Source organism: Bubalus bubalis, chromosome 9 (assembly GCF_019923935.1).
Source record: "Bubalus bubalis isolate 160015118507 breed Murrah chromosome 9, NDDB_SH_1, whole genome shotgun sequence".
Taxonomy (NCBI): Eukaryota; Metazoa; Chordata; class Mammalia; order Artiodactyla; family Bovidae; genus Bubalus; species Bubalus bubalis.
The window spans coordinates 40,062,611-41,198,488 of record NC_059165.1 but is presented as its reverse complement, the minus strand read 5'-3'; the positions used below and the strand labels follow the sequence as shown (position 1 = coordinate 41,198,488).

The following is a 1,135,878-nucleotide window of genomic DNA, read 5'->3' as shown; positions in this document are numbered from 1 at the left end:
TGTGTGAGGAATTTTACAGCTGTCATGTAAAACTGCAGGCCAAAGTAAGAGGCCTCGCCAGAAACCAATCTGTCATGTAAAGTTGCAAGCCAAAGTAAGAGGCCTCACCAGAAACCAACTCTGCTGGCACCTTGAATCTTGAAGTTGGAGCCTCCAGAACTGTAAGAAAATAAATTTCTGTTGTTTAAGCCAGCAAAGCTGTTTTATTCTGTAATGGCAGCCTGGTCAAACTAATGCAGTAAATAATAATGCTGCTGCTGCTGCTTGTGATAAGAGTCATAATGATGCCATCTTTAGCAGAAGAAGCATAGTATAAGGATTGAGTGAAGTTTCTCAAGGCAGGCTTAAATGAACTCATCATATCTCTAACTCTTACTGCCTCTATAATTAGATTTTCAACCTGTCTGAACCTCAGTTTCCTTGTCCATAAAATAAATGTCATAATAACATTGATCTCAGGTATCATGAGACATCATTAAGTGAATTATTGTATATAAAAGGTTTAGCACATTGTGTATGCCAAGCAGCAGGATATATGCTTCATATATACTAGTATTTAAAAATAACACATGTACTACCCACACTATAGAGTTTTTGAGAGGATGAAGTCAGACACTGCAAGTGAAGGTGCCATGTAAAATCAAGCAGTCTCATTGTTATACTTGAGACATGACAATTTTGGATATATTGTTGTAAAAATAATTATTCATTTAACAAATAATTGTGTTTGTATTATATGCAAATTTTAATTAACTAACTTTCAATGTATGGCATTTATCTTCAAGTTTGTCAGATGAGTATAAGTGTATTCCAGAGTTAGGTGACCATGCAGTTGGTCAAACTACAACAACCTCAAAGCCATATCCTTTGACTGACCTTCAGCATTCTATTGTTTTCCATGACCCAAGGCTGGAAAGAACTGGTTGCTAATGAAGTAAAATCATTATTTTTGAATATAGAATTCATGAAGAATAAAAATTAATGACAGAAGGGAGTTCAAATCCATAACCCCTGCAGAGTATTATGCATTTAAGCTTCAGGTTATTTTATGCTTTTCAATCATGCCTGGGTTTATTGAAAATAGTTTTAAAAATATAGATCTTGATCTTTTTTTGTTGAGTTATTGTTAGGAATTTTATATTTTTATTTCTATGTAAATGGGATCCTTCTTCAATACGAAAATTTCTGATGGCTGGTAGCAGGTGTATATAAAAGCTACTAATTTCTATCTGTCTTGCATCTTATGTCAACTTGAAGTCCTTTACTAGTTTAGTTTTTCAGTTAATTCCCTTGGATTTTCTAGGAAGATAATCATTATTACAAATAATAATTTTGTCTTTTCCTTTACAGTGTTTATTCAACATTTATTTTTCTTGTCCTACTGCATTTGCTAAGACCTCCAGAACAAATCTCATTAACAGTGATAGTAACATTTTCGCTTGTTTCTGATTTTAATAGAGGCATCCTTAGTATGTCACCGTTATGCATTATGCATGTTTGTTGTAGTGTCTGATATATACTTTATTTTATTTTTAAATTAATTTCTAATTGAGGGAAAGTTGCTTTACAGTGTTGTGCTTGTTGGTTTTTGCGGCACAACAGTGCAAGTCAGCTATAACTGGAGATTATATTTATATTCTATTTTAAAATAGAAATATTTAAATATTATATATATATATATATATAAAATGGACAGGGAGGCCTGGTGTGCTGCGATTCATGGGGTCACAAAGAGTCGGACATGACTGAGAGACTGAACTGAACTGATATATATTTTTTTATTTTATTTTTGGCTGTGCTGGGTCTTCATTGCTGCATGTGAGCTTTCTCTAGTTGTGGCAAGTGGGGGCTACTCTCTAGTTGTGGTGTTCTGGCTTCTCATTGCAGTGGCTTCTAACTTGCTGTGGAGCACAGACTCTAGGGTGGATGGTTTCAGTAGCTGTGGTACACAAGCTTAGCTGCCCTATGGCATGTGGGATCTTCCTGGTCCAGGGATTGAACTCGTGTCTCCTGCATTGAAGGGTGGATACTTAACCACTGGACCACCAGATAAGCCCTGATATATACTTTAAATACATATTAAGAAAGTTAAAAGTTTATGGTGTGATTTGTTTGTTCCCTTTATTAGAAGTTGGACTTCCCTGATAGCTCAGTTGGTAAAGAATCTTTCTGCAATTCAGGAGACCCTGGTTCAATTCCTGGGTCAGGAAGATCCATCCACTGGAGAAGGGATAAGCTACCCACTTCAGCCTTCCTGGGCTTCCCTTGTGGCTCAGTTGGTAAAGAATCTGCCTGCAATGCAGGAGACCTGGGTTCAGTTCCTGGGTTGGGAAGACACCCTGGAGAAGGAAAAGGCTACCCACTCCAGTATTCTGGCCTAGAGAATTCCATGGACTGTATAGTCCATGGGATCTCAAAGAGTCAGACACAACTGAGCGACTTTCATTTTCACTTTATTAGAAGTCACTGTTTCATTTACTCAGATTGGGGCCATCTTTGCCTTCCCCCTGGCCCTATAAACCCAGGCCTAGAAGGAATAATTGAGAAGTTTGGGTGAATCCTAAGCAACCACAGTACCTCATTGTATAGATTCTTCCGGGTTAGGGCAGTTACAGGAACTTGAACTAATTAACTGAATCACTAAAAAAATGAATACTAATTTTTTGAACTCTCAAACCAAACCCAAATGTTATTTTTTAATTGAGTGATGAGTCAAAGAAAAAGTCTTTTTTCTCTTTTTTAAAACTCCCTAGGAAATTAGTTCAAAGCAGCACCAAAGCTATATATTTTTGAATACTATTGAAATGGAACAAAGGGAGAACTTCAAATGTCTCTAAATTCAATCTGCTGTGGACAAAGCCTTTATCCACGCAAAGTTTCTGGTAACATGAGGCATAATGCTTGGGGGCCTGGGGTTGGGGTGGGGGTGGCCAGCTCCAGAAATGGCAGCAGAACTTTAGCTCTTGCTTCTAATGTTGTAGTAAGTAACCTGGTGAATCCCTCACCCCAGCATCACCCCAGGACTTAAGCAAAGTATGAATATGAACCTCGGTCAACTTGATACTAGGAATCCAGCTTAAGCCACTTCCCAGGATATATTCATTTCCCAGGACATATTCTCTCAGGAGGAATAAACACATATGTGTAATCCACCCATAATCCCATGTGTCATTATGACAAAGCAAATGGCATTAGCGGCTTTTCCTTTTCCATGTAGGAGCTTCCCTATGGAAAAGTTGTGAAACAGGCAAAATTTATCTTCAGTTCTAAGTTTTGCATTTCTCTTCCCTTCTTTGTTTTTAATTGAGGCCAGGTCTCATTTACTTACCCCAGAAGGACCCAGCTAAGTAATGAGTACTAAAATGATCCCACAGTTTAAAATTTTAATTTTTCTGGGAAAACTTTGACTGCTGACCTGCCCCAATGTAGGTCAATTTAAATCTTCTAATCTGTTCACATTACATACTGTATTCACATTACTATCACAACTGAAATGAAATCATGTCTATATTTTCGTTCATTTCTTGGCTTAATATCTGTCTTCACGACTGGGGAGTAAATGCCACAAGGGCACTTACTTGGAACATTATTTGCGAAGAGTGTGTGCCCGATATATATTGAATTGATGAATGGCTGGATGGGCGGCCAGGAGGACCTGAGAGTGAGAACTCCAATATTGCCTTTGCTATAGCAATGGTTGCCAGCCTTCTGGAATATGACTGTAACCAGCTCTCTTTTTTTAATATTCCTCAATTTATGATGTCCTCCCATGACTATAATTATAACCATACTGGATGTACTTTTGGGTTACGTCCCCCTTGTGATTAATCTGCAGTGCCAAGTGTTGAGATCAATTGGTCTAACAGATGAAATGAAACTCTTTTCAAAAAAAAATTTCAATTCAAACTCCATCCAGTCTAGTTTCACTTTTACATCTCACTATTTCCCTGAGGTAAGAAAACACTTTGTACTTCCTGCCCAAGTTGCTTTTCTCTAAAAATCTCTGTTTCCTCAGCTATGTAATGCTAACAATTATTCCAGATCCAGTTTAAATGTCACCTCCTCCAGAAATCCTTCTCTTACTACTTAATCCTTCTCTTTTTCCAAATAGTCCCTTTAGCACTTACTCTCTGGTGTTCTTACTTGGTCGACCGCATGCATAGTGTTGAATTTAGCTCTGTCACAGTTGCATTCTCTGGGAAGCAGACTCTGAGGTGGAGTTGAGTTGGATAGAATCTTTATTAGGGAGTGCCCTTTTGGAGCAACATCAGTGGAAGGGAGAAAAACAAAGGCGGAGTGGGCAGAGGGAGAAATTGACTTGAGATGTAGACCTTACTAAAACTTCCACTGATGAGGAAGCTGTTAACCAGTCAAAGTTGTCTGGCATTGACTGAAGTGATCAGGCTGTTACACCCACACAGTGATCAGTCATCAGATGTCGCCTCCCTGGGCAGGAAGTGAGCCTGGGTGAAGCAGCTTTCTGCAGTTGATGTAATCCCTGGAGTGGCAGATAGCTGAAGGCTCTCTGCAAACAGCACTCAGCTGGCAGCTAAATTATTTCTCGAAAGGCAATCTGTGTCTACCATAAGCTTCTTGAGATACAGACCATATCTTACTTATCTGTGAAAGCTCCAAAGTGCTCGATCCATAGTCAATAATCAGTACGTCAACAGATGCTAAATGAATTGCTAGTTGTTTTAGTCTAAATGCTTATTTCTGACCATTTGAGTTCTCTGAGGTCAAGAACATTTTGCTCCTCCAGAACGTACTACTAGACTTTTCACAAAAAAAGGGGTGTTTGATATGGCTGCCCCTTAGAGCTGGCAACCCACTCCAATATTCTTGCCTGGAGAATTTCATGGACGGAGGAGCCTGGCGGGCTACAGTCCATGGGATCACAAAGAGTCAGACATGACTGAGCATCTAACACACACACACATAGAACTAATGCACAGGTGCGTGTTTCATAGTTGGATATGTATTGATTTGGGGTTGGTTTTGTGTATCTAGGCACCCATGTCAGGGTAGGTGTATGTGTTGTGGTTAGTGTGGGTTGTGGATGAGGGAATGAGGGTATGCATGTGATAATTATTTCTGTTGCTGTAGCAGATTGTATATGTTGAGTTTTTGTGGTGCTTGTCTTAGTTGGTACATGTCTTGTCATGACTTGGTATACATATACTGTGGTTTATTATATGTGGATCATGGATTGTATGGATGTGTGTGGTGGTTGAACTTGAGTAAGATGATTGAGGGACATGAATTGCTCTGTGTGTGTGTGTATGCATGCACAAGAGAGTGCTTGTCTATGCGTGAGCATGTGGTGGCCAGAGTACATCTGTTGGGATCGCAGACTTAAAGCTATAGGCCCCTCTCTTCTGGCCTTGCAAAGGCTCAGCACACCCCATCTCCAGTCCTAGCAGCATGAAGTCCCTCCACTTTGAATAGACAGCAGTATCAGCCATAATTAAAGCTAATTATTCCATGGTGCTCTGCATGTGTGTTGGCCTTCAAAGTACCCTACAATGAGCAAGGAGGCAGCAGGGCTGTTTTTCTTCATAAAAACTTATGAGGAGCTCTGGGCAGATTAACAGCTTTAATGACAAAAATTACCGCTTACAACACTGACTTCAAATCAAAGAACAATATCCGCAGACAGATATTTTCATGGTTTTCATAACAATTCATTATAGGTGGCACCAAGGGATTACATTTTTATTTCCCCTGTGTCATCTTTCTCAGACTCAGGTTCATTTCTCTTAATGAGGCAGCAGAAGATAAAGGGCAGAGACAGTGCGTCCACGGTGGCTGCCACGAGAGAGGCATTTAGGGTCACAGAGCCGTCAGAACTTGGAGGGGAGGGGCTGAGGAGGGAGAGTGATGGGAGTAAGAGGCTTTCTGCCATAATGAACTAAAATTAAGACATAAATTCTCCCACCTTTGTTCCGACAGCCCCAACTCGGGGATTCAGCTTTTTAATGAGGAATGGACCAGAAGCAAAAATTATTAGCTAATTAATTGTACAGAGGAAATAAAAACTTGCTAGAAGGATTGGGAATGGGGTGCTGTCCCATTGTCACAGCCCTTCAGAAGCAGACCAAAGGGAAAGTTCTCCTGTTGGAGTAGTGGTGTTGGGACATGGGGGCGGGTGTGTGGGGGGCTGGCTCCTGTTGGTCAGGTCTGGCTTGGTTAGGATGGAACACGGTGAAGAGCCCAAGGGCTTACCGGGAGGAGCCTTTCATAATCCTACTGACTGCCTTCCTCCAGACTCTTCACTAAATGGCATTCTGATTCAGCCAAACAGGGCAGAATAAGAGTCACCTGGAAGCTTGGGCAAGTGCAGCTTCCTAAGGATTTGCCACGTCCACGTACACACAGACCTAGGAATCTGTGTTTAAAACAAGAGTGCCAGGTGGCTCTCCTGTCCACCAAAGGTTAAGAGCCCCTGGTCTGTGTTCAGAATCAGGAATTCTATTCCCTTTCCTATTCTTCTCAGATTCTGCATGTGACTTTGGACTGTTTACTTCCCCATTCTGTGTCTTGATTTCCTTCTCAGTGCAGCAAGGATGATAATATCAGTTGAGAAATTACTTTGAGATGAATGCCTCATTTGCGTTCACTGCTTGTAAAACCCAAATTAAATCTCGAAATCCTGGCATAGTCTTTACAATCCATTTGGATCTCTAACAGGTTTAATAAATAAAACAATTAAAATAGAAAAATAAATTGCTTGTCATCAGCTTTTCATTTTGGATTTGGTCTCTACTTTCTTGGTTGTTATTTTTCTGGGTATTGGAAGGGTAAAGATTAAAAAAAAAATTTTTTTTTTAATTGTGGGACTCCAGAAACAGGGATAACAAAATCATTGTGGCAGGAATATGAAAAAAGGCAGATAGGTCTATGGTGCATTTAGAGTGCAGCAGACAACATCTGAGTGTCTTGATTAAAATTCATCAAACTGTGTATCTCCTACAATTTCAATAGGTCAAGGGACATTAACATTGCAACTATCTGTGAGGGACTTATTCAGTTGCATGTGATTATCTTCATGTATTAGGCAACAAAGGGATCCTGCATCAAAGAATTCTGATTTCAGCTTGTGTGCTGGACATTGTGCTATGTATCGATAGTATGGAGAAAAATAAGCCACATTCCTTGCCAGTAAGAAGCTCATAGTCTAGAAGAAAATAGGTAGAAGAGCAGATAATTATAACATTGCATGTTCATGCATGTTGTGTACCTTGGCAGTTCAGAGGAAGGACACATCACTCTTGGTGGGAGGTAGAGAGAGGTGCTGTGGAGGCTTGGGAGAATGTCACAGCATTGGAAGTCAATGAAAGGAAATTCTTACTGGCAGGAACAACACTTGGCGCAATAGTCAAATGGATAAAGACTATCTCTGGCACATCCTCCATCTCTGATTTTAATGATTTTCTTTCCACTTCCTGTGTCTCTAGACCCCAGGGGGACCCAGTGACTCAGATACCCAGGGATTCTTCTGTGGCCCAATATGACTAGAACATGCCCTTCTCAACACTCTTGTTTGCAATGAACATTTCCTAACCACCAATGCTTCACTGTGCTGTGTTCTAATCTCGTCTTTCCCTCATGATGCTTTGTAACAACTTTAGCTTTTCTCTTTTTTTTTTTTTTGCTTACGATATTAAACAGTCACTAAGGCCCATTGCTTCTATATCTGAAATGTCTCTTGATGCCTTCCTCTTGAATTTTTCATCACCTAACCTTAAATTCTCATCATCTCTCAACCTGGATTACTAACAACAAGCTAAGGTAGCCTTTTTGCCCATGATTTTCCTGCCATTTGGTATATTCTCTGCATAGCCACATATAATGCTATTTAAAAATAGAAATATGGAAAGATACTCTTTTTCTTATATTCATTGGATAAATGTAGTCACTTCTATGTGGCCTTAAAGGCCCTGCCTATTTTGACTTAATTCCAAACTTTCTAGGGTCATCTTCTGCTAGATTCTGGCTTCAGTCATGTGAAAGGCTGCAGTATCATCTCCAGTGAGCCGTTTGTCATCCTTTGAGCACACACTATATTTCCATGCTTGGCTAACACATTTCCTTCTGCCTGGAGTGCCTTTCAGAGAAATTTATACCCTAACCCCTTCCTAGAAGATTTAAGATTGGATAATTGAAATAATAACTAGTATCTCCTCTATCATGAGTTTGTGTGATAGAATAAGGGAAATCTATATGGCTAGGAATAGTCCTTGGTCTTAATATTTCAACACATCAAACAGAGTTTCACTGCTTTATTCTAACCATGTTCGCCAGATCCTCCTATGTTCAAATAATATATTGAGAAATGTTGAATATTTATAGTTGATTCTGTGAAGTATTTGATTCCTTGGGTGTCTTTGCTGTCATGTTGTTTGGAATTTAATAAGTTTTTAAGACTTTAGTTCTCAGCTTCATTTTTTACCTCTTACAAATTATAATGCTAAACATTTATTGAGTACTGCTAACATGCCGTCTGTGGGGTCGCACAGAGTTGGACACAACTGAAGCGACTTAGCAGCAGCAGCAGCAGCAACATGCCAGTGAAATGTGAAAGTGAAAGTCACTCAGTTGTGTACTACTCTTTGCAACCCCACGGACTATACAGTCCATGGAATTCTCCAGGCCAGAATACTGGAGTGGGTAGCCTTTCCCTTCTCTAGGGGGTCTTCCCTATTCAGGGATTGAACCCAGGTCTCCCTCATTGCAGGCAGATTCTTTACCAGCTGAGCCACAGGGAAGCCCAAGAATACTGAAGTGGGTAGCCTATCCCTTCTCCAGCAGATCTTCCCAACCCAGGAATCAAACTGGTGTCTCCTGCATTGTAGGTGGATTCTTTACCAACTGAGCTATCAGGGAAGCCCTAATGTGCCAGGCATAGTTCTAAATTATTACACAAAATTAACTCAAGAAATTCTCACATTAGTCCTATGTGGTATGTTTTATTAAATAACCATTTTAATGATGGAGAAATTGGACCCATAGAGCGGTTACATAATTTGTCTAGGAAGTAGTGACCCTCTGGCTCCAGAACCTACCTTCATATATGCTGAACTGGTAATTGTGTTCAAGTGGATAGAGAACTATTGAGTGGAGGTGTTCTTAGGTAGGCATCCACATGCTGTCTCTTCTCAGCTACTCCCTCCTAATCTCAGCAAGTTTCCCAAAAGATACGTGCCCCTAACAAGGCCAGATAAAGGGACACCTAATTACCAGCTGGTGTTTTAAGCTTCTACCTTAATGTAGAACCTCCTGGGTCATATGGAAAACACATTTTTCCTGAAACAGAAGGAGATCCAGTCCTAGATCTAAGACGGCCTAATGGCCTCCTTTGCTCCCTTCTCTGATCTCATGATTCTCTTTATCTTATTGCTATTGATGAGGACAGTTAGTTATGGGAGGAACAAGTCAGACAGCAAAAACAGCAAGAACAAGTATTAGTCTTGCTCTGGAGAAAGAAATGGCAACCCACTCCAGTGTTCTTGCCTGGAGAATCCCAGGGACGGGGGAGCCTGGTGGGCTGCCGTCTGTGGGGTCATGCAGAGTTGGATATGACCGAAGCAACTTAGTAGCAGTGGCCCAGTTAGTAAAGAATCTGCCCACAATGTAGGAGACCTGGGATCAATTCCTGGGTCGGGAAAATCCCCTGGAGAAGGAAATGGTAACCCACTCTAGTACTCTTGCCTGGAGAATTCCATGGACGGAAGAGCTGGACAGGCTATAGTCCATGGGGTTGGATACTGTGCGACCAGCTTTCACTTTGGCTTACTCTATGGGTTTGGGAAGGAGGAGGAAATGGCAACCCACTTCAGTACTCTTGCCTGGAAAATCCCATGGACCGAGGATCCTGGTAGGCTACAGTCCATGGGGTCCTGAAGAATCGGACACGGCTGAGCGATTTCACTTCACTAGAGCAGAACTGATTGATACCTCTTGGAGATGTGAACATCCAGAGGGCATTTGTGTGTAGTACAAATGCATATTCTTCTTATTCTTAAAGATATTAATATGTATATCATATCTATCTTTGGTATTAGACTAGAGAGCAATGCTGCATTCATGAAGAATCTCAATAAATTTTTGTAGAAATGAATTCATGATTCTGTAAGTAGAGAATGCTTTGCACCCATTAAAATGTTTTTTTTTTTTTTAAATTGCAAGTCCTTTTAGAGGCAGTAAGAATTTTGAATGATGTAATATAAGTGAAAAAGCAGGATGCAAGATTATTATACAAAATGGTCTCAGCTATATAAAAATAGTTATTAATAGTCATTAAAAAAAGAAGATTATCTATACTTGCTTCTTCAGGATATATTGTTAAATGCTAAAGCAAGAACAGAATAGAGTCTATAGAGTGATACCATTTTATGTTAAAAAATGCATATATAAACCTTGAAGTCCACACAAAAAATTGTTACTTTGGGGAATAAATCTGGGGGTGGTAGCAGCTAGAGTGGAAAAGTAACTTAATTTTTATTATACTGATTTTTATGCCTTGCATTTTTACTGTGTCCATTCCACACATTTTTAATAATAAAAGTTTCCTTTTTATAATACATATATATGGTGCATGGTACTCAGTCACTCAATTGTGTCTGGCTCTTTGTGACCCCAGGGACTGTAGCCCACCAGGCTCCTCTGTCCATGAGATTTCCCAGGCAAGAATACTGGAATGGGTTGTCATGTTCTTCTCCAGGGGATTTTCCTGACCCAAGGATTGAACCCACATCTCCTGGGTCTCATACCTTGGCAGGCAGATTCTTTATCACTGAGCCATCTGGGAAGCCATATATTATGTATATATAATAGCTATCTATATCTATATGTTCTAGTTAGCAATGATGGGAGTATGTATGGGCAATATACTTTTTCTTTTATTGAGTTTCTAAATATTCTACAATGAGTATATCTAATTTTTATAATTAGAAAGTATTAAACCTGATTTGCTTTCCTGGTGACTCAGTGGTAAAGAATTCATCTGCAATGCAGGAGTTGAAGGAGACGTGGGTTCGATTCCTGGGTCGAGAAGATTCCCTGGAGGAGGGCATGGCAACCCATTCCAGTATTCTTGCCTGGAGAATTCCATGGACAGAGGAGCCTGGTGGGCTGCAGTCCATGGGGTCGCAAAGAGTCCAACATGACTCAAGCAACTTAGCAGCAGTAGCAGCAGCAAATCTGATTTGGGACAAGCTGAAAACCTGGAATGGAGATCAGGGACAGAATTATGAGAAGAATCTGTGTTTTCTTATGGGAAACTCAAGAATTTTTTAGGCATCTGCTTAGAGATTGTCTCCTCAGAGATACGTTCTCCTGAGTGCTTGATACTAGGTGTTGTTCAGTTGTTCAGTCACTAACTCATGTCTGACTCTTTGTGACCCCGTGAACTGCAGCATGCCTGGCTCCCCTGTCCTTCACTATTTCCTTGAGTTTGCTCAAACTCATGTCCATTGAATCAGCAATGCCATCCAACCATATTAAGTGAGTCTTCCCTATAATTCTCTCTATAGCACCCCTTTTGGTTTCCTTCATTTTCACTATTCCTTGCATTTTCACCATCATTTATTTGTTGGTGTGCTTGTCAGTTTAATATTTGTGTATCCTTCTGGGCTGTAGACTCACATGTGGTGGTTCACTACACTCCAGAACACAACCCAGTGCCTATTGCATAGTAGTTACTCAATAAATATGTGTTGAGTTACTAAATTTGTTGAGTTACACTGGGTGCATGAGACCTGGTCACACAGCCTTTGGCATAAGCCCTCTTGGAGGAGGTTGCCATTAACCCCACCATAAAGCTGCCGAGCAGATGACCCACAAAATGCAGAACAGTTACACCAGGAAATTCTCACACTGTTAAGAAAGTTCTAGGATCCACAATAGATTTCTCAACCTGGAGATCTGACACAGGGACTGAGAATCCCCAGGGAATTTGACTTTGGAGGCCAGTGGATTTGATTACAGAACTTACACAGGACTGGGAAACAGACTCTTGGAGGGCACAAACAAAACTTTGTGCACACCAGGACCCAGGAGAAAGGAGCAGTGACACCCCAAGAGACTGACCCAGACTTACGTGGGATTGTCCAGGAGTCTCTGGTGGAGGTGTGGGATTGCAATTGCCTGCTGCAGGGTCAGAGGCATTGAGTGTGGTAGTACATACATGGGACCTTTTGAAGCAGGTTGTCATTATCTTCATTATCTCCACCATAGTTTGGTCTCAGATCAAACAACAAGGACAGAACACAGCCCTGCCCATCAACAGAAACTTGGATTAAAGATTTACTGAGCATGGCCCTGCCCATCTGAACAAGACCCAGTTTCCCCCACAGTCAGTCTCTCCTAACAGGAAGCTTCCATAAACCTCTTATCCTTATCCACCAGAGGTCAGACAGAATGAAAACCACAATCACAGAAAACTAAGCAAACTGATCACAGTGACCACAGCCTCGTGTAACTCAGTGAAACTATGAGCCATGCCATGCTGGGCCACCCAAGATGGACGGGTCGTGGTGGAGAGGTCTGACAGAATGTGGTCCACTGGAGAAGGGAATGGCAAACCACTTCGGTATTCTTGCCTTGAGAACCCCATGAACAGTATGAAAGGCAAAAAGATAGGACACTGAAAGATGAACTCACTAGGTCGGTAGGTGCCCAATATGCTACTGGAGAAGAGTGGAGAAATGACTCAAGAAAGAATGAAGAGTCTGAGCCAAAGCGAAAACAATGGCTAGTTGTGGATGTGACTGGTAATGGAAGTAAAATCCAATGCTGTAAAGAGCAATATTGCATAGGAACCTGGAGTGTTAGGTCTGTGAATCAAGGCAAATTAGATGTGGTCACAGGAGATGGCAAGAGTGAACAGCGACATTTTGAGAATCAGTGAACTAAAATGGACTGGAATGGGTGAATTTAGTTCAGATGACCATTATATCTACTAGTGTGGGCAAGAATCCCTTAGAAGAAATGGAGTAGCCATCATAGTCAAAAAAAGAGTCCAAAATGCAGTAACTGGGTGCAATCTCAAAAATGATAAAATGATCTCTGTTCATTTCCAAGGCAAGCCATTCAATACCACAGTTATCCAAGTCTATGACCTGACCAGTAATGCTGAAGAAACTGAAGTTGAATGATTTATATGAAGACCTACAAAATGTTCTAGAACTAACACCCAAAAAAAGATGTCCTTTTAATCATAGGAGACTGGAATGCAAAAGTAGGAAGTCAAGAAATACCTGTAGTAACAGGCAAATTTGGCCTTGGAGTACTAAATGAAGCAGGGCAAAGGCTAACAGACTTTTGCCAAGAGAACGCACTAGTCATAGCAAAAACACTCTTCCAACAACACAAGAGAAGACTCTACACACGGACATCACCATATGGTCAATACCAAAATCAGACTAATAATATTCTTTGCAGCCAAAGATGGAGAAGCTATATACAGTCAGCAAAAACAAGACTGGGAGCTGACTGTGGCTCAGATCATGAACTCCTTATTGCCAAATTCAGACTTAAATTGAGAAGAGTTGACTCATTGGAAAAGACTCTGATGCTGGGAGGGATTGGGGGCAGGAGGAAAAGGGGACGACAGAGGATGAGATGGCTGGATGGCATCACCAACTCGATGGATGTGAGTTTGAGTGAACTCCAGGAGATGGTGATGGACAGGGAGGCCTGGCGTGCTGCGATTCATGGGGTTGCAAAGAGTCAGACACGACTGAGTGACTGATCTGATCTGATCTGATCTGAAGGAAAACCACTAGGCCATTCAGGTATGACCTAAATCAAATCCCTTACAATTATACAGTGGAAGTGACAAATAGATTCAAGGGATTAGATATGATAGACAGAGTGCCTGAAGAATGATGGACAGAAGTGTGTGACATAGTATAGGAGGCGGTGATCAAGACCATCCCCCAAGAAAAGAAATGCAAAAAGGCAAAATGGTTGTCTGAGGAAGCCTTACAAATAGCTGAGAAAAGAAGAGAAGCAAAAGGAAAAGAAAAAAAGGAAAGATATACCAATTTGAATGCAGAGTTCCAAAGAATAGCAAGGAGAGATAAGAAAGCCTTTCTCAGTGATCAGTGCAAAGAAATAGAGGAAAACAATAGAATGGGAAAGACTAGAGATCTCTTTAAGAAAATTAGAGATACCAAGGAAACATTTCATGTAAAGATGGGGACAATAAAGGACAGAAATGATATGGACCTAACAGAAGCAGAAGATATTAAGAAGAGGTGGCAAGAGTACACAGAACTATACTAAAAAGATCTTCATGACCCAGATAACCATGAAGGTGTGATCACTGGACTAGAGTCAGACATCCTGGAATTTGAAGTCAAGTGGGTCTTAGGAAGCATCACTATGAACAAAGCTAGTAGAGGTGATGGAATTCCAGTTGAGCTATTTCAAATACTAAAAGAGGTTGCTGTGAAAGTGCTGCACTCAATGTGTCAGCAAATTTGGAAAACTCAGCAGTGGCCACAGGACTGGGAAAGGTCAGTTTCCATTCCAATCCCAAAGAAAGGCAATGCCAAGGAATGTTCAAACTACCACACAGTGGCATCATCTCTCATGCTCAAAAATCTCCAAGCCAGGCTTCAACAGTACATGAACCATGAACTTCCAGATGTTCAAGCTGAATTTAGAAAAGGCAGAGGAACCAGAGATCAAATTGCCAATATCTGCTGGATCATAGTGGAGAAGGCAATGGCAACCCACTCCAGTACTCTTGCCTGGAAAATCCCATGGACGGAGGAGCCTGGTAGGCTGCAGTCCATGGGGTCGCGAAGAGTCGGACACGACTGAGCGACTTTACTTTCACTTTTCACTTTCATTCATTGGAGAAGGAAATGGCAACCACTCCAGTATTTTTGCCTGGAGAATCCCAGGGACAGCGGAGCCTGGTGGGCTGCCATCTATGGGGTCGCACAGAGTCGGACACAACTGAAGCGACTTAGCAGCAGCAGCAGCAGCTGGATCATAGAAAAAGCAAAAGAATACCAGAAAAACATCTACTTCTGCTTTATTGATTTCACCAAAGCTTTTGACTGTGTGGATCACAACAAACTGTGGAAAATGCTTCAAGAGATGGGAATACCAGACCACCTTACCTGCCTCCCAAGAAATCTGTATGCAGATCAAGAAGCAACAGTGAGAACTGGACATGGAACAAGAGACTGGTTCCAAATCATGAAAGCAGTACGTCAAAGCTGTATATTGTCACCCTGCTTATTTAACTTATATGCAGAATACATCATGCAAAATGCCAGGCTGGATGAAGCACAAGCTGGAATCAAGATTGCAGGGAGAAATATTAATAACCTCAGATACGCAGATGACACCACCCTTATGGCAGAAAGTGAAGAAGAACTACAGAGCCTCTTGATGAAAGTGAAAGAGGAGAGTGAAAAACTTGGCTTAAAGCTCAACATTCAGAAAATGACGATCATGGCATCTGGTCCCAGCACTTCATGGCAAGTAGATGGGGAAACAGTGACAGACTTTATTTTCTTGGGCTCCAAAATCACTGCAGATGGTGACTGCAGCCATGAAATTAAAAAAACTCTTGCTCCTTTGAAGAAAAGCTAGGACCAACCTAGGCAGTATATTAAGAAGCAGAGACATTACTTTGCCAACAAAGGTCCATATAGTCAAAGCTATGGTTTTTGCAGTAGTCATGTATGGATGTGAGAGTTGGGCCATAAAGAAAGCTAAGCACTGAGCATTGATGCTTTTGAACTGCAGTATTGAAGAAAACTCTTGAGAGTCCCTTGCACTGCAAAGAGATCAAACCGGTCAATCCTAAAGGAAATCAGTCCTGAATATTCATTGGAAGGACTGATGCTGAAGCTGAAACTCCAATACTTTGGCCATCTGATGCGATGAACTGACTCCTTGGAAAAGATCCTGATTCTGGGAAATATTGAATGCAGAAGGGGATGACAGAGGATGGGATGGTTGGATGGCATCATCAACTCGATGGACATGAGTTTGAGCAAGCTCTGGGAGTTGGTGATGGACAGGGAAGATTTCTGTGTTGCAGTCCATGGGGTTGCAAAGAGTTGCACACGACTGAGGTACTGAACTGAACTGAGTTACTGAATGAATAAATGAACACTCATCCTCTTCATGGCCCTTATATCACAGAACCTGGTGATATCTATCTTATCTATAGATAAGAGGATAAACATCCACAATGGACTTGTACTTTAGTATAATGATTAAGCATGGTCCCAACAGGGTAACAAGAGGGCAAAGATAAGCTGCAAAAACAGGGTGGGAGTAACAGAGAGATGCCCTCTGCTTAGGAAAATATGTGATGCTTGAAAATGGGTCTTCTCATGGGTGGCAGTTGTCAGCTTGTTATATTTGTGGTGAAGGCTCCCCTGTGGTCACATGGGCACATACACTGGGGACAAGGGATGGGAGGTAAAATGGTACCATTAACCCTGGTGAAAGCCCACACTTTATTTGAAAGGAAGACTATAACACTAGAAGTGACAGCACAAAATGGTAGCAAAGAATTTGGATAGCTGTGTTTTTCTAGGCTTGGCTGGGCTGGGACCTGGTTGTGTGTCTTTGCTGTAGTCACTTCACCTCTGAGTCTTGTTTTCTCATTCATAAAAGGAGGCCACTGAGTGATGATCACTGAGGGTCCTTGGGGGTGTACCATTGAATGATTATGTAAAATGAGGGGTTTTCAGGGATTGGGTGGAGAAATTCTTCCGTATGGTTTACAGTCACTTTAGTAGGTCCCAACTGAGGGCATGGTGCAAATAGGATACGTGAGCCTGGTCATGGGTTAAGGGCTAATGTAATGTGATAAAAGGTCATTCACCATCATATCTCTTCATAGAAAAGAACTGAAGTCTTTAGTAACTCAAACCAGTAAGGTGCATGAAATGGATCATGCATGTGCACAGATAAGTTTTGGTTCTGCCATCTACTATCTAAGTTACCTTGGGCAAATTTCTAAGACCCAATTTCCTATAAAAGGAAAATTATAATAACAATACTTATTTTTATAAGGATGTATCTAGGATTTTTCTAATAAGAGGATGCTTGAAAAACATCTAGAGTGGTTCCTGGCCCATGGTATGTCTCAATAACCAAAAGCCTTTATAATTTAATGTATTATTATCTACAGTTGCAAAGTACAGAGCATGTGCAATGGTTACATTGTTTCTCCAAGGCTCTGTTTAAACCATGAATAAAGAAAACACCGTTTTATTTTGGGGACTGTTTCCTGCTCTAGAGGGAGTCCCCTACTCAAGGATGAACATACTATTAATAAAAGCCACCACTTTCACCCTCCAGGTGCTTGATCGACGTTCGCTTCTTTTAGTCTTGTGAGATCAGTCTTCTTCTCTCTTGTGAGAGTCAGTGCTGAGATGAGAACCAAAGTCTATCTGACTCCAAAGCCCAGGCAGTGAACTCCTGGGCTACATAGCCTTTGGCCACTCTTTGTGCTTTCTCTGGGCTCTACTTTCCTGCAGTCCAAGGTCCCTCTCACCCCTCTTTTCCTGTAACAGGCTCATGGCTCACATCCTGCGGGAGTCAGTCTTGTGCATTTCCTATGAGTTCCCTGGGCTCATCTTCCATCTGTTCCAGTATTCTCTGTAAACCGTATGCAGGGTCTTCAACCCTAGGTTCGCCTGATGCTTCTAGATGAGAGAAGGTAACCCCGAGCTCAGGCCAGCCAGGGCTGTCTACAAAGCGTGGGAAAATTATCAGCAGGGACAAAAAAAAAAATGTTCTCCCTCAAGAGTTGTTTTTGTAGGGCTGCATTTTCTGATGTGAAGAGCACATTTTTTGTTAATCTGCTCTCAGTTGCAGAAACAGGGAGAGTGGGAACAGGGCTATTTTATCTACCCAAAACAATTCATCAAACAAACTCAGGGGATCTGAGATAGTCTCTGACAAATAAAAGTTAACAGTGTTCCCTTTGTCTCCAGCCACACATACAAACTGCTTCTTTTAAAGGTAGAGGAGGTCATCTTGATGTTCTGTGGATGTCTGCAAGCAACACATGCTTTTCTTTACTCCTTCCTGGTCCCCAGGGTGACTGCAGATCTTAAAGCCTGTTTGGGGAGGAGAGTGGGAAATATGTGAATGGCAAGGAAAGGCAGAACTTGGTTGTGGTAGAGAGTTTTGGCTTCTGTGGGGAAGAACTGGCTAAGCCTCTGAGGAGGCACTGAAATGTGGAGACACATTTGCCTTTGTGGAAGACCCCTCTCCGGAACATGGTAGCTTTCCCTCTGCTTGAGATACTGCTGCTAAGTCACTTCAGTCGTGTCCAACTCTGTGCGACCCCATAGATGGCAGCCCACCAGGCTCCCTGGTCCCTGGGATTCTCCAGGCAAGAGTATTGGAGTAGGGTGCCATTGCCTTCTCCGTTGCTTGAGATAGGAAAGGTGAATATTCCAGCTAATATTGCCTGAGCACTTTCAGAGTGCTGGGTATGAGACTAAAGACCTTTGCAGACTATCTCATTTCATCTTCACAGCAGTCCAGACAGGGAAAATTATTATTCTGTTTCTGAATTGACTGAAGTTCAGAGAGGTTAAGTCATTTGCCTGAGATCACACAACTTTATGTCAGGGGGCAGAATTTGGACATGGGCATTTTGATTCTAGTCCCATACTCTCAGGTCCACAGAAGCTGTGACTTGCTTAAAATCTCAAGCTAGCTAGAGGGTAGAACTAGGATTAGAATTTAGGCCTTCTGATGTTCGGTTTTTCTAATTGTATCACTCTTTTTTGATTTGAATTGTTGTAAGAATAATATTTCAAAGGAGCAAATTTAAGATGTTATTCAATTTATTCAAATTAGTCTCGCAAATGAGGGGACAAGCTTGGTGGTCTTCCTTGAAGAGTGTTAAAGAGCAATGAAGGTGAATTAAAAAAAATTTAACTCTCTTAAAATTATTTCTTTACTGAGTATAAAAGTAATCAAGCCTGTTGCAGAAAATTGGAAAATATAATAAAGTAAAATTTAAAAAATGGCTTATGATCCAACCACTCAGAGATAACCTTAGAATTTTTGAAAAGCATGATTTATTTCATGATATATGTGTGTATGTATATATAATATATCCAACTTAAGATTGTATTGGTGATGACAATAGGTTTTAAATCTTATGCCCATTAGATTGATTGGTATTTAGAAGGCTTCTGAGTCCTTGATATTGTGATGAACTCATGATGATTGCTATTGGTTCATGTTTGAGGATTGCATCAGGAAAATAATTTCTTTGTTCATACTTTCATCATGGTTGCATCATGACTGCATTGCATTTGAAAACATTTTGATGCCAGTTTTACTTCCAGGAACAATGAGGTTGGGACAACCTAAGGGCTTACTCTTAGATATTAATAAAGTTTGTCTGATGGCCTTGATTAAAGCCAGGATTTCCCTTGCTGTTGAACTTCATGTGATGAAAGAATCTGGGCCATCTCTCTTTTTAAAAAAATTAATTTATTTTTTATTGAAGGATAATTGCTTTACATAATTTTGCTATTTTCTGTTAAACCTCAACATGAATCCAGAGAAGGCAATGGCAACCCACTCCAGTATTCTTGCCTGGAGAATCCTGGGGACTGCAGAGCCTGGTGGGCTGCCTTCTATGGGGTCGCACAGAGTTGGACACGACTGAAGCGACTTAGCAGCAGCAGCAGCAGCAGCAGCAGCAACATGAATCAGCCATAGGTATACATATATTCCCTCCCTTTTGAAGCTCTCTCCCATCTCCCTCCCCATCCCACCCGTCTAGGTTGATACAGAGGCCCCTGTTTGAGTTTCCTGAGCCATACAGCAAATTCCCATTGGCTATCTATTTTACATATGGTAATGTAAGTTTCCATGTTATTCTTTCCATACATCGCACCCTCTCCTCCCCTCTCCCCATATCCATAAGTCTATTCTCTATATCTGTCTCTTCACTATTGCCCTGTAAGTAAATTCTTTAGTACCACTTTTCTAGATTCCGTATATATGTGTTAGAATACGATATTTATATTTCTCTTTCTGACTCACTTCATTCTGTATAATAGTTTTTATATTTATTCACCTCATTAGAACTGACTCAAATGCATTCCTTTTTATGGCTGAGGAATATTTCATTATGTATATATATATACCACAACATTATCCATTCATCTGTTGTTGGACATCTAGGTTGCTTCCATGTTCTAGCTATTGTAAATAGTGCTGCAATGAACAATTAGATAAATGTTTCTCTTTCAATTTTGGTTTTCTCAGGGTATATGCCTAGGAGTGGGATTGCTGGGTCATATGGTGGTTTTATTCCTAGCTTTTTAAGGAATCTCCTTAACCATCTTCCATATTGGCTGTATCAATTTACATTCCCACCAACAGTGCAAGAGCATTCCCTTTTCTCCACACTCTTTTCAGCATTTATTGTTTGTAGACTTTTTGATGAGGGCCATTCTGACTGGTGACTCTTTGTAGTTTTGATTTTCATTTCTCTAATAATGAGCAATGTTGAGCTTCTTTTCATGTGTTCGTTAGCCATCTGTAGGTCTTCTTTGAAGAAATGTCTGTTTAGGTCTTTTTCCCCACTTTTGATTGGGTTGTTTGTTTTTCTGGTATTGAGTTGTATGAGCTGCTTGTATATTTTGAAAATTAATCCTTTGTCAGTTGTTTCATTTGCTATTATTTTCTCCCATTCTGAGGGTTGTCTTTTTACCTTGCTTATAGTTTTCTTTGCTGTGCAAAAGCTTTTAAGTTTAATCAGGTCCCACTTGTTTAATTTTGTTTTTATTTCCACTACTGTAGGAGGTGGGTCATAGAGGATCTTTTGATTTATGTCATCGAGTGTCCTGCCTATGTTTTCCTCTAAGAGTTTTATAGTTTCTGGTCTTACATTTAGGTCTTTAATCCATTTTGAGTTTATCTTTGTGTATGGTGTTGGGAAGTGTTCTAATTTCATTCTTTTACATGCAGCTGTCCAGTTTTCCCAGCACCATTTTTGAAGAGGCGTCTTTGCCCCATTGTATATTCTTGCCTCCTTTGTCAAAAATAAGGTACCCGTAGGTGCATGGCTTTATTTCTGGGCTATCTATCTTGTTCCATTGGTTTATATTTCTGTTTTTGTGCCAGTACCATACTGTCTTGATGACTGTAACTTTGTAGTATAACCTGAAGTCAGGAAGCTTGATTCCACTAGCTCCATTCTTCTTTCTCAAGACTGTTTTGGCTATTCGGGGTCTTTTGTGTTTCCATATGAATTGTAAAATTTTTTGTTCTAGTTCTGTGAAAAAAGTTCTGTGAAAAATGCCATTGGTAATTTGATAGGGATTGCATTAAATCTGTAGATTACATTTGGTAGTGTATTCATTTTCATAATATTGATTCTTCCTACCCAGGAACATGGAATATCTCTCCATCCGTTTATGTCATCTTTCATTTCTTTCATTAGTGTCTTATAATTTTCTGTGTACAGTTTTTTTGTCTCCATAAGGTAAGTTTATTCCTAGATATTTAATTCATTTTGTTGCAATGGTGAATGGAATTGATTCCTTAATTTCTCTTTCTGATTTTTCATTGTTAGTATATAGAAATGCAAGTGATTTCTGTGTATTGATTTTGTATCCTGCAACTTTGCTAAATTCACTGGTTAGCTTTGTAATTTTCTGATACTATATTTAGGGTTTTCTTTGTACAGTATCATGTCATCTGCAAACAGTGAGAGCTTTACTTCTTCTTTTCTGACCTGGATTCATTTTATTTCTTTTTCTTCTCTGATTGCTGCAGCTAGGACTTTCAGGACTATGTGAACAATAGTGGCAACAGTGGACACTCTTGTCTTGTTCCTGATCTTAGGGGGAATGCTTTCAGTTTTTCACCATTGAGAATAATGTTTGCCATAGGCTTATCATATATGGGCTTTACTATGTTGAGGTAGGTTCCTTTGATGCCCATTTTTTTAAAGAGTTTTAATCATAAATAGTTGCTGAATTTTGTCAAAGGCTTTTTCTGCATCTATTGAGATGATCATATGGTTTTTATCTTTTATTGTTAATATGGTGTATCACATTGATTGATTTCCATATATTGAATAATCTTTGCATCCCTGGAATAAACCCAACTTGATTATGGTGTATGAGTTTTTTGATGTGTTGCAGAATTCTGTTTGCTAAAATTTTTTTGAGGATTTTTGCATCAATGTTCATCAGTAATATTGGCGTGTAGCTTTCTTTTTTGTGTTGACTTTGTCTGGTTTTGGTATCAGGGTGATGGTGGCCTCATAGAATGAGTTTGGAAGTGTTCCTTCCTTGGCAATTTTCTGAAAGAGTTTTAGAAGGATAGGCATTAGTTTTTCTCTAAACGTTTGATAGAATTCTCCTGTGAAGCCATCTGGTCCTGGGCTTTTGTATTTTAGGAGATTTTTCATCACAGCTTCAATTTCAGTGCTTGTAATTGGGTTGTTCATAATTTCTATTTCTTTCTTGTTTAGTCTTGGAAGATTGAACTTTTCTAAGAATCTGTCCATTTCTTCCAGGTTATCCATTTTATCGCCATATAGTTGTTCATAATAGTCTCTTAGAATCCTTTGTATTTCTGCATTGTCTGTTGTAACCTCTCCTTTTTCATTTCTAATTTCGTTGATTTGATTCTTTTCTCTCTCTCTCTCTCTCTCTCTCTCTCTCTTTTTTTTAATGAGTCTGGCTAAGGGGTTTGTCAGTTTTGTTTATCATCTCAAATAAAACTTTTAGTTTTATTAATCTTTACTATTGTATCTTTTATTTTTCATTTATTTCTCCTCAGATCTTAATGATTTCTGGACCATCTCTTGATTGGCAGGTGAAGGTCCTTATCTCTGGGATAGAGGGACTGGCTATAGGATTATCTACTGCCTTAATAAACTTAACCCATGACTCTGCCTTCTTGAGGATGAAATAACATGACTTCCAGAATTTGTCAGCTTCACCCTATTCCACTCCTTGTTTGTCTGGATGCTTGTTTGTCATCTTGCACATGCCTTTCTGCAAAGCAAAGAGTGGAAGTGAACAATTGTCTGATGTCAGTCCTTCTCTGTTACTAGTCATGTCTTGTTGAATCACTGAAATAGCTGTCACTAGAAAGGTAGGGGTGGAAGGGTGCCGGGAGCCAGCGAGGGGGGATCAAGCCTCAGAAGGGACCTTCAGTTGCATTCCAAAGCCCTTGTCTTACAGAGGAGGCCGACAGATTTCACACAGTGTGACATGGGCCAGCTTGAAGTCAAGTTCTCCTGATGTGTGTTCAGTTCTCTTTCCTTGTAGATTTGCTTTTAAACTTTATGACATTATATTTTTATAAGGAGAAAAAAACATTGATGAATGGATTTGGAGTCTTACAGAAATGATATGCATATAGAGAAGAGCATTATTGAGTCATTTACATTTTACATCTTCCAGTTATCTGCATGTGTGGTGACTGATTTCCAAACCAAAATTTAGATCATGTGGTCAAAGAATTATGAATTATTTTACTTGTGTATTTATTAATTAAAAACAAGTTTTTTTTTGGCTGCATGTAAAACTTCCCCAACCAGGGGGACTAAGGATCAAATCTGTGCCTCCTGCAGTGGAAGCACAGTCTTAACCACTGAACCACCAGGGAAGTCCTTGAATTTATTTTTAACAAAGGTTTAAAAAGAAAATCATGTTTAGATATTTAGTGATTTATTTATTGAAGAAATACTGTTTTAAGGTTTCTACATGACTTTTCTCCTTTAGTTTTCCCCCACAATCTTGTTATGTAAGTATTAAGAATATGTTTGTTCTACAGATGAGGAAAACAAGGCTTAGAGAAGTTACTAGACTTAACCATGGTCAAAGCTTATAAATGACATGTCTTTCTGACTCACAAATCTGTTAGTATAGTCACTTATATCATTCTATTTCCCATTCTATTTCATGTTTGTATATACATTAGATATAATTTGGGACTTAGTTGATTTACTGAAAATAACAGGACTACATGAAATCAGTTAAGTCTGGGGTATGAGGTCACCATCCCTATGACTGAAAGTATTTGATCATTTGTCCTGATAACTGGCACCTGGTGGCAGGTCCCCCAAAGTCAAGTTTAGCTACCTTTTAGTGGGAAATCTTGATGCCATTTAGTTCTGTCATAAATTAACTGACTCAGATTGACATTTGAGCTTTCCATTGTTCAGACTCTCATATCCAAGCCAGAGTCTCCTTTGATGAGTAATGAATTCATGGGAGAGAAAGGGCTTCCCTGGTAGTTCAGCTGGTTAAGAATCTGTCTTCAACGCAGGAGACCCTGGTTTGATTCCTGGGTCAGGAGGATCCCCTGGAGAAAGGATAGGCGACCCACTCCAGTATTCTTGGGCTTCCCTGGTGGCTTAGACAGTAAAGAATCCACCTGCAATGCCAGAGACCTGAATTTGATCCCTGGGTTGGGAAGATCCCCTGGAGGAGGGCATGGCAACCTACTCCAGTATTCTTGGCTGAAGAATTCCCATGGACAGACGAGTCTGGCAGGCTACAGTCCATGGGGTCACAAAGAGTCAGACACAATTGAGAGACTAAGCACAGCACACACTGGGGAGAAAAGGTAAAGGAGATGGGTTATAGGGTTAACTTATTTCACAGTTCTGCTTATGAGTTTGGGACTATGTCCCTCTTAAGGTCCTAACTTTCTCTCATCAAAGCCCTGGTAACTTAATTATTAAAATGCACTCACTCACCCTTCAAAAGACAGAAGTTTCATCACATTACTTGTAGGCTGTCTCTACTTGGTGACTGAATGTCTGGGCTGTGTCATAACAAGGCCAATTAAAAAGAAAAAAAGTGCACAAAGTCAAGGCACACCCCCCCTCTGAATCAGGTTCATATCCCTCTCAGGATTTGTAAATCCTCTGCTCTTCTGGAGCTCACAGCCGCTCCTCTGGAGCCAGTTGTGCAGTTTTATTGCCAGCACTGACCTCATGATGTCACTGGGTCATCAGAGAAGGTGGTATGGGGTTAAGAAAGGCTAGCTCCTAAGAAGCTGGCCCAAGGCTCAGAAGGGCGGGGGCATCCTAGAAACAGCCCTAAGGAGCCAGGGAAAGGAGCCATGGAGGTATTCTAAGGCAGGATTTCTACCACCTGCAGCGAGAAGACCCATCTTGCTTTACTTGGGCAGGTGGACATGGTGGTTATCACTCAGCCAGCTCTTTGCACCTGAGCATGAGATCTGGGTCCAAAGCTATTGGAAAAAAGAGACCCAAACAAACATAGGAGCAGTTCTGCTGGACAGTAGACTGTTAAAACAATACTTAACCAATGTCGATTCCCATTTTGCTGAATGAAGCCTGTAGATCTCCTTGGTATACATATCATGGAGCCTGGACAGATAGTCTGGTTCTAACAATGCTGGGAAATTTATTTGTCTTAGGGCCTTGTTTATCATTATCAAGTCAGCTTTTTTTTTTTTTTAAGATTTCTTTTAAAATAATAAATACTAATACTAGGGAGTTTGAAATTCTGGAGGGCTAGGGAAGAAATGGTTGTCTTGACTAGGAGCATTATTAGTAAAATGATTGTCTATGGAAAAGGCCCTGGATCGAGAGTCTGAACACTGAATTCTCAAGTCTGGCTCAGCATTTATTTGTAGGGGGCCACTGGACAGATCTTTTAGCCACTGTGGCTCAATTTCCTTTCCAAAAAGTGAGGTTTAGGCTAGCTAATTCTTTGAATTACATGTTGCTTGAAGATACCAAGCATCGATTTCTTTAGCCTCTTTATGATGTAATTAAATAACCCTTTCCAGCTCTTGAGACCAGTGGGAAACACTCTCTGAAAATATGTATTTATCCAGCCCCTAACTCACTGAATCATTACAAGCTAGACTCCAGGGGTCACTGGGAGCCACGTTTTCAGATTAGCATTGATATAGAGATCCAGAGGCTGACAGGAATTAGGGTGAGAGTAACAACATATAGTAAATCAGGCTGGAAGCCAGTTTGAATCATTTTTGATAATATCAATAGAAGGACCTTTCCCAAACACCTTAGTTAATCCTCATGATATTTTCATCTATGGATAGTTTTTTATTTATTTAATAAGTGAAACCTGGCTAAAGTTTGTTGAAAACAGAATTTGTTTGAAATATTTTCTATTCTTAATATCATCCCCTAAACAACAACTGAAAATCTACATGTGATATAGACTGAGAAGGGGAGAGCTTTTGGTGACTACTACCTTTATTTGCAAACATATTGGAATGTCTTCAAGTTAGAAAACAAAATCAAAGCAAGATAAGACCAAAGAAAACCAAGTAAAAATAACAACAAAGTACTTTAACTTTGCCTGTTCTCAATACCACTGGTCCCTGGTAGGCTTCTCTGATGGTTCAGATGGTAAACAGTATGCCTGAAGTGCGGAGACCTGGGTTCAATCGCTGGGTCAGGAAGATCCGCTGGAGAAGGGATAGACTACCACTTCAGTGTTCTCGAGCTTCACTGGTGGCTCAGATGGTAAAGAGTCTGCTTGCAGTGCAGGAGACCTGGGTTTGATCCTTGGGTTGGGAAGATCCCTTGGAGAAGGGAATGGCAACCGACTCTAGTATTCTTGCCTGGAGAATCCCATGGACAGAAGAGCCTGATGGGCTACAGTCTATGGGATTGGAAAAAGTTGTACACGACTGAGCGACTCATGCATACTGCTGCTCAGTTTCTCGCCTTTGCTTCCACTTGCTCTTTCAAAAGAATAGATGTTAAATGTTACGTTTCTTTCAGTCTTGTTGTGCTTCCAGGGAGATTTCAGGTCTGCCCCCAGGACTGACTGCTGCCACTACTGGGCTATTTCATTTCTGCAGCTCCCTATCTCTTGTTCACAGTTAGTCCTTGTCCTACTTGCTCTCTCTAAAGCCTCCTACATTATTGAGAAAATTGCCTCTTTAAACCTCTTCCTTCATACAACTTTCAAGGCTTTAAAACCAGTTATTATTACTAAAAACATAATCTTGTTTCATTTTAGAAAATTTAGTAACTGAAAAACAAGCAAAAAGATATATAGAAATTACCCATAAACCGTGGACCCAAAGAGAGCTGTTATTAAAATGTTAGTGCATTTTCTGGCATTCATGGAGAGAAGGGAGTGAGGAGAAAACAGTGCACGATGAGGCCAGACAGAGGGTTACCAGACACACTAAGACTTGTAGCCAATGCTAGAGAGTTGAAATTTTATTCTAAGTACAATGAGAAAATGGGGACGAATTTCAATAGGATGTGTGTTTTAGGAAGAATACTATGACTAGCATGTGGAGACCAGACTAAGGGCAAGAGACAAGTTAAACAACCATGTAGGAAATAGTTTGTGCTGTTCTCAAGTACCTCATCTCCATCTTCTGGAGTACTCTCCTTTCTCCCTACATCCATTCAAACTCTACTTCTCCTTCAAACAACTTGAAGTATCTAGCTATTCAAACCTTTCTTGAGTTCCCTCTCCTTCAAAGTTCTACACAGTTATGCGGCCACATTTTACCAGCTGTGAATACAATCCACAGTTGCTCTGAACCAGGGCAGTCTTTTGGAGCTGGACACAAAGCTTTTCATTCTTCAGTTTCTCATTGTTCTTATTTGTATTATCTCTTAAAGGATTTTTATCAGACCTGATAAACTGATTTAAAATGTACATGAAACAGACCCTAATACCTCTTGCAAGACAATAACTTTTTAAAAACTTCAAACCTATACAAAAGTGGCAGGAATAGTATACTGAGCTCCTGAATGCCACCAGCCAAACTTCGCAGTAATCAACTTAAGGAAAGTCTTGGTTCTTTTATACTTTCAACTACTGCATCCTACCTCAGCCTCAGACATCTTATGTGGCTCACTGCATTGTAATCAGTTCAGTTCAATTGCTCAGTCATGTACAACTGTTTGTGACCCCAGGGACTGCAGCACTCCAGGCTTTCCTGTCCAACACCAACTCCCAGAACTCACTCAAACTCATGTCTATCGAGATGGTGATGCCATCCAACCATCTTGTCCTCTGTCATCCCCATCTCCTCCTGCCTTCAATCTTTCCCAGCATCAGGGTCTTTTCCAGTGAGTCAGTTCTTCACATCAGGTGGCCAAAGTATTGGAGCTTCAGCTTCAGCATCAGTTCTTCCAATGAATATTCAGGACTGGTTTCCTTTAGGATGGACTAGTTTGATCTCCTTGCAGTCCAAGGGACTCTCAAGAGTCTTCTTCAACACCACAGTTCAAAAGCATTGATTCTTTGGTGTTCAGTGGTCCTTATGGTCCAACTCTCACATCCATACATGACTACTGGAAAAACCATAACTTTGACTATACAGATCTTTGTTGGCAAAGTAATGTCTCTGCATTGTAAGAGACAAAATAAATTAACCCTAAAGGATGCATTTTAAGGAGGAATTACTGGTAATTTATCATATAGTTGGGGAAGAACAATTTCCACAGGTGCCTTTTGAGCAATCATGTAGCATTAAAGAATTTAGTTCTTGCATTGAGTGTCTAGGACACTCAATGTTTCTACAAACACACACATACACACATAAAGGAAGATGAAACACATAATAGCTTTGGGAAGGAAAATGTTGCCATATAATCTAGCACAATTTTCTGGGGGATTTAAAATAGCATGTTAAATAGAGATCAAACTACTCTTTTAGGAGAGAAGCCTGGTAAAGGAAAGTGTGCCAAGCAGAATGACCTTCCATCATCCACCTTCAAAGACATTTGAAGTCAGGAAATGTGCTGGAAGAATTAGCTTCCTAAAGAACCCCTGAATCCATAAAACTTAGAGTGATGCTGCACAATTGTACTAGAGAAAATGATCTTTTTTATTTTTTTAGGCAACATAATTAGATGATGACAGTAACTTGGAAAACCCCATGGACAGAAGAGCCTGGTGGGCTGCAGTCCATGGGGTCACTAAGAGTCCGGCACAACTGAGCGACTTCACTCTCACTTTTCACTTTCATGCATTGGAGAAAGAAATGGAAACCCACTCCAGTGTTCTTGCCTGGAGAATCCCAGGGACGGGGGAGCCTGGTGGGCTGTTGTCTATGGGGTCGCACAGAGTCAGACACGACTGAAGTGACTTAGCAGCAGCAGCAACATGTAGCAGTTTTATGAAACAATAATCCAGTTCCCAAATGGGTAAACTATACATCTGATGTCCAAGTCATCTATCCCAATGAAGGATCCTGATTATTGATGGGGGATGCCCAGGATTGCCCTTTATAATGATTTTGCTACAAAGGCCCATCTAGTCAAAGCTATGGTTTTTCCAGTAGCCATGTATGGATGTGAGAGTTGGACTATAAAGAAAGCTGAGCACTGAAGAATTGATGCTTTTGAACTGTGGTGTTGGAGAAGACTATTGAGGGTCCCTTGGACTGCAAGGAGATCCAACCAGTCCATCCTAAAGGAGATCGGTCCTGGGTGTTCATTGGTAGGACTGATGTTGAAGCTGAAACTCCAATACCTTGGCCACCTGATGTGAAGAGCTGACTCATTTGAAAAGACCCTGCTGCTGGGAAAGATTGAGGGCAGGAGGAGAAGGGGACGACAGAGAATGAGATGGTTGGATGGCATCACTGACTCAATAGACATGGGTTTGGGTGGACTTCGGGAGTTGGTGATGGACAAGAAGGCCTGGCGTGCTGTGGTTCATGGGGTTGCAAAGAGTCGGACATGACTGAGCGACTGAACTGAACTGAAAGGTGAAAGTGAAGTTGCTCAATCGTGTCCGACTCTTTGAGACCCCATGGACTATAGCCTACCAGGCTCCTCCCTCCATGGGATTCTCCAGGCAAGAGTACTGGAGTTGGTTGCCATTTCCTTCAGTTTAAATAAGTCTAAGACATTCAGTGTAGATTCTTGTCCTGAATAGGGAAGCTGAAGCTTTAAATCTGGGAGGAAGATGAAGGTGAGTGGAGGTTGGCTGGGGAATGTGTCTGGAGTGAGCATGGTGGGTGGTGAGACTTTGCAGGGGAAGAAGGTGGATGGAGTGGGTGAATTCAGTAAAGTTAGAGCTTCAGAAAAAAAACCAGACCACAGTTCCTTACAATAAACAGTTCTTTGTTCAGAAAACAAGAAACTATTTTCCAAAAAAACAAAGAAGACAAGAAAGAAGTATTAGTTTTGGGTCTCCAACAACCATATACCAGTGTTTTTACAGGTCTTATCTCATTTAATCCTCACTGCAACCCTAAGAAGTATGGATTACCCTTCCTATTCTATAATCAAGGAAAATGAGGCTCAGAGAAGATAAGTCATTTGCCTGGTAACACAGAACTCATGGGTTAAAGCCAGGATTCAAGGTTTCTCCTTCCACCACTATAGTTTGTCTCACCAGGAGAATTAGAAGAAAGAGCCACCACTGAAACCTGACCTGGTACTGGATGAACTGGAAAACTCAGCAGTGGCCACAGGACTGGAAAAGATCAGTTTTCATTCCAATATCAAAGAAAGGCAATGACAAAAATGCTTAAACTAGTGCACAATTGTACTCATCTCACATGCTAGCAAAGTAATACTCAATATTCTCCAAGCGAGGCTTCAACAGTACGTGAACCAAGAACTTCCAGATGTTCAAGCTGGTTTTAGAAAAGGCAGAGGAACCAGAGATCAAATTTCCAGCATCCATTGGATCGTTGGAAAAGCAAGAGAGTTCCAGAAGAACACCTACTTCTGCTTCAATGACTACCCTAAAGCTTTTGACTATATGGATCACAATAAACTGTTGAAAATTCTTAAAGAGATAGGAATACCGGATCATCTTACCTGCCTCCTAAGAAATCTGTATACAGGTCAAGAAGCAATAGGTAGAACTGCACATGGAACAACAGACTTGTTCCAAATTGGGAAAGGAGTGTGTCAAGGCTGTATATTGTCACCCTGCTTATTTAACTTATATGCAGAGTACGTCATGCGAAATGCTGGACTGGATGAAGCATAAGGCGGAATCAAGATTGCCAGGAGAAGTATAAATAATATCAGATATGCAGATGACAACACTCTTAAGGCATAAAGTGAAGAGGAACTAAAGAGCCTCTCAATGAAAGTGAAAGAGGAGAGTGAAAAGGCTGGGTTAAAACTCAACATTCAAAAAATGAAGATCATGGCACTCCGTCCCATTACTTCATGGCAAATAGATGGGGAAACAATGGAGGCAGTGACAGACTTTATTTTCTTGGACTCCAAAATGACTGCAGATGGTGACTGCAGCCATGAAATTAAAAAATGCTTGCTCCTTGGAAGAAAAGCTATGACCAACCTAGACAGCATGTTCAAAAGCAGAGACATTACTTTGCTGACAAATGTCCGTCTAGTTAAAGCTATGGTTTTTCCAGTAGTCATGTATGGATTGAGAGTTGGACCATAAAGAAAGTTGAGCACCAAAGAATTGATGCTTTTTAACTGTGGTGTTGGAGAAGACTTGAGAGTCCCCTGTAATGCAAGAAGATCCAGCCAGTCAATTCTAAAGTAAATCAATCCTGAATATTCATTGGAAGGACTGATGCTGAAGCTGAAGCTCCAATACTTTGGCCACCTGATGCAAAGAACTGACTCATTGGAAAAGACCCTGATGCTGGGTAAGATTGAAGGCAGGAAGAGAAGGGGATGACAGAGGACAAGATGGTTGGATGGCATAACCGACTCTATAAACATGAGTTTGAGTGAGCTCTGGGATTTGATGATGGACAGGGAAGCCTGGCATCCTGCAGTCCATGGGGTTGCAAAGTGTCGGACACAACTGAGCGACTGAACTGAACTGACTGGATGGATGCTCTCCAGGGTCCACTTAGTGGTTCCTGAGCACAAAATGTTCTTATACTCTGGGCCATAAAGAAAGAATGCTGAACACATTTTCTCCTAATGGGATCTTTGGAGCCAGGAAGGCAGCCTCCTGTTCTTCACATAGCTCACATCTGTCCTTTTCCATGGCCATTTGATTTTACAAAGTGCTTATTTTAGGCTGTCAAACACACAGCAAATTGCCAGACATATGATAAGACATCAATAAATACTGTGCAGTAAATATACAAATGAACAGGAACATCACCTATACATGTATCCCTGCACAACCAGGAATATTTTACTGTATTGCCATATCCCTTTTAGGATTAAGTTCAGATAGTCACTCGTCTTTACTTCTCAATTCTTAAGACAACAGCTTTTTTTTTTTTTTTTCAATTTCCATCTTCCTAGAGCAACTATTGTTCATATCATTCGTGTTACTGAGAACTCACGTGTTGTAGTTTTTGCTCTTGGTTTGGTATAATATGTAAGAATCTTGCCTCTCCTTGTAGGGTAAAGCAACTTAAGGCTATGGACTGCATCTTTGTATTCTTATGTCCCCCATGGCACCTACCATGGCATTCCATTAGAAGGTGTCTAGTGAGTCTTAGTTGACTTGACGAGTCTAGACAAAGTTGAGGAATCAGAAGACATAGTAGTTAAGATCATGGGCTTCGGAGGGAAACAAAACTGTACAAGAAATATAAGTCTGCTAGTTGCTAGCCTTGAAAAAAAGTTTTTCTTCTGAATGTCGCCTTCCTCCTCTGTGGATATGCATGCTTATATGCATGCTTATATGTTGGATGTTAAGGTTAAATGAAATAGCATGGCAACTTGGCCTATACTTGATGCACTAATTAGTGGTAGGAAATAGGAAAAGGAGAATGTAGGTGGCAGAGAGCTGGCCCCAGCTTTCTTACAACAGAAAGGGGTATGGCTATGGAGGAGAGGGTATGGGGAGATACTAACTCAGTCCAGTAGTGCTAATGCCCAGATGTGTGGATCACTTGCAGAGGCAACTGGTCCTAGAGAGTATAGACAGCCATTGCAATTGACTCTACTCCTGTGACTTTGAGATGCTGTTAGGTACCTCTGTCTTCTCTCCCTCATTTGGGGATAACAGGTCAGACATACACCTGGTACATCTGTGCTGCTTTCAAGTCTCTGAGAAACTACAACTAATTCTTCCTCAAGATTAAGAAATCTCTTCTGAAAATATCCATTCACCCCCAAAGAAAGAAGGACACTGGGCAACAGGGAAAAAAAGGAAATCAGTACTTATTGAGTGCCTCCCATATACCAAAAACTTATTGAAAATGTACTGTACTTCATTTTGTGAACAGAAGTGGGATGTTCTAGTCTGAAAAAGTAGGTAATAGAGGTATAAATATTATGTTTAATGCCAGGTAGATAATTACTATAAAGTGGAAAATAAAGTCAGGTTGGGAAATAGTGGGGTCTCTTTCCAGATGGCTCAATGGGCAAAAAATCCACCTGCAATTCAGGAAACCCAGGTTTGATCCCTGTTTTGGGAAGATACCCTGGAGAAGGAAATGGCAACTCTTTCCAGTATTCTTGTCTGGAGAGCCCCATGGACTGAGGAGCCTGGTGGGCTATACCTAAGGGATTGCAAAGAGTTGGACAGGACTGAAGTGACTGAGCACACATGCATGAAAGGGTAAGTGATAAAAGTACTGCTATAGATAACATGGTCTGAGAAGGCCTCTTTGATAAGGTGGCATTTGCTCAGAGACATGAGGTCCTGAGGGAGTGAGTTGCACCAGTATCCAGAGAAAGGACATTCCAGTTGGAGACAGAAAATCCTCTGAAGCCTTAAATGTGGATGTTGTAGTCAAGGAACTACAAGAAAGCAAATCTCATTGAATCTGCATGATCGAGGAAGAGAATGACAGGAGATGGGGTGGAAAGGTACCCAGGGACCAGATTATATAGGACTTTGTATTACCCTCACTCCCAGGTGAAAGCATTAGAGGGTCCTGAACACCACAGTTACAAGTAAGCAAATCATGTTAACAAACACATAGGCCTCTATTCCTTGTGATTCAGTGCTCAGTGTTGACACAGAGCAACTCAGACACTAAACATCCACCCTTGTGACTAACACAATTGAGGCTTGAGAGGAACACTTGCCCTATGTCCTCAAAGCAAAAGGTCACTGCATCCAGAAGCTGTAGAGCTTTGATTGAAGGTTGTACTGTTGCTGACCTTGGAAATAGACACTGATTTGGAGTTTGGAAAAGATTTGAGTAAATGAAGTATTTGAATAAAAGACAAATTGATTTGATCAATTCTTCCTCCAAGATATCTCAGATATCAAAATTTTTTGCATAATGAAGTGCAAAATTATTTCCTAGCAGTGTCAAGCATCTATTTTCTTGCTTCATATTCCAAAATGTGCTTCTGAAAGTACTCATGAATACAATTGCATATGATTGCTGAAGAATGTTTTGCAATGTAAAAAATTTCTATAATTCTTACATTGTATATATATATATATTTACAAATATTAGTGGTACAAAGTATGAAATGTGATGTGATACTGAATCTTTACATTGGCAACTAGATGAACCTTCAGTCTAGAATTACAAATAGTTTTGCTTTTATAAAATATTTAATAAGATTTCATTAAATTTTCAAACGTAAATAAATTTCAGCCTTATTTAAATAATTTAATTTAAAATATTGACATTCATTAATATAAATAACCTTTGCCTTTTAATGCTAGTAGATAATTTGGAATATTTTAGAATAAAAATAGCATTTTTGTAAACAGAATAATTTTAAGCATTTTGATTTTAAGTTTATATTAACTAAAATTTTTCATGAAAGTTTAATAAAATATATACTTTGAATAAAATTATGTTTTAGTACTTAAGATCATTTCTGTTAATAGAATACACATTTTTGTTAATAGAATGCAAACTATATGAAAATCTTGATTGTAATAATACAATTATTAATTTTGCTGAAATTAAGATGAGAAAATATTTATAGATTACAGTTTTTCAATTATTTACATATTTATTTACTATTTGTTCTATATAACAAGTCCATCAAGAAAACACCCAAAATGCATAATAATAGAGTGAACAGTTTCTGATATTTTGCCAATTTTCAGATATTTAAAAACCATAGATTTATATTTTTAGTCATTTAAAAATAGATTTATACTTTTTTTAGGTTTCATTATTCATATATTTATGAAGTAGATAAGCAGAAAATTTCAGTTTGTTATCTTAATTTAAAATTTAAAAAATTTAGAACATGGTATGTGAACATTCCTTTGAACTCTTGCCCTGGACCCTGCAAAAGTTAGAAGAGGCAGACCTACAAGCTGTGGTTCAAAATGCATTTTACTGTGTGTGGTGGACAGTCGTTGGAGAGTTTCTAGCAGGGAGGAGATATGACTTGACTTATGTTCTTAAAATGGTTGCTCAGTCTGCTGGTGGAGAACACATGAAACTGAGGGCCATGGTTACTACAGGGAACTGCCGAGGTTCAGGCAGGTTGGTGAGATCAGGGCGATGGAGATAGAATTGGTGAGAAATGGTCTGAATCTCTTTTTTAAGGTAAAGCCAAGAAGATTTGCTTATGGATTGGTATAGAATGTGAGGGTAAAGATTCAGGAATGACTTTCAGGTTTTTGACCTGAACAACTGGCAAGTGACAGCCAGTTTGTGGTAAAGAGTGGTAAAGAGTAAAGAACTCTTTACTTCTTGCCTCTGAGGGTTGTTGTGAGGATTATTTAACTGAAATGCCATATGTAAAATGTCTAGCATGGTGTCTGGTGCATGGTGATTGCTCAATACATGGTAGTTGTGAGTATTTTATTATTGTATTCTCATTTGTTTATCCCCAGAGTCAAGTCAGATGCTGATTTTATAATTTTTTGGAGGGGGCAGGAAAAGAAATTGATCAAGAAGTTGAATGACTTGGTCAAGGTCATACAGATAATGAATTAATAAAAGATAGAAGGAAATGGCAACCCACTCCAGTGTTGCCTGGAGAATCCCAGGGATGGGGGAGACTGGTGGGCTGCTGTCTATGGGGTCGCACAGAGTCGGACACGACTGAAGCGACTTAGCAGCAGCTTAGAACTAGAGATTTCTCTCTGAGAGGAGAATGCAGAAAACCTTTGATGGCAGCTAGACCAGGATGAGAATTGGTGAACTGCGAGTTTGGAACCAAAACTTTGTTTATGGAAAAGGAGCATGTAAAAATGCCTTTTCATGGAGGCATGCCCCTTGAACTCTAGTCCAAGCCTCTTCCCCTGTCCCAGGCTAAAAGGAGTTGTTGCTTGTCTATTGGAGGCTTTGGCTTATGTGAGGAAAAGACCCCAGATCTGGGCATGGTGCCTGATCTTAGCTTGGTGGTTTTGAAATTATGGCTTCTTATATCTTTTCAATCTTATTTTATGAATCCTGTTGAGGGAACTTGTTCACAGTTTTCTGCTTGGTTTCCCTGTGTAATCAACAGCAGACTCATGCAAACAAGTCAGTACCAAAAGTTTTTCTTTAAACACTAGAATGCAGGGATTTTGATGGAGTTAGGATGCACCTCCCCGTTTTCTTCTTCTCACTATAAAACTATAAAAGACAGAGATGACCAGCATTAAGGAGATGGAGTAAGTCCTTTTCAAAATTGTCCCTCAAACTGAACTCCAGAAATGAAAGTCTCACGTCTCAGTCTTGACCTCATGGGCTTGAGAAGACTATTCCAATGCTTAAAGTACAGGAGAACAAGGCAGGAAGATGGCTTGGGAAGAGTAGGAATGGATTGGGACAAAATAGTGAGGAAAACCTCTGATAGATGGTCTCTCACCTTCAGTGAATTTACAAATTTCCTGCCTCAGTTTCTTCACACGGGAAGTTCTTGCAAGAATCAATGAGTTATTTCCTAAATATTATTCTTAAATAATTTATACATTGTTTAGAAGGGAAACAAACCATCCTTGCTTTATCCAACACCACCCCACTCCAAACTACTCTAGTTTCTCTTTTGCCATTCTTTGCTTTAATAGTGGTGAGATTCAAGAAACTAATATTTGATGTAGACTCTGTAAAATATTTTCCATTTGTTTTTGGATTTTTAGAACACCAAATAGAATTAAACACAAAAGAGTCAGTATTTCTGAGAAGGGAATAATTTGCCCTACCAGAGTTTCCAGGAGGTAAGGGGAAAAATGCTTTTTAGCCACTTGCAATGTCTAGCAAAAGGTCTACTCTTAGAGTCTTGCTCTCAATGAGCCAGGTCAAGATGGTGTTGTGTCTTGTCTAGGTAAACGGCAGTCCCTGTCCGGTTAGATTTGTTGTTCAGTGGCTCAGTCATGTCTGACTCTTTGTGAACCAGTGGACTGCAGCAGGCTAGGCTTCCCTGTTCTTCATTGTCTCCTGGAGTTTGTTAAAACTCATGTTCATTGAGTCGATGATGCCGTCCAACTATCTCATCCTCTGTTGCTGTCTTCTCCTCCTGCCCTTAATCTTTCTCAACATCAGGGTCTTTTCCAATGAGTCAGCTCTTCCCATCAAGTGGCCAAAGTATTGGAGCTTCAGCTTCAAAATCAGTACTTCAAATATTCAGGGTTGATTTCCTTTAGGATTGTCTGGTTTGATCCCCTTGCAGTCCGTGGGACTCTTGAGCATTTTCTCCAGCACCACAGTTAGAAAGCATCAATTCTTTGGCTCTCAGCCTTCTTTATGGCCCAACTGTCACATCGTACATGACTACTGCAAAAACCATAGCTTTGACCATACGGACTTTTTTTGGCAAAGTGATGTCTCTACCTTTTAGTACAATTAGATATTTCACTTTAAATAAAAATGCTGGAGCTTCACATTTGCTTTCTAAAGCCCCAGTGAGTGTGATTGCTTTCTGGGGACATAAGATGGGGCTAAAAACTCTCCAAAGCTGCTATTCTAGGTGTCTAAACTCACTAGCTAAGATCACAGCAGGGACCGCAGACATCACACCTGGAATCTGGAATGAGCGTTATAAAATTGGCAAGGCTGAAAAGGCATTAGTAAACATTATTAAGAATTCCTTGCAGGCAATTAGACTCCAACAATATCTTGGAGAGGGTGTTTTTTCTTTTCTTTCTTCCTTTTTTTTTTCATCTTTATTTCTATCTTGCTAATGAGAGAGTAATGAGCCACATACTTGTTACCTAGAAGGAATATACCAGCAAAGCTTCAGCGAACTTAAAAACAGTATTTACAAACTGATTATTGTTCGCATTCATTATAATTTTCAAATTAGAAGGAATTGTAATAGAGAGAGCCAGGAAATGAGTTGTCCCTCATTCAGAGGTTTCATGGGCCCTTAAACAGTGAAAATGCTAAGATTTCTGCCACTGAAGAACTGGCCATGGGAGATACTCTTGGACTCTGTAAAAGAATGTGTTCCACAGCTCTGGGTTTGTTTATTCTCCTTGTTTGTTTTCTACGATGTGGTTGTCTTAAGTCACATTCAAGGAAGTGATATCTAGTATGTAGGCTCAAAGATTTGTTTTCTATTGAAAGCACACTCAGATATTTCACATACTCTTCACAAACTTACACCACATCATCCTTACTTCTGTTTACTTATTCATTTCTTTCTTTAACTCCTTCTACCAAAGAGGAAGAAATTTCCATTAGGGGACCAAGCTCTTGACCTTAGCTGAAACACTCCCCCACTTGCCTGCAGGTCTTATGCTTCCCATTGACTTGCAGGGACGGGGAGACAAACATGCCAACCTAGAGATCTGGCCTCTCTGCAGAGGCTCTGTCTCAAGTCCAAGGATCATTTAGAAGGGCTAGGAAAAGATGAGCTTCATGTCCTTTTATTCTTCCATGCTCTTTAATTTCACATGTGTAGTTTTTCCTTTGGCTGCTATAGCTAAGTTAGAGAACTACAGCTTTGCCATCCATGATCACTCTCCCCTGCACTTTGGTTTGATTTATGTATTCTTACTCTTTTTGTTTTGATTTAGCATCTGTGTGTACTTCTTAACTACCTGTAATGGTCAGTCTGGGCTAAGTAATTTACTTTCATTATTTTATTTGATATTCATGACAACTTAAGAAATAGATGCTTAGAGAGGTCAAAAAAATTGATGAAGCAAGGATTTTTAACCTAGGAGATCAGACTTCAGAACACTTGCTTATGTCAATTGAATTGAAGTAAACACTCTTAAATGCAAATACTGTATGTCATTCCTCTAACATGAGTGACTTTGTTATCTTCCAACACTTAAGGAATGTACTGATGGGCAGAAGGAGTACTGAAATGGGCACTAGGGTCTAAAATGGAAGACACTGGTTTCTAAGTATCTGGAAAGAAGATCAGCCCTGTTGAGCAAAAATAAATGACAATGGGTTTCTCTTTTATGTGGAAGACCAAGTTGCATTCAGTTGCCTTCTTTCAGTTGTACTAAGGTGCCTTCTTGTTCCATGGTCTTTGATAGTAGCTGTGCTTCCTGCATTGGAGATCAGGAAACTGATATTTCATAGGACCTTCAACCAAGTCACCAGCTGACACAGAGAGTATGCATAGGTTGTTCTATATGTGGTTCCCCACTGAAAATATGCTTGACCTGGGAGTCAGGACAGGACACTGTTGGAGATTACAGGAAACTCCTGGTGAATCCAGAAGAATTGGAAAGCCTTCTTTCATTTCAGAGCATAAAAATTCTCTCATATTGGGGAATAGCATACTGCGGCTGCTGCTAAGTCGCTCCGGTTGTGTCCGACTCTTAGTGACCCCATGGACTGCAGCCTACCAGGTTCCTCCATCCATGGGATTTGCCAGGCAAGAGTACTGGATTGGGTTGCCATTGCCTTCTCCAGCATACTAACTAAGAACATAACGTTTTGGAAACATATATAAGATCTGATTTAAACCTTTACTTTGCCCCTTAATGTATGATTTTAGGCACATTCTTGACCTTGGTTCATCCACCCATTAAATGGAAACAAAAATTACAGAAATCTCACAGAAATATTGTGAGTATTAAATGAGATACTACATGTAAGATGATTAACTCAGTGCAATAAATATGGTAAATGTTCAAGTAGTATAGCTATGACTATGTGACTGTTTCCCATGGACATAATAGAAATTTTTTGTTGCTGATACAGGAATATGATAAGAAAGGCAATTTCAGGCTTCAAAAGAGTGCATATGAGGCCAATTTGAAAGGCAGTGGGACTCAATGGGAGGGACATAGGGACAAGTGAGAGACTTAGAGGATGCTGGGAGAGAGGATGCTTCATAAAGAATTTCTGTCAGCAAGATAGTACCTCACCTCTGGCTCTAGCACAGAAATGGCCTCAAGTCATTTCCCAATTTGAAAGGAGATGGGAGTGGGGGCACCAGGCATATCTGCAGTATTTTATAAACCATAACAAACTATACAAATGTGAAGTCTTACTTTACTGTGCATGTGTGTGTAATGCCCACCTCTATTTAGGAAGTCTGAAATTCAGGTGACTATAAGTAACAAGTCAGAAATCAGACAGAAGCAGAGATTAATACATCACACACACACACACACACACACACACACACATACGCACACACAGAGTAAAATAATACTTCATATTTGTGTGGTTTGTAGGTGATATTCATTACCAGTCTGCAGAGCGTGACAGTTCATGAGTCATTATTTGGGTAAGTAGACACCTGGCAGGCTGGAGAGAAATCCAGGCCTTTTTGGTACTAGTTGTTCAGTTGCTCAGTTGTGTCTGACTCTTTGCGTCCCCATGGACTGCAGCATGCCAGGCTTCCCTGTCTTCCACCATCTCTTGGAGCTTGCTCAAACTCATATCCATTGAGCCAATGATGCCATATAACCATCTTGTCCTCTGTCATCCCCTTCTCCTCCTGCCCTCAATCTTTCCCAACAACAGGGTCTTTTCTAATGAGTCACATCAGGTAGCAAAGTACTGGGGCTTCAGCTTCAGCATCAGTCCTTCCAATGAATATTCAGGATTGATTTCCTTTAGGATTGATTGGTTTGATCTCCATGCAGTCCAAGGGATTCTCAAGAGTCTTCTCCAACACCACAGTTTAAAAGCATCAATTCTTTGGTGCTCAGCCTTCTTTATAGTCCAACTCTTACATCCATACATGACCATTGGAAAAACCATAGTTTTGACTAGACAGATTTTGTTGGCAAAGTAGTGTCTCTGCTTTTGAATGTGCTGTCTAGGTTGGTCAGAGCTTTTCTTCCAAGGAGCAAGTGTCTTTTGATTTCATGGCTGCAGGCACCATCTGCAGTGATTTTCAGTTCAGTTCAGTTCAGTTGCTCAGTCGTGTCTGACTCTGCTACCCCATGGGCTACAGCAGCCAGGCTTCCCTGTCCATCACCAACTCCCAGAGCTTACTCAAACTCATGTCCATTGAGTTGGTGATGCCATCCAACCATCTCATCCTCTGTTGTCCCCTTCTCCTCCCACCTTCAATCTTTCCCAGCATCAGGGTCTTTTCAAATGAGTCAGTTCTTCACATCAGATGGCCAAAGTATTGAAGTTTCATCTTCAGCATCAGTTCTTCCAATGAATATTCAGAACTGATTTCCTGTAGGATGGACTGGTTGGATCTCCTTGCTGTCCAAGGGACTCTCAAGAGTCTTCTCCAACACCATAGTTTAAAAGCATCAATTCTTCAGTGCTCAGCTTTCTTTATAGTCACCCTACTAAATTAAATTATATGCAGAGTACATCATGCGAAATGCCAGACTGGATGATGCACAGGCTGGAATCAAGACTGCTGGGAAAAATATCAGTAACCTCAGATATGCAGATGACACCACCCTTAATGGCAGAAAGCAAAGAGGAACTAAAGAGCCTCTCTATGAAAGTGAAAGAGGAGAGTGAAAAAGCTGGCTCAAATCTCAACATTCAAAAACGAAGATCATGGCATCCGGTCCCATCACTTCATGGCAAATACGTGGGGAAACAATGGCAACAGTAACAAACTACTTTCTTGCAGTGATTTTAGAGCCCAAGAAAGTAGTCTGTCACTGTTTCCATTGTTTCCCCATCTATTTGCCATGAAGTGATGGGCCCAGATTCCATGATCTTCATTTTTCGAATGCTGAGTTTTAAGCCAGCTTTTTCACTCTCCTCTTTCCCTTTCATTGAGAGGCTCTTTAGTTCCTCTTTGCTTTCTGTCATAAGGGTGGTGTCATCTGCATGTCTGAGGTTATTGATATTTCTCCTGACAATCTTGATTCTGGCTTGTGCTTCATCCAGTCTGGCATTTCACTTGAGGTACTCTGCATATAATTTAATTTAGCAGGGTGACAATATACAGCCTTGACGTGCTCCTTTCTCGATTTTGAACCAGTTCATTATTCCATGTCCAGTTCTAACTGTTTTTTCTTGATCTGCATACAGGTTTCTAGGGGGCAAGTAAGGTGGTCTGGTGTTTCCATCTCTTTAAGAATTTTCCACAGTTTGTTGTGATCCACACAATCAAATGCTTTAGCATAGTCAATGAAGCTGAAGTAGATGTTTTTACGGAATTCTCTCACTTTTCCTATGATCCAACAGATGTTGGCAATTTGATCCCTGGTTCCTCTGCCTTTTTTAAATCCAGTTTAAACATCTGGAAGTTCTTGGTTCATGTACTGTTGAAGCCTTGCTTGGAGAATTTTGAGCATTGCTTTGTTACAGTGTGATCCATAAAACAAGAGACAAGCAAGGAAGGTGGTGGACCAAATGTGAAACCTCAAGCATCAACAAGGTTATCTCTAATCAAATGATATAATTTTGCTGAGCCTCATTTTCTTTATCTGCTAAATGGGAATAATTATGGTGTTGGCCTTATTAGGTTGCCATTAATGTTGGATGAAGCAATAAATGCAAAATGCTTAATGCTCTTAAGTACTTACATGGTCCTGAACTGGTCAAAGGTGAGGAATAGTCTGGGATGTTTAGTGACGAAATGTGCCTGGAAACAGATTCTGAACACAGTGAAGAGAAGAGAAAGTGGGGAAAGGAAGTGACATAAAGAATTGTCCTACTTGGTATTTTGGGTCTGATATTGGAGTTAGCAAAGCTAGAAGCAAGAATCCCCACCCAGTGTTCTTTCTCCTGTATTAGACCCAATTTCTAATTACTGGGCCTAAATAAGAGACTTCTGCCCTCCCATAGACTGTACCCGGCACACTAGTCATCCATCTGGCCTCATTTTGTCTCAGTGTATTCCTAATCAAGACACTATGTTCTTGGTGTGAGATCTCAGGCCTCCAGAGAGGATTAAGCTGAAACATCCTGTCCCTCCAGTTCAGAAAGCAGGACATCTTTCGACACATTTCTAAAGAAGTTGGCAATGCTTCTTGGAAATACTGATGAGTGGTCAAAGCTTTGGCTAGGCCTAGGAGTACTCTCTGTAAATTCACTTGGGGAATAAGAGCTTGTCCATGCTTCTAGGCCTTACCAGGTCTAGTAAAGTATCCGGAGAAGGCAATGGCACCCCACTCCAGTACTTTTGCCTAGAAAATCCCATGGACGGAGGAGCCTGGTAGGCTGCAGTCCATGGAGTCGCTGGGAGTTGGACACGACTGAGAGACTTCACTTTCACTTTTCACTTTCATGCATTGGAGAAGGAAATGGCAACCCACTCCAGTGTTCTTGCCTGGAGAATCCCAGGGACTGGGAAGCCTGGTGGACTGCCGTCTACGGGGTCACACAGAGTCAGACACGACTGAAGCAACTTAGCAGCAGCAGCAGTAAAGTATCTCTGTGCCTTAGTTCAGATCAGATCAGTGGCTCAGTCATGTCCTACTCTTTGCGACCCCATGAATCGCAGCACACCAGGCCTCCCTGTCCATCACCAACTCCTGGAGTTCACACAAACTCAAGTCCATTGAGTCAGTGATGCCATCCAGCCATCTCATCCTCTGTCATCCCCTTCTCCTCCTGCCCCCAATCCCTCCCAGCATCAGAGTCTTTTCCAATGAGTAAACTCTTCGCACGAGGTGGCCAAAGTACTGGAGTTTCAGCTTTAGTATCATTCCTTCCAAAGAAATCCCAGGGCTGATCTCCTTCAGAATGGACTGGTTGGAGCTTCTTGCAGTCCAAGGGACTCTCAAGAGTCTTCTCCAACACCACAGTTCAAAAGCATCAATTCTTCGGCGCTCAGCCTTCTTCACAGTCCAACTCTCACATCCATACATGACCACAGGAAAAACCATAGCCTTGACTAGACGAACCTTTGTTGGCAAAGTAATGTCTCTGCCTTAGTTAGGAAATAGCATTTGTTAGCAGTGCTTGTGATCATCATCAGGGTGCCCAGGCTACCACTGTACCACTCCCATCTCTAGGACTCTCCTCCTTGAGATCAGATCTCATCAACTGTCTTCTTCTTGTCTTTCCATCTATCTCTCCATCCATCCATCCATTTAACCTCAGTGCTTACTTCATACTAGACTTTGTGCCTGGCTCTAAAAAACTCTCACCTGTGGCTTCCATTGCTAACTTACAGACTTACTATCTTCTCTGATCTTTTGATATCTTCCAACCTTTGTCAATTTAGCAGATTTCTGGATCTCATCTGGAGAAGGCAATGACAGCCCACTCCAGTACTCTTGCCTAGAAAATCCCATGGGCAGAGGAGCCTGGTAGGCTGCAGTCCATGGAGTCGCTAAGAGTCGGACATGACTGAGCGACTTCACTTTCACTTTTCACTTTTCACTTTCATGCATTGGAGAAGGAAATGGCAACCCACTCCAGTGTTCTTGCCTGGAGAATCCCAGGGACGGGGGAGCCTGGTGGGCTGCCATCTATGGGGTCGCACAGAGTCGGACATGACTGAAGCGACTTAGCAGTGGCAGCAGCAGCAGCAGCTGGATCTCATCAATGTGGTCTTCTCATGTCTCATGATTATGTAAGCTGATAGTCTAACCCCAGCAGCCTTAATTTTCAGAGGTGAGGTTTCTTGAGGCTTAAATGAAATACTGAGTTTTGGAGATATATTGAATTTTTTCTTAATTTTAAGTGAAGGAATTGAGGGGTTAGTTGTCGAGTCTTGAGAATGGGATCCAGCAATTGGGGCTTGGATGGCTTAATATTTGTTATTAATTGGCAGGTAAGGAAAAAAAAATATACCAAAAACTTCTTCCTAATGGCACATTTCTGAGCCCTTTCCTATAATCACCAAATTATAATACCCGCTTTAAGGAGGTAGTTTCTTTTGTTTCAAAAACAAAGTAATCAAAATGCTGAAAAATTCAGTCATTTTAGTTAATTCATTAAAAAATTTTAAATGTCTGTAGAGTTGGTGCTAAAGAGTTTTCATATCCATGACTCTTCAAATCAGTGATGCTGTCATGAGGGACCAGGGAAAAATTTTGATCTCTTGATGTACAAATCACTTTTTGCATAGGTGAACTGTAAGAGTCAACCTTTATTTGTATGCAGGTACCTGTTAATATGTAGGTAGAAATAAGATTGTTAGCCATCTCTCCTTGTCTCATCCCTAGTGCCCTATACTAAAAAATCCCTACTATATGGTCACATTAAGGAGATGTCTAATTTGGGAAAACTTCATTTTGATGTATATTTGGCACCACCACTGAGTCTTAGCAACATCTAGACTTTTGTAGAACATAAAGTCTCTTATGATACAAAGTGATCCAGTTCTGGTCTGATCACCACCTCTTGATAGGGCTTGCACCCAAACCCCTGTGTAGCCTTCCCACCTGTTCCCTGGTTTTCCTGCTCCGTTTGTGGTTCTCATAAAGACGGTAAGCAATTAGGCTGTTCTGTTGTGGCACATGGTAGTGTAAAATTATGGAATTTAGGATTTTAATGAGTTCAGGTGCCATACAAAAGAACCCCCCCTACTTTACCCGCACCCCTTGTCCATAAAATTATATGACCTTAGAATTGGGGCTTTATGTGGCCTGGACTAAGCCATTTTATTTAAAGAAAAAAATTGACCATGAAAAAAAAGAACCAACACAATTATATGCAGATTTGTTCATAAATCAGGCACTGCAGCAGCTGTGCAGCACATGTTGGCAATCCTGAGTTTGTTGCTGGAACTTGAAAGATAAACATGAACCTGTTTCAACAGAAGAAAATCTGTTCACAGCAAGGAGCTGACCCTGTTCTTTAAACAAGGAGGATAGTGTGGCAGCCTGCTGTGCCCTGCTCTGTGTGGCTGTTTGGTTGTGAGGGCCACATAAAGAAGAGACCAAAGAATGAGAAGAGATTTACCTAGGGCAAAAGGGATCAGCAACAGACCCCAAACAGTAGGCAGAACTTAGCTCTTCCACCCAACATTCTTGGGCCCAATTAGCTAGGTCACTGGAGCAGGTCAGATTTCTTGTATGAATTTTCAGAGGTGAAAGCTCTTTTGCCCTAGAACTAAATAATGTAGGGGAAAAAGTATGCAATTTATTATAAAAGAGTAGTTCTGAGACTTATGTCCTTTTAAATATATGTACGTGTCCCTAGAGCTCCTGCCAAGCCCTGTGTTTGCCCTAGGTGTATGGAGAAGGGGAGAACAAACAGAGGCGATCCATCTGTTTTGGGAGTCACTACAAGGCTGATTGCTTTTGCTCTGGCCTAGTGCCAATAGGAACTCATTGCAAGGTCCAGCTGTTTCCAGCCATTTCCTTGGTCCAGGTATTCCTTGGGGGCTGGACTGTAGCATAAAATATCTTTTAGCTAGCTTTTTGTGGGAATGGGTATCCTGGGTTGACCTGCCTGAGTCTGCTTCAAATGGAAGCAGGCAATGGTGACAGCCACTTTGTGACAGTATGGCAGAGACTGATACTAAACATCTGTGGGGTCAGTTAATTACTGAGACTAATGATGATGTAAACTGCCCAGAGTAGACATGACTAGCCTCCTTCCTCCTTCTACTAAATAAGAGAATTTTGGAGTGAATCTAATTGTCTTCTTTCCCCTCTGTTTCTTCCCTAGAACTCCCTGTCTTGGTGCTTCACTGACAAGAGTTAATAGTAAGGAAGACTCCCTTAATTAAATCTTATAAAGGCATTGAGTGGTTCTATGCCTTTCAAGAACTTCATCTCAAGACAGTTCCCTGTATCAGGCACTGGCCAAGTGAAAAGATATATCAGCAGTAGACAATTTTCTTAACTTGGAAAAATGTTAATTATCTCAGAGGCATGATTTTCTTTTGTCTTTTCAGATGACTACTGTTCAATCTGTCACCCCAAGAGTCTAAAAAAAACTCATATCCTGAACACACACACACACACACACACACATGATGATGCATCATTATTAATAAATGAATGGAGCCATTTGTTATTTATTATTTAAACCTTCAATACTGGCTGGCCTGAGTGATACATGAAATATAGGCAAGTAATTTATTTATTAGAGAAAATAATGATTTTTTCCCCCACAGCATAACCCCCTGTGACCCCAAACAGCAAGAGCTTTATCAAATACAAATACGATGGCTTGTAATTTTAGAGTCTTCCAGAACATTGTAACTGACAACCTTTTTAACATAAGTACATTGAACAAATAATTTATAGACATATTCTGGGAATATTTTAGGGTATTTTATTGCTACTTCTGAAAGCTATGGCATGTTATCGATTTTGGTATATTAATATAACCTAAAAGGGAGGGCACACTCTCAGCTTCTAATCCACATCAGCTTTGATGGCAAGCGATATATTTTACTGAAGGGAGCCCTGAGCCAAAGCAGCAGAGGTTAACAATTACACCTCATAGCCAAAAGTTTAAGATAATGAATTTCACTCATTACAGAACTTCCACTTTGGGGACTGAATCACATTTTTTCTACTTAGTATTTCATCCCAATTTCTCACCTACTGTTTGTCAGCATGATTTCCCTTTCCTTCAGCCCCTTCCTCTCTTGCCGCTTCCTTGGGGTTCAGCCTTCTGCTGAAAGGATCACCTTTTCCCAAAACTTATTTTCAGATTTATTTTTGAGGGTTTGTTTAAAAGAGGTGATTATGATCCTCCTTGCATTACTTGGTTCTCTTAGGTGGTTTCTAGATAATTAATGCTTGTGACATCAATATCTTGTTAATAGTTGATATTTTAAAATAACTCATCTCTTTGTTATATTTAGACCCAGAGCTTTAATTACACAGACATTATTGCCCAAATTTCTGACCCCAGCATTTAGGCTTCTCCTTAAATTACTCTGTCTTCAGCCCTCAGTAAGAAGTCAGTGCTTAAGCCAAGCTGGTCTCTTACTGCTTCTGAAACTCACATCATCATTCCTGCCTTTATGCCTTTGATGGTGCTGCTCCTTTCTCTCTCTCTCTCTCTCCTTTTTTTTTTTTTAACCATCCCGTCTTTTTTTGTGTGGAAGATTTTCCTGACACCTCCAATTTGTAATTATCTTCTTTAAACCTCAGTACAATCCAGCATCTCTGCCTTGTAATTTAGTACTTCATCATGTGTGGCCTTGAATTTGTCCTAATTTCTCTTTCACATATATCATTTATCCTGGATTCAGTCAGTTCAGTTGCTCAGTCATGTCCGACTCCAACCCCATGGACTGCAGCACCCCAGGCTTCCCTGTCCATCACCAACTCTTGGAGTTTGCTCAAACTCATGTCCATTGAGTCGGTGATGCCATCCAACTATCTCATTCTCTGTTGTCCCCTTCTCCTCCTGCCTTCAATCTTTCCCAGCATCAGGGTCTTTTCTAATGAGTCAGTTCTTTGCATCAGGTGGCCAAAGTACTGGAGCTTCAGCTTCAGCCTCAGTCCTTCCAATAATTATTCAGGATTGATTTCCTTTAGGATTGACTGGTTTATCCTGGATTGACTGTGAGTAATTTGATGAAAGGAATCTCATCTCACTTAGGATATAGCTGAACAGATAATGGCAATTTAGTAAATTCAGTATACACCCAGTATTAGTTATAATGAAATCTAAGGAGAATCAGCAACAGTTTTCAAAGTATGGGTTAGCCTGGATCCCTCTAATGATTTAAAAATTGCAGTATGATCAGAAATTCTATGAAATTCTGTTTTGGCTGTAACTGTTGGGGATGAGGTTTATTTCCCTTTATTATTATTTTTACATGTAAAAATTAACATTATAAATGTGAGATAGGCTCCTTTTAGAAAGACCTGAAAATCTGCAAAAGCAAAAATAAGAAAATAAAATAGTCCCCCATAATCCCTCCCCAATAGTGAGCACCCATAATACCTTAGTATATACCCTTCCAGACTATTTTGTGTGCATTTGTGTAAGTTTATATATGCATACACTTTCACATACATCACCATTTCTGCCTTCATTAATTTCTTAGGATAAATTGTCAGAAAGGATTTGCTGGGACAGAAGGGTATATATAACATAAAAAGATGAGAATGTGTGTACATGTATGTGTGTGTATTTTAAAAATATTTTACAGTATGCCCTCTTTTGTAACCTGTTTTTCACATGCTAATAATGTACCTTTAATGCTTGCATATTAAGTCATCGTACCTTAATTTACGTAACCAGCTAATTATTTTTTAACATTTGAGGTTTTCAACTTTTCACTCCTACAAACAGTGCCAAAAAGTGAGCTTTCCTGTAGGTAAATATTTGTGCACATTTTTCAAGACTTCCTCAGGATAGAGTCCTAGAAGTGGAATTTCCAGGGCAAAAGGGCATGCATATTTTAAGGTACTTAAGGCATATTGCCAAACTACTTTAGAAAGGTGGCATGCATTTATAGTACTACAAGCGGTGAATGAGATTGCTGTTTCCCCACCCTACCCCTGTCACTCCAGAATTATTCCACTGGAACTTGAAGAACCAGGGTTGGGAGAGCATAATTGAGTTTACAATGAGGGAAAGGAACAATCACTAATGTGCTGCCATAGCAACTTCCTAAAAGACAGACCTGATATGTCACTCAATACTTACAGTCCCTGTTTGCCTCTGATGCCCAGGGAACTGATTTTCCTACTCCTTGGCTGGGCCTTTTGTAATCTGTCCTCTATGTATGGCTGAATTCCACTGACCTTAATTCCCCTCCAACCATGCACTTTAAGCTCCTCCTAGGCCAAGAATCTCACCTTGTCCAGAACATGCCCTGTACTCTTATCCTTTTCAGTTTTGCACCCAGGGACAATGCTCATCTATATAAAAGCATTTGTTAGAACCATGGATTAATCAAATAATTATAGCCATTGAATTGTCACAAAAAAGAACTTAATCAGTGAAAAACACTATGTTCTCAACTCCTTATTGTGACATAAACTAGCAGCTAATACCCACCTTGTGCCAAGTAATGTGTCATGTACTTTCCTTGGATTGTCATTTGCAGCTATGTTATTGTCCCCATATTATAGGTGAGGAACCTGAGATTCAGAAAGTTTAAGTGACTTGTCCAAGAACATGACTAGAAAGTGGTAGACTTGGGATTTAAAATATAGGAAATATAGACAATAATACTCTAACCACAGCACACCATGTTGTCTACCAGAGGTCCGTCACTGGGGATCTTGGAAGCCTTCTGGGTTCATTCCAGGCACTCTCCACAGGATGAAGGAGTTTCTGCTGATTTAAAGAAGGCAAGGGGCCCAATGTATTTTTGAAATCCAAGATTAACATGCATAGTTCAGGCATAAAGTGAAAAGTTAAAATGTCTAGTTGTGACATGAAGTTCGCCTTATCCATGCGGCTCAGGGTTTCTTAATCATGGCACTGTGCGTGGACTAGAGCGTTCCTGGTTGCAGTGCACTGTGCTGTGTGTCCCCTGCCCCTAGTTGTAACAACCAGAAATGCCTCTGGACATGGTAAATATTTCTGTTTGTGGGCAGGCAAAATCATTCCCAGAGAACCAGTAGTCTAACTGAAAAGATGCAGTGGACTTCTGTCATTGTTTTTGGCTGGTAGCAGCTGAACACTTTTCCTGTTATTTTGGAATCCTCACTGAAAGACATTTCTGATTGTCACAACTGGGGCAGTGAGTTCTACTGGCATCCAGCGGGTTGAAGCCAGGAATGATGCTACACATCCTATAATGCTCATGACAGTCCCCCATGACAAAGAATGCTCCAGTCCCACATGTCAGCAGTTCTTGTAGCTTTCTGAGCTATTCCAGTGCCTTAATGACAAATTCCGTTATTCTTGACTTGGGCTAGTTCAGTAACTGGAAACCGACAAAGAATCTCATGGCATGGACTTTTCAGAGTCTGATAATATCCAGAAGCCCTCTAAGAATGGCTTTGCACCTGGCAATGTTTCTTTAATCATGCAATAAATAGTTATTAAGCCTCTGCTGTGTGCCAGGCACTGTGCTAAGTGCTGGGGATCCCTGCTCCTCTGGTAATTTCAGCCTGACAGGACAGACAGCTGAGTGTGAGAGGGAAAGCATGGTGTAAGGGGTCAGAATCCCCAGAGGAAAAGATATTTAAGCCAAAGCCTGAAAAAGGAGTAGGAGTCACATAGGAAAGAGAATGAGAAAGGATGTTGTTGTGTGCAGAGAGAACAAAGCTGCGGGGAGAGAGGAGTAGAAAGGAGGGAAGATCAGGAGAGCTTTGAGGGTTAGACAGAAAAAGAGAGAGAGAGAGAGAGCCAAGAGGAAAGAAGGGGTGAGAGGAGGAGAAGGGAGGGAGAAACAGAGATAGATAGAGGAAGAGGGAGAGAGGCAGAAACAGACTTCCAAGGAAAGAACTGAAATCAGGGGTGTCTGGAGCTGAATTTCAGTGCATTTTCTCTCCAGCTCCTGAACCAGCCAGGGGAGGTCTCTGAGTTACAATTCCCACAGACTCTTCTTAGGCCCCTCCAGCAACCTGCCTTTGGAGCCACCAGTCCCCTGCTGTGACACTGGAATTTGGGAATAAGGTCCGGAGCTCAGGATTGAGAAGGGAGGGGGAGGTTAAAATAGACATTTATTTATTTTTTTCATTTTGTATTTAGCTTGGTGTGGTCTGACTGCTTTTCAGGATCTGATTATTCCCTCCCTGAGGGTCCTGTGGTCAGACACCAGCTGTGAGGATCTGTTACCATGGATGACATTTTCATCCAATGAGGGCCCGCACTGCTTGTTTGCAGAGTGGCAGATGGAGCAGCTAATCGATACAGTCTGGGAGGTGGGCGTCCCCACCCTCAGTGGCCCCACCACACAATGACTGCTGAGCCCCAGGGACTTGTGGAACACAGGCCAGTGACTGGGTCTTTGATTGAAAAAGACCTCACTCACTAGGGGTTCTGGCCCTAAACAATGCCCTGTTCTTTACTAAGGTGGCCTTGGCACTTCCAGGATTTTTATAGCTCCTGCCTCAGGCAACACTCCTGGGAAAATCTGCTGCCAAACCCTTTTCAGCTCTATGTGGATGATACTGAGTATTCTCTTCTAGTAGACTCAGCAGGCATTTTTTTTTTTTTTTTTTAAGCATCATCTGTGTGCAAGCAATACACTGAGCGGGGGGGAGAGAACAAGGTAATATCCTGCCTTCCAGTACCTTATGATGTAATTATGAGCTTTCAGTCTGGTCACGGACCAGCCAGAGCCACTCAGTCATACTTCCTAAAGCTCCACTGTATTCTGAGTTGGGGATACAGAGATGGCTAAGGTGTGGTTGTTGTTGTTCAGTCTTTAAGTTGTGCCTGACTCTTCTGTGAGTCCATGGACTGTAGCCCATCAGGCTCTGATGCTGAAGCTGAAGCTCCAATACTCTGGCCACCTGATGGGAAGAGCCGACTCATTGGAAAAGACCCTGATGCTGGGAAAGATTGAGGGCAGAAGGAGAAGGGGGCGGCAGAGAATGAGATGGTTGGATGGCATCACTGACTCAATGGACATGAATTTGAGCAAACTCTGGGAGATAGTGAAGGACAGGGAAGCCTGGCGTGCTGCAATCCATGGGGTTGCAAAGAGTCAGACATGACTAAGTGACTAAACAACAACAAAAGATGTGGTTGGCGCTCCCAGTATCATATCTAACTTTATATGCCACTGAACATAGGAATAGCTAGGACTTCCTGGCTTCTCTTTGCACTATCTCATTCAATGTTTGCAACTTTAAAAGATGGTTACCAATATTGTCTCCATTTTTGAATGAAGAAACAAGTCTAGGTTAGAGCAGTGACTTGCACTGATCTACAGTTCAGTACTATTTCCACCCACTGATATCTCAAGCATTTTAGTCTTTCACACATACCACAGCATATGTGTGTATGTATTCAAATACACTGAATGCCAAATAACACATTTATTGTTGTAAAACAAAATTGAGCTCAGTAAAATTTGAAGATCTTATTGGCTTACTTCAACAATTCTCTAGCAGATAGAAAGGGACTCTGAGGAACTATGCAAAATGAAAGACTTTTATAAGCAGAAGGGAGCAGGAACAAGGAAGTTATATTAGGCAAAAAATCAGATCGGTTATTGCCATTACTTTCTTTTAGGGGATGACAGAGGTCTGGCAGGCAGATTAACTGACTAATGCTGATCATGGGATTCCTGTTGACAGGTTAAAGATTCCATTTCTGAGCAAGCCAAAACCATCATTAAGTTAAATCTCGGTTTGGTGACTTGGGGTTTAATATAAACAACTCTATTTGGGACTGTTATCTTGCTTTTAGGGCTTCCCTCATAGCTCAGTTGGTAAATCATCTGCCTGCAATGCGGGAGACCTGGGTTTGATTCCTAGGTCGGGAAGATCCCCTGGAGAAGGAAATGGCAACCCACTCCAGTATTCTTGCCTGGAGAATCCCTGCCAGAGGAGCCTGGCAGGCTACAGTCCACGGGCTCACAAGAGTCAGACACGACTGAGTGACTAAACCATCACCAGGTGGCACTAGTGGTAGAGAACCTGCCTGCCAATGCGGGAGATGTAAGAGGTGTGGGTATGAGCCCTGGGTTAGGGAGATCCCCTGGCATAGGAAACGACAACCCACTCCAGTCAGTATTCTTGCCTGGAGAGTCCCATGGACAGAGGAGCCTGGTGGGCTAAGATCCATAGAGTCGCAAAGAATTGGACACAACACAAGCAACTTAGCATACACATATGCATCTTGTTTTTAACAGTTATTTTGGATTGCTTAAGATCAGAGGGTGAGAAAAAATTTATTCCTTGATGTCTTAATCCCAGTGGATTAAGAGTCAGGAAACCTGGAACCTCATCCTTTCCAGTGATGTGGACTAGGCTGTTCATCAAACTAAACCTCAACTTTCTCTTCCTTAAGGTGGAATATTAAGGTTGGCCTGTGTCCACATTATGGGAGTTTTATGATAACCAAATGGAAATCATGTAAACATGTAGTTCATGAATTCAATATGATAGTACATATAAAAATCAGTTATCTTCTGGGCTTTATGGAATTGTGGTGCATTTCCCTGGCCATCATTGCTGTTGTTATTTCTGCTGTTTCAGTTGGGGAGGCTAGTAGATAAGTTTTCCTAGAATTGGGAGGATAGTTCACTAAATAAACAAGGAGATGGCTCTTCCCTTTTCTTGCTTTTGCCATAAAAACATGCTAAAACACAGCCAAGTTTTCATCATCTCCCTTCTTCCTCTGTTCTTTCTCTCCCTTCTTCCTCAAATTGGTAATTTATTTCTTAAGCTACTACTCATATAAGCATCACTATTTTAATTAGAGAGAAGCAAACAGAAGAAAGAAGCTAGAAGGTACAGCAAGAGTGCCCGCCACGTCCATGCTTTAATTATTCATTGAGGTAAATAAAATTAAATATTTTCCCAGCAATCCAGAGCAGGATCTGAAGTAATTACACTGTCAAATTCATCAAAAATTCTCTCATCAAAATAAAAACCTTGATGTCATTTAATAATTTATAATACAAACACACAGAAATTGCACAATATTATAAATAGAAAACTGCAGGGTAAGTGAGCATGAATTAGTTAGGGGCTATGTTCTAGAAAGAGGCTGTCATGCGCTGTATAAATTTTTAATCAGAAATATTTTTGAGGTCTAATTTAGAGTATGGAATATACCAAGAACTTTAGAATACAAAGAACACAACAAAACAGCAACACAAATTCCTACTGCCTGGAGATTTATAAACGCTCCTTTTTGAGAAAAACAGGACTCAGAATGATTTCAGGCAGAAAGAAAGAATGTTGTCTTTGATGTTATATATGTTCCAGATCATCTGTGACACCTTACATGTTGTCCATGCAGGTTACAAATGAATTAATTAGCCTCCATGTAAAGACCCCAAGTAACAAATGGGAAAAGTCTGGTTCATTTCTACCAACAGAAGAAGGTGGTTTTAGTCACTGAACCTTGTAAAACAATGTGTGATTCTGGAAACCATATGGTTTCATCCCAGTTTGAAATGGTTTTGATGCTGAGTTTCAATATGGAAAAAGCCTAAAGCAAAGAGAGAAAACCTGATTTTTCTTTTCTTCACTCTCTGAGAAGTGTTTTCATACATACATGTCATGCTTTGCCTTAGGAAGCATCTCCGGGTCTCTCTCTCCCAAGTGATGGACAGGTAAAGAGTGAGCAAAGTTTTGTTTTGCAAGGATGAGTCAGGGGGCAGAAGCTCCATTGGCCAGGAAGGGAATTCAGAAATGAAACGTGGGCTTTCAAGATGACTAATTAGAAAAGAAGCAGGGATGACTTTTTTTTTTTTTTTTTTTTTTATTGTGTCATTTCAAGGATCTAAGAGGTTAGCAGGGATGGTGATATGGTAATTTTTTACAAAAAGAAAGGTAAGGCAGATCGTTTTTACACTTAAAACCTTTCAAAAGCTTCCTCTTCTGCTTAGGATGAAGTCAAAGATCCTTCATACATAAGTTTTTCAAGGCCTTGAGGATTCAGGCTGTTTTCCAGGCTAACAACTCACCCCTCTCCCCCTTGCCCTCTGTGCTATGAGGGTGAAGCCCTTCTCTCAGTTCCTCCAACCTTCTTGGACACATACTTTCCTCTCTGCTTGGTACTTTCTTCTCTCCTTTGCTGGGCAAACTCTTCGTATCCTACAGGGCTCAGCTTAGATGGTCTCTCTTCTAGGAAACATTCCCAGATTATCAGATGCCATCGAGTTTTCCTCTTGTATTTCCCATGGCATCTTGTTCCCCACCTCCTTATATATATACCACATTTGTTACATTCAGAGTAAATTACTTGTAACAATTTACAAGCAAATTATTTGTGACCCAGATCACCACGATGGTGTAATCACTCACCTAGAGCCAGACATCTCAGAGTGCAAAGTCAAGAGGGCCTTAGGAAGCATCACTACAAACAAAGCTAATGGAGGTGATAGAATTCCAGTTGAGCTATTTCAAGTCCTAAAAGATGATTTTGTGAAAGTGCTGCATTCAATATGTCAGTATGGAAAACTCAGCAGTGGCCACAGGACTGGAAAGGGTCAGTTTTCATTAATCAGAAGGGCAGTGCCAAAGAATGTTCAAACCACTGCATAATTGCACTCATCTCACATGCTAGCAAAGTAATGCTCAAAATTCTCCAAGCTAGGCTTCAATAGCACATGAACCAAGAACTCTCAGATGTTCAAGCTGGTTTTAGAAAAAGCAGAGGAACCAGAGATCAAATTACCAACATTAATTGGATCATAGAAAAAGAAAGAGAATTCCAGAAAATCATCTACTTCTGCTTCACTGACTATGCTAAAGCATTTGATTGTGTGGATCACAACAAACTTGAAAATTCTTAAAGAGATGGAAACACCAGACCACCTAACCTGCCTCCTGAGATATCTGTATGCAGGTCAAGAAGCAACAGTTAGAACCGGACATGGTACAACAAACTGGTTTCAAATTGGGAAAGGAGTATGTCAAGGCTGTATATTGTCACCCTGCTTATTTAACTTGTATGCAGAGTACATCATGTGAAATGCCAGACTGGATGAAGCACAAGCTGGAATCAAGATTGTCAAGAGAAATATCAGTAACCTCAGATATGCAGATGACACCACCCTTATGGCAAAAGCGAAGAAGAACTAAAGAGCCTCTAGATGAAAGCGAAAGAGGAGAGTGAAAAAGCTGGCTTAAAACTAAGCATTCAAAAAATGAAGATCATATCATCTGGTCCCATCAATTCATGGCAAATAGATGGGGAAACAATGGAAGCAGTGACAGACTTTATATTCTTGGGTTCCAAAATCACTGCAGATGGTGACTGCAGCCATGAAATTAAAAGATGTTTGCTTCTTGGAAGAAAAGCTATGACCAACCTAGACAGCATATTCAAAAGCAGAGACATTACTTTGCTGACAAAGGTCTGTATAGTCAATGTAATTGTTTTCCAGTAGTCTTGTATGGATGTGAGAATTAGACCATAAGAAGACTGAGAGCTGAAGAACTGATGCTTTTGAACTGTGGTGTTGGAGAAAACTCTTGGGAGTCCCTTGGACTGCAAGGAGATCAAACCAGTCAATCCTAAAGGAAATCAGTCCTGAATATTCATTGGAAGGACTGATACTGAAGCTGAAGCCTCAGTACTTTGGCCACCTGATGTGAAGAGCCGACTCATTAGAAGAGACCCTGATGTTGGGAAAGATTGAAGGCAGGAGGAGAAGGGGATGAGATGGTTGGATGTCATCCCCGACTCAATGAACATGAATTTGAGCAAGCTCCAGGAGATGGTGATGGAGAGGGAAGCCTGGCGTGCGGCAGTCCATGGTCACAAAGAGTCGGACATGACTGAGCGACTGAACAACAATGAGACCCTTTACTATCTGTAACCCCCAGCCCATCCCCACGTCAATCCTCTTCCTCTACTGTTGACATCTGCTTCTGTATTTTCCAGTGTGTCCACTTAGATCTACCTCTTCACAGCTCTTGACCTGCTCCTGCCCCAGGACCTCTCTCAGGAAGGTGCTTCGTCATGACATGCTTCTTTACCTCCTTCAGGTCTTTGTCACATGTCAACTCCCAAGTAGAGTTTTCCCTTTTAAAAATTTCTATCCACCCCACATCTGCCGATACTCTCCGTTCCCCTTTCCTGCTTTTTGGGATCTTCTTAGCATTTAGCAGTTGGCCCTCTATGCACTTACCTATTTGTCTTGCTTCTTGTCTGTGTCATGCCCTCAAAATCAGGCAGAGATGTTGCCTATATTCTTCAGTGTTGTATTCTGAGTCATTAAAACATGACATGACACATAGTGGACACTCACTAAATATTTGTTGAAGTAATGAATGAAGTCACTACCTCTAGGTGGGAAGAGAACAGATTGAGAGCTAATATTTTCATGGGAAACCCTTTTATAAGAAAGTGGGGGCTTGGAGGAGTGGGTGCTGTTGTGGGGTAGGGGTAAGGGCATAAGAAGAGGTGAATTAGCCTTCCCCCCACTTCCCAGTGTGGACTATTTAGGTCTGTATGAGGTCCCGATGTCCATAGCTTCTTCTGAGAAAAGCTATAGTTACTGAAGTAATTGGTGGGAGGGAATGTCTGATGAGGGAATGGCTAATTTGTTGTTGTGAATCAGAAATGACCGATGGGCTTCAATGCCAGTGCCAGTTCCATTTGATTGGTAGTGAGTGCTTGGAAGGCTGTGTTGAAAAGCATTCTGAGGCTGTTTCTAGGTCTGACAGAAAAGGATGTTGTGAACAGATGTGACTTGGCCTTGGGAAGGGGGATGTGCAGCATTTTTATCCTTTATTTGTATCCTGACCCCTAAGCTTGGAGTTAGTTATGTTTTTTTCCATGGAAATCCAGGCTTATAGAGGAATGGATGATATCCAAATTAGTTTATTTGATTTAAGAGTCTATGCAAGCTAAAGTTAAGGTACTTCAGTTCAGTTCAGTTCAGTTGCTCAGTCATGTCCGACTCTTTGCGACCCCATGAATTGCAGCACGCCAGGCCTCCCTGTCCATCACCAACTCCTGGAGTTCACTCAGTCTCACGTCCATCGAGTTGGTGATGCCATCCAGCCATCTCATCCTCTGTCTTCCCCTTCTCCTCCTGCCCCCAATCCCTCCCAGCATCAGAGTCTTTTCCAATGAGTCAACTCTTCGCATGAGGTGGCCAAAGTACTGGAGTTTCAGCTCTAGCATCATTCTTTCCAAAGAACACCCAGGACTGATGTCCTTTAGGAGGGACTGGTTGGATCTCCTTGCAGTCCAAGGGACTCTCAAGAGTCTTCTCCAACACCACAGTTCAAAAGCATCAATTCGTCGGTGCTCAGCTTTCTTCACAGTCCAACTCTCACATCCATACATGACCACTGGAAAAACCATAGCCTTGACTAGACAGACCTTTGTTGGCAAAGTAATGTCTCTGCTTTTCAATATGCTATCTAGGTTGTCATAACTTTCCTTCCAAGGAGTAAGTGTCTTTTAATTTCATGGCTGCAGTCACCATCTGCAGTGATTTTGGAGCCCAGAAAAATAAAGTCTGACACTATTTCCACTGTTTCCCCATCTATTTCCCATGAACTGATAGGACCAGATGTCATGATCTTCGTTTTCTGAATGTTGAGCTTTAAGACAACTTTTTCACTCTCCTCTTTCACTTTCATCAAGAGGCTTTTTAGTTCCTCTTCACTTTCTGCCATAAGGGTGGTGTCATCTGCATATCTGAGGTTATTGATATTTCTCCCGGCAATCTTGATTCCAGCTTGTACTTCTTCCAGCCCAGCGTTTCTCATGGTGTACTCTGCATATAAGTTAAATAAGCAGGGTGACAATATACAGCCTTGACGTACTCCTTTTCCTATTTGGAACCAGTCTGTTGTTCCATGTCCAGGTCTAACTGTTGCTTCCTGACCTGCATATAGGTTTCTCAAGAGGCAGGTCAGGTGGTCTGGTATTCCCATCTCTTTCAGAATTTTGCACAGTTTGTGGTGATCCACACAGTCAAAGGCTTTGGCATAGTCAATAAAGCAGAAACAGATGTTTTTCTGGAACTCTCTTGCTTTACTTAGGAGGGACATAAAAATGCAGACCCTTTAGGGAATTGGGTATATCCTTTGGGTTGATTTTTTTCCTCCCGAGGATGAAATGGTTGAGCTATATTGATAGTTAGGGACTCTAATATGCAGGGCAGAACTCTTCTAGTCTCACTTAGATAGATTGGCCATTCATTCAGAAAGTGAAAGTGAAAGTGCTAATTGCTCTGTCATGTCCAATTCTTTGCAACCTTATGGACTTTAGCCTGCCAGGCTCCTCTGTCCACAGAATCCCCAGTTGCTAAGACAGTCTGCAGAAAATGACCCAGGGCAGACTGTTCTGTAAAATCTTGGCCTGAAGAAGAGACTGACCCTAATGCGACTGGCTCAGCACACCGACTCTGTGAGCTCACTGGCTCATAAATGCCATCACTTGCGCTTCTAGTGCTGCCATCAGCCTGATCTCAGATCCCTCCTCTACCAATTGTAATGAATGATTTTGCTCCTTTTCAGCAAGGCTTCCCAGTCCCTACACTGATATCCTTCCTTTCTCTGAGCATTCCCTTTGCAGAGCTTCTTCCTGCAGCTATCTCAGCATGCGCCTGATCCAGTTTCTTATGCTAAGCGTTTATGTATTTTTAGTATTTTGATGTCTCTTCTCTCTCCCTCACTAGTTTTAAGCTTGTTAAGAGGGCCCATTATGAATATGTTCAGTATTTTTTTTACTGACTACATATCAGGATCTCGGCACATATTTTTGTCTAAAAGGATCACTGTCCAATATACTGTTGACTAGATTCAGTGGGTCACCAGTGAATAGTATAATTGGTATAATCTTTTTTTAGGGCTGCTGCTGCTGCTAAGTTGCTTAAGTCGTGTCCAACTCTGTGCGGCCTCATAGACAGCAGCCCATCAGGCTCCCCAACCCTGGGATTCTCCAGGCAAGAATACTGGAGTGGGTTGTCATTTCCTGCTCCAGTGTGTAAAAGTGAAAGTGAAGTCGCTCAGTCATGTCCAACTCCTAGTGACCCCATGGACTGCAGCCCACCAGGCTTCTCCATCCATGGGATTTTCCAGGCAAGAATACTGGAGTGGATTGCCATTGCCTTCTCTGTTTTTAGGGCTATATGGCATTATCTATGAAATATTTGAATATGTATGCCTTTTCCCCTAGCAATTCTACTTCTTTGAATTTATCCTACAGAAATACTATAGGAGTTTGCAGCTATATATATCTATATGTAAAAGAATGATCAGTACAGAATCATTTGTGATGGTGAAAATGAGAATAACTTAAATGTCCATCCTGGGAGAAATTGTGATATAAATTATTTAATATACACATAATGGGATACTGTGTAATTATCAACAAGAAAAGTACTATATATTTGCAGGCAAAAAAATGTCCAAAATACTATGTATAATTGTGTAAAATGGTGTTTTTCCAATAAACCATAACTACATATACAAATGCACATGTGTGTATAGACATGTGAATATATATAGTACATAGGAAAGGACTGGAGGACATACACCAAATTATTAGTGATTTATATATGGTGGGTAAGATTGGGAAAGCTAGGCTTTTTTAACTTTTACTAATTTGGAAATAAAAAATGCTTTTTATTCCACCCACTTTATTGAGGTATTGTTGTTGTTGTTGTATAGTCGCTAAGTCGTGTCTGACACTTTGTGACCCCATGAACTGCAGCACATCAGATTTCTTTGTCCTTCACTATGTCCAGAGTTTGCTCAAACTCATATTCATTGACTCAGTGATGCCATCCAACCATCTAATCCTCTGTCGCACCCTTCTCTTCTTGCCCTTAATCTTTCCCAGCATCAGAGTCTTTTCCAATGAATCAGCTCTTCGCATCAGGTGGCCAAAGTATTAGAGTGTCAGCTTCAGCATCAGTTCTTCCAATGACTATTTAGGGTTAGATTTCCTTTAAGGTTGACCTGGTTTCATCTCCTTTCAGTCCAAGGGACTCTTAAAGAGTTTTCTCCAGCACCACAATTCAAAAGCATCAATTCTTTGGGTCTCATTCTTCTTTATGTCTAACTATCACATCCATACATGACTACTGGAAAAACCATAGCTTTGACTATATGTACCTTTATTGGCAAAGTGAAAGTGAAAGTGAAGTCGCTCAGTCGTGTCCAACTCTTTGTGACCCCATGGACAGTAACCTACCAGGCTCTGCGATCCATGGGATTTTCCAGGCAAGAATACTGGAGTGGGCTGCCATTTCCATCTCCAGGGGATCTTCCCAACCCAGGGATCGAACCCAGGTCTCCTGCATTGCAGACAGACACTTTACCATCTGAGCCACTAGGGAAGCCCACAAAGTGGGCAAAGTGAGGTCTCTGCTTTTTCATATGCTGTCTAGGTTTGTCATAGCTTTTCTTCCAAGAAGCAAATGTCTTATTGAGGTATAATTGACATATAATAATAACATTTTATAAATGTAAGGTGCATGATGATAGATACATTTATATATTGCAAAAAGATTACCACTATAACATTAGCTAATACCTCCATCCCATCACAAAATTACCATTTGATTTTTATGGTGAGAATATTTAAGGTCTACTCTTGTAGAAACATTCAAATATGTAACACAGTTCGGAAAAAAAATTTAATGGACATGTGACATGTGATCATTCTAAGGTGAAAATATATTTTAAAAAAGAGTTTATTATAAACAAGAAATGGTCAATGTGTTTTCTAAAATATCCTAAAATTTAGAGATGTTTTCACATCAATTTAGTAGGGTATTCCCTGGTGGTCCAGTGGTTTGGACTCAGTGGTCTCACTGCCTTGGCCAGGTTCGATCCCTGGTTGGGGATGTGAGACCCTGCAAGCTACCTCGTGGCCTCAGGTTAAAACAAACAAACAAACAAACAAACAATTCAGCAGCCACCTTACTAATCCAGGATGGTTAAATATTTCTTAGAAGCATTAAATACAGATTAAATGTTGTGTTTTGTAAATAAATTTTCCTTTTTCCCTTCTCACTGATACCAAGCTAGACTATATAACTTGCTCTGGTTAATGAAATGTGAGTGAAAGTGATATGTGTAATTTCTGAACAGAAGTTTTAAGAGCCAGTTCAGGGTTTGCCATGCTCTCTTTTGTTCTTTGTCACAAGACCAGCAATATTCCAGAAAAGAATTTCTCCATTAGCCTTGGAGCAGAACTTCAGCCAATCTTGATGGACATGTTACAAAACAAGAAAGAGAAATTTGCTGTTGTACACCACTAAGATTTGGGGGTTGTTTCTTACTGCGACATAACCTAGATTGATACAGCTATTCACACACTTCATCAGTTTCTTAAGGAGAGAACCTCCACTGGCCTGGAAATCATGACAACTGGTTCTAATCCTAGTTCTGCCATAAACTTTCTGTGATTGTATTAGCTAGGATGCTTCAGACTGCAAGAAATTGAGAGTACAGTAAGAAAAAAATAAAGTAGCTTTAACAGGGATTCTTACTATCGTGCGTAACAGGAAGTCCAGAGTGGCAGTTCATGACATCATTGAGGATGTAGAGTCGGCCATCTTTGTGCTTGCCCTTCCTGTCATGGTGTACAGTGGCTGTAGAAGTTTCAGGTGTCATATGCAGACATTATAGTATCCCATGAAGAAGAAAAGGAGTTTTTTTTCTTACTTGTTTTTACTTGAGGAATGTATTTCTTAGGAATTCCTCAGTAGACTGTCTCAAGATTCTATTGGTCAGGATTGGTCTTACAACTGTGCCATATCTGTCACTGCTAAGGGCAATGAGAGGCTATGATGGGCTTTGACCAGGCATAGCTCATGACCCCTCAGGAGTCAGCAGTGGGCCCCTTTTCTGAGCACATGGAAGTATGGCAAATAATTACCCAAACAAAATTGGGAAGAAGGGGAGGATATAATTAATGTTTACTTCAGTGACCTTAAGCAAGTATCCCTCCTTAGACTTTAGTTCCTTCATCAATAAACTGAGGATATTGGACAAACTGGCTTCTAATACAAGGATTATTATCACAGAGTCCATAGAGTGTCCACTGAAGAAATGGAGTCCAAACTTCCTTACAGGGGCTTTGGTGTGGCAGACCTATTGTCCCTGGTTCCAGGGTTCCACTGACTGAGGTCATCAAAAGTCTTGTTTCATCAGCTTCTTAATAGGCAGACGCAGCATGACTTTCAGCTCCCATAAAACGTTGCATTTTGGATTTTACATGCTCTGTGTGAATGCAGTCTAGGTATGGGATATACATGTGCAGTTTTGTTAGTTTTCAGTTACATATCAGATTGACTTTAAAAGCACTTTGAAAGCTTATAAAGTGCTTTGTGCTTAGAGATTTCGTTCCAATAGCTCCCTCTTCTCCCATGTCCCATACTCTCAAATCTCTGCATTCCCTTACTATTTGCCTTAACTCAAGACACTTTATTGGTCAATTTAATATAAGCCAGTCTCGAGTATTCTTCAGCCATGAACTTCAAAAATAATTTATCATCATCATTATTAAAAATAATGGTCAGAAATGATTTGGGAGCAGGGAGCTACAAAACCAAGTGGGTAGACCTTATGATATTGAAGCTTAGGTCTTTACTTCCGCTTTCAAGGCACTGGTTTTCTTGTATCTAGGCATTGGCTGCAAACTGCCTAAGAATGGGCTCGTCTAAAGAAAGTGCCAGAGCTCTTTTTGGTCAAGTAGACACATATGCAGCCAAGGCCTGCTTGGGCAGTGGAAGGGGGTTAGGATCTGTAAAAACTGATACAACTGAAATCATCCTATCTTCTCTGTTCTTTAGGATACTTTTAGCAACTACCTCCCCAACCCTACTGCATGCCCTGGAAAGCTTTTATGAACTGTTTGTAGCTTTGCTGCTTTTTACTGAAAGAAGGAATCCTAAATGGTGTATAATTTCTTGACTAGCTTTGAGGAGATCATTTTTTTTCATCTTGGCAATGTACTAGGATGCTGATGTCACTGTCCTTTTCCCAACAGACACACTACCACCACACTCTGGTCCACAGGAAGGAAGACTGTTAAAGACAGTAACTTCAGCCATCTCAAACTCCTATTTGTCACCACTAAGATACAAAGCCTAGTAGGTCTCCTGGGGTGGCTTTGTATTGCTGGAGGACCTCTAAGAAATGTTGCTTTGGGGCCATAAAAGAGTAACCATAAGAGCTGTCAGTCAAGGATATACCAAAATCAGCAAATTAGAATGGACATAGCCCATCATGTAGTAGTTCCAAACTATTTGACACTGGGCAGTGATTGATGGCTGAGTTTCTTATGGGGGGTTAGATGCTTTCCTGAGGCTCAAGTACCCATAAAACAAAACCAAAGAGAAAGAGGAAGAGTAAATTACTCATTCTGCAAGTCTTTTATTGTTAAAGCAAACAGATAAAAAGAAACACAAAATAGGTATATAGTTTAATGAGTTAGAAGGAGCACCCTTCTAACCACCACTGAGATCAAGAGATAAAAGTGTGTTATTTATCGCAGAAAGCGCTCTGTGTGCCCCATCTGATCTTACCTCTTTCCCCAAAATAACTACTATCCTGAACTTTTATAGTAATCTCTTCCTTGTGTCCGTTATAGTTTTACCATGAAAGTGAGCATCCTTAGACACTCTAGTTTTTCTGATTAAAAAAGAATCGATGTCTTTCAAGCCTCTTCTAATCTACAGATTTCTCATACATTCCTTTCTTTTTATTCCAATTTACCTTTTCATCTGTAGAGTTTTCCTAAAATACTAATGTTGTTGATTATACATTCATTGTACAATTCCTAGGTTTTCTATATTTTCTAAAGTTGGGAACTATATTCAGAGACCCTCACTAGATTCAGGTTCGATCCATTTGGTAGGTGTCACTGAGTTCTTTCACCAGGAGGCACATGAAGTCTGATACGGGCATGTTTTTAGATGCTAACATTAGCCAATGCTCAATGCCTGGGAATTGCTAAATGGGGATGTCTAATTCTATCATTTCCCTTTCATTTATTAGCTAGAAAATTTATAAACAGATGCTTCCCCTCATCTATTCTTTGACTACCAAATGGCATGGTTCGTATAGGAGATGCTTCTTTCTCTTTATTTACCATAAAGATAATGAATTGGTTCATAACATCCTCTGAATGTAACTAACTTGCTTTTTAAAAAATATCATTATTAATTCAAGAACTTGAGCACTAGATTGCACTTTTAATCTATATCACTTGTGTCTGCTGGAGAAAGGATAGGCAACCCACTCCAGTATTCTTGGGCTTCCTTTGTGGCTCAACTGGTAAAGAATCCATGTGCAATGCAGGACATCTGGGTTTGATCCCTGGGTTGGAACCATCTCCTGGAGAAGAGAAAGGCTACCCAATCCAGTATTCCGGCCTGGAGAATTCCATGGACTGTATAGTCCATGGGGTCACAAAGAGTCGGACACGACTGAATGACTTCCACTTTCACTACTCTCTTGTGTCTTTAATATTCTGAATACATGGATTTGTGCTTATGCTTGTGAGACTTGGTTATTTTCTGCCTCTAAATCAGCCAGAAATCAAGCCGCTAAACTCTCCATGGACCACTCAAAGACCAGTGGGAGATGCTTGATTTTAGTTTTGTGTTTCTTTATTCTTTGTTCTAGTGGCTCGAGCTCATGTGAAGATGAACGTAAGGAGTTTGAGCTGAAGGACTTTGACAAGGTATGATCCATTTGGCAAGATCTTTGTCACTGTCAGATGGAGGTCATTAAAGATCCCATTTATGCAGCCTTATGATTTCATGAGCTTCAAGTCCCCTTCTGATCCTCAAGTTTGACTTTGCATGTGGCTTGACAGCAGAAAGAGAGTACCCAATCATACTGGCACAAAGATTTTCTTTTTGCTTACTAGTCAAGTTTTTCACAAGAAATGGATAAATTGGCATTTTGTTGTCAAAGTTATGTTTATATTTTTCTCCAAGGAAATGTGAGCCCTGAAAATACTTTCCTTATAATCTTGCTTCTTTCCAATTGACTTTATCTAGTTTTCGAGGGTAATCCTGTACTAGATTGTTCTTTATTTTCAGGTTTTGTTCAAGGCAAAGACATATTTATTCTAGGTAACTTAAAGAAAAGCACATCCTTTTCAAGCTGAGTCCACTCACCCACATGGCCCTGAGGCAGGCCATTGATTTCTCTCTTTCTCTCTTTCTTACCAGCAATGAGGTACTACTGTTAGAAACCAGGTACCTTTCCTTGGCAATAGCAGCTGCTAACTAACAAGTAGGTCATTAACTAAGGGTAATGATGGATACAACCAGATTGCCTTGCTGGTCTTTAAAACCATTTTCCCTTCAGAATGAAAGAGAATGTCGTTTTGATACTTGAGTCTGTAAATCAGCATTTAGAATCAACAGATGAACTAAAACACATTCTTATTCTATCTCTCCATGCATGGAAAAAGACAAAATTTGTCTTTCACCTTCTTGCTCTTCTTTGTTTGCTTGTGGCATACCTAGGCCCAGTTGATGACATTGCTCACTCCTAAAAATGAATCGAATGCTTTCTGTTATCAATGGAGAATTGGTTTGTAAAATTTCAAAGCCCTATTCTCCTTGATTATCTGAGTCATATGGAAAATAAAAATTAACAAAAAATAGTAATTAATACCGATTTTCTATAGCCTACTAGGCAAAGTCTAAATTAGATGACTTCACTTAAAGCTTTGGTGGCAGAGACCTAATTAATGAAAAACACCAGACTTAAACAATTGGCTATCCATCTTTAAGCATAAGCGAAGGACAGAATCCATATGACACTTCACTGCGGATAAAAAATGAACAATTGCATGGGTCCTGGATAATCCTGATTTGACAGGGCACCCTGGAGACTTTAAAATACCCCCCTTTTCCTGTGACATATGGACTCTCCACCATTGTCATATTTAATCTGAGAAACTGGGTTCCCATGCATTCTGTTTGTTTGTTTCCTTGCTTGAGGCCTGTGGCTGGGGCCGCATGAATTTGTTGCAACTGGAATGAGCTTTTTTGTTCAGCCTGTAAGATGAAAACCATAAACATGCTACAAAACACCAGAATATAAAGGGGATTATTGGTGCCATAATTAGAGAACTAGGAGGTTGTTATTCTAGTTGTCCCTCCACCCTCCCAACCATACACATGTCTGCTAGACCAGGAACAAAAGGGATTTAAAAATCAAACAGCCTTGAGTTTATTTTAATGGGAGCCCTCTTAAGTCTGGGCATAGTTGGAGGCCATTTAGTTGACAAATAAAGAATGCTTGCTCTGTCTTGGTGCCTCAGAAATTAGAGAATCATCAAAATAAATCAATGCCAGATAACCAAAGAATCTGAGCCTCTTGTTGTGCAAACTTATAGGTTATGTGAGAAAATATAACCACCTATGTGCATATTTCCCCAGTTATTTGAATGTTCAGGTCCCCCTTCAACTCTCATTTCAAAAGAATGACAGTTGGAGGGAACTGCTTTCTCCAGATCAAGTGAGTTGTCCTTCACAGGAGGTGTTTAACCAGAGATCCAAGGTCCATCTCTCAGGCCCAGTATACTGAGGATTCACTCATAAAAGAGGGTAGATGTTTGAACAAGATAGTTGAAGACATTTTCCAATTCTGAGAAGGTATGTGTTAGAATGCAAATTTAAAGGGAAATTAACATTTGAAAACCATAGCAAAGAAATATTTTCCCAAAGGGGTGAGTGCTTTTGGAGATTAGGACAAAACAGCAAGTATGGTCTTAATGGGAATCAGTTGCCCATTGAATTAAATTTTAATGTTTCTGCGTACCTCTTGTTCCTACAAGTTTCTCTTCCTGTACATTGTGGCCATTTGATGGAGCAACCTCATATGACCTTCAGTGCAAATGAAATATGTGTATCAAATATGTATATATATATATATATACACACACACACATATAGAGATATACACAAACCTATATTATCTAATCTTGACTCCCAGGGAAGAGGGAGACAGGAAATGCAAGTGTGCACTATATAGACAAATGTTTTTCTACCCTTTCTAAGCCCCTTTACTTAGTCAATTAATTATTCAGAGAGATGTGATATCTTTTTGAGACATCTCAAATTCTTTCAGGACACTGCAGTATCTCATAAATTGCTTTATATGGTACACTGGAAACTGGTTTAAAACTATCCAACTAAGGTATATAATTTAGTTAAACACCCTTTTATACCCAAGAACATCTGGATATTGAGAAACCAAAAGTTTATTGGAATAATATAAAATTAACTGTTAGTGAGTGCCTCAAATGGATGATAGCACAAAAAGGTATATAGAAAATATGGAATGAGTCACTATATATCCTGGAACAGAATAGTAAATATGTGGCATAAATACCACAGTTTTCCTATCCTGTAGTCATGGCAGACACTGCTAATTGAATACAGCAGTCCTTGAAGTTGGGCTTAACTTCAGAGTCTTAGACCAGAACTCCAGATAATTCTATTATTCAGAATTACCCAGAACTCCAGATAATTCTGTTATTCAACTGGAGTTCCCTTCTGCCATTCTTTTGTGAACTCTTCCAAAGGCTTTTGTCCTCAGCACTGACAACCAGTTCTTATCAAAGTTTCCAGTAATTAAAGTCCATGTTGCCAAGTCCAAATGTCAATTCTTAGGATGCATCTTGCTGAATCTATTAGCAGTTGATTGCTCCCTTTTTCATAATATACTTCCTTTACCTGGCTTCCAGGACACCATACTTGATTTTTTCCTACCTCTTTGTTGTTCCTTCTCAGTATCGTTTCCTGGTTCCTTCTTACCACCTAGATTTGTAAATACTGGAGTATTCTTCGGCCCTGAATTCTCTTGATGACCTCATCAGGTTCACAGCTTTAAATACCATGTATGCCAATAACAACCAAATTCATATCTATAGCTTGGATCTTTCTTTTTAACTTGAGTCCCAATTCCTTATTCAAAGCTTCATTTAAGTATCTAAAGGTGACTCAAACTTAACAGGCTTAAAATTTAACAATTTCGTTTTATCTTTTATCTTAGTTGCTCAGACTAAATCTCAAAAGTTAGTGTTTACTCTCTCCCTCCCTCCCTCTTTCTCACCCCCTTTCCTGTTCCCCTTTCTCCTTCTTTCTTTCCTTTTTTCTGTCCATCTTTTTTTCCTTTCCAAAACCATATCTAATCCATCAGAAAATCTACCTTAAATATTTTGTATATCTGGAGTCAGATTACTTCTTAGCACCTTTGTAACTATTATGTCCTCAGGTCTCCTGTTAAATACCTGCTGTGATGGATAACTCATTTCTGGAGAAAGTAGTTTCCTCTGACAGTCTTCCAAAATGAGGGTTGTAGGGTGTAATATTATTATTTATAATAAAAAATATAGATTTGGTCTTTGTCCCCATTTCTGTCACAGAGCTTCTAAACCCTTGGAATTTCCTATGTGAAAAGAACATAAAGTTGTCTTTTGTTAGGCTAACGAGGTGACTTTTGGAATCCAGTTAAGAATGCGGGCTGGTTGCTAATGAAGTCAAATATATGATTAGAGAATTGAAACTTTCATTCCCCCTTCTTCCTTCCCCATCCCTGTCCCCTGACCTCTGGGGATAGAAGAGGGGCTTGAAAGGGAGTTCAACACCAATCACCATTGACTTAATTAATCATGCCTAATGATCAAGCCCTATAAAACCCCAAAGGACAGGGTTCAGAGAGCTTATGGGTTGGTGAACACATGTATATTTGGGGAGAGTGGCATGGATGTTCCATGACCTTTCCACATACCTTGTCTTATACATCTCTTCCATCTGGGCATTCATTTGTATTCTGAATTATATTCTTTTTAAAGTAAACTGGTAATCTAGTAAGCAAAATGTTTCTCTGAGTTCTCTGAGCCATTCTAGTGAATTAATTGAACCCAAAGAAGGGCATCACTGGAACCTCAGATTTATAACCAGTTTGTCAAAAGCACAGATCAGTCAGAAGCATCTGGGATTGTGAATAGTCTCTAAAGAGGTAGGCAGCCCTGTGGGCCTGAGCTGGTAACCTAGGGAATCTGATGCTAAATTCAGATAGATAGCATCAGGATTGAATTGAATTGTAGAATACCTAACTGGTGCTAGAGAATTGCTTGGATGTATGAAGGACTACCTGACGGCTTTACTGCGGCCCTACGTGCATCCCTGTGTGAGGCTGACAGGGGAGTCGGGGTCTCAAATTGGCTATCGACTCCTTTTCAGGGAGCACTGGCCACGCCCCCAGGCCACCTGGAACTGCAGCGTTGCCATTTTCCACGGTATTTTCGTATTTTTGCAGAGTAAAGCCAGCGGGGTCTGGCCTGCCCCTCTGCCCCGTCTCCCCAAGCCCCGACCCCGTGGTCTCGTCCCCCGCCAGGCACGGGATCACTTCCTTGACCCCACATCCAAGGAGTGGTGGCTGCGCGGGCACAGGAGGACCGAGAGGAGCTACTCCACATTCAAGGTCAGGAGGGGCGGCTGTGAGGAGATACCCCTCATTCAAGGTAAGGAGCAGTGGCTGCGCTTTGCTGGAGCAGCTGTGAAGAGATAGCCCATGTCCAAGGTAAGAGAAACCCAAGTAAGACAGTAGGTGTTGCGAGAGGCGTCAGAGGGCAGACACACAAACCATAATCACAGAAAACTAGTCAATCTAATCACACAGACCACAGCCTTGTCTAACTCAATGAAACTAAGCCATGCCGTGTGGGGCCACCCAAGATGGGCGGGTCATGGTGGAGAGGTCTGACAGAATGTGGTCCACTGGAGAAGGGAATGGCAAACCACTTCAGTATTCTTGCCTTGAGAACCCCATGAACAGTATGAAAAGGCAAAATGATAGGATACTGAAAGAGGAACTCCCCAGGTTGGTAGGTGCCCATATGCTACTGGAGATCAGTGGAAATAACTCCAGAAAGAATGAAGGGATGGAGCCAAAGCAAAAAGAATCCCCATCTGTGGATGTGACTGGTGATAGAAGCAAAGTCCGATGCTGTAAAGAGCAATATTGCATAGGAACCTGGAATGTCAGGTTCATGAATCAAGGCAAATTGGAAGTGGTCAAACAGTGAAGTGTCAAAGAGTGAACGTCGACACTCTAGAAATCAGCGAACTGAAATGGACTGGAATAGGTGAATTTAACTCAGATGACCATTATATTTACTACTGTGGGCAGGAATCCCTTAGAAGAAATGGAGTAGCCATCATGGTCAACAAAAGAGTCCGAAATGCAGTACTTGGATGCAATCTCAAAAACAACAAAATGATCTCCGTTTGTTTCCAAAGCAAACCATTCAATATCACAGTAATCCAAGTCTATGCCCCAACTAGTAATGCTGAGAAGTTGAAGTTGAATGGTTCTCTGAAGATCTATGAGACCTTTTAGAACTAACACCCCAAAAAGATGTCCTTTTCATTATGGGGGACTGGAATGCAAAAGTAGGAAGTCAAGAAACACCTGGAATAACAGGCAAATGTGGCCTTGGAATACGGAATGAAGCAGGGCAAAGGCTAATAGAGTTTTGTCAAGAGAATGCACTGGTCATAGCAAACACCCTCTTCCAACAACACTAAAGAAGACTCTACACATGGACATCACCAGATGGTCAACACTGAAATCAGGTTGATTATATTCTTTGCAGCCAAAGATGGAGAAGCTCTATACAGTCAGCAAAAACAAGACCAGGAGCTGACTGTGTCTCAGACCATGAACTCCTTATTGCCAAATTCAGACTTAAATTAAAGAAAGTAGGGAAAATCACTAGGCCATTCAGGTATAACCTAAATCAAATCCCTTATGATTATACAGTGGAAGTGAGAAATAGATTTAAGGGCCTAGATCTGATAGATAGAGTGCCTGATGAACTGTGGACGGAGGTTCGTGACATTGTACAGGAGAAAGGAATCAAGACCATCCCTGTGGAAAGGAAATGCAAAAAAGCAAAATGGCTGTCTGGGGAGGCCTTACAAATAGCTGTGAAAAGAAGAGAAGCGAAAAGCAAAGGAGAAAAGGAAAGATATAAGCATCTGAATGCAGAGTTCCAAAGAACAGTAAGGAGAGATAAGACAGCCTTCCTCAGCGATCAATGAAAAGAAATAGAGGAAAACAACAGAATGGGAAAGAATAGAGATCTCTTCAAGAAAATTAGAGATACCAAAGGAACATTTCATGCAAAGATGAGCTCGATAAAGGACAGAAATGGTATGGACCTAACAGAAGCAGAAGATATTAAGAAGAGATGGCAAGAATACACAGAAGAACTGTACAAAAAAGATCTTCACGACCCAGATAATCACAATGGTGTGATCACTCACCTAGAGCCAGATATCCTGGAATGTGAAGTCAAGTGGGCCTTAGAAAGCATCACTACAAACAAAGCTAGTGGAGGTGATGGAATTCCAGTTGAGCTCTTTCAAATCCTGAAAGATGATGCTGTGAAAGTGCTACACTCAATATGCTGGCAAATTTGGAAAACTCAGCAGTGGCCACAGGACTGGAAAAGGTCAGTTTTCATTCCAATCCCAAAGAAAGACAATGCCAAAGAATGCTCAAACTACCACACATTTGCACTCATCTCACATGCTAGTAAAGTAATGCTCAAAATTCTCCAAGCCAGCCTTCAGCAATATGTGAACCGTGAACATCCAGATGTTCAAGCTGGTTTTAGAAAAGGCAGAGGAACCAGAGATTAAATTTCCAACATCCGCTGGATCATGTAAAAAGCAAGAGAGTTCCAGAAAAACATTTATCCCTGCTTTATTGACTATGCCAAAGCCTTTGACTACGTGAATCACAATAAACTGTGGAAAATTCTGGAAGAGATGGGAATACCAGATCACCTGACCTGCCTCTTGAGAAACCTATATGCATGTCAGGAAACAACAGTTAGAACTGGACATGGAACAACAGACTGGTTCCAAATAGGAAAAGGAGTACGTCAAGGCTGTATATTGTCACCCTGCTTATTTAACTTCTATGCAGAGTACATCATGAGAAACGCGGGCTGGAGGAAGCACAAGCTCGAATCAAGATTGCTGGGAGAAATATCAATAACCTCAGATATGCAGATGACACCACCCTTATGGCAGAAAGTGAAGAGGAACTAAAAAGCCTCTTGATGAAAGTGAAAGAGGAGAGTGAAAAGTTGTCTTAAAGTTCAACATTCAGAAAATGAAGATCATGGCATCTGGTCCCATCACTTCATGGGAAATAGATGGGGAAACAGTGGAAACAGTGTCAGACTATTTTTTTGGGCTCCAAAATCACTGCAGATGGTGAATGCAGCCATGAAATTAAAAGATGCTTACTCCTTGGAAGGAAAGTTATGACCAACCTAGATAGCATATTCAAAAGCAGAGTCATTTCTTTGCCAACAAAGGTCCATCAAGTCAAGGCTATGGATTTTCCAGTGGTCATGTATGGATGTGCGAGTTGGACTGTGAAGAAGGCTGAGGGCCAAAGAATTGATGCTTTTGAACTGTGGTGTTGGAGAAGACTCTTGAGAGTCCCTTGGACTGCAAGGAGATCCAACCAGTCCATTCTGAAGGAGATCAGCCCTGGATGTTCTTTGGAAGGAATGATGCTAAAGCTGAAACTCCAGTACTTTGGCCACCTCATGCGAAGAGTTGACTCATTGAAAAAGACTGATGCTGGGAGGGATTGGGAGCAGGAGGAGAAGGGGATGACAGAGGATGAGATGGCTGGATTTCATCACCAACTAGATGGACTTGAGTTTGGGTGAACTGCGGGAGTTGGTGATGGACAGGGAGGCCTGGTGTGCTGCCATTCATGGGGTTGCAAAGAGTTGGACACAACTGAGTGACTGAACTGAACTGAACTGAACTGATGGAGGACTCTCCCTCCCCGTTCCAATCTAATACACACACAAAAAAACACACATTAGAATTGGTGACTAGAACCTTTAAAAGGGACCTTGAACTTTTAACTAATTTGGGGGGCGTATACACAGGTGGTTGTATTTTCTAACATAAGTCACAGATTTGCATGTAAGAAGATGCTCATATTCTTTGATTATTTGGGGCTGGCTATCTCTTGTTTGAGTATTATATTATCCTCCAAACGGGTCTTTCTGATGTCACCCTTGCCCCCTGTCCCAAACTCATTTTCACATAGCAGCCAGAAGAATTACTTAAGAACATAAAATACCACTTGTTCTCCCCTTCTTTTATTCTGTCCAGCCACTCAGGTTTTCTCACTATTCTGCAAATAAACTAAACACATCTCCCCAGGCCCTTTGCACTTGCCCTTGCCTTGCCTGAAATATTCTTTCAGATTCTGACATGCTTCACTCATTTCATTCAAGCCTATGCTCAAATGCCCCTTATCAGGGAGGAGTACTCTAATGAGAATATTGAAAACAACATCCACTTCATTTTTCATTCTCCTTACTTTGTTTCATTTGTTTTCATAATATTTATCCCTGTTTGATATATTATATTTTTATTTATTTCCTTTTCTCATTTCTTCCCCCTTCCTTCCCCTCCAGTATTAAGTCTATGAGAATTCTGGGCTATACTTTGCTGTATCTCTGACACTTAAAACAATTCTATTTTAAGTCAGACTTCCTGGAACTGAACTCTGTGACTAGTGCGTAGATTTCCTAGGGCTTGTTCACAGGAGTAGCAAGTGAAATGAAGTGTGATGGGATAGAGGTAGATGTAGAACTGATTGGTAATTGCAGCAATGTCGTAGCCTCGGATCTGGGATGGCCCTTGGGTTGCCCTGAATTAAGGCAAGGAGGTTAAACCTCAGAAATGAGCAGTCATTGGAGGTGGGTTGCTACTGGAGAAGGAACAGAACGCTGGGCAAGGCCTCTTCCTTCTGCGAAATTCTCTGAGCAATTCTCATAAAGGGACTCTGCTTAAAGCTCTAAGTAGCCAGTATTCTCAAGCAGCTCGTGGTCCTGAAGAAGGAGGAGAGCTGGTATCCCACAGCACCCTCTCCTCGTGCTGAATACCTGGGTATTGAAAGCCTGAATATCATGCTGGCTGTGACTACTCTCCATCTGAGGTGTCTTCTCTTCTGTTCCAGAGCTGTCAACCCTGAGAACTCGGTGCATGCTGTGACCCCCTGCTTACTACCAAGCAGCCACTTGCAGCAGCTTCCCAAGGTCGGGAGATGGAGAGGGTCCACTGAGGCCTTGTCTCAGAAGTCAGAGCTGGCCTTCAGCTTTGGGAAGCTGATATCAGGCCTGAAAGTGAGAGGTATTTCTGCTCTGTGTCCTGGGGGACAAAAGCAAGAAAAGAATATTTACTAAGAAAGACAATCCATGTCTTTGGGGCAAATCTTTCCCAAATATTTGTAAGAATGAATAAGGAATCATTACATTTGATATAAAACAACTGAAAAGTCTATGATTTTAAGTCATATCACACCATAAACTGATCTTCAGTGTCTCAAGTCTCAAAAATTTATGCCTCCTGGAATACTCAAAGCAACAAAGTTGTTATTCATTCATTCATTCACTAAATCATCCATCTGTTCAATCACTCATTCACTCAACAATCTTTTTTTAAATGTCAAGATGCATTCTAGGTGGATGGTGAATATACAAAACTAAAATATTAACTTCTTTAAAAATTCTTACATTTTGTGCTAAGATAAATTTGTTTATCACATGGATTATCTCAGTTTATTGTACAATAATTCATAAAGTAGATATTATGGCACATATTATTTTTCTCACTTTTTTGAATTAGAGTGATTAATCACTTTCTCAAGATCATACAACTAGTAAGTGGCAGTGGCATCCAATCAAGATGTTTGAGTTTGTAAAAGTCTCAATTAGTAGTATACTCTCTCTCCAAACAGGGGATTAGACTCTTAAGAAGCTTACAGTTCAATAGAGGGACAGATAAAACAATAAATGAAGTTTGTGCCACTGAGGGAGTTAAGATGTGCCTCCAGGATCCAAGTATCAGGTCCATGTCCATTCTTCTCTACTTGTTTATATACTTCGAGAATGGGAGCTTGTAGTATTCCTAGCAATTTAATCACGATGCTTAGGCTGCATGTAACAGAATATCCAATGAAAATGGGTTTAAATGATAGAGTAATTGCACACAGGAAGAATTCTGGAAGTAGGTAATGCCCAGGTTGATTGATTTGATAGCTCAGTGAGGTCAGGCTCTGGGTCAACTTTGCCATGATGACACTTGCCCCAGCTCTATACTAAGCCATTATGAAGAACAGAGCTCTGGGCTCCGTAGACTTTGGTGAGGTGCACGAAGGGCAGCAGAAAGGACCCCACACCAAAGATCTTATATATGCACAGGAATTGAGTGGGGTCAGTTGCCTCAGTAAATTTTACATTTTACCTGAAATCTCCTCTCTTCAAAAATATTACCTGAACTTTAGACAGTTGGAGCCTAGACTCAGATTCCCTGGGATGGGTTGGGAGTGACCCAAGGGCTGCAGAGCAATCCTAAGTTGAGTATCTGAGGTAAAGCCAGACTGAGAGTCAAGCAGAGAATCTGACCAGAGCCACAACCTAGGGAGCCAAGGAATAATGATAAGGAGAGAAATTAGAGAGACTGAAGCTGAGCAAGCAAGTGTAGAGTGGAGTCAGAAAGCAGTGCCTGAGGTCATTCCTGAAAGTGGGATCTCTTTGAGGCAGCTCCCTTCAATATCTCGGGAAAAGAGCTGCACTAGTTCAGACACAAATAAGTAATAAGTAAATAGAACAAATGACAAAGATGTCTTCACTTCCCATTTCTAAACAGCTCGTGTTGAGGACCAAAGCAGGAGAGATGAGGCTACCTGGGTTTGGCTTTTTAAAATGTTCAGAAATGTAACAGATTGTGCACTGCTGAGACATACTATTTTTGTTTATTTATTTATTTGCCCACCACACAGACTGTGGGATCCTAGTTCCCAACCAGAGATCGAACCTGCACACACAGGCAATAAAACCACAGAGTCTTAACCGCTGGACCGCCAGGGAATTCTGACACACTACTTTAAGAAAATATTTTTGGTTGAAATCTAGGGTGATGTGTAGTATTAAAACAGTCTCTTTTGTTTATGAGGGTCTTGATGGAGTATGCAAAGCATTCACCCATTAGTCCTGTAGTTGCTGACATGCTGTTTCTAGTACATACTGAAGGAATTTGCCCCTGTTTCTTTTTCCTGGAATAAAATGTTACTTACCACTGTGAACATTTTTCACTATGTTCATGAACAATGTAGCAGAAATGAGTAATAAACAGAATGCTGTCAAATATATATCTTCCCATAATAGATCCTATACCTTAAAATGCCTACAGGGAATCACTTTTTAAAGTCTGTAACATGCAGGAGTTTTGATACGACTGGTTGAGCCATGCAGAAATGATTAAAAAAAAGAGTAATAAATTCAGATTTTACACCAGGCACTGAGCATTAAGCCAAAATGAAACTACCATACTCAAATCTTCTGCAGCTTAGAGCTAATTAGACCTACATTTCTGGATGGCATGAGCATCATGCAATGCAGCAATTGTTATAATAACTGTATTCTCCTTGAGTGCTGTGTGGTGATTTACACCAGTGATGCCTGTCAGGGCTAATGGACTTTCTAGGAGGAAGTCTCTGGGTGCTCTGGAGCAGAAATGGGAGCTTTGCCCCGGGGCATCTCTCCCTATTGGATTTCTGATGATTGTGCCGAGTGTTTGGCAGGGCAGAGGTATAGCCCAGGGGGCAGTAATGTCCCTGTACATTTTAGTTACCAGTGAAACACACTATTTCAGATAATGACAGGGTTTTATATAGATTTGAAGAGAAGCGATAGTTTGTACTACCACTGAGGGTTGTTGGGAGGATAAAGTATTAGTGTGTCTATTAAGTTCTTAGCATACTGCCTAGCACATAGTAAGCACTCAATAAATAGATGTTCTTTTAAAAAGTAAATGTTCCATCTATGGCTTGGAATATATGGTTTATCGCAGATTGACTTTTAGTGCTAAAATGAGGTACTGTGTCAACTGATGCTGCGTGGTTAGTGATTTTAATGCCCTGGATTTCCCCAGAAAATTACATAAGCAAGGGTAATCCAGGGTCTCTGTTGATCCTGGCTGATGTTTCACACATATAAGTGTGCTAAATTCCAAGCTTAGAAATACAGGCTCGATTCAATGGAAAGCATGTCTGAATTCTCCAGCCCCCGCACCTATTTTGTGAAGAGAGCCTATTGTGTTGGTAGGGAGATTTCCAAATTACCAGCCAAGAGGGTGGTGAAAGGGCAGAGCATTTTCTGGGAGGTCATGCTAGGGGCCAAGTGGGAAGGGAAGAGGGGATTCCTTGCAAAAGCTACACAGGCATGATCCAAGGAGGATTGGCATGGGCTGTCTTCCAGGGAAACCAGATTGCCACACGGTGATGACAAGGAGTTCTCAAGGCAAGAATACTGAAGTGGTTTGCCATTCCCTTAAAGGCAAAATGATAGGATACTGAAAGAGAAACTCCCCAGGTCAGTAGGTGCCCAATATGCTACTGGAGATCAGTGGAGAAATAACTCCAGAAAGAATGAAGGGATGGAGCCAAAGCAAAAAGAATCCCCAGCTGTGGATGTGACTGGTGATAGAAGCAAGGTCCGATGCTGTAAAGAGCAATATTGCATAGGAACCTGGAATGTCAGGTCCATGAATCAAGGCAAATTGGAAGTGGTCAAACAGGAGATGGCAAGAGTGAATGTCGACATTCTAGGAATCAGCGAACTAAAATGGACTGGAATGGGTGAATTTAACTCAGATGACCATTATATCTACTATTTCGGGCAGGAATCCCTCAGAAGAAATGGAGTAGCCATCATGGTCAACAAAAGAGTCTGAATGCAGTACTTAGATGCAATCTCAAAAACGACAGAATGATCTCTGTTCGTTTCCAAAGTAAAACATTCAATATCACAGTAATCCAAGCCTATGCCCCAACCAGTAACACTGAAGAAGCTGAAGTTGAATGGTTCTATGAAGACCTACAAGACCTTTTAGAACTAACACCCAAAAAAGATGTCCTTTTCATTATACGGGACTGGAATGCAAAAGTAGGAAGTCAAGAAACACCTGGAGTAACAGGCAAATTTGGCCTTGGAATGCGGAATGTAGCAGGGCAAAGACTAATAGAGTTTTGCCAAGAAAATGCACTGGTCATAACAAACACCCTCTTCCAACAACATAAGAGAAGACTCTACACATGGACATCACCAGATGGTCAACACCGAAATCAAATTGATTATATTCTTTGCAGCCAAAGATGGAGAAATTCTCTACAGTCAGCAAAAACAAGACCAGGAGCTGACTCTGGCTCAGACCATGAACTCCTTATTGCCAAATTCAGACTTAAATTGAAGAAAGTAGGAAAAAACACTAGACCATTCAGGTATGACCTAAATCAAATCCCTTATGATTATACAGCGGAAGTGAGAAATAGATTTAAGGGCCTAGATCTGACAGATAGAGTGCCTGATGAACTATGGAATGAGGTTCGTGACATTGTACAGGAGAAAGGGATCAAGACCATCCCCATGGAAAAGAAATGCAAAAAATTAAAATGGCTGTCTGGATAGGCCTTACAAATAGCTGTGAAAAGAAGAGAAGCGAAAAGCAAAGGAGAAAAGGAAAGATATAAACATCTAAATGCAGAGTTCCAAAGAATAGCAAGAAGAGATAAGAAAGCCTTCTTCAGTGATCAATGCAAAGAAATAGAGGAAAACAACAGAATGGGAAAGAATAGAGATCTCTTCAAGAAAATTAGAGATACCAAAGGAACATTTCATGCGAAGATGAGCTCGATAAAGGACAGAAATGGTATGGACCTAACAGAAGCAGAAGATATTAAGAAGAAGTGGCAAGAATACACAGAAGAACTGTACAAAAAAGATCTTCATGACCCAGATAATCACGATGGTGTGATCACTGACCTAGAGCCAGACATCCTGGAATGTGAAGTCAAGTGGGCCTTAGAAAGCATCACTATGAACAAAGCTAGTGGAGGTGATGGAATTCCAGTTGAGCTATTCCAAATCCTGAAAGATGATGCTGTGAAAGTGCTACACGCAATATGCCAACAAATTTGGAAAACTCAGCAGCGGCCACAGGACTGGAAAAGGTCAGTTTTTAATCCCAAAGAAAGGCAATGCCAAAGAATGCTCAAACTACCGCACAATTGCACTCATCTCACATGCTAGTAAAGTAATGCTCAAAATTCTCCAAGCCAGGCTTCAGCAATATGTGAACTGTGAACTGCCTGATGTTCAAGCTGGTTTTAGAAAAGGCAGAGGAACCAGAGATCAAGTTGCCAACATCCGCTGGATCATGGAAAAAGCAAGAGAGTTCCAGAAAAACATCTATTTCTGCTTTATTGACTATGCCAAAGCCTTTGACTGTGTGGATCACAACAAACTGTGGAAAATTCTGAAAGAGATGGAAATACCAGACCACCTGATCTCCTTCTTGAGAAATTTGTATGCAGGTCAGGAAGCAACAGTTAGAACTGGACATGGAACAACAGACTGGTTCCAAATAGGAAAAGGAGTATGTCAAGGCTGTATATTGTCACCCTGTTTATTTAACTTATATGCAGAGTACATCATGAGAAACGCTGGACTGGAAGAAGCACAAGCTGGAATCAAGATTGCCGGGAGAAATATCAATAACCTCAGATATGCAGATGACACCACCCTTATGGCAGAAAGTGAAGAGGAACTCAAAAGCTTCTTGATGAAACTGAAAGAGGAGAGTGAAAAAGTTGGCTTAAAGCTCAACATTCAGAAAACGAAGATCATGGCATCAGGTCCCATCACTTCATGGGAAATAGATGGGGAAACAGTGGAAATAGTGTCAGACTTCATTTTTCTGGGCTCCAAATCACTGCAGATGGTGACTGCAGCCATGAAATTAAAAGACGCTTACTCCTTGGAAGGAAAGTTATGACCCACCTAGATAGCATATTCAAAAGCAGAGACATTTCTTTGCCAACAAAGGTCTGTCTAGTCAAGGCTATGGTTTTTCCTATGGTCATGTATGGATGTGAGAGTTGGACTGTGAAGAAGGCTGAGTGCTGAAGAATTGATGCTTTTGAACTGTGGTATCGGAGAAGACTCTTGAGAGTCCCTTGGACTGCAAGGAGATCCTCTCAGTCCATTCTGAAGGAGATTCAGCCCTGGGATGTCTTTGGAAGGAATGATACTAAAGCTGAAACTCCAGTACTTTGGCCGCCTCATGCGAAGAGTTGACTCATTAGAAAAGACTCTGATGCCGGGAGGGATTGGGGGCAAGAGGAGAAGGGGACAACAGAGGATGAAATGGCTGGATGGCATCACTAACTCGATGGACGTGAGTCTCAGTGAACTGCGGGAGTTGGTGATGGACAGGGAGGCCTGGCGTGCTGCGATTCATGGGGTCGCAAAGAGTCGGACACAACTGAGCGACTGATCTGATCTGATCTGATCTAATGACAAGGAAATGATAATGTTGTTAGTACTTCCTGAACTCTTTTCAAATCCTTCATTCATATCTTTTTTTTTTTTAAAGTTTACATAACTGTATTAGTTTTGCCAAATATCAAAATGAATCCGCCACAGGTATACATGTGTTCCCCATCCTGAACCCTCCTCCCTCTTAAAATGAAACTCAGATATACTGAATGCTTCATCTCTTTCCAGATTTGGACCAAATCTTTTATATGTTTGTTTTTTTCTAATCCTCTCAATGACATGTAACGTGCATATTGTTAGTGCCATTCCTTTTGGACAGGGAAACTAAATTTGGTGTGGTTATATGACTTGGCCATAACGTGACCCAATTAATAGGTATATTGGAGTTTAACCCAGTTTAGTCTAACTCAGAAAGTCATGATCCTGCCCCTGTCCCCATGTTCCCTGCTGAGAAGGTTGTGGGATTGCATTTGTTCATTGTCCCCAGATGCTCTCAGTTTGTAGTTCATGACCTCATGCTTTTTGGCTACCAGTCAAGGAATGAATTCAGCCTCCTACCAGCCTTGATTGATCCCCTGCCTCATGCTCAGCACCACACTAGAGTGGGATAGAAATAAAAAGTATGAGGTGGGGTTCTTGGTTTCAAGGGAAGAGCACACATGGGGCATTTAGTGAGCAGTCCAACACATTGTACAACCAAAGACTAGCATGGCAGGCATCACAACCACCTGCCAAGTACGTCACAGCACTTACTTCGTGCTCCCCATGCCATAAACTCTAATTCTTGTGGCACTCTTTCCTGCTGATTCTGGAGCTGGTCTTGGTTTCAGAACCCCTTTCAGTGCAGGGCCGGTGGATATAACCGTTGGATCTAGCCCGCTCTCCCTGTGAGTGTTGTTGTCACTCAGAGGAGCAGGAGATTGGCGATCTGCAGGTCTCGACAAAGGCTTACTGGGGGTCGTGGGTTGACACGCAGTCCTGAAGGGGTTAGAATTGGGGACTGGGATTACAAGAAAAGAGAGTATTCCAGGTGGAAAGAAGCACATTAGCAAAGCCTCTGAATTGAGAGTGAGGGAGTAGCCTCCTGGGGATGGGGACAGAGTGACTTTCCCAATGTGGATGCTCTTGGGGCAGAAAGAATGAGATTGAATAGAACTTTTTTTGACTTGATTTTGACCTATTTACCAACATCCTAGCCTATCTCAGAGATAATAAGATAGTAAGAATATTAACTCCTATTTATTGAGGTTATTGTGCCAGTTTTACTGCTATTGCATACATGCATTGTCTTTTTTTTTTTTCATCCTTAGAACAAAGTAAATATTGGCATTCCCATTTTATAAACAAGAGTAACTAAAAAATAGATATAATAGGTTATATAGCTAGTTACATAGCTGGTAGGGTAGGTTACTGAAATTCAAGAACATCTTAAAGACTTTACCAAAAAGTACCTTATCCTGTGAACTGTATCTTCCCAGCATGTTCTGCTGCTGCACACGTGCACCTGTACATATAAAAAGACAATGCACACCCATATCCACAATCCCACACATACACTCATACACAAATACCAGATACAGATGTAGCTACACACATGCACACACACGCACAGATATGCATGTGCTGTGTACTCATGTGTGTACTTATATACTACATACATACATATACACACATATGCATAGACTGTATGCACGCCATTCTTCTGGAAAGAGTCACTGCTCTTTGATCCCAGGGGTAAGTATAATGACCCAGAACAGGCCAATCAGCTTTTTTTTCCCCCAGCATTTGAATCTCAGGCAGAGACACATAGAGACAGAAGAAAGCTGAGCCATCTGATAACAATGCTCTGGAGAATGCATCCTGAGTGACTGATATCCCTGAGCTGCTGGGTTCTTGTCCTTCTTGTGCTTGGTTAACCAACTCTTCGTTTTATTCTGCAAAGCTGCACAGTAGACTTGCAATTACTTTTTTCTCCCCTTAAGTCAATTTCTATTGCTTTCTACCAAAGAGCTCTAATTGATACAAATTATCTCTTCAGTGTAGCTAGTGCCAGTGATGGGGGTCCATTCTAATGACAATGGTGGTCAGCACAATGCTGAAAGTAAGGAAGGGGCTTTTCATCCTTGTGTTACAAAACTGTCCATGGGGTAGGGCCATGATATAAAGGAGACTGTTATAAGAGGGCCTTCTAGAATTTACAGTAATAAACCAGTTACAAATGGGAGCCAAGACAGAGAGCCCTTATTCTGAATCCATGAATTCTAACATCATGGCCTGATGTTAATTTTTTGGTTGTAGCTTGCCTATGTTTTCCCCATCACTTTTTTTCTGGTATGGATATGATGGCTAGATAATATTTTGCCTCTTCACCCTTCAATCCTTCAGTGGATATTTACTGAAACACTCCATATGATGGTAGATAATTGAGAATACAGGAGTAGTTAAAACTACAGAAACAGAAATTTAGAGCCAGAAGACACATTTGAAATGGTATAGTCCAACCCTTCTTCTCATAGAAAATAGAGGTTTAGAACAGTTTAGTGACTTAAGTAGGATCACAGAGCTTAGTGTTAAGTGTACATTTTGGGACTTGTGATGCAGGTCTTGTCTCCTAGGTCTGTGATATTAATGGTTCCTGATCAGGCTCCTAGAATTTAGATGGAGTGTTGGGACATGCAGACAGGAAGCGATTGGTAAACTCAGCCCTGCATCAGGTAACCTTACTCTTTCTTGACTGAATAGCTCTGCAGTAAACAAATATCCCAAAACACAAAATTAACAGTGGTTTCCAGTCTAAGCTGAAAACTTAGTTTGGAGACTTAGTATGGAAGTATTCATACTTGATACTTGAAGGAAGTGATCCTTCAATAGGATCACTAGTTATCTGTACCTTTCATTCCCAAATTGGGTTTTTGAAGGTGAGATCACCCAAAGGGAGAATAGTATCTGTTGTGCCAATGTTATCCCAATGAGCCACATGAAGTATAGAGCTCTGCTTTTACTCTGTAGGCACAGAGAACCCCAATAGCTGAGAAAAAGAGATAGGTGTCTTATAAAGCAATATGAAATCTCCTTATTCAGTGACTTTAGATACATTAAATCTAAATAGAGAAATGTGGACCAGTGGATATCAGAATCTTGCCATCTTATCAATCAAGAAAAGACCCTAGCTTTTTTTTTTTTTTTTTACCTTAAGAAAATCAATAGCTTTATTTTTCTTCAATATACATATAGAAAACCGGTCTGAGAAGAAGTTTCATGAGATAGACCAGAGGACTATATACAAACTCAGGAATTCCAGATCAGCAAGACAAAGTGCACAGAGGACACACTCTTCCACAGGGCCCTGGAGCTTAGGACTGTCCCAACAGAGGTGAGGCAAGCTCCTGGATGGCTTTTGAGTTCAGCTGAGGAATTGTGCTGATCTTCAGAAGTTTGCCACTTGTGTACTTATTCTTGATGGTGGTGAACTTGGTCATGTTCTTGTTGACGTGCCCGATGTTTCTGGCCATGTGCCGCATGACCTTCAGCACCTCGCTCTCTATGTAGCCAGTGTAATACTGCTGCTTTAAGTTCCATTTTTCTTGGTTAGAACCTTCTGGGACAGGCAGGAAGTGCCTGCCACCACTTTAGAATGGTGATAGTGCACCGTGTCATAATCAACGAGAGTCAGCTCCATCAAGTATTTGGCTGAAGTGTGCTATTCAACATCGATATTCCTGGCTTTTGATGCCTGCCTTAGAAATGTAGCGGCAACGGTTGACTCAGCTCAAATTTCAGTTCTTTCAAAATCAGAGTGTACATTTCTCAAATTTGAGAACTGGTGTAAGCATTGTTGGTGATGTAAACAAAGCCTTCAATGTTTGGAGAAAACATTTCCTCATACTTGGAAGCCAAGAGCAGTGCCATAATGCCAACCAGCGGAAGCTTCTTAGGAGATACTGGCTGAGCCTGTAAATATCGGCCCATGATGGCAACACACATGTACAGCGTTTCCTGCAGCAGCCTGAACTTGGAGTGCACTGACACCAGCCAGTCCACCAGGATGGCACACATGTGGCCATTTATATCTCTCCCATCTAAGAAATGTGGGTTTATGGACTGTAGCACCGCAAGCTGCCTTAGATACTGGTAGATATCCTTCACGTAGTCACTGCAGAGCTGAGGGTTCTCCCAGTCCTCAATATCAATATCCTCAATTTTGTAGAGCAAGGCATCAGAGGAAGCTTGGCAGAGGTTCTCTTCCTTCATGGAGACGTCCTGAGGTGTGGGAGAAGGACCCTTTGGAGCCAACACTTCCATCTGCACTGGTTTCACAGAAGCAGTAGGTTTCAGGTGCTTGTTGACATTTGTTGTTTTGGTGGGTGGATCAGGTGCTTTAGTGTTCTGGATTTTCTGAGCTGCTTGTGTGGCTCAGGTTGTAACCCAATTTCCAATTTCTTCTAAAACTTCCCACCTGATAGTCACATGACTTTTAGGTTTAGAATTAACTCCTGTGTCATTATTCTCTAAATCGGTGGATGCTGTCGGGCGTTGGAACAGCACCATGAGGAAATGGACAGGCAAGAGTGGCAGCCCCGCCCAGGGGAAGACGCAGACTGGACACGAACACTAGTCTCCACTGCACCATTAGGACTGCCAAGACCCTAGCTTTTAATGACTATCTTAGGCTACCTTGATCTCTGCAGAATAAGGTAGAATGGACCATTTATTCCTCCTCGAAATTCAATTTTTCCTTGACTTCTGTAACACCATAGACTTGATTTTATTATTTCTGGTTGCCTCTTCTCACTACGTTCTTTGTGGCTTCCTCTTCTTCCACCTCTCCTTTTAATGTTGGGTATTACAAGATTTTGTCTTTGATATATCCCTTTGCTTGTTTTATAAACTCTTCCTGGTCAACTTTACTATGGCAGTCATCAGCTGTTCCCCCTGTATCCATCCACCCTTCCTTTAGTAAAAGCAAATTGATTTCTTTTGATAGGATGAATAAAACCTCTACGTCTCTCAGCATATGTGATTCTGATGTACCGGTAAATAACAACCAGAATTCAGGGTGGGAGGAAGCCATAATTTGTAATATTTCTTTGGTGTAAATACTCTCACCACCATCAGAGCCTACTAATTCAGGACATATTAAATGAGCACCTAATATGTGCCAGAAGGTGCTGTTTAGAGACTGGCAATCCACAATGTGAAAAGGACCAAATTATCTCTGAGCTCATGGAGTTTATATTCTAGTTATACAGACAGGTAATAAATAATTAAATACATAAATTAAATAACAAGATAATATCACGTAGTGATAAAGTAGAATAAAGGTGAGATGAGTGACTCAGGTAGGGAGCTATCTTAGACAGTGTGGTCAGAAAATCTTCTCTGGAAACTGGTGGTTGAGTTGAGACCCGAATGAGGAGACATAAACCATGAAAGACCTGGGGAACAGCCCAAACTTTCAGCCATGGAACTTTTGCTTGAACTGTTTGGAAAGAGATGGTCTTTTTTTTGTGGTTAGTAAACTTGTAGGATGTCAGCCAGGAGGCGCTGGTATCCATTTCCTCACCTAGACAGGAGAGAAGCAGAGATAAAAGATGGAGATGGAGAGAGACAGATTCCTGGTGGTAACATTTGGATGTTTGAACATTTGGACATCTTTACCCAGCTGTATCTAAAGCCAGCATATCTTGGTACTTTTAAAGCATATGAGCCAATAAATACCCTCCAGACAATTTGTGTCTTTACTAATATACATATCTCTCCCATCTCTTCAAATACTATTTATAGATATACAACATGAATAAATACTATTTATTCATATACAATATATGAATGACTCCAAAATCTCTATCTAGATTGGATCTGATTCTAAAATCCAGACACACGTGCATACATACAGCTGAATAGATGCCTACTAGGTATCTTCACATGCAGAGTTTTGCAAGATCACAGATGTAATATGTATAAATTTCAATTCATCATCTTTCCTCCACAAACTGCTCACTCTGTTTAGTATTTCTACTCAACAAGTCAAAACTATAGGTGTAGTTTTATACTCCTTCTTGTCCTTCAACCTCTGTAACAAATAGACAGTTAATTCCCATGGAATATAGCTCATAAATGCCTTGGGAACACACCCTCTTATCTCTCCATTCCCACTCCCCAAGCTCAGGGGCTTGTTTCTCAGCTAGATTACAGATCTATTACTGGGTCTCTGAATCCATTCTTCCTTCCCTTTAGTTTCAATTTCTAATTGTCACCAGAGTATAAATACTTTCTTTTTCACATTAAGTTTAATAGTAAATGTGACTTTAGATTTTATATCAGTCAGGATTCTCCAGAGAAACCAAACCTCTAGGAGGAACCAATAAGAGTTTTACATATATATGCTTATATATATATATATATATACACACATGCATATATGAACATATAAATACATATATTAATATATATGTAGAATATATATACATATACATTCACACACATACAATATATAAAAAGATTTATTTTAAGGAACTGGCTCATGAGATTATGAGGGCTGGTAAGTCTGTAATATGTAGGGCAGGCTGGCAGCTCAGGCAGGATTTCTGTTAGTCTTGAGTCAGAATTTCTTTTTCCAAAAATCTCAGACTTCTCAATCTTTGCTCTTAAGACCCTCAACTGATTGGATGAGTTCCACTCATGAGTTCCGGCTTTACTTAAAGCCAACTGATTGTAATAGTTAATCACATTTACAAAATGCCTACACAGCAGCATCTAGATTAGTGCTTGACCAAACAACTGGGTACCATAACCTAGCCAAGTTGTCACATAAAATTAATCATCATGGACCAAGACTAGGCATTATGAAACTAGCCACCTCCAGACTTTGAGAATTCCTGGATGATTTCAATGTTGTTTTTTTCTCTTTAATTGAATTGTCTTTATTTTCTTAGTTAATTTTTTATTAGAGTATAGATGATTTACAATGCTGTGTGAATTTCTGCTGTGTAGCAAAGTGAGTCAGTTATACATATACATATATCCACTCTTCCTTAGATTCTACTTCCATATAGATCGCTACAGAGTATTGAAAAGAGTTCCCTGTGCTATACAGTAGGTTCTTATTAGTCATCTATTTTATATATAGTTGTTTCTTGAGAAGGCAAGTTGAGGCAGCTGAGTGTCGAAGGCATGATCTCGTGTGCAAGAGAACCACTGGAGTGCTTGTCAAAACTGTTGGTTCCCTGACTTCATTCTGAGAGGATTCTTACTTCCAAGGTCTAAGGTGGGTATGAAGTTAATTGTGTGGGTCTTCACTAAGATTTTTTTAAAAAGAGATAATTATAAGATAGAAAATATCAGAGGACATCCTGTGTGGTAAAAGTGAGTATTGATTCAAGTGAAAAGTTTGCATTTTTTTTGCACACATACTTATGAGTGTGTGCATGGAGGTCTGAGGCATATTGCAAAATGTATTTCTAACTCTGAGGCACAGTCAAGGTCAAAAAAAGCTCGAACACCCCCAGTGAGGGATATGGTCAATATTCACCCTTGTGACATGATGTGGCAAATAAGTCCTTCTTTTTCCTTATTCCATGAACTTTTATGGCTCCATCCATCCTTCCTTGGGCAATTTCTTCATCTTCAGGTCTTGTTGAGTCCAGTGGTTATGGAGTAATGAAAGGTAAAGGCAGAGAGGGTACAAAACAAGGGCACAAAATCACCATTTCCACCAGCCCCGCATCTTCTTCTTTCTCGCCACTTCCTCACAGTTCATACCTAGCGTCCCTCTTTGCAATTTGTAAGACTTTCTGTTGCCTGTGCTGCAGGGACAGCAGAAGCCTGAAGTCAAATGTAGGGTCAAGCACCCCACAGAGCTGATAGCAATAGCAAAGTGTACTTTAATAACTCTCAGTTCCCAAGCAGCTCTGGGAACCAAGCACGGGATTTCCTCTGCCTTTGCTCCTCGGCTTCCTGGCCTGAGGGAAGACCTGACTGATGGCTTTGAATATCCATCAACAAATAATAAATAATAATAATAACCTGCCTGCCGCAGGCTTGTCGGAGTCAGGGAGGCTGGGTTTGCTTATGCTTTCTGGCTACTTAATACAACTTCAGAGTCAATTTTAAGCAGCAACCATAGCAGCTTTTCACCAGGGACTTGTCCTTGCTGCTGTCCTTAGGTCTGATTCCCAGGGTTGGGACCCATCTGGGGGAAATTGTGAAATGGGTGGTATGCCCATGGTGACGTTGGAATTCAAGATCTGCAAGTTTATTCTTTCCTCAGATTTGCCTCTCAGGCACCACGGTGTTCTCAAATGTCCCCACTTCCCTCTTTTCTTCCAGTTTATGGGCTGGAAAAGACCCAGATTTAAGAAATAAGTCCTGGGTTATAAGGAGGCATCCTTTCAGAAACACTTGTTCTCTGTAATGATAAAGCTCTTGGGCTTTGGGGTCAGAATTCCTGGGTTTAAATTTGAGTTTCTGTTCTTCCATCTAAGTGTGTGTGTGTGTGTGTGTGTGGTAGGGGGGAGAGAGAGAGAGAGAGAGAGAGAGAGAGACAGAGAGACCCTGAACATATTACTCAACTTCTCTGAGCTTCAATTCCTCATCTGCAAAACACACATCATATTCATAGTAATAATTATAATTGGTAACATTTCTTTAGTGCTTGTTATGTTCCCAGCAGTGTTCTAAGTGTTTTACCTGAATTATTGCCTTGAAGCCTCCTAAGAATCCCATGAGAAAGGTTATGTAATTGTCTTTGGCTTACAGATGGGGACACTGAGGCAGAGAGTGGATAAGGAACGTGCCCCAGGCCACACAGCTGCTAAATGGTGGGCCAAGATTGCTCACACAGCTGGGCCTCTGCTCCGCGTCTCCCAGATGCTAAGTGGCAGCAAGCATGGCCAGGCTTAGTTAAAATCCAGGCTCTGGGACAGGGGAAGTTTCCCTTTAGGATTTTGACTAGCCCAAAGTAAACATTTTTAATTCCAAATTTTCAGGTCCAGGGAAATCGTTGGTGTAGATAATTACCCTAACACCATACAAAGTTGCTATAGCAACTCTCAACTCCACTCACCCTCCAGACCAGCCCTGAGAGCCAGGAGTGGGCTTTGCCTCTCCAAAATATCAGCTCATTGACAAGAGACACCTTGTGCTCTGAGGTTCTTTATAGCACCCAGCACCCAGCACGTTGAAAAGCTTATCCTGGTTGTCCAGAGAGTTTTAAAGTCCATTCAGCATGATAAATGGGCTCTTATGTGAGGGCCCTGGCTCCCCAAGCCTTCCTTCTCTCATCTCTCTAAAGAATGGCCTACCCATGGCCATTCTTTTTGAAACTGCAAATACTCTTGGTTGGAGGAAATTTTCAGACATCAATTTCTTAGAGTGGCTTTCTTGATCAGATGACTTTCCTTCCAGTGAGGAGCCAGGAACTCCTGCACCCAGGAGGAGGGGAAGTTGGAGTCAGATATTGATGGTTTGAGTTTGCCCTGGGTGGTTACCCTGGGCTAGACTAGATCATGGACTCCATGTGGAATACTGCTCTGGGTTGTAGCAGAAGATGATATTTCTTTGTTGCTCATGGTCAAAGACTGAGGGGGCCGTTCTGTATTTTCTATAAGCTGGGATCCAGCCTGGGAATCTTGCATTTGCAATTTTCCACAAATGTCTGCTACCCTATTGCTTGCTTCTGAACCTCCCAGAGATGAATAATTCAGTTGACACAGAAATAAAAGTCCCAACACTCTCATCTCATTTCATTTTGGATTCATGGTTAGCAGCTAGAGGTAGAAGGGGACAGTAGAGTGACTAAAAGAGACTATAAACTCACGATATATCACAGCCATATGGCCTCCTTCATGAAGAAAGCTTGTAGTGCCAGGCATGCAATGGTCAAAGCCCTACATGGTGAGAGGCATGTTTCATTGGACTCTTGGAAAATGATTCAGCCACACTCACTTCTAATCCAATTTAATGATCCTATTTTGATAGCTTTACGTATTTGCTGGTTAGGAGAAAAACCACCACCTCACAAGGTCTCCCTGCAGGTGCTCTAAAAACAGGGCTACTGAAGGAGCCGCTGTCCTTGCTCCATTCTGGGGGCCTTGGTGTGAGAATGTGGCCTTCAGACAGGCTGGGATGTTTGAAAGGGCAGGGACCAGGGACAGAGGGTGAGGGCGGTGCTAAAGGTTCTGAACAAGCCAGCTGGGGTGGGAGTGTGGTCGTGAGGGAACATAATCTGGTGTGATTCTTTGTTTTCATGGCATCACCTCCTATTCCTCAGACCAACAGAATCACCAAGCTGTAAACGGCACACCTTACAAATCAGGGTTCCCTGGCATGGCTGGAGCATTCATTACCAGCTGTAAAGGCACACCAGCAAGTGAGGTTGCTGTTCTGTAGCCCAATTTTCCATCGCAATAACCCAATTAACTGGTGTGTGTGTTTGTTTTACAAAGCTCCAAGCTACAATAAACCATACAGATACGCAGGCTGCAGAAAGCTCTGTAATTAGGACAAGGTGTACAAATTAAACTACTCTTTTTAAACTTCAAACCAGCTAACTTCTGACATACTGTACTGCTGGGGCTTCTGGGACTGAACCCAATTAACATCTTAGTATTTTATAAGCATCGTTTTAATTGCATTTGTATGCAATCTTCTCTCCAAGTGCCTTTCAAGGTGCTAGTCCTTGTTCGGCTTTTATTACTTTGGTGATTTAAATGTTCTCTCTCAGAGGTTCCCGTTAATAATGACTACTGCTACTTCAAATGCTGGTCCAACATAAAACTCGTCTCTCAGAAGAATTATGTTTTAAAACAGTTACATTTAACTTTATTATTACATTTTTAATTTTTTTCACTGTTTGAACATTACGCCTTTAAATGTTTTATCAATCTGCCAGCTCTTGTAATGGCTAGGAAAGAGATTCTTTTTAGAATCTTTTTAGAAGATGAGATGGTGGTTCCCCCACCTACCTCCCCTGCTCATCCATCGTGTGGAGTAAAAGTGTTTGGTGCCATGGGATGCCATGAGAGGAGGAGGTAACTGAATAAGTAAATTTGGAGTTTTTAAATTTCCTTATGGGTTTCAGCATCGTTGTCTACATATTGAGGCTGGACCAGACAATGAAGTCATTTTCTTCCTGTCGATATTTAAAAAGGCACCAAAATATGCAGGGATCAAGATAAATAATATCTTAAAGTGATATTAAAAATAAAAACAACAAAATATGACTTGCAAACCAGGCATCATTTTTTGTAAATAAATCTTTTAGTGGCCAGGGCTGGGGTTAGGGTGAGGTATGTGAGGCAATGTTGCACAAGTGCACACTTGGTGTCTTGTTTTATTTGAAATTCTGATCTTTTATTTTCCATGGATTTTTTTTGGCTTTCATTTGTATCATCAAAAGTGTTGCATTAAAATATTACTTATTTTGATCCCTGGGTTTTTGGTGCCTCCTTAAATTTTACACCTGGGTGAGTGAGTGTCTCACTCACCTCCCCGTTCCAGACCCTGCTATAAATCTAAGTGCAAGGAGTACTTTAAAAGGGATTGAAACATGTGGAGAAATCCCAAAGGAAAGTTTTCACCCAGTGAGTAAAAAATATAGGGGAAAATTCAGCCCAGGGTTTGGTTCTTTCTGAGTATGATGGCCACAGAAGTCCTCACTTTCTGCTTAGAAGCACCCAAATGAAGGGTGATGCCTGAGTTTATGGGAATCATGGCATGGCAAACTCTTCCTCTTCAAAATCCTAGCCCGTGAAAGCAAAACGTTTTTGTAATTTTCTTTTGGCATGTGCTATTGCAAGAAGGAGTTAGGAAAAATGAGTACTAATGTTGTGCTCAATTAGGATTTCTGTTATCTGGATAAAAATATAGTCTTGAGCAGGCAATGGGATCCTCCTGGAATATTTTAAATCTTTTTGCTTGATTGAGTGTCTTGTCAAACAAAACTGGCAGGCTCTCTCCCAGAGCTGCCTGAATCTATGCAGATATGATTTCTATCATGCCTTTATTATGTGTAGTCTGTAATAAGGATGAGCACATATAAATCATTTCTAGATGGCAGTTAGGATGCAATACTCAAAGGAGAAAGACATTTCTGCTTTCAAATGTCTAGTGATTTCAGATATTATATAGCAAGTCTCTGCCAAACTGCACAATCTTCAATTCTACTCAAGCCCTTCTGTGGAAGAATGAGACTTTCATATCTTTTCTTTGCAAGGATCGCTAGTGTGGTAAGAATCATGTCACTAAGACCAGAGCACTGTATCTTTTTGGCTAGTCTGATGTCAAAGTTGCATTTGAAAAGAGGATACTTCTGTGATTTGATTTAAGAAGTTGGTCTTGAGAGATGATGGGGGAGACCTCAGATTTGGGGTCTGCTTTTCTCTAAACAGGGCATGAGTCTTAGAGTGGGGAAGTATCAAAATTGTGTTCATCTGAGTCTGCAGCAAGAACAAAGTGCATTTCTGGTGACATTTCAAAGGATCTTTCTTTCCTCTGGATCAGGAAGTGAGTCATAAATATCTCAACCTCTTCCCAATGACACAAAGGGTAATTTGGTAAGGAAAAGCAAACCAAAACAAAAGACAAGAGCTCCAGACTTGGCTACTAATATTGTTGAGCAATTACTATGTATCAGCTACTGAGCATCTCCGTGTATTATCTGATTTACTCTTTGGTAGACTGAAACAATACAGGGACTATTCAGATATACATTGTACAGACAAGGAAAGGTAGGCAATGGTCTACCTATGGTTACAGGTTTGGTCGGTTTGGTAGGTGATGGGCCAGGATTCAAATCCAGACACCTTGGTTCCTGATGTGATTTCTCATCCACTCTGTTTTCATATACTGTGTGGTCTTGGGCCACCTCACCTCCCACATCTCAAGAGGACCAGGACAAAAGTGAAATAGCTGGCTAGGAAATTGAAGTAGGTAGGTGGTCATAAGGTCTCTGAATCCTACTTCAGTTGCCATTACAAGGCAGTTTATAGAAATTCTTTGGTTGGGTTGAGGTGAGCATGTCTATGTACTAAGGTGGCAGTCGTGACAGTGAATGGGGTAAACTCCAGACGTATTGTGAAGTAACTTTGGTCTCCAAGGCTTCCATTTCTCTAATCTGAGGTCTTCTTCCCCTTTCAATGCCTTTCTTTCCTCCCTCAGGAGTCTTGGATTTGACTGCTGTAGGTCCACCAGACCAATGCTCACACACTGCAGCACACATAGAAAATGACAAGCGAGAATGTCATTGGCAGGTCAGGCTGCAGAGTTGGAAACCCTGTACCAGATCACCAATACCATGAAGCCTGGGGCTACATATCTCTATGACTAGACACATCACTCCTGGTGCAAAGGGAGATTTTGTGGTAAAATAATTCCCACCAAGTCACTAGAGATTTGACCAGCCAATATACAGATAAGACTACTCTTCCTTTTGGGAACATTAGCTCTTGAAAGTGGGAGACTGGGGGGACAAGGGCTTTCCCCACTGCCTGTCATCGTGCCAAGTGGTTTTTTTGCCCTGCAGTGAAAGGTGAGAGGTGAGGACTGTCAAGTCTCAGGCAGAGGGAGCAATCAGATCAGGAAGGAGGCTTAGGGAGAGAGCAAAGAACAGAAAGAAGACAACAGAAAGGAAGAGAGGAGCATTTCATGACTGGAGTCTTTTTTAATGGGACTGAGGGGGAACAGTTGTCTGAACACAAACCCAGGAAGTTGCTGTGACGTGCACTATTTTCTACCTTATCTACAGGCAGCTCCGGCCAGATAAGGGGTGTCACTGTGATTTCTCATTCTTGGCTGCTCTGGCTGTGCAGTTGTCCAACTCCAATCCCAGAGTGTCTGTGTAAGGGCTTCCCTGGGCTTTCTCAATGATTGGCACAAAGATTCAGACCTTGTCAATTGAGCTGCTTAGAGCTGAGATTCCAGCTGGTTAAGATGCATGGTTCTCCATAGCTTGCCCTGTAAGGTTCTCATTCTTCATCTATAAACTGGAGATGGTAATTGCCTCCCAGACTACCTTCCAGAATTGTCAAATATAAGACATTACTATGATTTAAGGTAGCAACATAATTTCAAATAGGGAAGGGAGATCTATGTAGTGGTCAACTGGGCTACACCTTTAACTCAGTGCGAGGTGATTTGCCCTTAACGGATTTGACACTAGGGATTGCAAATGCCGCTCTGAAACTCTCAGGGTGGAGAGTGGGGTGAGGGAGGGTGGGTATTCTGTACTCTCATTCACTCCTGCAGTTGTGACGTCCTTATTCACACTTAACCTAAAATTTGCCTGATACAAGGGAGCTCTTACCTTTCTTTTACCTATGATACAGATGGGAAAATATGAGTGTAAATCATCCATAGTAGCACATCTCTTTATGTGCTTAAAGATTACTCAGAATGCCTTCCACAGACTTCATTTCCTTTAAGCAGGGGCCCCAGCTCTGAGAAGGCAATGGCACCCCACTCCAGCACTCTTGCCTGGAGAATCCCAGGGACGGGGAAGCCTGGTGGGCTGCCGTCTATGGGGTCGCACAGAGTTGGACACGACTGAAGCGACTTAGCAGCAGCAGCAGCAGCAGTAGCAACAGCCAACTCTGAGAGGTCCTTTTAATTCATTTCCCAATCTCATTTTCTTTCTGTCAATAATCTAAACTGTTCTTTGTGGAATTTGACATTCCAAGCCTTCCACTCCTGTCCTGCCTTGTGGCCCAGGAGTGAAGACTCAGCTCACCCACTTTTGGGAAAGAGGTGTGGCCAAGATGTACCAGTGGCCAGCATTTGGGGGAGGGGTGGCCATTTTGGACCACTGTGTTTGCTGACTGTTGCCTAGGAGAGATCTAGTGGCAGTCCCTGGCTACATTTAGCCTGATCTCTGGGAGCTGGAAGCCTGTGGCAGGTAGTACCTGCTGAGCAGATGAGCTTTTATAGCTTGGTGCAGACAGACTCTGGGGCATGGCCCAGATAGGTTAAACTTCAGAGTGTGCTGACATCTGCATATGGAAGACATTTAATGTAGGATTCAGTCATTGTTTATATGGCAGTGTGAGGTTAGCAAAAGAATGCTGGAGAAACAGAATTCCAGGGTGCTAATCTGACCTTTGACAAACAGTGTGACTTGGGCAAGTAACCTGGCCTTTCTGAGCCTCAGCTTCCTGATCTAGAAAATGAAGGGAGTGTATATTTTCACTGGATAATGTATGAAGACTAGGGGAGCTTATACATATCAAAATGTGGAGGACAATTTAATTTGAACATTATAATAAGGGATTATTACTCATATTATCAACATTATTCACCTCACTAAATGGACTATCTCCTTGGGCAGAAAAGAAGGGAAACATAAAGTCTTAGGACTCAAAATAGCCAGAAAAGTCATTGTGTAAGATTTCCCCTTCAGTGCTAAAAACTCCATCGAGCAGGGACATTGTCTTTTCATGGTGGGACCTCTGGAGCTTGGTGAAGTTTCCTTCTCTGGCTGAGCCTGGAAGGACCAGGCTCTTTGAGGGGCCACTGTCTTGGAAGCTCTCTGAGACTGCAGAAATGTTCTGACACTTTCCCTTCACTCAACAACCTTCCAGGGTTCAATCATTTCTTCCTTCAATATGCATTTATTATGCTACTCTGTGTCAGGCACTATGCTAATTTAGGGGATGCCCTGATAAACAAGACAGATATTATCTTTGGTCCCCTGGTAGCTCCCTTCTAAATGGCTGTGGATGATTTTTGTGGTATCCACGAATTTTGGGAAATTGGAGAAAAAATTACATGTGTTTGTGCAGTTGTTTTTCCCAAAAGTGTTTATATCTTTGATAGGATTTTAGAAGTGGCTCAGAACTTCTCCAAAAAGGTTAAGAATCATAGCCTGGTGGGAAAGATCAGCTATTCACATGAAACAGTAACTACAAGGCAGGAAGTGTCTTGTAGAGAATCTTACAGAGAGTACACTATGGGTACAGAACAGAGAGTGCTTCTTGTCAGCTGAGTTGTTTGGGGAAGACTGGGTGGAAACGGTTGTATTTGACCTGACTTTAAAAAATGGAAGAGTGCAATTCAGTGTCTTTTTATTGCATAACACCTAGAGAAACCATTCATATCATAGCCTGTGTGAATAGTACCTCTTGGAGTTGAGCAGTGCACAACCTGTACATCTATACGTGGCGACCCTGACTTGGTTGGGGGAAAGAAACCATTCTTGTTGGTGAGTTATGGATTTCCTGAGAAAGTTGTGATAACCACGCTTTTGTCACATCATGCCACACCAACAGGTTAGAAAGAGCAACAGGAGAAACACTAAAGAAAAGTCAGCAATACCACTGCCTGTGGAACAACCTCAGTGTGCAAGTAGGGTTGGTTTTCTTATTTTTCCATTTAATTTTTTGAAATCCTCACATGCCTTATTCAAGGAAGCTCAGTGTTTCCTACCACTCCTTGAATTATCCAAACCCCCAGAGCTTGCTTAAGTAGCCCACAGGGTGGTCAGTCTTTATTGGACACTCACGGAGGAGGGAAGTGGAATATGAGCAATCTTCTAGTGATGTGGTTTCTCACTGGCCCATGTATGACTCGGAAAACATCATTCTGCACCTCTCTCGGGCAAGGCTTCAGTTCAGGTCCCATCATGGTTGCCCTAGGACCTCATGGGCTCTTGGCATATCCTTACTTGTTCGAATGTCTTCCAAGGATAAATAGAGTCATTGCTAAGGGCTGGCTTCAAGTCCACACCTTCACTAGCCTAGAACATTGATCCAGCTTCTTCCCCCCGATCCCCTCCTCATCCCTCAAAAGGTAGAAGGTTTTATTATATCACTGTTTGAGAACAGTCTAGTACTCTCACAATATCTCATTTTTTTCCCTTTACTTTTTATTGGAGTATAGTTGTTTACAATGTTGTGCTAGGTTCTACTTTGCAGTAAAGTGATTCAGCTATGCGTATACATATATCCCCTCTTTTTTGGATTTCCTTCCCATTTAGGTCACCACAGAGCACTGAGTAGTGCTATTCAGTAAGTTCTCATTAGTTGCCTATTTTATACATAGTGTTCTTGCCTGGAGAATCCCAGGGACGGGGAGCCTGGTGGGCTGCTGTCTATGGGGTCGCACAGAGTCGGACACGACTGAAGCAACTTCGCAGCAGCAGCAGCAGTGTATATTTGTTAATCCCAACCTCCCGATCCATCCCACCTCCCTTTCCCCTCCTGATATACATATGTCTGTTCTCTACGTCTGTGACTCTATTTCTGCTTTGCAAATAAGATCATCTATATAATTTTTCTAGATTCCACATATATATTAATAAACAATATTTATTTTTCTCTTTCTGACTTCACTCTCTATGACAGTCTCTAGGTCTATCCACATTTCTATAAATGAATCAATTTTATTTCATTTTATGGCTGAGTAATATTCCACCATATATATGTACCACATCTTCTTTATCCATTCCTCTGTTGATGGAATTTAGGTCACTTCCATGTTCTGGCTATTGTAAATAATGCTTCAGTCAACATAGGGTATATGTATCTTTTTGAATTATGATTTTCTCTGCATATTTGCTTAGTATGGGAATTGCTAGCTACGTCTCCCTTTTGAAGAAAGTTCTTTTTAGGAATTTATACGGTGACACGGCTAGTAATTTCTGCTGAGAAAAAAGAAACTTATTTAGCTCAAGCTGAGTCTCTAGTAAGCAGTGTTCTGATGGGCTCCCTCTCCACGAACAGGTTTTGTGGGTGAGGTAGTTCAACGGGCAGATCACAAGATCACAAAAGTAAGAATTTGGATTTGGATGCTGCATCAGATCTGTGACTTTGGGCAGTTTATTTAATCCTCTCTGAACTTCAGTTTCTTCCTCTCTGAAATCTTTACATATCGCTTACCTCAGAGGGTTGTTATCCAGATTAAACAAGATGATGCATGTGAAGCACTTAGCACTGGGCCTGGTATAGGGGTTAGGACTCAGAAAACTTCATCTAGAGCTAGTAGTGAGAAATAAGAAAGAAGATGAGACAGAGAAGGAGGAAAAAAAATTGGACATGGGGCTAGAAGGGAGAAGCAAGAGCAGAAAGGCAGCCAGCACCCACGATCACCCTACTGTACTCATGTTTTATGCACCAGAAGCCACCCCCAGCGATGGTCTTCTCTTCCTCAGATGCAAAAGACATTGCACCCAGGGCTTTCCCCCAGTCAGCCCATAGGCTGTCCCAGCCAGCCTCCATTCAGCTTCTCACAGCTGGTCCTGCCTGCCTGCCTGTGCCTTGGAGACATTGCTGACCTTGGGGCCACTTTTCCTTAACCCTCCAGTGGGGTGTCCTGTGAGACTGGAATGGCCAAGGAATGGCCTCAGAAACTTAGCAACAAGAGTCAGGCATGTGTTCTGTGCTGTGGCTGCCCTCTAATCTAGAAAGGTTCTGGGGATGTGTGTCAATGACACTTGTCATTTGCATATTGAGCTCTTCTTGGCCTGCACTGGACAAGGAAAGAGTGATGTGCTATGGCTATGATCTCTCAGCAAAAGACCAAGAGACCCAGAATGCTTTGTGCCTCTATAGGGGTTGGCAAGCTGAATTTAAGTAGGGTGCTAGGCTGCAACCTTAGTCTAGTTCTGGGCATGGCATTTCTTGTGCTTCCATTTCTCATGAGTCTATCCAGACCCCCAGATTATTAGAAACAGTTCTAGCACGTTTAGTGGTAGGGATGAGAACTGTCCTTTTCCCTCATTTACATATCAACATTAATTGTGTTACCTTGAGCAAGTTACCTCTTTTCCCAATAGGTTTCCTCATATGCAAAGTGGCAATAGTAATGGGTAGTATGATGGGGGGCTTCCCAAGTGGTGCTAGAGATGAAGAACCTATCTGCCAGTGCAGCAGACATAAGATACACAGGTTTGATCCCTGAGTCAGGCAGATCCCCTGGAGTAGGAAGTGGCAACCCACTCCAGTATTTTTGCCAGGAGAATCCCTTTGCAAATGTTTTCAACTCCCCTTGCAACTGCTTCCTCTCCCTGAGCAACCGCATGGATCAGCCTCATATAAAACTGTGGCATGTTGGAAAGCCTTTGAAAAATGGTACCTAGTCTCTTGCAGTTGACCTCTTCCAGGGCCCACGAGGCAGAGACCTATGCATGTTCCCTGGCCTTCAATAGCAGAGTGATAACTCTCTATGTAACTCTTCTTGCCTATTGCTGCATCATGTAAATGGAAGTTACCAGTGTTCATCCAGAACTCAGAGCTGAGTCTCACCAAATGATTCTGGGGGGAGATTTTGACGTGGAGAAACACCAGTGATAACTTCAGTGGGACTGAATGATGGATGGGTATATAATGGATAGTTGGAGCTTCTGGGTCAGGAAGCTATAAAGAAGAGTCCTGTGCTAAAAGCCCTTGGAGCAGGTCACATAACTGTGTTTGGACATTGGGTTCATCGTGGTCTGTCTCTTAACACAGTTTTCTAGTTAAGTTCAAGGAAGGAGCCAATGACTTCTGCCCAAGGCTCTCATCAGAGTCTCAGGATTGGAAGGCACTTTCAGTTCAGTTTAGTTCAGTCACTCAGTCATGTCCGACTCTTTGTGACCCCATGAATTGCAGCACACCAGGCCTCCCTGTCCATCACCAACTCCCAGAGTTCACTCAAACTCACGTCCATCGAGTCAGTGATACCATCCAGCCATCTCATCCTCTGTCGTCCCCTTTTCCTCCTGCCCCCAATCCCTCCCAGCATCAGAGTCTTTTCCAATGAGTCAGCTCTTCGCATGAGGTGGCCAAAGCACTGGAGTTTCAGCTTTAGCATCATTCCTTTCAAAGAACACCCAGGACTGATCTCCTTCAGAATGGACTGATTGGATCTCTTTGCAGTCCTTTAGAGATTATCTAACACAGCAAATATATAATATTCATCTCCCCACTCCTCAACCCTGTGTCCATAACAATGGCAGCATCACTAATTGATGGTGGTATTCTCTCTGGAAAAGCCTAAATGCAACTTCAGAATCCTTTAACACTTAGTCATCCAGGCAATATGGCATTGACCATAGACTCCAACCAGAACCTCTAATTCTTAGTTTAGTTCTCTTCACATGGTTCCTTCCCAGGTCTGAGGGAACGGGGGATTTGAAGAATCCTGCTTGGAAAATACAGGCGTTTCTGTCTTTATTGGATGTTAATAGGGGCAACCAAGGTCTTGGAAAGGACATCAGATTAAAGATATAAAGTTAAGTTCTGGTCTTGATGTTGTCCCAGAGGAGCTGAGTGATCTTAGGCAAGGTGTTACCTCCTTGGATCTCAGTTTGTCTCATCTGTAAAATAAAGGGCTTGAGAGGACCACATGATTGCCATGGACCTTCTTTCAGAAGTATGCTTTGATAGCTTTGAAATGTTTGGGTACATCAAGATGCCTCATGGAGATACATGTTTCTTGCTCCTAGGAGTCTGTCTGTATGCCCTATATCACCAATGACAGACGTGTGACAACCATGCAGCCACTTCCCACTTTCCTGCCTGTAGCTTATATGGGCAATGGGGACTCCATGTGGACTCAGTCTAGAATCTTTTTATCCTTTTTAGCAGGAGGGGAGGGTGTCTAGGCAGCCATTACCAGTTGATTAAAAGTTGCAAGGCAAATAAAAACTATTTGCCATCTGTTACGAGCTGAATCTTGTCCCTTCAAATATTCATGTTGAAGTCCCAACCCCTAGAATGTATTTGGAGAAAGGGTCTTTACAGAAGTAGTTAAGTTAAAATGAGGTCATTGGGAAAAGTCCTAATCCAATATGACTGGTATCCTTATAAGAAGTGGTAACTTGGACAGAAGGAAGATGGAGAAGATGCAGAGAAAAGATGGTCATCTACAAGCCAAGGAGAGACCTGGGACAGATCCTTCCCTTATGGGCTTCAGAAGAAAGTTACCTCCTTGATCTTGGACTTCTAGCCTCCAGAAGAGCAAGAAGGTAAATCTCTGTTGCTCAAATCACCCACCCTGGAGTATTCTTTTATGGCATCCCTAATAGACTCATATACCGTCCCTTGCTTACCTCCACCCCCTGGACTCTTAGAACAGCTAGGATTATAAAGACACCCTCCCAGATCAGACATTCTGCAAACCCAAGAGCCTGACAACTGCATTCATTGATTGTGGGTTCCTGGAGAGAGGAACTATTTCTTAATTAGCATACATCCAGGCATACAGGAGGCACTCAATACATGTGAAAAGAAGTGAGAAGATGAAATGTTAGAAAAACAAAAAAGAAGAAAATATTGCTACAGAGTTCCAGAGAGGGCCTGTGACATTTGGATATCTTTGCTGCTGCTGAGTCACTTCAGTCATGTCCGACTCTGTGCAACCCCATAGACGGCAGCCCACCAGGCTCCCTCGTCCCTGGGATTCTCCAGGCAAGAACACTGGAGTGGGTTGCCATTTCCTTCTCCAATGCATGAAAGCGAAAAGTGAAAGTGAAGTCGCTCAGTCGTGTCCGACCCTTAGCAACCCCATGGACTGCAGCCTACCAGGTTCCTCCATCCATGGGATTTTCCAGGCAAGAGTACTGGAATGGGGTGCCATTGCCTTCTCTGTTGGATATCTTTAGGATGTTCTTTTTTGTTTTGCTTTGAAAAAGTCACCTGGGGCTCCCTGGCATCAGGCAGAGCCTGTTGGCTCACCTATAACTTTTTTGCCTTTTCTAGAAACTAAGATTACAAACTGAAACTCAAACAGGCACTAGAGAAGTAGAGGTGACTGAAAATGAACTGAAATCTCCAACAAGGCCAACAGGTTAAATCACTGTTTCAGACCAGTTGGAATTTGGCTGAGGGTTAAAAAAGGGAAGTTGGGAACCGGTTGGGAGCTGGGGAAGCCGCTTTTCTTCTGGGCTCCTCACTCTGGGTTTGGCATTTCACCTGCTAGATGGCGCTGTCCTCTAAGGAAAGACACCGACTCGGCTTTAAGGGTCAAGGAAACAGGAACAACTGAAGTTGGAAAGAATTGATGGGCAAGAGGCAGAGGGGATGGAGGCCAGTCCTCTCCCCAGCAGCAGCATCTCCTTTTGTGGTGGTTCTGGTTCCCTTTAGAGATCTCATTTTACAGTGTGGGTGTTTCATAACATCACATCTGAAAAGTCACAGGGCCTTTTTCTCTGAACTGAGTGAATAAGAAGTGTGTGTTTGTGTGTGTGTGTGTGTGTGTGTGTTGTGAGGAAGGGGCAGGGAAGATCATTGAGGTCCCACCACAAGGCTGTAACTTACAAATGACATGTCCCAGTACTGGCCTTTGGCCTTGACTTAAATGAGATCAGTGGGAAAAAGAAACAGGCCTTTCTCCGTGCTGCCTGCCAAGGTGGACGCCTCACACTCCTCGAGCTTTACTCCAAAGCCTCTAGCTCAGCTTCAAACTGTGGAGGCAAACTGCTTGTGGGGGCCGAGACTCCCTTTCCTTGGGCAATGTTAGTGTGAGACCGACGTGCTGAATCTGGGTCTGCATGTGAAATCAGGGATGCAGTCTGTAACTACTCCCCCTCTATCAGCAGCCAGAAGGAAGGAAAACAAAGATAAGGGTGGGGGTGGGGGGGCTGGAAACCAGGAGGGGACAGAAGAGGAGAGATGGGAGGGTTGAGGAAAGACAGGAGACAAGGGAACAAAGAACAGCGGTGAGGGGTGAAGGGGATGAGGAGGGGCGAGAGGGACACACAGGACTAGGGGGCCAGAAAGAAAGGAAAGGGCCATGCAAGGGAGCCACAGTGGAAGAGAAAGGATGGACCAGTAGGGGAAGTGAGAAGACCAGGAAGCCAGAGTGGAGCTTTCAAGTCGGTGCTAAAGTCAGGAAACTTAAAAGGCAGGGGAAGGAGGCTCTGCCAGGCAAACAGGAAAACAGAGGAAGAGGAAGTCTAGTAATTAGAGAAAACCTGACCAAGGGCCCAAAAGGAGGGGAAAACCACTGTGATGGGGAGGTTGCAGAAAGGCAAGGCAGCAAAGAGTGGCAAGCAAGCTCTGGAGCAGGAGGGCGGAAGCAAGGAAGACAGCAGAGCTGGGAAGAAGGGGAAAAACATGGAGATGGAATGAGCAAAACGCAACCCAGTAGAGACTGAAGGAACAGGGAAAGAACCATTAAAAGAATGCTTACCTTATAGTCATAAAAACTGGAATGTGTGTATTTTGGCCTCTGGCCATGGTCCAGGAAACACAGTGTGGCTTTTAAGCAAATTGTGGAGTGGTGGTGTCCACACGTTAGTAGCTTGCCCTGGTCTGCTGCTTTGAAATGTAGCTGCTCTGGGCTGCCCCTCTTGTTGGCTGGCAGCCGGCTACTGGGGACATTAGATAGAACCCACTCTCCACACCTAAGGTCATCCCTGTTCAATTTATGGTGCTGTAAGTTCACAGGCACAGCCTTCTCTTCCAAGGCGGTCACTGCCCTTTGCAGGCCAAGAGTTGAGATGTGAATCCTGTGGGGTGACCGGCTCACTGTGTCTTGAATCAGTGGTCCCTTGGAGGATGTTTCTCGGTGGGACAGGGTGCAGAGGCTCTGGAAGGGCAGAGCAGGAGGTATGTTAAAAGTAATGCATGGAGATTAAGGGAAGGGAGTCTGAAGTCTTATAGCCACAATTTGGTGCCGAGTTTTACTATTTTATTCTGTAAAAACTAGCATGTGTTTCTTAACCTTTCTGAGCCTCAGCTACTCATCTGTAAAATTGGACTCATAATCCTGCCTATCTCATAGTGTTCTGATGAAGCTTGAATGAGATGATCCATGGGGCTGAGTGGCTAGATTGTACTGATGCTCATTGAATGTTAGTTGTTCTTTGTTTTATCATCTAAAGACCAAATAACTCTGTGTGTGTGTTTGTGGGATCAGTCCTCGAATGCAGAGTAAGGGGCTTAGTTTTGAAGGTATTTTAACAAGAGAATAATCTTTGCAAATGATTGTGGAAATAGATCCAGTGGTGACACGTGGCTGTTTTGGAGAATGGGAGAGCATGCATGAGGTAGTGTGGTCCTGGACTAGGGTTGGGGGGATGAAAAAATGTAAAAAGAAAGTAAAGAAAGAAAGTGAAGTCGCTCAGTCGTGTTCGACTCTTTGTGACCCCATGGACTGTAGCCCACTAGGCTCCTCCATCCATTGGATTCTCCAGGCAAGAATACTGGAGTGGGTTGCCATTTCCTTCTCCAGGGGATCTTCCCGACCCAGGTCTCCCACATTGCAGGCAGACGCTTCAACCTCTGAGCCACCAACTGCTGCTGAAACAATGTAGAGAGTATTTTGAGAGGCACTCCAAACCCCAAAATCTTTATGATTGAATAGATAGATGGTGACAGAGGGACAGTTTTAAAAATTTATTTATTTTTAATTGGAGGATAATTGCTTTACAATGTTGTGCTGTTTCTGCCATACGTCAACATCAATCAGTCATAGGTATACATATGTTCCCTCCCTCCTGAACCTCCCTCCTATCTCCCACCTCATCCCACCCCTCTAGGTTTTTACAGAGCACTAGGCTGAGCTCCCTGTGTCATATAGCAACTTCCCGTTAGCTATCTACTTTTACATATAGTAATGCATATATTTCAATACTACTGACAGAGGGACATTTTAAGCACCACTCCAAGGTTTGGGGGCCTAGAACAGAGCAGAGGGAGCCCTCAAGCTAAGAATGATTTTTCACATTTTTAAAAGACTGTTAAAAAAAAAGAAAAACATGTGATGGAGAAAATAGGTTGTCTGCAAACCCTCCTATTTAGCCCTTTACAAAAAGAATTACCCTACCTCTGGCCCAGACTATTGTATCAGAAGATGACTCTGCCCCAGAAATCAGGAAACCTAGAGAGGTGCAATGTCCCCCAGAAAACTAGAGCATTAGACTAAAGCAGGAGCAAGGTCTGTGTGAAAAATACACAGATTTAAGTCATATATTCATTCCACAAATATTTTTTGAATGTGGCTCAGGAGATAGACAGGCCTGGTTGATTCCTGGCTCCATCTTCCTACTTGTCACCTTCAACAAATTATCAAGCTCTGTGTATCTCACTGTTTTTCCACTTGTAAAATGTAGATGATAATTATACTTACCTCCTGGAAACGTTTTGGAGGATTAAATACGATAAGACATGTAAAGCATTTAGGCCATGTCTGGCACACACCACATAATAAATAATTAGCTTTTATTGTTGTTGGAAAACTAGAAACCCAGAGATAGAAATGAACATGGCATGTGCTACATGACAGTAAGAGGGTGAATAGACTTGATAAATAACATTAAGCCAATATCACTTGCCATTATTAATATCATCAATATCATCATCTTTTACTGCTATTATAACTTGAAGTCTGATCCTGGGACCCCAGTGTTCTCATTCGTAAAGCATGAGGTTTGCTAGGATTCCTTCCAACTCCATCTTTTTAACTTTTTGTCAATTTCTTCCTCCTTCCCCATTTCCCTCCCTTCCCTCTATGCAGTTACAAACACGCTTAATACTCCTTGACATTTCTGACAGGCAGGTCATCTCTTCCCCATCCTCTTTAAAAATCCCGATCATGTAAGAACTGATTCTATTTTCCCTCCATTTCCAGTGATCTCTCTTCCTTTTGCAGCCCCTCCCCCTCCAGGCGTTTGCAACAAAAGAGTCAGGTCATTTTTCATGCAGTATCAGCCAAATGTCAGCCTCTGAAGCATTTGTCCTTGTTTCTCTGAGTGTCGGAAGTTCTCCGTCTTCCCACTAGGACTTTCTGAGATCGTGGAGTGGATCCCAGAATCTTTAATTCTCCTTGCTGCAACTGAGCCTCTTCCCACACTCTGAGTAAAGGACTGGGGGGAAAAGGGCCGGCAGAGGAGCCAGGCTTCCAGGCCGGTAGCTTGCTGCTGTGGGGGTTTGTGCTGCACCCTGCCTGGTTACTTACTGCTGCTAGAGGCTAGTCAGGGGAGAGAGATTAGGGCCATCAAGATAAGGCAGAGAATATTCAAACTGGAAGCAAAAAGGGGCTGTTTTTCCAATAGTAAGTAATCAGGGAACAGGAGGATGTAATTTGCAGATTAGGAAAGGGAACAAAGAACATAAAATTAACTTTATAGCAAAGAGGAGCACAGTCTGTTTGAAGAAATAAACCTCCATAAAGCATTATTGTTGATAAAATCAGACTGTTGATTTAAACTAAATAGGAAATATGACCAAATCAGGGTGAGGAGGTGGTGCTCAGTGAAGCTGGGGCTAAAACTTCAGGAGGGTATGGAAGGTTGGTTTGGGCCTAAGAGACCTGATGTGGTGTGGTGTGTGTGTGTGTGCGTGTGTGTTGAGAGACAGATGTAGCATCAAAGCAAGGATGCCTGTGCTAAAGGCATAGATAATAGGAGTGTGCCTTTCTGAGATGCTTAACCTGCCTTCATTTAGTGATTGCTTTTATTTAAATTGATAAGATACTTGATCTTAGCCAAAAGGCCGAGAAGTGATAAGACTATCTTTATTTTAAAAGTGGCATTGACTTCCAAGCACTGGTAATTAGCACTTATGTTCCTGCCTCCTATTTTGAATACTCCAATGCCCACATAAGCTCACCTGAAACACCAATTACTTTCCCAGTGAATACCAGGACTGACCTGGGTACCAAAGCCTGGGTACTAAGTCCCAAGGTCATGCCTTTGGTCCCAAGAAGGTTAGAGCAGGGCTTCTGTCCCCTGCATCACAGGCAAGTTGGCCAGATTAGGATAACACTCCTGTAGTGGGCAGTGACAGATCCAACTCTGTGCTGTTAGCTGCCCTATATTTCCCCATGTCAAGCCTTCCTGGTCCTACATTGACTAGGAGGGGACACTTACATGGTTTTGTTGACTTTGAGCTGCTGAGACAGAACTCTTTCCAAGGACCAAAATTCAGAGAAGCATCCTCTAATGCTGACCCTGGTTCAATTCCTGGGTTGGGAAGATCCCCTGGAAAAGGGAAAAGCTAACCACTCCAGTATTCTGGCCTGGAGAATTCCATGGATTGTATAGTCCATGGGGTTGCAGAGTCGGACATGACAGAGTGACTTTCACTTTCACTTTCATCCTTATGTAGCAGTGTGTTCAGAAGTCTTCATTCCCTGTCTAGGTCCATTATCCTCCCTTCTCTGTCTTGCTCTGACCCTTGGAAGCCACATCCTGGGAATTTCTTATTTTCTGGCTTTCTGTATGGTTCAGTTTATGAAAGGCACCAGCAGGCTGGAGAAGAGACAGGGCATGCTACAGGCGGGCAGGGGCTTTCTCTACTGAAGTTCAGAGCCCTCTAGAGCTATAGCTCCAGCCTCAGCTACAAGTTTCTCTGGGTTCGGGGCCTTAACCTAATCCTTTCAGCACAGGGGTTGGTCCTGGTCCCCATGCAGCTGCTACACCTGGAATGTCTCACCAGCCTTTGTTAGCTTCCTTTAAATGTGCCCTTGCATTTAACTATCCCTTCATTATGCTACTTGAGTCTGCCATTCTTGTAGGACCCTGGTGGGTACAAGTGATTGCGAGTTCCTATGGAAACGCGGAGAAGGCAATGGCAACCCACTCCAGTACTCTTGCCTGGAAAATCCCATGGAAGGAGGAGCCTGGTAGGCTGCAGTCCATGGGGTCGCTAAGTCGGACACGACTGAGCAACTTCACTTTCACTTTTTGCTTTCATGCATTGGAGAAGGAAATGGCAACCCACTCCAGTGTTCTTGCCTGGAGGATCTCAGGGACAGGGGAGCCTGGTGGGCTGCCGTCTATGGGGTCACACAGAGTCGGACACGACTGAAGTGACTTAGCAATCTGGAAACAAGAAAGCCTGGGTTATTGAAGGTCATCAGGCAAGTTGCTTCTACTTAATAGCTTCACGTTCTTCATCTGCATGACAGTGAGGTCATCCCTCAGCTAAAACATGCTAAGATTCTGTTTCTGCTAGAGATGTAATGGGCAGGGCATTGGAGGAAAAAGAAACAAGAGTTTGAATCCTGGTTTTGACACTTACTAGGTATGTGGCCTTGGTCAAGTCTTAATCTCTTTGAATCTTTATTTTCATTATCAGTAAAATAGGGAAGATAATCCTTTCCTTGCAAGTTGAGGAGTATGGTTAGATATTAAAATTATGCATATGGAAGCAGTTAAAAGTAGTTCTCATGACACAGGAGGTATCCAATCCATGGACACCCTTTCTCTTGTTTCCAGGCTACCTTGGAAGGAAAATGCCTGAGCATGAGGGGAAAGGAGATTGTAGATTCTGGAGGTTCCCATTCTTTTCACCTCGAATTCTGTTTATTTATATCTGCTGACAGTTCAGCTCACAGATTCCCATTCATTTATTCTTTCCAATCGATCTAGTCCTTGATTTCTCCCTGGAACCATTCCTTTAAAAGGAAGGCAGGCCTGTGGTTAGTTGGAAGGAGGGAACCAGAAGAAGCAGGTCCTGGGCACCAGGCTACTTACTAGCCTGGTGTTTTGACCAGAACAGGGATTTCTTTCAGCTCAGAGTTCTCTGGTATAGCTGACACATTTCAGGGACTTTCTCTTTCCTTCTTTATGCACATGTCACCTTTGTAACTGAAGAGCTGGGACTCTAATTTTTCACAGTAATTGCTCATAGCTAGATTTTAAGACAAAAAGAGCTCTCAGCCAACACAATTCATAGTCCTGCCCAGTCCCAAGCTTGCCATAAGTGATTTTTGCACAGAGATTTAAAAAAAAAAAGTATAGAATGGGATTTTTGAAATTTTTGCTTGAAATTTCAGTATTTAAATGTGTGATTCATCACTAATAGATCCAGATGTGGAAAAGCTGTGAGTGAAAGGGAGTTTATCTGTAATTTCCTTCAGTCCTCCTCAGTGTTCTCTTTTTTCATTTCAGCATCTCATTCTCCAGATGCTCCACATCTTTAACTGCCCATAGTTGACCAGAGATCCTCTGACCAGAATCTTTTTCAGGATCAAACAGACCCTTGTTTTTTGCCCTTATTGAATATAAACTTGCATATCTTTTGTCTGTCAGTAGCCATCAAATGCTCTCAAATTTATGATAATTTGACTCATTCTTCTATCCATCCATACATTTCATCCACCTACCCTCCTAACCGCCAAATGACAAATACTGGTTGGGAACATTTTATGTGTAAAATGTGATGGTAGGGTTTCTACAACAATTTTTAAAAGCATCAGCCACTGTTCCAGACTTAAGAAATAAAGAGGACATTTGCAGACCCCAAACAAATAAAGAAAAAATGTTTTCTCATAATAGTGCAAGCAAGGACTAGGTGTCTAGTAGTGATAATATAATAGGTATAGTTAAAGAGCAAAAGAAAGAGAAAGCAAAATGGGGAAGAGTAATAAGAACTGACTTTAGACAAGAAATGGGAATAGAGCCACCCCGTAAGTGGCTCTAAGATGAGTAGAATTTATGCAAGTACAGAGAAAGGTGAAAGCCATCAGAGAAGGCATGAGGGTGGGGAAATGGAAAAAATAGGAGCTAGAATCCAGAAAGTAGACCTGTTTGGCTGGACTGCAGCATTTGAGTTAGTAACAGTGGTAAGATTGGAAAGATTGATTGGAACTGGTTTCTGGAAAAGAGGCTGGAATGTGAAGCTGAAAAGTATAAGCATTTCCTACTTGTAATAGAGAGCTCCTGAAGATTTTTCTAGCCTGGAGAGCCATCTAGTAGAAAGGTACAGAACATTGTAAAGTATGGAGTGTTTGTATTGTCTATAGACTGACTAATTCATAGATTCATGCAGCAGGAATTTAATAAGCTCTGTGTGTGTGTGCTCAGTTATGTCCAACTCTCTGTGACCCCATGGACTGTAGCCCACCAGACTCCTTGGTCCATGGAATTCTCCAGGCAAGAAAGAATAGTATAGCAAGTTGCCATTTTTTTACTGCAAAGGATCTTCCTGACCCAGACATTGAGCCCATGTGTCTTGAGTCTCCTGAATAGGCAGGCAGATTCTTTATCACTGTGCCATGTGCCAGATTCAGTGTTCATGGCTGGACACTAGTTATTACGTCTTGGTCCTGGAGATACCCAAGAAGCCCTTGCTTTGGGGAGAGTTTCTTATTTATTAAGACCAAATAATTAACACAGAGAACAAAACCATTGCAATTAGCTCTTTTAAAAAATATTTTTAGTGTAAAATTAAGCACAGATATAGGTGGCTGCCGAGAGGAGCTACCCCAACCCAAGGCCGGGGCGGCGGCCGGGAGGAGCAATCCCACGTCCAAGGAGCGGTGGCTGTGCGGGCACAGGAGGGCCAAGAGGAGCTACTCCACGTTCAAGGCCAGGAGGGGCAGCAGTGAGGAGATACCCCTCGTCGAAGGTAAGGAGCAGCGGCTGCGCTTTGCTGGAACAGCGTGAAGAGATATCTCACGTCCAGGGTAAGAGAAACCAAAGTAAGACGGTAGGTGTTGCAAGAGGGCATCAGAGGACAGAAACACTGAAACCATAATCACAGAAAACTAGTCAATCTAATCACACGGACCACAGCCTTGTCTAACTCAATGAAACTAAGCCTTGCCATGTGTGGCCACCCAAGATGGGCGGGTCATGGTGGAGAGGTCTGACAGAATGTGGTCCACTGGAGAAGGGAATGGCAAACCACTTCAGTATTCTTGCCTTGAGAACCCCATGAACAGTATGAAAAGGCAAAATGATAGGATACTGACAGAGGAACTCCCCAGGTCGGTAAGTGCCCAATATGCTACTGGAGATCAGTGGAGAAATAACTCCAGAAAGAATGAAGGGATGGAGCCAAAGCAAAAAGAATCCCCAGCTGTGGATGCGACTGGTGATAGAAGCAAGGTCGAATGCTGTAAAGAGCAATATTGCATAGGAACCTGGAATGTCAGGTCCATGAATCAAGGCAAAGTGGAAGTGGTCAAACAGGAGATGGCAAGAGTGAATGTCGACATTCTAAGACTCAGCGAACTAAATTGGACTGGAATGGATGAATTTAACTCAGATGACCATTATATCTACTACTGTGGGCAGGAATCCCTTAGAAGAAATGGAGTAGCCATCATGGTCAACAAAAGAGTCCAAAATGCAGTACTTGGATGCAATCTTAAAAACGACAGAATGATCTCTGTTCGTTTCCAAGGCAAACCACTCAATATCACAGTAATCCAAGTCTATGCCCCAACCAGTAACGCTGAAGAAGCTGAAGTTGAACGGTTCTATGAAGACCTACAAGATCTTTTAGAACTAACACCCAAAAAAGATGTCTTCAAGAAACACCTGGAGTAACAGGCAAATGTGGCCTTGGAATACAGAATGAAGCAGGGCAAAGGCTAATAGAGTTTTGCCAAGAGAACGCACGGGTAATAGCAAACACCCTCTTCCAACAACACAAAAGAAGACTCTACACATGGATATCACCAGATGGTCAACACCAAAATCAAGATTGATTATATTCTTTGCAGCCAAAGATAGAGAAGCTCTATACAGTCAGCAAAAATAAGACCAGGAGCTGACTGTGGCTCAGATCATGGACTCTTTATTGTCAAATTTAGACTTAAATTGAAGAAAGTAGGGAAAACCACTAGACCATTCAGGTATGACCTAAATCAAATCCCTTATGATTATACAGTGGAACTGAGAAATAGATTTAAGGGACTAGATCTGATAGATAGAGTGCCTGATGAACTATGGACGGAGGTTTGTGACATTGTACAGGAGACAGGGATCAAGACCATCCCCATGGAAAAGAAATGCAAAAAAAACAAAATGGCTGTCTGGGGAGGCCTTACAAATAGCTGTGAAAAGAAGAGAAGCAAAAAGCAAAGGAGAAAAGGAAAGATACAAGCATCTGAATGCAGAGTTTCAAAGAATAGCAAGAAGAGATAAGAAAGCCTTCCTCAGCGGCCAATGCAAAGAAATAGAGGAAAACAACAGAATGGGAAAGACTAGAGATATCTTCAAGAAAACTAGAGATACCAAGGGAACAGTTCATGCAAAGATGGGCTTGATAAAGGACAGAAATGGTATGGACCTAACAGAAGCAGAAGATATTAAGAAGAGATGGCAAGAATACACAGAAGAACTGTACAAAAAAGATCTTCACGACCCAGATAATCACGATGGTGTGATCACTGACCTAGAGCCAGACATCCTGGAATGTGAAGTCAAGTGGGCCTTAGAAAGCATCAGTAGGAACAAAGCTAGTGGAGGTGATGGAATTCCAGTTGAGCTATTTCAAATCCTGGAAGATGATGCTGTGAAAGTGCTGCACTCAATATGCCAGCAAATTTGGAAAGCTCAGCAGTGGCCACAGGACTGGAAAAGGTCAGTTTTCAATCCCAAAGAAAGTTAATGCCAAAGAATGCTCAAACTACCACACAATTGCACTCATCTCACACGCTAGTAAAGTAATGCTCAAAATTCTTCAAGCCAGGCTTCAGCAATACGTGAACCATGAACTTCCAGATGTTCAAGCTGGTTTTAGAAAAGGCAGAGGAACCAGAGATCAAATTTCCAACATCCGCTGGATCATCAAAAAAGCAAAAGAGTTCCAGAAAAACATCTATTTCTGCTTTATTGACTATGCCAAAGCCTTTGACTGTGTGGATCACAATAAACTGTGGAAAATTCTGAAAGAGATGGGCATACCAGACCACCTGACCTGCCTCTTGAGAAACCTATATGCAGGTCAGGAAGCAACAGTTAGAACTGGACATGGAACAACAGACTGGTTCCAAATAGGTAAAGAAGTACGTCAAGGCTGTATATTGTCACCCTGCTTATTTAACTTCTATGCAGAGTACATCATGAGAAACACTGGGCTGGAAGAAGCACAAGCTGGAATCAAGATTGCCAGGAGAAATATCAATAACCTCAAATATGCAAAAGACACCACCCTTATGGCAGAAAGTGAAGGGGAACTAAAAAGCCTCTTGATGAAAGTGAACGTGGAGAGCGAAAAAGTTGTTTTAAAGCTCAACATTCAGAAAATGAAGATAGATCATGGCATCTGGTCCCATCACTTCATGGGAAATAGATTGGGAAATAGTGGAAGCTGTGTCAGTTTTTTTGGGGGGGGGCTCCAAAATCACTGCAGATGTGATTGCAGCCATGAAATTAAAAGACGCTTACTCCTTGGAAGGAAAGTTATGACCAACCTAGATAGCATATTCAAAAGCAGAGACATTACTTTGTCAACAAAGGTCCATCTAGTCAAGGCTTTGGTTTTTCCAGTGGTCATGTATGGATGTGAGAGTTGGACTGTGAAGAATGCTGAGCGCTGAAGAATTGATGCTTTTGAACTGTGGTGTTGGAGAAGACTCTTGAGAGTCCCTTGGTCTGCAAGGAGATCCAACCAGTCCATTCTGAAGGAGATCAGTCCTGGGTGTTCTTTGGAAGGAATGATGCTAAAGCTGAAACTCCAGTACTTTGTCCACCTCACGCGAAGAGTTGACTCATTGGAAAAGACTCTGATGCAGGGAGGGATTGGGGGTAGGAGGAGAAGGGGACGACAGAGGATGAGATGGCTGGATGGCATCACCGACTCGATAGACATGAGTCTGAGTGAACTCTGGGAGTTCGTGATGGACAGGAAGGCCTGGCGTGCTGCAATTCATGGGGTGGCAAAGAAGTCAGACACGACTGAGCAACTGAACTGAACTGATAGAAAAAAAAAAAGCCCCAAATATAAGACTTAGTGAATTATTATCCAGTGAGCACCCTTATAAGTATCACTCAAATCAAGAAATAAAATCTCCAGCCACCCATGTAAGTTCTCCATGTACCTCATCCCAACACAATTTCTCCTTACCTCCAGAAGTAACCACTATCCTAACTTTTTTAGTAATGATGTCCTTGCATTTATTTGTGGTTTTATCATTCAAGTGTGCATCCCTGAACTGTAGTTTATTCTTTCCCTTATGTTTTTAAGCTTGATATACCTTTTTGGTCTGTTTAATCTATGATTTTCCCCTCTATCTCTTTCCCTTTCTTACAATTTATTCGTGGACAAGTCTGGGCCATTTGGCTTGTTAAGTTTCCTACAGTCAGATTTGCTGACTGCTCCCTTATGATTCTTCCCTGGTGGCTCAGATAGTAAAGCATCTGCCTGCAATGCGGGAGACCCAGGTTCCATCCCTGGGTCAGGAAGAGCGCCTGGAAAAAGAAATGGCAACCCACTCCAGTACTTTTGCCTAGAAAATCCCATGGATGGAGGAGCCAGGTAGGCTACCGTCCATTGAGTTGCAAAGAGTCCGACATGACTCCACTTTCACTCATTATGCATTTCACTGTGTTTCCTTTGCCTTTTGTATTTCCTGCAGATTGGAAGCTAAATCGAGAGGCTTGATCTGACACAGATTTGATCTCTTTAATAAAGTTATAGGTGATGTTATGTCTTGTGTCTGGTTTATGCTGTTATTTGATATTAATTAAAGCAGATGCTCCATGTTGACATTCATTAATTCATTGGGAGTTGAAAAATAGTAATAATTTAATTTATAGTATATTTTTATTTGTTACTTGGGGTACATTTTAAAAATATAAAGGGATAATATCTCTCATCTGCTGCTTTGTCACACCATACTACAATTCATATAGAATAGGTAGGACAAGGTTTGATTACCCTTTTGTTTGCCTAGTTTTCAAGATCACAACTGGATCATTGTTTTGTCTGAAGTTAACCAATTATTATTTTTAAAATGCATGTCATTAATTCACTCATGGGTTTATATGTATTTGATGAGCTTCAGTCTTCTACATAGCTCAAATCTTTGGCAGTGGAAAATTCTTCAAGGTGCTTCCTGAATTCTTTTGACATGTTCTTAGTGGTTTTTTACAACTTCCTTCTAACTTCATGTTAAGATGTTCCAAACTCATGAATATTTCCTGCTGCAGACCTGAAATTAGCCATTTGTCCAAGAAATCCTGGTTTCGCTCAACGGGATATGTCACTTGAAAGTCAAATCTGAGTGCTGGAGATGCTTACAGCTATCAGGTTAATTTTTGTTTCTAAATCCTTTTAATGGAAAAAATTGGAATAAACAAATACCTTGAGTTCATACTGATATTTCTAATTCAGATTTAAATCTATAGGGTGTTTACTTAACATTGCCTTAGTAACTCCTTTCTTTCACCAGAAAATTCTTGAAGGTGCAAGGGATAGTAGAATTAGAAATATTCCATTATTAGCATTTGCTTTTTTATACTTCACATATACAACATTCTCAGAATAATAATAGCTGTACTATCACTGACATTATTATTACTGAAAGCAGATAAAACATTTCTTTGCATATGCTAATCATTTCCCCATTTTTTTATAGTCGTATATTTGCATTTTAAATCATATAGCCATTACATACTGGAATCTCTACCTTTTAACCCTCATTTAGTCTTTTAGCTACAAGAAACTATATATCTAATATTCACCAGCAATACCTGTCTGAAACTTGTTCTTTAGTAGACTCCTTAAGAAGGACTCATGGGAATAATATTCTCTGAATCTTTGCATGTCATTAGCAGTTTGTGATTTCCTGGATAAAATATCCTTAGTTCACATTTTCTCTCCTTGAATATCTTAAATACATTACTGTAATTTCTTCTGGCAAAAAGCTTTGCTGTCAAGAAAAAAAATCAGAAGATAATTTAATTTGATTTCTCTTATATGTTCTTTTTGCCTAGATACCCAGATTTTTTTTTCTTTTAAATGCAATAATTTTTCTAGACTATGTCTTGATTTTGGTCATTATGGGTCAGTGTTCTCAAATATAGGCTATGTTCTTTCACTATATAGTTCAAATAATTTTTTATATTGGGAAAACTTTGCTGAATTATAGTTCTTGGGTTTTTTTTGGTTATTATTCTCTTGTGATTCCTATTTTTATTTGCTTTCTTCTTTGAAGTCTCCTATTAGTTGAGCACTGAATCCTCTTTGCCTATCTTCCAGTTAACTCTTTTAAATGTAAGTTTCAATTGTTTGGTTTGTGTGATAATTCATAAGACGTCTGGGCAAATATGTGTCTATTTAAAAGCTGACTTCTGATTTGGGGTAATGACTGACTATTTAAAAATTTTGTTTTCATTTTATTGCAGGAATTGGAGAAACTGAATCATAGTCTCCAATGAACAGTATACATTTACAGTACAACAGCAGGCTGGTAGAAATGACAGTTTGGTACCCTGAGACTTCTTGTATTATACAGTCTAAAAATCTGAGCCTGGCACTGGAGCTAAGACCTTACTACCTTTGTAGGATTAGAAATCTTTCTTTGCCTTTTCCAATTATTAAAGCCTATTTGGAAGCCTGGTGTGTTTGTAGCCATGGGGTCGCAAAGAGTCGGACATGACTGAGTGACTGAACTGAACTGATTTGGAACCAAAGGTGGAATCCTTGGTAGCTGAGTGGTAAAGAACCTGCCTGCCAATGCAAGAGATATGGGTTCAATCCCTGGGTTGGGAAGATCCCTTTGAGAAGGAACTGACAACCCACTCCAGTATTCTTGCCTGGGAAATCCTATGGACAGGGGAGCCTGGTGGGCTGTAGTCCATGGGGTCGCAAAAGAGTCAAGACAAGACTTAGTGACTAAATAACAACTTGGAACCAAAAACCTCACTTCCATCAAAAACATAAGTTTAAGGAGATTTCATTTAATTATTTCACAATAGAATCTAAAGTAGGATAGATGAGGGTGGCTCTCAAGGCAGGAAGAAATGCATGCAAGCCAGGCTGAACTGAACATATTTTGTGGCTTAATATAATAGCTTCTAATGGAGAAGGGATACAATAAATATCCCTCAACATCCTATGTTCTCTGGTTTGAAGTAACATAATTCACTATAATAGTGTGAAGTTGCTGATCCACCTGACTTGGACTTTTATATTAGTTTCCTGTTGCTGCTGGAATGAACTACTTACAAATCTAGTGGCTTAAAACAATACAAATTTGTTATCTTACAGTTCTAGAGATCTGAAGTCCAAAATGGGTTAAAACCACATGTTGACAGGATTTCTTCTGAAACTCTGGGGGCAGATAACTTGTTTCCTTGCCCTTTTTAGCATCTCAGTTCAGTTCAGTCGCTCAGTCGTGTCTGACTCTTTGGGACCCCATGAATCACAGCACGCCAGGCCTCCCTGTCCATCACCAACTCCCGGAGTTCACTCAGACTCATGTCCATCCAGTCAGTGATGCCATCCAGCCATCTCATCTTCTGTCGTCCCCTTCTCCTCCTGCCCCCAATCCCTCCCAGCATCAGAGTCTTTTCCAATGAGTCAACTCTTCGCATGAGGTGGCCAAAGTACTGGAGTTTCAGCTTTAGCATCAGTCCTTCCAAAAAACACCCAGGGTTGATCTCCTTTAGAATGGACTGGTTGGATCTTCTTGCAGTCCAAGGGACTCTCAAGAGTTTTCTCCAACACCATAGTTCAAAAGCATCAATTCTTCGGTGCTCAACCTTCTTCACAGTCCAACTCTCACATCCATACATGACCACTGGAAAAACAGTAGCCTTGACTAGATGGACCTTTGTTGGCAAAGTAATGTCTCTGCTTTTGAATATGCTATCTAGGTTGGTCATAACTTTCCTTCCAAGGTGTAAGCGTCTTTTAATTTCATGGCTGCAGTCACCATCTGCAGTGATTTTGGAGGCCAAAAAAATAAAATCTGACACTGTTTCCACTGTTTCCCCATCTATTTCCCATGAAGTGACGGGACCGGATGCCATGATCTTTGTTTTCCGAATGTTGAGCTTTAAGCCAACTTTTTCACTCTCCACTTTCACTTTCATCAAGAGGCTTTTTAGTTCCCCTTCACTTTCTGCCATAAGGGTGGTGTCATTTGCATATTTGAGGTTATTGATATTTCTCCCAGCAATCTTGATTTTTAGCATCTAGTCATCAGTATTTCTTTGCTTATAGTCCTTTCTTCCATCTTCAACTCCTATCACTCCAGTCTCTGTCTCCATCATCATGTAGCCAAGTCTCTCTCTGCATTCCTCTTATAAATACACATTTGATTACATGAAGGCCCACCTAGATAACACAGGATAATCTCTCCATCTCAAGATCTTTCACTTAATCACACTGGCAAAATCCCTTTTGCCATTAAGGTAAAATTCATAGAAAGGAACTGGGGATTAGAACATGGATATTTTAGAGGGAGCCACAATCTAACATACCATATTGGTAAGGTTTTTGCACAAAAGAATTCTTAATAACAGAGAAAGTAAACTCACTTACAGGTTGGTGATGAGACTGTAGCTCAGAATAGTCTCCTGGAAGCCTGCAGTTTCATTGAGGACTAATGTTTTTTTGCTGTTCAGTTGCTAAGTCAAGTCCGACTCTTTTCAACCCCATGGACTGCAGCATGCCATGATTCCCTGTCCTTCACTATCTCCCAGAGTTTGTTCAAACTGATGTCCATTGAGTTGGTGATGCAATCCAACCATCTTATTCTCTATCATCTCCTTCTCCTCCTGTGCTCAATCTTTCCCAGCATCAGGGTCTTTTCCAGTGAGTCAGCTCTTTGCAGCAGGTAGCCAAAGTATAGGAGCTTCAGCATCAATGTTTGAATTTTGTAGTTTACATTTATGCTTACTAACTAATAATAAGAAGAATCTTCCTAGCCTACTTTCCTGTACCAAAAGGAAAACTGAACTGAGAAGATATGTCCTGATTCTTCCATGGCTGTAAGGAATATGGAATACTGCATACACCCTAGTAGTAACTGTCTAATTTGGATGGCATGACATCACATCATAGGAAAGTGTGCACATTGAGGTGTCATTAGTCCCAATTATAGCTGAGTCAGGCCTTGCCCAGTAATCTCAGTTCAGTTCAGTCTCTCAGTCATGTCCGACTCTTTGCTACCCCATGAATTGCAGCACGCCAGGCCTCCCTGTCCATCACCAACTCCTGGAGTTCACTCAGACTCACATCCATCGAGTCGGTGATGCCATCCAGCCATCTCATCCTCTGTCGTCCCCTTCTCCTCCTACCCCCAATCCCTCCCAGCATCAGAGTCTTTTCCATTGAGTCAACTCTCTGCATGAGGTGGCCAAAGTACTGGAGTTTCAGCTTTAGCATCATTCCTTCCAAAGAACACCCAGGACTGATTTCCTTTAGAATGGACTGGTTGGATCTCCCTTGCAGTCCAAGGGACTCTCAAGAGTCTTCTCCAACACCACAGTTCAAAAGCATCAATTCTTCAGCACTCAGCTTTCTTCAGAGTCCAACTCTCACATCCATACATGACCACTGGAAAAACCAAAGCCTTGACTAGATGGACCTTTGTTGGCAAAGTAATGTCTCTGCTTTTGAATATGCTATCTAGGTTGGTCATAGTTTTTCTTCCAAGGAGTAAGCGTCTTTTAATTTCATGGATGCAGTCACTCACCATCTGCAGTGATTTTGGAGCCCAGAAAAATAAAATCTGACGCTGTTTCCACAATTTCTCCATCTATTTCCCATGAAGTTATGGGACAAATCCCATGATCTTTGTTTTCTGAATGTTGAGCTGTAAGCCAACTTTTTCACTCTCCTCTTTCATTTTCATCAAGAGGCTTTTAAGTTCCTCTTCACTTTCTGGGGAGACCTTACAAATAGCTGTGAAAAGAAGAGAAGCGAAAAGCAAAGGAGAAAAGGAAAGATATAAACATCTGAATGCAGAGTTCCAAAGAATAGCAAGAAGAGATAAGAAAGCCTTCCTCAGCGATCAATGCAAAGAAATAGAGGACAACAACAGAATGGGAAAGACTAGAGATCTCTTCAAGAAAATTAGAGATACCAAGGGAACATTTCATGCAAAGATGGGCTTGATAAAGGACAGAAATGGTATGGACCTAACAGAAGCAGAAGATATTAAGAAGAGATGGCAAGAATACACAGAAGAACTGTACAAAAAAGATCTTCATGACCAAGATAATCACGATGGTGTGATCACTGACCTAGAGCCAGACATCCTGGAATGTGAAGTCAAGTGGGCCTTAGAAAGCATCAGTAGGAACAAAGCTAGTGGAGGTGATGGAATTCCAGTTGAGCTATTTCAAATCCTGGAAGATGATGCTGTGAAAGTGCTGCACTCAATATGCCAGCAAATTTGGAAAACTCAGCAGTGGCCACAGAACTGGAAAAGGTCAATTTTCATTCCAATCCCAAAGAAAGTCAATGCCAAAGAATGCTCAAACTACTGCACAATTGCACTCATCTCAAACACTAGTAAAGTAATGCTCAAAATTCTCCAAGCCAGGCTTCAGCCCAGTAATCTTGGGGGAAACTATCGCTCATACATTCTGACTGTCTCTTGCCCAGAATTACCATTCATGCCTGAGTCCCTTGAATAAGGCAGGAAGTCTCCATTGTGCATGAGGTAAAGACAACCAGTAGGACTTGCTCTTCAATTAGAAAGTGAGTCCCTGGACCTCATGGATATCCTCTCCTCCAGTGTTGAATCAATAGCTGATCCTCATGGAATGCTCATTTGCAAGTTGATTCTCAGAATGAATTTTTCTTGCTTTTCTGACCTAGGATTCATTCATGGGCTCTCTTTCGCATTGGAGAGCTTGTTGTGCACAGAATCAGCACCCTGGTCATGGTTTCTACTGAAGAAAGAGTGAGGCACCTTCTTTTGACAGATCTTTGCATGATAGACCATGCATAGTTATTATTCAGACTTTCTTTCCTCCTCCTCCACCTCCTGCCCCTTTGGCTATGTAACTGCTCAGGGTCCCAGGACAGTTGAAATCTGTCCAGCTGTGTGCTATTTTTAACTTCTCCACACATCACAGCTGAGGCCTTGGCCCCCATACACATGTATCCACACCCACTGTTTCTTTTTGTAGGAGGATGCCAATATAAAACCTATGCCCATGCTTGGAGTGGAGGAGGCAAGGGAGGCAGGAGGTCCAGTCGTCTTCTCCCAACCTCCGGGACCACCCAGCTCTGCTCATTGCAATAGCATGCAGTACAGTGCTTCGAAAATGTGGCGTTCACGGGTGCCGCATGATAAAGACCATGTTAGGTCCTAGCTGCTCAAGTTTGGGCAAACATGAGAATTATATTGTCCAGAATTTCTCTCCCCTCCCATTTGACTAAAGGCAGCTCCTGCTTCCTGCCAGAGCCAGCTGAGGGTCTTCCCTCAGGGGAGGTAGCAAGTAGACAGAAACACATGGTGGATAGCCCAGTATTAGAAAAAGAATGGATCAGTTTCTAGTTATTTCTCTCTTTAAGGGACCTGTGCTAGAATGTTAGAGAATTTAGTTAGAATTAAAAAAACTAATATATCATATATATATATATATACACACACATATATATGCACATTATATATATGCTACAATATATATTATATATTACAATATGACTTATACATATGTGTAATACATACATATATGTATTAAAATATTTTTTTAAACTGACTTTAGTTTGAAACTTTTCACCAGACATTTTTGTTTCAGTTAATCACGTTTCTATTGCAGCCTGGGGACTTTCAAAAACATTTCTAGAACCCCCTATCTTGCTCCCAAAGGCTTAAGCATTATTTGATAATTAGCCTTCACAATTATGTTATACGTTTCACAGAGAAGAAGTGTGGGCTGGAGGAGGGTGGGAGGAAGAAAGTTGTGTGTGTTAGTTAATGTGGGAGGAATGAGGGGTATTATCTGGGGATTGGAGGAATGCTTCTACGAGAAAGGAGTTCACTTTGTCAAAATTGTGTTGGTTGCCAGTTCTCTGTGAAACCCTCACTTAGACACTGGGAAGGGCAGTGGGGGAGCATTGATAATATTCTCGCCTTTCCTAATTAAAATGATGCCAGAAAACAGGATCCACATAGAGGCCAGCTACGTGCCACTTAAAAAGAAATATGCTTCATTACATTTTCTCTCCATTTCCCGGAGCTCACAATGGAAACAAGAGAAAGAAAGAAGACCTGTTAAAATCTGGCATAGTATTTTGTTATTTACCCAACTGTTAGCACGGTATCACAATAAAATAACTCTTGCTAAAATGACGGCTTTTCTCCCTTTCTTTCTGTCCATATACAGAAACTGTATGTGTTCATATACCTTCTGCCTCTCAAAGTCGTCACCCTCACATAAAAGCAAGACAGTATCCTTTACTTCCAGAGTCTGTTCCTTTGGTTCATGCTCTCTCTGATTCTCTAGAGGAAACCGTCACATTTGCATCTTCGAAGAGGTCGATTTGCTCTATTTTTATTTTATGAAAATTGTTTTCTTTTTTAAAGGGAAATTTTTGTGTTTTTGATTGAATCCGATTTCAACAAGGTTGGGTATGTGACTGATTTTGAGAGAGAGAGAAAACTAGCAAGGACACTGTGTTATGCTGTGTATTGTGTGTATGTGTGTGTGTGTGCTGTGTGTTTGTGTGTGTGCATGTGTGTATGCACACAATACAGTGGGACTGAGAGTTCTTATAGTTGAGAATGGCCCTCAGCCAAAATATTAAAACAGATGAGATGTGTGCTCGGGGCCACTCGTTTCTTCATCATTTCTCTTTCAAATCCAAAATGTAGAGGATCACACTACTTAATCCAGTCTACAGTGGAATTCCTGGCAGTACCAGACAAAGGGAAAGGTTTGTTTGCCTGCAATTTATTAGTTTTTGGTGAGGAGAGGAATTACTGAATTTCTTGGTTCTTCTAGAATCACATCATATATAGAACTTCTTGAAGCTAGTTATACTAAAAGTTTTTTCTTGGCTAGAGCAGGAAGCTTGCCTTAGAGCAGGGCTTACCAGTTTAAAATCCTGTAGTGGCCATGACCATGATGGTGATGCAGGGACCCAGCTGAGTGTGACAACTGGGAAAGAAGGGGACTGTGTAAATAGGGAGCCGTGGCCACCCAGCTCCAGCCACTGCTGCTGGTCAGGAATGTGAGCCCAGTGTTGGCAGACTGTTGACTGTTTTTCTGGATGATTATGTGAAATTTCATGGTTTTAAAACGTTCATCATTCATTCAACTTAAGAGGCGGAAAAAAAAAAAAAAACCCGCCTCTCCACAGACCAGATAAAGCATATCAGAGCTCTGGCTTTCTCTGCCACAGAAAAAAGAGGGTTGAGTACATTATGGCCCATTAAGATGGTGCACAACCTTTGATAGGTCTGTTTACTCCTTTATGAACCAGAGAAACTGGGTAGACGAGCTCTACAACTTCTTTTTCCTTGGACCTTTTAGGAATGTATGATTCCTGAGTCCTATGTTCAGCCCTTCAAAATCCCCTTCATCTGCTTGTTTTTCATGAAGAGTTGTCCCAAAACAAGACAAGAGAATAAGCATATATACACAGGGTTCAGAAATGACTAGGTAACAGGAGAGTTGGGCAGCTCATGTACCAACACATGCTTAGGCAGAAAAGCCTTTCGTCTTTGAATTCTTTATGAGAGCCATCTTTTCCTGCCCTGAACACCCACAGACCTTTTCCAACCCTCTCCTTCAAATATGTTCACCCATTATATTTATTAATTGCCTGCCTGGGGCCAGGCATACTCTTTCGACTTCCCTCACTTTCCTACTTTGTTGTTCAGTCACTAAGTTGTGTCCGACTCTTTGCGACCCCATGGACTGCAGCACACCAGGCTTCCCTGTCCTTCACTATCTCCTGGAGTTTGCTCAAATGTGTGTCCATTGAGTTGGTGATGCCATCCAACCATCTCATCCTATTTCGTCCCCTTATCCTGCCCTCAACCTTTCCCAGCATCAGGGTCTTTTTCCAATGAGTTGACTCTTCGCTTCAAGTGGCCAAAGTATTGGAGCTTCAGCTTCAGCATCAGTCCTTCCAATGAATATTCAGGGTTGATTTCTTTTAGGATTGACTGGTTTGATCTCTTTGCTAGCCAAAGATTACTACTTTAAATATTTGAATAAAAGGAGAGGGAAAACTTTATTCTGCATATTTTGAGAATATCAAGGAGGGAAGACTGGTCTGTGGGATGTGCACACTGAGAAAAGCAGGATGAGCTCACCCTTCACTGAGGAATTCACACAGTGAGACAGGTCACCCTTTGAGAGCCCTGAATTTGGGAGCCTATGGAGAATGAGGCAGAAGGGCCCCCGAGGTGGCAGAAGACCACGTGGTGCATGATGGCACTGCCTTCCACTCCTCTCAGTTCTTCCACTGAGTCACCAAAGTCAGGAGGTGCTCGTGCCCAGTCATGGCAGCAGGCTCAGGTGCACAGAAGAGAAGGAAGGCCAGGAATTTGCAGAAGTCTTGGGACCAAGTGTGGGTTGCAACAAGCCATAATGATGTCCAAGCCAATTTCTGAGATGCAGTGAGGTCCCCAAGTAAGATCTCAGATCAGCTGGGAGCAGTTTGAGAACAAGAATCATGTCAAAGTTATCTCTGTAGGTGACATGCTGTCATCGTAGGGCTTTTGCACAGAGCCAATGCTCAGCAAACGCTTGCTTGCTTCCTGACTGAATGAACAAATGAATGAGAAAGCTGTCAACTGCCAGTCCTAGAACATGGAATGCAGGCATTGTATGGATACACAGACTAGAAATAAACCAGTCTGGAGAGAGTTAATTTCTGCCTTCAGCATTCACAGGAAGGATAATGTATGCTGGGGAGGGAAAGCATTAGTCTTTCCCTTTTGAAAACCCCGAAAAGATTTGTCTGAAGCATGTGTTTAAATGGGCAGCATACAGGTGTTTTCAGAGTTGCTCCAGCCCCAGAGAAGGCCTCAGGGCAAACCAGAGAAGACGGTACTTGGTAACGAGAAACACTCCTCAGCTACTCTGCATGCTTCAGTGGGAAAATGCAAATCAACTCATTTCCGCTTTTGAGGACAACTTCAGATAAAGGGGTCCCCGGGCAAAGTAACCCCTTCAATGTGCCTAGCTGTCTTTCCCCATTGCTATCTTTTCCTGTGCTACCTGCCTTGCGAGCTGTGGGAGGTGGGGAGAGGGCTGTGGATTGGCTGCACAGGAGATGAGAGAAGAGATGCATAGTAATGAGGATCTGGGGAGCTGTGGGAAGAGAGAGCAGGAAGGGGGCATCTGTGTGGGGAGACAACTTTGTGGAAAAGGCCTTGAACTAGGAGAAGGAATCACCTCCAGTTCTGACTCTGTGGCCCCCAGCTGTGGGTGACCTTGGATAAAAGGTGGGGTTCACACACAGTCAAAGCTAAATCGAATGTAGGAAATCATGCTAATCCCACCATTTAGGGTTTTTTTTGTTTTGTTTTGTTTTGTTTACATTGGGATACTGAGACCTGAACAAAGTATCAATGGTAAGTAGAAGGTAAAGGTGGAAAACAGGTCTCTGACTGCTGGAACAGAGCCTTCCCATCATCCAGAGTCATGCTTAAGGGTACGTGTAAAAACAGGCCTGAGTATCCACGTTTTACAGTTTGTATGTGAATATTTGAATGTGCCTCGGGGCTCAGTAAAGATTTTCAAGGGTCTTCCTTGGTGGTCCACTGGTTAGGACTCCGCAGTATCATTGCAGGGGACATGGATTCAATCCCAAATCAGGGAGTAAGATCCCACATGCCACACTGCCAAAAAAAGAAAAGAAAAAAAAGATTTTCAAGACTTGAAAAATTAATAATATTTGACCTCTGCTGACCCAACATAGGTAACAGTAAATAAAAACAATGAAAAATTATAATGGAAGTGTAAAGAATAAGAAAGAATTTTTCCTTTTAATTTCACTCTGATGATTTTTAAGTAGCAAATTCCTTATAAAATTTTTTTTGAGGACTCCTATTTTACCAGTGTATCTTGGCACAGGAATTTTCTGCTTATTGGGAAATCCAGTCTATGACTTTGAATGTCATCAGGTACTTATATTTGAATCAGTGTGTGAGAGGGTTGCATGAACACATGTTTGGGCAATTGTCTGTTGTTATTTTTGTGTTTATGTGGTTTTCTATGGTATTAAGTGCATGTGTCTGGGGGGGTTGTGAATACGTATGTATAACAAATGCAGGTTTTTATTTCCTTTTTCTACAGAGTGAGGCAATCAAGTGATGGCTAAAATTGGCAGGCTGGAGCTTGCTAAATGAGATAACACGTAAACAGAGCCTTTCATATGGTGGCCTAAACTCAGTGTAGAAAGTTACTTTTTCTCACTGCATAAAAGATAGAACCACTCCACACCTGAAGTAGCCTGGATTAGAAAAGCATCTAGGACTTGAATTTTTAGAGAAAGTCATATGTCACAGGAATCAAAGATAGGCAAGTTGGTTTTAGGCTTTATTGATTCACATACTTTGCTTTTTATAGATAAGGGTTAAGTAACTTTCAATTTTCCCTCAATCAACAGACTTTACTGTAGTTCTGTGCTTCTGTATCAGAGACTTATGTGTGTGATATAGCTATATATCTATAACTACAGCTATATGCATATGTGTGTTTATACTTGATATTGGTGTCCTTTGGTTTTAGATTGGCTTGGCTTTCTGGGAGCTGGGCCTGAGATGGTTCCCACACATCCTGGTATGTAATACATAACCTGGAGTCAGTTTATGGCATATTCTCCCTTCCTCTCGGGAAATTTTGTCCTCCTCTGGAAAGAAGTTTCTTCATGTCAATGGGAGACACTCACTCAAACTGAAGTCTGAGATTATTCCCAGTAATCATGACGGGAGTTGAAGGAATTCACTGTAGAACACTCTACGTGTTTTTCCTCAAGTGGTTTTCTCATCTATTCTGCTAGTTGATTCTCAGAAAAGATCATCCCAATATTAAGCTAGTGCTCACTGAGTCTTTAGTGTTGGCCAGTAGTTCTCAGGGGTGGCGATTTTGCCTAATGTCTTTATCCTTTCCTTCCAAAGGGTATTTGAGAACGTTGTTATTGTTCAGTCACTCAGTAATGTCTGACTCTTCGCAATCCCACGGACTGAAGCACGCTAGGCTTCCTTGCCTTTCACTATCTCCCAGAGTTTGCTCAAATTCATGTCCATTGGGTCGGTGAGGCTCTCTAACTGTATCATCCTCTGTTGCTTCCTTCTCCTTTTGCCCTCAGTCTTTCCCAGCATCAGGGTCTTTTCCAATGAGTCGGCTCTTTGGCCATCATGTGGCCAAAGTATTGGAGCTTCAGCTTCAGCATCAGTCCTTCCAATGAATATTTAGGGTTGATTTCCTTTAGGATTGATTTGTTTGATCTCCTGTATTTGAGAATATTTGGATACAATTTTGATTGCCACAACTGAGGAAAGAGGAGTGCTTTTGACTGTGCAAAATACAATGCAACTCCCACCCCGCCCCCAGCCCTGCCATCAACAGAGAATTATTGGACCCCTATGTCAGTCTTATTGAGGTTGAGAAATCCTAGTGAATACCAAGCTCTGTTTGCCTTCATTACAGACATGTCTCCATCAGTCTTATGGATCTGATGGGAGTAGTACAGTGGTCCACTCCCCATCTTGAAGATGAAAGATAATATGGTGAAGAGAGAAGAAATGACATGACTGAGGCTACCAAGTCCCAGGTGCAGAACTCACGTGAGCCAGATCTGTCTCCTTCCAGACACGCAGTGTGAAGCACCACTCTCTTGCACACATCCTTTGTCCTGTCTGACCAGCATCCCAGAGAATGAGCTCCTCTGTACATGGCCCATCTCACAGGTCTAGGTGAATTGCTCCTGGCAAGGGGGGATCAGTCTAGATTTTTGTCATCCTCTCTCACCGTGTGATGTGTTCTATGTTGAAAGTCTCCTGTAGTCAAAAGATTGTCCTTGTTTAGCCCCTTTTCTTTTCTTTCTCCTCTTCATCTCACCCTTTTGGTTTTGTTTTTCTTGCATCACAATAATCTTACTCTCCTCCTGAATGATAGTCTTATTCTTACAGAGCCATCTGATAGCTGGAGGGCCAACTCTATTCATGGTTAACATGGTGGTCACTGAGGGAGAGGGTGTTGATTATACAACCAGGCTAGAGAAGGGGAGAGTTTTCTCTGAAACTGGATGGTCTTTGACTTTCACTTTTAAATCCTTTTGATGGGATTCTTTAGCTTTCACAGGCTAGGAAAAGAAATGAGTACATCTGAATTTAGGTTTCAGATTGTGCCAAGATTTCACAGGAAAGCTTTTTCTTTCACAAAAGCCTTTGGAGGAATTCCTTTTTCAGGAGAGAAAAGCATTCCTGGAGATCTCATTAGGTAAATTACTCTCAGATTAACATATTTTATTAATTACCTATTATGAGACTTTGGAAGCTAAATAATCATAAAAACAACAAAAAGAAGTAAATATAGTTCCCAGTGACTAATAGATGCCATGAAAGACATAATCAGTAAAATCAATTATATGCATTATTATAATGAAAGGTACAGTTAGTGCTTTAAAAAAATAATTAGGTTATTGGCTAAGAGGAAACTAGCCCCTCTCCATTACCCCTGGAGCAAGCCCTGGAGGCTTCACTCAAAGGCTTTTAGTACAGAAATCATTGGTTTTATTGGCCAGGCAAATTAGTGACTCCATTAGCTTCACCAGTGGGGGACCCTGGTTTTCCTAAGTCACCAGGTGCTTTTGATCTGGTTGTGCATTTTTTCGAGTGGAAAAAAAAATATAGGGCTGAAACAATGCATCAAGATGTGTACAAAAATATCTGCCAGTCTAAATGTGTGCTGTGTCCAGGAACCAAGGTACAAGAGGTAAAAGACAGGTGATGGTTTGTGTTGTGTGTGGTTTATGCACTCTGTGTATGCACACATATGTGCCTCTTGAGAGCTGATTAACATTTCCTAAACCTCTGTCCAGAGCTCCACTTGTCCATCTTGTTTTGTATGTAAAAATATTACACTTAAACCACTAGCCTAGCTACTTTCAAAGTACCAACAAATAATATATGCAACCCTTTATTTTTTCTTATCAATATAAAGAAATGTAGAGTGCAAGGCTGGTGAAAGCTCGCATTAGACAATGTAATGAAGCAGGAATTAGAACAGCGTAGTTCCTCTGGCCATTATAAATGAGGACGGCAGCTACCTGGAGAACAGGAAAACTGATGAGTACAGTCTGTTGGGGAGAGCAGGAGGAAAATTTCCCTCAGGAACACATTTCAAATTACTTATTTATGAACTGATGAACTGGGAGACCACCTATTGAGACAACGGCGTAAGCAGTCCGCTGCAGACAGCTACAGAACTCCAGCTAATTGTGCGGCTGTTTTCTGTTAGAACTCCTGCTATCCAGCTGGGCTTTGGAGGCAGGAAATTTAGGCTCTAACTAGAAGTTACGCTTTCTGTCTTTCTTGTCTGCATAAATATATACATACATATTTTAATCCACTTGAATTGTTTGGTGAGAGCTTGCAAAAAAGCTGTTACATTTGGCCCAGGAGGGCCTGGGGAGGAGAAGAGGTTTTGGTGTTGAAAGGTTTGCAGGTTATGCCCCAGGGTCTGGGAGGGAGACTGAGTTTGGGGTTTCTACAGTTCACAAAAGGCTACTGGATCAGACCATGGAGAGCCACATCTTCCTCCTCCTCTTCTTGGTCAGCATCCTCTTCCCCTTCTCAACACCTTCATTGCCATGGTGACAGGGTATCCTGTACTTCCTCTGTGCTGGGCTTTCTGTTGTGCTTCACATGAGAGATCTCACTTTATCCTAAGAGCCCAACGAAGTAGGCACCATTGTTATCCCCATCGCAGAGGTGGATAAACTGATGGATAAGAGAAGTGCAGTGACTTTTGGAAGGCCATGAGTTCAAGTCTGAGCCCAGGGTTCAGACCCCAGTCACCTCCTGGAGGATTATAGATGTTCACAGGAACGAAATAGCATCTTCCATTAGGGAATGCTATGAACTTATTCTTTCTGCTGCAGACAGTATGGTGAGGGGAAAAAATCAGACAGGAAACTGGGGGGCATGGGTGTTGTTGAGAGACAGTGTAGCTTAATGGTTAGGAGCTTACTCTCTTAGAGGTTTTTAATTACTATCTCCATTTTAGAGATGAGATAATAAAGACTCTTGCAAATGTGGCCAAGTTGCCTTAAGTCACTCTTGGAAGTGGGAGAGCTAGAATTTGAACCAGATCTGGATTGTGAGCTTCCCGCTTGGTAGGGAGCTCCTTGAGAGTGGGGTTTAAATCTTATTCAATCTGTAATTCCCAGTAGTTGGCAAAATACCTGTTGAGATGGACATTCAATACCTATTTGCTGAATTGAATTTTCAACTCAAAATTTGGTAAGCTAATGGGGCTCTTACAAATATCTCTATTCCTTGGTTGATACTGTAATAATAACAGCATGTAATATTTATTGATCATCTAACTGTGTGCCAGGCCCTATGCCATACCAGTATACGAGCATCTCATCAACCCTCAGAGCCTGATGAAGTAGACATCTTTATCATTATCGTCTTAAGATTATAGTTGAGGGCATTGAAGCTCAGAAAGGCTAAGTCAGTGATTCTCATCTGAGAGTGATTTTGTCCCCCAGCTCCCAAAGAGGGCAATTGGTAGTCTGAAGACAGTTTTGGTTGCCACAGCTGGGAGTAGGGCTTGGGTGTGCTACTGGCATCTAGTGGGTAGAGGCTAGTTTTGCTGCAAAATATCCTATAATACACAGGTCATCTCCTCATAGCAAAGAAATTTCTATCCCAAAGTGTCAGTATTACCCTACTTGTCAATATTGAAACTATCCAGGTTAAGAGGTTGCCCACACTGTTACATGGTAGAGCCAGGATTCAAATTTCCATGTCTCACTCCAGGGTGTATGTGCGAATCATCCACTGGACGAGTCTCCCTGTCCCTTCTTTCTTGGGAAGCCTATAGTTTGCTCACAACACATGGTTACATTCTAGTACGAGTCACGGGGTGTTAGGTGACTCTACAGAATGAATTGGGGGCCTCTGGTGTGTATCTCTATGCAAAGAAAGTCCTTAATCGAAGCCTGAGATAAGTAAATGCTGTCCACATGGCAATTTTGTCAGGGCCAGGTGTAGTTTGGAGCCAGGAGGACTTGGAGGAAAGATGACAGGGCTGGGAGGGATCCCTGATTCTGGACTGACTTTAACACTTCCTAGTGTGTAGCCTCTGGAAATTCCCACTCTCTGAGCTTCTGTTTCTTTAGCTGTGAAACAGGGAAGATTCCCCTCTGTCTGCTTCTCAGAACTTTACAAAAATCATGTGAGCAAATGGTCTTCCAAGAATTTTGAAAAGGTCAAAGGGGTACACATTTGTGGGATTCCCTTCATTACTTCGGTGAACATGTAATATTAACTATCACAGTTTACACCATTACTGTTGAGTATTCACTCTTTGCCAGACATCACGAGGACTGGAAATGCTCTGCTCATTTATTCCTCAAAATAATCCCATGAAGAAGGCGCTAACTTAGAAGGACCTCACGCTTAGTTAAATAAGCAGAGTGGTTTGACACCTTCCTTCAGTTGTGAATCTGTCAGAGATGGCCAATACCTGCTCTGGGTTCAGATGGATAAAGGTTATTAAAGTTGATCGTTTCCCTATGAAAAGAAGGAGTGACATTTACCAGGCTTATCAGTCAGTCCTATCTATATACTGTTTGGGCAGAAAGGATAGGAAACTAGACCAGAGGCAATCAAATGATAGAGAACTGCTTAAAGAGGCTCTGGGTTCTGACACTATCATAGCAACAGCAGCCAGGATAATAATGACAACAGAAATAGTGTTATCCATGACAAGACCTTCTTGAGTTTCCTATGTACAGAGCCCTCTGCTAAGCTCTTTGACATGCACGATCTCACATAATCCTCACAGTAATTCTTGTGGTATGCGTTCTCATTACTCTCACCTTTCAGATAATTATTCACCTTATCCACCACATCATAGAGCTTAAAATGGAATCCTGGCTCTATTTGCTGGTTGTAATTTCTTGGGTGGGTTTCCCTGGTGGCTCAGTAGTAAAGAACCCACCTGCCAATGCAGGAGATGTGGTTTCAATCCCTGGGTCGGAAAGATCCCCTGGAGAAGGAAATGGTAACCCACTCTAGTCATCTTGCCTGGAAAAACCCATGGACAGAGGAGCCTGGAACGCTACAGTCCATGGAATCAGAAAAGAGTTGGACATGATTTAGTGACTAAACAACAATACCTTGGGCAAGTAATGTAGTCATTTTATGCCTTGCTCTCCTCATGTGTAAATGGGACTATAGCTTACTTTATAAAGTTATTATACATTTTGAATTAGGCAACATAGTCTAGAATGCAAGGAGGGCCTTACCCATTTTATCTTATATACCATGTTTTAGATTAGTGCTCAGTGCATAGTTGGTGTATCAGCTATCTATTGCCATGATGCAATATAACAGCTATTTACAAAACTTCTATGGTATACAATAGCAAGCAGTAATGTGTGAGCTGATTGTTCACATGTCAAGCGTTAGTTGGATGTTGGCTAGGTAGGTCTGCTGGTCTTGTCTTGGGCTTGCTCATGGTCTGAGAGTCAGCTCACTGTTGTCTATGGTGCCTGGGTCGAGTTGGTTCTATTCCACAGAGCCCTCCTCCTGTAGAATGCTAGTCCAAGCTCATTTTCACAGTAATGGCAGAGGTACCAGAATGCAGGTGGAAATGCTTATTGAAGTCTCTACTTGTTTCATATCTGCTAATATCCCACTGGCCAAAGTGAGTTGCCTGCCAAAGCCTAGGGTCATGATCAGGTCACTTTGCTCAAGGTGGGAGGATAAAGAATTAGGGCCAATTTTGCAATCAAACTACCAGAATGGACTCTCAATAAATATTTGAAAAAAGAATTTAAAAGTACTTAGCACACAATAAAGGACCAGAAAATGATAGTTCACAACTATCACAATAGTTATCTCATAAACTATGGATTTCATTAAAGGGTTAACCCAGAAGAGGTGCTTGACCAATCATGCTTTTCTATTGTTGTTGTTTTCCTGTCCTTTAGGTTTCCAAAATATTTTGGGTTATCAGATGAATCTAATTTCACTTTTTGTTTTGAAAGGGTCTAGAATTTCATAGGTCACAAAAGTAACTGATAAAACAGTTTCTCCAGAACCAAGGTAACCACAGGGCTCTTTGAATTTGTCAAAATAAATCCCATTCTCAGCAAATTTCCCCTGACACCTTTTTATTTCAAGGTTCCATTCCTTTGTTTTAATCCAATGGGGCATGGACCTGAGTTTTGAGAGTACTGATTGTTTAAACATTCCTTTTGAAGACTCCTGACAGCTCCTAGGATGGAAGCAGCCTTCCTCAAGCCTGAATTTGGCCCAGTGCCTCTTGGCATGCCCTGTCTGTCTGTTCCTGAGTGCTTATTGTGGATCAACAGGCCCCCCAGATTCTAGTTTTTTCTTAACGGTTTGTACAGTCTGCTTTGAGTAAGTGTGCGTCTTTCTCTGAGCTGCCACTCTGTATGGCGATGACGATGACAGGTTGGTTTAATGCAGCTCTTGCCAAGATTAAGGGGTTGTCAGACAAGTATCATGGGAGACTGAGGGATTGCTCTGAAAAGTCATTCTAAATTGCTAACTAACAGAACTAGCACTCAGGTTAGGGTGGGCTTCCTGGTGTTTGAGGAACTGCAGGGAGGCCCTTGGCAGAACTGACCTCTCTCTTCACTCTGGGGACTGTTTAGGTGGGCCGCTGAGATACCTCCAGCCTGGGGTTATGGGCCCCAGGAGGGCTCAGGATTAGACATCAGAGAATTCATCAACCTTATAAAATTGCATGCAAAATATATCCTCGTAAATGAACATATGACTGGTTGTTTTTTTTTTTTTTTCCCCTAGGAGAAGGGGGCCATAGCTCCCATCAGAATCTCAAGGTTTGTGACTCACAGATACTGGCCTGTCCTGGTTAGGGCTCCAAGCAGGCTCTGGAGGGGAAGTAATTTTAAGGAGTTTTGTCTGGACACTAAAAGCAAAATAAGCAGCCAGAAAAGAGTTTAAAGAAGGTGATACAAGTAGGGCTGACTTATGAAAAGCTTACTCTAAGTGTAAAATCTAGCTATAGAAATTGTTAAAAAAAATTGCTATAGCTATTTTTCTCTCACTTATGTTTCCACACATATACATGCTGAGTATCTTCACCATGCCAGAATCTGCGCTGTAGGGACTATACTCATGGAGATTCTGGCAGTTGGAATACCTGCCCTCATAAAGATTAGAATCTAGGGAGAGAGCTGAATAATTCTAGTTCAGATAGAAATTCTAGAACCATAGAAGAAATGTTATTTGATCATCCATTCATTCGTTAATTCAATAAATATTTATTGAATGCCTACTGTGTGCCAGGTCCTATGCTAGGTCTTGGCTGGCATCAGTGAGTTTTAGGCAGGCATCATTTCTGCCATCACAGTTGGGGGATGCAGACAGCTGAATGAGCCATCACAGCACTCTGTGACAAATACTAACAGAGGGATTTACATGGGCAGGAAGGACACAGGGGTAATATACACAACTCAGCTCCCAGGACTCAGGGACAGTGAAAGCTCACATACTATTTCAAATAAGGAAAGAAGGAACACAGTCACAGACTCTGTGACATGCACCTTAGTTTTAAATTCTGTAATCAACTCCTGATCTTGTACCCCAGATAGACTCCTGGGACTCTTTAGTCCAGTTTGGGTGCAGACCCCTGGGCTCCTGCTTGTCTGGTAAGGGGAGCTGATGGAACAAATAAAAGGAGATGTGGAAATTCCAACACATTCCTGGCTAAGTAGAAACTTGAATATCTTGGATTAGTTGCCTCCTTTTCTTGCTTATGAACAGGCACATGGATTTGCTGAGGGCAGAGAGAGTGGAAAGGGCTGGATGGGTTTAATAGTCCAACTCCTGCATCATGAATTGAATGTTAGAGACTTGGTTTCAATCTTATTTTTACATTTTACCAGCTGCATGACCTTGGGCAAATCCCTCACCTCTCTGAGCCTTACCATCAAACAGGATTAGGAATATCCACCCTGCCTATGTCAAGAATATACTATGAATATCCACGCTCTTCTGCTTGGTGGAAGCTTCTTGCCCTTTAGAAGAAGAGACCATGTCTGTTTTCATAGCTGATGAATTCCTACAGACTATACCTCCAAGCCTCCACTTTGTTTTTTCTGATCAGGATCTGCTTTCTCTGGATCCATCCTATGAACTTGTACTTGATTTCTTTTACCTCCCTCTGACTTCTTTAGATTGGCAGGTTACTTTTAGTTTCACTCTGGGATGTTGCCACTCACTAACCTTAGTTTTAAATTCTGTAATCAACTCCATCTTGTACCTCAGATAGACTCCTGGGACCCATTAATCCAATTTGGGTCCAGACCCCTGGGTTCTTGTCTGGTAAGGGAGAGCTAATGGAACAAATAAAAGGAGATGTGGCAAACATAATGTCACATTCACCATGCTATTTCTTCTTTGTGAGCCTATAGGAAGATTACACTTCCCAACCTCTCTTGCAGTTACGTTGGAGCCATGTGACTGAGTCTGGCCAATAGAATGTGAGCAGGAGTGATGTACGCTATTTGCATGACTGGGTTTATATAACCTCATGTGTGATCCTCCAGTGGTCTCCTTCCCTGCCATGAGGACCATGTGTTCCAGAATGTGTGACAACAAGGTGGAAAAGGGCTATCTATTATGCCTAGGTCTTGTGGACTATGATGAGAATGAGAAATAAACCTTTTTGTGCTAAGCTTTTAAAGTTTATCTATTGTATCAGCTTATGTTAATAATCAAATATATGTGGTAACATATGAATGTCCTCTGTAAATTTTAAAACAATTGTAAATTTTATACTTTAGTTATTATTCATATGTTCTCACTTATAAAAGATGCCTGTTATTAGATTCTCCTAATAGCTCTCTCTTTCTCTTTTTTTTAACCTTTTTTATGTTGAAAATGAAAAAATCCCATACAAATAAGCGCTAGAGAAGAGTGGAAATTTTTTAGGGGAGAGGGAAATTCTTCAGGCCCAGAGTTCTAAATATTACCTTGAGGTCTTGTTCTCTCTTCATCTCTTAGAATTTCTTTCCTTTCTGTTGACTTTTATCTGTATGTTCACCCTCATCACGGGTTGATCCTTGACTGCTCTAAGCTTATTTCTACCAGCTAGGAAGATAACAGAAATCCTAGGCCACTTTTCTTTCATTGGTTTCAGCAGATCTCCAGAGGGTGCTTTTGTGGCTTGGCATGGATCACCTACCAATCCCTGAACTGGTCAGTCACTCACTATTTGATCAAGTTTAGCATGGCTTCACCCTTGGAGACTGGAGATCATGATAGTTCTCTACTGCCAACTACATAGGTTGATATTAGTGTAGAAATGTTTCTCAAAAGAAAACTGAAGTGTTAGTATCCAAAAGGGTTATATATGTCCACTATATAGCCTAATTATAATAATTAAAGCTGATATTAATAAGTGCTTATTATGTATTAGAGACTGTGCTAAGTGCTTTTTATATATTGTTTATATCTCACAACAATTCTAGCAAATAGATTCTGTTCTCTACAGAGTAATAGCAATGGAATCATTGACCACTTTTCATAATGTAAATTTATACACAGTTTTTAGTGTTAACATGATTACAGAGGTGCGTGTATGTATTGATAATCTAATTCCTTTTGCAGTAAAGGAACAGTGAAATTACTAGGGAAGAACTGTCGGGCATAGGAATATTCCTGCTTTAGTGATTCAGGCCATTCTAATGAGCAACAAGAAATACGCGGCTTACATTGTATTTATTCATGGAAAGATACTCATATAACACTGTTCCAGTGTCATCAATACAACTGTAATTCATGATCCTGACAACAGAGCAATGCATTCTATGTGGTCTCACCATCGAGGAAACCTCTGAAGCTGAAGCTGCCAAAACAAAAATAAAAGCCATAAATCACAAATATTCAAACTTTCCCTCCTGTTCTGACATGTACAGCTTTAGTGTTTCAGGGCTAAGAAGGTGAAACATTTGTTTCACACTTCCTAAATTCTCTCCTCCAATTGGACTCCAGCTATCCAAAGGTCTGGCACTTTTGAAGCTGATCATGGAGGGTGGAGAGGGGATGGGGAAAGATCACAACTGGGCCCATCAGCACACTTTCTGGTAAATGAGGATAGTTGAAAGTCTTGTATGAGAAGAACCAGTGAAAATAGGGAAGCTTTCTCTCATTCACAAGAAAGGAGACATTCTCTGCTTGGCTATGAAGGGCATTTTGTCCATAGATGTTTGCCACAAATTTACTCTCTGAATTCCCGTTTGGAAAATTGAGTTTGGTGACACTTTTATTAATGCCATTCCTGTTTTCACTGACAGAGCAGTAGCTTTTTCCCGGGGCCATGTGTTAGGTGCTTTCCCCAGCTCAACTCCGGAATCCCAGCAGAGGGCTAGTGCTGGTTGTTATGAGGATGGATGGCTGTCCACCAGAAATTTGCTATCCTCTGTCTACAGATTGCAGCTATCATTGGGAGGCAGTTGCCTACATACATCCCAGCTTCCTTTGAGTCCAAATGTGGCCACATGACTACTTCTTCAATGGAATGGGAAAGAAACCCTTAATATCTGGGTTTTTCAAGAAGTCAGTGTCCTTTTCTGCTTACTCTCTTCCCATCTACAGCTTACATACAGAGGCCTCTGAGGCCCTTGGGGATGATATGGAGCTATAAGATGAAAGGTGCCTGGGTCATGAACCACAGCATGGAGAAAAAATGTCCTCCAAGTAGAAAAGTCCAAGCAAACTTCTAGGAAAATGGCAACATTTTTGGCAAGTCAGCCATGGGAATTAGCAAAACTATATGCTCATGGGAACTAGATCCTCAGAATCTGGATTCTAAGAGCTCATATCATTTCTCATCCTGGCAACATGCATAATTCTAGACTTGAACTGTCCCAATATGGTAGCCACTAGCTCCATATGGTTACTTAGACTTAAATTTAAGTTAATTAAAATAAAATAGAACATTCAGTTCCTTGGTTGCACTTGTCACAGTTCAACTCAAAATGTGGCAATTGGCTACTACTATATTTGACAGCATACATTTAGAATGTTTCCATCACTGCAGAAAATTCTACTGGACAGCACTTCTGGACCAGTGGAAATCTAGATGGAGAATTTATTTAGAAGGAATAGCAGGGAAATATGAGTAATAATAGGGCTTCAGCATCTGGGCTATAATTCATTTTTCACTTGTCTCTCTTCTTGCTAGAGGCTATAAAGTCTTTAGGGATTATCTCATGCATCTTTGTATCTCTCACCTTTAATCCATAACAGACACTCAAGAATATTTTTTGAGCAATTGAGGGAAGCTCAGGATAATTTGAGGAGTTCCCAAGAGTTGGATACTGGCATTGCTTAAAACCTTTCCATCCATGAATGGTGAGAACTGACTGGTCCTACAGATGAAGTGGTACCAAATGAGTTCAGGGACAGGGAGGGGAGATGCAGAGAGACCAGAAACTGTACAGGGCTTGATACTATCTGAACTTCTTTGAGGTTGTTAGTGACTGGCTGACTAATCTGACAAATTAAATTATTTTAATAATTTTCTTTTTTGGGCTCCAAAACCACTGCAGATGGTGATTGCAGCCATGAAATGAAAAGACGCTTACTCCTTGGAAGGAAAGTTATGACCCACCTAGATAGCATATTCAAAAGCAGAGACATTACTTTGCCAACAAAGGTCTGTCTAGTCAAGGCTATGGTTTTTCCAGTGGTCATGTATGGATGTGAGAGTTGGACTGGGAAGAAAGCTGAGCGCCGAAGAATTGATGCTTTTGAACTGTGGTATTGGAGAAGACTCTTGAGAGTCCCTTGGACTGCAAGGAGATCCAATCAGTCCATTCTAAAGGAGATCAGTCCTGGGTGTTCATTGGAAGGACTGATGCTGAGGCTGAAACTCCAGTACTTTGGCCACCTCATGCGAAGAGTTGACTCATTGGAAAAGACTCTGATGCTGGGAGGGATTGGAGGCAGGAGGAGAAGGGGACGACAGAGGATTAGATGGCTGGATGGCATCACCGACTCGATGGACGTGAGTTTGAGTGAACTCTGGGAATTGGTGATGGACAAGGAGTCCTGGCGTCCTGCAATTCATGGGGTCACAAAGAGTTGGACATGACTGAGCGACTGAACTGAACTGAATAACTTTCTGTGTAAACTCTCTCACGACCTATGATAACTTTGCACATAGTTGAAGTGAAGTTGAAGTGAAGTTGCTCAGTCGTGTCCAACTCTTTGCAACCCCATGGCCTGTAGCCTACCAGGCTCCTCAGTCCACGGAATTTTCCAGGGAAGAGTACTGGAGTGGGTTGCCATTTCCTTCTCCAGGGGATCTTCCCAACCCAGGGATTGAACCCGGGTCTCCTGCACTGCAGGCAGATGCTTTACTGTCTGAGCTACCAGGGAATAGCAGGCACTGTAATTGATATTTGTTTAATGGAAACATTTTAACAATATTCTATTTATTTACTTATTTCCTGTCTCCCAACCCTGCCTTTTATCTACCCTTCCATCCCTCAATGGCATAAATGGTCCATGAGGGTAAGATCTTTGTCTTGCTTACAGCTGTGTCTTCAACACCTAGAACAGTATCTGAGATGTCATTGTGCAACAGATATTTTTGGAATAATGAAGGAAGGACCTTTAATAACTTAGTCCAAAGAATTGCATAAAGGTAGAAATTTTAGAGACTGTCAAGATAGTGAGAGAAAATATTTTGGGGACAGGAGAGACATTTTTAAGGGTTCTCAAATAACACTTTAAAGGGACCCACTGACTTTGCCTATGTGCTGGGCTAGGCCAGCTCTCATAAATGATGTGCCTCAATTTGAAATTTAAATCCCCCCCAGGACTCCAGGTGCATATAAGGCATAATACTAAATGGCTGATAACTTATGACATTTATTTCCCCACATGAGGAACCACAGGGCAGCATCTCTTGTCAGGAAGGAAACAGATTTGTCAGAAAGGAAACCAGTCATCATATGCTTTTTGTATTTTTATGATTTATGTGTTTATTGGATGCACCCACCACTTAACAACCTCTGGGTGCTTTTATATGTTTCATAGACAAAAGGCAGACACTACCATGGTAGATTATGAGGTGGAGAGGTACCAACAAAATAACATCCATAAATCGCAAAGCACATCATAAAATCATCAAATGCTACAAAAGCTGTACTTAGGCTCCCTCAAGTAATCAGACACCTAAATGGAAAATTTTGAAGACCTGAGCTTTAGTCTGGTCTCTGGCACTTATTAGATTTCAAACCCTTGAATAAATTTCTTAATCTCTCTTAGCCTCATTTGTTTATCTCTAAAATGGGCACAGTAATGACAGTAATTGCCTAGTTTATCTTGCAGGGATGGGGAATCAAATACTTATAGCTGTGCTTTGTGAATCATGGAAAAATCCCCAGATGTGATAGACTAGCATTTTCCAAAAAATTAAACTTCTTATCTACGTGAACTTGAATTTCCTTTTTTCTAGCTATGATTTAAGCCCATAAATAAAGTTTTGTCATTGTTTTCTGTTTTACTCTTCCTCAAATATACCCACACCACCACCTTGATGACTTTGGTCATAATCTTTTCTCTCCTTGGGCTATCGCTTCCTAATCATTCTCAATTATTAAGATTCTTCACAAGGATTTGAGTTTGGCTTCTGGATTTATATCTGAATTACTAGAGATAATAAGACAGAGAGTCATACCAATACCTATCTTCATGAAATCCTTGCTGCATGTCTGGCATTATGACTTTATGAACATCAGTTCGGTTCATCCTCATAAAAACCCTATGAAGCAGGTATGATTATTATCCTACTTTATAAATGCAAAACCTGAGGTTTGGAGGAGGCAAGTAAATTGGCCAAGGTGAGGTAGATAATAATTGGCCAAGTGTGAACTGGAGCTTAAAGCTCATATTCTTAACCTTTACTTTAAAATGTCTGCCTCCATGGAGCAAAAATTTCTCCCTCTTGACTTTGGTTGAATGGAGTTTTGATGTGCTGTAGTTTCCTACACGAGGGAGCTTGTGCTGTGAGGAGAAAGTACTAAACAGGGCATTCCAGTTTCTAATTTTGTTTCTACACAGATAAATCCTAACCTTAGACACATAATTTCATCTCTGTAGCCTTAGTTTCTTCACATGGAAAATGGCAGTTGACTGACAATTATGGTTGATTAGATAATGTGAGGTTCTCCTTATTTCCAGTACTTTTAATTCTGTCTTTCAAAAAAGCAAAAGTTATGCCCTCAACTCCTCCATTTTGCCAAATGTTGGCAGCAAAGATGCTTTACTTTTTTAGGTTTTAGTGGAATTGGATAACCATCTTATACCTGAGAGGTCATCATGTCTTATCACTTAGACCATTTTAATAACCTCCAATTGGTCTTCCTGGTTTGACTTTTGCCCTTTTGTGGACAATTACTGCAGATGGTGATTGCAGCCATGAAATTAAAAGACGCTTACTCCTTGGAAGGAAAGTTATGACCAACCTAGATAGCATATTCAAAAGCAGGGATATTACTTTGCCAATAAAGGTCTGTCTAGTCAAGGCTATGGATTTTCCAGTGGTCATGTATGGATGTGAGAGTTGGACTGTGAAGAAAGCTGAGTGCTGAAGAATTGATGCTTTTGAACTGTGGTGATGGAAAAGACTCTTGCTAGTCCCTTGGACTGCAAGGATAGCCAACCAGTCCCTCCTAAAGGATACCAGTCCTGGGTGTTCATTGGAAGGACTGATGTTGAGGCTGAAACTCCAATACTTTGGCCACCTCATGCAAAGAGCTGACTCATTGGAAAAGACTGATGCTGGGAGGGATTGGGGGCAGGAGGAGAAGGGGACGACAGAGGATGAGATGGCTGGATGGCATCACTGATTCGATGCACATGAGTTTGGGTGAACTCTGGGAGCTGGTGATGGACAGGGAGGCCTGGCATGCTGCAATTCATGAGGTCAGCCCTCTTTTTTTTTTCCTCTCTCCATCTTTACTCCTTAGGTAACCTGATCCAGTACCATAGCTCTGAATATCATCTCTAGAGTAATAACTCACAAATTTATATTTCAAACTTTGATATTTCTCCTCACTTGCCTTCACATTGGTCCATTTGGATGTCTGATAGGCACCTCTAATTTAATGTGGCCAGAACTCTTGATTTCCTTATCACTCCCAAGAAATTTCCCGTATCTCCCTCAGTGTCTCTTGTATCAGAAAAAGCCCACTGTTCACTCAGTGGTTTAATCTCCAGACCTAGGAATCATCCTCAGTTGCTCCTTTCTTCAAACCCTGAAATGAATTCAGCAACTAGTCCTACTGATTCTGTTTCATTGCTTTATTCTCCAGCAGAGATTTTAAAAATTCTTATTTTAATAACCTACAATTTTGCCATATCTGGATCAGTAGCTACAGTGATTGCAAAGCAGACATTTGCTATTAGTATAAAGACTTTATTACAGGGAATTTTGAGGTGAAATGCCTCTGAACTTTTGAGCAATGAGAAGCATCCATGTCATATCATACAGTTCCAGATACTGATTGTGATGGGAGGAGGAAAAGTAGACATCATTCTTTCTCGTTGCCACTTTCAGGTTGCTGTGCTAGTGAATAACAATATTATTTTCATTGCGACCATCTGGACAGTTTTGGAATATCTACCAATTCACAGGTTAGATTACAGATGAATAGGAGTTCATTCTATACTTGGGATGGTCAGAGAAGGCTTTGTTGGAAAAGTAAAACTTGAATTAAGCCTTCATATATGGATTTAATCAATTAAATGCAGAGGAAAAAGAAGAATATACCAGTGAGAAAGGAGTTCTCGGGACACAAGTAGAAAATGTAAGGATATGCAAGTTATATTTAGATAGCCCATCGTGGGAAAAAGAAAACTAAAGTGAAGGATTTAAACAAGTTATAGGTGAAAGTTTTTATTTGTAGATTTTGTTTTTAAGCTTATACTTATGGAATATATGTTATATAAACAAGTACTGTATTGTGTTTTACATGCATTACTTTAATTACTACAACTACTACAATCTATTGTCATATAGATACTAATCTCATTTTGCATAAGAGGAGTCAGTGGCTCAGGGAGGTAAAGAGACCTGCCTAAAATCGCTTAGCAAAGGCTAGAATGGGGATTCAAATTAGCCATTTAGAGTCCAGAGGCCCTGCTTATCCCTTGTCTGCTATGCTTTCTCAACAACAGTATCATCCCATGTTGGTAAGCTTTGAGCTATGCAGAAGGCATATATTTTTGTCTTTAGTATTACTAAAAAGAGATAAACTTGGATTATCTTCAGAAATAGGAATTTATTGAGAAGTTTAGTGACCCTCAGTGAGCAAGGATTCTGATACTTTTAATACTTGGATGTACAACAGGCCTCATGGATAATGAGAGCTAGCTCAGGCTACATCATAGATGAGTCACACTTTTCAAGAGAGAATATCTAAATGAGCCAATTTGTCACCACCCAGCACGAGGCTTCTTTTGGATGAGGGCTCATGTCAAGTCAATTGGAGATGAATTTTTATTTATATTCAGTCCATAACATACATCCTTATCCAGGTCCAGAGGATCAGAACTGGTTTCTGTATTGACGTCTATACAGGCATCAGAGCAACTTCATGATGACAGTTGCCAAGTCAGTGTCTTGAAAGGCATCTAACACACGTGTGTCAAGGAGGTCAGGTGGAGACCCTGGCAACTGTAGGAAGAGGTAACTGCTGCTCAGCTGCAGCAGACTCTCTCCTTGTAGAAACAGGATCAGATGATCTTCAAGAGATGCAAAATTCCGAAATATCCTGATTTTTAAATACTGACAACTATTTAAAAACAAAACACTATTTGGGTCAAAGAAAGCAAGCCAGTTTGCTAATGCTGACTTTAGTATGCCTCTTTAGTATTGAAAGATACCTGTTTTTTCCAGAAGTGGCTTCTCCAAGAGTCTTCTAAGTGAAAATTTGAAGAATGACTTAGAGATCAAGTTCGCTTGCCCTTGGTGATTAGATCTGATTCTTCCAAAGCTTTCTCATTTTTATAGGCCACAGTTCTCCTGTATTCTTCATCCCAGCTGAATTCCTGAATATCCTCCTGTGTCTGTGGAATTTTGGGGAGTCAGGAACCCATGACCCAACAGTGTGCTTTAGGAGCACCACGTCTGGAATGAATAGCCCTTCATTTCCTTTAACAGATCAATCATCAGGGGAAGCTGATTGCTCCACTATCCATAGCATACTTTGATTCATTTACACTTAAGTGATGAAAGTGGTCTTTTTTTCTCTTTCTTTAAATGGATACTAACCCAGGAGGGGCTTAGGGAGTTGTAAAGGGGAGTGCTGACTCCTTGGACACGCTCTCGGTTGCATTCTCAAATGGCTCACTCAATTAAGGGTAATATTTCATTGACTTGTGTGTATGATGGCTCCCTAGCCAGCAGTGTTTTCTAAATGGTCCTGAGGCAAGACTTTGGGCTTTGAAAACAGCTCTTCATCACCTTTATGTCTGGGGCTGCATTGGCACAGCCTGGATTGAAGCAGTTTTTTCCATCAGAGGGAGCAGCCACAGTTTCTGGCTGGAATGTCTTGACTTGGCTGATTTCACTTGTCAAAAGAATGGGTGGTCTGACACTTTCTGGGGCTGGGTCATGCAGCTTTGTTATCTACATGTTGAATCTGACTGTTCAGATACCTGTCTGGATTTTCTTAATAGCAAAAAAAAAAAAAAAAAAAGGTTGGATTATAAAAGAATTAGCCTTTTTATATTTCTTCTTGGCCCTGCATAGATAGTATAGATGTGTTTAGATAATCACTGTTATTCCTACAGAAGGCTCCATGCTCCAAATTGGCCCAACAACATGTGCAAAGCATGTTGTTGCTTTGTTTGATATTTACATGAATAGCACAACTTTCAATAAGGAAGTTTCACACAATAGGAGGTGTGTGTGTGTGCCTGTGTGTGTGTCCGTGTGTGTATGTTTTCATGCTTTAGTGTTTAAGTATAGCAGATGATGGTGGAAATTTTCCTAGTGACTGGGATAATACACAGTGCAGGTGACCTACTCTAATTATAAAACTGGCTTCATCTGAATCTATATGAAGTAATTGGTTGAGCTCAGTGGCAAAATGTTCTCAGTAGATAAAGCTCAAACATTCTTATATGGCTACACCTTTGTTCCTTGAGTATAATTTGCGGCGAATGCAAAGTTTGGAAAGCAGCTGCCCATTTTAAGGAATGTGGAAGACTATATGATAGCCTTGTGAGGTCAAACAACTACAACAATAAAAGCTAAAGCAAACCGACTGTATTGTGTGCAGGTACATTTCTGATCATGTTGATATACTTTACACACCTAGACTCATTTAATCCTCACAACATCCTACAAAGGTGGTTATTATAATTATTCCTACTTTATCGACGAGAAAAACTGAAGCGTGGAAAGGTAAGTGACTTGCCTAAGGCCACACAACTAGAGGTAGCAAAGCTTGAACTTGATAATAGGCAACTTGATTCTAGAGTCTGTGTCTCTACCATGCCTACCCTGAAGTCATAAGTTTCTCATTCTAGGGTTGAATCCCTGAGTTTTACACAGTACTTGGCACCTAGGAGATGAGTTAGGGCTTCCCTGGTGGCTTAGACGGTCAAGTGTCTGCCTGCAATGTGGGGGACCCGGGTTCGATTCCTGGGTCGGGAATGCTAATGGTTGGATAAAAGCCCTTTAAAAGATATGAATTTCCATACAAATGTCAATTTTAATTGTTACTGTTGATGCTACTATTATTATTAAAATTAACAGCTACTATACATTGGGTTCTTTCTGTGTGCCAGGCACCAAGCTGGTGCTTTGCAAGTAATATTATTTTTTAAATATTTATTTATCTGGCTGCATTGAGTTTTAGTTGCAGCATGTGGGCTCTCTAGTTGTGGCACTCAGGCTTAGTTAGTTGTCCTGTGGCATGTGGGATCTTAGGTTCTCCTATCAGGGATAGAACCCATATCCCCTGCATAGGAAGGTAGATTCTTAACCACTGAACCACCAGGGAAGTCCCTCAAGCATTACTTAATTTCTTCTCATAACACTTTAACTGAGGCACTGAGTACATATTTATATACATTTAGAAGTTCAGCTAGAAAACAATAGCCAGAACTTGAAGAGGTCTGCTCTAACTCCAGAGTTCATTGCCTTGACTATCAAAGCAATAAAATGTCATTGCTCTGAAAGCTTCTATTTCTTTATTCTTGAGATATTTTTTTCAGGATAAAAAATACTATGATAATAATACACAAAAAATAGTATTTGGGATACACTCAACTGACAAATTGGAGAAGGAAATGGCACCCCACTCCAGTACTCCTGCCTGGAAAATCCCATGGATGGAGGAGCCTGGTAGGCTGCAGTCCATAGGGTCGCTGAGGGTCGGACACGACTGAGCGACTTCACTTCCACTTTTCACTTTCATGCATTGGAGAAGGAAATGGCAACCCGCTCCAGTGTACTTGCCTGGAGAATTCCAGGGACGGGGGAGCCTGGTGCGCTGCCGTCTATGGGGTCGCACAGAGTCGGACACGACTGAAGTGACTTAGCAGCAGCAGCAGCAACTGACAAATAATTTTTAGACAATTAAAAAATAGTAAATGGCATAGGTCAGTGTTTTCTAACACTTTAGCTTTGGTACATCAATCATCTTCATGATTTTTTTCCATATCTAAATTTTCATGTGAACTTTTGTTAATACAAAACTAATATATATTTATTATATTTCATAGTCATGATATTTTGAGAGTTTCTTAATATGCATATTTTTAGGATACCAAGCAGTTTCATTGATACTAAATAGAAAATGCTTTCTATGTAGGCTATAGTAATGCTTACTATTTGTAATGTTTTCTCTTTAGAGAATATCTGTGTGCTACCACCTGAAGTCATCTTTCACATTTCCTTTAGCAGTTACCACTCTGTGGAAACACAGAGGATATAAATATGCCTAAATATTTGCTCCACCTACATATCAAGCCAACCTCAGGCTAATCTAGGAAGCAGGTAATAGTTTGGGTGCAGGGAAAGGGATCACGCATGCTCCTAATGGTTGCCACCCCATTGCCCCTTAAGGAACTCTCGATATCTTTTTCATCCTTTCTTTGATTTTACCTTATTTACTTATTTAAATTAATTTTTATTGGAGTATAGCTGTTTTGCAATGTTGTGTTAGTTTCTACTGTACAAAAAAGTCAATCAACTATATGTATACATATACCCCCTCTCTTTTGTATTTCCTTCCCATTTAGGTCACCACAGAGCACTGAGTAAGCAGAATCCATGATACAGGGTGTGGTCCTGTTAACAACCAAGTTCAGAGGAGGCAAAATTCACTGGACTGGGGAGTAGAGCTTCTTGCAGGGGCTTTCTCGGGAAGGAGGGTAGAGTTGGGAGGAGAGGTGAAGTGGGCACATCCAAGTGCCTGTGGGAGCCCAGCCCCCTGCTCCTTTGATTTCCAATTCACACCTCGCTCCTTCAGGGACTGCAGCTCCAACCAAGGTCACAAACCAGATCTGAATTCAGGTTTTAAGGTCAGAGGGGTCATATTTCAGGTCATCTTCCTTCCCTGTTTCCCTGCAGCTGAACTTTTCCACTTTCTCTCTTTTTTTAAGTCTACAGTCACACCATCTGTTTTCAATTTTGTGAAGAGTAGTGAAAAAAATCTAATCCAGTTTTTCCAAACACTTAATTTTTTAAGGAAAAACAGTCTCTTTTTTCATTTTAATACTTTAGTGCTTAACAAATGGTATTTACTTACCAACAAAATCTATGCAATTTCCCACCAAGATAATGCATGTTTTTCTCTCTTCCATTCTCACACTTACTGTCTTTCTTCTGCTAGCTGTTAAAGACTGAGAGGCATTAAAGATGTAAGCCAAAGCAGGTAATTTCCTGAAGAGAAGAAATGTACCTTAAATGATTTCTCTTTGTTAGATCTTTTTATTCTCCTTTCGTTTGGCTCTTTACAGAAAACAAAAAAAAGGGGGGGAAATGGGTGACAAATGTCTTTTGGCTCCAAAGAGGTGACAAGAAACCTCTGAAAGCAGAAATTTTTTAAAAAATTAATTTCTTTGAACCAGAGTTGGAGCTGGCCTTTTAGCACTGCTGCACATTAATGCTGCTTCCCCTCCCACTGGGAAGTTAAGGCCTGAGTGGCAGTCATTATTGCCAATAGCACAGCTACCCAATGGATTCCTGGAAGGGCTCACTTAAAAGATTCAGCCAGATCCTCTCCAGGGGCTTCCAGTTCCCATCATCCCAGGGATGAAATATTTAGTATCATCTTTCTGCACCTGAGGCTGCCATGGATTAAATTCTTGCTGCCTCCATTACTGGGGCAGCCAAGAACTCAGGCTGTAGTGATTGGCTGTGAAGTGCTTAATGGCTGCACTTGGCTGAGAAAGGGAGGGGGAAAGAACAGGCCAGAACCACAATCACCAGTGGTGATCATAGCCTAGAGAACAGCCTTTCCAGAGATGCTGTTGCTCAAGAAGAATCTACTTGGATTCCTCCCTAATACCACCAATAGACAGTATATTTTGAAATTACATTCCACATATATGTGTGTGTGCTAAGTCGCTTCACTTGTGTCCGACTGCGATCCTATGGACCACAGCCTATCAGGCTCCTCTGTCCATGTGATTCTTCAGGCAAAAATACTGGAGTGGGTTGCCAGGCCCTCCTCTAGGGGATCTTCCTGCCACAGGGATTGAAGCCATGTCTTCTGTGTCTCCTGCATTGTAGGCAGATAGATTCTTTACCACTGAGCCACTGGGAAAGCCTATATATATATATGATCACCTATAGTCACTCATATAATACAAATAAATCCCTATAAATGGTGCTGCATGTCTTCACCTGGACAAATTCACATTGGTTCTCCCTTTCCTGTCTGTTCCATAAATGTGTAGATTTCCCCAAAATGTTTTCTTCAGTTCTTTGATTTTCACTCTCTATATACCCATCACCTATGAGCTATGAGGATGAGTTCTGAATCAAGTTGTTGGGTGTGATTATCTTCTGGACACAGTATAAGCTGTTTAATAAATGATTATTGAATGAATTAATGTCTATTATTTCAACATCTCTTCCTGAATAATCGCAGTAGCAGGCGGAATAATGGCTTCCTGAAATATGTCCATGTCCCAGTCGCTGGAACCTATCAATGTTACCTTGTTGCTGTTGTTGCTCAGTCACTAAGTTATGTCCGACTCTTTGTGACCCCATGAACTATCTTCTGGAGTTTGCTCAAACTCATGTCCATTGAGTCGATGATGCCATCCAACCATCTCATCTTTTGTCACCCTCTTCTCCTCTTGCTCTCAATCTTTCACTCATCAGGGTCTCTTCCAGTGAGTCGGCTCTTTGCATCACGTGGCCAAAGTATTTGAGTTTCAGCTTCAGCACCAGTGCTTCCAATGAATATTCAGGGTTGATTTCCTTTAGGTTTGACTGGTTTGATCTCCTGGCTCTCCAAAGGACTCTCAAGAGTCTTCTCCAGCACTACAGATTGAAAGCATCAGTTCTTTGGTGCTCAGTCTTCTTTACAGTCCAACTCTCACATTTGTTCATGACTACTGGAAAAACCATAGCTTTGAGTATACAGACCTTTGTCTAAAAAGTGATGTCTCTGTTTTTTAATACACTGTCTAGGTTTGTCATAGCTATTCTTCTAAGAAGAAAGCGTCTTTTAATTTCATGGCTGCAGTGATTTATGAGCCCAAGAAAATGAAATCTGATACTCTTTTCGCATTTCCCCCATCTATTTGTCATGAAGTTGGGACCAGATGCCATGACCTTCATTTTCGAATGTTGAGTTTTAAGCCAGCTTTTTCACTCCTCTTTCACCTTCATCAAGAGGCTCTTTAGTTCCTCTTCACTTTCTGCCATTAAAGTGATATCATTTGCATATCTGAAGTTGTTGATGTTTTTCCCAGCAATCTTGATTCCAGCTTGTGCTTCATCCTGCCTGGTAATTCACATAATATACTCCACATATAAATTAAATAAGCAAGATGACAATATATAGTCTTGACATATCCCTTTCCTAATTTTGAACCAGTCTGTGGTTCCATGTCCAGTTCTAATTGTTATTTCTTGTCCTGCATACAGGTTTCCCAAGAGGCAGGTAATTGGTCTGGTATTCCCATCTCATTAAGAATATTTCATGTGCTTTGCTCATGTGATTTAGTTAAGGCTCTTGAGGTGGAAAAATTCTCCTGGATTATTCCATTTGGAATGATGTGATTACAGCGGTGGTTAGAATAGGGACACAGGAGAACAGAGAAGAACTATGTGTTGATGGAAGCAGAGATGTGGCCAGGAGCCAGGAAATGCCAGCAGATTCTGAAATCTAGAAGAGGCAAGGAGTGGATTCTCCCCTGAACCCTCCAAAAGGAACCAGCCCTATAAACACCTTGATTTTTATTCTCCTGAGGCTCATCTTAGAGTTCTGATCTAAAAAGTTAAACTTGTGTTGTTTAAAGCCACTAAATTCATGGCAGTTTGTTACAGCAGCAATAGGAGACTAATACAATGTCTCATGCAAATCTATCTTAACATACCTGGAAATAAAGTCACTTCTTCCCCAAATCCCACCTTTGAACCTCAGCTACTCTCTTTTGAATTTATTTTTTTATTGAAGTATAATTGCTTTACAGAATTTGTTGTCTCTCTTGCACTAGGTAAGCAGAGTCCTCTTTGCTTTCTCTCCATTTCTTAGAGTAGCAGTCAAGACTGGCAAGTTGTTCTATACCTGCAAAGTTTCTCAAATCCTTTACTTGTGGCCATGGCAATATCCCCCCATAGATAGAACACTGTGTGGAGTATAGTTGAGGGTTAGTTGTTCAGCTGTGTCTGACTCTTTGCAACCCCATGGTCTATAGCCTACCAGGCTCCTCCAGTCCATGGGATTCTCCAGGCAAGAACACTAGAGTAAGTAGCCATTCCCCTATCCAGGGGGTCTTCCTGACCCGGGTCTTCTGTATTGCAGGCAGATTCTTTACCCTCTGAGTCACCAGGAAAAAGTACCTGGAGTACAGTAGCTTCTCACTAAATGTTTGTTGAATGAGAGCTGACTCTTCTTTCCTGAGTCCTTTAAAATGTTCTTTCCATTGTGTATAATTTCCATTATGAAATCTCTGCGAGTAGGGGCACTGTCTTTTACCAGCACTTCACATATGTTTGGAATATGTCACCTAGTCTTGGTAAACTAATAAATGGACTCGCTCCCTGTGACCACCCCATTATTGAAAGAAATGTTAAGTGGTGGTGAAGACCAGCAGTTTGGGAGTTAGATGGAATAAAGTTTATGTCCATGCTCTGTAATTATTTAGTTGCACAATTCTTTCAAGCAAGATACTAACCTTTCCAAACTACATTTTCCTTAACTGTGTGATGGGGCTAACGAGAGTGCTTTACCTTTTGAGTTGTTCTCAGGAATGCACTGGGGTCTGGCTCATGGTAATAAATGGTCAGTAAGCATGCACTCCTATCATCATTTCACTGTAGACAAGGGAGCACCCTCATTACATCTTTTTGTTAACCAGCGGCTGAAGTGCAAACTGCATATGCATGTGTGGGGATACAGGGGCACGGGCAGAAAAGGAGGGCAAAGCCTGGGGATGGGGAAGGCAGCGAGGCAGGCTTTTTGCATTCAACAATGGAGTGCAATTTGGAAACACTTGCCTTGTGTAGCCCTCAGCTGCCTGTGAAATTCATCTGAATCTTGTTCCGTTGGCCTATGGGGTATTTTCAAATACAAATTAGGTTGGCCAGAATTCCTTTTCTGCACCAACTCTCCTGGGTGCAACTTAGAGGTTATTAAGATGCCTAATAAAAGGAGAGAGCACATTTAATAACATTACCATCAGCTCGACGGAGCTGAGCTATGTGGGCCCACGGTGCCCCAGAGCCCACAGCCTCCTGCCACTGGTGCACTTGCTTAGAAGAGGGCCCATAATTATCCACATTTAAAAAGCACCATTAAATCCATTGAGGCAGTCATGTCCCATTTGCAGGGCCTTTCTGCCCACATTACTCTGGAGACCCATGGCCTAGCTTCTTAGGGTGAGGGGAGAGGAGGAGAGGGAATAGATGGAAATTCCTGGGCTAAAGTGATGGCTGGTTAAATTCACAAAATGGCAGATCTTCTCAGTGCCATTTTCATCCCTATAGGAGCTTTTCATCCCTTTGTTTTAGGTGTTTATTTAGCAAACGTTTATCAAGCACTGTGCCTCCACTTTTCACGCAGGATTCTATTTAATCCTCACAATGACTCATTCAGTGGATCAGTGGTTCAAAGTGGGCAGTGATTTTGCACCCCGGGAGACATTTGGTGATGTCTGGAGACATTCGTGGTTGTCACAGCCCGGGTGAGGGGTGCTCCTGGCATCTGATCAGTAAAGACTTGAGATGCTGCTCCTGCAGAGCACAAAGCAGACCCTCCCAACAGAGAATTGTCTGGCATGCATCTCTGCAGTGTTGCAGCTGGGACATTCTATCATAGGTGCTGCTCCTTCCCTCATTTACCAAAGAGGAAACTGAGACTCAGTGGTTATGTGATTGTCCGGTGTCACACAGCTGGTAAGTAGTGGAGCTGCCAGGGCCTAAGTGCTCACCACTGTGCTAGATGGCCTCCTAACATCCCCCTTTGTGCCCATCCTTTGCCTCTGAGCTCCTCTCCTGCCCCTGCACCAGACCACCTACCTGTCCTCACCACAGCCAATTGTCCTTACACTTATTGGGAGTCATAGGATTGCTTTGCTGTAAGCTGTCTCCTTAAAGAATATTCATTTGCACACATAAAAAATTGCTGCACATTTTGAATGAATCAGGAGCCTATGCGAGAGTAGAATCTATATTTAGCTTTAAGATACAGGAAATATGAACATAGTACTCTTTCCCAAGTCCTTAATATCTGTGGGTGGTTTCAGAGATGTTTCATACCAAATAAAGAATGTCTAGTGGTTTTAGAAGCAGTGATCTATAGAATATTTGGTGGCCTGGAGAAGAGAAAGTGTGGTGCACTGGAAATGATATTAATCTGGATCCAGGCGGTCTCTGGGCCTTTGAACAGCCATTCCCTCTGTTAGCAACATTCTTCTTTCCTCTCTTTTCTTATCACATTTCTCCTCTTCCTTTAGGTTTCACGTTAGAAATTGTCACTTAGGAAGCTTTCCCCAGATCTTGGTTAGGTATCCCTGCTTCCTGTGCACTCTAAATCTTTTATTTTTTTAAACATTTTAATTTATCTAAAATTTTTTATTAATTTACTTTTGACTGTACTAGGTCTTTCTTGCTGTGTGCAAGCTTTCTTTAGTTGTGGCAAGTTGGGGCTACTCTCTAGCTGCGGTGGGCAGGCTTCTCAATGTGGTGGCTTCTCTTGTGGAGCATGGGCTCTAGGGCATGTAGGTTTCAGTAGCTGCCACACGTGGACTCAGTAGTTGTGGCTCATGGGCTTAGTTGCCTTGTGGCATATGGAATTTCCCCAGACCAGGGATGGGACCTGGGACCCCTGCATTGTCCGGCAGATTCTTAACCATTAGACCACCAGGAAAGTCCTAAATCTTTTAGATCAGCTTTGTGCAAAAGGAATATAATGAACCATGTATGTATTTTCAAATTTTCTACTAGCCATGTTAAAAAATTAGAGGCAGATGATATTAATTTTAACATTTTTTTCTTATTTAGCCACAAATATTAATATTGATATTTCAGCACATAGTCAATACAAAATTATTAATAAGATAGTCTACAGTTTTGGGAGCTGTCATTGAAATCTTGTGTGCATTTTATACTCACAGAAGCTCAACTCAGTTTAGATGCTGAATTTTCACCAGTTAAGGTGAAATATAGCCCTGCCAGGTCCTCCGTGGTAGCTCAGATGGTAAAGAATAGGCCTGCAATGCAGGAGACCTGGATTCGATCCCTGAGTTGGAAAAATCCCCTGGAGGAGGGCATGGCAACCCACTCCAGTATTCTTGTTTGGAGAATCCCCATGGACAGAGGAGCCTGGTGGGCTACAGTCTATGGGATCCCAAAGAGTCAGACATGACTGAGCAACTAAGCACAGCACAGCATAGTCCCGCCAAAACAACAGAGGTACAATTAATAGAAAAATATTTTACACTGCTTTAATTTTTTAATTTAGATTTATTAAAATTAAATTAAAAATTCAGTTCTTCAGTTTCAGAAGCTACACATTCCATAGCACAGGGTACGTGTTCAATATCCACATGTTCTAGATTATTACAAGTTGAAACTGCCTGTTGATTTCTTTTTTCCTCCCACTAGAGCATAATGACTTTGAGATCAAGGATTAGGCCTTGGTCACCATATGCCAGTGCCTGGCATGCATTTTGGCCCACAGCAGGTTCTCAATAAACACCTGCTGAATGGCTTGAGATAATAGTTCTAATCCTGTATCACCTTTGTAATCTAGGTTCTTCTCTAAGAAAATGAGAGTTTCAGGCATTTTTGAAAGTCTGTACCCTGGATGGTTAATAAATGTTATATGATCGAAGAGATTTGTGGCCAAACAAGTGTGAGAGACATAGGGTTCAGTGAAAGAAGCAGGTTTCTTTCCCACAAGACTTTTCAGAGCCTTGAAGGTTTCAGTGCACAATGGCTTGCCAGGAGAATTGAAAGTTTTACTTTTAATAAATTAAAAACTTTAAGATGTCCTATTTCCCCAACATATCTGACTATAAACCTTTTTCTTCTCAAACCGTTTGCAGGATTTGTGCTCCCTGGAACACAATCCAGGAATGGCTGGGTTACTGTAAGGCTCTTTAGAGTTAGTCTCTGTTTAGAGACGTGGTCTCAAGAATGTATGACAATGCACACCAATTTCTTTTCAGTTTTACTGAAATTATCCTTCGACAAAAATGGGGTGGTAGAGGAACAATCCACTCTGCTCAAAATCAATGCCTTACCTTACTTAAGAACAGACTGTTTTCAGATTGGAAAATAGTTCTTCAAATAATTGCTCATTTTCAGAGGAGCCGTGGAAACAGTCTCCATTTATTCCATCCTCACGTCCTACCTAAAAAGATGCACAAAGCAAATCTGTGAATTGCCCCTTTCTGAATGGTCAACACGGTGCTTAAAATGGAAAAGCAAAACCTGGTTCATGTTAGGGATGAATGATTAGATTGAACTATATGAATTTACCACTTTTCAAACACTTTTGATTTACAAATATGACAATTTTGTATGGTTCAACCAACTAGTTACAATAAATCACTCTATTTTTATACTTGTCCATAGGAATCTAAGGTTCCTAAGGAGCTATCTTTCTGGAGAAAAACAGTTTGAAAATATATAACACAGCTTTTATTTTTAAAATTAAAAGAAAATTTAGATGTGAATGTATTTTATTTAAACCCTCTCAAGGGTAAATGTTGAGAGTTGTGTGTAAGGTAACATATCAAGCCATGTACATATCATAGATTCAGAGGCAGTCTGCAAAAATAAATCTTCACATATTCATTATTGAGTTACTGTGGAGTCCTGTTTGCTCCATGCTATGAAAAGTCTAAGTTGTTCATCTCTTCACCATAGGTCTGATATCCATACTCCAGAGCTTTTTCAAGTTCTCAGCATCACACTGCCATGTTCCTCTGTTCAAACTTATACCTAGTTTCTTACAGGTTCTTGTTTGGTATATTTAGTCTGCTGGCTTCATCACTGCTAACAATGTTGCTGTAATCATGTCAGTTAAGAATTGTTCAGTCTTTGACTTGTTCAACTGGCCACAGTCTTCTCATTGTGCAGTTTCGTTCTCAACATGCCAAGTGCCAGAACCTGAATCTTAGACCAACAAGTCATGAGCAAGCCCAGCAAGAGCAAAAAGAACATGAGTTTTTGTGTCCAATAGACTTGTTTTTGGGAGAAGGCAATGGCACCCCACTCCAGTACTCTTGCCTGGAGAATCCTATGGACAGAGGAGCCTGGTAGGCTGCAGTCCATGGGGTTGCTAAGAGTCAGACCTGACTGGGCAACTTCACTTTCACTTTTCACTTTTCACTTTTATGCACTGAAGAAGGAAATGGCAACCCACTCCAGTGTTCTTGCCTGGAGAATCCCAGGGATGGCGGAGCCTGCTGGGCTGCCGTCAATGGGGTCGCACAGAGTCGGACATGACTGAAGCGATTTAGCAGCAGCAGCAGCAGCACTTGATCAGTGGCAGATCTTACATTCTGTTTCTTAGCCCCTTGTTTACCAGGTTATTACAAAGGATATTATAAAGGATACAGATCAATAGCCAGATGAAGAGTTACATGGGGCAGAGTCCAGAGAGGTCCTTAGAGGAAGAGCTTCTGTCCCAGTGGAACTGGGGTGCATCCCTCTCAGTGTCTGGATACATTTCCCAACCTGAAAACTCCAATAGCAAAGTCTTAAATGTGTGTATCTTTGACCTTGCAAATCCATATCTAGGAATTTATCCTAAGACATTAAAAGATAAGCACACAGAATTATATCACAGAGTTATTTGTCTCAGTGTTGTTGATAATAGCAAAAATTGGAAGCCATTTAAATTTCCAATTGTTTGATTGTAGTCTATCTATATAAGTAAAGTATTTAGAAGGCATTAAATGATGATGGGTATCTGTATTCATTGGTATAGAATGATACCTATGACATATTTTTAAGAAAAAAAGTTATTTCTATGTTAGCATGTATAATATAATCTCCTTAAAGTAAATATTTATTTGTGAGTGTACATGTGTATATAGAAATACATCTAAAACTATATCCATCAGCATTTTTAATAGAAATTCTTTCTGATGATAAGTATAAAGACATTAGCTTCCTCATGGGTTAATACTCAAATTGCCTTCATATGTAATGCCTTGACATATAATAGAGATTTCCTGTTGTAGGAATTTCAAGACTTTTGACCCATGGGTGGAAGATGGTTATGAATTTGTTGCTTATTTGTTTTAGCTTCTGTAGAGTTTCGACTCATGCTTTCTGTGAGTTCAACTTATGGAAGAAAACTCTGAGTTGACTTTATAATCTGGGAAGGAACTCTATGTTATTCTAATATATAATGATACTTTATATGAATGATAATATTTTACCTTTGTTGCCTTTGAGCATGTTGCCACACATTATATCACTTGCATGTACTGAGTGCTTGCTGTGTGGTGATGCATATATTGATATTTTTACATGCTGTGTCCAAGGTAGGGTTGCTTTCCTCCATTTTACTGATGGGAAGTATTTTCCCACTACTAGTGAGGACACACCTAGGTTGGGGTTCTTTCCATTGCACCATGTTATTATCTTGCATTTTTATCCTAAATCACCCTCCACATCTGATTCCTCCAATATACTCTAGGAGCCCTCTCTCTACCTGACACATCAAACTTTTCAACCAGGTGTGGAGAACACTGTGAACATAGCAGTGCAATGAAACAGTTCAGTATCAGTTCAGTGGCTCAGTCGTGTCTGACTCTTCGCAGTCCCATGGACTGCAGCACGCCAGGCCTCCCTGTCCATCACCAACTCCCGGACTTTACTCAAACTCATGTCCATTGAATCGATGATGCCATCCAACCACCTCATCCTCTGTCGTCCCCTTCTCCTCCCACCTTGAAATAGTTATGGGCCAAGAAATGGAGGCAGAGGTGACATGCCTTGTCTAAGGCCGCATAGCTGATAAAAGATAGAATAGTTATTTTTCTATCTTCCCATTCAGCAGAGGGCATATAAGGGTTGTTCTCGGTAAAGAACAAAAGATGTGGCAGGGGGCTCAGGGAAGAGTGGTGTTTCCCCTGGTGTTACATGCAGTAGGTAAGTGGAATGAAACAGCAACTAATCCAATCCAGCCCCAAACCACAAATGTCAACAGATATTTTATGGCAGGGAAGGTGCCAACGAACATGTCACATGCTCTTTTGAAAATAAATGAAGCCACATAGGGACTCTAAAGTAAAAAAATAAGAACTGGGCTGTTTATGGATCTCCTCTGGCTTTAGTTTATGGTGTTCAAATATCACGGCAGGAAGAGGCACCATAGGAAGAGCCTTCCAATATGATGGAGGTCACTGGGCTCCGCTGTTATCTAATTGCATCGCACTGGGCCAGCCATTCAGGGCCTCACCTGCTGCATCATAACCAGTGGGGTAATCAACTCCTGTTCATGGGTTTGTTAGGAAGATGATTTCAGGGTTGAAGTCTTGCTTTTGTTTCTCTAAGCTCAAGTTCAAGTGAAAATAAATGCAGTGGTCAGTTCCCCAAAGAGTTAGACATCCGCTTCCCTTCTGAATCCATGCAGGAGTTGCCTCATGGGATCAGAATAGTCAGGTTTCTTGGAAATCATCTAGTGATCTTAGTTCAGTGATATCAATTATTTTTGTGTCAGCGGTAGATCCCTTTTCACAGAGGAAATTTAATGAAGAATCTGAATATATAAAACATAATAGAAGAGCTGCCTTAGTTGAAACAAGACAGCTAGCTACCTTCGTCATCTTTTCTTTCACTCAAAAGCTGTCACTGTGGGTCCTTCCCAGAACTGAGGATACTGGCGAGTATAATTTGAAAATGAGCTCTTAAATCTTGATAGGCACCATGGCTGGTTGCCAAGTACATGTCTGCCCCACCCCAAAATGATGAAATCAGAATCTAAATTTTCAAAAAGATCCCCAGATGATTCGTACAGTTCCTAATTTTTAAGAACCATTGGCTTTTTTGAGTGCTTTCATTTTGCAGGTGAGGAAACTGACACCTGCGAGTAGGGAAATCACTTGTCCATGGTCACAAAGCTGATGATGAGACCAAGCCCTGGGCTCCTGGCCCCAGGGGTACATTTAGATGGGCTTCTTAGTTGCGAGCAACAAACACACTGGCTAATGTAAGCCAAAGTCATTGGAAGGCTATATCATGGTTCATAAAATGGAAGAGAAAGCACAAGACCCAGGCGTGTGGGCAGCTCCATTGGAGTAGACGGTAGGAGCCAACAATCTCTTCAGGGCACCACTACCAGGAAGAGCTGGCTTCACCATTTCTCCCCCTTGTGGTACTTTATCAATAGTTGAAATCTGAGGAAGATAGTCTGATTGGCTCGGCTTAGACAAGGAGGCCTCTGGCTGGGGACCACAGAGAACCTTGACCAAAAGTCTCAGGAAGACCTCACTCCGTGGGTGTAGCAGAGATGATGCTTCCAGTAGAAAGTGGAAATGTCATTAGGAGGCAAACATGAACATATGCTCATACCCTCAGCCACCTTTCCCACCACATTGTGCTGTCTGCCTGTTAGGGTCAATGCTTCACAGAAAACAATCCAGTTTAAATGAAGGGGTTAAGATAAATTCTGTGGCTTAACTATCAGCCAAATGACATTTTAACAACCTTTTTAGCATATCCTGGCTGGGCTGAGACCTTCCCTGCAAAATGCCTTAATCCTTGGTCTCTAAATAGAGAGTTATTTTCAATTTCTCCAGTTCCTAATGTTTTAAATGGAACTACTGTTCCCCTTAGAGCACCCAGTGGCTGGCTGGAGACCTTTATTGATATATATATAAATTACCTCAATCCCCTCTGCTGCCTACAGATCCAATCATATTGAACTAATGCGCATATAAATAAAAACCTGGAAGTGTGGTTTATGGCAATAAGTAGTGCAGCCGAAGTTTATACCATTCTGCAAAGACACCTTGATACATTGCTGATAATCTTCATAATATGTTTAAGGAAGCAGTGTGTCAGCTCAGGCCAGAGCACCCTGGGAACCAAATGGGAAATCTGATTCCCCAGCTTCTGATTGACCAAGAGAAGAATCTGTCCTGCCAGGAGGAGACCCAGCCCAGGCTGTCAAGGGCCCAGTGGCCGGAAATCTTTTCCTGAAGTCACCAGGCAGTAGAGATGGGTTGGTGTACAAAATGTGCAGGGCTTGGAGTAGGAGATCTCCTGCCTTTTTTATTTTTATTTTTGGCATTCTGGGCTCTGTGGTTAATTCTGATGGAAGATGGGTTCCTGAGTAGGTGAGGAATAGGCTAGGCTAAGAACACTCTTAAGAGCAGTCTTTTACCCTGCCAGAATGTTCCAAGGGAGACCTGGGGTGATGTACTCATTTCCAGAGGAAAGTGTTAGGGTGATGTGCCCTCCTTTACCTGCCTTCTGTCTACTCTGTACACTGCAGTGGGAGCAGCATTTCTTGAGGTAAATCTGATTTTGGCTGCTCTGCATACTTTGCCTTCAATGAATTAACTCAGCCTGTGAGCCTTTTGGGGTTTGAGCCATGGCCATCAATCAGCTCCATCAAGTTCTGCACTCTCTAGATTGGTTGCTCTAGCCCCTCTGTTCTTTTCTTTTTGTTTGAACATTGTTGTCGCTCCATATATCATGGAATCAACTCTTGCCCACATCTTTTGTTTTACTTAGAAAGTTACCCCACCTCTTTTCCATTCCTCCCCATTGGCTCCTGATCCTGAAGGGAACTTCCTACCATTTCCAAATCCCACTGACTCATGTTCACAGTCTCCTTATTCACACACGTTCCATGGATCCTTTCACGAGAAGTCATTTTTCCCCTGTCTCTCTTAGTGAACTTACCACTTTCAACTTAGTATCATATCAAGTTATTTGTGTGCACTAATTCCTATTCTGGTCCAGGTATGCCTGGAACTGGTTCAGCTTTGGATTTCCCAGGTTCTTACAGTGCTTGCCTATAACAGGTGTTCAGTAAGTGTCTTAACGCATGAATGTATAAATGTGTGGGTTCACTCTTGATGAAAGTGAAAGAGGAGAGTGAAAAAGTTGGCTTAAAGCTCAACATTCAGAAAACTAAGATCATGGCATCTGGTCCCATCACTTCATGGAAAATAGATGGGGAAACAGTGGAAACAGTGTCAGACTTTATTTTGGGGGGCTCCAAAATCACTGCAGATGGTGATTGCAGCTATGAAATTAAAAGACACTTACTTCTTGGAAGGAAAGTTATTACCAACCTATATAGCATATTAAAAAGCAGAGACATTAATTTGCCAACAAAGGTCTGTCTAGTCAAGGCTATGGTTTTTCCAGTGGTCATGTACGGATGTGAGAGTTGGACTGTGAAGAAAGCTGAGCGCTGAAGAATTGATGCTTTTGAACTGTGGTGTTGGAAAAGACTCTTGAGAGTCCCTTGGACTGCAAGAAGATCCAACCAGTCCATCCTAAAAGAGATCAGTCCTGGGTGTTCTTTAGAAGGACTGATGCTAAAGCTGAAACTCCAATATTTTGGCCACCTCATGTGAAGAGTTGACTCATTGGAAAAGACCCTGATGCTGGGAAAGATTGAGGGCAGGAGGAGAAGGGGACGACAGAGGATGAGATGGCTGGATGCCATCACCGACTCGATGGACATGAGTTTGGGTAAACTCCGGGAGTTGGTGATGGACAGGGAGGCCTGGCGTGCTGCGATTCATGGGGTTGCAAAGAGTCGGACACCACTGAGTGACTGAACTGAGCTGGCTGTAGCAGGAGGTCCCAGCCCTGGACAAGGACTCAAAGGGGAGACTTTGAGCAGTGGATATGAAAAGCTTGAAGATGCTTGGGTGCCTGGGAACCTGGGAAAGAGTATGGGGATGAAGTGTGGGGATGGGGAGCAAAGGTAGTTAAGGGAGGGTAGGGAGAGGAAGTGATCCTTTTCTTGGATATTTTGCCCAGGTCTAGCCCTGAACTTGAGCCCAAAGAGGAAACAAACAGAGGTATAATAAAGAAAACACCTCATTCTTGCTTTGTGTAACAGAAGTGGCTGTGTGTACCCTGGAGACTGGGCACACTAATCCCTTTGGGGTTTAGGTAGAAAATGTTAAAATTTGTATTTGTGTAGGTTTCTCAGTTTAAAATGTTCTATTTTTGATGTGTTTTAATATGTATTAATACATTAGCATTGTGATATATCCTTGCAATTTGAAAATAAATACCTTCATATATAAGTAGATATCTATATGCTGAATTGGATGACACAATTTTTAACTAATGGAGTGTGCAATAAAAGAAGTTTACAGACTTCTGCTTCACTCCCTGTACTAATCCAGATTCTGCCAATAATCTCCCAACCTTGAGCTGATACTAGCAACTTCATCCATTATTCAGGAAAAGCATAAGGAAGCCTCTTTGGTTTAGCTCCTTGTATGCTGTCTTAGGAGAAGGCAATGGCACCCCACTCCAGTACTCTTGCCTGGAAAATCCCATGGACAGAGGAGCCTGGTAGGCCGCAGTCCATGGGGTTGCTAAGAGTCGGACACGACTGAGCGACTTCACTTCCACTTTTCCCTTTCAGAAGGAAATGGCAACCCACTCCAGTGTTCTTGCCTGGAGAATCCCAAGGACAGGGGAGCCTCATGGGCTGCCATCTCTGGGGTCGCACAGAGTCGGACACGACTGAAGTGACTTAGCATCAGCAGCAGCAGCATGCTGTCTTAAGATCCTAGCTAAAGTTCAGTGTGATGTTATAATAAAGTACATTGGCCTGGGATTGCTCAGCCTTAGTTTCTAATTTTGGCTCATACCAGCAGTGTGGTCTTAGTCAGCTTTTTGGGTCTCAGTTTCCTCATTTGTAAAATGATTAACATTAATACCTACTCCAAAAATGAAATCATTTTTGTAAAACCCTTAGTAAAATCCCAGGCACATAATTGATGCTTGTACATTCCAGCTACAAGGACCTAATCTAAGAATATCAATCAGCTGGAGACCACTTCTCCATCCCATGCCCATAGCAGACATCACTAATTGAGCACAGCCTTGTTCCTTCAGGACTTAGACTAGACCTCAGGATTAGGTCACCTGATAATTTCTCCCCTCCTCCTGTGGGCAGTTAGTCTCTGAAAAGCATTTGCTGTGAGAAGCTGCTAATGTACAGAAACAACCTTGTGGACTTCCCAGCAGCAGGAGCGATCTTGAGGAAGAGCTTTTCTTATTTAGGATCCCAGTGGGATGTTATCAAGCAGGTCTTTGAAAAGTTTTCTCTAGGGATTTTTGGGGCTATGGCAACAACAATGAGGATAATGCCTCACATTTTGATTTGTGCTTTATAGTTTTCAAAGCACTTTCATGCACATTTTCTAACTTCATCTTCATAGAAACCCTGCCTGGCAAAGCAGAGAAGGCATTAGAATCAGAAAAATAGCAATCTTTTTTTAAAATGAAAAGGACCCTAGAGACTTTGTCCAACCTTCTCATTTTATAGACTAAGACTAAGGAAGGAAATACCACCGTTTTAAGAAAAAGTGTAGGTAGAGAGTCCTAAAACTCCATAATGTTTGAGTCCAGGATGGAAAAGGAGCATTTGTTGGTAATGATTTTGAAATGTTAGGTTCCTTAAGATTTAATAATCCCACGATACGTATTGTTTGCTTTACAGAACTTTGTAGCAATACTGGGCCTTCCTGTATGAGGCTCAAGTCTTCTTCTACCTCTAGATCCAAGGAGACCCCACCCCATCATCTTGGGTGTTTTTGTTAGTCTTCCTTTGTGAGGAAGGGGACCAATATATGGCTGATCTTGCAGGAAAGTCTAATTTGGGTCAACTCTATGATATGAGAGGGTCACATGGAAATAATGAGAATGTGGTTTCTTGGTGTTTGGGGAGACTAGACTAGCAGCATGAATTTTTTTTCCTAGGGGCTAATGTGAATTAATTACTTCTTTTATTCTTTTTTGAATTGAATGCTTACTCTTTCCTAGGTACTCTAAGGAAGTACAGAATTTAAAGACTGTCAGAAAACAACAATTGGGAGAAAAGATGAAATGTCTGCAGATGAGGTAATTCAGGGATAATTTGCAGCTCTGACCAGGGTTAAAACGGGTCACAATTACAACATTAGCAGTTTAGTGAAGGGGAGTTCATTATGGGCTATAGTATGGAAGTATAGAAAGGCAATGCAAAGAATGCTCAAACTACCGCACAACCGCACTCATCTCACACGCTAGTAAGTAATGCTCAAAATTCTCCAAGCCAGGCTTCAGCAATATGTGAACCATGAACTTCCAGATGTTCATGGTTTTAGAAAAGGCAGAGGAACCAGAGATCAAATTGCCAACATCCGCTGGATCGTGGAAAAAGCAAGAGAGTTCCAGAAAAGCATCTATTTCTGCTTTACTGACTATGCCAAAGCCTTTGACTGTGTGGATCACAAGAAACTGTGGAAAATTCTGAAAGAGATGGGAATACCAGAACACCTGACCTGCCTCTTGAGAAATCTGTATGCAGGTCAGGAAGCAACAGTTAAAACTGGACATGGAACAACAGACTGGTTCCAAATAGGACAAGGAGTAGGTCAAGGCTGTATATTGTCACTCTGTTTATTTAACTTATATGCAGAGTACATCATGAGAAACGCTGGACTGGAAGAAACACAAGCTGGAATCAAGATTGCCGGGAGAAATATCAATAACCTCAGATATGTAGATGACACCACCCTTATGGCAGAAAGTGAAGAGGAACTAAAAAGCCTCCTGATGAAAGTGAAAGAGGAGAGTGAAAAAGTTGGCTTAAAGCTCAACATTCAGAAAACGAAGATCATGGCATCCAGTCCTGTCACTTCATGGGAAATAGATGGGGAAACAGTGGAAACAGTGTCAGACTTCATTTTTCTGGGCTCCAAAATCACTGCAGATGGTGACTGCAGCCATGAAATTAAAAGACGCTTACACCTTGGAAGGAAAGTTATGACCAACCTAGATAGCATATTCAAAAGCAGAGACATTACTTTGCCAACAAAGGTTTGTCTAGTCAAGGCTATGGTTTTTCCTGTGGTCATGTATGGATGTGAGAGTTGGACTGTGAAGAAGGCTGAGCACCGAAGAATTGATGCTTTTGAACTGTGGTGTTGGAGAAGACTCTTGAGAGTCCCTTGGACTGCAAGGAGATCCAACCAGTCCATTCTAAAGGAGATCAGCCCTGGGTGTTCTTTGGAAGGACTGATGCTAAAGCTGAAACTCCAGTACTTTGGCCACCTCATGTGAAGAGTTGACTCGTTGGAAAAGACTCTGATGCTGAGAGGGATTGGGGGCAGAAGGAGAAGGGGACGACAGAGGATGAGATGGCTGGATGGCATCACTGACTCGATGGATGTGAGTCTGAGTGAACTCTGGGAGTTGGTGATGGACAGGGAGGCCTGGCATGCTGCGATTCATGGGGTCGCAAAGAGTCAGACATGACTGAGTGACTGATCAGATCTGATCTGATGGAAGTATAGAACTTGAACTTGAAGAAAAACAATATCTATATTATTTAACAGATCCTATAATAGAACTTATTACATGACAAGCACTCTTCTTAGTAATTTATAAATATTGATTCATTTCATTATCATGACAGCTTATATAGAGTAGATTATTTTATAGCTGAGGAAATCAAGGTAGGCAGAGCTAAAGTAACTTGCCAAAAGTAGAGGTGGAATTTGAATCCAGGCAGCCTAATATCCAGGATCTTAGTCACTGTGCTTACCACCAATGCCATGTGAGTGAGCCTTCTTGGAAGTATATCCTCCGGCCTTGATCTGGCCTGCAGGTGACTGTTGTGGTTGTTCAGCTGCTAAGTCACGTCTGATTCTTTGAGGCTCCATGAACTAGTATGCTAGACTGCCCTGTCCTTCACCATCTCCCGGAGCTTGCTCAAACTCATGTCCATTGAGTCGGTAATGCCATCTAACCATCTGGTCCTTTGTCGCTTCCTTATCTTCCTGTCCTCAAGTTTTCCCAGCATCAGGGTCTTTTCCAATGAGTCAGTTCTTTGAATCAGTTGTCCAAAGTATTGAAGCTTCAACTTCAGCACCAGTCCTTCTAATGAACATTCAGGGTTGATTTCCTTCAGGATTGACTGGTTTGATATCCTTGCTATCCAGAGAACTTTCATGAGTCTTTTCCAGCAACAGAATTTGAAAACAAGACTGTAGCCCTGGCTGACAACTTGACTGTAATCTCAGTTTAATTGCTAAGCTTCTCCTGGCTACCTGACCCACACAAACTGGAAGATAATACTCATTTGTTGTTTTAAGCATCCATGTTTCAGAGTAACTTGCTATATAGCAATAAATAACCAATATACCCCTCAGTGTGTGTTGGGGAGTACAGACTCTATCTTAGCCTTATGCCTAATACAGAGTACCTGATTGATAACTTTGAAGTCGCTCAGTCACGTCTGACTCTTTGCGACCCCATGGACTATACAGTCCATGGAATTCTCCAGACCAGAAACTGGAGTGGGTAGCCTTTCCCTTCTCCAGGGGATCTTCCCAACTCAGGGATTGAACTCAGGTCTCCTGCATTGCAGGCATATTCTTTACCGGCTGAGCCACAAGGGAAGCCCAAGGGAACCATGAGGGAAGATTGATAACTGGGTCTTACAGTGAATTATGGACTCTCCAGGTGGCTCAGTGGTAACAAATCTGCCTGCCAATGCAGGAAATGAAACAGATACAAGTTCAATCTCTGGGTGGGGAAGATCCCCTGGAATAGGAAATGGCAACCCACTTCAGTATTCTTGCCTGGAAAATTTCATGAACTAGAGGAGCCTGGAGTGCTGCAGTCCATGGGGTTGCAAAGAGTTGGACACAATTGAGCGACTGAGCATGCAGAGTGAATCATAGATGATAGGGAACCACTGGAAATTTTGGAGTAGGTAAACAACATGATGACAATCTTTTAGAAAAATTAGATGGGAAAGATGAATTAGGGGTGGAGGACATTTGTGTTAGGGAAGCAATTCAGGCTGTTGAAATAGTTAACGCATGTCATGGTTTGGCCCAGGCTTAGGTTTAGGGCAAAGAGGAGGAACAAAGCAAATATAAGTTTCCTGAGAACTGGTCCCTTACTTGTCTTTATCACTAGTGTCTGAGAGCCTTACACAGTGCCTGACACATAATAGGCACTCAGTAACATTTATTGAAGGAGTATTGAATACATGAGTTTGTAGGCAAGTGAATACGAAAGATAGAAATGGGGTGCCCCAGAAACTTTGTTTCCACTTTTCTTTAAAAAGGAAAACTCTCCAAAGATTCTATAGGTAATGTCTGGAGTAGATCTCAGTGACCTCAAACTCCATTTTCTATTTCTGTGATCCTGATTGGGGCCAACCTGTTTTCAAAGCCCATTCCCACTCTGAAGTTGATTTTAAAACATTCCTTTTCTTTTCATATCATTCATGCCACAAACATTTATTGGGCATCTATAATATGCTTGGCATCATGATGGGCCCTGGGGGGAGAGGATGAGTGAAGGCTGGTCCTGTGGTGCTTCAGTATTTCTTTCTCTGCTTTCATCTCTAGTCATCTCAGAAGTTTATTTTTGAAATAAAGATTCATTTTCTTAGTGGAATTCTTAAGTGGGGAGTGATGAGATGAATTCGGGCTTTTAGGAACTGCTTTTAGAACTTGTGGATGACTTCTACTATTTTCTGCTCACCCTTGCTGATATGCCCTATTAATATTCAAAAGCTGTCACTTTATTTTATCTTTGTTCTTTCGTAGACTAGACTGCTGGCTGGGAGAACCTGGTTTGTCTGGTTTAGTCTTGTCACACTGTGGAGCAGGACAAAAAAGAGACATGGCCCAAGGTTGTTAGTTTAAAAAAGGAAGTTTCTGCATATTTCTCTTGGTATCACACTCTGTTTAATTGACTTCTGTCCCTTTGCCTTGTAAATAAATTTCAACAATGTTAGGAGCAATCCCAGGCTATTGACATTTGCTAGAGGACACACAGTCTGGGATATAAGGCTAAGAAAAAGGCCTAGAGATGGCACTTGTATGTTAAGGGCATTGTCCTTTTAAACAGCAGTGGCTGTCAGCAAGCTGTGTTGAAAGGATTTTGATGCGCACTTGGACATATTATGGGAGTGATGACTGCCCAGGGGCTTGGAATGGGCAGCTATGTGTGGAGCAATTGCTAGAAGGCTTAGATGTTCGGGGTAAGAAACCAGATGAGCAGAAGTGAAGAAAATATATATTTCCTTGACTAATCTTTTCTCCACCTCTTCCTCATCTTCTCTTTCATCATTGCCTTCTTGCTTCCCTCTCTACTTGCCTGCTGCTTCTCCCCATGCTCTATTGTTTTTCATTTCCTTTCTCCTCTGCCTCCATATACCTCTCTTTCAGGTGATTTAAAGGGTGCCTCTGCACACGCACCCTGGCTGCACACATGTGACATAACCAAGGCTCTTTTCAGCTTGTCTGGATACAGTTCAGAACCCCCTAGAGGTTAGGGTGATGGAGGTCAATGGCTTTACAAACCCCCAGACTCTACTGTACCTCTGATCCTTCTGGCCCTCTTGATATGCTGGCAGAGGCACTAAAGAGGCCGTAAGATCTGCAAGGTCACAGCTCAATGCATGGCCAAGAAGGAGCTCTCAACCTGAGGTGGATGCACATACATGTGACCCCCTGCTTCCCCTCTCCACGCTGCACAGACAGACGTGACTCCCAGAGCACTCTCTCTGATTCTTCTCATCAGAATTAAGTTCACTTAACATTTTAAAAGAAAAAAAAAATCTGACAATATTCACACAGTTGAGTCTAAAGGACTCAAAGAACTGGGGTTCATTTACATTTGCTCTCCATTTAAGTCAGTGAGGGCACTCTCAAAGCTGCTTCCTCTAGCAGACTCAATTATTATCATAATGCTTCCCTTTTCTCCCTGATCCCCATTTCACAATCACATTTTATTCTTAAATATTTAGTTTTCTTTTATTCAATCTTTTAGGTTACTATATGATACAGAAGTGGGGTGGGGGGAGATGGTCTTTTTCTCATCCCAGTTAATATTCATCTGTCTGCCTAAAATTTTTTTTCCTGTTTTTTTCTTTTCTTTTCTTTCTTTTTTCTTTTTGTCATTTACTACCATTTTGGCTGGCGGGTATAGTTTGTTTTTTTTTTTTTTTTCTTAACCTCTAAGCACACCAAATGTCTTTAGACTTGCATGTTAGACAGGAGACTGATAGCATAATGATGATGGAATGTTAAATACTATCTATGTAAATCAGCTCCATCAATGGGTACAAGATTCAGCTACTTTAGGCCTCTTTTTTTTTAACATACATTTTCATTTTTTTAAAGGAGAATAATATTGGATTGTTATTAACCTACTTTAGAAGAATCTTTGCATTACTAGACACATTACTATTTTGCATAAAGCTACATTAGATTTTGGTATGATGTACAACATTATTTCTCCTAAATGCTGCTTTTAACGTCCAAGTAGTTTCTTTTGTATTTTTGGCAGAAGATTGGTTTCTGATAGCCAGATACCAAAGAAATAAAGATCTTTACATGCTCTCTTCAGGCAGAGGAAAGGAAATTATATTTTCTCCACTTATTTGAAGTGTGGATAGATTCTAAGAGTGATTATGCTTTGTGGTGATTGGTGAAACCTCCAGTTCATCTTGGAGTTCTAGAACAAAGCTGTGAGAGCAAGGCTTGTAAATAGGTTTGGATTTAATAAAGGGCATCAGAGTGGTTACCACTCTTGGTTGCAAGTGTTAGGATCAATTCAAACCTGGTTGTAAACTCATGTACACAAGGGTGCCAGGGGCCTTAAGGGTAGCCTGGAAGGAGGACTCCAAGCAAAGCCACTGGGTTTCTGTCTTCTCTCCTTTGTCTCTTATTTCTCCTTCACCTCTTCCCATCTCTCTTCCAATCTGCCGTTCCCTATATCTTTCTCTCTCATCCCAATTTTTACTTCCCTCTCTCCTTCATTTCTCTCCCTCCTCCACCCCTCTTCCCAACTTTCTCTTTCCCCCACCACTCTATTATCTCATCTCTCTCTCCTCCCATCTCTCTCCATTTTCTCTCTCTTCATCTTTCTCTCACCCCATTTCTACCCACGTTTGCACCATGTTCTGTCTCCAATTTTTGTCTTTCTTCTTTCTCTCCCCCCATCTTTCTCTGTTCTTCTGTCTCTCTTCCCTCATCATCCTCCCCAACCTCTCTCCCATCTTTCTTTATCTCTTGTCAACTCATTTCCCTCTGTGCCATCTCTCTCTCTCCCCCATATCCATCCCATTTATGGCCTCTTCATACAGACTATGTCATGGCTTCCTCCACATAGTGGGGGATGTAGCATAGGCAGCTCCAGCTTTACATAGTCCCAGCTTGGTGACGCCAGAGGAAAAAGAATGCTTTAGACTCTAGTTTTATGTAAATATCAGAGAAGGTTTTCATTGACCTGGTTTGGGTTACATGCCCACTTCTCGGGATTAATTCACTTATGCCAACAAAATGAAAAAGCTGCCTCACCTACTTGGATTGAATGCTTATCCCTGTGGCCAGCGGTGATGGGATGGGGGCGAGGTATTAAGCTTGGCACCTTCATTACAATTGGTTAGAGTAAGAAAGAAGTCTTCCCTTAAGAGAACAGGAGGGTTATTAACAGAAGAGACAGGAAATAGACTGTGGGTGAGCAGAAAGAGCAGATGTCTACCACAGCCACCAAGATGGGCATGGAAAGCAAAGAACAGTCCTCCCATTCACTGTCTTATTCTGACCAGACAGTATACATCGGAAGCGGGTAGGAGGAGTATATTCCTTACTAGTGGATGTAGCTGGTCTTTTCTCTTTTGATCTTAGGGATCCTTCTGCTGCTGCTGCTGCTAAGTCGCTTCAGTTGTGTCCAACTCTGTGCAACCCCATAGACGGCAGCCCACCAGGCTCCCCCATCCCTGGGATTCTCCAGGCAAGAGTACTGGAGTGGATTGCCATTTCCTTCCCCAATGCATGAAAGTGAAAAGTGAAAGTGAAGTTGCTCAGTCGTGTCTGACTCTTAGCGACCCCATGGACTGCAGCCTACCAGGCTCCTCCATCCAAGGGATTTTCCAGGCAAGAGTGCTAGAGTGGGGTGCCATTGCCTTCTCCTAGGGATCCTTCTAGTTGGTTGAAAAAGACCTATTTTTAAATCCCTTCAGTGACCTGTCCTCCTTGCCACTAATATCTTGCACATCCCAGCTTGTTGTGAAGGGATGGCCCAGGTGAGCCAAAACAGCTATGCATCTGCCACTCAGGCTCTTTACCTAGGCTGCTTCTCATTCTAACTGTACCAACTCCACCCAGTTCCTTAGGGCTTCTTAATTCCCTTCAGCAGACGTCGGCGAAATACTCTTGACTCATGATTCAGCTTGAACTGGGTAGGTACATTTTTTTTTTTTTTTAAAGCAAAAAAGAGGGATACCAATCACAAGAAAAAAGAAATAATAGAGTTTGGGGACATTCAGTATTGCAATGGGAAACTGGGGAACTGGGCTGTGGAGGGGCATATTCTCCCTCAGTGCATTTTGAATTGATTTTCAGAGATAGAGATGGGCTCTACAATAAGGGCTGAGTATTACCAAACAAGGACTCGCTGCCCTACGAACAGAGAAGCCGGTACTATGGCAGTGGCTTTCAAGAAAAGAAAGAGCTTTACTGTGAGGTTGACAGGCAAAGAAGGCATGAGGCAACGCTCTCCAATTTGTCTCCCTGACCCAGGGTTAAGGTGAAATTTAAAGGGCTAGAGGAATTTCAAATGTGGAAGCTGATTGGCTAGTCTTAGAATTAGTCCATATAGGCTACTAGTCCTTCTGGAAGCCAAGTTTTCCTAATTGAAAATTTTCTTGCTTGGTAAAGAGCTCCAGTGGCAATACTTTTACTCTTTTGAGTTTTGTAGACTGAAGATTCTTGATTCCAGGGTCATCTTGGGGATGTGGGTTCCTGTTTTTCCCATGTCTAGTGCTGTGTCTCTGTAAAGTAACTTAAGAGCGGATTAATCAACAACCTGTGCAGCAAAACCCTTTTCAGCTGGTGCTGTTTCACTTAATTGACAACCTATTTAAGGAGGCAAAACCGGTTCAAACTGGTGCACTTTCAAGAAAGAACAGAAAAGGATGCGGAGCTGCTGCTGACTCTCCACTTCGCTTTTTTTGTCCTACGTTGGAGGTGAATGTCCTTTACTAGGTACAGATAAGCCAGGATTTGGGAACTGGGGGTGGGGGGTGGGAAAATGATAAACACAACTTTAATTGGGTTGGGAAGCATTTGTGTGGATTAATTTGCTTCAAAATGCCTTAAGAGAGCCAACCCTGAAGATGAGTTGAAACTATTTTAATTTCTCCCTAATAAATAGAGCCAGGGGTGTAGACAGATACATGTCAACAGAGAAACCAACCTTCATGGGTCCTTCTCAAGAGACTTATGAGAAAGTTGTGGGGCAGAAGGAGAAACGGGGCTCAGAGGTGGTGCTGAGAGCTCCATTTCCTCCTCCAGGCTGTTATAGTAGTTTCTGGCCGAGCCTGTGGCTCTTGCTGCCTATTTTGGATTTGGCCGAGACTCCTCCGGGCGGGCTTTGTGCCGCCTCTGCCTGTTTGTGTAAGAATGTAACACATGGACCCAGCAGTCAGCCAGGTGCCAACCATGTAATCCGACACCATATGCTCCCAAGTCAGGAGAGCATAGAGCAGGTTTTTTTTTTTTTTTTTTTATACTTTTGCAAGTAGGTTAATTACATTCGTCTATATTTTAAGCTTTAAGGGTCACAGATTCGAAATTATTCCTGACATACTTAGGTGGCCATTTATGACCAAAATTACTAAATGTGAACTGTTGCATCTTGAAGATGGTGCAAAGAGCATATTCTCAGAATGAGACCACAGCTCAAAAAAAAAAATGCTCTCTTAGTAAGACTGTTCTTCATTGGCAGTACTTATAAAAACTGATTTAAAGTGTTGTTTTGAGGCAAAATCAGTGTTGCTCATCTTTTAGGCATCCTTCTTTGCCCAGATGTTTGTGATATTTAACCGGTTTTCCAGGGGATATTGGTGGATGGAACCAGCTGTGTCTTTTTCTCAGCTGCTCTTTGTTCTTAAAGTTTAAGTATAAAAGCTAAACTTTGAAAATGAAGTTTATATAATTCAGGTTATTTTACCAATACCAGTTCATCCAACCAGTCCATCCTGGAGGAAATCAGTCCTGAATATTCATTGGAAGGACTGATGCTGAAGCTGAAACTCCAATACTTCGGCTACCTGATGCGAAGAACTGACTCATTTGAAAAGACCCTGATGCTGGGAAAGATTGAAGGCGGGAGGTGAAGGGGACCACAGAGGATGAGACAGTTGGATGGCATCACTGACTCAATGGAGTTTCAGTAAACTCTGGGAGTTGGCAACGGACAGGGAGGCCTGGTGTGCTGCAGTCCATGGGGTCGCAAAGAGTCGAACACGACTGAGCAACTGGACTGAACTGAACCAATACATGCTAATGACATAGCTAATATTTGTTGAGAGTTCTATCAGTGCCAAAAAGTTGCTGAGATATTTGCATGTAGCGTCTTAATCTTTGAACAACTTATGTAACAGGGACTCTTTTATTCTTGATGTTAACAAGTGGGATATGGCTGTTATCTTGCATTGGCCCCTCCGGGTGTGTACCTTACTCTTTCACTCTGTTCTGAGCCTAGGAGGCTGACAGATACCAATCACATCCACCACTCCTTCACCTGCCCTCTGGCTTACTTTTGGATTTGGCCAGTCAAGATCCCCGATGAGACAATTAAAGGGATGACTAAAACAGTTTTAGAAACCCAGTCTCTGAGTACACTACTAAGCATCTCTGCTCCTCGAATTTTTGTCTATGAAATAGAGATGAATCTACCTTTTTCTTGGGTGGTGGTGAGTAGGATTAAATTAGATGACTCACATAAAAAATACCTAGCTAGATTTCTCCATTCTAAAGGTCTGTTTTCTGTTGCATTTTGTAACGTAGTAGTCTATGAAAGTGATACTTCACAATCACAGTTTGTTCTCTAACATGGCAGGGGCAGGAGGCAGAGTGCCATATCCTGCCCAGACACCCCGGACCCACCTGGGAGTGGCCTACATGCAGTGCATTGACTGCCACAGCGACTTGTGTCTGCCTGAGTCAGTGTTCTTTGTCCTCAAGCAATCAGAAATGCCAGTGTTTCCTCTGGCTCCTGGACTGATTTTTTTAATATTCACATTCTTACAAATTTCACAAAAATTTGAATTTTGTCAAATGCTTTCCCAGTGTACATGGTTTGTATGATCTCCTTTGATTTATTAGCACAGTGAATTATATTAATAAATCTCCTTAGATTGAGCACTCCCTGCATGGCTGGAACATTATTCTAATTGGCTAATTGATTGTTTGCTAATATTATGTTTATTTTTGCTTCCATGTTTATAAGTGAAATTGGTCTGTGGTTTTTTTGGCTTCCCTTGTAGCTCAGTTGGTGAAGAATCTGCCTGCAGTGCAGGAGACCCGGGTTCAATCCCTGGGTTGGGAAGATCCCCTGGAGTAGGAAATGGCAACCCACTCCAGTATCCTTGCCTGGAAAATCTCATGGACCGAGGAGCCTGGTGGGCTGCAGTCCATGGGGTTGCAAAGGGTCGGGCATGACTGAGCAACTAACACTTACCAGATTCAGGTATCAGTGTTACACTTACCTTACAAAGGGAATTGGGAAGGTTTCCTTCTTTTTCTACTCTCTGGAACGGGTTGGGTAGCCCTGGGATTGTATCTTCTTTGAAGGTCTGGTTTCTGCATGAAATCCTTTAGGCCTGACGCTTTGTTTGTTGTTTTGTAGTAGGTCTTTGATAACTTACTTTTTGTCTCGTAGGAAACTGGTGTGTTCAAACTTTGGTCTACTGGAATCAGTTTGGTGAGTGGTATTAAAATTATTCATTATTTAGGTTTTCAAATTTATTACACAGAATTATACCAAGTATTTTCTAATGGAGTATTTCAGTTTTCTCTTTACCTTTTCTTATTTTGGATGTTTGTGCTTTCTCATCCTTTTTTTTTTTTTTTTTTTTAAATTAAGTAAGCTAGTGGTTTGTCTGTTGATTTCTTCAAAGACCAGATTTTATTTGTTTATTGGTTTTACTTTTTCCTCTTTTCTAAAGCATTAGATTTTACTATTTACTTCCTTCCTTCTGTGAGTATATTTTTTATTTTAGAAAGAACAATTTCAAGTTACAATAGCTTTATGATACATAAGACAAATCATTCCTCGTTAATATTTTTCCCCAGATTTTTCTGGGATGTTTTCATTTGTTTGTGAATAGTCTCCCAGAGGTGACTTTTATAATTATTGGTCAAATTTCACTGGAATTACATTGATTATTTTTAGATTTTTGGAGGAGAATGGGTATTTCTATAATACTGAATCTTCTTATCCAGGAACAAGTTATGTCTCTTCATTATTTATTTGTACCTCTCAGTAATTTTATTTTTTATATATATTACACTCAATTTTTGTTAAATTGATTTAAAGTTTTAGCCTTAATTGTTTTTTACTTGTGTGAATGGAATTTTTTCCTTCTATAATCTGTAAGTTGTAAGAATAGTATTGATTTTTGTGTGTTTGTAACTGCCCATTTCATGAATGTTTGTTTCTACTTTTTTGTTCTTCCGTGTTTCCCAAGTGTATAATCATATCATATGCAAATAATAACTGCAAGTTCATTTTCCAATAGTTGTATCACTTACTGTTGATTTTTATATGCACTAATTGGTACTTTCAGAACAGTGTTAAATAACAAATGTAAAAGAAAAACCTCAAGTCATATTGTTGACTTTAGTGAGGATGCTTCTAGTGTTTCAATAGTTAGCGTAATTCTTAATTTTGAGGGAGGATACATGTGTCCTTTTTCAAGAAGTAAATTTTTTTTAAAGCAAGAGATATATTTGAATATTATTAAAAACTTTTGACAGTTTTCTTGGTAATCATATTTTTCTCCTTTGACCTATTTATTTGATGAATTTCATTAATGGATTTTCTAAGATTAAAATACTTTTGAATTCCTGGAATGAATCAATTTGCATAATGTACTGCTGGATTCTCATTGTTAAGATTTTTAGGGTTTTTAATGCTACTATTTTTAAAGTTAGGTTGGTTTGCATGTTTTATCTTTTATCAAAAATTTACTTCTTAATGGTTTCCAAGTAGTCTGTCATGTGGCTATACCACAAATTAATGCCATTTTCACTTTCATTCATTGGAGAAGGAAATGGCAACCCACTCCAGTGTTCTTGCCTGGAGGAGAATCCCGGGGACAGGGGAGCCTGGTGGGCTGCCGTCTCTGGGGTCGCACAGAGTCGGACACGACTGAAGCGACTTAGCAGCAGCATTGTTCCCTTATAGAGCCATTGATTTGTCATTTCCATTTTTCAACATTGTAGGTAACAATGAATATGCTTGTCCACCCCTTTTCCTTGTTTCTTAGCTTATTTACCACTTCTTAAGAAAGCCCCTTCCTGACCCTCTGACTACACTAAATCCTCTAATTACATGGAACTGTCTTATCTTCCCAGTGCTTTGTTAGGTCTGTAATTTACATTGACTATGTGTAGTTAATGTCATCCTCTTCTCTACTATTTAGTAAGTGGCATGAAGTCATGGACCATGTCTGATATTACACATCACTGCATCCTTCCAGGAGCTCAGTGCCTGACCTATAGTATGAGTTCAGTAAGTACTTTCTGAATAATGATTATCATCTATGTACATATATTTTCTTCTAAGGAGGGCAGGCCTGTTATATAAAAAGAAATTTTAAATTTTATTTTCTGTGTACATTGAGATAGTAAATTAATTGATTGGAACTGGAGGTGAACTAAATTATTTTCATAAGAGAGGAGAGAGGAATTTGGGATGGTGGAGAAGGAGCAGGTGAACAGAAAGGTTGGAGTCTGAGACACAGACCCTAAAGCTAGTGGTAAAGGGACTAAGGAGCTTCAGAGAAAGGATTTTTAGTTACAGTAGAATCCTATTCAACTCAAGTGCTAAGTCTTGATAGATTCTTAGGAAAATCATTTTTGTGAAGCTAAGACAGTTATTCAACAAAGATGTCAATGTCATCTGAGTTTCACCAAGAAGGTAAATTAAGTTTAAAAAGGGCAACGGTAAAGTCCTGCATGTAGATTAAAAAATACATCTGTTGCCTGAAGTAGTAAAGGTTTGGAGGGGACCTGACTTTGATAGCTTTCTCTTTAAAAATGTGGGCAATTACCTGAGTACAACATGTGACAATTTGTGTGATCAGTATTAAAACAGTGAATGCAGGAATTAATAGGAGGACAACATCCTGTCCAAGGTAGACCATAGTTCTACGTCACCCTATTGGTCAGGTTACATTTAAAGTATTCATTTCAGTTTTTTTTTTAACCTGAATCATTGGCAAACTTGATAGCACCCAGCGTGCTACCTAGTAGGGAAGAGTTTGGAAGGCCATGGCCTAAGAATCATGTTTGAGGGGAAGAGAAACCGTTTAGTCTCAAAAAGAGGAAGTGTTCAGGCCACTTGATAACTGTCCTCAAATCTGTTGAAGGACTGATGTGTTGAAAAGGGTTAGATCCTGTTCTATGGGCTGCAGAAGACAGTATTTGGAACAACAGCATATATTATGGGGCCTAAGATAGACTCAGTACAAAAACTTTAGGATTAAATTAGAATGTGCTGCTGTTGGAAGTGGGAGCTTTCTGGCCTTGAGTATTCTAGCAGAGGCTGTGTGACCATCTATAGAGGAGACTTCTGCTTTGAATGGGTCAGACTACATGACTTCTTCAGTCTTCTCCTATGGAGAATCTATGAAAAAGACTGGCTGCCTCATTGCTTTCACTCTTCATTGTTACTGGTTTAGCTATCTGCTTTACTCTTCAGGCTGAAAGCTCTGTGAGGATGAGGACCATGTCTATTTTGTTCACATTGAAGTAGGAGGGGCTGGCATAGAACTTTGTGGTCAGTAATTACTTGGTGAAGTGAAATGAATGGTTGTCACCCACGATAAACAATGCCGATGGAGCAGTTAAGCCATAAGAGTAGAGGAAATTAATTAAGGGGACTGGGTTCAGTTGATTTTTGTCTCTACTTTGGCCCCATCCTTAATATGTCAAGTCTTGAGCCAATAGGAGACCTGGTCTTATTGCCAGCTTTATCTTTTAGAGGTAGACTTCCATTTCTCCACTCATGAGATAATAGGGAAAAACCATATGGCAGAGTGTGTAAGAGCACAGTTCCTGGAGTCAGACTCCCTTGTATTATTTTCACAGGGTTACTGTGAGAATTGAATTTGTGTGTTTGTATGTATGTGTATTGGAGAAGGCAATGGCACCCCACTCCAGTACTCTTGCCTGGAAAATCCCATGGATGGAGGAGCCTGGTAGGCTGCAGTCTATGGGGTTGCTAAGAGTTGGACACGACTGAGCGACTTCACTTTCACTTGTCACTTTCATGCATTGGAGAAGGAAATGGCAACCCACTCCAGTGTTCTTGCCTGGAGAATCCCAGGGACGGCGGAGCCTGGTGGGCTGCCGTCTATGGGGTCACACAGAGTCGGACATGACTGAGGCGACTTAGCAGCAGCATGTATGTGTATGTGAGCTATTATTATAAATTGGTATAAATTCTTTTTTAAAACTTAAGCATTTGGAAAAGACAGGACACATGGTAGGGCTTTGAATAATGTGCATAATGATGAATTCTCTCTATATATACAGAAGCTTATGAAGAAGCCTTCTAAAAGTTGTACATACACTAGAGAGATAGAAGGCTGAATTTGAATCCCAGTTTTGCCATAAGCCATTCTCCTCTCTGGAATATCAGTAACATGGAGCTGAAAATACCAGTATTGACTACCTTGAGAGTGAAGTGAGCTGAACTGTGTGGTAGAATTTTGATAACTGTAGATTAAAATGCGTAACTTGAGTTCTATTACTGCTTATGTCTTTATCACCACCACTGCTCTCCCCACCACACACACTGTAGTGGGGCCCTGGCTCAGCTGCTACTTTGCAGGATTCTTCTCTTCTACCAGCTTTAGCTCCTTTCCTTCTCATCATCCCTTCCTGGGAGGAGGAAGGGAGGGAGTACTTCCTCTTTGCTTTTAGAGCTATCAGGATGCTCAGGTTTAAGGGCTTAGATTAGAAAGAAAAATGGCTGTTTTGATTTCCACCCTGTTCTTCTATGCCATTTCTTTCTTGGTCCCTCTCAAAATTTTCCCAGCTCTCCTGTGGCATAAAGTGAGTCAGAATAGCAAATGAAACATGCAGAAGACATAAATTCCAGGCATAAAATATATATCAAATATACATCTATCAATTGGCTTTATGCTATCTGAGCTGCCCCCAGGGTGTCAGTGGATCAGGTGAATGGATTTCTGCCACTGTGGGTAATTCCATAAGGTAATAGGGCCGGCCTTAATGCAGTGGAGAGGCAATATTCTCCAAGTTATAGATCAAGGTTTAAAAGGGGAATTTGTATATTTTGATTTTGTGAGTCAATGAAGTTGAGTCCCTAAGGCACTCTCGGAACTCAGGCTTTCTGAGGCTGTGGAGAGGAACTGACTAAAAGCCAGGAATGCAGCTTGAAGGAGATGAAGCCACCCTTGGCTCCAAAGGACTGGTCCAGAAAGGTTCAGTCTTAGGATGTCTGAGGAAGCTCAAGAGTAAAGATAATTGTTGTATAAATATTGCTTTATTTTTTTCATTTACTTGATCAAGTTAACTATTATACTAAATAGTGAATTTGTCTAATCAAATGGAGAAAAAATTCAAGCTATTTGATTGACTGACAACACTCAACCAGAAAGGTTCATCAGTTAGCTTTAATTGTGATGTTACACCTCTATGATGATGCACTAAGAGGGAAGACTTGGAGATGGAGAAACACAAGGAACACTTATTAAGATGACATTTTATTTTACAGGTACTGTGCTTAGCATTTCCATGCACTGACTAATGCTTTCTGCACCCCTATGATTTAGGAACTATGGTTATCATTTACATTTTATGGTTGAGGAAATCAAGACATTGAGAAGTTAAGTAACTTGCTCGAGGTCCACCTAGTTGGTGGTGGATCAGGGATCTGAATCCATTCTTAACCACTACAAATACTGCCCCAAAGAGAGAAGCTCTTTCCAATTTGGGGGATGGTTTTCTAGGCTCCCGGAAGTCTGAGAACTTAGATTCAGAAAAATTCGATCAGAAATGAGAATATTAGAAATGTGCCTGGGAGTAAGTTAATATTCCTGAATATATATATATACACCAGTGTGCTTAAGAATGGTTTCTACAGCTCCACACAACTAGTGGGAGGTAGGGAGAAACCACCTCCAACCTTTCTTGAGATGAAATCTGTTAGCAAATTCCACATTTGGACCTGAACTCCAGCAGAGTTGTTAGAGATCTGATGACTTGGCTGAGATTTAAAAGATTTTCCAAACATAGGGGTCTCAAGAAGGATGCAGACTTTGATTACTGAAGTACAGCTGTGCTAAACATTTCAGATTACTGGGGAGTCCCAAGTCTAGTACATGCATATGGTAGTAAGCAGGATACTAAAGATCAATATCTATTAGCCGACCTCTTCTTCCCAACAGAACTCAGTTCCATTCCTGCAGTCACCCTGCCCCATGTGGCCAATTAAACACAGCTGATCCCAATTCCAGATCCCAAGGCTGGGCCTGATTAGGTTTAGCAATCCAATTTTTCTATCCTGGGATTGGTTCAACAGTGGGCATATGATCTGATACTGGCCAATTAGAATTGAGAGGATGTCGGGGGAGGAAGAGAAGTTAGGTATCTGTCAGTTTTCTTCTATTTTAAGGGAAATTCTCAGAGATTATCTTTTTCTTTCCTTTGGAAGTAGCTATGTTTGTGTTGTGATAATTATGCATGTCTCACAGTGTTTTATAACTTTCTCAAAGACCCAACTAAAATCAGCTTAAAGAATACATGTTGATTTTATAACCAATCACATAAGAGTTTCAGAGGTAGGATGGTTACAGGGTTGGTTAATCCCAGGGGTGCAAGGTTCCCTGCATCGTTCTCTACTGTGTGTTGGTGGCTTTCTTTGTGCTGACAAGATGATAGTAGCAGCTCCAGGAATCCTCACTCAGGAGAGGCAGGAGTGTCCAGAGGCAGGAAAGGTGGCAAGTTCCTGACTTGTGTGGGAAACGTTCCTAGAAGGGCCAAAGCTGACTTCCTCTTATGTTGCCAAGAATTGTTGCATGTACATTCTTCAAACAGTTGTGGGTAGATGAAAGAAATGACCATAATTGGCTTAGATAATTAACATCTACACTTCAGTTCAGTTCAGTCTCTCAGTCGTGTCCAACTCTTTGCGACCCCATGAATTGCAGCATGCCAGGCCTCCCTGTCCATCACCAACTCCCGGAGTTCACCCAGACTCACGTCCATCGAGTCAGTGATGCCATCCAGCCATCTCCTCCTCTGTCGTCCCCTTCTCCTCCTGCCCCCAATCCCTCCCAGCATCAGGGTCTTTTCCAATGAGTCAACTCTTCGCATGAGGTGGCCAAAGTACTGGAGTTTCAGCTTTAGCATCATTCCTTCCAAAGAAATCCCAGGGCTGATCTCCTTCAGAATGGACTGGTTGGATCTCCTTGCAGTCCAAGGGACTCTCAAGAGTCTTCTCCAACACCACAGTTCAAAAGCATCAATTCTTCGGCACTCAGCCTTCTTCACAGTCCAACTCTCACATCCATACATGACCACAGGAAAAACGATAGCCTTGACTAGACGAACCTTTTTTGGCAAAGTAATGTCTCTGCTTTTCAATGTGCCATCTAGGTTGGTCATAAGGAAGATGAAATATACTATTTGATACTTGAATAAAACTGGGCTTCTCTTGGAGAGAGAAGTGGGAGAGAGTGTGACTGCTGGATAGATAACCAATAGGGTTGCCCATACCCTACAATGACTGTAGTTGTCAGACTACCAGTGTGAGTGAAGCCAGCATCGAGGATGCCAAGGTAGACAGATGCAAGTATCTGGGTCCTTAATGACATAATGAGCCACTGAATCAAACCAAAAAAAGAAACCTATACAGCTTCCTGTGGACTTCTATTATGTGCCATAAGTTCCCTTCTTATTAAAGCTGTTTGAGTTTTCTATAATTTGCAACTGAGATTACTAAAGACAGATACAAGGTGCTTAATGTACACTTGGTGAATAAATGAATGAACAGATGAATGGATTTGAGGTTTATGTACTAAGGATGAAAGTCTCTTATTGTATCATATGAGGATGAGCAATTTTTGAAAAGCAGGCAGGGGTAAGTCAGATTTTGATATACTGAAAATACATAGTAAGTTCTTCTGAAAAGACATATTTATCTTATAGTTCCTTTTTAAAAACATTAGAGCATATCCGTGGTTATTACTGTTAACAGAAAATTACTGAAAGCAACTGGCTCTCTTCTGGATGAGTACAAAGTGGGGAGATGAAGTAGGTATACTATGGAAGTATTTAATAAACCATTTATCAAATATTTCTGGGGTGCTTATGATATTCCAGGCATTGTGGTTGGTCTCAGGGATACAAAAGTGAGCAAGAACAATGTGATCTTACTTTCAGAAATTTGGAGTATTTCTTCTATATTTCAGGGATCTAGACTAAAATATCCCCAATAGATCCTAAACTAGTAGAGAAGTATTACTGTTAATTTGGTTTACTAAAAATTAGGCTAATTGAATATGTAATATTTGGTGGTTGTACAGCACTCCTGTAAAGTATATACATGTATATAATAAAATAAATATTAATAAATACCTGCCATTGATAACTTACTCTGTGCTATGCATGGTTGGTTCTAAATGTCATGTACTTCTCATAATGATCATGTGAGGTAGATACTATCAGCAATCTCATTTTCTTGATGAGAAACCTGAAGCAGAGAACAGTTAAATTTTTTATTAAGGTTACACACCTAGCAAGTTGCTCAGTTTGGTTTTCTACCCTGCGAAACTTTTTCCAGAACTTATTCTCATAACCACTCCTATATGGGCATTGTATTTTATTCCCAATTGTATAGATTAGAATCTGAGTTTCAGACAGTGAAAATGACTCACCCTGTCTATAGTAGAAGGGAATCTGTGCTGGTCTCAAAGAGGTTTTTTGAGTATTAAATGAAACAATATGTAAAAAGTACATAAACCAAGTGCCTGGTGTATAGGAGGCCTTCAAAAACTGGAGGGCTTTAAACAAATTTAGGGTTTAGTTTTCTGGTCTTATTCTAGGAATTGTCAGAAATCTCTGAATTTCCAAAACCCACAGCATTTCTTTACCATATCCATTTCTTCTAACCCCCCTTGACCTACAGGAGGCCCCTACTTGCTTTTCAAGTATTGCAGGAGGAAATTATAAGAGGTGATGCAGACTCCTGAATGTAAGTCAGAAAAAGTTCTCCTCTAACTGTCTCATTTCCCTCTTCTGAGAATGTCCAAGGTTAGCACAAGAAATCCATGGGCATTGAATTCTCCATCAATTTTCAAAAGGTTACTTATTGTAGAACTTTAGGATTGGAAGGGACCCTGAAGAACTTGTAGTTTTAATCCTGTATTTGAAACAATATCTCCTTCTTTGGAATCCCTCCAAGAGATAGTTTCTGAACTTTGGATCTGGGCCTGGGGTATTCATGAAGATGTTTATCACTCTTCTATCACACAGAGAAAGAAGTAACTTGTTTTTTAAAAATTAATTTTGGTTGAACTATCATCTGTTATAGGAAAGGACAGTAAATCATATAGCTCTATTTATTATCCCCAAGTAAGGCAACAGAAAAGGTTATGAATTTTCTCAAAGTGAACTTACTGTGTAACCAACACTCAGAGGCTTCCTTCATGCCGTTTCCCACATACTAAGCCTTCAAAGGCAATCATTGTCCTAACTTCTGATGCCACAAATCAGTTTTGCCTGGTTTTGAACTTAGTATAAATAGAATCATGCAGCATGTAGTTCCTTGTGTCTGGTTTCATTCTATCAGCATAGAGGTGTGAAATTTATCCATGTTGTTGAATGAGGCTGTAGTTTGTTCATCCTTACTGTTGTGTAGTTTTTCACTGTATGACCAGACCGTGACTTATTTATTCATATTCTGTTGATGAATAATCGACTGTTTCTAGTTTAGGCTATTAATTACAGTGCTTCTGTGAACATTCCTGTACATGTCTTTTGAACATTTGTTCACATTTCTGTTGTACATACCCAGGATTAGAATTGCTGGGTCATAGGAATGCATGTTTTGTCTTTAGTCAATGCTGTCAAACAATTTTCCAGAGTGTTCTCCAGTCTAAAAAGATTGAGTTTAACTTTTTAAAGGATAGGACCCAAGGGGAACATAAGAAGCTCCATTATAAGTGATGCTACATCTGTACTCAAAGAATCAGAAGCATCTACTTAAAACTTCATTTGTTCAACATATATTGATTGAGAACCTACTATGTGCTACAGGCTCTTAAGTTTTGGGGATCTAAGAGATTAAAAGAGAATTTAAGCATATAATCCTATTGATAACTATTTACCAACTGTGGTAAAAGCAATGAAGGAAAAGTACAGAATGCCATAAACCCAAAAGACTAATGCTTCCCTTTTTTATTCCTTAAGGGAAGGGGAAAAAAATAAATAAATAAACAACCAACCTCTAACTCTAACAGTGTTAATTGTGAACCAGCTTCCAGGCTGTCAGGTTGCAACCTAATTAATCACTGAGGGTGGTATGGAATTGACGAATTGCTTTGGTGCTCTTTTACTAGTATAAATCTTTGATTTAATGATTGCTGCTCTCTGATTCATACCGTACTACCTTGGTGATCAATATGCATGATAAATGGCTGATTTTCAAGAACCACCCACTTGGTAATGCTCCTTTACATATACAGCATGTGTATATATAAATTAGCACGCAAGACAGATTTCTAACAAAGCAGCAGACGGTGAGGTAATATTATGGGTTGAGAAGGAGGGGCAGAAATGGAGGAGATGAATGGAATTTGCTGATAGAAGCTGGGAGGAAATTTTCAGGAAGGGCAAAATAAAACACTCATTGAGAGAATTCTCTTTTCTGTTTACTGTTTGATCAGTTTCCCTTTGCTTAAGTCCTTCAGTTCAAGGATCTGACACTGCTTTGAAGGAGACTTACTATTCACAGCTCCTTCAGAACAAGAAATTCGTTGTAAGATAAAAGCTATAAGTAATTATCAGCTATGGATTCCTTTGCTTTATTTCACAGTTTCTATCACCAGGTGGGCATGAGGGTAGGAAGTTGACTATGGTTTGCAGTGGTCCTGGAAGACCTGTTTTGTGGTTTGTTCATTAAATCCAGAACTGTTTATTGAGTACCTACCATATCTCAAGCTGCAAGCTAGGTTCTGGAAGTACACTGGTGAGTAAGACAGGATAATGTCCACCCTCAGGGATCCTTTATCTAGAAGGGTCTGTGAGGCTACTAGAGCCTTCTTTGGTATATTGGACACACATGTGCTGTACTTCACTCTGGTGTTGAGATACTTGGTTTCTAGTTTCAGAGAATTATCTTTAGGTGTCTCTCACCCTCCTGTTCGCACACACATATATTTTGTGATTCAGTTTCCTCATCTGTCAAAACCTTGCTCTCTCAGATTTATTAGGGAAAGCCAGAAGTATGTGATGTAACTGTGAAATAGTGAGACCAATTCTGATGTGAGTTTTACAGAAACCAGTCTCTTTATTGCCATGTTGTAAATATGACAGCAACTTGAGTAGTGAAGAATTATATGAATGTAAGCTGTTTTGAATTTTCAGTGAATTTTATTTTATCTGGAAGACATAATCAAAGAAACACTGAAAGAATTCTTGTTGCATTATTTTTGATAGCAAGAAGTTGGAAAACCTTAAAGACCCATCCCTGGAATTTTGGTGAAACATGATGAAATGATTCAAAATGATTACACAGATCTCTATTGACATAAAAAATAAGTTCTCATCATATTATTGAATAATAAAAAAGGTTTAAAAAAGCACATGTAGTTATGATCCTGGGCACAGAGTGGGTATTTGGTAAATATCTTTTTAATAAACAAATAACTGGTTATTTGTAGCTCTTCCCTACCTCCCTATCAACAAAAAGAAATGTATGGAATGATGCTCCCTAAATTGTTAAACGTTGCTGTCTTGGTAGTGGAGTTTCATGTAAATAGAAAAAAATTTTTGAAAACTATGTTCTAAATAGTTTATTTTTTATAATGAATGTTATTTATTTATATACCTAGAAAATACGAGCTATTTTCATTTTTTTAAAGAACAGTACTCTGAATAAGAATACATTCCATCTGTTAAAAGGAGGTTTGAAGCCTCTCTTCTCTGGGATTTGATCTTCCTCAGTATGCAAGAGAATTAAGAAAAGCGACTCCTGGGCAAGTGGTAGAGTCTCTTTTTACAAGACCTGGAGGGCTGATTTCATCAAGTCCCCCCTGGAGAAATCTGAATGGTTCTGCATCTCTCCTCCTGGGAGCTGGTTTGCTCTCCCTCCCCTGAAGCCAGGGGATTCTCACTTTTATTACTATTGTGGCTTCTCTTCCCCTCTACCCATCTCGCCCGGGCGGATTTCTTGTTTCATCTAGCACCCAGTAGAGCTCTGCTGAGCTGGGGCCTGTCTTTCCCACCAATCCTCATCCAATTAATTGATAAAAAATTAATAATTTAATTTTAGTGATGGGAATTATACACCATTCTCTGAGCTCCCTCTTCGTGAAGCATCCCAGAGTTGCCTCATACAGACAAGCACCTGAAGCAAGAGGAAGGAACATTTTCTATATTTTAAGTGGATCTGGCCACTTGAGCATCTTTGATTGGAGGGCAGGCAAAAGAACAGGAGTCTGAGAGCAAAAACGGTCCCATTAGAAATCAGAAGGTTGAAAGGAAATTGGTAGGGAAAAAATCACACTTGTTCCCTCTGTGCTGGTGGATATTTTTGGGACTTGTGCCAACCTACTTACTTATTTTAACCCTGAATGGCATAGGTGTGACACAACTTCATTGATTTTTGGATTCATTTAAAATTCCCTGATTGCTTAGTTGGTAAAGAATCTGCCCACAATTCAGGAGACCCCAGTTCGATTCCTGGGTTGGGAAGATCCGCTGGAGAAGGGATAGGCTACCCACTCCAGTATTCTTAGGTTTCCCTGGTGGCTCAGCTGGTAAAGAATCTGCCTGCAATGCGGGAGACCTGGGTTCAATCCCTGGGTTGGGAAGATCCCCTGGAGAAGGGAAAGGCTACCCACTCCAGTATTCTGGCATGGAGAATTCCATGGACTGTATAGAACATGGGGTCACAAAGAGTCAGATACGACTGAACGACTTTCACTTTCAAAAGTATGAACTCTGAGTTCAGTCTTCACAAGCTGTGGGACCTTTGGCTTCAATGTTTTCATCTGTAAATAGAACTAATAAGACAACTTATCTAACAGGGTTGTTGTGACGGTCAGTGATACGATGTCCTTATAGCACTTATATCCAATATAGCACTTATAGCCCAATATCTGAGACTTTCTGCAAGGGCTCAAAAGTTTTAGGTATAATAGTGAATATTATTTCTGCAAGTCAGTATTAGGGATTATTTAGCTAGAGGCCAAGCTAAAGTTTATTAAAGTATTGAAGGGGTTATTTCTTTGTAAATTTAATCTAGGAAGGAAGAGTTTCTTGAAAAAATGTGCTGTTTAAGGCAGTGATGTAACATGATTGCAATGGTTAATCAACTCAGAACAGTTTTCAAGTCCCCTCAGGTGTCTTAGAAACCTTGAAATCACATTATTTCTAGTTAGTTATCCAAGTGTACCTTCTGCTAAACATTCTGCTAACAGTATTTTGAATTACTGCAAGTTTTAAAATACCAGTTTATTAAGTATTGTCTAAAGCAGATGTGTGCGTAAATGGACCTTTACATATTTTAAACAAATTGTGGTTTCAGTGTACAGTAGAATTGGTAGCTTAGACTGTATTAAAATGATGAAGATTTGAATTAAACTCTCCTGGGTTTTATTCATGTAAATGCCGTAGTATGAACAGCCATGGAATTATTTGTAAGTATCTTATATCTCCTTTATTCTACAGTAAACCCATAGAGATAAGTAATTGCTCACTTATCTTTTTGTCACACACATACTATTTATAGCTTGGTGTATAGTATAGAGTAAATGTTCAATAAATGTTGAATGGATTATGGCCCAGAGTTTGTGTGAACAAGTATTTGTTAGGCTGGTCAAGGGGAAGATGGTGAAACAGAGCATTTAACCTCAGCCTACTTTTATCTCCTGCAAAGATGAAAAGATCCTTGGGTTCACTGTGTGTTATGTATTTCTTTTGTGTTTTTCTGACAACACATAGGATGGTAAGTATTCAGTATACACTTAATTGGATCAAAGTAAATAGAAGGAGGGAAAAGTAAATAGAGGGAAAAGTAAAATGGGCTACTATTGTTCTTAAATGAGGAAAACAATTTCCCTGGTTTTAGCCTCTCAATAAAATTTTTTGAGCCTTCCCAACTTTGTAGCTCAGCTGCTAAAGAATCCGCCTGCCATGCAGGAGACCTGGGTTCGATCCCTGCATTGGGAAGATCCCTTGGAGCAGGGAATGGATGCCCACTCAAATATTTTGGCCTGCAGAATTCCATGGTCTGCATAGTCTATGGGGTTGCAAAGAGTTGGACATGACTGAGTGACTTTCTATATATACTATAGATTTTGGTGCATGGCAACACAAGTTGATTGCCCATGGAAATCTGGTCATGAAGAGTTTCATCTCTCTTTTTCCACAAAGAATATTTAATAAGGTCACCTTTTGACACACAGTTTGAATTTTATAGCCAACCAGACCATTTTCTCAGTCCTTGCACTCAGCTAAGGAAGGACCCTAGAGCAGTTACCTGGGTAATCGTACCAAGCTTCTCCTCAAATGCAGATAGGGAAGAGCTTTGAGGGAAACATTTGCTACCCTTCTAAACACAGGTTCCTCTGCCTGTAAAGCATAATGAAGCTATAAGCTCAGCATCAGAGGCCAGGCTGGCACTAACTCTGGAACACCTAACTTCATTGTCCATCTCTAGGTAATGTGTTGGTTTGCCCAGGCATCGCAAAGCTTCGTAGCTAGGGATCTGAGGAACTGCTAGAAGAAGGACTTAAAGAAGAATTAATGAGAGAGAAGGATGATTAATGGAGTGGAGTTGTTTTTGCTGATTAGAACGGTTGATTTTCAGTGGTTGTAAGAAGGGATACCAGACTCTTTCCACAAGAAAAGCCATATTATGTGTAAAAGAGAGGCCATTTCATTCATTAAAAAAAAAAAACCAAAAACAGTAGAAGCAGAGAACCTTAGAAGTCAGGCTTTTAGGATGTTAGTGTCTCCCACCAACAATTAGATGAGCATAAAGATGCTCCCAAATTGGGTACCAGCAGCTGAGAGTATCCAGCCTCCTGAGCAGGACAAAGCTCACCGGCCAGTGTCGGCTTCATGACAGCTGCAAAAGCAATGGCTACATAAACTTTCTCAAGGGTGGGGGCGCGGAGAAAGCGGAATGTGCGAGACGTTTTTGCAGTAAGAAAAACATAATAAATCCAAGAGCTACACATTGCCTGGGGATTTTTATGACCATAGCCAGGCATGAAGGAATGACTGAACTTAACTAAAGCTGTTAATTACCTGGGTGAGATCAAAAGCCCAAGTAAGGGAATATATTTATGATGCACCTTACAGGATATGCTTCAACTTTTTACTTTTTTTTATTAATTGGTTTGATTAAATAGATTTAAAGAGCCTGGGCAGAGCCCTTTAAATCATATTCCATATTGATCTAATGAAATAGTCAATAAATTTACTAACATAGCTCCTTTCCTTTACAGTCTGAAGGGAAATGCTTCACTGAATGGTTATAACTCAACTCCAAACCTCACTGCCATTCCCACAGTGACTCATCGAGAGCAGGAGGATGCTGGGAAAATCTTTTAGGCCATTTGGAGGAGTGCTTGAATAAGTGGTTTAACACCTGTTCACAGACTACTCACCACCCTCTGACCCTCATCCACCAAGCCCTTTGGTATTTCATGGAGGACTTTATTGGAGCTGGCCAGTGTTGGGTGCCTTGCGAATTCTATGCATAATTTAGCAAATTTACCAATGTTTGCCACCATGTGTTCTAGCCCTGACTCTGGGACTTCAAGACTCCAGCCATATTTTAGAGCCTTTGACTTTCATTTGTCCATCCAGTTCTGTAAATATTGACAAAATGAGGCTCTTAAATACAGTAAAATGTGCTCAGATGAATAACAAATCTATAGTGAAGATGCCTAAATCTCTCAGTAAACCTCAAATCCTGGGAAGGTTTCCTAAAGTAGTTTCTTTGTGTCCCTTTCCCACCTCCTAGGGCAGGGCAGAGAACCTGGATGAGAGACATGGATAAAGGGATATTTTATGGAATCTTTTAAACACTGACATTTCATGAATTTTCTTTTGAGTGAGGAATGGAGCAAGGTTTTGCACTTGCCTTATTAATCCCAAAGATAGGCCTACAAAGCAGCGTCCTTGGGGACACAGTTTCCCTGGGCTTGGGGTGTCAAGTCAGCACAGAGGTGACAAAATTAACTTTGGAAGTCCCTTAATGCACCCATACAGGACAGTGTTACTAGTTTTTGTGCCTAAAATCCTGCAAGTAATTTTTGTGTACCTTCAAGTATGAGAACCACTGTGAGGAGGAACAGAGTAGGTGTGCAGCTCTGAGGAATTCAAACCAACCTGTCTTTAAAATCACCATCAAAACCTTAGTATGAGTGGGGGATGAGCTGGCATTCCCAGAATGACCCTGACAGCCTACAGGCTTTAGTCGACCCTGTTTTTATATTGAGCCTTTCTAACCGTAATGCAGTGTTACAGATTGATTATGATTGCTAAGCTTAAACTAGGAAGCGGAATCACATCTCGGAGGACAGGGGCAGGGGAGAGTGGGTGGGTTTAGTCTCCCAAACTTGCAAGCCTGCGCTAAATTAGACCTTGATGCAGCTTCACTGTACTCAAGAAAGCAATGGAATTCTTGGGCAAACCAGGGCAGTTTGTGGATGTAAAATGACTTTAAAAATTAAACGCTGTAGTGAATTCAAATGTTCAAACTCAGAGTTCCTCAGAGTGGAGGAGAAATCCCTATAATAGAGGCCTTTCTCTCTCCTTTCACTTCTCCCCTCTCATCTTATTGTATCTTCAATTATCTGGGTAATTTGGTCCTGAGGGCATAAATTCCTTTATAACTCAAATCCATTATGCAGAGAAGAGTCATCAAGAAATTACTCAGATTGCATCCCTGATGGTGTGAAGGTTTTGGAGCAGATCCGGCATCCCATTAGCAAAGCACTGCTCTCGAATTTAGATTTGAGCCTGGAGGCTGGACATCCATGCTCTTCCCTTCACCCCTCTTTGTTTCAGCAAGAGCCGCCTGTAGGGAAGTCCTGTGCTGGTGCTGGCTGGCGGCAGCTTCTCTCCATCCGAGGCCACGGCTGCTGCCAGCTTCCCTTGGCTGGCGTAGACACCTTCTCTCCAGGCCAGGGAGAGCCGCTGCCAGGCGGGCAGACGTATGCTTCCATCATGTCTCACCATCTCCTGGAGCCAGGCACCCAGGCCTTTTGATTCCTGTAAAATTCAGGTCCTTCTGGTAGAGAGCTGGTTTTCATGTCTGTGGCCTGATGGGGATTGTCCTTGTGCAGCTGCTGGTGGTCTGTGAGCAGCCTGCCTTTGAGCTGACAGGCCCTCAACCAAAATGCAAACACATTCAAGTTCAGTTTTAGAAGAGGACATTCTAAGTCTGGCAACCTCTCTCATCTGGCTTCATTCTTTCTAGATTTCTGGTTTACTAGGGATATTCAGTTTGGTTTTATTATTTGTGTATACAGGTTTTCCCTCTCCCCCCACCACCCCCGCTCACCCCCGCAAAGTGACGACTTTGAGGAAGGCAGCATGTAGAAGGATCTTAGATTATGGTTCAGGCAGACCTGTGTCTATTGCTCTTTGTCTTCCCTCACAATTAAGTAAATACTGTGAGAAGAGAGAATTTTGTGTATTTCATTCTCTGCTGTGTCCCCAGTGTCTGGCATTGTGCCAGGCACATAGTAGGTGATCCATGAGGAATTAAAGTGCATGAGGAAAAGAATGGGCTAGCATGCTGTGCTCTAATTAGCAGCTTTGTGATTTTAGGAGGAATTCTTTTAAATGTCATTTTTCATTTTGTCACCTGCAAAATGGTCATGAAATGTGTAAGACCATAGAGAAAGTACCTGGCTAGTGCTGTGTTCAACAAATGGTAGGGTCTCCCTCTCCCGTTTGTCAACCGTAGAGTGAACTCTTCAAGGACAAACACCTAGTTTGATTCTCCATTTCCCAGGCCTAGCACTGCTCCTGCACAGAGTGGGTGTTCCATAGCGACTTGTTGAATGAATATGTCCTCCATGGGAAGCGGGTGCTTGGGGATCAGTGAAGTTGACTACTGAGGACAGGCCTAGAAAAGTTACCTTTCTATTGTGTCTCATTCTGGTATCTGTTTCTATGTGAGGGAAATGAATAGAGAATTCTCTCCAGATCATCTGGATCTATGGATTATGTGATGATTTGAAAAGGAATTTTTTTACTGAAATTTCTTCTTTTCAGTCAAAAAAGACCACTCATAGGATAAAACGCCAGGCCTTGCAGTGATTTGCTGACCACACTCTACATATTTTGAAGGTTTGATACTTTATGTGTAATTTCTTGCACATTTGTAATGTTAGGTCACTTGACCCATTCTGTGAGTTAACACACCTGCTACTGTTACACGCATTTGACAAGTAAGAAAAGTAGAGGCAGGACATGGAGATTTGCCAAAGTCAGACACTTATTTAGTGGTGTTAAGTTAGAAACTGCATTTCCTCACCCCAAACTCGCCTCACCAGAGCATGTAGCTTCTGTGAGTATTGAGCTGAAAGGAGGATACAGGCGTTTTGCACTCCTGTTCCCTTTGTCAATGTTACTTATTTGCAAAATCTTGCCTTTTTTTCTGTTACTTGACCCAAGGTCTGTATCTACCACACCACTTACAAATTGTTCCAATCTCTATTTTTATTGTTATGCCTGACATATAGTCACTTTCTTAGCTTGCAGTTCAATTAATCATGCTCGTGTAATTCTGAAGGGAACTTTTGTGTTCGTTTAAATTTGGAAGGTGTTGAAGAATCACTTACAGCTTTCAGCACTACTTTCTCCAGATATGACCCAGCTGAGAATGTCTATTTGATTTACTGTGTTAAGTTGTGTCTATCTTGTTTTTCAAGAGGGGCTAGCATTATTAATTTTATTCTATTTGGGGGAATAATTAATTTTATTCTATTTTATGGAATCTATATTATTTATATTTATAATTCATTTATTTATAATTTTATTCTATTTGGGGAAATAATTAATTTTACTCTATTTTGGGCTTCCCTTGTGGCTCAGCTGGTAAAGAATCCACTTGCAATGCAGGAGACCTGGGTTCGATCCCTGGGTTGGGAAGATCCCCTGGAGAAGAGAAAGGGTACTCACTCCCGTATTCTTGCCTGGAGAATTCCATGGACTGTATAGTCCATGGGTCGCAAAGAGTTGGAAACAACTGAATGACTTTCATTTTCATTTTTGGGAAAAAAGAGAAGAATGTATTTATTCCTATATCAGAAGATATTCCTATGCTGGTAATTAGAGGCAAAATTTTTTTTGTTAACCTCTGATAAAATAACATGTAAACTGAATGCAAATCAAGTGTGACCTAAGACTTCTTATATTATTGACAATTCTGGTCCCATCCAAAGCCACAGAAGATGATAAATTAAGTACTTCTTCACGGTAGTATTGGTGATGTTCAATGCAAACTCTTTTGAAGATGAAATGGAACATTTTTATGAAGAGGGATGAATGAAATACAATAAGCTACTGTGGAGATAATTACTAGAATGGAGGTAAAATAGGTACCTCGGTGATTCTTCTCTAGTGTTGCTATAGGTATGGTCATTTAGATGCAGCATGAAGCCTCAAGCTACAGAATGCTAGCTCAAGGGTACCAAAGTGTAGACAATTCTATACTCAGTTCATATGTTTATTCTTCATTCCATTGGACTAACAACTTCCACATCAAGAATGTGTTTTCATGACTTAGTATAGACCCTACAGTGGTGTTTGAGGTCCTTGCTTTACCTAGTGCCCTCCCAACCTCATCTTGCTTTGCTCACTGCACTCTCTCTACAGTGGCTTTCTTTCTTCTTATTTCAGCACATCAAGCTCGTTTTCATCATAGGGTTTGTCTGTGCCAGTCCTTCTCTATGAAATAGTTTTGATCCAGATCTTCACAAAGTTCAGTGGTTCTTGAATAGAGGTAGGGCTTATTTTGTTTCCTAGGGGAAATTTGGCAGTGTCTGGAGAGGTATTTTATAGTTCTGACTTGGATGTAGGGTTGCTACTGGTATCTAGTGGACAGACACCAGGGATACTGATAAACGTCTTACAATGCACAGGATAATCCCTCAAAACAAAGAATTATCTAGTCCAAAATGTCACCAATGCTGAGGCTGAGAAACCCTGAGTTGTAGCTAATCTTTCTCAACATTCAAATGTCACTTCTGTCTCAGACAGGGGTCTTCCCCATCACCTTCTCTAAAGCAACCACACTCTCTCCCGTTACTTTTTTTCCCCCTCAATTCCAGGCTTTATCTGAAATTTTCTTTGTGTATTTTTTTACTTGATTCTTATCTGCTTTTTCTCTTTAAACTATTAATATACACTACTCTGGAGTGAGGCCCTTGTGCTTCTTGTATACCACTGTCTCCTCAAAGCTCAGAATAGTGTCTGTCATTTAGCTGATGCTCTGTACACGTTCCGTGGAAAGAGGGAGGGAAGAAGGGAGGTAAGGATGAAGGAGGAAAGAGGAAGGAAGGAAGGCTGGTTGGATGGATGGATTATGATCATGAATAAGTACTGAAAAAACTCAAGGACATAAAAATCACTCCTCATTGTAATGATATATACCAAAAATTCCTAATTGACAAACTGACTGTCACATGTCATAAGAGCACTGGTGATAATAGTTCCTGGTGAATTGTGTAAGTATGTACTATAAATGGTCATTAGTGTAATACTTAATTTTCGGAAGAAGCTCACCAGGTCCATAACCCTAGTTTCCAGTCTGAAGGAATCATGGGCTTCATTAGTTTGTTAGCAGCACAGCTGGAATCTTGGGGACTGATTCTGGGATCCAACGTTAATATGAGTATTAATGTTTGTCACTGGGACAATCTGAGATTCTTTTCTGTGTATTTGTTCTGAGGATTTCAGGGCTTTTCTCCATTTATTTTTCTCAGTACGTTCTTAATTTTCACTGCTTTGTTTTCACTCTTGCTGGACTTTTCTTCCTGATGCCTTTTCATGATTACATGCTGACACTACACTTCTGACTCTGGCTATGTCATCTATAGGAACCTCCATGTTCTTTGGCATCATTTATGGGTAATTCAAGCATATTATATCATCATATGTGTAATTATTTTTAAGAGAAGTATCATAAAAAGTCACTTGGATTATCAGTTGTGAAATAAAGTTAGTGCAATGAAATGCATTTAGTGCTGATATTCGAATGAAGGTAACTGGTTGTAATTGAGTAAGAAGGCAGCTCAGGATAACAACGGAGTCACAATCATCACGATGGATTTGCCATTTCCTACTGCAGAGGATCTTCCCAACCCAGGGATCAAGCCCATGTCTCCTGCATTGCAGGCAGGCTCTTTACCCCTGTGCCACCTGGGAAGGCCCCCATCATGATGAATTTGAATTGTTCTTGTCCCGGAGGTAGGTGTGAGTGCCAAGTTGCAGAGAGATTCCCTGAGTGAAATGGAAAATACGTTTACTCTACCATGGAAAACACATGTTTCATAAAGACATGACTTTATCAGACTTTTCCTCTGGCTTCCTACTGAGACTTTAAACTCTGGAACTTTCATCATGCTTCCATCACCCCTCACAGCCTCCATCTTTATCCCCTAATTACATGAGCTTAACTTCCCCTGACCCACAGAGAGTCAAGAAAAACTGGCATATAAAGCCCTGTTGTGTTTTGGTCTGACCTTTGGGTCCTTTAAATGAAGCCAGGATACAGTGTAGGGGTTTGAACTGCTAATGTCTGGACGCCCTTAAGAAGCATAAATCTCTCCAAATCCAAGAGGGACTTGAATGTGGTGATTTCCAACCTTCTTGGATTTGTGACACCTAATGGTTTGATTTACTAACACCTCTCCCCCCACCCTTTTAAAAGTAACAGGTGTGTCATATGTTTATTTTAAAAATTGAATTATTTATATACGATTATTATTTAGCTTATTTTTGAGGTGGGGAGACAGGGAAATCCTTTGGAGAATTTTTAATGGCCATTATGGCTGGCTCCTAAAGGCTAGCTCAGATTTAATCCCCTCTTTATCAGTGACCTCATTATCATGATTCTAGTTCATTTAACCTTGCCTGACTTGGTCTGTTATCTGTACTCTCCTATGTGATACCTGACCACACACTGTCCTCTGTTCTTTAATTGCTCTGGTGTGTTCTGTGTCTTCATCAATATCATTCTCAGATCTGCCCCAATTCTAAGCACAGAGTCAGATCAGATCAGATCAGGCGCTCAGTCGTGTCCGACTCTTTGCGACCCCATGAATCACAGCACACCAGGCCTCCCTGTCCATCACAAACTCCCGGAGTTCACTCAGACTCACGTCCATCGAGTCAGTGATGCCATCCAGCCATCTCATCCTCTGTCATTCCCTTCTCCTCTTGCCCCCAATCCCTCCCAGCATCAGGGTCTTTTCCAATGAGTCAGTTCTTCACATCAGGTGGCCAAAGTACTGGAGTTCCAGCTTTAGCATCAGTCCTTCCAAAGAAATCCCAGGGCTGATCTCCTTCAGAATAGACTGGTTGGATCTCCTTGCAGCCCAAGGGACTTTCAAGAGTCTTCTCCAACACCACAGTTCAAAAGCATCAATTCTTCGGTGCTCAGCCTTCTTCACAGTCCAACTCTCACATCCATACATGACCATAGGAAAAACCATAGCCTTGACTAGATGGACCTTTGTTGGCAAAGTAATGTCTCTGCTTTTGAATATGCTCTCGAGGTTGGTCATAACTTTCCTTCCAAGGAGTAAGCGTCTTTTAATTTCATGGCTGCAGTCACCATCTGCAGTGATTTGGGAGCCCAGAAAAATAAAGTCTGACACTGTTTTCACTGTTTCCCCATCTATTTCCCATGAAGTGGTGGGACCGGATGCCATGATCTTCGTTTTCTGAATGTTGAGCTTTAAGCCAATTTTTTCACTCTCCACTTTCACTTTCATCAAGAGGCTTTTGAGTTCCTCTTCACTTTCTGCCATAAGGGTGGTGTCATCTGCATATCTGAGGTTATTGAGATTTCTCCCGGCAATCTTGATTCCAGCTTGTGCTTCTTCCAGTCCAGCGTTTCTCATGATGTACTCTGCATATAGATTAAATAAACAGGGTGACAATGTACAAACTTGATGTACTCCTTTTCCTTTTTGGAACCAGTCTGTTGTTCCATGTCCAGTTCTAACTGTTGCTTCCTGACCTGCATACAGATTTCTCAAGAGGCAGATCAGGTGGTCTGGTATTCCCATCTGTTTCAGAATTTTCCACAGTTGATTGTGATCCACACAGTCAAAGGCTTTGGCATAGTCAATAAAGCAGAAATAGATGCTTTTCTGGAACTCTCTTGCTTTGTCCATGATCCAGCAGATGTTGGCAATTTGATCTCTGGTTCCTCTGCCTTTTCTAAAACCAGCTTGAACATCAGGAAGTTCACGGTTCACATATTGCTGAAGCCTGGCTTGGAGAATTTTGAGCATTACTTTACTAGCATGTGAGATGAGTGCAATTGTGCGGTAGTTTGAGCATTCTTTGGCATTGCCTTTCTTTGGGATTGGAATGAAACTGACGTTTTCCAGTCCTGTGGCCACTGCTGAGTTTTCCAAATTTGCTGGCATATTGAGTGCAGCACTTTCACAGCATCATCCTTCAGGATTTGAAAGAGCTCAACTGGAATTCCATCGTCTCCACTAGCTTTGTTTGTAGTGATGCTTTCTAAGGCCCACTTGACTTCACATTCCAGGATGTCTGGCTCTAGGTCAGTGATCACACCATCGTGATTATCTGGGTCATGAAGATCTTTTTTGTACAGTTCTTCTGTGTATTCTTGCCATCTCTTCTTAATATCTTCTGCTTCTATTAGGTCCATACCATTTCTGTCCTTTATCGAGCCCATCTTTGCATGACATGTTCCTTTGGTATCTCTGATTTTCTTTTTTTTTTTTTTGTCTTTTTATTTTTTTTTAATTTTATTTTATTTTTAACCTTTACATAATTGTATTAGTTTTGCCAAATATCAAAATGAATCCACCACAGGTATACATGTGTTCCCCATCCTGAACCCTCCTCCCTCCCCATACCATCCCTCTGGGTCGTCCCAGTGCACTAGCCCCAAGCATCCAGTATTGTGCATCAAACCTGGACTGGCAACTCGTTTCATACATGATATTTTACATGTTTCAATGCCATTCTCCCAAATCTTCCCACCCTCTCCCTCTCCCACAGAGTCCATAAGACTGTTCTATACATCAGTGTCTCTTTTGCTGTCTCGTACACAGGGTTATTGTTACCATCTTTCTAAATTCCATATATATGCGTTAGTATACTGTACTGGTGTTTTTCTTTCTGGCTTACTTCACTCTTTATAATAGGCTCCAGTTTCATCCACCTCATTAGAACTGATTCAAATGTATTCTTTTTAATGGCTGAGTAATACTCCATTGTGTATATGTACCACAGCTTTCTTTTCCATTCATCTGCTGATGGACATCTAGGTTGCTTCCATGTCCTGGCTATTATAAACAGTGCTGCGATGAACATTGGGGTACTCGTGTCTCTTTCCCTTCTGGTTTCCTCAGTGTGTATGCCCAGCAGTGGGATTGCTGGATCATAAGGCAGGTCTATTTCCAGTTTTTTAAGGAATCTCCACACTGTTCTCCATAGTGGCTGTACTAGTTTGCATTCCCACCAACAGTGTAAGAGGGTTCCCTTTTCTCCACACCCTCTCCAGCATTTATTGCTTGTAGACTTTTGGATCACAGCCATTCTGACTGGTGTGAAATGGTACCTCATAGTGGTTTTGATTTGCATTTCTCTGATAATGAGTGATGTTGAGCATCTTTTCATGTGTTTGTTAGCCATCTGTATGTCTTCTTTGGAGAAATGTCTTTTTAGTTCTTTGGCCCATTTTTTGATTGGGTCATTTATTTTTCTGGAGTTGAGCTGCAGGAGTTGCTTGTATATTTTTGAGATTAGTTGTTTGTCAGGTGCTTCATTTGCTATTATTCTCTCCCATTCTGAAGGCTGTCTTTTCACCTTGCTAATAGTTTCCTTTGATGTGCAGAAGCTTTTAAGTTTAATTAGGTCCCATTTGTTTATTTTTGCTTTTATTTCCAGTATTCTGGGAGGTGGGTCATAGAGGATCCTGCTGTGATGTATGTCGGAGAGTGTTTTGCCTGTGTTCTCCTCTAGGAGTTTTATAGTTTCTGGTCTTACATTGAGATCTTTAATCCATTTTGAGTTTATTTTTGTGTATGATGTTAGAAAGTGTTCTAGTTTCATTCTTTTACAAGTGGTTGACCACATTTCCCAGCACCACTTGTTAAAGAGATTGTCTTTAATCCATTGTATATTCTTGCCTCCTTTGTCAAAGATAAGGTGTCCATATGTGCGTGGATTTATCTCTGGGCTTTCTATTTTGTTCCATTGATCTAGCAGGCTTCTTTGCTAACTAAAACTTCTTGGGGGTCTGGACGGTCAACATCTCTGATTTTTTTGAAGAGATCTCTAGTCTTTCCCATTCTGTTGTTTTCCTCTATTTCTTTGCATTGATCGCTGAAGAAGGCTTTCTTATCTCTTCTTGCTATTCTTTGAAACTCTGCATTCAGATGTTTATATCTTTCCTTTTCTCCTTTGCTTTTCGCTTCTCTTCTTTTCACAGCTATTTGTAAGGCCTCCCCAGACAGCCATTTTGTTTTTTTGCATTTCTTTTCCATGGGGATGGTCTTGATCCCTGTCTCCTGTACAATGTCACGAATCTCTGTCCATAGTTCATCAGGCAGTCTATCTATCAGATCTAGGCCCTTAAATCTATTTCTCACTTCCACTGTATAATCATAAGGGATTTGATTTAGGTCATACCTGAATGGTCTAGTGGTTTTCCCCACTTTCTTCAATTTAAGTCTGAATTTGGCAATAAGGAGTTCATGGTCTGAGCCAGAGTCAGCTCCTGGTCTTGTTTTTGCTGACTGTATAGAGCTTCTCCATCTTTGGCTGCAAAGAATATAATCAATCTGATTTCGGTGTTGACCATCTGGTGATGCCCATGTATAGAGTCTTCTCTTGTGTTGTTGGAAGAGGGTGTTTGTTATGACCAGTGCATTTTCTTGGCAAAACTCTATTAGTCTTTGCCCTGCTTCATTCCGTATTCCAAGGCCAAATTTGCCTGTTACTCCAGGTGTTTCTTGACTTCCTACTTTTGCATTCCAGTCCCCTATAATGAAAAGGACATCTTTTTTGGGTGTTAGTTCTAAAAGGTCTTGTAGGTCTTCATAGAACCGTTCAACTTCAGCTTCTTCAGCGTTACTGGTTGGGGCGTAGACTTGGATTACTGTGATATTGAATGGTTGCCTTGGAAACGAACAGAGATCATTCTGTCATTTTTGAGATTGCATCTAAGTACTGCATTTCGGACTCTTTTGTTGACCATGATGGCTACTCCATTTCTTCTGAGGGATTCCTGCCCGCAGTAGTAGATATAATGGTCATCTGAGTTAAATTCACCCATTCCAGTCCATTTCAGTTCGCTGATTCCTAGAATGTTGACATTCACTCTTGCCATCTCCTGTTTGACCACTTCCACTTGCCTTGATTCATGGACCTGACATTCCAGGTTCCTATGCAGTATTGCTCTTTACAGTATCGGACCTTGCTTCTATCACCAGTCACATCCACAGCTGAGTATTCTTTTTGCTTTGGCTCCATCCCTTCATTCTTTCTGGAGTTATTTCTCCACTGATCTCCAGTAGCATATTGGGCACCTACTGACCTGGGGAGTTCCTCTGTCAGTATCCTATCATTTTGCCTTTTCATACTGTTCATGGGGTTCTCAAGGCAAGAATACTGAAGTGGTTTGCCATTCCCTTCTCCAGTGGACCACATTCTGTCAGATCTCTCCACCATGACCCACCCCACGTCCAAGGAGCCGTGGCTGCGTGGGCGCAGGAGGGCCTAGAGGAGCTATCCCACGTTGAAGGTCAGGAAGAGCAGTGGTGAGGAGATACCCCTCATCCAAGGTAAGGAGTAATGGCTGCGCTTTGCTGGAGCGGCCGTGAAGAGATACCCCATGCCCAAGGTAAGAGAAACCCAAGTAAGACGGTAGGTGTTGCAAGAGGGCATCAGAGGGCAAACACACTGAAACCATACTCACAGAAAACTAGTCAATCTAATCACACTAGGACCACAGCCTTGTCTAACTCAAGGAAACTAAGCCATGCCCGTGGGGCAACCCAAGCACAGAGAAGATGCACAATAAAATAAATCAATTGAGTGCTTGGAGACATCCTTGGTTGATAGTTGGGCACAGTCCATGTTTGGAAGACAAACTCTCAGTGCTCATTGGACAATTTCTCAGAAGAGAGAAGCAAATCTGCTCCAAGATTTACTAAAGATGAATGTTTTCTTTCCATGGAAAGAACAATGATAGCTATACCATTAGGCACTATTCTATTTGTGTGCCTGGGTGGAAATAAAATCTTACAGAAATCAAAGGGCATCAGTTGATGCCTTTTAAGGAATGCCATGATATAACCAGGACCTCTTGGCTTATTATCCTGGGTGTTTGCTTCTACTCTTTGTTAGCATAGGAAGGACAATCATGGCCATCCTAGCTGTCTTGATCTTTCACCAGCCATCGTACATGGCCAGGCCATCTGTCCCTCCTCTTTCTCTGCCAACATCTCATTCTTTGGATGAGGATTCCAAACAGCATGGCTTAGTTTTTCTAACTTCTCTTCTGATATTCAACTTATTTTTTTAGCTCTTATTTCCAGGGTCTTGGAACAAGTTCCTATAAAGGAAGTTGGATTGAGAGCTGTATGAGAGACATTCCACTATGTAATTTACATCTAGGTCAGTAACCTAGGGTTTAGTCATAGTATCTCCAACCCTTCTTCCTTCTGGAAGAACTTTCTGCCTGGGTACTTTCCAAATAGAGGGTGTGCATGTATGCTAAGTCACTTCAGTCATGTCTGACTCTGTGTGACCCTGTGGCCTGTAGCCCACCATGCTCCTCTGTCCATGGGATTCTGCAATCAAGTGTACTGGTGTGGGTTGCTGTGTCCTCCTCCAGGGGATCTTCCTGACTCAGGGATCGAACCTGTCTCTTGTGTGTCCTGCATTGGCCAGTGGGTTCTTTACCACTAGCACCACTGGGGAAGCCCAAAATAGAGGGTAGGCATTCTATGTACCTATTTCATTCCTAACTCCAATGGTCTGGGAAACGCCTTGTACTAAAAAATTCAGCATGTGCTTTCCTACCCACAGTACTTGCTAAGGGAAACTCCCTTACTCTTTGTACCTCCCTGCAGCTGGTCACAAATAGTTAGATTAGGGATGACTCTCTGACTCAAGGGTGATCAATTAATAAGCTTTCAGTTTACACAGCCATAAAGTTAAAAGACACTTGTTCCTTGGAAGAAAAGCTATGACCAACCTAGACAGCATACTAAAAATCAGAGACATTACTTTGCCAACAAAGGTCCATCTAGTCAAGGCTATGGTTTTTCCAGTGGTCATGTATGGATGTGAGAGTTGGACCATAAAGAAAACAGAGCACTGAAGAATTGATGCTTTTGAACTGTGGTGTTGGAACAGACTCTTGAGAGTCCCTTGGACTGCAAGGAGATCAAACCAGTCAATTCTAAAGGAGATCAGTCCTGAATATTCATTGGAGGGACTAATGCTGAAGCTGAAGCTCCAATACTTAGGCCTCCTGATGTGAAGAACTGACTCATTGGAAAAAACCCTGATGCTGGGAAAGGTTGAGGGCAGGAGGAGAAGGAGTCGACAGAGGATGAAATGGTTGGATGGCATCACCGACTTGATGGACATGAGTTTGAGCAAGCTCCGGGAGTTGGTGATGGACAGGGAAGCCTGGTGTGCTGCAGTCCATGGAGTCCCAAAGAGTCAGACATGACTGAGCTACTGAACTGAACTTAACACAGCTTAGGGTGAGAAGTGAGCTGAACAAATTTGAATCTCACCCTTAGGAGTTTGAACTGGGAAACTTGGAGAGCCCATGGCAGCTAGCAAAAGGGGCAGAAAAATGCCCTAAATTAAAGTCATGGCCAGTAGTTTTTATGATGGAGCAGAAACTAAGACAAGGCATGAAGGAAGTGGATAAGCCAACTGTGTCAAGAGGTAAGTGAGATAGGGAGAGGGAAAGAGTGGCCAGGGCAGAAGGAAATGCATGGGGCAGGGTCTGAAAGCAAGTGCTTGATGGACGTAGAGAACCAGTCCAGATCAGATCAGATCAGATCAGTCGCTCAGTCGTGTCCGACTCTTTGCGACCTCATGAATCGCAGCACGCCAGACCTCCCTGTCCATCACCAACTCCCGGAGTTCACTCAGACTCACGTCCATCGAGTCAGTGATGCCATCCAGCAATCTCATCCTCCGTCGTCCCCTTCTCTTCTTGCCTCCAATCCCTCCCAGCATCAGAGTCTTTTCCAATGAGTCAACTCTTCGCATGAGGTGGCCAAAGTACTGGAGTTTCAGCTTTAGCATCATTCCTTCCAAAGAACACCCAGGGCTGATCTCCTTCAGAATAGCATAAAGAGCAGTGGTGCTGACTGCAACTGAGCCCACACTGGGTCTTATGAGCTGTATGAAGAAGCTGGGACTCTATTAAAGCAGCAACTGACAGGGAACATTAAAATGTTGATTGAGCAAAATAAGCTCTATAATGACGCAGAAAAATATTTATTTTGGGGATTCTTAGAACAGACTTGATTATATCTTTAGGTTTGTAGTTTTTTTTTTTTTAAGGTTCACAGTAAAATACTCTAAAATGAATTTTTATTGACTCTCAGAGCACAAAGGTGAAAGAAACCTCCAGAGGTCATTGAGATTTTAGCCCTGTCTTTAGGCAGAAACATACATAAATCTTTCCAGACAGATGGGTGTTTGTTGGCAAAGGTATTCAGCCGCAAAAGAAGTAATTGCTGCTTTTGTTGACAGATTTAGAGATGTTTCACCAAACACTATCTTAAAATACTATGATTAGATGTAATTTTGCAAAAATGAGTCTATAATGGAGGTGATTCACTTGCCGTATCAACTAAGGAGTATCTTCTATTTACAGTTTATTTAATTTACGTTTGATTAATTTACACTGAGTGCAAGCAGTTATTCTATAATTATCTCTTTGCCTGCATCAGATACATACAACATTATGTTTGGAAAATTGTGAAGTCAGATGTTAACATAGAAAACATGCATTAAGTAATCTCTTTCACCTATTTACCGTCAAAGCAAACCTTTTATGACTTTATATTCATGAGTTTTTAAAATCTGTATTTCCCACATATCGTAACACCAAATACTATTTACCTTCCATTTTTCACAATTTAATATCTAAGCTGTCACAAAACACAATTCTTTTGTTTGTTTAGTCCTAGTATCTCCACCATTAGTAGGAAAAGCAGTAATTTTAAACACATCTTTCAGGAAAACCATATACATGTATATTCTCTGAACTTCACTCAGGCAAGAATTGTGTTCTCTGTGATTATTTATTTTTAAAATACTGATGATGCACTTTGGAAATTGTGGTAAATAGGACTTAAATGAACAATTGACTCCAAGTAATGTAAGCCAAGGGTTCATAAACTATAGCCCTTGGGCCAAACCTAACGTGCTACCTGTTTTCCTGTGGCCTTGGAACAAAGAATCGTTTCTACATTTTTTAAAGGATTGGACAACATTCAGAAGAAGAATATTTCATGATATGCAAATATTATATGGAATTTGAATTTTAGTGTCTGTAAATAGTTTTATTGGAAAATAACTGTTCTCATTCATGTATGCATTGTTTATGGGTGGCTTTGTGTTACAGAAGCACCTTGAGGAGTTGCAATGGACACGTATGATTTGCCAAATTTAAGATATTTACAATCTGGTTTTTTACAGAAAAAGTTTGCTGATTTCCTGTCCAGCGGTAATCATGGTAATCTCATTTCCCCTGTGGATGAATGGTTTGGGAATGAACATAAAACCTAATCCTGGGAAATGGAATATCAGAACTATGCCAAGGGCTTCTGGGAAAGGTTTCTAGCTCTTCTAAAAAAGGCACAGGACAGTATAATTCCTTTCTTCTTTTGTCATTGTTGCACCTGGATGAGGAGCGATGGCATCTATCTTATGCCCATGAGGACTCCCACTTGAAGGTAACACCTGCCTCACTGAGATGGCAGCAGGGAGATGGGAAGGGAAAGGGTGTGATTTTTTTTTTAGCTTATAAACAACAAAAATTTACTTCTCAAGTGCTTCTGGAGGCTAGAAGTCTGAGATTAGGGCAACAGTATGAGTGGATGAGGGGTGTGGATATTGAATCATTGAATGAGCCCTCAACATCACCCTGTCTTTGTACTTCATGTTGTGTTGGATAACACACTTGCTTAATGCTCAGCTTGAGATGAGGTTTTCTGGTCCTTGGAGCCAAAGCTTCCTACATAGGCCTCTACAATTTACTACCCTCTATGCCAGTTTAGTAAACTCCAGGAGTTGGTGATGGACAGGGAGGCCTGGTGTGCTGTGATTCATGGGGTCGCAAAGAGTTGGACACGACTGAACTGAACTGAACTGATACAAGTTGTTGGGAATATAACACCAAAATAAAACATAGTCTTTTTCTCTACCAGCTCAATCTAATAGGGAGATACTTCTATTAAAAATTGGATCAGATCAGATCAGTCGCTCAGTAGTGTCTGACTCTTTGCGACCCCACGAAGGGATGTATAAGGCTATTTTGGAGAGTAAGAGTGAACTTCACAGAAGTGCTAGTATTTGATCTGAGAGCTGTATTTTATCAGGCCAATTTATAGGGTCTTTTCTAGGGAAAGAGAAGAATATATAGAAAGGTGTTTGGGGGTAAGCATAAGAAATTTGATATGGCTGAAGATACTGCTGAAGAGGGAAGGAAGAGTCAGAATTTTTGTAGCACAGAACTTGGATATGTTCTTGAGCAATCACTACAACCACTACTGCTAGTATTAAAACAACTATGGAAGAATTGGTATTAACAACAGCTATCATTTACTGAGTACATATGAGATTGGGCACTTGAAGTGTATTATCTCATTTGATTCTCATCAGAATTCTATGTGGAAGGTCCTATAAGTCTATTTATGTTTTAAAGGTAATTTACCAAGGCTCAGCGAAGTTCAAGACTTGTCCAAAGTCACTTAGCTAATAAGCAGAGAAGTGGGAATAAAACCTTGATCTCTCTGATTCAAAGCTGGTGTCCTGACCAGGATGCCTAAAGCCTTTCAGGTCCTGTGGATCAGAGTTGGTTCGAATCTTGTTGCATTCTGCGTACCAATGGATTTAATGACTCTTGCACATCTTGTAGAGCCATTGTTATAGCTTCAGGAACTGCAGCACAGTTGAATTTCAGAGGTTTTAAAAAAATCTTTTTACAAGTACACCTTTGGAAGTGAATATGGACATTTCAGATATGAATTTGGACTCACAGCTTCAGGTGTTTTTCACAGCTGTGCCAGTGGGTACTCAGGAAAGCATAGTTTGTACAGTAGAGAATTCCTGTTTTTGAAAGCAATGCCCATGTCTGTGTATTCTAATTCAGTTGCAGTATAAATACACACCATGTAGTTGCATTTGGTGTATACATGTCCTTCCTAAAATGCAAGTTTCTAATACCCTGCTTGAAGAAGCAACACTTGAAGGTGTGAGCAGTAGAGGACCATTTCAGAATCCAGATGCAGTGATAACTAGCTGGAGCAAATGAAAAGCAGAGCAAAAGCTGAGTTGCCAAATGCCCGGGTGCCAGAGCCAATTAAGAGAAGTAGTTTCAAATGAGTAGAGCTGATGGGAAAGTGAAAAGGAAACAGGAGGGCTCTGGGGTCACATGGGAGAAAGTGACAAAGAAAAGGTCAGGAAAAGAGGTGGTAGAAAATGCAGGAGGTCACTTGTGGCTGGATCTAAAAAGAATGGGAAGTTTCCAGATGGAATACGGTCCAAGTAGGAGTGAAGGCAAGTTTCTGCAGCTATGTGGAGCCATTATGAGACAGCTGGGCCATGGGGTCAGGTGGCTGCATTCCAATCCCAGTACTGCCACTGTACCACCTAGAGAGGTTAACTAAATCACTTAAGCCTTTGTTTCCTCATCTGTAAAATGGGGATAATCATAGTACTTGTAAGGTTGTTAGGATTAAATGAAATCATCTATGTTAAGTACTTAGTACAGTGCCAGACTCATAGTAAAATATTCAATAGATGTCAGCCACATTGATACTATCATAATATCTGGCACAGTAAATCGCATTGTTCTTCCAAACTCCATGCAGAATCTTTCTCAGAAGGTGGAATGGCTGTCCAGGACAGGCATTTAAAGCCATCTGTTAAATGAATGAATGGCTCTTACCCCTTGAATTGTTATCATTATTATTTTTTGGTTGGACCACTTCTGCAGTTGATTTACCCGTCCTCACACAAGGGTATACAGTGGTGAGAATTTTAATGCATGAGTGGTTTGGGCAACAGCCTCAAAATGTCTTATTTTTACTACATATTATTATAGCATTACATTCATAGTTAGGGGTCAGCTGCCATTTCCTGAGGTTTATAACATGCCTGTTTTAATTAACATCAAGCTAAATTTTGGCATACAGGTGGTCAGCCCAGATGTGAATGTTATTTTTAAAAGTGCCTTATGGCTGTTAAATCTCTTTCTTTAAAATAGCAAAACATATATGAGTGTGTGTGCATGGTTGGGGGGGTGCGTGGTGGAGAGCAGTAAAAATCTGAAATACTGATTATTTCAGGCCTTCTTTAGGCAAACTTCAATGATGAAAAGATTCCTTCAAAATTATTAAAATATGCTCACATAAGCCACAAACTAATATATTGAATAGAATCCAGAATAACAATAAAAATGAGGTGACCACACAGTGGAGAGATGAAAAAGTATATACAGCGTTGCATATACACTCCAGTTTAGAAAAATAAGCACAGAGAATGAATACTATGTCAAAGGGATGCACTTAATAGAGGTGTGAGATGGGCACAAGGGTTCTAACTTTTATTTAGGAATATAAAACTATTGTATGTGAACACACAGTATATAGAAAAACATCCTTTCTCTCTCATACACATCATATGCATGCATGCACACTATATATACATACACATGTCATGAGCTCAGTCATTAATAGATGTGGGTTGATTTCTATAAAATTAATTTACTTTTCTGAGCCTAATTTCTAAACAAGGATACTGGACCTGATGATTCATGCAACTCATTGATACCTCCTTCTTCTTTATCCCCATATCCATATCGAATCTATTACCAAGTCTGATGAATTTCGCCTCCTAGATATTTACCAGCCTTTCCATACTTTTTTATCTACCTCTGCCTCATCTAAGCCACTGCCATCTTGCTCTGGGCCACTGCAGTAGCTTTCAGCCTGGTCAGGCTGTAGCTACTCTTGCCCACTTCCAAATCTTATTTCCATACTACTTTCAGAGTTATCTCTTTGAAATAAAATCTAAATGTATTATGGTCCTGGTTGGGACACTTGGCCTTCCCTCATTGCTCTTCAGATAAAGACAAAACTCTTCACCATGGCCTTCTGAGGTCTGCAAAATCTTGACTCTGCCTATTATCTTATCATAATCTTCTGAATTTCTATGCTCTAGACAAGCTGGATTTCTTTCAGACCTTGTACTTTCCATACTCCTCACTAACACAGAGCCTTTGCAAAGCTTTGCACATTTTTCCTAAAATGGCCTTCTTTCTTTTATCTCATTACATTCTCAGTTGGACCTAAATTGGGGACAAAGTCTTTCCTCAGTGAAAAGGCATGGACTAATACAAAGATGATGCTGTGAAAGTGCTGCACTCAGTATGCCAGCAAATTTGGAAAACTCAGTAGTGGACAAGGACTGGAAAAGGTCAGTTTTCATTCCAATCCCAAAGAAAGGCAATGCCAAAGAATGTTCAAACTACTACATAATTGCACTCATCTCACACGCAAGCGAAATAATGCTCAAAATTCTCCAAGCCAGGCTTCAACAGTATGTGAACTGTGAACTTCCAGATGTTCAAGCTGGATTTAGAAAAGGCAGAGGAACCAGAGATCAAATTGCCAACATCCGTTGGATCATCAAAAAAGCAAGAAAGTTCCAGAAAAACATCTACTTCTGCTTTATTGACTATGCCAACGCCTTTATTTGTGTGGATCACAAGAAACTGTGGAAAATTCTGAAAGACATGGGCATACCAGACCACCTGACCTGCCTCTTGAGAAACCTATATGCAGGTCAAGAAGCAACAGTTAGAACTGGACATGGAACAACAGACTGTTCCAAATATGGAAAGCATTAATCAAGGCTGTATATTGTCACCCTGCTTATTTAACTTATATGCAGACTACATCATGAGAAATGCTGGGCTGGATGAAGCACAAGCTGGAATCAAGGTTGCCGGGAGAAATATCAATAACCTCAGATATGCAGCTGACACCACACTTATGACAGAAAGCAAAGAAGAATTAAAGAGCCTCTTGATGAAAGTGAAAGAGAAGAGTGAAAAAGTTGGCTTAAAACTCAACATTCAGAAAACTAAGATCATGGCATCCGATCCCATCATTTCACGGCAAATAGATGGGAAAAAAATGGAAACAGTGAGAGATTTTATTTTTGGGGGCTGCAAAATCACTGCAGATGGTGACAGCAGCCATGACATTTAGATATTTGCTCCTTGGAAGAAAAGCTAGGACCAACCTAGACAGAATATTAAAAAGCAGAGACATTACTTTACCAACAAAGTTCCATCTAAGCAAAGCTGTGGTTTTTCCAGTAGTCCTGTGTGGATGTGAGAGTTGGACTATAAAGAAAGCAGACCACTGAAGAATTGATGCTTTTGAACTGTGGTGTTGGAGAAGACTCTTGAGAGTCCCTTGGACTGCAAGGAGATCCAACCAGTCCATCCTAAAGGAAATCAGTCCTGAATACTCATTGGAAGAACTGATGCTGAAGCTGAAACTCCAATACTTTGGCCATCTAATGCAAAGAACTGACTCATTTGAAAAGACCCTGATGCTGGGAAAGATTGAAGGCAGGAGGAGAAAGGGACAACAGAAGATGAGATGGTTGGATGGCAACTTGATGAACATGGGTTTGAGTAAGCTCTGGAAATTGGTGATGGAAAGGGAAGCCTGGCATGCTGCGGTCCATGGGGTCGCAAAGAGTCAGACGTGACTGAGCAACTGAACTGACTGTGAATGCAAATAGCTTTGGGAGAAGGAGTCTACTGAAGGGATGAAGGTGTAAATGACATATCCTGCTTTTCTTACAGATTGTATGTCTTGATGGAGGGGAAAAGCATCAGAATTAATGACTGAATTGCTAACCATTTTTCAAGGAAATTGACTTTATAAAAATTCTAAGTTATACGTATCACTCCCTTTACAGAATCCCATCTATAGTATGAGGTAAATACTAATAATATTCCCACTCTATGAATGAGGAAATTGAGGATAGGAGAAGTTGAATAACTAACCTAAAAGCACCTACTTAGTAATTAACTGGTCTGGGATTCCAACATAAGCTCTATTTAATTCTAGAATTATAGCTCTTTCTTTTATTCCTTAGCTATCTCCATATGGAAGAATAAAAAGGCACAAGTGTAGGTTTTAGATGCTAATGGTAACAGCTATCAAAATTCAATACAACTTCTAGTGTTTAGCTGTGTAAGTTAATTGTTTATCCAGTGATAAAGAAAAGTGATCCAATAAAAAGAAAAATCTGCCCCAGTGTCAGTGTATCACCATTAGTCTCAAGTCTTTTGTATAACTGGGGATTGCTCATTTCCCAGTGTAACTTCCCACTGAGAGTTTCCCAATCCTTGGGCGATACCTTGGAAATAGCAGAATGAACAAATCCCACCCACAGAGAGGGCAGCGATGGCTTTCTTGCCATGTTTATGGCAAACATTCAATGAGCCTGCTAGAATTAAATGGCAAAATTCATCACAACTAATTTCTATTTGTCATCTATTAAGCTACATTGTTTTGTCTTCAACATCAAGTTAAATAATGAACCTCTCACAGTGGAGTGAATTAACCTCCACTTTATGTTCATGTCATTGTCAAATGGAAACATCACTTGCACAAATGAAAAAGATTCGTTAGTAACACGAATGCACAAGCTTCACTCTAGTAAAAGATAAGAGGGACTTAGACCTTGTCATAGTGTGTCGGTGCAGAACTCCCAGTTATTTATGATGCCGGCCGTAATCTTCAGAGATTATTTTCAGCAATGGCAATTAGCCACACTGTCTTGGGGCAATTATGGGCCAGAGTGTCTGCCTTTGACAGGTATGCCTCCATGGCTCTAAGAGCCATGATCCTTGAGAAATGTAATCCTATGGCATACTGCCAGGCGTTCAGCTGGCTTTCCCATGGGTGAGGCCTGGGAAAGTAAGCTATGCCCGGCCAGCTCCTTCTAAGTGCTCAGTTGGCTGGCATGAAGAAAGTTTCTTGTTTACATTGCTGCCTGATTCTGGAAGGTCACAGCCCTTGCTCAGAGACAAGATCCAGCCTTCTTTTTCATTTTGCTTGATTTCATTCATACCTTGTCAGTATAAACAGCTCTTAGTTGTTCAGATTCTAATTGTCTAAGCAGTAATATATTTGGGTCCTTTTCTTTTCTGTTTCACCAGTTTCTTTGGACCATTTTACTGCATGTTCACCATTTCCTTAAAAAGTTGATAAGAGAATAGTGATAATGCATTTACATATTATATGGGCATATAAATTTGTACCCCCTTTTTGAAAAGCAGGTCAACAAAAAGGATTAATATCTTCAAAAAATGAGTACCATTTGACTTGGGTGTGCCACTTGTAAGAATTTACCCTAAGGACTCAAATGTGTACATACACAAAAACTTAGCTGAATGTCGTCTTCGTATTTGGGCATCCCTACTGTCTCAGACAGTAAAGCACCCACCTGCCAATGCAGGAGACATAAGACACCCGGGTAGAGTGCTTGAGGCAGGGAGAGGATAAGACGTGTGTATTTTGCTGAGGTAGATTTCTTGAAGAACAATTTAAAGTGGTTGCAATTCTCCTGCTGGTTATGTCTTGGTTAATTCTCCTTTTTGTGTAGTATTCCCTGTTCCCATTGGCCACAGGTGACCCATGTGATTTGCAGTATCCATCTCTGTGGTCCTCAGCAGTTGGTCCAGGTGTGGGTATGCAGATCCAAACCACTCAGTCAAAACTCTTCCTTGAGACTTTTAGAAAAATGAAGCTCTGATGAATGTACTTTCATTCTGCTTTTGTTTGTAGAGTTTCAAGGATTGGAGCTATCAGTTGCTTGTGTCTCTCTTACCTTGTGGTGAAGCATACTGGCCAGTGAAACTTACACCTTAAATAGAATATGTGCAACAGAAATACGCCTGATATGATGTCTCAGGCTGAGGCATTTACCAAGCCTTGGTCTGAATGAGCCACACTACTCCTTAATTCTTCTTAAGGTGGAAAATTGGAAGCAGTGACATTCTCATCTTTCTTGAGAAAGGCCTCGGTTTCTCCATATGGTAAGATGAGCTCAACAATACTGATCTATTCCCACTAAGGGGTGAGGCGAGGTTGTGTGAAACGAGCGTTCATCAAGTACTTTGAGATGCTGGACTGAAAAGCCCCTGAAGCTCTAAAGTGCAATTAGCACTTTCCTTTTTCTTTTTGGCATAGAGTTTTGAAAAAGTTACTTTAAAATGTTCTATTAAATCAGTTTTCAGGATCATGAATGCTGGAAGATTGACAGCTCTGGGAAGAGCGCCATCTCTCAAGTGCACATTTTAGGAGATGCAGTAGTTGAAATTGCACCTCTCCAGTACCTTATGAGGCCTCTGCTGACATGACGTGACGTGCCCAGCACTCAGCACAGGTGGGAGAGATTTCCATGATTCTTTCGGTTCTCCCTAGTTTTGCCATTTCCTCCAAGTTACTATGACTTTGTGGCATGTCTTTGTGGGTGTGACTCAAAGCACCTCTAAATTGTGCCATCTGGGTCATGCAGTATAGTAACTGGGGAGAACTGGGAAGCAGGTTCAGATCGTCTTCAACCCCCACTGTCTGACTTAGGGATGGATTGGCTCCAGAAACAAAGCCCAGTTTGCAAAAGTAAAGGTGCGAGTGGAGTTTTTATAATTGCATTTGGCCATCACATGTTACACAGGAAGAAAAGCACAATTAGGCCCCTTAGAGAAAGGGAGGAACTGAGGGGCCTTTCTGTTTCTCAGGAGTCACAGAATCTCTCTCGTCCTTGCTTGTTGCTCTTCTCCAGCTCTCCCTGCTTGCAGACCCATTCACCTGTCCTCAGCCTCCACCTTCCTCTACCTCTGCAAGTCTACTACACCCTACTCTACCTCTCAGATATCTACAGTCTGTGTGTGTGTGTCCTGGTTCAAATGAGAGAGGGGGAGAGGGAGAAAGAGGTCAGATTTTAGTCCTATCATGTGTACCTAGAGATGACCATGGCCTTGTGGGGTTGAAGAGGGGAGCAGAGTAGAAGGGGTGCTGGTAAGTAGGCAAAAGCTGGCCTTACAAGTCTACCCTCTGGTTGATAGATGTGATGTGATATAATATCTAGGCTGAAGCCCACTTTCTGGTGTATTTCCAGTGAGAGTGGGCTGCAGAGAGAGTCCATGTGTGAAATTTGGAGGCTGGAAGGGAAGTAGGAGTCATTTTGTAGTTCATACACAGTGTGCCTTATCTGAAGGCTCACCTCCTTGGCATGTGGCTGCAGCCAGGCAGATCTGCAACTATTTTTCCTTCCTCAGGACCCTCCTTCAGCTTCTCTCTGACTCTTCGGCAATGTGCATGCTAAGCTCCATGGGGAAAGGCTCTGACTTCCGCAGGAAATCCACCCCATAGGGTCAGAGGTAATGAGAACTGACAGAGGCTCCAGTTGATGGGAACTCCAGCTCATACAGTGGCTTCCAGCTTGTCTTTGCTGTTCCTCACTTTTCATCCATCTTTCCTTTTTTTGCTGCCTGCCCTGCAGGCTCTAAGAACCAGCATAGGATGCAAAGACAACAGCCTTAAAGATACAGCTTTACTAGTTCCCACAGTTGTGCAAAGTCAGATCCCTGTAACAAATCCTGTAATATGCACATGTACACATACAGCTGCCTCCTTCTGGTCCTGCTTCTGACTGAATCCAGACTCGTGTAGTTTGTCAGTACCCTCGCAGCATTGAGCTGACAGTGATTTCTTACTTTCTACCAAGATACCCAGTGTTTCTGTTTATTTTTTCGTATTTAGGTCCTCTACACAAAACTATTCCTTGGGGGTCATCTTTGTCTTTTCCCCCTTGTACCAATGTTTCTTTATTTAAGTTTGTTAGAGCGTAGTTGATTTACAATGTTGTCTTTCGGGTGTATGGCACAGTGATTCAGTTATACATATACATATATTCATTCTTTTTTAGACTTCTTTTCTTATATAGGTTATCACAGAATATTGACTAGAATTCCCTGTACTATATTGTAGGTCCTTGTTGGTTATCTATATTTAATCTTATATATAGTAGTATGTATATGTTCATTCCAAGCTCCTGATTTATCCATTCCCCATGTTTCCTCTTTGGTAACCATAAGTTTGTTTTCCATATCTGTAAGTCTGTTTCAATCTTGTAAATAAGTTCATTTGTTTCATTTTTTAAAAAATTAGGTTTCACATATGAGTGATGTTTGTCTTACTCTGGCTTACTTCACGTAGTGTGATAATCTCTAGGTCCATTCATGTTACTTCAAATGACTTTCTATTCTTTTTTATGGCTGAGTAATATTTCATTGTATCTATCACATTTTCTTCATCCATTCCCCTGTTGATGGACATTTAGGTCACTCCTGTGTCCTAGCTATTGTAAATAGTGCTGCAATGAACATTGGGATGCATGTATCCTTTCTGATTATGCTTTTCTCTGGATGTATGCCCAGGAGTGAAATGGCTGCATCATATGGTATGTCTAGCTTTAGTTTTTAAAGGAACTTCCATATTGTTCTCCATAGATGGCTATACCAATTTACCTGCCCACCATAGTGTAGGAGGGTTTCCTTTTCTCCATACCCTCTGCAGCACTTCTTGTTTGTAGATATTTTGATGATAGCCATTCTGGCTGGCATTTCTCTGATAATTAGTGATGTTGAGCATCTTTTCATATGCTTTTTGACCATCTGTGTGTATTCTTTGGAGAAATGTTTATTTAAATCTTCTGCCCATTTTTTGATTGTTTTTTTTTTTTTTGGACATAGAACTGCATGAATTGTTTGTGTATTTTGGAGAATGAATCCCTTATTGGTTGCTTCATTTGCAAATGTTTTCTCCCATTATGTGGGTGTCTTTTCATTTTGTTTACGGTTTCCTTTGCTGTGCAGAAACTTTGTCTTCTTGGTATTAATCTTACCTATCAAATTAAATCACACTAAATTAACACTCAGGTGTTAGGAGGCCATTGTGCTTTGGGGACAATCCCCTGAACTCCCACCTAATCCATCTTATCTCCTTCTACTCCTCTTTGCTCACTGCAATGCAACCACAATTATCTCTTCCAGTTCCTTGGATATGTCAATATCATTTCCTATCTGGCACTTTTCATATGTTGTTCCTTCCGCCTAGAATGCTCTTCCCCTGAATCTTTACATGTCTGTCTTCGTCTCATCCTTAAATCCCCTCTGAACTGGATCCTGCTTGAAGAGGCCTTTCTGAATCAGTACATGTTGAACTTGACGAGTAATAGATGTTTGGATTATCATCTTAAGAATTCTGAGACTGAATCCAAGTTTCCAATAAAAAGAGTGCTGTTCTTGATTAGTGTTGCCTGGCACTGGCATCACAAAAATAAAGAGCTGAAAGATAATTTCTGTGTATTTTCCTTCTTTGGTTTAAATGATTTTGCCATTAACTAGAACCCTAAATTCTGGCCTTGCTGCTGACTTAATGTATGAGTTTCATTTAGTCATGTGACTACTTTACTTGAGCTTTCTCACCAACAAGGACCCTTAGTGAATTCACAGATCACTGACACATGTGAATGGTGGTGGGGAGGCAATGGGGGGTGGGTGTTCAGTAGATAAATGTGAATATTCAGTGACATTTGGAGTTCTGGAGGATGCAAGAAAATTTTAATATCTTATTTTTTTAGAAATAATGGCTTCTCACCTAAATTTCTAAGCAGATATATGAAGAAACAATTAAATTTGTCTTTTAGAAAGCTAAAGAAAAAGAAAGCCTATGTGGGAACACCTTCTGGGTGCCTCATTCTCTGAGGATGCTAGAAAGAAGCAAAAACCTGGATCTCTGTCTTTGTTGTGCTGCATTAACCAGTATTATGACCTTTGAATATGTCTGTTAACCTCTCAGGACACTGGCTTTCTAATCGGTAGCAGACATATTGCACTTCTGCTAAGATTCAGTGTCAAACTTCCTATAATAAAAATGTTGGCAAGATGGAAGGACTCTAGAAAGTGGTGAAATTAAAGGGTAGGAGAGAGATTCTCTGGGGAAAACAATGGGTTTGCTGGCTGCTGATGCAAGGTTGTAGTGTTGCTTTAGGGAAGGCAGGGAATCTTCAAATCTCTTTTCCCTGGTGTGTCTATCCAGTTTTGATCTGTGACTTCAAATTAGTGTGTGAATGACAAGACACTGCAAAGAAGCATTAGGTGTTTTGTGGGCAGCCTTCATGTGTCCGGGGTGGGAGAGAGGGCAGAGCTGAGGGTCACTCTCGGTCCAGAGAGATGCCGCTGCTGCCAGCTGCCCCTTGAGGAGCCCAGTGGCAGCCTAGGGAGTTACATGACTCCAGGCTGGTCTGATCAATAAAGGGCATCCTTACTATAGCAACGCAGCATGATGGCAGGGCTGTCCGTGGATCACGTGCCCCCCCTCCCCAGACACTGTGGAGTTTGCAGCAGGCAATTAGAACTTGAGGGCAGCTTCTCTCAGAGGTCAATGAGCTGACAGATGAGCAAAGAGCTTTCCTGCTCTTCCGTCCCTGTATGGGCATGGAAGAGTTTTAGCCCACTTACTTTTGGTATTAGCCCTTCTTGGGTTGTAATGGGAAAATCACAGCAAGGCTTAGAAGTAGAAGCATGGGGAAATCCAGAGAAATCTCTTATTAATAACAACAATAACAAAAGCTAATTTTTATTGTTCATGTGACTCTGATTAATATCTCCTCTCTAGATTGTAGCTCTCTGAGCACAGAAACAGTAAGTGTTTTCACAAACCTCTATGTCCATAGCATCTTGGGCTCGATAAATGTTTACTGAAGGAATTAATCAATTGCTGATTGCAAAACAGGCACCATATTGAAGGTTTAACATAGATGGTCTTGTTGTATCCAGTTAAAGTTCTATTATTACCCTCATTTTATTGACAAATCCAAAAGAGGCTGCTAGAGTCAAAGAAGCTTGCCTCGGGTCAGCCATGAAATGTCTGTGCTATTATAGGGGGCACCTTAGTTTTCTAGTTACTAGAGCAGGGTTTCTTAACTATGACAATATTGGCATTTTGGGTCAGATAATTCTTTGTTGTAGGAGGCTGTCTTGTACATATTAGCAGCACCCTTAGCCTCTACCCACTAAAAGCCAGTAGCACACCCTCTCCTTGCCATTTGTAACAATCAAGAATGTCTCAAGATACTGCCAATGTCTCCTTGGAGGAAAATCACCCTAGTTGAGAGCTGTTGTACTAAAGGAAAGCCCAGGCTGAGCTGAACTCGGAAAGAGGGTTTATTTTGCCTTCCTTTCACAATGTGTATAAATGATGTGTATGTGTTACACTTATTGAAGGTGAAAAGGTTGCAAAGCAAAGCTTTAAAGGGCTTTTGAAAACCATGTGGGTTTATGTATGTGTGAGCAAGGGGACCTCAACCAGGAGTTACATCTTTGGGCTTCAGGCTTGTGACCCCTTTGGTTATAAACTGAGCAGTTCAGCTTAGGCTCTAGAAGAAGGGAGAGGACCCCAAAGTGTCTGGGAAGTTCCTTCTAAGAACCACATTAGCTCTGAGAGAAAATTACATTGTCCTGGAATGATGGTTGAGGGCAGCCTAATATATGGAAAGAGCAAAGGCCTGTATTATTTCCTCTAAGCTTGTTTCTTCATCTGTAAAACTAGAGATTCTAGGAAGATGGACTTAGATGATCATCAGTTCTGAGGCACCCGGGCTGACAACGACAGCGTCTCCTACCTGGAGCTACTGGTGTGTGCATGTGCAAAGACAAAAGGGATGGACACTTTTCTGAAAGTTTGATATGTATTAACCCACGTAATCTTCACAATTCCTGATAAACACAGCCATGTAAGAATGCCTGGTCAGCTGATCACAGAACTGGATTCCAATATATTTCCATTGTCGACATTAAACCCAGTTAAAGTTCTTATTGATGAATTCCAAAAATACTTTTTTATTCATATTGGTTATATGTGGAATTTTGAGACTCAAGCTTTTTTTTCATTCCACAAAGCATATATGATAGGATTGTTTCACAATTATTCTTATAGCAAATTGGGACCTACATGCTGATGAGAGAATTAAAGTAATTTTATGTGATACTTCCAGAATATAATACATATTGCATAATTTTCCTATTGAGAAGAATGATGTTTTCCAGATGCAATCATATATAAACCTAATAATGAAATGTCCACTAGGGTATAATTTAAATTAATCTATTCTGCTTTTTAAAAAATGCATTCCTTCCGTACTGAGATATTTTATTTCTTGTTTAGAAAACTATATAATTTGAACTTTTAACTATCATGCTTAATTTCTCAAAGGAAGGCAGTTAGTCTTTGGAACTTCTATTATTTGTTGTAGTAAATCTCCTGTTCATTTAAAACTTTTCCTCAATTCTTCCTTTTCTTTGGGTTTGGATGTCCTATAGTCCAGGTAGGGATATATATTCATAGATCTGTATTCTAATCTTGTACCTTCTACTATATTGCTTAGAGCAATTGCTTATAAACTTAATGTCATTAAACTTTTTAATGTCACATCACTATCAATAAAATATTTTTGAGTGTGCATCTCTGTGCACAGTTGTTATAAATTATATATATTACTTTCTTGCTGTATATTGGTAAGGTTCCACTTATTTGCTTTTTTAGGCAAAAGCATAAATACAACGTGTATTAATGTATTTAAAGATAAATAATATGTAATGTATTTAAAGATAAATAATATGTAATGTTTTCACATCCATATTAATCATTTCACATGTCACGTTTGAGAGTTCATTGTGATAGAGAAGTAATATGGCCTATTTTCTTCCCTGATAAATGAGGGATATTATCCATCCTGCTTATCTCAAGGTTGGCAAGAGACTCAAATGAAATAATAGTGATTATAATTGTATTAGTAAATTTAGCTATCACTATCTAACAATATTATTTTAATGATTATTTTATTATTTTAATGATTCCTCCAAATAAACTTAAATTATATTGGTATATTAAGATGTTCTCTGGATTGAAAGACTTCATTTGGAGGAATTACCATGAGTTTTCAGCTATGTTTTGCTGGAAGTTCCATTTTTCTTTATGCCACACTATTAAAAATTTTAAAACTGTAAATATCATTTGACCAATGATGAGACTGAAGCCTCAGGACATTTGTTATTATGATTATACCTCACATACTACCTCAAGGATCTGAGTATTATAATAGAAAATACATATTAAAATAGAAATGAGTACATGGATATTAGCTTTTTGTTTTTTTAAAGGAAGGATGGAAATGATTTTTTAAGGATTTTTTAAGGAATGATTGAATCCAAAAAGTTAGGCTGAGGAAATCTGTTGCAGTTGGGCATAAATATAAGTTCCAAGTTTTTGAGCTATTAGGGCAAAAGGAAAATATCTGCATACTCTTGTTATCCAATAAAAGATAGCATTATACGAGACAACCTCTTTTATTCTCTAAATTTAAACTAAGGGAGAAATTTGCATTGAAGTTATTTATGTTAGTAACATCATCAAGTCTTGATTGCTATTGTTATGAGATTTTTTCCTTTTGGGTGCTCTTTATACTGACCTTCCATGAGAGAATTATGCTGAGAGTAATAAATAAGAATCAGTAAAACTCTTGGGCAGATTTTAAAAATACAGCATATAAAATTTAAAAAAATAGTGTTATTGAGATAAATAGATGGATCATATTGCATATTCAGTTCGTTCAGTTGCTCAGTCGTGTCCAACTCTTTGAGACCCCAAGGACTGCAGCACACTAGGCTTGCCTGTCCATCACCAACTCCCAGAGCTTACTCAAACTCATGTCCATTGAGTCAGTGGACATATTGCAGATTATATACAATTAAAAAGGAAATTTTTAGATTGGAAGATAAATCAGAGGAAATTACAGATTGCAACACAGAGAAACAAAGAAATAGAAAATGTTAGGAGCTAAGGAGGACAGAGTGAAGTGAATTGAAAGTTGCTCAGTTGTGTCCGACTCTTTGCAACACCATGGAATACAGTCCATGGAATTCTCCTGGGCAGAATACTGGAATGGGTAGCCTTTCCCTTCTCCAGGGGATCTTCCCAATCCAGGGATCAAACCCAGGTCTCTCTCATTGCAGGTGGATTCTTTACCATCTGAGCCACAGGAGAAATCCAAGAATACTGGAATGGGTAGCCTATCCCTTCTCCAGCAGATTTTCCCAACCCAGGAGTCAAACTGGGGTCTCCTGCATTGCAGGTGGATTCTTTACCAAATGAGCTATCAGGGAAGCCTGGAAGATAGAGTAAAAGACTCTAAACTGTCTAAACAGTTGTGGAAGAAGAGAATAGAAGAGGAGGCAATATTTGAGGAGATAATGACTGATAAATTTCTAGAGTTAATGAAAGACATGAATTCTCAGATTAAAATCATATCAAACAGGACAAAACAAATTTATGAACAAAGCCTCATAAATAGCAAACTGAAGAAATTTTCAAAACAAACAGAAAAATATCCTTCCCCCAGGTTACCTATACATTTAATTGCAAGCAGAAGATAATTAAACAATGAGAACTGAATTTCAGTAGCAGCAATGGAATCCAGAATGATTGCGTCAAAAATCAAAGGAAGAAATCGGTCAACCTAGAATAATATATCCAATTAATGCATCTTTCAAAAATAGTTGAAAAAGGAAACTTGCAGACAAATAAAAACAGTGTTCATAAGCTACCAACAATTCTTAACAAAATCACTTCTAAAGGATAGACTTCAGAAGGGAGTGAAATAATCTCAGAAAAAAAATAGAATGAAATAAACGCACACTTCAAAAGAAAGCAAGAAAGGAAACCCACACAAATGCAAATAGGACAAATAGACAGTACAAAGTAAGATGGTAGAAATAATATAAATGTAACTGTAGTTTAATTATAAATAGGAAAAATTATATATTTAAAAGACAAATGTTTTAGGATTTGATTAAAGAAAAATAGCACTAAAAAGAAAGCAAAGCCCAGTTTTATATTAAGAGACTTGTCTAAAATTATGAGGACACACAAACCTAAAGAACAGATCTGTGGTGGTCAATGTGGTGTGGGGGAGTGAGGGGGCAGGGATGGATTGGGAGTTTGGGATTAGCAAATGCAAACTAGTATATGTAGAATAAATGAAAAACAAGATCCTGTTGTTTAGCACAAGGAAGTATATTCAGTATCCTGTAGTAAACCATAATGGAAAATAATAGGAAAAAATGTATATGAAATATATATATATATATTTCTAAGAATATATATATATATAAAATCTGAATTATTTTGCTGTATGCCAGAAACTAGCACAACATTGTAAATCATTTATACTTTAATTAAAAAACTTAAACTCTTCTGAGGGAAGCAAAATTAAAAATAAGTAGGACATAGAAAGGTTAAAAATAAAAGAATAGAAAAAGATATACCAGGCAACCAAAAGAAAGATTGTGTAGCTGTGCTAATTAATAACAAGCAAAGTAGATTTTTAAGGCAAAAGCATGACTGAAGATAAAGAGGGTTCCCATTTGGATGAAAATATTTCAACTCCTCAGAGATAGGTAATATTTTAAAATTTGTGTACACCTTCAAATTATATAAAATAAAAACTGCAAGAATTGCAAAGAGAAACTGACAAATGAACATTGTAAACTTTAACATAACCTCTCTTTCTCAAAAACTGACTGCTCAAACAGATAAAATGTTAGTAAGAATAAGGAATATTTAAGTGAAACAACATTGATCTAAGTATCATATATAATAACAATCGCCTAACAGTGAGAAGACCCTCAGTTTTAAGGATTATATAACAGTTAACAAAAATTGACTCTTTACTTGGCTATAAAGCAACTCTGAACAAATTTTAAAAATCAGCATTAAAAACAGTCAGCATCATATGAATACTGAACACACAATTCTCTTCCCATAGTAAGAGATTACAAACTGAATCCCCTACAAAGTACCTTATTTTTAGATAAACTAAAAGAAATGATAATAATTCTAAATAACTCATGCATCCAATGCAAATTATAGTGGAAATTAGGAAAGTCTTGAATCTGAAGAATAAATAAAACATGACATATTAAAATTTGTGGGATATAAGAAAGGAAGTGCTAGAGGAAAATTCAAAGCTGTATAATAGAAAAGAAGAAAGGCTAAATTAATAAGCAAACATCCTAAGTTGGAAAAGCAATACCAATAAAAATAAAAAGCAAGAAACTAGTAAAGATAAAAAAATTCATGGAGGAGGAAACTTTGAACTTTTTCAAATGCTAACTGGGGTTGTCCTTAATCTGTTCATGAAATATTTCTACTTACAAGCAAATGGAAGGGCATTTCTCTGATCCTTACGGTTGTGTATGGTCATTGTGATTTGCTTTGGCTGGTGAACTGTGAGTGAAAGGAAGTATGCATCATCTTTGGATGGACGTTATGTTTGTCAGTACCTGGCTTACAAAAGTCTGTGTTTTTGTGTCATGCTTAACAGCAGTGCTTCAGATAGTGGCTCCTCAATTAGTCTGATCCTGGAGCTGAGTCGTCAGCCTAACTAAGCTGTTCCACAACAGCTTATAGTGGGAACAAGAAATAAAGATCACTGGTTGTGATTTGGTGGTTTTCTTAACAGTATAATCTAGTGCAGTGATTCTCAACCTGTTGGTGATTTTGCCCTTGAAACATTCGGCAATGTCTGGAGACATCTTGGTTGTCACAACTGGGCCAGGGTGTAGGGGTTCCACTGGCATGTCAGCAGAGATCAGGGATGTTGCTAAACACCCTCAATGGACAGGACAGCCCCACACAACAAAGAACCCAGCACAAAATATCTAGTACAAAACATCAATAGTGCCAACATTGAGAAACTCTGATTTTGTGTATGTGGCTTGAAAGAGTTAAGAAGCAAATGTGAAGTGGAATCACACCAATTTTTTTTCTTTTGCTTCTATTCCAGTGAATTCTTGATTCAGTCTCCCTGACATTGAATATGTTCAGTCCCATTTTTTTTTAATCTTCCCTCTGATAAGGCTTGGTAAAGCTCAAGCACTCAAGCACAATGATTGGACCGAATATGTGAGTGTGGAGTCGAGTCATTATGGATGTGCTGATGTAGGCAAGGTCACGCACTAGTGGAGGAATTCTCTGTCTCTAGATTTCTGGATAATTCTCTTCCTGGGATCATAAGTACATCGTCAAATGGTTGGTGTCTGTATTTGCTTCTCTCTGTCTCTCCCATTTACCTTTCCTCTTTTCTGTTTCTTCCTTCCATGCAGCCTAAGTAGTGGCATGGCCAGGATCCTTACCTCAGGAGCAAGCTGAGCTATCTCTTTGCTCTTTCTTTTCTCATGTGGCAGTTAGGTCTACAGCTACTGCATGGACCACAGCCGGGGCAGTTTGATGCCAAGTGCTGCAGCATGCTCATTTGTAGTCTGTGGATGTTTGGGTTTATTCATTTTGGAGCTGGCAGGTGTGATCGATTGATTGTCTACCTAGGCAAAAACAGTATTCCATATGGTTCTGTCCAGTCCACTAAAACTCTTTGCACTGAGGTTTAGAGCCAACACCTGTGCTAAAAATGTTACTTTGATTTCCACCTAACATTGTTACTTGCTCACATATAACCCCTGAGCTCTTACCTGAAAGAATGGCTGTAGTCTGTGTTTTCATACTCCTGGCCATTGTTGTCTAGTTGCTAAGTTGTGTCTGACTCTTTTGCAATCCCAGGGACTGTAGCCTGCCAGGCTCTTCTGTCCATGGGATTTCCCAGGCAGAAGACTGAAGTAGGTTGCCATTTGCTTCTCGAGGAGATCTTCTGACCAAGGATTGAATCCATGTCTCCTGCATTGGCACACTAATTCTTTACCAGTAAGCCACTAGGGAAGCCCACCACCTGGCCTAATATTATATAATTGCAGGGCAAATAAACCTCACTGCTACTTCTTCTGCAATTTAATTCTCTCCATTTAGCTAGACTAAGCTCATGATTCATCTCAATAGAGAACTTTTAACCTCTTGCTGAATGATGAGTTACTTATCAGCTAACATATTTTAAACACTCAGTATTTACTAGGCAATCATATAAACATTTTAATGAATTACATCATTCAAGTCTCAGTAACCCAATTTTAAGCAGACATTATTATATCCTTACTTAGCATATGAGGACGGTGGACAGTAGAGAGTTTAAGGAACTTGTTAGTAGTGTAACACGCCACTCTTGGACTTCAGAGACTATGCTGTGAACCCCTATGCCATCTTGCTTGCCCTGTGACTTAGATTGTAATCATCCCATTTTTCTTTCAGTTCAGAAGGTGGTGGTCTTGGTCGAGTAGGACAGTTGGCAAAGTAGAGACCCATCATAGGTAGAACTTGGTGTTCTCCCTTCACTCTAGCTTGTGCCGCCTGGGTCTTGAGGAACATTAATTTGAAGCATTTGGTCTCAATATGTACTGTCCACCCTTGGAAATCAAATGAAAAGCTGCCCTGGTGCCATTGCAGGGCTTGCTTCTCTTACATTGACTAGAAAGCCTTTGGTAGAACCTCAGGGGACATCAGCTAGAAAAGCGAGTATGTCAAGTTGATTTGGGAAATTGGTACTGTAAGCTCCTCAGAATCACAAACCTAGTGTTCCCTTAATTAGAGAGGTGGCCCTCCAATCAATATTCTTGCTATTCCTTGCTGAGCCATTTTCCTTGCTTCCCAGCCAGCCACTCTGGGGATTTTCAGCTGACGATGGTACAATCCTCCTGGGACTGTACAAAGCACAGAAGGGGAGAAGGAGCATAATTTGTTGGCCTGTTACATGGGGTAGGTAAAGCACAGGACTGCATTCATCGAAGCCAGCATAATTCTTCCGGGTTTTATATTTGGAATTCATGTCCCATGGTTCACAAGTGATGGCAGGATGCAGCAGTTATACTAAAGCATAGTCTGGAAGTGTTTAAGCATTTTAATATTTTTGTTGAAAAAGGAAAATACCCAAAGCTCCATATAAGAAATCACACTGTCCCAAGAACTGAACTCTGCCCAGATGTCTATTATAGCTAGTTTGAACTTTGCATGAGTATCTTCTTACGTAATAAAAGAAACTGAGGTGATAAGAGAGAAAATAAAAACACAGTCATCAATTCTCATTGTTATTGATTCAGTATCATATCAGGCACTAAATGACTGATTCATTATCTCATTCAATTTTCACAACCATCCTACAAGGTAGAGCTCTAACGTCCATATCATACATATGAAGAACTGGGGATTAGAGTGCCAGAGTAAATTGTCTACAATCCCACAGGATTTGAATTCTGGTCTCACTCACTCTGAAGCCCCTTATCTGAACCACTGGTTTGAATTTGATTTATTTGTTCAAATGAAATTAGAAATTCCCACTCCAGATTTGATTAATCAGGATTCTCTCATAATCCTTGGTGACGGTATGAAATAAACTGATTAGTCTTAAAGCATGGCTGAAACAGGTCACCTCGGCTATGTTTATAGGGATAATATAATTACAGCAGTTTTCAGGAGTTTTCAGACTCCCCCAAAATAAACATTAGTGAAGAAAGATAAGTTAGAGACCCCAATTAGCCAGTTTGGATCAATTTCACTAGCTGGATGTATAACTTCCCAGTTCACTTTCCTTGTATAAACACAGCTGTGATGTACCAACACATGCCTTGGCATGCTGGGATCCAGAGGTAAGATGGAAGTTCTTAAAGAGAATTCTGAAAACTGTGTTTATCATCTTGTCCTGTGCTGTCTTGCCTTAGGGCCAGATATTTATTTGGCATAAAATTGAGAAAGAAAACACAAGCTCATCTAAATGGTTCCTTTATAACCTGAGGAAAAGACCTTGAGTTATGACCTCAAAGAGTTATATCAATAAAAGAGTCCCTTAAAACACTTATTCTTCTGTAATTTGAGCTAGTTTGCTATTGTTATTGTTAAAGAACAATTGGCATATTATTTCACTTACTCCTCATGTTGGGACAGTGAATAGTCTAATAAAGTGTCAGCTTGTTCTCAAACGGGCTTTGTCCAACATTAGAAGACATACACAATTCCTGAAACTTAGACTTCATTTGGAAAGTTAGCTAATGACAATCAAAGAGAATGTCTAGAGAAACAGTGAAGAGAAAGGAAAACAAAGGGAATTACGTGTTAACAGGGATAAATTTATGCATTTCAGTTTTAGGGTTTGAAACAGTATGAAATCCAACATTTATTCATTGAGGATTCTCTTCAGTGTAGGGGATTAAAGCTCTTCATTGAGGACAAAAACATGAGTTTGTTAGCTCTGCGTTGGTACTCAGTGACTTTATACCCTAAGATTAAATAGAGGCTTATAACTGAGTAGTTTAGCCTGATGCCTTACTTTAAAGAAATTTTTATGCAACTGTTTAATTCAAGAGTGTTCTTTTTTGGACTGATGTTAGCACAAGCAAAGGAGGGAGCCAACTAAGTATGGAGTGGCAAGTAGATTTTCTTTCCTGTGACAATACTGATCGATAGAGTCAGCTTTGAGATGACTGAGGTCAAATCTGGGTTTGATTAGTGATGTCTGTCATAGACATCGCAGGGGTGGGGGAGGGGAAGAATGTTGGTAGGATGTGTATAGTTAATATTGGTGATAGAAATTCTGCAGTTTGAACTGTAGCAAATGCTGTGTCCGTTCCCTAAGAAGCTTCTCCACTACTTTAATACTGAAAACATGGTCTCTAATTTGCTGCTTTGGCTTACATTATTATTAAAAAATAAAAGCTAACATGTATTGGGTTCTTATTACACGTCAGGCAGTACTTGCACTTTGCACATATTATCTTATTTACTCCTATTTCACAGATGAGGACCGTGAGATTCACTCTCTAGAAATTGAATCAACGTCTTTTGGGCATCAGATTTTTTGCCTCTAACCATTGCAATTTTGGAAAAACTTTTTATTTTATATTGGAGTGTAGCTAATTAACAATGTTGTAATAGTTTCAGGTGGACAGCAAAGGAATTCAGCCATACATATATGTATATCCGTTCTCCCCCAAACTCCTATCCCATCTAGTCTGCCACATAACATTGAGCAGAGTTCCCTGTGCTATACAGTAGGTCCTTGTCTGTTATCCATTTTAAATATAGCATTGAACACTGCACTTTTAAGGCACATTCTTTTGAAGCTTCTGGTGAGGCTTTTTATCCCCCTCTCTATTTTGGGAGAACATCTCTCCTGAGGAACCAGAGGAATATTGAACAAGAGCATAAAGAACAGAAAACAGAAAGCACAGATCTGGAACAACCTTGTGAAACACGACTAGCCCTGATTTCCCAGGTCACGTAAGCCATTGGTTCTTTAACAGGCATTGGCCTACTTCGTGAAGGGCCTTCTTTGGGATCCAGTGTGTTTCCTAAGATGAGCAAGTTGTAAGTTTTGCTTCTATTGGGCAATAACTTAAAATTGCAGGGGGTACAGAATGGGGATATATTGATAAGAAGGAATGCTTTGGTGGGTCCAGGGCATGAGATACTGCAGTGGAGACAAGTTGGAGAGGTCCTTGCATAGGAAAACAGCATTCATTCACTTATTTATTCAATTGTTCATTTATCCAACAGACTTACTGAGTACCTGCTTTCTCTGGGCATTGTGCCAAGTGCTAGAGATAAGGGTTCCTGTTAACAAGGAGTTTCAGAAGACAGGAGGCTAGCTCTGGATATAAATGATACACTTACAGAGTTTGTCTAAGTTTGCATTGGCTTCCCATCTTTTCCACTTGGAGAGCCTGTTTACTCCAGGTTGGATATCACTATTATTACAACACTCAACAATCTAATTCTAAACAACATAGATGAGATGTGAAAATTCACATGCATCATGTTACGTAAAGAAAGGTCAAATATAATATTTTATCCACAATATGATCATAGCCATGTCAAAATTATATGAGTGCAACAAGATGACCTAACTGAAAATGTGTCTGAAGATTTTGAAACATTTACGAGAAGCTGAAAAAAATCCTGTCTTTTAAGAGCTGCAAAGATTTTCTGTCTCATAAGAAAATCGGCCTTCTTTACTTCTCTGGGTCAGACTAGTTCTTTGTTCTAGAAAAATGACTGAATTGTCTTTATGTTACTGAAATGTAAAGCTAGAAGCTGGCTATTATTTGGGAGGCTTGTGAACTCATCGAGACACCTTTGACTGAGAAACCAAATGCTCTGTGTGGTCGTGTTCTTTTGTTGCCTGCGTATGAGCAGGGCATCCTGTTTTTCTTTTATCTGTGTGGGCTGAGACTGCACTGTGCCCTAACTATGGTCACCTGTGTCTGGGGTGGTCTGTAGATTATTATTTGAGCTTTTGTCTTCCAGGGAAGTGATTTCCAGAAGGATAAGTAGACACAGTTTTTATCTCATGTGGGGAGTATTAGGCTGACCTAGGGTTTGGGGTTGGACTGGGCTTTCAATGACCTATTTGATCTGGTCATCCAGATTTTGAGAAGTGCCCTGATTCTGGATTATTATTTTCTTTTTTTTCTTTTTTTTTAATTTTATTTTATTTTTAAATTTTACATAATTGTATTAGTTTTGCCAAATATCAAAATGAGTCTGCCACAGGTATTATTTTCTTAAGTATAAACTTATATTATTAAGTTTATACTGGGACCAAAGAGTGGGGCTGCATTCTTGTGAGTGAGGGTAGGGCTTGCTCTGGGAAGGAATGGTATTGCCTTTCCTTAAGATTGGTATTGCCTTAAGATTCCGTAACATCTTATGGAAAAACCCAAAGAAATTTTTTGGCTGACTCAAAAGTTTCCTTCTGTTCTTCTTGAATTATAAGTAAAGTCTTATTAGAAGTTGGAGCCTCGTCTCACTACTGCTGTGGAGAATCAATAGAAAATCTTCTTTCACTTTGGGGGTTCCAAACAAGAGGAGGTTCAATTTGCTTTCCCTCTGAGGCCTGGGTGATGGACCCCAGACTTTGGTCCTCAGAACTGCAGCAGAGGCAGGCTGCAGCAAAAGTAATGTAACTGCCACCTTCCCTTTCCAGCCTCTGTCCATCCCCTATTCTCCTAGATGACAAATGGGATGGGATTTTGCAAGGACAGTATCCCCTAAGATCTAGCAGTCAAGTTGGTAAGGCTTGGAGACCTGGGCAGGTAAACACATTTAGTAAACAACAGAAAAGAAAGGATGGTAAATGGGAGGGGAAAAAAGAGAAAAGAGGAAATTCTAGAGAATTATTTCCATTATTTAATTTCTATAGTTATATTTTTTGTAATAAATCAAGACTCATAGTGATATGATTATTGTGACCACCATCGACAAACCAAGTCCCTGTTCAACAAAGGATTAATACCTGACATTAACTCCATCAACTAACGTCCAATGTAAAAATTGGAGGTATGTCATCTGCAATGATATCTTTCACATAAACCTACTAATTGATTTTTGTTTTCATGTCCCAGGTGGAGTTTCTTGTGTTTTAATTTACACTAAGTCCATTTGTGCACTTCTGTTGGTTTCAGCAGGAGAGCATGTTGGTTGGTGAAGGCAGCCAGTCCTGAGAGCTAAAATCACCTAATTATTTTTGTAAAATGATATAAGTCCTACTTATTTTTTTAGTGTATGAAAGACATGTTCATGTATCTAAATTAAAGACAGCAGCCCACCAGGCTCCGCCATCCCTGGGATTCTCCAGGCAAGAACAATGGAGTGGGTTGCCATTTCCTTCTCCAATGCATGAAAGTGAAAAGTGAAAGTCAAGTCACTCAGTCGTGTCCAACTCTTAGTGACCCCATGGACTGCAGCCTACCAGGCTCCTCCATCCATGGGATTTTCCAGGCAAGAGTACTGGAGTGGGGTGCCATTGCCTTCTCTGAAATTAAAAGATACCAAAGTTTAAAAAAAAAAAAGTATCAAAGTAAACATCGAAATGTTCCTTCCTGTTGCTCTTCAGAGATGATTATTTACCAATTCCTTGAGTAATTTTTCCAGAGATCATTTATGCATATATGAGCAAATACTTGTGTCTGTGATGTTTTTAAATGCACATTTAAATGCTCATCTTGAGCCTGACACTCTGTTCAGCGTTTTACATGCATTGATCCTTCAACTGTCACAATATACCTATGAATAGGGACTTGGGTTTTTTGGGAGGGGCAGGGGGACTCAAGTATTGTTAACATCCCCATTATGTAGAGGAGGAAACTGAGGCTCAGAGACCAGGGTGTGCTGAGCTGTCTTATTATACCAGTGTGTGAGAACCCTTTGTTAAATAGTTAGGGATTTTGTGATCTGGTTGACCACAGACTGAGCTTGAAATTGAAACCACTGGAAGTGTTTGCATTTGTAGAAATTGGCAGATGCTGAAAATCACATTCCTTCTAGCCAGAGCTGGCTGGGCAATGTTTACCAGCACACCATTTCTCAGAGATGTCAAATGACTTGTTCAAGATCACAAGCTAATGGTGGCTGAGTCAAAATTTGACCTCAGGCCTCTCTGACTCTGGACCCTGTGTTCTGAGCCAGGACCACACTGAGAAGCAGGAGAAAATGAACTTGAGCTTCCCAGTGCCTGTTCTGGTGACCTCCCAGCCCTTGGACTCTCCAGATTTAGGCTGAGTTATGCTCTCTCTCTTTCTCTTTTGATTTTCATTAGTATCTTAATAGTTTGTTTCCTTCTCATCATAAAACTGACCTATGCTTCTTGCAGACAAGTTGTAAAATGAAGAAATATATTAAGAAGTAAATAGCCATCCCTGAAATAACTGGTGCTAGCATTTTGTCACCTTTTACTGACTTTGACCTTTGTGTTTTTGGTTGCTTGAACTAAGCTTGATTCTTATTTGGTATCTCTGTTTTTTGCCTTTGGACATTCTTCTCTTTGATTTGTTATTTGATGTTTCTTTGTACTTTTCACTCTGCTTGTTCACACAGGATTCCTAGCTGTGACATGGGCTGCAATTAACCCCGTTCTATGTAGCATCAGCATGTATGGTGAAAAAAAAAAAACAAAACCATGTAGTCAGCTTTATCCTTGAATCAGGCCCTGTGCCTCAAGAGGCTCATGTGAGAAGCAAGAGGGAAACAAAACCACCAATTCAGGTTGCCTGATTCACACTCCCTGTGATATGTGTGTCTTGAGTGAATGAAGGCAAAATCACACACACAGTTTACACTACTCTTTCTCTTCCTCTCACTATTTTTTCCACTGAGCCAAGGCACAGTAGTTGAATTTATGTAATTTGAATGTGCAAATTACATACTTTCTTGGTAAAACAGAGCAACAAGAGGAGCTAAGTAAAACACTTAGCCTTCTAAAGCATAGAAAATCAGTTGCTCAGTGTTAGAGCATTGTTAACTTTAGCTGTAACAGCTAACAATATTATATTTCACCTCTAGAATATACCTTTAAGACAATATTTATGTGTTTGTACGTGACCTAGCATGTGAGTTTCACTATATATATGTGTGTATGTATATATATATATACACATATATGTATATATAAAGCATAATAACTAATTCTGAATCAGGTAAATGATTGGGAGTGTTAAAGAGGAGCCGTTTTCTTCACAACATTTCAATAGTGAGTAAGTGGCATAGAGAAATAGAGGCTGTCCCAAGAGACAAACCCTGTCCTTGGCTTTGGGCTATGCAAACCCTGTAGGTTCTGAGCATCAGTGATACAAATTGTGCCAATCTGTTAGAACAGACCCAGCTTCCCAGTGGTTTTGTGACTGTCGCTTGCCTCTGCATCTCTTATAATGAAATGGTTCTTGGACAGCTGGGTTATCAGCAAAGAGCTATGTAGGAAGTGCCCTGCCCAATTAATCAGATGTCATTCTGACCAGATTTCTTCAGCACACTGCTTCATGGTAAACAGCAGAGTATTAATAAATGAAAATCAAAAGGAGACAAAGGAGAAAGACATCATTTTTATGTATACTTGTCTTAAGGCATATTTTTCCATTTCTGAAACTTGAAAAATAACCATCTGGAAAGAATCATATTATAGACAAGGCATGTCATGACATTTACAGCAAATATTTTTTCCTGTGAGGATCAGTATTCTCTCATTGCCCCATCAACTGCCATATAATCAGACACCCATAAAGTATTCAATAAATAGAGGGTTCCTGCAATAAATCAATAGTGCAGGAATAATATGTTTTAAGTGTTCACATTTTCCTTTGTTTATCCTTCTTTTTAAACACAGTTTTGCGTCACAAACCTCCTTAAACGTTTGTCTTTGTTTCTTTGCCTCTCAGCCACCCAGTCTCGGGCAAATGACATTAAACTGCACCACTGCAGAGAGATCTCTGGCATAAATAAATGTATCAGTAGGTCAAGAGGTCAAGAGCATAAATGAGGCAAAGATTTCAAAGAAATCACCGACCAAATGATTTATAAATCATGGAAAATACTGCTCCAGCCATAAAAGAGAAATTAAATTTATACATCATGAGCTTCAAGATGCTTTGGGTTCTGGTGGGTAACTGGGTTAGAAATGGAAGAGCTTATGTCATCCTGTTGTTGGTTTGGAGCCTTGTTACAGCGGCATTTACCCCAGGACTCTAAATCAGGAGGACTGAGATTAAACTCCCCTGCCCTTCTCCTGTGTCTCCAGAAACATTTGCTTTTACCTCTGACCTAGAATTTCCACCCCACCAGCCTCAACTCTGGAGTGGGGTAAAAATCAGTTCATTGTTGGGCAGGATGATTATACCTGAGAGTGAATATGAGCCTCCCATCTGTTGGTGAAAGGCTGAGAGTCTACCTTTGTCTACAGAAAAGCAACAGAGAATTATAGCATCTGCCCTGGCTGGCCAAGGAAGCTGTGGAACTGAGGCCTTCTGGAGCATAACAGCCAAAACATCTATAGGAGAGAGTAAAATGAGCTAGTCTCTGTAAAAAGAACAATAATACCTTATGCTATAATCATCTGTAAAGAGAATCTGTCCAGAACTTTTACAGCGTAAAAATAATCCTTTCTACTTTTTGACGCATTTTCTTCAAAAACATGATGTTTAATCATTTCTTTCTTCTTCTACCCTCCCCAATCTCTTTCTTTTTTCCTGCATTTGGGAAAATATCAGATTGGAAACTGCTTGAAAGTATCTATTTCATCTCTATATGAAATGTACACAGTGATCTGTACATAAAACTGAAGTAATTTCATGGGGAACTTGCCGAAAATATAGTCAGTTGGGAATGTCACTTCCGAGTTAAACAGATGTGAAGCGGCAAATGACACCATGAACAGCCATCAAGCTTTGGAATTGATTGCTGCTCTTTATGACCTATCCGATGGGGACTTAAACTTGGGGCTGGTTTTAAAGTTTTCCTGGAAACAAATTTTGGTAATCCTATTCAATGGAAACAATATGTTGGTTCCTAGCTTGAAATACAGATCTGTGGTGATAACAGAGAAAAACAATATGCTGTGTCAAGATTCCTTTGCTCTCACAATCCCAGGTAGGATTCAGTGGAGCTCTGAGTTTTATTCCTTCTCTTTTCTTTCCTCTCTCCCTCTCCACTTTCCCTCTCTTCTTTCCTTCCCTCTTTTCCATTTCTATTTTTTCTTCTCAGGCTTCTCTTCTTAGCTTCAGGTATTTGCAGGAAGAAAATCTGTTAGAAAATTTTCGGCTATGTGTTTTGCTTTTTAAATATCTAAGACACATTTTATTCAAACATTTGGGATTAAAGAAATGTTAAGATACATTCTCCCCACCCCCCCATATACTTTTGCTAGTTTTCCTAAGCCTAGGTTATATGTTAAAGGGCATTTAATCCACAGCTTGATACTGCCTTTATTCTTACATTATCGAAATTGGGTTTTGAGTCACCTTGCTTAATGATGTCTTTCCAATTCTCTTTTCCTTGATAATTGGAAAGTTGAGTCTTAAGGGTTGGGCCACAAATCTATGCTGTGTTTGGAATTCTGGCTCCTAAGAACAGGTTAGTACTGTTTTCTTTCTTTATTCATTTTAGAAGGATGCTTTATCTTCCTTATCTTAGAATCTCTACAAATACCCCAGTGGGGCATCTACCTAAGAATCATCACTTTCCCCAAATAGATTTAATGTAGAAAGCTGAATAGGTTAAAAAACAAACAAGCTCACATAAGCTGCCTTACTTTTCTCTGCCTTTAGCTTTTTTCACATTGAAGAAAAGCACATCTGAAAAAGAAACTGAGATTTTTGCAAAGATCTGAACATAACACTGTAAACGTTTTCAGTGGTTTTCCCCAATATTCTCATAGCAGTTTTGCTTGGATTATGTCTCATTACTCAATAAAGGACAAAAAAGGATATTAATTCACATCTTAGAAAAAGCATGTAAACAATATATCTGGAGAGAACCTGTTAATAATGATTAGTTTGTTTGCATTTTTCTGTGACTTGTTAGAAATTTTGAATAGTGTTTTGTTGAGGCAATTTGGTTGCTCACTTAGCCTCTTCCTTACACTGTGGCTCTGGTGTTCTCAGTTATAGCTGCCTGTCTCAGTCGAGCTTTCATGTAGTTGGGTCTGTTGGGCCAAGAAAGAGAAGAGAGAATCTCTGCTGCCACTAAATCTCTAACTCTGTTAAAGATTTTATTCATTTTTAAGGAAGTGAGCAATGAATATTACCATATTTGCCTTTTCTGGTCCCTTGCCTTTTCTTTTTCCCCAAAAGAATTCCTACTTTCATTGCAATAACTTTTTGTAAGGGTTCCATATTTTCAGTACAGTGTTTGTCTGGATATTACAACATAGGGTGGGTTGCCCTGTATGGGGTCATGTGTTTCCACAAGAATAATATTATAATGAGGAGGAGGATATTCCATCTAACAAATCATTGTAATAACATTTATAATAATAAAAAATGAAAAATACTATTAAGTTTTCAAAGGAAATGCAATGTAAAAATTCATACCTTTGGAACAGATATTGCTTGAGATGATTTATAAGTTATCCAAATTATATCTCTGGTCCATTGGCTGTTGATCACATCTAATGGCTTTGGTTTTTTTTAGCACGTGATATTTTGTTTGTGCTGAGAAATAAAGTCATAATCTTGAACATGCAGATGAAGAGAGGGCTGAGGTATTCTGTAAAAAGGCTGTGTGATGAGGTCTATTACATGGCTGCTATACAGTATATAATAGTGGATGACAAGCAGTGTGACAGTCTGAGTAGAGAGTAAGTGAGACAGTAATTCAGAAATACTAGTCTCATAAGGCAAAAAAATAAAAATCCAAAAACAAATATTTCTTACTGGTTTCAGCATGGAATTTCTTTAATAATACTCTCTGATTTAAGTGAAATCAGATATAATTCCCCAGGGTCTATTTTAAAGAATAAAGAAGAATCTTGTATTTAGTTCATGGACAGAAGACTACAATATAAGAATTCTTGACATTTTTTTCTTTTGTCGTCTGAATATCTGCTTCCTCAATTTCCCTTTGTAGTAAAAGCAATTAGGAGCATGGTCTCTGCAGTTAACAGTTCAAATCTTGCTTCAAAGACAGACTGATCTTATGCAGGCTACCTGACTTCTCCTTGCCTCAGTTCTGTTCTCTGTAAAATAGTGAAGACAGTACTACCCACCATGTAGAGTCACTGTGCGATTTAAGTACATGAAAAGCAGAAGAGTTCTTGGCACATGGTGAGTTAACAATTACTAAATATTCGCTGCTGCTATTATTACTATTGCTATTGAGCACCTACATTTTGCATAGACAGGTTAAGGCAAACTGGGCTAGCCTATGCTCACATGATTCTAACCTGGCTAGATGTTAATTGCTAAGAGTACTAAAATAAGCCTCTGAGACCTCCAAAGGCAAACTGAAAATTAAGCCCTTGGCTGTTAAGGGATAGTACCTGTGTATGCACAATAATTTTATAGTTAAGAAAAATGGAAATATACAGTGAAAATCTGATAATGAGGAAAGAACATTGGATTATGATTTGGAAAATGTGCCATTAAAAACAGACAGACAAACAAAAATGCATGACCTTGGGCAGGTCACATGTCCTTCTTGAATCTCATCAGCCAAATGAGAATGGGAGTGATGATACCCAATCTGTGTGTTTCCCAGGATTACTATGAGATCCGATTAGAAGAAACTTGGGCACAGGAAAGCTCTCTGGAAAGATGAATGTGCTGTTCAGGCAGGAGGTGATGCAAGTTGAATGACAGAGCAGGCTTTTGCCCATCAATCCTGCACTTCCACTGTTGCTGTTACTGCTCCAGTATGGGATGCTGGAGGATGGCCCGATTGCAAATTCCAGGGCACGCACATGGCCTGCTGATTGCACTGGCACCTGCTGTGCAAAAGGAACCAGGGTGCATTTTTATGTGTCAATTCCGGACAGACAGATAATTTTGCTTTGGAATAAAGAGGCTTTCCTGGGTAAAATGGGACAAATGCTTAGACCCCCATATCCTCTGAAACAGCATCTGAATGGCTGAAGCTTTGTGCCCTTTGAGGTCTGAATGATACCTAGTAATTTTGTGACAGTCTATTCCTTAGGCAGAGTCGCAGAGTTCAGCAGCCACCCCCTACAGCCCTGGCAAAAGCAGTTTCCGAAAATGCCAGAATAGAGAGGAGTTAATATACAGTGCGGAAGAGGAAAGGCCCAGGGAGTCCAGATCCAAGCCAGGAGACGGTTTTCAACAATGAGGGACAAAGAGTGCGTGGACGCACACACACGCATGTAAGGCACAGAATTAAGAGGACCAGAAATCTCCCCTACACCACCAATCCAGATGCAGAAATAAGAGGAGGGGGCCCGGTTGGGGCCCTAATCTATCACTCAGCCTGGCACGAGCAGGGAAGTCACGAGCCTGGCACCAGCCGCTGTGCTCTGGGGCCGCCTCCCCGCCTTGGGCGGCAGAAGGGCTGCAGGCTGAGCCGTGACATCCTGGGCCTGTGCTCCTCAACAGATGGCACTGTAAATCTGAAATATTCCACAGGAGAAAGACAAATGGGAATCAGCCGAGGAGGCTTGGAGCCTGGCATACGGAGCGAAATAAATAGAGGCCCAGCATCCTTATGGGGCCGTTCCTTCCTCCTGCTCTTAAATATCACACTTCTGAAGTCATCTCCCATTGGAACTCCCGGCAACTGAATAGGTTCATAAACACAGTTCTCTCTGGGCAGAGGGAAACTGAGAACATCAGGAAACTTTGCACTGATGCTTCCAGCCCCAAGTTAGGTGTGGAGATTGAACTTGTGAATGATTTCACACGAGACTCCTCTCTGGCTGATGACTCTGCCCTTATTCCCCACCTTCGGCCCCATTATTGAGCAGGAAACAATCCCTTCCCTAATCTTCTTAAATATTTGCTGACCCTGTACTATGTACAATCTCTGTCATCCATTTATTCGCTTGTCATTTATTCTCCTTTATTGAGCATCTCCTTTTTCTCCTACGCTATGCTTGTGACTGAGGCCACAAAGATAATTGATGGTAACTTGCCCTCAAGAAGTTCTAGTTCAATGTCATGGATAGATATTAATCAGGCTTACAAAACCAAATACAATGGTTAAAAGGCTCGCTCTGCCCTTTAATAGAGAGAGAAGCTCTCGATGTACTGATAAAATTTAGATTCCACTTATTATCTTACCTGTGTTTCAGTGAGTCCATTTATGACAAATTTCAGCTGAGGTGTTTCAGAATCTCTTGTTTGAGGCTGATGTATATAGTTGTAAAATATTTAAAATATCTTTATAGTACACATACAGAGCATAAAATCCATCTCTCACTATGCTGGAGTGGGCATGGCAACCCACTCCATACTGTTATTCTGCAGCTCTGCCTGCCTTCTTGAATGTCAACTGCTTTGTTGTCTCTGATCTTCAGTCACACTGTTCCAGTTTCAGTGAGTGCTCTGCCCAGGTCCCTTGTATGAGTGCCTCGTTGCAAGCTCTCAGGCATCAGCATAAATAGCATTTCTCCAGAGAGGCAGGATGTTGTGGTGGCTGAGTGGACTCTGCAGCAGTCCTGCCAGGATCAAAATCTGAACCAGCTAATTGCTAGCTATTTGATGGTGAAGGAGATGGTGGAAGACAAGAGAAGCCTGGCGTGCTGCAGTCCATGGGGTCACGAAGAGTCAGACACAACTGAATAACTGAACAACAATGTGATCTTAGGCAGATTCCTTACTCTGTTAATGTTTCCCCATTTAAACAATGTGGGTTGTTATGACACCATTCTCATTAGATTGCTAGGAGGTTTAAGTTAGAAAATATATGGGAAGTATTTATAGTAGCACTCAATAAATATTAGCTTTTTTGTTCCCTATGATATCTAATGGCTTCCCAGGTGGTGCCAGTGGTAAAGAACCCACCTGCCAATGCAGGAGACATAAGAGACACGGGTTTGATCCCTGGGTCGGGAAGGTCCCCTGGAGGAGGGCATGGCAACCCACTCCAGTTTCTTGCCTGGAAAATCCCATGGACGGAGGCGGCTGGGGAGCTACAGTCCATAGGATCACAAAGTCGGACATGACTGAAGCGACTTAGCACACATGCAGTTCATATCTAAGTCGACTCACTCCTATTACTGTGTTACTCTCTGCCCTCTTTTCATATGACACAAGTAGGTATGACAATCATGTAAGGTAATTCTGTGCTTATTGATCTATTATCGATCTTTTCCAGTACAGTGTAAGCTCCACAAGGCTCTTTTACTTAACAAAGTATCCCCAGCACTTAGTATAGTGCGTGCTTATGGGTTGATCTTGGAAGTATGCTGCTTGGAAATCATTCTGTCTTGCTTTCCTAACAATGGAGAGTTCTGGATGCCAAACAGAAATGCACAAAATTTTCCATATTGTAATGGGCGTCTGGAGATATTCTTCTGAGACAATTATGAAATATAATATGCCTCCATAATATGATATATGATATCTGGATCTTTTTCAGATACAGGTAGGGAGGTTTCATTGAATCTTCTTAATGAAAATCAATCATCTAAAAATTAAATAAAGTTGATGCAACTAACTATTCAGTCCCACTTGCTTCTTAGCAAAAGCACCCAACCCACCACTGGGATCCCTGTTGCTAAGTTTTCTCAAGAATCAAATTGATTAATAGATTTTTTTTTTTTCCTAAAGGCCTTTCAAGTAAGCAGGTCAAGTAGCTACGATTTCATTAGGGCCTCTCTAGTCAGTGATAGCTATGCAATTTGGTTCCAAACATCCAACTTATAGATTGGCCTAAGCCCCACAGAATTGATTGTGTTGCAGGGATTTTAGAAGTCTGTGGATTGTCATTAACTATGATTAAGGAATTTTGGAAGGGGAGTAGGAAGCTTTGCTGAGAAGCAAATATTTGCACATTTCATGCAATGAAATGATGCACTAGGGCCAATGCACTCCCCCTTTCATCCTATGCTCCCAAAATCACAAAATATATTAAAGTTGTTTATTAATGACACTTTTTTATATGGGACTTCCCTGGTGGCTCAGATGGTAAAGCGTCTGTCTACAATGTGAGAGACCTGGGTTCGATCCCTGGGTTGGGAAGATTCCCTGGAGAAGGAAATGGCAACCCACTCCAGTACTCTTGCCTTGAAAATGAACTTCTAAAATGAAGAATTAGGAACCAGCAAGATATGGTCATACATTAATGAGAGATTTGGAAATAACAAAGATGATAATGGCAAAGCCCAAAGGAGAAGTTTGATATGTTTAATAGGTTTGATAAGTTTGTTATTTTTGATAACTGGTCAAGTCTTCAACTCACTTCTTCATTTTGGTACCAGTAAAACTTTAAGGGGATACAACATTAGGACAGTAAAAGTAAACATTTATCCATGTACATATATCTATCTCTATGTCTATTATCTATGTTGAAATCCATGACTGTGTATATCTAAATCACCTATCTATATATAATTGTGGCTTATATTGTGAACCACTATAGTAGGTATATATAAATTGCACTTATTTTGTACATAGTAGCAGAGGAATTATAATTGGGAAGATAGCTTAAAGACCAGTGGTGGAAAATGAGGATCATGGAAGTAATGGTGAGTGAAGAAATCCCAGTTTCCACAATGAAAGATGCCCAGTGTTGGTAATACCTGGAGGATTCAGAGGAACTTAATTAGATAACCCAATATCTGAAACAGTTTCAGAAATTATCATTTTTCTCTGAACTTCCAGGTATATTTGAAAGTCAATAAATGATAATTAATAAGGTAGCTTTTTTAAAAGGATAATGTCAAGCACGTTTTTTTTAAAGTTGAGATAGACTTTAGAAATTCCACTTTTACAACTTGAAAAATTTAGAATTTTTAATAGCTTTAGATTTATAGAGAAGTTGCCAGAATTATACAGAGTTCCTGTGTAGTCTGGGCTTCTCTTGTGGCTCAGCTGGTAAAGAATCTGCCCGCAATGCAGGAGACCTGGGTTCAATCCCTGGGTTGGGAAGATCCCCTGGAGAAGGGAAAGGCTACCCACTCCAGTATTCTGGCCTGGAGAATTCCATGGACTCTATAGTCCATGGGGTCGCAAAGAGTTGGACACGACTGAGCAACTTTCACTTTTAATACAAAATCACCTCATTTTGCAGACAAGAGAATTGTCCTAGAAAACTAAATGATTTGCTCCTGTCAATGTCAAGGGGAGAACCAGGATGCAGTTTCCTCAGCTGGCAGCTGAGGGCTCTTCCTAGTAAACTGTGCCTTTTTCCATCTTGTGATTTTGTACTTCCTCTATGTTTTTGCTAATTAGAAACAAATTTGGTTCAGAAATTCATGGTGTGAAATAGATATAGGCAGAGCTGGCCTGGATGACGTCTACTTCATCCCTGAGGATACCTGAAACATCTTTGAGTAACTCTCAGGGCTCCAAGGAGGATAGTTTGGCAGCAGCTCTGGGGTTCAATGACAGAACTTGTTAAAAGTTAACCATTTGGCACCATCTGCCCTGTGAGGCTTGAGGTGGGGCTGTCTGAATCAAGAGCCACTATGAGCAGGGAGGTGACTCAAGTACACAGGCCACAGATGGGATGTGCTATTCTGTAAGAGCATTCTCTTAACCCTTAGAGATTAAACTTAAGAAAGAAAGAGTCAAATAACTACATTTGAGTTCATACAAATCCCCTAACCGTACCTTTCCTGTTACGTGTTCTCAGAATAAAGGCAAGATTGGCTCAAAATGTACATTTGGGTCCTCTGTTTTCCTCATTCCTAGAAAAACAAATTCTTCACCTTCCTTAATTTTTCCTTTTTACCACTGTGGGGTAGGGAAAAAAGGGAGCAAATAAGCAGTAAAAAAAAAAAAAAAAAGAGAGAGAAAAGAAAAAGACATTATGACATAAGGACCTAAAGTTACAGCCCAGAATCAGAAAAATTTGGATTTAATGCCCAGTGTTGCAATATATTAACTGTGTGATTTTTGAGGGAGTTACTCAGTCTCTCTGCGGCTCAGTTTCCTTATTGGTAAACAAGAATGGTATTTATGGCAGGTATTCAAATTTGTCACTGAGGGAACAGAATGAGATAATGCATCTAAATAGTTTTGCCTCAGGCATGGGAAACTGTCAGGACTTAATTAACAGTGGTTGTTATGTTTTTCACTAGTACTACAATAATAATCAGAGGGCAATGGCACCCCACTCCAGTCCTCTTGCCTGGAAAATCCCATGGATGGAGGAGCCTGGTGGACTGCAGTCCATGGGGTCGCTAAGTGTCAGACATGACTGAGCGACTTCACTTTCACTTTCACAATAACAAAACTGTCAAGAGGGGAATAAACGCAAAAGAATGAATAAGCAACTTTTCTGAGGGCAAACCTATAAGTCTTTTACTTTTAGTAGCACTCTAGAAAAAGTTACCTTTCCCAAAGTACTTGTTTTTTTCTTTGAATTTTTGATGATTATTTATTTAATGATAATACATTCTCTCATTCATATAGCATGGTGGAATTGTCGAATTGACTTATTTTATAGAGTTTTTTTTTTTTTTTTAAATAGTCTCATGCTCTAAAACTGAAGAATCTGAGCTATAGGATTTTTTTAAAGATGGAAGTATTGAGCTGGTGAAAAAGTTTGGGCAAATGAACTTTATGGCCAATCCAATACTTGAATTTTCATGATTTTCTTCAATCAGTTGTTTATTCAACAAGTATTTGTTAAGTGCCTGCTATGCACGAGCAGTATTCTAGTCACCTGAGATACACAAAACAAAGATCCATGATATGAGAGCTAGCTAAACCCAACATAAGATGACAATAAATTATATTGTATGTTAGATGGTTGTAAGTGCTATAGAAAAAGAGAAAATCAGGACAAGGCAAGGAGTGTTGGAAGCCCAGAGGCTTGGTTTTGTTTTATTTTTAATGAAATGTGACCCTTGTGGGGACAGACCCTAGTGTCTGGGTAAAGAGAATAGATGCTAAAAGAACTGATCTTTCAACCACTCTTGATTTTCTGTTCTACTGCTTTCCAGTGAGTCAGCTTTCCCTGCTCCAACAGCCTGATTTCTAGCTGCTACCAATCCTAGCAGATCCACTTTTTTGACGGGCCAGAAACAGGCCCATTCAATTACTCTAACCCATAGCCCAGCCAGAGGTAGATGAAAAGTGATGTTCCAGAGCATGAACAATTTTCTCCTTGTAGTTTTCTAGGATTACGGGCAAACGAGGGAACTCCATCTAGATGTTAGGTGGAGGCTCTTGGGTTTTCTAGCCCCTCTTGTAGGGATTCCAGCTTTCGTTCACAGGTGAGAGCTGCCAGGACACTCAAGTGCAAGGTAGCATTATCATTAATCTCCCAACCAGGGCTCCTATTAATGTGTCACTGAAACAGCCTATTTTCTATACCAGTTCTCACCCCTTTGATATACTGGACATGTGTCAAAGAAATCAGAGGCCATCCATATCTTATCTTACATTAGGAAGAGGCATGTAGAAATGTCCCTTCATTACCAGGACAGTCATGTCAAAAAGAATCGACTTATTGTCAGCGTTTCTAACCTAACAATGTTAATGGAGCCTTTAGACATCCTTTCTCCTCATTTGTTTCTTAGATGCCTATCAAGGAGACAGTTGCATGACTTTCCAAGCTCTGGGGAGCCCTGTGTATGTGTATTAAATGACAGCACTCTAGGCTGCTTATTATAAAGGACACGGGGGTAGGTGGGAGGATTGAGATCCTGGAAGGAAAGCATGCTGTTGGCGGAGTGCCAAGATGGTGAGAGACTCCAAGAAAGACTCCAGGCTCCAAAGTTAGATATTGTTTCTCCCCTCTCCTGTCCTCCCCTCCAAAATTTTCCAACATTGCATGATAAATATATACATTGAGTGAAGACAGTTTCCAGTAATGTTTTAGATACCTTTCTCCCTTAATTCATACACGTAGTTCAATTATTTTTTTCCTGAGACAGAGGAGGAATTAAGGAAAGAAACCATTGGCTAGAGAATTTTCTAGGCCCTTCAGAAAGTACCTGGTGCTGGGGAGGGATATGCAGGTTGAAGCTGATCTTGGAGGAAACAGCTCCCCGATAACGTGCTGTTTGCCATCCAGTGCCGATCAATGGTAACAAGATGATGGGTTGATATTAATGAATAAATCAATAAGCCATTTCCCCCTGTGGAAGTTACACAAATGCCTTGTCCTAATAGTATGAAACCATTGGAATTTTTCTTGGAAATGCCCATAGACTCTTACAGTAAATCTCTTTCACAAATGGATAATTCACCCTTCTTTCTTTTAAGACACAATGAATATGCTCCTTAGATCTGCAGTCTTAATCAAACCCACTCAGAGACAGTTGAACTTTGTCCAGTCAGCATGGTTCAGCAAGATACAGCCGTCAACTGTGTGCACCGTACTTTCATAGATTTCAGGGGGCTATTTGCCATTTGGGGAAATGCTCAGCACCAGACACCCCTTTTCTGTGGGAATCCGTTATGTATAACTCACAGAGGAAGGTTGTACTCGGCCTTCCATTTCCACGTTGGAAGCTGATTGAATCTAAATTTTCCTCTCACCAACCCCTGGCTCAGCCAACTAGATGTTCTTGCCCGGCTGTTTGGGCTGTGAGCTGTGATGTATGCTTGGAGGGGATTAATCATGGAGGTGGCGCCTTGCGGCAGTGGCTGCAGCTCTCGGTGGTGCAGGCACAGGTGGCTAGCAGTGAGTTGTTCTCCCCGGTCTTTCTGAGCCCAGTCTTTCTTTTGTTCTCCCCGGTCTTTCTTTTGTGAGCAGCTGTGTATCTCTTGGATATGGCTTGTGTTTCTGGTTTTTGAGTTTGGGGGCTAATACTCTGAGTCACCTGACAACATTTTAAAAGTACCTTTCCACTTAGGTTAGCTAGAGTTGGTTTCTGACCATTAAGGAAGCTTTATCGTATTTTAGCACTGGGATGCAATGCCAGATGTCACTCGCTGCATTGTGTGGAGGAGAAGGCTGAGCCTTGGCAAGGTGAGTAACTTGCCAATGTTTTCACTGGTGAGTGGCAGAGTTGAGACCTGAAGTGAGCCTGTGAGACCCGTGGAAGCAAGCTTTATATCTTATTTAATGTGTTATGTTTAGGACCTGGCAAAGGACCAGACTCTCAAGATGTGGACTCCACATTCAGCCTACAGGTTACATTATTATCTCTATTTGAGAGAGAAACTACAGTTATCTACAGTATATTAGGACCTTTCCAGTACAAAAATGTTTGTTGTTTTTCAGGAGAATAGGCTCAGGAAAGCTGGAGCACAACCACATTTATCTTCCTGTTCAAATGAATCCCACTATTTACCATTCTTGAAGGTGAACATAGTATGGAAGGGCTTTGTGGAAAATAGAGACTACAAAGTGGTGAGGCTGGAATGTCATTTATTCAACTAACTATGTTTTGGGGAACATGCATAGACTGTCACTCTGTGCTGGGTAGGCATCTGAGGTATAGCTTTCTCATTTCATCCTAATAATTGTTAACAATATGATGTTGGTGCTATTATTGTTCTTCTTTTATAGATAAGGAACCTGAGACTTAGAAAGTCTAAGTTCTTGCCCCAAACTTACAGCCAGTAAGCTATAACACCAAATATGACTGACGTCATGACCCAAGCTCCTGACCAATATACTATACCAGTGGGGCCTGTTGACATTTGGATCTGGGGTTTGTTGATGATGGTTGACTGCTTTTGAGCACGTTTCATTAAAAAAATGTATAGAATGGCTTATGTTATTCCAAGGTCATGGTCTTTGAGAGAGATACCCTTCCTCCACTATTTTTATTTTTCTGTGGGAGAAAGCTGAAATTTGGAAGACTTGGCAAAGAGAGTGTTAATGTGCTAACATCAAATGAATTCCATGGATTTTCTATTCATTAAGGCCCATTTCCCTGCACATAACTCACCTCTGCTTGGTTATACTACTCCAGGGTATGCTAGTAAAAAGGGGAAAAAATGGGGAAGCCAGCCAAAAAGAGGTGTTTTTGGCTGCAAAAATCAACTTACACCTACCAACAAAGAAAAACAGAAAGCCTTTGCCAAACAGTAAATATCAAGTTCATTGCCTAAACCCCAGAAGAAAACGTATTAAGCAATTTATGGTACCTTTTTGAGTCTGTGGTCACCTGATACTACTTGGCTGTGAATCTGGGGAATTGCAATTCAGCAGTTGGGAGGCGAATCAGAGCAAAGATTCTGCTCGTTTCATAGGTTGGCTGAAGTACTGGGGAGATGGCAAAATGAGAGTCCCCTTTGTCTTAGATGATGAATGAACATTTATTTATTCATTTACTGAAGCAATTTACTAAGCACCTAACCAGGTACCAGGCAATCTTTTACCCCTGGGGATAAAGCAGTTGACTAGACTCTCACAATATCCTTCTCACAGAACTTACAGTCTAGCCAGGGGAGATGGATAAATTAAGACAACAAATAAATGAATAATTTCAGAGAGTGATAAGTGACTTGAAGAACACAAATCAAGTGCTGCAATAGAAGGTGACCCTTGGAGAGAGAGTAATTGAGGTTGAGTGGCCTGGAAGGTCTCCCTGAGGCCCAGATGTTAAGAAAAAGCCCAGCCAAAGATTTTTGAGCAAACATTCTGGACAGTAGGTGCAAAGGACACAATGGTAACTGAACAGATCAGCAGAGCAGATCATGAAGGATCTTCATTCATACTCAACAGCAACGAGAAGCACTTGAGAGCATTTGAGCAAAAGCGTTGATGTGTCTGATTGACATTGATTGAAGGCTCATTGGGCAGTCTCAGTAGAAGGTGGTTTCAAGAGGCCTAGGAATAAACGTGGCTTCCCCAGTGGCTCAGCAATAAAGAATGGGCCTGCAGTGCAGGAGACACAGAAGAAGTGGGTTCGATCCCTCAGTTGGGAACATCCCCTGGAGGAGGGCATGACAACCCACTCCAGTATTCTCTCTGGGAAAATCCCATGGACAGAGGAGCCTGATGGGTTATAGTACATGGGGTTGCAAAGAGTTGGACATAAATGAAGCAACTGAGCTCATACACACACACGCACACACACAGAAATACATGCAGGAAGAAGAGGTAGAGGATGTAGCCAGACTGCAGAAGTATCACTGTTGCTGAACAGGTGTGTATATCTAAAGTATACTCAGAGTGATTTTCAACTCTGACTGCACATTTGAGTCACATTTGAAACTTCTTAGGAATATAGCTACCTGGGATTCATCCTTGAATATAGTGATTCAGCAAGTTAGGAAACACATCTGTCTTTTAAGAAAGAAACAACAGGAGATTTTAAAGTCTAAACAGGGTTGAGAACCACCGGTTTAAAAGTATTTTCACATTCATTACTACTTTTGGTTGTCCCATAATCTGTGAGTTAGCTGCTGTTGCTTTTCCCATTTCATGGATAGGAATACTGAGGCTTGCAGAAAGAAAGTGATTTATTTAAGATTACATAGTGAGCCAAAGCCAGAATCTAGTTCTCTATATGCAAATCCAATGTTCTTCCTCTTACCCCACCACATATCCCTGAAGTAACCAGTAGGTGGATTACTGTCTTTAAAAATCCAAGATAGAGCAGGGTGCTTACCATCAATAAGTGGCAACATAATGGGGATTTGGAGAGAAAGTGGGAGCCCATGGGCTGGAGGTGAAGTATGGAGGTATTCCTACATGGTGCCAGTAGGAAGATGGATCAGATAGCATGGAATCTAAAGAGGTGATAAAAACAGCTTTGAGGGGATAAATGGTGGAAAGTTTGGAGGAAAGAAGGCATAATTAGCTGTGGGAAGATGAAGATACTTTCATAAAGATGCTTCCATGAACCAGAACACCACTATAGTGTCTTTTATTTTTTTTTATTTTGACGTTTAACATTGATTCCAGTTTCTTTTTGGAGAGGGAGAGGTGAAGATTTCTTTTCCATTGGCTCTTCTACCAAGATGCTTTGTGTTGCCTGGACCATGTTAATTTTAAGGATTTTCAACTTTCCCTTTGATCCTGAGATACTTCTTTATCTTCTAACAAGATCCCCTTTAGCTGTGGGTGTGCAAAACCAGTTTCCATTGCTGTCAACAAAGCAATGTATGCTGTTTGATACAGTGACCACTTAGAGAAGGAAGACTGAGTGTGCAATTCTCTAAATTAGCAAGCAGACTAATTTGGCATCCTCCTGCCCCATTCTCTATACCCAACCTCTCTACACCTCTCTCCGGTTTCAGCTTATGTGAAAATCACTGACTTCTTTTCTGGGATGCATGCCTTGCATTTATTTACAATGAAGTGACTGTCATCAAGGAGAAATATTGGATACTCAGGAAGGATCATTCCTTCAATCCATTCTTCATTTAATAGCCAGAGTGATTTTTTTCAAAGTGGAAATCTGATTGTGGCACTTCCCTACTTTAAACTCTTTGGTGACTTCTTATGCAACTAGGATAATGCTGAGCCCATAAAGTGCTTGCAAGACCCCAGGCATGTGTAGTTTACCAAGATTCAACCTCATTTTCCCTTGCCTTTGATATCTATACCCCAAGCACACACACATTTTTGTAGTTCCATGTAGGTAAAGTGCTCCAGCTACCACAGGACATTTGTACATTCTTTTCTTCACTCTAAAGACTCTTCCTTTCCCATTTTACTAGTTAATTTTTTATTTGCACTTCAGAACTCTGTCATTTCATCAGATAGGCCTTGTCTGGTCATCCTAAATTAATCCCAGTTCTGGCTCCCTCTTCTTCCTCAATGTCCATCCTCCCCACCCCCAACCTTTCCCCATCAAGGCATCACACACATCTCATCTGAAGCACCAATCATAGTGGCAATCTCACATTTGTTTTTGTGATTCCTCAAATTTGATTAAAGTTTAAGCCCCCTCTAATCTGTAAATTTTGTGAAACTAGGCCCCTGATTGTTTTTATCAACGTTGGGGATTGCGTGAATTCTGTTCCTGTCCACACACAATGCTTGGTACATAATGATAAGAGTGAAAATAAGAGAATAACAATAGTAGCTACCACTTCTATACTATGGACTGTTCTAGCTCCTCTTGTATATTAAATCCTTTTGTCCTTTAACAACCATATGAGGTAGGTTCTACCATTATTCCCATTTAAATACAGGGAAGCAGAGTTACAGGGAGGCTATACGACTATAAAAGTCACACAGCTAAAAAGTAGTAAAGCTAAGATGAAAACCACTCAATGTGGTTACAAACTTAGCATTTTAAATTATAATGCTATCTTTCTTTTGTATAAAATAGATGTTCCATAACTCTTTGTTGAATGAAGATATGAATAAAAAAGCACATGACTCCAAAAATCTGGAATAAAATTCCAGAGACCTGAGCTCAGTCTTAACTCTGTGCCTGACACCTATGTGTAATTTCAGCTTTGAAGACCTCCATTCCCTCCCTTTGTGTGAACAGGGGAAGTGAGACAGACAAGCATTAAGCATAAACAATCTGACTCCAAGCTGGCATGACTTAAAAGGCTACATCTGGATTCAGCTCTTGGGCTTTGAAACCTTAAAACAAAAATGACCAAGGTAGAGAGCTTGTTTCCTAGATCATAAGGGAAGTTAGAGCCCCTGAGAGATGGAACAATAAACGGAAAGACCATCTGAATGGAGCATGCATCGTGCTTCCAGACCAAGCAAACAGGAAGTTGTAGGCCTTTCTCTGCCTATCATTTTAGGTATTGCACGAGGGGGGATTTAGGGGATAATTATCAACAATCACTTCCTTCTTGAGATATTTGTTATTAGCAGTTGTGAATGCCTGCTGGAGAAACCACTGAGTTAATTTTCCTCTTTCCTAATGTAGTTATACAAAAGTCTCATTGCGTTAATACTTTTGCAATTTTGCTGTAACTGAAGCCTCAGAAAACAGCTCACCAGAGATCCCAAGCCTTGCAAACAGGTCTCAGGAAGCCTGCATGGAAAATGCAGACGTGCTCCTCTGTTGCTAGTTAAGCTGGCTGGGACATTAATGCATGCCTCCTCCAGCATTTTAGACCCAGGCCCCAGGCTCAGGCCCCCATCCCCACCCCCAAAGCTGCCATCAGGGTCCTATGTGCCTCCTAAACACTTGGCTGCGGCACTTGGGACATTTTATTGAGGCAGCTTTACTGGAAGGATCCAATTACAGGGAATGGCATGTTAGATTCAGTGCCCCGGTTAACAATGCTATGGAGAACACTGAGGTTCCTTTAGTCCTTCCTGGGATGAAAAAAAGACGAATAGAGGTAATGGCAAACAGCCCCTTGAGATGGCTGCTACTTCTGGACATGAACACTCCACTGGTTTTTTTTTTTTAACTTTATATTTTTATTCATGTATAAAAAGCAATACATCATAGTTGCAGAACAAAAATGTCCAACAATAGGAAATAGAAAGAGTAAAAAGTAAAGTTCTCCCTTCCTGCCCTTAAAATCCCACATACTTCCCCTGAGGTAAGCACTGTTTTCAGATTGTTGCATATCCTTCCAGATCTTCCTTTATTGCATTTAAAACAAAATTATATTATGCTTTAAAAATTTCTGTCTACATTTTTCTGCAACTTTGTTTTTTGCCTTAACAATACATCATGGATATTTTCCACATCAATGCATACAAGTCGACTTTATTCTTTCTAACTGATGCTTTGCAATTCCTAGTATGTCTATATTACAATTTTCTTAAGCAGTTCCTCTTGTTGATCCATTTTTAGATGCTTCCCAAATTTTGGCCACTACAAATAATTCTGTGATGAATATCTATAGTTTCTTTAAAAACAGTGTGCACACATGAGAGAGTTTTTGTAAATTCCAGAGTGATTATTCAGAGGATTAGATGAAAATATTACTTCTAGGATGGTCAAGTTCAGGTTTCCTCTTGAGCTTAAATAAACCTTTGGAGGTTTTCTTTTTTTTAAATATAAATTTAAAAAATAAAATAGTTCTGCAGTCACGTGACTGATCCACATATTTACTTTCCTGTTGTAATCCCTCATCCAGCCAATTCAACTCCAAGCCCTACAGGTAACCACTGCTATTACTTTCTTAGGTTTTCTTCCAAATCTTTTAATGCATAAACAAGCAAATGTGAGTATATTTTCTTATTTCTTCCCCCATTTTTACATAAAAGCAATATATTTTATGTACTCTTTGCTCTTGCTGTTTTCTCTTACCCATACATCTGATAGGCTTTTCCATATAAATACTCAGAAAGCTTTCTCATTACTTAAAAAAAAATTACTTTATGTTTTTAGAACAATTTTAGGTTTACAGAAAACTTGAGTAGAAAATGCTGAGGTACAGAGAGTTTCTATATACCACTCTGTGCCTTCCCACCAGTTTTCCATGTTATCCAAGCTTGCAACAGTATGGTAACTTTGTTACAACTGATGAACCAATACTGATACATTATTATTAACAAAAGTCCATAGTACATTAGGGTTCACTTTTTGTGTCTTACATATCTGAGTTTTGAAAAATGTCATATATTCATCCTTCAGTATCATGCAGAACAGTTTGTGTCCTAAAAATCCCCTGTGTTCACCTAGTTGGCTCTCCCTCCCTGGCAATTACTGATCATTTTACTGTCTCTACGGTTTTGCCTTTTTCAGAATGTCATATAGTTGGACTCATACAGTGTATAGCCTTTGCAGACTGGCTTCTTTATGTAATGCGTATTGCATTCTTCCAAATTTTTTTCATGACTTGATAGCTTTTTTTTTTTTTTAATTGCTGAATAATTCCAATGGGTGAACCACCATTTATTCACTTGTTGAAGGACATCATGGTTGCTTCCAAGTTTTGGCAACTATGAATAAAACTTCTATTAGCTTTTTTGTGCAAGTGTTTGTGTGGACTGAATTTCATACCAAGGAGTACAATTGCTGAATCATATGGTGAGACTGGTTTAGATTTATAAGAAATTGCAAAACTGTTTTACGAAGTGTCTATAACATTTTGCATCCCCATTAGCAGTGAATGGGAATTCCTTGTCAGCAGTTGGTGTTTAGTTTTGAATATTAGCCATTCTAATAGATGTGTAGTGGTCTCTCATTGTTGTTTTAACTTGCAGTTCCCTAATGATATATAATGTTGAACATCTTTTCATATGCTTATTTGCCATCTCTATAACTGCTTTGGTTAGGTGTCTCTTCAGATCTTTCACCTGTTTTTAAATTTGGATGTTTTCTTATTATTGAGGTGTAGGAGTTCTGTATATTTCGGATATAATTCCATTATCAGGTATGCTTTGCAAGTACTTTTTCTCGGTCTGTGACTTGCCTTTTCATTTTAATAAATGTCTTTTGCAGAGCAGAAGTTTTAAACTTAAAGTATAGCATCATTTATTTTCTTTTATAAATTGTGCTTTTGATGTTGTATCTAAAAAATCCTCACCAAACCCAATGTCACCTAGATTTTTCTCCTATATTTTCATCTAGAAGTTTACATTTAGATTTATGATCCATTTTGTGTTAATTCTTGTGAAAGCTGTAAGGTATGAGTTTAGGTTCATTTCTTTGTATTTGGATGTCTAGTTTATTTCAACATCATTTGTAGAAAAAAATATCATTTAATTATTAAAGTACCTTTACTTCTTTGTCAAAGATCAATTGACTATACTTGTGTGAGGTTATTTTTTGGCTCTTTATTCTGTTCCATGATCTATAATTCTATTCTTTTGTCAATCCTACTCTGTAGCTTTGTATTTAAGCCTTAAATTTGCGTAATATCAATCCTCTCAGTTTCCTTTTCTTTACTGTGGGTTGGCTATTCTGGGTCTCTTTGCCTTTTTACATAAACTTTAGAAATCACTTTGTTGATATCCTGAAAGTAATGTGCTTGAATTTTACTACAATTTCATTAAATCTTTAGATAAAAATAAGAAGAATTGATATCTTAACAACTTTTAGTCTTTCTATACATGAACATGCACTATTTCACTGTTTATTTAGATATTTTATGTCTTTCATTAGAGTTTTGGAATTTTTCTTAGATAGTTCTTGTACATATTTTGTTATATTTATACCTAAATATTTAATTTTAATGGAGGGCTAATGTAAATGGTGCTATGTTTTACATTTTAAATTCCTATTGTTCATTGCTGGTATTTGAGAAACTAATTGACTTTTGTATATTAACTTTGTGTCCTGAAACCTTGTTGTAATCACTTACTGGTTCCTGGAGTTTTTCTGTTGATTCTTTGGAATTTTCTATATAAACAATCATGTCATCTGTGAACAAAGACAATTTTATTTCTTCCTTCCCAATCTGTGAACCATTTGTTTCCTTTTCTTGTCATATTGCATTGGCTAGGACTTCTAGTCATATGTTGAAAGGCAGTAGTGAGAGGGGACGTTATTGCCTTGTTCCCATTTAAGAGAAAGGTATCTAGAAACTCACATTATGTATTATGTTAACTGTAGATTTTTTTGTAGATGTCTTCTAGTTAAGTTGAAGAACTTTCACTGTATTCCTGGTTTGCAGAGCATTTTTACTGCGAATTGCCTAATGCTTTCTGTTTTGGAAGGTTCTTATTGTTGATTCAATTTATTTATATACATAGACACTTCAGATTACTTACCCATTTCATCTTTCATGAGTTTTTATAGAATCTGACTTTCAAGTAATTGGTCCATTTCATCTAAAGTTATCAAATTTGTCAGCACAGAATTACAAAATTCCTCATTATTGTCGATTTAATTTCCATCAATAGTGATGGTCCGGCTTTCATTTCTAGTATTAGTAATTTTTGTTTTCCTTTTTTTTCTTGGTTTGCCTGGCTAGCATTTTTTTAATCTTATTGATTTAAATTGTTCTTATTTTATTGTTTTCTATTTTATCAATTTCTGCTCTTATTTTCTGTTTTCTTTGAATTTAATTTGCTTCTCTTTTTGTAGTTTCCTACCATGGGGTCGCTAAGAGGCGGACACGACTGAGTGACTTCACTTTCACTTTTCACTTTCATGCATTGGAGAAGGAAATGGCAACCCACTCCAGTGTTCTTGACTGGAGAATCCCAGGGACAGGGGAGCCAAGGGGCTGCCGTCTATGGGGTCGCACAGAGTCGGACACAACTGAAGCGACTTAGCAGCAGCAGCAAGATGGAAGCTTAGATTGTTTATTGTAGATCTTTTCCTTTCTAACATATGCATTCATGTAATACATTTCCCTGTAAACGTTGCTTTCACTACATCCACAAATTTTGATAAGTTGTATTTTCATTTAATTCCAAATATTTTAAAATTTCTTTGATACTTCCTCTTTGAGCCACGTGTTACTTAGAAGTGTGCTGTTTAATCTTCAAATATCTTTTCCAGTATCTTTCTGTTATTGATTTCTAATTTAATTCCATTGTGGTCTGAGAGTGTACTTTGTTTGATTTATATTCTTTTAAATTTGTTAAGGTGTGTTTTATGACCCATAATGTGGTCTGTCTTAGTGAATGCTGCGTGTGAGCTTGAGTAGAATGTGTATGCTGCTGTTGTTGGGTGAAGTATTCTATAAATGTCAATTAGATCCACTTGATTGATGGTCCTGTTCAGTTCAACTGTATACTCATAGATATTCTGCCTGCTGGATCTGTCAATTACTGAGAGGAGTGTTGAAGTTTCTAAATACAATAGTGGAAATGTCTGTTTCTCTTTGCAATTCTATCAGTTTTCACTTTACACATTTGACACTCTGTTGTTAGGCACATACACATTAAGGATTTTTATATCCTTTTGGGGTATTGACCCCTTTATCATTATTTGATATCCCTTTTGTCTCTGATAATAATCCTTGCTCTGAAGTCCACTTAGTCTGAAATTAGTATAGCTACTCCAGCTTTCCTTTGATTTTGTCTTTCTCTAGCTCTTTACTCTTGTTAGTCTATGTCTTTATGTTTTAAGTAGATATCTTTTAGATATCCAAACAATAAGATAATTAGGTCTTGCTTTGTTTTAATCTACTCCAACAGTCTCTGTCTTTTATTTTGTGTATTTAGACCATTCACACTTAAAATGAGTATTGATGTAGTAAGTTTAATATCATCATATGTGTAACTGGTTTGTACGCATTGCCCTTGGTCTTTGTATCTTTTTTGACTTTCACTTTTCTGCCTCCACTGGTTTTCAGTGAGCATTTTCTCTGTTCCCATTTTCTTCTTGTAGTATATACATTATATTTGCTTTTTAAGTTCTTTTAGTGGTTTCTCTTGGAGAAGGAAATGGCAACCCACTCCAGTGTTCTTGCCTGGAGAATCCCATGGATGGAGGAGCCTGGTAGGCTGCAGTCAGTGGGGTCATGGAGAGTCGGACACGACAGAGTGACTTCACTTTCACTTGTCACTTTCGTGCATTGGAGAAGGAAATGGCAACCCACTCCAGTGTTCTTGCCTGGAGAATCCCAGGGACGGGGGAGCCTGGTGGGCTGCCGTCTATGGGGTCGCTCAGAGTCGGACACGACTGAAGCGACTTAGCAGCAGCAGCAGCAGTGGTTTCTCTGGAGTTTGAAATATATAATTTACCCAAGTTCACTCAATATGGACACTATACCATGGAAATGTATACCATTTATATATATATATACATTACATGTATAAGAATTAACTATATTGCTTCATGGGTAGTGTGGTTTATCTGGTAACACAGTACTTCTACTTCCTCCTTTTTATATTTTATAACATATTGTCACTTATTTATCCATAAACTGCAATCATCTAACATATTATTACTGTTATTATTTTGAACAAACTATTACCTGTTAGATGAATAAGAAAAGTAAGATTTTACTTCACCTTCATTTCTTCTATAATCCTCCTTTCTTTATGTAAGTCAGTGTTTCATATTCTTTTCTTTTTGAAGAACTTCTTTTAACATTTCTTGCAAAGCATGTGTAATGGTGACAAATTCTCTCAATTTTGTTTGATAAAGTTTTTATTTCTTCACTATTGAAGGATGATTTTGCTGGATACAGAATTCTAAGTTGGCGGTTTTCTCCTTCCAACACTTAAATAACATTATACTGTCATAAATATTGAGTGCATATATTTTAATATTTGACAAGTATAGCTTTCTCTCAGTGCTCTTAAAAGATTCCTCCCTATGTCCACCTTTAAAGTTTTCCTGGCTGTCATTTACTTTGTATATATAGGAAGATCAAATAATAATGTCTAATTTCAGACTATCCCCACAAAATCTTGTATTTTTATTGAGGTTACCCTATTCTTCAAATTAATAAGGAAGAATTGTTATGCCAATAGAACCCTTGTTGAGCAAAAAGAGTTGTAGTGTTTTCCAGTAACCATTGGTTTAATATAAAATATAGTTTATTCCTATCTTATTAAGAGTTTTTCTTAACAATAATGAAATTTTTAATGCATTTTTAGCAACTATGGAGATTAGCATCACATTTTTGTGCTTAGATCTGCATTAATGTGATAGATCATATTAACAGATTTCTTAATACTGTAAATCCTTTTATTCTTAGAATAAACCCCACTTTGTCAGATGTATAATTTTTTAATGTGCTGTTGGATTATGTTTGACATTTATTTTAAAATCTTGCTTCAATATTCATAAGCAAGATTGGTCTATACTTTTCTTGTTTGTGTAGGTGTGTGCGTGTCTGTAAGTGCACACACTCAATCTTTGCCAGGTTATTGTTTCATTTTAGGTACTATTGGAATTAATTTGCTTTATGAGGTTGGAAGATTTTCCGTATGAAATCATTTGGATATGTAGATGTGGAGGAGAGGGGGAAATGGGTATAATCAAACTATGTTTGCTATATCTTCTTTGGAAATCAGACTATTATATTTTCTGTTCCTTCTGGAGGCTGTTTGGTAAAATACAAACAACCAGTAGTTTTGGTAAAATATTTGGTAAAATACAGACATTGGTGAGGTCTTTACCTCTAGTGCCACCTGGAAAGCCCTATGCCTTTTATAGTTTTATTTGTAAAAAAATACTTATTTTTATTTTTTCTTGATTAGATTAGGTCATTTATCTTTTACTTTAAAAAATAACCAGCTTTTCAAAGGTCAAACACATATTTATACTCTTCAAGTAAGAAAAAAAGGGTATGAAAAATGTACATACATATATATTCATTTGAGTAAAAGAAAGGCAGGAAGCATAAGATAGAAACTAATGAGACTGGTTAGTTGCAGGGTGGTAATGGAATGGAAATAATGAAGTTATGAGAACAGAGTGGGAGGAATGAATGGGAGGCACACTACTCCATATCTATGTGTTTGTATAGAGCTCACACTTAGAACCATGACAAAGTTCACATACTGGAAAACAATTAATATCCACCAGGATATGAGTGCAATCCAAAATAGAATATAAAAATCATGAATGAACCCAACTACAGGTGAATAAAGTAACTACACTGAAGGGGATAGAGAAGAAAAAACTAACCTAAGCAAACCTTGAAACAGTATTTTGACTGTACCCTTAGTAAAGACAAAAACATTTATACACAAAAATTGCCCTAGCTACTGAATTTGAGTTTATGGGGCTATGGTGAACAGTGCTGAAACCATGTATATACTAGAATTAAACAATCAATACATCTATTATAGATAATAAAAGCAAGGTTCTTAACTTTCAGAGAAACAAGTTACAGATAAAGGAAAGGAGAAGACTAGAATGGGCTCTGTGGTGTTAGATTAGAATAAGAGATAGCAAAATGAACTCTTAGTTTTTAATGAATACAAATAGATATAGAAATAAATATAGATGTGTGTGTATGCAGGAGTTGGTATACATGTGTATGCTTCCTAGCTGTGTCCACAGAGAGGGGCTAGACACTCCAGTAGCAATGAACACCCTGGCACTCAGGTTATGGTTTCTATAGGTCATTTTCCAATAGCAGAAATCAGGGTTCCTTTAAAAAAAACCGTGGATTCCAGGGAAGTAGCAGAGAAACTACTAAGACGAACCTGGGAAATATTCCAGCTGCAGAAGTAAAGAAATATTTTTTAAATGACAGGAATGTGTTTAAAAGAACACTGAAGACAACTTGAAGAAGCTCCAGAATCTCCAAAATTAAAGACAATTTGGGCAAGAAAATTATTAGTAGATTGCATTATAACATGTAGAATAAAGCAAATAATATTTTGCTGTATTTGCTTTATCACATACCTATCCATCCATCCATCACTCAATCCATTCTTCAATCCATCTCATTTTTTGATCCATTAAAAATTAGTAGACATCAGAGAGCTTGTCCCTCAAATACTTCAGCATGCATATTATTAACTAGAGCTTAATATTTTTTTACAATTCCTTTTGAGGTAAGGTTTACATTTTATACATATAAACATACAATTATATTTTGCTGGTATTGCTCAATGTCTCCTGCTGCTGAATATTGAAGTGGAAAAATCTGGGATCATTTTCCTTCATCTTATGAGTGACTTAATCTTTTTTATTGACTCCAGAGGATTCTTTGTCTTCAAAATTCAAGAGTTTCCCAGATACAATTACTATTTACCTTCCTATATCAATTTTTTTTCTTGGAACATGGTGTCATCTTTCAGTGGGCAAATTCAAATCTTCTTTTTAAAAATAAATTATTTCTTAAATTGTATTTTCCATTATGTGTTTTGATCCATTATTTTTTGTTTTATTTAGCACAGACTCCAATTACATGATTGCTGCATCTTCTATATATATCTTTTAGTCATTGATCCTTTTAAACTCTTTATTCCGTATCTTTTGCCTTTTTAAATTGCAGTCTACTATTTGTCTTACTGAATTTTCAACAGTGTCTATTATCTCATATGTTCATTCAATATTGGATGATTTGGATTTAAATTGTTTTTGTATTTCTTAGTGAGTTCTGCCATTCTTTATTGCCTGTGTTTTTCATCTCACCATCCATTATTTGAGGCTCCATATCTCTGCTTTATAATACTCCTTCATAGGCATGGTTGCTTCACTATTGTTTTTAACTTTATGATAGGATATCTGACAGTTTTCTAGAAAGTGTTCTTTATCTCTTGGTGAATGTTGCTGGTCTTCTCTACATTTTTCCCTTTTTTATTATTCCATTGCTCCTTCCATTTTTATTATTCAACATTACATCATTTGCATTGCCCTTGGCTAGATATTTGAAGAGGTTCAGAGTGGGGGTATTAGACAGTCCTCAAAGTCTGGGACTATGCTTTATATCTCTCTCAATCTGTAAGTCTCCACGAATAGGAGCAAACCCTTAAACAGTAGTGTTAAAGATGATTAGGCATGATGGAAAAAAGAAAAAGATGTTTTTCCTGACTATATTTACACAGGGTGGATTTGATAACTGTGTTGCTTTTGCTACTGATAATATGTCTTCAGTTAACATAAGGATGGAGGACAGTTTTATTACTTTAAGGTGCCTGGGGTCTTTTTGTGTATATCTAACACTGTCATTTGCCCTTAGTAGGTACATAATAATTGTTTGCATATTTGAATTCTTGGGTAGTATGGATTATAATAGGAGGAAAAAGTCAAACCAAAGCTCTTTGCTTAAACCATATAGATCATCCTCATGAGCATGTGAGCAAAGAGCTCTTGCATATTAAGATCCTATGGTAGGCACTTGTATAATCTAATGAAAAAGACAGAGATCCTGTCCTCTAGCTAGTGCCAGAGAACTCGAAATAATGTTAGAGAGTTTCTCAGCTTCAGACTTTAGGTTATTTTTTTCTATATCTTAGAATCTCCTCTTATGACCTAGAATCTACTTATTTGAGTGGGTGAAGTGTATACTCTTCGGTCCCTGAACTGTTACTATTGTTTATTATACTTTTAATTAATTAACTGTGTGTTTATACTAAAGGACTCATTCTGCAAGCACGTTTAGTTTTTAATGATCAAAATTCAATTGAGGTGGGTAAATTTCTGGATCTTTTTGTTCTGCCTCCTCACTCAATTATCATTTACTCCTGTAATAATCATCATGTGTCTCAGTGTTTGATGTGGCATCTTACTTTGTGATTTTTTTTCAATACAGAAGTAAATTCTCTTATTTAAATAAGTCATATCTTTGCAGTGTATCTTCCTTTTCTTTATTCAAAGGTAAAGAACACAAGTGAATAACCAGACACCAGCTGTTTTTAGCTTTCCCCCAAGATTCAAAATCTTACCTGGGGTGTGAAGAAACAGAAGTATCTTGGTCTGTAGCTGATATTATTACTGAAGCTATCATGTGCTGACACGGTAAACATCCCCAGTTACAGTATTTGTTGATGCAAAGAATAAAGAAACATATTGGGAGTGCTAGGATAATCAAAAATCTCTCTGATTCATGCACTAGGGGTGTCAGATATCTTTCTTAAGGGAACAGATGTTTATGGACTGAGGGAGTGTGCCTTTTTATTTATATGATGGATTTGGGGTTCTGAGATGTGTATATACTTAATTTTATGATAAGCAGGGTTCTGATAAGTCAAAGACGACTTCTTATATTAAAGGCAACACCGGTTTTGCTGGAGAAGGGCAGGGTGACTAATTTGGTTAAGTGTCTGTGTCAATACTCAGTGGCATATTTGCAGGCAGCTGGTTTAAAAGTAAAAACTGACTTGTCCATTTAAAATGGGTGGTGGTGGTGAGAAAATAGACCTTTAGAAATTAAACCTGCTTAATGTGGCTTTAACAGAATTAAAAATAATAGCAGTGCAGTTTCACAGACTGACTTTCTTGCTAAACAAACACCAAAGCGTCTTTCAATTTTCCGCATGCAGGGACTAGTTTCAAAAGATGGATTCATGTTACCCTGGAAAGCTCCCAACCAAATAATGTCTCTTTATTGGAAGCAAATGAAGAAAAAAGAGGATCTGTGGGGGAGTGGGAGCTACATAATTATATTAAAGCATAAACTCAGGAGTTCAGATAGGGATACGTGGGAGGAATAGTTGCCCTGGCTTTGGGTGGAGAGAAACTGTGATCAGAAATATTTATTTGATAGGGTATTATTAGTGAGTTAGACGATGATAGAGAAAAGCTTGAGAATTCAGCCAGAATCGAATTTAAACAAGTTTTTCTGCACTCTAGGGAGCTGGGATGGAGAAGGCGATGGCACCCCACTCCAGTACTCTTGCCTGGAAAATCCCATGGACGGAGGAGCCTAGTAGGCTGCAGTCCATGGGGTCGCTAAGAATCAGACACGACTGATCAACTTCACTTTCACTTTTCACTTTCATGCGTTGGAGAAGGAAATGGCAACCCACTCCAGTGTTCTTGCCTGGAGAATCCCAGGGACAGGGGAGCCTGGTGGGCTGCTGTCTATGGGGTCGCACAGAGTCAGACACGACTGAAGCGACTTAGTAGCAGCATTAGCAGCCCGGAGCTGGAAGTTTAGTTGTCCAGCAGGGGAGGCAGGAGTGGGATTTGGTGAAGAAGCAGAATGCAGTTTCTAACAATTTAGGTTCCAGAAGCCTGAAGCCTTAGGTATTAGTTGTGACTCTGCTCTTTAGTACAGGTGTGACTTTGGACAAGCAACCCAGTCTCTGATTTATTTTCTTATCTCTAAACAGGGATAAAATCAGTATTTATTTTATAAAGTTTGGGGGGAGATAAGCAGTGCTAGTACATACAAAGCATTTAGCAAATTGCTGAACATTCAGGTAGGATACATAAATGTAAGCTGCTTTGATATTATATTGCAATAATAATGACAAAAACAATAATAAACAGCAGCAGTTGCCATCCAGGATTTAAGTCTGAGTCTTCCTTGTTTAAAATAACTAATGCAACTAACAGTTTTCTCTTGCATATTCACTAATTGTTCCACCAGTCTATTCTTTGAAATACTTTCCCCACTTCTCAGTCCCCCAAATGGGGCTCATAGCAAGACACTTGTATTGAAAGCATCCATCCATTCATCTGTCAGTTACTTATTCATTCAACAAGCATTTATTGAGAAGCCACTGTTTGGCAGACCCTGTTGGGAGCCAGGGATATACATGATGGTTAAAAAGGCAGATTCTTCCATTTTGGAAATTTAAGACCTAGTACCAGTCCATCCTAAAGGAGATCAGTCCTGGGTATTCATTGGAAGGACTGATGCTAAAGCTGAAAATCCAATACTTTGGCCACCTCATGCGAAGAGTTGACTCGTTGGAAAAGACCATGATGCTGGGAGGGATTGGGAGCAGGAGGAGAAGGGGACGACAGAGGATGAGATGGCTGGATGGCATCACCAACTTGATGGACATGAGTCTGAGTGAACTCTGGGAGTTGGTGATGGACAGGGAGGCCTGGTGTGCTGCGATTCATGGGGTAGCAAATAGTCAGACATGACTGAGCGACTGAACTGAACTGAATTGAGGGGGCTATACATATTAAACAGATTAATTGGGCTAAGGTTTGGGTGTTTGAGAGGAGACTAGGGTTTGGGCAATGGCTTTCCGGAAGAAGTATTTAATTTGAAACTTGGAACATAAGCAGGAATCACTCAGTTGAAGGGGATCAGGAATGGATAAGAACAGGGAAAACTATTCCAAAATGGAAGAGCCTGTGCAGAGGCAAGAATTTGTGAAAGAGAATAAAATGCTATCCAGCGTGCCTGGATAAGGGATGTGAAGAGAAGGTGTCCAGAGATAAGACATGGGTTGACATTGGTTATGAAGGGCTTTGTTAAAACACCTTCAGAGAATATTTATTTTATCCTGAGGGCGATGAGATTGGAAAATAGAAAAATCTTAACATGTCCACGAAAACACTGGTATGCAACTTTTTTCCTGCCATTTTCATTTCAGTTATTCCATTTCATCCTCACAACAAGTCTAAGAGGTAGAGGAGGGCAGGCATCTCTCCCCTTCTGTAGCCAAGGAAACAGTGTCAGACTTGTGTCCTTCCAGGTCACTGCCAAGTTCCATTTTGTAAGACCGCCTGACGATAAAAAGCACCTTTCGCTTTACCTCCTGATACACTCTCTCTCTAAATTTAATTGATGGGATGTTGATGCTGAGATATTGTTCAAGGAGAACACTTTATAGAGTAAGGCAAGCCCTTTAGGAAGGAAGGTGACCTGATACAGGCCCCTACAGCTCCCAAATCACTTGATTCCATGGAGCTCCACATGCCTTGGCCTGCCTTCTCCATTTGGAAGCTCTGGCTGGGGCTGTTCTTGAAACCCATTGAGGAAACTGTGTGAGGTTATCTCCATTATTCCCTCACATCTTCCTCCCTTGGCACAAGGAAGCTGTTAAAATGAATTGGAATTTGAAAAAGGTCCAAGTGTAGCCGTGCATCAATCACAGATATCTGAGCAGGTCCAAAAGCACAGAAAACAAGCAATATTTAATCAGAGATTCATGGGGCCCACAGGCCCAGGTTACCATACATTCATACATATATACACAAATAAACAAAAACCAACAAATATTAAAAATAGGGCTCTGCCCAGCTTGGAATTTTTCCAGCCAAGAAAATACTCTCTTTTTCTCACCATCTTAGTGATTTCTTTCTCCCTTGATTTTTTTTATCCTTATGAGAAGCCAGTGGATTCATGAACAAGGGTAAAATCCTGACAAGCAAGAGAGAGAGAGAATGAATAGGACGTAATTGTTATATGAGGCAACTGTTTATTTTTCTTCTTTAAATGACAAGCTTTTAGGAAGGAGGATACTACACTAGTTACTGAGAAGAGAACAAGGACTTAGCTTTCAGATGTAATAAATCAGTGGGGTAACTATATAAGCTATTGTTTACTTTTGTAAAATTATTTGTATTTTGAAATGATTTTAGACTTGCAGAAGAGCTGCAAAAAAAAAAAAAAAGTACCTATAGGCTTCACACAGTATACACTTATGCTAACAGCTTATGTAACGAACAAATTAATTTTAGTACAATGTTATTAAGCTAAAGAACTTACTTGGATTTCACTAATTTTTCCACTAATGTCCCATTTCTGTCCCAGGATTATATTTAGTTTTATGTTTGCATTTTATGCTTCCTTAGTCATTTCTAATCTGTGACAGTTCCTCTGTCTTTCCTAGTCTTTCATGACCTTGACACATTAAGAGTACTTGCTAATTATTTTGTAGAATGTTGTGCAATTTAAATTTGTCTGTTGTTTTCTCTTGGTTATGCTACAGTTATATATTGAGAAGAACGCAACAGAGGTGCTGTGCCCTTCTCCAGGCACATGTTAAGGGGTACATGGTGTTGATAAATGTTACTTCACCTTGACCACTTGTCTAACATCCAGCACCTGGCTGGCCTCCTAGACTTTCCATGAAAAGTTCTATTTTCCTGTTTGAAATGACTAATTACTTTTGAGAAGATAATTTGGGATTGTGTATGTCCTCTGTTTCTGCCTAAACTTTCTCTCACCAACTTAAGCATCCTTTAGTGGACTTCACGGCAGCAATTCTTACTATAATATGATAGTCTAATAATGATACTGTTTCTTTGATTCTTTTTATGTGCATTCTTGGAATTCTTCTGTAAGGAGGAATTGTCACTTCACTTATTCAGTATTAACTTGTGGACTTTTTTGCTCTTTGGATTATAATTCAATATTATGGCTCTTTATTTTGTTGCTTGATTGCTCAAATTTGGGCCATTGGCAGCATTTCCATATTGGCTGCCTGTCATTTCTGTATGCTGTCTTTTTTCTGTCCTTTTTTTCCCCAAGATTTTCTTACTTCCTGGCACCAGAAGATACTCCAGACTCATGGTACATATGCTCAGTGCTCCAGCCCGGAAAACTACCATTTGTCCAGAAACTAGTTTCTTTTATTGGAGAAAGTAATTATAGAGATGAAGTTCTGATTGTTAATTGTGGTTATTGTTACTAAAGTCTCTGCTACTACTGTTTCTAGGCCCTTTCAGTGGCTAGATATAGGAAATATATGTATGTGTACTGACTAATTCATGCATGCACATCTCTCTCTAGTGATCTATATCTATTTCATGTTGATACCCCTCACTTCAGCACCATAGTCTTCCTCCTTCCTTGTTTTTAGCTACTTCCTCTGATAGTAAAAAAAACCTGACCCTTATTAGGAACACAATACACTTATTCGTTCAACATTTTACTCAAATATATTAATAGTTTTTCAGAATTCCTATCCCATATTCCTGTAAAAAACAAATTTATCAGCTAGAATGTACTATTTGTATAGAGTTCTTTCTGTTCTTAGCCCAATAGTATCCTCTGAAAACATTTTTTTCAGGAATATGTAGGCTAGGTACGTTCTTATCCAACATCTTCACTGTGGTTATGTGATTCATTTGTAGTTCAGTTAAATTTGTTTGCCACAGGTTGTGTTCCTTATTTTCCACCACATTCTGGTTTGTTTATTATTTTTACATTTGCGTAAAGTATGGTAGTTTTGTTTAACTTTATAAGAAACCTCCGAACTGTTTCCAGAATAACTCCTGTCTTACATTCCCATCACAATGTATGAGTTTTAGTTGCTGAATATCATTGCCTGAACTTGGTGTTTCTATTGCAGTTGTTATTTTTTTTTAGTTTTACCCATTCTAATAGAGACATAGTGATATCTCATTGTGGGCTTTAAGTTGTACTTCCTTTATGATTAGTAACGTGGGGCATCTTTGAACATGTGTATCATCTATATATCTCCTTTGTTGAAGTGTCTGCTCAGATCTATTGCTCATATTTTAAGTTAGCTTGTTTGCTTTTTATTGAGTTTTCAAAGTTCTTTACATATTCTGGGTGCATGTCCTTTGTCTGTAACCTGATTTTCAGACAAACCTAGTCTGTAGCTTGTCTTTTCATTCTTTTGATAGTTTCTGTCACAAAGCAAACATTTTTAATTTTAATTCAGTCCAACTTATTTTTCTCTTTTATGGATCATGCTTTTCTTGCCATATCTGAAAACTTTTGCCTAACCAAAGGTCACCTGTATTTTTTCCTATGTTTTCTAAAAGAGTTTTATAGCTTTATTGTTTTTGTGGGCATGACCCATTTTATTTAATTTTTGTGTAAGGTGTGAGGAATAGGTCAAAGCACTTTTGGCATATGGATATCCACTTATTTAAGCCCTATTGTTGAAACGACTATCCTTACTCTGTTTTAGTGCCTTTGTGACTTTGTCGGTAATCACTTGATTCTACATGTATGTGTTTATTCCTGGACTCTCTTGTTTGTTCTTTGATCTACCTATTGATCTATCATTTCATTAATATTACATGGTCTTGATTTATAGTACCTTTATGTCTTCAAAATTGGTAATATGAGTCCTCCAACATCATTCATCTTTTTCAAAAATATTTTGTGTTCTAGTTTTTTTACTTCTTAAATTTTAGAATTGTAGAATCACCTACCATTTTTAGCTGATTAGATCATTTAGGAATTATCTAAATTTAGGAATTATCTAAAATTATCTAAAAATTTAGGATTAGATAATTTAGGAATTATCTAAAACTGTTGAACAACAACATAGCATTTTTAGATAATTCCTAAAAGTCTGCTTGCATTTGGATAGGGATTGCAGTGAATCTGTAGATCAAATGGGAGAGAATTGACATCAGTTAACAATATTTTCTTTTTCTAAATAGTTCACAATTTATATTATTTTTACTTAAATGTTTGGTAAGTTGCCAGTGCAATAATTTGAGCCAAGAGTTGTTTTTTGAAAGGTTTTAGACTATAAATTCATTTTCTTTAATAGGTATAGGATTTTCAGGGTATGTGTTTCTTTCTGAGTTAATTTTGATAATTTATGACTTTAAGGAATTGATCCATTTTAAATTTATGGGTATGGAAGTTTTTTTTTGGTTTCTTTTGCAGTATTCTCTTGTTAATATTATAATGTTGGTAGGTTACATTGTGATAATCCCTCTTTTGTTCCTGATGTTGATATTTTGGGGTTTTCTTTTGGTTAGTAAGGCTAGAGATTTATGATTTTTTAAAATCTTTTCAAAGAATCAACTTTTTATTTCACTGATATTCTCTATCATTTTTCTGTTTGCAATTTCAATAAGTTTTGTTCTCATTTTTATTTCCTTCTTTGGCTCACTTTGAGTACAGTTTACTCGTTTTCTAACTTATTGAAGTGGAGACTTAGATTAATAATTTGAGGTCTTCTTTTCTTATATAAGCATTAAATGCCATTAATTGCCATTTAAATACTGCTTTAGCTACCCATGTTTTGTAGTTTGATATAGTTCAAAATATTTTAAAAGTTTGAGACTTCCACTTTGATCTGTGGGTTATTTTAAAGTGTATTTTCTCGATGCACGATACTGGATGCTTGGGGCTGGTGCACTGGGACGACCCAGAGGGATGGAATGGGGAGGGAGGAGGGAGGAGGGTTCAGGATGGGGAACACATGTATACCTGTGGTGGATTCATTTTGATATTTGGCAAAACTAATACAATTATGTAAAGTTTAAAAATAAAATTAAATTAAATTAAAAAAAATAAATAAATAAAAGTGTATTTTCTAATTTCCAAAAATTGGAGCATTTTCCAGATATTCTTTCTTTTTTTTTTAAAAAATGATTTTTTAGTTTAGTTTTGTTATCTGAGAACATAAGTAGTAGTATTTCTATTCTTTAATTTGTTAAGATTTATTTTATGGTTCCAAATTGGTCTATGTTAGTGAGTGTTCCAGTTGCAACTGAAAAAAAATTGTATTTTGTTTCTTTTGAATATTCTATATAAATGTTAGTTAAATCTTCTGTTCTTGTTTATAATTCCACTTTATTCCTTAGATTAATTTATTAAAGTAGCTACTTCAGATTCTTTTCTGTAGTATTTGTGTGGTACTGTATTTCTCCATCTTTTATTTTTAATCCATTTAGGCCTTTATGTTCAAAGTAGGTTTTTTTGTAGAAATAATGATTTGGGTCTTATTTTTTTTAATCCAATATGGCAATCTCTATCTTTTAATTGCTGTGTTTAGACTATGGACATTTAATGCTATCATTTATATGACTGGGTTAAAATCTATCATTGCTAGCTGTTTTCTATTCTTTCCTTCAGTTCTTTTTTTCCCCCTCCCTTTTTAACACCTTTTCTGTTGTTAATTTAGCATCTTTTAATGATTTCATTTTACCTCCTATGTTGATTGATTTGTTATACTACCTTTTAAAAATAATTTTAGTGGCTACCTGATAGTTTAAACTATATATCTTTCCTTAGAGTCTAGCTTCAAATAATTTCATGAATGACATGAATAACATCATTTCATGCCTTCTACAAGGAACTTATAAACAATATATTCCTTCAATCATTTGTGATTTACATATACTATAAATCCACAATGTAGTCCTACTATTTTTACTTGAAAAATTATCTTTTAGAGCAATTGTTAGTAAAAATGATAAAAATGAATTCAATTTTACCTTTGTTCCATTTCTAGCAGTCATCATTTCTTTGTTTAGATCCAAGTTTCAGTCTAATATCATACTTTTTCTGTCTAAGTGAAAGTGTTAGTCACTCAGTAGTGTCTGACTCCTGATGACTGCATGTACTGTAACCCACCAGGCCCCTCTGTCTATGGAATTCTTCAGGCAAGAATACTGGAATGGATAGCTATTCCCTTCTCCAGGTGATCTTTCTGACCCAGGGGTCGAACCTGGGTCTCTTGCATTGCAGGCAGATTCTTTACCATCTGAGCCACCTTTTCTGCTAAACAATGCAATTATTCTTATTTATTGTGGTATAATTGATGATCAGAATATTACATATTTGAAATTTCACAAGGTGAAACATCAGCAAGATGACAGATTAAGAAGTTCAAACACTTGTCTCTTCCATGGAAATAGTTAAAACAACAGATAACTGCAGATTGATTAAAAAAAATAGCTTTGGAAGATCTGAGAACTACAATAAAGAAGAGCAGAAACCTTGGGGATTATGATAACAGAGAATTGCAGCATAGGAATAGGAAACATTTTACCTGCTTCACCCCAACCCACAGTCTAGAGCAGTTCAGTGACAAGAGAGATCCCCTCAGAGGGATTTCATCCTATGGGGAAATGAGAACAGAAGGACCTGCAGAAATCCTTGTCACCTTCATGAACATTTACAGCCTTTGCTACTGAGGATTCCTGCAGTCTTCACTGATGCTGAACTCAACTGATGGAGCTACCTAGAGTCTCTGCCACTGCATCTCCTCCCTGGGGCTAGAGCTGTTGCTATGGTGAAACCTTAGAAGCCTGAGTTGCTGCTTTTCCTTGCTCTCCTTGACTGGCACTACAGTGCCTTGCTACCTAGTGAACTGGAGCTGCCACTAGGCTGTGCCCTACTTCCTGGATCCCAAGTCATGCTTTGACCTTCCATCACTAGGGCTATGCAGTTGGAACTCTTTATCTGCACTGAAGGTCTTGAGTTTAAGATCTGGAACATGCCTTCATCAGGGCTTTAGTGTTGCTGCTCAACACCCTGCTCCTGGGGTCTGAGTCTGGACTTTGACCTGCCGTTCTCTGGGCATGTACCATTGCTGTATCCTGCAGTACTCTCTAAGTCACCTTCATGAGCACCAGAAACCCAGGTCCCAGTTCCATGGGTGATATGCATATGCTTACACCTCAAACACTGGTACCACTAATGTCTTCTGCATCTGTGCTGCAGGCTCCCGATGCCATGGTAAATCCATGTGCCCCTGAGCCCAGGATCCTGGGTCCACTGCCTTTCACCTCATTTGTGAAATTCATCTACATCTCCCATCCCTCCCCACCCCACACATATACACATACCTCATGCTTGGTTAAGATACTTTCCTCTGATAGATCCTTAGTCCTACCCCTTTCTATCAGTGCTAAAGCTCACATACTGTCTTGCTTTCTCTGGATTTCTCGCCTTGAGTCTCACACAGGTGGCCTGACTTCTTCTAAATGTGAAATAACTCTATTGTTTTATCCCTTGCCATACTCTAAAAGGGATCCAAAGGTGTAATTGTACTATTCTGGTGCCCTAAGGCACAGACACTTAGTCTTAGCACTGCTGCTGCTGCTGCTGCTGCTAAGTCGCTTCAGTCGTGTCTGACTCTGCGCGACCCCATAGATGGCAGCCCACCAGGCTCCCTCGTCCCTGGGATTCTCCAGGCAAGAACACTGGAGTGGGTTGCCATTTCCTTCTCCAATGCATGAAGTGAAAAGTGAAAGTGAAGTCACTCAGTCGTGTCCAACTCTTCGCGACCCCATGGACTGCAGCTTACCAAGCTCCTCCGTCCATGGGATTTTCCAAGCAAGAGTACTGGAGTGGGGTGCCATCGCCTTCTCTGGCCTTAGCACTGGAACCAGTTAATTGGGCCCTCAAACAACTCAGTTGAGATCTGAGGCTGGAACACTTCTGCTCTGTGCTCTTGTTTCTCTATCCTTTAGAATTGTCATGTTTCAGGCTTGGAGGAAATCATAAAGACCAAGCATTCAATAGTTATCAACTTTCATTCTTTTGCAACAAAAGGAAGAATAATGTAGACAAGGATAAGAATCTCCCATTGACGCAGGTCAGTTGAGTTTACTCACTACAAAGATAATTTGCTTTGTGGGTATGTGCAATTATCTTCTTTCAGTTCTCTTATTCTTTAGGTAAGAATACTGACATGAGTTACCATTTCCTTCTCCAGGCGATCTTCCTCACCCAGGGATTGAACCCGGCTCTCTTGCTTTGCAGGTGGATTCTTTACTGTCTGAGCCACCAGGGAAGCCTTAGCTATTCTATACCTGTCCAGTAGGTTTTTATTGTAATCAATGAACTGATATAATTTATATATTAAAAAAAATTAGTTGCAGATATTGTTCTACATTTGTAGTAACAAATTACCTGTGGTGACTACAGCTGTGAATCGGAAAGTAAAGTTGAAAACTTCTGTACCTGGCCTAACCCTTCAACTGACTTTTGAGATCCTATGTTTCTGTCAAATTTATTCATCTTGCACTTGCACACCTCTAGTGGCAGAGGATCTGATTTGCTTCTTCCTGAGGGAACTCCAATAATTAGTAAGCTCAGTCTGGATGGAGCTGAATTATCTCTCTGAAATGTTTCCCCGCCAGTTTTATTGTATATTCTTAGGCCATGTAGGAGGTGTCTGTGAAGAGGTCACGACAGATGGCAGACCTTTGGCTTCTTCCTTGTGGTGTTGGCCAAACCTATGATGGTACCACTAGACTTGATGTAGTCATTCTGGATAACAGGGAATTCTGCTTGATGATTAGGGCTGGTTAGCATTCTTGAAGCAGAGATGAAAGCATTTTGAAGAATGTCCAACCAGGAGAAGCATGTGGAGAAATTGGAGGTGAGGAAAACTCAGAGAAGATGCTCTTTGCCCTCTCTAAATGTCAGTGAATACCAGTCTTACCCAAAGGAGCAGTAGAGTCTAAGAAAGGGAATTTATCTCTGTAGAAATGAATCCTGATCCACAGTATGAGGGCCAATAGAATTATTTTCTGGACACAGCAAGAGTTTATAAATGCAATAAGTGTTCAAGAATCTGTATTTCAGAAAGAGAATGACTGGGTTTGAATCAAAGCTCTGCCATGCCATTTTGGACAGACTGTTCAAGCTTTAAACATTAGCTTCTTTATCTGCATATTTTGGATAATAATAACACTAAGTCATTATGAGATTAAATGTGATAAGTTATGTTATGGGTCACTAAAGGGCATTATTATTTATACTTAAAAATTTACATTCAAGTTAAAAGAGGTAATATTGGTAAAAATTTCAGAGTTAAGATAGCACACTTATTTTTTGGATTAATTTAAAATTTATACAAATTGAAAATCAAACTCATTAAATGGCCTCCCCTACTCTTTTTGTTCCCCTCCTAACTGATGTTTAGAAGCAGAGGATAGCTTTGCTAATCTCATCTTGGCAACTCTTTTCAAAGACTGTAGATTACTATGGAAATATTGCATTTAAAACTATGAGCTTAATGATAAGTGCCATCATGACTCTGCTGGTTGTACTTTTCTATTCATGGGCATTCAGATGTATAAGACATTTCTTCTCTGATGGTACATACACAATCTCTGAAATATCTTGATTCAACTACTTGGATTAGGGATTCTGTGCAGACATAGCCAACATTGTTGCTGGAGGGAAAATAAGAAGAAGCCAATGTGAGAATAACCACAGGTGGCTCAGATGGTAAAGAATCTGCGTGCAATGTGGGAGACTCAGGTTCAATATCTAGGTCAGGAAGATCCCCTGGAGAAGGGCATGGCTACCCACTCCAGTATGGCAACTTGCCCAGAGAATTCCATAGACAGAGAAGCCTGGTGGGCTACAGTCCATGGAGTCACAAAGAGTCAGACACGACTGAGTGACTAACACACACAATAAACATATGTTCCAATAAAATACCTGTTCTGTGATATTGTCTTTCAAACTTTAACTGGATGGGCCAAAATGGTGTCTTATTGCTTGATTTAACTGAAGTTGAACATTTTATCATATATTAATAAGCAAAAGTATTTTTTTATTGTGAAATTTCTGTTCATGTCTTCTGCCCATTTTCTATTGGATTGTATATGTCCTACTTAAATTAGGTTACCTTATTGTTATTGTGTTATTTTTTAACATTATTTGTATTGATTTGTAGAAAATATCTGTACATGTCAAGGAAATGATCACTTTTACATGAAGAATTTTTTATATTTTATATAATTTAAGTAGTGATGGTATCTAAAATATAAATCAGGGAATTATCAATATATCTTTAAGTTCTGGAAAATGATTTCTGTGTGTGTATGTTCATTATATGTGCTTTATTTGCAGTACTCCCAGATCAGTACTAATTTCTAATTAAAATAAAAAAGAAAAAAACATAAGTTCAGTTTTTATTATTGCTTCTTTCTTTTTTCTTTTTTTTAATTTTATTTTATTTTTAAACTTTACATAATTGTATTAGTTTTGCCAAATATCAAAATGAATCCACCACAGGTATACCTGTGTTCCCCATCCTGAACCCTCCTCCCTCCTCCCTCCCCATACCCTCCCTCTGGGTTGTCCCTGTGCACCAGCCCCAAGCATCCAGTATCGCGCATCGAACCTGGACTGGCGACTCGTTTCATACACGATATTATACATGTTTCAATGCCATTCTCCCAAATCTCCCCACCCTCTCCCTCTCCCACAGAGTCCATAAGACTGATCTATGTCAGTGTCTCTTTTGCTGTCTCGTACACAGGGTTATCATTACCATCTTTCTAAATTCCATATATATGCGTTAGTATACTGTATTGGTGTTTTTCTTTCTGGCTTACTTCACTCTGTATAATAGGCTCCAGTTTCATCCACCTCATTAGAACTGATTCAAATGTATTCTTTTTAATGGCTGAATAATACTCCATTGTGTATATGTACCACAGCTTTCTTTTCCGTTCATCTGCTGACGGACATCTAGGTTGCTTCCATGTCCTGACTATTATAAACAGTGCTGCGATGAACATTGGGGTACACGTGTCTCTTTCCCTTCTGGTTTCCTCAGTGTGTATGCCCAGCAGTGGGATTGCTGGATCATAAGGCAGTTCTATTTCCAGTTTTTTAAGGAATCTCCACACTGTTCTCCATAGTGGCAGTACTAGTTTGCATTCCCACCAACAGTGTAAGAGGGTTCCCTTTTCTCCATACCCTCTCCAGCATTTATTGCTTGTAGACTTTTGGATCACAGCCATTCTGACTGGTGTGAAATGGTACCTCATAGTGGTTTTGATTTGCATTTCTCTGATAATGAGTGATGTTGAGCATCTTTTCATGTGTTTGTTAGCCATCTGTATGTCTTCTTTGGAGAAATGTCTATTTAGTTCTTTGGCCCATTTTTTGATTGGGTCATTTATTTTTCTGGAGTTGAGCTGTAGGAGTTGCTTGTATATCCTCGAGATTAGTTGTTTGCCAGTTGCTTCATTTGCTATTATTTTCTCCCATTCTGAAGGCTGCCTTTTCACCTTGCTAATAGTTTCCTTTGTTGTGCAGAAGCTTTTAAGTTTAATTAGGTCCCATTTGTTTATTTTTGCTTTTATTTCCAGTATTCTGGGAGGTGGGTCATAGAGGATTCTGCTGTGATGTATGTCGGAGAGTGTTTTGCCTATGTTCTCCTCTAGGAGTTTTATAGTTTCTGGTCGTACGTTGAGATCTTTAATCCATTTTGAGTTTATTTTTGTGTATGGTGTTAGAAAGTGTTCTAGTTTCATTCTTTTACAAGTGGTTGACCAGTTTTCCCAGCACCACTTGTTAAAGAGATTGTCTTTAATCCATTGTATATTCTTGCCTCTTTTGTCAAAGATAAGGTGTCCATATGTGCGTGGATTTATCTCTGGGCTTTCTATTTTGTTCCACTGATCAATATTTCTGTCTTTGTGCCAGTACCATACTGTCTTGATAACTGTGGCTTTGTAATAGAGCCTGAAGTCAGGTAGGTTGATTCCTCCAGTTCCATTCTTCTTTCTCAAGATAGCTTTGGCTATTCAAGGTTTTTTGTATTTCCATACAAATTGTGAAATTATTTGTTCTAGCTCTGTGAAGAATACCGTTGGTAGCTTGATAGGGATTGCATTGAATCTTTAAATTGCTTTGGGTAGTATACTCATTTGCACTATATTGATTCTTCCAATCCATGAACATGGTATATTTCTCCATCTATTAGTGTCCTCTTTGATTTCTTTCACCAGTGTTTTATAGTTTTCTATATATAGGTCTTTAGTTTCTTTAGGTAGATATATTCCTAAGTATTTTATTCTTTCCGTTGCAATGGTGAATGGAATTGTTTCCTTCTTTTCTCGTTCTGTTTTCTCATTATTAGTGTATAGGAATGCAAGGGATTTCTGTGTGTTGATTTTATATCATGCAACTTTACTATAATCATTGATTAGTTCTAGTAATTTTCTGGTGGAGTCTTTAGGGTTTTCTATGTAGAGGATCATGTCATCTGCAAATAGTGAGAGTTTTACTTCTTTTCCAATTTGGATTCCTTTTATTTCTTTTTCTGCTCTGATTGCTGTGGCCAAAACTTCCAAAACTATGTTGAATAGTAATGGTGAAAGTGGGCACCCTTGTCTTTTAAAAAAAAGCATCTCTTTCTTAAACTTCATTAACAAAGATGCTTGATACAAGTGCACCACTTTTGTTCTGAGATTCCGTAAGCTTTATTTATTCATTTTAGTCTTAAATATATGTCAAAATGGGTAAGAATTTAGTTAAGAATACCACAGTTTTTATTCTCTGTTCTTTCTTCTAGATAGAGCATTGAGCAGCAATCATATTTTGCTTAAGGAAGTTCACTGCATACACTTGTTCCCAAGGTACTGTGCTATGCCCTTATACTGTTTGGATATATCTGAATGTAATTTCTTGTTTCTCTTAGTTTTACCAATAATATCTAGCAATATTTTAAGCTTGGGGTGTTCAATAATGCTTATAGTTAGTTAAGTAGGAATTGGTGCATTATTAACATTCATCATAGCAGCAATAGTAGTAGAAGTAGTATTTAGAGTTGTTGTTTTTAACATTTCTTCTGTTGGATATAAGAAAAGAGGAAAATATGGTCAGTTTCTTCATCTGGAAAATAGGAACACTAATGGCCTTTCCCCATGAGTTTTTTTTAAGTTTTAAAGAATTAATACATGAAAAAGTTGGCTTAAAGCTCAACATTCAGTAAACTAAGATCATGGCATCCAGTCCCATCACTTCATGGGAAATAGATGGGGAAACAGTGGAAACAGTGTCAGACTTTATTTTTTGGGGCTCCAGAATCACTGCAGATGGTGATTGTAGCCATGATATTAAAAGACGCTTACTCCTTGGAAGGAAAGTTATGACCAACCTAGATAGCATATTCAAAAGCAGAGACATTACTTTGCCAACAAAGGTCCATCTAGTCAAGGCTATGGTTTTTCCTGTGGTCATGTATGGATGTGAGAGCTGGACTGTGAAGAATGCTGAGTGCCGAAGAATTGATGCTTTTGAACTGTGGTGTTGGAGAAGACTCTTGAGAGTCCCTTGGACTGCAAGAAGATCCAACCAGTCCATTCTAAAGGAGATCAGCCCTAGGTGTTCTTTGGAAGGACTGATGCTAAAACTGAAACTCCAGTACTTTGGCCACCTCATGCGAAGAGTTGACTCATTGGAAAAGACTCTGATGCTGGGAGGGATTGGGGGCAGGAGGAGAAGGGGACGACAGAGGATGAGATGGCTGGATGACATCACTGACTCGATGGACTGAGTCTCAGTGAACTCCAGAAGTTGGTGATGGACAGGGAGGCCTGGCATGCTGTGGTTCATGGGGTCGCAAAGAGTTGGACACGACTGAGCGACTGAACTGAACCGAACTGAACTAAAAGCACATGGACTCACGTCTAACATATAACAGCTTCTCAACAAAAAATATCTTTTATTATCATGTATCAATATTAAATCCTAATTCAAGAGAAAGCATTTCCACTCAAATTTTCCTGAGCCACTGAGGCACACTAATAGTTCTTCTTTTCTGGAGGCAGTTCTGCTCCCAGAGGTAAGTGTTAGGACTTGAGAAAAGCCCATAGATGTCAGATGTTTGCTCCAGGGTCAAATTTGTCCATGAAAAGGGTATTCTTTCTTCATTCTCAGTAAAACATAGAGTGCTCAGCAATGCTCAAGTCACTCCCTAAATCTACTAAATTAAGTCCTTTTCTAGGAAAATTACCAAGTAGAGGGAGGAAAACAACTGCATGTCATTCAATATTGTGTGTACACTTAGGTCTTTTAGTACATAGAGTTTGATTCTGTGCTTAACCAAGGAAGAAATGTGGTTCTTGCTAATGAGTTGAGCACATAGGAATTTGGAGATGTTCATTGTCAACAGTGCTTCCAGGAAGAGTTTCCCCTCCATTGTCGTGGTTCATTATTGGATTATATGATTTTCATTTTTTCCGTCCCCAGCCTTACCACTTTAAATGTTCCATCCTTTGCAATCAAATGCAATTCTTAAGCTTCATTTAGAAGTAACAATAGTGGTGTTCTATGGAATGGAAAAAGAAAAGGAAGACAAAAAATAGAGATGAGATCTAATTTACCAGAACACATCTTAAGAAATGAGAAGAAGATAAACCTGTCCCTTGGAACCCACAACACTCCAGTATAGGGCCTAGTGTGGGGAATTCACAGTGGATTGGGGTTTTACAGGCAGATTTCTGGGAAACAGGGTTTTGTTGGAATGGGGAGTCATAGAGCCATGGGCCTGTTGCAAAAATATTTGGGAACCCTGTCTGTTTAACAGCCTCCAAAATACTTCCAAAGGTCACAAATGCTAAAAATAATAGAAACAACTTCCCTGGATTGGGAGCAAGCTCTGCAAAGTGAAGATGGTATAGGACTAAGCCTCTGGATATAGGGGGAAAAAATCAACTTCTCTATAAATCTTGGTTTACTACTATGTTCACTTCTTGCTTTCTGTCTCTGGTCATGCAGACAGGAGGGCACCTGGTTAGGAGTCCAAAGAACTAAGGACTTATTACTACACCATGACCTCATCTATCATCTCTATGAATCTACACTCTTGAAAGTGAAAGTGTTAGTTGCTCCGTCGTGTTTGACCCTCTGTAACCCCAGTGGACTGTAGCCTGCCAGGCTCCTCAGTCCATGGAATTTTCCAGGCAAGAATACTGGAGTAGTTTGCCAATTGACATCCTTAAATGTCCTCTTTTGATGCTATGAGCCTATGATCCTACTTTTCAAGTGCAAGGGCTGAAATCATAGGGTTAAATGTAAGCAAGATCCTTTCTAAGCAAGCCAGGCTGTTTTGATGAATACATTTTTGTGTAAAGTTGTGGACTTTTTGAACACAAAATCATTAATCTTATCATTCTTCCAGCTGCCTCTACCTCCCACACCCACCCGTTTCCCATGCATTTTTAGATTGTTTTAAAATCAGCCTCAGACAAACCAACACAGATTTATAAAATATGATTATTAGACTATATCTTGCATTTTAGGAATTTAGAGCTGCTTAGGCACTCGGGAAATTTCAGGTCCAATTTCTGTATTTTCAGGCAGAGCAGCAAAATGATTTCTACTTGAAGATGAGATATTGCAGCTGTCCTGCTCATAACCCTCGGGCTCTGCCTTCCAGTACACTTTTCCTGACTGCTAGACCCACATCTGCATATCTTTGCCTAAGGACTTTCCCTGGCCTTTTGGAGGTGACTCTGCCCACACACATGGCAGGCCAGAGATGCCTGAGGAATTACTGCCTTATACTCCAGCATCCTTTGGTCAGTGATAGAAAGTATGTATGATATACTGGGAGAAGATAATAGCAAATGAAGCAATTGACAAACAACTAATCTCGAGAATATACAAGCAACTCCTGCAGCTCAACTCCAGAAAAATAAATGACCCAATCAAAAAATGGGCCAAAGAACTAAATAGACATTTCTCCAAAGAAGACATACAGATGGCTAACAAACACATGAAAAGATGCTCAACATCACTCATTATCAGAGAAATGCAAATCAAAACCACTATGAGGTACCATTTCACACCAGTCAGAATGGCTGCGATCCAAAAGTCTACAAGCAATAAATGCTGGAGAGGGTGTGGAGAAAAGGGAACCCTCTTACACTGTTGGTGGGAATGCAAACTAGTACAGCCACTATGGAGAACAGTGTGGAGATTCCTTAAAAAACTGGAAATAGAACTGCCTTATGATCCAGCAATCCCACTGCTGGGCATAACACTGAGGAAACCAGAAGGGAAAGAGACACGTGTACCCCAGTGTTCACCGCAGCACTGTTTATAATAGCCAGGACATGGAAGCAACCTAGATGTCCATCAGCAGATGAATGGAAAAGAAAGCTGTGGTACATATACACAATGGAGTATTACTCAGCCATTAAAAAGAATACATTTGAATCAGTTCTAATGAGGTGGATGAAACTGGAGCCTATTATACAGAGTGAAGTAAGCCAGAAAGAAAAACACCAATACGGTATACTAACGCATATATGTGGAATTTAGAAAGATGGTAACAATAACCCTGTGTACGAGACAGCAAAAGAGACACTGATGTATAGAACAGTCTTATGGACTCTGTGGGAGAGGGAGAGGGTGGGAAGATTTGGGAGAATGGCATTGAAACATGTAAAATATCATGTGTGAAATGAGTTGCCAGTCCAGGTTCGATGCGCGATACTGGATGCTTGGGGCTGGTGCACTGGGACGACCCAGAGGGATGGAATGGGGAGGGAGGAGGGTGGAGGGTTCAGAATGGGGAACACAGATATACCTGTGGTGGATTCATTTTGATATATGGCAAAACTAATACAATTATGTAAAGTTTAAAAATAAAATTAAAAAAAAAAGAAAAAAAAAGATATCATATATAAGTATCGCAGTTTCATCCCCATCAATTCTCACCTTTGCCTGTTTAAAGTAACTTTGAGGCGCATGTTCTGCACTGGCTCCCAGAGTTACCAACACTGGTAACCTGAATAGTTATCACTTATAATGTATGTAGTGTAATAGTTTCCCCTATACTGGCATCCTTTCATTCCCTGACTTATCTTCCCTATTACCTGGGTTCCCTAGATTACCTTCCAAATATCTGCCATTTGTGCACAAATCCTAACCTCAGGTTCTACTCCTGGGGGAATTCAAAGATGCGTCTGCACCTTGTACATATGTCTACCACGTTTTCCTAGCAGAAGGATTCCTAATGGGTTGCTTTTATTGCTGTGACCCCTGCCAGCTGATAGATTTGTTGATGATTGTCAGTAAGTTTGCATCGTTGCTTGCTCAGGCTTTTGTACAGTCCTAGCATGTTGTAAGATGTGGTACATCTTTGTGGCAATGAATTAAATTGAATTTCCAAGACTTTTTCATTGGTTACGCCAAAGCTGGAAAGAAGTGCCCAGGGCTCTTGAATCCTATGTTTCTTTTCATGCAACAGCATCACCCACACCTTCTGTGATGGACCTCTACCGCTTGTGACCACCCAGCATGCATTCCACCCTAGACAGTTTCAGTCCCCATAGCTAGGGTGTGCCTTCCAGTTCATGTAGTCCTTCCCTCTGACCATAGTGATCTGCTCAGAGATCCAAACTTTTGGAACTGCTGAACTGAGAAGCCTATTCTTTCTCTCTTCTTACTTTCCTTTCTCCCTTACTCCCTCCCTTTCTCTCTCTCTCTATTTCCTTCTTTTATTCATTCTTTCATTATTACTAGAGCTACTGAACTTATAGGAATGTGAGCCTAGAGCTTGCTGGTGGACTACTTTCTATCCAAAGGAGAGAGCCTGCTCAAAGTAAAATCAATAGAATAAAAGATGGAATGAATAGAGCAAGGGGAGAGAGAGTAGAGAGAGATTGAATCCTAAAGACACTGTCTTAGGTCTTGCATACAGACGTGCTTAAAAGATCTTGAACTTTTCAACTATGTAAGTCAACATATTACCATTTTTGCTTAAGTCAAAATGAGTTTCTTAGAGTTCTTGAGTTTCTTAGAGTTAAACACAAACTTTAGTTAAATTATTGTACCCACTTAGCACCAGACCCTGTTCAGGTACTAGAGATTCAGAGATACAGGTACTTTCACTGCCCACAGAGAATTTGCATATGAATGAATAATTTAAGGAGTAATATTACAACACTTCCCTGGTGGCTCATCTGGTAAAGAGTCTGCCTGCAATGCAGGAGACCTGAGTTTGATCCCTGGGTTGGGAAGATCCCCTGGAGAAGACTATCTGCTCCAGTATTCTGGTCTGGAAAATTCCATGGACTGTATAGTCCATGGGGTCCCAAAGAGTTGGGCACAACTGAGTGACTTTCACACACATTATAACACTAGGTTTTTCATTTTCTTGCTTTCCTTTTTTTGGAGCCACTGTGTTTCTTCTTCTTGTGGCTTTCTCAAGAGACAAAGAAGCTAGGTTATTTTCCTTTCAGTTTCCCCAGTCACAGAGAATTCCTTTCTAGTACTTTTTTTTTTTTTAAGAGGCCAGCATATCCTGGTTGTTTGTGCCATGTGATAAATGTCCCCATTGCTTATTAACCTTCAAAATAGGCAGCCCCCACTATTAGGGCTTATGGTCTGTATGAGACAACATAAAAACAAGACACATTCTCCCCCATGCACATTTCAAATGAAATGTAACAGAAGAGAAATAAATAAAAATGGAAAAAAATGCCTTAAATGGTTTATGTTGGAAAATGTTATATGGGCAATAATGGTACTTATATGGGCTTTGGGCAGAGACTTTGATAATGAAGGTTAAATGAGGGAATGTTACAAAAAATGTTCACTGTTCATAAAAATAAATCTCTGGTATGAACCAGAATGAAATCAGCAGAGTTGCAGGCACTGAGAGCAGCTGGGGTGACCTCAGCCTCAGGTTGGTAATAGCCAGACTCGCTGGAACCACACACTCTCACCTCAGCAGGATTCACTTAACTCTCCATCACAAGTACATTGAGTTCCATGGGCCTCAGAGGTGGCTCTTCAGCTGTCACTGAAAAACAAGGACATTGTCCTTTCTAGCATTCTTCCTTTTTAGGTCCTGGCAGGGTTTCCAGGGACCCTGTCTTTCTAGGTTAAGTATCTGTCCAGAGGTTTCAAATGCAAATGTCCAGCAGCAGGTAGTGAATGAGTAAAATGGACTTGAAAGCTGCTGCTGCTGCTAAGTCGCTTCAGTCGTGTCCAACCCTGTGCGACCCCATAGGTGGCAGCCCACCAGGCTCCCCTGTCCCTGGGATTCTCCAGGCAAGAACACTGGAGTGGGTTGCCATTTCCTTCTCCCATGCATGAAACTGAAAAGTGAAAGTGAAGTCGCCCAGTCGTATCTGACTCTTAGCGACCCCATAGACTGCAGCCTACCAGGCTCCTCCGTCCATGGGATTTTCCAGGCAAGAGTACTTGAGTGGGTTGCCATTGCCTTTTCCGGACTTGAAAGGGATAGTAGCAAATTGGAGAAACATGTGCCATATGAAAGGGTCACTATTTAGTTCAGACAGTGGGAATGCCAATTTAGTGGGGTTAAGTCTTTCCTTTTTTCAAGGGGAAAGCTGGAGTTCTCAATTTTATGAATTAAAAAAAATAATTTTCAATATTTGTAACTGATTTTGGTTATATAATAATATATGAATATATTTATATGCATATATATTAATATATGTATATAGATATTTATGGGTGTAGGGGAAGAATATGTGTCTAAGGGGCAAAACTGGCCTACAGCAGCCAGTTTGGAATCTATTATAAGTGAATGCTGAGATTGTAATTATCATTGTTTACTTTCATTGATTTAATAATTCATTGATTATTGCTGTCGAGCTCTCAGATAAAAGTCCTCCAAAATGTCTAGTCCTGGAGGCAAGAGCTTGTATTTGAAACAGTCAGTCATTAGCATGTACTGTGTGCTGGGCATTTGTCTATGAGCTTCACATGGATTATTTCATTATATTCGCCTTACCGTCCAAAAAGAAAGCACCAATGTTGGCCCATTTATAATGAAGGAAACTGAGGTTTCCAGAAATGAAGTATTTGATTGACCACAGTTATTGTATAGGACACCTTTTGTATAGCACCTCTCGTCATCTTGGCCTTGCCACTGTTTCCAGCCAAGGCTACCACTCCACCTCGTGTGCTCTGGCTTCCTTTGACTGCACAAAGATACTAATACATCATGGGGAAGCCCTCTGCCTATGGGGGCAGGAGCTGATGGATAAAGGCTTTTGACCGTGGCTGATGGTTCTGACACACATTCCATAAGACTCCTCAGAAGGCCTTGTGTGAAGTAAGCAGTCACCTGTAGCAGTTAACACTTTCTTGTACTGGTGTTTCCTCCTTTCCTGTTCACCTCCCTGCCCCTTATTTAGGGAATCACATTCTCCCAGTAAACCACCTATACATGCCACATCTTCATCGCAGCTCTGCTGTTGGGGAAGTCAAGCTAAGATAGTAAGTGGTAAAACTGGAATTAAAATCTAATTTTGACTTGTCTCCAAGTGAATACTGTATCAAATCAGTCTTTATGTGATTCCTTTACCAGGTCCTTTCCAGTCTGGTTGTGAAATAAAGCTTTTGAGTTAAAAAAGGCTCCGAGGGAGGAGGGTTCAGGATGGGGAACACATGTATACCTGTGGCGGATTCATTTTGATATTTGGCAAAACTAATACAATTTTGTAAAGTTTAAAAATAAAATTAAAAAAAAAAAAGGCTCCGAAAGGACTCTTGACCAGCAGAAAGGGAGGATGGTAGTGTGAGGTAGTTGGTACACAGAAAATAAATAGGAGAAACAAAGCAAAATGTAATTTTAGTTTATAATACAGTTAATTTTTTGGCACTGCTTATGTGTTTGTCACTGTGCCAAGTACTAAGAAAGGAACGCAGAACTCTGGAAATGAAAACTATGGTGGAAAAGACTTATTTCCAAAGATCTTCAATGACTTTAGGCAAGAATGTCAATTTCAAATGCCTGCAGGGGCCAAGTGAGACCCTGGAGTTAAACCAGCCTGGTTTTTGTTTGCATATCAAACACAACTGCGTAGTTTTCACTGCTACACAGAATTAGGCTTTAGGTTTTCTCCCATTTTTCTTCCAATACATGGCTGTCCCAGTCTGCTCATTTTCCCATTTTGGATAGACATGAAGGTACAAAAATAGTTTGCTTTCATTAATTAATAAAAATTCAGATACAATTGGTATATAACATTAAGTGTATATAAGGTGAACAGCATTTTGGTTTGATACATTTGTGTATTGCAACATGATTATAATAATGTTAGCTTTAGCTGACACTTCTGTCTCATTACATAACTGTCCCTTTTTTTATTATAACAACAATTAAGACTTAGTCTCTTAGCAATTCTGAAGTTTATAATACAGTATTGTTGACTATACTCACTATTCTGTGCATTAGATCTCCCAAAATTAGGTATCTGCTAGTTTCAAGTTTGTACCCTTAGTTTGTATCCTTTAACACCACCTCCCATTCCCCTACCACCTAGCTCCTGGTAACCACTATGAAAAGTGAAAGTATAGTCGCTCAGTTGTTTCTGACACTGTGACCCCACGGACTATAGCCTACCAGGCTCCTCTGTCCACAGAATTCTTCAGGCAAGAATACTGGAATGGGTGTCCATTCCCTTCCCCAGGAGATCTTCCCGACCCAGGGATCAAACTCAGGTCTTTGCATTGCAGGCAGATTCTTTACTATCTGAGCCACCAAGTAAGTCCCAGTAACCACTATACAATTCTCCATTTTAACTAGTTCAGCTTTTTTTTTTTTAAGTTGCAAATATAAAAGATATCATGCAATATTTGTCTTTCTATCTGACATCTCACTTAGCATTATACTCTCATGATCAATCCATATTGTTGGCAATGGCAAGGTTTTCTTCTTCCTCATGGCTTTATAATATTCTATATCTCTACCACATCATTTTATCCTTTTCTCTCTTGACACTTAGGTTGTTTCCAAAGCTTGCCTATTATATTATAAATAATGCTGTAATGAACATAGATGTGTATGTATCTCTTTGAGATACTGATTTCAGTTCCTTCAGATGTACACCCAGAAATGGAATTGCTGGATCATATGGTAGTTAATTTTTTTTTTTTTTTTTTTAGCAACTTCCATCCTCTTTTCTACAATGGCTATACCATTTTACTACCCCACTGAAAGATTCCCTTTTCTCCATATTCTTGTCAACATTTGTTATGTCTTATCTTTTTGATGATAGGCATTCTGACAGGTGTGAGATGATAATCTCATTTTGGTTTTGATTTGCATTTTCCTGATGGTTAGTGATGTCAGGCACCTTACATCGATATATACCTATTGGCCATTTGTATGTCTTCTTTGGTATAATGTCTTTTCATGTTTTTTGCCCATTTAAAAATTGGATTATTTCCTTTTTTTGCCCTTGAGTTGTATGAGTTCTTTATATGTTTCGGGTATTAATACCTTTATCACATACATGGATATTTTCTCCCATTTCATAGGCTACCTTTTCACTTTATTACCAGTTTCCTTTGGGCTTCCCAGGTGGGACAGTGGTAAAGAATCTGCCTGCCAAAGCATTCTGCTGTGCAGAATCCCGTTAGTTTAATGTGGTCTTATTTGTTTCTTTTCCTTTTTTGTTGCCTTTGATATTGTGTCTTAGGCAAGAAATCATTGACAAGACCAATGTTAAGGATCTTTTTCTCTATGTTTTCTCAGACTTTTATGGTTTGGGATCTGACCTTTAAGTCTTTGATCCATTTGGAGTTAATTTTGTCAGTAGTGTAAGACAGCAGTCTAGTTTCATGATGCATGTGGATATCCAGTTTTCCAATGCTATTTACTGAAAAGACTGTCCTTTCTCCATTGCATGTTCTTGGCACACTTTTCATTCGGTTGACATATATGTACAGGTTTATGTCCAGACTCTCTATTGTGTTCCACTAGTCTTTGTGCCTGTGCTTTCCTTACAACTGTAAAGAAAGCAGCCCCTTAAGGTTAATGACAAACAGCAACCAATTCTGCCATCTTGTAAAGGGAATATGATAGAGTCTAGGAATTGGGGAGGCTGGCCCGTCTATCAGCTAGCTATAAGTCGACTCCAGCTGGCTGTCACTGTGTGGGAATGTTAGTTTCCTCATGCCAGATCTCCTAATTGTTCAAGAGTAGTTGGAAACCCAGAAATATTTGTGAAAATCTCTAGATTTTTAAATGTTAACAGCGATTTCAAATTTCTTAAACAACAGGCAAGTCAACCCTGATGGAGCAAACAGAACACATCTGCAAGTTGTATTTTACACACAGGCCACTGGTTTGCACTCTGTGATATAGGCTCAGCCCTCTTTTCCTCTAAAGCCCTTGAGCTGTGCCCTGTTTTCCTGGGAGAGAAGCAAGACTGGGAAAAGTAGCATAGGATGTGGGCTGCCATTGAATTTGTCTCTTAGGATTCTCTTCACTTTCTATTTTTAGAGAAAGTAGGTTAAGACTTCTTTGTGTGTGTGTGTGTGTGTGTGTGTGTGTGTGTACATGTGTCTTCTAAGGGTTCAGAAATAGACCTAATTTAAGAAAAACACTTATCCTTATCCAATCAAATATGTACGTTGATGTTCTTTAGAAACTATGAAGAGGGCAAGGAAAAACCAATTAACCAAATAAGTGGCTTTTGCTGGTGGATGGTGGTATTTGAACATGTAGGTAGAGGTTTTTTTTTTTTTTTTTTTTTTTTTTTTTTTTTTTTTAAGGGATTCTTAAATCAGGAAGAAAGGAGTGTAGAACTTTCCTTTTTTTTTTTTTTCTTTGTGTAAAATTACCATGTCCCCTGGCCAGTTTTCTATTGGCCTTGATGATTACTTGGCTATTTAAGTAGTTCATTGTCTCATCCTTTAGAAAAAGCTCCTCCTAAATGCGACTCACTATGTCATAACTATATAAAATATTCATTGAGATGGTGCTTTTAATGGATTTGTTTGGAATGAACTCGAGCAGAGGGAGCCATCGCTGATTTGTGGAGCAGCAGGACAGTTTCAGGGCTGTGTCTGCCCCAAGCATTGCTTTGTTCAACAAGGCCCTCCACCTGCCTTCTTTGCCTGCAGGCTGTAATCTGAGAGAAGGCACTAAAACCATACTTTTGGGGCTTTTCAAGACTAGAATTTGTATCCATTTTTCATAAAGGTGTTCCAATGTGGTTTTTTTCATATTGTGTTCAATAGAGATCTACTACAGCTTATCTGAATTATACTGGAGTGTTCTTGCCACGTAGGATTTATTGCCTAGAGTGAGTTCTTGAACTCCAGAATTAGACAAATTTAGCTTTGAATCCTGACTCTGTTACCTACTAGTTATGTGACCCTCAGGCAAATATTTTCACATTTCTGAGCTTTAGCTTCCTTATCTTTTTAATCTAGAAAATGCTAGTCCATACTTCACACAGAATTTGAAGCTTGAATGGGGATAGTTTGCAAAGTACATAGTCGAGTGCCTAGGACATATTAGAAACTTACTAACATTGGCCATTATTCTCTAAGTAGTACCATAAATCCAACCGCTGCAGCATATCTGGGACCACTAGAGGTTTGTATGGAGTTTTCTGCTAAACATGCCATATGGTTCTTTTCTTTTACCAAACTTGACAGTAGAGCAGGGATAACTGAGCACCTTGAAACAAACGGAAGAATTGTGGACCAGAGAGGGTAAGGGTAATGATCAAGACTGTCCTGCAAATTAGTGATAAGTCAGATCAGGGAATATAATTGAGTATTTTGACCCCTTTCTCAGCATTAATTACAAACCTTTTAAAAAATCAGATTAGGGGCTTTTCTTTTTTCTTTATTTTTTGCAACCAGAGTACATCTGAATCTGAAATCATGCCATCATGACCTCTACTATTTAATTTATGTGTGTGTACCTCTTTACTTTTTGGTTCTAAGTAGTCACCTTCTTGCCAACCTTTTGTAATATGAAATAAAAAGTCACAAAAATCTTCCCTATCTTAACACAACCAGCCTCAAAACCTGGAGTCTCTAGGTCCAGCCCCAGCACCCAGCAAGCATGCTCTCATTTTATCCCACCCCTTTCCATTCCCTCCTGATACTGAGCACTGTGTATCTGTTAGAAGGAGCTGTAATCCATTTGGGGAATGACCTTGGGCAAATTACTTCACTTTTTGGGTCACAGTTTCTCCATCCTTAAAGTGGAAAAGATGATTAATTTCTTAATAAGGGAATAATAGTTCCCCATAAAGGTATGGAAGGCATCTGACAATGATCTACTTTGCTTGTTGCCTTCTGGGACTGGGTGGGGCTGGGGTTTTATTTTTATAATCTTCAAATTGAAGACACAAATAATTTTCATAAGCTTGCTGAAATAATGAAACGGCTATTTCTCAGGGCAAGGTCCAGTGAAGTGGTAAGGATGGAGCAAACATGGGGGAAATGGGCCAGAGGCAGCCTCAGATATGCTCTTCCTTGGTGTCTCAGTCCTGGGAGGGAAAAGAGGCTCATCAAAATCCTGATTAAGCAGGGATTGCCAACAGCACTCTATCTAGGCAAACAAGAGCTACCCCTCCCCCTTCCCTTTTACTCTTAAAACAAAAATCTATGAAGATTTAATCACATTGCTTTATCTCCAGGACCTAACCTCTGAGTGTTCCTGAGAACATTTCAGTTTGTCTCCAGGCTCTCAAGCTTGTGCCTCAATGGGAATGTGATCCCTTTAGGCTTTTTACTTGAGTGGAAGAAGCAAAGATTGCTTTTTGTTCCCCTTTGACTCTTCTGAATTAACATGAAATTGAAGATGACTGTAGTTAGGGGAAGAGAGAGAGAGAACAATGAGAAGGGAAGTGAGGAAGGAGGCTCAGAAAGCCAGTGCAAAGAGTATGTCTTGGAACCCGAGGGAAGCTCTGTGTTCATCAAGGTGATAGTTTCCTTCCAGGCCATCAGCAGAATGAAAACGGCTCACCCAGCCTCATTTAAATCCTTTCATCTAGGTCTCTGAGGCCCTTCTCTGGGGAATGCTCTTTGGAGTGTGAATTCCTCCAAGCTCATTATCTCAGTGTAAGTGCAGATGCTACCCCCACCTGCCTTTGGTCCTTCTTCCACTGCAACCGCCCTTTCTGGGCTCTAGGACCAAACTGATGCTGGCAATAAGGGTGACTGCATCTTAACTGTGTAATTGACAAACAACGTGGATACTGATGTCTCAGTATTAATTAATGGAATCTGATGTTTGTGGCTGTCATATCAACCAGTGACTTTTTTTTTTTCAGAAAAATAATTAAACCATGGGTATGAGTTTGGATCACAGGTAGTGGTTTGGAGGACTTCCCTGGAGGCTCAGTGATAAAGAATCTGCTTGCTGATGCAGGAGATGTGGGTTTGATCCTGGGGTCGGGAAGATTCCTGGAGTAGGAAATGGCAGTCCACTCCAGGGTTCTTGCCTGGGAAATCCCATGAACAGAGGAGTCTGAAGGGCTACAGTTCACGGGGTCACAAACGAGTTGGACATGACTTAGCAGCTAAACAACAAGGGGTTTGGAAGTTCTCTATACAAGTCTAAGGGTTTATTGGGATTGGTGAAAGGACCTGCCTCTTTGGTTTAAGTCATGTGTGAGCTTTGTCTAAAACCACAGACTTAGATTCCAGTGCTGAGAGAGTGGGGAGGCCCGAGGGGAAGGGGTTTCTGCTGCCTTTCACCCTCATTCCCTCCGCACCTTTGCCACTGGCTTGTTCCTTCCCACTTCCTCCCATGGCTGTCCCTGCTCTGCGCAGGGAAAGTCCACCCATTTGCCTGCTAAAAAGAGGTGTGACATAAATGGTGGCAATAGAACTCCATGAGAAAAATTTTGGTAGAGCATATTGGGATATAGTCACCAGATATTTTATGGTCTGACAGAAAGGCTTGAATTTCAATATTCGGTCCTTCTGAAGTGTCCTTTATTTGCATTTTTGGATCCTTCCTTCTTTTCCTCTTTCTTTCTCCATCTCTTTTCTTGACTCTTCTTTCTTTCCTTGAACAGAAGTCATATTCATTTCAAATTTTTTGAGTAACATTATTTTTGGATTGTGAATGGAAACAATATATACTCATTATAAGAAAATCAGCTAAAGAAGTATGAAAGAATGCCAACTGAGAAGTAATAACATTGAAGTGCTAGTGGTGATAAGCTCTATGCTAAGTGCTTCACATATATGATCTCATTTAATCCTTTCGACAACCATGTGAGAAAGTTACTATTATCACTTGTGTTTTGCAGATGAGAAAACTGAAACAGAGAGGTTACGTAACTTGCCTCAAGTCACATAGCTGGTGAGCAGTAGTGTAGACTTTGAACTTAGGTGGTCTAACTCCAGAGTCTCTTTCCTATCCAACGTGCTCTGTGTTGCTCTGTGATGTTCCAACTACACATCAAGAAAGACAGTGCCAACTGGGGAGACCTCCAGTCACTCAGATTAGTCCTCCTTGGGAGCATCTGGTCTGAGGAACTCATCACCCTCCACACTAAGGCTCTCTACTTCTCAGGCTCAGAAGCCTTTCTTTTACAGTGATGAATCAACATTACTAAATTCACAGAAACAGCTGTGGTACTGAGACTATTAATCTCATTAATTTACAAAGAACAAGTCTAGGGAGACTTACATTTACCTATCAGTACATCCTCATTCTACAGTAGAACTGCATGGGAAGCTAACCAACTACTGTTTCCTTGGACTGGGGAGCCTCAAGTCAGTGCATGGGAGTCATTCAGCTAACTCTCAGCTGAGTTATCTTTTCAAAACCACTGTTTTCCTCTTCCCCTACCTCCCTCATTACAGGAGTAATGGAAACCCTAATACACCAGTGCATTAAGCCAAGTCATTGCTCTCCTTTATCCTACAACCCCTCTCCATTCTGATAACACGTCGGTTCTGTAGACTTCTTTCTACCATCAGTTAGGCTACAGTCAAGTCTTTTTGGTCTGGGAGTCATTCTGTCTTGTAAAGTTTGCATATCTCTGCTTATGTCTGCCAACTGTTAATTTAAGCTCAAGTCTTAAAGGGCACATTTAAAAAATTTTATGGAAGTATATTTTACAGATCATGAAATTTTAAAGATAAAATTACACTCTTTTAAAATATACAATTCAGTGGTTTTTATGAAGTTTACCAGGTTGTGCAGCCACTCTCCTAAAGCTTTCATCACCCCAGTAAGATCCATCATGCCCATTAACAGTTAATCTCTGTTCCCATCCTGGATTTCATAGAAATGAAATCCTACAGTATGAGGTCTTTGTGTCTGGCTTCTTTCAATTAGCATAATGTTTTGGAAATTGATCCATATGGTAGTGTGTATCATTATGCATTCCTTTTTATTAGTGAATAATGTTTCATTGTATGGGTATGTTATGTTTTATTTATCTATTCATCTGATGAACATTTGAATTGTTTCCATTTTTTAGCTATTATGAATAATGCTGCTGTGAACATGCATGTGCAACTTTTTGTGTGGTCATATGTTTTCATTTCTCTTGGGCAGATATCAATGAGTGGAATTGCTCAGTCATATGGTAGATTTATGCTTAACTTTTTGAGAAACGTCCAAAATATTTCCCAAAGTGGCTACATCAAAGGGCTCTTTTACTGGCCTAATTTCCAAGTTGTTGGCCTATCTGTCATGCTAGCTCCCCAGGGCTGAAAATAAAAGGAATGAAAATGACCCATAATCTCATCCTTATTAACATTTTATTGATACATACAAAATTGTTATTTTATGTATCATACTATATAAATACAAATGTATAAAATTTTATGCACAATAGAGTAAAATCTATTTCTATGTCTGTATTTCATGTCAAGAAAACTATGTATGTATATACAGATACGTATATAAATATTATACAAGATGAAAATGTACATATACATACACTTAGGACACATTATATTAATAATTGAACTTTTTAGGCTTAGTTATAACTGAATAATTGTCACTTATCTGTATTATTAAATATGAAGTAAATGTGATTTTCAATCTTATTAATAGACTCCACATAATACACCATAGTTTTTAAAACCATTGTCCTTTTTTGGACTTCTGCATGGTGTTGTATTTACGTCTAAGTCATAATTTTTAATATATATATACCTTCAGTATTTACTTAAATTTATCTGGGCTCTATCTCATGCATTTCTTGAATACTTGGATATTTCACGGCTGTATTCACACTTCATCAGGTTTTCCCTCTCAGTTGTCTCTTGGTACAATGTGAAGTCTGGTCCTTTGACCCACAGAATCACTTAGAAGGCAAACTTCTTTTTAAAGTGTGTCTGTTTCTAATAATATAAAAGCTGAAAAAAAAAAAGTAAAAGTTGCTCAGTCGTGTCTGACTCTTTGCGATCCCATGGACTGTAGCCTGCCAGGCTCCTCTGTCCATGGAATTCTCCTGGCAAGAATACTGGAGTGGGTTGCCATTTCCTCCTCCAGGGCATCTTGCTGACCCAGGGCTTGAACCTGGGACTCCTGCATTGCAGGCAAGTTCTTTACTGTTTGAGCCATCAGGGAAGCCAAAGGATGATGTAATTTAAAAAACAACCTCAAGAAGGATGGTGGTTTTGTGAGTATAGATAGTTTGGCTGAAGTATTTCACTCTGTAATAGGGTTTTCTATAAGTCTTGTCTGAGGATGGGAAAGTGAGGTGACTTCCTAAGATTCTCCCAGAGACATAGTAAGAATGATAGACCTTAGTATAAAATACTACGATGAGATAATGCCTTTAGTGACCTTCTAACACATTGCCATATTGTAAACCAATTCTTCAAACTTATAAAATAAATTCTCAGTGGAGATCTGTTCATGTGGCTGTTCATTTCTCTTTACATGGTCATTCAAGATGTGTCATGGCTCCCCAACCTATGTCACATCTTACCCAAGCTGGGAGATTATCTCTTCCATGAGAAGAGACTTTTAACCTCCCTATCTCCCTCCCCCCTGACCTTTTTAAAAATAAAGTCTCATTGAGATACACACATACTAAAATATCTTATTGAGATACATACATACCAAACTATTATCCTTTTAAAATAGGTTTTATTCAGATACACACATACCAAAATATCACCCTATTAAAATATGTACTGCAGTGGTTTTTAGTACATTCACAGAGTTTTACAACCATCATCACTATCTAATTTTAGAACATTTTGTCACCTCAAAAAGAAACCTAGTAACTCCCTATTTCCTCTTCCCTTTGGCTCCTGGCAACCACTAATCTCCTCTCTATTTGATAGATTTCCTTATTCCTTATTTGATAGATTACTTATTTATATAAACAGAATCATATAATATGACTATTATTTCTGCCTCTATCACTTAGCATGTTTTGAAGATTCATATTGTTGTAGCATGTATCAGTACTTCATTTCTTTTCTAGGCAAAATAATATTTCGTTGTATGGATATACCACCTTATGTTTATTTGTTCATCATTCAGTGATTCTACTTTTCTGGCTATTTGTATAATGCTGTTATGAATATTCATATGTTATACGTTTTTGGTTGACATTTATTTTTAATTGTTTTGGGAATATAGCTAGGACTGAAATGCTGAGTTATGTAATAATTCTATATTTAACACTGTGAGGGTCTGCCCAACTGTTTTATTTCTTTCCTCATTAAATTGTTTGGACACTCTTGTCAAAAAATCAGTTGACCATAAATGTGAAGGTTTATTTTTTAGACTGTCAATTCTATTATATTAACCTGTATATCTATCCTTTTACCAGTAACATACTGTGTTTATTACTGTTATTCTGCAGTAAGTTTTCAAATTTAAAAGTATGAGTCCTCCAGCATTGTTCTTTTTGAAGATATTTCTTTGGCTATCCTGGAACTCTTACATTTACACAAGAATTTTAGGATCAATTAGTTTTTTCAATTTCTGAAAAAAGTCAGCTGGGATGTTGATACTGCATGTATTGAATCTATAGGTCAATTTGAGGAATATTGTCTTCCAATTTATAAGCATGATTATGTCTCCATTTATATACGTCTTCTTTAATTTCTTTCAACAATAGTTTGCATTTTTCAGTGTCTGAGTCTTACAACTTCATTGGCTGAATTTATTTATAAATACTTCATTCTTTATGTTACTGTGTAAGTGGAATTATCTTATTAATTTTGTTTATGGCTTGTTCATTGCTAGTATATAAAAATACAACTGAGTTTTATATACTGATCTAGTATCCTGCAACCTTGCTGAACTCATTTATTAGTTCTAATAGTATTTTTAGTGGACTCCTTAGGGTTTTCTATACTCAAGACTATATCTTATGTAAACAGAGATAGTTTTACTTGTTGCTTTTGATTATGTGTGACTTTTATTTCTTTTTCTTGCCCAGTTCCTATGGTCTGAACCCCCAGTATAATGTTGTATAAAGAGCAGACATCCTTATCTTTTTTCTGTCCTTACAGGGAAAATATTGTCTTTCATTATTAAATATGATTTAGTTGTGGGTTGCTTGCTTTTTTGTATGGTTCACTTTTATCTGGAATGCCTTTTTCTAATCTCCGTATCTCTATTTTTCAAAACAATATCCATCAATCAAGGCCAAATGCCTAGGCAGATATCATTTCCCCCATCCTGGAATTTATGTTTGCTCATATATCTAACAAAACACTTATCAAATTCCATCTTTTACTGTAACTATTTATGTGTTTATTATGGGAAGCCATCTCCTGTTGTAAGCAGCAACTTTTTGCATATAGCCCAGGTTGTATAGATTCTTATTCTGGAAAATAGTAAAATTATATTAAAGATTAAGTAAAACTGGAATTAGGTTAAATGTTTCAAAAAGTTGCCTCTGACTCCTTTCTTCTAAAAAAAATTTATCACCATTAAACCTTTCTACAGCAATGTGTATGAATTGAGAATTCTTAACTCCTTGAAGAGCTTCCTAGGGCTCAGAAATCTTTTGGTGTAGAAACAGTATCAACAACAAAACTATAGACAGAAGAGTTCTTGGAATCCGGAGAGAGGGTGGCACGATTGTTAACCTGTTAAAAATCATTTAGAAATAGTGCCATGTTTTTGTTCACTAAGGAAAACTTAAAGAATTCTTAAAATTCAAGAGATGGGAATATCAGACCACCTTACCTGCCTCCTGAGGAACCTGTGTCAAAAAGCAAAAATCAGGTCAAAAAGCAACAGTTAGAACCTGACATAGAACAACAGACTGGTTCAAACTGGGAAAGGATCACGTCAAGGGTGTATATTGTCACCCTGCTGATTTAATTTATATGCAGAGTACATCATGAGAAACGCTTGGCTGGAATGAAGCGCAAACTAGAATTAAGATTGCCGGGAGAAATATCAATAACCTCAGATATACACCCTTATGGCAGAAAGTGAAGAGCAACTAAAGAGCCTCTTGATGAAAGTGAAAGAGGAGAGTGAAAAAGCTAGCTTAAAACTCAAGATTCAGAAAATGAAGACAATGGCATCCAGTCCCATCACTTCCATGGCAAATAGATGGAGAAACAATGGAAACAGTGACAGACTTTATTTTCTTGGACTCCAAAATCACTGCAGATGGTGACTGCAGTCATGAAATTAAAAGATGCTTGCTCCTTGGAAGAAAAGCTATGACCAACCTAGACAGCATATTAAAAAGCAGAGACATTACTTTGCCAACAAAGGTCCTTCTAGTCAAAGCTGTGGTTTTTCCAGGAGTCATATGGTTGTGAAAGTTGGACCATAAAGAAGGCTGAGTGCCAACGAATTGATGCTTTTGAACTGTGGTGTTGGAGAAGTCCCTTGAAAGTCCCTTGGACTGTAAGGAGATCAAATCAATCAATCCTAAAGGAAATCAGTCCTGAATATTCATTGGAAGGACTGATGCTGAAGCTGAAACTCCAATGCTTTGGCCACCTGATGCGACGAGCTGACTCATTAGAAAAGACCCTGATGCTGGGAAAGATTTAAAGCAATAGGAAAAGGGGATGACAGAGGATGAGATGGTTGGATGGCATCACAGACTCAATGGACATGAGTTTGAGCAAGCTCTGAGAGATGGTGAAGGATGGGGAAGCCTGGTGTGCTGCAGTCCATGGGGTCGCAAAGAGTCAGACATGACTGAGCAACTGAACGACAAAGGACACACAATTCTTTTCCTTGCTGAAGCTGATCAGTGCTGGAAAGGAAAGAGGGTCAGTGAGGCTCACATTTCTGAGACTGTCCAGATGACTGGGCTCAGAATTAACATATTGTACCAAGTAGTCTATGGGGTCACAAAGAGTCAGACACAACTGAGCAACTGAACAACAGCAGAGTAGAGATTAACATAGTAATTCTAGAATAGAGTTTTTTGTAGTATGTTCCCTGCACCAACTGCATTCTCTTTTTCCTCAATGTTGTTTTCATTTAGCTGTAAGGATAGTAATCTTATTAAACAAATCTCTTTATAAACTGTTTGCTTATTTTCGTATTCACAGTCCTTAGTACAGAGAGCTTTAAATAGGTGCTTAGTAGGTGCTTATATCTTTTGAGTGAATGGGCAAAGCAAATTTATAATGAGATATCAGTGATCTATGGAAGCTTAATGCATTGATTTTCTGGTGGTGTCCTAAAGTAAATAGACCCAGGGATAGAACTCAGGTCTCCTCCATTGCAAGATGGTAAAGACAGCAGATTCTTTGCCATCTGGGAAGATGGGAAGCCAGTAAGCCCCCAAATAAATAGATTGCCAATTATTTCTTCAGCAAAAGTGGATGTGTTTTAGATCAACAAAGAGTGGCCATTTGGGATCTGCAACCATGGTGAGCCATATGCAAGTGCCTGCACGGTAAGAAGAGGAGAACTTTTTCAAAGAGGAGAAAAGCAAGCTGAGAGGGCTGTAGTAAACAAAGTATAGTGGCTTTTCACAAGCTGAATTGTGACAGTTTCTCATTGGCTGAACTCTTGCCAGGCAAGAAGAAGTTTTTCTTCTTTGCATTTGGCTTTACTGTCATGTAGGGCATGAGACCTCCCCATTCTGGTCTCCCAACTCTATATTAACTGAAGTTTCTTACATTTCCACCTTTTGATAAGCTCTTTCTCTGATAGCATCACCGATCAAGAGTCAGGTTTTCTTGTTTCAGTGGCCCTTTGTCCCTCAGTGCCAGGAAGGACCTTTCATAAGTGTAGTATTTCATATCAGAGGCAAAGTACACAGGTTGGAAAACTGTTGATGTCGCATTTGAGTAACAAGGTAGGAGGGAGAACTCTCAGGCACTTCTTATTTAATGTCCATATGTTATCAAGATGATAGACATTGCAGATCATCTGAAGCATTATGTCATCATCAAAAGTTTACCAACAGACATCAAACAGGTCTGGATATCTTGGAAAAGCTGTCTCACTAGCTGTTGTCTACCTCAATTTTGTAAAATATATTTGCTTTCAGATCAATAGATGTGTACAGGGCCAATCAAGGTTTGGTGCTCTCGTTAGATGTGTTGAGTGCATCCAAGAGTCTATTCCTTAGAGTTTGATGGAACAGTGAGTCAAGTTTAGAACACCCCAGAATCTTAATAATAGCGAGAGTGGCAGGTAAAAGTATTCCATCCAATAATTCCTGAACATAGGAGCCATTGTAAGTTTTATTTTTGTTGAAAGTGAGGAAGCCATGTTGCCTCCACAACATTCCAAAATCATGAGATACTCAGCATACCTACTTTCAGTACAAATATTGGCAGTTTTGCCCTTGACTCAAGTGCGAGCCTGTGTAAGAGAAGAGAATTCAACTTTTTGGGTCAAAGTAGCCATAGGTAAAGGTGCTTCCTCAACAGTATCAAAAGGAGTTGCAATAGCATACCCAGCACAATATTTGTCATTGTCCTCCTTTAAATAAGAACCATCAGGGAACCATGAGAATTCAGCATTACTCAGAGGAATTTCCTGAAGATCATTGTTAGGAGTTAGGAAGTGGTCCATCAGCATTATGGGCTTCTATAGTCTATAGGGTTGAAAAGAGTCAGGCATGACTGAGCATGTATGCACATGTAGAAGGAATTTGTCAGTGACTGAGGGGAGAAGGCAATGGCACCCCACTCCAGTACTCTTGCCTGGAAAATCCCATGGACGGAGGAACCTGGTAGGCTGCAGTCTATGGGGTTGCTAAGAGTTGGACACGACTGAGCGACTTCACTTTCACTTTTCACTTTTGCGCATTGGAGAAGGAAAGGGCAACCCACTCCAGTATTTTTGCCTGGAGAATCCCAGGGACAGAGGAGCCTAGTGGGCTGCTGTCTATGGGGTCGCACAGAGTCGGACATGACTGAAGCGACTTAGCAGTAGCAGCAGCAGAGAGGAGAACAGTAGCAAGGTTAAGGTTGTTACAATGTATATGAGTCATGTGAGGAGCAGTTAATGAAAGGACTTCTTAGGAGGTGAGGCTGCTGACTGAGAAATGTTGAGCGTGATGAAAATTTCGGAGGGCTTCTTCTGCGTGAAGTACACAAATGGTTGAAGGGTATCCCACAGCAAATTTCCTGTGATGGTCTTAGCCAAAAGGGCAGGGCCACCAATGGCTCTAAAGCAAGGGGAGGTATCCCTATGCCACAGGATGTAGTGACTGGCTATAATACTGGTCAATGGTGATACCCATGTTTTTGGGTGAGTATCCCAAGAGCATTTTCTTCCTTTTCATATACAAAATGGGAGGAGGAAAAAAAAAAAAAGAATCTGGTAATTGGGATACCCAAGGTCAGGTTCATCACACTCTTTCTTAAGGCCTTAAAGGCTATGTAGTGATGGCTATGATCCTTACAATAAAATTGGGTCAAGATTGTTATTCTTTATGAAAACATATGGAATTCTGGCTATAAGAAGTTTGGAATTCACTTTTGACAATAACCAATGAACCAAAGAAAGCCTCACAGTGGCACTTAATTTTGGGTTTGGAGAAACATAGGATAGCATGAAGCCTATATGAATCCAGGTGTGGTCCTTGTTGTTATATCAGATGTCCTAAATAGTGAATGTGGATTTGGGCAAACCACAATTTTTCTTGGTGACCTTATGTCGCTTTAAGGCTAAAAGCTTTAGCAAGTAGATGCCGTCTTCCTGAGGGCTTGAGAAGGAAAGCAAAGAAGCAAATCATCCATATACTGCAACAAAGTAGAACCTCTAGGGAACCTTATATCATCCAGATCAGCCTTCAGGATTTCTGAGAAATAAGAAGGACTCTCAGTAAAATCCCAGGGTATTATTGTCCAGCTGAATTGTTGTTGTTTTTTTTTTTTTTCCAAGTAAAGGCGAAAAGTTATTGTCTTGCTTCATCATCTAGAATACTAAAGAATGTACTGCATAAATCAATTGCAGTAAAGAATTTGCTTCTAATGGGAATGAATATTTGTAAAGTATGAGAGTTGAAAACAACAACAGAGTGTCAGGGGATAACAATGTTGTTTATTGTGTCAAGGTCGGGCAAATATCTACTCTTGGCCTGTAGGTTTTTGCACAGGTAAAATGAAAGTGTTGTAGGGGCTAGTACAAGGGATAGTGAGGCCTTGTGCCTTGTAACATTTTGTTGTGAGTTTGGTGTCCTGAAGGTCTTCTTTATTCATAGAGCATTGATTAATTCTGGGGAGATATTTTGAGGGATCTATTTGAATCTTGATAGGAGGTGTGCTATAAATTTTGCCAATATCAGTTGAAGATTTTGCATATAAGGAGGGTTGTAGCTGATTGAATAGGGATAAATGATCAATGCTTCCAGAATCATCTCTAGTATCATCAGAAATGAAGCAAATAAGATTGCAAAAGCTCATCTAATTCACCTGCTTGGCTGCTTTGATGACTACTCTCAAATTCTAGAATAATTCTCCCTTTGGGGAGAAAAATGTTCCAGCATGGTACTTCTCTAAGAAGTCTCAGCCTAATAAATGGATGAGGGCTAAGGAACTAAAAAGAAAAGGGTGTGGATCTTTCAGAGGGTTTAAACAAAAGTGAATAGGTAAGAGACAGGAATCTTTTAAGGTCATTGGAGAGCCCCGCTAGCTGAATGTGGTACTCCAAGGCAGGGGCTGCCTTATAGTAGTGGGGTTGAGCGCTAAGAGTGTGGCTCCAGTGTCAGACCTGGAAAAGATTCATCCCCAAACTGGAGAAATGTTTCTCAAGCTGGTGAAGAGAAAGCACTGGGAAGAGCCCCTGCAGTTCCTTGGAGCCCTGTCACTTAAGGATTGGGAGGACATGGCAAAGGCTGGTTAGAAGGGCTGTAGGTGTCTGAAATGCTTAAATTTGTAACACTTTTCAGGTGTCCTGGCTCTTTTCATTAAAAACAGAAACTAGGAAGCTTTTGGTTTCATTTACAAGCCTTTACTGGCTGGAGTTAAAGATTAAGAATTTTAGTAGTCTTTTAAGTGACTAGTGCAAGAGAGCTGGTTTTCCAGATTAACTGTATCTGGGGTCAAGATAGTTTCCAATTCCACTCTGGTCCTTTTTACTTGAAGGGAGAGGTTCCAGTTCAGCTCATTATAAACACAGAGTTAAAAACTACTTGGGTGGGATAAACATATGAAAGAAGACCAGAATTTCTTCTTTTTTTTTTTCGTAATATGAAGTAAGGTGTAATAACTATGAACAAGTTTATCAGATTTTTGTGTGTAAGCCTGAATTTTGTTCCAATCGATAGGTTTTGGGAAAGTCATAGGAATTGCCTAATGAAGTTGCCTGGTGATGCCCTAGGCTATGTGCTCAGTTAGTGGGCTCGTCTCCTGGCTGTAATCCTAGAGACCTTTTAAGATTTTCCCAATTAGTAGTGTTCCTCCATGCTGGGCCTGGCCTTAACCAACTAGCTGATGTAAGTCGAGAGAAACAGTTTGGAGACCTGTAAGGATCCTTGATTACTTTCAGAAAATCTTTGAGTATGGCTGCCAGTTCAGCTTTTGGCATTGTTGTTCAGTCACTCAGTCATGTCCAACTCTCTGCAACCCCATGGACTGCAGCATTCCAGGCTTCACTGTTCTTCACTGTCTCCTAGAGTTTGCTCAAACTCATGTCCATTGAGTCAGTGATGCCATCCAACCATCTTATCGTCTGTTGTCCCCTTCTCCTCCTGCCCTCAATCAGCATTAAGGTCTTTTCCAGTGAGTCAGTTCTTTGCATCATGTAGCCAAATTATTGGAGCTTCATCTTCAGCATCAGTCCTTTCAATGAATATTCAGGATTGATTTCCTTTAGAATTGATTGCTTTGACCTCCTTGCAGTCCAAGTGATTCTCAAGAGTCTTCTCCAGCACCACAGTTTGAGAGCATCAATTCTTTGCTGCTCAGCCTTCTATGCGATCCAACACTCACATCTGTACATGACTACTGGGAAATACATAGCTTTGATTATAATGGACCTTTGTTGACAATGTAATGTCTCTGCTTTTTAATACACTGTCTAGGTTTGTCATAGCTTTTCTTCCAAGGAGCAAGTGTCATTTAATTTCATGGCTGCAGTCACTGTCCCCAGTGATTTTGGAGCCCAAGAAAATAAAATTTGTCACTGTTTCCATTGTTTCCCCATGATCTTAGTTTTTTGAATGTTGAGGTTTAAGCCAGCTTTTTCACTCTCCTCTTTCACTTTCATCAAGAGATTCTTCGTTGCTTTTTGCCATAAGGGTGGTGTCATCTGCATATCTGAGGTGATTGATATTTCTCCCGGCAATCTTGATTCCAGCTTGTGCTTCATCCAGCCCAGCATTTGTCATGATGTACTCTGCATATAAGTTAAATAAGCAGGGTGACAATATACAGCCTTGATGTACTCCTTTTCCTATTTGGAACCAGTCTGTTGTTCCATGTCCAGTTCTAACTGTTGCTTCCTGACCTGCATACAGATTTCTCAGGAGGCAGGTCAGGTAGTCTGGTATTCCCATGTCTTTCAGCATTTTCCACAGCTTCTTGTGATCCACACAGTCAAAGGCTTTGGCATAGTCAATAAAGCATAAATAGATGTTTTTTGGAACTCCCTTGCTTTTTTGATGATCCAGTGGATGTTGGCAATTTGATCTCTGGTTCCTCTGCCTTTTCGAAATCCAGCTTGAACATTTGGAAGTTCACGGTTCACGTAACCTGCAGATCTAACACCAGTCATTTCTAAGGGAACTGTCTGGTTGGAAAGGAGCCAGATCAAAGGCTGCTCAGTACAGCTTCAAGGGTACAGTAATTCTGAAGGAATCAAGCCAAAGGTTTAAAGCACAGTTCCACTAGAAAGATCCAATCCTGAAGGAGTCAGGCTAAAAGTTTAATACTCTAGTGTCAATAGACCAACCCCTTTTCCAAAAAGAATGGAGTGAAGTCTAGCCAGTTCTAGAAAGAATGGCCTTATTTTTAAAATGTGTCAAATGAATACTCACATATGTAACAAAGTCTTAAACAGAAAGGATAAAGCCTTAAAACAGATCCTAAGAAAACCCCAAGAGGTTTAAAATGCAAAGAGAGAAGCTAGAATCTAGGAGAAAGACTTACCCTCAAATTCTGATCAGTGGGAAGCAGTGAGCAGCAGTGGACTCAGTATGGCTACTGCACCTGTTTGCTCACCATCTTCAGAGTCAGTAGGAGTCCTTTTCTGGATCCCGGTATGAGCCACCAAAATGTTGACTTGAAACAAATAGACTTTCAGTTCTCTCTTCAGCAAAAGTGAGTTTATTTACAAGTAACAAAGAACTGCATTTTTGGGGTCTGCAACCATGGCAAGCCACATCTAAGACCCCATACAGCAAAGGGAGGAAAATTCTTTCAAAGAGGGGAAAGAGAACTTGGGAAGGCCATCAAAAACAAATAGTTAATTGAAGAATTGAGAGTTTGAAATATGATGACTTTTTCTTTGGCTGAGTTGTGACAGTCTTTCAATTGGGTGAGCTCTTGACAGGCAATAAAAAGAAGTCTTTGTTCTTGTTGGGCTCTGCTATCATTGTAGGGCATGAGAGCATCCCCCTTATGGCCTCTGAACTCTGTTTTAGTAGAGGTTTTTTTTATTATTATTACTTTTTAAACCAGGTATTTACATTTTAAAGGATAATTGACTTAAATGAATTAATCTCTAAATTATAAATGTACAATCCAATTTTTTAAATGTACAAAAGATTTGAGAAACACTTCACCAAAGATATACTGTGATAAATAAGCATGTGAGAAGATCTCAACATTAGTCATTAGAGAATTGCATAAAACCATAAGCCTAGATAGCGTATTAAAAAGCAGAGATATTACTTTGCCAACAAAGGTCCATCTAGTCAAGGCTATGGTTTTTCCAGTGGTCATGTTTGGATGTGAGAGTTGGACTGTGAAGAAAGCTGAGCGCCGAAGAATTGATGCTTTTGAACTGTGGTGTTGGAGAAGACTCTTGAGAGTCCCTTGGACTGCAAGGAGATCCAACCAGTCCATTCTAAAGGAGATCAGTCCTGGGTGTTCATTGGAAGGACCGATGCTGAAACGCCAATACTTTGGCCACGTCATGTGAGGAGTTGACTCATAGGAAAAGACCCTGATGCTGGGAGGAAATGGGAGCTGGAGGAGAAGGGAATGACAGAGGATGAGATGGCTGAATGGCATCACCAACTTGAAGCACATGAGTTTGAGTGAACTCTGGGAGTTGGTGATGAACAGGGAGGCCTGGCGTGCTGAGATTCATGGGGTTGCAAAGAGTCAGACACGACTGAGTGATTGAACTGAACTGATGATGAGATATTAATTGCTAAAGCAAAGCACCCTGACGAAATTAAGTGCTGACAAGGATAGAATAACGGGAACTCTCCCATGCTATCGGCAGAAGTGCAGGATGTTACAGTCACTTTGGAAAATAGGCAGTTTCACATAAAGTCAAAGGTAAACTTAGAATATGAACAAGCTACTCTTTTCCTCAGGACTTACATGAAATAAAAATCTATGTTCACCAAAACTGTATATACAAATGTTTATAGCAGCTATTTGTAGTTATCAAAAACTGGAAACAATTCAAATATCCCTCAATTGGTAAATGGATTAACAATCCATGGAACATTCATGCAATGGAATATTACTCATCAATAAAAAAGAATGGACTACTGATATTCAAAAAACATGGGTAAATTTATTTTTTATTACATTAGTTTCAGATGTACAACATTATAATTGACATTCATACACTACTAAGTGATCACCACCACAAGTCTAGTTACCATCCATAGCTGTACAGTTGGCTCCCTTCACCCATTTTGCCCATCTCCTCCAAAAATATGAATGGATTATGCTGAATGAAACAAGCCTGACTGAGAGATATATGTTATATGATTATATTTTATATGACATTATGGAGAAAACCAAAGTAGCAGGGACAGAGAATGGTCAGCGGTTGGCAAGTTAGGAGCAGGTGACAACAAAGGAATAGCATGAGGGGATTTATTTGAATGGGATGGAAATGCTCTGTATCTTGATTGTAGTAGTACTTATACGACTGCAAGCATTTGTTAAACTCATAAAACAGTACACCGCAGAGGGTGTATTTTACTGTATGCAAATTGAAAAGTATTTTAGAAATAATGTTTCTAGAGGAAGATGAGGTATGAGGCCTGAAGCTTCATGGATTATAGAACAGATGAGTTGGTTTGGGTCCGGCTCTATGACCAAGTAGTTGCTATGAATTATATGTTACCAGCAGTGAGAACTAGTGAATAGTGACTTAACTTTTCCGGACATCAAAGAGAGCTTAGGAATGTCAGGAAGAAAAGTGGCCAGTGAAATAAATAATCTTTCAGAATAGAATTGAGATCATGAATAGCGATTTCAATTGTGAATTGTTTAAGGAGAAAGGGGCCAACACTAGATTGCTTCTTGTGAAGAAGATACGGAAGAAAAAAAAAAGAGACAAAGAATAGGATGAAAATGTTCCTCCCTGAATGATTATCAGCAGCAGCATTATGGATTCCAAAGGGAATACACTCAGTGGTTCTCATTGGAAATCCAACATGAACCTCTTTTAGAATGCTTGGTCTGTGAAGGAAGCTTTCCAGGAATTTCTTTAAGTTTCGAAGAATCAGAGAAACCTAGATGAATGTCAGCTCTGTCATTTAAAAGGCTAGATCCCTCGTAAAAACCACGATTCTTCTCTAGTCTTCGATTTTTCCATCTATAAAGCAGGGTTAAGAATAGCATGTATCTTTCAGGATTGAGAAAATTAATAGAGATAATGCGTGTATAGCACTGGGCACAATACCTCACATAAGAAGCACTCAGAAACTTGCAACGAGAATTATACTGCTGCCTGGTTTCCAGAGCTTGCATATGTTTGTTTTTGCCAAGCTCATACTTGTATTTAATTTTTCTCTTGTCACCATCTCATCAGCAGGAGATTATCAAGTTTTAGCAGCAGCATCTTGCTGCCTAGAGTAGATAGAGTCAATTTGAAGAGAGACATATTATTCCCAGAAACACAGACTCTTTTATACTCAGTACAAAGAACCTTCAAAAGTAAGAGCTGTGACTTCCTCCCTCCAGAACTGGTTAACCTGTTGGGATATTTGGTAGATGAATTCTGTGCCACGCACTCTTGTATACTGTGCACCAGGCCGGGAGACAGCAGCTGCTCTCCATGCTCTCCTTCCAACACAGAAAACCAATCTCACAGCACCAGGGGAGGCTGTAAAAAAGGAAAAAAAATGCAAATGTCCAGCATTGATTAGTTTTGCCAGCTGCTTTTCTTTAGAATCAACGGATGGGCCACTTTAGCTTTAAGTCCATTGGACACACTTAGGGGTTCTTTTTGTTATTGTTTGTTTCCTTTGTTTTTATTTTTGTTTTTTTAAGAAATTGTATTAAAGAATAAATAATCCTTTGCAGGACAAACCTGTCAAAGAAGTTGACAAATGGAAGGAGGGCTTAAATAAACAGAAGAAAGAGATAATAGGCCTCTATTGAACTGTTTCTGAAAATATCTTTGACCCGGGGGAGGATCTGGTTCTTTCAAACGTGGGATTTGAAGAGTCAAAGGCTTTCAGAGGCTAGGCTACTTATGTAAATAAATGAGGAAGCAGGAAGAGTCTGGGTGTAAGGCAATAGGGAGTGGTGGTGGGTTTGGGTGTATTTTTTTGTTTTCCTACTCTTTTGAGATCCTTGAATACAAAATTATTTCACTATTTTTTTTCTCAACTCTACTATAAGATGAGGTGATATTAGGGAATGTGTGATGATAAATGACAGTCTTGAAGTGGTTTGTCATTCAGAGGAGAGTGAAAGAGTTGGCTTAAAGCTCAACATTCAGAAAACGAAGATCATGGCATCTGGTCCCATCACTTCATGGCAAATAGATGGGAAAACAGTGGAAACAGTGGCTGACTTTATTTTTGGGGGGCTCTAAATCACTGCAGATGGTGATTGCAGCCATGAAATTAAAAGACGCTTACTCCTTGGAAGGAAAGTTATGACCAACCTAGATAGCATATTCAAAAGCAGAGACATTACTTTGCCAACAAAGGTCCATCTAGTCAAGGCTATGGTTTTTCCAGTAGTCATGTATGGATATGAGAGTTAGACTATAAAGAAAGCTGAGCGCCGAAGAATTGATGCTTTTGAACTGTGGATTGGAGAAGACTCTTGAGAGTCCCTTGGACTGCAAGGAGGTCCAACCAGTCCATCCTAAAGGAGATCAGTCCTGGGTGTTCTTTGGAAGGACTGATGTTGAAGCTGAAACTCCGATACTTTGACCACCTGATGCGAAGGGCTGACTCATTTGAAAAGACCCTGATGCTGGGAAAGATTGAGTGCAGGAGGAGGAGGGGATGACAGAGGATGAGATGGTTGGATGGCATCACTGACTCAATGGACATGAGTTTGTGTAAACTCTGGGATTTGGTGATGGACAGGGAGGCCTGTCATGTTGCAGTTCATGGGGTTGCAATGAGTCAGATATGACTGAACAACTGAACTGAACTGATGTCAGGGTCATGGCTAGTATGTGCTTCATTCTTCATACCACTTGCTGCTGAGAGACAATAATATCAGCTTCAGTGCATATTTGCAAACTCTATTATGAAACAGAATGTAGTCAGAAATTATAATTTTTTAAAAAAAAATCAAACTGAACAGAGTCCTACTCAGAAAGGCCCAGACAGATACTGTGGCTGTTCATGTGCATGGGACTTGGGGACTTGCAATTCTTTCTTAACTATATTATCTTCTTTGGGATGCACTCTATCTTCAGAAATGATCCTGCTTTACCTGTTGCTGCCCCTTCCTTGTCTTGGTCCTGAGTTTGGCTCATTTTGGAGCAAGACTAGTCAGCTTAACTGACTAATGTAGTGTTTCCTAGCACACACTTGCATTGACTTGAGGTTGTCTGGTCTCTGCTGTGAATATGCACCTCTTCTGTGGAAAAGAGTGAGATAATGATTAGACTTTCTTCTTTTTATTTTCTTCAACCTTTATATTTAGCTGGATAGATATAGGTATATAACAATAAAAACACAGACATACATATGTCTGAAAGAATAAAACAAAAACTGACAATGGTGATTGGCTCTGGGGAAGAAGCTTGAAAAGTATTCTTTTTATGCCCAATAAGTGGATTGTGGAATTGATAAACTACATTTCCAATACCATGGATGCTGTATTTGCAATGAAGAAAGAAGGAGAAATAACTAGTTTGAGTTACTTAAACTATACTGTCTGAGGAAAATTTTAAAAATAGAATCTCTAATAAGTTAGAGGAAAGTTAGATAATTTTGTAAGTGACATTGAGACTTCTGGCTGACCCTCTAAAGAGAGTTATATCCCTACCTCTTTTTACCAAAACAGATTTGTAGCATACAGACTTTAGAGTGTTTTCAGGATCTCTAGCTCCTGGTATTCATACCTTTGTGTAATCCCTTTGAGTATGGGAAGGATCAGTGACTTTCTTCTAAATATTGGAATGTGACAAAGGTGAGAGGTTTATGTGATCACATCTGTGATTGCATAATAATGGAATGCCCATCATGCCAGACTGTCTCTCTGACTTTGATGAAGCAGGATGCCATGAATCACATAGTATCAGGAAATGAATTTGAGCAGCAATCTGAAAGAGTTTGGCAGCAGATCCTTCCCCAGTTGAGCTTCTGATGAGAACATAGTTCTGGCCAAGACCTTGAGCCTAGGCTGTGAAACTCTAAGCCAAGGATCCAGTTAAACAATGCCAAACTCCTGATCCATAGAAACTGCAACATTGTGTGTATTGTCTTAAGCTGATAAGGCTGTGGTAATTTGTGATGCAGCAATGAAAAGCTAACATAGTTCTATATGCATTCATGAATTAATAAAAAAAAAACTATACAAATCACTAAAAGGAAATACAGCAGCATGCTTTTATAATCTTGACATACAAAGGATATTTCTAAAGAAGAAATGAACACCAAAAACCACACCAAAAAGACTGGCAAATTTGACTACATTGAAAATGTAAAATTGCACATGAAAAACCACTATAATATAACTAATTTCCTTAATTTTTCTATGTCTGTAAATAAAGAAACAAAACCAACAACCAAAAGAAAAATGAACTGAGAATGTTAACAATAAGTTCAAGGGAAAAAAAATGTCTTTACCATTCAACAAAATGCTCAACCTTATTCACAATTAAAGAAACAGAAATTTTCAAAAATGAAATTTCACTTTTTACTTAATAGATTTACTAATATATGAAGCTTAATAGTACTGGGGAAACAAGTACTCATATATTATTATTTGGAAAGTAAATTGGTGCAGCCTTTTTGGCAATAGAAATAAAAATTTATAGCATACCTACCCTTGACAGCCTTCTTGCATGAAGTTATTCAATAGTCATGCCCACACATTTTACAGTGACTCCTGAATAACAAAAATTAGAAATAAGCAAAATATTCATCGGTGGAAGACCTGTTAAGAACATTCAGGGATAGCTTACTGTGGAAAAAATTTTGTTTTTCCATCTAGAAGTCATGATAAGGAATGATTTATAAGCTGTCCTTGAGGGCAGGGACCATATTTCATTCATCTCTGCTTCCTTTGAGCCTAGGGCAGTGCTTGATGGTTGGTACATAACAGAGAGGAACAAATGGTATTTGATGAGCGAATGTTATGAACGAATACTGGTGCATGTATACAGCTGGGTAGTGTCTGGGGTTAAACATTAAATGTGAGTGCATTTTAAAAAGTGTTTAAATGTGTAAAAGATGAAAGCCAGAGTTAACCATAGACTCTGAGGCATTATGTGATGCTTTTGAATCCTGATCTTTTGTACGCTGAGACCATGTCTGGAACCACCAGGGAAGCTAAATGATCTCTATGAAGGCTTTCCTAGAGTGGGTTTGGGAACTACAGGGAGGAGGAATTTAGTTATAAAAGTGAGAGGAGAAAGAACAGGTAGGGTGTAGCCTGACCCTCCTTTCTGTGCTTCCTTAGTAACACCCTGCCCCAAAGGTCACTCTCCAGCCATCCCTAGTCTCCCTGTCCCTTTAATTCTGCTTATAGTCCAGCACATGATTAATAGTCCTCCCACCACCCTCTCCCCACTGCCTTTAAATGCGGCCACACTACCACTCACCTAAACCCGACAGAAAAAAATACAGTCCTGTCACAATCTTGTGGCAAGCTAGATCTCCCAGCATTAAATCACCATTAAGGGCCTCTGTGAATTTGATAGCAGCTTTAGGGGTCTTTTCCCCCTTTTTCTCTCATTTAGAACTCAGCTAAAGCTTTCCTGTTATGGGAGGTGATGCTATAAAGACAAACAGTTCACTATCCTGGCCTCCACAGGTGCACTCGATCCATAATTGTTCCTTGAGAGGAGAAGTGCAGAGGACCTCCTAGCAAAGCCCTTTAGCCTCTGTCTGTTGAGTTGTTGGCAGGGTGGAGATGTGATGTCTGCATCTGCTATCTGCACAGGCATTTGTGAAATGCTTTTCATAGGTATCCCATTGGATCCTACCAGGAATCCTGCTAACGGAAGTATTTATTATGTTCATTTTAAAGATAAGGAAACCAAGATCCAAAGGCCTGAAGTAGTTAATAAAACCCCAGGACTGAACACAGGACCTCTGACATAAGAGACCGGAGATTCTGAGAAACTTCAGATATTTCCCCCAAAATTTGTTCTTTCCAAAGCCTTCCCTGGGCACGTCAGACTCTGAAAGTAGACATCCTAAGTTCACATCTTGGCTCTGCTGCTGCTGCTAAGTTGCTTCAGTCATGTCCAACTCTGTGTGACCCCATAGACAGCAGCCCATCAGGCTCCACCGTCCCTGGGATTCTCCAGGCAAGAACACTGAAGCGGGTTGCCATTTCCTTCTCCAATGCATGAAAGTGAAAAGTAAAAGTGAAGTCACTCAGTCGTGTCTGACTCTTAGCGACCCCATGGACTGCAGCCCACCAGGCTCCTCTGTCCATGGGATTTTCCAGGCAAGAGTACTGGAGTGGGGTGCCATTGCTTTCTCCGCATCTTGGCTCTACCAGTTACTATTTGGGTGACTTTGGAAAATTACTAACTGACCCATCTCACAGTTATGTAATGCCACAATAATGTTGCTAAATGGACAGCTATGGGTCTTCAGTGGCATGCAATATTAAGCATAGTGAACATTTATTTTTGCTCAAGAATCCAGAGATTAGCTGATCAGAGCTGGGCTCACATAGGTAATCTCTGCTTAGCTAGTGGATCTGCTGGGTGTTGGCTAGTTGGCTTGCGTGAGTCAAATTTGCTCCATGTGCCTCCCATGTTCTAGCCAGCTTGTCTAGGCTACTGCACATGAGAAAGGTTTTGAGAGAGAGACAATTGAAGCAGGCAAGCTCTCTTTAAGCATAAGTTCAGAACTGGCACACCATCACTTCTACACAGCTATTTGGACCAAAACAAGTCACAAGACACAAGTCACAAGCCTAGATCCAAGGGATGGAAAAGTAGACTCTACCCTTTGAGAAGACCCACAAAATCACTGGACACAGGCTATGCATAGAGGCAGACCATTAAATGGCACCATTAGTATAACTAAATCCAGCTTAAACATCTGGAAGTTCATGGTTCATGTACTGTTGAAGCCTGCCTTGGAGAGTTTTGAACATTACATGGCTAGCGTGTGAGATGAGTGCAATTGTGCAGTAGTTTGAACATTCTTTGGCATTGCCTGTCTTTGGGATTGGAATGAAAACTGACCTTTTCCAGTCCTGTGGCCACTGCTGAGTTTTCCAGATTTGCTGGCATATTGAGCAAATATGCCAGTATCATCTTTTACGATTTGAAATAGCTCAACTGGAATTCCATCACCTCCACTAGCTTTGTTCATAGTGATGCTTCCTAAGGCCCACTTAACTTCACATTCCAGGATGTCTGGCTCTAGGTGAGTGATCACACCATCATGATTATCTGGGTCATGAGGATATTTTTTGTATAGTTCTTCTGCGTATTCTTTCTTTATTGACTATGCCAAAGCCTTTGTGTGGATCATAACAAACTGTGGAAAATTCTTAAAGAGATGGGAATATCAGACCACCTGACTTGCCTCCTGAGAAACCTGTGTGCAGGTCAAGAAGCAACAATTAGAACTGGACATGGAACAACAGACTGGTTCAATATTGGGAAAGGAGTACGTCAAGGCTGTATATTGTCACCCTGCTTATTTAACTTCTATGCAGAGTACATCATGTGAAATGCCAGGCTGGATGAAGCACAAGATGGAATCAAGATTGCCAGGAGAAATATAAATAACCTCAGATATGCAGATGACACCACCCTCATGGCAGAAAGCAAAGAAGAACTAAAGAGCCTTTTGATGAAAGTGAAAAAGAATGAAAAAGCTGGCTTAAAACTTAACATTCAGAAAACTAAAATCATAGCATCCAGTCCCATCACTTCATGGCAAATAGATGGGGAAACAATGGAAACAGTAAGATATTTTATGTTTTTGGGCTCCAAAATCACTGCAAATGGAGACTGCTGCCATGAAATTAAATGATGCTTGCTCCTTGGAAGAAAAGCTATGACCAACCTAGACAGCATATTAAAAAGCAGAGACATTACTTTGCCCACAAAAGTCCGTCTAGTCAAAGCTATGGTTTTTCCAATAGTCATGTATGGATGTGAGAATTGGACTATAAAGAAAGCTGAGTGCTGAAGAATTTATACTTTTGAACTGTGGTGTTGGAGAAGACTCTTGGGAGTCCCTTGGACTGCAAGGAGATCCAACCAGTCAAAACTAAAGGAAGTCAGTCCTGAAGATTCATTGGAAGGACAGATGCTGAACTGAAACTCCAATGCTTTGGCCACCTGATGCAAAGAGCTGACTCATTTGAAAAGACCCTGATTCTGGGAAATATTGAGGGCGGAAGGAGAAGGGGACGACAGAGGATGAGATGGTTGGATGGCATCACCGATGCAAAGGACATGAATTTGAGTATGCTCTGGGAATTGGTGATGGATAGGGAAGCCTGGCATGCTGCAGTCCATGGGATTGCAAAGAGTTGGACATGACTGAGCAACTGAACTATCTATCTGAGTATAACTATCTCCTAAAATCCCTGAGCACTTTCATTTTTGCATTTTAGGAATAGGGGTCAAAATAGCATCCATTGCATGTGGACATTGTAAAGATAATATGAAGCAATGTGTGAGGAGTACTCTACTGCATGTTAGGCTGAGGGGCAAGGAATTAGGATGCTCCTGATTCTAATGACTTTGTGAAGAGTTGCCATACCAAGGCATAGACTGGCCACCTCCAGATGTCTTCCACTTGAGAGATAAACCCTCAAGTATTTAAATCATTATCATTTTGAATTCTTTTTTTTTTCCCCACAGAGAGCCAAATCCAATCCTGATTTGTTTCTCCCCCACCATACAGGCATAACAGCACATGTTATTTGAAGAACGCACTGGAGAGGAGACATGAATCTTTGAGTACGGGGTTGGAGAGGAGCAACCCTAGCAGTTCCCGACCTGTACATTTCCAAGTTGGTTTCATGTGATCACGTGAGTAACCGAATCTGGGCCAGATGCCTCTGTCTATTGGTTGAGCAGACCCCTGGCCATGAAATGGCCTGGCCTGAGAGCTCTGTCCAGTGTGGGGGCTTGGTATTGGGTGATGACTAAATACTTGATCAGTCCCTCTCGTACATGTTTTGGATTTGAGACACACAGACGACAGCTGAATGAGGCTAGGAGAGCAGCAGAGGCTGAGAGAAGCTGCATTATGTGAATGTAATATGATGCACTGGAATATCTGACCCCCTCACCTAGAGTGGTATTACATTTTTAAGCAGAGAGTTCAGTTCTCTGTGCGTCCTTGTTGCGCTGGTCCTGAGACTTTTCCTTTCTTCTTTGTGGGACCTTCTGTCATGATGCAAACTAACACCTAAGTGACCCAGAATGTGCTTCTCCTTTCTGTGTTCTATATGGTATCTACAGATGTTGTTTTAAATGATGCTTACTTTTCTCTGTCAATTAACAGTGTATCATGACCACCTTCATGGGCTGGTAAATATTCTTTTCCAACAGCATACAATCTAGAGTAGAGTACAAGTGTCCCTCGCTCTCTAAAAGTAGAGCCTTCCTGTGACCATTCCATAAGACAAAACAGTGTAAAGTGAAAAAGAAAGTACTTTAGGACACATCTTGCTAATGGATGCACAAAATAAATTGAGATAAAGCACAGATGGTCACAGAGTTTAAAGCCATGGCGGCTTGAGGCTGAGGTGCTGAGTGTGGTTCCCAGGGAAGGGTTTTGTGGGCACTGTTCTCGTTTCTTCGGGCATGCGCTACCTCTGTAATGGTTCACTGCAAAGCAGTGCTGAATGCTATTTTCACGCTGTGTCTTTTTTCATAAAAGTGGACATAATCTTTGGGTTTCTTTCAGTGAGCAAAAACAGGTAATGTTGTTTTTTCTAAAAAGAGAAGTGATGTTAAAGCAAACTTTTGAAAAGCAGGGGATACCTGGATTCTATTGTATGGCTGTATTTATTTAATTGCTCCCCTAGTGCTGGATACTTATTAGGTCATGAACTATCTTTTTGTTTGTGTGATTGTTTTGCTTTCATATACAGCATCAAAGTCAACATCTTTGAAATGAAATGTTTGTATACAACTATGATATTTTTATAGATAGAAGTTTGATAGGGTGATACTTTTTTATTTATTTTTAACTGAAGGATAATTGCTTTACCGTACTGTGTTGGTTTCTACTAAAGATCGACATCAATCAGCGATAGGTTTACCCATGTTCCCTCCCACTCGAACATCCCTCCCACCTTCCTCTCCATCCCTCCCCTCTAGGTTGTTACCAAGCCCTGGTTGGAGTTCCCTGAGTCATACAGCAAATTCCCATTGGCTATCTGTTTTACATAGGGTAATGTATATTTTCATGTCAATAGGAGGATATTTGATAAGCAGAGAAATGTTCTAGTCCAAGGATTTGGCATGAAATAAGCACAGATTTGCAAACTAGAAAAACACAAGACATCTTATCAAATAATCAAATTTTGCCACTGTTGGCTACGTGGAAGGAGATAGTGGCTGAATTATTGATAGATTTGAAAGCTAAGTTAAGACATGGCCATTATTGAGGGCTTTTTTTTTTTTTTTAATATATGGGAAACCTGGAGTATCTTAAGGTGAATCTCTTTTTCCCTTACAAAATTAGTGTTGTGTTACAGAAAGGGTCAGCAGAAGTTAATCTAGGCCATTTCACATGAGTTTAATCTATAGTAAAAGGAAAAAATATATATCCTTTTATATTGTAGTGTGCTTTGTTAAAATGAACAAACAAAAAATGTTATGCGTTTAAGGGTATTTTATCAGTGTAGATATATTCTTACAACAAATAATGTGCTAAGTACAGATAGGTCTCTATTGGATTAATACCACCACTTTCTGTTTGTGTCTGCCTTTTGAACAACTGAAAAAAAATGGTGTTTCACTGGATTCTGAAACTAACATAGCTCAAATGGAAGATAACCTCCCCATTTTACAGAAGAAGGAACTGGGGTTAGAAATAGAATGTCATTCATGAAAGAGAATGTCAGAGCTATAATGGCAGAATCTGATTTTTCAAGGTCACCTGACTTCACCCTGCATTTTCTTGTGGTGATAGTGAGACTTGGTTATAAGGCATCATCACACAGCGCTTATATGAAGAAAGTAGGCCTACACCCTCTTCTGATTTCACATCCCCCCACCCCCATAGCCCCCTCACTCTGAGTCAGCCAGTTAGCCAGAAGCAAAGTCTGGATGACAAGCCAGGTAGACTGATTCCAGGCTCAGTTTTTCCCAATAAACAAATGGAAATCCTCTTGTTCTACCTTCCTTCCTCTAATTATTAAACCTTAATATGCACAAGAATCATATGGGTTTTCTTAAATGTGACTGTTTCCTAGGCCACATCCCAGGCACTCCTCCATTTCAGCAGGCCTGGGGTTAGACTCAGGTATGCAGATTTTTAACACACTCTTTAGATGTTGATTAGGAAAAGGGGTACACAGAGCAGACTTCAAGAAATGCCATCTGTCCAATTTCAAGGTTGAAATCTGCTTTGTCTCCCCTTCAAGCATGCCTGCTCTTAGCAAAGTGACTCCAGCCCCGCCTTGTTGTAGCCCCTTATCAGTTCTATGTGTTTTGCAAATTGCATTTGCTCTTCATTTATGGACAAACCAGGTCAGCACTGCCAGGCCAATAAGAGCTCGATTTTCCCTGGCCTCATGCATCAGTGACATATTTGCCAGCATCGGCCCAGTTCCGACATCCCTGCAGTCGGCTGTGGTTGATGATGATGCAGGATACACATGACTCGATTTGTGGAGAGCCAGCTAAGCTTTCAGGGAAGTCAATAAGAAAAATCTCATTTTGATCTGCAGATTGGGCTCATTTGATTTGAAAGTCACTGGTGGCAAAAGAAATATGGGGCCCAGGGATGTCTCTTCAAGCCCCTCTCTGGCTGTAATCACCCCTGAGAAGCACTTTTCTCCATCTGCCTCCTCCTCCCCTCCTTTCTCCATAGATTCAATGTGTCAGCGGTGGAGGGGGGCGGGGGGGGAAGCAACAAACACTCTCAGACTTTCTGGATGATTCTTCTTTCTCACTCTGTACAGAGGAGAAAGGGTCAAAATAGCACCATCAACCATTTGCCCAAACCATTTGCTGTGTGGCTCCTAGGATATATGGCCTTGTGACTTCCTATATAGGTCTGTGACTTTCAGCTTAAAGAGGTCAGAGAGGGAAAAATTAAACGTGTCATTATGCTTTATGAAGTAGCTCTTGGGTCTTGGTGTTCCGTGGGCTTATATGCATGTCAAAATGGTAAAGTTTACCTCCAGAGTATCTCTTGATGCTAATGAGATCTGTTTATCCTCACCCCCCACTTTACTCTTTGCTATAGATTCTACAAAAATCTTTCTAGTTTCCCTGCTTCCTACCATTTCCCATCAAATTCATTATCCATGAAGCACCTTTGGTGGCTTTGCATTTTCCTAAAGATGCAATCTAAATTTGTGCTGTCCAGTGTGGTAGCCACTAGCCACATGTGATTGTTCAGTAGTTAAAATATGATGAGTTTGAATTGAGAAAGTGATAACTGTGAACATCAGATTACAAAGATTTAGGGGGAAAAAGGATATAAAGTATCTTATTAATAATTTTCTATGGATTACATGTTGAAATAATATTTTAATTATACTGGATTGCTTCCATGTCCTGGCTATTATAAACAGTGCTGCGATGAACATTGGGGTACACGTGTCTGTTACTCAGCCATTAAAAAGAATACATTTGAATCAGTTCTAATGAGGTGGATGAAACTGGAGCCTATTATACAGAGTGAAGTAAGCCAGAAAGAAAAACACCGATACAGTATACTAACGCATATATATGGAATTTAGAAAGATGGTAACAATAACCCTGTGTAGGAGACAGCAAAAGAGACACTGATGTATAGAACAGTCTTATGGACTCTGTGGGAGAGGGAGAGGGTGGGAAGATTTGGGAGAATGGCATTGAAACATGTAAAATATCATGTATGAAACGAGTTGCCAGTCCAGGTTCCATGCACGATACTGGATGCTTGGGGCTGGTGCACTGGGACGACCCAGAGGGATGGTATGGGGAGGGAGGACGGAGGAGGGTTCAGGATGGGGAACACATGTATACCTGTGGCGGATTCATTTTGATATTTGGCAAAACTAATACAATTATGTAAAGTTTAAAAATAAAATAAAATTAAAAAAAATAATTATACTGGATTAACTAAAATAGGTTATTACATTTAACTTCAGATATTTCTTTTTTACTTTTTAAAATATGGCTACTAGAAGATTGAAAATTACATACATAGCTCACATTGTGTATCTTGGGTAGTACTGGTGTAAACTCTGGAATGTGGCTTGTTCTCATTTTGTTCCATTCCCTTATCACACATTCTCTTTTGGTTATATGAATTTCTTTTAATCTCTTGAATTCATTACTTATCCTTTTGTTTCTGGGGTTTTAGTAAGCTGTTGCTTTCTTCCATTACTGCTCTTTCACTAACTCTTACTTATATTTCAGTATGTCTTCTGCAAATTGTTTCTTGTATGTCACTAGCTCATTCATGACTTCCTGAGTCTGGCTTAGATGGGCTATCTATGGATCCAGTAAAATCTTCATACACTGTCTTCTTCAATGTCATCTTTGCTTTAAAAAGTATATATACATAAAATCTGCCCATTCCACTAAATTGTAAGCTCTATTAAGACAAGAGCTGTATCTGTCTTATGCACCTTTGACCCCAGAGCAGGAACTCAGTAAATGTTTGTTGAGTAAATCCAGACATCTTATTAAATGCGCAAGGAAATTAAGGTCCTGAAAGGGGGACACTTCTTAACCAAGGTGAATTCATGGCAGAGTACCTCAGGCCAGAACCATACAGAAGAGACATAGATTTAAATAAGTATAATATTGGAGGAATTTTTTAAAATGTAGTGGACAGAGACTTGTGCATGTTTTCATAATTCTATTGAAAAAGGTAAAGAAAGAGCTAACTCACAGAACCAGCTGTGATGCCAAGCCTGATCCTGTCTGGAAGAGTCTCTAGCCTAAGGAAATCCCTCTTCAGCAGCCCTGACTCCAACACTTTTGGCATGTCAGGTTGGGAGAATAGGGCCAGGAGAAGGGAATGACAAGACAGTGGAGATCTGGGCGATAAATAGGTGGAGTAGATACGTATCATAGGACAATCTGAGTCAGACCGTAATGTATTCAGGGAAATTATACACCTGAATTACAAGCCAGAGGTCATTTCTTGGGATGTTGGCACCACCATTCCTCAGGTTGACATATTTCTGAAGAGAACAAAATGAAAGAGTGAATTTTAGTCATGAAGCCTCTAGGGTTCTGGTATCATCTTTTGCTATACATGCATCTGGGAGAAAATTCTTTCTGGTCCTAGCAATAGATAGCTTAGTGCATTTTCAAAATACATCATGTTATAGGTTCTTTAGGAAAAAGTGATATGAAAGGGAAATTTATTTTCTGTAGGATTTTCTACTGTAATTGTAATTTTTCCTAATTATAAGCTCAATGTAGGAAAGTTGGCAAATGTGTTAGCAATAGAAGAGAAACTTTGTGCATAATTCCAACAGCCCAAATAATCCCACTCTATATTTTCTGTAAGTCTTTTTAGTATTCTTCATGTTTATTCACTTATAGTTTTATAAAAGTAAGATACTGTGAGTATATTTTAGTAGTGTTTCCTTTTAATTATGTATCATGCACAATTTCCTGTGTCAATAAGTACTCTTTAGTAATATGATTTCTATTGTCTACTTAATATTCTAATATATTTAAACCTTTCCAACAGTCTTCATTATTGAACATTCAAATTGTTTCCAATTTTTTTGTATTATAAATCACTCTACAGGTATTCCCTTATGAACATCTCTGATGTTTCCAAAAGACAAATTTATAAAAGAAGAATAGGTTACTAAAAGATATTGCACATTTTAAAGGATCTTAGTATTTATTTTTAATTAGTCTCCTAAAAGTTTTATTACAAACTGACTTCAGAGTTCTCAAGTATTCTCTGCACACTACTTTTGTGTTTATAAGTTGTACCACCTACTATCATGAAATTTGTTTCCCATTATGTTGATGATACTTCCAAAAGGGAATGAATTCCCCCCAAAAATGCGAAAATAAATTCTAGACTCAAAATCATATTGATGCCCAGCTGATTATGTCCACTTTCCTCTAGATCCTTAAGAGTGGCATTTCCCAAAATACTCCATGAGAGAAGAGTTCTATGGTGAGGTAAGTTTAGGCAAAGTTGCATCTTCCATTGTTCATCAAGACCTGAAGATCTTGAAAAATCTTGCAGTAAATTTGAGGAGGTACAAATCTGTTTATGGAGAAGGCAATGACACCCCACTCCAGTACTCTTGCCTGGAAAATCCCATGGATGGAGGAGCCTGGTAGGCTGCAGTCCATGGGGTCGCTGAGGGTCGGACACGACTCAGCAACTTCACTTTGACTTTTCACTTTCATGCATTGGAGAAGGAACTGGCAACCCACTCCAGAGTTCTTGCCTAGAGAATCCCAGGGACAGGGGAGCCTGGTGGGCTGCCGTCTATGGGGTCACACAGAGTCGGACACGACTCTATTGACTTAGCAGCAAATCTGTTTAAATCAGTTTTCTTCCCTAAGGTTATTTGGTCATCAAAGTACTGAGGGAAAAAAATTTCAAGTCTGCATACCTCCATGGTATGCACTTAGAGAGCTGCCCATCTAGAGTAGGCTCGAGACAGTACATTATGGGGACTGTACAGTACATAATTTTCTTTTAATTCTATGTACTTGACCACAGGAGGTAGGGCCAAATCAGTTTGAGTTCCTGTTCACATTGTCACATGATCAAGCTGAAGGATTCTCTATTATCAGGCCTTATGGAAATTTCCAGTAAGCCAAGACCAATTTTCTGATGAGCTAAGACTAGAATTTTATCTCAAAAGCTCCTTCTACTCCCCACACCCCCCCAAAAAATCAGTTTGCTTATGACTTTGTGATTGCAAATATATTTTCATCTATGTCAATCTTCATGTATATAAGTGAAAAATCATTATTGTTACCTGTTTAATTTTTGGCCCAAACTATTTTAAGACTCAAATAGAGAATAAGAGGATACTTGTTAAAAAATCTCTCTTAGGCCAGGATTTCTCATAAACAGAGAAATGTAAAAATCAAAATTTTGGTTCCCAGTGAGACTGTATTTCTCAAATATCAGAATTTCACATGCCACCATTTTCTTTTTGTATTTTAGTATTTTTTAAAATTAACTCAAAGTCTTATATACTTTAATTTATCCTCAACAAAAAAAATTCAAAAACATAGATTTGACAGTTTTATCTTTTTCTAATAGATACTAAAACAAAAACATAAAACTGCCTGTAAAACACCTAAGATTATATCGGGTCTTGACAAACATTTTTGTAAAAGGTTAGAGAATAAATATTTCAGGGGTTGGGAGCCATGGCATCTGTGTCACAGTTACTTACCTTTGTTGTTGTAGTGCAAAAGCAGTCCTAGACAACAAGTAAACAAATAAACATGCTCTGTTCCAGTAAAAGTTTTATTTACAAAGACGGATAGGAGCTGGATTTGGCTCATGGGTTGTAGTTAGCCAACCTCTGCTCTACATGAAACAAAGAGCGTATTGACATTTGCACCTTCTAAATAATTGCACTGATTCATTTTAGACACAATCTGAATGCTCTAACCTGGGCAATAATTGAACAGCAAAATCTCTCTCTCTCTCTTTTTTTTTTTTAGCATTCTACCTCTGTTTTCTGAGATAGTCCCAATTTCAAGCCACATGTCTCAAATATTGGGATAAGATTCATCACTCTAAATCTCATAAGACTAGTATTAAAACAAAAATCAGGAACTAATCTTTGCTGGTACAACAAAAGAATAGACATCTTGAGACAGACTAACCTTTCCTCACCTTCCTAATGAATTCTGCAGAAATGTCCCACTCCTTGATTTTACCCTTGCAAAATTATTCTTCATAAAAGGAAGAAAAAAGCCCCACAACCCAAGCAAAGTGGGCTCCTAAATTATTGACACATTAAAATTTAAAATGTTAATTAACAGAGGCTCTTATCTGAGAGCAGCAAAGTTGCCATTAGTTCCCAACTTTGCTGAATCGAAACTCCTATGTATCTTTTGTTTGACTGAGTTAGTCCACAGTTTACCCTAGTGGCCTCAAGATTTACCAGAGGGGAAACTTAACAAGGCCAGTCTCTGACACACCTGTCCATTGAGCCAACATCACTGAGCTTTGTAGATAGGAAGAATATGTTTTCCTATACAAATATGATAAACCCATCCATTCACTGCTCACTATTTTCCACCCTCAGTTCAGTTCAGTTCAGTCACTCAGTCATGTGCAACTCTTTGCGACCCCATGAATCGCAGCACGCCAGGCCTCCCTGTCCCTCATCAACTCCCCGAGTTCACTCAAACTCACGTCCATCGAGTCGGTGATGCCATCCAGCCATCTCATCCTCTGTCGTCCCCTTCTCCTCTTGCCCCCAATCCCTCTCAGCATCAGAGTCTTTTTCAATGAGTCAAGTCTTTGCGTGAGGTGGCCAAAGTACTGGAGTTTCAGCTTTAGCATCATTCCTTCCAAAGAACACCCAGGACTGATCTCCTTTAGAATGGACTGGTTGGATCTCCTTGCAGTCCAAGGGACTCTCAAGAGTCTTCTCCAACACCACAGTTCAAAGGTATCAATTCTTCGGCACTCAGGTTTCTTCACAGACCAACTCTCACATCCATACAGGAATACTGGAAAAACCATACCCTTGACTAGATGGACCTTTGTTGGCAAAGTAATGTCTCTGCTTTTGAATATGCTGTCTGGGTTGGTCATAACTTTCCTTCCAAGGAGTAAGCGTCTTTTAATTTCATGGCAGCAATCACCATCTGCAGTGATTTTGGAGCCCAAAAAAATAAAGTCTGACACTGTTTCCACTGTTTCCCCATCTATTTCCCATGAAGTGATGGGACCAGATGCCATGATCTTCATTTTCTGAATGTTGAGCTTTAAGCCAACTTTTTCACTCTCCACTTTCACTTTCATCAAGAGGCTCTTTAGTTCCTCTTCACTCTCTGCCATAAGGGTGGTGTCATCTGCATATCTGAGGCTATTGATATTTCTCCCGGCAGTCTTGATCCAGCTTGTGCTTCTTCCAGCCCAGCATTTCTCATGATGTACTCTGCATAGAAGTTAAATAAGCAGGGTGACAATATACAGCCTTGATGTACTCCTTTTCCTATTTGGAACCAGTCTGTTGTTCCATGTCCAGTTCTAACTGTTGCTTCCTGACCTGCATATAGGTTTCGCAAGAGGCAGGTCAGGTGGTCTGGTATTCCCATCTCTTTCACAATTTTCCATGGTTTATTGTGCTCCACACAGTCAAAGGCTTTGGCATAGTCAATAAAGCAGAAATAGATGTTTTTCTGGAACTCTCTTGCTTTTTCCATGATCCAGCAAATGTTGGCAATTTATCTCTGGTTCCTCTGCCTTTTCTAAAACCAGCTGAACATCTGGAAGTTCACGGTTCACATATTGCTGAAGCCTGGCTTGGAGAATTTTGAACCCTAGATGTTCACAAAAAAATAATACATCTGAATATCATTTTTTTTTCATGTTTACAAAGCTTTTCCATAAATGTATAGTCCCATTAAAATTGTTTAGTAGTCCAAGAGCTGGGAATTTCTATCCTCATTTTACAAGTGAGGAATCCCAAGTTAATCCTGCAGTTGAACTGCCAGCTATACTGTAGGGAGAACCCTGGGGCCATGCTAACCAATTTCCACCTGCTGGATGGTGATTCCGAGTGCTCCTCAAGGTGATTCTTTTTTCCATTCTGCTCTGCCACACCCTGATCATCTCTACCATCCCAGGCCATACTCCTAACCCAACCTTCCATTCGCCATGGTGGTCCTGAAAGCAGCCATTCAAGGGTGCCTGGATGGGTCAAGGTAAACAAGTATTTTAGTACTGAAACACAACTCTGTCCTAACTTAATCATTAATAATATAAATTCCCATCCTTAATTTAACTCATATCTCCTAATTCTATGTTCAGTGTTTTCCTATACATTGTAGCTGATTCTTAGATGTAGAGGAATTTAATTAATATTGACTGAATTGCTAATTCAGCTTTCAGTTACAAAGAGTAATTAGATAATTAGAATGATAATTTGTAAATTAGCATACATTGATGCATCCACTTTTTTTTATCATTTGCAAACAATCTGAATAAGTCTGTCCAGAGTCCAAGAATATATAACTTAAAGGCATCTTATGTATCATCTAGTTCAACATGTTTAAGGAAACATGGGAGAAATTTGCCCAAGATCATAAATAATAGTGATAAATAATGATTATCGTTCCTTACCATGTGCTTGACATCACTCTAAATGTTATAAATGTTTTAAGTCAGGTTGATTGTTACTCCAGTTTACAAATGAAGCATCTAGGACTTAGAGAAATAGACTTGCCATAGATCATATGGGTGTAGGTGATGGGTCTATGTGAGGACAGAACGTCTGACTCTTGAGGAAAGAGTTCTTTTTCAAAAGCAAAGCCCAAACTTGTGATAAGAATGGCTCTATTCTTTGATAAAAAGGGCACTTTGCCTATATGGTCTTCCTCCTCAAACCCAACGGCAGTCCAACCATGAGGAAAACATCAGACACATCTGAGGGCAATTCTGCAAAGTGTGGCTTTGCATTGTGGCTGACTGCCACACTGCCTGAAGTATACAGTGCCCAGGACCCATCATCTCCAGGGACACTAATTTAACTAGTCTTGAGTGGGGCTAAGGTATTGGCATTTTTCAAAGTTCCTAGATAATTCAAATGGGCAGCCAGGGTTGAAATAGCACCAGGCACACATGTTTCCCAGAAAGAGGGAGTTACTGAATCCCCAAGGCAGGATAAGGAGCAATAGGACTAGGGCTGAATGAGATGTATCTGGAGGAAGGGCTTTCATTGCCCTGGTAAGCAGATTCTTTTCACTCCAGGAAACCACCAGGGAAGAGAACACAGGGGCTGGAGATGGAAAGCTTGAAGGCTGCCGTTTTCACCTTTCCTAATCAGGAGGCTTTTTCAGAATAGTGTTTGGGGATCACTGGGCCTCTAATGGTCACCACATCCTTTGCTCAGCAGATTGTTGGCTTCCCCTGCCTTTTCTCTCTTGAATATATCTTTCTTGAATGTTTAGAGTCAACCCCACACCTAAATGGGCATTTGTCAGTTATGTAGCTGAAGATGTGTGATCAACCAGCCTTGTCAGCTAAAAAGGAGGCTGGCTTCTTGGCATTTAAAATGAATATTGACTGGAAAAGGAGGAGGTAGGGAGTGAAGGAAAAAAATCACAAGTGAAAAAAATGGCTGACTCAGGCCAACCTCAATGCATATGTTGTGAAATAACATTGTTAAGGGAGTTTGGCTGGGGTTGGAATTATGCAAGAGCCTCTTTCAGCACAACTTAAGATGTCTGGGAAAATTGCTCTGGAAATTTCTATGTTAAAAGATTTGTGTTCTTGGGAAAGTTATTTAACTTCCCTCAACCTTGTGAATGAAATGGGATTGGTATATGATAATACCTAATTTATGGGGTCGATTAAACAAGACTAAGTCATCTGCTTATCACAATGTCTGGCATGTAGGACACACTCTACAAGTGCTGGCGCTATTGTTATTGCTCATTTCTTCTTAGTTTTACTATTGCCTGTTTAAACAAACCTGTCATTAAATACCTCCTCCTTCAAGAAGGCCTCTCGATAACACCTATGCTCCAAGACAAGTAATCTTTCTATGTTAAATGCCCTCCTAATACTTTGTAGCTCTCTCTTGAGATCACTGCTTACCATGCTTTTTTGTGTCTTTGTCCTTTTTTCTTTAAGAATATAAACTAATTGATTGCCAAGTGGTATCTCACTAATCCTTGTATTCACAAAAGCTCTCATTACAGACTAATGACCCAATATTTGTGAAATTTAAATAACTTGGCCAAATAATAGATAACAATGAATGTGATCATCCTAGAGGCTCTTAGCACAAGACTTGATGCATAGAAAATGTTTATAAAGTTAGCTGCCATTACCATTTATTGTTTACTGTGATATTGCATGCATTATCTACTTGATTCCTCACAAGAGCAGATCCTCTTAATAGGCACATTTCACAGTTGAGGGTTAAGGCACAAAGAAGGTAAAGTAATTTGCCTAAGATCATGTAGCTAGTGAGGGGCAAGGCCAGGATAAGGACCCCTGGGTCCAACTATTAATATATTCAAAGTCTTGATATTAAGCCAGGAGTAGGGAACATCAGATTTCATGCCTGAGTAGCACATGAGAAAACTGACAAAGGAGAATCAATAGTGGCTAGACTAGTCCTGTGGATTTTGGCTAGTAAGGAGAGGAAGCCCATAAGTGAAAGAAATTTTAAGCTTTAACCTGTGTCAAAGTCAAGTAAAAATCAGTTAGATTTCATCAAACTACTGATCAAAGTGCCAAAAATGGTTTAATTTTTTAAAAGCACATGTAACATCTTTTCATCTGCTTGACTGGTCAAGCCAGTAAAAACAGTAAAAGCAGTTTATTCAATAAAAACACCCACACCGTCACTGTGGTTGTTGGGCCAAGTTGGCCAGCCAAGCAGACAGTTAAAGTGGTCAACCAGGTGTGGATAGAACCTTGAAGAGAAATGTTGAAAGAAGACACTAGCAAAATACTTTAATGTCTGTAGCAATTATTCAGAGGGTGCATCAGGGTATCTGGCTAAGGAAACTCCAGCTGCACAGGGCAAAAGAGGAGGAGGTAGATTTGCATAGGATCCCAGGAACCAACTGAGAGAGTCAGGACCGAGTGTCTCCTTTTTTCCTAAAATTCTAAGCTGTCTGGATCTGTTGGAGTAGCCTGAGTGGCTTTGACCAGCTCATTTGGAGGAGAGGGCTCAAAACTTCTGAAATAAATAACTCTGAGGGTTGAAATACATGGATCTAAGATGTTAGCTCCTTGTTACAACCATGAAAGGGGTGGCTCATCTGGGCCCAAGAGACAGAGGACCCTGGAACATACCCTGATTCAGATCTTCTGGGTGCAGTGTTGAGCCTTGGGAAGTAGCTTTTTCAGTGAATTAAAACACACACACAAACACACATGTACACACACACAGATATAAATTCCAGAGCCCAGAGCAGTTTTGCCTTGGACCAAACCAAGCATAGCATTGAAAACCTATAGGATATTCAGTAGGGATTTGCATTGGCAGGGATGGAGTACCTGGAGCCCCATGGAGTATAGTTCATTCTGGAACAACCAGCACTCTGCAGCAGTGGAGGAGTTCTCTAGGTTCAAGAAGACACATAAGAATTTTGGCTCTACTGAGCAAGAGTCATTCTACGTGACTTCATTGTAGAATGGTCAGGAAATGGTGGGGTTGCGGTTCCTGCTAACCCAGGCAAGTCATTCAATGCATAGTGTTCTCGGGAACAGGGAGATGCTACTGAGAGGAATGTTATTCACACCTAAGGTTGTAAATCTAGACATTGAGATACTGGTGATTTTTCAAAATCCATTAGACCTAAATAGATTGATAGATTAGATAGATTGATCCACATAGACAAACAGACACTGAGGGTAGAAAAAAAATGCCTATTTAAGAATGAGGGCAGGCCTGGAGGAAGAATACTGTTTAGAAAAGCTACACAACTGAGATTACTTCTAAACCTATATTTAATGAGAAAAATGAAGACAATTAATTTGGTCAATTAGAAAGTAATGAAGACGTTGCAAAAATAACTATTGACAGAAGGCCAATTAGGGATTTCTGCAGTAATTTGAGTATAACACACACTGTAGAATCAGCAGATCGTGAGGGGTTGCCTCCTAGAAGGTTAGAGTTGGTATCATGTCTACTTAATTTCGGCAGTGATTTCTTCATTTAGCAAGTGGAATTGTGATCTGAAATGAACCCAAAAACCAGACAGTAGGGTTCTATATTTCAAAATCAGAGAGAGTTCACGTAATGGTGACAATTCAGCTTAATCATTAAGTTGGTATTAATAGATGTTAAGGGGATGGGACCTAAAGAAAGGATGTCCTAACAAAAACACAAAAAGGAGTTCGAGGGGCAGGCCATGGTCTATTAGGCAAGTTTATGCTGTATTAACCAGCTTTATAATCAGATTATTGGAAAATAGCAGAAGCCATTCCAGATAAATCATTGCTTCTTCAGGTTATCAGAGGGGAAGGCAGTGTGCAATCTTACCAGAGTGAAGATGAGGATATCATTTCTTTTTGTGTGTGTATTCATCAGGAAAAAAAAGATTAAGAGCTGGCTGAACTCCTGTAGAATAGGATTACATAAAGGTTCACTCGCAAATTAAAATGTGTGTGTGCGTGTGCATCTGGTGTGTGTGTGGAGGTGGATTTTGAAAGAGCCTGGATGGCATCTTCCTGACAGGTAGAGACTATTTTTAATGAATGCAAGGTTGGTGAGCTGTTATAGGTATGGTCCCAGGACTTAGTATGATTTTAAGCCTATGATAACTCTGAAAAATATTAACCAAACTATTGAGAAATGATACTGTAGGATGTTAGAACTGAAGGAATTTTAGCATCCACCTTCTTCTGCTCATCTTCTTAGCCATTTACAGGGCCAGGGATGTTAACTCCTTTCCCAGAACCACATGTTCTGTCTATGTCACAACCTGAGCTAAAACTATATTGAGGGAGAAGGGTCTTTCTATCATATCATCCCACTTGCTGATGATGCCAATTTGTGGCATCTGTTGCTAACCACCAGGCTTAATAAATAGCTTCAGAATTTGAAAATAATAAGAGGAAATTCCATTGGAAACGAAAGTGAAAGATTAGTTCTGTGTGTGAAAATAAACCCCAATGGTCAGTCTTGACAGCTGGGCAAATGCCCTATGAGTAAGCATGCTGGATAAATGTAGTTGAGTTGTTTGTTGAATCATCTGGTAAGGGGGAAGGCATCACTCAGAGCTGCTTGTAAGGCAACATCACAAAAGAGGAAGGGCAGGGCAGTCAGGCTATACTAGTGTCCGTTATTTAAATTTTGGAAACACTTCTAAGTGAAAAAAAAAAAAAATCCTAGACATTGGAGCCATTCCAGAGAAAAACAGCACATAATTAAGGGAATGGAATAGAGAAACTGATTTATTGGAGAAATTAAAGCAACACACTTTTATAGCTCTGTCACAAATAAGGGCATGTCTCTGACATATATCAAAGGCTTTAATAGGAATAATGAGTTAATCCAGGGAGAGATGATTTAGGCACAACATCAGAGGGCAAGGTAACTTGATGGGATTGGGGAATTACCTGTTGAAATGATGAAATTGTCATTTTCAAATGAAAGTGAGACAAAAACACAGCAATTAAGAAGATGGTGCTTAATAGCAATTTTATACAAAGCGATTTGATTTTTAGCTTTTGATGAAACTGAGCCAGTAGAATCATGCTTTCCATATTCCCTCAATTTTTGGAGAAATTTGAACTTATGACACATCATCAGTTTAATAGCAGCTATTACATGCAGGGAGGAAAACACTGTATTAAATACATATAGGTTGCTTGCAGTCTACACCTCACTTTGAAAAGTATTAAAATGTAAACAATATATTCATTTTAGAATTGGAGAAGTGGAGAAATCATTGAGAAGATACATATATTATCCTGACATAGCATATATTTTCTGTGAGTTAAATTCCTGACTACTCAAGGGCTAAGCATACAGTTGTATGATTGTCAATGTCTAGTTATTTTGTTCGACGTGTCCACATTCCCTTCTCAGAGAGTTTGTTCTCACCCTGGTGATTGGGAAATTTACTGATTCTTCCGGTCACTACTGACTGGACCAGGAGTAAATCTGACCTGAATAAGCCAATAAGTTCCCTTAATTTAAAAATAAAACATGTACCAGAAAAGAAAGGTACAGTCAGTTAGATGGGAGGTCTTGCAAAGTTGGGGTCAGCATTGGGTCATGGCATCGAACACCACAAACAAATCTAAATTAGTAAGGGACAGCAAAGTTGTCAGTAAAAAAGAGCTGGCGTGGATTAAGAAAAACAGATCCAATATCCAGCTAGCACCAGAAAAATTAGAAATGTACTCTATTTCCATATAGCCCCTTCTCCCAAAAGATTCAGTGTGACTCCATGAGGCAGACAAAGGAGCTTCCATACCTCACTTTCAATGCAGGTTCCTAAGTGGTCTAACTCAGTATCCAACCTTTGGATGCCTTTGACTTTCTCTTTGTTAAGGATGCATTTTTATCTCAGCCAGCTTCACTGGGTATCTGTCCCTGGCAACTTTAATCCCTTTCTCTCTGCTCCTGCCCATTTCATTAATGCTTCCCGGTTATAACACATTAAGAAAAAGCTTTTCAGAGAAAACTCATCCTGCTGACACAGACTGGATTGTGACATGTGCTCAGTTGCTTCAGTCGTGTCCCACTCTTTGCGACCCCATGGACTGTAGCCTGCCAGGCTCCTTTGTCCATGGGATTATCCAGGCAAGAATACTGGAGTGGATTGCCAATTCCTTCTCCAGGGGATCTTCCCAAACCAGGGATTGAACCCATGTCTCGTGCATCTCCTGCATTGGCAGGCAGATTCTTTACCTCCTAGCCTACCTGGGAAGGAAGGCTTGTGGATTGTGACATGGGTTGTAGTAATCCTCCAAACAGACTGACATAATTTCTGTTGCTGAAATAACTGACCTCAAAACCATTGTCTCAGCTACTGGTATGCTTGCTGTGCACATTGGGCCAACCCTTGTCTGGAAGCCAGGTGTTAACTCTGTGTTTTTTGGACCTTCCTTTCACAGATCCCATTCTCATGAACTGTTCAATTGTAGGACTCCTTAGACCACGGCCAGCCTCCCTCACCCCAAATATTGTTTATCCAGGACACTAAGACCAACATTTATGTTCTTAGAATTTATAAGTCTTTCCTTCCCTATAGCCCTTGTGGTTGTCATTTTGATAACAGGCCATTCTGATTTCAAGAAAACCTCATTTTCTGTTCTGAATTGTGGTGCCTTCTTCTGCAGTAGTTTGCTAAGCAAGCCTATGGGCTGTTTGCTATGCTTTCAACCCTCATGCATTTTTAATGATTTACAAGCAAAAGATTTTTCCCCTCCTCCTCTTTTTTTTATAATAAATTTAATGACTTAATACACATCAAGTGGAATTGTTGGTTTGTGGTGACGGTTTTATAATTCCAAGTTCAAGGGTTTTTTCTATTTAATTATGCACAATAACTCTCATGGAATATAATGCAATAACAAAAACATGCACTGATGTTGGCATAAGAGCCTGTTGTTTATTAGTATTGGTTCTGTACTTTATGTTTGAAATAAAATATTTGGAACTAATGTTGGCCATGTTTTCTCCAAACCAGATAAAAAAAAAAAAAAACTTTCTCCCTGAAAATACCATGCTCCAATCTTCAGCGATAAAAGCCAGCAGCTCTTGAGATAGCAAATTAAATTTTATTTGTAGAAAGCGCTGTGCTGTGTTTTGTTGCTTGCTCAGAGTTATTTTTTAATACTAATAATTTAATAAAGTAGAAGACCGATACATTGACCTGTGTTCTCCAAGGCACCAGAGTATTTCCCGGGGTTAAAAGGCATAGCTTGCTGAAAGGTTGTTTGTTTTACATTCTAACCTATTACTTATTTCTCTTGCTTTCTTGCCAGATCTAGCCTTAGCTTTTGAAATCAGTTTTGAATTTTAGAAAACATAAAGCGGTCGAATTTTCAGAGTCTGCGAGTCAGACATCTAAAACACTGATAAAGACTGCTTTTTCTAAGAGCCAGCATATTTGAATTTTGTGCTGGTGAATAGTAAAGTTATCTTCATCCCATTGCTTAAAAAATAACTAAAGAGCTTCTTGGGAGAAAGGAAGTAGACATCTAGTCTCCTAAGACAAATTCAGCAAGGAGACTTGTTCAGTATTTCCACCCTGCGTTATGCTTAATTTACAGAGTGAGAGAAATTACCAGAGTCCACTGCTGGAAAATCTGGGTGCAGGGTTCTAGACTTAGGTAAGTGTCCTGAGAGCCAGGGTGTTTTGCCTTGGTGGAGAAGGATGAGCCTGAGGGCTGCAGAATGTTTAGCTAAGCTGGAGCTAGAAGATAATAGCTAAACATAAAGCCAAAGGCAAAAGCCAAGCAGTCATTCTATCTGAGGCATCTATCTGAAGGAGGTAGATAGAAAGGGTGGGGTGTGTGTGTGTGTGTGTGTGTGCACGTGTGCGTGCGTGTGTGCACATGCGCACTCTCAGTCGCTCAGTTGTATCTGACTCTTTTGTGACCCTATGGACTATAGGCCACCAGGCTCCTCTGTCCATGGGATTTTCCCAGGCAAGAATATTGGAGTGGTTTGTGGTTTGCCATTTCCTCCTCCAGGGGATCTTTCCAACCCAGGGACTGAACCCTCCTCTCCGGCACTGGCAGGCAGATTCTTTACCATTGAGCCAGCTGGGAAGGTAAGAAGGTTAGAACCAGATACAAGGTGATAGGATAGCTTCTGGAAACCCTAGAAAAAAGTGGGGTTGGAGGACATGGATAGTGCCTGGAGAGATTGTCTGAGGTCCTAGACAGACCCAAGGATGCCTAGAGAATACCTGTAACCTTTCTGTGAAGAGAAGTGTAATATAGTAGTTAAAGGTTCAAATTCTGAGGTAGTATGCACATGGATTCAAGTTCAGCTTTACTTCTCAACAGTGATATGTTCCTGGGCAAGTCATGCTACTTTTAAGTATGCAGTGGCTTTATGCATTAAACTGGGCAAGTACAATAATGTTCTTTATAAAGCCTGTCATAAAATTTAAATAATGTAATGCTACTGTTGTTATTAGTGTTGAATCAGGAACAGCTACTAATTCAGATTCTTTTAATGTCAAAATACTGCTTTAAATGATATACATAGACATATTTGTATCAATAGAAATATGTATGTGGTTTTTATGCATAAGTGACATTGGGCATCTATATTTTTATTTTAAAAATATTTATTTTGTGTATGTTTTTCCTTTCATATAAACACGTTTATTGAGGTATAGCAGTCATACAGTGAAATGAAGTATACACTGAGGTGTATAATTTGATTAGTTTTAACACATGAATTCATCACTGTAAACCATACCCCTGTCAAGACATAGAATATTCCAATCATTCCAGAAAGCCGCATTGTGCTTTATCCAAGTTAAACCCTCCTACCATCCCATCACCCAGAAGTGCATCCTTTACTGAGTTATAATCATAGATTAGCTTTGCCTGCCCTAGGACTTCATTTAAATGGAATCAATCAATATACATTCTTTTGTATCTGAATTCTTTCGCTCAGAAAAAATATTTTGGAGATTTATCCATGTAGCTATGTGTAACAGTAGTTCATTCTTTTAAACTGCCAAGAGCACTCCTTTTATATTATATCACACTTTTCCCATTCTCCTACAGATGGAAATCTGGTGTTTTCTTTCTAGTACTAAAATAAAGCAGCTATGTTGTTGTTGCACTCATCTCACACGCTAGTAAAGTAATGCTCAAAATTCTCCAAGCCAGGCTTTAGAAATATGTGAACAGTGAACTTCCTGATGTTCAAGCTGGTTTTAGCAAAGGCAGAGGAACCAGAGATCAAATTGCCAACATCCGCTGGATCATGGAAAAAGCAAGAGAGTTCCAGAAAAGCATCTATTTCTGCTTTATTGACTATGCCAAAGCCTTTGACTGTGTGGATCACAATAAACTGTGGAAAATTCTGAAAGAGATGGGAATACCAGACCACCTGATCTGCCTCTTGAGAAATTTGTATGCAGGTCAGGAAGCAACAGTTAGAACTGGACATGGAACAACAGACTGGTTCCAAATAGGAAAGGAGTATGTCAAGGCTGTATATTGTCACCCTGTTTATTTAACTTATATGCAGAGTACATCATGAGAAATGCTGGACTGGAAGAAACACAAGCTGGAATCAAGATTGCTGGGACAAATATCAATAACCTTAGATATGCAGATGACACCACCCTTATAGCAGAAAGTGAAGAGGAACTCAAAAGCCTCTTGATGAAAGTGAAAGAGGAGAGTGAAAAAGTTGGCTTAAAGCTCAACATTCAGAAAACAAAGATCATGGCATCTGGTCCCATCACTTCATGGGAAATTAGATGGGGAAACAGTGGAAACAGTGTCAGACTTTATTTTTCTGGGCTCCCAAATCACTGCAGATGGTGACTGCAGCCATGAAATTAAAAGACGCTTACTCCTTGGAAGGAAAGTTATGACCAACCTAGATAGCATATTCAAAAGCAGAGACATTACTTTGCCAACAAAGGTCCATCTAGTCAAGGCTATGGTTTTTCCTGTGGTTATGTATGGATGCGAGAGTTGAACTGTGAAGAAAGCTGAGCACCAAAGAATTGATGCTTTTGAACTGTGGTGTTGGAGAAGACTCTTGAGAGTCCCTTGGACTGCAAGGAGATCCAACCAGTCCATTCTGAAGGAGATCAGTCCTGGGTGTTCTTTGGAAGGAATGATGTTAAAGCTGAAACTCCAATACTTTGGCCACCTCATGTGAAGAGCTGACTCATTGGAAAAGACTCTGATGCTGGGAGGGATTGGGGGCAAGAGGAGAAGGGGATGACAGAGGATGAGATGGCTGGATGGCATCACTGACTCGATGGATGTGAGTCTCAGTGAACTCCGGGAGTTGGTGATGGAGGCCTGGCATGCTGCGATTCATGGGGTCACAAAGAGTCGGACACGACTGAGCGACTGATCTGATCTGATCTGATGTTGTTGTTGCTGTTCAATTGCTCAGTTATGTCTGACTCTTTGTGACCCCATGGACCACAACACACCAGGCTTCCCTGTATATCACCAGTTCCCGGAGCTTGCTCAAACTCATGTCCATTGAGTCGGTGATGCCATCCAACCATCTCATCCTCTGTCATCCCCTTCTCCTCCTGCCTTCTGTCTTTCCCAGCATCAGAGTCTTTTCAAATGCATCAGTTCTTTGCATCAGCATCAGTCCTTCCACTGAATATTCAGGGTTGATTTCCTTGCAGTCCAAAGAACTGTCAAGAGTCTTTTCCAACACCGCAGTTCAAAATCAGTAATTCTTCAGTACTCAGCGTTCTTTATGGTCCAACTCTCACATCCATATATGACTGCTGGAAAAGCCATAGCTTTGACTAGATGGACCTTTGTCAACAAAGTAATGTCTCTGCTTTTGAATACACTGTGTAGGTTTGTCATAGCTTTTCTTCCAAGGAACAAGTATCTTTTAATTTCTGTTCTTAAATATATTTCTTTGTCTGAAGGCTTTTGGAAAACTGTGATCTGAATTTCAGTTCAGTTCACTCACTCAGTCATGTCTGACTCTTTGCGACTCCATGGACTGCAGCACGCCAGGCTTCCCTGTCTATCACCAGCTCCTGGAGCTTACTTAAACTCATGTCCATCAAGTCAGTGATGCCATCCAACCATCTTATCCTCTGTCAGCCCCTTCTTCCACCTTCAATATTTTCCAGCATCAAGGTCTTTTCTAGGGAGTCACTTCTTCCCATCAGGTGGCCAAAGTATTGGAGTTTCAGCATCAGCATCAATCCTTCCAATGAATATTCAAGACTGATATGACTTAAGTGATATAACTTAAGTGATCTGACTTAAGCATCTTTTATTTTCAACACATAGGGTAGGTTTCTCCTGAGAGATGGGTGTGTAGACAGTAGGTCCTGATATTAATAGAAGAAAAAGGTAAATATTTTCCAACTTGTTTCTTTGCTTTTTCTTATATGTGTGTATGTATATGTGCATTTCAATGAACAAATATCACCTCCTCATCCATAGGTTTTTAGAGGATAGCAATCTGACTTAAATACCTTATTTTCAGCATATGGTATAGACTTTCCCTAGACTATTTTTGCATATGTAATTTTTTAAAAATACAGAAGACCCAGAGTGATTCTGAAAGAATCCACAGTCATATGAATGACAGATTTGGGGTATGACTGGGGACTGGAATGGACACAGAGCTCTTTTAATTCTGCCTAACAAAGCCACAGGCTAATGTTAAAGAATGTTTGTGTGATCTCTCCAGTGGGGAATCAGTTACTCTAACACAGGAGTCTTTACAGAGATCCAAAGTAATCATAAAACTATTATAACCACAAGACCTCTTCATGGTTATCCGCTCAATAGTGAATGCTCCCTTTTTAACCCAGCTCTTATATTCAGAGAAGGATTGTAGTATCTCTAGCCTGGAAGAAATCCCTATTCCTGTGGCTAATTTACTTCACCTCTGTGGTTCTTGGATGAAGGATGGAGTGGAAACCACCCCAGGTGATTGACTCTGAATTCTAGTCCTAAGCAATATATGAAGAGCTTCAGTGATCTTTCGGAGAAGGCAATGGCACCCCACTGCAGTACTCTTGCCTGGAAAATCCCATGGATGGAGGAGCCTGGTAGGCTGCAGTCCTTGGGGTCGCTAAGAGTCTGACACGACTGAGCGACTTCACTTTCTCTTTTCACTTTCATGCATTGGAGAAGGAACTGGCAACCCACTCCAGTATTCTTGCCTGGAGAATCCCAGGGACGGGGAAGCCTGGTGGGCTGCTGTCTATGGGGTCACACAGAGTCGGACACGACAGAAGTGACTTAGCATAGCATAGCATAGTGATCTTTAGCCATTTAGCCTGCCTTCCTTCCCTGGGAAATACTGTCCAGCTATTCTCTGATGGCTCAACTGGTAAAAAATCTGACTGCGATGCAGGAGACCTGGGTTCAATCCCTGTGTTGGGAAAATCCCCTGGAGAAGGGAATGGCTACCCATTCCAGTATTCTGGCCTGGAAAAGTCCATGGACAGAGGAACCTGGCAGGCTACAGTCCATGGGGTTGCAAAGAGTCAGACATGACTGAGCAACTTTCACTTTCATCCCCATATCTCAGTAAATTGTTTACCATAGGCAGCCTTCTGATTTATGGGCCTGGGCATTCTTAGGACTGTAAAGAGAGAAGGAAAGTGCATGATCACCATGTTGGAGCTGTGAGGGGAAAGCCTGTCTTTGGACGATCAGATGCTATGAGGAGGGCACCCGTGAACGTAGTTCCTCTCTCACGATGTAAGTATCTTATTTACATTGACATTTCTTGCTCTAACCCAGTGCTGCACACATGGGATAAATATATATATAGATAAATCTTCATAGAAGGGAGAATGAAATAAGATAGAATGCGATGAATGGAGGAATTGAAAAGCAAGGGGCTCATTTATATTGGAGGTCAGCTATCTGGTGGAGAGGGAGAAATAACAATTTAGCTAATTGTAAGTTATAAAGCAAGGTTAGAACTTTCAGTTTACCATGAATTCACACACTTGTCATTTTTTGCTTAACATTTATGTTCTCTACTAGACTGTAAACTCCATAAGGGTAGAAACTGTAGATTTTAATGACAATACTGTTAATTTGACCTAAAGAGTCTAGTTTCTGAACCCTGGGCAAGAAACTAAGTGGGACCCTGATGTAGGGTGGTGTAGGATACTTCATGTTTGTGTTTCCCACAAGGTTTATTTTTTATCATTTTATTTTTCACATACTTATTTATTTATTTAGCTGAGACAGTTAGTTGCAACAGGTGAGATCTTTTTAGTTGCAGTATGCGGAATCTAGCACGAGGGATCTAGTTGCCTGACCAGGGCCCTCGCATTGGAAACACAGAATCCGAGTGACTGGACCGCCAGGGAGGTCCCCCCACAGGGTTTAGGTCAACTCTTAGCACAGCATTGATGTTTAGTATTTCATAAATGAACACTTGATTGAAACAAAAATTGGGAAAGCCTGATAGCAGTGAATCTTTGTGTTCTTAGAATTCATTAGAAAAAAACTACTTTGGTGAAGATGATATGGAAGCACCAGGTCTTTTTCCCTGTTCACTTAACTTTGTCTTACAAATACACTGAGTGATGCCAAAAAGTGTATCAGACAAGGTAGTGGGATTTCAACCTGTTACACCATTAAGGAGAATTTTTCAGAATTATCAAACCTCCTTTGAAAACATTTCTACACAGGTCACATCATGATCTGTTTGCCATTTGTAAAGTAAAACACCATCATGAAAAAGAATATTTAATGCCATAGAGAAAAACCCTACCTTTCCCAGTTAATAAATGTCAGATTGCTCATTTTAGCTGCATGGGAAAGAAGGAATCATAAAATAAGATCATAACCTCCTATGAATTTTGAATCAAAATGGAGATTAAGAAATGAAGGTTTGATAATCCTTAATGTTTGCTCTTTGAAAAGTCTGCTATTTGTTTAGAGTATGGCTGGCATACAATGTGGGATGGACAGTTATGATCAGGCTCCTTTTCATCATCCTGTCCTTGTAGTGTTCATTTATGCAAACTTTCTTGCTCCTGTTCTGAGCCCTGTTTTAAGATGAGAGTGAGAGTATCAATATAGCCAAGTGCACTTGGTATATTCCATCTGACTCTAGTGTCTTTGGCCCTGTGGTTTTTGGTGGCCATCTTTAACCTACAACAGATAGCTAGAATTGCCTTTTCTTCAAATCTTCTAAAGATTTGATTATTTATATATAAAGTATTAAACACTCATAGACATTTGAGCAGTGTCTGGAGGTGGCTGCCATGTCTGAAAACATTTTAGTACGTTTGATTCATGTGATAAATTTTGGACATTTATTACGTATATTGATATATAAAAAATAGTTTATTGATACAATGATATAATTTAAGATGAAATAGTATTATGTTTCCAGACTTTCAGCTACCATGTATTATAATCTTAATGTACACATTCTATAACCCACACCTCCACTATTCATTATCTCCCTGGACATGTGCTCAGTTAAGTTCAGTCACTCAGTCGTGTCCAACTCTTTGCCATCCCATGGATTGCAGCACTCCAGGCCTCCCTGTCCATCACCAACTCCTGGAGTTTACTCAAACTCATGTCCATTGAGTCGGTGATGCCATCCCACCATCTCATCCTCTGTTGTCCCCTTCTCCTTCCACCTTCAATCTTTCACAGCATCAGGGTCTTTTCAAATGAGTCAGCTCTTCACATCAGGTGGCCAAAGTATTGGAGTTTCAGCTTCAGCATCAGTCCTTCCAATGAACATTCAGGACTGGTCTCCTTTAGGAGGGACTGGTTGGATATCCTTGCAGTCCAAGGGACTAGCAAGAGTCTTTTCCATCACCACAGTTCAAAAGCATCAATTCCTTGGCGCTCAGCTTTCTTTATAGTCCAACTCTCACATCCATACATGACTACTGGAAAAACCATAGCTTTGACTAAACGGACCTTTGTGGGCAAAGTAATGACTCTGTTTTTTAATATGCTGTCTAGGTTGGTCATAGCTTTACTTCCAAGGAGTAAGCATCTTTTAATTTCATGGCAGCAGTCACCATCTGCAGTGATTTTGGAGCCCAAGAAAATAAAGTCTCTCACTGTTTCCGCATCTATTTGCCATGAAGTGATGGGACCAGATGCAATGATCTTTGTGTTTTGAATGTTGAGTTTTAAGTCAACGTTTTTACGTTGCTCTTTCAATTTCATCAAGAGGCTCTTTAGTTCTTCTTCACTTTCTGCCATGAGGGTGGTGTCATTTGCATATCTGAGATTGTTGATATTTTTCCTGGCAATCTTGATTCCAGCCTGTGCTTTATTCAGCCTGGCATTTTGCATGATGTACTCTTCATTTAAGTTAAATAAGCAGGGTGACAGTATACAGTCTTGATGTACTCCTTTCCCGATTTGGAACCAGTCTGTTGTTCCATGTCCAGTTCTAACTGTTGCTTCCTGACCTGCATATAGATTTATGAAGAGGAAGGTCAGGTGGTCTGGTATTCCCATCTCTTTCAGAATTTTCTACAGTTTGTGGTGATCCACACAAAGGCTTTGGCATAGTCAGTAAAGCAGAAGTAGATGTTTTTTTGGAATTCTTGCTTCACTGATGATCCAACAGATGTTGGCAATTTGATCTCTGGTTCCTCTGCCTTTTCTAAAACCAGCTTGAACATCTAGAAGTTCATGGTTCATGTAGTTGAAGCCTGGCTTAGAGAATTGTTGAGCATTACTTTGCTAGCGTGTGAGATGAGTGCAATTGTGCAGTAGTTTGAGCATTCTTTGGCATTGCCTTTCTTTGGGATTGGAATGAAAACTGACCTTTTCCAGTCCTGTGGCCTGGACTGGAAATTTGAAAATTTCCAAATTTGCTGGCATATTGCGTGCAGCACTTTCACAGCAACATCTTTTCAGATTTGAAATAGCTCAACTGGAATTCCATCACCTCCACTAGCTTTGTTTGTAGTGATGCTTCCTAAGGCCCACTGGACTTCGCGCTCCAGGATGTCTGGCTCTAGGTGAGTGATCACACCATCATGATGATCTGGGTCATGAAGATCTTTTTTATACAGTTCTGTGTATTCTTGCCACCTCCTCTTAATATCTTCTGCTTCTGTTAGGTCCATTCCATTTCTGTCCTTTATTGAGCCCTTCTTTGCATGAAATGTTCCCTTGGTATCCCTAATTTTCTTGAAGAGATCTCTAGTCTTTCCCATTCTATTGTTTTCCTCTATTTCTTTGCATTGATCGCTGAGGAAGACTTTCTTATCTTTCCTTGCTATTCTTTGGACCTCTGCATTCAAATGGGTACATCTTTCCTTTTCTCCTTTGCTTTTCTCTTCTCTTCTTTTCACAGCTGTTTGTAAGACCTCCTCAGACAATCGTTTTGCGTTTCTTTTTCTTGGGGATGGTCTTGATCCCTGCCTCCTGTACAATGTCATGAACCTCCATCCACAGTTCTTCAGGCACTCTGTCTATCGGATCTAATCCCTTGAATCTATTTGTCACTTCCACTGTATAATCAATCATAAGGGATTTGATTTAGGTCGTACCTGAATGGTCTAGTGGTTTTCCCTACTTTCTTCCACTTGTCTGAATTTGGCAATAAGGAGTTGATGATCTGAGCCACAGTCAGCTCGCGGTCTTGTTTTTGCTGATGGTTTAGAGCTTCTCCATCTTTGGCTGCAAAGAATATAATGAATCTGATTTCGGTATTGACCATCTGGTGATGTCCATGTGTAGAGTCTTCTCTTGTGTTGTTGGAAGAGGGCCTGTGCTCAGAAAGGCACAAATTAGAGTAGTAAGTTTAAAGCAATAATGATTGCACTGGCAAAAAATGAAAGGTAAAGTTCTAAATGTTCATTAATATAGATCTGGTTAAATAAATGGTATGTATGTAAGAATGAATAAGGTAAGATAATGAACAATACATACAATAATCTGTAAGAATAACCCTGTTACACATAAACTATAAAATGTGGAAAAAATACAAAAACATCTACTTAAGGGCTCTAGAGAGTAATTGAAAGTTGGAAGACTTGAAGGAAGTGAGAACTTAGTTTGTGATTTTTGTGGCTTTTCCTTATGGTTGGCAGTGATTATGTCACAGGGCAGGGTAGGTAAAACTCTAAAAGTTAGCCAGAGACAGAGCTTGGGGCAAACACTGTTGTTAAACTGGAGGGCCATTTTAAACAGTAGGCCACAACTTTCTGCCTTGGCTTAATAATTTGTGCAAAGAGGCAAATGATTATCAAGTTTTAAGATGTAGAAATATAATGAAGGTATTAGGCTCTTTCCCAAAAACAGAAAAAATAGAAAAAAGAACATAAGCACACAAAAATCTACATGTCATTGAGGAAGTGTCATAGATTCTTAAAATCCATTTCTAATTTTGCATGTGCACACACACACACACGTGCGTGCGTGCACACACACACACACACACACACACACCCGCACCCGCCCCTGGCCTTCATGACAGAGGCCAGCTTAAGGTTGGTAGACTAAGTAATATCATGGATTAAAAAGTCAGGATAAAAAATTTCTTTAAGGATGAGGATACCCTGATCATTTGATCTGGAGTAAATATAAACTCTTGCACTTTGCCCTAAATAATTAATTACAGATTTACAGAATGACAAAGACATGACTCAGTAGTCCCATAAACAGGAAAAAAAGTTCTGGAATTTTGTTGATAATAAGCTCCATTATGTACTATAAATAATATTATGTGCCTGCCAAAAAAACAAATGTGATCTTCAGTTGTTTTAATGGAAATTAAGGTTTTAGGACTGCAGTGAACAATATGGCAGCCCTTAGCTACTTGTGGCTGTTTAAGTTTAAATAATACAAAAAACCCAGTGCCTCAGTCACATCAGCCACTGTTCAAGTGTTCAATACTTAACATGTGGTTAGGTGACTTTCATATTAGCATCAAATAGAATGTTTCCGTCTTCACAGAAGGTTCTACTGGATAACTCTGCTCTAGAGCAAGAGAAGTAAGAGTTATACTCTGCATTTGTCAGAACATTCCTGCCATAGTAGACATGTGCTGTTTGCTGCTCAGAATGGATTCTTTCATTTTCCTATAAATAGAATGTTGAATGTCCTATGGAAAACATCTCCTTTCCCTTGTCAACCATGTTATTTGTATGGGCTTGGTGCCTCTGCTAGCCTTATTAGCCAGCATAAGAGATCCTCATGACTCCCACAGGGCAGTGTGGTTTAAGGTTGGAGGACTGAGAACTACGGCAGGTCTTTTGCTAGCATATATGGAGAGTCCAGACTTGTCAGGCAGCCATCTGAGAATAGAACCAAATACAGTGAATTATAGAACAGAGAGACAAAGGGAATTGAAAGCTTGGTGACACTGTTTGAACATCTGGATCAAGCTTCATCGGAAGCCCACCCAACAACTGTTAGATTACGCAAACTCATAACCTCCCTTCAGTGTTTAAGTATGTAAGTTGGGTTTCCTACCACTTGAAACATGAAGAGCCCTAAATGATATCTTTGATAAATTGAGTTCAGTTGTGCATGTTCCTATTTGGAAAATGATACAGCATAATGGAATGTTTTCAGAGGAGAAAGACCAGGAGGGTGAAAGAACTTCAAGGAAATATCCCTCTTTTATTCCCATGACCAAATTAAGTCTTCATTCCCAGGCTAATCCAAGTGGCTGATGTGACCATTTTGACATTTCATAAATTCCCCTGGGAAAAAGATTTCTAAAAGCTTCCAGTCTTCATTTAAAGTGGTATGGTAGAAGGAAGAAGACCATATGATGAAGTCACTGAATCCACAGATCTCCTAGTATCACCAGTACAAAAAATAAGAGAGCAAATCATGTAAAATTACTTTGCTTTTAAATGTAAGTGACACTCATACCAGCACGAGGCTGCATTTTAATAACTATGCTACTACAAATTGTGTCAGTTTAGTTGGATGATATTATAAAAGAAAACCAGTGGATATTATTTCTGTGTCATTGTCCAATCCAGTACATTTTTATAAAATTCTACAGATTGAGTTAATATTTTAGAGCTGTATATATAATGAAATTTAAAATATTCTTTGACAATTGCTCTCCTGGAAGGCCGATAGGAATGTTCAATAAAGGGCTGCAGAGAATTGTTTTCAGAGGCTTGAGGGAAAAGGTAGAAAGACTTATTCTCTACTCTTAAAATTTTTTTAAGCTCCTTTTTTTGTGCCTAATCAAGTCAGCTGTCCACTTGCTCCTTTGCCACCCCCGTCCCAAACCCCTATGGCCCCACCTTTGGAATTAAAAGTTAACGATTCTTCAGAGGTTACAAGCTATAGCGTAGAAATTCACAACCTTGTTTGTACACTGGAATCACCTGAGGGACTTTAAAAATATAGATACTATTTAACATGAAATTACCATATGATCCAGCAATCCACTCACCCAAACGAATTGAAAGCAGAGACTCGAACAAATACTTGAGCATTATTCACAGTGGCCCAAATGTGGAAATGAATGCCCACCAATGGATGGATGGGTAAATAAAATGTCATCTATACATAAAATGGGATATTGTTTAGCTTTAAAAAGGAAGGCGATTCAGACACATGCTACAACATGGGTGAGCCTTGAACATTGTGCTAAGTGAAATAAGCCAGACACAAAAGGACAAATGTATAATTTCACTTATATGAGCTACCAAGAATAGGCAACTTCATGGAGACAGAAAGTAGAAAAAATTGGTTACTCGAACACTGTGGGGAGAGACGAATGGAGAGTTATTGCTTAATGGGTACAGAGTTTACTTTTGGAATGATAAAAAAAAAGTTCTGCAGATGGATGTTGATGATAGTTGTACAGTCTTGCCTGGAGAATCCCAGGGACGGGGGAGCCTGGTGGGCTGCCGTCTATGGGGTCGCACAGAGTCGGACACGACTGAAGCGACTTAGCAGCAGCAGCAGTGTTTGTTAGTCACTCAGTTATGTCCGACTCTTTGTAACCCCATGAACCCCATAGCCTGCCAGGCTCCTTTGTCCATGGAATTCTCCAGGCAAGAATACTGGAGTGGGTAGCCATTTCCTTCTCCAGGGGATCTTCCTGACCCAGGGGTTGAACCCAGGTCTCCTGCATTGCAAGCAGGTTATTTACTGTCTGAGCCACCAGGGAAGCCCATACAATAGTGAGTGTACCTAATGTCCCTTAATTGTACAGTTTAGATAAAATGTGAATTTTCTGTTTTTTGTATTTTATATATATAGAGAGATAGACAGATGCCACCCTCAGAGATTCTTATGTAGTTGGCCTAGGATGCAGCCAAAGTATTGGAATGGTATAGGCCACTCAGGTATTTCTAATGTGCAGCCTCATCCCTCAAAGTCTGGACAGGTAATAAAAATGAATAAAAGCATCTGGATGGGACTGCGAAGACAGAAAGAGCACATGCGTTGTCTTAAAGGGGCAGCTTGGCCAGCACTTGGCCCTGATTAATTTCTCCCCTGAGAGAATACAGGTCCCAGAGTGGCCAGATGTTCTGAAATATTTTAAAAAACAAACATATACCTGAATGTTTTTAGGAAACTTCATTTTTAAGTCATCCTGACTGACTCAAATTTTAAATGAAATGAAACATCTAATGACAAAATAAAATATGTCTGAGGCTGTATGTTGGTTACCAACCACCTCCATTTGCCTAGGACCACCCATGTTTTTAGTATCAGAAGCCATCTTGGAAAATCACACAGTCCCAGGCCAACCAGGGTGGCTGGCCACCCCAGTAGGCTAACTGGCTTATATCTTCTGGTCTGAAGAGGCAGAGCATCAACATTCATTTGATTCCCTTCAGTGATCACAGGCAGGTAAGAATGGAAGGGATCTTGCAGGAGTTTTTATCTCCCTTTGATATTCAGCAGCAGTCCCTCTACCCCAGGCCACTTCAAATAAACATGTATTCTAAGTAAAAGCAGCAACTTGCTAAGCAAACCCAGCCGTAAGACAAATCTCACAGCATTCCTCTTAATTAGATTTGTATTTCCAGGCTCCTACTATACTCATTGGTCAAGTTTTTATTAAGCTATGTGGTTCTGACATTTTCCCCCACTTATAATCAGCTGTTCTGTTTGTGGAGATCTTTCCTTGGTGTGTAATAGATTTATTAACTTAGGTGTCTGTGACGGGATTTATAGGAAGAAATACATATTTGGTCTTCATTCCCATTTCTGGCACAGAGCTCCTAAAACCCTTGGAATTTCCAGCCAGAAAGGTGTCTTTTGTTAGTCAGGTGACTTTTGGAAAGCAACTAAGGGTGGGGCCTGGTTGCCAGGAGAAGCAATCATGTGATTAGAGGGTTGAAACTTTCAGTCTCACCTCCCTGAGTTCTAGGTAGAGGAGAGGGGCTGGAGGAATGAATTGGCCAATGGCCAATGTCAGTGATTTAATCAATCATGCCTATGTACTAAAACCATCATAAAAACCCAAAAGGACTGGGTTTGGAGAGCTTCTAGGTTGATGAACACATGGAGATGCTGAGAGAGTAGCATGCCTGGAGAGGGCATAGAAGCTCTTTGCCCCTTCCCCACACCTTGTCCCATGCATCTCTTCCATAGCGATTACTGAGTTATATCCTTTTGTAATAAACTGAGTAAATGGATTTCCTGAATTCTGTGAGTCACTCTAGAAAATTAATCAAACCAGGCAGAGAGGGGGGAATGTGTAGTCTCTGATTTATAGTCAGTCGATCAGAAGTACAGGTACAAGCCTGAACTTATACTCAATCTTGTGGGACTGAGACCTTAACCTATGGGATCTGATGCTAGCTCTGAATAGATAGTGTTCAGTTCTGAACTGAATTGCAAAATACCCAGCTGCATTGGAGAATTTCTTGGTGGTTGGGGAAAACCCTGCATCTACAGTGAAATTGGGTACAGAACATTAATGGGCTATTCACAGATATTCTGGTTCCTCTGTTTCTGATCACATGGCCTTTCTCCTGCTTACTGACCAATCCTCCAGATGTTAGGATTTGCTTTCCCCATAATTATGTGAGCCAGTTCCTTTATAATAAATCTCTCTATATATATGTGTGTGTGTGTGTGTGTGTGTGTGTATGTATGTATATACACACATAAACATCTTATTGGTTTTATTTTCCTGGAGAACCCTAATACAGCATGGCATGTAAACATGAGCCTAGAAGCCCTGCTATGTTTTCAAGTTGCTTCTTCTCTTTGACTGGTGCTCAAGGCCCTTCCCAATCAAGATTAGACCTCAACCTTTCTACCCTATACAACCGATACTGCAGCCTCACTGGACTCCCCAAACCTGAGGCAATCCATACCTCCATACGTTTGCATACTCCTTTTCCTATGCTTGGAGTGCCCTTCCCTTCCTCTGGAAGAATCTTTTTTTTTTTTTTTTGTAACCATCACCACTGTCTATTTCCATATTCCCCAAATATTATCCTTTCATATTATCCCAAATATAAGTAAAAAAAAAAAAAGTGTTAGTCACTCAGTTGTGTCTGACTCTTTGTGACACCATGGACTGTAGCCCACCAGGCTCCTCTGTCCATGGAATTCCCGAGGCAAGAATACTGGAGTGGGTACCCATTCCCTTCTCCAGGGGATCTTTTCACCAGGGAAGCCCATCCCAAATATAAACTCTGTGTCTGTGGAACAATAACTCCCACTTCCCCTTTCCTCAGTCCCTGGTAGCTTCTATTATTTTTTCTGTCTTTATGAGTTTGCTTATTTGGTACCTCATGTAAGTGGAAGCATATGATAGTTGTCCTCTGTCTCTGGCTCGTTTTACTTAGCATGGTGTTTTCAAAGTTCACCCATTCTGTAGCATGTATCAGGCTTTCATTCATTTTAATGGCTGAATAATGGTCTGTTGTGTGTACATGCCATATTCTCTTTGTTTTGGATTCGGTTGTTGATTTTGTTGTTGTTGTTGAGTTGTAGGACCTCTTTTTATATTCTGGACATTACAGAAATACATTATCAGATACATGATTTGCAAATATTCTCTCCTGTTCTAAGGATTGCCTTTTAACTGTCATGGTAGTGTCCTCTGATGTATATTTTTAATTTTGGTGAAGTTGATTTATCTTTTTTCTTTTCTTTGTGTTTTTGATTTCATATCCAAATAATCATTAACAAATTCAATATCATAGATTTCCCTTTATACTTTCTTTTAAGAGTTTTACACTTTTGAATCTTATGTTTAGGTCTTCGATCCATTTGGAGTGAATTTTTGTATACAGTGTGAAGTCAGGGTCCAACTTCATTCTTTTGCATATGGCTATCCAGTTTTCCCAGCACCATTTGCTGAAAAGATTATCTTTTCCCGATTTAATTATCTTGGCCCTCTTCTCTAAAGTTAATTGCCCATGTAGGTAAGAGTCTATTTTTAAAAATACATAAAAGGTTGTTATTTTTAGTCTGATATTTTGAAAATTATAACAGGATAAAAAGAGGTAAAAAAAAAATTCTCATAATTTACTGCCCTGATCAACTTGTTAATATATTTCCTCTTGTTTTTTTTTTTTCTAATTACATAGCAAAATGCAGATAAATGTAGTAGGCATAAATGGAAGACAAAGTGGAAAGGGTTAAACAGTATCTGTATTAAATTTGTATTTATATTTGTTTTATTGTAGTCCTCTAAAAAAAATAGGTGGTGGTTTAGTTGCTCAGTCGTGTCCAACTTTTGCAACCCCCTGGACTGCAGCCCGCTAGGCTCCTCTGGCCATGGGATTTCCAAGGCACGAATACTGGAGTGGTTATCATTTCCTTCTCCAAAATATATAAATATGTGTGTGTGTATGTGTGTACATATATACATATGTGAATTATATGTAATTCACTCAGCATTACACCCTGGATATCTGTCATTCAACTATTTATTCTTAGATACATGTACCATAGTTTAAGGTACATCTCGAAAGTCACCATTTCTGAAAACATTTGCCCAGTCTTCCTGATCCCAGGTAAAATCTGGGTACATTTTACACTCTTGGTATCCTTGGGTACCTTCTACTCTCCTGCATAAAGGCACTTGTACCACGTACAGAGCACATAGTAGGTGCTTGGTAAATGCTCGTTACATTAGAGATGATGCTTCACAGAGATGTTCACAGAGGTATTCAGTAAATGGTCATCCTGAACATGTGGCATCCTTCATAATCCTCTCTTCCATCCTTTGTATATCATCCCACTAGGCATCAGCAGGATTTCAGGATAGGTCTGGCAAGTGCTGGCTAACCAGCAAGTATTATGGAGGCCATCAATGTTGTACACATGGCCCAGGCTTGGTTCCCAAACCCTCTGAATGAAGAATATGGAAGAAGTTCTGCCTCAAGATGCCGATTCAATTTTATTTTGCTCTGCTGCTCAAAATATAAGGCAGATTATTTGCAGGAAGGAGGAAATGAAGTGATAGTTCTTCTAGCTAGGTGTTACCTCACTACTTCCTCGGTATCCCTTGCTTTGAAGGTACCCATGGTCTGAAGAGTACTGCTACTCCCGTGCATTAGGGAGCCTGACCTGTGGCTGTCCTCAGTTCCTCAGGGTAAGGGTATAGCAAACGCATCCTCAGGTAGTTTCAATCACTTCGCCTCCTTTCACCTCTCTCTCCATACCTTACACTAAACCCAGGAGGTGGCAGTGGACTCAGAGCACCTCCTCTCTGGCTACACCACTTACTTAAAAGATTACAAAAGTCATAAAAATGTCAACTTCTGTATTTCAACTCTGTAAACTACACATGCAGAAATCTCTCCACTCACTCCCCATTTCTACAGCTTGAGCAAGAAGCCTTTAGCTTCATGCTTGAATAACAAATAGCATAGAAACCACCCTTTGTCAGCCCGTCTTCAAATGTTTCTCCAGCCCCGTCACCAGAAATAAGTTCCAGACTGTAGAAAAGAACACTCTGGGACTGTCACTCTTACCTTTACTCATTGTCACGCGCAAGACCTTTTGAGGAACATCTATCTGCTTAAATGGAGAAATAGCAGTTGCAGAATGATACAAGGCTCAGAAAATGTATGATTTCATGGTATTTGTATAAGTAGTTAATACTAAAATAAAATAACAACAAAGACAAATTAAACTTCAAATCTCTGCCAGGCATTCAGCTGAATGCTGTACACACTTTATTTAATCTCCATGATACTATGGCCACTTTACAGTTGAGGAAATAGACTTTGAATCACTGTTGAAGGTTGCACAGCTAGTCTGTGGTTACTTGAAAATTAGCAGTGTATCCACGTCAGAGTTGCAGCTGTTTCTCTTACACCATCCTCCTTCTTACTGACCTTTATTCAAGCTCTTTAATTAAAAAGAAAACCAATGTACATGTATATATTTCATGGGAAAGTTAAAGATACATGCATCTTTACAGGAGAGTCTCCCAGAAGCTGAAATCCTCAGAAAGAACTGGAGCTGGTACTTAGAGTCTACCAGTGCACAGTGGTATCTCCCCGCCACCGGTCTCCCTTGTTTCTCCCACTCTGTGCACCGTCCCTCTACTTGGAGTCTCCACAGTGAGTATGCTGCTTAAATAGTTAGTACTAGTATCTATGCGTGGGCATTGCTGGTAGAATTTCTCCTATAACCTAAGAAAGAAATTTTAATAGTACTGACTGCCTCAGAAGGGGAAAATTTTTCATCCCTGGGAGAATTTAGGCAGGGATGAAGGATTATTGTTAGACAGTAATCTTGCCGGTCAGATTCTGCTGTGAATAGGTGGTTGGGATGAAGCTCTCCTCTGTTTGTAGGATCACAGGTGAAAAGATCCCAGAGGATCCCTTTTAGATTTTCTGTGGTTTGCTTTCTCTGGCATATTTATTCCTCCTCACAATCCAGAAGGACACAGACGGATGACCTTTTTGAACCCATGTTGGTTCAGCCAGACTCTGTTCCTTGCCATAAACAATGGGACTAGGAAAGTTACTAGCTCCAAAATGAGCCAGTTGGTTTCCCATCCTCCAGAATTTGGAGTTGGGATGAAGAAAAGCAAGTCAGGGTTGATCTCTTAAACAGAGGAAATTTAAACTGAAGAAAGCTGTACTCACCATGGAGATCCAGGTAGAAGGACAGGGTGCACTGAGTGAGAAATAAGGGAGACAGGTGGTGGGGCGATACCACTGTGTCCTAGTAAACTCTAAGTACCAGCTCCAGTTCTTTCTGAGGATTTCAGCTTCTGGGAGACACCCCTGTACCTTTATAGTCAATGGGTTTCTTTTGCCTTCAGCCAACCAGAAGAGGCTCAACTAAGAAAGGGATGAGTAGGGATCAGCCCTCTCTTTGAACATGAGCAAAAGAACAGGCTGGCAGATCTCTGGACTGGGATCCCATTCCTCCATTTCCTTTGCCTTTGCCACCCAGGAATCTGTGAAATCTCAGGAAGACCCATTTCTGTGTTTGCGGAGTTGCATGAGTACAAGGGAGATTTGTGGGGCTTTGTTTGATTTAGCTGTGGCTTAGGGGGTTTAGTAGAGAGAAGGGTACAAGTGAAGGAAAGGTTACCCCACAAAGGAAGCTCAGGAAATGCATGTTTTAAACCAAATCCAACCATTACATCTAAGTTGGGTCAAGTCTCTTTCTCTTTAGGTGTGTGAGAATTTTGTTGTCACTTCTGTAGAAGTTCATAGACAGTCTTGGTTCATACGTGATAAATCACTTCTGAGGATGGCTTTGAGGTGAAACTAGTGGAGCCTGTCTGCTGCTTTTCAGTGAAGAATTTGAGGCCACCTCTTGAGCAAACTCTTGTATTGGGCGTGCTTAACTGGGAGAAACGTTACCCCAGAGAGACAAATAATCTTCCCATTCTTAAGGAAGTCTGGACTATTTTTCTAGCACACATGGACAACTCATAATTATTCTTAAGTAACCCTGAGAATTTTAACATGAATTGAGTTATGTGTTTCTTGTTAAATGGATCAAATTTCAACAAAGCCCGGGAAACATCTTGAAAAATCACATGAATACAATTTCCAAAGAAAACAATCCAAGAATTACTGCCAAAGAGTTTTATTTCCACTAGGAAGGAAGAGAAGAGTTTCATTTTGCCCCCCACACAGACTGTATGTTCAATTTGTGGTCTGCAATGGAAAATTTTGCTGATTTTGCTGAATTCAGGGGAGGAAAGGAATGAAGGAGACTATTGTTATTTGAGTGATAAAACTGTCTTTCTTTCCTTTAGTATTAATATATCATTAGCATTTTCATTTTGATTCTGTTGATATAAATACTGAATTTTAATGGCATGTGATGTACTACCCCATGATGCTTGTCTCATGGGCCTTATATAAAGACCTACAAGTAGGGCGCTGCCAGCCCACACAATACCCTTGTGTGAATTAGAAAAAGATGCCCCTTCCCAGCATATGTAGCCTTGTGAGCAGCCAGTGAGCACAGGGGACATTTGTGCAAATTAGGACCCAAACACCTCTTTCTCTGGTGGGCACAACATTGTGCCATGGTGTAAATCTTGATTTCATCCTCCTTCCCTTTTGCCAGTTGCTCTTATGTTGGACACAGCTTCATTACACCATTTCTGCCTATAAGACATGTAAGGGACTAATCCGGGAATCACCCGTTGTCTAAAGAGATGCAGTACAACCATCATTCTCCATCTTTAGTGAGTAGAAGAGTCACCTGGGAACTTGTTAGAAATACTTGAACCCCACCCCTCATATTCTGATGCAGGACAAGTAACATATGGTCTAGCCATCATTACTGCCTCATACTCCCCCAGGTATTTCTGATGCTGGTGTTCCAAGAACAATGGTTTGAGAAGGAAAGATGTTAGAATTACATGGTCTAGGTCATCTTGGAAGAGAAGAGCTTGAGGCTAGCTGAACTTATTGGAGAAGACCTACAGAAGATGGCAAATTTTAGTTATGTGATAACTAAACTGTAATTTCTGGAACTTTTGCCTAGTCGAAAAATGTCTTTATTTCCCAAAAATGGATGATAAAAGCTCAACTACGTTTATTTGAAATTGTCCCGGAGAGAGCAATGACAGCTGAAGAAAATTGTTTCTAGATGAATCTCTGAAATAAGCTTTGTTGGGGAACTGAAGACTTGGCAACCACTACTGCTAACATCTGCCTTTGGACCAAAATAAGTATAAAGCACAAACACGTTAGCTTGGACTAAGCAGAGACTGACAGTGACACCAAAACACCCAGAGACATGAAACCTCTGCAACTGTCTTCTCACTGGCTTCCCAGAACTTTCTTCCAGCGGCACCCCAACTCTCTGAGGCACCTCTGACAATACCACTGCATCCTTAATAACAGAAAACATTATATTGGAAATGGGACTGTGGTGCATATGGAATACTGGTTTCCACTACAAATTTCATTAGTGATTTTGAGGCCTTCAGCCCAGAGCTTTATACTTTCCTAAAGAACAATAATATTCTATAATAATAAGCAAGATAAAATCCACACAGAGAATACATAGCAACAATCATCTATTGATTGTATGAGGCAGCATCTTCCCCGTCATTATTGGACAACCCTCTATCTTTCCAACCCTTGCAATATACAGAAAACCCTCTATATGTTGTCTGTGGTGGAGGCAATAGTTTTATCTCTAAAGATCACATTTGAAAAGGCCCAGAATGAGAAAACTGGGAAGAGGGAGAAATACTTGCAGTCATGATACAGCAGTCCATATGCTCCAACAGTCCATATGCTGGATAAGAACAGATGAAAAGCATTGCAGTTGTTGATCAGTTATTAAAAACATAACAGGGTCTTCACCTGTATAGAACCTTGAGCAATGGTGGTTCAGATAAGCCCAGTACAAGGGCAGCAAGAAAACTGGAAGTTATCCCATTTGAAGCGATGGTGGGCCTTTCCACCCTCTCTTTCATAAATCAAGTATATCATCCAAGTAACAACAATTCAGTTTGTTTCTTCTTTCTTGTCAAGTTCATTGATTTGTTAGTTCTTCCTTTGGAAAACCAAAACTGAAGAAAAAGTCTATGTGAAAAAGGGAAAATTAAACTCTTCCTTCCTGTCAATTTTCTCCAGGCCATTCAGGCCAATTCATTTAGTAAAACAACCCTGGTAGGTGCTATTAGGTGATCTATCAAGGTTCAAATAAAGTAATAGGTATCTTTAAAAAAGTAATTCTTGTATATTTTTGAGATTAGTTCTTTGTCAGTTGCTTCATTTGCTATTACTTTCTCCTATTCTGAAGGCTGTCTTTTCACCTTGCTTATAGTTTCCTTTGCTGTGCAGAAGCTTTTAATTTTAATTAGGTCCCATTTGTTTATTTTTGCTTTTATTTCCAATATTCTGGGATGTGGGTCATAGAGGATCCTGCTGTGATATATGTCGGAGAGTGTTTTGCCTATGTTCTCCTCTAGGAGTTTTACAGTTTCTGGTCTTATGTTTAGATCTTTAATCCATTTTGACTTTATTTTTGTGTATGGTGTTAGAAAGTGTTCTAATTTCATTCTTTTACAAGTGGTGGACCAGTTTTCCCAGCAGTCCCACTGCTGGGCATACACTATGAGGAAACCAGAATTGAAAGAGACACATATACCCCAATGTTCATCACAGCACTGTTTATAATAACCAGGACATGGAAGCAACCTAGATGTCTATCAGCAGATGAATGGATAAGAAAGCTGTGGTACACATACACAATGGAGTATTACTCAGCCATTAAAAAGAATACATTTGAATCAGTTCTAATGAGATGGATGAAACTGGAGCCTATTATACAGAGTGAAGTAAGCCAGAAAGAAAAACACCAATACAGTATACTAATGCATATATATGGAATTTAGAAAGATGGTAATGATAACCCAGTATACGAGACAGCAAAAGAGACACAGATGTATAGAACAGTCTTTTGGACTCTGTGGGAGAGGGCGAGGGTAGGATGAAACATGTATAATATCATATATGAAACGAATTGCCAGTCCAGGTTTGATGCATGATACAGGATGCTTGGGGCTGGTGCACTGGGATGACCCAGAGGGATGGTACGGGGAGGGATGTGTGAGGGGATTTCAGGATGGGAAACACGTGTATACCCATGGCGGATTCATGTTGATGTATGGCAAAACCAATACAATATTGTAAAGTAAAAAAAAAAAAAAAAAAAAAAAAAAGAAAGAAATGCAAATGCAAAAATTCAAAAAAATAAAAAAGTAATTCTGATTCCATTTCAATTCAACATCAAGTATTGAGTAACTTTTATGAAACTGGAACTGGTAGACAGGTGGAAAGGCAGTATAGGGTATGTGATGGTTAAGAGCATGAATTTTGGGTCAAGTAGACAGATCTTGGTTTGACTCATATGTCTTGGGCTTACTGGCTGTGTGTCCTCAAGAAAATTGTTCACCTCTCTGAGTTCTATAAAACCAAAACAGAACATATAACCTCATAGAGTTGTTCAGGATTTAAAATGATGAGCACAATAACAGTGATCAACACATAACAAGCATCCAGTGAACAGTAGGGATTATTATATAAAGATGAAAATCATTGAATTGTACCTTCAAGGCACTCATAATTTAGTCTTAGGGATCCACAAGGTTTTTTCTGTGGAAAGACAGATAGTAAATGTCTTAGGCTTTGCAGGCCATTTACTCTTTCATAACTACTCAGCTCTGCTGTGGTTCCACGAAAGAAGCCATAAACATATGTAAATGAATGAACACAGCTATGTCTTAATAAAATTTTATTTACAAAAAGAGGTCACAGACCAAATCTGATGACCCCTGGTCCAGTAGATTAGCTTGTGAAAGTTAGAACTAGTGTGTATTCTGCCCTCTTTCCTGAAAAGAATGTTTGCTGGCCCACTAAATAGTTTGTTAATACTAATTGGTATTCCTGAGGACACATACTTTATGGAGGAAATAGGTTATGGTTAATAATGTCAGTCCTTATGTTGAATTTTTTATTTCATTGAACAGTAAATTTTTGTTAACTAATTAATTAACACATTTGTAAACAATTAGTTTAGAAATGTCAAAAAGCAAGAAGTTATAAATGTCAAAGGACTGAGTTCATAAATGTCAGTGGCTTGATAATCAGCTTTGTGTAGAATATGACTTCAAGGAGAAAGCATAGCTCATGATGGCAACAAGTGATGAAGGTTGAATTCACCAAATCACTGATTTTAAGGACTTATTGCTCTCTCTCATAAGAACTTTTTTGAAAGTATCATCCAAACTGACAAAGCTATTTGATACCTAATTGTTGTTCAGTCACTAAGTTGTATCTAACTCTTTTCGACTCCAATTATGGTCGCACAAATAGTCCTAAAAATTCTACTTGGACTATGAGATAGTCTAGGCAAACCAACACAAAGGGTCTAATCAACCACTCTCAGGATTATTCATACACAAGACTTCTAGCCCATAATCTCTCTTCCACATCTGTATTATCAGTTGAGTACTACCAGAAGTCAGAATCTCTCTGTATTGTATTTCAAATAATTTTTTTTGTCAAAAATAGTAAAATACTTACTAAGTTTAACTTGTATAGTATTCAGGTTTATATATAAAAAAAAAATCCAGATAAAGACTTAACTTCAGATGACAGTTGATCTAACAGCTCAAACATGTCAACAGAGTCCCTATTTTTCTCTTTCTGGTCTGCCTTCCGCTGTGACAAGTTTTATTCTAAAACTTCGTATTAAAAAGACGGCTTGCAGTAGCTTCTGGCATACCTGTTTTCCTTAGTCACATACTGTATTGAGTCACATGCTGTAATGAGTGTATTTTTGTCCCAATATTCTCAGCAAAATCTAGAGAATTGCCATGTTTAGACCAGCTTAGGTTATATGTTTACATCTGAGCTAATAATCACTGTAGTCAGGCAGCAGGAATACTCTGATTGGCGTAACCTTCATCACACCTTATAATACTGGAGGTCAAGGTGATATTAGTTCCTCTGGGATACTGGAGCTGTTGGAATAGGGAAGGGAGGAATGCATATGTAAGAGATAACCAATCAAGGATCAAAAAGGTCTTTTGCATCCACTGTTGAGTCATTTATGCAGGTTGAGGATAGCCCATAGAAATAGTGTTCCTATACTCTCCCAACCCCTTTCCCCCCACTTCCATCCCTTGCTAACTGCCACTGGCCATTAAAAGATGTGGTATCTCCTTACCTCAAAAAACTTGAAGCTAGCTAGACCCAACATGTCCTAGTATCCCTTGTAATCTTTGACCACCTCTAGGTGTGACCACCTCCTTTGTTATCTGTCCTCCTATGTACTCTTGCTCCATGCTTTATGCCTGGCCAGACATCTCTCACCTCTTTTCTTTCCCAGCCCTTCCCACTAAGCCCATTAGATGAATAACATACACCCTGCCTCTTCAACTGTTTCATAGTCAGTCTCAACCTCTCTACATGTGCCTCTGACATTTTCAAACTGAAACCTATATCTCCTAAATTCTAGGTTTTATGTCTCTGTCCAAATATTTATTCAAAGTTTCTTCTTGAAAATCCTAAAGAAACCTGAAACCCAGCATGCCACACATGTCTACTCTTAGTCTGTGTTGTGGAGATTTCAAAGCATGGCTGTACATTCTTTGATGTTCCTCCCTTTAAGAGGTGGGACTCTGTTAGCTTTTGGATCTGGGTGAGCTTATGACCTGATCAACAGAGTACAACAGAAGTGATACAGTGTGATTTCTGAAGATGAGTCATAAAAAGTCATGTAGCCTAGCCTCCACTATGCTCACCAGAACACTCAGCCTTAGAACTCTCATCCTTTAAGTAAGAAGTCTGACTACCTTGAAGCCGCAATGCTATGAGGAAGCCCAAAACACAGAGAAGTCCATGCATAGTCTCTGGTCAACAGTCTTGACTAAGATCAGACTTCAAATCATGCCAGCCTAGGCCTTGACATATAAGAGGAAGACTCCAAACAATTCCAGACCACAGCTGTTCTTGTTCAGTTCGGTTCAGTTCAGTCACTCGGATGTGTTTGACTCTTTGCAACCCCATGAATCGCAGCACGCCAGCCCTCCCTGTTCATCACCATCTCCTGGAGTTCACTGAAATTCATATCCATCGAGTCAGTGATGCCATCCAGCCATCTCATCCTCTGTCGTCCCCTTTTCCTCCTGCCCTCAATCCCTCCCTGCATCAGAGTCTTTTCCAATGAGTCAACTCTTCGCATGAGGTGGCCAAAGTACTGGAGTTTCAGCTTTAGCGTCATTCCTTCCAAAGAAATCCCAGGGCTGATCTCCTTCAGAATGGACTGGTTGGATCTCCTTGCAGTCCAAGGGCCTCTCAAGAGTCTTCTCCAACACCACAGTTCAAAAGCATCAATTCTTCGGTGCTCACCTTTCTTCACAGTCCAATTCTCACATCCATACATGACTACTGGAAAAACCATAGCCTTGACTAGATGGACCTTTGTTGGCAAAGTAATGTCTCTGCTTTTGAATATGCTATCTATGTTGGTCATAACTTTCCTTCCAAGGAGTAAGCGTCTTTTAATTTCATGGCTGCAGTCACCATCTGCAATGATTTTGGAGCCCCAAAAAATAAAGTCTGACACTGTTTCCACTGTTTCCCATCTATTTCCCATGAAGTGATAGGACCAGATGCCATGATCTTCGTTTTCTGAATGTTGAGCTTTAAGCCAACTTTTCACTCTCCTCTTTCAGTTTCATCAAGAGGCTTTTTGGTTCCTCTTCACTTTCTGCCATAAGGGTGGTGTCATCTGCCTATCTGAGGTGATTGATATTTCTCCCGGCAATCTTGATTCCAGCTTGTGCTTCTTCCAGCCCAGCATTTCTCATGATGTACTCTGCATAGAAGTTAAATAAGCAGGGTGACAATATACAGCCTTGACATACTCCTTTTCCTATTTGGAACCAGTCTGTTGCTCCATGTCCAGTTCTAACTGTTGCTTCCTAACCTGCATATAGGTTTCTCAAGAGGCAGGTCAGGTGGTCTGGTATTCCCATCTCTGTTCTTGTTACCCCTAACTATTTGAATGATCCTAGCTGAGACCCCAGACATCAGGAGGCAGAGATGAAACATCCTTACCGTGCCTTGTCTGAATTCCTGACACGCAATATTTGTGAGCATAAGAAGATAGTAGTTGCTTTATGCCACTCAGTTTTGGGATAGTTGTTATGCATCAATAAATAACTGGAACACCTGTCATTCTTAGTTTGATTTCATAGCTTAGTGGCTCCTGGCCTAGGCTTCCTTTTTAAAATAAAAGCAAATGTTACTAATTTTGAGAAGAGTTTGTCATGATTCCTCCTTTCAAGCTTTGGTGTAATTTGAGACACCTTGGTGAGAAAAGGTGTTTGATATTTTACTGAGTTCAGTTTCTTCCTTCTAGAATTCTGAAGAATAGGATACAGTTCTTGAAATACATAAAAACTAAAAATTTTTCTGAAATTCTCTCAGTTCAGTGCTGTGTTTCTGCATATCTGGCTTGAGAGATTTTACTTGTTGGACAGATTTTGAATTAGTTTTTTATGCAATGAATAGCTCATTAAACTCAAAGCACCCTTACCCTCTCATTTTGCTTTTCATTATCTTTGCCCTCTTACATTGTGGGCAGTGTTGGATAGTGCCAGACTTTTTAGCATCTGGAAATCATATAAAATTCAGTTTGTGAATAAAAATATTCTACCATTTCCTGGTCAATTTATTTTGCTAAATACAAAAATTTGGCTTGTTCCCTTATAAATGACGAAAAGGGACAAAATTAATGCAACTTTCAATGTATATATATATTTTTAAAATGACCATCCTGTTCCATAAAATAGTTCCACATATTAAGTAACTTAGAAAATGTTTCTCCAGGTTCGATGCACGATACTGGATGCTTGGGGCTGGTGCACTGGGACGACCCAGAGGGATGGAATGGGGAGGGAGGAGGGAGGAGGGTTCAGGATGGGGAACACATGTATACCTGTGGCGGATTCATTTTGATATTTGGCAAAACTAATACAATTATGTAAAGTTTAAAAATAAAATAAAATTAAAAAAAAAAAGAAAATGTTTCTGACTAAAATCCAGTTCTAAAATTGAAACTATTCATTGATTCATTCATCTAAATATTCATTCAATAAATACTTATTGAGTACCCACTGTGTATAAACCATTCTATTAGGTAATAAGAATTCAGAGGTGAGAAAATCCAAAGATTTCCCTTAGAGGGATCCTAAAGAGTCATAGAAAGTGCTTTCCTGAGTACATTCCATGAATTTCTAGTCTCACTTTTGAAACTGCTGCAGAGAGTTCTCAGAAACACATTTGCAGTGTCTCCAACTCCTTTGTCACTGTTGGCAGTAAGCAGAATCTTAGGTGGAGCTGTTCTTTTAACAAATTAAACAACGATCAAAACTTTGCTCATTTTCCCACCACTATTTATCATCTAATTCCATGACCATTAAGATGTTATGTGTGTGACAGCTATATACAGGATCATACATATAACAAAAAGAAAACATGCACACACAGAGGAAATAAAATATACTAGGCAAGGCAAAATATGTCATGTAGTTTAAAAATGTATATTTGCACCTTAAAAAATACTTGCTACTCTAAGATTTTGCAAGGGACATCTGTTGTTTTGTCTTATCAGCATAAGTTCCTTTTTCTAGTAATATCACCCTAATTTTGCTTGGGGAAATCAATGCTGTTCCATTCTCAATCTATGCATTCTGAGGGTAGTAAATTCTGCTCCCCAGATCCGGGGGTGAGCATGTGACATAAGCTCCAATCAGCAAATGCCCATCCTCAGGCCACAGTTATTGGCTCTGGGTCACTCGTGTGACTCCAGCTAATCCAATGAGAGCTTTAACCAAGTTCCTGCAAGAGCCTAGAGAGAGGCACTTGGTCTTTCCTTTAGGGTTACTAACAGATCATCATGCTTCCTTGGGGCATCAGGCTGCCATCTTATTACCTCATGGGAAGATTCATCCAAAGAATGGAACCAGCCTAGAAGGCAGAACTAAGATGAGGAGAGAAAAATCACACCTCTCAAGAGATTTAAGCCTTTTCTCTCCAGACTAAAAATTCCTTAAAAATTTTTGTTTGCTCTTTTATTAGCCAATCTGTCACTTTTAGTAACTTCTGCATCTCTAGATGTTTATAAACTAACCAGTATATATGTGGTACTTAAACACTCACTTTGCTTTAATAAGCTGCCTTTCAAGCCATTCGAGAAAGATTTAGAGGTTAAAGAATGATGTGGTAGGTAATTTATGTTTGAGTCAACCTCCTATTTTATAGACTATGTTTAAAAAAGTACCTATAAATATTTCATCTTAGCATCTTCAGTAATCTTAATGGGTTAAGTGCCCAATGTGTTCTACATGTTGTTCGATTTACAGTGGTCTACCTGAGCAGATGTGAGCTGATTTCCTCTTTCTTATTCCCACCACACACACACTACCAAGCACAGAACTGACCCTTGAACAATGTGAGTGTGAACCACCTTGGTCCACTTATTTAAAAAGAAAAAAAAAATCTGTGGGTTTTTATTCAGTAAATATTGAATATATACTATAGTAATGCATAGTCTGTGGTTGGTTGGATCTGCAGATCTGGAAACATGGATACAGACGGCTCACTGTAAAACTATACATGGATTTTGGATTTTCTACTGCGAGGGGGTGGATTCTCCTAAACCCTGTGTTTCTCAAGGATCAACAATATATACACACATATATAGTTCCTGGCTTTCATTCTCTGCTTCAACTTCCAGGATTCTGATTCCTATAAACCCAGGTAGAAATTTAGAAATACACATGTTTCCGTAGAAACTCGTTAATTCTAATCCATCTGAGCTACTCTTTGTGAAGTACTGGTTTAAGGGGATTAGAGTCCTAGAGAATTATAGCTGGAAGAAACTTTACATATGATCTAGTCCAGTCTTCATTTCCCACACCTATTTCACAGTTACAGAGACCAGGACCCAGCTCTAGAGGTGAACACAGTTGGTGCCAGCGCTAAAATGAGTCTCTTGACTCTGTCCAAAGACGTTTCCACTGCGCTTGTGTGGTCTTCACACTCAAACCTGAAAACAGAACACAGCTGTGCTCTCCCCTGCAGTCTGAACTCAAGGTTAAATTTTTAGAAAAAGAAAGTAAAAGAATAATGTGAAACCACTTAGCTGGTGTCATGCTGTCCTGCTGGGGTCTCTAGTCAGTTATGTTGGTCGTGTCCAACTCTTTGCAACCCCATGGACTGCAGTACGCCAGGCTTCGTTGTCCATCACCACCTCCTGGAACTCGTTCAGACTCATGTCTATCAAGTCAGTGATGCCATCCAACCATCTCATCCTCTGTCATCCCCTTCTCTTCCCACCTTTAATCTTTTCCCAGCATCAGGGTCTTTTCTAACGAGTCAGTTCTTCGCATCAGGTGGCCAAAATATTGGAGTTTCAGCTTCAGCATCAGTCCTTCCAATGACTATTCAGGATTGATCTCCTTTAGGATTGACTGATTTCATCTCCTTGCTGTCCAAGGGACTCTCAAGAGTCTTCTCCAACACCACAGTTCAAAAGCATCAATTATTTGGTGCTCAGCTTTCTTTATGGTCCAACTGTCATATCCATATGAGTACTAGAAAAACCATAGCTTTGACTAGACAGATCTTTTTTGGCAAAGTAACATCTCTTTTTTAATATGCTGTCTAGGTTGGTCATAGCTTTTCTTCCAAGGAGCAAGTGTCTTTTAATTTCATGGCTGCAGTCACCCTCTGTAGTGATTTTGGAGCCCAAGGAAATGAAGTCTTTCACTGTTTCCATTGTTTCCCCATCTACTTGCCATGAAGTGATGGGACTATGATCTTAGTTTTTTGAATGTTGAGTTTTAAGTCAGTTTTTTCACTCTCCTCTTTCACTTTCATCAAGAGCTTCTTTAGTTCCTCTTTGCTTTCTGCCATAAGGATGGTGTCATCTGCATATCTGAGGTTATTGATGTTTTTCTTGGCAATCTTGATTCCAGCTTGTGCTTCATATATGTTATGTATATAAGGTTAATACAGGTATATTTTTCAGAGCATATAGTATGTGCTAAGCACTATGTTAATACATGTATTCTCTCTTTTGATGCCTATATGATCCTTAAGATAGAGGCACTAGCACTGCTTCTGGGTGTGAAAAGTGAGGTTCAGTAATTTACCTGAATCACTCAGGCAGAACTTTGATTTCAGTCCTAACAGGCCCTGGTTGCTTACCATATTCTCCTCATCTTTCTCTCCCTCTGTCTCTTCCTTCTTTCCTTCCCTTCCTCCTTCCCCTTCTCCTTCTATTTTTCTTCTTCTCCATCCCTCTTCTTCTTCCTAAATACTAGTTTCTTGACCTCAGCCAGCAAACCTTCAAATGTAGGCCATTTATTATGATTTGGGAATAACTGGCAATGTGTACTATTCCCACAGTGTGTAATATCCCTAGCACTTTGAATAGGGTCAAAACATGTTTTACTAACCGAGCAAGGGCAACTTGTTCTAAAATAAGGGCCTAGAAAGTTTGGCTGCCTGGCTATGTTGGAGATCATTGATCTTGAATCCTTTGAGATTAAGGGAAAGTCTAGAATATTCCTAATGATGAAGATGGTGATGATCATGATGATGATGATGATAATAAACAATAGTATTTATTGTAAGCTGGGGCAGGAGGAGAAGGGGACGACAGAGGATGAGATGGCTGGATGGCATCACTGACTCGATGGACATGAGTCTGAGTGAACTCCGGGAATTGGTGATGGACAGGGAGGCCTGGCGTGCTGCGATTCATAGGGTAGCAAAGAGTTGCACGTGACTGAGCGACTGAACTGAGTGAGTCCCAAACACTGTTCTCAGGGTTCTGTATACGTTACTTCTTTTGCTCTGCACAACAGTCCTAAGCAGTAGGAGCTCTTATTATTCTCACTGCCTCTGTAAAGAAGCTCCTTAGCCTATGCAAGATAGTGTGTGTGTGCGCTCAGTCGTGTCTGACTTTGCAACCCCATGGACTATAGCCTACCAGGCTTCTCTCTCCATGGAATTTTCCAGGCAAGGATACTGGAGGGGGTTGCCATTTCCTACTCCAGGGGATCTCCCTGACCCAGGGATCGAATCTGCATCTCCTGCATTGGCAGGTGGATTCTTTACCACTGTGCCACCTGGGAAGCCCATGCAAGATAGGATGGTGGCTAAATAATACATTGTAATTGACTGACTTGCCCAAATCAAGAAGGGTAAATCCTCAATTCAGTTTTTAGGAGTATCAAGGAAAACTGTATCTCATGCTTCTTTTGTATCTTTCCGATACTTATGAAAGTATTAGTGTAGAGAATAGTGACAACAATATTGATTGCTAACACATTTGAAGAATGTACTGTGTATGTTGGACATCTTAATCCCTTTGATAGCATTATGATGTGTAAGCCCATAGTCACCCCATAAACTGGGCCCTGCTATTAGATCCCTCTTGCAGATAAGAGGTGACATAACTTGCTCAATGTCATTGAGTGAGTGAAAGTTGCTCAGTCGTGTCTGACTCTTTGTGACCCCATAGTCTATACAGTCCATGGAATTCTCTAGGCCAGAATAGTGGAGTGGGTAGCCTTTCAGTTTTCACTTTTCACTTTCATGCATTGAAGAAGGAAATGGCAACCCACTCCAGTGTTCTTGTCTGGAGAATCCCAGGGATGGGGGAGCCTCGTGGGCTGCCGTCTATGGAGTCACACAGAGTTGGACACGACTGAAGTGACTTAGCAGCAGCAGCAGCAGCAGCAGCAGCCTTTCCCTTCTCCACGGGATCTTCCCAACCCATGGATTGAATCTGCATTGCAGGCAGATTCTTTACCAGCTGAGCCACAAGGGAAGCCCAAGAATGCTGGAGTGGGTAGCCTACCCTTCTCCAGCGGATCTTCCTGTCCCAGGGATCAAACCAGGGTCTCCTGCATTGCAGGTGGATTCTTTACCAACTGAGCTATGCCCAGTGTCATTGCCCACATTTATATCAAAGTCCTTGCTCAGACACAGTTACTCAAGAGAAATACTTGATATCTCTTTCTTCGAGGTCTAAAAGTACTAGAATATTCCACTACAAGAGCTTGGTTATCCCTTACAGAAACAACCCCAGTCTTAGTGTGACTCTTGGTGGCTGAGAATCTTTCCAGAATATTGTATCTGGAAATGTCATTAACATTTTTCTATGATACCAGAGTGCAAGGATACAAACCCAAGTGTAATTCATAGCAGAGAGGCCAGATAGGGTCAGGTCTGCACTTACTTCTCCCAAATAGAAGTGAACTTTATATTGCACTCTTCCAGAGCACTCCTGATATGGAGTCCATTGGAAATAACCAGAAGGCTCCCTTTCATAGGCTGCTTTATAATTCCTAAACAATGAATTGCCAAAAATTAAAATTCAAAAATCATTCAGCTGTATATCCTGCAAGTATAATTTAATAGTGCTTTCCATTAAAGCTTTATTCTTTTTTCTCTTACTAACAAAGCAGCTCCCTTGCTGATTTCCTGTCTGTGGTTTTGAGTTGAATTAGAGTATGTGAGTTGAGCCTGCAGCCCACGGTGAGCTCTCTCCAGTACCATCTGCACACCTCATTTAACACTGAATCATGCATTCTTCGGTCTTAATGTGTCTCTCATACTGCAGCTTGTATTGTTACTTAAATTTTTGTGTGTTTAAGTCTTGTCTCCTCAATTAGCCTGAAAGTTCCCTGAGGTCAGGGACTATGACTTATTCTTCTCTGCAGCCCCAAGAGTGCCATTTCTGTGTATGTGTGTCCAGCAGTCATGTCCAACTCTTTGTGACCCCACGGGATTTCCAAGGCAAGAATACTGGATTGGGTTGCCATTCCCTTCTCTAGGGGGTCTTCCTGACCCAGGGATTGAACCCACATCTCTTGTATTTCCTGCCTTGGCAGGCAGATTCTTTATCATTGAGCTACCTGGGAAACCCTCACAGTACCATTTAGTACATTGTTGATGAAATCTATTGAAGGAACTCTCTCATGTGCTGAGTTCTCCTTCATAATGTAATGACTTCATAATCTTCATAAACTTGAAATCTGTGTTTTTTCAAGGCACAGTGATAGATTCCCAAGGAGGACTTAATAAGAAGTGGTGGGTCAGGGTCAGACTGCTTTGGCTTATATAACAGCTCCATTACTCATTAGCTATCTGACTTCAGCAATGTTTTTAAACCTCTCCAAATCTAGCCTCCTTCAAATACTACAGTGCCAATAATCGTGCCTGTGTCCCAAACTTGGTTTATGAATTGAGTAAGTTAACACATGTAAATTGGTTGGAAGAGGCCCTGGTGTTTGGTAAATGATCAATAAATAGTTGCTGCTATAATTGTTACTATTCTCAATGCCCTTCAGCCAAAGACCACCAAGAACACACTTGTAGTTGGTCAAGTTGGGTTTATTACTCATTGCAATGAGGGAGAACACACACCATGAGGAACAGTGGATCATCTCAGTGAGACAGCATTAGAAAGAATTTGTAGGAATTAAACTTGTGTTAGGAGATTTGGGAGCAGGTTTAAGAAAGCAGAGGTTTGCTCTGGATGGAAGCTGTAAGAAAGCAGGGATAATCCTGTGACTGAGTATCTAAAGAAGTCTTATTTAGAAGGAGAGACTGGATAGAGGTTGAGTAGCTAAATGAATCTTTTGTAGAAGTAGGGATCAGACAATGCTGAGGCTGTAATTGGTTAAGAAGCAGAAGTCAAGCATGTCATCCAGGAAAGATGGAAGTTTGGTTATATTTCTGCTTTGGGTGCTGCTTATGTTTTTTTTTTATATTCAGACATAATTAGGGAGTGGTCTTATTTTTGTCTTGATCCATCATGGTCACAGAATGATACTGTATGATGCTGATGCTCTGTGAAATGGTTTATGTTACACAGAAGAACATCATGGCCTGGCTGACAGCAAGGCCAGCTCCTGGATATCTGAGGTGGGTTGTCTGTTTCTCAGTAAAGTAATAATAATAGCCATGGTTGATTGAGCATTCTTAGGACCATCCTATAGTGAGATATGTAGGTTTCTTGTCTTCATAGCCCATATATATATATGTATGTATGTATGTATAATATTAGAAATGTAAGAAATAATATCAGAAAAGCCCTACGGAGACAGGAAACATACTACTATAGTAGACAGAAACAAAGGATATGAGGGCAGATAGCCTGATAGGCAGGGGAGTCTCTCTGAAGATGTAACATTTCAGTTGAGAACTAACAACTGAGGAGACAACTTTGAGAACAAGTAAGTGAAGAACATTCCAAGCAGATGGAGAAGAACTTGTGACTAGAAAGCAGCTAGGGAAATACTGGAAAGTGAAGAGGCTCCAGGGTGGCTGGAGCATATGGCTTGAAATGAGGTGCAGAGACAGCACGACAGATCATTTAGGGCTCTAGAGGTTTAACCAAAGAATCTGAAAACTCGGCCCTCACTGCACTGGGAAGCTGTTAAAGACTTCCAAGTGGAAGGGTGAACTGATTGTAAACTGGAGCCTATGGATGGCAGAGGGGTGTTTGAGTTGAGCCATGGAGGATGGATGTTATTAACAAAGGTGGAGAATGACATACCAAAAAAATTATAGTGTGGAAAAAAAAAAAAGTGAGGAGTGGGTAGTGGGGAACCATAGAATAGGTGTCGGGATAGGTAACCGTGTGCTGCTGGAGAGGAGAGTTCATGCTGAGGGCAGAGGGCTCGGTGGGAAGATCATTCTGGAAACTGTCTTTGGAGTCAGTGTGTAGGATTCAAAGTCCAGATTTCTGTAGAGAATGGCGAGTCATAATATCCAGGGACACAATTGACAGAGGGAACAAGGACCTAATTTCTGCTCCTCTTTGATGCTTTTTTATTCTTATGGATTTATGTGTGAGTACTCATTGGTTTTTCTCAGATAAAACTCAGTGAAAACAGATAGACTTGGTTCATTTACAAATGCAAACAAACACAACCTTTTAGGTTTATGATATCAAAGAGATTCATTTTCCCATGTTGCTAATGCTTTGAATTATAATCAGTGTTACTAATTAAGTAGTTCTTCTCAGAAGGCCTCAGACTTCTAGGCTTTGGCTGGTACTAGAGAAGGCTTATCAGTATTCTGGACAAACATGGGGCCTTTCTATTTAAGCAACAGTGACTTTGGAAAAAAAGTCTTTTCATAATATTGTCATTTTGGCCATATTTAGAAGTTCAAATAAATATTTTGCAACTGCTTGGGGCTTTGTCCTCTGTCTGGACAAAATATTAATATGGGTGTGGGTCTCACGTCTGCTCCTGTGATAGGACCATGTGAAACTAGCGAGAGAGGAGATTTCTGAAACAGTGTTGTGATGGTGGGCTGTATTATTATAATTTTTAGAATTATTTTTGGTTGTAACAAACGTAGTCTTCTTCAGCTTAGGACAAAAATGGGGGGGGGGGCGTGTATTTCAAGGAGAGGAGGGGCTACTTGTTGCTATTTTTGATCCGTACTATCTATCCACCTGGCATGTGGTAACCATTTATTAAGGCTCTCTGGGAAGTCACCTCTTCCCACCTCAGTCCCTGGGCTTCAGAGTTGCCTTGGCTCTTCCTCTTGCAGCAGCTTAGCTGTGTGATTCAGGCCTGCCAGCTGGTGCCTCACATTTCTTCAGGCCCTGGGTATTGGCTCAGGATGGCCAATTTGAGCCATTGAGAAGCATTAAGACTTTTTACTGGCAATCCTTAAAAGGAGTATCACCTTTGTCACTGAGAATAAAGCTAGCAGAGTATACTGCCGGGAGATCCTGGGAACCATCCTGTGATTCTGAGCTGGGAGGAAGCTCTGCCAAGGAACTCAAACTGAGCAATGGAGAAAGAGAAACAGTTGCATTGCTTGAGGCCTGGAGCAAGCAGTTCCTGAAGCTACATACACCCCAGATTGTTCACTAACAGGAAACAAGAAACTCTCTTCCTGCTTTAGTCAGTTTTGATTGAATTCTGTCCTTGTGCTAATTCCCTCAGTCCTGTCCAACTCTTTGCGATCCTTTGGACCATAGCCTGCCAGGCTCCTCCGTCCATGGGATTCTCCAGGCAAGAATACTGGAGTGGGTTACTATGCCCTCGAGATCTTACGAAACCAAAGAACTGGAGGTCTGATGGGGATCAGAAAGAGCTTGGAAGCAGAATATAGAGACCCATGCAGAACCCCAAGCAGACTCCTTTTTCTTTGTCTCCTCTTTGCTTCTACCTGGGTGCCTTTTTATCCTTCTTTCACTGCAGACTGAGTGCCTGTTTTCAACAGTCACCTTCTCAGGGGCTCCAAAGCATGCATGTTACACCCTAGTTGTTGGAAGACATGAACCAGAATCTCTTTAGATGCTACTTCCAAGTCACCTGGAGGGAAACCCTGCATGGCTTGAGTCAGTCTGGGTTGATTCAGGAATAAATTCTATTGTCTTAGCTCCATGGGAAGCTTTGTGTGTGAAATGTTCTGCTTCAGAATAGGCTTATTACCCCACCCCCAGTGTTAATCCTTTCTCAGAGGTTTAGGAACAGGGGTCATGACAGGCATGCTGAGCACTGACGGAGATGGGTAGTCATGTCCACTGGAGAAATATTTCTAACTTTGGAAAGAGTCATCTTTGTTCAGTCTTAAGCAATCATGAGCATAAGAGGTGATGGTTTTCCCAGAACTGAGGGGTTTTCTACCACAGGGGATTTTATGCTAATGACAGGAGAGCCTCAGAAAAACCTGGATGGTTGGTCACCCTCGATTTGCTGGGGGCAGGCTGAGTCTTTATTCCCAGACCAGTACAGGGAGTTAGCTTCCTGATATGTCAACTAAAATCATGGTTTCAGGAGTCATATAGAGACATACCGCCACCTTCTCCTTGTTCATACCTCTGTTCAGGGCCATCCAGTGTCCTGTATCATTGGACATAAAATAGCAATCCCTCATCAGTATTTCTAACTAATGAATGCAGTGCTGGTAGGGTTATGAACTGTGAACAGAGATCACTTGCTGATTTTGCTCAGGGATGCAGGACTCAGTGGAGAGAAGATGGCCGCACAGAGTGGGGGCAGAGGCAGCATCTCATGCTGTGACTTTCCCTGGGCCCTTTGGTCTCCCACAGGGCACACAGCGATAACCAGCAGTCCCTGAAACTCTAGGGATCTGCTAGAAGAGAGACAGGCGCTCATCTCTGGTTCCACCACTGCCCTTTAGCGTTCAGCCTTATATCACCACCATGGAAGATTTCAAACTAACAGTCTAGAGCTTCAATTTAGGGAGGTGGCTCCCCACCCTAGTAATGCATATTGGCATCACTTACAGAGCTTCCAAAAAATATCTCAGTGCCTCTTTGTTCCCACTAGGCTAATTGGATCAGGATTGTTGCAGTTCAGGCTTTTGTGTTTAGAAATTCTAAAGGGGCAGCCAGGTTAAACATCTCTGGTGTAAAGGATCAAGCATCACATTACAGAGTGAGGAGGAGCCCAACCCCCTCACAATAGAGATTTTCCAGCTTCCCTGTATGATTCAGGTGTCCCCTGTATTCTGGTCATCCATGTCCAAAAGGGTAGGCCTCAGCTGGTATGGATGTAGCTGCTGGGGCCCAAGCCTGACCTGTGGGTCTAGGGACAGCACCTAATCAAGGGAACCATTGTGAGTTGGATAAACACTTCAAAAAATGTCAATATAGTCATTTTTTCCCCAAAAAGAAGTGCCAGTGGTGGAGCTAAAAGGGACATTAGTAGGGTCTCATCTCCTCTACTCCTCATTAATGAAACATAACAGACACTCCGTAACATCCAGACACTATTTGGTATTCTTTTGAAGAGAACAGAGTATTTTGGAGAAGAGATGAAGAACTGATGGAGGAATATGGCAAAGGAAATGGAGGCAAAGAGCTTCAGTGGCTTTGGGAAAGTGTTAGAACCTGCTTAAAAACAAAATGTTTTGAGACCAAGTTACCAAAAGAACAGAGGGCAGGGAAACCTCTCCCCTTACCCCCTACCAGTACCATAAACTTTGGGGGCAGGGGGGGAAAATCCTTTGTTTGAACAGCTGGAGTTAGGAGTTAGTCTAGTCCCCTTGATCTGTCTGGGTGTGCCCCTCCTAAGAGCAGTTAAATCCCTAGCATCAGAGAAGGCATATCCTGCAAAGGGCCTCAGTGCTTGTCGACTCCAATCATGCACCTTACCAGTGGGGAAAGGGAGGGCGCCCCCCGCCCCTGCCGTGCAAGGGAAGGGACCTGCTGAATGTCTCAGCTGGTTAGGGGCAGGCAGGGACAGGCGATGTCCCCTGACTTTGGAGACCGTGAGTGTTCTACTTAGATATAGGACTTCCCAAAAAGAGCCCCAGTGGCTTCCCACATCCTCCCCCACTGCCAAGTGGACCTTGTGTCCCCTCTTTGAGGACAGAGGACAGAGGCCTTCCCACTGCCACTCCCACTTCCTACAGGGTCAACTCTAAGTCTCATTGTGAGATAACCACTGAACCAACAGATGGACTTTAACTTTTGAAGCAAATACCACACTCACAATGAGATTTACACTGAGAACTTTCTCCAATTTTGCCTTTCTGCAGTCTATGTCTTATATCATCATATAGCATTTTGGCTTTAAACTTTTTTTAAATTATTTTTTAACACAATAAACCATATCATTTCACACTAGTGAGCCATATCCATATAGACTAGTGACTATGAAAAACTTGACCATGCTTTCAAAGTAAGCATGTTTTCATTATTTGAAAGTATATTCCATAAACCCAGTTAGGAGACTCAGTTTCTTGGGAGAGGTCATTAAGGTCTTCTTAAGTCACACACATTCAATAAATATTTTTTAGTGCTTGCTATACATTGCTGTGATTGTTGTTGAAATTACAAAGATGAAAACAGTTAATCTCCACCCTTAAGTTTACAGTAGAGTGAGGCTAGGATAATTAATTAAGATGATAGCTGTTTGTAGGATTAAAGTCTCTAAGATGGTTGATGAAATGGATCTTTTCCATGCTTCTCAAACATTTTCCAGTCTTCTGCCTCAGAATTTTCTTCATGCTCTTAACATCCTCAGCAAACCTTTTTGTTATGGGAAGTACAAAGAGCAAGATCAACCCAGCTCCAGTTTGAGGGGTTACAAACCCTGACTCAGTTGAGCAGGATTCGATGAGGTATTCCCTGCACACAGCAACTCCCCAACAGAGCACATACCCTTTCTAGCCCCAAAGTAACCAATCGGATGCATTTGTTTGCTGGTCTGATAAAGGCAGTGTATCTCAGTGTCCTAACCTCTGAGAAAGATGTGAGGGTGTGTCACCCTTTGGCCCCATCTGTAAATAACCTCTAGCCCTGAAGTCCCAGTCTGTCCCTAGGCAACAGCAAGAAGGGGCTCCTGTTATCTGGCTTTGCTGATATGCCAAGCTAATGGCACGAAGCTCTCTTGGCCATCCAGAATGGAAGAAACAGAACACCAATTTAAATCATGAAAAAAGTCAGTGAATCTATCATCATTAATCTTGCTGTCAGTTTTAATTTTGGGGACATTACCTCACTCAACACCAGTTGAAAAGAGCTGCCAAAGCCGATGATGTCATCATCACTAGCCGCGTCTGACCCTGCCTGCTGATTCTCAGAGCTCGGAGCAAGTTAATAAATCCCCTGGCACTTGGACACACAGTGGAGTTTTATTACAATGAAGGTATAACCCGTGATGTTGTTTCAATTAAATGGCCTGAGAAAATACTTTCTTGTGTTTAGCAAAACTGTAAAACATAATTATCCCCATGCAGTTGGGCCATTTCGTTGTGCTGATGTGATGATTATATATTCTTTTCCCTCCCCCGCCACACATGCGCAGGCTTGTGTGTGAGCGCGCGCGCGCGCGCGCGCGCTCACACACACACACACACACACACACACACACACACACAATCTTAGATAAGAGTAGAAGGATGGTTCTAAAGACAGTTAAATATTCCACACAAGTATCTTTTCTAGGTCACCGCCTAGAGACCTGGCTGATTGCAGCATAGCTACATAACTGCGCTGACGCATCCAGGAACCTTTTGTATGCAAAGCAGTTGAGGGAAGTCTGGGGCTTGGCATTGGAAATCTCAGTTAGGGCAGAACATTGACTCTAAAAAGAGGGATCATGCACTCAGGAAAACCTGGGGACCAACAGCTGCTCACTCAAAACCCAAACCTCGTAGCTCTTCAAATATTTATGAATAATTTCCTTTGACATGTTTGCTAACTGTTGAGGATATGAGTTTTTGCTGGTTCTTACTCATGGCCCATCTGAAGTCCCCTGGCCTGACCCTCTTGTGAAGTCATCCTGCTGAACAGACGCCATCCATCGTGTCAGGGCCATTGCCATAGCGTCGGCACACAGGGCGTAAACACAGGCTTTGCGGATCTCTGCTGCTTCAGCAGGAGGGAAGCTGCCTGTAAGGTGAGAAGGCTCATTCCTTTCAGCCCAGTTTTCTTTTCAGCAACACGGCCAGTTTAGAGGACACCGTACTTGGTACGTGAAATAGACAAGCAATGTTTTCAAATACTCTTGCATGATTATCTACTCTCTGTACCGAGGGTAAGATGTTTGGGTGTGTGACCGCATGAATGTATACATGGACACACACACACTTTTAAAGCTTTTAAACATAATGAGAATTTGTTAGCATCAGAAATCTGGACCAATTCCTCCAGGAGTCCTTTCCCTTTGACTTATTCCAAGTGACTCCTCCAAGCTCTTCTCTTCCCCCACCCCAGCAAGCTCCCCTAAATGGCCCTCATCAATCATGCCAAATGGTACAGTTGGCTTTGCACAGAGCACAAATGAGGATGAGGGGAAGACCCCCAAGCTCATTTTTCATGCCCATCTCACACAGGAACTGATCCCAGGTCTCCAGGGGTGAGCAGGCAGTACACAAATTCACTGTCCCACTTGCCCTCCCAGATAGAGGCACTTGGAGATTCTTTATTATTGTTTTTAATGGTCTAATATAAAGTGTATCTATTCACAAGATACATTGCCTGATGTAAGAATCTGTAACTGTATCCTGTTAACAATTCTTGCTGTTTATGGAGTACTGTCTTGACATACTTGTTAAACCTCAATAAATATGTTTTTAATAACCATATGGTATTTAACATATAATAACTGTCTTATTAGGTTTAAATTAAATTCTTGCTCATGACACTTAATTTAGAGTGTGACCAGTCTTTTCCTGGCTAAGAAGGGATTTGAAATAACTATGGTAAGGATACTTCTTTTGGAGAGAGGAGAATGTTTAAACATCATGTGTTTTAATGGTATGATTAAAGCAAGTTGCATTTTTAAAAATTCAGACATGGGGGCTCCTAATGAAAATAACATACAGTAGAGCTGTAACAATACAAGAAATTGACTAGTTATGGGGCCACATTCAGAATGCAGTTATTTCATGCCTGGTGCACATAAGTCTCTAAGGTATGCTAAGAAAACAGCTGGGGCTTACATGTTTTTTTGTTCTTCGTGTCCTTTTTCACCGCACAGCGTGAAGGTGGTAGACAGTGCTGATTCTGGGCAAAATAGGGAAGAACAAAAAATTAGGTCACAGTGCACTCACTTCCTTTATAGGTGCCCCCCCCCACGCACACTCTTTTTATTGTTGTTTTGTCACTTCACTCATTTTGTCCCTTGGTTACTCAGTTTCCCACCCAGGTGCCTGAAAAAGGCTATATATCCTTTCATGCTCCAATGCTTTCCTTAACACTTTGATAATCCCCACTGTGAAGGGGGAACAGGCAGAAAGAGACTTGCCCAGAGCCAGCTGGGGAGATGCGTGCCATGGTTGTCTTTGGATGATGGAATTTGTTCAGGCAGAGAGACTGCTCAAAGTGCTCTGGAGAAGCCAGAGGGAGAAAGCGAGTGTTAAGTCTCAGCCTGAGAAGCACCTGCTCTGTGGGGTTGGGTGAAGCATGAGGGAAAGAAAGCCCAGGTGAGAATCGTGGTAAGCGGAAGAGAGAGACTGAGAGAAATTCCAACTGTTGGAGAAGTCTCATAGCGAGCTGATTTCAGGAAAGTTTCTATGAAGTAAATGGCATTTGATCTAAGCCTTGAAACCCTTAGTTAGGTGACAATAAGCCCTGGTGAAATTAGAGGCCACTTTAGTTGCGGTCCCCCACCAGTAGCTCAGCCTCACTGAGAAACTTGAGTTCTCCAAGCCCTTTAAGTGGCCATTTGCAATCTGCTCTTCTAGACCAGGCTTTCTCAACCTCAGCACCGCTGACATCTGAGAAGGGTCATTCTTTGTTATGAGGCCTCTTTTCTGTGTGGTAGGATGTTGAGCAGCATCTCAGGGCTCTACCCACTAGATGTCAATAACACTTCCATTCCTCTCCAGTCGTGAAAACCAAACATATCTTCAGTCATTGCCGGATATCCCCAGGGAGAAAAATTGCCTCCCTTCTCCTGGTTGAGAATCACTGCTCTAGAGGAAAGAACAACACATAAAAATGCTGTTTGAGAGGCAGTAGAAACCTCAGGGTGTGTTTGAGAAATAATGAGTGGTCTACCATGATGAGTATTCGGGGTCTAAATGTAGGAGTTCTGGAAAATAAGTTACCAAGGGAGATGAGAGCCTGAGTTTGAACCACCATCGAATGGTGGGTAGATTTGGACTGAATTTGGAGGGTACTATGCAGTCACTGAAAAGTTTAGATAGAGGGAGACATAATTAAATCGCTTTGGAATACATTAGAGTAGAGCAATGACTTTCAAACTATTATAAGAAATTTATTTACATAATGGTTCAGGGCATACAAATATACATTTAACAAAACTTTTGCAATTTTTATGTTATGTGCAGTACAGTCGATCTTTTCCTATTCTATTCTTAAAATGCTGGTCTTGATATACTATATGGTTTCATAACCTACTAACAGGCATTAAAGACAGGAAATGAGAGGTCAGAGAGTTTGGGAAGGGAATATTCAAGCGCTAGGCCAAAAATAATAAGAACCCAGTACTAGGATGGGAATGGGACAGAAGGAAGAGCTGGCAGGAACATTTCCGATACAGAGATGTAAGGAAGAAGGAAAAGTCAGGAAAAAAAATCATGGATTTTATTAATTTTCATAATTATTATTATTCTTGTGCCACCGACATAAGTTGATGCCAAGGTAATAGAGTTGGCAAAGGTTAGTTTTTGTTTTTATTTCTTTACTCATTTTTTGCAGGAAGGAGATACTATTTCTGGCTCTGGGCCTACAGAGTTTGAGCAGCTTAGCATGGTAGAAATGTCCAGCAAGCCACAGGAAAGGTGAACTGTGGCATGGAGGAGGGTCAGGGTGTTATTGTGGATTTATGAGTCATGCCTATGCAGGGCCTGGAGGATGAGGTCACCAGAGGAGGGGGAATGTGGTTTCTGAGTCTAATAGCCTCTCCTTGTATACTGATATCTATCTGAGTAATAATATTCATTTCTAGTATAATAAAGACCCACTCAGCAGATGGTATCACATCATATATAAGTCAAAGCAAACTCAAGATGTGATCCATGCCCTTTGAGAGGCTATAATTCATTTAGGCCTCCTGGCTTGAACCAAATGATTCTTTCATATTGCTTGAGCACCAGCTATCAGCTACACGCTATTCGAAGTGCTGAAAATAAAGCAGTAAATAAAATAAATCCTCCTGCCAGCATGGAGCTTATTCTCTAGTAGAGGGATACAGACAATAAACAAACACAAAATATATGTTATGTTAGATAGTGGTAAATGCTATGGAAGGAAAATAAAGCAGGGGAAGGGAGAGGGTGCCAGATGGAGAAACTGCAACTTTAAATCAGGGGAGCCTTTTTGAAAACCTGGTGATTGAGCCCCCTGGGAGTCCCCGGTTACTTGGGATGACTGACATGATAAAAGCATAATGAAACTAGTATTGATGGTCTCGAGGCAGAGTGTGATCGAAGGCTGTGAGAGGTAAGAGCAGGAGGCAGGGAGTAGGGGTCTTCTAGGAACATTTGGCTCTGGACTCCTCTTTTTACTGAAGCTTTGGAGGCATGGTCATTCATGCCGTTTAGGAGGCCGTAATTCATTTAGTTCCCCAGGCTTGAACTGAATGATAATATCATATTGCTTGAGCACCAACTATTAGCTACACACTATTCAAAGTGCTGAAAATAAGTAGTGAATAAAATAAATATTCCTGCTAGCCTGGAGGGCTTCCCTGATCTTGATTCCTGCCGTCTTTGTCTTCCTACATTCCCGTTTTGTAATCTCTTCTTTTCCAAAGCCCTTTCCCCTCTTATTTTTCGTTTGGAATTCACAAAATTCTGAACTCAGGGATCTCAGGGCATAACACTCCTGACAGGTGAGAGACACTGATCCTGTGTTCTGTGTACATCTTCTCATACCTGACCCTGGGGCACTGGTTCTTTGGGATGTTCAGAGTTATTACATGAAAATAGGCTTTTGTGGTCAAATTCATTTGGGAAATTCTGGGCTAAACAAGCTTAATGGGATTCCTGCCTGTTGCATTTCATAAAATCTGTAGTGTGCTATTGAACACTACAAATCTCCAAGAGGAAAGTGTGCATGATTTTACACTTATTTGGCCGTGGAAACCCATTGTTACGGAAAATCTCTCAGGGAATTGTTGTTGGAAGGCACACACTTCGGAAAACAGTCAATAGGTGATATTGTATGATGATGAGCTTCTGAATCCTACTTTTCTCATCCATAAAATGAGAATGTTGGTCTGCTGCCCCAAGGATGTCAACAGTACCACAGGGCTCTGTCCTTCACCTTAAGATTGTTCAGAATTTTAACCGTGAACTTGGTGAAGAGAAAAATAGATAATTATGACATCCGGAGATGACACAGTGCTGGGAAGGGTGACTAATAGGTCAGATGACACAACCAAGACTTACACTTATCTTGACATGTTAGAATAATAAGCCAAACTGATTTGCAGAAAATATAATAAGGGTAAATATATGGTCCTGCTTTTAGTTTCAGAAAAAAAAAATGGTTTTTAAAGTGTAAGATGCGGGAGAGCAGGTTTGACAGCAGTTTAAGTAAAAAAAGAAAATGATCTTGGGATTTTGATTGACCACAAGTCCAAGATGAGCTATCAAGAGATGTGGCAGCTCTGAACTGAACCCTATGAGGCTTTATTAACAGAAATGATTGTATTCTGAGGGAGCTGTGGGCTCTCCTGGGGCTGGTTCTTCTGATCTGCTGCCATGGAATATTAATAGCTAGCATTTTGGGGTGCTTGTTAAATGCTTATCACTACTTTATGCATGTTGTGTGTGTTACCTGGTTTAGTTCCCTCAATAAACACATCAGGTACCATTACAATAGTCATTTCCATCCTACAGAGGAGGACACTGAGACTCAGAAAGCATACCAAAAGTAAGCTGTGGAGCCTGGATTGGAAAGCGGGTAGTCTATGTCCAGAACCTGGATTAGCCTGACTTCTGTGAGGATGGCAAGAAATCTGAGAATTCTAAGATTTGAAGGCATGAGTGATACAAGGGCTACAAATGAGCACTGTCTCCTAACATACGGAAGCTCTTCTGTTGAAGAGATCTCAACTTGTGCTATGTACTTTATGGATGGGACTAGAAATGGCTACTCCAGTATTGCTGGGCTTCCCTTGTGGCTCAGCTGGTAAAGAATCCGCCTGCAATGTGGGAGACCTGTGTTTGGATTGGGAAGCTCCCCTGGAGAATGGAAAGCCTACCCACTCCAGTATTCTGACCTGGAGAATATACACGTCCTATACATGTTCTAAGGAGAAGGCAATGGCAACCCACTCCAGGACTCTTGCCTGGAAAATCCCATGGGTGCAGGAGCCTGGTAGGCTGCAGTCCATGGGGTCGCAAAGAGTTGGACACGACTGAGTGACTTCACTTTCACTTTTCACTTTCATGCATTGGAGAAGGAAATGGCAACCCACTCCAGTATTCTTGCCTGGAGAATCCCAGGGACAGCGGAGCCTGGTGGACTGCCGTCTATGGGGTCGCACAGAGTCGGACACGACTGAAGCGACTTAGCAGCAGCAGTATACATGTTCTATACAGTCCATGGAATTCGCAAAGAGTCAGACACAACTGAGTGACATTCATAGGAATGGCTAGTGAAAATCACAGGGAGAAAGATTTCAATTCAACGTAAAGAAAGACTTTCTAAAGGGCCTGTTGTTTAGTCGCTAAATCGTGTCTGACTTTCTGCAACCCCATGGACTGCAGCACGCCAGGCTTCCCTTTCCTTCACTATCTCCTGGAGTCTGCTCAAACTCACATTCATTGTGTTGATAATACCATCCAACCATCTCATCCTCTGTCACTCCCTTCTCCTCCTGCTCTCAATCTTTCCCAGCATCAGAGTCTTTTCCAGTGAGTCTGCTCTTTGCATCAGGTGGCCAAAGTATTGGAGTTTCAGCTTCAGCATCAGTCCTTCTAATGAATATTCAGGGTTGATTTCCTTTAGGGTTCATTGATTTGATCTCCTTACTGCCCAAGGGACTCTCAAGTGTGTTCTCCAACACCGCAGTTCAAAAGCATCAATTTTTCTGTGCTCAACCTTCTTTATGGTGCAACTCTCACATCCATATGTGGCTACTGGAAAAACCATCGCTTTGACTGTATAGACTTTTGTTGGCAAAGTGATGTCTCTGCTTTTTAATATGCTGTCTGGGTTTGTCATAGCTTTTCTTGCAAGGAGCGAGTGTCTTTTAATTTCAGGGCTGCAGTCACCAGCTGCAGTGATTTTGGAGCCCAAGAAAATAAAGTCTGTCACTGTTTCCATTGTTTCCTAGTCAATTTGCCATGAAGTGATGGGACTGGATGCCATGATCTTCATTTTTTGAATGTTAAGTTTTAAGCCAGGTTTTGTACACTCCTTTTTCACTCTCTAGTTCCTCTTTGCTTTCTGCCATTAGAGGGGTATTCTAAGGTCTAGACTAATCCAAAATGAATTGAGGAAACCTCATTAAACCTCCCTCTTTCTCCCCTTCCTCCCTTCCCACTCCCACTCTGTTCTACAGTATTCAGCTTGGTCATGGGTTCCACTGTTGGTAAAATTTTGACCTGCATGAACTAAGTGTGTAATTCATGTATTCAATAACTCAGTCAATCTGTTTGCTTATAATGTTTGAGGCACTTTGGAATACACAAAATAATATGACAAGAGTCCTTGCTTTCAAAGAGCTTCTAATCTAGTCAGGAAGAAAGATGTGTAAACAAATTACAGATGATCCTGGACCTATGGTGACTTAACTTGTGAGCTCTGCTTTCCTGACCCTTTTACCCTAAATATTGTTGATGGTTAGCTGTTAAGTTAAGTAGTCATGTCTGACTCTTTTAAAAGCCCATGGACTGTTGCCTGCCAGGTTCCTCTGTCCATGGGATTTCCCAGGCAAAAATACCATAGTACATTGCCATTTCCTTCTCCGAGGGGATCTTCCCCACGCAGAGATCAAACCTGTGTCTCCTGCACTGGCAGATGAATTATTTACCGCTGAGCCACCTAGGAAACCCCACCCTGAATGCTACTGTGTTTGGGGTTAACCAGTTGCAAAGGACATAGCCTTTCAATAGTTAATGATGGCCAAGGTCTAAGGGAATTCAGGGAACTCTGGTTGAAGTGAGAGAGCAAGAGCTCATGAGGAGGAAGAAGGAGGGGAGGAGATGGAAGCAGAATCAGTAGCCAAGGAAGAGTAACAGTGGGGCCAAGCTGTTTGTCCCTGAACCTTTAAGTGCTTTCAGAGGTATTAGTACCTATTGAAGCCTAGGGGTTTTGAGACTGATGACCCTAACTGTGGCAGCACAGAGCACCTGTGCTTATTCGAAGGCGGGTAACCAGGAAAAGAGAGCAGGTCTTATCCAAGCTCACTGGATTTTGTTTCAAGAAGTCTCATCCAGTCTAACCCTTGATGAGACGGTTTCCCTAAAGCACTTTCAGAATGTATATTTGTGTTCAGCGTTTTATTCTCAGGTTCACTTTTCACTTTCGTGCATCGGAGAAGGAAATGGCAACCCACTCCAGTGTTCTTGCCTGGAGAATCCCAGGGACGGGGGAGCCTAGTGGACTGCTGTCTATGGGGTCGCACAGAGTCGGACACGACTGAAGCGACTTAGCAGCAGCAGCAATGCATTCTTGCAGAATCATTTTTCAACTCATTTCATGTTAAGGTTGGAATTGTTATAGATTTATGGGCTTGCTTAGAGCAAGCTTTGCTCTTATGTCAAAGAACCAGTTGGGTCAAAAGGTAGAAGTTATCAAAAGTAAGGTAATCGCTCCCTTGTAACTGAGATGTGTATAGGATACAATGGAGGCATCAAGGAGGGGCTGACCTCCTGACCTCAGGGGCCTTGAGAGGTGGTCAGGGAGGTGCTCCTTGAAGTACCAGTAGGAATTATTCAGGAGACAAGAAAGAAAGGGACAGTACAAGTGGAGGAAGTAATGGGACCAATACCACAGAGTCCCACTAAAGTGTGGCTGTGGGATGGACTTTCACTTCTCAAATTATTCTGTGACTAGATCTTTCTCTACCACAATTGTTGTTGTTCAGTCGCTGAGCCATGTCCCTGGTGGCTCAGACAGTAAAGAATCCACCTGCAATACAGGAGACCCGGGTTCAATCCCATGGTCAGGAAGATTCCCTGAAGAAGGGAATGGCTACCCACTCCAATATTCTTGCCTAGAGAAGTCCATAGACAGAGAGGAGCCTGGCAGGCTACAGTCCATGGGGTCACAAAGAGTCAGACACGACTGAGTGATTACCAGAACTATGGGAAATCTATTGCTTAAGACATACAGGGTGATTTTAAGTGTGTGGCACAAACTCATAGCATCGGATAAGGCTGAATACTGAGAATTTCATTCCTTTTGAAATTCTGTTTTAATCCTTCTGAGCATGTCAAGGAGAAGTCTCAGATTCGTGCTGGTTGGCACACCCACATAGCCTTTAACAAGGAGAATACAAGTCTCAAGTTTCTCTCTCTCTGCCTCAATTGTCTCATCTTCAAAATGAGGGAAACAAAGTGGTAATAGGTACTAAGTCACAGAGTTGTAACAATAATATGAAATATTATACGTAAAGCATTCAGAACAGAGCCTGGCACACACTAAGTTACAGTTGACAGTTACCTTTTGTATGTTGTAACTGACACTGGTTTCATTTAAAATTAGATATATGAAAGTGAATGGCAATAAAAGGGGTACATGGAAAAGGCACAAATCAGGCACGAAGAATGTGAATGAACACAGTTTGGGGACAATAAACCAGAATGATCTCTAAGGGTCTTTGTAATTCTCAAAGTCAAAGATTGTACTGATGAAGGAAGGGGTCCCAGAGAGGAAGGGAGCATTACCCAAGGTCACTGGGCTCATTAGTGGCAAAGCTAGGAGCAGATCCAAGGCCTCCAGATGCTCAGACTCACGTTCTTCCCTCTGGATCTTGCTCATGGTCCAAAGCCCTGGGACTTCTCAGCTGAGAGAGCCCTGTCTTGGCCTTGCCCTGGCAAAAGGACTCCCAGCAGGGGTGCAGTCCTAGAAATGACTCGTTCCCGACTGCAGTGAACCCAGAGCCATATCCTAAAGCCAACAGTCGCCTGCTGTAATCTCACTGAATTCTTACTGAGCCCTGACACCACGTTCAACACTGGGAATTTGGGTGGGCCTGGAGTGCCTTTAGTATTACTGCTATAATTCAAAACATCCAAATTATTATTTTCTCCACAAGATGAAGCCAGGGGAGTGCTATTAAGTGGAGAGAAAAGTGTTTGTTACACTAGGCGTTCCAACAAAACGTCCTCCTTTGCCATTAAATCATAGCATTTCTAAATGAAATGATATTTTGCAAACTTTGGCAGGGCCTGAAATTTGGACATTGTACAGAATTTTTTCCTCCTCTTTCTCATTTGTGCTTTTTCTCCAAGTGATCCAGAGAACTACTATTTGCTGGCTACGTTTTTCTTATTTGTCTTTCCTTATGACCCAAGTTTTTCACTTTCCCCAAAGACATCAGATAACTTGATTTTCTGCCCATAACTTATTTTTTAAGTAAATAATGAGGGTAATAAATAGAGGCTCAAGAGAACAACCCATTGTCTAAATGGATTGTTTCTTAGCATTCCCCTTCCTCTAGGATTAATCATGAAAGGCTTCGTAGAGAAAGACCTGTTACTTTGATGTTGTCAGAAAATTAATGAAATTGTATTGACATGACAATTGAACCCACAAAGACTGAATTTAATCAATTAAGTCTATGAAAAATGGCATCACCCACATTAAACTCTTGACTGAACAAGTATAGTCCTGTGTTCTCTGTGTGGACAGTACTAACAATCACCTACCCATTCTCTGGCAGCTCTGGGTGAAATGGGCTTACTCAGGTCCTAGCATTTCTCCTTTCTCTTGATCTTCACTAATAGGGCCTGCACAATTCATGAGGGTGGCTTCTGCATCCATAACCCCAAAACTGTTGGAGCTCAAAGACTAGGATTAGCAGCTGAGGAAATCCATTGACAGGCCTGGGGTGTATCTGGGTCTCAAATGGGCTGCTGTCCTCCTACAAGACCCTAGAGACTTGGAGTAGGCCTGAGGTTGCAAGTCAAACAACTCTGCCTGCGGTCTGGTTTACATTAAGGAAAATTCCCCCTAGTGACTTGGGAGGTGGGGCTTGCCTGCTCCCCTGCTCCCTGGCCCAGGAGCACACCAGGCCTCTTCTCTGTGTCTTTGGGCAGTATCTCTCAGTAGGCTTGGCTGTATCTCTCTTTGGGCCTCCTCTTTGTCCCTTTCCTGCCAGCTCTCCTTCCTTAAACAATTATTTAGGCCTATAACCTAATTTTGGAATGTTTGGACTCAGAACTCAGGGTACAAAAGTATTAAAGAGTATTTCCATTCCCTGGCTTGGCCTGGGAGATGCTCATTAATTGAATATCTTGGTGTTCATTCATTCACTCATTCATTCATTCAACAAATGTTTATTCAGAACTGTGCCAAGCACCATTCTAGACGCTATCTATGAACAACACAGACAAGAATGTTAGCTTACTTTGGAGCTTACATTCTTGGGATCAGGACCAGCTTCATGATATTCAGGGCCCAGTGCAAACGAAAACACAGAGCCCTTTGTTCAAAACTTGTTAATGATTTCAAGACAGTCACAACAGAGTATTAAACAAAAGGCAGGGGCCTTCTAGTGTGGGGCCCAGTGTTACTTACACGAGTTGCACACCCAGGAAGCTAGCCTCCAAGGAATAAGTAGAAGGTGAACTTGCTCATTACCAGTGGGTGGACAGTGCAAAGGATGGGACACAATACATCTTTCTACAGGAATGACAGTAGTTGGATTCTTCTTTGATAATTCCAGAGTAGACAATTTGGGGGAGTCTCAGGTCATCATAGATTATCATTAGTCATTGCACATATAAAGTATTGGCTTTGGGAGCTCTGAGTAGCAGAGTGATGGCTTGTGGAGAGCTGATGTGCTTGGGGTTCTTAAAAAAAAAAAAAAAAAAGAAATCATATGCCTGCAAAGATGATACTTTTTAAGGCTAAACAGAGTAGAGTTACTTCTGATTGCTTCCTTACAGATAAAAATCCTTCCTTACAGATGAAAGTAAATGTGCCATGTGAATACAGAATGGCATTGAAACATGTAAAATATCATGTATGAAACGAGTTGCCAGTCCAGGTTTGATGCACGATTCTGGATGCTTGGGGCTGGTGCACTGGGATGACCCAGAGGGAGGGTATGGGGAGGGAGGAGGGTTCAGGATGGGGAACACAGGTATACCTGTGGCAGATTCATTTCGATATTTGGCAAAACTAATACAATATTGTAAAGTTAAAAAAAAAAAAAGGCATATGAGATCAAAAATGAAAAAAAAAAACCCCAAAATTCTTGCAACTGCACATATGTTATTCTAATAATGTGGGATGATCTGTTTAGAAGGGACGCCAGTGGAGTACCCATGCAGAACGTGGGTTCAGGGGTTAATTTCTGGATCTATAATCCATAGAGATCCTCAGTGTGGTTTTTGAATGCACTGACTGCTGCTGCTGCTGCTGCTAAGTCGCTTCAGTCATATCCGACTCTGTGTGACCCCATAGACGGCAGCCCACCAGGCTCCCCCATCCCTGGGGTTCTCCAGGCAAGAATAGTGGAGTGGGTTGCCATTTCCTTCTCCAATGTATGAAAGGGAAAAGTCAGAGTGCAGTTGCTCAGTCGTGTCCGACTCTTAGCTACCTCATGGACTGCAGCCTACCAGGCTCCTCCGTCCATGGGATTTTCCAGGCAAGAGTGCTGGAGTGGGCGCCATCACTGACTGCAGGTATCTATAAATGGCTAGTCTGTTGTTTCCTGAATTTCAGTTCCCAAGCTTATGCCAGCCCCTTCCATTACCCCCATTCAAATGTTTTTCTTTCATCCAAAAGTAATGAAAAGAGAGCCAAGGCTCTGACAGTCAGATTCTGTTAACTTCATTTCTGGAAAACAGACTGAGAACATGACTTTCAATTCCAGGCCCAACTGACAAGGAGGGAAGCTCAAGTGAGTGTGCTGGCATTTGCATTTTGAAGTTTTAGGAAAATAAAAGAATTCATGTAATCTTTGGAAGTGAAAAACCAACTGAGTAATAGCACTGTGAAGGAAAGATTTTATTCTCAAAGTGACCATTTCACAACTTGGACTATTTGGGGGCTAATATGTTTAACAAGTGATGGTGGCTTGTCATCATTGACTAGTCCATTATATAAAAAGTTCACTGAATGAAGAGTCAGAATAGCTGGTTTTGAGTCTTATCTCTGCCACTAGTTCTCTGAACCTCGGGTTTTATCTGTAAAATGGGGATGCCAATTATCCATTACTGAGTAGTATCATGAGGTTCAAAACAGCAAGGTTTATGACAGTGCTTGTAACCTGCATAGAGCTTTATAAAATATAGGGTTTATTATTATTGTCTATAATTACTGTTATCTATATTAGTTTCCATTTTCCCATGGTGAACTCTTTACATGGCAAATGCAAAGATGGAATGAAAGAGGCATCGCAGGTGGAGCCCTCTGATTATTCACTTTAGGGGGGAAGTGGATAAAGTACAAGATTTTGCCTGGCAGTGATGATAGAGGGGAGCTGAATCCTGTCACAGAAAATTTGAAGGCCCTCCCCTTTTTCATTTCCCTCCATGAACTTCTGCCTGTAGTAATAAAAAATCCTGTGTTCGTGCCTGTGTTGCTTTATTTTAGGAGCTTGACTTTTATATGAATCTTTGTCCCTGTGTGGGATTGCTGAGTATTATTTTTGCCTCATCTTACCAGTGAAGAAAGGGAAGTGTGTGACATTAAATGATTTGCCCAGGTCACCCAGAAAGCCAGTGATGGAGTCTCCAAGAGTCAATTGTGATTTCTCATTCTCCTCCCCTAGTCACCAGAAGAAACACCACAAAGTGTCTTGGATAGTCTGATATTCAGCCCTACTTCCCAACCAGGACCAGAGACAATGGTTATTCCTACATGAACACTCTTGTGACCTTCTCCCGGTCCCAGCTTGACTGGGGAAAGGCATTGGAGGACTTTAGAAAGACCTGCTCTGGAGAGCCATTAATGACCAGCTTTGACTCTCAGGGTAGCCACTCACCAGCTCTGTAGCTTTGAACAAACGAGCCTATAAATGTACACATAAGTGTGGACACACATGGAGAATGAGGTTAAGAGAAAGAGGAGAAGAGAGAAAGGGAGATAAGCATGTGCTCAAGTTCAGGTTTAGTACATGATAGTAGTGCAAGAAATAACATTTTCATCTTTCTTTCCTCAGACTGACCTGCTGTTAAATCCCGACACACTTCTCAAGGGTTATCATAAAGCGTTATGGTTTTATTTGAATCAGGCATTATGTATCCTGGTTTCCCTGGCGGCTCAAGACTGTAAAGAATCTGCCTACAATGCAGGAGACCTGGGTTGGGAAGATGCCCTGGAGAAGGGATTGGCAACCCACTCCAGTATTCTTGCCTGGAAAATCCCATGGACAGAGGAGCCTGGTGGGCTACAGTCCAAAGGATCGCAAGGAGTCGGACACAACTGAGCGACTAACACTACTACTACTCTACATGTGCTGTATTCCCAGAAAATTGCTTGATTGCTTGTTAGGTCTTAGAAAGATGGTTATTTTATAATTTCTTAAAAGAGAACAGGCGTCAGAGAAGGTTAGGCCTCAGGCACTGTGTTCCCACAGCTCCCTGTATTTCCCCATGTAACTCTCAGGAGGGCCACTTGCTACTGCTTGTTTCAGTTTCTGTCTGTCCTGTCAGGCTCTCAGCCCCCTGAAGGCAGGGAGAGTGTCTGTTCTGGTTATCGTTGTTCCCACACTGGCACCAAGCCTACTCTGGCATATTCCAGCCAACCCTTAAATGTCAAGGAATGATTGTGTGAAAAATTAACAAGAGTTAAGTTTGTGGGTGCTAGGTTTAAAATGGGTTATTAAGAAACTAAGTGCATTTCAGGCCAATTTCCATCTTTTTTATTTTTTAGTTTTATTTTTATTTGGAGGATAATTGCTTTATAATGTTGTGTTGGTTTCTGCCATATAACAACATGAATCAGCTATAAGTGTACATATATCCCCTCCCTCCTGAGTCTCCTTCCCACCCTACCCCTCTAGGTCATCACAGAGCACCAGGCTGAGCTCCCTGTGTTATATAGCAGCTTTCTGCTAACTCTGTTTTACACATGGAAGTGTGTATATGTGAGCACTACTCTTTCCATTTGTCCCACCCTCTCCTTTCCTCACTGTGTTCACAAGTTCATCCTCTATGTCTGTGTCTCTATTCCTGCCCTGCAGATAGGATCGTCAGTATCATTTTTCTAGATTCCATATATGTGTGTTAGTATACAATATTTTTCTGATTTCACTCTGTATAATAGCATTTCCATCTTTTTGATATTAGTATGTGTAGGACATCCTGACAGTCAACACAAGTTCCTGATAAAAGGGAGAAACTTGGTCTGGCAGGGCCACATGTTCATTCATTCAACAAAATATATTGAACATCAGCTCTACATCAAGGACTCTTCTGCCTGCTAGAATACATTCAAGAGTGACCTCAAGAAACCTAAGTCCCTACATTCCAGGAGATTATATTCCAGGAGGAGAAAACAGACAGTAAATAAATAAATATACGTCAGGTGATGCTAACTGTTATGAAAGAAAAGGAAGCTGGATAAGAGAACCAGAAAATGAGAGGGCTGCTGTGTTAGGATAACCAGAGATGCTGCAGATAAAGGGGGATTTGAGCAGAGACCTGAAGAGTGAGGGACTGAATCTATGGGTACCAGAGGAAGTGTGTTCAAAGTAGAAGGATCAGCTGAAGTTGACTATCATGACTGGCTTTGACTCTGATGGAGGTTGAAAGCCATGGGAATGAAGGGAAGCTGTTGGAGCCAGTGTGGTGACTGGAAAGAAAATATTATCCTTCTCCGAGCTTGCTCAGGGCAATCCTGGCTTCTCTTTCAGGCATATGCAGGTGACCATTCTTGTCTTTGGGCTAGAGAAACAGTTGTGGCTTTGTTTTACTTGTTGGCTGATATTCTTATGAAGTTTTTAATGATGGAAAATGCAAACCTGCAGAAATGATTCCCACACTACCTGAAGGCCAAACACCTATTTACATTACTTGGGTTGCTTCAGGGCCTGGCCCTGACTCCTTGGCTCTGGGAGGGTACTGGTCAGGAATAGAGCTTTGGGGAGCCAACTCAGGCAGATGCCAGCCTGCCAGTCCCATCCCTTAGCCTCGGCCTCACCGGAATCCTGCACTGATGGATAATGGAAGAGCTCAGGCAGGCAAGAGGAGTGTGCTGCTCATCCATGGAACATCCAGTGCAGCAGCGACACAGTTAATCTTCTGTCTAGAAAATGTTTCAGGCAGCTTAGAGACAGGACATATTTCCAATTTCTCTTGAGAGGAGAAACACGGAAAAGTCGCACCTCCCAGTCAGTCCCCAGTTCACAGTGAAGAGCCTGAAAAATCACACACTAGTAGATGAGAAACAGATCATTGGAGCCGAGCGCTCCTCTGAGAAGCTCGGAAGCACAGTGGCAGCTGGAAAACCTTGTTTTCCTCAGGTTTCCAAACTTCCCTCAACGAACTTCACTGTTGGTCTCCGTCTGGTGTGAAATGATTAATTCCTTTAAATGATGCAGGGACTCAGAGATCTGGGACTGCTTGTCTCTCTTCTGAAACTAGCAAGAAACAGATTTTGTCACTACCTTCTAGTTTTGTGGTTTTTGTTTTTTAATCAGATCCTCTCCTCCATAAATATTTATGCTGGCAATTTAAAATGGCCAAGTGATGCCGCATTTACCTGGGGTACGCTTACCCTCAGTCATTGTTATTTAAATTTTACACCCTACCTGCTTTGACCACAGGATACACTTATCTGCTGATCTGAAGAACAAATATTCACTTATTATCTAATCCCAGGGTGATGCAGTACTTGGTAAAGTGGGAGGTGGAGGTGCTGACCTGGACTAAGAGGGCCTAAGAAGGCCAAGCAGATTGAGTGGCTGCTCAGTTTTGAAATTGTCTCAAAGTGTTCTATGAATTGTTCATTGATCCAAAATTATTTTTATTAATTGTTGTTTTGTGCTGGCTGTGGTGGTTACAGAATTGAATAAAATGTGACCCACAGTCTCAAGGAGATCACAGATTGGTAGGAGAACAGTGTGAAAATAGAAGATCAGTGTGACAGGAGTGTTGGTGGTGGTGGCCCAATGAAAAGTTTATCCCCCACATCTTCCCTTTATTCTTCCTGCCCTCCCTCTCTCCTTCCCTCCCTCCATCTTCATTATATATGATTGAGCATTTAATCTTTTATAATTACTAGTTGGGCTCCCCTGGTAGCTCAGTCGGTAAAGAGTGTGCCTGCGGTACAAGAGACCCAGGTTCAAACCCTGGGTCAGGAAGATCCCCTGGAGAAGGAAATGGCAACCCACTCCCGTATTCTTGCCTGGAAAATCCCATGGACAGAGGAACCTAATGGGCTACAGTCCATGGGGTCGCAAGAGTTAGACACAACTTAGCGACTAAACCACCAAACAGAGCACAAGACTGAGCTATTACCATCAATACACTGACCTTGTACTATTATCCAATATAAGTGAGAAATGTGTACTTTGGAGGAGCAATGCCTCCTAAATTGATGATCCTTCTTTTTTCACCCCTTCAGCCACAAATCTCTAGAAAACTCTCAGCATACTACAAGCAGTTTCTGAGAGCAGGAACTCAGTTTTTCCAGTTCCCCTCTACTTCCTGTTTACCTGGCACAGAGTAACAGCTCAGTAAGTACTGAATGAGTGAGTGAATGAATGAATAAAATATTCCAATTACCACTAAGTGGCTGGGAGACTCAACAATCCACCAGAAAATTGAATCTTCATAGGTGGCCAAACCAGATAGCTCAAGCCACAGTTGGAAAATTTACTCTGGGGTTTGAGTTGTATGCCATAGACATAACTCACTAAAAATATGTGGCTTTCCTGCCCAGGAGGCTTCCAGGCCCATCTAGGAATGACTCTCAAAGTATTCTGGCAGCTCTTTTGGTGGTTTCTTTTGCTGCTTGAAAGCTGGATTTTAGTAGAAAGAATGTTTTACCAATTCTTACCTGGAAAGTCCTGGTTATGCCCAAAGGGACCTTGACTGAGGATGTCTTGGGAGGAATCCACTGTGCCTCCCTGACAGACCCATCTATGCCCGGTTGCTATAATTCTGGGCCTTTGAATTTTGGCTTGCTCTGTGTCAAGTGCCTGGTGTGATAGAAGAGGTGGAAGGAGTTAGAATTTGACACTAGGGGATTGAAGGGCAAGAAGTGATACAAGCACTGTGATCTTAAAACCCGTATTAGTTTCCTATTGCAGCTATAACAAATTACCATAAACTTGGAGGCTTAAAAACAACACAAGTTTATTTGTTTATAGTTCTAAAGGGAAGAAGTGAAAAAAAAAAAAAAAGAGAGAGAGAGAGAGAGTGAGTTAATAAGGGTAAAGCAAGGTGTCAACTGTACCAGTTGTCTGGGGTCTCCAGGGTTGAGTCTGTCCCTTGCCTCTTCTACTCTGAGAGGCTACTGGTATTCCTGGACTCCTGGCTGCATCATCCCAGTCTCTGCTCTTCTGGTCACATTGCTTTCTCCTCTCTTGTAGTCAGATCTCCCTCTGCATTCTTCTCATAGACTCTTGTGATTACCTTGGGCCAACCTAGATAATCCAGGTAATCCCCTCACTCATGATCCTTAATCACATCTAAATGTCATTTGCTAGATAAAGTAACACAGGTTCCAGAGATTAGGGAGTAGATAACTTTGGGGGAAACATTACTAAGCCTACCACAAGCCCTTTAGTTTTCCTGAAGCTATGTATGTGTGTGTGTATAATATGCATATAAATGAATAATATTTACCTGGTGTTGACCATTACTCTTATACTGTAAAGACTATTAAAACACATGTTTTTTTTAAAATCTATTTATTTTTAATTGAAGGATAATTGCTTTAAATATTGCATTGGTTTCTGCCAAACATCAACACGAATCAGTCATAGGTACACGTATGTCCCCTCCCTCTGCCTCCCACCTCCAGCCCCATCCCACCCCTCTAGGTGTTAACAGAGTCCTGGTTTGAGTTCCCTGAGTCACACTGCAAATTCCCACTAGCTATCTGTTTTGCATATGGTAATGTACATTTCCCTGTTACTCTTTCCATACATCCCACCCTTTCCTTTCTCCTCTCCGCTTGTGTCCATAAGTCTGTTCTCCATGTCTACATCTCCACTGCTGTTGTGGAAATAGGTTCATCAGTACCATCTTTCTAGATTCCATGCATGTGTGTTCATATATGATGTTGGTTTTTCTCTTTCTGACTTACTTCACTCTGTATAATAGGCTCTGGGGTCATCCACCTTCTTAGAGCTGACTCAAATGAAGTCTTTTTTATGACTGAGTAATATTCCATTCATATGTACCACAGCTTCTTTCTCCAGTCATCTGTCGATGGACATCTAAGTTGCTTCCATGTCCTAGCAATTGTAAATAGTGCTGCAGTGAACACTGGGGTACATGAAACACATGGTTTATTGTCATTGTGACCATTACTGACACTGTACTCTAGATCCCCGCTACACGTGCCAGTTAAAGCAAGTTGTCCTCAAACAGGGTTTTTGTTTTAGTGAATTCCCCACCTCCTTCCAGTCCCAAATAAACAGCAAAATTTGATTGATTGTTGCGTTTCTTAAGATCCAGGAAGTAAAACATACAAATCTTAGCTACAGCTCAACGAAGTTTTATATATGTTTACCCTCTAGGAACCAGATGCAGATCAAAATATAGAAAATCCCCAGCTCCTTCCTTAGGATGGTTTCCTCATTCTTCCTCCCAGTAGATTCTCCCAGGTAATTTTTCTCTTACCTGGATGCTTTCATTCAACACTATATACTTGAGAATCTTCTGTGGTTTTGCAAGAAACCAGAGGTTCACTCTTCTTCCATTGCAGTATAATATTCCATTATGTGACTGTGCCACAACTTATTTACCCACTCTATTGTTGATAGATATTTGGGATATTTACATTTTGTGGCCATGATAAATGAAGCTGTTGTGAATATCCTTGCATGTACCTTTCAGTGGCTATAAGCAGTCATTTCCATAGTCAAGAAGTTCAGTGTAAGGGAGAAAAATATGGAGATGCAAAGCCAATTTCACTTTTAAATACAATTTTGAAAATGATAGCAAATTCCATCCAGACCCAGATGTGGAGTTCTATGAACACAAAACACAAGGAAATGTTCTCATGCAAGTTAGGGAGGTCAGCTCAAATCCAGTGGAAGAATGTCTGAGAAATTCACAGACCTTGAATGGCCATGACTTTATGTCAGGGAAGAAACTTGGGTAGGAGCTGCAAGCCCCAATCAGATCAAATGAGCTAGCTGATCCCCATCCATTTAGGATAGAAGACTCTGGAAGGAATTGAATTAAACTCTGACATGTCTCTCTCTAAAAGATAGGTAGGTAGGTAGGTGGTAGAGGGCACAGTTCAAAGATTACTAGGGAGGACTGTGGTTGATGACAAAGGAGGAGGAGTCTTTGGCAGCTTAAAGCAATTGAAATGTTAAAACAATCCGCATCAGTTTATTTTATGATCTTTCCTCAAGAGTTTCCTGCTGCACTGAATTCTTTCTGGAGCAGATTAAGAAGGAGAATCAATTAATGTGAATCTCATGTTACTGCAAACAGTTGGAGGTCTTAATTGGGCCAGGAGCGAGCAGGTGGTCCTTCACCAGCCAGCTATCCTTTCACCTGTCAGTCAAATGAGGAGAAGGCCTCCATTGCTCATTAGCAACCATTTGTCACCTCGAACAGAGCTTTGAAAGGATTTCTTTGAACTTTGTTTGGGATTGATTTTCTGCATATGCTGAGCTGTTACTGACAAACCCTGGGCAACTGCTCCTCTGTAACAAATTGCATTAAAAGAAAGGGTGAGACGATTTTAACAGCCTCCAAATTACACAGCCTTGAAGGGTAGGATTCTCTCCTCACCTCCAGTCACTTCACAAAGTCTTCACTTTCTGACACTGCATTATAATAATAATAACCAGAATAACAAGAACTTTCTCCTCCTTATGAGGACTGTCCTGAATTTATCATCTTTTTTTTTCACTGCCATTCGTTCTAGACTAAAATGGATTCATAATGACTCTTAATTAAGAAAGGACTTTATACTTTGGCTTTGGCTCTTACTTTTCAAGGCGCATTCGGGAGAGGATTTGCATTATCCAGGGCTGGTTTGGAGCACTGCCCAGATGATCCTCAGGATGCTCTTTTAGCCTCTTTCTTTCATGCAGGGGCTGAAGTGGTGTGCTCAGTACTGTATCTTAAGTATACTCCATTGTGTCTAGCACAGAAGTGATGCTCAGTTAAGTATTTGAGTTAATTAATCGATTCAAAAGATAACCATCTTTTATCTTGTGGCTTAAGGGTAAATACACGTTGTGACTTGTCATAACCAAGCAGAGTAGTCATTGTTCAGTAGCCAGATAAATTACTAGAAAGAGTCAATTTTATTGACTAATTGATTTGTTTTACTGAGTATAAGAGCAAAACCTAGGTATTATGAAAATTTTTGAAGACATATGTAATTCTTATGAAGTTGTGATATCCCCTCCTATACAGCAGGGTCATATTTAAAGAAGCATGTGTGGTCCAGCAGGAAATAACCATCTTTACCCACATTTCTGTCAAAAATGGAAAGACACTGAAGACTTTACAACATGCGAGCTTTTCCTTAAACTTCTTATTTGTATTTCTTCTCTAAAACCAGAAAATGTCTGTCTCCATTTCTCTCTTTCCCTTCCCCTCTCCCTCTTTCTCTCTCTCCATCTCCTTCTTTTCCTCCCTCTTCCTTTTCTCTTTCTTTCCCTCTTCCTGCTTTTCTGTCTCTCTCTGCCCCCTCCACAGCAGAACACTTTGATCCGTTGAGTGATGGTAGCCCCACCCGCAGCCTTCCCAGTGCCTTTGCTTCTCCAACCACAGGACGGGAATTCATTTGCTATGGCTCTGAGGACATCGTTTAAAGAGAATCTCTCTAAACAGCTGCAGTTTTTTTCCAGAGAGCAAGGAGGGATCAAGGGATGGAGTTCTCCCTGCCACACACATGTTAATAATTATCATCCTATTTCATGTTAAAAAAGTTAGAAAATTAATTTTAAAATTAAATCTTGCCATATACACATAACCACTTTACAATTTTTTTGTGACTATGCTATACATTACAGTACTGAATCCTAATAATTTAGTGTTTTAAACATTTTCCCATGTAATTAATTAAATAATATCCAAAAATCTGATTTTTAGGGGCTGCTGACACTCAGCCATGCAGCGTCCACGTTGTTTTATGCAATTCTGCTGTTGGGCATTTGGGTTGACATGAGTTTTTGATATTTCTCTTCAATTCCATGCCATAGGGAGGCATTGACTCTAAAGGGTGGACTTTGAGACAGGAACCAGCCTAATGAAAGGAGGGTACTTTCATTAAAGGCTTAGGTCTCAAAATTTACTATACACATTTCCTTCTTGCTGGTTTGGCCTCCTAGGGGTCAGAAACTAAAGCTGTATCAATGGAAGCCAAGTGTGTGGGCTGCCAACTTGAGTCACATTAGGAAGTTCCCAAATCTCCTGGCCTGTATCTTTCTTTAGAACCTGACAGATCGAGGCATAGTGCAAATTAAATAGGATGAACCAAGCCAAATCTCCCCATCTTTCAAATTTCTGACTATAGGTCTGGAGCAGCAAGGGGACTTTTAACACTGACCTCTGGTAAAAAAAAAAAAAAAAAAAAAAAAAATGATAACACTCTTGTGTTAATGGACCTGGAAAACCTCCAATTGCTAGAACCAGTGTAAAGAGGATGGGGGGGCATATTTTGCATTCTCAATTTTATTAGTTTGGTTCACTCCACCAGATTTTTATGCTCTGTTCCTCAGGAACCATGGACTGCCTATAAACCTTGAAAATTGCACTGAACTTTGGGAATAAATCCAGCCTCTGGTTGCTTAAGAGATTTTTTAAAAAAAATAGAAAAAGAGGAGCTTGTCAGAAGACAAGTGTCATTTCAGTGCTTGATGTTCTTCATTCTGGCAGTCCTGGGACCATTTCTGCCTTAGCTTATTTATAAGGGAAATAAATAGTCATCTTATGGGGGATTGACATCTGCCATGTGCCCTCTAAGTCCCACTGCTGAATACTCACTTTCCCACTAACATGGGCTTTCAGTGAGCAGAGCTCTTTGGGAATCAACGTAGATCCATGCTTATCCTGGAGTTGCCTTTTGACTTCTCTAGGTGTTGGTTTCTGGCTGGGACCATTGTTTTGATCACCAGAGAACACCTGCTTTTGGTGTGCTTTCTTTCCCTCTGGCTAACATGTCATTTGGTTAGGGAAATGAGGTAGTGTGTCATCTCTCTGGTTTCCTTGCAAAGATGGTCATTCTGGGATTACACGGAAAAAAGAAATGATGTGAAAAATGTGACCAAAACTGAATTGGTGACACTAATAAGTGACCAGATTGGGTTGTATGTGAGACAGGTGTGAATTGGACATTGGTGTCTGATGGCTGTTTCTTCAAGGATGTGTCATAATTTCTTGACACTAGGCATGGACAAAGCAGAGGTTGTGTTAATTTGGAATGACAGCCTCTGTCCTGCCTGGGCTTGTGCATTGTTGAAGTTGACAAAAGTTGACTAAGGCAGGTACCTTCTGCTGGGAATCAGGCATTGTTTTTGACACTGACCTATACTTTTCTACTAATATTAGCTCTTTAATGAGGTCATGCTGCTATCAATTTTTAATATGTTTAAAAAAATCATAAATATCTGACCTTTTAGCTACTGAGGAGGCCTTCATAACCTTGTCATCGTCTGCACAGATTTCTGCTCTGCGTGTTTTCCTCATATCTTCTTTTATCACCACGCTTTTTCTATTTTTTTAATTAAAAAAACTAGAATCAGTTTTCATGTTGGCATTATGTATCATTTCATTGTTTGAAGAGCTACTCTATTGAGTCAATTACCCCAAGGGATAGGACTTAACATTCCCCCCATCTCTGTTATTATACTTACATTGTTCTCTCTCTAGTATTATAGCTTCTTTGGAGCCCTGTAGAACCCGTATTCTCAGGATGCCCTCTTCCCAGATCACTCCCTCAGTGGATACCAGCACGAAAGACCCTCTTCTAAAGATCTAGTCTGATCTGATACTAAATGGACTTAGATCTTTAAATCTTCTGCACTGAAGTCAGTGTTGAAAGAAACCATTTGAGTTACTATATATGAGATATAAAGTATCTGTATCTAGCTTGCAATTTATGATTCTAACCCATCCATGGTATTAGAGAAAGAGTAGCTTTGTTTAACAATCCTTGGTACTCGCTGAAAATTCCTTCCTTTGCCTCTTGGTTTTGCGTTTCCATTCTGCTATGGGACGTTGATATTGAAATTAACCTCTGCCAGTTTTGATTCACCTAGATATCATCAAAGAGTTAAAGAGTGGAATTCATAGTTTAGATCTTCCCACCAGCACTTAGGGAATGGTATTTAAACATAGAGCACTGTGTACTCACAAAACCATACATTAAAAAGGACTAGAGAAATAGGCTGTTAGGAACTCAAGTGAGAGCAAGAATGAAAGACTTGAAGTTGCTGGCTTCACAAACAAATATGGAACAAGAGAGGAACTGAGGCAAAGTTAATAATGGCTTAAAGTGTTGACTCTTTGTGATAATATTTCTATTTGCTAAAGTGAAAACTCTTTAAGAAGCAAAAGACTGACTCTATAACAATAGAGTATCAAACCAAATGACAAGCAGTGTGGATAATTTGAGGGCAAGGATCTTCACACAGGCTCCTTGAGTGACTGAATAAGCTGTCCCTGTTAAGAAGCCTCTTTAAGCTGAGTTTTGATAGTCAATGCCCCTGGGCTCTAAGTCTTTGAAACAGGGCAATTTCTCAGAAAGAGTAATTAGTGCCTTGCTGTAGCACTGCCCCTGGGGCCTGTGCTTTGGGACCACTTTATAACTGAGGCTGCCTTGTCACAGAGTGCTTCAGGTGATTGTCAGAAACAAATCCTCCTTAAGCATCCCTTTTCCTTCTAGCTGATGGTTTTAATCTGTTGAAATCTGGAAACCTGATAAAAGCGAGGTGGCAAAGGCAACGTTGAGCAATGGAATCTGTGCCAGAGTTTAGTTGGACCTGGGTTAGACCAGAGGGAACACAGCCCAGACTCCTTACCAGACTCATAAGGATGTGACAGGATACAATGAGATGTCTCAGTACTGAGCTACTGTCATGGGACATGTCTAATCCCAGGTGTCACTGCATAGATATTAATACATTGGGAGCCAGCTGATGGTGGTAAGTGGAAAGTCTAGCAGTAGGAAATAAACAAAAATTTCAGGCAGGTAGGCAAACTCTATTCTTACCGTTTCTAGAAATTTTCCTAATCTGTTCTTGCCTGCCTTTTCATACCATCTCTACTACTCTCTCCTCATTCATTGCACTCCAGTCACTAATGATTTGAGAACAGGCCCAAGTAGTTTCTGCCCCAGGACATTTGGACTTAAAGTACTAGGTGTCCCAGCTCCCTGTGTCTGACTTTTTTTTTTTTTTTTAATTATTTTTTATTGAAGGATACTTGCTTTACAGAATTTTGCTGTTTTCTGTCAAACCTCAACATGAATCAGCCATAGGTATACATATATCCCCTCCCTTTTGAACCTCTCTCCCATCTCCCTCCCCATCCCACCTCTCTAGGTTAATACAGAGCCCCTGTTTGAGTTTCCTGAGCCATACAGCAAATTTCTGTTGGCTGTCTATTTTACATATGGTAATGTAAGTTTCCATGTTATTCTTCCCATACATCTCACCCTCTCTTCCCCTTTCCCCATGTCCATAAGTCTATTCTCTATGTCTGTTTCTCCATTGTTGCCCTGTAAATAAATTCTTCAGTACCATTTTTCTAGATTCCGTGTATATGTTTTAGAATACAGTATTTATCTTTCTCTTTCTGACTCACTTCATTCTGTATAATAGGTTCTAGGTTCATCTACCTCATTAGAACTGACTCAAATGCATTCCTCTTTATGGCTAAGTGTTATTCCATTGTATATATATACCACAACTTCTTCATCCATTCATATGTTGATAGACATCAAGGTTGCTTCATGTTCTAGCTATTGTAAATCGTGCTGCAGTGAACAATGGGATACATGTGTCTCTTTCAATTTTGGTTTCCTCAGGGTATATGCCTAGGAATGGGATTGCTGGGTCATATGGTGGTTTAATTCCTAGTTTTTTTAAGGAGTCTCCATACTGTCTTCCATATGGCTGTATCAATTTACATTCCCACCAACAGTGCCAGAGTGTTCCCTTTTCTTCACACCCTTTCCAGCATTTATTCTTTGTAGACTTTTTGATGAGGGCCATTCTGACCAGTGTGAGGTGATATCTCATTGTCATTTTGATTTGCATTTCTCTAATAATGAACGGTGTTGAGCATCTTTTCATGTGTTTATTAGGCATCTGTATGTCTTCTTTGGAGAAATGTCTGTTTAGCTCTTTTCCCCACTTTTTGATTGGGTTGTTTGTTTTTCTGATATGACTTCTTTTTTTTTTTTTTTTCCTGCAGGTTTCATCTTTCATATTATCTCCTAAGATCATGCTCCCCTAATCAGTCTACCTAAATTATCCTATTGGGCTTCCCTGGTGGCTCAGATGGTAAAGAATCTGCCTGCAATATAGGAGACCCAGGTTTGATCCCTGGGTTGGGAAGATACCCTGGAGAAGGGGATGGCAGCCCACTCCAGTTTTCTTGCCTGGAGAATCCCACGGACAGAGGAGCCTGGTGGGTTATAGTCCATGGGGTCACAAAGAGTCAAACGTTACTGAGTGCACATGCACGTTCCTTCATTTAGTCATGTATTTGAGGCAACTCAGCTAAGGTCAAGAATACATTCTCTCTGCACCAAATTATACTACTTAGCAAAAAAATGCTGTAGCTGCATATCAGTTCAGTTCAGTTCATTTCAGTCACTCAGTCGTGTCTGACTCTTGCGACCCCATGAATTGTAGAACGCCAGGCCTCCCTGTCCATCACCAACTCCTGGAATTTACCCAAACTCATGTCCATCTAGTCAGTGACACCATTCAGCCAACTTATCCTCTGTTGTCCCCTTCTCCTCCTGCCCCTAATCCCTCCCAGCATCAGAGTCTTTTCCAATGAGTCAACTCTTCACATGAGGTGGCCAAAGTACTGGAGTTTCAGCTTTAGCATCAGTCCTTCCAAAGAACACCCAGGACTGATCTCCTTCAGAATGGACTGGTTGGATCTCCTTTCAGTCCAAGGGACTCTCAAGAGTCTTCTCCAACACCACAGTTCAAAAGCATCAATTCTTTGGCGCTCAGCTTTCTTCACAGTCCAACTCTCACATCCATACATGACCACAGGAAAAACCATAGCCTTGACTAGATGGACCTTTGTTGGCAAAGTAATGTCTCTGTTTTGAATATGCTATCTAGGTTGGTCATAACTTTCCTTCCAAGGAGTAAGCGTCTTTTAATTTCATGGCTGCAATCACCATCTGCAGTGGTTTTGGAGCCCCCAAAAATAAAGTCTGACACTGTTTCCACTGTTTCCCCATCTATTTCCCATGAAGTGACGGGACCAGATGCCATGATCTTTGTTTTCTGAATGTTGAGCTTTAAGCCAACTTTTCACTCTCCTCTTTCACTTTCATCAAGAGGCTTTTTGGTTGCTCTTCACTTTCTGCCATAAGGGTGGTGTCATCTGCATATCTGAGGTGATTGATATTTCTCCCAGGAATCTTGATTCCAGCTTGTGCTTCTTCCAGCCCAGCATTTCTCATGATGTACTCTGCATATACGTTAAATAAGCAGGGTGACAATATACAGCCTTGACGTACTCCTTTTCCTATTTGGAACCAGTCTGTTGTTCCATGTCCAGTTCTAACTGTTGCTTCCTGACCTGCATATAGGTTTCTCAAGAGGCAGGTCAGGTGGTCTGGTATTCCCATGTCTTTCAGAATTTTCCACAGCTTCTTGTGCTCCACACAGTCAAAGGCTTTGGCATAGTCAATAAAGCAGAAATAGATGTTTTTCTGGAACTCTCTTGCTTTTTCCATGATCCAGCGGATGTTGGCAATTTGATCTGTGGTTCCTCTGTCTTTTCTAAAACCAGCTTGAACATCTGGAAGTTCACAGTTCACATATTGCTGAAGCCTGGCTTGGAGAATTTTGAGCATTACTTTACTAGCATGTGAGATGAGTGCACTTGTGTGGTAGTTTGAACATTCTTTGGCATTGCCTTTCTTTGGGATTGAATAATTGTCATATGCTGTAAGGTTATCAATATTTTTTTTACTGCCTACTAGGTACCTATAGTATCCTCCATGATGAGATTTTTGAGCCTGAATTTCTATTTTTGAAGAGGAATATTTCTCCAGCAGTCATTTCTCAAAGAGTGACCGTTAGTAAAGAGATTTCTCTAGCAGTAATTCTGTGTGTCAATATTACTGTTTAACCATCAAAGGGACTATAGCTTGGACTATGCATGAGTATTGACTGGGTAGCACAGTGGTAAAGACTTGCCTACCAGTGCAGGAGATGGAGAAGATGTGGCTCCATCCCTGAGTCAGGAAAATTCCCTAGAGAAGGGAATGGCTACCCACTCCAGTCTTATTGGCTGGAGAATCCCATGGACAGAGGAGCCTGGTGAGTTACAGTCCATGGAGTCTCAAAGATTTGGACACGACTGACTAACACTTTCACTTTCATACAAACTATATTTTTTTGAGAACTACTATGCATCAGCCCTGTGCTAAGGATAAAATAAAGCTAAGTCCTTTTCATGGAGACTACTTTTTAATAAGATAGACAATTAACAAATCAAAGCATAAATATATAATCTCAGATAATAACAAATTATTTGGTTCTGTAGAATAGTAAAGTCAGAAACTTGAATAGATTCAAGAAGAAATGAGATGTTAGGAAATAAAATAGCAAGGTAAGATGATTTTTAAAACTGGATTTTGTTTTACAGAGATGCCAAATAGAATTGGTTAAAAGTATAGGAGTATTGAGGTCAAGGATTTTCTTAAGGAATGAGGGTTTCAGAGCTGATGGCAGCAATCCACAGGATGGAGAATCTTTGCAAAAGTGAGAGGAAGCTAATTGTAGGGAAAATGTACTGGAGGAGTCATAAGTGGGTGGGATGTAGTAAACAGATGCCCCTCCACCGGCACAGAGCTTTTCTTTTGAGGAAGGTCAAGGCCAGTCTATGCAGGAGTGCTAAGCTATCCAGGAAGAGGTCAGATGTGCTTCTTCTTGTTCCCATGTGTGTCTTTATGCAAGCCTATTTTCAGCCCCATTGGGGAAACTGAAGCATTTCAATCATTGGCTCATGAGTTAGCTCCGAGATCGCAAGAAAACGGGGGTAGAACTCTTGTCCTCCAGAACATCTCAGTCTAGTAGGTTTCTGGAAAAATGCATACCTCTCCTCATATTAACAAGAGCTTTCTCTCAAAGAGTGACTTGATCATTTAGTGATTTAGTTCAGTCATTTTAAATCTGGATTTTTGTTAACCTTATTTTTATTCACACCCATTCTTGAGGATGTTGTCCTGAATTCACAAAGTCCAATTAAGTATGCTAGGCTAATAACTTTACCATGAAAATATCTCAAACTATTCAAGTCCTGAATAAAGTATTCTGCTTTTGACACTACCCACAAACCTCCTAGGATTTGAAAAACTTGAAGTATGCAGAGGGAAATCAGACTAAATGCTCACGTATATTTTATTGGAAACATTTCTTTAAAAACATGAAGACAAGGGGAAAAAAGACCAAATTCAATTTTTGAGCCTGGCACTACAACTTCTCTACAAGTCACTCTATTCTAAACAAGAAAAATAAAATCAGCTTTGTTCCTGAACATATGCTTTTGACATTTTTTTTTCCTTGAAGGCTGTGAATTATTAATAAACTAATTTCTCTTTATAGTTCAATCTTTGGAGATTTAAAGTGTTCTCTGAAATGCACAGGGAAAAGATAGAGCTTGAGTTCCAATCAGCTCCAATCCTCTCTCGAGAGGCTGGCCTTGAGGTATCTCTGAGTCTTTGATATCAATCTTTGATTCAACTGGGAATTTCTGATCATTTCTAGAACTAGTCTGTTAATACTCCTTAATGCCCTGTTTAAATTGGGCCATTTCTGCTAGCTGATTTTATGCTCTCACTTTGCTCCTGAGATATTTTATGTATGTGTCTGTAGCATATGTATGCACATCTCTCTCTTTCTCTGGTTATACTTGATGGATTATTTCTTGGCAAGTTGTGTTAGAAGGCAGGACTTTTGATAACAGAGAATGTCCAGTAAATCGGCAGCTCTTATAATAAACTGCGCTGGATCTGAGTTCCACCAACAGTGCCTCCTCCCTCCTCAGTGGAGCTTTACCGAAGAGAGCTTTTGGCTCTGTAGAGAAAATAAATTTGCAAAACTCCAAGCTGTGCGACAGTAGAATGAATGAGAGCTGGGTTAAGTTCCTTCCCTCTACCTTGCACCATTAAGCATGTTAAAAGGAGCACCCAGCTGAACAATAGTCAGAGGTGAGGAGAGAGGTTTCCTCCATCACCTGGGAGTTCATACAATTTAGCTGAATGTCTGATGTCACTTCACACATTATAATTCTATTGCCTCCTGTGGTATCAGTGTATGAAAATTATCATTCCTGTTTTTTTGTTTTGTTTTTGCAGGGGATGGGGGATCAGAGGGAGAAACTTAGACGCTGAATTTAGTTGCCTTGCATGATAACCCTGCATACTGTATTCAGGGACTGAACATGAGTTCCCATCTATGTGATGGGTCTTAGGGGGATTCAGATTCTGGATAAGGTCTTCTGCCTCTCTGGTCTATTTATTGATCCAAAAGGTGTGGGGTTGGTGGGGGGGTGGCCAGGGAAACTAGCAAACACAGACCAATCTGTATGTACCAGTTCCTTGTTTCTCTCCGCTGAGGGAACTGGCTTCAACACTGGACTCACCTGCCTTTATTTTCCCTCTGCTGCCTCCTCTCATAACCTGCTGCATTATCAGGGTACGATGATCAAGCAAGAGAGTCAGCAGGTGACCATGTTGACAGGGCTGCTTAGCAGGAGCGCAAAAGGATTGAGATTCCACACCAGTAACAGGATCTTTCCCAACATCACCAGCTCATGCAGGCAGCAGACTCGCTTCTCTCCCGAGGAGGCCAGGATCAGAACCTGAGCCACAGAAAGGAAGGGGGTGGGGAGAAGGGAAGGCAGAAGAAGAAAAGAAAGCTTTTCCTTTTTTATTTTTAAAGCCAGTTCTATTCTGGGACTTTATTTACTTTTTTGTTCAGCTCCAGGGGTTAAAGGGCTCACAGTAATGGAAACTGGAGGTCACCGATTTATTGCTGTTCCTCTGGACTCTCTTCTGGGCCAGTTTGCTTGGTGGTGAGTACCAGCATCCTCAGCCTTTCTCACCCAGGACCTCAGCCTCATCCAGCCTGAGGACTCCCTTACTCCAAGACCTGGGAAAACTCAGCTCTGCTGTGGCCAGTGCTGGGCTCCACCAATCAGAGGCTCAAGTGACTGTCCATAAAAGACAGCATCTCCTAAACCAACAGCTAGAAACTCAGGCAGGAGTTGATAGGACAGTCTTAAGGCACAATTTTCTATTCTGGGAAATCTGAATTTTTTTCTCTTAAAGCCTCATAATGATTGGATGAGACCCATCTGAATTATGTCAAGGCATCTGTCTATAAATGTTAACCTCATCTATGAAATACCTTCACAGCACCACCTTGGTTAATGCTTGGTGGTGTCACTGGACTGTAAAGCCTAGCAAAGTGGACACATAAAATTAAGCATCACATGTACCAAGTCCTCTTGTATCTGTCTACTCTCTCTCAAGTCCATCCACTTCTCTCTGTGACTCCACATACCACCCTAATCTAAATGCCATCATCTTCCCTACACCAGTGCAATTGCTTCCTAAACTGTCTCCCTGCTTAAGCTTTTCCCAAACCATTCTTCACCCTGTAGCCAGAACCATCTTTTAAAAATATGTACCAGATTCTGTGTTGCTCTGTTTAAAATCACTGAATTGCACTTGCCTGGGTCTAAGATCAGTCACAGCTCCTAATACCACATAGAAAGTTCTGCTAGGTCTGGCCCCTGCCTACTTCTGCTGCCTTCTTCATGCTTCCTGCATTCCAGCCAGACTAGCCTTTCAGTATCTTGCGTTTTTCCCGTTTCCTTCTTCTATAGGGTTTTTGCAAGGGGTCTTCCTTTTGCCTTACAGCTCATTCTCTCTCCCTAGGTCTGGGTAATTCCTACTTACAGCCATTGTAGTCAACCTTATTCCCCTTATCCACCAGCCTGATCAGATCATTTCCTCTAAATATATATTATCACACCTCTCCTTTGGAGGACACGTGGCCTTGGACAGTTAACCTTTATTTGTATGGATGTGTGATTGGTGTCTGTGTCCCCCAGACATTGCCTTGTGAAGATGGCAGCAATGACTGACTTGTCCCCCACCACCTACCTGGTTTCCAGTATGGCGCTGAGACATGGGGATGCTCAGTAAAAATTAAGGATTGAATATACGGGTGAATCGTCTGAGTTAGGATGGAGGTCAGGAGAAGGATGCTCGTTACATCCTGCCCCTTCCCTCTAACCTTTTCCCATTCTTCCCCCACACCTTGAACAAAACCGCAGCTTCTTCTGATTACAACTTTATATCACAATTGAGCACTAAGACTAGGAGTTTTAAACATGCCAGGAAATCAAGTGTTGACCGCTCCAGTCAGCTTGTTTGGCACCTATACACACATATCTAGTGTCTTCAGTTAGGCATTCCAGTTTTATCAGTATGAAGACATCCCCAATATTTTAAAATCTGGAGATTTCATCTAAAAATATTAATTTATGGCTTCTCATTGAAAAGGAAAAGAAAAAAAATACATCTGTCTACCCTTGGCCTGCCATCCCATATGGCAAAAGTCAACTTTGGTTGAGCAGCAACTGTCCATATAAGACAGGACAGGCGGTGTCCTCAGGTCAGTACATTCCCTCACTCAGATTACCTGCCCTGTGTACACTGGCGTTTGAGTTCCCTGCCGTAACTGACAGTAAACTTACATTTCCTCACTTTCTTCTCCATGTCTCTTCAGTAAACTCTAAGGAATGTATCCTAGGGGAGAAATGCAGTTGTATAAAAACTGTTAAAGAGCAATCTGATAACGCGTCTGTTGGTGCTCTCTTCTTAGGCTGTACTGACCACAGCAGTGGCAGCAAGTCTGCCCTTCACTTAACCTTTTTGATTTGGGTGGGCCAAGGACGAAGTGAAGCTCTGAATTTGCAGCCAGTTTCTCTACAAAAACTGAAATGATTGTATCCATACATCCGTTGCTTTTGTCTATAGGATGGGAGTGAAAATACTTAGCATAACTGTCAGCCAAAATGGCACAGTATGAAGACCACGCATACAAGTTTTTTATGGCCTGACTTCTCCCGGGAACTTAAGTAAATTCCCTGAGCTTGTGACCTTCCATTGGACACAATACAAAGGGTCGTCATTTGCTTGATTCTCATGCTTAAAGGGGGAAAAAAAAAAGAAAGGAAGTCCAGATGAAAGTTAAAAATAGGGCATGTGAATTTAATGCAACTTTCTCTGGGATCATAAGTCTGCTGAAGGGAAGTAAAGAGGGAAGAAAAAAATAGACACTATATTAAATGAGCTTCCTGGAAGAATGCTATTTGCTCACAAATGTTTATTCAAAGGACTCCTCAGACTAATTCCTCATTAACGAAAGTGTCCTGGAATGTAGGTGGAATCCGTCAGAACATCCTTGAAGGAAACTTGAGAGCTAACTCAGAAAAACCTCAGGCTTACAGAAATTTTTTTCCTGCTCTGTCCATCTTTTCCAATTACTCTTCACTCTTGTTATTAAGTATTCTTTCACCATATCTAGAATTTGTACACATAAAACTCCCACCTTCTTGCAAGTTGAAATTTTGCTTTGGGTCACATGGCTGAGTTAGGAAAAAATAACCAAATTCCAGGGGTCCACAGGAAAAAGGGCCTCATCTACTTTGCAGATATGATTCACTGTAGTAAACAAAGGTTATTTTCTGCAATTTGGTCTGAGGGAATGACTGAATCTAAACTTCAGCTTGCTTCTGAAGCGTAATTCCAATCAGGGAATTATGTCGCAGGTGGAGACATATCCCTGGGAAAGAAAGCATCTGCTTTCATACAGATGTCATCAGTAATAAAGAAAGATGGGGAAGCAGTGTGATCTGGGAATTGGATCGTGTTCATATCAGATCTGCTTTTCAGTTGTAAAAACAGTAAGTTATGCTCGATTATTCTTATACACACTGTGAAAAACTTTTCTTAGCTTTACCAGGGTCCAGAGAGAGACACGAGACCCTGGCGAAGGCTTTAGAAAAATGATTATTTCTGAATTCTACCACAAACTCTATCCTGGTTCAGAAGCAAGAGGCTTGGGGGAAAATAAGTTTAAGCTCATAAAAACACTCAAAGGGCATACTGGTCATCAAACAGCTCTGAGCAAACTGCATTTGCAAATAAATCTGAAAACATGTGGATTCAATTTTCCTTGAAATGCCCAGAGGTTAAAAAATTAAGGGGGGAATGTTTGGCAGAAAGAACCTGGGGTTTGGCTGTGCGCACAAGTTTCTGAAAAATAAATTGATTGTTTTGCCAGAGAGAATATATTACCTGGTCCCCCTTCTCAATCACATCTCGAACTTAATTGTCAGTGGCCCTGTTTCTCATTGTGGCTGCAAAGTGGACAGGAGAGTTTGAGTTCATTTGAAAGAAAGCAAGTTTTATTCCTTCCCAGGGTGGCCTTCTGCACAGTCAACCCAGAATCTCAGCACTGTCATGGGTTTCAGCCCAGTGACATAGTGGTGAGAAAACCATCTGCTCGCAAAATCAGTCCTCCTTTGCCTCTTGCCTCCCATCTGCCTCCACTCATCAAGTTTTACCCCACTTTTTTCCTTCCGCCAACCCCCCAAATAATACCTTTTTTATGACCAAATAAACACAGGCAAATGTGGAACTGCTTTAGAGCAAATCCAAACTGTTTTAAAAGATCATGAAAATAGAGTGGGTGGGGGAAAAACTCCATCTGTGAAAAAGCAGTGATTAGCCTTAAAACAATGTGAGGCCAACAGCGCAGAGTCCCATTATGAGATGATGTGTGGTGCCTGTAAGTGGCTGTTCCTGGTCTCTGAGGTAGCAAAGTTGTCACATGACTCCGTTGTTGCCATGGCAATAATCTGTAATTGTGCAGAAAATCCACAGAACTCATGAGCAACTCCTTAGTGGATTGGGCTGAAAGAAAATCAAACCCGTGAAAGCCCTTGAATTGATGTGGTTATGAGAGTGCATTGGCCAAGCTGGTCCAGGTGAAGCTGACCTGATTTTGTGGATTTCCTTCCCCCAGCCCCTGTCTAGCTTTGGTGAACTCCCTCTTTATGTATGTTTTCCACATTTTCATGTCCATAACTGGTGAGAGGTATAAATCCCAGTCAGCTAGGGCAATGCTTCAGCTCCTCAGAATTCTGAGCATGCAGTTTGGAATCTACAGGATGGGAGTTGTGGCTTTTTGGCTGCTGGAACCTCTAAACGCTAGACTAGTACTGAGGACCAAGGCCTGATTTGTACACTTAGATGAAAAAGATTAGAGTGTCCATTGGGGATTGAGGGGGAGAGGCATATTTCTCCCCCAGCAAAGGCACTGAGAACATACTGGGCAGGAGACTAGTGCAGCGAGGGTGTGTTGTTCCTGGGGTAACTTGGCAACAGAGTACACACACATGGGCAACACACCCATCTTAAGGCTGCCAAGACTTGCCTTCTTTAAGGCACGCTAATACAAACCATGCCCCCAGCACGGCCGGGGAACAGAGGGTAGGTAGCATCTCTCCCTCCTGCAGTAGATGCTGTATGACGTTTATGCATGTATCAGCCGTCAACCCCAAGTGGTTGAGGGCATGAGTGAGTGTGGAGGCCCCTGACAGAAAACTTGAGCAGGAAGAGGAGCCAGACAAATCACTCTCAAGTTCCAAACTTCAGCGAGAATCCCATGGGAATGCAGCTTCCAAGTGGATCCCATGAGAACATCTGGGATGAAGACGCTCACGCCAGACTTAAACCCAGACTCATTAGTAATAATGCTTCAGTTTTTTTCTCATCTATTTATTTATCCTCTCATCTACCGCAAGTATGATTTGCTTTTCTTCTGCCCATTTTCCTACTGGGAGCAGGAAAAGGAAGATAGAGAATGAACACCAAGCTGTAAATTTGGGTACTTTCTCTTGGATACCTTCTCATTTGAGGTTAATTAATTACAGACAGTTAACGACAGACTTTGCTTAATTTAGGCAGAAAGGAATGCAACATAGGAGAGTGAAGGGCTTGTGGATTTGGAGAAAGTATTGAGAATCAGGGTAGTACTCAGACAAGAATCTGACAGCTTAGAGATCTCTGTAGCAAGAACAAAAAGTGAACAGTTTGATCCCAGTTCATTACTAGAATATTTAGATTCAACTATTTTCTTTCCTGTCATTTTTCTCAGGATCCAAAGTGTTGGGGGAAAAAGTCCAAATGGCCTAATTTGGATCATGAATCCAGTTTTCTATTCGGAAGATGAATGTGAAAGGGAAAGGAGGGAGATGGTAGAGACTCCTTAGCATCTCATCAAGATTACATGGAGTGAGAGAGAATTTCTCAAAAGAACAATTAAAGTACATGTATGGAAGGAAGGAGATCAGATATGATGATGGTCATGGCTTTGGCTTGGGGAAGGGAGAGTCCAACAGCAAATGTCCAGCAGTAGGGCTTGAAGAGAAAGTTGAACAGTGGAAGTGCCTATCAATTTGACTTATGTTAGTAAGCCTGAGCCTAGACTTGCTGGGGAAATTGCTACAGAAAGGTAGGTAGATGGAGAGGGAGGGGGAGTCTGGAAAATAGTTTTGTTTGGCATCCCCTTTCTGAAAGAGTCTAGAGGGAAGACAGCTATTTGATTTGATACCAGCCATGCTAATGGGGCAGACTTCCAACTAGTCAAAGCTCCTGGTTAATGTCCACTTCTCAGCATGTCTGATTACAGGTTGAAGTTGACCGATCAGCAAACTGCTCAATTATAAGCCCATCTTCTCCCTGTGGTGCCACTAATTAAAACAGGAAGCATGGTGCAGCTCACACAGTCTGTGGAGCTCTTACCTTCCCAAAACTGAATGAGTCACAACCGTTAGCCATTGTCAGTGAAATGCAGCTTCCTTTTTTTTTTTCTCCCCCAACCCCATTTCTGTTTGGTGTGAATTCAACTCTGAAAAACCTTCCCTCGGGATTATTGATCCCCTCCATACCCTTTGCTGTGAGAGAGGAACACACGTGGCGGGAGCTTTGAAATGCAGCTATGTGGAAATCTCAGTGTTCTGGAATGTTCTGACCTTTTGTCCTGCCAAGCACCACTTTTTTTTTTTTTCCTGAAATCACATCATAAAGGCTATTCCTACAACGAACTTAATTTTTAAGAAGAGGGAGAAAAAAGATATGGCTCAGCACCCGTCCATTTACAGGGGAGCTGTTCTCAGGCACCTGGAACAAACTGAAGCCTTTCTTTTCTTTTTCTGTCTTGATAAACATAATGGGCCACTGTGGTAATTTCAGCTGTAAATGCATTTCTTTGTAGAAAGACAGGGCTTTCATGTGCAAGAGTGGAGAGAGAAAAGATGTTGAGAAGCACTGTGGTGACACGCTAGCAGAACAGGGGCTTGCTATACAACCATCAGATATGTCCCAGATTCTTCCCGAAGGCCAAGTCCTTGGCTTCTCAACCAGAGAGAGAAACTTTTGTAAACTCCTCAAGGTCCAGTTAAAATCTTTATTAATATTAAAATCGATACCCCTGGAGATAAGATGACACTCCAGCATCCGTCCAGAAAGACTGCCAGTTAGCCTCTAGCAGCTCTTCCTGCCCGCAATCCTCTTAATGTCTCTTCTCCCTTGAAAAGATGCAACTTGAGATGTTCTTGCCTTTTCATACAAACTTTTCCATTCAGCATTGGATGACTCCATTGTTTTTCCCCAAAAATAAGCACAGTAAGTTTTTCTATCACAATAATTTCTTATCAGCACATCTGGGGACATCTACAGGTTTCTAAGAAAAACACTTTGCACCCAGTTGTAGAGGGGCAGACCAACCTCAGAGTCATTGCACAAATTGTGTGTCATAGGTGAGACTAGAGGTAACAAAATGTTTGGTGACACAATGGGTAAATGCCCTGATTCTGGAGTCAAGAAGACTTTGCTTTCAGTTCTGAAATTGCTAATTTGTCACTTTGGGTCTCAGGTTCCAAGTCTGTAAAATGAAAAGAGTAATAATGCCTACCTCAAATGGTTATTAGGAGGATTCAATGAAATAATGAACATAAGCACTGGGCTTATTATTTGTTGTATCAGTTTAGTTCAGTCGCTCAGTCGTATCCGACTCTTTGCAACCCCATGAACTGCAGCTCGCCAGGACTCCCCATCCATCACCAACTGCTGGAATCCACCCAAACCCATGTCCATCGAGTTGGTAATGCCATCCAACCATCTCATCCTCTGTCGTCCCCTTCTCCTCCTGCCCTCAATCTTTCCCAGCATCAGGGTCTTTTCAAATGAGTCAGCTCTTCGCATCAGGTAGCCAGAATATTGGAGTTTCAGCTTCAACATCGATCCTTCCAATGAACACTTAGGACTGATCTCCTTTAGGATGGACTGGTTGGATCTCCTTGCAGTCCAAGGGACTCTCAAGAGTCTTCTCCAACACCACAGTTCAAAAGCATCAATTCTTCGGTGCTCAGCTTTCTTTATAGTCCAATTCTCACATCCCATACTCAATAAATGGCAAGAGTTACTAACAGTTAGTATCTTCAGATCTCCTGAGCATGGGGCCAGTCAAAATGAATGAGGAGGGAGAAATGTCTGAGGCTCTGGAAGCCCTATGACACACAGGGCACCAGAAATCTTACCCACATCTCTTTGCCACTTTGTTCCCACCACTTACGTGTTTGATATGGTCATGCCTTCAGTTCTGCAGTTCCTACCTTGGGCAGGCTGTCCACAATAGGATGTGGGGACCTGCAGGTGACTCATAAAGTCTGACAATAGGATGTGGGGACCTGCAGGTGACTCATAAAGTCTCACTTATCAAAGCTCTTTATCTTGCAGGGCTTCAGTATACTAGTTGAATGAAAAAATGGAGCAAATAAACTGATGACTCAGTGGTAAAGAATCCACCTGGAATGCAGGAGATTTGAGTTCAATCCACAGGTCGGGAAGATCCCCTGGAGAATGAAATGGCTACCCAATCCAATATTCTTGCCTGGAGAAATCCATGGACAGAGGAGCCTGGTGGACTACAATCCATGGGCTGCAAAAGAGTAGGACTTGACCTAGCAACTAAACACACAAACACATGTAGGCTAAAGCAGTACGTGTTACACACGCACACACAAACACAGGCTCTTCTAGTTGGTGACTTTCCGCTTATTATTCCTTGACGGAACACTTTGGAAATGGAGATCATTTTGTATATTCCACATGTTATAGATTGATTTAGGTTGAGATGACAAATTGATATTAGCCAAATCTCAGGTCAGTTCAGAGATGGAGAGATGGGGTCCAGCAGTAGGCTTTTTTTTTTTTTTCCCTAAGCCAGGACCTTCCTGACAGTCCACAGTCTACACAGGGAACAGCAGCTAGGCTCATGAGGATTTTCAAAGGCAGGACAGAATGACATGACGGAAACGGTGGGTGGGGAACAGGAAATAGCATGGCTCGCTGTTATACAGGCTCAGGTTGCTGACTGTCATATACAATAAATCTGCTGAAAATGTTAAGGCGATTAAATAAAATAAAGAGAATACAAATGTGGGAAAAAGTTATTGTAATTGGATATTCCAGAACTCGAGACCAGGCATAATGTTTTTATAATAGTGTATATAATAGAGTGTTCTATTCAATAACATAACGATTAAGTAATTGAACAACATTATTTCAAAATATTTTCTGGGTTGGATCTTATGTCCCAGCATCTCAAACACACATAGTTCTAGTTATGAGAATCTGCAGTGTTAGGACAGCAAGCTCCAGCCCACAGAACATCTGGTTTCAACCAATGTTCCCAGTCTCTTGTCTTTATAAGCAGCAAATCTGGAGGACCAGGTTTGCACGTTTGGGTCATTTGATTCACGGGAGGCACAGATACTCTTGGCCACTTGTTATGGCTGGTAGCCAGAGGTACCTGACTTCAATGCCTAAGAGTAAAAATTGTTCTGTGCTTTTTGTTTAGTCACCTATGTGTCTTGTAAGTCCCTGGTGCCTACACAATACTCTGTGATGGGTCAGGATTCAGTCACTGACAAAAAAAAAAGTACTCATTGAGAACCAACCATGAGGCAAGTTCCCTGCCTTCACAAATTTAAGATTCAGCAGAGGAGACAGATATTAAGCGAATCGATGCTTAAATGGTTATCTGATTTCAGTTGTGAAGAATGAATCAGAGGAGAATGATGGGGTATCATAAGGGAGGATGCTTATCTGGTCTGGAGGGCAGCAAGGCTCATCCTTGTAAAGGAGGAAAGCAACATTTAAACCAGTGGCTGACTTCGTCAACAGAAAAGGCAAAAGGTGGGAGTGGAGAAGGCATTTCAGACAGAGATCAGTGCGTGCAAATGCCCAAAGGCAGAAGGGGTGAGACATGTTGAGGAGCCTGGAGAAAGAAGGTCAGTATGGCGGGAGTGGGGGCAGCTACAGGGAGCTGACAGGAGATAAGTGAGGTGGGGGGGCCCTGCTGAGGACAAAGCTAGATCTTGTTCTCAAAGATGCCATCTAATAGAGAAACAACTGCTTCTCAGAAGTATATTTTGTTCATTAGGCTCTCAAAACAAAACAAAAAATGTATATCTAATGAACACTTGCTCCTTCCAGTTTGTTCCCACTAAGGGCAAAAGCAAAAAAAAAAAAAAAGAAATGCAATTCAAAGTCTTTCCCACTCATGGTGGGTTGGTAAAAAGCTCAGTGCATTTCTGTTACCAGTGTTTTCCAAGTGTGGGTTATTTCTGACAGAAGGGCTTAATCAAAGTTCGCCAAAGAATCAGAATATATGTATACATAAAATGAGGAATTGGCTCACATCACCATGGGGACTGAGAAGTCCTGAGATCTGCAGTCGGAAAGGTGGAGATGCTGGAGGGCCAATTGTGTGGTTCCAGTCCCTGCTTGAAGGCCTGATAACCAGAAGATCCCATGGTGTAAGTTTCAGTCTGAAAGCTGGCAGGCTCAAAATCCAGGAAGAATCAATGTTTTAGTTTGAGTACAAAGGCTGGAAAAGACCAATGTCTCAGCTCAAATACATTTTTCTTTTTTTTCTTTTTATTTATTTTAAGTTGAAGGATAATTGCTTTACAGTATTGTGTTGGTTTCTATGAAACATCAACATGTATCACTTGTAGGTTTACCCATGTATCCTCCTGCTTGAACATCCCTTCCACCTCCCTCCCCATGCCATCTCTCTAGGTTGTTACTGAGCCCTGGTTTGAGTCCCCTGAGTCATACAGCAAATTCCCATTGGCTATCTATTTTGCATATGGTAATGTATGTTTCCATGTTACTCTCTCCATACACCTCACCTTTTCCTTCCTCTCTCTGCCAGCCATGTCCATAAGTCTGTTCTCTATGTCTGTGTCACCATTACGGCTCTGCAGATAGGTTCATCAGTACCTTCTTTCTAAATTCCATATATATACATTAGTGTATGATTTTCTTTTTCTCTTTCTGACTTACTTCATTCTGTATAATAGGCACTAGGTTCATCCACCCCATTAGGACTGACTCAAATGCATTCCTTTTTATGGCAGAGTAATATCCCATTGTACCACAGCTTCTTTATCCATTCATCTGTCGATGGACATCTAGGTTGCTTCCATGTCCTAGCTATTGTAAATAAAGCTGCGATGAACATTGGGGTACATGTGTCCTTTTCAATTTTGTTTTCCTTAGTGTATATGCCTAGTAGTGGTATTGTTGGGTCATATGGTGGTTTTATTTCTAGTTTTTCAAGGAATCTCCATACTGTTCTCCATAGTGGCTGTATCAATTTATATTCCCACCAAAAATGCAAGAGGATAATAAGGTCATTTTTCTTAGAGACAAACATTTTTATAGTAAACTCTCAGAGATGTTTTATCTGGACCAGGACTTGGCCCAAGTGGACCTTGAGACTAAGCTGACCAGCCCGAGTGGACCTTGTCATGTGGCAGGACAGGACAGGGTTGGTGTCACACAGTCTGGGCTGGATGGCGTGGTAGGTGACTACTCATAAAGACCTAACAGAGCCTGACAGTAGCCACAGAAAGACTGCTATCATTATTCAACCAGTATTCAATAGACAGAAGCTGTTACGGTTGTTGATGCCAGTGTTATCATTTTTAATATAGGTACCAGCTTATAACTGGCATTAGCAGAGTCAAGCTGTTGGCAGCACAGACTGGGAATCAAGGACACCGTGCCTGTCCAGAGAGGACCGGTGAGAGTCAACTAAGATCCAGATCCCAGAAGAAATGGCCTATTAGGCTGTTGCTCAGCCAGAGCCTGAGGCACTAGGTGAATAAAGAGAAAGATCCAGTCTTGGAATCTGAAGGAGGTTGGCTGCTGAGAATGAAGTGGGAGTTCTATACTCTTTGAGGCAAAAGGTCATTGCAGAGGAGAGTCTGACCAGGTATTAGTTTCCATAAACAAAATGTAACTAGCGGCTCAGTTCAGTTCAGCCACTCAGTTGTGTCCGACTCTTTGCAACCCCATGAACTGTAGCACTCCAGGCCTCCCTGTCCATCACCAACTCCCAGAGCTTGCTCAGACTCATGTCCATTGAGTCGGTGATGCCATCCAACCATCTCATCCTCTGTCGTCCCCTTCTCCTCCTGCCCTCAATCTTTCCCAGCATCAGGATATTTTCCAGTGAGTGAGTTCTTCACATCAGATGGCCAAAGTATTGGAATTTCAGCTTCAGCATCAGTCCTTCCAATGAATATCCTGGACTGATCTCCTTTAGGATGGACTGGTTGGATCTCCTTGCAGTCCAAGAGGCTCTCAAGAGTCTTCTCCAACACCACAGTTCAAAAGCATCAATTCTCAGTGCTCAGCTTTCTTTACAGTCCAACTCTCACATCCATACATGACTACTATAAAAACCATAGCTTTGACTAGATAGACCTTTGTTGGTAAAGTAATGTCTCTGCTTTTTAATATGCTGACTAGATTGGTCATAGCTTTTCTTCCAAGGAGCAAGTGCCTTTTAATTTCATGGCTGCAGTAACCATCTGCAGTGATTTGGGAGCCCAAGAAAATAAAGTCTGCCACTGTTTCCACTATTTCCCCATCTATTTGCCATGAAGTGATGGGACTGAATGCCATGATCTTCCTATTTTGAATGTTGAGTTTTAAGCCAGCTTTTTCACTCTCCTCTTTGACTTTCATCAAGAGGTTCTTTTAGTTCCTCTTCACTTTCTGCCATAAGAGTGGTATCATGTGCATATCTGAGGTTGTTGATATTTCTCCTGAAAATCTTGATTCTAGCTTCTGCTTCATCTAGACTGACATTTAGCATGATGTACTCTGCATATAAGTTAAATAAGTAGGGTCATAATATACAGCCTTGGCATACTCCTTTCCCAATTTGGAACCACTCAATTGTTCCATGTACAGTTCTAATGGTTGCTTCTTGACCTGCACACAGATTTCTCAGGAGACGGGTAACATGGTCTGGTATTCCCATCTCTTGAAGAATTTTCCACAGTTTGTTGTGATCCACACAAAGACTTTGGCATAATCAATAAAGCAGAAATAGATGTTTTTCTGCAATTCTCTTTTTCGATTATCCAGCAGGTGTTGGCAATTCGATCTCGGTTCCTCTGCCTTTTCTAAATCCAGCTGGCACATCTGGAAATTCACAGTTCACATACTGTTGAAACCTAGCTTGGAGAATTTTGAGGATTACTTTGCTAGCATGTGAGATGAGTGCAGTTGTCTGGTGGTTTGAACATTTTTTGCTGTTACCTTTCTTTGGGATTGGAATGAAAACTGACCTTTTCTAGTCCTATGGCCACTGCTGAGTTTTCCAAATTTGTTGGCATATTGAACGCAACACTTTTACAGCATCATCTTTTAGAATTCCATCTGCAATGAAGGAGCCACAGGAGACACAGTTTCAATTCCTGAGTTGGGAAGATCCCCTGGAGGAGGGCATGGCAATCCACTCCAGTATTCTTACCTGGAGAATTCCACGGACAGAGGAGACTGGCGGGCAACAGTCCACAGGGTTGCAAAGTGTCGAACACGACTGAAATGACTTAGCACACACGTACGCACACAGAGTTCTCAAAGTGCAACCCCCGGACTAGCAGCTACTGTATTATCTAGGATCTGGTTAAAGAAGGTGATTCTCTGGCCCCATCTTCTGCCTATTGTACAGAAACTTTGGGGTTGGGGCTCAACAACCCATGTTTTAATAAACCTTCCTGATGATTCTGGTACCTGCAAGAGTTTGAGAACCACTGGTCCAGAGGAAGGCGGGAGCTGAAGTGTGCACAGCTAAGGGACACCAAGGCTGCTTCCCTGTCAGGGTCATGCAAGTGCCAGGACACCAGTCAGGACACAGTCCAGCTTCTGTTCTGATTTCTCTTCCCTTGGTAGTGACTTCTCATGTACCGGCAGTCACTTTCTCTGCCCTGCTTCTCTTTGTGCCCACAAATAAGCATAACACTTGGAGCGGATAATTAAAGGACTCTCTCATTAATCATTGTTAGTTCTTTATTTAATATTTTTTAATGTAGAGATTAGGGAGGGCAGAATTAGAATACATTTCCTAATATATCTGAGGTGGTGGATAACTTTATGAACATCTCCTAGGGGTTTTTTTTGTTTGTTTGTTTGAAAGGAAGGGCTCCTCTGTAGTACCCCATGCCTGATGAAGTGTTCAGTACTTGCCTGGTATTGGCAAGGACACCCTGCAGTTTCTCCTTCACCATCCAAATGCAGGTTTGGAATAGAAGAGGGTGATTCTGCAGCAAAGATCTGACAGAGGGAGGCAGCATAGAGGTAGGATAAACACAGAAGGTGTTATGGCAGAAGCACAGATTATGAATCCAGACGGACCTACACAGAGCATTAGGATTCAAAGAGGTAATGCATGCGTCTAAGATGCCAAGCTTAAATTAATTGTCCAATAAGTATATGCAATGAAATTGTATTTTTCCCTAACCTCTTTCCCAAGTTCCTTGGGATCCACAACAGTTTAGTTTACTGGGTACAGTCTGAGATAATCACCAATGTTTACTGAGATCTTATCAGTTAGATGATTTTACTCTGTGTAACCAAAACCTAATTCAAACCAGTGTAAATGATAAGAAATGTTATTTCATAATACAGATCACCCAACTAAAGGAGGGATTCCAGGAGTGATGCAACTAGGACCCGTTGGTTCTGACCCATTCTCTTGGTTCTGACCCATTCTGCATCTCACACTGGCTTCCCTCATGGTCACAAGATGACTGACAGCAATAGCCGAAATTATGTGCTTTCTTGCTCACATCCAGAAGAGGAAAGGAAAATACCTCTTCCAGCTACTCACTCTTATTGGACCAATATGAGTCATGTGCTTTCCCTGAGAATAAGAACATGCACTGATTGGCTGCTTTTCAGAAGTCTGGATATTTGATCTAGTCTCTGACATCCCATTACACAAACTATAATAGAAGTATCTCTGAACCTGGGGGGTAATATGAGCTTCCTCTGAGTTTCATAGGCTGAGTTTTGATGGAAGGATAAATAGCTAGAAATAAAGAAAAGGAGAGCCAAATATGTTCACTACAGTTTTCTACATCCCAGGGACTGTGTTAAGCATTCTATATGTATTTTTTTATTTGATCTTCACAGCCACCCTCTAAGGTTGCTCTTTTTATGGATAAGGAAAGAGAAATTCAGAGAGGTTAAATCTCTCACTTGCTCTATATCCCTGGCAAGGTTGACAGAACAAGAATATAGACTCAAGCCCCAGAGCCATGCTCTTCACCTCTGCGTTGTCTGGTTGGCTCACCCCTTTGGGGTAGTGGCTCAAACTTTGGCCTCACAGTGCAGGGCGTCCAGGGACCCTGGCACTAGCCCAGCGAGGTGGACTCATTTTTACCCCATGCTGAGGAATAATGGGAACATTCTGGAAAGAACTTGAGCCCTGCTCTCAGGTTTCCACAGTTATTTGTCTGTTGTTACCAAACACTAAAGACTTTAAAAATTCACTGTGGTCATATAGGCAGGAAAAATGACCTCATGCTTGCAACCACAAATCCAAAATGCTCTGGAATCTGTAAGAAGAACTGCATTTTAATTAGAAGAGAGAAAGAGCAATGAAGACGTTTCTTGGATTTTTTTTTTTAAACCCTCCCCTGGCTTGCCTTCAGGCCAAAATGTGACAAGTGCCCTAAATCTGATAACAAACACACACTTCTGAAATCATTGTTAGCTTTCCTTAAAAAAAAAAAAAAAAAAATCACATTAGTTTCCCGTTACCAGTAAGAGTTCAAGAATGCATAGCCTTGAAATGCAGCACATGAGAACACAGGGAGTCAGCCCCATTAAATATTAAAAAGTAAAAATGGAGCTCTCAACCCATTTTCCTCTTTGCTTAGAAGGTTGTTTTTTGTTTGGTTTTTTTTAATTGTATCAGGTCCTCAGAACCTTGAACCTGGCATTATAAAAAGGCTTGTAGTTTATCCCTAAAAACCTAGTCACTGGTTATTGTCCATGTATTGTTCTCAACCACTGGGTCAAGCTTCCCAACTGATGATGAAGTTTTCCTGACACTGGAGAGCAATAATGCAGCATCAATTAGCTACTGCATCCTGTGGTTTGTAAATAGAAACCACTGGCCTTTGACACAGTAGCTACTTAATAAAAAGGCAAGACAAGGAAACAAGATGAGGGAACTTTTACATGTTATGAATATATTATATGGCTTCCTATATGTATATATTATAAGACACACACTTTCCTGAGAGCCTTATATGTATTGTCTCATGCAGTACTCTCAACAGGCCAGTGTGATTTTTTTATCCCACTTTATAGGTAAGCACACTGAAACCTAGAAAAAGTAATTAACTATGTGCAAGTTAGAATTCAGCTAAAACTAGAATATGCAGTTGAAAATTTAAGGATAAAACACTCTTTCTGTAAAGAGCCAGAAAGTAAATATTTTGAACTCTATGGACCATGAGGTCTCTGCCAGGATCTCCTAACTCTGCCATTGTACCATGAAGACATTCACAGATAAAATGTAAACAAAACGTATGGCTGTGTTCCAATAAAAATTATGTATGAAAACAATCACTGGCCTAGATTTGGTCTGCAGGTCATATTTTATTGAAACCTGGCTTAAAGCAATGCTTCTCAAACTATCTGTGACAAATTACCAGCCAACTTTTCCTTTTAATTTCTGGTATATCATAATTGATACTTTTGTAAAATACCATAAAATGAATTAACAGAGAATGAAATTTAAAAAGGAAATATTTTTTTTTAAATTTGCTATTGGATTCAATGGACATAAAATTACTCCCTCAAACTGTGGTAAAGGTTCATAAACACTCTGAATTTCTGTACTTGACATGGGTCAGTAATGAATAATCCATGGCATGACACCATTCCATGAATGACACTTTGAGTAGCTGTCCTTTAAGAAGTAAGATGTTTAGGGACTTCCCTGGCAGCACAGTGGTTAAGACTTCTTACTTTCACTGCAGAGGGTGTGGGTTCAATCCCTGGTTGGGGAACTAGGATCTCACATATGGTGTGGCCAAAAACATGAAGACGTAAGATGTTTATTTATTTGATATTTATCCATTTGGCTGTGCCAGGTCTTAGCTGTAGCATGTGGGAACTTTAGTTATGGCATGAGAATCTTAGCTGTAGCATGTGAGATCTAGGTGCCAGACCAGGGATTGAACCTTGTTCCCCTGCCTGGGAGCGAAGAGTCCTAGCTGCTGGACCACCAGGGAAGTCCCGTAAGATGTTTATTATTTCACCTAACAGTTAATGTAGGGGTTGGCAGGTTTGACAGTTTAACCATGCTATCAAGGACCCAGATTTTTTCCTCGTCTCATTTTGTGATCCTTGGCATTTCTCTCTCTTTCTGATTCAAGATGGTGGCTACAGTCATCATTGCATTCTCACGTAGCAATGTCCCAAAGCAGGAAGGAAGGAGGAGAGGCAAACAGAGCTTTCCACGTGTGCTACAATCTCTTTTATTAGGCAGGACAAACTTTCCCCAAGCAGCAGTCTTCTCCGATATTTATTTGGCTGTGGGTCACATAATTCATACCTATAGCAGTCTCTAGGAAAGGTTAATAGGAATCCCATGGTTGGCTTAGCCCAATTGTGATTTGTCCCCTCAGACTGGATCCAGAGCCACCTGATCAAATTAGGATTCTGTGAACCAAAGAGGATGTCAGCTCTAGGAATGTGCTTAAGGAAACCTAGCTATATGTCTAAGATTGGGGCTGGCAATCTTGATCTGTTCAACCCCAAAACGGTGCTTCATTCATTCCTGTAGTTTATCCCAGTGAAAGAATTCTCCTACTGTGGTTCTGGCTTTATGATCTGTATACATTTAATCATCTGTGTGGAGCTTTAAAAATTATAGTGTGCTTCCATGTGCATTATACAATTTTAAAGTCAGTGCTTCCATGTTGATACCAATAGGATGCCAGAGGATGGAATTTAAGCCTGGGGATGATGATCATACAACAGAAAGAAGCAACATCAGAACATTGGCTTCCAACACTCTTCACTGAGTTTGTCCCAAGGTGTTTGACCATTGGTTCCACACTTATCAATCAGCAACAACAAAGCAACAGCCAGCCTATCTAGGCAAAAGGTCAACTGACTGTGATGAATGGGCTGGCTGGGTCAACAGAAATGATCCATCTTTCATCATGTTGCTCTAGATGGTGTCCTATAAGGTGACCAAGAGTCCTAATTTATCGGTGACTGAGGGTTTTCCTGGGATGCAGGACTTTCAAATTTTAAAACCAGGACAGACCTAGTTTTCAATTTTAAAACAGAAGTCCCAGGAAAACTGGGATAATTTGGTCATTCTAGTTTCTGGCCTCTATCTACTATCAAACTGTGCTTCTGTGTATTAGTTGCTGTACTAAGTTCACAGGCCCCTCAGTTTTCCTAGCAAATCGATAAGCAATGTGTCTAGCTTTCTCTTGTGAATGATATTTTTCCTGTAATTAAAACATCTAAACTAAGAGAACCACATGTATATTTTAACTATTCTTTGCTTCTTCCACTGTTGAAGATTTCCCTGGGAAATTTTTAGAAATATTTTTCCTTGATTGTGAAGAAAGGCATACGGAAGATCTTGTCAACTTTTGCTTCTGCTGCTTTTCTGTCTGCTCCCAAGCCCAACAAAGGTACATGGCAGCAGGTCTCAGAACCCACCCGTGGAGCTATTTGTATTTAAAGATACTTCAACCTGTTCACTGGTTATGCACTGCTGCTCTTACCTGTCTATTAGAAATCATGTAGGACCCTTTAAAAAGTTAAACTTTCTGGATCCTGTACAATGCCTATATTGGGAGTCAGGTATGGATAAGGAATGCGGAGTGGGTTTGGGCCCAGGGACTTTTATTGATGCTTTTCATAAAGTTCCCCAGGTATTCCTAACATAACTGCCGCCAGCCTTAGAAGCAACTGGCTAGAATATGTCACTCAACCTGAGTGACAACTAAAATTGTAGTTGTACTATTAAAAAAGAACCTTACAAAATTGCAAAATTGCTCATCTTTGCCTTTCTTCCCTTCTCTCTCTTTTTCTCCCTTTCTTCCTCCTTTTCTTCAATGGTAGCAATTTATGTGAACATTGAGGGCAATTTAAAGCAATGTTCATGGATTGAAACTTATAGATCTTTGAAGTGAATTAAAATATAACTTCTGAAAATTCAGAAGGCTGTTGCCATCTAAAGGAATGTGAGGCTCAAACAGAAGCTCGGAAGAAAGAGATCTCTGGGTTTATTCCTAGCCAGGACGTACCAGGCTGTGTTACTCTTCCCCTATCATCATCTGTGTGGTCTACTTCTCATGCCTTCATGGTCCACATACATGGAGAAGCAGTGGACAGAGGCACATTTGATTTTACACTGCTTGTTAGGCCACTGGTCTCGTGGCTAAGCCAGGCTACAGAGATGAGAAATCACAGCCTAGCTTCCTGTAATATGACAAAAGCAAGCTGCGTAGCAGTAAATGTTCTCATTAGGGCCTCTTTAACTGCTCAGACTGATTCTATTTTTTCAGCCACCAGAATAGTTAATACAATGTGTGGGACAACATGATTTCCATTGGGGCACAATCAAAAAAGAAGCTACTTTCCGCACTTTCTTTAATCTCTTTCCTTACATCAACCTGAAGCAGAGCAGAGGTCCCCTGGGATTCCTGCTCATCAGCCCTGCCTCCTACAAAAGGGAGATTTTGCCTCGACAGTTCCAAAGAGTCTCGATTCAAAGGTAAAACAATTAGTACACATTAATCATCACAAGGATGGTACTAAAAGCATAATCCTCTTAGAACTGGAACAAATTAAATGGAAAGTAGCAGTATAAAATCAAGCAGAAAAAGACCACACAAATGCAAGAAAGATGAGAGGACATTACTCTGAAATCCCAAATGTCACTGCCAAAGAGGGCGCCCAAGCATCATCTTCTCTGGTCTTGACACCAAAGTTACCCTGCCTTCTTCAGCTGCCTGTAAAACCCAAATGCTCTCCATACGAGGGCCACATAACTATCTTCTCACAAATCTAGAAATGTTGTGAACACCTGCAGGTACAGTTACATAGTCTGACATCTGATGTATTTTCCAAATGTGGAGGCTCGCCCCCTAAAGCCTGGAATAGACCACCAAGGATTTCTCCAGGAAGATGGGAGGAGAAAAGAAGCCTGCTTTTCTACAAAAGGAGGATCTTCACTGAAATTTCCAAATGAGGTCAGCCCTGGGTGAAAGTTTGGTATAGACAAGGAATGTTAGCTTCCTTTGATCCTAGAACTCCGACTTCCCTCTTTTCTCTTTTCTGAGCTTCAGCCTTGAGGTGAGAGCTGTCTGGGAAGAGAAGCCATGTAATGCAAGAAGTAATACTGCTGTCATGCCCTGTGGCAGCTGGGAGGCATGAATGATGGATGGGTCCTTCCTTCGTGGAAGGATAGACTATGCTGATGATAGATATACCCAAAATCCAGGTAAGGGTTCAAAGGTATCTTTCATCCTTCCTCAAGTTGCCCTTTCTGGGACCCTGAATGTTCCTTTTTGACCTCCTTCATGCTTCTTAGGAACCTGGCTTATAAGTTCAGTTCCTTAATTTATTCTTGAAGCTCATACTACTGATTAATGGCCCAAGATTTTAAACTGTCTGTTTTTGTTCTCACCTATCCCCTTTTTTTTCAGCTCAGTGTATCACTACTAGAAATAGATAGCATGATGCTAGGAAGAAGGCCAACAGTCATTGGCCCGAGTTGAGATTCTTGCTTGCAAGCTCCCCAGAGTCCTCCTAGGTCAATGCTGTGTGTCTGTCAGACATATTAAGGAGGTGTTTGGTTTACCCGCCCATGGCAGAGTTTAAGTCATGTGATTATAAACTTTGTGCCATTTCCAAAATGGAAAATATTCAGCTTTTGATGAGATTATTAGCTTTCCTCCTGTCCGGGTCCAACAAATGAAAACCAGATTTGTATGAATAAATAACAATCAAGCGCTGAAATGATTTATTTAGTGAAGTTACTGTTTTGGAAACTAAATCGATGTGTCATGTCAAGATCCAATCTGCCCTTCACTCACATGGCAAAGGAGACTTCTCCAGGGTCTACTAGGAAAAAAAAAAAAATGCTGGAATCCTATTAATAGTTTACTCCCGCTATCTGAGAATTACAGTGGAATCCAGCTATGAGAACAAAAGCTCGAAATAATGTTTCTGAGAACATCCTGATAGTGGTGTGTGCTATTTCTTATTGTATTCAAGACACCATGAATAACTCTCCCCCAGAAGGAAAGGAAACAAAGCAAAGGGTAACATATTTTCCCACTGTGTAAATTTCCTTCCTCCAGGAGAAATAGAATTGGAAGACAAAGGCTATGGTCATTACATGTCAGAATGTTGACATGACGACAGCTTCAAAGGTGTGTTAGGCTACACTAATGTGTGCTCTTTTTAAAAAAGACAATAGGAATTGAAAATCATGCACTGCATCAAAGCCTTCTAACTCTACTGAGACAAGTCTATGGAAAACTCAAATTGTGGGGCTATTTTTGCATAAATTACTTGGCAGGTTTGGTGCATGGGAACTGTGTTGTCTAGAATGCTCTGGAGGTGACATACAACTCTGATCTGGGTAATCTGATCATCAGTATCAGAGCTGATGACTACAGCTACCACAGAACCATCTGCAGCTAATTCCAGTCATCCTCCTGGCATTAAACCAAGGCTTGTAATTTGAATCAGTTCTCTTAAATGCTCAGGGACCTCAGTATATAGTGGGCTCAGACAGTTGGTGGTACCAACTTGGAGACCAATTGGGATACAAAGACCAGAGGTCAGGGTGGACTAGAGGGGAGGGCTGTGCATTAGACCAAATCCCAGCTCTGTTATTTACCAGATGAATGGCTTGAGATAAATTGTTTAATTTCTTTGAGCCCTTGTTTCTTTATTTACAAAATGCGAACAGTATTATCTAACTTGCAAGGGTATTGAGAAAAGCAGAGACATTGCCTGTGAGGTTCTTGGCACAAATAGGGTACGTACTGTGTTTATTTGTTTATATTTATTTACTCACTATAGTACTTAATGAATCTCTGTAGCACAGACTCTTAACTTGGGGATTTAAAGACATAAAGGACCTAAACTCTACCTGCTCCACTGAAATTATATGCAAAATACCATGCACATGTGCATTTCCTGAAGGCTAAAGTTTGTAACTTTCATAATATTCTCAAAGGGGTCTGTGAGCAAAAGAAACAATAAAGCCAACTACTTTCTGATTTGGCTTCATCTGTGTGGTGATCCCACAGCTCAGAGTAAAAAAAAAAAAAGTTTGTAATTTGTGATTCTTTCCTTGTTATATGTATACTGTACCTAGTCATTCTCTCTCCAATGTAAAGCAAAATTGTATGTGTGTATGGGTGTGTGGGTGTTCACATGGAAATGCATGCTTGTGGGTTTAGGGAATGCTAATTTTATAATGAACCACAAGTTTACTGAGAAAAGACAGAACAATTGTGAGACCAAAGAAGTTGATGACAGATGTGCACATGGGATGGTGCGTGGGATGCTGTGGGAAGAACACCAAGGGAGGAAGCGGGGAGCAGAGAGCATGAAGGAAGAGAACAGAGCTGGGGCAAGGCTGAGAGCCCACTGGGGTTCAGTTTGCTGGGGACTCGGCAGACACAAGACCCCACTGGACTTGTGGGAGGGTTGCTACTGGGGGTGGTGTATATGATACTGTGCCAGGTATGGAGAGGGCTTGCAAGGAATCAGCAGGACAGAGTGTGTGGTGTCATTAAAGGAAACAGAGAGAAATGTATTTCAGTTCAGTTCAGTCCAGTCCCGCAGTTGTGCCGGACTCTTTGTGACCCGATGGACTGCGGCACGCCAGGCTTTCCTGTCCATCACCAACTCTCGGAGCCTACTCAAACTCATGTCCATAGAGTTGGTGATGCCGTCCAACCAACTCATCCTCTGTTGTCCCCTTCTCCTCCTGCCTTCAATCTTTCCTACCATCAGGGTCTTTTCCAATATATTTCAAGGTAGAGGCAAATTATATAAAATAGATAAAATAAGTTATAATCTGGTAAGCAAAAGATTCACTGAGACTTAGGCAGATGCAAAGAAAAATTCATAGACCTGTTGCTCCTCATTCAGCTGGGACCCCTTTGCCCAGATGCTAGTGATTCACTTTACCCCAGGGCAGGCTACTATTTGCACACACATATACCTATATTCATACAAATTGTGTGTGTTACTCAAGCTCTTGACCAAACTTCTTGAGCTTCTCCCCCACAGGACATAGCTATGTGTATACATGTGCACATATATAAACACATTAGCAAACATGCCTTAATGTTGACTAGGAACTGTGCTAAGAGTTTAAAGTTCATTCCTATTTAATCCTTAAAGCAACCCTACGAGAAAGGCGTTTTTATTGGTTTCCATTTTACAGATGAAGAAACCGAGGCTTCCTAAGTGTGAAGTGATTTTTCCAAGATCATGCATTAAGTTGTTTAGCTGGAACTTCAATTAAAAATGTTTGAGGCTGGAGACTGTAATATAAGTTATATTCCTAAGGCAGATGGCATCAATTTACAAAATGCTAGGGCAGTGATTTAAACACAAGAAGAGCCAGGGACTCAGGTGTGATACTGCTTCTGAGTCTCATGGAGCCGTTTCATAATACTCCCCAATGTGGATGTGTGACATCTTAACCTTGTACTGTGCTCGGCCGTGTTTTATTACTTCTCTGTACACCAGGCAATAGAACTCTAAACAGAGAGGAGAGGTCAGCTTAAGAAAGGAGCATAAAACTGTTGAGAATCCTTTTATTTTTTTCTACACCAGTCCCACAGGTCTGAGAAAGCCAAGGACTTGATATTTACCATTCATTGGCTTGACACAAATGGAAATCCACACTCAGAAGCCACAAAAAGCTAAGAAAATGAAGTTCACCACCTCCCAGCAGTCCTGGTCGTGCAGAAAGGACATGTTGGAGGTGATCTTTTATGGCTGCTGGTTAGTTCCTCATGAGCAGTGTCAGGCTAGGAACCAGCAGGGAGAAAGGGTCCCTTCTGTTATGAGCTTGGAGAGTATCTTGACCTTCACAGATGTCTTGTATATTGCCTATCTCTGAAGATTAGAATTTTGGTGAAGTTTCTCAAAGGTCACTGAGGCTTCAGAATTCCTAACAATTCATCAAGTACTGCACAGTCTTCTGCCTCAATTGTTTGCATCACCTTTCTTCTCTGCAACCCCTGCAGCTTGCTTCTTCCTCCATATTGCGCCTCTGTCTTTCACTCTCCCAACTACATTAAGTCCGAGATTGAATGACACTGACCTGGCAATATACAGCCAGATTGCTGCTGCTTGAATACAGCTCCTGAGGTGTTTGGGGCTTGTTTGGAGAAACAGGGACATTACAACACATTAGTGAGGATGGATGTGAGTAGCCATATGCATGCAGTTTTCTGTTGACTGCTGAGATTTTTGTTATACTTTGAGGATATCATTGAATTCAGGAAAAAAAATCAATGACAGATTTAATTCATAGTAAATGCGTGCATTTTGTTTGTTTATGTGGCCAACATGTATTCTCTGCCGTTCCTAGGTATAGAAGTTTCTGGAATTTACTCATGCCTGTCACCTTGATTACTGTAGTCCCAGCTCCTATCATGTAGTTGGTACTCCATAAATATTTGTTGAAGACATGAATAAATGGCAAAATGTGAATTTGAATCCCTAACCAGATGGCCTTATTCATCTTGAGCCCCTAGCTCCTAACATAGTACACATTTGTGAACAGTCTAAACAATTAACATGAGCTATTCCTGCAAATTCTGGGTAGAAGGGCTATGGTGTGCCATAAGTCATAAAGAGGAGGAGCCCAAAGCTAAGCTTTCCTTTGCAGGATCACACAGGGCAATAGATGAGGGGAAGGATTTGGGGAGAATCAGTCATCTCTGGTCTTTGGGACCCCAGAATTACCAGTTCCTTGGTTCATCAGGATTTTACTAGGACCCTTACCTGTAACTTGACCTCTGCTGCACAGTGAGATCTTAGCCATGGACCCGCTTCTACCTTTGATCCTAGGAGACATTTCCATTTTAATAGCACCTTTACCAACACAGGACTTTCATCCATAGAAGTTTTAACAGTGGGCACTTATGAACAGAACAGGCCCACAGGAGAGATATTTAGAAGCAGATGTTTATTTTTTGTTTTTACTCAAATTCTATCATTTTGGCATCATCTTGCTCTATCTCCACAAAAAGGGAGTCATTTCCTCAATTCTATTGTGGTATTTCCTCTTTTTGAAGGAGAAGAAAACTCTCAGGGAAGAAACCAGATCAGCCTAACTGAAAAAAATAAGGCTCTTAAAGAACGCTTAAGCTCCTCCCTCACATCCCTTCCACCACCATTTCTAATCAGTGTTTTGGTAACCACTTTAGAAGAGTTCCACCTCCCTTATGATTTTTTTATTAGGAAAAGCAATCCCACTTAAAAAAAAAGAAGGCATTGCAGCTCGCGAATTTGGAAACTATATTTTATTTATTGATTTAAAAAAACCAGAATTTTTTTGAAGTTGTATTTATGTGGTATCAGCCCTTGGATAAAATATGACAATGTATGCGTAGTATAAGTGAGTGAAATTCTCCATGTACAGTGTGGTAATTAATGATGTATGAAAAATGTTGCATGTACTTTTCCTTTATATAGTAATAATTACCATACCAGTTTCTTCATATGTATATGATGCTGGATATACTCTTACGTGGGTCTGAAAGGATCTCTTGATCAAGAGTCAGGAACTCTAAGATTTAATCTTTGCTGTTTCTATCTTTCCCTTGGGCAAATCAATTAAGTTTTTCTAAACCTTGGCTTCCTAGTTTTTAGAAGGATATTATTATAGTTTATGGAATAAAAACTCTGGAGCTTGACAGTCTTAGATTCCAGCTAGATTCTTATAAGCTACACAATTCGATTTATTTCTCTTCCCTGATCCCTTTATAGAGATAATATCAGCACTTACCTAACAAGTTTACATATTAAGAGATATAATCTGTGGACTCCTGCCTCAAAGTTGACTGTAATAGGAATATGGCAGGTAAAAAATGTTATTGAAATAACCAGGAAAAAAGAATAAATTACAAAAATCAACTTGTCAAAGCAAAAGACAGCTATGGGAACAACAAGAACTAGATAAACCCCAGAGAATAAAGATTCCTTGATAGGAAATCCAGTGGTCCTTGGCAATTTTCTTAACTGGAGGCATTTGCAAATTATAATATTGGGCTAAGGATTGGACTTAAATCATATGGAAGGATTTTATGGAGGAAAGACAAATCATGAGAGGTTTTGGCAGTCAAGATCAGATATGATAAACTTATCTGTAAATTGTGATTTCATTCCATTGCTGGGTTAATGTTTATGTTTACTTAAATGTGATATAAATCTCCTACTTCACATTTCTTTTTTCTTTTAATTTTATTTTATTTTTAAATTTTACATAATTGTATTAGTTTTGCCAAATATCAAAATGAATCCGCCACAGGTATACATGTGTTCCCCATCCTGAACCCTCCTCCCTCCTCCCTCCCCATATCATCCCTCTGGGTCGTCCCAGTGCACCAGCCTCAAGCATCCAGTATCGTGCATCGAACCTGGACTGGCTACCATGTTGTATCTACACATCTTTCAATATTTCATTTTCAGCCACTTCATTCATTTCAATCATTTCAAAATATTGAAGCCTCAAACACAGGGAAACATGCCGAATTTTAAGAGTATATATGAGACTTGAGGGGCTGGGGAGAAAGAAGTGAAAACTCTCCCACTCTTGCAGTGCTTATAGTGTGAGCAATTGTCTTAATCCATCTGTGCATCAGGGGATTCCCGGAAAGTAGACTTTTAGGTTTAAAACTAGGAGAGTTCTAGGAAAACTAGATTGAACTGGTCACCCTAGGTGTTTAGGAGGAAACGTCCCACTATAAGGAATGGTGGACCTACTGCAAACAAACAAACAAACAAAAAATACACAGCTTTTCTCTTTCCTCAAGACATTTGCCAAATATGTAACTTCTATAAGATATGGAGCTGAAGAATTAACTTCAAAGTTTTACACTTTCATAGTTGAGGAGATTCATCAAGTTTCCCAAACAAAACCTGGAAGGGCCATGCCAGAGGAACCAAAGATGCAGTTGTTGCTGTTGTCTAGTTGCTAAGTTATGTCCAACTCTTTTGTGACACCATGGACTGCAGCCCGCCAGGCTCCTCTTCCATGAGATTTCCCAGGCAAGAACACTGGAGTGAATTGCCATTTCCTTCTCCAGGGGTTCTTCCCAACTCAGGGATTGAACCCGTATTCTGTTTCTCCTGCAGATGGATTCTTTACCACTGAAGCACCAGGGAAGCCCCAAACCATACTAAAAGTGCAACTCAGTCATAATCCAGTCAACCCATGATAGGATTATACTGATCAGCTCCTTACTGTCTAACATAGGAAAGGGGAACCCCTATTGGTAGAAAGTAAAATATGATGATTCTATGGTTCTTTTATCTTAGTGTTCAGCATAGAATAAAAATGACAAGACACAAAAGAGGCAGGAAAATTTGTGCAGTAATCAAGGAAAAAAAAAAAACAAAACAGCTAATAGAAACAGACCTGCAGAAAGATATTGGAAATTACAGACAAGAAGTTTAAAATGACTATGATAAATGTTCTAAGCAAAATTGACAGATGAAAAAAATGAAAAATTTTAGCATTTCAATCAAGAATTATATGAAAAGAATTAAGTTGTCTAGAAGTACAAACACAATATTCAAACTGGAGTCTAGTTATAGTAGAATATGTAACTAGTAAATGCAAAAATTGATTAATGGATGGTATTCAAATTGAAATGTAAAGAGAAAAAAAGAATGGAAAGTACAAGAACCATATGCAAAACAATGAAAAGATTACATGCAGTTAGTATTCCAGGAGAGAAAACAAGGCAAAAACAAATATTTAAGCAGAAAATAGTCAAGAATTTTGAAAATTGATGAAAACTATTAACTTACAGATTCAGAAAGCACAGATTGATGCACTTTAAGATAAAAGCAGAACAAACTACATAGGCATAGCTTATTTAATCTGTCAGAAGTTAAAAGATAAAGGAAAAAAAAACTTAAAACAGCCAGATGGAAAAGACACATTACTTTCAAAGAAGAAGTGATAACTTTCTACTCAATGTTATTGGAGTCGAAAGATAATGGAATTACATTGATTAAAGTGGTGAGAGGAAAAAACTTTCAATCAGTATTTCTATAACCAGTAAAAATACTCTTCTATAATGAGTGATAAGGAGAGAACTTTTTAGACAAAGTATGAGATTGTTAATTGCAAACAAGTAGGCATTCCTAGAACTACTGTAGGAAATTCTTCAGGGTGGAGAAAAGTTTTCCCTAGTGGAAGCCGGAAGAAATGAAGAGCACCATAAATGGTAAATAGATGAGTAAATATAAAAAAATACTGTTTTAAACAACAATAATAAAACTGTTAAGGAGTTCATAACATCATAGAAGTAAAAGGACATGTCAACAGTAGCAAAGAGGATGCAAGGGCAAAAAAGTAATGAAGCTAATGTGTTTTGTTGTTCTTGTTGTTCAGGAAATGGAAAAAGTACTAACAACGTAGACTGTTAAATTCAGGGTTGCATATTGAAATCTTTAGGATAATTACTAAAAATAAGATACAAGAATATAGAACTAAAAAGCTAATAGAGAAAAAATGAGTATAAGCATACAAGAGGAATTCAAAAGAAGGAAGGAAAGCAGGAATAAAGAAATGAAAATATATGAAAAGTAGAAAACTAAAAGTGAGTGTCAAAATTACAAACAAGGTAAATTCTTTTAAAAACTGAATTTTTAAAGACTTGTCTATGTGCCATTTATAAGAGACATAAGTTAAGTATAAAATCAGTTAGGTTGAAAATAAAAGGATGAAAAGAAGATGCATCATGAAAATAATAACGAAGAAAGGCACAGAGCATGGCACATAGACAATAACTATTTGATAAAAGAATGGAGGACGGAAGGAGGGAGGGAGGAGTAATACAGGAAATGGGTTGAGGAATAGTAAAGTAGAAGCAGGGGCCAGTTTAGACACAGTGAATTTTTAGGTAAAAAGAAAATGATGGTATGGAATAGGTGGAAGAGGTGGATGCAGCAAAGATAGGGCAAAGTGTACAGATTTTAAGGAGGCAGGCTTAACATAACTTACTAATGAATTGAGTATCATGACTTGGAAAGAGAAATCATAGTGATTTCCAATTTCTATTATGAACACCTGGGTGGATGCAGGTACTGTTTATTAAGCCAATCAGGGGTGGATTTAAAGAAAGATCTTAAAAATCTCTAATGGACTTTCCTTCCTTTCTGTAGAGTGAAGTGAACATAATCCAGTCTCTCTTTGAAGACTGAGTAATTTACAAAGCAGGGAATATTGTCCTGGGCTGTAGAGAGAGATGCAAAGTTGTGACACTGAAACAGAACCATTTACAAAAAAAATCACAGTGCTTATTTACTCATTTAGAAGTGAAGTCAGAGAAGGCAGTGGCACCCCACTCCAGTACTCTTGCCTGGAAAATCCCATGGACAGAGGAGCCTGGTAGGCTGCAGTCCATGGGGTTGCTAAGAGTCGGACACAACTGAGCGACTTCACTTTCACTTTTCACTTTCATGCATTGGAGAAGGAAATGGCAACCCACTCTACTGTTTTTGCCTGGAGAATCCTGGGGACGGGGGAGCCTGGTGGGCTGCCGTCTATGGGGTCGCACAGAGTCGGACACAACTGAAGTGACTTAGCAGCAGCAGCAGCAGCAGGAGTGAGGTGCTTGTCTTTGATATCAGTTTCTTCTATAATAAATTACCATATTTCATGATTCTAAGATGCAAATATTTTCACAACTTAACATCTCAGAAATTGAAATGTTTTACTAGTCACAGTGCATTCCTGCTGCTGGTGCTGCTAAGTCGCTTCAGTCGTGTCCAACTCTGTGCGACCCCTGAGACGGCAGCCCACCAGGCTCCCCCGTCCCTGGGATTCTCCAGGCAAGAACACTGGAGTGGGTTGCCATTTCCTTCTCCAATGTATGAAAGCGAAAAGTGAAAGTGAAGTCGCTCAGTCGTGACTCGTCCATGAGATTTTCCAAGCAAGAGTACTGCAGTGGGGTGCCGTTGCCTTCTCCAGTGCATGCCTGAGAATTACTATTTGTAGCACTTGCGGCAGGTAGTTTATTTGGGAATCAGTCACCCAGGTCAGCAGTGGGTGAGTGAACAGGGAAGGAGAGGATGTTAATACAAGGTAGTATTATTGAATGGTCAGGGTTATAGGTGACTTGTAAATCATCCTGTACTTTCTGTGGAGACCTTTGTAAAGTGTTGCTCAGTATCATCTGCCTGAGGACCCTGTCTACTGTTGGTAACAAGTTGCCCCACGGGGCATAAATTCACATCTTCTGTTGCAAATGTGAAAGGATCCAAACTGCAGGTATGTCACACTGCAATGTCAGAGAAATTCTGGGGCATAAACCAAGATAGAAATGGGCCAAAGTCTCCACAGAACTGTTGCATGTGAGGTATTGCTCAAAAGGCATCTGTGGTTTATGGTTTAATTGTAATTCTTTCTTTCTTTCTTGGTGTTACCTATAATAATGGCACATCTTACAACTGATGACATCTTAAAGTAATGGAAGATGACAGACTTTTATTCCATAGGTATATAGATAGGTTGACCTTGCAAAGGTGAATTTTGTTGAAGTGAGATTTGAATAAACATTTGTAAAGCTTAATTAAGCCATTGGGGGTCTTCAAGGCAGAGATGGGGTATATCATTTGCCCTCATTGGAACTGTATAGGTAAGTTTCCACATATAAGAATTTCTCTACCATGAAAAATGTTTTACCTGAAAAGAACAAGTAGAATGATAGAATGGTGATCTGTCATAGGTAACTGGTAGAGAGGAGGAATTTTCATCTTTGTTCCTAAACAATTGAATCCTTTTTTTCAAATGAAGTTTTTTCTAGAACTCTGTTTATCTGTTTTATAATGCATAAAAATGGAGATTTATATACTGATTGAAGCAGAATTTGGGAGTCCCAAGACTCCATAGCTGTATGACTTCTTATGCCCTCTAAGGGGCTTCTGACATTTTCCTATGGAACCTTAGAGTTCCAACAACAGGATTAGGAGCCTGTGATTCATAGGAGATTGCTCACCACAGCCCTCAGGGCTTTTATTTAGTGTCCATTCACTCTTATTTTAGCCACAATTCTAGCAGGTTTAGTTATTTGGTTTCCTAGCTTAAAACAGATTTATAAGCAATAAATTACAGGGAAGGAAGAGCTATTTGAGACTGGCTTGGTGATCTTCACACAGAACAGAAGCTAGAAGCTAGGACTGTTAATGGCAAAATTATAGGAAGCAGCTTTTTTAAAAGGACAGTATTCAGAAATATTTAGCATTTGGACCACAATCTAATCCATGTCAATAGTCTGTGAAGGTGTCAGAGTACTATGGGAACATGGAGGAGATATTTGATATTATAGGAGCACTAGCAATTCTCTATTTGGTATAATTCTTAAGGTACTGAAGCAAATAATTTGTAATAATTCCCATGAAAAATAGCTTAAATCAAAATGGTTTGATGTATAATGTCAAGTTTCAATTAGGTGGAACAAGTCCATGAGTAGAGTATTTTATTTCTTAAAGTTATTGAAGAAATAAGACACCACTGTATGTATTGGTATTCTTTTATCTCTTAAGTGATAGAAAATCCAACTATAACTGGTATACAGATAAAAAGAATAGTTGAAAGTCAAGGAGCTTCAGGTGGGGTTTGATCCAGTATCTTACTCATGTTACCAAAGACCTGATTTCTTCTGTTTTCCATTTTGCTTTCCATATTTCCCATAAATCTGCCACTTAATGGCTGTAGGATGCCTGGTTTCTTCTTCACTCATGTCCAACAGGAATAGGGCAGAGGCAGTGAAGAGACAGAGGAATTAGTTTTCCTTCCTCAATCATTAAGAGTCTTCAGTCTGTTTGGACTGACACAGTTAATGTGCCCATCTCTGATAATGATAACTGCAGCAATAGGGATGTGATTTTATTAATTGATTTAGGCCAATCAAGATTTACCCCTTGAGCTAAAGATGGTGTTAATTCCCCTAGGCTCCATGGTGACATATATAGAGAAATAAATGCCTGGGGTGGTAACAGACCTTACCCATACCATTGATTCTCAAGGTAAGTATTGATAACTGAACTCTAAGCTCAGTGAAGTCAGGAGTCTCTCTTGTCCATTGATATAGCACCAGCATGAGTTACAAGGCCTACCATCACAGGAACTTCATAAATATTTATAAACGAACACATGAATTTTTTTCATTTGGGGAAAAGTGCACAAGATTTTAATTTCGTTTCTGTGTTTCTTGATGCACCCTGGTTTAAGTTGTTGAGGAGCTTTTTTTTTGGTGGGGTGGGGTGTGGAGCTTAACAAGAAGTAGGAAGCATCAGGATCAGTACTATTGAACAAGAAACATTTTCTCCAAGATGTTCACATTATTTACAAAACAAATGAGGATGAAATCATTTAGAATAAGACAAGATGAAGTCAATCATTTATTTCTCTGATTGTGGATATCAAAGGAAGAGAGAAGAGGTGAAAGAGAAGGTCAGGGAGAGGAAAAGAGTAAGAAAGAACAGAAGGAAAATAAGGAAGGAAGCGAAGAAGAAAGAAGGAAAGGGAGTAAGGAAAAAGGGGGAGGGAAGAAAAAAAGGCGGAAAAAAAGAAGGGAGAGAGCTACATGTAGAATCTGGCTCCAGGGCAAAGGCAGTTTGAGATGCTAGTTAATGTATCACATGAATTTGATGAATGTGTGTGTATGTGTGTGGGTGTGTATGCTTTTCTTTTCCTGATGAAGTAAACATCAAGCCTAGTTTGAGGCTTTAAAATTGACCAAACAGCTATGAGAATGTAGACAGCAAGTTATAAATCACACAGTCACTTGGGTGTGGATAAAAGTCCTGGGCCAAATACCTGAGTGTCCACTTCATAACAGGAATAATAAGGCTATTTGAAAACATGACCCAGACCCCAAGCTATAGTTTTTTGTTGTTCCCCTCCCCACCACCCACCCCCGGAGGACTGTCTGACATGTTTATATGCACATATTGGAATTGTATCCAAAGGGGTAAAAGAAAAAATAAAACAATTGACTTTCTGACTTTATAGTCTGTCATTGACTTTTAAGGTATTTCATGAAATGTAGTAATAACTTCAAGATCAAGGGCATTTTCCTTTGGGTCTTCATCAATTATTTCACTTTCTCTTGGCGATGGCCTCCACCCACTTCTTCTGAAATATCAACCACCAGGCTGACGGTGCACTGGAAAAACTTACTCTTTGCCTTCCTGAATGCGTGTTTCATGCATTAAATTGTTTTAATCACTTCAGCTTTTACTAGAGTTTGGCATTGCTGAATTGTGTGTTCCCAATTTAATGCTCTTAGAATGTATTTAAGTAAGTTCCAATGCATTTAGTCATTGCTATTCAAATGAAAGAACCATATTTCAAGGAACAGAGTCCAGGGAGAGAGATGAGGTGAGTAATGGGTAATAAGCAAAAACCATCTATCAAGGCACATTGGGGCTGAAACAGATGGTGAAGAAATGCCCCCGAGTCTATTCCCCTTGGCCGTGGAGGGCCTACTAGTTTTATTTCCAGCAAACATACTCTTTGGCTAGCTTCCCCGCATAGCTTCTGGCTGATCTTTCTTATTTTAAGATCTTGGTGAAGTAGGAAACTCACTTGTTTCTCAGACCTAAGTTCATGAAAAAGTCAGCCCCATGGGGAAAATAAAAGTCAAGCTTAGGAGCCCCAAGCAGGTGCTGGCACAGTCCTCAGCCTCAAGACTGAATTCAGATGGATGTTAGTAGGAATAAACAAAGGGACGGTGGAGTCGAGAGTAAACATTCATAGCAGATGAAGTTTATCCTCTTCTCTCCACTTTTATCACTCATTCTCCAGGTGCTCAGGACATTTTGTGGCCCCATGAATGCCCAAGTTTCAATACTGGACCTCTATCTTTCAGAAATTTACCCAGCTTCTCAGCTCCCAGATCTTCATGTAGAAAGTGGACAGATTGATACCAGTTTTTCAAAAATGATGTGTGCTGCTGCTGCTGCTAAGTCACTTTACTCGTGTCTGACTCTGTGCGACCCCATAGATGGCAGCCCATCAGGCTCCCCTGTCCCTGGGATTCTCCAGGCAAGAACAACTGGAGTGGGTTGCCATTTCCTTCTCCAATGCATGAAAATGATGTGTAGCTTACCCAAAATAATGATATGCTTTCCATTCCACATTCTCCCTACCCTAGTCTTCTTTGCAGAATCAGGGGCGCTAACAGTGAGTCAAAAAGGCATCACAACTGGGTGGCTAGGACTTAAAATTTGAAAACTAACCCTTCAGGCAATTCAATAATTGGTATTGTATCAGCAGTGTGGATCATCCAGAGCCATCCTATTTCTAGGAGTTTATCCTAAGAGGGCATTCACCTAAGTATGCAAGGTGCACATGTAAGTATCCACATCACATTATCGTTTATAAGGGTAAATTACAAAGCACCTAGATGACCATCAAAAGGGCACTGGTTAAATATGGTACATTCATAGGATGAACTAATAATCAACCTCCAAAAATGATGTGCTAACTCTTTAACAATATGAACATTTGTCCATGTCACCATTTCAAAATAAAGAATGAGTTTATATATCACATGTATAGTGTGATTACATATATGAATATATGTATCCACAGTTGTACCCATACTTCACAGCTATGCAAAATCAGGTGGCTACAGAGAAATACATGGAAGGATGTTGAATAAGATTTTAGCATTGTTTTATCTGAATAGTGACAGCTGAGTAAATTCCCTTTTCTTATACTTTTCTACTTTATGTGAATTTTTTTTAAAAAATGAACCTATGCCATGTTTATCTAAAACACTAAAACTACATGTTCCCTGCAAATGTTTGTGCCAGTTTGAAACCCTGAGCATGGATATTTCTTTCTCAGTCTGTGCTGAACTGTACCTCACCTGCTCTTTCATGCTGTAATTACACAAGTAGTTGATTATTTTCCCACTAGGCTGAAATCTCCCTTCAGGATTTCACCTTCATCCCAATCCCCTGTGCCCTGTATCATTGCAATAACTGATACTTAGTGAATGGTTTTAATTCTTTAATCTAGAAGGGTGGTGATCTGGAAGCTATTCCACATTCGGGCATTGCCTGGCAGTGAGGCCTGGTCAACACTTTCTCCTGAGATGGCTCATCCTAAACCAAACCTGGGATGATCTTGAAGGTTCCTTCTACTCCTAACCTTGTCATTCTGAAACTGAACTTGTTTAACCCTCCCAAAGCAAATGAATAAAAAAAGATAACATACGTTGATCAGCTTTATAGGGTCTAAAATGCTATGAAATGTGGTATTAAAATTTTAAAAACCCAATACCGATGAGAATAATAGTGACCCGCTGAATATTGATGCTAACACAGAGCAAATTCTAGTCAAAGCTAAATAATTTTCTATTGCCCTTCTCTCTCCCTGCCCTCACCTCTGGGCCTTAATTCCTTGTGGAGTTAACAGTGATACTGAGTTTGTGGATAAAAGCAGGACCTGACCTGGATTTGTTCCACATTACCCATGCCCTAGATTGAAACGTTAAAGGATTTAGAATAAAAAAAAAAAAAAAAAAAAAAAAAGTTGCATTTTCAGTAACAGCTTCACAGTGACAGGGGAATTAATGTCAGCCAGGCAGTGATTTCCCAGTGGCTGGGTTTGTAGCAAAAGTCTTCAACTTTTATGTGTGGCCTGTTTGAAGTTGAAAATTGTTGTTAGACTCTCCAAAGTTGTTTGAGGTGTCACTCATCCTTCCCTTTTGTGTTGGGGCGAGGATGTGAAGCACAGCGGCTGGGAATAGTTCTGTGACTACCACCCCCCAAGGCAGGTCTCTGCCAGGGCCCAGTTGAGCCCATCTCCCAGGGAATTCAAAGCTTTCAGCGCAATGCAGCTCGGCATCCGTCTGCAGCCTTATCACCCACTACTCCCTTGCAGGAACTCTACAGTCCAGAAAGAGGGGAGGGTCTCATGGCCCCAAGAATGTGTCATGCCAATGTACATCTCTAGCAGTTTTATTCAACATACTATTTGCCCTCCTAGGATATTGTGTTTTGTTTTATTTCTTTTTTCCCAAGGAGGCAACAGCGCAGGGTAATAATAATAATAGCATAGCAACACTAGTAGTACTGAGAGCTAATGTCTTATTTAGTGCTGATTATAGCCCAGACCCTTCGCATAAGATGATCTGTTTTGATTGTCTCAATAATTCCATCAGCTGAATATAAATATCACCATTTTATGGATGAGGCAACCGAGGCTCCAAGCTTAAGTGAATTAACCAAGGTCACACAGTTTATGAGTTGGGATTTGCATTCTGGATTCTGATTCTAGAATCTGTGCTGCTTGTTATTATCAGCACCTAGGAAGACGCAGTCTTGGAAGCAGAGAAAGTGACCTTCCAGTCATGCCTCTGGCACTCACTGATTGTGTGATCTTGATCAGATGTCTCCTTTACCTATAAAGTGGGGGTTTCCCTTGCAGGGTTGCTGAGAGAATCAGAGTTAATATTTCTCAGATCCCTAACCAATGAATGCCACTGACCTTTGTTCATTTTCATTCTAATCATTTTTCTAGATCATGCCCTATTGTCCATTTCTGGCTACCTAAGCCCAGGGTGATGGCTCATTCCTCCTGACCTTGTATGACTCAGTAGAGGTTTTGTGTTCATCCCCAGGAGAGACAAAAGAGGGAGATGAGAAGTCCAGAGATCTACAGCTTAGGTGTTCCTCTGCTAATAAGCCTGGAAGAACCATACAAACCAACATTTGTGGGCCTAAATAGACTGGGAGACAAGGCATTCCACACAGACATCTACCAGTGTGAAGTAGGGTAGCAATTCACTTCATGGACTTTGGAGTTAGAGTTTAAATTGCAGCTCTTTGAACGCTCCAGGTGAAGCAAATGGCTCTGACTGTAAGACAGTGTACCTGGTGCTCATTTTATTACTCTGCTAGCTTGACTCTTTTTGGCTGCATTGATCTTTGCTGTGCACAGGCTTTCTCTAGAAGTGGTGATCAGGGGCTACTCTCTAGTTGTGCTGTGCAGGCTTGTCATTGCAGTGGCTTCTCTTATTGCAGAGCATGGGCTCTAGGGCCCACGGGCTTCAGTAGGTGTGGCTCATGGGTGCTAGAGCCACAGGCTTAGTAGTGGCACACAGGCTTTAGCTGCTCCAAAGCATATGGGATCTTCCCGAAACAGGGATCAAACCTGTGTACCCTGCATTGGCAAGTAGATTCTTAACCACTGGACCACCAGGGAGGTCCCTAGTTTGACATTCTTTATAATTATAGAGACTGGGACGTTAACAATAGCATTGTCCAGACTCCATTCTGAGCAATGGGAGGTGGTGGCTGTGGCCAGCAAGAGCAGATCTTCATTTGAAGGAGGCCTCTGTCCTGCAGTCCCATTTCCAGTGTCCAATTCCTAGAGTCAGACATGCTGATTGATGGCCAATGGAGTCAGAGGTATAAGTCAGCCTTTCTCCTGAGTGAGTCCATATACTTGGCTAGTAGCACCCAAGCCCAGTTCTTTGGCTCTCTCAGAGCTTCTGTAGGCTACGTAGTATCTCTTCTGCTTGTTCTGCAACCAGAGATCTTCACTGATACACTAGAACTGTTGTTCATGAGTGTGTGCTAAGAGTCATGTCGACTCTGCAACCCTATGGACTGCAGTCCCCCAGGCTCCTCTGTCCATGGGATTCTCCAGGCAAGAATACTGGAATGGGTTGCCATGCCCTCCTTCGGGGTATCTTCCCAACCGAGGGATCGAATCCACATCTCTTATGGCTCCTATGTTTGTAGGCAGGTTGTTTACCACTAGTATCACCAGAGAAGCCCCCTAGGACTGTTACCACAAATTAATTATTCAACTTTTTTTTAATTGGTGTTTAATTGCTTTACAGTGTTGTGTTAGTTTATGCTGTACAACTAAGCGAACCAGCCATGTGCTATTCTGTGTCCAACTCTTTATGTATACATATATCCCCTCCCTCTTGGACCTCCCTCCCACCCCACCCCCACATTCCACCCATCTAGGTCATCACAGAGCACTGAGCTGAGCTCCCTGAGCTCAATTGAGATCAGCAGCTTCCCACTAGCTATCGATTTTACACAAGAAACCTAATCTCCCAGTTCAACCCACCCTCCACTCCCCCATCTCCCCACCCCGTGTCCACACGTGTGTCCTCTACTATCTGCATCTCTGTTCCTGCCCTGGAACTAGGTTCATCCACTGTTTTTCTATTTATAGATTCCACATACATGTGTTAATATATGATATTTGTTTTTCTGTTTCTGACTTACTTCACTCTGTATGACAGATTCTAGGTCCAAATTATTTAACTTCTCTGAGCCCAGTTGTTCCTCTGCAAAATAGTATATAATAAAGAGTTGCCTCAAATGAAACAATGCATGTAAAATATTTATCACAGAGTATGCTGCTACAAATGAGCTCTCACAGAGGACAAGCAAGTAAATGGGAAATTAGAATTAGGTGTGATACATAGCTGGGGATGGTAGAATTCACACAGAACTTTGCAGTCTAAAGGAGGAACATGAAACACAGATTGGTCAGAGAAGGCGATTTGGAAGAGACAAAACAACAAAGCAGTGCTAGGTTGAGATCTAAAGTCTGCCTCCAAGAGAGACATGTTCAGGGGGATTTGGGAAGGAAGGAATGTGGTGGTTGGGCCTTTTTCAGGAAAAAGGAACAGAATATGTGAAGGCCCCTAGAGAGGCAAGAGAGCATGCGTTGCTTGAGGAACTGAGATAAACTTATTGTGACTTTAGTGGAAAGGGTAAGAAAGGGATTAGGTAGGGTGTAGGTAGACTGGATAGTAAACAGAGTGGAAAGCAGCCTGGAGTGGTTTAGAATTCATTGACCTTTCCCATGAAAACCACTCATCTGGGGAACGCCTAATTTTGCACCCTCAAGCCATCCTTCTGCAAGTATACGTAAACTCAATCCAACCAAACTACAAATTTCTGGAGGATAGGGAATGTATTTCATACCTCTCAAGGGCACTGTCTTGCCTATGTAGCTTCTCCACAAATATTTATCAATTGCACTTGGTGTTAAGTAAAGTTTAATGGAGCATGCACTTTTATCTGGAGTACGTTGTGAAATAGCAAATAGCTTTCCATTTGGGTAAGGACCCTTAGGCCCCACCCAACACGTGTATGGCAAGTTTGTTCCCTTGAACTAGCATGTATTCAGTGTAGTGAGACTTCTTTACAAAGTGAAGGACTTACGGACAGGTTCCCTCTCTCTTTTGACCTCCTTTGTTTTTTTCTTTCCTACCCGGACATTAATTATTTCCTAGCCACTTGTGTTTTTGTTTTTGTTTTTTAACTTAGAAATCACACCATAAGGTTGAAAGGGTTATGTGCAGATTTTTTGTTTGTTTTTGTTTTGTAAGATGATATTTCAGCATTCTAAAGAACACTCTTTAGCCTAGTTGGGCATTTTTGTTTCCAAGATGAGGGGCCAGTTGGAATCACCCTGGCTATTGCCCTGTGGATTTTGGAGAATATCCTGGAAGTTCTTTGTAGTTTCTTGAAGAAGAATCTAGACTGGAATTAAGAGGAATTTGGTGGATGCTCATCAAGAATCTAACAAATGTTGCCATTTCTTGGGCTAAATAGGACACAGAAACCCATTGGTCTCCAATAGAGTGCTAGAACTGGCTCTTAACAGCTTATAAAAACCAGTGATGAAGTATTTAGGAATGTCTCGAGCCTCCTATCAAACCACCGGTAGCTTGAAATTATCTATAGTGGGAGTATTATACCATGGAAATCGGCCAGTGTTACAAATCAGGGCTGTACAGAGAGTGACAGCCTGCTTCCTGGGTGACTGTAGAGAAATGTACAGCTCAGGAAGGCTTCCTGTGGGAGTCTGGTCTGACCTGATGCTGCTGCAGAGAATCCTATCCACCCACCAGTACTGCATCCATTCAACAGATACCTACCCAGTACTTACTCTATGCCAGCTCCTGTGCTGCCCGCTGTCATGGCATAAATTCTCCAAGAAAACACACATGGTCTTTGCCCACATGGGATTTAAGTCATACATTTACATTTTCTCCTAGTGCTTCCAAGCATAGCCTTTTTATCTGGACTCTCATAATACTAGTGCTCTACGTGGGCTCAACCCTGTGTGCTGATAAACCAGCTCTGAGGGGAGAGGGAAAGAGGAAGCCCTGATTTGTAACACTGGCCGACTTCCATGTGTCATAAGAGTATGACACAAAGTTTTAGTAACACACTTGAGCATACACAGAGACTTGAGGGTAAAACTAGTATTAAAATGTGCATTGTCTAAGGATTCCAAAGTTAAACTCTTTTTTTTTTTTTTTTTTACAATTGCGTGATACCCCAGCACATTCAGAAGTGCCTCCCAAATATCATTATGAGTCCCCAAAGCTTGTTTCTTTCACTTGAAACACCTTAAAACATTCTAGTGATTAGAATTTGTGATTTGCCCGTTAAATCTACTGGAGATGCAAGTTTAAGTTTCAAATATAAAATTACAGGAAACTACCTTTCTCTTTTGTGAGTGGAATTTTGATTTTTTTTTTAAATCATCTGAAAGGTGCTGGTTTTCCATAAATAAGGAAATACCATGATTTTTATTTTCCTAGGACTCTAACATTTCAAAATGGCCACAAGTCTCCTGTAGGAATTATGAAAGGATACAGAATTAAGCATGATGACTTTTAAATTTATGTTGTAAAATCCAATGTTATTCCCAGCACAGTGCCTCATTTCCGACGGAAAGCATGCTGCCAGCTTCCCACTTCTTCTATGGACGATATCACCACTCATTTTATTAAAGCCACCAGACACTCATGGAAACATGCATGATGTCGTTTTTTAATGTGAGGGAAAAGAATTTTGGAAGTGGGAGCTAGTTAACATTTCTTAAACATGTTTTTTTATTCTTGCCTTTCCCTTTTGACCTTCCTGAGGATGCATGTGGGTGTTAAATTGTTACCAAAGGGAGGGGCCGTTGTAACTACAACGGGATCCACACACATAAAGACACATTTTCCCACACACAGGACTTGGCTCTAATACACTTTAATGGAATGCTGAATGGAAAAGATGCAGGGTGTTTTTGATCTGCAGAGAAACCCGGCCAGTTTAGTGTCCATCATTTTCTTTTTTAAAAGAGCCAGATTAACATTTGTGTTGGAAAGAAGTGTATGTGAGGGGAGGGAGTAGTTCTCCTCTCTTTTAAAACTTATATACATAATCTATTCCATTTATAAACATTTAACTAATAAAGAGAACTGTAAAGTGAAAAGTAGAAGTCTTCCTTTCCCCATCTCATCTAAGTTTAACTCCTTAAATAGCTTGATGCTTGTGTAGAATTTTTTTGTACTAATTGAAGAACCATTGATTGAGATTCTATAATAAAATAAAAAAAAAATAGTCATCTCACTTGAGGGTGAGAGGTTTGATGGAAAAATATATCTTGTATACATATTATCCTACATCTTGATTTTGTTCATTTATAATTGTATTCTGGGTACAGTTCTGTCACAGTGGACTTCCATACATAGGCCATTCTTTTTAAGGCTTGTGTGGTGCTTCATTGTATTGGCTGTGCCTTATTATTATTAATGTTTTGATTGATCCTCTGTGGATGAGCATTTGAGTTGCTCCCACTGTTAGTGGATACTGTGTCACCTTGAATCTCTGTCTTTACACATTAGACTTGTGTTTCTCTAAAAGCGATTCCTGAGAGCTGAATTTGTAGAGGGAGAAGATTATTAATATTTGTAATTCCGAGAGGAAATATCTTTATCATGAAAAAGAAGAATATTCACTGAGTGACACAGCAAGACTCAGATGCACATAAGATAAGACTAGTTCCATGATTTATTCCTGTTGTTTTCAGTACTGGCTACTCACTAGATTGACTTGAGGGAGAAAAGCTTTGTGAAACGAACTGATGGCTAGACATCACCCTGACAAATTACATAAGAAGCTCTGGTATTAGAGTCCAAGTATCTGTATAGATTTTATTAAGCTTCTTAAGTCAGGTTTAGAGCCACTGCTTTAATGAAGGTACCTCCAACATAACAGTGAATATGCCATATTTACTATTGTTCAGTGCCTGTCCATCTGTATGCTCAAACTTCTATAAGCATGTATGTTTTATGTAGTTAGGAAAATATGATTTTTCTACTGTTTGCTTGGCTGCTTGGTACATTTGGCCCCAGTTGCTATCAGTTAGCCTAGAAATATAGCAAGTGTCATGTACTGCTCTGCATACAAATAAGGATCAGGAAAATGATCAAACAGACAAATGGGAACTCTAATGGGAGAATGGTGAGAAGTCCTAGATGTGATTAAAGAGAAGATAAAAGGGCCATTAAGCAACTGTGCAGAGTAATTTTTAGCCTGAAAAATTGTAGACAGTCCTATATAAACAGAATCCATATAGGGCATTAACTACCAAGGTAAATAACCCTTTGTCTTCTGCTCCTGTATTTCTTACAAAGTTTGGTTGGCAGATGGTGATAGGGTACAGGATATTCAAATAAATGTAGATAGGGGGAGAGTTGTACTAGACGGGAGCTGTTACTTAAAAATACTCTGTATTTATTGTATACTTCACAGTGTATGAATTGCATTCATGAACATTATTTTATGTGACCTTCACATCAATTCTGGAGAGAAGATATTGATCCCTCATTATAGAGAAGAAGAAACTGAGACTTAGAGAGAAGGGATGAGAACAAGATCATAATGCTAACACATGGGAGAGCAGAAACAACATTATTTTACTTCTAATTTGTGTTTTCTTTGAACTAGCACCTAGAATTTCTTATCATTTCTTTGTGTTCTTTATGCTAATGTACAAATATTACCAGTGATAAACAGAGAGTGATATAGACTATGGCAATTAGGAAAGAACATGACCTGTCTAAAGGCATTCAAATTAAAAAATGTTTAAATACTGCATGAGAAAAAAATGTGTCTTGGGCCAGATTCAACAGACAAGCTTTCAATTTGTAAACATAATTTTGGAACATCAAGGTTTTGCTTAATAGAAAACTAGAGAAAGAATCTGCCTTAGAAGTTGGCAGCAATATTTCATAGACACTTGAGATATTGGAAGCAAGTTTTAAACATGGATGAGTGTAATCTGGAAATAGATGCCTTCTAGAATCATTTTCTTTTTGTGTTTTAAAAGTAGATATGAAAGCATTTATTTGTAATGCCCCTTCCCTCCAATTTCCTCTTTGTTAGACGACCTTGACATTGTCAACCCTGGTAATTTTCAGGAACATAACTTCCATGGTGGTCCAGGGATTGCTGTTTGTTGCCTAGAGAGGGAACACGTTATGACCCATTCCCTCACAAGTTTGGATTGTTTTCCCAATTAGTGAGTAATCATTTGCTGAGAACTTGCAAGGCAGTGTGTCAGGATGAGGACCAGTAATTGCGAAGTTTGGAACTGAGAGGATGGAAACAGACCGAGGATGGTAATAGCTGGGAGAGACAAATGAAGGCAACACCGCAATCGAGACAGAGAGCAAGGGAGGCCAGTGGGCACAACCTCGACCGAAGGCCTCAGCTCTGAGGTTGAATTATTCTAACCTTATACGTCAAGGACATACTTTATCACTTTATATTTTTTTTCTTAGCACTGTCTTCTCTTGATTTTCTCAACCACCCTGGAATTCACTGGGGAAGGTAGTATTAGCTGTAGTTTTTAGATTAACAGCAGCAGAAAATGGTTCAATAACTGCCTAAGGGTCAGAGTACAACATTAATAGCACAGCTGAGACCAGAACTCAGGACTCTATACAGAAATCCTTGTCTCTGCATCTCACACTTCCTCTTTCAAAACTGGATGGGGGCTGGCCTTATGGTGAAGTCTCCCTAGCAGCTGACTCTTCCAAAGACAAGAGGACCTGTCTTCAGGCTTACATTTGGGTCATGAAGAGGATGAAGAAGGGAACTGCTTCATTTCAGCAGGTGAAAGGGAAAATTACAGATGAGCTGCAGTGTTCTATGTAGAAAGAGAAATTTATTTCTCCTCTGACTACTAGGGAAGGAAGGAGGGGAAGGCTAACAACATGGGTGTGGGTGTGGACATGGATCCTGTATTATGTTGTTAAGCAAAGCTGTTTGTAATCTTTGAGACTGTTTCAGGAATGAGTCCATGCCAGAATGCTAGAGGCAAATAAACATTTTAATGATTTTTTTTTTAACAGCAAATTCTGGGAACTATAGACAAGAACTTAATTTTAACTACACTTCACCAAAATTCTAGGACAGGCTGTTGACTACAGAAGCTTTAGAACCTGAGCAAAGAATGTGGTGAATTGTGAAGGCAAACATAGGTTCCCAAAGAATGAAGCAGGCAAAAATAGCCTGTTTTCTTTGGGGGGAAAAAAAAAAAACCCAAAAAAACAAGAAAAAAGAAGTGTGACCACAGTGAGAGATAATGGGTCATAAATCAAGATGAGCTGAATTTTAGTAAAGTTTTTGTCAGAATTTCTTTTTGAAAAAATTAGTGGGCTGTATACCAAAGATTAATTCTGATACATTTGAAACTTGTTGGATAGTAAATGGTCTTAAATGAATTATCAGCCATGGAAATTAATTCTATATCATGTTGGACTTCAGACAACTCCCTATACCTACACCAGTTGTGAAGTGTAGTGATGTATGGTCACTTAGTGTAGTCACTCCAACACGATTCAAATAAAAGTGATCTTGCTCAACCTAGAGGAGGTCTCTCTTGGCATGCCACTTGATTCTACCTTTGACTCAGTCCCAGTGAAATTGTTAGCAACTGTTTATATTAATAATATGTGCTTATAAAATTTTCAGGTTAGCAGAAACCTTTAGGGGACTGTTGTTTACAGTGTCACAGAAAATTGACTTATCAGAAATTATTCATAAGAATTTGAAATAAGAAAACAAATGAAAAACATGTCTGGGGGCAGGTGAAGGAGCTGGGACTTTCCATGCTTTCCCATGTGTGGTAAAGGAAAATGGGTATTACGGAGCTTTCAAACTATCGCGCCATCCTTAGCAAGCCCAGTATGACTTGAAGCAGAAAGCTCAACAGGGACTTTCAGTTTAAGAGCAGCAGCATGACTTTGGGAAAAGAGTAAAGATTCTTGGAAAGAAAGCACAGGAGAGGTGAAAAGAATTGTAGAAAGAGAAAGAGTAAAAAGTTTGAAAGGAGGAGAGATTTTAGTAGCTGTTCTGAGTCAGAGTTTTCAGGAAGGAACAGATTACACAGAACTTTTGAGAAGCATTTCTATACTACCCCCTTTAAAGAAACCCACAGGATGTATTTTACATTATTTTTCAAGATTTTTTTGTATTTAACAATTATCTTTGAATGTCACACGGACCAGCCTCGGCCATGTGGGAAGGGTCTCAGTTACTTACATCTAATTTATACTATTATAACAGGTAACAAACTTTCATGGTAACATAAAAATGGAAGAACCTCAGGATTTCATCCTGCCCCTTGGTTTTCTCATCTTTTTTTCTTGGAAAGTCTCCATAATTTCCATGAGTTGAGCTACCAAGAAACATACCAATGACTATCGATTCTGTTGCTCTGTACCAAACCTTTCTCCTGAGTCCCAGCTTGGGACTGTAACTGACAACTAAGTATTTGGAATTCACAACCGCTTCAAGCTCAGCTTGTGCAGTAAGGAAAACAATAGTTCTTCACATACTTGGAGAGGAAGGCTTAAAGGAAAAGAAGCACTTAGTTTTGTTAACTGCAAAATGAGAAGCCTCAGTAATGAGATCACTAAGCCTCTTTTCAACTAGAACATTTTATGAAAGGAAAAAAAAAAAAAAAAAAGGGAGAGTCTTGTTCTTCATGTTCTTAAAGGCCAGAGTGAAAGTTACCAAGAGGCAGGTTTAGATGTCAGATTAAAGTGCAGAACTTTTTCAGTAGAGCTGCCTCTGAAGGTAGTAAATCTCCCATCATATGAGGCAATTAATTCAGACCAACTGTGGAAATACCATTGGATGGATTTCTCCCCTCAGAGATTATACTGATGACTTCTGATGCCCCTTTTTGACTCTCTATATAATATATATGCTTAAATTATATTAGTACATGTAATATACATATATACATATGTATATACTTTATATGTAATTCAAGCATTTTTTCACACAGTTAAAATTATGAAAATTTTCATAGGAATCTATCCCACTTATATGGAAAATTTTATAAATTCCTATTTATCTTGTTAATTTTTCTTTCCTTTCTGCAATTAAAAATTATGTATGTTACACATTCCATCACATGAGACCTCTTAGGTTACTTCATTTCTAAATCATTTTACAATTCTACAGAGCAAAGTCATTCCTTCTACTGACCACATGCCGTCCTAAAGTTATTTAATGGGATTGACAATGCAGTTCCTACTACAGCCAACTTTGGCACTGTGCAAAGTAAGGACATGATGGTAACCAGTCCAAGCCTGTCCCAAGTAACCTTGGTCCCAGGGCCTCATTAATCACAATATATTTTCCGTAGCAAAAGAATTGCACATTCAATAAAAGGAAATTGCTCTTAGCAAAAGTGAAACCCCAAGAGATAGAGCAGGAGAGCATTATTATTTATAATAGCTAGAAGAACTAAGTTTTCTTAGAAGAAAATACAGTAGGAAAACATAGTATGAAAAATGATGCCTTCCTTAGAAAGGGCTCCAGAGGGTAACTGGCATTCTGGCTGAGAGAGGGTTTGTACTTTCTATGTCTCTCCTGGTAAGAGGAAACCGGGATGGCCAGAGCTCTGGTGACTGCTCCAGTTTGCCCCATAGCAGTGCCTTACTCTAATAGCGAAATGGAAGGTGATAATCGTCATAATAACAACTGATAGCATTTATTAAGTGCCTACTGTATGCTCTACTGTATTAAGTATCATATATACTTTATCTTGTTTAATCCTCACAATAAATCTCAAGTAAGTCTTATTATTACCAGTTTTTAAGTTGAGTAACCCAGGCTTCATAGTTTGTCCACTATCACAGCTAGTGGATCTCTGAGTCCAGGGCCCACATTTTCAGCCAATTGTCTGATTTTCTTCCTAGTCCTATGCTCTAGTTTACCTCCAGCAACAAGGTAGTCTTTGGTCGTTGGAGGAAAATCATTATTAAAGGTAATTATCTCTCTTTGATATTTACCTGGAGGTTATAAGACTTCAACTCAAAACTCAGAAACTAATGAAAAGGATTGAAGAATGTCCTAAATGTGCCAGGAACACTATGGTTGTAAAATACAGTGCCTGCCCTAAGAAGCTTAGTCTTATTTAGGTCTTTCTACCTATGCAACTTGATTGGATATCCATTTTTGTGGTCCATATCCAAGAATTCAAAAATAATGGGGTTAAAGTTGAGCTTTATTAGAGAAATTATCATAGAATGTCCTACAGACCTGTATTGGAATACATCCTTCATAGATATTGGATGGATAGACATTGGATCTGAGAAGGCAGTGGCACCCCACTCCAGTACTCTTGCCTGGCAAATCCCATGGATGGAGGAGCCTGGTAGGCTACAGTCCATGGGGTCGCTAGGAGTCAGATACGACTGAGCGACTTCACTTTCACTTTTCACTTTCATGCATTGGAGAAGGAAATGGCAACCCACTCCAGTGTTCTTGCCTGGAGAATCCTAGGGACGGTGAGGGGCGCCTGGTGGGCTGCTGTCTATAGGATCACACAGAGTTGGACATGACTGAAGTGACTTAGCAGCAGTAGCAGCAGACATTGGATAGATGCGTTGATGGATGCGCCTTAGGTGACAGAATGAAAGGTGGTACTTCAGATTGACCCCACGGTTTGGGCAGGATTTGGACAGGTGTGGAAATAAGAGTGAGGCTTGGAGTTGATTCACCTGTACCTTACTTGAGTATGAATCCCACTTTGGCTATTTCCTAACTACATGATTTGGGGCAACTTACTGATTTCTTGAAGCCTCTATTTCCTCATTCTTCAATTCATGCTAATAATTTCCATTCTTTTGAAAGACAAAAATGAGGTAATATTCTTCCTTAGATATTCCTATGACTGACTTTTCATTATTCAGGTCTTTGATTTCTTAGAATGAACTTTCCTGGCCTCTACACATGAACTATTCACTCTGTTCATACTACTCTCTGCTCTATTGCCCTATAATAATATGTTTTTCAAATATTTATCATTCTCTGTACATAATGTATTTACATATTTGTTTATATACTTACGGGCCTGATTCACTGAATAGAATGCAAGCTGTTTGAGGTTGGGGGGTTTGTCTTTTTGTTCATGTCTATATCACGTGCTTAAAACAGTGACTGACACAGGGTAGATACCCAATAAATGTTGGTCTGATGCATGCTTGAATGAATGAAAAATCAGTGGGAATTCTCTGGTGATCCAGTGGTTAGGACTTGGTGTTCTCACTGTTGAGGGCCCAGGCTTGATCCTTGGGGAACTAAAATCCCACAAGCTGCACAGTGCAGCCAAAAAAATTAAATTTTAAAAACTTGAGGAAAAAAACCTTGGTAACCACCAGGGTATTTGCCGAACATATAAATGCCCTGGCCCCAACTCTAGAGAGTGATTCTGAGGATCATTTTGGGGGATTCAAGGAAATGGGAATTTTGCAAATTTCTTCATGTGATTCTGACATGCAACTAGGTTGCCGGACGATTATGTTGTACAAATTGCTTTTGTTCTCAAGCAACTTTCAGTCTTAGACACGTCACTAATCAAAGAAGGAAAAACAAACATCTCCACCAGTTTGATCACCATAGGCATAAACTTGAGCACCTTTGACCTTCTTAAAGAAAAAAAATTAAAAGGAAAGAAGGATTTTAAAGAAAAGAAGAGATAGAGGAAATGGGAGGAAAATGCAAAGATAGAGTATGATAAATAAGAACACAATAGAATGCCCTTCCGCCGCAGTCTGTTAGAACAATGATAAAGAAATAAGAAGGAAAATGCAGAAGAAACAGATGTAGCTGCCACAAGTTAAATACACATCTGTTAAGAATGCTCTTCTCATATGCAGGGTCAGAAAAATATGTACAAATGTAGCACCTCGCTGATTGACAGAAAAACCTCAGTTCTGGCACCGGGAATCTTGTTTTCTTGACAGCACTTTGTTTTAAAGCTGGAGGCAGAGAAATGTCTTATGCATGTCCTTAAACTGGAAGGCCTTTTGTTCAGGATACTTATACCATTTGCAGATAATGATGTGCATAGCAGTTTCAGCTGTCTGCATATGCATTTTTATGTTTTTTTATGACAGCTCTGCGTACTGAACTAAAAGGCCATTTAGAACTGTCAGGCACTGACAAGCATTACCCTTTACATTTACAATTCTGTTAGCGTGCATTGTCAGGTGGGCTCACCAGACTGCAGAAATGTGATTTCCTTTGAAACCTATGTATGACTTTAATTTAATACAGCAGCCTCAAAAAAAAAAAAAAAAAAAAAAAAGACAGAGTGTGAGCCCAAGAGAGCTTTATTAAGTATTCTTTTTCCATTAATCTCCTACTTTTTTGTTTTTATAAGACCCTTCCTTGCTTCCTCGAATTCTCTCTTCCTCTTTCTCTTCTCTCTCTCTGTTATTTCTTCTTTCTTTATTTTTTCTGGAATCCTTCATGTCATGCAGAAGAGAAGCCAGTCTAAGGGAAAGACTTGACCTGCCCGAGCCAAGCCAGACCATCCCTAACTTTCCATATGGCCTGAGGTTAATTTTCAGTCACACCCCCTTTTTTTAAGAATGTTTGGCTCAATATAGAGCTGGATGAATATTCAGGGCCTGGATAGTGGGAGATGAAAAGAAGCTACTTAATCCAGCTAATGACTTATCATTGCCCATTATCAATACCACCTGTCTTTGGGACTCCCTTTCCCTCCCCACAAAACGTTGATTTGAATAGCATGAAGAGCTTGTCCTATAAGAGCACTGATGTGTACACTCTAAGAGGCAGGAAAGCAGTGTGAAACCATGGTTTTGCACTGCGGGATTTCATAGTCCACCTAGGTAACTGCCATATATGAATGAAACAGAGAAGCCTCAACATACCCTAGGCTGAACTGAAACACTCACATCTATTTCAGTTCAGAAACAGAAACAGATTTACTCAAAGGCAAAGAAGTTTGATCTTCAGTGAGCTCCTCTCTCTTGCCTAACCTGTATAGTTTCTGGAGATGGTTTGAGAGCTGATGAGAGTTCTTGGTGTAGAGGAGAAGTTGAGTTACTAACAGGTAGCAGTTTTATATGAACATAGCTAATCAATTGCTTAAAGAGATCACAGGATAGAAAAAGGCCTAAAACCTCCAGTCTCCTTTTTGTAACTTAACTTTGTATTCAGAATGTTGTATTCTTTATTTTGTAAAGAATTTCATATATTGTATGTGCCTCAAATCCCATTACTCTGGACCTGCTTCTGGTTCTGACAGCAGGTCCTATAAGGGGTTCAAAAAGTACCTCTCTAGTTTGAAGAGTCAAGGTAGGCTTTTTTGTTTGTTTGTTTGTTTTTTAAGTTTGTCTTCACTTAGCCCTTAATAAGGGCTTCCCTGGTAGCTCAGCTGGTAAAGAATCTGCCTGCAATGCAGGAGACCCCAGTTCAATTCCTGGGTCAGGAAGATCTGCTGGAGAAGGGGTAGGCTACCCACTCCAGTATTCTTGGGCTTCTCTGGTGGCTCAGTTGGTAAAGAATCCACCTTCAATGTGGGAGACTTGGGTTTGATCCCTGGATTGGGAAGATCCCTGGAGAAGGGAACAGCTACCTACTCCAGTATTCGGGCCTGGAGAAGTCCATGGAGTCGCAAAGAGTTGGACACAACTGAGCAACTTTCAGTCCTTAATAAAGTACAAGATTTGGCTAGTTAGACGTAGGCCATCATCAGAGTAGAGAGAGCTCTAGGAAAATAATGATCTACAGATAAAATTTTGAAGACCAATGTTTTTGACAATCAATAAAGTATTTTTTACTTTCTAAAACAGAGATATCCATGAAGCACAAAATATATCGTGCTTGGCTAAATACATTGAACAGCAGACTGGTTCCAAATTGGGAAAGGAGCACGTCAAGGCTGTATATTGTCACCCTGCTTATTTAACTTATATGCAGAGTACATCATGAGAAACGCTGCTCTGGGTGAAGCACAAGCTGGAATCAAGATTGAGAGGAGAAATATCAATAACCTCAGATATGCAGATGACAACACACTTATGGTAGAAAGCAAAGAACTAAAGAGCCTCTTGATGAAAGTGAAAGAGGAGAGTGAAAAAGTTGGCTTAAAGCTCAACACTCAGAAAATTAAGATCATGGCATCTAGTCTCATCACTTCATGGCAAATAGATGGGGAAGCAGTGGAAACAGTGACAGACTTTATTTTGGGGGGGTTCCAAAATCACTGCAGATGGTGACTGCAGCCATGAAATTAAAAGGCGCTTGCTCCTTGGAAGAAAAGTTATGACCAACCTAGTCAGCATATTAAATAGCAGAGACATTACTTTGCAGACAAAGGTCGGTCTAGTCAAGGCTATGGTTTTTCCAGTAGTCATGTATGGATGTGAGAGTTGGACTATAAAGAAAGCTGAGTGCTGAAGAATTGATGCTTTTGAACTGTGGCATTGGAGAAGACTTTTGAGAGTCCCTAGGACTGTGTTGGAGAAGGAAATGGCAACCCACTCCAGTGTTCTTGCCTGGAGAATCCCAGGGACAGGGGAGCCTGGTGGGCTGCCATCTCTGGGGTCGCAGACTGAAGCGACTTAGCAGCAGCAGCAGCAGGACTGCAAGGAGATCCAACCAGTCCATCCTAAAGGAAATCAACCCTGAATATTCAATGGAAGGACTGCTGAAGCTGAAATTCCAATACTTTGGCTACTGGATTCAAAGAACTGACTTATTGGAAAAGACCCTGATGCTGGGAAAGAGTGAAGGTGGGAAGAGAAGGGGATGGCAGAGGACAAGATGGTTGGATGGCATCACCAACTCAATGGACATAAGTTTGTGTAAACTCCGGGAGTTGGTGATGGACAGGGAGGCCTGGCATGCTATAGTCCATGGGTCTCATAGAATCGGACATGACTGAGTGACTGAACCGGACTGAAATACATTTCACCATGCTTAAAACCATGGAATCACACCCAGATCAAAACGTAGAACATATCCAGGTCCCCAGAAGTTTCCTGACTCTGAGCAAGAAATTCTTAATCCCCTCTACCAAGTTTTTCAGAAAGACAGGGTAGGGCATACTGGGAATGATGAATTTGGTATCACAAGGTCATATTTTGTGTTAACCTCCTAACGGTAAAGACTGTTCAGAAAGAGAATTCAACCCCATGGGGTGGGGACTTACCTCCATTCCTTTCTTCATGCTACAGACTGGGAGCACCCTCACACGCTGATTGCCAAGTCCAACTTTACATGTGGGTAACCAAGTGTTTTGTGTTACCTGGTGACTTGGAATTTCAGTGATCCTTGAAGGTCACCCATTCAGGTCATAAGACTATGGACTAAGCATTGACCTTTGCCTTAGGTTCTTTAAAGAGTCCTATTTGCCACATTCATTCTGGGAGGGGTTCACATCACGTTCCAACAATTTTCTTCGACTCTACTAATCAGTAGCTTTCATCTCTGACAAAAAGAAGGAATGAGGTGCAAGGGATCCTGATGAAGGGTGGAGGAGAGAGAGAGCTCTAACAGGGAAGCCGAGCTGGGAGAGCATGGTAAGTGTGTGTCAGGAGACTCCCACTCTGCCTTACATCTAGGCCTCCTTCCTCAGCCCCCGACTGTGAGCCAGGCTGGTGGGAGACAAGGAAAAAAAAGAGAACAAAATCCAAACAGTGCACTCCCCCTCTGCCCCTCCTCTTTTTTCTCCTCTGTGTCACTAACCTCAAATGCCCTGCAGGAACCAATTACAGTATTCTAATGAGTGCAGTTTCCAATAACGGCATCTGCCGGGTGTGTTACTGCCTTATCCACATGCTGACCACCACCACGGCTTCTCAGATCACCTTTCCCAGTGATGAGGCCACCTGCCTGGTGCTCACTAGCTGGCTGGGCATCTCCCTGCAGAGTCACCAGGGATGGGGGACCATAAGGACAGCTGTGGGGGTGCTTGTGTTTGCAGAATGCAAATGACTGTGGGCCATCCTGGCAAGGGAATCAACCAGTCAGGTTGGTAGCTTCAACAACTTGAAGTAGTCTTTGGAGGCTAAAAGAAAAGCCACTTTCTGAAAAAGTCCCAGTGACTTGGATACGATTATAGCAAAGGGGTAAATTACTGTGGTGAAGAGCATGAACATAAGGAGTTAGGAAGATTTACCTGAGACTCATGTCTCCATCACTTCCTTGCTGTGTGACTTCTGGCAAGTTGATTAATTCCTAAAATGAGCCTCAGTTTCACCACCTATAAAATGGGAGTAATAATAGCACATGCCTTTTAGAGTGGTTGTAAATGTTTAAAGAATAATTAATATAATATACAAAGCTCTTAGCATTTTGTCTTGGCTCACTGACTAAAATGAAGCTATTATTATTCTGATAAATACTTAGTCTATTAAAGATAGAAAAATATAAGGAATATGAATTGTTGTCACTTACTAGTCAAGCCCTTTCCACTCTCTCTGGCTCTGCTATTGTCTCTGCCTGACCCAGTCCCAGAACTCGATTCATCACTTGTATCCACCTCTATTCCATGCTGCCATCACAAATGTGATACATTCTCCAGGTACTTGGAGGTAAACTCTCTCACACATAACAAGTGAGAAAGGTACATTTTTATTCATGTTATATGTGTACATATACAGGCATGAAAATGCATAAAAAGGAAATCCCACTCTAAGAAAGGAGTAGGAATGATGGAGATGGAGTAGGACAAGAGTTAATTTCACATTTTACTCCAGTTATTCCTACATTATCCAAATCTTTTAAAACAAGAATGTATTCACACATTACTTGTGTGATTAAGAAAAAAGAGAGAGAGAGAATAAAGATGTGTTTAAGTGGTCCAAAGTTCAAGGTTGTAATATTGCTGCTTTTGGGGGATCATAAAAGCTTCTGCATACCATGGAGACCTCCCCATTGAGCCTCTCCACACACCTTCTTGCAAAATAAAATAGCCACCCCTTCCTTACATATCAATTATATCTCAAATTTTTTTTAATCTATTTATTTTTTGCCTTTATTTTTTTTAATTTTATTTTATTTTTTAACTTTACAATATTGTATTGGTTTTGCCATATATCGAAATGAATCCGCCACAGGTATACATGTGTTCCCCATCCTGAACCCTTCTCCCTCCTCCCTCCTCCCTCCTCCCTCCCCATACCATCCCTCTGGGTCATCCCAGTGCACCAGCCCCAAGCATCCAGTATCGTGCATCAAACCTGGACTGGCGATTCATTTCATATATGATATTATACATATTTCAATGCCATTCTCCCAAATCATCCCACCCTCTCCCTCTCCCACAGAGTCCAAAAGACTGTTCTATACATCAGTGTCTCTTTTGCTGTCTCGTATACAGGGTTATTGTTACCATCTTTCTAAATTCCATATATATGCATTAGTATACTGTATTGGTGTTTTTCTTTCTGGCTTACTTCACTCTGTATAATAGGCTCCAGCCACTCTTTATGATTCTGTTACTTTGTTACAAGTCCTTCCTGACTGTCACTCAAGCTTCTGACTTTCTACCCATTGACTGTAAGAATTTGTTTTATAATCCTTTAAAGTGTTTTCTGAAAAAGTGACAGAGAGAGAATGAGAAAGAGAGATTGTCTCCAAACTGTAAAGAAAATATACAAATAGATCATTTGGAAAGTGACTGTGTCTTTGTATGGACAGTGAGAATCTATCAAAACATTTCTTTTAACTATTTGGCTCCCTTATCCACAGACATGTCTGCTTCCTGTTCACCAGGCACAGGAAGAGGGCTGGGGTAGCAGTATTGGTCAGCGCTGGCAATTAAAGATCAATACCAAATGTAGAACTACCGCACAATTGCACTCATCTCACATGCTAGTAAAGTAATGCTCAAAATTCTCCCAGCCAGGCTTCAGCAATATGTGAACTGTGAAATTCCAGATGTTCAAGCTGATTTTAGAAAAGGCAGAGGAACCAGAGATCAAGTTGCCAACATCTGCTGGATCATCAAAAAACCAAGAGAGTTCCAGAAAAACATCTATTTCTGCTTTATTGACTATGCCAAAGCCTTTGACTGTGTGGATCACAAGAAACTGTGGAAAACTCTGAAAGAGATGGGAATACCAGACCACTATGACCTGCCTCTTGAGAAACCTGTATGCAGGTCAGGAAGCAACAGTTAGAACTGGACATGGAACAACAGACTGGTTCCAAATAGGAAAAGGAGTACATCAAGGCTGTATATTGTCACCCTGCTTATTTAACGTATATGCAGAGTACATCATGAGAAATGCTGGGCTGGATGAAGCACAAGCTGGAATCAAGATTGCCAGGAAAAATATCAATAACCTCAGATATGCAGATGACACCACCCTTATGGCAGAAAGTGAAGAGGAACTAAAGACCCTCTTGATGAAAATGAAAGAGGAGAGTGAAAAAGTTGGCTTAAAGCTCAACATTCAGAAAACGAAGATCATGGCATCTGGTCCCATCACTTCATGGGAAATAGATGGGGAAACAGTGGAAACAGTGTCAGACTTTATTTTTTTGGGCTCCCAAATCACTGCAGATGGTGACTGCAGCCATGAAATTAAAAGACGCTTACTCCTTGGAAGGAAGGTTATGACCAACCTAGATAGCATATTCAAAAGCAGAGACAGTACTTTGCCAACAAAGTCCGTCTCGTCAAGGCTATGGTTTTTCCAGTAGTCATGTATGGATGTGAGAGTTGGACTATAAAGAAAGCTGAGTGCTGAAGAATTGATGCTTTTGAACTGTGGTGTTTGAGAAGACTCTTGAGAGTCCCTTGGACTACAAGGAGATCCAACCAGTCCATCCTAAAGAAGATCAGTCCTAGGTGTTCATTGGTAGGGCTGATGTTGAAGCTGAAACTCCAGTACCGCCACCTGATGCAGAGAGCTAACTCATTTGAAAAGACCCTGATGCTGGGAAAGATTGAGGGCAGGAGGAGAAGGGGATAACAGAGGATGAGATGGTTGGATAGCATCACCAACAACAATGGACATGGATTTGGGTGGACAATGGGAGTTGGTGATGGACAGGGAGTCCTGGCGTGCTGTGGTTCTTGGGGTCACAAAGAGTCGGACACGACTGAGCAACTGAACTGAACTGAACCAGATGTAGATGAACATTTCATGACAAGCCAACTCAGTGAGAAGTAGGAGTGGGTCAGCAGAAATCTGATGGGAACTCCCTGTGCACAGGGCTTTTTGTAGTTTGCAATTGTACATTCAAATGCTGCAGAGCAGTCAGCAGCTGTCTTAGTGAGTTTGTGTTCTGTCTGACCCTCTAAGAACGTGAAAGAAGTCCTGGGGGTAAAATGTCAGGCCTACTGAGAGTCCAGCGGGGACTCATCTCCCCCTTTCCCACCTTCCAGGGATTATGCCCTCATGACCTGGTAATTTAGCACAGGCTGTTCCTTAAGCCTCGGACACACTTCTCCCAGTTCATTGTCTCACACTCCTGCTTGCTGTTCAGGTTTGAACTCCTAAGCATTCTAGCCTTGGTATCTCAAGACTTATCCATTATAAGTTTGCTCCTTTGCTATGTTTATCATAAACCAAATTATTTCCCTTTACAGTACTTATCAATCACAGTTTGTAATCACATATTAATTTGTTAATTGAATTAATTTAATGTCTGTCTTCCCAAGATTATTAAGCTCTTTCAGGAGGATTCTGAATTGTTTTATCTCCTTGTTCAGTGCTTTGCATAGTGTCTGGAGTATAATAGAAGCTCAATAAATATTTGTTGGATAAATGGTAAATTAAGTAATTGGATTAATCAATTACTATAGGTATCTTATAATAAATGCTTATAAGTCTTTATTTTCTCTGCTCTATCTCCCTGAAGTCTTCTTCACTTATACAAATCTTCTTCGGCCTCAAAATACAGTGATAATGATGGGGATAATGGTGATGATATTAAATACCTTCTCAGCCCTGTAAAATAATGCCAGTTTCATAGGATCATTATGACAAAGTGAGGTAACATACATAAAAGCATACTCACAACTATAAAGGTCTACACGATGGCTATTCTTTCCTTGCAGACGTATCTAGTCTGGTGCTAGGAAATAGAAAAGGTCAGTGGCCTTTGCTTTTTAATTCAGTTCTGTTTAGTTCAGTCTCTCAGTCGTGTCTGACTCTTTGTGACCCCACGGACTGCAGCATGCCAGGCCTTCCTGTCCATCACAAACTCCCAGAGTTTACTTGAACTCATGTCCATTAAGTTGGTAATGCCATCCAACCATCTCATCCTCTGTTGTTCCCTTCTCCTCCTGCCCTCAATCTTTCCCAGCATTAGGTCTTTCCCAATGAGTCAGTTCTTTGCTTCAGGTGGCTAAAGTATTGGAGTTTCAGCTTCAACAGTAGTCCTTCCAATGAATATTCAGGACTGATTTTCTTTAGGATGGACTGGTTGGATCTCCTTGTAGTCCAAGGGACTCTCAAGAGTCTTCTCCAACACCACAATTCAAAAGCATCAATTCTTTGGCACTCAGCTTTCTTTACAGTCCAACTCTCACATTCATACACGACTACTGGAAAAACCATAGCCTTGACTAGACCAACCTTTGTCTGCAAAGTAATGTCTCTACTTTTTAATATCCTGACTAGGTCAGTCATAACTTTTCTTCCAAGGAGCAAGCGTCTTTTAATTTCATGAATGCAGTCACCATCTGCAGTGATTTTGGAGCCCCCCAAAATAAAGTCTGTCTCTGTTTCTATTGTTTCTCCATCTATTTGCCATGCAGTGATGGGACTGGATGCCATGATCTTAGTTTTCTGAGTGTTGAGCTTTAAGCCAACTTTTTCACTCTCCTCTTTCACTTTCATCAAGAGGCCCTTTAGTTCTTCTTTGCTTTCTACTATAAGGGTGTTGTCATCTGCATATCTGAGGTTATTGATATTTCCCTCAGCAATCTTGATTCCAGCTTGTTCTTCATCCAGCCCAGCATTTCTCATAATATACTCTGCATAAGTTAAATAAGCAGGGTGACCAATTCCTAGTATGCATGAAAGAAAAAAACATATTAACCCCTGGAAAGCAATTCAAATTCATTGTGAGATCGGGGACTAAACATATACCTGTCTTTGACAGTGAATTGGCAGCACAAGTCTGAAAAACAGTTGCCATACCTAGCTTAAAAAAAAAAAAAAAAGCTAGTCACAGCTTCCCTGGTGGCTCAGTTGGTAAAGAATCCACCTGCAATGCAGGAGACCTGGATTCGATCCCTGGGTTGGAAAGATCCCCTGGAGGAAGGCATGACAACCCACTCCAGTATTATTGCATGGAGAATCCCCATGGACAGAGGAGCCTGGTGGGCTACAGACCATGGAGTGGCAAAGAGTCAAACATGACTGAGTGACTGAGCACAGCACAGCAACCCTGTGATGTAAGCTTATATCTATAAACATTTGCTCTTTATAACTCTATTGTTATTATCAAATATCAAAGGACAGGCCCTCAAAGATTCTCCAGGAATGCAACAATTCAGCAATCTGCATCTCAGAGTGTCCCAGGTTTGCTGGGGAATCAGAGAACAGTGGCCTTACTCTTTGTGATTTGCACAGTGTCTCTCCAGTGTATCTGCATTTTGAGCTGAAGGGCAGTGGCTATGGCTTTCTTGCTTTTGTAATTCTTTTCAGCACTCTGAGTCTGCTGGATTCAGCTGAAGAGGGAAGGGCAGAGAAAGAGTTGTTATTGCTTTTCTGATGCTTTCAGTTATTTGGTCCTTGGGGGGTTATAGGTAGGGAAGAAGCATGTGATATGCAGTAGCTCTAGCCTATTAAGACCTAAGGTGAGTGATAGAGAAGGTAGTATGATTTGTAAGGCAGTAAAACTTATTATTTCCACCCCCATTCATGTACCCCACCTCCGTCTTCACCACAAGCTCCCAAAGTACACAGGTGAAAGGGAATGGTATCCTCAGAAGCTAGTCTGCTGTGTACAAGCAGCCATGGCTGGGAGCTCAGCAGGTATATTGAGAGCCTCAGTTTCTTTATCTCTGAAATGGACATAAGAATAGTTCACATCCTATAAAGTTTGGTGAGGTTTCAGTGGAATAATGCCCATGAAACCTTATCATAGAGCTTGATACAATATCACATTTTCAACAGGTGTTAGTGATTATTATTTTTTTTTTTTAAAGTCAAGTATGAATCTGAATTCAAACCCAGATCTTTCTAAGTCCTAACTGCATTCTTTTCAGCTCACCCCTGATCAAATACAGGGCTGTATGCCTACCCTGTGAACAGACAGTGGGGAAAAGGAAGATTAATTAAGGAAGAGCCATAAAAAATTCTCTGAATATAAAATGGATGTAATATTAACATACATAATTACTTCTCAACTTCAGAAGCTATAATATCAAAGATAAAAATCATGTCAGCTTCAATCTTTTTCTCATTGTAGATTCAGACCATTACATTAATGACTAACTTTTTGAGCTGCATAATTTTTTTCTTGGAAAGATACCTTTTTGAGGAGCTAAGCACAGAAGCCCTTTTCCAGCCGTACCCTAGACTTGAAGGAGGAAGGAGAACCTCCCTGTCGACGCCACTCCCCGCCTCCTACTGCCCCGATCTTCAGTGCGTCCACTCCCTTTGTGAGGAAACAAAGGCAGTTAATCACAGGGCAGCCAAATTTCGCCTTTGGCTGGCTGAGGATGTGGATGTGGCTCCAGAACTTAGCCGAGAGCCCCAAGTGTGTGACCCCATGAGTGTTTGTGGTTCAGAGGCTGCTCCAAAAATTGCCAGCCACTGGATATTGGCTCATTCCTGGGGAAGAGGTCTCCAAATATCTGAAAGCTGGGCCTTTGTTCATTTTAAACAGAGGCCCTCACTCCCACCTCTCCTTTCCTGGCTCTCTGGTATGAACCTTCCATCTGAGACACAGCCCAGCATCTGTGGGAACCACCCTTTGGAAACTTATTCCTGTCTCTGAGCCAGCACATCCTCCCAAGAGGAAAGAAACAAGCAATGTCCCAGGGAGATTTGCTGTATCAGATGCAAATCTAGCACCCTCTGAGGTTCTTTTCCCTTTTCAGGACCTCAGGATAGAATTGCATCAAGGAGGAGAACCCCATTTCTCAGACTCCATGTCAAGGGGCCTGTCCAATGTCACAATTGCTGTTAAATGGAACCAGAAGTTGTGTTCTCTTTTTACAGCCTTCTGAAACAATGAATAGAATGGAAGGGGAAGAAGGTAGTTTGGCTTTTCTCCTTGTTTTTCTTATTTTTTCTTTTCTATTGGTGCCCATCCCTCCTATCAGGCCCTCCCACTCCTTCCTGTCCCTTTTCATTAAGTGTCACGCTAGATGCTCCAAGCACTCCCTTCCCTGAGTAGCGTCTTCTGGGCTTCTCTCTTCACCCTATTCCTTTGTCACATATAAACGTTTTACCTACTCTGTGGTCCTTTCCTTCTGTTAGCTCTGACTCAGTCAACTAATTATGGAAATAAATTTCTATTTTGTTTCTCTGTTGCCTCTATCCCACAAAAAATGCCAATAAGTTTAAGATGTGCCGACTTATCACTGAGGCTACATAAAATAAAATCGTCAAAAAATTGGCAGTCTTCTTGGCGAGCAGCCTGTGTGATTCCACCTGTGAGAGATATGCCTTGAATCCTGAGGTATTCTACACCGAGAAACCAAACAGTGCTTTTGTTCCCCTCAAATCAAGTCAATCCTTGACTGGGGGAAGCATGAAAATGAAGAACCATGTACTCTGTTAAGATGTAAGTCCACTTAACCATTAATAAAATGCCTTTTCCTTCCAATTTGACAATTACATCTTTGTAATATCCTATAAAGCTGTCTTCTAACTTTATAATTCTTGGTCTCCTTGGAATTAGTACCAGAATATGGTAAAGCAAGAAGACTTGATCCATGGTGCCAGGTCTGCAATCGCTCTCCCTTCTCATCACATGCCCAGCACTGTCCCATGCCAGGAAGATCCTCATGTGTACTGTCAGTGCCCTGGGTTTAGCCCATTACCTCAACAACTGCCCCTTCTCAGGCCTAGTGATGCCTTTGTTGTTGTTGTTGTTCTTTCACCAAGTCATGCCCAGCCCTTTGCAGCCCCATGAACTGCAGCATGCCAAGTCTCTCTGTCCCTCACCATCTCCTGGAGCTTGGCCCAGTTCATGCCCATTGAATCGGTGACGCCATCCAACCATCTCATCCCCTGTTGCCCCCTTCTCCTTTGGCCTTCTGTGATGCCTATGTCTGTGCATATGTTACTGCAGGACTGAGACTAGAACAAGACTATTCAGGTTCTGAAAGTGGGCTGAGTCATTTGGGCAGAAAATTCCAAGGTCCTTGGTTTACAGAGTATAGTCTAGAAGGAAGTGCAGCAGAGGCTCCAAATGGTACATTCCTGTGGCCCTGTGGACCAGGTGTGGTCTGAGGGCACTTTCTGAAGCTCAGGGCTAGGATAAGATTCTTCTTGCCCAAGTATAAAGGTATACTGACCTAAAGGGCCAATAGTTCCTGTTACATCCATGCACTTGGTATCAAGCTGCTTCTTATATGGGCCACTCTACATAGGATGCTACAAGTTTAACTCCAGAGACAGTTGATTTGTTGTTGTTGTTCAGTCACTAAGTCCTCTCTGACTTTTTATGACCCCGTGGACTGCAGCACACCAGGCTTCCCTGTCCTTCACTATCTCCTGGAATTTGCTCAAACTCAGGTCCATTGAAACATCCAACTGTCTCATCCTCTGATGCCTCCTTCTCCTTCTGCCTTCAATCTTTCCCAGCATCAGGGTCTTTTCCAATGAGTCAGCTCTTCACATCAGGTGGGCAAAGTATTGGTGCTTCAGCTGCAGCAACAGTCCTTCCAGTGACTATTCAGGGTTGATTTCCTTTAGATTGACTGGTTTGATCTCCTTGCTGTCCAAGGGACTCTAGAGAGTCTTCTCCAGCACCATAGTTCAAAAGCATCAATTCTTCAGGCTCAACCTTCCTTATGGTCCAACTCTCACCTCCGTGCATGACTACTGGAAAAACCATAGCTTTGACTATCTGGATCTTTGTAAGTGAGGTGATGTCTCTGCTTTCTAATATGCTGTTTAGGTTTGTCATAGCTTTTCTTTCAAGAAGCAAGCATCTTTTAATTTCACAGTTGATTTAACAATGGTTAATGAAGCATATGCGTTCACATTAAGACTGTTGACCCCTCCTGAACAGCACTGACCAGTGCATAATAGGTATTTATTAAATGCATTCTATATAAACAAATGAATGACCTACTAGAATTTTATAAATTGTTTCATATAGGAAAGGAGTGACCAAGAGTGGAAATTTCAGACACTAATAGCAGATGAGAGAAAGCTTGATTTGTATACTTTAAGAAGAATCTTCTTATTAGAGGTAGCCCCTCTATACTAGCTGAAAATACAATCTCTTCCTACTGTGACACATGCATGGCTGTACCCATAGCCAAGAATGTATGCACAATGCCATGAGTCACATTTTTTTAAATTTATTTATTTTTTTACTTTACAGTATAGTATTGTTTTGCCATACATCAACATGCATCCACCACAGGTGTACACATGTTCCCCATCCTGAACCCCCCTCCCACCTCCCTCCCCATACGATCCCTCTGGGTCATCCCAGTGCACCATCCCCAAGCTTCCTGTATCCTGCATCAAACCTGGACTGGCGATTCATTTCTTATATGATATTATACATGTTTTAATGCCATTCTCCTAAATCATCCCCCCCCCATCCCTCTCCAACAGAGTCCAAAATACTGTTCTATACATCTGTGTCTCTTTTGCTGTCTCACGTACAGGGTTGTCGTTACCATATTTCTAAATTCCATATATATGCATTAGTATACTGTATTGGTGTTTTTCTTTCTGGCTTACTTCACTCTGTATAATAGGCTCCAGTTTCATCCACCTCATTAGAACTGATTCAAATGTATTCTTTTTAATGGCTGAGTAATACTCCATTGTGTATATGTACCACAGCTTTCTTATCCATTCATCTGTTGATGGACATCTAGGTTGCTTCCATGTCCTGGCTATTATAAACAGTGCCGCGATGAACATTTGGGTACACGTGTCTCTTCCCTTCTGGTTTCCTCAGTGTGTATGCCCAGCAGTGGGATTGCTGGGTCATACAGCAGTTCTATTTCCAGTTTTTTAAGGAATCTCCACACTGTTCTCCATAGTGGCTGTACTAGTTTGCATTCCCACCAACAGTGTAAGAGGGTTCCCTTTTCTCCACACCCTCTCCAGCATTTATTGCTTGTAGACTTTTGGATCACAGCCATTCTGACTGGCATGAAATGGTACCTCATTGTGGATTTGATTTACATTTCTCTGATAATGAGTGATGTTGAGCATCTTTTCATGTGTTTGTTAGCCATCTGTATGTCTTCTTTGGAGAAATGTCTATTTAGTTCTTTGGCCCATTTTTTGATTGGGCTGTTTATTTTTCTGGAATTGAGCTGCAGGGGTTGCTTGTATATTTTTGAGATTAGTTGTTTGTCAGTTGCTTCATTTGCTATTATTTTCTCCCATTCTGAAGCCTGTCTTTTCACCTTACTTATAGTTTCTTTTGTTGTGCAGAAGCTTTTAATTTTAATTAGATCCCATTTGTTTATTTTTTCTTTTATTTTCAGTATTCTGGGAGGTGGGTCATAGAGGATCCTGCTGTGATGTATGTTGGAGAGTGTTTTGCCTATGTTCTCCTCTAAGAGTTTTATGGTTTCTGGTCTTATGTTTAGATCTTTAATCCAACATAATAAAAGCTATATATGACAAACCCACAGCAAACATTATCCTCAATGGTGAAAAATTGAAAGCATTTCCCCTAAAGTCAGGAACAAGACAAGGGCGCCCACTCTCACCACTACTATTCAACATAGTTTTGGAAGTTTTGGCCACAGCAATCAGAGCAGAAAAAGAAATAAAAGGAATCCAAATTGGAAAAGAAGAAGTAAAGCTCTCACTGTTTGCAGATGACATGATCCTCTACATAGAAAACCCTAAAGACTCCACCAGAAAATTACTAGAGCTAATCAATGAATATAGTCAAGTTGCAGAATATAAAATCAATACACAGAAATCCCTTGCATTCCTATACACTAATAATGAGAAAAGAGAAAGAGAAATTAAGGAAACGATTCCATTCACCATTGCAATGAAAAGAATAAAATACTTAGAAATATATCTACCTAAAGAAATTAAAGACCTAAAAAACTATAAAACACTGATGAAAGAAATCAAAGAGGACACTAATAGATGGAGAAATATACCATGTTCATGGATTGGAAGAATCAATATAGTGAAAATGAGTATACTACCCAAAGCAATCTATAGATTCAATGCAATCCCTATCAAGCTACCAACAGTATTTTTCACAGACCTAGAACAAATAATATCACAATTTGTATGGAAATACAAAAAACCTCGAATAGCCAAAGCAATCTTGAGAAAGAAGAATGGAACTTGAGGAATCAACCTGCCTGACTTCAGGCTCTACTACAAAGCCACAGTCATCAAGACAGTATGGTACTGGCACAAAGACAGAAATATAGATCAATGGAACAAAATAGAAAGCCCAGAGATAAACCCACGCACCTATGGACACCTTATCTTTGACAAAGGAGGCAAGGATATACAATGGATTAAAGACAATCTCTTTAACAAGTGGTGCTGGGAAAACTGGTCAACCACTTGTAAAAGAATGAAACTAGAACACTTTCTAACACCACACAAAAATAAACTCAAAATGGATTAAAGAGTCACATATTTTTAAAAATACTTATTTTATTTGGCTCCGCTGGGTCTTCATCTCTTTGTACCTGCTTTCTTTAGTTGCAGTGAGCCAGGGCTACTCTTCTTTGTAGTGGCTTCTCTTGTTGCAGACACAGGCTCTAGGTACACAGGCTTCAGTATTTACAGCATGTGGGCTCAGCAGTTACAGTGGGCATGTTTAGTTGCTCGTGGCATTTGGAGTCTTCCTGGACCAGGGATCAAACTCATGTCCCCTGCATTGGATGACAGATTCTTATCCACTGTACCACCAGGGAAATCCTCAAATATTTTTAGAGCAGGTTTCTCAACGTATTGTCACTATGGACATTTTGGATGGGATCATTCTTTGTTGTGGGGGTAGTTCTCTGCATTGTAAGACATTTAGCAGCATCCTTGGTGTCTACACACTAGAGGCTGGTAGCATTTCTTCCCAGTTGTGACAACCAAAAGTGTCTCCAGACAGTGCCAAATGTTCCCTGGGTGGGGATGGTAGGGGAAACAACCCCTGGCTAAGAACCATTGTTCTTAAAGAAACTGATTCTTTATAGCTTGACATCATCATTCCCCACCCAGTCAGAATTAACACCAAGCAGAACTCACAGCAGGCTTCAGTTGTACCCAGATTCATTGTCAAAAGAAAATGACAGTCAAGGGAAGCCAAAATAATGTTGTAGTTTGCTATGTTTCATCAGTCTCTAAGATTGTATAGCAAATGGCAACTTTAAGCTAAAAGATGAAAATGTAGAGTAATGATGTTTAAATCTCTTATAGCAATAACTCTACTAATTTCTGCTCTTTGTTGTTGTTTTGTTTTGTTTTTTCAGGGCTAGGGAATGAGCCAGAGTTAATGTGCTTAAAGTTCAAACATAGAATGAGATCGTAGGATGAGAAAGCACATGCCAAAAGCATCTCTAGCCTCATGTAAGCCCTTTTGGGGTGACTCAGGAAACGGTTATGTGGTACAGAGTCAGCAGCCCATTTCCATGGACATTCCCTAAACCTTTTTTCTGCTTCTGGTCCTACCATCTTTGTTACTTCTTATATTTCCTATATCAAAATAGGAAGTTGTGACTTAATGGCTTAGCAATGTACACATTTGTGTTTGTCATGACTTGTTAAAACCAGGATTTCATGAAATTTCAGTGTGTGTGGCTCTAAATGTTATTTTGGGTCTAAAAATACCCAGAATGCAATTAAGCATATTTACCTGTTTTACAAGGACAAAAAAATATTTATGCATGAGAACACACAATTTTACCTCCTTCCCCACTTTTTTGAGCAGGAAAGGATTGTTTCTTGCTAAGTTAGATTCCAGAATCTTTTTGGTGTTATTATTGAGAATCTAGTTAATAAAATTAAAGAAAGAGTAAATTTAAACTATATCATAAAGAACAAGAGTGGATAGGAGATAGAAGAACTGTGTAGCTGCAAAAATGTCTAACAGAAGAAAAGGAGGGAGAGAGAGATTTGGGGAATAGCTGCCATACATGTGAAGTACACTGTTGATGATCAAAATGTTTTTAATTAAATATTTAAAAGTTTTTTTTAATTTTAAAAGTACCTTTAGTTATTTCATTATGTATTAAGGCTACTAGGAATAAACAATAGGAATTCTTTAAAACTTAGCTACAGAATGGTTTGGGTTTTTTTTCTAATTTAAATAATTCAAGGTTGGCCAAGACTCAGCAATTTGAGCTCAGGGTTAATTCATGGGCTACATTTGGAAGTGACTGACTGCAGTAACTTCCCTGTCAGGCTAATCTTCACACCTACTGAGGCTGTTCTTTTACATCAAATTCCTCTTTTACTCTGGTGCTTTGGACAAGAGGGCTAAAGACAGACTTGTCAGTCAATACACAATCCACCATATCATTCATTAAAAACAAATTCATTAATGAATGTCATGTGATGGTGATAGTCTGCTGACAAAAAGGAGAGGGAGACCTGACCCCTACTCTTAAAGTGCTCACAGTCTTGCCTGTAAGTAGCCTGTAAGTAACATACATATGGTAATCCCCATATAAACTAAATGTGTATCATCAAATGAGCCTAGAATTTTCATAAAAATAGAAGTTATTCTAAAATTGTACATAGCCTTCTGTAGAATCATTAAGAATTGTAGAATTTTCCAGTTACATTAGATTGGTGTATATAACGTGAATAACTGTGCTAGAACGATTCCAGTCCTCACAATTTTTGGACATCTCTAAAATAACATGATTCAGAAGATGTTTATTTCATGTTTATTACATTCTGTACTTTCCTTGCTAAATCTGATATGGGTCCAGCAATGAACAACACATCTTTCTAACATGATGACTCAGAATGAACACAATTTTAGGAGCAGGAGAAGCAGATGAGAAAACACCTCACTGATGCATGCCCTCTGTTGTATTTCAGCCTGATGCCACATCAAACTTAAAGCCTTTTTTCTGATTCTTAAACTAACCGTGAGAAGGAACCATCTCTTTTCCCCTCTGGATCTGGGGACATGCTATATTCCATTAGCAGCCTCTCTGATTTTTCATCTAAAGCTCTTTCCTTGCCTTGGATATTGGCTAACATTTTCCACTGGTCAGAAACTTTGTTTATACAGCTGATCAAGTTAACGGTTCATCTCCTCTGCTCTGTAGGCACTCCAATTCTACTGTCATCATAACTAGGATTGGCTATTTTACTTGGCAGAATTATTTCAGTAATCCAAGATAACCAAATTGGATTGGTGATCGATCAGTTTGTTCAGCACTCATTCCAGTAAATAAAACCAACTAAGCTCCAAGTGGTTGAATTGTTATTACAGTGGAGTCACAATGTGAATCAAAGCTTAGAGACCTCAGGGAATTTCATAAAATCCTACTCTGCAACCAGATGATTGTCCTGTAATATATACCAAATACCAAAGACCCATAGGTTTTAGCCTTTCTTGGTGGAAATAGCTAGTTTTTCTGTGATACATAGATGAGAAATACCACCATTTATAAAAGTGGTCCTTGAAAACCTCATTTTTTTCTATTTGTTCATTTTTTATTCACATTTTTATATAAAATTCTAGTGTGAAAAGAGTATGGTGGTTCATCCCAATCTTTTCATTGATGAACACGAAAGACTGAGTGTTGAGTCATAAATAAATGAGCATAGTTTTGAAATACCTTGTCTGAAAGGAAAGGTGATTTTTTTTTAAATGAAAACTTGATAGATGCCTCAGAGTATATTATACAAGGAGATATAATGGGATTTTATTATAAACTTCAAACTGTGTTTTTCAAAAACCCAAATTCTAGAGAGAGCTTTGCTACCAACTTGCTATGTGAGCTTAAAACATTTTGTTTTGCACTTTCATTTCCAGTGAATGAAAGTACTAATAATAATTATGCCCCTCTCCATCATCAGAGTTATCATGAGAACCAAATAGAATATTGTATATGGAAGCCCTTTTTGAAGTCTGAAAAGGTATTAAAAGGCATGAGAATGCACACAGGGTTCCCTAAATTGTGGGATGCATTGCTGGTGAGATGAGACATACCCCAGTGTTCAGTTTTTCACTTTGGGAGATGTACATTAAATTGTGTTGAACTACATAATGAGAAAGTTAATCCTTTTTCACTTCTCAGTCACCGTTTCTGATTCCTACATCTTGTTTTGGTCTCCAGTATGTCTCCAGCACATCTTTAACACTTGCTAATCTCCCTTTCCTTAAAGGGAGAGCACGTCTCAGGCATGGGGCCAGGCACATAACTTAGCTGGATTTTAATAACGTGGTTCAGTTTTCCTTGCTCATGTATTTTTGTTATAAATTCTTTAATGGCAAATGGTAATGTTTTTCCATTAATAGCATAATATAAAGTTTTGTTTCTATGTAACTTTAACTATGGAGAAAAAGCCATTTTAAAGAAAAATATTAAGTAAATAAGAGTGATATGTGAATTTGACAGAAATTGTGAAAGTGAGATGAATATGTTTGAAATTTGGGAATATATATACTTGTCATCGTAAAACATAGGCTAAGACCAAGTGTGTTTGTCATTGAGATAGTTGTTATTGTTCAGTCACTAAGTCATGTCTGACCCCTTGTGATTCCATGGATTTCCAGGCTCCCTGGCCCTCTGCTATCTCCTGGAGTTTGCTCAAATTCATATCCAGTGAGTCAATCATGCCATCCAACCATTTCATCCTCTATCACCCCCTTCTCTTCCTACCCTCAATCTTTCCCATCATCAGAGTCTTTTCCAATGAGTTGGCTATTTGCATCATGTGGCCAAAGTATTGGAGCTTTAGCTTCAGCATCAGTCCTTCCAATGAATATTCAGGGTTGATTTCCATTAGGACTGGTTGGATCTCTTTGCAGTCCAAGGGACTCTTAAGCGACGTCTTCAGCAACACCATTTGAAAGCATCAGTTCTTTAGTGCTTTAGTGCTAAAGCATCAGTTTTTTAGTGCTCAGCCTTCTTTATGGTCCAGCTCTCACATCTATACATGTCTGCTGGAAAAACCATAGCTTTGACTAGACGGACCTTTGATGGTAAAGTGATGTCTCTGCTTTTAATATGTTGTACTTTTCTCATGTACCTGTGGTTCATCCCTCACCATTCTTGAACAAGCCTTACAAAGCAACCCTTAAGGCCAGGGAAGGGAGAAAATTGGAACTTTCAGATGCCATTTTAACTTTCACTGATAAAGCCATCCATTGAGAGAATTTAGGTACTGAATCCAACTGAAATCTTCTAAACTTTTCAGCATTAAAAATAGGTGGTGTTGACTGTGCTAAAGAGACAGCTCCTTCCTCAAGAGTCAAGTTTGTCTCATTAACCTTGGAAGGGGGCTCCAGCACACAGTGACCGACCTGGCATATTCGGACACACATATACAGTACATCAACCTCATTCAGGATGGGCTTCAACACTTTGATGAAATACATCTTGTTCCATCCTCTAGAGACCATGTGAATCCACAAACAATTACAATTTTAAAGAAATTGTGGGTAAGCAAATCCTCTGTGATCAGAGTGTTTTCTCACCATTTTTCTATTTTCCATTTCTTTCTTTCTCAATTGAAAAGGAAGTAGAAAAATCTTCAGTTGTGTCAGAATAAAAAGGGCACGGAAAAGTTGTTGGTGGGTTTTAAAAATACAGTTTCTAAAAATTTATAGATGAGCTCAATTTAGAAAAAGTGAGGAAATCACATGCTGACATGCAGTTCAGTTTGGGAGCCTATTTTTTTCCATAGAATGTTGTGCAAAGTAAAATCCCAAAGTAATGATTTCCTTTGCTAATAAATCTTGTTTGAAGTGAGGAAGTCTTGAAGCAGAAGAAATAGTAATAAAAGCACCACTAGGATCATCTTCATTCCTTTCAGATGTGTTCAACTCCAACCCAGGAAAAGTAACTGAGTGTCTCATCCCCATATTCAATACTACATCTCCTATGGGCTGTGTGTGTGTGTGTAATTCACATATATTTTTTTTCTACAGACTTCTAGCCTGTGTTTATACAATTATTGTTGCAAATGTAGGTATTTGACACTTTAATAACATATTATTGCACTTTAAGGAAAACACACCCTTCTGTACTATTCTTCTTGCTGGGTGTAGAGCTCCTCTTTAGAGCAGATGTTCTTGGCTGTTACGAAAGGGCTTTAGAATGCTGGATTCAGATGAAGCTTGGAGGCGAGCGCCAATTATGTCATATGGTGACAGTGCCCAGTTATAACACTAATAGGCTTTTCATTATTTTTAATATATTTTTTTGGTTTTAATTATTCCCATGTATATTTCAGGACTCTCATTATGGAAAACCAGGATTAGAATTGCTACTATGGTTTTTGCCTAAACAGGACAGGAAATTTTTCATAGTCTGAAAAAGTTTTAGAAGTACTGAGAATGTCTGAAAACAAAACAGAACCAAAGAAAATAAAAACACAAACCTCTCCCATAGCCTGGTCACTGATGACTAAATGTTTGAATTTTTATGTCTGGCATGCCATAGGTTTCTAATAAATTTGTAATGAATGAATACATACACTAAAACCAGTTTTCTATCTTTTTTTCAGTTCAATCACATGCTTTCCTTATTTATCCCATTCTTAGGATCTGGAACCATTTATATTTGTGTTCCCTAAAATAAGTGAAACAGTGGCTCATTCACAGGAAGGTTATTTAATCTTTCACATACCTCCATGTTCTTCCCACATTATTATTATCATGAGTTTACCTAATGCAGAGACAATAGAAATAAATTTGTTGAGAATTTCGTGGAGATTTTATACTTTGTTTGACAATCAAATGGCCCCCCAAGCCAGATCCAACCTGCCTGAGGTTTTTATAAATAAAATTTTATTGGAACACAGCCATAATAGTTGGTTTACATATCATCTAAGACAACTTTGGGGCTTCCCTGATAGCTCAGTTAGTAAACAATCCACCTACAACGCAGAAGACCCCGGTTCAATTCCTGGGTCGGGAAGATCTGCTGGAGAAGGGATAGGCTACCCACTCCAGTATTCTTGGGCTTCCCTGGTGGCTCAGCTGGTAAAGAAGCTTTGGTGCCACAAATAACAAAACTGAAGAAACATGTCAGAGACCAGATACCCTGCAAATCCTAAAATATTTATCATCTGGTCTTTTGACACAAGAGAAATTTACTCACTCTTAGAGTGGGAATTTTAGAGGCAGACAGGAGTTAGTATGGTATTCCTGAAATTCTTTTTAAAGTGTTTATTAATTCAAAGTTTGACTTTATTTTGACTCAGAGATACAGAGGCTTGTCTTATAAAAGTCTTAATATAGCATGGAAGTTAATATATCAGTTCATTAATACTAAGTTTTTACTCTCATTTTTAATAGTAGTGAAAATAGTAATAACTATAACAAAATGCTCCCCTTTTTAACAGAGTAGCAGAAAAGTCTTTCCTGGGATTGCTGTGGTAAAATATGCATTCATAGAAATTAGCTGCAACCCCTTGCATCAAAATTAAGTCAAATGTATTAAAGACACAGTCAGTTTGTACCTTCCTTTTCCCAAGAGACTCAGTGTACATAACAGTGATCCAGTTGGTCTCAAAGATTTAGAAATCATCTTGTGTCCTGGAAATCGATACTTTTACACCTGCCAAAGCGCTAAGGCATTTTCTGGCAGGAGTAGCAAAATGCAGTATCTCAACATATGAATGTTACTGTCAGAGACTTGCTGGCTTAGCCGGGGGGTAAGGGCAGAGGGTGGACTGTACTGTGAGAGTAAGTATTGTGGCAAGAAGAGTGATTTGGTTTTCTCCACAATTCCCAGCCAAGCCCCTTGGGCTATGTGTATTCACCTTATAGGATGTGTACTCACAGGATGGCCCTGGGCCAGTAAGCCTGTGTGGCCATGGCAGCATCTTGAACCTTGCTGGGTGCAAGAGGGAACCCTAGACATAGCACTGGAAAGAAAGGAAAGGGATTTGGTCCAAGTAGTGTTCCCCACCCTGTCCCCCTCACTCTAGAAAAGAGAACAATAATTAATTACCATTTTATTTGTGTCTTCTGTATGCTAAACACCAAGCTAATTATATACCAACTAACTTATGCCAACTAACTGAGTCTTACCCTTCATTCAAAAGTATGCTGTTATCCACATTTAAAGATAAAGAAATTGAGACTTAGAGAGGTTGAGTAATTGGCCCAAGGACACACAGCTGCTAAATGGCAGAGCAAGGATTACGCTCCAAAAGACTTTGTTTAAAATGCTAAGTGAGGGACTTTTGGGGAGAAGATTGGGTTTCCTGAGTGGGGTGATGTCATTTGCACTCTGAACTGGAGTTGTTCAATATTAAAAGTCCCTCCTCAAGGAAGTTGTACTCTCAAACTCAAGCAAAAAGAACTTTTGCTGTGTTGACCAAATCCCTTGGTCAAAAACCTGTCTGCAAACCTATGTGCCCACTGTTACTGCCAAGCTGTAGGGAATGCTGGCAGGGCATCTACATGGGGAAAAGAGAATTAGAATTAGAAATGTTACAGGGTAGAGGGGAAATACACACCTACACACATACCATGTTACATGGACCAAAGAAGCTCTCTGAAACACTGACCAAGGAGCATGCATTCAAAAAGAGTGGGTGATGCTGACATTCATAGTGCCCCAGAGGGACTGTGGGTTGTGGCTCATTCCTTAAACTCCGTGTTTGGTTGCCAAGACTATTACCTATATCTTGGGTCTTGGGACCAAAGTAATTTCAGAGAAGTAGGCAGAATCTTTTGGGGCCCCTGGAAAAAATGATAAAAGAAGTTGGGAGTCCTGTGAAAGGTCTCTCTGATCACCAGGATGGAGTTTTTTGTTTTTTTTTTCCAAAAGGAAAATACAAACTTATCCTCAAATAATCATTACCATTCTTATAATGCACAGTGATTCTTGTTAGTAAAGATCAGCCAAGATTTAAAGATCACTTGGTTCCAGGGAGCACCTTCCATGCATTATTTCATTGTAAAAGTGTTAGTTACTCAGTCATGTCCGACTCTTTGTGACCCCATGGACTGTAGCCCTCCCGGCTCCTCGGTCCATGGAATTCTCCAGCCAAGAATACTGGAGTGGGTTGCCATGCCTGCCCTTCTCCAGGGGATCTTCCTGACCCAGGAGTTGAACCTGGGTCTGCTGCATTTCAGGCAGATTCTTTTTTTTTTAATTTTTAAATTTTTTTACTTTACAATATTGTATTGGTTTTGCCATACATCGACATGAATCTGCCACGGGTATACACGTGTTCCCCATCCTGAACCCCCCTCCCCATACCATCCCTCTGGGTCATCCCAGTGCACCAACCCCGAGCATCCTATATCATTCATCGAACCTGGACTGGTGATTCATTTCACATATGATAATATACATGTTTCAATGCCATTCTCCCAAATCATCCCACCCTCGCCCTTTCCCACAGAGTCCAAAAAACTGTTCTATACATCTGTGTCTCTTTGCTGTCTCGCATACAGGGTTATCGTTACCATCTTTCTAAATTCCATATAAATGCATTAGTATACTGTATTGGTGTTTTTCTTTCTGGCTTACTTCACTCTGTATAATAGGCTCCAGTTTCATCCACCTCATTAGAACTGATTCAAATGTATTCTTTTTAATGGCGGAGTAATACTCCATTGTGTATATGTACCGCAGCTTTCTTATCCATTCATCTGTTGATGGACATCTAGGTTGCTTCCATGTCCTGACTATTATAAACAGTGCTGTGATGAACATTGGGGTACTTCAGGCAGATTCTGTACCATCTGAGATCATTAAATTGTCCCATGGCCATAAAAGCTAAGTCCTATTGTTATGGTCATTTTAGGGAGAATTAGTAAGGTCCAGGGCTGCCCTGGGCAACATGGTAGCTACTGGCCACGTGTGGTTGTTGAGCACATGAGGACATTTATGCTGTGAATGTAAAATACACAGAATTTTGAAGACAATACAAAAAAGGAAAAAGTATGAAAGCAAAATGTCTTATCAGTAATTACTTATTGAGATGATAATATTTTAAATATATTAGCTAAAATATATTCTTAAAACTAACTTTGTGTGTACTCAGCTGCTTCAGTCCTGTCTGACTCTTTCTGACCCCATGGACTGTAGCCCTCCAGGCTCCTCTGTCCATGGGATTCTCCAGGCAAGAATACTGGAGTGGGTTGCCATGCCCTCCTCTAGGGAATCTTCCCGGGGATCAAACCCACGTCTCTTGCATCTCCTGCATTGTAGTGGGATTCTTTACCCACTGAGCCATCTGGGAAGCCCAAAATTAACTTTACTTTTTTTTTTTTTTAACTTTTTCTAATGTGACTGCTAGAAAATTTTGAATTACCTCCATGCCTCGCAAATATGGCTTGCTCTGTTTCCACTGGGCAGCTCTGGTCAAGAGCAGAGATCAACAAACAGGCCCACACCCTGGTTTTACCCAGCTTATGAGCTAAAAATGCTAGAATGATTTTTATGTTTTTAAAGCATGGTAAAATTAAAACCAAAAACAATCTGGCCTATGAAGCATAAAATATTTGCCATCAGCCCTTTAGAGAAAAAGTTTGCTGGTCTAGATGACTGTCCAATCCAGGACCACTAACTCCAAAAGGTGTGCTTTACCCACTGTGAATACTGGCTTTCTTCTAGATGCCAGACAGTTCACAAAATCTTTATACACAGTGCTTATTTTAATTCTGAGATTAAATAAGACTAATGACTCATGTTTATTCAAAATGTTATTATAATACTACTTGCCACTAATAATGTTATTATATCCACTTTGCAGATGAGCAAGCCAAGGCTTATAGAGATGCAGTAGTTTGGCTTATGTCACACAGCTAATAAATGACAGGACTGGAATTTAAATCTACTTCTTCCTGAAAGGTACACTTGTAGGCCCCTTGCTATCCTGCCACTGAATTCCTGTTTGTTTAGGGCCAGCCTCTGCGCTGATCAGTGCTGAGTTACCTACTCCCTGAGTTTTCTTGCTGGTGATTTGTCCTTCCATGAATCTAATCCAGGGTTCAACAAACTATCTTGGGCCCATAGGTCAAATTTGGCCCCACTGTCTTATACACACACACACACACACAGACACTTCCCAGGAGGCTCAGAGGGTAAAGAATCAGCTTGCAATGCAGGAGACACAGGTTCTATCCCTGGTCAGGCGGATCCCTTGGAGGAGGGGATGGCAATCCATTCCAGGATTCTCGCTTGGAGAACCCCATGGACAAGCGAGCCTGGCAGGCTACAGTCCATGGGGTCACAAACAGTAAGACATGACTGAAGTGACTGAGCACTCATTGGACACGTCCCTGCCCTTTTGTTTGCACAAAAGGGTCCCCAACCCCTGGGCCACAGACTGGTACTGGCCCATGACTTGCTAGGAACTGGTCTGTACTGCAGGAGGCGAGTGGCAGATGAGCAAGTGAAGTTTCATCTGTATTTACAGCCTCTGTCCATCACTCACATTACTTCCTGAGCTCAGCCTTCTGTAATAGTAGCAGCAGCATTATGTTCTCATAGAAGCAAGAACCCTACTGTGAACTGTGCATTTGAGGATCTAGGTTGTATACTCCTTATGAGAATCATCTTTAAACCATTTCCCAACACACCCTCCTCCCACCTTGGTCTACCAAAAAATTGTCTTCCACAAAACTGGTCCCTGGTGCCAAAAAGGTTGGGAACCACTGGTCTATGGGTAGTTTCACACTACAATAGCACAGTTGACTATGAGAAAGGCCACACATCCCACAAAGCCAAAAGCATTTATTATCTGGACCTTTACAAAGAAAATTTGCTGACCCCTAATCTAACTCATTCAGGACAGGTCATGTGGTCCACAGGGCTCACTACAGTGTGGGGTTGGCTAGGGCCCAATAAACATGGAGTAGGCGAGTGAGTGAGTGGTGGGGGAGAGGAGAGTCCAGAGAGCACTTTCCTCTCTCCTCCTTGTCCAGAGCCCACTTCGTTAGTTAGTCACACATGCACTCACAACCCTGAAATGTTGCCATCTCTCTAATTGCTGGTGTTGGGATTCTCCCATATTCCTTCCCCACTTCCTTCCCCAATAGTTACTTGACCCAGAACATGTGGATTACATTTCACTTAAAATACATAGGGAATTTAAAATGAAAGGAAAACATGTTTGGCAACAACTAGAGTACTTTGCAAACCATCTGGGATGTTCTCTTGTTTGTACTGGAGCTCAGTGCCGCTGTCCTCCATGGAGAAATGATTTTCACAATGGAACTCTTCACACTTAAGTAAAACCAACAGGAGTGTGCAATGTTGGCCTCAGTGTGGCTTAGGAAAGAAACTGGAAACCAACTGGTTGTAAAACAAAGGTGGCAATTCAAGGACATTTTGGGAAGAGTCACGGCCAGGATTGTTGCACTGTGCCATGTGCCGTTTCCAAACTCTGTGATAACAGCTACCATTACTGAGCATTTCCTGTGTTCCAGACACTTTTCTAAGCACCATCTTCCTTTTACCTCAATCAATCCTCCCAACAACCATAAGGGATGGATCCTATTACCCACATGTCAATCTGAGGAAACTGAGAATTAGGCAACGTACTCCCCCCACTACCACGCAAGTCATAAGTGACAGAACCAGGACTTAAAGCCAGACCAGGATAAACTAACTCTGATGCCTCTGTCCCATATTATTCTACACTCACTGCCCATAAGTTCACCAGCTACACTTTCCATGCCTTGTGACCTACAGCAGTGCTGTACATATGATAAACACTAATACTTACCTATTTCCTCATTTATATATTCAAAAATATGTATTCAAAACTACTTTACAGCAGATACCATGGTAAGTAATAGTCAGTGGTGATCTAAGACAGATGGTTTTAAATAACATTAATTAAGAAAGACATTACAGCCATCTCTGCATCTAGAAGATTCCAAACTCATGGACATTTTGTCCATTTTATTCTCTATGCTTATCCATTTCTTCTTACTAGGAGAATAATTTATTTTTCTTATTTCTCTGTTCTTCTTGCTCTGCCCCTACCCCCTCTCCAAAAATTTCAGTCCTGAAAACAGTCTCCATATTGTGAAAAAGATTTCTTAAACCACAGGAGTGATGTAACTGTAGGCCTGTTTTTTCTCTCTTATGCACACAAAATATTGGATATGAGTGAGATTTTTAAAAATTGGTTTTCAAGTGTGATGAAAAGAGTGTCCTTTCTACCAGAACAAAACAACCCCTAATGCAGAAGCCTCCTTCCTGATAGGGTTGATATCCCAAGATGAAGAAATCTGTGCATTGGGCCACAGCCTAAAATCCAGTGCAAAAGGCAGAGAGAAGCTCTGGACTGGGAAGAACTTCCATGTTTAGGATGGAGCTGAAGGCTCCCTTTGGGCTTTGGAGGCTGTGCTTAAAGACATGGCCTTTGTTTAGATGGGCAGCGGCCCAGAAGCCTCGCTTGCAATCCAGCTGATATGACAGGGATTTTGCCATGGAAAGTGTACGCATTGGAGCGTTTCTCAGCTAGTCACTAGCCATCAATTACTTAAGAGTCAGATCTTGGCCAGAGGCCTCCGTTCCACAAAGTATGTCATTCTGTGTTCACAGAAATGGAGTTTACAGTCCTGCCGCTAAATTAAAACTGGTTCTTCCAAATTAAAAGCAGACAGGACAGATGTGCAGGGAAGAAATGGAGACTCACATCTTTTGTGAATCAGCTAATCATTGTGCCAGAACTTGAAATCAGCTTTTCCTGTCGAGGCCTCAACTGCACCACACCTATGTAAACTGCATTAAACCACATTATATGAGGTGGAATGAACATTTTACCAGTTCTTTCTTTCACCCTGCCATCTGGAGAAGGATAAAGAGTTCCGTGGAGGCCCGAATCCCAAGGACTCTGCAACATGGGAGCCTGGGGTCAGCACCTGAGGGTGACCACATTCAGCTTGTCCCTTGTTGAGCATTTAGGACACAAGATGGACAAAGAACCAAGCTAACCACTCATGAGGACAAAGGTCCAAACATGATCCTAAAGCTTTGGGCCTGCATTTCTCGGGAACATGATTAAAGATAAGGTTTTCCATACTTGGCCTGCCCTCTTAACCTATTCATGATATAAAAATATTAGCTTTAATTTATTGAGCACTTACTATATAAAATTTGAAAAACTTCAATAGGATCAAGTGACTCCCTATTTAAAATCCTTCAATGGCTTCCAACTGCCCTAATGATAAAAACCAACCTCTTTTTTGGGGTCGCCAAGTCCTATAGGATGTAGTCCCTACCACATCTGATATCCCTTCTCCCCTTTATCTCCCCACTCCAGACCCATTAGAGTTTCTCACCTGTACCACATTCTTTCTACTGTTAAATACTCCCTCTGTGCAGTGCTCTTCCAACCGTCTTTTTCCTACTAAACATCATTATTGAGAAATAACATACATACCATACAGTTCACCCATTTAAAGTGTACAATTCAATGGTTGCTAGTATAGTCACTAAGTTGTTCAAGCATCACCACAATATAATTTCTTTATTTTTAATTTAATCTTTATCTTATATGGAAATCAGCAGTGACCACAGGACTGGAAAAGGTCAGTTTTCATTCCAATCCCAAAGAAAGGCAATGCCAAAGAATGCTCAAACTACCGCACAATTGCACTCATCTCACACACTGGTAAAGTAATGCTTAAAATTCTCCAAGCCAGGCTTCAGCAATACATGAACCATGAACTTCCAGATGTTCAAGCTGGTTTTAGAAAAGGCAGAGGAACCAGAGATCAAATTGCCAACATCTGCTGGATCATTAAAACAGCAAAAGAGTTCCAGAAAAACATCTACTTCTGCTTTATTGACTATGCCAAAGCCTTTGACTGTGTGGATCACAAAAAACTGTGGAAAATTCTGAAAGAGATGGGATGCCAAACCACCTGACCAGCCTCTTGAGAAACCTGTATGCAGGTCAGGAAGCAACAGTTAGAACTGAACATAGAACAACAGACTGGTTCCAAATAGGAAAAGGAGTACGTCAAGGCTGTATATTGTCACCCTGTTTATTTAACTTCTATGCAGAGTACATCATGAGAAACCCTGGGCTGGATGAAGCAAAAGCTGGAATCAAGATTTCCGGGAGAAATATCAATCACCTCAGATATGCAGATGACACCACCCTTATGGCAGGAAGTGAAGAGGAACTAAAGAGCTTTTTAACAAAAGTGAAAGGGGAGAGTGAAAAAGTTGGCTCAACATTCAGAAAACTAAGGTCATGGCATCTGGTCCCATCACTTCATGGCAAATAGATGGGGAAACAGTGGAAACAGTGGCTGACTGTATTTTTCTGGGCTCCAAAATCACTGCAGATGGTGATTGCAGCCATGAAATTAAACCACGCTTACTCCTTGGAAGGAAAGTTATGACCAACCTAGACAGCATATTCAAAAGCAGAGACATTACTTTGCCAACAAAGGTCTGTCTAGTCAAGGCTATGGTTTTTCCAGTGGTCATGTATGGATGTGAGAGTTGGACTATAAAGAAAGCTGAGCACTGAAGAACTGATGCTTTTGCACTGTGGAGTTGGAGAAGACTCTTGAGAGTCCCTTGGACTGCAAGGAGATCCAACCAGTCCATCCTAAAGGAGATCAGTTCTGGGTGTTCATTGGAAGGATTGATGTTGAAGCTGAAACTCCGTACTTTGGCCACCTGATGTGAAGAGCTAACTCATTTAAAAAGACCCTGATGCTGGGAAGGATTGAGGGCGGGAGGAGAGGGGGACAACAGAGGATGAGATGGTTGGATGGCATCACTGACTTGATGGACATGAGTTTGGGTGAACTCCAGGAGTTGGTGATGGACAGGGAGGCCTGGCATGCTGCGGTTCATGAGCAGCACAGAGAGTCATGAGCACAGTTGACAGAGAGTCAGACACGACTGAGCAACTGAACTGAACTGATAGTTGATTTACAATGTTGTATTAGTTTCAAGTGTACAGCAAAATGATTCAGTTAAACATATATCTACTCTTTTAAAAATTCTTTTCCCATTTAGATTATTACAGAAAATTGAGTAGAGTTCCCTGTGCTATACAGTAGGTCCTTGTTTATTATCTATTTTATATATTTGCTGTTGTTCGTATATATAGAAGTGTGTCTATGTCAATCCCAAACTCCCAATCTATCCCTCCCTGCCCCTACCTTTTCCCTTAGGTAGTGGTAAGTTTGTTTTCTAAGTCTGAGAGTCTGTTTCTGTTTTTTTTGTAAATAACTTCATTTGTATCATTTTTTTGGTTCCTCATATAAGCAATACTATATGATACTTGTCTTCCTCTGACTTTCTTTGCTTTGCATGATAATCTCTAGGTCCATCCATGTTGCTGCAAATGGCATTATTTCATTCTTGTTTGTGGCTGAGTTATATTGCATTATATGTATGTGCCATTTCTTCTTTATCCATTCCTCTGTCAATGGACGTGTAGGTGACTCCATGTCTTGGCTTTGTAAATAGCACTGCAGTGCACATCAGGGTGCAAGTATCGTTTCCAACCATGATTTTCTTTGGATATATGCCCAGGAGTGGGATTGCTGGATCATAGGACAACTTGATTTTTAGTTTTTTGAGGAAATTCCATACTGCTTTCCATAGTGACTGTACCATTTTACATTCCCACCAACAGTGTAGGAGGGTTCTCTTTTCTCCACATTCTCTCCAGCATTTTTTGTTTGTAGACTTTTTGATGATGGCCATTCTGACAAGTGTGAGGTGATACCTCATTGCAATTTGATTTGCATTTCTCTAATAATTAGTGCTGTTGTGTATCTTTTTGTGTATTTTGAGCCATCTATATGTCTTCTTTGGAGAACTGTCTGTTTAGATCTTCTACCCTTTTTTTTTTTTTTTGATTGGGTTGTTTATTTATTTATTTTTTTTGATATTGAGTTCCATGAGCTGTTTGTATAATTTGGAGAGTAAACCCTTGTTGGTTGCTTCATTTGGAAATATTTTCTCCCATTCTGTTGGTTGTCTTTTTATTTTGTTAGTGGTTTCCTTTGCAGTGTGAAATCTTTTAAGTTTAATTAGGTCCCATTGTTTTTGTTCTTATTTTCATTAACCTAGGAGGTGGATCCAAAAAGATAGTGCTGTGATTTATGTAAAAGATTATTCCGCCTACATTTTCCTCTAAGAGTTTTATAGTATTGTCTTACATTTAGGCCTTTAATCTATTTTGAGTTTATTTATTTATTTATTTATTTTGGTATATGGTGTTAAAGAATGTTCTAATTTCATTCTTTTATATGGAGCTATCCAGTTTCCCCTGCACCACTTACTGAAGACACTGTCTTTTCTCTATTATGTATTCTTGCCTCCTTTGTTGTATATTAATTAAAAATAGGTTTGTGGGTTTATTCCTGGGCTTTCTATCTAGTTCCATTGATGTATATTTCTATTATTGTGCTAGTACTGTTTCGATGACTATATCTTTGTAATATAGTCTGAGGCCAGGGAGTCTAATTCTTCCAGCTCCCTTTTTCTTTCTCAGAATTTCTTTGTCTATTTGGGGTCTTTTGTGTTTCCATACAAATTTAAGAAATTTTTCTTCTGGTTCTGTGAAAAATATTGTTTGTAATTTGATAAGGATTACAATGAATCTGGAGGTTGCTTTGGAGGATAGTCATCTTGACAAGATTGATTCTTCCAATCCAAGAACATGACATATCTTTCCATCTGTGTCATCTTCAGTTTCTTTTATCAATATCTTGTAGTTTTCAGGGTACAGATCTTCTGTCTCTTTAGGTAGGTTTATTTCTAGGTATTTTATTCCTTTTGAAGTGATGATGAATGAAATTGTTTCTTTAATTTCTCTTTCTGATATTTTGTCATTCAGTTCGTTCAGTTCAGTCACTCAGTCGTGTCCGACTCTTTGCGACCCCATGAATCACAGCACGCCAGGCCTCCCTGTCCATCATCAACTACCGGAGTTCACCCAGACTCACGTCCATTGAGTCAGTGATGCCATCCAGCCATCTCATCCTCTGCCGTCCCCTTCTCCTCCTGCCCCCAATCCCTCCCAGCATCAGAGTCTTTTCCAATGAGTCAACTCTTCGCATGAGGTGGCCAAAGTACTGGAGTTTCAGCTTTAGCATCATTCCCTCCAAAGAAATCCCAGGACTGATCTCCTTCAGAATGGACTGGTTGGAGCTCCTTGCAGTCCAAGGGACTCTCAAGAGTCTTCTCCAACACCACAGCTCAGAAGCATCAATTCTTCAGCTCTCAGCCTTCTTCACAGTCCAACTCTCACATCCATACATGAGCACAGGAAAAACCATAGCCTTTACTAGACGGACCTTTGTTGGCAAAGTAATGTCTCTGCTTTTGAATATGCTATCTAGGTTGGTCATAACCTTCCTTCCAAGGAGTAAGCGTCTTTTAATTTCATGGCTGCAGTCACCATCTGCAGTGATTTGGGAGCCCAAAAAAATAAAGTCTGACACTGTTTCCACTGTTTCCCCATCTATTTCCCATGAACTGATGGGACCAGATGCCATGATCTTCGTTTTCTGAATGTTGAGCTTTAAGCCAACTTTTTCACTCTCCACTTTCACTTTCATCAAGAGGCTTTTGAGTTCCTCTTCACTTTCTACCATAAGGGTGGTGTCATCTGCCTATCTGAGGTTATTGATATTTCTCCCGGCAATCCTGATTCCAGCTTGTGTTTCTTCCAGCCCAGCGTTTCTCATGATGTACTCTGCATAGAAGTTAAATAAGCAGGGTGACAGTATACAACCTTGACGTACTCCTTTTCCTATTTGGAACCAGCCTATTGTTCCATGTCCAGTTCTAACTGTTGCTTCCTGACCTGCATACAAATTTCTCAAGAGGCAGATCAGGTGGTCTGGTATTCCCATCTCTTTCAGAATTTTCCACAGTTTCTTGTGATCCATACAGTCAAAGGCTTTGGCATAGTCAATAAACCAGAAGTAGATGTTTTTCAGGAACTCTCTTGCTTTTTCCATGATCCAGCAGATGTTGGCAATTTGATCTCTGGTTCCTCTGCCTTTTCTAAAACCAGCTTGAACATCAGGAAGTTCACGGTTCACATATTGCTGAAGCCTGGCTTGGAGAATTTTGAGCATCACTTTACTAGCATGTGAGATGAGTGCAATTGTGCGGTAGTTTGAGCATTCTTTGGCATTGCCTTTCTTTGGGATTGGAATGAAAACTGACCTTTTCCAGTCCTGTGGCCACTGCTGAGTTCTCCAAATGTGCTGGCATATTGAGTGCAGCACTTTCACAGCATCATCTTTCAGGATTAGTGTATAGAAATGCAATAGATTTCTGTGCATTAACTTTGTATCCTGTAACTTTACTGAATTTATGGATGATCTCTAGTAGTTTTCTGGTAGCATCTTTAGGATTTTCTATATATTGTATCATGTCGTCTGCAAACAATGACAGTGTTTTCCAATTTGTATTCCTTTTATTTCTTTTTCTTCTCTGATTGTCATAGCTAGGACTTCCAAACTATGTTAAATAAAAGTGGTGAGAGTGGACAGCCTTGTCTTGTTCCTGATCTTAGAGGGAATAGTTTTAGCTTTTCACTGTTGGGTATGATGTTAAACCATAATATACTTTAAAATCACCCCCGAAAGAAACCTTCTACCCATTAACAGTTACTTCCCATTTTACCTTCCCACCTCCAGCCTAAAGCAATCCCTAATCTCCTTTGTGTCTCTAATCTCTCTCTAATAGTAGACATTTCACACAAATGGAATTATACAGAATGTTGTGTTTTGCGTCTGACCTCTTTTTTAAAAAGTATTTATTTATTTATTTGGCTGCACCAGGTTTTAGTTGCAGCATGTAGGTTTTGTTTGTTTTTTTTTTTTTAGTTGTGGCATGAGGATTCCCTTTTTAGTTGTAGCATGCAAAGTCTTTAGTTGCAGCATGTGGGATCCAGTTCCCTGAACAGGGAACACACCCAGGCCCCTGCATTGGGAGCACAGAGTACCAGCCACTGAACCACCAGGGAAGTCCCTGTCTCTGACTTATTTACGAATCATAATGTTTTCAAGGTTCATCCACATTGTACCTTATATCAGTACTTTGTGCATTCTTACTGGTAGATGCTATTCCATTATATGAATATCCCACAGTTTGTTTCTCCATTTGTTAGCTGATGAACACTTGAGTTGTTTCCACTTTTTAATTATTATGAATAATATTGCGTCAACATTCACTCACAAGTTTTTGCCTGGATCTGTTTCCTTTCTCTTGGGTATATACCTAGGAATGGAATTCCTGGACCATATGGTAACTTCTGTTTAACATTTTGAGGCAGCCATCATATTTTGACCTATCATTAACTACTACTCATTCTTCAAACCTCAACAAAAGTGTACCTTCCTCGCAAATGGTTTCCTGTCCCTGTCCCTCCCTCCTGAGTCATGTGCTCTAGTTACATGTCTCATAAAACTTAGTGTCTTCTCTTTCATAGTTCTATTCTATTCTCTTCTTGTCTCATGGTGGCACTATATAGAGGCCCACTTAGCAAGGGACCAAAGCCTCTTGGCAACAGCTTCATCAGCAAACTATCTTGGAATCAAGTCCACCAGACCCAGTCAAGCCTTTAGGTGACTGAAGCCCTAGTCCTTGTCTTAAAAGCAACCTCTTCAGGGATCTTGAGCCAATACCATGCAGCAAATTTCTTAAATTTGTAACATACAGGAATTGTGAGATAATAAATATTTGTTGCTTTAAGCTACTAAATCTTGAGGATAGTTGTTTTTTGATTTTTCTAACATAACAATATAAATTAGTATAGTTATACTTCCTGGAACACACAAAGAGCTCAGTAAATGATGAATAAGGGAATGAATGAGTTAAGGAATAAAAGCCACGGACTTTCCAGAAATAAAGACATTGAAAGCTACTTTTATTAAACACTTCTTAGATGTAACTACTTATACCAACATCTCATTTAATGACCCCATAAATCTTAAATGATACACAAGATGATCAGTATATTACTGATGAGAAAACTGAACCCCAAAGAATCTAGGAATCAAAAACAGAGCCATGTGACAATAAAGCAGGAAAAAAAAATCACACCACGCTGCCATCTAATATAGCAGATGATTTCCCCCCCTCATCCAAGGAAACCTTTAGCAGTTCTGGGACATGAAGCAAGATGAAAGATTACCTACATAGAACCACACCATTTCATTTTTGAGTTTTTGTTCTTTAATTGTTTATTTATTTTTAAAAATTTTTAATGAGGTGAAATTTACATAACATAAAATTAATCACTTTAAAGTATATAATTTAGTGGCACTTAGTACATTCACAGTATTGCTCAAGCATCACTCCTATCCAGTTTCAAAATAGATTGATTTATTTTAAACCTTTAAATTTAAAGATTAAAATTTATAAATTTAAAGATTATAATTATAGAATTTATAAATTTTAAATTTATTTTAAACCTTATTTTAAACTCAAGAGTCGAGTTAGTCACACTTGGCAGTTCATGGCACATTAACATCATCATCTGAGCAGGACCCTTTCTTTAAATCACTTATTTGTGATTCTCTTTTATTCTCCATCCTGGGAGCTCTGCCCACCACCACCCACACAGCCATGCTAACTTGTCTAATAGCTACCTCATTCTTTATCCATGCTTTGTTTTAGAAAACCCTCATGCACTTTCCAACTTTGATCCTCCATTTTTCCCCAGCATAAAGAAGGCCTGTACAATTCATCTGTCCTTAAAGAGGGATCTTTGTTTTTATAGAAAAAAGAAAGTGCCAGATAAATAGTCACAAATTCTTGGTTCTAAATCAGAAGTATATAAGCTACAGCCCAAGGGCCAAACCCAGCCCTTAGCCTGTTCTGTGAATTAAAGTTTATTGGAAGACAGACACATTTATTCATGTATGTATCTTGTCTGTTTTCTCACTACAGTAGCAGAATTGAGTAGTTGTGACAGAGACTAAGTGGCCAGAGAAGTTTCAAGTCTTTACCATCTTGCCCTTTACAGAAAAGGGTTGCCAAACCTTCTCTAAACCACAATCTGTCACCTACAACTCTTTGTCTGATCATTAGGCAAATCTGTTCAGCTCTTGAGCTTTAATGTCTAGTTCCCAAAATTGAGACCAGTGTACTAAAACCAGTTTTAGTTCTCTTTTTTTAATTTTCATTTTTACTTTCTTTCTCTCTGTCTTGTGCAATAGAATGTATTTTTCAAAAAAAAAAATGTTTATGAGAAAACCCAGTGTGGAAAATACAAAAAATGAAATTTCTCTCATGGAAGCAGAGTCCTGCTGGGCTGGCCTCCCCTTCATGTATTTCTCCATCAACCTCTCAGATGTTATATTGGTATGCCAGGACCCTGAAAACCTCTTTGAAAAAATTAACCCACCTCTTACTGTCTTCAAGGCCAGTCCCCTCTGTGGGATCCTGCTGTTGGATGGTAGTATGGAAAGTGATGAATTTGGGGGTTAAGTTCCAACTCTGACATTTGCTGTGTGGCTTAGGCCAGTCACTTTAACCCCTCTGAAGCTCAGCATTCTCATCTGTGAGGAAAGATATGGATACATAATCCTGATACCACATGTTGGTTGGTTGTGAGGATTTTAAAATAAGATTTCTAACATACCTGACCAGGAATCTGCATTCAGTGAATGGGAGCTGCAAAGCCTTAAAAAAAAATTGTGTGAGGCAGTCTATGTGGCACCTCCTTCTTTGTATGTGTTGGTCTTGAATCCACATTTAGAGCATCAGTCCCTTGAGTTCACTGTTTATTTGAGTCTTCACTTTTGGGATGTTGCTGCTGAAGCTGGAGAAATCAGCCTTTTCATTTGTGTGGAAATCTGTTACTATGCAATGTGACTCGGGGACACCCCCATTGTCTACCCTGACTGCAGATGGCATCTTCACTGGCTGGGTGAGTACTTGATATCCACGATTAATGGTTAACAGACTTTGGGCTAAGATTGTGCAACTTCAGCCAGAGAGTGTTCCAGACAGGAATAACATGTTAAGCCATTCTTTTCTGCAGGAGGCTATTTTCAATTAATGAATTTATCAAATTTAAATCACTATGGAAAGCAGCATAAATAAGACTTAGGAAAGGCCCATAATGTGTGTAACCACTTACAAGAATAGACAGAAGTCAACTGCAGAGGCCAAGGAGAGCAGAAAGGGTTCTTTTAGGGAGTCCTGACCTATGTCTGCCCTCATCTCAGGCAGGCTGTGTGGCTTGAGGCAGTCCTCTAACCTCTCTGAGCTTCAGTTTGCTCATGTGAAAAACAAAAAGCCTTAGAATCCTGAGTGACCTCCCAGGGTTATTGTGAGCATGTGTCGGCTCCAGTTCCTGGCACGTCGTGGGTACTCGCTCAATCAGAGCTCCCTGAATGAACCAGTACAGTGTCACAAGAGACATGTGAGAGCACTTTGAACATCAAAAATCATCATGTAACACTGAAGCTGTTACATGGTAAAATGCAACAAGAAGCATCAATGCCTTGGAATTCACCTGGGGTGCCAGGCACCCTGGGGGCACTGGGAAAGGGAAGAAGGATGTAGAAAGATAGGAATACATTAATAAAGATAAGAGGCATTCCTGGGACCTACCATGGATTATATTTGGGAGTGATCAGTGGGTTTGATCTGAATCAGAATTGCCCTGAATCAAGTCTCATAGACACTGAGTCAAAAGTTGCAACTCTCATCAGAGCACACAACAGGCACTAACTATGTGCCAGGTATCATGCTAATCCATTCCATACACATCCTCATTTGATCTTTAAAAACACTGAGATGTAGGTACTTAGCCTAATTTTTAGTAACACCCATTTCTGTGCAGTGAGACTAGTGAGACAGAACCAGCTCAGGCTGCAGGACTGCGAGTGGGAACTGCTGTGGTGCACGTGTGCATCTGCACAGAGGAGAACAGGCACCATGGAGCCTCCTTCACCTCTTCCTCAGCTTTGGTAAACTTGAAAGCCACAGGGCGATGGGGCAATGTCAAAGAGGAAAGGATCCTAGATCCCTGAGTTTCCTGATAGAGAATAAATCCCTCCGTTCACATGAGTGAGAAATAAACTTTTATCCTGTGAATCTATTGAGGTGTCAAGGTTTATTTTTGTTGGAGCAGAGCTTGATGCATCCTGACAAACACAACAGCCCGTATTTATTTAGTGCTTGCTACTATGTTAAGGACTCTATGTATATTTTAAATTTCATTTCATCCTCGTGGCAGCCCTCTCATTCTCATTCTATAGGTGGTGAAGTCAGTAAATTATCTAAGAAGGCAGTTAGGATGTATCAGACCCTGACAGTAAACCCAGGCATTCTGATGCCAGAGCTGCCTTATGATCTGCTATGCTTAAGCCACTTTCTAAGAGAAGGAAAAAGATAGTTGAGAAGCTGAGGAACTTGCCCAAGACCATGGAACTCAGAAATGGTGAACCATGATTCAAACCCATGTCTGTCTGGTTTCACGCACTGCGAAAGTTGACACTGTCTTTTGTGCTCTGCTTTGCAGTTTTGTTCCAGGCTGATCAAGAGTGACCACTGTGTGTCTTACCCTAGTTTTTCCACTCATTGTCCAGCAGACAGGATGTGAACATACTTCTCAAAGTGTGAAGGGATGTGCAGACACTGAGACAGTGTGGGGTGATGTTTCCCACCTCCTTATGGGTGTGGAAGTGGGCACAGGCTGGCTGGCTTGCCTTGTGCTCAAATCCTTGTTCACAGGGGAGGCTGAAGATGCTCTGGCCTGAAAATGAACAGCCCTTGCTCTGGGCAGCACTTCCCACGACCAGGAAGCTTCTCTGTGCCTGAGAAGTTACAAAACTCAGCCATACCGCCATGGGTGGTCCCTGGAGACACCAGGAGTCCTGCTATTGACAGGCGTATTGACTTTCAAAACCACAGTGTTGGAGCCTCAGGGCACTCTTTGACTCATATTTCCTTCTTCAGTCTATAATGGCACAAAGGTTCGGAGAGACAGCCAGAAAGTCAGGCACAGCCCTGCCCGAGTAGGTAATGAGGAGAGGGGACTGTGGCTTGAAGGAAAAGAAATGAAAGAGATAATAACAGTAGCTCACATCCAGGGGGCACATGTGCCAGCCAGGATTTAGGCTGCTCTGTGGGCAAATATCATGGAAGTCTCACAGCAATACTGAGAGATGGCTAGTATTTGATTTTACAGGGCAGGGAATTGAGGTTCAGTGAGATCATATGACCTACCCAAAGTCATACATCTAGGAGTTAGAAATTATATTGGGTTCCTCTAGAAGCAGGAATCTTAAATTGCTTGGCTCTTTTAGTGTTTCAGTGTTGATTTGTTTTATAAATGCTTTTCTATGTGGGTTCACTTGACAGGTATGCTATAATGAAGAGCCCACTGGGGTTTTTACCTTGAAAACAGCATTTGTAAACGTTAATTTGTTTGATCCTTACAGAAGCTTTGTGAGGTAGAAAGGATGTATTCAATTTCCTATTCAAGGGCACTAAGACACAGAGAAGTAAACATCTTACCCATGGTCACACAGCGAGCAGCAGAGGCAGGGAAACCCAGGTGGTCTGAAACCTGGTTGGAGGTTTTCCCATGAGCCTCCAGACTCTCCTCTTAGACGCTTCACTTGGGAAGTAGCCAAGAGCTCAGGCTTAGACGTGGCACCTTCCTGGATCTGAGACAGAGGGTCAGCTCACGAGTTCTGTGGACCTGTACTATACAGTCTTTCTGGATCTGGGTTTCCTTAGTCATAAAGTAAGAAGAATAATGGTAACACTCACTTCATGGTTATTGTAAGGATTCAGTGTAATTGCACATAAAGTGATTGTTCAGTGGCTAGAAACAGTTATTTTTCTTAAACTGTAAAATCTCTTCATCTGACTACTGCTGTCTGAGAAAGCTCACACTGAATAAAAACTCATCGTGATGTGATAGAGCCTGAGCCTCCCACAGCTCATGTGTGTTTCATCCTCTGAGATTTCCAGGAAACCTCACTATGCTCGGTGCCAGTTTTCTGGTTTCAGTGGAAAATACTGCCATTCGGTCCCCTCTGTGGCTAGCTCCTGGCGCTCTGGAAGAGAGGCTGGGTTTGGGCGGCATTAAAGACTCTACCTCCCCTACCCGTGGATGGCTCGAGGGCTTCACAAGCCTGGGAGCTGCTGTCCCTCTCCGCAGCCTCAGTTGTTTCCTGATAACAGTGTTATTCTCTCCGGTCTTCTGGGAGTCCCACCAGCATCATTAATCAAAGCACCACGTTGCTTACTTGTACTGAAGTATCCTCACTGCCTCATCAATCATAACAGCAGCAAAGGGTGTGCTTCAGATTTCTAAGGAAAGCTCTGCACAGCACCAAAAGGAAAAACACCATCCGGGGGTGGGGGGAGGCTTAATTATCAGCTGGTCCTCAGCCCATCATTCACGCTGGAAATGTCTTTACAGCTTTATTTGGGTTGTGTCTCTTTTTAAATCCCAGTAAACAGCCGTTAAGCTAAAAACCCTCATTGCTCGGCACAGGGAGCCCCACTGGTTTTCAAGCTATTATTTTAATAAGGCCTATTTTACAATTAAGGCACCATGGGCTTTAAATTACATATAAAATAAAATGTGGAAATTGAAGCATTAAGTGTGTGACTGCCGTTAGAGAAACAGCAGCCGCTCTTTGTGGTAAAATGCTGTCTGGTATAAAAGGAACAGAACAGAAGGCTGGGGTTATGTACCACCACGACAATAAAAAAAAATGCACACACGTACCATGAGAATGGCTTGTTCACTCTTCTGCAGTCAGGCTTTGAGGTGATACCTAAGTGAGCTAAATAACAATAATAACTATAATAATGCTGTGAATATTAATAGCAGTAATAATAATAGCTAACATTTTTTGAGCACTTGCTATGTACCTGTGCCACTCGTGGACCATGTCACCCTCTCAACAAGTGTGAGAGGGAGGTTATTCTTATCTCCATAACACAGAAGGAAATGGAGGCTTGGAGAGGAGGCCATGGATCTAAGGCCTCATTGCTGGCAAGGGACAGAGCTATGAGCCAAATGCAAGTCTACCTTAATCCAATTCCTGTGGTTGCAAACACTGGCTCCAAGGCTAAGCCTGTCATCTTATCAACAAATATTTTTGAGCACCAACAACTATGTTGCATACCAGGCAGTTCTTTGGCAAAGGAAATAGCCATGGCCCTTGCCCTTGTGGTGTTTGTAGTCTAGCAGGAGGCACAGCTTATAAAAAGGCAAAAACTGTGTGAATTTATGCTATATATATGATACATGTTACCAAGGAAACAAGCAGAATGCAGTGACAAATGTGGGAAGGGGGCTTCTACTTAAATAGTCGGGGAGGACCTCTCTGAGGAGGTGATGTTGAAGCTGGGGAGGAGAAGAGTGAGGCAAGAGACCCCACTGCAAGACAAAGTACAGCCTGCTCTGCAGCCTGGCAGAAATGAGTGTTGAGTGACTTCAAGAGACTGAGGGAGACCGGTGAGGTTGCCGGGCAGTCCATGAGAGAGGGTGGAATAAGATGAGGAAGGCAAGACAGGGTCAGCCCAGTAATGGCCACAGTAAGGAACTGGCTTTCTTCTAAGTCTTTGGACACTTTCAGGCCAGGCAGCTCATGCTCCAATTTTAAATAGATTAATTTGGGCTACTGGTGGGGATGGATTTAAGAGGATAAGAGAGAAAGTAGGGAGATGAGTTAGGAGGTAGTGGCAGTAGCCTGGGAGCCCCGAAAGAGTGGGCAGTGGAGATGGCAGCTGAGTGGATTCAAGCTGTATTTAGGAGGTAGAAATAACAGGGTTATTGTCAACCATCCATTTCCCACACGATTCCCACCAGACTGTGCTATCCTGTCATCTATCCTATCCTCCCAGCAGTCTCTCCACTCCCTCAAGCAAAGTTTCATATTCCAAGCTCTTCTGCCACTCCCTTCCTGAATGTTCATACATTAAGGAGCTTTGCTAGAATTGCCAGCTACCTCTTCCTGCCTCTTGCATAAGAAATGTCTTTAAGTTACCACCCACTCCCACCACCCTCCCTATGGTTGGCATTTAAGGACAGAGGGTTCAAAAAGGTTTGGAGGGTTCTTGCACTGTTACATGTTAAATAAGCTGCTTGCAGATCAGGTCTGTCTGCCTCTATAGATAGCTAACAGTGGAGGGTGATGCTACAGATGCTCATTTGCATTTACAAAGCATCAGAGCCCCATGGGCAGGAGGGCTTTTAAAGAAAAGCGCTGGGGGATTGGACAGGAGCTGCATCTACTTGAGTGGTCAACGATGCTTTGGTGGCAAGTCCTTGTCTTCCCTTGGAAACCTCTCCGAGAAACAGAGGGTGTGGCCAGCTGTGTCACAGACTTGGAAACTTTTCAATTCTTGTCCACAAAATCCAGCTCCTGGGTGGTACTGAGTCAAATTCATTAACATCTGACATCTGTTCAGTGGTGTATGGAAAATGACTTGCAGCTTCATGGTTGGATTCCCAGTATGGCCTTTCAGAGCTGCAAGCTTTCTTGGCAATCACAGCACAGATCCTGGGATGGGATGGAGGACCTTCAGAAAGGAGTGGTCTTTTTGAACTCTGTTTATATCCAAGAGGCCAATACTGGCAGAGTGGAGCTTAGAACTTTCTAAAGGTGCTCAATGTAGGTCTTTCTCCTAATGCTTGGGGAAGTATATTGAGAAAATTCTAGATATCTATTGAATTGTTTTTCAGGCCCACCTATGTGGAATGTATCTTTGTCTTCTAAGAACTGACTTTCTCATGCCCTCAATCCATACGCTTCCTGTGGGAGAAACTGTATTTCTGCTGTGGGCTCTGTGCCCTGGCTTCAGCTAATGGAAGACCAATCAGACTTACTCCCCTAAGAATGTAGAGCTGAGATTAAGATCTCAATGGAACTAGTCTCTCTCTCTCTCTCTTTTAAATTTTACTGAAGCATAATTGATTTATAATTTTGTATTAATTTCTGCTGTCAGCAAAACGATTTATACATATATTCTTTTTCATACTCTTTTCCATTATGGTTTGTCACAGGATATAGAATATACTTCCCAGTGCTATCCAGTAGGACCTTGTTGTTTATCCATCTATACACAATCATTTGCATCTGCTAAACCCAGACTCCCAATACCTCTCTCCCCAACCCATCCCCCTTGACAACCACAAGTCTGCGCTCTCTGTCTGTGAGTCTGTTTCTGATTCATAGATATGTTTGTTTGTGTCATATTTAAGTGATATGGTGTTTGTCTTTCTCTTTCTGACTTACTTTGCTTAGTGAGATAATTTCTAGGTTCATCCATGTTGCTGCAAGTGGCATTATTTTATTCTTTTTAATAAGTGAGTAATATTCCATTATGTAATATGTGTATGGTGTGTGTGTATATATACACATAAACACACACCATATCTTCTGTGTCCTTTCATGTGTTGATGTTTAGGTTGTTTCTATGTCATGGTTATTGCAAATAGTGCTGCTATGAACATAGAGATGCATGCATCTTTTCAAATTATAGTTTTGTCTGGGTATATGCCCAGGAATGGAGCTGCTGAATCATATCAACTCAATTTTCAGTTTTTTGAGGAACCTCCATACTGTTTTCCATAATGGCTGCACCAATTTACATTCCTACCAATAGTATAAGAGGGCTCCTTTTACGCCAGACCTCTCCCAGCATTTGTTAACTACAGATTGTTTAATGATAACCATTCTGTCTGGTGTGAGGACTGCATTGGTACTGTGAGTACCTCAATGGTACCTCATTGTAGTTTTGATATGCATTTCTCTAATAATTAGTGATGTTGAGCATCTTTTCATGCACCCTTGGCCATCTGTCTGTCTTCCTTGGAGAAGTTCTATTTAGGTCTAGGGCTGATGTCTTGAACAGACGAAATAGAACCCTACTAGCGAGGAAAATCAGGTTTTCCCCCAGGCAGTACTAGGGAAATTAGTGCTATCTCTCACAACAGGTAAACCCCAAATCTCAGTGGCTTAATACTATAAGAGTATATTTCTTATTCATGCATGCAGGAATGCCATGTGAGCAGCCTTCAGGTTGCAGTGGCAGGAGAAGAGAGAGGTGGAGGGTCACAAGGGATATTTTTAAGGGCCAAGACTTACATTGTCTCCATTTGCATTCCACTGAATTAATTGAGATGGTCCAAACATAATGCTGCGAGAAACAGGGAATTGGAGTCTCTCTGCACATCAAGGAAAAGGAAATGTTATAGTGAGCACATAGTGTTGCTTCACCACCCTGTGTGAACCTGCAAACAAAGCAAGTCAGACCCTAAAGGGAGTGGGAAATGAAGTAAGCACAGGCTACAAATAGCATCTCTATAATGAACTCCCATTGTGGCCTCAGGTAATTTAAGAGGTCTCTGCACTTACAAACAAAAAGTAGCATACACAACCAACCTTTAGTCCACTGCACAAAGACACTTTAAAAGACTTGAAGATAACATGGCTCAAGTTCAAGCCCAACTCCTCACAGTGATGAAAAGGTGAAGTTTCACATACTTTTATGACTCTAGGCTTCTAATCATAAGTGACCTTGAGAATACAAGTGTTCTGGTGCTGGGGAGGTCTGTTGCCTTGGGCTTTAAAAGATGAAAATTTTCATACCACCAACTGAGAGAGTATCCTTCAATGAAGTCATGATTTTTTTTTTTTTCTTGAAAGAGCATACTGTCCTCTTACAAAGGTCATGTTATTTTGCATTTCAGACAAAGGGCTGTAGAGTGAGGAGAAAATCTGAATCAAAGGACAGAGCAAAGAAGACAAATACACCATTAGCATCAGGGCACTTCCCTGTGCAGATGGAGTGGGTGGCATCCTAAGTGGGCATCCTGGTTTCAGTGGCATCAGGAGAACCTCGCAAGCTCCTCCTGCTCAGCTCTGAAACTCCATCTGAGAATTTCATTTATTCCCTTGGCTTAAATCTTTATAAATATTCCCAGCCTCATCTTCCCCAAACTCAACATTCCTGCACTCAACATCCCAAAGCTAGTTCAGTTCAGTTTAGTCACTCAGTCGTGTCCGACTCTTTGTGACCCCATGAACCTCAGCACACCAGGCCTCCCTGTCCATCACCAACTCCCAGAGTCCACACAAACCTATGTGCATTGAGTTGGTGATGTCACCCAACCATCTCATCCTCTGTCCTATCAATTCCCCATGCTCACTCCAATCTGTCACCTTCTGCCCTGCCGCACCCCTCTCTCTGCCCCAAAAGTCTTTGTCCTCCTCTTCCTCGTGGAAAATTCCACTTACTTTTCTCCAGCCCCTTTCAAAGCCTTACCTGTGCTACTAACAAAGATCACTCCTTCTTCTGCGGCACCATCACTTCTAGTATTGTTTTGCCTTGTAAGTATTTGCTTCTCATTTGGTCTTCCCTGTCCCTGCTCAGTTCCACAACCCCAGACGGGGCACTCTTTAAAGGCAGGATTTTTTATCTTGTATTTAAACCTCTATGCAATCATCCATTATCTGACATACAGTAAAAATGCTCAGTAAATCATTCAACTAAATAAAATCAACAAGCAAATATATGTATCTGTAAAAAATTACATCTAAAATTATAGCCAATCAAGTCTTAGCAAATATATAAGTAAGTAGAAACCTATATGCAGGTCAGGAAGCAACTGTGAGAACTGGACATGGAACAACAGACTGGTTCCAAATAGGAAAAGGAGTACATCAAGGCTGTATATTGTCACCCTGCTTATTTAACGTATATGCAGAGTACATCATGAGAAACTCTGGGCTGGAAGAAGCACAAGCTGGAATCAAGATTGCTGGGAGAAATACCAATAACCTCAGATATGCAGATGATACCACCCTTATGGCAGAAAGTGAAGAGGAACTAAAGACCCTCTTGATGAAAGTGAAAGAGGAGAGTGAAAAAGTTGGCTTAAAGCTCAACATTCATAAAACAAAGATCATGGCATCTGGTCCCATCACTTCATGGCAAATAGATAGGGAAACAGTGTTAGACTTTATTTTTTGGGGCTCCAAAATCACTGCAGATGGTGATTGCAGCCATGAAATTAAAAGACGCTTACTTCTTGGAAGGAAAGTTATGACCAACCTAGATAGCATATTCAAAAACAGAGACATTATTACTTTGCCAACAAGGGTCCGTCTAGTCAAGGCTATGGTTTTTCCAGTGGTCACGTATGGATGCGAGAGTTGGACTGTGAAGAGGGTTGAGCATGGAAGAATTGATACTTTTGAACTGTGGTGTTGGAGAAGACTCTTGAGAGTCCCTTGGACTGCAAGGAGATCCAACCAGTCAATCCTAAAGGAGATCAGTCCTGGGTGTTCATTGGAAGGACTGATGCTGAAGCTGAAACTCCAATACTTTGGCCACCTCATGCGAAGAGTGGACTCATTGGAAAAGGCTCTGATGCTGGGAGGGATTAGGGGCAGGAAGAGAAGGGGACGACAGAGGATGTGATGGCTGGATGGCATCACCGACTCGATGGACATGAGTTTGGGTGAACTCCGGGAGTTGGTGATGGACAGGGAGGCCTGGCATGCTGCAATTCATGGGGTCACAAAGAGTCAGACAGGACTGAGCGACTGAACTGAACTGAAAGTAAGTAGCAATCAGTTGGTGCTTCAGGGTGAAGATAGCTCTTGTTACTGTTACTGGAAGCATTTATTTTTTTTCCTCTCTGGCTTTACCTCCTAGAGTGCTCAGGTTCTCCGCTCCTCCTTTGTTTACTGCAAATTCACATTTCTCAGCTGTGCCTTGCAGCACAGATTATTTCTGTCTCTTGCTCTCAAACTTGCACACACAAGTTCATTGACATATTAACAATATTAGAACGTTAGTTTCACAGGGAAAGCAATCATGCTTGTCATGCCCATCAGCATCCCCAGTGCCTAGAAAAGTGCCTGACACAGATGGGTTCTGAATAAATCCTTATTGAATAAATGAAAGAATCAACAAATCAATAAATATGTGGAAAAAAATAAAGTCCTTCCCATTAATATGCTATTGATTTTTTAGAAATTAGTCTAGGTTTTAGGTAGCATTCTTTTTCTCTTAGATGATAAATTGGTTTTATCTCATTTAAAATTGTGATCAATTGGCAGCAGCTAGTTGAAACACTCTATTGAGAAGAATTCAAATTGGGAAAAGAAGATCATGATTGAATAGTGATATCTGTATTGGGGAAAGGAGAACAAAGTGGTGATGCATCTTTTATGCTCAAAAGAGAAAACTCCAGGTTAAAACATAAGTAATATTTGAGCATTTGAGGTTCAGGTGTTGACATCTCTGTAAAATGGTGAGGAATAAAGGAGGTCTGGGATGACACAAACGTTTATGGTTCCCGGGTAACTTGAATTTAAGGTCTTCCCTGTAGCTCAAATGGTAAAGAATCTGCCTGCTACGCAAGAGAACCAGGTTCAACCCCTGAGTCAGAAAGATCCTCTGGAGAAGGGAACAGCAATCCACTCCAGTATTCTTGCCTGGAGAATCCCATGGACAGAGGAGCCTGGCAGGCTACAGTCCGTGGGATTGCAAAGAGTCAGACACAACTGAGTGACTAACACTACTACTAACTTGAATTTGAAAAAAAAACATCATTAATAATTAAAGCAATTTGTTTGAAAATTTCTATTCAGATTTATAAATGAATCTACTGGTTTAAATTGCTAAATCATCTGAAACTGCAAAAAACTACTCATCCAATTATTTCATACATGGACAAGTGTTTGGGTATTTTGGAATCAATCTCCTGGAGATTCTCTGGTATTTACTAATGCCATCCGCCAAATATCTCCAGTATTTCTTCTGCTAGATACACGGTAAGAGGGCATCTTCTCTGGCTCTTTGAAAGTGGGTGTGGTCACAGACTTGCATTGGCCAATGAAAGGCAAACAGAGGAGACAAGGGCCCCCTTGGGGCAAAAGCTCTTGAGATCCAGTATATGGCTTGCTCTTCCTGGTTCCTCCCATAATAACCAGCAAAGCTCCAGGCAGGATGCTCTTCTTCAGCCTGAATCACTGCCTGAAGATATCATGGAGCAGAGCAGAGTCTCCAGCTGAGCGTGAACAAAAAAGAAACTTGTGCTAACATGTTTAAGCCACTGAAATTTGGGCTTTGTTTATTGCTACAATATAACTGAGTCTGTCCTGACTGATACATTTTCTAAATTGGGAATTTACAGTATGTCATAGTACAAGGTAGTGATGAGACTGGTCGCTAAGGACCAGTTACTTGGCTAAGCATCCCCTTCTCTAAACTGTGGCTTCTGTTCACCTGAAATATTTAGGAAAAGAATCAATAGAGGGAAAAATGAAAGCTCTACCTCCCACTGTTCCTCGTCATGAACCTTGTGCTCCAGCCGAACAAAGCAATGCACTGTTCTTTGTAATCACCCCCAGGCTTTCTCATTTCATGCCTTTGTTCCCACTGTCCTCTCTCCTTAGAAAACCTTTCTATCACCTTGCATCCAAGTCACTCCCAGCTCCCAAGGACCAGCTACAATGCCGACTCCTCCAAATGCGTCTTCCCACCAGCTAGGACTGATGTTCCCCTCTTCTGAACTCTCAAAGCACTTCACCATTATCTCTCTCATTATATTTCCCATTGTCTACTATAAAGGTTTATTGATGATTCTAAGAAAGAATAGAGGGATGAAGGAGAAAGGAGAAAAAGAAGGAAGCAAATTTAGGGGATTATGGGTAGTAGTATGGAAGAAACAGTTGCAAATTTAGGAAATTGGTCTTTGCCTCTCTATTTTATATTTTGGGCTTCCCTCCGCAAATGGCTTTTTATTCTAGTTGCCCTCTACTCTTTCTGTGCCTCACAGTTTCTTCCTTCCAGTTATATCTTGTGATTGGTTACAATGGGGTAATTTTTCAGATAAGATATATCCTTGCTAACAGGTGAAGAAATTTATGATCCTTCCTGATTAATGTAATAAATACTTCTGTTGGCCTCCCCTTCATCTCTTGGTGATTCATGGTACATATTGATGGCAACTCTAAGCTTACAGGATAGACAATTTGAAAAATTCCGACCTTAATTCCTTTAATGACCCTCTTGAAAGATACAAACCAACTTTCAGCTCTTGGAACAAAACGAAAATTCTGGGTCTCTTGTTCAGAAGTTTTTGAGACTTTCAAGATGGCAACAGCAGAGCATAATACGAAGGGTGAGACCCTTATAAGTATGGGACCCTATATAACTGTGTTGATTGCCTATCCATGAAACCAGCCCTTGTGTGTGATGTGGGAGTTCTTAATGCTTTGAAATCCTGCAATGTAGATGACAGTCAGTTCTGATTGTATATAGAGCCTCTCCAAACTGGCAATACCTTTATCTCCATCGTTCTATCTACTAAGCAAGACCTTGTCATATTAGGAAGACAGTGACATCCAGGAGTTAGTTACCTAAGGAGTGTGACAACCTTCAGGAATATTACCTCCTCATCTTTGTTCTCTGCAGAGAAAGTGATGCATTCCAGCATCAAAGCAGTGGTTCCACTCAGCTTCCTACAGCTGCCTCTCAGGATAATGCTTTAGATTGAGCACTTGTTTCCCTCTCCTCCAAATTCATTTGTTGAAACTTATTCCCCAATGTGACAATATTAAGAGGTGAGGTGTTTGGGAGGTGATTAGGTCATAAAGGTAGATGCTTCGTGAATAGGATTAATGCTCTTATAAAAGATACCCTGGAGAGCTCCCTTGCCCTTTGTGAGGACACAGCAAGAAGACAGTTGTCTATGAACCAGGAGTCTGGTCCTCACCAGACACTAACTCTGCCAGTGCCTCCAGAACTATGAGAAATAAATTTCCATTTTTTATAAGCCACTCAATCTGCAGCATTCTGTTATAGCAGCCCAAAAGGACTAAGACAGATGTCGTGGAATGAGTTTTGATATGTCCTCATTTTCCTTTAACAGTTTGTCGACTAGAGCACTTATCTATTTCTTGACAGAGCTGAAAGTTTGCCCACATCTTCTAATAACTGTGGTCTTGATGGTCTGGGAGTATGTTTTATTTTATCTTAAAAAAAAATTTCTTTTCCCTACCTAAATCAAAGGCAAGTTGAGAATACTTTTAGCTTATGTTGTCTAACTCCTCCACAGTTCAATTCTACATCAAGGTAACAGAGAAACTGTGGGGTGTTCTCCAGTAGGGCAGGCCAGCAGGAGTTCCCAGCATGGATCTGTGATGCTCTGTGATCCACTGGCAGCTTTGGAGAGCACACCACGCACAGGGGAGGACGAGTCTGCTCCTGTTCAAAATTCCAGGAAACACCAGGATCTGCAAGTCATATTGCTATTGCCCTTGCCCTGCCTTTGACAAGCTAAGTCAGTAAGTTTGGGAAGAGAGTAGCAGGACAGATGAGCTCGAAGCAGTGGACTCAATCCCCACAGGATTGGAGCCGGGCTACTCTGCTTCGTTGGACTTGTCATTTACAGCTCAGGTCTGCAGTTAGACCAGCATCCAGTCTGATGGACGTGGTACCCATGTCCTATCTGTTGTTAAACTTTCTGACTATCTTCCTGGAACAAACCCCATGCCCATTTTCAATTTGGTGTCCCACATAGATGTAACTTTCGTAACGGTGGTCTAGATGGCTCATACGGGCTCATACCACTCTTCCCAACCCCACTTCAGTGATGGAACATTGGTACCTTAGAATCAGCCATAGTGGGAGAATTTACACTGTAGAAATCAGCAAGTGCTACAAATCAGAGCTTTTTTGGTTTTGTCTTCAGAAAGCCAGCTAATCTGTTCATCAGACGTCTTAGATAGATGAGAGATGTGTGACTCATTGTTTGGTTAGTCATCCATTCTTTCACCCATGATACAGTCAAAAAACATTAATTGCTATATAATTTATCTCCCAGACCGAGACATTTTCAAGAGTAAAAGAGGAACCCAGAGTAAGCAAGCGAGAATGTATCGGTACCATCTTGTAGTGCCTCTAGGCACTGCGCTTGGGGTTGGGGCTACAGTGGTCATAGGAGAGACATGGTCTCAATCCTTCTGACATTACAGCCTTATGGGCTTAAGGAACATACCAATAAATGGCATTATTTACTGCTTCATCTCCCATGAATAGTATCAAGAGGTCTAAATCAAGTACTATGAAGATAGTCCTGTAAAAACTGATTTTATCTTAATCATCTAACTTTAAGAAATTTTGAGTTGTGACTATATCAAGTAATTTTGCTGTCTTAAAAAACAAACCACATAAACACTCTTCATGTTCAAAATGGTCACCCAGAGAGACTGTATAATTATCCCAGGGAGGCTGCCATTAGAAGAACACCCAAGTCCTAAGGGTATTTTGATTAGCTTTGATGGTGGTCAGTCTTCATCCCTGCTGCACAGATTTAACTTTCGAAATGGACCCAAAGTTACTTGGCATTAAGTGTAACGAAGAAAGAAAGTAATCGAACTGGGCAGAATACTTTGATTTAAAACAAAGTGGAATCATAAGGTCATGAGATGAAGCTTCCTCTGAGGTTAGCTAAAGTGACTTTGCAAACAGACACTCCTCAGAAGTCTTACCAAGTGAAGTTTTGCTCGATTTCTTTGGATAAGCATTCTTTATTTTTAAAATCACCCCAAGAGCTTTTGGCCACATCTTATATAGCTCAGGTATGGGGGGAAAAGCAAGGCTGCAGTAGAATAAAGAAATCTTAGTGGTTTGACATTTATGTCACAGATTCACCAAAAGCTTACTGATACAATTTTTTTTTTCAATGTACTACTAGAATTGAAATAGTCAAAATGTCCTAAATATGGTTAATCTTAAAATGGTGCTAGAGAGAGCGAGCAGCTGCTGGTTTACTGATCTTTAGGAGGCGCTGCTGCTGCTAAGTCACTTCAGTCGTGTCCAACTCTGTACGACCCCATAGATGGCAACCCACCAGGCTCCCCTGTCCCTGGGATTCTCCAGGCAAGAACACTGGAGTGGGTTGCCATTTCCTTCTCCAATGCATGAAAGTGAAAAGTGAAAGTGAAGTCGCTCAGTCGTGTCCTACTCCTAGCGACCCCACGGACTGCACCTACCAGGCTCCTCTGTCTATGGGATTTTCCAGGCAAGAGTACTGGAGTGGGGTGCCATTGCCTTCTCCAGTAGGAGGCGCTACCCCACACAAATTCCTACTAGTGCAAACTGAACTCAAGCCCCAGTGCATTCAATCGGCACAGGGTGATGGAGCACCTACCACATTTCAGCGCTCAACCCTGCGCATCCAGCAGCAAGGAAAAGTCACAAGACTTGTGTGTTCCTGAAAGCCATAGCCTAGCTTTGATCAAAGCATAGGCAAGATGGTTTTACACTGCTGTGCTAAAATAAATTCCACTAAGGAAAAGTGTAGGACTTATGAGTGAGTATTACCCTCCTGAGGAAGTAAGGTTCAAGCTAGGATGTGAAGTATGAATAGGAATTAACTGGACAAAATAAGAGAACAAATAAACTGTGAGGGGAACACCATGGGCAGAAATTCAGAGGCTCACATTAGCATCAGGGAATCGTTCTACTTTGGAGATCACATGACCAAGCTCTTTTTTTGGTAAGTGAGGAAGGTGAGAAGGTCTTCTAGAGACCAAATGTCTTGACTCATATCTCATTCAGGGTGTTGCCCAGCACCTCCTGGCACTTCTTGAATTCCAGATATGTCTGAAGCAAACAGCCTAAAGGTTTGGATAAGCAACAGGTATGCTCTTGAGATTAACGTCCAGGACTTGTGTGTGCACACACACACATATACACACACACTTAGATTTACTCACATGCACATATTTATTTATGCACACATATACATACCAACACATATACATACCAACATCCGCTGGATCATGGAAAAAGCAAGAAAGTTCCAGAAAAACATCTATTTCTGCTTTATTGACTATGCCAAAGCCTTTGACTGTGTGGATCACAATAAACTGTGGAAAGTTCTGAAAGAGATGGGAATACCAGACCACCTGACCTGCCTCTTGAGAAACCTGTATGCAGGTCAGGAAGCAACAGTTAGAACTGGACATGGAACAACAGACTAGTTCCAAAAAGGAAAAGGAGTACGTCAAGGCTGTATATTGTCACCCTGCTTATTTAACTTGTATGCAGAGTACATCATGAGAAATGCTGGGCTGGAAGAAGCACAAGCTGAAATCAAGATTGCTGGGAGAAATATCAATAACTTCAGATATGCAGATGACACCACCCTTATGGCAGAAAGTGAAGAGGAACCAAAAAGCCTCTTGATGAAAGTGAAAGTGGAGCGTGAAAAAGGTGGCTTAAAGCTCAACATTCAGAAAACGAAGATCATGGCATCCGATCCCATCACTTCATGGGAAATAGATGGGGAAACAGTGGAAACAGTGTCAGACTTTATTTTTTTGGGCTCCAAAATCACTACAGATAGTGATTGCAGCCATGAAATTAAAAGACGCTTACCCTTGGAAGAAAAGTTATGACCGACCTAGATGGCATATTCAAAAGCAGAGACATTACTTTGCCAACAAAGGTCCGTCTAGCCAAGGCTATGGTTTTTCCTGTCGTCATGTATGGATGTGAGAGTTAGACTGTGAAGAAGGCTGAGCACCAAAGAATTGATGCTTTTGAACTGTGGTGTTGGAGAAGACTCTTGAGAGTCCCTTGGACTGCAAGGAGATCCAACCAGTCCATTCTGAAGGAGATCAGCCCTGGGATTTCTTTGGAGGGAATGATGCTAAAGCTGAAACTCCAGTACTTTGGCCAGCTCATGTGAAGTGTTGACTCATTGGAAAAGACTCTGATGCTGGGAGGGATTGGGGACAGGAGGAGAAGGGGACCACAGAGGATGAGATGGCTGGATGGCATCACCGACTCGATGGATGTGAGTCTGAGAGAACTCCGGGAGTTGGTGATGGACTGGGAGGCCTGGCATGCTGCAATTCATGGGGTCACAAAGACTTGGACACAACTGAGCGACTGAAGTGAACTGAACTGAACTGATACATACCTATTTGTATTCTTTGCTTTTGAGAATGGCTGTTTATATTGAGCAGCAACATTGAATAACAGAAAGAACTGAATTCCACTCCTGCCCATATTGGTACAAGTCACTACATCATTCCATGCCTCTGTTTCCTCATCTGTAAAATAGGGACAAACCTTCTGATATAAACAATGCATTGGGTTTTAGAGGTGCTAATCAGATTGTTAATATGAAATTGTTGTACCTACACAATACATTGTTATATAAGTGAATATTATTAGGCAGCCAGGAAATTAAATGGTGGTTTGGTGAGGCCCCTCATGTGGTGACACCATGACTTTGCTTCCTTCTTTGCCTGTTCATCTGGAAATTCTCAAGCTACTTGGTACACGCTCCACAGATCTATAATCGAGAGAGCTGCCCCACCACGTTCACAGACCTTCTAGGTAGGGGTCAGTATCATAAGGTTTGGATACCAGATCATGATGCCGGCTTTGTTGTTTTCCAACTCTGTTGCCCTTGAAAAAGCTACACAATCTCCCTGAGCCCCAGTTTCCTTGTTTCTAAACTTTGGATACTAATATTTTCCTCACAGACTAGTGAGAGGCAGAGGTTATTTTGGGAACACCCCGGGCCCCTGTCTGTTACCTAGGAGCGTCAGGAGGCTGCATTTGGCAAGGCCAGCGCTTTACTTCCAGCATCAGCTCCAAGCATTGCCAAAAAATGCCACAGTCCTGTATATCTGCTGTATCACTATGGATCTGTCATTCTGTGAATGTTAGCATATCTTTTGGCGACAACATTTGCAATTTTCAGTCTGTCCAATGTTTTGGAGTTGCTTTAGTTGTTTATTCAACCAACATTGAGTGAGCACCTACTATGTGCCAGATACCATTCTAGGCACTGGGACACATCATGAACAAGATAAACTAAAAACATCACTCTGCGTGGGGGTCGGGTGGGGGACAGATAGTAAACCATAAATAGAGCATGTTAGTAAATTCTGGAGTATGTTAGAAAGTGCTTAGTTCTGGGGGGAATAAAAGAATTGTGTGGTTGTTTAATGGGTGTTAAGTTTCAGTTGTGCAAGATGACTAAGCTCTAGAGATCCTCAGTGCAACATGGTGCCCACAGTTAACAATATAATGTTGTTCCCTTCAAAATCTTTAAAGGGATGGGTTTCATGTTATATGTTCTTACCAGAAAAAAGCAAAACCAAAAAGCCAACAACCAAAAACCAAAGGGATACAAGGAAACTATTGGAAATAATGGACATGACTATTACCTTGATTGTGGAGGAGGTGTCAGAAGTTTTTGCATATGTCCAAAGTCAAGTTGTACACATTAGTCATGTATAGTTCTTTGTGTATAAGTCATATAGATCAATTATCCCTTACATATTGATATTTTATATATCAGTTCAGTTCAGTCGCTCAGTCGCGTCCAAGAGTGGTGTTCTTTGAGACCCCATGGACTGCAGCACTCCAGGCCTCCCTGTCCATCACCAACTTCCAGAGTTCACTCAAACTAATGTCCATTGAGTCAGTGATGCCATCCAACCATCTCATCCTCTGTCATGCCCTTATCCCACTTTCAATCTTTCCTAGCATCAGGGTCTTTTCCAATGAGTCAGTTCTTTGCTTCAGGTGGCCAAAGTATTGGAGTTACAGCTGCAGCATCAGTCCTTCCAATGAATATTCAGGACTGATCTCCTTTAGGATGGACTGGTTGGATCTCCTTGCTGTCCAAGGGACTCTCAAGAGTCTTCTCCAATGCCGCAGTTCAAAAGCATCAATTCTTCAGTGCTCAACTTTCTTTATAGTCCAACGTTCCCATCCATACATGACTATTGAAAAAACCATAACCTTGACCAGACGGACCTTTGTTGGAAAAGTAATGTCTCTGCTTTTTAATATGCTGTCTAGGTTGGTCATAACTTTTCTTCCAAGGAGCAAGCATCTTGATTCCAGTTTGTGCTTCATCCAGCCCAGCATTTCTCATGATGTACTCTGCATGTAAGTTTATAAGCAGGGTAACAACACACAGCCTTGACGTACTCCTTTCCCAATTTGGAACCAGTCTGTTGTTCCATGTCCAGTTCTAACTGTTGCTTCCTGACCTGCATACAGGTTTCTCAAGAGGCAGGTCAGGTGGTCTGGTATTCCCATCTCTTTCAGAATTTTCCACAGTTTGTGGTGATCCACACAGTCAAAGGCTTTGACATAGTCAATAAAGCAGAAGTAGATGTTTTTCTTGAACTCTCTCACTTTTTCAATGATCCAAAGGATGTTGGCAATTTAATCTCTGGTTCGTCTGCCTTTTCTAAATCCAGCTTGAACATCTGAAAGTTCTCGGTTAATGTACTGTTGAAGCCTGGCTTGGAGAATTTTGAGCATTACTTTACTAGCGTGTGAGATGAGAGCAGTTGTGCGGTAGTTTGAGCATTCTTTGGCATTGCCTTTTTGGATTGGAATGAAAACTGACCTTTTCCAGTCCTGTGGCCACTGCTGAGTTTTCCAAATTTTCTGGCATACTGAGTGCAGCACTTTTATAGCATCATCTTTTAGGATTTGAAATAGGATTTGAAATAACTGGAATTCCATCACCTCCACTAGCTTTGTTCATATCTCAATTGTATTGAAAGCTGTTTAAAAACAAGGAGCAGTATAAAGTTATCAAGAATGCAGAATTTGGAGCGGCAGGTGTGTCTTATTAGGGTGTTCAGGGTAAGCACACCTGGAGAGAAATAATTTCATCAAAGACTTGCAATAGCTGAGAGACTGAGCTACATTGGAAATGAAGAGGACAGAATATTCTTGCAGAGGGATTAGGACCATGGGTGATGTATGAGGAGGAATAACAAGAAAGCCAGTGTGGTGTGAGCAGGGTAAGCCATGGGGAAAAGAGCTGGAGAGGAGGTTGCAAAGTTAAAGGAAGCCCAGATCACTGAGGGCTTTGTAGACATTGATTAGACTCTGGATTTTACTCTGAGTTTATTCATTTCACAAGTAGATATTAGGTTTCTGTTTCATGGACAGTCATGTGTTAGAAACCACAATGGCCAGGAAGAAGTCAGAAGCAAAAAGAAAGAACAATCTGTTGGTCCCTTTGCTGTTGAGACTGGTGGGCAATCAATGACATCTATTGATTATGTAGGCTTTCTTTTGTTTATCTGGTCAACATGTAGATTGAATATGTAGATTATGTAGCTACATCTATTAATGTAGTCTTTCTTTTGTTTATCTGGTCAACACACAGAGCCCTTCATTTGATGGCTGTCAGGGCATAACTGTGAGAAAATCCAGAGAGGGTCCCCATTTACCTTTAGCTTTCAGCCTGACACAAGTTCTCTCCCTCTTGGAACTATTAACATTTGGGGCAATTTAAGCCTATATTGTGGGCAACTATTTTTGCACTGTAGGGAACTGAGCAGCATCTCTGCCCTCCACCTACTAGATGATAGTAGCAATTCTCCCAGTTGTGATGACCGGAAGTGTTTCCAGACACTGTAAATGTCCCTGAGTAGGGCAGGCAGAATCATCCCCATAGAATCAGTATTCAAACTGGAGAGATGCACTGGACTTCTGTCATTAGTTTTGGATAGTAAGGGCTGAACCTTTTCTCTTTAATTTGGAATCTTCTACTTTATGAAATACGGAGACAGAGCATATGTCCTTCTGCAGTATCTGAAAATGCCAAAAACTTGCTTTCAAGACTTCCCTGATAGAGAGGATATGCACCTAGGCTCAGCCAGTCATGTGTATCTACTCCTAGTTTTGTATCTGAAGATAGAGCTGCAAAGAAGCAGGGCCAATAGAAAGTGCCCTGGCAGTTATAGGGGCACAGTAAGATGTAGTTTCCAGGAAAGCAGGGGAAGGACGATCCACAAGACTGTGTGGTCCAGAGATACAAGTTCCAGAGCTGAGTGCTCAGCACTGGAGGAGACACTATCCTGCTCACAGCATTTCATGACAGGCAGGACTGTCTTCCAGGTTCCTAGTTTCTGTGCTCAGTTCCCACTAGTGCTTTCCCCTGTATCCTTTTGGTGAGTTATTTTTCTGCATTAGTCATCCCCATTCAGTTTCTGTTGCTTTCCATCAGGAACTTTGCCTGAGACCAAGAATAAGACAGATCAAAAGGGGTTGGTACTTGAACTTGGACAGAATGAGCTCTTACTAAGTAGTTGTCATTTGAATTTTCTTGTGATTTGGAATACTTCAGTAGCTTGCCCTCATGACCTTTGCTTTTTTTGTTTTTAAAGAGGAAACAGTCAAAATTCTTACGTGCTCAGAGACACTGCCTTAAGCCTTTCCTGAAGAGAGACTAAATGGAGGAGGGGAGGGAGAATTGTGCTCTTCTTGGGGACTTAGATTGAAGACCGAAGCCTCAGACAGCTCTCCACTGAACCCCATCCATCCATAACCTCCAAAACTCTCTATGAGCTACAAAATGGTGACAGGAATTTTTAATAGACTGTTTACTAGACTGTGATTTGGTTTAGACCAGTCTGGTCATCTTTATGACCTAAGACCTTCTTGATATCTCTGCTGGTTGATAACTGTGTTTGAATCTGGCCCTTCCTCAATCAGATTCTAAAAGAGAATTAAATCCTAATGTCTTAATGCATCCATTGTATGTGATGAAAGAGACTTATCAAGTAATGATGATAATAATAAAGAAATACTAAGAATGAACACTGAGCACATTCTTGTGCCAGGGACTCTTCTAAGTGCTGCACAGGTAGAACTTTTCCTTTATTCTTCACCTTGACAATACAAAGCAGGCACTATTATTATCCCCATTTTATAGATGGGAAAACAGAGGTATTAAGAGGTTAACTAACTTGTCCAAGGTCACAAAGTCAATGAAGGATGGAGCTGGAATATTGATGTTGATTTATTTAGGAGCATCAACTCCTTTCAAGATGGTGATTAAATCTTCTGACTTGAAGCCATGGATTAAAATACAAGTTCTGCTTCATACTATGAGAACGTACTTTTAACTTTTTTCATTGTTAAAATAAACAAATAATAGTATCTAGACTCGTAGGAATCTGAGAAGATTAAATGAGTTAACATGTAAAAATTGATGCTTTTGAACTGTGGTGTTGGAGAAGACTCTTGAGAGCCCCTTGGACTGCAAGGAGATCCAACCAGTCCATTCTGAAGGAGATCAGCCCTGGGTGTTCTTTCGAAGGAATGATGCTGAAACTCCAGTACTTTGGCCACCTCATGTGAAGAGTTGACTCATTGGAAAAGACTCGGATGCTGGGAGGGATTGGGGGCAGGAGGAGAAGGGGACAACAGAGGATGAGATGGCTGGATGGCATCACCGACTCAATGGACTTGAGTCTGAGTGAACTCTGGGAGTTGGTGATGGACAGGGAGGCCTGGCGTGCTGCAATTCATGGGGTCACCAAGAGTCAGACACGACTGAGCGACTGAACTGAACTGAACTGTAAAAATTTAGTACCTGGCACCAAGTAAGCATTCAATAAATGTTAGCTAATATTATTAATATTGTTATTTCTTTGTGTATAACTCAGGCACACTGGTTGCAGAGCTTGTGTTCTTACTCCAATACTATAATGTTTTTCTTATTAGACTCTGTGTCCTCCATTCCACAGTCGAACGGCTGACACACATAAAGCAATCAATAAATACTTGATGAATAAATGAATGAATTAGTAGAAGATACAGGGGAGAATTAGTAGAAGATACAGAAGAGAATTGGGTCTGATGCTACCATGTGGGGTTTGGATGGGGAAACACAAATTCATATTTCTTAGGAAATAAAAATAATCACCTGTGTTTGCTTTCATTAATGGATCAAGAAACATGCCTTCTTTCAATAGTAAATGACCAGTTTGTCTACACTAAAGCAAACACCAGGCTCTGGGACCTCCCAAGCTTTTCGAAACCCTGGTCCCTCTCACACTTTTTCTTTGCTTCTTCATCTGCACCTAACTGCCGCCCAGCCTGTGCTGTGAATTTCATGGCCATAGCTTATGCCAGTAAAAAGCTTTCATGCTCTGCTAATGTGGCATTTGTTTGGTAATATGTGGGAGAGAACATTAAAAATAAATCCAGAAATGGCATCTTATAAATTTGGAATTTCTGTTCTCATAATTTATAGGAGTTCATGTTAGAGAGCACTGTCTTATGCATAAATACAATTTTTTTGTGTGAGCTGATGATGGAATTTATATCAAAGGGGGTCGAACATATACTTCATGAACTCAGCATCCGCTATTAGAAGCTATTTCATGTATAACTGGAGACAAATGATCTCTCCCCCTGTTTGTCTTAACTTAAAATTCAGTTGGTTTGCTTGAATTCATTTCCAAGGCATAGCAGTGGGGGCAGGGAACCCAAGATTTATACACCTTTAATATAATCAATTCTAAACATATCTTTAGACAAATAATTTAAAAATCTATGCATCACAAAACACCTCTATTAATTTCAGGATACGCAGTTTGGAGAATTTTTATGTGATTGTGGGTTTGTATGTTTAAGGATATATATTTTTTTAATTCCATCTTCTCTTTCCTTCCCTCTCAGAAAGAAATTTTAACAGGAATGTTTTGAAATAAAATCCCACAAGGAAACAATCCTCTTAGACAATTAAACTGGGAGAAGGTCCCCTGAGGGCAGAAAAAAAAAATCCATAAAAATAATTGCCGTGCTGGGTTTCTGCTCTAGTTTGGTTGGGCATAAGCAAAGACATCGGATGCCTGTGCCCACACTCAGAGGAAACATACACACAAATACACGCAGAGTAAGTATGTCCCTCCATGGAGCTGGCTTTTGACACTGCTGTGTGTAGCTACCTGGCCACACTTGGGGCCTTTCTGGCAAGCAGCAGTGATGTGGAGACTGTAGGCAATATAAAATAACAATCAGGTCATTTACAAGGTTCTGCCAAATATTAACCTTCTATCCAATTCTCCTTCAACCTTTCAGAGCCCCTAATGTAAACCAGGCCAGCTCCCACATCACTTTACAATATTCTGGGATGGGGGTGGCAGTAGTGGGTGAGTGGGGGGAGCTGATACACACTTGTTAGAAATATCTTAAGGGGTGTGTTTATACCAAGATAATGATGTGGTTTGTTGTTGTAGGGTTTTTTTTTTAAGTGCCAGAAAGATTGTTTAATTGCCCTCCCCTTCCTTAGGGGAAACTCAAAGGTTAACTCGTTCGAGAAAGTAGGGTTTGCATTTGGCCTGCTGATAACAGGATTACTTGAGCTGTGGTTGAGGGTATAGGAAACTGTGGTTTAGGGCCAGGTGGCCGAGAGTGTTTTGGCAGGGATGACTGAAGTTATGGTTTTGTGTCTGTGTTAGGCACGAGAATCATGTATTCCTGTGTTTAATGCCACACTTCAGATCATGCTCAGACAGCTAATGTTGTGTTAGTATTTATTTTTAACATGCTTATTATAACTATTGTTAGCTCTGTTAAAGAGATTGTAGGTTTGGACCTTGATCTCTACATTTTCCCTTCTCTCTCTCTCTCTTTTTCTATTTTTAGCAACCAGTTTTGGGCCCTTATCATGTGCCAGACACCATGATTGACATGCATCATAATCCTATTTAATCCTCAGAACAACCATGGAGGTGGATATTGTTAACATCTCCATCTCAAAGATAAGAAAGCATCTTTCCCAGGTTAAATCACAGCTGAATATGGGGCTGGATGCAAATCCCTCTCCCCTGACAACACAGACTCCCCAGACAACACAGGGCCCTATGAACCTTCTGGTTTAAGATGTCTTTAGCCATCCATGCCTGGATCTCTTCTGCAAGGATCACTAGTTTTTGCTTTCAAATGTCAAGGAAGCAAAAGCAACTGAACTAGTCTGAGCCATGTCACAGAGGACTGTATCTCTCAAATCATCCATAATCACCAAGATTAAACAGAGAAATCATTCCTAAGTGAGCCCCTCTGTTTAAAGAATGGATTTTATTCTCTATTCCTGCTGGACAAATCCCAGACAAGTATCCCTTTCCCCTCTAAAGCCTGATCATCCCTTCCTACCAAAGACCTTGGAGAACTTTCGCGCAATTGCCGGTTTGAAATTAAGCCGGGTGAATAGTTTAGCAATAACACAACAGCAAAGCTGATATCGCTGGGTCTAATCCGGAAGTTGGTGTTGTCACAACTTCATTGGAAGCGGGGTAACATTTCTTGTCAGCCAAGATGTTACATCTTCCTGTGAGTCTTCTTTCAGTGTATTTCTTTCTTCATGGAGTGGGAAGTGGGGAGCCAAATTCTTTAGCAAACGGAGTGTTAGAATAAAGAGTTCTGCGTGAACTTTTAAAGTGAGTACCAGTGTACGTAGTCAAGGAACCCAGATTTAACGGCAGTGCTGCTATTTTAACAATAGGTTACCAGATCCATTGGGCAATCTGACTAAAAGCCCATATTTATTTCCCTAATTTTATAAACATTTAATAGGTCCTTATTAAACACATCAGCCAGCATGATTTAATAACACAATCAGTCTAGAAGTTTAAGAAAATTGAAAACAGGATTTGAATGTAATACAGGCACAATTACTGGAGATTATAGGGAATCATTCCCATATGTCTCCAGTGGAGAGCTGCTAATCTCTGTTTGCGTGGAGGTGATTTCCTTTGGAACCCTGCCCAGCCTTCAACAGCACTAGCGCTGAACAAATTAGATTTGAAAGTCCCCAATTTTATGACTAAGGTAATATACTCTGTGAATTTAGAGAAACACTGAATTCCTATTTTCACTGGCTCTCAAATGCTGGACAGAGACCTTGATTTCATTTAGTTTGGCTCCACTTAGAATATGGTCATAGGTTTGAAGGGGTCAGCATATGTTTTTGCATGTCTTTCATAGATACTCTAACTCCTCTCCTCCCACAACACCGAGACATTCGCATCACGGCTCCGTGAATGACGACAGATCTTAGGAATGTGCTGCAATTAGACCTGGAAGACAGCCTGCTGCTCTGGGCTTGGGGACCCGAACCCCCTCCTCTAAATGCCTGAGCCCCTCCCCCGATTCCCTGTCCTCTACTCGTAGGCTCTGTAAGTAGATTTTATTATGCTCAGAGTGGCAACCTGGGAAACTCAGCTTTGTTTTTCCCTCTTTCTTAGGCAGTGTCTAGAAAAAGGGTGGACTGTTTACAAGGAGGCAGAATTTCTTGACTCTGGGTAAGACAACAAGAGCCAGTAAGCTTAAGGTTGACGCTCTTGGAGCTGCTGTATTAGGGGCAAAGCTGAAAATAGGTTTCCTGTTTTCTGACAGTCTTTGCTTTAATGTTCTCTTCCCATCCTGCCTCCTGTTTTTGTAGAACTAGAAAAACATAGTAACAATGACTCCTGATTACTGGGCACTGAATACATGCCAGCACATTATATAGTATTAATGACCTGAAATCTCATCAGAACCCAATAAGGTCAGTATCACCATTTACACTTGACATAAAAGGATACTGAGATTCTGTCCACTTCAGATCCTTGCTCTGATCTCAGCAAAGCAAGGATTCAAATCCAGAGGTCTTTGATTACAAGGTTCCAGTTGTTAATTTCTCTTTAGAGTTTGCTTTTAACAATGGTAAAGATAATGGTGGCTCAGGCAATAAGGAGACTGCTTGCGATGTGGAGATCTGGATTCAGTCCCTGGGTCAGGAAGATCCCCTGGAGAAGGAAATGGCAATCCACTACAGTATGCTTGCCTGGAAAATCCCATGGACTGAGGAGCTTGGCAGGCCATAGTCCATGGGGTTGCAAAGAGTAGGACATGACTGAGCGACACACACACACACACACCCAAAGATAATGAGATGATAGCAATGCCTTATGTGTGTCTGAAAAGAAATTGTAGGTTTTCCTAGGCATCTTCCCACTCAATCCCGTATGTCTAGCTTTATCCATTCAGATTTTTCCAGGGTTTTCTTCTTTACTATGGTTCTTTTAGCTTCTGAAGATACAGGAGCAGCAAGAAGGGGAGAATCATAGGACTTAGAGGATGAATTTTGGGTAAGATCTAGAAGATGTGTTGGGCAGCTCACAGAGAATCAGGGGAAAAGATTTTTAAATTCTCAAGTTAAAGGTTTATCAATCACTTACCATATTCTAGGAGCTGTTCTAAGCACCTTTCTCGTATTTCCCTTCATTTCAGTCCTTCAAACCCTATTAATTTATCCTAAATAAATATTTATTTTACCCACATTAAGTAGTTTGCTCAAAGGTATCCTGCTAGTAAGTGGCATAACTAGGATTTATACCCAGGCATCTGGGTCCAGCGTCCACTCCCACCACTACTCTATGGCAGTTGAATATCAAGTAGAACCTTCACTCTGATACCTGCAAATGAAGCATTCCTGTCACGTGTCAGTTAATTTTTGTTGTTGGACTGCATGTTTGCCTTTCACTGGACCCCTTGCCTGAAGGCTTCAGTGGATTCATCTAAGCAGAGTGGGAACCAAACCCATGATTTAGGAACTCACTTTACAACCTAAGCATATTCTTTTCTCCAAACTACATACATACACATATATGCACAAGCACACACATATACACACACACTTATGTGGTATAACTCACAAGCACAGACAAATTCATTACTATATATTAAAGCTTAACTTGTTGACTATTAAAACAGAATGGAACAAAATTATCCCCTCAGATAGTCGATAACGCCAGAACTCTTCATTCACCTTCCATTGTAGTCAGGGATGTGAAGGTTAGCTTAAAGGTGGAATGTTCGACACCCAGACATCTGTGTATAGACTTTTTTTCGCTTCTTTCTTTTGCAACTATAGCAACTAGTCTCCAACTATAGCTTGCATTAAAGATACTGTAGAAAATACTGTATCCTATAGATAATTGATACAATATTAGAGATAGTATTGATATATAAGACTAATACCATAGAGAATTGAATGCATTGAACCAGAGGCTTGTCTCCTGAATCTGATGGGCTCTGAAGGCCCTGCCTCCTCTTCACACTTTAGACCAGCCAGGTAAGAACCGGTTCAGTGGCCCAATGCTTTGAGGCTTTTGAAATTATACCAGCTCTGGGAGGTACCAGTTCAGGGCCTGGCCTAGTGAGATGTATCTACACCACAATTTTTCATCAAAAAAATTGTGAGAAGCCTCATCTTAAGTCAGAATGTGCTGAACTCTAAAGAGAATATTGCTGGGCCACATAGAGTAGCATCTTTTATCAATCTTCAACTTTTGCTGTAAATGATTCAGATACCTTCTAGAATCATTGAACATAGCAGCCTGAGTATTTAACAACTTTTTAAAAGAAATATAGGTAAGTTCAGGTGAACTGTCTGAGAACAATCCAAGTTAATAAATAGCAGATAGACTTTTCTATTTCTAGAAATCAAACCCGCCTGAGTATCATCCCATTCCATCACTAAGTATTTTATTTCATCAAAGTTTTCCAGTGTAGGTTTTCCACTAAATCCTCATGGTTAATTCTAATTCCATAGTGTTACTGAGTGGTTATAGAGCATGACCTCTCTGGAGCCCACCTGCCTGACTTGCAATCATCACCCTGCCAATCATTAGCTTTATGTCCAAGGCAAGTTCACTTCGTCTCTCTGTGCCTCAGTTTCCCCACCTATAAAATTGGGAGAATAATGGAATCTACCTCCTGGAGTGGTTGTGAGGGTTAAGTTAGTGAATCCATGTCAATTACTTAGAAATGTGGTATACTGGCACACATTCAGAGTTTAATGAATGTTATTTCCTGTGCCTTCAAATGAGAAGATAAAAATCAAGATAGAAGTCACTGCAGTCAATGTATCTCACAGATGTCACTGGGCAAGATACAGATTTGATTTTAAAATGAATAAAATAAGTTGAGTGTTATATTGTGGACCAAGGATGGGATTTTAGAATTAGACAAACCTGACTTTGCATCCTGGCCCTGCCCCTTCCTGAAGCTGTCCTCCAGATAACATCTCTGAGCCTCAGTTTCCTCATTTATTAAAAATAGGAGGATGCTAATGCCTACTTTAGGAGACTTAATGAATGCAATTTGCATGAGGCAGCGTGTGGTCAGATACGTGAACTTCAGAGCCATACAGTTTTTGGTTCAACCCCCCTGCCACTTAGTGTCTGTGTGATAATGGAAAAGACGTGCACCGTTTCTGAGCCTCAGTTCCCTCCTCTGAAACAAAGGAACAATAAAACCCATTTTGCAGAGTTGGAGTGAGGGTTAAATGAGATTTCTGTACAATTCCTGACATATAGTCAGTACTCAATAGATTATAATAGTGTTATTATTAACAGACTTTTTCAGATCACATAGATGGCTGCCACTTCCATAGCCACACCTCATGAGAATGACTTTTTGTTGTTGTTTCAATTGTGCTAAAATACATATTACAAAAAATTACCATCTTAGCCATTGCTCAGGATACCACTCAGTGATATTTAGTGCATTCATATTGTTAGACAAGGATTACCACGACACATCTCTAGAACTCTTTTCATTTGGCAAAACAAAAACTCGGTACTCATTGAATAATAACTCATTTCTCTCTCTGTCTTCAACCCCAGGCAACCACCATCCTACTTTCTGTGTCTATGAATTTGACTACTCTAGACACTGCAGATAAGTGGTATCATATAGTATGTGTCCCTTTGTGACTGGCTTATTTCACTTAGCATAATGTCCTCAAGGTTCATCCATGCTATAGCGTGTGTCAGGATTTCCTTTTTAAAGACCCATTGTCTACTTATACCACATTTTGTTTATCCATTTATCAAGCAATAGACACTTAGACTGTCGCTTCCACGTTTAACTGTTATGAATAATGCTACTATGAACATGGGTATACAAATATCTCTCTGAGACCTTGTTTTCAGTTATTTTGGATCGATACCCAGGAGTAGAATTGTTGGATCATATGGTAATTCTACTTTTAATTTTTTGAGGAACTATTGCACTGTTTCCCACGGTAGCTGCACCATTTTGCATTCTTACCAACAGAGGACAAGGATTCTAATTTCTCTATATTCTCACCTACACTTGTTATTTTCTATTGGTTCTATGGTAACCATCTTAATGGGTGAAGTGCTATCTCACTGTGGTTTTCATTTGCACTTCCCAAACGATTATTAACACAGAACATCTGTTCATGTTGGAGAAGGACATGGCAGCCCACTCCAGTACTCTTGCCTGGAAAATCCCATGGACAGAGGAGCCTGGTAGACCAGTCCATGGGGTCCCAAAGAGTTGCACACAACTGAGCCACTTCACTTTCACTTTCTTTTCAAATGCGTATTGACCATTTATATCTTTTCTTCAAAGAAATGTGTATTCCAAGTTCTTTGTCCACCTTTTAATAAGGTTTTTTGTTGTTCAGTCATACAAAAAAGACATTTCATAAAACTTCCAGAAACTCATTTTATGGAGAAACTTTTATTTTTTCTTAAAAAAAAAATTCTTAAAGGAACTGTGAGTTTGTTTTTTCTTTTCTTTTTATTTTAACCATAGGTGGCCATAAATCTCCCTTTCCCTAGGAGTAGCTTAAATAGAGGCCTTGGGTGAGAGAGTACAGGAAAGACCTCTGCCTCTGGAGTCCTGACATTTTCCCATGTCCACTCAGGTCCCATAAATGGGGGGAAGGTTGCTTACCCTGCTTGGTAGCAGACTGTCCATGAGCCTGGCCAACCCAGTGTGCCTCAGGATGACTACAAGGGAAGAGGGTGCCTCACAGTTAACCGGACCCCACCCACCCTCATAACCTCAAACAGTGACTCCTTCCGCATACCTTATCACCTCAAAGCATCAGCCCTGAGAGCCTTCCTTCTGGGGAGCCTCCTTCCTTCAGAGAACTCCTAAGTGAGGACTGAGCTGGGTCACTGCGTGTGACAGTAAAATTCTGCTGTGATTTACCAGCTCAGCTCTGTGGTAAGAGGCCAGGAGAAGCAGCAGATGGATTTTGCTGGAGCCTAGTGTCTTCCATTCCTTTCGTTCTCTTGCTTGCTCGTACTAGTGTCCTCAAAACCTGAGGCCTGCTTGGCACCATCTCCTGCGTTTATTCTTGGAGAATGACTGGCTCTTCTCTCTTGGCCCTTACCAGGTGGGTCGCTTAGAATTCCTTGCCTTTGGCTTCTTTTATTTAATGCCATTTAATTCTATTTTACTGACAGAATTCTACCTTGGTTTAATATGCATTTACTCAACCTTAAGACTGGATGAACTTGCCATGAAACAGAAAGGGAAGTTCAAAATGTGAAGGGATGTAGTGTACAAAGACCAACGGATAGCTTCTTTGGGGCGAGGACCATCAAACGTCTGGCAGGAACCTGTGAAAATAACATTCCTGTGGTAATTCCTCCTAGTATGCAGTGACCTGAGAACATTTCAAGCATTTTATTTTCATGTCTGCTCCAATCACTAAAAACAATTTAAAGAAGCAAAATATCAGGGCCAAAATTTTTCAAAGAGATCATTTTTTTTCACCTCTAGCTTGAGAGCAAATTGTAGCTTTCTAAGCAAGCAAACAAAAAGGGCTTTTGTGCATATCTGATTAGCTCATTTCCTTTGATTTTGGCGAGTGATGTCATTTGGGCCCAGCTGTTGGTATGCTGCAAATAATTTCCCTTCCTTGTGTTTCAGCAAGCCTTTTCTGCCCCTAATGGAATTACTTTGACTGGAACCCAGCATTTTTCATGGTTCACCTCTTCTATCAGCTAATACCCAGGACTCCTCTGGAAGGAATAAGGAAAGGCTGCAAAGGCATTTAAATGCCTGGAGAACAATCATTTCATGTAGACTGTTATCAAGCAGTTGTCATTCTGAAGTCTGTTTGCTTCCATTTGCCTTGGCTGCTTCTTGACTCATCCTATGCAATAATGGTGAGGATCTGAGTAGTGGAGGGGTTCTGAATTAAAGGCTCCTGGGTCCTCAGAAGCAGACTCACCACAGATCTGATAGGTTAACTGTGTAGGGAAGACAGCAGGGCTGTGGAAAGAACTAGTGAAAGTGAAAGTCGTTCAGTAGCGTCCGACATTTTGCGACACATGGACTGTACAGTCTGTGGAATCCTCCGGGCCAGAATACTGGAGCGGGCAGCCTTTCCTTTCTCCAGGGGATCTTCCCAACCCAGGGATCGAACCCAGGTCTTCCACAGTTCAGGCGGACTCTTTACCAGCTAACAGGTGATGTACTAAAGCATTGGCTTTCACATTCTGTTGACCCGAGTCCAGATTCCAGGGCCACGCCTTGTTGGCCTACTGTTGGAGCCTCTGCAAGCCTTAGTTTTCTTACAGGCAAACAAACAAACAAACAAACAAAAAACAGCAACTAAAAGTAAGCACAGATAGGGAAGGAGGCTGTAGGTTTGTGATGGTAGGGGATATATGGGAAATCTCTGTAGTTTCCATTCAGTTTGCTGTGAGACTAAAACTGCTCTAAAAAATAAAGTCTATTTTGAAAACAATGTGAGCACAAAGGGTCAGGGAGGCTTAGAACCTTATGTGGCATGGTAGACGTAATCTGCTGCTTATAAACTAGGCATTAGATATCAAGCTTGGGCTCATCCACTGGGTCAGGGATTTTTAGCCAGGGCCCTATTGACATTTGGGGCCATTTAATTCTTTGTTGAGGCCTGGCGTGCCGTGATTCATGGGGTTGCAAAGAGTCGAACACGACTGAGCGACTGAACTGAACTGAACTGAATTCTTTGTTGTGGGGTGGTTGGTGGGTGTCCTGTGCATTGTAGGATGCTTAGCATCATCCCACTATCCCTGTTTTATATCTACTAGATGCCAGTAGCACCTCCCCAACACACACACACCCAGTTGTGACCAACAGAAACATCTCTAGACATTGCCAAACGTTTCTTGAGGGACAAAATTGTCCCAGATTGAAAATCACTCTATTAGTAAAGGAGAAACAATGATCAGTGCTTTTGATGGCTCCACTGCTCTGTCAAGGTGAAAACTGAGAGAGTTGCTCGCTTGTCTCCCAGTACTCACTCACCTACTTAGGTTGGTCTCACAGGGACATCTGGTTCACCTCATCTCTGTCCCTGATCTTCGGCCCCCACATCTGGAATGTACTGTTTTCTCTCTCTGCTCCTCTCCTCCAGTTTGGACCCTTTCTAGCTGCACCCCCCACTTCCTTTAATAATAAATTATCCTGAATCTTTTAAGCCTCTGGATCACCTTCTCTTCCCAGCTTCTTAGCCTGCCACTGAATAGATCACCAAATTCTGCCCTGACCCTGCAATGAAGGCCTTAAGATCAGGAGTTTTAAAGCAGGAAAAGACATGTAACTGAGTGACCCTCTGGAGCAGATAAGGAAATTAGGCCCTAAAGAGGTTAAAGGACTCAGCCAAGGTCACGCTGGTTGATGGCATAGCTAGGCTTGTACTCTCTGTCTGGTAGCTGTTACCCTGGAGTACATTGTCACAGGAGTTGATCCCTGTGTCCAGCCTCTGCCTTCATTTACAAATAGCAGTTCCATTTATATACTGGTTGGAAAGGGTAGACTTATCAGCTGTTCAGAGGCATTCAAAAGTTCTGGTCCTCCTAGGGATGCTTAGCGTAAAAGGCTTGCTTCCTTGCTCCTCTGACTTATACTCAACTCTAAACTCAGTAGTCAGAGAAATGGTATAAACAGGCTCCAACTTAAGTCTGCCTCTGAAGTACCTGGGAAGCTTTTGAAAACACAGATTGCTAGACTCCAGCCCTAGAATTTCTGGAATGTGACTAGGACCTTGCATCCTGAGGTGAGGCTGGTGTTTCAAAGCCTCCACTTGGAGAACCTGATGGAGAGTGATGAGGAACCTATACTTTAGGACTGGATAACCCACAGACAATAGACTCAGTCTCCTTGAGCCTCATTTTCTCATTTTTTAAGATAATGATAATTAGAAGTGCTCATAAAAATGAACTATTATTTTTTATTGAACATAGTACCTTCAATCTCTGGCGTTTACTGGCTCTCAGCATGTGTCCTGTCCAGAGGAGTAAAAAGAGGCCAGTTTCCTTCCATTTATCTAAACTGGTGGCTTAGGCACTCACAAGGCAGTTGGGCTCAGGGAATGTGTTTAATTTGGTATGGAACTCTGAGGAAATCACTTGATTTCTCAGGCATTTCTTTAAAATGAGCAAAATGGTCCTTTTCTTCTCCCTTCTATACCTGAGCAACTGTTGAACAGATCAGAGAAGATTGTATTACTTGATAATATGAGACTGTTTATTCATGTTTATTCTTAACTCAAAGCCTCTTTTGGTGATTACCTGTTCTTTCAAAACCCAGCATGTTTTCCTTCTAGTAGGCACTTTCTTCCTCATTGTAGCCCACATAGATAGCTCCCTTTTCCCCTGTCTCTATTACCTGATTGCTACTTAAGTATAAGCAGCTTGCTTTGAAACTTACCTGCCTAATGACTGCTGTCTCCACATCTCTTCTCTCCAATTAGAGTAAATGTTCTTTAAGGAAATGAACTATGCTTTCATTTCTTTTGAATTCTCCCTGAGTGCCTGGCATCATGCTATGAATAGTCAATAGACAAATGTTGGTTAAATGGATATTTCAGAGTTTGCATAGAATTAATATCAAAGTTTTATCCAGGACATGGGAAAATAGTTTCCTTCATTTTTAAAATTTAAAATGTAGGTCTTTTCATCTTCCATGTTGTTGGTTCTTGTGTATGAGGTTTTGGTCAGTGACCAACTCCTGAATGCTCAAGTTGACCACCTACAGAAGGATCATTTCTAGGGGGAATCTATATGCATCATTTTCTTCTGGGATTATATTAACAAAAAGTTTGGAGGGAGATCACAGTCTTAGGAAACTGAAACATGTCTGGCTTTCAATCACCATATCACCTTGTAACTAAAAGTATAAAAGCATTATGCTGAGCTAACATCAGTCTTCCCAATATAAATGGTCAAATATTAAACTGTTAAAATAGCAAAACTCTGAGAGTAATGAAAAATAGAATGGAAAGGAGGGAATTGAAAAATGAGATGAGGACTTACAGTCCTGGGTTGCTCATTTTAGTCCCACTGAAGTGTAGCCGTGAAATAAATAATGGGCTAGTTGGAGTCCATGTGGTTCAACTTGTATTTCCTCTCCCTTCCCAAATATGCTTTATTCTAATAGAATTGTTTTTCTCCAAAGATAGATTTCCCTGGAGAGAAGTCAGGGAGCCATGACTACTTGGGTCCATGGCAGATCCACTAAGTCTAAAATCTTCCCATATTCTGGATGAGATTTTTTTTTTTTTTTTTTTTTTTTTTTTGCTAGTGTGTGTCACTTCAGGAACACTTATCCACCTCTTTTAAGTGTCCATCTCTTTTCTTGCTCACTCATTGAAACCACATCCTTAGAGAGGATTTGGTATACCAATCCCATTCCACTTCCAGTCATGAATATTAAGTCTACTCACCAAGGGGTGTGACCTCTTCAGGAGGCAGCTGGGTGGAGATGATAGGATAGAAGACTTGAAACAGGTGGCTTGACTTTCCTTGTGATAACCTTCAATCTTCAGTGTGGACCAGCAGCTCTCAATCATTGGTCATGGCACATGTTTGTATATCGTGCCACAAAGTCATAGGTTGCTAAGTACAATGTACAACACTGGTGGGTAGTTTTGTCTTTAAACTAAACTAGAATTAAAGACCTCCTGAGCCATAAGTCACTCTCATGTCTGTTTTAATATACCTTCTAAAGTAGGGTTAAAGCTCAACATTCAGAAAACGAAGATTATAGCATCTGGTCCCATCACTTAATGGCAAATAGATGGGGAAATAGTGGAAACAGTGTCAGACTTTATTTTTGGGGACTCCAAAATCACTGCAGATGGTGACTGCAGCCATGAAATTAAAAGACGCTTACTCCTTGGAAGAAAAGTTATAACCAACCTAGATAGCGTACTGAAAAGCAGAGACATTACTTTGCCAACAAAGGTCCATCTAGTCAAGGCTATGGTTTTTCCAGTGGTCATGTATGGATGTGAAAGTTGGACTGTGAAGAAGGCTGAGCGCCAAAGAATTGATGCTTTTGAACTGTGATGTTGGAGAAGACTCTTGAGAGTCCCTTGGAATGCAAGGAGATCCAACCAGTCCATTCTAAAGGAGATCAACCCTGGGTGTTCTTTGGAAGGAATGATGCTAAAGCTGAAACTCCAGTACTTTGGCCACCTCATGCGAAGAGTTGACTCATTGGAAAAGACTCAATGCTGGGAGGGATTGGGGGCAGGAGGAGAAGGGGACAACAGAGGATGAGATGGCTGGATGGCATCACTGATTCGATGGACGTGAGTTTGAGTGAACTCCGGGAGTTGGTGATGGACAGGGAGGCCTGGCGTGCTTTGATTCATGGGGTCGCAGAGAGTCAGACATGACTGAGCAACTGAACTGAACTGAAAGTAGGGTTCAACCATTGTCCCTGCATATGCCTATGAAAGTGATAGTTGAATATCTCATGTTGAAAGTGATTTTAAAAGACTGGACAACTTTATGTTATATATGTGGATTCCATCCTTGTAGCTCCAATGAGTTATAGCAAACAAGACCTAGGTCTAGGATATTCTAGCTCTGCAATCTACCAGCTTAGAAGGCTTGGACAAAAGTATTTAACTTTGAGGAAATCTTAGACTTCTAGTGTGAAAATTAGAAAAATAATAAGATCTAGCTCAGAGAGTTGTTGTGAAGATTAAATGGGGTAAAGTATGTGCCTATATACAGTAAACCATCAAATGATTTACTGTAGTAATACTGAATATTCTTTAAAAAAAAAAAACCATAAGAAATAAAATAAATTGAGTGTTCTTTTTATGCCAAGCATGAGAGTAAGAGCTCTCATGTGTAAGTGCTTTCCATGTGTAAGTTTTTTTAATCTTTGGAGAGCAGCCACTTGTATTTGGTAGTTTCTGCTAACCCATCCTATATATGAGAAAACTGAGATTGAAGAATGCATTAAATGTATTGCCCTTAGCAAGTGGAAAAGCTGGATCTCAAACCCATACTTGGATTTCAGAAGTCATGAGCTTAACTTTTGCAGAGCCACTCTTTAAAGTTTTATCAGGAGTAGGTGTGTACCCCACCCTGTGATTCAAGTGGACTTCCCAGCACTGAGTTTTATTCTCCTAGACTGTAAGCATCTTGAAGGCAGATACCATGTTTCATTCAACTTTGAATCTTCATTCCCCTTTTCTGTGTGGCCTATATATTGGTGAATTCTCAAAATAAAAATAAAAAAAACACTTCTTGGATATTTGTTGAGTCATTTTATAGCACCTATCCCTGTTGGTTGTATGATATAATTATTGCAAATGAGTTTTAAAAACAAGTTTCTTGTATTCTTTGGGGGATGAAAACAGAAACCATGAAATTAGTTCTCAAGTTCCTAGATCATAGAACATTATCTGAACACAAATCCCTCCTGTGGAGGAAAGGAAAACTTGGAGTTGTCTTTCCTCTTAATGCCTCAAACTTCATCTCCAAGGTAGCGGTTGATTAATTCTCAAATGATACCATGTGTCCAGTATCAACTAATGGGCAGCTTCTGATGTGTGAGTGAATTTAATTGTGGTCCCAGATGTTACTTTGAAAAATAAGTTGTCTGTGGTTTGAGGAGGTGGTCCCACACAGATCAGTTGGGAAGGAGAGAATTATAGTGATGTGTTGAAAGCAATCACTGCAGGGAAAAGGATGGCTGAACTGTTTGTCTACCAGGGAGGCAGGATGTTTTACAGGATTTAAAAGAAAAGCATAGTGTCTGCACACTTCCCTTTCTAAACATTTGTGTTAGTCAGATCCCCACCTCTCAGGACATTAGGAAAGAACCAATATGAGCCACTCAAGAAGGATCTGGCTGTGTTCTGTCTTAAGTGGAAGAAACTTAAAGCTAAGCCATCTCTCAAATTTTGGCCAAGCAAAACTAAAAATGTTAAGTTGTTGAATTGTGGATACTTGATCCTAATTTTTGTTATTTATAATGATGGCGATAATGTTGCTATATGCAGATTCTTTTGTTGCAGCTGACATAACTCAAATTGGTGTAAGCTGTAAAACAAACAGCTTTCAGTAAAGTTTAGTAATCAACTAGACCAGAGTAGACTTGACTCTCCTATCACTTTATTGTGTGGCTCAAATGATGTCACCGTGACCCTGTTTCTCCCCCTTGCCCAGTCACCTGTCTCTCAAAACCGGCACTTATGTTAGATTCCACATACTCACAGAATGGCTGCAGTGATCTGAGATCCTACTTTTGCTCTGATTCATTTCTTAGATGGAAAAATTGATGATCTCTTTCCAGGACTCTTTGCCAGTGTCTCACTGCTGTGATTGGGTCATTGGCCCATCTCCAAACCAATCACTGTAATTAGGGTGGGGATGGACAAAGTGATGACCTATTCCTGGCATTTGTGCTTCTCTCCAGAAGTCCATGGGTTAGGAGTTACCAAAACAGATATCCATGATAAATATGAACTCTCACTACTATTGCCATGTGTTGAGAGCTCTATATCAGGCACTGCTGCTGCTGCTGCTGCTGCTAAGTCGCTTCAGTCGTGTTCAACTCTGTGCAACCCCATAGATGGCAGCCCATCAGGCTCCCCCGTCCCTGGGATTCTCCAGGCAAGAGTACTGGAGTGGGTTGCCATTTCCTTCTCCAATGCATGGAAGTGAAAGTGAACTCGCTCAGTCGTGTGGACTCTTCGCGACCCCATGGACTGCAGCCTACTAGGCTCCTCCATCCATGGGATTTTCCAGGCAAGAGTACCGGAGTGGGGTGCCATTGCCTTCTCTGATATCAGGCACTACCTAATATTATCCCCCACAGCCTCTTATTCATTCATTTAATTGTTCATCTGTTGTGGTCTTAGCATGATGAGCAAAAACAAACTTGATATTAATTCATAGTTTAGAAAGGGAATGTACCATGGGATATGTGCTGCATCTACATTTTACAGGTGGGAAAATTCAGGCTTTCCTAACATTATTTCAGTTTCAATTATTTTAGTTCCCTACAGTATTATAATTATTAATTGAAAAACAGAGATCCAAACTCAAATCTGTTTTCATAGGCCATGTCCTTAACTGCTGTGCTGATCTAAAATGCTTTGGGGAAGAATCTGCCCCAGGCTAATATATATTTATCTGTGACCATGACCCCCCCACCATGAGGATTATCTCATGATAAAGTATAGGGAACACAATATAAAAGTCCAAGGAATATATATCTTCCCACTAGTAATGAGTCAATATTAAATTCTGGCTTCTTAATGAAGTGACCACAGACTGACCAACTAAATTTTGTGAATGTGTTTTCATTTATAACATTAGGTCTCCTCAGTGCTTTATAAATAATAATCTGGTGTTGGATATTTGGTCCTGTGAGAGCATCTTTGAAGCTCCTTTGTAAGATCAGAATTTTTAATCCTTTCTGGCTTCCAGGATTTTAACAGAACACCTTATGCTACACATGATGTAACCAAAGCTCAGACAGATTAAATGACTCATCCAAAGTCACTCGGCTAGTAAAAGGTTGAGCAGCAACTTAACTCTCCTATCCTTTTCACTCTTGTCCTGGTGTTTCCTGAACTGCTGTCCTCCTTCACAATTTTATGGTAATATACTTATTGACTTTACTTAAGTATCCACGTATCTCCTCTAATCTCATTCTAGGTGATAATACTTAGTGTTACTAAGTGTATATTTTTCTAGGGTCCATTTCAATAAACAAAACTATTCCAAATTTAGGAATCCATCCATGAATCCCCTAACAAATTTTTCATGTACCATAAGTAGCAGTTTCTGACACATTGAGAAAAGCTGTGCTGTGCTCTGTCATTGCCTCACCAGTTAGTTTCAGAACCAAGGCTTATGGTTACAGACAGGCAATAGTTAATTTCCATGGAAAGTTTTTTTTTTCTTTCCAGGAAGAAACATATATATATATATATGAATGGGGATATGATCATTTTCAGTTCCTTCCCCTCTGCTGACGGCCTTCTCAATCACAGTCACATCCTCACACTCTGCTCACTTCCTGTCTTTGCTTGTGGGTGAAACACACCTGCTCCTTAAAGGCTAACTCAACTTTCCAGGCCCCACTAATAGTTAATGCAATTTACTGTTCTGCATGAGTTTTTGTGGGATGCTTCTTTAGTGACTGTCAAATTGTATTATTGTTCAGATTGAGAACTATGTCTTTTGGAGAGTGACTTCAACAACAAAGTTATCACCACCTTCACTTTGTTCTGTTATAATTATATTTGGCTCTCCTTAAGTTTCCTACTGATTTCTGAAGATCCTCATAAGCTACTTAAGGATGAAATTCAAACCCTAAAGTACATTTTTATCCCTAGTTATTTTGAAGGAAAGATTAGGAAAACTACCTAATACCCCTCTATTTAAATACAGAGATTAAGAGAAAGGGAAAAGACCCATTGCATGAACACATTTCTTTCAAAAATTTAAGCACTTGGAGGCGGATCATTTGTTTTACCCTTTAACAATGAAATTAAGAAAGTCTTTGTCCTCATCTCTATTCTTGGCTGCCGTGATGCTCAAGGAGACTGGGGATATTGAATGCAAGTGTGCCTTCTTGAGGGCAAGGGGTTGCACATTTATGTTTTTGTGTTTTATTCTTTTTCATGAGAGAAGCTATCAGTCTGAAGGATAGCACTGTGATTTTTTCTCAGCTCCACATTAGGGTGCTAACCAGGTTATCGATGGCCATTGTTGACTCCAGACAGAGTTTAGATCCATTCTCCTTATTGTAATAGACCTCAAATCTGTTGCATCTTGGAATCACCTAAGATGCATTTAACAGATATTGATGCTCAAGCCCCAGGCTGACCAATCAAATCAGAATTCCTGAGGCTAGAAGCCAGGTATCCTTTTGTCCTCTTGAAAGCTCACCAGATGTCTCCAGTGTACACAAAGTGTGAAGAACTTCTCTCCCAGAACCCTCTGGTTTTAAGAGTCCCTGTACTGTCATGGTCAGATGCAGTCAGATGGCGCTGGGGGGAATCGTTCCACTTACACAGGGCTCTTCATTTCAGGTCTCTATCATTCATTCACAGTGCTATTTTTTTTTTCTTGTTTTCGGTTATACATTTTTATACTTTTTTACTTAACTGCATTCTCTACCTATCCATCCTGAAATAATAATAGAGCACTTAATATGTCCAGGCAAGAGTACTGGAGTGGGGTGCCATTGCCTTCTCCATATCTGTCCCCACAAAGGTCCATAAATTAATTCATTAAGTCCAGACAACAATCTTTAAAGTAGGTGCTCTTATTATGTCCATTTACAGATGAGGAAACGGGGGCATAGGAAAATGAAATAATAAGCCCCCATTCACATAGTAAGTGGCAGAATAAGGATTAAGAAATATACCAATTTATCTCCCTAATAAGACTGTTACAAGGACTAATGGGATAATGCAATTCTACTTATATGAAATGGAGAAAATATTTGGCTGATCTGTAGAGACAGAAAGTAGATGAATGCTTGCCTAGGGCTAGAAAGTATTGTAGGGTGATGGAGAGTGACTGCTACATGATTTCTTTGGGGGTTATGAAAATGTTCTTAATTGATTTGGGTAACAGTTTCACAACTCTGTGGATATTCTGGAAACCATCAAATTGAATGCTTTTAATGGATGACCTATATGATAATTGCATCTCAAAAAAAAGCTATTATAGTTTGAAAAACAATTTGGATGACACTATCTTTGGTGAAATTTGGGAACCAAATCTCATTCCCATCTTCCGTTAGAGTCGTCTGAGGATCTTTCCTAAGTTACTAGTACCGATGGCCCGGCACCTGAGATTCTGATTCAAAAGAGCCTGGAGCACCAGTGTTTTAAAAATTTCCCACATGAGTATGATACACAACTTAGATTAAGAATCTCAAAACAGATAAACTTTAAATTCCCTCTTCCTTTGAGATGCTATTTTCTCAAGCTTCCAATTCTGTCTTAGTGTAATGGACATGAGCTCTGGATCAGATGCCTGCATTAGAATTTAGCTCCGCTTGTTATAAGCTGTGTGATATTGAGTCAGCTATATAACCTCTCTGAGCCTTGATTTCCTCACCTGTGAAATGGAAGCAATGCTAGCATCTACTTCACAGAGCTTCCGTGAGGGCTAAATGATGTGTGTAAGTGATTTAGTGTAGTGCCTTGCGTATAGTAAGACTTTAAGAGAATGATGACATGGATGATGATGAAGATGTTGATGATGATGATGCTTCTCCTGGAAGGAGAAGAAATGTAAATTTGGATGTTGGAAGGCTGGATATTTAAGATGAAATGTGGCCAAAGCACAGATCAAGTACTGTAATGGATGGATTTTGTGAACAAAGGTTGTGGGGTAAGAGAGTCAGTGGCATTGAGAAATAGTCTTGTTTGGCTACTCTAAGTTTAAAAGATAAAGAGCTAAAGTTACTCATTTTAATGCTCCTTTTATAAGATGACATTTAGATGAGGCTAAGCATAAACACTGCAGTCCTTCTCACTGGTTATGTTAACCCAAAAAGCAGTTTGTGCTCCTGACATCTAGGGAAAATGGGGCGTGTGTCTGAGAAAGTTATCCATTAGGTGCAGGTGTATTTTTAGACTGGCGATGTCTTTAAAATACATAATACACACACACACACACACACACACACACACACACACACTTCAACAAACAGACATGGAAAACTACCAAGCATGAGGAAACAAGACTCTAATTTGAGCCTTCGTGGAGATCCAGCCTCTATCACATACCTACATGTGGAAGAAATAATGTGGTACAAACTTTCTAAGACTTTATTTTCTAGCTTCAGAAAACAAGAAAGATTGATGATGCTTAATCTGCCAGAGGATCAGTTCCCTGCTGCTGCTTTTCTTTTTCAGTCCTCCGCCCCCTTCCCCCAAACCCACTTAAAAAACAAAATCAGAACCCAGTATCCTCTGAGTGCACTTTTGGCAGACCTTGGCTTTGGCATTGTTTTTCTGACCAGTTTACTGATTAGTGTTTATTGCTAATCATCTGTGGCTAGAAACATGACCCAGAGAGGAGAAAGAGCAGGGCAACAGCATGCAGTGACATTGTTAGAATTATTCACAGTGTTTTCAGCAGGAATCACTCAACTCAAATCCGCAACCACAACAGATGCCTTAGCATGCCAAATCCCAGGCATTGGCAACCAGGCAAAGCAGGCTTTCCTCAGCACTTGGCAAGATTCCCCTTCCCTTTGCCTCGTATCTGGAGCCCAGTGCTTGGCCAGGAATGAAGGTGAGACAAGCTGAGGGAATAAGAGTTTGCTGTATCCGACAGCAATGCTCTGATGCCAGATGTCTCCAATACACCATAGAAAATCAGGAGTTTCAGTAAGGACATGGACACACTTGGGCACAAAGGCAGGATGGCCAAGGGAATATCCAACAATATACTTTGAGTTACAGTCTCTCTCTGAGTAATGTAACCTCTCAGAACTCAGACTTTTCTGGTGAAGAAATTAATTCACTGATGTAGTATCTCAACAAATGTTCATTGAGTCCCTGCTTTGTGCTAGATCCATAGTGGTATAAGGAAGACAGTAGATAAACCAAAATATTAAAATTCACTATTCAAATAAATGATAGACTTTTATCTACATCTAAATCTGTGACTTTGTAACAGCCGCTGTTTCTATCAGCACTTAGAAGAAACTCATAGACTGAGATTTACCTTATTAAATAGATATGATTGTATCATCTGTTACCAAGTCCAGAGCATAAATATTGTTCACTTTGCTAATAGAGTAGTTCCTTTGTCTGGAAATAGATATTTTAGTAGTTAATGTCCCCCTATCTACTTCCTAAAGTAAAAAACATGTATACCTGTGGTGGATTCATTTTGATATTTGGCAAAACTAATACAATTATGTAAAGTTTAAAAATAAAATAAAATTAAAAAAAAAATTCCTATTCCTATATTCATTTAGGAAACATTTTTAAGTTACCTATCACCCTTTTACCCCTAAAACCATTCTTAACATTTTGGGCATAGATTGGGAATTTTTAGACCATGAAAATGTGTCTTTATTATTTATATTAAGCTAATAGATCTTCAGTTCAGTTCAGTCGCTCAGTTGTGTCCAACTCTTTGCGACCCCACGGACTGCAGCACACCAGGCCTCCCTGTCCATCACCAACTCCTGGAGTTTACTCAAACTCATGTCCATTGAATCGGTGATGCCATCCAACCATCTCATCCTCTGTTGTCCCCTTCTCCTCCTGCCTTCAATCTTTCCCAGCATCAGGGTCTTTGCCAATGAGTCAGCTTTTTTTTTTTTAATTTTTTTATTATTATTATTATTATTTTTTACTTTACAATATTGTATTGGTTTTGCCGTACATCAACATGCATCTGCCACAGGTGTACACATGTTCCCCATCCTGAACCCCCCCTTCCACCTCCCTCCCCATACCATCCCTCTGGGTCATCCCAGTGCACCAGCCCCAAGCTTCCTGTATCCTGCATCGAACCTGGACTGGTGATTCATTTCTTATATGATATTGTACATGTTTTAATGCCATTCTACCAAATCATCCTACCCCTCCCTCTACCACAGAGTCCAAAAGACTGTTCTATACATCTGGGTCTCTTGCTGTCTCGCATACAGGGTTGTCGTTCGCTTTTTGCATCAGGTAGCCAAAGTATTGGAGTTTCAGCTTCAGCATCAGTCCTTCCAATGAATATTCAGGACTGATTTCCTTTAGGATGGACTGGTTGGATCTCCTTGCTGTCCAAGGGACTCTTAAGAGTCTTCTCCAACACCACAGTTCAAAAACATCAATTCTTAGGCACTCAGCTTTCTTTATAGTCCAACTCTCACATCCATAAATGTGATCTTACTATAAAAGTAGATCTTACTATATTGCAAATTCAGCTTCCTGGGACAAAGATGGAGGAATAGTATTCTAATGGAAGGATTCTTTAGGAAATGGTGGTTTCTATCCTGGGTGAAATCTTTTACATTAATTTAGTATTTTTGCCAAACCAGTAGGATATGAGGATTAGACAATGATAGAGGCTTCCCTAGTGACTCAGTGGTAAAGAATCTGCCTGCAGTGCAGGACACCACCTGTAATGCAGGAGATGTAGGCACGATCCTTGAGTGGGGAAATCCCCTGGAGAAGGACATGGCAACCCATTCCAGTATTCTTGCCTGGGAAATCCCATGGGCAGAGGAGCCTGGTGGGCTACAGTCCATGGGGTCACAAAGAGTCAGACACAACAGCAACTAAACCACCACTACCAGTATTTTTGTCAAACCAGTAGGCTATGAGAATCAGAAAATGATATAGGATGAGATAATGGTATTTTATTTCATGTTTTATAATATATTTGTTTAAACGTTAAGATATGCCTTTTCATCAAAGAGGACAATTCTTATGTCCAAGAGAGCTATAAGTATTGCTGAGGGGTGAGAATGGTTTTTACTTAATAAGTCAGTATTTTTATACAGTGTCTTTTAGGTGCCAGTGATTAGGTGAGGAGACTGCAAAGTAGAGGTATAGGTATTTAGTCTGGGGGACAAATGAGCTTAAGCCAGTAACTTCACTAAGTATCATGGGCACATGCCATAAAGGGAACTACATATGCTATGAGATCACATACCAAGGTCCCTAACTTACCCTAGATAATGAGAGAAGCCTTCCATAATCAAGTACCCTTTAAACTCACACAATGTGAAGGCAAGGGGTTCAGTCTGGTCCATGGTGAAGACCATTTAAGCAACCACAGCAGATTAGGATTTGTATTTCAACTGTTTGAAACAACCACCCTCACCAGGGGCATTTTTTACCTTGCTGAGATTTTGGTGCTATGAATATGATTACATAGTGAATCTAGAAAATTCTTTATGTGCTCAACCCACTAACTGACCTTCATCCAAAGAGAATCCCTCTTCCTGGAGACCACTTGCTGGAGCCCCACCCTTCAGCATTTGACGTATGGTACCACTTGGGACCTAGTTAAGGGAATACTAGGAATTCCTGACTATATGCATAAATGGATACAAAAAGCATTAGATAGATTCTTTGAGTGGCTGTGGCAAAAAAAAAAGATTCATCGTGATTTATGCCCTGTACATAGGGAGTTGTCTGATGTGAAGTCAACAACTGAAATCGAATGAATAATTCAGCATGTGGATCAATCGCATCATCTCCCTTGCCACGTTATTGCTATTTTTACGTAATTGCAAAGTGAAAAATAAATTGATGCCATAAATAAACAAGTGTCATTTGATATGAAATAGACCCTAGCATTTTAGGAATGTTCTATTTTCAGGTACTACTCTGAAGTTTTTTATACAATTAAAAATATGCTCATTAAAATGTGGGGAGAAGTATCGCTAGGTGGTAGTTCAATGCCGCTGTTAAAAGAAAAATAATGTAAAAGGATGAAGCATCACGTCTCTTCTTCAAGGGGCATTCTTTGTTGGTCTCATTCTGGAAGGTGTTGCTCAAGAGAAAGCTCTTAATTCCCATTACATAATGTGATAGAAAAATAGAGTGTGCAACACAAACAACACGCTAAATGTCACTAAATTTTGTATTAGTTTTTAAAGTAGGCAGATACAAATGGACACCACCTAAAAGCCTGCTTTCCTTCTGCATGAATCTTTTCTTGATGAAGTGAATAGTAATTAATAGCTCCTTGTCATATTCATTTTATACCTCTTTAAAGAAAAACACAATACATAGTCTAGATAATCTCATATCTTAGACATTAACTGTCATATCATTGTCAAAATTGATGTTACAACTAGCACTTGTTCATCATGGCACAAAAAGAATAATCAATTTAATTATTGCAATTATTGGCCTTTCCATTTTTAAGGGTTTTTATCAAAGTCTTACCTCCCTTAATTAGAAACTTTGCTTCTTGAAAGTATTAAGAGCACTTGTTTTATGGGTGCGAAATAAATCTCTAAAGTTTACGCTTATTATAAAAATTAGAAACATCTTTCATTTATTAGCCTTTGGTCAAAAAATAATTCCAGCTTTAGGTTTAGTTTTGAAAATATGTGTTATCAATAAAATTAGTGAGTCTTTTAGCATATTATCAACTGCATCAACCCTAATAGGTTAGTTTTATATCTTTAAACATCTTATCTCTGGGAGAATGAACTTCATTTGAACATCAATTAAGTCCACATCAATATTTGTTGTTTTAGAGAAGAAATTCCTCTGGGTCAAATAAGCTTTCTAGATAATATATCTTGTCTAACAGTACACTAGGTAGAGTTATTAGTAATAATAACAAAACAGTTGCAGATTATAGCATGATTTAGTGATCATAGCCTTTTCTCTGTCTTTTCAGATAACTACAGTTCTCTTTTGTTCATTCTCAGAACTGAAAGCACAGTGAGTTTTTAAAGCCAACTATAATTTAAAATAAACTCTTGCATTCTCCTTTCCCAGCTCAGATCTGGGAATGGACAAGAGCTAAGTGGGAAAGAATTAGACCTTTTGAACTCTTAGAGGGGAAAAGCGTAGGGAGTTTGAAGACTTCTGATGTTTCTCATCCGGGCTGGGTTTGTATCACTGAGAGGCTGGTGTTCTTGTCTGTGCCCTTCAGTAGGGTCAAGCATGTTTGTGCAGCCAAATGGCATTTCATAGGAAAAATCAAACTCAATTTGTTGAGATTTCTGGAGAAGAATGAATCCAATCTGGGGTGGAACTGACAAAGCACACGGATTAAAACAAATGCTAAGCGGTGCCCTGCGCATGCCATTGTAATGTCTAAAGATGATTGCCAGAAGAGAAATACAATGGTTTTAGACCTGAGGTGACAAAACACATTCTCTTTCCCTTTTCTCTTGGTAGAGCTTCCTTTCAGAAGGGAAATGAATCTCTATTATATCCCAGTGATCAGAGAGGAAAGAGTACCTCCTGCCAGAGCTGAACATCAGAGGATGTTAGTAATATTGACTGAGCAAATTGGATTCATGGAACTGATAGATTCGACACTGCACATTCAAAGGAATGCCATGATTTTGTGAAGTGCATGTTTATCTGATCCTGTATTGTAGAAGCTTGCTATTGGTTTCTCAGGACCAACCTGAATGATTTTTGTAGCCTAGAGTTAGATGGGTGGATAGCTGGACTCCAGGGCCAGAGAGTCTGGTAGTGCAGGTTGGGCATGCACACCTTCAGGACAGCCTCGCTCACGTAGATTGCAGTATGGAGGTAGCCTCCTTGAGTAAAGGTGCAAGACCTTTACAAGAGTAGGAGCAGCCCTGCAAGTTCTTCTCATTCAGATCTGCTCCACTTAGTCACTTTGCTATTTCACTCAGCTTCCCTCAGTGCAAGAATACAAAAAAAGAAAAAAATTGTTTGCAGTGATCACTTATAAAGCAACAAAATGATGGCTATATCCATTGCAATCCAGTGCCCAGCCCATTCTAGATGCTCAGTAAGCTTTTGTTGGGTGTATGATTTTATATATTGTGTGTGTGTGCGCACATGTGCTAAGTCATTTTAGTCATGGACAGGGAGGCCTGGTGTGCTGCAATTCATGGGGTCACAAAGAGTCAGACACGACTGAGCAACTGAACTGACTGACTGAGTGACTCTTTGCGATCCTATGGAGTGTAGCTCACGAGGCTCCTTGGTCCATGGGATTCTCCAGGCAAAAATACTGGAGTGGGTTGCCATGCCCTCCTCCAGGGGACCTTCCCAACCCAGGGATCGAACCTGCCTCTCTTATGGCTTCTCCTGCACTGGCGGGGGGTGGGGGTGGTTCTTTACCACTAGTACCACCTGGGAAGCCCTCTATGTTGTATGTGTTGGTGAATCTCTTTCATTAAGCTGTAACTCGTCACAGAAGGGATGAGAACTGTCCTGTTCATCTCTGTCACCCGGGTCCAGGCCCCAGACAGTGGCAAAGTTAATTAAGTATTCAATTAGTATTTGCTGAATGGCCTAAAAAATGATAAAACATTGCCTAACAAGGTACATATTGCTTCCTGGGTGGTGCAGTGGTAAAGAATCTGCTGCCTACCAATGCAGGAGATGCAGGTTCAATCCCTGTGTCCAGAAGATCCTCTGGAAAAGGAAATGGCAACCCACTCCAGTATTCTTGCCTCGAAAATCCCATGGACAGAGGGGCCTGGTGGACAGTGTCAGGTATGACTTAGCAACTAAACAACAACAACAAGGTACATACTATTAATATTCCCATTTTACATCTGTGGAAACTGAGTTCTAAAACAGTAAAGTGAGGATCCCCAAAGGAGCAACACATGGTGTTGCAGCCCACACATCCTTCTGGTCTGGGTACCTAATCTCAGTCAGACATAAGAGGTTTGTACCTTTGGACCTTTTTGTTCCACATATAATCTCTCACTTTGAGCAAATTGTTTTGGATTCTGAGGGATGCTGGAAAAAATGGCCAAACAAAACTTGCTGTTGTATTTATTATCAAGATATTCTTGAGTATAAAAGTAATGACCTATTTAGGAAGACTCTGAGAGAGATTTCTCAGTGCTCTGAACTAGGAAGCTTTGATTCCTCCTGAGTAACTAGCGGGCTTTTGTTTTGGGTTTTTTGGTGTTTTTTGTTTTTTGTTTGATGGAGCTGTTTTGTTTTTATTTTTAAATATACTTGCTTTTTAAGGAAGTTTTAGGTTCATAGGAAAATTGAGAAGAAGGTATAGAGAGTTCCCACATACTTCCTGCCCCTGTTATCAATATCCGCCACCTGAGTGGTACATTTGTTACAACTGATGATGCTACATCGATGTTGTTATCATCCAGCGTACATAGTTTACCACTGGGGTTCGCTTTCAGCATTGTACACTCTTTGGGTTTAGAAAAATATATAATGGCATAATCACCTTTATGGTATCATACCGAGTAGTTTCACTACCCTAAGCATCTTTATTCCACCTATTCATCCCTTTTCTCCCCACCTCCCAACCCCTGAGAACCTCTTATTTTTTTCATGGTCTCTATAGTTTTGTTTTTCAGAATGTCATGTCGTTGGGATCATACAACCTCTTCAGATTGGCCTATTTCACTTACTGATATGCATTTAAATCTCTTCTTTGTCTTTTCATGGCTCGATAATTCTTACCTTTTTAGTGCTGAATTTACCACAGTTTATTTATCCATTCACCTACTGAAGGACATCTTGGTTACTTCTACGTTTTGGCAATTATGGATAAATCTGCTATAAATATCTGTGTGCAGACATGTGTGTGTGGATATAAGTTTTCAACCTTTGGGGCGTAAATACCAAGGAGTGCATTGCTAGAACCTCTGGGAAGAGTGTGTTTAGTTTTGTAAGACTGCTTGGCTTTTTATCTTATGAACAATGTGCATTGTGTAATTCCTCCAAGTTCCAAGTTTGCTTTGTCCACTTGGAAAGTCAAAACTGACTTTGAAAGCCAACTTTAGTCATTGTGTACCAAAGTGTGTTTTTCACTTCTAGTGTGTTATTTTTCTTTCTTTCCCTGTCATCATGATTTTTTTCCTCTTACTGCATTTTACTGTTAACATGCTATTACATTTTCTGTGGTGTCTTTAATTTTATTAACTGGAAATAAGGATCTCGTAGGTAATCCCAGTAAAGGCAAAGTTTGTGGGAATGGTTAAGAGATTAAGAGACCCAGGGTTCAAATGCCAGTTCTATCACTTTAGTTGTATGCCCTTGAATGAGTTACTTTACTTCAGTTTCTCCATCCATAAAGTATCATAATAATAATTTCTGCCGCATGGAATTGTTGCCAGTGTTAAAGGAAATAATCTGTACATTTTTGGGGGGAGGGTTTAAGTCCCACCTCCCAACTCTTCCACCTAAATCCATGGATCTAACGCCTTAGAGAAGGTTCTCTCAACCTCCATACTATTGACAGGTAGTATGGGGTCAGGTAATTCTGACCTATTGTTCTGTACATCATAGGATGTTTAGCAGCATTCATGGGCTCTACCCACGAGACGCCACTAGGATCCCCCTTAGTCACGGCAACCGCAAGATGTCTTCAGACATGGTCAAAGATTTCATGGGGAGCAGAATCATTCCTGGTTGAGAACTTCTGTTCTAAAACTCTCGTGTTGTCATTTGTTGATTGGGACCACTTTTTCTCCAGTAATTCTCTATGTCAGATCACGTTTACCCAGACTAGTGCACATGTTGTTGAGTTCATTTATTTCTTACATCAAAATTGAGTGACCCACCTAGAATCCTGGTTTCCACCAATCATGGGGAAACATTTATTGAGCACCAGCAGTGGACTTTGCCTTTGAGGAGACGTTGTCTGGGGAGTGAGTTGGGCCATGTATGCAAACCACCGTGACACACGCCAGTGACTGCTTAAGGTGGCGACAGGCAAACTCCCCAGGCCTATACTGTTCTGTCAGAATGAAAATGCAAGTCACATACTTTGACACAAGATTTTTTTTTTTCAGTTGACATTTCAATTTATATAAAATATTATGAGTATATACAAATAAAATGATAAGTAAGTAAAAGTCTGAGTCATCCTTTTGAAAGGAGTAATTACATGAAATTGGAAAGTGCTTGGAAAAACTGGGCTATATGACAACTATCTGAGGAGGGAATGATTAATTTTTCTAGAAATAGGCAGATAGCCTGATTCATACTGAAGCAGTGATTATTGGTAAGAGGTTAAACTGATGTCCCTTCCTGATACCATTTACATTTTGATGTGGGGCTGTAATGTGCTAAGTGCAAGTGTGGATAATGTGGGGATGATACTTATGGAACCTGAACATTTTCTGTAAACAAACTGAAAGCTATTGGGCGAGGGGTGGGGGGGATGGACTGAGCAGGGAATATTCTTTTTAGCAAACAAAAACAAAGCAAAACACACCTTGAAAACAAGCAAAACCAAACAAACCAAAAACAAATTCTGGGTCCCTGATGATTCTGTGGGTTTTTGCCATGACCAAACTGGATCCAAAAGGCACTTGGATAAAGTCAAATAAATATGGAGGGAGCGTCCTAAGACTAAGGATGATGATAGGAAAAATATGAGTTAATGATAAATAGAAAAAAATATTGGCAGTATTCTTATTAATTTTATTAAAGCTAAATCTAGAAAACGTGACTTCTGCAAAACTTTCCTCCCTGAACTTTTCTCTTTGCTTTCCTGGGACTCATCATCATACAAATGAAACCACCCCTTGTGTGTAGAGTAATTTAGAGGTTTACTGGAACATCCTGAAATTCATTGTTTTCATCAGTGTTTATGCCACTAATTACCAAAAGTACTTAATTTTAGAAGTTTCCTCCTGACTATTATTGTGCTTTATAAATCCCTCATTTCCAAATTCAAGTGTCTCCAAGTACTAAGTGTGTTAATGTTAATGTGTCACTTCTTTCTGATAATTGTGGAGATTGTAGTGGGTTTTGAAAATAGAAGGAAAATGAGACAGAAGATGAAGTGCCTTCTGAGAAAGAGCTGAATTTATGTTCTCACATCAGGTTGTACCATAGAAGTTACAAAACACCCCCCATACCTGTGTACAGACCTATTTGTTTTCAAACCTAAAGAGCCATATAATCCAATATAGGGGCTAGGTGAGAAGGCAGTAATACAAACCAGAAGTTCATTCTCCATGTGTTTTCTGGAGCTGAAATTTGTACAGTCCCATGAAAAGCAAAAAGATACTTGCCCAGTGTGTATAAGAGGGTCATTTTAAGGACACATTTGTTGGACTTCAGTCTTCTGGCATCTGTTCAGGACAGCTAACAAAAGTCAGTTGTCTCTTACCTTCTCATCACCCCCACAGGACTCCCCCTTCTCGCAACAAATCCCTAGCAAATTCCACTTGCTGAGTGTCCCTCTATTAGCATAATGGTGTGTTTTAATTTGGAGAAAGCATGTGTTTCCTATAAGAAAGTTGTTTTAGGTCTTTAAATGTCTCTGTCAAACACTTTCTTTTTGTTTGGAGAAATAATTACAGATCAGTACTGTTGAAACCAAAACATCAGAGAAATTGCCTGTCCCAGTGTTTCTAATTTGGTGGATGTCTGCTTAGTGAATGACAAAAGTTTAGCTTGGCCATGCCAAGAAAAACACATCTAGTTTGACCGTTGCAATTGCTGACTGGGTTGTAAAGGATGACAGTCACTGCGCTGTGGTTATTTCCCTCACATCCCAGTGAAAGAACTCTCTTTCTACAGGACAGATCTGTTCCTGTGACTCCAATCATGGCAGACAGCTGGTGAAATGGTGATGTCAACCATGGTTGTCCTTGGATACTATTTCCCTCGCCCCTTTTTAGGAGGCATCTTATGTTGGCCCATAAATGCTCAGAACTGCCACACTGATATTTTAGCTGATGTCTCCTCTCTGTAAACATTTCACCTAGACATTTTCTGATCCCAGACCTGGATGGGGTTCTGTTGTAACTGTCTGACTCTACTGGCTGAAGAGAGAAATATATCATTTTGAGAGACGTATACATCTTAGCATTTAAATGAATGGTACATTCATGGGATAAAGATGACTTAGATGTACACATGCACACACATACATATGTATGTTTAGAAAACTTTCTTTGGGAAGTAGAGAAAATTATAGAGTAGAAATAAAAAGCACAGAGTGTGCTTGGAGACAGAGAGTGGGTCAAGGGGAGGTAATAGATGGTGATCCAGGCTTTCCATCCCTGCTCCTACCAGCACAGTTTCTCTATTTGGTGTTTCGTACGATGGAATCCTGGGCTTCCTAGGTAGTGCAGTGGTAAAGGATTCACATGCCAATGAAGGACATAAGGGTTCAATCCATGGGCCAGGAAGATCCCCTGGAGGAGTAAATGGTAACCCACCTCATTATTCGTGCCAGGAAAATCCCATGGACAGTGAAGCCTGCTGCTGCTAAGTTGCTTCAGTCGTGTCCGACTCTGTGCGACCCCATAGATGGCAGCCCACCAGGATCCCCCATCCCTGGGATTCTCCAGGCAAGAACACTGGAGTGGGTTGCCATTTCCTTCTCCAATGCATGAAAGTGAAAAGTGAAAGGGAAGTCGCTCAGTCGTATCCGACTCTTAGCGACCCCATGGACTGCAGCCTACCAGGCTCCTCCATCCATGGGATTTTCCAGGCAAAAGTACTGGAGAGGAGTGCCATTGCCTTCTCCGAGTGAAGCCTGGTGGGCTACAATTTATAGGGTTGCAAAAAGTCAGATACAACTGAGCAACTGAGCACACTCACAATGGAAGCCCATATGAGGTTTCATGTCAAAGAAAGTCTCTACTGCAGAAAAAGACAGAAGTTGAAAAAATATTTTCAAGTCACACATACAGCAGACTACTGACCATAATTATGAACAATCCACAAGTACACACAGCAACCTGGTAAATCTCACAAGCACAATATTCAGAAAAGAGGCCAAGCAAAACAGAGTATGAACTGTACGGTTGTACTTATAAACAATACAAAATCAGACAAACTAGTCCATGGTGTGAGAAGTTAGAGCAGTTGTTATTTACCCCTGGGAGCAGTGATTGTTGTCGTTCAATTGCTACGTTGTGTCCAGCTCTGTGACCCCAGGGACTGCAGCACTCCAGGCTTCCCTGTCTTTAACTATTTCCTAGAGTTTGCTCAAACTCATGTCCATTGAGTTGGTGATGCCATCCAGGCATCTCATCTTCTGCTGGCCTCTTCTCCTCTTGCCCTCAGTTTTTTCCAGCATCAGGGTCTATTTCCAATGAGTCAGCTCTTCATATCAGGTGACCAAAGTATTGGAGCTTCAGCATTAGTCCTTCCAATAAGAATCAGGGTTGATTTCCTTTAGGGTTGACACGTTTGATCTCTTTGCTGTCCAGGGGACTCTCAAGAGTCTCCTGCAGCACCACAATTCGAAGTGATTAGAAGGTGCATAATTAAGGGTGCCTCAGGGTTCTGGAAATACTGTTTCTTGATCTGAGTGCTGGTTACATTAGTGTGATCAGTTCATTGAACTGCACTTATATGCGCATTTTCCCTATGTATGTTTTACTTCAATAAAAAGGTAAAAACATATACCCACAGCCAAAGTTTGGCCACAAGGTAAGATATCATGTATTTTGGAAGTCTATTGAGATAAGGAAGGCTTTGAGTAGATCTACAAGGAAGAGGCAGGTGGAAAGAGAAGTACAGAGGTGGTTTTTAAAACAAATATATGGCCCTCTAGAATAGATAAAGATGGGACTACCATGTCTGCCCTCCAGTCTGAGCCCGTGGTTCAACCCAGTCTCTGAGGTCCAGTCTCATCTTCTGAATCCCAAACACAGCTGTCATTAATCCACACATATTTACTGTATTGATCCATCTTAAAGACCTCCTCTTAAAGGTCTTGCATTAAAAATTTAGATTTATTAAAAGAATTTGGAAATAGCCTAAATATTAACAATATGGGGATTATTTAATTAAATTACCTTAGGCCCATATAGCCATAAACTACTAGTCATTATAAACAGTAAGTATTTTAATAACATGTTAAATGTTCTCAATAATTGCTGGGAGAAAACAGGTGAAAAAACATGTTTTACTATAATAACCAGATATGTATACAAAGCAAAAAGCAAAACCTGGAAGAATATGCATCCAGATTTTATCATCTAGGCATGAGATGATGATTTTTATTTACTTTTCTTATCTGAATTTGCTAAATTTGTCATCTGGAAAATTTATTGTTTTGTAGTACAGAAAAAATTATGTTTTTAAAAAATAAGGGTCATTCAGGCTACAAAAGATAAACAAAGTATAATTATAAAAAGTAATTCAAATTCCAGGAAATAAGTGCCAGGCATAAGTATTGACATTAAATCTTATGAGCACAGAGAGGGAACAAATACTAAGTAATCATGGGAAGTGGTGGGACTTCAGCTGAGGTTGAATTCTGATATCAGTGATGGTAGAGAGCATTCAGGCAGTGCTTGCTCTCTGCTGAGAACTGCATCATAAGAATTTTCGATATTTATACCTCACAATAACTTCACGATGTAAGTGATAGTATTTATCCATTTTTCTAAGATGAGAGAACCATTTAGAATAGAGAAAGTAACTTGCCCTAGATCCCATGGCTAGTAAGTTTCACAACCAGTATAAGAAGCTCGGCTTTTGTCTAATTCAAAAGTCTGCTTTCCCCACCTTGCCTTCCTCCTTAGAAGGAGAAGCAAAATTCAAAAAGTTACTTAACTTTGTTTTCAGTCAGTGTGTATATTTGGGGATGGTTGAAGGTGATGGTGGGGAAAAAAAAAAAAATGGAGCCACTTACAGCATTTCCTTCACCTAACAGCCTTTTTGCCTGATAGTAAGTTAAGAATAAGTGTTCTGCTTTATTATGTTTTTAAGGAACCCCCTCATATATATTGTTTACCAAAAGGTAGACCAGAATGACACTTTTTGTGTCTTTTGTTTACTAAATTGCAATGTCAGGATAATAAATGCTGTGGTTGGAGTATGTGTGTGTTTCATTTCTCAGGGAATTCTGTACTTCATGGGCTTTCCTCTTCAACATTGCAGATAAAACACTACAGCACACTCTTTAGTGAAAGAGACACTTCTCCTTCAAGATGCCTGTTCAGCTGTTCCACAGCTGAAGAGCTGGGACGACTTAAATTACATTCTTTTTCCTGCCATTAGAAGGGAATGGGGGAGGAGGGAGGACAAAAAACTTGCATCTGGTTCAATTTCTTTGCCAAATTCTTCATTTAATTGTTTTGTAATTTGAAGAAAACCACAAATGACAAGATGAAATTGCTAGAAGTATAAATACAGAATTTAATTGTTCATGTCAGGATTTCAATTCCCAAACCATGGTAATTCAAGTCACAGTTTCGGACAAACAAACAAGAAAAACATTGGATACTGTTGCTGGGTTTTCAGAGCCCCCGTGATCCCACCTCCCCCACCTCCCTACCAAGTTCATTTAAAGTCCTTCAATCAGGAAAAATTGAGAAAGAGGGAAATTCTTATCTCTGTGGATTTGATCACAACACCTGGGATCCAAGATTCCTCAAAAAAAAAAAAAAAAAAAAAAAAAAGCCATCACATCAAGCTGATGATCTAAAATAAACCAGTACCTAAGTGTTAAACACTTCATTTTTGGGCTCCTACAAGTTCAAAGAATCTTTGATAGTAATAATGTTCTTCTAAAGAGGTATCTTTGTTTTGGTTTATGACATAATCTTCCCTGGCCTAAGGGGCAATTTTACCCAGTTGGGGTTATTCTGGATTTTAAGTTAGGAAAGGTATACATGTTTACCCTCAGCCACCAAGCTGAGTTCCACTGGCTGGAATAGTGTTACATGTATAGTATATGCTCAATTCATATTTGTTAACTAAATTTGATGAGCAAATGCACAATAGAATGAACCCTAGGGTTTTTAAAAATAGTTGAGTAGATAAGTGTCTCAGTTCTCTGTTCTATGTTCTTATCAATTTTTATGGAGTCTCCAAATTGTAACTTACCAGAACTGTATTGTTTGCATTCCCTTAAAGCTTGATTTTGACTCCATTAAAATCTAACATAGTAATTGAGACTGAAATTCTATTGACTTTTAGAATGGTTTAATTTGCTGTATAACTCAGATAATTTTATTTTTACCAGCTTGATTTGTATTCCAAAATCTCAGAGTCTATTATAGAGTCAAAGAGGGCTATGTTGAGGGATGGAAGTACCTCTATGTGTTCACAGGCCAATTGATTTCTTCCTTTGAATCTGAAATTTGAAAGGAGGGATTAGTTCCTAATCTTAGTTCAAGGTACTATTTTATAAGATAGTTTGTGGGAATGATTGGTTATATTGTACAGTGAGACAATTTAAATCCCTTTTATATAGATATATTCATAAATCATAGAACAAAAAAAGTTAAAAGAATCACAAGAGAGAAAAATCTAGAATTACTCAGGTCATGTACATGATTAAGAAAATATATTATGAAAGAGATTTATTTCTAAGAGCTTTGTGAGACTTTAAAGGTCAGTGGATTCTATACACACTTTAAAATACTTTTTTTTTTAACATCAAATAGTAGGAATGACTTATTACTTAATGAGATATGGAAGAATCTTAAATTTTATATAAATACTTGTTGCTTCAAGAAAACTACATGATTTTTCCCTCTTCCTGATAATAGTGCAGAAATCCAAGTAAATCTTAGTTATCTATCCAATGTAGTACATCTCAGTGACTCTCAATCTTCTTTGCATTGAATCCCACCAATCTCTATCAAAAATTTTGGCTTTATCATGACAGGAAAAAAATCTAGTTTTTTCTCAGTGAGAAAAACTCTTTCATCAGCAATGTTGTTACATTTTTTAAGGATGTCAAATACTATAGTAAAAATATACGTGTTTATATATCATGTAGTTCTGGCTTTAATACTCAAATAAATGAAAACAAAGATGCATTGTTTCTTGAGTTGCATTATGATACTTTCCAAAGATTTTCTACAAAATGTTACCATCTAGATTGTGCTTAATGATAATAGTTTGGTAATTAAGTCCAAAGTTGCAAACTTTGGTGAGTGACCTCTTATTTGCTTCTGAGTTCATCCTAATATAGCATTAAATTGAGAACTAGAACTGTAAGAGATGCTACAAACACCTCCTGCACGCTGCCTTTCCAGACTGGCTCCATTAACCACCCTTTCGCTGAGAGGTGTTCATATAAAGAGAGCTAATTGGTTTCTTTGGTGACACACTTCTCTGGTAGGGCAGAAGTCATCTGGAGGTATCTTTCTAACCCCAGAGATATCTATGCCTATGTTATTCTGGAAACTGCCTGTTTCTTTCCTTCTTCACTAGTCATGGACCCCAGCAGCCATTCCTGTAATGAGTGAGTATACATTCACTGGCAAAGCTAGCCATGACACAGGTAAGTCATACAGTCCTCTTTGTTGGCAATCTATGACTAGAACCAAGAGAAAATAAAGTCAGCTTCTCTGTGTGGCTACAAGTCAACATGTAGACTTAAATTGGGGGTGGCCAAATTCAGCCACATGTATTGGAGATGCAGAGATAGTGAAGAACAAAACAAGAGACAAAGTTGAGAGAAAGGGAGAGATGAAGTGAGTTTCTTTCTAGTTCTATATCCTGAGGTCCAAGCAATTTCTGCCCTTGATTTCTCTGAGACACCTTTATATCTCACAGTGAATTCTCTTTTTGCCCTTTTTGATGGGACAGGAGTTCTTGTTACTTGTTGTCTTAGTGTCCCAGTGAATTCAGGTAAATTGCCCTTGGGAGGTTTCAATGATGTTGGCCTGATTTCTTCCATTTCACTGCGTGTTCTCTAGCACCAGGTGTCAAGCATCCTGCTTATTCTGAGGGCTCCCATAGCTTGGTTCAGGGCTCTGTCTTCAGCCTGTGCTGCCATGTGGGGAGGGATGGAGAGGAGGGTAGGATGAAGGGATTTCTCCCTAAGTCCTAATCTCTCTGGGAACCATCTCAGCTCCTCTGAGCTGCCCAGTCTTCTTGGGGGAAGTATAAAAAGTATTCTCTACTTAGTGTTCTCATGCTTCTCAGTAACAAGTTTATAATGAGTATATTATATATAATTTTGAACTAGGACATTGGTGGGAATCTTACAGCAGGCATCTTCTGATGACTTCAGTGCCAGCCACCAATTTTCAAAACTATGTTTTGAATAGATTTCATTACACTATGTGTAGAAGCCAATTTTCCTTTATTATATTTCATATTTTGTAGCTTGACTTTTAATTTGCTTCAGTCTTACTTGAAGAAATTGCATCCTTGGCTTTAGAAGGGAAATTTTGCAACTTGATTGTTCTTGCTGCCACCAGTTGATTTTTGACCACTGTTTTTACTACGACGGCTACATTTTCTTTAGTGTCCTGGTACACTGAGGATCATGAATCCTGCTTTTATTAAATTCGGTCCCATATTTTAAATCTATTTTTTCTTTAGTGAACAATCATGTTGAGATTCTAGATGTGTAGTCCTCAAATTGTTAAGACACATCAAAATCACCTGAAGGCTTTGGTGAAACACAAATTACTCTGGATCCCACCCCAGAGTTTCTGCTTCAGTATCTGGGGTGGATCACAATAACTAGTGTTTCTACTATGTTTCAAAGAGATGCTGTTGCTGCTGATCAGGACCACACGTTGAAAAACACTGTTTCGAGGATGAAAGGAAAAGCTGCTCTTGGCTTTCCCCATGTGTTACACAGATCACCAACTTTTGATTTTCTTTCACCACTAAACCAGTATCATCATGCAAACACACCAGGCTAAATCTTACTGAAAATCTTGGGAATTACTATGGTGCAACTCAAGGATATAAGGAGTTGTGTTAGGATTATTTAGAGAAACAGAGCCAATAGGATATTTTTTAGTATTTATTAATATCCCAGTAGTATATATGGGGCTTCCCTGGTGGTTCAATAGTAAAAATCCATCTGCCAGTGCAGGAGATGTGGGTTCAATCCTTGGGTCAGGAAGATCTCCTGGAGAAGGAAATGGCAACCCATTCCATTATTCTTGCCTGAGAATTCTGGGGACAGGGGAACTTGGCAGGCTACAGTCCATGGGGTTGCATAAGAGTCAGACATGGCTTACTGAACAACAACAAACAACAAAATAGGGTATATACTCATTAGTAAACATTTGTTATAAGAAATTGCCTTACACAGTTATGGAGCCTGAGAAGTCCCAAGATCTGCAAGTTGGCAAGCCAGAGACCCAGGAGAACCCACAGTGTAGTTCCAATCTGGGTCCAAAGGCCTGAGAACTAGGAGAGCCAATTGGTGTAAGTTCCAATCTATGTGCAAGAGAAGATCAATGTTGAGCTCAAACAGTCAGAAAAACATTCCTCTTACTCAACCTTTGTTTTTCCATTCAGGTATTCCCTTGGTCCTTGGTTAGATGAAACCTTTCCACATTAGAGGGGCCAATCTGTTTTGTCTATGGATTCAAATGTTAATCTCTTCCAAAACACCCTCACAGACACACTCAGTATAATGTTGGACCAAACATCTAGGTACCCCATGGCCTAGTTGAGCTGACACATACAGTCCACCATCATAGGAGTCCTTGTTTTCATTTCTTTGAATATTAAAGTCAGAGTCAGTCTCAACAGTACTTACTACTGTAGCTTTTGATATCATTAAAAATTAAACTTCATGAAATATATAATAAGATAATCAAAATAGAAATCTTCCGATTAAGGAAAATAAAGACTTGTTTGTTTCTATCGTGACAAAAAACAAGACTTTTGTGTTTATTATAGACATTCTTATGTTGATTACAACCAGTTGCAGCTATTATGATAGTTCTATCACTGCCCTTCAGGTATAATACTATATTTTCTTGAACAGGAGAGAAGTGTGGAGTTGTTTCTAGTTTACACCAAGAATTCACTAACCCTCAACCTACTGTATTTATGACTTTTACTGATCTAGCTCTCTAATTGTGTCTATTTAAATGCTTTTATTGCCTCACACTCTTTTGTTTTGTGGGGGTGGGGAGGTTTGGGGGGGCGGCCAAAATATGGCTAACTCCCGGGAAAATGTGATGAGTGTGAACATCATGGGCATAGTAAGAGATAAAAAAGACTGAGATCCACTGCCTCATGAGACCCATTGCCACTTTTCTCCCCTTGGATTCACTAGCTATTAATAGGATTCATAACTTATTCCGGGTGAGCAGTATGTTCTCGTTACGGACATAGCAGCATTGCCAAGCAACATGAAAATGTAAGTGCTGGATCTTAACACTATCACAGATGATAAAAAGACATAGGAGTAGGAGTCCCGGGTACTGCAATCTGGAACCATTGCCTTACCAAAGAGGCAATAGACCTGGGGACCAGGGGCAGACATGCAAGTGAGGGAGATCGAGTGTCAGGACTGAGTCAGAAGTTGCCAGCATCTACATAATTCAAACTGGTGCTGAGGAGTGTGGGAGGCAGGACTCTGGGTCAGCAATCCAGTTCTGAAGAGAACAAGGAAGGCTTGAATAGGCCTCATAATTCATTCGTGCACGCCTTCCTTCCTTTCTTCTCTCCTTCCTTTCATCTCTCTTTCCTTCCTTTCATCTCTCCTTCCTTCCTTTCATCTCTCCTTCCTTCCTTTCATCTCTCCTTCCTTCCTTTCATCTCTCCTTCCTTCCTTCTTTCCTTCAGTGAAGCATATCTGGGGGAATCGTGTTCAGTGAAACTTCAGTGAAGAGATATTGAGTCTTTTGTGTGTCAAACACCATGCTGGACCCTGGGGATCAGGAGGTAAACAAGCCAGACATAGTCCCACCTACCCAGAGCTTACACAGTAGCAGGGAAGACAAGTCATGAAGATTAATTACTCAGTAAATGATTTAATTCTATTTCTGCTGTTATTAATGAGAAATACATACAGAAGCTTGGGCTTCCTGGAAGAAGCAAAGTTGTTCACCTGAGGCTTCAAGGAATGAGAAGAAATTAATTAGGTTTAGAGGAAAGGGCTATAAAGAAAAGGAAAATGATCGGAGAATGTTCCAGGTAGAGGAAACAGCAGGTGTAAAGTACCTGAAGTGGGAAGGAGTCATGGGGTGTTGGTGGCCCCCCTCACCCCAACAGCCACAATCCTTGTGCAGGATATAATCTACAAACCCACAGTTACCTTGGTGAGGTATATGATGATAAATTCTCTTTTCTCATGTTATTTGGCCCCTCAGTTGTATTTCATACCAATTAACCATTGCTTTCTTCTTGAAACTCTTTCTTCCCTCAGTTCAAATGATCCCACACCCCATTCATTTTCCTTTTACCTCTGCTAGTTCTTCCTTCTCCGTTGGCCTCCACATGATGGTGCATCCCAAGGTTCAGTCTTCAGACTTCCTCTTCTTTTTGTTCACACACTCCATTGGGGCTCTTTTCTGGACCCAAGGCTTTAAATCTCGGTATTGTGATGATGTCTTCATTATTATCTCCAGCCCTGACTTCCCCTTAGTACCCCACATTCTTAAATCCTACTGCTTATGTAACATCTCTACTTATGTATCTAAGACACAGCACCTCATACATAATATGAATTAAACAGATCTTTATTTCCCCTCAAAACTATTCCTGTCCTATCTCCCTCATATCTCAGGAAATGGCGCTTAATTCATGTAGCTGTTTGGGTCGAAAACCTAGGAGTTATATGAGAATCCTCTTTTTTCAATGCCACAGTCACTCCATCATCAAGTCCCATCAACTCTCCCTCTCAAATATATCCCAGATTTCTATCACTTCCCACGCTGTTTCTCTCATCTCAGTCGATGCCACCGTGACCTTAGACACGTGACCACCCAGACAGAGCAAGCAGGCCTTCCCTGGCCTCCCTGCTTCTACCTTGTCCTCTAAAATCTATATTCTGTCAAGAGGTTAGGAGACTGTTTTCTAGAGTCACGGAACTCTCTAATGGATTCTTATTTCAACCAAAATTAAATTCTTACCATGATCTACAAGATTGTATTTGATGTGTCCCCTGACTACCTGCCTACAACTCTCAATTCCTCCTCCTCCTCATCTCATCTGCATTCTAAGATCAAGTCGTACACACTAGGGTTTTTCTGTTTATTAAATTCATTGTGCTTATTCCCATCTCAGGGCCCTTGTACTTACATTTCTTCTCAAGGACCACAGTTCCCCCAGATATGCTCAGCCCTGTCTAATCTCACTGCTCAGGCCACTGCTCAGGGGAGACAGTCTTCTCTTTAGTAGTCTCTCCCTCACAACAGTCACACGCTCTCCCAGGACTTGCTCTCATTCTCTTCATAGGTTCAGGATAATTAAAAATTCCCATTTATGTTACTTGTTTGTTTCTCTGGCCATCCTCCTATAGTATATAAGTTTTCGGAAGTCACATACTTGGTCTAACTAGTAACTCCAGCACCTTGAAAATGACCTGGCACACAATAGCTGGTCAGCAAATAATTAGGAGTAAGTGAAGTATGGAATTTTAGCTACTTGAAATGCTGCAATCAAGACTCAATACATTAAACCTCCAGGCAAATGGACAGATGAATGTGTTTCATATCTAGATTGGAATGTATGAAAGAATAAATAGTTTCTAGGCCAATGGCAACACTTATATCGTAAACTTAGGGCTTCCCTAGTGGCTCAGTTGGTAAAGAATCTGCTTGCAATGCAGGAGACCCAGGTTTGACCGCTGGGTCAGGAATATCTCCTGGAGAGGGGAATGGCCACTCCAGTATTCTTGCCTGGAAAATTCCATGGACAAAGGAGCCAGGCTGGCTACAGTCCATGGGATCTCAAAGAGTCAGATATGACTGTGTGACTACAGTGGACAGCACATGGCTGATACTTACAGTTAGTAGCTCCTTGGAGGGGAAAATGTTGAAAAAAAAAAAAAAAACATGGGCTCTTTAGGTCAAGGGACCTGGATTTTAATTCTGTCTTCAGTTTTTGATATGAGCTGTGCTGCTGTGCTCAGTCAGTCAGTCGTGTCTGATACTTTTGTGACCCCATGGACTGTAGCCTGCCAGGCTCCTCTGTCCATGGGATTTTCTAGGCATGAATACTGGAGTGGCTTGCCATTTCCTACTCCAGGGGATCTTCTCAACCCAGGGATCAAACCCATGTCTCTTGCATCTCCTGCATTGGCAGGCGAATTCTTTACCACTGCACCACGTGGGAAGTTCTTAATTTTTGCTATGCCAACTTAGAAATCTTTCAGTGTCCTATCTTTTTGCCTTTTCATACTTTTTGTGGGGTTCTCAAGGTTGGTGATGGACAGGGTGGCTTGGTGTGCAGCAGTCCATGGGGTCGCAAAGAGTTGGACACGACTAAGCAACTGAACTTAGAAATATTTCTTACTCTATATTACCATTATGCAATACAAATCATACCACTTGACTTTCAGGTTTGTAATAAGGGTTAACCCTATGTACAAAAAGTCATAATATGAAATCTGTTTAGTAAATCATATTAGGCCTGGCAGTGGCACTGATGCTGTGGCTGTCACTGATGGAAGTTGTGAGAGTACCTCATCATTGCTTCCTCCTGACTGCTGGATTTGCCCTTCTTGATTTCTCTTTGCTCTTTCATGGTCCTCCTTTCCCTCAAAGCTCTATTCCAGACTAACTCTTTCATGCCCTTTATTCTTTAACCCATGTCTCTCTACATCCTCATCATCTATGTATGGAGGTATACATTAATTTATTTGTTCATTAAACATACTCATCAAATATAGTATTTATTGAGTGCTTACTTTACACCAGATTTTAAGCTATAGCAATAAACAGAACCACTTGAAGATATCATACCACTTCAATCATTTAAGCTCTTGCATAATTAAGGATCAAAATTAGTACATTTAAGGAGTAGGAATCAAAACTTATAGCATAGTATCTGAACACAGCAAAGATTAAGTAAACATCTAATGGCTTTGAGGACGGTTTAGTATCAGTTCAGTTCAGTTGCTCAGTCATGTCTGACTCTTTGTGACCCCATGAATTGCAGCACGCCAGGCCTCCCTGTCCATCACCAACTCCCAGAGTTCACTCAAACTCACGTCCATCGAGTCAGTGATGCCATCCAGCCATCTCATCCTCTGTCGTCCCCTTCTCCTCCTGCCCCCAATCCCTCCCAGCATCAGAGTCTTTTCCAATGAGTCAACTCTTCGCATGAGGTGGCCAAAGTACTGGAGTTTCAGCTTTAGCATCAGTCCTTCCAAAGAACACCCAGGACTGATCTCTTTTAGAATGGACTGGTTGGATCTCCTTGCAGTCCAAGGGACTCTCCAGAGTCTTCTCCAACACCACAGTTCAAAAGCATCAATTCTTCAGCTCTCAGCTTTCTTCACAGCCCAACTCTCATATCCATACATGACCACAGGAAAAACCATAGCCTTGACTAGATGGACCTTTGTTGGCAAAATAATGTCTCTGCTTTTCAGTATGCTATCTAGGTTGGTCATAACTTTCCTTCCAAGGAGTAAGCATCTTTTAATTTCATGGCTGCAGTCACCATATGCAGTGATTTTGGAGCCCCCCAAAATAAAGTCTGACACTGTTTCCACTGTTTCCCCATCTACTTCCCATGAAGTGATGGGACCAGATGCCATGATCTTCGTTTTCTGAATGTTGAGTTTTAAGCCAACTTTTTCACTCTCCTCTTTCATTTTCATCAAGAGGCTTTTTAGTTCCTCTTCACTTTCTGCCATAAGGGTGGTGTCATCTGCATATCTGAGGTTATAGTAGCAAGTATTAAGGATCTGGAGCTAGATAGACCAGGGTTCAAATCCTGGCATTACCATTGTTTTTCCCATGTGAGCTAAAATACTACTTCTTCACATTGCATCTCTTCCCACCAGCATGAATGATGCCTTTCTTGCACTCTAAGGCTTAGTTCTGGGGAGCCTTTTCTGAATCCTCTTAGTCTAAGTTAGTCACTCTGCTCTGGACTTCTAAAGTTCTCAGTATCTCTGTTTTAGCATGTATCACATCTGGGATTATATGTCTATGTCCACATCCTGGTTCTTTCAGGAATAGAAACATCTTATTCTAATGTAGCACACACTGCTGCTGCTAAGTCACTTCAGTCATGTCCGACTCTGTGCAACCCCATAGACGGCAGTCCACCAGGCTCCCCGGTCCCTGGGATTCTCCAGGCAAGAACACTGGAATGGGTTGCCATTTCCTTCTCTAATGCATGAAAGTGAAAAGTGAAAGTGAAGTCGTTCAGTCATGTCTGACCCTCAGCAACTCCATGGACTGCGGCCTTCCAGGCTCCTCCATCCATGGGATTTTCCAGGCAAGAGTACTGGAGTAGGGTGCCATTGCCTTCTCTGAACGTAGCACACACAGTGGCCAGTGAATGTCTAAACTGGTTCCACTGAAATTTGCCTGCTGTCCTTTTTACATCGCCCTACTCAGTTTGCATACTTCATTTGCCCTAGTGCCTTAGTTGTTTTGGAAGCACTGCTGTGACATTATTTGAGTGTTTGACCTTCCTAACTAAAGTATCAGCTCTCCAACGACAGGGCCCCCATCTTTTCCTCCTTGTTTATCACTCCTGCCGACCCATGCTCTGCTCTGGTCTGTGTAAATGTCCCCTGTCCATATTGTTGACCAAGTGTTGAGCAAGTAACTCTCCAAATGTTAAATCCTTTTAAGAGGTCAGCAAAATCCTTATTTTGCCATTTTCCTTGTTCTTTGAGGACAAAAGAATCCCCCTAGAATTTCTTCTATGCTGTTCACTTGCCATCAGCCCCAGGTGACCTCCTCGAAGGCACTGCCTCTGTAGGTAAAAGGTATTTGTTCATCTTTATGAATGTCAGTCTCTTGACATTCATGGTAAATAGACAAGTTCTCAGTCTCTTGACATTCACAGCAAATAGACAAATCCTTCAGTAAATGACAATGGTCCCCAGCATCACATTAAAAACTCTTGGGGATAAACACTCAAGGGTAGCCATGATTCAGGCTCGACTTTCAAAGGCTTTGTAATGTGCTTACCTACCAAAAAAAAAAAGTCTACCGTCACCAGTTACAAACTCAACAGCAGCATTTTTAGAGCCCTCATCTATATTTAAACTTTCTCTTGCTTAGTCAGGAGCAGAGATGTTGCCTGCCAGCATTTCCTAACAGCAAGAAAGACACAGCAGCTTCCAATATAACGAGCACAGCTCATGAGGGCTGCTTCTTTGGTATTCACTACTGCATTGGTTTGCCAGATGATGCATATCCTATGCCATTTTGATGACTTCCTCGCCAATCTTCAACAGATTAGAGGGCCTTGGGCCTCCTCTGGGGTTATTTAAGCAACAGTCCACTCATTATGGAATTAACAAATATTTATTGAGTAGCTTCTATGACTTGAATACCTGCTACTACTTTAGAAGTAGCTTGTGTAATGATTAAGGTCGTGGACTCTGATACCACATTAGGTGGGTTCAAGACCCAGAGTGTTCCACTTATTATAATAGCTGTATAACCTTGGGCAGCATATTTAACCTCTCTGTACCTCAGTTTCTCCATTAGTCAAAGGAGAATAATAATACCTACTTCATGGGCTGTTGTGAAAATTGAGTTAACATCTAAAGTGCTTCGAAGTGGATAATGATAGCTGTTGTTAGTTAGTCTCTCTACTGTGTCCCTGGTCCTGAACAAGGCTCTTGGAGTTACAATGATCAACAAATTTGTTAACATTCTTGCTTAGAGTTCAGCAAGGGAAATTAATAGCACAATGATGCTAATGGTTGTATACAATAATTACAAGGTAGGATAAGCATTTACAGAAAAGGAATCTTCCTGAACTTGAGTGTCATGTCTCTCTTTTACCTAATCTACAAACAGTAAATTTGCATACTATATAATATTCTGCGTAATCTATAAGCATGAACCAAAGTTGCACAAGTGGAGACAGAGTGGTAGGCCAGGAAGGAGTGAAACAGGAGATCTATAAAGGGTCTTTCAAGCTATGTTAAAGATTTTAGACTTATCCATTTGGAAGTAGAAATTCACTGAATGATTTTTAACTGGTGGAGGCTTGGTGCTTGATTTGTGTTTGAAACTAGTATCCTGGTTACATCTTAGAAAATGGATTATAGAGATGCCAAAAATAGATACGATGAGCTTGGATTATGATGGGGTAGGAAGAGATGGCAATAAATATAGACTAGATCCATCTCATGTTGCTGATATTTTCTACCCTTGGAATACCAGCTCTGCCTTTGTCCATGGTGATGGAGTAGTTTATTTGGTAAACCCTCTACTAGAATCTAAATATTACCAATGGGATGAACAGGCCACCAACATTCTATACAAATGTTCAGAAATTATTTGCTTAGATGCATGGAATCTTCTGGTGGTGCTGAGAAGTTAAAAAAAAAAAGATACATATACATGTTCAGGGGGAAGAGAAGGAAAAGAATGCTGAAAGAAATGATACATTCTATTGTCATGCAATGAAAATAAAAGTGCTCCAACAAAGTGTGTTAATCATGACTTTTCTAAGAATGGATGAGCTTTATGGGAGGTGCACAGCCCTTGGCACCTCCAGTGGAAAGGCTCATCTCTCTGGATATGGCAAGATTTTGCTCTTGCACGAAAGCAGATTTTGGCTAACATTTCACAGGCCTGTGTTGACAGTTTTTAGATATGAAATTTTCAGAGACAGAGGTTTGGAAAATGGGTCTTTAGCCAGAGTGCCTGATGCAGGAAAAAAAAAAACATTTGGAATGAGATTAGAACATCTCCATTTACTACCAAGAAATGAAGACAGGATAACAACTCTTAGGGTACAAGATGCTGACGTGACAAGAGGGAGAAAGAACAAACAACCTACATCTTATTGAACACTATATGCTAGTTTCTTTGCTTACCAGGTGCTATTTAATCTTCATGACAACACTGGGGTTTTTACCTATCTTTATTTTTATAATTTTATTTATTTATTGGTTGTGTGGGGTCTTCATTGTTGCATGTAGGCTTTCTCTAGTTGCAGCGAGTGGGAGCTACTCTCTAGTTGCAATGTGTGGGCTTCTCATTGTGGTGGCTTCTCTTACCGTGAAGCACAGGTTCTGGGGTGCTCAGGCTTCAGTAGCTGTGGTGCATGGGTTTAGTTACCCCGAGGCATGTGGACTCTTCCCAGACCAGGGACTGAACCCATGTCCTCTGCAGTGGAGGCAGATTCTTAACCACTGGACCACCCAGGGAAGTCCAGTATCCTTATTTTTTTAATTTTTTTAATTTTTTTTATTTTTTTAAAACAAACTTTTTGTTTTGTATTGGGGTATAGCCAATTAACAATGTTGTGATAGTTTCAGGTGGACGGCAAAGAGATTAAGTCATGCATATACATGTATCCATTCTCAACCAAACTCTCCTCCCATCCAAGCTGCCACGTAACATTGAGCCCAGTTCCATGTGTTATACAGTAGGTCCTTATTGACTATTCATTTTAAATATAACCGTGTATACACGTCCACACTGCAGATGGTCATTTCAGCCATGAAATTAAAAGATGCTTACTCCTTGGAAGAAAAGTTATGACCAACCTAGATAGCATATTGAAAAGCAGAGACATTACTTTGCCAACAAAGGTCCGTCTAGTCAAGGCTATGGTTTTTCCTGTGGCCATGTATGGATGTGAGAGTTGGACTGTGAAGAAGGCTGAGTGCCGAAGAATTGATGCTTTTGAACTGTGGTGTTGGAGAAGACTCTGGAGAGTCCCTTGGACTGCAAGGAGATCCAACCAGTCCATTTTGAAGGAGATCAGCCCTGGGATTTCTTTGGAAGGAATGATGCTAAAGCTGAAACTCCAGCACTTTGGCCACCTCATGTGAAGAGTTGACTCATTGGAAAAGACTCTGATGCTGGGAGGGATTGGGGGCAGGAGGAGAAGGGGATGACAGAGGATGAGATGACTGGATGGCATCACTGACTTGATGGATGTGAGTCTGAGTGAACTCCAGGAGTTGGTGATGGACAGGGAGGCCTGGCGTGCTGCGATTCATGGGGTCGCAAAGAGTCGGACACGACTGAGCGACTGAACTAAACTGAACTTATACATGTCCATTCCAAACTCCACAACCAGTCCTTCCCCCACCCTTCCTCTTGGCAACCATAAGTTTGTTCTCTGAGTCTGTGAGTTTCTTTCTGTTTTATAAATAAGTTAATTTGTATCATATATTTTTAAATTCCACATATAAGAGATGTCATATGATGCTTCTGCTACTCTGACTTACTTCACTCAGTATGACAATTTCTAGGTCCATCCATGTTGCTGCAAATGGCATTATTGCATTCTTTTTGATGACTGAGTAATAATTCCGTTGTAAATATGTACCACATCTTCTTTATCCATTCCTCTGTCAGCGGACGTTTAGGTTGCTTCCATGTCTTGGCTATTGTAAACAGTACTGCAGCGAACATTGGGGGGTGCATGTATCCTTTCAGATCATATTTTTCTCCAGAGATATGCCCAGGAGAGTCATTGCAGGGTCATATGATAGCTCTATTTTTAGTTTTTTTAAGGAACCTCCATATTGTTCTCCATAGTGGCTGAACCAACCAATTTACATTCCCAGCAACAGTGTAAGAGAGTTCCTTTCTCTCCACACTCTCTCCAACATTTGTTGTTTGTGGACTTTTTTTGATGATAGTCATAGAAATTTAAGCTCAGAGACCTTAAATGACTTGTTCAGGGTGACTCAGCCTGGACATATAGATAAGACTTGAACCTCATGCCATCCGGTCCTCAAAGGCAGCCTCCTTTTACTACATGAGACCTCCACATTTGTGGCATTGTTTCCCCAATCTTCATTGGCTTAACTGGGCTTTTCTATAAGGACTTTCCCCCTCTTTCCACTCTTGAAGGTGTAAATAACTGCCTTTATGGAAAGTGAGAAAGCAAGACAAGTAGAGAGGAGAAATCAACAACTGTCCCACTTTTCTGTTTCTCCAGCCCCAAAGCTTGACACTGCATGACAAAATACTGGAAGAAAGAGGAAAAAGATATTTTGGATGAAAGCAACAGTAAAATGGGTTGGAAACTTTATCATCCTCCAACAATACGTCATAGCCTTGAAATTGGTACCAAGTGCTACTTTATGGGGCTTTGATGGATTTGCTAAAGGGAGCATTGTGGTTAAAATGGGTGCATCATTTCTTTCACTTCCATAGAGTCTCTACCTGTGTGCCACACAGGCCCTCCTAGATTCAGCCTCTTCTTGTCATCAGAATCATCAGCAGTGGTCTCTTCACAGGGATATTAGTTGGGCGATGTGGAGTGCCAACATTCTCTGGAAGGAACTAACTCCTTGAGTCACAGGCACATGCCATAATCAGACCTCTAACAGCTGTAGTGAGGATGTGTTGGCAAGCTACACTGAAATTCTAGGATGAATTAAAAATATATATTCCAGCCCTATGTCTAAATCTCAACCTTGTACCTCTTTCATGATATTTTTCCTGTTTTACATTAATGAGAAGACAATTCTCTCCTCCTCTGCTTCTGTAAATGACATTCATAATTTTAGCCATTTCACTCTCATCTGTATTATTAGTGATTTTAAATCAATTTAATTTTTTATGTTTAGTTTTATTCTAAACATATGTGATATGAGATCAGTAGTATTTATATTTTCTACATGCATTAGTAGAAATGCATAATCATTTTTTTCATTTACCATTCATATTAACCCCCCATTAGATCAGTGACATGCATACTATATTTCAGAAATTTCTTGTACAAGAGGCCAGTTCTGTCACTAAAAGTCCACGTGGCTGCAATCATTTTTTTTTTCTTTCTTAAAATCAATCTCTCCCTCTGCAAAATGGGAAGACTTCTATCTTCCATCTTAAATTAGGAAGCTTCAGTGACAGAATCAGTTACACCTAAAATTTATTCAGTTCCTGTCATTTCCCAGAGGCCATACCATGTTCTTGATGTGCTTGTTTTCCTGTTTAATCCTGACCATGATCCCTGGCTTTCCCGGTGGCTCAGTGGTAAAGATCTGCCTATAATACAGGAGGAGATGCAAGAGATGCAGGTTCTATCCCTGGATCTGGAAGATCCACTGGAGGAGGGCATGGTAACCCACTCCAGTATTCCTGCCTGGAAAATCATGGGGTCTGAAAGAATTGGACTCAACTGAGCATGCACATGATCCTATGAGAAAAGTACTATTAACACAATCATGTCTGTTTTGTAAATGAAGACTCTAGGATTTGGGCTGTTATGTAGCATGCCCAAGGCTCATCTTTCATCCAGTGGTAGAGTGAGAATTGACCCCTGTTCTGCCTGATATGAAGCCCAGGCTCTATCCCATCAGCATGTCTGGCACATGCTTGGCACAGTAAATGAATAACCATGTGTTCCTCTCCCATTGTGTGGGATGCCTACTGATGTTGTTCTGTCATGGGTGTCGGATTTTTGCTGGCCAGAACTGCCTTCTCCCCACCATGCCACCAGTACCATGTTACACAGAGCTGATGCTCAAGGATTATTTTTGGATGAGTTAACCAAAGGCTCTAGATTCCCAGTGGAATTACCTTTCACGTTTGCCTCAAGGAAGACCATATCACATCTCTCTGGTGACTCGGGGACAGCATAGTTGTAAACAGAAAGTACATAAGCCCAAAGCATTCACCTGCTAATGGAGCCTAAGGGTCTAGTTCCCAGTTTTTCCCATTAGGTGAAGACTTTGGTATCTAAAAAGAAATCTTTTATAAAAGTTTTTTGTTGTGCACATTTTTAATAATGAATTAGAAATCAAAATTAAGTTTTCATAGAAAGTGGGAAAAGATTGTATGTGTGTCTGTGGGAGGATAACAGCCAATATGGAAATAGGAAAAGTATATGTTTACTTTTTTTAAAATTATAGGATCTCTGTAGGCTTCCCTGGTGCCTCAGATGGTAAAGAATCTGCTTGCAATGCAGGAGACCTGGGTTCAACCCCTGGGTTGGGAAGATCCCCTGGAGGAGGGCACAGCAACCCACTCCAGTATTCTTACCTGGAGAATCCCCATGGACAGAGGAGCCTGGTGGGCTATAATCCATGTTGTTGCAAAGAGTTAGACACGACTGAGCGACCAAGCACAACACAGCACAGAGGGGAGAGGCTTTGCTTCCGTCATAATTCTGCACAGAACTCTTCTTCATTCTGGCTATCTCCACCCCCTGATATAACTAGTTATTAACCATCTTCTGGAAGCAAACATAAGCCTCCCAGAGACCTATCAGGTACTGTGACAGCAGGACATGGGTCAGAATCCCAAAGAAGTCTGCCAGTGGGCGATTGGGGTCAAGATGATGGCACCTATTTGCCATAGAACAGATAAGAGAAGAAGAAGAAATACACCCTGACCTTAGCCCTGATGGCTCAGTGGTAGAGAACCTGCCTGCAATGCAAAGACATGGTTCTATCCCTGGGTCAGAAAGATCCCCTGGAAAAGGAAATGGCAGCCCATTCCAGCCCACTTCTTGCCTGGGAAATCCCAGGGACAGGGGAACCTGGTCTGTCCATGGGGTTGCAAACACAACTCAATGACTAAACCACCGCCTAGGAAAATGCATGCCTGTGCATACACATGAGTTTGTACACAGTCGCAGGGACAAAATGGCCCCTCCTAAGCATCTATGGATCTCCCCCAACACAGGTTAATAATGCCACAAGTTCTGAAGATTTGATGAGGAAATCCCCTCCAGGAACAATATTAATCCTTTTCAGGTATCTTACACAATATAGAACATTTGGTGTTTGTTTCTGAGGAACTAGAGTTGTTAGGAAGCATTCCAAACAATGGTCTTCAGTTTTGACATTTTCATTAAAAACGTTACAGTAACAGTAGAAGTTCTTGCTTTGGACAATATACTAATGTCATTTTTACAGCATTTGAACAAGAGAAGATAAAGAGAGACAAAGAGATATGGCATATTATCTATTATAGTTAAACATCAAAATCTGTTTAAAAGTAGTCTTCCTGTATATACTGATGCTCAACATAGAAATAATAGCATTGTTGAAAGAAAAAACTTAAGTAGCTCTTACAAAGTAACGGGCATTATTCCATGTGCTTTACCTAAAATATATGGTCTTTTTACCTCGTCCTCCATGAAATCTACCAGAAAAAGAAGATATTTTCTTATTCCTAGATGGACAGAATCCAGGGTGAAGGAAGATTTAAAAGACACCATTAAAATGATGGAAGAGTTTTTGTTACTTCATTGTTATTAAACTTCATTATGTAAGTTTTTTTTAATCTCCAGGGATTTAAACAAATCAATTTAACTGACCATTCAGCAGAGGGACCAAGAATTCCTAACTCTCCAAAGTTCATCTTGGTGGCAGCAAGTGAGTTAACTTTTCCAAAGGCCCAAAGTCTCTTTCAGAGGAAACTTATGAAGCAAAATGCCTTGCTTACCCTCATTGTTCTCTAGGAAAACTCTTGTTTTCCACCTCAGTTGGTATTTTACAAACACTTATCCTGGAGACGCTGGGGGCCATGGGGAATGGAATGCTGCCCATGAGCCAGATGTTTGAAAACCTTAGCTCTGAAATGTGGCACAGTACCACAAACTGTCAACTTGTGTAAAAACTAAAGCAAAGACAAAAACAGAACGTAATATTTACCAGATGAGATTTGTGTGTGTGTGTAATCCTGCTGGAATTTTGGGAGTATCCAACTCTCATACATTTCAAAATGAGCCTTGTGTCCCACCCCATCCCACCCCACCCCTCACCCCCAGTTTTTCCCTCCTGCACAGGGAAGGAGAGTTTGGAAGTGAAACGCTTTGTCCAAATCAACAAGGAGCTTGATACAACCCTCAGCAGTTAGCTATACATTGAAAGATACACAAGAGGGTTTTGGCCCCATCTCAAAGAGAGAATCCTAAAAATATTGTTCCTGGTATGATTTTCAGAAATAGTGCTGAACAATGGAATATTGTATGTGTTGGCAATTTTTATTCAGCATAAGTGACTTAATGATTATATAAACTGTATGTTCATTAACTTGTCCAAAATTTTGGTGTGTATAAAAGAAAACTAGATTCAGATGAGAATTTCCAGTCACATGGAAGAAAAAAATTTTTTTCCATATGAGTACTGATGTCATTACATTCTGTCCTCTGATACAAGTGAGCAGCCTAAAGAAACCAATAGAAGATACCCATTTAGAGGAATTTATTTTAGAAAGAATCAGAATGGGGGAAATGGTAGAATTTTAAGTACATTTGAAACACAAGTCTTGTGAAGAAGCATCAAGTTATTTGGGTTTTAATTTTGAAAGTAGTTTGAAGAGTTACATCTCCAGCTCTCATTACCAGTGAATTACTCTTTGTGTTGAGAGAGGAAATGAGCTTGATTCAGTGGCTTGTTGATAACATGTTTGTGAGTGCTGAGTCTAGGCCAGCAGGTTTGTACCATGTAACCTCTCCCCCATGACAGCTGGTTAGATCAGGGGTAAACTCATGACCCGGGGGAGTCAGTCCATGGATTAGGTGATGACTAATCCAATTCTCTCTTTCTTTTGAAAAACTGAACTAAGAGACCCAGTGCCTGAGATCAGACAATGGCAGGTTCCTAAACTGAAAGATCACATTCAGATGGGAAATGGGAGAGGGGAGGCTTTTTCAGCCTGTTGCAACCTGGAGGATTAACAGAGGTCAATCTGCCCAGAGAAGTGGGAAGTTTGATCCACTGCACAGAAAAAAAGATATAAGATGATGTTTTCTCAGAAAGAGAAACATGGTAAGCATAGATGGCTTGAAAATGGATGGTTTTCCATTTCTAGTCCATCTGAGATCCAGAAATAGGTCACACTCCTTTTTAAGCTAGTTAGGTAGGTGCCTTTCCACAACTAGAACTCATACAGGTCCTTCTTGTATACATTAAAAATTTTTAAATACAGTGGTGGGGTTTTTTTATTCATTGTTTACTTGGTTTATCTTTACAAAAAGTTCTTTCATCCTTGGGTGACACTGAGGTGCAGCAGAGCCAATGAAAGAATTGGGTTTGCTGGGGAAAGCATAGTGACTGTGCTTGGCAGAAATCTGTGTTTAATAACTGTGTATTGATGGAATTTGTGCCTTGACATAAGTAAGGTGAGAGTACGGTGGGTTTGCAAATGAAATTGCTAATAGCTACATTCCAATTCTACCATAGATGGTTGATTTCAATTCTTTTTATCCAGCTGTGTTGAAGTAAGTGAAACTGTAAGTGTTAATAGCAAATTAAATGAAAATAGATACTGTACATGTGCATTATGGGAACCATAAACTCCGTAACCTTAGCAGAAGATTCTAGAGAAGGAGAAAAAGATCCCTGTGGTATGCTAGTGAATAATTTGAAAGAAACTGCCTTACTTTTAAGTCCCCACTTCTGACTAATGGAGGCTCTGATGACAGAAGATCATGCTGCCACTCTGGGAGGTCAAGATTCTAGTTTCAAATTGCAATTAAAATGGATTTCTGCCTCACCAACCCCTCCCCCACCTTACCTAGCACCTTCCTTCTCCCACTCACTGCCTGGACTTCTCATGTATGATGTGGCTTTCCCAATACTGAGCTGAGGAGTAAGGTGTTTTGTTTTTTTGTGTTAACAACTGTAGCTCACATATTAATAGTGAATACTGCTGGTTGCTGGTTGACATGTGCTGGGAACCTTGCTAAGCATGTCACATATATCTTATCTCTTTAAAAGGCACAGCAACCCCAGGTGATGGGCATTTCCTGGTCTCTTTTTGCAGGTGTGGAAAATGATGCTCCCAGAGGTCAGGTTACATGCCCAGCATCACACAGCTCTAAGTGCCAGGGTTGGTATTTCCCCATATCTGACTCACTGTTGTAAACAACCAAGCTCTTCAGATTATACAGTTGTGTGCTTGAATCTTGAAAAACCCAATCTCAGGGTCACCTCTGATATCAGATCTTTTCCCCTAAATGACCAGGTACCTAGATCAAAAATTTGTAGACTCTCCAATTGAGAAAAGGTTGGTTCTCAGTTTAAATGGTGTAATTTTTCAAGTGTTCATTAACATGAAATGATCCTGAATATTCTTTATTATAAAAAAAAAAAAAGATCACCCCTTTTTGTATTATCTGTGGCAGCACATTGAGTCAACATAATAAATGCTTTATACATTTTAAGTACAAAGGTTATTCAACTTCGTGTGAATTAACATGCATACTTTTAGACTGTCTTATTGTCAACTCCTATTTCAAGAGACCTATGAGAGACCCACTTCCTCCAAAAGTCTGTATGGTAGCAAGTCTCAGGCAATAACATTACAAAAAAACAGAATTCTTTGGATTTACCTGCTTTGTTTCAGGAATGATTAGGAGAGAGAGTTGATCTTTCTTAGAATTAATTGAGGCTATTTTTGGAGACCCATTTTTCCAAAAAAACACAATGTTCTCACATTGTGGTTTCCAGTTTGTTTTTAACCTAATACCAAGTTACATGCAATCTCAGGATAGAATTTAATCTTTAAAACATGTCAAAAATTTTCCCTGAAAGAATGAGGTTGGGGCAGTGGGTGGTGTAGTTGGGAAAATGTCTAACTGGCAAGTGTACCTTTGCCTTGGATGGAAAAGAGATTGCTATTGACCCCATGACGGCTCTCCAGTAAGACAGAAGGCCTTACATACTACGTCCTTCTGGATTGAAGACTGTTGGTTTTGCTGCTGTGCTAATACAGAAATGGGAGTCACAATTATGCAAATAAGTATTTGCTTAACCTAACAAATTGTTTTATTTTGGCTCTTTCAGCTGTGTAGTATGATTTCTTTTTTTTCTTGGAAAATCAGCTGACTTTAGAAATAAAGGAAATGTAATAATTAGCACGGGAAATATAGTTTGAAGAGGCAAAGGAGCCAGAATAGCGGTTGTGGAAAAGGGAATCAAAATCATTTGATGTTACAAACTGTACTATTAATAGGGCTCCAAGGAGAGGAAGGAGTGAGTGAGTTCCCAGAGCTACTAAGATTGCACCGGCCCTTCTCTTGCTTTCAGCAGTCCCGTTGTATACCTTTGATTGTTGGCATGGATTCAAAGCATGGAAGGGTACTTTACTTAGAAATTCTCTCTCACACATGCAAAGGAGGATGGGAATTAATGAATACGATGCCTAGAAATGGAAGCCCCATATAGCACTAAGCAAGTATCCATGGCTTAATCATTTGAAACATTCCCCATACATATTTAACCTCACTGATCTCTTCTCTCCAGCCTCTTGTTTTCTGTTCTTTCTTTCTTTCTCTTTTTTGTCTTCTTTAAAGAGAAAACTTCATCTGATCTGGCAGAGAATGACAAACCTCCAAAGTAGGTAGTTTCTATTCTAATGACAAATGTTATCCTGGGGCAGCTCGCAGGGCCTGGATGTACACACAGAGAGTTATCTGGTTATAACTGGGACAATACGTGGTAAGGGGAGAGCTTGGGAAAAGTTTTCCATCAATGGCCGGGTGCATTTTTTCTTCTGGGGGGAGTCCGAGTCAGCAGGTGGGATTCTCTCCTTGCCCACTACAAAGGTTTAGGGGCATTAGCTAAGATTGCAGACCTTGCCCTTATCAGAGTGGTTGGAATACGATAACATGAGCCCTTTCTTTCTCTTACCAAACACAAAACCCTGTCCCAAAGAAGGCAATAGGAAACCCTTTGTTATTTCTGGGCTTGGATGGAGTTTAAGATGCTTCTCTAAATTCATGGTACATTCCAGCTTGGAGCTACCCTACACTCTAGGCTGGCTATGTTGGACTGGGATTTAGGGCAGGGGACTGGCAGATATGTAAGTTTCTTACTAAAATGATTGGGAAGGAAAAGTTTTACTTTTCATTTTGTTGTGTTTTCTTTGGCCCATCACTGCCTGAATGGCCTTGGCCGTAGAGCATGAAGTGGAAGAATAGGGATTGCTGGTGTAACTTTAGGAGACTGAAGAGTGGGGTAGAATGGACCATGAATTGTGATATATGTACAGCCTCATAAATGCTGACAAGCATACACATTCATAGTATTTAGTGAGGGAAAGAAAAATGGGCCGTTAACTAATGCGCATGATATCTCTTTCTTTTAAAACAATGAAAAATGTATGTATTTTGAAAACAAAAAATTTTGGATGGTAGTAGACCAAAATGTTAACAGAGGTTGTCTTAAAACGGGAGATTTGGGGAGGGGGGTAGGTTACATTTTTTCTCTTTGCTTATTCAGTTTCCCTCTTTTTCCTAGCATGTTCAAGTGTACATATATTTCCATTTAAAATTAAAAGCTAAAAAAGTGAGATACCAAAGGAAAAAATCATATAGAGATTCCAATGCACAGGTCCTGCCCCAGCCTCACTGTGTCTGAGGAACCTGTTCTCCCATCCTTAGGGCCACTTATAAAACAGTGATGAGAACTACACCCTCCTCACATTGTGAGCATTTGATAATTTAATATTCATGGGAATGCTTTGTAAAGTATATACTTTCTGTGACTAAGGGCTTGTGTTTACTAATTTGGCATCCTTCTCTTCCAGAGGAGCCAAGTCTTTCCTTAAGAATTGTCTGTGAGCCTCGTATGTGGCTCAGGGGGTGGTACTTGTGTCCTCACCCACAGGAAGGCCCACGTCCCCCAGGTCCCTGCCAGGGCCCCCTGGCTTCCCTCTAGCCCTTCCTTCATCATGGTGAGGGCAGTGATATTGCGTGTTTGGAGGAGGCATGATTCCTGGACATCTAGTCAGAAAAAAATGGGAACCAGGTAGAAACAGCTCCAAGACAAAATTATGGCTTCAAAGGAGATCAAACAGCCTGAAATCTAACCATCACCAGCCTGAATTTCAGCTTGCTAATATGAGAAGAGGCAGGTCAGGTGGTCTGGTATTCCCATCTCTTTCAGAACTTTCCAGTTTATTGTGATCCACACAGTCAAAGGCTTTGGCATAGTCAATAAAGCAGAAATAGTTGTTTTTCTGGAACTCTCTTGCTTTTTCGATGATCCAGCAGATGTTGGCAATTTGATCTCTGTTTCCTTTGCCAACAAAGGCCCATCTAGTCAAGGCTATGGTTTTTCCAGTAGTCATGTATGGATGTGAGAGTTGGACTATAAAGAAAGCTGGTGCCGAAGAATTGATGCTTATGAACTGTGGTGTTGGAGAAGACTCTTGAGAGTCCCTTGGACTGCAGAGATCCAACCAGTCCATCCTAAAGGAAATCAGTCCTGAATATTCATTGGAAGGACTGATGTTGAAGCTGAAACTCCAATACTTTGGCCACCTGATGTGAAGAGCTGACTCGTTTGAAAAGACCCTGATGCTGGGAAAGACTGAAGGCAGGAGGAGAATGGGACGACAGAGGATAAGATGGTTGGATGGCATCACTGACTCAATGAGCATGAATTTGAGTAAACTCCTGGAGTTGGCGATGGACAAGGAGGCCTGGATTGCTGCATTTCATGGGGTCACAAAGAGTCAGACACCACTGAGTGACTGAACTGAATCTGACAAGGGGAGATAGCACAGGGGCTTCCCTGGTAGCTCAGAGGTTAAAGCATCTGCCTGCAATGTGGGAGACCTGGGTTCGATTCCTGGGTTGGGAAGATCCCCTGGAGAAGGAAATGGCAGCCTACTCCAGTATTCTTGCCTGGAGAATCCCATGGAGGGAGCAGCCTGGTAGGCTACAGTCCATGGGATACAAAGAGTCAGACATGACTAAGTGACTTCACTTTCACTTTCAGTCACTGTCTTAGCACAAGCATTCATAGTGAGAGAATGACCTTGCAGCATGAAGTAGAGAGCCTGGCACAGGGTTAGTGCTCAGTGATTGCTGGCTGTTCTGCTCTTGATCCACTGAATGGTCCGTGCTAACGACAGTGCTGAGCAGTGAGTACACTTATTACAAGCTACTCACTAGTAGTAAGAAGCATGGTAATGTGGATCCAGGAATGACTGGATAACGTGAGAAGGTAACACCCAATGTGCTGCATTCTTTTGATATTAATTTTCCCATCTTACTGGTGTTTGAAATGCAACAGGCTTGGTCCTCCTTGTGGCTTCAGGGCTTTATTATACTCTACCCAAGAGTGTTTTCTTTGCCCAACTCAAGAGACTTTGGGAGAAAGTCAGAGAGAGTTGAGCTATTGCAGCAATGAATAAATAACGCTGTAATGTGAACACTTTCTTCAACTTGTGCCGCTGGGTTTGCAGATCATTTCACAATGGTCCCCTGACTGTGAAGGAGATCTAACACATTGAGTTCTGGAAAAGACCAAGAAGAAGAGAGCAGCCAGTGCTGGGCCATAGCATGGTTGTCTGATAAAGGGATATTTTGTCTAAAATTGAGGGCAAGAGATCTCTTTGCAAAGAATAAGAATAACAGTAACAACATTGTTGATCATTAATTATATGCCAGACTCTGTTCTCAATCCATTGCAAGTAGGAAATTTTTTTAACCTTCAGAACAAAAAACATTTCAAGCCATTTTTATCAGATAAGGAAATTGTGTTGCAAGGAGGTTAAGAACTTTCCCAAAATCACATAACTAGTAAAATTGGGAACTGAAATTCAAAGCTAGTCCACCAACTCCTATGTCTATGTTGGGCCCCTGCTGTGCCAACTTCATCTCCATTATCTACTTATCTAATGGGTTGTTGGAGGAAGAGAAATTAAATATCCCTTATTACTCCAGGAGCCCAAAAGACCAGTAGTAGAAAGTTCAGGGAAAGAGATTTCATTTCAATCTGAGAAAGGTTAACAGTCAGCACTAATTCAAGGACTGGCTGCCACGTGAGGTAGTGAGACTTTGTTACTAGAAGCATTCAAGGAGTTATCGGACAGTCACTTGAGATGGGCAAGCTCTGAGGGGATCTTAGTATCTGGAGATAGGTTACACGGTTACACTAAATTAACCCTAATTCTTCTTACAACGCTGAAAAGTGTTCTTCTGGATTTGCCCTAACACATTGTAGTCTTTTAATAAGAATTTTGGTAAATGAATAACTGAGTCCACAGATTTTGTAAACATATCAAAGACTTACCTGCACACAGCAAAAGTGACCTTTTCTTCCTGATGCCTAAAGTGCTTAGTGACTTTAGATATGCCAATCAACAGTAAAGGTTATCCTCGTATTGTAATTTTATATTTGACTGTTTCCTTTGCTATAATTGGATTTTAAAATCCTTGCCCGCAGAGATAATGCCTTACCTAGTATAAAACAGAGCACATATTAGAGGCCCTAAATATGGGTATTAAATGATGAAGTCAATAGAAATATGATTCCGTTCCAGGTAAATATTCTAGATGCTGCCAAGATGTCCTGGGTCAAAGATCCATTCTGAACCACTCATCCATTCATTTACCCAAAGCTGATGATTTTGCTTAAATCAACCTCTGCTATGTGCCAAGTACTGAACAAAGAAGAATGAGACTGTTCCTGCCGCCAAGGGAGGGCAAAGTGATAAATAACCTCATGGTGAGAAAGCACCAGTGAGGTCCCAGGAGCTCAGATTAACTCAGCCTTAGAAGTAAGGAAAGCTCCAGAAAATTTCTCAGCCAAAGAAACTGGACGGTCAAAGACCTGGAGGCAGGTACAGGGCCAAGCATAGGAGGCATTTACTAGTTGATGTGTCCATTGAGTACAGTTGGTCTGTGGGGCTGTGTCATATAGACCAGTGGTTCTCAAAGCGTGGTCCCCAGCCTAAGAGCTACAGCATCATCCAGAAACACATTTGAAATGCAGATTCCAGACTCCATCCCAGACCTGACTCAGAAATTCTGGGAGACCAGCACTCCCTGTTTTGACAGGTCCTCTGAGTAATTTTAGTGCAGGTTTTTTGTCCTCTTTAGAAACCATGTACTCAAATAAGACGAAGCCAACTAAATCCTCACCACCCGCCTACAAACAAATCTTGATTGAGATTGTAGAGTATCACTTCTCAAAAAAGGCAAAGCTCCTCTGCCCATGGATTCTTCACAGCATTCTCTTGGTTGGGAAGAGGAGATGGTCCAAGGGGTCTAGAGCAGTAACGCACAATAAGAAGATGACAGAACAACATCAGTGAATCCTCTTTGTTCTCACAGGAGTTAATGATGATCTGTGTTTCACTGGGACATTCAGAATTGGGGATTCGGGTCTGTTTCCTGGGTCTCCAAGGACAGCCCTAAGATTTGGGCTGTAAGTCTCTGAAAAAAACAAGGAAATAGAAAGTGAAAACAAACGTGGACATTTATTTTCCTAACTTGCCAATTGCAAACAGAATGTTGTTTAATAAACCATGAAATGATTCACAGAGGTCTGTGTATTATTCCAACGTGCAGCTGGCTAATGTAAAAGAATCTTTTCTCTTGGTCTTTCAGGCTATATACAATTCCCAGGCATGCCAATTTGTATTTATTTATTGGTAAGGCCTGTATCTGCCTTATGAGTCAGTGGACTGGAATTCTTGCTGTCACGTGGGCATGGTAAGCAAGAGCCTGCAGGGGCCGATGAGCTGCTGTTAACCTCAGACACTCCTCCCCACCTCTAAGCAACCCCCTCACCCAAGTCCAGGTCATCATCTGCATTCATGGATAACTGCATTTCCAAAATAATCAATCTGGATATCAACATTAGTCCTGTCCAATCTGACTTCCACACACAGCCAGAGTAATTTTTTTTTTTTTAATGCACATGGGATCATGTCAGCCACTTGCCTATAAGACTGTCTTTACTATATCTTCACTTCTAGTCTTATAAAAACATCTTCCCACTGTACCTAGAATAAAATGCACGATCCATGTTATGGCCACCAGCCTTGCACATGTGTCTTCCTACCTTCCATCTTCTGTCTCTATGGTTCATTCTACTCCAGCCACAATGACCTACCTCCTTGTTTTCAGTTCCTGGCAGTCGCTTTGTTCTTCACTGCATCAGCACCTTTGCAGGCCGGTGTGCTCCCCCGTAAATGTTCTCACTGCTGCTCTCTGTTCAGTTCATCCTTGAGGTCTTATCTGAGCTGCACCTCAGGAAACCCTTACCCCCAACCCCACTAGGCCTCAGAGACTAGGTCAGGCCCTTCTGTTACATGTTTCAAACATTCTCAGTTGCAAGAAAGTAACAGTTTACTTGACTATCTTATATCCTCTTTCCTTGTGAGTCAAAACTTGGTAAGAACAAACACCATGGTTGTTCTGTGTGCTGCTGCCTTCCCAGGTCCTGGCCCTTGTGCAGCAGGGTGGGTTGTCAATCACTGTCATCAATATCATTGAAAGACCCAGTGAGTGAACCAAAACCCTTTAGAAGGATTTGGGATTTCTGAAGCAATTTAAAGGAAGGGAGAGAGATGTGTTAGATGTAGGGTGAAGACCATTCCAGCAGAGGAAAAAGATCAAATTCAAATTTCTACGCAAAGGATTTGTAACTCAGAGGCCACAAAATGGTAAGTCATCATTTGAAAGTATCTCTGTTTGGCTCCCCTGTGCCAGGAGCACAGCTTTCCAGTTGGAAGGGAAGAAGTGGAGAATCCCCGCATGGTCATATAGGATGTTTTTTACTGAAAGTTGGATATGTTGTTGAAAACTCTTGATGGTTTACCAAATTGACTCCTATGTTCAGAGTTTAGAAGCACAAACATTTCCTCTTGCCATTTGCACCTAAAGGACTTGATTCCTGTAATATTCTGCTTTCTAGAAACCTCTCCCCACAGACAATGCCAAGTATGGAGTCTCTGAGGACCTGGGCAGGCTCTGGATGTAGAGTGAGGGGGTAGGACAATTGACGAAGCCAGTGATGTGGCTTCTCTCAGGTCATTTGGAAAGACCAGCTCTCTTTTTATCTGTTACTATAGACTTGTGCCAGCCAGGAAAAGACATATATAAAGAAAGTCATTTGTTTTCAAAGCAATATTAGTGTCTTGAGCTAAACAAAGTGTCAAAAACACATCTTCTCTCCATACACACGCATACAATCCCTAGACCTCTGTGTTGCAAGATGGCTTCCACACCAGACATGCCATTCACAAGGTGCCTACATCACTTAGTGTGAGCCAGTTTTGACATATCCATGTCTGAATCACTTGAGGATGCCAGAAAAATATTTCTTTTGTTTACTTTCTTCCCAAATAGTTTTCTACTCAATGTCTCAGTGTCTGAAATTCCCTCCATTAGGTGTTTTTTCTTTGGGATAAAGTACTGCCCTTTCTATGTAATCTCTTTAAATAGCAAAGGCTTAAATTACATCAAATCAAGTATAAAATAGCCTAATATTCAATATCTTGAAAACAGTGAGTCACACAAGTACATGCATATGTACAAAGTCAGTGAATATTCATTTAAGATTTGCGCATTTTATTTTTTGGAAAGTTTACATTAAAAGAAAAAGCAAATAAATATATGTTAATCAATTATATGCCTGTGAAGTATTTAAGGGAAGTTGTACAGATGTCTGTAATCTACTTTGAAATATGTTTTTAAAAATAGATGAATTGATGGACAGCTAGAGGGACAGGTATATGATTAAAAACCCCAAATAATGAAACATTAATGGTAAAATCCAGATGATCTTTAAATAGATGTTCACTAAAATTATTTCAACTTTGCTGTATGAAAACTGCCATAATGTTGAAGGAAAAAGAAAAGTAAATAACCTGCTGAAGTTCTTATTGGGGCTTTCCCGGTGGCTCAGCAATAAAGAATCTGCGGGCAATGCAGGAGACACAGGAGAGTCAGGTTCAATCCCTGGGTCAGGAAGATCCCCAGGAGGAGGGAATGGCAACCCACTCTAGTATGCTTGCCTGGAAAACCCCATGGACAGAGGAGCCTGGTGGGCTGCCGTCCATGGGGTTGCAAAGAGTCAGATACGACTAAAATGACTGAGCACACACACACACACACACACACACGTTCCTATTCAGAGAAGGCGATGGCACCCCACTCCAGTACTCTTGCCTGGAAAATCCCATGGATGGAGGAGCCTGGTGGGCTGTAGTCCATGAGGTCGCGAAGAGTCAGACATGACTGACGTTCCTATTAGAGAGCCTCATATGTAAAGGTCACTCAGTATGTGAGAGCTGTTGTTTGAGTAATGAGAGGAGTAGGAGAGTGGTTTTCAACCTTTTTCTAATATTCAGATGCCTGGGTTCCCCTTCCTGACATCCTGATTTAATTGGTCTGGAATGGAACGCATGCATCAGCATTTTTTAGTTTCATCCCAGGTGATCCTTTTAGGTGACAACCTTAGGAACCCCTGTCCCTCTGGCCTGCAGTGGTGACCGCATTGCCTTCCTCCTGAGGCTGACTTGCAGGACACACCTTGCCTAGAATTGGGCCCAGGCCCCCACAGAGAAAGGGAAAAGGGGAGCTCCTCCAATAACCGGGCAGACTAGATCTGCCTTTGCCATCTACCAGGGCCATGTGCATACTTGCGTGTGCTCAGTCGCTCAGTTGCTCTGACCCTGCGATCCCATAGACTGCAGCCCACCAGGCTCTTCTGTCCATGGATTTTCCAGGCAAACATATTAGAGTGGGTGGCCATTTCCTCCTCCAGGGGATCTTCCTGACTCAGGGATCAAACTGGAGTTATGACTTCCCTGTTTGTGGCCCAAGTAGAACAACAACAAAAAAAAGGTAAAAATCACAAGGAGATCTTTTGTTATAGCTGGCTGAAATAACCCATATTACTTTTAACTTTGAAAAACAGACACAGTAGCATCCATGAAGAGGAAAATCTTTTCTGTTAACTTTTATTCACCTTCATTTAATTTTTAAATATGTAGTAAACATGATTGTAGGGCTTCTCATTAACTGGGGTATCTTACAGTCATAATTTTTGATACACAACATTACTTACCAATTAGCCTGTCTTGTTCGTTTAAATTTCTTTGCTCATATTTTAATGGGAGCTAATGATGCCTTTGTTGACTTATTTAATGTTATGTAAATGTGGCTATAAACTGTGAAGGGTTTAAGCAGAAGCACTATTTTTGCTTACTCTTCAGATTTTGGAGTGTGTAGAATCCCCAGGAAACACACATATCAACACAATGAATATAAGCTTACTGAGGAGACCAAATAATAATAATAATTTTTAAAACAAGCAGTGAAGGATGTTTAGACCATAAGATTTTTATTTTCCTCTGTGTTAATTGTTTATTTGGGCATCATTGGAATTTCAAAGTTAACTTCAACAAAGTGCCCCCCCCCCCTTTCTGCTTCCATAATTACTCAACATAGGCCGATCTAAGACCATCTTCTAAGCTCAGAAAGGGAGAGCTGGGCTAGACAGGTTCTCTTGTTGAGTTTCATGAGCCTTGCTCTCAACAGAACTGCTTTCTCCCTTATGGCCAGCACATAAATGTTTGAATGAAGAAATGAATGAATGGGTGGATGGAGGAGGAAATGAATGAAGGAACAGAAACATAGATGAAGCTTCCAAGATACTGGATTCTCAATAGTAGAGCCTCCATTCCTCCCACAGTCCTGTCCATTCCCCCACCTCAGCCACTAACTTCCTTGATATAACTGAGACTGTGTAATTAGCAGTAACCAAACACAGTCATATTTCAATTACACATGCTTTACTCTCTTCTTACCACTTTATGATTTTCCAGTTTACTTCAAGTGCTGCAACTTCATGTATTCACGAGATCCATTGATCCCAACACTTCTTCTCTGTCCCTTACCACCATCAAGTCCTCTCTTCCCTCCCACTCCAGTTTTAGCTGCATAGTAAATCATAACAGCCTCTGACTAGCATACATCCTTGAACCCCTTGCTGAACTTACCAGGTTAAAGCCAGCACCTTGGTTAAATCTCACTCTCTTTCTACTTTGTACTTTCACTCATGTGGCTGCATGTTGGTGGAGAAATGGTCTCCCCATGCTGAATAGACTTGCTTTGGAGCTGTGACCACAAATGTTATGCAGCTCCTTCTGCTGCCAGGCAAGCCTGGTAGACTCCTAGCCCAGCCTGCTCCCAGTGGGATTGAATTGTGTCACTCCCCCCTCCCAATTCATATGGCGAAGTCCTGATGCCCGGTTTCTAAGAATGTGACCCTATCTCACAATATTATTGCAGATGTCATTAGTAAACTGCAATCAGGTCATGAGAGTGTGCCCGAATCCTACATGACAGATATCCTTATGTAAAAAAAAAAATTCAGACACAGACATATACACAGGGAGAACTTCAGGTGAAGATGAAGTTGAGAGATCAGAAAGATAACTTCTGTGAGTCAAGGAACATCAGAGATTGTCAGAAGCTAAGGAGAGGAGCATGAAATAGAAACCAACCTGCTGACACCTTGATCTTGGACTTCTAGCCTCCAGAACCGAGGCAATAAATTCTGGTTGTTTAAGGCGCCCAGTTTGTGGTACTTGGTTATGCAAACAGATATGTCATTCTGTCACATCTTCTTTAACCTGAAATCTTCAACATTTCTTCCCCGTCCTCACTCTCCAGTGATGACTCTGCGTTTCCCTTCCCTGAGAAAAACAAAAGCATCAGGAGCCTCCACTCCCACATACACTCAGCTATACGAGAGCATAAATGACTACGCACCTTCTACTGAAAGCCAGTTTGATGTTCTACATGCCCTCCTCCGGGCCTCCTCAAGGGTATCACCCCAGCTAGTCTCTCCTCTTTGTCCTTTTCATCAACTTTTCCCTCTTTACTGCATCATTCTTATAGGAATACAAACATTTTGTTATTTCTCCTATTATCTCTTAAAAGTTCTTCAAGAAAATGTCAAATCTCCTTTTGATTCCCACTTTCCCTCAACCATACTACCTCAGTTTGTTGCTTCCCTTTGCAATAAAGTTCCTGGAGGAAGTTACTCATATTCATTGTCTGCAGTGTCTCTCCTCTCATCCCCACAAATCCACTCCAACCCAGCTCTCTCCCCTGTGCTCACAGACATTTCTTTCTTCAGGTCACCAGTGACTTCCATGCTAAATCCAAAGGTCACTTCTTAGAACTCATCTTACTCAACAGCAGCATTTGACAGTTGATCAACCTTTCCTCCCCAAAACATTCTCTCCATCTCGTTTCTAGGACAACACGAGACATGTTGCTCCTTCTAGTCTCCTTTGTCAATTCTTCCTCATCTCCCTAATTTCTTCCTTCTAAGGTTCCCTGGGTCTTAGTAGTGGTTTTTGTTTTTTCTCTAACTACACTCATGCTCTTCTGTCCCTAGCACAGTGCTCTACTCCAAACTTCAACTCCAGTGTTAGACTGCTAATATTCTCTCTCCATTTGGATGTTTGATATGTCAAACTCAGTACATCAAAAATTCAATGACTGTTCTTTCTCTCCCTGTCACTTCTCCTTAGAGCCTTCTCATATAGAGCCTTCACTATCCCAGAAGGGATATAAACATCATTTCCTTTGCTCAGGCCAGAAAACTTGGGGTCATCCTTGACTCACCTCTTTCCTCCTGTCTCATGTCCAATCTCTCAAGAAATACTGTTGGCTTCAGCTTCTCAATAGATTCAGAACTTGACTCTTTTTACCACTGCTATGCCTACTGCTATAGTTTGAACTTACTAAAATTTCCTTAATGGTGAATTACTACAATCAGTTCAGTTCAGTTGCTCCATCGTGTCTGATTCTGCAACCCATGGACTGCAGCATGCCAGGCCTCCCTTTCTATCACCAACTCCCAGAGTTTACTCAAACTTATGCCCATTGAGTCAGTGATGCCATCCAACCATCTCATCCTCTGTCATCCCCTTCTCCTCCCGCCTTCAATCTTTCCCAGCATTAGGGTATTTTCCAATAAGTCAGTTCTTCGCATCAGGTGGCCAAAATATTGGAGTTTCAGCTTCAGCATCAGTCCTTCCAATGAATATTCAGGACTGATTTCCTTTAGGATGGACTGGTTGGATCTCCTTGCTGTCCAAGGAACTCTCAAGAGTCTTCTCTAACACCACAGCTCAAAAGCATCAATTCTTCGGCGCTCAGCTTTCTTTATAGTCCAATTCTCACATCCATACATGACTACTGGGAAAACCATAGCTCTGACTAGATGGACATTTGTTGGCAAAGTAATGTCTCTGCTTTTTAATATGCTATCTAGGTTGGTCATAACTTTTCTTCCAAGGAGCAAGTGTCTTTTAATTTCATGGCTGCAGTCACCATCTGCAGTGATTCTGGAGCCAAAAAAAAAATAAAGTCTCTCACTGTTTCCATTGTTTCCCCATCTATTTGCCATGAAGTGATGGGACTAGATGCTATGACCTTAGTTTTCTGAATGTTGCGTTTTAAGCCAACTTTTTTACTTTCCTCTTTCACTTTCATCAAGAGGCTCTTTAGTTCTTCTTCACTTTCTGCCATAAGGTGGTGTCATCTGCATATCTGACGTTATTAATATTTCTCTCAGCATTCTTGATTCCAGCTTATACTTCATCCAGTCCTGCATGTCTCATGATGTAGTCTGCATATAAGTTAAATAAGCACGGTGACAGTATACAGCCTTGACGTACTCCTTTCCCAATTTGGAAGCAGTCTGTTGTTCCATGTCCAGTTCTAACTGTTGCTTCTTGACCTGCATACAGATCTCTCAGGAAGCAGGTCAGATGGTCTGATATTCCCATCTCTTGAAGAATTTTCCACAGTTTATTGTGATCCACACAGTCAAAGGCTTTGGCATAGTCAGTAAGGCAGAGGAGATATTTTTCTGGAACTCTCTCGCTTTTGTGATGATCCAGCGGATGTTGGTAATTTGATCTCTGGTTCCTCTGCCTTTACTAAATCCAGCTTGAACATCTGGAAGTTCATGGTTCATGTATTGTTGAAGCCTGGCTCGGAGAATTTTGAGCATTACTTTACTAGCATGTGAGATGAGTGCAATTGTGTGGTAGTTTGAACATTCTTTGGCCTTGCCTTTCTTTGGGATTGGAATGAAAACTGACCTTTTCCAGTCCTGTGGCCACTGCTGAGTTTTCCAAATTTACTGACATAAATTGAATGCAGCACTTTCACAAAATCATCTTTTAGGACTTGAAATAGCTCAACTGGAATTCCATCATCTCTACTAGCTTTGTTCATAGTGATGCTTCCTAAGGCCCACTTGACTTCCCATTCCAGGATGTCTGGCTCTAGGTGAGTGATGACACCATCATGATTATCTAGGTCGTGAAGATCTTTTTTGCATGGTTCTTCTGTGTATTCTTGCCACCTCTTCTTCTTCTTCTTTTTTTTTTTAGTCTACACAAAAATATGTTTATAGTCAGCTTACTGCCATAGAAAACTGATGTTTGTACAAATGATTCTAACACACAAATGTGATTAATTCCTTTCCATTTATATTTCTGGGGCTCTTCTGATTATTTGTTTGCTGTCTCCTACAAGATTTGAATATAATTGTAGTTATACTGATTTCATCGTAAAACTTTGGATACAATTTAGTCTTTTTCTTTTAGGATTGTAATTCTCAGTGTATTGGCCCAGGGTTTCTTGATCTTGGCAGTATTGACATTTGGAGCTGAATAATCTTTTTTTTAATTTATTTATTTTAATTGGAGGCTAATTACTTTACAATATTGTAGTGATTTTTGCCATACGTTGACATGAATCAGCCATTGGTGTACATCTGTTCCCCATCCTGAACCCGGCTCCCACCTTCCTCTCCATCCCATCCCTCAAGGTCATCCCAGTGCACCAGCCCTGAGCACCCTGTCTCAGGCATTGAACCTGGACTGGTGATCTGTTTCACATATGATAATATACATGTTTCAGTGCTATTCTTTCAAATTATCCCACCCTCTCCCTCTCTCTCTCCCACAGAGTCCAAAGACTGTTCTATACATCTGTGTCTCTCTTGCTGTCTCAGGTATAGGGTCATTGTTACCATCTTTCTAAATTCCATATATATGCATCATCATTACCATGTTTCTAAATTACATACATATGTGTTATTACACTGTGTCAGTGTTTTTCTTTCTGACTTACTTCACTCTGTATAATAGGCTCCAGTTTCATCCACCTCATTAGAACTGATTCAAATGCATTCTTTTAAATGGCTGAGTAATATGCCACCTCTTCTTAATATCTTCTGCTTCTGTTAGGTTATTTCTGACATCATTTCTGCCCTATTGTGCCCATCTTTGCATGGAAAGTTCCCTTGGTATCGCTAATTTTCTTGAAGAGCTCTCTAGAATTTTCCATTCTATTGTTTTCCTCTATTTCTTTGCATTGATCACTGAGGAAGGCTTTATTATCTCTCCTGGCTATTCTTTGGAACTCTGCATTCAAATGGGTATATCTTTGCTTTTCTCCTTTGCCTTTCACTTCTCTTCAGAGCTATTTGTAACTCAGATAACCATTTTGCCTTTTTGTATTTCTTTTTCTTGGGGATGATCTTGATACCTGACTCCTGTACAATGTTATGAACCTCCATTCATAGTTCATCAGGCACTCTGTCTATCAGAGCTAGTCTCTTAAATCTATTTCTCACTTCCACTGTATAATCGTAAGGGATTTGATTTAGGTCATACCTGAATAGTACAGTGGTTTTACCTACTTTCTTCAATTTAAGTCTGAATTTGGCAATAAGGAGTTCATGATCTCAGCCACAGTCAGCTCTTGGTCTTTTTTTACTGACTGTATAGAGCTTCTCCATCTTTGGCTACAAAGAATATAATCAATCTGATTTTGGTGTTGACCATCTGGTGATGTCCATGTGTAGAGTCGCCTCTTGTGTTGTTGGAAGAGGGTGTTTGCTATGACCAGTGCCATCTCTTGGCAAAACTCTATTAGCCTTTGCCCTGCTTCATTCTGTACTCCAAGGCCAAATTTGCCTGTTACTCCAGGTATTTCTTGACTTCCTACTTTTGCATTCCAGTCCCCTATAATGAAAAGAACATGTTTTTCGGGTATTATTTCTAGAAGGTCTTGTAGGTCTTCATAGAACTGTTCAACTTCAGCTTCTTCAACATTATTGGTTGGGGCATAGACTTGGATTACTGTGATATTGAATGGTTTGCCATGGAAACGAACAGAGATCATCCTGTTGTTTTTGAGATTGCATCCAAGTATTGCATTTTGGACTCTTTTGTTGACCACGATGGCTACTCCATTTCTTCTAAGGGATTCCTGCCCACAGTAGTAGATATAATGGTCATCTGAGTTAAATTCACCCATTCCAGTCCATTTTACTTTGCTGATCCCTAAAATGTCAGTGTTCAATCTTGCCATCTCCTATTTGACCACTTCCAATTTGCCATGATTCATGGACCTAACATTCCAGGTTCCTATGCAATATTGCTCTTTACAGCATCGAACTTACTTCCATCACCAGTCCCATCCACAACTGGGTGTTGTTTTTGTTTTGGCTCTGTCTCTTCATTCTTTCTGGAGTTTTTTCTCCACTGATCTCCAGTAGCATGTTGGGCACCTACTGACGTGGGCTGTTCATCTTTCAGTGTCCTATCTTTTTGCCTTTTCATACTGTTCATGGGGTTCTCAAGGCAAGAATACTGAAGTGGTTTGCCATTCCTTTCTCCAGTGGACCACATTTTGTCTAAGTCTATTCTTTTTAAAAATTGCTTAGCAGTTTTATTCATTTATTTATTGACATATAGTTGATTTATAATGTGTTAGTTCCAAGTGTATAGCACAATTATTCAGGTGTGTGTGTGTGTGTATAAAACTGTGTACACACATATATAAGTGTATGTATACACTTTTATATGTATACATATATGCATTTTTTCTTTTTCAGATTCTTATAGGTCACTACAGAACACTGAGTATAGCCTAAGTCTATTCTTAACACAAAGCAAATTGATTCTTTTAAAACATATAGGGTAATGTCACTCCGTGCAGAACCTAGCGACTCCATTTCATGCCGGTCAGAAATCAAAGTTCTTGAAATTGTTTACAAGATCTTGCCTGATCTACCTCTCTGACCTCTGACCTATTGCTCCCCCTGTTCTTTTTTCTCCAGTCACATTCTTCTCAACAATTGTTCCTCAACCTACCTGGTACATTCCCATTCCAGGGCCTTTGTACCAACTGTCCCCTCTACCTGGAAAACCCTTCTCCCAAATATCTCCAGAGCTATGCCCATAATTTTTGGCAAGCCTTTGCTTAGATCTTTTCTTCCCTATCAAAGATCCTATTAAATATTGTAATGTGCTCTTCCGAAGCTCCTGGTCACCCTTAGCGTTCTCTTCTTCTATGTTTTTGTGGAGTACTTATCAACTTCTCTTATTAGATATATTAGTTTGCCAGGGCTGCTATAACAAAACTCTACAGACACAGTGGCTTAAACAATAAAAATTTATTTCCTCACAGTTCTGAAGGCTAGATATTCAGGATCAAGGTGTCAGCAAGTTTGGTTTCTTTTGAGACCTCGCTCCTGGATTTGCAGATGGCCACCTTTTTGCCAACAAAGGGTCATCTAGTCAAGGCTACGGTTTTTCCTGTGGTCATGTATGGATGTGAGAGTTGGACTGTGAAGAAGGCTGAGCGCTGAAGAATTGATGCTTTTGAACTGTGGTGTTGGAGAAGACTCTGGAGAGTCCCTTGGACTGCAAGGAGATCCAACCAGTCCATTCTAAAGGAGATCAGCCCTCGGATTTCTTTGGAAGGAATGATGCTAAAGCTGAAGCTCCAGTACTTTGGCCACCTCATGCAAAGAGTTGACTCATTGGAAAAGACTCTGGTGCTGGGAGGGATTTGGGGCAGGAGGAGAAGGGGACGACAGAGGATGAGATGGCTGGATGGCGTCACCAACTCGATGGACATGGGTTTGAGTGAACTCTGGGAGCTGGTGATGGACAGAGAGGCCTGGTATGCTGCGATTCATGGGGTTGCAAAGAGTTGGACACGACTGAGAGACTGAACTGAACTGAACTGAACCTTCTGGCTGTGTCCTTGCAGGGTCCTTTCTTTGTACTCACATGCCTGGTGTCTCTCCTTGTGTGCAAATTTCCTCTTCTTTTAAGGATGCCAGACAGATTGGATGAAGGCCCATCCCAGCAACCCCATTTTAACTCAAGCACTTCTTTAAAGGCTTGTCTCCAAAAACACTCACTTTTCTCAGAATATATGAGGGGTTGCTGCTGCTGCTGCTGCTGCTAAGTTGCTTCAGTCATGTCCAACTCTTGTGTGACCCTATGGACAGCAGCCCACCAGGCTCCTCTGTCCACGGGATTCTGTAGGCAAAAATACTGGAGTGGGTTGCCATTTCCTTCTCCAATATGAGGGGTTAGTGTTTTAACGTACGAATTTGGGGCAGAGAGGGAAACAAAATTTAGGCCATACTACTAGGTAACTTATTGCATTTGTTAATTATTCTCTATCTCAACTCCATAAGCCCTAAACATGGGAAGCTAAGGTCATGACCACAAGCACCTTGTCTGTCTTGTTCCCTCCTGTGACCTCTGCATTGGAAAGAATACCTCATACAAAGTAGACTCTTTTTTTTTTTTAATTTTTTTATTTTTAAACTTTACGTAATTGTATTAAGTTTTGCCAAATATCAAAATGAATCCGCCACAGGTATACATGTGTTCCCCATCCTGAACCCTCCTCCCTCCTCCCTCCCCATACCATCCCTCTTGATAAATATTTGTTGAATGAGTGAATGGATAGATGCAAGTCCAGTGTATTAAGAGTTAAGAATAACAAGGACAGGTTTTGTGGGTTACTCAGGTATATGAGATCTAAGTTGTATTCCAGTTACATAACCTTGTATTCTAAGTCTTAACTTCATTTGCAAGAGTGCAGAATTTTGTCTGCCTGTCTCATAGATGGTTTTGAGGTTCACATGTAATAATGTATATGAAAGTGCTTTGGGATCCTCAAGTCTCATTCATATACATGTCATTTTATTTACCATGTGGCTAATAGCAATCATAATACTAATAATGGCAGCTGCCTTCTACTAAGTCCTTACTGGGCGGCAGGCATGTATTATGTGCTTCACAGTCACTACCTTATTTAATCCTCATAGAAACGGTCAAGGAAGCTGCTACCCTCTATATTGTTCTAAGAAGGAAAACTGGATAATGGTCATTGAGCATGAAAAAGATGTATTTTCTCTATGCTCTTTGGCAGAAATTAACTTGACCTTTAGAACTTTAAAGAAGCATCTGTGTTTGTGTGTGTGTGTTCAGGTTAGTATTTAAAGTCTATCCTTCAGATGATTAACAGTAAGAAATCAACGATATATAGATTAGTGCTGTGACATGACATTGTACTTTATAAAGTATCATGGTGTCCAGGGCATTTCAGAAATGGCAAAATCTCTTTTTTTTTTTCTTTTTCCTGCTTTCTTTTTTAACTCTTAAAAAGGTAGCCACTAAACTAGAGAACTTAGAAGCATTCTTCTCATCTCTCTAGATAAATATAACCTGCTGGCTGTCCTAACTATATATTTTTAAATTTCTCAATGCCTCATTCCTTTTTGTTTTTCTAGCATTGTAGCAATTGCTAAAGGTCTGCCAAGAAGGATTTTTGCTAAACCTTGTCAGAGCAAGAACCGGAGTAATTTGTGTACAGTACAGTTAAAATTGCACCATTATACTTGAAACTAATATTATCCTAATGAGTTGAAATAGGGGAATAAGGTTGCTTAGAAAAGATTATAAGTGACTTAGCACTGGTTTCTCACTTCCAATGACAATGTTCTTCAGAACTGTGTTTTGAACACATTATTATAGATTTAAATATTTTAATATTCATTTATTCTAATATCCCTTTTGATAGGTACCATCTTTGTGCTTGCATTTCATCAACTCTGACTAGTGACACCACTTTATTTAATATCTTTCTTGGCCAAATTTCTTGCAATTTGGGCGCTAGATTTTAGCTGCTTAAGGAGGTTTCTGAAACTCCTTTGTGATTCAACATTTAAAACTCAGGTACTCATCCTAAACCCTTTCACATGGAATTAATCTAGAGCTTATATAAATGTCCTGGGATACAATCTATTGGAGCCATTGTCAACGTTTGCCCGAAGTTGCAACCTAGCTCCATTTTCAGTTGTGTTTGGAATTGAAATAGAGGTCTTTATCCCTAAGTCTCAGTTTGGTCTATTCTAGGCGGTCAGTGATTTCAGCCAGTCCTGAAAAGGTAGATTGAACTGTCTTATGCTGGGTAGTGCAGGTACGGAGAGGCCCATCTGCCCTAGAATACATCCTCACAGGCCCGCATGACGCCTGGTCCCCTCATCTCTGCCATTTGTCTATAATCACGTTGCCTGTAGAAGGTCCCTGTGAAATGCAGATGGCCTCTGGGGGAGTAATTTATGTCCCTTACTAATGTTAGTGCATGTGAGTGACTGGAGAAGGAAAGGCAAGTTTTGATGAAGAAAGAAAAACAGGAAAATAACAAGCCCCACAATCTTTCTGGGATGGGTGGGACCGTGGATGTTTCCATAGGGACTGCAAGTACCAGTTAGGGGCACTGAGTTCCTGAGCACGAGGTGCTTCTGGCAGACTCGGTGGAAAGGGGATGAGGAGAGGAGAACTGATGTCCAATTTTGCCTGTGTCATAGTTTACAAAGACCCGTTCTTCCTTACACAGTCCTCTCACTCACAAATTCACTCCTTTACCCCAGGTCTTCACTTTTATCAACATTCAGGTCTTACCTCAAATGTCTGCTTTTCAAAGAGGCCCTCTCAGACTATACAGTCTAAAATGACAGTCTCCAAAATGTGTGTCTTATCTCAGGATGCCATAAAACAGCCCATAAATTTATGTTCCCACAGATCTGGAGGCTGGAAGTCTGAGATAAGGATGTCAACATGGTTGGGTTCTGGTGAGGGCTGTCTTCCTTTCTTCCACATGATTGCTTCCCCATTGTGTCCTCATGTGGTAGAGACAGAGACAGACAGAGAGAAAGCAGGCCGAGGTTGCAGGCTTGGTGTGGGGCCACAGAGCCAGTTCAGAGATGGCATTTGAACCAGAGAAATGAGTCTCCAGGACCCTCCCTCTGAACTCCTACATTCAATTCCCTTAATACCATGGAGGTTACAAAGATTTGGGTGTAAATGACTGAGTCTGTGTAGGATTGAATCTTTAGCTCTAAATTCTTTTAAAAGATTCAAGAAGCAAAATAGAGATAAGATAATAATATGGAGTGAAGCAGACGTGTAAGGAGAGGAAGGAAGAGAGAGCTACGCCTGTAGTGAAGGGAGGGGCTGCAGCTGCCATCTATGACATGCAAGGGGACAATGCCAACGCTTACCCTAGCTTGGTGATGGTCCACACTGAGCTTCCTGAGCTTTCTGTCATGTACAAAGTGGACAGGATGGATGGTGCAGTGGGGAAAACATTTGTTCTGAAACTAGAGAGATACAGGTTTTCATTATGACATATGGAAGCCATGTGACCTTGGGTGAGATCGGAACTCACTGATCTGATCTTTTATCATTGATGAAATGTGGACAATGTTATTTCAAAACTTGCTGTGAATGTTAAATGTATGTATAGAAGTATCCTTAGTATGTAGTAGATGTTCAATAAATTTAGTCTCTCCCTTAACCTTATAGAATTTTTTAGGAACCTTAATATACATTTCAAATATTTGTGCCTTCTTAAAGCAAAACATAGAGAAGCCAACAAAAATCACAAAATAAGTAAAAACCAAACTTGGTTAACAGTAAACTCCCAGGAACATTTATTTCTTGATCTTTCTTTTACTTTTTCACCTGGAAGTAACAGGTTGTTATTCTAATGTTGCACTTGTTTGTTACTTAAACAAAATTTTAATGAGAATAAGAAAATTATGTTTTATTTTTGGTTCTCTTTTGACTTGTTTCCATGGATCTTTAGATTAAAGTAACAGTCTTATAGCTAGAAAATGGGCCTGCCAATGGTGCAACCTCCCTCCTTGACTTATTTTGTGATCTTAGACATATCCATTACCTCTTCCCTGACTGAGATCCTCCCATAAATTGTAAGACCTAAAATTTATGGGCATGTAATAGAAGCAGTAGAAATATTGGGTATAAAAATTCCTTGGAAAAATTATTCTGTACAATCATACGTTGGGCAAGAACTCAGACACCTTCTGATCCCTCCCAAACACACACATATTTGGAGGGTGAGTTTGTTATTGCCATTCTGAGTGCTAAGTTGAGAGAGGCACAGGTGTGAGGAGGAAAGCAGAAAAATCAGGCTGTTGTGGGAGAGGAAAAGAGAGGCAGCTTTTCAGGTCAACAATGCTCTATGCTCCAGACCTGCAGTCGGCCCCAAAACTGAGGGCACACCAGCCACCACCAACCTCCTGCATTTCTTCGCCCCCATTTCTTGCTCCGATGGCCTTGCCAGGGCCTTTGGGAGAAGTTGGTGCTTTCCTGACATATGAGCCAGACACTTGAATCCCACACTCCTCCTGTCCCACCCTAGAATGCTCCTCTCACTCTTCATAGATTTGAACTTGAACTCCATGACCCCCTGAAGCAATAGTAAAATCACACTGTCTGTGTGCTCAGGGGCACTTCTGTGGCAAGAAAGTCAATTTTTTCTTCATATCCTTCTGAGAGTTTATGACCCCAAATTTCCACTGGGTGATCTCTCACTCCCAGAGTTTTAACCACCATCCTTAGCTCCACTCTCAGATACTGACAAAGTGTCTCCATCTACACCTCAAACTCAATGTGGCTGCTTCTTACTGTACCCTATGTTCCTTGTCCCATGCAATCTCTTAGTTCATGGTACCACATTGTCCATCCTTCTGCACCACCTTCCTCACTCAGGCATCTGATTAGTCACTCATCCTAGCAATTCTTTCTCTGAAGTTTTCCTTGAGCTGGTCACTTTCTCTCTGCCCTGAACACCATTTCCCCAGGGTAGACCTTCACCACCTCTTACCCTGACAGGTACAACAGCCTCCTTCCTGGCCTTTCTACTTCTGCCCTAAATCTGTCCTCCCTATTACAGCTGACTACCGTCTAAGACATGGCCTGACCACATTCACACAGCATCCTGGGGCTTCGTGGACAAAGGTCCACTTTTACCCATAAAAAAGTAAACAAGACCAGCCACCCTGCCTGCTTCTTCAGTTCCATTCTTCCCAAGTCCCCAGGTGCGCATCACACTCAAGTCAAACTGCACAGCTCACTGTGACCCCTGTGCACCCAAAATTTATGGGCATGTGATAGAAGCAAGAAGAAAAAGCCTTCCTCAGAGATCAATGCAAAGAAATAGAGGAAAACAACAGAATGGGGAAGACTAGAGATCTCTTCAAGGAAATTAGAGATACCAAAGAAATATTTCATGCAAAGATGGGCTCATTAAAGGACAGAAATGGCATGGACCTAACAGAAGCAGAAGATATTAAGAAGAGGTGGCAAGAATACACAGAAGAACTGTACAAAAAAGATCTTCATGACCAAGATAATCATGATGGTATGATCACTCACCTAGAGCTAGACATCCTGGAATGTGAAGTCAAGTGGGCCTTAGAAAGCATCACTATGAACAAAGCTAGTGGAGGTGATGGAATTCAGTTGAGCTATTTCAAATCCTAAAAGATGATGCTCTGAAAGTGCTGCACTCAATATGCCAGCAAATTTGGAAAACAGCAGCGGCCACAGGACTGGAAAAGGTCAGTTTTCATTCCAATCCCAAAGAAAGGCAATGCCAAAGAATGCTCAAATTACCACACAATTGCACTCATCTCACACGCTAGTAAAGTAATGCTCAAAATTCTCCAAGCCAGGCTTCAGCAATATGTGAACCGTGAACTTCCTGATGTTCAAGCTGGTTTTAGAAAAGGCAGAGGAACCAGAGATCAAATTGCCAACGTCTGCTGGATCATGGGGAAAACAAGAGAGTTCCAGAAAAGCATCTATTTCTGCTTTATTGACTATGCCAAAGCCTTTGCCTGTGTGGATCACAATAAACTGTGGAAAATTCTGAAAGAGATGGGAATACCAGACCACCTGACCTGCCTCTTGAGAAACCTATATGCAGGTCAGGAAGCAACAGTTAGAACTGGACATGGAACAACAGACTGGTTCCAAATAGGAAAAGGAGTACGTCAAGGCTATATATTGTCACCCTGCTTATTTAACTTCTATGCAGAGTACACCATGAGAAACGCTGGGCTGGAAGAAGCACAAGCTGGAATCAAGATTGCTGGGAGAAATATCAATAACTTCAGATATGCAGATGACACCACCCTTATTGCAGAAAGTGAAGAGGAACTCAAAAGCCTCTTGATGAAAGTGAAAGAGGAGAGTGAAAAAGTTGGCTTAAAGCTCAACATTCAGAAAACGAAGATCATGGCATCTGGTTCCATCACTTCATGGCAAATAGATGGGGAAACAGTGGAAATAGTGTCAGACTTTATTTTGGGGGGGGCTCCAATATCACTGCAGATGGTGACTGCAGCCATGAAATTAAAAGACGCTTACTCCTTGGAAGGAAAGTTATGACCAACCTAGATAGCATATTGAAAAGCAGAGACATTACTTTGCCAACAAAGGTCTGTCTAGTCAAGGCTATGGTTTTTCCGGTGGTCGTGTATGGATGTGAGAGTTGGACTGTGAAGGAGGCTGAGCGCCGAAGAATTGATGCTTTTGAACTGTGGTGTTGGAGAAGACTCTGGAGAGTCCCTTGGACTGCAAGGAGATTCAACCAGTCCATTCTGAAGGACATCAGCCCTGGGATTTCTTTGGAAGGAATGATGCTAAAGCTGAAGCTCCAGTACTTTGGCCACCTCATGCGAAGAGTCGACTCATTGGAAAAGACTCTGATGCTGGGAGGGATTAGGGGCAGGAGGAAAAGGGGATGACAGAGGATGAGATGGCTGGATGGCATCACTGACTCGATGTACATGGGTTTGAGTGAACTCCAGGAGTTGGTGATGGACAGGGAGGCCCGGCATGCTGGGATTCATGGGGTTGCAAAGAGTCAGACACCACTGAGCGACTGAACTGAACTGAACTGAACTGAATAGAAGCAGTAGAAATATTGGGTATAAACATTCCTTGGAAAAATTATTCTGTACCATCATATGCTGGGCAAGGACTCAGACACCTTCTGATTCCCCCAACACACACATATTTGGAGGATGAGTTTGTCATCCCCCTTGTGAGTGCTAAGTGGAGAGAGGAAGAGGTGTGAGGAGGGAGGCCAAAAAAATTAGACTGTTGGGGACTGTTTCTTCATATCTTTTAGAATACTGTCTTCTTCCCTTGGGATTTCCGCTTGCCTTCTGCTCTTCACTCAAGTGTCTATTCTTTCATGTCCGCTTCTCTCTGCCCAGACAGACCATATATCTTTGTGCTGTCAGAACCCTCTTAGGCACCAGTATTACCTAGACCAACCCTGGTGTATATAGGAGGTTATCTGTTGCATGTTTGTGCTCCCCATGACACCATAAGCACCTCAAAATCTCATCCAACTTGAGCCCAGTGCCCATCACATGGCCTGCCCCTTCCTTGCTTCTCCATAGTGCCTACTGGACTGAAGTTAGTTAAATATAAAGAAGGTAACTGTGCTAGTAAGTGATCATATTTCCAGACTCGGCAGTGCAGAAAAGTGAAAGCTAAAAGAGTCGCCTAGTTATAATTTTTCTTCACTTACTTATATTTTAAGTGACCTGAAAGTTGCTTATTTTCTGTTTTCCTATTTATTAATACCTTCACTAATATCTCCCATACATGCTAATAGGAAATGAAGAGCTATCATAAAAAAAAAAAGAGCTATCTATTGTAAGAAAAAAAAAAAAAAAGCCTCTTTGAGAAGTAGCAATCACACACATTTCTAAGTAACCAGTGCCATTCCATGGCATTCCTGAGGCCACAGTTTGTTCCATGGCGCTTTATACTCTCTGTCAGAACCTGCTCACATAATTGGTAACAGTCCTCCAGAAATGATGGTCCACATTCATTTGTATATGCCAAATTCTAGTGTCAAAGCAGAATTCTAACTTGGCAGATGGAGAATCCAGAACTGTTCTGTGATAAGCACTCTGAAACCACTGTGACCAAGGCATTAGTGGCCCTGGACAAACATCCATCATAGGATGAGGCTTCCCAATGATTAATGAGCTTTTATCGAGTCTCTGAGCCCCAAGATGAATGTGGAATTCTGTAATCTGGGCCATTTCACAGGAGAAGATGCCCACAGCTTGTATCATGTGCTCAAAGGGGTCTCTGAGACCCCAAAGTTCATGAAGAATTTAAGAAAACTGTAGACTCTTTTTCCTGTGATAACTTGTTCTGTTTACGCGTATTAATTCTGGGTGGTGGTGGTGGCGAGTGGGTGGGGGATACCAAGTTGAAGCAATCTGTTCTTCATTGACCAACTTATGGCTCATAAATGAGTAATCAGCATAATCTAAATACTCTAAAATGAAATATTCTTTTGGACTCAACAAAATGCTTGTTAGGTTGAAACCAATCAGTAGGAAATGACTGGTGTTTGTTAGTGTTTGAGAGGAGAGACCAGATTCTTTGCACATTAGCATTCCAGTTGGTGCCAACATAAACCTCCAGACCTCCAAGTCACAGAATGTGTTATTGTTTTCATATGAGTGAATCTGGGACCGCGTGTGAGTCCTGTTTCCATCACTGACTTGAAAAATGGAGCTCCCTGTTTCCACAGACTCTGGTGACAGACGTAACAAAACAGTCCTTCTGAAGGTTGAGCATACAGAGAAGAACATTCTTCCTCAAGCTGGTGTTGTCCTGGCTATTGTTTGCATTTAATCATGGAGTTGAGAGGACAAATAGCACAAACTCTGATCTGATGGCCATGTGAGCTAAAAAGCTTGGCTCGTGGAATGCAGCCCACACAGCGAGGGGCCCTTCCTGCTTGTGAAGGAAGCTCCCCCAGGAAGGACATTGATGGTTTAGGCCAGTTTGGCGTTTTTCTGAGAGTGCTGTAAGATATTATTTTCTAATGTACTGCTTCTTATATAACACCAATTTTCCAGGACCTCAGAGGCTAGGAAATATATTTCCTAGGCTTTCCTAGGCTAAGGAAAATAGTGCCAGGGATGCTCCACACACCATGGCACTTGCTGAAATGGGTCTGCGAGGAAGACAGCCGAACCTGGAGCTGTTTGCCTGCTGCCACCTTTGCTTTTCTGTAGTAAATGTGGTGCTAAGAGTCAAGCAGGGAAGTTCAATAAACCAGCGTTTGAACCCCAGTGATGCTAACTGTGCCCCTGAGGATATTACCTGATCTCCTTCAGTCTTAGTTTCATAACCTCTAAAATGGTCCGGCCACTATATCTGTCTCATAGAATTGGGGTGAAGATTAAATTCTCAAAAGACATATTGAGGTAACATCAGCAACAATAAGTAAGTCTTGGGTTTCCAAAAATTATCTCCTCCACAAAAGCAAAGAGCAAAAGCAAAGAGCAAAAACTAGTCAGAATCAATTTTTTTTTTTGGAACTTAGAGATGAATCAAAGGGTGGCAACAATCCAAGGAGCATTTATTGAAGAATTGTAATTATACCTCAGAAAGGACAGTCCATTCCACCCACCTTGAAAATCCACAGCCCACTAGAATGGTGAAAGCCATCAGCCAGGCAGAAACTTAAGGGGGACATGTGGCATTGGAATTCCTTCAAACCTTATTCTCTTCTTTGTTATACATGGCGTTTCCTTGAAGACTTCACTTGGGAGGTTGTCTGTTTTTAACCTGACTTGCTGCTTGCCATGTAAAAAACCATTTCCCAGGGGACATTTGTGTAAAAGAAATTCATCCTAACTGTCTGAAGAATTGGATAACAGAGTAAACGATAGAATCTATGTCTCAAATACTGATACAAGGACAGTAAATTGGTACAACCGCTTTAGAAAACTATTTGCATGTATCTATTAAACTTGATTGCACCATTTTTATGATGCAGCAATTCCATTCCTAAGTATACATCCAACAAATACATATATTCACACTAAGACATGTTCTTGAATATTCATAGCAGCAGCAATTAATAGTAACTCCCAAAAGAGAACTATACAAATTCCCATCAAAAGTAGAATGCATAAGTAATTTGTAATGTGTTCATACACTGAAATATTCTACGAGAATGAGCACACTCAATAATATAAATTGGATATATCATAGACATGACGTTGCATAAGAGAAACTAGACACAAAAGACTTCATACTGTAGGATGTCATTTACATAAAACTCAAAACAAGCAAAACCATTCTATGCTTCTAGAAGTCATAATAAAACAACTGGAAGAATTACTGAGGAAAAGGGAAACAAAGGAATTCTGGCAGTACCAAAATATTCTATGTAATTCCTGAAAATACATCAAGCTATATGCATGTGATGTGTGTACTTTTCTGTATGTATGTTATGCATATGTACTCCATTCAAAGATTTGTAAATACAAAGAAAAAGACAAATGAATGAATGTCCATAGTCCCACTAATGCATTAACCCCGAATGTTTTGGTTAATGTTTAGGTCATGTTTTCCTATTCAATGTTTATGCATATTTGAGTACAAATATTCTTTTTCTTACAAAAATTGAATTGTACTATATTCCCTACTTTATAATCTGATTTTTTCTTAATAATATGCTACAGTCATCTTCCAATGTCAATATATAAATTATTCCTGGAACATATCCAGTTTTACTTAACCAGTCCCCTATTGTTGGGCATAATGGTTGTTTCTAGACCTGACCTCTTAGATGAATTGTTAAATCACCAATGAGTCATCATACTCATCTGTATTTTTTTTAACATAAGAGTAGAATTATAGGTGAAAAAAAATGCAATTTTGAACTTTAATACATGTTTAAAATCATCCTCCAAAAAATACTGAAACTATACTCCAATCAAATTTTATGGAAGGACTCATTCCCTTGCCAAGAATGAGGTTTATGATTCTTATTCATATTTCCCATTTTACTGGGCCAAAGAAATTATATCTTGATTTATTATTTTTGTAATTTTTATTTCTGCCAGAATTGAACATTGTTCACATATGTGCATCAGCCATTTATATTTCTTCTTTTGTGAACTGCATGTTTGTGTACCTTATACATGTTTAGAATATCAACCCTTTGTCCACTTTGTATTTCAAATGTTATTTCTCAGTTTGTTGCTTGTTTATTGGTTTCTTTATACCATTTGGGGGTACAAGTATCACGTCTGTCATGATTTTCCTATAAATTGTATATTTAATATTTTCTTAACTATTGGATTTTTTTTCACATTTCATCTGTCTAGAGTTTATCTTGGTATATGAAGTAAGACAGGAATGTGACTTTTGTTTTCCAGTAAATAACCATGTCTCTTCACTTACTGAACACTTCTTTCTAGGGCTGGCATATTGAATTTGCTTTTTTTCAGGGACTGAGGAAGTGAAATTTTAAGATAAGGTTTTAGCAGACCCTAAAAGTCAAGGAAGTAGTTCTCTCTGAAGATTTAATGTTTTATGTAACATACCTGAAATAAAATTTTGTGTATCATCATTCCAGGTCGATTACTAATTCCTTAGTCTCTTTTGTCTTTATCTGTTTCAAGGATATTAACTCTTTGCTTTCCAATATATACATCAAACTGTGTTTCTGCTGATCTCTGTCTTCCTGCTTGAGAAATAATAAACTATCAGCAACATTCCTAGGATCTTAGTATAGGTAAATTTGAACACGTCAAAGCAAACATAGGAAGTCCTGTTTATTTCATTCACAAGTGGAATGCCAGCCATATGTAAGGTTCTTCATAATGTATATGAAGTACTTACAACAGATTATACAAACTACTTAGAACCCATGACTAATTACCCCATGGCATAATGAATATGTTGACCATCAGGTATTCATCAGACCTAGGAGTACATTGTTTAAGCACAATCCTGAAAGTGATTGTGATTATTCTGTGCATAACTTTCTTATTTGTTGCTCATGAAGCATATTCAACAGTTCTTTGTTCAAATTAATCAACCACTGGTCTAGGCTCAGCTTCTTTATTGTTAAGTTGCTAATGAAAAAGGAGGAAGAAGAGGAAAGGGAGGAATAAGGAGGAGAGGAAAAGGAAGTGGGGGAAGGAAAAAGAAAAGAGGAAAAAGAAAACTTCAAACTAGCTAAGTATAGAAGGTGATTTATCTGCACATAGATGATAAGTTAATCTTGGTCAGACCCATTAATTCACGTAAGACCCAGAATCTATTTCTGTATAGGCTTTAGCTCTGTTTTCTTCGCGTTTGGCTTTTTTTCAGACAAGACTTCACCAAATGGTAGCAAAGGTTGTATCAGTTGCTCTAGGATTTTAGCCTCCTAGGTTAGCAATCTCCCCAGAAGACAAGAGCTCCTCTCTCCCATTAGTTCTGGCAAATGCCCTATGTATTTGCCAGGCATGATGGTTCCAGGCAAAGGGTTTTCATTGGCCCTTCAAAGATCCCATGCACTAGATATCAATCCCATGTACATCCCTGAATCAGTCACTATAGCTAGAAAAGAAAGGGGTGTACCCAGGAGCCAGGTCTGTGTTGTGTGCCCATGACAAGGTATGAGAGTGGAAGTGATATTGGTTCTGTTGAGTTTTGTTATCAGGAGGAGGATATTTGCAGCCAAACCAGGTACCTTAGAAAATTCTAAAGAGTTGACTTGAGCAATCTGGCTCTTCTGTCCCCAAACTGCAAAGTACTGCCTATGGTAAAAATAAGAAGAGCTATCATATAAAGAGACTTTTGAAAGAGACTTCTTTTCAGCACTTACTGTTAAAGAGTAGAGACATGCTTTCTAGTCCTCCTTAGCTACTAAGGTTGGAAAACTTATAACATTGTTTCCTTGCATTTTGTTTTCCCATATGCCATTGACTGTCACGTTTCACAAGTTAAGAAACATGTTATTTCTTTGTTTATTTTGTCAATCTTTTGTATTCTCTGGAGAGAAATTATGTGTCTCTGTTTCAGTGGAATAGATTTAATCTGATTGTCTTGTCTCTAGACTCACCTAACGCCTTGTCTTTCAGTCAAAGTTTTTCCTTTTCCCTCACTTGGTGAAGAGATAAATCTATCCCAGATTCTGGAAAATACAGATTTCTAAGTAGATCACATTAAAGACTTTCCAGTGTAGAAGGAAGTTGCTCCAGAAATGTTAACTCTTTCTCTAATGTTGTTTGAAAGTTGCTCAGTCAATGTAATTTTTCAAGAACTCTAAAGGAGCCATTGACCTTGTGCTTTGGATCTTTTCTATCCCTATAGTCACACTTTGTCTGCATATCTCTTGTTAATTCTCTCTCATATTAAACACCCACCTTCTTAAACACACATGCATACACACACATACACATACATACACACACATTCACACACACATACACACCTGAGGCTGAGGTTTGAGGAAAATCCTAGAATGTTTGTCTTTCCAAGTAATTTGCCTAATTTTATGAGTGGCTTCCTGATCAATCATGGGGATAATTTGGGGTCATCCTGGTTATGTTACTGAAGAGGAAGGCAGTGGACTAGCTGTGTGCTTTACTAAATGTATCCCTGATATGTTTTTATGAAGTCAATTGCTTCCTATCACTTAAAGTATAAGGAAGTTTAGTTGTTGTACATTAGGCTTAAGCTATTCTTACTCCTTGGAAGGAAAATTATGACCAACCTAGACAGCACATTAAAAAGCAGAGACATTACTTTGCAGACAAAGGTCCATCTCGTCAAGGCTATGGTTTTTCCAGTAGTCATGTATAGATGTGAGAGTTGGACTATAAAGAAAGCTGAGTGCCAAAGAATTGAAGCTTTTGAACTGTGGTGTTGAGAAGACTCTTGAGAGTCCCTTGGACTGCAAGGAGATCCAACCAGTCCATCCTAAAGGAGATCAGTCCTGGGTATTCATTGGAAGGACTGATGTTGAAGCTGAAACTCCAATACTTTGGCCACCTGATGCGAAGAGCTGGCTCATTTGAAAAGACCCTGATGGTGGGAAAGATTGAGGGCAGGAGGAGAAAGGGACGACAAAGGATGAAATAGTTGGATGGCATCACTGACTCAATGGACATGGGTTTGGGTAGACTCCGGCAATTGGTGATGGACAGGGAGGCCTGGTGTACGCGGTTCATGGGATTGCAAAGAGTTGGACACGACTGAGTGACTGAAATGAACTGATTCTTATCTTCAAGCTACTTAATTATTTATTTGTGAGTTATACTATATGTATTGCAATTTTTTCTCAGCCAACTATATATAAACAATGTATCCAGGTATATATTGTTTAGCGCATTAACGTATCATTAGTAATTAAATATATTAAGTTCTTCACTGGCTATCTTTAGCTGTCTTTCCTCCCTTTTCCAAAGCTTTGCTCTCCAATGCACAGTCCATGGAGCACTAGTTCTAGAGGATACAACCCCAAAAAGGGTTTGGAGTTCCTTGTGCAAATATGTTTAACAAAGACCAGATGAGACCCAAAGAAGCCTTTATTATGTCAAGTACATTATTACTTTTCAAACAGGTTATTCTTGTGTGCTTCCTGCACTTAAGGGAAAGTGAGTAAATACTGATTAGAAGGGCTCCAGCACAGGATTTGGAAAGTTAGCAAATGGTTGAGCCAGAATGATAACTATGTTAATGCCAGCCATCTACTGCAATCATGCCAGTATATATGTTATGCATGATAAATATATGAAGAACTTAGAAGGGAAGATAATCATTTTGAGGTAGAAGTTGTTGTTGTTCAGTTTAATAAATCATGTTTGACTCTCTGTGATTGCGTGGACTGCAACACCCCAGGCTTCCCTGTCTTTCACCATCTCCCAGAGCTTGCTCAAACTCATGTCCATTGAGTCGGTAATGCCATCCAACCACCTCATCCTCTATTGCCCTCTTCTCCTCCTGCCTTCACTCTTTCCCAGCTTCAAGATCTTTTCCAGTGAGTCAGCTCTTCACATCAAGTGTTCAAAGTATTGGAGCTTCAGCATCAGTTCTTCCAGTGAATATTCAGAGTTGATTTACTTTAGGATTGATTGGTTTGTTCTCCTTACTGTCCAAGGGACACTCTCGAGGGCCTTCTCCAACAACACAGTTGGAAAGCATCAGTTCTTCAGTGCTTAGCCCTCTTTGTGGTCCAGTTTTCACATTTGTATATGACTACTGGGAAAACCATAGCTTTGACTATATGTACCTTTATCAGCAAAGTGAGATGCAAGTATCAGGCTTAAATCATTAAAAATGGAAGCCAAAGCAGGCTCTGAAATACTAGTAGAATTAGGAAATCAGATCAACAATATTCCTGGAGAGAACTGAAATAAAATGAGGTAGGTGGAACTCTGTCTTATAGAATAGCAGTGGTCATTGGGAAAGCACTTGTTGTGTTATAGGTAATCCATTGCCTCTCAAGTTGGTACCCTCCTTCGACCTCAGACCAGTGATATATCACCTTCTCTTCCACTACAGCTGATCTCCCAAGACCTGCCTCTCATCTCCCCACCCGTTGTCTGCCCCCAGGTAAGTTGTGGTACAGTTGTAAAGATTGCTACTGTGCATGACGTCGTATCTAAGGGGACACAGTTTACATAGTTGACATCACAGATTAGGAAAACTGTTATGACCAGTTTTCTGCAGATGGCAACAAAGTATCTACCTGGAGCCAAACTAGCACATTATTGTCATTTCGTGACCCATGGAAATAACCTGTTTTGAAGGCAGAAGTGTTGTTTTCTAATTCGCACACAGGTACTCTGTGGGCAGTTGGCAGTCTTTGCTTGCTGAATGATCAGAATCTTGAACACATTTCCAGGGGGCAGTAGTCTAGAGTCTCCAGATTTGTCAGAGTGTGAAGAAAATAGAAAGCAGCTCTTTGCCTTTATGAAAAGTTGGAAATATTTCCAACTTTGTACCAAAGAAATCTTGGAAAGTCAAGCATCATGTGTAGTCATTTGGGCCTAAGTTGCCATCTTATGTCATTGATGATCAAGTATTATGTATTATCCTATTCATTAACATTTTCAAGATTTATGAGTTGTATCCACAGGTGCCATTTCGTCTTCTTCTCTTAAATTTGGTACGACTTTGGAATTCTATTATTTACTTAGCCATGAAATTTTGTAGTGAGGGTGGCTTCTAAAATGCAAGAGCATCTTGCCGTTTGTACACCTTTAAATGATCTATTGCTTGTCACTCCCACCTATGTCAGCCAGCTACATTCAACATGGTCCACTTGTGAATTTGAGGACCACTGAGCAGACGCTAGGTCTATTTTCCAAAAACAAACTCATCAAATGACCAACCTGACAAGTTATCAAGTCACCAAAAACTCTCAAAAACCTTAAACCAGGTCTTGAAGAGTCAGTGTGGCCATTTTGCCACAGGCATTCGGCAGAGACCAGCCAAAGTTCAGTATATCCCATGTTATCTTGTTCTTTGGAGCCTCTGAATTTTCAGAATGAAAACTTCTTTTATTTTCTAAATCAGGAACAATGTGCACAATTTAAATCCAGATTTATATTAAAGAATGAGATTCTCTTCTAAAGCTTTGAGTCCAGTCTACTGAGTTTCCATCATCTTTTAGCTCAATGATTTGTTAAACTAACTTGATTAAATGTGTATTTTGTGAGGGATTCAAATTTCAAAATTCCAACCATTCAGACACAAAGGATATCTGTGCCTTTTAAATGCATTTCTATGCTGATTTGCATCCTTTTTTTGTGTGTGGGCTTGATTTCCAAATGGTAGCTTTATATTGCATGGTAATTTTCACCAATCTTTGACAACTTTCCTAATTGCTGAAACTACAGCTTTGAAAAACAAAAAGACAAATCCTTAAAGTGGCTGGCTCATGCAGTATGAATTCTATAAACTTTAAAATTTGACAAATTGGTTAGTCAGAATTGCTTGCTTGGCATATTGGTCTATTTTCCATGAAGCAACTGTCCAGAGAGCTTTCAATGCCAATACACACACAACCTAGCACCCACGTACGAAGACAAGGCCCTTCCTGGTACGAGCTCTGTCCTGCAGCGGGGGGTGAGGGGGGCTGTACCTCTCTGTTGCTGCAGCAGGGGGCCCTTTGTCGTCACTGTGCTCATCACTAACGTGCCCAACATCCCTGTCACAGGTCCACTTTCTTTGGTCTCTTTCCTGTGTCACCTCCAGCACTAGTTACTGCCAAGTGCTTCTCAGTTCTCAAAGTTTGAGGGGTCTCCACTACTAGTCAGAGCTGCTTTATTTCACTTCAGCTAGTCAGCTTGTGGTGATGCTTCAAGGGGATCCCCACTGTATCCATTAAAATCCTTTTCATTTGCTGAATGTCCAAGGGCTGAGTTTTCTTTTGACTTTTATGCGTTTCTTGTCTGTTTCAGAGTTTGCACTTCTAACAAAGTAGCAACAGGAGTCCTAGTAAGCTTGTGTCTATATCAGCTAGAGAATTAATATGCAGTTAAAGTTTGATCTGGTAGCACTGGCGTCATGCTCACTAATCTAGAATTCTGGCTATAATATAGTCATCACAACCATTATATATGGATCATCGCTTTTCCAAGGCATAAAAAGACAACATGCAATTTCCTATAAAATCAGATCAAATAATTGCACCTTTGATAGTCCAGAACATGCTTTTAGAATTTATGAGTCTTCAAATTCCTTTTTACTTCCATCAGTTTTGAGTTAACCATAAATGTATGGAAATTGTTAAGGGAGAGTTTTAATTAATATGATATAGGATGATAGAATTTGTAATGTGCTGATTTTCCTAAAAGTATCTGATTATTTAAGATCTCCAGTGTTTTGTTTGGGAGTGGGAGTGATTAATAGGGTAAAACTGAGGATGAAAGAAAGAAATTGTAGTTTCTTACCGGAACTTACACATGACTAATTTGAGGCCTTTGCTTTGCTTCTTTGTGTCATATTCATTAGTGCAGTTATTCCACTGAATAAACCTGAAGCCTTTCCTCTCCCATCTTCTGAGGTGGAAATTCCGCCATCCTTCTAGAGGAAAAGCCAGAACTGAAGGACAAACCTGAGATCCTCTGGAGACGCCCATACCAGACAGCTCTTAACAATTAGTTCCTGGCTTACTTGATCACAGGTTAATTTCTCTTTCCAGAGGCTAAACTTTCCTGACCATTGACAGAAACCTGGGGACCCGCTGCCTAGTTCTTAGCTGCCTTTCAGGCAAAGCTCAGATTGCCATGTCTTCCAGTTGGCAACGTAGGCTGTGTCGCTGTAAGAAATGACTCGGACGAAGATGGGGGTGTGATTAGCTCTAAATGAAGTTCTAAACCACTGGTACATGAAATGAAACTTTTTTTTTCTCTCTCTCTCTCTTTCTTTTTCCCCTTTCTTTAACCTGGGCTGCTGATGTAAGTGGCTCTAATTTACTTTTCCCAAGAAAACAAAGCAAAATAAAAGGCAGAATGGCAAAAAGATCTCTTCTCGAAGTGGAGCGCTTCTGCTGCTGATAAAAGGGAGTCATTTGCAGCTTTCATGGTGTCAGTATTAATTTCCAAGCAGTCAAAGCCACCGCTAATTTATTTACAGAACAATCTCCTTGCCCAGGAGCCGGGCTGGTGAGGCAGCGGTTTCTAGCCTCCAGCTTTGTTTGTTGACAGGCTGATTTCCCACAAGGCCATTTCCACCTGTGTTTCTGTTGTTTTTAGTGCATGTCTTCCTTTCTTCTCCCCCGCCACCACCTCCCTGATGGCTGCTGAAGGCCTTTCTCATCTCGGGTCTCTCTCATCCACTTCTTCCCTCCAGCCCCAAGGCCTCCTGGCAGGGCTTTGCAGTCACTCTGCACTTACCCAGAGTCTCTGCTGGCAAAGTCCCAGGGGGCCCCTCGTTTCTTTCTTTCTTTTTTCCCTTTTTTTTTTGTTTCAAGGACAAGATTCAAAAGAGCCTGCTACACACAGGTTGTAGGGTGCACCTTCAGATGTGCCTTCAAATAGGGGCTGAGCAATTTGAATATTTGTGCTCCTAGAAAATCAGCCTGTAAAATTGTCCCCCAAAGCCCATTAAATTCTGCAAAATCTCTCCACTTTGAGGGCTTCATTATGGAGTCCAACTGGGGGGCCCAGCACCTTTCTGCCAAAGTGCTCATCTCCAAAGATGCCTACAATTGAAATTATAGAGTGGCTGCTTTGGCCTCAGCTCATTGCATATCAAAGGATGGGAAGGCGGAAGGGAAGCATCTACAGAGCAGTGGAGATACTTGCTGCCTGCCAGACCTAGACAGGTAATAGATTGAGATGTTTAAAGTGCATTGCTCGTGTGTGCACATGTGCCTCTCTGCCATTTTATAGCTTGTCTGCAGGGCAGCATGAAAGACCTAAGACATGTTTTAAAGTTAGTGATGGTGCCATATGGGCCCAGAGTGGGAAATATGTACTAGGCAGCCCATTTTCCAGACTGTGCATTTGCTAAATCAATAAAGAATATTGAGACCAGAAGGGACATCATCACAGCTATATAACCTGCACCAAACATTGCCAACTTGGATCTATGAGGCACTTAATAATTAAGAAACATCAGTGGAAAATGTACCTCGCACTATTTTCTCAGCCTCTGCATAGTGTGCATAATCCATTTTGTGCATCTTTTTTGCAATAGCTATTTTTTGGATTCAGAGATATTTATTAGTTGCTTGTGTGTAAAGATGCTGTGTTTAAATAGCCATTTGTTTGCAAAAGAAAGGAAACCAGAAGGAAAAGCACAAAGTTTTATCCTTTTTGAAACCATACAATTAATCTGGAAAATTATAAAGAACCAGAGTCCTACCAAAGGGAATTTTGTTGTCTTCTGTGGTTGAACAGAAGAGTGTAAGAATAAGCAGAGTATAAGAACTGGCCTGTGGTTTCCATTCCCCCCAGTAATTACACAACCTAAGCTTAAAAAAAAAAAGTTTCACTTTGCTAACAGAATCTGCTTTACCTCCTGCCCTCCTCAAACTCCTGCATCTTCTTTTTTCAGATTATTTTCTCCCATGTCTCTGAGGTTTGTTTGCTTATGAGGGATGTGGGATTCCTGGCCTCTGAAGGTGCAGCCATTTCTCACTTCTCATTCCTGAGCTCTCCGTGACCAAAAACTCTTCTATCTATTTTGAAAGCGGAAACAATGTCATTTCATTGCCTGCATGCATAACTCCAAGATGCCTGAAACAATTTTACTCAAACTTTCTACCCACTCACCTTTGGGCTGAGACTAAACAGGCAAAGTTTGGGCCCCAAAGGACAATTTTTCCGAGAAGTTGGGAGCAGGTAGAGGCACAGCCGAGTGATGAAACTTATCTGACAATTGTCATCTGCCCTCTTTGCATCTCCGGTCTCCTTCCTCCCCGTCTCCTGGGGATGCCTTCCTTTTCTTTTCTCTCAATAATTTTAGCAGTTCCTCACTCCCTTCCCCTTGCCTGCTGGTCCTCTGGGATGAAGCAAAGGCTTTAAACCTGTAAACTGTATAAAATTTCTCCAAAACCAACTTGAAACTCAGTTTAAATTGGAGGGAGAGGCCTTACTGACGGAGGTGGCAGCCATGCACCCACACACGTCTGATGGAGCCTGTGCTGTCGGGGCTGCTGTCTGATTACGTGGGCTAGCGAGCTCTGATGTCTGTAGCCTCGAGTTTTTTGTGTGGCTTGATAGAGAGACTACTCCCCTGGCAAACTGTGAGAATGTGGGAAGACACTAGATTTTTTCCTTCCCCACCCAGCGGATACTGTAGCTCAAAGTCCGTGTTGAGATGCTGAGTCTCCAACACCGTGGATGTTCAGAGGCCCCTTGGAAATGGGCAGAGCAGACGCAGCTCAGTGTTCATACCCACAGAATGTGAGAAATAGAACATTTTCCTCATTCTTAACTGAAGCTTTCATTTTGCAGACCATTCTACTGATGAGGCAGAAGCCTAAGCTCTGCCATGTTGGGGTCTCCTCAGCACCTCCTCCCCAAGGGTGAATTTAGATCCAGACAATTGGCATGGCCCCAGAACACAGGAAGGTCAGCTCTACATGGTTCTCAGCATCTTTTCTGAGCTGCTGTGGCCTGTGTGGTCCTCACTTGTAATCCAGGCTGGTTGCTGCTGAGGCATCCCTTGTTTTACTCAGTCTCATCCCTCAGCCCTGGCCACTCACTGGTCTGCCCTTGAGGGTGGGAGTGCTGTTTTGGTGATCAGGTTTCTCACTGGGATATGGAGATCCCCACCAGACTGTGTAAACCCATCTCTCTCTCGTTCCCCTCAGGCCATTCTCTCTCTAGGCATCTTGGAACATGCCAAGGAACTACAGATAGAGCCCTGCTCTGGGAACTCCCACATTTCTGTCTAAACATATCCCCTCCATTCCTCCTAAGTCTGGAGGATCTTTCTGATCTTCAGGGAAAGCCCAGTTCTTCTGAAACCCCTTTGCTTTACTCGTGGTGGTTTTCCCAGCCATTTTGTGAATGCCTAGAATCCTCTTTGTGAGGGCTTTTAAAACACAAAAGCCTGAAAGAAACATCTTTTTTCTCTGCTTTGCATTCAGTCACAGCCATTTTAGGAACTTGTGACTTGGATGGTTGGGGGGAAATAATACATAAAAGAGGAAATGTGGAAGAAAAGAAGAATGTGCAGCCACTATAAACCAGCTATCCCCCCTTTTTTAGTATTCATTGCAGCTAATTAACCAGCTTAATTAACCCATCCTTTGCTTCGAGACTGTTTAAATAACTTTTCTATCATACAAAGAGCCAAAGACAATAGTGCCCATAGTTAATGCTGGTGACAAGGATCATTGTACTAAGCCATTCCTTTTAACAGCCTTTCAGATCATTTACAAGGCAGGTTATAGTCTTTGAATTAGCGCTGTGATTAAGAACATGAGCTTTGGAATCAGACCCAGTTCTGCACTTACCTAGCAGCTCAGTGACCTTATGCAAATTAAAGAACTTCTCTAAGCCTCCAGGTCCTTGGGGGAACCGCATTAATGTCACTAGGTGATGTAGATGAACTGATGTGTGCACAACACCCAGCACACAGTAAACATGAATCTTTCCCTGTGTTATTATTCACCTCCTATTTCTATGCATTACCACTAGAACAGATTTCTTCTTATGAGCATATATCTATAGCATAACTGCTCAGAAAATGAAGTGAAATGAAATGAAGGTGGTAATTTACAGCCAGAATTAAAAGGTGGCAGAGAGAGAAATGTGTCTGATCATCTCACTGGATAAACAGAGTGATGGAAAGGAATAGTAGATCAATTTTCTAAGTTAAGTTTTCTTTAACTTATACCCCATATATTTCAAATCGGGAATGATAAGAATGGACATTGAGTAGGGGATGATGTTTGTAAAATTTTGTGGTTGAACTTTACATTTTCTCCTGAGCTCCCTAGAAGCCAAAGTAAAAGGGGAAACATATTGTGTACATTATTAGAAGGGAGAGGCATATTAAAAATGTCATGCATGATATAAGGGAAATGAAAATTTCTTCCTCATCTTGACTTTATATTTATGCTGTCAGTCTGTGGACTGTAGAGATGAAAAAATTGGATAGGGAGAGGCATAGAAGATAGATTACAGAATTAAATCTCTCTCTCTAAAATGAATGGTAAGTGCTAAGTCATTCTAGTCATGTCTGACTCTTTGCGACCCCATGGACTGTAACCTGCCAGGCTCCTCCATCCATGGGACTCTCCAGGCAAGGATACTGGAGTGGATTGCCATATCCCTCTCCACTAAAATGAATAGAGGCTGACTTAGAAAAAAATTCTCCTCAGATCTAGAGATTTTTTTAATTAAAAAAAAAAAAGAGGAGGAGGAGGAGGAAGAGAGCCAGATAGAGAGCCTTAGAAGTCCTCCCCAAAGTTTGGAGGGGACTGTCTTGCTTCATGAACTCCACAGGAGCCCTTTCCAGCATCTTTGCTTAGAGGCACAGCCTCTGGGAAACCCTTGCCAATCATCATGCAGTACCAGTAAATCCTGGGAAGTTAAGTTTAACTCTTGCTCCACTTAGGCAAGTGCTGGGCCTCAGTTTCTCTATGGAAAATAGTGTTCATAATCTGTCTTTTTCTGTTCCCAGGGAAGGTTCTTTTTCATCCCCTCTAAAATACTTCCTAACTCCTAAGTCATACAGGCAGGCATTGTAATATTCACTGAGGATGCAATAGTGAGCATGACAAACATGGCTTCTACCCTTGTGGTACCTACATTCTAATGGGAGGAAAACACAAGTAAACATATGAACAGAATCATGAGAGCTCAGGCCAAGTACTGGAAGACCGAAACATGGGGTGTGAGGGGTAAGCCATCTCAGTTGGAAAAGGATTGAAATCTGAGATATTCAGGGATAGTCCATTTGAGAAAGTACCGTGTTAAACAAGACCTAAAGGACACGAAGTTAGCAGATACACAAAGAGAAAGAAAAAACTCCTTGTAGACAGAGGAAAGAATGAGTCCAAAGGTCATGTAGTGGGAAAAAGCACAGCATGTCCATAGAGTATAATGAGCATGGGGAGACCTGCATGAGGTATGTTCAGAGACAGAAGCACAGCTCCATCCTGAAAAGCTCAGTGGCTAAGAGAAGAGGCAAGTATTTCCTTCTAAGTGTGATGGGTGCTACTGAAAGGTTTTGAGATGGAATATATTGCATGGTCTGATTTGTGATGTAAGCAGACAACACTTGCTGCTAATGGGAAGCAGAATAAGAAGAGATGCACAGAGATAATCAGGAAGGGCCATCATCTCTTGCCTGAATCGCAGCTAGCATTTCCTAGTGTCCAGACTCCTCCAGGACAGGTTTCTTCATAGATGGACCCAGTGCTGGGAAGGAGGAGCCTAGATTTGCCTGATTGCTAATTAATTTCTCCTGATCCCTTCAGGGAATTCTGTCCATATTACTGAATGCATCATGAAATTGACTTCAAAAGTTAGGAATTACATGGGCTTTCTTAAAATGACATGTTAATAATTTCTTTGATATTGTTTTGTGAAAACATCTCAATGAGAAGAGGACTTTTTTATTCAGTGCTTCAGCTTTTAAAATTAACATGATGAGTCTTTGCTACCACTGCACTAAAAGTAGGGGTGCACAAAAAGGGAATGAGAGCAACTCTTGTAGTAGAGTGGAGATGAGGGGTCTGGTGCCAGCTTCACCCTTGCTATATGACTTTAGGCTGCCGCTTCCTGAGTCCCTTCGTTTTGCAAGCGCATTAGAAAAATATTCTCTAAAGCTATCCGTTCAGCTCGAAAGGGACTGTGATTCTTTGGCCTTGGATCAGAGCAAAGGTTGAGGTTGATCGTTAGCTACTGATTTCTCTGAGTGTGAGACTAGTATTAATGGAAAATAGCTTAGTGGTTCACTTACCTTTTTTTTTTGGTCCCTTTTCCTAAAACCCCATTTTTGGGTTTAGCAGGTCCAGAATCCAATTAATTTTCAATCTCTTCCTTCCCACCCATAATCCACCTAATAAAGGTATTCAGGGGTGATTAGATAAGTGATAGTCTTTGCTTTGGCTGATGTGTGAGCTGGAGTTCTGAGCTCTCCAGTGCCACCCCTGCATGTGTCCCTGGGGCTCCACTTGCTGGTTTCTTCATTCTGCTGGAAAATGTGATCCACGGCATCAGTTCTCTTACTATTCCCACAAATCAAGCTCTTAGTAGCCCAATAAAATCGTGAGACTTGGGATTAAAAAAAAAAAAGAAAAAAAGTGATTGTGTTGCTTGGATGCTAATGAGACACATATATCTGAAACAACTGATTAAAGACCTTGGAAAGAAAGTCTGGACACAACATGCAAGGTGGCTGATTTAAATAGGTGAGGAGCATTCCAGATACATGAATGTCAGGTACCTTTACTTCAAAGAGATGTACTTTAAATAGCCTGTTTTTCCTCACGTATTTTCCCACGAAATATTGGGACACCAATGGAGTGAGAACAAGCAAAAGGGCTGAGTGATTCTCCCATCAGGATCCTTCATCTGCCAGGTTAGCGCCAACAAATGTACCAAGCTGGCAGACCAAGTGTCTCCAATGTGTTTCTAGAATGTGTTGTGCAGTTGATAATAAATAACTCCTAAGTTGTGTGATTACATAATGATAGCCACGTTCATTCACTTGTCTATCAAAGGAGCCATACTTGAGTTTGAGCTCCTTTCCCCTGGGCCCATGAAGTGTTGTTAGCTTGGAGTCTTTAAAATTTCTAGCAATCCTGGGCTAAGTGCACTGGGGTGGAATGTAGTCCCTTTTGCTTAGTATTCCATTAGCTAATGGGTGGGAGCCCGTCAGCTTTCTATTTATTCCTTAAGCCATTAAGGTTCACCTGCTGTGCATGAGACTACACTTGACAAAAAAGAGTGATAGTTGAAATAAAATAAATATCAAGCCTTACAAGATCTGATGGGTATTGTTTAAAACATAATGGGCTTCATGGAAAGGTAAAGGTGAACCAGCTATTACGAGTTGACACATAGCATTGTGGGCAAGATGCAGCAAACAGAGCTCTTCCCTGTGCTCCAGGCCAGGGGCACTCACCAGTGGAGGGGAGTTGTTTGAGAGCTGTCTTCCAAGTGCCCCCCAATATTTGTCTGCAGTGTCTACCTAAGTCTCTTGAAAGGTGCTTGATAAATTTCTCAGTCAATCTTACTGCGACTTTCTTTAAACTCTTTAGATACAAATCATACTCTTTCTGACCTGCACATGACTCCGCGTAGTCTGGGTCCCGCAATAGGACCATTTTTCACCTCTCTTCCCCTCCAACCACACTGATCTTTCTCAGGTCCACTGCAAGGAATATTCATTCTCTCTTTAATGTTCTTTCTTGCCTTATTCACCCTTCAGATGGCAGCTTGAACACCATTTTTTCAGAGGAAGCTTTCCTTGGTGTTCCGAAGAAAGTTGGTTTCTAACTGGATGATCTCCTGCTTTCCTGCCCTACATCATGTATTATATTTAATTGCATACATATCTTACTAAGCACAGCACAGCACGTATCTTATTAAGGTTTGCTTCTCTCACTAGATGGAAAGCTCCTTGATGGCAAAAATCATGTCTGGCTTTCCAGCACCTAGCATAGTGCCAGTTGAATAAATAAGGGAATTCAATCCTGAGAGATCTTCATGGACAAAAAAAATGCAGACATGGACTGATGGCTATAGAGAAAGAAAGCTTGGCATTTCTTGGGTTTGGTTTGTGATAGTTAAGGTTTATTCTGTGGTGCCTAGTTTTGACTACATCAGTTTCCTTAATTATCTCCACTAATTATCACTTAGCCTTACATAGACAACTTTTCTGAGTTCTCTGTATTCTTTCTCAATTGTGTTTGTAAACTGAACCATTTGTTTTCTGAGCCCATCTCTTTCATATAGCATCTTATCAAATGTAGCTACCTACAATGAGCTCAGGCTTTTAATATTTCATTCCCAAATCTCCTTAGCCTACTCCCAGTCTACCTGTCTAGATTATCTCGGGTATTACTTTTACCATGTTTTATTAAATTCTTAATAAATATTTTCTCTGTTGCATACCACTGGTCATGATTCTGCCAACCTCCAACTGGTTCCTCACCACCCACCACTGAGTTTTAAAATAATTTGTTTTCAGTTTTTTCTTACAACTGCACCTACATCTAGGCTTCTATTTCAGTGTCAATCAGCTATTGCCACAATAATGTCACATAAGAAATCACTCCAAAGCACAGGTGTTTACAAACACAGCAAGTTTTAATTCTCACCCTTGCAGATTTGCAGGACAGTAGATCCAAGGAAGAGCTGATATTGTCAGCACGTCTGGGTGAGTGGGCTGTAGGCCGAGGGTCAGCGCAGCTCAACTCCGAGATGTCAGTGGGCTCCGGTCTGTTCTGTGTATGGACACATCAGGATCCAAGTTTAAGTTTCAGCAGTTTTTTGGAGGAAGCTCTCTTCCTGGCATATCTGTGGTGTGTAAGAACCAAGTCAAAATTCACAGTCACATCTGTGGCCTCTGCCTATATCGTGCGAGCTCATGTTCCAGGGACTGCATCAAGTCATGTGTCCAAGCCCACCATCAGTAAGATGAGGAGGCAGACAGCATCCTGCCAGTTTCCCTCACAGGGCTCTTCTCAATGTGTATGTTTGCTTATTAATATGCTTTTTTGTGCTGAATTATTGCCCATGTCCAACGGCTCTTACCTTCAGCAACTAGAATGATGTCTGGCCTATATGAGGCACTTATATATTTGACTAATTAAGCAAAGAAGGAATAAGTGACTTCAAGAGATTTCTTGTGCTGAGTTGCAAATAGGCCTCTAATAGTCCATTCCACAACTGTGTTCAGTTCAGTTTAGTTCAGTTGCTCAGTCATGTCCCACTCTTTGCGACCCCATGAATTGCATCACGCCAGGCCTCCCTGTCCATCACCGACTCCCAGAGTTCACCCAAACTCATGTCCATCAAGTTGGTGATGCCATCCAGCCATCTCATCCTCTCTCGTCCCCTTTTCCTCCTGCCCCCAATCCCTCCCAGCATCAGAGTCTTTTCCAATGAGTCAACTCTTCGCATGAGGTGGCCAAAGTATTGGAGTTTCAGCTTCAACATCAGTCCTTCCAAAGAACACCCAGGACTGATCTCCTTGCAGTCCAAGGGACTCTCAAGAGTCTTCTCCAACACCATAGTTCAAAAGCATCAATTCCTTGGTGCTCAGCTTTCTTCACAGTCCAACTCTCACATCCATACATGACCACTGGAAAAACCATAGCCTTGACTAGACAGACCTTTGTTGGCAAAGTAATGTCTCTGCTTTTGAATATGCTATCTAGGTTGGTCATAACTTTCCTTCCAAGGAGTAAGCGTCTTTTAATTTCATGGCTGCAGTCACCATCTGCAGTGATTTTGGAGCCCCCAAAAATAAAGTCTGACACTGTTTCCACTGTTTCCCCATCTATTTGCCATGAAGTAATGGGACCAGATGCCATGATCTTCGTTTTCTGAATGTTGAGCTTTAAGCCAACTTTTTCACTCTCCACTTTCACTTTCATCAAGAGGCTTTTTGGTTCCTCTTCACTTTCTGCCATAAGGGTGGTGTCATCTGCATATCTGAAGTTATTGATATTTCTCCCGGCAGTCTTGATTCCAGCTTGTGCTTCTTCCAGACCAGCATTTCTCATGATGTACTCTGCATATAAGTTAAATAAGCAGGGTGACAATATACAGCCTTGACGTACTCCTTTTCCTCTTTGGAACCAGTCTGTTGTTCCATGTCCAGTTCTAACTGGGGCATGAAGTTTAGGGTAGGAATGTTTACCTTTGAATTAGAAAGAGCAGTATTGGGGATCCCTAACCTTTCATCTGGTTACAGCTGGTTTTAAAGGATTATAGAAAAGTTGACCACATCCCTAGAATCCCATGCAATAAATCCATGGTGCAGGCAGAAGTAAGGCAGGGAGAAGGAGAAGGTCTCCCTATAGTGGTGCTGGAATCATCAGAGTAATTGCTCTGCTTGAAGAGCTACCAGTGAGCCAAACACTGATCAGGAGTGTTACACAGAAGGAAACGGAAAAGGATATGACAGTGGAGGAGATGAAATGAGGAGGAGGAGCAGTCTTCCACTCTGGGTGACGTGCAGCTTCCATGTGGAATGCTGTCTGCACACCCTCCCACCCCTACCAGCTCTACCCTTCTGAAATGAAATGAAATGTTAGTCACTCAGCCGTTTCTGACTCCGTGATCCCATGGACTGCAGCCTGCCAGGCTCCTCTGTCCATGCGGTTCTCCAGGTAATACTGAAGTTTGTTGCCATTCCCTTCAGGGAATCTTCCTGACCCAGGGATCGAATCTGGGTCTCCCACATTGTAGGCAGATTCTTTACCATCTGAGCCACCAGGGAAGCCCTGCTGACTGTTTCTCAAATAGGAGTGGACCCATGAATCTTGCTCTATGTGCTCACTGCTCCCTATTCTTGCCCCTCACAGTCTAATATGTTCAAACATTATTAACAAGGAAGTGTTTATGGACTTTCCCTTCCCCCAGTTGTCAAAGGGAATCACGTTTGGCCACTCCAATGTCTTTCCTTTCCCCAGCTCTGCTGAAGAGGAAAGATTTTCTTGCTGGAAGAAAGACAATGCAGTGAGAGAAAATAATGCACTGGCGTGGGGGTTGGGGTAAAAAGAAAAATCACATCAACTCAGAATAGACTGTTGTCAGATGGATTGAGCAAAGTAGCGTCTGAGTAAGGAGAGTAGGAAAAAGGATGGTAGAGGAAAGAGAATTTTAGCAGGTATTGCTGTGGACTTTACAGATAGGTTCTTATAATGCCTTTAAGGCATTTGAATAAGGGATCAATTTTTTTTAAACTAAATGTGGGTGTTGACATGTATGCAGAGACAGAGCCACAGGCTTGTTCAGATATAGTAGGGTTTGTTGTTGCTTAGTCACTTAGTCATGTCCAACTTTTTTTTAGGCAGTAATGGGGGGAAGGAAATGGGTCTATTTAAGACACAGTTAAACTCCAGCCCTTAGCAAAGTGCTTAACACAGAGAAAGTCCTTGGTAAAAATATACTGAATAGACAAATGTGTGAGAGAAGGCATGGCTGATGGTTCTAATTCATTTTTTCCTGCTCTCCCTCATTTTATGGCCATGACTCCTTGCGGAGTCCCACCCAAATCTATGTTATTTAAAGAATCAACTTCAATGGAATGCCCTCCTTTTTGTTGACATTTTGTTGACTCTTTGTGGAGTACTGGATGCTCCTTATAACCTAATTCCCTGTGCAATATATTTCCTGCAAAGAGTCAGCTCTCAGGCCTGTGGTTCACTCCAGGGCTCAGAACGTTCCTTCTTAATATAGAATGTGGAAATTATACAATCAGTGGGAAAAAAGTATGCCAAGTAGATAAAAATCAGTCCCACTGTAGCGTAACTCTCTAGAGAGAAGAGATAAAACTGCTTGATACTTAAGTTAAAAAAAAAAAAGTAGCAAAATATTTCCAGTTCCGGGAACTGAATTTCATTCCTAATGTAAATATAGAAACCTCTGGAGAAGAGGATCATACTTGGAAGAGGGAAGGAAAACAAAGGGAACGGTAGGAAAGGATTACACTACCAAGCTCCATAGCTTAATAGTAGGAAACAGCCCAAATAGAGACATCAACCACTTCTTTAATTGTGGGTGTCTCAATCAGAAAACTGAGTTTCATCTTGACTTCTCCTCCTCCCCCAATCCTAACATTGCCTCATCACCAAATCAGAGTGGTTTTATCCACTAGATATTTTTACTTGGAGTATACTTGACATTTAACATTGTGTAAGTTTAAGATGTATGACATGTTAATTGCAATGTGATTACCACCTTAGCACTAACACATACCTCCATGGCATCACATAATTGTTTCATTTTGTGGTGAGAACATTTAAGACCTAGTCTCTTAGCAACTTTGAAGCTTGTGATACACTATTGTTGACCATAATCAAATGCTAAATATGTCTAATCCTATCTATTTTCCCCTTTCCCATGCTTCTAGTCCAAGCTACGCATTTTTTTGCCTTACCCATGGCAATGACTCCTAATTGTTCTCTTTACCCTCTGCCTCTCTCCAATTTGTTCTCTAGGTGGTTATCAGGATATTTGTAAAATACATGTTTGATCCCTTGTTTGCAAAGTTTAAGACTCCCCACTGTGCATCATTACAGCAAATATCTACTGTAAGATAATTATCTACTGTAAGAGTTCAGTTCAGTCGCTCAGTCATGTCCGACTCTTTGCGACCCCATGAATCGCAGCATGCCAGGCCTCCCTGTCCATCACCAACTCCTGGAGTTCACTCAAACCCACGTCCATCGAGTCGGTGATACCATCCAGCCTTCTCATCCTCTCTCGTCCCCTTCTCCTCCTGCCCCCAATCCCTCCCAGCATCAGAGTCTTTTCCAATGAGTCAATTCTTTGCATGAGGTGACCAAAGTACTGGAGCTTCAGCTTTAGCATCATTCCCTCCAAAGAACACCCAGGGCTGATCTCCTTCAGAATGGACTGGTTGGATCTCCTTGCAGTCCGAGGGACTCTCAGGAGTCTTCTCCAACATCACAGTTCAGAAGCATCAATTCTTTGGTGCTCAGCTTTCTTCACAGTCCAACTCTCACATCCATACATGACCACTGGTAAAACCATAGCCTTGACTAGATGGACCTTTATTGGCAAAGTAATATCTCTGCTTTGTAATATGCTATCTAGGTTGGTCATAATTTTCCTCCCAAGGAGTAAGCGTCTTAATTTCATGGCTGCAGTCACCATCTGCAGTGATTTTGGAGCCCAAAAAATAAAAATCTGACACTGTTTCCACTGTTTCCCCATCTATTCCCCATGAAGTGATGGGACCAGATGCCATGATCTTCGTTTTCTGAATGTTGAGCTTTAAGCCAACTTTTTCACTCTCCTCTTTCACTTTCATGAAGAGGCTTTTTAGTTCCTCTTCACTTTCTGCCATAAGGGTGGTGTCATCTGCATATCTGAAGTTATTGATATTTCTCCCGGCAGTCTTGATTCCAGCTTGTGCTTCTTCCAGCCCAGCGTTTCTCATGATGTACTCTGCATATAAGTTAAATAAGCAGGGTGACAGTATACAGCCTTGATGTACTCTTTTTCCTATTTGGAACCTGTCTGTCATTAAATTATCTACTGTAAGATAATAAGAGAATAGAAATGAAGAAGAAAAGACAGACACCTCTTAGAGAAGACTTGCTATAAAATGGAGCAGAAGGCTGATGGACAGACTGAGAGCAAAGTGAGGTCTAGTCGTATTTTGTCTAAGATGAGATAATATGTGTAGGCTGATTAGATAGTAATATTGAGGAATAAGAAATTGAGATATTGGAGGGACAGCATAATCATTCCAGGAGCAACATTTTTGAGAATGTGACTTGGAGCCTGTGAGGGCAGGCATGGCCATGAGCATAGTGTGCTGGAAAAGGTTTACTTCTCTGGACATCTTTTAAAAATGAACTTTTCAATGAGGGTGTTTTGGCAAGGCAAAAGGAAATTTATTAAAAAAAAAAAAACTTATCTGTATATTTAACATTGAACATGGCTACTGTAGGATATGGAGAGTTTTTTCACAATTATATATTCCATTTCCCCACGTTCCTTTCTTTTGATTAATTTAACGTTGTTTTCTTCACATAGCCAGCTCTAGAGGCATTGAGCATGGCCCTCCATGCCCTGCTTTACCTTATTTGCCTGGAGAGTCTGTTTACACCATGCAGGCAGGCCATTCCATGCAGCCTTCCTAACCTAGTGCTAGGAATGTGAATAGGACCCTCAAATCAAGCTGGGTAAACATCTCCTTTAATAACTTGTCTTTTGGCCACAAGTCCCAAATTGACATTCTTAGAGGCCCATGGACTTTCTTTTTTCCCCAATGCAGTGTTTTGAAAGCACTATTTTTGGATTAGATGGCAGCATTTAAAAAATGAGAATTTCACACAAAAATAATTCAATAATATTCAAATAATTCAACAATGGCATTCTTGAAAAATGAAAGATGGGCATCACTGGGGCTACATTCCCATGTGGGGACAACTGCCTGGAGTAAGCGAGGGTTCCTTGTCTGTTTTTTTACCCCAGCTTACCCACCTCATGGTTTACCATCATGGTCTCTGTGGTCAGATACAGAGCATTGAGTTTATGACCACTGGTTCAGGCCCTACAGGCTGGAGCTATGACTGGTTTGCCTACTGCATCCTAGCAAACCAGTGAAGTGCCAAACGGATAGTAGGTCCTAAGTCTCTGTTCTGAACTTCCCAGGCTCCTCAGTGCCATCTCGCACAGCTGTGTACTCCACAGACACAGTCTTCCTGTTCTTGAATGGGCCGCACCTGCAGATGCATGCTCAGTCGTGTCCAACTCATTGTGACCCCATGGACTGTAGCCCACTAGCCTCCTCTGTCTATGGGATTTTCCAGGTTGCCATTTCCTTCTCCTGAATGGGCCCTGTCTATGCCCAAAGCCTAGATCCTTATATCTGCTCTCATTCCCTCTCCTTTGGTGCCACCCCACCTGCTGACTTCATCCTTCACATCTCAGCTTAGATGTCTCTCTCTCTCTGGAAGCCTTCCCCAACCCTTCAGGTTAAAAACAGATCCCACTGTAATGCACTTTCAGAGCATTCTAGACTTTTTCATTGCCCTTATCAGTTTGTTAGTTAGACTTGTATGGTTGGTTAATGTCTCCTTGCCTCACTCAACTATAAAGATCCATGAGGGCAGGATCAGTGTTGCTGTGCTTGTTATAGAATCCTCCAGGCCTCACCTGGTACCAGATGAAACCCTCAAGGTCTATGTGAATAAGTAGGCCTTCCAGGAAATAGGCCTTAAGGAAAGTAGAAGCCAGTATGTAGAGGTGTGGATGCCCGTCTTATTCTGTGGAGCATTATGAGTGTCTTGTCCTTAACACTCTAAACTACTCTGAGTATAGATTCCTCTTGTCTGAGATTATGAGTGGCCTAAGGGCAGGGGACTCTTGTTCCCTTTTTATCTTCCGTACGTGATACAGAATTCCAGAAATATATATTGAATGACCAAATTAATCAGCATGGATTTAAGATAAGGATGGTGGCTTCTCTGCTTATTAACTTATTCATTACACTCTTTCATCACCTCAGATTGGGCTCTACTCCAGAGCAAAAGTGTATCAGCAATGCCCACCACAAATGATCCTGATGGTCGTTGCAGGATGACCTAGCAGCTCTGGTCATCAAGTTTCTGTTAGTGCATGGCCTATTTGCTGAGTTTTCGAGGCATTTTATAAGCATCATTAAGCTTATCATGTCCAATAATTGTAAAAGTAGGGAAAGCATTGAATGTGCAATTGGAGAGACTTATGATGATGATGGAAATTAAAGTGAAACAGTTTTACAGGAGTAGGTGCCCATTGGGTGTTTGTGGAATGTTTGACCCTAGGTAAATTTGTTTTTTTCCAACAGGAGAAATGTTTTATCGACATGGGATTTAAAACTATAGATCTTGGAAAGTTCTGTGTTCACACATGCCTCCTCCTCAGTGAACCAGGGCACATAATTGACCAGAAAGCACACTGGGATTAATTAGCAGTGGTATGTGAAGAGCTTGGTTCAGACTTGCAACATGGAGGATGACTTTCCAGCGAGGCCAGATCCTAGGTTCATAATTCAGTCACTTCAGGGGATCTCATGGCTTGCCTAGTGTAATCGGGGCTCTTGGCTCAGACCAGGATGGGCATTGTGTGTCCAGCTGCTGCCAGCAGAGGGCAGCAGCACGCTGTGTGAGTTCAATTTGCATTCCAGATTAGCAAATGCCCATGCACTGACAAAGAGGGAAAGTGGGTGTCCCAGGACTCCTCTTGCTGCTTTTCTCTGGGTGATAACACTGGCCCCACGCCATTGCACACACAGACCTTTTTACATTATGTTGGACTTGGGCTCATCTGAAATAGAGAAATGAACACACAACTAGAAGCTGCCATCACAGACAAGAAGTAACTTTAATTAAATATTGTGAAAGTTGAAAAGTTTTTACAGCTTGAATGTTTGCAAAAAAAAAAAAAATTATAACAATCTCTACAGTAGTTAGGTTCTCTAACGATTGAACTGTACAGTGTGTGTCTATTCCAAAAGTCTGATAGGAAGGTGAAAGGTTAGATTTAGAGATGACTTCGTTAAGCTGCATCCTAGTACAATGTGAGGCCAGGGTGTGTTATGCAATCCAGTCATCCAGAAGCTGTATTTTTCCCCCCAAACTGAAATCTTAGTTGAATTCTCTATTTTGTTTTCTTCTTAAAGCCATATTCTGTATTTAGGGGAACATCTTTTATTTGTAAAAAAGTTCCATGTAGAAGAGAGAGGGTCAGAGGGCCAGAATGTCTTTTCATCTAATCAATGTAAATAGAGGCAACAAAACACAAATTATACACATTTTAAAGGCTCTTTGGACTTTCAAGAAAAGTTCTAATCACTACAATGGCTGACAATGGGTGGCGTCTGTCACCAGGGACTGAGCCGGACATCTCACCGGCTGACCCGGGGTCCTTCACAAACAGTTAAGGGGCTCACCAGACAAAATATGGCTTTAAATTGTACACATCTTCAGGCCAGCGCTTACCACACAAATCCAGACAACCTTTCTGAGTACCGAGAAGCAATGTGTCCACTTTGCTTACATTTTCCAGTTTTATTATTATTTATCATTATTATTTCTCACCAAGAAAAATCAGCTTTCTTCCCCTCCCTTCCCTCCCGCAACACCCCTCCCCCACCCGCCCCAACCCATAAAAATCGCACTCTTGACAGTCTAGTGAAAACCATTGCAAAATCCATATGGGGGCATGCACAGTTGCAGCATTGTTGTAAATTTTCTTGCTCTACTAGAAAAAGTTACATTATCTTAAGGTAACAAAACAGTTCTTTTGTGCTTTTCAATTTCTTTGTTTTTTTTTTTTTCTTTCTTTTTTTTTCTTTTTCTTTTTTCTTAGAATGTTAGTGATGACTGACAGTTCTGGTGCACAGTTACAATGTACAAGTGAAATGAATATGATTTGCATTGTTAAGGCATCCAATCTGCTGGTTTATATTTATGTGAAAGACAGAGGAAATATACAAGCAGACTTAGGAAAGAAAGTATGTTCATTGATTTCTATGAAGTTTCTCCCTGGAATTTAATGCACAAAATGCGTCACTCCAAAGGGAGAGGTTCCATGCATATTAATAGAGTAAAACAGCATTAGGGTTTTCTTCTGTAAGCTTCCAAAGCAAAGGATACATTTTTTTTTTTAATCTACGGAACTAAATGCTACAAGAATAATATGCTACTATTTTTTGCCATAAATTGGAAAAAACTTCTTAACTTACAAATAATACAAAAATAGACAATGGCTTTTGGGTGAAAATTAAAAAAAAATGAAGCATGGTTTAAAACAATACTAAAAATAACTATAAATGAAATGTTTAAAAATCACATTGAAACAGCTAACTATAGGTGACCAAACAAATACGCACTTTTCACATAGCAAACATACACAATAAAATAAACTGGGAGTCAGAGGAAAAGGAGGAAGGGGAAAGCAATGTACAAATTCCAAAGATAAATACATTATTTATATGGATATCTTACAAAATCACCTTTAAAACAAAAAGCCTTTTAATTAATTTTGCAAGTATGTGCAAGCTAAAGGTAGTGAGCTTTTTTTTTTCCTTTGCAAAATATGCAGTAAAATCTTTTTATGATATTGAAAAACCGTCTTAAGACATTAAAATGTATAAATAGAACAACAACTTTGGCAAAAAATCACAAAAAATCTACAGTATTTATAACTACATACAAAAACACAACAGCAAAGAAAAAAATATCAGGCAAATGCATCCTCAGAGCTTTGCTGCATCTTCGCCATTAACTTCTATTGTAAGAACACTTCCCAGATAATGAGAGCAAAAATTCCCATCGAACAGAAAACTGTGTTTTGAGGTCTCAACCTTCTTCTCCTTTCTCCCAGTTTCCTTTTATTCTTGATTCCAAAGCACTTAACCCATTGTTTCAATCTACTATGTTACAAATAGTAAGGGTCGACTGATAGAGGCGCTAATCTCGAATGGGAAATCTCAAAGACCTGCTGTGTTGGAGGATTGGGATGAAGTCAGCATTTAGGATGAGTAAACTTTAACCTTGTAAATGGCAGCGTGTTACTGGGATTTTGACTTGATAAGTAACTGGAGGGAATAGTTTGGAATTCTGTGCCTGACCCTGTTCCATGCAATCTCAAAGGAGATGCTCACACAGTGTGTGTGCCTCCAAGCTCTCGAGAGGCCATCGGCTTCAGAAGAAGTTGACATAAGCAAGAGAGAGAGAGTGCTATCAGGTTTAAATATGCAGTTTTAACATCTGTCTAGAGGCACTGGATTTTTGAGTAGAAGGGGAAAATGTGATCACTCACATCACTGGTTAACTTTCCAGGCTGCATTTATTTACACAGTTACTTAAGACAACAATACGAAAGGGAGAATAAGCTTGCACTGCTAAAGGGTGGCATGTTAAGTTAGATACTGGAAATGCACTGTCCGAGTAACTACGACTTGATATGCTTTAAGGCGCAGAAGCCGACCCTTAGTTTCCTAAAAAAATCTAACTGGCATTCCTATTCTGTCCCATACAAGCTTTTTTTTTTTTTTCCTTTTTTTTTAAACTTTTTTGTAAATATCACCACTTCATTCTCCTTTTACACAGCTTTAAAAACATCATAAATTAAAACATGGAGTCTTATTTATAGTGTCCCTTGTATACAGCTTTACGGTTTATAAAAGACAAGTGATTGCAGTTAAGCTTAAAAAAAAAGAGAGAAGGAAAGAAAAAGTGGATTTGATTTTATCAACACAGAATAAATATATCCCCCCAAGGACGTGGGAGGTACAACAACTGTAACCAACACCCTGCGTTAGCAGATCCCTTCCAATTTCAGTATTTGCTAGGTCGGCGATATAGTTTGTTTAAAAATCTGCAGTTATTGTGATTCCTCTTAAAAAGGCCTGAGTTAAAAGTTCCACTCTGGGACTTGTATCAGATTACTCTCTGTAGCAGAATCCAACCTCTTCATTAATAAAATTCTTCAAGGCAATTCTTTCACATGGGAGGAACAATCATGCCAGATATTGCTGTGGAAAGAGAAGACAAGAGTCAGTGGCTTTTGTGTCCAAACTTCCTACTGAAAGAGAAAAAAGATGGGAAAAAACACCCACACCCCACTATGTTCGTTGAACATTAGCCACAAGTGAGCTTTCTCATCTTCCCTGGAAGGAATTTTTAATTACAAAATATACATGTACTTTATTAAGAATGTAGTGTTATCAGTGAGTATATGTGTCTTTAACAGATGATCCTAAACGTCCCTCCAAATCTGATTTCAATTTTAAGACATAACTGGCAAGTCAGAGTTTGAATACTGCTGGGAAAGTTAGAGCCCCATCGCTTGCAAAGGAGTGGGAATTTTCAGTTTGTCACTCTTTTTCCCCCTTGCTTTCACTTCCAAAATATAAAATGAAAAACTGGCCCACCGTAACAGCCAGCAATCACTACAAAAAACCATGGCTCTGCCTGTGTCCTGTATTAGCATGAGAGCTGAGCACTGAGGACTGGAGCGGCGATTTGGGCGCCTCCACTTTAGTCCTCAGGCCTGGGGTGAGAAGCAGCCAGCTCCAGGAGATGTCATTCCCTGGGGGATGAGGAGGGAGGGTGTCCCCTATACCTCTGCTGCAGTCAAGGTTTCTGAAATGGTCTGACCATGTCTCTAGAAAACTTTAGCCTAGGAAAGCTGAAGGAGATCCTAAGGCAAAGGGAAAGCTGTATGGGAGAATTAAAAATCTTGCAAAGCATTGTTAGGAGGCCTCACACAGTTGTATTAAAAGAGCATGGAATCCCACAGGCCCACATTCCACCTCTTTTCCGTTTGCTAAGTCCCCCAGAGGTGCTTGCTTGCTTGCGTGCATGCTCAGTCGTGTCTGACTCTTTGCGACCCCATGGACTGCAGCCCACCAGGTTCCACTGTCCAAGGGATTTTCCTGGCAAGAAAATACTGGAGTGGGTCGCCACTTCCTTTTCCACCCAGATTTATTTACTTGTCTCCGTGAACCTCTCTGCCTCCTCGGCTAGGAATGGGGTGTATTTGCTAGGGCTGTGATACTGTTCAGAGTTGTGGGAGATTTAAATGTTAATGACCAATATGAAGTGCTTAGTTTTGATAAGCTCCTAGTGAAGAGTTGGGCTCCTATTAACTTCTGCTGCTAAATTAGCTGTGTGACCTAGTGCAAACTGCTAAACTTTTCTGGGCTGTGTTTCCTTATATCAACTAGGTATTGTCCAACATGAAACACTTCAAAAGGGACAAGTGCAGAGTTCAGGATGGCAGCTTTGAAATATGTGGAGATGAGAGCAGTGCTTACATTAGAAGCAAGAGGCAGCCATCTTTGGCTTTAAGTGATGGCTTAGCATCCTGTCAGGCGGAGAAAGGAAGTCATTGCTTTCTTTTTGTTGGCAATTCTAAATTTAAATTAATGTCCTTGTCAGTGGTGACTGCATCTAGGAAGTGACCCTCTAAATTTCCCAGCTCTCATGTCTGCAAGAATGGGCTTTTTTAAAGAGAGCCCCAAAGCCTTCAGTAGACACGGGAAGGCCAGGTGAGGCTCTGAGTGCTGTGAGCCCTGCAAGCCTCTGCTTCCCCTCCCCGACCCCGACATTTTTGATTCAATTTTTAAAAAAGCATTTTGCCAAACACTTTTTCCGTTAATTTTTAAACCCATCTGTATTCACAAGGAAATTTAATCCACATGTTTCTGATTCATTTACACGTAAATCATCCAAATGTTGTTTTGCAAGAGCCATTCTGCAGTCCAAAAGCTCCTAGAGTCTTTTTTGTAAGTCCTCATAAGCCATTTTTCTTAGAAACAGGAAGTGTCTCTTGCCAAAAGCAGGCCAACTTAAACTCCCAACGATTTGGGATCCATTGGAAATGCAGTGTGCCCCTAAGATGCAAGTGAGCCCTTGATTTTGACTGACACAGGAAGCTGGGTATTTCAATCCAAGCCTTGAGAATTCAAGATGCTGTAGCTCCAAAGGCAAGGAGGATGGACTGGGAAAGAGGGTCTTTGCAGAGTGAGAGCTCAGCATGGTGCTGCCTCCCTAAGGATCTTTTCTTCCAGGCTGAAGGTAGGTCCAGGCACCTCTACTAAAAGGCAGACCTTCCCAAGGGAGTGCTACGGCCTCTGGCAAAAGAAGTGTCTCCTTATGCCTTCCTCCAAAAATCTAGCCTGTGTGCCCAGCAGTCTCCTAGAGCAGAGCCTGATCACCAGGAAGTTTCCATATGATACAAAGCAAAAGGGAAAATGGACAAAATTCCTGCTAATTTGGGTCGGTGGACCCAGTCAAAATTTATCAATGGGGCCCTAAAAACATCAGGTTTTTTTTTTAAATTCTAGATGACCAGAATTAAAAAAACAAACAAACAAACAAACCTACTCAGTGTTCTGATACCTGAATAATGTGTTAAATCAATAAGATGAAACTTCTATTATGGCCACATTAAAAGCTATAAAGCAAAGCTAACTAACATGCTGCCAGTCCAGAGCTAACAGTGTTTCTTAATCTCGGACACAGGGGTTAAAAACTCCAGCACGTTGAGAGCCCAGGCTGGCATCCTAAGTGAGCCAGGTTCCCGCTGTGGGGACTGAGGTGGCTCAGCCAGACTCAGGCCTTCTGTAGCGAGAGTGGCACTCACTGCTGCCACGTGAGAATGCCTCCACATAGCCACCACATGTTACTCCAGAGAAGGTGGAGAGGTGGAGTCTCTAAAACATAAAATAGCCCAGTTTATATGTGTTAGCAAAAAGTTAAAATCAAAGCCAAATAAACAAACCTACAGTCTGGGGGTGTCTAGGGGTGACTGTGGTCTGTCCCCACTTCCCTCCCTCTCCTTCATTGGTCCTCGGACTCCTCTGAGGGTCTAATGGAAGCCAGGGAACCTCTGTCCAAGAAGGCTTGGAGATGCTTACACCCAGAATTTTGCACGTAACATCAGGGGGTTACTGCTCCCTAAATCTCTTCCATCACTTCCTAGACTCCAGATGCAGAACCCTTATTGATGAGTGAATTTTGGGCAAGGAGTCCCGTTTGTGGCCTCTGGGTTTAGGCACGCTAAAGAGGCCTTTTAATAAAAAAACCTCATTGCATGACTGCGGGGAAGCTCCCGGGATGTTAGAAGCTGTTTTTCTTGTGTCTGTGCCGTAATCCTCAAGATTACTTATGTGGGTGAGATGGATGGGTGTTTGAGGCTTAGAATGTTCCAGAAATGGTGCTGGCACAAAGACTTGCCCAAGTGGGGCCCATGAAGATTTCCGTGAGGCCACGACACCCCCACACTCTCAGAGTAATGTGTGCCAGGGCATCACAAGACCGAAGTGGCTCTGCCATCCCCCTGGCAGCTGGGTGTTCACATTCCCTGACAGAAGCTCAGAAAACTACTGGCTTCAGCGGCAACGCATTTTTTAATTGGATAAGAACAAAGACAAAATGCAAAGTTCTGCCGAGCTGGGAGAAATCTGGAATGAGAGGGTGGAATGTGAACGTCCTCGAACCACCACATGTGTAAGGATGCGGCGCTAATCGGGAACAGGACGAGGGCACGAGCTTGCACAAACTCAACATGTGCGTCAAGCAGAACACAATGCCAGGAGATGTGCTACCAGACTGTGGAGAGCTGGGTGGGGCCGGCCAGCCTGCGCGCCAGCGAGGTGGGGAAAGGGGAGAAAAGCACTATGTGGGTACGCTTTCTGTTCATTCTTCACTGCGGAGACTGTCCGGAACATAGGGTTTAAAATCCCCACCTTGGGGGCAGGTCCAGTGACATGGTGACAGCATTCTGGGGGCTGCCTATCTCTTAATGAAATCCTTTGAGGCCCAAAATTAGATAGAATCCATGCTTCAGGGGCCCAGCTTTGGGAGAAGGGAAAGTGTGTCTCCAGGACTATAACTGAGCATATGAGGTAACTCAAGCCTCTGAAAACATACACACTTGAGGAGTCTAAGATCAGGACTGACCAATGACATCTTGATAACAATGGAAGGAGATGTCTCTGTGTTGTTATCTTTAAATCCAAACTATGTCTAAATTTTACATAGTTTTTCATAGGATGTCCACTGGTCTTAATGGGCCAATAAGTGCAGAGAACTAAGAGGGAGACTCTGTTCTGTTTAGCTGCTGGGTGTCTTAGAGCCTTTAATTAAACTTGCATGCATTGTGACTCCAAGATAGTAAGCACCATTTTTGAGGTTTGACCATAACCATTTCTTTCTTTTTTTTAAAACAGAACATTTTATGAGACTCCAGAAATACTGAGATAGATAAGAGTTTGTCCTACAGATGTCTCAGGCAAATGGTAGACTGTCAAAGGTTTTACCTACCTGGGAGAGAAAACCAGCTGGAGTCACAGGAGAAACTGAAAATTCTAAAATATAAGAATAGAGCTCCTGACTCCCAGGTAAGGACTTCCTTGTTACCCTTTCTCCCTGCCTCTTGGTACCTGTGCTCTAGGAGGGTACATGGCTTAGTGGCTACCACACGAGACTCTGGCTCAGGTTATCCTTAAACCTTCTGCTTAAAATGCCTCCCCCCCTCACCTCATCTCCCTGGGCCTGAATCCTACTTGCCCCTCATCCAAGGTCCAGTTCAAAGTCAACCTCCATGAGGCTGGTCTGAATTCTCCCTAATCTTTCCCTCATCTAAACTTCCACAGCTGGTTGCCCAGTGGCTTGAATATGACCATTTAGTTTAACATAGGGGCTTATATTGGGGCTTTCCTGGTGGCTCAGACAGTAAAAAAATCCACCTAAAATTCAGAAGTCGCAGGAGACACAAGTTCAATCCCTGGGTTGGTAAGACCCCCTGGAGGAGGGCATGACAACCCACTCCACTATTCTTGCCAGGAGAATCCCATAGACAGAGGAGCCTGGTGGGCTACAGTCCATGGGGTCGCAGAGAGTCAGACACGACAGAGCAACTAACACTTTCATACGTACATAATAGTCAGTTGGGCTGGGGCTTAACCCCAATCTCCCCTGATGTGCTAGTCCTATAACTCTGGATGAGCCTTCTCAGCTCTCAGTTTCTGCATCTGTATAATGGGGACAATAAGGAGCCTATATCTAAGGCTGGTTGGAAGGAACACATGAGATGGTGAAGACGACAGGCTGGGAAGAAAACCTCCCACATGAGTGGCTCTGACCATTGTCGTCGCCATCACATGAGGCCACAGTGTGTATCTGCTGAGGAGTAAATGTGTGCTGTCACCAGAAGGGGCTGAGAAAGGGCTGCTAAGGAAACGGATCTCTAAGGAGTTGGTTAAAAAAAAAAAAAAAAAGAGTGATGGACAATTAGCAGAGTGGTAGTTAGAGGTAAATAGACCTTTAAAACACTTTAACAGCCTAACTGTGTCACCTCTAATCTTGCTTATATGGTCAATTTGCTTAACCAACTCTTCCTCCGTCACTTGCCCTGTCTTAATGATCACAATTCTGAACAAGGTGGGTCCAAATGAAACAGCTGTTACTCTAACAATGACGAGAGGAGAATACCACAACTCCAGAGAGTCTCCTCCTCAATTCTCTAGCCTACGTGTCTTTTTTAATAGAAGTGGAATTTAGAAAGCTGAAGATGAGGTAATTCTTAGGTTTCGGGTCTAGGGGCCCACATTCAGAATATTACTTTTCCCAGAAGCCAAGGCCCCCGGGAAGAGACCGCTGAAAACAGGGGCGCACCGCGCCCACATTTGCAGGGGAAGCAAACAGACGACAGCCGCGCAGCGCGGGTGGGTGGGGCCTGCCTGGTGAGTGGACGGCGGCGGGAGCAGAGTGGGCGGGGCGGAGGAGAGCTGCCCGGAAGTTGGTGTCAGTTACTGTGACTTTAATTTCTCTCCTCATACTTCCTCTGCTGCCATCACCCTGACACTAAGGACCTTTGGTGCATAACAGAACTGGTAACACAAAACCCACCAGAACCCACACTCAACTAGAAGGGAAGGGCAGTGTCATCCACAACAGCAAGTCGAGCACAAGCGTGCCGGAGTTATATGCTCCCGCTGTGCACTAGGCAGGGTTGGAGAGGTGGAGACGGCTGCAGGTCAGAAGGGAAGGGGGAAGCAGGCTCTGTACTTTGGGGCTCTGTGCAGGCTGGGTTAGAAACGCTCTAGGGGTGACAAATGTACACACCTTCTATGTGGCCCTGTCTTGATGCCATCTCATCAGTACTTAAGTATACACACACACATACACACACCTTACACCACCAGAAGTTCCCTTAATCCAGGAGGTTCTAAAATTGGGGCTGAGTTCCTCCTTTCAGACCCTTCCTGGTTCCTCCTTGATCCACACAGCATGAAAAGACCTTTGGCCTCACCGAAGGGCTGCCCACTTCAGTCACGGACCCTCGAAGAGCTATGGGCCTTTTCTTCTCACATGCCACCCTCTCCACAGCTGATTACAAACCCCATTACACCTCCTTCCTGACGTCAAGTCTACATTTAACAAGGGCTATGATTGGCGGCTTGGGAATGGTAGATTTCTGCTTTCCATACGTTTTTATCCTTATTTAAACCCATTTTAAGTTATGTTCACTTAGGCATTACATCCTCAGTTTGCCAGCTGGAGGTGTAGTCAGGGTGACAGAGCATTATTTGTAGCTGAATGGGTGGCTCCCCTTTAGTGGGGTTGAGCATTTTCTACCACAAACAATATTGCCTGAAATGTCATTCCAGAGCCTGAGTGTCTTCCTCTTCCCTCTAAGAAGATGGCTCTGCTGGGGGATGTTTCAGGGATGGGCATGGGCACTCACCTCGCCTCTGCTGGACAGACTGGCCAGTGCTCAGCAGGGCCCTTCTGGAGTCAGGAGGGCACAGGCAGGAGGAGCGGCTTTAGGAGACACGCAGGGGCTGCGGTTTTGGCACCACCATTACTAGATACGTGACCCTGAGCAAACTGGGCCTTCGTTTTCCCATCTATATAATAGGGATCGTACTGCCCTCATGGAGTCTTTGAGAGAATGGATGTAAGTTGACGTCAGTACAAAGTACTTGTATGGACGTATAGATAGACAATGAGAAACAAGACTGCCTTCTTGAGCGCTCTTGACCCAACGGCTGAGCTCTGTCAGTGAGATGGGCACGCCGGACACTGAAAGGCAGGTTCTGTGGGGCACTGGGTTGGGGCACAGATCCTGAGGGTTTATTTTTATCCCCTCTGTTTTTGCCTATGCCTCTGGGCAGGTGTTTACTCTCCTGATGCCTGAGTTTTACCCTCTGTTCAATGGAGATCATAACGGTCCTTGTGTTTCATCAGGAAGTTGTGAGGATTAAATAAGATAAAGCAGGCACAGTGCTTAGCACCGGTCAGTGCTCAAAGAATGGCAACTGATGATTTTATTGATCTTACTTCCCTGCCAGCTGCCTTAGGAATCCTGGATGCATCCTGTTTACCCACTCTGAGTAGCATAGTGCTTGGAAGATAGAGCAGGAGATAGATAGAACTTTTGAGCCTGAGTTTGAAGCCAACGTCTGCCACATACCATTGTCTCCAAGTCAAGCCATTTCCTAACCTCACTAGTCTTTTGCTTTCTCGTCTATAAAATCTGAGTACCGATCCCACGGTCCCACTGTGGGAAAGGAAAGAGGCCATGCAGCTCAATACCCCAACTCAGTGCCAGCACTTAAGGAGAAGGTAAGAAGTGGTAGACCCGTTTTAAAGGTTCCTTTTTTCTCAATGAATAGAAAGGTCCCCTAAAATCTTTGTGACTCTTATTTTCCAGATTCCATGAGGGGGAGGAAATCAAACAGTTTTAATATGAACCAGGGTCCTCCAGGGGCACTTTGGGCTTTCTGGTTCCCAGCAGTAGTAAGCCTTGGGTGTTTGGTCTAAGATGTTGTAACCTCAGGGCCCTGACTGGGCTGTCACACCCCCTCCCCATGATCAGCCCCACACGTGTTCATGCTGACACAGGCAACAGGAAGGGAACCTACTTCAGGAGAAGGCCAGTCCCGGGAGAGACCCTGCAGTGGAGAACTTGCTAGAGTCCACAAAAGACTGATCTGATTATGGTGACCACAGGGAACGAGAGAGGAAAGAGAAACGATTAGTAAGTGGTGACGGTGTTTCTCAAGGAAATCTAGGGCCTGAGCAGAACTGCTGGAGTTGGAAGAACTGCACAGGCAACTCCAGCAGAGGAGGGATATGGGGGGCCTGGGGCCAGGTCCAACAAGGGCGAACACACAGGAACAGAAGAGCTGAGGGCAGACAGGGGCAGGCAAGCCCAAGGCCGAGTGAGCCCTGAGCAGCAGCGCGTCTGCTGCAGGCCCTGGGAAGGTGAGTCGGGGCATCTGGTTGGCCCCAGGTGGGGCCTGGGGCTTACCTTGCAGACTGTTCCCATTGGTGCTGGTGCAGGTGGGAGGTGGGGAGGTCTGGGGTCTGACGACAGGCGCAAAAGCACTCTTCTGTTTCACGGCTGAGACCATGTTGGCTGGTGAGAAGGAGAAGATGCCGGAGGAGCTGCTGCAATTGGAGGGGAGGCTTGTGGAGGAGGCCATGGTGGGGCTGGATGGCACGACTAAGGGGCAAGGGGAAAAGAAAAATCAGTGCTTCTCCTGGCATCCTGACACCCACCCCACTCAGGCCACCCTTCTAGCACGAGCCTTCCCTAAACTCTCAGGGTCTTGTCAGATTTCATCGTTTGGTACCTGGCATGTGTTTCCTTTTGTTGGTGGTGACCGTGATCTTTTGTGTGTTTATTGTAGGCCGACTATGTGCCAGGCAGTATGCTAGAGCATCTCAGGCCAGGAGGCAAGAGTGTTCTTACCAAGGGAATAGTATCACATAATAGCTTCAACACTAAGTATGGCCCACTCTGGGGAGTCGGGGAAGGGAAACCAAAGAAGGTTTCATGGAGGAGGTGCCAAAAGTATTTCAGGTAGGGCCTATACTGAGGTTCTAGCAAAGGGCCTGGGGATACAAGAGACAGGAGGTGGCCAGACTGAGAGGGTGTGGTCACTAGCAGAAGGAGACGTATGAGAAAGAAGAGCGAGTTGAAGGCAATTCCAGGATTCTAATTTAAGGCACTGATGAATGGATGGCGGTGTGTGTGTCCGATGTCTCCCCATGAAGCTACTACAGCTTCCTGAAATGTATGTGTATGTGTGCCAGTCATGTCTGACTCTTCAGGACCCCATGGACTGTAGCCTACCAGGCTCCTCTGCCCATGGGGATTTCCCAGGCAAGAACAGGCCATTTCTTCCTCCAGGGGATCTTCCCCACACAGGGACTGAACTGGAATCTTGAGTCTCCTGCATTGGCAGGTGGAGTCGTTACCACTGAGCCACCTGGGAAGAAGCCCTCTTGAAGGATATGACTGTATCTCCATGTTCCACAACACAGATAGATAGAGGTAGGTAGGAGGCCAGATGGATAAATAATCCACCACGTGCTTTCTGAGTGACTAAAGAGGGACTACAAGTCAAAGTTCCAAATCCTTTCTACCTCCTGCAGAACTGTACAGAGATGCATGCGTGTGAGCTAATAAGCAGCAGGATCGGAGCTTTATGTAAATACTCACAGTCTGGGAGTGGTGGGGACGTGGATTATCAATGACAGGAGATCTCTGGTGACTCAGAGAGAGAGACAACCTAGCTGCTTGGGGGATATGAAAGAGTGTGAGTGATGCAGGTCCTCTCCACCTGGCCTTTCATCTTTCACTAGTTGCTAGTCATCTCAGGTCACTTTAGGAAATAGATATTGTACACACGAAAGCCCTCTACACTCAGGACTTAGGGCCATCACACACCCACCTTCCATTTCCTCTGTACCCCAGAGAAAAGTATGAGTCCTGTCCGATGATTTTTTCAGGCACTTAATTCAAATTCTAGGTACTTCCTCCTCACTGTATTATTTTCCACATTATGTAATAAACATTCTATATTGCCTTGTCACCTGCAGGAATCTTCACATCTTTTGCATCTATGTCAGTAGCTTGCTTGGCTAGGACCTATTACATCCTTTTTACACCTGAGCAAACCAAGCAAGTAGAGACTCAGAAAACAGTCCAGTGACTTGCCCCAGTGAGTGAACTGAAAGGTGAGTTAGGAAACCACACCCCAGTGCAGGGCTCTGTCTACGAGGCTACCCTGCAAAGGAAACAGATCACAAGGGGACAGGCCCCTTCCCAGCAGCATACCACAGTCCAAACCCCGAGTAAGTGGCCTCCCCCTCAACCTCCTGGCTTTGGAAACTTAGGGAAGAGCTTATCAAGTCAGTCACAGATAGCAGTTGCCATGGGGGGAAATGACCTCTTCTAATCAGCCTTCAGCACTACACAACCCAAACGCACTGGATGTTTTATGGAGCAGAACAGGGAGCCGCCAATCCTCAGGATTTTCACAAACATTTCTAAACTGTACTTTTCTTTTAATGAGACCAGCATTTTTATACATCTCTTAGGATTTGTAAATGTGAAAATGCACTCAATAATAACACCCATTTAAATTGCAAAACTCCTGCACTGGAGGTTTGATTTTTAAATATTCGTAGACTTGAAATCCTGCTGGTTCACTGAGGAAGGCAATTAATCTCGTTGGCAAATGCGATCATTATGTGTATTTAGAGGTGGGGTGTTTGAGGGGGGCCTTAACAGAGGAAGGGGTGAAATATAGTCAAGCAGTTCCATTTGTTATAACATTATTAGTTATCAGACACCACACCAGAAAGGGTGTTCACCAGTGGAAATGTCTTATTTTATTTTTTATTCTGTTTGGAATTTTTCAACATGAGTGGTTTATGAATAATTAAATATTGTGGAGGCAAAAATTCAAATCAGCTGGGCTTTTTGTTTATTGTTTTATTTGCATTTATGCAGATAAAACCGTCCCATCTGAGAGCCTATTTGAGAATTTAATACTATATTTGTGAGCACTGAGGAAATCAATTAATGGAAATTAAATGTTGGGAGTTTCACAGTCTGACAGATGCAATCTCAGGCTCAGGTCGCTGGGTGTCTGCACAGCCTTAGGAAGACAGAGCAATCCAAGGCCCTAAATTGAATTGCTACCATATAGCAATTAGGTTATTGATTTAATTAAGAATGCCACCTTTTAATTTTCAGGTCATGATTGAAACCTTTTCTGATTGAGTAGAAACGGGAACACTGAAATGATAAATTTGTAAGAAACAATCTTTTGATGAATCAAAGTCTAACGTGAAACTGGCCCCAAACATTGATGCTTCAGCAGACAGATGTAATATATGCAGATTATTGGGGAGAATTTTAAATGTACAACAAGCTGCTGATTCCAAACAGATCAAGTAGAAATAAAGAAATACAGAGGTTTAGCTCACACTGAGCCTACAAATTCAGCCGAAAGGTAAATGGCACTAAGTATTACTTTCAGAAGTTAAACTTCTTGCAAAGGCCAAGAATGATCTCTCCTCTTTCAACAGCCTAGCACACTCTGCATTTCCTCTCTCAGAGAAAGCATCATTTTCAGCATTTTTAGCTGAGACTCTCATTTTTTTAAAAATTATACTATTCTTTCATGTAACAACACAGTTTCTATCAGCTCACAAAATTCTAAGAGCTTAGAATTATTATACACCAGAAGAGCCACCCACACTGTCCAAGATGAACTTGGTTTTCTATGTAAAAATCCTCAGAGGGCAATCGAGAGACAGTGGAGACATAGCTCATGACATTTTGTATGTAAAGACGCCAGTTCCCTGAGGTTCTTTAGATGCAATTGAAACACTGCACTTAAAAAAAATAAATCCTTTAACCTCAGCTTCTTTAAGACAGGGGGCAATGCACAAAAGAACAATTTCTTGTATATGTTTTTTCATCATGCCAAATTTTGGGGAAAAATAAAGTGTGTTTTTTGGTTTGAATGTTTGGTTTTTCTTTGTACAAATTAAACACAAAGGGAAAAAAAATCTAAACATTACAAGAATAAAGGAGAGGGACTTCCCTGGTGGCCTAGTGGCCAAGACTACATGCTTCCAATGCAGGGGGCCCACGTTCAATCTCTGGTCAGGAAACTGGATCCTACATGCCACAGCTAACACCCAGTGCAGCCACTTAAGTAAATATCTTTAAAAATAAAAGATTTTAAGGTTTAGATAGTCATTACCATGCTAAACTACTAGCACCACTTAAGATTATCCTTCTATCATTATGATTATTACCGAGATTTACTAACTGCATCACCCATGGGCTGAGCATTAGGACAAGCTTATTACATGCATTCTTTTATCCAAGTCTCACAGCAACTGTGTGGGAGGGAGAGTGGGTTCCTTCCCCATTTTACAGATAAGAAAACTGAGGTTTAGAGAGGAGATGAACCTGCTCAGAGCCACGTGAGTGACTGGTAGAAGAGTCAGACCCAGGTCCGTCTGACTGGAAGCTTGGGTTCTCACAATGACCTCACATTGCTACTCTGGTTACAGGCAAGCTCTGCTAGAGAGACAGGGCAAGGAGGCAATGATGCAATGATGAGCAAGGAGGGCAGAGATTCCTGCTGGAGACAGTGCTGCCTTGGGTTGCATCACTGGGTCCACACCTGGCAGGGCAGAGCCTGCACAATGAGCCAACACAGCACAACGCCCAGGTTTTGAAGCAAAAAATGTGCAGAAACACAGGACACACATCTTTACTTACTGGCATAGGGTGAGTTGGCAGCTGAGCCGTTGAGGAAGGTGGGGGAGCCGCCCAAATTGGACATGGCAGCAGTGCCGTATCCATTCATACTCGTGGTGACCGAGTTATAGTTGGTCTGCTGGGGGGTGGTGCTCGGCACATACCCATGGGGTGACACGCTGCTTGAGTTGCGGGTGAAACCTGAGAGGCGGGGGCGAAAGCAAGGATGAGGGTGGCATTCAGGTGGGTGGTGGGCCTGGGAGGCTGGGGGAAAGGAGGTCTCTGTCTCTTGCCCCCTCACCACATCCCAAAGGGAAGGGGCTGAGTGATTCATGGGTGGGTTGGTGGTGCTAGCTCTGTGATTAAAATGGGAAGCGAGCAAAAGACACATTTCTCAGGAGATCATAAATACTTAGCGGGCCCGTGAGAAGTGGCAATGCAGGACCTATAAATTACCATTTTGGAACAGAAATAAATCCCAATCTGAGAGATGTACCCTGGAGGTAACAGGTTCCTACTCCCTGGGTGAGGATGATAGGCTCTGGCCCCTCCAGAACTTCAATTCCAGCCCTCTTTGGGACCTGTCAGTCATGGTTTACAGTGAAAAGTCGAATGCAGAGATGGCTAAATTCATGGATCCTGTCTAGCCACCCCCCATCAGATTACCAGACATGATGGCTAGAACCAAAAGTCTACAATAATATCTGATACACACAGACCCAGGAATCTCCCTTTTTTGGGGGGGGGATTTTTTTAAATAAACTCTTTTGTGTCAAATAAATGGGGAGGGGTAGCTTGAGGTTGGGAAGGGGCAAGGAAATCAGCCCAGGTAGGGGTGGGGACAAGGGAGGGCTCCTGACCCTGATTGGTGGCCTGCGACGCCTCGGAGACATTCACGGCCAGTTGTCCACTGAAGGAATTCACGCCCATCATTCCCGCATGGACTGAGGTGTTCGTGAGTGCCGGGAGCTGGCTGTGGTTGCGAGGAACACTGTACAGAGCCTCTGCGATGTCAGCCGCTCTCTTCAGAATAATCTCCTGAAAAGTAACAGGAACATCCCGTTTAACTGCCCCAGTCACATTCCTGGGAGTACCACATCCCAAGTGTTTACTGCAGGCTGCACTCAGGGCTTTCCATGATTAACTGCACTAACTGCTGCAACCTTTTCAACAAACCTGTGTGTTCAGTCTCATCATCATCAAGCCCATACCTCAGATGGGCCAACTGAGGCTTAGAGAGGCAAAGACCGCATTTAAGGACACTTACCTCCTTAAGGACAAAGCTGGGCTGCATAACTCTGTGTGACTTTGACAGCCGATTAACTCAGCCAGTCCTCCATACTACCTTGCAGTACGGGACAGCAACCTGGGGCCTTCCCTTCCCCACCAGTAACACAGAAAACTCTGGGGTCACTCTCTCACACACATGTGTGCACACGTGCCCTGAAATTCATCTCCCTGGACGAAGTTAAGGGAAGGTTAAGTGTCCTTCAGTGTTAGTGTGTTAAGTGTGTCCTTAAGTATTAGTAGGGCTGTGTCCCTTGGACACCAACCGATTCAAGCGACACAAAAAAGGAAGGGTTATCTCAGACTTGTAGTTTCCTGAGCAAGTTGAATCAGAAACATGGAATTGCTCTATGAAACAGACGCAGACAATGTTCAGGCCTTGTTACACTTTTTAGGAGAAGAAATTAAGCCCCCTTTTCCTCCTAAATTTTCTCAAAAACCTGAAAGGAATAAAATTGAACACCAGTAACTCTCTTCTTCAATGATGAACTATATTCCCACAGGAGATTCCTTTTAAATAAAGTACCTTTTCTCATAAGAAAAATTATTCCCTAGAAAAGGCAATAAAAGATTTACAAAAGAAGAGAGAGGAACTGAATGGCTTTGCAACATGTTAGGCCTGAATGACTTTTACTCTGAACTCATGAAAGCGCTTTTATAATTTTCACGCTTTTTCATTCTCACGAGGACTCTGGGAGCTTCCGCTGAATGTGGAAGGTTCGAGACCCAGCACACTCACCTGGTTGTTGTGGGGCATCCCATAGAGTGCTTCTACCAGATCTGCAGCCCTTTTGAGTATCACTTCCTGTCAAGGAGAAAAGCAGATACAGTCCTCTGAGTGAAGGCAGGATGTCTTTACCTTTTCACATGATCATGTTCTATTTTCCCTCTCACCATCCTTTGCCAACACACCACTTTAAGGGCAGTGGGTTTGGGGAACCCCAGAATGGTGTTAAATCACCAATTTATCCCTGTTCATATACACACTTAATCAAGTCAAAAGGTGAGCATCATTGGTACTGCAAGATAAAATACATCACTCAATAGTCTGCCATAAGCACGATAAAGCACTCATATGTTTATTGCTGAATACAATTGCAAGGTCATTTACTAGATTACTACGATCGATGTCAGTTGGTGCATGTTATGAATCCCTAAGAAGTGTTTATTTTGCACTTAATTGCTTATTCCAGGAACCATGACCTTATCAGACAGGTCATTTTCAAGAGATTTCCAATCAGTCTTCAGCTAGTAAGAAGCATGTGGCATTAGCCTCCTCTTGTATATCTCCCTTGTGTGGCAGAGTCATGAGATCAGGGGGTGATGTGCTGTTTTGTCAGAGGTTCTTACAAAAGAATTCTCCTGCCCCCAGAAGCTCCCTCTGCACCAACTGTCATGACTGGCAGAGTCTGCTTCTTTTATAGCAATTCTTTGCTATTTCAGTGTTGTTTGTCATTTTCCCCAATTGCTCATTCATCCTCCTCCTAGGTGTTATGCTCTGCTGTTCACTCCAGTTGAAGAAAAAAATGTCTCCTTTCATTTAGGTGGACTTCCATATTTAGCTAGCATGCCTGTTTCTAATAATATAGGGCACTCTACAAAAATATGTGTGGTGGTAATTTTTTTCACTCTAACCACAAGAAATTGTTCCTTTATTCAGCCCCAATTTTCTGAAGATTCATTTATACTGCAGTGTGAAAAGAAAAGCTAAGCTTGATACATATAAAACGGAGGTTTATCAGAGAACCAAACATGAAAGCGTGGTATGATTATCAGAGGTGATTTGCAAGAAGATATGTTTACTTTTTTTTTTTTTGCTGTGGGTAAAGTTTCAAGAAGAAGTTTTACTTTAAACATTTTACATAATAGATTTCTGCATGGAGAAGCAGTACTGTTCAATTTTCACATACTGCAGACATTGATCACAAAATAGGAATATAATTACATTCATTTTGCTGTCACCATAGCCTCTTCAAAAATCCTTGAACAACTCTTGAAATGACAAGCTTTTAGATACATATTAGCATTTTTCAATTTTAAATTCTCTATAATATAAGATAAAATAGTTGTCATACTGCAGTAACTACTTATGACATATATAATGTCCTAAATTCAAAAATGAGGTAGAGGAGTTTTCAGTTCTCAATAAACATTTATGCGTGCTTTAAGCTGCTGTTATACCCCATTTACAAAACAGTTCTGTTATTTTTCAGGTAAGGAGTGGAAAACATTATATAATCAATGGGGTTTGAATCAATCCATCTGAAATAATTTCTTTATTTTTTAATGCAAGCTACAGGATAACCTACCACATTTTTGTTTGCAGTGCTGTCTGACCACAGCAGTTAATAATTTACTATGGTATGGGCACAGTAAACCCTATCCCCAGATCAAATTCAGCCCGTACTGCTTTCATTAAAACCTCACGGCTTTATCTGGCTCTTAGAAAAGATGAAAACAAAATAGGATCAAGTTAGTTTATATACTAAAAGTTGACTTCTCTGGGTCTATATTCATTTATTTCTTCAAATGAATATTTATGTCAGTGTTTGGGCTTGGCAAAGAAGGCATTTTTCTTTCTTCTCATTTTAGGGAAAAAAATACAAGACTGTTGTTTGTCAAAAGCAAGATGAGGTATGCAGTTAGAACCTGCATTTGTGAACTTCAATCTTGAAACAGTATCATTGAGGATTTAAAGCAGCGCTTATTTTAATTAATTTCACAGGACCAGGGAGGAGGCAACTTCCAATAAACTCCAGTATCTTTGAAGTTCTTGTACCTGAAAAATTCCAATTATCAGGGTAGGATATATATTTTAAACTGATATTTTTAGTGATAACAGGTTTTGATGACATAATTCACTTGTTTCTTTTTCTCCTTACTCAATGCCCAGAGTTCTTATCAGCATTCAACCCCCTGAAAGTGAAACGTGAACTTCACTTCCTAGAGTTGCCTCCTCCTTCAATCCATGGAGCCAGGACACGCTTTCCACTAGGCACATTGCTGTAGTCAGGTCAGCAGCCCAGCATTGCTTCAGACCAGCAGTCTTGAGGACAGTGAACCCAATGTCATGTCCTGAAAGTGACTCTCTTAAATGGCATCTTGCCTATTTTAAAGTGTCCTTCATTGTGGTATCAACTTGGGGCTTAAGGGGGAGACGGCTTTTGGCTCAGCTTGGCCAATGTGATTCAGCTTCTATTAGTTATTTCTGCAAATGGGAAGGAGAAAGGAAATGTCTGGGTCCTCTATGAGTTAGTGCAGCGAACCTGCAAGGTGCTTGGATTTCGGTGACCAGAAAATTGCTCTCACCTCCATGTCATTAGGCTCCCAGTGAACTAGCCCCCAAGCGTGTTTGTGTTGGGGATCTAATATATTGCCTTTCAATCAGAGCTGAGAACCACTGAACACACAGACAGAACATGACGAGCAGGTCAGGAAAGCAATAAAGATTTTACAGAGCTGTCCAAGGTGCTAAATTTACTCAATAATGGGTTTGGCACCATAGTGTTAACCTCTCATTTACTACCAGTTTGAGGGACTAAATTGAAGTAGCTGACTTCATTTACCTTGAAATGTATATTTTATGACATTATGTAAGTAGATTGAAAGGGCACTGCAGTTTTAACAATTTAAAGGCTAAAGCATGTTTAAGATGAAACTTGAATATTTATTGTATATTGCACTTAAAGTATATAGAATGTTAAAATGTATTGATTAAATTTGTAAAAGGCATTATAAAAATGACAGGTAGTATAAAAGATATATGCCTTTTAAAATCAAATTGATAGTATATGCTATCTCTTTGGTGGTCACAAGTGTAATTTTTTTGCAGTTTTATATGGTAATTTGAAAAATCTGTAACTTCACATTAGGAAATGATTGAGCCTGGGATGTTAAAAAAAGAGAGAGAGAAATTTCCCATAAGGGGAAGAGCTGGATGTTTCATATAATCTTTTGTCTCGGAAACTGTTCCTAAAGTCTTATTTTTTGTGACATCGTATAAGGATCCTTCCATTCTAATATGCAATTTTAATATTTCTGAAAAGAAAGAGCATCTGACTAGTACTAATATCTAATTTTTCAAAGCATTTATTTGTCAAGAGAGATTTTCTCTTCTCTTCTTAATGTTTAAAACGACTCCCTGCTTGCAGTTTAAAACATGAGGGTAGAGATTAGACTCTTCCAAGATAATTAATCCTATCCTTGGATTAAAAAAATACATATCCCATTGGGCAATTAAGAAGACAAATACTAGTACCCTAAATATTGAAAAGCCCCAGAGTCTCCTTATAGAGGTAATGCTTATTCTCCAACCTATATCCTGAGTCAGACTATTTTTCTTTTCATAAGTTTGGACTTATTCTCTCTTAAAGACATAGAAAATGTTTACTCTTTAAAAACAACAGCAACTTTTTACTGACCTATTTCCTTTCACAATCAAAACTGGTCATTACCTGCCTTGCTATGACCATTGATGATTATATGAATGGGATTCTGAAGAGAAAAAATGGATAAGCTATACTAAATCTGTTTAGAATTAGTAGAAACACTGGAGAGATTCAAGGAACAGTCAAGTATAATTGTCATAAGTTTTGCTATGTTTTGGAACCTTAATGATAAAAATGCCAAATGGGCTACAAAAAAGTGAGAAGATATGGCTTTACTTCCCATGTTGCAACCAGTCAGTTAGCAAATAATTCTTAAACTTCCTGTTGCCCAAGTAGTCGCACACCAACATTCCTCTTTCAACAGCACCTTTCAAGGCACCCTATCTTCCCAGAATTAAGGTACAGGGTTCCTAGGAGGTTGCAAAAGATCTCCACCCCTCTTTATTCAACCTCTTCTCCCTATACATGTGAAGAACTGCTCTCTATTCTGGGCTAGCTTGACTTCCTCAGTCTAGCAGGAACATGCTGGGCCCCCTCCTAGCTCCAAACCATCACTCATTTGCTCTTACTTCATCTGGAACACTGGCTTCAGTCTGTGTCCATTTGCAATGCCTTCCCATCCTGTAGAGTCTGGTAATGAAAGTGGTACTGGTGGTGGTGGAAAAGAAAACTATTGTGTTTGGAAAGGGAGACTTTAGCTCATTCGGTCCTCATGGTGAGACTCTGTATCACCATTTGGCAGATAAGGAGACTGAGACTCAGAGAGGTCCACCAATTTGCCCTGAGGTCACACAGCTAATGAATGTCTGAGCAGGGATTCAAGCTCAGTCCTGTTACACATCAGAGCCTGAACTCTTCATACTTACACTATCCTATCAGATCTAATTCCACCTTCACTGAGACTCCAGCTTCTAACCTCTTTCATTCCTCTGAAAAAGAGTGCTGACTGCCCCACCCAGAGCCACACAGAAGTAGATTCTGTAGGGTCATTTTGTTCTGCTCTTACGTGTGCGAGTCTTCAACCTCCAACAACTAGACTGTAGGTACTTTGAGGTCATGGCTATGTCTTAATCTCCTTCTCTAAGCCCCTAGCACTGTGTTCAGCAAACCACAACCCTTGAGAAATTCTTATTGAAGAGTCTAAAATAGGTACTGATTTTTAAAAGTATGTGCTTAATTTATATGAGGAAATGACCAAGTCATATATTTGGCATAGTTTATAAAAGTAGAAGACTTAAATTTGGTACCCCATTTGGCTCTAGACTTTTTAATCCAATATATAAATTCCCAAAGGTCAAGTCTGGGGAGATTTTTTATATCAATTTTTTAAGTAAATTTGCTCCTTCACTCCTGCTGGCTTGTACTTACACTTTAATTTTGTGACTAATATAATGAATCATCTCGGGTACAGACATTATCTCAAGTTATAGGCTGCTATCAACATGAGGCTGGTCTTGATGTACATTAGCCTTTTATTAACTGTACTCCTAGACTCTTAGAAATACTTAGGTTTTTGCATACTCTCAGGAACAAGGCATATCATATCTGATATGCAGACATGGCTAACTCATCTTTCCTTCTGTTTTATGACAGTAAAATCTCTGAGGATTATTCACCCTCCATGTGAATCATTGGCATCTGATCTGAAATGTGTTGCTCTTAATAATAAGTGCATATTCACTGTGCCCACCTGGCTTCCCAGGAAGAGTGGGAAGGGTGTCTAAACATCTGATACTGAGCCCATTTATAAATCCAGTTCAATGTTTCAAGTAATTCAAACCCAGATGAGCAGGGGAGATAGCCTGAACTCCCTTCCATTCAGAACACATATAGACCAACTCATAAAGCCAGATGGGTACCCATTTACCAACACAACATTAATTTCAAATATCAGAATCAGATTTTGAGACTCTGGAAACTCCCTCATAAAATTAAAGCCCAGGGATGCTTCAGTAATTTCAGAAGACAATCTGTGCTTGGCTTTATGCTCCCTCAAGTAGAAAATAATGTTTTGAGGGACGTAGAAAACAGAAGCTAAATGATAAGCATCAATTATCAAAGTCAAGTTGACTTGGGCGATTCCTATGAAAGAAGTACAATACTTTCCTGTCACTGCACATTTCCCTGACACCCATTTATCACCAATCTGCCTTCCTTATCAGGGGATTCAAGATACAGTGGGTCCAAATATCAGAATGGCAAAATCACTCCTGATTTAAAGTCGATAAGCACCTATCAATGAAATCAGCACTGACTCCATGTACCTCCTCACTCTGGAGTTTACACTGGGTTCAAATTTTGAACAGTGTAATTCAGCTTATTTAAGTTCCAGCTCTTTCCCCACTTGCTTTTGAAAGTGTGGGGGACACTGATTGGAAAGTCTAAGAGCTGAAAAATTGATTGGAAGTTTCCGGCAGCCCATTTCCCACAGAGCTGTATGTACAGCACAACGAATACTAGTTGTACTGAAAGGTCTTTCTGTGGAGGGTAGTTTTCTATCCCAACTTCCTTTATGTTTATTCAGCCAAATGGAAAATTCCACAATGGTAGACTCTGCGTCCTAAAAAAAAAAAAAAAATCTTATAATGAGGGCAGTGAGGGAAAGAATAAAACAAACCAAAATAATACTTGAGCACTGTTTAGTTTCCAATCCTCTGAGACATTCCTTAAATTTTTCATTTTTTCTGGTATTATGAACTTCTCAAAATGGAGCTTACCGCAGATCATTAGACGCCTTTAGTGTCACACTTTCAACACTCTTTACTCAGAAGCCCTATGACTGAGAAGTGTCGCTTACATTTAGCATGGATATAATTAAACATGTTTCTGTTGAAAGGGGCATTCTCATTATGGCTAAGGACCACTTTAGACTAAATTGAAATGGAAAGGAGGAACATAGATGAGGTGTAGGTAGCAAGTGGTTATTTCTAGGGAGGCATAAAATGCCAAATGTGTAACAATTATATTTTACAACCCTGCATTCTAAAGACTTCAGAGCATTTTACTATATAAGAAGCCCCTGTGGAAGCTTAAGGAGCATTCCAGCACACACTCATTTCCCATAGCCTTTAAAGAAAGATAAAATTCAAACCATAATCAAAATCGGCAGAAATTTTCAAAACAAAGGATTGAAGTATTTTGAAAGGGTCTACTGCTATTCGCACAAGAGGCTTCAAAAGTATTCTAAAGACACTGCAGAGGTTTGAAGGGGAGGGGTGCTTCCAAACATCCTCTAATTTTGAGGCTGATTTTTGTGTTCAGATTAGATGATACTCCTCTTACTTCTCAAACGTATGTTAGGTATTGTGCCACGTGGCTGAAGGTGCACCAGAAAGCTTTGCATTTGTTACAAGCATGGTATAGAAGACTTCTGAATCACATGAAATTAAGGCAGTTGTAAGCTAACACAGGTATATCAACGTAAGACATACTAACTTACATGATTGACTTTTACAGTGGAAAGAAAAAGGCTGTTTTCAGGCAGCTGTTATTGCCTCAATGGAAAAAAAAATCAATGAAAGTGAAATGAACAAGAGATTTTGTCTGAGTTGCAGTTAATACCACTGAAGAGCTATGGATATTAAAAGGTCAACAAATAAATTAGCCCGAGTGTTATGAAATGAATGATTTGGCTTATAATTTTATTGAGTGAAAATTGTTCGCTGCCTATTAGACCAGGTAATTTTTATCTCGTGCCTCAATTACTGTTCCGTAAGCAATAATATAGTTGTAAGAGCTGCTGGTTCGATCGCGTGACCTCTGAGAAGCCGGCTAGGACAGCTGACTTTACTATGATGGATAACTAAGCTTGGTCTCCACGAGGTGCCAAACCTCCCTTTCCTGCAAGGGGATCTCATAAAAGAAACATTACAGCTTGATTCATTTTACCAAAATGTTCGACTTTTCAAGTGTCAGCAGTTAAGTATAAATTGTGAAACCAGGTATTCCTGAGAAGAGTGATGACAATGGCTTCCCCCCCTCTTTTTGGTCTCGTGGCATCTCTTCTAAATGGTGTCATGGTAATTGGTGAATGGGAGCCTGGGGTGCTTCCCGCCACAAATACAGTGAAAAATGGTGTCTGCACCCTTGTGGATATGACCTGCTTGGAGGTACAGAGCTGAACTTGGTAACCTCTGGCTGGCTCTTCTTATTCCGATTCATTGTACTGGTTTAAGACCAACGCTCTGGGTTAGGTCCTGCTGAGTGGCCTTGGAAATCGACTTTCTGATCAGGATGAAAGTCTCTGCTTAAAGAGAAGGCTGTGGACAGAGGTGCCTTTTTCAGGGCTAGGTTGTAAAGTCAGCACATGAAACAAAACCTGCCTAGAGTCAAAATTACCCTTGAAACTCTTTTAAGTTGCCAAGGCCTGGGCTCTTAGAAACACGAAAGCCAGAAATTAACTACTTGTGTTTCTCTTTGTCTTTTGGCTGTGGCTTCCCTTTCCCTAGGGTGAGAGTGAATAAATATCTAGTTTGAAAGTAAGAGGACCATGGAGTAAACAAAGAGATTCATTTTATGTACGTCGGCGTATGTCTGTGTATGTGTCTGGCGTGTGTGTATACAAATGTATGTGTATATTTATATTTTTGGACAAGTACGTGTAGTTAAACTTGAGTAAGTGATGCATGCAGGCTGGAACTATGCTGGACTTTAAGGATATCTAAGGGAGGCAAAAATAGAGTTGGTTTTGGCTTCTTAAATTGTTGAACATCACTGGTTATTGCATGTACCTCCAGACGAATGGTATCTGTAAATGATGATTCCCAAAGCTTTACAGATGGTCCTGACTATAACTGCAATTAAAATTCACTGCCTCAAGACTGCTGGGGCTCTGTTGGTTCTTATTACTCCAGTGTTTAATTGAAGTGTTACTCAAGGCTGAAAACAGCAAGCATGGCCGGAGACCTCCTAGTGTCTCTGTTTCTTTGGTCTTTAAGAGAAGGGTGTTGGGTAGAAATGAGCCCCTTGTGCCTCCCCTGTGACTTCTCCTTGAACTAATGAGTAATTATATTCAAAGCCTCTGTACACAGGGTGTGATATGAAGGTTAAAGTTACCCACACACATGCATGCGCACCCACCCATCAAGAGCTCCATGCTAAAAAAGGACTTGAAGGAGGCTCAAGAATACAGCTATTGGAGTAGCTGTTATTACAAGTCCCTACCGTGATGACTCAGGGGCTAAAGAGAAAGCGAATTATCTCCTGGTACTGTATGTGTATTTTTAATTCCTGCTGCCTCTTTCCCCTGACTCAGCCATCTGTGAGCTACCCTCAGACCCTGCTACCACCTTCCTCCTCCCCCTGGCTGAACTTGCGAAATTCTAAAAATCTGGTTTATAAAACTGCCTTTTTCCTTACAATTCCCATTTCTTAATTCTAGGAGGCAGTGCTTTAGAGATTCGGGCTCTGGAATCCAAAAGCATTGACTCAAAACCTGCTCGGCCACTTTCAGCATTGCAAACGCAGCCCTCGGTTTCCTCTGTTTCCTCATCGGTGGACTCAGACCAGCTTCGAGCTCAGCAGACAGCCAGTGAGGCTTACGGAGCAGGAGGTAGACATAGCAGTGATAACCCTTCCTTATTTCCCAGAGAATTTGGGCAAACTATGTGCATTCTTAGAGCCAACGCGGATTATGTGCGTGCAAAACCCTGTGAAAGACTCTGAACAGACTAATGGTGAGGAAATCTGGAAATGGAAAAATCTTTATCAACAGCTGCACGAGCTGTCCTGAGCCTCAGTTTCCTCATCTCTAAATTGGGCATGATTCAATAGTGACAGAATAACTTATGCAGAGTTGGTTAGTTAAAGATAACATAAATAAAGTAACACAGTGAGAATTAAAACTTCTGTGGGAGTCATGGCCTTTTTAATGAAGCTACAATCTCCCTCCCCAGAAAAATAATGTGTGCATGCAGTTGTGTGCATACTCATCTCACACACACACACTTGTGTATACAATTTCAAGGGCACACAAAACTAGGTTAAATCCCCCCGATAAAAGAAGCATAAGTAGGAGGGGACATCAAGCCCCTAAACTGGGCATATTATCAAAATGGGGAAGTGGAATTTGCCTGTGAGTTTTCTGGCAGAGACAGAGGAGAGAGGGGTAAAAAATAACTGCATTCCACAGTTTGTGTTTTTGACAAGAAAAGGCAGAGACAAAATGGTTTTTGGAATCAAACCCAAGCATGCTTTTCCTAAGAGGTGAATATTCCATATGACTTGCTTTTGTTACTGTATTTTTTTTTTTTTTTTTGGTTTGAGTCATTTTGGTTCCCAGATATAATGTTAATAGAGTTTCTTAAAATTAAAAACAAAACAAATAAATGATTAGGATTAGAGAGCAGGGCCGGTGTCACAGAGTGGAAGATAAAGACATAGGGTTTTTCTTTCTCCTCTTCTGAAACCCTCAGTCATCCTCTTTTCTGCTAACAGGCAATGTGGTTATGCAAAGATTTCTTATTTGTATTTTCACTGATGCAACTGCAGGTTTTGAATTACGGATAGTCTTTGCATAAAGACTAAAACAATAAAAACATAATTAGAATACATGGTATACAGCCGACTCCAGTTTTATTTTGCCCCAGCTCTGTATTTATGATAAATCACTAAACACGACCAATCTTTAGGGCAGGTGATTTTGGGTCTCGTGTCTGCATTGAGCAAAACCAGTGCCTGTGACTAGCGTCTGAATTTCCATTCTGCAAGTGTACAGTGGAACTGAATAATATTTGGCACAATGCAGTGCACAACTGAGCCACTAAATGGCTGATTTACTAAATTATTATTAGATGAGCCCTTGCTGTTCCAAATGAAAGTGCAGTTACTGTCTTCCTTCATGGTGTGTTCAGATTGTTCTGTGTTTAAATATTCAGCATGAGGCTAATGCGAACTGATGAACTGAGACTATAAACATTCACTTTCAATACAGATAGAGCGACAGAGATGAAACATATCATGTGCCCTGTGGAGGTGAAAATGATTTATATTTAAGGATGTTGCTGCCTACTTCCATTACTTTAAGGTACTCTTAATTAGTATGGTGTTGGAAATGACTGATTCCCGTGTACAGGAAAAAGAGGCTGGGATTGTTATTTTTTTGCACACCAGTGAATGAGAAGCTACCCCAAGGATCTGCTGCCTATGTTGTGGTTCAGAACCTTGAGTTTTATTCATGGCGGGCTGCACCATGCCAGCAGTCTTATTTCTAATGGGAGAACTATGGTTTCTAACATTCAGTGTTTTCTCTGCACCTGCCCAAAGGGTCCACAGCCCCTCCTCAGTACCATCCATGCCTCAGCAGCCCACCTCCTTACTGTCAGCGTCTATCGTACCTACTCCACAGCCAGCCCGGGGCCTCACTCTCCGTCTCACCAGCACCTTTACTGACACCTGCTGGAATGAAGAACCACCCTTGCTCCCTGGACAAAGATAACCCCCTCCTTTTTCCTCCCCTTTGAGGGCAGTTATAGGCAAGCACTTAAAATACTGTGATCACTTACAGTAGATTAGAATTTTTTATTGGTGCCCTGTTTCCATAACAACACGAAGACAGCAGATGACTTAAGCTAAGCTTGCAAAGCAAAAGGCTGCTCATCTGGCAGTTAAAATGAATACAGTTCATTTCACAAGTTTCCCATATGGACTCTTAGTGTATGGTAATGAGGAGACCATATGGTGAGAGAAAATGCAGTGAGAACAATTGGGTTCCACTGGCTGAGTGGGAAGTAGGGAGAGAAAATCCGGGTGAGAGATTCCGGTGTGTGCACTCTCTGGGTTCAAGGTTTGGTTGAGGTTTGTTTGGGTTTGCGTTTGGGATGGTTGTGTTCCGTAGGGGTTTCGTGTTTCTTAATCTGTTCCTTAATATGTCGGCTGCGTGAAATGACAAACATCTTGCAAATTTTGCAATATCATTCATCACAAACTGTCAGCAGTGTTTGCAAATCTGACTTGCAAGATCTTTTAAATGTGTTGTGCTTAAAAGGCAACAGTACTAAGTTTTTAGACAAAGTGCAGGAAAATTTAAGCACTTCTGACAAGCAGAAACATTAACAGTAATCATTTTAAAAACACTTGCATCTTTTGCCTGCGTGTTTAGCTGTAAATAATGCTAGAATGTATAAAAGCTTTAAAGTAAAAAATGTAATAAATACTTTTTATTATGTTTCATAAAGGATAACAACAACAAAAAAAAAATGCTGTGCATCGTGTGCACGTGTTATCTATAGGTACAGAGGTATGGAGATACCCCACTCTCCTCCCTGCTCACCAGACTGGAAAGTGGGGAGGACAGCTTGAGAAAGGCTCTAAAGTCAACTCTGTACTATACATGCTTCATAAAAGATGAATATAAATGCATTAGTTAGACACGGTGAGCTAAATTAGAAGGTCAGGCAGGGCTGGGAGGGCTGAAAAATCACACAACCAATGAGTGTAATTACTCTTTTTTAAGTCTATTAAGTGGTGTTGTTCTATCAAGGCTCAAGGGTATAGGACATGAAGAACAAGATAAAGTAATGTGTATTTATTACTCCCACTGGATCAATTTACCAGATATTTTCAGCTCCATAAAGCAAAATACACAAATGTCGCCTTTGTTACTTTTCTCAAACTGCTTTATTTTCTCTAAAAGAGGGACTGGCTCTTGGAGAAGAGACACATTTGCCCTGTGCAGGTCCCCATGCCAAACCCTCTGGGGGGGAAAAGAGAGAAAGCTGGTGCATGTTTAAGTAGGATGGGGCTGAGGTTAGGCGAGGTACAGGAGAGAGAAGCCTGTGGCCTCAAGGCAGAATTACTTGGGTTTCCAGAATTGGAGGGAAATGGGAACTTGATGCAGCGAGGCCCGAGGCCCTGCGTGCAAACCCTAGCTTTCCCATGTGCTTGCTGTGAGTGGCACACCGCCAGCCCTCTAGAAACTCTGACCCTGTGATGTGGGATGTACCCGTCTTTCCAGGAATAATAGCCCCCATATACTGAAGTCTCGCTATCCGCCCGAGAGGCCCCTTGCATAAATTATCTCATTAACACCCAACAGCCACAATGTGGGGCAGCTGCTTTCCGAAGGAGGAATCTGAGTCTGGGAAGGGTGAGTCCATGCACAGACAGTGCAGGCGGTTTTCAAAATCCATGTCCACCTAACCTGAGTCTCCCCTCCTGACCGCCGTGCTTTTCAGAAACCTTGATAAAGCCATGCCAGGCACATTGCGGGCACGACATACATGTTACTGATTCCTTGGGCCTCACTACAGACATGTGAATGCCGGCCAAGCACGATGCCTCTGTACTGATGCTCACGGATCACTCAGGAAGACAGCTGGCAAACTGAAACGGGACAGGGACACCTCTGGCCTTCAAAACAGAGACAGCCAGCTCCTTGCTCAGTACTTCTGGAGGGCCTCCTGCATCTCAGCATCTCAGAGCTTCTGAGTGACCACAGTCGCCGTCCCCCTCACCTCCACATGATAAGAAAAGTCAACTTTCACCCCAAAGTTGGTCAAAAGTTCCTCTCCCTCCTGCCAGGATCCAGAGAGGCAGGCACATCTGTATGACAGAAGAGAATGCTGCAGCTGGAAACCCTCAGCCTGCCCTTCTCCACACACACATGAGAAACGAAACCAAGTCACACCTGGTCTTTGCATAATGACAGGATTTTAAATCGGTGTGTATGGCAACTATCCCTGATGGTAGCTTTTGGGGACAAAAATCATCTACAGAGAAGGATTCCCACTTGCTCCCATTTTCTCATTTGGTAAATGGGAATGAGGTCTGCTTTCCCGACTTCTCTCACAAGAGGGGCTCCCATAAAACAAAGCATGTACAAGTTCTTTGAAAAAGCGCAAGCCAGTATACAAAGGCATATTATTATGGAAAGCTGTCTGCTTGGTCTTTGGAGCAGTTTCATTTGACAGAATATGTGGGTGGTTGTATGAATCTAGCTTTGTCTATTCACAAACACATGGGTTTAATAAAGTGGAGTTTGTTTTTTAAGGTGTGTGGTCCATGGCGCACTGAAACACTCCTGTTTGACAAACACTGACCACGATTCTAAGAAAGGCGGAGCCCGTTTTCATCCCTCAAACAATGGACAGCGGGACTATAAATCTCCCAGGTCCACAGGAATACCTCGTGCTGGCTCCATCCGCCACTTCCTGACCCTGCTCTTGAACTCTCACTCCACCTTCACATTCAGAGCCAAGAGGACACCACTCTGATCTGAGTCACAGAGGGAGCTTCCTGGGGTGGGCTCTGGCCAAAGCTCTCGCACGGTGCAGTGGCTGGATGCAAGCTATGGAGTGTTTCCTTAACACACAAACCCATTGTGTCCTTGATTACTCTTCCCAAACCCAGGAAAGCAGGGCTGGGAATTTCACCATCGGGCCACCAGGGACGAAGTGACACGTGCCTGGGCTATTTGTTCAACGCTTCTGAACGTGATGTGCAACTGTGAAGATGTTTTTAAAAGCAAATACACAACACTCAACCATATATTCCTGTTTCTCTCCTTTCTTTATGAATAAGTACTGCTTGGGAGCTAGAGACCTCAACCATTAAACCAAATTTGTCTCCTGTTTTTTCAGCAAATATTTATAGAGTGGCAGCGGTGGGCCAGAAACTATACCATGTAGCACACAGGATTACTTTTTTTTATCCTGATGTGATCCCGGTAATGTCTGCATGGTTATTTTACCCCCATTTTATAGATGAAGAAACTGAGGCACAGAAAATAAAGCATACAGTCCACTGCTGACCCAGATTGGGATTTCCTGAGTGGCAGAGATTGGTTAGGAGAGCTCTCCAAAGTCAGAGTCTCATTCTCACAGCTGGCAAATAATCATAGCTACCTTTTTGTTGAGTGATTAAGTGATGAAGGCAACCCCCCAAAGAAGGAAATATTACTATCTCCATTTGACACAGAAGGAAATTGAGAGACAGAGTGGTAAAGAATTTTGGGGCAAAAAGGAATTTTGACCCAGACGACAGAGCTGGAGGTGCCATGGTTCTGAGTTCCACCTCACCCAACCTGACTCTCCAGTCCCTTCAGCAGACTCGAGAGAGATGCCAAATGAAAGTGAAAATGGTTCCCAAATGGAAACAATGGGAAGAATCTGCTATGCACTCCTGACTTCTTTCTACCACTCAGAAACCTTAGGTACTGACCACTGGGTGGACACATATTAATTACATCCTTGTGCTATGAAATTATCAATTATTTTCCCATAGGAAATGCATGGGAGCTAGGTTCTTGCCAGACAAAGGAAACTAAAGATAATTCTCTCCACGGCACACCTATGCTGCAGAAGCAAAGGAACAGTCACTATTACTCTTAGATTCTCGAATTGCTCACCGAGAATAAGTCAGGGTGAAAGGGAAGGAGGTGTAAGGTGGAGGCCCCTTGCAAAGACAAGGATCTGAACAGACTGACACATCATAGGGTTTCTTCCTCAGGTGAAATGCTCTCAGGAAGTTTTCCTAAGGTGAACAGCACCTAGTGGAGGTGAAACTGTAATGGGAACTCAGGGTTGAGACTGAAGGCTCTGTAGTTCTTCCCAGGCTTAGGAGAGGACAGACTTTGCTTGTCACAGTTCTTCCTCTCTTCCGGCAGGCAGGGCCCCTCACCACCCTGCCAGCCCCTCATATCTGTGCATCAGTTTCAGGGGGTGGGGTAGCTTTCTCCTGGACAAGGCCCATTCTGACAGGTGGCCCTGCCCATCCCCCATGCAGCAGACCCCACAGGTAAGATGTGATGATGAACTGATCACCTAAAGAAGTTTGCTGAGCTAGGAAGGATGTCAATTTCATTTTTGTAGGTGCTTTACAAGGGGAAACAGACCTGGAGACGACATATCTCTAGACTTACTGTGGCTTGTGTAGTCAATGAAATTTCACTGTGCATCGTCCTGCCCTTTGACATTCTTTAGCATTTAGCATTCTCTCCTCTGAGTCCTCACACAGCATTGGTTGTCCTTTTGTTAAATGTGGCTATTGTTTTCTGTTGTGCATGGTGTTGTATATACAGCGATGGGACTATCTCAACACTGACAACGGTACAGAAGAGAAACCAGCAGACGTGCGTTTCCTTTTTTCTGCACTGGCAATTAATGACACACCACTGTATGACATATATTGCTCTGACTGGCATTTCTGTTTAATTTCTCCCAATTGTGTCTTAGGTGGGATGTTTCTGGAGGGAAGAGGCTCATGTCTCAGTGACCCAAATGCAAGATCTGCCAATATGTTTTCCTTTGAGCTCTAGCTATTCTCCCCTCACCAGGAATAAGTAAAGACTGTCATGGGGGTAGAAAGCAATATTCTGTTTCTTCTTGAGAAATGATATGATAGAATGATTAATAATCTGGACGTTGGAGCCAGGCTTCGTGGATCTGAATCTCAGTTCAGCAGTTTACATGTTGTGTGACCTTAGGCAATTGATTTAACCTCTCTTTAGTTACTTTCTTCTCTAAAATAGAGGTGGTCCTGGTACCAATCTCCAAGGGTTTTTGAGAGGAAGAAATGACATAAGTGGGCTTCCCAGGTGGTGCTAGTGGTAAAGAACCCACCTGACAAGGTAGGAGACCTAAGAGATGCAGGTTTGATCCCTGTGTCGGGAAGATCTCCTAGAGGAAGGCCTGGCAACCCACTCCAGTATCCTTGTGTGGAGAATCTCCATGGACAGAGGAACCTGGTGGGCTGTCGTTCTTAGGGTTACAAAGAGTCAGACATGACTGAAGCAACTTAGCATGTATGTACAATGACCCAAGTACAAATAAGTACAACATTACCTGGCACATGAGTGCTTATTACTTTGATTACTGCTTACCTTACTGTACTAAACACACAAAGCACAGAAATACTGAGTTGCTTCTCTATGAAATTTTATCAGTAGCAAAATTTTCTGCCAATCATCCAAGCCCACATCTCCAGAGACTACAAACCAAAGAGAAGGTATCCTACCTTTGGCAAACGCTCAGGGTCACCAGGGTGCCGGGGAATAACCTTCTGTAACCTCTGGAAACCATAATCAATGGTGGGTTCGTTGAGCGCTGCAATGAAGAAGTCATATAATTAGAACAATTTCAGGAAATAAAGCAGCATATGATTTGCAGCACTTATGGTGTGGAAATAACTAAGAAGTCCAAGGTTTCATTGATACTTTTGAATTAGATCGTAAAATGATGGACAGATGATCCCTTTTGTTGAACACTTCTACCATCTAATTCCTGCTCTTTACCATGGTGGGGACTGACTCACTCTAAAGAACATGAGAAGCAGATCCTGAACTCTGCTCTTCTGGCCAAATTCCATATTTCTTACATTGTTGAAGGTAGAGAGTAAAATGGAATTGGATATGAGGCTATAGGATTTCCTTTAGTCAGAAGGTTGGGTTAAAACACTGGAAGGCTTGTCCAAGGGTGTTTACAGTCATAAACAGCGTAAGTATCTGCATAGCTACAAAATATTGAGTGGCCTTCAGCTGATAGAGGATCTCAATGCCAGCAGTGGCAATTAAGCAAGAGTGTGGCGATGGGCACAGGAGACTGGATCTTCTCAGTATGCAAAGCCTGTGCTACCCTTGGAAGACTCCGAAAAGAGACAGGTATTGAAAATGCCCTTGATATGACACCCTCACATCTAAGATGACAGACTGATGCACCAACATAATATTATTTCAGGAAAAGGCTAACCCCTATGGAGCAACTAGCTTAGAACAGCTGGGTCTCCAAGATGAATTTTTAAAAAGAGTAAAAGAAGAGCATAATATTTGTGGAGATAGTGGGCCTTTCTGTACCCTAATTGACTACACTTTCTTCAAAGCATCCTTAAATTCAACTCGCCACAAAGTGGACTCTGGTATATCATTTTCAAAGTTCCTCCCCAGGATATGAAATATCTCCAGCCTTCCTTGCCTGACCAGAAAAAGATGGCGGCTCCATCCTCTACCTCATTCCTCATCTCCTCTAAGTGATGGGTGGGTGTGGGGGTTTGTTCTTTTATTTTTAGTGTAACCAAAGTATTCAAACACATAGTTTCTCCCTTACTGAATAAAAAGACATTTTGCTATATACATTAGAAAACAAGGTGCCACATGCTTTACTTAAAATGCATTTCCATTAACCTAAATTTTAAAACTAAGATTCATACTACTGTTAACTTTAAAAAACTGTATTAAATTCAAATAGGTCCCAAGGCTAATGGAAGCAATTTGTATACCAACCCAAACTGACTGGCCCACTTTTCAAAATACAGGTATGATAATCTTGTGGTTTTAAAAGGACATTTAAATTGAAAGACTGTGAATTTAGTACATAATTATACCAATAGAACCCTTTAACTTGTCAACTTGTAAATCTAAAAGGCTATCAATCATTTCTAAAGAGGAAATAAACCTTAAAATTCCTTGATTGACAGTGCTTACTTTTTATGTAAGAAAAAAAAAATGAAGGGAAAAAAGGCTGCATAAAGTGGCCAGAAATCCATTTACAAAAGTACATTGTTTTACATAGGTGAGTAAAAAGCCAATAATTACACCTCCAAAAGATATATAAATCAGAGTAAGTACTTTTTCCTCACTTGTGTATTTTAAGTTGGAGTGAACTTCAGGTAACTTTTTATTAAGAAGATTTCTTTTACCCAAATGCAGTGCTTGCTTAAGTTGTTAATATAGTAGCATTTTCATTTAAGATAATGTAATCATTTTTGCAAATATGAGATTTAGCCATTTCTCCCACTTACCACTTCCAAATGCTAAACTTTCAATCTGTCTCTTGTGGAAATTAACTAAAATTACACCCAAGTGAACCAAACCTCTCTATACTAGTATATGAGTTAAGGCATAATATTTATTATTCCTCCCATTTTATGAATTACTTTCTAAACCCTTGAGAAGAATTCTTTTTTCAAATTAGACTTGTAGAGAAAAAGCCATAGAATTCTTTATGCAGGGGAGCTGTGACTCATAAAATCCCCAGTATTTAATCAAGAAATGCACAAGAGCAACAGGAATGAGCACCTAGGTTAACCTGTATATCACATATCTCCCACCCATAATGCTAATTGCCAACAAAGACGTTTAACCATAAAAACAGCTGTAGGCAATTAAACGTATTATTTTTAATACCTAAAGATATAGTTCAGCATGCTGAAAAGTCTAATTCTTGGTTTTACTTTTCAGTGTAAGCCACCAATAAAACTTGACTTGTCGACCTACCCCTTCAGCTGTTTGCATAATGAATTAATTCCTACTGTGTCAAGAAACTCGTGGCTGTTAACTGAATGACTGTCTGATGTATTAGGGGGAGGATGTATTTCTCTGACTACAGGACCAACTCACAGCAGAAAGACTGACATTTAGTATCCACAATTAAAAGAACTGATTCAAATATCATATAGAACTAATAGTTAAAGAGCTGAGGAGAAGTCATTCTGCTGCCACAAACAGTAATTGAATTAGATATATTAAACTCATTATTCAAAGAAAAATAAGCATCTAGTCTATGGAAGTATGCTATGTGAGGGGAAATATTTTAGGTAGAGGGACAAAGGCTTTTAATTTATTTCCCATGCCTCTATGATTTGCTCTACACTCATATTTTTTATTAACCTGCCCTCAATTTAGGTACTGAATATTTCAATGGCATTGTCCAGTGCTGTAAACAAAGATTAACACTAAAGATATGTAAGCAAAGCTCATTGTCTTAATTCAAAGTTGCCTGATGATTTCTCTGACTGCACTGACTAAAGAAAAGTATTAAACCAATTACCAAGTGAGAAGGGCCATCTGATAAAGATTATTACTGATAAAAAATAAAACCCTGAAAACTGATTAACAGTCTAGGGAGGGGGATGGCTAAATTATGGCACACCCATAGGAATATGATGGAGTCCTCAAAAGCAATGCTTTGGGGAAAAAAATAGGAAAAAATATTTAGTGGCATAAAATATATTGCTATGCCAAGAAGCAGATCACAGAAGCATTTTGCCATATGGCTACTTTTTTTTAATGAACATATACAGAGAAGAAAGAAAAGGTTTCTGTGTATAAACTGCTTAACAGTAGTTCTAAGAAGTGAGTCTTAAAGTTCTTTTCTTCCTTCTCTTTGTGCTGTGCATTGTATACATTTTCCACAATGAACATATATTACTTTTATAATCAGAGAAAAAGGTTAAGAGCAAGAGATTGTTCCCAAGATGGAATCTGACCTGCTTGTATAAAGTAATGACATAAGAAACTTTGCCTTAAAAGGGGTCTGTATACCCTTTAATAACCTTGCCTAGGTTATTACAGACCATAAGAAAAATAAGTAGTATACTTTCAGCCAGTTGTATAAATATGTGACTATTCATAAACTCTCTGAAAATCAACAGAGAAGGTAACGGGGAGGAATCATAAAGAATGGTATATTTATTTTCATCAGTGGGGGTAGTCGTACCTTAGGGACATACATCTACTCTGCAAGAATGTAATATAAAGTTAATCCTTCAACAAAGTGACTTCATTGTATTCAAGCACAGGGCTCAGGGGGCACCAGAAGAAATGTAACTAGTCAGTTTTTTCCCCTCAAAATTTGGGACAATTCTGAGAATTTGGTAGAGAAAGAATAAAACTTAATCAGATGTGATTAGTCCCAAAGTATAAGTATCTGAGGTTGTAAAAAGAAAAAACAAATTGTCAACTGCAAAAGGATTGCAGTGATGAGAGCCCCTCACGTCACCCCATTTCCAAACACCTAGTCCACACTCTGAATAGGGTTTGAGAGGCTGTTATCCCAAACCAGCTAGAGATGGTAACAGAAAAAGAGAGGCTCAGAGGTTTAGAAAAATCCATAATCCCAAAGATGAAAAGCTTCCATTTTTAAACCAGAATAATAAAACGGGACCAATGAGGGTACTTTAAAAATTCCATAAGATGAGACTACCCTGGTGGTTCAGTGGTTAAGACATTGCTCCCAGTACAGGGGGCATGCATTAAATACCTGGCCAGGGAACTAAGATGCCACATACCACATGGAACAGGGGAAAAGAAAAATAAGAGGAAAAAATTCCACAAGATAATTAATTGTCCATTGATTCTATAATCATTTTTAGTACCTCCCATGTGGTCAGATGATGATGATAGGAATTAACTCTTTTATGTCACAAAAGCCCTTAAATGATGTCAGTGACATCACCGACTTGATAGATTTGAGTTTGAGCAAGACCTAGGAATTGGTGATGGACTGGGAAGCCTGGCATGCTGCAGTCCATGGGTTCACAAAGAGTCAAACACAACTGAGCGACTGAACTGAACTGTAGCCCTTAAAAATAAAAGACACAAGTACCCCAGTGTTCACTACAGTACTGTTTACAATAGCCAGAACATGGAAGAAACCTAGATGTCCACTGACAGACGAATGGATAAAGAAGTTGTGATAGATATATACAATGGAATATTACTCAGCCATAAAAAGGAACAAATCTGAGTCAGTTCTAGTGAGGTGGATAAACCTAGAGCCTGTTATATAGAGTAAAGTAAGTTAGAAAAACAAGTACCTTGTATAAACACATATATATGGACTCTAGAAGAATGGTAATGATGAACCTATTTGTAGGGCAGCAGCAGACACACAGACATAGGGAACAGACTTGTAGACACAGCGGGAGGAAGGAAAGGGCAGGACGAACTGAGAGAGTGGCAGTGAGACATATATTACTGTATGTAACATAGACAGGCAGTGAGAATTTGCTGTATGATGCAAGGGAGCTCAACCCAGTGCTCTGTGACAGCCTAGAGGGGTGGGTGGGCTGGAGGAGGAAGGAAGTTTCAAGAGGGTGGGGACATGTGTGTACCTATGACTGATTCATGTTGATGCATAACAGAAATCGATACAACACTGTAAAGCAATTATCCTTAAATTAAAAATAAATAAATATAAATAAGCTGTCTGAGAGGTGTACATAATCTCGCCCTAAAGAGAGAGAACTGCTCTGATTGTAGGGTTGTAACCCAGCTCCAGCTCCCTTGGCCAGGCTTTCTTCCTGCTCAGCGATGCATCCTCTTGCCTCCTTGATGGTCAGATGGTGGGTCACCCCTCTGCTCCTCTGACACTAGCATCACACTCCATTCCACAGGGCCATGTGGATTGAAAGACCGGCCGGACTACTGCGGAGCCACAAACATTTGCATTCAAGATTTCCTGTCCTGATCACTCTTAGAGGTAGATACATATTAGTCGAGAAAGCTTAATAAGACCTCATGGAGCTGTGTACATGCATACACTACAGGAAGTCTGAAACTTCCCTATCAGTGCACAAAAGTTGAGATTAAATGACTCTACACAGCAGAGCAAGTTTGCAGGGCAGATGTATCAGCTGACATTTCAGCAGGGTCCTCTCAGCTACGACAGGATACCGGGGAATGGGTATTGGGACGAAGCATAGGATCCATGCATGGAGGCTCAGTAACACTGGAGTCATTACTTTTCAAAAAGGAAAAGTTAAATAATAGTTTAGAAAACATCAAAGCACTTCATGTGGCCTTATGTAGGGTCAGCTTATAAATGGCTCTGGGTTCCCTCCCAACCTCACAATCTCCAACTCCCCTAAAGGAAACCAGCAACTTTCCACGCAGAACCAGTCTACACAGAGCCGTTCCCCTTGGGGCTTCAACCAAGGTTCTGGTCAAGACAGAAAAGCTCTGGTTATATAAAGCTATTTACAGGGTTCAGATGTCCACATGGCTACATGCAAAGAAAATTTAGAATAATACAACCAGATTTAATATACTACTCGCAAGGACAAGATTACAAAACTCAATCAAAACATCTGGTTATGAGTCAATCCTAACCAAATATATATGTGGATTGTGGCCTTTTCATGCCTTTAGTTGTCATTTCTTTAATCCACTTCAAAAACACATCAAATAAAGAAAAATCTCTTTAAGAGGATTTATTTGCAAATTAAAATCGTATAATCAAGACAAATGCATTCTCAGCTATGAGAACTGAATTTTCTCTTTGCCAGGTTGCCTTTTAGAGAAAATACTCCTTGGTCCTCCTTAACTTCTAGAATAGGTACCCCTGGAAACAACGGGAATAAAAGGCAAGAGAGTTGTGTTCCCCAACATCAAGGGAACAGCGCTTTGGGTGCCATTCTAACATGAGAGCTCAGAGTCCCCTTGCTTTTTTGGCTCAGTGACTCAATGCAGTGCTTTAACATATTTTCTGGGGTTTTAATTTCCTTTTTTTAATGGTTGTGTGACATGATGTCATTTTGACTGGAAATAAAAAGAATGCAGATATTAGAAAGGTAATATTTATATTCTATTGCCATTTAATGTCCAAACAAATATCTAGACTCAATGCCAAGTAATAAATAAGGCCTCATAGCAGAGGCAATGATAAAACCAGCACCTGGGTCTCCACGCTTCCCTGGTGACTACTCTATATTTGAACTAAAGGAATAGCAGCAGAGCATTTCCCTTCAAGGCAGATCCATTCTGGGCATAAGAGTTATTACATATGTGTTAGGCAGAGTCTTTTTGTTCCATAATGGCCCTATTTTTCCCTCAGTCACTAAATTAACAACCAGAGGTGAACAATAAAACAGCAAGTTATCTTCAGGAACCTGTCCTTAAGACTGACTTAAAAAGATATAAACCTCAAAATCAACCAGAAACCTAAACAAGAGCCAGAAATATGCTTAATGAAGAAATGTGTTGCATTTCCAGCCGCTTGGATGTTTCATCTCTCGCCTAGATATGTAGGGCACACAGGCATTCCGGGTTGCCTCTTCCCGGAAGGGATACACTCCCTAAGAAACCTAACACCAAATCCCTTGCAAGCAGAGCCCCTGCTTTCGGTGTGAAATGCTTTCACAGCCTGGCGCCCTGCCCCAGGAGCCAGGGAGGCTCAGAGGAGCTTTAGGAAGAGGCTCACTGAACTGCAGAAAGCTGTCACTGAACCAGAAGGGTGTCAGGATGAAGCCAACATGGGCAGAATGTACCAACAGAGGAGCCAAAGAAAAACGTCCAAACTGGCTCTGAACATGCTCTGATTTCTTATTTGTAGTCTTCAAACCTCTTGATGTGGAGCAACAACACTGAGACTCAAAAGTAAAGCAAAGGAAGTAATACCTCTCTCTACTGTAGGTCCCATCAGAGGTACAGCTGGCTTGTGTGGCTGCATTCTCTTTACAGAGACTGGAGCCAGAGCCTGCGAGGTAAAGACTGGAGAGAGAATGGGAGCTGCAAAGTGGATCAGAGCCCAGTATGAAGAAATGCACGGGCTCTGGGAGAGAGAGGTGGAGGACCCTGAGGACTGTCGCTTGGAATGGTTTTAAAAGGATTGCATGTATTTGGAAATTAATAACTCCTCCAGAAGTGAAAGCAATCAAGAGCAGGAAGCAAGAATTAAGAGCGACTTGTTTTTGTTTTCCAACATGGAAAAAGCTTGACTGTTTTCCTAAAAGGAATATATTCTTATTGTATAAAAAATACAAAAGAAATGCAAAACAGTGGGGGAAAGCCCCATAACAGATATACTTTTGAGTGAGTGAGTGAGAGTTACTCAGTCATGTCCAACTCTGCAAACCCATGGACTGTAGCCTGCCAGGCTCCCCTGTCCATGGAATTCTCTAGGCAAGAATACTGGAGTGAGTTGCTCTTTATTAGTGTGTAGGCTTTCAGGCATTCTTACAATGTTGGTTTATATAAATATAGATTATACACATATTCATATCCATCTCATTCTTTTTAATAGTTGTAGCATATTATATTATATGGATGTCCATAAAATTTATGCAATAAATCCCCTGTTAGTGGGGATGCATTTTTTTCCCCAAATTTTCACTGCTTAAGTGTTGGAATGAACAACATTCAGGAGAAATTCTTGGATAAAAGAATATATACATTTCAAGACTTTTGATTCATATATTTCCTAAAAATCCTCATAAAATATATACCAATTTACACGTCAATGGGTTACTTTTGAAGGAATCTGCAAAAGAAAACTAATTTTTAAGATTAGTTCATTCCTGAACTCAATTATTCTCTAAGTTATAAGGACCTCTGAATATTTTTAATAGATGTTAAAGATCACAATGATTCCTTGGAGAAGTGTCATTTCAAACATACCCCGAGGTCATATAAAACCCTTTTCCCAGTAATATCCTAGCGCTTTATAGACCTTATCTCATTGATTCCTTTAATATGCCCTTGACATAAATGTTACAATTTATTACTCTCAATTTGAAGGTGAGAAACTGAGGCACTGGAAGAGCTGGCTGCAGGAATCAGAACAAAAGCCTCAGTGCTCTACTTACTAGGCCAAGATGACTATTTTAATATTGATAAATCTCAATTAGCAGCATATTGACAAGTCCAGCTACCAAATCAATTAAACGGCACCTTTTTTTAAAACTAAGTATCTGTGCAACAGAAATGCAGCACTAGGAGGAATCCTTGTGCCGGACTCCTGACTTTTACAGGTGAACACGCACTTGGCCTGATTTTTTAAAGCTCACTCTGTCAACAGGCACAAACCTATTGGAGAAGCCCCCCTGGCATTTTAAACTTGCCTCCCAAATGATCAAGAAACTGTGCTTTCTGTCTCATCAAGTTCTTCTTATAGGTCTGAGCTGTGCTCTCAGAAGTTGATTTGTCTTTTGAGAAAAAGAGATACATAATGCTGTTGAGATCCATTAAACTGACTTATTTCCTACCATAACTAACTGGTATTTTCTAGAAGATCTTTGATGAGAGGCAAAAGTGGAGCATTTCTTAAACATACCCCCTTCTTGCCCTGGAGGGTTATACTCTTATCTAAAACGGGAAGTAGGTGAATGTAGAATCATTAGGGAAAATTCTACTGCTCTCTAACTGTGATGAAGTTGATGAGGTTGCCCCGGTTACTACGTATGATGTGCTCTTAACAGTTTGGCCTTCCAGGATCCTTAGTTTTCCAAATATGATGCAAGTTTAAAACTAAAATTAAATCCCTCAAGCAAACAGAAACTTAAAGATCTCCAGGATTTTTTTTTTTTTTTTTTTTTTTTTGCCTTTCAATCTCTTCCATTTTGGAGTTTCTTTTTTTTAATTAATCACTTATGATTAGGTTTCAAAGCCATATTTGCTCAATTGAACGCAGAGAGGACAGCTGTCAGTGTGTAATGGATGCTGGTGTTTTAAGAATTGGAGGCCAACACATTCTGTATTTCTTCCTTAATGTTTAAAGGTAAATCCATCATTCTCTTCCCTACTGACATATCTTCTGATATAACAAGAGTAATATTCCTTATATAATTGTTCTTCAGATTTCTTCCCAAAGAGTTTTGACAATAACTGTTATCAAGGGGGTAAAATCACCCACCCTGTCTGATGAACATGTTTTCTTGTGTTCCCACCCAAGCGAGTGCTTGACACTGTACTTTTATCATCCAGTGTGTTCAGAATGAGCTTAGAACAGCAATTGCCGGGAATAGGCAGGCGATAAACCGCATTGATTTAACACATCTTGTTTTCAATCATGCTCGGATTTTCTGAGCACGCATTTTTCCTGTACTCCGGCTTGTAGCTTTTATCTGACGAGCTGATCCCTTTTCACTGGAAAATGAAAAGGTCGCACAATAAGACACGGTTTACTGGAACTTGAACGCGCACCAGGGAAAGTATTTTAGATAAATACTGTCAGACATAGTGGAGCTGAATTTCAACAACACAATTGTTAAACAACAATACTTATTACTCTCCTAGAACAAGCTACCAGCGTCTTATAGTTCTCAGCAGGGAAGAGCACTGAGTCAGGCGCCAAAGCTCAGAAAGCCCGCTCTGTGCCTCGCGCTAACGGAGCGCGGAGTTTGGGGCCGTGGTTCCACTTGGGACTGTTAACATCACAACTCAAAAACTACTGCCTCTGTCACACAGTTGCTTCCTCTAAGCCAGGGGGCAGGCTGCAGAAGAGCTGGGTGACGAAGTCACAGCAGAGTTCTGCAGACAGGTTGGGAGGGGAGAGCAAGATCCCAAGAAGTGACCAAAGTGTGATGGCAAAGAGCCTATTCATTCCACTAAGAAGACAGGAGAGTACTTGTGACCAACAGATACTTGAGGATTAAGTACTTATTTGGTTATATTCTAATGGACTCAAAGAGAACGTGTAACAAGTATGCTGTGTGGAGCGTTAATAATGGCCTTGCAGATAAGCCTAGAGGTTTTTGTCAGCCTGGACTCCAACCTTAATAGCATGTGATATAAAATAAATGAAGTCAGCCTTCTTCAGTGTTGACCCGACCTAGTGATGATTATTACTGCCTAGCATTAGCCTTTGATTTAGCCAGAAAGTCTGCTCTGCCTGAGTGTTTGAGGCTGGAATCCTACCTTTTCAGCCTCAACACACATCCTGAATGTATTATATCTCTATTCATTTTCTGTGCTAGAGCTTCTTGAACTTTCTCCCTTCGCAGTTATTATTAGGCATCTCAATAATTTTTTCACAAAGCCTTCAAGCCAAAAGAAATGCCCGACAATCCTGCTTAATTAACTACTTAGGTCCAAATAGATTAGTATTTATATCCTCACATCTTAACATTTATATCCTAATAGCTTAGTTTCTTGAAAAAAAAAAAAAAACAGAAATGGAAATTAAAAATAATATAATAATCCTTTTAATTCATCCTAAAATAATCACAGGAACTTACTCGTGGGATGTGTGCTCCTATTGAGCACAGCACAACTTCTCAAAGTTTCAAGTAAGATCGGACATTGACAGCCACTTTTCTATTCCAAGATGATTTTCACAGCAACTGCTGAAAACTCAGCCTTGCAAAGTTATGATTCCATCAAAAGGAAAACAGTGCAATCGAATAGTGAGCTCTGAACCACCTGGAACTAGCAGCTTGTCTGATACCTGACAAAGTACCACTTGTTTCCCTTTAATTTAAACAGCCCATGTCACCCTGGACATTTGCAGGGACACCTGGTGCATAAGTTTAAGGAAACATGGACTACTTAGAAGCTTACTACTACTAAGTCGCTTCAGTCGTGTCCAACTCTGCGAACCCATAGACGGCAGCCCACCAGGCTCCCCCGTCCCTGGAATTCTCCAGGCAAGAACACTGGAGTGGGTTGCCATTTCCTTCTCCAATGCATGAAAGTGAAAAGTGAAAGTGAAGTCGCTCAGTCATGTCTGACTCAGCGACCCCATGGACTACGGCCTACCAGGCTCCTCCATCCATGGGATTTTCCAGGCAAGAGTACTGGAGTGGGGTGCCATTGCCTTCTCCGACTTAGAAGCATAGAATCAATTAGATGCTAAGATGCTACAAGGATCCATTGCATTCATTGTGTCTTTTGTTCTAATTATTAATATAATAACAGCACCAGCTAACACTTTCTAAGGACTGACTATGTGCCAAGCACTATACATAGATTAACCTATCTGCTCTTTACAAAAACCTTAAAGGGAAGTGTAATTGTTATTCTCATTATACAGAGAAGGATACTGAGGCCTAGAGGAATTAAACATTTTGCCTCAATCCATAGAGCTAACGAGTGAAAGGCTAGAGATTCAAGAGCAGTAAGTCTGCCTCCCAAGGCCTGCTCTTAACCTCTCTGATAGAATAGCCTAGCTAAGACAACCGAGAGATCTCCAGGACAGGCCTCTAGCAATTCTAGGCCTGTAGTGCTCCTCTAATGCTTTTCTTGCTCCCAATATTCCCCTCTACGTACAGTCTGTTCTAATTCTTACTTTTGTCCCAATTTATGTCCTACTCTAGCCTCATTTGACTTGCATTTCTTTAACAGCACACTCTCTGCCTCTGTTCCAATCCTTTAGAGTAAGACAGAGCTAGATTATCATCCGGGTATGTGACTGACCAGCTATGCGCCTGCTGGAAAGTCACATTCTTTATGTCTCCTAGTACGTATTATGAAGATGTGATATAATACTATTTGTATAATGCTTTGTACACAAAAAAATACTCAATAGGCAGTTGTTATTACTAAAAACAGAATACCTGACATGATCTTGAAATAGGGGCAGATGTGGGGAATACAGGAATAACTAGATATATTTATGTATTCTCCACCCTCAAGAAACTCCAGAGGCTAGAGGGACATAAAGACAGAAATGGAATTCTGTAACAATGTGATAATTACACCATGAGGATGCAGAATTATAAGGGAACATCACGTATTCTTCACTTGTCCTTGAGATTCAGCCTTTCCTTCCCTACTCACACTAATAGGAAATTACAGTTCAAAGAATTCCACCACTTCTGACTCTCAAATGTTACTCTGAAACAGAGCTCTATCTGGAATAAGACATACTTATTTTAAAACCATATAAATTTTGTGATAAAATGGATATAAGATATAGGTGGGAGACACCTAATTCAACTGAGAATTTTATCCCAGAGATGAGTTGTTTTACATTGCTTAATTGATTCAATAAGATTGAGTACTTGCTGCATACAACCAGGTGCTAAAGAAAATGAAAGAGAGAGAGAGAGAGAAATACAACACAGGTGCAGTTTTCCATGCGGTGTCCAGCCAGGAGATGCTTCCATCTGAAAACTCTCCCAGGCACTGTGATGTGCCCGAGAAGAGTTTATAATCCAGGGTAGACAGGACTATTATCAGTCACTCAAAAGATACAAAACTGTAGCATTACTAATGCAGTAATAGTATGCTGCACCGGAGAAGGGGAAAATAATTATCTGTACTGGCATCAAGGAAACATAAACCCAAGAGGTCATATCTGAGTTGGACGTGTAAGGACAAGTAGGATTTTACTACTGAAAAGGGTGGGAAAAGAATTTGAGACAAAAGAAACAGCAAGAGCAAAGGCAAAGAGATGTAAAAGGATATGATGTGTTCAGATACGATTAGATATTCCAGCTTGGGGAAACCATAGTCTAAATACTGGGAGTAGGCTGTCGAAGGGTGACCATGACTAACAGTATTGGCCTGGAGGGCCTTGCTAAGAAATATACCTGGTGAGTAACAGTGGGCTATTAAAGATGTTCCATATCACAGAAGAGACACAATCAAATCTATAGTTCAAAGACACAACCATAGGAGTCCAGTAGAAGATGGATTTTTAAACTCAGAACTATCACAATAATCCAAATGGAAGATAAAAGACAACTAATAATGAGGTGGTTGTGGAGAAAAGGGTAGATTTCAGAGATATTATAGAATATAAGTTTCATGATTTCAGTAACATGGTAGATGTGAGGGATTATAAAAGATGGAGGATGATTCTGACATTTCTAATGTATCTGACTAGGTGAATAGAGTGGCCATTTAGCAGGACAAAGAATGGAAGAAGAAACTATCCACAGAAGGAAAAATCATGAGTTCAACTTGAGAAATGCTGGATTTGGGGTACCAATAAGATATCCATGTGAAAATGTTTAGTAGACAGTTGGAAATAAAGAACTGATATTCAGGGAAAAGATTAAGGATGGACTTAAAAAATTAACACATTATCAGTAACACTGAGATATAGGTAATAGCTGAAGCCATCGATGTGAGATGAGAACAAAGAATACACAGTGCTATAGGGAATGCCAGCAGTTAAGGAACAGTTTGAGAAAGATTCAGAGACAAAAAAAAAAAAAAAAAGGTCGATACAAAACAAAGAAATAAATATCAAGAAAGAATAATGTCCCTAAAATCTAATGAGCTTAAAATTGTCCACACCATCTAGTGTTGCTGGGTACTCGACCAGGAGAGGGCTAGGGAGGAGCTGTCAAAAGAGACCACTCCAAGATGAAGACTCATGACTACTTTAACCCAGAGGCTTGGGCTTTCTTGTGTCTCACTCAATAACCCCCAAATACAAAGATCCAAGCACATCAAATCAGTAAGGGATGAAGGCAAAGCTATTTGCCCAGCTGAAGCTTAGCTAATCACAAGAGGCAGAAGAGAGAAGAGGACATTCAGCCCTGACTGGAGTCACCTCGGTCCTAAAGGAAAGTATAGAACTCCAGGTGCCCTGAGACAAAAACTATGATGCCAAGCTCACGTCTAGGTCTGGCCATTTCTCTTATAAATTGGAAGGTATAGTTGGAAGGGTGGGGATGATGGGATTTTCCATAGCTCTTGAGTTTTTCTGCTCCCAGTCTTGATGCCTGTCTTCTCAGAAGTGGGCAGAACCCAGGTAATCCCTCACAGCACCCAGTTAGGCTCTACTGCTTCTAACATCCTCTACATATGGACTTGTGGACCATGGGGACTGGGTCTCCTTGCCACAAAATATTGACAAAAATATGTTTGTATATGTAACCAGAATTTAATCTTCTTTGGATGTCGGTGGTCTTAATATTGGTCCCTGATGACTTAACAATCAATAGATGTTTAGTTAAGCAGTTCACTTGTTTTGGAGTAACAGTTATTGTGTGGGTAATGGGTATGTGGCCACTTCCGCAATAACCCCACATCCCCTGATGGAGTGAATGTTACAATCACACATTTGTTGTTATTAGCTCAGGAGATGCTGGAAACCAATTTTGAAAAGCAAGTAATAAAGCACCACATAAAAAATAATGGTGTAATTACTTCTTGGTCAGGTTAAACCTACTGTGACGATAAAAACCAAAGGGAGCAGCAAGCATCATAAGTGGGTTTGCTGTAAATTTGACACTGGTTTTGACCTTCAGTGAGAAAAAGTCTTGAACTCACCCACCTAAGCCAGGTGCACAAAAGAGTATTTGTGTCCCATAGCTTTATCAAGTCTCTGTTTAAAAGCACTTTAATGAATGTACCCCAGGAATGCTATGTCAACTCTCAAGAGCTAAAGAGAACAGACCAATTGCTAAATTACTGACCCACAGGCTTTCAGATTTCCATTTGAATTTAGGCCCTCAAAAAAAAAAAAAAAAAAAAAAGATTCAAAAATTTCATGGGAGAGCTATTGTACCATGAGGGTATAATTGGTTCTCTAAATGTAGAAGAAGAAAGTAGGGGGTCTAGTTGGAACATGGGCCACACTGTCCAGGAGGTGAAGGAAATTCTGATTGTTGGTGTTGATTTATGAGCACACTGGTAACCCACCAATATGAACAGAAGACACACCAGCCTCTGATTTCAGGTTGTGATCTTATACATCTCACCTGAAATGTTTGAGAGGCCTCCTACATCCACATGAAATACCATAGATGGAGGTGTGAGTGTAGGGGTGGGAAGAACCTTAGCCACAGTTATGACAGAACGTTTAAGGAAGGCGTGGCACAGTCCATGCGTAAAGATATTACTTGCTGCCTTTGATTAGTTCCAGCTTTTGGGAAAACAGTTAATATCTTTGCTTAGCCCTTCTAGGAATTGCAAATGGTTCTCCTAAGGTTCATGCATTATGAACTGACACTCTGACAGGATGCTAAAGCCAGTGTTTGCTCACTGGAAAAGCAACAACAGACTCACTTTTACTAATGAAAGTGACTTCTGTAGGTTACATTCTCAATGACAGTAACTCTCTTGGAAATGCAAGTACTCTTGTATGCTGATGGTTGTTTAGAAATGGGTACAAACTTTCTGCAGGGCAAACTAGCTAACACTGAGTGGAGAGGATGAAAGATTAAGTTCAGAGACCAAACCATGTGTTTAGAAACATCTCCAAAGGAAGGCCAGTGGCCACACAAACCACTTCTAACAACACTATTTTTTCCAGTGGACACGGTACACACCAGACTTGTCAGCCTTCAGAAATGCCATTGTGTGTTTCAGGAGGTCACTGTTCTTGCTCTGACTGCACTGGATCCTTCTCTTCCTTCAAACTGGAAATAGAGACTGAAATTCTCCAAACCAAATCTTCCAGTTCTGTCTAAATTGATGGGTGCGATGGAGTGGCTTAAAATAAATAATAAATGAGAAAAGGAAAAAGAACTGACCTTCCTTCCATATTCTCCCTCTACAATCTACCTGTCCCCATGCAGGTTGGTGCATTTAGAGGAAATGAAAATACATATTTAACACCATCTGTGGAATTCACTTTGCCTGAGGCCACTGTGTCAGATATTGTTGCTGGGTTTTTCAGAGGGCAGGGGCATTTCTGCAGGGACAGAGACTAGGCCTGATAAACTGCTGACCTAGTCCGAGATGGAAAATATTTATGATTATATTGGGACAATAGGTACTGTGACCCTTTAAGAACAAAGTCAAACATACTGGGTTGCATTTTTCAAAGGCTACCCAAACAACTTTTAGGGAAGAATACATTCTTCTAAGTCTCCTTTCTAAGTCTGGAAATTAACAACTTGATCTTCATGCGGTCAGGTAGAAGGCAAAAGCACATCCATTCAATCAGCTTCAGAACTTTATTGCTGCAAAGATCCTTCCTTTTACAGTAAACACAACCAAGCTTAGAGATCCTAACTGATCAGTGCAAGACCCAACAGCTAGTAAACAGTTGAATCAGAAAGAAAAACTCCAATGTTGGAACCTAATTCACACTAGGTCCCACATCAGTTTTCTGTGAAAAGCCTGATTTAAAACAAAAAGGATCATTTACTGAGATGTGAGATGTGGTACTGGGCATTTAAAATTTGTTAACTTATTTTTTTTTTTTCTTCAATGGCCCCAAAGGTTCCTGTTTCACAGATGAGGAAACTGAGATAAAGGGTGAGTAGGCAATGAAAAGAAATATGACTAGATTATATCCATGGAAAAAAGACAGCAACTGCCCTTTAGACAACATCCTCATTAAAAGATCCATCTACTACAACTGCTGACCATTTCAAAGCCAAATGGTGCTGCCATTTTATACAACGGCCATTGACTGCAAGCAAGGTCAGCAAAGGCTTCCAGGATCTTTAAAACATCATGGAGGATGTCTACAAGGTGTCCACATTTTAACAAAACCATTGCCAATCTCTCAGTCCGTTTTGCAAAGGCTCCTGGGACAAAAAACAACGTGCTCTGACTTGGCCTAAATTCTTGTAAAAGAAATGAGACAATAACTGTAGCCCACAGGAAGTGATGCATGCTTAGAATGTGCCAGAGCTGTGCTCAGCGCTGCGTTATACATCGTTAATTCCTAGCCATCCTTATGAAGTCTCTCCTGTGACTGTCACTGTTTTCACAGATGAAGGAAGACCCTGAGGACAACAGAGACGTGACTGATCCTGCCCAAGTTTTACGGCAATAAGAGCAGAACCTGGATCCAAACTTCGGCAGTGGCCAGTGCCCACCCCCTTACTCACCCTCTACACTGGACCGCCCCATGGAGGCATTTAGCTGATACACTGGAAGGGATGACGTTATCTTCCCCTTGAGGGAAACATGGGTGAAAACACACAGTAAAAGATTGTATCCGGCAAAATTATCTGGCTTTGACTTGAAAGGATAAATGTGTACCCATATATGCCATATACACTCCCAAGAGGACATAAGTTTAAAAAGGGAAACTTTCCAAAATGGATCACACCTAAGCCCCAAACCCTTTTCTATGAGGTGCATGGTGGTGACGTCACCCATAAAAAGGATAAGAACTGACACACACTTCTCCATTATCACCTCCCAGCTTGTTTCCTCTCACCTGGCAAGTTCTCCTTAATCAAGGAACTTGAAAATTGTATGGAGTCTTGAGGCAGCTCTGGGTAACACGGGTAGAATTCTGATATGCTTTCTTCATTAACTGCTCATACTCCAGAAATGAGAATGAAACCTCTCCTCCTGGGGAGTCTTTTCACTGAGAAACTCATCTTAATTGAATGCACAAATCAGTTAACTATCTTCAGATTCACAACCCATTAATGCCCCATTCTCACAGAGCAGCTTCTTTCTGGCTTGTTGAGAGGCTGGCACTCTCAGGGCTGTGCTGAGAGGGACATGAGATTTAGCAGCAACAGGGAGGGGACAGCGGAGAGAAGGGCTCGCTCTTCACCAGCAAAGGAGCGTTCCAGGGCTGAGAGGGAGGAACAACGGATAACACTGCCTTTGCAAAACTGACATCCTCCCATTACCAGTCTGTGTCAACTGTCAGGGATTCACAAATAATACCATTGTGCCCTCAGAATGCCAGTTAGGCAGGCTTCAAATGTGCCTACCGAGGGAAGATGAGCCTTACAAATGTTTCATGGACATAATACCAAGATGGTATTAGTGATAAAAGCAAGTGGGAAAGAAAAACTAATTGCACATTTCTCTCTAGAAATATCTGGCCTGTCTTAAGGTCCCATTTTTCTTTCTCTCTCTGGAGCAGGAAGATCTAAGTAAGGTTTTGAGATGTGTCCCGAGAAGACTCCTGTTAGGTTGCTGTGCAGAGCACGGCAAGTCCCCATGGAAGAGATCCTGGATTAACTGCCCTTCTGTGACAGGGGCGGCTGAACTCTGAAGCAAGAATTATGCCAGCTGGATCTCATACTGAGCCACTTGAAGGCAGAAGAATGTGAGATTATGTCTCTGATGATTAAGACATTTATAATTAGACTTTGTAAGAGATATAAGCATATTTCTTACTGTGTGGGGAACTATTTAGGCTCTATCAACATTTTTTTTTTAAATGTCATGAAATTATCAGAAACCACCAGGAAGATCCATTTCCCAAAATATGCAATACCATCTTTTTAGACAGGCTGATCTTGCTTTTGAAATAAACTCAGAATCTGTGCTTCTCTTAGCCAAGATTCTAAAATCAACTATGACTATAATTCTGTGAATAATAGAAAGGAGCCGCCTGACCTGCCACAGCCCTGCCTTGGGCTATGCAATTGAAGGTACCAACCAGCCCACAATGAAATCCACACTCAGTAGGAACTGATGTGAAAGTAGGGTTCCAATACACCTGCTAGTAATGCCATTAGTTGTGACATAAGCCCATAAGCTCCCAGAAAGTTTAGGATTTGGAGAAAACAAAATAACAGTGTTACATGAGGGAGATAAACACACACTGAATAACAGCAGTTATGAGTTTCCTTTACGTGGCAGGAATAATTTCTTGGCTTTGGGATTTAGGATGTCAACAAGGAAGGCTGGGCATGCCAATTCTCTGAGTTTTGTTTGCCTGCCAGAATATTTAGAGGTCTGAGCAAGGTAAACCAATTCTCCCACATTTGTGCTTAAGGCAACGAGCCATTGACTTGTCCCAATCTGGGTATTCAATTATCTTTCCTCATGATGATACCAACATGGAAACTTGATAGAGAATCTATTTTATAGTCTGCAATATGGGGCACTGGATTTTATTTCCCCTTGGACAATAAGATTGTGGTTAGCATAACACAGTGAATCCAACATCAATCCTCTGTCAAAAATAGTTTTATGAAGGCCAGAGAGAGGGTGGGCACACAGGAGGCACACCCAGTTGGCGATATATAAACATTGAAAAAGAAACTAAAATAAATTCTGTAAACAACAGAAGTCAAAGCTTTCTTGCAGTCATTAAAAACTGACACTGTAATATTCAAACAATAGGATATTTACTGAAATATCAGATCAATTCTTAAAGGATTTCAGGTCCCAGCGGGCTTTATTTGTAGTCGTCTGTTCAAAGTCCATTAGACAGGGTCCCTGCCTTTAGTAGAGTGGATCCAAATAAATTCTAAGAGAGGAAATAGATTCCATTCTCTCTGTTTACTTTATTACTATTGATTTCTGAATTCCCTCCAATCTCTTTCTTAACTGAGCAGATAATATACATTTAGTACCAAAGGTAATTATCCCAAATGAATACAGTTTGCAACTGAGTGATAAAAAAGAGAAAGGACACTGATAGATTACACACTTATACATTAAAATGTATGTCTGATTGTATTAATATATACAAGAGCTTTAATATGCTCACTTTATGGCTATAGTTTCCTAGGCTAATCACAAGTTCACTTGTACACTTAGACATATTTTAGTTCCACTACTTTATATTTTATAGCAATATCATATAGTGCAAATGCTAAAATAATAAAAACAAAATCATTTCAAATATTTTTTCAAATCTCCCGTCTACAAAAAGAGACCATTTAGACAATGTTTTTAGACATGTAAAAGGGGTTAGAAAGTTTAATTGCCAGAAATGACAATGGTTTTTAAAGCATCAAAGATAGAAAAGAGAACAAGGAGTGTATCATTTTTAAAGTATATATAAAACAATTTAAATACCCAGTGACAGAGGAATGGGTAAATAAATTTAGTATATCCACACTGTGGGAGATTATGCAGTCTTTTAACACTATGTTTATAAAGAAGTTTTAATGCGTGGGAAAATGCTTGGTATTCTGTGAAAAAAAATAGGATATAAAAATGTGTGTGTGTGTATACACAAACACAGTATAACCACAAATATGAAAAAATGTTTATATATATTTGTTACACATAGAAAAATATGAAAGCAATATACAAAAATGTAAGCAGTGGTTATCTCTGGGTGATGGGTACCGGATGGTGCTCATTTCTCTTACTCTATCCTGTTCTTCTTTAAATTTTCTAAAATTAGCACACATTATTTCTACATAGTGTATACTATAATGTAATCACTATAACTACCTAAATATATAATCACTAAACACACGATAGATAGATGAATGGATAGACAACTGACATTGGATAGAAGGTCTGACCCACGTTATGTTTATTCCTGGCTCAAGACTATCTGGGAGCCCTTGCATCCCAGGGGCTTCTGTTCTGGCTCCTCTTTGAAAACCTGCCCTTTTATGGGTGACTCTTCTACAGAGTCCTACCAGACCCAAGTATTGAACATGTAGTGATCATCACATTTTTAAAGAAGGGATATAATTACATAGACACTCAAGTTATTCTGAGAGACAGCAGAGCACAGCAGTTAAGGGAATGGATTTTGGAGCCAGACTGCCTGGGTCTGACTAAGCCTCCTCCACTTACATTTGAGTAACTCTGGAAAATGACTTAATCACTCCATGCCTCCATGCTCTATATAAAGTATATAAAGATACTCTATATAATAAAGTATCGACCTTATAGAGATGATAGGATGTTATAGCGTTATATGAAAGTGGCTCAGTCATGTTCAACTCTTTGCAACCCCATGGACTATACAGTTTGGGGCTTTCCTGGTGGCTCAACTGGTAAAGAATCTGCCCACAATGCGGGAAACCTGCGTTTGATCCCTGGGTTGGGAAGATCTCCTGGAGAAGGGAAAGGCTACCCACTCCAGTATTCTGGCCTGGAGAATTCCGTGAACTGAATAGCACTAGTATCTTTAACGGAGAAGGCAATGGCACCCCACTCCAGTACTCTTGCCTGGAAACTCCCATGGGTGGAGGAGCTTGGCAGGCTGCAGTCCATGGGGTCGCTAAGAGTAGGACACAACCGAGTGACTTCACTTTCACATTTCATTTTCATGCATTGGAGAAGGAAATGGCAATCCACTCCAGTGTTCCTGCCTGGAGAACCCCAGGGACGGGGGAGCCTGGTGGGCTGCTGTCTATGGGGTCGCACAGAGGTGGACACAACTGAAGCGACTTAGCAGCAGCAGTAGTAGCAGCAATATCTTTAAAATGCTTAGAAGAGTGTGACACATAAATACATAAATTATTAAATTAAAAAAATTGACTGTACCAATCAGAATAAAGTTACAAATAAAGAAATGAACAAAATACATGTAAAACATCTGAGTTTTTGTATTTTGATAAGCTCATCTGGGGTGAGAGTATAATGTTCTGTCAAATTTAAGTCAGTACTCAGGAGTATAGTAGTTTTTGATGGCTTTCCCTTACTTGTCAGAGATCTGTCCATCATCCATTTCTAGAATGTTGGTGATGATATAAGGTCCAGTGGAATACTTACTATGCGCTGGTACTGTTTATAATGCTTGGTTTGTGACTCTGTGAGTGCGTGCTAAGTCGATCAGTCATGTCCTACTCTTTGTGAATCCTATGGACTGCAGTCCACCAGGGTCCTCTGTCCATAGCATTCTCCAGGTAAGAATACTGGAGAGGGTTGCCATGTTCTCCTCCAGGGGATCTTCCCAACCCAGGGATTGAATCCGTGTCATCTTGTGTCTCCTGCATTGGCAGGTAGGTTCTTTATCACTAGCGCCACCTGGGAAGACTTTGTGAATCTATACTTAGACTCTTGGAGAAGGAAATGGCAACCCACTCCAGTATTCTTGCCTGGAAAATTCCATGGACAGAGGAACCTGACAGACTGCAGTCTATGGGGTTGCAAAGAGTCAGACATGACTGAGCGATTAACACGAAAACTCTAACAGAAGACTCAGAACTAAACTAGGTGTAAAATAAATGGTATGCAGAGTGAGAAAGTCAATGAATGAATTATTTCACCCAAGTTGCATCAAGTTGTCCAGATGTGGGCATATTTCCACAAAGGGAAATACTAAGAACTAAAGTTGAAATGTAAGGTTCTTAGGGTCTACAATTTATTTCTACTGTTGTAATATGGAGACAATGAGATGGCATTATCAAAAAAGAAGGGCAATGAAAAAAACTATTTATCCTGGAAAAGTTGTTGTTGAATGCTTAGCACTCTAAGGTCTACCAGGATCCTTTGCCTGGGGCATCCATAAGGATGGAGGAAGCAATGAAAGTGGAGAGACACCAAGACAGCCATGGTGGCACCAATAAATAGAAATAGCATGTCTTACTGGTTCTCTGGGTTTTTTCCTACCAGGTGGAGCATGACAAGAGAAAGCCAATTCAACTGAAATCAGAAACAATGCTTGAAATAACAGTATAGAATGGTCAGTTTCACCGTAATAAATTTCATTATTGAGCGAGAGAGGAAAACAACTATTTTGAGACACTGTCCATCGTTTTGTATGCATTTCAAAGTTACTCTTCACGCATCTAACTCCTAAATTCATAGTGTAACTTTGAGCATTTTGTGGAGGTCTTGGCTCCAAAGCAGCAAAGGAGAAGTGAAAGGTCCCGTGGTCGTAAACTCTTGATAAGTTCTCAGTGTCACTTTTTTCAAATGTGGAACTGCTCAAACCACACAGATAATTATAGATGACCAGATTGTAACTGTTTTATTGCTTCTTTTTCCCCATAAATTTTAATTTTGGAAAGTTAAGTGAAAATGTGGTTCCAATTTTCTACAAATTGCACACAATTTGGTTTTAACAAGAAAATAGAAAGAAAGGGTATGTTCTTTAAAGTGAATTATGAACTAGAGTTTGTTTTCGCTCGCTCAACACCGCAAGAATAATAAAGCACAAAATTTAGAAAAGATGCCTTGCAAAATGGAAATAATGAACTGTAGTAATAAAAGCATAGAGTAATTTTTTTTATCTAAACATGATTTAACAATCCAACAGGCTAATACAACTGAGCTAGTCTTTCTATCTCTGGTGAAACAAGCTAAAATAAAAAAGGAAAGAAAAAAAAAGAATGAAAGGAAACAGGGTAGAAGCCGACAACCTCAATGCATTGTATAACAGGAAATCTCTTAAGAAGAAAAGCCTGAGCACATCCCCATCTTATTCTCTCCAAAAGTGCCACCGACTCAGAACTATTAGAAACAATTAACATAGAAAGCATTGAAATGCACACCTAGAAACAGAACAAAAGACAGGAAAGAGATTTTTAGTGGAAAAGAAATTACTGCCAGTTGCTGGGCTCTGGCTATAACCATAGTAGACCAAAATATTTTCTCTATTCAAGGTGAAGAAGTGAAGTCACTCAGTCATGTCCGACTCTTTGCGACCCCATGGACTGTAGCCTACCAGGCTCTTCTGTCCATGGGATTTTCCAGGCAAGAGTACTGGAATGGGTTGCTATTTCCTTCTCGAGGGCAGGTCATTCAAGGTAGTAGACAACAACTAGCATATTAATGATAGGAAACCCATGGTGTGTGTCTGCCACAACAAAACTACCAGCTTGATGGTAATTAATGAAATCAATCAACCAGCTGTTTTTCTCTCCTTTATGCCAAACATTGGGTTGAATATATTCCTTAAACTAACCATTGCTTTCATCTTATCAACAAAGTAGACTATATCTAAGTGTGAGGCAAAATAAATTATTCAGATAATAAACGATTTCATCACAGTTGTCAATCTCCATTGGTCAAATTGCTCCAGGCCCATATTATGTAATAGCACTACCATGGCTTCCTCCAATTTCAACTTCTAAAATGTTTACTTTCATACGGTGACAACCAAAGATCACCTGTGCTTTGCTTGTATCCTAGAAACAAAGCCAATCAATTCTTAATACTTGATGTTATCTTGTACCCCTCGGTTTTCTCTCTGGGCCAAAATGTCGTTCTTGCTGAAATGTTTCTATCTGGGGTTAAAGTTCCAACTGTAGAGAGCCTCTGATCATCAGAACACCAAGTTCTCACTTATGAAGGTCCAGCTATAAACTGGGACTTGGCAAACTTGAAGTATTACTCATTGACTAATAATCCTATTAGTCAAAACTGCAAACTTCTGGTCAACTGCATATTTTACATATTACTGCACAAAGCTCGAGCAGAAGTTCACCATCCAAAATGTCCTTTGAAGGCATCACAAATAAGAAATGATTTACTCTCTCAAAATATAAATGCTGAATTCCACACCCCACCCCCGTCAGAAGTCAATAAATCTACATGTTGGTAAAGAGGCTCTTCCCTACCTGTAAAAAGTCGTTATGTAACCCTCAGGCAATGACCGTTCACTGAGCACAGATTTCATATGTACCTCAGTCCCCAGTGTTCCACAGATGATAAAGTCTGATCAAAATGCTGATATAGCAAAATGGAAGGATTTCACAAGCAAAATGCTCAAAACCTGCAATAACTGAGCCAGAGGGAATCCACAGAAGGGCATCTTGAGAGAGAAGCAAACGAGAAGGATTACTCACAAACCCAGACTGATGCACTCTTCCATTCATTCTTCCAAATATTTTCCGTAAGAACTCCCTCACCTACGCCTCCCACTTCAGCCTTGTTTCCACATCTATGACATCAGATCAAAACCACCATCCTTTTTACATATCAAGGATCCCCAAATAATTGGCTCTTATTTCTAAGAAAAAGTTTCTGGATGATACTGGATGAAGATAGGAAACTCTAGTCACTTCAATGCAAGTAATTGTTCTTACTCAAAACTCAATGCAAGTGAATGTTCAGAATTTTCCTTAATAAGATGAAAATAAATACACTAAATCCCCTCAAATACCTTAGCAGGGACATGGCATGGAATATGAGGGCAGGGGGTAGCAATGCAAATGATGAGCTTAGGAAATCATTTGTATATAAATTCTGCAATAGTGTAGAACATATGCTAAGAGCTAACAATGAAGAGCAGGAGCTGGGTGGGGCAGAATTTCTCTTATAGTTTCTTATATAATTTTCACATATAAAGACTGCCCATTTTTGAGATGCTAGCGCTCCATAACAAGGGGAGAAAGCAGGAGACTAGAACTGAAAGCAGTCCTATACCCTCAGTGCCCCAGGCAACACCTATCCCCAGGGCAGAGTTCCCTGGACCCCCAGGCTGGGCTGCCCTCCCACTCCAAGGCCGTTTATCCAGTTTTCTACCAGTGTTTTATCTATTTGATTGGCATCACATGCCAACACAGCCTGCCCTCTGTTTATTTCTGCTGTGCACAGGAGTCATATTTGTATCCCTGAGCCTTTGCACCATACTTTGCATACAGCTGGCACTCAATGAAAGGCAGAGAATGAAACTCAAGTGGACAACAGATGTGCCTCTGTTTTAGGAAGTTCATTTTATTTTTAAACTCCTAAACCCTTCTTGGGATTAGTTCACTGAAAACCTAAAGGTGAGAGAAAGGACAGGAATTGAGAGGGCATTTTGAGGCATTTGATGGACCTGGAATCCTCACAAAGTTTAAGTCTGAGGCTTACAAAAGACCTAGAACAATGCCCGGCCCAAGGTAAGTGCACCCTTACCAGTGGAGAAAACGCATAGGTAAGAGAAGCAGGGAGTGGGGAAGGGACCTTCGGGAAGATGGCTGGTGGGGAGCGATGTCAAGAGACCCTGTGAAGACGGACGAGGGAATCTAGGACAAGGTCACCCAGCAGATGTGAACACAAGTACCCGTATATTCAAACCAGAGTTTGGAGAAAGAGCCCCTGAAAGAGTGTAAATCAAGACAGCTGGTGGCTTTTCTATTGAAAAAAGCAAAGTGTAAAAGCATATTTTTTTTTAAAAAGGTTTTCCCCTGAAACTTCTAACCTGGCCAAAATGTCGGTGGCACTTTAAAGGCTTAGAGAACTTAGGCGCCAACCTTAGGGAGTTTTGGAGTTGGCCCAGAGTCCTAATTTACTGAGCTTGCTATGCCCTGGAGGTGGGTTCACACCATCAGGTCATGGCTGAGCCTCTCAGCTCCAAGCTCTCATTCCAGCAGACTCTCACCCTTCAGCCTAATCTCAACCACAGTTAAACTTTCCCAGCCTCTGGAGACAAGCATTTGGGCTGCCTTCTGACCAAGTGTGAGATAGGTTGTTTTTTTTTTTTTTTTCTCTGTTTATGAGATAGGCTACAGAGCCTTTCCCAGGATAATCAGTCATCTTGACTGGTGACCCCAGGCACAGGCAGACAAAACTGGGAGATCTAAATCAATGGATTTGTTTTGTAAAAATCACTCAACTCTATTGGGACAAATCTGATTTGGTTTTACTTTTATTTGCACCTTTTTTAAAAATTGAATGACATTTGTTTTTTAAGAGCTACTTTGAATACTTTGCTTGAACCCATTCCTAATTAAAAATAATCTCTACGTATAAAAATTATGGTTTTCTAATTTTTTTATTCACATACCCATCAATCTGTCCGTTCAACAGCCATTACTAAACTTTTTACACCCCATAAGGCATTATGCTTGAGGTGATCAAAATGCAAACTCTTATCCTTCCAGCGGTATATTTTTTCATTCCCCAATAAATATTTGGTAAATAAAATGAGGAATGAATGAACTAAGTCATGAAGGAGCCATATGCAAATAAGAAAATAAGCAGAGGGGAGTGAAATTTATGCATGTGACATTATTTGAACACTCAAATTCTTAGCAAATTCTGCCACAGACTTAAAATGTGGGCATTTATCACTAATTCCTGTGGCCTTGATGTTGAGGTTCTGGACATAAAAACAAAACAGTTGGTGGGACTTTTCTGTAAAAATGATGACTTTTGACCCAGATGCTGAGAAAAGAAAATGAAGTGAGCTCTTCTTCCCAGATACCCATCCTCCTCCTCCATGGGCTGAGCCAGAGGCTTATCTTCTCCTGGTTAGTCTGGAGCAATGCTTTGCTCAGCTCTGACCCAGATGTTGGCATGGTACAGATGGCAAGGCCACACACCTGCTCACAGAATTGGAAAACCACAGTGGCACCTAGAGCTTCACAAGGCATGTATCCTATGTTCTCTAGAGAGAAGGAGGGCTGTGTGCTGGGTAACCCACAATCATCATCACAGGGCCATCCGAATCGTCTCCCTTTTAGGCTAACCCTTTCACTCTCATTTCTGCACATGTATAGTCTTCCTTCTATTGCATCAAGTAAGACATCAAAGTGTCCTTCATTCTAATAGTCACTGGGGAAACTATGGGATGAATTGAAATCTGAGAAAATCAGACCTTTTAGACTATAATCTCCATGAGGGCAGAGCATGTGCGCATCTGATACATGATATCTCCAGTAAGTACATTATGGATGATGATTAATAAATATCTGTGGAATGGATGAATGAACGATCAAGGCACAGACCACATTTCAACTACCTTGGTGGCTAAATACTAATGATAATGCCACATGCTCAGGACGCTAAGGCCATCTGCCTGTAGCCGAATCCTGGTTTTGCCACCTTCTTGTTGCATGACTCATTGGAAAAGACTCTGATGCTGGGAGGGATTGGGGGCAGGAGGAAAAGGGGATGGCAGAGGATGAGATGGCTGGATGGCATCACCAACTCGATGGACGTGAGTTTGAGTGAACTCCGGGAGATGGTGATGGACAGGGAGGCCTGGCATGCTGCGATTCATAGGGTCGCAAAGAGTTGGACACGACTGAGCGACTGAACTGAACTGTTGCATGACTTGGAGCAAATTCTTAACTCTTCTTTGACTCAGTTTCTTCACATGTAATTTGGGGATAATAATAGTACTTCTCTCACAGCGTTAGGTTTGTTTTTTTTTTTTTAAGAACAGATGTCTAAAAATATGTCATATACTCAAAACAGCGAGTAGAGTGCAGTTAGTACCTTTTAAGTGTTAGCAGCAATAGTTGTTGTTATTTGCTAAAGACAACTGGGGGATTCATTCAGTCAACAAACATTTTTTGAGCATCTGCTCTGGGGCAGATATAGTATTAGGCATTGCGAATACTCTGGTGAACCCAATAGAAATAGATTGTCAGATAATCAATTCACAGATTGAGAACTACTTAAGGTCATCAATTGTAAGAAGTCCCATTTCTTGAGTCCTTAATATGTACCATTTATAATCTGCTAAGTGCCTTACTCATATTATCTGTTTTAATCATTACAACAAACTAGTAAAGATTATATGTTTATTTCCCCCATTATTAAAGATAAGAAAATAAAATTTTAAGTAGTGAAGTGACCTATCAAAAGCTAGAGAGCAGGGCTTTTATCCATTCTTTCATTCAACAACCACTGGGAACCACTGTATTCAAGGCTCTCTGTTGACAAGAGAAGAACTGGTCCACACAAGAAGCCACAGTGACAGCCACAAGTTTTCAAAAGCAACCTGTCTCAAATTAAAAGCAGACAGCAGAGAAGGATTATAATAGTTGAGCTAGGATATGACATTTATCTCCATGAATATGGGACAACAACACTAAACAAGTAACAGTTCATTTTGACAATCTGCTTGCCAACAAGCAAACAAATAGTGTTTCAAGCTGATTCAAATGCACCTGCCATTTAAAAGCATTAATAATTTTAAAAATATATCATCTATTAGAAAAAATAATCAGCATTCTTTTTAATTCAGAATTACAGAAGCTAAGCAATCATTGTTGCAATTAATTGCTTCCTTATTGCTTGCCACTTTCCTTTCATTACAAGAAATTAAAGAGTAGAAGCAATTTTACAATATATATTTATTCAAGGTAAGATGACTTGACATCATTTATTGTATTTGTACTTCCCAAACATTAACTTATTATTCTTTTAAAACTAAAATTCCTTTATCTCCAAACTGACTTAGCATACTCCCTGCAGTGACATACTTGATAATCATGACTCAAAAATGTGGAGCTGGAAGGGGCTGAGATAATATGTTGTCACTCCCATATTTATCATTACATCTCCTGAATCACCCAGCTTCATAATGATGATTTCTTTCCATTCTTTGCACTGTTTGGCAACTACATGTTTTGTGAATACCTAAGAACGCTTATAAATATTCTCCTTCCTTGCAGCCAATAAATCTTTAAAATTAAAAGACAAAGTTAAAATGACTTCTGCACTTCACCAATGCCTCCACTAAATGTACCATACATCTCGCAATTTCAATATTCACAGTTTAAGACTCAGTGATGACTTTCAATCTTACTTTGTGGATAAAGAAGGAGGGGTATGCTTTGTAGTTTACTAATAGCTATTTTAGGAGTTAGTCTTGAGGGTTGGGTATTTTATTTTTTCTGTTTCTTCATCCTTCCCTCTCCATCTACCTTTATTGACATGGGCATTAGCCTCTTGTTCCACAGAATCTTTTTTTCTTTTAAAGCCAGAAATGGAGAGACAAATATTATAGAAACAACAATTTCAAGGATCTGGTGCAATGACATGGATCAATGCTTATTGAAATTTCTGGAAGCTTGATCTGCTGAGAACATAGTCAGCTGGTATGGCTCATATTTCTAGATAATGATCACAGAGTGACTGGGGGATGGGGTGGTGAAAGTGAAGCTTCTGGGCAAATGATAGCAAGGCTTTAGCACTGGGGAAAATCCAAAGATGCTTAGGGAAAAAAGTGTGTCTGGGTGATGTTCTGCAGGCTTGAAGTGATATCCCTTTATATACTGTTCTAACTCTACTAAACTATTTGCTATTTAAAGAAGCCCTCCTCCCACCTTTATGTTCTCTACCGGATCACACTTATTATTTTTTTATTTATTTTTAATTGGAGGATAATTGCTTTACAATGTTATGCTGGTTTCTGCCCCACAATGATGTCAATCAGCCATAAGTATATATATAATTAGGCTTCCCTCATAGCTCAGTCGGTAAAGAATCTGCCTGCAATGTAGGAGACCCGGGCTTGATTCCTGGGTCAGGAAGATCCCTTGAAGAAGGAAACGGCAATCCACTCCAGTATTCTTGCCTGGAAAATCCCATGGACAGAGGAGCCTGGTGGGCTACAGTCCATGGGGTCACAAGAGTCGGACACAACTCAGCAACTACACCACCACCACCACCATACATATATCTCTTCCCTCTTGAATGACCTCCTTATCCCTCCTGCCAATCCCACCACTCTAGGTCATCACAGAGCACTGGGCTAAGCTCCCTGTGTTATACAGCAGCTTCCCACTAGCTATCTATTTTATATATGGTTTTATATATATCTCATTGTGACTCTTTGAATCCATCCCCCATCTACTTCACCTGCTATGTTCACAAGTCGATTCTCCACATCTGCTTCTCATTCCTGCTCTACAAATAGGTTCATCAGTACCATATATATGTGTTAATATATGATATCTGCTTTTCTCTTTCTGACTTATTTCATTCTGTATAACAAGTTCTAGGTTCATCCACCTCACTTCAACTGACTCACATTCATTCCTTTTTATGACTAATATTCCATTGTTTAAGTGTACCACAACTTCTTTACCATTCATCTGTCAATAGACATCTAGGTTACTTCCATGTCCTGACTATTGCAAACAGTGCTGCAATGAACACTGGGATTCTTATTTTTTCCATAACACTTTTACCAGTCTGAAAATTATGTTATTTACTTGCTAACTTCTGTATTGCCTTCCTTCTCTTAGTAGAATATAAGTATCTTGGAGGCAAGAACCTCATTTTTCTGGGTCACAGAGCCTAGAAAATGCCTAGAAGGTAACTGGTATCAAAAACTTTTTTGTTAAATTAGAATGTCAATATTATTACACCCTCTCTTTCAAAAAAGAAACAAAATGATAACAAAATATTCGCTACTGATAGGATAATTTAAAATTCTAGAAAGAACTTAGACTTCTTCAGCAATGAAATACATCCTACCATTTTAGGAGTTACTATGATGATGGCATGTTGTCAAGTTCATGTGTTAACATCGTAAACATTACAGATAAATTTATAGACTCATGATTGATGCATATGAATGTCAAAATTTCAAGCCAACTTAAAGATTTTGCTCAGAAACAATAATACTACAGCCTTGTCCAAAAACCGTCTTAAAATATAAAACGATGTCATGTCAAAACAAAGTGGCATAAATGTATCACATTCAACTCAGTAACTTATGAAGAAATACAACAGATGCAAATGTCTTTAGACAAGACAAGAATTCCCTCCAAATACAAGAGCCCATAATAGAAGACAAAGATCTCTCTGGTTCCTAAATGAACCACACGGCACTGGGATTGTCATTAGCTACTGTAAGGCAACGAAGAACTTATCAAATCAGAGCCAATGTGTTATTAAGACCAGGCACAGTGGCTTTAAGGCAATATAGATTTCTGAGCTATTTATTTATTTATTATTACTATTGCGGGTCCCACTGTCCCAGCTGCAACAATCCCAACTCTGCAGGGCCCATGTAACAAGGCGATAGTATCTGAGAAATAATGAGCTGAGGAATGCTGTTCTTTCTTTCAGAGCCATCTCAGGTGCGATCTTATACCGTAAGGACTGGATCAATACACCCAGCAGCAAACCGCTCGATACCCCCTGAATTATTGCTTCATTTTTCTTCTTATTATAGATGAGTTGTGTTATTATTTTCCCCAAATCAATATTTTACAACCTTTTTTATCCGTTTCTCCATAAATTTTGTGATTACTTTAAACTGGGAATTCCGGTACACTAAATAAGATGCCGTATTTGAAAGGGACGGAATGTACTGACATGTTTTTGTTTTTGTTTTTGTTTTACTCTTTTAGACACAGTGCCTTGTTTAAAGGCACATCATAATCAATAGCTGAAGGAATGTTTTCACAAAGAAAAGTTTAACATAACCCTGTATTCGCAAAATAAAAGTGCAAATCCTTTAAAATAGCAGCAGCCCAAACAACTGCAAAGCTGAAAAACACAGAAAGGGGTGCGATTGATCAGCACTTTGCATCTGAAATTTCATTCCTAATGCTTCTTCTCTCCTCCAGTTTAAGGGCCAATGCAATTCCCTTAAATTGTTTCTCACAAAGGAGATAAGTCTATGCACCTTGGAGAGAGCTAATTGGCTTCTATAGCTGTCTCCTGCTAAGTGTTTAAAACATCAGCAAATCAAATCATGTAAACTCATACCCTGCTCTGCTGTCAGTTTGCTCCAAGCTCGATTATTTAGATGTTCACATTAGCAGCGCCCACACTTAAGAAAGAGACCGGGAATACACTCCCTCTGTGAGTTCCGGGATGACTTGAGTTAATTCTATGCTTCCTATGAAATAATGTGTGTTATTTGGCAGAGATGCTCAGTGGTAACTAAATAATCATTACTGTGCAGCCAGTGGTAATTACATGGTAATTCACATTAACTTCATAATAAGCACTGTATTTTTCACTATATCCATCTGAGGATGAAGCAGAATCATAGTCTTTCATTTCTTTTTAATGCCACCCAAAATAAAAATAAAGTAAAATCACTTTAAGGGCAGAAGGACAATATAACCCTGGTGAGTTAAGCTACAGATTTCATTAAAGAAATACTTAAATCCATTAAGTCTAATTAGACATGACATCCCAGAATTCACAAACAGCACTTCTAATAAACTCATTAAAAAATTTTGGTGGCTTCTTTAGAAAATGGGAGGAAATTATGTTATATTACAGGCTGTTATATTACATTAAGGTTTTATAATTTTATATGGCCTCTTCTCTTTTTATGTAAAAACCTACGAAACTTTATAAGAATAGTTCTACTTAAATCAATGAGTCTTAAACAACAATGTGCTTCTTGTAATATGTACTTAATAATGCAATAAACTATTCTAAGTGGTGTAGAATAAAAGGTGAAGCGCTTTATTTTGATTGGCTGAAAGGTATCAGGATAAAGGGACCTAATTCCTTACAGCATTGCAGTGCACAAGTTACATTCAAATCTCCATTTACATATATATTATTTAATTTGGGCAATTATCAAACCCTGAAACCACTTTTCCATTACAACCTGGACCCTTAAAAGGATTCACATCATGAATGCATCATATGTAAGTGTACAAAAAAGAATTCTGAGGAGAAGAAAGCAGTAGGAACAACTTTAATTGAATACTTATATTAGCAGATTAAATTGGGTCTGTTGTAAATGAGCCACCCTTAATTAGCTGCAGTTAGAAGTGGAATCTTTTTGCCTTTTAACACTGTTTATGGGATTCTCATGGCAAGAATACTGAAGTGGTTTGCCATTCCCTTATCCAGTGAAGAAATTAAAAGACGCTTGCTCCTTGGTAGAAAAGCTATGACCAACCTAGACAGCATATTAAAAAGCAGAGACATTACTTTGCCAACAAAGGTCTGTCTAGTCAAAGCTGTGGTTTTTCCAGTATTCATGTGGATGTGAGAGTTGGACTATAAAGAAAGCTGAGCACTGAAGAATTGATGCTTTTGAACTGTGGTGTTGGAGAAGACTCTTGAGAGTGTTTTGGACTGCAAGGAGATCAAACCAGTCAATTCTAAAGGAAATCAGTCCTGAATATTCATTGCAGGGACTAATGCTGAAGCTGAAACTCCAATACTTTGGCCACCTGATGTGAAGAACTGACTCATTGGAAAAACCCCTTATGCTGGGAAAGATTGAAGGCAGGAGGAGAAGGGGACAACAGAAGATGAGATGGTTGGATGGCATCACCGACTCGATGGACATGAGTGTGAGCAAGCTCTGGGAGTTGGTGATGGACAGGGAAGCCTGGTGTGCTGCAGTCCATGGGGTCACAAAGAGTCGGACACGACTGAACCGAACTGAGGAAGTGGAATTAATATGTTTTATTTTTGACTCTACTCATTACATTTAGTATCAGTGGACAACTAGGTCTTTTTTGCTTTTCACCAACTGAGTACCTTTTAAGGATGGTCTGATAAAAAGCTTTATTTCAATTCTAACATAAGACCCAAGTGAGGTTTCGAGCTGAACCCCCTTATACAATCGGGATTTTTTAATGGACTATGATATGCCACTGAGGCAGCGATATATTCTTGTCTGATAACTGCAGAACAGACCTGCAAAAATCTACACATTCATTCACTGGCAACCAGTCAGGCAGCAAACAGCAACTGAAATGCCTCAGTGCCAGGCACATAGCACAGATCTCTTCCCAAGCAGACTTGCATCTTGTCCCTGGTTACCATCATCTTACAAGTATTGCCCTCTCACTGCCCCTGATGATGATGATGATGATGATGATTTTGCGTCTAAAGCCACTAAGTGTAAGATCACTGAATGCAGCAAAGCGTGACACATCTCCTCAAGGACTTTCAGGGAACGGAGATTTAAAGGCAGAGTGGAGGGTCCACAGGTGTCTTCAGGCTAAGGGAACATGCTCACTAGTTTCCACGGGCACTAGACACAAGGCTGTGGCGGGGACAGCATATTTGGGTGGACGCTGTCTTATCCCTCCTGCATCTGGACCTTGGGACAATGACCCTCCTGTCTGATGAGGTTTCCCGACACTTTCTAGTGACCAATAGATGTCTTGATCTTAAACTGGGCTTTCACCAAAAGACAAGATAAAGAAAATGCCCTTAGATCACAAGGCTCCACTTCACCAAGGGTAAAATGGCACTTAACTTTCTGCTCAGAGTTTGATTTACTCAGAGATGAAGCAAAGCTCCTTCGTGTTGTGTCAACAAAAAGTCAAGAACGCAAACAAATCGGAATGGTAGTGTCTATGACACTTTTTAAAAGACAGATCACATATTGGAAGCCCAGGAATCAAACACGCTATATTATCTCACCCTTTCCTTGAAAGGTCAGAGACTGATGACCTTAAAGAATTCAGAAAGAGCCTGCTAATTACTATGGTGATGTTGGCTGAACGATTTTTATATCCATGCAAAAATGTGATGTCTTTACATACTCATAAATATGGAAGTCCATTCACAGAATAACTAGTTGAGTCCATTTATGTATGATTTGTTCCAGCTCTGTATGCAAATCGATTATACATCAGATCAGTTTGGGAAAAGCTCTTCCTACAGAAGTCTCAGTTACCTTCTCTACAAAATGGGCAGGTTGGTTCAGGGTATCTCTGAGGGCCTTTCTGGTTCTAAAGTTCAGACTTACGAGTCTGCTTTTCTCCAATCCTGTTCTGATGAGATCCACTGCTAAGTGAGCACTTACTGGATGCGAGTACTGTGCTAAGTGTGTCACATGCGTTATCTAACTGGATCCTGACAGCAACCATATGAGAGACTATCATTCCCCATTGTAAAGACGAGAAAACAATCTAAGACCGTATCAATATTAAGAAACAATTCAGATCAACCAGTGGTGAGTGCTATGAGTAAAATAAAACTGCTACATATAATAAATGTGCAGTGCTGAAGAGGCAGCCTAAGACTCTAGAGGCCTCCGTCTAATTACTGAATCATATCTGCAGAAAACTAAAAAATAAAGTAAAAGTATTTGAAGTCCATTTTTATATGTAAAAATATGAAATACCAAAATGTCTAACCAGTTACTTAGGGTGAAAAAGATCCAGTACCAGACCCATAACTAGGTAACCTAGATGATTTTAAATGAATCACTGTACCTCTCTCTAAACTGCAGTTTTCATACCTGAAAATTGGTCTAAAAATACTTGCCCTTTCTACCTTACAAAAGAGAATTAAATGGGAAAGGCTTGGTCAACCATACAGACTGCACTTAGGTAAATTTACTTAATTACATAGACATAAGATAAAAAGGAACAAAATTGGGCCATCTGTAGAACCATGGATGGACCTAGAGACTGTCATACAGAGTAAGTCAGAAAGAGAAAAACAAATCTTGTATACTAACACATATATGTGTGGAACCTAGAAAAGTGGTGCAGATGATCTTATTTGCAAAACAGAAATATGACAAAGACATAGGGAACAAATGTATGAACACCAGGGTAGGAAGAGGGGGAGAAACTGGGAGATTGGGATTAATAATATATGCGCTAATGATTCTATGTATAAAATAGATAATAAGAGCCGACTATATAGCACAGGGAACTGGATTCAACACCCTTTGATGACCTAAATGAGAAGGAAATCTAAAAAAGTGGGGATATATGTATACATACAGGCTTCCCTGGTGGCTCAGATGGTAAAGAATTTGCCTGCAATGCAGGAGACCTCGGTTCCATCTCTGGGTTGGGAAGATCTCCTGGAGGAGGGCACAGCAATCCACTCCAGTATTTCTGTCCTGAGAATTCCAAGGACAGAGGAGCCTGGTGGGCTATACTCCATGGGGTCACAAACAGTCAGACATGACTGAGCGACTAACACACACACACACACACACACACACACACACATACATATGTATACATATAGCTGATTCACTTTGCTGTACAGTAGAAACTAACACAACATTGTAAAACAACTATACTCCAATAAAAATTAATCTAAAAAAGAAAGTCAAAGATGAGACACAGAGGCCCAATAGTCAAGCTTGCTCTTTGTCCCTAACATATAACTTTCTGACAAGTCACAATAATTTTTTAGCTTTGATGCCAATAATTTTATTAAGCAAAATTTCCAAGTCTTTAGATGATCCTCCTACATCATCTGAGCTAATCGGTGCACGTGTTCCATTTTCTAGTCTTGAACAAACTGGGGAAGAACAAGACACACAAGCCTGCTCAGTTCTTCAGGGACACTTTCCTCCACCCAAACCTCCCAATAAACTCAAATAATCGGCTTGATCTCAGTGAACATTTAACAAGTCAGTTAACACCAAAAGGAAACTATGTCTATCTGCAGCATGACTGGGAGGACCTTATTCTGTGCAGATATTTAATGTGAACATATTCTTGGCACTAAAGTTAAAGTGAAAGTCGCTCAGTTGTGTCCAACTCTTTGCAACCCCATGAATTATATAGTCCATGGAATTCTCTAGGCCAGAATTCTGGAGTGGGCAGGCTTTCCCTTCTCCAGGGGATCTTCTCAACCCAGGTATCAAGACACAGGTCTCCCACATTGCAGGAGGATTCTTTACCAGCTGAGCCACAAGAGAAGCCCTCTTGGCACTAAACACAGGCCTAAAATGACTCCATATTATGTGGGAGTTTAGACTTCCTGATGCTAATCACCAAGGCTGATCTCAGGTGGCACTGCCCAGCAGGTCAGGCATCCCCCTGTGATACACAGAAGGGAGCTACAGTTGATATTAACAGGGAGAAGATGAACAACTACCTTTGGAGGCCAAAAAGCGATGGGTTCAAGGGCAAGTCTGCTTTTCTGATGTTATTCCTGCCCATGATTTAGGGAGTCCCAGATTCTGTCCACTTCCTCACTGTTGAGAGGTTTGGCAGAAATTCTCCAATCTGACATTAATGGGATGATTTGCACCTTCAGTGCCCTGAATAATATAAGATCCATTTAAGATCCAGTTTATTCAAATCAAAAATACTATATGGTATAGAATTCAGTTCACGCCAAAAATCACATTCTCCAGGCAAGAATAGAGTGAGTTGTCATTCCCTTCTCCAGGGGATCTTCCCAACCCAGGGATCAAACCCAGGTCTCCCGCATTGCAGGCAGATTCTTTACCATCTCAGCCACCAGGGAAGCCCCTCATAGTATTCAGTTCACACCAAGGATCACATATGCCATATGACCCACCAAGAGACAAGATGGATCAGTATGCTGACATAAATGGAAAAAATACTCTTCTTTTAAAAAGCTCCCTTGTTATATACTTGAATAATTTTAAAGTCTCTCTTAAGACAAAGTGGTTTCCAATTATGTTATTTTTAAAACTAAATACTATTTAGGGCAGGAAGCAACTATAATCTATGATGGTTTGGTAATGCTTAAGAGGTCGCCTGAAGAGGATAGCAGAAACAAGGAAGATTGGAAACCTTACATAAATGTAGCAATTTTCTCGGGTCTCTCAACATTATAAATGTTCCTCAAAATAAGACTTTCAAACACCAGTTTTAAGAACATTGCTGAAGTGGTTATGTTTGGAGACTTAAATATAGAAAATGGTTAGTTATGGCTTTGATAAAATTTCCAGTGAAAGCATCACGTCCAGACTCAAACAGAATATCTCAAACAACTAAAATAGAAGAGAATATAGTAGAACTAAAAATGGCTCTGATTTTGCTAATAAAGTCAGTTTGCTTTGTAATGAAACAAACTGATGTTGAAGATGACTGTAATGAGTTTGAATAGAAGTATAAACCCTAAAGGTAGAAAAAGTTATATTTGTAACTGTTGTCAATTATGTATGGGATTTTAAATACGTATACTTAACTAAATTAATGTGCAAAATACTATAAATAGACTCACTGGCATCTATAAATACATATGTTTGGCTAACTTGGTCCTAAAATATAGAAAACTTTTTAGGAAAATGACAGAACACCTTATATTCAAAATCATCCTCTTGTTCTGACATATATGGTGCTAAAAGTTCTGTGAAGGAAAAGATGTGGCTATCCAACAGGAGGGGAACAATTAGGTAAATTATGATGTGGCCACAAATAGACTATTACATACCCACTAAGATGCATTTAGGAAGAGATTAAGCTAATAGAGGACATGTTTACTCTCCAATTCAAATTACAAAGGAGGATACAAAACTATATAAACATACTGTGATTAACTCTGACAAAAATACAAGAGTTCCCAAAATAATCTTAGAAGACTAAAAAACAATAACAGAAGGATGGGTTAATGGATTTCTTCATACTTCTCGTGTTTTTAAAATTTTCCCTTCTACATGAATATGCATGATGTTCATCACGGCATGATTTGTTTAAAATATGTAAGGCTCCAGTTCCTCCTAGACCTCCTAGAAATACCCCCACTCTCCCATTGCCAACAATCTAATCTTTTTGAAATCACATAATTCAAAAAAGGAGTAAGTGAAAGTAATACCACAGGGGATTTACTGCTTCCCAGGCTCTGGTATCCTTTGACTGGGGTCCAAATCCTGGCTCCTCCATTTATTAACTACATCACCTAGGCACTTCACCTTTCTAAGTGTTTTCATCTAAAGAGAGGTGGCCTTACACAGATTCTCAGAGGAAAAAATGTTTTACATTCCAGTAATGCAGTCAGGAAGAAGATGAATAGAGAGGATACAGTAAGGAAAAAAAAAAAAAAGTGTGAAATAGGAGAGAACAACAGTAGAGAAGTCCAGAAAGGCTGTGGGAAACCCACATAGTAGAGAGGAAAGAAAGGAGGAGTCCAAAACTCTAGTAGGAAACACGGCGATCCTGGGGAAGAAGGTCGGAGCGGGACCTGCATTGCCCCACCTATTGTTATAATTTTGGAATTCAGAGATGTTATCGTTTTTACCTGTGGGAAGCACAATACCGCTTCACATAGTGGGGGAAATTTTACAGACTTGACTTCCTTGGTGGTTCAGGTTGAGAACAAACAGCCATGGGGGACAGGGTGCTAGTCCAAACCTCCGAGACTCGGGTCCTCTGACAGGCGAGGCCTTCAGAGCTACTGATGCGCAGTCAGTTGGGGCGGCGGATGAATCCCAACCAACAAGGATGCCAAAAACAACATGGGTATAAAACCAATGACCCTGTGCTGTAGGCTTTTCAGGAACAAAAGGAGATGAGAATCCAGATTCAATGTACCTATGCTTCAACAAGATGATGGAGCTCGTGATGAGATTTTGAAGTGTGAAATGATCACAAGAGATTAAAAATTATTTTACATTTATAAAGCTCTGATGTTTATGATATGTAGTTAAGTGAAAGACCAAATGAGTATTATGTAAGGCATCACCCTATTTTGGTAATGATTCAGATATCTGCATAGGAAAAAGATAAGACATATCCCATTAAAAAATAATATTAACAGCTAATGTGTTATTTATGTATAAAGAACTGGGATAAATGTTGACACTTTTAATATTGTTTTAATTATTTTCCATTTGTGCTTACTGAATTGTCTGAAATCAGCATGGGCAACTTTGCAATAAAGAAAGAAAAGTTTTAATGCTCTAGTGGGTGCCACACCACTTAGTTAATGGACAGAAAGACAGACATCCATACCAATATAACAGTGGACACATGAAACAGAAAATACTTTGCCATCAAACATTTGGAATAAATGTTAGGAAAGGAGAAAAATAAAGAACTTCATTTTCATTTCCCTCCCACCCACTGCCCTCAGGATATTAGAGAAAGTTTCAAGGTACACAGTTTAAGTACTGAAGGGTTAATTTATCATGATGCTGGGTTAAAAAACAAAAAACAACAGGCTTGAAAACTTCCAAATAGTTTATTGGCTTTGAAAACCAAATCATGTTCAATCATACTAAATAGATTAGAGGTTCAAGGCTTTATAGTATTGCATTACATTGGCATGAATGCATATAAAGCTCAGTCCCTACCTTTATTGTTAATAGCTTTCTAATCCCTGACTAGAAATTTATAGTTTAGAAATGGCAACACATCTTAAAGATTAAAGCCATGTGACAAATAGTTCATGTCCCTTAATAACCAAATCACATGCCTTAGATTGGGGAAGCTTATCTGCCTTTTCCTTCTATACGGTTTCATTGGTAGGAACTACTTTATATCCCTATTACATGAATGATGAATGGGGCCGTTGGTTATGGTCTGTTATTTGCTTGGCTGTAGTCAATATGTTTTCTTTGGACAGGGATTTCTGTGATTTATCTCTCTCCTGGCCTTATCACTTATTAACTCCGGGTAGACAGGAAAAAGCCAAGGTTGTATATAAGGCCTAGTGGCCATTTAGACCCCTAATGTCAGTGAAAATATCCCTTTTAATGATCCTGTTACACTAGCTACTCAAGTCCTGATTACACTCCACTCCAAATAGGAAATAAAGGTCGTATTTCTTGGAAAGTATGTACATAAAATATGCAAAATAATATGCTTCCTTCAGACCAGCTTTATTCTTTGCAGAAACGGCTTTCATTTTACAGATGTCACAGAAGTACAATGGGTATTTTCAGTGATTCTTGTTGCTCTTGTCCCCGTATGGCACCAACGGTGTTTAAGTTCACAGATGCCACTGGGTTGAGGACCACCAATCACATCAATGTATGTCAGATCAGAAGCGATCGTATTTTGTGAAAAAATTCCCTTTGGCAGAGGAGAAGAGGCTTGGGACTTAGCCTTTGGATCACAAAAGCAAAAAAAGAATAAACATTCTCTCTGCCTTGAATTCTTTTCTTTGTGTGTAAATGGCTCATTTGGAGTAATATTTGAGACATGTGGACAGGAGCAGCCTGTTAATTTTTCTTTCTTCTTGGGTCTTTTCCAATTAGGACACAGCTAAGGCAAAACTGCTCGTCAAGTGTTCATTACACAGCCCTCCTTCAGCTGAGTCCTAAGTGAAAACAATCTGATATAAAAGAAAACACATTCTTGCCTTCCTTTCCTCCATTCTTACTGAATTTTCTTAGACCCATCTTTGTAACAAGTAACACAAGTGCAGAATACTACCCTTTATAAAGCATTTTCATGCCCATTCTTTCATTGATACCCACAAGACCCTTGGGGCACCCAGAGGAGGAATAGTCCCACTATCTATTCACTGAGAGGAATCCAAAAATCTGGGCCTGAGCTCTTCATCCCCTTCACCTCCATATCCAACCCATCTCCAGGTCCTGTCCACTTTTCCTCTTAAATATCTCTTGAATCCTCTCACTATATTCCATCTCTACCCATTACTACCCAAATTAAAGTCATTGAATCTCTTTCCCAGACTACTGCAAAGGCCTCCTTACAGGTCTTACTTATAGCATCCATTTTGGTTTCCTATGCTCCAGCCAGCCAGAGTTTTTCTGTTTTTGTTTTCCTTCAAACAAAAATCTGGTTATGTCCACCTATCTACTTTAAGGACTGCCCATTGCTCTTGAGATGACAAACAACTAAATTCCTCCCCACGGCTGCAAGGCTTCATAGCCTTGTCTCTGCCCACTTCTCCAGTCTCTTCTCATGCCATTCTTTTCCTCTCTCTCGATTTTTCAGCCTCAGTGGAATTTTTACAGCCTTCCAAGAAGCCACATTTCCTCTCATTCAGAGCCCTCTGACATGCTCCTCTCTTCCAGAACACTCCGTTTCTTTCCACAAACCCACTCAACCCAATCCTTCATGAACTCCCAGGTTAACTCGTAACCACCCTTTAAATCTCAATTCATGCATCTTTATCTGACAGACAATATCTCTAACTGACTGACTGGGGGTCCTTCGTTATATTCTTGCCTGAAACTCTGTTCTTGTTTTTCTGGACACTCAGTAAGGTTTGAAGTTGTAAACTTGTGAATATCCATGTTCCCTCTTAAACTACAAGATCCATGAGAACATGGTTTTACTCAACACAGTTTTAGAACACTGCCTAGAATAGAACAGACAATCCACAAACACTTGTGAGATGAGTGAATGGAGCAACAAAAGAAAGTCATAAAATCAGAAAACCTACATCTTTTGATTCTGACTCTAATACCTAGAAAGAAACAATTTCCTTAATCAGATGAAAGCTGGCACATATGTAATACTAAATAAAATGTGCTCTCACAACCAGTTCTTTATATTTGAAGAGAAACATACCCATTATCGGCTTCTCTCCTTTTGTGTTTGCTTTTAGGGAACACTCATATTGTACCAGGAAAGCATTACATACATCGACCTATTGACTTCTTAGATGCAGTTACTGTTAAAATATCTCATTTTACAGATAAAAAATTAGTACTATGTAATATAGATCCAACCCCATTTTTTTTAACAAAAAATCCAACTACTATGCTCTCTACATGTAAGTTCACATTAAAGGAGATAGATTCTTAATTAACAGCTCTTATTTACATTCCCTGCCATCCAGAGCACAAAAATCAATGAGGATCCATTGATTCTGTGCAATATGTCACTCAATTACTAGAGAACACCTATCGTAAGTAAGATACTGAGTCAAGGTGCTTACAGTGGGCAAAACAAGATAATTTCAGGGAGGTTAGCTGCCTGTGGACTTTTTGAGATGTGTCTATCTAAGAACAGAGGAAGAGAGTGAAGGTTTAAGGAAGTGAACGATGAATGAGCCATCTAAGCACATACAACAAAAGAGCTCCAAGGACAGCGACTCTTCCAGATAATCAAGATGAACCACAGGACACATCAAAGTCACCTAGTCAACTGGCTCATTTTACAATAAAAACACTGAAGTCTGGAGCATGTCAGCAACTTGTCCCATGTCTCACAGTCAGTTAGCAGGGCTGGGACTGCAACACAGACCTCCCTGATCTCAACCCAGTGCTCTGGCCACTTGCTACAGTGGCCACTTCAGAGGGTAATCAAGTTTGAACTGGATCTAGGAAAATCACCATATTCAAAGTTGCTAACCATGAAGTAAGCTTGAGGCATAGTGGGGAGACTGGGATTAGAGGAGGCGAGAAAGCACCGGACCCAGGGCACAGGGAAATGTGAATGACGAGCCCAGGGGTTTGGACTATATCTTACATATAGGGAGCAAATAGGAAAAGTTTCTCCGCAGAGAAATGGTACAAAAGTGACTTTTGGGAAGCTTAATCTGGCAATGAATTAGTGTAAGAAGAGGCAGAATAACAGGAGATTCACTTGGTGGAAACTCTCTACCTTTTCCCTAAGCCTGTTAACTTTGTTTATCCCCAGGACGGCAGCCTTCATTTGTGCAGGTTTCCAAGAACTAAAAACAGAGCTTTCTGCCTGAAACCTCTTGAAAGGGGAGTTAAAGCTGATTATAACCTAATACCTTTGAAGGGGGCTGGTGATAGATGGTACCCATGTTACTATGGCCTCCAGAAGAGGGGTTGAAGTTGGGGATGGAAATAAGAGAACAAGTGTGCTGTTCCTGAAAAATCAACACCTGAGAACTTAATAAATCTGGGATGCTTTATTAAATGTTTATTATTTGAGGCCATTTCTAAAAAAATACTTGTTTAATCAAAATAGTCATTGTCACATTCATAAATCTTTTCCTTGCTACCTTATTTATACTGTGCTCTCTTTATTTGTGGTTGATTAGTATTGCTTGGAGAAGGCAATGGCACCCCACTCCAGTACTCTTGCCTGGAAAATCCCATGGACGGAGGAGCCTTGTAGGCTGAAGTCTATGGGGTCGCAAAGAGTCGGACACGACTGCGTGACTTTACTTTCACTTTTCACTTTCATGCATTGGAGAAGGAAATGGCAACCCACTCCAGTGTTCTTGCCTGGAGAATCCCAGGGACGGCGGAGCCTGGTGGGCTGCTGTCTATGGGGTCACACAGAGTCGGACACGACTAAAGCGACTTAGCAGTAGCAGCAGTAGCAGTATTCTTATTTCTCTAATTTACTGATAACCACAGGTTTATTACTAAAATTCCAAAGGACATTTCATAGACCTCTAGAACATGATGGAGAAGACAAACATGTAAAATATTTACACCATATTGGGGACAGCAATGAATGAATGAATAATAATGATCATCACTTATTAATGGAAACTACTAATATCTGGCTAAGTGCTCATGCTAGCTCACCTTAAGTGCTTTATACACATTTCCCTGATACTAAGAACAACCCCAGCAAGTTATTTTTCCTTGAAATAATGTAAACATGAGGTAACTGTGGTTTAGAGCTATCACACTACATACCCAAAATAATCTCTCTGGTAAAAGCCAGAGCTGAGATTTCAATCTATACCCATCAAGTCTTAAACCCAAGGACTTAATCACTATGCTACACCATCTCCTTGGAAGTGAGAAAGAAAAGACTACTGGGGAGGAATGAAAAGAGCAAGAAGGGAAGAAAGAAGAAGAGAGAGTGGGGGTAGAGGGAGAACACAGAGGAATGGGGAGAGGAAAAAAAAAAAAAGGAAAACTGGAAAGATATGGTACATGTCATCAAGTTTCATGGAATATATTCAGGCAACACGACCCCTTCTACATGCAAAGTAATTCTGGGCATATGGTACAAACAGGAAGCGTTTCCAGGAAGAATATTTACTTCAAAGTAAAGTCTGAGACTAATAAGAATTTTGTTTAGTACTTCCTCAAGAGCAGGAAGCTTGATGGAAAATGTTAAGAACAGAAGAACTCAGCAGCAGAAAGGATTAGAGATGTGACCCGACCAAACCAAATCTGAGCTGTTAGATAAGCAACCTTTGGGGCTTTCACCAGCTTTGGGGCAACAGGCAGTATATGGTTCTTGGTACACACATAAGCTGGTCTAGCATCCTGGTGGCCCACTGCTCCAGGCATATTTTCCCCAAAGACACCACCCACTCCAATAGAGAAATAGCTGGAATGAGGTTTAAAACTACATTTGGATTTGGGCACCTCTTATGAAGAAAAACCAACTTAAGGAGCTTTGAAGAAGCAGCTAAAGCCTTCTGAGAGTCTTTTATCAACACCCAAGGTTACTTCAAGTGTTTAGCAGGAGAGAATTCTACAAGTCACTTAAAGATGTAACACAGCAAAGAGGCTACTGAGAAGAACAAAGATACTGGGGAGGCCCCCTCCAGGGCAGTGGAGGTTTATGGGGATTGACTTCCCACTGGACTGACGGACCAGACACAGGATTAGGGAGGACTTTGAAAAAAGTCCTGTCCTCAGAAAGGGTTTTTGTTTCCTCCTATGAGAAAACATGATTTAAAATTTAAAGTCAGCCTTGCTCTGCATTTACATGAGAATAACTGGCCACAATAAATCAGATCAGGGATGCGATATCCAGCTCTTTTGTTCCGATCCAGTTGGGATTCACTTTGCTCCCTCAATCTGATGGAGCAGACACCAGAGAAGGGCACAGCTGGCAGCTGAGAATCCTCAAGTGTCCCTGGTCTGAAGCACCAAAGATGGAGAGCTGCACGCCTGTCCCCACAAGTGAAGCCAGCTTGCAGGCAATCTGTGTTTAGTCAAATTCTTTCCTCCCACCCCCAGAAGTCTGCTTTTATTTGCATAGATTAGGCCAGGCTGTTTCTGTCTCGGTTGTGTGGGGGTTTCTCTTTTTCATTGATTATGGATTTTTACAGACTTGCACATACGCATGCGCAAATCCTCTCACACGCACTCAAAAGCAATACCTTCGTTTGGGATGTTGTTTTCCAGTCCCAGGACATTTTGTTTTTAAAGGAAAAATTCCAAGTGATATTTTCTCCTAAGAAACAGTGTTGGCTCACCCTATCCAGAAAACCAAGCCTCGCATCTTGAAATGCCATGGATGTTGAAGAAAATGAAGTGTGAGCTTCTGTGGGAGGGGATGGAACGGTTGGGGAGGGGGGGGTGGGGGTGTTGCTGCAGGTTTCCAATGAGCTGAGTGGTTGTTCGGATACAAAGAACAGAGAGAATTTATGACCCATCTCGACGCCTTTGCTAGAGAGTGGCGACAAGCAGGTAAACTGAGCAAACCATCCAGGTCTGGCAGCACCAGCCATGAATGTGTGACCCTTGGTAGGGGCATTTAATGATAATGATCAACAGTCTTCGGTGCGGTTCACCAATTAACAGAGACTCTCTTTTGTTAGAAATGATGTAATGTCACAGTGACTGTGAACAGCCAGCTATATCAGTGGGGAAGTTTTTGTACCCGTTTCTTTGAAAATTTTATTTTTCCAAATCAGAGAGAGGTGAGTCTCTCTCTTAGAATACTTAAAAAACTAAGTCTTCCTATCTATGGTCCACAGTTTGGGGCAGGATCAGCAAAAGCATTTTTTCATACTTTAAATTTCCCACACACTTACACACGTGCATGCACACCCAGGACTTCTCTCTCTTATCCTTAACTACTTTGTGGGACTTGCAGATCGGCCACTTTTATCTTTGATCTTAATTCCCCCGTCTGATACAGGTTTTCCAAGATGTGATTTCTTAAATTGATGGCAATTTTTTTAATGGTTAAAAAAAAAAAAAAATCCCAATAATGATGGGTCCCCTAGCTATTTTCTTTTGAGAACTTAAGTAATTTAATGAGGATGATTTTTTTTTTTAACTTTTATGGCCAGGTGGCTCAAGGGGATATTTTGTTGAGCACTGATTAAAAATAATTTCTTCTAAATGAGACCTGACCACAGAATGGAACCATTAATGGGCAGAGACGCTGTCACCAAAGCGGAATCACGCTTGATTGCCTCTCGTTCCTCCTACAACACGAGCGTTTTCTTCTTCTTTTTCTTCTCCTTTTCTTGTTCTTAATGGCAGAGTAAATAAGCAGCCAGCGAGGCCTAAATGTTTTCGACCAAAAACAGAGTCCAAACTCCTCAGAGAAAACATTTGGCCTCTGTGGTTTTGTAATATGTTCCAGAACACCGAGTTCAGTGAAGAACATTGTGAAAAACTCCCATCCATCGGAATGATGGTGGGGAATGTTACAGTATCAGAAGTTTCAATTGGTCCTTTTCCTGCAGGCCTATAATGAGGCTTGTAAAAAAAAAAAAAAAAAAAAAAATTGCGCTATGTGGAAGTTCTCATGGGAAAAATGAATGGCAAGAAATCCTAGCTTTAAAAGAAACAGCTAATCTGCTAGTTTGATTGTTCTTCAAAACTTACGCTGAACCAATGAGCCTAATTAAAAACACTTGGCCTACTTCTATAAAGCATCATAGCTTTCTCTATGCTTCGTTTGTATACACCACCAAACTCCAGATAGACTATTATTTTTTCAAGTGCTTGCTAACAAAGTGCTGACTTTGTTGGGATGGCTGAGCTAATTTCTTGAACTCAGTGTGAAACCTTAGCTAAACAAAATTGTGGTAATTTTCCTTAATTTGTAAAAGTGATTGGAGTGCAAATAAAATTTTCCTCTTGGGTCAATCCTATAATTTTCAATTAACTAAAACTAATCGTCAGGCAGGCACCAAACCTGCATTTTGTTTAAAGGACTGGGAGGCATTTCCAAGGGTCAGGATGCATTAGCTGTTTTTATAATTTTGAGAGAGAGGGTTGAGTCGGGAGAGCGAGTCACTGAGAAGCATGGTTGATTTTGTTCCTCCTATTAAAATACAACAGGAAAGATGCTTTGAGATAAAATGTCACAGTAAAATACAATTTGTCCATTTAATTGTATGGTTCTAATTAGGATGTGTTAACACAGTTATCCCTTCATGCTCTGGAGTCTCTTTGTGTGAAAGCAACTTACACTCAGTACTTAATCTGGCTTTGTGGTCCTTTATTGATTAAAGAAGGAAACATGGGGCCAGTTTCTGGAGGCAACAACCCAGCAATGACTGCTACACAGCAGAGGACCTAGACTGTCCCCATAGCCAGTGTGGTCCTTGGACCAGGATCATCAGCCTCTCCTTGTGAGCTTGTTAGAAATGCAGAGTTTCAGATCCCACCCGGAGCTACTGAATCACAATCTGGATTGCAACAAAGATCCCTGGGTGTTCGGTTTACATGTAACACTCTGAGAATCTCTTTGACTACACACTGGGCACTTAGACTCTGCACTTGATATGTTTCCACAGAGAACCTGCCTGGTTCTCTCCGTGTGACGTGAGGAAATTCACCCTCACCCTAGAAACCTAGCTTCTTAATGCAAGATAGGTCCATGTGCCAAGGCAGGTCCATGTGTTTGGGATGGCAGGAGGCAGTCATGGGGAACAAAATGAAGCTTAAAGGGAAAGAAAGCACCAAGCCAGAATTAAATATGAAAACCACCAAAAGTCTTTAAATGGCCATGACCAGGCTAGAAGAAAGTTGTATTGTGCACTCAAGCACATTCCTACTCCATAAAGCAAGCAAACCCCAACATGATGGCTTAACATCCAGAGACTCTTAGGACTGTATAACACTCCTCCTTGCTCATGCCACTGCCTTAGGTATCTAACCCATGATTTCAACAGATCCTGTCATTCAACAAGGACACCTAGATGAAATCTTATCTAATAATAATGGTAATAATAGTAGTAGTAGCAACTCATTTCACCATAAATGGGGTGAAACAGAGAAAATGGGTCTTAAGAAGAAATAGATTTTAGAATAAAATAACACTTATACACACAAGATTGAGTCAAAGACCCACAAGGTCAAGACCGCTCTGTCCACCATCTGCAGTGGTTCTTACCTGTGTAAATGAATCTTCCAGGTGTCCCTTTGCAGAACTGTTTGGATTTGTAGGACAAGGTGACCTCTACAACACCAGGGATATGCCGAGGAGGAGTCTGCACACGGATGGCATGAGGAGTAATCAACTAGTGGGAGACATTTGGGGGAAAAAAAATATTGTCATTGCAATATGTAAAGGACTCATTTCACAGCTTTCTTATCGGTTCTCAATAAACATAGTCTTCAAACACCTAATTAACCTGTCCATGTTTAAATACAATCATGATGGAACCTGTATAAAAGACACTGACAACAATATTTACAAGTGCTCTGAGAACAGTCATAACAACTTTATCTTTATGCCATGTTTTCCTACATGGCAGGCACTCTGCTTCCTGGTTTGAAAAGTGAACCTGGTCTAATGAAATGATTTATCTACTACAGGATATCCTTTGGAAAAATCTCTGTTTTAAGGCAGACACCCAAATCAGCACTGAGCTCTGCCACACCTCTCCAGAAGCTGGTGGGCCTGGTGTTTGAACTGAGCCCTTCAACATGTGCAAAACACAGAGGTAGAAAATCCATGGTCGAGGTGCTCTGATGAGCTGCAGAGCCCATGTAGGAAATGCCCCGAAGACCATTTGGTGCATTAACTACCAGAGGAACAATCAAAGAGCTTTAAAGGGGAAACCCAAGAAGCTTTCTCCCTGGAACAGCTGAGAGGTCTGGCAAGACTAAGGACTGTCCATAAAAGGGAGCTGGAAGCTGGGGAGGGGCTGGAGGATGATCAGTGGTCCATTATGCAATGTCACGTGCACAGGGAGAAAGTTCATTTCTGAACCCTGTTGGCAATCAGAGCACACTGCAAAGCAGAACTTGCTTTTTAGTACTCTTATCATTGTTTATATAACTAAAATGTTATTAATGGCCATAAAACTGGCATTATCTGCTTCTTTGAAAACTTCAGCCCTTGTAGTTGACCTCTCATGGTGCTGGACTCTCTGTGCTCTCTCTCTGGTGTGTGCAACTGCCTGTTCCTTGACTGCTTTCAGATTTGTTTAGCTCAGGGCTGCAATACTGAGTTGGTATGTAATGGGTGATCATTTGGACTAACTCATGTTTGTGCTGTTCTTATAACTTAGGGCTTTTGTTTCAATGTGCAAATTTAAATATTTTGTCCAGAGAAGGCAATGGCACCCCACTCCAGTACTCTTGTCTGGAAAATCCCATGGACGGAGGAGCCTGGTAGGCTGCAGTCCATGGGGTCGCTAAAAGTTGGACACGACTGAGCGGCTTCACTTTCACTTTTCACTTTCATGCATTGGAGAAGGAAATGGCAACCCACTCCAGTGTTCTTGCCTGGAGAATCCCAGGGACGGGGAGCCTGGTGGGCTGCTGTCTATGGTGTAGCACAGAGTCGGACATGACTGAAGTGACTTAGAAGCAGCAGTCCAGAGAATCACAGACAACTCCATGAGGATCAAGGTGATAGCACAAATGCCAGCCCCTGAGTCCCACCTAGGTAAACGGTCCCAGCACAAAGGCCTGGCAAAAAGAATGTAAGAAAGTGGCTCCTGCTAAAATCTGCAAGTGATTTCTACCAAATGCTCTTTCTGGAAACATAAAGGTCATCTGCACAGAAATCACTTAAAGTTAGTAATTAGAAATGCCTATCCTCTTTGGCCACCTCATGCGAAGAGTTGACTCATTGGAAAAGACTCTGATGCTGGGAGGGATTGGGGGCAGGAGGAGAAGGGGACGACAGAGGATGAGATGGCTGGATGGCATCACCGACTCGATGGATGTGAGTTTGAGTGAACTCCGGGAGTTGGTGATGGACAGGGAGGCCTGGCGTGCTGCGATTCATGGGGTCGAAAAGAGTTGGACACGACTGAGCGACTGAACTGAACTGATCCTCTCCCATAGAATGTGTGCACCCTTATTTGCTGGAAATACACAAAAGATTCTTCAGGAATACCATACTTATGTGGAACTGCTGGAGACTGAGTTCTCAATGGCTATGTTTTTTGATGGCTAAGGGTTACCCGTAAAAGCACAAAAAATATTTACTTAAGATTTTGACCTTTTCATATTGAAATTCTTCCAAAATGCATTATATGTTTTCTAAAATAAGCAAAATATATATAATTTAATTTAGCCTTAATAAATCAAGACTTTCATTTGAAATACCTCTTGTTATATCTTAGTTCTATTTATCTTAGATCGGTGTATCTTCTATAATACAGAAAAGGCCTAAGTGACCATGAGGTATGACGGGCTATTTTCCCCTGCAGTAAATGGCCCTGGATACTTATGAATTTTAAATTATTTCTATTTTGTTCATTTTCTTTGTCTTTTTTCCTCCTAGCGTCCTTTGCACCTTCTGTACTTCTCTTCTAATCTTTAAGGATAGGAAACAGGAAATCTAGTTTATTATTGTATAGAGAATAAGAGAAGGAAGGAAGCTCTGAAGAGCAGTAAAAGATGATCTTCCAAAATCAAGTGTGTGTTTAATCTCAACTGATCGGACAGTGTTCTTACAATGCTGGGATTAACACTAGTTGAGTACCAGGGTAGGAGGTTACCCACTATGTCATCGAAGGTTTTACTTGCAAGTACTAATTTGGTCAGGTCATTTGTATGTATTCTCATCTGCTTTTTTCAGATATGAAAACAGAATCAAAAATTGTTAAACTGCTTGCACAAAATCACCCTCGTAAGAGCAAAAAAGAGCAAAAGTGACCCTGATAACAGTTCAAAAAATGATAGGGAGTAATTCTATCTAATCATAAAGAAGAAATGTTCATATTTATATCTTTAAACATTTTAAAGCTAGCATCAAACTCAAAATTTTCAGATCCAACACTATATGTATATGTGCTGTTTTTAAATTCACATGCTATTCATTTTTCATTTTCTACCTGGTCCCTGGTTGTGCCTTTGATGGTGGAAGTTGCCATATAGTTATTTTCCAAACAACTGGCATGCTTCTATTCTAAAAGTTACTTGGACTGTAGAGTAAGATTAAATCACAATAATATTTAGGAGAACTTTCAGACAGAGAATATTTCACCTACCCTCCCTTTTCTCAGGGGGAAATACATTTTAAAAGATGGAAAGATATCAGTAAATAGATAACAGAGACATCTTTTTAAGTATAAGGACCTATGAGTTGATAAACTATGGAACAAAATTGATTTAGAAAATTTATAAAATTTACAAACTGATTAGATATGACTGCAAAGAAACTACTTATGAGAGCAGGGGGTCGGCATAAAGGAAATTGAAGCATTTTCATTTACAATTTCATTTTCCATTTTAATCAATCAGTCTAACTAAAGCAGAGATTCACTATTGAAATAACTGTCCTTTGCAAATAAGGTGGAATATGAATCATCATTAGAGAATGAACTTGTTGATGTTTTCCCTGCTGTAGATGTTAGTCTGGGAACAGGTTCTCACACTGACACATGATATTGATGGCATTCAGAAGGAAAAATTGTATCTAACCACTATCAACTAGGTAGTGGAGAGGTTTATTTATTAATCACTCAAAGAGTTACAAATTTATTGCAGGAAGGAATGCTAGTAATCATTTAAAATGAATGCTCTCATTTTAATAGCTAAATACACAAAAGTCCAAAAAAGTCTAGTGGCTTCAAAAATTGATCCAACATCTTAGGGGAAAGATAGGGTCTAGATTTGGAAGTCTAGTACCCACAACCCACCCCAAACCCCTCCCCCATCTCAGGATAAACTTCCCACATTGTTCTAATTGGGCTGAACTAAAGGCAGCCCCTCTAAGTTACAGAAGGAAGAAGGGCTCTAGTATAAGTCTAAATTTTTCAAACTTTCATCATTGAAATAGCACTTCCTAAGTTTCGCCATGTCTATAAACAACCCATACCCATACAATTATGTAATTAAAAATTTTAATTGGTTAACTTTTTGCTTTGTTGTTGTTCAGTCGCTCAGTTGTGTCCAAGTCTTTGTGAACTTTTTGTTTCAAATAACTTATTTTAAAAGGACACTATATTACTATTGCAACTGGTTGTGGTAATCTTAAAGCTAATATGATGTTGTTAAATTCTAGTTAGATAATGTTGACAACCTGAATGGGTTTATTGAAAAGGGAGTTGAGCTAGTGTTAGAATACAGACTAGTTTGCTCCAACTGAGACTTTCTCCCTTAACATAAATCAGAAGGATTAAAGGAGAAATAAAAGGAGAATCACTTTCTCACGATGATTCACTTCTATTTAATGTCTGTGTCAAATCCAAAACGGTCTCCTGTACAACCAGGGGCACATGCCCCACACTTTGGGAAATTCTGCTATAAGTGATTCGAAAACAGATTCGCTCTCTTGGCTTAACTTCCTTAAATCACAAAACGAACAATTTGAGTTAAAAATAAACATACTTCTGAAACCCTGTAGCATCTGATACTACTTTCTTCCTTTTTGGAAGTCTATACTTTCTTCACTTCTGTGACACTAATTATAAGACCTAAGCCTCAGAGAGTGTCTGATGGTTTACCAAAGCACTTTCACATTCACTATCTTTTTAAAGCCCATCCTTATGGGATATGTATTCCACATAAGCAAAAATTGAGAGTCAGACAAGTTAACTAATATTATTTGGAAACAGCAGGAAGAAAATGAACCTCTTATCCGTGTAAATAAGTGTTTTCCAGAGCTCCTCTCTTATTCATTGATTCCTGATCTCTTCCTGTGCCAACTATTTCCTTCTGCCAATTTGTTAATTGTAGACATTTCACAAGTCTGTTCTAGATTTTTTTTTCTCTTTCATTTGCCTAACAATTCTTGAATTCACTCACTGGCTCAACCACGTTAGCTAAACTGACTTCCAAGTCTACGCCTGCGGCTTTGATCTCTTTGGCCAAACACCACATTTTTATCAGCAACAGAGTAACAGAATCTCCCCTTATGTATCTTACTGCCACTTCAATCTCAACAGGATGCAAGATCATTTATCATCTTACTACGTATAACCGTACTTCCTGATCCTGTGTTCCCTCTCTCAGCTAAGAGAACACTACCCTTTGAATAACCCAAAATAGAAACCTTGGGATTATCTTTTTTTTCTCCCTTCAAATTTTTTTTTAGTCATGTTGACTCTACCTTCTACTGAATTTCACTGGCGCCTTTCTCCTTTATCTTGTTCAGGCTGTCACCATTTCTTACTCAGACAATTGCAATATTATAAATGCCTTCTAAAATGGCCTTTCTCTGCTTCTACTTTCTCAACCAGAATTGTCCTCTTCAAACCAACCTCATTATGCCATGCCCTGACTCAAACCCTCACCTGCTCCTTCATGTATGGTATGTAGTCTAGACTCCTTAGCATGGTAGCCAGGTGCTCCAAGGCTTGAGAGCTGACTGCCCTTGCAAGTCATCCTTCCTACTCTGCCCTTCCACACTCTGGAGAGAAGGCCATGTGGATATATGAAAATAGCCTACCATCTTTGCCTTGTTCATGCCATTCCTTGCCTAAACATTCCCCTACTGCTATTTCTCTTGTTCCTTAATACCCTGAAGAGATGTTCCCTCTTCCAGTAAGTTTCACCTGATCTTAAGAGTCACAGTTACTCCCACCTTTGTAAAAATTTATATAATTATGGAATGCATACTCGAGAACTTAGCATTCTATTCTACCTTGTGCTATAAAGATTTTCTTAAATATTTTTTTCTCATTAAACAATCCTTGAGGTCAGCAACAGGGTCTCATTCATGTCCATACCCTCTAAAGTATTTAAAGTAATACCTCATATACAAGATATTTCCCAAAATATTTCTGACATAAATTCTTGTATAAATTAGGCCTGAATTCTACTACATGTTTGACTGCATTAAGCTAAGTAATAAGAGTCCACCCTATCCATAATACAGGATCTCCTATCTTTTCTCCTTGGAAGAAAAGCTATGACAAACCTAGACAGCATATTTAAAAGCAGAGACATTACTTTGTCAACAAAGGTCCGTATAGTCATAGCTATGGTTTTCCTAGTAGTCATGCATGGATGTGAGAATTGGACCTTAATAAAGAAGGCTGAATGCCAAAGAATTGATGCTTTTGAGCTGTGGTGTTGGAGAAGACTCTTGAGAGTCCCTTGGACAGCAAGGAGATCAAACCAGTCAATCCTAAAGGAAATCAGTCCTGAATATTCATTAGAAGGACTGATGCTGAAGCTCCAATACTTTAGCCACCTGATGCGAAGAGCTAACTCATTCGAAAAGACCCTGATGCTGGGAAAGACTGAAGGCACAAGGAGAAGGGGACAACACAGGACGAGATGGTTGGATGGCACCACCAACTCAATGGACATGAGTGAGCAAGCTCCAGGAGATGGTGAAGGACAGGGAAGCCTGGTGTGCTGCAGTCCATGAGGTTGCAAACAGTTGCAAACACGACTGAGCAGCTGAACGACAACAACTATTCATAAAAGCCCACCATTCTTAACCTAATAATATTTAACCTTCATCTCCTAACTTGCCCTTAAAATTATCTAGCTGGCCCAGCACTCAGACCCCTGCATGAGACCACTGCTCAGATATCATCTAAGAGGTAAAAAAGATGTCTAAAGGTCTGTGACTCACTCCAGTGAGAATGGATAAGGTGAAAGAAAGAAAAAATATTTAAGCAATACAAAAAAGTATTATAATTTAAGCCATACAAAAAAGGGCCACAAAAGATCATCTCTCCAATAGTAGCATTTATCTCTAGACTGATGTTAATGTGATACAACTTCTCTCTCCCCATTCTTCCTATGTGTGTGCACATGTGTATTTGTGTGTGTGAGTATACATGTGCTTGCACAGGAAATAATAGCCATATAAACAATACTGGAATAAATAAATTCACATATTTATAGGTATTAATTATGAGAAGAATCTTACTAAAATCAAAAGTAGAATACTATCAGTTTGTGCAATATGTATTGCATGTGACTTAAATAAGAATTAGATATATATTTGCATGGAAGAAAGGCTAAAAGAAAGATCATCAGGGTCAAGAAAAGTTACAAGATGGTAAAGTTACAGGTTACTATATTTTCTTCTGCATACTTCCCTGAATTCTCAAGCTTCTCAACCATACTGCTACTGCTACTACTAAGTCGCTTCAGTCGTGTCCGACTCTGTGCGACCCCATAGACGGCAGCCCACCAGGCTCCCCCGTCCCTGGGATTCTCCAGGCAAGAACACTGGAGTGGGTTGCCATTTCCTTCTCCAAACCATAAGAAGGCATTAATATCATAATTAGAAGAAATCACTTTTAAGTGTGATATTACAATGAAAGAAACACACACAGTTTCTGCAAAGCCCCAGTAGAGGCTGCTGGCACACCAAGGACTTACCAGCAAACAGTAGTTATACTCTCTCTGAGCTACCTATATGAGCGCTTTCTCTTCATATCAGAGCACAGGAGCACAAGAGTCCTGAGTGGCCACCAGGTGAGGCATGCTTTTGGGTACAAAGTGAAGCTTCTGTGGCCATGAGAGACAAGACACAGACATGGAGGTCGTGGGTGGGGCCTGTCCTTGATCAAAGTGGGAGACAGGAGAGAGGAACGCCTCTGTCTGTGGATGCACAGAGCATCATGGAAATGCACAGAGGTGGAAGCAAAACCCCCAAGAGGCAGTCTGCAAAGTCTGGAGTCCAGACAAGGGACACGGGAGAGGATACTTCTCCATGCAGTTTTTTTTTTTTTAAATTTTATTTTTAAACTTTACATAATTGTATTAGTTTTGCCAAATATCAAAATGAATCCGCCACAGGTATACATGTGTTCCCCATCCTGAACCCTCCTCCCTCCTCCATGCAGTTTTTATATGTCTCAAAAGTATGGTGGGTGAATGAGAGTACCCAGTATTTTAAAATATTAATGGAGACATATTGGAGAATTCTGGGAGAAAGGGGCAAGTCTTGGGAATCACTTTCTTCTCTGAGAGCCGGTAGCACTTACTATCTGTACTCCTCTGTGTGCTAAGTGCATGCGTGCTAAGTCGCTTCAGTCGTGTCTGACTCTGCGCAACCCCATGGACAGTAGCCCGCCAGGCTATTCTGTCTGTGGGATTCTCCAAGCAAGAATACTGGAGTGGATTGCCATGCCCTTCTCCAGGGGATCTTACAGACCTAGGGGTTAAACCCGTGTCTCATTGTGTCTCCTGAACTGGCAGGCAGGTTCCTTACCACTAGTGCCACCTGGGAAGCCCCTTATCCCTCTGGTTCACATTAAACGGATGGTGATAATGACCTTGATGGTGACCTTAGGAGCAATTGCCTTTTCATTGTCTTCTAACTATGTGCCAAGCTATCTGAGAAGCTAACTATGTGAGAAGCTCTTTCAGTGATTTTTGCTCTTAAGGGCAAGCATGGGTATTAGCTGGTTCACACATATGAAAAATGAATTTCAGCAAAGTTAAGAAAAATGATCAAGGAATGGATATGAAGCATTAAGTCTGCCTATCTGGTGACCACCACTGCATAACTGTCCCTCCCTACTTCTACTTACTGTTTTTCTATAATTCCTGGTACTTGTACTTTTCATCCTACCTCCACTGTTGACAGGATGGAATGGGTCCCCAGTCTCTCCTACATCTAAAAAAGTTCTGGGAACGTAGTAGGTCCTCAAAATACCCTTTCTCATTGGTGAGAAGCTGGCTGGGAATTATTTCCCACCAAAACAAAAAAGCAATTCCAAGGTAAGCCTTCATGCATGTTTTCCAACCAATGGAACTATATGAAATAAATGCAATTTGAAGTTCCAAGCCACAACACAAAAAAATAACTGGGATTACTAGAAAGCACACCAATGATTTTTCCTTATTATGCTTTGGACTTAATATTTTAGCCTTAATCATTTTCAACACTAAAAAGTTAAAAGGAAAAAAAAATAACCCTCCAAAACAAGCAAAGCCTTAAAGAGAAGAGGTAAAAGGAAGGAAAGGTTTCTTCTCTAGAAAAATAATTAACAGTGATGACTAGAAAAAGCCTAAAGTAGGCACTGATAGGGTAGTTTTTAGGTATCACCCATCCAAGAGTCTGGGTTCTAAGGGACACTGGCCCATTCATCCACCGTCACGCTCTGTGCCTCAGTTTACCATCTTATCCTGCATGTGTTCTGTTCTGTTGGAGTACTGATAATAATGTTAAATATGCTTTGTGTTGGGTAGAGCTTCTCCAGGGATCCTAAAGCACTTTCCAGATTAATTTTTTAATTTATATATTAATAATTCTCACAGCATTCTCCCTCCTCCTCAGTGAGGGTAATAATATCTATCTCTTTTGAGATAGGCAGGGGGTGTTGAGTGATGGACATAAAACAGACACTTAAATAAGGAAACTATAACATAAAAGCATAATTAAAGCTTCCAAACCAAATCGACTAAGGATTTTTAAAGAGACACCACAGTGTTGGTGACCATACAAGCAAACTTATTGTCCTTCCACTCTGGGGTGTTCACTTTTCTGTAGTTAAACATGGTGTTTAAAAAAACATTGTTTTCTGGAGTTCTTAAAGAAAGCTGAAATATGATCAGCATGTATGCTGGGGGACTGTGCTGGCTGAACCTACATATTTTATCTCTATTTCCCTGAAGTGGATACAACATAAATCAAGGGATGCCAGTTCTTCTCCCAAGTTCCTCAGTGTATTCTGGTTTGTTCCCTAATCAGAGTTCCTTGGGTTTCGTAAGACAGATTTTTTCATTCCCAAGAATTGCCTGTCTCAAAGGCAGTATACGATTTCTCAGGGAACGTGAGAGAAAGCCTGTGGAAGCATTTACTGTTTCACAAACATTCTGGTTTCCTTTTGTCCCTTCAAGAAAATAACTAAACCAATGTTTAGCAAAATATGTTGGGTCACATGAATTCCCAAAGATAAACTTTATGTATGAATTGCAGAGGAGACTTTGGAAACTGAAGTAGCAAAAACTGAGTTAAATAGGGGATTTAAAATCTAGCTTTTGAACAGTCAGCAGTATCTCCTAAGGCCGTCTAAAATTTCTCTCATATCGGTATCGACATAGACACAGACACATAGAGAAGAGATAGAGATCTATTTTCCAATTGACTGTCTGCATCTCCCAATGAGAATACAAGCCCCATAGGATATGAACTTGGTCCTTCTTGTTTTCTCTACTCTGTTTCCAGTTTTAAGAGTGCCTGGGAAATTAGCAGACATTCAATAAATACTTGTTGAAGATTGAATGAGTAAATACTGTGACACCGTTAACTGCCACTAATAATTAGTAAAGATTCAATAACATCCCTTATGCATCCGCCAAAAAGATATCATCAATACTACTCCATTCAAAAAAAACTTTTTATACTGAAGAAAAAAAAAATTTTTTTTAACTTTGCTCCCACAGACTTCCTGGCAGCCTCATTAAACATTCACAAAAATATACTGCCCAATTCTTCTGACCAAGAAACTAACCAGGTCCCTAAATCAATGCAGTTAATTGTACAAAACAAAACAGCAATAAGATCATCTTTCAAAATAACAGATCGAGGAGAAAAAGGCTAAAATAAATACATTATACTTGAACTACCTTTGGTTTTTGTGGGTTGATTGATTTATTTATTTTTCGGTAATTTATTTTTTAAATAAACTTTCTCCAGCTCTCTTCCCAGGATGTAAATCTTGTGCCAATTGGGCCCCATTAAAGACTGGATCCCGTCCTGACCATCTGGGAGCTGGAAAAGCGCTGGTGAGTTTCTGAGGTCCAGAGTATTCCAGACGGAGCGGACTGGACACCAGTAACGCCAGCCCCTGTGGTTTGAAAGTGTACAATGGGCTCTTTCTCGAGGCTTGTTTTTCTACATTCAGTCAAGAAGGAATATCATTCCGTAGTTGGGCCCGGCTTAGGGTCCTGGGTTGTTGCTTTCTTTGTTTGCAAATTAAAATATAAAAGAAAAAGAAAGGCTAGATACATCTTTGGAAGGGGCTGAGTGTTTGTCATCAAAGTTGGCCGTTTGCAGGGCACAATCTCGCCTGCAAAGATATAGGAACTAGGAACGAAAAACACAAGAACCAAAAGGTAGAGTAGCAAGCTGTGAATTCACCTTTCACCAAAAAGTCTTTCAGGTTCTTGCGGAGCTCTAAGAAAAGGATATCAAAGCTGTAAGACACTAAAGAGTGACTCATTCTAATGTTCTTGGGCGGTATAGTTCCTGTCTGCATCCCATTTACAGTGATCCTTGCACATATATTCAGTAATTCCCAATTTAACACGTGCCTCCAGGAAGTGAGCTCTGCAGAAAACTGAAGCCAACGCCCTAAACACTGTGCTTTCACTGAAATCTTTCGAGGACACGTTACACACATCTTGCTGTTTCAGACAGAAGATATTGAATATAATTGCCATCTCTTTCTTGATTACTCAGGGCCACTGTCATTATGAACAGTCATTAACGTGCAGTACAGTAATATAGTTCTGCATCTGCTTTTTAGGTTTTCCTTTCCTGCCCTTGACATTAAGGCTGTCACTTCTGCTGTCAACGAGCCTTCTTCTAATAACCCGCCTATACTTTGCTCCTTCTAATTTGCTGTGTTCTGGGAAAACAGATAACATAGTTTGTTTAAAATTCCTGTTCTGGTTACCTCAAAATCTGTTATTTTATTTACCTTTTTTTCTTGTTGTTTTTTGCTCACTTCCGGTTTCATGCTGGATTCTGGAGAATTGCAATGACTACAACGGTCTTCTCTGGGTCCCTGGGGTTACACTACATTCTTTTTAGATGGTTAAAAGATAACTCTAGAGTCAAATGGATTTTGGTTCAAGACCAGATTTTGCAAATTACCAGCTGTGGGATCTTCTGAAAGTCACTCAACCTCTCTGGATTCCGTGTGGTCTGGGAAAGGGGAGGAGCTAGCCATCTAACTAGTGTTGCTGTTTAGTCACTTCGTCATGTCTCTTTTGTGGCCCCATGCACTGTAGCCCACCAGTTTCCCCTGTCCATGGATTTCCCAGGCAAGAATACTGAAGTAGGTTGCCATTTTCTTCTCCAGGGGATCTTCCCAACCTAGGGATCGAACCGGCATCTCCTGCAAGTCTCCTACATTTATTATAGGGTTAATTGACTTAACACCTATAATGAGTTTAGGTGAAGGCCTCACATTATCCATCACTTAAAAAGTGTTAGTTTTATTACTACTTAATCCTCACCATAACCAACAGATTTACACTAAGGTATTTATGTGCATCCTTATTGCACAATAAATATACCTAAATATAAGCTACCTAATTATACCTGTATTAACAAAACCTAAACTGCAATCTATCTGGTACTGACACTATGATGCAGCATTGAATATAACAGTTGCTAAAAAATAGCATTTGTCTGCTTGAATGAATGAATGACCAAAAGAAAGTAGAAGTCGTGTCATTCAACACTATTTGGTATAAATTAATGCCTCTAACATGTAAGGCTCTGTGCTAGACACGGTAAAGGACTAAGCTGAATTCAGTATAGATCCTGCCTTCAAGGCAGAGAACAGCCTCATAAGTCAGAATAGGAAGTGATAAGGAACATAAGATGGTACAGATAAGTATATTAGGAATTTACAAAGAAGAGAAAATATTTTATATCTAGAGATGTGAGGGAAGATTTCACGGACCAAAAAAAAAAATGTTTTGGGGGGATCTTAAAGGACAGATGTATCTGGGCACAGAAAAGAGGGAAAGGCATTGTGGAAGGAGGAATGGGATAAACAAACACACAGAGGACAGAAATTAACGCAGGCATAAAGAGCTGCAAACAACTCATTGTGATTGAAGCAGAAGTTAAGATGAATGACGGGTTAGGATGCAGAGAAGAAAGGTCAAAGCGTTACATGGCTGTGCTTGAATCCCAAACGACAGCATCATGGCTTTAGGAAATAGGAAACCAGTAAGGCTGATCAGGAGGAAGATTTCAGCTCAGATCATCAGGGAGCCATTCCAGCAGTAAGCACTGAACACATGGATGAAATCAGCACAACGCTATATAAATATCGATTTCCTTCACTAAAGTCACAAGACTACAGCCAGGTGTGAATTCTGTCCTTGATTCTTGTTAAAATTAGAAATGCATCACACTTTGGGTTTTTCCATTTTTAAGTTACATATGTGTACATTTTGAATGCACTGTAAACAAATAACTGAAAATGTCAACCTAAATGTGTTTTTAACTATCTCATAATTATCAACATAGATGATAGATTTAAAATTCCTTAGTCATTAAAAATAACTATACAGACTAGAGCATTTTAAAGAATAAGTTGAGCATGTTTGTAACTATGTGACTATATTAAAAAGACAACTAGACTATTTTTACATTGTTTTTAAATATGCTGACTCATTTAGAAATCATTCCCTATAAGATAAGTTGAACCTGAAAGGTATTCATCAGAGCCATACTCAAAGTGTGATATAAGTGATTCACACTGCTCTTTTTATTCTTAATGAATGAAGTGTACAACTTGGCATTAAACATCTGCCTCCTAATAGATGATCAATAAGTATATGTGGAATATAGAGTTGGAAACATATATTTAGGAAAAAGTAGGGAACTAGGAATTATTTAAAGCCTGTGCATTTAATAAACTTTAAATTAAATTTATACCTGTAAGCTTCAATATTTGTAAAATAAATGACACAGCTGTTTACACTGTACCCTATTTATATTATAAATTTTTGAAAGAGATGATATTTGAGACAATGTCTTTCTCCACCTTTCTTAATTTTCTTTTTGATTTTAGTGGAATTGTATCTCATATAAATGTGTTACACATAATAGTCATTGGAATGGTGATGCCATCATGTATAAAACTTGGGATGGTTTAGTAAATATAAGGAAGTCTGGTGGCACTAGTGGTAAAGAACCCGCCTGCCAATGCAGGAGATGCAAGAGACGTAGGTTTAGTCGATGGGTTCAGAAGAGCCCCTGGAGAAGGGCATGGCAACCCACTCCAGTATTCTTGCCTGGAGAATCCCATGGACAGAGGAGCCTGGTGAGCTACAGTCCACTGGGTCGCAAAGAGTCAGATGTGACTGAAGCAACTTAGCACATGGACACATGCTAAAAACAAAACAAAACAAAACAAAACTAGGGAAATGTCATGAGAAACATTGATAGAAAAGAAAATTGAATGGGCAGTACAGTTGGAGTCTGGAGAACTGGGCTAAAACCCCGGCTGCTGCTGCTGCTGCTAAGTCACTTCAGTTGTGACCAAGCAGCTAACCAGAGCAAGTCACTGCACCAGCAAGCTCCAGAACCTCTTTTGCCTCACTTTCAAAATAAAAGAGCTGCATCTAACAACTGGAAAGACTCCTCAAAGTCCTCAAAATTTTGTGACTCTGCATGTGGTTCAGTAAAAATCAAGGCCAGATATAAGGCCTCAGAAACTTATAGTGGGAACAAGTACGAGTTGTAGTCATTCATTCTTCGATGTCACAGAAGAGAAAATACCATTTATTTTTATTTACAACCCTCCCTCTGAGCTATGTGCACGAATGAGAATGGAAAGTAGATACATACACTACTATATGTAAAACAGATAGCTAGTGGGAAGCTTCCATGTAGCACAGGAAGCTCAGCTGGGTGCTCTGTGATGACTTAGAGAGGCAGAATGGGAGGGTGGAGGTGGGAGGGAGGCTCAAGAAGGAGCAGATGTATGTATACTTATAGCTGATTCATGTTGTTGTACAGCAGAAACTAACACAACATTGTAAAGCAATTACACGCCAATTAAAAAATAAATAATAATAAAAATTTAAATTAAAAGAAAGCAGATATGGAAAGGAAGGAAGACAGAAAATAAAAACTGTATTTAAAATCTTATTTTCAAACTTTTGGATTCAGGCAGCAAAATTTCTTCTCAGCCCCACAAGCTGCCATTTACCTAACTACAATCATCCAGAGGTCTCTCCTGTAGTGGCTTCTTTTGCCTTTTCCCTGTCTCTGGGAATGCAATTGAAGAAAACATCCATCTGGATTAAAAAGAAAATGTATGACCCTTGGATGAGGCTAATCAGTTCATACAGTGATGTAACTCTGACTTCTCCCATCTGAGATAAACGGTCCTGGCAATCTTTAAATATAGCTGTCCTACAAAATCACATGGCATCTAATGCCAAGTGTACAAGGACTAAAACCAGTTGCAAAATATGATTGAATTTCTGTTCAGAGCCTTGCAGCATTAAATAAGAATGGCTCCAAACATTCTTAGTCTAAGCTGAATAATACTCTGCAAATATTTCAGATTTTCTTACATCTACTCCAGCCCAATCACTTCATGACTGGGTTGCATGACTTTACTTCATTAACATGAAATCCACATGGACTTCAGCCATTGTTAACATATCTTCCTATAAGGTGATTCCTGGGGGGGAAAAAGGGTTCTGTGGTCACAAGAAACACCTGGAGTAACAGGCAAATTTGGCCTTCGAGTACAAAATGAAGCAGAGCAAAGGATAATAGAGTTTTTCCAAGAGAACACACTGGTCATAGCAAACACCCTCTTCCAACAACACAAGAGAAGACTATACATGGACATTGCCACATGGTCGACACCAAAATCAGATTGATTATATTCTTTGCAGCCAAGGATGGAGAAACTCTATACAGTCAGAAAAAAACAAGACTGGGAGCTGACTGTGGCTGAGATCATGAACTCCTTATCGTCAAATTCAGACTTATATTGAAGAAAATAGGGAAAACCACTAGACCATTCAGGTATGGCCTAAATCAAATCCCTTATGATTATACAGCGGAAGTGAGAAATACATTTAAGGGACTAGATCTGATAGACAGAGTGCCTGATGAACTATGGAATGAGGTTCATGACATTGTAGGGGAGACAGGGATCAAGACCATCCCCAAGAAAAGGAAATGAAAAAAAGCAAAATGGCTGTCTGAGGAGGCCTTACAAATAGCTGTGAAAAGAAGAGAACCAAAAAGCAAAGGAGAAAAGGAAAGATATACCCATTTGAATGCAGCGTTCCAAAAAATAGCAAGGAGACATAAGAAAGCCTCCCTCAGCGATTAGTGCAAAGAAATAGAGGAAAACAATAAAATAGGAAAGACTAGAGATCTCTTCAAGGAAATCAGACATACCAAGGGAACATTTCATGCAAAGATGGGCTCAATAAAGGACAGAAATGGTATGGACCTAACAGAAGAAGAAGCTATTAAGAAGAGATAGCAAGAATACACAGAAGAACTGTACAAAAAAGATCTTCACGACCCAGATAATGACAACGGTGTGACCACTGACCTAGAGCCAGACATCCTGGAATGTGAAGTCAAGTGGGCCTTAGGAAGCAACTGTACGAACAAAGCTAGTGGAGGTGATGGAATTCCAGTTGAGCTATTTCAAATCCTAAAAGATGATGCTGTGAAAGTGCCACACTCAATATGCCAGCAAATTTGGAAAACTCAGCAGTGGCCACAGGACTGGAAAAGGTCAGCTTTCATTACAATCCCAAAGGAAGACAATGCCAAAGAATGCTCAAACTACTGCACAATTGCACTCATCTCACATGCTAGTAATGCTCAAAATTCTCCAAGCCAGGCTTCAGCAATATGTGAACCACAAACTTCCAGATGTTCAAGCTGGTTTTAGAAAAGGTAGAAGAACCAGAGATCAAATTGCCAACATCCGCTGGATCATGGAAAAAGCAAGTGAGTTCCAGAAAAACATCTATTTCTGCTTTATTGATTATGCCAAAGCCTTTGACTGTCTGGATAAAAATAAACTGTGGAAAATTCTGAAAGAAATGGGAAGACCAGACCACCTGACTTGCCTCTTGAGAAATCTGTATGCAGGTAAAGAAGCAGCAGTTAGAACTGGACATGGAAAAACAGACTGGTTCCAAATAGGAAAAGGAGTACGTCAAGGCTGTATGTTGTCACTCTGCTTATTTAACTTATATGCAGAGTACATCATGAGAAATGCTGGGCTAGAAGAAGCACAAGCTGGAATCAAGATTGCCGGGAGAAATATCAATAACCTCAGATATGCAGATGACACCACCCTTATGGCAGAAAGTGAAGAGGAACTAAAGAGCGTCTTGAAAGTGAAAGAGGAGAGTGAAAAAGTTGGCTTAAAGCTCAACATTCAGAAAACTAAGATCATGCCATCCGGTCCCATCACTTCATGGCAAATAGATGGGTAAACAGTGGAAACAGTGGCTGACTTTATTTTGGGGGGCTCCAAAATCACTGCAGATGGTGACTGCAGCCATGAAATTAAAAGATGCTTACTCCTTGGAAGGAAAGTTATGACCAACCTAGACAGCATATTAAAAAGCAGAGACTTTACTCTGCCAACAAAGGTCCATCTAGTCAAGGCTACAGTTTTTCCAGTGGTCATGTATGGATGTGAGAGTTGGACTATAGAGAAAGCTGAGCACCAAAGAATTGATACTTTTGAACTGCGGTGTTGAAGAAGACTCTTGACAGTCTCTTGGACTGCAAGGAGATCCGACCAGTCCATCCTAAAGGAGATCAGTCCTGAGTGTTCATTGGAACGGCTGATGCTGAAGCTGAAACTACAATACTTTGGCTACCTGAAGCAAAGAGCTGACTCATTGGAAAATACCCTGATGCTGGGCAAGATTGAAGGCAGGAGAAAAAGGGGACGACAGAGGATGAGATGATTGGATGGCATCACTGACTCAATGGACATGAGTTTGGGTAAACTCTGGGAGTTGGTGATGGACAGGGAGGCCTCACGTGCTGTGGTCCATGGGGTCGCAAAGAGTCAGACACAACTGAGCAACTGAATTGAACTTGGTCACAAAGTTTGGGACATGCAGCATACTATGTTTTAGATAGTCAAATGCATGTAAGTACCCCAAAAGCTCTAAAACAAGACCAGCTGAATTTATCTGACTCCACATTTCTCACATTTGGGCTTCCCTGATAGCTCAGTTGGTAAGGAATCCTCCTGCAATGAAGGAGACCCCAGTTTGATTCTTGGGTTGGGAAGACCCACTAGAGAAGAGATTGGATATCCACTCCAGTATTCTTGGGCTTCCCTTGTGGCTCAACTGGTAAAGAATCCACTGCAATGCGGGAGACCTGGGTTTGATCCCTGGGTTGTGAAGATCCCAGGAGAAGGGAAAGGCTATGCACTCCAGTATTCTGGCCGGGAGAATTCCTGGAGAATTCCAAGTCCATGGGGTCACAAAGAGTTGGACACAACTTTGGGACTGAACACCAAATAACTACCTTAAGCTGTATATATTCTCTCAGATTTGTCAGTGACTAATTAAAAGGACCCTGAGAGCCTCAGAGTCCACCACAGAGACCACCTGGACAGACTAGAAACCTGATTGGTTATTCAAGCAGTCTACTTCTAACTATACTATTCTCTTTGCCTTCTAGAACCTTGCCTAGAATTTTAAACCACAAATTTAACTTTGCATTGCATAAATTTGGAACTCTCTAAGTTTCTACATGAGAGCAAGCTGTCTTTCTAAATAAAATACCAGGTCTCACAAAGCCTAACATTAATCATCCACAGTACCTACTCCAGTGTTTGATAACAGCAGGCAAGCCAACCAGTACTTGTTGTTTAGAAGTTAGAAAGATATTAAAAATTGAACAATTAGCTCTGCAAACCAGTAGCAGGAGCCCCTCCCTCCTCCTAATCACAGGGTGATAGGAAAGCAACAACAAAATACATCTGTATTCAAGAAAAACTGAACCCATCTTAGCACATATCAACCCTGTTGGTTTATCTGGTTTTATATGTAAAATACTACAAAAATTTTTTTAAAGTCTTCTGGGGTAAAACATGTTAAGGAGTACCAAAGTATCAGTAAAATAATTTGCTTTGTAAAAATAGAGAGAAGAGAAAGGGTCAGAAGCAATAAGGAAGAGTAACAAAGATGGCAGACCACATTCTCAAGAATACCGTGTAGTTCACCCCAAACTCGGGAGTTCACAGAAGGCAGCCCTGAGTTAGGAGCAGTAGGCTGCCACCTTTCTTTCTTCCAACCCTCAGGGGGCAATCAGTGAGCTAAACTGAACTACTCATTTGCAAAAGACTGGGCTGGTAGGGAATGGGCACAGATGAGGGTAAATTAAACCAGCCCTATTTTCTCTGGCTCTTTTTTAAATTCTTTAGCTAAAAATAGTCTCCAAATTATAGCATCAGCTGCTAATCTAAAATGTTATCTCCTTGTCCTGGCCCACCAGCCTGCTTCCTGAGTGCTTTGGGCTACAGAGTGAGGAAATGGAGAAGAGAGAAAAGTCTACTTAAAAGTACTAGATTTCAGAGGTGGCATAATCTCAAGAGACAATGTGACCAGGGACAAAGACTTTGGATAGATCGGGGTCCTAGAGAAGAGGCCCAGACAGGTTAACTGTCTTAAATATGTAAGTAATTTAGTCATTTATATGGAACAAGTAAGAGGTTGTCTTCTGCCTCTAACACAAAGCACATACTCTTCTAAAGCTAAACTCTTCCTATATGTCAATGGCTCCACTCACAAATTTATACAACTAGAAAATGAAAGGATTGCTTACTTCTGATCCTCTACATGACAAGTCTAGCTTACCTTGGGAGGTGATAGTGACTGTTAAGATACTCTCCAGTATAAGGCATCAATGGCAAGTCCACCCTGGTCTGATGTGGTAAAAAAACAAACAAACAAAAAAAAACCCTAGGGTAAACATTTGGCATAGGCTAAATCAAGAGAGCTGGACCATAAAGAAGGCTGGGTATCCTTGAAGAATTGATGATTTCAAACTGTGGTGCTAGAGAAGACTCTTGACAGTCCCTTGGACATCAAGGAGATCAAACTAGCCAATTCTAAAGGAAATCAACCCTGAATATTCATTGGAAGGACTGATGCTGAAGCTCCTATACTTTGGCCACTTGATGCAAAGAACCAACTCACTGGAAAAGATCCTGATTCTGGGAAAATTGAGGGCAAGAGAAGCAGGCAACAGAGGATGAGATGGTTGAATGACATCACTGACTCCATGGACATGAGTTTGAGCAAACTCTGGGATATAGTGAAGGACAGGGACGCCTGGTGTGCTGTAGTTCATGCGGTCACAAAGAGTCGGACACAACTTAGCGACTGGACAAATCGTGGACAGTTCAAGTGAGCTCAGGAGTTGGACTGTATAGATTCACATCCCATCTCCAGAACTTGATAACTGGACAGCTTATTTAACTTCCCCAAGTTCAATTTCCCCATCAGTAAAATGAGAACATGCTGTACACGTGAGCTGTCACCATGTCACAAAGAGCCTTAGCAAACACTTGGCATAGTACCCGGCAGGAACTAAGCGCTCAATGAATGTTAGCTAATACTAGTCCTACTCTACTTTCATAGATATCTTCTCTTAATATTCACAGTTATCAAGCTTTGATTCTACTCAGTGGAAGCCTGGAGACACGGCCCCAGTTCTTTGTGCCTGCCAAAATAAAAGGCACGTACTTTAATACTGATCAAAAAAGGGCCTCAGTCACTACTACTGTTGCTGTTACTACTCCTACTACTGTACCTCTTGGGTTACTATGCGTGTCTTTTTTCTCTTCTTTCTGTCCTTTGCTTTCAAAATTCCACCCACTTGCTCTCTCATTAACTTGGGCTTGTATTTCCTTCTTAGAAACATTCATGGTGGTTCAAATCCCATCTCTAGCACTATCTGTGTCTGTGTGATGGTGGTAAGTTTCTGAACCTCTCTGACACTCAGTTTACTTATATGTATCTAACATAAGGCTATAAAGTGAAGTCGCTCAGTCGTGTCTGACTCTTTGCGACTCCACGGACTGTAGCCTATAAGGCTCCACTGTCCAGCGGTTTTCCAGGTAATAGTCCTGGAGTGGATTGCCATTTCCTTCTCCAGGGGATCTTCCCAACCCAGGGATCAAACCCAGGTCTACCGCATTGTAGACAGATGCTTTACCATCTGAGCCACCAGGGAAAAAAGGATTAAATAAGATAATATTCATGAAGTGCTTATACATGAAAGCCCTCAGTACATGTGAGCCATTTCTCAACTTCTCATCAGTATACGGTAGACTGGGGGACTTGGAACAGTACCAGATTCTCTCCCTGCACTAAAAAAGGGAGAGCATTATATCTGTCAAATAGCCTGTATGAAAATCTACATTTGTAAATAGTTTAGCATATTTATAAAAAGTTCACCTCTCCAAGACTCATCTTTCTAAATGTCAGGACCATCATGATGATAACAGCCCAAATTAAAGTCCTCCATCCAGACACTCAACTGCTCATGCTGCAGGGGATTTATCTGCTAAAACCTGGCTTCCCAGGTGGCACAGTGGTAAAGAATCCGCCTGCAATCCAGGAGGTACAAGAGATACAGGTTTGATCCTTGGGTTGGGAAGATCCCCTGGAGAAGGAAATGGCAATCCACTCCAGTATTCTTGTCTGGAGAATTGCATGGACAGAGAAGCCTGGTGATGTGAAGAGTTGGATGCGACTGAATGCAACACATCTGCTAAAAGATTTTGGGAAACTACATAGTGGGCTTTCACCAGAAAAGGGTCAGAGCTGATTTATGATAGAGCCACAAATAAGAGCAGCTTGGGAGAAGGAGGTGGGCAAAGAAAGTGAATGTACCCCCGACCCTCACCTCCCAACTGGACCCCCCAGATCCACTGCAAGGGACTTCTGGTATAAGCAAGGCAGGGATGGAGGAGGGAAGAGGAGAAGGAGGACAAAGGTATCGCCTCAATGGATTTCCTTTTCATGATGTGCATTGATTTTGTTTATGGAAACAGATTCTTTAAGCAATTTTGGGCTTCCCTTCTGGCTCAGCTGAAAAAGAATCCACACGCAGTGTGGGAGACCTGGGTTTGATCCCTTGGTTGGGAAGATCCCCTGGAGAAGGGAAAGGCTACCCATTCCAGTATTCTGGCCTACAGAATTCCATGGACTGTAGTCCATGGGATCGCCAAGAGTCAGACACAACTGAACGTCTTTCACTTTCTTTCTTTTAAAGCAATTTAGACAAACCTAAGTTAGAATTTAACCTCCCTTTTCTGTTCCCAAAAGAGGACAAGAAAGAGGAGAACCAAGAAGAAACTGGGGGACCTGGACAAGATGGAGGAACAAATGAATAATTTCCTGATGTGTACCACATCCAACACAGTACACCTGGCTTCAGACAGGCACAAGCTTGTAAAGGAAGCCTCACACTAACCTCACTTACTCTGAAGGTAAAATAGACTTCTGATTTGAACCCCCCACCTCTCAAGCTTCACTGTGGCTACTATGATCTGGATTAAAAAGTTCATGTTCTATTTACTCTTCCCCTCTCACAAGGTCCGGGACAAGCAACAGAATGAGAGATAGGAAGGGATGAAGACAGCCTACGGGACCTGGGAAAGGTTGTCCTTGTGAGCACCCCTGCCTCCAGCAGCAATGAAGACACCAACTTGCAAGCAACATACACCAAGTATGTGGAGCTTCTAATTTTACAACCCAATGTTTCCAACAAAGAAGGGGTGCAGCGGCCAAGGGAGTGCAGTTCACCTTCACGTGTGGCATGTTCCAACTTGGACAACAATCAGTTTGGTGGACCAGGAAGTTCATCCCTGATTCAACTCTACTGGGAGCCTTGATTCTCTGAGCAAGAGCTTGCTGCTTGTCATGTGGGAAATACAAATGCAGTGGCAGCATGGGCTGGCAAGGGGCTTGCCAGAGTGGGTTCTTGGCAGTGAGATATGTACACAGAAGGCTTAAAAGAAGGGCAGGCTCTGCTTTGGAAAGATAAACGTACTCAGCCAGCACAGTCTTAACTTTTTGCTTATCTCTGGAGCCCCTCTAAAGAGAAAACACAAAATACAAATATCTGGATGAGCTAAACAATGGTGTCATGGGAAAACAACCAGGAATGGAGACAGAAAACCCGAGTTATAGCTCCAGTTCTGCTACTGAGTCCTTTGTATGGCTACATACCTATCACTAATACTCCATGGGCTCTGGATGGCTGCTTTTGGGTTATGTAGTTAAATATATATAATTATCATATTATATAAAATATAATTATATTTTTACATATTATATATGTATGATATATATTATATATGTATAATATATATGTATGTGTGTGTATGTGTGTGTGTGTGTATATATATATATATATATGTTGCTGTTTAGTCACTAAGTTGTGTCCAACTCTTTTATGACCCCATGGACTATAACTTGCCAGGCTTCTCTGTCCATGGGATTTCCCAGGCAAGAATATACTGGAATGTGTTGCCATTTCCTCCTCCAGGGGATCTTCCTGACCAACCCAGGGATCAAACTCACATCTCTTGCAAGTTTTCTCCATTGGTAGGCAGATTCTTTACCACTGAGCCACCAGGGAAGCATATATATATATATATGCTTAGACTCTCTCTCTCACTATATATACATAGTCTAAGCTTCAGTATCCTTATCAAGAAAAGATACATACTAGCAGTATTTACTCTGTGGTGTAAAGGGAAGATTAAGACAATCTATGTCAAGGGCTCAGCACAGTGCCTAGTGTATAGTAAATCTCAACAAAGTTTAGTCATCCTTTGACCACTTGTAAAGTGTGTAAGATATAAGTGAGCTCAATGGTCTCCTGCAGCCCTAGCACTATTTTTATTCTAAACTTTGGAATAGGGTTAGGGTTAGATAAAAGAAAACAGGCTCTGGGCATGCTGGCTAAGAAATCAAGTTTCAGTATTTAGAAAGCAAAGGCAAGTTTGCCATGCCTTCTCAGAATGGTGATACTCATGTTTTGTAATTTGAGATAACATTGATTACTGCCAGGCAAGTCAACTGGCAAATTAAAATAATGATCACAATGCTTGGAAAGTACTGCAAAATCAGAGCATAGTCATTTTCATATGGTTGAAGATCCATATTGAGATGCTTGGGAGGTTATAAATTCCTAGGGCAGGAAAGAGCCCTCAGTTAGTCTAGGTTCCCCTGGCAAACCACTCACTCTTTGATGGAGTCACTGAGTAAGTCAAGAATCACCTACACCTAGATTATTACTGTCCTATGAATGGTGATCATTAAAGATGGATGTATATTTGTAGGCTCCATCTGCAAGTGTTCACAAATCACTACCTTGTTACAGGGCTTTGCCTATATATATATTTGTGAATGTGTATGTACCTCCTTTCCCATTCTCAATACACAATAGGACGTCCGCACCATGGCCTGCCCATGGGGACAATGACGAAACTCTCCTGGGGCTGATGGGCCAGTGGGTGGAAGGCATTTCAACAAAAAGTGATGTCTCCTGGTAAACCCAACCCATCTTTCCTAGTTTCCAGAGTTCTGCAGACTGGAGCTGGCCCACCCAGACTGGCACCACAAAATTCTATACACTCTATTAGAAATTCAAGTGTAGACAGTATCCTTAAGTAGACCAAGCTATTAGATATTAATGCTCAGACAACACCTACCTCACTCCAGACCAGCATGGTACCGAATATGACCTGTAACCCATCAAAGAAATTGTCCCCTATGATGATCACAGTCGCACCTCCTGTCGTCCATCCTTCACTCGGGCTGATGGCTTTGATACAGGGAGTAGCTGCTTTTCAACACACATGAAAAAGAGAAGGAGTCTGCTGTTAGAACCAAACTTTAATGATGGGAGACTTGAGAAAAAGAAAAAAAAAATCTTTTATCTTTTCATGAACAGAAAGTCCCTCAAGATCTCAGCCATTTCCTAGTCTGTTAGGACCTGAAACTTCATGGTGCATTTTCAGTTTTTAAAAGCATTTATTTTCTTTGTTTCTATTAAGATACAGATATTTTTACCCAAATCTTTTCAAACGTGAAATCTTATGAAATAAAGCATAGCAGCAAAATTTTTTTATGAAATGCTAAAGATTTTTTTTCATGGATAACATTTTGGAATATACTAGAAACCTTATAGAATTGCTTAATAATTAAATATATCTCCTGAAAAGAAAACTCATAGATTTTCAGATAAACATTCATGTCCAACGTGAAGGGAAGAAGGAGAGAAGACGGGAACAGAACACCATTCTTGTTCCGTGCCTTCTGTCTGTACCACTAGTGGAGCAATATTCCTGAATAAAAACCATGACATCTTTTGCAATAAACGTCATGGATCCCATTTTATAGATGCAAAGTATGCAGGTCATTCAGGGTGAATTATGTAACCAAATGGCTGAGTCAGGGCTGAACCACAGAAAGTCCCATGACCTTTGCTTGGTTGTCATTCCCAGGCAAAAAACCCAAGAGCTGGCTTTTTCAAAACTTCCTATCTCCTTTCTTTCCATTATAAATGGCCCTTGGAGATGGGAAATAATTTGCAAATACTGCGATTCCAGACTGGAGGTGGTTTGCCCGATGAGCATGGCGTGCTTTCAACAGAATTACTGGGCATAAAAGAAATCTCTCAGGGAGTACTTTCATGCCACTGAGAATTGTTAGCTCCACAATGCCATGCTGCTATTTCATGATCACTTTTATGTGCAAGAACTAAGCAAAATTCCAAAGCAAAGGAGATACTGTGTAAGGAGAGAAAATGAGACCCTTTTCTTTAATAAAAAAGTGTATTAAGTACTCCAGACTGACTTTCCAAGTATTGAAACCAATGAGAGCACCAGTTAATTTTAACGGGAAAAAAACTGGCAAAAAATTACTGGACTTTGTCAAATTTGGCAAAATGTGATGCTTCAACTTTTGCAAGAAGAAAAGAAAATACAAAGCCCAGCCCTAAGGGACCATGGCTCACGTGCCACCATACAAACAAGTAGAATGGGTTTGATTTTGAGTCAAATTAATCTTATAAAAATTGCACAGAGAAATTTGGAAATTTCCAAACTAAACATTTCATGTTGGCTGAACTCACAGCAGTGCCTTTACAACTAACACTGGGCAGTCCAGATGCCTTTTCTCTCCTTCACTTTCTCCCAAAAACAAAATAATTAATCAAGGAAATGTAAATGATTCATGGCTTGAAAATTCTTGTTCAATTTTTAACACTCATAAAGGTTGTGGATCAATGTTCCACAGGCATAGGACTTTTTCATAAAATTTTCCTTTAAAAGTAACCATGTTTAAATGCATGACTGAGTACTCCCAAACCAATGGTAGAACATGATGCATGATCCCAAGCAATTTATAAGAGAAATTAACTACATTTAACAACTATATAAAAGTCTTAAAATATAAACAGTTTTTGGACACATTCTAGTTAATGTCTCAAAATCTTAATTCTTAATTCCTAACTCAGTATAAGTATTTAGTTGCTAGAGTGGAATAGAAAAGGTATTACTATATCCTTTGATACTTCTGAGAAGAATAGAACATTGGTTTTACTGAACTGGTCCTGAAAGAGTCTCTCTGATGGCAAAGTGTGGAATTCAATGCTATCATTAAATGCTGACTCTGTGATTGCCCTCATTAACCAAAAAAAAATAATCTTGGTGCTTATTACCTGTATTAGTTTAAGGATTTCTTCTGAGTTTTTAAATTTTATTTTATTTTATTCACATAGGCATGTTCTTTTAGTTAAGTATGGGCGCCTCCGGGCTTTCTCATCATTGCACAAAAGGTGGCATCTGGGCATGTTAGTGTATCTTTGAGAGTCTCTCTTACAGGCAAAGAAGTTATAATAGCATATGGCCAAGAACTGCAGATTTTAGACTTGCACCAGCTTTCTTTTTTCCATTTGCTATTGTAGTATACAGAAGGCATGTAATTACACATATGTATATGTATAGATATAAGTACATATATGTATATATCTATGTGATGTAAGTACATATATGTATATATCTATGTGATGTAAGTACATATATGTATAGATGGTATGCACATATGTTCCAACATTTCCTAAGGAATCTAACAATGTTTTCAACCATTCAGAAACAAAGTTACAGGTCAACTGCTAAGTCACTTCAGTTGTGTCCGACTCTGTGTGACCCCATAGACGGCAGCCACCAGGCTCCCCTCTCCCTGGGATTCTCCAGGCAAGAACACTGGAGTGGGGTGCCATTTCCTTCTCCAATGCATGAAGGTGAAAAGTGAAAGTCAAATCGCTCAGTCTTGTCCGACTCTTCGCGACCCCATGGACTGCAGCCCACCAGGCTCCTCCGTCCATGGGATTTTCCAGGCACGAGTACTGGAGTGGGGTGCTATTGCCTTCTCCAACAGGTCAACTAGTTGGAGCTAAATGAGCATCAAGTTAGTAGAGAAACACTGGTGAAGAAACAATATATGATACCATCTTCTTAGTTTTTGGGGAGGGAAAAAAAAGGCTTGGAAGAAGTACTAAAGGAAAAAAGAGGCATCCCTGGGTCCATCCTACCCTTGTGTTCAATATAATCCACTATCCCTGCTGAGGGACTAGGTGCTAATCTCAGAACAAGTCAGTTAGGCATCTCTTTATAAGCTGAGACCTCAAAGTTTTCCAGGTATATATGTCTCCTGTACACCTATGTCATAGCCGTCTTAAGAGGAGTTGTTTGGGAAGCTTCCCTACTTCCCTACTGGGAAGATTGGAAAATCTGTAAAAGGAATCCTGGGCTGACCCACTGAAAGTGCGCGCTAAGGAAGGGATGTTACTGGCATTTAGTAACCTGAAGTCAAGAATGCTAAGTATTCAGTAAGACATGAGACAGTCCCCCAAACAAAAAACCCTAGAATGTCAACAAAGCAAGGTAGAAGACACTGTGACTAGCTAAATGGATCAGGCTCAAGAGCAGCTGTTAAGAACTCACAGATCCACACCAGCCAAGGCAAGAAACACAAGCGAACACAGCAGCCCAGGGTCTCAGAGCAAGCATGAGATGGCTAGCTGCTGACACCGAAATGGGGAGGCTCCAGCCATTCGTATCCCCACACAGATACACTCCCTGGGTAAGCTGGTCTTCTGATTTTTCAAAAGGAACCAGGAGCCCAGATTTTTACACGAAATTTCCCAGTCTTTAGTGAAGTGAAAGTGAAGTCGCTCAGTCATGTCCAACTCTCTGCGACCCCATGGACTGTAGCCTACCAGGCTCCTCCCTCCATGGGATTCTCCAGGCAAGAGTACTCAAGTGGGTTGCCATTGCCTTCTCCAGGGGATCTTCCCGATCCAGGGATCGAACCCTGGTCTCCTGCATTCCAGGCAGATGCTTTAACCTCTGAGCCACCAGGGTGGCTCTCCCAGTCTTTAAATGCTGGCAACTAATTCATTTTTTTAATGTGTAGGTCAAACAAAATGTTTATGGATTTTTTTTAATTTTTTTTATTTTTAAACTTCACATAATTGTATTAGTTTTGCCAAATATCAAAATGAATCCGCCACAGGTATACATGTTTAAATTTAACTCATAGGCTGCCATCTTACCTTTACCCTAGTCACAAACTTGCCAGACTAAAAGCAGCCCAAGAAATACTTTCAACTGTGCCTAAAACTACAGGTACCCAAATGTTCACTGCAGTATTAATTGTGAAAAGCTTAAGTCTAACTGTCCCCCCAAATAAGGGAGTGATTAAATAAATCATGATATATCCATATATAGGATATGTCAAGGGTCATTAGAACAGATGAAAATATTCTATAAACGGACATGGAAAGATGTCAAAATATGTTAGTAGGTAAAAAAAAAAACCACACAAAAAAAACAATTTGTAGCTTAATGAATAGTGTGATTCTATTAATCATAAAATTATATATATATATATATATATATATATATATGCCTATAGGCGTGAACGTGTGTAGTTATGTGTGAACAGGTGTGATAGACCAAAGTCTGGAAGGATGTCCAACTATCCCCAGTGGGTCTATACAAAAAAGGAAGGTGACTAGAGAAGAGAGAGACTATTAAATTTTACTCTATAGGTAGCTGTATGGTTTGAATTTTTCAACAAGCAGCTTCTAAGGTAGTATGTTTTAATTTTTAAAAAGGTAACAGCAGAGCATTTAATTGTGTGAAAGATAAAAGCTGTATGCTTTAGAATAAACTAATTTTTTTAAAGCCCAGATGTCGTGACTAACAGACCCTGAGCCTTCCCCCGCCCCTTCTTCTCTTTGAGAAAGCTCAGAGGACATCTGCAGCAGCCATGGACTTGTTTTTCTTTCACTCAGGATATCCAGAGAGATACAGAAGAATAACAGTTCATAATAATCGCAGTGGATGTATTCAGTGAAATCTGAAGGTGAAAAGTCTCATGAAAGAGTTCAACTCAACCCAGGAGTACAATAATCAACACAATTCTATCTCGAAGGAAATATTATGGAATAGAGGAGAGGGGTGGATTTGAATACAAAACCACTTTTACTGACCAAATCTTGATTTAATTAATAAAAGACTCTTCCTTCCTCACCAATAGATTTTCACACTCTGGGTATCCACAAGGACAGTAAGCCAATTCCTGCTTCTAAATCTCATTAAAAATATGTCTGGGTTTTTTTTTTTTTTTCCCCAAACCTCTCCTCCCACCCCCAACAGCCACCCAAGTAAAGGAGATTTTCCTTCCTTCAAACTATGACAATAACATGATTACACTACCACAGTTTAGCATAATGGCTCTGAAATGCTCGTGGCACATTGCAGAGTTAAAGTGGAAATTATTAGGTAGCTCTTCTTTGTTATAATAATGATCACTCCACAAATAAAAGCTCTTCTCCCAAAGGTACTGCAAGGCACAAAATGCTAATTCTGAAGATTATGTGTGTGCTTTTATTAAATATTACTATGCCCTGCCTGTTTGAGGGCTTCTCTGCTCTGATTGTTTTATGAGTACCATGTTAATGTCATTCCCGTCTTACTAGCAGCAGGCACACATTTTAGCGTTTGTATGAGAGTTGATAAAGGCCACGTGCTGGGGGAATCGCTGAGAAAACACGGACAAGCGATAAAAATCTAACAGATTAATTGGTTTAAATTTCATTTCAGGGTGTTGAACTTTGGCTCGGGACTCTAATACTACACCGTGAGTCAGGGCCTAATTACCAGATTTCCAATTTGCTTCTGAACAATGGTTGTGGTGAGAAGGAAAAGAGAGGGAAGAATGAGAAGAAGGAAAAAAAAAAAAAAAAAAGAAGAAGAAATCATTCAGGCTCCAGTACATATTTAACAACTAATGTTCTGTGTACAGACAGTTGCACCAGGGGATATTTGCGCTCACCTGCTCTCCTTGCAGAGTATTTATATTTCCTTTCAATAGCCACAGAAGGTAGAAGAAATCATGGATGGCCTCAGCAGTTTCAAATTTTCTGATTTACAGAATCAGTATTACAAGATTCTAATGCCTGCTTACCCACACTAGAAGTATCAGCCTCTTTATTAGCAGGTAAATTTATAAGCTGGATCGCCCCTCAGCCTCCAATAGAAATGATCTATTTCACTGATACAAAGTCAGGGCCAGGAAAACCATGTTTACCTCAGGGTTTATGGGTGGCCTTGGGAATAAGGGTTAATTGAGCTCAGAGGTGCCTGCCCATTGAGGTGAATTAGTGGTGTGTACAGCTATCAACAGGGGCCTGGGGCTGCTCTTATTTTTGCCTCTGAAATCTCTTTGTATCGTGATCAATACCTCTCTTGTTTGGGGTAGCCGAACAGATGACCTGGGTGCAGCATTTACCATCGCTTCTCCCTAAAATGAGGCTTTTGCGGCAGTTGATGTCCCATTATAATGAAGTCTCATTAGAGATGTGTTGTTTGGTTCTTTTCTCCATCCCTGTATTTAAATACCACTGGCAAACAACACTTAGTTGGTAAAAAGTACAAATCCAGAAAAGTTCTCAACTCATTTAAATCTCAAAATAAAATTCCATTGAAGGTTATTTTCCATTTCCTTTGTATATGCTATATTCAAAAATGAAAGCCCTCTTTTTCCAGCATTCTATTCTGTTATCTAGAACTCTCTACTACTGATGAACATTTCTACAGAGCAGATACCAATGCTTACAATGCAGGTGAAGATGCTGGCACCAGCCCTTAATGGCCTCTGAGTAAAGATAGAAAGATGCAGTTATGTTAAGTTGATTTTAACATTCAGGGTATTATAGCATCTGAAAATGGGCCAGAGCTCCAGCTGTTCAAATTCCACATTTACCACTCAGTGTGACCTTGAAGCAGTCACTTACCCTCTCTATTCTCATCCATTCTAAGCAGCAGTGGTACCACCTCACAGACTCCTGGGAAAACGCAGCAAGTGCCTGCTTGGGTTTGCTGTTTTACTATGTTCCAGGCACATAGGATTCTAGTTGTTAATATATTAGTTACTGTCATAATCATAATAAACTAACAAGTTTATTTACTAGAATACATCATAGTCTCAGCATCACAGATCATATAACATATTATAAAACTTTCCTAGGAACTTTCAACCCAGTGACTTGCTAACATAGCTAAGTTTACTGAGGAGGTGGATTTGGCATCAGCACTTACAAACTAGAATGTTTATTCCTAAGGTTCTCATTTGCCTGGAATGAAGATTAATGGCAATCTTTTCAGAAATGAGGAATTAACTTTAATGTTATTATCCCAAACTCTTGAGACTTGGCAGAAAATGTTGCGAAACCCATGAGCTCAGCTCCTTTCTGCAGGACACTTGTGACCTCATAAAATCTCAGGCCTTTTTCTCCCTTGTATCTACTTGATTTTGGTGAGGTTATGCTTGGGCGCAAGACGGTTCCAGAGATGGGAACACAAGGTACCCCAACTTGGACTCAGTGAACAGATTATCTGCCCTTCCTGTTTAATCAGACTATTGTTTTGCTGGGTTTTCCTTTTAAGTGAAATGATGACTTTCCTGACGGCTCACAGCTCAGTAGCAGCAGCACCTGCATTCTTTGATCCTGACAACCGGTAGCTGCTAGCCAGGGAGGAAGGCGAATGGAGGGTTTGACCCGAATGGGAAGGCTGGCCCTGTGAATTTTCACCATGTACAGGAAGCGAATCTATTCTAAGTTCACACCCTCTCCAAGTGGAAGCCTTAGACACCAGTAGCAGTTATAATGCCTGACCTGAATCCTAGCACCAGGGGGTACAAACTTCACTTTCATAACCTCACTGCAGACTCCTAGTTAACTAATAAACAGATATACACATTTGATGTTCTCTCACTCAAGGTGGAACATTCTTTGTAACACTTATTAACTTGAGTAACCAAATTTATTTCTGCCTTATATTTTCTTTAACAATTGCTTTATGCATTTAAGGATTTTATTGTTTATTAGGGTTTTTATTTGGTTTGGTTTTGTTATTGGTCTGCATTTACTGCCCCATCCACTAGCATATCTAGATATTACTTGGCAAAGAATCATATACTATATATACAAAAGAGCCTCCCTCCTTCTGTCTCCCCCACCCTCCACCGTGTGTACTTGTGTGTGATTGTCATTTTGAAGAGAAATGTAACCTATGGTATAGATATTTCTCAACACCAGATGCAATTAAATTATTAAATATTAAATGAAGAGATCAAGTACTTCAAGTGTTTTCCATTCTTTATTCCAAAATGACTTCTTTCGGCAAGAAAGCCCTTTGCTTTGACATTAATGGCTCTCCCAGAAAACAAGTAAAGATTCATAGTCACTAGATGGAAACGTAGATCCAATACCCATCTGTATCAACGCAGTTAACCCAGTGGGGTCATCTAGGGGTATCTAAACTTAGTGGAAGAGCTAAGTTCCAAACTATGCCGTATGCTAACTACAAAGCAAGCCCAAATTATATCCACTTCCTGTTTGTTTTGCAAATTTCTTATTCTATTCTGACTTAAAAAAAAAATTGCTCAACAATCAGTGGGCACAGATCTGAACAAAGGAAGGACAGAAATCCTGGTGGAACAATTGTAGTCCGAACATTCTAAGACAAGCACTTTGGGATGTCTGAGTTGGTCTATTTGTGATCCAGAACTCTGTGCAGGTTCACTACACAGGGTTATTTAACAATTGAGCAGTGAAAAATCTTGACATTTTGATGTACCTGTAACTTCTAAATTGCACTTGAAAGACTTGCTGAAGGCTTTTTGATTTAATGACACACAACACAGCATTGTTTCATAATATGCAAAAATTGTTTGTTAAAAACACTTCGGAAGCTCAGAATTTTATAACTCAAAGAGGTAAGAATATACTGCTTCCCACCTCAAGTTTGATCTGCCAAATCCAAAACTAAAATTGATCTGCCAAATCCAAAATTAAAATGTACAAAATATTAATCCTAGAGGAGCTCATAGCAAATAATGCCATCAGTTTTTCTTTTTGTTGTTGTTGTTGTTCTATGATTGTCAGCAACCCCTTTGCAACAGAGAAAAATAATCATGGAGGGTGAGAGAACCCTCAAAATAAATAATACATGGATCCAATTGTGATATTTGTTGCAACAATAGTAAATTCACTTGCCTCTGATTATACAGTAAGTAAATAACTCTTTTCTTCCTGACAAGGAGAACTTTCATGCACAAAATTATTTTTAGCCCAATTCTCCTTATTATCCTACTATACGAAGTTCTAGATGTGAAAGTCATGGAAGAAAGGAAAATGAAAATAACTTTCCAAAAATGGATACCCAATATTGTGAAAAGAGGAAACAATTTTCAGGTTAAAAAAAAAAAAATGTCACTGCTTCTTCATGGAATCCTCAAGTCTTTATTTGCAAGCAATCTCTCTGGGTCTGGAAAATCATAAAGTCAAATATGAGCAAGTCTAGTGGAAAATCTGTGACGCTAATCTTGGCTAGAGCCGTATTTTTAACAGGCCTTGAATGTGTGTGCCGGATTACCCAGATGGTCATACAGGAATCAGCCTGATAGGATTAAACCTTTATACTGAACTCTGCTCCATCTGTTCTCCAAGGTTTGCCTTTCCTTATCTGAATATGAATTTTTAGCCTCCTTGTGTCTGGGAGTCAGACTAAATTCAGCATTCAAAGCAGAGATGTGTGCAGATAATTTAACATTTCACTAGTTAATCTCAGTTGATATCAGCTTGGTCTTTTTCTAGTAAACATTTTTGTAAAGAATTTTCCTAAGAAGGAATTTAAAAGTATGGAGAATCCACGTTCTTTGTTAGAGGGCTTTTCTCCTCCCACTGAATTCTAGGACTCACTCCATTCACTGTTCTAACAGGGGTTTACATTGACGTTTGCACATAAAGACAGAAAAGGAAGACCTGTGTCCTCTCTCTAGATCCGACTATAAGAAGAGATGACATATAATTCTGACTGGTTTAATGATCCAAGGAATCTATATTCGTGTTTGTTTTGTTCTTTTTCTCCCTTTCAAGTATTAGTCGACACTTGATAAAATTATCTACAAGAGCTGTCTCTATCATGTTTATTAGGTTTTCTAGGTTTTTAATGGAGACTTTCTCGGGGTGGAGGTTATAACTCAGCTTCGTCTTCAGTGAAACAGGTTGATGTTTGTTTTGCCCTCCTGTACCTCTATCCCTAGAAGCAGCTAAAGCAGTGAAGTTACTCATGTCTCAGCTGGAAAAGCTGGTTCCGGGCAAGTTGCAAGACAGAGACCAGTAAGTTGTCATTGGGCCAGAACCTGGTGGCTGGTCTGGGGGTTTCCAATGCTGTAACAAAGGACAGGGGAGGCCTATGACTTCTGGGCTCAGAGAAGCAAACCAAGATACAAACGAATAAATAAGTTGCATGAAAGAAGGATCTTCTGGAATTCTACTTTGTGTCTGGTTTATGGCCATGTGGTCATTAGATGTGTTGGATTTACACTTGTGAAGGAACACAAGAGCCAGCAGCCTGTGGAACCCAAGAGAGGATCCCTCTAGCAGTCTAGCAGGGCTCCAGTGGTTGTCCCCAGTCTCCTTGGTAACCCTAGTTTCTGGCTCTGCACCATCACGAATGGCAGCAGCAAGCAGCTCATCAAAAATTTAGGCTTTTCCACACATACGTCTAGTTATTATATTTACACAGTACCCTTAACTGAACAGTCAGGGGGCAGAGAGCAGCAAAACTTCCCATTCAAGCTTAAGTAGACTTATACTTATTGACATAAACATACATAAAACATCTCGTAGAACATATGTGTTGGGTTCCTTAAATTGACAAGAATTCTAGTCAGGTGATAAGGGGTGATCCCAATAGGTGATCCTAACTGATGAAATCCACTGTAAGTAATCTCTTATAAAATAAATACACACACACAGGCACACACACATACAGTCCCACCGTTTATTCTCTACATTTTATCCTAAACAAGGACACTGCACCAGATGTTCGATTCTGTTACTTAAATCTGTTTTGCCCAGTATGGTAGCCATTGACATTTAATTTTTAATTAATAAAAATTATCTTCTCTGTCATACCAGCCACATTGGCCAACAGTTCCATGTGACTAGTGATTATCACAGAGGACGGTACAGAAATAGAACATTTCCACCATCACAGGAAGTTCTATGGGACTGTGCTAATCTATAGTTCAAGTATAAATAATGAGCCAGTCATTGACAGGGAATAATCAGAGCTAATCATTTATGGGGTGTCCTCCATATGCCAGGAATTGTGCTAGGAACAATTAATCCCTAATCCTTCCAACAGTGATCACAAAAGCCAGTGTTCACAGGGCCAGGCAGGAAAGGAAATAAATAAAATGGGCCAGGGGCAACACAATGGGAGAGGTGGGGAGTGTGGGAAACTGTCGAGTATCTCCCTTCCCCAAAAGGGACACAACTTCTCAGTTTAACTTAATCATTGCCATTTGAGAATGTGGCAACACTACCTGCACGACCACCCCTTCTGAATATTAAGAGAATGGGCACATCCAGATTTTCATGTAAAACATCTCCATTTTTAATTGTAAAGCAACATATACATAGTTTCTTAAAGCACCATGCAAACCAAATCTAAATATGATTTCAAGCTGGATTCAACCATGATCCGATCTGTCAGTATGTAACATCTATGAATCCTTGGAGGGCCAATCATCTTTTAGTCATTAATTTCTGAAACTGCATGTCTAACACTGCCACCGACTCATCCAACAATAAACACCAGCCACAACCACTGTCAGTTCTGTCTCTGTTTGTTCAAGCTCTCTCCCAGAACAACACAGAAGTCCCCAACCACCCGCCTCTGTTGTGCAAAAGATTTTCTATAAGCAGTTTGGGAGACAAGCTCTGTGCTCCTGAAGGATTTCTACCGTCATCACGCAAGACAGCATAGATGTTGACTTTTTAAGGAAACCGTGTTTTGAATGTGAGCAGCATCTCAAAATCAACCTTGTCCAACCTTTAGCACCACACAACTTTTGCTTTGTGCTTTTCAGAGTAGTACTGCTTACCTTTCTCTCCATGACCAAGGCTACTACTGCTAACATATTTCAGCGAACTTTTATTATTGAGAACCTTATCATTTTGAGCCAGTTTCCTCTCCTCCCTGACACATTCAGTGATGCTGCACTCCAGTGTTTGTTATAGCACAGATGTTTCCGTGGTGATGATCCATGACGTCACAAGCACTGGGATGTGTATCATCAAACTGATCCCGACAGAGGAGCAAAGGAGAGTGGGAACTCCACTTCCATTCGAACTCCATGTTGGACTGACCCAGCTTCCTCAAAAATTACTCTTGGGGTCTGGGTTGTTCTATCTGGGCTGCAAAGAGCAAATATTCACACTTGCTTGCTTGTGATTCATTTCTACTATCAGATTATTAATTAGGTGCTAAGTCCTGTCTACATACCAAATCCCAAATTAACCTTCCTCTGACGTCCACTTTCAAAATGATACTGCCCTACTCAGAACCTTTCTGTGGTTTCCCCTTAGTGACTGGGGATCCCTGCAGATCAAGTCCACCCTTATGAGCCTAGCTGATTCTCCCCTCCCAACCTCATCCCCCACTTCTCCCAAACTGGAGGGAGTGCTCAGCAGCATGTGGATCACTGGCTCTGGAATTCAGGATGCCTCAGCTCACACGCCAGCTTCTTCACTTACCAGCCTAGGCAACTTACTTTTCTTAAACCTACCACTCTAATTGCAGAAATCCAGGAATACTCACCTTGTGAGGTTTAAACGAGTTAAAGTGTACAGAGCTCAGCAGACAGAATGAAGGGATGAGGAAGAGGAAGACAGGAAGAAGAAAACAGAGATGATGATGGCTGGCTCTCCAAATCCACTGTCTCCAAAAATGCTTTGCTCCTTTCCACTAGGAAACTTCCTTTCTTCACTAGGAGGTTATACCACTCACTTCCACCCAAACAGTATTTTTCCAAAAGACTGGTCTTTTGTGGGAAGTTGTTTCTATCCCACTCTACAAACACTACCCCTTCAGTGAACTCCTTCACGTCTTTCCCATTCATTTGTCACTTACTGCACATGTTTCTTGAACTTTTACCTTTATACACATACGGAGGTGTGTGTACAGCCGGGCATGTGTATATGTATGCAAATCAACCCAACTATCAACACATCCATTGAAGGAAGGGACTTCATTCATTCATAAACTGGATGGGTCAGTACTCTGTGCTTAACCAATACTTGACAATTAACTAGTAGTGTTATATTTTCAAGGGGTAGCCCATATATTATCTCAATTATTCTTAATATCAACCCCAAGTGGTGGGCAAGGAGATATTATTTTAAATTCCACTTTACAAATGAGGTAACTGAAGCTTGGGAACTCATTTGAACTTGAGACTTTGAGAATCCACATTGGTCAATAAAGACAGATATTTAAAACACTCAAACTACCCTTCAATTTTGGGTATATTTGAAATTTCTGCTCAGTTTGGCTAAAATACTCACTTCAATCATGTAAACATAGCCTAAGTCCCATAAAATCTTAGTTGTGAAATTCCTTATTCCCAAGACAGAGGGTGGGTGTTTATTAACTTTACAGAATATTACTACTTTATTTCCAAGTAGTTATTTTTCCCTTAAGACTCAGCTCCACATATGAATTATAGTAAAATTTCTCTTTACCTTCTTCTGTTTCCAAGTTCAAAAAATGGCATCCTAATATAATACCACAGGTGCCAACTTAAACATAGGAACACTGGAAATACTGCCAGACTTCGAGGCTGAGAAGATCTTCTATTGTTGTAAGCTGGGCTGCTAAACACAGAGTCCAAACATCGCATATAAGCGATAGTACCACAAGAGCTTGTATTTTTGAAATGTAGCACAGCTCCCCTTAACTTTCATTTTCAGCCTGGACATTATCCATTTCAATGGTGTTCATTATAGAATTTTGCATACACAATGATAAAAGTTTACAGATTAAATAGGTTACCCTAAAATGGTAACCTATTACCGTTAGATTCTCCAACTTTTTTTTCTGAGCAACAAGGACTGGATTCCACAGGCATTAGCTAACCAAACCAAGGAGAGTTTCTAGGATCTTGCCAAAGTTGAAAGGTAGAGGAATCTGAGGTTTGACTTTATAGATTTGTTGCACAAAATTGTTACTGGAAGAACACAGCTGGTTTGGTGATTCAGCCAGGAGATTTTAACAAAGAATAACCCAAACTCTGCTTTCCCGCTCTACTAAGAAATGACAAAAGAAATGCTGGGGCACATTCCCTCATCCACAGCCCCACACACAACATAGCCTAAAGCATCTGCCTCCAGTCCAGTAGGTGCTCAGTACCTGCTGCCCTCCCTACTGTGCGCAAAAGAGAAGTAGCCAAAGAATCATAAAGAATGCAAGTTCTCGATTTGTACTAACCACGTCAATTTTAATCATCCTTCTCAGTAACAGCCAGAGTCTACTGCTATTTCTAGGCCTTTTGACATCTGTATATTGCTCTGCCCCAAAGTGGATGAAAGAAACTGATGTGTTGAGAAGAAGCCACAAGCCTGACACTGTCCCTGTCTCTGTTCCCCATATTCTCCGGCTACACATCACCCCCAGAACTATGGGGGGAAGAACGTGGGTTTGAACAATTGGTGTCCTGCTGATTGCAACTGTCAATTAAATAAACCAGCCACCCAGGAGCATATGTTCACACATAAAATATTAAATTCACAGATTGGGATAAAAATATATCAATACCTAGGTTCCGCTTTCATGCTTAGTGGTCAGATAAATATTCGGCCAATTCAGTTCTATTTCTGCACCCTGTGGGCTCGACGGTGTTACTTTTGTGTTTCGCTTTTCTTTTCCTTCTCTGGTTACTGTCTGGTTTCCCATGTCGGTGCCTCCGTTATGACTGGCCAGCAGCATACGTTTAAGCAGGATTTTAATTACTAGGTCATCTCCCAGCCAACTTGCCCAAGGCAGGCTGGCAGGAAAGTCCTACAATCCATGCCTTACACTTCTCATGCTCCTCTCCAGATAAATCTCTTATTTTCTGAGGACACTAGACTCAAGATGGCATCGTATTCATCTGATAAGGATGATGATCACCTAATTTCTATAAAGTTTCATTTTTGTCCACTGAGTATTTCAAGTTGCAGAGCTGGCACACAGAGGTTGAGATGGGGTGCCCGATAGCGTGACGTGATACCAGGATTTTTTATCTTAACCCAGAAAAGCACCTTCCCATATATCACTGCACATGCCAACTAACGTACCCTGGGGATTTAGCACAGATCTGGCTTTTCAATTTGCCTTTGAGTAACGTCGTCAATTTGCTTCAATTGAAGCAGGAATTATATTACATGATCAAATGGCAGGAGAATTTCTCTCCACCTCTGAAGTCCAATGCAAGGGAATCAGCAATGACTAAAGAGCAGGAAAGAACAGTAGTGATGGCCGCCTATGTCAGCTGGTTGGAGGTCCAAGTGCTGCGGGCACAAAACCCCACTCTTTTTTTCTTTTTGGCTGCAACCAAATTTTTGAAAGATGGCTTCAGTGTTCCTCATTTACTAAGTGGAGAGAATAATAGTAGTGCCCTCCTATGGTGGTTAAGAGCATTAAAAGAGATGATATAATGCGCTCAGTATTAAACATGATGGGTAGTAAATGCTCAAAGGCTGCTATCAAAATAGCAAAACCACCATCACTCGAAACATTGCCCTGAAAGCTAGCATTTTACTGGGCAAAGAATTCCGTTAGCCTGTGATCACAAAAATACACTGGATCCACTTCTCTAGGTCAGAGAGAAAGCAATCTATGGAAAATTTCCAAACTTATTTTCTCAAAAATGGATCTCAGACCTAAGGCACTTTTCTGATTAGCTCTCCCCCAAGCTTCTAATATTTTGTTCCCATGTGAAACTTCGGACACACTTCCTCCTCTGCCTAAACTGTTCTTCCCTCCTTGCTTGACAAATGCTACTCCTTATTTTTAAGTGTTGTTGATTCTTCAGATTTGGCTGTGTTCTCTTGTTTAAAGATCCCTTAGCAATCTGTGTTGCTCCTTATAGTGCTGACCATCATTGCAATTTAAGTAATTTCATGTGCAATTATTTGCTTTGTATCGACACATAAACAGACACTTACATGACCATATACCTCACAATGTCAACAACGGTGCCTACCTTGTTCACCTCTGCATCTCTATGGTCTTATAGAGCAGGCAGTCAATAAATAAACATAAGTAGATAACTGATGGAATAAACAAACGTACTAAAGAAGAATCATCAGAGTTAAGATATTAAGGTGCTAAACAGAGTAGCTGAAAAAGAGTTGAGACATTTTCCAATGGTTATTAACCGCCATGACACCCACACTGGGCTTCCTCACTGAATTAAGCTGAGGCTCTCTGGAATCAGGTTTCCTAAGCTGATCGGTCCCCCTTGGAGCAGCAGGCACTCCATTCTCATGGGGGTTAAAATTAGCACCATTAAGCTCCTCCTGCACTGGGCTCTAATCATGCAAGGGCCCAGGTGGATCTTGCTGACAGATGTTAAGGTTAGAAGGAAGGGTAGCAGCCAGATGAGAAAACAGAGCCACCCCCTTCCGGAGGTACCAGCACTTCCTGTCTTTAGGCCTGGCTGGTTCCTGCCTGCCCCACCCCTCCCCCATGCATCAGTTTCAACACAGTTGCTGCTCTTTCTGTCATTTGAACTCAAATCCTATCTTCGAAATTGATGGGCGATTCTGCCCCTGACAACACAATGTCAGCTTTGCTCAGTGTCCAGCTGGTTCCGTATATATTATCATAATGCGCTGCCTGGGTGGACCCTGGCTGATGCTCTTCCTTGACTCAAATCCTCCTTTCCACACTAATTTCTGCTCTCTGACATGCAGACACTACTTGTTTAAAAATAAAAACAGAGTTTACAGCTTGGGAGACATTTTGATTTTCAAAATCCTATGAGGACACATTAAGTCTATTCTCATGGTAAACTGAACTAAAAAGGTTTTCTATTAAAAAAACAATATACAACTCATCTAAAAAAAAAAAAAAAAGTGTTTCCCAGGGTCCTATACTGTTTCCTGGTGACATGAAAGAATTATTACTTCCCTCAACCCCCTAAGCCCTCCAAAACAATCCTGATTTTTCTCCATCTCCTATCACTTACTTTATGACTTAATTAAGATTATACCTGCTATATTTTTTTACATTGAATTACTTTTTTCTTTAAATTTAGTCTTTCTCTAAGCAACAGCAGCTGTAGGTCACAATTTGGGAATGCTTTGTTTATCGTGAGGTTTTTTTGTTTGTTTGTTTTCTGTTTTGGTTTTTTTCCCTTATGCATTAAGATAGACAAAACTATTTTTTGAGAGTTTTTTTTTAATTTTTGTTGGGAGTATAGTTGCTTTACAATGTTGTGTTAGTTTCTTCTGCACAGCAAAGGGAATCAGCTATATACACACACACACACACACACACACACACACCCTCTTTTTTAGATTTCCTTTCCATTTAGGTCACCATAGTAGAGTTCCCTGTGCAATAAAGTAGGTTCTCATTAGTTATCTATTTTATACATAATATATAAATAGACATTACTGGGTTTTTTTACCTTTTTTTTTTTTAATGTTTTCCCCCACCACCTAAAATGATACACATACTGCATGGGAAACTAGTCCAAAATCTCACTGCTAACCATCAAGTGAAGTCAATGTTACACCATCTCAGCTGAAGGAACTCAGAGAGAACACCAGGTGAGAGCCACCTAAGGCACAAGTGCCTGCGTATGGCACACTGTGCGGCTTTTTCAGGACCTGGGACCCACTGCCAACCTCCTGCATAAATGCCACGGTGAAGGGAAGTGGCCTCAGGTCTGTCCTGTGGAATGACCATCACCTTGGTATTTTGGTGGCTACTCACCAAAGCAGTGAGTGTATCACAGCTCAATAGATCAGCTGGGTTCAAATGGCATATCATCAAGGCTTAAAGGGCTCAGCAAGCCCCTTATCCCCAGCTAACAGATGAGGAAACTGAGACCCCAAAATCAAAGTACACAGTGGATGTCACATAGCAAAGCAGGGGCAGTGCTCTGTTCTCATTTATTTCTACATGTATGAATAAAAAGGTTCAAACAAAGAGATGTTTCAAACCCATCCTGATCAGTGCCCCTGAATATCTTATCTTAATAAGATTTATGACCAGTACAGAAGTTCTTATTTGCATATTCATATTACGTGAATCCTCTGATATCCTCAAGTAAGTAGAAAGTAATTAGGAAGAGGCCTTTGGTTTGAGACAATCAATTATGCAGATAAACACAATTGGAATTATGATGCTTTTGTAACCGAATTTTTTAAAAAATAGGCTTAAAATGTTCTGCTGTTTCGGTCCAAGTTATTATCAGCTGAAAGCATCATTCTGTCCCCTCCTCCCATGCCCTCCTCTGACACTATGTGCTTATTAAAATAAGCTAGGTGTGGTTCACTCATTTACTAGGTCACACAAAACACCAAATAACTGTGGGAAGTTTCCCACAGTTGACAGGTTTGTCAACAAATTTATATAAGAAAACTATTTCTTGTGGGGTGAGGCTCAGTAACTCTTCAGTACCCCAACAAGGAGATTCTTAGTATCCTACCAGTCTTAAAACTCACAATTTCACACTTTTCTTGTGGTCTCCTTTTTTTCTACCTTGTACAAAGGAGCCTGGTGGGCTGCAGGCCATGGGGTTGCAAAGAGTTGGACACAACTGAGCTACTAACACTTAACTTAATACATGCCAGAGAGCCCATATGGTCAGCAAATGAGTTCTACAGAGATGAGTTAGACCATCCTTGCAAATAAATACAATATTACCAGCCTCTCTCTCTTATCCTATCAGCCCCATGAAAAACATATATGTCAGCAAATAAAAGAAGTGTTTTCTTGATTTGACTATAGCCATGAGAAAAATAGGCTATTGAAGGAAAATAAACTCTCAGGTAAACATATGTAATATGCCCATTAAAAACAAGAAAAGATACGTCTGGATTAACTTTTCAAAGGTCTATTTGAAAGCACAGCAAATAAGTATAACTGCCTTACTTGTATTGAGAAAAAAATTAAGAACAGTAGGACAAGAAACAGAAAGACTATGAGCATACTGTATAGAGTAAGTAATTGAAAGGACAGACTCTAAGGGACTTCCCTGGTAGTCCAGTGGCTAAGACTCTGCACTCCCAATGCAGGGGGCGCAGGTTCAATCCCTGGTCAGGGAACTAGATTCCATATGTCTGGATTAAGAGTTCTCATGTCACAACTGAGATCCAGCACAGCCAAATAAATGAGTCTTTTTAAAAAGAAGGAAATAAAGTATGGACTCCAAAGTCAAGCTTTCTGGGTTTGAATCCTAAATTTACGACATCCTTGCTATGTAACTCTGGGCAAATTACTTAACCTCTCTTTAGTCTCACTTTCCTCATCTTGACAATGCGTTGCCCACAGTATTATGTGCCCAGTATAGTAAGGGCTCAGTGAGTACTTGTGTCAGATTGTCGGCCCCACTGATATGCAGAGCTCTGTGATTATGTGGACCAGGCTTGAGTCCCAGTTTCAGCTCTGACTGTGGCCTTGGGTAAGTTGGTGACCTCTTTAAACCCCAGTTTTCCCATCTGTAAACTGAGGAAAATAACTGTTACAGCTGATCAGGCTTGTTGAAGGATTTGATGAGATGATATAAGCAAAATCATTAGCAAATGCTCCATAAATGTTAGCTGATAATAGTCCAAAAATAACAAGAGCAATAAGAAGAAGAAAAAGAATACATACTATCACCTTGCCTGGTCATTATTAAGCAGGATGGCAAAGTCTGAGCACTATCTCTCCTTTGTCAGCAACGCTGGCTGGTGGTGTCATATTCAAATAAAGACAGAGTAGATCACCTGCTTAGCAGTGCCTTGTGGCTTATGAACTCTTTAATCTGCCTGACACTGAGCACTTACTGGCTCCCAAGTCTCCAGTGTTAGGATTTCTGGGGTTACCTGCTTTATGGATTACTCAAGGGAGACTTTGAAAATCAGTCTTCACTTACATCCCTGTTCATTATCTTGACTTCTTGCCGGGTCCTTTCTATTGCAAGGGAAGACAAAAAGACATCTTCTGTGCTCCTCAAAGAAAAAGACCTGATGTGATGCTTAAAAATCTGGGGTCTCTGTCCTCTACAACTCATCTGGATATTCTTAACCCTAATGTTCTGTTCTTGCATCTGACTTGCTTTTCAAGTAGGAAAAAAATCAATTGATAAGAAGTGACATGTCACCCTTGGTAACAAGAGATGATGCCCATATTTTTCTGCTAAACTAGACCCTTCACTGAAATGGGCCTGGCTGGAGTTCTGCACCACAACCAGTCCCATAAAGGGCCACTGTCCGAGCGTAAAGCTCTGAGTCATTCATCCTCTGCCCTTGTGTTCTGAAGGCGCACGGCATTTGTCAGGAAGTTGGTGAGATTTCATAGATGTTCTTCTTGTGACCTTGGAATCCCAGAGAATCCTGCAAGTCTAAGCCAGCCAGAACTGGAAAGGCATCGGGGTGGACCCTTCATCCTCTGACATCAGTGCAACCCCTGAAATCCATACTTACTGGTCAGCATACCATGGGCAAGTGCAGCTTTAAGTGGATTTTGATGGTAATAGTCATGTGAGTGTAAGCTGGCTAATGCCCTCTCCAGGCCTTAGTTTTCTTCTTTGGAATATGAAGGGCTGTGTTAGATGACCGTCCATACTTCAGTGACTCTTCACTCAGGATGAGGTGAGTGTCTAGCCATGGACCATGGAGGGAGGGGAGCAAGAGACTTGGGACAGTATGTTTCTCTTTGTTTATTTTCAATCATCTAGTTTTCTTTGATTGGGGTTAGATAATATACATTTCATACATCCAAAAGCATGGCAGCCCTTTAATCTAAAGGCCTTAGAAAGGTAAGTCTCTACAAGTTCAGAAAGTAAACTCTTGCTAAGCTATTTACAAAAAAAGAAATTCGATAAGCCAAAACCATCTGGAGAAAGAACTCTCCAAATTTGGGACATTCTTCCTATTTTGAAGACATGCACTGTTAACAGAATGAGAAGTGATGAGGGGTACAGCTCCAAGGCACAGTCAACTCCCTGATGAGCTCCCAAAAGCTAGGAGGGAAGGGCAAGGTTATAAGTCACTCAGAGCAATCTTGCCCCAGGCTTTTACGACATACTAGGAGTCGGCGTAATTGACACTGAGCTCTTAAAAGCCCTGCCTGGCTCTCCCATATCATCTCACAACTGTCACTGACCATGGCCTGGGCATCCACACAGGCCTGCATGATCTGACCCTCAGCAGCTTCCCCAAACTCGTCTCCTGCCGCTTCGTGTGGCCAGAGCAACAGGAGCCATTGCAGGCTGCTTCTGGTTCCTCGGACTCAATTAGGCAAAACAGCCTTTGCACATGCTCTTCCATCTGCCTGGATATTTGTTTCCGCCCCCTGTCAGATGAAAGCTTACTCATCTCATGGTTCTGGCATAAGTGAGATTTCCTCAAAGAAACCTTTCTTGACACTTCGTTCCTCCTCTCTCCTTTTATGGTTCCCCTTTGATGCACAAGTCTAAGGAGTTAGTTGTAAACTGTGTTTAGCATCTTCCTTCTCTATTTACATCATACTTTCTATGAAGACAGCAACTCTATCTGCCTGTGCTCCTGCAGCTAGCTCCCTGTCTGGCATGTGGTGGAGGCTTAGTATGAAGGAATGGAGGAAGGAATGATCTGAGGTCAACCTTACTGACACCTAAGAAAGGGCAATACTAGAAAAGTCTTTGGAGTTCTCTGTTTCTCCACAGGCACCTCAGGAGATACCAGCTGAGTGAAGGTACGTGTCAATGGCTTCAGTCCAGAGCATCAGAAAATAGTGCATGTGATACATGTGAAATCTAGAAAAATGGCACTGATGAACCTACTTGCTGGGAAGGAATGGAGACACGGATGTGGAGAATGGACTTGTGGGCACAGCAGGGGAGGAAGAGGGTGGGACGAGTTGAGAAGTGGCATTGACATATATACACCATCATGTGTAAAACAGATAACTAGTGAGAAGCTGCTATACCACACGGGGAAGCGAGCCTGACCAAGAAGGGTGAGATGGGAGCAGGGAGGGAGTTTCAGGAGGGAGAGGACATATATAAACATAATTATGATTGATTTGGGCTATTGTACAGCAGAAACCAACAAAACATTGTAAAGCAATTTTCCTTCAATTAAAAAAGAAAAGTAGATAGTACACATGGAAAGGTCTAGAGATGGCCCCAGCTAGCCCTGAGAAAACATACACAACTGAGGTCAGAGAAGCAAAGGGACCTTTCCCCAGGATTCCTTTTTCCTTAAGCTAGTTAATGGCAGTGATAGGACTAGAATCCAGCTCTCCAGTCAGCCCATCCTCCTCTCTCTAGGTCCAGCAGACACTTACCAACCACTTCTGAGGGCCTCATTACACAGAGGGGAGAAGAGGGCCCTTTGTGCCTTTGGATACTCCATACCGTCTCTCAATTTGGAGTCATCTCCCCAAGCCTGAGCCATCTTTCTCCACACATCCAGAAAACAACACATTTAAGTGCAGCTGCAAGTCAATGGGGCTGGATACCCAGGGGCAACCAACAGAAGCAAAAAACCACTTCTGTCTGGAGCAAAAGGATTAAAGAAGGTCAAATGCTAAAGAGCAAGAATAACACCATATTGTCAGGGGCAGCTGGAAGGGGCCACTACAATGGAAAAGTCAGAACTGACTAGCAGTTGGGAAAATCGGATTCTCTTTCAAATATCACTGTACTTACAGCAAGGAGATGGCCCAGTGAGTCTAATACCATTCAATCTTTATTCTACAAAGGATTTTTAGTTTGACCAAATCCCACTTCTGTTTTATTTTGGGATCCTGGCATCATAATGGCATCATTGTACTTCACATTTCAATCTTTGTAATTACTATGAAGGGAGATTGAATTCTTTTGTATCCGATGCCCACAAAACTAAATTTCAATCGCTTTCCATTTAAAAAAGCCAGAAGTGTCTTTAAACATTGGTGTTTGAGCCAAAAAACTAAGTCCTCAGGTCAGAACTCAAGAACAGTAAAATGTTCATCTTCCAAAAGCTCTTGATTAATATAGTCCTACTGATTTTTAAGGTAAATATCAAGGTTTGTACAAATTTGTAACAATTTTTTTAAAAAACTCTTAATCTCAAGAACATCTCACTAAGGCCTTAACTGCACTTCCAGGAAGGGTGACAGATGAGCTCTTAACCCCCTCAGATTTCCCCAAGGACCCTGGAGGAGGCAAGTTACCCAGTAATACAGAAAGGGGAGAGAGTAGAGGGAGGGAGAAAAACACATGCACGCCAAAAAAAAAAAAAAAAAAAGTCCCCTTAAAAAAAAATGAGCATTTAAAGTGCTTGTCAGCCGGCTCCCTGACAAAGACAGTAGTGTATTCATAGCCATTTGCATAAATGCTGCCGGTGAGTTCACCATGGCTGCTAGCGCTAATGGTACATAAAGTAATTTAGTCACTTCTCCCAGCATTCTATGTCAGAATGATGAGCACCAGCACTTTGCCTTGTTGCATATTAGATCATTAGATAATAAAGTGTTAGCGCATGCAAGCTGGCAGGGTCCCCACACTACAGCTTTGTGAGGGCACTGCTTTTTGCAACAGGGGGCAAAAAATAGAGAAACGGATGCCACATGTGGCCTTACATTCAAATAAACACAACTTGAAATCTCAGAAGAACAATGGTAATATACCCTGCAAGCCCTTCGAAGATCCCTAGCACACAGTCCCCAGGAATTTGCCCAAGTGATGGGGAGATCGGAAGGGCACAGGAGCCAGGGCTGTGCATTTTACCTTCCCTGGGGTCAGCTCAGGGTCTTTGACCCCAAGTCTACGTTTTTTTCAAAAATCAGAATCCTGAGAGCAGTTAGGTTCTGGGGCTGCCTCTCTCCACAGCTATACATCTTCCCTAACACTACTGCTGAAAGAGAAAACCTCACTGGCCTAAACTCTCTCATAAATATCCAGCCAAAGAAAATCTCAGTATTTATGAATGAAGGCAAAAAATAGGAGGGAGCGCAATTACCATGAGCTACAACGTGCCAGGATTCACCCTCTCTGGACCACACAGGAGTCTATGAAATAAATTTGCCTTTGTCAGCTCTCTTACTTGAAATACAGGGACAGTTATTTGAGCATGGAGGTTTGTGAGTCTGTGGGTCACACAGGGAAGACGGCATGAATGTAAAGTGTGGTCTCTATTTCTCTTATATGCAGAAAGGTGAGCCACGAAAGAGAACTTTCTTCCAACTGCCTGACAAGCAGGATATAAAAAGAGATGTGCAGAATAGCTCAAAATAATTCAGGCTACCTGTAAATGAGATGGTAGGGAGCCCAGAATGAGGGAAAACAAGGCTCTTGCAAGTCACCTAGGAGGTGAAAACAGCACACGCAGTCTCACTGTGGGGCAGCTCTGTGAGGTGGAGGTAGCAGAGGCAGGGGCTGACGAGGGGGTATGGCTCTGTGAGTCAGTTTCAAATTGGATTGTTTAATAGCAAGATAAAGTATTACTATACCCTCAAGTCGACGTGAATTAGCATCAAAGTCCACTCCCACACAGCATCATGAAGAAGCCCATAGTCACTCTCTGCTGAGTAGGTATTTATGTGTCAGCTTGAAGTGTCTAAATGAGTGGGTGGTTATGTGTGGTTGGTTGATTCATTCTGCAGAGAAGCAGATTTCCACGTTACTGTCATTACTGAGAACCTCAAGGTGTCTGCCTTTTTCTTCTTCTGGGTAGAAATGAAGTCAGGTTTTGGTGAGAGGGAGGCCCTCTAGCTGAAGGAGATAGGACACACTCAGGTCCCAGAGATGGTTAACCATGAATACACAGTGAAATGTCATTATTTCTTGAGTAAGAATATGGTCATCTGTGGACTGGTCACCTGCAGCAGAGGAATAAAATGCTGTCTTTAAAACTTAGAGTATAAACGGTAGCCCAACTGAAACATTAATATGTCCACCTAGAAGGGAGAACGTTCCAGCTGGAAGATAGCGTACAGACATTTTGATCCAGAAATCTCAAACTGTGAGCCTCTGGCTGTCTTCTACCTAAGTGACTTTTTTCCCCTGTCCTCCCTTCAGGGGCTAAAACACTTGTAATTTGTTACCAACAATTAAAAATTGAGAGAGTTTTACTTCTGGTCAGACTGGAACATCTGGCCCACCTGGGCTCTCCCTGCCCTTGATGACAACTGCCTGGGGCTTGGGTCGGCAGAGCATGAACTTGCCCTTCTTCCGCAGTCTCCACCCAGCCAACTTCCCCTCTGTATGTGACCTGCCCCCACCCAAGGCACATTTTTTTTTGTTTACCCCCCAGAGATCATCACCTTCACTTTGCCGAGAAAGAAACTAAGGATCCTCAAAGGTAAGCTGACTTGTCCAAGGTCACACAGAGGCTAGAAGTGAAGCTCGGAACTGATTTAGGTTTCAAGGCTCTTTCTCTACCATGCCATGATGTAAAATAATGTTCCTGACCTCCAAGCCCTAGAGGTGTCCTGGCTAGTGAGTTTGTTTTGCGGGTTTTTTGGTGAAGGGATGATTTGCAAGGTGTCATATCCTCTCCCACCAGCTTCCCAAGGGCAGGAATGGGAACCTGGGTGTGGTCTGCACATGGAGCACATTTTAGAACTATGAACCCATGACTGTCAGATACCAAACTGACAGTCAAGTCAGTTCCCAGACAGGACAGTAACTAACGGTCAGAGCTGGAAATAAGACTTTGGCTTTTAAGCCACTGTTGTCCAAATTGTATCCACTGAGTATTTACCTATTTTTTCCTTCTTCCTTTAAACTCAATATCTCTAATCATACAAAGTCTGAAGTGACTCCAAGGGTATAAAAATGGCAATATTACTATAAAGTGAGGATCCAAATAATTTTAAGTACAGAAATGGAGCTAGGAATGTGATCATGAGCAGGTGTTTCAAATGGCCTCCTGCAAAAAGTAATATCCATCCATCCCAGCACTAATGAAACCATAAAGAAGCAGCTTTTGAAAGATGATGGTTTACTTTAAAAAGACTGTAAAACTGGATGTGGTATAGAATCCCTTCTAAGAGTGTTCCATCTGGCTAATTAATAAAAAGTAAAGATTGTGTATTCCTTAGGCACACACACACACACACACACAAACAGGCATACACGATGACAGTAGCGTGTTTATTAAATTGAGATGCTGGCAGAGAAAGGAGTTTTCTACCCTATGAACTAGATCGTGGACAGTTCGTGGTCCATCAAAAAATCAGGCAATCAGCTGGTACTTTGTGTGGTAGTGTTTTCAAGAGAATTCTGATGACCTAGCAAACTGAAAGTGAAATGGGGAAAATAAGTGAAGAGTTTAACTTGAGGAGATTGGAGAAAACCTAGCACAGTGACTGGTATCCAGTTGAAACTCAGTCGCAGTTTTTTGGGTGGATTGATGGATGGATGAAAAATGGATGGATAAATAAAGGATGACTGGAATGGATAGATAGAGGATGGATGATGATGGATGGATAGATGTGTTGATGAATGGATGGATGATGAACAGATGGATACACTATATATATATATACAGGTAGCTCAGAAACATTTGGACATACGCTCAGTCCAGCCTATTATTCCTTGGAGTGACATTCACTTTGTTTCAAATTTTTGTCTGGTTTCCTCCAGACCTCTCAAAGGTACAACTAACTAGCCATAAAATAAAGGCAAATATGATTTCTCCCCACCAAAATCTGCCTACATAAAGCAGGCTGCATCATGTGGTGATGAGGGGTGGGGCATGCACAGGGCACATAAATGGAAGGAACATTTAGTTTGGAATTTATATGCAAAAAGAAACACATCTAACCAAGACTTTGGAACCTTATCTCCAAATGAAGTTAAATGTATGGTCACAGACACATACCATTAGGATTGTAAAGAAAGTGAAGCTCATTATACAACCAGGTCAACCACAAACTCAAAATACTCAAAATCTCAAAAAACTCAAAATCAGGATTTTTGTTGCCCTGCTTTGGCCTTTCACTGTTTTTAAAATCAAGTGGCAGTTTAAAATAAAGCAGTGGTCCAATCTCCCTCTGTCTTTCCACCATAAGGAAGGAAATGTCAGCCATTTCCAGGGTAGGGACCTGTGCAACAAGAAAGCCTGGGCCTCTGAGATATCTTCCTGTATTGAAATACTCAGCATCAACACTGTTCAACATGACATTTGAAATTTGAAAAGGGGTAGAAAAGATGGTGGCGTTGGAAGAAAGAAACCAAATAAATGCACAGTTAAAGTAGCAATGACAACCAATGAAAATGATTCGCCTACCATGTTCCAGATAAGAGGGCGTACCTTCCGAGGGGTCAAGCCTCCGAGCCCTCCGCCCATGCTTTGAGTTATTATGGACAAACATATTATCAGAGACTGCCAGGACATGGCCATCCACATTGACTGTCGTAGACACCACGACCTGGAGACAGAAGAGAGAAATGAATGAACATTTTAATATAAAAGCACGGAGGGTAATAAACTCAAGTTAAATAAATAACAGCTGGGAGCTGCAGAAAATTGCATAGCTATTTCACATAATAACTGGTGCTTATGCTGTACAAGTCTAACAAGAGGAGCTATTGATGAGTGGGTCTTTGGCATGGAACGCTTTTGATGCAGTTTTAAGTAAAATTGCACAGTTTATAGTTATACAGCAGAAGGTACACTGTTAACCATAATTTTAACAAGAGGATCTTTATTAGCATATTTTTTTTTACACAAGGGTGGTTGTGTTTCACCTAAATTACCCTTCAGTTTAGACACTGAAGCAGATATCACAGTTGATCATGCAAATAAAAATCTTTTGAATCTTTAAAATATTCCCCCCACCATCACTGTGTCAGGGTTAAGAGGAGAGAGAAATGAAAAAGAGGGGTTTCAGTGAGAGCTGGGATGCATTTTTCTCTCCTGGGTGTCTTTTTGGGGTTTCTTGTACTTTTTTCTACCCACATTAGTTTAGTTAAGCAGACATCAGACCAAAGCCCCCCTCACCACCATCACCACCACTACCCAAAAATCTTTGCTAATTAAGAGTCTTAGAGCTGTGTTTCAAGGCCAAAAAAAAGAAGCCTTGGCCCAAGGTACAACCAGATACCCTGGCGGTCCCATAAACTGATTGGAGTTTGCCAGAAGGGACCCAGGCAAAGGTATTTTCTCAGAGAACTTTGACTAAAACAATGAGAAGAAATGACCTACACTTCTCCTTATATTAAATGGGAAAGAGGATTAAAACTGAAACCCACAGAGATATGTTTATTCATGCGACCTCTTACAACCAAATATAATAATTGTCTGTAATTGCAGCTTCAGCGCCCACCTCATGCTTTGACATGGGAAACAGCAATCAGCCGGCTCCCGTTTAATCCACCTATTATGTTGACTAATTAACTTTGCTCGACAGTTTATTTCTTCCTCCATTATCAGCCCCTGTCAGCCGCAAGCACCCTGCAGCATAGGGGGGACCTCAGGCTCTTTGATTGATCACCGATAGATTGACATGCAGATTAATTTAATTAGAATCACCTCACTTGAGAAATGAAAGACAATGGCAAGAGGGCTAATAGATCTGCTCTCATAATGAGGCAAACCTCCAGAGCCAAGGCTGAGGATTTCTGATTTATTTTTGCTCAATTCCCCAGTTGCTTGAGAAGACTCGCGCTTTAATTGTTCTTGGTTTTGGTGCTTTAATTGTTCTTGGTTTCGAGAGGCATTAGCCCCTGAAGAGGTGAAACGCTTTACAAGGATTGGCACATACTGAGGCCCCAGCTTCTGAGAAGCCTTTTCTCCAAGTTGGGGAAAGGGAACTCTGCCTTCTAGAGTCTTGGGAAATGAGTACTCTGATTTCATCACCTGAGTTGGGCAGAGGGGAAAATGCAGGGCCTGTGAACTGTAAGCCCTGCCTGGAAAAGCAACCCCACTCCCAACCCTGCAGACCCCCACCAATGGATGCCACACTTAAAAGTTCCACTGTCTCCACCTCTTTGACCTCAAAGCATCCTGGTTAAAAACAGCAGATTCCCTGCCCCTTTGCCTCCAGGATGGCAACACAATTTTTCTGTTTTCCTTCTGGGCCCTCCCTTCTGCAGACTCGAGGCCCTTCTCCCCCACACCAAGAGGGTCTAGACTTCCTCAGACCCAGGAAGTGGGGTCCCACTCTGGGGTCTCCCAGGGATGACTGTTGGGGGGACTCCCATGGGGTCCCCTCCATTCTCCCTCGGGGTCCTCATCAAGATCCAACCCCAAGCAGGACTCGGATCCGCACCTGATTTTAGTTTTCACTTCTATTTTACTAAAATGCAAAGTAAACAATTAAGAGAGTCCATTTAGGGACTCAGCGTGTTCTCCTTAGTCATTGTGATATCCAAAATTCCAGCCAGGGCAAGTCATTCGTGGAAGGACACAGTCAGTTCTAAGCAGCAGTTTGCAAAGTGGTTTTTCTCTTTCTTCATGATTGACCAACCAGATGCGACGGCTGGAGGCTCTGTGTGTGCCTCATCAATTATAGGTTAATTTAGAAGGAAGAGAAGGAGAAAGACTAAGAGGGAGAGGAGAAGAAAATTCTCTATTCTTCTATTTTCGAAAAGTACTATGAGTGGCGACAGACTCTATATTATTTAAAGCAACAGAAATTCATTTTTCTTTTCAGTTTAGGTGATGACTTCGTGGGACATTTACAATTATGTAACGGAGCTGGGTCTTTCAAAGAATTTTTGATTTACTACAAGACCACAATTGAGTGGTCACTGGAGTCGTTAGCTGAAGAAACTATAAAAGGAATGACAAACGGTATCTGTTTCCAGTGTCAGGAAATACAGAAAGTGGTTATTCTAGACGTCTGTCTTAAGAAAAAAAAAAAAAAAGCAATGACAATCCAACATGCACCTGTAAGTCAGACTGCTACAGGCTTAAAATATTCAGTATCGTTTAAAGACACTGTCATCTAATTCCTACGTTGAACAAAAACTGAAAACGGTTAGGAAAGAAAACTACACCCCATATGCCTTTCTTTTCTTGGCAAGAGAGGGTTTACCAAGGCCACATGTGTGATAGGATTATTTCATTGAAAGACCAATTATAATTGGAGAAAGATGATACCGAGAATTCTCATGCCTTTAAATTTCTAGAAAATAAACACCTTATATGTTCCTCAAAACTCATAACACCATACATTTTAACATCCTTACCCCAAAATAATTTCTCTCATTTCAATTTGAAATGATTAGAATATAGTTAAATAAAATAAATGCTGCAATTAATCTACAGATCAACTTATAAATACACACACACACACACACATATATATATATATATATAAAATCCTGAAATGCAAAGGGAGCACTGAAAAATCCTTTAAAAATAAGCCTATACTGGGAGGGAAAAGGGCCTTCACAGTTTAAACACAAGATTAATGAGGTGCTGACATGTTCATGCAGGCAAGGGGACAGGCAAGCCTGCCAAATCTTCAACCTTCCCAAATTTTGTCAACAAAACTCAGCTTGAATTTGGGACAGATAAACATGGAAAATGATTTTACATTTGGACTTGACCATCCCTTCCCTTTTCTACCTTCTTCCTCACTCTGCTGACCCAGGATAAAATGAGGAACAGGTATACTTAGAATTTTATGATATCTGTTATAATTAACATAGTCTAGAATTATACTAAGACAGTAACCACACATTTGGCTATTTAAATTTAAACTAATTAAATACAATTTAAAATTCCATTGTTCCTGAATTTCCATAGCCATATTTCAAGTGGTCACTAGTCACATGTGGCTGGAGGCTACTATACTGGACAAGGCAGATACAGAACACTGTCTTCACTGAAGAATGTTCTATTGGACAGGGCTGCTGTAGAATGATTTTGAAATAAATTGTTCCAATTTATTTGTGAGGATACCCAATTTATTTCTCCTGAAATAAGTATTAAGCTTAGGCATGTTTAGGGTTATATATATGTATTATCATTGTATTTTGGGGGAAGTAAAACTCTATCTGGGGAAGGAGCATGGCTTTTCAGTATAGCAATCCACAGACATGCTGATGAATACTCAGTGTGTTCCATGGCATTTTCTGTTTGTGTCCAATTCTCCAAGTGACAATATTCAATGTGAGGGAATAAAAAGGCCACAACTATACACAGACTTTGAAGATTTTGCAATGAAGTTTTCAATTTCTTGGCTCATTACAATGGTTCACAATTTGCTATCTTATATCCTAGATCTAAATAGACCTAAATGTTACTATGTTTACTACCTCCCCAATCTATTTAGAACTAAAATTCAAAACAAAACTTATGACTTTTGACTCTCAAGCTTTCCTAGCTGATGTGACTTTGGCCAAGTAACTTAACCTCTCTAAGCCCCTGTGTCCCTGACTCTCAAATGGAAATGTTAATAGTACCTAACTCATAAGGTCACCGTGAGGCTTACATTATTTAAAGTGGTTAGTATGGTTTCCAGTTCTCATGGAGCAAATGTTAGCAGTGCTAGCAGAGTTGTTGCTTTGTTGGTGATTTCATCAACAAGTTCAAGAACCTGTGTTGGGCTGATAATCTGAAGCATCTTATTTGCTATAAAGAGGACCCAGCATAAATTGTTATTTTCAATACAAGGATACAGAAATTATTTCTTCTACATTCACTTTTTATTAGTTTAACAATGAAATCTTACAAATTTAAAGACCTTCATGTTCACGACATTTAATTATATAATTTAGACCCTTGTGAACTGCAAATTTCATGGTTTCTGTACTTTTGCTTTTTATAAACCTTCTGCCTATTAGCCTTTTACATTCTAAACTTGAAATGAAATGAAACCTTATTGCTCTGAAATCAGCTTGTAAATTTTTCTGCATTTTATCAATGCCAGTATATTTTTCCTAATATGTCATTTTAATGAAGGATTCTCTAGGAATTTTGTTATTGGTTATCATTTCCTTGCTATCATTCTTTAGACTGTCCCTCTTCCCTTCTGATCAAGCAGGAGATGCTGTATGTCCCAACTATATTCTCTCAAATTGATGAAGCATAATCTGTCTCATGAGCAGATTTTCAAAAAGACATAGGCAGCTAAATTCAGTGATGAGTGGCAGATCACATTAACAAAAGCAGCAGCTCATGTGGAAGAAGGGGTTAGGACATAGGCCACCAAAAGTTGAAATCTATATCTTTAAACATTTCTAGGGGGACGATTAAGTCATAAAAATATTTTCGGTATTTAAATTTAGAATATCTTGGTAAGAAGTACCTCTCTCTAAAATATAACATCTTCAGCAATTTAATTTTAAATAACAATTTAAAAATTATAAATCTTGGTTTTTAAGGCTTACATATGATAACTCAGTGTAAGGAAATTAGTGCTAAAGTTGGTCTATTTCACAGCTTCCTTACCTCTGCGTTTAGCTTATTCTATGTTTGCGTTAATTCAGAGCCCTTAATAAAGGTAGGAAATGCACTGACCTGAAGTACATAAAATTAAAAGGCATTAAGAAGCATTCCTGGAGAAGGCAATGGCACCCCACTCCAGTACTCTTGCCTGGAAAATCCCATGGATGGTGGAGCCTGGTAGGCTGCAGTCCATGGGGTCACTAAGAGTTGGACACGACTGAGCGACTTCACTTTCACTTTCCACTTTCATGCATTGGAGAAGGAAATGGCAACCCACTCCAGTGTTCTTGCCTGGAGAATCCCAGGGACGGGGGAGCCTGGTGGGCTGCCGTCTATGGGGTTGCACAGAGTCGGACATGACTGAAGTGACTTAGCAGCAGCAGCAGCAAGAAACATCCCACGGAATAGCACTCAGCAATCAAAAGGAATAAACTATTGATACATCTGAATGAATCTCCAGAGAATTATGTCAGGTGAAAAAAGCCAGTATCAAAAGGCTACATACTGCATATTATGAGCTGAATTGTGTCCCCCTCAAAATTCACATGTTGAAGTGCTAACCCTAGAACTTAAGAACACAACTGTATTTGCAGATGGAGCCTTTGAAGAGGTAATTAAGTTTAAAATGAGGTTGTTAAGGTTGGTCCTAATCTAATCTTACTGATATCCTTACAAGGAAAGGAAATTTGGACACACAAGAGTCTTCAGGCAAAGAAAAAAGACCATGTGAGGATGTAGCGAGAAGGTAGCCATCCGCAAGCCAACAAAACCAAGCCTGCCAACACCCTGATCCAGAACTTCCAGCCTCCAGGATTTTGGAAAATACATTCTGGGCCTGTGGTATTTTGTTACAGCAGTCGTAGCAAACTAGTACACTGCATGATTCTATTTACTACTTCTTGATATAACAACAATTTAGAAATGAAGAACAGAGAAGTGGTTGGCAGAGATTAGGGGCAGAGGGAAGATGGATGTGGAGGTTACATAAGGCCGGCATCTTTGCAGTGATGAAAACGTCTAATATCTTGACTGTGGGGTGACAGATACACAGACCTACACATGACAAAATAGTATAGCACTAAAATATACACATGGATGAGTACAAGCAAAACTAGAGACATGTGAATAAGATGAGTGGATTGCATCAATGTTTATATCCTGTATGAATACTGTATGTCATGTCTGACTCTTTGCAACCCCATGGACTGTAGCCTGCCCAGGCTTTTCTGTCCATGAAATTCTCCAGGCAAGAATACTGGAGCGGGTCGCCACTTCCTACTCCAGAGAGTCTTCCTGACCCAGAGATTGAACCTGGGTCTCCTGTGTTGCAAGCGGATTCTTTACCATCTGAGCAATAGAACACTCTAATACTGATCAATAATTTTGCAAAATATCACTATTAGGGGAAACTGAATAAAGGATACACAGGATCCCTCTGAATAATTTTGTACAACTGCATGTGATTTAACCATCATAGTAATTAAAAAATTCAACTAAATAAAAGGCATCAGCAACCAGAATGTCCAACAGATGGATAAATAAACAAACTGGTAATCCACAAAATGGAGGATGATGCAGCAATAAAAAGAAATGTGCTATCAAGGCACAAAAAGACATGAAGGAAACTTAAATGCAGATTGCTAAATGAAAAAAGCAAACCTGTAAAGACTATATACTTCATCATTCCAACTATATGACATTTTGGAAAAGGGATAACTATGGAGACAGTGGGAAGACCAGTGGTTGCCAGGAGTTTGGGAAGAGGGAAGAAGAGATGAATAGGCAGAGCACAGAGGAACCGGTGGGGGAGGATGGAGATGAAACCATTCTAAACAGCACTGTAATGGTAGACACATATCACGAATCTGTATAAACCCACAGAATGTATAACACAGTGAGTCCTAGGGTAAACTATGGAAATTAATAATAGTATATCAATACTGACACATCAGTTGTAACACATGTATCACACTAATGCAAGATGTTAATAAGGGAAACTGCATAAGGGGCATTAAGGAAGTATACATGAACTCTCTGCACTTTCCCTTCATTTTTCTGTAAGCCTAAAACTTCCCTACAAAATAAAGTCTACTGGGTCCAACTTCTACCCTCTGCTTCACACAGCCCACATTCTACACCCAACCTATCAACTGAACTACCCTTTACAGGCTCCTCCAATGAGTTCCAAGAGACCCAAGAAATCGGCCAATCTAGTGGCTCCCAACTACGCGCTTTCTAATGTAGCACTGGGGACAACCCTGCAAAAAAGGGTACCCTAATTCATCCATAGGAAGGATGCATACTATAACATGCAGTAACTTGCCTTTGTTGATATGGGATCATATCAGTTCCATGTGGAAACACAGTAATCTCATGCACATGAGAAGCTCAAAATTGTCAGTTTCCATGGCTTTGACTAATTTTAAAATAGAGAGTGTGACTCTTATTCAATAAATGCAATTAAGTTGGAAGATATGTCACCACAAGAGGTTCATAAGAGAAAATGAAAAAGGAGACCTCAGTAGTTATGATACTGCGAATTTATCCAATTCCTCCTTTTCAGTTCAGTTCACTCACTCAGTCGTGTCTGACAGCTTGGAAAACTGAGACCCAAGAGGCTTAAAAACTTCAAGGCCACAGGATGAATTAAGAGCAAAGGCAAAGTTGAAGGGAAACTTCAGGCTCTAGGTCCACTTCTGGCCTCTCAATCCTTGCTCCTGGCTTAGGTCCTCTTTCCCCTAACTGTCTCTTCCAGTACACATCGCTGTCTGTCTGACTGACTACACTTTAGGCATTATCTACATAAAAATGGTCTGCAGCAGTTGGGTCTTCATTAACTTTGTCCTTTAAAATCTCCTTGGCTGATATGGAAAGAGATATTCTCTGAAACCAGCTTGATTGCAAGTTTCTATCTGGTTGAAAGATCCCAAATAACTCATTAAAAATTATGGAGGACGCATGAACCTACAGGATGTAACAGAGTGGAACTGCAGGAGTGAGGGACTGAGGAGCTGAATTAAATCCACTCTCTGAGCCTCAAGACAAAAATCTCTCTTCTTTTAACAGTAAGATAAGAATGGACACTTCTAAATCCTTGGATTCCTCAGCTTCTGTCTCCTGAACTGTGACACATTGTAGACATAAAAACTCATCATTGATCTGAACTTAGTTTCTCTCTCTGTGGATCAGGATACTTTTGATGCCTTTTAATGTTGTTGTTGGCATTTAACTGGTGCTCCATTTATGTGTTCCCATTGGCCATTTTAAGTAGCAGTGAGCCCAAGTATACATAACTGCCATGCATGCTTTCTGCTTATGGGACCATGGTACACGGACATGGAAACTGGAAGCAAGAAAACAGCATATAGTCGTCAGTTCAGATCCCGGGGTCAGATAGTGCTGAGTGCGAACCCCGACTCCATCACTCACTAGTCTGTAACCTTAGATAAGTCATTTAATCATAGGAATAGGTGTCAGGCATCATTTTATGTACTGGAGAAGCAGCAATGACAGAGTATGTGCCCATCAAGAGCTTAGTCTCTGTCCAGAATAAAAAAGAGTTTTTAGACAATAAATAGATAAACAATGAAAGCAAATTTCAGAAGGTAAAAAGTTCCAAGAAGAAAATAAAATGAGGAAGGGGGCGAAGCCCAGGCAGGAACTACTTTTAAGCGGATGATTAGGAAGACCTCTCTAAGGAGGTGACATTTTTGCTGAAATCTGACTAATAAGAAGTAACCAGCCATTCAATGATGTGGCAGAAGAACTTCCAGGGGCACAGGATAACAAGTGCAAAAATCCTGAGGAAGGAATGAGTTTAGTACATTTGGTGAAGAAAAATGACGGAAGAGAAGGAAGGTCAATGTGCTCATTTGGAGCAAAGTAAACAAGGGAAAGAGGGTGGAAAAACAAATAAAATTATACATGCAAAACACTTAGTACAAGGTCTCACACATAGTAAGAGCTCTGTAAGTTACAACCTAAAAAGTGGAAGAATATAAGAATACCTCTGGGTTGGCAAGTCTCAGTAAGTACCATGCATCCTCAGATCCAATATCCACTGGGCAACACTGATCAAACCAAACACTTCTATGTCTATCCTTTAATATATTTTACATTTTTTTCAATAGCAACTGTACTTAATGTAGGAATTTATTTCCTCTAAGTGCAGAGCTACCACTCATCAAATCCTAGTCATAAGGATTCCTTTTCAGTGATGCATATTTTCTGCCAAGGCCCAGCATAAGGCTCATGCCAAGATACATATTTGCCCAATAAGCCGTAATGGTTTAATATATCAGGTTGAAAATCCACCATTTGTATTTACCATGTTATGTGAATTAATCCTGTATTCTGAAACTATCATTAGAGCTGCTTTCAGTATAATTAATCAGCATGGTGCATCTTGAAATTATTCTGTAGGAAGAGAGTGATTGCGGCTCAGGCCCCTAACATTCTGTTGGTAAAGAATTTAATTGCAAGATGTGCTGTTTGTCAAAACAATATAAGATGGGGGTGGGGAACGGTGGGAGAGAAATAAAAGGGTTGAGAACGTTTCCTTCTTTCTTTAAGTGCCTTTAAAAGCAGACCGAAACTGCAGAGAATGGGCATATATTTTAAGAATCCTCTAATCATACCCTGTGGGCTTCTGAATAAATAAGAAGGATTCTCCAAAATTTATAGAATTCACCAAAGAAGGGGGGAAGGCAGAGGGTTGCCTTTTAATGTCATTAACTACGTCATCATTTTTGAAAGACCACACATTTTTGGTGGGAATTTGGGAAGAAAAACCTGATAGTTTCTCCTCATATTTCTTACCCCACCCCCATTCCCAATGATGAGTAAGCAAAAGAAAATTGTTCATCTCAGATAAACACGAGACAAACGTGAATTTTGGGCTTGCTGCTCTGTCTGCTCAGAAAATTCTTCTGGCTCTTCTCAAAATGACTTATTCTTATCCATTAGCTCTGAGCTTAAGAGTTCCCTCCTCGAAAGTTTCCTTGGTCACCTGCTTTTAAAGTATGTTCCCATCCCCCATCCCACACTGGTGTTCTCTCTCATAATACCCTGCTTCACTTCCTTAAAGCAATAATTGAAATTTTTATTATATTTTATTTTATATAAATTTATTTATTTTAATTGGAGGCTAGTTACTTTACAATATTGTATTGGTTTTGACAGTGTAGCAACTGAAGGTCACTGTTCCCCATATAACTATCTTTTCTTCTTGGACAGTACAACTAGACATTTTCAGGCCTCTCTGTGGTCATACATGGCTGTGTGACAGACTTCTAGCCAGTAGAATGTGGGCAGATTTGACAAGAATCATTTCTAAGACGAGGTTTTTAAGCCCACAAGCCCCTCCATGCACTCTTTACCCTTCAGCTGGATGTATGGAGACAATAAGGTTCTAGGGGGTGGTGGAGACTACTTCACATACAAGAGCTACTCCCCACCAGGAACACTTGCCTTGTACCATTATGTTAGGGATAAACAACCTTCTGTTGAAGGTGATCCGTTAAATCTTCTTTGGTCTGTTTGTTACAGCAGCTACTATTATCCTAACTAATAGATGCCAACTAGAATTTAAGTTTCACTAGAGCAGACACTCCATCTTTCCTGTTCTTATCACAATATACTCAACACCTACCAGGTCAATAAATACTACTGAGAGCAGGCATGCATGCATAAACAAGCATATCTTACACTCATGTTCACATGTAGTTACAGATCTAACATTTATACACAGATACAGATGTACAGCCTATGGAAAACTTTGTTAAAGCAATAAGATGAATTTGGAAATTCACTTCCCAGTTTTCCAGGTATTACGGTATCTACTGTGATGACAGCTTGTACCCAGTTCTTGTTCCTCCCCTCGCCTCCCTGCTCTGCCAGCCCCAACAAGGGAAGCTATTGATAAGGATTTAAATCTTAAGCTCGAATTGTCTAGCTCCCGTCAGTTAAAAACCAGACCCGTGACATGGTTTTAACACACTCCTTTGACATTAGCATCTTTTTAGTGTCAAGATGAAGAAACAGGCTCATTTAGTCACAGGGAAATTCTCCCCGTCAGGAGAGAGAGCTGTCTCCATCCACCGCCTTCCCTCCTGCTCTCTTTCTCCCGTCATCCCCACACCCACAGAACTGAATGAAGCCTGTATCCACTGTTGTATTTAAGCAAGTTTGTTACCCTAACCACAGCCTGGGGATTTCAAAAGAAAACATCAATTATAAGCTTAAAAATAAAAAGATTGTACTAAATTCTCTACAAGGCTTATTCCATACTGCCTGAAACTATGAATACAGCCGAGCTCTGCAGAAAGTGATGAATTTCTCAAAAATGCTAAGGTCACACTAATTGATATGACCTGTGTAATTAAGCAGTCTCTGTTTACACACCAGAAGCTCAGCTGCTGTGAGGCTGAGTTTGCTTGACAGAATGTCTTTACGTGTCAAGAGATCAACAACCTTTCTTATGTCCTCCTCAGTCACCTACACAGGCCCCTGATTGCTGTTCAGAGGAGACGCACCCTGGCCTGGCTGCATGAAGATCAGTGGGCCTGGGGAGCGGGACAAGAGAGAAAGTGGCATCCCTAACAGGTAGGGGGAGCCCACTGGACAGGCAGGAGGGCATGCCTTCCCTCAGACATCTCTGGGCCTTGGGTTTTCAGTGTCACTGGGAAAAGCCACATTGAGATGTAAAGAGGGGAAGGGAGTCTTCTCATGCCAACATGACTGTCTCTCACTCCCTTCAGAGGCAACAGTGACATCAAAATATTTGAAACCAGCTTTCCAATTAGCGTACTATGAGAAAAATGAGGGAAATCATATGTTTGCTCATGGGAAACCTTCCACCAGTGCTTCTAGGGCTCATCTCTGCCAGCCAGCACAGCTGCACAGAAACTCATCCTCCCCCTTTTGGTTTAGTTCTAAGAGCTGGGAACGTCAATATGATTTCCAAATGAGTGCTCCGAGCCATCAGGGGTGCCTGGATTCAGGCTTCATTTGTTGAAGGGTCTTTCTTGCCCTGGAGAACTGGCCAAAACCTCTACCAATTAGGTGAAGCTCAGGCAGTCTTCGGAGCAATAACCTCTTTCTCTAAAGTTCACATGAGTAAACACTGACCAGCACTGTGGCTATAATCAGAAACAGTGCTCGAGTTTTTCCCCTTCTGCACAACTCCACATTCTGCGTGATGGATATATTGGCATCCCAGTGTTCTTCAGGCAGCTGGCGTCCTTAGGTTCTACTCAGAGCAAACACCCTTTTGAACACTGTTCCTTGACTTCCCTGGGATTCTAATACTATTTGCAGGTACTCACTGGGCTCTCAGATGTAGAGAGACCTCCTTACTGCCTTACTACGTATCTGCCTAAAGGCTATGGACAAGTTCTTTACTGTTGCACCACATTAGAGAACATCTGGGTCAGATTGACTGGGTTGAATCACTGCCTCGGGACTTAGTAGATGTGTGACTTTGGGCAAACTGCTTAACTTTCCTAAACTTCACGTACCTCATTTGTAAAGTGGAAGTAATTCCTATTTGCATGACCCTAATTCCTGTTTGGATGTGAAGATAAATATGGTAACTCATATAAAATAGCACAAAACTGCTCACAAAAGGACACCATAATTGTCAGCTTCATCATCGTCATCATTACAGGCAATGTCCATAGACATATATCAAGATACATACATGGACTCATACATTTATACATATAAATATGAATGCAGACCCAAATATAAATGGTCATCTCCCTAACACTTAATACGGTTAGAAATGAACCAAGACAAGGAACACAGAACGAAAAGCAAGCTTGAGGCAGAGGCCCACACAAAAAATGAGGCTGACAACTGTGTTTAGAGCACACTGAGTTGCAGTTGCTAGATACGTCCAACAATGCATAAGACCACGTGCTAACCGTGTGAAAGTGATGATTCATGAAATACGCAAATGTACACAAATACAAAACAAAATGTCAGTGCTCATTCTGCCACAGGCTCCCTCTTTCCTCTCCCAGTAAGTAGGAAGTCGGTGATAGGAATAAAGTGGGTTAAATTTGAGCTCCAATAAGGAATCTGTCATTGCTGATAGAGACAGAGCTCTTCTTTGACACAAAGACTGACTCTGTAGTGGTCAAGGTAGCAGCCCCTACTGGGAAAGGTCCACCTACTTTAGGATCAGTTGGGGAATACTGAGAAAGAGCACTGTCAAGGCTGGACCTTGTGTTGGGCAACTTTCAAGTGTAATCAAAGGGCGCGCTCTTTGGGACAGCGCACTGTCAGCAGGAGAGCATGCCGGAGGTCGTCAGGGAGACGAACCAGTGATTCCCAAACAGGGGCAATTCTGCATCCCCTTCCCCACGGGGGACGTTTGTCCACATCTGGAGACATTTTAGTGTCTCTCATGACTGCAAGGGGTGGAGGATGGTTTCTCTACTGGTATCTGGTGGGTAAAGGCCAGTGATTCTGGCTAAATATCCTTTGACACACAGAACAAATCCACCTCCCTCCCAACAAAGGCTTATTCAGTCTAAAGTATCATTTCTGCCCAGGCTGAGATACCCTATGCTCAATTATTGGCCCAGCTTTAGGTTATAGCAAATATTTTCTTCAAAATCATACATTTATTTTTTTTATTTTTTTTAAAGTTTATTTAATTGGAGGCTAATTACTTTACAATATTGTATTGGTTCTGCCACATATTTTATCTTTTGCAAATCAGTTATGCTTTCAAAGTACTGTCCTTTGTGAAATAAAAAGAATCATCATTTTTACTCCATTTTACAGTAGAGGAAATTGAGGTTTTGCGGAAATCTAACTCATGCCTCCTTGTCTCAGTAGCCCTTCTACTCAACAAAGAATAACTACTTTGTCTGAAAAAATAAAGCTTTCTAGACACTCTCAAAAATAACAGACTGAATTGGTTCTCATCTCATCCAAAAGCTACATTCCTATAATTCAAAGCTTTCAGACATTTCACTAGCAGGTCCTGCAAGGGAAAATAAGGCCCCTGAAATCTTACACACACTCTCTTTAGATTCCCAACATTACTGAAGACCATCTCTAACTCTTCCACTCTGTGAAGCACAGCCAGGTCGATCCTAGTATTCATAAGGCATCATACATGTCTAGACACATTTATTATATGTTATGAATTGGTTCATGTCTGGACATGGCTTGTTCCTAACCCAAGCTTGGTCAAAGGAGATACATGGCCCATTTCAAGGCCAAGGTAAGTAACACAGTTTATATGAAACTCATTCTCACATTTTAAGACACTTAGCAACACATATTTAACAGCATCACATGTTGCACCAGCAAAGATGCTCCAACTCTACACAAAAATGTCCTGGGTAGGAATGAGAGCACCCAAATCTGCCCACTTGGTCAGAAGCTCCCCAGGAAAGACATTTTCCAGGAAACTAGGCATCTAGGGGTTCTCCCCATTCATCTGTCAGGACAAAAGGTAGCAAGCCCAAATGATTTCCAGAACTTTTCAGAATCTCAGGGGCAGGGGTCTTCTTTTTACTGAATTTGTTCTTTCATGAGACTACTAAGTCCCACCTATTAAAAAAAATAATTATCTTGGAGACTAAGAGATCTTGACATCCAAAAATTAATGCCCAGAATCATCCCTTCCCTTTCTCCCATCAGAGAATGTGCAGAGAAAATTTGTCCAGATCCTCTCAGAGATCCTATATTTCAATCTACACTTAAAGCAGACTAACTCCACCTAAGAACATACTTTAAACTCCCAAGATATTTTCACTGACAGACCACATGGGCATCCTAGATGGACGCATCATTACTCTGGTGAAGAAACTAACATTGACCAAATGAGTTAGTCATAAAATTAGATGGAGAGCAACATAAGGGTCTAGAACCTTGCTACTCCAAGTGTGGTCCATGGCTTTGCCCATCACTTGGGAGCTTGTTAGAAAGGTAGAATTTCAGGCCCACCACAGACCTCAATTAGCAGTTTAACAAGATCCCCAGAGGATTCTCGGCACTTTAGAGTTTGAGAAGCACGTACCTAGAATTTAGCAACCTTTGCTAAAGCCTAACCACCATTCTGTGTTTTGGAAGTTAACAAATGTATTTTCACATATTTTTCCTCTAGTAAATGTATAATTATATGAGGTTAACATACCACTAAAGCTTTAAATGGAGGCAGATCTGACTGACGCTTAAAAACATCTATATGGGCTGAACAAGGACATTTCTCAAACAGACTGAATGTCACCCATACTGCCCTACACCCTGCTTCTTCAGAGAGCCACTTTTAATAAGATAATTACTAATAATCTCCAAGATTGGAAAAGGAAAACAAGAGAAAGGAAGGAGGAAAGTGACGTAATTCCAAAACAGCACAAAGCTCCTATCGAGCAGTTTTCTACCTGTAGAACTTTAGGCAAAGACTTCATCATTTGTATGTGCTTCACTTAACCTGCAGTGGTTTAAGCTAGTGGTCCCCAACATTTTTGGCACCAGGTATGAGTTTCATGGAAGACAAATTTTCCATGGACAGGGTGAGGAGGGGGTGGTTTCAGGATGATTCAAACACATAGCATTTATTGTGCACTTTATTTCTATTATTATTATATCAGCTCCACCTCAGATCATCCAGCATTAGATCCTGGAGGTTGGGGAGCCCTGGTTTAAGCCTATGAATCCATTCGGGAAGCCAGACGAGGCTCAAAGGGTACCACTGTCTCAACCACTGAACGCAGGTGGCTCAGTCCTAATCCTTCTCTAATTAAAACAACAACTTATAGAGAAAAGACACCTAGGGACTGAAACTCACCTGCTTGTCACCTCTGGGAAAACAATGATACAATGATACTCTGGATCTTCTCCACCTAAGACTTCTTTTACCCTCTCCTGATACTCATGTTATTATTCAGGTATAAGAAGGACAAGACAGACCCACCTGGAATCTCCGCATGTCACGTGGGTTTCCCGCATTCTTTAGGCAATTTTGGTTACATTTGAGGAAGAATTTCAAGAAGAACCTGTGAAGAAACAAATTACCATGGTTAGCATTTCAGTCCTCCACAGAAGGGGAAAAAAAAAAGTAGTAAGTCACTTCCGGGTTGTGCATTCTATTCTCTGGGCATTTTCTGAAACATTCAGAATGACGTTAGAGCCAGCCAGTATTTGGTTTAAAGCTTTAGTCTTCATTTCACACCCAAGTTAGACGTTCTATATGAAGAGAATGCTCTCCGTGGCGCCAACAGATCTCACAGAAGAATTAAGCCCCCAAGGAAGTATTTTCACTCATTGAGAGGCTAAGTCTTCCCTATAATTTAAGGCAGGTTCCAATTGGAGATAATTGCCTGAGAATTACTCATGGTCCCCAACAACAACATGTAATTTAAGCCCCGTAAATTCACAGATGATGAACCAGCAAAATACATGCTAGATGAATATAAGGACAAGGTAAACACTTTTTATCCGAGCATCTCCAAGTAAAACATTCTGATTAGGAGTGCTTATGAGAAGATTCCCATACTGACTAAAGTCCATTGATTTCTTGAACATGAAAGGGAAAGTGAAGTTGCTCGGTCGTGTCTGACTCTTTGTGACCCCATGGACTGTAGCCCGCCAGGCTCCTCTGTCCATGGGGATTCTCCAGGCGAGAATATTGGACTGGGTTGCCATTTCCTTCTCCAGGAGATCTTCCTGATCTAGAGATCAAACCTGGGTCTGCCTGCATCTTTACCCTTTGAGCCACCAGGGAAGCCCAAGTAAAGTATTCTGATTAGGAGTGCTTATGAGAAGATTCCCATACTGACTAAAGTCCACTGATTTCTTGAACATATCCCATATGTTTTCCTTATGTGCCAGCTATAAACAAAAGCTATTTGGGATGGAAGAAGGAATGTCCTGCTTCACAGCCACCTTGATCTCTGAATTGATTCCATAATGAGATCCATGGGTTTTACTGGCTAGGGTGACCAAAGGTCTCAATTTGCCAGGAACTATACTAGTTTACCGGAGAAGGCAATGGCACCCCACTCCAGTACTCTTGACTGGAAAATCCCATGGACGGAGGAGCCTGGTAGGCTGCAGTCCGTGGGGTCACTAAGAGTCGGGCACGACTGAGTGACTTCACTTTCACTTTTCACTTTCATGCATTGGAGAAGGAAATGGCAACCCACTCCAGTGTTCTTGCCTGGAGAATCCCAGGGACAGAGGAGCCTGATGGGCTGCCGTCTGTGGAGTTGCACAGAGTCGGACACGACTGAAGTGACTTAGCAGAGCAGCAGCAGCAGCATACTAGTTTACACCAGCTGTACTATTGTAAGTGTGAATAGTTCAAACCAGTCAATCTCAAAGGAAATCAACCCTGAATATTCATTGGAAGGACTGATGCTGAAACTGAAGGTCAAATACTTTGGCCACCTGATGCGAAGAGCCAACTCACTGGAAAAGACCCTGATGCTGGGGAAGATTGAAGGTAGAAGGAGAAGAGGGGATGACAGAGAATGAGATGGCTGGATGGCATCACTGATTCACTGCACATGAGTTTGAGCAAACTCTTGGAGATAGTGAAGGACAGGGAAGTCTGGAGTGTTGCAGTCCATGGGATCACAAAAGAGTCTGAGCTACTGAGCAACAACAACAAAATGAATAGTACACACTTTAACTTTTAAAAGTGTCCTGCACTGGGTGATAAATTAGATGAGTTATTTCTACCTTTCTGTGAATCAGGAGAGTTATTTCTATATTTCTTAGGTGGGAGTTGTTGAAGTTCATCATGGAAAGGCAGCATGATCAAAAGTGTCCAATCAGGGCATTCTTGTTAGTTATCTACAATTAAACCTCTCAATCCACCTATTAATATGTTTGGGGAAAGAAGCATTTTAAAAGCTGCTGGAAGTTCTTCTTTCCTTTTTACTTTTAGGGATGTGGACTTCAGGCCCACTTTCCCAAAATATTACAATGCATTAAAATGTTGCTCAGTTAAATTCTCATAGGAATTTTCCTGTCATCACCTCTTTCCCCATTTCAAGTCTACACTGCAGTAAAATTCCTACTTCAATACACATAATTTGTGAGGAACTATCAAGCTGGGATGTCTGGATTTAGCTCTGAGTATAAAGTCTATCAACCAAATAGCACCTCTATAATGAGAGCACAGCACAGAGAAGCACCAATTTCAGCCAATTTCTGAAAACCAGACTAAGCGATGTCCCAACAGAATCTCTCTTCTCCCCGGTCTCTCAGACTCTGCCAAGAGGGAAGTATGGCATGGGAATAACTCTTTGAAGAGAGACAATGACTTTGTCAACCCCCAAAATCACATTTTAAAATGTAAACATCTTCCTGAAACAGCTCTTTCGACATCATGCAACGTTCAACTGTCCATCAATAAGACCTGGCTTCTGAACAATCCTTCATGCCTATTTCCAGGTTCTGTTCACAGAGGCCAAAGTTTATCAACCTTTCTGAACAAGATAAATGACTCATGGCACACTGCTGAGCCCAGCTGCGTAAAATAAAATCCAGCTCAAAGAGCAACACTGGCCCGTTGGCCAGCGCAGACCTGGCCACGTGCAACAGGGGAGTCTGGGGACAGGAGAGGGGTTTGAGGGTGTGGTCCCAATCCTAAGTGCCTCTGCACTGTCCCCACCTCTGAACTCGCAGACAGCAAGTGCCGGGAGCCCTAGCGACCACACATTACTGCCGGAAACTGTCTGATGTGGTGGAGGTCAGGGATAGTGAGTCTGCCATCTTGACCGGGCTCAAGCATACATCCAAAGACACCTAAAGTGTGAAAACTGGCTGCTTCTTTCAAGCACAGCTGGTTGGAAGAGGATATTTAAAAGCCACACAAACCCCAGGACAGGGCTGATTATCACTAAATTGACAGTAAGAGTCGGCTTGGGATGATAGAAAAGCCATGACCCTTAAAAATATTCAGAATGAGATTCCTATCAAATTCTGACAGATACAGCTGTGTGACTTTTGATAAAGAGCTGAACTTTCCTGCACCACACTTCTTACCTAGAATCTGGGTATAATATCAGTCCCTATCATAGAAGGTGACTAAGAAAATTAACGGCAATGATACACAGTGTCTGGAGCATAGTACACATAGTGATGGTGGCTGTCATAATAATAATCTCTTTCATGTATTAGGTGCTTACTTTGTGTTCAGAAAGCTGAGAACTTCAAATATATTTTTCCCATTCAAGCCTCCTAAATAACCTCTACCTTTAATCCCATTTTATTGATGAGGAAACTGAGGTTCAGAGAACGTAAATAAGTTGCCCAAAGGTTATTAAACGTGGATCAACTCAAATTTGCACAGAGCCTGTGCTTTTAACCATTGTGCTACAGTAGTTTTAATAATCACAGAAGTAGAGCATTGTTGATATTAATACTAATTGTACCATTGACAGCAATGGTACAATGTAGCACAATGGCAACTGCACAAATAAGAGTAATCATAAGAGTAATTATTAGTACCATTGTACCATTGTTTCCACGCTAGCAACCTGGACACTGTGGAGGGAGACGTCGCTGCCATTCTCCATCCAGTGGGCACCCCGCTCCCACACCTGGTTCTCCAGGACTGATAGATAATATTTGCCGCCTGTGTATGTTTAAAGCCATTTGAGCCAGACACAACAGCCAGATTCAGGTTAGACACAACAGCCAGATTCAGGTTAGACACAACAGCCAGATTCAGGTTGTGCGGGAAGGAGCTGTCAGCACACCCTCTGACATCTTCAAGTCAGACAACTGCTAGCCACCATGAGGGGGTCCATCTGGTGCCAAAATGGATTTTGAAAGGCAGGCAAACAGGACGTTAGCTCTGCCAGAGAAACAGAATCCAGGGAGCAGGGGATCTTCTGCCTCGGCGATGAGCAGGGCGAGGCGCCTGTCACCAGCCCATCGTTAGCACAAAAGCTATGCTGGGCACAAACCAGATCCCCATTACCCCAAGCTGCCCTGTCACTTGGCATGCTGGCAGCATCTTCTGCCCGCCCTCTCGACAGCGGATCCCTCGCTGAAACTGAAGGCTTGACCATCTGTTGTGGGGAAGAGACAGCGTCAACTGGTGCCTGAGGCCTCACACAAGCCCTTATGTGGCAAAGACACTCGGAAGGGCCAGTTCTGTTGGAGAAAGCCAGCCCTGCCCTAGGGGGAGCATCAGGAATTCTTTCAAAGTTTTCCCCCAAGTAGATGCCAAATGTCTGACCCTTTCAGATCACACTTCCTTAAAGGAACTGCAAGGAGTTAGAAGCAGGAGTTAAAAATATCCCCACCGAAAGATGGAGTTAGATGTGGCACACAAACTTTTTTTTTTTGGGGGGGTGGTTTATCAGGCTGTTTTGAAGGCATCTGTAAACCTGGGGACACTTGCACATCTGCTGGTCTGCCGAGAAGATATCAGATTCCAAGGAGGAGGGGGGCTTTGAACAAAGGGGAGGTTAGCGTAACTCAAAACCACACTTTTGTCTACCAAATTACCACATTTTGTGTGGCGGGTGTGTTTGATAAAGTTGTTGTCAGGGAGAAAGAGTGCGCAGCCTTATCCCAACCGTGGGAAACTGACCCAAGGCAAGACAAAGCCCCCATTGACCCCTTAGCGTTCCAGAAGTCCATAAACTACAGGAAACAGCCCAAGAAGGACCCAACTCCAGGCTTTTTTATTTTTTTATTTTTTTGGATGGGGGAAGGAGTGGCAAGAAACCTGACACCTTTCCATTAACTTTCAATACAAATAATATTTTGTGGTCATACAGTGTTACATTATTCAAAACACTTCTAGCCTCCGAATCTCACTGAATCCTCACAGAAGTCCTACAATTAGGCAGCTCAGGAATGCTCAACCCTTGTGAAAGGCAAAAAAAAAAAAAATAAAACAACTAAGATTCAACAAAATTAAGATATTTATTGAAAGACAAATCCAAACTAATACCCTATATATTGGCCCAAAGGACTCACTAATGTATGAGTTATCTCTGTGGATTATAGGACTTTATAAGTGACCTAAACCAACACTGTGCCTACCTTCTTCACCATGTACGTGGGAAAATTGAGAGGTCAGGAACACGATAATACTCACAGAGTTACAGTCGTTCTGAGAGCTAAAACTATTAATCCACATGTCTCGACTTCTAACTGCATGATTTTTCCAATGTAGTGTTAGTTTTCCAAAAGCCAACCCAATAAGAGCTCAACACTGGAGCTACTGCATTTTGCAGTCTACTATTTCCATTATGAAGGGCTTCTCTGGTGGCTTAGTGGTAAAGAATCTGCCTGCAGTGCATGAGACTTGCAGAAGACACGGGTTTGATCCCTGGGTTGGGAAAATTCCCTAGAGAAGGAAATGGCAACTTGCTCCAGTCGCAGAGTTGGACATGAGTAAGCAACTGAGAAGGCAATGGCATCCCACTCCAGTACTCTTGCCTGGAAAATCCCATGGGTGGAGGAGCCTGGTAGGCTGCAGTCCATGGGGTTGCTAAGAGTCGGGCACGACTGAGAGACTTCACTTTCACTTTTCACTTTCATGCATTGGAGAAGGAAATGGCACCCCACTCCAGTATTCTTGCCTGGAGAATCCCAGGGACAGGGAAGCATGGTGGGCTGCCGTCTATGGGGTCGCACAGAGTTGGACACAATTGAAGTGACTTAGCAGCAGTAGCAGCAAGCAACTGAGTACACACATACACACACCTCCATTAGGAAAGTGACGGTCATAAAACCCAAAGTGACGCTCTAATAGAAGTTTTGTTTAAGTTCACCAACGAGGCTAATGTACAACATTACCCTCACTGAACATTACTGAACTGAACACACATATTTGTAGAACATAACTGCTTATTCAATGATTTCCCTGTATCACATTTTACCAACTAATAGATGTTCAGCATAAGGAGTAGTTTCCATGTGACAAGCACAGTGCTAGATACCAAAGGTACCGCTACCACTACAACTAAGTCACTTCAGTCGTGTCCGACTCTGGTGCGACCCCATAGACGGCAGCCCACCAGGCTCCCCCATCCTTGGGTTTCTCCAGGCAAGAACACTGGAGTGGTTTGCCATTTCCTTCTCCAGTGCATGAAAGTGAAAAGTGAAAGTGAAGTCGCTCAGTCATGTCTGACTCTTGGCGACCCCATGGACTGCAGCCTACCAGGCTCCTCCGTCCATGGGATTTTCCAGGCAAGAGTACTGGAGTGGGGTGCCATTGCCTTCTCTGAAGGTACCACTAGGCACCCCCAAAAGGAAAGTTATTAGTCAACAGGATAGGCCCAATCCATATAAGGATATAAAATAACAAAAAATCATCTCTGTATAGCCAGTACATGGCACAGGACTCAGAACCAATAGTTTTTTGGTAAGTATTTATACAGCTAAACAGAATCCCAGACCTCCCAAAGGGTAGAAATAGGACCATTCTATGATGAAGACAGCAGTGGAGTACTCTGGACAGGTGCTTGGGTTAAAGATAAGATAAGCCTCGGTCAATTTCTCTAATTCCCTGAGCCTCAGTAAAACATGAGAGTAACAGTACCGTCCCTTCCAGCCGCATGGTATGACTTTCATCATAATCCTACCTTTACTCTTTAATTAATTATGCTACTTTAGAAAAGTTATTTCACCTCTCTGTGCCTCATCTGTAAAATGGGGGCAACAAAATCCTACTTCAGAGGGTTACTGAGAATTCAATGAGTAATATATGTAGAGTGTTAAAACAGTACCTGGCATAGAAGAATAAATAATTCCTTCTATCATCAACTGCTCTAATGTTCAGAGATACTGAAATTTTTCAGGTACAGAAAGTATTCTCTCTTTGAATGTTAAGGTTAAGAAAGGAGGCAAAGATCTATGTAACTGACAAGAACTATAGGTTTCATTGAATGACCTACAAAAAGAAAAAAAAAAGAAAGAAAGAAAAAAAAAAAAAAGACAGGTAATAATGACTAAAGTGGCTCTTTCCAAAGGCCAAGATACGAAGGGGAGGAAAGGCAGCAGCTTAAATCACAGAGGATTCCAGCTAGTCACACTGAAGGGCACACTGAGTAAAACCATCCAGTAGGCAACAGCTTGTACCTCATTAATTATTATGCAAAGCATCGCGATAGATCTGGGCTGAGCAGGTTGAGTTTTCACCGCCCCCTCCCAAATTCTGAAAAATCACGTTTGGATGTTTTCAGCTGCTCTCATAATGTCCAGGCTGGAAAAGAAAAGCATCAGGGCACACCTAAACCAAGACATAAAAGCCCCATTTGCAGTCTTCAGGCTGCCTGAAAGTTCCTCCGACTCCTCCCTGCAGATGGTTACGTGGCAGACGATCCTTCTCAAAGATACTCCAGACACGGAGACTCACTCCGCCCAGTGAGGGAAACAGCTGTGTGGAAACAGCTGTGGGGTCCCTTCTGTGTGAACTCAAGCTGCTCCTGCACACACTCGCTGGAGGGTAGAGAGGCAAAGGCCTGTGATTCAAAGGTCATCTTTGGAGGAATCCTTGCCACAAACAGCGCCATCCTCTGGGCTGTGCCACCGAAGCGCAAAACCATCTGCCTCTGAGACTAAATCTACTGCCCAGATGTAACCAAGAAGACTTTCCTGGAGTACAAGGGTTCTCTCAAGTTAAGAATATTTAACCAGAAAGCACCTATCCCCACCCAGACGCCCGAGATGCCAGGGACTGTCTCAGAAATACCACTGCTACTCCATGGGAGCCCTCCGTGAAGAGGTAAACACAAATCCATAGCCCCTGCCATGAAAAACAGATCACCCTTGAAAACAGGGGACCGAAACAGCTAGAAAGAGAAAACTTTATTTTCAATGTCAACACTTTTGGGTTCCTAGTACACAGAAGAAGTTGTAGAGTACAGTTCATCCATGTGAAAATATGATACCCGCCAAGTCTGCCAAAACCCCAGGGATACCACCAGGGCGGGCTGGGGAGGCTGAGCCTGTGTGAGGGCAAAGGTTTCTGACTGCCCGGCTGACTTCCTCTCCTTCTCTGATAATGCACCGCTGAGAGAGGACCCGCTTTGACTCAAACCCCTGCAGTTCTGTCTGAGAGACTGGAAAGACCAGAAGGGGAAAAACAGGATCACAGAGGGGATTCTATGTAGATTGAAGCACATTCTCTCCTCCCTGCCTGAGGTGGGAGGTGGAATGATACCAAGCTGTGGCTCTATCTTGGGGATCCCAGGGGAAGAGCATGTGGCTGCCCTTATTCTTGGCCACTGACTTCTAGGAGTTGACCTTCTCCCCTGGCCAAGGTTCTTTAGATCTTAGGCATTTCTGGAAAGTGTTCTCAGTCTAAGGGATGAACATGATCAACTTGAAAAGCATTCATGACCTCAGAGTTCAGAGCTAGGCTGTGATGGAAGGACATAATCAGTGGCAAGGATTTACTCCCCAATCCCCTCCCAGAAAAAGGGGTGGGGGTTGGGATAGCATGGCAGCAGACTAGATAATTTAAAAATAGTTTTCAATAAAAGCACCCACAACAAATAGGTCTCCTGATGATAGAAGTCAAATCTGAAAGGTGGGGAAAAGCACCAGGATAGCAAAAGGGGAGAGGGAAGGCCAAAGAACCAGCAGCCAATAGGGAAAGAATAAACTGCAATTCTTTAGAAATGACACACGGAAGGGATGCCAGGGCAAGGGGGCTGTAGCTTACACCAACTGCTGCAAGGTTACACTGGAAATTAAGCGAGAATTTAATTCAACCCCCAAAGAACTGAATTAGGTGTTGCAGAGAAGGCGTCCATCTTTAGGGACACTCTTCTACAAAGCTTACTCAACTGTAAAGTATTTCTTGCTTAAGTGTATTAAGGTATAAACCCTGGCCACGGGCAGACATTTTGAGTCACCCTAGTAGTTTTCTTTGCAGCAGGAATGAGCAGATACTAAACCCAAGTGTTGTCCATTGATGGAGGAAATGGATAGAGAAGATGATGTACATATATACAATGGACTATTACTCAGCCATTACAAAGAATGAAATAATGCCATTTGCAGTGACATAGATGAACCTAGAGATTGTTATACTGAGTGAAATCAGACAGAGAAAGACAAATATCAGATGATATCATTTATACGTGGAATATAAAAAAGGGGTACAAATGAGCTTATTTACAAAACAGAAATAGAGGCAGAGATTAGGCATAGAAAACAGACTATGGTCACCAAGGGGGAAAGGGGGGTAGGATAAATTGGGAAACTGGGGTTGACAAATATATAAAACAGTGTCTGTGTGTGTGTGTATATATACACACACACACACTATATATAAAGTAGATAATTAATGAGAGCCTACTGTCTAGCACAGGGAACCTTATTTAGTACTCTGGAATGACCTATATGGGGAAAAAATTGAAAAAAGAGTGGATATATATATATGTATAACTGATTCACTTTGCTATACAACAGAAACACATGTTGTAAATTCATTATACATCAATGAAAATTAAGAAACAAAACAAATTCCAAGTGTTTTTTCTTCTCAGAGCTGGGCACAGACAGAATAAATTTGTCTGAAACTGTTTCCCTTACAAGGGTCACGATCTGCAAGGAATCATGCAGCACAGAGTTCCTACAGACCCAGGGTAGGATCTGATACAGGCGTTGGGTCTTGGGATTCTGAGTCACTGAGGCAAATCCTTCCCCAGGCTGGAAAAGATGCACGTGTCACTTGGCTTCAATAACCATGACCCATCCCACAAAGCCAGACATATAAGATGAGAAAGGAGGAACCCCAACACCTAAACTAAGCAGATACTACAGCAGACACACAAGTACACCACATGCAAGACACTGTTCTGAGTGCTTCACATGTATTAACTCACTTACTTTTCATAACAACCCCATGAAGTACTATCTCTAGTCTCATTTTATGGATAACGGTACAGAGGGGTTACGTAATTTGCCTAAGATTACCTGTCTAGTAAGTGGTAGAGCTGGAATTTGAATGTAGGCAGTTTGGCTCCAAAACCCACATCCATGAAACTACATTCCTTTGTACGTTATATATATATGATAGATATGGGCATACAGATCATTGACCATATCTAGCCAGAGACAGGGGAGCCTGGTGGGCTGCAATCTATGGGGTCGCACAGAGTCGAACACGACTAAAGCGACTTAGCAGCAGCAGCAGCAGCAGCAGCTATACTCTTATCAGCATTATCAAATTCATTCAAGACTAGAGCTGAAGTCAGCATACAGATTTCTGGTATTGTCACTAGAATAATCCCAATCGTAACTGTTAATGTGTTTCAATTTTGCTTATGAAAAACCTTCCTATTTCAAATACATTAATAGATTTTAACCACAATGAAAGACCAGTAAGTCTTGTAATAGAGCCAAACCAAGTTCAGAGAATGATGGCCAAAGCAAAACCAGTGTAACCTGGGTCTCTTGGGAGGAGTCAATGAATATCACCTTAAGGATTTAGTTATACTATCCGTGGTTACCAGTTCCACAGGTCATTATCTTTCAATGTCTTTCTTGCCAACAGAAAGCCACAGGTTAAAAATGAAAGGCTTTTAGTACCCCTCTGTTTAATACCCATGTGTATAAAATTTTGAAGCAGATTCATTTAGAATCTGATGTTACGATTTCACTTTTCCTCCAAGGACTCAAGGAGTTTCGATATTAATTTCCCCTGTGGAGGTGATAAATATCAGAGAAATATGAAGTTCAAATCTACAGTAACGGAAACACATGGGTTTTTTTGAACATGCAACTATTTTTTTCAAAAGTTTATGAAGTATAAACATTCAGTGTCATTAATTTACTTCCTATAATCCTACTTATCTTCCAAGTAGAGCTTAAATGCACTGAGCTCATGAAACCTGCCCAAGAACCTCAGCTAGAATTAATCACTTCCTCCTCCATTCTGGTACAGCTCTGGTCACATTTGGTCTTCACATCTTGTACTCCAGTTACTTGAGTAACCATCTGCCCCCTCCATAGCACTACAGACATCTTCAGAGGGCCTCTCTATCTCCCTCAGCACCAGGGACAGCTGTATTTGTAAAACAGTAAGTAAACATCTTACATGATTGACCGTTAACATTAATGGCAGTTAACTTTGTATTATAGCACAAAGATGATTTCTTTCTCCTTTCCATTCTTTTCTCTACTTTCTTAATTTTTTCTGAATAGGCACTACTTTAAGATAAGACAAGCGAAAACTTTTTTAAAAATTGAAGTGAATATCACTCAGCATGGAACCTAGGGAAGGCTTCCTCCATTCTGCAACGGATAAGTTAGGAACTAAAAATGATGAATGTCTTTGCGAAAGTCTTTATTCTCTAAGATTTGCCAGTTAATTCAAATGAGAACACTTAAGAGCTATTCATCTCACACTCTGTAAGATGTCAATCTTAGTTTCCCATATGCATAATTCATAAAAGAATATCAACTGGGCAGATTCCACACCATTGGTGTCCTCAATTTCCTACTTTAAAATTCCTCAACATCAATGTTTAAAATATTATCTTTAAGCTAAACTTGCCAGTGTTCTTGAAGCACTTAAGCATAACCCAAAGGGATAAAAGGTCATGTAATTAATAGTATGAAATGGATCTCCTTTCCGCAAAATCTTACAGACCCTTCTGATGACATTGTTGAAACTCAGTGATTAAAGTTTTTGGCTATTTGCTATTCCTTGCTTCAGGCTATTTCTACGTCATCCATTAATTCAGTCAGTACCTCCTTCATCAGGAAGTGTTTACTAAGCACCTACTACGTGCCAAACACAAGCACAGAGACAACTTCACACCACTCACAGAAGCTCATCAAAATGCAGTTCTCAGGCCACCTGTGTCAGAACTGCCTGGGAAACCTGCCTTTGTGGGAGAAGATTAGGGGGTAAAGTACTCAAATAATTCAGGTATACACTGAATCTTGAGACTTGATACTTAATTTAATTTTTAAAGTCAAAAGTCATGTCAATACCATGTGATACATGCAACGATAGATTTACATACCAAAAAGAGTGAATTGCTTGCATGGAAGGAATGGACGTCTCATCATGCATCATTGAAACTTAGCACAAAAACTTATGTCAAATCACCTCGGAGTAAAAAGAAAACTCAAATTCACTCACCCATCCCACCTCCTGACCAACATAAGCCACAGAGAAAGAAAGAAGTGCCTAGTTACCATAGAAAGCTAATACTTGATGAATTTTTGCTTCAAGGGAAAGAAACGAGCTCATTTTTCTACCAAAAAGGAAAGATGAAGGCATCAGCTGAAGAAGTCCTTTCCCAAGAGAAAAGCAAGAAGTCTTGTCAGAATGAAAATTATTTTGAAACCTACTTACATCAACACCCCTTAAAAAAACCTCACTCCTTTTGTCTGTTCACTTTTCAGGATACATCCTTCCCCATCCCAGCCTCAGCATCACTCTCTGTTGCCTCCCATCCTCCAGGCTCACATACCACTGGGGATAACGACTTTAATTTGAGCAATGGCTTTCATCGAAAAAAATCACTGCATGACAACACGCCACAAGTGAAGTTCAGACAAAAGCAAGTGATTCCTTAATTTGGATTTAAAGCTCAGGATCAGTCTCCAAATAAAAATGACCAGTGAGGGGTCAGGCCCACAGAGCACTGACAATAATCTCATGAGCTCCAAATTATTCCAGTTTATATTATAGGCTATCTAATAAGTCTATGTGTTCTAGTTCATAAAAATATAAGAAGAAATTTATCATTTTAAAATCATAATGCAAAATAGAGTCTGACATGTTATTAAGCACTATTTCTCATGATATCATAAGGATGCTGATGGAAAATGAAACTAAAGCAATATTGGAGACAAACAATGACATAATTGAGACTTTCTGAGGGCGCTTTGCAGCTCACAGGTCACACTGCCTTGCCCTCCCTTCTCAACATTTTACTCTTAAACAGCTTCAGTTTAAAACAAAAACACTCCAAACAAAACTCCAAGGAAGCTTTTATCACAAAAATTGGTCAATCATCTAATAAAATGGAACAAGAATTTAGAAATTATCTAAGTCCAGATATTCTTAACCTGGAGTCAATGGATGGTCTGCGTCAGGTTCTTGAATACCTTAATGTTGTATCCAAAGTTTTACCCACACTTTTTTTCCTGTAGAACGTGTCCAGAGTTTTCACAAGATTGTGGAAAGAATCAGTGAATTGACTGCCCAGAATCCTTTGCCACCCATTTTGATAACCACCTTCCATACTTCTTTTGAAGAACTTCCTTGTTCTCACCCAGGAGTCCTTGTTTCTCAGCAGTATGAAGTCATTGCACACTTGGGCCAGATTACTGCCTGTGATCCTGACCTGACTAGTCACGGCACCCACCCCTCAAACTCTATGACTGCTACAGAGACAAGCATGTGACCCAAGTCTTGCCAATCAAGCCCAATCCAAGCCTGCGGCAGGACTTCTGTTAGAGTCACTCAAAACAGAATTGGGATCCATTCTACTTAGAGTTGAACCTGGAAAATGTGAGGCTGTGTGTGCTGGAAAACTTTATTCTCCAAGATGAGTCCATAATAGAACATAATCCATTAGTATCCCACCTAACAGGGATCACAGAACAAGGAAACTCTACTAGGTTGGGGAGGAGAGAAGGTAGAGAAGCTATCTTCAGGAAAGGAGGCAGGCAGGTAAAGATGGAGATGTCAGCAGAAGGGTGAAGCTGAGAAGGTAGCAAAAGGGAGGGTCCTCAAAAAGCGTAAGTAAAAGAGAACATTCTGTTCTATTGGGCCCTGGTAACAATCAGGCTGTACAATTTCAATGTCCTATGACCTCCTCTCAACTCACTGTCCAGATAGATAGATAGACTGACAGATAAAAAGTCCATTGGACAGCAAGGAGATCAAACCAGTCTATCCTAAAGGAAATCAACCCTGAATATTCACTGGAAGGACTGATGCTGAAGCTAAAGTTCCAATACTTTGGCCACCTGAAGTGAAGCGATGACTCCTTGGAAAAGACCCTGATGCTGGGAAAGACTGAGGGCAAGAGAAGAAGGGGATGACAGAGGATGAGATGGTTGGATGGCATCAACAACTCAATGGACATGAGTTTGAGCAAACTCCAGGAGCTGGTGATGTACAGAGAAGCTGAGTGTGTTGCAGTCCAAGGGGTGGCAAAGAATTGGACATGACTTAGTGACTGAACAACAACAATAATAGGTCTCTCCATGCAGGTAACAACAATGAGTGAACCAGGCTGCATGTAACACCTGAGACAGAACCAGGAACTATAGGAAGTGAAGAGAGGATGTCTTGGTCCACATGGGGCAGCCTGACACTTCTCCAGCTAACTAACTCCAAGGGGGAACCTGGGAAGAGTGTTGCCAGAGTTTCCCATTTTAACAGAAGCTGGAAATACATATTTAGTGTGAAGTTTGCCCATCTTTCAGACAATGTAAGGGCCAACTTTAACAGGTCTGGGAGTACAGTCCCAGTTCATATCTCTTTCTCTAAACTATAATAACCAAACTAGCAGCAAGTCATCCATCTGCGAGGCTAGGGAAGGGCTTCTTTGGGCCCATTTTTAATTTAAAAAAATAATAATTTTTAAAAAGGAGCCCTTTGGCTCCACTAAATAGGACTCTCAGTTGAGTTCAGTCTCTCAGTTATGTCCAACTCTTTGCAACCCCATAGACTGCAGCACACCAGGCCTCCCTGTCCATCGCCAATGGACTCTACTCATAATTTTAAAAAGCAGCTTCTGCATTTGAGATAATGGCAAGTTTTGTTTTGTCATTTTTGAGAATCCTTGTCATTTGAAATCCAGATGTACTTAAGCTTGATTTTCTTCCAGACTTTTGGCAGCTGACAAGTTCAGTTCACTCAGTCATGTCCGACTCTTTGCAACCCCATGCATGCCAGGCCGCCCTGTCCATCACCAACTCCCAGAGTTTACCCAAACTCATGTCCATTGTGTCAGTGATACCATCCAACCATCTTATCCTCTGTTTTCCCCTTCTCCTCCTGCCTTCAATCTTGCCCAGCATCAGGGTCTTTTCAAATGAGTCAGCACTTCGCATCAGGTGGCCAAAGTATTGGAGTTTCAGCTTCAACATCAGTCCTTCCAGTGAACACTCAGGACTCATCTTCTTTAGAATGGACTGGTTGGATCTCCTTGCAGTACAAGGGACTCTCAAGAGTCTTCTCCAACACCACAGTTCAAAAGCATCAATTCTTCAGCGCTCACCTTTCTTTATAGTCCACCTCTCACATCCATACATGACTACCAGAAAAAACATAGTCTTGGTGAGATGGACCTTTGTTGGCAAAGTAATGTCTCTGCTTTTTAATATGCTGTCTAGGTTGGCTATAACTTTCCTTCCAAGGAGTAAGCATCTTTTAATTTCATGGCTGCAGTCACCATCTGCAGTGATTTTGGAGCCCCAAAAAATAAAGTCAGCCACTGTTTCCACTGTTTCTCCATCTATTTGCCATGAAGTGACAGGACCAGATGCCATGATCTTAGTTTTCTGAATGTTGAGCATTAAGCCAACTTTTTCACTCTCCTCTTTCACTTTCATCAAGAGCCTCTTTAGTTCTTCACTTTCTGCCATAAGGGTGGTGTCATCTGCATATCTGAGGTTATTAATATTTCTCCTGGCAATCTTGATTCCAGCTTGTGCTTCTTCCAGTCCAGCATTTCTCATGATGTACTCTGCATAGAAGTTCAATAAGTGGGGTGACAATATACAGCCTTGATGTACTCCTTTCCCAATTTGGAACCAGTCTGTTGTTCCATGTCCAGTTCTGACTGCTGGTTCTTTACCTGCATACAGATCTCTCATGAGGCAAGTCAGGTGGTCTGGTATTCCCATCTCTTTCAGAATTTTCCACAGTTTATTGTGATCCACACAGTCAAAGGCTTTGGCATAGTCAATAAAGCAGAAATAGATGTTTTTCTGGAACTCCCTTGTTTTTTCAATGATCCAGCGAATGTTGGCAATTTGATATCTGGTTCCTCTGTCTTTTCTAAAGCCAGCCTGAACATCTGGAAGTTCATGGTTCACGTATTGCTGAAGCCTGGTTTGAGAATTCTGAGCATTACTTTACTAGCATGTGAGATGAGTGCAACTGTGCTATAGTTTGAGTATTCTTTGGCATTGCCTTTCTTTGGGATTGGAATGAAAACTGACCTTTTCCAGTCCTGTGGCCATTGCTGAATTTTCCAAATTTGCTGGCATATTGAGTGCAGCACTTTCATAGCATCATCTTTTAGGATTTGAAATAGCTCAACTGGAATTCCATCACCTTTACTAGCTTTGTTCGTAGGGATGCTTCCTAAGGCCTACTTGACTTCACATTCCAGGATGTCTGGCTCTAGGCTCCAGGATGTCCACTCAGAATTTTAAAAAGCAGCTTCTGCATTTGAGGCAATGGGATGTTTTATTTTGTCATTTTTGAGAATCCTTGTCACTTGAAATTCAGATGTACTCAAGCTTGATTTTCTTCCAGACTTTTGGCAGCTGACAAGTTGGTTGAAGGGAAAAGTCAGGAAAAGCATCTGCAACCAGAAGCACTTTTATCAGCATGAGGCTGTCCATGGACGTGAGTACAGACAGAGGGAACATCATCCACGCCCACCTGTTCACAGCTGGATTTCCTAAGGCACTTAATTCAATCAGAAGCAGTAAGTTTTAGTAGCATTTTACAACCAATTAACCATGCTGGAAACAAAACACCTGACTCAATGCCTTCCTCCCAGCTTCTGAAGAGTCTGTGGCCTGGAAAGTCAGCAAATTGGAAAAATATCTATGGAAGAGGACACAGCCAACCCAGTATAAACAAGCTTTCTCTCTTCTTACATTTAATGGGAGGAGACCTGAATCTGGCCAGGCCTCACTGACATAGGAGTCATTTGTGTTTTCACCTCAAGCCCCCATTTCACTCAGCGGGTCCCAGGCCCCCATTTCACTCAGCGGGCATTTACAGGGATCATTCCAATGAATCCCAACATGACATTCCCTGATAGGTCCCATTGATAGCCCCATTTCACAGATGAATATACTGAGGCTAGAAATGTTGGTAAAAGAGACCTTGGGCAGTAAGTAGCAGAACCAGGATATGAGGCCAGTTATAGTTCATAACAGAGAGTAAGACTACAGAGCAAGGCTCCCTGCCCACTCTTGGACCAAGTTAAAAGTGAAACTATGTAATAAGAGTGGGTTTCTGTTATTTCTGGGAATAAATCTCCTTGAATGGAAAACAGGTATTCAAACTTGTGCTAAGTTTTATTAGCAATAATTCTTTGCTAAATCAAGAATAAAAACAAACTATACTTTTTAAACTATGCTTCACTTGAAAAATCATTTCTTTTCTAATTGCTCTGCAAAAGAACTCTTGAAGGATGTATCAGTGATGGGTATAGTTGCTCTCATTTGATGGATTGATCTACTGAGGCTCAAAGAGATCAAGTGGTATGGCCTAAGTCACCCAGTTGCTTACTGGCAGCCTCTGTTCTGACTCCAGCCTTGGAGGCTTCCTTTTACTTCCACAAACAAGCCGAACTCTTTCTCACTCTGGGCCCTGGAATGATCTGACCCAGTTCTTTCTCATCCTTTAGTTCTCCCTTAGACATCACCTCCCCAGGGAGGCCTTTCCTGCATCCTACCTCAGCAGCCCCCTTCAGTCCTTACCACTATCTTTTTTCACCCAGAGTCCAGAATAAGGCTCAACATCTGGCAGTAAAATATTTGCTGAATGAATGAACAAGTGAAAAAATGCCTGAGGGAGTCCCAATGTTCTGATTTTCCTAACTTTCAACGGGGATAGACTGGAAGTTTGGGTTTGATATGTACATACTGATATATGTAAAACATAGCTAACAAGAACCTACTGTATAGCACAGGGAACTCTGCTCCTGTAATAATCTAAATGGGGAAAGAATTTGAAAAAGAACAGATACGTGAATATGTATAACCGAATCACTCTGCTGCACATTTGAAACTAACATAACATTGTTAGTCCACTGTGCTCCAAAATAAAGTAAAAAAATTTAAAATATATAATAGTGATTAAACAAAAGGATTTTCTCATCACTTCCAGGTAGAACCCCGTGAAAGGTAATAGATGAAAATGAATCCTGCCCCAGAGATATTTAAGGGCCATCTGCTGAAATGAGACCATGATGGGGGACCCTCCCTACCTCTCAGCAAATGTACACACTTGATCTTAAATGCCTTTTCCAGTTGACCCAAAGCTAGATTATTAATTCTGATGGGATGAACCACAAAATATGGTAGAAATAAGTACAATGGTGATAAATGAATAGTTTTCCTTACTAAGCAAAAGCACAGCATCTTCAGACTTAACCAGAGAAGTTGTCAGTGGGTGTGAAAGGCTAGAGTTGGGTCTCTAACTCTTCCCCCTGAGTTCTCATCTCTCTCTCTCTGGGGTGCAAGGGCTACCATGTGGAACAAAGAAGAACCTGATTGAAGCCAACAGAATCCCCCCAGCTCAGGCCAGGAGCTGTGGAGATAGCAGTACTTGAACCCCAGAATGTGTTCTCTCCCAACCAAACAGTTCACTTCTAGAACATTCCCCTCAACTCATAGAGAGTTTGAAGTCTTATTTTTCTTTTTTAAAAAAGAAGGCTCTTTTCTTACAAAGATGATAATGATAAGTTATTCTTAAAGGGAACAGTCTGGGAAAATACAGGATTTCATGTATTCTTCCTTGAACTATAGGATCAAGAGTGCATGCACTCTCTAGTGCAATGACTCTTAACTAGGAAGATGCAGAATACCAATTTCTTTCTGAATATGGTTGATGTTTTTAAGGCAAAGACTGATTCAAAGTAGCCTAACTGAATACTTTCCCAAGTTAGGTTTTATAAAAACAGTAATGAGTTAAAAGACAGTTGATTTTTATTGAGCAGTTCCTATGTGTCAGATACTGTGTTTAGTGCATACATTATTTTTTTTAATTTTATTTTATCTTTAAACTTTACAAAATTGTATTAGTTTTGCCAAATATCAAAATGAATCCGCCACAGGTACACTAGTGCATACATTATTTATCTAATTTTAAATTTTATTGAAGTATAGTTGAATTTACAATGTGTTAATTTCTGCTGTATAGCAAAGTGATTCAGTTATACACACACACATATATTCTTTTTGGTATTCTTTTCTACTATGGTTTATTACAGGATATTGAATATAATTCCCTTGATATATGGTAGGGCCTTATTGTTTATCCATCCTATATATAATAGTTTGAATCCACTAATCTCAAACTTCCAATTTTTCCCTCCTCCATAATCCACCCTGCTTAGCAATCACAAGTTTGTTCTCTACATCTATGAGTCTGTTTCTCTTTTGTAGAAGAGTTGATTTGTGTCATATTTTAGGTTCCACATACAAGTGATATCATATGGTATTTTTCCTTCTCTTTCCAATTTATTTCACTTAGTATGACAATTTCTAGGTCCATCCATGCTGCTGCAAATACCATGATTTCATCCTTTTATGGATGCATAGTATTCCATTGTATACATGCACTGCATCTTCTTTATCCACTCATCTGTCGATGGACATTTAGGTTGTTTCCATGTCTTGGCTACTATAAACAGTGCTGCGATTAATATAGGGGACTGCACACAATATTTTAATCCTCACCACAACCTGACACTCCTCCATTCACCCTCTGCCCTTGCCCCAGCTCTCCAGGGAAGAAAATAGTTGAATGATTAACTTTTCTACCAACAGACAAGTACAGAGGACAAGTACAGGGAAGATTAGAACGTGGGGGCTCATGAAGCAGCCTGTGCTCTAAGAGCTGGAACAGAGCTCTCCAGAACCTAGGTTTTCTGTGCTCCTGGGGGATGCATCAGTCAAGATGCACTCAATATTGCTCACAGTCCACTGTGTGCCAAAACCTGTGCTGCTGCTGCTGCTGCTGCTGCTAAGTCACTTCAGTCATGTCCGACTCTGTGTGACCCCATAGATGGCAGCCCACCAGGGTCCCCCATCCCTGGGATTATCCAGGCAAGAATACTGGAGTCGGTTGCCATTTCCTTCTCCAGAGCAAGAAAGTGAAAGGTGAAAGTGAAGTCACTCAGTCGTGTCGGACCCTCAGCGACCCCATGGACTGCAGCCTTCCAGGCTCCTCTGTCCATGGGATTTTCCAGGCAAGAGTACTGGAGTGGGGTGCCATTGCCTTCTCTGTACTACCGTGTGCTGCTGCTGCTGCTAAGTCACTTCAGTCGTGTCCGACTCTGTGCAACCCCACAGACGGCAGCCCACCAGGCTCCCCCGTCCCTGGGATTCTCCGGGCAACAACACTGGAGTGGGTTGCCATTTCCTTCTCCAAAAACCCATGCAAATGCCTAAAAAAAAAAAAACCCAAAAAACTTAAGCCTCCTTTCTGCTGTTGAAGCACCCCTCTCCTTTGTGATATGGACCAAATTTACCACTGTAACCTTATTCCTCCCATTTTCTACCTTCAAGCTTACGTGGACCACTTCTCCTTCCATCTACCACTCTCTGCTTTTCCCACTCTGCAACCCTGCATGTGCTATGGCTCCTCCCATCACACTTTGTCTTTCCCTCTCCCATTCCTTCTCACCTGAACAACTAATCATTAGTCAAGACCAAGTCCAAACATCACATGGATCTGGACATTATCCTAACCTTCCCAAACCAGTATCCACAAACTCTCTCCTCTGTGCTCCCACCATAATTATCATGTTGCAAACAATCAAGCTTCATTTCTCTGCTGCCCTAACACAAGTTCCCACTCATTCACCATGACATAAATTTTTATAAGATTCAAGTCCTTAAGACCAAAATTTCACCACCAACATCCTAAGTATAATCTTTTTGGTGCTGTTAATCGTTGAACTAGAATCCTGCACTGGGCTATTTATACTCTAAATTGCTCACATTTCTTCCCTTAGGAACTAAACATAAAAGCAAGCTCAAGTGCTTTGTGCCTCAAGTAAGACAGTCCATTCAGCAGCAGTCTCGAGTCGTGTTGGGTAGTGGTTTTTTTATACTAAACACAGAGAGTTGAGGGAAAAAAAATCTATTTAACTCTGATTTCTTGCTTTTTGTTAGAAAGCTTTATAAGTCACTGCTCAGTCTCACCTAGTAGAGGGGTCACTGCTTTAGCTGGGATTGTGACAAGCCGCTCCAGAATTAGAGTCCTTCATTATCACATTAGTACTGAGAAAAGTCACATAATTAACAGAATTTATCCTCATTTACTCTGAAAAAGCACTAATATTCAATCTCTCTGGCTCTGTTTAATTACTTTCCTTAACACAACTTTTTTTTCCAAGTTGACCCTTCCTGGGCTCATCTACAGAAATGTGTTAAAACTTTTCTCTCTCCACTCCATTTAAACTGCTAGACTTTATTCATTTGAATAAGCATAAAAGGTGCACCAGGGTCTGTCATAGTTCACACAATGCCTTTGAATTAGCAGCCGTTAACGGTGTCATACTCTGTTCGGAGTAAGTGATGACAACCACCAGAATTACTGTTAATTGTAATATGACACTCGCATTATACTGGGTGCTTTCTCGTGGTAAACTAGCATTAGTTCAGGTGCCTGAGAAATTCAGAAGTGGAGACACCACAATTCTGTAAAGAGAACAGCAGACCCATCTGACACATGCTACCTTCAATAAGACCCGTTGGCTCATTAGAGTGAAGAGGATGGGAGGAATACACACACACACACACACACACACACACTCTCTCTCTCTCTCTCTCTCTCTCTCTCTCTCTCTCTACATCAAGCCACCATTAGATAACAAACTCATCATCAAATAACAAATCTGGAAGATACTGAGCTTGCCCTTTCTCTATACTGATTATGTTCTTTTATGTAGCAAGTCATAGAGAAATCAAGGTTTAAGAGACAAACATTTAGTAGAGGCTCAACACCTGCTCCCCTTTTTCCACAATGCAGATAAAAAAACTATGCCTCTGTATTTCATGTTGAGACAGTCCACAGCCTGGTCTGGAAGGTAGGGGCTCAGAGGGAAGGAGAGGATCTTTCCCTTGAAAAGATCTTTTGCTGTTGGTTCACTTCCTGATGAGGTCAGGGGTGAGGTGAGTGATGGGAGACAACGACAACGGATAAAATGGACACTCATCCTGGTTCCATGGACTGTGGGGTTCAGGCATAGAGGATGCCCGCAGACTCCTGCCTGGGACACATCAGTGAATTAAGAGGATCCACAGCAATCATCTTTCCCCATGTTTGTCCAGCAAGGGAAGAATCAGCCCCAATTTATCTTCCCTACAAGAGACTCATATTGGCTGGAATGTGAAGAGATTGCAAATGACAGGTCTTTTTATATGTCCTCCATTTTAGCCAAGTGACATGAAGGAAACTATAGTGGTCTTTATCCCAAAGTAGAATAAACTTGTGAGCCCACAAACAAGATATGGCTACATTCACTGGGAAATAAAACATTCCTCTCCAACCTCCAAGCTTTACTTCAATTGTTTCTTAGATCTATAATGCTTTTCTCTCCAAGCCCCACCAACTTTCCAGGTCTTGTCCAGATTCCTTCCCTCCCAGTAAGACTGTCAGATTCTCCCAATTTGAAGTTAATGTTTCACTTCTCCATATACCTAAGGCAACATCTGTGAGTGTCTTTCTTAGGGCTCTTCCCGGTCATTTTATATTTAAGTTATCTATACATGAATCTGATAGGTTCACTTGGTTGTGAACACCCAGGAGAGCTATGTGCATTGATACACTGCCTAATTTCAATGATCACACTTAGGGCCATGCCTATCTGAAACAAATTCATTTTTTTCCCCAAAGCTGCTCTTCATTTAACCTTTGGTCAAGCGTCTCATCATTCTCTGCAAGTTTGCTATTATCACCTCAAAACCTCTGCACATACTATTCCCACTGCATGGAACTCTGTCTACTGAAAGGAAATCAAATTCATCCTTCAATGCCAAAGCCTCCTTGATCACATTGGCCCAAAGAGCACTAAGTTACCACAGCCTTTGTTTATATCAGACTAGCCCCTTAGCTCAACATTCAGAAAACGAAGATCATGGCATCCAGTCCCATCACTTCATGGGAAATAGATGGGGAAACAGTGGAAACAGTGTCAGACTTTATTTTTCTGGGCTCCAAAATCACTGCAGATGGTGACTGCAGCCATTAAATTAAAAGACGCTTACTCCTTGGAAGGAAAGTTATGATCAACCTAGATAGCATATTCAAAAGCAGAGACATTACTTTGCCAACAAAGGTTCGTCTAGTCAAGGCTATGGTTTTTCCAGTGGTCATGTATGGATGTGAGAGTTGGACTGTGAAGAAGGCTGAGTGCCGAAGAATTGATGCTTTTGAACTGTGATGTTGGAGAAGACTCTTGAGAGTCCCTTGGACTGCAAGGAGATGCAACCAGTCCATTCTGAAGGAGATCAGCCCTGGGATTTCTTTGGAAGGAATGATGCTAAAGCTGAAACTCCTGTACTTTGGCCACCTCATGCGAAGAGCTGACTCGTTGGAGAAGACTCTGATGCTGGGAGGGATTGGGGGCAAGAGGAGAAGGGGGCGACAGAGGATGAGATGGCTGGATGGCATCACTGACTCGATCGACGTGAGTCTCAGTGAACTCTGGGAGTTGGTGATGGACAGGGAGGCCTGGCGTGCTGCGATTCATGGGGTCGCAAAGAGTCGGACACGACTGAGCGAGTGATCTGATCTGAGCCCCTTAGCTTATCTACATTTACATTTTTTATCTACCCAACTAGATTATAAGCATCCACCTTACCTGCCTCCTGAGAAATCTGTATGCAAGTCAAGAAGCAACAATTAGAACTGACTGGTTCCAAATCGGGATACAAGTATGTCAAGGCTGTATATGATCACCCTGTTTATTTAACTTATATGCAGAGTACATCATGCAAAATGCCAGGCTGAATGAAGCACAGGCTGGAATCAAGATTGCTGGGAGAAATATCAATAACCTCAGATAAACAAATGACACCACCCTTATGGCAGAAAGCAAAGAACTAAAGAGCCTCTTGATGAAAGTGAAAGAGCAGAGTGAAAATATTGACTTAAAACTCAACATTCAAAAAACCAAGATCATAGCACCTGGTCCCATCACTTCATGGCAGATAGATGGGGAAACAGTGGCTGACTATTTTTCTGGGCTCCAAAATCACTGCAGATGGTGATTGCAGCCATGAAATTAAAAGACTCTTGCTTCTTGGAAGGAAAGCTATGACCAACCTAGACAGCATATTAAAAAGCAGAGACATTACTTTGCTGACAAAGGTCCATCTAGTCAAAGCTATGGTTTTTCCAGTGGTCATGTATGGATGTGAGAGTTGAACTATAAAGAAGGCTGAGCACCAAAGAATTGATGCTTTTGAAGTATGGTGTTGAGAAGACTCTTGAGAGTCCCTTGTACTGCAAGGAGATCAAACCAGTCAATCCTGAAGGAAATCAGTTCTGAATATTCATTGAAAGGACTGTTGCTGAAGCTGAAACTCCAATACTTTGGCCACCTGATGTGAAGAACTGACTCACTGGAAAAGACTCTGATGCTGGGCAAGACTGAAGGCAGGAGGAGAAGGGGATGACAGAGGATAAGATGGTTGGATCACATCATCAACTCAATGGACATGAGTTTGAGCAAGCTCCGGGAGTTGGTGATGGACAGGGAAGCCTGGTGTGCTGCAGTCCATGGGGTCGCAAAAAGTCGGACACGACTGAGTGACTGAACTGAACTAAAGTGGAGAGATATTTTATTTAATCATTCAGCTTCCACAGTTCTCAGTAGAATTTTGTTTGTGCATCACAAACATCCATTGTATAGTGAGTGAATGGACACTGATCAAGTATCTAGGATCTCCAGCAAAATATTACTAAGACAAGTATTGATAAGCTACTACAGTACTGGTAATAATACTTCTACTTCTGTTATTACAATGAGTATATCATGATTACTGTTATCTGGGTTCTTATTAGAGTTACTATTATTTGAGCACCTACTATCTGCAAGGTAATTTGCTGAGCATGTTACTTATACCATCTCATTTAATTCCCACAATAACCTTAAGGTAGTAACTATTAAGGTAGATAGTATTAATAGTCCATTTTTATGAGGTCACAGATATACTAAGTGAGAGAGCCTGGGTTCAAATCCAGGTCTGACTAAGGTCAAAAATCATGTTCTTGCTTACTACACAATTTGTATCCAGCTTATCATTATTGGGAAGGTATTCAGAATGCTTGTGGGGCTTCCCAGTTGGCTCAATGGGTAAAGAATCCTCTTGCAATGCAGGAGGCGGAGGCAGACACAAGTTCGATCCCAGGGTTGGAAAGATCCCCTGGAGGAGAGCATGGCTACCAACTCCAGTGTTCTTGCCTGGAGAATTCCATGAACAGAGGAGCCTGGTGGGCTACAGTCCATGGGGTAGAGAAGAGTCAGACACATCTGAAGTGACTGAGCACTCCCAAGGGGTGCTTCTGCCCCGCATGCCTACTGCCTGACTACTCACCCTGGCTCTTAGGTAGAGGAATGAGGATTTGGGGTATAAAAGTGGCCCCATTCAGAGTCTGGAGACAAGGTACCATTATGTGGAAGGGAGCCACCTCTCCTGGTTTCTGTCAGCAATGAACTTGGACGCCATTTTGGCATGGTCCTTTTTGGTGAGACTGTGCTTTTTCTTCACTTTTCTTATTGTTCAGTCAGTCAGTTGTGTCCAATTCTTTGCGACCCCATAGACTGTAGCACGCCAGGCTTGCCTGTCCATCACGAACTCCCAGAGCTTGCTCAAACTCATGTCCATCAAGTCTGTGATGCCACCCAACCATCTCATCCTCTGTCGTCCCCTTCTCCTCCTGTCTTCAATCTTGCCCAGCATCAGGGTCTTTTCCAATAGTCGGCTCTTCACATCAGGTGGCCAAAGTACTGGAGCTTCAGCTTCAGCATCAGTCCTTCCAATGAAGATTCAGGATTGATTTCCTTTAGGATTGACTGGTTTGATCTCCTTGCAGTCCAAGGACTCTCAAGAGTCTTCTCCAACACCACAGTTCAAAAACATCAATCCTTCGGTGCTCACTTTTTCACTTTTAGAAGGACAAAGAAGCCCTCTCTGCCTCTTAACTCCCTTGCCGCCATACTTTCCTCAGTCCATGTGGTCACCTTGAACTTTAAAAGGGCTATTACTTAATGGTGTGCTAGATAGACATGTGACGTTTCTGACTGCTCAGAGTCACTTGCCCATGCTCTCCTTCAGCTCTAGCCCATGGAGCATCTTCCAACTCAGGGAACCAGCACGTTGGCTTCAGAACCCTGGCACTGCCACCATTACACCCACCCCCAGTGCCCCGCACAGAGACAAACTCAGGGCCTCTCGCCCCCAGCTGTCCCACTGCAGCAGCATCACAGGCAGCAGGACACACATTCCAGTGCCAGGTGGATTAACCTCTGAGATGACACTCCGTTTTAGCTTTAGTGTCCCTAAATCCTCAACAAAAACTTTAACAGCCAGCTCTGATTTAGGACCTTAACTGTAAATCTCCTCTCTTCTCATGCACTCACTAAAGGGATGAGTAGAATCTATTCAGACCTTTTGTAAGCACTTGTCTATTGTGTTTGCTGGAGGATTCAAGGTAACGGGTAAGAACCATCATCACTGTGAGCCTGGGTTAAAGGCAAGCTGAAAAAGAAATAAGAAAAGAAGAAACTGGAGGATGGAGACACATTATTAATGCCTTCTTTGACATGGTAAGCACAGAATATGAAACACGGGTGGGATTTTCTGAAAATATGTGAAGCAACATCATTCATTTATAGAAAGCAAGCCAACCTGCTGGAATGTTAAAAACAGCAGTAACCAAATTTAAACTCAGTTCTCAGAGCCTTGTTGATCAGCAACTGAGCCCTGCCGTGAGAACAGATCTTCTTTTCACTCAAGTGAGGATCTGCAGGGGTATTTTCAAAAGTAAATAAATGGCCACAAAGAACAAAAAAGATCAGTAAAGAATTGAGGCTCTCAAAAACATCCCTGACAAAATAAACCCCATGTTTATGTATCCTCCCTCAATTGGCCTGAGTCAGAAATCTCCTCTGCAACTTAAAACCCAAACGCACAGGAGTGGAGAGAAATGTCCGGAATTAGCTTAGTCAAATGCTGCCTTAAATAAATGCTGTCCTGGTGCTTAACAAGATGCTAGTGCCAAAGCCATTTCACTTTGACCTTAGCAATTCCCACTGTCTTGCCATCATGCATCACACTATTTTCTTTTTCCTTTTGGTTACATGGCATTTGAAATGTAGATTCCTCTTAAAAATTACACTTTAATATATTTTAAAATAGTATCTAGCTTTATTCCTGATTATAAAAATTGAGTTATTAAGAAAAAAAGTTTAAATACTCAAAAGTGATAAATTAAAACCACCTCTACCTCACGTTCTCCCAATGTTTTCATGTATATACAAAGTTTATAATGATATGCATATTTTATATCATTTTTTCATGTCAAGTAATTTTCAAAATGTGATTTTTTTCACTCTATAATAGTTCATCATATATAGTATTCAACAAATCTCCTGTTAGTTGATTACTTTCATTTTTTTGCTATTACAAATAATATTTTGGTGAACATCCTAATCCATAAAATTTTACCCACATATTTGAATACTTCCTTGTAGTTTCCTAGGACAAGAACTGCTGAGTCAAAGTGGCATGTTTTTCAAAAGTAAGTGTAAAGAAGTTTCATTTGACAATGCAGACAGGAATCAAGGTAAATCAAGATTCAGGCAAACCAGACTGGAGAAACTCTTAAGAAGTAGACTTTGCTGTGCCAAATGGTACAGGGGTCTCTAAGCATTCATGTTTATAACTAACTAAATACAGTGACTACATTGCATAGCCATAGGTCCAACCTGCTTCACCTACAGTCACAGAGCTTGTAGATACCCAGGACAACATAGTCACCATTTGGACTTATAATTAACCACAAATCAGGTGGTCGAAGAGAAGTTTGCTCTCTGCCACCAGTACTCATGCTGGTCTCACTGAACCTTACAGGGCTGAGAAAAGGATTCAATTAGAGCAAAGCAATTCACATACCACACACAGTCAGAGTTTCCACCAGGTTCATGCTCCCGTCAAGATGCCATGTCCAAGAGAAGAATGAAAGCCCATGTTAATAGATGTCATAGCCTCTCTGAGAAGTTGCAATATTTATAGAATAGCATCCTATTTTGAGTTTAGCCTGTAGAGAAATTTTAAAGCAAGCAACCTACAACATGGGTATCATTTTCCATACCTGGAAACCGTTTAACAAGACCATCCCATCAGGAACAGTAGTCATTTGTTAGACTAACATTCTCAAAAAAGTTAATTTCTCCAAGATCCTGCCATTGATTTCTGGAGATATCTTGTGTATCTGAGATCAGTTCAGTTCAGTCACTCAGTCATGTCCGACTCTGTGACCCCATGGACTGCAGCATACCAGGCTTCCCTGTCCATCACCAACTCCTGAAGCTTGCTCAAACTCATGTCCATCAAGTCAGTGATACCATCCAACCATCTTATCCTCTGTCGCCCCCTCTCCTCCTGCCTTCAATCTTGCCCAGCATCAGGGTCTTTTCCAGTGAGTCAGTTCTTCATATCAGGTGGCCAAAGTATTGGAGTTTCAGCTTCAGCATCAGTCCTTTCAGTGAATATTCAGGACTGATTTCCTTCCAGATTGACTGGTTGGATCTCCTTGAAGTCCAAGGGACTCTCAAGAGTCTTCTCCAACACCACAGTTCAAAGGCATCAATTCTTCGGCACTCAGCTTTCTTTAGAGCCTCAAATATAACTGATATTAAGATCCCATCTCACTGTTTCATGAGACAAAGGCTACCATTTTGACCTGACCTCCAGTGAGCAAGTCAGCTCCATCTCATCCCTGTCCCTTAGTTCCTCTATGCTACAAAACCTGATGTTTCCTAAACTCTCTGAGCTCTCTCAGGCCTCCTTCAAGGTTAGTTCTTCCTCCTGATATGGACCTCCCACCCCTTCTGGCCCAGTCCTGATCTAGAAGAATCCTCTAGTTTAATAATCATCACAAACACTACTCCTCTGTCTGAGCAGACTCCCCAAGTTCCTCCAGACAGGATTGCCACCTCTCACCTCAGGGTTCCCCAGGCATATTCCTCCAGAACCGTATCTATCATGTGACTGACTCTGTGACCTTCTGCCTCTGTGCTGACCTCCCCAACTACAGAGTACCTATCCTTGAAGACAAGAACCATGTCTTTTCATCTCTGTATCCTTAGAACTTGAGACAGAGTTTATAAATATCTGCTCAGTTCTGAAAGAACAAGAAGCATGTAGGTAGCACAAAAATGGAGTTAATATGATAAAATGCTATCTACACCTGAGAAAGAACTGAGAAACCAAAATTAATGAACTGAGGACACCAAAGCAGTCTAAAGGTGACCTGTGCATACAGCACAACACGGTTTATTATAAAGAACCACATGCTGGAATGTTTGCAAAATCAAACTGTGCTAAGGAAAACATCCCCAGTTTTACACTATGTGGCAATAATCTTAATACTCATGAACTGGGGACTATCATCTATAATTAACACAATTCTATAAAATGTCATTGGTACAATCCAAATTTTTTTCTTTAGTGCATTCTAAACATACTTTACATAAGTGATGCCAAAAATCTCACACTGGTAACACATTTACCCAAAGTTAACAGGCAGCAAATGTAGAGAATTCCCACAGTGTTACTGAGGGAGCAAATCAAACCCATTAACTTGGGGGTTATCTTATATATGAAGAGAGTACTGGTTGTAAACCAACCAAGAGCTGATACTAAGGTCTTATAAAATCTCAAACACTCTCTTGTCTGATAAGGCAAAGAAACAAGGGGAACTACTGCAAGGATGAGATGCTCATAGCCTGTAAAAATGAACAAGAAATATAGGAGTTATCTAGCATAGCTTCCTGCCCAAAGAAGGAACCCCTTCTCCAATGTCCTGGCCAAAAGATGCTCTGGCAGCTCTATGGCTATCCTGGGAGCTGGAGACAAAGTGCAGAGACAGGAAGGCTCCCTCCCCTCATGGACTCAATATTCTAATGTGGAAGAAAGACAGAAAGCAAGTTATTTTAAAAACCCACAACTGAACAAGATAATACCAGTTACTGATTAGAGCTATTGGAAGAGAAAGGTGAGAAGTGATTGCTGTTAAAAAGGGGATAAATTTAAAGAAGGTGGGCAAATTTTTTAAAAATAGATAACTAGTAAGGACCTCTGTGTAGCACAGGAAACTCTACCCAATACACTATAATGACCTCTATGGGAAAAGAATCTTAGAAAGAGTGGGTATATGTATAACTATTCATTTTGCTGTGGACCTGAAACTAACACAACATTGTAAAACAACTATACTCAATAAAAATTTAATTAAAAACTGAAGGCTATGGTATAAATAAATTAACAATAAAGAAGGTGGTCAGGGAAGAGCTGCGAGACAGTATTTTGGCAAAGACCTGAAGGACAAGAACGAGCCACTCATGCCAAATTCTAGGTGAAGACCACTCCGACAAGTGCAAAGGTCACTGAAGAATAGTGACCGAGGCGGAAAGTGATGCAAAATGTCCCAGAGGAAGCAGGATCTTTCAAACCATGACACAAAGCATCCCGCCGTGGGGGGGGCAGGCCTTCCCATCCATGCTGGACCACTCTTGGAGGCTCTGTCTTCTCGAGGGCAGAATTCTCCTGTCATTCACCTAAAGAAATGTCCAACTTAGATTGGGCTCAGACAACAACACTCACCTCTTTCCTCAAGATTGCCCTTAGAAAACTTCACGTTTCCACTCCATCTATCCCGGACTCTTCTCCAGGATAAGCAAACTTATTTCCCATCAACTTAGGACAAGAGTCTAGATGCTTCACCATCCTTTTCATCCTTTTATGAATACTCTCTCATTAGACAAAATCCCTCTTAAATTATGCTGTCAGAACTGAGCGGGCCTCCAAAATGTTAGAGGCAGTAGGCAGGTTCGCTAAGATATGAAGTCAGATAAACTAGGTTCCAATCTGGGCTCTACCACTTATCAGCTATGTGATCTTGAGCAAATTCAGTTAAACCTCTCTAAAAGTCTCTGCCTTCTTATGTATGAAATGGGGATTAATAGTGTGAGGACTAAATAAGAGAATATATAAATAAAGTCCTAAGGGTTATGAAAGGCATATAGAAAATGCTTGATATTTACTACGACTATTATTAATAGTTGTTGCTATTATTATTATTAGACCTCAGTCATCCTCCATCTTGGTCGAAAATCTGTATTTGTTCAAATGCCAGTTAAATATACATTTGCTTTTGTTTTGCTTTGTTTGCCTGTATTTGCATTAAGGGTCTAAGGAATGGGCTGGGGGTTATAAGCCATGTAAATGTAGACTGAACCTTCTCTCCCTATGTCTTTTGCATGTAATACAATAGCCCTAATCTGGTCACAGTAACAGAAAGATCCATAAAGAGATAACCTAACCCATTAAACTGGGATGCTTCAAGATCCCAGTTACCATAGGAAATTTAACCTGTCCCTATGACTCAGATCATGCTGCAGGTACTGAACAATATTTGGTGATCATCCTTTTGTGGGACTAAAGAAGAGTCTCATCCATCTTTTCAGTCTTTATTGGGGGGCCCACATGCCAGTCCTCAATAAATACCAGTAACTGTGAAGGAAGGGAGAAGTCAACTAAAGTTCTACAGAGACATAAAGGATCACACTGGCTCAACCCAAATGAAACATATCACAGGCACAGAAGCAAAGGCTCAGAGAGGTGAAGAGACTGGCCTAGAGCCACACAGCCACCCTGGACTGACAATGGGACTCTTAGTTAATCTCCTTCCAGAGAACCATCCTAAGTAAACCATTCACAGACTGGCCAGGTCCTCTGTCCTCCTTCAAAGCCTCCAACCAGACATGTCCTGTGAGGCAGAGGTGAGGTGGGCTTCTGCCCTTCCACGGCGTGTATCCCTAGCTTATCTGAACTCAGAGTTCCATAGGGAGTGGAGAGTCAAGGCAGGCATCCTCCAAGGCTGCCTCTCTCTCACCTCAGGAACATCGCCATTTTTCTCTTGTCATAACCCTTCCAGCCTAATATTTGACAGCTCCGATAGGGTACTGTCCAAACATTTATTAAAACATTTTAAATGATGAATATATCCAATTATTACTATTAATGCAGCTAATACTGACTAATGAGGGGGAGACTCAGGAGCTGGTGTCCCGCAATTCATTACCCCTGCCTTGTCAACAATTCAAAGCCCGAAACCTAATCATCCATACCGGGCCCTGTTATATTTCACACGTCACTTTTAATAAGTCACTCAGTGCCTATAAATTAATGTAACATGTCGGCGTTTATGAGTGCGGCTTTGTCGCAGTTAACAAATGATGTTCTGGGCCAGTCTACAACAGCGAGGCAGTGACGAATGATGGAAGATGATTTCTTTCCAAACTATAAACTATACACTGGGGACTCCAGTAATACATATATATAGCCACATATTACATACACCTAGGCACACATAGATATACCTACACAAACTAGCAAAGCACACCAAAACACACATAAGCACAAAAGTGGGATAAATATGATGTGTAATTTGTGGCAAGGAGCTGTGTAATAACCCCTGTTCTTTCTTCTCCAAACGGTTAAACATGCAGCACTGGGAACCAGGACAGTCCCATAAATGTGGTTAATGTTGACTTCAAATTTGTTTTAAGTTCTCATCTTCGCTCCTGGCCAGGTTTCAGGACAACCAGACATCCTAATAATGGAACCCCAGTGGTGTTGATGAAAAGGAGAGGGTTGGTGTGATGCCCAAAATGCTAGCAGTTAGAGGAAGGGTCTGCATGTTTATGGAAAAATTGATGGCTTTTTGGTTTTGGGGTGGAGGAAGGTACTTACTTGCTTCTAAACAGACCTGAATAATTTATAATCTCCTTCTAAGCTACAACTTCATATTTCACAAAATCACTAGTATACAATTTGGGTGTAACTCGACCTTCATAGTGTCATCTAATTCAAGATTCAAAAAAGAGAGAAGATTTTTCTTTAGGTGGTGTCCATTTTTCACTATTTTGCCCACGTCCAAAGCATCTCTGGCACCGAGGGAAGAGTCCAGATCCTCATATATGTGGGTTAAGGACTACATACAATGACAAAAATCCTGGGCAAAGAAGACCATGGCTTTCCATGGGAGTCAGTCTACAGTTAAGACTACAGATTTGGGGGTGGAGTTCTAGGTGTAGACAACATCTCTCTCCACCTGCCTTGATTTTCGGAAAATGTAACGCTCTATTTTTTGGAGAGCACTAAAACTTCCAGATGGTTAGATATTTATATTTTTTTTCTTTCTCCATGACATCCTATCTAAACCTCAGAAACTGTTAGACATTAAAATTAACAAAATTTGAAAAATTATGTACTCAAATAGTTTGGAATAGATCCTGCAGGGTCCTTTCATGCTTCCTCTTTGACATCTTTCCAAACCATTAGCTCTCAGAACCCATTTTCACTGGGCTTTTTCCTACTTGCTTACAAGATTTAGAAGATACCATTGCTGCTGCTGCTAAGTCACTTCAGTCGTGTCCGACTCTGTGCGACCCCATAGATGGCAGCCCACCAGGCTCCCCCATTCCTGGGATTCTCTAGGCAACAACACTGGAATGGATTGCCATTTCCTTCTCCAATGCATGAAAGTGAAAAGTGAAAGTGAAGTCACTCAGTCATATCCGACTCTTAGCGACCCCATGGACTGCAGCCTACCAGGCTCCTCCATCCATGGGATTTTCCAGGCAAGAGTACTAGAGTGGGGTGCCATTGCCTTCTCCGAAGATACCATTACATCTGACTATATAAAGTCTACAAAAACTTTAAAAAAATTTTTCCCCTGAAGATACCTTTACATCTGTACATTTGTATCTGGGAATTCTGTATGTGGTTTTGCCTGAAGGATTCAGCTCAATTACAGTGGCAAACAATTACAGTATAGTTGTTCAAGAAACAAACAACAACAAGAATGGCTTCTTTAAATGTCTTGCCATATTCCCTATTCTACCATTAAATTAATAGTAATAAACAAGAGCTTTAATTTAAATGTCTAGAAAAAGATGCATATTTTATAAACTCAAAAGTTTATAAAGACTTTAATTTTGTGTGTGGCTGAGATGTTAGTTGTTCTAATCTACACCCAATAACATGAGAGAGCTAAACATGACGTTTTTTCTTAATAAATCACTCAGAAATTTAAAGGAAACTAAGAAAAACACTGCAAAGCTGTCTTCATTACATGTTCATTAGAAGACAGTTGCACTTTGTCTGCTGGGGACCACATTAACCAATTTGTTTTCCTGGGGTCTGGAATCGTCTAGTTCACTTCACATACCCTAAAAGCGTGGCGAGCAACCAACAGTGATGCAAGCGCATTGCTTTTTTGTTATTTTTAAATTGTGCAATGTCTGGTACTCAAGAAAAACTATAGTCTGGGGTCATATACAATACAGCCAACTGGAAGGACTAGTGCTCAGTAAGTTGGGTGATGACTTGGTGCCCCAGTCTCCCAGTGCTTGCACAACTTTTGGGCAGTAAAGACGGTAAAAATGCTGCACTGCAGACAAGAGTCAGGGCAGCACCTTTTAGGGGGCAAGGGGTGGGGATGGCATAAACAAAACTTGAGACATTTGCAACATGTGTGATGTTGAAATCACTCACTTGTAACCTACTCCTGAAAAGTTTCAAAAGGACTTCAGAAAACCAACTCACGGTGGCCGAAAGAGGTTTTATGTTCCCTCCACAAAGACAGTGGGGTAAAGAAAAGAATAATAATGTGTACTCTTTCTTGGGAAGTCTGAAGAGTGGGGCATTTAACTTTGCCTCTTTCCAGAGCTGGTGTCTTCTGGGGTGTGTGTGGGAAGGGGTGTGTGTGTGTGTGTGTATGTGTGTGTAAAAATGAGGCAGAAATGGAAGACACTAGAATTTTAGGCACTGTGTGGAAAGAAATGCAGAACGGTGTCTGCTCTGGCGGCTCTTATAAAGATATCAACCCAAGAGACAGCTGAAAAGCGCTTTTCCCAGCAGAGGTCTTCACAAGGCGCAGCAAAATCCCGCAAGGAATAGGGACAATTTGCATAACAATATGCTGTTGCTTATCACGGGACCCAAAGGATAGGATCCCCTTAGAGAAAAATCCACAGTTCTGAGTCCAGCCCGTTGTAGAGGAGAGCATTGGTGTTCAGTTTGTGGAGGAAGAGGAGGGAGTAACCCCCCTTCAGCATTACTTTGCACAGGAAATCAACAAGACCCTCAAGCTTCCTCTTCTCCCAAGCATTTGTTTTTCTATATTGGTGGTGGGTGGTGTCCTTTTTTTTTTCAACTTTGCTACAGGTCCTCATAAGCACTTCTCATATTCTCTCCTCCCCCTAATTTTTGTTTGTTTTGCTTTCATCTTTGGAGACCCACCTAACTCCAAAGTTTCCCCATTCCCTTTTAACTTCACTATCCTGCCTTTTCATCCAGTCCAGTGATCTGGACTCAAGCATGAGAAAGTCAGTTCTCCATCTTGCAAACTTGGAAAGATTATCTTTATTCTTTCATGAAGATAAGTGGAAGGTCTATTCTCTGCTGATCTAGGGGACATCTATTTTGCCTGTCTTTTGAATTTGAAAGAGCCATGTCTGAGGGTGATATTTATTCCTGCTCTCTATTTGGGGAAACCACGTAGGGAGGCTGTTGAAGAAAGCTAAGGAAATCTAGAGAATGTAAAATTCTAATTCCACAAAATGCCAAATACTCATGAAAAGCAGAATTTCATGCTCCAAAGTTGCTACTGTTTACCAACAATCAGTCTACCTGGTGCCAACACAAAGTTTTTTTGCCAAAGCACCTTGGCAAGGGCTGGATATAGAGGGCCCAAAACAGAAATGCACATGTTCTCCACTTACAACTAAAGATGAAGTCATATTTGGCCATCTTACTAGAAATATGATGTTTAGAAATGAAGTGATATGAAGATTCTGCTCAATTCTCGAAAGTACTCAGTATGCCTGGAGTCCCACATCATTTCTGGGTGTCATAATGTAAGATATAAACAAAGAAAAAAGTTAACAATAAGAAGTAATAAAGTTTCATTTAATACCTACTATAGATACTGAATGATGATAGATGTTTTCAAATATTATCACCATTTTAATTATGAGAAATCTGAGTCTTAACCACAGAGCCATGGCCCCACAGCAAGGTAAGTGGCTTATTTGGAATCTAAATTGACATCTGATTGACCTAATGTTCTAGCTCTTTGCTCTCGTGTATATTTAGCATAGAGTGGTCAAGAGGTCAGAGGACTCAACTCAATGTCACAGGGAGAATATCTGACTATTCACTTAGTCTGAAAGAGAGAAGCCTTGATGAGACAAGAAAGCTGTTTCTAAATATGTGAACTATTTGCGTTGTGGCTAAAGCAGCAGATCTATTCTTTAAAAGTCTGTAAGACAGAACAAGGACCAAAGATTGAACATTTCATCAAGCAGATTTCTGCTCAACAGAAGGAAAGAACACGCTAAGGTAAGATGAGCTGTTTTATGAAATGGTGGGTTCCCCATCACTGCACATGTTCAAGACAAGACCAGACACCACTTGGAAGAAATACCAGGGAAGTGAGGGATTCATCGAGCTCATCATTAATTTCACTTCACGTCAGGAATCTAAGACCAGCAGAAGCTTGGGGAGTTTTAACCTCTGACATGCAGATGGCTACAGAAAACAGATTAAGATATCAGAATCAAATATCAGAGACTTTGAAAAAACAAGTTCTACAATTCTCCATAACCTTCTTCATTTTTATTAAATAATGTTTTAGATACATTTTGTCTTGGAAAAACACCGTTCAACTGCATTAACACAACTGTTGCTAACAAATAGTTACATAACAATAGTAATATACAGAACAATCAGAATAGGGGAGAAATAGCCAGAGTCCTTCTTACATATGATCACATGTCTGTGGAGAGAGAAATTAAGTGTTCAACAGGTAGTCTTGTTTAAGTCATGGTAAATGATGTTCTGACTTTCTGAGGGGGCCAAGGATCTGAATTCCATCACCATAGATGTGAATCATAAATGATGGAACCTTAAAGTATTAGAATGGAAAACCTCAAATACAATCATGTCTTTAAACAGACTGCTTGGTGGACTTACTGAATGTCTGTACACTGGAGGTGGGGGAAGGAGGCAGGGGTATTCATTAGTGGTAGAGTTGGGGCCACAGACTTCCTCAGACATTATTCCACAGCAATGCACCAAATTCATCCTTTTATAACTGAACTTCAAGGAGTCATAAGACCTGAGCTTGGGACAGTCAGAACCAATGAGATAAAAGCCTAGAAGAAGACAGAATCACCAGAGCAGGTGCAGAGGTACTCTGTGGAATTGCAGCTGTGGCTTTCCAAAACACAGAACCTTGGCTGAGAAAATTCTAAAAATGCTTCACCACTCAGCTCTGCTGCCAGAACAGACACTAAACAGCAGCCAGGACGGACATTCATCCCAAGACTTAAGACAAGATGCCCCTGTCTACCCAAATAGAAAGGTTAAGGTGTTTCCTGATTCACACAGTAGAACGGAAAGAAATAAGACATTCACATCTGAATTTTAATTTTAAAACCTGCTTAGCATACAATTCAGTCTTGTCAAGTGAACTGTCATGAGCTTCTAAAGAACTATATAATTTATCCCTCAGCCACCCCCCAGTGTACAGACATAGGCATTTACTCCACAGGATACATGGAGTAGATGAAACAGTAATCTAATTTCATCTTCAATCATACTTCACTTTTCTGTGTGTAAATTTTAAGGAAATATTAGGTAATCAGAGCCCTGCTATCTAGCACTAATTCAAACACAATGGATACGTGCTAAGCTATCAGATGTGCCAGGTGCCATCCCTGGGCACAGGCTAGAAGTCTTCCAGAGCACATTCTCTTCAGACAACAAAACAAGCCAATATTCTGGCTTTATTGAGAAATGTAGCTTGTCCAAGGACTCTTCTGTAGAGAATAACACTGATTTCCTACGTTCCTGTGAACGTTAATCTATAAGCTCCTCTGTGGTTTAAAACAACCTCTCTGAACCCTCAAAGCCTTCCCTCATTAATGACAGTCAATTTCACCCCTGGCACTGTCTTACTATGGGGGAAAGGGGACTCCTGAACTTTTAGAAAAATAATTTCATCAATATGAGTGGAGCCTCAGTAAGAAAGAAAAGAATACTGAATACCACCCTATTTAGTTAGTAGAACTTTCACTGTCTAAAAACAAAGATATCTAAATTGCACAAAAATATATGCCTTCATCCCACCATCATATCAATTTCTCTTTTCGCCCATTACTCAACTTTATCTTTGGCTCTACTAAATTCCCAGCTCTCTGGAATGTTTCATCACTGCATTGGCATGATCATAGTGTGCTCCAACCTTCAACTATTCATAAAAGCACTTTTATATTTTTTGCCATTTTTATGTATTACCTATAATAGTATTTAATATTTTATAGATATTGATTCACCAATTTATTTTTAAGTGACACTTTTCATTACCATTATAAATGAAAACAAGTGCCACTTGTCTTAGATAAAAGGAAGTAATACAAATAAAAGTCGATGAAAACAAAGTCAAAAAAATTAGCTAAACTTTGGCTAGATACTGTTTCCTACCAAAGCGTGTTTATTAAAAAGGGAGATAAAGCAAGTATGAGAGAAGTGTTAAAGACAGATTAGCATCAAACTGAAAACTTGGCCTAGTTAGAAGGACTAAAGGAAATTTTACATGGAATTATTTCCTCCTTACCTGATTTAGCGTTATTTAAAGCTACTTTTGGGTACCACTTAAAAATCATCTGGCTGCCAACTTAAAATAAGCCCCTGAACCAGCAGCAGCAATAGTGAGTTGGCTGATACAGGTGTGGGAAAATGCACATCACACATAAGGGAGGGCAACCTGTGTGATGGAAAGAAGGCTAGAGGGAAAAGATTGATCAGTTGTGGGAGAGGAGATGGAGGAAGGTTTGCTAAATGATTTGTATAGAGTTGGAAGTTCCTAAACCAGCAGAAAATTCATGAGTTTCCCCTGGTGCAGGAGAGAACAAAAATATATCAGCAGTAGGTTATGAGCTGCCATGAATTTTTCTATCTATTTTTCTCTTTACACACGGAAAATGATAGTGAAATACTAGAAAAGTAGGCTCTGTCTGTGGTGAATCTGGCTTTTGATACTGATTAACATTAGCATGTACTTTTGAAACTAAACAACTCAAAGAAAGAGAGACAGAAAAGATATGACCACTGTGTCTTCCCATCCTAGAATAAATTTCAAAACAGTATGATATAAGTGGAATAGAGATCAAGTTGGCAGAAAAGGGAAAGGAGCATTAGGAAAGTAAAATAAATAGGCGCAGAGAAACTGTCATACAACCGAATTGAGACTCGGTATTTAATTAGGGACAGCCAGCTTGAAAGCCTTGTAAATGTCTACCCAAACCAACCACGTGTTGGTTAACACGGAAACATACAAACTGATCAATAGTACAAAACAAAAGGGCTCAGGTATGCATGTAGAGTCATACATCATTTCAATAAATTATGCTGTGTGTAAAGACAGGTTTTTTTAGAACAATCATTCTGGGATCAAGAGCTAAATCATTTCAGCCACATCTTGATTTCTGTAAAACTCGGCAGGAATTATGAGGCTTAACAGCATCCAGACAATTAGCATATTATAAATACAAAAATGATATATTAAAGGGAGAGGAGGAAAAAAAGGCCAGCGTTTTACACCTACAGTAATATAATTCCACTACTTAATGCAAAGTAACAGGCCTCAGAGTGTTTGGGATCCTCTCGTATGGTGTTATCTTCTCTATCAGTAAATGAGACTATGTGAACAGTACAACCTATAAATAATTCAAGGCCTGAGATGGCAATTATAGAACCATGCACAACTAGCATGAATATTTTATGAAGGCTAAAACAGCCCTCAGAATGAATCATGGAGAGATGAACACACACACACACGAGGCAGTTTTGGCCAAACTGTATTCCAAGAAAAGGCTTCTCTTTGATCCCTGGCACACCTTTATTTTACAGAAACAGTGCCCATAGTTATATATTTTTCCTTTCTCAAATTTATTTCTTAAAATCCAAACACCGAAGAATGAAGGAACAGACTTGTCAATAGGGCAGAAGAGCTTGAAATAGAAGAAGGACAAGCCATTTTTAAACTGAACTTGTGCAGGGAATTCTGAGTGATTTTTTTTTTAACCTCTCCAAATGGACTCAACAAAAAGTATAGAATTCCAAGACATCAAAACTGAAACTGAAACCAGCATCACTTCTTTGTGACTCAACCAAGAACACAGCCTACTCAAAAACTTCCCTGGTATAAATAAGCTTTTATTTCTAATTATTCCTTGAGGACTACCTATAATCCCTGCTTTCACTACATTTATAAGACAAAACAAATATTACCGAGCCATAAGCCTGAGCAAACAAAGTACTATATTTAAAGAAGAAGCCCAGATGTCACACTTTACTAGGAAATGAGCAAAACCACAAGTCCTGTGCTGCTTCTGTAACCAGAGGATGTACACAGCTTAAAAAATGAAATCATAAGAATTCGTGTCCTGATTTCTCTTTGCAACATAATTTTACTATTTGAATAAGAGTTAATATTCATTTGAATGTTGCAGAGATTAGTGTTCATCTTCTTCACCCATCTCTTATTTACACACACCCAGATAATATCTATGTGGTTAGAGACATACTAGTGCCTTCCTCAAGTCAGTTTTACATAATCCATTTTCTTAATCACAACCTAAAACTTTTCAGGCTTTTCCCAGTTCCTTCCCACAAGATCTCTAGATTTACGAATACTTCTGGTATGAACGTGGACCTTTTTCATCTGATTACAGCAAAAAGAATGGACCTTGAGAACTCTAGGACGTTTCTATAGAAAGAACCTTAGAGATTATCTGGTCCAACTCCTTCAATTGCAGATGAGAAAAGTTGATTGGATAAGAAATGTGCTAGAGCATCTTCGGTATCACACAACTAGTTGAGACAGAAGGGCCAATAATAATATAAGATGGAATAATGACAAGAATAAGAATCAACAGTAAGAATCAGTAACAACTTCAGATATTTACAGAGAGCTCATAATAAGGCAGGCACTGTCTCCTTTAGCCTCTCAAAACAAAGGGTACGTGGCATTACTGTCCCCATTTAAAGAGTAGGAAACAGGCTTCAAGAGATTAAGAGTATCTTCTACCCCCAATCCCATGACCCTTCCCATGGAACACACTCTTCAGCAAACTACATCCCCATTCTCTCATTAAGCTTCAGCTACAAAAATCTTTACGACGTAGAATCGCTGACTTTTACCAGAGACTTCCTAGCTGTGAGATATAATATCTTCTATCTTGCTTTACCTGCTACTTTGCAGGAACTCTGAGGGCAAAGAAAAAGAGGCAGTTCCTACAACCTGCACCACAAGAACGTCAAGAAAAACAATACCTTTCCACAAAATGTTTGGCATTCCCCTATTATTGAGTTTTCAAGTTATGAGCCACTGCTTCACTGGGTGTGCCCCTCGTGTTGGACTTGAGGCATAAAAATACCCTGAGAATATATAAAGCCCAAAGCAACAAATTGAGACACCGCCCACCACAGCAGTCGATGGGCAGGGTAGTGTTGGGTTTTAATAGCCCTCTTTGGGTTTTATTAACACAAAGAAAATAAAAATAGTATAATTCTCCCTATCTCCCTGCTCATGCCCGGTTCTGGATTTTAGTATCAGGAGTATAACGCACGCAGGTCTTTATACACTAGCGCACTAATCCAGTATAAAACGAATTATTCTGCTTGCTATTTTCTTTTAGGTGCTCACTCCAAAATATGCCTGGCTCTAGACCACTGTTCAGAGAAATACCCCGTTATGTTGTAAGAGCATAAGGAATTAAGTAAACTATTGCCTTTTGGCACGCACTTCCTTTAAACCTCCCCCTCTGCTGTCTCCTTTTCCCCTGCACCCAGATTTCACTTCAGAGCCTCCATTCTGTATTTCCCAATCCAAGCCTGCAAAGATGTTCTGAAAAGGAAACCCAAGTAACTGACTGAACACCACTCTCTGGACCCTTGCCTCTTTTCTTCCTATAGCCTCTCGGCAGCTGGGGTGTCATTTATTATTTACATGCACCTGAATGGGTTAATCTTTTCTTTTCCTTATTTTGACAACCGTGTTTATCTTTCGAGAAGGCTAGCGGAGGCGCAGTGTGGCACTGCAGTGCTAACTGCTAACACATGGGCTGTGCTGCATCTCGGCAAAAATGTCTTTCATACTTGTACAGGCACCTCCGCCAAGATCAACACCATGAGTTTGATTTTCTTCATCATGAATTGACAGCTTATTTATCTCCATGGAAGAACTTTTTAAGCCCTTTAGTCACCCAGGCAACTTAGGAGGCATTCAGCTGACTATTAAAAAATATTATTGTAGCTTTGTAAGAAATAGAGACTAAATTATTTCATTCCAATTAGGCTGTTCTTCCTTTAAAGGGACATTTGGGTGACCCTGTTATAATGATCATCAAATACTACAAACCCATGTGCACACATACCCCTTTTAACTGATATTTAATTTTGAAGCCCTTCTTAGACCTAATTCTAGGCTGCAAGTACAAAGTTTGGTGACAATGCACTCTTTGCATGGATCCCTTTTCCAATAATGTTCAGGAAGCCTCATCAGAATAATTAGGAAAGAAGTCATTTCCGTTTATCGTATCTTGCTCTGGAAATAATAACTTCTGATGCCAGTGAAACCAGCAAGAAATAGAACTCAAATGCCAGCCCCTGAGTCACGATGGAAAAGAACATGACCCCACGTGGCTGCTGTATGGAACCAAAACCAAGTGCAACTCTGTCAGGCTCTCCCTTCCAGAGGGAGCTTGCTGCTGCTCCTGGAAGAAGTTTAAATAAATTTGCAAGCAGAAAACAACCCAGAAAATACTAACAAATTGAGTACTCAAATGCAGAATCCAAAAAGCATTCACTAGTAATAAATCACCTGCAATTTTCCAACTAAAAGCAGGAGAATATTGACCTGCCATTGTGTGGGGACAGATCTGTATGTATAACTATCAGCAAAAAAACCCAAAAACCTGTGCATGAGCAGTTGACATGGGGAGACAGAAGGACAAGAGAGCAAGGTTTATTGGATAGATTGCAATGATCTCTGACAACAGAGCCTCCTGAGCCTTAGCTGTGCCCAATTCTCTAAGAGAATATCTCCAATTAAGACACTAGTTTCTGGTGTTATGACTTCCACATGACAATAGCAACAAGAGAAAATATTTACTGCATCCTTACTGTGAGCATACATACAACTACATAGGCTTTACCTCATCTCAACTCATTATCTCATCTCATCCCCACGACAATCCTATAATGTTAGGTGTATACTACTATTGCCTTCATTTTTCAATGAGAAAATTAAAGCTCAGAAAAGTTAAATAATTTGCTCAAGAGCATCCATTTCTATTATTAGCCAGCTTAAATTGCCTTCCTATACTTCAAAAATTCAATAAATGGAAGAAAAACATAGATTACAATCATTCCAAATCTGAAACTAAAATTCACATTGTTTTCTGTCCTGTCTATAGTCCATGATTCACTCTGTTCGGATTCCTACCATCCATTTTGCCTCATTATGATCAGCTACATCCCTTCTATTGCCAGAATGTTTTATGTGTAAATGTCTTGACTAGGATGGCTGATCTGTACGGTTATGAAACCTGGCACTTAAACAACATCAATGGTCATAATGGTGAACATATAAACTGGAGGCACCCCATGAGTCTTCAATGTTCAGTCTTCCATAGCATTTGTAAGCACACACACCCATGGGAGAGTGGCATGCATCAAGTTGAGTTTGGGAAAGAAGCTGTCCCCGAGAGAGGCAAGTTCAAGTGGAAACACCCTTCAGTACTTCTACCTGAGTGTTAATGAATGGGAGAAAAGAAAGTCACAGAGCAAATATTACAGAGACTCAATGGGAAGAAACTTATGTAGAAAAGCACATCACATGAAAGGCAAGGCTGAGAAAAATGAAATCACGTTTAAAAATCGCAGTAAGTTTGACTTTATTAATGAAGAGAGAAAAAAACACAGAGAGGCAGAAAATCCAGCACTTGATCAGCCCCAGTGTTTCTACAATGAGTTGTGAATGTGAATAATTCCTAAGGTCTCAATAAGATTGTGAAACACTTGAGGGCAAAGACTGGGCCACACGCCTTCTTCTCTCTCTCTCTCTCTCTCTCTCTCGGAGATTCCACAGTCTGATCACCTCATTTCACACACACACGAAGATAAGGGGGTGCGGACAGGTTCAATGACCAGCCCAAAACACAACCCTAGTGGCAGGAAGCTCAGTCACCAGCAAGAATCCATGCCTATTGACTCCTTACCCTGAACATTTTTCAAACTGCCCAGCTGCCTCTTTTAGGGGGCTCTTGATAAACACGGCTAAGCTCTGGGGGATCTGAGAAAGGAAAGGAGGGAGGCTCTGATGTACCTTGCGGCTACTGACATGCTACATCATGCTGTCCCCCGCCATCCAAACCTTGCTCAAAAGGGTTTCACAAGTGAAACAGCAGCTTTAGAAAAATGGGTAAGGATATACAGTGAAAGCTCAAAGTTAATGATTTTTAAATGAGGAGAGCTAGATGGAAATGCAGAGGAAAGAAAAGCTTGAAGGATTTATTATCAATCTGACCATAAAGATGATTAGGTAAGACGAAAGATGTACTGTATGTATATATACACACTTGTATATTGCCACACTTGTATGCCCAGCACTGTATTAACATATGTACATATTTGTTCAACAGAATCCTTCAAAGTACTCTCCCTTAGAGTCATTTTCAGACATTTCTCAAACATGATGCAGATCAAAATGCAATATACAAAGTCAGGTAATGTCCCCAGCATCAAATTAAAATAGCTAACTGGCCAACAGATGGCAGCTAAAGCAAATCACTGCCGATTTAAATAAGAACGGCATTCGGTTCAGTTGCGCACATTTTTCTAGACAGAAGTTGACTGCTAAATGAAATCAACTTCAGAGTGCAGTTGTTTGTAGTACGAAGGGGAAATTACAAAAATCAAAAATGCCTCCTTTGTTCCTGGAACCTGGGGTGATTCACAAGCACGGACATCCCCAGGTCTTCTCATTTTAAATCACTAAAGGTGGACATGTCATTCACCCAGGAGGTTATTGATTAAAATAAAGAACAGGAATGTTTTCTGCATGAACCTCACTTTCTGCTGGCAATGCTGTATCGTTTAGATACTGAAAGGAAAGTGGGGGGGAACAGCAGAGAGAGGAAGGGAGCAGTCACAGACTGGGGAATAAATAACACAAAGAAGCTTTCTGGCCTGAGGACAGAGGCAGAGGTTGGCATTATTTTACATTAGAAACACTTCGTATTCAAAACGGTAATTGATAGCAGTGAAGTGTTGGGGAAAAGAGCCACTTGCGTGCAGGCAGCCTGCCCTGCCAATCAAACTCAAGCTTTCTTTGAATGAATAAAAGCTTCACGGCACTATTATGCTGATACAGTCAGACAGGACTAAAGTAGCCTGTTTGTCAAGTTTATGTGCACTGCCCCAAGCTACTTAGATTCTGATGCTTAAATAATTCCCTCAAAATCGGCCACAATTTTGAATACAGTTTTTTTATCAGCACTGTATAAATCTTACCTTGGAGTTGCCCCCCCACTGGCCAAAGATCGGGGAGGGGGGCACAGGTCCCCCTCATTTGAGGACTAAGAGAGCATTTGGCTGCCTTTTGTTTAGAATCTGTGGCGCTGGAGCGTTCCGCACACAGTCTGCGTGTGCTGCGGGCTGTCTGAAGCCTGCAGACATTTGCCAGATTCTGCATTCCCAGCTCTACAGGAAGTCAGTGCAGAGAAGTCTCTCCATTGCCTTCCTTGTCATCAGGGACTTAGGGTAAATAGCACCAAACCTTGCCTGCTATTAACTGATCAATGAAAACTGAAGGGCCTGGGGGTTTTTTGCTTCCTACATCCCAATCCACTGCCTCCAGTGGCATGGCAGGGCTCTGGGCACTGGAAGGATTGGAAGGTTCCAGGGCCCCGTACCAGCAATGCGGGAAGCCTGAGGAAGGTCTCTAGACACTGAGGGCAGCAGGGACTCAGGAAAGCTGATAAGGAATCTGTCCCCACTGCCTGCATAGGCCTATGTGTCTCTGCCTTCCCAGTTGCCTCTGCTTAAAAATGCATATGACAAAACTGCTTTGTATTTGCAAAGAAGGACTCATGGGTAACAATGAACAGCAATTGGGCTGGAAATAGATTTATCAGGCTTCAAGGATTATTGTTTGCTGAGAGATGGTACACACATTACTATTTCACAGTTCAGCTATGACATTATTAACCTACTGTGCAAGGATTTTATTGCCAGATTGGTCCATTTATCAAAAATAAGAGAAACTCAAAACCCCATAAGGAAGTTAACATTTCAGGCAGCCTTGGCTTTCACTTAACACCATTAATCTATCTATTTACACAAGAGCAAGAAATGTTCATTTAGTAACGTCTCTCCGTTTGGTATAAAAGCTGCAAGATAGTACTGAATGCAAGCGTGAGAATGTCATCCTCATTGTCACAGGAAAAATGAATGTTTTCTCCTTAAAATGAGTTGGAGTCCCCAGAGCCTGCCACATCTTCTGGGCTGCCAGGTGCTAGAAACTTGGTGCTCAACCAGTAAAGAGCTAAATCCAAGTACTGGAACATTTAAATGCTCAAGCTGGAAAGACAGATGTGGAGAAAGGTGGACACCCCGAATTTTAGATTTTGTGACAATATACAAAACAAAAATATACCAAGTTTCTTCAATGAAAAACATTTTTATCCAACCTTATCACAGATAACTTTTATAATAAAAAAAGGACAAAAAAGTGATGGCAAGCAACTCAATAATTCACAGAGATGAAATTGCTTTTGGACTACAAAGATAGTGGTCTTCTGACATATCTTCTCCAATAAGAGGTTTCACTAACACAGAGATATTCATGGAGCAACACACACGGTCATGTCAGACATCGTGGAGTACTCAGCACTACATATACACCACAAGATATCACGTAGCCTTGCCATCCACGTGTGAATCTGCATGATGGTGTTAGAAATGTACTTCTCTGTGGGTAAAGACACAGGCCTTGAAAAAAAAAGGAGTGGGCAAAATGACTCTGTTTCCATTCTTCAATCTCTTCTGTTTTCTCCTTCATTCTTTTTGTTTTATTATCTCTTTATGGAGGAGAAAACAATCGACAAGCTCATAAAAAATGCCTGCAACCACTAACATTGATCCTATCCATCTATTTTTCTTCAAAAAATGTAATGTTGGAAAAAGTAAAGGGAGGCCATAACAAAATAGAGGGACGCTCAATTATGGTAGGTACGTATGTATGTATGTATATATGTGTAAATATGTACATACATGTATATATCTTCCCTTCACATATACACACACAAATCAACCCTGAATGTTCATTGGAAAGACTGACACTGAAGCTCCATTTTTTTTTTTTGGCATCCTGATGCAAAGAGCCGACTCACTGGAAAAGGCCCTCATGTTGGGAAAGATTGAAGGCAAAAGGAGAAGGGGCAGCAGTGGATGAGATGGTTAGTCACCATCACCAACGGAATGGACATGAATCTGAGCAGAGGATAGGGGAGTCTGGTGTGCTGCCATCCATGGGGTCATAAAGAGCTGGAAATGACTTAGTGACCGAACAACAACAACAATATCCTCCCTTCACTTTTATAACACACACACACACACACACACACATCAGTGTAGAGAAACATGCCCAAGCTAGGTGGATAGTTAAATATTCAGCAGGCCCTACATGGGAAATAGATGGGGAAACAGTGGAAACAGTGTCAGACTTTATTTTTCTGGGCTCCAAAATCACTGCAGATAGTGACTGCAGCCATGAAATTAAAAGACGCTTACTCCTTGGAAGGAAAGTTATAACCAACCTAGATAGCATATTGAAAAGCAGAGACATTACTTTGCCAACAAAGGTTCGTCTAGTCAAGGCTATGGTTTTTCCTGTGGTCATGTATGGATGTAAGAGTTGGACTGTGAAGAAGGCTGAGTGCCAAAGAATTGAGGCTTTTGAACTGTGGTGTTGGAGAAGACTCTTGAGAGTCCCTTGGACTGCAAGGAGATCCAACCAGTCCATTATGAAGGAGATCAGTCCTGGGACTTCTTTGGAAGGACTGATGCTAAAGCTGAAACTTCAGTACTTTGGCCACCTCATGCGAAGAGTTGACTCATTGGAAAAGTCTCTGATGCTGGGAGGGATTGGGGGCAGGAGGAGAAGGGGATGACAAAGGATGAGATGGCTGGATGGCATCACTGACTCTATGGACGTGAGTCTGAGTGAACTCCGGGAGTTGGTGATGGACAGGGGGGCCTGGTGTGCTGCGATTCATGGGGTCACAAAGAGTCGGACACGACTGAGCAACTGAACTGAACTGAACTGAGCCCCTCCTATAGAAAAGATTCTGCATTTGGCAGAGGGATATGTACTCTGTACTCTATATGTAGCCTTGAATCAGTATTAGGAACTGTGTCCAGTATTTTAAAAAATTATTGCATTTGTCCTCACAAAAATCCCACAAGAGTAATTAGCCCCATTTTACAAATGAGGATGATAAGGCTTGAACGGGTAATGTTTGCTCAAGTAACACAGCCGATAAGTTGCAGATGCTGAGCTCTGACTGCCTCTAAAACCTGGTCACCTGTGTGGTGCTGTTTAAGGAACCAGAGAGGACACTGCAGTAAAGACGTGGGCCCTGTCCTGGAGAAGCCCACAGTCCAGCAGAAAAGCCACACACAGTGAATTATCAAGGCAGAAACCAACCAGCTTCATCTCAATAGGGTGAGAAGTTAGGCGGAGCGTGGTGAGCTCAGCACTGCATGGGAGAAGCGGGGTCTTCCTGGAGGCTGTGTGCTCCAGCATACACACATATTCCTCCACCACCGAGGACAAATCTGCCGTGCAGGTACACACATGCCCTGTGCCTTTTCGCGTTTCTGGTGCAACAGTGTTATTCGACTTAAAGGTTATTTCTCCCTTTAAGTCACTGCTCTAGTATTTTCAGAAGCATTTGGTTCATGGACTAGAGTAGTTGCCATGATTCTGAATCAAGTGTCATTCATTTCAATTATTATGAATCAACCAAGTCATTCAGTAAATGAAGTGACCTCCATATATGGGGCTGATCGAGCTGGTGGGTAGTGCTCCTCTTGGGTGTGTGAGGGGAGATCAGCTAACAATACCCAGGCTCCAGGGGGGGTTGGAACTGACACACAGTACTTACTATCAACATGCTATCGGAGGTTTATTGAGCACCTGTTATCGGCCAGACACTCAGATAGCATTTTGCCCACATCTGCTCATAAAATCCTTCTACCTCCTCTGTGGCCATACACTGGCTCCTCTACAGACAAGGAAACAAGGTCTGTGAGGTCTGGGCAAGTCCCTTACGTGCCTCACTGCTGAGAGCCAGCACTGGGACTCAAACCCATGTATGCCGTGCTCCAGAGTCCATGTTCTCAATCATTATTCTCTGCTGCCATGAGGTTCTGTATCTTTTTTTATTTTTCTCTCCCTTGAATAGTCAAATGTCAGCAAATGTGTGATTGAATCTAGGGCATCTACCATGCAAAGTACCTACTGATGTATTTCTCCACCTGTGCCCGCCCCGGGACTCCCCAGCCCCTACTCCATGCACAGTTTGAAGGAGGTTGTTCTAAGGCAGGAGGAAGAAAGAAAACAGACCTAGGAAGCTGGGCTGGCTGCAATGCTCAGTATGAATGGAAAAGTGCGCTGCTACCTGTGTCCAACTCTCTCGTCCTACTCCTTAAATGGAACCCATCAAACTCACCCTTCAGATTATCTGTAAGGATAGAGCTCTTATCTATGCAGCCTCTTAGAAGAAAAGTCACAATTTGAGGCATTTCTGTCACCAGTGTGTGGCACTGGAAAAGCAGTAGGGGCCAGTAGCTAAACTATACATTTCAGAAACCCAACAGACGTGCGTTGCATTGGCAAATCAAGCGCTGGTCTGAAGCCAGACATCCTGTGTTTTCCAGCAATACTCATCAATAACTGACAAATTCCATGCTATTTCTGAAGTATAACATTCCAAGTTAGATGGACGGGCATTTGCTTTGCATTGGACCTTTCAAGTCCAAAAGATTCACAAACACATTCCCCAGGATTAAGCGTTTCTGTTCAGATTTGGGGATAAAGGAGGGTGTTTGCCATGGGGAACTCCAATCCCACAGCCTATACACACACACACACACACACACACACACACACATATCTAAAACTGAATTCAAGTAAATGTTGTTTCTGTTCTCTTTCATAATAAAAAAGATTTAACCCTCACCCAACATCTTTATAAGGTAGCACTGCTTAACCACTAGGGGATCAAATAGAGCCACTTTGGGAAAATGAACATTTGTTGGAATTCCAAAATACAGAGCAGATGGAATATTCTTTTTACAAAAGAAGACTTTACATTTCAGAAGGAGACACCATCAATATAGAAAGCTAGATTTTTCAAAGATCTCAATTTCAAATAGTCAGCCTCTTTCTGGTACACTGGCTGGCAAAAAGAAGCTGGTACTTAATAAACATTTTTTCAACGACTAATCAAATGAATGTCTTCTGTTCTAATAACTTTTTTTTTAATTTATAAGACCACAGGTTCCCATTTTGATACGAACGCTATGATCAACAAAATTAGTAGGTACGTGGATTTCTGCTAAGTGATAATGGTCAAGCCAAAGTATGGCCTTCATCAATTATGTACAAATCAAAATTTACCAGGGTTTAATTTCCCTAGATTAAAAAAGTAGGTTTCAATTTATACATAGTTCCTTCAGAACCAGCCATTGTAACTGTTAAAGTATACCTGTAATGTTGCAGAATCAGTGAGCTTTACGCTCAGGCTCATCTCTGGAATGTCCTGTTGATCAGAAGTGGTTTTAACCTAATTTTCATATGTCATAAATTAGATCACTATCCTTATAAATTTTTCGAGACAACTCTGAAGAAAGCTTACGGGGAAATTACCGCTTTGAATAATCACCTTCATGGTCAGATTCTACCAGCATCCCAACTAGCTCTTCTGTGGTCAGAAGCGCCTTTTACGCTCCTCCCTTGACGTTCACTCTAACCTAGCAGTCTAGAAGTGATTTTCACTCCATTTTATATCACCTACTGGGATTCACTTCTGTGGAAGATCGGGTTAACGAAATAATATACCTAAAACTTTTCAAATTTATGATTCAAAGGGGAAGAACAGTCTAACCTTGAGCTCTAAAGAGTTTGTTAATGAATTTCCCAGGTTCAAAGTGAATAATTGTTTCTGTTTTGCCTCAGTATGAATTCAAATGATTGAACCTCACTACCAGTTCTCTATTTCCAGGGGAAAAGGAAGAAAGAATGACTTCTCCACTTAAATGTCTAAATCAGACTGCATGGAAGGGTTCTGGTCAGTGAGGGTTCAGCAGAGGTCACATCCTTTTGTCCTCGAAACCTTACAAATTCTTTACTGGATCCAAAAGAGAGCCACGAAAGACAACACATATTGACAATTACGGCTTCAGAGTTTTGTTTTCCCATTTTTCTCTCATGTTGAAGAAATAAAAGAGGCTCTTAAAATTTACTCTTTTTCCTTTCTTCAGTGTATGTGTGCATGTTGCACATGTACAGTGTGGCATCGACGTCTGAGTTGAGATAGAAATACCATAGTATTGACTATGGCTCGCGTGTATCATGGCAAAGAAACGTTAAGTGGGCCTATTTGTTCTCAGAAAAAGCTCTGTACATTCCTAAGGGGCAAAACCGTGCCCCATGTCTGGAGTCGTGAACCTGCATAACTTCAGACAGCGTTCACAGCCCATGGGCTAAGGTTGTTCAGTGAGTTGACTGAAAACATTTTCTATGACTCAATTTAAAGTCTGTACCTCCACAGGTCCCAATAAAAAATAGACAAATTATATTAAAGACCATGGAACTGGTACTGATACATTTTTGAACAGAAAAGTTTGCAGCTGGGGGAAAAATAGTAATCTAAAAGGTTTAACTTCTGTTTGTTTGTGAATTTGCTTCAGTGTATTTCTGCTGGTTCTCCCTCACCTCTCCCACTATCAAACTCTCCTCACCCACCCAGGAATACTCACCACCACTTCTACCTGTGGACCTACGATCCTCTTCCTCCTTCTTCCTCTCTGCCTTCACACCAGATTTTCCTCCTGCTGCCCTACCCTTTTTAGACGTGCTCTTCTTCTAACCAACATGAGTAAAATGTTCTTTCTTGTATTTCTCCCAATCAACATGTTGAGTAATTCTCTTCTGTTGTTGCCCTCATCTCACCAATGTCACAAGTCATCAAATTCCCAATGACCATGTTAGAGCTTTGCTCCAAGTGTACCTCACTGAGCAAGATCTCCTCACATTACTATCAAAGCCTACCCTGATTTCCCAGGACCTTGAACCTCATCTTTTAGAAGCTGATTAGCATCCTGCAATGCTAATCCAAACACTTAATACAATATGCCTGGCTGCCCATGGAAGCCATTCAATAAATACTTACTGAATGAACCACTAGTAACCAAATCAACAGATGGGTAGAGGGGAGATTCTACAAGCAGAAAATGGCTAAAAGGACTCTGAAAAATTCTGATAAAGATAATATTCAAGCTTAGCTTTTCAGTTGAAACAGTTGAAGGTATTCACATGGTCATTCTACTTTGATTTTTTAAGGTTAAAATTTGTAAGTGAATTCGTTCAAGTCTTACTAGTTGTGCTACTGCCTAATGTTGTATACTGGAACTGGGGAACTAATCCTCAAAAATGTTGGCAAAGATGAGTAGAAAGCTTTAGAATAAGTGCATCTAAGGCAATTATGATGCTGAGCCAAGAAAATAAAATTTTAACGTCTGCTATCTCTAATTCATTAGGGATAGTAGGCGACCAATGATTCCTAGAGTTTAGAACTGAAAGCCTCATTAATTACTTGTCAAACACTCCCATTCTGCAGATTCAAAGTGCCTACAGATGCTATGCTAAGTCACTTAAGTCGCGTCCGACTCTGTGCGACCCCATAGATGGCAGACCACCAGGCTCCCCCGTCCTTGGGATTCTCCAGGCAAGAACACTGGAGTGGGTTGCCATTTCCTTCTCCAATGCATGAAAGTGGAAAGTGAAAGTGAAGTCACTCAGTCGTGTCCGACTCTTAGTGACCCCATGGACTGCAGCCTACCAGGCTCCTCCATCCGTGGGATTTTCTAGGCAAGAGTACTGGAGTGGGGTGCCATTGCCTTCTCTGGCCTACAGATAAAGCGAGTTTATAAAAAGACACAGAATGAGCTAACGGCACAGCCAAAAATCTTGGTCTTCTCTACTCACTTTTTCTACTCTTCTTCTCCTATTAATTGGATACAATAATTTTCACACTTCTAACCCCCCGGATTGTTGTGAGAATGAGCAGAATGGAAGTACATATGCTAGATGCAAAAGAACGTTATAAAGCAAAAACTTCCACACAAGGAATATTATATGGGATCGAGCAATATTAGATTTTTCCCTAAATGATGTACTTATTTAATTTTTGAGTTGTTTAATCCCTGTTGTTCAGGCCACAAGGCCCTTACTCTTTGTAAAATTATGCTTTTTCTACAAAGAAAGTCAAACATTGTCTCCATTTGTTCATTCATTTAAAAGCCCTTATCCTGTATGTGACACCAAAACAGTCACCAGCCTCCTCTTTGTGCCTTTCAGAACCATGCAAACTTCCCAACAATCCCCTATTTTTATTCTTCTTTTCTAAAAACACAGGAAAACAGAGCTACCAAATAAGCTTTCAATACCACTCTTGAGCATATATCTAGAGAAAATCATGGTCTGAAAAGATATATGCACCCCAATGTTACCTGCAGCACTGTTTATAATAGGCAAGACACAGAAGCAACCTAAATGTCCATTGACAGAGGAATGGATAAAGAAGATGTGGTACATATATATAGTGGGATATTACTCAGCCATTAAAAAGAACGAACAATGCCATTTGCAGCAACACAGAGGGACCTAGAAATTGTTCATACTCTATGTCCATACTGAATGAAGTCAGAGAGAGAAAGAGAAATACCATATGATATCATTTATATGTGGAATCTATAAAAATGATACAAATGAACTTTTTTATGAAACAGAAACAAACTCACAGACCTAAAGAATTAATTCATGGTTACCAGGGGTGAAGGGTGGGAGAGAAGGATGGTTAGGGAGTTTGGGATGGACAAGCACACGCTGCTGTATTTAAAATGGATAACCAACAAGGACCTACTGTATAGCACAGAGAATTCTGCTCAATACTATACAACAACTTAAATGAGAAAGAATTTGAAAAAGAACAGATACATGTATAACTGAATCACTTTGCTGTATACCTGAAACTAACACAACATTGTTAATCAACTCTGCTCCAATACAAAATTAAAATTTATATAAAATAGAGACACAGGCCTTTTCCTGTCTAAGCTTGGGACTTCTATAGCATTATCTTACATCCCTCAGTTACTTCTTTCTCATTGTTACAAATAGAGACCAGAACTGAAAGCAGCATTATATTAATAGCAATTTCCTCCAGGTTACTGTCTATTCGATACTTCTATTTATACTTTTCATTTTGTCCGCTGCCTTTGTTTTTAGTCCCTCCTCCTGCCCCTACCACCATGCTGTTGAGCCTGGCGTCAAATAGATGAGAGTTTTATACTCCAGTTTTATAAAGTAGCATGAGATTATGCTATTTTCTCTGGACTCAGGGATGGGTCACTCTTGAAGGTGTAGGTTTGCTGTTTAACATTTTTAAATAGAACTTAACAAGCTGTGATGGCATGAGTTCTGCCCTCCTTTTAGCCAAGTCCTCAAGACACGATTTACTGCCACTTAGTGTCACTGCTCTTTCTCTGCATCCTGGCCTCGGGTCTCTCTCATTATGGGCATTCAAAGGGCTGCTATTCGCTTTCCTCCCCCTGACTGAAATGTTAAAGACAAAGAAAATTCCTTGACTTTGGAATACGAGACAGACTTTCTGTCCATTCAGGAAGCTACTCCACAAAACGAACTAGTACATCATAGCCTCTTTTCCACTATAGAATCACAAACTACTCTAAAGTCAGGGGACATTAATTAACCCTCATCATTTCCCACTGTTCACACTCAGTTTAGGGTTTGCGCTTGTCTTTGTTGGAGGACAACAATGGTTTCTGATCTGTGGGGAGTGAAGGAGCATTTTTTAAACCCCTTGTTTCCTTCTTGCCACTGCTTTACTTTGGCTTTTAAGATCCCATTCCTGTCTTTTGCCAGCTTCTGAAGGTAGAAAACTGAGTTCGATGTAAATTGATTTCAATAGGAATTACCTCCCCATAACTGTGGGAAGGAGCTCATCTTTCTCCTGTAGTAGCAAAATCCTCTTCCTTTCTTTTGATACATATGTGTGTATTTTCCCCCTAATGCTCATTCTCTGCAAACAAAAAATAAATCTCTCCAGCAGCTCTTCTTTGTTACTTTTAATTTGGAATTGAAGCAGACTCAGTGCGAAAGCCTTGCCACTCTCAGAGCCGCCACCTTCCCAAGTCTCATCTTTGGGCTCTCTTTTTCTCTGGTACTTTTCCTTCTTAGGGTCAGTGAAACTGTGCCTTTGTGTTTGTATATACATGTGCTTATCTATGTGTGTCCATGTATGAATATACATGTATATATGTGTATTTGCATATGTGTGTTTCTGTGTTTGCTTGTATACATTGTACATTTGCTTTCATACAGTAATTTGCTATTCTTGGCTCAGTCAATTCTCCTTGGAAATGTCTTAAAGAGTCAACTCTCTGTTACTCTATAGGTTTCCAATTTTTATGGACTAGGAATATTTGGGGGGATATTATTTTTCATTCTTCTCACCTCCCTGAAAAACAAATGAAGCAAAGGGCAGTATTTACTTTATTTTTATTTATATTTAAATATGTTTGTTTATTCACTTGTGTATTTTTGCCAACTGCTTACTAGTCAATCAAAAGCTCCCTCTTGTGTATATATGTCAACACAACCTTTACTGATTTTACTCACAATTACTGTGAATGTGCGACATACCAGGGAAAATTATCTTCCAAAGATCTCTCCCCCTCATTTTATTCCCACACACACAAACACGTACAGTTCTTCCTGATACATTTAACATTCTGTTCAACAATATATCCTTCTTCCACCTATACACCATCCTATTCAGTATAAGTGATATGTATTATTTTCTCATTTCATAGTTAAGAAGGAAAAAAGTTAGGGTGGAAGGGTCAACAAACCTCTCAGAACTTGGCCAAGGTTGGAATCTGTTTCTTTGGTGCATAAACAAGTTCTCAAAATTCCCCATATTGATCAGAGCTTATGATATTTTTCCCGATATCATGCTTCACAAAAAGAAAAAGATAAAAAAAGAAATCGGGCACTCAATTTCTGTTCTTTATTATCCTTGATTTCAAGCCATAATGATTTTGCTCCCTCAGCATGCATTCCAAGGTCCTCTCTTACCTCAATTGTTTCTAACCCTTACTTTATATGTAAGGTTATTCCTTGGGTTTTATTTTCACCAGCCTGACACTTTTCTTCTTTGCTGATCTTTCCTAAACAGTTTATGTCCCACAATATTTATTCTTCTCTCCCACACACCATTCATTTTCATTACTCTTCCATGATTTGGCTATACCCATCATTTCTGAAATAGAGAATGCCTGAACTTCTTTGAAAATCCACATGTCAAAACATAATAAAAATGTTTCATTGCTACATTGTTTTAGAAAAAATGAATGGCCTGCTCAACCACCAGTTCCAAATTTATATTCAATTTTGGGAATATATATTATTAAGCCTTTTTTCTCTTTCCCTGGTTATAAAAGCCTCTACTCAGTGGTCTTGCATGGCTGGGATTAGGAGTTAGGCATTCCTTATAAATCAGTGTAATCTTTCCAACAGGACATCACTGTATTGAGACGTCCCCTCTGTACTGTGCATTTTCAATTATGTTACATGTTTCTACTTAGTAAGCCAGCTTAATTCTACCCTGTGTCACAATATTAGAACATGCCCAGGTTGGGAAAAGGAGCAATCTTACTTCTCTTGTAAGTTGTTTAGCCTTTGGCACTTATAAATCCCCCCAAAACACTGGGGAAATCCCTTTTCCTTGCTTTTAATATGTCTTTAGATTTATTACTCAAAGAATCTGCTCACTTAATCTTTTGCTGAGGCCAAGGTTTGTCAGCATTCTAATAAAGATTCTATGAAGGGGAAGCGAGAAAACAAAAATCACAAAATCAGGTGCCCAAAGAATGCTTCAGATTAAAACAAATTTCCAAGTTTATTCTCTAAAGAAAGGCAAGAGTAGGCACAAGGCATTAAATTATTCTGCATAAATCCAGCCCCATTTGTCTCAGGCTTTACTGTTAGACAATCAGGCAGGGCAGGCGGCAGGACAGAGCCCAAAGGGCCCTTCAGGGACCAAATTACTGATTTAAAATGGGGCTTGTGTTCCAGGTGTAGGACAATATTATCTGAGAAATGTGGCAGAGATGCGGTGTGCTTCAAAGAGCTCTGTTAAAAACATTTAAAATAATCGAAGCTTATGTCATTTTTAAAAAGGGGAAGGATTGAGAAACTTCATTTAAAATGTATCTTATGCAGTTCTGGCCAAAATAGGAAAAGTCCTGCAAACGACCCAAGGAATAAACTCACTACTAAAAAATTAACCTGCTATCTAAAATGCCACTTCCAACTTCTAAGCAAAAGTGACAGGGTCTGCAGAGTTTTTATTGTATAATGAAACAATTGTTAAACTTCCCCATGCAATTCTGATGCAAACGATATAATGCTGGGGGAATAGGTATTGTCTCAATCAAATCAAGTCTAATTTCTGTTCTTTTTCCAAGCTTGAGTTAGAGAAAAGGGTATCAAGGATTTTTTCCTTTGGTTTTTGAAAATTATCTATGTTCACAAACAAGAGAAAATATAGGACCGAGGGCAGAGAGATTAAAAAAGTAAAATTCTCTTAATACATAAATACATCTTTATCCCTTTCAGATTTATTTTTCTCCTCTTTTTTGTTCATACCTCTTGAAACCATCCTCGGTTGAGTCAAAAGGCAGATTATCCTCTGTAACGTGAAGAAGAGTCCCTAAGCAAGAATCATCAACCCCTCCCCATCCAGCTGGCCAGGTATTTGTGGTTCCAGAGAGTGTTCCATCCTTTAAAGCTCAAACCTGATATCACCTCCTCCATGGTCTTACTAGCAAGATTAGTTCTTTCAGCTTCACATAGAAGAGCAGAGAATGAGGCAGAGAGAACATGAGAACTCAGCCATTAACTGTGTCAGAGGGGCAGGTCATGTAACTTCCTAAATTTTCATTCCCTCATGTGTAAAACAGAGCTCATATCTATCCTACCTATTTCAATGGGCTCCTGCAACAACTAGATGGACTAAGCAAAACAGCATTATAGTGTACAAATTCCTCCATGTCTCTCCATTCATAATGCCCCATCTGAACCCCTTTAAGGAGCTGCATAGGTTTCACAATTCAGAATTCTTTAGATTTTAGAAAGGCAATGCAGCACATAATCCATACATACTGTATATTATGTAACACTTCATCAGTGAAATGTATGAGTATGAACAACAAAAGTAACAAACAAAATCATAACAAGTACCAGAACCTATTTCTGTCTGTAGGAATCTTATTCAAATTTCCTCATTTGCCAATTCAAGAATATGGATTATCTTTTTCATTTATAGGACTTTGAACATCAATAATAAATGTCAGTAGGAAATGTCGATTATCAATATTATTCACTGAGCATTTACTCTGAGCAAAATACTTTGCACAGCATTTGGAAAGAATACAAAAACAGTAAAAAGTAACATTTTGGAGGTGTTTTACAGTAATGATGATGATATAATACTTCAATTAACATTCACTGAGTGTTTACTATGGATCCGAAGCATTTAACACACATTATCTCATTTAACACTCAACTATTCACAAGTGTTACGCCCAGTCTGCAGATGGAGAGCCTGAGGCTTAAAAAGGGAAGTTAGGTGCCCAGGTGAGGATCATTCTAGTTGTGGACCACCATTAGACAAGATAAATAAGATACTTCCTGGGGCCACAAAAGTAAGCAATTGGTACAGGGAGGAGTGACCAAGCCAAAGGAGGATCCAAAGTCTGTTACAGCCTGAACTACCCAACCTGTAACCTGGATCCCTTGAGACAGGTGAAAACTTCTCCCAGTCTATAAGCATACTGAAGTTTGAATTCCCCAACCAGCTGTTGACACGCAACTTCCAAGTTCTAAAAATAAAACTCCCGAGATCAGCCACATTATACTTTTGGAACCATGGACACATACACACACTTCTTTTCCTGAAATGTGTTCTTGATGCAATGAAATAAGAGAGAGGCAAAGAGGAAGAGGAGGAGATTCAAAGAAGATAGGAAAGAGAGATAAATTCCAAGTTATTCTACATAATGAAAGAAAAATTAAGGGCAAGCTGAACAAAGAAAGGTCCTTTAGACACAAAGACAATAAAAGAATAAAAAATTAATATGAATTGCTTATCCTTCACAGAAGGCAAGTTTCAAATTACTTGCAATCAAAATAAAATGTTCCTTAATCACTAGAGGATAAAGAGCTTTTGAGGACTATGGTATGATCCTATGTGGAAGATTATGTCATTCGATTATCTTCTATACAGTATTATTTGCTACTCTGATGGCAAGTGCGTTTGGTTTGTTTCTTCATCTATTACAGATTAGATAGCAAGTATTCAGAGGGCAGCAGCTGTGCCCCACACTCTATTGTATCTCCTTATCTTCATATACATCTCTGAAGGACTAAATATCCAAGAAATACTTCATTCAATAATAACAGTCATAGCTACCATTTGTGATGACTCATAATGTCCCATGTGCTGATTGTTCTCCCTAATTCTCTCATTCAATTCTTGTTTAAAAGGAGTGTTATTACCCACAATTTCCTGACAAAGAAATCAAAGCTTAAGAAGCCTGAGTAATTTGCTCAAGACCACACAGCTAAGTGGCAGAAACTGGGACTCAACTGTATGATTTCAAAGTTCCTGCTTTTCTAATGTTGTTTGTATGAATTGTATACATTTACACACATAGGGTATATTCACACAGATGGCTGCTTTGTTTTCCATCATCTTGCCACCTTCATTCATAACTCCGGCAAAACTAGAGCCAAAATAACAATAAGCAATGATAATTGCAATAAGACTCTAATAAGCTTTTTTAAAACGTCTGTACCAAAAACCCAAAGGCTTTCCACTTTTGATATCTCATTTCTCTCCTTGGGGAATCAGGAGAAACTTGGATGTCTTCCCCTCTACCCAACCTAACCAGGTGGCTCAACTAAAGAGTTAGAAATGTGCCCTAGGTCACACAGTCAGGCAACAATGGAGGTTGGGCTAGAATTTGTGTCCCTTGACTTCAGCCCAAGACATGTTTAACTCAAGAGACATTTTGAGCAGTTGGTTTGTATTTATGAAGGATCCACTTACTAGTCACTTGGTACTACTATAAGACAACTAAAATTGTTCTTATTCTCATTGAATTCAAGAGAACAGCTTAGACACATGAAATTAATAAATGAACTTCTCAAGCTGACAGTACTAATCACATGCAACACGACTTCACAAGAGCCACCATGCAATGGTGGAGAGAGCGCTGGCCTGGAGCCACAAGGCTCAGCTTCACATCCAAGTTCTGCCACCTTCTCCAGGGCTGTTTTGACCAAGTCACTTTCACCTTCCTCTTACAAGATCAAGATGATGAGCTTGGGAAAGTAGAAAAATGTCTCATCTCAACCAGCGAAGAGTGGTGTGAATGTCAGCAATGGAAAATGGGGATATTAATAGTACCTCCACCCACTGCAGGGAGGAAGAAATGAGACGATATACAAAAGTCAATAGGCAAGGTGTCTGGAGTGATCAACAAATACTACCCACTGCTATTTGCCATTGAAAGATCATTGTCAATTCTGAAACTCTGTAAAAGGAAATGTTTTGCCAGAGTCTAGTTCCCCAGAAGACTCTAATCTCTTGCTATTTAAGGACCATGACTTTTAAGTTAACCCTTGGTCTTCAAAACATTAAAATAGTATTATTTGGTGTTATTAGTATAGAAAGTATGTGATCAGCTGCTAAACACCAGTGACATCCAGCCTGAGTCTGATGGCCCTTGGTCTTTTCTGGTATCTCGAGGTGTTCTTTTACCAGTATTTGCATTGGCAACTGCTCCACATCATTACTAAACATTTGACATCAGGCTTAAGAATTTCTGACACTGGCAAAGAAGTTCCTTCTCCTCACTATACTTTCTCAGAAATTACTCATTGTAGTCAAATGTGCCCAGGGCCTTGAAGCACATGAGGCGAATCACCAACCAGAATCAGAAGTTCTTTCTACCACAGAGCCTTAAAGTATTTTCCCAGGCTTAGAGCAAGATATTCCCTTTAATTTTCATAATGTACCTTTCATTTTTTTCAAACAACCCAATACCAGACTTTCCACCAGTCGCACTGCATTCAGTGAGGCTGAATACCCATGTTAAGCAGCAGATTATATTTAATAATCAGCAGAAGTTGCTACACACTAAGACAGCGAGGCCTGAGGAAGGGACCACGTTTGCAAGGCAGTGAGCGACTGTGTGAATGGGTCATCTGACCAGCCTGGGGAGCAGAAAACCCTTGAGACGAGGCTTGTAACAGCCCCTCTCCACAGCAGCACCCCAAACTGCTCACAGTGAACCGTGGAGTTTCAGCAACACCCCAAACTGCTCACAGTGAACCGTGGAGTTTCAGCAGCACCCCAAACTGCTCACAGTGAACCGTGGAGTTTCAGCAGCACCCCAAACTGCTCACAGTGAACCGTGGAGTTTCAGCAGCACCCCAAACTGCTCACAGTGAACCGTGGAGTTTCAGCAACACCCCAAACTGCTCACAGTGAACCGTGGAGTTTCAGCACAAGATGCCTGATTCTCTTCGTGAATGCAGAACAACCAGTAGCCTACGGTTTTAGACACTAAAATTCTCTGGACATTGTTTCTAAATTCTTGAGTTCTACAGTCCTGTATCAGGATTATTACATGAGATTAAAGATTACATGTTAACTATTCCAACAGGTGCCTCTTTAAAATAAAAACAAGTTCTGCCTTGAACACACCCAGAAAATAAACTTTCTTTTCCGTCACAGGACAGAAAACACTGTAAGTCTTTGCAAGCTAAAGCACATGCACTAGTATAAAAATTATAAAACACAACACATTCCTGGCCCTTAAAAGGTACCATTGCTAAAACTGTGCTAGATGCCTACGGATTTGACATAAAACATACACGACAGGGTAAGAGGATCCCACTAAGTTTACTGTGCTGCTTGTGTAAGTCTATCTATCAGTGAACAATTATGAGGCAGAAAGACATTCCCGAGTGGTGGGAATCACATGAAGCAGTAATCTCATCCGCAGCTTAATAGTCCTTTTTGTGTGTGTGTGATTTTTATCATTCTCCTTTTATGAGGGCCGTATGCACAGACTCTTGATTGCTTCTGCAACGTAAAAAGAAGAGGATGTCCCTCTGAATCCCAATGATCTGTTTTGGCCAAAATCAGACACCAAAGCTGTTAATAGGAAGAACACTTGCAATACGGGAAATCGTATAATGTAACAACTGATGCCATCGTTAGATACTCTCAATACAGATGCAAGTTACAGAAGATGGCAGTTCTCACTGACAACTACACAGCTATACCTCTCTGTCCGTCCTGTTTAAAGAACAAGAAAGAAATGTAATGGAATAATTTCCTATACATTCTGGGTGGTCAGAGCCATGTGTTGTAGGACCGCCTTTTCCATGGGGAAGGTGTGGTTTTGTGGGCAAATTTTTTCATCCCCTTTCCCATGCCCCCCAGGCTATGTCACACAATACAAAACTGTGGGTGGGAGAAGATGGATTGCTCATTGCCCTCCCACTCTGTGGTCCTTCTTTTGGACGGCATCATCGGACCCAGATGACAAGCCGGGAGGCAGGAGGCTTCCAGCAGCAGCATCTGGCCCTCTGGCAGATGGTCAGGCCCTCAGGTTCCCAGCTTGGGTTCCCTCCAGATGTGTCTCATGCTTCTTCTGTTTGTGAGCATCCTCCTTCCTCAGCAGGGTATTTTTACACAAAGTCATTTTGGACCAGAAGAACTGGCAGGTTCTTACCTGAAAAGTGGATCCTATGTTTTGCCCACTGGTTTACATTTTGCTCAAAGATGCCTGGATCCAAAGGCATATATGAAAATGTATCAGGGCTGTCTCCTTGGAGACCTGGGTGCTGAGCTGGGCTGCTGGGGAGAGGGGGCTGAAGAAACAAATCATACTGTGCCCTTACTCCTCCCATCACTTTCTACCCCAATATTTTCTTTCCTATGCAAATAAAAAATTTACTTAACACACAGCTCAGAAGAGGAAAAACAGAAGAAAACTGCCTGTCACCTGGGATGAGAGTGCCCTCTGGGTAGTTCTGATTTAGTGATAACATAAGCCCTGGGCTTGGGAATTGGTACCATGTATATGACCCTTAGTTTTTTTCAACATGACAGCTAACACCTGTTCTGTTCCCTACTCCCTTGACTTATTCCCCAGCCACTGCCTCAGCAGGACTAAGGTGCTTGCTCCCAAATTTTGGTGAAAATCACAACCACCACAGAAATATCAATTTTAACAGCAACTTCCATTTATTAGACAGCAGGTGGTATGCAAGGTACTTTATTTGCCTTAATTGAATCCTTATAATCATTCTTATGAATCTACCCATTCTGTGGAGGAGGAAAGTTGAGGGAAGTAAGGCCCTACAGACAGTAAGTAGAATAGAAGACCTGGGATTTAAACCACTGACTGCCTGATCTCAAAGCCTGTGTTCTTTTCCTTCTAACACAACACCCCACCCCAAGACGCCATTAGAAAGAAAGAAAGTGAAGTCACTCAGTCATGTCCAACTCCTAGCGACCCCATGGACTGTAGCCTACCAGGCTCCTCCCATCCATGGGATTCTCCAGGCAAGAGTACTGGAGTGGGTTGCCATTGCCTTCTCCACAAGATGCCATTAGAGTTTATCAAAAAGAAATTAAGAGACATCCTTATCTGTAAACTGATGGAAAATCCTAGAATTACTTACACTGGAAAAGAACCTAAAGGTTATCCAAAACAAGCCTACCAATGTTGCTAGAATGTCCCTTAGCTCCTGTGTGTTCTCCTCTTCCAATGACATTCTCACTGCCCTCCAGGCAGTTCATGCTGCCCCTAGACTACTCAACCAGAAGTATCTCAGTTAGTCAGAGCCAAATAACTTCTTTGTTCACTTTCTCCATTTGGATCTGCTTCTTGCTCTTGGGAGTAACACAGAATAATTTCTCTCTCACAGATACCTCACTGAACCCACATTTAAACCCACTCTCTGGCCTCCGCTGGGGTAGCTATCATCAACTAGTTCTCTCTAGTATTTCTCAGGTTCACCTAGGACCACTAAAACTAACTGCCTGTAAAATCACCCCAAAAAATCAAAAAGTTGATTATTTATTCAATAATAATTCTTATTATTATCTTCTTATCTGTCTGCCCCTGCTAGGATTTAAGCCCATGAGAGCAGGGATATTGTTTGCCTTGTTCACAGCTATACCCCCAGCTGCCACTCGATAGGTAGTCAACAATACATGGGTGGATGTATCTGTCTTTCAGCTCAAGTAAATTCATGAATCCACTCTTCATTTCTTCTTCTATTCATTCCTTCAACATCTAGAAGTGAGCACATCCACCAACTGTGTGCCAAGAGAAGTGTTAGGTGATAAATTCAGTCAACAAGAACTTACTATTATAATAATAAAAATAGCTAACGTTTATTAAAAGCTTACCAGGGTATATGTTGGATACTTTACCATACTAGGGATATGACACAGGTATTTTCTTAACTCCCTTTTTAGAGATATGAAAATGGAGTTTTAAAGACAGTAGTTACTTCTCAGGTTTGTATCAACATTAAGTAGTAGAGAGGTAACTCAAAACTGAGTTTTCTGTCTAAATGACATGCTCTTACGCCTACATGTGCCACCCTCCACTGACTGATAATAAAGGGAGTATTTGCCAGGTACGCTTGTTTCTCTATGTTGTTGTTCAGTCACCCAGTCATGTCTGACTCTTTGTGATCCATGGACAGCAACACATCAGGCTTCTCTGTCCCTCACCATCTCCCAAAGTTTGCCCAAGTTCATGTCCATTGCATCGGTGATGCCATCCAGCCATCTCATCTTCTGACACCCTCTTCTCCGTCTGCCCTCAATCTTTCCCAGCATCAGGGACTTTTCCTATGAGCTGTTCGCAACGGATGACCAAAATACTGGAGTTTCAACTTCAGCATCAGTCCTTCCAACAACTATTCAGGGTTGATTTCCCTTAAGATCAACTAGTTTGATGTCCTTGCTGTCCAAAGGACTCTCAGGAGTCTTCTCTAGTACCATAGTTTGAAGGCATCAGTCCTTCAGCACTCTGCCTTCTTTACCGTCCAGCTCTCACAACAGTATGTGACCACTGGGAAGACCATAGCCTTGATTATATTGGTCTTTGTTGGCAGAGTAATGTCTTTGCTTTTCAAAATACTGTCTAGGTTTGTCATAGTTTTCCTGCCAAGAAGCAAATGTCTTCTGATTTCATGGCTTCAGTCACCATCCACAGTGCTTTTAGAGCCCAAGAAGAGGGAATGTGTCACTACTTCCACCTTTTCCCTCCTCTATTTGCCATGAAGTAATGGAGCCAGATGCCACAATCTTAGTTGTTTTTTTTTTTAAATATTTTAAGTTTTAAGCTTTTTTTTTTTTTTTTTTTTTTGCTATAGGAAAGGAGAAAAAATTCTTAGGGAGCTAACACGAAGGACTCTCATAATTTAGAGACAATCACATGACGTAGTCAAAAATTCGCCTCTAAAAGAACAACAGATCAACCACAGAGCAAAGGTATTGATGGGATGCTGTGTCCAAATCCTAAGCATACTTGAGAAATGGAGTGATCAGAGTAGGGTGAGGCCAAAAAGGCTACTGATAGAAACAGAGCAGATTTCAGCCTGGTCCCAAAAGACACAGTTGTTCACGGGAAAGACGAGGCAAGAGTTCCAAATGGGAAAGGAGTATTCTGACCCAAATCCCAGAGATGGAAGAGGTTCTATGGGAGAAGAAGTGGCAAATTCTTCCAGGCTGGAGTGAAAGAGAAAAGAGAGGAAAAACATGACCACCCTGGATACACAGAAGAAATCTTCCTGAACAGCTTATATGTTCACAGAGCTGGGACCTTCAGTTAAGGAAAGTTCAGGGGACAAATCAGCACAACCATTAGGCTGAGACCCTGAGGTAAAGTGGAGAACACTGCGTGGCCTTGACTGCCATGAGGAGACAGTCCCTCCAGTGAGAAAGCCTGTCACAGGGGACTGTGATTATAATCAGCAAAGCACCCCCTTCCCCAGGCTAGCTCATTCATTTATAAATAAGAAGATTACTCACTGCCTACATGCATAAACAGCTTTCTGCATCATCTTTGGGGTATTTTCCCTCCACCTTTCCTACACGTATGTCTCTTTTCTATTCTCCTCTTTAAATGCTCATCGTGTGTCTGGGTCATGATGCGTTTTCCCTACCAGCCGGCATCAATTAACAGTTGCAAGTCAGGCCAGAGATGGCCTCTCTCCCTGGTTTCTCTTTCCCATCCCTTGATTGGGGGACGTGGAAGGCCCTGGCAGCAGGAGGCCTTCATGCTCTGTCCTCCCTGTCATGAGCCCGGCAGACAATGGGCAGGGCTTGGGTTGTTAACTCCTGTTCGGCTGGTGGATCTCTTTCTCTCTTGTTCTTTTTCACTTAAAATAAATGCAGTCTGCTCACTTTCCAGCCATTAGCAGTGGCTGATTAATTTTCAAAGTGAGTTCAGTTTTAAGCCACTTCTACAAATAGACACTTGATTCAGTTGAAGAGTCAAGAAGGGATTGTTTTTTAATTGTATTTGATCCAAAGACAATCAGCAGCTTTACAATCTCACCTCTCTGTATCCTCTGATTAATTATGAGCACTATTCCCTCTGCTCGTGTTGACAGAGCACTTCATAATTTTCCATGCTCTTTTGCACTTACTCCTGGTGAAATCCTTCCCACACCCTGTGAGGTGGATGGGGCAGGTGGTATTACTTCCACTTGGTAAGGTGAGATGTGCAAGCTCAGAACGTCAGAGAAGGTCTCACTCTCACAGGAAGGGTACCGCCAAGACACCAAAACCCAAGTCCCCAGTCCCCATCCCATTTCCCTTCCTGTGGGGCCATACCACCAAATCAAGGTGAGGGAACTGCAATGTGGTGCCCAGGAGCTCACAGAGCTGATCTGGGTTCAAATCCCACCCCTGTCTCTTGGGGCTCCAGTTTCCATAGCTGTAAAATAGAAGACCTGGCAGTACCTACTCACAGCACTTACTCGAGAAGGATAGGAAGAACCAGTGAGGTAAAGCCACACTGCTAAGGACACAGCCCAGCCTCCTCATCTCTGCCTCAGTTCTAAATACTGTGTACCACACGCATTTGTTTTTCCTGCTTCAGGCACTGAACTGCAAAGAAGCAGAAATCACAGACTCTGAACCCATGGCCTTCATTTTCTTTAGGATACAGAACTTTTCTGGTTTTACTTTTTTTTATGACCAATGTTTGAAAATTGGGAGACTGCATAGAAAACTCCATTTCCCAAATTTCTTGGAACATGAGACATTCCACAGCAATATTAGGTCCACATTCCTACATGGCAACAATCTGCTGGACCTCAGCAGAGACTCCAACTTTAGAGAGTACACATGCTCATCAGTTGACCCCAGTCCCCACCACTCCCTAACGCCTTTTTCAAGCCTCACTACTCATTTATTTATATTACTGCCTGGCCAAAGCAGCAATTTCATTTGCAGGTTCTCCGACACTAAGACAATAGAGGGCCAAGCTACAGGAACTGTTAAAACACAGCCTAGAGCCAGACAGATGACTTGCACTTGCCAGCACTGTGAATTCTCATATGAATCATAGCATTTCCGTGCATCCTCTTTATCATCCCTGCTTCTCTCAGGCAAATCTGCATGGAGATTCTGCCCCTTTTGTGAGCAGAAAATTTTAACTGGAGTCAAAACAGCATAAGCTGAAACTAAATGAGGATCACAGACTTAGGCCTAGAGTGATAGCTTTTACTTTCTGTAAAAATCTCCCAATTTGCACCTATTCACATAAACATTTCTGCCGTGTGACTCCAAACTGCCTTCAAAATATATTTTGCTACTTGATAATCAAATTCGCTTATGCCATAAAACGCCCTAGCTCCTATGTGAATATTTTATTTAAGTCAGAATTGAGGAATATTGACTATTATTGGAAAATTAAAGGGCCTTGCACTCTCTTAATCATGAGATGAGTTGATTAAACGGGCAGTTTGTCGGAGAGTTTGGACAGTGGCATCCTGGCATGGTGGTATAACTAGGTGAGGATGAAGTCATTTTTCAGCTCTACTTGGCAGAGCCTTTTATTATTTACAATATTTACTTCAGGGAAATCTTGGCGTGTGTCATATTTGTCTTGCTGAAAAATGGGCCCATAAATGCATATCACCTTTTGAACAAAGCCAAATGTTGTGATACTAATTTGGTTCATGAAGTGTGTAATTCACTTCCTTTGCACGAGGGCAACATTCTTCTTCTGCTTTTATTAAACTATCATAAAACAATTTTTCTTGCTCATTACTGAAATATGCGTTGCGTTGCCAGGGCCGGGGCAAAGGGATTTCGTGACTCAAGCTCTAAAGGTGTCCCAGTGACACTTCCTCTCTGTTCTAACGGGTGCGACCGGAAAAACTAAGAAAACAAGAAACTTGTAAGGAAACCTTTGCCCTTTCCCCACTTAGTGGGTAGCACAAAGGAAAAGGGTACACAGATGAGAGGAAAAAAATATAGCAGCCATGTTTATGAGATTATTTCCATGAAACACGTACCTCCATTAATAGGAGCTATTATAAACCACTCTTGATTAAATTTTTCATTTCACTCAAGTCTACTTCTAGTCTCTTTAAAACTAAAGAAACTTTAGTTTTAAAGAAACTTTGCCAGAAACTTTGCCACCAACACAGCCAAGTCCCAGCTTTGCTACCACGTGGTGGGTGATTCAGTGAGGAGACAGGAGTAAAGGGAGAATTAATATGGCTCCACCCAAGGCTTCCACCTTAGCCAGTCTGGGTGTTGTTTCATGGTCCCATCTGTAACAGCTCACTTGCCTGGCTGCCTGTCTTTCAACCCTGGCAAGGTGGGAATAAGTGACACAGACTCAGGGTATGTGGCATTTTAGAAACCAATCCTGCATTCTTTTTCCAGAAAAACCATTCCATGCAGAAATAATTCCAAATTCGGTCTAACAAGATGTGCCACCAAAAAGACTCCATTACCTACCTGAATACACTCAGTATTTGTCACGTGTTGAAGGAGGAGGAGAGGGGTGCGGGGAGGAGGCCGCAGAGCAGACGCAGTGCTCTGTCCTGCACCTCAGTGAATCCTGGCTCCGGCTCTGGGAGGACGGTACTGTTATCACCCATCCCTTTTTCACAAGTGGGGAGAATGGAGAAAGATGACAGAGCAAGTAGCTTGTTCAACCTCAGAGAGCCAGGAAGGAATACAGTCTGAGTTAACACCGAAGAACACTTTGCTATTGGATCATGTTTTGTTTAAGCACCTGACTGAGCTATAACTTGCATGTGTTTCCAGAGCACCATGGGAAATTCAAAGAAACAGCAGAGACACAGTCCTGCCCTCCCATCCCTTATCCATGAGCAGGGGAGATGACAGATAAATATATGATGCTGACTAATTTTAAACACGAGCTGAGTGCACTTTTCTCTCACATAACTCTGTAACCTCTGGAAGGTGATTTATACCTACAGATGTCTCATTTTTTCAGACACTGAGGAGCACCTAAGGGCCAAGATTGCCTGGGACTTGGGGACTCCCTGAAATTGGGACTCTTGGTGAGAGTATCAGGAAAGCCCCAGGCAATAAGGGCAATTGGTTGCCCGAAAAGTAACTGTGTCTAGAAATCAGAGGTACAATAGTAAACTAGACAGTCATGAGCCATGCCTTCAGCCAGCAGTCAGTCTACAGGGGATTCAGACAGATATAGAGTAAGGTAAATGAGACCAGGAGGGAGGTACAGTGCAGGGCAAGAGCACAGACAAGCAGGATGTTGTCAGTATGTTTCTCTCAAGTCTAAAAAGTCTTCCAAATAAACAAAATCAGAAATAAAAAATGTAACTTTTTCAAATAATTGCAAATATACAGTAATGAAGCTTAAAAGATGAGGTTGAAATTATGTACACAGCTTACAAATATTAGAAATGCTTGTGTATTTTAGACTATTATTATATGGCAAATTGACATTTACAGTCATTTTGTAATATATTTATACTCATCTCTGAGATGTCTTGTGTAGAACTGAAAATACTGAAAACACAAAATTTTCTGAACACAAGCAAGAGTTTGTGTTAATGTGACCAAAATCTTTCCATTTTCCTGGGTGTCCTGGCTCCATTAGATGAACTGCTGAGTAATCGATATCATTTGTCATTTTAAATGAGTAAGAACAGAATTAGTTCTCCTCCTCCACCACTACCAACACCCAAAATGTATTTTTTGAGCAATTATAACATCACAGTAGCAATTAATGTCAACAATGTAAAAATAACAAATGCTCAGAGGTGTAACCAACCAAAACCAGGATAATCATCCCCTGGGTTGATGTACACTCTTGTTCTCAGTGCACTTATCAGGTAGGCAGTAGATTCTAGAAATCACATCAATGGGAATCCCACACCATACCACTGTAATGAGTTAAGTAATTGAGGAATTAGAAGCCACACTGACTTTTTTCAAAAGTGTGACTAAATAGTTGCAGAAAAAGGAGTCCAAAAAAACATTAACAAAATGAGATGCTAATCTTTCCCCCAACACCCACCACAAAGTTTTGGCAGATGAAAATTACTGAGCTGGAATTTGGAAACTGATGAGCAACACATACATTCTGAAAAATCATGTCAGGGGAACTTCGCGGGTCCTCTCACTAGCCCCATCTTTACTTTTAAAACACATTACCTTGTATGCTTGCCAGTTATTCCCAAAATACTGCCATGTGACATATGCACACACATGCACTATACATCTTTATGCACAAATGAATCATCTCTGTACACATCCATATTCCCTCTGTGTGCCTGTATACAGATTTGCACATATATTATCTTTGATCACAAAAGGCACAGTCGCAGATATATTACCTTAACATGATACCTTGGTCTGTGTGGCCATACATTGCAACTTTTGTCTACAAAACAAATCCCCAGCTCCTCCTTTCTCTATCTTACCAAACTCCTCTGGAACTTGAGGCTTCCATTAACTCAGTCCCAGCTCTGAGGTTCTAGTTTCACCCAGCCATTTCCGGTCCCCTTAAATTAACCATGCTGAGTCCTGCAATGGGAAAAGAGCTTGCCCACAAGCACGGTGTGTATTCCAATCAGGTGTGCATTGTTACTTCCACCTTGGCAGTTCCCAACTTCATTTTAAATATGGCTAAGAGGCCTCAAGAAATGCAGATTTATACCCAAAGAGATGTGTTTGCACCTCCAAACACAAATTATGCTAATCAGGTGTTCCCGCCGAAGCCAGGAAGAAGTGGTGTGATCATTGTCAGGAAGCCTCCATGACTGGCAGCCAACTCCTACTGAGAACCAGAACCAGTTGGCGCCTTGGAAGCATGCAGAGCGCACGCTTCCCTCCCCTTAACTAAAGGCTGCTCCACACTCTACCTGTCCAGCGGGGCCGTGGTCAAGCTGTTCAGCTTGCCATGCATCAATGCCACTTTGTTCAGACTGACTGGCTCTCCCAACAGTGACCCTCCTGCCGTCTGTATTATTTAAAGGAGATTTATGGTTGGGTGTCTCGTGTTGTGAAACACGAGCTGTGACCCCCAGGCTGGGGAGCCAGAAGGGAAAAACATTAATATTATGGCACATGGGAAAATGAAACTCATAGGCAGCAGCAAAAAAGAACAACAGAAATATGAGATGGGAAATGTATGGACCTGTCATTAAACTGCATCGAATATTTGAACTTCCTCTCTGATGGAATCTCAAAATATGGTTAGGTTAGGGCTATAGTGTTTTTTATTTAACTTTTTAAATTTTTTGGTTTTATTGTGTTTTCAGAAACAAATGCCTAACAGGAAGAAATACCCCAGCTTACTAGAGCACCAAGAATCCTGGTTGCATATTAAAGAGAGCTAGATAATTTTATGACCATTAGGACCATTTGAAGTTATGCATACTAAATTAAGAGTTATCCAAACTCATCCTTCAGGGCACACTCTGATCACTGGTAGGGTCAGAAAGAATTCACCCCTTTTCTGATACCTTGTTCTTTAGGACGAGTGGCACTAGTCATTAGGAGGGGTTTAACAGTTACTGTCAGGTTAAGGAACAGAAGAAAAGATCAGAGCTTGAACCAGAAGAGCAAATTTGGAGGGTTTCTAATATAATCAGATGCATATTTCCTGATTTCCCAGTTGCATATGTTTGAAATGAAGAGGCATTACTATCCTAATGTGAATAAGTCTGACATTTTATTATTGACTCTTAACACTAGCCAGAAACAATTTGTCCTTCTTTGGTCTCAGTGTCCTAATCTGTAAAATGGAAATAAATATTCACCACTCCAAGCAGAAACAGGCCACCCACCAAGCAGTGGTCCTTCCAAAGATGGAAAGAACTATTCTGGCATCTAGTGTAATGACAGTTTAATAAAAATGCCTTTCACATGTCGATCAATCTTCCTATCTTTCAGACAAGCATAACCTTCAAAAAATATTTCTCTTAGAAAGAGACACATTTCATTTCCATTAATAGTACTTAGAAATTCATGAAACTGAATGAGCATAGAGATATGTGGAGGGAGGTGGGGCACTATTAAATCCTAAACATACCTCTTGCTTGGAAAATGTTTCAAGGAGACCTGTGAGCTTCGATTACTTTGGTGAGAGTGTTGTTCTGTTGTTTTTTTAGTCAGTGACTCATGTCTGACTCTTTGCAACCCCATGGACTGTAGCCTGCCAAGCTCCTCTGTCCACAGGATTTCCCAGGCAAGACTACTGGAGTAGGTTGCCGTTTCCCTCTCCAGGGGAATCTTCCTGACCCAGGGATCAAACCTGTGTCTCCTGCATTGGCAAGTGGATTCTTTACCACTGAGCCACCAGGGAAGCCCTTGGTGAGGGCAGATCCTATACTACAGAAACAGTATGTTTAAAATTATCTGCAGTAAAGATTATTTTTTAAGCCATTTTTTTAATTCAGATGTGATTTCCTTTGCTCAACGAAAAATTAATTGATGCATGCCCTCAGACTCATCTCTGAAATACCTGGTAATCTTTTTTCCAATGTTTAAATATTTCTCACAACAAATGGCCCTTATGGTTTATGGAAAGGCCTGGAGACTGTGAGCCCCCTCTTCTCTAGATGCACACCCCATTAATTTGTGCAGGATCTTGAAAAGTACTGGAATGCCCCTCAGACAAAGGCTGGCTGAAGCTTGCTGCAATGATTCACTAGGAAACTGTGGAGTCCAAGTTGCTGCCCCAGAAGAAAGCACTGTTATCCTTATGTAATCTACAAAATTCTATTTCCAATTAGCTTCTGCTTCTGGGGACACTGGAGCAGGTGCTCACAGCCCAGCAGAGAAAATTTCCTTCTTCTAAGTATTGTAGGCTCCCTTCTATCTTCTGTCAGTAAAAGCACATCCTGAAAATGCAGCAAGTTCCAGCAAACTTTCCTCAATGAGTCACCCATCTGAAGCAGGGAGCCTCCACGAATCTCCTCCCTTTCATTAAAGTATTGAATACTAAAAATAAATACACCATCCACTTTATACAAAATGCCTGGACCTTCTTTAATTTACACTTCTAGTGTTCAATCTTGCTCATTTATCTTTGTGTGTTTCATGCCTAACTCAGTATGACTAACTAAAGCTGTCAGCTCCCAGAGGTAAGGGACACAACCATTTAATTCTGTCTCTAACCAGCGTGGCAGTCCACTAGTTACAACAAGATGATGAACAGAAAGAGCTTGATGAAGATAGGGATTTTATTAAATTGCCATAATCCCTGGGGTGGAAGGAGAAAGAAAAAAAGAAGATCCATCTTTTTTTTAGTTTCCCATCTCTTCTAAAACCAATCTACAATCCATAACTACTACAGCCTAAAGAACAGGGCATCTCTGCCTGTGATAGCATAGAAGATGAACAAATCACATCACTCGGCCCATCGCATCTCACTCAAGCCTTCAAGTGCCTCGAGTAGGACAGGACACCAATTATTCGTGCTGTAATCCTTAGCTGGGACAACAGGGAGCTCAGAATCTCAGCACCCAGTCCACGTGCCCAACTTGGCAGCTAAAATGTAACTATTAGGCAGCACTGATATTAGATTAGATGATGCTGTCATCCCATTGTTATCCAATTTAGTCTACTCTGACATGGTACAAAGTGGTTTTGTGTCAATAATGGTTAATAAATACAGCCGTACCTGAACACTATCACCATTTCCATATGCTTTCACAGACAGGAAATGGCTCTCTCTCCCATTTCTCCATGTGCATTTCTTTAGCGGGTAATGACAGTTTCACCTCCAGAGTCTATTTGACTATAAAGAACATTCACAGAATGACCTAGATATTTGGCTCAAAAGCACCTGCTGTTGACTGAGGGCTCACCTCACTAGTCTGGGCTGTATGGGCTGTATGTGTCTTATTGGTGGGCGAGGCGAGTAAGTGCTCTTCCTTGCAGATCCTTTTGAACAGATACATAGAGATCTCATTTCTGCACAAACAGTGCAAATTTCAGGCAGCCATTGTTTTCATCAACAGATCCCAGTGACTTACCTGGCCAGGATTCAAATTCCAGAATGTAGTTAATGCTTGGAATTCCTATAATCTTCAGCATTTTTCCCATTAAACTGTCATGCTATGTAAAGGTACAGTCTTGAACTACTTAATTACTTTGCAAGTCTTGTCTCCTTAAGAGTACCATATTTTATAAAGAACTTAATATACAGTATATACCTTCCAAATTGGCTGGATCATAAAATATCACCAGAAAATATTTAAGTATACAGGTTTCCAAGCCCCATCCTAGACTTAACGACTTGAAATCTCTTGGTAGAAGGGCCTGGAAATGTGCATTTTAGACTACTCTCAGGTGATACACATGAACAGGAGAGTTCAGGAAACAGACAGATCTCTGCAGATTTTCACAACAGGCCCATGGTAAAGACAGAGCAAATAAATATTAGCGGCTTTTTATAGGTACAAAAAATGGAGCTCAGAGAGGCTAGTTCCCTTCACTTTGCTTAATTCTGCCCCATCAGCTCTGTATCAGATATATATACCACTTGTATTCGTACTCTCCCTTTTATCAGCCTCTATCAAATTATACATAGCACTCTGTAGGTCTGTGCTGCACTCAGTCACTAGGTCAAGTCTGACTCTTTGCAATCCCATGGTCTGTAGCCCTCCAGACTCCTTTGTCTGTGGGATTTTCCAGGCAAGTGGAAATGGGTTGCCATTTCCTTCTCCAACTCTGTAGGTGACTTAGTAGTTATTCCTGCAGATAGTAAGGAGGCTGACTGCACAGCAATTCCTGAGACTTTCTCTCCAATATTTTCAGAGGATGCTTGGCATACTTGTGCCCATTCTCCATCCCTGGCACCACTTTTGGTCTACATTCTGATATAATCACCATCCATTCAATAGAGCCTCCCTTGGCTGAGGAATTAATCACCAGAAATACTGCACATGAGGATATAATATACAAAATATCTGTGTAATACAAATTCTTAAGCAATTATCCTGTACCACTGGGTCACATTATGCAACTTAATATTTCCCATAACAAAAGTAGAGTTATAGGATTTTTTTAATGCATACGTTGTTAAGTTTTACTTTAATCATTTGTGGCATTCTTTAATATTATTTTACTATTGCATGTCAGTAATCAGTGACAATTAAATTTTTTTTAAACTTGCATTGAAAATTAACTCTCATCAGAAAAAGGATTAAGATCAGAGCTTTCATAGTTCTAAAGCTGAACTAAGTGGAGGAAAAGATGTGACACAGGGGGGAAATTTCCCTTGACTCAACACACGCCATTGGGCTTGAATGATTTCTGAGAATTTTCCATCAGTGTTTTCTCAAATAGCCCTTGGTGGTCTGTGCTCTCAGCGTCATTCCTAGTAATTCTAGCAGGAGTGGCTATACCCCAACAAGGGGAAACATGGTTCTGTGTGCTCCCACTGAGATTTGGGGAGAGGTTGTGTAAACATCTGAAGAATGAGACTCGGACCCTACACCAGTTCTGGTTTATGTATTGCCTGAGAAGACAGAGAGTGGTGGAAAGGGAGCTCAGGATGGGTTTGGCAAGGCAGTGGGCAGGCCCTCCATCTCTGCCTCTCGGATGCCTCCCAAGGACACAGCGCCTATTCAGAATTCGAGTTTGTGGAGGCTTTTCAATCAATAACATATGGCCACGAAAGCACTAGTGCTATACAAACAGGCTGAAATAAATATGCTCAGCAAATAAAATATCTGTATGTGAAACAACAAAGCTTTTAGTTTAACTGCAGAAAATGAAAAACAAGTCTACTTGAAACCAGGCTAAATGAGCAACCAGTTATTCAATGGGAGTTTTTGGAGATGAATGAGCTGGCAGATGCTTTATTCAAATCATTAAGACCAGATATCAATAATTCCTAAGAAATGGAGGCAAAACTCACCAGCCACAACTCAGTGCGGCCGGGGCCCCACACCCTTTCCTTCCCCACTAGGACTGGTACAGGGAATGCTGGGACACACCAGCTGTTTAAAAAGCCAAGTGGCTCCTAGCACACCAGCTTGTTAGCCTTTATCTTACATGCATTTTTTTTTTCCTCCCAGATTCATGATTTCAGATTAGGTAGGTGGCGGGGGCAGCTCTAAATATACCTTCCTGTTACCCGAGACCTGGATCAGGGAAGGTGCTTATTAATATCATGGAGATATGATTTTTAATGATCTCTGAAAACAGCCTATATGGGTGTGAATAATGGCACTGTCTCATTGCATGCGTGGTTTGTGCTTTTGTCTCAGACAGGTTCATTTTTCACTGGAGGGGAAAGGTTCATGCCGCACGAGGGGGGTAACCAGTTGATGTTACAAGGCTGACTATTAGGCCCCTTGCTGCTCCACATGTCACAGGGAAGGACTCCAGCCGGCAACCTTAATGCCTACTTCAGCATCTTGAAGAAATTAATGAACACAGCTTCTATGGCAAAACATTTCAATCAACCCTTACCAGCTGTGCCTACATTTAAGAAAAAGAAAAGGGGGGGTGGCGGGGGGCTGAGGGGGGAATGCCCAGGTTTATCAAAAAAAGTTTCTTCGAAAGATCAACGGTGGTTTTGGCTGTGAGCAGGGACGTGGGAGGTGGAGAAGGAAGAACAGAAGGAGTAAAGGTAGAAGGATGCCAGCGCGGAGTGCCAAAGGATGTGCTCTGGCCCCTGTGTTTGTTGAACAAATTAAGCACGTTCTGGTTTTTCACCTGCTGAAGTAGCAGCAGTGCATATGGCCTAGAAGTTAAAAATAAGGAAATATGCATACATTACCATACTTAATGGACGACCCTCTCCATTTAATATGCAAATTTCCTGAAATATTACTGAATGCCGTCTGTTCTAAATGAATAAATTTGAATTGCAATTAGAATAATCCTTTATAATTAATGAAAACTGTCAATTTTAGTTCATAAGTAATTTGATTAACAGGATGATGGGACACTTATCAAGTTCACTGGACTGCTAGGGTATGAGAAAACTGACAGTGAAAACGGGGCAGGCCAGGCATTCAGGCTCCACCGGAGTATTATCCTAAATTATTGATAACACAAGCTAATGAACTTCAGAAAGTGAACTCTGGGGGCCTCATTTAAAGGGACAGCTTCAGAGGCGAATGGGCAGCGTGAGATGGAGATCTTTCAGAATGTATCTTTGCTGGTATTTCTGGCCCGTAGGAAAATACATGTTTGGAAATGCCAAGGCAAAGGAAAACTTTGGCTCAAAACACACATTTACCGTTTCCAGCTGTTGCTGGAACAAAAGGAAACAATAGTCAGAGGATAAATGTAAGAGAAGACAATGCAAAAACATGTGGAATGAAGTTTATGGTAATGCATCACAGACGAAGGACACAGCCATAGCAGTGAGGCCGTCTCCATTTCCCTTCATTGTTTCTTCTTTCAGATAGACTAGGAACAAGAACGATTTAACTGGTATTAACTGGGCATTTATATAAAGCAACTGGGGGATGGGGACTCCTTGGAGACACACATGCAACTCTTAGTTATGGCACAGACAACAAGGGCACAGAACGACCCTAAAGAGATAGATGCTCATCACATTGTCGTTGAGGAGGGAAGGAGGCAGGAAGAGGGTTAAAGTTGCAAGAGAATGCTGGCCTTCTTACTGATGCTGTTAGTAACATGAAGACAGAGCAAGTAAAAACAAGAAAATAAAACAAACTTACTTCATCTTTTCCAGAAATTGATTCCAAAACTCAAAACAAAAATGTATGAAGATTGGGTCTGCATTTGGGGGCTTTCACCCTCACTGGCAGGTGAAAAAGTGTATTTAAGAACCTTCTCCCATGAGTCTCTAAAGAGCAAGAGTCTGGCTTTCTTGCTTCACAGCCTCCTGTCAGACCCTTGCTTTTTCATGCCTTCCCCACCTGTAGCCCCTGACAACTACCAGCTACCTCCTTGCTGACAAACGAGACTCCAAATTTAGTTGATGCTGGCAGAACAGAGCCAAGTCACAGTTCTTTACTTCTGTCTAGTTCTCCTACACCCATTGAGAAGTACCCTAATTCCAAGAATGTCACTTCAGTCGTGTCTGACTCTTTGCGACCCTGTGGACTCTGTCCATGGGATTCTCCAGGCAAGAATACAGGAGTGAGATCTTCCCAACCCAGGGATCGAACGTGCATCTCCCTTGGTTCCTGCATTGCAAGCAGATTCTTTACTGTCGAATCACCAGGGAAGTCCCTAATTCCAAAGATGGGTGCTAGTCTATCCAAAAGCTCTCATCTCTGAAATCTAACCCTGTCATGGTAACTCAAGATCATTAAGGAATAATTTTCCAAGAATAATACTAGTCATAATATTAGTCATAATAATACTAGTCATTTGATATAAAAATTTGAATTAAAAATTAAATAAAATAGGGGCTTCCCTTGTGGCTCAGTGGTAAAGAATCTGCCTGCCAATGCAGGAGACACAGGTTTGATCCCTGGTCCAGGAAGATCCCACATTCCATGGAGCAACTAAGTCTGCGTGCCACAACTATTGAGCCTGTGCTTGAGAGCCCAGGAATAGCAACTACTGAAGCCCGACACCCTAGAGCCCATGCTCTGCAACAACGGAAGTCACCACCATGAGAAGCCTGCACACCACCGCTGGAGGGTAGCTCCCGCTCACCGGAACTTGAGAAAAGCTCCCACAACAACAAAGACCTAGTGGAGCCAATAAATGAATAAATAAAAATTTAGGAAATACAATAAATCCATCACATAATGATGATGGTGGTGCTTTTTTTCCAAAGCACAAATAATTTATTATTATTATTTTTTTTTAGTATTCTAAATGCCAGACATTGTACAAAGTTGTTTAAGTCTTTAAACACTTAAGGTGACCCTGGAAGTACATATTACATCCATTGGACAGATGAATAAACCAGTGCTCAGAAAGATTAGGTACCCTGCCCAAGGAAGGAAGCACAACCTTGGTAGAGTCAGGATTTGAACTCTGAGTCTGCCTGTCCCTGGAGCCTAAGCTGTTAACCTAACAGGTATTCCAGGCCAATTTCCGTTTTGCAACAGTGTGCTTGGATGCTGGGCATATTTACTTATGCTGTAGTTCCCGTCACTTTACAATTACACTGTCATTTCCCTGCTCTGGACCACCATGACTGCTAAGTTGTCATGCCATTTCCAAGCCAGCTCAGTGGGTATACATTTGGAGTCACTGTCCCTCCCTCGAGAGGTGGGGAACAACCAGGTCATAAACACTGTCTTTCGAGCTACAATGTGTGCTCAAAGCAACCCTTTAGCAGCTCTGCCTCCCACCCAGTGCCTTTTGGAATCCATATATTTAGAGCTCAGTTTTCCAAGCATGGCCAGGTACCAGGTAAGGCTCATTCCCTGGACTCTGCCCTAGAGCCCTGTGTTGCCACTGTCCTAAGTAGCCAACTTGGGCCTTGGGAGATCTGTAATAAAAGCTGTTAGCTCTTTGACACTCAATAAAAGAAACAAACAAGAAACCAATGATGTTCTTGGTTATTAAGCTCCCTATTAGACCTAAATAAAATTAAGCAGCTGGTGGCCCTATGTCTCCACAAAGTTAATATTAAAAACTCTCTTTGAGCCATTTAAATCCTTTGTGCATAGACTCCAAGCCTCAAGCACCATCATTCTTCCCAGCAGCACAAGCAGTTTTTTCCCTCTCCACCCCCACTAGTCTTTCATATGCCTCTAGCACCCAGAGGATTTCTTTGTTTTTCCCTATAACTTAACCCCATCTGCAAATCCCCAAGGTAATAACAAGAGGGACCTATGTGGATACTAGCCTCTCTCAATATTAGAGCACGGAGCTCTTTCAGAGTTCTTCCATTCCATATTTCTCAAGGGTTCTATGCCACCACCGGTTTTAGATGTACCACTTTTTTTTCTAGTGGTTATATAGTTATTTTTAAGTGTATTCAATTCAGTCGCTCAGTCGTGTCCAACTCTTTGTGACCCCATGAACCACAGCATGCCAGGCCTCCCTGTCCAACACCAACTCCCAGAGCCAGCAAAGAAAAATCATAAGCAGACATAAAACTTTTGATTCACAAACAGTACTGCCTAGCTCCAAACCTAAGTGAATATTTAGATAAGAAGTAGTGAAGATACTATTTTTATATTATAAAGACAAACATGGAGTAAATACTACTCCAGGTGCTGCTCACCTACAGCAAACGTCACAAGGGTGCTCTGTGAATCATGGGAACTTCCAGAAAAACCCATCTAGCTCAAACCCCTCTTTTCCCTTAGCTCAGAGGTGCAGGCCATGCAGCAAAGTAGAAATGAGGCTGGAGCGGAACTTGGATGTCCTAGGGAGGTGTTCTTTCCTCTACCCAGGGACTCAGGCCTTCCTCTGGTTCACTTGGGAAGACAGAGGAGAGTGACCACAAGAAGGCTGCAGAGCTGCCCAGGGGCCTCTGAAGACAAGGGGACAGAGAGCAAGCAGCAGTGTTCTCCAGTCGCCTTCCTCAGCCAGAGTACCTCCTCTTGGGGTAGCTTTAATTTGGGGGATCCGTATCTGATTTCATTTGAAGAAAAAAATCTTACATAAGATTTTTAAAAGGATTGCACTGATGCAGTGATAAAACATCTTCAAACTATTGGAAACCCTTGGATTCAGTCTTATTGTACCATTCAGCCTTGCTCACGGGGGAGCAAATTGGTCTCCGTCAGCTGCTCCCAAAATATAGCTCAAGGACTAATAACGCTATAATCTCCTGGGGTGGGGTGGGGTGGGGTAATCTGTTAATATTACCAGGTGATTCCTGGACCCCACCCAGTCTATGTATAGAAATAAAATTCCTGAGAACAAACATCCTAAAATGTGCATGTTCAAGTAGCTTCCTAGGTAATCATACACCCTGAGCTAAGATCTAAGAACCAGTAGGAGGGAGTGATGGATTACCAGCAGGCCCAAGAGACAGAGACTCAAAGAAAAAACATTAGTAAGAGGAAAAGAGATTGTGACCAAGGGAGAAAGACTGAGAAACTGAGATTTAGTAATTTTCTGATCCCTCTGTGGAAGACTGCCTTTATGGTTAAGCCACCTTATGATAAAGTTATCTTAGTACTTATGTAACTAAGCCCAATCTCTCACCCATGCATCCTCACCCCAACACTTAACCCATCCTTTAAACTGAGTTCTTTTCTGAAGAGAATGGTGTAACCATGAGGTTATGACTTCATCAGCAGATACCCAGGGGAGCATCCTGTGTGCTGGATGAGGCATGCATACCAAAATAAAGATAAGCTACAGTTCAATAGCAAGTTTCACTCTGGTACAAAGTTAGCACATGCATTTGAAAATGCGTGCTTTCTCCAAATTTAAGTTCAGAGTGGGCTTGTATATAGAAATGAGCTACTGACGGAATCTGTGTGGGCTTTCAGCTCATGCATTCATTATCAATGGAGCCAGTGCTCCCACTATACCATGGCCTAGAACTCCCTGCAAATGGATGTTAAAAATCCATTTGGTGAAAGAACAGAATTTTTTTCATGGTAATGCAGCTCTGCATTCAGACTCCATCTGTTTACCACTTGTTGGGTCTGCAAGGATGTGCAGACACCCTCCAAGGCTGACATGGGTGGTCACCTCCCATAGAGCAAGAAATAAACCCGCTTTCATTAACTGCTGGCATTTATGAGGATCTCATAATAAAATCAGAACTTTTTTAATGGCAGTTTAGAATAATAACAACCTTGTAGGGGAAAGTGGTAGTCATGTTACTTGGGCAACATGTGGTCTAAGTAGCCAGAGTGGGGATCCCTGAGGGGGTTATCTCACAGGGAAGATCAACCACACCTGAGGGGCCAGTGAGAACAACCTCAGTGCCTGTCATACCTGGATCTGTAGGGACTTGCCAAACAATGTGCTGGCAAATGATGGAGAAACAAAGACGCCAAAGGGGAAGCAAGTCTACCCTAACCTTGAGAATAAGAAGCAATCCCAGAAGATGAACAACAGTGCTCAATTTCAGAATAAAACACCAGTGATCTGGCCTGGGAAGAAGACTCGAAACAGAACTACATCTTCTCTCAACCAAAGATTCCTTAGTAGCATGAAAGTCAAACTGTTCTTCACTCAGTCTTGTTCAACTCTTTGTGACCCCCATGGACTTTAGCCTCTGTTCGTGGAATTCTCCAGGCAAGAATACTGGATTTGGTTGCCATTCCCTTCTCCAGGGGATCTTCTCAACCCAGGGATCAAACCTGTGTCTCCCACACTGCAGGCGGATTCTTTTCCACCTGAGCCACCAGGGACTCCTCTTTAGTAGCATATGTGGAGACAAAGGACAGGAATGTTCCAGAAGCAAGGGTAATAGGGTTTCATTCACATAACAAACACCTAACAAATGCTAAGCACCACATGAATCCATCATCCAATTTAATCCTCTCAAAACCACACTATGGTAGATATTATCTCAACTGATACACAGGCATAAGAAATTTATCAAGACTGAGCAAGTTCCCAACTGCAGAGGTATTTGACATCTAAGCTGTGTTTTCTGCCATATGCATTGCATACAGCCCCACAAAAGTGCAGAAAGAAAATCTAGAGGAAAAAATTGACATCTTAGAAAACATTATCCTAAATGCCCCATGATGAAAATAATTACAGCCACAGTTTCCTAGCACCTCTCATGCCATACATATCAATATATGACTTCATCTGATTCTTAAGTCACAGATGAAGATACCAAAATCAAATGTTCAATTACAAGCTCAAGTTTACATAACGCCTAACCAAAACTGGGATCTTTACCCAAGTCTGACTCACCATCCCCTGGGCTTTCAACCACATTCTTCTATCTTTTCCTATGAATGAAATCTTCCTTTTCCATTCCTTTCAACTGGAGATGAAGGTAAACCAGAATCTTAAACTTCAACTATGAACAGGCTAAAAGGAATGTGTTATTCTGTGCTTTCAAAGACTTGCATTTTATGCCACCTGGACACACGGTGGACAATGTGTGTGCCCTAGTCAATGTTCAGTGTGAAAGTTGGTGACATGAAAGCCAGAATGAGCCAACAAACTCTTCCCCGAAGCCAGTGGAACCACTGCGAGCCAATTCCATCTCATGGACTTGCTCCTTTCTCCTTTGAATGCAGGCTATTCCACTGGTTTGATACACTCACACCCACCTGGAGAAAAGAAATGACAGAACTGGAGAGAATGGCATAAATACCGAGGTTCTTGTGTTTTAATTTGCCTAAAAATCTGTGTGTTGTTAAAACAAATGTAGAAATTAGCCATATGGGAACCTAGCTTGGGTACATATCTTCATCTGTCACCACATTTGGGGGAGGGAGGGACACTGCAGAATCATTGTACTGTTTAAGCTTATAGAGGGAGAGATAAGTCTGCTTGGAAACAAACTAATACTGAACACATGTTTATGCTTTTGACCTCACAATATGGTAACTAATGATGCTTCTGCAAACAGACTTGGGAAAACAAATGGATGACTGCAGAAGGGAGAACCCCAAATGAGGGTGATGAGCTTCATCTCACCTCCGTTAGCCCTTAATTCTTAACAGGACAGCCGGCACAATTTCTGTACAGCTTGCCTAAATAGATAAAATCTAGCCTTATTCTGAATTCAAATCTTAGACCCAGTGCATGTAATACAGTGCCTTAATAGGTTTCCAAACTCTCATTTGGCCTCAGTTATACAACCAGCTGACACTGAAAATAATTAATGCCCTTTAGGACTTGCATCTGCTTCTATGGTTCCAAGTCAAGGTTTTTAATTGGGCTATTTTGGCATTTGGAGACAATGGCAAGGTGAAATAACCTTTCTTTAATATTTTTGAGGTCAGCAGATAGTCCTGCCAAAGGTCATCCTTCAGGTTCACAAATGACTCATTTGTATCACCTAATGCAATCTGTGACTTGCAAATTGCACTGGGATGTGTTAGCGTGCATTAATTAGTCCATGTGATGAATACTGAATTCATCATTACTAGCCAGAGCTTGTAGAGATGTGCCAATACTTGTTTTGGTGGTTTGTGGTTGCTTATTTTTATTTTATACTACACTTCCAACCCTGGTCTGAGATCTTCAGCACCCCAGGCTCAATAATTGGCATGTTAAAGTTAGCCCCCTCACTATGGCACAGCCAGGACCTAGGAAAAGATGCACTGGCATAAAAATACTGCAAAACAGGAAGCAACCACAGTCTCCCTGTCTTTGGCTTGTTTAATCTATAACTCAGCATCAAAAGATGATTCTTTCTGCCCTTTATGATCCAGAGTGTAGCTAACCTTGAGAGAGAGACACACAGAGAGACTCTTGTTTCAAACACTTAACTCAGAGCAGTGCCCTGAGTTGCACTGGGTCCCCTCAGCTGCTTGGCAGCTACTGCCTATAATGAAGGCATTATTAATTTCAGTTTCAGGGGATAGAAAATCAGGATGTGGACACTGTATGGCTATACCATCTGTGCAGTTGACATATATTGATTCATACCTTCTTCCCATCTGTCCTTGACACTGTGCAGTAACAAAGGTCACAATCTTCCTTTTCCTGGAATTCCCCCACCACCCCACACACCAAATGCAACTTGCAATCCAGTATCCTTTCGATGCTATTGTGCAACTTCTAAGGAAAACTGGGGGCAGAGTGCCTGCATCAGTCATCTCCCAGGTAGGTCTCTTGGACCCAACATAACAATAACCAACCACATCAAAGAGATGTAGGAAAACAATAGCTCTTCCACTTTGCTTTAAGATGAAGTCAATGAGGGGCAGACATTCAAAATAGATCTTCCGGTTCTCCGGCATTTTGAGAAAAACAAAGAGAATTACTCTAAAAGTTAGCACATTCATTTTACACAGAAAGGTACAGTAGCCAATTAAATTATATACAGTAGATCAAGGGAATTGGAAAAGTAGATTTACAGAAAGTTATGAAATGCTGAAAACCAGCAGGTGGGTACACCCTGCTCTACATTGAGGACACTGGGATAAAAACAAAGTCTCCAGCTAATGAGATATTTATGTGTGTTACAGTCCATGTGTATTTTCTGAAAAAAAGAGAACTGTATCTGTTATTGTCACTTCAGGAGTGAGAAAGCCTGAGCCAGATTTCAGAGGGATTTTATTTCAAGGACTATCACTTATTTTATTTCACTTTTTTCCCCTAACTACTACTCTCTGTCCAGGTGAAATTGAGCACACAAATAACTGAATTCACAGTGGACTTCTTTTAAGATTCAAGTGGCCACTTCTATTTGCAAAGTAAGGAGTAAGTGGCTAATTGCAGCCCAAGTGAATGGCTGAGCCTACAATTAAACAACTAGGTTGTATATTGGGGGAGGGGTGATTTGAAAGCAGAAAGCCTCTCCATGGAGCCCCCAGGCCTTTCAACAGACTTGAGGGACCCCAGGAAGAGGGTTAGGGGCCGCTCCATCAAACCAGAGCTAAGCTGCTCAGATTTACAGGGTTCTTTTTGTCAGTTTTTTCCTACAGCTCTAAAATTCTCCAGATACAGGTAATAAGCACTGTATTACCCTTCACACTCTAAACAAAGTAAATATCCAACCTTACCTTACCTTATTCATAAAAATCTTCTCTCCTCTTTTCTTTTCTCATAAAATCATAGATTACATTTTCAGCCTATATTTAATGTTGAAAATGAATCCATCTTTCAGTTACTCCTGAGAGAAAATATTGCAGCTTTCAAAAATATTTTAAGGACATTTCCCTTGCTTTGGAGGGTAGATCTCAGATCACTCAGCCAATTTGATTTCAAAACAGGAAATTTCATTTTGATTAAACTGTGTAGCTCTGCTGAGCTGCAATCTTGGACAAGAAATAAAAGTGTTTGGGGAGTGTGGAAGGATTTCAAATAGCCACATTATACTAAAGGGATATACTATTAGCTCCTTTAAGTCAGCTCTAGAGGAAATAGCATTAAATGAACAAATAGTACACAAGTCACACCTTTCTGGGGCTTCAAAAGTTCCCCATGTGTAAACCCCAAGGACTGGCCTAGTAGAGGCCCCTTTCAGATCCACATCCCCATGATTCTGAATCTTTTTTTTTTTTAATTGGAGGCTAATTACAATATTGTAGTGGTTTTTGCCATACATTGACAGGAATCCACCATGGGTGTACATGTGTTCCCCATCCTGAATCCCCCTCCCACCTCCCTCCCCATCCCATCCCTCCAGGTCATCCTACTGCACCAGTCCTGAGCACCCTGTCTCATGCATCGAACCTGGACTGGCGATCTGTTTCACATATGATAATATACACGTCTCAGTGCTATTCTCTCAAATCATCCCACCCTCGCCCTCTCCCACAGAGTCCAAAAACTGTTCTATACATCTGTGTCTCTTTTGCTGTCTCACATATAGGGTTATCATTACCATCTTTCTAAATTCCATATATATGCATTAATATACTGTATTGGTGTTTTCTTTCTGGCTTACTTCACTCTGCTCCAGTTTCATCCACCTCATTAGAACTGATTCAAATGTATTCTTTTTAATGGCTGAGTAATACTCCATTGTGTATATGTACCACAGCTTTCTTATCCATTCATCTGCTGATGGACATCCAGGTTGCATCCATGTCCTGGCTATTATAAACAGTGCTGTGATGAACATTGGGGTACACGTGTCTCTTTCAATTCTGGTTTCCTCTGTGTGTATGCCCAGCAGTGGGATTGCTGGATCATAAGGCAGTTCTATTTCCAGTTGCTTAAGGAATCTCCACACTGTCCTCCATAGTGACTGTACTAGTTTGCATTCCCACCAACAGTGTAAGAGAGCTCCCTTTTCTCCACACCCTCTCCAGCATTTATTGTTTGTAGACTTTTGGATAGCAGCCATTCTGACCGGCGTGAGATGGTACCTCATTGTGGTTTTGATTTGCATTTCTCTGATAATGAGTGATCTTGAGCATCTTTTCATGTGTTTGTTAGCCATCTGTATGTCTTCTTTGGAGAAATGTCTGTTTAGTTCTTTGGCCCATTTTTTGATTGGGTCGTTTATTTTTCTGGAGTTGAGCTACAGGAGTTAAACACACACACTTCTTGAACCATGAACTGGTGATAAACCAGAAGCCTCAGCTTCTGGCAAGTGAAGGAATATTCAAAAGCCACAGACTCTGAGCTCAAAGCCAAATCTGGGCATGGCTTATCATCCTCACCTCTTTCTTTTAGCCCTTTTGGCTTCAGCATTGATTTAATAATCATACTTGAAACTAAGTTCACACAGATTTGTGCTGTTTTAATCACTTGTTGTTTTAAACACTGGAGACTTTCCCTACAGCCCAGATGTGTCATTCACAAAAACACTGTCCCCTGTGAGAATTACAAGATACAATCATATGTTCTTAGTTATCCAACTTTTTATCCTCTAACATCCCCCCACTGAGTTCACCCTGGTCCCTGGTAGCCTATTAACATCTGCTCTATGACATGATGGGAGAACAAACAACTGGTAGAAAAGACAGCTTATTTGATGAACCATAGCTTGGTTTTGTCTGTAATTTTCTTGCCTTTTCACAGTGAACTCACTCCCTCCCTCACACAGGGGTGCTGCTAAGAGAAAGGTGGTTTTAAATGTGGTTTTCATCATATCCCTAAATATGCAAGCCTTTCAGGTTCTGCTGAAGCCACATCAGAAATCTCTGGATGTCACTGGGCATATAATCTTCATTCATTCAACACAGACAAGAGAAGCTGAGGGTAAATTCCTCTTTCCTTACATCAGCCACAGCAGAATGGTCCTGTGCTATGGTCTGTTTCATTTGCCATTATCCTTATAACACCAGAATGATCTATTAAAAAATGACCAACTTAATCACGCACACAACCTTCCTCCCCTCCCTTCCAAATGGTTTCCACTGCTCTTAGTGTGAAATCCAAAGCCCTCACCATTGCCTAGTCTGTGCCTACTTCTCCAAGCCCATCTTGTGCCTTTCATGCTTTCTTTCTATTCCTTTCTAGCTTTCTTTCTATTCCTGAAATATACTAAACTCCTCTCCACCTCAGGACCTTTGCACATGCTGTTCTCACTGCTTAAAATACTCCTCTCATTCAATAGCTCACCACATGGCCAGCACCCTCTCTCAGTCACATTTCATTCAGCTCAAAGGTCATATTTTCAGAAAAGATGCTTTTGCCTCAATTCAAAGTAACTGCCACCCTAGGCCACTACTCACCTTTCTGTTACATCATTATACTTTGTTTTCCTTAAAATACATGTCACTTTTATCTTGTTCAATGTCTAGGTTCCCCTGGAATGCAAGAGCTATCAGAACAGGGGACTTGCTGATCTTGTTCAACTCTCTGTTGTCAGGAATAAAGCAAACATATAGTGAGTACACAATTAAATATTTGTTAATACATGATGCATAATTGAATAAATGAATGAAAGAATAAGTGTTTTAAAACAAGGGGTACTTAACTAGGGTTCATGGGCATCTGGGCTTTAAGATGATGGCCTTGAACTCTCTGAAATTACTTGTAAAATCCACTTACGTGTATTGTTCAGGTGAAAGTTTTCAATTTTCAACAGATTCCCAAAGGCTTTATGACTTTTGAAAGAGGAGGAGAGCCTACTAATAACAGGACCCCTAATTTTAGGTCAATCAAAGAACTGTCCTATTTTTGCTGACCCCCTGAGTAGCCATATGAATAATTCAGACCAATGGGAAAGGGTACCATTCTTCCTCTTCCCTTCCTCTGGCAGTGATGTGGAGGCAAAGGCTGGAGCTCTAGCAGCTATCTTTGACCATTAGGTGACCTTGAGAATTGAAGCTACGCACAGCAGAGCAACAAATTAGAAGCCAGGTATCCAAAAGCACAGAGCACCACCCACTCCTAAACTATCGCTAGACTTCTTATACAGGAGAAAAAAATAAACTTCTACTTTAAACTATTGTTATTTGATGAGGGTATGGTGGGTAGACATAAGAGGGAATTACTTGAGATACAATTACTTCTAATTTAATTATCCCACTGTTTGCAAAGGAGATGTTGATGTTCATAGAAGAGAATCAATGCGTTAATACATGTGAGCAGACACAGTCCAAGATGTAGTTCCCAGTACTGACCCATTCAGGATCTAAGTTTGGTGGGTTAGAAAAATAGGAAAATGGATTCAAATGGTACAAAAGGAATTTCATTCAGTAAGCCTCAAACTTGGAGGTTTACTAGAAAGTAAAATCATGAACGCAAATAGTACTTATTTGATCCACTGCATTTATACTTTCACCATTAAAATGTGCCTATAATATATGAGTTACTTTTCTAACAATAAAAAAATCCTTTCCACAACCATCTTTCAGCAAAAATAATGAAGCCTACCTATGCACAGTCTGTATTTAGACAATTATACCAAAGACTCTAGCTCATTTTTATTCAGGTCCACCTCTAAGGAAATGGTGGTGCTTTTTGGTACATAAATGTATTTGTGTAGTGTTGAAATTTAATATTAACCTTTAAATATCGACTCTGAAGGTAATAATAAGAAATAATGACATCATCATACAAATTAGTATTATTATAACATATGGAAATGTCCTAATCCTGTATATTATTAGAAATAGCTATCATAGTTAAATTATTGACCCATAGCAATGAAAACACCCAGGATTTATTGTATATAATTTGTGTATAATAGATGTGTTCAACAAATTCATCCACAGAGACTTTAAATTTATTAATTGCAACTCAATCAATATAACCACAAACAGAGGACATTATTATTTACAAAGTGATGAACCAGTGGAACAACAAGACTTTTTTGTTGATGCAAGAAACAAAGAGAAGTAAAAGTAATCCAGGTCTGTTGATGTCTCCTTCCAACCACACCTCGGGTTTAAGGTCAGAAGGCTTCTCTCCAGGTACGCAGTAGAGGTCAGTGACTGAGATGAAAGGATGTAGACAAAGATTTACAGCTATATTACCTTGGGCAAGTTACTTCTTTGATCTCTCATCCTCCTCAACTATATAACTAGGGATCCACTAGTTCTTATTTGTGGAGATATTGGGAAGAGTGAATAGGATAATTTTACCGTGTCTGGCAAATCTTAAGTACTCGCTGCATGTCCGTTACCATCAATGAGGTCACCATCGTCATTCTTTCTCTGTGCTCTTTTCTTAACTGGATCTCCTATAGTGAACTCAACAGCTTTCCTGAATTGGTTTTAGTTCACAAATCCATCATCTTGGTCTTCTTTCTGTGTCCCAGAGTACCAAACGATGCCTTGAAGCAGTGCTTTCTTCCTGGATGTGAGCTGAGCTTGGGCTGAAGAGTAATGCTGTACGGCAACTGGTAACCAGCTTATCATTTTCTGAGTTAACCATCACTATCCATTCTAATAACACAGGAGTTAAAATGGCTTCAAAACAGGAAAGCAATGCCTTCTTACCTCAACACCAGGCACAGCCCATTTATGCTAAATGCCACTCTGAGTTCTTCCCAGAAAGCACTGGCAGCAGCCAAGTTCCCAGAGGCAGCCTGCACCCAACAGATAAGATGAGGCAAAGCAAATTGCACTGGACGAGACGGATGACCCTGCTGGCTTGCACTGAGCTAACAGTAAGCGTGGCTATCACTTACTGATCACTTACTATGTTCCAGGCACTGTTCTGAGCACTTTGCATACAATCTCTCATTTAATTCTTCTGACAAATTATATGAGAGGGTTTCCATTATTATCTTTTTGTTACAGTTGTGGGAACTCAGGTTCAGAGGATCTGAATAGCTTGCCTACGGTCAGATACAACTAGAAAATTGCATATCTTGGCTTCATATCCAAGCAGCCTGACTAAAACCTATTTCTCACACACTACATTGTGATATTCTGGGAAGTTGGTCTAAGCATTTCAACACTCACAGATTCCCACCATGCTCTGCCAGAGGCTTCTGATGACAATTTACAGAGACAACTCAGATAGTAGCTAATTATAATCTCAGGATGTTGACATGCAGGGGTTCAAATCCCAGGTCTGCTCCTTATTAGCTTGATCTCTCTTTGACTCACTATTCTCATCTGTAAAATGGGGATGACAATAGGGCCTGCTTTGCAGGCTTGTGAAGATTAAACTACATGCTGGAGTAAAGTCCTTGGCACATTGCAGGACACACAGTGAGTGTTCAACAAATGACTCTGTTGACATCTTTCCCTCCCTCCTTCAGAGATATATTATTTAAAAATAAAAATAGAGGCCCTGTTACTTATCATGTGCAGCCTTGAAGCCCTCCCTCCTTACATCTGGATGATAAAATGTAATTCTTAGGGAAAAAGATAATTTTTCAGCACGACGTTCCCTATCTGCAATTACATCAAAATCACATTAATTGAGCTATAACACTGTCAGGCTCAGCAGCTGGAAAGCGCATCCATACATTCTAAAGAGAAGGCCATTAATTCAGCTCTCTACAGCACGGCAATGAAATCGGGATGTCCGTTCTCCTGCGTGATTTACTGTCTTTCAAGCTGCTTAAGTGGGAACCTCTACAAAAAGATTTAAGTTAAGTGACTCTTGTGCTGCTCTGAAGCTCATTTATTATTGAATTAAGTTTTCATTTCGTTTAAAGGGAATAAAGAAATATAGTTTTATTTGAAACAAGGTAAAACATTTAAAAGAAATTGACTATTATGATCCAGGAAGCCAGTTTATATATCTGCAAATGATCTCACCCTGCTAATGCTCTGCTGAAAAGCCAAATTTCAACTCATAAATGTAACTAATATGCATATAATTTGAGACTTTTGCATGAGAGCTTATCCTTACTTTTCAACTTTATCATTTCTCTCTTTAAAATAAAATTTTTTTTCTTTTTTTTTTTTAAATCCAACACAGGGAACGGGCTGGAGAAAATCCAGGAAGAAATAAACATTTTTGAAAAGTCTAGGTTTTCTTTATGACATAGAGGGAAACACAGGAGCGAGAGGAGACCAATAAGCTGAGAGACACAGTGTATAGGTTTATCAGCATGTAGCAGAAAAATCAAGGCACCGTAGGCATGTAGTATTAAAAGATGTACAGCAACTTGGTGCACAGATGAATTGTGTGGCAGACAAATAGAGAATAATTCTCTGCTGTTTGAGAAAGCACAACTTCAGTGCCTAAATTATTGGCCCTTGCGTTAGACATTGGGCAACAAACCCCTTTTAGAATTAGTAATCCTGTCTGTCCACTGTCTGGATAAAAGAGATGGCATATTTCTATATAATGTTTCTTCTTCTAAATCTCAAGCAAAACAGTCAAAAGTAATATTCCCTGTACTAAGAAGTCTCTAAAGAACTAAGCACTTCTGAACAAACCACATTTTCAAAAAATTTGCTAGAACCCCTATAATGGTGTCATTTACACTCCAGTCACATGTGTCTACAGCACAAGACCCTTCATAATTAGGTATATACACTATACCAGCTCACCGCCTAATTAGCAAATTATGTTGAAAATAGCATCCTGCTAATTAACGGTTATTATGGCATTTCTGAAGCTGAAGCTTTAATTATCACCAACCTAATGCTTGTGTACAGAGGGAAAAAAAGGTGCCCCCCTTTTTTTTAAATGATCAATAAGTGCAAGAGATTATTATAAGGCAAATCTGCTGACAGCTGATTAATTTGTTTGATGCAAAGTTGCTGTGTGTTTCATATTATTTTATCGGAGTTGCAGGAAAAAGGTACATAATTTTGTTTCATTAGCAACCTCTGCGATTTATCACTAGAAAATGCACCCCCCCCTTTTTTTGTTGTTTGTTCAATTCCCTCTGTGTTTTTGCCTGTACCAGCATCAAAGTCAAGAGCAGGAAGTTTTAATTAAGTGACACTAATGAGGTCGTTGAAAATGATACTTCAGCAATTCAGCATGCTGTTAAATGTGTTTATTCTATAATGTCATCAAAGGTGATTGTTTTCCCTCGTAATAGATAAAATTCATTACCATAAGCATTGTACTTTTGAGTGTTAGAAATATGAAATGCAAGTTAGTCAGGTGTATCTGTTGCATGTTTTTCCTCTTTTGTTGCCAATTCAAATTAGTGGACCTAAAACAAAACTTCAGCAAGCAAGACTCATTCTGATTTGTTTTCTTTTTTAAAATCTCCCCTGTTTAGTAATTAACAGACCCTATCTGGGAGAAACAGAACAAAAACGCGCATGCAAATAACTAATCAAGGAAAGCTGGAATCAAAGGGACTGATGAGGGGTGAAAAGATGTTCTCCTGAGTCTGGCCATTGTGTCGCTGCTGCTGTTGCTCTGCCAACTCAGAACTGCCTGCCCGCCTCGTGGCTAGCTGCTTGGGTAGCCCACCACCCACAGTAGACGCTGCACCACCACGTCATTCAGCATTGGGTTTGAAAAAGAATGAGGGCATTTTGGATACTTCTTCCTCTAAAATGGTTTCGGCCTCCCAAGTATAATTTGGTTGTATGACCCACTTTGGGAAATTAATTATCACATTGTGAATTTCCATGCTTCCTGAGGACTGAAAATGATTTTTCACATTTCTGAGAGGTCTATAGGGGGAAGCAATAAAATTATTCCATTCTACAGATAGGGATTACTGAGCAGAGTAATTCAGCCAGGTCAGAGAAAGAACTGACAGCTCACCAATTTATACCATCTCTGTCATTCCAAATAGTCGCTCTTGATTTTCTTAGGTTAATCAATAGCAGCCCACTTTCGTACCTTGCACAAAGTTAAGAGTTCTACAAGGTTTCCGTTTCTCTTTTAATGAGACTGGCGCTGATGGCAAATCCTTCATCAAAGTAGCAATTCTCATATCTTACCTCGATTTAGACAATAGTGATTGTCTCCCTCACAAAGCTTTCTATATCCAAGGTGTATTTGTTTTTAATGCCAAAGGAAACCCATTCTAATTTACAGCAGCAACTATTCTTTAACAATGCTACTAATTCACAGCAAACTAAACAAACTCTGCCTTTTTTTTTTTTAACTGACTGCCCAGGCACAGATCAGGACAAAGACAAGTTAAGTGGGCTTTTTCAAGATACTTACTTAACTATTGTAACTGAGAAATTAAACTTACTTTTTCTTCCTCACTATAGCCCTGGGTTGGGCTGATTTTATTCTAGGGCAGGAGGCTGGATTAGGTGACCCCATGGAATGTCTCACAGACTGTCTTCACCAAAATTATTAACCAATTCCCTGAAACATCTCAGGAAAATTAAAGATTCACCATTGTGAAGCAAACCAAACTTTGACTTAATTTGCCATTTTTCAACCAGTTAGCTGCAGAGGAAGCTCAAAATGCTCTGGTATTACATAAAAGTACAGGAGGTCAGCAGTTTTTTTATTGGCGAGTTGAGCATAGGAAAAACATTAGAATGGCTCAGAAGTATTAACAAGGTGGTAAAAGCTCTAAATCCCTATCTAATGTGCATTAATGAAACATGAGAACATACAGGGAGAGGCTGAGGGGCACCTAACACTCCAGGAGACTGTGAAACGGGGAGCAGCTTCATAGAAGCAGGAGATCCATCCTCATCTGTGAATTAAGGGAAGGATGTTTCTAGAAGAACCAGAAGGCCTTTGCCAATTAGGGTTTATTGTCCGGGATTTAAGTCTCTGCTTCTCTTTGTGGTTTCTCCACCTTAACTTCAGCTACCACCCAAATGCTCCTCAAAAGAAGAGCAAAGGTGTAAATAAACGTGAGTGCTCAGTGGCAGTGAGGGTGTGGCCGCTGAGCACTTTCTTCCATGAGGGGTGGGGGCCGTATCAGCTAGCACAGCCTCTCTAGGAAGCACTCTGGTATTGCATCTAGAGTTTAAAAACATTCACATCCTTTGATCCCATAATTGCACTTCTAGGAATCTATCATAAGGAAATCAGAGATGCTTATCAAAGCATGATTTACAATAATGAAAATTTAAAGTCTTAAATGTCTAACATTGGCAGATTGGTTAAATAAATGATGCTCTATCGCATGATGTAATATTGTGCAGTCATTAAAAAACATGTTCAAGGAACACATCTTAATAAATATAACAACCACAAGGAAGAGGGCTTAAGAGGTCAGGTACTGTATATGGTATATGCCCATATTTAGAGATTTCAATACACCTATTCATGTCAGCATTAAAAAATGAATAGAAAACAAATACCAAAATGCAAACAATGGTTATCTCTGAAAAACAGAATGAAAAGTAACTTGAATATCTGTTTTTCCACTTTGTAAAAATTAGTCATTTAAAAATATTAAAAGTAGTATTCAATAATCTTTTTCAGAATGCACCCAAGGTATTAGGAATTTTATAAAGTTTATTATCTAAATTATAAAATATAGTATTATATAATTTAAAACATAATTAGCCTAAATTTTTTTCTCTATTAACTACATAACTGTTCAGCCAGCCCCATGAAGCTCAGAGAATACTGAAATGCTAGGACTACTATTATGTTCAGTATAGCACTCCCAGAACACGCTTTTAAAAGATACCTTCACATTTTATAACCAGAGTAGTCATCTCCATTTGTACAAAGTTTCCTACAGATTTGTATGATGCAAGAATACAACATCTGAAGCCCTAAATTGTTTGATAGCACTATCTGGAATCCTAAAGATGCTTACTCCTTGAAAGGAAAGTTATGACCAACCTAGACAGCATATTAAAAAGCAGAGACATTACTTTGCCAACAAAGGTCCATCTAGTCAAAGCTATGGTTTTTCCAGTGGTCATGTATGGATGTGAGAGTTGGACTATAAACAAAGCTGAGAACCGAAGAATTGATGCTTTTGAAATGTGGTGTTGGAGAAGACTCTTGAGAGTCCCCTGGACTGCAAGGAGATCCAACCAGTCCATCCTAAAGGAGATTAGTCCTGGGTGTTCATTGGAAGGACTGATGATGAGGCTGAAACTCCAATACTTTGGCCACCTGATGTGAAGAGATGACTCATTTGAAAAGCCTCTGATGCTGGGAAAGATTGAGGGCAGGAGGAGAAGGGGACGACAGAGGATGAGATGGTTGGATGGCATCACTGACTCGATGGACATGGGTTTGGGTGGACTCCGGGAGTTGGTGATGGACAGGGAGGCCTGGCATGCTGCAGTTCATGGGGTCACAAAGAGTTGGACACGACTGAGCAACTGAACTGAACTGAACATAAGCTAATATTTTCCTGAAAGGTTTCCTTTATTCCTTTTACAGTGATGGATATTATTCTTTTTTCCCTTTTCCTTTTAACTGAGGTGTAGTTAATTTACAATGTTGTGTTAGTTTCAAGTGTACAGCAAAGTGATTCAGATGTCCGTGTGTGTGTGTGTGTGTGTGTGTTCCCATGCTATTTCAGATTCTTTTACATTACAGAATATGACCTGTGATGGACACTCTTGTCTATGATTCCTCGGAACTTCTGAAACCACTCTCAAGTTATAGAAGTTTGCACTGGGCTAAGAACATGTTGGGGAACACATGTATACCTGTGGCGGATTCATTTTGATATTTGGCAAAACTAATACAGTTATGTAAAGTTTAAAAATAAAATAAAATTAAAAAAAAAAAAAGAAAAGCAAAAAAAAAAAAGGCTTGGTTTTTTTGGCTGTGCTGTTGTCGTTCCTGTTCTTAATCAATGGGAAACTGTCGATATATACATACTGAGTATTATTTAAATTTTGAAAGATAAAATGCAAGGCACAGAAGGCAAAATGTTTTGATGTCTAATTAAATCTTTTCATTGAGATTGTTTCCTAAAGGGATGTTTAAAATGTTTTCCACTAGAGAAAGGAGGGGGAGAATCCAGCTACCAGGAGAAAATTTACAACACTAAGCAACCATCATCCTTCTGAAGGATAACATAATTACAACAAAAATGAAGACAGGGAAAAGGAGTGCACAGCAAGCTACCTTGTCAGCTGGGGATGAGGAGATCAATATATTGTTTGCTGAACATTTCCCAATCAGATTCATAACACAACTGGACATACGTGGGCTTTGGGGATGCTCAGAAAATCATACAGATTTCGCCCAACTGGAGAGTAACAAAAATAAATTTAAACTCTTCATCAAAGGTTTCATAAATTATCTGTTGTTGTTTTAACCTTTTCAGAGCCATGAGGAAGAGGAAAGAGAGCTGAGAATAAGGAGTCTCAGGTTTGCATCTCTGTCCTATTTCTTACCAGTCACTTTTGGAAAGTGACACAACCTCTCTGAGCCAACGGGATTCTAACCTGTGCATGGCTTTCTCAACAGGTGTTGAAAAGTTAAGTACATTAATACAGGGCTGGAGAAATAGTAGGTGCTCAATATCTTTGGGGGGCATTTTTGGTTTACTTTGAAGTAAACACACAAAAACAAATAAATGGGATCTGCTCATACCCCAAAAGGAAAGACCCTGAGTGAATATATTTGAAGCACAAACCTTTTAACAAGTATCTCCACTACTTTACACCCACACAGTATGACGATCAGTAGTAATACCACATTTTAATGACTCTCTTTGTGTTTTGTTCTTTATTGGACCACAGAAAAGCAAAACTCACCCTTGGTCAGCACCTAAAATACAGATGAAAACAGACCATGGAGTCACAGGACATCTGCCCTGTGTCCCACACACACAGGTAAGCAAGAACACGCGTGCACTGGGTGCGTGAGTGCCAGCGCTGTACGATTACCAAGCAGGGGTGATGACACAGGCCCTCCTGAATGCTCCTGGAAAGCGCCTCCCATTTTATAGCCATGTATCATTTACAAGCACACTGGCTCCTTCTTTCCTTCATTCACCTTCTGCAATGCAGAGCTGTATCGTGCACTACACATACACGCACATACACTCTCTCTCTCTCACTCACTCACTCACACACACACAGAAGCAACCTCATTATTGCCAGACTGGATTGGCTTCTTAAAGTTACCTGCAAGACTGGATGCCATGCTACTCTGTCGGGTTAGGAGGGCAGGTTACTTGGAAGATAGAGGCAAATGGAAGCTTCCAGAGTGAAAGATCAGGGACTCCCCTTTTCCTTCCTCATTTCCCAACTTTCAAGTTCAAAGGTCTTCCACAGTTCCAATAAGCCCTTCAAATGTCAACTCTCAGGCTTTGCAATGGGCAGTGTCAAAACACTCGGCAAGGGTGCAGATTCTGGTTAGCATCAAACTTGAATTCAAATCCCTGCAAGTTATTTAATCTCTCAAAGCCCCAGCATCCTTAGCGGGCTGTGGTAAAACTCAAAGGCCATAAGGCATATGAAGTGTTTAGCACAGTTCCTGCACACATACCCACTACGTGCCGTTACTAAAGAAGCAGAAGTAACATTTACAGCCTGGTCCTGAGCTAAATGCTTTATGTCTATGACTGTATTCACAAGTCTACAAGGCGGATACTACTGTTATCCCCACTTTACAGAAGAGGAAACAGACTCATAGAGGTTCATTTGGCCAAGAATCATCAAGAAAGTGACAAAACTCAGGTGAAACTCCAGAAGGCTGGCTCTAGATTGAGTTGCTAAAGGATACACTATATATTTTTAATGTGTGAGGGTTGAAGTCTATTTAATATATTTTTAAATTAAAAAAAAAAAAAAAGCTTGACACTAGTGTTCATCCTGAGAAATGATGGGCCTGGTCAGTTTTTGCCTGACCTCAAGGAAAGTGCCTGGGTGGGTACATGTCCCTCCCCCAGCTCCATGACCCTCACTGAGGTCTATTCCTCTGCCCAAGAGAAGATGAGAACAGGAGATTTGCCAGGGTTATTTTAGAGATAGAAGCTGGTCAGAAGCTATATTCCAAGGGTGCAGTTAAGGTGAACTCAAAGAGCAGAGTCTGTGGGCTCCAAGAAGCGGAGGAACATTCCACTGATGTGACACAAATGTGCCTGCTGCAGCATGGCCACCCCGCTTGCCCACGGAGCCCCCCCCGGGAGCCGTGGGCACAGGCGCCGTGGTCCACTCCCAGATTAGCATTCATGAAGCCAGCACAGGCGAGCTGGTGCAACATCCACTGCTCACCGTGCAGGCTCTCACTTGGTACGTGCGCACACACACGTACACTCAGTTAGACAAAAAGAGTAAGCAGGAGGAAAACTAGATTCATCCCCCAGAAGTCCTTTAATAAGGCAGCAGCATATACAAAAAAAGCAAAGTAACTCTAACTGTCTTCCCTTTAGAGACCCTGTTAAAAATGACCATGCAATCCCATCACTATAGTTAGCCACTTCTGGGTTGGAGCACATTTTGACAACAGAATAGAATAACTTTCACTCCTGAAAGTATAAAATACACCAGAAGTGGTAGCTATGTTGTCATTTAAGCAAACATGTAATGAACACCTACTAAGTGCTAAGTACACAAGACAATATCAACACGATACCAGAAATCTGTCAAATACCCAGAGGTTTTCCAAATATGCAGATGACTCATGTTCCATTTTTATTTGGCTATCTTTCCACTGGATGGCCAGTTTCCTTTGCCATCCAGTAGAATTTGGTCTAGCAGATGGACAGGCTCAATGTACATGATGCTGCTAGATTCTTTTTATTTATTTTTTTTTAAATATAGATGCTTTAAAAAAGAGAGAGAGAGAAGCTTGGTTTTCCATCGTCTGCTTGACGCCACCAGTGATAGATAAATATCTGTGTGTGCTCCCAGGGTGCCTGACTGCACACAATGTCTTGCTGATCCCATTCTTGCTGTGTGTCAGTACCAGCACAGGGAAGATGATACCAGTTGTAAAGAGAAAATGGTATTCAATGCCCTTCCTTATGAACATCTTCCTGACTCAGTTTCCCATTTCAGCCAAGCATGATGGCTAATTGATACACACAGGACAGCAGACAGGAGAAGGAACACTGGAGATAAAGCATCTTAATACAGCCTCGGCCCCACCACTGACCACCTGTGTGACATCAGGTGAGTTATTGTATATCATTGAGACTTGGTTTCCTCCTTGGTAAAAATGGAAATAATAAAAGCTCCTAAAGTTGTTCATGAGATACACATAAAAAGTGCTTAGCACACTGCCTGGCATGCCTCTACATGGGTATACCTAGGCACCGACTATGTTGAAGGAACATGCTAGGCACCATGAAGGGCACCCAGATGCATCGACAGCGATCCTTCTCACATGCATGAACTCAGAATCCATAATGGGAAAGGCAATTTTTTCCATGTCCCTCCAATACCACAGTCCTCCCAGCCCACCTCTCCCCAGCCTCTGTGTGTGGCTGTGCACAGGCTTCCTCCTCTGCAAGGGAAGCTCCTTGAGGGCAAGAACTCTGTCCTGGGGTTTTAATCTTGTTGGTCTTCCATTTCCCCCAGCATGTGCCATAACAGCAAGAACAAAGAAGGTGCTAGATAAATGCTTGCTGAATGGATATATGAATAAAATAGAAAACAGAAAGTGCCACAAAAGCAAGTGCTACAAAATTGCCGTGAAAATTCATAGTCTTTTTGATCATACCAAAGTGGGGTCAGGATGATCAAAGAGGGCATGGTGGAAGAGCAGACCCAAAAACTTGGCCTTAGGGAATAGGCTGGATTTAGTGAAACTTGTCAGGGTCATTCTCATCCCTCCATGGTCTAAATTCATGCCACCTCTGCCCTCAACGGACTTCCCAGGTGGCACAGTGGTAAAAAGTCTGCCTGCCAATGTCAGGGTGCAAGAGATACGGCTTCCATCCTGAGTAGGGAAGATCCCCTGGAGTAGGGAATGGCAACTGGCTCCAGTATTCTTGCCTGGAGAATTCCATGGACAGAGGAGCCTGGAGGGGGGCCCGTGGGGTCGCAAAGAGTCGGACACAACTGAAGCAGCTGAGCACACACACACACACTGCACTCAACAGTACAGTGAAGTGCGGGCACATGTGTATCAGAGGACTAAGGTTTGCCAGGGTATGGGTGTGTGTGGGGCTGGGGGGGTGGTGATCCGTACAGTCAAACTCACTTTTCTCTCACTCTCGAGTGCCCAGAGTCCTATCATAGGAGGGTCGCATCAGCTCTATCTTTCTAAATGATTTATTTTCCACTCAGACCAGTTTAGCATCATTGAGAAAGTCTGCCATGTAAAAGACTAATATATACTACGGTTAGGAAGCCTAGGATGCATTCTGGGCCCTTTGGTTCCCTTAAAGAAATAGGCAAATTGGACAGAAATCAAAGAAGGGAAGCCACAAGGATTAAAGAGAACAGCTGCAGGAGCTACTTGTAAGGGTTTTCCCCCAGCACCAGCCAGGAATAAGCAAAGCTCAGGGATGACAAAAAGGACCGAGGATCAAATACTCTCCCCGAGCAAGGGTGTAGGCACACCAATGAAGGGAAAGAATTGCTCAGGGTCACGCGGAGGGGTAGAGCAGAGAGGGATGGGATGTAATTACAGGAAGGAAACCTTGGGCTGCAGATCAGGGCAACCTTCTTAGGAACACGCTCAATCCGAGTGCGAACCGGCTTCCCAAGGGAGGCCGTGGAAGCCCCATCGCTTGAGGTGCATAAAGCCGCTGGACAAAAAGCACAGACAGAGAGTGAGGAACAATCTGCCCGCGCAGGGGGGGTGGGACAGGTGACCTCACGGGGCCGCAGGCTCCGCACTTCAATGACACATCGAGATGTATTTCATCAGGCACCCACTGGCGAACGCCGAAAGCGCTGCGCCCCACAACACCCTCCCCCCACCGCAGCCATTGTGCTTTCTCAATACACCACTCAAGAAACAGTCCCATTCACTTCAAGAGACCCTCCATGGCTCCTTGCTGCCAGTAAGCGTCAGGAGGATAATATCTTGCTGTGGACCCGGCGTGTTCCTACTTGAAGGCAAAACGTGGCTTTGAAGGAGGAATTTTAGCTCTGGCTCAAGTCTTGGCTCCTGGAACTGGGATATTTTTGTTTTGTTTTGTAAGAGATCCTTTCAACTCAGAAGATACTCTTTATCTCCACTATGGGATTCTGAGTGGCCAAGATAAAACTGAGATAGTTTAATATAGTCTCTTGATCAATCAAATGGCTCCTTTTAGCTTTCAGAAGAGAGTCCAATACTGTTAACATGGATTGTAGTGCCCACAAAGATTTCCGAAAACTCACCTTCCAGGGCCCTCAGCCCCAGCCTCACACCCCATTTAGGGTTTCTCAAACAACCTGTGTTCCCCTCCATGCCAGGACTCGTCCCTGCTCCTCCTTCTGTACCAAACACTCTCATGCTCTCCCCATCTTCAGGATTACATTCCTATGCTCAGGCTGCCATAACACAATACCACACTTTAAGGCGATTTCCACAACAGAAAGGTATTCCTCAGAGTTCTGGAGGCTGGGAAGTCCCGGATGAGGGTTGGCATGGTAGGGTTCCAGGTTTACAAACTGGCTGACTTCCATCCTGTTTATCCTCACATAGGAGAGGACGCACACTCTAGTCTCTCATCCCTGTTTTATGAGCCCTACCCTTAGGACCTCACATAAATCCAGTCACCTCCCAAAGGTCTCATTTCCTAATACCATCATACTGGCACGTAGGGTTTCAACATATCAATTGGACAGAAGGAAATTCAGTCCAGAACATTCCACTGATCCTCTTCCTTCAGGACCTAGCCTTAACTGTTGACTTTCAAAAAAAAAATTTTTTTTTAATTGGAGTATAGTTGCTTTACAGTGTCATATTAGTTTCCACTGTTCAACACAGTGAATTACATACATACAGCCCCTCTTTTTTGGATTTCCTTCCCATTTAGGCTGAACTTCCCTGGTGGCTCAGATGGTAAAGAATCAGCCTATATTGCAGGATACATAAGAGACGTAGGTTCAATCCTTGGGTTAGGAAGATCCCCTGGAGGAGAAAATGGCAACCCACCCCAGTATTCTTGCCCGGAAAATTCCATGGGCAGAGGAGGCTGGCAGACTCCATAGCGTCGTAAAGAGTTGGACCCAATTGAGCGACTTTCACTTTCTTTCCCCTTTAGGTCACCACAGAGCACTGAGTAGTTTCCTGAGCTATTCCGTAGGTTCTCATTAGTTATCTATAAATGTCTTTCCTGATCTGGCAAAGGGTAGGCTAGGGCCCCTCCAATCAGCATCTGAGCCACACACACTTAGCTCTGTGCAGTCACTTATACAACATGTGGTAATTTGTCCTACTTGGTCACCAGTCCACAAGAGGACACGAGCTGCAGCCAACTCACTCTCTGCTGTAACTCTGAGACTTGGCACACAAGGTGAATGATTCAAGAAACCTCATATTAAAAGGGGTCCGTGGGTACTTCATGCTCTTCATAGATTCCATGCATACCTGAGTGTTTTAACATGCATGGGAAAAGGGCTGGGTCTTCTGGAAAATGCAAAGACGAATAGAAGCTCATCCCCAAGAACTTACAGACTAGGCAGGAAGAGAAGATAAACATATAAATAACATGCCAACAAGGTACAGAGACAAAAGTGACTGTCAAACACAGTGCTACGGAAATTCAGAGGCAGGACACACATTTTCAGCTGGGTTGGGGAAATGGAGTTGGGAAGACTTTCTAGAGCAGGCTGATAGAATATAGGATGTGGAGAAGACACTCAGAACGCAGGTATGCCAGACAGAGAGACCTGAATAAGCAAAGGCGCAGAAGCTGAAAATCTCTAGCACCATTGGCTCAAGGACAGAATTAAAGTGAAATTCAACTGTAAGGAAGCTATCTTGGTCACAAGTCTCTTGAATATCAAGTTTAGACTTTATTATGAACGTGAGCGAGTAACACAATCAGACTTTGTTCTGTGGTATGAGTTGGCAGAAGTGGACAGCTGAGATATAATTTGTAAGGAAACCTAAAGTCTGCCACTTTTCAAATAACTAACCAGTGAGCAGTCAATATTCTTGGAGGGTCAACCACGTCTGCCTTCCCAAGGGGAGATGCGAGGCTATGAAATGGTCCCTTGGCTCAGAAATTGTCCGCCCTACTGCCGTCATGGAAATCCATCCTTGTTAGATTTATGGACCCCAGGATCCCATACAGAAATACAGCAACCCAGCTAACAAAAGTCCTGGATTATGGAGTCCAAATATTCTACTTCAGAATTCTGAAATCATCTCAGGCAATACATTTGCATGCCCTCTTATGGCTCTCCTCACTAGGGACTTTGCCCAGGGGTTTTGTTAGGCCCCTTTCAACTTGGCCCTCCTGTTTCATTTACCTGGTAGACAGCTGCACACCAAACCTTGTCCAGGCGCACCCTGGGAAGACCTCTCTTGCCCCCACTCCTATTTAGTGAGACTGTCAGTGGCAGCTTTTGCTGGTGAGAGAACCACAAAGCAACCAGCTAAACAGTGGTACAGCCATGGCACATGCACATTGCTCCACCTGCGAGAGGAGATGATGAAGACTGTGCCCAGGATGTTTACTCACCCTACACACCTTCTGAAACCAAAAGGGTAGGATGTGCCAAGAATGAGAGGTCCCACATCAGATGAGGCTGAGTCTGGGGAGGAGTGATAAGTACAGAAGCATCTATAGCCATTTGCGAGGCTACCAGATCCAGGCCATTTAAGCATAATTAGTGGTATCAGCCCAAGGTGAGAGACCAGGAAACAAAAGCTTGGACAGACAGCTGGCAAGTGGTGGAGCTGAGATTTGAGTTTGTCTAACTCCAGAGCCCAAGATCTCAACTATATTGCTAAACTATTTGGTTGCTGTATTTATTGGAATATCCTTAGGGAGACAAATGGGACAGGGTGTTTATTAACAAGGAACCCTCTTCCCAGCCCTTTATAAGGGCAGGAGATGGAATGGGCTCTCCTGTGCAAAGCTAGTCTTCTGCCTTCCACTGGTCAAATAGAGGGATGGACTTTAACAGAAAGTGAATCCCAAATCAAAGGTCCTACACTGTGGTCTATCCCTGGTATAAAACCACTTCAGATGAAAGAGTGGCCTGTGGATGAATTGAAACCAATTATTATTATAATCATTATCTGTGTAACATTTGGGCAGGAGACAGCTCCTGACAGTTTCTTGTGAGAAGTTATGTCTGTCTGACTGAGCAGAGTTTAATTGAAAATGTCAACCACCTTGAAGATCATTAGGGTGAAGCTCTTAGCCTCAGGAAAAGACAAAAGTGAAAACAATCCTCTGTTGCTGCTGATAACCACCTGTATTGGGGTGAACAGCAAATGAACAGATGAGCATATGGCACGTGGGGCTTTTTGTGAGCCATTCAAGCACCAAATCCTCAGGTTTGCTGTGAGTGAACAAGATCCTCACTCCAGACACACACATTTGTAAGAGGTTGGATCCATGCAGTCAAGACTAGACAGATCATATCAGGAATGTGTCCAAATGCAGTGAACCTCTTCTAGAAAATGACTTCTTGAGGCAGGAATTTGTTTCATTGGTTGCTTTGTCTTGGAATAGCCAATCACCTACAGTCAATGCTTAGTATTGTTCAACTATCTTTCTCTGTTCTCTTCCTCTTCTTCCTGCTGACACACACAAATACACACTATGTGGGCAGAAATACACACTCACACACACATACATCATCAGGGGTTTCCACTAAATTATTCAAACTCAGTTTCTCCTCTAAAGTATCCAAGGATACCCCAAGAGTCTGGGAGCCTTGGTATATTTGCAAATAGTTTCCAGCTGACATTTTCTCTAGTACTTTCTGAAGTTAAAAAAAGAATGTGGCTATTAGAAAAAAGATGCATTTTATAAATATGGAATATGCTTTTACTACCAATATTGACAAGAAAGAAAAAAGTGGGTAAAAATTCAGATATTAACACACAGATCATTTAAAGGATTGCACTGAGAAATTCTGCTCTCTAAACTAAAACATATATACTGTACTACATAAAATGTCTTCTTAACATTGTGAAGCAGTGTCCTTAGCTATCACCAAATTTAGCACATGTCACTGTATTTGTGAAACCCCAATCTGGTAATATACAATGTACAGCAAGCATAAAATCATGAACTAGTTGCCAAGGGCCCTAGCTCTGGAATCAGACCACCTGCATTCACATCCTGGCTCTACAACTGACTGGTTGTGGAACCTTGGGAAATGACCAGTGAAACAGAATCACCTACAGTTAAAGTCTTTAAACCTCAGTCACTTCATTTATGAATGGAGGATAATAGCAAAACCTAGAACCCCACAGGGGAAAGGCACTTATCACAGTGACCAGCCTCGGTAAATGAGAATGGTTATTAAGCTTCAGTGGACCCTAGGATTCGGTAAATGGGGACAGATTACCGGTTATCATGAATTTCAAACAGGGGTTTAATTTTGCATGCAAGGAAATAGGGAACCAGGGAAGGTTTTGAAGGAGGAGTGGTATGATAAGGAGGCCTTTAAGGGAGGACGAAACCATGAGGTTCAATACACTACAAGGGAGAAATGCTGACTGCGGTGGCCATCAAGGAAAGTCCCTGCAATGATCCAAGCTTAACCCCATATATCTCTGGATGAGAATGGTAGAAAAGACAAAGACAAGAAAAGGGCCTTCACCAGGATATTTTTAAAGAAGAAAGAGGAGGAACAGGAAAGGAGGGGAGGGAAGAGCAGAAAAGAGAGGTGGAGAGAGAGAGGGAGGGAGGGAGGGAGTAAGGAAGGAAAGAGGGAGGGAAGGAGGGGAGGAAGGAGGAAGAGAAGACTGTTCTAGGAGACTGACTAGAATGACTCATGGTGAGTCAGACGAATCGAGGGCAGTCATCTGAACAAACTGAATCTCCTGTCTCATGACGCTAATGCAAAGAGTGGCCAGAATGACACACAGGCCAGTCATCATTCTAACTAGACAGTCTTTAGGGATCCTTCAGGGCTGGCCTCCCAAGTCCAGAAGTTTCCTGATGGCCCTTCATTCAATGCATTTAGCATGTATCTACTGGGCATCCACTATGTATAAGACATGGTGCTGGGTTCTGGGGACACTGAAATGAAGAGAAACAACAAACTGCTCCTTTGGAGTCTATGACCTATCACATAGACAGCCATAAAACAATTCAAAACTAAGTCATGAATTCCAGTTGTGCTATGTGTTATCAGTGGCACCCTGATCAGATCCATCTATATGAAAAGGCTTCTAAACAGTACGCATTCTTTACTGAATCTGAATATAAAACCTCCTACGTAAGTTTCAGAAGTAATGTGGCTTCTAGAATCAGAAGCTGAGTAGACGTAACTAACAGCATGCTCATGCCTGTTCTAAGCAGCAGCCTGTATGCCTGGGAAAATTTTGAACCATCCCTGAAATCTCAGTTGAAATAGAAAGTAGAAATGGAAGACAGAAGAGAGCCTGGGATGAGGTGGAGGGAGCACTGGAATATTCTACACAGCCCAACTGCTATAAATCATGACCTATCAAATCATTTCAAAACATCTCTCACGATCTATAGAAAATAAGAAGATTAGGCAAAATCAGTGATGACGAAAAATACCTACAGTCACCTCACTCTGCTCTATCTTTATATATGGAAAGACGTCACTGCTTTATCATAGCACTGTTTCCTTACTGTACTTCTCAAAAAAGCACTCCAGGCAGCCATCAGCAATGGAATTGTGTAAGGAGGAGAGACTAGTGTATTTTAAATTCATCAGCTTCTAAGGTCCTTTCCAATCTATGTCGTGGCAACCGATAACTTCAGAGTTTGGAAGGTAAGCAGAAGGATTGCAGCCAACAGAAATTGTAAAGGATGAGTAATCATGTCAGAGCAAAGCTATACCTGAAATAGACTTGGAATGAGAATCACTTCCCTTGTAGGCAGAAATGAGGGCTGAACAGTAGCAATTTGGAGCAGCTTATTTTATAGCAGTCCCTCACTAAAGAGTTAAGCATCCTTACCCCATTAAAATCCAACCTTGGCCTGTAAAACACTAATCCTCTCCGTATTTTTCTCTTAAGTTGCAACATGAAGAATGTTAGCATATACGGAAGAACTTCTAATGATCCATAAAAGTAATAAATCCTTCATTCCTAGAGGGTTGGTATACTTCCTAAGAACTATTCAGGAGCCAAAAGTGACAGACTGCTATGAGGAACAGACGTTCCAGGTTCTCCTGCAATGGGGACAAGACAGGGGATGCAGGGTGGTGTCAAAACCTCCCAAACATTCTCCGAGGGTGGAGCCCTCACTCCCTTCTTTGCTCGGGGTGATCTGGGTTCCTCTCACACATATGTTTGGTGTCTCAGATGTCAGGAGAAGCCTAAGGGCAAACCAATAGCAGCTTCTACTCAGCCAAAAAATAGGACACTGGTTTACTACAAGATACAAATAGAGCAACAAAGCAACCCCCCCATGGAAGAATATACACTGCCATGCTTTAAAAAAAAAAAAAAAAAGAATTATGCCATTGGAGCATGGTCATTACACAAGTACACTGAATAAGGGCCAAAACTGCTTAAAATGGCTCTTAAAAATATAAGCCTTTCTGAGATTGCTTCTCGGGTGCATTAATTTATCTATGCTATTGGGATTAAGAATGGCCTAGAATCCCAGCTTGAAAGGGAAAAGTAAAATTTTCACTACCTACTATCTCTCCATATTTGTCACTACCTATCAGAAATCCAGATGCGGACACACTTGACACAAAGAAAGCGCAATTAAAGCCTGAGACAAGGCCAGTCCGAGCTCTGCCAGAGCCAAAGGGACCCTGTGTGGCTCCCTTCCATCTCAAGCCCTGCTTGGCGGCTGTGCCTTTGACTGACATGTGACATTCTTGTCTTCCTGGACAGAGAAGCCAAGCTCCTGATGGTTATCGACATCAGAAAATGTCATGTCTGAATATGCTTTAGCCGGACCTTCCTCCCTCACTTTGTCTCCTGCCTCCTGACCTGCAGTTTATTTTAATTATACAATGAAAACTCTCAAGTATGGAATGGCTGCTCGCCATATCACACAAGCCCCTAATTGTACTCTGGAGCTGGTTCATGGCATTTTATCGCCCTGCGATGGTAAAAGGCACATTTGCAATAGGAGGAGGTCATGGAATATTTTCTGGAAATGCCAATGGATTTCAAGGCCCCTCCTTTTCTTACCAGACACTTGTGATTTTATCTTTGTATAAATTACATCTCCTCTCTTGTACCGTTTTCTCCTCTCCTTGTAATCCTATACAATTTCTCAGCATATGGATGAATGTTAATATCCTGATCCATAATCACTCTTATTAAACCACAAAAGCATTTGAGCAGAGTTAATGTTTATATTACCATAGTTCCTATACTATGATGGTGTGCCCATCTATCATTCTTCTTGCTCTTTTAAAACATTTTCATCAGTAAGAGCATAGATCATAGGAGAAAAATGATATTCAAGCTTTTCCCAAAAGAGGCCACTTCAACAAGATAATTTTGTAGAAGACAAAAAAGGTGACCCATGCACAATCTGGACACAGCTGGCCAATCTAAGACTGCTTCAGATGGCTGTATATGCCACAAATGCAGGCTTTCCCCATTGTGTGTGTTCAATAAATGTTCACTGAATGAGTCTCTCAACTGATCACATGGTCATATTCAAATACACCCGACACGTATTTAACTGGGAACTCCCATGCTCTAGTTGCCACATGTTGCATACTCATCCTCTCATTCACACTAAGAACAAATTCTCTTCTGATAACCCTTCCGCAGCTCAATACAAACCTAGAGGAAGAAGGGCTCATGTGTTCATATGGCTTATAAGTCACGCTCCCCACAGCAGTATTTTTCACTTGACAGATCAATGTCATATCACTTTTAAGCAATTCCCAGAGGTGTACGGTGGTGCATAGTCACAGCTGTTTCCCTAATGCTGCTAAGGAAAAGGAAAGGTTTGGGGCTAACTTTCACAGAGGCAGTGGACTAAGAAGAAATGGATTATCAACGCTTTTCTATTTCCTGGCCCCAAAGTCTCTAATTAACACTCATGATACTGGCTTCTTGTGGCACTCCCACCTACTTCCCTTGGATATGTTTCATGTGAGGACTTGGGAAGAAGCAAGATTTTATGTAACAATCTCATTCATTAATCCTTAGTGAATACACTCAAGAAAAGGTACTCAGGGCAAACAAAAGGTCCAGAGTCAGTAGCCAGCAAAGAAGGATAACCTGTCCCTCACACTGCCATCTCCCAACAGAACTTTAGGCCAGGCAAATGTTCTACCATAGCAGTCCAGTGTCTTCCATTAATATCTGCTGTAGTCCAGTTTGTATGGAACCAAACAAGAGCTGATGCATGTGAGAAGCACCCAGCCCAGTGTTTTACAAGAAAGAGATGCTCAATGAAAGCTATTTGAGATCTAAAAAGAAATACCAGATATCTTAAGAAATTCAGATGTTGGTGAAATCGGCATTGATCCAAGGACCATGCAGCAAGCAATGGAGGCATTTCCTCAGTGACCTGGCAGATACCCTTCGGGTGTGACATCTTTGAATCTGAGAAAGGAAAGGGCTATAAATGAGTGGTGTGAACCATCTGCGGTCTCATTGTGGCTGGATACTGTGGGAGTGTGTAGGTTTAATCTGACTGAGTTTCCCCAAAAGTCAGCCACCCAACCACTCTAACCCACCATCACTCCCAACTTCAATCCAACCTAGAAGTCAAACAAAACACATCTGACTGTGGACTGGACTCAATGCATACTTACCATTTTGCAATCCCTGGACTCTTTAATGCATGTGGTATTGAATCATACACCTTTTTTGCATTATTTCACTTTTCACTTAGTAAGCTGTGACTTCCCAACTAGACTACGAACACTTTCGACCATGACACATTTTTGTCTGGGTGTGTCTGCGATGCCCTGTGTTTGCTAAACAGGAGCTCTATTACACACTGCTAGGCTGAACAATGGCCCCTAGCAGATGTAACATTTCCCAAACGAGGGAACGAAAAGCAGAAGAGGGAACTTGGCGTCAACTTGAGTGACTACTCTTCCTTCTCTTCTTCATTCTTTTTTCTTCCTAGCAGGTACGCGTTTGCAATGGTGATTACTTATTTCATTGCTAAGTATTTCCTCAGTAGAGTAAAATCCATCAAGGACCAGACACAGGAGTATGCTAATTTCCCATTTCTCTGGTAATGCACAGATTCAATGGGGTTTTCTTCCCGCCAATGTGCATTCATAAATGCCATTAATAGTAATGGGAATCAAATGCAAAATATCACTGAGTAAGTAGGCCCTAGTGCATGAAATATATTCTCAACCACAAGGACAAGCTGCCACACAGTTCACTGCCTTGTACTAAATTAGGGGCCGGGGATTCTCTGATTGGGACCAAGATGGTGATAATGACAAATAAAAAGAGAAAAGCCAGTCCCTGTTCCCTACTTATCCCCGACCAAGACTATCCTTGACTTGCAGGTCAGAGACAATGAGAAGCTTTGAAGCCAGGAAACGGAGATAGGGTGCAGAAAGATGCCAACTCCTGTTCCTGCACGGGAATTAATGAAACACAACTCAGCCAGTTCAACACGGCTGCCCTTTAGTCATCCCACCCACTAAAAGACACTGTTAAAAACCCGCCAGCTTTTATTAGCAGAAACAAACGGAGTCGACTACCAAGCACTCAGGAGTTTTTTCATCCTCAAAGTCCAGGATGGCTTTGCCATAATAAAGGTCATATCTCCTAACCACGGTAATGTTCACACAGCAACCTGAGCTCCAGGCAAGAGCCAGGCCAGCTTCTCAGTGTTCCCCCTGTAGAAGGTGTTGCCGATTAAACTATCACATTTCAAAGGGCTCCTTACAGTAAATAGGAAAGAAAGGAAAAGAGAGATCCAGGGCCTTTTGTTAGTCAAAAAGCCAGGGAAAGGCGATAATTAACCCATTTTTGTAGAGAAATCATTTGGACAAAAGTCAAGGGATTTACCACCCTGTCAATTGTTAAGTCTAGATAAGGACATTATATTCCCCAGCACAAAGGGGGACTGAGAGGGAGAATAGAAAGTAGGCCACTACTACTACTTTACCTCACATCTGAAAAAGGACTTTTTTTTGTCCTCCCAACGCAGTGATGGACTAAAGGATTTTTTTCTCCCTTGCACTAAAAACATAACTTCAGAGCCATGCTTTTGCATTTTGTTAAATATTCAAAGGTATTGTGCAATTAGCATGTCATTAATGAATAATTAATTATAGCTAAAGCAGCTTTCAGATTTTTGCAGCTAAATTATTTAAACAGCAAATATAACAATACGATGCAATGCTTTCCTTCGGTGTTCTGTTATTGCATTATTTGAAAGGAACAGCAATATTACTTTTCATTAGTTGCAAGAATTATGTGCAACAAAAGCTGTTTTCCTTTTTTTCTTACCTAAAAGTTGTTTCATGTGCCCTAAAAGGGAAAATTAATTCAATCCAGATTAGATTTCCTAAGAATTAATTAGCTGCAAATATCTGAAAACTATAGCTAGGGATAGAAGGCTTAGCTAACTAAACCTAAAAGAAAAAAAGTGAACCTATTTAAAAGTTGTCCTTTAGAAGAACTCCTGCACAAAATTACCATTTTCAAGATATTTGCTTACCACTTCTGAAAGAAGAAACCCGCTAAAAATCCTTGTTTTATTTTTTTAAGCTAGTGGGTATTACAGAGTCACCCCCAGCAAACAGTTAAGAGTTAAAGAGAAAGTAATACATCGCTACTTGCAGACATACATCACTAGTGAGACATGAGTTTATATTTATAAGTTGCACATCTGGGATCAGTTGACTTACCCATCTGCTAACTACACCAGTAAACAGTACGTCTAGGACCGTCATATCCTTGCATCCATCACAAATTCCTGCTTTAATTGTGTGTTTACGTGGCAAACCTCTGCTTAAGTATATTTTAAGACTGTTTTAAGCAGTTGTAATTGCTCCTTTCTTCTTCATATTAACTCCAACACATTTTATTTACCATTATGACAGACTGTGATTTTGCAAGCCTCACAGATAAATAAATGCCAGAGATCATCCTGCTTGGAAAAAGGCAGTCTCTGTGTTTCACAGAGACTGGGGGCTTTAACCTGCCTGGTCTGAAGGGCTCGGGCCTCTTGCACAATGTCAGTGCCTTGAGTCACAAGTTCAGATCTCAAGAAGGCTATGTTCATGTTCCTATCTCTAGAACTCAGAAAACTGTCAATTATACAGGCTGCTTTAGACGAAGAGGGAGAAGAAGATTTGGGAGGAAAGGTCTAATTCTAGTTTGGGAAGATGAGATGCCACCCAAGGGTTTCCTTCTTTTTCCTTAATATAGTCTGCTACCAATCTGGCAACAGAGTCCACCATCACTTGACAATGATGCATTGGGGAGTTCCAAGGTGCTGGGGCAGTGGATGAGCCCCTGGCAGAGGGTCAGAAGTATTGAGAAGCCCAAAAGTCAAAGGAGACTGTAGCCCATGGTCTTGCCGGATTTTCAACCTGGTTCTACAACTGAGTTTCATAAGCATGCTAAAAGCATGGGTTTAAAAAAAAAAGAAAAAAGGAAAAGAAAAAGGCACTTTCCATAATTAGGGAAAAAATATGCACAGTGTCGGCACAAAAAGGGGGGAGGGGATTTTACTGTATTTTTTCCCAACCTGCCTTTTACATGTATATGTATAGCAAGATGTTAAACTTCACACAACATTGTTAAACCACCTCTTGGGTTTGGGGAACTGAAAGTCTTATGTGCGTATGTATTATTGTACTGAGGCAAAACTGTTCAACTTTTCTACACGATTAACCATCATTTTCTCAGGGTGTCCTCACACAGCTTGCAATTTCCAGCTTCTCAGTAAATGTTCAGATCAATATGTGGCTAATAGGAGTGGGGGTGGGGATTACAAGCTGCAGAGCCTCCCGGAAGCTAAAGAGTCACTCTGGTACAATCTAGTTAAATGACAGTATGGCAGCAGGCAATTTACCCAGGCCAAGGAAGCTGTGGCTTGTCAAAGACATTAAAATCCAAATGGGCCAGCCATGGTGCCAAATGTACTCATAGGTTTGCAAACACATAATCCAGACAAACTGAATTAAATCACAACCAGTTTATAATTAATTTGCTTTTGAAAGTCATGCCATGAGAACAAATGTGTCATCCATTTACAATGAAATGTTCTTAGGGCGCCCCTACTTAATGACGCCTCTGTACACGACAGAACCTAAGCAGGGGGTGGGCAGTGGGGGACAGGTTCCAGGAAGCTAAACTTTTCTGTCAACCTCGTGGAAGTTTGTGGCAGTGCGGTAGCTGGTGTGGTCCTGGGGCCTCTCTGACCGCAAATGCCAGCTTCACTATGCCAGAGATGTAAAATTAGAAAATACTCCTCTTGACAGGGCATTGCCCTTCTAGACACCATCTTTTAAGTACACACACTCGAGGGAAAGATAAAAACAGTAAGGAACCAAGGCAGTCATGCTTCATGTGAATTTATTTTCTGGGACTTGAGGATCCAAGGAATCTGAGAGCCTTATATACATGTGACAAAGAAACAAAGAAAAATAATGTAAAAAGGAGCCATTATCCTGAATCTTAAATGGAGTATTAGGTGCCAAGCACATTTTTTCTCCTGCACTTCTTGGCAGAGGAGAGGCAATTTACAAAGAAGTAACCACAGAGTAGATGATTTAAGTAAGAAGTCTTAGGTCTTGTAGTCAGTACGGCGCAGAGGCTAGATTCAAACCCAGGACTAACTCAACAGCCTGAGATCCTAGCCTTCCACTTTTCATTTCACCAAAAGCCAGATCTCATCCCTCTCTTTCCAAAGTACAGAGGCCAGTGAGACTTTAAGTGTGGCTGCTTTTCAAACAAACTTGAACTTCATATCAAGGTAAACTCAACCCCATCCCCATCAATTTCTTGAGGAGACTGGGCCAGAGAGCACGTCCAGCTCAGAGTCCTGAGTTCATTTCATTAGAACTCCCTTAAAGGCACACAGCTTTTCTGATCCAAAATGGTCTTTAGTAGGCTGATGTCTTACACCAGACTTGCACCAAATTACTGCTAGCTATCTCCAAAAGTCAGATTGACCCTCGAAGAATGGGAGAGCACTACTGCTGAGGGCAGTCCTAAGTGGGTGCGCAGGTTCAACAAGCAACTGAGAGGAAGGAGACTTGCAAAAACACGTTGGGCAACGACATTAGGAAAGGAAGAGTAACTCTTGTCCTTCATTCATGTCAAAAATATTGACTTCTCACAGGCTTGAATGTGCCATACACTGCATTCAGTTAGTAAAAATAGAAATACATGTGGACTTATGTTTATGTGTTTTTAAGATTTAGAAGCATGCCCCAAGTCATCAAGATAATGAATGACAAGGCCAAGATTTGAACCTAACTGGAACAGTAGTATACACACACTCCAATCCACAATACTATTATTTCAAAAAACTGTACTTTGCAGGGACATGTCAGTAGCATGTCCAAGGTCTTCACAGGTGAAAGCCTACACTGCAGTTTCCTTCCACTGAGATGCAACCTAATGGTCTCTGAGCATTTCACCAGGAGGAGACCAACAACAACACCTCTGAAGGGACAACTGTGGCCATGAAAAGGAAGAGAAGAAATGAGAAAGTTCAAGAGGTATTTGGCTACTAGAATCCAAAACTGGAAATTTAACTGGAAGCTTAATTGCAGGACTTCTCTTAAAACACACACACATACACACACACACACACACACCTTCCAGTCATTCTGTCTACAACAACCATTAAAAACTTGCTTCAGATCGTGACTTTAGTGGCTTCCAAGCTATTTCCAAGCATCCAAATAATCACTGACTCTGAAACTAACAATCCTTACTAACAGAAAACAGAAGTGCAAAATCTTATAGAAAGATTCGAATGGAATTAACAAGAACAGAGGTTCTAGGTGTTAGACATGCACTACCACTGCTATTCCCTCTAATACCTCCATAGCTTCTACACTAATGCAAATACCAATAGCTTCCATTTACTCCCTGAGTACCCTCTGCTATGCTCTCTGCTGAGTGCTTTATATGCCCCACATCATTGACTCTTCACAAGCCCCCTATAGGATAGGTATTATTATCCTGTTTTACAGATGAGAAAACTGAGGCTTCAAAAGTTTAAACCCTACACAGAGAGCCAATTAAACACGAAGAGAAGTATTTACCAAACCCTGTGTAAGGTACTGCAAAGCTAAGCACAGTTGTGGATACAAGAAAGCATGATATATTGATCCTTTCTATCAAGGACCAGAAATTCAAACTGCAAAGATCAGAACACATAAAAAAGCATACTGATAAGGCAGATCTAAAGAGGAAGTCCCAAGAGGGCAAGAGCTAAGTCCATCTTGTAGCAAGTTGGGTCCTAATGGCCTGGCACAGCATCTGACCCATATGGCATGCTGAGCAAACAAATGTTAATAAATGTAGAAAATAGTAAGTGTTGAATGAGCATTTTAGAATTCCTGGAACCCATCTCCTAAGCATTTGGTTAAATGAGGTTAAGGCTAAAAAATGGTCCTGATTCTGCAACTACCACTTAGAAGTCCTCTGACCCAAGGTGCTTCAGAGCAGGTTGAGCCCTGCTTTGAAGGCATGTGTCTCTTACTTTCATCAAATTGGGGCAACCAGAGACCTAGAAGGCTTAATCGGAAAATCTTCACTTCTCTTTGTCCATATTCTGCCATGGATGGCTTCTCTGCCAAACATTTCATAGTTACCTTAAAGCCAAACAATATCTTTCAAGGGAAGTGACTGGCAAACAGCCATCACCTCTGATGCAGAAAAATACCACCATCACTCCTATGCTTAAATGCCTTCAAGGAGACCCTGGAACGAAGGAGTCTTTACAGGCAATCTGATTTTTTTTTTCACTCCCCTTTTGTGGAAATATCTTTTACACAAGGCTTAAAGAAAAAAGGGAAAAATAAGAAGAAGCAGCAAAGAAAAAGAAAACCTGCCTTAAATGAAAAATTCCAATCTTGCCTTTGTAAAAACCCTCCAAGCCCCAGTCAGCGGCCCCTCCCCCTTTATCCAGGCCTCTGTGTTTCCCGGCAAAGGGGTTAGAAAGCTGTTGAAAAACATTCTCCTGCTGTATTGAGACTGACATCTGACAGAGCTCCGTGGTGTCCTAACTTGGGTGAATTTAAATGACAAGCTTGGCTTTATAAGTCAGGGATCCTCTTTTACAATAGAACAGCATGATTGCTTCACGGTAGAGGGGGAAAGAGGAAGAATCAAAGTTTTCTTCAAATCCCCAGTGGTGCCATTGACCTGTCAGAAGGTTGTGACCCACTCCTGTTAATCCATGCAAATCAGATGTCTCCAATTTGTGCTACTGATTGGACTACCACACCTTTAAATTCAGGAAGCAGCTTTAGAGTGACGCTCCTATCACAGAGGTTCAGTTCATCTCTCATTTTTTTCTTCTTCAAAAACATGACAGCTGACTTCCTTTAAGTCTTGCCCTTGCTGAGTGAGGGAAGACTATCTGATGGTTTCCTGATTAGCATCAAGGCAAAAGCAGCATGTTTTTCATAGACTAACACTATTACCTAAATTATAGGCCTGTTGCTCTCAGCATCGTCCCCCCACAGACAGGTTAATATACACATCCCACTGGTATTATTGCTTTGCTAACAGTCACCCAATCATTTTTCTATCATTGGGGGGTAAAGGTCTGGTATTCCCTGGAACACACTTCAGATCCAGATGAGAGAATCATATAAAACCCAAAGTGCTGTTTTCAAACCATACCATTCAAAACTGACCAACATTCCCCAGGTTCAATGCCATGTGCCATTCAGATGTTAAACCAGGAGTAATTTCAAGCGGAAACATTCAGAAATGGGAAATTCAAAGGCTGGTATACTGGATATCAACAGAAACCTGGCCTGTGTGCTTCTCACATCATGCAAGCTGTCCTGAAGTCATTCTGAACTGGTTATTTATACAAGGTCAGTGGCCAGAATTGGTGTGAATCATATAAAGGTAATTTGGAATCCTACAGGGAGAAGGAGGCATTTAAAGGACTTGAGCAAAGTTTTACTTCCTGAAATCTGGAAAGTTGCTATCTTAAAGAACCCCAGAACAATTAGCATATATATATATATATATATATATATAGAACAATAAATAACTTTAAATTGCCTATATTCAGGAAACGCTATTCCCAAAAGCAAGAAAAAACGTTAAATGGGAATAAGCCCAACCAAAAATATAAAGAAAAATTCTAATTAGGGATATTAAAGACTTGAATAAAAAAATGAACATATATGAGTATATATTCATGCAAGGTCAGAAAACTCATTATATATAGATATCAACTTTCCCAGATTTCAATAAAATTTTGCTCAATAGACCAAGGGAATTATTTTAACCTAAAAAGGATTCTATAGCTTATATGTAAGAATAAATAAAAAGAAATAGCTATGAAAATGGAAGGATATTATAACATTAAAACATATTAACTTCATAAAAATTAAAATTGCCCATTAAGGAATTCAAATCAAACAGACCAATCGATGGAACAGAGTGCCTATATGTCCTTACTGAGGGCTGATATTCGAAACAGCAGGACTAACACCTACACTGGCACCAGAAGCTCAGACTGGCAGGCATTACACATGCCCTTTTCAGTGTGCCAGGGGAGACCCTTTACATTGATAAAGAAGGGTTGTAACTAAAGGGGAAGGGAGAGATGGAAAGCTGGAGCAGCAGCCATTGACCAACCAGCATGGAACACTTTTAAGAGTTTGATAAGGTGGCTCCTGTACAATGTAACGAACTTCCGTCCATAGTTCTGCAGGCACTCTGTCTATTAGATCTAGTCCCTTGAATCTATTTGTCACTTCCACTGTATAATCATAAGGGATTTGATTTAGGTCATACCTGAACGGTCTAGTGGTTCTCCCTGCTTTCTTCAATTTAAGTCTGAATTTGGCAATAAGCAGTTCATGATCTGAGCCACAGTCAGCTCCCAGTCTTGTTTTTGCTGACTGTATAGAGCTTTTCCATCTTCAGCTGCAAAGAATATAATCAATCTGATTTCGGTATTGACCATCTGGTGATGTCCATGTGTCGAGTCATCTCTTGTGTTGTTGGAAGAGGGTGTTTGCTATGGCCAGTGCATTCTCTTGGCAAAACTCTGTTAGCCTTTGGCCTGCTTCATTTTTTACTCCAAGGCCAAATTTGCCTGTTACTCCAGGTATCTCTTGACTTCCTACTTCTGCATTCCAGTCCCCTATGATGAAAAGGACATCTTTTTTTGGTGTTAGTTCTAGAAGGTCTTGTAGGTCTTCATAGAACCATTGAACTTCAGCTTCTTCGCCATTAGTGGTTGGGGCTAGACTGGATTACTGTGATATTGAATGGTTTGCCTTGAAAATGAACATAGATCATTCTGTCATTTTTGAGGCTACATCTAAGTACCACATTTCAGACTCTTTTGTTGACTATGACAGCTACTCCATTTCTTCTAAGGGATTCTTGCCCACAGTAGTAGATACAATGGTCATCTGAAATTAAATTCACCCATTCTGGTCCATTTTAGTTCACTAATTCCTAAAATGTCAATGTTCACCCTTGCCATCTCCCGTTTGACCACTTTCAATTTGCCTTGATTCATGGACCTAACATTCCAGGTTCCTATGCAATACTGTTCTTTATAGCATCAGACTTTACTTTCATCACCAGTCACATCCACAATTGGGTACTGTTTTCGCTTTGGCTCAAACACTTAATTCTTTCTGGAGTTATTTCTCCACTGATCTCCAATAGTATATTGGGCATCTACAGACCTGGGGAGTTCCTCTTTCAGTGTCCCATCTTTTTGCCTTTTCATACTGTTCGTAGGGTTCTCAAGGCAAAAATACTAAAGTGGTTTGCCATTCCCATCTCCATTGGACCACTTTTGTCAGAACTCTCCACCATGACCCATCTGTCTTGAGTGGCCCTAAATGGCATGGCTCATAGTTTCATTGAGTTAGACTAGGGTGTGGTCCATGTGATCAGATCAGCCCTGGGTGTTCTTTGGAAGGAATGATGCTAAAGCTGAAACTCCAGTACTTTGGCCACCTCATGCGAAGCGTTGACTCATTGGAAAAGACTCTGATGCTGGGAGGGATTGGGGGCAGGAGGAGAAGGGGACAACAGAGGATGAGATGGCTGGATGGCATCACCGACTTGATGGACGTGAGTTTGAGTGAACTCCAGGAGATGGTGATGGACAGGGAGGCCTAGAGTGCTGTGATTCATGGGGTCGAAAAGAGTTGGACACGACTGAGTGACTGAACTGAACTGTGATTGTAGTTTTCATTCTGTCTGCCCTCTCATGGATAAGGATTAGAGGTTTATGGAAGATTCCTGATGGGAGAGATTGACTCTAGAGGAAACTGGGTCTTGTTCTGATGGCAGGACCATGCTCAGTAAATCTTTAATCCAATTTTCTGTTGATGGGTAAGGCTGTGTTCCCTCCCTGCTCTTTGGCCTGAAGCCAAACTACGGTAGAGATAATCACTGTAATGGCCGCCTCCTCCCTGACCCTGCAGCAGGCCACTGTTGATCTATGTCTCTGCCAGAGACTCCTGGACACTCACAGGCAAGTCTAGCTCAGTCTCTTGTGGGGACACTGCTCCTTTCTCCTGGCTTCTGGTTTGCACAAGGTTTTGTTTGTGCCCTCCAAGAGTCTGTTTCCAATCCCACAAAAAGGCAACGCCAAAGAATGTTCAAACTACCACACAATGGCACTCAACTCACACACTAGCAAAGTAATGCTCAAAATCCTCCAAGCAAGGCGTAAACAGTATATGAATCAAGAACTTCCAGATGTTCCAGCTGGATTTAGAGAAGGCAGAGGAACCAGAGATCAAATTGCCAATATCCGCTGGATCACAGAAAAGACAAGAAACCTCCAGAAAAACATCTACTTCTGCTTTATTGACTATGCCAAAGCCTTTGACTCTGTGGATCACAAAAAACTGTGGAAAATTCTTGAAGAGATGGGAATATCAGACGCCCTTACCTGCCTCCTGAGAAATCTGTATACAGGTCAAGAAGCAATAGTTAGAACTGACATGGAACAACAAACTGGTTCCAAACTGGGAAAGAATATGTCAAGGCTGTATTATTGTCACCCTGCCTATTTAACTTATATGCAGAGTACCTCTTGCAAAATGCCAGGCTGGATGAATCACAAGCTGGAATCAAGATTGCCGGGAGAAATATCAATAACTTCAGATATGCAGATGACACCACACTTATGACAAAAAGCGAAGAGGAACTAAAGAGCCTCTTGATGAAAGTGAAAGAGGAGAGTGAAAAAGTTGGCTTAAAAGTCAACATTCAGAAAACTAGGATCATGGCATGGTAAATAGATGGGGAAACAATGTAAACACTGACAGACTGTTTTCTTGGGCTCCAAAATCACTGCAGATGGTGACTGCAGCCATGAAATTAAAAACACTTGTTCCTTGGAATAAAAGCTATGACCAACCTAGATAGCATATTAAAAAGCAGAGAAATTACTTTGCCAACAAAGGTCCATATAGTCAAAGCTATGGTTTTTCCAGTAGTCATGTATGGATGTGAGAATTGGATCATAAAGAAAGCTGAGTGCTGAAGAATTGATGCTGATGTTGAAGCTGAAACTCCCATACTTTGGCCACCTGATGCGAAGAACTGACTCATTGGAAAAGACCCTGATGCTGGAAAAGACTGAAGGCAGGAGGAGAAGGGGACGACAGAGAACAAGATGGTTGGATGGCATCACCAACTCGATGGACGTGAGTTTGAGCAAGCTCCAGGAGTTGGTGATGGATAGGGAAGCCTGGTTTGCTGCAGTCCATGGGGTCGCAAAGAGTCAGACCAAACTGAGTGACTAAACTGAAGGTGTCTCAGTGGTAAAGATTCCATCTGCCAATGCAGGAGACTCAGGTTCAATCCCTGGGTCAGGAAGATCCCCTGGAGAAGGAAATGGCAACCCACTCTAGTATCCTTGCCTGGGAAATCCCAAGGATGGAGAAGCCTGGAGGGCTACAGTCCACAGGGTTGCAAAAGAGTCAGATATAACTTAGCCCCTGAACAATAACAACAAGGAAATGATCAATAGACTTCAGTTTTAAATCTGAATGTGAAAAAAATTTGAATCTCTGAATGTGAAAAAATGAAAGAGCAATAACAAACCAGAGGAAAATATTTAAAAGAAACATTGTAAAAAATTTTTTTTAAAGATAGGCTCTGCAGTGGTGGTTTTAAAATATGCTCACCAATTCTTTAAATGGCTACCCATTCCAGTATTCTTGCCTGGAGAATTCCATGGACATAGGAGCCTGTAGGACATGGGCTACAGTCCATGGGGTCACAAAGAGTTGGCACAACCAAGCAACTAACACTAACACTTCAAGAGGTGGGCTTCAGCTCTCCTACCCCAAATATGAGCTGAATTCAGGGATTTGTTTTTAACACACAGAAAATATGGCAATGCATGACCTCTAAGACAAGGTCATCAAATGCATTAATGTTTCCTATTTGTTCTTTCTCAAGGCACCCAATCTGGGGATGCTAGTCACCAGGGCATGAGGACACTCAAGCAGTAAGAAACTGAGGCCTCCTGCCAACACCCTTGTGAGTGAATCACATTGGAAGCAGTTCCCCTAGCCCCAGTCAAGCCTTCAGATGACTACAACTGGTCTTAAATTCCTATGAATAATAAATGTTTACTGCTTTAAACCTAAGTAAAAATCCATGAGAAAGAAAATGAATAGTCAATTCACAAAAAGTAAAATACCTAAATGACAAAAAAGCACAAAGAAAAATATTCAACCTCAGGAATAAGTACAAGATGCCAATTAAAATAGAAGTAAATAACATATTTCAGCTTACTAAGCTGGCAGAGGCTTTTAAGTGAGGGAAGTCTGTTGAGGATGCCAGTAAAGTGAAACCTATTAAAATCACGGTGGGAGTATAAACAGGTATAGTCTTTCTGGAGGGGGATTTAGTAACATATACCAGAAGGCTTAAAAATATTCATATCCTTTCATTCAAAGATTACACTTTAAGGAATCTAACTTAATCAGATTGGAACCTGAAGATTTATACCCAAGGTTACCCGATTTTTATAGTAACCTCAAAAAACTGAAAACAGTCTAAACATTCCACAAAAGAGGGATGGTTAAATAAGTTATATCCGTAAGAGGTAATGTTATGCAATTATTTTTTTAAATTATGAGATACATTAAAATAATCACAAAGCCACAGTGCATTAATGAAAAAAGCAAAATACAAAAGAGTATGTGTAATTCAATTTTAAAATACATAGAAAATATTCTGAAAAAACTGAAGGCACTGTTAACATTTTTTAAGTCTTTGGAAAAAAAAGTAATTTTCATTTACTTGTCTGTATTCTCTCAATTTTTACAAAAAAAAAGTTATTCTTGTAACTTAAAATAAAATTTAAAATCATTTTAAAAAACAATAAATGGCAAGCTAACCACCCTACCAACTTATACAACTCCCAAGTGTGGAAATCATTTCTATTTTAAAAATAATTATCTTTTAAGTTTCTGAGAGATTGAGAAAGAAAAGACATTTTAAAAAGAGAGAGAAATGAAAACCCCCAAATCCTAGACAACCTCTTTCCAGGTAATACAGGAAAGTCTTGATACCTGGAAGACTTTTGCATACACTTTGACACAAATGTACTAATCTTATTTGCTTATGCCTTGCATCTATGTCAATTTGCCGATCGACTAACCATCTTTTCATACAAGCGCTAAGGTTGCCAGTTGTGACAGATTTGAACTAATGCTGCTGGTGGCTCAGGATGTGGTTTAAGTGATTGTTAAAGCCAGCAGCAGCTTGAGGGGTGGCATGTTCCCAAACATGTAAAAAACACTGTTAACAACCAGCCCATCCCATGCATGTAACCCCCTTCTGGGATGTGTTGAAAATAAAATGGGCACATCCAGCATACCTTCCTCTAAGCCTCAAACAGAGCAAATGATCACACTCAACTCAGAGCTCCTGGTTCAAAAACCTTTGGGATGAGGGATTAAGATGACTAGAGTGGTTGCCATTTCCTTTTCCAGGGGATCTTTTCCACCCAGGAATTGAACCTGGGTCTCCTGCATTGCAGGCAGATTCTTTACTGACTGAGCTACAAGGGAACCCCACAGACCATACACCCCATCTAAAAGAAAACAGCCCTGCAACACCCAGACAAAACGCTTCCCAAGCGAAATACTATTAGAGCTGCCAGTCTGCAACTTTTGACTCTGCACACTCCCTGGGAAAATGTTTCACTGTGACTATAGAATCATGAAGACCTCAGTGCTACAAAGCAGTGTGTCACTACAGTAAAGTGTTGTTCTACCGCATCCTATTCACTCTCCTCGGTTAACTAGCATTGTTTTCCGTACTGAGCTTATAGTCGGGGGGCGAGGGGTGGGGGTAAGCAAGCACTTTTTAAAAGCCCATGGAGGGACTGACGCTGAAGGGTAAAGAACAGTGAATTAGAAGTCTAAGGACCAGGTATAAATCCTACCTGTGAGACCACCTAGCTCTGGAACTTTGGGCCAGTTGGTTCATCTCTGCAACCTCTGTTTCCACTTCTTTAAGGCTGAGGTTTTATCAGGTTGTGGGTGTTCCCTGCTGACTCAAAAAGCCCACAATTCTATGACTTAAGAAAACAAGTCAAGGACCAAGAGTCAGTCCATATCCAGCCCAACTTCCTCCATTACATGTCCACAGCCAGACCATTATTTACTAAGGAAGACAAAGAAATACTTTTCTATCAGAGAGGCTGGAAAAAAAATTCACAGACTGCACCATCTTCCTGGCATTTTGGCCAACAAAGTTTGACTATAATAATGTGTCTCTCTAACTTCTTGGTGGCCTAGAGTTTGTATTTTCACTTGCAGACTGTGGAGGTCCAGGAATGAATGATATTCGCTGAAGAATATTATACTCAAATGTCTGCTCCACCACTGGACAATTATGGTATTCCACCAGATTTGAATTTGTAAAGAAAGATTCTCTGCACACCACTTTTGAGTCTTAAAAATGTTCAGAGGTTGACCACAGAAAACAAACATTTTCCAACAGAGCTGCAATGATACTTCGCTGTTAACTTTCACAGAATGACAATATGGGCTTCCTTGAAATTTTCATCTCTTACATCAGATTACAGCAAGAGTATCTTTAGAACTGACCTCCAAGACAAGCCACAACTCCAGCTTAAAGAATACTCCAAAATCCATGACAAAGGCTTTTCTCTCCAACTGAAAACATCTCTTCAACCTCTTCTTTGATTACAGGCTTCTGCCTACATGCCAAACATACTACAAAGAGGTAAAATCACCATAAAATTACCCCAGAGAACCAGTGTTTTTAAAGGTGGTAGTCAACCGATTTCTACTGTATCCAGGTAACTTTGTTTTGTTAAAAAAAAATAAAAAAGCTATTGGGACTTCCCCGGTGGTCCAGTGGTCAAGAATTCACCTGTCAAAGCAGGGGACACAGGTTCAATCCCTGGTCCAGGAAGATCCCACATGCCATGAGGCAACTAAGCTTGTGTGCCACAACTACTGAACTTGAGCTTTCAAGCTGGTGCTCTGCAACTACTGAGCCCAGGAGCCGCAACTACCAAAGCTGCGCACCCTGGAGTCCATGCTCTGCAACAAAAGAAGCCATGGCAACAAGGGGTCCACGGACCCCAACCAAGAGTAGCCCTCACTCACTGCAACTAGAGAAAGCCCATACACAGCCACAAAGATGCAGTGCATCCAAAAATAGATAAATAAATATTGTTTTAAAAAGGTATTGAACCAATACATTAAAGCCTGATGTAAAAAGGTAAAAAGGCACTATCCAGCTATTAATGAAAGACAGTATATGATGGAATAGGTAACTAGAGAACCTTAGGACATTTCCCTCTGCACAGCTTACAAGACTGAAAAGTCTCATCTGAGTTTGTTTCTTTTCTTGCACATTTATTGATTTCCTCCTCAGAAACAAACACAGTACTTAGAAATAGGAATGCAATAAACAATACTACATGTTCCCTGCCTTCAAGGGGTTCACTGGTGTGGGGAGTTGTGTGATAAGGCACCACTGCACAGTGAAAAAGTACTAGACGAGAGGGCAGGGTGCTCACTATTCTAAATCAGCGGTCTGAGAAGACCTCATTGAGCAGCTAATGCTGAATTTAGTCCTCAGGTTAAGTCAAAGACAGCCCCATAAACACTGAGCCAAGGATAAAGCTAAGAAGGATGAACCAGCTATTGGAAAAAATAGATGCCAAGACAAAAGCCACCTTGGGGTGTATGGCAAGTTTATGTCAGTACAAGGAGCATGAAGAGAAGAGCACCGAGAAATGATGCTGTGTGCAGGGCTAAGAAGCCTGGACTTTTCCCTCTGGAACAATGAGGAGTCAGGGCATCCAAATGATCGTCAGCATTAAACAAGACAGTGATGTCATAAGGGTCCTTATAGTTGCTGTGTAGACACTAGATGGAGTAGAGTCAAGACTGCAGACTGAGAAGGAGCTAGGAAGTTCTGTAGTGACCTGGTAGTGAGAGATGATGGTGAAGCCAATTTGGCCAGACAAGTGCAACAGGATGGAGAAGAGAAAACAAACGTGAGAGATACTGAGAGGGTCCAGAGGCATGCAAGTGCTGGAACTCCAAACCTATGAGGGTACCTTTAAGCTCAGCATTCCCAGCCTAAGTCTTCCCTTATCTCAGAAACATCAACAGCACATGATCGCCAATGCCCAAGGAAGTTCTCTAAGCTTGGCAGCACCCTAAAAACTGATATGTAATCCTTTCAGTCCTTCAAACAGGTGGGGACTCAGAGATAACCAAGTGCCCTGACTGTCAACTTCTTTTTCAGCTAGCCCAGCCAGAGTAGTAGAGCATTTACTCTGGAGCAGCAACTTTCCATTTTTACTACACATATAACATGACATCTGCCTACAAGTAAAAAGGAACATGAATTTTCAAGTAGTGGAAATGCAACAAATCCTCAAGATGGGTAAGAATATATTTCCCATTTGTCAAACAGACTGACTTCAGTAAACAGAGATATCTTAAGACATGACGTGTCAAACAAATAATTCAATCTGTCAGGATACTTGGTAACCCGACTAGAGATGCCACGTTGTTTACCAAAAATAGCACTGGACTGTGAGTCGGAAACTTTGATTTTTCTGCTCTGGCTTGTCACTAGTTGTGTTAGCTTTGTGCTTCTTTGCCTTAAAATGAGGAAGATAGGATGAAAGACCTTCAAGATTCTCTTCAACTCAAAGATTCTCCATCTTATAAGGTGTTTTAACTTCATAGCCACGAGATCCCTATGACAGAGAAGCTCTGAGGTGGAGCTTCGACTCTCCAGTCCCCTTTGCAACAACAGAAATCCTCTTATGTCCTTTATACATATTATTTGTTTAAAGAATGGTTATTTTTTTAAAAAGCTTGTAAACTTGTGCTCAGTGGATTTGCATATTTTCTTAAAGATTCCAATTCACCCCTCATTCTCCTTAGGAAGATTAATATCATCCAGAAGTTAGGGTCTAACAGACAGTAAAGATTGCTCTGCAGCTTTCGATCTTTGTAATTGTTTTAAAAATCCATGTGATTAAATCAGTTATACACAAATGCAAATTCTGTGTTTATTCCAACCTCTAAACCTTCTGTGGCATTTGAGTTTATAACAGCTTTTGCAAATGTTGATTTAAGATTTGGGATTAAAGTAGGAACACACCACCTGTCTTAAAGTTGACATAAAAGTTATAAAATGGGATACTCGACTTTTTCTAATCCTTGTCTCTAACCAGACCCATATGTAAATTTCACACAGTAGTATTTAGTAGCATAATTAATCCCTACTTTATGTTATGAGTAATATTTCCTATTCCCGACCCTGTAACGTCCTTTAAGAAGATCCATGTTCCAATTAGACTAGCCCATCGGCACTCTTTTAATGAGCAGATTAATCATTCAGATGGGTACAACGGTGTCATCACAGGTTTTAAATATGATAATCTACATCCTAATGGTGCTGCAAAGCCTTGGCTTAGAGCAAAAAAGGTAGACAAAACTGGTGAGAGTTTCATGTCGTTTTCTATCTGGGACAATGCAGGACACAGGAAACCTTGAATCATGCAGAAGGGCAGATTTAAGAAGGCAATAATAATTCAGTTACAACAATTATTTCTTGAGGAGGTCACATTTGTTGATTCCCTAAGTTACATGCTTCTACATTCAACACAGATATGGGGAAAATTTTTCATATTTTCTTGGGAGAACAGCTTCTTTTTTAGAACTCTATTCCCAACCTCCCCTTCTAAGAAAGGATGAGTGAGTGAAGTTGCTCAGTCGTGTCCGACTCTGTGCAAACCCATGGACTGCAGCCCGCCAGGCTCCTCCGTCCATGGGAATCTCCAGGCAAGAGTACTGGAGTGGGGTGCCATTGCCTTCTCCAAAGAAAGGGTATAGGAAGGGAACTTCCAGAGGACAGCAGTTTTAAAATAAAATTACTTTTGGCCAAAACTAATCCATATTGATCAAAAGTTTCCTCCAGAGAGGTATTGGTGGGGCAGGGAGAGTCTTTCCAATTTGATGACTTCCTTTCACATAAGCTTATAGAAAACTACTTATTTTTCTCTGCCGTCATTTTTCCTCCCTCCAAAAGCAGCATTATAGCCAAATCTCAGACAGCATCAGTTCTTTGGGAAATACAGGGCAAAACAGAGAAACAGGCTCACAGAGAAAAATATCAATAAACTCGAATTCACCCTGACGAAAAGTACACTCTTAGAAGGCAATTAATAAACCCAAGAAATGCAAACCAAACACATTCTCTTTTCTATACTTCTTAGGGTTTTACCATCAAGTCTTCCTTTGAATTCTTATATTGATAACCAGCTTCCCCATCTCACTGAAACTTGTTCCCTCAAAGACAGGCATCTGTTTGGCCTTGAAAACAAGGTCCAAATCATCTTCTTGGACAAGCAAGTCATAGTTACATTTTTATACAAATAACCAAAAGCCAATTCCTTTGTACCTTCATCAGGGATTAGCTGCCAAGAATTCTCCAAAGAGAACACAGGCTGACTTGAGCAGATAGTGAAGGATAGTAACTTAGGGCAGATGTCAAGTATATGATAAAGGAACATAATGGGATGGTGCTGTTAATATGCTCAGAGTAACCCCAAGTTCATCAGCAGCATCTGCAATAACAACCCAAGTTTCTGGATCTACACAGATAAAAAGCTCTTTCAGGAAATAAGACATTTAGAGAGCAGTACTTGAAGAGGGCTGGGGAGGACTGCTTTTTAGTGACAGCACCATCCATTGAATTTAACAGATGCACATAGAGCCCTCAGAAGAACAAGGCACTGTGTACACAGAAGTGCAAGAGATACACAGATCCCTCTTGGGCTGGTCCATATGGCTCTAATTCCATTGGAAAATACAAGAATGAAAAACAATCATATTTCAAAAGGCTGAATAAGTGTACAACTTTTTGTACAACTTTCTTGAATCGTGGACCATAATAAATATGTCCCTTATCGTGAAATGGAGCCCTTTTCTATGAGACACAAATTAAGTCCCCACTACTATCAAAATCCTTGTTCTAGGACAAATTTCTTCTGCAGGGTCAAACCCATATCTATCTCCTAGCCTTTTGATACTTTTCCTATTAAAATCTGCTCTGAAAAGATTTTTAAAGTGTAAGTGTCGAGTATGTGTTTAGAAGATCAAAGAGAGGTCTGTATTTGGTCAGAAGTCAAAATATCAATATGCTAGAATTTCAGCAGCAAAATTGTGGGGGTGGGGAGGAGTACATCAGGTAGGGAAAGAAAGGTGTAAGATGGTTTGGGGGAATGAGAAAGGGAAGAGGTGTTTCCTGTCCCAGTACCTTAGATTTATCACTTAAGAAGCTTCCTCAAGACACATGATAACCATGCTTCTTGCACATGAAGTCACCACCATGAATAAACATGAATTCACCTAGTGTCTTCCTAGGATGATGATTCTGAGAAAACTCCAAAAGGGTCACTTTCCAAAACTCAGTAATTTGAAAAGGTTTGTGAACGAATCATACATGGACAGTCTTTTAAGAACAATGGCTTAGCATCCGTCCTTGAGAGAAAATATTTAAAACTCTAGGAGACCCTCCCTGAAACAGGGATTTTTAAGTGCAACTCCAACATGCTTGTCTGTTCTCCAGTAGGTTTAACTCCTCCCCACTAAGTACCACATCATGGAAAAACACATGTCAACAACTACCAATAATTGCAAAAAAATAATTATAAATTAGTTCTAGAAGTCTAAGTCAGTGCAATTCATTTAATGCTTCCACTGAGATCCTAGTCCAAGAAGAGTTAATCAAGCATAGCGGCTTCCTAATCAGAACAGTGAACTAATGATCGTATTTCTGAGTAATACCAGTCAGATAATGCTCTCAAAAGGTAGTTAACATCACTTCGGTGGAAAGGAATGACAAGTGCAAGTCCTAGTAGGGGTAATGCATCATTCATGCCCCCTCTCATTCTGACATTTTAACGTTATCTTGTTTTACTGTGTCGGCCTAACACTGCCACTGCTGGCAAATTAAACTGTGAACTTACAAAGTGGGTGGCAATAAATACAAATTATGAGAGTTCAAAAGATGTCCCTGGAGGTGCACTGCTAGACACAGAATGTCTCTGGCTTTTCTGCCACGTAGCAATAGACAAGAGACAGAGCAGAACAGGCTTTCCTGGAGGTGGGGGGTGGGGGGAAGAATTAACTAGCTGATGATAAAAATGAGATGAAAATTAAGGGAAAACACATGTTTCAAAAATCGATTTAAAGAAGAACATACCAATGAAAAAGGGAAGAGATCCAGAAAAACTATATAAACATCAAAGTCTTATAATATACCAGTCTTTTATGTCAATGACATCAAAAATCTGTTTTGAAATTGAGCCATGTATTTATAAATTAACAAAAATAACTTCCAGGTATGCTGAGTAAAATTTACAGTGTGAAAATCTGCACTGAAGCCATGAATCTTTTTCAGCTTATAAAGTTGTTGTTAAATGAAATCGGAACCACAGTCCCCCTTCTGAACCTAACAAAGAAAGGAAAAAAAGAGAAAATCGGCTTCTTCTAAGTAACTGTGGGTAGACCAGACTGGCATGGAAGCCACTGAAAATATAAGTATCAAGAGTTCCTCGGGAAGCAGTTATAGGCCAAGAAAGGAGACTCTCAGGAGTCTTAATTTCTGCAAGAATTCCATGTGCTGTTCTGGTCAACTCATTCTCAAGGGTTAATGGGCAAAGTCAAGGAGAAGCAAATGAACATTAAAATGGCTCTAGAAATTCTTCTGGGGGCTTTGTCAACTTCAAATGCCCACAATAAAAGCCAGAAAAACACCTGAAACAAAAGAAATCTGCTCCTTAAAGGCACATGAACAATGACAGCCCTAGCAAGTACAGCCGGAGATCAGATTTTTTTAATATCGCCTAACACTGATACTTTTGCTCCCAATTTGGTCTAGTTCCACTAATGAATCTTATAAAGTATTTTATCTGCCTATTCCATGCCCACAAACCACTCACAGGAGACTGGGAAATCATCACTTCTTCCAGAGTGCAGATATCAGTTGGACCATATGCAACAGCGGCCTGTTTATTTTTCCCATAAGCCACCAGTTTCATAGAAACTCATTAGCATCACCTGTGTTAATTACACTAGCAAACCAATCAACAGCTCCTTCTTAATTAGGTTTTCTTTATTAAAGCCGGAAATTGCCAAGGAGACAAAAGTCACCTGGGGAAATTATGTGAAAAGGAGTGTTTATGCCAAATTACACACTAAAATAATAATAAAATAGCCTGGTTTGTTTACAGGAAAAGGAAACAATATTAATATTCAAGGTCACTGGCACACTCCTTATTAATTATTCTCATTATATTAAATTGTGATCATTTCTGCTTCAAGAGGGTTGGCTTATAGCAAGTCTTTGTACTTGAAGTTGACTCACATCAGAGTTTAATGGCTGTGGTCAGCGATTATGACTTGCTTATTCCATAAACACGAGCACCCACGGGTTAAAGCAGTTAATACTAATTTCATGAGCTCATGTCCCAACTGTAACTCAAAATCCTGTATGTCTGTTAGCAAACCTAGAAAGGCATATAAAAATCTACTCTGAAAGGAAAAGATACTCATGTGAATCTTGAAATTTGCAGTTCTCCTAAAAGAGAGAGGAAAAAAGACTTCCAATCATATTCTTCTCACTTTCCAAGAGCCTTTCAGCCAGAGCGGGGATGGGGGTTGGGGGGGGAGGGCATCCCAACACTGAGAACACAAAAGCAGCTTTTAGAAGAAGGCTCTTTCCCTAAGGTTAGACTTATAGGGAGGTTCCCCTGGGACATTTAAACCAAGCCTGGCTGAAACACTAAAAGGAGATGGCAGGGAGCTTCCTGCTCTGGTTGTGTGGAGGTGGAGAGGGAGGGGCAGTCCTGGGACCTAATAGATCTTTTCATCTTCAACTGACTATAAGGCTAAGTACACTTATCGTGTACTCAATATCTACCTTCGGAATAATAAAATCTGGGCACACCCATCTATAAAGTGGGCCTAACAATGCATAATCTGATTCATACAAAAAGAATTAGTTCATATTTAGAAAGTGCTTTGATGATTGAAATCACTGTGAGAGTGATATTTGTTCTTATTCCCATTGCTCCTGGAAAATAGACTGTCCAGAAGGCCTGTGACCTCCCATTCTCTGTGGTCAAAAGAGCAACAGGTAAAAAGTCAACTAGATCTGGGAGTTGAACCTGTAGGGAAAGGAAACGTGGACTTGAACAAGCAAACATCGATGAAATCACTTTCCAGCATCAAGCCCAGGACCCAGCAGTACTGACTCTCAATGGTTCCCTTCTTAGGGTCTTCTTGGCTCCTGAGTGAGTTGCCACACACTTCCCACTTCAAGTCAAGGCATAAGGAAGCTGGCTGATTGTGCTGAGGAATATTCACTGGAGACCCAGGAGAGTTGCTGCAAGCCTCATAAGAACCTTTGTGTTTTCTGGAAAAAATGCCACAGAAGATGACAAAAGACCACAAGCAGAGACCTGAACTGGTACTATAGCCAGAGAGAAAGAAATATCAAAGGATTTTTGTTGTAGACTCTCAAGTCTAGGGACATCTACTCAGTACTGCCTTCAAGATCTAAGGCCCTGGAGATGCTCTCTCTCCTCCACCTTGGTAAGGTGCCTAGAACCTGGAGTCTGTAACTCTGGAATTCCTTCCTACTACTCAAAGAGGAATAGCAAAGATTAACACCAAAGGAATATAGCTAAAAAGGGGAAACAGAATAGGGACCCTTATACACAAGTAAAGAAATATTTGGATACAGCTAACAACCTATGTATTTCTTTCTCTTGATCATCTTGCTAACTGACACGGTCATTTTTAACCTTCCTTTCAGAGCTCCCACTGGCTTGTCTAGAGAATGAAACTTCAGTGCACACAAAAGTCAAGGTGTCAGGGTTGAGTCTCCATGACTGACTGATGACCTTTGTGGAAAGGTGCTTATCAGGACAGGCCACTGTCTCGCCTGCTCACCTCCATCTACATTCCCAGCTGCGCTTTCTCCCTCCCCTTTCACCCTCCCAGCTGGATCCCTTGTCACTCAGGCCTCAGCTGAGTTTATTTCACATAACCTTACCCAGATCGCACACACACTGCATATTTGGGTACACAACTGCCACATCACTAGATAGTTTAGGCAGAATGTTAGCAATGGGGTTATCAAGGCAGATCTTTAATGGGGGCAAGGGTATGTTCCAAAATATATTTTTATGCATCAAGGTCAGCTTAAAAATCCTGTTAGTGAACCTAACACAGAAGCCATTCTGAAAAAAAAAAAAGAATCCTAAATTGCAGTGGTTTTTTTATTTAGGGTTTCACTCAGTAAACACTAGGAGACCTTGAATACTCAATACCTGTTGCTGGGAATGCTTCCTTTTAGGATTTACTTGCTTATTAAAGACTCGGTGGACATCTCCCTCACTGTCTGAAAGCCTGTTCTATCTGTCCTCTACCTCCAATGGCTTCCCATCTCACACAGAGTAAAGGGCCAAGAGTTTCCTATGGACCACGGGGCCCCTGAAAGGTCCCATTATGCTTCTGGCAGCGTCACCTGCTGCTCTCCCCCTTGCTTATGCCGTTCCAGCCACACTGATCTCCTGACTCCTTCTCAAGTCTGTTAGGCACACTCTCCTCTCAGGGCCTTGCCTCAGCATGGCTTGCTTCTCCCTTGCCTTCCCTTCCCCTGGCCAGGCTCACACTCTCTACTCTTTAGGTCTTTGTTCAATCACCAACGGATATGTGGGGCTTCTTCTGGCCAGTGTATCTCAATAACAGTTCTAACCCTACCCCAAACACTCCCTTCCCCCATTTCCTGAATGATTTTCCTCAGCAAAATTTAACACTGTTTGACATCCAATGTATTTTGTCTGTCTGTCAGTCTCCCCCCAGCTAAAATGTAAGCTCCAAGAGGGCAGGGATTTTTTTTTTCACACTTTCATTCATGCTGAAGCCCCAGTGCCTGGATGCTAGGAGGCTCTCAATAAATAAGTGTTGAAAGAACAAAAGAATGAAGGCGGACGGGAAAGGAAGAGAGAAAGGATGTTACTGCTACCTTAGCTTCCATTCATTTCTTTCCCTCTTCCCACCCACGTCCCATCTCTAGAACACTCTTCTGCACCCTGCCACTCCAATCCCACCTCCTTCACCTGCTTAACCCTCACTCTTCCTTCACCACTTTCTCAAGCATCTCCCTGGCCTCCTTTACCATGTCAAACCACCACACACACTCTTCTATCTCCACTAAGTTGACCCAGCCAATCAATCAAACATTTAGTGTTCATGGAACCCATGTGACTTGCATGATCTTAGTTCCCCAACCAGGGCTTGAATCCTAGCCACAGCAATAAAAGCACCAGGTCCTAACCACTGGACCACCCGGGAATTCCTGAGTGTCCTCTCTTTTATGAAGGTATCCCATTATAGATTTCTCATTTATGTGTGATTTTTAAAATTAAGGTCTGAGCCCCACACCCCTACCCAAATCCCACAAGAACAAGACTCTCTCTATTATCATTATACTTCAAGATACTAGCACACAGAAGAGATGCAATTCTATTTGTTGGTTGAATGAACTAAAAATTTCCTCTGCAGTAAACATTAATCTGTATACTATTCTTAGCTAAGAGCATCAGAAAAGTAGGAGTAGTAACTGTGGTCATTGTTATTGTTTTTAATAACAATGTCACCTTTTGATTCTTGTCGTCTCACACCATCTGACCCAGCACCATATGCCCCACTTTGAACCCTGAAAAACACCAACGACTCCCAGATCTTATAAACTGCAACCCCCTTCTTATTTCTAACATACTTTGCCGGTGTTCCCATTCATTCATGCCTCCATTATCCAATTTACCATTCTGAATATGTCTATAGGTCTACATGCTCTCCAAGTTCATAAGTGCAGCTTATTCTCTTTATATCTCTAATTCCTAGTACCGTGACACAGTCAATGAAAGTTTGAAGAAACAAACAAGTACTTACTCTATTCTGACTGATTTCAAGTCCTCTGTGATTAGATTACAACCTGCGATTCAGAGACCTCCAACAAAATCAATGCCTTGTCTCAACTTTCAAGAGCATGCAGACTTGAGGAAGAAAGTAGCAAATCACCTAATTTTGGTAACCTATGTTCACAGTCTCAAGTAAGGGTAGCCAGCAGTTCTGATCTTTCACAGCCTGGAGTTTCTCAACTGCCATTTGAGAGGCATTTCGAAAATCCTCAATTTTGAACTGTTTCACTTTAACAATCTGTCTAAATTTCAATTGTTTTACATAATTTTTTTCAAGTTTATTGGTAAGAAAAAAATTCTCATTGGTAATATACACAGCTTTGAGATGAGGGTTTTTTGGTAGACAATTTCTTGAATACACACACACATTATCTCCCTGATAGACAATAATGGCTCTTTAAGGAGCTGTCATAATCAATCGTAAAAATACATATTTAGAACACTTTTTAAAATGTGTGCATTATAAAAATGTTTTAAAATGAAAACTATTTACCCAAAAGACTATAATGGTTCTGAAGAGTATTTTATAAATCCATATCTGAGACTTTAAGGGGGAAAAAAGAGATTTCTGACCTGGGGGATCATAAAGACTTCACTGAGCCATTAACATTTACTGTCTCTCAAGGGCTAAAAATGTTGCTGGGAGCTAAAAATGTTGCTGGGAACTTTGTTTCCAGGTTAGAGAAAAAACAAAGACCATTCTTCTGACAAAGGGTCTTAGATGCAACTCTGTCCCGCCCCAAAGGCTGGAAGACACCAGTCCATTATACTAACTAATGGCACACTTGGAAGAAAATGCCACCCAAAAGATGTTAGCCCAGGGATCTTGACTAATGGGTACTGTCTAATGTTCCAAGATCCCATCAGCGCTGGTCACTGATGAGACATTCTAACAGTACTGCATTAAGACCTTGGTGGAGAAAGTCACTGTGGGAAATCTGATAGGATGACTTGGATATCTGAGGAGAAAACACTCTTTACCCCTTTCATCTCAGGAGAAAAGAGATGATTAATAATCATATGTAAAAACTTAGTCTTCTATACCTTCTGTATCTCCTTCCACAACCCCAATCAAGGAAAACATATTTGATTAAGAACCCTTAGCCCTTGTACTTATACTTAGTACTAAGTGTTATATTTACTAAGGCAGGAAATGGGACACTTTCTGGTTAGTAGAAGGAAAATGCATTCACTTCAACACTCAATTGGAAATTTTCTCAGGAGATGAAGGGTTTGTCTGGTGAATACCAGAAAATACATTGAATCAAACCCAAAGTTATGATGTTCTATAGTGTCTTCATGTTTTTTTGTCAACTCTTTTTTAAAAGAAGAGTTTTTGCTTTTGTAAGGAAAAAAAAGAGTTGAGGGGCCCCAAAGTTATGAATGTCATATTGGGCCTTCATATTTTTTGTCAACTCTTTTTAGCAAAAGATTTTTGGTTTTTGTAAGGAAAAAAAAAAGAGTTTGGGGCTGGCATGAAAGAAAGAGGGAGAAAAAGAGCAAGAAAGAAAAGGAAGGAAGACTGAAAGACACTGGTGATATCACATACTAAGTGCTGGCCTGAAGCAAAATATCACAGGTAACCTATAAACAGAAGTCAAAACTGGAAAGACGGGAACCTTAACCAGAACCACATGAGAAACACTATTGGATATAAACAATTGTGGTGAAGGCTGACAGGGGGCTCGAGTTGACACATTTTTCACTTTTTTACACTATAGCTTTCACAAATCTCTACTGGGCTTCCTCAAAAACCTTACCTATCGGGTCTGAAGGACCAGCTGAGTTTGATCAGGATAGCAGTGCACCCCCATACAGGCGAAACGAGGTCATGGATGACTGGACTCGACTTTACCCCAAAGGAAATTTAGTCCCTAATAGTTAATGAAATGAGCAGATTTCCTTCTTACACCTGAAATAACCAACCTGCCTCCAGTCTGCTCAATATACTGTCTCCAGCAGCAAACAGCCCCAGCCAAGAGTACCTTCAAAGCCAAGCTTTCATTTATTGTCAAGACAGAATCAAATTGGTCCTTTTTATATAACATATGAGTTATGCCGATCTAGCCATTCATACACAGCAAAGTACTGGTGCATTGTTTTGGCTTCATTCCCTTTCCTATAACGTAACAAATAGATCTAAATACTCAAGGGTTCCTAAGCCCTGTGATGAGAGTACTCAGCTCTCGTCAATGGTAATGGGACTTAAACCTAGCATTTTAGGCAGAAGGCACTGCTTTGTTGTGACTTTTCCTTCTTTCCCTGAGCTTGATTTCACACCAGCTATGTTCACAAACCCATAATAAATCACTAGGAATGTAAAATACACTACACTTCCCCCCTATGTTGGCCTGGGTCATTTATCATTCTGTGGATTTCAAAAAGATGGTAGTGTTTTTATTGCAAAGGCCTTGTCATTACAGAAACTAGAAAAGTATTGATCACAATTAGATCATGTATTAGCAGCCCCTGATGCCTGGACAGCTGAAGATTTCAAGCTAGATCATTCTCCCCTCTGTTAAAATTCTGGACAGCAACTTTCTTTTATGTTAGAATAACAAGTATAAACCCATAAAATGTAACCTAAAAATGTAATTATAATTGCCATGCCAAAAGCAAGCCAGTCAATATCTTCACAATTCTAATAGTTTCAAGCACTAATACCTTAATGGTCTCACATCACAGTACTGATTAAAGAAATATTTTGTCTTTTTATCTGTATGGAATGTCCAGCGTAATCACTGAAGCATAGAGAGCTAAAATATTTATTAGTGAGTATACATCTTGGTTCAGGCAGCGAATGTCAATTTAAGGATGGAAAGTTACAACCCAGCTCTTTGCTCAATCCATTTTCAGGATCCTCTAGTGCTCCTCTGGTAGTCATCCCAAGCTGAGGTAGAGATCTTAGAATCTGCCCCTCTACCCTAACAAACTCAGCTGGCAGATTTTCCAGAAAGTAGCTCTTCTCAGGAGCTTTGAAACTGGCCTCAAATTGACAGTGACTATCGTGGAATCAATGTCAACCAACAGAGGCAAGCTTGAAAAAAGGAGAGCTGTGAGGATGGAAAGCACAAAATGAGGCCACCTTGACAGCAGCAGGTCCTCCCACCCACCCTTCCTGTCCAGCCAAGCAGCCAAGCAAACAAAACTATCTATTTTAACATGATTGATCACAATAAACGCAATCTGAAATCTGAGAATCAAAACCTTTTCCCACAGAATACATCATCTATAATTTATATCTTGAAAGGTACCAATCGTTACATTCTTGCCAATTACCAAATGCAGAATTAGAAGGGACATGTAAAAGGGTTTCTCCAAGCTAGACACTTAATATTCTTTCTTTCTCCAAACTGTATGATTGAGTTATGTAGATTTGGAATGTAAGACATACGAAAAGGTGTTTTAAAATGAACAGCATATTCCTGATCATGTCTCTTAGAAGGGAACATATATTTTCTCCCAATTAGTTTAGCAGGAGGAAATTTTAATACCCTATCAGTTCAGACACATCAGCACACTGGTCAAATAAAAATTTCTACCATGTGATGTGCACAATTAATTTTACAATTAAACTTATCTGTGTAATGTGCATTTCCAGAGCTAGATAGAAATCAGGTGGGGAAAATCTGCTTCATTTAGGGAAATACACTCTGTAACTTGGTAAAAACCGCCACAGTGCTGCCCTCCCCATGGGCCACTGAGGGAAAGCATCTATGAGGACTTCTCCCCAATTCTCAAGCAAACAGAGCAGCAGGCTTCAATCCACCCACTGTGGGGAAGAGGGAGCAGGGAGGAGAGAGAGGAGGGCAAAGGGGATGAAAAACGGGTGATGCCCAGCTCCAGAATTAAGTGAGAATGCCAACCTTGTCAGCCAAGGATGGCCAGACAAAGGGAAGAGGCAGTCTCGCACCTCCACTGTCTACCCACGGGTTAACTGGCATTTCTCATACTTTTCACCTAGTCTGACTTGACAGATGCCTAACCTTAGCTACTGAGTGGAGACAGGCTGATGGGTCTTGGCCATAGAGGGGGAAAATTTTTGATGCTTCTCACTTATGACATGATTGATTTTCTTTCAGCGGCCCTTCACTTTGGGAAGTGGCGAGGGCTGGCTCACTGCGCCCCGGTGCGCCCTGACCCCCGACACGCGGCCGCTGTGAGGCTGGAAACCGATGACGGCAGAAACCTAAAAAATCAATAGGCCCTGTCAGTCAGGGGCGAGGCGGGCGTCTTTTAAAAACCCAATCACGGCATGTATTTGCTGCACGGTGTGGATCTACTGCACACTTGAGAACACACTGAATTTCCCCTTCCCCTTATTTATTTATTTGGCTCTGTTTCACACTTCATTTTACCTTTTTGGGGGAGGGGGCGGAAAAGACCTTAACCTTTCAGGCAGTGAGGGAGAGGGAGCAAAGCCCTGTGGTAAGGCTGACTCTTCATGATATTAACAGGAAAAATTCCCTGGAAACTATTTGAATAGTATGAAATAAATAGAGCCCCTTGTGGCTGCCAACATAAACAGTGACATCATTTTTTTTTTTTTTTGACATTATCTGGAAAGAATTTAGATATAAGACTTTTAAGTCTAAAAACACATGAGGGCAAAGCTGCTTAATAGACTTGGTTAAGGGAAGAGTATTGTTTAATTTTTCTTTGGGGGTTTCTTTAAGGTGCAAGAATGGAAGACACACATATGCACACACACACACTATAGTTCTCTGCCGGGGAACTAGCACAAGCACTGCGAGAATCGCTCACTTTCTGAGCAGGGTCAGTGTAATAGTCTCCATTCAGTGCAGAAGAAATACCAAATATGCATCCTTTCTTTGGGAGACAGACAATGCAAAACATGGCATTTCGCTTCTTCGTGATCTGAGGAAGGGAAAAATAAATATCAACAATGACAGGCCAAAAAGATAAGAGAAATACCATCAGGTGAAATGCAGCCACACGGGAAAGAAATCCCACACTCACACTCGCACACACACACACACAGAGCGAGTGAAAAGGATCTGGAGACTATAGAAAAAGAGGTACAACTGTGTATTATGGGATTTATGTGCAAGTGTCTTCCAGAATTTCTGCGACATGCTTTTCTTCTTTCTTTCCAGAAAAATCGGTATATTATGCATCATCTTAAAATCTACCAAGGTAAATATCATATATTAAACAGAAAACAAGTAAACAAAATCTGTGTCTGAATTCCCAAACTAAGCCCAATTAAAGGTTTCTTTATGGCTGTAAACCTGACAAGCTACAATTTCCCCCTGTTGCAGTGGGTGTGTGTGTTTTAATGTAATATTAATGAGCCAGGATGGAGGGTCATAAAAAGTGATAGGTTTTTTCGATGGTAAATTATAAATCGGTATTGATTTTTCCCGGCACTAATGCAGCCAGCTTATTGTAAGACACCACAGGCAAAGTGCACTTTATCAGATTAGACTGGGGCCGGTATCAAATATACATGAGAATAAGGATGCATCTGTGAGTTAGACTACACTTTTCTTCCCTAACAATGCATGAAATTTTTAAGATAAAAAAAAAACACCAGACAAGAATACTGGGAAATTCAACATTTTTTTTTCCAAAGCACAAATTTCCAGAATTGTTGCTCTTGGGACAATTTATTTCCAATTAGAATAGAAGGTAGTAATAATACTAATCAAATTATAAATAGTTTTCTTTAAAGGCTATTCTAAGTTTCTTTCGTTTAATTTGTAGTGTCGCAACGAAAGGGCGCACTCTGGCCTCTCCACCGTGTCCAGCCTCTGGCTGCAGCATCATTCTTTCCCTCTGCCCACAAGTCATTGAGGTGGAGAACCACGGTGGACTAGAAAGTGTTATTTTTTCAAATGACTGAGTTCCTCTCTGTTGGTATTTTATAGTCATAAGGACTTCATTAGACACTTCAGCGGAGCTTTCAGCTCTTGAGAGCCAAGAGAAGCCAAAGAGAACATAAGAACAGGAGAAAGAAGAGAAAATGACTGGAACCCATTTCCCTGGACAAAGATGTTATTATTTGTCTTCTTTCTCCAAACATGGGTCAGCCTCTGACTCATTCGAATGTCAACAGAGATGCAAGTCCTCACCCTGAGTGTGTGTTTGCCTTTTGTTCTTTGGCCGAGACTTCTCCAGCTTTGTTGGGAACACTAGCAGCCCTGTTTCCAAACACTTCCCGACTTCTTCCTATAACTGCTAGCACACTCTCTATCAAAATCTGCCGCTCTCCTCCTGCACAAAGGCTGTGCTCCCACCACGTGACGCCAAACCATGCCCAGCTCTGAGGCTGGGTCCTCAGCCAAGATTCCTTCTCTGTCTCCACAGCGTGAACAAGAATTGGAAACCCACACATTCACCCCCAAGATAGGCTTTTTTTAAGAAGTCGAGGAGAACATGTGTTTATTGACAGTTCATTAACAAACATCAACCCCCCTGCAAGCTGTTTACTAAGGAATGTAGTGAAGTGAAGAAGTGTGAATATAAATAACTAACAAAGGAAGAACGAGAGAAAATATCTCAGGGCTGTCCCCTTTTAAAGTATTTTGAATATATTCTCTTTTCTACTGAAAACATGATGCCACTGAAAGTATATCCATGGCACCCAGGACAGTAAAAACAATAGGTATTTGTGTACTGATACCTAGAACATTTAAATAAAACACAGAAAACCTGGGCTACACCATTTTATCTTATTTTTACTCCTTGTTTAGATCAAGGGATGTAAACATTTTTTTAAAAAAGGAAACATAAGCTAATAATTTTCATTATAATAAAGTTACAGCTAGAACAAAATTGCTTATTTCTAAAATTTGAAGGATGTCAAAACCACAGTAAAAGTTCACAAAAACCAGGCCCCAAGTTCGAGGAGCATAAAATCTAAGTTAGAGGTAAGCAAAATCAGCAAAAAAAATATACACTGTTCAGTAAGGTGTTTCTCATTTGTTACATCGATACTCAAAATGGACCATATTGAGTAAGGGTAGCTAACTATTTCCAAATGTTAAAAAAAAAAATCTTACTACAATATCCTTGCATCAAAATGACTCCTGCAATTACAGGAAAAACGGAAAATGTTTTGAGACAAGAACAAATCAGGTAAAACCTAATAAAGCCAAAAGGAAATTAGAAAAATAGAAGGCTGTTTTCATGGGAGTTTAATCTTTTCACCGAAAAGTGATCATTATATGTCAAATCAACTTCTTAAAGATCTATTTTATAACGTTATGAAAGTGAAAGCATACATTTTACCTATGCTAATTTAACTTTATTAGTGATGCCAAAACCCTCATTTACATTTTTCATAAAATCACGCAGAGGTTCTCCCTGCTTTAGGGATAAGCTAATAAACAAACACATAAATTAGTGTATTTTAATTAAATGTTATCCCATGAAATAATATTGTACACCACCATCTAATGTAAGAACAACTTTCTTACTTAAAATCCAGTACAATATTAAAATATTAAAACTCATTAAAAATTAATTTTAAAATACAAATGTTCAAGGACTCTGAGTTCTCTATTTTTAAAGGTTTTATGTTGTTGCTGTACCTATGATGTAATCCCTAAACTCCCAGAAAAATAGTGCAAGAAGCTAAATTACTTTGCAGAATTGCACTGATGGACTTAGAAAAATTGCTATTGCTTTCTTTTAAAATTTTTTCAACAAAACAGTGTTGCCAGAATCTTTCAAAAAAATCAAAAAACAAAACAAGAAAGTTCATTACATGTTTACAGCAAAACAGGATTGAATAACAACTTCAGGTCATTATTGTAAAGATCTGAGGTACCTCACTGAAGATTTATCTCAGCAAGGCTCCTGACTGCATAATTTTAAACTGCATTCAACTCCCTTAAGCAGAATCTGAGCACCTACTAAGCACCTAAAATGAGCTACACATGTGGGATTTAATTGTCAATGTGTGGCTTGGGGAAGAGGATTGAAAATAAGCTACTAGCAGCTTAGACCAAAGCACAAACTAATTGAAACTCTACAGTAAAGACTCGATAGGTTTTACAACATGTCTATAAATGTCTTCTGAGATCCTAGGTCAAACAGATAAAGTGCCATGAGACAAGGAACTAATGAATGCAAATCATTTGACATTTATTAAATAAATATTAGCCACTGCAGTTGTTACTAACAGTATTATTTGCACAGTAAGGCTCAATCACAGATGCAGATTGACCAAAGTTTAAAAACCCAGATGTAGAGGATGCACTTGGGCTCACTTCCTACTTAAGCTAATCATCATTTACTGAGGGACTCCTTCTTGTGTGTCAGACACTGAGTTAGGCAAAAAGGATGCAAAGAGCAACTGGATTAAGCTACCTGAGGGCCAAACTTTGTCTGCCTTATTCACTGCTGTGTCTCCAGTTCCTAGCACACTGCCGGACACACTTGATAAATATTTGCTGAATAAATGAATTAATAACCAAACAAAAAGACTCATATTGACAAAGCATTCACAGTTTAATTACTTTGTCATACTGGATTTTTCTATAACAAATCCAGCTAGCTCTTTTTGAAAACTCCTCCCTAGATAAAAGCAGATTAATAAAATAGCTGTGATCCCTTGGTTTGGAGCATATAATAGAGCTGGTATTTAAGGGGAAAGGTAGCTGTTGTGGTCTCAATAGGGGCAAACTTCTGCTCTGCATCCTATGTATGAAGTTCTTGGTTTAACCAGAATTATACCAGAAGGAAATTCAACATGCACACACACACAAAATGCTCAGAAATACTGCTTTGTCGCCTTCACAGGACCCGTCACCCACACTTCAGCTAAGAGGCCCAAAATACACATCATGGAGGCCCCAGACTCCCCAAGCCCCATGACAGAGCTCTTGTCAGGAAAATACCAGCTTTTCATTTCAATCAAATTACTGTGACAGCCCAGATGGGGGGAAAATAGCACACGGGTTCCCCTTTGGCAACAAACCTTTAAAAAAAAATCATATCTTTCATTTGGTTGAAATTCTTAGTATCCTGAAAACATGAAAGAAGAAAGGAATAATGGGCCCCAAGGAAGCAGGTAGGGGGGTTTTGTGCATATAAATTGTTTTGAAGAGGTACATTCACTCAGCAAGCTCTCTGAAAGTATGACTGACTTGATATTTCCGATACAATTAATGTACAACACGATCTGAACTCCGCTGCAACCACTCGTGGATGCGGGAGGCATCTTTCCGATGCTGGTGGAATGTTCTCTAGAGCAGTATTGATTGCACAGTGATGGGAAACGATAGGACAAACCTGAACTAATTAAGCAATAAGCTCAAAGACTACCTACCTTCAATACTGTTTGAAGGTACATTTAATTATTGCGTGGATGCAACAACACGGGGAGGAACATGCCATTTAGGTAAATGTATCAAAGAGTATTGACCGAATGACTAAGGCTCCCTATCGACTCTAATGTATTTAGGAAATCAAAGAGCATAAGAAGCAAATATTTCAGTTTGGAAAGTGAATGCTACCACATGGGTGGAAGCATGGAAGAGAGAAGCTGATGACCAAACCAGAGATAATATACTCAACCAAAACCTAGAATAAGCAGGTTCCAAGCCCACGGTGGGCTGTGGGCCATTTTAATAATACCTGAGGGCATTTTAGTACTTTATTTGTGCAGAATCTCATCCTACAACTTTGTGTGTATGATCAATCAAGAAAAATAGAAGTGTTTCTTTGAGTGGAAATTCAGTAGCAAAAGACAGAATTAAACTGATGGTTACTGTTATGATAATTGGGCATTTTAGTTAGCAGCTGATTTCCCATGAATCTCATAAATGTCAAAGTCAAACTTGGAATCACAAAAGGAATAAAATATCTAAAGGAACCCTTTAGGGCCTGGAGGGCCTCTGAACTCAACCTTTCACTTTAGAGGAGACCACTGCCTGCAAAGTATGGTGCTAATAATATCGCCACAGTAGCCAAAGTCATAAATGTTTATGTGCTCACCTGGTTTGAAAACTGATTTCTAACATTCTGTCCAAGATTTCAGCTTTCTAAATTCTATTCTCTAAGCTTCTCAAGTCTCTTGTCTGATGACCTGAGTTTAAACTTCATTTTTCTATTTTGTGGGTACTTGATTTTTTTAGAGCATTTTTCTTATAGATACCACCATCACCATTTTAAGGCAAAGAAAGAGGTACTCATAAGGCATTCGGGGTGATTTTAGTGATACAAGATCACAGGCATTAAATAACACTGAATCACATAATGAGAAAGTCTGTCCCTTTTCAGTTTTCTCTTTATTTTACAATCAATGAGAGAGCCTCCGTTGGGTGCTAGAATTTCTTGAGCACCTAACGCTTGCCAGCCTCCACGTCTGACAGAGCCACTGGCAGGCAGCAGCGCCCAGCTACAAGATCACAATGCTGCTTTCTTTCCTTTGCCTGTATTCTGTGGTCACCTTTCATTTACTGTAGGTGAGGCTGAACTAGCACTTATTGCAGCACATAAAGTCTCCTTTTCAAATAAATTCAAGTTTAAAAGAGTGAGTTGGTGTAAGTAAGTTTCTTGCTTTAAATAGTACAGATGGTACAAAGATATGGTAAAACTCATGGAAGAAGTCTGAGAATGATGCTTGCAAGGAAACCCTGGCATAAGAGAAAACACCCAGAGCTGAGAAACTAACAACCTGTGTTTTTCATGGTAGTTCTTCCACTAATCAGCTCTGGGACCATCTGGAAGTCACTGAACATCGCTTACCTTGACCAAAAAATAAAACATTAGATCTGTGTTTTTAACCTGACTGTCCACTACTATCACCTAGGGATCCTTTAGGAAATGCTGTTCCTGGGCTCTACCCCAGATGCATTAATTCAGAATGTCTGGAGACAGAGACTAGACATCAGTATTTGTTCTAAAGATTCTCAGGAAGTTCTAATGTCAGGCCAGGGCTGAGAAACACTGAGGCAGATGATTTCTAAAATCTTCTGAATCCTAAGAAGCCACTAAAGGGTGCAAGAAACGCAAGCCTCTGTTTTCTCCTTTTTCTCTTTTCAAATCTTCCCTCCCTGTCTTTCAGAGTATCCAAATATGTTTGCTGACGTGACACTTCCCAAACCACCATTATCCACAGAAGCTACTGATGAGCTGTTTTCCTGTTCCTCAGATCAGTAATACAGCCGTTAAAAGAGAGGCATCAGAGTTAAACTCGGGAATGCTAGACAGAGAGTGCAGATTTCCAACTCCTAGTCTAGTGTCTGGGAGAAAAAGAGCAGGAGGAAGGTATGACTCCTTAATCTGGAAGCCAAGGAACCCAGGAAGTTCAGCTCCTGAGGTCAAGCACAGGCAGGCTTATGGGGCAAACTCCCTGGGGAAACATGGATCCCGCTGAAGCCTGGAGCATCAGCCCTGGGCCAGCCTTCTCCTATTGCCACTTAAGCCCCTTCATCAATAACCACTTACCCCAGGAATGGCATACCAGCAAAGCCATTCCGAGCAGCCTGGCGCTTCCATCCAGCACAGTCCTCAGGTCAGGGGGCAACAGCGTGATAAATGCTGAGCCGCAAACTGTGATGTCTCTCCCAGCCACTGTCTCCTTCCCCAGCTTAATTAAGGAACCTCTCTCTGGCCTTTCCTTTCATCTTCCCTTCCTTGGTCTGCAGTCACGGGACTGTTTTCTACTTCATGGTGTGACAGGTGCAAGAGAATGCCAATGACAAATTCTGAAGAATACTAGGAACAGATATGATTTCAGGACTAGATTTTTTTTCTTTCTCTTTTATTAAAAGAGTCACTTCTGTCTCCTCCCGTAGGCTTCCCAAGATGATTCTCAGGCAGGGTGTTCAACCCCAAGCACTACGGGAATACACAAGAAGAGTACCCCCCACCCCATTATACAATATAATAATCAGGCTGTAATCAGCTGTAAAGCTAGGGTTTCCAGGCAGGCATATGAACCCCTGGTTATATATTCTCTGATTTTATAAGAAAAGTCTGATACACAGATATGAATGTGAAATCTTCTGATTTTATGATACTAGCTTCTAATTCAAAATTTTTTAAAATATTCTGCAGACCAAACCAAATTCATCTATGGGCTGAATTCACTCAGGGAGCCATACATTTGGGGACTCCCATAAGCCAGGAGGTTGGGGGAAAGAGAGAGCAAATTCCTCAGAATTTAATGTCCCTCATTTCACTGGATTTGCCAGACTTTTAAGACTCTGGTCTGGACCCCAGCTTAACAATTCAATCATTCACCATCCAATTAATGATTAATATGACTATTTTTATAGCTTTTCATGTGTACTTCTACTAAATACCCCTATGAATAAGGTACAGTTATCATCACCATTTCATGATAAAGAGGCTGAGGCTCACAGTGATCAAATAACACAGATCACACACATCCGGAGTCTTAGACACACTGAAAGCTGAGGCTAGCTGATTCCAGTGCCCACATTAGTAACCCTGCATTAACAATGAGGAGTCCCATCCTAGAACTAAGACGTCTCAAGAAATAGCAGAAATGCTGGTCTAGTTGGGGAAATAAAGCAGACAGACTTTTAGTAAAATCCAGGCTTCCCATGTACCCCAACCATGTGCCTCTGGGCAAACTGCTTCCATTTTCTGAGCCTCCATTTCTTCTATAAAATGGAGATAGCATTAGTAGTCCTCATATAGGCTGCTGGGTGGGCATTACATGAGATAATCCAGGTACAGGCTTAGCATAGTGCCTGAAGGACAACAAGCACTAGATACAGTTGGGCTGCTAGCCTAAAGCTAAGGAATGCTAATATCCCCTAAGGCTTTAAGAACACTTTAAGCTTTTTAAAGCCTTTTAACATCCATTATTTCATTTTATCCTTCCAAGAACCTGATGGGGTAGGTGAAACAAGGATGACTTCATACAGCAGATGAGAGAAGAAGGCAAAGAGAAGTTCATTAAACTTCCCATGTCACACAGCTAGACACAGGCTCCATAATAAACATGTTCAGTTCAGTCGCTCAGTTGCGTCCAACTCTGCGACCCCATGGACTGCAGCACACCAGTGTCCCCTGTCTCTCACCAACTCCAAGAGCTTGCTCAAACTCATGTCTGTCAAGTCAGTGATGCCATCCAACCATCTTATCCTCTGTTACCCTCTTTTCCTCCTGCCTTCAATCTTCCCCTGAGCTTTCCTCAATCATTAGACATTCAAGAAGGAGCTAGGCAGGGGAAAGCCCTAAAACTAGAACTATTATGTGTGTCTTTAGGTGCCTGAAAAATTAATGGGAGTTATAACACAAGTAATTGTCCAGAGTAAAAAAATATAAGAGAACTTCTGAAGAAAAGTAAATGAATTGGAATTAATACACTGAAAATTGTATAGATAAATACTTAGAGAAAATATGACTAGAAGAAATGACTAACATGAGAAGAAACTGGAATAGGGACATATGAAGAACTTCCTGGAGGACACAAAGGGACCTAGGGTTTCTGCTATGCATGTCACAAACTTACTAGAATTAGGAGTGGTGTCCTGTAGGTAAACTGGAGCAGCACTGTGAAGAAAGGACAACATTCTCCCCAACTCCTGCCTCTGGAGCACGTCATACGGTCTGGACAACTGAGTTATGAAGTATGGTATTTCCAGCATGGAACACATTATTTGTCCCATTAGTTCAGTTGCTCAGTCATGTCCGACTCTATGTGACTCCATGGACTGCAGCATGCCAGGCCTCCCTGTCCATCACCAGTTCTCGGAGTTTACCCAAACTCATCTCCATTGAGTCAGTGATGCCATCCAACCATCTCATCCTCTGTCATCCCCGTCTCCTCCCTCCTTCAATCTTTCCCAGCATCGGGGTCTTTTCAAATGAGTCAGTTCTTCGCATCAGGTGGCCAAAGTATTGGAGTTTCAGCTTCAGCATCAGTCCTCCCAATGAATGTTCAAGACTGATTTCCTTTAGGATGGACTGGTTGGATCTCCTTGCAGTCTAAGGGACTCTCAAGAGTCTTCTCCAACACCACAGTTCAAAAGCATCAATTCTTTGGCACTCAGCTTTCTTTATAGTCCAACTCTCACATCCATACATGACTACTGGAAAAACCATAGCCTTGACTAGATGGACCTTAGTGGGTACTCATAGCAGGTGGACTGGCTGTTGATTGGCTGATTGTTTAAATGAAGGAATCAGAAAGATGGAAGACATTATCTGACCAGAAAGATGGAAGAAGCTGTGAGCCCACCTGCAGTGGACCTGGCCCATTCTAGCAGATGTCTGTTATTTTTCCTGCCCAATCCCTCCATCATCTCTTTGTAATTGTACTTTCCCTTTGGTGAACTGTCCCTGGTCCATTCTTTGTGATCTTAGAGGAAATGACAGCCAAGTCAGGCCAATCCACTTTTCTCTCCTGAGATGCTGAATCTTGAAAAGAGTAGGACATAGGGGAAGAAATGGTAGGGCCCAGGCGTTTGGCCAGCAGCATCCTGAGAAACCACTACTGACCCCAATCCCCAGGGCTGCATTACATACTCATCTTCTCAGCACCCAATTATTGAACTCTTCTTCTGACTTTTAAGCTTACAAGTTATGACACCAATAAACCCTTACTGCTTCCTGACACGTTCTATAGCTTGTAACCAAAGGAGCATGTGCCTTAGAAGTGAGCAGTTGAGTGGACAGGCTTGTTATTATACCAGCTGATGCAATTCCAAGAGACTTTACATAGACCCATTGTTCTGCCAAGTTTGCCTCCCAGAACCTATCAATAATATAAATATAGAGAAGGACATGGCCAGTTATGTTGTCCCTGGCTGATGCAGGGGAGAGATACCTGCTCTAAAGATTTCTCTTGTTCTGGCTCAGAATTAGGCAAAATAGAGCCTATGAAGTGACCCAGAGAAACAGGTGGAAACCCTCAAAAGACTGCAACAGAAAACCCTCTGGCAGCCACTGGTCTAGTCCACCACAGGCTGAAGCCCTCTCTCTCCTCTGCCCAGGAGAAACACTGCTGAACCGTCCTGATGATGATGCAAGCAGTGCTTGCCTAGGAGACCACTGACTTCCTGACCCTCCAAGACCCAGTAATCCACCCACCCACCCCAACACCTCGAGCCACAAGTCTCCAGGATCACAGCAAATGGATAGATGTAGCCTGCAACTCCCTATCCAGCAAGAAACAGGAAAGGACAGACTGGGAAAGGAGGGCTTTCTGCAAAGCCTCCTCTTCAATCCCCGGGTCAGAAAGCGGGGCTTCTTGGTTTTTAATAAAATGCTCAATTGAACCTGAAAGCAGGCCTCTGGGGTAGGAGATCACCTCTCTTATGCCAAATGGTGGGCAATTTCTTATGAGCGTGGAGAGCAGACACAAACATCTTCATGTCAAGGGATGTATACACATGGCCATGAGGCTCCTGGAAACCGTCAAAGTGCTTGGTCATGGCCATCACAGTAATCCACTACCAATTAAAACCAAATGCAGGTATCCCTGGGAGGGGGGCAGACAGGAACTTGAAGTGCAGTGTGGCTATAGCCCCACTCACTGATGCCTTCCTCTCTCTGTGTGCAACTCCAAACCAAACTCATAACCATGAGAGCAGAGTGGCCCTGAGCACCAAGATCAGAGGACAGCAGAACTACTTCAAAACTTCCACTTAAGATGCTGGCAGGGCCTGTGAGAGGTCAAGTGCCCATCACAGCCACTCATTCATGCACTTACTAGCTCGTTCCAGACATGCTGATTATGAAAGCATCCAAGACGTGCTATCGCTCACTACTTCCTTCATTCAAAACAACACCTGTAGACTACCTTCATTGCTGTGCTGAGTGTTATAAGGTATATTATTTCTGTGCAAAGCCCATGAGAAGCTTATGATCTTAGCAGGAAGATTTAAGAGGAAAAATACAACTAAAAAGCAAAGTGGAAAGTGACGAGTGGCATCAGAGATCCTAACAAAAAAGACAGCAGATGGCAGAGGAGCTGCTGGAGAGGGTGACTTAGAAGTAGATGAGGGGGACTTCCTCAGCAGCCCAGTGATTGGGACTTCAGGGGGTGAGTTCAATCCCTGGTCAGGGAGCTGGGATTCCACATGTCCTGTGGCTGAGGAGCCAAAATATAGAACAGGGGCAATGTTGTAGCAGATTTAATAAAGACTTAAAAAAAAAAAAAGTGGGGGGGCCACGTTAAAAAAAAAAATCTTAAAAAGAAGTAGATGAGGAACCTTTAAGAAGGGAGCAAAACATGAACCTCCTGACAAAGGATGGGAAGGATTCTAAACATAGGAGTGGAGTCTGGGGCTGTGGTGGTGGTGGGGGGAGGTGTAATCAAAGGGCCCGTTGGATGGTATAAAGTACGTAGTCAGAAAAACACTACCATGACACCTCAATGGTGCTCTTCTGCTGGAGTGGAGCATGCTGGGGGGACACCCCAGGTAAACCAGGCCCTGGGTTCACATCAGGATGTCCATTAACCAACATTCAGCAGTCACGGTTCTGTGAAACCAGATAAAGCCCCTTCCTTGGAAAGAGGCATAATAGGAAGTACACACAAAGAGGGCTTCCCCAGCTACAGTGAGGAGGCAACTTTTAGGCAGAGAGACCAATTAGAAGTGTAATGAAGCAGGCCTAAACTATGGAGCCACATGAAGACTGGTTCTCACTGAAATGTCACTAGTTCAAGCCCGGAAAATAAACACCGGGCGTGGATTTGAGAGGCAATGTGATTCCACCCAGAACTGGGCTCCAAGTTTGCTACCCCAAGGCAAACAAGAGCTGGCCGTGTGACCTGAACCTCCCTGTGCCTTGGTGTCTTTGTCTGTCACTCCCTGTAGTTACCTCTAAGGAGAATTATGCTTAGGATGGGCAGATGGGAATGTTCTTCTACTTTTTTGGTAAGAATTATAAAAGCTTAGGCTAATAACAGAATTACACTCTTTCTTTAAGGTGGTCCTTCAAAGTTTTGTATCCTCTATGTCAGAGATAATTCAACTTTAGAGAGAGGTTAATCTCAATGAAACCTATCACATTCTATTTTCCTGAGCACTAGTGAGCCAAGTGATAACAAGAGCCAATTACCTGTGTGGGAACTCCCTTAAAGGATCCCAACACCAAACCTTAGTCACAGGACATGCATATGTCCCAGTCATCACAGAAAGAGCAACAAAGAAATAATGTCAGAGGCAGAAGAGAGAACCAGGAAATCTCAATCCTACTATCTACTGTCTATGCAACTTTGGGCAATATATTACTGAGCCTTAATTTCTCCATCTATGTTGTGCCAAGTCCCTTCAGTCGTGTCTGACTCTTTGTGACCCTATGGAATGTGGCTTGCCAGGCTCCTCTGTCCATGGGATTCTCCAGGCAAGATAGGGTAAATAATATCTATCACCTAATACAAATGAAAGAATTAGATAAATATGTATCACAAAACATAATGCCTGGCTCATAGTAAGCACTTGATAAATAGTAGCTGTTGTTCATTGTTATTTTTTATTGCTTACATCACAGGCATTGTTTCATTAATTTTAAACTACAATATTTTGCATACCCACTCTAGCATACCAGATGGTAGCTTAAAAATATCTGAATTGCTCATAAAAACAGTTTGAGACATTCCATTGAATAAGTCACTGGTTTATTTTTTAAGTTGAAAAATCTCATATTTTATGTAAGAGATGGCTTTGTAGAGATAGTCTTTTTCAAAACACTACCACATGTTTTGCCACTACTTCTTGACAAAAATATTTTCAAGAAAAGTCACACACACACACACACACACACACGACAATTGTTCTGCTGTCAAGAAAATAGATCAGGCCTGAGATGTTAACATTGCCAAAAGATGACAGTATTTGGCAAGCCTAAAAATGTTTGTCATCTTAAAAGTATTTATGCAAAAGCAGAAAATAAACTATTCAATATTTTAGTCATTTTAGGTGATTCAGGCAAGTCAGTGTGTTTTGGTTTCAAATGTTCTTGCAAGAAATTCACCCTTCTTTCACGGAACTAGTTTTATCCTTCAACCTATAAAATTTAAACTGTTTCATAAATTTTATCTGTGTTACCTGTGGAGTTTTTGGCATTTGTACAATGCGAGGACTAAAAATGCCCTTTGCCTCTTACCCAATCTACCCCTTCCAATGTTTTTGCAACACTTTTCAAATTAAAGGCATTTACTAGCTCTGAGACCTTGAGCAATTTACTAACTTCCCAAGTCTCAGTTTCCTCTTGTTTTAAAAAGTTGGGGTGGATTGAGGAAGAATACAAGCCCTTCCCCAGCTTCTCACATGGGGCTAAGAGAGAATAGATCTGAAAAATCTTTTTGTTAATGGTAAGGCCATTTGAAGGAGTGGGGGATGGCGAGGACCCATAAAGCCAAAGCTTGTTCAACTAAGGCTTTCCTCAACATTTTCCTCGCAGAACCCTTAAATAAATCTTTGTAAGGGCAAAAAGGTGCCCCTTTTGCCTAAATGCAAGTAACAGCTGAGTTCATATAGAAGGGGAGCCCAAAATGCTCCCAATGGCTTTGCTTAATGATTTTTTTGTCATCAGAATTAAAGAAATGTACGCCCTTTTGGAACAATTTATGAATGTGTATCTTGTGAAGTTATAAATACATTTAGATCTATTTCTCTTCCCTTCTTATAAAGACATTGATGTGTTTTTTCTGACATGCCTCATGAACTCAGTCAATCACAAGTCTTTCTTAATGGAAACCACATGTCTGCCCAGAACTGTGTAATTATAATGCTAGGATTCTTGGCACTGCCAGGAAAAGGGGCATTGTCAAACCAATTAAAGTTTATTTACTTACATACCATTTCTGGATCAGAATGTTCTTTCTTTTATGCTGATGCTGAGAAAATATATATCTCATCAAGTTGTTGTAATTGTTTTTTTTGGACAGATTTACATTTCTTACCAATTATATTTCTGGTTTTCAGTTCCTTTGCATGTAACTAAAAATTTTCTTTAAAAAGACATCTGGGAACAGCATCATGAGATGTTCTGTAAGTAAGAGTTTGCACATTTCACACCAAAATTACTGTGCTTGTCTATTTCGCTGCTGAAATGTAATTTTATAGGATTTATCTCCACTAAGGGGTATATTAAGAGCATTTCCTTTAGACTTGTTAGGAATTGAGCATGCCCTACAAGGAGGTCTGAGTTTGGTATCTGGCTTAGCTCTTGAACTGATGGATTATCAAGGGGAAAAACAAAGCAAAAAAAAGATTTCTTAAAGTCTCAGTATTTCTGACTGAAACCAGAAATTAAAATTCTACTTACAGAAATAACAGTAATAATGGCAAGTACCGTGGAAGGTGAGGAAACCAGTGGAAAAAAATATTTGGAAGCAGACACCAACTGGCTGAATGGCCTTGGACAGGTCTTCAATCATACCCAGCCTTTTTTTTAATCTGTAAAATGGGACTAATAATACTTATTCTATGAGCCTCAAAGGATTTCTCTGAATTTAAAATGAGAGAAAGTAACTCTCCCCGCCTCACTCTCTGTAGCCTCTCACTCTATGAAACCTAAGTCGAGAACCACAATCACAAACCAGCAAAAATAAAACCAAAGAACAAACTTAGAATGAGGCCAGAAGTAGGGGACTTAACAAAAGAGACAGAAAAATCTCAACTTCCAGCCCAATGGGAGAAAAGGGCCCGTCAAGGAAATAAGGCTGACCTAGGTCAATGGGCAGGCACATGAAAGACTGGCCTCTGAAACTTCTCCTCCACTTTCATCACTGGAGACAAATGAGTCCAGCGTGCTGTCAAGAAAGACAGGAAGATGGGAAGGTGGGGTGAATTACTTAGGTTCTCGTCTCTCACTCTAATGCTGGCTCCCCCAACTCCCAGGAAGAAAGGGCAGAGAGCAAGCATGAGGAAAGTCCCTCAAGCCCTTGGTGGGATGGTGGGAGAATCTCTCCAGCCTGCATGTGGGTGTCCCTCCGAGGGGGCACAACACGAGGGACAGCTCTCATCTCTTGGGGCCACCAAATTAAATGACTGTGAGATTCTTCTCAAAGACAGACAAATGGGAAATTCTAAATATAGGAACAGACCAAAGCAAAACAATTTTCTATAGGTACAATGAACAATCTGATTCCCGCTATGGCTTGGTTATTGTTGTAGAGCAGCTTCACCCAAATCCAGCAAGTCAGTCAGCGTTAGCCTCTGAACTCTTGCCCTTAGAGACAAAGGACCTTTCAACTTACAAAGTCCGCCAGAAAAAAATGTGAATGTGCCTTACAACAGGGGGCTGTGCTAATACAACCCCAGGCAAAAGAGTTAACACAAACTGTGGAGTGGAGCGTGTCCCCAGACATCAGGGTCTACTCTGCCAGTGACAACTGGGAAAACATCACTTGAACTCCTTCCGAATAAAGTACTATATTTCCTGGAACTCTAAAATTGTGTCTGACTTTAACATTTATCTCATATTAGTTTGATGCCTCATAACAAGAATGACTGATCTTGCATTACCATTTTCCATTTCATCATTTGAATGATTATTTTATCAGAAACTCATTTCTACCTCAAATATACCATTACATTAAGAGACCCAATAAGGCAAAAAAAAAAAAAAAAAGAAGCAGCAGCTATAGTTTTGCTCACACTAGTAAAGCAGAAAATTCATGAATGCCTTTTTTTCATTAGGTTAGAATTCTTCATTCCAGACAGCACTAACGATTACTAAAGATTAAATTTGCCAGTTCATTGTGATTTTTTGAACATTCAAACTAACAATGCAGAAAATGTAGGGTTGGTTTTTTTTTTCTCATTATATAAATATCTTTAACAAGAAAGTGAGCTTTTCTAGCATATTTTGATTTTTGAAAATGCATTCTGGATTTAAGTTTTCAAAAATGTATCAACTACATGAGAGGCTCACTCTGGTCTCCAGAAATACACTCGGAGTGGACAGAGCCCTCTCATGGGCGAATAACCATGGACTGAGAGGAGTGAGTATGTTCTAGTTGGTTTTCCCTCTGCATTGTCCTTTAGGCACCTCTCACCCAATATCCTGGCCAAGCTTTGGGAAAAAAGTCTTGGAAATCCTCTCCTTGATAGGAGAAGTAGGGGAATGGGAGAAAATGGTGTAAAATTAGAGTAAGGACATGCCAGGGCCTTCCCCAGCAATCAGATTTTCCCTCTTTTACTTCTCCCCAGTACCCTATCTTCCTTGGATACTTACATACAAACAGTGTACAGTCATCTAAACCTCATTATTATGGCATCTTCCTGGGGTCATATTGTATTTAACAAGACTAAGATTCAATGTGACATAGTCATTGGAGAGGGAGTTTTGAGGCAGAGTGGTGGATCAGTGATAGGAGGACTCTGGATAGGTTTCACTTGGCCCTGCTGGGAATGAGGCATACAAGCATCAGAACAATTCTGTGACTGTACAGTCTCCAAGTCCCTCTGTGTCTGCAAGTCTAGGAGGCAGAACCATATCTCAAGGCAGAGGATGCTTTTAACATCCCTTAGCATGGTGCTGAAGAGCCTAGAACGGGCATCATGTGGACAGCACTATGACTCAAGGATCTGCCATATGTGAAGCTCTGGGAGCTCAGATTTATTCAACTTCTCTGTCTTTCCTGCAGGGTTGTTGTAAGGATTAATTGAAGATTGACAAAGGAATCCAGCACCCTGCCTGGCACAGTGTAGCTGAATGATAGAATCTACGTTCCCTCCTGCTTCACATCACAGCCGACAGACATTCTGTCCTCCTCCACCTATGGGTAGGGTGGTCCCGGCCTGAAACTATGAGCTAACGAAAATGACCTCATCTCTGGTCAGAGACACGCAATGCAATTTTATCGCATGATGCACAGAGACTCCCAGAACGTGTCAGCTCAAACCTACTGATTTCAGGGGTGCAATGATGGGTCAATTCTGCAACAAAGAGGACTCAGCCCCCCTGAGGATCTCAGCCCTGCTTTGGCAGTCTGGCCTCCAGCCTTTGAGAATACAAATGGCTCTAACAGATTCTGGGCCCCAAATCCAACTTTAATTTACTGGTGACCTCATGGCTTTCAGAAGCACTACACAGGACTTATCTGGAATTCACTCTTTCCTACGCCCTTTCTTTTATTGGATAAATCTGATGATCATGCTGATTTCTTGGATCTTTTTATCTAGAAAGGAATTTTTCTGGAAGTACTTAGTATTTTTAATCAAATCAAGAAAGAATTTTATTAAAAAAAAACTTGCAAGCATATAATTTCTTAATATAGTTTCTTGGTAAATTAGTGATGGCTTAGATATAGTTTTTCCTAATTTTTATGAAACATTTTAATTAACTTTCATTCTATATGTTAATCACAAAGATTATAGTTTAGAAACTCAAGGTGGAAAGTTATGATTCCTGTCTTTTACTCAAAAAAGGGAGCGGGACTGGTTTCTCTTACTTTCTTCGAATCTACTTTATTAAAGCAGTTTCTAAGTATGAGCTTATTTTTAGCTATTTAATTCAACTGTGGATGTGAATTTATGAAGGAGTGAGGAGGTCAAAGTCACGGGAAAATGGTGGAAAGTAAGGCAAATTTTAATTTCTAAAAAAACCGCATTATTTAGTAAAAGTCTATTTAGGTAGTCTTATCTTACAGGGACTGGACACCTTTATCCATTATAACTGCATTTCTGGCTTAAAGGTAACAAATGTAAAGAATTATGATACTCAGACCCATCCCTAATAAAAAAAAGAGGCTCACACACCACATGTCTAACTGTTTCAAAGCTGTAAAACAAACTTCAAGTGAAATATGTTATGCCTCCTCCCTCAGTGAATATTGGTTCATAATGATGTGCAAGGCCAGGTTTGACTTTAGAATGCTTGACCTCTAGACAGTTCCACTCAAGAGCTTGGTGGCACAGAAAGACCAGACTCGTCTTATCAGCCCTCTTCTCCATCCACCTCTGGCTCAGATACACATCTCAAGAGGCTTCATGCTCCCAAATGAACACTCCAATCCTCACATCCAATCCCTTCCCCATCCTCTACAAGTAGCCCTCTACCCACCCCTACCCCTGCCCCGCTCAAGACTAGGATATACACACCCTGGGAGGGAAGACCTGGCGAGAGACCCAGGAGGCCCTCTGGAGTTGGGCTCAGAGCCTTTGGGGGCTCAAATTCCCAGGTGCCAAGAACTCTGAATATGATTGAGAGGGCAGACAGGTTCCCAATAGCCCCACAGACTTCTCATCCATAAGGAGGGTTATGGCTGGGGGACAAGGCAGGGCCCTCTGAAGAGCAGAGGACTCTCTTAACTCTGGGTCTTAGCATGACACTGGACATTCAACCACATTCTGAATAAATGGAAACACTGGACATTCTCTGCAGTTTCATACTAAATATTTTAGAGTTTCTAATTTTCTAAAAATTGCAAATGTACATCCTAGAATTGCGCACTCTCTACTTCTCAACCTCCCAAAATCCAGACTCCACCTACTAAAAACGTTTTTCACCTTTCTGTATGCTGTGCCCTCCACAGAAAACAACCCCACCCTCCCAGAGTCGCTTTCTCTTGCTAACTCCTCTTCATTCAGAAAGATTCACCCCAGGGCAACTACCTCCTCTAGGATACAGTTTGGGACTTCATTTTCCATTGCTTGGGGATAGCCATTCCCCTCTTCTGTGCTCGCAAAGTATCTGCTTTATAGTGCTATACTGCAATCCATTTATTAAATATTAGCTCTACTATTAGCTCTGCACCCCACATTCTAATCTTCTTCTGATCAGGGTTATTTATATTTGTATTACAGAGCCAAACATCCAACACATACTTGCTAAAGTGAATTAAACTCAACTCATGGTGGTCTTATCTCAAATGCAAACTTCTCAACAAGGCTTTCAACTTTCTCTAAAATAGCACCCTTATCAAGCTCTAGCCCCTTACTCTATTTTACTTTTCTTTATAATATTAACTACCTAACATTATATTAGATATTTATTTATCTTCCCCTTCTAGGATATGAGTTCCACAAGGGCAGGGACTTTATTTTAATGACTGCTGAATTCACTGTACCTAGAATAGGCAGGCATTCAATACATAGTGTTGGATAAGTAAATGAATGCACCAAAAATATCTGAACTATCTCAGCTTTCTCAAACTTCAACCATTTGTATATCTTTTGCCAATCCACCCACCACTGTTATTATTTACTTAATAATTTGACTTTAAAATGATATGATCCACTCTTTCATTTAAGTAAAATTATTTTCAAAGGATACTATACATAGAAAACCAGTAAACTGAAGATAATCATAAAAGCAGGTGCCAAATGATTAAATGAAAAATGTCTGTAGGTCTCCTAAAATTATCTTATGGGCCAGTACTGGTACCTAGACTGTAACTTACCACACTTTGAGAAACGCTATTGACCTGAACAAAGAGACCTTCAATTCCCAAACTGTGCCAGACTGCAAAGTATATTATGCATGCTTCTCACCTACTACTGTAAAATATCCACAACCTGAAAAATTCAGCACCTACACCCTAAGCATTTCTCTGTCATGGAAGCTTCAAAGGTTCAGCCCCAATACCACGCTTCTCAGATTGCAGTGAATGAACCTCAAGCACACACAAGAGTTTTTCTGTTTCATTTTCTCTCTGAAAGAAAAAAAAAAATTCTCACAGGAAAAAAGAAAACAGAGTGAAAGACCCATATTGACAGCTCTTACCCAAAGACTCAACTCTGAGATTTATCTACGTTGCAGCCTGAGACATAGACAGCTTCTGAGTCTATGTAATGCCCCCAAATAGAAGATACGGTCAATAGTCATTCCAAACAATGGATTGATAACTGTACAAAATAGCAGTAATTATGATCAGTTTCCAAAATTTTTCAAATTTTCTTCACTTCCACAAAGTCAAGACTCTTCTTTATGAGTCTCTCAAAATTAGTTGCTAAGCTTAGTTTTTTAGAAAACCACTTACATTTAGTCAAAGGATCAGTCTTCAAATTTCCTCTCTTGGCTAAGAGGGAACATGAGATGTTTTCAGTTACAGAAAAGAATATTTTCCAAGCATTTGTGAGAAATTGGTGGTTTTTTGCCTCTTAAAATGCTACAACTATACACAAATATTTTAAGTCTATTCCAAATAGCTAATCTTCAGAATTATAAACAGAGAATCAGTACGTTCCAATATTGGCATGGTAAAAGTGAAAAACTAAGCTCAGCAGTGGCTAACTTCAAAAATATGCTCTCCACTGATCTATAGTATTTTTTCTTTCTTATTTGAAGTTAAGCACAAAGATATAACAACAAATAAAACCCTACCAACTTTTTATTTGCCTTTATAGAAACATATATATATACATGAAATTATGCATTCAAATTTTATTGTAGAATAATAATATCCAATTATTTTCTGTTTTGCTATCCTATTGTTTTCTTTTCCTGCTATGGGAAGTTGTTCTTACATCACTAGCATTTTTAAGAGACATTAGTGTGTTGAGCAGCTATTCTCAAAGGTGGTCCCATGGAACCCTGAAGGTCTCTGAGTCTCTTTCAGAAGGTGAACAAAGTCAAAACTCTTTTCCTAACAATACTGATAGTGCTGATATTTGTACAGAATTGCAAAAGCAATGATGGATAAAGCAATGACGATGCCTTAGTGAGAATTGAGTCAGTGCCACCAAACTGCACTCAACAGTCATAGCCTTTACCACCATGAACTTGCAGCAAACACACACATGTGGACACACACATAAAAACCATCTCGCTTAAAAATGTCCTTGAAGTAGCAAAATTAATTTTATTGAACTTGGACTGTATTAAATCTCAACCCTTCTTATATCTTCCTAATATTCTCTGAGGTGAAATGGGAAATACAAATAAAACTTTCTGCTGCATGCCGAAGTATAATGTTCAGGTAAAATACTTGTGCAACTGTTTGAACTATGAGCTGATTTTTGCAGAACACCATTTTTAATTGTGAGTACAACTTACAATGTTTATTCAGACTTGGGTACTTGGCAAGCGTCTTCTCAAAAATGAGCAAAGTGGAACTGTCCCTTCATGGAAACAATCGACACTCACGTGTTGCCAACGATAAAATTGAAGCTTTCAAGTGAAAGTTAGTATTTTGGGGAAACTTTTATCCTCAACTATAAACTTGAAAGCTTCCTAATAATTTCTCTGTTAAGACTGACTCTGATATTAATGAAAATGAATATGAATTTTTAACTCTGTATAATAAAATGTTATTTAGTTCAGTGAACATAATACAGGGAAACAATATTTTCCAAATAACTAATGCATGATGTTATAAAATAATAGTGGATAAAATATCCATTCAAGGTGAAATATATATAAGTTCATACTTTAATGCATGAATTCACACATTAACGTAAAGTTCATACTTCAAAGAATATAAAAAACTCATTGATATGGTTTGTGATTGAATATTACAACTAACTTTAAAGAAACTACCACTTGTTGAATTTTGGTATAATATCAAAGAAGAATATTCACAATTATTTAAACTTTTAAAATAGTCCTCTTTTTTCCAACTACATGCATTGATGAAGCTGGATTTTCTTCATATAGTTTACCCAAAATAACATGTAGCAACATAATGAATATCTTGTTTTCTATTAAGCCAGAAATTTCTTTAAAATATTTGTAAAAACGAAAAATAATGCCAGTCTTCTCACTAAAAATTTTTGTTTCGGAAAATAGGTTTTTCCCATTTTACAATATATTACTTACATTAAAATGTAACAACATGTTAAAATGTATTAACTTATGTTAATAACAAATATAGGTTTGCTACTGTTATTTTTAAATGAATAATAAATACTTTTTCAAGTTCTCATTTTCATTTATAATACATAAATTATAAATATGGATAGATATAAACCACATAAACAAAAGTTCTCTGACGTCTCAACAGTTTTTAAGAGTATGGGTCCTTAGGCTTTACACTTAATGAGCACTGGTATAGCTTGGAAGAAACTGGACTCTGTAGTTAAGAGAGGCCCACACATTACAGTTCAGCCATGCATTGACTGCCTAGCCCCTTGCAAAATTATTTAATCTCTCTGAATCTCAGTTTCCTTATCTGTAACAATAACATTGTTCCTCCCCCTCACAAGGGCTGTTATGAGAATTCCATGAAGTCATGGCTACATTATCCTTAACACATTGTGCATTCTTAGTAATTACTAGCTGCCAAAATCATCTTTATCTTGCCCCTTTTGTCTAACTTACTGACACTGGTGAAAGCTGCTCAGACTTTGAGAGAGAGGAGAAATTGCCCCACAAAAGAGAGATGAGGCTGGCCTCCCTTCATGGATTATAAGAAAACAATTTACCACAATATTGCCTGACGGAGCGATTCCACCAGGGCTCAGCTCTCTTCTTACCAGCTAGTGCTAGCAGAGTAGCAACCAGGCAAAGGAGAAAATTCTATCACTTCCTGAGACAAACGAAGTCATTTCCATTGTCAATCACCAGCTCTTGTTGTATGTGTGCGTGCACATGTGTGTTTAACCCAAGATGGATGCTCAAAGTCAAGTAAACCTATTACTAGCAATTCAATTTTGTGATAGTTTCAGGGTTCAAATGCAGTTGACATTTATCATCTTTGAAACTTTTTGCCATGATCTTAGGAAAAGACAACTAGCCCTATAGAATGAAATAAAAGATAAACTCCTTTTTTCTCATTTAAGTCCTGTGGGATAGGTACACAAAACTACAAAAATAATCATTTCTCAATTTTCCCCTATTACTTTTTTCCATAATTTGAAAACATAAAGCTCTTTCCACTGGCTGCCCTTCTAATTCTTCTTTTTATTCCTGTGCCAGTGCAAAAGGAATTGCCAACGAAAGTGCTATAAACAGCCATGCCCTTGCTGAAAAAGGCAATATGCCGTCAGCCTGACATATACCTCGCTTTTCCGCTCATTGTCAACATCGTGATTGATGGTGTAGTTCATTAATGTGGAACGATTGTCAGCTTTTCCTGAATAAATATAAAAAGAAACAAAGAAATCCCCACCCTTTTCAGGCCAGAGTGAATTATTTCCTATTTTCCATGCTTAGGCTTAAGGATCCATAGGGCATTTGTTACAAAGTAAATAAGGAACATAACCTTTAATGGAAGAAATTTTCGTTTGGGTTCTAGAATGAAATAATTTACATTTTCACATATATTTATATAAATACTTTATATACACACACACACATATATATACACACACACATAACTGTATACTAAAGATGAAGTATTGCTTTCAAGGACGTATAGTTTTAGGTTCCCAAATTGCTTATAATATATATATTGCTTATATATTATAATATATATAATTATATTATATATATATATATATAAAAGGAGGAAGGAATGCTATTCAAAAGGATGAAACAATTTGGGGAGCTAAAGCTATACTTCCTTTAAAGCAATACTTCATCTTTAGTATACAGTCATGTAAAATTCAAGAAATTATCACCTTTGGAAACCTGTAAAGTAAAAGTGATTTGTCAGGTGCTGAACTGCACGTAACAAGAGTCATCAGGAAAGAAAGCAGTGAACTGGATGGATAGTTAGGGGACTAATTTACAGCTGGATAGGAAAGTTGATTAACGTCAGCCCACATCAAAAGGAAATCTCATGGAAATTACCAAAATAGATTTTCCTTTCAATTTCTGTACTCATAATGCAGGTTAGGAATGCTTTCAATAGAAAGCAGACACATTTACATGTATAAGTTGAAGAAAGGTAAGATGGTTCTCTCTTGGTCACCTTTGCCCTTTCATCAGGAGGCATTGCCTCTGACTCTTCTTGGCATTGGCACCCTCATCTTTCTGCTTGTCTGAACTGTCCTAACTGGACCTCTGCTAGGCACAAGATTAACAAACACCATCCGGTGTGTCTTGCTTTTAGGTTGGTGTACAAAAAGCAACAACTGAAACAAAAACATCCTTGTGCATGCGATGCTCACAAGCAGAAAACACATAGCATTTCACCCTGGGCATTCTGTTCCTGTACAGATTTTCTTGGGTTGGTAATGTGCTAATGACAATAATAATCTATTCTGAAGATGTGCTAAATTTCTTAAGTCAATTTGTGGAGTATTTTGAGTACCACTGGAAGGCACAGGGAACTGAGAACTGTAGAAAAGCTGGCCCTCTGCCACCACTTAGAGACCCACTCTGATCATAATAGAAGGTGACTTTTCAGGACTAACCAGCAGACCCTGGGTGATTTCTTAAGATGACAGCTTGCCTATGTATCGTGCATTCTTACACACATATGCAGGGCTCAATTTTCAGCAAGTTCTCATTCTTAATGATGTCAGTAAAGGGATTCAAACCCTAATGAGAGCTCATGGTTATTAAGCACTCACCACATGCCAGGCTCAGGACTAGACACAGTTACCTCCCTTCCATCCACGTTCCAACCCTGTCAGATCTCAACTACCATCATTCCCATTTTAATGATGAGGGGCACAGAAGACACAAGAAGCTTATTCAAGGCCACATATGAGTAAGTGGGACAAGCCAGGATGCTCACCCAGCCCTGTCTGACTCCAGAGCCAGAACTGTGAGCCACTAAGACCTGTGGGTTCTGATTAACTCTGAAATGTTGGAAGTTTCTATCAAGAAAAGAACAATCTCCACTTGACTTTTAAATGCTTTATAAAGTGGTAGCCATTTGATTTCTCATTTCCTCCTCACCCTAACCACATTAAGTTGACACAGCAGATGATAATATTATGCTCATTTTACAGATGAGGAAAAGAAAGTCCAGAGGGGCTAAAACACTGCCTTAAGATTCAAGGACCATGACTGGAATAACTGGGACTGGAATTCAGGCTCATTATTTTGCTACAAAGTGACAAAATAAAAACAAATAAATAAATCACTGAAGTCTATCAAAGTCACTTAGTGCAAAGGTAGTAGTTGTTGCCATATTTCATTTTGCAACTGATTACCTTGTTATATGGGTTTCCCCAATGGCTCAGCCAGTAAAGAATACACCTACAATGCAGGAGATAGGAGTTCAATCCCTGGGTCAGGAAGATTTCCTGGAGAAGGAAATGGCAACCCATTCCAACATTCTTGACTGAAAAATCCCATGGACGGAGGAACCTGGTGGGCTACAGCCCATTTGGGTCACCAACAGTCAGACACAACTGAGTGACTGAGGGCACACCTTGAAAAGTTAAAATGAAAGTCACTGAGTTGTGTCCAGTTCTTTGGGAACCCCATGGACTGTAGCCCACCAGGCTCCTCTCTCCATGGGATTTCCCAGGCAAGAATACTGGAGCGGGTTTCCATTTCCTTCTCCAGGAGATCTTCCCAATCCACGAATCGAACCTGGGTCTCCTGCATTGCAGGTGGATTCTTTACTGTCTAAGCCACCAGGAAATATAATAAATACCATGTTTCCTGCTGCTGCTGCTGCTAAGTCGCGTCAGTCGTGTCTGACTCTGTGCGACCCCATAGACGGCAGGCCACCAGGCTCTGCTGTCCCTGGGATTCTCCAGGCAAGAACACTGGAGTGGGTTGCCATTTCCTTCTCCAATGCATGAAAGTGAAAAGTTGAAAGTGAAGTCGCTCAGTCGTGTCTGACTCTTCGCGACCCCATGGACTGTAGCCCACCAGGCTCCTCCGTCCATGGGATTTTTCAGGCAAAAGTACTGGAGTGGGGTGCCATTGCCTTCTCCGACCATATTTCCTACTAGCTACCAAGTTTTGCAATTCTCCAGATGCACATCATATTACCTCAATAAATTCAGTTGATCCTGGATTGTTCAGAAGGAGGGGAGGCTAGAAGTCCTGGGAAGTTTGAGGTGAAAGTGGCAAAGCTGCTTACCATCAACAGCCAGGCTCAACATAATGTGAAACTCTTGCAGTAAGTAGCCAGTCAGCAATATACCCACTCGTACTTCTTCAACTGTCACCACAACACTTCTACCATGGCACAGAAAAATAAAAATCAGTTGTGGGAAATGGGGAATTTGAAAGAGAGAAAAGTGCCTCCCAACAAACTCCAGGATTTACAGGTCACAGGGACCCAGAGATTGTAATACAAGGGCTCCTGGGCTTCACAGCAAATAGATGGATGTTTTTTCTGGAATCTGTCAGGGCAAGGCCTTGACACCCATTCAGAATACTCCACCAAGGAGGAAATAATTCACAAGAATAGTATACATCTGAAATCTTTTAAGTGTCTCTGATCACAATGCTCATCATTAAAATTGTATGATGCCAGAGAACAATACTTCATCTACTGCCTCTTTGACTTCAAGAACCCAACTCACAGTAGTAGTTCACAATGTGCGTGCCTTCCCCTAAATATTATCAACAGGGACCACGTGTACATGTTTTGCTTCTTAAAGACGTGCTGAGTTGTGGGCCAACGAGGAATATAATGAACCAACACCGATAATGTACATACAATGAATTTATTCTGTATTCCAAAGGATTCTTCCTTCCTATTTTCTCCCCAGTAAATTGAAAATTATATTTGTAACCTGATTTTAAAGCACTCTGAATGTGCATTTCTCGGAGCTATTAACTGAGTTTGGGTAGGGTTTTATATTTCTTTCCTGTACATTTATTATCGGGCATCCACAAGAGAGAAGAAATTAAAGATCAAGGAAATATCAGAGTTGTGTCCGCTTTTGTCTCTTCTGTACAAAAGGAAATAGAACATCAACTTTTAAAATAAAACATTAAAAAATTATGAAGATGGAAGGCACTAGTTCCTTAACCTTTTATGGGTGTGGACCCTTGTGAGATTTTGATAAAAGCCTTACCCTAGGAAAATGTCTCTTACTTAATAAAAAGTGTTTCATCCACTTTAAAAGTTTCACTGCCTCCCCTCAAAATCTAGTCTTGAATTGCCTATAGGATAAGAATCCCTGAATTATAATTCCCAACACCATGAAAAATCAGTTCATCTAAGTGACTTGTCCTGTGTGCTAACAGTCATCGGTGGCATTCACGGCTTAAGATTTCAAGTGCAGCGGCTATTTAAATTTTACTGGAACCCACACCTCCTGACCCTTCTCTTCTTCTCTTCTCCACTGGATGCATTACTCAGTCCATACATGATGGTATAAAGGAGAATTGAATTAACACTGCAGAGAGAGTTGCTTTTGCATCTCTGGCACTTAAGACGCAGACCTTAAGAGAGGGGGGCTTCTGCATCAAGAAAAAACAGTGTGCATTCCTGGGGCAGTCATACCAGAAGGGTCACACTTCCAAGAGATAACTGAAGCTGAAAAGGAAGCCAGGCTCTTTGGGGAGCTGGCTGACACCACAAATGAACTGCATAATGATTTCCACTGGGGAGTTCAGTGGGGTTGACATCGTGAGTCCTTCACCGTTGTCCCAGGGTGGTGGCAACTGTGTCCATTTTTACAATCTAATTTTACAATAGATTAACTTAGAAAAGGCTGAATGGCAAAGAGGCTGTATGGGGCATATAAGTGGAACCAACCAATTCAGTCATTAGTGGGTACAGCACTTTTATTCCCCTCTTAGACAGAGAAATACATCAAGAGCCATAATCATCAAATCACAAAGCAACGAGGGACTCCATTTCAAATAATACCACTTTTAATGCTGCCCAGAAGTTAGGTTTGCAATTTCACAAACTCAAACAATCACAGTCACGCCCCAAAAGGCCTATCTTGGGTTCTCACTGGTGATGACTTCAAACAAGAACTGATTTGTCAGACTTATACCCAAACACACCCAGCTATGCCTCACACGTAAGAAAGTTTGGCTCCTAAACGAAGCAAGAAAACAACTCCAATTTCTATTCTCTATTTAACAGAAGGTTTCTGTTTAATTTGTTCTCTGCCTTATAAAGCCATAAAAATGAGCCTGACTTGCAGAATTCTATTTTTAAAAACTCTTCCTATTTACATATGCTTTACTTCTCAAAAGAATGTCACCTTCCTATTAATGCAACACTTAACAAAGGCAGTGTCGGAAACATACCATTGGTGGGGGCTTTGTTTCTCCCTTGCCATGTTTTGATTGGGATCCGTGTTAATTCATATGCCCTCATTGTGAGACAACTGAAAATTATCATTGTCAATACAGTTTCCTAACAATCCCAGAACCCAAGCAATTAGGTATAAATAAGTCATTGTCGGCAAAATAAAGAATGTCGTCTAATGTCTTAGATGAATAAAAGGAACAGCTGGAAAAGGAAGGGAGGGAGCACAGAGAAAGCAGACCCAGAACTTCTTTATGGAGTCCAAGTAAAAGGAAAAACTTTATATGCCTAAATAAAGACACCAAAAAAATAAACATGCTTCGAAAATCATTATCCAATATACTTTTAAGCCAATTCCTAAAAAGAGCTTTTCTGAAATGCTTTTGGATGACTGTTTATACGTTAAAATCAACATTTAAATTGTGCTACAAAGCTTATTGTGCACTACATAAGCAGTCCTAAGACCTCTAGAACAACATAGCTTTGGGTTTAAGCCACTGAAAACACACCCTGTGCACATGAAAATTTTGTTCGCTTTGGTTGGGAAAAAGTGAGGAATGTGCTTGTCTCCAAGTTAGAAGAAGGTCAAGAAAGTATTTTTAAAATATATTCCTCCACAAATGACCAAATAGCCAGGGCCCTTATGTGCACCTGAGAGGTTTGCCAGCCAAGAGGCAGATCAATTTCTGAAAGAAGCATTCATACCTTAAATATGCATTTATGCTCCCCTCTAAAATGCACAGTTCCAATTTTTTTTCAAAATAGGAGTTTAGAAATGAGGGAATTGGAAACAACATAAGTTCTGTTTGTTTAAACCAAGGGTAAGTATCATAAGATGTTAAGGGGAAAAAACCTTAGCAATCAAATAGATCTGATTTTACAGGTCCACTTTTTGCAAACAGGAAAGCAAGTCTCTCCTACAATGTACAATGAGGACAACAATCCATTTAATGATGACACGGGAGACATATTTTATTCTGTAATCTAAAAACTGCTTCATGTTCACTACTTTTCAGTATACTATTTCAAATAACCATTCATTAGATTTTCACATGTAATAATAAGGGATTATTTCTACTAAAACAAGGAGGACCAATGAAAACTAAAATAAGATAGTATTGTCAGACACATAAGAAGCTAAAGTTTTGACCCAGAAATTCTTTTGTCTGGGAACCTATTTTAAGACTGAAATCAGAGTGGCGAGCAAAGGTATTCATCACGGTGACATTTATGGCCATGAAAAACTGGAAATAACCTAAATATCCAATAATGATGGGATGGTTAATGAAATAGTAAATCACAACTGTAATATTTTCCAAATATGCCTAGATGACACAGAAAAATTCTCATGACATCATACGAATAGAAGTTACAGGGTTCAAAGCATATACAGAGGGTTGGGTTTTATTTGTTTGCAGTTCATCATGCTCCCCACTTTATGACACATGATAATCGTTAGAATTCTTTTTCAAAAGTATATATATTTTATAACTTACACATACTAAATATTTTATTATATATATGTACTTTATTCTAGTTAAGAAACAGAGAGACAGACAAGAAAGAAAATTAAAAAGAAAAGGAAAAAAGGAAATGCATTCCGAGTGCCTATCTGTGGGTAGTGGCACAAATGAATTATTTTGGTTTCCTTTTTAAACTTTCCCATATATTCCAAGTTTTCTACAACATGTAATATCAGCAAAAGGACACATAGAAGAAGTAAAAAAGACTTTTATCAGTTTCAACTCTAGTTAACATGATCTCTTTTAGACAAAAGGAATGTAAAATCCCAGCAGTAGAAGGTGACTTCCACACTGGGTTCCAAGATGCTCCAGGGGTCTCAGGACCACTGCGTGGCTGAGAGGGGAGACTCAAGCCAGTGATGCTACCTTAGGCTCAATTTCCTCAAGTACAGCAGCTTTGCCTTTCTTTCTCTAGATATTTTCAATTTTCTGTCAAATCAAACCCTCTTCAATTTACGCATGAAGAAACAGCCACACAGAAAAGTTAAGCATCTTGCCTAGGATCACATGGTTTGTTAGTGGAAGATCTCAGATTAGAACTCAAATATCCCAACATGGATTACCTTCTGTCCACAAAGTGGTTATGTCTGTACAAGGAGGAGCACATGCTTTCAGCTAATTGCTTCATAGTGGTAAAAGACCCACAAAGAACCACCCAAATTTTCTTGCACAGCACCTTCCCCCAAACCTCATGACTATACTTTAAAAAAGAAGCCCTGTTTAAGAAATGCCACTTGGAAGCCAGTCGAAAATGTCTATCCTAGTCTGAAAAATCTTCCTTGAAAATCATCGCTTGCCTCCCTAATCTTTAGAGTAACAAAATCCATAGTGCAAATGTGAAAAAGATGGCTGATCTATTGAGGATAGCTTCATATTATTCATGAGAGAAACATTTTATACAGTACATATAAAACTAGCCAAAAAATCATTTAAAAATTAAATAGTATGAGATATTAGTACAGCTAACACTTTTTTTCCATGCAAAAGAAACATGTCGGAAACCTCAAAATCATTTCTTTATCATCAAATAATCTGTGGTTGGGTTTTTTAAGTATATCAGAACTTACTCCCTTTGCAACTATGTGTTACTTCATCAAAACCTAAAATTCAGGCAATCTTCAAAATATTAACCATTGTACCAAAATGCTAAATACAGATACATTCAGATATTTATTCAATGCTGGAATTACATTTAAATGATGATGCCTGGTGAGCAGGCAAGTATATGGTCCAAAAGAGTAAGGTTTAATTATTGAAATGATTGAAGACATGCAAGAGAGACAAGTAAAGACAGAGTAAATTTTCAATAAGGTATCTGACCCCCAAAAATGTCATAATATCCTTGCAGATGAAATGGATATGAGTCGGTGGGTATATAGAAACACAGAGTGGAAATGCAGTTTGCAGGATTCAAATCTAAACAAATAACCTTACCAAGAGAAGATACCAAATCTCTTTTTGCAAATGCAAAACCAACTTCTGCTCTTAACACCTTCAATATCCTACCTGCCTATTACCTGCAAAACAGTTTCTTCATGTGTTCTATTGTTTCAAAAAGTATTTATCTTCTTGCAAGCAAAGAGGAAATAGTCTGTGCTAGGTTTAAAACCTCAGAAAATACTGCCCAGAAGCACGACTAGTTTGCATCTTTTGGACAGCCAAGAGCAAAGTGATTTAAAATGTTTATTTTTAAAGTAAACCATTTACACTGATCTTTCAGAAACTCTTTTCACCCTTTAAGAGCAGTGTTTGTCTCCACAACTCTTTCAGAGACATAGCAAAATCACACTCTACGTTCAAGATGGCACTGGGAGGACTGTCATGCCCAAATTAGGTGACACAATGTCCAAGTCATCTCTGCAGAAAGCAGACCCCAAGGAGGGCAGGAAAATGCGTAAGGCTGGCCCACAGCTCTAGAGCTGCCATGAGCCCAGAAATGGGATGATGTGCACCACATGGCTTTCTATCTCTAATTGGAAAAAGCTGCCAAGAAACAACACTGAGAGGAAAATCACAAACTCCGTATCTTGGGATCACTTAGGAAGATAACCTTCATGGATCTCCAACTTCTGTTTACAGAGTAGAAAGTTACAACATCAAATCCTGTTCTTCCCCAAATATAGACACATGCCATACAACAGTAGACACCAAATGCCACAAGGGCTTGGGGTGGGTGAGCCTCTCTCCTTTTCCTTTTCAAATCTGGAGGATGATTTGAATTGCATCAGGGTCACTGTATCTGAGGGAGTTTTCCCAGCCCCCTGACTTTACTTCGCATCTCACACACAGTCCTTCTTTTATGAAAACCCAGCTTAAATATTAATGCGTGTTTTCTTAAGGAAGTGCAAGGCAAATCAACTTCCTGGTACCCAGGGTATCTGATTTCTAAAATGGTCTAACGCTGATTGTCACAGCTCCACCAGATGTGAAGAGTGAAGCTCTATAAAAAACGGAAAGGCTGGCTTTCAGGCTCACTGCTGTGCGGGTCCCACGCCTCCCTGAGCCGCATCCTGAGAGTATATTTTTGTTAGCTGGCTGCCGGAAGCGCTCAACTGCCCAAGTTGTTTTGCGATCCTATAAGGACCTTCCCAGCCCTGCTGTCGGCCCAGACATTAAGAGTGTGTTTGTGTTGGTAACTTTTGGGGGCTGGTTGAAATAACAAGTATTATCATCAGCATCCCCGCTTCAGCAGAATAGAAGCGGGTGGGGTTCAAGAGCCTGGCTCCAGAGTTTTCTAAAAAACCTATTTTGAGAAAACCTTTGTTCTAAACTCTCTTGTTTACCTCCTGTGCCAAGAAACAATGTCTTTTGTTACCGGCATCCCCCCTCCCCTTCTCTGACTGCTGAGTTTGTTTACTGACATTTTCAACACCGGGCAATACAAAGAGTATTTCCTCATATTAATTCCAAATGTCACAAAGAGCACAATTTGGTTCCAAAGACGCCTGTCTAATTAGATAAGATGCCCTCAGTTAAGAAAAAATATAATGAAAATAAATCTTGCTCTTTAATGTGGACTGCATAACCTTAGGGATCCGATTCTTTGCCTCTCTTGCTATGTCATCCGGAAGCCGCCTGACTTAGCCTAGCTCTAACCCAGCCAGGCTAGGCTGCAGTGTCTAGTCTCTGCTTCGAATATGCCAACTTGTGCTACGAAGAATATTAAACTTCTATGTTAACTAGAATCCGTGATGCTCATCAAGCAAATGTCAAGCTTAAAAAAAAAATATGTTGATTAGAGAGGTCTTAAAAGTTGCCAGAGAATGACCCATAGATAATTTCTTTCAAATTTCATAGATAATGACTTTCAAATTCATTTCTTCTGCAAATATTTGTTGAGCACCAGGCCAAGCACAGGAGTCATAGTACTGAGCCAAAGGAGACCTTGTCCTTGCCTTCACTGAACTTACAGACACAAGGAGGAGATGGGCGCAAGTAAATGTCACCTAAGAAGCATATCGTTGCAGCCCAAGATGGGCATGCTGAAAACAAGCAGCCCAGTGTTACGAGAGTAAATACCAACAAACCTGCCCAACCCGAAAACTTGGAGAGGCCTTCCTGGAAGTGGGGTGTGAAGGATGAGGAGCAGGTAGATAGGCAGAGAGGACAGGTAGGCCCTCCAAGCAAAGACATCAAGCTGCAGAAGGGCCCTGAGGCAACAGGGAACTTGAGTGCAGGTGGAGGGCTGAGAATGCGTGGCCAAGGAGGCAGGGGGTCAGACCACCACCTCTGTGGACTGGATCCAGAAAACTCATCAAGAGGGAAGGAGTTTAGCTCAGCACCCAACGCACCCCTATCTCCTGCATAACCTGTCAAGATCTGGTCCAAACTAAACCTGTAACACTCTGTCTCGTGTATGCTGAATACACTTCTGATTTGGATCACTGTTCTTTTATTGAGGGGTGGGGGTGAGGAGGATCTAGGCACTTTCCCTTACTTGCAGTTAAATCTAACCATGGCTGATGCAGTCATGTAGAGAAAAGTGTGATACCTGGAGCAAATTATTCAACCTCTCTCAGTTTCCCCATCTACAAAGCAGGGTGGGTAATACCTACCTTGGAAGATTATCTGAATTAGATGAGATATGCTATAACTGTAATGCTAAGCACAGTCTCTGGCATATGATAAGCCCTCAAGGGATGTTAGCTTACTGCCACTATATTCCTGGTACAACAGAATTCATGGTAAACTCAAAGCTGATGAATTTCACCAACTTCTCTGTAACAATCACCCCTGAAGCTCCAACATCCAGGTGGCTGTACTTTAAGTTGTAGGCCCCCTAACTGACACCTCTGGAAGTTGCAGGGGCTCATCTTGGAGCTGATCTCGAACATCCTTCTAGAAATAACATGAATTTGGCTTAAGTGAAGCCAAAGCACTAGAGGGAGCCGTAATGTCTGTGGGCTCCTGAGCCTAGGCTGCTGTCGGACCCTGCTGGTCTCTCTTGCACACTGCCTCCTGCTGCCATCTCCACTTCCAAGAATGTCTCTGCTAGACTGACCAGCCCTCCTTTCCCCTGCTTCAGGAGTGCTAAGACTGCCTAAGTTCCCATGGGTTCTTTCCCCATCCCACCAACCCTCACATTAAGAACACATTAAGGACTTCCCCGGCGGTTCGGTGGCTGAGATTCTGTGCTTCCAATGCAGGGAGCCCAGGTTCAATCTCTGGTCAGGGAACTAGATCCCCATACGCCACAACTAAGACCCAGCACAGCGGATAAATAAATGAATGAATACTTAAAAAAAAAAGCAACAGTTTAAAAGAACACATTATCCTCTAAGCCCTGGAAACAAAGGCTACTTACCCCATATCTCTGTGTCCAGCCACCAGGAATCACGCACGAAGAACTCTTACACATTTAAAGAAATTACATCTCAGGCAAGAAGTCAAGTCCTAAATTTATCATGGAAGTTATGCTAACTTAACACACATAGTCAAAATTACTCTTGAAAATCACTGACATCATTCATAAATTATCACATACGTGGATTTGTGGTTACAACCCACTAAAATTTGAGAACCACTGAGCTGGTTTAAGGAAAAGCTTCTATGCTCATATCTGGGTATTCAAACTAACCTGACTTTCAGAAAATTATTAAAGCCCCCACGAGTCTAGGGATGGACGGCATGTTCCTTCTTTCTGATATCAAGCACATAAAAGCTCAATAGAGGCTGCTAGATATGTTTCATGAGGTGAGAATTAGATGAGATAATGTCTGTGAAGACATTCTGTCCAGAACCTAGCACCTAGCAAGTGGATCAGTATTTCCCAGATTTGAATCTAGTGCTTGCTTGATTCGATCCACAAACACACAAATCTCTGGAAAACCAGAGAGAAGAACTGACCGGCAGCTTTCCCTCTTTCCAAGCCGGCATTCCTAGCTGCGGCCCCACTGAGCAGCCACTACCCTTGGTTAGTTGCCAAATGATTTGAATTGGTTAAAATGTGAGCATTACGTGACTCCCATGGTGATAGTGACAGTTTATCATCACTCTGGACAAATTTCAAAAGTTTTTGCTCCTTTTTTCAACAAAAATGAGCTTTTAAGCAACACTGGGGGCAGGAGGAAAAGGGGACAACAGAGGATGAGATGGCTGGATGGCATCATCGACTCGATGCACATGAGTTTGGGTGAACTCCGGGAGTTGGTGATGGACAGGGAGGCCTGGTGTGCTGCGATTCATGGGGTCGCAAAGAGTTGGACACGAATGAGTGACTGAACTGAACTGAACTGAAGGCAAAACAAAGAGGTGTGCTTCTCAAAAGTTCACCATTGCTTCTGAAGAACACAGGTACCAAGGGCTCTTCACCCATAACTGGGACACCTAGATGTTAGTGCCACCACTTCTGGGGCTCAGGCAGAGACAGCTGGGTGCACATCTGCCAGCCAACCAAAATAAGCTAAGGCATGAGATCCATTTTTAGCTCTATCCTTGGATCAAAACTGACCTGGCTGGGGGACTCACCAAAAAGGCAGCCCTTTCTTGACCTTTGCTGCTGCTGCTACTGCTGCTAAGTCGCTTCAGTCGTGTCCGACTCTGTGCGACCCCATAGACAGCAGCGCACCAGGCTCCCCCGTCCCTGGGATTCTCCAGGCAAGAACACTGGAGTGGGTTGCCATTTCCTTCTCCAGTGCATGAAAGTGAAAAGTGAAAGTGAAGTAGTTCAGTCATGTCCGACTCTTAGCAACCCCATGGACTGTAGTCCACCAGGCTCCCCCATCCATGGGATATTCCAGGCAAGAGTACTGGAGTGGGGTGCCATTGCCTTCTCCATTCTTGACCTTTTGGTTGATCTAAAAAGGAAGAAAGGACTGTACAAGTAGATAAATTTGTGGACCTTTTTACGCGTAGAAAACCACAAACACACTTAGAGACTACCTTAAAAGTAGGGAACCCAGCTCAAATTCTCTAGAGCAAGCTGTCCACTAGAAATGTAATACAAGCCACAAATGCACACCACATGCCATTTAAATTTTAAAAAGTGAAAATAACCAGGTGAATTAATTTTAATAAATGTTTTATTTAATCCAACGTATCTACAAACACTGGGGCTCCCCCAGTGGCTCAGACAGTAAAGAATCCACCTGCAATGCTGGAGACCCAGGTTAAATCCCTGGGTCAGGAAGATACCCTGGAGAAGGGAATGGCAACCCACTCCAGCATGCTTGCCTGGAGCATTCCATGGACAGAGGAGCCTGGTGAGCTACAGTCCATGGGGTTGCAAAGAGTTGGACATGACTCAAGAGATTTGTGTGTGTGTGTGTGCACGTGCAAAGAATAAAACATTACCATCTCAACATGGAATCAATATTTTTAAATACTAACATATTTTGCAACCTTTGAAATCTCTGCATATTTTATACCTACTGCATGTCTCAACTGGAACTAGCCACAAGTGCTCAAGAGTCACTATCCAGCTAGTGGCCGCCATCCTGGATAGTGCAACTCTAAAATAAAGGTGACAAATGGGCCACCCATAGAATAATTTCATTTGGCTTTGATAGAGATTTAATTTTTCAATTAGTTGCCATCATTAAAAATCAGATTTCACATTAAAATTCCAGATTCTGGCTCCGGTTGAAAGGTCCTGCCTGGTAAGCCTGGGTTCTGATGGTGCAACAGCAACAAGCAGATGGAGCGGAGAGGCGGCTGCAGCGTCCCCTGTAAGAGGAGGACTCGTTTCCAGTTGCCACAGTCACCAGTGCTCCCCACTGCTTCAACTCCCTACATTTCCTGCCTGGTCACACCCCAGCAGGCACACTAAAGAGCGCAGCCACAACCTATGGAGATAACATCAAAACTATTGGCTTGTTTAATGTGGCAAATTTTGAAAAAGAAATGCCTTTATGTATCTGCACTTTATTTGTTTTCCTCCCACTTGCCATTTATGTTACCATGAACCCTGAATTTAAATGGGGTCATATACACAAAGAAGAAACAAATCCTTGCTTATTGATTTAGGAGAAGACGGAAATCAGCCCAGGGAAAGAAGGGATCCTGTTTACTCTGTTTTTCAAATAACTGAGGACATAAGACTGAAAAGGCTAAGAAGCATGAGAACACCTAATGTGATTCAAATATATCACTGAAAGGACCTTGTTCTCTAAAAATACTAGCAGAGAGAAACATTATTCTCCCCATGTTCCTTTCTCCCCACATGTGGCTAATCATCCATTGGGTCTCCTCTCCATTTCCTCTCTTCGCTATTCCTGTCAAAACCTCCTGGTAAGAGGCCACGGCCCCTCCCTGTACTTCTTACCTCAGCCTCTCCCCCTTTTTTCTCTCTCCCTCACACCTGATGGACACTGAAGAGTCCCCTGACTCTTCTCCCTGCTACCTGTTTTCTCTCCTTATCAAAAATCCTCCAAGGACATTTAGATTTGTTTCAAGGTCTCAACTGGAAGTCAAGTCATCCTATCGGCTACCCTCCTGATTCCTTCACCTCGGGCCAATAATAACACTAACAACTCAATTATAATACAGAGACTTCAACTGTGAAGGGAAGTTAGATTCTTAAGTCAGTGTAAAAGATAAAAATTACACAAAGTCAAAATAAGGCTTGGAAGTCAGAAATTACACATAGAGGGTGTGATACATGCATTTACAATCTTATACATTACTATCCATACATATGAAGACCTGATAATCAGCAAATTTACATCCAGAGCTCAGTGAACGGAATGGAGAATATAATTTACCCTGTTTTCTTTTTCTTTCAGCATTTCCAATTTTTGTTCAGCCACACACAGTTGAACAAAATAGACAAATGCATATACAAGGAAAATCGATTGTGATAATACTTTTATAACAGATACCTCTGGCTAAAGCACTTATCATGGGCTGGGCTCAAACACTTTATAAATATTCTATTATAATATTTCCCAAAGCTCAATGAGGTAGAAAGCATTGTTTTTCTCCTTGTTTTACAGAAACAGGCTTGGAGTAATCAAATAACTTGCCCCAAATCTTGCAGATAGTAAGCAGCAGGACTAAGAGTTGAACCCAGGTCATTAGAAGAATTCTCCTTTTCAATAAAAAAGCCAAACCTATGGTTTTTCTCCTCCTGTCTTCTGACTCGAGACTGAAAATACAGTATGTAGCTATAATTCACACAGACTGAGTGTTCACTCGCTACCTCTCCACAAGCCTACAAGCCACTCCAGATTTTGGACCTGGCCTATATTCCCGTTTATCCAAACATTCAGGATCTTCTCCAATCAGTGAGAGTCCAGTAAGTGTTTACAGATGGCAAGTGTTTAGTACCAAAAGTTCAGAAGACACCCAAACCAACCATAATTCCCACGACTAGAGAAAAGTTTTTCAACGTTTATTATTTAGAATCCACTGGAGAGGAGACGCCCCCTTCTCTCTCAAGACACCATGAGAAAACACTTTAATCAAACACCACACCATTTACATTTTCTTCTGTAAAAATTATAAATCTCTATATAATTTCCCACAACATTTAACAAGAGACTATTTAAACTAAGAAACGTCTTGTGGATATAAACGTCAGGCTCATGTAATTATATATGTCATGTTAGATAACTAAATAATATCCTAGAGTTTTCTATGTGTATCTGCATAACAGTACTGTAAATATAAATGGAAAAAATAAAGTAATAATTTATGAAAACTGATCTGCATTTCCAAAAATAAAATGTGCAAAATCCCACTAATTAGCAAGAGTGAGGACTGAGGTGTTTCTATAGCAACTATAAAAATGCTAAATTATTTTTTCTCCAAAGTGTTTTATATCTGCCTCATTAAAGTTTGTTTTTCGCATTTGTTTTGTGGGTATTTCCAAAGTGAAAGGTTTCAAAGATTGCAAAGATTCTCTGTTTTGTTGTAAAGTTCAAGAAGAGGTTTCTCACTGAAAGTGTCTCATATGCCGACAGCCATGTGTATGAAAACTATATTTGGTCGAGTTTCTTTCATGCCAGTGACTCCAGCCTTTGTTCTTAGCTTCCTGCTAAATTCTCCTTTTCTCTTACTATCTCTGATTATTCTCGGTTTATCTCAGCTAAGGAGATGTTAACCTAGTGTCAGCTTTTCATCTTAAATCGTTTGCTGCCACCCTGCTGGTTCCCAAGGTGCCTGAGCCAGAAAGGCAGTGTCCATTCAGCCAAGGTTGATAAACAGCCCCTAGGAGGGGCTGGGGGGATCCGGGGCAGCAACCTCCGCCTCTGACTCTGTCTCCCCACCTGAAAACAAGGTGGATGAATATCAGCCCTTTTCTAACCTTCTCTGGAGGTCACTTTAGTGGCTCCATGTTGCCTTCCACATCCAAGTCCTCTGCCAGGATTTTAAGTCCCAAGCACCCCCAAAACCAGCCCCGCTTCAAACTTACAACCCACAACCCACAACTTGGGGCAGCAATTCTCAACCTTCGATCAAGAAATCAACTGATGGGCCTTGAAAGGATCATGAGTTCCTTGAATTCCTTACAAACAAATTTTTATTTCAGTGGAAGATGCACAGATTGAGAATTACTGCACTAGCTCCCCAAGGGTAGACAAAGATTGTATCCATATGTGTCCTCAGAGCCCAACCAGAGATTCAATCAATTATGGATTAAAAATATTCAGGAAAAAAATTCCAAAAAAACAAAACTTGAATTCTTGGCACATATAGGCAACCATTTTCATAATGGCATTTACACTGTATTTACAATTATTCACATAGCATTTACATTGTACTAGGTATTATAAGTAACCTAGAGATGATTTAAAGTATACCTAGCCACTCCTAGGGCTTCCCTGATAGCTCAGTTGGTAAAGAATATGCCTGCAATACAGGAGACCCCAGTTTGATTTCTGGGTCAGGAAGATCTGTTGAAGAAGGGATAGGCTACCCACTCCAGTGTTCCTGTGCTTCCCTTGTGGCTCAGCTGGTAAAGAATCTGTCCTTAATGTGAGCCCTGGGTTCCATCACTGGATTGGGAAGACCCCCTGGAGAAGGGAAAGGCTACCCACTCCAGTATCCTGGCCTAGAGAATTCCATGAACTGTATAGTCCATGGGGTTGCTAAGAGTTGGACACAACTGAGAGACTTTGACTTTTACTTCACTTAGCCACTCCTTAGGAGTATGTGCATAAAATATATACAAATATACAAGGGACACGAGCATACTCAGATTCTGGTATTGGGTGGGTGGTCCTGAACCAATCTCCCACAGATACCAAGGCACAACTGTATTATATATGAATATACTTAATATGGCAACCAATTTGATCTTATTTGTAATGACCTTTGGGCTTCCCTTGTGGCTCAGCTAGTAAAGAATCTGCCCGCAATGCGGAAGACCTGGTTCAATCCCTGGGCTGGGAAGATCCCCTGGAGAATGACCTTTGCCGCCTATCTGTGAAGATGGGCACCTCTGTGCAGTTTAGTCTTCTCCCTTCTGTGCCTCTGGTGTTATTCATTCATGCCATGTTCATCCCTCAAGCTCAGCTGCAACTTTGAATCAATCCCCAAATTTCTCTTTGCAGCTTCCTTGCTTCAGTAAATTAAAACCAAAGACTAGCAACCAATTATTCTCTAACATCATTTCCCTTTGTATGACCGGGTGCTGGGGGAGCTAAAATATGTTAATAGTTGAAGGAAAAAATCTTGAAGGAAATTCATACAATTTCTCATCCCAAAAGAGGGCAATCGCACTCATGGGGGGTGGGGGGTGGAGTTAATGTGTGCTGAAGATTTTTATAAATTGCTCTTATTTCTTAATAACTTGGGGTCCAAACAGAATTCTTTTCTGACTGTCAAATTCCCTAAAATGTGTTGAGTTCCAAACAGAACCATCATGTAGAACAAGCCAAGTAACTCTAACTTACAAGTCTACCTGTGAACACACAGCCGGCAGAGGGATGCTGTCACACTCAGTTCATGAACACAAAAGAGTCTGTGTGAGAGCCCACACGCCATCTATGTGTGTATAAAGACAACAGGGCTTTGCCCAAGAAACACCCAGCTCCACTTTACTCTAAGCCAAAGTTAATCAGACACTAATTCCCAGTCTTTATGTTGGGTGTTATTTATACCTCCAATAAAGCACACAGCATCACATCTAAATGATGGTGAACAATAAGGATATCCTTAAAAGACTGTGCTGTTGACAAAAAGCATATACAACCAACCCAGCTGGAAGGGATTCACTTAGAATGCCCCTTTAGCAATAGCTGTAATAATTTAATACCATTAGTCTCCGTCTCAACTGTAAATGGCCTTAATGGACCCTGCAGTGCTCCTTCAGATTCTATACCGATATTGGGGCACAGCTTTTATGCTCGCATTACCGCCACTAATTGTAAAGCCCTTGTGTTGGATACACTCGAGTGTTGCAATAAGTGTCTTCAGTTAACTTAAGGGCACAGCTTTCAAAGGAACATTTGTCAGCACGATAAAAGAGGCAAGAGAACATTTCATCTGGTTTCCACGTCAAGGGGGATCCTGAAAAAAATCTGATTGCCTCGCTCCTTACTTCTCTGCAACGAGCACTGTTGCTTCAAAACTTGTTAGCAGCCATCTCCTCAAAGGATTTATTTTGATAGTTCATGAATGTGTTGTCACACAGCATAATTAAAGCTTACAGAACTATTATCAAAACACAGAGGAAATGTGCTCAGGGAGGCTGATGGCTACCCGGCCGCCTGTGTCTGCCGCTTCCCACAGGATGTGCGCTGAATGACCAGCTGGCTTCCAAGTTCTGACACTAGGCATATGGAGGAAAGTGGGGCCTCAGGGCAAAGTGTGCGGGCAGGCTTCAGCGAGCAATCAATTACAAGTAACAGCCAGCCCCTCTTGGTGACTGTATATATTCCCACCATCACACACTGCCAGCTTGCCTCTATTTTGAATGCAATAAAACTTGTAGGGAGCCGACTCATGTGAAACTCTTAAAGATATATGGTAGGGATTAACCATAAAAATACTAATTAGGGATGGGCTGAGGAATCAGGGGACAGGCAGAAAAGCTTTCTGCCTTGCAGTTTGTATATAATGAGGAGGAAAGAAACTGAAGACAGTCTTATTCTGTTTTCTGAAGACTGGCCACACAGGATAAAGCGACAGGCTGCTTGGGCAATGCAACCTCACTTTCTCCAAGTGATTCCTTACCTCAGTGGTGTTAAATGAGATGAAGTTGAACAGAGGAACAGAGATTAAAATAAAGAGAACATGCAAGAAAATTTGTATTCAAAGGTTTCTTTGTTTTAGCATGTGACTTTAAAAAAATATTTTGTAATTCACGAAATAAAATATGAAAAGAAATTGTGAAATGAAATGCTTGTGCTTCCAAATGACCGGGAATTTGGCCCTTGCTTTCTCATCTCTTCCTTCAATATAGCCAAGTTCCTGGACTTATTTCTCGCTTTGGGAATTGTGAAAGCTTGGGGCTATTTGCAGTAATAAAAAGCTATGTTTCATTTGTAGAAAAGAGAATGCTTAAGCAAATATTAATTTATTTTCTACATCTATGCCAGAATTTTCTCACTCCAAAAAAAAATTATACTAAGTTTGTGCAATTCATTTTATGTGAATAACTTTAGGCAAAAGAAGAGAATTAAGAGATCACTGAGTGATCATTTTATCATGTGATAAGATAGACACAGTATGAGAAAACCCTAGGAAACAAGAATTATGCCTTTTGCATAGATAAGGAAATGCTGACTGAACCAAGTAGAGCCTTTGGATTGGTAAGGAAAATGCTGAAATTCAAACCTAGTCTATGTGATGCCCAAGTTACTCTTTTTTTTTTTTTTTTTTTTTAATCAGTCTTCCCATTGTCCTTCAACCTCAGAGTGATATTCAAGAAGCTATGTTCTGGATCCTGAGAACACAGTCTTGAGAAGTTAAGTCTCTGGAACAGACGAGTCCTTCCTCTGTCCTATTATAGTCATAAAGTTCCAAACAGTATCATACAGAACATGAAGACAGTGATATAGGGAAGTATTATGTTTGTTAATTTTTACTTTACTTTGCCTTCTACTCACAAAAACAAAATTCTAGCCCTCTGTTCAAATTTTTAGAGAAAGTCAGAAGCATCCTAAAAAAAAAATTCACAAAAGTAGTGCTTCTCATGAAATAGCATGAAGCAGGACAGATGATAGAAAATTAACCCATGTAAAAATGATCAGGGTAAAACTTTCCAAGGCCAAAGAGCAGGAAAGAGGGGAGAAAGAGTGGGTAAGAGGGAGAGAGAGGAGACAGGAGCATATGGAAAACATGCATGTTTTCTTGACAATTCACAGCAAAATTCTTTCTTTAGATTACTACTGGGATTACTCAAGCAAGGAAAGATGAACTGTTGGTGAAAACAGTGGCTGAAGGTAAGAATTTTATTTCCGAGAATGGGGAAGCCAACGATATTCAGGCAAAATCTCCATGACTGGGGCCACTATTGATGCTGAGATTCCAGAAACCAACACACTCCTCAGCCAATGTCTACAGTGCCAAAGGCTCAACGGATCCAAGAGAGAAGCCACTAAAATAACTTTTCATAGACTTCAAATTGCTGCATGAAAAGAAAAACCTTTGTCTTCACAAACTTTACCTTCAGTTGACAACCTAGGACTGTAAAAGGGTAAGGCTCTTGAGAGTGTACCTTGGACTGCAAGGAGATCCAACCAGTCCATTCTGAAGGAGATCAGCCCTGGGATTTCTTTGGAAGGAATGATGCTAAAGCTGAAACTCCAGTACTTTGGCCACCCCATGCGAAGAGTTGATTCACTGGAAAAGACTCTGATGCTGGGAGGGATTGGGGGCAGGAGGAGAAGGGGACGACAGAGGATGAGATGGCTGGATGGCATCACTGACTCGATGGACGTGAGTCTGAGTGAACTCCAGGAGTTGGTGATGGACAGGAAGGCCTGGTGTGCTGCGATTCATGGGGTCGCAAAGAGTCGGACACGACTGAGCGACTGAACTGAACTGAGGTTTAACCAAGAAACCTTGGAGTAACTTTGTATTTTTTGTCTTTCAATTTTATGGCATTTCACTTTTTTTTTTCTTATTTGGGAAATTTCTCTTTTAGAAATGCCTTCACAATCCTAATGCACACGAAACCAACAACAACAACAAAAAAAAACAGTACTTGTGCTTTATAATCTAATGAACACCTATCCAAGCTGACTTCTAACATTTGGCTCTTTCCAAATACAGCCACCCAAAATGAAGACTTATCACTCTCTGAAGGATATTCAAAGTAAAATGCTTCAGGCTGAGGAGCAAATATGGTTTAAAGAGATGAAATAAGCCTATGGCTTCCCCAAAGGGCAATTACTCACTTAGATGTGTAAGTAGGGTTATACTTCTTTAACAAATAAATGCATCATATGATTCTTTGTACTCATAGTTCATAGAATCATCTCTGAGACTGACTACTAGTCAGAAATATTGTCCATAGCTCATGGGTATGGAAGTGATAAAAGGGAAACAAAAGAGTCAGCTAGAATACCCAGTTATCAACCATTTAAAACCGGGCCAGAACCCAGCACTTATCAACATAGGTAAAATGAGCCATCTCGCCTCTGAGATATCTGTATCTGAGGCCTTGATGTGGTCATTATAAAGCGTCTATGGGTGTGAAGGCAATTCAGTTACACTGTCCTCAAGACTTTGTACAACTTATAGGAAGTGTACAGAAGATATGGCCAAATCCTTGAGCCACTGTACTTCCCCAGTCAGCTGGGCAAACCCAGCCCACATAGAAGGCATCTCTCTGACCTCTCTTTTCAGGGCTGAGGTCAAAGGGGACTGAAGTGAACCACCTCCTCAGTGTGGTGGTTTATAATGGCCTTTCCTTGACATCAGGTGCTAAGCTACACTGAATCTGTTCTTCTTACATTTTACACTCTGATTGATGTTAGAGAATTCTGCCACAAGGGAAGCGATTAAGTAATTTCCAGAGAGGAAAGGGGGCTGTTGAGGTCTCCAAGTGAGCATGCAAGATGCCCAGGAAACAATCTGGGATGTCTCAGCGCGGAATTCCACATCTACTGCCCAAGTATGTGACTTATGATTTTTGGTTTTTTCCCATACGGTGGATACATGATGTGACATGCTTTATTTATTGGACCTGATTTATCCACACGGCTTTATTGTTGACCAGTTTTTATTTCTTCCTTAACCTTATTAACCCTTGCTAGTATTTGACAGCTTAACACCCTCCATCACTCTGCAACATCCACTCTGAGAACCGACATGCAACTAATAGCAGCCTTTTTATTTCCAATCTCTGAGGTCACCAGCAGCTGCCCTAGCCTGAACCCTGAAAGATTTTTCTATAGGTAGTTCTCTTTCAACGGGTCGTCTTCTTAATGTATCTCTACAGGTCTGTCTGGATGTTTGAAATGAGATGTGATTCCCACTAACTTTAGTCACTGCCAACATATACCTCGGAAGAAGAGGAATAAGTTTTACCTTTGGGGAAAAAGGCTTGAGCAATTCAAGTGAAACAACTTGGTGATTTTCTTCTTGGGCATTTTATCACTTTTCAAGTTACATCCAAGGAATGTCCATTTGGGGACACCTTTGATTGCCTCGACAAAATCCACCAGTGAAACAAACTCAGAAACATCTATTACCTGATGTAAGTGTGAATGAAATAGAGCATGGTGGGTGAGATTTCCTAGCTCCGTTTTTCAGCCTGGATTGATTAACTCTAATAAATTCAGGGAGGTGATTTCAGATGATGCCGTCAAGCTGGATCTTACAGCCCAGTTGCTTATTATTTTACACTGCCCTGGGCTCAGTCTTTGACATTCACCACCCTAAAAGGTCATGAAGTCAAATTCTACAGCCAGATTTAGTAAGTATTTTGGTGAGCAGGCTCTTGTGTTAATGAAAACTTAGTTTTCTAATGACTGAGACTTAAAGAAGAAAAATTCCAGGATGAATAAAAATAACCCTAAATCAGGAACTTCATACTTTTAAATGGCCAGAACAGTGTAAGAACATTTGAGGCCACAGGAGAAAGAAGAGGATATAGAGGGAAGACAGACAGCGCTTACAAAACAACAAATCTAAGCGTTAACAACCATCGGGGCACAGACAACAAAACCTATGCTAACAGCCGACAGAGTCCATGGCCCACGTGCTCCATCAACGTGCACTCCCAGGCTGGCCACCATTGCTCTTGCCTCCCCAAGGATGCTCCAGGCTTTTGTTTCCCAGCACAGAAAAAACCTGGAAGCTGACTCACAGTTCTCCATGCACTGTACAAGTGAGAATGAAAAACCTTAGGAGTCAACCATATTCTCAAACTTTTCTTTCCCAAAGCTAAATGCAACTCTAGATGTTGACATTGATGTCATCAGACCAGCAAATATTTTTAAGAATTTCTATCTGTGAAGAAAATGACACGATAGAGAAGCACAGGGTCGGTGCCATCTTCTTTTTCTATCCATCAAACCTTCCTTTATCTGCCTTAATCTTCCACACCCTCCCTATGCCTCTAAGCTAAGGGGGGGAAAATAGGCATCTGCGTATAGCACACACAAGTTCCCACTGTGGAGGAGGTTGGGGCGGGTGGGGAGAGGAATTCAACAAAAAGAAGAATGAAGAGAAAAAAAAGACAGGTCTATTGCCTTTCGTTTGGGCCCTGCCTAATTTCCATTAACTCCACCCAGTTGGCTTTTTTGGCCTGAGGCATCTAACTGTACCATTAAAGCAATTTTCATGACCACCCCGGATGCATCTGTCCCTCCATTAGATAATAGGGGGTATGCCCAGCCTATCAGGAGGGGCAGTGCCACTGTCTATGTGGCCTGATTTTTTCATGAGTAAGAAATTCCTACTTGCATACTACTCCATTCCTTATTCTTTCTTGGTAAACACATGGATATTATGTCCACTCACTTCTGAATACTTCTCAGAGAGGTACTAAAGTCCTCTTCCAATCTATTTATTGTTGTTTAGTTGATAAGTCACATCCAACTCTTTGTGACCCCATAAACTGTAGCCTGCCAGGCTTCTCTGTCCATTGGATTTCCCAGGCAAGAATACTGGAGTGGGTTGCTATTTCCTACTCCAGAGGATCTTCCTGACCCAGGGATAAACTGTGTCTCCTGCACTAATGGCAGAGTCTTTACCACTGAGCCACCTGGGAAGCCCCTCTCCTCTAACCTGTGGTCTATCTTAAACCAGTCCTAGCCCCCATTCCCTCCCAGTTAACCTGACTCCTCCTTGGAGTAGTAACCCTACTACTCCAAGTCACCACTGAAATATCACTTTTTGAGGAAGCCTTCCAGACCACTTGCTCATTCCCACAGCAGGTTAGGCTGCCCTGACAGACCCTCCCCTGGCTTAACACTCAACACTTAATATTTATTCATTGTCATTCTCTGCTGTGGTACCAGACCAGCATTTCCCAGGTCTTGGCATGCAAAAGAATCTAAGCGGAGTGTGTTGAAAATGCAAATTCTTAGTTGTATGTTCCCAGAAATTCTGATTCTCTGGCAGAGGCTTGGGAGTCTTCATTTGCCCAAGGTGAATCACACACAGGTGACTATCAGACAGCACTGTCCCAAAATGTGTGAGCCTTGTGAGGGTCTAGACCATGTCTTAATCACAGTCATTTTCCCACTACTCAGCACCATGCCTGGCATGTAGCTGGCATTTGATAAACACTGAATTAAAATAAGGACATTCTGATTCCGGTTCCACCCTCACGTGACAGCTATTCAGCAGGTGTACCTGCTCTGAATCTTTCACACATCTTTGCAGCACATTACTTGTACAAATTCAACCCTGGCATATCATGCCCAGGGTTCCCCAGCTCACAGGGACCTTTCCTTTCCTCTCTTTTGGAAGAATGAACTTCAGCCCATTCCTTTTCCAAATAAAGCTTGCAAGGGAAAAACTGACATGGACTTGGCAAATAAGGGTTTCTATTATTAAAAGCAGGTTGAAGTTGGGGCTCTGTGCAACTGCTTCCTACTTTCTGAAGTGTCTCTATTTTAAGTGTGTGGCTAGTGCTTGAAAAATCCCAGCAGGCTCTAGATGAGAGAGCATCACCCTCATTAACACTAATGGGAGCTGTGCTCATGCACTAAAGGAAGAAAACATCCTCTGGGCAAGATCTAGTGGGTGGCAGGATGGGAACAGGAAGACTTGGGGTGGGGGAAAGGGAGAATACCCCTTAATTTCATTCTTTCCAGGAATGTGGTGACAAGGTAGAAACAGAGAAACCAATTAAAATGGACTGCGAGGCTAAGAAACTCTAAGCTTCTGAAAAGATGCCAACAACATTCCAAGCAACTGAAATGGTACCATGTTGGGGGCATGGAGGGTGAAACATTTATTTATTCAGCAAATGTTTATTTAGCATATATAGGGCTAGGATCCAATAGTGAGCAAGAAGAATAATGTACTTGTTCACATGGAATTATTCTGTAGCAAGAAGTGAAGGGATTATATAATTAAGGAGGAAACAAGATATTCCAATGAGAGCAGAGAAGTCATCTGTTTTATCGTATTCCCTGCACCAAGCACCATAATGTGAATGCAATGAACATCTGTTAAAGGATGAATGGAGAACTGGATGGATGGGTGGCTGGATGGCTGAATGAAAAGACAGAAGGGAAGTTGGGAGAAAAAGTGAATAAGAAAGATTTCTCTGAGAAGGTGACATTTGAGCTGAGAAGCAAGAAAGAGGCAATCACGAATGTTCCGCAGGAAAAGTTCCAGATAGAAAGTACAGCAAGTTCTTGAGGCATGAACAGGTTTGGCATGTCAGAAGGCAGCCAGTGAGGCCAGAGTGTGGTGGAAGCGGCCCAGGGCAAGGGGGACAGGGGCAGGGTTGCAGATGGCAGTACAAGTAGGATCTTAATGAGGATGAAGGATGGAAAATCGCAAGCAGTTGTGATAATAACTTTATCCATCCAACTAGCATTTTCAGACAAAGAAGGCAATGGCACCCCACTCCAGTACTCTTGCCTGGAAAATCCCATGGGCGGAGGAGCCTGGTAGGCTGCCGTCCATTGGGTCTTGAAGAGTCGGACACGACTGAGCAACTTCACTTTCACTTTTCACTTTCATGCATTGGAGAAGGAAATGGCAACCCACTCCAGTGTTCTTGCCTGGAGAATCCCAGGGACGGGGGAGCCTGGTGGGCTGCCATCTATGGGGTCACACAGAGTCGGACACGACTGAAGTGACTTAGCAGCAGCAGCAGCAGCAGCAGCAGCAGCATTTTCAGAACTTCTGATACATGAAAGACTCAAAGCCAGTTGCTATGTAAAATAGAAAGTCTCCTTTACCTCAAAGGGCTCAGCCAGTGTTTTTACAAGAATGAAATCTTAAGTACTTATTTTGCAAACAAAGTGGAAGAATCAATCATGTTTCATAACTTAAAATATGTACATGACATTATTTCTAGACAGCTATTATCTTTATCATAGAAAGATTTAAACCAACTGATAATCAAAATACTAAGATTCCAATTAAGAAATCCTCATTGAAAAGGAAATAAAGAAGTCACACAAAAAACCTTGAAAAGTATAAATGCACATGTGAAAAAATGTCCAGCCACACTGGTAATAAGAGAAGTATACACCCATATTATGTTCAGTTTTCATTGACTAAGTTAGGTAAAAAAGTAAATTTAGTGGTAACACACAGTATCCACAAAGATGTAGAGAAATGGCTCTCTCACAGATAATCAATAGAGCTGAGCACTGGAAATTCAAGTCACTGGGAGATAATCAGACATTATGCCTTGAGAGACATGAAAATGTGTATAAGCTTCGAAGAAATAATTCTTCTTCTAAGATTTATCACTAGAATTTCAAAGTATTCCCCGCAAAGCCCCAGGTTTTGGCAGAGGTACCTCAAGGTCTCTGGCAATTTTGAAAGGGAAACAACAGGAATGGTTGAGGATACCTTACCCCATGACAACCAGAACAGTTCTGTTTTATATATTCAGATTCTTGAACAAAGTTTACTTAAAAAGGAAATTGAATTTTTTAAATAACTGCTATCTTAAGGAAATACCAAATTATAAAAATAACTATAAACATAAATATGGCCACCAGTATTATTTACAATAACAAAAAATGAAAAAACCCTCATTTATCAAAATAGGAAAATAACTTATTATCCCTTAAAATATGGGATATACAATTTTCTATTTTTATAAAAATCATAATCATTTTTACAAACATATATAAACTGGAGTTTAAAACAAAGAATACAAAATTGTAGTTATGCCATCATAACTTTCTAAAAAACACACATGAATTAAAAATGGTTTAATTAAAAATTAAACCATTTTCATTATATGATGAGAATGGTTGGGTTGTGAAGTCTATATCTCCCTTTTATTTCTATCCTAATTTTTCTGTAATGTAGCTAAATTACTTTTATAACTTATTAAAGAAAAAAATATTTTAAAATAACCTGGATGGGCAGGGGATCGGTTTTTTTTAATTATTATTATTATTACTATCCACATCCCAGCATCATGCAAAGGTGCTAGCAGAGACACTCGACAAGTACTGGTTGAATAAATAAACTTTAAATTAATCTGACTCTGAATAAAGCACTAAAGAGAGGCAGGAAAGATTCCTTCTGGAGGGCCGAAGGGCCAGGTAGGACAGGCAGCAAGAAAAAGGAAGAAGGGAAGTCAGAACTGGGAGATGGGCAAGCGCTAACTCTGGGAAAATGAAGAAATGTGGGCTGCAGAAGCTTAAGGCATCTGGAGGACAGTAGAGGAATATGCAGTGAAAAGATGGTTTGAGCCCTACGGTCACATAATTTAGATTTGACGTAGGAGGAAGAGGGTTCCAGGGAATGTCTGTGAGTGGAAGTGACATAGTCAGACCTGGACTGGACTGGCTGGGAACTAACGTGGCTGCAGTGTGCATGGCGACGAGACATGTGGGTGTGTAGAGAGTAGGGCCTGGGCTATGGGCATGCTGACTCTCCAACAACATGCCTGGAATCCACGACGACACAGCATGTGTCCTTAAGAAACCTGTACTGTGGAGGGCAGCAGTCACTCCCTCCTGGTCTTCCCTACTGCAACCAGGCTTCCTTCATAGCCCAAGCACGCATGCGTGCATGCAATAAGTAAATCCTCATCATTTGTAACATGTGTTTATTAGCAGCCCCAAATGTTTCCTGTGCTATATAAAGTTTACCTTCGACCTCAACTGGGGAAGTGAAGGGTGGAGCCGGGAGAAGGGGAGGAGGCGTGATCTGGGGCACAGTCATTTCATGCACAACCTCCAGTTTTAAAATAATGTATTAACTCCAAAGCTCAAATCAAAAGGCTACAAACTCACATAAGGAACCGGTGATTTACAGCTCCCTTCTATGCACAGTTCAGCAATGCATGGAATGTAAAAATACATGGAAACCACAACACAGCAGGAATCTTGCAGTGCTGCTGGCAGAGATTGTCGTTTCCCACACAGGCCCTAAATCTGACCCAGCGATGAAACTTTTAAAATTTGTAAAAATAGAACAGTTGGGAAATCTTAGCCACTTTTAGTTAAAATAAAAAACAAAACCACCATATTTGTGGGTGCGGTTGAAAATCCGCCATACTCCTCCCCACTTTGAAGGAATTTTAATGGTTAAAAAAAGAATTTTTTGCCCCAAATGTCAAACTGCATTTTCCTTTCAGGTTACCTAGTGAATACATTCAGGAATGCTCTAGAATATGTAATTTGAGATTTAGAATCTCTACCAAGACCAGTAACAAATATCCCCGCTTAATTTTCTAAAGAATAATAATAGTACAACTACCACTCAGTCATACATTACATGCCAAAATCATCTCCTTTAATCCTCAGTCCTCAATTCACAACCCTGTGATTGTATATACTATTACCCACACCGTACTAACTCTAGAAACAAAATAAATTAATTAGCTCATCCAGGTACATGTAGTAGCCAGGATTCAAATCCAAGACCATCTGATTCTAAAGTCCAGCCTCTTTCTGTTTATCTTGAAGGAATAAATTCTCCTCATCCACTAAAAACAGCCAAATTTAGAAATCAAAATATACCACTGGTTCCTTGATCAGCTCTTAACTAGTTTCCTTGGGCTACTGTGTAAAGCCCATGTAAAACAGAGTGATATTTCTAAGCTCATCCACAGACCTCTCACCTATATGTTAGTATTATTGAATACAGACAATGTCTATGCCTTATGGCAGAGCGCACGGCAAATAACAGAAGAATTCTATAGAAAGAAAAATTGTCTGCCTCTCTCTTATAGCATACTGTCCTTTAAAGCATCTCACTAATATTTATTTCAGAATTGCTATAAACAGTATTATGACATTGGCTTCCTTAAAAAATTTAGCATTCACGATTAGCACTTGAAATGAGCATATCCAGAGAATGCATTTTGCTCAGTGCTTACAACCAAATTATCTCAAGAGGCTATCAAGAGCTCTCAAGTCATTTTGTTAACTATGTTCTCCACTTAACTGAGCTCCACATGGACAGAAGGGAGGGGTAGGAAAGCAAGACTTAAAATGTCACTTAAAAAAAATCCAATATTCGGTTCCCTCGCTCTTTCCCTTCCCTACCTTCCCCACCCTCCCACATCCGCCCCACCCCCCAAACTAAATATAGAGCCCAAACACCCAAACTCGAAGGTGAAAATTCCCAAGTGGTAATCAACAAATCATTTTAACACAGAACACAAAAATTAAATGCAATGCCCAAGTTCACATGGGCAGCCACATGGAAGACGGGAAGTGGGGCACACCTGAACACACTTTAGGACACTCTGCACACACTGGCCCTGCTCTGCAGCGGTCTCTTCCTTCCACTCCACAGCACAGGAAAAGCAGACTCTGAGTGTAATACCAGAGCCCGGGCTTTTCCTACCATTAATCGGAAGGTTAGATCCTGGATACAAAAATGCTAAACGATCAACAAACATAAAGTTAGCACTGAACTCAAATGATTTTTTTTTCCCTTTCCCTTTCAACTTAAGGGAGAGAGAGAAAAAAATGCTTCATGTGGCTTCCTTTCCTTGACCTACAATAAGTTCCATTAAACTTCAAAAACAATGCTTTGAGATGCTGGAGGATGCAGACAGGAAACTGAAGAAAAGACCTTACACAAAAGTTAAAAATGTCTTTTTGGAGGGAGAGCTGTGGCAAGGAACAGTTGAATCTTGACAGCGAGAGCTCGTGGCAACTGAGAACCTAATGAGATTTGGATGTCATGTAGCTGTGACTGGGATATATAGCACATCAAAACAGACTGACTCTCTAGTCAGAGTAAAAGAAATATGTAAATGCCTGTAAATAATTAATGATAACCTCAAGTTTACAAATTCATAAAATGCCCTACAGATTAAATTCCATCATATTTTTGAGTTACTTGAAATCATCTTATTTTGCAATGACTATCACTCATCTGTCCATGGTTGATTCATCTTTAAGACTGAAAGAGTCTTCCTACCCACCCACTCCCCAACACCCCTCTGTTTCCTGGAACAATTAATTTATGAGTGCTTAGTATAACAGGATAATATTCCAAAAACAATGTAATAAAAATGGGCTTGCGTGTCATCATCATTAATAAGCCTGTTATTATGAAATGTAGTATTTGAAATGAAAACCAGGTTTATGTCTATATTTGCTCATCATGCATAAAGTTTGGGGCCATTTTGAGCCTTGACTCAAATGACTCAAATTCAAGATCAGAAAACTGTTTCAAAAATGATATTCAGCAGTGATCTTATTAGGCTTATTTTGGGGAGCACTCAAACAATGCTTTTTTCTTTCTGAGCATTATTGGCCCCATGAACGCAAGAAGGGTTAACCTTGATTGCAAAATCAAGAAACAAAGATACAGGCCTATTGTGCAATAATCAGCCCACATTTCAATGAATAAGTAATATTTCTCACAAACCCAAGTTAGATAGTGGATTTATTTAACCTCTTGGGGTCAGGTAATAAATACTAAGTGAATTATTCAGCCCAATGGCTAATCAATACAATTCCATGATATATTTTTTGTGTTTCATAAAAGGTTGTACACTAAAGGCAGTGAGCAATTATGGAAATTGGGCCAGAGCGCCTCTCAATTCCTCTCTGGCTTGAAACCCCAGCAGGCCACCTTGACAGCAAATCGATTAGTGCTCCAGTGAAGCGGCTCAGTGACCTCTGACCCGCTTCCAGCACGGCCTGACAGAGGAGAGAGTATTTTATATTTATTTTATTGAATTAACTCCATCTTGCCTGTATCAATGCTTTACACATATTAGGCAGCAAGCTACAAGCTACTTCATTGTCATTGTTTTCCATTGCTCTTGCTAAGCAAGCCCCGCCCCATGTCCTGCAGATTTCTTTGTCCTGGTTTTCCTTTCACTTTGGCCTCAGTATAGGATTTTAATCCACCCTGAGACTGATGAAGCTCCAGGTAACAAAAGCCAAGAGCAAAACATGGAGTCCTCCCACCCTGTGGTTCCTCCCTACCTAATCCACTCAGGATGGTACCTTTTCCCCATTTTTTCCCTAATAAACAAAGACCTGGCTCAACATGGAGCTCTTTGGAAAACATATATAAAAGAACATCAAGGGTTGAGCGTATGTCCTACTAGAAAATCAAAAACAAACTGGAAGCCTTAGGTATTCTCTATTTGGGGCACTTAATTATATTACTGGCTCACTGAAGCCATCGAAGAGAGACAGACCTAGAGACGGAGGCACCAAGCCGGCTGAGTTTACAGCACTATTTCATCAAGAGGGCAATATGTGCAAAGGGTTATCAACTATCCACAACTGAAAGCTTATGCAAAAGAGAAAATTCCCAAATCATCAAAACTTTCTTAGCTTTACTTCTGCTGCATGGAGCATCAGTAAAAAACCATCAAAATAAAAAAAAGTAAACACCAGGAAGAAGACGAGAGTTCCAAGTCAGAAAATTCAGTTGGCAGTTCTGGGTATTAAACAATACCAAAGGTTAAAGTATCAGCAGAAATGCGATGCTCTTAATCAAAAGATCTTAGACCGTATTTGCAGGATGCTGTATAGAATAGTGGTTTAGTACATAGATGCTGAAATTAAACTACTTGGATTTTAATCACAGTTTTTCTACTAATTAACTGTAGACTGTACAAGTCACCTAGCTTCTCTAAGCTTCAACTTTATCTATTCATAAGAATGACCACAATAGTCCTGCATGTAATGAGTAGTACATTATTTAACCAAATCCCCAAATATTTTATATGCATAGGTAGGAAGTATTTTTTCAGTCTCATTTTATGAGTGAGGGGGACTAAAGGATGCAGGGGATCAGAATTGACCTTCCAGGTAATTGATCTTCCCAGTTTCAGGTATACACAAAAGTACTGTGATAAACCATCTGTTCCTTAAAATGTCTCTCGGATTTAGAGGACCTTAAGTTTTGCTATTAAAGATTCAGTTCTTGGGTTGATAGCCCCAGAGATCTAAATAGAAGTTCTCATCCTCCTCCCCTCACTCAGTGGTCTGGTCAGAAGAGACGTGCCTTGGGGATCACTGGCATCATGTATGCAGAATGAGGGATGGAGTTTATGATGCAGGAAAGGGGACTGAAGAAAGTGGGTGAAAGATCAGAAGAACAGGATTCCAGAATTGTGCTTCAACTGCTTCATCATCTCATCAGGAATAGGCCAGCACTTCTGAATCCTTTGCTTCTGAAAGAAAGGAAGATAAACTTACCTTTTATATCCCCCAAGTTTCCTCAGCAATGAGGACCACTGTCACCTTCTCACTGGCCACATCAGACACCCTTAAATCTTCCAGCAAAATAGGACCAGGGTCCATGTTCATTTGTAAGAACTATTTCTATGCAAATGCCCTCAACCAGACTCATGAGCTAGGCCAGAGTAACAGGAGATGCTGCCTGCCAAGACTATTTCTGAAGCACTTATCACAGTTCTTGGGGAAACTGTGAAGGAAGAGTAACTTGATTTTTATTTTGTCCCCCATCTTTCTTTGTTCCTTGATGCCCTAGGGATTTGTGATCTTTTCCTACCTGAGTAGTCCATTCTCCCTTGACCCATGCTCACCACACCATTCCTTTTGGCAAATAGAAAGGTGGACTCCCCTTCCTCTTCCTTTGACCTACAAACCTCATGACAAAAAGTCAAAAAGCATGGGAAGCAGTAGAGGGAAACCTACTCACTCCCCCACCCCCACCTTCTCTACTGAGTACTTACTTACGTGACAGCCCAGATATCCCACACTTTTCGGGCCAACGGAAATAACTTTTTATGTTTATGTTCTCCGATCAAGATGGACCCAGTTAATCATACCAAAGAGAGATATCAAGACTCAGGGTCACAAATCTAAAGCAGCAGTGTCTCTAGACTACAAAAGAAGAGGAATTTAAGTTATGATTAAGTTATTATGTTGGGAGATATGGGGTGAGGAGAGCTCAAAAGCTTGTCCAGAAGCTAAGTTCCACAGCAAGCAAAAAATTTTTACTTGGAACGTATCTTTATTTGAGGCGGTCTAAAGGGAGCTGATAGAGACTAAGGGAGGAAGACTAAGACCCTACCTCAGAGTCACTCATCAGGATGCTCACAACCTAATGACATTTGGTTTGTTTTAGGTCGCCTGACCTATTACACTTGCAAGACTACCAGCTAACACTGTCAACGTTCCCCTCAGTCAAGCGCCTGGCACCTAATGGCCTATCAAAGTCTCAGCCACTTCACAGCGACTCTGGCCAAGAGGGCAAATGGGCCTGAGTAGAAAGATTCTGACCCACATGCTCTCTGGCTGCACGACCTTGGGCAAGTCTACTCTTCTCTGGTCCTCCATCCAGAAAATAAACAGGCTATTTCCTTTGCATACACATTCTGTGATTTAACGCGGTTTATTTATCAGAATGTGTGAGAAGCCTGAGATGGAATGTTTACTTCCTTTGGAAAATTGGAATTTAACAGTTAAGAGAGTCTTTTTTTCCCTATGAAAGAATACAAAGAAATGTATTTACTCAATCTGTTAACCCCAAAACCAAAACAAAGAAGAGTGTGGGGTATAAATGAGTTGGCCCAGACTCCTGCTAGCACTTGCTCATGTGTCAGCCGTGTTCTCTGAGTCTTTCTGCAAAATGGCACAGCACACTCTTCCCGGTCCCACAGAAAAGAAAATCTTTCACACCTCTGTATAACTCTATGCATTAAATCATAAATTATTCTTTCCCTCTCTTCCACTTTCAGAATCTATACAAAAGTGATTACCTCAGTCATTCTTCAATATTACTTTCATACTTGGAAAATGCATTTTCAGAAAGTTATTTATTTTTCACAGCATGTCAGGTTGTTATATTGTACTAGTTGAAAATAAAACTACTATATAAACTACTGTATACTTTTGCATGTATTACATTTCCTTACAAATGCTGTGAAGTAGAATTTTCACAGGTCTTAGATACATTTATTTTAAGTATTATATTATACTTTATTTTAGCACTGTTCCAGATTTTAAGAAAGCTAAAGTAACTTAGCTATTAAGTAACTTTCTTACTGAAGTTCCCCCACTTCAGAAGAAAAATCATTTAAATATTAAAAGCGGTTTTACCATGAAACTTAAAACCAACTCATACTATTATTCCTTCGCAAGAGCTCTTGAAATAGCTAAAAATGTCCCTTTGGATTTGATTCATGCTCACCTAAAAGCAAGAACTGGGCGGGGAATAAAACATGTAAAACATAAAATATTGAATGCATTCAATCCAGCATTCCTAATAATGGGGCCCACTGGTTCTTGATGTTTATAGTGAAGTTTAAAGTATTTCCTGGAGTACCTCTAAATGATGACAAAACAAAACAAAAGCTTTGCTTGAGGTAATCCTAAATTTTCTGCTTGAAATTGTTTTCTGTTCAAACAGAATATTAACGATTCTCTAGAGTGTCGTGGATTTCTTTTAACAGTTAAAGGCTACACAGAAGGGCCTAGACCCAGGTGCTTTCGTTGGCATTTGTCTCTTTGACCATGGGAGTCCTCAGCTATGATTGAGGGGTGCTGGCTGCAGGATCAACCACCAAAACAAAGCTGACCCTTGCCTATAAACCAAAGGAACCACGACTACACACTGATACCTCACTGGCTTGGGAAATGCTCCTCTCCGGTTCTCTGAGCAGCTGAGTGAGAAGCAGCAAGAGGAAATGCTTAAATATTTAATAAATGATTCTGCAAAGGCTTTTGAGCCCTGGCATGAAGGGTCGGAAAGCATGAGCTACTTTACATCCAATGAGGATGCCACCAAAATGGCTATCTATGATCTAGAGCACAGGGGACTCAAGAAACTAGTTTCTTTTCCTTTTTCTTCTGCGTTTGAGTTGACAGCAGCCTATCTTGAAATCTTTCAGAATTACTTTAATCTTTCATTTTCAGTTTTGTCTCATGCCACACAGAATGTCCACCTCGGTGCCCTAAAGGTCACAGGCATTGAGTTCCTGAACAGGGAAAGCATGTTCAGAGAAATACAGAGAAAGAGTAGAGAAGAGAAAGCAGATACTCCACATGTATTTTTAATACCACCAAATTTAGCTAAAATGCTCTCCCTGGTAGTGCTTTTAACTAACAAGCAGGCAATATATTGTGCTGTAAAATGTTTTATTTTAACACCTTACAGTTTTTAGCTCTGTGGCTGTTGCAGGTATATCCATTAAAGTCAACACAGACCATAAATCAGAATTCCATACCTGTTCACAGCATATGAATCTATTCTCCTGCTGGTAAGCACACAGCTTTCATTGATGCCAATGGGGGGTGACATATACTTATGCAGGAGAGAATAGACCACTCTATACATGTGAATTTATGCTTTTAGACAGGTGGCTGTATGTAGACAAGAGACACCAATAAACAGATTTTATTGGAGCTGTTTAGAAACAGATTCTGTGCTACATATCTACAGAGGAACAGTCATCTTTTTCAAAGGGAAATACAGAGGCAAGCCCCTGGCAGAGTTATGATCTACAAGTTCACTACCACAGTGTGGTACCCATCGTTACACACATCCATGGTCATCCGAACTGAGCCTGGCCAATCCTCGGTGCTTTAATGAACTAATAGTCATTCTGCAATTATACTTAAGTTTATTCCTCACTGCAATGAAAACATAGCAAACACTGCATGGCAGAGGCAAATGTTAACTTATATATATATATAAAAATATATATTTATACATATATGTATATATATGTATGTATATACACACACACACACAAACACAGGGTATAGATTCTCAAAGAAATGGATTTTTCATGAAGCATAAATCTTTTACATCACCACCAAAGGAGCTGATGCTCTGATTTTAAGGAAATACATTCCTGGTGTTTAAAAAATAAATACTAAAATAGTCTGTGTTGCATATGGATTCTGTGTGATTATTTTATATATTTCTATTCTTGAACAATATTTTCTTTTATTTGCTTTCTGCATTTTAGTCACTTTCAAGAAGGGAACCCAGGAATAATGCAAGTTGCAAAAACAGATGTAGCAAATATTAAAAAAAAAAAATAGGCAGCCTAAATTTCCATAATTTACAATAGATATTCACACCTGCACAAAGGGGTTGACATTCAGCAAATGTATCTAGCTGTGTATGATGAACAGAGGCCCTTTACCAAAATAAAATATCTATTTCCAAAGAAATAAACCAGACACACCAGCTCCCATTTTCAGCTTCTTCCTGTACTTCATTGTAAAGTCAGCCCTCTAAAGGACATTGGGTCAGTCCACTTTTATTTACTGCACCAAATATTGCTATGATCGACACTGTCATGTCCATCTGTTGCAGAGACTTAAATGCCATGACAATATTTAACTACTCACATTTGCTTGCATGGCTGTGGCAGAGAGAACCACAAAATACTGATCTATCCAAAAGAGAAAAAATTAGAGAGTGGCACAGTGGAATTTATGAATGAGAGTGCTTTGGCTGCAAAGCATTCCCATTATAGCCCTCAGCCACCACAAAACTGCCGTGTAATTGGAAGGGAACTTTTTCCCATGCAAAGAAGCTTGCTGTCGGCGCCAATCCATCAGAGATGGCACGCTGGCATTGAGGGACACACACCTGCAGCCTCTCTCACTCACTGGCCACTGCCTGTACTCTCTGCTCACCAAGCAGAGAAGGATCTGAGAAAGAACACCAATCACAGAGGCAGGGGCTGAGGGACTCTTAAACTCTGGAGGTCACTTCATCCACTGGATTTAGAGATGAGGAAACTGAAGCCTGGAAAAGCAAGACAAGTCCAAGGTACACAGCCAAAGTCAAAGGTGAAGCCAGACCAGGGGTCCAATGGTGACCTGCATCCCAGCCCAGGGTCCCTCCTCTTCTATACATCTAAAATTGACCCTATTTCAGAGTTTATTTACCTAAAACCATGATCAACCAATTCAAATGTTATCCCAAATATCATTCTGGTTGGGGGAAAAAATTCAACTTCCTCCAAACCAGCTTAGGCATACTATTGTTTTCCCAAAGGAAAAAAAAATTTTCTTTGTGTGTATGTATGTCTGTATGTGTTTATTTTTTGGTCCCCAAGCAACAGAAGCAGTACTGAAACTTCAAATAATTATCATCTTCCTTTAAAAAAAAAAATCCATCTTCTAAACAGAATTATATCACAGATCTCATATATATTAATATCTTAAATTTCAAAAAGACCGTTACTAAGTTCAGCAGAGTATTCTCACATTTTGATTGTTATGCTTCACAACATAAGTGTTGTATATATTATTTTTTATTTATTAAATATTAACAGTACAAAAAAAGTTAAACAAGACATCATGATAAGAATTTGCTTTGAGTTAGGTGGTCAGGAAAGGCCCTGTTGGAAACATCTCTCTGGAACATAATGCATAGCACAGGGAACTCTACGTTAATGCACTGTGGTGACCTGAATGAGAAGGAAGCCCAAAAGGAAAGGGATATATGTATACTATGGCTGATTCACTTTTCTGTACAGCAGAAACTAACATGACATTGTAAAGCAACTATTAATTTTTTAAAAAATATCTCTGTAAAAGGCCCGATTTATATAACTCATATTGTGTCACAAATGAAATGATATTAGTAAGCACCTTCTATTTAATGGAATCAGGTATTTAAGGAAAGTATTATTTCCACAGTATCTCTACAATATAAAACATCCAGCAGGTGAGATGTGTTTCCCCTGTTTTGCAGATTAAAATGCTTACATTTCAAGAAGATTGAGGTTACTTATTCAAAGGCACACGGCTCGTTAGTAAAAACATTTGAGACCTTTGTTCATCTGATCTCAACATCCTCGCTATCTCTACTGTGCCACACGGAATTCTGACAAAAAGGAGCAGGCAGACATAGAGATTTGTTCTCCATCTGATCATCACGTCCTTGGAGCCACATTCCCTGACTCCTTCAGTTTGTTGGATCTGCTCCATGTATGTCTGATCTCCCCCTCTCTGAACTTCCCTGGTGGTTCAGACGGTAAAAAATCTCCCTGCAATGCAGGACACCCAGGTTCAATCCCAGGGTCAGGAAGATCCCTGGGAAAAGGGAATGGCTACCCACTCCAGTACTCTTGCCTGGAAAATTCCATGAACAGAGGAGCTGGGAGGGCTACAGTCCAGGGGGTGGCAAAGATTCAGACACAACTAAGCAACTAACACTTTCGCATGCCATGCCTAACATTTGTATGCACTTATATTATCCTCCTGCACCTGTCTTCATGACAAACATAACTGTAATCTTACCTTTGTTTATGTGATTCTTTGAATGACTGTCTTCCCCACGAGACTGTAAAGTCTATGCAATGTCTATAATAGTCTTCGCTTGCCACATAGTAGATGTTCACTGAATGAATGAATGAAACGCTGCTTCAAACTTAACCTTTGCGGTGAGGAATTCAGGACAAAATACACAGCCAGGAGAACCCAAATTGCTATCGCTGTCTTATTGTTCTAGCCAGATCCGAAAACCACGATTTAATTCAAGTTATCTCTTCCATTTAAACATCTCAAAGCAAGATAAAAAATAAACAGCTGGAAATAGCTAACAAAAAAAGAAGGAAAGAAAGAAGAGACTAAAATAACTTTAGAACTTTGCCAAAGGTCTTGATGGTAGCAACAAAACCATAAATGTCTCACGGCATTTCATATGTCATGAGGGCTTACAGATGGAAATGATATCAGTTCCGTTCTCTGCTTCTGCTTTGGCTCACCAAGACACTGCTCCAGGAGAAGGTGCAATGATTTACCCTGCATTCTATCATTCTGAATCCTCTATTACCAGTACCTGTGTAGTCAGAGTACAATGACAAATGATGGTCATAATTATGACCCTAATTCACGGCAAGTCACCAACGTATCCTCCAGATCATAGAAAAATGACATTAGGTGAGACGTTCTTTGAAAGCTGAAACCATGCTACACAATTCTCCCAGGGGCTTCAGACAATACATACTTGTTGAATAAAACTATATCGATCATATCTATGCTATCATATATGAAAGAGATATTCTGTATTTACCATATGATGAAATTATCTATTAACCAGACTGTTTAATTATATAGAATACTCATTCATGTTTCTTTCAGAGAAATTTATTTCATCCTAAGTGGAAAGTGATGATGATCTTGGGGGAGAATATTTGGTTCCAACCTCCAATTTCCTAAACGGCTAAGAAATTACTATATTGGGACTTTTCAAGAACTGTAAGTTAATCAAGGTATTGTGGTTGCTGTTACTGTTGTTGTTTTAATCCACCAGACACTGCTGTCTAGATATTTAAATTCTGATGTAATGAAACAGGGCTTCCCTAGTGGCTCAACAGTAAAGAATCCACCTGCCAATGCAGGAAATGGGATTTGATCCCTGAATTGGGAAGATTCCTCAGACAAGGAGATGACAGCCCACTCTAGTATTCTTGCCTGAGAAATCCCATGGAGGATTTCTGGCAGGCTACAGCCCATGTGGTAGCAAAAAGTCGGACATGACTAAGCAATTAACACTTTTTCACAATTCAAGCAGGAGAAAATACATAGAACATATACACTGTCATGGAGAGCGTTCATGTAAATAATATAAAATTTAAAGCAAAATTATGTTATTCTAGAGTATGAGTCCCTCAGGTTTTTAATCTACAAGTCATATATGTAGTTCACTACTCATTTTTTATTTTGTCATTTATTCAAGGAAACTTGGTGTTAACTAAGCAGTACAATATCAAGAGCACAGTAATTATTAAAATATTGCTTTTTCCGGAGAACACTCCAACACTGTTGATGGGAATGTAAATTGTTGCAGCCACTATGGAAAACAGTATGGATGTTCCTCAAAAAACTAGAGTTGGCATATAATCCAGCAATCCTACTCCTGGGTATATATCCAGAAAAACTATAATTTGAAAAGACATGAACCCTAATGTTCACAGAGGCACTATTTACAATAGCCAAGACATGGAAGCAACCTAAATATCCACTGACAGATGAATGGATAAAGAAGATGTGGTGCATATATATAATGGAATACTGCTGCTGCTGCTAAGTCACTTAAGTCATGTCTGACTCTGTGCGACCCCATAGATGGCAGCCCACCAGGCTCCCCCATCCCTGGGATTCTCCAGGCAAAAACACTAGAGTGGGTTGCCATTTCCTTCTCCAATGCATGAAAGTGAAAAGTGAAAGTGAAGTTGCTCAGTCGTGTCCGACCCTCAGCGACCCCATGGACTGCAGCCCACCAGGCTCCTCCGTCCATGGGATTTTCCAGGCAAGAGTACTGGAGTGAGGTGCCATTGCCTTCTCCAAATAGAATACTATTCAGCCATAAAAAGAAGGAAATAATGTCATATGCAGCTACATGGATGAACCTAGAGAGTACCATACTAAGAGAAGTCAGGAAGACAAATACCTATACATCACTTATATAAGGAATCTAAAATATGATGCAAATGAACTTATTGATGAAACAAACTCACAGACAGAAAGAACAGACTTGTGGTTGCCAAGCAGGAGGGTGGGTGGGAGAGGCTTGCATTGGGAGTTTGGGGATAGCAGATGCAAACTCTTATACACAGAATGAAAAATTCCTGTAGTATAATACAGGGAACTATCTTCAGTATCCTGTAACAAACCACAATGGAAAAGAATATGAAAAAGAATACACACACACACACACACACACATATATATATAACTGAATCACCCTGTTGTACAACAGAAATTAATACAACATTGCAAATAAACTATACTTTAAGAAAATAAGCTTTTAAATATATATATATTCTTTATCTTATCTATACCTTCTCTTTTTCTTCTCATTCACTTGCATTTGCAAATTTCTAAAGTAAGTTCTGCCATAATTGTTAGGAAAGTAGTTAATTTTTATAAACAAAACCACAGAAATAAAAAATATCAATATATCAAAGCTAAAAAAAGACTCCAAAGAAGGTGAAAATACCAAATAACTTAGAACCTTCAGAAATACATTTAATTAATTACTTATAAACACTTGACTGTCTACTATTTATGTTTTCATTCTTTTTATTATAAAGATAAGCTTTATAAAGTAGTACTCTTTAAAAAAAAAAAGGAAGAAATGAAACAACAAAAAAAGAAACTGTGGTTTATTATTTAACTTCTGAAAAACCAACATCAAAGGTTAGACATTTAGCCTTCAAGATCAGATCACTTGTAATTTCTTCTTTTTATTATTTTAAAAAAATTTTTTTATGTGGAAAAGAGTCAAAGATCTCAAAAATTCTTATCCAAAGGCTTCTCTTAGCCAAGCTGAGTTGATGGGAATTACTCTTTTGTGCCAAAACCCAAAAAAGAAGCTGCATATATTCCCTCCCTCCCATCTCTCTCCTCTACACGCCCCTCCCTTTCTGACTCAAAATGCATATATTTATTTTCTTTTTCTCCTTTAATTTAAAGGAAGAAAAAACAAAAGTCCCAGCTGAACTGGAAGTGTAAAGAAATGATCTGAAACTCCCAAATTTACTTAACAAACCCACAGTGTTTATTTCAGACCAGGATGAGAGGTGCTTCTTATTTGCATAGGTTATCCTGTGAATTTACTACCTGCATAATTTTAAGGTACTTAATGAGTGCTCCAAACAGAAATGGAATTAAGTTGCAGACAATGACAATAATGAAACTCAGGAACAATGAAATAGGATACAAGTGCAAAGCTGTTTGGTGAAATCAAATTGTGTATCCTACAATCCAATTTCTATTGAAACTGCTGCAGCTTGAGATAAAGTTGTCATAAAAGTCCTATCAAGGTTAGTCAAGATAACATGAACACTAAGAAACCACATTTAGATCATTTCAATTCTCCTGTCTCCCACCACAGAAAGGGATGGGTGAGAAAGTGATCCACGCAGTTCATCTTACTTCTTTTCTCCTTTGCCCCTCACAGCCAATCTGATCCTTCGTTCACCACCCACTCCCTTCTATTTCCACCACCAAAACTTCATCACCTCTGGGCCTTACTATCACTTTAACTATCTAGTTTGGTCTCCTTGCCTCTGGATTCCACTCTCTACAGCTCTGCTTATCCCTCCAAGTTCAACTCAAATATCACTTATTTGCCGCTTTCCCTGACCCCATAGCGAATTGATCAGTTCCTGATACGGGTGCTCCCTGATACTCTATTATACCATCTAAAACATCTTATTGGTTAGCACTCTGTTTGCAGACGTCAAGGGTATAGCCACATGACAGCAGTAAAAGCCTCTGTTTCACCAACATATGAGCCAGAGGATCTCGCACACAAGAGGCCCTCAATAATCTCGTTGTATTGAACCCATTAGCTGCAGTGTGGAACTTAGCTATACATTTCACTGTGCCAAGTTGTCCATGATGACAAGACTCCTACTAATTAAAACATGCATCTACAAAAGAAGTAGAATGTGACACCTACCAATTGTCAGGCACTGTACCAAGTAGGACTGAAACAGCCCCTGGCCTCATGGAGCGTACAGCATTCTACGCTGGGAACTGACCCCTGGAGAGGTCAGTAAAAGTGTCTCTGAAAACCAGAGGAAATGCAGCTAGAATCTAACAGATGCACTGAACTTATCAAATGGGAGAGAGTGTCCCTGACACAAGCAGTGGGCACAGAATATAAGGAATCCAGCCTTTATACTAAAAGTAATAAGAAACCTCAGGAAGGGCACTAATAGATGTCAATTTTGACAAGCTTACTCTGGCTCCTGTGTGGAGAAATGGATGCTGTTCATAATGGGAAGAGGATAATGTGGTGGGAACCAGAATTGGAAATTTATGTCTGGACACTGACTATTCAACATGGATTTTATACCGCCTCTTTATGTTAAAATGGCTCCCTACACTAGAAAATCCTTATCACAGCTTTTAGGAGCCTTTGCCCAGTAACCTCAAACTTCTTCCCAATCTTCTTTCACATCAGTTGCCACGCTGTTTCCCTCCCTCAGGAGTACCCCCTTGCCAAAATTTTAGAAAACTCATGGAACCCTATCTGTATTTCTTTCCCCTAAATCCCCCACCAAAACCTGCTTTCTAAACTTTGGTTCTTGGTGAGAGGCAAATGCTCAACATCTAACAGAGTCACCCACCCCAGGACTGCCTATATTTCAGGCTTGAGACATGTAGCTCAGATCACGTCTCATTCATCTTTCTATCTCCTGGACCTGTCAAGAGATAGGGACCACATTTCCATAATCTGGTATCATATTTTTCAAAGCAAAATCACAGCACCCGGTCTGACAACATGAATATACTTAGAGGAAGAAGACAGACTGGCCTTCAGACATACAATAAGTTCTCATCAAACATTTATTGAATATGAATTTGTGCACTCACTGATGGATTCAACAAAGAATCACTGAGCGCTGACGATACCCAGGCACACAGCAGGTGCTCAATAAAGAACAAAGGATGGACTACTAGGTACGAGAAGCTTCCCTCCTCATAGGCTTTCATGCTTAGCCTCTGTAACAGATGCCTCTGATACCTGCCTCCCACCTCTGTGGTCCATTCTGACTTCAGTCATGTAGCTCACCCTGACTGCATGCCATCACAAGAAGGCTTCCTTCTGTGACATGCCCACTCTGGAGGAGTTGCCTAGACTGAAGAGAAACACAGCCTACAAGTGTCAAGGTGTCAGTGTACCCAAGGACAACCCTCAACCAATGTGAGCCAGGAAATAAGTGTCCCAGTCTTTAGTCTTTTGGAAACATAATTCTTGGACATATTTTACTTTGCCTCTTAGGAAATCCCAACAAGATCAAACACCTATTGCCTATGCAGTGACTTTGAAAATGCACCATTATCTTAGTTTTCTTCTTTACTTCTCCGTCTTCTCACATCCTGCTTCCTAGGAGCATGCCCACATAAACTACCTGCAACCAAATCCTTGTGGAAGGTTTACTTTCAGGAGAAGCTCAAACTAAGATAGCCTCTAATCAAAAGCAGCCATGTCAGAGTCCATGGGATACTGCAACTTTCACTCTGGCTAATGAACTCCACACTGGAGACAGGGCGAGGGCCATTCAGAAACTTTCAGTCTGTAGTTCCATAGAAAGGACATCTGTGGAGCATTGCAGTGAAAGCAGCACATGGTTAGTGCTAAACGCGTGCCTTGCAAATTAAGTCCAGGTAAAAAACAACACAGCTTCTTCACTACAGAAAAAGGAAGTAATGTATGTGACTTCCCAAATCATTGGCTTTGTCACAACATTCCCTTGCATTTTTCAGTTTGATCTGGCTCTTTTATTGAACCTTGGCCCAGTATACTAGAACATATATTAAATGTCACTTAAACTTCCTAAAATCATCCCAGAAAAGGGGAAAAAAAAAAAAAAGCTTCTGATTGCAACATACTCAGCTATCCATTAGCATGACAAAGTCTGCATTTTATTTAGAAATTGCCATTAATAATGAAATGATGTATGATTTCCACTCCTGCAGCTCTTCCTTCCTTGCACAATCAATTATACATTTAAGAAAATACTTAGTGGAAGGAGGCTTCTCTAATTAAGCATCACTTGAGGGAGCCTGTGAGATTCTTAAAACTAAAAAAGCTCTCTTAAATATGTAAGAAGACAGGGGGAAAATAAACATTCAAAATGTTTGAGTCTTAATTAGAAAAACAAACTTTTATGTATTCTGAACTGCTACATAAGGAAAATTCACATACGCACATATTTTTTAACCTAGTAAAGATTCTGAGGTGAACTAAATATTCTGCAAAGTATAAATTCTTTCTCTTTGTTCCAGCAAAGAAGGCAGTACTAAATTGAAATTAGATATTTTGAGTGAGACTCGGCCTCAGAATTGCTGTCCTTCAGACAAAACAGTCTTTTCTGTCAAAATCACTGAGGATTTAAGATGGATGGTTCTTGAGAAGTCTGGAAATTTTCCAAAGCTAGAATCAAACAGAAACAGCTAGCATATGATTTCCCAGAAGGCAAAACAAGGATGGTTTTTCTCACTAAAATTATTACATATCACATCCTGTCGTCAGGAGGGGTGCTTATCTTGGGATAATCTCCAGTATGAATTTGCATCCCGGTTGTCCTCAAAAACGTAATCTCTCCAAGGCACCACAGCAGATTCACTCAGTTTGGCAAGTTCTAACGCTTTCTCTTTCTCTCCCTCTAGAGGCAGAAAATGAAGCACTAAATAAGGCTTGATTTCAGGGCATTAGAAATAAAACTTGGGATAAGCCACTCCAACAGGAACAGAAGGCTGGGCTTGAAAGAAGATGAGGCGTGTGACAAGAAAGTTGTATAGTGGAGAAACAAAGGACAGTAGCCGAGGAAGGGTGGGGAGACTAAAGACGATGTACAGGGCATCTGCTTTTTCCCTCTCACCCTCCTGTTTCCATTTACTCCTGTTTTCTCTCCTCCATAGATCCTTTCCCCTCTCTCTGGTTCTCAGTATGTCTCTCTCCCTCCCTTCTTCCACTGGTGGTCTCTGTACTCCTGATTCCCTTTTGTTTTCTCTCCAGCTTTCCACCCCTCACATCCCCCAGGACTGTGGGTGGATCCAGACCCCCCTCCTGCCCCCATGACTCCTCCTACAATGGGAGGGATCAGTGAGCTTCTGGAATAGGCTCTATACATGGTTCCATGGATGTCTCCTTTCCCCAGCATCCCTTGGCCCCGGATCCTGGTTCCCAGCTCTCAGACTCTGGGTCAACTGGTCTGGGGCAAAATCAACTTTCTCCCCATGTGCCATGGAGCAGATTTTGTAAATCCTTGTGCATGAAAGAACTTCTAGGTTGCTGGACTCCTCTTCTTCTGCCTCTGTTCCTCCTGCTACCCTGTCCCTCAGGGGGCCCAGAGCCCTCCCTCCTCCCTGGCCAGAAATCTCAGGAGGAAACTCAGAAACTCAGCTGCAAGAAGCAAGTCACTCTGGGAGGTGGGGGGGAAAGGGGACAAAGCTGTCTGCCTGTGCTCTTTTTAATTCCACTTTCTGGCAAAAAAGAAAACCTCAGGTCTGACTTTAGAGCCTTTGACACATAATTGGTAGCCAATTTTCCTAAGTGGTGAGTCAATTTTCTGCTTGTGAAATGTAACTTTACCCTGGTGCACACCAGGCCCCAGGGTTTTCAATGTGGCTTAACAGCAATTATATGAATGTTAGAAAGGGGGGAAGTGTTAAAAGTCCCTAAATTTACATTTTTTCATGTTTTTACCTCTTAAAGGGATAGAATACATCTCCTAACCAAGTAAGCCACGAAAAACCCACCCCAAGAGGGACACAGGATATCCTGAGAAAGCAAGCCAGTTTAGAGCTCCATCACAAAGAGGACTTTTTTTTTTAATTCTCTCAAGTATTCAGACGAGTAATGGCGGGTGGGGGCGGCAACTAACAGTCAAGTGTCAGCGCATCCTTGCCTGGTTCCTCGGAGCTATTTGCTCAGCTCCCACCCTGCCCTCCTCTTCTCCCCCGCAACAAATACCCCGGTGGGCGGTGGCGCTGGCCCCGCTCCCACCCTGAGCCGGGCTCCCGCTGCACATGTGCGACTCATGTTTCGGCTTTCACTGGCGACAAACTGGAGCCGGGGCCTTTCCGTTTCGGAGGAACTCGCTACGTGTCGCTAACAACAACACAAACACCGCGGCCTCTGCTCTGTGCTCCGCTGCCCACAGTGCTCTCGGCACCAGGCTGGATTTATAGCAAGGAGCCCCGACTGTAAGAAGTAATTCATGAGTCCCCACAAAGCCAGCACTGAGAGCACGGGCCGGGGGGGAGACGGCTCCGCGCGCTCCCGCTCCGGGCCTCCCTGGAGCCCATCTCCATTCGCAGAGGTGCCCAGGCACCGGCAGCGGAACACATGCTGCTTGTCCTCGTTCATTTTGTTGTATCAAGAATTTCTTTCTGGATGGGGGGCGGGGGGAGGGGGGGAGTCATCTCGACCACCTCCCTTTCATCATAATTAGTTAAAAACCCACTAGTCTCAAAATGCGTTGTCATTAAAAGCTGCAGTAGAAAAGCTATTCTATGCACATATGCTTACGTAAACCTACAGGGCATGCACAGACACTCATAATACCCTTACATGCAAAAGGAAAAAAAAAACGATATCACTATCATGAACTTTTCCTGGAAGACTTAACATGTTTGTTTCCAAAAGACATAATTTTAATAAAAGCCACTTTGATTTGGGAAGCATCTTCCATGAATGAAGTTTTGCAAAGGTGAGAAAGAAAACAAAGAAACTGATGTTTAAAAATATCAAACAGGGAAAAAATGTATTTTGTAAAAATTCCACCAATAAAAGAAGAAATCGTGTATCTGGTAGACACAGGTTTATTGCTTCACGCAACACTGGAGAAGTTTCTAAACCATCTCAAAGCAAAGAGGGAAACAGTGCACATGAAAGCTACCCTTTGGACTATCAGAGTTAATTCCAAAAGATACAGGGAAAAAACCACAGCAAAAATATACACATGAAACTTTGTACCAGATTCTGTATTAAAAGTAGGCTTGTCAGGTCTCATGAATACCTCAGTGCTCTGTGGTTACAACGTTCTGCCTTCATCAAGTCAGCTTGGGGTTTCTCTAAATCTGAGCCACAGACTGTCTGGATGATCCTTTGCAATATCAACCTTTTAAATCTCCTATCTTTGTTTTTCTCCCCAACGTTCAGATGAATTGTCTTCAAGATCCTGCCTAGGTCAGCCATTCCAAGCTAGAACTAAGAGCCGGACCAGTCCTTTATCCTGAGAATTTGGAGCATCAAACCTTTAGAAGAGGCCCGGGGATGGATAATTGTTTTAGTGAAGCTTACTGCTTCTTCAGTGGTCCGTGAGACCCTGCTGAGCGTGGCTGCTTACCTTTGGCAGTAACCCAGGGCAGGTTCAAGAAACCGTCTCGTGTTCCTGCCCTTAGCCTTGTGTCAATGAAGCTTGGCACATCTTTTTTTGTGGTTGTAATTTAAATGAGACAACCAACTGCACAGCTGTCTCGGTCAAATTATGCAAGGCCATGTGGCCTTTCTTCCATCTTTAAAAAGTCCAGGGCACCTCTGACCATGTTTGAGGGAAGCCCAGGGGAGCAATGACCAACAAAAGGAATAGTGATTATGCCAGCAAAGAATGGAAATTTGCCTAAATGAATATATTAAAGACTGTGCTGAGAAAATGGAAATGTTAGTTTTTAAATAGAGGCAGAACGGTGTCATGATTAAGACCCTGATCTTTGGGGTCTGACACAGCAGGGCTGGCATCACAGCTCCAGCATTTAATAGCTGAGGTGACCTTGGGCAAGTTATTTAACCTCTCAGAGCCCTAGTTTCCTCATCTATAAAATGGGAAGAAATAAGGATACTTCCAACATAGAGTTACTGTAAGGATTAAATGAGAGAATCCTTAGCAAATATGTGGCTTAATAAGTGTTAGCTATTATCATCACCATCATCAACAGTAATTTTAGTAATTACAACAGTAACACATAGGACATGTAAAAGCCAATGCCGGTCACCATGCCATTTTACTTTACCTCTTGTTTTGTGTTTTACATATTGCAGAATGACATCCTTGCCAAGTGGCAAATAAAACTTATTCGACTGAAGGCTCCTATAATCTAAATTTTATTTTATTCTGTTTATACTTTCATTGAGTGTTTTAACAGCTCTCTCTCTCTCTCCCTCACACACACACAATATAAGAATATACCCAGATGCTTTCTACACCATTTAAAGCCAGCAGATATTGATACAGAAAATGAGTACACACACCCCAGAATGAAAGGAACATAATTATCAACTTTTTTTGACAACTTTTTTCAATGATATTCAATTATGAATTGCATGGCAAAAATAAACTCTTTAAAAGACTGAAAGCATGGACCCATTGTATCTTTGCTCCTCAGGGCCCTTTAAAAGCTGAGGTTAAATTATAATTAGATGGCAAAGGATAAGGACCTTGCCTCAGGGCACTTCCTTGGGATAAATGACCAGTTCTTGTCCATGTTGGAAGGGATTGCTGGCCCAAAGCACCATGGGGCCTGTGACCCCTTGCTGGTCATTAATTGTTACTGAATTCCCTGGAACCAAGGTCATTATCGCTAATATAAACCTAAATAAAAATTCCAGAGACATATGGATTTCTTTTAATAGTTAGTCTTATTTCTTTTGGTTTTTATAGGGCATTACTATAGAATTAGTGTTCTATACTTCAGCTCTGTAGTTGGTTTAACAATTGATCCTGCTTAAAGTAAAGGTTTATTACACATAAACTATGAAATGAAAGCAAGCAAACACAAAACAGGAAAGCCTGAGAGGGCCTACCTGGAATTCTCAGAAAGTCATTATCCATTGGACTCATAAGTTTGTTTCTTTGAGGACCCATCAAACTATTACAATGTTTCTATGAAAGGATTCAAAAATTTCAAATTTTAAAATAGATATAGATACATATAATCTTGTTCCTATCCTAAAGTTTGTTTCTCAGTCTCTAATATCTGCAAATAGCGACCAAAAAAGGCAGTTTTTGAGATTTTGTAGATTCTAATTTCTTTAAGCTTAAGGTATATCCACTGTATTCTCACACACATGCATAAGATACTGGCCGAGCATATGATTTCATAGCTTCATTCTAAAAATACTCAGAGTTATTTGGCCTTATAGGACATTATCCTCCCAAAAATACAGATACGCTGACAACTAACAATTACTGCATGTGCTGTGTGCAATTCATTATATATCTTTATACATATATACCAATATTTAGTTGATTTCACCTGTAAGTGGAGTGTAAACCAGAATCTGGTTAGACACAGTTCTGGTATGTCATATAGGTAGCTTCTGCTGATGGCCTTTTGGGGATAACTATCTCATGTAGATGAATGTGTTTGTCCACGTGCCTCCCATTTTACAAGCCTAAAATTTTTGTTTTATAGATCCCTTACCAATCTTGCCCAAGTTATGCTACCAATAAATTTAAATATACCAACTCAATTAGCCTTGTAAGGTACATCATCTAAAGACCTCACCCCAGAGCCACCTGCCTTAATATAAATCTCAGGAATAGATGTGGGCTGTGCTTACTGTCTTACCTTATTATCACTTAGCTAATACCTGGACCAAGGTAATAAAGAAGGAATAAAAGTTGGCTGAGAATATTGCTGGTTGTTTAATTCTAAGTGTGAGGCCACTCTTTGTAGTACAGTACGTGCTGCCCAAGCAAATGTTTAATAATAGGCTACTGTTCAATGTTACATAGAAGAAATGACCAGATTTATAGGAGTATAGAGGATTAGAACCATTGAGAGAGAAGGAAGCTTAAAGATCCTAAGTGTCCAATTCTCTCATTTTATAAATGGGAAAACTGAAACCCAAAGAAGTTAAGGGACTTGCTGAGGCTCACATATCTAAATAACGGCAGAGGCAGTATTAAAAACCAGGTCTCCTGTGTCCTGGTTCAGCATTCTATACCAGGTTGCTTCTCATTTTCATTATAAATGAAAAATCCGACTTCAGCATGAGTGAGTTAACTTATCAGGCCTGTAATAGAAGCAAAGTATGCTGGCTCCTAACAGAAGGATATTCTTGATTTTGGGTATCTTGATGATCAAAAATTAGCACAGTAGGGCATTAACCTACACCAACTCTGATGTGTAATGAATTACTTCAAATCTTACATTGGGTATGGGCCAGGGGACCAGGTGATATCAGGAGAAAGATAAATGATTCAATGGAAATGGTGGTGATTTGGAAAAGAGTTTCCACACTGAACTTGATGTCCTTAATAAGTGAGGGCCCTAGAAGTGCCACATGGTACCTCCAGGGCCATCCCCACTCAGGGATGAGGGTTACAATTTATGTCATACAGTAGGTGCTTCATGAACATTTAGTGAATAAATTAACATGCTGGCTCATTTTTCCTACTTGAGGTCAATGAAACCAATGGGTGTTTGTCCTCATCACCCCCATGAATGAAAACAAGGATATACCCCATAATGAAATTATTTTTTATAGGTTTAGCAGAATTATTCTGAGTTCCAACATCCAAATATTTGGGAGAATAAGCAACTTCAGCTTTTTAAACTGCTTATGATAATTTGGGGAGAAGAAGATATATCTTTTTTTCATCTTTTTAAAATGAAGGCATGGGCCCTAAATGACCAGATAGTGGACACAGGAAAGACTAAGTTCCTGTCTACATGAGTTTCATAGTTGAACTGAGACAAAAACCTAAAATTCTTCCTAATCAGCCCCATCACTTAGGCAAGGCAGATAGACATGTCATTCAGAGGCTCAGCTGTTTGTTGCCTCCACCTTCCGCCACATCCTGAAGGAGAACCAAAGCCACCCATAACCCACCCCACCCCCAGCTTACCAGGTGAATCCCCCTTTGCCCTGTGGAATTACTCTCCTGCCACTCAGCTTGAGATTATGCCAGGGACTACTAATGTCGCTTAGCACCACACCCCAGATTTCTGCCCCTCCTTGGCAGTTCAAAGGGTGTGACGAACCTGCTCAGGAAACACTGTCCACAAAGGCAGCTTTGAGTAGGGGGAAGTTCAGTGTACTTTTTTTTCCTCTTTCACTATGATTTCTTCAGAACTATATTCTACAATATTGCCTCATTTCCTTTATTATTATTTCCGGGAAGAACAGTTTATTAAATTTGTTTAGGATTAAATATAAGATAACTTTTAAATTAGGACTTACTCTGAAAATTGTCAGACTCTATATTTATGTTTGTCAGTACCTTCCAGAGAAAGATAAGAGAGATGCCTGCCAATGATGAGACATCTAGGATGGAAAGAATTTTCCTAAAATTCCTGCTAAAAGATGACTATTGATGAAATATCTTTGACAAATAGAGAAATTGCTGTTTTTGCATAGTGTTATGACACAGCATAAACAAGCACAGTTGCAAGTGAATGAAATATGTGAGCTTTAAAAAAATAGATAGAATATGATGGGAGTAGTCTGGGCTTCCTCCCCGGGACTGTTATAATTTCTTAGAAACAATTTAACACGTGCTCCCTATATGTGTGATACACCATGCTGGGTCTTGTTGGAGATACTGAGCTCACAGGTTTCCTTGGACCCAAATCCAGAAAATACAAGATACACACTTCCCTGAGGCTGGTCTCCCACAAAGCGAGATGGAGAGCAGAGCAGGACCCAGATGGCCCAGGGTGGCAGAGAAAAGCCACTGGAATCAGAGCCAGGGATTTGGCTTACGGTCCTGGCGCTGAGGCTAATTAGATCTTTGGGCAATGTTACTGAGCTTCTCTTGGCTTCAGCCTTCTCATTTGTAGAACGAAGGGACGGGACTGGAATCTCTGAGAGTTCATTCAGCTCAAAGAGAAACCTCATCTCTTCCTACAATAACCTGGATTCTTCAGAAAACCTGCCCTTGAGACCTGGCTGACTTACTGATTAGCTTCATGAAGCTAAACTACTCATTCTTCATCCCCAGGAAATGGGCACAAAACCCCCTGCTTATCTCACAGGGTTGCCATGGGAACTAAAATGATTTTGGCCAAAGAGTATGAATGTAAACTGAGAGGAGCCAGACCCATGTAAAATTTTTATTTCATTCCCTCAGAGAGGTAAATGAGGGATAGAATTAAAGTGTTAGCCTTCCTCAAGTTATGTTTGTCTTGCTGCTGCTGCTGCTAAGTTGCGTCAGTTGTGTCCGACTCTGTGCGACCCCATAGACGGCAGCCCACCAGGCTCCTCCATCCCTGGGATTCTCCAGGCAAGAATACTGGAGTGGGTTGCCATTTTGGTAAAGATCAAAAACTCTTAGCTGAAAGGATGAGGCTCTAACAGTAGAATTCCCAGCATCAGTCAGAGTTGGGTGAGAAAACCATGCCTGCCATCTTAAGAGCTCTGCAAATATTCCTTGTTGTTTTTAAACTTGGCTGTTTAATCAAACCTCAAGGAGACATTTCTGGTGGAGTTCACAGACTTGCCTAAACTACAAAGGATATCTAAATGGGGTCAAGAATGAGGGATAGGGGAGGGAATCAGTTAACTACATGTTTTGTTAATGAATAAAGATCCTATATTTCATTGCTGGATATTTTCATGTTATTTTAGGCCCATCAGCAGAAGCATAATGCATGCTTAATACACCAGAGGATGCAAAAAGTTCACAGTGATACTCAACATGTCACCAGCTGAAGGCAACCCCTGGGAAACAGTCTACCCACAGCCCTATCTTGAAACCAGACAGATGAAGCTGTCTGCTATAAAACCTGGATTCTCTTTCACTTTTCCACAATTACAAAATTGTTTGTGGCAGTCCCTGGAATCATTTATAACTGAGAGAACAAGGGAAGCCACCTTCAAACTCCAGTTTCAGTAGACCTGAAATCCTTCTGGAAACCCAAAGCAGCTACACCATTTGGTATCCCCAGGGAATACGAGCAAGAGATAAAAACTAATCTAACCCAGGGAAAGAAGGGCCACTGTAGAGCTTGGGCTAATTTCTTAGTAACAGTCAGCCCTTACCAAATTTTCCTGCTCCATCATTTCTGTGTACCTTAGAATTTGAATTCATAACTCACTGTGGTTGTTTAGTTGCTAAGTCGTGTCTGACTCTTTTGTGATCCCATGGACTGTAGCCCACCAGGCTTCTCTGTCCAAGGGATTTCCCAGGCAAGAATACTGGAGTGAGTTGCCATTTCCTTCACCAGAGGATCTTCCCAACCCAGGGATCGAATCAGAGTCTTCTGCATTGGCAGGTGGATTCTTTACCACTGAGCCACCAGAGAAGCCCTTGTAATTTACACCCCTGTTTTAAATTCCCACCTCCAAGGGAGCCAAGAAGGAATACTGACATGTTTATGTCAAGGACCTTCCAAACAGTTACAAGGGGAAGTACTGAGGTAGCATTTTTTTCTTCCCAAATTGGGGGACTGCATGCCTGGCTAATATTACCTCTAAATGCCCAGTGGACACCCAGGAACATGGCCATGCTAACCACAGTAGCCATTTCAGCCAGGCCCCCTCAAACAACTTACTCCTAATTTCTACAATATCTGGGTGGCAAAGAAAGCCCAGTGGGTGCTTGTAGAGATAAACAAAAGCTTGCTAAAACCACCCTGTCTGGGAAACTGAGACATTCCCAGGCAATCTACTCTGAGCAGCAGACAGAAATAAAAAGACTTGGGAAGAAGAGAAACAGACATATAATGTAACACAGTTTCCTGAAAATCAGTATACCAAACTTCCATGACATGTCAAGAAATCAGACCTAATTCTGCTCTGATTATTTGTGGTATGTCATTATTAATGTTGCAGGAACATTTTTAAGCCACTATCACCACTTTGATGAAAGAAAAAAACTAACATTTCACAAGAAATATTGAGAGCACCATGATTGAAAGAAACTACTATCAGTAAACTAAACAACACTCTAAATAAAGAAAATGAATGCTGTTAAGACATACTGTTCTGAGAATTATCAGGAAGAGTACCAAAACACTAACACTGCCCTATATAAGAAATTATTCAAGTATGCATTTGAGTAATTCTGCATTTTAATTTAACCCTTTGAAACATTAATCAAACTGTGGCTAATTATAGGAATTAAGGAATTAAACGATGGAATCTTCTAAAAGATATTATTTAAAAGGCAGTTTATACAATTACTTGTATAGATGTTTGCTTTAAAGAGGAAAACAGTTCTACTGTAATGAAAAGGGTCTTAGAAAATTAAATTAACAAGGGGGGACCAGACTGATATGAAACTAAATTAGCATCAAATGCAAATTACAGGGTACTTAATGGTAGAAACAGGTGCAGAGAAGAACCCTAAATGAGATAAATGAATAAAACATCCCTCTCCACAAATGTGGAAGCTGACACAAAGTCAATGATATGAATAATTCAGCAGCCTCCACACTGCTGTTGAGGTCAGCCTGCCTTGACCTTTGAAACAGGAAGTAAAATTCAGTTCAAATTTGAGTGACTGGAAATATAACAGTTATTTATTTTTTTATATTAAAAAACCCACAGAATTTTTTTAAAATACAGATGCAGAAAATATACAATAGAATTACAGCTGAAACTAAAACTACATAATCAAAGTAGCTGGTAAACAAACAAATTTTAAAAACTGTTAGGCAAGATTTCCCACAAACCATATTTCAATATGGAAATCCTAAAAATAAAATAAGTAAAAACACATGTATCAGTGCTCAGCTTATTAATCAAACTCCCTATGAGAATAAATTTCTAAATTTTTATCCTTTCTTCACATTATTTCATTGTTGATGTTACTGTAAAAAAGCATGTCATAATTTTTTAAAACAATCATACATTTTTATTAATAATGCATGGAATCTCTCACTGTTATAAGACAAAATTTGGTTAAACTAGATTTTTAGAAATCTTTATGAAGCTGCTCTTTTTTTTAAATCCTTCAAACCATGATTTAACAAATGCTGCAGTCCCTAAATTAGGTTATCTGATAAAAATGTAACCCGGATTCAAAAACAAATCATTCCCATAAGTGAATATTTACTGTGGCTTTATGTGTCTTTTATGCTTTCTTTCCCCCTTCTTTGTATGCTTCAAAAGTATTTTGTACAGTTAACTAGTGAAAGTACTTTCCTTATTTCAAATCGAATTTGGTACTGCTAGAGATTAACACAGTATGACAACAAAGCAATTTCTATAAGCTAGAAAGACACCGCAACTTACACGGTATATCACCCTCATCGTTATTTTACAGGATGGCATAAAAGATGTTTGATAATAGCAGTTATCTCTGCCCTCCAATGGGTTCTACTAATGGGACCCACACCTTGGCTATCTACCTTTCATCTATCTACTATGCTTGTCAGATGAAACATTATGTTAAAAGAGGAGTTTAACTTTATTCTCCAGTTTCAGAGAGGGTTAAAGCTACATGCAAACACACACACACACACACACACACACACACACACATACACACACACACACACACCAGGCATCTATGAGGAATGGTAAACTAGTCCACAGTGTAATTACCACAGGAGGAAGTTTGAAATGTGCTCCTTCTAAATAAGTGTTCATTTGGCAGAAGCAAAATTAAAGACTCGGGGTGTGTTTTTTTTAATTATTATTATTATTATTATCTTATTGGCTAAATCACTCCTCCGTCGACATTTAATAAAGGGTGATAGACCAAACACTGCTGATTCGGGGCTTGGCGTAATGACTGACCTGAGTGAAGGTTTGTGTACAAAGTGGCTCCCCATTAAATAGGGCTCTGTGGAAGCAGCTGGTTCTCATTTTGAAACAACCGGTTTCTCTATCCCCAAGTGCTAAAGAAAATAATCCCTGCCATCTATGACTACACACTTTCACAGAGGCAGGAATGAGAATTTGATTGTGGAGATAATTAAAGTCATTCCTGGAACTTCCAAGAAAAAAAAGGGGTGGGGGAAGGAAAAGAGGTGGGATTGAAAGAACAGTCAATGATAGTGTTTAAAATTAAACTATGACAAATCATCTGGAGTGAAGGAGGAGGAGGAATCCCCGCCTTTCGCAGAATTTGGTGGAAGCAGTTCTCCTTCCTCTCCACCCCGAAGCTTAAGAGGAGAACAAGATGCCCCGAGTCAGGGCCACAGCCCCCAGTGTTCGGCTCAGATGCCAGAGAATCTAAACATAGCTCGAGAAACTCCTTGTCAATGATGGCACGTCACGATGAGGTTTTGTTTTTTAAGTTTCAACCTTAAATAAAACAGCCAGAGAGGAATCCGTCTGGATTCTGCAACAAAGTCATCCCAGTTGATCTGAAACACTAAGATTATTTCAACATTAAGAAAAAAAGAGAAGGTATCAGATCTTTGAAGGCACACTTCTCTCAATCACAAGCAGAGCTTATGTTTTGTGTTTTAACACTATGCTGCTCAAATAAGAACCCATGCTTCAATATCCTCAGTGACATTCGGCTGAAGCTGCATTCCCCGAACGCCTACAGATTTCACGGGCTTGCGGAAAACTGAAATATGTGTAGTCTGTCTGTCTGCACTATCTGCCTTTAACAGGAAGAAGAGAAGGGCTCAATGAAGACAATCCAGGGCCTCCCAATTAACCTGATTAGTTCAGCACATTGCTCTCAAGAATGACACCTTATCTTGAAAATAAGGGAGAACTTCCTTCCTCAAGAACATGCAGGAGCCCCCAAAGCCACAACAGAGATGCAGCCTATGAAAGATGAACGGCCTCTGCTTCTCCTCCCTCTTTCCAGCTCACAGGCAGGTCAGGGAGACCGGCAGACACGGCGACTGATTGGATTTTGTGTCCTAAGGACAGGAGGCAAGCTCCCGTCTGCCCAGGTGGCCTTGGAGAAGGCTGGGAAAAGGGATGCCCTGTGGGCAACTTCAAGCCCCTTCTTTCAGAGTCAACCAGGCACATGATGGGATTGGGGTAGGGGGCAGGGGGGGTTGAAGGGAGGGGGGGATTCATTAACCCTACAATCTCCAGAGTAGCACGTCAATATTACACCTGCCTAAAAGAAAAAAGCAGTGAATTCTTAAGTCTTCAAACATTATATAAAACAAAGGCACTGCTGAAACTTATGGTACCCTAACACTGATTTCACATTTGATACAATAATGGGAGACTACCAAGTTGCCATACAAAAACACAGCTTTCCCCTGAACTCTCTGAAATCTACTTGCTTGCAAAGAATACTGTATGTGTATGTGTGTGTTAAATTTACATTACCATGTGTAATAGACATACTAGTTAGCAGAATATATTCTTGAAATGTGCTTTGCGTGAATGTCAACAGCAGGGTTTTTCACTTACTTGTCTGCTCTGTGATTTACTTGATCAATTAAACAGTTAGGCAATGAGGGGATTTGCATGGTAATCGTGTGAAGATTAACATTTTTAAGTGTAACAAATTTAATATTTTATCTTACGTTTTCTGTTTCTCATCATTCTTTAATGGCAGTGCCTTTTCACTTTATTGTGTAGTTATAACAAGCCTATCTTTAGGCAGAGAGATTAGAACACCAGATTCAACTCCACTTCTACCTCTTTCTTTCTTTCATTTCACAAAAACATACTCTGAGCACCTACACCACAGCAGTGAGGCCACTGTGCTGAGTGCTGGAGGCACAGCAGCAACCAATACATGCCACACCACTGCCATCTGGGGCTTACAGTCTACTTCCTGAAGAGTCTATCTGCCTCAGCAATACAAGAGGGAACTAAAATTAGAATTTCAGAGCTGGAAAGTGTCTTTGAGAGCTTTTCATTCCAGCCCTTTTTAAAAAAATAACAGCCACCTTCTACTGACTGTGATTTATGTGCCAGGCATTGTGCTAAGTTCGCTCCATGCATTATCTACTGGAGTGGGTTGCCATTCCCTTCTTCAGGGGATCTTCCCGACCCAGGAATCTAACCTGGGTCTCCCGTGTTGCAGGCAGATTCTTTACCATCTGAGCCACGAGGGAAGCCCACTGATTCCTCACCACAACCCTAAAAAGTAGGAACTACTACTCCTACCCAGTCTCACAGATGAAGAAACTGGAGCTTGGAGAAGTGAGATGATCTGCCTGCACCCCAAAGTTAACATTGGCAGAGCTCAGATTTGATCCCAGGCAGTCTGACTCCCCAGCCTGTGATTTTAACCAATGTGTAGACTGCCTTAGAGGAGTACAATAAAACCATGGAGTTTGCCAAGTTCAATACTACTGAGTAAGAGCTAACAAGTAACTTTCTTCCCAGGGACATTTTTCCTCTGCATCATGATCTCTGTCGATCTGAAATAATATTCTCTTATTAAATATATATATGTGTGTATATATATATTTCTTTCTACACTTACTATTCCAATTTTTTTTCAACTCTGAGGTACTAAAAATACCAGGAAAGCAGGAACCATATGTGTCTTATTCACTGTTATATCCCAACCCTGAAAACAATCTCTGGCATATAGTAGATGTTCAATAAACATTCAAGGAAAGAAAAAAATGAGCAACTCTTCAACAGGAGGACTTAACTTCAGTAAGGTAATTTTGCTTGTAAGAAAGCTCCATGGCAAGCATCCATTAAGAATAACAATCCACATGGAATATTATGTGCAGATTGCAAGAGCTACCTGATTTCAAGCACCTAATATGTGTCAAACTCTGTGCTAGGTATTTTAAACTACACAATTTTTCAAACTTGAGATGATTTTCCCATTTCAAAGATGAAAAAATTAAACCCCATGAGATTCAAATACTGGGAAATAATGGTGGAGGGATTTGATTTTCTGCCAATGAACTCCAAATTGTAGCCCTTTTCCATTGTACTCTGCCTTTTTCCAGATTTCTCTTTGGATTATGGTCTGTTTTATCCCCTAGTGAAACACACAATGGTTTACTCATCGAATTAAATGAGGACACAAGAACTCAAATATTGTGCTAGCAGTGGGCACAGCAATTTACACTATTACTATTTAATTAATTAATTTTTTTATTGAAGGATAACTGCTTTACAGAATTTTGTTGCTTTCTGATTTATGTTATTGCTATTTTTAATCTCAGAAGTGAAGTGCCAAATCTACCAAGGAAACTGTTTAGATAAAAAGCTTTAGATTAATTCATGGAAAAAAGGAATTGTGGATATCAAGAAAAAGAGGCTGCACAAAATACTGAAAACAGTCTTTCATTTTTTCAACTGAACAACTGAGATGGGAAAAGATCAGACTGAGAGCTAGGACACGAAGTTTCAATCACTTGCTCTGCCACAAATACAGTTCCTCAGGGGTACGCCTCAGTTTACAGATCTATAAAATGGAGTTAATTTCTGCCCTCACATTTGTATGAAGAGAATTCTCTGAAATACTATGCCTTAAAGGTCTCCAATACCTTTGCAAGTTCTATTCAGATTTAACTTACTATTGAACTCATAATGGTCAGAGATATTGTTTATTTTAAGGTGCTCATAGGCCAGGATTCAGATCTGGTCTTCAAGAAAATATGAAGATGGCCAGAAAAGGACATTCCCACTCCTGTAGCCACAGAAAGAAGAACACAATTTTTTGAAAGACATTTTGAGATGTATACCATTCATCTGAGACTAGAATCTGGCTTTAAGGAAAAAAAGACTGTGTAGCAAAATATGGGTTTTCAACATTGTAATAGCTTCAATTCCATAGATTTCTAGTTGAGCTATTTCAAATCCTAAAAGATGATGCTGTTAAAGTGCTGCACTCGATATGTCAACAAATTTGGAAAACTCAGCAGTGGCCACAGGACTGGAAAAGGTCAGTTTTCATTCCAATCCCAAAGAATGTTCAAACTATCGAACAATTGCACTCATCTCATATGCTAGCAAAGTAATGCTTAAAATTCTCCAAGTCAGGCTTTAACAGTATGTGAACCGTGAACTTCCAGATGTTCAAGCTGGATTTAGAAAAGGCAGAGGAACCAGAGACCAAATTGCCAACATCCGCTGGATCATCAAAAAAGCAAGAGAGTTCCAGAAAAATATCTATTTCAGCTTTATTGACTACACAAAAAAAGCCTTTGACTGTGTAGATCACAACAAACTGTGGAAAATTCTGAAAGAGATGGGAATACCAGACCACCTGACCTGCCTCCTGAGAAATCTGTAGGCAGGTCAGGAAGCAACAGTTGGAACTGGACATAGAACAACAGACTGGTTCCAAATCGGGAAAGGAGTACGTCAAGGCTAAATATTGTCACCCTGCTTATTTAACTTATATGCAGAGTACATCATGCAAAATGCTAGGCTGGATGATGCACAAGCTGGAATCAAGACTGCCAGGAGAAATATCAATCTCCTCAGATACGCAGATGACACTACCCTTATGGCAGAAAACAAAGAACTAAAGAGCCTCTTGATGAAAGTGAAAGAGGAGAGTCAAAGAGTTGGCTTAAAGCTCAACATTCAGAAAACTAAGATAATGGGATCCAGTCCCATCACTTCATGGCAAATAGATGGGGAAACAGTGGAAACTGTGACAGACTTTATTTTGGGGGACTCCAAAATCACTGCAGATGATGACTGCAGCCATGAAATTAAAAGACGCTTGCTCCTTGGAAGAAAAATTATGAGCAACCTAGACAGTATATTAAAAAGCAGAGACATTACTTTGCTGACAAAGGCCTGTCTAGTCAAAGCTAGACTAGTGGTCATGTATGGATGTGAGAGTTGAACTATAAAGAAAGCTGAGTGCCAAAGAATTTATTCTTTTGAACTGTGGCATTGGAGAAGACTCTTGAGAGTCCTTTGGACTGCAAGGAAATCTAACCAGTCAATCCCAAAGGAAATCGGTTCTGAATATTCATTGGAAGGACTGATGCTTATGGAACTCCAATACTTTGGCCACTTAATGCAAAGAACTGACTCATTGGAAAAGACCCTGATTCTGGGAAAGATTGAAGGTAGGAGGAGAAGGGAACAACAGAGGATGAGATGGTTGGATGGCATCATCGACTCAATGGACATGAGTTTGAGTAAGCTCCAAGAATTGGTGATGGACAGGGAGGCCTGGCGTGCTGCAGTCCATGGGGTCACAAAAAGTTGAACACGACTGAGTAACTAAACTGAATAGCTTCAAAGATAATTTAACCAACTCTCTTTTCTAAAGAACTTTCTAATAAATAAAAACGAGACATCATTTTTCATTTTTGTCTTTGTAAAAGTGTGTCTGAATGTGTGTGTGTGTGCACGCGCACACATGTGCGCATATGCGAAAGGAACCAAACCTGACACAGGTTCTGGGTTCTTTAACTCTCCATTTTGTGAAAGGATTTAACCAATAGTGCATCCAAGACCATTAAAAATGATGCTTTGGGACTCCTCTGGTGATCCAGTGGCTAAGGCTCTGTGCTCCCAATGCAGGTGGGCCAGTTTTGATCCCTGGTCAGCAAAATAGATCCTACATGTCACAGCTAAGACCCAATGCAGCCAATTAAATAAAATCTTTTAAAGTGATGCTTTAAGATATTACTAATGGATCAGAATACTAATGAATGGGAAACATATTCAAAATAGGGGGAAGTTATTGTTCTATTGAACAATAATAAATAAATTGTAAGTAGCATTATCTCTCTATAGATAAGAGTTTAAAAAAAAAAAGCTTTAGTCAAACCATGGCTGCTTTCAGAAGGTGGACGGTGACAACCTCTGACCACTGACAAAGCTGTCCACCTACACTCTGCCTCCTAGGTCTCACCAGAGCAAGAAGTGACACCGTCCAGTGCGGGCCACACTCGGGGCACAAGTAGAGAGCAGGATCACACGAAAAAGCAGCAGCTACCACCACAGAACAAGACAGCCTAATCTTTCACTTTGATCATTTCCTATTCATTGATTAAAAAAAGAAAAGAAAAAGTTCTTTCAACCTGGAAACACCATGTCATCAGTGTTCATGCCCCAAAGAAGGGCTCCTTGACTGAGTCACCCACCTCCCCACAGACATAAACAGTATCAATATCTGGTCAATTGAACAGCAAATAAGCAAAAAAAAAGAAGTTCTTGAAAGATTTTTGATATTGATGTTAAAGGGGCATTTTTTTTAAAAGCCACCATAACCTTGACATGAACCAAAATTTTAGAGTCTTGCCAAAACCCTATACAGTATGTATAGTGACCATATCCAGATTAAAAATTCACACGCCTGCAATTTAATTATTTTCTCTTTTTTCCCCTCTCCTGGCAGGGAAAGGGTTAAAGAAAACAATAAAAGGACAAGTAAGTGTACAGGGCAGGATTTACTGGCATTTACTTTTAATCTACGGCCCTTCACTCTGTAGCTTATCGGGCCTCCGTCAGTCCTTTTTCCTCCTTTATATTTCATGAGGAGCCCCCCATGCTGCTACTGAGAGACAGAGCCCAAGTGCCTATAAGCTTTTTGTCAGGTAAAAAGAGAAGAAAAAGGAAAGGAACAAGAGGAAAAGCAAAGCTAAGAGGCATCTATTAGATGTCACTAGGCTTTTGTATTCATGTCAATGATTCAGGATTAGAGTATTTGAAATAATCTTATTGAGAGGAATCAAAAGGCCCACCGAGTGAGAGGCTGCTCTGTAGCATATGGCAAAGGCTCGAACAATATCTTATTAAAGATGTGTTGGCTAACACTATTACTTTATATTATATTACAAAACTATTGTGCCTCCAACAGTTAGCGGGATGGTATAGTTACCGAGGCCCATTTTGGAGGTTATTGTGTGGGATCGAGCTATATAATTTGCCAGCTTGTCTAGTTACATCTTTCCAAGTAGGGTTTAGAGGCAAGTTTGGAACTGGAACCAAGCACTTCACCTTCAAAAATAAAAATCCCTAAAGCACACCCAAGACCACTCTATTCCCACTGGAAGTGGAATATACATTACGTGGATGAAACGCCAATGGCATTTTCTTCCCCAGAACCGGTTTCATTAAGTTTGCATCATTTACCACATGTGACCCCCTGTCTCCCCCATGAAAAATATGCAGGATCTTTTTTTTTTTTTTTGGCTTGATTCCCCTCCTCATGAAAAATACACACACACACACACACACACGCACACTCAGCTTCACACATTAGCAGAGTTAAGGCAATTAAAATTATATTACAGTAAGTACCGTAATGTTAAAACCTTCATTTACCTTTGGACAAAGGCTTGTAACTGGAGAGAGAGTTTGAGAGGGAGATTTATCTCCATCTACCCATACCTTTAAAGGCAACACGCAATCAAAGACAAACCTGTAATGTTCACCATTTTTCATTGATTGCAATTGGAGTATTTAGGTCACTTTTATATTATCATGGATGGTATACAATTACACAGTTTGTAAAGGGAGGGATGAGACAGTAGGTGAGAGAGAAGGAAAAAGATGGTCTTTTTCAGATAATACCTAATGCAAATTAAAATGACCAAATCTCACTACATGCAGAAGCTTCTAAATGGAGTTTTTTAAATCTATCAATTTTTATTAGAGTCTGGTCAGGTGTGAGCGGTAAGGAAAACCAAGGTAAATTTATCACTGGAGAACTGAGTTGCACTTTAGGAGGGTTTGGGTTTTTTTCCCCATTCTAAGCAATTTCTTTTAGAAAAGCAAAAGCATATTTAATATAGTGATATATTCTCATCACAAAATGACTGTGCAAAGTTGTTAGATGACACACAAGGGACTTTGTTCAGCTTCTCTGTATTTTTCCAGAACTGTTACAAAAACAAAGTTATGATGACACAGGATTAAAACCCCACACCATGGGCTGACACCCAGGCCGGTAACACATATGCACTACTGATTCTCCAAAGCTCCCTTAAATACATTTCTTGGAAGTTGCTGCCATTATTTCCTTTACAGGAAAGCTACAGTTGTTCATTATACAGTGTCTGTAGTAGTATTATACTGTATAAAAGTACTTTGCATTATGATATACTGTCAGCATACTTGAAATCCATTTGAATGTATCCTGGCTGTATATTTGGGAATAGCTGATAGCAAATGGAATATAGACTGCTATTAACTGATTGTATTCGTTATTTTCTTATCATGGTAGGAAACTGCATACAAATGTACGGGCTCATCTCCTATTCAGAATGGTATCTGAGATGTGATAAAATTTAGAATGATAGTCTCTCACATAAGTCTCATCGCTAATAATCACATATGAATTCCCACTGAGAAAACAAATGTTTAAATATGGTAGGATTAATAAACAACCATAAATTCATGTTCAGTGTCAGCGCTGGCTTTTCACTTTTGGAAAAAACGCAAACCTCTCAAACCAACCAAGAGGACAGCAATTATCCTGCCTGCAGCAATTTTAAAGAATGAATTCCTCCTCTTTTTATTTTAATGGGGCATTCAAAGTTAGGAAATCAGGTGATATAAAAGGCATATCAGAACTCTGGGAAATGCATTTATACCTCTGGGTCTTCGAGCCCTAGATAGCTATTTGTGTACTTTACAGAGTGATTATGTTTAGTGGTTGGTCCTTTCGAAAACTAGATGAACACCAAAATAATAAGTTGAAAGGTCAATGAAATAAAGCCATGAAACTCTGACTAAAAGTCTCATCTGCAACTTTAATAAAAGTATGCTTATGTTCATGTTACTTGAGGACTTTCTTTTCACAGAAGATAAAGAAATTTTAGTGCATTTTTGGATTTAAGTCTGATGATAAAAGACAAAAAAATCATTTGCTGTCAAGGGGCCGTGATGCCTTCACAATCTTAGGACTGCAGACATAGGAATTAGAATATAGCCCACCCTGCTCAATGGTTAAAAAAAAAAAATACTACATCCTAATTCTAATGTTTTACCATAGTTTTTCTGTTATACAGATGAACATATACGTTACATATATATATCAGGATCAGTTTAACCAAGAAATTAGCTTGGTGTTAAGGCAACACTGCACTTTTCTGAAAAGTCTTATCACAGCATTCAAACCTCTAAGATGAAGAATGAATCAAATAAAAATGTTTTTCTGAACAACCCTGATGCAGGTAAAATGGCCATTCCAATATTTTCATTCTGAATTCTATTTCAGACAACAATCATAAAGCAAATCCATTTAGTGTTACCGAAGTGAAAGTGAACTAGATGTGAAAGATCTTTAGAAAATTCTGGAAAGAAACAAGTACACACTATTTTTTCTTTTTAGGAGACCCTTGGGTAAGTGTGGCCTGAAGTAGTAGTTCCAAACAGGCTAAATACTTCATGTTACAAAATTGGTATGCTTTTTTTAAATGTTGCATGTCAGGGCTTACAGCTCCAAAGTAGATACAGAGATTCTTATAAATGGAAAAGAAAGACCAATCTATTAAGCTGCAATAAGCAAACCCAAAATCTTTAGAGGTATATTAGTTGACAGGCTTTAAAAATCCACATTTTTAGTACTGGTTATGAAGAACTCAAACTTGTGGATCACTTGAGCCGCATTACATCCCAAAAGGGCTATGTCTAAATTCACACGAGACCAAGAAAGTAATTTGAGGAGGAATTTCATCCTTTATTATTTCTATCTATTAAAAGAAAAAAGTCCACTTGTCAATTCTCAAAATCCACAGTGCAAGGAAATGAAGAATTGGGCTCTTCTTTTCTCCCTTTATTTAGCAGTCCAACTATTTCATCAATCACACTGATCTTAAATTGAGAAACCAAACAAACAAATATTGAGCCATCCCCCTATCCTGCCCTCCTGGAAGTTAGCACAAATCTGGCTGGAAACTTTAAAACTCTTGTGAAAGGAATCCTATAGCATAATTCAGAGAAAGAAATGTTTTTGTAAGACTCATCTGTATTCATCCATGTCATTGCTCAAAGAAAGTTTAGTGAGCCAGGGTAGAAAAATAAAGAGTTTTGTGAAGCAAATTTAGAATGAACAGTAATCCTAACTAACAAGATAAGGAGTAAGAGTCTAGTCTGCACACTTAATATATTCAGCTCAAGCATTTATAAAGAAGTTTCCACATAGAAAATGGAAGATTTTTATATGAATTCAGAAAAACTAGGTTCCCAATTCAGAGTACCCTAGGTGACTTTTGTCATTATCATCTTTTCTGATTCTTACAAAGTAAACCTAATTAAGAACCTCCCTCATTAGTCTTCCAGAAAAATTAGCACAGCTTATGCTAATTACTCCTGCAAAATTTAATAAACTCGTTGAAATGGGAATAGTTTAATGAGGTTTTATTTATTGAACTAAGATAACTCCAAGGAAAAAGGTTAGGACACAAGGATATCCGATGTGGTAATAAAACTACAGTTTATTCAATTTTCTAAACATGAACTTTATTGCAAACCTTTTAAATTCAAATATGAGTTACTATGTGAATATGTTAAATCAATCTCCACCTTAATCCAATAACTGCAAGTCATTTTTGGCTTTTTACTTTAACAATAATTACCACACATAGCCCTTTACCTCAACGATAATGAAATCTGCTGTTATTAGTTCCTGGTCATCAGCTATTAAACATAATACATCTGACTTTTCCCATGTCTACATATTCCAAATATCTAGATCCTTGCACACAGGCTGGTTTTTATAATTCTCAATCAAACAATTTGGCATTAAACAGAAACAACCAGGCAGTCAACTCAAGATGCACACATCATCCATTTACAAAAATTTCCTTCCAAACGTTTTTGAAGTGACTTGACAAATTGTCATAATTGTAAAAAGAGTTGGGGTCATATTTTTCTGACTATGTTGCATGCTATCACAAATGAAGTAGAAACACATTTTCTAAATCACAATATTTAACTGCTGATTTTGTTAATTCCATTTTTTTGATAGACTATGCCAAGCTGACCACTTGCAGCAAACCACTGGCAGCAAATAATACTGCCAAAATTTAACACAGAAATAGCTTATCCTGCACCACTGCCGTATGACCATAAAGCCTCTTCTATCAATCCTATAAATAGTTTTCCTGAATAACCACTACTAAAAGTCTTTCGACTGATAAAAATAGCACTGTTCTTCCAAAATCTGAAGGACAAGCAAAGGGAGCTAAAAATTATTGGTGCCCAAAAGGTGACTGCATGTTAAAACTATGCTAAATCCTAACACAAGGATTGCCTGTACCCTCAGTCCTATAATTGCAAATTGGATGCATCTTGTAAAAACAGTTACTCCTGCTACTGAATGCAGGCCCCATAACCTATTTTTACAAAATATGCAGGGATTCTCATCCATAAATCTGAAAGCAAATCAAACCCTAAGCACGTAACACAGATATTATGCAATCGGTAATATAGAATCAAAATGGAAACTATGAAATTCAAACACAGTTGCCATCATTTTTTTTCCTTTGCAGCAATTTTATGGAATTGAAAAATCTTTTCTATTTCGCCCTTCCTTGTGTAAGTTCTTTTCCTGTTGTTATTCTCTTGTTAAAAATGGAAGTTTCACATATCAGCACAGACAGGACTGGAGCATTAAAAACCTTTGGCAGACTGAAGGACAAATAAATTCTGAAAACTCAGATGCAAATAAAAATAGCTAAATGGGGTTTTGCATATCAGCTGGCATCACTGCTTGAAAAGACAGTTCATGGGAGACAGTGGCAACAGCCAGCAAATAAACGTATGTTGGGACTCGTGCAGATAACCAGGGTTTCAGCTGCTTTTCCAAGTACCCCTCTCTTAAGAGACCAAGATTGGCTAACAGCATTTTCTACTTTGTCAAACCAAAAAGGAAAAAAATAATGAAAAGGATAAATGTCATGAGTAATATCTCTAAAGCCACCAACAGTATAAAGTGCATACTTATTTTACCTAAATTGTTTGAACTACCCTAGCCAAGAAAAGGTTTTAAGTACCCTACTGGGATAGATGCAAGGCGGCAACAATAGAAGCCACACTAATGCAATCCAGGTAACACAATCCTGTTTCAAAAACACGGGCCGGGCTAATTACAGCGCTGCTGAGTCAAGTTTCTTATGCCATCGCAACCCACAGAAACAGGTCAAAATCAAATGTTATTCAAACCACAGTCATATCAACCTTCTATATCAGAGTCACGGCTTAAAACCAAACGAAGAACTTAAAAGCTTAACCCATTCAAAAGCAAAAAAAAAAAAAAAAAGCATTTTCATTGCGGGTGGCAAAGTAAGGTTCTTGTCATCATCTAAACCAAAAGAAACTGTGCGGCAGAACCAAATACTGATAGTTACAAAGTTTGGGCAAATATTTGGGCTGGTCTTTTGATCAGAACACTTTCTTCCTAATAGAAGAGTAATATCTGCTTAAAATAACAAATGGTATTTTGAAGCGAGGTATTTAGGTGAAACAAACAGCATAAAGGCTATTTTTTTTTTAATTTATCTGAAGATTTATCTGCCATAGCAGAAAAATAAACTGCATAATGGCATGTCTGCTTCTGTAGATAAACATGCTATATTAATTCTATAGGCAGCAGACAACTTCATTACACTCTAAAGGTGGGTGTTTTCAGCTTTGAATCAAAAGATATTAAGCAAAGTTATCAAGTTATCCAGCAAAGATATATAAGTGAAAGACAGTTAAAATATCTGACTCAAATGCAAGCTTTATAAAACTGCTAGGCAATCAAAATTGGGTTTAAGCCTAAAGAATCACATAAGTCAAAATTAACAACCGATGTTTTGTCATAAATCACAATGAAGAATACTTTTTCAGTTAACTGAAAAACGATAAAGGCCCCCAAAAGTAAAGAATTAGGAAGACAGATAGATGTGCACCAGCGGGCAGTGGGGGGTGGGGGGATATCCAAAATCAATATTACCAAACCCCAAAAACGGCTTTTATTCAGCTGTTGATCTCCTCAATGAGAGATCAGTCAGTCTTACTTGCAAGACTCTTCCAGCTAGTGGAGGGTGCTAGCTCTTTTCCTAGCTGACAACTGACAGTATCTATAAACCTTCCAGGCCATTTAACTCCCAATGAGTAATGCTATGTAACAAATGGTTTATCATACATGTTTCCATACAATGAATTTCAATAATTAAAATGTAAAACGAATATTTGGAATGCGACTTTGCATAATCTCTGCACACACTGACTCGAAATTGCACTGAACAACTAAAACAGATTTATTGTTCTACAGTGATTTACTTGGTCATGTCAGATTAGTAATATGGATCTGTTTAAAAACACAATAATTAAGACAAGCAGGATAAATTAATCAACTTCCAATGCAGACTGAGCTACAATCAAACCCGGGAAATTACTGTAGAAAATCTTGGTTCACAGATCTCTTTAAAACTGCTTTTATGCATAAATAAAACCTTAAAATGTAGATGGATTACGTCCAACAGAACTACTGTAGCTAAAAGTGATAATGATTCAAACATTTTTCAAATAAAAGTTAAATATTTATAAGCACCCAACCACATTTCATAAATCACAAATTATTATTATTTTATTTCTGAAGCTTCCTGGCACAGCATGAGGATTGAGCCACAGAAAGTCAAGAAAGAAGAACATTCCTTAAGGAGCATGAATCAGACACAAAACTGGAGCAATCCAAGAAAGCGGGCTTCCAAAGAACATTCCATATGGCTTTCCCAGGAATCGCAATAGCTCAGCGCAGCAGATGAAGTCATGACCAACAGGCGAATTTCGGCCACATGCCTTCCTAACCCTCACCCGAGAGCCACACGAGGCAGGTGTTTCATTATAATGAGAAAAAAGAACCGACTGAAAGTAGAGTGGTCCCTACCTGTCAATTATCACTGGATCTGAGGGAGTCTCATTTCGGTTGCCACAGCTTTTCTTGTCACAACAGCGGCTGCAGAGCAAAAGCGAGAGGATTTAGTACAACCATTACAAATGTAAAATCATCATTTAGGCAGACAGAAGGTTCAAATTGCTGGGTTGCAAATGCTAGAATTACCACAAGCCATACCTGGCAATCAACGGATCCCTGGGACAGAATATTCTGTTTGGGTCACCTACGGGTTAATGCCAGGTTTAACCTCTCCTAGCACAAAGGCGGGAGGGAGAGGGACTCTCTCCAAGCGAGGACTGACAGCCCTAAGATGGGGTCTCCCCATCACTGCCCGCGGAATTGGAAGACTTCACTGTGAAACGCATTATTATTACATCTACCCAATGAGAATATTCAGGGTTGTGGGTGGCTCAAACTCTCTTCCCTCAAGATCACACTAATTGCGTGGAACACGTCAGTAATGAGGTATGAGTGATTCTCCCCCTCCAGTCATTTTGTATTCAATGGATTCCTTTTTCTTCTACTTTCTCTTTTATAGGAGACGTTTCCTTCAATCACAGCCTTCCTGAAATCCTAAAACTGTAACGGTCTGCTTTGGAACCATGTTCAGAATGTAAGAGTGAAAGTACAACACAATAATTAAGACAAAGAGGAAAGACAAAACACAATAGAGATCCACATGTCCTCTGGCTTTTGTGCCCTCCACTGGTCACTGTGTAAGTTTTCTGGAAGCAGTATGGACATGGATCCAAAGGCTGGCAAAGGCCTGACAGTGAACGCTCTTTATTAGATCAGAGAAGAGGCAGTCATGGGCAAGAAAAGCATCTACTATCAAAATCCCACCCCATTGCACTGGGACGACCCAAAGGGATGGTATGGGGAGGGAGGAGGGAGGAGGGTTCAGGATGGGGAACATATGTATACCTGGGGCGGATTCATTTTGATATTTGGCAAAACTAATACAATTATGTAAAGTTTAAAAATAAAATAAAATTTAAAAAAAAAAAAAGAAAAAAAAATCCCACCCCATATGTGACCTTAGAGTTGCCAGTGTTTTCTTAAACTGAGATGCTTCTAAAAAGTGAAAAATTAGAGTTTTTGAAAATTACCCATGGTCAATGGAAGACTATCCATCTGAGATTTGTCTGCAAATAAGAAATGTGTCCACTGGCCAGTCTATACCTCAGGGCACACTATAAAAGCATGTATTTGATCAATCATGGAGGTGAGGGAGTTATGCAAGGGTTATACATTACCTGCATCACAAATAAAATATGCATTTATCTCCCTCTTACACAAGCACATGCACACACACACACACACACACACAACACACACACACTCATTCGACCTAGTGAATCATAGAGCCTAAATTTGGAGAGCTGTTGGAGAGAAACAAACACTGAACTTTATTTTCAGGACCCAGAAATATACGCCCGCACAGGGGGTCTTTCACCAAAGTTGGGAAGTCTCTATCTCTGAAAAGAGAATCAGCTTCCAAACCGATACTCATTTTATTTGTCTCTCATATCTTCAGAAAACAACAGCTAGAATTCTCTCTCCTTTGTCCGAGCCCCAGCTGAAAACCACACCACTCGCCTTAGAGCCGTTCCCTTTCTGGTTCAGAGGAAACAATCTCCTCCAGGTCTGAGTTCAGCTATACTAGGACTGAGGGAAAGAAAGCCCAAAGGATCCCAACACGTAAAAGAGAGATGTAGAAAAAAGGGACTGAGAAATCCAGTAGTCGACATGAATGCCAAAAAAGTAATGATAATTTAAAAACTAAAATTTACTATCTCTGAACTCTACTTCCCTGCACCTACATTTCAAGGGCTTGCCAGGAGAGTGCAGTGGTTAAGAACACTGACTCTGGACTCAGAGTTGCTTGTGGCACTGCAGCAAGGTACTTCACCTCCTGGAGTCTTAGTTTTCTCATCCATAAAATGGAGCGATTGCAGTACCCACCTCTCAGTGTGAGGGCACAGGTCTCCAAAAAAAAGCCCATCAACAGAGCCTAAGTCTTTACCCAGGGAGAAAAGCAATGCATGGGAAGGCCTATTTCTCCTTGCTTTTTTTCTTTTCTTTTTCAAAACAGTGATTGGGCAAATCTCTAGAGGTCAAAACCCTCACCATCATCCTGTCTGGACTATTGCCTTCCAGGGACCCTTCCAACTTGCCTGGTGATAGTTTCAGACTAGAATCTACATCTCAAGATGATCTGACCCTCTCCCTCCTCACTGCACCACCCTCAACCAAGTCACTTTCATTTCTCGCTTGGACTCCACATTGGCCTCCCCTCCACTCTTCACCCACCACCAACAGCCAGAGTGATCTTTTCAAAATGTCAATGGAACTGTCACTCCACTGCCCTAGACCTTTTAAGGGCTTCCCACCGCACTGAGAATAAATCTATGGCATGACATGGAGCCAGAACACCTCCCCATCTCTTGTCACTCTCCTCCAATGTGCCACACTCCAGCCTCACTAGCCAATTTCAGTCTCCACACTCAGTCTGACCCCAGGCCCAGGTGCGGGCAGGCCTTTGGGCCTAGACTGCTCCTCCTCTATGCCCTCCCTAGCTAGCCAGCCTCTACCCACTCTTTGGGGCATCCCAGGAGGCTCAGGGGTAAAGAATCTGCCTGTAATGCAGGAGACCCGGATTTGATCCCTGGAGAAGGAAATGTCAACCCACTCCAGTATTCTTGCCTGGGAAATCCCAGGGACGGGGGAGCCTAGCAGGCTATAGTCCATGGGGTCGCTAGGAGTAGGACACGACTAAGTGACTTCACTTTCACTTTTCATTTTCATGCATTGGAGAAAGAAATGGCAACCCACTCCAGTGTTATTGCTTGGAGATTCCCAGGGACAGGGGAGCCTGGTGGGCTGCCGCCTATGGGGTCGCACAGAGTCGGACACGATTGAAGCGACTTAGCAGCAGCAGCAGCAGGCTACAGTCTGTGTGGTCACAAAAGAGTCGGACACGACTGAGCGACTAAACAGCAACCTCCTCTTTGGGCCTAGGCCTCTAGACTCCTTCCTCAGAGAAGCTGATCTTAACACTTGATAGGCTGCTCTAAGTTTTTCCTTTCAGGGCACTAAACAAAAAGCAAATTATATTCTTATGTATACACTTGTGTATTTTTTGTTACCATCGTTCTCCTCCCACCCCTCCCCCACTAACCCATATGTTTCATAAAGGAACACACTGTCAATCTTATTTACCTAGCGGGTAGCTGTAAGGCCTGGGACAGAACAGAGAAGATCAAATAATGGTTGGTTGGTTGATTGGATGACTTCATGAATGAATGTATTATACTAGGGGAAATACAATCCAATAGGAAGGTAGCAGATAAAGGAAGCCACGCTGCCCATCTGAGCAGATGCTGCCCAAGGAAGGAAGGTCACCCCCACCCCACCCGCCCCCCAGACCACCTCCCCAGGCAAGGCAGCACTAGGCCTGAGATCTGCCCTGCGCCTTTAGCACTGTCTTCATCCCCTTAAAATATAAGTGCCCTCGAGTGAAGCCAGCTGAATCGAAGCACGGCCTAAGTGAGAACCACCCTCTCTGCTGGGCCCCAGGGGACCCAGGGCAGAAAGCAGATGTGAAGAACAGAGGTGTAGAAGGACGAATAGAAGAGGAATAAAACAAGGAAAATGGACTAACGGGCTGGAGGTCACGTAATATCATTCATAAAGAAAACTTTACACAAAGTATGAAAAACTAGCCCAACAGGTCTCCTGCTTCTCAGGTCATATCACTGCACTGCGCAGTCGTCATCCTCAAAGTGGGATTCCAGGGCTCTGTGCTGCATCTGGGGCAGTAACAAAGTAGTGTCAACGGTTTAAGCCCACTTTAAAAATAAATGCATATACACATATACATATATGTGTGTGTACATATATATATAAACATGGAACTATGTGCAGCATTAAAAAGAATGAAGGTGGGTTTGTCCACATCATCACAGAAAGAAGTCTACGTCATATTACGACCTGAGAAAGCCAAACTGCAGAATAGCATGTATGGTGTGTGTGTGTGTGTGTGTGTGTGTGTGTGTGTGTGTGTGTTAGGTCACTCGGCTACATCCAACTCTGAGATCCCATAGACTGTAGCCTGCCAAGCTTCTCTGTCCTAATGGAGCGAGTTGCCATTTCCTACTCCAGGGGATCTTCCCAACCCAGGGATCAAACCCACATCTCTTGCATCTCCTACACAGGCAGGTGGATTCTTTACCACTAGCGCCACCTGGGAAGCCCCGTATGTATGGGATGGGTATGGTCCAACTTCTGGGAGAAAAAAACCAGTAGGAGAGATGGAGAGAGGAGAGGAAGAAACAAATTGTCACAAGCCACCCTCAGTTCCCTCAAATTTCTGCACAAAGTGACAGCCTATGAAAGCCCTTCCCTTACCACCCCCAGGGCTCTCTAGCCCCTCATTTGCTTCACTTTTCTTCCTTTCTGCTTCACTTTTCTTCCAAGCACTCATTTTATATTTATTTTTCTTCTTTATTGTCTGTCCGTGAGTACAAAGGTCTTAGATTGTTCTGTTCATCCCTATATCCCCAGCAACTAGAACAGAGCACAGCACACAGTAGGCCCTGTGGAGTAAGTGAAGAAGAGTAGACAGTACATATTCCATTCTGTATTTCTACAGTCTTTTGATTGCAATATGATTTTCCTATCAAAAAACTAAAAATTAGCTGCAAATTGGGAAAGGAAGGTCTTCCTTTAGGCTGAGCCAGCATCTAACCTCCTGAATCTCCCTACTTCTAATGCAAAGCCAAGCACAACAAAGACCTGTCCTTCCTTCCTTCCCCATGATGGTCTTTCTCTCCTTTCCTCTCTTCTCCAAGCTGAACTGTTCACCACCCCCCACCCAGTTCCCTCTATTGAACCCAGAAGGACCAAGAAAGGTGGGTACCAACCTCCACCATACACAAGGCAGGCATTAACCAAGAAGGGCAGGATGAAGGGAGAACAGATTCACTTGTGTTTAAGGCAGAAGAGGTCTTGGGCTGAAACAATACAGTACATGGAACAACAGACACAAAAGCACTCCAAGGGAAAAGCTGCTGTGTTAACAGAAGAATCACAGTGTTAACTCCATCCTCATGATGGTATGACTGATGTACCTTGATCCCCTCAGATGCTGTTCTTGAGATTCTTACTATGTGTGTCAGGCACTGCACCAGGCACAGACCTGGTATTTGCTCCCTAAAGCAGGCATCTATCAGGGGGCTTGGAGTTTCCTCACTTGCCTTGTCACAGATCAGGATTCCCACTACTTCACATCCGTTCTCAACGTGCACCCCAGTGGCAGGAGACCAATGTGGCCCAATCACAGGAGGGGGACCCTGCCGCACCTGGGGTCCTACATACACAGTGGACTCAAAACAGCAGCCCTTTCCCCAGCAAGACTGTGTATCCATCCCTCATACAAGCTTGTCCAGGGAAAAGAAAGCTTGTGAATCTCTTTCTGAGCAGCATGGCATAGGTAGTGCCTCTCTAGCACACTGACACATGGCTTCATAAATCAGAGCAAGAGACGCTTTCATCTTCATCTCAGGGACATGGAACTTCTTCCCAGAAGTAGAGGCTCTCTTAACTGGAAGAAAGCATCACCTCCACCTTTAAGCTTTACAACAGAAAGCAAAATTATTTTACCCATTTAGCCAAAATGGCTGGAGAATGAGCATATGGTTATCTGAAGAATTTGATTAATAGTAGTAAGTTCATTCTTTCCCTCAGTTAACCAACATATTCAAGTTTTCCCATTCTTAAAAAAACAGACTTGTTTTTTTCTTTTGTTGAGTTGATTTCTTCACTGCCTAACTATCTCCTTGCCAGAGCCTCCATCACTTCTTGCCAGCTGCATCCCATAAAACCTGGTTTTCGGGTTAGCACCTACTTGAATATCCTCTCTCGAAGTTCACCAGTGACTTTCTGGTGCTCTTCTCAGTCTTCAGGTCCATCTGGATCTCCCTACACTTATTATGTGGATGGCTCCCTGCCTCTGAAATACCCTCCTTTCATTTCTATCTCCTGTATATTCAAGGTTCTTTTTCCTAATTCTCGAATGCACTAAGAGTGACACTGTTCCCCAAGAATGTATCCACAGCCTCTCCTCTCTCTAATGCCCCATCCCCCGTCGATCCCACGTAAGGCCATAGCTTCACCTCGCACCTTTGTGAAAAGACCTCAGAAGTTGATTATCCTTCACCCTGACTGCCCAGATCCAGGCCACAGGCTCACTGTCTGCAGACTTCTCCCCACAGAAATCCTACTTGGACCACCAACAAATGGACCAAAACACTCCTTCGCACACCCTCTAAAATCCTTGTCCTGTCTCACCTTCCTCCCAACCCCTGCAAATACATCCTCCCTTCTCTGAGCAGCCATGGTCTTTGACCTCATGTCTCATCCCAGTCCACTCTTTCTACAGTGCTGTCTAGTTACCAGCTTCAGGTTTCATCTCCCAGGCTAACCTGTCAGCTCTGCTACTGCAGGGACCAGTCCTTTCTGGCTCTTCATTCCACTGTGTTTTTGCAAAGACTAGAAGAATGAATGAAAATATCCTTAACCAGCATACCTAGAATGATCAAAGCATGTTAACATCTTAGGAGACATTTCCCTTCCCTTCAACAGTCTCTTACCATCTTTCCCTCTGAGTAACTATGTGCCAGATACTTAGCTAGATGCTGCAGATGCTGCTACTACTGCTCCCACTACTTCCACTGCTTCTATTAATATCAATGCTGATACTCTGCTGTGACTATTGATCATAACAATCAACATTCAGCACTTACTATGTGTCAGGTACCAAGATAAGCATTTACAGGGGTTATAGGATTTAATCTTAACAATGACCCTATGACAGAAGTCATAGTTTCACACATTTCTCCTCATTTCACATATAGGCAAATAAAGGAGAGAGGAAAACTGGACAACTTCTTCATCTTCAAAGGAGCTCTTAGTCCAGCAAAGAAAGACTTGCCCTAGACATACAGTTACAATGTGCTGAGTGTACAGTTACAGTGTCTGAAGGAAAAGCACAGGATATAATAGGAGCACAGGACACGGGGGCCTCACTCAGGCCAACAACCAGGAACACTTCCCTAAAGAAACATGCTTCAGTGGGAATCTGAAGAACGAAATGAGAAAAAGCCAGCCCAAGAGGAGGGAAGAACAAGGCATATCAAGGGCCCAGGCCAACCCTGGGAGCTCACAGTCCACAAGGCATGAGGCACTGACAGTGGGGAAAGAAGGCTTTCCTAAAGAGAGCACTCATCCCCTGTGATTGTCCTGTGTCCTGGAAAGGAAGAAAATCTGCTTCCGCCTGCCTGGCGGGGACTGGAAACTGGACTTACCTTCGAAGCAGAGTTTCTATTTTCCCTTCACATTTTAAAGATGTGGTGGTGCATATAATCAAATTCTTTGTGGAACAAATCCTGCTTTTACATTTTAAAGAGCTTCATCCACAAGTATTAACAGAATGTAAAGATGACTGGTATGATAGATTCCAGTTATCCAAAATGCAGAACCTCTCCCAGAATTCCATGGAAAGAGTTCTGTGCCATCAAGTCAAAGGGGTTTTGTCTCAAAGAGAGATAGTAATTATAATCCCATGGCAGCAAGTCCTTTACATAGCTCATGCAATGGATTACCCTCTCAACAGAACAAAACTGATTTTTTATATTTGCAACCACCTTATAACGTAATTCCCTGATGCTTTTTTTTTTCTCTGCCAACAACAAAACAGAATCAACCCAAGCCCTTTCCTGTCGCTCTAAATTCTCTGTCTCCTTTACCATAGCTTCAATGTACTATAAATATACCTCTTTTGTGACATAAACACAAAGTTTTATTGTGCCGTTAGCCTTGATAGAAAGCACTGCAGAAAGTTGTTTAGAAATTAAATATCTAAAACAAGCTATTTTAAAATCCAAGGCCCTCACTATTTCATGTCTGCAATGAAGAAATTTCATCTTAGGGAAAGCAAGCTGTCTTTCACACCATATGGTTAATGGTGGTGCATAGCAATTAGCCAGGCTGATTAATGGTGAACAGACTCTAATTTTATGCTTATAATTGAGCCTGCATTTGCACCCCTGGTGCAAATTCAGCACATCCCAACTTCCACTTACAACAGGCAAGAAATCAAGAGAAATAGGATGGTGTGGAAAGTGAGAATTTTTTCTGAAGCCCCCTAAAGAGCATCAGATTTGCAATTTAAAAGACTGTTAGCCACACAATAGATGACAGGCTTATGTAATAGGGTCATGGCAGCCTGGTAAACAAACAGTACCCCTTCCACATCTATAGGCAGCCAGGAAAACCTTCATCTGTAACATTAGCAGAATGACATTTTGAATATGACTTTTCCCTTTTAGCCACACAATACAAACATCATTTGCCTTCAGTGGCTTGAGGATTTTATTTTTTGCTATTTTTATGTTTCTGAAAAATAGAAAGAACATCAGCAGTAAAGCACCCCAACCAGCATAATAAAATACTTTGGGTCAATGAATTTTAAGAACAAGAAAAAATATAAACTGCATTAATAGAGGGTAGGCTTATGTGTGAAAGGCATAATATATCTTCAAGTATTTTAAGAACAGAATTATTTCTAGCATAGTCCAAACATGTACAGATATGAGATGCAAATCTATGATTTACAGATATTAGTCGGCCTATTGGTTGAGATCCATCTTCCTGTCTGTCTCCAGTTTGCTAGAATTATATGGAACAGAATACAGAGAATTCATTCTAACAACATGTTAATTGTGGGAAGGTAAAACAGAGATTTGGTTAGAAACGCAGTAATATGAAGGAGGTCATTTTTTAATGGTCTTCAAAATGATTTTACTCATTTATTCTGAAAAGTGCAGCTCAGCTCTAATTGTGCAACTGCTGTATGCAGTATAACACTAATTTTGCCTAAAAATATCTTCTAAGAAATCCCTGACCATATTTTGGGATTTTGTTGCTGCTTTAAAGTTAGAGAAAAGTAACCTGTTTGGGGAATAATTAATAAATTTGACAAATCACTGAAGTGAAAACTTGTGAAACTCCTGTATATTGTAGAATAATATATATTACAGGTATGTTTTTAAAAAGGAGAAAAAGAAATTTCGATTTACGTACATCATTATATACGTAGAGAAGTTAATATTTGAGACTTCACTAAGCAAACACGTTCATCTCTTTTCTATTTTATTTCCACCTGTAGAGTTTTCAGATTGCTTTCCCCACAAGTCCCTGAGCAGCAAATAAAGCCCACCCATGCTGAAGTGGCAGCTGAAATCCCTATATGAATTGGTCAGAAATAGACAGGAGTCAGGCACGCTTTGTGCCAGGAGAACCCGCATGGCTAACAAAGCAATTAGTAGCCCTTCCCTGATGCAGAGTGTCATCGTCATGCTTTATCCAATTACTCAGAATATGTTGGAAGCAAAGTGCCAGTGTTATCTGACAAAGAATAAGAACCTAAACTGCAAGTTAAAAGGCTGTTTTCTGGTTTACTCTCTCCCATACAGAGGGTTGGCTGAGGCCAGGGAAGTGAATGTGGTCTGGTTTCACATGCAGCTTCAGACAAAAATAAAGACACTCATTTGTGGACAACATGAATGTTCACACCTTTAAGGGACTCATCTTTGCTATCTTTCCAAAAACACACTACATTTAAGAAACATTAGCTACACTGTCACCGTTGTGTAAAAGGTAACGAAGATTAAGAGATCGGATGCAAGGTAGGGGTAGAGGCAGGGAACCACATTCAGTTCAAGGAGGAATGATGCCTATGTGGATGGTCATATTTTTAAGTGGAAAAATTAAAAAGAGGAACTATAACTTTCAAGTCTTATCCAAACAGAGACTTCTGCTGACATCAATAGAACTCTTACTCATTTTACTAGCAATGCAGTTGAGCGCATACATTAACACTAAAAGGGTTATATTGTATTTCATTCGATTGACAGGAAAAGGGGAAGGGCACTGTTTTGTGCCCATTAACAGTGGGATATCAAGATGGAAACATAACTTTTAGGATGAAATCTAATAAATAATTGAGAACCACTATGATGTCTGACACTTTACTACCAAATACATCTAACAGTTTTAGTCTTAACAGAACAGAAATGTATACACCAAAATAGGCCTGAACTCACCTAGAATTCAGAGGTACAAATTTGAGATACAAATTCATTTTCTCTTTGGCAATTAGAGAGAAAACAAGGTATTCCTTACCTGCACATGATCTCGTGTGTGAGCAACACTCGGCACATTTCTGGGTTCTTATCTTGGCCTTCATATACTATGGCCTGTAAACAAAGGAAGGATTTGAGTTAAGAATGGAACTAAGTAGCAGAGGAAAAAACTATCACAGTCGAGTTCTTGACCATTCACCACCCAAGCAAGGCCAATTAGCTTTCAGAGCCGAAGCCCTCACCAGGCTGACCCTTTCAAGACAGTCAATGAGGATCAACCCACATGGAGTGGAAGGGGACACATTCTTCTTTGTCCCATCAACCACCTTGTTATAACACACATCTCTGGATACTTGTATGAGATGGGCTTCTGTTGTCAAGACAACCACAACTCTCTCTTTAATTCAGAATAAAAATAAATCTAATCAATGGGGAAGGGAAAATCCAGAAGGGTTTAGGAGATTGAGATACTAGTGATTTAAAATAAACAAAAACACATGGATTTGATTTTTAAATAATTGTTATTTGTCACCTCATCTTACTTCTTTCAGCTCCAAATTGTAATGTTCTAGAGGTAAGTACTAAAAACAAGTGAGGGTATGGTTAATGAGTCCACTCACTGTCTTCTTTGAGATGATGCATCACTCAGGGGAAACCCTTCCTGCTTACACAAAAACATGTGTTCTCCGGGGCGTATACCCACCCAAACAGTAGAATCTGCCTGCATATGCTGGGGGGAAGGGTGAGGGAAAGTTAAGCCATAGTTATCTCCCTCAACCAAGAAGAACTACATCTGACTCTGAAAATTTGGAGTCCTAAACCACCTCACCATCCAGAGATGTTTTTGTCTGCTTTTACTTATATGTGTACAAACATTTTCCTTAAGGTTACCAGAAGTTTTCCTGAGATCTCTGCTTCCTGGAAGATCTACCTGTTAATACCTGGGCCAACCCACTCCAGTGTTCTTGCCTGGAGAATCCTAGGGACGGGGAAGCCTGGTGGGCTGCCGTCTATGGGGTCGCACAGAGTCAGACACGACTGAAGTGACTTAGCAGCATGGGTAGAGGAGTGCTCTAAATGGGTATACATTTTAACTAACTTAACAATGTATCACTGCATAATACTAATATAACACAGTTTCAAATTGTTAATAAAATTACTTTCACACATTCAGATAACTCTCAGTTTCTTGGTGATGAAACTACCTAAATTAACCAAAGATTATTATTTTTTTTTTTTAGGACACACAGAAACTACAGTAACTAACTTGTATTTGGCTGAAATGTGCTCTCTTTATGAACCTGGGACTTTCAAAACCATAAATGATGGGGGACAGCTTATGAAATTGTGTGTGCAAACCCCCAGAACAGGCTCTGATTTTATGTAACTCCAGAACAAAACAAAAACTGCAACAAATTAAAAAATGACAAAAAGAACCTGAATAAGGATAAAACTGTTCTCTACCACTGACCCATCAAAAGTCTTTTTTTATGGCTGGCCTGCTATAACCCTGTATTTTTAATGTTTTATTTTACCATAATTTTAGACATACAGAAAAGTCGCAAGAATATATAAAGATTTTCAAGATACTTTACCCAGATACTTCACTTTACCCAGATGCTTCCAATGTTTACATTTTCAGTAAACTAAATTTATTCATCTTTCTCAATTTTCTTTTCCTGAACCACTTGTTAACTGCAGACGTGCCCTAAATACTTCAAGATGCACTTCCTTAAGACAAGAAATTCTCTTACATAACCACAGCACAATTATCTGAATCAGAAAATGAACATTAGTACAACACAATAATGTAAACACCTGAGAGTCACCGGCTGGGCAATGCCGTCCTTTACAGCAAAACAAACAAACACCCTGATAACAATCACTGCATCCAACTGTCATATCACCTTCAATAAGAAATATTCCTGAGTGTTATTTCATGACATTGACACTGTTGAAGAATGCTGCTGCTGCTGCTGCTAAGTCGTTTCAGTCATGTCCGACTCTGTGCGACCCCATAGACGACAGCCCACCAGGCTCCCCCGTGCCTGGGATTCTCCAGGCAAGAACACTGGAGTGGGTTGCCGTTTCCTTCTCCAATGCATGAAAGTGAAAAGTGAAAGTGAAGTTGCTCAGTCAGGTCCGACTCTTAGCGACCCCGTGGACTGCAGCCCACCAGGCTCCTCCATCCATGGGATTTTCTAGGCAAGAGTACTGGAGTGGGGTGCCATTGCCTTAGAGGCAAGTTATTTTGTAGAACCATCCTCAGTTTGGGTTTGTCTAATGTTTCCTCAGACTAAAGTTACGTAACTCAGGGCTGGAATACCACAGACATGACACCGAGTTCTCAGTGTATCACATCACTCTGTCAGCTAGTTCCACCAATGGCAGTAAAGTCTGACCATTTGGTTAAGGGAGTGCTTGCCACCCATCAGAGAGCAAAGCCAGATCTGTGTAAAGTCAATACTTCACTTTACAAAATTCATAACTATCTTCTGGTTAGATCTCGTATGTGGTGCTAAACACTTAAAATTACGCACTTCTGCAAAATCCTATTATCACTCCATGTTCTATATGTTCTCTTAATATCCCTGATAACCTCTGTTTCAACTTTAGTTTTCTGTCACGCTAAACTAATACAAGTAACTTGGAAAACAAAATTCACAAGTATTAATGGGATTTTCCCTCCTGTTTAAAAAATAATAATTTGGCTTTTTTAGGAGGAAGGAACATCAATTACATCAGACCTTCTCATTTTGATTCTTTCTAGATAATACCAGTATTATTTTTACTGAGACTACTGGTTCCTCTGAAATCAGTGGACCCCTGATGACACTCCATTAAACATAGGCTGCAGTGAAAATATGTTGATGACTCCCCCAAAACAGTAGATGATCCACGGACTCCCAGGAATTCCGTCTTTTTATCTTTGGTGACTGAACATCATTTGCTGCAGGCCCAGGGCCTCCGTAATACATCTCTACCAAATGTCAACCTGCCACTTCACTTCTGGCAGCAGAGACTTCCTCTACATCAAGCACAGAAAAATGAAAGCATGAGTTTGGATTTGCTCAGAAATACTTAAACTCTGGGGACAAATGGAAGCAGGAAACTTCTGCTGTCCCTTTCCTCGGGGCCTCTACACAACAAAACTTTTCAGCATATACACACAGATAAACAAGTGCTTGCTGCTTCTGTGACTTCTGAAATAAAAGCAAGTGAAACAGAGTCTTTTTCCTCTCCTTTTAAAGAGTAGAACTAAAATCCTGGAACTAGAGTAATCTAGAACCTCAGTGTCATAGCATCAGCTAGCTATACAGTGGAACTCCACTAAAGGCATCTCCACCTCCAACCTCATCTGTTTTTTCGTTGTTTTTTTTTTTACTGAGAAAACTTATTAACACACATACCATACCATCTTACAAAAATATGGTCTGAGAAATCAACATTCTGATGAGATCCAACATAGGAAAACAGGATAAATCTATTTTGATAAGTGTCTCTGATGTAGAGTGTCAACAAGACAGACTCTCTAAAAAATGCCAACAAGTTCTCTCTGGCTTTCACACACATCAAATCTCTACCATCTACATTTAGTACACACGTCAAGACTGGTTCACAGTTCAGCAAACCCAGACTTCAAGCCTAAAAGGAAAGGGATCCTCCAGCACAACTTAGGGAAAAGTTTCTGCTTTTCTTCGTAATTTAAACATGTGCCTCTGTAGGGTGTGAGTAAGGCTCCTTGAGGCTTGGATCAGCTGGGAGATCACAAAAGCTTATAAACAGCATTGACCGCTTTAAGTGAAACCATTTTAATAGACAGCTGGTTTAGGACCTAGACAATGGAACACCAAGAAAAAGGCTTATTTTCATCCTCCATAGTAAATCATGCGTCTGCTCACTGGGAAGAAGGTAGTCTGCTGTGAGATCGACAAAGACAACAGTGGTTTAAATAAATCAATGTGTTCATCAGGGGTAAGAATGGGAGGCCTGTTACAGAAGTGGGCAAGAGGGAGAGAGAAAACATATAAAATATATTATTTAAATAAATGAATCAATGGTGAATCAACCAAAAAAACAAACCAAAAAAAAATACAATATCAGGTAGAAAAGATGTTTACGTTAATCCTTCCAATGCAAATATAACCCTTAAGGTGGCAGGAATGCTTCAACAGGAAGAAAAGGAAAAGAATAAACAGCACAAAATTCGTCTCAGCTTTAAAAACCTAGTGAAACTGATAAAAAATAAAGTTGTCAAAACTTGACAAATTTGGAAATTTATTCTTCTGAATATACTAGCCTCCCTTTTCTTAATGTTCTCTTCTAATGAGCATAATGAAATTATCACAATTATTTTAAATACTCCATTGATTTTCATATTGAAGGTTTTTCAGAAATAATTTTTTATAATTAACAAAAATGAAGGAAAAATAAGAATTGTTAAAACTTTTATATCCTTACAACAGCAACACTGTCAGAAGGTTTACTGTAAGAGGATGAAATGCCAGCAGTTTCAAATGCCCATTAACCTATACCATCTTTGAAAAGAAATAAAATCAACTGAGAAACTCTGCCTCAGTAGCTACTGTTTTAGAAGGCATCTTGTGAAGTACGGTTCATCTTTGTGTTTCTAAAATACCACTGGGTCTTAAAAGTTAACTGAAACCTACTACAGATAAAGACCACGCAGTAAAACAAAAAATACATGGTGAACTTACACTGGGATCACACATCAATGGGATGCCAAAGGAAATACAGAGAACTAAGCATGATTTTCTTTGCTTACTTTTCTAATAGTTTTAACTCTTTGCGTCCAATGCCAAAACAAAATGGGCAAAGAGAACACTTTTGACTTTGATTCATCAAAATCTGAAAGGGTTTTAGGAACAAAATGTTTTCATTAGGAGTCTTCTTGGTTTACAAACAAACCATCAGAGACTTGTCATCATCTACTGAGAAAGACAGAAAGAGAGAATGAAAGGAAAGAAAGAATGGAAGGAAGGAAGAAAGGAAGACAGACTGTGGTTTAGCCTCTAAGTCATGTCCAACTCTTGCGATCCCATGGACAGTCGCCCGCCAGGCTCCTCTGTCCATGGGTTTTTCCAGGCAAGAATATTGGAATGGGTTGTCATTTTCATCTCTAGGGGATCTTCCAGACCCAGGAATTGAACCAGGGTCTTCTGCATTGCAAGCAGATTCCTGCATTGCAGGGGATTCTTTATTGACTGAGCTACAAGGAAAACCCAGACAAGTTACCTATAACTAATAAAAACTCCTAATTTTCTATTTAAATCAAAACAGCAACCTTGAAAATATGTCACTTATTTTTTTTTCCAAACTGAAAATAAAAAGCCAAACCTAATTTGTCACCTTAAAAATGCATTCACAAATGCACAAAGTATCTCTCTCAACCAGAAGTAAAGTGTCCTCTAAACACAGTCAACATGACTTTGGCAGCAAAATGCCAAGAACTGAAACTAATCAAAAAATAATATAAACACCTACACTATCAACATACAGCAACATTAATCATTACATTCGACCACCAAGTTCTAGTACTTGTCATTAAAAAAAAAATAGTATTAGCTAATGTGGTTCGAGAAACTTCTGGTAGGTGAGGGAGTCTTAGTTAAAAATTAACCTTTGCCAAAGAAAACACTACAAATTTGACATTTCATAAACAATTGTGTCAAACAGCAATCCAAAATTAATAGTGGAATAAATTTTAAAATTATTTTGCTTCAATTAGCAGTTTTGCTACTGGTGAACAAATTAATATAAAAACGTAACTTAAGCTCAGCCACTAAGCAGGCCTGTTTGCAGAACTGAATTAGCAAAGTTGCAAAGGAATGATATCATATTCAGTAAGCTGTTCAGCTACATCACAGCCCTGAATAAAAAGAGAATGTGTACCAAAAGCAGTTAGCTTCAGAAGGCATTTTTTGTGCCTCAAAGAAATAAAATCTCTCATATTATTCAAACACCAAGATAAAAACTGAATCATTATAACAATATCGTATGATATTTCTTTTTCTAGCAGTAATAAAAGATATTTCACTCATATGATAACTACATTTACATCTATATTAGCAGATACAACTGGCTTTGTTAACTCAATGGGGTAATAATAGTAATAATACAATAATAAAAGCAGAGAATTTATTAAGCACTTAATATATGCCAGTCACTGTTCTAAGCACTTTTCATGTATGAATTCATTTTCACAACGGAGCTTCCAGGTAGGTGCTACCATTCCTTCCATTAGTTTCCAAATGCTTACACATTTTAATAACTAAGACCAAATCATTCTTGCTCAACAACTATATAAACAATTCACCAACATCCAAACACTTCTTCATCCCTCTCAGCAATATAAGACATGAGAACAGACTATCCGTACAGTCATACAAGTTCAATAAATGCATCACTACAAATACGTTCGTTTTTAATGCTGTTCAAACATTCACATGGAAACAGCTCTAGCGTAAATATCCCCGAACAAATGGCTGTATATTATCCAGGAGGGAGCAGTTGGACCGCCAGACTGGGAAAGTACTAGGCCATCTGGCTCCAGCAATCTCTCCAAAACCATCAGCTTTGTTTTCACCCCCAGACTCCAAACAACACATTTTCCACTGTGATGAGTTTACATTTTCCCAAACACAGGTCCCGATCATGCATAAAAATTCCAAACTTCTTCATTCCTCTATGTGCAAGGAAATTTAAATCACCTGCATTTTTGACATGTTACCAAAAGAGAAAGCTGCTGAAATATGGCTCCTAACTATAAACTTGCCCTGTCCTTTTTTGTTTGTTTCCTCAAATAAATGAAAGAATCTCTCTGCTGGCCTTGTTGAATTCCTTGGGAAATTATTGATACACTAAAAATGTGTTTATCTACCAATGAAGAACCACAAACAGAAAGAGCTGTTAATCAATTCTGCGTAGCTGTGGCAGGATATAATGAAACAATCAATAGGAAAAAATGCACTTGCATCAATAACTTAAAGTACCGGGAACATCAAAATAAATATATAAAGATTAGCTGGAAAGAGAACTATGACAGCAGTTCTGATTATTGTATCTTAGACTCCTCACTGCTCTGGGGCTTTTAAGGTGTCCCCTCACCATACTGCCTACCTTCAAATCCATACATACCAGGATTATGTGACTATTAATTTTCCCTTTCCAAAAAAAGAGCTTTGGTTTGGGGGCAGGGAATGTTTGTTTTTGATAACTTTATGGAATTTAGCACTCTTTCTTTGAACTATAAAAATGTCGCTTTTTTCAAAGCAAGATGGTAGGAGGGAAGAAAAATTAAAGGTTTTTTTAAAAAAAAATAACAATAACTCACTGAAGCAATCACAGAACATAATATTTCAAATACTACAGGAAAATCTGAACAGAAGCATATCAAACCTCAGACCTCTCTCACTGAGTTCATTTGAGTGTCCACAGTAGATACTGTTGTTAGATGCAACAGCCATAAACTTCTGGATCCTGCAGGCCTTTTTGCATGCTCTCTAATGGAATACCAAAAACAGCAATGACACAAAAACAACCTATTTTTAGTCCAGCTAAACTTGGTTTTGAAAAACCCTTCCCAAAAACAAGCTTATTTTCTAGTTGCGGACAAGTATTTTAAATATCATTATATCCTTTTTGTTCTATAAAAAAAAGTACAGGGATGAGAGGCTCAGATCCTTACACATTCATTTCTAATAAAGCTTCCCCTTTCCTGGTAGAGTCCAAAATTAAAAGTCATTACCCAAAATAGTGTAATGAGACAGTTTGAAAAGGTGTGAAATACTATGTCATACCAATACATCTTGGTTGATTGAGTACATTTCTGTTTGATCTCAGTGCTACTAACTCCACCCAAGATCAGGAACACTCTACTAAAATATCAAGTGCACAGCTAGTTTTGAATTTTGCTTGCCAAAGATTCCCTTCAAGTTTTAACCCCAACTTGTGAGTCAAAGATATGATATCATATACATAAAGCTGCATCTGATATGAAAAATGTTATGATAAATTAGCAGTTAAGACATTTGAACTATACTGAGATATTCCCTCTGAAATTTATGATGTTATTAGAACTCATCGCATCACTGAAATTATTCCATTCTGCAACAAAACTCTATCAAAATTGTGAGTCTATCTATAAGAACTTCACAGGGGAAAAAAAGTAAGTATTTAATCAATCACCTATATCAAGCTTCTGATTGAAGGGGTCACTGCATACTTAACTAAAATAAAAAACTTAAGAAATTTAAAAATCAGACTTGGCATTTTAATGATCATAGAATAATTTCAAAGCTAGATGAGAATCCACAGTTTTACTTATCAAGGCTAGAACAAAATAATTACATCACAGCTAAGGAGAGTCAGGCTCTTCATGCTGATCTGCTTTTTGAAGACTATTGTATTAGCTGTGTACACAAGAAGCTAACCTACTTCCCAAACTCTTACAGCACATAATCAAGGAACAAGCAACCGGATAACGGGGCAGAGATTGCCTTTCAAAGTAAAAGCTACAGAGAAGGCATTAGACAACTATTATAAAAGCAAATAGGTATGCCTGGAAAAATCTTTTTTCTTGATATTTTTAGACTAAATTCAGATAATTACTAAACTTTTTTTCAGATCACTCCCCACCAAAATATGTAATTGCCTACATTTACAATTTTAACTTTCAGTGAGATGTCACAGTATGGCAAACGACTTTCTTATACCTGCTCTTACTATACTTTATTTTATTCTGGTCCCACCTCCACCCTCACAACTGATAGAATTTATGAAACCAAGCAGTCAAAGAATGCCTTACACTGTAATTTTTCTTAAGCTCTATGACTCTATTAGTAAAATGATATTAGATGTACTGCTTTATAAAAATCAAGATTATTTTTCCACCATAGAACAGTGTGTAAAGTCAGTTCATTTCATAATGGGAAAATCAATTCTTGTGGCACTTTTTCTTATTTTTTAACAGGGCCTAAAATAAAGTTTTGAGAGAAGGTATCACTTTAAGCATGTCCTAATTTTATGTTCCTTACAACTGTTCACTTCATAGAGTTGCCTATAATTTAATATTGAAGTGGCCAATATTTCACAAGCAGACAGGTCTTATATACTGGTTTGTGGGGATGTTTTTATGTTTAAAAAATTAAACTCTAATAAGTACATAGTTCAGAATATGCATTAGAATTCATACTTTCCCTCTTCCCCTCCCATCTTTGCTTTCCTCTGATGGAAATGGAAGAAAAAGATATTCAAGGTATCAAACACAATTTTTTACACAAAATTCCACTTAAGACATTCTTGTTTTGATATCATTATTTTTTAAGTTACTGAAATCAAGTTTTTGTGGCTTTTTATTTGGCAGGAAAAACATTTTTTAAAAAAATACAGTGTGTCCAAATGAAAGGGAATTAGCCTATATAATGATCAAAGCCAGTATAATAATACAACAATGATATTAATAAAAGTATGTGTATTTACTCTGAACGATCAACTACGAAATAAAACAGATCTTCAAGAAAGTCAAATATTTAAGCTAATAATTTGAAACAGATTTCAAGAGATATGTATTCATCATTTTAAAAAATACATTTCATCCTCTCATGTTTTTTACTTGGCTCACAATGAAATATGAGGGTAATAATTACAATTAGCTGTTATTTAATTGGTCCTTGCTGAGTAGATTTTAAAACTTCCAACAGCTGGGTGCATTTTATACAACATATTTAAGCCATGGGTATCTAAAAACAATTTTTAAATATGCATGTATACCATAAATTGAAACTTTCCAAGCCAGTATCTATGAAAACTATGTCCCCCTTTTTAAAGGGAATATTTTAAAACCACAATCAAGCAAATGAGCTTTAACCCTCTCACTAAATTGGTGGTTAGTACACAATGGGTAACTTTCTCTTTGTTCTGATTTCTTTCCCCCACCCAATAAAACTGTCTTCTTTTTTTGTTATTAAATCCTCCAGCTACCTAACCAGATATTTAATTGCTAAACTTTTTCTTAAAATTAAAAAAAAAAGTTTCTGCCCCTCGTTAAAACGTCAGACCTCTTTTCTGACTCGGCTCATAATTGTATCTTTTAAACCATAATTCAACCTTAATGTATACTGCTTGGCACCCGCGTGTTGGGTAGCTTAAGAAAACGCCGTCTATGTACCTTTAAGACCACAAGCTCACTCATGCTGCCTGGCTTCTTGCCAAACTCCAAGGCAAGAGCAGGAGGATTTTTGCAAAATACCCTCTAACAATTGTTGCTCCCTCTTCCAATACTACCACCATCGCCATCTCTCTTTTTTTAATGCGTAGAATGGGCCATCTACGCTCTCGGTCCATCTCCCCATTCCTGGAGAGGCTGCCTTTGCCCCTCACCCGTTCCTTCTGCCCTCCACCTCCCGGGGGAGGTCCTGATGGTTTGAGTTTCACAAGTTCAGCCCGATCTGCACCAGGGTCCCTAGGCACCTTCTGCGCCCCCTGGGGCTCCCTGGCCGGGTCACAGGAAGTTCAGCCCGTATTCTCCTCCACTCAGCACCCCCATAGTCTTAATTCACAAGGTCTGAATTTCCCTTGTAAAGAAGGAGCCGTCGAGCTACCTTCCCCACGCGGCGAGCCAACGTGCTCATGGGCATTTGGGAGGCTGCGCTGAGAGAGCAGTCTGCCCAGACATTGAGAGTTCAACTCCCAGCCATCCCGCTAAGCAGTCGCCAGCTTCTTGACGCTTCCAAATTTCGCGGCCGTGGAGTCACCCCCGCGGCGCGAAATTAAGAAACTTACTTGTTTTGTCATGGAGTCAATGAGGCGAACGTAGAAATCCTGCTCGGTCCTTATTCCTGAGGGAGGGGGCGGGGGATAGGGGAACGAAAAAGAATTAAGTGAGAGAGGATCTGCACAAAACAAACAATGGAGCTCCGAGACTGATGGAACTCCGACTGTCCCGGAGAAGCACAGCCGGGACCCCCTTTCCCCAGGGCGCAGATAAGGGCCACTGGCCTAGTCCGAGCGCTTTTGGAAGGCAGCCCCCAAGCGCTGGCAGCCGGGAATAAGATGGTCCCCCCACCTGGGTACTTTCCCTTCCAAAGGCTGGAGCCCCTCTGCGCGCTCTCCTGCAGCCATCAAGGCCCTGACCGCTCGAGCCCCCTGAACTCGAGGGACTTTGGGGATGAAGTCTACGCTAAGCGGAGAAGCCCGGCCTTAGAAAGCGGAGGAAGAAAAACAAAGCCGCCCAGCGCGGGTTAAGGCACCACACCTGTGCCCAGGTACGCTGATGCTGCTGCTCTCGGGCCACTCAGAGTCCTCCTCAGTCGAGACCTCTTCAAGACCTCGGCAGGGCCACTTTACCCCGAGAATGCCAAACAACTGTGCTTTGCTCAGGGTTCTCGCCCACCTGGAGCTCCCCCACGACCCCTACCCTCACCCGCAGCCCCGGGGTACTGGCGTGGAACCGACAGGAGCCTCACCGTTGCTGTAGAGGAGCTGGAGCCGGTAGTGAATCCCGTTATTGGTCTTTTCGCTGTTGGCTTCCTGGGTTGCAGCAGAACGCAAAGATATAAGAAATGCAGGAGAGGTCGGCGTGAGCTAGTGGACCGACTTCGAGGCATCTTTTCCCAAGCAGGGACCCCAGCCGGGGAGCCGGACAGGCCCGGGAGCAGCAGAAATTGCGGCCAACTATGATCCCTCCGCCGCCCTCCCGACCCTTACTGCTCCCTCTAACTTTCCAGAAAATTTCGTGGGGCGCGCACAGGCGATCCCGTGGCTAGGGCCTGCGGACTAGCAGAGGCAGGAGCTGCGCGTCGTCGCGCGGTCGAGGGCGGGTTCACCACGGAGCCCTTGACCCTGGAGTGCGAAGCCGGGCTCGCCTCTCTCCAGCTCCGGGGAGTCGGTGCGAACTTTTGTGGAGCAGAAGCTCATGAACGGGGAGCCCAGGTTCGCCCAGAACGGGAAGTGGCTTGGGGACCCCGCGCAGGGATGTGTTACGGATGCTCTGCACTCGCGGAGGAGCGCGCCTCCCAAAGCGCCTGGGCCTGCTTCCCGGCCAGGGGGCGAGGGGCAGCGGCGCTGCGCCCACTTACTTTTTCCTTCTCCACGAACCCCACAAAGGCTGTCCTCTCGATCTCCACGGGCTGGCCCTGTCTGTCGTAGAGGGCCAGGACGAAGTGGAAGAAGTTGGATTTCCGCAGATTGGAAGGCGGCTGCTTCTCAAAGTGAGCCCGGGCCAGACCCACCCCGCTGCGGCCAAAGACGCAGAGTTAGACGGCTAGGCGGGACAACCACCCGCGACCCCTTGTCACCCCTTACACACGCACGAACGCTCAAACAACCACCTTGTCAGCCCCCAAAACGCCCAGTGGGCTCCCTACACGCCCCTTCCGGCGCCTCGGGCCCACCAGGCGATGGGACCAGAGTGCCCGCAACTGTCCCGTCCTCCCCGCCGAGAACCGGCGCGCCCCCCGAATTTGACGAAGAGGTGTGAAAGTTTTGTTTGGGTTTTGCACAAGAGATAAAACGCTGTACGCATTTATTCCGACTTGACTCCGCTGTGTAGGGAGTAAGAAAAGTAGCGGTGGCTGAGGTGAACTCGATCGCGGCATAGAGACGGTCGTTGACAACTCAGAGGGTGGGATGGGGAGTTGGTTCCCGCCACCCCCTCGAGTCTCCCGTGGCAGGTGAGAATGGAGGGGGGGGGGGCATGCTCAGCTCCTCGTTGCAGCAGCCATCCTCCGGGAAACCTTATGTGCCCCCGGGACAGCCGCGGATGCCCGGCATCGGGAAACTGCATGTCCCCCCTCTCCCCAAGGAAAGCATGTGAAGGAAAAGGACCTGCGGGTGGAACTCAGAGCTGTCAGGGGTGGTCGCTGTGGGAAAGGGAATTGATTTTTTTTTTTAAAGACCTGTCCTGACAAAGTTTTACTGTTCCGCAGAAATCCTCACACGCTTTCCAGAAATCCTATGAACAAGGGCTGACGGCTGAGCGCGCCCTCCCGGGGGTTGGAGCCTGGGGCACCAGGGGCTCAGTGAGGCCACTGACAGCTCGACCTGCCCGGACACAAGGGCTTGCGCACACACACGCACGCGCCACACACAGACATACACACACACACTTTCGCTTCTAGCCCGGTTACCCAACTCACTCTCACTAGCAACCACCCCCATCCTTATTATCACTGGGGACGGGAACAGTGTTGTGGACACTTGTCCCCAGCCCGGAGAAGATGAGGATGATGTAATTAGTCATCTTCCTTCTTCCCCTTCCGCTCTCTCTGGGCGGGATAGAGTCTTGGGCCACCATATCTCCCACTCTCCCAAGCCCAAATGGTAGCCTGAAAAAAAGGGGGGACCATTTCTCAGTTGGGACCAGGAGTCCCCAGAAAGGGTACAGAGGGTGCCCGGGAAAGTTCCCCCAGGTCAGTCTCCTAGAGCAGTGCCTCCAGGCCATACAACCTAGCATCCCAGGAGCTGAGAGTGGCAGAGGGGCTTAGAAGGGGCCATAGTTACAGACTGTAGGGAAGACTTTCAGAAGATGTCAGAATTAAAGTTAGGAGTTGCTCTACTCAGGGTGGACCAAGAAAAACTGAAAGCTACATAGAGGAAAGGAGAATCAGAGAGGAGAAATAAGATGATTCTAGGGGGAAATGTAAAGAGAAAAGGAGTTAAGAGAAAGGAAAAAGGGAGAAAGTGAAGAAGGAAGAGGCAGGAAAGAAGGAAAAGAAGGAAGGAGAAGGGGAAAGAAAGAAGTGAAGAAAGGAAAGGAGGAAGAAAGAAAAGAAAGGGAGGAAGAGAGAGAAGCAGGAAAGGAAGGAGAAGGAAAGAAAGTTTTCAAGTGGGAGAAAAGGGTAAAAAGAAAGAAAAAGGGGAGGAAGGAAAGGAAGAAGGAAGAAGAGAAAGGGAAGAAGAAGCAAAGAAATGAAAAAAAAGGCAAATAAAAGAAAAGCGGGAAAAAATGAAAGAAAAGACAGCCGGCCAGAAAAGAAACAGCAATCACAGAAGAACACAGATATCCAACATCACGCTGGTGAGAGCCTCTTCTGGCTTGAAACAAAATGAAAACAGTCACAGACCAGGCAGGGGAAAGTGCCGGTAAATCGTGGGCTCCTCGCAGGCAGCTCCCGGCTCTTCGGCCGCAGGCAACCAAGACCTGGCGGCCGGGGAACGCGGAGCCTCGGTGGCTAGCAGAGCCCAGCCGTAGACGCAAGAGCGCGGCTCGACCCCGCGGCGGCCACTGCCGCTACCGCCGCCCGGCTCTGCTGCTCGCGGCTTGCCTCCCCGGCCGCGGTCCCCCAGCGGTACCCACCTCTGCGCCGCCGTGTTGGCGTCCAGCACCCCGGCGCCCTGCATCCACGTCCGCACCGCGTTCATGCCGCTGCCCAGCGGCTCTTCCTTCATGCTGCTTCCACTCCGTTGGATGCTTTCCTGAATCCCAAACATGAAAACAACCTTTTCTTGTGGAAAATCTCCTCCCCCTTGAAAATTTGAAAAAAAAAAAAAAAAAAAAGGCAAAGAAAACGCCAGCCAGAGATTTTTTTTTTTTTTTTTTTTTTGAGTCGATGAACTCGCGCTAGATCAAGGCGGGCTGGAAAGCAAATTTTTAAAAAATGTAAACCTTCTCTCAAAATTGAGCGATAACCCGAAAAAAAAAAAAAGAGAGAGAGAGAGAAAAGGAAGGGAAAATCCAACAAAAAGACCAAAATAAAAAAAATAGAGATGTGTGCTTGGCTGTTGGGGGTTGTTTGGTTGGTTAATTTTTGGTTTGGGTGCTTTTTTTTGCCTTTTTTTTTTTTTTGCTTTTTTTTTTTTTTTGTAATGATCACAGGCCGGTGAAGGACAGGAGGGGCTGGAGTTTCCTTTTGTAGAGGTACCGTTCACTTGAAGAAGCAGGAAGAAAAAAAAAAAAAAAAAAACACCCTGATGGCAATTTAAGAAACAATAGACTCAACTCGCGCTGCCGGCTTTGCTACTTCAAGTGTCATTTTCCACAACCAGGCAAGTTTTTCCTCTCTCTCTCTCTTTTTTTTTTTTTTCGTCCTTCTCTCCCAACCAAAGATGTTTCTTTCCTTTCAGCGTGTATAGATGAGGAGGACGCTGGTTGCCGTAGACAGATACACCAGAGAGGGAGAGTAGGGTGGGGGGAAGGGGGAGGGGGTAGGGAAAGACAGAAAGAGGAAAGGAGAGGAGAGGAGAGGGAGAGAGAGAGAGGTGGACCCTGCTAGATAGAGATTCTGTTTTCTCCTTGCTAAAATAGAAGTGATTTGCAGGCTTTCCCTATGGAATCCAGTTTGACTCTCCCCAGAGCTAAACACAAGCACACTAACCCCAAAGGGAGGAGGCGGGGCCCGCGCCACAAGGGCCCGCCCTCTCATTTGCATAACGTCATCCTTCCGCCTGGCCGTAGCCAATCGCAGCGCCGGAGCCTCCGGGCTCTCAGCGCAGGGCCACGCTCCCTCATTAACATCCCTCACCGGGTGGCGCAGGGGAGCCGGCCAAAGTTATTTGCAAAGTGCCGAGCGAAGGATCGTTGAGTACCCGCGTCCGAGCTGGAGAGGAGCGGGGCTGAGCTGGGAAGTGCCGGGCAGAAGGGAGACAGAAGGAAGGGGAGGAGGATATTCTTCTCAGGGATTTGAGCTGGGGTCTGCATCCTGGCCATTGCAGTCCGCTTAGCATCCTCGCCGCGCTCTGAGCGCGCTCGAGGTGCACAGGCTGCGCCCTGCCAGGGTCGTGTCCTGCTCCGCTGTTCTGGGACGTCGGGGGCAAAAGTGGAGGAGACGGGAGAGCTCGGGCAGAGAAAGCAGGACGCGCATCCCAGGTGCCCACCTCTTCGCTTTGAGGAGGGGGTGGTGGGTTGGAAAAATGGGTGCGCGAGACCGGCGCTGGGAGCTCGCGGAGGGCACTGCCTCCACGTTGGGAGGGAGGGGTGGACCCTGGGCCGGGGCAAGGGAAGCGCTGTGAATCCCCAGGGAGAGGTGGACCGGGCTCTGCCCCTAGTCAGGTCTCTGAAACACTTCTCGCTGGGTCGCTAGCCTGGAGACGGCCGGCGTTAGGCACTGGCCTCACATGCTCACTTCTTTGGCGCATTCTGCGGGATAGGTAAACGGTGGACGAATGCTCTCACTGTAGATTTGCCAGGCTGCGTTTTAAATTTTGCTGGCATTCAATCCCCACCCTCTCCTCTCCGCCCCCCAAATAGATTCTTTCCTTAGTGTAACTACCAAAGCAAAAACAATGTCTCTGATGAGTTACTTGGTGTAGGGTTTCTCTCTTCCTTGTTCTTTCTGTTAAAATTGGGGGCTTGAACAAACCCTCCCCCAACTTCTGCCTCTTCGACCTGTCCAGAAAGAAAGATCTGGAGAAGGAAGGAATGAAGGGAGGGAAAGAGAGAAGAAGGAAGGGAAGAAGAAATGGTCCCCTACCTCAGATCTTTCAACATATATGGTTGTGGCTGGCAAAGGAAATAGCTAGATGTTTCTGGGTAATGTGCCCCATCATTTTTTAGCAGGTTGTAACCTCTAATAAGCACATGGTGAACTTCTGTTTCATTGCTCTCAAAGGAACTCCCTGACTGCAGCCAAATCTGCTAAAGGCTCCTTCGGGGAAATTCTCTGCCAGAAATCCAGGTCCCCTTTCTGCCTGCCTTTCTTGGCCCTTTGATTTAGGAAGCTCATGGGGTCAGTGATGGAAAAGTACACATGCCCATGTCGAATGGAATGGAGACAGGCAGAAGTTATACTTTGTGTTCTTCACAGAGCAGAAAAATGAGAGCCACTTCCAAATTAGTTGAAAGACTACTTCAGGCCTGAGGATACATGGCCACTGTCTTCAACACTGCTTTATCTCTTGTGCACAAAGCCTGCCCAGTCTCATACCACTTAATTTGGACCACTTAATGTGCTGAGCTTTCTCCCTGGTACCATAACTAATGCCACTTCCTCCAAGATGCTCTTGAAGAGATCCATTTGACCCAGCAGGATCCCCACACCTTCTACCAGGCATACAGTAGATGTTCATGAGGGGTATGTTGGTGGCAACACTGGAAGGATTATAGATCTGTGAAGAGGCAAAATGGAAGGCAGGACATCCATCTGTACAGTATTTAACTGCATAATTGAAACTTGGACTGCTGAAAACTTCTCAAAATGCCAAGTTTAGGCCCAAAGGGTGTCCAGAGCCAACCCCTTCCCCTTCATGAACCTCTCTGCCCCCTCTGCCTTCTTTCCTGTCCTGCCTTCTCTGAAGGGATCCTTCAAAGAAGGGGGACCAGGATGCAGAGGCCACCCTCCCATCCAAGAGTCCCAGATAGCACTGGCAAAAGACAGAGACCTCCCTCTTTTTAACTTCCTGAATCTCTATTTTACACTCCAGTAAATGGTGTTCAGGACTCCAAGTGGAGTCTGGTGAGGTACAAACCCCAGTAATGAGGAACACACAATGAGGGATCAGATCACTGCCAAAGGTAACAGAGAAAGGAGAGACACAGCCACTCTGAGGACCAGGATCAATGAGAGTAACACAACAGATGCATTTCTGTTAAGCCGGGGGGGCGGGGGGGGGGGGGTGGTGGTGTCAAGCAAATCTAGACACACTCTGCAAATGATGTGTTTGTGAAGGGGCTTGAAGCTGTCTCATCCAAAAGAGAAACTGGCCCAGAGAAATTCAGGCAGCCCAGTTTCTGCCTGAGAGCCAAGAATCTCCAGGAACTATATAAGAGGAAGACAACCTCCACATCTACCAGGCCTTGGGAGAAAAAGAATACTAATAAAAGGAGACGGGAAAGTTGATATGACCAAGTCCATTTGTACAGAGGTAGCAGAGGTTTCACCTGGGATGGTGAGTGTATTTTATTTTAATCAAGCCCAGTGTATCTGGAGCTTTCCTTCTGAGTGTGCTTGTGCTTTCTCACTCAGTAATAAATGTTTAAGTAGGAAGGAAGCTAAAGAGAAGGTGGAAAAGAGACAAAGAGGGTGAAAGAAAACTGGGAATGACTCCCAGGCCAGCAGACTGGTAGCTTTTTGTAGATTTCCTCTGGTGAATACTGAACTAGCCACTGGCAAGTTTAAACTTTGAAAAATGTCTTAAACGCTTTTCAGTCTTCCCTCATGTAAGGTTTGCACCACCTCCAAAAAGCAAAACGTGTGTATATAGGGTAACTATATGTACTGAGGCCGTCTTCATCCTTTTTACATTGTAGTCACATCTCCAGTGGAGAGAAGAGACAAACTTGTGTGTATAGCATTGCCAGGCTTTATAGTATATTTGTGGTATGACTTTAGGGTAATTTATAAGGCCAATCACCAAACCCAGCTTATCAGCTTAATCAAAAAGGGGAAGGAGAAATTTTGTTAGAAATGCAGTTTTCCAGGCCATGTCCAGACTAACAGAATTAGGGAGAAAGAAAGTGAGGGGTGAAGAAATTGTACATGAGGAAGATATACAGCAGATCAACTTTATATGTGGATGGAGCATTTGGCAAGGTTTGGTATTTCCTCTGGAGTGATGAGTCCCTCAGAGTTTCTTCCAAGGGATGGTTGGGTGGCAGAGGTCTACATTCCCCTTCTCAGTTGCTCCAAACAGTGAACAAGACTGCTCAGCCCCCAGGCTCTCCCTGGGCTGGGGGCAACTCAGACCCAGTGAGCAAGCTCCCCTCCCCACCCCAAACTTTGATGCCTTCTCGCTCTTGGCTACCCCAGACACATACGGCACAGAGAGATCAATTCCATTTCCAAAAGAGCATCAGTGCCGCAGTAACTTCTGGGGAGTGCAAATAGAAACACACCCGCTCCCCAAAAGGGCAGAGATAAGATAAACACAGCCAAACTAGGACTTGGGGACATCACTGGGAAAGAGGGAATCTTCTCTGCTTGGCCGCCCCCAGGAGGCCAGACTTGGGACCTGTCACTTTGAAAATTCCCTCATTCAGTCCCCCTTATGAAGGTGCACTCCCGTAAGGGCCACCTGTCATGGTAATGCCCCCTGCCTTTTGGTGCTAGCCTGATCCCACTCAGAGTGAACCGGCGGGGAAAGATACCTCTTTAAATGCTGGGAAAGATGGGGCGATGAAGGTCAAAGGTACCAAGTCCTGCTGCATGCAGCCGGCCCCAAAGGTGGTCCACCCTCAGCCTAGAGTCTCTGGCAGGGGCGTGGAGTGGCCAAGGTTCTGCCAAAAGAGGAGAGGGCTGGGAATAAGCAGGAGCCCGAGACCCTGGGAAAGTGAAGACCTGAGTGGCACGCGACTCCGCTGTGGCCCCAGAGCTGCACCCAGAAGCCTGCAGGGTCGATCGCCGTTGCCTTTGGCAAAAACGTGACCCTTCCCTCCTAAAGACCTCTACCTGCTGCCCTTGAGGGATGCACTGGAGTAGGAGGCAGTGGTTTCACTGGAAATCCGTCTGTCCTTCCTCCTTGCTCTCAGTGCTCTGGCAAGCGGCAAAGAGAAGGGGCCATTTCCCTGGACCGTGAACCCTGATTCCTACCCCTAGGGCTGCAGAGAAAGCCTGGTTTGTTCATCCATTCCGGCTGACAGTTCCAGACCCTGGGAGCATGCTTCGCCCCATAGTACAGTCAGGGAAACTGAGGACAGAGGAACAAAGTCACCCACTGAGAGCTAGGAGGTAGAAATCAGGCAAATAACACCGCTGGGACTCTGGCTTGGGAAGCTTAGTCGTCCTAGGAGGGGGGCTTGAGGCAAGGGGTTTCAATAAACCCTTCCCAGGCGAGCCTGCTGACTCTCTTGGGTCCCCTGGGGCACCCCCAAGTAAGAAGAGATCTCATTTGTTGAAGGTTTGATGGGTACAAACTCACTGAAATCCCACAACTGACAAAGAAGGTGGGTAAAATCACCTCTATTTTACAGGTGAGAAAACTGATGCTTTGTGATTTAAATGAAACAACTTGTCCGGGGCTGCACTGCCGATAAAGCCACTGAGCGGAAATTTCTCCAGAGCCAGTACCCTGAAAATTGGATCCGAACCACTCACCCAGTGTCCTCGTTCATCTCCAGCGTTTGCCTTGGTTCTTGCCCTCCATCGCTCAAAGATCCCTTTAGCTCTCAAGCCTGTAGGTATCCTAGACGACCAAGGAGCGTGGGCACAAGATGTACCCTAAGGGCAGGCAGTAGAGAATAGAGAGGAGGATAAAGGGTTCTGAAAACTGCTAAAATGCGGACTGTATGCACATTCCCGCGGTCGAGGTCCGAGCATCTCTGGGTGGCCAGTGACAGGGCGCGCTAGGGTCCTGCCGGCTCCAGCCCTGACTGTGCCACGTTTGCCATGAGATCTCCAGTCAGCCGCTTCTCCCCAGCTTTAGCTGAAATTTTAGAGCTCCAGGCGCACGCAAAGTCGCCTAATTGAAATAAACTAAATACAAGATTGTGTGGGGATGCCTGGGACTCCCTTCAGAGGACAGAAATCCGGACATCTGCGGATGTGCTTTAATGGAGGAAGGCCATATAGCCTTGGAACGACCGCATCTAAAAGCTCAAGTTATTCTGTGCAGAGAGAATACAGTTGGCGGCACTGCCAGAAAGGTCCCAGTCCAAGGCTGTCCCAGGGCGCGACGGTACCCCTCCCCTGACCCTTCCGCACAGCCCTCCAATCCAGCCCGCGGGATTGGAGTCTGATAAGGCTGGTTGATTCTCGAGTATGAATGGCCCTTGCTCCCCGCTTGGAAGGGGATTCCAGGGTGGCAGAAAGAGGCTGCCTGCCGGGCTGTTTACAAATTAGCATCCCTTCAGCAGTGCAAATCCGAAAGAAAGAAACTGAGTCTTGCGAGGATTTGGAGCGGAAGGGAAGGAAGAGTAGGCCTGTTTGCTTAGAGGAAAGTAGAAGGGAGGAGTTTTTAGCAGACAAGCTTGAGATTCCGGAGTCACAAAAAGTTTTCGGGTGTTTTCCTTAAGGGGCAATTCACTAGATGTTTATGTACCGTTCCGCGCTTGGAGGTCTTTGTTGGATGTGTGTGATTGTGAGTGTGCAAATGTGTTTGTACAAACGAAGAGTGGCTGCATATTGTGGGCCTGTGCAATAGGCGTGTGTGGCAGTGAGTGACATCGTGCACTTGGGTGCATGCGTGTCTATGTGCTTGAAGACTGTTGCACACAACCGTGAATACACAAGGGCATGTCTATAGTGTGTGCATGTGTCACATGTAGACGTGTCTCGATTGTGTGCATGTGAAGAAATGTGTGTGTGCGCGCAAAAGCATCGTACACATGTCTGAACCTGGGCTCATATGTTATTCATGTGCCACGTGGGCATGTGAAACCCAGCAAAGCGGTCACAAAAAATCTCAGGTCCAATCAAAGGAAAGGTGCAGTCAGCGTTCTACAACAAGGAAAACTGTTGCTCCTTTGGCCTGCAGGTAGCAGGCAGCTGCCCAAAGGGTGCAGGACCTGCCCAAAAGCTACAGGTTAGCCTGCAGGGAGGGTGAGGCAGGTTCCAGCTGGGGCCCACGATTTATCCGGATTGCCCAGTGATCCCTGCTGGACAGTTCTACATACTTAATTGATCCTCGCAGACAGTTTCTGATTATTGATGCCATGTGTCCTAAAGGAGACTGCTTCAGGCTACCTGCGTTAAGTATTTATTATCTTCATCAACATCATTATTTGGTGGCTGTATGTAGATAGTGCCAGATCCACAAAGATAGCCCTGCCCCGCCTCTCCAAGGCTGCCATGGGTGCGTGGTGATCCGCAGGCGCCTGAATCTTCCCTTTACGTGGAGCCACAGCGCCACCTCGCGATCACCTCAGCGTCCTTCCCACCACTGCCACCCAAGGCAGAACCTTTTCTGTCCAGACCTCCCACGTTACCACTACTGGTTTTCCATTCACTTTTCATTCCTCTTTCCCTCACTAGAACGTTACACTTCGCCAGAGCCTAGAGGTTTCCCAAACACACCTTTGCCACAGCATCTTTATACAGGAGCAGAATGCCTACACCCCTCTCCACCTGGAGAAGCTCCTCTCCCCTTTCAATCACCGGCTCAGATTACCTCTTTAGCAAAACCTTTCCAAACCCATTCTATAGGCAGTCACTCACACCGTTCCCCGACTCGCCTAATGCTCATATCACACTGGACAGGAAATATCGTTTAAATATCTCCCCCTCCTTCCTAATCAGGGAGCTCCCCAACAATGTCTATTGTTGTTTATAGCAACAACAATAACAAAAATAACAATAAAAATTAGTACATGCTGAGCACATGGAGCATCTTATGCAGTGTACTGTTCTAAAACACTTGACTTTCATTATCTCATTTAATTTACCCATGAAAACCGTGAAATAAGCATCAATATAATTTCCCAGTTTGCAGATGAAGCTGGAGTTCCTGTCCATGGTCGCATTGCAGAGCCTAACCCAAGTTCTTTGGTCTAAGGCCAGAACCCACTTTTCTTAACCTCTGTGCCTTGCATATTTCTTCAGTCCTATATCCACAGGCTTTAAAACAGGGCTAAGCACAGAGTGGGCATTCACATATTTATGAATAAAGGAACCAATGCCAATTTAAATTCTTTCCTCTCCCAGAGAGTTGGATTAGAAAAACATTGCAATTATCAAACACTTTGGTTGAAACATTACCACAATGATTTATCCCCAAAGAGGATTCCCACTCCTAACTAGCTAGTGACCTTGGTCAAGTCATTTCATCTTCAATATCCTCATTTGTAAAAGCAGGTTTGCTGTGAGGAATAAGTGAGGGAAAAATGTAAAGTATTTGATACAGCCCCTTGTACTGTAGTCATTACCCAATAAAAATTTGCTATTAATAGAATTAGTAATGATAGTTTAGAAAACTAAAGCACGAAACACAAAATTGATTTGCCCCTAGTCACAGAGAATTCATGGTACCTCTGTATAAAATTATCTCACTATTATATCTTCATTTCCATCTTGAACATAAAATATGTAATAAAATATGTTTGGTTTATTGTGGTTGGGGTGTTAATGTTAACCGTGCTCTGTTATAAAATTTTAAGGGGCAGGAGGGAAAAATATAATTAAACAGTAAATCAGCAGCCTTTGACTCTTACCCTTTCCTTTTGCTTTGTAGATTTTTACCAAGAAGGATTTAAAGAAAGACTATAAAAGTGCTTATTTTTCTGGAAAGTACAAAACTCTTATTTTTTAATTTAGGGGACATTCTGAGCTGGTTTTTTTCCCCCACTTGAAACACTCTGTTGCTAGTAATACACTAAAAGTTTAAAAATATGTAAGCAAATAGTTGTACCCAAATAAAAGAAACAAATGAGAGCCTTTAAACATATTCCAGACCTTCCAACATTTCCCAGAAAGGCTAAGTTTTAAAGGTTCAAAATCTCTTTGTAGAGGGACCTGTTAAACAATTACTCTTATTAGCAATTTAAGTGAATATGAACTTTACTGTCTGACCAGGCTCTAACTTTCCTACTGTCATATTATTTTAGAAAGACTCTACTGACTGGTATAATCATATCATAAAGAAGGAATTTCTCCTTAAAGAAATGAGTCTAATAAAAATCCACACAGGGCATGGATGTGTCTCCCCACTTAGCTGGCCCACAATGCATTTCGAGAAACTTCATCCCAGCCCCACATTTAGTTTAGTTCAATTTGTACCTGTTTCCCATTCTATGCAAGAGTAATGGAGTCAGGAAATTTTACCTGCCACAAATTAATGTGTTAAGAGTTTTTCTTGTGCAGGTGAGAGAGATTTTATTATTCCTATTGATGAGGTAAGACACTGGCTTTTTGATAGCTGGGCTGGGTAGGGGACCTATTTCATTTTCTTCTTTTTTTCATTCCTAATATGTTAGCTGTTACAGATGCTCACCAAAATTATGATTCTTCTTCTTCCAGGTGCATGGTAAGATTAAAGTATTCTGATCCTTCTGCATTTAGATGGGACCTTGTAATCTGCTTTGACAAATGAGGAATTAGCAGAAGTAGTATGTGTTATTTATAGGCAGAAGCTTTAAGCCCCAGTGTGCAATTCACCAAACCCCCTTTCCCTTGTCACAGCTGCTGGCCACCCCCAGATGGAGTTTCACTCGGGCTGCCACTCTTTGCAAAGATAATGTGGAGTGAAGAGCCCTCCAATCCACAGTGGACTTCTAACATGAATAGGAAATAATCTTTTGTCACTGTAAGTCCCAGGGATTTTTTACTGCTGCATAATTGAGCCTCTCCTGACCAGTATGCCTAGGAAGGTAAACTTATCTTTTTCTTTTTGTGGACACTATGAAAATTCTTCTCCTAGGATGAAAAGTAGACTTCCACATCTAATAGAATAACCAGGTAATGAAATCATTCAACCAGAAATCAGAATCTTATTTTCTTACTCAATTTATACATTTCCTGTGGATCAAACATCATTCATTTGGGAAACTCAGAAATGAGGAAAACAACTGAATTTTAGATATGCAGAAAAGGAATCTCAAAATCATTGTTGGACCTTGATAAGGATTTTCAGTAGATTTTTCTTCCATAATGCAATATTTAACTGCAGATATACAATGAAGGGAATTTTATAGGTTTTGATTAGAAGAGTTTTTAATAGGAGTTATATGAGGAACAGAGAAACATTTCTTCCTCCGTTGTGTTCATCTCTCTAATTTCAGGTTGAGGAAACGGCAAAAATAATTGACTTATCAACTTGTGTAAGGAACATGATCTAGGGCAAATCAATTAAACTTTCCAGATCTTATTTCCTTCATCTGGAAAATAAGACCGTCTTTAGGATGCCATCCAGTTCTATTAAACTAGAACTCCAAGATACTTGACTGATTTGAGTTTCAAGAACCAATGCTACAGTGGTACAAGAATCTTCCTGTGTTTCTATCTTCAGCACTGTTTTGTGAGACATTTGTGATTTTTCTCATACTGATCCCCAACTTAAAGCTACTGCTTCTTAAGCCAGATAGTGCTTCTTCTGTTTAACTTCACATTTTTTTAATGTAGGAATCTGCTAGAAAATTGGACCATATAGATTTGGAGTTATGTAAAATACTCTGTAATTTCCTAGCCAGGAGGAAAATTTTGGTTTTTATTATTGGAGATCTATTCTTTCAGAACTATTTTATTATTGGAGAACTATGCGCAGATCACCTAAGGAAATTTCCTGTTAATTTTCATGAAATTTTTGTGAGAAAATATTGATGGTATAACAAGTGCTGTAGGGTGAAATCGTTACTATCTGTTCTTCATCCTCAGTGTGGCATGACTGATTGCCAGAAGCAATACTATTACTGCCTTTGGATCATAGTTTACAATTGACAAGGTTTCACATGAGTTATTACCTTGACTCCTCTCAACAAACCATGCAAGTGACATTTCTCCCCCATTTCACAAGGGAGGAGCTGAGGTTGAGATGTGCCCTTGCCCCAAGGCTAGTAAGAAACCAACTTTGGCTGTAACCCAAGAGCCACGGCTGCCCATGAAATTAAGAAAACTGTCTACAACTGTACCAGGGAATAAAAAGTGTTGAAACCAGGCCCACAGGGCATTCCTTTACAGAAAGATGGAGAATGTTTTCTGTTACACGCATTATTGCTGTCAGCTAACTCCTGGCTTCTCTTTCCTCCGGGCACCCCCAAAAATTACAGTCCTCTCCTTGTAGTTAAGTGTGGTCATCTGACCTACTTGAGCCAGAGCATTTGCTTAGAAGTGCAAGGACCCTCAGTAGTTGCTCCCCTCAACCAGAGGTGTTACCAAGGATAGATCCATCAGTTGGTATCCTGTAGTCATGATCACAGTGAGCAGAGGTCTTTGCCAAAACCCAACAGATTTAATGAGAGCATGTGGTTTAAGCCACTGGGGACTTGGGGTTTGTTGGTTATTGCAGCTTAGCTTAGTCTGTCCTGACTGGTTCAGTTTTCTAATTCAAATGTAAGTCTTTTGCAAAAAAAAAAACCAAAAACAAAAACAAAAAAACTATCTCTGTGGGGTGGCCTCTTGTAAACTTGAGTCACATACAGTTAGCCCTCTGTATCCCCACATTCTGGATCCAAGGTTGGTTGAATCCCCTGAATGTGGAACCTGTGGATAGGATGGCTGAATGGACTATCCCACCTTTTATAAGGGACTCGAGCATCCTTGGATTTTGTTATCTGTGGGTCATGGAACCAATCCCCCTTGGATACCAAGGGATGACTGAACACATACCTTTTAAAAAGAAAATAGACTCCTGGATCCCCCATGTTTTTATTTAAATTAATTTTACTATCTTACTTAAATATGCACAAGCATAAAACTAGGGATAAATTCTTTATGCACATGGCACAAACAACTATGAAACCAAATTACAAAAATAATGAAAAAGAAAAGCACCCCAAAAGCAAAGATTTATAAAGAAACAATAAAAAAAAAAAAGTCTGGAAACACTGTTTTGTGGGAACTGAATTCCTACAGAAATGTCAAGATGCTTCTGAGTTCAATAAAGTAGGTTCTGTATAATTATGTCTTGTGTAATGCCTCAATTCTTCTACCATTTTTCTCTTTTTCAGAACCACCACCAAGCATTCCTTAATTCATGTGGTATAGGAAAAGCTTAACGGAGTTATTTCAGTATCAAATCCACTTCTGTCCCTTTCTTACCAGCTTATGACAATAAAGCATCACTGTTGGCACCCAATAAACATAAACTAAAATGTGAGACTGGAAATTTTATGTCAGTACTCAGTTTTATAGAAATTACTCAGATAAGTCTGACTGTGCTTGACTTTTTAATATTACCACTGAAATGAAAGCCCTGAGCTTTTAAATTCCTATCAAAGTCTAAGAAACTCCCCATTCTCCAAAATATCTTATATGCCACTGAACAGTACACTGAAAAATAGCTGAACTGGTAAATGTTATGTATATTTTACCATGGTTTTTAAAAAGCTTTTTTCAGAGAGAATAGCGCAAGTTTCAGAGCAAGATATCCTGACTCTCAAATCCCCACTCCCACTATCTTGAGACCGGGTGCCCTTGAAGCAAGTTGCTTAAGCTCTCTGAACCTCAGGTACCTCATCCACAAAGGAATACTATCCTTATTAAACAATTGTTTTGAGGAACAAAGAAAATAGAGTAATTGAAGAGTCTCACACAGCACTAGTCTGTGTAGAACTGCTATAGGTTTCCTCCTGGGCCATTGCTAAGACTGCATGTCTCTCCTTCCCGAGCAGCTAGGTATTGTCTCTGACTTGAGCGCTGGCCAATGAAATGCAGGTTGAATTGATGGAAGCCATTTCCAGATACAGCTTATAAAAACCTCCCACAAAACCTTCCACTCCTCTTCCCTCTTCTATAAGCTGAATCAGAGAATCTGAGACAAGATTCCAAAGCTCTAAGGCAGGGCTTAACAAACTTTTTCTGTGAAGTGTTGAGAGCTCATATTTTCAGGTTCATGAGCTCTGCTCCCTCTGTACCAGGTACTCACTGTTGTTGTAGCATGAGAACAGCTAAAAGGCTCAAATACATATGAATGGATGTGACTGAGTTCCAATAAAACTTTATTTCCAAAAAAAGAAATGACAGAAACAGTATTTGACCCATAAGCCAAGTTTGCTGACCTCTGCTCTAGGATGAAAGGAATCTGGGTTCCTAAAACTGTCTGAAGAAATACACTTTAGTACAAGCAAGAAATAACCTTCTCTTATGTCAACTCATAAGGGATTTTAGGGTTGTGTCGGTGTTAGCCTACTCTGACATTTTTAGAGGAGGTCATGGAAAGGATGTGACCACCTGCTGACCCTCGAGCTGAACCCGGGCAATCAGAGGCTCCTCACCCACTCGCCGGTCCTTGAAACATTTGCCCTCCATTCCCACAGTGGGAGCTGTCTTCAAGGACATGGCTTTGAGTCAGCAGTGTGTTGTTGAGACCACCTGGATGGGATAGGTGACTGAATCCCATTAAGATTTCCACCCAAACTTTTTAAGATTCCAACAGGCAGGTGCAGAGATCTGCTCATCTCACAGCCACCCAAGACAAGACTCATATTAAGTTCTCCTGCTTATCAAACCTGCCACCTGCCAGTCTGGAGTGGTCTGCCTCTTTCTTCAGTCTCTCCTTGCCCTCCATGTACAGTGGCCAGTTTCCAATTCACCCTGGAAGCTCCTTAGGTTTTGGTTTTGTTTTTTTAAATTTTGGGCCACATCTCATGGCATGCGGTTCCTTAGTTCCCCGACCAGGGATTGAACTCATGCCCCCTGCAGGAGAAGGTGGAGTCTTAACCACTGGACTGTTGGGGAAGTCCTGCTCCTGGTGTTTTAAACCAACAGATATCATACCCAACCACATAAATTCCTCTTCTGCCCTACATTCCTTTGAAAACAGGGACTATGGGTTATTCATCTGTCACAAAGACTTCCCAATACATGTTAATGAAACAAATAAAACACCATTAAATAGAAAATCATGTGCATGGGGATTAATGAGTGCAACAGCTATGATTTTCTAACCCATCTCTGTCCCCTGTCTCTATCCCATCACCCTATTCCTAGACACATATCTGGGTTGTTTGTGCCCCATCCAGGTAACCAGAGACAACATTTGGGAGACAGTTTGCTTGCATGAAGTAAACAGAGCTTGCTTAATTGGTTCATTTTATGTGAATAATTTGCTCCTTCTTATAATAAATACCCCCCTGGAACATATTACAAAGTCAGCTTTCAGTTGTAGCTCAGCTACGATGTACTAGCACATTGATAGCCTATCACCTACAGCCATGGCTATACCATCACTGCAGTTTGGTACTTGTACCCCTAACTATAGTCGGGGAAGGCAATGGCACCCCACTCCAGTACTCTTGCCTGGAAAATCCCATGGATGAAGGAGCCTGGTAGGCTGCAGTCCATGGGGTCGCTAAAAGTCGGACACAACTGAGCGACTTCACTTTCACTTTTCACTTTGCTGCTTTGGAGAAGGAAATGGCAACCCACTCCAGTGTTCTTGCCTGGAGAATCCCAGGGACGGGGGAGCCTGGTGGGCTGCCATCTATGGGGTCGCACAGAGTCGGACACGACTGACGTGACTTAGCAGCAGCATAGTCGGGGAGCCTGAGACCTCAAGAGTTTAAAAAAACTTTTCCAAAATCCTATGCTGGCCACACCAGAAACCCACAGATAAGCGAGTCTCAGACTTAGTGCTGCCCAAAACTGGATTCTGAAACCTCTGGAAATTCACCCAACTTCCCTACTTGAAATGTATTTGTTGGGGAACAATTAACCTTAGGATGAGTAATTTGTCACCACTCTGTGTGAGTTTCAAATTTTCCCATTACAAGAGGAAAATGAGAAAAATATGTCCTAGATAACACAGAGAAAAATGCTTCATTGCCTTAATTGCCTTTCTATTTCAATCAAGGAAGGCATTTAATTATTTCTGAACTACATTCCAAACTCTCTCTCAAGAATATTAGTCTCCCCAGGTGAGTTAACCAAATCTGTGCAAAACATATCTCGTGTCTGAATATTAATATCAAACATTTATTGAGCACTTTTTATATATTCCAATGACTTAATTCCTTACACTTAATGATCTCATTTTTTTCCTCAGAGCAAGTCCGTGAGGTGAAAACATTCCTTATTCTTCCCTGATAAGTGAAGAAACTGAGTCAGAAAACTGAGACAGCATTGGTGTTAAGTGGTGAATCCATGTTCAATCCCAGGCCCCGACCCTTGGGCCACACTGCCCCTCCCTCACTCTGCCTCACTGACTCTGTGCGTTCCCCTCTAGATTTCAATTTCTGAGTAAATGTGCAAAAATCAGTGTGGAAGAGTCACCCATTGTGGTCTGTGTCAGCAACTCAAGGGTCATCTGGAACTTGAGGTGGGTCATCTAGAGGACATGGAGTCAGAAAGGGCTGAGTCCACCTGGCTTCTTGCACAAGGAAGGAAGCCCCAGACATTTCACACCACTGCCCTGGGCCCTGGAAAGACCCCACAACCTGCATTCAGGGCCCAGCTCTGACTTTATCATCGCTGCTGGAACCCGCAGGGAAAGGAAATAACTTTTCTATGATATGTACATAAGGCCATTATTATCTTACTTTAAAAAAAATGGAAAACAATCAACTCACCCTGCTGCTGTGCTCAGTCTTACCCGACTCTTTGCAACCCCATGGACTGTAGCCCACCAGGCCCCTCTGTTCATGAAATTTTTCAGGCAAGAATACTGGAGCAGGTTGTCATTTTCTACTCCAAGGGCTCTTCCCAACCCAGGGATCAAACCCATTTCTCTTGTGTCTCCTGCACTGGCAAACAGATTCTTTAACACTGTACCATCTGGGAAGCCCAATCAACTCACTGTTTATAGTCCACAACTGAATGGCATGAACACATGTGTTGTATAAGTAAGAAAAAGAAAATATTTTTTTCTGTGATGGACTGTGCCCTTCAAAATGTACTATAAAACAGAATAAAGACTGGATTTTGAAATCTGTGGGCCACATCAGTAGGAAAGTTGACACTGGCAATTTTCACAAGGATTTTAAACTTTACAATATGATAAGCATAGGACAATGAGTACACTTATGTCCTCAGAACAAATGCTTTATAATTTGGGTTAATTTTTTTTTAGTCTTCACAGTAGTCTTAATTTCAATAACATGGATATTTTTAAACATGTTAATGAAAATATTCTATTTCATTAACTGTGCATATAAGTATGTAGGAGAAAACTGATATTTTTAAAATGTAAAACGGCTTGTATTCCTAATAAATAAGAGCAACTATTGATTTCTCAATTGTGTGTCTTTAAAGGCTTCTATTCTTAAGTCTGATCATTTGCACAGATGAAATCTATTTTCTCTCCAGTAAATATGTTAACACTTAAATAGACCATATATGCTCAGCTTCTTGTATTAAGACTTGTGGAAGTCATAGACCCTTGAGACATGCAAGCAGTTGTCTAGTAAAGATTTGAACCATATTCTTGAGCAGCTGGAATTACGTAAGTCTAAACAAAGCGCATTTTCCCTTGTGGTGGTCCACGGCCATGTGCATAGAACTTCCAAGCATTTAAGCACCCAAATTCCACTATGTTCTGGGGACCCCATGCCAACTTGGACACGTTTAAGGATATGAGAGACTAAAAACAACACCACTGAGCTTCCAGTTTCCACTCACAGCAGCTACATCATTCAGATCACTCCCCACTGCACACACACATCCTGCACACATTGGTTTCAAAACTGCCAACATCTCCTGAAAATGACTGAGGAGCCCAAACAGCAGTCAGGAGTCCCCAGGCAAATTTTTGGAGAAAGCAGAGAGATAAGTAGAATTTTGGAAGCGCTTATCCTGCAAGCATTTCCGGTTATTGTTGACTCAGGCTTCTGCTCACGGACTACATGGGGAGAGGGGCCGCAAAGGTCAGGGCACAAAGCCCACGCGAGGCGCTCGCTTTAAGTTGGGGTTTCAAAAAGCTTTTAAAAAAGAAAAAAAAGATAAAAAGATGTATTTTCAACGTCAGAGCAAAGTTAGTGGAAACCTCTCTCTCCCTCCCCTAAACTGGGGGCCTTTGGGACCCAGACTCTGCCTCAGGAAGACTGACCTCCAAGAACTCACAACCTGAGTTGGCTGTTTAGTTGCTCAGTCATGTCCAACTCTTTACAACTCTGTGGACTGTAGCCTTCCAGGCTCCCCTGTCCATGGAATTTTCCAGGCAAGAATACTGGAGTGGATTGCCATTTCCTTCTCCAGGGGATCTTCCCGATCCAGGAATCATACCCATGTCTCCTGAATTGGCAGGCGTGTTCTTTACCACTGAGACACCTGGTAAGCTGGCTAAGGAATCTCAAACTGTGAAAATGGTTTAAGGCGACACCCAAGTGGGAGTGAACCCGAAGCTTCTCCCCAGGCAGGAGCACCTGTGCCAGGCTGTGCTTCTCCCTACCAGTAACTTTACAAAAGCAAAGGAGGCCAGCAGTCAAAGGCTAGCAGGCACAGAAAGAAGCACCACTCCACTGTGAGATCCAGAAGAAACAAAAGGAAGCAGAAAAGCAGAAACACAGCTCCACTCTCCTCAGACATGCACTCTCCTCAAACAGGCTAAAACACCACCTTCATTACGAAGCTTAAAGAAATAAATGACAAACTTGAAAATATCTGCAGAAAACAGGCATACCATAGCAATCAAATTTGTCATAGTAAACTGGAAACAGAAATGAATAGAGCTGTTGTAAACAAATATTAAAATAACCAGTGTTAAAAATGCAGGGAATGGACACAGGAACATTCCTCTAGTGCAAATCCATTTGCACTGAAGATCCTTCCTGTCTGGAACGAACATCCCCCAGACATCCCTCTTGGATGATTCCGGTCCTTCAATGTATTCTCAAAGGTCCCCTTCTCAATGAATCCCACACTGATCACAACAGCCATCTTCCCTCTTCCCACACATTTAGACTCTGAATCACCTTCTTTAAAGCATTTACCAACTTCTGACATAAACATTTCCTTCATTTACTCTGCTCATAGTATACACTCTGCCCCTTACCAATAGATCATATGCTCCATGAAGCCAGCACTGTTTGCTTGTTTTTAGTTCACTGAGGTTTCCGAGATGCAAAAATTCTATATAAAACATCTGACACACAACAAAAATTAGCTGAATGATTGGTGTAGAGCACCTCCCTATTCTGGAAACAGTATCTTTATTAATGTAAGTCAAGTGAAATGAAGTCGCTCAGTCGTGTCCGACTCTTTGCGACCCCATGGACTGTAGCCTACCAGGCTCCTCTGTCCATGGGCTTTTCCAGGCAAGAGTACTGGAGTGGGGTGCCATTTAACCTTAGCCCAAATGCTACTCTGTGGCAGCCACAGTGCAACACCCACTCACCTTGATGTCAATGCCACCAACACTTAATGTACAGCCTTTTCCTCCCTTCACCCAGCTCTGTCATCCCCCACCAACCCTCTTGCACACTATAGAGCACAATTATATTTCTCTCTTCAGAAAAGATGAGCCTAGATTTATGGGTCCTATTTTCTAACCAACTGAGTCTCAATTAGACTCTGTCAATCCCTGAGCTTGCATTAGAGCCAGCACTCAAAATACTAGAGCTGAGGGCAGAGCAAGAGAGGCAAGTTTGCAGAGAAGATTAAAAAAAAAAAAAAATCAGTGAATGAGTTTAACATAAGATTTGGATAAAATATAGGGAGAATTAATGAACTCATTAATTAGATATATTTTAGTTATAAAACTATCTAGTTTTACATGTAAATTATACAATATAAATATATGTTAAAAATAAATTAGAATAAACTATCAAGTATGAAACATGGAGTGGAAAAAAATTTAAAAGAGAGTAAGACATAAGGAGGGTATAGTGAGAGAGCTAACATGCATCTGATTAAGTCATAAAAAGAAAGGATGAGGCAGAAGAAATGGTTGAAAAGAAAATGGCTGAGAATTTTCCAGAACTGAAGAAACGCATTCATCTATGGATCAAAGAGATCCAAGAAACCCCATGCAAATAAATAAAAATAAATTGCTAACAAAGTAGATCCTAAAAGTTATCACAAGGTGAAAAAAATTGTCACTGTTTGAAGTGATGGACTAAACATGGTAATCATTTTGCATCATACATGAATGCCAGGTCGTTATGCTGTATGTCAAATATATCTCAATAAAATCGAAAAAATAAATAAAACAAAAATTTGCAACTAGATTCACGACAGTAAAATTACAAAAAATAACAAAGGTGAAGAGAAAAATTCTAAGATTAAAAAAGACCTTCAAATACTGGCAGTTAGACTGACCTCTAACCAACGGTCAACTGTTTTCTCAGTAGTAATGAAGGAAGGCATTTTTCTGTTTTTCCTTTACTTATTTCACTAAGCATAATACTCTCTAGGTCCATCTGTGTTGCTGCAAATGCTAAATTTTCATTTTTTTGTAGCTAAGTAATATTCCATTGTATATATACATACCACATCTTCTTGATCCATTCATCTGTTGATGGACACTTTCATATCTTGCTTTCATATCTTGACTAATGTAAACAATGCTGAAGATTGGGATGCATGTATCTTTTTGAATTGGTGTTTTCATTTGCTTTGGATATATACCCATCAGTGAAATTGCTGGGTCACATGGTAGGTCGATTTTGAGTTTTTTGAAGAACCTCCATACTGTTTTCCATAGTAACTTCACCAATTTCAAGTCCCACCAACTGCGTACTAGGGTTCCTTTTGCTCCACATCCTTGCCAACATGTGGAACCTAAAAAATAAAACAAACCAATGTATATAACAAAACAGAAGCAGGCTGACAGATAGAGAGAGCAAACTAGTGGGTACCAGTAGGAAGAGGGAAGGGGAGAGGGCAGAGATAGGGGTTGAGGATTAAGACATGTTACTATATATAAAGTAAACAACAAGGATCTATTTCACAGCACAGGGAAATACAGCCACTATTTTGTAATGACTTTAAATGGAGTATGATCTATAAAAGTACTGAGTCGCTACGTGGTTGCTGGGCAGCAACCGGCAGGCACGCAAGGCCCGTACTTGCCCAGGTCTGAGACGGAAGAAAGATCCAGGAGACCACGAGAGACATAAATTATTTATTAAATAGGGCAGGGGTCCCCAAATCCAGGCCGAGGACTCATAGGAACCAGGCAGAACAGCAGGAGGTAAGCAGCGATCTGCCACTCCCCATCCCCCCGACTCCTCTCAATCATCTCCGCCCTCCCACCCCAGTCCATGGAAAAACTGTGTTCCAGGAAATCAGTCCCAGGTGCCAAAAAGGTTGGGGACCACTGAGATAGGGGATCTTACGCATCCAGAGCAAAAGGCTAGTGGAGCCACACCGCATAATGGCAGACAGCAGGCAAAACATAGGAACAAGCTTCACTACGCAGGAGAGAATGGTGCTGCCATTTGCAGGGGGAAGTGACGTCAGGCTGGTTCATCAGTTACCAAAGAAACCGGCAGCTGGGTTACATTCGTTTTAGCTCCTCACATTAACAATCACCAGGCCGCTTCCCTTTCATAAGCTAGCAGGTGGAACTGTTTTGGCTTAAGGGTTAGAACGGTCACTAGCTGGAGCTGGGGGCAATATATAAACTAATGTCAGTTCAGTTCAGTCGCTCAGTCGTCTCCGTCTCTTTGGGACCCCATGAATCGCAGCACGCCCCTCCCTGTCCATCACCAACTCCCGGAGTTCGCTGAGACTCAAGTCCATCGAGTCAGTGATGCCATCCAGCCATCTCATCCTCTGTCGTCCCCTTCTCCTCCTGCCCCCAATCCCTCCCAGCATCAGAGTCTTTTCCAATGAGTCCACTCTTTGCATGAGGTGGCCAAAGTACTGGAGTTTCAGCTTTAGCATCATTCCTTCCAAAGAAATCCCAGGGCTGATCTCCTTCAGAATGGACTGGTTGGATCTCCTTGCAGTCCAAGGGACTCTCAAGAGTCTTCTCCAACACTACAGTTCAAAAGCAGTGGACATGAACTTGGGCAAACTCTTGGAGATGGTGAGGGACAGGGAAACCTGGCCTGCTGCAGTCCATGTAGTCTTGAAAAGCAGGATACAACTTGGCAACTCAACAACAACAAATCAACTACACATCAGTTAAAATTTTAATTATTTTTTAAAAAGACAATGGTCTGGCATATCAAAAGGAAATAACTGCCACCATAAAATTCTACTAATACACCCCGTGAAAGACAATTTAAACCTGAATTTTTCACCATCAGATTCTCACTATATGAGCTCTATTGATATGCTTCAGGCAGAAAGACAGTGATATTAAAAAAAAAAAAAATTGATCCAAGATGCAAAGAAAGTTTGTGGAGCCAAGTAAATAGAGAATGTGGTTAAATAAAAATAAGTACCAGCTGTAAAAAAATGGTAATGAAAATTTCTACTGGGGGTAAAATGAGATTGCCAAAGTATTAGACAACAAAAGCATAAGACTTGGAGGTGGGGAAATGAAGAAATGATAAAAAGGTCCTTGTTGGTAGTTTTTTATGTTCATTATCTGTCCAAGAAAAGGTAATGTTTCTGATGACTTCTAGACCTGGGTAGGATAATTATGCAGTTTGTAATTTCTAAGGTGTATTAGATTCATAGGACTGACATAACAAACCACCACAAACTGAGTGACTTAAAACAATAGAGATTTATTCTCTCACAGTTCTGAAGCGTGCATGCTGTGCTAAGTCTCTTCAGTCGTGTCTGACTCTTTGTAACCCTATGGGACTGTAGCCCTCCAGCCTCCTCTGTCCATAGGATTTCCCAGCAGGAAACCCCCAGGAGGGTTGCCATGCCCTCCTCCAGGAGATCTTCCTGACCCAGGGATTGAACCCACATCTCTTATATCTCCTGCATTAGCAAGTAAGTTCTTCACCACTAGCGCCACCTAGGAAGTTGCGCTGAAGGGTAGAAATCCAAAATTAAGTTGATGGCAGGCCCACTGTCTTTCTGAAGACTCTAGGGAAGAATCCATCTTTTCATAGCCCAGGCTTCACAGAGCCATCTTCCTCCTATCATCCTTCCTTCCTCCTGTCATCTTTTTTGTTGGTTGGTTTGTTTGTTTTTTATCTTTTGGCTTCACCATGAGGTATGTGGGATCTTAGTTTCCCATCCAGGAATCAAACCTGCACCCCCTGCATTGGCAGGGCAGAGTGTTAACCAAGGGACAGCCAGGGAAGTCCCTCTCATCTCTTTTTATAACATCAATCATATTGGAGTAGGGTCCACCCTGATGACCTCACCTTAATTTGGTTACATCTTCAATACCCTATTTCCAAATTAGATCACATTCATAAGTATCAATAGCTATAACTTCAATAAATCCTTTGGATTTGGAGCAGGGACACAATTAAACCCAATAAATAACATAAGAACAAACATTGTAGAACTAGGGTGTTGCTTCCAAACTAGTAGAAGAAGTGAACTGGATAATTATGAATACTCAAAATTAAAAATAATATTGACACCAAAACCTAATAAGAACAGGACCATTGCAGGCTAATCTTATTAATGAACACAGACTTTTTTATTTTAAAAAAATGTTAATAAGTTGAATTTACAATATATACAAAGATTTTAAGGTTGATGCAGCATAATAAAGGGCTTCTCTGGTGACTCAGAATATAAAGAATCTGCCTGCAACACAGGAGACCTGGGTTCCATCCCGGGGTTGGGAAGATCCCTTGGAGGAGGGCATAGCAACCCACTCCAATATTCTTGCCTGGAGAATCCCACTGATGGAGAAGCCTGGTGAGCTACAGTCCATGGGGTCACAAAGAGTTGGACATGACTAAGTGACTAAGTACTCACACATGCAGCATAATAAAGATGAAGTAATATAATTCACCTCATTAATAGATTAAAAAAGAAAAATCATAGGCTCATCATATATCAGAGAAAGTAGCATTTGATACAGATAATTAATAGCACCTACCTCCCAGGGTTATAGTGATAATAAAACCAATCTATATCAAGCAATTTTACAGTGCCTGGCACATAGCCAACATTCAATAGATTGTTACCTATTACTAGTATTTATAAACTTTAACTGCATTTCACACACATACACAGAAGATATTCAAATGACCAATACATAGACAAGAAAGTACTCACCTTTATTAGGATTCAGGCAAATACAAAATAAAACCCAAATAAGATATCACTATACCCATGAAATTGGCAGAAGTTTAAAAGTCTGACCATACTGAGTGCTGCTTAATATATATAGGAGCTTTCATATACTGCTAATGATAACAGCCACCTTGGAAAGCAGTCTGGCATTATCTATAAAATCTTTTACTCTGTAATCCAGAAATTCCACTGCTAGGTATATAATCTACGGAAGTGCTTGTTAAATCAACCCAAGACTTCAGTTATAAATCCCACTTGGCCATAGTGTATGAAAGTGAAAGTGTTAGTATAGCCACTATGGAGAACAGAATGGAAGTTTCTTAAAAACTAAAAATAGAACTACCATATCACCCAACAATCCCTCTCCTGGGCACATACCTGAAGAAAACTATAATTCAAAATATATATGCACCCCAATATTCATTACACACTATTTACAATAGCCAAGATATGGAAGCAACCTAAATGTCCATCAACTGAGAAATGGATAAAGAAGATGTGGTACATGTTCACAGTGTAATATTACTTAGCCATAAAAAGAATAAAATAATGCCATTTGCAGCAACATGGATGGACCTAGAGATTGTCATACTGAGTAAAGTAAGTCACAGAAAGACAAATATCATGTGTTACCACTTAAATGTGAAATCTAAAAAAGGGGAGGTACAAATGAACTTATTTACAGAAGTAGAGCCATTGATGTAGGAAGTAAACTTATGATTACTAGGGGAATGGAGGGGGGATAAATTGGGAGATTGGGACTAACACATACCTACTACTATATATAAAATAGATAATTAATAAGAACCTAGGGTATCATACAGGGAGCTCTACTCAATAGTCTGTAATGATGTATATGGGAAAATATTCTAAAAAAGAGTAAATATATGTATATGTATAACTAATATACTTTGCTGTACACTCAAAACTAACACAACACTGTAAATCAACAATACTCTGATAAAAGTACATATGTATGTCAAAGCCTATCAAATACTACACTTTAAAGATGCAGAGTTTATTACACATAAATTATACCTTGACTAAGATGTTTAAAATAGTTCAAGATTAAAAAAAAAAATTTACCTGCCCCACTCTTTTGAGAGAATAGAAAGAACCTCATCAAGAAGTACATGAAAAGCCATCACAGCCCATGTCACCAGAAGTGATTGTCTCTCTCTTAACGAGGTTAGTGAACACAGGTTTTTTGGCCATTCCTCCTTTCTAACAGAACAGCCTCTAATTTTCCTGGAGGGGAATTATCTCTTCCCTGTTGTGACACCCTTGACTTAACAGTAACTCTGAACACAGGAATTCCCTAACAGTCCAGTAGTTAGGACTCTGAGCTTCCATTGCAGGAAACCCAGGTTCAATCCCTGGTCAGGGAACTAAGATCCCACAAGCTGCATGGCAAAAAAAAGCCAACCTTGAACAAAAGGTGGTCACATCATGACCTGAGATGAGCCCAGTGGACCCTGTCCCCCAGGAACTCCTTCTCTGTGGGGTGCAGGGTTGGAGTCTGGGAGACGATACAAAGCTGACTCCCCTTAGCCGTTGTTTCAGTGGCGTCCTTTTCATTTCTGTGTAGAAGGGATGGGGGTGGTAATCTGGTGGAAGGTAGGATTTGGGGGACAACTTTGATCTACTTTTACATAGCATTTTGAATAAACATAAGGACTCTCAAGTGCCCTGACTAAGAACTGGGGTGGAGAGCAGTTTAAAGCTCCCTCGAACAAAGGAGTCACCACTAACTCCTAAAGACACTGCCAAACAACAGCTGGTACCTAGATTCCCCAGCGTCAGCATGGTTTCTGAGCCACCCTTTATTAATACAATAAACACCTTTTTTGGTGTAACTTGCCCAAAATTGGTTTCTACTACTCGAGCTACAGAAGGCTGATATGGTGAGGACCTGGACACCAGATGGGATAAATAGATCTTTAAAGCCTCTTTCGATGCTGTGGTACTAAGATAAGCACAAATATAATTAGGCCTCTCTCATAGGAATCAATAGTTATAGATGTGCTGGGAAGACAATACTTAGCTCAGTATCTCAAACAGACATGTTGGCTCTAGACACTTTAAAACAATGAACCAAAGTATAATTTGTAGCTCTAAGGACACACTGGGGATATAGTTCCAGAAATGGGTTCAAAGTACACTTACTAGTGATCTTCAAAACCTTGAAAGGAGATTCTGCCAGAATACCATCATCCATTAAGACTGATGTCAACACAGAATAAAACAATTGAGTGAATGTTGGAGGAGGAAGCTGGGGGCAGGAATCTGTAAACATCAGGAGGATAATGGAATCATAAGCGTTCATCAGCATCAGAAACAAATGAGGTTAGAGGAAACCTGAATAATTCCTTAGCAAGTCTCAAGTACATCTCTGACCAGAAGAAATCATGCTTTGTATATCTCGTGAAATCTTTAATATCTACTAACCTGGGTTTGAATCTCAGCAGAGTTACAGCGATGAATACTGAAAAAAGAGAGAATCAGGGGCTTCGCACTCTGAATTGGGGTGGGTGGTAAGAATATAGTTTTACAGAATTTAGTACAAAAAAAGTTTCTATTGATTCAAAATCAACTTTTTATGAAAATTTCTTCTGAAAAGGTCTCTATCTAGTTTTGTTTGTTTGTTTGTTTTACAGATAGGAACAGTGTTTCATGCAAGAGAAAAAGCATTCTAAGCATTCTGTTTTGGTGAACATGGAAAATGAATTCTCAGATTTGGGGCTTCTAATGGCAAATTAAATCCATCTCACCAAGAAAAGAAAATGAGAAAAAAAAATAACTTTTATACTGTGGGAAATAACTGGTATGCTGATCTTTTTGAATCTCCTGATTTCTTTACCTTGTCATGGTTTTCCTTAATGGCGACACAGATTTAAGAAAATAAAACCCATCTGATAGAAGTTCTGTCTTCCCCCTTTTAAATTATTTAGTAACATTGGGTAGCTAAGAAATTGTCTCTGCTCCTACAAAAAACCCCTATGCTAATTGTGGCCAGAAAAATCAGTAATTATAACAGATTATACAAAGCAGGAACGGCTACACTAACGTTAGGGAGTAGAAGGTGCAATTATGTGGCTCAGCCTAAGACATCTTCACTCTGAATCTCTGTGAAGAATGAAGAAAAAAAAGCTCTACACCAAAATTGAAGGGGACCAGTTTTCTGATTGTGTCCTAGGGGATTTGGATAAAGCTCAAGCAATTTGAAGCATACCCTCAGGTTGTACTCAGCAGAATTCCTGACCTCTGCCACATCCTATCTATCATAAGCCTTTATCAGGAGAAGATGCCAAATCACAAGCCATTTGGTGGCATATAATTGCTTCGACATTGACAGCAGAAGGGTATATATCATCTCCTATGTTAAAAGGGGAGTGAGTGTTTTAAATGGAAGAAGACTGAATATAAAAGCAAATTTAAATAAACACAAAAGAGAAGCTAAACCAATACTAAACTGAAAGGGATATCAAAATAAAATGAAAGCTTAAATATGGACTGAAGAAAACAATAATGCATGATTTCTAATGATACTTTCTGATCTATTAGAAATGTTGAAGAAGCAAGAATTAAGAAAGAAATGGAAGAAGGAAGGAAGAAAGGAGGAATGGAGAAAATAATATGACTTAGAAAAGCTTATGAGAGCATGGAACTGATTTTATATATGTGAAGCTTTGTGGTTGGTTTTGTGGATACAGAATTAAATAATACTAAACTGTGCAGAGAGATAGGTCTTCTAAGTCTCTATTTTTTCACTTATGTCATGAGGAACATCTCTGGGCAGTCTGTCTTCATCTTTAACACCTTCAAACCTTCCTTTAAAGAGGAAAAACAGAACAGGCCACAAACTCTGAGCCTTTGGTTGATGACAGAATCCAGCTCAAATTTAATTACATTATGTTATTTTTAGTGTATTTATTTTTGTGGTTACCCTCTATTTATGGCAAGTGAACTGGTTTCCATTTGTGATCGGTCTGTAATTTTTTTTCTTTACTTACGTTTATAAAAACAGAGTCAACTTAAAGACAAACATCAGACAGATCAGAGTACAAGGTGAAGAAAAGAAAACCAGTGTGGGTCCGGTGTGGGTTAGGCAAAAACCTTGTAAGAGGCACAAGTGATTTTAGTTAAGAAAATATCAATGTAAAATCATAGACTGTCAGAGCTAGAGGAGGCTAAGAGCAGACAATCTGAATCCCCTCTCCTTGTAAAAGCCCCAAAGACAGGGCAGGAATAGCCAGAGAATGGACAGTACAGCATGTAACAGCAAAGACAATCTAAGCTTGCTACCTCCTCCTCCAGTGCTATATTGTTATTTAATTTGTAGGCCTCTCCAAAGCTATATGTGTTGGAACTGGCTAAATGTGTCTAGTCCACAAGGATGTCAGAATACGGAAGCAGGCGACAAAGGAATTTATATTTTTTATTAACACGGATAAACTTGTGTAACTTGAAGAACCACAGTGACATCTAGTGGTGCTCATTGATAATGCAACTTTCAATGCAATTCTCGGTTTAAGTAAGCTTGTCATTAAAAAGCAAAGATTTTTTTGTAGAATATTCCTTCTTTGGGATTTGTCTGCTTTCTCATAAGTAGAATTAATTTTTAACGGGAATATCACATACATGAAGTTGTGCCTTCCTTAATGCATCATACCGAGAGGCACATGGAGATGGTTTGTTCCAACATTGGTGAATATTAACTTTGACGACTTGGTTTACCCACTGGAAAGTTACTGTCTGTTCCTTTCTAATTAATAAATGAGTTATAAAGTGATATTTTGAGGCCATATAAATATCTTTTCCTTTTCAAACTTTAATCCACTAGTTTTAGTATTCATTAGAGATTCTTGCCTGAATCCATTATTAGACATAAGGGTTGCAAAATGGTAATTTCATAATTCTGTTATTCGTTCTTACATTTGTTTTAATTATTATTTTACTGAAAAGTTATTTTCCTATTTTCTTATTTATTTATGTTTATATTTATTTCTTAGTATGGACTCATGAGTTCTTACATCATCTATCATCTATACAAGAGGTTATATGTATAGATATCCAATGTGGCTACCATGATGGACAGTGCAGACGCAAAAAATTTCACTAGGTTCCCAACTAACTATGCTGTCTCTTGCCTCTGAGGCTTTACCCTTATTGTTGCTTCTCATGTGAAGACCTATTCCCAATAGATTATAGATTATGAAAGAATTCATGAGTATGTTCATGTATGCATTATAAGTCACTATAGTCGTGCCTGACTCTTTGCAAAACTATGGTCTGTAGCCTGCCAGGTTCCTCTGTCCATGGGATTCTCCAGGCAAGAATACTGGAGTGGGTTGCCATGCCCTCCTCCAAGGAATCTTCCTGACTCAGGAATCAAACCCATGTCTCTCATGTCTCCTGCACTGGCAGGCAGGTTCTTTACTGCTAGTGCCACCTGAGAAGCCCATGCATTGTATGAATGGTATACATATTATATATGTTAGATATGTTGTAGATTATATATTCATGGTATCTTATAAATCATAGTATTTACTATACATAATCTATAATCTATTGCTATTGTTATTTATTTCTCTTCAAAAATACAAACGTCACAAAAGTCAAAAAAGTATAAGAAACTGCTGCAAATTAAGGAGACTGAAGAGCTATGAAGGCTCAATGTAAAGTCCAATTCCAGATGCAGTTCAGCTATAAAAGACATTTTGGGATAATTGATGAAATTTGAATAATCTTATAAATCACTTAGTGTGGATTAAATAATGACACTATAAGTGTGTTAAATTCTGTCTTGATCATTTTAATGTGATTATGTGAGAAAACATCCTTGTCTTAGGAAATATACTTCAAAATATTTAGAGGTAAGTCAGCATTATATCTGCAGCTTATTTTTAAGTGGTTCAAAAATCAATCAATTAATTAATTAATATTACATGTGCATTGAGATAGAGGAGAAGGCAATGGCAACCCACTCCAGTAATCTTGCCTGGAAAATCCCATGGATGGAGGAGCCTGGTAGGCTGCAGTCCATGGGGTCGCTGGAAGTCGGACATGACTGAGCGAATTCACTTTCACTTTTCACTTTCATGCATTGGAGAAGGAAATGGAAACCCACTCCAGTATTCTTGCCTGGAGAATCCCAGGGACAGGGGAGCCTGCTGGGCTGCCGTATATGGGGTCGCACAGAGTCGGATACGAATGAAGTGACTTAGCAGCAGCAGCAGCAGAAATAGAAAATGATAAACAAATGTGGCAAAGTGTGAACAATTGGTCCATCTCATTGAAGGGTACACAGAGACTCTTTGTACTATTCTAGCAACTGTAAGTCTAAAATTTTTGTCAAAATAGTAATGACAAAAAGGGTAAAATAAGGTTTTAAGGAAGTTTTTAAAATATTTTATTTGTTTTTGACTATGCCTGGGTCCTCATTGCTCTGCAGGCTTTTTCTCTAGTTGTGGCAAGCAGGAACTTTGTTGTAATATGTGGGCTTCTCATTGAGATGGCTTCTCTTGTTGTGGAGATATTGTAAGCGGGCATGCAGGCTTCAGTAATTTCCATGGGTGGACTCCAGTAGCTGCGGTTCCTGGGCTCTAGAGCATCGGCTCCGTAGTTATGGTGCATGGGCTTAGTTGCTTCTCGGCATGTGGGATCTTCCCCAACCAGGGATCAAACTCATGTCTCCTGCATTGGCAGGTGGATTCTTTACCACTGAGCCACCAGGGAAGCCCTTAAGGAATGTTTATGTCTTGTTTATTAATAAATGAACAAAAAAAGAGAGCAAAATAAACACAAATTTGCACTACAGGCTTGAAAATTTCAAAGTCTCAGTCTTCTTTCCACTGCTGCTTCCAGTTTGAGATAAACGCCTGCTTTTCCATTAGGGAATTATCTTGCCAGTCAAGGAAATCTATTATAAATCACTAGTTTAAATTCTCCAGATGTCTGAAGAATCCCTCAAAAACACACATATTTTATAAAAGCTCATACACTTAATATCATCATGTAAAAAAGATGTTTATCGAGATTTTATCCAACCAACCAGCTGTGATTACTCTTAATTTGGAATAGAAGAAGTTGGCTATGAAAAAAATTGCTCTAAAATATAAATATCCCCATCTTAAAAGGAACAGAAAATGAATACTGGTGAGGATACAGTCATAGCTAGTGACTTACTGGGTTTGGGGGGAAGTTGATGTGAACACTGTATAAAAATAAAAAATTACTTTTGGGCTTTGTAACTAAACAGCCATGGGTTAGAACTGGACTTCTAGAACTTACTAGCTGTGTGGTAAGATGGGATAATGTTTGGGACTGTGTTTCTACAAGACCTTACTCAGAACTGAGAAAATATCAGTTGTCCATAATAAAGAACACAGGTGGTGTTTGATGGAGATCATCTGTAAGCTTCTGAACAAATGAAACCTCCAAAGCACCCAACACAGAGAAGTGTCCAGGGAGTAGGCCTTGAGATGTCTTCCTTATCATCTCCACTGATTTTAAGCATAAGAATAAAACAATTCTAAAAGCATGTGTCTATGTACAGGCGTGCACCATAATGTAATAGTTAAGCAGATTCTGAAGCCAGCTGCCTGTGTTCAAATACTTAGCACTTTGAACTCTGAGCAGATAACTGGACTCCTCTGTGCCTCAGTTTCATCATCTGGAAAATGGGGATGATAATACCTACCTCAACAGATGGGTGTAAGGAGTTAAGGAGTTTGTTTCATGTAAAGGGATTAAAAGGGAATCTTACAGAGGGCAAGAGTTAGCCATTATTTTGTTGGAGAATATGAGAAAAAAAGGATGTAGTGCTACTTAGGGATAAACGTGTCAGGTATTTAGAAAACATGGACCATGATCTCAGTTAAATAGAAAGCAGGTATTCATAAGGACTTGGGTGACAAACCTTAAGGGGAAAGAGAGGGGATTCAGTTCCCTGGTTCTCAGAACCTATCTGCTGCTGCTGCTGCTGCTGCTAAGTCGCTTCAGTCGTGTCGGACTCTGTGCGACCCCATAGACGGCAGCCCACCAGGCTCCCCCGTCCCTGGGATTCTCAAGGCAAGAACACTGGAGTGGGTTTCCATTTCCTTCTCCAATGCATGAAAGTGAAAAGTGAAAGTGAAGTCGCTCAGTCATGTCCGACCCTTAGCGACCCCATGGACTGCAGCCTACCAGGCTCCTCCGTCCATGGGATTTGCCAGGCCGAGTACTGGAGTGGGGTGCCACTGCTTTCTCCGCAGAACCTATCTAAGTCTCTTTAAATCCAAGGCAGGTGGGAAGCTGCTGTATAACACAGGGAGCTCAACTCGGTGCTCTGTGATGACCTAGAGAGGTGGGATAGGAGGAGAGTGGGAGGGAGGCTAATGAGGGGAAGGATATATGTATACTTATAGCTGATTCACATTGCTGTACAGAAGAAACCAACACAACATATAAAGCCTTATCCTCCAATCAAAAATAAATTTAAATAAATAACCAAAAGGCAGTAGCCACTAAAGGATTGGGCGGTTCAGTGAAGTGATTGTGCACACACGGATCCCCTTACCCCCATCCTGAGCATGGTTAGCAGGGGACTGTCAAAGTCCACCTCCTATGATGTCCATGGCGTGTTATCAGTTGTGCCTCCACACTGGATTCTAAAGACATCACACAGCACCTGAGCCCCCTGAACACCCCCCACCTCTGTCTTCAGAGGATAATGTAAAATGTGTGCATCTAACACAGCAAAATGTTATCTTGGGTTTTCAAACTTTGTGGCCCAGGAAGTGTCTGTTCCATATTTCAGTAAATGGACTCTTAACTTTACCATCTGTGTGAACCACTGGGTAAGCCCCAAATAACACTGCTTTCTGTCTTTTTTATATACAAATATCTTCTTGCCAAATGACCAAGTGTCCTTTGGCTGTTGCTTCCCACCCTAGACACAAATGCATTTCTTAGATATCATCTCTTTGAGCTATTACTTGCTTTTTTCCCCTCTTAAATGTGAAAGAAATGACAAAACCTAAACCCCTAAGAGCCTACAGGGTAAAGGCTGGCTGTGGTAGAAGATAACAGATTGAAAGTTTTAAATGTTCTTATGATACAAAGTAACTCAGCTAAGTGGCTTGGTTTTTACAAAGGTAAAACACTATGCTTCATTTAGGGAGGAGTTTCAGGGTAATTTAGGGAAGGCTTTGGAAAAGATTTATTAAACAACTAGAGAGAAGACAGGAATTTATAACGTTTATACCTATCTATCCTTCATGTGTTGTCCCTCTGAGTGATGTAATACATATCTTGGGAAGGAAGCAGTTTTATTTCAAATCTAAACCCAGACTTGACTCCCAGTCTCAAATATTTCCCATTTGTTCTTATAAACAGTGTGATCACAGGGTCTGCATGATTTGTGGTTCTAAATACATGGACAGCATTTTCCAAACAACTGGTACAAGGACATTTTATAGCCAGCAGCTTCCAACTTTCATGTCTTGATGAACTGTGGCTTGCCATGTATTAAGATTTATCCTGGGACTTCCCTGGTGGTCCAGTGGTCAAGAATCTGCCTGCTAATACAGGGGACATGGGTTCAATCCTGGTCGATCCCTGGTCCCACATGCCTCTGGGCAGCTAAGCCCATGTGCCGTAGGTACTGAAGCTGTGCTCTAGAGCCCAGGAGCTACACGTACTGAGCCCACACACCCTAGAGCCCACACTCTACAAGAGAAACCACTGCAATGAGAAGCCCGCACACTGCAACTAGAGAGTAACCCCTGCTTGCAGCAACTAGAGAAAGCCCGCACAAAGACACAAAGCAGCCAGAAATAAATAAACTTGCAAAATCTTTAAAAAGCAGTTCTTAATTAAAAAAAGATTTATCCTGCACCCCAACTTTTATTTATTCATTCTTTTCTCTTTTAAAGCAATTCACCAAAATTTTGATGTCACATTGATAGTTTTAAATTTTATCATACCCCTGAAGTTCTCACTCTTTCATCTCTTCATCAAAGTTTACATATAATACCTTCAAATGTAATGAAACAACTCTTATGAAAGCAATATAACAGATATGGATATTTGGATATCCATATTTGTTTTGAGGTGAGCAGGTATAATAGAAAGAGACCCAGACTGGAATTCAAGAGATCCAAACATTATTTCCGGCTTTGCCATCAACTGCGTGGGCTTAGACAGGTTGGTTAGTTTTCTGTCTTATAAAATAGGACAAATGATCGAAATCTCTGAAGGCTGGTTTACCTCCAAAAATTCTATGGTTCTTTAATTCTGCATGCTTGTGGGAAAGAAACTGATGATGTTTTACCTTAAATATAAATAGTTCCAGACATTTCTGGGTGGTTAGTCAACCAAAATGGTTGGTAGCCTAGGTCAGCTCTCACGCGTGCACCTGTGCTGACTTGCCCGCCAGACTTTATTGCTTCACTGCAGAGGCCCTGTAGGCTGTTATATCGGCTGCGAGCCTTAACCGCAAGTGTTCCTCAGAGACAAACGTCTTCATGTCTATTTCTTCTCTAAGAATCTTCTTCTGTAAAAGCAGCAGTTCCAAAATCAAGGGACCCCCACCCCCCTCCAACACACACACTCACCAAAAGAGCAGGAGTATTTGCTCCAGATCAATAGTTCTCATCTTTCAGTGGGATCAGAATTATCTGTAAAATTTGTAAAAAGGTAATTACTCAGACTCCATCCCAAACCTACCCAATCAGAAGCTATGGGGTGGGCCCTGGGCACTTACATTTTTCATAAGCTTTCCACCTGCTTCTAATGCCTGACAAAGATGGAGAGACACTATAAAAATTTGGTGGTATCAAGAATGCAAAATGCAGATGTAGATCCAAACTCAAAATACAGTCCAGTGAAACACTTTTCTTATTGACTAATGTAATTAAAGGAAAATGAAAATGTAGATTCTACACTGTCACAAATGAACTCCAGATTTATCCTGATTCTTTGATCAGCGCAGAATATTTGCAGTGTGTGATTTTCTTAAAGAAGCCAAACTTGCCCAGTCATCACAGCATCTCTTATGTGAACAGAGGGGTTTGATGATTACAATATAATTTTCTAGAGCAGATAGTGGTGGAGAGAGTATCTGGGGTGGATTAGAAAGCCCACTCGACCCACCTCAACTTCTGACAACTGCCACCAGGTGGGAATGTGTAACCCCAGGTGGCCAGTTCTTCCGATTTTCCAAAAGAAGCTAGAAATTGAGTTTGTATGTATAGTCTTGTCATTTTTAAATGATTGGCAAATAATTCAAATGCTTTCTTAAAACATCGTCTAAAAATGCACCATTGTGGCCCAACAACAACAGAAAAATCAAAATTCATCAGCCCAGATTTCACCTGAATATCTGAAGTTCTGTCTTACAAGTTCTGAGTTCTATATCTGAATTCAGTTAATCAAAAGTTATTATCTGGCAGAAATTACTTCTAGCAGACACATAATGTAATGCTCTCTGCCTCTAGAACAGAATTCTCTGCCATTTTTTAGCTACAGGGCTTATACAGGTGCTACATACTAAGTTCCTTTGTGCACTCAGTGGGTATGGCAAGGCTCTTGTGCTGTGCCAGGCACTGAGAATACAGTGGTCAACCAAACCTTAAAGTTTAATGTTTGGCACATCACATTAAAAAAAAAAAAAAAAACCATGAAGCTTACCACTCCATCAGTGGTAAAGATTAAAAATACAGATGGGCAAAATTTTAAGAGCAGAATGATGATTCTTTCAGAAGAGGTTGAAAACCAGAAAAAAACAAAGACTGGCCAAGAATCACAAAGCTTGAAATGGAGTAAAAATTAAAGCCCGAGCGTCTGTCTTTACTCTAGGCTCCTCTCCCCGCTTCTGCTGCATACTTCCCTAAATCTAGAAGGGCTGATAAAGGATCATCAAAGGAAATTAGTAGGTTTAATGCCAACTGGAGAGACAGCTTCAGTTTGGCAAGTTGTCATTTGGAAAATAATAGAATATTCCATCTAGAACTGACTCAGAATTTCATCTACCTTCAAGGAGTTGACTATTTCCTGCAAGTCAGAGGCCATTCTCTCTTACCTTAGAATATATAACACAGTAGCAATGCAAAGAGTTGATTATATCTATTTAGAAATAAAAATTAAGGGTCAATGAGCTAACATCTATAAAAAATAGATTAGGAGAAGAACACCAAGTTGAGTGTCAGTAAGAACAGGGAGAGAAACGGGACACCAGGAATGTGGTTAACAGCAGGGTTACTGTCTTCACTGCAAACATCCTACCTTTTACTCTCAACCATACTGCAATCAAATGCCCAGTCTGCTGGAGGAAAGAAAGTACTTCTCTGAGTGGCCACAATCACTGATTCTATAAACTGCTCTTAGTATTTTTTATTCTTTTCTAAGTAAGTACTAACCTACAAATACAAGCCTATTTTTAAAGGGGTATTCTCTACTTCAGAGGTGGGAGAAACAGGTGTGCCTTAGCTGATAAATTACAAAATTGTTTGGAATGTATTTTAATTTCAGAAGCCTGAATGACAGGCAGTGGACTTCAAAAAGAGAAGTGAGAGATACTCGGGTAGGCAGTGTTTGTCAATGACCCTAGTTTTGCTATCACTGAATGTAAAGGCAACTTTGAAGAGACTAATTCCAAAAGTGAGATTATGGGTGATTTTTGTTCTTTTTAAATTCTTTCCTTTCCAAATAGTGTTGAAAAAATGAGGAAACAGGTTTTTTACATCATGCAGCATTTAAAAAAAAAAATCAAAACCTTATAATTAATTCCTGTTTTCAACTTACCAGGGTTCTAAAACTGGAAAAATTCTATTTTTATGAAAGCCAGAGAAGCAACTAGAATGTAAAACTTTTTCTTTAACATCTCCCCACCTCCCTAGCCCAGCCCATGATTTAGTAATACTTAAATCTCTGTAGTAACACTTATATCTCTGTAAGGTTCTTGCCCCTTTCAAAGAAAAAAGCTCTCCCAATTAAACCTGGAAACTGAAAAATTTTTTCCTTCTCCATTAACCATTTCTATTCACATTTTGACATATGTCAAAACCTTCTGGGAAAGCAGTGTTTCCAACGTAAAAGGCTCATGAAAACAGGGCATGTTCTTAAGAGAAAACACAGAAGACTTAATGAGTGATTTCAGGGACCCTCACGTTCAGCATTGGAAAACCAGGCCTCCAGAGACATGCTGTGCAAATAGCATGATTTAGACCATTAGGACAACAGTTGTACACACAAAAAAATCAAAACGCAACACAAAGTGGAAATATATGTTGATACCTAGTTTGACAGTTTGTTGTGTAGTACTAATTTTGATGTCAAAGTTCATAAGGTGATAACATTATTAAGAGAAAACAGATGTGTGGAAAGACACATGCATTGCCTAAAAAACAATGGCAATCAAGCAGACAAGATCCATTTTCTCACTTAATCCGATCAAGGATCATAGAAGGGAAATTGAATCTAATTTTCTGGTTTTCTCCTCAGCAGTACAATCTAGGTGGTTAAACTATATATCTTCTTCGTAAGTCAAATGTCTGGCTGTGTGCTGAAGACACATTTAAAAAATAACTGGAAAATAGACATTTGAAATGCGGGTGGCATCACACAGTGCCACTACCCCAGCATATTAGAACAAGGAACAAATTAAGTTGGAGAAGTTCTCAATGGGTATATTTTGAACCTTCACAGGTGTATTCCCAAATTTTACATAATGTGTAAATAAGAAATTAAGTGTTGTTTCAACCAAGGTGTGGCAGTCATCAGCACAATTGATGCCTTGTCTTTCCAGGCCCAGGAGGAAGACTGAGCTTCCACAGTCTTGTGTGGATGGGACCACAGCTGTGGCCACGGGGTGGTAAGCAGAAAAGACATGGGTCCACTGCCAGGAGGAGCATGGACAGCCTTCCAGAACTTTTCACTTTGCCGTCACCACCAGGCAGGTCCAAGACAGTGATGGTTCCTTCAGCCTCGACACCTGAGCGCCTGTGCCAGACAGCACCTCACCTATGCAGGACTTGTGCAGTGTTTGTCATAAACCTTTGTTCTGAAGCACTGATATCTTGAGGGGTTTTGTTTTTTTTTTTAACTGCAACATAATCTTGCTCTCCGAACTGAAACCAAAGGATATGCACTGATATTTGTTATTGTTGGTATTATTATTTGTGTTATTTGTCCACCAGGCTGTTGAACTGAGTGGCTCATGTGACTTTTAAGTAGAACTGAGGTCTCTGTACTCTTAGGAGGTTAAAAAGTGTATGGTATTGTTAAACTGATGACAAAGTCATGAAAACACCTGAGAACTTTATGTCTACATGACAGCATCCTTTGATGCCAAAGGATGGCCGAGTTCACTGTGACATAAATAATTTTAGCTTCATATGCAATCTTATTCCTTCAAACAAGGCACCAGGAAGCTTAACATCTGAATACATACCTTTTACACAAGGGCTGATACCGGTTTAAATTCGAGATCACCTCTACATTCAACAGCGTAACTACACCACCAGAGGGAGCCATCTGCTCTGTTTTCTGCCTCGCCAGGACAACAGAGAAACTTCCAGCTACACCTGGAAATTCCTTTTGGTCTAGCCACTTCCTTTCTAAATGTAAAACCATGCTGGTGTTAGGCTAGTTGGATAGAATCACCAAGGAAGCTATGAAATGCATGTTCTCGGGTACCCCAAAGGTTGTTGACTCAGTAAGCCTGAAGTGGAGTTTGTGGATGCATGCTAAGTCACTTCAGTCATGTCTGACTCTATGGACCATAGCCCACCAGACTCCTCTGTCTGTGGGATTCCCCAGGCAAGAATACTGGAGTGGGTTGCTATGTCCTCTTCTCCTGCCCTCAATCTTTCCCAGCATCAGGGACTTTTCCAATGAGTCATCTGTTCGAATCAGATGACCAAAATACTAGAGCTTCATCATCAGTCCTTCCAGTGAATATTCAGGGTTGATCTCCCTCAAGACTGATTTGGGAGATTTTATTTTTGGGGGGCTCCAAAATCACTGCAGATGGTGACTGCAGCCATGAAATTAAAAGACACTTGCTCCTTGGAAGAAAAGCTATGATCAACCTAGACAGCATTTTAAAAAGCAAAGACAACAAAGGTCTGTCTAGTCAAAGCTATGGTTTTTCCAGTAGTCATGTATGGATGTGAGAGTTGGGCTATAAAGAAAGCTGAGCGCGTAAGAATGGATGCTTTTGAACTGTGGCATTAGAGAAGACTCTTGAGAGGCCTTGGACTGCAAGATCAAACCAATCAATCCTAAAAGAAATCAGTCCTGAATATTCATTGGAAGGACTGTTCCTGAAGCTCCAATACTTTGGCCACCTGATGCGAGGAACTGACTCATTGGAAAAGACCCTGATGCTGGGAAAGATTGAAGGCAGGAGGAGAAGCGGGCAACTGAGGATGAGATGGTTGGATGGCATCACCGACTCGATGGACATGAGTTTGAGCAAGCTCTGGAAGTTGGTGATAGACAGGGAAGCCTGGCATGCTGTAATCCATGGAGTCGCAGAGTCAGACACAACTGAGCAACTGAACTGATGACTGATTTGTTTGATCTCCTTGCTGTCCAAGGGACTTCAGGAGTCTTCTCCAGTACCACAGTTTGAAGGCATCAATTCTTTGGCATTCTGCCTTCTTTACAGTCCAGTTCTCACAGCCATACATGACCACTGGGAAGACTGTAGCCTTGACTATACAGACCTTTGTCAGCAGAGTAATGTCCCTGCTTTTCAACAGTCTAGGTTTGTCATTGCTTTCCTGCCAAGAAGCAGTCGACTTCTGATTTCATGGCTGCAGTCACCATCCGCAGTGACTTTAGTGCCCAAGAAGAGGAAATCTATCATTACTTCCACCTTCTCCCCTTCTATTTGCCATGCAAGATGGAGGTGGACGCCAGGACCTTAGTTTTTTTAATATTTAGTCTTAAGCCAGCTCTTTCACTCTCCTTCACTCTCATCAAGAGGCTCTTTAGTTCCTCTTCACTTTCCGCATATCTGAGGTTGTTGATGTTTCTCCCGTCTGTCTTGATTCCTGCTTGTAACTCATTCAGCCAGCAGTGTAGAAGATTGCAAAGAACTGATCCTTTTCAGTCAAAAAGTTCTGCCATCTGCCGGGCATTTTCTGACAGGGATCAAGATATCAGAAGCCCAGTTGGATAAGCAAAACCTCCTAAGAAAAGAATTTCAGCAAGACACTTTACAATAAAAATCACCACAGGAATAAAACACTGTTATCTTCAAATTTAAATTTATTAAGACATTCAGCTATGTCAGTCTACATCCAAATCTGCTACTAAAAATAAAATAAAGTCACATCCCACATTAGGAATACCAAGTTGAAAAACACTTTTTGAGCCAAGCCTATTGTATAAATAAATGACTAGTTTCTTTTCATATCAAAATTCCCATAAAAAATTACATTCCCCCCTCCCTAGTTCTACCTGTAACCATGATGAATGTAAAAATTTAAATATGACACATCCTTGTCAAAGAAAAGGTGCAAAGTCTATTAACAGCTTTAAAAGTGGCATTTGCAGAGTGTGATCATACGTTATGTACTCATTCCCCAAGTGCAAATATTGCCATAATTTAACACTGCTTTGATTCAGTTGCCAAGAACTAAACATTACACAGGATTGGAAAGTACACTCAGGGCCTTTCTCAGTGCCCTAAAGCCCTTCCCACTTTGGTCTCCTACACTAACGTGGACTCCAAAGTGTTCATTAGAGTTTTAGTTTACTTCACACAGCCAACACAGTATACAGTGTATTAACAAAAGTTTCATATACATCAAAATATTGAAGACTCCATCATAAAGTTCAAGAGTCTCGGATTACATGAATGCACCCGCAAGGCCCACGTGCCCACCCACCCCCTCCCCCAAAGCACATACGAAGTATGAGCGTGCTTCAATCTTTGAATACAATCAATGCTTTTATATCTTTGATTTCATTTCAGTGCTGTACAGATAATCACCTGACTGAGTTCCAATTAACTGAGGGGAAAGGGGGCGGAGGAAAAGGGCTGGTCACCACTCATACTCTGTAACAAGAACGGTCCTGTTCCGTAGAAAGTGAAGGGTCAGTTCCACCTCTGCCTGCTGCCTCCTGTGCCGTCCTCATGCTTGCCATCCTCCTTCCTTTAGCCCCTTTCAGATGCTCCAATCTGATTTTATTTATCCCTTACAAATCAGGGGCTGTTTCTGAAGTTCCTGAGGTTGAATTTTCTTGGCAAACCTCTACCGATGAACACCAGCATAGGATATATACATTTTGATTAGCATACACTGCAAAACTTCCTCCCCCAGTGTCAAGGGGATGAAAGCAGGGGGTCTCCACTGAGAGCACTTCCTGGATGAGATCCTTGGAATGTCAAGCTTCCTGCCTAATCACCTCATACATCCGCTCCTCAAATCTGAGCACGGATCCCACCATGAGTTAACTTCATCTCCGGAGAGTGAAGTGCTACTCCTGCTGCTTCTCTTCTAGGCTGACCTCAACAGGAAGAGCTTCATCTTCTGCACCAGGAGGATTTTCCTTGGGATCACAAGTCCCTTCCTGGCTATCTGATCTTCTGGCAATGCCCTCGTCCTTATCCCTAGAACCTTCTTGTGCCCCAGGCCCCTGAGGTAGCTCCTGGCCTGGGGCTTCAGTACCTCCCTGGAGTGCGTAAGCGGGAGGCTGTGGAACGTCCTTATCCCTAGAACCTTCTTGTGCCCCAGGCCCCTGAGGCAGCTCCTGGCCTGGGGCTTCAGTACCTCCCTGGAGTGCGTGCTGCTCGACTCCAGCGGCAGGCTGTGGAACCAGGTCAGCGCCTAACCCAGGCAGCTGCGAGGAGTTCTTGAGGTGGCAGTGGCACAGAGGGCAGGTCTCCTGGACATACAGCCACTTTTTGAGACAGCCTGCATGGAAGAAGTGACTGCAAGGTGTGATCACAGCAGATTTCATGTCCTACAAAGGCGGGAAAGAGATACCTCATGAACGTCTGTTGTCTAAAACTTTTGCCGCTACGCATGTGTTCTAGTTCCAACTTTTCTTTCCTTTCCTACAAAGTCTCCATAGAAAATCTGTAACACAGATCTTACAATAAAACTCACTGTGTATGTTTGTAATAATCCTCTTGCCATCAGAGACCCCTTTATACAAACAAAACAAGAACCACTGGCTAAGCAATTTCTAAAAGGAAGTAAAAACCAAACATGAGGAAGAAACGACCTATGTAACTGGGTTCTGTCTTAGTGTGAACACAAAGGTATAAAACTGTAGCAGTACAATTACTGGGTCTCCACGAGTATAATCAGAACTTCAGGAAGTCTGATGAAGATGGGACTTTCTCCATTTTTCACTTCTACACAGCTCAACAGATTATTCCATGACGAGATTATTGGCAAGGAGACAAAATCAGTCACATAACACCAGGGTATTGGCAAGGAAGTGGCAACTTCGTCAGGGACAACGTACATCCCAGTTTCTACAATACAAGCCAGTGTTTCTCGGCATGCATCAGAACCACCGGAGTGCTTGCTAACCATGCACATTCTGGGGCCACCCAGACCTTCTGATCTGGCTATCTGAAGATGGCATTCACAAATCCACAGGTACAGCAGGCCACCCATGGGACTTCAATGCACATTTAAGTTCAATAACCACTGGAATAAGCAGTGGTATACTTTACACTAATAGTCCCTGTGTAAGATATATTTGGGGAGGGAAAGCTGAGGATATGAAATTTAAATTATAACAATATACATTTGGTGAATCAACCATTAATTTTGTCTCAAGTCCCAAAACATGGAGTTGTGGCTATCGCAGAAATTCCTTGCCAAGAACCAGTAACACCTGGGAGTGGACTTTTAAGCAGAAAGCCATCCAAGGAAGAGCAGCCAGCTGGGAAGGTAAGCGATTCGAGTTTCGTTTTCTGTGTGGTGTCAGCAGGTAGTCCAGGCACCTCAAAAAAAGTGATGTGACAACGGGAAACACAAAAAGAGGACTCTCGAGTCCCAGAGACGGTATACTTAGACACCGGCAGCTGAAGCCAGTGTGCCTCAGATCTGTCTCTGCCGTGCTTTGTCCTGCATCCTACAAGGCTACTGGGCACAAAGGAGCCAGAACGAAGACAATGGCCACTTAATCTGGGGGGAATCTACACTGCTCCTCCATCCCCTCAAATGCAAAACTAACCTGGAGAATATTCTTCTGCTAGGACCCCAAGTATGCTCTAGTAACAATCAAAAAGTGACAGCTGAATTTTACTATTGGGAAAAATTCCTCTTCCTGACAGTCTTAACACACAAGCACATAACATCTATGCTATAAAGCAGCTTGGAGCAAGTCCCTCCCCTGTACACTCACTGACACTGTTAGTCACTCAATCGTGTCCGACTCTTTGTGACCCCATTTACTGTAGCCCAGCAGGCTCCTCTGTCCATGGGATTCTCCAGGCAAGAATACTGGAGTAGGTTGCCATTCCCTTCTCTAGGGGATCTTCCTAACCTAGGGATCGAGCCTAGGTCCCTTGCATTGCAGGTGGATTATTTACCATCTGAGCCATGAGGGAAGGCCCTGATACTATCCATAGTTTTCTTCCGTCAGCCTACACTCTTTTTTAAGAGTGACTGTAAAGGAACAGCTTGTGTTGTCACCCAGGATTTCTGCCCGTATTTCCTACAGTACGGTTTAACTTGAGAAGCTGCTGTCACCCTCCTGCACAGGTGACTGCTGACTCAAGTCCAGGGCTGTTGTATGTTATTGCTCTGTCTCCAAGCTGATTTCAATACTATCTTTCAATTCCTGATAGAAGGCAGTCATCCTCTACGGAGGGCTCTTGTACCAAAGATGTCAGGGAGGCCACCTGTAATGTACACCGACTGGCTGCCTCTACTGTATCTCCTGCCCCCACTTCCACACAGAACCTGCACTCACCTCAGACACCCCTCAACTATACAGAAGCACTGCTCTCTCCACCTACACTAACTGTATGAATGAACATTTATTCCCCACCCGGAAATACCAGAAGGGAAAGAGTCAGAATCTTGGCACACCACTTTTCAGAAGTTGCTGACTCCTGATTGTTAGTCTATACTTGATAGTACATATATATGTGTGAGTGTGTATATACTATATATATTTATATATATTCAGGAGTAAATATAAAATACACCTGACCTGTTTTTCCTTTATTTATGGGTGAGCAATAATGTTGAAAATAACAGTAAATTAGAACTTCAGGGACTAAATTTAAAACTTACTTTTGAAATAAACTGGAAATATTTTATCAGGTTTTTAATAATTTCTGAGGCCCACTATTTTTCACCCAGGAAATTTAACTTGAATTTGAATAATGTGGTTAAAGTCCCGCAGGCCCACCCAAATGGCTTCTTACTGCAAGAGTTACCTGATAACAGATGGCACAAATATCGTTGTGCTTCTCCAGCTGCTCCTTCGTAGCAATGGGTAATGATTTAATCTTATTCACAGCGTCCCTGCGGAGCAGGAAGCTCTTCCACCCCAGCTGGGCCCGAAGCCACACATTATAGTAGGAATGGATGAAGATGATCATTGAGCCCATCACTGTCCATTCTCCAAAGATGGTCTCTGAGACGCCATAGGCCACCACGCATAGGGCCACAAGAAACTCCAGCAGGCGGTAAGTGCCATTCACATAGTAGATGACATCATCCATGTTTTCTACTGGCTCCTTTCTGAATTCCTCGACCATAAATAAGACATAAATAAAAAGTGTTCCCAGAACCTGGGGGAAAAAAAAAAGGTATGCATATAATCACTACAAAAAGTTTTTCACAGACTTTAAACAATAACATATTACTAATACCTTTAGGATGCTAGATTTAATGTGCAGAGGAGACAGTGATGTAATTAAAATGTGGGTGATCTCAGTAATGCAGATCTTTGATACTGAAAAGGACCCTGAGTTAACTTTCCTAATGATGATTCTGATTAGTAATCAGTCTTCTCTGACTTATCCTTTCCCCTGCTCTCCAAGCCCTCAAAATTCTACCTGAATTTTCCTAATTCTGTTATTCACGCCTGTTCCTCAACTTTCGAAGAACCTTTACTTCTACAAGGAACAATGAATAAATCTGTATCACCAGTGCTGCATTATTTGTTACTGATTAGGCAACCAAGCTCCACTTGCAAGTTATAATAAGCTTATCCATTCCATGGTAATAGTTTGTATGTATATGTGTGTGTAAAGTACATGTCTATGTATCATGTCTGTGTACATCATATCTCTGTAATACATACACAGATATCATACATTTATATACATTATGAAATTATGGATATTTTCAAATAGGCATTTACTTAAAAATGTGTTCCAAACAAGCACTAAAATCTTTTAATATTTTATAGTTACTTATGTATTCAAGGTTTTCATGACAGTTCTATGCCATACCATTTTGAAAAAGAGATATTGCAAAGTTTAACAATCTTGATTAAAAAAATGCAGTGACTTAGATTGGCCTAGTACTTCAATAACCTCTAGTAAAGAGCACAGGAAGGAATCACCTAAAAAGTCCACTTCTAATTGTTAATTTTGAAAAAGTTTGTAATTCCTTTTCTGGAAGGAAAAATAGAAAGTTATTTATTATACAAAGTTCATTAATCCTGGACTTACCTGAAGAGAGGTGAGAATGCTGCTAGAAATAATGATAAGAAGCCAAAAATCCATGTGGAAAAACTGGCAAATCATGTAAGCCATATAAGCAGGGAATACCAGTAAAAATAAACAAAGGCTCACTGCACGGAAGTGTTTCCATAAACTCCTGAAGAAAGAAAAGTATTCTTTTAACGTGTCAGTCACCCAGCAGGACAACCCACAGGTCTTATGCCATGCTTCAATTTCACATTTTACCACACACCCTTCTCCAAGTCACAGGGCTAGATTTCAGGGCAAGTCATGTCCAAGGTATGGTACTTCCAAGAACATGACTGATTTCTTTTCCCTTAACCTGGGGCACTCAGTCAGTTGCCAAGTACTACCAATTCCTTTTTTTTTTCCATCAATAGTTTGCTTTCAGTCTCATTCCCACTCCTAGCAATTTCAAAGCAATTTCAGGCTTTCACAGCATTAAACCTTAACAGGTTTGACAGTAATTTGCTTTCTTAAGTCATGACATCCTCTCCTCACCCGCAACACCCTTGATGAAAATCTCTGCGGCCATCTGTGTGGCCATTAAGTGCAGTGTTACTGAAAGGAATGGCCCTCGATGAGCAGGCATATTACCCCTCACATGTGCTGAGGATGAGGAAAAACAAGGAACCATGTTAATCTAAGACCTATTAGCTGATTGTCCTCCCTTCTTGCCCCTATTCCTGAATAGATTAATCATCCTAAAGCTCAACTAGCATAATACTGTCAATACCTTCTCTAAACTTCCTAGCCTCCATCTGAGGGCCTCCACTCCCAATTTTTTGGCTCAAACTCATCAACATCTGTCCTTCACTATAAGCAATGATGGCTAATTGTCTTCCCAGAAAAACACAAGCAGTCTTAAACATCCCACCAGAAATGTCTCCATCCCATCTTGTTTTCTAAACCCTTTCAATCAGTTCAAGCTAAACAAATTTATTTATACAGGTAATGCAATTTTTTCCCCAGGAATTACCTACCCTCTAAGAATTCTTAACACCTGTACCAAACAATCATACAATGAACTGAAGCACTGTTTCTTTCAATATATATTTATATATAATATGTATTTTATATATCATATACATCTAAATACCTTTATTTATATTTTTACTTTATATTATTTAATTAAACATATTTTTATATATGTATGAACATTAACAAAAAAAAGTCTTACTGTCCAAATTTAAACTGCTTGAAAAATATGATAACTTCAGCTCCTGAGCACAAAGTCATGTTTGAAGTAAGTGCCAAATAAAACCTGAAAATTATTTCTGCTTGAAATTTTTCAAACTACTTTCCATCTATGACTACCTTTTCTTACCTACCCATCTATCCACTCAAGTGCAAAGCCCTATGATGTAAGCAGGACAAAAGCTTACCATAATTATTACACACAAGAATAGTTACACATATAATGTTATGCTTTTAACACACACAACATATCAAGAGATTCCTTAGATTTCAGCTTTTGGTTCCATTTGAACCCTCCTTCCTATCAACAGTGGAACAGACAGCAGGAGCCCCCTGGTTATCACAAAAAAAGGAACATAATCTTTTCTTTTGTTTACATCTTTATACACTGTAATATTCTAATAGATAATTCCTTATATTCCAAATTTAATACAGACTGTATATAGATTTCTAAAAGAAAAATGACACAACCCTCCAACAGCAACTGCCTTAAGCAGAACTTTGAAAAACTCTATTTATTCAAAAAAAAAAAAAAAAGGTAGGTATGATTTTCACCTCCTACAAATTTATTGCTTACTTTATATTGGGTTGGCCAAAAAGTTCAGCCCAGTTTTTCCATGCCACCATGGAAAAAATCTGAACACAAACTTTCTGGCCAACCCAATATATTCAATTTATAAGCCATTTGATGATGGAATGACTTATTACTCCAACAAGGGATTTAAAAAGATGCTGGGTAATTCCACTTACCGGGACAAATAAAAGCCAAAGCTGGAATAATTTTGTAACATAAGGACCACAAATCTAGAAATCAGCGTGAGCCCCAAACAGCTGTCCCCTCTCTTAAAAATAAAACTCAATTATAATCTATGTAAACTGAACACTGAGACTTAAATCATTTAATGATTTCCTATAAAACAAACCCAGATTATTTAAAAACATTATAAGAAAATGTGAATTTCAACCAAAATAATTTAAAGTTCATGGCTACAACAAAATTATGCTGCTTTAATTAAATATCAGCATCTATGATATATTCTCAGATCCATTCAAAGTATTGCAAGGGAGACAGAGGAGCAGCATAAATCATCCTCCCTACCTTTATTATAACATGGGGCGGGGGAGGAAAAGAAAGAACACAAGTGCTGTAGTGCGTGGGACTGTCCACATTAGCAATTCTAATTAGAAGAACGTAAATTATCATTGTGGTTAAAATTAAAGCGAGGTACTTTGGAAAGTGTTTTACAGCTTTTCCTGTCAAACCTGTTTCTTATGAGATGTTAAGGGACAAACTTAAACTGCCACTGTAGCTCTGCTTTGAGATTCCAAACTTTTATTAAAAAAAAAAAAAAGCAGACAGAAAGGAATTATTGTAACAACAGCTATAATAGGGCAATTTGCCTGAAAACTTTAAGCGTATTCTTCAAAATCAAGCTAGCTATGATCCACTTACATAATGTAGGTATATATTTACATATTATACATGTACACAGAAAAATACAAAACTATGCTAACAGTTTTAACCTATGTCTAATTTCTGTTTTATATACACACAAACATTATATACATATATATCCTTATTTCGGTTAAAATTAAACAAAAATCTAATTTAAAATTAAAAGTAAAAAGTATAGCATAAAGTGATACTGGAAATTCGTTCCATTAACAGGTTAAGTACTACACAGTGAAAAATAGTTTTTTTAATTCACCTCAGTCCATTTCATTTAAATGTTGATCATTTAAAAATCTGCTATATAATTTGGATAGACTATAGTTGTAAAATTTCATGCTAACAACTATAATCAAATTTACAGACAAAAGTAACAATTATATCTATAGCTAAAACTATCTGAGGCACCTTTTTAAGTTAAACACTGGAAATTACCTCTAGTCCAACCAATGCCAAAGACACGTGAGGATGTTCCCCTAATAATTACCTCCTTTGTAACAGAGACAAGTAGTATTTCAGTATTACCTTTTAACAGTTCTTCTAACTTGGAGAATTAGGACATTCTTCATTTCCCTTTTTCAATCCCCAGTGCAGTTAACTGAATTAATCATAATCTTCGATTCAGAATACACTATCTTTATTGGTCTGTGCAAGTTCCTCTTTTTATTATTAATAATAATCCAATCAGCAATTTTAAATACCTAAACTTTAAAAGGCATTTACACCCTAAGTATTTACACCTGAAGGACTGATGCTGAAGCTGAAACTCCAATACTTTGGCCACCTGATGTGAAGAACTGACTCATTGGAAAAGACCCTGATGCTGGGAAAGATTGAAGGTGGAAGGAGAAGGGGACAACAGAGGACGAGATGGTTAGATGGCATTACCCACTCAACGGACATGAGTTTTAGCAAGCTCTGGGAGTTGGTGATGGACAGGGAAGCCTGGCACGCTGCAGTCCATGGGGTCGCAAAGTCAGACACAACTGAGCGACTGAACTGAACTGAAACTGTAACAAGCATTCATGAACCCATCTCTCTGTAAAAAAGAGAGGGCCTGGACCATAATCTACTCTAAGCGTGAGGCAGCTGGCCTATTCCAGGACCTGCCTCCCTTCACCCAATGAGACCATTTCATGAATCCTGTGCTCTTCACTCACTTGATTACTTCCTTTTCTATAGTGCTGTTTCATCCACATGTATTCCTAAAGAGTGTATTTTAAAATTCTAACATAAAAATGACATTCTACATTGTCATCTTTCTTGATTTACTTATATACTGCTATGAACCATTCATAATGCTTAATGTGTCACTAATGCTTTTAACATTCCACTGTGTCTATTATCACACTGATTCACCTCCTTTCCTGTCTGATTAGTGTATGATTTGCTCCCAGGTTTTTGGTATTGTGAAATTGTGCTATGAACATTCTTCTACATGTCCCTCCTGAACATGTGCAGAATGTCTTGAGTATGTACAAAGGAGAAAATGCTAGTTTCCCAAAGTGATTACACTAATTTACATTCCCACCAGAAACCTAACATCCTAGGACCTATGTTTCCTTCTACCTTAGATATCAGCTGACATTCTTCTCTCTCTCTTCTTTTTAATTTTTTTAACAAAGTTTACTTATCTATTTGGCTGTTCTGTATCTTAGTTGCAGCATATGGGATCTAGTTCCCTGACCAGGGACTGAACCCAGGCTTCACGCTTTGGTAGCGCAGATTCTTAAACACTGGACTACACCAAGTCCCTCCCGCTTTCTTGTTTCCTTTCTATTATTTATTCATTGACACTTCCATGGGTTCAAAACAGTAACTCAGAGAGGTCTTGATTCACATTTCTTGGACCACTAAAAACAGTGAACCTCTCTTCATAGTCATTGTTTGCTCTTTCACTAAAAGCCTGATGGGGTATTTTAGCCACTTCACTCCATGATCTGAGTTGTTTATATATTCTAGATACTAATTCTTGGGCAAGTGTGAATACTATAAATATCTTCTCCCAGTTTGTAACCATCATGTCTAATTTAAGTTACCTTTAGGTTTAGAAAATGTTATTAATTTTAATAATTTATCACTTTTCTTTCATAATCATAGTCATTCTTAGCCTTTTCACAACCAGCTCCATCAGTTTAACAATTTTTTTTTTCCTCCTTGAAGGTCTAAAATATACTACTCTATGCAGATTTAATTTTTTATTTTGACATTTAAGCCTCTACAATTTTGGAGCTAATTCTTTTGTTTACGGCTATGATATAGGAATCCAATTCCATCCTTTTCCAAATAGAAATCATTTTTTTTCCAGCTACATTACACGACCACCTGCCCCCATCACCTGACATGCCCCTTCTGTCATGCACCAAAGGTCCATATATACATGGACTTGCTTGGGGGCTCCATTCCATTGGTCAAGTTGTCTGTACCTGAGTCAATTATTATAAAAATGTCCTAGTATCTCCTGTTGTGAGTGAAATAAACTTTATCTTTCTCAAGTTGTCTGTTTTGATTTCAATATGGATTTATACTGGCTTCAAAGAAGGGGAAGGGCTGGGAGGAAGGTTCTTTCTATGATTTGGAAGTCTGTTTAAAGCATGGGTATCTGATCCTTGGATGTCTGGCAGCACTTGCCTCGCCTGTAAAGCCACCTGGGTCAGGATGTTTACCTTTTGTTTCCATTTCTGTAACAGTTACAGAACTAGCCAAGCTTTTCAATTCTTGAGTCAGGTCTGGTACGTAATATTTTTCTCACAACTTTTCCATTTCTTTTTTTTTTTTTTTTTAAAAAAAAAACGTACTGCCATTTAACTCATGGGAAAGAACAGAACCCAACTGTTCATTCCCATCTCATCCTCTCACAGCCAGGAGCTTCACTTGCCTCAGGCTAATAATGCTGCTATATACAAACAAGAGTAACAGTGACCCCCATCCAAAATTGCCACTCCACACCCACACAGAGGGCTTCACACAGGGCTTCTCAGTCTTGCTCCTTTCCCTCTAAATTTCCTCTGCATTTGGTCTCAGAGGGAAGAAGTCAGTAATGACGCTAGTTCAGCACCCTGGAAAGACCCAGAACTGGATTTACTGATCCTTATGGCACTGAAATTATGATCTTTTTTCCTCTTTCCCAAACTTTCTATAGTATTGTATTAGTCCTCTAACTAGTATAGTTAATAATACTAAAGGATACTGCCAGAGATGACAAAAGAGTAGCTGAACTTTGGTCAAACAATTTAAATGACTATTTAACTGAGTTCACCATTGAATTCAACATCTTAAAAGCTTCTATTGAGAAATTCTAAACCTCAAAACTAAATCTCAAATAATTATAATGATTTAAATTATCTGAAACATATCCAAGAGTTTATTTAAATTGACTCTTTCAGCCATTTTACCACTTGAGAAAGTTTTCAGAATGTTTGACAATATGGGATACGGGGATAGAAAGGTAAACCTAATTTGGAGTGTTTTTAAACTCTTCTGTCAAAATTCTATCTCCCCCAAGGCTGCCTGCTCCCTTACTCATAATGTACCACCAAAGAAGCAATTAAATCAGGTTATTTCAATAATCAGAATGTACAGAAGGATGCTGGAAAAAAATAGTGGCACTGAATTTAAGCAATTCTTTATAGCATGTCCTTATATAAATTACCATAAGCCAAAATGGTATCTTAAAGAGCTAAATCATAACTGGCTTTTATTCATTCAGAAAATTTTTATGAGATGAATGAATTTGAATCCAGTTGGTCCCATAATGTGTCAAGAATCCCCATTATAACCTCAGTTAGTTGCAAACAAGCCATCAGGTAAGAATGTAAAAATTTCATTAATGCTTGACAATCTTTATTTTTCTCTTCTTTGTTTGTAGTTCCTCAATGTTTCTCCTCCTTTAGTACTTTAGTACACAGAATAAAACTGTATATTATTTGTTACATTTACTGAACTAAATTTTATGCTTTATATTATTTCAAAACTGGATAAATATAAAAAAGTATTACATTTCTCCAAAGAAGAAAAGCTGATTTGTAAATTACTTAGCCTTTAATGTGACTTTTAACTATAGAAATGTTGAAGGAAAAACAACAGAAAAAGTCAAACACATATTAAAAAAATAAATTTGTTAATAAGCTAATACCAATTATTCATATTATCTTCTGTATCTAAACAAAATCTAAATCTTCAGGCAATGAACTCATGTAAAGAATACAACAAAAATGTCTTTTAGGAAGTTTCTTACTTGTCTCTAGATGCTCCCAGCGCCAAAACAATAGGATCTGCAATCTCTAACATAGACTGAAGAATAGAAGCTACAACAATGAAAAGGATAATACTGAGCAGGAATGCCCGGTGAACAACCTGCAGTTCTATCAGACCAGTCTGCACCGCCAGGATTAACAGCGTAACTCCTTCTGTCATGCCCCTGGAAAAGCGTACATTTTCAGAAAAACAAACAGTAATCAGAATCACATTTAATTTTGAGAGAAAATAATCCAAAGGCTTAGACTATTGTTACATATTTCTGCTCTATTCTTAGACAAAACACCTGATCAGAATATTAATGTCAATGTAGTAATATATAATCATAATGTATCACTACATATGCAAAACATAATAGCTATAATTTCAGCATATAGTGAGGAGAACTAAAGCAATGTCTAAGATAAGTAAAAGTGCTCTAACCAGGCTTTGCTAATGAGCCAGATACCCCTAGCATTCTTAGCTAGCCACTGAATTATATACACTCATATTATGAACTGGGCTTCTCAGGTGGTGCTAATGGTGCCTGCCAATGCAGAAGACGTAGGAGACAGGTTCCATCCCTGGGTCAGGAAGACTGCCTGGAGGAGGAAGTGACAACCCACTCCAGAGACCCTGGCCAGCTACAGTCCATAGGATCTCAAACAGTTGCACATGACTGAAGCGACTTAGCACGTGTGTTATGAACTATCTCCTGATTATAAAATACAGAACCATTAGGTCAATGTCTGTATAATCTTTGGGTAGGAAATGTCTCTTTAAGAAGTCCATAAGAACCAGAGACATAAATACAAATACTTTTTTTGAAATTCAATTTCTTTATGGAATATATATACAAAGTCCTAAGACCTTTTTATCCTAATGACTTGAATTCTGAAGGATCTGGCAAATAAACGAGAAATGAGCAAAGGACAGGTACAGTTTTCAAATCCACAAATTAGCAAATATTTCAAAGTTTGATGATCAAAGTACTGACAAGGAATGTAAAAAATATGAGCCAACTAATGTTGAGATATAAATAGGTAAAACATTTCTGGAGAAGAATTTGCTAATAAATTTAAAATTACATACCCTTCAATTCAATAATCTTACTGGTAATTTACCCTATGGATGTAGTACAAAAAGATTTTTAGGATATACAGATACGAAAAAGTGAATAATGGAACACGTTATGTGTTATGGGGATATAATCAGTAAAATCCATGAAAAATTAAGTAGGACAAACAATCTGATGTCTTCAACAAATAAAATTAAAGGGAAAAATATAGAGATAACAGGGACCTAAATATTGAAAAAAACTTGACAGGCATACCCAACCTCTGAAATATGGGCCTTACCTGGATCCTGAGTTGAGCAATCAAAATGTTTTTTACAACTCAGGCAGATAATTAAGGAAATACAAACACCAACTGGGTATTTGATGTCAAGGAATTCTTCTATTAGAAATGAATGCTCTATTTAGTTACGTTTTTTTCCTAAAGGATTCAGAGGTAAAATAATACTGTATCTGGAATTTGCTTCAAACAAATGCAGCTAGGTTATGGGACAAAACAAGTGGAATGGATGGGATACACAGCACAGGACCCTGGCCACATCACTGGAGGTGGGTGCTAGGCACATGCATGGGTGTTCACTTTACTATTTTCTCAACTTTTTTGGTTTAAAATTTTCCTATGTAAGGGTTTTAAAAAAGAGACGTGAACAAAGATACTGATAGTACCATTATTTAAATAGCCAAAAAAAGAGAGAGATACATTATTTTTGTAATAATATGCATTCATCAAAAAGAATGAGATGTATCTGATGTGTTGACATAAAAACAAAATATAAGAAACCTATCTAAGCCATGACAAACTAAGGTACAGAACAATATGTATAGTATGTGGAAAAGAATATGTATCTATGTATATATACATACTTTTCCCTATAAGAAATTTTTAAAATCACCACCTGTAGCTGTTACCTTTGTGCAGGGGAAATGGGAAGTACGAGGAGAAAGTTGTCATTTTCCCTTTAGTGCTCTTTGAATGGTATGAATTTTGTGAACTTAAACAAGAATTATTTTTCTTTCTTGCTCCCACCCACTCTTTTCATTATAAAGGTGTTAGCTGGGACTGGCAGGAAAATTATGGAGCATACATTTTTTTCTTTTCTGTCATCAAAAAACTAATATACAACAAAATAAAAATTTCCTCTCAATTTACAAGGTACTTGGCATCTACTACTTCTGAAATACCCCATAAAGATTTAAATACTTCAAGAGGTTATGTAAACTTAAATAAATAAAATCAGTAAACCTCTATATTAATTAAGGTAACAGGAATCATGACAAGTTCTAGAGATAGCTTCCTAACACCAGATCTCAGTGATTTAGTAACAACTGGAATAACTATTCTGCATCCTCATTAATGTGTCTTTTGAAACTTCAATTGGTATAAAAATTATGTTCAAACATAAAAAATACAAATCTTTAAGGGAGTACCCAATATAGAAATCTGATTTTAGCAGAGTGACACAAATTCAAAATGGGAAAAAGCTATCAAAAATCTCTTAAATAAATCTAAGAAAGGAAAAGTATCTAATATACATGTTATGTACATACAATAAAAATACAATCTTTTATACATAGAAATTTAGGTTTTTAATAGCATGTTAACCCAAATATAGCAACCATTTCCCCAGCAAAAGTCCTCAAAATTCCATTTCCTCTAAAATTCATCAACAAAGAAATTCATCATTATTTCTTTAAGTTAGATAAGATTTAAATTTCTAGAGCTGTTCGGAGCAAAAAAACTTACCGATTCATGGCAGGATCATTCATGAAAGCTCGGTAACCTTGCAAGTAAAACTTGCAAAGTGTCAGAACACCCAAGGCAACAAAAGAAACCGTGAAGACCAAACCCAAAAGTGAGTAAGGAGTGCTGCAGCATTCAGCAATACTAGAAAAAAAAAGGAGGCGGGGGGGGGGGGATATTGACAGATAAAAATTGTTTACCTAAAGTTAAAACATCTTAGGCCTTTAAAGAACCACAAAGTTTGATCTTACCCTCAATGAAAACACCCAAAATCTGAGATGAGATCACCTAACCACTCTGTTACACTAATTTAAATCCACTCTCATTATTATCCTAACCTCATTTTCTCTTTGGCAAATATTTAGTATATAGCACCAAATCTGAAAGTCTTTTATTTTTATTTATCTATCATCTCCTTCAAAGGTAGTAAAACTTGAAGGGCCTAAACCTTGTTCAAAGCTTAAGAAATATTTAATTAACATACTGATAATATTCAAAGGAAACTCATATGGTTGCCCATTTTTCCTTCTGAAAAGTTCTGGCTGTTCAAATTGATCAGACTGTACTGCTAATGTGGTTACTCATCAAAATGCCTTCTTTGATCACACTGTTACAGGGCCTATGTTGACACTGCAGCTCCCAACACCTCTCACTCCAACAGTGGCTTTAAGTGCTTTATACCTGAACTTATGTTTAGGTAAATGCATTCTTTTTCTGGGTTATTTCAAAAGTTAAGTCCAAGAAGAGGCCCAAGACCATTTAAAAATAATTTTAATGCCAAATTTTAATAAGGAGAACTGGACTTACACTAAATCTTGAAAATACTTTCATGTTTTATAGAAATACATTCAATACTTTCATTGAACATATTAGAAAATAATTTAACATTTTGCAAATATATGTAACATTATATACCATTAATTTGGATTTAGCATTTACAAAACAACTAATAAAAAAGGTTCAAAGCATAGTATCTCAAGTTTTAAAATTTCAATGAAGAATTTCATTTGCACTGATGAGGAATTCATTCAGGCAAATCAGTATCTGCCCTTCACTCTGTAGCTCCTTGCCTCTGCTACTTTTGCACAACTGCTTTTAAAGTTACTTTTTATGTGAAAACATCTAATTTCATGTAGACCAGTGTGCATTATGATGCGGAAAAAAAAAAGTTTGGTTTTTAGGAGCTGATCATGATAGTTCACAGCTAAAGAATAAAAAATTTTATGGCATTCTTATACATCTAATTTCTGCAATGTTTGATATTTTTCTCAGAAAAATCATTATATAACATGTTTCAACAAATTGCCCAGTAATTTAAAAATATGAGGATCATGGCTATGAATAACACTAAAAATTTTACTTCATTCCCATTGGAGAAGTCTGAAAATTTTACTGTATGGTCATACAGTTTCTCTTTTCTTGTGTCCATCTATATTTAAAGAAATCTTTTACACCCAAACAGTACGATTTAATTACGTTTTCAAGAGGAGCACATTCTTTCAGTCTTACTTTAAAAGAGTGTGGTGACATTTTTCAAAAGAGTATAATAAAGAACACAAAAGGTTTCAACCTAGCTTTGGGGAAGTGAAAGAGGTTGGGAAATTTATAAAATTTTTCTTCCCTTCTCTCGTCAATGAGACACTTTATTGATTTTAGTTTCTATTTCCTGGCTGCAAAAAATGTCTTCTTTTTGCTTTTCAGTTTGTTTGCTGTGTTTTGTTGGTTTGTTTGAGTCAGGGTATTATGGTAAACTTGAGATCCTTTTTGTAAGTTAACTTGTTCTTTGGCAAGGCAACACATACACACACACGCAAACTGGCACACAAGACCATCAAGAAGGACAAAGAGCAATGCTTAGAGATACATGTTAAAGAACCACACAGGAACTTCTCTATTACAAATTAAAACAGTCTTATACTAAGAAGCAGCAATCTATCCCATGTATGGAAAAGGAATAGACAAGAAAATTATTTGGCAAGATGTCTAAGCCTCACCTAAAATCTCAGCATTATTTTTTTACTCCATGAGCCCAAATGCATTCACAGCTTTTTGATTTGTTAAGCCTCTTACACTATAATATGCTTCATTTGATCGTGCTTCACAATGGATAATCAGTTCGGTTCAGTCACTCAGTTGTGTCCGACTCTTTGCAACCCCATGAATCACAGCACACCAGGTGTCCCTGTCCATCACCAACTCCTGAAGTTTACCCAAACTCATGTCCATCAAAAGTCAGTGATGCCATCCAGCCATCTCATCCTCTGTCGTCCCCTTCTCCTCCTGCCCCCAATCCCTCCCAGCATCAGGGTCTTTTATGATGAGTCAACTCTTCGTATCAGGTGGCCAAAGTACTGGAGTTTCAGCTTCAGCATCAGTCTCTCCAATGAACACCCAGGACTGATCTCCTTTAGGATGGACTGGTTGGATCTCCTTGCTGTCCAAGGGACTCTCAAGAGTCTTTTCCAACACCACAGTTCAAAAGCATCGATTCTTCTGCGCTCAGCTTTCTTCACAGTCCAACTCTCACATCCATACATTAACACAGGGAAAACCATACCCTTGACTAGACGGACCTTTGTTGGCAAAGTAATATCTCTGCTTTTTAATATGCTATCTAGGTTGCAATGGATAATAATCTGGTTTATAATCTGGTTTAAAACAAGACCAATCCCAGCCCACATTTAGGTTATCCTAACCACAGAACTGTATATCTCTCTTTCCCTTTAAATCCAGTTACTTTTTGGATCATTTAAAAACTCTGAATAAAATTTCCGTAATACTTAAAAACAAGTAACAGTGCAACTTAATAACATGCTGGCCATTAAAACATATTTGATATCAATTTATTCCATGTTTATAGAAGCTACTTTCTAATTAAAAGTCTCAGCACAAAATATGACTCAGTACCAATAAGTTATTTTGTCAAAATAGGTATCACCCCATGTCAAAGATATTGTCATTTAACTTCCTAATGTTTTCAATCTTAATAAGTAACATGCTCCTTAAAGAGAATAAATCTGTCTTAAGCTTCTCCTCCCCTATACCACCACTTAGTGCATAGTACGCATCATTTTGGATGGCTGGGAACAATGGCTCTATTAACTAAAATTCAAAACTTGAATTCCCCTATATTTACTTCCCAGGAGGAGTTTCTTCCTTGCCTTTTAAAGTGTTTCCTTTTAAAGAGTCATGGAACGAAGATGTAGACCCATCTGCCAGATTCTGAGGGCTTGAGATGGAAAATTCAGAAATGTCTAAATGTCTAGATAAGCTCACAAAGACAGGTGGAAAACGGATTCTAAAGACTTAAGATTTGAAAACACAACAACCCAAAACCTGTGGGACACTGTAAAAGCAGTCCTAAGGGGAAAGTTCATAGCATACAGGCATACCTCAAGAAACAAGAAAAAAGTCAAATAAATAACCTAACTCTACACCTAAAGCAACTAGAAAAGGAAGAAATGAAGAACCCCAGGGTTAGTAGAAGGAAAGAAATCTTAAAAATTAGAGCAGAAATAAATGCAAAAGAAACAAAAGAGACCATAGCAAAAATCAACAAAGCCAAAAGCTGGTTCTTTGAAAGGATAAATAAAATTGACAAACCATTAGCCAGACTCATCAAAAAACAAAGGGAGAAAAATCAAATCAATAAAATTAGAAATGAAAATGGAGAGATCACAACAGACAACACAGAAATACAAAGGATCATAAGAGACTACTATCAACAATTATATGCCAATAAAATGGACAACGTGGAAGAGATGGACAAATTCTTAGAAAAGTACAACTTTCCAAAACTGGACCAGGAAGAAATAGAAAATCTTAACAGACCCATCACAAGCATGGAAATTGAAACTGTAATCAAAAATCTTCCAGCAAACAAAAGCCCAGGTCCAGACGGCTTCACAGCTGAATTCTACCAAAAATTTAGAGAGGAGCTAACACCTATCCTGCTCAAACTCTTCCAGAAAATTGCAGAGGAAGGTAAACTTCCAAACCCATTCTATGAGGCCACCATCACCCTAATACCAAAACCTGACAAAGATCCCACAAAAAAAGAAAACTACAGGCCAATATCACTGATGAACATAGATGCAAAAATCCTTAACAAAATTCTAGCAATCAGAATGCAACAACACATTAAAAAGATCATACACCATGACCAAGTGGGCTTTATCCCAGGGATGCAAGGATTCTTCAATATCTGCAAATCAATCAATGTAATACACCACATTAACAAATTGAAAAATAAAAACCATATGATTATCTCAATAGATGCAGAGAAAGCCTTTGACAAAATTCAACATCCATTTATGATCAAAACTCTCCAGAAAGCAGGAATAGAAGGAACATACCTCAACATAATAAAAGCTATATGTGACAAACCCACAGCAAACATTATCCTCAATGGGGAAAAATTGAAAGCATTTCCTCTAAAGTCAGGAACAAGACAAGGGTGCCCACTTTCACCATTACTATTCAACATAGTTTTGGAAGTTTTGGCCACAGCAATCAGAGCAGAAAAAGAAATAAAAGGAATCCAAATTGGAAAAGAAGATGTAAAACTCTCACTATTTGCAGATGACATGATCCTCTACATAGAAAACCCTAAAGACTCCACCAGAAAATTACTAGAACTAATCAATGATTATAGTAAAGTTGCAGGATATAAAATCAACACACAGAAATCCCTTGCAGTCCTATACACTAATAATGAGAAAACAGAAAGAGAAATGAAGGAAACAATTCCATTCACCATTGCAACGGAAAGAATAAAATACTTAGGAATATATCTACCTAAAGAAACTAAAGACCTATATATAGAAAACTATAAAACACTGGTGAAAGAAATCAAAGAGGACACTAATAGATGGAGAAATATACCGTGTTCATGGATTGGAAGAATCAATATGGTGAAAATGAGTATACTACCCAAAGCAATTTATAGATTCAATGCAATCCCTATCAAGCTACCAATGGTATTCTTCACAGAGCTAGAACAAATAATTTCACAATTTGTATGGAAATACAAAAAACCTCGAATAGCCAAAGCAATCTTGAGAAAGAAGAATGGAACTGGAGGAATCAACCTACCTGACTTCAGGCTCTACTACAAAGCCACAGTTATCAAGACAGTATGGTACTGGCACAAAGACAGAAATATAGACCAATGGACCAAACTAGAAAGCCCAGAGATAAATCCACGCACATATGGACACCTATCTTTGACAAAGGAAGCAAGAATATACAATGGATTAATTAAAGACAATCTCTTTAACAAGTGGTGCTGGGAAAACTGGTCAACCACTTGTAAAAGAATGAAACTAGACCACTTTCTAACACCGTACACAAAAATGAACTCAAAATGGATTAAAGATCTCAGTGTAAGACCAGAAACTATAAAACTCCTAGAGGAGAACATAGGCAAAACACTCTCCGACATACATCACAGCAGGATCCTCTATGACCCACCTCCCAGAATATTGGAAATAAAAGCAAAAATAAACAAATGGGACCTAATTAAACTTAAAAGCTTCTGCACATCAAAGGAAACTATTAGCAAGGTGAAAAGGCAGCCCTCAGAATGGGAGAAAATAATAGCAAATGAAGCAACTGACAAACAACTAATCTCAAAAATATACAAGCAACTCCTACACCTCAATTCCAGAAAAATAAATGACCCAATCAAAAAATGGGCCAAAGAACTAAATACACATTTCTCCAAAGGAGACATACAGATGGCTAACAAACACATGAAAAGATGCTCAACATCACTCATTATCAGAGAAATGCAAATCAAAACCACTATGAGGTACCATTTCATACCAGTCAGAAAGGCTGCGATCCAAAAGTCTACAAGCAATAAATGCTGGAGAGGGTGTAGAGAAAAAGGAACCCTCTTACACTGTTGGTGGGAATGCAAACTAGTACAGCCACTATGGAGAACAGTGTGGAGATTCCTTTAAAAACTGAAAATAGAACTGCCTTATGATCCAGCAATCCCACTGCTGGGCATACACACTGAGGAAACCAGAAGGGAAAGAGACACAGGTACCCCAATGTTCATCGCAGCACTGTTTATAATAGTCAGGACATGGAAGCAACCTAGATGTCCATCAGCAGATGAATGGATAAGAAAGCTGTGGTACATATACACAATGGAGTACTACTCAGCCATTAAAAAGAACACATTTGAATCAGTTCTAATGAGGTAGATGAAACTGGAGCCTATTATACAGAGTGAAGTAAGCCAGAAAGAAAAACACCAATACAGTATACTAACGCATATATATGGAATTTAGAAAGATGGTAACAATAACCCTGTATACGAGACAGCAAAGGAGACACTGATGTATAGAACAGTCTTATGGACTCTGTTGGAGAAGGAGAGGGTGGGAAGATTTGGGAGAATGGGATTGAAACATGTGTAATATCATGTATGAAATGAGTTGCCAGTCCAGGTTCAATGCACGATACTGGATGCTTGGGGCTGGTGCACTGGGACGACCCAGAGGGATGGTGTGGGGAGGGAGGAGGGAGAAGGGTTCAGGATGGGGAGCACATGTATACCTGTGGCGGATTCGTTTTGATGTTTGGCAAAACTAATACAGTGTTTGAGGTTTAAAAATAAAATAAAATTAAAAAAAAAAAAGAAATAGTAAAGAGGTAATAAATAAATCTCCTTTATAAATTAAAAAAAAATAAAAATAAAAAATAAATAATAATTTACCTTAGAAACCAAGTGTTAGAATTCCTTTCAATTAAACAGCAAAGTACTATGATATACTCATTTTATCATTATTTGACTCTATCTCAATAATGAAGGAAAACATCAAAAATAACAGGGCAGGGAATTCCTTGGCGGTCCAGTAGTTAGGATTTTGTGTTTCCACTGCCTAGGGTGCAGGTTCACTTCCTGGTTGGGGAACCAAGATCCCACAAGCTGAGCGGTGTGGCCAAAAAAAAAAAAAAGGGGGGGGGGGGAGTATAGTGAAAGTGTATACGCAGTCATAGGATTTGGACTCAGATGGGGTTTGAATGTCAAAACCCCTTCTTCTGGCACTGTCACCTGGGGCAAGTTATTCTTGATACAGTTTCCTCAGCTCTAAAATGGTAATGAGAATAAAAGCACCTTTCTTGGAGGGTTGCTATAAAAGTCAGTATGAGTAACTGTTTAATAGTGTGGCTGGCACATACTGTTGTTGTTCAGTCTCTAAGTCATGTCTGATTCTTTGCGACCCCATGAATTGCAGCACACCTGGCTTCCCTGTCCATCACCAGCTCCCAGAGCTTACTCAAATTCATGTCCATCGAGTTGGGGATGCCATCCAACCATCTCATCCTCTGTCGTCCCCTTCTGCTCCTGCCTTCAATCTTTCTCAGCATCAGGGTCTTTTCAAGTGAGTCAGCTCTTTGCATCAGGTGGCCAAAGTATTGGGGTTTCAGCTTCAGCATCAGTCCTTCCAAAGAATATTCAGGATTGACTGGTTTGATCTCCTCACTGTCCAAGGGACTCTCAAGAGTGTTCTCCAGCACCACAGTGCAAAAGCATCAATTCTTTGGTGCTCAGCCTTCTTTATGGTCCAACTCTCACATCCATACATGAACACTGGAAAAACCATAGCTTTGACCATATGGACCTTTGTCAGCAAAGCGATGTTTCTGCTTTTTAAAACACTGTGTAGGTTTGTCATAGCTATTCTTCCAAGGAGCAAAGATCTTTTAATATCATGGATCTGCATTGATTCTGGAGCCCAAGAAAATGAAATCTGACACTGTTTCCACTTTTTCCCCATCCATTTGCAATGAAGTGATGGGACCCCAATGCCATGATCTTCGTTTTTTCAACGTTGAGTTCTAAGTCAGCTCTTTCACTCTCTTCTTTCACCTTCATGGAGAGGTTCTTTAGTTCCTCTTCACTTTCCACCATTAAAGTGGTATGATCTGCATATCTGAGGTTGTTGATATTCCTCCCAGCATTCTTGATTCCAGTCTTTGAGTTATCCAGCCCAGCATTTCATATGATGTACCCTGCATATAAGTTAAATAAGCAGGGTGACAATATACAACCTTGACATACTCCTTTCCCAATTTGGAACCAGTCCGTTGTTCCATGTCCAGTTCTAACTGTTGCTTCTTGTCCTCCATACAGGTTTTTCAGGAGGCAGATAATGTGGTCTGGTATTCCTATGTCTATTTACATATTAAATACTCAATAAAAGTAATAGCTATTTTTAGAATGTATTTCTTTTCCAATAGTTTAACATGAAATCGAAAAAACATTTTTACAATTTGCAAAGTCCCTTTCCACAAATCATTTGCTGTACTATGGTCCACAGTGTGGCCAAATAAACCACCATTATTGTATTATTATCACTTCCTTGCACTGCGAGACCTAGGCATCTGCTGAGTGAAAATCCCATTTTAATTACACATGAAGCACTATAAAAAGACTGACAAAAGTTAATTTGCAAAACTTACTATTCCTGGATCAAAGTTTTCTCTTCTTAAGGCTATATATAGTATCATACATTCTAATTAATTACCTTGTCAGGAAAAGGAAAAGAAGCCTCTCTCGTGAAGCAGGCTGATCTCGAGTACTGAAGTAGGAGTAAATCTGAAGAGCAAATAAGACGAGCCAGAAAACCATGAACAATACAGGGACTACCAGCTGATTCCACAGGGACATTCCCAAGGCTAGAAGGCCATACACCTCCACTACCTGAGTAAGAAAATAAGACAGGAAAACATCTGTTATCACTTCAATAAACACATTTAAACACAAAAGTGTTTAACCCGCAGTACTTAAAAACTGAATATCTTTTCTTTTCTTGCATATTAAACTAAATTCCTTCAAAGTTAGCTGTCCGCATACAATTAGAAAATAGCATGTCTTTTTTAATCTACTAATTTTACATTATTAGCAGTTGACACACACTCATCAAACGGCAACAGCAAACTGCCCTAACGGTTCAGGGATAATGTCAAAATAAAGTCATATTTGGAGGAAAACTACATCACAGGCAGTTTGAAGAGGTTTGGCAAACTTATGTCGAATCAAAATGATCAGAACTAGTGTGAACAATGGGCTTCCCAGGTGGCACAGTGCTAAAGAATCTGCCTGCCAATACAGGAGACAGCAGAGACTTGGGTTCCATCTGTGGGTCGGGGAGATCCCTGGAATAGGAAACGGCAACCCAGTCCAGTATTCCTGCTTGGAAGATTCCATGAACAGAGGAGTCTGGCAGGCTACAGTTCATGGGGCGCAAAGAACTGGACACGATTAAGTGATGGAACACAGAAAACAGCACAGTGTGAACAACACAATACTGCTTGAGGGGCTAGGAGGAAGGGAAATACACAAGAATCTTCCAGAGTTTATTCAGGAATGTCATGGATGAGAAGTAGTTTGATGGAAGACAGACTAATCACTGGAGAAGTTTACTCTCTTTTGCAGCAAAGACAGTTTAGAAAGTCTTTTCCCCCAGACAAATTAATTCCCCTTCCTCGTACTGTGTATTTATCAAGCAACATTTCTCAAATGATCTGTTTTGCCAAGTGCATTAACACCAGGAAAAAAGGTATACCTAAAAAAAGTTTACTAAGTTACTGTAAGTTAATAAATTAGCTGTCTAGTTTATAAAACAATCTCATATGAGATTGATTAGAAGGAATTCTCATAACCTGATTCAGCCTAAGAATACAGATGGTTACCAAGTTTTTGGAGTTACCAAGACAGGGACCAGATCCTGGTAACACAACAGAGTTCTGCCAGGTAGATTACGAACTCTATCTAACCTAAGCGGCCAACAGTCTTGCTAGAAGGCTCAATGTGATTCCAGAATGTTTCAAATAACTATGAAGACCTTAAATGAAAATACACTGACTTGTAGATTATTCTAAATTTAAACTTTTTCATCTGTAAATCAAATGCTTTTTCTAAAACTGAATCAAGAGTAACCCCTATTTTACCTCAATTGGAAGATACTGAAAGAAAACAAACTGTCTAGCTTGCTGCAAAATTATTTATTAGCAGCAAACTGATTACTGAGAGGCAGAGTACTTTTTCTCCTTTCCATTCAAGGAAAAGACCACTAAAAATCTGACAGTTTCTATTTCTTGCCTATCCAATTCTTTCTAGGTCATGAATTTCATAACCTGTATTTTATTTCCAACTATGATGCTTAGTGATACATGAACCTTATGACAAACAAGAAGGTAAACATGACACCGTAAAATGAAGGCTTTGTCCTTAGGGTGATTAATAAACAGTGAGTCTCCAAGCAATATTCACTGAATCTCTACTGCTCCTTAGCACCAGTGGACTGAATTCAAATAAGAAATACGTAAATGTGTCATCTTCATTCTGAATACAACAAAACTTCCCCATGAAGAACCTCTTTAATGAGACTGTGAAAATGATTTTATCTTCTTTGGAAGACCTACTTTCAGGAAAAGTTGCTCAAGTTGATCATTATGGAAGATGAAGAAATCAGGAGAATCAGGCTAAGGTCAAGAGCTTACAGAATTTTCCTGGGAAATCTGCCTTTGGGGCCACAACAATACGGAAAGGACTCACTTAGGATAAGGGATAAGTATGGTCAGTCTGAAAGCTTCCTGTACCTTAAGGTCAGCTACATAGGAAAGAGGCAGAAGAGAATACCCATTTTAATACTCTCCTCTTACCAATGTCAATTTTAAGAGCTATTCTATATACTGAAACTTACTGATTAAATCAAATAGAACTATTTCTTTCAGTTGGTATGAAACCAACTGATTATGACTAGAAATAATCCGTTTGAGAGCCAAGACTGAAAAAAGTAGGAAAGACAGAAGCACATTATGTTGGCAAAATCAGTCCAAGCACGACATCTAAATGAAATCTGTCATATCATAGCCCAGAACTACTTAACGTCTTGGTTTAAATAAATAAACGTAAGGAAAATACATTAGTCACAGTAGGACTATATTAGGAAAAAAACAGGAACTGACCTCTACATATTCAATTCTATATCACTCTTGTCTTTGTTACGGTAGTTACCACCAAACATCATCTGCCTGGTACTGAACTCATTCAAATCTAATGGCTACCCTACATGTTACCTACAACAGTTATTATTAGTTCTATCTTTCAGATAAGTGAACGTAAGTGACTAACCCGAGGTTACACAGCTAGTAAACAGCAGCATCAGAGTGAAAACTCAGACTGACTGCATCCAGATGAACTTACTTCACTTTACTGCTTCTCAACAGAACTTAAGGATCTCAGATGCTCGTAATTATGTTGAAAATAGTTACTATTTTCCAAATGTCAAACATAATGTTACCACAACCATGACTGTGAAATAAAAGTGAATTAAATCTTTAATATACTTAATATTTATGTAGAATTTTATCTACAGTCTTACCTGAACCAACTCTCTGTATGCAGACTTGGCAAGATTATAAGGTACTAGAAGGTTAGACCCAAGAAAATAGAGAACTTCCAAACCAGTAAAAATCATAGCAAATTTGTTGATGATAACAATTGTCTCCAGAGGAACAAGGCAGAGGCGTGCTAGCAGAGGAAGCATGTGAGCTGAAAAGAGCCAAATCTGCTTCGTTTTCATGACACAGGAGCATAACGTACACACCACCAGCTGACCTAAAATGAGGAGGGAAAAGGCATTTGAGATTTGGTATCCACAAAATAAAAACACTGTTGATAAAGATGATGACACAGCCTTTGAAGGAGTCTAATTAGGATCTCTTAGATAATATTTTAAATCAAATTTTAACTTCACTTGACCATAATTAAATGTTTACATGTCCTGTGAATTTTGAGCACCAATTCCCTTGGACTGATCTGAGAAAAGCAGCACAAATATCCACTGGTCTTTATCACATTCCAGAAGGCATATATAATATGGAAATTTTTTTTAATTTCTAATTCAATATTACAATAATTCAGTTACTACTAAACATATTTAGCTTCTTTTACAAAGGCCCTCAATATTTAACTGTTCTAGTCTAGAGATGAAAGTATAAAACCCAAGAGATACAATAACTTGTCTAAAATCATGCTGTGACAAGATTTATTCTGAGGTTTTCAATCTTTAACTGCTTTTATAAGACCATGCAAGCCTTCCCATATGGCTCAATAATGAAAAATTAAAACTCAGAAAGTTTAAACAACAAATTCTTACAGAGGATTGTGCATGATTATAGAAAGTTAGGAAGTACAGAGAAGTGAAAAGGAAAAAAACAATCCATCTCCTACAATCCTGTCACCCAAGTTAGCACTGTTAAGGTCTTGGGTTTATTATATAAAACACTGCATGCAAAGCTGTAGTATTTTATCTGAATCCTAGGCAGTGCTCAAAAAAAGCTATCCATATTATTTATCACCTTTTCAGTTTATTCTATGGATGTGATTATACACAAATGTTTTATATAAAGATTATAATGTACACACAATCAGCTTTTTTCATTTAAAACATATTACGCATATACCTAACTAATAAATATATATGTGTGTGTGTATATATAAATATACATGGGCTTTTTTTTTAGTTAAAAAAACTGAACACATATGACAATAAGAGCACTTGACTACCTTCAAATATTTTAAAGTATAAAATGCTTTGCTATGAATAAACTTGTACATTTATGACATTCTTGTATAAACTACTTGGAGGACATTTCCTAATGTTTTCTAGCCTAAATTCCTAATAAGCGGGATTACTGAGTCAGAGGAAACATTTTTTAAAGCTTTTGACACATCTGTCAACTGCTCTACAGAAACAAAACACCCAGTGTACAGGGTGCCCTTTTTTCCACCTATCTGCCAACAGTGAAAATAATTTAAGAAAATAAACGGTAAAAATATTTCCTAATTTTTAAAAAATTTGTCTTTTGTCCATCACCAATAGCACTGAACATTACCAGTAAGTATATAAAAGCACTTGCAATTTTTGACAAAATGCTTGTTCACATTCTTTGCCTATTCTACTAGGATATGTAGACGTCTGTTGTTTGAACAAGATATTAACCTTCTTTATCATATAATTGTATTTTCCCTATCTGTCACTGGAATATTTTAGTAACTTTTTTCTCTTATAATATAGAAGTTTTTATTATAAAGAATCAAATCTATCCACCTTTTTAACGGTTTCTACCTTTGGTGCCATGGTTAATTACATGGCTCCCCCTACTCAAGGTTATACAAGTAACCACCTATATTTTCTTTTTTTCTTTAATTAAAAAATTAACATATTTGGAAATTGTTTTACAGTAAGATAAAAAGCAAAGCTCTAAGTTTATTTTTTCAGATGTGTAGTTAGCTGTCTCAAAACTAGCTACTGGAATCAACCAATTCTTTTCTCGTTAATTTGAAATGCCATTTTGGTGTACTGCAAAATCATCAGTGTATTTGTGTCTGCGTTGGAACTTGCTATTCTTTTTCAGTGATCTTCTCTGATGACTGTACACACTATTCCATTTCATTGACTGGACAAGTCTCCTCTCACTGCTCCTCTCAGAATTTCTCAGAAATTCTTGAACACGTTATCTTCCAAATTAAGAATTAGTCAAATTCTCTTCCTTCTTGCCAATGAAAAGCAAAACAAAATATATATTTTTTACCATCTTATTCATGCTTTTTTGGCCGGGGGGGGGGGGGGAGTGGGGGATGGGGGCCGCCACACTGCACAGCATGTGGTACTTCCCTGGGCAGGGATTGAACCCACACCCCCTGCACTGGAAGCACAGAATCCTAACCACTGGACCACCAGTAAAGTCCTTATTAATCCTTTATTCCATTTTTAAATTTTTTATTGGAATATGCTGATTTCAAATCAACATTTTTATATTTTAATTTGTGTTCTATTCAGATTATTATTAGAAGAATACAAAAGTGACAACCATTTTTACACAAAGCTGAAAATTTCTTAACAATCTACTATGCTGTATGTAACATATGCGGTATTTTCTCCCACAGAGTATTAATTTTAATCTTTAAAGAACTGATACTCAAATCACAAGAAAAACATTCATAAAGCCATGAAAAAAGACAAAAACTCATAACAATGAAGAAAACTGAGAAGAGGCCACTTAATAAGTCAACAAAGTTTTAGGGGATAGAAAACAACGATTAGGCCATTTGTCTTTCCCCACCCCGGGAAGATGAAGTTTGCTCTTTGGAAAGGCTGAAACAGGCTCCTGGACACTGTGCATACCCAAGGCAGAGGTGAGGTGCGGTGCCCAAATGAAAACAGGTGATTATAAATCTGTACCCACAAAGATGACAGCTCTCTAGGTCTCCAAACACTACTGCCACATTTACTGCCATTCAGCTCTTGTCCCGGCACCAGTACCCCCTACAGGAGATAGATTTGTCTTTGGGAAACTGACCCAAGTCCAGTGAAAAGACCACAAAGATGCACACTTAGGGGGTCCCCCCAATAAGGGTCAGGCCCACCTGAACACCAACTGTGACAAACACCAGTTGGTATGCCTTAAAGAGATTACAACTGGCAACTTAATACTTCACTTTAATACAAATGACAACAGAAGGATATTTAAGTAATAACCAGGTGATTCTAATTCAGGCTTAAGAACTACTGCTGTCCCACGTAAGGCAAAGAGCAGAACAAAAAGAATCTCAGAGAAAATGGAAAGAATGCAAGGAACAAAAGAAAGCTTCAGACTGTCACAATAGAAAGAAAACAAACCCCAGAATACTAAAAAAAAATAACAAAAAAGTTGGGAAATCTCAGAAAGTAAAACAAAAAACAAAGAGACAGAGGAAAAGGAAAATAGAACAGTAAGAAAGTTAGGGGTTCAATGTGGAAGAAATCTTATCCAATTAAAAGGAATTCCAGAAAGGGATAAAAGAGAAAAACAGCAGGGAAGAAATTATGGCGAGCTGAAAGGAGAGAAGCCTCTGGGGAATGATGCCTGACAGGAGAGGAGTGGTGCAGAAAGAGATTTTCATCATAATATTGTGGTATCACCCCCAATAATTGTTCAAAATTGTGTTTATTTCTTGACTTTTAAAAGTATATTTCTTTGATTAAAAAATTAGCTGAAACTCTGAAAAAATACTTAAGAGAAAGTGCTTTAATACTAGGAATATTTAGGAATTTTCATTTTGGCATGTCTTACTTTCACTGTACTCATAGCTATGATATTTAAAGTTCCTTGTTCCGCATGATGCAAACTTCCTCTAAGCTCTTAAAGTTCCCATAAGTCTAGGCCAGCACATTCAGTTCTCAGCTCTGAAGTTAGAGGCTTCAATTATCCTCTTTCACAGAAGAGTATGACTCATATGCTATAATTCTCTTGAAGGGAAGACCACTTCTCTTAGGTGAAAGAAGAAAGGAGTCATACTGTTAGTGGAAATCTTTCTGATAGCTCCAGAAGAATAGGAGGTTGTTCAACTTGATATACCTATTCCAACTGACAATTCTGAATAAAACAAAATCACAATGTACTCTGGATTTCAGGATTCCTTAAGAACTATCTCCAAGAAGTCCATAACCCTAAGAAAGAATGGCATGTTCATATTACTTAGTTTTTCATTAAAAGTTTATTAGTGAAATGGAAGAAAAGGAGTAGAAAGCTACTTTAAAATCAAAGTCTAAAGAAAAAAATGCTACTTAATAACGTATGGATTTCCAGTTAATTAAATCTTGGCTGGGTGAACACACTTGCATAAGCACTGATGGGAAAAATTTAGGGAAATATACAGATTTACACTAAATCACATCCATCACAGAATGAAAGAAAACACTGAGTTTTCGAATCAGGCAAATATTTTCATACTTGGATGAAAATATTATCACTATTGAATATGTGGTAGTATTTGGATGCTACCACTATTGAATACAGCCATGGGATATGGCCATAAAGCAACATTATTTTTGTGTTCTACTCTCTTAAAAAGCCACTCTTTGAAGCTAAATGTTCTCCTGCCCCTATAAGGCAAGTCCCATAACTTCTAAACTAGTACAGTTTGCAAAATCCAATCTAATCTAATCTCAGTTGACTCAAACAATTCTGATTTAAAGGTGAAGGTTTTCCTTTACTCCAGCTGAGGCTCCTATTGTTGTTGTTCAGATGCTCTGTGTGTCCAACTCTTTGTGAGCCCATGGACTGCAGCACGCCTGGGTTCCCTGAGCTTTACTATCTCTTAGAATTTGCTCAAACTCATGTCCATTGAGTTGACGATGCCATCTAACCATCTCATTCTCTGTTGTCCCGTTCTCCTCCTGTCCTCAATCCTTCCCAGCATCAGGGTCTTTTCCAATGAGTCAGCTCTTCACATCATGTGGCCGAAGTATTGGAGCTTCAGCTTCAGCATCAGTCCTTCCAGTGAATATTCAGGGTTGATTTCCTTCAGGACTGCTTTGATCTCTTTGCTGTCCAAGCGACCCTCGAGTCTTGTCCAGCATCACAGTTCAAAAGTATCAATTCTTCGGTGCTCAGCCTTCTTTATGGTCCAACTTTCACATCCATACATGACTACTGGAAAAACCATAGCTTTGACTAGACAGATCTTTGTCAGCAAAGTGATGTCTCTGCTTTTTAATAGGCTATCTAGGTTTGTCACAGCTTTTTTTCCAGGAAGAAAGTATCTTTTAATTTCATGGCTGAAGTCACCAACCACAGTAATTTTGGAACCCAAGAAAATGAAATCTACCACTGCTTCCACTTTTTCCTCTTCTATTTGCCATGAAATGATGGGACCAGACCTATGTAACTCAATGAAGCTATGAGCCCATCACGCAGGGCCACCCAAGAAAAAGAGTCACGGTGGAAAGCTCTGACAAAACATGATCTACTGGAGAAGGGAATGGCAAACCACTTCAGTATTCTTGCCTCAAGAACTCCATGAACAGTATGAAAAGGCAAAAAGATATAACTGGAAGATGAGTCCCTTAGGTCAGTACATGTCTAATATGCTACTGCAGAAGAGCAGAAAAATAGCTCCAGAAAGAATGAAGAGGCTGGGCCAAAGCAGAAACGATGCTAAGTTGTGAATGTGTCTGGTTGTGAAAGTCAAGTCTGATGCTGTAAAGAATACTGGATAGGAACCTAGACTATTTTGGTCCATGAATCAAGGTAAATTAGGCTTGGTCAAACAGGCGATGTCAAGAGTGAATATCAATATTTTAGGAATCGGTGAACTAAAAAGAATGGGAATGGGTGAATTTAATTCAGATGACCATTACATCTACTACTGTGGGCAAGAGACCTCCTTTGGGGTCACAGAAAACCAGCAATTGTGAGAGGGAGTAGAGAGCTTATGGCAGGCTGCTGCTTCTTTCTCTGCCAGCACAGTGGCATTCTTCCTGACTTACTTACCCACAGTTGAAGCAGGCAGGCAAGGAGAGGGAGAGAAGTAGAAAATTCTTACTGGACTATTTTCTTACAATGATATGGTATTGGTGCTCTCTGCAGTTGAGATATTTAAAATGGATCTTCTTTCTCCTGGGCATTTTTAAGTGTTTTTCTGATTGTTCCCATTATCATGGATCTCTTATCTGCATGACCTTTCATGCTTGTTATATACCCTCCTCTGGCTGCTTTTGGTTATTTCCTCAGCTCCTGGGAATCTGGAAGTACAATGCCTGTTGGAGTCTTCTCATCTTTTTAAGGGCCCTCTTGGAAGGATCTAAGAAAACTCCATTGACTCTTGGGACCCTCATCTAGTCCACAGGAAACTAACATTCTTTGCCTACAGAGATTAGATGATACAGGAGAACCTCACAAGACATTTTCACTTCACAGTCAGAAACTCAACAGCCAGCCGGCCCACTAGTGGCCTTTATAAGATTAGAATTATAATATGAGCCATATATGTAATGTTTAATATTCTGATAGCATCATTTTATGAAGTTAAAAAAAGTAAAATTGATTAACAATATATTTTATTTAACCTAATGCATCACAAATATTAGGGCTTCCCTGGTGGCTCAGTGGTAAAGAATCAACCTGCAATGCAGGAGACTCAGGTTTGATCCCTGGGTTGGGAAAATCCCCTGAAGAAATGGCAACCCATTCCAGTATTCTTGCCTGGAGAATTCCATGGACAGAGGAGACTGGTGGGCTACAGTCCATGGGGTTGCAAAAGAGTCTGACATGACTTAGTGACTGAACAATAACAACAATCCTAAATATTACCATATAGACATTCAATCTATACCAAAAAATGAACAAGACATTTTGCATCCTTTTCGTACTAAGTTTGATTTGGACTAGTCACATTTCAAGGGCTTATAAGGCACTTGTGGCTTGTTTTGGATGGTGCAGCTTTAGATTTTGCACACCTAGGTCAGACACCAGTCTGCAGGATCCCTCCTAAGCCACACACACAAAACAACTCTGAGTCTCCAAATGGTCCCCCACCGAATTCTCTACATGAGAAGGGCTGGGAAGGTATTTCAGAGAAAACAGCTATCTAAAGAAATTCTCCAACAACCTAGAAGGTGTTAACATAAACACCTTCTACATGGGTGAGTTTAAGAAACACATACAAGATTCCTCTCACTTCCTTTTTGCAATTTTGGAATGGTAAGATTTGGTACTTTACTTTGGGCTGCATCTGTGTTGTTCTGGGGTCCTATGCAATCCTTCTATTATAAACATTCTGCTACCTGAACGTTTCAATCACATCTCAAGTTCTCGATGTTTCTGGTAATTTATTGTAGACTAGAGGATAATGGCTTTCAACAACAGTAACCAATATTGCTGCTGCTGCTGCTGCTAAGTCACTTCAGTCGTGTCCGACTCTGTGCTACTCCAGAGACGGCAGCCCACCAGGCTCCCCCATCCCTGGGATTCTCCAGGCAAGAATACTGGAGTGGGTTGCCATTTCTTTCCCCAATACATGAAAGTGAAAAGTGAAAGTGAAGTCGCTCAGTCGTGTCCGACTCCTAGCGACCCCATGGACTACAGCCTACCAGGCTCCTCTGCCCATGGGATTTTCCAGGCAAGAGTACTGGAGTGGGGTGCCACTGCCTTCTCCAGTAACCAATATTAAGACATTACATATTTCATTTTAATCTTACAAAGTAATTATTAGCTTTATTTAAAAACCAACCTTCCCAAATACTTAAATTATCCTTAAAAAACACAAGTAATTACAGGCTATATATAATTATAAACATGTAAAATAAGAAACACCTTATTTAGGGAGAAAAAGACTAATAAGAAAATGTAACATTTAACAATAACTGTGTTTTCAAAGAGTCATCAAGAATAACTTCAAGTTTTCCAACTTTTTTGTATTAAGTATGAACTAACTTTATAAGAGTAATTAATACTTGGTTGGTTCCTACCTACACTTTTGATTCTTTTATAATACTTACCTATTAAGGCTGTGGTAAATCGATTCATAGAGAGAGGTTCTAAATACATTGGTCCTTCATAGGCAGACTCCAGTTCACTCCTAACATAGTCCCTAATAAGTAAAATGATAAGAATGTATTAGATACATTCTAAGCACATACAGGAGAGAGAAGTAGCTAAGCACAGTATTATTATAAAAAACATATTATGTTAATAACACTTAACATCTATACAAAGGAAAATTTTAGGTACAAAAAATTATAGAGGGATGACCTTCATCTCCTTGGCCCATGTGATGAAAATAGAATTCACTGAAACTGAATTTTACTTGCAAAGAAGCAGCCAAAACTCCACTTTGTTGGATCCTCTTTCTTCCCACAGTCTCATTAATATAATTTACCCCAGGAAAAAGCCAATTGAGATGCCACCTCTCAACTCTACTACTTAACTGATAACACCTAACACTATTTCATTAATTTCTCCTCTTTTCATTAGCTTCCATTATCCCTCCCATCTTATTTTCCCAGTTTTTTCTCCAGTTATACTTAATTAGCTATAGGTAAAAACACAAACTAGTTAGAAAACTGGCTTGTAGCACGACAATCCTTAAAAGATGTCATTTTCAAGTTTACAGGAAATTTATAATTAGAATTATAATATTTAAGTAGGCTACAAATTTATTTTGAGATAAATTTTAAATCAAATTCAATTATTTCTTATAAAACATAATTCATTTAACATTGATCACTGAGAAATAACAAGATTTAATTAGTGGTCAAAGAGACTTTACACTCTGAGAAAACAGAACTTTTAGGGTAGAGGCAGAAAGGAAGAATTTATTGTCAGTTAAGTTCAGTGGTAATAGAACATGGTTGTCTTAAATTCTTCTGACATCAGAGTAGGAAAATTTGTGTTAAAAAATTCTCCTTTTCTTCAATTGTTGAATACTTTATTCACTGTACTTTAAAACAGGTTAAATACATCAAGTATTTCTGAAAAACTCATATGGCCGTATTTACTTTTTCCATGAAATTACTTCCTATTAGGCAATCAAGTGGAATTCCTTTAGCATAAAACAGCTAACCAAGAAATGATCCTTACATAATCATTAGCAAGCGAGTACTGCCAAAAATCAAAACTAAAAACTAAAATAAAAATTTTAAAGCAGTTTTGGGAACAATTATAAAAATCAATGAATGATTAGGCTTCTTGGGTGATTTAGCTATTCTCTCTATCACTCTTTGACGATTATTTCTAACAAATAATGTATTAACAGTCTCTCTACTGACAGAGAAAACCAAATCCTCAAGAGGCATGCTTCTAATGCAGTGGTTGTCAACCAGGTGTGAGTTTGCCCCTGAGGGGATATTCTGCAATGTCTGAAAACATTTTTAGTTGTCACAGCTTCAAAGGGTGGAGGAGTGCTCCTGGCACCTAAATCAAGATGCCTCCAAAACATCCCACAGCACACAGGGCAGCCCCCACAACAAAGAACTGCCCACTCCAGAAGGTCAGTTGTTGAAGCCCTGTTTTAATGTAAAGAGACACAAATGCTACACGTGCAAGTTACATATAAATATCTGATCATGAGATCAATGTAATTAGTATTTTTAATATAGTTTTAGGATAGAAAGCTAAAGAATGAGAAGTTCTGACGTTTTAAATAAAATACACATATAAGTACCATTCACATTTATGAAGTCTTTGAAAATGTATTAAAAGAAACATTTATATTTAAAAGAGATCTAACTTTGAGTCCCAATGGTGGAGCTAGTGGTAAAGAATGTGCCTACCATAAAAGGAGATACAACAGACGTGGGTTCCATCTCGGTCAGGAAGATCCCCTGGAGGAAGGCATGGCAACCCACTCCAGTATTCTTGCCTGGAGAATACCATGGACAGAGGAGCCTGGTGGGCTACAGCACATAGGGCCGCAAAGAGTCGGACATGACTGAGGTGACTTAACACGTAGCACACAACTTTTGAGTCGCAGTAGGACCTAGGCCTTTAAAGTCAAGTAATTTCTTTTTGGCCAAAGCATATCTCTCTCAAATAGATCCAGTTTAAAAAAAGAACCAACGACAATCCATAAAGAGAAAGCAGACTGGTGTCTGCTGGAGGGGAAGTGGGGAGGGGGAATGGAAATCAGTACTCAAGAGTTGCAGGTTTTATTCTAGGGGGACGAAATGTTTTGAAACTAGATAATGGTGACAGCTGCACAACATCAGGACCACACTATACGCCACTGAACTGTTCACTTGCAAAGGTTAAATGTGGTACATGAATTTCACCTCTACAAAAAAGGACAGCCTGCGGGAGCACGAACTGCAAGCAGGAGAAAAGCCAGATCACCCAGGAGGACCTCAGTCCCAGGAGCTCTCTCCTGGTGAGGGCGAGGGAAGGAGATGGCAGAGTTGGGTTCCCTGTCATGTTTTCTCCCACGTTTGCTTTTGTCATCATATTATTGGTGTTTCATAATAAAACTCAGCAAACTCAACATTATCAAGAATTTCTTACTGCGGAGACATTTGCTAATTGTTTTTGTATTAATTTCCAAGCCTACTTCAGTTTATCCTCTTTTTAAAAGCCTCTTTGTTTTTCCTTAGTCCATTATCCAAAATTCTAATTTCACATAACAAAACTTCTAAGGCAAATTAACATTTTTTACACTTTTTTATTTTAACTCAAAAGGAATCTGCTGTATACCTGTATTGCTAGCACACTGGCAGGCCTTGAAAAAGCTGTAGTAGACAAGAAAAACACAGTTGTTGTGAAGATGAAGCACACAAGCCAGGAAAGCAGATATACCTAACACTTAACCTAACGATTATTTAATTACAATTGTGACAAACGCTGGAAGAAAAAAATACAAAACGTTGTCATGATTTTTTAAAATTTAAGTTTTATAGTCACAGCCCTGTTTATTAAAAAATTATCTTTTATTATCCTCACTTCTAGATTTATACTTTCTGTTTAGCTTGCTTTTTATCTCTCATTCTATTTCATAAGATTATTATAACGGGTTTAATGCAACAGTTTCCTTTTCTTTTAACCTACTCTATATTCCTTTGGTCGTTTTGGTGTTTTCTAAGTCTCCTCTCAACTTTCTAATTTTTTATATGATTTTCTTTTTGGTTCTTTCTCTTTTTCCATGTTTCACTACTCTGTGATCTGTTTAGATTAGGGAACCCTAGGGACCGTCTCATGCTCGTGCTCAGTCACTAAACTGTGTCTGACTCTTGTGACCCCATGGACTGGAGCCCGCCAGGCTTCTCTGTCCAAGGGATTCCCAGGCAACAATACTGGAGTGGGTTGCCATTTCCTTCTTTAGGGGATCTTCCCAATCCAGGGATGGAATCTGTGTCTCCTGCATTGGCAGGCGAGTTCTTTACTGCTGAGCCACCAGGGAAGCACTACAAGGGATGTCTACATTTCAGAATAATCACCACCTTTAGGCCACAACAACAACACCCTGATGTTAAGCAGTTCCCTCCCTACTTGCTCTCCCACTTTACCCTCTTGAATAGCTCTCTCAATGCTTCAATCTCCCTCAAGGACTGCCCGACCTGTGCAATCGTCCTACCCCAGAAATTAACATCTTCCCTAGGCACCTTAGATCCTCTCTCCTTTGCTTAGATCCCCTCTCTCAAAGACAGCCTTCAGAATCTCTCTGTTTGGCTGACTCATCAATAAGCCCCACTTCAATAAAGACAGCCAGGACCAGAAAGCCCGCAGTCCCTCTTGGGGACAGCTGAGCTTGGCTTGCCAGAACCAGTGCTGTGACTTTGGTGGGGACTAAACTGGTCTTGCCAAGCAGCCACTACTGAGCTGTCTCTTCTGAGAGAAGAATCTGGGCACTGTCTCCCAAACTATTATTACAAAAAACTGGAAGAAGAAATAAAACAAAAATCAAAAACAAAACATTAACAAAGATCTCTACATCTAAGTTATATACAACTTCAGAACATCTCATGCTGGCAATGAAAACTCTTGGTTATTACTCAGTCTCAACAGAGTGGGTCACTTACAACATTAAAAAACACAATGGTAAGCCTAAAGAAGAAGGATTCAGAGAAGAAATTATCCAAAATTCCATGAGTCACTTTAGGCCAAAATTTAGTCTGAGGCAAGAGTCATGAAATTCAGATTTTTAACAGAATTTTAAACCTAAAAATTTTAAGACTGAATCAAACGAGAAGTTCAAAAGTAGAATTAGAATTTTCCAATTTAAAAATTTAAAGAACAGAATGTATTAAGTTGGTCAGAAGCAAGAATTACTGTTTTCTACTTGTAACTGAATAATATCTTCCCCTTCTTAAACCACTTTTTTCACTTATACAATTTATGCAATGCTGACAATTAACACAGAGCACCAATAAACTGAACACTTTGAAAACCCACTTCTCTACATTCCCCATGGTAGCCTTCTTTCTTGTGGTCACAACTGTTTTGGGGAATAAGTAATGTGTAACAGAGTCGGACACAACTGAAGCGACTTAGCAGCAGTAGCAGCAGCAGCAGCAGCAAGATGTATACCAAGAGCCCCAAGGACGGCTTACAAGTGGAAAAGCTTCTGCGATAAATAGAAGCATAAGAGTTATAAAAAACAAATAACAACAACAAAACCTACAAGCTTATCAATTCATCAGCAGATCAAAATACCTTTCTTTCTAAGTCTCTTAAGCAACCTGGCTGGGTCGCTGGACAACTGAGAACAATCTGCACATTCTGGCCACTTAAAGCTTCCAAACAATAATAATTCCAAAGAAACCTAATCTATGTGTACACAGAACAAAGCGGTGAGCCCTCCAAGTTATCTTTCGCAATGTGTGCAAACAAAAGGCACTACTCACTTAATCAATGGATGGCCAAGGAATTACCCTGAGATGTTCAAACACTGCAATCTGAGTACCTATCACACCCTAAGCACTGAATAGCAATTTAAGAATTCATTTCCCCAGGGCTTTAGTATTTAAATCTTCTCTGCTACAAGGCCACCCTGCTTCTTTCTTCACCTTCTGACTACCTGCTAAATATTTAGTGCCTGGATCTGATAATGTCCAAAAGAAGAAAACATATCACACATTGAAATGGGTCAATTGTATTCCTTTCAAAAGTAAAAGTTAAATGTATAGTGAAAACCTTCACTTTTCAGTTCTGTTATCTAACAGCAGTAGTTGTCAGCTGGAAAAATTTTATTCCCCGCAATTAGGGATAGTTTCTGGTTTTACAATTGTGGGGAAGGGGTGCTCTGCAATCTGTGAGCAGAGACACAGTATTGACAACATCCTGTAATGCACACGACTGCCTCACAACAAGTAACCCAGCCCAACATGCTAACAGGTCCAATACAAAGAAACCCTCATCTGTACCTTTGAACGACACAAGCTTTCCTAAAATGGAGGGCTAGTTATCTGTATGAGACATATAAGTAACTTCTGGGAAAGTTTTACATTTGAAATCAGTTTTATTGTTTGAATCCAACAGGTTCTTAAAGTCATACACATACAAAATTGATGCACTGGTTCATAAACCTAAGAATAAAACAAAGAATTTAAAAATAATGAAGTTTTAAAAGTTTTAGGAAAAAAACACTTAACTGTGGAGGTAAACCATCAAAACATCCTCACAGGAATCATATCAGTTTGTAAAGTTTCTCTTTTTCCACAGTAGTGCTGGAGAGTCTCAATTTTAAAATAGGATTGGTACTGGAAAATATATTCCTTAGAAAGCAGTCCCCAACCTTTTTGACACCAGAGACTGATTTTATGGAAGACAATTTTTCCCACGGACCAGGGGCAGGGTGACGATTTCAGGATGATTCAAGCACATTACATTTATTGTGCACTGTATTTCTAATCTAACACTGCCACTGATCTGACAGGAGGCGCCGGTCCACAGCCCGGAAGCTGGGGACCCCTGCCTTACACCACTCAAAATGAGAAGCATAGCTTAGAATTTTAAGAATTAAAGAACCTGACATTTATCAAATTCTAATGAGTTCAATTTGAACAGTAATATTAAATTTTATACTAACTGAGCCCATGGAATGTTCTAAAGTTTAATTTTTCTGAAGTGAAAGTTACATCCACTTTGTCTTTTATTAATTTTTATTAGAATGTAGTTATTTTACAGTGTTATGTTAGTTTCTGCTGTACAGCAAAGTGAATCAGTTATATATATATATATATATATATATATATATATATATATAAATCAGTCGCTCAGTTGTGTCTGACTCTTTGCGATCCCATGAATCACAGCACGCCAGGCCTCCCTGTCCATCACCAACTCCCGGAGTTCACTGAGACTCACGTCCATCGAGTCAGTGATGCCATCCAGCCATCTCATTCTCTGTCGTCCCCTTCTCCTCTTGCCCCCAATCCCTCCCAGCATCAGAGTCTTTTCCAATGAGTCAACTCTTCGCATGAGGTGGCCAAAGTACTGGAGTTTCAGCTTTAGCATCATTCCTTCCAAAGAAATCCCAGGGCTGATCTCATTCAGAATGGACTGGTTGGACCTCCTTGCAGTCCAAAGGACTCTCAAGAGTCTTCTCCAACACCACAGTTCAAAAGCATCAATTCTTCGGTGCTCAGCCTTCTTCACAGTCCAACTCTCACATCCATACATGACCACTGGAAAAACCATAGCCTTGACTAGACAGACCTTTGTTGGCAAAGTAATGTCTCTGCTTTTGAATATGCTATCTAGGTTGGTCATAACTTTCCTTCCAAGGAGTAAGTGTCTTTTAATTTCATGGCTGCAGTCACCATCTGCAGTGATTTGGGAGCCCAGAAAAATAAAGTCTGACAATGTTTCCACTGTTTCCCCATCTATTTCCCATGAAGTGATGGATCTGGATGCCATGATCTTTGTTTTCTGAATGTTGAGCTTTAAGCCAACTTTTTCACTCTCCTCTTTCACTTTCATCAAGAGGCTTTTGAGTTCCTCTTCACTTTCTGCCATAAGGGTGGTGTCATCTGAATATCTGAGGTTATTGATATTTCTCCCAGCAATCTGGATTCCAGCTTGTATTTCTTCCAGTCCAGTGTTTCTCATGATGTACTCTGCATAGAAGTTAAATAAGCAGGGTGACAATATATAGCCTTGACGTACTCCTTTTCCTATTTGGAACCAGTCTGTTGGTCCATGTCCAGTTCTAACTGTTGCTTCCTGACCTGCCTACAAATTTCTCAAGAGGCAGATCAGGTGGTCTGGTATTCCCATCTCTTTCAGAATTTTCCACAGTTGATTGTGATCCACACAGTCAAAGGCTTTGGCATAGTCAATAAAGCAGAAATAGATGTTTTTCTGGAACTCTCTTGCTTTTTCCATGATCCAGCAGATGTTGGCAATTTGATCTCGGGTTCCTCTGCCTTTTCTAAAATCAGCTTGAACATCAGGAAGTTCACGGTTCACATATTGCTGAAGCCTGGCCTGGAGAATTTTGAGCATTACTTTACTAGAGTGTGAGATGAGTGCAATTGTGCGGTAGTTTGAGCATTCTTTGGCATTGCCTTTTTTGGGGATTGGAATGAAAACTGACAGAGCTCTTGGGCAACCAAATGCATTGTCAATGAGCAGTAATATTTTGAAAGAAATCATTTTTCCTGAGAAGTAGGTCTCAACAGTGAGCTTAAAATATTCAACAAACCATGTTGTAAACAGTTATGGTGTCATCCAGGTTTTGTTGTTCCATTTACAGCACACAGGTAGAGTAGATCTTAGCATAAATCTTAAGGTCTTAGGATTTTCATAATGGCTAGAGCATTGGCTTCAACAAGTCACCAGGTGCATTAGCCCCAAACAGAGTCAGCCTGTCCTTTGAAGCTTTGAAGCCCGGCACTGACTTCTCCTCTCTAGGTACAAAGTTCATTTTCTGCCAACAGAACACTGTTTTGTCTATACTGGAAATCTGCTCTTTAGTGTTCAGTTCAGTTGCTAGTCGTGTCCGACTCTTTGTGACCCCATGGACTGCAGCACATCAGGCTTCCCTGTCCATCACCAACTCCCGGAGCTTACTCAAGCTCATGTCCATTGAGTCGGTGATGCCATCCAACCATCTCATCCTCTGCCATCCCCTTCTCCTCCCACCTTCAATCATTCCCAGCATCAGGGTCTTTTCAAATGAGTCATTTCCTCCGATCAGGTGGCCAAAGTATTGGAGTTTCAGCTTCAGCATCAGTCCTTCCAATGAATATTTAGGACTGATTTGCTTTAGGATGGACTGATTGGATGTCCTTGCTGTCCAAAGGACTCTCAAGAGTCTTCTCCAACACCACAGTTCAAAAGCATCAATTCTTTAGTGTAGCCACCTTCATTAATGATCTTAGCTAGATCATCTAGATAACTTGCTTGCTGCAGCTTCTACATCAGCACGTTCTGCTGTACCTTGTACTTTTATGTGATGAAGACGGCGTCTTTCCTTAAAGCTCATGAAACAACCTCTGCTAGCTTCAAACTTCTCTTAGGCAGCTTCCTCACCTGTCTCAGCCTTCATGGAATTAAAAAGAATTAGGGCCTTGCTCTGGCCCTGGTTTAAGGGAATGTTGTAGCTGGTTTGATCTTCTATCCAGATCACTAAAAGTTTCTCCACATCAGCAATAAAGCTGTTCAGCTTTCTTATCATTCTTGTGTTCACTGAAGTAGTACTTTAACTTCCTTCAAGAACTTTTCCATCATACTCACAACTGGGCTAAGTGTTTGGCACAAGTGGCCTTACACTTAGCCAATCTCAAGTTAAATCATTTCTAGCTTTTGATTTAAAACGAGAGACATGACTCTTCACTTGAACACTTCCCATAGGGTTATTAACTGGTCTAATTTCAATATTAGTGTGTCTCAGGGAATAGGGAGACCCAAGGAGCAGGAGAGCGATGTGGGACAGCCAGTCAGTGCAGCAGTTAGTACACACACAGCCTTCGTTAAGTTTGCCATGTTATATAGGTGCAGTTTGTGATGCCCCAAAAATAATGACAATAGTAACATCAAAGATCACTGATCGTAGATCACCATAACAAATACAATAATAATGAAAAAAGTTTGAAATATTGCAAGAATTTCCAAAACCTGACCAGGACAGGAAGTGAGTAAGCCCTGTTAGAAACATGACAGGATGGATTTGGTTGATACAAGGTTGCCACAAACCTTCAATTTGTAAAAAACGCAGTATCTGCAAATCACAACAAAGGGAAGCCTAACAAAACAAGGTATGCCTGTACATGAATTAAGGAAAAGAGAGACCCGGCTTTTCAAGAGTATGAACTTTTCTGTTTAAGGAATTAATATTTGCAAATGTCTTTTTCTACAGCCAATTTCTGAAGTATCAAATGAGTTATTTAAAATATGCAAGTATTGACTTTCCTTCTCAGGACCATACTATATTCTGCTTTGATATATCTAGACTAGAGTGATATGGAAAATATCTGTAAATCATGTAAGTGATAAGGGACTTCTACCTAGAATACATAAAGAATTCCTACAACTCAATTTTTTTAAAAAAAGACAACCAATCAAATAATGGGTAAAGAACCTGAATAAACATCTCTCCGAGGAAAATTCACAAAGGGTTAATGAACATATGAAACATGCTCAACATCATTAGCCATCAGTGAAATGCAAATCAAAACCACAATGAAATCCCACTCCACACTTACTATGATGGCTACACTGAAAACGACCGAGATCACCAAGTGTCAGCAAGGGTGTGGAGAGACTGGAACCCTCACACCCTGCTGGCAGAAATATAATAGGGCAGCCACTTAGAAAGCAATCTAGTAGTTCCCCAAAAGTTTAAACATACTATATGATCCAGCAATCCCAATCCAATGTATAAGCAGCACTCCTCCCTATAGTAAGTATGTCCACAAAAAACCACGAATGTTCACAGTGTTATTCTAACAGGCAACAAGGCAGAAACAATTCAAATGTCCATCAATGAATGAATGAACAAAATGTCATACAACAAAATATGATTTGGACAGAAAAATGAAGTCCTGATACACACTACAGCATGGATGAGCCTTGAAAACATGCTAAGTGAAAGAAGTTAGGCATAAAGGACCACATATGTACAATTCAATGTACATGAAATGTCCAGAATGGGCCAACCCATAAAGATAGAAAACAGACTGACATGCCTACAGCTGCAGAGAGGGGCTGGTAGGACATTGGGAGTGACTGCTGATGGGTACAGAGCTTCTTTCTGGAGTTATGAAAATGCTCTAAAACCAATGGTGGTGATGCTTTCTTTACACAGTTCTGTGAATGTATTCAAAACCACTGAGCTATATACTTTAAATAGGTATGTGAATTATATCTTAATAAAGTTGTTTTCTTTAAAGATACTTGTTTATGAAGCTGCCACATGAAATATGAACTATTAAGCTTTTTAAAACTAAAAAATTCAGCCTTAAGATTCTATGAGATTGGCCAAGACTCAATATTTATTAAACATTGACATTTTATTAATGATTCAAGAATTAACACATCTTTGCTAACATTTTTGAGATAGTACCATATAGTGTAAATTACACTATGAAGAAAAACACTAAAATATGCCACAACTTGAAATTTGTTAGTTTAATATCAAAACCAACTCCATCAGATAGGCACTGTCTTACTTTATAGTTTCAAAGAAATAACTTGACATGGTAACATATTTCCTAAGTAGGGAAACTATTTCATATCCTACAAATTCTAAAACTAATTTTCTTTCCATTAACCATGCCCTCTCCAGAAAATTGAACTAAAAATCAGAAAACTTGGATTCAAGTTAAAGTCTGCGATCATCCCCTCCTAGCTGTTTGCACATTTCAGTTCTTTCACCTGTAAATCTCAAAGGATTATAGTAAGGATCAAAATAACATAAAAAAATATGAAATGTTTTTGTACACTGTAAAATTTTGTTACGATTCTTTTTACTGTTTAAAATAGATATAAACGTTCTGATCATGAAAATAAACTTCAAACACTGGTTAAAAATATTCCCATAAACTAAAAGTAGTAAGTCAAAATTGCTCAAGAAGAATGGTTGGAAAAAGGCTTTTCTTTATCTCTGACACTGCAGGGTCCCCTTTATCCCTACATGATAGAATTATGACCTCTCTAGAAAAGCCTGGATGATGATACAGCAGATGAAAATACAGCTACATGGTTTCGGCCATCACTCAACCACACAGAAACCAAAAAACCATAAAGGGAAAGAGCAGGTTCATTGCTTTTTCACCCAGAATTATAATAACAACTAAAATTAATTTTAATAGCTCTGCCTTCAACTTTGAGATTTCTTTGACTGATCATCAAAATCCTATCAACTCTAAAAAGCTATCGTTAACACAGCTACAGCATGGAATACTCTGCCATGAAAAAAACATTTTTTAAAGATTAACAACACAGGAAAATACTTACAAAACATTACTGCATAATAAAAATGAGACATAATAGAGTCAGTTAAAATCCACTGAGCCCTTACAACATGTCAGAAACTGTGCTAAGAGTTTAACATGCTTAATGATAATAAATCCTTATAACAGCTCCTTAAAATACTATTAGCATTTTACAGGTGAAGAAACTGAGATGAATCTTTCTGATAAATGACACTAAGGTTACAGAGCAGTAAATAAGAAACAGAGGATTTGAATCTATCCAATTCCCATCCACTTTTCCAAATGGCATTCTTAGCTGCCCAGGAACTTATTTATACACTGAAGTGGTAACTCAGGAGCCTACACTTTAACTACTGCATTATATCGCATACATATCATTTTTCTTTAAAAATGTATAAATGAAGATAGGGAAGTGTCTTCACTTTAAGCTTGAGCTGAGATTCAGAAGTGTCTAGGTAAGACCATAGGAATAAATTCTGTCATGGTTTGGGGCTAGTGGAATGGTCCTTCCCATAATGGGAAGCACCGACCCTTTTGTGTGAGTTAATACTGGCTCTTGGACTTCTAGTCTAGGTTCAATGGAGAAAGATGCTAAGGGAAAAGGCTTAAGTTGTTCCTGTGAAGGAGGCTAAGTACACAGGGACAATATTTGCGTGATACAAAATCAGAAAAGTAAGCGTCTCCACTTTAGAGTGAAGAGCTGGATCTGAAACACTGAGACAATTACAGAAATGCAGCACCACTCTTGCAGCTCTGTATTTTGAAATTCTGACATCCAAGGACATTCCCTGGGCAAGGATAGCAGCAGACCTCCCCAGCTCCAAGTACCATTTTGAGCAGGGCATCAACCAGATGTGAACAGGAGAAGGAGGTGAGAAGACTGAGTTTCTAGGGCCTTCAAGAGAAGGAAGATGGAGGTCTTGCATGAACAAAAGGGACCAAGAGTCGGTGACTGTTAGTATACTATTTTCACTCTTGTATCCGCTGAAGTGGTGAAAACTGGAGGTTATTAAAAAACTGGAAGAAAATAACAGAATTCTAACAGGTTTGTCACATGGTGATATAATTTCAGGTGATGGCTACTGCCTTTAAATTTTCTGTATAAACTGCCTACAGCGATGAGTGTAATTTTATAATCATGGGGGAAAAAAGGTTTTTAAAAAGTCAACCAATCAATGCTAGTAATATAAAAATGCTATTTCTAAGATTAAATTTCAAGCCTACACCAAAATCTGTGTTTCAAACCTCTAGAAAATTACATCCTGTTATATATGTAAAGTAATTGCCACTCTTCTTATAACTGGGAGTACATTTTGTTACAGTTATACATTTCAATCAAAACAAAAGAAATATTATACCCACAAAATTTATTATACCCCACTACATTTATGGTATGGGCTTTTGGTATACTTGTAATTTATTATTATTGTTTCAAGATTGGAAGCTCATATTCTTTTGTCAGACCAGTCTTCAAATTTAGGACAAGCAGACAAAGACAAACAGACGTTCTGACCTATACAATTAACCTCATGAAATAATTTATATCAATCATCGACTATATACAAGGTCGCACCTTACACTGATTTTCATGCATCATAAAGTAACTTCCTAAAATAGTGAAAGCAATGAAATCCATAATTGCTATAGTTCCTGCAGCCTGTCTTTGGAAATTTCTTTTCTCAGGTTATATAGAAAAGCTCATGGGTATTTTTGCAAACATACTCTTATGGTCCATTTCACAGTAAGACCAGTTGTAAAAGCAGAAATAAAATTTGAGACACAACCCCAGCTACTAATCCTGTATGATATTTATTTAGAAAACAAGTATCAATTTAAAAAAAAATGTTTGGGATACCTATCAAAGCCTCAGCTTCCTAACAGTGTTCATGAAAAGTATTTTACTGGTAAAGAAAAACTTTAAATTCAGTCATACATTTCAAAAATGGGTCACCTTCTTACCTGGAGATTTGATGTCCAGCATAGAGGAGCAGGGCCGTCAAAAAATATAGATAAAGCTGAACCAGATGCTGCCTGGGCAAGGTTAGTAGCACAACACTCAAGATATAACCTGTAGTAGAAGTGAAGAGAGATATAAATAAAATTCTATTCTAATTTAGTCTTCCAGTTAATTACACTAATAAAAAGAGCTTGAAGTAAATTACTTTCCAATTCAGTTCAGTTCAGTTCAGTTCAGTCGCTCAGTCATGTCCAACTCTTTGCGACCCCATGAATTGCAGCATGCCAGGCCTCCCTGTCCATCACCAACACCTGGAGTTCACTCAAACCCACGTCCATCAAGTCAGTGATGCAATCCAGCCATCTCATCCTCTGTCGTCCCCTTTTCCTCCTGCCCCCAATCCCTCCCAACATCAGAGTCTTTTCCAATGAGTCAACTCTTCGCATGAGGTGGCCAAAGTACTGGAGTTTCAGCTTTAGCATCATTCCTTCCAATGAACACCCAGGACTGATCTCCTTCAGAATGGACTGGCTGGATCTCCTTGCAGTCCAAAGGACTCTCAAGAGTCTTCTCCAACACCACAGTTCAAAAGCTTCAATTCTTCGGCGCTCAGCTTTCTTCACAGTCCAACTCTCACATCCATACACGACTACTGGAAAAACCATAGCCTTGACTAGACGAACCTTTGTTGGCAAAGTAATGTCTCTGCTTTTGAATATGCTATCTAGGTTGGTCATAACTTTCCTTCCAAGGAGTAAGCGTCTTTTAATTTCATGGCTGCAGGCACCATCTGCAGTGATTTTGGAGCCCCAAAAAATAAAGTCTGACACTGTTTCCCCATCTATTTCCCATGAAGTGATGGGACCAGATGCCACAATCTTCATTAGGTTTCAACAACTTTGAGGTTTTTTACTTCGCTACCAAAGCAAGCTTAGCATAGTAAAACCACTTGGATTTTTCTATGGAAAATATAAAGCATTTTTCACTTCCTTTGTAGGTTTCTCTACTTTAAAACTGAATATATCACACAAAAGTACAATAGGATTCTCCTCATCAACTACCTTTCCTTGTCTCCTTGTTTCTTCTAAACCAACTGCCTCATTCTCTAGTCCCAGAGGAAGAACAGGGGGTCTTACTGTCCCTCTACCCCTGCACCTCCGGTGTGACTCAGATCTTATTTCTCCAACTCCGAAAGACCCTCTATCTTCTATGTCTTCAATCATTCCTCTGACACCATCCTCATTTCTCAAAGAACGTGCAGGGCTCTTTTCCCCAGTCGTAAAGAAAAACTCGTCACCACACTCATTTCTCCTTTTCCTACCACCTTTCTTTCATTACAATGACAAATGTTATAAACTATCTGTACCAAAGTCTCTAATTTCTGTCTATTATTCCCTCTTTACCCTTTACAATCTTAGATCCTCTAAAAACCCGTTTGCTTTCTCTAAAGAAACTTGGAAGTTAACAATTACCTACTAAATAGGAGTCAAGTCTAAGACTCAAATTTAAGTCAAATCTAAGACTCCTATTTAAATCCTTGCCCCAGCACCCAAAGCAACAACCACCCTCAGATCTATTATTCTTTGGCTTTGTGACATATACTTCCATTTACCCTCTAAATAATCCTCCCCTCTATTTTCTTTTCACCCTTATCAAGTGAACATAGAAAATTTAGTTTCTGAATAACTTCTACTCTTTATATAAGTATCTAACTCAAAGAATCTATTTTCCTGCTTCAAATATACCATTCTAGATGATACAACAGTAGTTCTGAGAACCTACTACATAAGCATAAAAACCTTAATCATTTCCTATTCTAAGTAGACAATTATAGCTCATGATGTCTGAGGTAAAGTCCACTTAAACGTTCCCATATAGGAGTACAAACTGAGCTCCCATCCTCCTCCCTCAACAGGCTGGCTCACCTCCCCTTCCATTCACTCTGACTCAAACCTGCGCCACCTGTGATCACCCGGTCCCACTGAGTCTCTCATCTGTTACCCCTCCTTTGCAGTCCCTATGCCCCTACCTAACCCCTTCTGTAATACAATAATATATGCTGACTGATATTTATCTTTCAGTCTCTTCCCCTCCTCATCCATCCTATGCTTTGTTACCAGGGTAATATTCCCAAAACCATCACTTTCTTTCAGACAACTCCCGCTCTAAAACTTTCAAAAGTTTGAAAGAATCTGCCTGCAATGCAGGAGACCAGGTTCAATCCCTGGGTCAGGAAGATCCGCTGGAGAAGGGAATAGCTACCCACTCCAGCATTCTTGCCTGGAGAATTCCATGGAGAGAGGAGCCTGACGAGCTATAGTCCATAGCGTCACAAAGAGTTAGACACAACTGAACGACTAACACTTTAACCTCTCAGTGTAACATTAAACATCTTGCAAAAATCTGGCCCTGGCTTATTGTCCTCTCATGAATGAGTCTTCACTAGGGCACAGACATCCCTTCTTAGCATCTAATGTGTCCCTCACGCTGAATCAATAATGCTTAAAGTTTAAGAAACAGGAACTGTGTTAGGCACTACATATTTTCCACACATCCTAACTTTAAGAACCATCCAAGGGAAGCCAGAGATACATATTTCTATTTGCTTTTCATTTTGTAAAATAATTTCTTCCAATTAATTCTGTTAATCTCTTTCTCATAGGACTTAAGAAGTATTTAAAAGGATGTTTATTATATTTAGCAAGCATTTTCACTGTTTGTGGCTGAAGGATTTTCTAATCAGTCTACTTATTGCATGAAACGTTTCCTTAGATTTTCTGACGTTTAATAAACTATCATTTTCCTTTCCAGATATCCTTATCTTTCCGTTCTCCTGTGTATCTCATAAAATCAGCTGCCAAATTCTCTAGACTGAACATATTCATTTCATTCTTTCAATTATTCAGTCATGCAATCAATCAACATTAGTATGTGTAAAGTATGATCCAGATGCACTCGTGGCCATGGAAAATTCAAGAAGAAAAAATAAAGAAATCAGTCTCGTGGAAAACCAAACAAGGACAAAAGTGTGATACATCCTTGGTAGTTTCATAAAAATTAAAAGGGCTATGGTTAGGTGATTGTTTGACCTGGACCTCAAAGGGTAAATGGATCTTTACCAGGCTAAGAGAAAGGGGAAACATTCTAAGAGACCAGCAACAGCAGGTCTGACAGCCACAGAAGTACAAAGGAAATTTTCAGGAGACAGGAAACTGTAGACCAGACTAGATTTTGGTGTAAGTAGAAAGAGTATTAGGTGGGTACTGGGAGATGATGCTGCTGATAGAGCTGGTGGCTCAGACAGTAAGAAACCACCTACAGTGCAGGAGACCCGGGTTCAGTTTCTGGGTCGGGAAGATTCCCCTGGAGAAGGGTATGACTACCCATTCCAGTATTTCTGCCTGTAGAATTCCATGGATAGAGGAACCTGGCAGGCTACACTCCATGGGGTCACAAAGAGTCAGACACGACTGAGTGACTAACTCTAACTAACTTAGGATGAGATGGCTGGACGGCATCACGATGCAATGAACATGAACTTGGGCAAACTCCAGGAGATGGTGAGGGACAGGGAGGCCTGGTGTGCTGCAGTCCATGGGGTCGCAGAGTGTCGGACATGACTGGGTGACTGAACAACAACAATAATTAAGGAGTTTAGCCTGGGCTTATGTTCTCAGATCCTTTAAATACCATATAGGTGAGGTAAGAAAATGAAAAACCTATAGATGAGGTAAGAAAACAAAAAACAAAATGGTAACAAAAACCCTATGGTCACCTATATCCCCATTTTCACATTCCAGTGAAAAAATAACTGTGATCAAATATATTGCACAAGAAGATTATGAATACTTATGCTGCTGTATTAAGAGCTGTATGACTAAATCATCTGAACTACAATAAACAGTTGATCCTCAAACAATGCAGGGATCAGGAGCACCAAGCTCTCCTCATGGTATAAAACCTGAGTATAACTTTACAGTCAGCCTTCCAAACCTACAGAGTTCAAGGGTCCTACAGAGTTCAAGGGTCAACTGTATACATCATCTAATTAGTTGAAAAATACAAAACTACTGCTGATGCAAATATGCATCATTACTCAGACTATAGGATTAACTGAACCAACCAAAACAAACTAAATTGATAATGATGAAGCTTTCTTGTTGTTCAGTTGCTAAGTCGTGTCTGACTTTGCAATCCCATGAACTGCACCATGCCAGGCTTCCCTGTCCGTCATTATCTCTAGGAGTTTACTCAAACTCATGTCCATTGAGTCAGTGATGCCATCTAACCATCTCATCCTCTGCCACCCCCATGATAAAGCTAACTCAACAGTAATTTGTAATTAAAAAAGCAAGACTAGCAGCATTTAAAAATAATGATCTGCTTAAAATAACATTGGTGAACCTTCGTAATGAAATACAAGAATTTCTGCTATTTAAAGGGTTATTTTAGTAGTGGAGAAAAAAAAAATGAGGACATGGAATAAAATAGTAGCTTTGGATATGAACTTGGCAGGGTCATTTATGAGATACAGACTTAAATAGGTCTTAATGGTAATCTACTGGTGAATGGTTGAGAAAAAGGAAGTGAAGATGGTTCTGATGTCTCCAGCGTGCGTAACTGAATGATGGCTTTGCTATTAAGACAGGAAATACATAAGGGGGCAGAGGCTTGAGGTTAAGTAAAGGTGATGAGATAAGTGATAAGTTGAGGTGCTTGTAAAATATTTAGGTTGAGATAGCTAATGATAGTTAGAAATCATTTATTCATCACCAGGCACTAGTTAGGTACTGATAATACTGAGATAATAGACAACACCATTCCTACCTTAAGGGAGCTAACTATCTAGTTGGGAAGATAGCTAGGCTTATGGACCCTTAGAATGTAGTACAGTAAGTACCATGGTGGAGGTATGAACTGGAAACCATGCGATCAAAGAGGAGGAACAATAATGGAGACTAAAGTGGTCAAAAGCAGGAAAAGTGGAGATAGAGATTTGTAGCCAAAACTATGTGAAACCACCCCAACAACAAAATACGAAAATTAAACACAAATCCTAGGAATATCAACACTAAAGAAGGAGTCCAAAGATATAGCAAAAGACTCAGAAGGAATGATTAATAATCTAGAAGAATTCAGAAAGATTTTTAAGAAGGAGATCGTGGTTAACAGTTTCACAAACATGGAAAGGTGTGCAAAACAGGGATACAAATGAAGTTTGAGTTTTACCTTTTAGGTCACTAATAATTTTAGTGATCATAGTTAAAACAGAACTATTCTCATATCCACTCTTTTCTTTGCAACTGCTACAAGCCCATGCTAGCTCTGGATCTCATTACCTGTTGCCAAAAATCCCAAATGGCCTTCTATCCTCCGGTTTCTCCCCTCCCCAATCCACTATCCTATCCTATTCAACACTGCCTAACCAATCTTAAGATGCAGCTCACCTGCTCTAAATCCTTACCGACCCACCACTATCTATCAAGTTAAGCACAATATCTAACATTTGCATTCAGGGCTTTTCACAAATGGCCCTATTATTCCTTTTCAATATTATTTCTTTTCTCCTTTATATACCCTACACCCTGCAAACAGTTCTCTAATTAACATCTGGAGAGTTACTCTCTCTGCTGTCCTCAGACAGGACCCGCACTGGAAAGCTTCTAATTTCAAAGGTACAATTATATTCCATTAACACAATTATTAACACTCCCCACCTTGATTTTTAAGCTCTTAATAACAGAGGATATAAAGGAGAAAAAAACTCACAACAGTTAAAAAAAAAAAAAAAAAAACTTAGGAATGAACTGAAAAATAAGTCTAAGGGCTACATAAATAAAACTTTAAAACACTCCATCAGAAGGACGCAAAAGAAATCATGAACATAGTTAAGTCTCTTGTGTTTTTTCCTAAAGAGTTAGCACCCGTAAGCTCTCTCTTCACGCTAACTTAACTTTTAATAATAAGCAATCCCAGCAAACAGGTCAACAGGGCTGTGTTGGGAAGATTAAATAACTGGGAAGTTCATGTAGAAAACTAACAACAACCAAAAAAAACTCAGAGAGGGAAATAAAGAAAAAGAGACTAACTCTATCAGATAGTAAAATAAAATCTAAATCCTCAATAATAAGAAATGAATAGAAAAAAAGTTCAGAAATGGAATAAGACAGCCTGTAAATGCAGATAAATTCTAAATGCAGCAAAGATTTAAATGCAAAAATCAAATAACCAAAAGAATGCAATAAAACATGACATACATCTTTATAAACTTAAGAACAGAGAAGGCTTTTTTAATTAAAAATCCTAAAGATATATGAAAGAAAAAATTATAAATTCAATCACATTAAAAACAAATTTTGTGTGCCAAGAATATCTTTAGCAAAATCAAGAGAACTGAAATTGGAAAAAATTCCAACTCATCACACAGGGCTTATTTCCCTAACATATATCAAACCCCACCAACTAGTAAGAAAAGGCTAACAGTCCCATAGAAAAGTGAGCAAGGGACAAGTACTGACAACTCTCAAAGGAGGAAACTACCAATTTTTTAAACACATGAATAAATTCAATCTCATTCATAAGAGAAACACAAATTAAAACTACATTTTAAAATCAGCATTTTTCACCTACATGCTATGGCATATTTACTAGTTCAGTTATGTCCGACTCTGCAACCCTTTGGACTGTAGCCCGCCAGGCTCCTTTGTCCATGGGACTTTTCAGGCAAGAATACTGGGGTGGGTTGCCACTTTCCTCATCCAGGGGATCTCTTCCCAACCCAGGAATGAAATCCATATCTCCTGTGCCTCCTGCGTTGCAGGCGGACTCTTTACCTGCTGAACCATCAGAGAAACCCACTAAGCAGCCAGATATTAAAGTTGGATAATACTGTTTGATAAGGATGTGGATTTCAGGAAGCGTCAACAACTGCTTGTAGGTACAAAATAGTCTATAGAGAGCAGTATCAGTCAATAGTCCCAATGTATGTATACTCTTTAACCCAGCAGAATCACTTCTAATAACTCATCCCATGGCTATCTTTGCACCTGTTGAAATGATAGCTATACAAAACTGTTTAGTACCACAGTGAATGAAACAGTAGAAGACAGAAGCTATCTAAAATGTCCTCCACTGAAGTAATTCATGCACTAAATCACAGTACAGTCATACAAGAGTACTATGCCCCTACGAAACAGAACTGGAGGGCTGGGGAAGAAAGTGAGGCCTCAACAGATCAGAATGGCAGATCAGAATGTGTCAGCATGAAAAAACAGTGAATATCTAAAAATAACATGGCTCTATGATACATCATTAAGTTAAAACAAACAAAAGGTTCAAAAGAGTAATGTACTATGTTATCATCTGTACTAAAAAAGAGGAAAGATATTTATATTTTTATCATTTATATATCAATATATCTTTATATTTACTTACACATACATAAAATATCTCCAGAATTATGCTGCTGCTGCTGCTGCTGCTAAGTCGCTTCAGTCGTGTCAGACTCTGTGCGACCCCATAGACGTCAGCCCACCAAGGCTCCCCTGTCCCTGGGATTCTCCAGGCAAGAATATTGGAGTGGGTTGCCATTTCCTCCTCCAATGCATGAAAGTGAAAAGTGAAAGTGAAGTAGCTCAGTTGTGTCTGACTCCTAGCGACCCCATGGACTGCAGCCTACCAGGCTCCTCCATCCATGGGATTTTCCAGGCAAGAGTACTGGAGTGGGTTGCCATTGCCTTCTCCGCCAGAATTATGCACAAGAAAATAAAAACAGCTACCTGTTGAGACTCAAAGTGAGAACTCAGTAGATGAGGAACAGAGACAGGAGGAAGGCACTTTTCACTGTATACTTTTTATGCTTTTTGGTTTCTGAACATAAATTACAATTTCTAAAATCCATTTAAGGGTGAAATTCTGTAAATTGGAACATTACATAAACACTACATAATGCTCTGACACAGAGGTTACTGTAACCAAAAATCTGTTCAAGCTGAAAATATCTACTTGCGCAATCACTGAGCTTACTCTACCACAGCATATAATGAGTGCATTTAAGAAGGCTCAGTTGAGTTCCCAAAGCCAGAGAGTACAAACTGCAACTGTACAAGAACCCATACAACTTCTAAAATGAATGTTTCTGTTATTAGGTAGCTCTTTTTATAATAAATACTTCCATATATTCAGAAATAATATACGTGATAAGTACATTTTTAAGACCACAGAACAAACTACTTTTGCTGGATTAAGTGAAATATCTAAACCAAGTACCCAATTGTTCTTCTACAATAGACTGGAATTATTTTCCATAAACTAACACACAAACCTTTAACAGGTTAACCCCTTAAAGGGCTGAGAATTAGTATTTTGCAGCATAAAAGAACCTTCTCATTTCAGAGGCTTTCCAAGGTAGTGCCAACTGAGAGAGATAAGTCTACTGTACTCAGATGTTCTGTCTCTAGTGCAGTCTTTTCTACTGTACCATACTCCTTCCCACAACGGCTTAAATCTCTCAGACCTATAAGGGGTTCTCAGGGCTAAGCTTTGAAACCTAGAAAGTTCTTTTATAAATAAAAAATAAATCTCAGATACAGGACAACCCTTAACAATTTTATAAAAGATAATCTTCAAATTTTAAAAAAGATATACTTGTTGATAGGCAATTCTAAAAACAAAATATTAATAAAACCACTGCAGCACATCATTCAAGCCACATCTTGAGTTACTGATATTAAATGAAATTATACTATCATTATTATTACATATAAAATAAAAATTAACCTAAAAATTGAGAATCATGACTTTTATTCTAGATGGACTTTATCTGCTTCCTAATTTTTTTATTTTTGGCCATACTCCACAGCATGTGGGATCTTCCCTGACCAGGGATCAAACCCATGCCCTCTGCAGTGGAAGTACAGTATCTTTAACAACTGGACCTCCAGGGAAGTCCCCTGCCTGTATATCTTGACTTTAATTTCTTAAATCTCTTCACATTACTTCTATCACTGATTCAAAAAAAACTGTATCAACTATATATTTCAAGCATTTTTAAAAAATATTATAATTTTCCACATTTCATTTAACTGAAATGAATACTATACCTTCAAATGATATTAATGTTTTGGAAGAATAAAGAATATTGCTTACTTTCTGGACTTCCCTGGTACTACAATGGATAAGAATCCGGCTGCCAAAGCGGGAGACACAGGTTCAATCCCTGGTCTGGGAAGATTCTACATACTGAGGAGCAATTACGCTCATGAGCCACGATTACTGAGCCCAAGCTCTAAAGCCTACAAGCCACAACTACTGAAGCCTCTGCGCCTAGAGCCTGTGGCCCCCAACCAGAGAAGCCACTGCTCAGTGCAACTAGACAAAGTCTGAATGCAGCAATGAAGACACAGCGTAAGCAAAAATAAATAAATAAATAATCTAAAAAAAACCTTACATTCTGAATTACTACCAAAACCCAAATTAATGACAAGTTTTAACAGGCCAAATGTCTGGAAAGGGCTTCCCAGGTGGCGCAGCGGTAAAGAATCCACTGCCAATGCAGGAGACGCAAGAGACACAGGTTTGATCCCTGGGTCGGGAAGATCCCCTGGAGTAGGAAATGGCAACCCAGTCCAGTATTCCTGCCTGGAAAATTCCATGGACAGAGAAACGTGGCAGGCTACAGTCCATGGGGTCACCAAATGAGTTGGACATGAATGAGCACAGCACAGCAAATGTCTGGAAACGTTATTTCCCATTATTTAACTCTACGTATTAAAATCTAATACATGTTTTCTTTTATACACGTCAATTACATCTAATAAACCAGAAGCAAAAAATAAATTAAAAAAAACAAAAAACAAATGTTTTCTTCTGCTTTCCAGGGTTCATCAAAATATATTTCACAGCAAAATAAATCCAACTCTGTCTATTTTCCTCTACCCCTAATAATTTATATGCAATTGTGAAACAAATTAAGACTATAAACACGATTCATAAACATTTATCAACGACTGTATCACTGTCACTTCAATGTAAAAGGACATGATTTTACCCAAATTAAAGAGTATACAAAGACATAGATCAGAATACTCACTAAAAGCTCAGGAAACAGGATGTAGACACTTACCTACATAATGCATATTGAGAGCCAAATACTTGTACTGGAAAAGAGGGTTGTTATTGAGGCTACTTCTTTGGATCTGCTGAAAGAAGGAGCTGACATCCCATCTGTACAGGACATCCAACAGCATGATGCTTGGCACCCGCAGGGCCACATTTAACACTGCCTCCAGTTTCTCCTTTGCAGCCATGTTTTTTCTTGGAGCAGACCTAAACTTCAGGAGATACATATAAAAGAGTAAGTCACCTCAAATAGCTTTTAGATATCCTTTTATGAGTCTAATGCATCACATACCACAAAAACTATGTTGTAATGTAAAAAGCTCCTTAGATGTATCTACTACTTCCAGATATTTAGGAAATAAGCTTTCTATTATGTTTTCACATGGACTCTCGGGTCTGCTTAACTTTAACGCTCTGAGGAAATGTTTGGGCCTCAAAATTTGTTTTTTACAAAGCTTCTAATTCCAAATCTAGGCACTTAACAAAACAGCCTATAAGAATACTGTAGCTTTTGTCCAATTATCTTGAGAAGGAAAATTCACTCCTATAAAATTCCTTGAGAGTTAGGTAGCTTTTTTAATAAAGAGCAAATTTTAAAGTTATTACATGAAAAAGCCTAAGTTATTTAATAAAAATATAATAACTGCACATTGAGTATACAGCATCTCACAGTCTATCCTGTTTCTTATTACTTAAAATCAAAACTGAAGTAAACAATTTACATGATACAGATATAATGCAGAGAACTCAAGATATAGGTAAAGGCAACATGATTTGCAATCCTGTTTCTTTGTATCATTAAAATTAAACTTTTAGGGCTTCCCTGGTGGTCTAGTGGTTGAGAGTCCACCTTGCAATGCAGGGGACATCAGTTCGATCCCTGGTCCAGGAAGATCCCACATGCCATGGGGCAACTAAGCCCATGCACTCTAGAGCCTGTGCTCTGCAACAAGAGAAGCCGCCACAGTGAGAAGCCTATGCACTGCAACTAGAGAAATCGTGCACACAGCAACCAAGACCCAACAGAGCCCAATAAATAAATAAATAAATCTTGAAGGAAAAAAACCTCTTAGTCTGAAATTCCCACCATCTGCTTTCAAGGTAGGAAAAAGCTCATCAAATTCTTAGCTGTGACACACAGACATGCGGGCACATGGAAGTCAGACATGGTGAGTCTGCAGCCTCTGTCTTTGCTTAGCTGTTGATTAGCAGTGGTGAATGGGGGGCTTTAAAAAAAAAGGAAGGAAGGAAACGAACGATCTGCCAGACAATCTACTATATAAAGGACAACTCAGTGTAATACTGCTTTATATGATAGAGCTGCAAATTAATCCAAGGAATTACAGAAAAAAAGACAGAAGTAAAGTGGTAAAGGATAATTTTAGGAGTAATGATAATTCTAGATTGTTGGCTCTGACAATATCCTTTTAAGAACTTTGCTGAGAAAGCAAAATACACTTCTAGCTTTGGCAGTAATTTCAGACATTACAGGACAAATGAAAACATTTATTTCCAAAGAAAATTATAGTGACAGATTGCTATGCTATGGTTAAATATTTGTCAGTATTTCCATTTCACCCTCTAATTTTCATAGCTTCCTAGCTCAGATAGTTGGGGGGGAAATGCTGCTCAGTTTGGCACACCATTGATACAAGTTTTCCCATCACTAAACTGATTTATTATATATCATTCCCACTACTCAAATGTTATGTATGTCCTACCAATAATGCAAAATTAACTTTTTTATAAATAAATACTGTAATTCTGATTACTTTAAAGGAACAAGACTGCTTTAATAATTTTCGTACGTAAGAAATGGAGGGGAGGGATAAACTGGGAGACTGGGGTTGACACACTGCTACATATGAAACAGATAACTAATATGGACTTACTGCACAGCGCAGGGCACTCTATATTCTCAATATTCTCTAACAGCCTATATGGGGAAAAAAATCTAAAAAAAGAATGAATTTACATATATGTATGTATAACTGATTCACTGTGCTATACACCTGAAACTAACATATTATAAATCAACTCTACTTCAAGAAAAAAAATTTTTTTAACGGAATATTGTCAGAGAAGCATAACCAAATAGCTGTGTCCTAAGGGGGGAAAAAAAAGCACTGAAAAATAAAATCTCGAATCAACGTTTATTACAAATTATACTTTAGGCATTTAGGAGCCTACATTTCTCAAAGCTCATGATATTATTAAGAAAAACAAAAATTCTAGGAAATATTCACATTAACATCCTTTCAACAGTGGCCCTGGGGTGATTTTTATTCCCCTCTATCTTTTTCTGTTTGACAAATGTTTCAGTATACCCATATATTACTAGGAAAAGTGTAATATAATGTGCCTAAGCTATCTAGATAACTTAAGGAAATACACAGGAAGTAACTACTTACTGTGGTGGTCAACCTGGTAACTCAGTGCACTCTTGGGAGTTCATTTCAAAGTGCACAAATGATAGATTTTTTTTTTTTCTCACAAACCACCAGTCACGTGTGAAAATTACCATGGTATGTACCAAGACAAAAATATCACTGACAGGCTTTATTCAGTAATGGAAGAGTAACTACCTTTCCATATTCTATATTCCAATATGAATCAATACTGCTTTTGTAAGTAACAAAAAAGGGGACAATTACTGAGTTAATATTTGTGGTCCATATTCATCTGACTTAGAGCCTTCGTATGTTTTAAATGTTTTCTTGTTTTTAAGTGTGCCCAGTTTCACTATTTATTGTAGCTCTTAAAGGGGTAAAGAAAAAAAAAACAGCACAAAATAACCAATCCTACGTCAGAAATCAAGATCCAAAATGCTAAGGGAAAAAACTCCCTAATTCTTACAAAGGACCGTATCTCTATTACAAAAGAAGGCCATTAGCAAAATGGTACATGCTTCCCCTTAAATTACCACTACTTCACAAACAGACAAGAACAGAACACAAACGGGACAAGAACAGAAGACAAATGGAACAAGAATAAAAAGAAAATCGGGTCCCTAAACCTACTGATAACAGAAGAACATCCAAGACAGACACCTAAACTCTACTGCCTGAATGGAATGAAATATCCCCTTTAACAACAAATATATTGCTTACTAAATGTTTCATTTATTTCTGTATGTGAGTGACATTTCAGTAAGTCATTGGCAAGCTGGCCATGTATAGGGACGTGGAGGAAACAAATTTAATACGTAGAAAGCTGAATCTAAAATGCTACCAACAAGAGCTATGGAAAGAAAAAGGCGGGGGGAGGGGGGGGAACCATTGTGGACCATTCTTCATAGAAATGCCACATGATAGGGTGTGACCATTACAAATAAATACCATACACTACACTCGAGCTCCACACACTAAACTAACAGCTAAACAAAATGTTGAAATATATTTTATTTGCTGAAACCTGAAATTACTCACATGTGCCAAATCACTCACATCTGCTAAAAGACTAAATTAAAAACATGAAATAAATAAAAATGAAGCCTTCTCTCCTGGGGTAAAGAGACAATGTTTGGTTCAAGCCTAATTTATCTTTTTCTAAGATTTGTTAAGCAGAGCTAGGGAACATATTCTAAGTCAGAGGAAGCTCAAAATTCTCCTAAAACCAAACAGTATCAACTAACCCTCAAAAATAAACAGAAGAGCTGAAGGCAAAGAAAACTCAAAGGCTTAACACTCTCTAAAGCCAAATATATAAGATACTCCCTGCCTTGTTCAGTTATGTACATTTTGCCTTCTGTGCATGATTTTTAAATTTCCTCCTTGAAATGTGGAAAGAACTGAGAAAGTAACATTCCAACAAATTGTCTCTGAAAGTAATGAAAACTAAATGTGATTCAAAGATGCTTTACACAGTGAAACAGCTTCATAAAAAAAAAATCCATCCCTTTCCAGTAACAGAAAAAGAAAGGCTTAACAAAAGCTAACCAAAAACAGGACCACAGGATTTCATTAAATGACATTCCTAGGCTTGGAAGCAGCAAATTGCTACCTAGGAACACAAGAATGTCCTGTACCAGCATAACGCTGCACAATTCATCATTCACTTTTGTGGTTTAGGATACACTAGGGACCTCATTCTACACTTCTCAGAAAATACTTCATTTTAGTTTTGAATATGAAGAAATCAAATAAATCATTCAACAACATGAAAAATGTAAGTTTTTAACATCAGAGCTCTTCTCATCAGCTGAAGAATTATGCTAAAAAATAAGAAATGAAAATGTTCTTACCCAAAAAGGGAAGAGAATTCACATCTCCTAGAAAAAACAAAAATAAGAACGCCTTATAACCCGATTTAAAATTATTCAGTACAATATTAGATAACTCCGAAAGTTTTTACACCTTTCCTCCTCAGCATAAGGAGAAAAACAAAAAACTATTATTCATCATCAGTCTCCTTTCTCTGTTCAATCCAATTTGTAGGGGGAGGAAATTCTACCATCAGCTAAAGCCAATCTTAATAAGAAAGACATTTTCTGGCTGTCCGGATGTTAGGATGGTAAGCCCTGAAAATGTTGAGGGCAGAGCTAAAGCCTAAAATCATAAGTAAACTCAGCCAAAAACTCAGATACCGGGGAGAAGAACGCATTTCTTACATAAGCTTTGGCACACGTTTTAAATATAGCTGATCCTTCCCACTCCCACTCATTGCTAGCTAACTTTGTGTATGTACCTTATTTCCACGTAAACTACTAGCGATTCTGTGGTTTCTGGTCATCTCCAAATCGGCAAACATCCACTCTCAGATCCACTCTGAATACAAGGGGCATCTTTCAACTTAAGCAGCCAGACAGAGGAAATAGAAAACTGCTATCTCTGCCATTGGGCGCTCAGCCTGGGTCACGACTGCAGCACCGACAGATCATCCTTTGGGCAAGATTCAAGATTCACCAGAACTGCTCAGTCCGTATTTTAAAAAATAAAAAGACACACAGTCTCTCTCCTTTCCTTTCAAACTAGTTTCCTGTTTACTGCAGACTGCGATGCAAAGCCATCCATTAATCTTTGATGCCTTCTCACAGCAGAGCCCCCTTCCTCTTTCCCCGCACCGCCTCCCCCGCCCCCCACGCCTGCTGATCTCAGCCGCGTTTGAACTATAGTAACCCCAGCCCAGCTCGCTGCAAAGCAAGCGGGGCCGCTGCCGCCGCGGAGCTAGGGGATTACGTCCACAAAAACTCTGCCAGGAAAGAGGCCCGTGCCAGGGAGCTCCCCTCCCCTCTGGCTAAGGATGCTGGCTCCGCCGCGCCACGCACCAAAAAGATTCTGAAGGAAGACGCGGGCGAAGTTCTTCATCCCTGAACAGAAAGGGGATCTATTCCCAAAGGGCGGGCAAGGGTCTTGGGATCCTTCGTTGAGAAAAGCAAAAGTGGAGAGGGTTGCAGAAGGCCTGGCAAACGAGAGTAGCAGCGATGGGAACAAAAAGGAAAGGATGAGGACCGCTCATACTGTAAAAAAGGGCTGACAGACATGATACAGTGGAAATGGGTCCCTTTTGAAGAATGACTTGGCAGGCCTTTCTGCACCCCAAAACCACCTCAAACCGAATGAAAGGGGGTAAGCTGAGTTTGGGGCTGCGTAAAGCAAAGAATAGTAGGGTGAAATAAGAGAGGGAGGGAACCTCGTGCGCCAAGTGGACAAAGACGCAAAAGACCTAAGTTGGAAGTGGGAATTGGAGGAAAGGAGCTGGAAAGGAGCAGCTGGAAAAGGGGCAGCTCAGAAGGGGCTTGGAAAAGGCCCTAAATGGGGTCCCGGGAGGCGATGGGGCAGCGCTCAGAGCAAGGGCATCTTAGGAATGCTGGGGAGACGAGGGCTCTCTCCAGGAGGGTGGGGTTGGAGAGGGGCCGGGCAGAGCCCAGGAGTTGGGAGAGGGGGCTCTAAGCGGGGCCCCGGGAAGGGAGGACAGAGCCGGAAGAGAGCCGAAGCGGGGGCCAGGAGGGCCGAGGGAGGGGCTGGCGGCTGGGAAGGAGGGGGCGCTGCGGGTGAAGTGGAGACGAGGATGGGAGAAGAGGAAGGAGGCGAACGGGGAAAGGGGCGAAGGGGGAGAAGAGGAAGGAGCGGGCGACGGGATGGAGGAAGGGAGTGAAGAGGGACGGGGGAGGGGGAGAAGAGAGGATGCAGGATGCGGGCGAGGGCGCCGGGAGAAGAAGGGGCCGACCCAGGCGGACGGCTCGTTCACCTCAGGCTGCGGCCTCCCTCCCCACGGGGAGGCGCCGTGGGCGGACTGAAGGGCTCCGCAACTCCCCGGCTCTCTCGCTCGCCTGCCCTCCCGCTCTTCTCGGGCGGCGGCAGCAGGGGCCGGGACCGCGCGGCTCACAGCGGCGGCTTCTCCGCGCCGGGCCTTGGATGCTGCGTCTCGGGAGGCGGCGGCAGCGGAGGCGGCAGCAGCCCAACCCGTGCGGTCACCATCGTCCGCGGCGGCAGGCGCTCGCGGGCCGAGCTCCTTAGCAGCCGGCGGCAGCCATGGCCTTCTTCGTTCACTCCTCCCGCCCCCGGCGCTCTGCGGCCGCAGCAACCCGGCTTCAGTGCTCTGCGCCTGCGCGCGGCGCTGCCAGCGCGGCGCGGCCCTCCCCCGTACGGGCGCGCCTCTGCGCGCCCTCGCGCTCACTCACAATCGCGCCGCAGGGTGGTTCCCGCGCCGCCTCCGGTACACGGGTGGGAGACACACGCCTCTCGCAGCCTACACAGCCAGGCTCCCGCCGCTATGGAGACGTGTGCCACGCCGATATCTGCACGCACACTGTGACACGCACCATTCTGACACACGTGCGCTCTTACACTCCCCAAACACCAGGAGCCACACGCGCTCACACCCACACTTACCTGCCAGGACCACGTGGGAGAATTGGAGAGGCTGATCCCTA

At 40.6% G+C, this 1,135,878-nt stretch overlaps 2 protein-coding genes, 3 long non-coding RNA genes, 1 other non-coding gene and 1 pseudogene across 23 annotated transcripts; 2 read left to right on the top strand and 5 right to left on the bottom strand.

Annotated features, from left to right (window-relative positions):
- Positions 1-85,290: 85,290 nt before the first annotated feature.
- On the bottom strand, positions 85,291-86,589 carry LOC102403311 (annotated as a pseudogene).
- An 87,051-nt stretch (positions 86,590-173,640) lies between these two features.
- Positions 173,641-647,247, top strand: LOC102403646. Of its 5 annotated transcripts, XR_006553239.2 has the most exons (11): positions 173,658-173,787; positions 176,468-176,509; positions 178,233-178,321; positions 191,520-194,379; positions 214,831-214,986; positions 215,882-215,983; positions 277,095-277,158; positions 314,140-314,267; positions 601,478-601,528; positions 627,827-627,997; positions 647,233-647,247. It is a non-coding gene; the product is annotated as an uncharacterized LOC102403646 (long non-coding RNA). The 5 variants fall into 5 exon arrangements; XR_006553238.2 differs by lacking the exons at positions 215,882-215,983; positions 601,478-601,528; positions 627,827-627,997; positions 647,233-647,247 and adding an exon at positions 331,186-331,734 and having other exon boundaries at positions 173,660-173,787; XR_006553240.2 differs by lacking the exons at positions 277,095-277,158; positions 314,140-314,267; positions 601,478-601,528; positions 627,827-627,997; positions 647,233-647,247 and adding an exon at positions 220,218-221,129 and having other exon boundaries at positions 173,660-173,787.
- LOC112586840 lies at positions 305,374-308,675 on the bottom strand. Its single transcript, XR_003111299.3, has 2 exons — positions 308,516-308,675; positions 305,374-306,938 (listed from the first exon to the last, which is right to left on the bottom strand). It is a non-coding gene; the product is annotated as an uncharacterized LOC112586840 (long non-coding RNA).
- On the bottom strand, positions 373,949-391,030 carry LOC123335021. Its single transcript, XR_006553241.2, has 4 exons — positions 390,718-391,030; positions 390,319-390,460; positions 383,884-384,158; positions 373,949-374,223 (listed from the first exon to the last, which is right to left on the bottom strand). It is a non-coding gene; the product is annotated as an uncharacterized LOC123335021 (long non-coding RNA).
- Positions 621,366-1,052,121, bottom strand: EBF1 (EBF transcription factor 1). Of its 9 annotated transcripts, none has more exons than XM_044947384.2 (19): positions 1,052,023-1,052,121; positions 1,051,175-1,051,465; positions 1,037,261-1,037,383; positions 1,031,590-1,031,708; positions 1,029,371-1,029,527; positions 1,028,759-1,028,822; positions 1,028,076-1,028,131; positions 1,017,313-1,017,386; positions 1,007,059-1,007,127; positions 771,739-771,820; positions 755,691-755,832; positions 728,515-728,648; positions 704,088-704,214; positions 654,804-654,892; positions 638,204-638,269; positions 637,038-637,215; positions 636,199-636,378; positions 631,915-632,109; positions 621,366-623,623 (listed from the first exon to the last, which is right to left on the bottom strand). In XM_044947384.2, exons 2-19 carry the CDS (start codon positions 1,051,190-1,051,192, stop codon positions 623,592-623,594), a joined length of 1,905 nt encoding a protein of 634 aa, XP_044803319.2. In that variant the 5' UTR covers positions 1,051,193-1,051,465; positions 1,052,023-1,052,121; the 3' UTR covers positions 621,366-623,591. The 9 variants fall into 9 exon arrangements, with proteins under 9 accessions (XP_044803319.2, XP_006052694.3, XP_006052695.3 ...); XM_006052632.4 differs by having other exon boundaries at positions 755,715-755,832; XM_006052633.4 differs by having other exon boundaries at positions 728,515-728,645; positions 755,715-755,832.
- TRNAG-CCC lies at positions 747,479-747,551 on the top strand. Its single transcript has one exon. It is a non-coding gene; the product is annotated as a tRNA-Gly (tRNA).
- Positions 1,052,122-1,071,091: 18,970 nt separating the features above from the next.
- Positions 1,071,092-1,135,544, bottom strand: RNF145 (ring finger protein 145). 6 transcript variants are annotated; one of them, XM_045166541.1, is made up of 12 exons: positions 1,135,194-1,135,544; positions 1,133,248-1,133,274; positions 1,129,009-1,129,216; positions 1,118,888-1,118,996; positions 1,105,562-1,105,653; positions 1,097,618-1,097,853; positions 1,094,756-1,094,931; positions 1,086,213-1,086,353; positions 1,083,395-1,083,577; positions 1,076,499-1,076,646; positions 1,075,254-1,075,610; positions 1,071,092-1,072,810 (listed from the first exon to the last, which is right to left on the bottom strand). In XM_045166541.1, exons 3-12 carry the CDS (start codon positions 1,129,190-1,129,192, stop codon positions 1,072,325-1,072,327), a joined length of 2,112 nt encoding a protein of 703 aa, XP_045022476.1. In that variant the 5' UTR covers positions 1,129,193-1,129,216; positions 1,133,248-1,133,274; positions 1,135,194-1,135,544; the 3' UTR covers positions 1,071,092-1,072,324. The 6 variants fall into 6 exon arrangements, with proteins under 6 accessions (XP_045022476.1, XP_045022478.1, XP_045022480.1 ...); XM_045166543.1 differs by having other exon boundaries at positions 1,129,009-1,129,211; XM_045166545.1 differs by lacking the exon at positions 1,135,194-1,135,544 and adding an exon at positions 1,133,691-1,134,018.
- Positions 1,135,545-1,135,878: the final 334 nt, after the last annotated feature.

What these genes read in the sequence shown, in the direction of transcription:
- EBF1 (XM_044947384.2), bottom strand. An exon ending in GGTTCGTGGAGAAGGAAAAA is followed by an intron (nt 1,028,823 to 1,029,370) that starts GTAAGTGGGCGC and finishes GCTGCAACCCAG; the next exon opens with GAAGCCAACAGCGAAAAGAC. An exon ending in CCATGCTGGTCTGGAGTGAG is followed by an intron (nt 704,215 to 728,514) that starts GTAGGTGTTGTC and finishes GTCTCCCACTAG; the next exon opens with TTGATTACTCCTCATGCCAT.
- RNF145 (XM_045166540.1), bottom strand. Translation starts at nt 1,133,753, where the DNA reads ATGTTTGCCGATTTGGAGATGACCAGAAACCACAGAATCGCTAGTAGT. An exon ending in GTAGTTTACGTGGAAATAAG is followed by an intron (nt 1,129,217 to 1,133,690) that starts GTACATACACAA and finishes TATCTCCTGAAG; the next exon opens with TTTAGGTCTGCTCCAAGAAA. An exon ending in ATTTACCACAGCCTTAATAG is followed by an intron (nt 1,097,854 to 1,105,561) that starts GTAAGTATTATA and finishes TCCTCATTTTAG; the next exon opens with GTCAGCTGGTGGTGTGTACG.